Source organism: Symphalangus syndactylus, chromosome 15 (assembly GCF_028878055.3).
Source record: "Symphalangus syndactylus isolate Jambi chromosome 15, NHGRI_mSymSyn1-v2.1_pri, whole genome shotgun sequence".
Classification (NCBI taxonomy): Eukaryota; Metazoa; Chordata; class Mammalia; order Primates; family Hylobatidae; genus Symphalangus; species Symphalangus syndactylus.
The window spans coordinates 114,476,972-115,630,404 of NC_072437.2; positions in this window are offsets into that span (position 1 = coordinate 114,476,972).

A 1,153,433-nucleotide genomic window follows, 5' to 3' on the forward strand; every position below is an offset into this window, starting at 1 on the left:
AGTTTCACCGAATGATTCTGTGTAGTTTATATTTGAAGACATTCCTTTTTCCACTATTACCCTCTTAGCGCTCCGAATCTCCACTTGCATTTTCTACAAAAAGAGTGTTTCATAACTGCTCAATCAAAAATATGTTTTATCTCTGTTAACTGAATTTACAAATCAGAAATAAGTTTCACAGAATGCATCTGTGTAGTTTTTATTTGAAGATATTCTTTTTTCCAATGTAGGCCTCTTAGCGCTTAGCATGTCCAATTGCAGTTTCTACAGAAAGAGTGTTTCAGAACGGCTCAATCAAAAGTAAGATTCAACTCTGTTAGTTGAATGCACAGAACAGAAAGTATTTTCACAGAATGCTACTGTGTAGTTTATATTTGAATATATTCCTTTTTCCACTATTACCCTCTTAGCGCTCCGAATGTCCACTTGCATTTTCTACAGAAAGAGTGTTCAGAACTGCGCAATCAAAAGTATGGTTTAACTCTGTTAGCTTAATGAACATATCAGAAATAAGTTTCACACAATGCTTCTGTGTAGTTTTTATTAGAAGATATTATTTTTCCCAATATAGGCCTCTTAGCGCTCAGAATGTCCAATTGCAGTTTCTACAGAAAGAGTGTTTCAGAAAGGCTCAATCAAAAGTAAGGTTCAACTCTGTTAGTTGAATGCACAGAACAGAAAGAAGTTTCATACAATGCTTCTGTGTAGTTTATATTTGAACACATTCTTTTTTCCACTATTACCCACTTAGCGCTACGAATGTCCAGTTGCATTTTCTACAGAAAGAGTGTTCAGATCTGCTCAATCAAAAGTATGGTTTAACTCTGTTAGCTGAATGCACAGATCAGAAAGAAGTTTCACAGAATGATTCTGTGTAGTTTATATTTGGAGATATTCCTTTTTCCACTATTACCCTCTTAGCGCTCCGAATCTCCACTTGCATTTTCTACAGAAAGAGTGTTTCAGAACGGCTCAATCAAAACTAAGGTTCAACTCTTTTAGTTGAACAAACAGAACAGAAAGAAGTTTCACACAATTCTTCTGTGTAGTTTTTATTTGTAGACATTCTTTTTCCCAATATAGGCCTCCTAGCGCTCAGAATGTCCAATTGCAGTTTCTACAGAAAGAGTGTTTCAGAACGGCTCAATCAAAAGTAAGGTTCAACTCTGTTAGTTGAATGCACAGAACAGAAAGAAGTTTCATACAATGCTTCTGTGTAGTTTATATTTGAACATATTCTTTTTTCCACTATTACCCACTTAGCGCTACGAATGTCCAGTTGCATTTTCTACAGACAGAGCGTTTCAAAACTGCTCAATCAAAAGTATGGTTTAACTCTGTTAGCTGAATGCTCAGATCAGAAAGAAGTTTCACAGAATGCTTCTGTGTAGTTTATATTTGAATATATTCCTTTTTCCACTACTACGCTCTTAGCGCTCCAAATGTCCAGTTGCATTTTCTACAGAAAGAGTGTTCAGATCTGCTCAATCAAAAGTATGGTTTAACTCTGTTAGCTGAATGCACAGATCAGAAGGAAGTTTCACCGAATGATTCTGTGTAGTTTATATTTGAAGACATTCCTTTTTCCACTATTACCCACTTAGCGCTCCGAATCTCCACTTGCATTTTCTACAAAAAGAGTGTTTCATAACTGCTCAATCAAAAATATGTTTTATCTCTGTTAACTGAATTTACAGATCAGAAATAAGTTTCACAGAATGCATCTGTGTAGTTTTTATTTGAAGATATTCTTTTTCCCAATGTAGGCCTCCTAGCGCTTAGCATGTCCAATTGCAGTTTCTACAGAAAGAGTGTTTCAGAACGGCTCAATCAAAAGTAAGGTTCAACTCTGCTAGTTGAATGCACAGAACAGAAAGAATTTTCACAGAATGCTACTGTGTAGTTTATATTTAAATATATTCCTTTTTCCACTATTACCCTCTTAGCGCTCCGAATGTCCACTTGCATTTTCTACAGAAAGAGTGTTCAGAACTGCGCAATCAAAAGTATGGTTTAACTCTGTTAGCTTAATGAACATATCAGAAATAAGTTTCACACAATGCTTCTGTGTAGTTTTTATTTGAAGATATTATTTTTCCCAATAGAGGCCTCTTAGCGCTCAGAATGTCCAATTGCAGTTTCTACAGAAAGAGTGTTTCAGAAAGGCTCAATCAAAAGTAAGGTTCAACACTGTTAGTTGAATGCACAGAACAGAAAGAAGTTTCATACAATGCTTCTGTGTAGTTTATATTTGAACATATTCTTTTTTCCACTATTACCCACTTAGCGCTACGAATGTCCAGTTGCATTTTCTACAGAGTGTTTCAAAACTGCTCAATCAAAAGTATGGTTTAATTCTGTTAGCTGAATGCTCAGATCAGAAAGAAGTTTCACAGAATGCTTCTGTGTAGTTTATATTTGAATATATTCCTTTTTCCACTACTACTCTCTTAGCGCTCCAAATGTCCAGTTGCATTTTCTACAGAAAGAGTGTTCAGATCTGCTCAATCAAAAGTATGGTTTAACTCTGTTAGCTGAATGCACAGATCAGAAAGAAGTTTCACAGAATGATTCTGTGTAGTTTATATTTGGAGACATTCCTTTTTCCACTATTACCCTCTTAGCGCTCCGAATCTCCACTTGCATTTTCTACAGAAAGAGTGTTTCAGAACGGCTCAATCAAAACTAAGGTTCAACTCTTTTAGTTGAACAAACAGAACAGAAAGAAGTTTCACACAATTCTTCTGTGTACTTTTTATTTGTAGACATTCTTTTTCCCAATATAGGCCTCCTAGCGCTCAGAATGTCCAATTGCAGTTTCTACAGAAAGAGTGTTTCAGAACGGCTCAATCAAAAGTAAGGTTCAACTCTGTTAGTTGAATGCACAGAACAGAAAGAAGTTTCATACAATGCTTCTGTGTAGTTTATATTTGAACATATTCTTTTTTCCACTATTACCCACTTAGCGCTACGAATGTCCAGTTGCATTTTCTACAGACAGAGTGTTTCAAAACTGCTCAATCAAAAGTATGGTTTAACTCTGTTAGCTGAATGCTCAGATCAGAAAGAAGTTTCACAGAATGCTTCTGTGTAGTTTATATTTGAATATATTCATTTTTCCACTACTACGCTCTTAGCGCTCCAAATGTCCAGTTGCATTTTCTACAGAAAGAATGTTCAGATCTGCTCAATCAAAAGTATGGTTTAACTCTGTTAGCTGAATGCACAGATCAGAAAGAAGTTTCACCGAATGATTCTGTGTAGTTTATATTTGAAGACATTCCTTTTTCCACTATTACCCTCTTAGCGCTCCGAATCTCCACTTGCATTTTCTACAAAAAGAGTGTTTCATAACTGCTCAATCAAAAATATGTTTTATCTCTGTTAACTGAATTTACAAATCAGAAATAAGTTTCACAGAATGCATCTGTGTAGTTTTTATTTGAAGATATTCTTTTTTCCAATGTAGGCCTCTTAGCGCTTAGCATGTCCAATTGCAGTTTCTACAGAAAGAGTGTTTCAGAACGGCTCAATCAAAAGTAAGATTCAACTCTGTTAGTTGAATGCACAGAACAGAAAGTATTTTCACAGAATGCTACTGTGTAGTTTATATTTGAATATATTCCTTTTTCCACTATTACCCTCTTAGCGCTCCGAATGTCCACTTGCATTTTCTACAGAAAGAGTGTTCAGAACTGCGCAATCAAAAGTATGGTTTAACTCTGTTAGCTTAATGAACATATCAGAAATAAGTTTCACACAATGCTTCTGTGTAGTTTTTATTAGAAGATATTATTTTTCCCAATATAGGCCTCTTAGCGCTCAGAATGTCCAATTGCAGTTTCTACAGAAAGAGTGTTTCAGAAAGGCTCAATCAAAAGTAAGGTTCAACTCTGTTAGTTGAATGCACAGAACAGAAAGAAGTTTCATACAATGCTTCTGTGTAGTTTATATTTGAACATATTATTTTTTCCACTATTACCCACTTAGCGCTACGAATGTCCAGTTGCATTTTCTACAGACAGAGTGTTTCAAAACTGCTCAATCAAAAGTATGGTTTAACTCTGTTAGCTGAATGCGCAGATCAGAAAGAAGTTTCACAGAATGCTTCTGTGTAGTTTATATTTGAATATATTCCTTTTTCCACTACTACTCTCTTAGCGCTCCAAATGTCCAGTTGCATTTTCTACAGAAAGAGTGTTCAGATCTGCTCAATCAAAAGTATGGTTTAACTCTGTTAGCTGAATGCACAGATCAGAAAGAAGTTTCACAGAATGATTCTGTGTAGTTTATATTTGGAGATATTCCTTTTTCCACTATTACCCTCTTAGCGCTCCGAATCTCCACTTGCATTTTCTACAGAAAGAGTGTTTCAGAACGGCTCAATCAAAACTAAGGTTCAACTCTTTTAGTTGAACAAACAGAACAGAAAGAAGTTTCACACAATTCTTCTGTGTAGTTTTTATTTGTAGACATTCTTTTTCCCAATATAGGCCTCCTAGCGCTCAGAATGTCCAATTGCAGTTTCTACAGAAAGAGTGTTTCAGAACGGCTCAATCAAAAGTAAGGTTCAACTCTGTTAGTTGAATGCACAGAACAGAAAGAAGTTTCATACAATGCTTCTGTGTAGTTTATATTTGAACATATTCTTTTTTCCACTATTACCCACTTAGCGCTACGAATGTCCAGTTGCATTTTCTACAGACAGAGTGTTTCAAAACTGCTCAATCAAAAGTATGGTTTAACTCTGTTAGCTGAATGCTCAGATCAGAAAGAAGTTTCACAGAATGCTTCTGTGTAGTTTATATTTGAATATATTCCTTTTTCCACTACTATGCTCTTAGCGCTCCAAATGTCCAGTTGCATTTTCTACAGAAAGAGTGTTCAGATCTGCTCAATCAAAAGTATGGTTTAACTCTGTTAGCTGAATGCACAGATCAGAAGGAAGTTTCACCGAATGATTCTGTGTAGTTTATATTTGAAGACATTCCTTTTTCCACTATTACCCACTTAGCGCTCCGAATCTCCACTTGCATTTTCTACAAAAAGAGTGTTTCATAACTGCTCAATCAAAAATATGTTTTATCTCTGTTAACTGAATTTACAGATCAGAAATAAGTTTCACAGAATGCATCTGTGTAGTTTTTATTTGAAGATATTCTTTTTCCCAATGTAGGCCTCCTAGCGCTTAGCATGTCCAATTGCAGTTTCTACAGAAAGAGTGTTTCAGAACGGCTCAATCAAAAGTAAGGTTCAACTCTGCTAGTTGAATGCACAGAACAGAAAGAATTTTCACAGAATGCTACTGTGTAGTTTATATTTAAATATATTCCTTTTTCCACTATTACCCTCTTAGCGCTCCGAATGTCCACTTGCATTTTCTACAGAAAGAGTGTTCAGAACTGCGCAATCAAAAATATGGTTTAACTCTGTTAGCTTAATGAACATATCAGAAATAAGTTTCACACAATGCTTCTGTGTAGTTTTTATTTGAAGATATTATTTTTCCCAATAGAGGCCTCTTAGCGCTCAGAATGTCCAATTGCAGTTTCTACAGAAAGAGTGTTTCAGAAAGGCTCAATGAAAAGTAAGGTTCAACACTGTTAGTTGAATGCACAGAACAGAAAGAAGTTTCATACAATGCTTCTGTGTAGTTTATATTTGAACATATTCTTTTTTCCACTATTACCCACTTAGCGCTACGAATGTCCAGTTGCATTTTCTACAGAGTGTTTCAAAACTGCTCAATCAAAAGTATGGTTTAACTCTGTTAGCTGAATGCTCAGATCAGAAAGAAGTTTCACAGAATGCTTCTGTGCAGTTTATATTTGAATATATTCCTTTTTCCACTACTACTTTTTTAGCGCTCCAAATGTCCAGTTGCATTTTCTACAGAAAGAGTGTTCAGATCTGCTCAATCAAAAGTATGGTTTAACTCTGTTAGCTGAATGCACAGATCAGAAAGAAGTTTCACAGAATGATTCTGTGTAGTTTATATTTGGAGACATTCCTTTTTCCACTATTACCCTCTTAGCGCTCCGAATCTCCACTTGCATTTTCTACAGAAAGAGTGTTTCAGAACGGCTCAATCAAAACTAAGGTTCAACTCTTTTAGTTGAACAAACAGAACAGAAAGAAGTTTCACACAATTCTTCTGTGTACTTTTTATTTGTAGACATTCTTTTTCCCAATATAGGCCTCCTAGCGCTCAGAATGTCCAATTGCAGTTTCTACAGAAAGAGTGTTTCAGAACGGCTCAATCAAAAGTAAGGTTCAACTCTGTTAGTTGAATGCACAGAACAGAAAGAAGTTTCATACAATGCTTCTGTGTAGTTTATATTTGAACATATTCTTTTTTCCACTATTACCCACTTAGCGCTACGAATGTCCAGTTGCATTTCCTACAGACAGAGTGTTTCAAAACTGCTCAATCAAAAGTATGGTTTAACTCTGTTAGCTGAATGCTCAGATCAGGAAGAAGTTTCACAGAATGCTTCTGTGTAGTTTATATTTGAATATATTCATTTTTCCACTACTACGCTCTTAGCGCTCCAAATGTCCAGTTGCATTTTCTACAGAAAGAATGTTCAGATCTGCTCAATCAAAAGTATGGTTTAACTCTGTTAGCTGAATGCACAGATCAGAAAGAAGTTTCACCGAATGATTCTGTGTAGTTTATATTTGAAGACATTCCTTTTTCCACTATTACAATCTTAGCGCTCCGAATCTCCACTTGCATTTTCTACAAAAAGAGTGTTTCATAACTGCTCAATCAAAAATATGTTTTATCTCTGTTAACTGAATTTACAAATCAGAAATAAGTTTCACAGAATGCATCTGTGTAGTTTTTATTTGAAGATATTCTTTTTTCCAATGTAGGCCTCTTAGCGCTTAGCATGTCCAATTGCAGTTTCTACATAAAGAGTGTTTCAGAACGGCTCAATCAAAAGTAAGATTCAACTCTGTTAGTTGAATGCACAGAACAGAAAGTATTTTCACAGAATGCTACTGTGTAGTTTATATTTGAATATATTCCTTTTTCCACTATTACCCTCTTAGCGCTCCGAATGTCCACTTGCATTTTCTACAGAAAGAGTGTTCAGAACTGCGCAATCAAAAGTATGGTTTAACTCTGTTAGCTTAATGAACATATCAGAAATAAGTTTCACACAATGCTTCTGTGTAGTTTTTATTAGAAGATATTATTTTTCCCAATATAGTCCTCTTAGCGCTCAGAATGTCCAATTGCAGTTTCTACAGAAAGAGTGTTTCAGAAAGGCTCAATCAAAAGTAAGGTTCAACTCTGTTAGTTGAATGCACAGAACAGAAAGTAGTTTCATACAATGCTTCTGTGTAGTTTATATTTGAACATATTCTTTTTTCCACTATTACCCACTTAGCGCTACGAATGTCCAGTTGCATTTTCTACAGACAGAGTGTTTCAAAACTGCTCAATCAAAAGTATGGTTTAACTCTGTTAGCTGAATGCTCAGATCAGAAAGAAGTTTCACAGAATGCTTCTGTGTAGTTTATATTTGAATATATTCCTTTTTCCACTACTACTCTCTTAGCGCTCGAAATGTCCAGTTGCATTTTCTACAGAAAGAGTGTTCAGATCTGCTCAATCAAAAGTATGGTTTAACTCTGTTAGCTGAATGCACAGATCAGAAAGAAGTTTCACAGAATGATTCTGTGTAGTTTATATTTGGAGATATTCCTTTTTCCACTATTACCCTCTTAGCGCTCCGAATCTCCACTTGCATTTTCTAAAGAAAGAGTGTTTCAGAACGGCTCAATCAAAACTAAGGTTCAACTCTTTTAGTTGAACAAACAGAACAGAAAGGAGTTTCACACAATTCTTCTGTGTAGTTTTTATTTGTAGACATTCTTTTTCCCAATATAGGCCTCTTAGCGCTCAGAATGTCCAATTGCAGTTTCTACAGAAAGAGTGTTTCAGAACGGCTCAATCAAAAGTAAGGTTCAACTCTGTTAGTTGAATGCACAGAACAGAAAGAAATTTCATACAATGCTTCTGTGTAGTTTATATTTGAACATATTCTTTTTTCCACTATTACCCACTTAGCGCTACGAATGTCCAGTTGCATTTTCTACAGACAGAGTGTTTCAAAACTGCTCAATCAAAAGTATGGTTTAACTCTGTTAGCTGAATGCTCAGATCAGAAAGAAGTTTCACAGAATGCTTCTGTGTAGTTTATATTTGAATATATTCCTTTTTCCACTACTACGCTCTTAGCGCTCCAAATGTCCAGTTGCATTTTCTACAGAAAGAGTGTTCAGATCTGCTCAATCAAAAGTATGGTTTAACTCTGTTAGCTGAATGCACAGATCAGAAGGAAGTTTCACCGAATGATTCTGTGTAGTTTATATTTGAAGACATTCCTTTTTCCACTATTACCCACTTAGCGCTCCGAATCTCCACTTGCATTTTCTACAAAAAGAGTGTTTCATATCTGCTCAATCAAAAATATGTTTTATCTCTGTTAACTGAATTTACAGATCAGAAATAAGTTTCACAGAATGCATCTGTGTAGTTTTTATTTGAAGATATTCTTTTTCCCAATGTAGGCCTCTTAGCGCTTAGCATGTCCAATTGCAGTTTCTACAGAAAGAGTGTTTCAGAACAGCTCAATCAAAAGTAAGGTTCAACTCTGTTAGTTGAATGCACAGAACAGAAAGAATTTTCACAGAATGCTACTGTGTAGTTTATATTTGAATATATTCCTTTTTCCACTATTACCCTCTTAGCGCTCCGAATGTCCACTTGCATTTTCTACAGAAAGAGTGTTCAGAACTGCGCAATCAAAGTATGGTTTAACTCTGTTAGCTTAACGAACATATCAGAAATAAGTTTCACACAATGCTTCTGTGTAGTTTTTATTTGAAGATATTATTTTTCCCAATATAGGCCTCTTACCGCTCAGAATGTCCAATTGCAGTTTCTACAGAAAGAGTGTTTCAGAAAGGCTCAATCAAAAGTAAGGTTCAACACTGTTAGTTGAATGCACAGAACAGAAAGAAGTTTCATACAATGCTTCTGTGTAGTTTATATTTGAACATATTCTTTTTTCCACTATTACCCACTTAGCGCTACGAATGTCCAGTTGCATTTTCTACAGAGTGTTTCAAAACTGCTCAATCAAAAGTATGGTTTAACTCTGTTAGCTGAATGCTCGGATCAGAAAGAAGTTTCACAGAATGCTTCTGTGTAGTTTATATTTGAATATATTCCTTTTTCCACTACTACTCTCTTAGCGCTCCAAATGTCCAGTTGCATTTTCTACAGAAAGAGTGTTCAGATCTGCTCAATCAAAAGTATGGTTTAACTCTGTTAGCTGAATGCACAGATCAGAAAGAAGTTTCACAGAATGATTCTGTGTAGTTTATATTTGGAGACATTCCATTTTCCACTATTACCCTCTTAGCGCTCCGAATCTCCACTTGCATTTTCTACAGAAAGAGTGTTTCAGAACGGCTCAATCAAAACTAAGGTTCAACTCTTTTAGTTGAACAAACAGAACAGAAAGAAGTTTCACACAATTCTTCTGTGTACTTTTTATTTGTAGACATTCTTTTTCCCAATATAGGCCTCCTAGCGCTCAGAATGTCCAATTGCAGTTTCTACAGAAAGAGTGTTTCAGAACGGCTCAATCAAAAGTAAGGTTCAACTCTGTTAGTTGAATGCACAGAACAGAAAGAAGTTTCATACAATGCTTCTGTGTAGTTTATATTTGAACATATTCTTTTTTCCACTATTACCCACTTAGCGCTACAAATGTCCAGTTGCATTTTCTACAGACAGAGTGTTTCAAAACTGCTCAATCAAAAGTATGGTTTAACTCTGTTAGCTGAATGCTCAGATCAGAAAGAAGTTTCACAGAATGCTTCTGTGTAGTTTATATTTGAATATATTCATTTTTCCACTACTACGCTCTTAGCGCTCCAAATGTCCAGTTGCATTTTCTACAGAAAGAATGTTCAGATCTGCTCAATCAAAAGTATGGTTTAACTCTGTTAGCTGAATGCACAGATCAGAAAGAAGTTTCACCGAATGATTCTGTGTAGTTTATATTTGAAGACATTCCTTTTTCCACTATTACCCTCTTAGCGCTCCGAATCTCCACTTGCATTTTCTACAAAAAGAGTGTTTCATAACTGCTCAATCAAAAATATGTTTTATCTCTGTTAACTGAATTTACAAATCAGAAATAAGTTTCACAGAATGCATCTGTGTAGTTTTTATTTGAAGATATTCTTTTTTCCAATGTAGGCCTCTTAGCGCTTAGCATGTCCAATTGCAGTTTCTACAGAAAGAGTGTTTCAGAACGGCTCAATCAAAAGTAAGATTCAACTCTGTTAGTTGAATGCACAGAACAGAAAGTATTTTCACAGAATGCTACTGTGTAGTTTATATTTGAATATATTCCTTTTTCCACTATTACCCTCTTAGCGCTCCGAATGTCCACTTGCATTTTCTACAGAAAGAGTGTTCAGAACTGCGCAATCAAAAGTATGGTTTAACTCTGTTAGCTTAATGAACATATCAGAAATAAGTTTCACACAATGCTTCTGTGTAGTTTTTATTAGAAGATATTATTTTTCCCAATATAGGCCTCTTAGCGCTCAGAATGTCCAATTGCAGTTTCTACAGAAAGAGTGTTTCAGAAAGGCTCAATCAAAAGTAAGGTTCAACTCTGTTAGTTGAATGCACAGAACAGAAAGAAGTTTCATACAATGCTTCTGTGTAGTTTATATTTGAACATATTCTTTTTTCCACTATTACCCACTTAGCGCTACGAATGTCCAGTTGCATTTTCTACAGACAGAGTGTTTCAAAACTGCTCAATCAAAAGTATGGTTTAACTCTGTTAGCTGAATGCTCAGATCAGAAAGAAGTTTCACAGAATGCTTCTGTGTAGTTTATATTTGAATATATTCCTTTTTCCACTACTACTCTCTTAGCGCTCGAAATGTCCAGTTGCATTTTCTACAGAAAGAGTGTTCAGATCTGCTCAATCAAAAGTATGGTTTAACTCTGTTAGCTGAATGCACAGATCAGAAAGAAGTTTCACAGAATGATTCTGTGTAGTTTATATTTGGAGATATTCCTTTTTCCACTATTACCCTCTTAGCGCTCCGAATCTCCACTTGCATTTTCTAAAGAAAGAGTGTTTCAGAACGGCTCAATCAAAACTAAGGTTCAACTCTTTTAGTTGAACAAACAGAACAGAAAGAAGTTTCACACAATTCTTCTGTGTAGTTTTTATTTGTAGACATTCTTTTTCCCAATATAGGCCTCTTAGCGCTCAGAATGTCCAATTGCAGTTTCTACAGAAAGAGTGTTTCAGAACGGCTCAATCAAAAGTAAGGTTCAACTCTGTTAGTTGAATGCACAGAACAGAAAGAAGTTTCATACAATGCTTCTGTGTAGTTTATATTTGAACATATTCTTTTTTCCACTATTACCCACTTAGCGCTACGAATGTCCAGTTGCATTTTCTACAGACAGAGTGTTTCAAAACTGCTCAATCAAAAGTATGGTTTAACTCTGTTAGCTGAATGCTCAGATCAGAAAGAAGTTTCACAGAATGCTTCTGTGTAGTTTATATTTGAATATATTCCTTTTTCCACTACTACGCTCTTAGCGCTCCAAATGTCCAGTTGCATTTTCTACAGAAAGAGTGTTCAGATCTGCTCAATCAAAAGTATGGTTTAACTCTGTTAGCTGAATGCACAGATCAGAAGGAAGTTTCACCGAATGATTCTGTGTAGTTTATATTTGAAGACATTCCTTTTTCCACTATTACCCACTTAGCGCTCCGAATCTCCACTTGCATTTTCTACAAAAAGAGTGTTTCATAACTGCTCAATCAAAAATATGTTTTATCTCTGTTAACTGAATTTACAGATCAGAAATAAGTTTCACAGAATGCATCTGTGTAGTTTTTATTTGAAGATATTCTTTTTCCCAATGTAGGCCTCTTAGCGCTTAGCATGTCCAATTGCAGTTTCTACAGAAAGAGTGTTTCAGAACAGCTCAATCAAAAGTAAGGTTCAACTCTGTTAGTTGAATGCACAGAACAGAAAGAATTTTCACAGAATGCTACTGTGTAGTTTATATTTGAATATATTCCTTTTTCCACTATTACCCTCTTAGCGCTCCGAATGTCCACTTGCATTTTCTACAGAAAGTGTGTTCAGAACTGCGCAATCAAAGTATGGTTTAACTCTGTCAGCTTAACGAACATATCAGAAATAAGTTTCACACAATGCTTCTGTGTAGTTTTTATTTGAAGATATTATTTTTCCCAATATAGGCCTCTTACCGCTCAGAATGTCCAATTGCAGTTTCTACAGAAAGAGTGTTTCAGAAAGGCTCAATCAAAAGTAAGGTTCAACTCTGTTAGTTGAATGCACAGAACAGAAAGAAGTTTCATACAATGCTTCTGTGTAGTTTATATTTGAACATATTCTTTTTTCCACTATTACCCACTTAGCGCTACGAATGTCCAGTTGCATTTTCTACAGACAGAGTGTTTCAAAACTGCTCAATCAAAAGTATGGTTTAACTCTGTTAGCTGAATGCTCAGATCAGAAAGAAGTTTCACAGAATGCTTCTGTGTAGTTTATATTTGAATATATTCCTTTTTCCACTACTACTCTCTTAGCGCTCGAAATGTCCAGTTGCATTTTCTACAGAAAGAGTGTTCAGATCTGCTCAATCAAAAGTATGGTTTAACTCTGTTAGCTGAATGCACAGATCAGAAAGAAGTTTCACAGAATAATTCTGTGTAGTTTATATTTGGAGATATTCCTTTTTCCACTATTACCCTCTTAGCGCTCCGAATCTCCACTTGCATTTTCTAAAGAAAGAGTGTTTCAGAACGGCTCAATCAAAACTAAGGTTCAACTCTTTTAGTTGAACAAACAGAACAGAAAGAAGTTTCACACAATTCTTCTGTGTAGTTTTTATTTGTAGACATTCTTTTTCCCAATATAGGCCTCTTAGCGCTCAGAATGTCCAATTGCAGTTTCTACAGAAAGAGTGTTTCAGAACGGCTCAATCAAAAGTAAGGTTCAACTCTGTTAGTTGAATGCACAGAACAGAAAGAAGTTTCATACAATGCTTCTGTGTAGTTTATATTTGAACATATTCTTTTTTCCACTATTACCCACTTAGCGCTACGAATGTCCAGTTGCATTTTCTACAGACAGAGTGTTTCAAAACTGCTCAATCAAAAGTATGGTTTAACTCTGTTAGCTGAATGCTCAGATCAGAAAGAAGTTTCACAGAATGCTTCTGTGTAGTTTATATTTGAATATATTCCTTTTTCCACTACTACGCTCTTAGCGCTCCAAATGTACAGTTGCATTTTCTACAGAAAGAGTGTTCAGATCTGCTCAATCAAAAGTATGGTTTAACTCTGTTAGCTGAATGCACAGATCAGAAGGAAGTTTCACCGAATGATTCTGTGTAGTTTATATTTGAAGACATTCCTTTTTCCACTATTACCCACTTAGCGCTCCGAATCTCCACTTGCATTTTCTACAAAAAGAGTGTTTCATAACTGCTCAATCAAAAATATGTTTTATCTCTGTTAACTGAATTTACAGATCAGAAATAAGTTTCACAGAATGCATCTGTGTAGTTTTTATTTGAAGATATTCTTTTTCCCAATGTAGGCCTCTTAGCGCTTAGCATGTCCAATTGCAGTTTCTACAGAAAGAGTGTTTCAGAACAGCTCAATCAAAAGTAAGGTTCAACTCTGTTAGTTGAATGCACAGAACAGAAAGAATTTTCACAGAATGCTACTGTGTAATTTATATTTGAATATATTCCTTTTTCCACTATTACCCTCTTAGCGCTCCGAATGTCCACTTGCATTTTCTACAGAAAGAGTGTTCAGAACTGCGCAATCAAAGTATGGTTTAACTCTGTTAGCTTAACGAACATATCAGAAATAAGTTTCACACAATGCTTCTGTGTAGATTTTATTTGAAGATATTATTTTTCCCAATATAGGCCTCTTACCGCTCAGAATGTCCAATTGCAATTTCTACAGAAAGAGTGTTTCAGAAAGGCTCAATCAAAAGTAAGGTTCAACTCTGTTAGTTGAATGTACAGAACAGAAAGAAGTTTCATACAATACTTCTGTGTAGTTTATATTTGAACATATACTTTTTTCCACTATTACCCACTTAGCGCTACGAATGTCCAGTTGCTTTTTCTACAGACAGTGTTTCAAAACTGCTAAATCAAAAGTATGGTTTAACTCTGTTAGCTGAATCCTCAGATCAGAAAGAAGTTTCACAGAATGCTTCTGTGTAGTTTATATTTGAATATATTCCTTTTTCCACTACTACTCTCTTAGCGCTCGAAATGTCCAGTTGCATTTTCTACAGAAAGAGTGTTCAGATCTGCTCAATCAAAAGTATGGTTTAACTCTGTTAGCTGATTGCACAGATCAGAAAGAATTTTCACCGAATGATTCTGTGTAGTTTATATTTGGAGACATTCCTTTTTCCACTATTACCCTCTTAGCGCTCCGAATCTCCACTTGCATTTTCTAGAGAAAGAGTGTTTCAGAACGGCTCAATCAAAACTAAGGTTCAACTCTTTTAGTTGAACAAACAGAACAGAAAGAAGTTTCACACAATTCTTCTGTGTAGTTTTTATTTGTAGACATTCTTTTTCCCAATATAGGCCTCCTAGCGCTCAGAATGTCCAATTGCAGTTTCTACAGAAAGAGTGTTTCAGAACGGCTCAATCACAAGTAAGGTTCAACACTGTTAGTTGAATGCACAGAACAGAAAGAAGTTTCATACAATGCTTCTGTGTAGTTTATATTTGAACATATTCTTTTTTCCACTATTACCCACTTAGCGCTACGAATGTCCAGTTGCATTTTCTACAGACAGAGTGTTTCAAAACTGCTCAATCAAAAGTATGGTTTAAATCTGTTAGCTGAATGCTCATATCAGAAAGAAGTTTCACAGAATGCTTCTGTGTAGTTTATATTTGAATATATTCCTTTTTCCACTACTACGCTCTTAGCGCTCCAAATGTCCAGTTGCATTTTCTACAGAAAGAGTGTTCAGATCTGCTCAATCAAAAGTATGGTTTAACTCTGTTAGCTGAATGCACAGATCAGAAGTAAGTTTCACCGAATGATTCTGTGTAGTTTATATTTGAAGACATTCCTTTTTCCACTATTACCCACTTAGCGCTCCGAATCTCCACTTGCATTTTCTCCAAAATAGTGTTTCATAACTGCTCAATCAAAAATATGTTTTATCTCTGTTAACTGAATTTACAGATCAGAAATAAGTTTCACAGAATGCATCTGTGTAGTTTTTATTTGAAGATATTCTTTTTCCCAATGTAGGCCTCTTAGCGCTTAGCATGTCCAATTGCAGTTTCTACAGAAAGAGTGTTTCACAATGGCTCAATCAAAAGTAATTTTCAACTCTGTTAGTTGAATGCACAGAACAGAAAGAATTTTCACAGAATGCTACTGTGTAGTTTATATTTGAATATATTCCTTTTTCCACTATTACCCTCTTAGCGCTCCGAATGTCCACTTGCATTTTCTACAGAAAGAGTGTTCAGAACTGCGCAATCAAAAGTATGGTTTAACTCTGTTAGCTTAATGAACATATCAGAAATAAGTTTCACACAATGCTTCTGTGTAGTTTTTATTAGAAGATATTATTTTTCCCAATATAGGCCTCTTAGCGCTCAGAATGTCCAATTGCAGTTTCTACAGAAAGAGTGTTTCAGAAAGGCTCAATCAAAAGTAAGGTTCAACTCTGTTAGTTGAATGCACAGAACAGAAAGCAGTTTCATACAATGCTTCTGTGTAGTTTATATTTGAACATATTCTTTTTTCCACTATTACCCACTTAGCGCTACGAATGTCCAGTTGCATTTTCTACAGACAGAGTGTTTCAAAACTGCTCAATCAAAAGTATGGTTTAACTCTGTTAGCTGAATGCTCAGATCAGAAAGAAGTTTCACAGAATGCTTCTGTGTAGTTTATATTTGAATATATTCCTTTTCCCACTACTACTCTCTTAGCGCTCGAAATGTCCAGTTGCATTTTCTACAGAAAGAGTGTTCAGATCTGCTCAATCAAAAGTATGGTTTAACTCTGTTAGCTGAATGCACAGATCAGAAAGAAGTTTCACAGAATGATTCTGTGTAGTTTATATTTGGAGACATTGCTTTTTCCACTATTACCCTCTTAGCGCTCCGAATCTCCACTTGCATTTTCTACAGAAAGAGTGTTTCAGAACGGCTCAATCAAAACTAAGGTTCAACACTTTTAGTTGAACAAACAGAACAGAAAGAAGTTTCACACAATTCTTCTGTGTACTTTTTATTTGTAGACATTCTTTTTCCCAATATAGGCCTCCTAGCGCTCAGAATGTCCAATTGCAGTTTCTACAGAAAGAGTGTTTCAGAACGGCTCAATCAAAAGTAAGGTTCAACTCTGTTAGTTGAATGCACAGAACAGAAAGAAGTTTCATACAATGCTTCTGTGTATTTTATATTTGAACATATTCTTTTTTCCACTATTACCCACTTAGCGCTACGAATGTCCAGTTGCATTTCCTACAGACAGAGTGTTTCAAAACTGCTCAATCAAAACTATGGTTTAACTCTGTTAGCTGAATGCTCAGATCAGAAAGAATTTTCACAGAATGCTTCTGTGTAGTTTATATTTGAATATATTCCTTTTCCCACTACTACGCTCTTAGCGCTCCAAATGTCCAGTTGCATTTTCTACAGAAAGAGTGTTCAGATCTGCTCAATCAAAAGTATGGTTTAACTCTGTTAGCTGAATGCACAGATCAGAAGGAAGTTTCACCGAAAGATTCTGTGTAGTTTATATTTGAAGACATTCCTTTTTCCACTATTACCCTCTTAGCGCTCCGAATCTCCACTTGCATTTTCTACAAAAAGAGTGTTTCATAACTGCTCAATCAAAAATATGTTTTATCTCTGTTAACTGAATTTACAGATCAGAAATGAGTTTCACCGAATGCATCTGTGTAGTTTTTATTTGAAGATATTTTTTTTCCCAATGTAGGCCTCTTAGCGCTTAGCATGTCCAATTGCAGTTTCTACAGAAAGAGTGTTTCAGAACGGCTCAATCAAAAGTAAGGTTCAACACTGTTAGTTGAATGCACAGAACAGAAAGAATTTTCACAGAATGCTACTGTGTAGTTTATATTTGAATATATTCCTTTTTCCACTATTACCCTCTTAGCGCTCCGAATGTCCACTTGCATTTTCTACAGAAAGAGTGTTCAGAACTGCGCAATCAAAAGTATGGTTTAACTCTGTTAGCTTAATGAACATATCAGAAATAAATTTCACACAATGCTTCTGTGTAGTTTTTATTTGAAGATATTATTTTTCCCAATAGAGGCCTCTTAGCGCTCAGAATGTCCAATTGCAGTTTCTACAGAAAGAGTGTTTCAGAACGGCTCAATCAAAAGTAAGGTTCAACTCTGTTAGTTGAATGCACAGAACAGAAAGAAGTTTCATACAATGCTTCTGTGTAGTTTATATTTGAACATATTCTTTTTTCCACTATTACCCACTTAGCGCTACGAATGTCCAGTTGCATTTTCTACAGACAGAGTGTTTCAAAACTGCTCAATCAAAGTATGGTTTAACTCTGTTAGCTGAATGCTCAGATCAGAAAGAAGTTTCACAGAATGCTTCTGTGTAGTTTATATTTGAATATATTCCTTTTTCCACTACTACGCTCTTAGCGCTCCAAATGTCCAGTTGCATTTTCTACAGAAAGAGTGTTCAGATCTGCTCAATCAAAAGTATGGTTTAACTCTGTTAGCTGAATGCACAGATCAGAAAGAAGTTTCACAGAATGATTCTGTGTAGTTTATATTTGGAGACATTCCTTTTTCCACTATTACCCTCTTAGGGCTCCGAATCTCCACTTGCATTTTCTACAGAAAGAGTGTTTCAGAACGGCTCAATCAAAACTAAGGTTCAAATCTTTTAGTTGAACAAACAGAACAGAAAGAAGTTTCACACAATTCTTCTGTGTACTTTTTATTTGTAGACATTCTTTTTCCCAATATAGGCCTCCTAGCGCTCAGAATGTCCAATTGCAGTTTCTACAGAAAGAGTGTTTCAGAACGGCTCAATCAAAAGTAAGGTTCAACTCTGTTAGTTGAATGCACAGAACAGAAAGAAGTTTCATACAATGCTTCTGTGTAGTTTATATTTGAACATATTCTTTTTTCCACTATTACCCACTTAGCGCTACGAATGTCCAGTTGCATTTTCTACAGACAGAGTGTTTCAAAACTGCTCAATCAAAAGTATGGTTTAACTCTGTTAGCTGAATGCTCAGATCAGAAAGAAGTTTCACAGAATGCTTCTGTGTAGTTTATATTTGAATATATTCCTTTTTCCACTACTACGCTCTTAGCGCTCCAAATGTCCAGTTGCATTTTCTACAGAAAGAGTGTTCAGATCTGCTCAATCAAAAGTATGGTTTAACTCTGTTAGCTGAATGCACAGATCAGAAAGAAGTTTCACCGAATGATTCTGTGTAGTTTATATTTGAAGACATTCCTTTTTCCACTATTACCCTCTTAGCGCTCCGAATCTCCACTTGCATTTTCTACAAAAAGAGTGTTTCATAACTGCTCAATCAAAAATATGTTTTATCTCTGTTAACTGAATTTACAGATCAGAAATAAGTTTCACAGAATGCATCTGTGTAGTTTTTATTTGAAGATATTCTTTTTTCCAATGTAGGCCTCTTAGCGCTTAGCATGTTCAATTGCAGTTTCTACAGAAAGAGTGTTTCAGAACGGCTCAATCAAAAGTAAGATTCAACTCTGTTAGGTGAATGCACAGAACAGAAAGTATTTTCACAGAATGCTACTGTGTAGTTTATATTTGAATATATTCCTTTTTCCACTATTACCCTCTTAGCGCTCCGAATGTCCACTTGCATTTTCTACAGAAAGAGTGTTCAGAACTGCGCAATCAAAAGTATGGTTTAACTCTGTTAGCTTAATGAACATATCAGAAATAAGTTTCACACAATGCTTCTGTGTAGTTTTTATTAGAAGATATTATTTTTCCCAATAGAGGCCTCTTAGCGCTCAGAATGTCCAATTGCAGTTTCTACAGAAAGAGTGTTTCAGAAAGGCTGAATCAAAAGTAAGGTTCAACCCTGTTAGTTGAATGCACAGAACAGAAAGAAGTTTCATACAATGCTTCTGTGTAGTTTATATTTGAACATATTCTTTTTTCCACTATTACCCACTTAGCGCTACGAATGTCCAGTTGCATTTTCTACAGAGTGTTTCAAAACTGCTCACTCAAAAGTATGGTTTAACTCTCTTAGCTGAATGCTCAGATCGGAAAGAAGTTTCACAGAATGCTTCTCTGTAGTTTATATTTGAATATATTCCTTTTTCCACTACTACTCTCTTAGCGCTCCAAATGTCCAGTTGCATTTTCTACAGAAAGAGTGTTCAGATCTGCTCAATCAAAAGTATGGTTTAACTCTGTTAGCTGAATGCACAGATCAGAAAGAATTTTCACCGAATGATTCTGTGTAGTTTATATTTGGAGACATTCCTTTTTCCACTATTACCCTCTTAGCGCTCCGAATCTCCACTTGCATTTTCTACAGAAAGAGTGTTTCAGAACGGCTCAAACAAAACTAAGGTTCAACTCTTTTAGTTGAACAAACAGAACAGAAAGAAGTTTCACACAATTCTTCTGTGTAGTTTTTATTTGTAGACATTCTTTTTCCCAATATAGGCCTCTTAGCGCTCAGAATGTCCAATTGCAGTTTCTACATAAAGAGTGTTTCAGAACAGCTCAATCAAAAGTAAGGTTCAACTCTGTTAGTTGAATGCACAGAACAGAAAGAAGTTTCATACAATGCTTCTGTGTAGTTTATATTTGAACATATTCTTTTTTCCACTATTACCCACTTAGCGCTACGAATGTCCAGTTGCATTTTCTACAGACAGAGTGTTTCAAAACTGCTCAATCAAAAGTATGGTTTAACTCTGTTAGCTGAATGCTCAGATCAGAAAGAAGTTTCACAGAATGCTTCTGTGTAGTTTATATTTGAATATATTCCTTTTTCCACTACTACGCTCTTAGCGCTCCAAATGTCCAGTTGCATTTTCTACAGAAAGAGTGTTCAGATCTGCTCAATCAAAGGTATGGTTTAACTCTGTTAGCTGAATGCACAGATCAGAAAGAAGTTTCACCGAATGATTCTGTGTAGTTTATATTTGAAGACATTCCTTTTTCCACTATTACCCTCTTAGCGCTCCGAATCTCCACTTGCATTTTCTACAAAAAGAGTGTTTCATAACTGCTCAATCAAAAATATGTTTTATCTCTGTTAACTGAATTTACAGATCAGAAATAAGTTTCACAGAATGCATCTGTGTAGTTTTTATTTGAAGATATTCTTTTTCCCAATGTAGGCCTCTTAGCGCTTAGCATGTCCAATTGCAGTTTCTACAGAAAGAGTGTTTCAGAACGGCTCAATCAAATGTAAGGTTCAACTCTGTTAGTTGAATGCACAGAACAGAAAGAATTTTCACAGAATGCTACTGTATAGTTTATATTTGAATATATTCCTTTTTCCACTATTACCCTCTTAGCGCTCCGAATGTCCACTTGCATTTTCTACAGAAAGAGTGTTCAGAACTGCGCAATCAAAAGTATGGTTTAACTCTGTTAGCTTAATGAACATATCAGAAATAAGTTTCACACAATGCTTCTGTGTAGTTTTTATTTGAAGATATTATTTTTCCCAATAGAGGCCTCTTAGCGCTCAGAATGTCCAATTGCAGTTTCTACAGAAAGAGTGTTTCAGAAAGGCTCAATCAAAAGTAAGGTTCAACTCTGTTAGTTGAATGCACAGAACAGAAAGAAGTTTCATACAATGCTTCTGTGTAGTTTATATTTGAACATATTCTTTTTTCCACTATTACCCACTTAGCGCTACGAATGTCCAGTTGCATTTTCTACAGACAGAGTGTTTCAAAACTGCTCAATCAAAAGTATGGTTTAACTCTGTTAGCTGAATGTTCAGATCAGAAAGAAGTTTCACAGAATGCTTCTGTGTAGTTTATATTTGAATATATTCCTTTTTCCACTACTACTCTCTTAGCGCTCGAAATGTCCAGTTGCATTTTCTACAGAAAGAGTGTTCAGATCTGCTCAATCAAAAGTATGGTTTAACTCTGTTAGCTGAATGCACAGATCAGAAAGAAGTTTCTCCGAATGATTCTGTGTAGTTTATATTTGTAGACATTCCTTTTTCCACTATTACTCTCTTAGCGCTCCGAATCTCCACTTGCATTTTCTACAGAAAGAGTTTTTCAGAACGGCTCAATCAAAACTAAGTTTCAACTCTTTTAGTTGAACAAACAGAACAGAAAGAAGTTTCACACAATTCTTCTGTGTAGTTTTTATTTGTAGACATTCTTTTTCCCAATATAGGCCTCTTAGCGCTCAGAATGTCCAATTGCAGTTTCTACAGAAAGAGTGTTTCAGAACGGCTCAATCAAAAGTATGGTTTAACTCTGTTAGCTGAATGCTCAGATCAGAAAGAAGTTTCACAGAATGCTGCTGTGTAGTTTATATTTGAATATATTCCTTTTTCCACTACTACGCTCTTAGCGCTCCAAATGTCCAGTTGCATTTTCTACAGAAAGAGTGTTCAGATCTGCTCAATCAAAAGTATGGTTTAACTCTGTTAGCTGAATGCACAGATCAGAAAGAAGTTTCACCGAATGATTCTGTGTAGTTTATATTTGAAGACATTCCTTTTTCCACTATTACCCTCTTAGCGCTCCGAATCTCCACTTGCATTTTCTACAAAAAGAGTGTTTCATAACTGCTCAATCAAAAATATGTTTTATCTCTGTTAACTGAATTTACAGATCAGAAATAAGTTTCACAGAATGCATCTGTGTAGTTTTTATTTGAAGATATTCTTTTTTCCAATGTAGGCCTCTTAGCGCTTAGCATGTTCAATTGCAGTTTCTACAGAAAGAGTGTTTCAGAACGGCTCAATCAAAAGTAAGATTCAACTCTGTTAGGTGAATGCGCAGAACAGAAAGTATTTTCACAGAATGCTACTGTGTAGTTTATATTTGAATATATTCCTTTTTCCACTATTACCCTCTTAGCGCTCCGAATGTCCACTTGCATTTTCTACAGAAAGAGTGTTCAGAACTGCGCAATCAAAAGTATGGTTTAACTCTGTTAGCTTAATGAACATATCAGAAATAAGTTTCACACAATGCTTCTGTGTAGTTTTTATTAGAAGATATTATTTTTCCCAATAGAGGCCTCTTAGCGCTCAGAATGTCCAATTGCAGTTTCTACAGAAAGAGTGTTTCAGAAAGGCTCAATCAAAAGTAAGGTTCAACCCTGTTAGTTGAATGCACAGAACAGAAAGAAGTTTCATACAATGCTTCTGTGTAGTTTATATTTGAACATATTCTTTTTTCCACTATTACCCACTTAGCGCTACGAATGTCCAGTTGCATTTTCTACAGAGTGTTTCAAAACTGCTCACTCAAAAGTATGGTTTAACTCTGTTAGCTGAATGCTCAGATCGGAAAGAAGTTTCACAGAATGCTTCTCTGTAGTTTATATTTGAATATATTCCTTTTTCCACTACTACTCTCTTAGCGCTCCAAATGTCCAGTTGCATTTTCTACAGAAAGAGTGTTCAGATCTGCTCAATCAAAAGTATGGTTTAACTCTGTTAGCTGAATGCACAGATCAGAAAGAAGTTTCACCGAATGATTCTGTGTAGTTTATATTTGGAGACATTCCTTTTTCCACTATTACCCTCTTAGCGCTCCGAATCTCCACTTGCATTTTCTACAGAAAGAGTGTTTCAGAACGGCTCAAACAAAACTAAGGTTCAACTCTTTTAGTTGAACAAACAGAACAGAAAGAAGTTTCACACAATTCTTCTGTGTAGTTTTTATTTGTAGACATTCTTTTTCCCAATATAGGCCTCTTAGCGCTCAGAATGTCCAATTGCAGTTTCTACAGAAAGAGTGTTTCAGAACAGCTCAATCAAAAGTAAGGTTCAACTCTGTTAGTTGAATGCACAGAACAGAAAGAAGTTTCATACAATGCTTCTGTGTAGTTTATATTTGAACATATTCTTTTTTCCACTATTACCCACTTAGCGCTACGAATGTCCAGTTGCATTTTCTACAGACAGAGTGTTTCAAAACTGCTCAATCAAAAGTATGGTTTAACTCTGTTAGCTGAATGCTCAGATCAGAAAGAAGTTTCACAGAATGCTTCTGTGTAGTTTATATTTGAATATATTCCTTTTTCCACTACTACGCTCTTAGCGCTCCAAATGTCCAGTTGCATTTTCTACAGAAAGAGTGTTCAGATCTGCTCAATCAAAGGTATGGTTTAACTCTGTTAGCTGAATGCACAGATCAGAAAGAAGTTTCACCGAATGATTCTGTGTAGTTTATATTTGAAGACATTCCTTTTTCCACTATTACCCTCTTAGCGCTCCGAATCTCCACTTGCATTTTCTACAAAAAGAGTGTTTCATAACTGCTCAATCAAAAATATGTTTTATCTCTGTTAACTGAATTTACAGATCAGAAATAAGTTTCACAGAATGCATCTGTGTAGTTTTTATTTGAAGATATTCTTTTTCCCAATGTAGGCCTCTTAGCGCTTAGCATATCCAATTGCAGTTTCTACAGAAAGAGTGTTTCAGAACGGCTCAATCAAATGTAAGGTTCAACTCTGTTAGTTGAATGCACAGAACAGAAAGAATTTTCACAGAATGCTACTGTATAGTTTATATTTGAATATATTCCTTTTTCCACTATTACCCTCTTAGCGCTCCGAATGTCCACTTGCATTTTCTACAGAAAGAGTGTTCAGAACTGCGCAATCAAAAGTATGGTTTAACTCTGTTAGCTTAATGAACATATCAGAAATAAGTTTCACACAATGCTTCTGTGTAGTTTTTATTTGAAGATATTATTTTTCCCAATAGAGGCCTCTTAGCGCTCAGAATGTCCAATTGCAGTTTCTACAGAAAGAGTGTTTCAGAAAGGCTCAATCAAAAGTAAGGTTCAACTCTGTTAGTTGAATGCACAGAACAGAAAGAAGTTTCATACAATGCTTCTGTGTAGTTTATATTTGAACATATTCTTTTTTCCACTATTACCCACTTAGCGCTACGAATGTCCAGTTGCATTTTCTACAGACAGAGTGTTTCAAAACTGCTCAATCAAAAGTATGGTTTAACTCTGTTAGCTGAATGCTCAGATCAGAAAGAAGTTTCACAGAATGCTTCTGTGTAGTTTATATTTGAATATATTCCTTTATCCACTACTACTCTCTTAGCGCTCGAAATGTCCAGTTGCATTTTCTACAGAAAGAGTGTTCAGATCTGCTCAATCAAAAGTATGGTTTAACTCTGTTAGCTGAATGCACAGATCAGAAATAAGTTTCTCCGAATGATTCTGTGTAGTTTATATTTGTAGACATTCCTTTTTCCACTATTACCCTCTTAGCGCTCCGAATCTCCACTTGCATTTTCTACAGAAAGAGTTTTTCAGAACGGCTCAATGAAAACTAAGTTTCAACTCTTTTAGTTGAACAAACAGAACAGAAAGAAGTTTCACACAATTCTTCTGTGTAGTTTTTATTTGTAGACATTCTTTTTCCCAATATAGGCCTCTTAGCGCTCAGAATGTCCAATTGCAGTTTCTACAGAAAGAGTGTTTCAGAACGGCTCAATCAAAAGTAAGATTCAACTCTGTTAGTTGAATGCACAGAACAGAACGAAGTTTCATACAATGCTTCTGTGTAGTTTATATTTGAACATATTCTTTTTTCCACTATTACCCACTTAGCGCTACGAATGTCCACTTGCATTTTCTACAGACAGAGTGTTTCAAAACTGCTCAATCAAAAGTAAGGTTTAATTCTGTTAGCTGAATGCTCAGATCAGAAAGAAGTTTCACAGAATGCTTCTGTGTAGTTTATATTTGAATATATTCCTTTTTCCACTACTACTCTCTTAGCGCTCCAAATGTCCAGTTGCATTTTCTACAGAAAGAGTGTTCAGATCTGCTCAATCAAAAGTATGGTTTAACTCTGTTAGCTGAATGCACAGATCAGAAAGAAGTTTCACAGAATGATTCTGTGTAGTTTATATCTGGAGACATTCCTTTTTCCACTATTACAATCTTAGCGCTCCGAATCTCCACTTGCATTTTCTACAGAAAGAGTGTTTCAGAACGGCTCAATCAAAACTAAGGTTCAACTCTTTTAGTTGAACAAACAGAACAGAAAGAAGTTTCACACAATTCTTCTGTGTAGTTTTTATTTGTAGACATTCTTTTTCCCAATATAGGCCTATTAGCGCTCAGAATGTCCAATTGCAGTTTCTACAGAAAGAGTGTTTCAGAACGGCTCAATCAAAAGTAAGGTTCAACTCTGTTAGTTGAATGCACAGAACAGAAAGAAGTTTCATACAATGCTTCTGTGTAGTTTATATTTGAACATATTCTTTTTTCCACTATTACCCACTTAGCGCTACGAATGTCCAGTTGCATTTTCTACAGACAGAGTGTTTCAAAACTGCTCAATCAAAAGTATGGTTTAACTCTGTTAGCTGAATGCTCAGATCAGAAAGAAGTTTCACAGAATGCTTCTGTGTAGTTTATATTTGAATATATTCCTTTTTCCACTACTACGCTCTTAGCGCTCCAAATGTCCAGTTGCATTTTCTACAGAAAGAGTGTTCAGATCTGCTCAATCAAAAGTATGGTTTAACTCTGTTAGCTGAATGCACAGATCAGAAAGAAGTTTCACCGAATGATTCTGTGTAGTTTATATTTGAAGACATTCCTTTTTCCACTATTACCCTCTTAGCGCTCCGAATCTCCACTTGCATTTTCTACAAAAAGAGTGTTTCATAACTGCTCAATCAAAAATATGTTTTATCTCTGTTAACTGAATTTACAGATCAGAAATAAGTTTCACAGAATGCATCTGTGTAGTTTTTATTTGAAGATATTCTTTTTCCCAATGTAGGCCTCTTAGCGCTTAGCATGTCCAATTGCAGTTTCTGCAGAAAGAGTGTTTCAGAACGGCTCAATCAAAGTAAGGTTCAACTCTGTTAGTTGAATGCACAGAACAGAAAGAATTTTCACAGAATGCTACTGTGTAGTTTATGTTTGAATATATTCCTTTTTCCACTATTACCATCTTAGCGCTCCGAATGTCCACTTGCATTTTCTACAGAAAGAGTGTTCAGAACTGCGCAATCAAAAGTATGGTTTAACTCTGTTAGCTTAATGAACATATCAGAAATAAGTTTCACACAATGCTTCTGTGTAGTTTTTATTAGAAGATATTATTTTTCCCAATAGAGGCCTCTTAGCGCTCAGAATGTCCAATTGCAGTTTCTACAGAAAGAGTGTTTCAGAAAGGCTCAATCAAAAGTAAGGTTCAACTCTGTTAGTTGAATGCACAGAACAGAAAGAAGTTTCATACAATGCTTCTGTGTAGTTTATATTTGAACATATTCTTTTTTCCACTATTACCCACTTAGCGCTACGAATGTCCAGTTGCATTTTCTACAGACAGAGTGTTTCAAAACTGCTCAATCAAAAGTATGGTTTAATTCTGTTAGCTGAATGCTCAGATCAGAAAGAAGTTTCACAGTATGCTTCTGTGTAGTTTATATTTGAATATATTCCTTTTTCCACTACTACTCTCTTAGCGCTCCAAATGTCCAGTTGCATTTTCTACAGAAAGAGTGTTCAGATCTGCTCAATCAAAAGTATGGTTTAACTCTGTTAGCTGAATGCACAGATCAGAAAGAAGTTTCACAGAATGATTCTGTGTAGTTTATATCTGGAGACATTCCTTTTTCCACTATTACAATCTTAGCGCTCCGAATCTCCACTTGCATTTTCTACAGAAAGAGTGTTTCAGAACGGCTCAATCAAAACTAAGGTTCAACTCTTTTAGTTGAACAAACAGAACAGAAAGAAGTTTCACACAATTCTTCTGTGTAGTTTTTATTTGTAGACATTCTTTTTCCCAATATAGGCCTATTAGCGCTCAGAATGTCCAATTGCAGTTTCTACAGAAAGAGTGTTTCAGAACGGCTCAATCAAAAGTAAGGTTCAACTCTGTTAGTTGAATGCACAGAACAGAAAGAAGTTTCATACAATGCTTCTGTGTAGTTTATATTTGAACATATTCTTTTTTCCACTATTACCCACTTAGCGCTACGAATGTCCAGTTGCATTTTCTACAGACAGAGTGTTTCAAAACTGCTCAATCAAAAGTATGGTTTAATTCTGTTAGCTGAATGCTCAGATCAGAAAGAAGTTTCACAGAATGCTTCTGTGTAGTTTATATTTGAATATATTCCTTTTTCCACTACTACGCTCTTAGCGCTCCAAATGTCCAGTTGCATTTTCTACAGAAAGAGTGTTCAGATCTGCTCAATCAAAGGTATGGTTTAACTCTTTTAGCTGAATGCACAGATCAGAAAGAAGTTTCACCGAATGATTCTGTGTAGTTTATATTTGAAGACATTCCTTTTTCCACTATTACCCTCTTAGCGCTCCGAATCTCCACTTGCATTTTCTACAAAAAGAGTGTTTCATAACTGCTCAATCAAAAATATGTTTTATCTCTGTTAACTGAATTTACAGATCAGAAATAAGTTTCACAGAATGCATCTGTGTAGTTTTTATTTGAAGATATTCTTTTTTCCAATGTAGGCCTCTTAGCGCTTAGCATGTCCAATTGCAGTTTCTACAGAAAGAGTGTTTCAGAACGGCTCAATCAAAAGTAAGATTCAACTCTGTTAGTTGAATGCACAGAACAGAAAGAATTTTCACAGAATGCTACTGTGTAGTTTATATTTGAATATATTCCTTTTTCCACTATTACCCTCTTAGCGCTCCGAATGTCCACTTGCATTTTCTACAGAAAGAGTGTTCAGAACTGCGCAATCAAAAGTATGGTTTAACTCTGTTAGCTTAATGAACATATCAGAAATAAGTTTCACACAATGCTTCTGTGTAGTTTTTATTAGAAGATATTATTTTTCCCAATATAGGCCTCTTAGCGCTCAGAATGTCCAATTGCAGTTTCTACAGAAAGAGTGTTTCAGAAAGGCTCAATCAAAAGTAAGGTTCAACTCTGTTAGTTGAATGCACAGAACAGAAAGAAGTTTCATACAATGCTTCTGTGTAGTTTATATTTGAACATATTCTTTTTTCCACTATTACCCACTTAGCGCTACGAATGTCCAGTTGCATTTTCTACAGACAGAGTGTTTCAAAACTGCTCAATCAAAAGTATGGTTTAACTCTGTTAGCTGAATGCTCAGATCAGAAAGAAGTTTCACAGAATGCTTCTGTGTAGTTTATATTTGAATATATTCCTTTTTCCACTACTACTCTCTTAGCGCTCGAAATGTCCAGTTGCATTTTCTACAGAAAGAGTGTTCAGATCTGCTCAATCAAAAGTATGGTTTAACTCTGTTAGCTGAATGCACAGATCAGAAAGAAGTTTCACAGAATGATTCTGTGTAGTTTATATTTGGAGATATTCCTTTTTCCACTATTACCCTCTTAGCGCTCCGAATCTCCACTTGCATTTTCTACAGAAAGAGTGTTTCAGAACGGCTCAATCAAAACTAAGGTTCAACTCTTTTAGTTGAACAAACAGAACAGAAAGAAGTTTCACACAATTCTTCTGTGTAGTTTTTATTTGTAGACATTCTTTTTCCCAATATAGGCCTCCTAGCGCTCAGAATGTCCAATTGCAGTTTCTACAGAAAGAGTGTTTCAGAACGGCTCAATCAAAAGTAAGGTTCAACTCTGTTAGTTGAATGCACAGAACAGAAAGAAGTTTCATACAATGCTTCTGTGTAGTTTATATTTGAACATATTCTTTTTTCCACTATTACCCACTTAGCGCTACGAATGTCCAGTTGCATTTTCTACAGACAGAGTGTTTCAAAACTGCTCAATCAAAAGTATGGTTTAACTCTGTTAGCTGAATGCTCAGATCAGAAAGAAGTTTCACAGAATGCTTCTGTGTAGTTTATATTTGAATATATTCCTTTTTCCACTACTACTCTCTTAGCGCTCGAAATGTCCAGTTGCATTTTCTACAGAAAGAGTGTTCAGATCTGCTCAATCAAAAGTATGGTTTAACTCTGTTAGCTGAATGCACAGATCAGAAGGAAGTTTCACCGAATGATTCTGTGTAGTTTATATTTGAAGACATTCCTTTTTCCACTATTACCCTCTTAGCGCTTCGAATCTCCACTTGCATTTTCTACAAAAAGAGTGTTTCATAACTGCTCAATCAAAAATATGTTTTATCTCTGTTAACTGAATTTACAGATCAGAAATAAGTTTCACAGAATGCATCTGTGTAGTTTTTATTTGAAGATATTCTTTTTCCCAATGTAGGCCTCCTAGCGCTTAGCATGTCCAATTGCAGTTTCTACAGAAAGAGTGTTTCAGAACGGCTCAATCAAAAGTAAGGTTCAACTCTGCTAGTTGAATGCACAGAACAGAAAGAATTTTCACAGAATGCTACTGTGTAGTTTATATTTATATATATTCCTTTTTCCACTATTACCCTCTTAGCGCTCCGAATGTCCACTTGCATTTTCTACAGAAAGAGTGTTCAGAACTGCGCAATCAAAAGTATGGTTTAACTCTGTTAGCTTAATGAACATATCAGAAATAAGTTTCACACAATGCTTCTGTGTAGTTTTTATTTGAAGATATTATTTTTCCCAATAGAGGCCTCTTAGCGCTCAGAATGTCCAATTGCAGTTTCTACAGAAAGAGTGTTTCAGAAAGGCTCAATCAAAAGTAAGGTTCAACTCTGTTAGTTGAATGCACAGAACAGAAAGAAGTTTCATACAATGCTTCTGTGTAGTTTATATTTGAACATATTCTTTTTTCCACTATTACCCACTTAGCGCTACGAATGTCCAGTTGCATTTTCTACAGAGTGTTTCAAAACTGCTCAATCAAAAGTATGGTTTAACTCTGTTAGCTGAATGCTCAGATCAGAAAGAAGTTTCACAGAATGCTTCTGTGTAGTTTATATTTGAATATATTCCTTTTTCCACTACTACTCTCTTAGCGCTCCAAATGTCCAGTTGCATTTTCTACAGAAAGAGTGTTCAGATCTGCTCAATCAAAAGTATGGTTTAACTCTGTTAGCTGAATGCACAGATCAGAAAGAATTTTCACCGAATGATTCTGTGTAGTTTATATTTGGAGACATTCCTTTTTCCACTATTACCCTCTTAGCGCTCCGAATCTCCACTTGCATTTTCTACAGAAAGAGTGTCTCAGAACGGCTCAAACAAAACTAAGGTTCAACTCTTTTAGTTGAACAAACAGAACAGAAAGAAGTTTCACACAATTCTTCTGTGTAGTTTTTATTTGTAGACATTCTTTTTCCCAATATAGGCCTCCTAGCGCTCAGAATGTCCAATTGCAGTTTCTACAGAAAGAGTGTTTCAGAACGGCTCAATCAAAAGTAAGGTTCAACTCTGTTAGTTGAATGCACAGAACAGAAAGAAGTTTCATACACTGCTTCTGTGTAGTTTATATTTGAACATATTCTTTTTTCCACTATTACCCACTTAGCGCTACGAATGTCCAGTTGCAATTTCTACAGACAGAGTGTTTCAAAACTGCTCAATCAAAAGTATGGTTTAACTCTGTTAGCTGAATGCTCAGATCAGAAAGAAGTTTCACAGAATGCTTCTGTGTAGTTTATATTTGAATATATTACTTTTTCCACAACTACGCTCTTAGCGCTCCAAATGTCCAGTTGCATTTTCTACAGAAAGAGTGTTCAGATCTGCTCAATCAAAAGTATGGTTTAACTCTGTTAGCTGAATGCACAGATCAGAAAGAAGTTTCACCGAATGATTCTTTGTAGTTTATATTTGAAGACATTCCTTTTTCCACTATTACCCTCTTAGCGCTCCGAATCTCCACTTGCATTTTCTACAAAAAGAGTGTTTCATAACTGCTCAATCAAAAATATGTTTTATCTCTGTTAACTGAATTTACAGATCAGAAATAAGTTTCACAGAACGCATCTGTGTAGTTTTTATTTGAAGATATTCTTTTTCCCAATGTAGGCCTCTTAGCGCTTAGCATGTCCAATTGCAGTTTCTACAGAAAGAGTGTTTCAGAACGGCTCAATCAAAAGTAAGGTTCAACTCTGTTAGTTGAATGCACAGAACAGAAAGGGTTTTCACAGAATGCTACTGTGTAGTTTATATTTGAACATATTCCTTTTTCCACTATTACCCTCTTAGCGCTCCGAATGTCCACTTGCATTTTCTACAGAAAGAGTGTTCAGAACTGCGCAATCAAAAGTATGGTTTAACTCTGTTAGCTTAATGAACATATCAGAAATAAGTTTCACACAATGCTTCTGTGTAGTTTTTATTTGAAGATATTATTTTTCCCAATAGAGGCCTCTTAGCGCTCAGAATGTCCAATTGCAGTTTCTACAGAAAGAGTGTTTCAGAAAGGCTCAATCAAAAGTAAGGTTCAACTCTGTTAGTTGAATGCACAGAACAGAAAGAAGTTTCATACAATGCTTCTGTGTAGTTTATATTTGAACATATTCTTTTTTCCACTATTACCCACTTAGCGCTACGAATGTCCAGTTGCATTTTCTACAGACAGAGTGTTTCAAAACTGCTCAATCAAAAGTATGGTTTAACTCTGTTAGCTGAATGCTCAGATCAGAAAGAAGTTTCACAGAATGCTTCTGTGTAGTTTATATTTGAATATATTACTTTTTCCACTACTACTCTCTTAGCGCTCGAAATGTCCAGTTGCATTTTCTACAGAAAGAGTGTTCAGATCTGCTCAATCAAAAGTATGGTTTAACTCTGTTAGCTGAATGCACAGATCAGAAGGAAGTTTCACCGAATGATTCTGTGTAGTTTATATTGGAGACATTCCTTTTTCCACTATTACCCTCTTAGCGCTCCGAATCTCCACTTGCATTTTCTACAGAAAGAGTGTTTCAGAACGGCTCAATCAAAACTAAGGTTCAACTCTTTTTGTTGAACAAACAGAACAGAAAGTAGTTTCACACAATTCTTCTGTGTAGTTTTTATTTGTAGACATTCTTTTTCCCAATATAGGCCTCTTAGCGCTCAGAATGTCCAATTGCAGTTTCTACAGAAAGAGTGTTTCAGAATGGCTCAATCAAAAGTAAGATTCAACTCTGTTAGTTGAATGCACAGAACAGAAAGAAGTTTCATACAATGCTTCTGTGTAGTTTATATTTGAACATATTCTTTTTTCCACTATTACCCACTTAGCGCTACGAATGTCCAGTTGCATTTTCTACAGACAGAGTGTTTCAAAACTGCTCAGTCAAAAGTATGGTTTAATTCTGTTAGCTGAATGCTCAGATCAGAAAGAAGTTTCACAGAATGCTTCTGTGTAGTTTATATTTGAATATATTCCTTTTTCCACTACTACTCTCTTAGCGCTCCAAATGTCCAGTTGCATTTTCTACAGAAAGAGTGTTCAGATCTGCTCAATCAAAAGTATGGTTTAACTCTGTTAGCTGAATGCACAGATCAGAAAGAAGTTTCACAGAATGATTCTGTGTAGTTTATATCTGGAGACATTCCTTTTTCCACTATTACCCTCTTAGCGCTCCGAATCTCCACTTGCATTTTCTACAGAAAGAGTGTTTCAGAACGGCTCAATCAAAACTAAGGTTCAACTCTTTTAGTTGAACAAACAGAACAGAAAGAAGTTTCACACAATTCTTCTGTGTAGTTTTTATTTGTAGACATTCTTTTTCCCAATATAGGCCTCTTAGCGCTCCGAATCTCCACTTGCATTTTCTACAAAAAGAGTGTTTCAGAACGGCTCAATCAAATGTAAGGTTCAACTCTGTTAGTTGAATGCACAGAACAGAAAGAAGTTTCATACAATGCTTCTGTGTAGTTTATATTTGAACATATTCTTTTTTCCACTATTACCCACTTAGCGCTACGAATGTCCAGTTGCATTTTCTACAGACAGAGTGTTTCAAAACTGCTCAATCAAAAGTATGGTTTAACTCTGTTAGCTGAATGCTCAGATCAGAAAGAAGTTTCACAGAATGCTTCTGTGTAGTTTATATTTGAATATATTCCTTTTTCCACTACTACGCTCTTAGCGCTCCAAATGTCCAGTTGCATTTTCTACAGAAAGAGTGTTCAGATCTGCTCAATCAAAGGTATGGTTTAACTCTGTTAGCTGAATGCACAGATCAGAAAGAAGTTTCACCGAATGATTCTGTGTAGTTTATATTTGAAGACATTCCTTTTTCCACTATTACCCTCTTAGCGCTCCGAATCTCCACTTGCATTTTCTACAAAAAGAGTGTTTCATAACTGCTCAATCAAAAATATGTTTTATCTCTGTTAACTGAATTTACAGATCAGAAATAAGTTTCACAGAATGCATCTGTGTAGTTTTTATTTGAAGATATTCTTTTTCCCAATGTAGGCCTCTTAGCGCTTAGCATGTCCAATTGCAGTTTCTACAGAAAGAGTGTTTCAGAACGGCTCAATCAAAAGAAAGGTTCAACTCTGTTAGTTGAATGCACAGAACAGAAAGAATTTTCACAGAATGCTATTGTGTAGTTTATATTTGAATATACTCCTTTTTCCACTATTACCCTCTTAGCGCTCCGAATGTCCACTTGCATTTTCTACAGAAAGAGTGTTCAGAACTGCGCAATCAAAAGTATGGTTTAACTCTGTTAGCTTAATGAACATATCAGAAATAAGTTTCACACAATGCTTCTGTGTAGTTTTTATTTGAAGATATTATTTTTCCCAATAGAGGCCTCTTAGCACTCAGAATGTCCAATTGCAGTTTCTACAGAAAGAGTGTTTCAGAAAGGCTCAATCAAAAGTAAGTTTCAACTCTGTTAGTTGAATGCACAGAACAGAAAGAAGTTTCATACAATGCTTCTGTGTAGTTTATATTTGAACATATTCTTTTTTCCACTATTACCCACTTAGCGCTACGAATGTCCAGTTGCATTTTCTACAGACAGAGTGTTTCAAAACTGCTCAATCAAAAGTATGGTTTAACTCTGTTAGCTGAATGCTCAGATCAGAAAGAAGTTTCACAGAATGCTTCTGTGTAGTTTATATTTGAATATATTCCTTTTTCCACTACTACTCTCTTTGCGCTCCAAATGTCCAGTTGCATTTTCTACAGAAAGAGTGTTCAGATCTGCTCAATCAAAAGTATGGTTTAACTCTGTTAGCTGAATGCACAGATCAGAAAGAAGTTTCACAGGATGATTCTGTGTAGTTTATATTTGGAGACATTCCTTTTTCCACTATTACCCTCTTAGCGCTCCGAATATCCACTTGCATTTTCTACAGAAAGAGTGTTTCAGAACGGCTCAGTCAAAACTAAGATTCAACTCTTTTAGTTGAACAAACAGAACAGAAAGAAGTTTCACACAATTCTTCTGTGTAGTTTTTATTTGTAGACATTATTTTTCCCAATATAGGCCTCTTAGCGCTCAGAATGTGCAATTGCAGTTTCTACAGAAAGAGTGTTTCAGAACGGCTCAATCAAAAGTAAGGTTCAAATCTGTTAGTTGAATGCACAGAACAGAAAGAAGTTTCATACAATGCTTCTGTGTAGTTTATATTTGAACATATTCTTTTTTCCACTATTACCCACTTAGCGCTACGAAAGTCCAGTTGCATTTTCTACAGACAGAGTGTTTCAAAACTGCTCAATCAAAAGTATGGTTTAACTCTGTTAGCTGAATGCTCAGATCAGAAAGAAGTTTCACGGAATGCTTCTGTGTAGTTTATATTTGAATATATTCCTTTTTCCACTACTACGCTCTTAGCGCTCCAAATGTCCAGTTGCATTTTCTACAGAAAGAGTGTTCAGATCTGCTCAATCAAAGGTATGGTTTAACTCTGTTAGCTGAATGCACAGATCAGAAAGAAGTTTCACCGAATGATTCTGTGTAGTTTATATTTGAAGACATTCCTTTTTCCACTATTACCCTCTTAGCGCTCCGAATCTCCACTTGCATTTTCTACAAAAAGAGTGTTTCATAACTGCTCAATCAAAAATATGTTTTATCTCTGTTAACTGAATTTACAGATCAGAAATAAGTTTCACAGAATGCATCTGTGTAGTTTTTATATGAAGACATTCTTTTTCCCAATGTAGGCCTCTTAGCGCTTAGAATGTCCAATTGCAGTTTCTACAGAAAGAGTGTTTCAGAACGGCTCAATCAAAAGTAAGGTTCAACTCTGTTAGTTGAATGCACAGAACAGAAAGAATTTTCACAGAATGCTACTGTGTAGTTTATATTTGATTATATTCCTTTTTCCACTATTACCCTCTTAGCGCTCCGAATGTCCACTTGCATTTTCTACAGAAAGAGTGTTTCAGAACGGCTCAATCAAAACTAAGGTTCAACTCTTTTAGTTGAACAAACAGAACAGAAAGAAGTTTCACACAATTCTCCTGTGTAGTTTTTATTTGTAGACATTCTTTTTCCCAATATAGGCCTCCTAGCGCTCAGAATGTCCAATTGCAGTTTCTACATAAAGAGTGTTTCAGAATGGCTCAATCAAAAGTATGGTTCAACTCTGTTAGTTGAATGCACAGAACAGAAAGAAGTTTCATACAATGCTTCTGTGTAGTTTATATTTGAACATATTCTTTTTTCCACTATTACCCACTTAGCGCTACGAATGTCCAGTTGCATTTTCTACAGACAGAGTGTTTCAAAACTGCTCAATCAAAAGTATGGTTTAACTCTGTTAGCTGAATGCTCAGATCAGAAAGAAGTTTCACAGAATGCTTCTGTGTAGTTTATATTTGAATATATTCCTTTTTCCACTACTACGCTCTTAGCGCTCCAAATGTCCAGTTGCATTTTCTACAGAAAGAGTGTTCAGATCTGCTCAATCAAAAGTATGGTTTAACTCTGTTAGCTGAATGCACAGATCAGAAGGAAGTTTCACCGAATGATTCTGTGTAGTTTATATTTGAAGACATTCCTTTTTCCACTATTACCCTCTTAGCGCTCCGAATCTCCACTTGCATTTTCTACAAAAAGGGTGTTTCATAACTGCTCAATCAAAAATATGTTTTATCTCTGTTAACTGAATTTACAGATCAGAAATAAGTTTCACAGAATGCATCTGTGTAGTTTTTATTTGAAGATATTCTTTTTCCCAATGTAGGCCTCTTAGCACTTAGCATGTCCAATTGCCGTTTCTACAGAAAGAGTGTTTCAGAACGGCTCAATCAAAAGTAAGGTTCAACTCTGTTAGTTGAATGCACAGAACAGAAAGGATTTTCACAGAATGCTATTGTGTAGTTTATATTTGAATATACTCCTTTTTCCACTATTACACTCTTAGCGCTCCGAATGTCCACTTGCATTTTCTACAGAAAGAGTGTTAAGAACTGCGCAATCAAAAGTATGGTTTAACTCTGTTAGCTTAATGAACATATCAGAAATAAGTTTCACACAATGCTTCTGTGTAGTTTTTATTTGAAGATATTATTTTTCCCAATAGAGGCCTCTTAGCGCTCAGAATGTCCAATTGCAGTTTCTACAGAAAGAGTGTCTCAGAAAGGCTCAAACAAAAGTAAGGTTCAACCCTGTTAGTTGAATGCACAGAACAGAAAGAAGTTTCATACAATGCTTCTGTGTAGTTTATATTTGAACATATTCTTTTTTCCATTATTTCCCACTTAGCGCTACGAATGTCCAGTTGCATTTCCTACAGACAGAGTGTTTCAAAACTGCTCAATCAAAAGTATGGTTTAACTCTGTTAGCTGAATGCTCAGATCAGAAAGAAGTTTCACAGAATGCTTCTGTGTAGTTTATATTTGAATATATTCCTTTTTCCACTACTACGCTCTTAGCGCTCCAATTGTCCAGTTGCATTTTCTCCAGAAAGAGTGTTCAGATCTGCTCAATCAAAAGTATGGTTTAACTCTGTTAGCTGAATGCACAGATCAGAAAGAAGTTTCACCGAATGATTCTGTGTAGTTTATATTTGAAGACATTCCTTTTTCCACTATTACCCTCAGCGCTCCGAATCTCCACTTGCATTTTCTACAAAAAGAGTGTTTCATAACTGCTCAATCAAAAATATGTTTTATCTCTGTTAACTGAATTTACAGATGAGAAATAAGTTTCACAGAATGCATCTGTGTAGTTTTTATTTGAAGATATTCTTTTTCCCAATGTAGGCCTCTTAGCGCTTAGCATGTCCAATTGCAGTTTCTACAGAAAGAGTGTTTCAGAACGGCTCAATCAAAAGTAAGGTTCAACTCTGTTAGTTGAATGCACAGAACAGAAAGAATTTTCACAGAATGCTACTGTGTAGTTTATATTTGAATATATTCCTTTTTCCACTATTACCCTCTTAGCGCTCCGAATGTCCACTTGCATTTTCTACAGAAAGAGTGTTCAGAACTGCGCAATCAAAAGTATGGTTTAACTCTGTTAGCTTAATGAACATATCAGAAATAAGTTTCACACAATGCTTCTGTGTAGTTTTTATTTGAAGATATTATTTTTCCCAATAGAGGCCTCCTAGCGCTCAGAATGTCCAATTGCAGTTTCTACAGAAAGAGTGTTTCAGAACGGCTCAATCAAAAGTACGGTTCAACTCTGTTAGTTGAATGCACAGAACAGAAAGAAGTTTCATACAATGCTTCTGTGTAGTTTATATTTGAACATATTCTTTTTTCCACTATTACCCACTTAGCGCTACGAATGTCCAGTTGCATTTTGTACAGACAGAGTGTTTAAAAACTGCTCAATCAAAAGTATGGTTTAACTCTGTTAGCTGAATGCTCAGATCAGAAAGAAGTTTCACAGAATGCTTCTGTGTAGTTTATATTTGAATATATTCCTTTTTCCTCTACTACGCACTTAGCGCTCCAAATGTCCAGTTGCATTTTCTACAGAAAGAGTGTTCAGATCTGCTCAATCAAAAGTATGGTTTAACTCTGTTAGCTGAATGCACAGATGAGAAAGAAGTTTCACCGAATGATTCTGTGTAGTTTATATTTGAAGACATTCCTTTTTCCACTATTACCCTCTTAGCGCTCCGAATCTCCACTTGCATTTTCTACAAAAAGAGTGTTTCATAACTGCTCAATCAAAAATATGTTTTATCTCTGTTAACTGAATTTACAGATCAGAAATAAGTTTCACAAAATGCATCTGTGTAGTTTTCATTTGAAGATATTCTTTTTCCCAATGTAGGCCTCTTAGCGCTTAGCATGTCCAATTGCAGTTTCTACAGAAAGAGTGTTTCAGAACGGCTCAATCAAAAGTAAGGTTCAAATCTGTTAGTTGAATGCACAGAACAGAAAGAATTTTCACAAAATGCTACTGTGTAGTTTATATTTGAATATATTCCTTTTTCCACTATTACCCTCTTAGCGCTCCGAATGTCCACTTGCATTTTCTACAGAAAGAGAGTTCAGAACTGCGCAATCAAAAGTATGGTTTAACTCTGTTAGCTTAATGAACATATCAGAAATAAGTTTCACACAATGCTTCTGTGTAGTTTTTATTTGAAGATATTATTTTTCCCAATAGAGGCCTCTTAGCGCTCAGAATGTCCAATTGCAGTTTCTACAGAAAGAGTGTCTCAGAAAGGCTCAATCAAAAGTAAGGTTCAACTCTGTTAGTTGAATGCACAGAACAGAAAGAAGTTTCATACAATGCTTCTGTGTAGTTTATATTTGAACATATTCTTTTTTCCACTATTACCCACTTAGCGCTACGAATGTCCAGTTGCATTTTCTACAGACAGAGTGTTTCAAAACTGCTCAATCAAAAGTATGGTTTAAATCTGTTAGCTGAATGCTCAGATCAGAAAGATGTTTCACAGAATGCTTCTGTGTAGTTTATATTTGAATATATTCCTTTTTCCACTACTACTCTCTTAGCGCTCCAAATGTCCAGTTGCATTTTCTACAGAAAGAGTGTTCAGATCTGCTCAATCAAAGGTATGGTTTAACTCTGTTAGCTGAATGCACCTATCAGAAAAAAGTTTCACAGAATGATTCTGTCTAGTTTATATTTGGAGACATTCCTTTTTCCACTAATACCCTCTTAGCGCTCCGAATCTCCACTTGCATTTTCTACAGAAAGAGTGTTTCAGAACGGCTCAATCAAAACTAAGGTTCAACTTTTATAGTTGAACAAACAGAACAGAAAGAAGTTTCACACAATTCTTCTGTGTAGTTTTTATTTGTAGACATTCTTTTTCCCAATATAGGCCTCTTAGCGCTCAGAATGTCCAATTGCAGTTTCTACAGAAAGAGTGTTTCAGAACGGCTCAATCAAAAGTAAGGTTCAACTCTGTTAGTTGAATGCACAGAACAGAAAGAAGTTTCATACAATGATTCTGTGTAGTTTATATTTGAACATATTCTTTTTTCCACTATTACCCACTTAGCGCTACGAATGTCCAGTTGCATTTTCTACAGACAGAGTGTTTCAAAACTGCTCAATCAAAAGTATGGTTTAACTCTGTTAACTGAATGCTCAGATCAGAAAGAAGTTTCACAGAATGCTTCTGTGTAGTTTATATTTGAATATATTCCTTTTTCCACTACTACTCTCTTAGCGCTCCAAATGTCCAGTTGCATTTTCTACAGAAAGAGTGTTCAGATCTGCTCAATCAAAAGTATGTTTTAACTCTGTTAGCTGAATGCACAGATCAGAAAGAAGTTTCCCAGAATGATTCTGTGTAGTTTATATTTGGAGACATTCCTTTTTCCAGTATTACCCTCTTAGCGCTCCGAATCTCCACTTGCATTTTCTACAGAAAGAGTGTTTCAGAACGGCTCAATCAAAACTAAGGTTCAACTCTTTTAGTTGAACAAACAGAACAGAAAGAAGTTTCACACAATTCTTCTGTGTAGTTTTTATTTGTAGACATTCTTTTTCCCAATATAGGCCTCCTAGCGCTCAGAATGTCCAATTGCAGTTTCTACAGAAAGAGTGTTTCGGAACGGCTCAATCAAAAGTAAGGTTCAACTCTGTTAGTTGAATGCACAGAACAGAAAGAAGTTTCATACAATGCTTCTGTGTAGTTTATATTTGAACATATTCTTTTTTCCACTATTACCCACTTAGCGCTACGAATGTCCAGTTGCATTTTCTACAGACAGAGTGTTTCAAAACTGCTCAATCAAAAGTATGGTTAAACTCTGTTAGCTGAATGCTCAGATCAGAAAGAAGTTTCACAGAATGCTTCTGTGTAGTTTATATTTGAATATATTCCTTTTTCCACTACTACGCTCTTAGCGCTCCAAATGTCCAGTTGCATTTTCTACAGAAAGAGAGTTCAGATCTGCTCAATCAAAAGTATGGTTTAACTCTGTTAGCTGAATGCACAGATCAGAAAGAAGTTTCACCGAATGATTCTGTGTAGTTTACATTTGAAGACATTCCTTTTTCCACTATTACCCTCTTAGCGCTCCGAATCTCCACTTGCATTTTCTACAAAAAGAGTGTTTCATAACTGCTCAATCAAAAATATGTTTTATCTCTGTTAACTGAATTTACAGATCAGAAATAAGTTTCACAGAATGCATCTGTGTAGTTTTTATTTGAAGATATTCTTTTTCCCAATGTAGGCCGCTTAGCGCTTAGCATGTCCAATTGCAGTTTCTACAGAAAGAGTGTTTCAGAACGGCTCAATCAAAAGTAAGGTTCAACTCTGTTAGTTGAATGCACAGAACAGAAAGAATTTTCACAGAATGCTACTGTGTAGTTTATATCTGAATATATTCCTTTTTCCACTATTACCCTCTTAGCGCTCCGAATGTCCACTTGCATTTTCTACAGAAAGAGTGTTCAGAACTGCGCAATCAAAAGTATGGTTTAACTCTGTTATCTTAATGAACATATCAGAAATAAGTTTCACACAATGCTTCTGTGTAGTTTTTATTTGAAGATATTATTTTTCCCAATATAGGCCTCTTAGCGCTCAGAATGTCCAATTGCAGTTTCTACAGAAAGAGTGTCTCAGAAAGGCTCAATCAAAAGTAAGGTTCAACTCTGTTAGTTGAATGCACAGAACAGAAAGAAGTTTCATACAATGCTTCTGTGTAGTTTATATTTGAACATATTCTTTTTTCCACTATTACCCACTTAGCGCTACGAATGTCCAGTTGCATTTTCTACAGACAGAGTGTTTCAAAACTGCACAATCAAAAGTATGGTTTAACTCTGTTAGCTGAATGCTCAGATCAGAAAGAAGTTTCACAGAATGCTTCTGTGTAGTTTATATTTGAATATATTCCTTTTTCCACTACTACTCTCTTAGCGCTCCAAATGTCCAGTTGCATTTTCTACAGAAAGAGTGTTCAGATCTGCTCAATCAAAAGTATGGTTTAACTCTGTTAGCTGAATGCACAGATCAGAAAGAAGTTTCACAGAATGATTCTGTGTAGTTTATATTTGGAGACATTCCTTTTTCCACTATTAACCTCTTAGCGCTCCGAATCTCCACTTGCATTTTCTACAGAAAGAGTGTTTCAGAACGGCTCAATCAAAACTAAGGTTCAACTCTTTTAGTTGAACAAACAGAACAGAAAGAAGTTTCACACAATTCTTCTGTGTAGTTTTTATTTGTAGACATTCTTTTTCCCAATATAGGCCTCTTAGCGCTCAGAATGTCCAATTGCAGTTTCTACAGAAAGAGTGTTTCAGAACGGCTCAATCAAAAATAAGGTTCAACTCTGTTAGTTGAATGCACAGAACAGAAAGAAGTTTCATACAATGCTTCTGTGTAGTTTATATTTGAACATATTCTTTTTTCCACTATTACCCACTTAGCGCTACGAATGTCCAGTTGCATTTTCTACAGACAGAGTGTTTCAAAACTGCTCAATCAAAAGTATGGTTTAACTCTGTTAGCTGAATGCTCAGATCAGAAAGAAGTTTCACAGAATGCTTCTCTGTAGTTTATATTTGAATATATTCCATTTTCCACTACTACGCTCTTAGCGCTCCAAATGTCCAGTTGCATTTTCTACAGAAAGAGTGTTCAGATCTGCTCAATCAAAAGTATGGTTTAACTCTGTTAGCTGAATGCACAGATCAGAAGGAAGTTTCACCGAATGATTCTGTGTAGTTTATATTAGAAGACATTCCTTTTTCCACTATTAACCTCTTAGCGCTCCGAATCTCCACTTGCATTTTCTACAAAAAGAGTGTTTCATAACTGCTCAATCAAAAATATGTTTTATCTCTGTTAACTGAATTTACAGATCAGAAATAAGTTTCACAGAATGCATCTGTGTAGTTTTTATTTGAAGATATTCTTTTTCCCAATGTAGGCCTCTTAGCGCTTAGCATGTCCAATTGCAGTTTCTACAGAAAGAGTGTTTCAGAACGGCTCAATCAAAATAAGGTTCAACTCTGTTAGTTGAGTGCACAGAACAGAAAGAATTTTCACAGAATGCTATTGTGTAGTTTATATTTGAATATACTCCTTTTTCCACTATTACCCTCTTAGCGCTCCGAATATCCACTTGCATTTTCTACAGAAAGAGTGTTCAGAACTGCGCAATCAAAAGTATGGTTTAACTCTGTTAGCTTAATGAACATATCAGAAATAAGTTTCACACAATGCTTCTGTGTAGTTTTTATTTGAAGATATTATTTTTCCCAATAGAGGCCTCTTAGCGCTCAGAATGTCCAATTGCAGTTTCTACAGAAAGAGTGTCTCAGAAAGGCTCAATCAAAAGTAAGGTTCAACTCTGTTAGTTGAATGCACAGAACAGAAAGAAGTTTCATACAATGCTTCTGTGTAGTTTATATTTGAACATATTCTTTTTTCCACTATTACCTACTTAGCGCTACGAATGTCCAGTTGCATTTTCTACAGACAGAGTGTTTCAAAACTGCTCAATCAAAAGTATGGTTTAACTCTGTTAGCTGAATGCTCAGATCAGAAAGAAGTTTCACAGAATGCTTCTGTGTAGTTTATATTTGAATATATTCCTTTTTCCACTACTACTCTCTTAGCGCTCCAAATGTACAGTTGCATTTTCTACAGAAAGAGTGTTCAGATCTGCTCAATCAAAAGTATGGTTTAACTCTGTTAGCTGAATGCACAGATCAGAAAGAAGTTTCCCAGAATGATTCTGTGTAGTTTATATTTGGAGACATTCCTTTTTCCAGTATTACCCTCTTAGCGCTCCGAATCTCCACTTGCATTTTCTACAGAAAGAGTGTTCAGAACTGCACAATCAAAAGTATGGTTTAACTCTGTTAGCTTAATGAACATATCAGAAATAAGTTTCACACAATGCTTCTGTGTAGTTTTTATTTGAAGATATTATTTTTTCCAATAGAGGCCTCTTAGCGCTCAGAATGTCCAATTGCAGTTTCTACAGAAAGAGTGTTTCAGAACGGCTCAATCAAAAGTAAGTTTCAACTCTGTTAGTTGAATGCACAGAACAGAAAGAAGTTTCATACAATGGTTCTGTGTAGTTTATATTTGAACATATTCTTTTTTCCACTATTACCCACTTAGCGCTACGAATATCCAGTTGCATTTTCTACAGACAGAGTGTTTCAAAACTGCTCAAACAAAAGTATGGTTTAACTCTGTTAGCTGAATGCTCAGATCAGAAAGAAGTTTCACAGAATGCTTCTGTGTAGCTTATATTTGAATATATTCCTTTTTCCACTACTACGCTCTTAGCGCTCCAAATGTCCAGTTGCATTTTCTATAGAAAGAGTGTTCAGATCTGCTCAATCAAAATTATGGTTTAACTCTGTTAGCTGAATGCTCAGATCAGAAAGAAGTTTCACAGAATGCTTCTGTGTAGTTTATATGTGAATATATTCCTTTTTCCACTACTACGCTCTTAGCGCTCCAAATGTCCAGTTGCATTTTCTACACAAAGAGTGTTCAGATCTGCTCAATCAAAAGTATGGTTTAACTCTGGTAGCTGAATGCACAGATCAGAAAGAAGTTTCACCGAATGATTCTGTGTAGTTTATATTTGAAGACATTCCTTTTTCCACTATTACCCTCTTAGCGCTCCGAATCTCCACTTGCATTTTCTACAAAAAGAGTGTTTCATAACTGCTCAATCAAAAATATGTTTTATCTCTGTTAACTGAATTTACAGATCAGAAATAAGTTTCACAGAATGCATCTCTGTAGTTTTTATTTGAAGATATTCTTTTTCCCAATGTACGCCTCTTAGCGCTTAGCATGTCCAATTGCAGTTTCTACAGAAAGAGTGTTTCAGAACGGCTCAATCAAAAGTAAGGTTCAACTCTGTTAGTTGAATGCACAGAACAGAAAGAATTTTCACAGAATGCTACTGTGTAGTTTATATTTGAATATATTCCTTTTTCCACTATTACCCTCTTAGCGCTCCGAATGTCCACTTGCATTTTCTACAGAAAGAGTGTTCAGAACTGCGCAATCAAAAGTATGGTTTAACTCTGTTAGCTTAATGAACATATCAGAAATAAGTTTCACACAATGCTTCTGTGTAGTTTTTATTTGAAGATATTATTTTTCCCAATAGAGGCCTCTTAGCGCTCAGAATATCCAATTGCAGTTTCTACAGAAAGAGTGTCTCAGAAAGGCTCAATCAAAAGTAAGGTTCAACTCTGTTAGTTGAATGCACAGAACAGAAAGAAGTTTCATACAATGCTTCTGTGTAGTTTATATTTGAACATATTCTTTTTTCCACTATTACCCACTTAGCGCTACGAATGTCCAGTTGCATTTTGTACAGACAGAGTGTTTCAAAACTGCTCAATCAAAAGTATGGTTTAACTCTGTTAGCTGAATGCTCAGATCAGAAAGAAGTTTCACAGAATGCTTCTGTGTAGTTTATATTTGAATATATTCCTTTTTCCTCTACTACGCACTTAGCGCTCCAAATGTCCAGTTGCATTTTCTACAGAAAGAGTGTTCAGATCTGCTCAATCAAAAGTATGGTTTAACTCTGTTAGCTGAATGCACAGATGAGAAAGAAGTTTCACCGAATGATTCTGTGTAGTTTATATTTGAAGACATTCCTTTTTCCACTATTACCCTCTTAGCGCTCCGAATCTCCACTTGCATTTTCTACAAAAAGAGTGTTTCATAACTGCTCAATCAAAAATATGTTTTATCTCTGTTAACTGAATTTACAGATCAGAAATAAGTTTCACAGAATGCATCTGTGTAGTTTTTATTTGAAGATATTCTTTTTCCCAATGTAGGCCTCTTAGCGCTTAGCATGTCCAATTGCAGTTTCTACAGAAAGAGTGTTTCAGAACGGCTCAATCAAAAGTAAGGTTCAAATCTGTTAGTTGAATGCACAGAACAGAAAGAATTTTCACAAAATGCTACTGTGTAGTTTATATTTGAATATATTCCTTTTTCCACTATTACCCTCTTAGCGCTCCGAATGTCCACTTGCATTTTCTACAGAAAGAGAGTTCAGAACTGCGCAATCAAAAGTATGGTTTAACTCTGTTAGCTTAATGAACATATCAGAAATAAGTTTCACACAATGCTTCTGTGTAGTTTTTATTTGAAGATATTATTTTTCCCAATAGAGGCCTCTTAGCGCTCAGAATGTCCAATTGCAGTTTCTACAGAAAGAGTGTCTCAGAAAGGCTCAATCAAAAGTAAGGTTCAACTCTGTTAGTTGAATGCACAGAACAGAAAGAAGTTTCATACAATGCTTCTGTGTAGTTTATATTTGAACATATTCTTTTTTCCACTATTACCCACTTAGCGCTACGAATGTCCAGTTGCATTTTCTACAGACAGAGTGTTTCAAAACTGCTCAATCAAAAGTATGGTTTAACTCTGTTAGCTGAATGCTCAGATCAGAAAGATGTTTCACAGAATGCTTCTGTGTAGTTTATATTTGAATATATTCCTTTTTCCACTACTACTCTCTTAGCGCTCCAAATGTCCAGTTGCATTTTCTACAGAAAGAGTGTTCAGATCTGCTCAATCAAAGGTATGGTTTAACTCTGTTAGCTGAATGCACCTATCAGAAAAATGTTTCACAGAATGATTCTGTCTAGTTTATATTTGGAGACATTCCTTTTTCCACTAATACCCTCTTAGCGCTCCGAATCTCCACTTGCATTTTCTACAGAAAGAGTGTTTCAGAACGGCTCAATCAAAACTAAGGTTCAACTTTTATAGTTGAACAAACAGAACAGAAAGAAGTTTCACACAATTCTTCTGTGTAGTTTTTATTTGTAGACATTCTTTTTCCCAATATAGGCCTCTTAGCGCTCAGAATGTCCAATTGCAGTTTCTACAGAAAGAGTGTTTCAGAACGGCTCAATCAAAAGTAAGGTTCAACTCTGTTATTTGAATGCACAGAACAGAAAGTAGTTTCATACAATGCTTCTGTGTAGTTTATATTTGAACATATTCTTTTTTCCACTATTACCCACTTAGCGCTACGAATGTCCAGTTGCATTTTCTACAGACAGAGTGTTTCAAAACTGCTCAATCAAAAGTATGGTTTAACTCTGTTAGCTGAATGCTCAGATCAGAAAGAAGTTTCACGGAATGCTTCTGTGTAGTTTATATTTGAATATATTACTTTTTCCACTACTACGCTCTTAGCGCTCCAAATGTCCAGTTGCATTTTCTACAGAAAGAGTGTTCAGATCTGCTCAATCAAAAGTATGGTTTAACTCTGTTAGCTGAATGCACAGATCAGAAAGAAGTTTCACCGAATGATTCTGTGTAGTTTATATTTGAAGACATTCTTTTTCCACTATTACCCTCTTAGCGCTCCGAATCTCCACTTGCATTTTCTACAAAAAGAGTGTTTCATAACTGCTCAATCAAAAATATATTTTATCTCTGTTAACTGAATTTACAGATCAGAAATAAGTTTCAGAGAATGCATCTGTGTAGTTTTTATTTGAAGATATTCTTTTTCCCAATGTAGGCCTCTTAGCGCTTAGCATGTCCAATTGCAGTTTCTACAGAAAGAGTGTTTCAGAACGGCTCAATCAAATGTAAGGTTCAACTCTGTTAGTTGAATGCACAGAACAGAAAGAATTTTCACAGAATGCTACTGTGTAGTTTATATTTGTATATATTCCTTTTTCCACTATTACCCTCTTAGCGCTCCGAATGTCCACTTGCATTTTCTACAGAAAGAGTGTTCAGAACTGCGCAATCAAAAGTATGGTTTAACTCTGATAGCTTAATGAACATATCAGAAATAAGTTTCACACAATGCTTCTGTGTAGTTTTTATTTGAAGATATTATTTTTCCCATTATAGGCCTCTTAGCGCTCAGAATGTCCAATTGCAGTTTCTACAGAAAGAGTGTTTCAGAAAGGCTCAATCAAAAGTAAGGTTCAACTCTGTTAGTTGAATGCACAGAACAGAAAGAAGTTTCATACAATGCTTCTGTGTAGTTTATATTTGAACATATTCTTTTTTCCACTATTACCCACTTTGCGCTACGAATGTCCAGTTGCATTTTCTACAGACAGAGTGTTTCAAAACTGCTCAATCAAAAGTATGGTTTAACTCTGTTAGCTGAATGCTCAGATCAGAAAGAAGTTTCACAGAATGCTTCTGTGTAGTTTATATTTGAATATATTCCTTTTTCCACTACTACTCTCTTAGCGCTCCAAATGTCCAGTTGCATTTTCTACAGAAAGAGTGTTCAGATCTGCTCAATCAAAAGTATGATTTAACTCTGTTAGCTGAATGCACAGATCAGAAAGAAGTTTCACAGAATGATTCTGTGTAGTTTATATTTGGAGACATTCCTTTTTCCACTATTACCCTCTTAGCGCTCCGAATCTCCACTTGCATTTTCTACAAAAAGAGTGTTTCAAAACTGCTCAATCAAAAATATGTTTTATCTCTGTTAACTGAATTTACAGATCAGAAATAAGTTTCACAGAATGCATCTGTGTAGTTTTTATTTGAAGATATTCTTTTTCCCAATGTAGGCCTCTTAGCACTTAGCATGTCCAATTGCAGTTTCTACAGAAAGAGTGTTTCAGAACGGCTCAATCAAAAGTAAGGTTCAACTCTGTTAGTTGAATGCACAGAACAGAAAGGATTTTCACAGAATGCTATTGTGTAGTTTATATTTGAATATACTCCTTTTTCCACTATTACACTCTTAGCGCTCCGAATGTCCACTTGCATTTTCTACAGAAAGAGTGTTAAGAACTGCGCAATCAAAAGTATGGTTTAACTCTGTTAGCTTAATGAACATATCAGAAATAAGTTTCACACAATGCTTCTGTGTAGTTTTTATTTGAAGATATTATTTTTCCCAATAGAGGCCTCTTAGCGCTCAGAATGTCCAATTGCAGTTTCTACAGAAAGAGTGTCTCAGAAAGGCTCAAACAAAAGTAAGGTTCAACCCTGTTAGTTGAATGCACAGAACAGAAAGAAGTTTCATACAATGCTTCTGTGTAGTTTATATTTGAACATATTCTTTTTTCCATTATTTCCCACTTAGCGCTACGAATGTCCAGTTGCATTTCCTACAGACAGAGTGTTTCAAAACTGCTCAATCAAAAGTATGGTTTAACTCTGTTAGCTGAATGCTCAGATCAGAAAGAAGTTTCACAGAATGCTTCTGTGTAGTTTATATTTGAATATATTCCTTTTTCCACTACTACGCTCTTAGCGCTCCAATTGTCCAGTTGCATTTTCTCCAGAAAGAGTGTTCAGATCTGCTCAATCAAAAGTATGGTTTAACTCTGTTAGCTGAATGCACAGATCAGAAAGAAGTTTCACCGAATGATTCTGTGTAGTTTATATTTGAAGACATTCCTTTTTCCACTATTACCCTCAGCGCTCCGAATCTCCACTTGCATTTTCTACAAAAAGAGTGTTTCATAACTGCTCAATCAAAAATATGTTTTATCTCTGTTAACTGAATTTACAGATGAGAAATAAGTTTCACAGAATGCATCTGTGTAGTTTTTATTTGAAGATATTCTTTTTCCCAATGTAGGCCTCTTAGCGCTTAGCATGTCCAATTGCAGTTTCTACAGAAAGAGTGTTTCAGAACGGCTCAATCAAAAGTAAGGTTCAACTCTGTTAGTTGAATGCACAGAACAGAAAGAATTTTCACAGAATGCTACTGTGTAGTTTATATTTGAATATATTCCTTTTTCCACTATTACCCTCTTAGCGCTCCGAATGTCCACTTGCATTTTCTACAGAAAGAGTGTTCAGAACTGCGCAATCAAAAGTATGGTTTAACTCTGTTAGCTTAATGAACATATCAGAAATAAGTTTCACACAATGCTTCTGTGTAGTTTTTATTTGAAGATATTATTTTTCCCAATAGAGGCCTCCTAGCGCTCAGAATGTCCAATTGCAGTTTCTACAGAAAGAGTGTTTCAGAACGGCTCAATCAAAAGTACGGTTCAACTCTGTTAGTTGAATGCACAGAACAGAAAGAAGTTTCATACAATGCTTCTGTGTAGTTTATATTTGAACATATTCTTTTTTCCACTATTACCCACTTAGCGCTACGAATGTCCAGTTGCATTTTGTACAGACAGAGTGTTTCAAAACTGCTCAATCAAAAGTATGGTTTAACTCTGTTAGCTGAATGCTCAGATCAGAAAGAAGTTTCACAGAATGCTTCTGTGTAGTTTATATTTGAATATATTCCTTTTTCCTCTACTACGCACTTAGCGCTCCAAATGTCCAGTTGCATTTTCTACAGAAAGAGTGTTCAGATCTGCTCAATCAAAAGTATGGTTTAACTCTGTTAGCTGAATGCACAGATGAGAAAGAAGTTTCACCGAATGATTCTGTGTAGTTTATATTTGAAGACATTCCTTTTTCCACTATTACCCTCTTAGCGCTCCGAATCTCCACTTGCATTTTCTACAAAAAGAGTGTTTCATAACTGCTCAATCAAAAATATGTTTTATCTCTGTTAACTGAATTTACAGATCAGAAATAAGTTTCACAGAATGCATCTGTGTAGTTTTTATTTGAAGATATTCTTTTTCCCAATGTAGGCCTCTTAGCGCTTAGCATGTCCAATTGCAGTTTCTACAGAAAGAGTGTTTCAGAACGGCTCAATCAAAAGTAAGGTTCAAATCTGTTAGTTGAATGCACAGAACAGAAAGAATTTTCACAAAATGCTACTGTGTAGTTTATATTTGAATATATTCCTTTTTCCACTATTACCCTCTTAGCGCTCCGAATGTCCACTTGCATTTTCTACAGAAAGAGAGTTCAGAACTGCGCAATCAAAAGTATGGTTTAACTCTGTTAGCTTAATGAACATATCAGAAATAAGTTTCACACAATGCTTCTGTGTAGTTTTTATTTGAAGATATTATTTTTCCCAATAGAGGCCTCTTAGCGCTCAGAATGTCCAATTGCAGTTTCTACAGAAAGAGTGTCTCAGAAAGGCTCAATCAAAAGTAAGGTTCAACTCTGTTAGTTGAATGCACAGAACAGAAAGAAGTTTCATACAATGCTTCTGTGTAGTTTATATTTGAACATATTCTTTTTTCCACTATTACCCACTTAGCGCTACGAATGTCCAGTTGCATTTTCTACAGACAGAGTGTTTCAAAACTGCTCAATCAAAAGTATGGTTTAACTCTGTTAGCTGAATGCTCAGATCAGAAAGATGTTTCACAGAATGCTTCTGTGTAGTTTATATTTGAATATATTCCTTTTTCCACTACTACTCTCTTAGCGCTCCAAATGTCCAGTTGCATTTTCTACAGAAAGAGTGTTCAGATCTGCTCAATCAAAGGTATGGTTTAACTCTGTTAGCTGAATGCACCTATCAGAAAAATGTTTCACAGAATGATTCTGTCTAGTTTATATTTGGAGACATTCCTTTTTCCACTAATACCCTCTTAGCGCTCCGAATCTCCACTTGCATTTTCTACAGAAAGAGTGTTTCAGAACGGCTCAATCAAAACTAAGGTTCAACTTTTATAGTTGAACAAACAGAACAGAAAGAAGTTTCACACAATTCTTCTGTGTAGTTTTTATTTGTAGACATTCTTTTTCCCAATATAGGCCTCTTAGCGCTCAGAATGTCCAATTGCAGTTTCTACAGAAAGAGTGTTTCAGAACGGCTCAATCAAAAGTAAGGTTCAACTCTGTTATTTGAATGCACAGAACAGAAAGTAGTTTCATACAATGCTTCTGTGTAGTTTATATTTGAACATATTCTTTTTTCCACTATTACCCACTTAGCGCTACGAATGTCCAGTTGCATTTTCTACAGACAGAGTGTTTCAAAACTGCTCAATCAAAAGTATGGTTTAACTCTGTTAGCTGAATGCTCAGATCAGAAAGAAGTTTCACGGAATGCTTCTGTGTAGTTTATATTTGAATATATTACTTTTTCCACTACTACGCTCTTAGCGCTCCAAATGTCCAGTTGCATTTTCTACAGAAAGAGTGTTCAGATCTGCTCAATCAAAAGTATGGTTTAACTCTGTTAGCTGAATGCACAGATCAGAAAGAAGTTTCACCGAATGATTCTGTGTAGTTTATATTTGAAGACATTCTTTTTCCACTATTACCCTCTTAGCGCTCCGAATCTCCACTTGCATTTTCTACAAAAAGAGTGTTTCATAACTGCTCAATCAAAAATATATTTTATCTCTGTTAACTGAATTTACAGATCAGAAATAAGTTTCAGAGAATGCATCTGTGTAGTTTTTATTTGAAGATATTCTTTTTCCCAATGTAGGCCTCTTAGCGCTTAGCATGTCCAATTGCAGTTTCTACAGAAAGAGTGTTTCAGAACGGCTCAATCAAATGTAAGGTTCAACTCTGTTAGTTGAATGCACAGAACAGAAAGAATTTTCACAGAATGCTACTGTGTAGTTTATATTTGTATATATTCCTTTTTCCACTATTACCCTCTTAGCGCTCCGAATGTCCACTTGCATTTTCTACAGAAAGAGTGTTCAGAACTGCGCAATCAAAAGTATGGTTTAACTCTGATAGCTTAATGAACATATCAGAAATAAGTTTCACACAATGCTTCTGTGTAGTTTTTATTTGAAGATATTATTTTTCCCATTATAGGCCTCTTAGCGCTCAGAATGTCCAATTGCAGTTTCTACAGAAAGAGTGTTTCAGAAAGGCTCAATCAAAAGTAAGGTTCAACTCTGTTAGTTGAATGCACAGAACAGAAAGAAGTTTCATACAATGCTTCTGTGTAGTTTATATTTGAACATATTCTTTTTTCCACTATTACCCACTTTGCGCTACGAATGTCCAGTTGCATTTTCTACAGACAGAGTGTTTCAAAACTGCTCAATCAAAAGTATGGTTTAACTCTGTTAGCTGAATGCTCAGATCAGAAAGAAGTTTCACAGAATGCTTCTGTGTAGTTTATATTTGAATATATTCCTTTTTCCACTACTACTCTCTTAGCGCTCCAAATGTCCAGTTGCATTTTCTACAGAAAGAGTGTTCAGATCTGCTCAATCAAAAGTATGATTTAACTCTGTTAGCTGAATGCACAGATCAGAAAGAAGTTTCACAGAATGATTCTGTGTAGTTTATATTTGGAGACATTCCTTTTTCCACTATTACCCTCTTAGCGCTCCGAATCTCCACTTGCATTTTCTACAAAAAGAGTGTTTCAAAACTGCTCAATCAAAAATATGTTTTATCTCTGTTAACTGAATTTACAGATCAGAAATAAGTTTCACAGAATGCATCTGTGTAGTTTTTATTTGAAGATATTCTTTTTCCCAATGTAGGCCTCTTAGCACTTAGCATGTCCAATTGCAGTTTCTACAGAAAGAGTGTTTCAGAACGGCTCAATCAAAAGTAAGGTTCAACTCTGTTAGTTGAATGCACAGAACAGAAAGGATTTTCACAGAATGCTATTGTGTAGTTTATATTTGAATATACTCCTTTTTCCACTATTACACTCTTAGCGCTCCGAATGTCCACTTGCATTTTCTACAGAAAGAGTGTTAAGAACTGCGCAATCAAAAGTATGGTTTAACTCTGTTAGCTTAATGAACATATCAGAAATAAGTTTCACACAATGCTTCTGTGTAGTTTTTATTTGAAGATATTATTTTTCCCAATAGAGGCCTCTTAGCGCTCAGAATGTCCAATTGCAGTTTCTACAGAAAGAGTGTCTCAGAAAGGCTCAAACAAAAGTAAGGTTCAACCCTGTTAGTTGAATGCACAGAACAGAAAGAAGTTTCATACAATGCTTCTGTGTAGTTTATATTTGAACATATTCTTTTTTCCATTATTTCCCACTTAGCGCTACGAATGTCCAGTTGCATTTCCTACAGACAGAGTGTTTCAAAACTGCTCAATCAAAAGTATGGTTTAACTCTGTTAGCTGAATGCTCAGATCAGAAAGAAGTTTCACAGAATGCTTCTGTGTAGTTTATATTTGAATATATTCCTTTTTCCACTACTACGCTCTTAGCGCTCCAATTGTCCAGTTGCATTTTCTCCAGAAAGAGTGTTCAGATCTGCTCAATCAAAAGTATGGTTTAACTCTGTTAGCTGAATGCACAGATCAGAAAGAAGTTTCACCGAATGATTCTGTGTAGTTTATATTTGAAGACATTCCTTTTTCCACTATTACCCTCAGCGCTCCGAATCTCCACTTGCATTTTCTACAAAAAGAGTGTTTCATAACTGCTCAATCAAAAATATGTTTTATCTCTGTTAACTGAATTTACAGATGAGAAATAAGTTTCACAGAATGCATCTGTGTAGTTTTTATTTGAAGATATTCTTTTTCCCAATGTAGGCCTCTTAGCGCTTAGCATGTCCAATTGCAGTTTCTACAGAAAGAGTGTTTCAGAACGGCTCAATCAAAAGTAAGGTTCAACTCTGTTAGTTGAATGCACAGAACAGAAAGAATTTTCACAGAATGCTACTGTGTAGTTTATATTTGAATATATTCCTTTTTCCACTATTACCCTCTTAGCGCTCCGAATGTCCACTTGCATTTTCTACAGAAAGAGTGTTCAGAACTGCGCAATCAAAAGTATGGTTTAACTCTGTTAGCTTAATGAACATATCAGAAATAAGTTTCACACAATGCTTCTGTGTAGTTTTTATTTGAAGATATTATTTTTCCCAATAGAGGCCTCCTAGCGCTCAGAATGTCCAATTGCAGTTTCTACAGAAAGAGTGTTTCAGAACGGCTCAATCAAAAGTACGGTTCAACTCTGTTAGTTGAATGCACAGAACAGAAAGAAGTTTCATACAATGCTTCTGTGTAGTTTATATTTGAACATATTCTTTTTTCCACTATTACCCACTTAGCGCTACGAATGTCCAGTTGCATTTTGTACAGACAGAGTGTTTCAAAACTGCTCAATCAAAAGTATGGTTTAACTCTGTTAGCTGAATGCTCAGATCAGAAAGAAGTTTCACAGAATGCTTCTGTGTAGTTTATATTTGAATATATTCCTTTTTCCTCTACTACGCACTTAGCGCTCCAAATGTCCAGTTGCATTTTCTACAGAAAGAGTGTTCAGATCTGCTCAATCAAAAGTATGGTTTAACTCTGTTAGCTGAATGCACAGATGAGAAAGAAGTTTCACCGAATGATTCTGTGTAGTTTATATTTGAAGACATTCCTTTTTCCACTATTACCCTCTTAGCGCTCCGAATCTCCACTTGCATTTTCTACAAAAAGAGTGTTTCATAACTGCTCAATCAAAAATATGTTTTATCTCTGTTAACTGAATTTACAGATCAGAAATAAGTTTCACAAAATGCATCTGTGTAGTTTTCATTTGAAGATATTCTTTTTCCCAATGTAGGCCTCTTAGCGCTTAGCATGTCCAATTGCAGTTTCTACAGAAAGAGTGTTTCAGAACGGCTCAATCAAAAGTAAGGTTCAAATCTGTTAGTTGAATGCACAGAACAGAAAGAATTTTCACAAAATGCTACTGTGTAGTTTATATTTGAATATATTCCTTTTTCCACTATTACCCTCTTAGCGCTCCGAATGTCCACTTGCATTTTCTACAGAAAGAGAGTTCAGAACTGCGCAATCAAAAGTATGGTTTAACTCTGTTAGCTTAATGAACATATCAGAAATAAGTTTCACACAATGCTTCTGTGTAGTTTTTATTTGAAGATATTATTTTTCCCAATAGAGGCCTCTTAGCGCTCAGAATGTCCAATTGCAGTTTCTACAGAAAGAGTGTCTCAGAAAGGCTCAATCAAAAGTAAGGTTCAACTCTGTTAGTTGAATGCACAGAACAGAAAGAAGTTTCATACAATGCTTCTGTGTAGTTTATATTTGAACATATTCTTTTTTCCACTATTACCCACTTAGCGCTACGAATGTCCAGTTGCATTTTCTACAGACAGAGTGTTTCAAAACTGCTCAATCAAAAGTATGGTTTAAATCTGTTAGCTGAATGCTCAGATCAGAAAGATGTTTCACAGAATGCTTCTGTGTAGTTTATATTTGAATATATTCCTTTTTCCACTACTACTCTCTTAGCGCTCCAAATGTCCAGTTGCATTTTCTACAGAAAGAGTGTTCAGATCTGCTCAATCAAAGGTATGGTTTAACTCTGTTAGCTGAATGCACCTATCAGAAAAAAGTTTCACAGAATGATTCTGTCTAGTTTATATTTGGAGACATTCCTTTTTCCACTAATACCCTCTTAGCGCTCCGAATCTCCACTTGCATTTTCTACAGAAAGAGTGTTTCAGAACGGCTCAATCAAAACTAAGGTTCAACTTTTATAGTTGAACAAACAGAACAGAAAGAAGTTTCACACAATTCTTCTGTGTAGTTTTTATTTGTAGACATTCTTTTTCCCAATATAGGCCTCTTAGCGCTCAGAATGTCCAATTGCAGTTTCTACAGAAAGAGTGTTTCAGAACGGCTCAATCAAAAGTAAGGTTCAACTCTGTTAGTTGAATGCACAGAACAGAAAGAAGTTTCATACAATGATTCTGTGTAGTTTATATTTGAACATATTCTTTTTTCCACTATTACCCACTTAGCGCTACGAATGTCCAGTTGCATTTTCTACAGACAGAGTGTTTCAAAACTGCTCAATCAAAAGTATGGTTTAACTCTGTTAACTGAATGCTCAGATCAGAAAGAAGTTTCACAGAATGCTTCTGTGTAGTTTATATTTGAATATATTCCTTTTTCCACTACTACTCTCTTAGCGCTCCAAATGTCCAGTTGCATTTTCTACAGAAAGAGTGTTCAGATCTGCTCAATCAAAAGTATGTTTTAACTCTGTTAGCTGAATGCACAGATCAGAAAGAAGTTTCCCAGAATGATTCTGTGTAGTTTATATTTGGAGACATTCCTTTTTCCAGTATTACCCTCTTAGCGCTCCGAATCTCCACTTGCATTTTCTACAGAAAGAGTGTTTCAGAACGGCTCAATCAAAACTAAGGTTCAACTCTTTTAGTTGAACAAACAGAACAGAAAGAAGTTTCACACAATTCTTCTGTGTAGTTTTTATTTGTAGACATTCTTTTTCCCAATATAGGCCTCCTAGCGCTCAGAATGTCCAATTGCAGTTTCTACAGAAAGAGTGTTTCGGAACGGCTCAATCAAAAGTAAGGTTCAACTCTGTTAGTTGAATGCACAGAACAGAAAGAAGTTTCATACAATGCTTCTGTGTAGTTTATATTTGAACATATTCTTTTTTCCACTATTACCCACTTAGCGCTACGAATGTCCAGTTGCATTTTCTACAGACAGAGTGTTTCAAAACTGCTCAATCAAAAGTATGGTTAAACTCTGTTAGCTGAATGCTCAGATCAGAAAGAAGTTTCACAGAATGCTTCTGTGTAGTTTATATTTGAATATATTCCTTTTTCCACTACTACGCTCTTAGCGCTCCAAATGTCCAGTTGCATTTTCTACAGAAAGAGAGTTCAGATCTGCTCAATCAAAAGTATGGTTTAACTCTGTTAGCTGAATGCACAGATCAGAAAGAAGTTTCACCGAATGATTCTGTGTAGTTTACATTTGAAGACATTCCTTTTTCCACTATTACCCTCTTAGCGCTCCGAATCTCCACTTGCATTTTCTACAAAAAGAGTGTTTCATAACTGCTCAATCAAAAATATGTTTTATCTCTGTTAACTGAATTTACAGATCAGAAATAAGTTTCACAGAATGCATCTGTGTAGTTTTTATTTGAAGATATTCTTTTTCCCAATGTAGGCCGCTTAGCGCTTAGCATGTCCAATTGCAGTTTCTACAGAAAGAGTGTTTCAGAACGGCTCAATCAAAAGTAAGGTTCAACTCTGTTAGTTGAATGCACAGAACAGAAAGAATTTTCACAGAATGCTACTGTGTAGTTTATATCTGAATATATTCCTTTTTCCACTATTACCCTCTTAGCGCTCCGAATGTCCACTTGCATTTTCTACAGAAAGAGTGTTCAGAACTGCGCAATCAAAAGTATGGTTTAACTCTGTTATCTTAATGAACATATCAGAAATAAGTTTCACACAATGCTTCTGTGTAGTTTTTATTTGAAGATATTATTTTTCCCAATATAGGCCTCTTAGCGCTCAGAATGTCCAATTGCAGTTTCTACAGAAAGAGTGTCTCAGAAAGGCTCAATCAAAAGTAAGGTTCAACTCTGTTAGTTGAATGCACAGAACAGAAAGAAGTTTCATACAATGCTTCTGTGTAGTTTATATTTGAACATATTCTTTTTTCCACTATTACCCACTTAGCGCTACGAATGTCCAGTTGCATTTTCTACAGACAGAGTGTTTCAAAACTGCACAATCAAAAGTATGGTTTAACTCTGTTAGCTGAATGCTCAGATCAGAAAGAAGTTTCACAGAATGCTTCTGTGTAGTTTATATTTGAATATATTCCTTTTTCCACTACTACTCTCTTAGCGCTCCAAATGTCCAGTTGCATTTTCTACAGAAAGAGTGTTCAGATCTGCTCAATCAAAAGTATGGTTTAACTCTGTTAGCTGAATGCACAGATCAGAAAGAAGTTTCACAGAATGATTCTGTGTAGTTTATATTTGGAGACATTCCTTTTTCCACTATTAACCTCTTAGCGCTCCGAATCTCCACTTGCATTTTCTACAGAAAGAGTGTTTCAGAACGGCTCAATCAAAACTAAGGTTCAACTCTTTTAGTTGAACAAACAGAACAGAAAGAAGTTTCACACAATTCTTCTGTGTAGTTTTTATTTGTAGACATTCTTTTTCCCAATATAGGCCTCTTAGCGCTCAGAATGTCCAATTGCAGTTTCTACAGAAAGAGTGTTTCAGAACGGCTCAATCAAAAGTAAGGTTCAACTCTGTTAGTTGAATGCACAGAACAGAAAGAAGTTTCATACAATGCTTCTGTGTAGTTTATATTTGAACATATTCTTTTTTCCACTATTACCCACTTAGCGCTACGAATGTCCAGTTGCATTTTCTACAGACAGAGTGTTTCAAAACTGCTCAATCAAAAGTATGGTTTAACTCTGTTAGCTGAATGCTCAGATCAGAAAGAAGTTTCACAGAATGCTTCTCTGTAGTTTATATTTGAATATATTCCATTTTCCACTACTACGCTCTTAGCGCTCCAAATGTCCAGTTGCATTTTCTACAGAAAGAGTGTTCAGATCTGCTCAATCAAAAGTATGGTTTAACTCTGTTAGCTGAATGCACAGATCAGAAGGAAGTTTCACCGAATGATTCTGTGTAGTTTATATTAGAAGACATTCCTTTTTCCACTATTAACCTCTTAGCGCTCCGAATCTCCACTTGCATTTTCTACAAAAAGAGTGTTTCATAACTGCTCAATCAAAAATATGTTTTATCTCTGTTAACTGAATTTACAGATCAGAAATAAGTTTCACAGAATGCATCTGTGTAGTTTTTATTTGAAGATATTCTTTTTCCCAATGTAGGCCTCTTAGCGCTTAGCATGTCCAATTGCAGTTTCTACAGAAAGAGTGTTTCAGAACGGCTCAATCAAAATAAGGTTCAACTCTGTTAGTTGAGTGCACAGAACAGAAAGAATTTTCACAGAATGCTATTGTGTAGTTTATATTTGAATATACTCCTTTTTCCACTATTACCCTCTTAGCGCTCCGAATATCCACTTGCATTTTCTACAGAAAGAGTGTTCAGAACTGCGCAATCAAAAGTATGGTTTAACTCTGTTAGCTTAATGAACATATCAGAAATAAGTTTCACACAATGCTTCTGTGTAGTTTTTATTTGAAGATATTATTTTTCCCAATAGAGGCCTCTTAGCGCTCAGAATGTCCAATTGCAGTTTCTACAGAAAGAGTGTCTCAGAAAGGCTCAATCAAAAGTAAGGTTCAACTCTGTTAGTTGAATGCACAGAACAGAAAGAAGTTTCATACAATGCTTCTGTGTAGTTTATATTTGAACATATTCTTTTTTCCACTATTACCTACTTAGCGCTACGAATGTCCAGTTGCATTTTCTACAGACAGAGTGTTTCAAAACTGCTCAATCAAAAGTATGGTTTAACTCTGTTAGCTGAATGCTCAGATCAGAAAGAAGTTTCACAGAATGCTTCTGTGTAGTTTATATTTGAATATATTCCTTTTTCCACTACTACTCTCTTAGCGCTCCAAATGTACAGTTGCATTTTCTACAGAAAGAGTGTTCAGATCTGCTCAATCAAAAGTATGGTTTAACTCTGTTAGCTGAATGCACAGATCAGAAAGAAGTTTCCCAGAATGATTCTGTGTAGTTTATATTTGGAGACATTCCTTTTTCCAGTATTACCCTCTTAGCGCTCCGAATCTCCACTTGCATTTTCTACAGAAAGAGTGTTCAGAACTGCACAATCAAAAGTATGGTTTAACTCTGTTAGCTTAATGAACATATCAGAAATAAGTTTCACACAATGCTTCTGTGTAGTTTTTATTTGTAGATATTATTTTTTCCAATAGAGGCCTCTTAGCGCTCAGAATGTCCAATTGCAGTTTCTACAGAAAGAGTGTTTCAGAACGGCTCAATCAAAAGTAAGTTTCAACTCTGTTAGTTGAATGCACAGAACAGAAAGAAGTTTCATACAATGCTTCTGTGTAGTTTATATTTGAACATATTTTTTTTCCACTATTACCCACTTAGCGCTATGAATGTCCAGTTGCATTTTCTACAGACAGAGTGTTTCAAAACTGCTCAATAAAAAGTATGGTTTAACTCTGTTAGCTGAATGCTCAGATCAGAAAGAAGTTTCACAGAATGCCTCTGTGTAGTTTATATTTGAATATATTCCTTTTTCCACTACTACTCTCTTAGCGCTCCAAATGTCCAGTTGCATTTTCTACAGAAAGAGTGTTCAGATCTGCTCAATCAAAAGTATGGTTTAACTCTGTTAGCTGAATGCACAGATCAGAAAGAAGTTTCACAGAATGATTCTGTGTAGTTTATATTTGGAGACATTCCTTTTTCCACTATTACCCTCTTAGCGCTCCGAATCTCCACTTGCATTTTCTACAGAAAGAGTGTTTCAGAACGGCTCAATCAAAACTAAGGTTCAACTCTTTTAGTTGAACAAACAGAACAGAAAGAAGTTACACACAATTCTTCTGTGTAGTTTTTATTTGTAGACATTCTTTTTCCCAATATAGGCCTCTTAGCGCTCAGAATGTCCAATTGCAGTTTCTACAGAAAGAGTGTTTCAGAACGGCTCAATCAAAAGTAAGGTTCAACTCTGTTAGTTGAATGCACAGAACAGAAAGTAGTTTCATACAATGCTTCTGTGTAGTTTATATTTGAACATATTCTTTTTTCCACTATTACCCACTTAGCGCTACGAATGTCCAGTTGCATTTTCTACAGACAGAGTGTTTCAAAACTGCTCAATCAAAAGTATGGTTTAACTCTGTTAGCTGAATGCTCAGATCAGAAAGAAGTTTCACAGAATGCTTCTGTGTAGTTTATATTTGAATATATTCCTTTTTCCACTACTACGCTCTTAGCGCTCCAAATGTCCAGTTGCATTTTCTACACAAAGAGTGTTCAGATCTGCTCAATCAAAAGTATGGTTTAACCCTGTTAGCTGAATGCACAGATCAGAAAGAAGTTTCACCGAATGATTCTGTGTAGTTTATATTTGAAGACATTCCTTTTTCCACTATTACCCTCTTAGCGCTCCGAATCTCCACTTGCATTTTCTACAAAAAGAGTGTTTCATAACTGCTCAATCAAAAATATGTTTTATCTCTGTTAACTGAATTTACAGATCAGAAATAAGTTTCACAGAATGCATCTGTGTAGTTTTTATTTGAAGATATTCTTTTTCCCAATGTAGGCCTCTTAGCGCTTAGCATGTCCAATTGCAGTTTCTACAGAAAGAGTGTTTCAGAACGGCTCAATCAAAAGTAAGGTTCAACTCTGTTAGTTGAATGCACAGAACAGAAAGAATTTTCACAGAATGCTACTGTGTAGTTTATATTTGAATATATTCCTTTTTCCACTATTACCCTCTTAGCGCTCCGAATGTCCACTTGCATTTTCTACAGAAAGAGTGTTCAGAACTGCGCAATCAAAAGTATGGTTTAACTCTGTTAGCTTAATGAACATATCAGAAATAAGTTTCACACAATGCTTCTGTGTAGTTTTTATTTGAAGATATTATTTTTCCCAATAGAGGCCTCTTAGCGCTCAGAATATCCAATTGCAGTTTCTACAGAAAGAGTGTCTCAGAAAGGCTCAATCAAAAGTAAGGTTCAACTCTGTTAGTTGAATGCACAGAACAGAAAGGAGTTTCATACAATGCTTCTGTGTAGTTTATATTTGAACATATTCTTTTTTCCACTATTACCCACTTAGCGCTACGAATGTCCAGTTGCATTTTCTACAGACAGAGTGTTTCAAAACTGCTCAATCAAAAGTATGGTTTAACTCTGTTAGCTGAATGCTCAGATCAGAAAGAAGTTTCACAGAATGCTTCTGTGTAGTTTATATTTGAATATATTCCTTTTTCCACTACTACTCTCTTAGCGCTCCAAATGTCCAGTTGCATTTTCTACAGAAAGAGTGTTCAGATCTGCTCAATCAAAAGTATGGTTTAACTCTGTTAGCTGAATGCACAGATCAGAAAGAAGTTTCACAGAATGATTCTGTGTAGTTTATATTTGGAGACATTCCTTTTTCCACTATTACCCTCTTAGCGCTCCGAATCTCCACTTGCATTTTCTACAGAAAGAGTGTTTCAGAACGGCTCAATCAAAACTAAGGTTCAACTCTTTTAGTTGAACAAACAGAACAGAAAGAAGTTTCACACAATTCTTCGGTGTAGTTTTTATTTGTAGACATTCTTTTTCCCAATATAGGCCTCTTAGCGCTCAGAATGTCCAATTGCAGTTTCTACAGAAAGAGTGTTTCAGAACGGCTCAATCAAAAGTAAGGTTCAACTCTGTTAGTTGAATGCACAGAACAGAAAGAAGTTTCATACAATGGTTCTGTGTAGTTTATATTTGAACATATTCTTTTTTCCACTATTACCCACTTAGCGCTACGAATATCCAGTTGCATTTTCTACAGACAGAGTGTTTCAAAACTGCTCAAACAAAAGTATGGTTTAACTCTGTTAGCTGAATGCTCAGATCAGAAAGAAGTTTCACAGAATGCTTCTGTGTAGCTTATATTTGAATATATTCCTTTTTCCACTACTACGCTCTTAGCGCTCCAAATGTCCAGTTGCATTTTCTATAGAAAGAGTGTTCAGATCTGCTCAATCAAAATTATGGTTTAACTCTGTTAGCTGAATGCTCAGATCAGAAAGAAGTTTCACAGAATGCTTCTGTGTAGTTTATATGTGAATATATTCCTTTTTCCACTACTACGCTCTTAGCGCTCCAAATGTCCAGTTGCATTTTCTACACAAAGAGTGTTCAGATCTGCTCAATCAAAAGTATGGTTTAACTCTGGTAGCTGAATGCACAGATCAGAAAGAAGTTTCACCGAATGATTCTGTGTAGTTTATATTTGAAGACATTCCTTTTTCCACTATTACCCTCTTAGCGCTCCGAATCTCCACTTGCATTTTCTACAAAAAGAGTGTTTCATAACTGCTCAATCAAAAATATGTTTTATCTCTGTTAACTGAATTTACAGATCAGAAATAAGTTTCACAGAATGCATCTCTGTAGTTTTTATTTGAAGATATTCTTTTTCCCAATGTACGCCTCTTAGCGCTTAGCATGTCCAATTGCAGTTTCTACAGAAAGAGTGTTTCAGAACGGCTCAATCAAAAGTAAGGTTCAACTCTGTTAGTTGAATGCACAGAACAGAAAGAATTTTCACAGAATGCTACTGTGTAGTTTATATTTGAATATATTCCTTTTTCCACTATTACCCTCTTAGCGCTCCGAATGTCCACTTGCATTTTCTACAGAAAGAGTGTTCAGAACTGCGCAATCAAAAGTATGGTTTAACTCTGTTAGCTTAATGAACATATCAGAAATAAGTTTCACACAATGCTTCTGTGTAGTTTTTATTTGAAGATATTATTTTTCCCAATAGAGGCCTCTTAGCGCTCAGAATATCCAATTGCAGTTTCTACAGAAAGAGTGTCTCAGAAAGGCTCAATCAAAAGTAAGGTTCAACTCTGTTAGTTGAATGCACAGAACAGAAAGAAGTTTCATACAATGCTTCTGTGTAGTTTATATTTGAACATATTCTTTTTTCCACTATTACCCACTTAGCGCTACGAATGTCCAGTTGCATTTTGTACAGACAGAGTGTTTCAAAACTGCTCAATCAAAAGTATGGTTTAACTCTGTTAGCTGAATGCTCAGATCAGAAAGAAGTTTCACAGAATGCTTCTGTGTAGTTTATATTTGAATATATTCCTTTTTCCTCTACTACGCACTTAGCGCTCCAAATGTCCAGTTGCATTTTCTACAGAAAGAGTGTTCAGATCTGCTCAATCAAAAGTATGGTTTAACTCTGTTAGCTGAATGCACAGATGAGAAAGAAGTTTCACCGAATGATTCTGTGTAGTTTATATTTGAAGACATTCCTTTTTCCACTATTACCCTCTTAGCGCTCCGAATCTCCACTTGCATTTTCTACAAAAAGAGTGTTTCATAACTGCTCAATCAAAAATATGTTTTATCTCTGTTAACTGAATTTACAGATCAGAAATAAGTTTCACAGAATGCATCTGTGTAGTTTTTATTTGAAGATATTCTTTTTCCCAATGTAGGCCTCTTAGCGCTTAGCATGTCCAATTGCAGTTTCTACAGAAAGAGTGTTTCAGAACGGCTCAATCAAAAGTAAGGTTCAAATCTGTTAGTTGAATGCACAGAACAGAAAGAATTTTCACAAAATGCTACTGTGTAGTTTATATTTGAATATATTCCTTTTTCCACTATTACCCTCTTAGCGCTCCGAATGTCCACTTGCATTTTCTACAGAAAGAGAGTTCAGAACTGCGCAATCAAAAGTATGGTTTAACTCTGTTAGCTTAATGAACATATCAGAAATAAGTTTCACACAATGCTTCTGTGTAGTTTTTATTTGAAGATATTATTTTTCCCAATAGAGGCCTCTTAGCGCTCAGAATGTCCAATTGCAGTTTCTACAGAAAGAGTGTCTCAGAAAGGCTCAATCAAAAGTAAGGTTCAACTCTGTTAGTTGAATGCACAGAACAGAAAGAAGTTTCATACAATGCTTCTGTGTAGTTTATATTTGAACATATTCTTTTTTCCACTATTACCCACTTAGCGCTACGAATGTCCAGTTGCATTTTCTACAGACAGAGTGTTTCAAAACTGCTCAATCAAAAGTATGGTTTAACTCTGTTAGCTGAATGCTCAGATCAGAAAGATGTTTCACAGAATGCTTCTGTGTAGTTTATATTTGAATATATTCCTTTTTCCACTACAACTCTCTTAGCGCTCCAAATGTCCAGTTGCATTTTCTACAGAAAGAGTGTTCAGATCTGCTCAATCAAAGGTATGGTTTAACTCTGTTAGCTGAATGCACCTATCAGAAAAATGTTTCACAGAATGATTCTGTCTAGTTTATATTTGGAGACATTCCTTTTTCCACTAATACCCTCTTAGCGCTCCGAATCTCCACTTGCATTTTCTACAGAAAGAGTGTTTCAGAACGGCTCAATCAAAACTAAGGTTCAACTTTTATAGTTGAACAAACAGAACAGAAAGAAGTTTCACACAATTCTTCTGTGTAGTTTTTATTTGTAGACATTCTTTTTCCCAATATAGGCCTCTTAGCGCTCAGAATGTCCAATTGCAGTTTCTACAGAAAGAGTGTTTCAGAACGGCTCAATCAAAAGTAAGGTTCAACTCTGTTATTTGAATGCACAGAACAGAAAGTAGTTTCATACAATGCTTCTGTGTAGTTTATATTTGAACATATTCTTTTTTCCACTATTACCCACTTAGCGCTACGAATGTCCAGTTGCATTTTCTACAGACAGAGTGTTTCAAAACTGCTCAATCAAAAGTATGGTTTAACTCTGTTAGCTGAATGCTCAGATCAGAAAGAAGTTTCACGGAATGCTTCTGTGTAGTTTATATTTGAATATATTACTTTTTCCACTACTACGCTCTTAGCGCTCCAAATGTCCAGTTGCATTTTCTACAGAAAGAGTGTTCAGATCTGCTCAATCAAAAGTATGGTTTAACTCTGTTAGCTGAATGCACAGATCAGAAAGAAGTTTCACCGAATGATTCTGTGTAGTTTATATTTGAAGACATTCTTTTTCCACTATTACCCTCTTAGCGCTCCGAATCTCCACTTGCATTTTCTACAAAAAGAGTGTTTCATAACTGCTCAATCAAAAATATATTTTATCTCTGTTAACTGAATTTACAGATCAGAAATAAGTTTCAGAGAATGCATCTGTGTAGTTTTTATTTGAAGATATTCTTTTTCCCAATGTAGGCCTCTTAGCGCTTAGCATGTCCAATTGCAGTTTCTACAGAAAGAGTGTTTCAGAACGGCTCAATCAAATGTAAGGTTCAACTCTGTTAGTTGAATGCACAGAACAGAAAGAATTTTCACAGAATGCTACTGTGTAGTTTATATTTGTATATATTCCTTTTTCCACTATTACCCTCTTAGCGCTCCGAATGTCCACTTGCATTTTCTACAGAAAGAGTGTTCAGAACTGCGCAATCAAAAGTATGGTTTAACTCTGATAGCTTAATGAACATATCAGAAATAAGTTTCACACAATGCTTCTGTGTAGTTTTTATTTGAAGATATTATTTTTCCCATTATAGGCCTCTTAGCGCTCAGAATGTCCAATTGCAGTTTCTACAGAAAGAGTGTTTCAGAAAGGCTCAATCAAAAGTAAGGTTCAACTCTGTTAGTTGAATGCACAGAACAGAAAGAAGTTTCATACAATGCTTCTGTGTAGTTTATATTTGAACATATTCTTTTTTCCACTATTACCCACTTTGCGCTACGAATGTCCAGTTGCATTTTCTACAGACAGAGTGTTTCAAAACTGCTCAATCAAAAGTATGGTTTAACTCTGTTAGCTGAATGCTCAGATCAGAAAGAAGTTTCACAGAATGCTTCTGTGTAGTTTATATTTGAATATATTCCTTTTTCCACTACTACTCTCTTAGCGCTCCAAATGTCCAGTTGCATTTTCTACAGAAAGAGTGTTCAGATCTGCTCAATCAAAAGTATGATTTAACTCTGTTAGCTGAATGCACAGATCAGAAAGAAGTTTCACAGAATGATTCTGTGTAGTTTATATTTGGAGACATTCCTTTTTCCACTATTACCCTCTTAGCGCTCCGAATCTCCACTTGCATTTTCTACAGAAAGAGTGTTTCAGAACGGCTCAATCAAAACTAAGGTTCAACTCTTTTAGTTGAACAAACAGAACAGAAAGAAGTTTCACACAATTCTTCTGTGTAGTTTTTATTTGTAGACATTCTTTTTCCCAATATAGGCCTCTTAGCGCTCAGAATGTCCAATTGCAGTTTCTACAGAAAGAGTGTTTCAGAACGGCTCAATCAAAAGTAAGGTTCAACTCTGTTAGTTGAATGCACAGAACAGAAAGAAGTTTCATACAATGCTTCTGTGTAGTTTATATTTGAACATATTCTTTTTTCCACTATTACCCACTTAGCGCTACGAATGTCCAGTTGCATTTTCTACAGACAGAGTGTTTCAAAACTGCTCAATCAAAAGTATGGTTTAACTCTGTTAGCTGAATGCACAGATCAGAAGGAAGTTTCACCGAATGATTCTGTGTAGTTTATATTTGAAGACATTACTTTTTCCACTATTACCCTCTTAGCACTCCGAATCTCCACTTGCATTTTCTACTAAAAGAGTGTTTCATAACTGCTCAATCAAAAATATGTTTTATCTCTGTTAACTGAATTTACAGATCAGAAATAAGTTTCACAGAATGCATCTGTGTAGTTTTTATTTGAAGATATTCTTTTTCCCAATGTAGGCCTCTTAGCGCTTAGCATGTCCAATTGCAGTTTCTACAGAAAGAGTGTTTCAGAACGGCTCAATCAAAAGTAAGGTTCAACTCTGTTAGTTGAATGCACAGAAGAGAAAGAATTTTCACAGAATGCTATTGTGTAGTTTATATTTGAATATACTCCTTTTTCCACTATTACCCTCTTAGCGCTCCGAATGTCCACTTGCATTTTCTACAGAAAGAGTGTTCAGAACTGCGCAATCAAAAGTATGGTTTAACTCTGTTAGCTTAATGAACATATCAGAAATAAGTTTCACACAATTCTTCTGTGAAGTTTTTATTTGAAGATATTATTTTTCCCAATAGAGGCCTCTTAGCGCTCAGAATGTCCAATTGCACTTTCTACAGAAAGAGTGTCTCAGAAAGGCTCAATCAAAAGTAAGGTTCAACTCTGTTAGTTGAATGCACAGAACAGAAAGAAGTTTCATACAATGCTTCTGTGTAGTTTATATTTGAACATATTCTTTTTTCCACTATTACCCACTTAGCGCTACGAATGTCCAGTTGCATTTTCTACAGACAGAGTGTTTCAAAACTGCTCAATCAAAAGTATGGTTTAACTCTGTTAGCTGAATGCTCAGATCAGAAAGAAGTTTCACAGAATGCTTCTGTGTAGTTTATATTTGAATATATTCCTTTTTCCACTACTACACTCTTAGCGCTCCAAATGTCCAGTTGCATTTTCTACAGAAAGAGTGTTCAGTTCTGCTCAATCAAAAGCATGGTTTAACTCTGTTAGCTGAATGCACAGATCAGAAAGAAGTTTCACAGAATGATTCTGTGTAGTTTATATTTGGAGAAATTCCTTTTTCCCCTATTACCCTCTTAGCGCTCCGAATCACCACTTGAATTTTCTACAGAAAGAGTGTTTCAGAACGGCTCAATCAAAACTAAGGTTCAAATCTTTTAGTTGAACAAACAGAACAGAAAGAAGTTTCACACAATTCTTCTGTGTAGTTTTTATTTGTAGACATTCTTTTTCCCAATATAGGCCTCTTAGCGCTCAGAATGTCCAATTGCAGTTTCTACAGAAAGAGTGTTTCAGAACGGCTCAATCAAAAGTAAGGTTCAACTCTGTTAGTTGAATGCACAGAACAGAAAGAAGTTTCATACAATGATTCTGTGTAGTTTATATTTGAACATATTCTTTTTTCCACTATTACCCACTTAGCGCTACGAATGTCCAGTTGCATTTTCTACAGACAGAGTGTTTCAAAACTGCTCAATCAAAAGTATGGTTTAACTCTGTTAACTGAATGCTCAGATCAGAAAGAAGTTTCACAGAATGCTTCTGTGTAGTTTATATTTGAATATATTCCTTTTTCCACTACTACTCTCTTAGCGCTCCAAATGTCCAGTTGCATTTTCTACAGAAAGAGTGTTCAGATCTGCTCAATCAAAAGTATGTTTTAACTCTGTTAGCTGAATGCACAGATCAGAAAGAAGTTTCCCAGAATGATTCTGTGTAGTTTATATTTGGAGACATTCCTTTTTCCAGTATTACCCTCTTAGCGCTCCGAATCTCCACTTGCATTTTCTACAGAAAGAGTGTTTCAGAACGGCTCAATCAAAACTAAGGTTCAACTCTTTTAGTTGAACAAACAGAACAGAAAGAAGTTTCACACAATTCTTCTGTGTAGTTTTTATTTGTAGACATTCTTTTTCCCAATATAGGCCTCCTAGCGCTCAGAATGTCCAATTGCAGTTTCTACAGAAAGAGTGTTTCGGAACGGCTCAATCAAAAGTAAGGTTCAACTCTGTTAGTTGAATGCACAGAACAGAAAGAAGTTTCATACAATGCTTCTGTGTAGTTTATATTTGAACATATTCTTTTTTCCACTATTACCCACTTAGCGCTACGAATGTCCAGTTGCATTTTCTACAGACAGAGTGTTTCAAAACTGCTCAATCAAAAGTATGGTTAAACTCTGTTAGCTGAATGCTCAGATCAGAAAGAAGTTTCACAGAATGCTTCTGTGTAGTTTATATTTGAATATATTCCTTTTTCCACTACTACGCTCTTAGCGCTCCAAATGTCCAGTTGCATTTTCTACAGAAAGAGAGTTCAGATCTGCTCAATCAAAAGTATGGTTTAACTCTGTTAGCTGAATGCACAGATCAGAAAGAAGTTTCACCGAATGATTCTGTGTAGTTTACATTTGAAGACATTCCTTTTTCCACTATTACCCTCTTAGCGCTCCGAATCTCCACTTGCATTTTCTACAAAAAGAGTGTTTCATAACTGCTCAATCAAAAATATGTTTTATCTCTGTTAACTGAATTTACAGATCAGAAATAAGTTTCACAGAATGCATCTGTGTAGTTTTTACTTGAAGATATTCTTTTTCCCAATGTAGGCCTCTTAGCGCTTAGCATGTCCAATTGCAGTTTCTACAGAAAGAGTGTTTCAGAACGGCTCAATCAAAAGTAAGGTTCAACTCTGTTAGCTGAATGCACAGAACAGAGAGAATTTTCACAGAATGCTACTGTGTAGTTTATATTTGAATATATTCCTTTTTCCACTATTACCCTCTTAGCGCTCCGAATGTCCACTTGCATTTTCTACAGAAAGATTGTTCATAACTGCGCAATCAAAAGTATGGTTTAACTCTGTTAGCTTAATGAACATATCAGAAATAAGTTTCACACAATGCTTCTGTGTAGTTTTTATTTGAAGATATTATTTTTCCCAACAGAGGCCTCTTAGCACTCAGAATGTCCAATTGCAGTTTCTACAGAAAGAGTGTTTCAGAAAGGCTCAATCAAAAGTAAGGTTCAACTCTGTTAGTTGAATGCACAGAACAGAAAGAAGTTTCATACAATGCTTCTGTGTAGTTTATATTTGAACATATTCTTTTTTCCACTATTACCCACTTAGCGCTACGAATGTCCAGTTGCATTTTCTACAGACAGAGTGTTTCAAAACTGCTCAATCAAAAGTATGGTTTAACCCTGTTAGCTGAATGCTCAGATCAGAAAGAAGTTTCACAGAATGCTTCTGTGTAGTTTATATTTGAATATATTCCTTTTTCCACTACTACTCTCTTAGCGCTCGAAATGTCCAGTTGCATTTTCTACAGAAAGAGTGTTCAGATCTGCTCAATAAAAAGGATGGTTTAACTCTGTTAGCTGAATGCACAGATCAGAAAGAAGTTTCACAGAATGATTCTGTGTAGTTTATATTTGGAGACATTCCTTTTTCCACTATTACCCTCTTAGCGCTCCGAATCTCCACTTGCATTTTCTACAGAAAGAGTGTTTCAGAACGGCTCAATCAAAACTAAGGTTCAACTCTTTTAGTTGAACAAACAGAACAGAAAGAAGTTTCACACAATTCTTCTGTGTTGTTTTTATTTGTAGACATTCTTTTTCCCAATATAGGCCTCCTAGCGCTCAGAATGTCCAATTGCAGTTTCTACAGAAAGAGTGTTTCAGAAAGGCTCAATCAAAAGTAAGGTTCAACTCTGTTAGTTGAATGCACAGAACAGAAAGTAGTTTCATACAATGCTTCTGTGTAGTTTATATTTGAACATATTCTTTTTTCCACTATTACCCACTTAGCGCTACGAATGTCCAGTTGCATTTTCTACAGACAGAGTGTTTCAAAACTGCTCAATCAAAAGTATGGTTTAACTCTGTTAGCTGAATGCTCAGATCAGAAAGAAGTGTCACAGAATGCTTCTCTGTAGTTTATATTTGAATATATTCCATTTTCCACTACTACGCTCTTAGCGCTCCAAATGTCCAGTTGCATTTTCTACAGAAAGAGTGTTCAGATCTGCTCAATCAAAAGTATGGTTTAACTCTGTTAGCTGAATGCACAGATCAGAAGGAAGTTTCACCGAATGATTCTGTGTAGTTTATATTTGAAGACATTCCTTTTTCCACTATTAACCTCTTAGCGCTCCGAATCTCCACTTGCATTTTCTACAAAAAGAGTGTTTCATAACTGCTCAATCAAAAATATGTTTTATCTCTGTTAACTGTATTTACAGATCAGAAATAAGTTTCACGGAATGCATCTGTGTAGTTTTTATTTGAAGGTATTCTTTTTCCCAATGTAGGCCGCTTAGCGCTTAGCATGTCCAATTGCAGTTTCTACAGAAAGAGTGTTTCAGAACGGCTCAATCAAAAGTAAGGTTCAACTCTGTTAGTTGAATGCACAGAACAGAAAGAATTTTCACAGAATGCTACTGTGTAGTTTATATCTGAATATATTCCTTTTTCCACTATTACCCTCTTAGCGCTCCGAATGTCCACTTGCATTTTCTACAGAAAGAGTGTTCAGAACTGCGCAATCAAAAGTATGGTTTAACTCTGTTATCTTAATGAACATATCAGAAATAAGTTTCACACAATGCTTCTGTGTAGTTTTTATTTGAAGATATTATTTTTCCCAATATAGGCCTCTTAGCGCTCAGAATGTCCAATTGCAGTTTCTACAGAAAGAGTGTCTCAGAAAGGCTCAATCAAAAGTAAGGTTCAACTCTGTTAGTTGAATGCACAGAACAGAAAGAAGTTTCATACAATGCTTCTGTGTAGTTTATATTTGAACATATTCTTTTTTCCACTATTACCCACTTAGCGCTACGAATGTCCAGTTGCATTTTCTACAGACAGAGTGTTTCAAAACTGCACAATCAAAAGTATGGTTTAACTCTGTTAGCTGAATGCTCAGATCAGAAAGAAGTTTCACAGAATGCTTCTGTGTAGTTTATATTTGAATATATTCCTTTTTCCACTACTACTCTCTTAGCGCTCCAAATGTCCAGTTGCATTTTCTACAGAAAGAGTGTTCAGATCTGCTCAATCAAAAGTATGGTTTAACTCTGTTAGCTGAATGCACAGATCAGAAAGAAGTTTCACAGAATGATTCTGTGTAGTTTATATTTGGAGACATTCCTTTTTCCACTATTAACCTCTTAGCGCTCCGAATCTCCACTTGCATTTTCTACAGAAAGAGTGTTTCAGAACGGCTCAATCAAAACTAAGGTTCAACTCTTTTAGTTGAACAAACAGAACAGAAAGAAGTTTCACACAATTCTTCTGTGTAGTTTTTATTTGTAGACATTCTTTTTCCCAATATAGGCCTCTTAGCGCTCAGAATGTCCAATTGCAGTTTCTACAGAAAGAGTGTTTCAGAACGGCTCAATCAAAAGTAAGGTTCAACTCTGTTAGTTGAATGCACAGAACAGAAAGAAGTTTCATACAATGCTTCTGTGTAGTTTATATTTGAACATATTCTTTTTTCCACTATTACCCACTTAGCGCTACGAATGTCCAGTTGCATTTTCTACAGACAGAGTGTTTCAAAACTGCTCAATCAAAAGTATGGTTTAACTCTGTTAGCTGAATGCTCAGATCAGAAAGAAGTTTCACAGAATGCTTCTCTGTAGTTTATATTTGAATATATTCCATTTTCCACTACTACGCTCTTAGCGCTCCAAATGTCCAGTTGCATTTTCTACAGAAAGAGTGTTCAGATCTGCTCAATCAAAAGTATGGTTTAACTCTGTTAGCTGAATGCACAGATCAGAAGGAAGTTTCACCGAATGATTCTGTGTAGTTTATATTAGAAGACATTCCTTTTTCCACTATTAACCTCTTAGCGCTCCGAATCTCCACTTGCATTTTCTACCAAAAGGGTGTTTCATAACTGCTCAATCAAAAATATGTTTTATCTCTGTTAACTGAATTTACAGATCAGAAATAAGTTTCACAGAATGCATCTGTGTAGTTTTTATTTGAAGATATTCTTTTTCCCAATGTAGGCCTCTTAGCGCTTAGCATGTCCAATTGCAGTTTCTACAGAAAGAGTGTTTCAGAACGGCTCAATCAAAATAAGGTTCAACTCTGTTAGTTGAGTGCACAGAACAGAAAGAATTTTCACAGAATGCTATTGTGTAGTTTATATTTGAATATACTCCTTTTTCCACTATTACCCTCTTAGCGCTCCGAATATCCACTTGCATTTTCTACAGAAAGAGTGTTCAGAACTGCGCAATCAAAAGTATGGTTTAACTCTGTTAGCTTAATGAACATATCAGAAATAAGTTTCACACAATGCTTCTGTGTAGTTTTTATTTGAAGATATTATTTTTCCCAATAGAGGCCTCTTAGCGCTCAGAATGTCCAATTGCAGTTTCTACAGAAAGAGTGTCTCAGAAAGGCTCAATCAAAAGTAAGGTTCAACTCTGTTAGTTGAATGCACAGAACAGAAAGAAGTTTCATACAATGCTTCTGTGTAGTTTATATTTGAACATATTCTTTTTTCCACTATTACCTACTTAGCGCTACGAATGTCCAGTTGCATTTTCTACAGACAGAGTGTTTCAAAACTGCTCAATCAAAAGTATGGTTTAACTCTGTTAGCTGAATGCTCAGATCAGAAAGAAGTTTCACAGAATGCTTCTGTGTAGTTTATATTTGAATATATTCCTTTTTCCACTACTACTCTCTTAGCGCTCCAAATGTACAGTTGCATTTTCTACAGAAAGAGTGTTCAGATCTGCTCAATCAAAAGTATGGTTTAACTCTGTTAGCTGAATGCACAGATCAGAAACAAGTTTCCCAGAATGATTCTGTGTAGTTTATATTTGGAGACATTCCTTTTTCCAGTATTACCCTCTTAGCGCTCCGAATCTCCACTTGCATTTTCTACAGAAAGAGTGTTCAGAACTGCACAATCAAAAGTATGGTTTAACTCTGTTAGCTTAATGAACATATCAGAAATAAGTTTCACACAATGCTTCTGTGTAGTTTTTATTTGAAGATATTATTTTTTCCAATAGAGGCCTCTTAGCGCTCAGAATGTCCAATTGCAGTTTCTACAGAAAGAGTGTTTCAGAACGGCTCAATCAAAAGTAAGGTTCAACTCTGTTAGTTGAATGCACAGAACAGAAAGAAGTTTCATACAATGCTTCTGTGTAGTTTATATTTGAACATATTCTTTTTTCCACTATTACCCACTTAGCGCTACGAATGTCCAGTTGCATTTTCTACAGACAGAGTGTTTCAAAACTGCTCAATCAAAAGTATGTTTTAACTCTGTTAGCTGAATGCTCAGATCAGAAAGAAGTTTCACAGAATGCTTCTGTGTAGTTTATATTTGAATATATTCCTTTTTCCACTACTACGCTCTTAGCGCTCCAAATGTCCAGTTGCATTTTCTACAGAAAGAGTGTTCAGATCTGCTCCATCAAAAGTATGGTTTAACTCTGTTAGCTGAATGCACAGATCAGAAAGAAGTTTCACCGAATGATTCTGTGTAGTTTATATTTGAAGACATTCCTTTTTCCACTATTACCCTCTTAGCACTCCGAATCTCCACTTGCATTTTCTACAAAAAGAGTGTTTCATAACTGCTCAATCAAAAATATGTTTTATCTCTGTTAACTGAATTTACAGATCAGAAATAAGTTTCACAGAATGCATCTGTGTAGTTTTTATTTGAAGATATTCTTTTTCCCAATGTAGGCCGCTTAGCGCTTAGCATGTCCAATTGCAGTTTCTACAGAAAGAGTGTTTCAGAACGGCTCAATCAAAAGTAAGGTTCAACTCTGTTAGTTGAATGCACAGAACAGAAAGGATTTTCACAGAATGCTACTGTGTAGTTTATATTTGAATATATTCCTTTTTCCACTATTACCCTCTTAGCGCTCCGAATGTCCACTTGCATTTTCTACAGAAAGAGTGTTCAGAACTGCGCAATCAAAAGTATGGTTTAACTCTGTTATCTTAATGAACATATCAGAAATAAGTTTCACACAATGCTTCTGTGTAGTTTTTATTTGAAGATATTTTTTTTCCCAATATAGGCCTCTTAGCGCTCAGAATGTCCAATTGCAGTTTCTACAGAAAAAGTGTCTCAGAAAGGCTCAATCAAAAGTAAGGTTCAACTCTGTTAGTTGAATGCACAGAACAGAAAGAAGTTTCATACAATGCTTCTGTGTAGTTTATATTTGAACATATTTTTTTTCCACTATTACCCACTTAGCGCTATGAATGTCCAGTTGCATTTTCTACAGACAGAGTGTTTCAAAACTGCTCAATAAAAAGTATGGTTTAACTCTGTTAGCTGAATACTCAGATCAGAAAGAAGTTTCACAGAATGCCTCTGTGTAGTTTATATTTGAATATATTCCTTTTTCCACTACTACTCTCTTAGCGCTCCAAATGTCCAGTTGCATTTTCTACAGAAAGAGTGTTCAGATCTGCTCAATCAAAAGTATGTTTTAACTCTGTTAGCTGAATGCACAGATCAGAAAGAAGTTTCACAGAATGATTCCGTGTAGTTTATATTTGGAGACATTCCTTTTTCCACTATTACCCTCTTAGCGCTCCGAATCTCCACTTGCATTTTCTACAGAAAGAGTGTTTCAGAACGGCTCAATCAAAACTAAGGTTCAACTCTTTTAGTTGAACAAACAGAACAGAAAGAAGTTACACACAATTCTTCTGTGTAGTTTTTATTTGTAGACATTCTTTTTCCCAATATAGGCCTCTTAGCGCTCAGAATGTCCAATTGCAGTTTCTACAGAAAGAGTGTTTCAGAACGGCTCAATCAAAAGTAAGGTTCAACTCTGTTAGTTGAATGCACAGAACAGAAAGTAGTTTCATACAATGCTTCTGTGTAGTTTATATTTGAACATATTCTTTTTTCCACTATTACCCACTTAGCGCTACGAATGTCCAGTTGCATTTTCTACAGACAGAGTGTTTCAAAACTGCTCAATCAAAAGTATGGTTTAACTCTGTTAGCTGAATGCTCAGATCAGAAAGAAGTTTCACAGAATGCTTCTGTGTAGTTTATATTTGAATATATTCCTTTTTCCACTACTACGCTCTTAGCGCTCCAAATGTCCAGTTGCATTTTCTACACAAAGAGTGTTCAGATCTGCTCAATCAAAAGTGTGGTTTAACCCTGTTAGCTGAATGCACAGATCAGAAAGAAGTTTCACCGAATGATTCTGTGTAGTTTATATTTGAAGACATTCCTTTTTCCACTATTACCCTCTTAGCGCTCCGAATCTCCACTTGCATTTTCTACAAAAAGAGTGTTTCATAACTGCTCAATCAAAAATATGTTTTATCTCTGTTAACTGAATTTACAGATCAGAAATAAGTTTCACAGAATGCATCTGTGTAGTTTTTATTTGAAGATATTCTTTTTCCCAATGTAGGCCTCTTAGCGCTTAGCATGTCCAATTGCAGTTTCTACAGAAAGAGTGTTTCAGAACGGCTCAATCAAAAGTAAGGTTCAACTCTGTTAGTTGAATGCACAGAACAGAAAGAATTTTCACAGAATGCTACTGTGTAGTTTATATTTGAATATATTCCTTTTTCCACTATTACCCTCTTAGCGCTCCGAATGTCCACTTGCATTTTCTACAGAAAGAGTGTTCAGAACTGCGCAATCAAAAGTATGGTTTAACTCTGTTAGCTTAATGAACATATCAGAAATAAGTTTCACACAATGCTTCTGTGTAGTTTTTATTTGAAGATATTATTTTTCCCAATAGAGGCCTCTTAGCGCTCAGAATATCCAATTGCAGTTTCTACAGAAAGAGTGTCTCAGAAAGGCTCAATCAAAAGTAAGGTTCAACTCTGTTAGTTGAATGCACAGAACAGAAAGGAGTTTCATACAATGCTTCTGTGTAGTTTATATTTGAACATATTCTTTTTTCCACTATTACCCACTTAGCGCTACGAATGTCCAGTTGCATTTTCTACAGACAGAGTGTTTCAAAACTGCTCAATCAAAAGTATGGTTTAACTCTGTTAGCTGAATGCTCAGATCAGAAAGAAGTTTCACAGAATGCTTCTGTGTAGTTTATATTTGAATATATTCCTTTTTCCACTACTACTCTCTTAGCGCTCCAAATGTCCAGTTGCATTTTCTACAGAAAGAGGGTTCAGATCTGCTCAATCAAAAGTATGGTTTAACTCTGTTAGCTGAATGCACAGATCAGAAAGAAGTTTCACAGAATGATTCTGTGTAGTTTATATTTGGAGACATTCCTTTTTCCACTATTACCCTCTTAGCGCTCCGAATCTCCACTTGCATTTTCTACAGAAAGAGTGTTTCAGAACGGCTCAATCAAAACTAAGGTTCAACTCTTTTAGTTGAACAAACAGAACAGAAAGAAGTTTCACACAATTCTTCGGTGTAGTTTTTATTTGTAGACATTCTTTTTCCCAATATAGGCCTCTTAGCGCTCAGAATGTCCAATTGCAGTTTCTACAGAAAGAGTGTTTCAGAACGGCTCAATCAAAAGTAAGGTTCAACTCTGTTAGTTGAATGCACAGAACAGAAAGAAGTTTCATACAATGCTTCTGTGTAGTTTATATTTGAACATATTCTTTTTTCCACTATTACCCACTTAGCGCTACGAATATCCAGTTGCATTTTCTACAGACAGAGTGTTTCAAAACTGCTCAAACAAAAGTATGGTTTAACTCTGTTAGCTGAATGCTCAGATCAGAAAGAAGTTTCACAGAATGCTTCTGTGTAGCTTATATTTGAATATATTCCTTTTTCCACTACTACGCTCTTAGCGCTCAAAATGTCCAGTTGCATTTTCTATAGAAAGAGTGTTCAGATCTGCTCAATCAAAATTATGGTTTAACTCTGTTAGCTGAATGCTCAGATCAGAAAGAAGTTTCACAGAATGCTTCTGTGTAGTTTATATGTGAATATATTCCTTTTTCCACTACTACGCTCTTAGCGCTCCAAATGTCCAGTTGCATTTTCTACACAAAGAGTGTTCAGATCTGCTCAATCAAAAGTATGGTTTAACTCTGGTAGCTGAATGCACAGATCAGAAAGAAGTTTCACCGAATGATTCTGTGTAGTTTATATTTGAAGACATTCCTTTTTCCACTATTACCCTCTTAGCGCTCCGAATCTCCACTTGCATTTTCTACAAAAAGAGTGTTTCATAACTGCTCAATCAAAAATATGTTTTATCTCTGTTAACTGAATTTACAGATCAGAAATAAGTTTCACAGAATGCATCTCTGTAGTTTTTATTTGAAGATATTCTTTTTCCCAATGTACGCCTCTTAGCGCTTAGCATGTCCAATTGCAGTTTCTACAGAAAGAGTGTTTCAGAACGGCTCAATCAAAAGTAAGGTTCAACTCTGTTAGTTGAATGCACAGAACAGAAAGAATTTTCACAGAATGCTACTGTGTAGTTTATATTTGAATATATTCCTTTTTCCACTATTACCCTCTTAGCGCTCCGAATGTCCACTTGCATTTTCTACAGAAAGAGTGTTCAGAACAGCGCAATCAAAAGTATGGTTTAACTCTGTTAGCTTAATGAACATATCAGAAATAAGTTTCACACAATGCTTCTGTGTAGTTTTTATTTGAAGATATTATTTTTCCCAATAGAGGCCTCTTAGCGCTCAGAATATCCAATTGCAGTTTCTACAGAAAGAGTGTCTCAGAAAGGCTCAATCAAAAGTAAGGTTCAACTCTGTTAGTTGAATGCACAGAACAGAAAGAAGTTTCATACAATGCTTCTGTGTAGTTTATATTTGAACATATTCTTTTTTCCACTATTACCCACTTAGCGCTACGAATGTCCAGTTGCATTTTCTTCAGACAGAGTGTTTCAAAACTGCTCAATCAAAAGTATGGTTTAACTCTGTTAGCTGAATGCTCAGATCAGAAAGAAGTTTCACAGAATGCTTCTGTGTAGTTTATATGTGAATATATTCCTTTTTCCACTACTACGCTCTTAGCGCTCCAAATGTCCAGTTGCATTTTCTACACAAAGAGTGTTCAGATCTGCTCAATCAAAAGTATGGTTTAACTCTGTTAGCTGAATGCACAGATCAGAAAGAAGTTTCACCGAATGATTCTGTGTAGTTTATATTTGAAGACATTCCTTTTTCCACTATTACCCTATTAGCGCTCCGAATCTCCACTTGCATTTTCTACAAAAAGAGTGTTTCATAACTGCTCAATCAAAAATATGTTTTATCTCTGTTAACTGAATTTACAGATCAGAAATAAGTTTCACAGAATGCATCTGTGTAGTTTTTATTTGAAGATATTCTTTTTCCCAATGTAGGCCTCTTAGCGCTTAGCATGTCCAATTGCAGTTTCTACAGAAAGAGTGTTTCAGAACGGCTCAATCAAAAGTAAGGTTCAACTCTGTTAGTTGAATGCACAGAACAGAAAGAATTTTCACAGAATGCTACTGTGTAGTTTATATTTGAATATATTCCTTTTTCCACTATTAACCTCTTAGCGCTCCGAATGTCCACTTGCATTTTCTACAGAAAGAGTGTTCAGAACTGCGCAATCAAAAGTATGGTTTAACTCTGTTAGCTTAATGAACATATCAGAAATAAGTTTCACACAATGCTTCTGTGTAGTTTTTATTTGAAGATATTATTTTTCCCAATAGAGGCCTCTTAGCGCTCAGAATATCCAATTGCAGTTTCTACAGAAAGAGTGTCTCAGAAAGGCTCAATCAAAAGTAAGGTTCAACTCTGTTAGTTGAATGCACAGAACAGAAAGGAGTTTCATACAATGCTTCTGTGTAGTTTATATTTGAACATATTCTTTTTTCCACTATTACCCACTTAGCGCTACGAATGTCCAGTTGCATTTTCTACAGACAGAGTGTTTCAAAACTGCTCAATCAAAAGTATGGTTTAACTCTGTTAGCTGAATGCTCAGATCAGAAAGAAGTTTCACAGAATGCTTCTGTGTAGTTTATATTTGAATATATTCCTTTTTCCACTACTACTCTCTTAGCGCTCCAAATGTCCAGTTGCATTTTCTACAGAAAGAGTGCTCAGATCTGCTCAATCAAAAGTATGGTTTAACTCTGTTAGCTGAATGCACAGATCAGAAAGAAGTTTCACAGAATGATTCTGTGTAGTTTATATTTGGAGACATTCCTTTTTCCACTATTACCCTCTTAGCGCTCCGAATCTCCACTTGCATTTTCTACAGAAAGAGTGTTTCAGAACGGCTCAATCAAAACTAAGGTTCAACTCTTTTAGTTGAACAAACAGAACAGAAAGAAGTTTCACACAATTCTTCGGTGTAGTTTTTATTTGTAGACATTCTTTTTCCCAATATAGGCCTCTTAGCGCTCAGAATGTCCAATTGCAGTTTCTACAGAAAGAGTGTTTCAGAACGGCTCAATCAAAAGTAAGGTTCAACTCTGTTAGTTGAATGCACAGAACAGAAAGAAGTTTCATACAATGCTTCTGTGTAGTTTATATTTGAACATATTCTTTTTTCCACTATTACCCACTTAGCGCTACGAATATCCAGTTGCATTTTCTACAGACAGAGTGTTTCAAAACTGCTCAAACAAAAGTATGGTTTAACTCTGTTAGCTGAATGCTCAGATCAGAAAGAAGTTTCACAGAATGCTTCTGTGTAGCTTATATTTGAATATATTGCTTTTTCCACTACTACGCTCTTAGCGCTCCAAATGTCCAGTTGCATTTTCTATAGAAAGAGTGTTCAGATCTGCTCAATCAAAATTATGTTTTAACTCTGTTAGCTGAATGCTCAGATCAGAAAGAAGTTTCACAGAATGCTTCTGTGTAGTTTATATGTGAATATATTCCTTTTTCCACTACTACGCTCTTAGCGCTCCAAATGTCCAGTTGCATTTTCTACACAAAGAGTGTTCAGATCTGCTCAATCAAAAGTATGGTTTAACTCTGTTAGCTGAATGCACAGATCAGAAAGAAGTTTCAACGAATGATTCTGTGTAGTTTATATTTGAAGACATTCCTTTTTCCACTATTACCCTCTTAGCGCTCCGAATCTCCACTTGCATTTTCTACAAAAAGAGTGTTTCATAACTGCTCAATCAAAAATATGTTTTATCTCTGTTAACTGAATTTACAGATCAGAAATAAGTTTCACAGAATGCATCTGTGTAGTTTTTATTTGAAGATATTCTTTTTCCCAATGTACACCTCTTAGCGCTTAGCATGTCCAATTGCAGTTTCTACAGAAAGAGTGTTTCAGAACGGCTCAATCAAAAGTAAGGTTCAACTCTGTTAGTTGAATGCACAGAACAGAAAGAATTTTCACAGAATGCTACTGTGTAGTTTATATTTGAATATATTCCTTTTTCCACTATTACCCTCTTAGCGCTCCGAATGTCCACTTGCATTTTCTACAGAAAGAGTGTTCAGAACTGCGCAATCAAAAGTATGGTTTAACTCTGTTAGCTTAATGAACATATCAGAAATAAGTTTCACACAATGCTTCTGTGTAGTTTTTATTTGAAGATATTATTTTTCCCAATAGAGGCCTCTTAGCGCTCAGAATATCCAATTGCAGTTTCTACAGAAAGAGTGTCTCAGAAAGGCTCAATCAAAAGTAAGGTTCAACTCTGTTAGTTGAATGCACAGAACAGAAAGGAGTTTCATACAATGCTTCTGTGTAGTTTATATTTGAACATATTCTTTTTTCCACTATTACCCACTTAGCGCTACGAATGTCCAGTTGCATTTTCTACAGACAGAGTGTTTCAAAACTGCTCAATCAAAAGTATGGTTTAACTCTGTTAGCTGAATGCTCAGATCAGAAAGAAGTTTCACAGAATGCTTCTGTGTAGTTTATATTTGAATATATTCCTTTTTCCACTACTACTCTCTTAGCGCTCCAAATGTCCAGTTGCATTTTCTACAGAAAGAGTGCTCAGATCTGCTCAATCAAAAGTATGGTTTAACTCTGTTAGCTGAATGCACAGATCAGAAAGAAGTTTCACCGAATGATTCTGTGTAGTTTATATTTGGAGACATTCCTTTTTCCACTATTACCCTCTTAGCGCTCCGAATCTCCACTTGCATTTTCTACAGAAAGAGTGTTTCAGAACGGCTCAATCAAAACTAAGGTTCAACTCTTTTTGTTGAACAAACAGAACAGAAAGAAGTTTCACACAATTCTTCGGTGTAGTTTTTATTTGTAGACATTCTTTTTCCCAATATAGGCCTCTTAGCGCTCAGAATGTCCAATTGCAGTTTCTACAGAAAGAGTGTTTCAGAACGGCTCAATCAAAAGTAAGGTTCAACTCTGTTAGTTGAATGCACAGAACAGAAAGAAGTTTCATACAATGCTTCTGTGTAGTTTATATTTGAACATATTCTTTTTTCCACTATTACCCACTTAGCGCTACGAATATCCAGTTGCATTTTCTACAGACAGAGTGTTTCAAAACTGCTCAATCAAAAGTATGGTTTAACTCTGTTAGCTGAATGCTCAGATCAGAAAGAAGTTTCACAGAATGCTTCTGTGTAGCTTATATTTGAATATATTCCTTTTTCCACTACTACGCTCTTAGCGCTCCAAATGTCCAGTTGCATTTTCTATAGAAAAGTGTTCAGATCTGCTCAATCAAAAGTATGGTTTAACTCTGTTAGCTGAATGCACAGATCAGAAAGAAGTTTCACCGAATGATTCTGTGTAGTTTATATTTGAAGACATTCCTTTTTCCACTATTACCCTCTTAGCGCTCCGAATCCCCACTTGCATTTTCTACAAAAAGAGTGTTTCATAACTGCTCAATCAAAAATATGTTTTATCTCTGTTAACTGAATTTACAAATCAGAAATAAGTTTCATAGAATGCATCTGTGTAGTTTTTATTTGAAGATATTCTTTTTCCCAATGTAGGCCTCTTAGCGCTTAGCATGTCCAATTGCAGTTTCTACAGAAAGAGTGTTTCAGAACGGCTCAATCAAAAGTAAGGTTCAACTCTGTTAGTTGAATGCAAAGAACAGAAAGAATTTTCACAGAATGCTACTGTGTAGTTTATATTTGAATATATTCCTTTTTCCACTATTACCCTCTTAGCGCTCCAAATGTCCACTTGCATTTTCTACAGAAAGAGTGTTCAGAACTGCGCAATCAAAAGTATGGTTTAACTCTGTTAGCTTAATGAACATATCAGAAATAATTTTCACACAATTCTTCTGTGTAGTTTTTATTTGAAGTTATTATTTTTCCCAATATATGCCTCTTAGCGCTCAGAATGTCCAATTGCAGTTTCTACAGAAAGAGTGTCTCAGAAAGGCTCAATCAAAAGTAAGGTTCAACTCTGTTAGTTGAATGCACAGAACAGAAAGAAGTTTCATACAATGCTTCTGTGTAGTTTATATTTGAACATATTCTTTTTTCCACTATTACCCACTTAGCGCTACGAATATCCAGTTGCATTTTCTACAGACAGAGTGTTTCAAAACTGCTCAATCAAAAGTATGGTTTAACTCTGTTAGCTGAATGCTCAGATCAGAAAGAAGTTTCACAGAATGCTTCTGTGTAGTTTATATATGAATATATTCCTTTTTCCACTACTACTCTCTTAGCGCTCCAAATGTCCAGTTGCATTTTCTACAGAAAGAGTGTTCAGATCTGCTCAATCAAAAGTATGGTTTAACTCTGTTAGCTGAATGCACAGATCAGAAAGAAGTTTCACAGAATGATTCTGTGTAGTTTATATTTGGAGACATTCCTTTTTCCCCTATTACCCTCTTAGCGCTCCGAATCTCCACTTGAATTTTCTACAGAAAGAGTGTTTCAGAACGGCTCAATCAAAACTAAGTTTCAACTCTTTTAGTTGAACAAACAGAACAGAAAGAAGTTTCACACAATTCTTCTGTGTAGTTTTTATTTGTAGACATTCTTTTTCCCAATATAGGCCTCTTAGCGCTCAGAATGTCCAATTGCAGTTTCTACAGAAAGAGTGTTTCAGAACGACTCAATCCAAAGTAAGGTTCAACTCTGTTAGTTGAATGCACAGAACAGAAAGTAGTTTCATACAATGCTTCTGTGTAGTTTATATTTGAACATATTCTTTTTTCCACTATTACCCACTTAGCGCTACGAATGTCCAGTTGCATTTTCTACAGACAGAGTGTTTCAAAACTGCTCAATCAAAAGTATGGTTTAACTCTGTTAGCTGAATGCTCAGATCAGAAAGAAGTTTCACAGAATGCTTCTGCGTAGTTTATATTTGAATATATTCCTTTTTCCACTACTACGCTCTTAGCGCTCCAAATGTCCAGTTGCATTTTCTACAGAAAGAGTGTTCAGATCTGCTCAATCAAAAGTATGGTTTAACTCTGTTAGCTGAATGCACAGATCAGAAAGAAGTTTCACCGAATGATTCTGTGTGGTTTATATTTGAAGACATTCCTTTTTCCACTATTACCCTCTTAGCGCTCCGAATCTCCACTTGCATTTTCTACAAAAAGAGTGTTTCATAACTGCTCAATCAAAAATATGTTTTATCTCTGTTAACTGAATTTACAGATCAGAAATAAGTTTCACAGAATGCATCTGTGTAGTTTTTATTTGAAGATATTCTTTTTCCCAATGTAGGCCTCTTAGCGCTTAGCATGTCCAATTGCAGTTTCTACAGAAAGAGTGTTTCAGAACGGCTCAATCAAAAGTAAGGTTCAACTCTGTTAGTTGAATGCACAGAACAGAAAGAAGTTTCATACAATGCTTCTGTGTAGTTTATATTTGAACATATTCTTTTTTTCACTATTACCCACTTAGTGCTACGAATGTCCAGTTGCATTTTCTACAGACAGAGTGTTTCAAAACTGCTCAATCAAAAGTATGGTTTAACTCTGTTAGCTGAATGCTCAGATCAGAAAGAAGTTTCACAGAATGATTCTGTGTAGTTTATATTTGAATATATTCCTTTTTCCACTAATACACTCTTAGCGCTCCAAATGTCCAGTTGCATTTTCTACAGAAAGAGTGTTCAGATCTGCTCAATCAAAAGTATGGTTTAACTCTGTTAGCTGAATGCACAGATCAGAAAGAAGTTTCACAGAATGATTCTGTGTAGTTTATATTTGGAGACATTCCTTTTTCCCCTATTACCCTCTTAGCGCTCCGAATCTCCACTTGAACTTTCTACAGAAAGAGTGTTTCAGAACGGCTCAATCAAAACTAAGGTTAAAATGTTTTAGTTGAACAAACAGAACAGAAAGAAGTTTCACACAATTCTTCTGTGTAGTTTTTATTTGTAGACTTTCTTTTTCCCAATATAGGCCTCTTAGCGCTCAGAATGTCCAATTGCAGTTTCTACAGAAAGAGTGTTTCAGAACGGCTCAATCAAAAGTAAGGTTCAACTCTGTTAGTTGAATGCACAGAACAGAAAGAAGTTTCATACAATGCTTCTGTGTAGTTTATATTTGAACATATTCCTTTTTCCACTACTACGCTCTTAGCGCTCCAAATGTCCAGTTGCATTTTCTACAAAAAGAGTGTTCAGATCTGCTCAATCAAAAGTATGGTTTAACTCTGTTAGCTGAATGCACAGATCAGAAAGAAGTTTCACCGAATGATTCTGTGTAGTTTATATTTGAAGACATTCCTTTTTCCACTATTACCCTCTTAGCGCTCCGAATCTCCACTTGCATTTTCTACAAAAAGAGTGTTTCATAACTGCTCAATCAAAAATATGTTTTATCTCTGTTAACTGAATTTACAGATCAGAAATAAGTTTCACAGAATGCATCTGTGTAGTTTTTATTTGAAGATATTCTTTTTCCCAATGTAGGCCTCTTAGCGCTTAGCATGTCCAATTGCAGTTTCTACAGAAAGAGAGTTTCAGAACGGCTCAATCAAAAGTAAGGTTCAACTCTGTTAGTTGAATGCACAGAACAGAAAGAATTTTCACAGAATGCTACTGTGTAGTTTATATTTGAATATATTCCTTTTTCCACTATTACCCTCTTAGCGCTCCGAATGTCCACTTGCATTTTCTACAGAAAGAGTGTTCAGAACTGCGCAATCAAAAGTATGGTTTAACTCTGTTAGCTTAATGAACATATCAGAAATAAGTTTCACACAATGCTTCTGTGTAGTTTTTATTTGAAGATATTATTTTTCCCAATATAGGCCTCTTAGCGCTCAGAATGTCCAATTGCAGTTTCTACAGAAAGAGTGTCTCAGAAAGGCTCAATCAAAAGTAAGGTTCAACTCTGTTAGTTGAATGCACAGAACAGAAAGAAGTTTCATACAATGCTTCTGTGTAGTTTATATTTGAACATATTCTTTTTTTCACTATTACCCACTTAGTGCTACGAATGTCCAGTTGCATTTTCTACAGACAGAGTGTTTCAAAACTGCTCAATCAAAAGTATGGTTTAACTCTGTTAGCTGAATGCTCAGATCAGAAAGAAGTTTCACAGAATGCTTCTGTGTAGTTTATATTTGAATATATTCCTTTTTCCACTAATACACTCTTAGCGCTCCAAATGTCCAGTTGCATTTTCTACAGAAAGAGTGTTCAGATCTACTCAATCAAAAGTATGGTTTAACTCTGTGAGCTGAATGCACAGATCAGAAAGAAGTTTCACAGAATGATTCTGTGTAGTTTATATTTGGAGACATTCCTTTTTCCCCTATTACCCTCTTAGCGCTGCGAATCTCCACTTGAATTTTCTACAGAAAGAGTGTTTCAGAACGGCTCAATCAAAACTAAGATTCAAATCTTTTAGTTGAACAAACAGAACAGAAAGAAGTTTCACACAATTCTTCTGTGTAGTTTTTATTTGTAGACTTTCTTTTTCCCAATATAGGCCTCTTAGCGCTCAGAATGTCCAATTGCAGTTCCTACAGAAATAGTGTTTCAGAACGGCTCAATCAAAAGTAAGGTTCAACTCTGTTAGTTGAATGCACAGAACAGAAAGAAGTTTCATACAATGCTTCTGTGTAGTTTATATTTGAACATATTCTTTTTTCCACTATTACCCACTTAGCGCTACGAATGTCCAGTTGCATTTTCTACAGACAGAGTGTTTCAAAACTGCTCAATCAAAAGTATGGTTTAACTCTGTTAGCTGAATGCTCAGATCAGAAAGAAGTTTCACAGAATGCTTCTGTGTAGTTTATATTTGAATATATTCCTTTTTCCACTACTACGCTCTTAGCGCTCCAAATGTCCAGTTGCATTTTCTACAGAAAGAGTGTTCAGATCTGCTCAATCAAAAGTATGGTTTAACTCTGTTAGCTGTATGCACAGATCAGAAAGAAGTTTCACCGAATGATTCAGTGTAGTTTATATTTGAAGACATTCCTTTTTCCACTATTGCCCTCTTAGCGCTCCGAATCTCCACTTGCATTTTCTACAAAAAGAGTGTTTCATAACTGCTCAATCAAAAATATGTTTTATCTCTGTTAACTGAATTTACAGATCAGAAATAAGTTTCACAGAATGCATCTGTGTAGTTTTTATTTGAAGATATTCTTTTTCCCAATGTAGGCCTCTTAGCGCTTAGCATGTCCAATTGCAGTTTCTACAGAAAGAGTGTTTCAGAACGGCTCAATCAAAAGTAAGGTTCAACTCTGTTAGTTGAATGCACAGAACAGAAAGAATTTTCACAGAATGCTACTGTGTAGTTTATATTTGAATATATTCCTTTTTCCACTATTACCCTCTTAGCGCTCCGAATGTCCACTTGCATTTTCTACAGAAAGAGTGTTCAGAACTGTGCAATCAAAAGTATGGTTTAACTCTGTTAGCTTAATGAACATATCAGAAATATGTTTCACACAATGCTTCTGTGTAGTTTTCATTTGAAGATATTATTTTTCCCAATATAGGCCTCTTAGCGCTCAGAATGTCCAATTGCAGTTTCTACAGAAAGAGTGTTCTGAACTGCGCAATCAAAAGTATGGTTTAACTCTGTTAGCTGAATGCACATATCAGAAATAAGTTTCAAACAATGCTTCTGTGTAATTTTTATTTGAAGATATTATTTTTCCCAATATAAGCCTCTTAGCGCTCAGAATGTCCAATTGCAGTTTCTACAGAAAGATTGTTTCAGAACGGCTGAATCAAATGTAAGTTTCAACTCTCTTAGTTGAATGCACAGAACAGAAAGAAGTTTCACTGAATGCTTCTGTGTAGTATTTAGTTGAAGATACTACTTTTTGGACTGTTACACACTTAGCGCTCCGAATATCCACTGGCAGTTTCTACACAAAGAGTTTTTCAGAACTGCTCCTTCAAAAGTAAGGCTCAACTCTGTTATTTGAATGCGGAGAACAGAGGGGGTTTCAGAGAATGCTTCTGTGTAGTTTTTAATTGGAGATATTCCTTTTTCCTCTATTACAATCTTAGCGCTCCGAATGTCCACTTGCATTTTCAACAAAAAGAATATTTCATAACTGCTCAATTAAAAATATGGTTTAGCTCTGTTAACTGAATTTACAGATCAGAAATAAGTTTCACAGAATGCATCTGTGTAGTTTTTATTTGAAGATATTCTTTTTCCCAGTGTAGGCCTCTTAGCGCTTAGAATGTCCAATTGCAGTTTCTACAAAAAGAGTGTTTCAGAACGGCTCAATCAAAAGTAAGGTTCAACTCTGTTAGTTGAATGCACAGAACAGAAAGAAGTTTCACAGAATGCTACTGTGTAGTTTATATTTGAATATATTCCTTTTTCCACTATTACCCTCCTAGCGCTCCGAATGTCCACTTGCATTTTCTACAGAAAGAATGTTCGGAACTGCGCAATCAAAAGTATGGTTTAACTCTGTTAGCTGAATGCACACATCAGAAATAAGTTTCACACAATGCTTCTGTGTAGTTTTTATTTGAAGATATTTTTTTTCCCAATATAGGCCTCTTAGCGCTCAGAATGTCCAATTACAGTTTCTACAGAAAGAGTGTTCCCGAACGGCTCAATCAAAAGTAAGGTTCAACTCTGTTTGCTGAATGCACAGAACAGAAAGTTGTTTCATACAATGCTTCTGTGTAGTTTATATTTGAACATATTCTTTTTTCCACTATTACCCACTTAGCGCTACGAATGTCCAGTTGCATTTTCTACAGACAGAGTGTTTCAAAACAGCTCAATCAAAAGTATGGTTTAACTCTGTTAGCTGAATGCTCAGATCAGAAAGAAGTTTCACAGAATGCTTCTGTGTAGTTTATATTTGAATATATTCCTTTTTCCACTACTACCCTCTTAGCGCTCCAAATGTCCAGTTGCATTTTCTACAGAAAGAGTGTTCAGATCTGCTCTATCAAAAGTATGGTTTAACTCTGTTAGCTGAATGCACAGATCAGAAAGAAGTTTCACAGAATGATTCTGTGTAGTTTATATTTGAAGACATTCCTTTTTCCATTATTACCCTCTTAGCGCTCCGATTCTCCACTTGCATTTTCTACAGAAAGAGTGTTTCAGAACGGCTCAATCAAAACTAAGGTTCAAATCTTTTAGATGAATGAACAGAACAGAAAGAAGTTTCACAGAATGCTCCTGTGTAGTTTTTATTTGTAGATATTCTTTTTCCCAATATAGGCCTCTTAGCGCTCAGAATGTCCAATTGCAGTTTCTACAGAAAGAGTGTTTCAGAACGGCTCAATCAAAAGTAAGGTTCAACCCTGGTAGTTGAATGCACAGAACAGAAGGAAGTTTCACAGAATGCTTCTGTGTATTTTATATTTGAATATATTCCTTTTTCCACTATTACCCTCTTAGCGCTCCGAATGTCCACTTGCATTTTCTACAGAAAGAGTGTTCTGAACTGCGCAATCAAAAGTATGGTTTAACTCTGTTAGCTGAATGCACATATCAGAAATAAGTTTCAAACAATGCTTCTGTGTAGTTTTTATTTGAAGATATTTTTTTTCCCAATATAGGCCTCTTAGCACTCAGTATGTCCAATTGCAGTTTCTACAGAAAGAGTGTTTCAGAATGGCTCAATCAAATGTAAGGTTCAAATCTCTTAGTTGAATGCACAGAACAGAAAGGAGTTTCACAGAATGCTTCTGTGTAGTATTTAGTTGAAGATACACCTTTTTGGACTATTACCCACTTAGCGCTCCGAATATCCACTGGCAGTTTCTACACAAAGAGTGTTTCATAACTGCTCCTTCAAAAGTAAGGCTCAACTCTGTTAGTTGAATGCGGAGAACAGAAAGGGGTTTCAGAGAATGCTTCTGTGTAGTTTATATTTGAACATATTCTTTTTACCACTATTACCCACTTAGCGCTACGAATGTCCAGTTGCATTTTCTACAGACAGAGTGTTTCAAAACTGCTCAATCAAAAGTATGGTTTAACTCTGTTAGCTGAATGCTCAGATCAGAAAGAAGTTTCACAGAATGCTTCTGTGTAGTTTATATTTGAATATATTCCTTTTTCCACTACTACTCTCTTAGCGCTCCAAATGTCCAGTTGCATTTTCTACAGAAAGAGTGCTCAGATCTGCTCAATCAAAAGTATGGTTTAACTCTGTTAGCTGAATGCACAGATCAGAAAGAAGTTTCACAGAATGATTCTGTGTAGTTTATATTTGGAGACATTCCTTTTTCCACTATTACCCTCTTAGCGCTCCGAATCTCCACTTGCATTTTCTACAGAAAGAGTGTTTCAGAACGGCTCAATCAAAACTAAGGTTCAACTCTTTTAGTTGAACAAACAGAACAGAAAGAAGTTTCACACAATTCTTCGGTGTAGTTTTTATTTGTAGACATTCTTTTTCCCAATATAGGCCTCTTAGCGCTCAGAATGTCCAATTGCAGTTTCTACAGAAAGAGTGTTTCAGAACGGCTCAATCAAAAGTAAGGTTCAACTCTGTTAGTTGAATGCACAGAAGAGAAAGAAGTTTCATACAATGCTTCTGTGTAGTTTATATTTGAACATATTCTTTTTTCCACTATTACCCACTTAGCGCTACGAATATCCAGTTGCATTTTCTACAGACAGAGTGTTTCAAAACTGCTCAAACAAAAGTATGGTTTAACTCTGTTAGCTGAATGCTCAGATCAGAAAGAAGTTTCACAGAATGCTTCTGTGTAGCTTATATTTGAATATATTGCTTTTTCCACTACTACGCTCTTAGCGCTCCAAATGTCCAGTTGCATTTTCTATAGAAAGAGTGTTCAGATCTGCTCAATCAAAATTATGTTTTAACTCTGTTAGCTGAATGCTCAGATCAGAAAGAAGTTTCACAGAATGCTTCTGTGTAGTTTATATGTGAATATATTCCTTTTTCCACTACTACGCTCTTAGCGCTCCAAATGTCCGGTTGCATTTTCTACACAAAGAGTGTTCAGATCTGCTCAATCAAAAGTATGGTTTAATTCTGTTAGCTGAATGCACAGATCAGAAAGAAGTTTCAACGAATGATTCTGTGTAGTTTATATTTGAAGACATTCCTTTTTCCACTATTACCCTCTTAGCGCTCCGAATCTCCACTTGCATTTTCTACAAAAAGAGTGTTTCATAACTGCTCAATCAAAAATATGTTTTATCTCTGTTAACTGAATTTACAGATCAGAAATAAGTTTCACAGAATGCATCTGTGTAGTTTTTATTTGAAGATATTCTTTTTCCCAATGTACACCTCTTAGCGCTTAGCATGTCCAATTGCAGTTTCTACAGAAAGAGTGTTTCAGAACGGCTCAATCAAAAGTAAGGTTCAACTCTGTTAGTTGAATGCACAGAACAGAAAGAATTTTCACAGAATGCTACTGTGTAGTTTATATTTGAATATATTCCTTTTTCCACTATTACCCTCTTAGCGCTCCGAATGTCCACTTGCATTTTCTACAGAAAGAGTGTTCAGAACTGCGCAATCAAAAGTATGGTTTAACTCTGTTAGCTTAATGAACATATCAGAAATAAGTTTCACACAATGCTTCTGTGTAGTTTTTATTTGAAGATATTATTTTTCCCAATAGAGGCCTCTTAGCGCTCAGAATATCCAATTGCAGTTTCTACAGAAAGAGTGTCTCAGAAAGGCTCAATCAAAAGTAAGGTTCAACTCTGTTAGTTGAATGCACAGAACAGAAAGGAGTTTCATACAATGCTTCTGTGTAGTTTATATTTGAACATATTCTTTTTTCCACTATTACCCACTTAGCGCTACGAATGTCCAGTTGCATTTTCTACAGACAGAGTGTTTCAAAACTGCTCAATCAAAAGTATGGTTTAACTCTGTTAGCTGAATGCTCAGATCAGAAAGAAGTTTCACAGAATGCTTCTGTGTAGTTTATATTTGAATATATTCCTTTTTCCACTACTACTCTCTTAGCGCTCCAAATGTCCAGTTGCATTTTCTACAGAAAGAGTGCTCAGATCTGCTCAATCAAAAGTATGGTTTAACTCTGTTAGCTGAATGCACAGATCAGAAAGAAGTTTCACCGAATGATTCTGTGTAGTTTATATTTGGAGACATTCCTTTTTCCACTATTACCCTCTTAGCGCTCCGAATCTCCACTTGCATTTTCTACAGAAAGAGTGTTTCAGAACGGCTCAATCAAAACTAAGGTTCAACTCTTTTAGTTGAACAAACAGAACAGAAAGAAGTTTCACACAATTCTTCGGTGTAGTTTTTATTTGTAGACATTCTTTTTCCCAATATAGGCCTCTTAGCGCTCAGAATGTCCAATTGCAGTTTCTACAGAAAGAGTGTTTCAGAACGGCTCAATCAAAAGTAAGGTTCAACTCTGTTAGTTGAATGCACAGAACAGAAAGAAGTTTCATACAATGCTTCTGTGTAGTTTATATTTGAACATATTCTTTTTTCCACTATTACCCACTTAGCGCTACGAATATCCAGTTGCATTTTCTACAGACAGAGTGTTTCAAAACTGCTCAATCAAAAGTATGGTTTAACTCTGTTATCTGAATGCTCAGATCAGAAAGAAGTTTCACAGAATGCTTCTGTGTAGCTTATATTTGAATATATTCCTTTTTCCACTACTACGCTCTTAGCGCTCCAAATGTCCAGTTGCATTTTCTATAGAAAAGTGTTCAGATCTGCTCAATCAAAAGTATGGTTTAACTCTGTTAGCTGAATGCACAGATCAGAAAGAAGTTTCACCGAATGATTCTGTGTAGTTTATATTTGAAGACATTCCTTTTTCCACTATTACCCTCTTAGCGCTCCGAATCCCCACTTGCATTTTCTACAAAAAGAGTGTTTCATAACTGCTCAATCAAAAATATGTTTTATCTCTGTTAACTGAATTTACAAATCAGAAATAAGTTTCATAGAATGCATCTGTGTAGTTTTTATTTGAAGATATTCTTTTTCCCAATGTAGGCCTCTTAGCGCTTAGCATGTCCAATTGCAGTTTCTACAGAAAGAGTGTTTCAGAACGGCTCAATCAAAAGTAAGGTTCAACTCTGTTAGTTGAATGCAAAGAACAGAGAGAATTTTCACAGAATGCTACTGTGTAGTTTATATTTGAATATATTCCTTTTTCCACTATTACCCTCTTAGCGCTCCAAATGTCCACTTGCATTTTCTACAGAAAGAGTGTTCAGAACTGCGCAATCAAAAGTATGGTTTAACTCTGTTAGCTTAATGAACATATCAGAAATAATTTTCACACAATTCTTCTGTGTAGTTTTTATTTGAAGTTATTATTTTTCCCAATATATGCCTCTTAGCGCTCAGAATGTCCAATTGCAGTTTCTACAGAAAGAGTGTCTCAGAAAGGCTCAATCAAAAGTAAGGTTCAACTCTGTTAGTTGAATGCACAGAACAGAAAGAAGTTTCATACAATGCTTCTGTGTAGTTTATATTTGAACATATTCTTTTTTCCACTATTACCCACTTAGCGCTACGAATATCCAGTTGCATTTTCTACAGACAGAGTGTTTCAAAACTGCTCAATCAAAAGTATGGTTTAACTCTGTTAGCTGAATGCTCAGATCAGAAAGAAGTTTCACAGAATGCTTCTGTGTAGTTTATATATGAATATATTCCTTTTTCCACTACTACTCTCTTAGCGCTCCAAATGTCCAGTTGCATTTTCTACAGAAAGAGTGTTCAGATCTGCTCAATCAAAAGTATGGTTTAACTCTGTTAGCTGAATGCACAGATCAGAAAGAAGTTTCACAGAATGATTCTGTGTAGTTTATATTTGGAGACATTCCTTTTTCCCCTATTACCCTCTTAGCGCTCCGAATCTCCACTTGAATTTTCTACAGAAAGAGTGTTTCAGAACGGCTCAATCAAAACTAAGTTTCAACTCTTTTAGTTGAACAAACAGAACAGAAAGAAGTTTCACACAATTCTTCTGTGTAGTTTTTATTTGTAGACATTCTTTTTCCCAATATAGGCCTCTTAGCGCTCAGAATGTCCAATTGCAGTTTCTACAGAAAGAGTGTTTCAGAACGGCTCAATCAAAAGTAAGGTTCAACTCTGTTAGTTGAATGCACAGAACAGAAAGTAGTTTCATACAATGCTTCTGTGTAGTTTATATTTGAACATATTCTTTTTTCCACTATTACCCACTTAGCGCTACGAATGTCCAGTTGCATTTTCTACAGACAGAGTGTTTCAAAACTGCTCAATCAAAAGTATGGTTTAACTCTGTTAGCTGAATGCTCAGATCAGAAAGAAGTTTCACAGAATGCTTCTGTGTAGTTTATATTTGAATATATTCCTTTTTCCACTACTACGCTCTTAGCGCTCCAAATGTCCAGTTGCATTTTCTACAGAAAGAGTGTTCAGATCTGCTCAATCAAAAGTATGGTTTAACTCTGTTAGCTGAATGCACAGATCAGAAAGAAGTTTCACCGAATGATTCTGTGTGGTTTATATTTGAAGACATTCCTTTTTCCACTATTACCCTCTTAGCGCTCCGAATCTCCACTTGCATTTTCTACAAAAAGAGTGTTTCATAACTGCTCAATCAAAAATATGTTTTATCTCTGTTAACTGAATTTACAGATCAGAAATAAGTTTCACAGAATGCATCTGTGTAGTTTTTATTTGAAGATATTCTTTTTCCCAATGTAGGCCTCTTAGCGCTTAGCATGTCCAATTGCAGTTTCTACAGAAAGAGTGTTTCAGAACGGCTCAATCAAAAGTAAGGTTCAACTCTGTTAGTTGAATGCACAGAACAGAAAGAAGTTTCATACAATGCTTCTGTGTAGTTTATATTTGAACATATTCTTTTTTTCACTATTACCCACTTAGTGCTACGAATGTCCAGTTGCATTTTCTACAGACAGAGTGTTTCAAAACTGCTCAATCAAAAGTATGGTTTAACTCTGTTAGCTGAATGCTCAGATCAGAAAGAAGTTTCACAGAATGATTCTGTGTAGTTTATATTTGAATATATTCCTTTTTCCACTAATACACTCTTAGCGCTCCAAATGTCCAGTTGCATTTTCTACAGAAAGAGTGTTCAGATCTGCTCAATCAAAAGTATGGTTTAACTCTGTTAGCTGAATGCACAGATCAGAAAGAAGTTTCACAGAATGATTCTGTGTAGTTTATATTTGGAGACATTCCTTTTTCCCCTATTACCCTCTTAGCGCTCCGAATCTCCACTTGAACTTTCTACAGAAAGAGTGTTTCAGAACGGCTCAATCAAAACTAAGGTTAAAATGTTTTAGTTGAACAAACAGAACAGAAAGAAGTTTCACACAATTCTTCTGTGTAGTTTTTATTTGTAGACTTTCTTTTTCCCAATATAGGGCTCTTAGCGCTCAGAATGTCCAATTGCAGTTTCTACAGAAAGAGTGTTTCAGAACGGCTCAATCAAAAGTAAGGTTCAACTCTGTTAGTTGAATGCACAGAACAGAAAGAAGTTTCATACAATGCTTCTGTGTAGTTTATATTTGAACATATTCCTTTTTCCACTACTACGCTCTTAGCGCTCCAAATGTCCAGTTGCATTTTCTACAAAAAGAGTGTTCAGATCTGCTCAATCAAAAGTATGGTTTAACTCTGTTAGCTGAATGCACAGATCAGAAAGAAGTTTCACCGAATGATTCTGTGTAGTTTATATTTGAAGACATTCCTTTTTCCACTATTACCCTCTTAGCGCTCCGAATCTCCACTTGCATTTTCTACAAAAAGAGTGTTTCATAACTGCTCAATCAAAAATATGTTTTATCTCTGTTAACTGAATTTACAGATCAGAAATAAGTTTCACAGAATGCATCTGTGTAGTTTTTATTTGAAGATATTCTTTTTCCCAATGTAGGCCTCTTAGCGCTTAGCATGTCCAATTGCAGTTTCTACAGAAAGAGAGTTTCAGAACGGCTCAATCAAAAGTAAGGTTCAACTCTGTTAGTTGAATGCACAGAACAGAAAGAATTTTCACAGAATGCTACTGTGTAGTTTATATTTGAATATATTCCTTTTTCCACTATTACCCTCTTAGCGCTCCGAATGTCCACTTGCATTTTCTACAGAAAGAGTGTTCAGAACTGCGCAATCAAAAGTATGGTTTAACTCTGTTAGCTTAATGAACATATCAGAAATAAGTTTCACACAATGCTTCTGTGTAGTTTTTATTTGAAGATATTATTTTTCCCAATATAGGCCTCTTAGCGCTCAGAATGTCCAATTGCAGTTTCTACAGAAAGAGTGTCTCAGAAAGGCTCAATCAAAAGTAAGGTTCAACTCTGTTAGTTGAATGCACAGAACAGAAAGAAGTTTCATACAATGCTTCTGTGTAGTTTATATTTGAACATATTCTTTTTTTCACTATTACCCACTTAGTGCTACGAATGTCCAGTTGCATTTTCTACAGACAGAGTGTTTCAAAACTGCTCAATCAAAAGTATGGTTTAACTCTGTTAGCTGAATGCTCAGATCAGAAAGAAGTTTCACAGAATGCTTCTGTGTAGTTTATATTTGAATATATTCCTTTTTCCACTAATACACTCTTAGCGCTCCAAATGTCCAGTTGCATTTTCTACAGAAAGAGTGTTCAGATCTACTCAATCAAAAGTATGGTTTAACTCTGTTAGCTGAATGCACAGATCAGAAAGAAGTTTCACAGAATGATTCTGTGTAGTTTATATTTGGAGACATTCCTTTTTCCCCTATTACCCTCTTAGCGCTGCGAATCTCCACTTGAATTTTCTACAGAAAGAGTGTTTCAGAACGGCTCAATCAAAACTAAGATTCAAATCTTTTAGTTGAACAAACAGAACAGAAAGAAGTTTCACACAATTCTTCTGTGTAGTTTTTATTTGTAGACTTTCTTTTTCCCAATATAGGCCTCTTAGCGCTCAGAATGTCCAATTGCAGTTTCTACAGAAAGAGTGTTTCAGAACGGCTCAATCAAAAGTAAGGTTCAACTCTGTTAGTTGAATGCACAGAACAGAAAGAAGTTTCATACAATGCTTCTGTGTAGTTTATATTTGAACATATTCTTTTTTCCACTATTACCCACTTAGCGCTACGAATGTCCAGTTGCATTTTCTACAGACAGAGTGTTTCAAAACTGCTCAATCAAAATTATGGTTTAACTCTGTTAGCTGAATGCTCAGATCAGAAAGAAGTTTCACAGAATGCTTCTGTGTAGTTTATATTTGAATATATTCCTTTTTCCACTACTACGCTCTTAGCGCTCCAAATGTCCAGTTGCATTTTCTACAGAAAGAGTGTTCAGATCTGCTCAATCAAAAGTATGGTTTAACTCTGTTAGCTGTATGCACAGATCAGAAAGAAGTTTCACCGAATGATTCAGTGTAGTTTATATTTGAAGACATTCCTTTTTCCACTATTGCCCTCTTAGCGCTCCGAATCTCCACTTGCATTTTCTACAAAAAGAGTGTTTCATAACTGCTCAATCAAAAATATGTTTTATCTCTGTTAACTGAATTTACAGATCAGAAATAAGTTTCACAGAATGCATCTGTGTAGTTTTTATTTGAAGATATTCTTTTTCCCAATGTAGGCCTCTTAGCGCTTAGCATGTCCAATTGCAGTTTCTACAGAAAGAGTGTTTCAGAACGGCTCAATCAAAAGTAAGGTTCAACTCTGTTAGTTGAATGCACAGAACAGAAAGAATTTTCACAGAATGCTACTGTGTAGTTTATATTTGAATATATTCCTTTTTCCACTATTACCCTCTTAGCGCTCCGAATGTCCACTTGCATTTTCTACAGAAAGAGTGTTCAGAACTGTGCAATCAAAAGTATGGTTTAACTCTGTTAGCTTAATGAACATATCAGAAATATGTTTCACACAATGCTTCTGTGTAGTTTTCATTTGAAGATATTATTTTTCCCAATATAGGCCTCTTAGCGCTCAGAATGTCCAATTGCAGTTTCTACAGAAAGAGTGTTCTGAACTGCGCAATCAAAAGTATGGTTTAACTCTGTTAGCTGAATGCACATATCAGAAATAAGTTTCAAACAATGCTTCTGTGTAATTTTTATTTGAAGATATTATTTTTCCCAATATAAGCCTCTTAGCGCTCAGAATGTCCAATTGCAGTTTCTACAGAAAGAGTGTTTCAGAACGGCTGAATCAAATGTAAGTTTCAACTCTCTTAGTTGAATGCACAGAACAGAAAGAAGTTTCACTGAATGCTTCTGTGTAGTATTTAGTTGAAGATACTACTTTTTGGACTGTTACACACTTAGCGCTCCGAATATCCACTGGCAGTTTCTACACAAAGAGTTTTTCAGAACTGCTCCTTCAAAAGTAAGGCTCAACTCTGTTATTTGAATGCGGAGAACAGAGGGGGTTTCAGAGAATGCTTCTGTGTAGTTTTTAATTGGAGATATTCCTTTTTCCTCTATTACAATCTTAGCGCTCCGAATGTCCACTTGCATTTTCAACAAAAAGAATATTTCATAACTGCTCAATTAAAAATATGGTTTAGCTCTGTTAACTGAATTTACAGATCAGAAATAAGTTTCACAGAATGCATCTGTGTAGTTTTTATTTGAAGATATTCTTTTTCCCAGTGTAGGCCTCTTAGCGCTTAGAATGTCCAATTGCAGTTTCTACAAAAAGAGTGTTTCAGAACGGCTCAATCAAAAGTAAGGTTCAACTCTGTTAGTTGAATGCACAGAACAGAAAGAAGTTTCACAGAATGCTACTGTGTAGTTTATATTTGAATATATTCCTTTTTCCACTATTACCCTCTTAGCGCTCCGAATGTCCACTTGCATTTTCTACAGAAAGAATGTTCGGAACTGCGCAATCAAAAGTATGGTTTAACTCTGTTAGCTGAATGCACACATCAGAAATAAGTTTCACACAATGCTTCTGTGTAGTTTTTATTTGAAGATATTTTTTTTCCCAATATAGGCCTCTTAGCGCTCAGAATGTCCAATTACAGTTTCTACAGAAAGAGTGTTCCCGAACGGCTCAATCAAAAGTAAGGTTCAACTCTGTTAGCTGAATGCACAGAACAGAAAGTTGTTTCATACAATGCTTCTGTGTAGTTTATATTTGAACATATTCTTTTTTCCACTATTACCCACTTAGCGCTACGAATGTCCAGTTGCATTTTCTACAGACAGAGTGTTTCAAAACAGCTCAATCAAAAGTATGGTTTAACTCTGTTAGCTGAATGCTCAGATCAGAAAGAAGTTTCACAGAATGCTTCTGTGTAGTTTATATTTGAATATATTCCTTTTTCCACTACTACCCTCTTAGCGCTCCAAATGTCCAGTTGCATTTTCTACAGAAAGAGTGTTCAGATCTGCTCTATCAAAAGTATGGTTTAACTCTGTTAGCTGAATGCACAGATCAGAAAGAAGTTTCACAGAATGATTCTGTGTAGTTTATATTTGAAGACATTCCTTTTTCCATTATTACCCTCTTAGCGCTCCGATTCTCCACTTGCATTTTCTACAGAAAGAGTGTTTCAGAACGGCTCAATCAAAACTAAGGTTCAAATCTTTTAGATGAATGAACAGAACAGAAAGAAGTTTCACAGAATGCTTCTGTGTAGTTTTTATTTGTAGATATTCTTTTTCCCAATATAGGCCTCTTAGCGCTCAGAATGTCCAATTGCAGTTTCTACAGAAAGAGTGTTTCAGAACGGCTCAATCAAAAGTAAGGTTCAACCCTGGTAGTTGAATGCACAGAACAGAAGGAAGTTTCACAGAATGCTTCTGTGTATTTTATATTTGAATATATTCCTTTTTCCACTATTACCCTCTTAGCGCTCCGAATGTCCACTTGCATTTTCTACAGAAAGAGTGTTCTGAACTGCGCAATCAAAAGTATGGTTTAACTCTGTTAGCTGAATGCACATATCAGAAATAAGTTTCAAACAATGCTTCTGTGTAGTTTTTATTTGAAGATATTTTTTTTCCCAATATAGGCCTCTTAGCACTCAGTATGTCCAATTGCAGTTTCTACAGAAAGAGTGTTTCAGAATGGCTCAATCAAATGTAAGGTTCAAATCTCTTAGTTGAATGCACAGAACAGAAAGGAGTTTCACAGAATGCTTCTGTGTAGTATTTAGTTGAAGATACACCTTTTTGGACTATTACCCACTTAGCGCTCCGAATATCCACTGGCAGTTTCTACACAAAGAGTGTTTCATAACTGCTCCTTCAAAAGTAAGGCTCAACTCTGTTAGTTGAATGCGGAGAACAGAAAGGGGTTTCAGAGAATGCTTCTGTGTAGTTTTTAATTGGAGATATTCCTTTTTCCTCTATTACAATCTTAGCGCTCCGAATGTCCACTTGCATTTTCAACAAAAAGAGTATTTCATAACTGCTCAATTAAAAATATGGTTTAGCTCTGTTAACTGAATTTACAGATCAGAAATAAGTTTCACAGAATGCATCTGTGTAGTTTTTATTTGAAGATATTCTTTTTCCCCATGTAGGCCTCTTAGCGCTTAGAATGTCCAATTGCAGTTTCTACAGAAAGAGTGTTTCAGAACGGCTCAATCAAAAGTAAGGTTCAACACTGTTAGTTGAATGCACAGAAGAGAAAGAAGTTTCACAGAATGCTACTGTGTAGTTTATATTTGAATATATCCCTTTTTCCACTATTACCCTCTTAGCGCTCCGAATGTCCACTTGCATTTTCTACAGAAAGAGTGTTCTGAACTGCGCAATCAAAAGTATGGTTTAACTCTGTTAGCTGAATGCACATATCAGAAATAAGTTTCAAACAATGCTTCTGTGTAATTTTTATTTGAAGATATTATTTTTCCCAATATAGGCCTCTTAGCGCTCAGAATGTCCAATTGCAGTTTCTACAGAAAGAGTGTTTCAGAACGGCTGAATCAAATGTAAGGTTCAACTCTCTTAGTTGAATGCACAGAACAGAAAGAAGTTTCACTGAATGCTTCTGTGTAGTATTTAGTTGAAGATACTACTTTTTGGACTATTACACACTTAGCGCTCCGAATATCCACTGGCAGTTTCTACACAAAGAGTGTTTCAGAACTGCTCCTTCAAAAGTAAGGCTCAACTCTGTTATTTGAATGCGGAGAACAGAGGGGGTTTCAGAGAATGCTTCTGTGTAGTTTTTAATTGGAGATATTCCTTTTTCCTCTATTACAATCTTAGCGCTCCGAATGTCCACTTGCATTTTCAACAAAAAGAGTATTTCATAACTACTCAATTAAAAATATGGTTTAGCTCTGTTAACTGAATTTACAGATCAGAAATAAGTTTCACAGAATGCATCTGTGTAGTTTCTATTTGAAGATATTCTTTTTCCCAGTGTAGGCCTCTTAGCGCTTAGAATGTCCAATTGCAGTTTCTACAAAAAGAGAGTTTCAGAACGGCTCAATCAAAAGTAAGGTTCAACTCTGTTAGTTGAATGCACAGAACAGAAAGAAGTTTCACAGAATGCTACTGTGTAGTTTATATTTGAATATATTCCTTTTTCCACTATTACCCTCTTAGCGCTCCGAATGTCCACTTGCATTTTCTACAGAAAGAATGTTCGGAACTGCGCAATCAAAAGTATGGTTTAACTCTGTTAGCTGAATGCACACATCAGAAATAAGTTTCACACAATGCTTCTGTGTAGTTTTTATTTGAAGATATTTTTTTTCCCAATAGAGGCCTCTTAGCGCTCAGAATGTCCAATTGCAGTTTCTACAGAAAGAGTGTTCCCGAACGGCTCAATCAAAAGTAAGGTTCAACTCTGTTAGCTGAATGCACAGAACAGAAAGATGTTTCATACAATGCTTCTGTGTAGTTTATATTTGAACTTATTATTTTTTCCACTATTACCCACTTAGCGCTACGAATGTCCAGTTGCATTTTCTACAGACAGAGTGTTTCAAAACTGCTCACTCAAAAGTATGGTTTAACTCTGTTAGCTGAATGCTCAGATCAGAAAGAAGTTTCACAGAATGCTTCTGTGTAGTTTATATTTGAATATATTCCTTTTTCCACTACTACCCTCTTAGCGCTCCAAATGTCCAGTTCCATTTTCTACAGAAAGAGTGTTCAGATCTGCTCTATCAAAAGTATGGTTTAACTCTGTTAGCTGAATGCACAGATCAGAAAGAAGTTTCACAGAATGATTCTGTGTAGTTTATATTTGAAGACATTCCTTTTTCCACTATTACCCTCTTAGCGCTCCGAATCTCCACTTGCATTTTCTACAGAAAGAGTGTTTCAGAACGGCTCAATCAAAACTAAGGTTCAAATCTTTTAGATGAATGAACAGAACAGAAAGAAGTTTCACAGAATGCTTCTGTGTAGTTTTTATTTGTAGATATTCTTTTTCCCAATATAGGCCTCTTAGCGCTCAGAATGTCCAATTGCAGTTACTACAGAAAGAGTGTTTCAGAACGGCTCAATCAAAAGTAAGGTTCAACCCTGGTAGTTGAATGCACAGAACAGAAGGAAGTTTCACAGAATGCTTCTGTGTATTTTATATTTGAATATATTCCTTTTTCCACTATTACCCTCTTAGCGCTCCGAATGTCCACTTGCATTTTCTACAGAAAGAGTGTTCTGAACTGCGCAATCAAAAGTATGGTTTAACTCTGTTAGCTGAATGCACATATCAGAAATAAGTTTCAAACAATGCTTCTGTGTAGTTTTTATTTGAAGATATTATTTTTCCCAATATAGGCCTCTTAGCGCTCAGAATGTCCAATTGCAGTTTCTACAGAAAGAGTGTTTCAGAACGGCTGAATCAAATGTAAGGTTCAACTCTCTTAGTTGAATGCACAGAACAGAAAGAAGTTTCACAGAATGCTTCTGTGTAGTATTTAGTTGAAGATACTCCTTTTTGGACTATTACCCACTTAGCGCTCCGAATATCCACTGGCAGTTTCTACACAAAGAGTGTTTCATAACTGCTCCTTCAAAAGTAAGGCTCAACTCTGTTAGTTGAATGCGGAGAACAGAAAGGGGTTTCAGAGAATGCTTCTGTGTAGTTTTTAATTGGAGATATTCCTTTTTCCTCTATTACAATCTTAGCGCTCCGAATGTCCACTTGCATTTTCAACAAAAAGAGTATTTCATAACTGCTCAATTAAAAATATGGTTTAGCTCTGTTATCTGAATTTACAGATCAGAAATAAGTTTCACAGAATGCATCTGTGTAGTTTTTATTTGAAGATATTCTTTTTCCCCATGTAGGCCTCTTAGCGCTTAGAATGTCCAATTGCAGTTTCTACAGAAAGAGTGTTTCAGAACGGCTCAATCAAAAGTAAGGTTCAACACTGTTAGTTGAATGCACAGAAGAGAAAGAAGTTTCACAGAATGCTACTGTGTAGTTTATATTTGAATATATCCCTTTTTCCACTATTACCCTCTTAGCGCTCCGAATGTCCACTTGCATTTTCTACAGAAAGAGTGTTCTGAACTGCGCAATCAAAAGTATGGTTTAACTCTGTTAGCTGAATGCACATATCAGAAATAAGTTTCAAACAATGCTTCTGTGTAATTTTTATTTGAAGATATTATTTTTCCCAATATAGGCCTCTTAGCGCTCAGAATGTCCAATTGCAGTTTCTACAGAAAGAGTGTTTCAGAACGGCTGAATCAAATGTAAGGTTCAACTCTCTTAGTTGAATGCACAGAACAGAAAGAAGTTTCACTGAATGCTTCTGTGTAGTATTTAGTTGAAGATACTCCTTTTTGGACTATTACACACTTAGCGCTCCGAATATCCACTGGCAGTTTCTACACAAAGAGTGTTTCAGAACTGCTCCTTCAAAAGTAAGGCTCAACACTGTTATTTGAATGCGGAGAACAGAGGGGGTTTCAGAGAATGCTTCTGTGTAGTTTTTAATTGGAGATATTCCTTTTTCCTCTATTACAATCTTAGCGCTCCGAATGTCCACTTGCATTTTCAACAAAAAGAGTATTTCATAACTACTCAATTAAAAATATGGTTTAGCTCTGTTAACTGAATTTACAGATCAGAAATAAGTTTCACAGAATGCATCTGTGTAGTTTTTATTTGAAGATATTCTTTTTCCCAGTATAGGCCTCTTAGCGCTTAGAATGTCCAATTGCAGTTTCTACAAAAAGAGTGTTTCAGAACGGCTCAATCAAAGGTAAGGTTCAACTCTGTTAGTTGAATGCACAGAACAGAAAGAAGTTTCACAGAATGCTACTGTGTAGTTTATATTTGAATATATTCCTTTTTCCACTATTACCCTCTTAGCGCTCCGAATGTCCACTTGCATTTTCTACAGAAAGAATGTTCGGAACTGCGCAATCAAAAGTATGGTTTAACTCTGTTAGCTGAATGCACACATCAGAAATAAGTTTCACACAATGCTTCTGTGTAGTTTTTATTTGAAGATATTTTTTTTTCCCAATACAGGCCTCTTAGCGCTCAGAATGTCCAATTGCAGTTTCTACAGAAAGAGTGTTCCCGAACGGCTCAATCAAAAGTAAGGTTCAACTCTGTTAGCTGAATGCACAGAACAGAAAGATGTTTCATACAATGCTTCTGTGTAGTTTATATTTGAACATATTCTTTTTTCCACTATTACCCACTTAGCGCTACGAATGTCCAGTTGCATTTTCTACAGACAGAGTGTTTCAAAACTGCTCAATCAAAAGTATGGTTTAACTCTGTTAGCTGAATGCTCAGATCAGAAAGAAGTTTCACAGAATGCTTCTGTGTAGTTTATATTTGAATATATTCCTTTTTCCACTACTACCCTCTTAGCGCTCCAAATGTCCAGTTGCATTTTCTACAGAAAGAGTGTTCAGATCTGCTCTATCAAAAGTATGGTTTAACTCTGTTTGCTGAATGCACAGATCAGAAAGAAGTTTCACAGAATGATTCTGTGTAGTTTATATTTGAAGACATTCCTTTTTCCACTATTACCCTCTTAGCGCTCCGAATCTCCACTTGCATTTTCTACAGAAAGAGTGTTTCAGAACGGCTCAATCAAAACTAAGGTTCAAATCTTTTAGATGAATGAACAGAACAGAAAGAAGTTTCACAGAATGCTTCTGTGTAGTTTTTATTTGTAGATATTCTTTTTCCCAATATAGGCCTCTTAGCGCTCAGAATGTCCAATTGCAGTTTCTACAGAAAGAGTGTTTCAGAACGGCTCAATCAAAAGTAAGGTTCAACCCTGGTAGTTGAATGCACAGAACAGAAGGAAGTTTCACAGAATGCTTCTGTGTATTTTATATTTGAATATATTCCTTTTTCCACTATTACCCTCTTAGCGCTCCGAATGTCCACTTGCATTTTCTACAGAAAGAGTGTTCTGAACTGCGCAATCAAAAGTATGGTTTAACTCTGTTAGCTGAATGCACATATCAGAAATAAGTTTCAAACAATGCTTCTGTGTAGTTTTTATTTGAAGATATTTTTTTTCCCAATATAGGCCTCTTAGCACTCAGTATGTCCAATTGCAGTTTCTACAGAAAGAGTGTTTCAGAATGGCTCAATCAAATGTAAGGTTCAAATCTCTTAGTTGAATGCACAGAACAGAAAGAAGTTTCACAGAATGCTTCTGTGTAGTATTTAGTTGAAGATACTCCTTTTTGGACTATTACCCACTTAGCGCTCCGAATATCCACTGGCAGTTTCTACACAAAGAGTGTTTCATAACTGCTCCTTCAAAAGTAAGGCTCAACTCTGTTAGTTGAATGCGGAGAACAGAAAGGGGTTTCAGAGAATGCTTCTGTGTAGTTTTTAATTGGAGATATTCCTTTTTCCTCTATTACAATCTTAGCGCTCCGAATGTCCACTTGCATTTTCAACAAAAAGAGTATTTCATAACTGCTCAATTAAAAATATGGTTTAGCTCTGTTAACTGAATTTACAGATCAGAAATAAGTTTCACAGAATGCATCTGTGTAGTTTTTATTTGAAGATATTCTTTTTCCCCATGTAGGCCTCTTAGCGCTTAGAATGTCCAATTGCAGTTTCTACAGAAAGAGTGTTTCAGAACGGCTCAATCAAAAGTAAGGTTCAACACTGTTAGTTGAATGCACAGAAGAGAAAGAAGTTTCACAGAATGCTACTGTGTAGTTTATATTTGAATATATCCCTTTTTCCACTATTACCCTCTTAGCGCTCCGAATGTCCACTTGCATTTTCTACAGAAAGAGTGTTCTGAACTGCGCAATCAAAAGTATGGTTTAACTCTGTTAGCTGAATGCACATATCAGAAATAAGTTTCAAACAATGCTTCTGTGTAATTTTTATTTGAAGATATTATTTTTCCCAATATAGGCCTCTTAGCGCTCAGAATGTCCAATTGCAGTTTCTACAGAAAGAGTGTTTCAGAACGGCTGAATCAAATGTAAGGTTCAACTCTCTTAGTTGAATGCACAGAACAGAAAGAAGTTTCACTGAATGCTTCTGTGTAGTATTTAGTTGAAGATACTACTTTTTGGACTATTACACACTTAGCGCTCCGAATATCCACTGGCAGTTTCTACACAAAGAGTGTTTCAGAACTGCTCCTTCAAAAGTAAGGCTCAACTCTGTTATTTGAATGCGGAGAACAGAGGGGGTTTCAGAGAATGCTTCTGTGTAGTTTTTAATTGGAGATATTCCTTTTTCCTCTATTACAATCTTAGCGCTCCGAATGTCCACTTGCATTTTCAACAAAAAGAGTATTTCATAACTACTCAATTAAAAATATGGTTTAGCTCTGTTAACTGAATTTACAGATCAGAAATAAGTTTCACAGAATGCATCTGTGTAGTTTCTATTTGAAGATATTCTTTTTCCCAGTGTAGGCCTCTTAGCGCTTAGAATGTCCAATTGCAGTTTCTACAAAAAGAGAGTTTCAGAACGGCTCAATCAAAAGTAAGGTTCAACTCTGTTAGTTGAATGCACAGAACAGAAAGAAGTTTCACAGAATGCTACTGTGTAGTTTATATTTGAATATATTCCTTTTTCCACTATTACCCTCTTAGCGCTCCGAATGTCCACTTGCATTTTCTACAGAAAGAATGTTCGGAACTGCGCAATCAAAAGTATGGTTTAACTCTGTTAGCTGAATGCACACATCAGAAATAAGTTTCACACAATGCTTCTGTGTAGTTTTTATTTGAAGATATTTTTTTTCCCAATAGAGGCCTCTTAGCGCTCAGAATGTCCAATTGCAGTTTCTACAGAAAGAGTGTTCCCGAACGGCTCAATCAAAAGTAAGGTTCAACTCTGTTAGCTGAATGCACAGAACAGAAAGATGTTTCATACAATGCTTCTGTGTAGTTTATATTTGAACTTATTATTTTTTCCACTATTACCCACTTAGCGCTACGAATGTCCAGTTGCATTTTCTACAGACAGAGTGTTTCAAAACTGCTCACTCAAAAGTATGGTTTAACTCTGTTAGCTGAATGCTCAGATCAGAAAGAAGTTTCACAGAATGCTTCTGTGTAGTTTATATTTGAATATATTCCTTTTTCCACTACTACCCTCTTAGCGCTCCAAATGTCCAGTTCCATTTTCTACAGAAAGAGTGTTCAGATCTGCTCTATCAAAAGTATGGTTTAACTCTGTTAGCTGAATGCACAGATCAGAAAGAAGTTTCACAGAATGATTCTGTGTAGTTTATATTTGAAGACATTCCTTTTTCCACTATTACCCTCTTAGCGCTCCGAATCTCCACTTGCATTTTCTACAGAAAGAGTGTTTCAGAACGGCTCAATCAAAACTAAGGTTCAAATCTTTTAGATGAATGAACAGAACAGAAAGAAGTTTCACAGAATGCTTCTGTGTTGTTTTTATTTGTAGATATTCTTTTTCCCAATATAGGCCTCTTAGCGCTCAGAATGTCCAATTGCAGTTACTACAGAAAGAGTGTTTCAGAACGGCTCAATCAAAAGTAAGGTTCAACCCTGGTAGTTGAATGCACAGAACAGAAGGAAGTTTCACAGAATGCTTCTGTGTATTTTATATTTGAATATATTCCTTTTTCCACTATTACCCTCTTAGCGCTCCGAATGTCCACTTGCATTTTCTACAGAAAGAGTGTTCTGAACTGCGCAATCAAAAGTATGGTTTAACTCTGTTAGCTGAATGCACATATCAGAAATAAGTTTCAAACAATGCTTCTGTGTAGTTTTTATTTGAAGATATTATTTTTCCCAATATAGGCCTCTTAGCGCTCAGAATGTCCAATTGCAGTTTCTACAGAAAGAGTGTTTCAGAACGGCTCAATCAAATGTAAGGTTCAAATTTCTTAGTTGAATGCACAGAACAGAAAGAAGTTTCACAGAATGCTTCTGTGTAGTATTTAGTTGAAGATACTCCTTTTTGGACTATTACCCACTTAGCGCTCCGAATATCCACTGGCAGTTTCTACACAAAGAGTGTTTCATAACTGCTCCTTCAAAAGTAAGGCTCAACTCTGTTAGTTGAATGCGGAGAACAGAAAGGGGTTTCAGAGAATGCTTCTGTGTAGTTTTTAATTGGAGATATTCCTTTTTCCTCTATTACAATCTTAGCGCTCCGAATGTCCACTTGCATTTTCAACAAAAAGAGTATTTCATAACTGCTCAATTAAAAATATGGTTTAGCTCTGTTAACTGAATTTACAGATCAGAAATAAGTTTCACAGAATGCATCTGTGTAGTTTTTATTTGAAGATATTCTTTTTCCCCATGTAGGCCTCTTAGCGCTTAGAATGTCCAATTGCAGTTTCTACAGAAAGAGTGTTTCAGAACGGCTCAATCAAAAGTAAGGTTCAACACTGTTAGTTGAATGCACAGAAGAGAAAGAAGTTTCACAGAATGCTACTGTGTAGTTTATATTTGAATATATCCCTTTTTCCACTATTACCCTCTTAGCGCTCCGAATGTCCACTTGCATTTTCTACAGAAAGAGTGTTCTGAACTGCGCAATCAAAAGTATGGTTTAACTCTGTTAGCTGAATGCACATATCAGAAATAAGTTTCAAACAATGCTTCTGTGTAATTTTTATTTGAAGATATTATTTTTCCCAATATAGGCCTCTTAGCGCTCAGAATGTCCAATTGCAGTTTCTACAGAAAGAGTGTTTCAGAACGGCTGAATCAAATGTAAGGTTCAACTCTCTTAGTTGAATGCACAGAACAGAAAGAAGTTTCACTGAATGCTTCTGTGTAGTATTTAGTTGAAGATACTACTTTTTGGACTATTACACACTTAGCGCTCCGAATATCCACTGGCAGTTTCTACACAAAGAGTGTTTCAGAACTGCTCCTTCAAAAGTAAGGCTCAACTCTGTTATTTGAATGCGGAGAACAGAGGGGGTTTCAGAGAATGCTTCTGTGTAGTTTTTAATTGGAGATATTCCTTTTTCCTCTATTACAATCTTAGCGCTCCGAATGTCCACTTGCATTTTCAACAAAAAGAGTATTTCATAACTACTCAATTAAAAATATGGTTTAGCTCTGTTAACTGAATTTACAGATCAGAAATAAGTTTCACAGAATGCATCTGTGTAGTTTCTATTTGAAGATATTCTTTTTCCCAGTGTAGGCCTCTTAGCGCTTAGAATGTCCAATTGCAGTTTCTACAAAAAGAGAGTTTCAGAACGGCTCAATCAAAAGTAAGGTTCAACTCTGTTAGTTGAATGCACAGAACAGAAAGAAGTTTCACAGAATGCTACTGTGTAGTTTATATTTGAATATATTCCTTTTTCCACTATTACCCTCTTAGTGCTCCGAATGTCCACTTGCATTTTCTACAGAAAGAATGTTCGGAACTGCGCAATCAAAAGTATGGTTTAACTCTGTTAGCTGAATGCACACATCAGAAATAAGTTTCACACAATGCTTCTGTGTAGTTTTTATTTGAAGATATTTTTTTTCCCAATAGAGGCCTCTTAGCGCTCAGAATGTCCAATTGCAGTTTCTACAGAAAGAGTGTTCCCGAACGGCTCAATCAAAAGTAAGGTTCAACTCTGTTAGCTGAATGCACAGAACAGAAAGATGTTTCATACAATGCTTCTGTGTAGTTTATATTTGAACTTATTATTTTTTCCACTATTACCCACTTAGCGCTACGAATGTCCAGTTGCATTTTCTACAGACAGAGTGTTTCAAAACTGCTCACTCAAAAGTATGGTTTAACTCTGTTAGCTGAATGCTCAGATCAGAAAGAAGTTTCACAGAATGCTTCTGTGTAGTTTATATTTGAATATATTCCTTTTTCCACTACTACCCTCTTAGCGCTCCAAATGTCCAGTTCCATTTTCTACAGAAAGAGTGTTCAGATCTGCTCTATCAAAAGTATGGTTTAACTCTGTTAGCTGAATGCACAGATCAGAAAGAAGTTTCACAGAATGATTCTGTGTAGTTTATATTTGAAGACATTCCTTTTTCCACTATTACCCTCTTAGCGCTCCGAATCTCCACTTGCATTTTCTACAGAAAGAGTGTTTCAGAACGGCTCAATCAAAACTAAGGTTCAAATCTTTTAGATGAATGAACAGAACAGAAAGAAGTTTCACAGAATGCTTCTGTGTTGTTTTTATTTGTAGATATTCTTTTTCCCAATATAGGCCTCTTAGCGCTCAGAATGTCCAATTGCAGTTACTACAGAAAGAGTGTTTCAGAACGGCTCAATCAAAAGTAAGGTTCAACCCTGGTAGTTGAATGCACAGAACAGAAGGAAGTTTCACAGAATGCTTCTGTGTATTTTATATTTGAATATATTCCTTTTTCCACTATTACCCTCTTAGCGCTCCGAATGTCCACTTGCATTTTCTACAGAAAGAGTGTTCTGAACTGCGCAATCAAAAGTATGGTTTAACTCTGTTAGCTGAATGCACATATCAGAAATAAGTTTCAAACAATGCTTCTGTGTAGTTTTTATTTGAAGATATTATTTTTCCCAATATAGGCCTCTTAGCGCTCAGAATGTCCAATTGCAGTTTCTACAGAAAGAGTGTTTCAGAACGGCTCAATCAAATGTAAGGTTCAAATTTCTTAGTTGAATGCACAGAACAGAAAGAAGTTTCACAGAATGCTTCTGTGTAGTATTTAGTTGAAGATACTCCTTTTTGGACTATTACCCACTTAGCGCTCCGAATATCCACTGGCAGTTTCTACACAAAGAGTGTTTCATAACTGCTCCTTCAAAAGTAAGGCTCAACTCTGTTAGTTGAATGCGGAGAACAGAAAGGGGTTTCAGAGAATGCTTCTGTGTAGTTTTTAATTGGAGATATTCCTTTTTCCTCTATTACAATCTTAGCGCTCCGAATGTCCACTTGCATTTTCAACAAAAAGAGTATTTCATAACTGCTCAATTAAAAATATGGTTTAGCTCTGTTAACTGAATTTACAGATCAGAAATAAGTTTCACAGAATGCATCTGTGTAGTTTTTATTTGAAGATATTCTTTTTCCCCATGTAGGCCTCTTAGCGCTTAGAATGTCCAATTGCAGTTTCTACAGAAAGAGTGTTTCAGAACGGCTCAATCAAAAGTAAGGTTCAACACTGTTAGTTGAATGCACAGAAGAGAAAGAAGTTTCACAGAATGCTACTGTGTAGTTTATATTTGAATATATCCCTTTTTCCACTATTACCCTCTTAGCGCTCCGAATGTCCACTTGCATTTTCTACAGAAAGAGTGTTCTGAACTGCGCAATCAAAAGTATGGTTTAACTCTGTTAGCTGAATGCACATATCAGAAATAAGTTTCAAACAATGCTTCTGTGTAATTTTTATTTGAAGATATTATTTTTCCCAATATAGGCCTCTTAGCGCTCAGAATGTCCAATTGCAGTTTCTACAGAAAGAGTGTTTCAGAACGGCTGAATCAAATGTAAGGTTCAACTCTCTTAGTTGAATGCACAGAACAGAAAGAAGTTTCACTGAATGCTTCTGTGTAGTATTTAGTTGAAGATACTCCTTTTTGGACTATTACACACTTAGCGCTCCGAATATCCACTGGCAGTTTCTACACAAAGAGTGTTTCAGAACTGCTCCTTCAAAAGTAAGGCTCAACACTGTTATTTGAATGCGGAGAACAGAGGGGGTTTCAGAGAATGCTTCTGTGTAGTTTTTAATTGGAGATATTCCTTTTTCCTCTATTACAATCTTAGCGCTCCGAATGTCCACTTGCATTTTCAACAAAAAGAGTATTTCATAACTACTCAATTAAAAATATGGTTTAGCTCTGTTAACTGAATTTACAGATCAGAAATAAGTTTCACAGAATGCATCTGTGTAGTTTTTATTTGAAGATATTCTTTTTCCCAGTATAGGCCTCTTAGCGCTTAGAATGTCCAATTGCAGTTTCTACAAAAAGAGTGTTTCAGAACGGCTCAATCAAAGGTAAGGTTCAACTCTGTTAGTTGAATGCACAGAACAGAAAGAAGTTTCACAGAATGCTACTGTGTAGTTTATATTTGAATATATTCCTTTTTCCACTATTACCCTCTTAGCGCTCCGAATGTCCACTTGCATTTTCTACAGAAAGAATGTTCGGAACTGCGCAATCAAAAGTATGGTTTAACTCTGTTAGCTGAATGCACACATCAGAAATAAGTTTCACACAATGCTTCTGTGTAGTTTTTATTTGAAGATATTTTTTTTCCCAATACAGGCCTCTTAGCGCTCAGAATGTCCAATTGCAGTTTCTACAGAAAGAGTGTTCCCGAACGGCTCAATCAAAAGTAAGGTTCAACTCTGTTAGCTGAATGCACAGAACAGAAAGATGTTTCATACAATGCTTCTGTGTAGTTTATATTTGAACATATTCTTTTTTCCACTATTACCCACTTAGCGCTACGAATGTCCAGTTGCATTTTCTACAGACAGAGTGTTTCAAAACTGCTCAATCAAAAGTATGGTTTAAATCTGTTAGCTGAATGCTCAGATCAGAAAGAAGTTTCACAGAATGCTTCTGTGTAGTTTATATTTGAATATATTCCTTTTTCCACTACTACCCTCTTAGCGCTCCAAATGTCCAGTTGCATTTTCTACAGAAAGAGTGTTCAGATCTGCTCTATCAAAAGTATGGTTTAACTCTGTTTGCTGAATGCACAGATCAGAAAGAAGTTTCACAGAATGATTCTGTGTAGTTTATATTTGAAGACATTCCTTTTTCCACTATTACCCTCTTAGCGCTCCGAATCTCCACTTGCATTTTCTACAGAAAGAGTGTTTCAGAACGGCTCAATCAAAACTAAGGTTCAAATCTTTTAGATGAATGAACAGAACAGAAAGAAGTTTCACAGAATGCTTCTGTGTAGTTTTTATTTGTAGATATTCTTTTTCCCAATATAGGCCTCTTAGCGCTCAGAATGTCCAATTGCAGTTTCTACAGAAAGAGTGTTTCAGAACGGCTCAATCAAAAGTAAGGTTCAACCCTGGTAGTTGAATGCACAGAACAGAAGGAAGTTTCACAGAATGCTTCTGTGTATTTTATATTTGAATATATTCCTTTTTCCACTATTACCCTCTTAGCGCTCCGAATGTCCACTTGCATTTTCTACAGAAAGAGTGTTCTGAACTGCGCAATCAAAAGTATGGTTTAACTCTGTTAACTGAATGCACATATCAGAAATAAGTTTCAAACAATGCTTCTGTGTAGTTTTTATTTGAAGATATTATTTTTCCCAATATAGGCCTCTTAGCGCTCAGAATGTCCAATTGCAGTTTCTACAGAAAGAGTGTTTCAGAACGGCTCAATCAAATGTAAGGTTCAAATCTCTTAGTTGAATGCACAGAACAGAAAGAAGTTTCACAGAATGCTTCTGTGTAGTATTTAGTTGAAGATACTCCTTTTTGGACTATTACCCACTTAGAGCTCCGAATATCCACTGGCAGTTTCTACACAAAGAGTGTTTCATAACTGCTCCTTAAAAAGTAAGGCTCAACTCTGTTAGTTGAATGCGGAGAACAGAAAGTGGTTTCAGAGAATGCTTCTGTGTAGTTTTTAATTGGAGATATTCCTTTTTCCTCTATTACAATCTTAGCGCTCCGAATGTCCACTTGCATTTTCAACAAAAAGAGTATTTCATAACTGCTCAATTAAAAATATGGTTTAGCTCGGTTAACTGAATTTACAGATCAGAAATAAGTTTCACAGAATGCATCTGTGTAGTTTTTATTTGAAGATATTCTTTTTCCCCATGTAGGCCTCTTAGCGCTTAGAATGTCCAATTGCAATTTCTACAGAAAGAGTGTTTCAGAACGGCTCAATCAAAAGTAAGGTTCAACACTGTTAGTTGAATGCACAGAAGAGAAAGTAGTTTCACAGAATGCTACTGTGTAGTTTATATTTGAATATATCCCTTTTTCCACTATTACCCTCTTAGCGCTCCGAATGTCCACTTGCATTTTCTACAGAAAGAGTGTTCTGAACTGCGCAATCAAAAGTATGGTTTAACTCTGTTAGCTGAATGCACATATCAGAAATAAGTTTCAAACAATGCTTCTGTGTAATTTTTATTTGAAGATATTATTTTTCCCAATATAGGCCTCTTAGCGCTCAGAATGTCCAATTGCGGTTTCTACAGAAAGAGTGTTTCAGAACGGCTGAATCAAATGTAAGGTTCAACTCTTTTAGTTGAATGCACAGAACAGAAAGAAGTTTCACTGAATGCTTCTGTGTAGTATTTAGTTGAAGATACTCCTTTTTGTACTATTACACACTTAGCGCTCCGAATATCCACTGGCAGTTTCTACACAAAGAGTGTTTCAGAACTGCTCCTTCAAAAGTAAGGCTCAACTCTGTTATTTGAATGCGGAGAACAGAGGGGGTTTCAGAGAATGCTTCTGTGTAGTTTTTAATTGGAGATATTCCTTTTTCCTCTATTACAATCTTAGCGCTCCGAATGTCCACTTGCATTTTCAACAAAAAGAGTATTTCATAACTGCTCAATTAAAAATATGGTTTAGCTCTGTTAACTGAATTTACAGATCAGAAATAAGTTTCACAGAATGCATCTGTGTAGTTTTTATTTGAAGATATTCTTTTTCCCAGTGTAGGCCTCTTAGCGCTTAGAATGTCCAATTGCAGTTTCTACAAAAAGAGTGTTTCAGAACGGCTCAATCAAAAGTAAGGTTCAACACTGTTAGTTGAATACACAGAACAGAAAGTAGTTTCACAGAATGCTACTGTGTAGTTTATATTTGAATATATTCCTTTTTCCACTATTACCCTCTTAGCGCTCCGAATGTCCACTTGCATTTTCTACAGAAAGAATGTTCGGAACTGTGCAATCAAAAGTATGGTTTAACTCTGTTAGCTGAATGCACACATCAGAAATAAGTTTCACACAATGCTTCTGTGTAGTTTTTATTTGAAGATATTTTTTTTCCCAATATAGGCCTCTTAGCGCTCAGAATGTCCAATTGCAGTTTCTACAGAAAGAGTGTTCCCGAACGTCTCAATCAATAGTAAGGTTCAACTCTGTTAGCTGAATGCACAGAACAGAAAGATGTTTCATACAATGCTTCTGTGTAGTTTATATTTGAACATATTCTTTTTTCCACTATTACCCACTTAGCGCTACGAATGTCCAGTTGCATTTTCTACAGACAGAGTGTTTCAAAACTGCTCAATCAAAAGTATGGTTTAACTCTGTTAGCTGTATGCTCAGATCAGAAAGAAGTTTCACAGAATGATTCTGTGTAGTTTATATTTGAATATATTCCTTTTTCCACTAATACCCTCTTAGCGCTCCATATGTCCAGTTGCATTTTCTACAGAAAGAGTCTTCAGATCTGCTCTATCAAAAGTATGGTTTAACTCTGTAAGCTGAATGCTCAGATCAGAAAGAAGTTTCACAGAATGCTTCTGTGTAGTTTATATTTGAATATATTCCTTTTTCCACTACGACCCTCTTAGCGCTCCAAATGTCCAGTTGCATTTTCTACAGAAAGAGTGTTCAGATCTGCTCTATCAAAAGTATGGTTTAACTCTGTTAGCTGAATGCACAGATCAGAAAGAAGTTTCACAGAATGATTCTGTGTAGTTTACATTTGAAGACATTCCTTTTTCCACTATTACCCTCTTAGCGCTCCGAATCTCCACTTGCATTTTCTACAGAAAGAGTGTTTCAGAACGGCTCAATCAAAACTAAGGTTCAAATCTTTTAGATGAATGAACAGAACAGAAAGAAGTTTCACAGAATGCTTATGTGTAGTTTTTATTTGTAGATATTCTTTTTCCCAGTATAGGCCTCTTAGCGCTCAGAATGTCCAATTGCAGTTTCTACAGAAAGAGTGTTTCAGAACGGCTCAATCAAAAGTAAGGTTCAACCCTGGTAGTTGAATGCACAGAACAGAAGGAAGTTTCACAGAATGCTTCTGTGTAGTTAATATTTGAATATATTCCTTTTTCCACTATTACCCTCTTAGCGCTCCGAATGTCCACTTGAATTTTCTACAGAAAGAGTGTTCTGAACTGCGCAATCAAAAGTATGGTTTAACTCTGTTAGCTGAATGCACATATCAGAAATAAGTTTCAAACAATACTTCTGTGTAGTTTTTATTTGAAGATATTATTTTTCCCAATATAGGCGTCTTAGCGCTCAGAATGTCCAATTGCAGTTTCTACAGAAAGACTGTTTCAGAACGGCTCAATCAAATGTAAGGTTCAAATCTCTTAGTTGAATGCACAGAACAGAAAGAAGTTTCACAGAATGCTTCTGTGTAGTATTTAGTTGAAGATACTCCTTTTTGGACTATTACCCACTTAGCGCTCCGAATATCCACTGGCAGTTTCTACCCAAAGAGTGTTTCATAACTGCTCCTTCAAAAGTAAGGCTCAACTCTGTTAGTTGAATGCGGAGAACAGAAAGGGGTTTCAGAGAATGCTTCTGTGTAGTTTTTAATTGGAGATATTCCTTTTTCCTCTATTACAATCTTAGCGCTCCGAATGTCCACTTACATTTTCAACAAAAAGAGTATTTCATAACTGCTCAATTAAAAATATGGTTTAGCTCTGTTAACTGAATTTACAGATCAGAAATAAGTTTCACAGAATGCATCTGTGTAGTTTTTATTTGAAGATATTCTTTTTCCCAGTGTAGGCCTCTTAGCGCTTAGAATGTCCAATTGCAGTTTCTACAAAAAGAGTGTTTCAGAACGGCTCAATCAAAAGTAAGGTTCAACTCTGTTAGTTGAATGCACAGAACAGAAAAAAGTTTCACAGAATGCTACTGTGTAGTTTATATTTGAATATATTCCTTTTTCCACTATTACCCTCTTAGCGCTCCGAATGTCCACTTGCATTTTCTACAGAAAGAATGTTCGGAACTGCGCAATCAAAAGTATGGTTTAACTCTGTTAGCTGAATGCACACATCAGAAATAAGTTTCACACAATGCTTCTGTGTAGTTTTTATTTGAAGATATTTTTTTTCCCAATATAGGCCTCTTAGCGCTCAGAATGTCCAATTGCAGTTTCTACAGAAAGAGTGTTCCCGAACGGCTCAATCAAAAGTAAGGTTCAACTCTGTTAGCTGAGTGCACAGAACAGAAAGATGTTTCATACAATGCTTCTGTGTAGTTTATATTTGAACATATTCTTTTTTCCACTATTACCCACTTAGCGCTACGAATGTCCAGTTGCATTTTCTACAGACAGAGTGTTTCAAAACTGCTCAATCAAAAGTATGGTTTAATTCTGTTAGCTGAATGCTCAGATCAGAAAGAAGTTTCACAGAATGCTTCTGTGTAGTTTATATTTGAATATATTCCTTTTTCCACTACTACCCTCTTAGCGCTCCAAATGTCCAGTTGCATTTTCTACAGAAAGAGTGTTCAGATCTGCTCTATCAAAAGTATGGTTTAACTCTGTTAGCTGAATGCACAGATCAGAAAGAAGTTTCACCGAATGATTCTGTGTAGTTTATATTTGAAGACATTCCTTTTTCCACTATTACCCTCTTAGCGCTCCGAATCTCCACTTGCATTTTCTACAGAAAGTGTGTTTCAGAACGGCTCAATCAAAACTAAGGTTCAAATCTTTTAGATGAATGAACAGAACAGAAAGATGTTTCACAGAATGCTTCTGTGTAGTTTTTATTTGTAGATATTCTTTTTCCCAGTATAGGCCTCTTAGCGCTCAGAATGTCCAATTGCAGTTTCTACAGAAAGAGTGTTTCAGAACGGCTCAATCAAAAGTAAGGTTCAACCCTGGTAGTTGAATGCACAGAACAGAAGGAAGTTTCACAGAATGCTTCTGTGTAGTTTATATTTGAATATATTCCTTTTTCCACTATTACCCTCTTAGCGCTCCGAATGTCCACTTGAATTTTCTACAGAAAGAGTGTTCTGAACTGCGCAATCAAAAGTATGGTTTAACTCTGTTAGCTGAATGCACATATCAGAAATAAGTTTCAAACAATACTTCTGTGTAGTTTTTATTTGAAGATATTATTTTTCCCAATATAGGCGTCTTAGCGCTCAGAATGTCCAATTGCAGTTTCTACAGAAAGACTGTTTCAGAACGGCTCAATCAAATGTAAGGTTCAAATCCCTTAGTTGAATGCACAGAACAGAAAGAAGTTTCACAGAATGCTTCTGTGTAGTATTTAGTTGAAGATACTCCTTTTTGGACTATTACCCACTTAGCGCTCCGAATATCCACTGGCAGTTTCTACCCAAAGAGTGTTTCATAACTGCTCCTTCAAAAGTAAGGCTCAACTCTGTTAGTTGAATGCGGAGAACAGAAAGGGGTTTCAGAGAATGCTTCTGTGTAGTTTTTAATTGGAGATATTCCTTTTTCCTCTATTACAATCTTAGCGCTCCGAATGTCCACTTACATTTTCAACAAAAAGAGTATTTCATAACTGCTCAATTAAAAATATGGTTTAGCTCTGTTAACTGAATTTACAGATCAGAAATAAGTTTCACAGAATGCATCTGTGTAGTTTTTATTTGAAGATATTCTTTTTCCCAGTGTAGGCCTCTTAGCGCTTAGAATGTCCAATTGCAGTTTCTACAAAAAGAGTGTTTCAGAACGGCTCAATCAAAAGTAAGGTTCAACTCTGTTAGTTGAATGCACAGAACAGAAAAAAGTTTCACAGAATGCTACTGTGTAGTTTATATTTGAATATATTCCTTTTTCCACTATTACCCTCTTAGCGCTCCGAATGTCCACTTGCATTTTCTACAGAAAGAATGTTCGGAACTGCGCAATCAAAAGTATGGTTTAACTCTGTTAGCTGAATGCACACATCAGAAATAAGTTTCACACAATGCTTCTGTGTAGTTTTTATTTGAAGATATTTTTTTTCCCAATATAGGCCTCTTAGCGCTCAGAATGTCCAATTGCAGTTTCTACAGAAAGAGTGTTCCCGAACGGCTCAATCAAAAGTAAGGTTCAACTCTGTTAGCTGAGTGCACAGAACAGAAAGATGTTTCATACAATGCTTCTGTGTAGTTTATATTTGAACATATTCTTTTTTCCACTATTACCCACTTAGCGCTACGAATGTCCAGTTGCATTTTCTACAGACAGAGTGTTTCAAAACTGCTCAATCAAAAGTATGGTTTAACTCTGTTAGCTGAATGCTCAGATCAGAAAGAAGTTTCACAGAATGCTTCTGTGTAGTTTATATTTGAATATATTCCTTTTTCCACTACTACCCTCTTAGCGCTCCAAATGTCCAGTTGCATTTTCTACAGAAAGAGTGTTCAGATCTGCTCTATCAAAAGTATGGTTTAACTCTGTTAGCTGAATGCACAGATCAGAAAGAAGTTTCACCGAATGATTCTGTGTAGTTTATATTTGAAGACATTCCTTTTTCCACTATTACCCTCTTAGCGCTCCGAATCTCCACTTGCATTTTCTACAGAAAGTGTGTTTCAGAACGGCTCAATCAAAACTAAGGTTCAAATCTTTTAGATGAATGAACAGAACAGAAAGAAGTTTCACAGAATGCTTCTGTGTAGTTTTTATTTGTAGATATTCTTTTTCCCAATATAGGCCTCTTAGCGCTCAGAATGTCCAATTGCAGTTTCTACAGAAAGAGTGTTTCAGAACGGCTCAATCAAAAGTAAGGTTCAACCCTGGTAGTTGAATGCACAGAACAGAAAGTAGTTTCACAGAATGCTTCTGTGTAGTTTATATTTGAATATATTCCTTTTTCCACTATTACCCTCTTAGCGCTCTGAATGTCCACTTGCATTTTCTACAGAAAGAGTGTTCTGAACTGCGCAATCAAAAGTATGGTTTAACTCTGTTAGCTGAATGCACATATCAGAAATAAGTTTCAAACAATGCTTCTGTGTAGTTTTTATTTGAAGATATTATTTTTCCCAATATAGGCCTCTTAGCGCTCAGAATGTCCAATTGCAGTTTCTACAGAAAGAGTGTTTCAGAACGGATCAATCAAATGTAAGTTTCAACTTTCTTAGTTGAATGCACAGAACAGAAAGAAGTTTCACAGAATGCTTCTGTGTAGTATTTAGTTGAAGATACTACTTTTTGGACTATTACCCACTTAGCGCTCCGAATATCCACTGGCAGTTTCTACACAAAGAGTGTTTCATAACTGCTCCTTCAAAAGTAAGGCTCAACTCTGTTAGTTGAATGCGGAGAACAGAAAGGGGTTTCAGAGAATACTTCTGTGTAGTTTTTAATTGGAGATATTCCTTTTTCCTCTATTACAATCTTAGCGCTCCGAATGTCCACTTGCATTTTCTACAAAAAGAGTGTTTCACAACTGCTCAATCAAAAATATGGTTTAGCTCTGTTAACTGAATTTACAGATCAGAAATAAGTTTCACAGAATGCATCTGTGTAGTTTTTATTTGAAGATATTCTTTTTCCCAATGTAGGCCTCTTAACGCTTAGAATGTCCAATTGCAGTTTCTACAGAAAGAGTGTTTCAGAACGGCTCAATCAAAAGTAAGGTTCAAAACTGTTAGTTGAATGCACAGAAGAGAAAGTAGTTTCACAGAATGCTACTGTGTAGTTTATATTTGAATATATCCCTTTTTCCTCTATTACCCTCTTAGCGCTCCGAATGTCCACTTGCATTTTCTACAGAAAGAGTGTTCTGAACTGCGCAATCAAAAGTATGGTTTAACTCTGTTAGCTGAATGCACACATCAGAAATAAGTTTCACACAATGCTTCTGTGTAGTTTTTATTTGAAGATATTTTTTTTCCCAATACAGGCCTCTTAGCGCTCAGAATGTCCAATTGCAGTTTCTACAGAAAGAGTGTTCCCGAACGGCTCAATCAAAAGTAAGGTTCAACTCTGTTAGCTGAATGCACAGAACAGAAAGGTGTTTCATACAATGCTTCTGTGTAGTTTATATTTGAACATATTCTTTTTTCCACTATTACCCACTTAGCGCTACGAATGTCCAGTTGCATTTTCTACAGACAGAGTGTTTCAAAACTGCTCAATCAAAAGTATGGTTTAACTCTGTTAGCTGAATGCTCAGATCAGAAAGAAGTTTCACAGAATGCTTCTGTGTAGTTTATATTTGAATATATTCCTTTTTCCACTACTACCCTCTTAGCGCTCCAAATGTCCAGTTGCATTTTCTACAGAAAGAGTGTTCAGATCTGCTCTATCAAAAGTATGGTTTAACTCTGTTTGCTGAATGCACAGATCAGAAAGAAGTTTCACAGAATGATTCTGTGTAGTTTATATTTGAAGACATTCCTTTTTCCACTATTACCCTCTTAGCGCTCCGAATCTCCACTTGCATTTTCTACAGAAAGAGTGTTTCAGAACGGCTCAATCAAAACTAAGGTTCAAATCTTTTAGATGAATGAACAGAACAGAAAGAAGTTTCACAGAATGCTTCTGTGTAGTTTTTATTTGTAGATATTCTTTTTCCCAATATAGGCCTCTTAGCGCTCAGAATGTCCAATTGCAGTTTCTACAGAAAGAGTGTTTCAGAACGGCTCAATCAAAAGTAAGGTTCAACCCTGGTAGTTGAATGCACAGAACAGAAGGAAGTTTCACAGAATGCTTCTGTGTATTTTATATTTGAATATATTCCTTTTTCCACTATTACCCTCTTAGCGCTCCGAATGTCCACTTGCATTTTCTACAGAAAGAGTGTTCTGAACTGCGCAATCAAAAGTATGGTTTAACTCTGTTAGCTGAATGCACATATCAGAAATAAGTTTCAAACAATGCTTCTGTGTAGTTTTTATTTGAAGATATTTTTTTTCCCAATATAGGCCTCTTAGCACTCAGTATGTCCAATTGCAGTTTCTACAGAAAGAGTGTTTCAGAATGGCTCAATCAAATGTAAGGTTCAAATCTCTTAGTTGAATGCACAGAACAGAAAGAAGTTTCACAGAATGCTTCTGTGTAGTATTTAGTTGAAGATACTCCTTTTTGGACTATTACCCACTTAGCGCTCCGAATATCCACTGGCAGTTTCTACACAAAGAGTGTTTCATAACTGCTCCTTCAAAAGTAAGGCTCAACTCTGTTAGTTGAATGCGGAGAACAGAAAGGGGTTTCAGAGAATGCTTCTGTGTAGTTTTTAATTGGAGATATTCCTTTTTCCTCTATTACAATCTTAGCGCTCCGAATGTCCACTTGCATTTTCAACAAAAAGAGTATTTCATAACTGCTCAATTAAAAATATGGTTTAGCTCTGTTAACTGAATTTACAGATCAGAAATAAGTTTCACAGAATGCATCTGTGTAGTTTTTATTTGAAGATATTCTTTTTCCCCATGTAGGCCTCTTAGCGCTTAGAATGTCCAATTGCAGTTTCTACAGAAAGAGTGTTTCAGAACGGCTCAATCAAAAGTAAGGTTCAACACTGTTAGTTGAATGCACAGAAGAGAAAGAAGTTTCACAGAATGCTACTGTGTAGTTTATATTTGAATATATCCCTTTTTCCACTATTACCCTCTTAGCGCTCCGAATGTCCACTTGCATTTTCTACAGAAAGAGTGTTCTGAACTGCGCAATCAAAAGTATGGTTTAACTCTGTTAGCTGAATGCACATATCAGAAATAAGTTTCAAACAATGCTTCTGTGTAATTTTTATTTGAAGATATTATTTTTCCCAATATAGGCCTCTTAGCGCTCAGAATGTCCAATTGCAGTTTCTACAGAAAGAGTGTTTCAGAACGGCTGAATCAAATGTAAAGTTCAACTCTCTTAGTTGAATGCACAGAACAGAAAGAAGTTTCACTGAATGCTTCTGTGTAGTATTTAGTTGAAGATACTACTTTTTGGACTATTACACACTTAGCGCTCCGAATATCCACTGGCAGTTTCTACACAAAGAGTGTTTCAGAACTGCTCCTTCAAAAGTAAGGCTCAACTCTGTTATTTGAATGCGGAGAACAGAGGGGGTTTCAGAGAATGCTTCTGTGTAGTTTTTAATTGGAGATATTACTTTTTCCTCTATTACAATCTTAGCGCTCCGAATGTCCACTTGCATTTTCAACAAAAAGAGTATTTCATAACTACTCAATTAAAAATATGGTTTAGCTCTGTTAACTGAATTTACAGATCAGAAATAAGTTTCACAGAATGCATCTGTGTAGTTTCTATTTGAAGATATTCTTTTTCCCAGTGTAGGCCTCTTAGCGCTTAGAATGTCCAATTGCAGTTTCTACAAAAAGAGAGTTTCAGAACGGCTCAATCAAAAGTAAGGTTCAACTCTGTTAGTTGAATGCACAGAACAGAAAGAAGTTTCACAGAATGCTACTGTGTAGTTTATATTTGAATATATTCCTTTTTCCACTATTACCCTCTTAGCGCTCCGAATGTCCACTTGCATTTTCTACAGAAAGAATGTTCGGAACTGCGCAATCAAAAGTATGGTTTAACTCTGTTAGCTGAATGCACACATCAGAAATAAGTTTCACACAATGCTTCTGTGTAGTTTTTATTTGAAGATATTTTTTTTCCCAATAGAGGCCTCTTAGCGCTCAGAATGTCCAATTGCAGTTTCTACAGAAAGAGTGTTCCCGAACGGCTCAATCAAAAGTAAGGTTCAACTCTGTTAGCTGAATGCACAGAACAGAAAGATGTTTCATACAATGCTTCTGTGTAGTTTATATTTGAACTTATTATTTTTTCCACTATTACCCACTTAGCGCTACGAATGTCCAGTTGCATTTTCTACAGACAGAGTGTTTCAAAACTGCTCACTCAAAAGTATGGTTTAACTCTGTTAGCTGAATGCTCAGATCAGAAAGAAGTTTCACAGAATGCTTCTGTGTAGTTTATATTTGAATATATTCCTTTTTCCACTACTACCCTCTTAGCGCTCCAAATGTCCAGTTCCATTTTCTACAGAAAGAGTGTTCAGATCTGCTCTATCAAAAGTATGGTTTAACTCTGTTAGCTGAATGCACAGATCAGAAAGAAGTTTCACAGAATGATTCTGTGTAGTTTATATTTGAAGACATTCCTTTTTCCACTATTACCCTCTTAGCGCTCCGAATCTCCACTTGCATTTTCTACAGAAAGAGTGTTTCAGAACGGCTCAATCAAAACTAAGGTTCAAATCTTTTAGATGAATGAACAGAACAGAAAGAAGTTTCACAGAATGCTTCTGTGTAGTTTTTATTTGTAGATATTCTTTTTCCCAATATAGGCCTCTTAGCGCTCAGAATGTCCAATTGCAGTTACTACAGAAAGAGTGTTTCAGAACGGCTCAATCAAAAGTAAGGTTCAACCCTGGTAGTTGAATGCACAGAACAGAAGGAAGTTTCACAGAATGCTTCTGTGTATTTTATATTTGAATATATTCCTTTTTCCACTATTACCCTCTTAGCGCTCCGAATGTCCACTTGCATTTTCTACAGAAAGAGTGTTCTGAACTGCGCAATCAAAAGTATGGTTTAACTCTGTTAGCTGAATGCACATATCAGAAATAAGTTTCAAACAATGCTTCTGTGTAGTTTTTATTTGAAGATATTATTTTTCCCAATATAGGCCTCTTAGCGCTCAGAATGTCCAATTGCAGTTTCTACAGAAAGAGTGTTTCAGAACGGCTCAATCAAATGTAAGGTTCAAATTTCTTAGTTGAATGCACAGAACAGAAAGAAGTTTCACAGAATGCTTCTGTGTAGTATTTAGTTGAAGATACTCCTTTTTGGACTATTACCCACTTAGCGCTCCGAATATCCACTGGCAGTTTCTACACAAAGAGTGTTTCATAACTGCTCCTTCAAAAGTAAGGCTCAACTCTGTTAGTTGAATGCGGAGAACAGAAAGGGGTTTCAGAGAATGCTTCTGTGTAGTTTTTAATTGGAGATATTCCTTTTTCCTCTATTACAATCTTAGCGCTCCGAATGTCCACTTGCATTTTCAACAAAAAGAGTATTTCATAACTGCTCAATTAAAAATATGGTTTAGCTCTGTTAACTGAATTTACAGATCAGAAATAAGTTTCACAGAATGCATCTGTGTAGTTTTTATTTGAAGATATTCTTTTTCCCCATGTAGGCCTCTTAGCGCTTAGAATGTCCAATTGCAGTTTCTACAGAAAGAGTGTTTCAGAACGGCTCAATCAAAAGTAAGGTTCAACACTGTTAGTTGAATGCACAGAAGAGAAAGAAGTTTCACAGAATGCTACTGTGTAGTTTATATTTGAATATATCCCTTTTTCCACTATTACCCTCTTAGCGCTCCGAATGTCCACTTGCATTTTCTACAGAAAGAGTGTTCTGAACTGCGCAATCAAAAGTATGGTTTAACTCTGTTAGCTGAATGCACATATCAGAAATAAGTTTCAAACAATGCTTCTGTGTAATTTTTATTTGAAGATATTATTTTTCCCAATATAGGCCTCTTAGCGCTCAGAATGTCCAATTGCAGTTTCTACAGAAAGAGTGTTTCAGAACGGCTGAATCAAATGTAAGGTTCAACTCTCTTAGTTGAATGCACAGAACAGAAAGAAGTTTCACTGAATGCTTCTGTGTAGTATTTAGTTGAAGATACTCCTTTTTGGACTATTACACACTTAGCGCTCCGAATATCCACTGGCAGTTTCTACACAAAGAGTGTTTCAGAACTGCTCCTTCAAAAGTAAGGCTCAACACTGTTATTTGAATGCGGAGAACAGAGGGGGTTTCAGAGAATGCTTCTGTGTAGTTTTTAATTGGAGATATTCCTTTTTCCTCTATTACAATCTTAGCGCTCCGAATGTCCACTTGCATTTTCAACAAAAAGAGTATTTCATAACTACTCAATTAAAAATATGGTTTAGCTCTGTTAACTGAATTTACAGATCAGAAATAAGTTTCACAGAATGCATCTGTGTAGTTTTTATTTGAAGATATTCTTTTTCCCAGTATAGGCCTCTTAGCGCTTAGAATGTCCAATTGCAGTTTCTACAAAAAGAGTGTTTCAGAACGGCTCAATCAAAGGTAAGGTTCAACTCTGTTAGTTGAATGCACAGAACAGAAAGAAGTTTCACAGAATGCTACTGTGTAGTTTATATTTGAATATATTCCTTTTTCCACTATTACCCTCTTAGCGCTCCGAATGTCCACTTGCATTTTCTACAGAAAGAATGTTCGGAACTGCGCAATGAAAAGTATGGTTTAACTCTGTTAGCTGAATGCACACATCAGAAATAAGTTTCACACAATGCTTCTGTGTAGTTTTTATTTGAAGATATTTTTTTTTCCCAATACAGGCCTCTTAGCGCTCAGAATGTCCAATTGCAGTTTCTACAGAAAGAGTGTTCCCGAACGGCTCAATCAAAAGTAAGGTTCAACTCTGTTAGCTGAATGCACAGAACAGAAAGATGTTTCATACAATGCTTCTGTGTAGTTTATATTTGAACATATTCTTTTTTCCACTATTACCCACTTAGCGCTACGAATGTCCAGTTGCATTTTCTACAGACAGAGTGTTTCAAAACTGCTCAATCAAAAGTATGGTTTAACTCTGTTAGCTGAATGCTCAGATCAGAAAGAAGTTTCACAGAATGCTTCTGTGTAGTTTATATTTGAATATATTCCTTTTTCCACTACTACCCTCTTAGCGCTCCAAATGTCCAGTTGCATTTTCTACAGAAAGAGTGTTCAGATCTGCTCTATCAAAAGTATGGTTTAACTCTGTTTGCTGAATGCACAGATCAGAAAGAAGTTTCACAGAATGATTCTGTGTAGTTTATATTTGAAGACATTCCTTTTTCCACTATTACCCTCTTAGCGCTCCGAATCTCCACTTGCATTTTCTACAGAAAGAGTGTTTCAGAACGGCTCAATCAAAACTAAGGTTCAAATCTTTTAGATGAATGAACAGAACAGAAAGAAGTTTCACAGAATGCTTCTGTGTAGTTTTTATTTGTAGATATTCTTTTTCCCAATATAGGCCTCTTAGCGCTCAGAATGTCCAATTGCAGTTTCTACAGAAAGAGTGTTTCAGAACGGCTCAATCAAAAGTAAGGTTCAACCCTGGTAGTTGAATGCACAGAACAGAAGGAAGTTTCACAGAATGCTTCTGTGTATTTTATATTTGAATATATTCCTTTTTCCACTATTACCCTCTTAGCGCTCCGAATGTCCACTTGCATTTTCTACAGAAAGAGTGTTCTGAACTGCGCAATCAAAAGTATGGTTTAACTCTGTTAACTGAATGCACATATCAGAAATAAGTTTCAAACAATGCTTCTGTGTAGTTTTTATTTGAAGATATTATTTTTCCCAATATAGGCCTCTTAGCGCTCAGAATGTCCAATTGCAGTTTCTACAGAAAGAGTGTTTCAGAACGGCTCAATCAAATGTAAGGTTCAAATCTCTTAGTTGAATGCACAGAACAGAAAGAAGTTTCACAGAATGCTTCTGTGTAGTATTTAGTTGAAGATACTCCTTTTTGGACTATTACCCACTTAGAGCTCCGAATATCCACTGGCAGTTTCTACACAAAGAGTGTTTCATAACTGCTCCTTAAAAAGTAAGGCTCAACTCTGTTAGTTGAATGCGGAGAACAGAAAGTGGTTTCAGAGAATGCTTCTGTGTAGTTTTTAATTGGAGATATTCCTTTTTCCTCTATTACAATCTTAGCGCTCCGAATGTCCACTTGCATTTTCAACAAAAAGAGTATTTCATAACTGCTCAATTAAAAATATGGTTTAGCTCGGTTAACTGAATTTACAGATCAGAAATAAGTTTCACAGAATGCATCTGTGTAGTTTTTATTTGAAGATATTCTTTTTCCCCATGTAGGCCTCTTAGCGCTTAGAATGTCCAATTGCAGTTTCTACAGAAAGAGTGTTTCAGAACGGCTCAATCAAAAGTAAGGTTCAACACTGTTAGTTGAATGCACAGAAGAGAAAGTAGTTTCACAGAATGCTACTGTGTAGTTTATATTTGAATATATCCCTTTTTCCACTATTACCCTCTTAGCGCTCCGAATGTCCACTTGCATTTTCTACAGAAAGAGTGTTCTGAACTGCGCAATCAAAAGTATGGTTTAACTCTGTTAGCTGAATGCACATATCAGAAATAAGTTTCAAACAATGCTTCTGTGTAATTTTTATTTGAAGATATTATTTTTCCCAATATAGGCCTCTTAGCGCTCAGAATGTCCAATTGCGGTTTCTACAGAAAGAGTGTTTCAGAACGGCTGAATCAAATGTAAGGTTCAACTCTTTTAGTTGAATGCACAGAACAGAAAGAAGTTTCACTGAATGCTTCTGTGTAGTATTTAGTTGAAGATACTCCTTTTTGTACTATTACACACTTAGCGCTCCGAATATCCACTGGCAGTTTCTACACAAAGAGTGTTTCAGAACTGCTCCTTCAAAAGTAAGGCTCAACTCTGTTATTTGAATGCGGAGAACAGAGGGGGTTTCAGAGAATGCTTCTGTGTAGTTTTTAATTGGAGATATTCCTTTTTCCTCTATTACAATCTTAGCGCTCCGAATGTCCACTTGCATTTTCAACAAAAAGAGTATTTCATAACTGCTCAATTAAAAATATGGTTTAGCTCTGTTAACTGAATTTACAGATCAGAAATAAGTTTCACAGAATGCATCTGTGTAGTTTTTATTTGAAGATATTCTTTTTCCCAGTGTAGGCCTCTTAGCGCTTAGAATGTCCAATTGCAGTTTCTACAAAAAGAGTGTTTCAGAACGGCTCAATCAAAAGTAAGGTTCAACACTGTTAGTTGAATACACAGAACAGAAAGAAGTTTCACAGAATGCTACTGTGTAGTTTATATTTGAATATATTCCTTTTTCCACTATTACCCTCTTAGCGCTCCGAATGTCCACTTGCATTTTCTACAGAAAGAATGTTCGGAACTGTGCAATCAAAAGTATGGTTTAACTCTGTTAGCTGAATGCACACATCAGAAATAAGTTTCACACAATGCTTCTGTGTAGTTTTTATTTGAAGATATTTTTTTTCCCAATATAGGCCTCTTAGCGCTCAGAATGTCCAATTGCAGTTTCTACAGAAAGAGTGTTCCCGAACGTCTCAATCAATAGTAAGGTTCAACTCTGTTAGCTGAATGCACAGAACAGAAAGATGTTTCATACAATGCTTCTGTGTAGTTTATATTTGAACATACTCTTTTTTCCACTATTACCCACTTAGCGCTACGAATGTCCAGTTGCATTTTCTACAGACAGCGTGTTTCAAAACTGCTCAATCAAAAGTATGGTTTAACTCTGTTAGCTGTATGCTCAGATCAGAAAGAAGTTTCACAGAATGATTCTGTGTAGTTTATATTTGAATATATTCCTTTTTCCACTAATACCCTCTTAGCGCTCCATATGTCCAGTTGCATTTTCTACAGAAAGAGTCTTCAGATCTGCTCTATCAAAAGTATGGTTTAACTCTGTAAGCTGAATGCTCAGATCAGAAAGAAGTTTCACAGAATGCTTCTGTGTAGTTTATATTTGAATATATTCCTTTTTCCACTACGACCCTCTTAGCGCTCCAAATGTCCAGTTGCATTTTCTACAGAAAGAGTGTTCAGATCTGCTCTATCAAAAGTATGGTTTAACTCTGTTAGCTGAATGCACAGATCAGAAAGAAGTTTCACAGAATGATTCTGTGTAGTTTACATTTGAAGACATTCCTTTTTCCACTATTACCCTCTTAGCGCTCCGAATCTCCACTTGCATTTTCTACAGAAAGAGTGTTTCAGAACGGCTCAATCAAAACTAAGGTTCAAATCTTTTAGATGAATGAACAGAACAGAAAGAAGTTTCACAGAATGCTTATGTGTAGTTTTTATTTGTAGATATTCTTTTTCCCAGTATAGGCCTCTTAGCGCTCAGAATGTCCAATTGCAGTTTCTACAGAAAGAGTGTTTCAGAACGGCTCAATCAAAAGTAAGGTTCAACCCTGGTAGTTGAATGCACAGAACAGAAGGAAGTTTCACAGAATGCTTCTGTGTAGTTTATATTTGAATATATTCCTTTTTCCACTATTACCCTCTTAGCGCTCCGAATGTCCACTTGAATTTTCTACAGAAAGAGTGTTCTGAACTGCGCAATCAAAAGTATGGTTTAACTCTGTTAGCTGAATGCACATATCAGAAATAAGTTTCAAACAATACTTCTGTGTAGTTTTTATTTGAAGATATTATTTTTCCCAATATAGGCGTCTTAGCGCTCAGAATGTCCAATTGCAGTTTCTACAGAAAGACTGTTTCAGAACGGCTCAATCAAATGTAAGGTTCAAATCTCTTAGTTGAATGCACAGAACAGAAAGAAGTTTCACAGAATGCTTCTGTGTAGTATTTAGTTGAAGATACTCCTTTTTGGACTATTACCCACTTAGCGCTCCGAATATCCACTGGCAGTTTCTACCCAAAGAGTGTTTCATAACTGCTCCTTCAAAAGTAAGGCTCAACTCTGTTAGTTGAATGCGGAGAACAGAAAGGGGTTTCAGAGAATGCTTCTGTGTAGTTTTTAATTGGAGATATTCCTTTTTCCTCTATTACAATCTTAGCGCTCCGAATGTCCACTTACATTTTCAACAAAAAGAGTATTTCATAACTGCTCAATTAAAAATATGGTTTAGCTCTGTTAACTGAATTTACAGATCAGAAATAAGTTTCACAGAATGCATCTGTGTAGTTTTTATTTGAAGATATTCTTTTTCCCAGTGTAGGCCTCTTAGCGCTTAGAATGTCCAATTGCAGTTTCTACAAAAAGAGTGTTTCAGAACGGCTCAATCAAAAGTAAGGTTCAACTCTGTTAGTTGAATGCACAGAACAGAAAAAAGTTTCACAGAATGCTACTGTGTAGTTTATATTTGAATATATTCCTTTTTCCACTATTACCCTCTTAGCGCTCCGAATGTCCACTTGCATTTTCTACAGAAAGAATGTTCGGAACTGCGCAATCAAAAGTATGGTTTAACTCTGTTAGCTGAATGCACACATCAGAAATAAGTTTCACACAATGCTTCTGTGTAGTTTTTATTTGAAGATATTTTTTTTCCCAATATAGGCCTCTTAGCGCTCAGAATGTCCAATTGCAGTTTCTACAGAAAGAGTGTTCCCGAACGGCTCAATCAAAAGTAAGGTTCAACTCTGTTAGCTGAGTGCACAGAACAGAAAGATGTTTCATACAATGCTTCTGTGTAGTTTATATTTGAACATATTCTTTTTTCCACTATTACCCACTTAGCGCTACGAATGTCCAGTTGCATTTTCTACAGACAGAGTGTTTCAAAACTGCTCAATCAAAAGTATGGTTTAACTCTGTTAGCTGAATGCTCAGATCAGAAAGAAGTTTCACAGAATGCTTCTGTGTAGTTTATATTTGAATATATTCCTTTTTCCACTACTACCCTCTTAGCGCTCCAAATGTCCAGTTGCATTTTCTACAGAAAGAGTGTTCAGATCTGCTCTATCAAAAGTATGGTTTAACTCTGTTAGCTGAATGCACAGATCAGAAAGAAGTTTCACCGAATGATTCTGTGTAGTTTATATTTGAAGACATTCCTTTTTCCACTATTACCCTCTTAGCGCTCTGAATCTCCACTTGCATTTTCTACAGAAAGTGTGTTTCAGAACGGCTCAATCAAAACTAAGGTTCAAATCTTTTAGATGAATGAACAGAACAGAAAGAAGTTTCACAGAATGCTTCTGTGTAGTTTTTATTTGTAGATATTCTTTTTCCCAGTATAGGCCTCTTAGCGCTCAGAATGTCCAATTGCAGTTTCTACAGAAAGAGTGTTTCAGAACGGCTCAATCAAAAGTAAGGTTCAACCCTGGTAGTTGAATGCACAGAACAGAAGGAAGTTTCACAGAATGCTTCTGTGTAGTTTATATTTGAATATATTCCTTTTTCCACTATTACCCTCTTAGCGCTCCGAATGTCCACTTGAATTTTCTACAGAAAGAGTGTTCTGAACTGCGCAATCAAAAGTATGGTTTAACTCTGTTAGCTGAATGCACATATCAGAAATAAGTTTCAAACAATACTTCTGTGTAGTTTTTATTTGAAGATATTATTTTTCCCAATATAGGCGTCTTAGCGCTCAGAATGTCCAATTGCAGTTTCTACAGAAAGACTGTTTCAGAACGGCTCAATCAAATGTAAGGTTCAAATCTCTTAGTTGAATGCACAGAACAGAAAGAAGTTTCACAGAATGCTTCTGTGTAGTATTTAGTTGAAGATACTCCTTTTTGGACTATTACCCACTTAGCGCTCCGAATATCCACTGGCAGTTTCTACCCAAAGAGTGTTTCATAACTGCTCCTTCAAAAGTAAGGCTCAACTCTGTTAGTTGAATGCGGAGAACAGAAAGGGGTTTCAGAGAATGCTTCTGTGTAGTTTTTAATTGGAGATATTCCTTTTTCCTCTATTACAATCTTAGCGCTCCGAATGTCCACTTACATTTTCAACAAAAAGAGTATTTCATAACTGCTCAATTAAAAATATGGTTTAGCTCTGTTAACTGAATTTACAGATCAGAAATAAGTTTCACAGAATGCATCTGTGTAGTTTTTATTTGAAGATATTCTTTTTCCCAGTGTAGGCCTCTTAGCGCTTAGAATGTCCAATTGCAGTTTCTACAAAAAGAGTGTTTCAGAACGGCTCAATCAAAAGTAAGGTTCAACTCTGTTAGTTGAATGCACAGAACAGAAAGAAGTTTCACAGAATGCTACTGTGTAGTTTATATTTGAATATATTCCTTTTTCCACTATTACCCTCTTAGCGCTCCGAATGTCCACTTGCATTTTCTACAGAAAGAATGTTCGGAACTGCGCAATCAAAAGTATGGTTTAACTCTGTTAGCTGAATGCACACATCAGAAATAAGTTTCACACAATGCTTCTGTGTAGTTTTTATTTGAAGATATTTTTTTTCCCAATACAGGCCTCTTAGCGCTCAGAATGTCCAATTGCAGTTTCTACAGAAAGAGTGTTCCCGAACGGCTCAATCAAAAGTAAGGTTCAACTCTGTTAGCTGAATGCACAGAACAGAAAGATGTTTCATACAATGCTTCTGTGTAGTTTATATTTGAACATATTCTTTTTTCCACTATTACCCACTTAGCGCTACGAATGTCCAGTTGCATTTTCTACAGACAGAGTGTTTCAAAACTGCTCAATCAAAAGTATGGTTTAACTCTGTTAGCTGAATGCTCAGATCAGAAAGAAGTTTCACAGAATGCTTCTGTGTAGTTTATATTTGAATATATTCCTTTTTCCACTACTACCCTCTTAGCGCTCCAAATGTCCAGTTGCATTTTCTACAGAAAGAGTGTTCAGATCTGCTCTATCAAAAGTATGGTTTAACTCTGTTTGCTGAATGCACAGATCAGAAAGAAGTTTCACAGAATGATTCTGTGTAGTTTATATTTGAAGACATTCCTTTTTCCACTATTACCCTCTTAGCGCTCCGAATCTCCACTTGCATTTTCTACAGAAAGAGTGTTTCAGAACGGCTCAATCAAAACTAAGGTTCAAATCTTTTAGATGAATGAACAGAACAGAAAGAAGTTTCACAGAATGCTTCTGTGTAGTTTTTATTTGTAGATATTCTTTTTCCCAATATAGGCCTCTTAGCGCTCAGAATGTCCAATTGCAGTTTCTACAGAAAGAGTGTTTCAGAACGGCTCAATCAAAAGTAAGGTTCAACCCTGGTAGTTGAATGCACAGAACAGAAGGAAGTTTCACAGAATGCTTCTGTGTATTTTATATTTGAATATATTCCTTTTTCCACTATTACCCTCTTAGCGCTCCGAATGTCCACTTGCATTTTCTACAGAAAGAGTGTTCTGAACTGCGCAATCAAAAGTATGGTTTAACTCTGTTAACTGAATGCACATATCAGAAATAAGTTTCAAACAATGCTTCTGTGTAGTTTTTATTTGAAGATATTATTTTTCCCAATATAGGCCTCTTAGCGCTCAGAATGTCCAATTGCAGTTTCTACAGAAAGAGTGTTTCAGAACGGCTCAATCAAATGTAAGGTTCAAATCTCTTAGTTGAATGCACAGAACAGAAAGAAGTTTCACAGAATGCTTCTGTGTAGTATTTAGTTGAAGATACTCCTTTTTGGACTATTACCCACTTAGAGCTCCGAATATCCACTGGCAGTTTCTACACAAAGAGTGTTTCATAACTGCTCCTTAAAAAGTAAGGCTCAACTCTGTTAGTTGAATGCGGAGAACAGAAAGTGGTTTCAGAGAATGCTTCTGTGTAGTTTTTAATTGGAGATATTCCTTTTTCCTCTATTACAATCTTAGCGCTCCGAATGTCCACTTGCATTTTCAACAAAAAGAGTATTTCATAACTGCTCAATTAAAAATATGGTTTAGCTCGGTTAACTGAATTTACAGATCAGAAATAAGTTTCACAGAATGCATCTGTGTAGTTTTTATTTGAAGATATTCTTTTTCCCCATGTAGGCCTCTTAGCGCTTAGAATGTCCAATTGCAGTTTCTACAGAAAGAGTGTTTCAGAACGGCTCAATCAAAAGTAAGGTTCAACACTGTTAGTTGAATGCACAGAAGAGAAAGTAGTTTCACAGAATGCTACTGTGTAGTTTATATTTGAATATATCCCTTTTTCCACTATTACCCTCTTAGCGCTCCGAATGTCCACTTGCATTTTCTACAGAAAGAGTGTTCTGAACTGCGCAATCAAAAGTATGGTTTAACTCTGTTAGCTGAATGCACATATCAGAAATAAGTTTCAAACAATGCTTCTGTGTAATTTTTATTTGAAGATATTATTTTTCCCAATATAGGCCTCTTAGCGCTCAGAATGTCCAATTGCGGTTTCTACAGAAAGAGTGTTTCAGAACGGCTGAATCAAATGTAAGGTTCAACTCTTTTAGTTGAATGCACAGAACAGAAAGAAGTTTCACTGAATGCTTCTGTGTAGTATTTAGTTGAAGATACTCCTTTTTGTACTATTACACACTTAGCGCTCCGAATATCCACTGGCAGTTTCTACACAAAGAGTGTTTCAGAACTGCTCCTTCAAAAGTAAGGCTCAACTCTGTTATTTGAATGCGGAGAACAGAGGGGGTTTCAGAGAATGCTTCTGTGTAGTTTTTAATTGGAGATATTCCTTTTTCCTCTATTACAATCTTAGCGCTCCGAATGTCCACTTGCATTTTCAACAAAAAGAGTATTTCATAACTGCTCAATTAAAAATATGGTTTAGCTCTGTTAACTGAATTTACAGATCAGAAATAAGTTTCACAGAATGCATCTGTGTAGTTTTTATTTGAAGATATTCTTTTTCCCAGTGTAGGCCTCTTAGCGCTTAGAATGTCCAATTGCAGTTTCTACAAAAAGAGTGTTTCAGAACGGCTCAATCAAAAGTAAGGTTCAACACTGTTAGTTGAATACACAGAACAGAAAGAAGTTTCACAGAATGCTACTGTGTAGTTTATATTTGAATATATTCCTTTTTCCACTATTACCCTCTTAGCGCTCCGAATGTCCACTTGCATTTTCTACAGAAAGAATGTTCGGAACTGTGCAATCAAAAGTATGGTTTAACTCTGTTAGCTGAATGCACACATCAGAAATAAGTTTCACACAATGCTTCTGTGTAGTTTTTATTTGAAGATATTTTTTTTCCCAATATAGGCCTCTTAGCGCTCAGAATGTCCAATTGCAGTTTCTACAGAAAGAGTGTTCCCGAACGTCTCAATCAATAGTAAGGTTCAACTCTGTTAGCTGAATGCACAGAACAGAAAGATGTTTCATACAATGCTTCTGTGTAGTTTATATTTGAACATACTCTTTTTTCCACTATTACCCACTTAGCGCTACGAATGTCCAGTTGCATTTTCTACAGACAGCGTGTTTCAAAACTGCTCAATCAAAAGTATGGTTTAACTCTGTTAGCTGTATGCTCAGATCAGAAAGAAGTTTCACAGAATGATTCTGTGTAGTTTATATTTGAATATATTCCTTTTTCCACTAATACCCTCTTAGCGCTCCATATGTCCAGTTGCATTTTCTACAGAAAGAGTCTTCAGATCTGCTCTATCAAAAGTATGGTTTAACTCTGTAAGCTGAATGCTCAGATCAGAAAGAAGTTTCACAGAATGCTTCTGTGTAGTTTATATTTGAATATATTCCTTTTTCCACTACGACCCTCTTAGCGCTCCAAATGTCCAGTTGCATTTTCTACAGAAAGAGTGTTCAGATCTGCTCTATCAAAAGTATGGTTTAACTCTGTTAGCTGAATGCACAGATCAGAAAGAAGTTTCACAGAATGATTCTGTGTAGTTTACATTTGAAGACATTCCTTTTTCCACTATTACCCTCTTAGCGCTCCGAATCTCCACTTGCATTTTCTACAGAAAGAGTGTTTCAGAACGGCTCAATCAAAACTAAGGTTCAAATCTTTTAGATGAATGAACAGAACAGAAAGAAGTTTCACAGAATGCTTATGTGTAGTTTTTATTTGTAGATATTCTTTTTCCCAGTATAGGCCTCTTAGCGCTCAGAATGTCCAATTGCAGTTTCTACAGAAAGAGTGTTTCAGAACGGCTCAATCAAAAGTAAGGTTCAACCCTGGTAGTTGAATGCACAGAACAGAAGGAAGTTTCACAGAATGCTTCTGTGTAGTTTATATTTGAATATATTCCTTTTTCCACTATTACCCTCTTAGCGCTCCGAATGTCCACTTGAATTTTCTACAGAAAGAGTGTTCTGAACTGCGCAATCAAAAGTATGGTTTAACTCTGTTAGCTGAATGCACATATCAGAAATAAGTTTCAAACAATACTTCTGTGTAGTTTTTATTTGAAGATATTATTTTTCCCAATATAGGCGTCTTAGCGCTCAGAATGTCCAATTGCAGTTTCTACAGAAAGACTGTTTCAGAACGGCTCAATCAAATGTAAGGTTCAAATCTCTTAGTTGAATGCACAGAACAGAAAGAAGTTTCACAGAATGCTTCTGTGTAGTATTTAGTTGAAGATACTCCTTTTTGGACTATTACCCACTTAGCGCTCCGAATATCCACTGGCAGTTTCTACCCAAAGAGTGTTTCATAACTGCTCCTTCAAAAGTAAGGCTCAACTCTGTTAGTTGAATGCGGAGAACAGAAAGGGGTTTCAGAGAATGCTTCTGTGTAGTTTTTAATTGGAGATATTCCTTTTTCCTCTATTACAATCTTAGCGCTCCGAATGTCCACTTACATTTTCAACAAAAAGAGTATTTCATAACTGCTCAATTAAAAATATGGTTTAGCTCTGTTAACTGAATTTACAGATCAGAAATAAGTTTCACAGAATGCATCTGTGTAGTTTTTATTTGAAGATATTCTTTTTCCCAGTGTAGGCCTCTTAGCGCTTAGAATGTCCAATTGCAGTTTCTACAAAAAGAGTGTTTCAGAACGGCTCAATCAAAAGTAAGGTTCAACTCTGTTAGTTGAATGCACAGAACAGAAAAAAGTTTCACAGAATGCTACTGTGTAGTTTATATTTGAATATATTCCTTTTTCCACTATTACCCTCTTAGCGCTCCGAATGTCCACTTGCATTTTCTACAGAAAGAATGTTCGGAACTGCGCAATCAAAAGTATGGTTTAACTCTGTTAGCTGAATGCACACATCAGAAATAAGTTTCACACAATGCTTCTGTGTAGTTTTTATTTGAAGATATTTTTTTTCCCAATATAGGCCTCTTAGCGCTCAGAATGTCCAATTGCAGTTTCTACAGAAAGAGTGTTCCCGAACGGCTCAATCAAAAGTAAGGTTCAACTCTGTTAGCTGAGTGCACAGAACAGAAAGATGTTTCATACAATGCTTCTGTGTAGTTTATATTTGAACATATTCTTTTTTCCACTATTACCCACTTAGCGCTACGAATGTCCAGTTGCATTTTCTACAGACAGAGTGTTTCAAAACTGCTCAATCAAAAGTATGGTTTAACTCTGTTAGCTGAATGCTCAGATCAGAAAGAAGTTTCACAGAATGCTTCTGTGTAGTTTATATTTGAATATATTCCTTTTTCCACTACTACCCTCTTAGCGCTCCAAATGTCCAGTTGCATTTTCTACAGAAAGAGTGTTCAGATCTGCTCTATCAAAAGTATGGTTTAACTCTGTTAGCTGAATGCACAGATCAGAAAGAAGTTTCACCGAATGATTCTGTGTAGTTTATATTTGAAGACATTCCTTTTTCCACTATTACCCTCTTAGCGCTCTGAATCTCCACTTGCATTTTCTACAGAAAGTGTGTTTCAGAACGGCTCAATCAAAACTAAGGTTCAAATCTTTTAGATGAATGAACAGAACAGAAAGAAGTTTCACAGAATGCTTCTGTGTAGTTTTTATTTGTAGATATTCTTTTTCCCAGTATAGGCCTCTTAGCGCTCAGAATGTCCAATTGCAGTTTCTACAGAAAGAGTGTTTCAGAACGGCTCAATCAAAAGTAAGGTTCAACCCTGGTAGTTGAATGCACAGAACAGAAGGAAGTTTCACAGAATGCTTCTGTGTAGTTTATATTTGAATATATTCCTTTTTCCACTATTACCCTCTTAGCGCTCCGAATGTCCACTTGAATTTTCTACAGAAAGTGTGTTCTGAACTGCGCAATCAAAAGTATGGTTTAACTCTGTTAGCTGAATGCACATATCAGAAATAAGTTTCAAACAATACTTCTGTGTAGTTTTTATTTGAAGATATTATTTTTCCCAATATAGGCGTCTTAGCGCTCAGAATGTCCAATTGCAGTTTCTACAGAAAGACTGTTTCAGAACGGCTCAATCAAATGTAAGGTTCAAATCTCTTAGTTGAATGCACAGAACAGAAAGAAGTTTCACAGAATGCTTCTGTGTAGTATTTAGTTGAAGATACTCCTTTTTGGACTATTACCCACTTAGCGCTCCGAATATCCACTGGCAGTTTCTACCCAAAGAGTGTTTCATAACTGCTCCTTCAAAAGTAAGGCTCAACTCTGTTAGTTGAATGCGGAGAACAGAAAGGGGTTTCAGAGAATGCTTCTGTGTAGTTTTTAATTGGAGATATTCCTTTTTCCTCTATTACAATCTTAGCGCTCCGAATGTCCACTTACATTTTCAACAAAAAGAGTATTTCATAACTGCTCAATTAAAAATATGGTTTAGCTCTGTTAACTGAATTTACAGATCAGAAATAAGTTTCACAGAATGCATCTGTGTAGTTTTTATTTGAAGATATTCTTTTTCCCAGTGTAGGCCTCTTAGCGCTTAGAATGTCCAATTGCAGTTTCTACAAAAAGAGTGTTTCAGAACGGCTCAATCAAAAGTAAGGTTCAACTCTGTTAGTTGAATGCACAGAACAGAAAAAAGTTTCACAGAATGCTACTGTGTAGTTTATATTTGAATATATTCCTTTTTCCACTATTACCCTCTTAGCGCTCCGAATGTCCACTTGCATTTTCTACAGAAAGAATGTTCGGAACTGCGCAATCAAAAGTATGGTTTAACTCTGTTAGCTGAATGCACACATCAGAAATAAGTTTCACACAATGCTTCTGTGTAGTTTTTATTTGAAGATATTTTTTTTCCCAATATAGGCCTCTTAGCGCTCAGAATGTCCAATTGCAGTTTCTACAGAAAGAGTGTTCCCGAACGGCTCAATCAAAAGTAAGGTTCAACTCTGTTAGCTGAGTGCACAGAACAGAAAGATGTTTCATACAATGCTTCTGTGTAGTTTATATTTGAACATATTCTTTTTTCCACTATTACCCACTTAGCGCTACGAATGTCCAGTTGCATTTTCTACAGACAGAGTGTTTCAAAACTGCTCAATCAAAAGTATGGTTTAACTCTGTTAGCTGAATGCTCAGATCAGAAAGAAGTTTCACAGAATGCTTCTGTGTAGTTTATATTTGAATATATTCCTTTTTCCACTACTACCCTCTTAGCGCTCCAAATGTCCAGTTGCATTTTCTACAGAAAGAGTGTTCAGATCTGCTCTATCAAAAGTATGGTTTAACTCTGTTAGCTGAATGCACAGATCAGAAAGAAGTTTCACCGAATGATTCTGTGTAGTTTATATTTGAAGACATTCCTTTTTCCACTATTACCCTCTTAGCGCTCCGAATCTCCACTTGCATTTTCTACAGAAAGTGTGTTTCAGAACGGCTCAATCAAAACTAAGGTTCAAATCTTTTAGATGAATGAACAGAACAGAAAGAAGTTTCACAGAATGCTTCTGTGTAGTTTTTATTTGTAGATATTCTTTTTCCCAATATAGGCCTCTTAGCGCTCAGAATGTCCAATTGCAGTTTCTACAGAAAGAGTGTTTCAGAACGGCTCAATCAAAAGTAAGGTTCAACCCTGGTAGTTGAATGCACAGAACAGAAAGTAGTTTCACAGAATGCTTCTGTGTAGTTTATATTTGAATATATTCCTTTTTCCACTATTACCCTCTTAGCGCTCTGAATGTCCACTTGCATTTTCTACAGAAAGAGTGTTCTGAACTGCGCAATCAAAAGTATGGTTTAACTCTGTTAGCTGAATGCACATATCAGAAATAAGTTTCAAACAATGCTTCTGTGTAGTTTTTATTTGAAGATATTATTTTTCCCAATATAGGCCTCTTAGCGCTCAGAATGTCCAATTGCAGTTTCTACAGAAAGAGTGTTTCAGAACGGATCAATCAAATGTAAGTTTCAACTTTCTTAGTTGAATGCACAGAACAGAAAGAAGTTTCACAGAATGCTTCTGTGTAGTATTTAGTTGAAGATACTACTTTTTGGACTATTACCCACTTAGCGCTCCGAATATCCACTGGCAGTTTCTACACAAAGAGTGTTTCATAACTGCTCCTTCAAAAGTAAGGCTCAACTCTGTTAGTTGAATGCGGAGAACAGAAAGGGGTTTCAGAGAATACTTCTGTGTAGTTTTTAATTGGAGATATTCCTTTTTCCTCTATTACAATCTTAGCGCTCCGAATGTCCACTTGCATTTTCTACAAAAAGAGTGTTTCACAACTGCTCAATCAAAAATATGGTTTAGCTCTGTTAACTGAATTTACAGATCAGAAATAAGTTTCACAGAATGCATCTGTGTAGTTTTTATTTGAAGATATTCTTTTTCCCAATGTAGGCCTCTTAACGCTTAGAATGTCCAATTGCAGTTTCTACAGAAAGAGTGTTTCAGAACGGCTCAATCAAAAGTAAGGTTCAAAACTGTTAGTTGAATGCACAGAAGAGAAAGTAGTTTCACAGAATGCTACTGTGTAGTTTATATTTGAATATATCCCTTTTTCCTCTATTACCCTCTTAGCGCTCCGAATGTCCACTTGCATTTTCTACAGAAAGAGTGTTCTGAACTGCGCAATCAAAAGTATGGTTTAACTCTGTTAGCTGAATGCACATATCAGAAATAAGTTTCAAACAATGCTTCTGTGTAATTTTTATTTGAAGATATTATTTTTCCCAATATAGGCCTCTTAGCGCTCAGAATGTCCAATTGCAGTTTCTACAGAAAGAGTGTTTCAGAACGGCTCAATCAAATGTAAGGTTCAACTCTCTTAGTTGAATGCACAGAACAGAAAGAAGTTTCACTGAATGCTTCTGTGTAGTATTTAGTTGAAGATACTCCTTTTTGGACTATTACACACTTAGCGCTCCGAATATCCACTGGCGGTTTCTACACAAAGTGTGTTTCAGAACTGCTCCTTCAAAAGTAAGGCTCAACTCTGTTAGTTGAATGCGGAGAACAGAAAGGGGTTTCAGAGAATGCTTCTGTGTAGTTTTTATTTGGAGATATTCCTTTTTCCTCTATTACAATCTTAGCGCTCCGAATGTCCACTTGCATTTTCTACAAAAAGAGTGTTTCACAACTGCTCAATCAAAAATATGGTTTAGCTCTGTTATCTGAATTTACAAATCAGAAATAAGTTTCACAGAATGCATCTGTGTAGTTTTTATTTGAAGATATTCTTTTTCCCAGTGTAGGCCTCTTAGCGCTTAGAATGTCCAATTGCAGTTTCTACAAAAAGAATGTTTCAGAACGGCTCAATCAAAAGTAAGGTTCAACTCTGTTAGTTGAATGCAGAGAACAGAAATAAGTTTCACAGAATGCTACTGTGTAGTTTATATTTGAATATACTCCTTTTTCCACTATTACCCTCTTAGCGCTCCGAATGTCCACTAGCATTTTCTACAGAAAGAGTGTTCGGAACTGCGCAATCAAAAGTATGGTTTAACTCTGTTAGCTGAATGCACACATCAGAAATAAGTTTCACAAAATGCTTCTGTGTAGTTTTTAATTGAAGATATTATTTTTCCCAATATAGGCCTCTTAGCGCTCAGAATGTCCAATTGCAGTTTCTACAGAAAGAGTGTTCCAGAACGGCTCAATCAAAAGTAAGGTTCAACTCTGTTAGCTGAATGCACAGAACAGAAAGTTGTTTCATACAATGCTTCTGTGTAGTTTATATTTGAACATATACTTTTTTCCACAATTACCCACTTAGCGCTACGAATGTCCAGTTGCATTTTCTACAGACAGAGTGTTTCAAAACTGCTCAATCAAAAGTATGGTTTAACTCTGTTAGCTGAATGCTCAGATCAGAAAGAAGTTTCACAGAATGCTTCTGTGTAGTTTATATTTGAATATATTCCTTTTTCCACTACTACCCTCTTAGCGCTCCAAATGTCCAGTTGCATTTTCTACAGAAAGAGTGTTCAGATCTGCTCTATCAAAAGTATGGTTTAACTCTGTTAGCTGAATGCACAGATCAGAAAGAAGTTTCACAGAATGATTCTGTGTAGTTTATATTTGAAGACATTCCTTTTTCCACTATTAACCTCTTAGCGCTCCGAATCTCCACTTGCATTTTCTACAGAAAGAGTGTTTCAGAACGGCTCAATCAAAACTAAGGTTCAAATCTTTTAGTTGAATGAACAGAACAGAAGGAAGTTTCACAGAATGCTTCTGTGTAGTTTTTATTTGTAGATATTCTTTTTCCCAATATAGGCCTCTTAGCGCTCAGAATGTCCAATTGCAGTTTCTACAGAAAGAGTGTTTCAGAACGGCTCAATCAAAAGTAAGGTTCAACCCTGGTAGTTGAATGCACAGAACAGAAGGAAGTTTCACAGAATGCTTCTGTGTAGTTTATATTTGAATATATTCCTTTTTCCACTATTACCCTCTTAGCGCTCCAAATGTCCACTTGCATTTTCTACAGAAAGAGTGTTCTGAACTGCGCAATCAAAAGTATGGTTTAACTCTGTTAGCTGAATGCACATATCAGAAATAAGTTTCAAACAATTCTTCTGTGTAGTTTTTATTTGAAGATATTATTTTTCCCAATATAGGCCTCTTAGCCCTCAGAATGTCCAATAGCAGTTTCTACAGAAAGAGTGTTTCAGAACGGCTCAATCAAATGTAAGGTTCAACTTTCTTAGTTGAATGCACAGAACAGAAAGAAGTTTCACAGAATGCTTCTGTGTAGTATTTAGTTGAAGATACTACTTTTTGGACTATTACCCACTTAGCGCTCCGAATATCCACTGGCAGTTTCGACACAAAGTGTGTTTCAGAACTGCTCCTTCAAAAGTAAGGCTCAACTCTGTTAGTTGAATGCGGAGAACAGAAAGGGGTTTCAGGGAATGCTTCTGTGTAGTTTTTAATTGGAGATATTCCTTTTTCCTCTATTACAATCTTAGCGCTCCGAATGTCCACTTGCATTTTCTACAAAAAGAGTGTTTCACAACTGCTCAATCAAAAATATGATTTAGCTCTGTTAACTGAATTTACAGATCAGAAATAAGTTTCACAGAATGCATCTGTGTAGTTTTTATTTGAAGATATTCTTTTTCCCAATGTAGACCTCTTAGCGCTTAGAATGTCCAATTGCAGTTTCTACAGAAAGAGTGTTTCAGAACGGCTCAATCAAAAGTAAGGTTCAACACTGTTAGTTGAATGCTCAGAAGAGAAAGAAGTTTCACAGAATGCTACTGTGTAGTTTATATTTGAATATATCCCTTTTTCCACTATTACCCTCTTAGCGCTCCGAATGTACACTTGAATTTTTTACAGAAAGAGTGTTATGAACTGTGCAATCAAAAGTATGGTTTAACTCTGTTAGCTGAATGCACATATCAGAAATAAGTTTCAAATAATGCTTCTGTGTAATTTTTATTTGAAGATATTATTTTTCCCAATATAGGCCTCTTAGCGCTCAGAATGTCCAATTGCAGTTTCTACAGAAAGAGTGTTACAGAACGGCTCAATCAAATGTAAGGTTCAACTCTCTTAGTTGAATGCACAGAACAGAAAGAAGTTTCACTGAATGCTTCTGTGTAGTATTTAGTTGAAGATACTCCTTTTTGGACTATTACACACTTAGCGCTCCGAATATCCACTGGCAGTTTCTACACAAAGAGTGTTTCAGAACTGCTCCTTCAAAAGTAAGGCTCAACTCTGTTAGTTGAATTCGGAGAACAGAAAGGGGTTTCAGAGAATGCTTCTGTGTAGTTTTTAATTGGAGATATCCCTTTTTCCTCTATTACAATCTTAGTGCTCCAAATGTCCACTTGCATTTTCTACAAAAAGATTGTTTCATAACTGCTCAATCAAAAATATGGTTTAGCTCTGTTAACTGAATTTACAGATCAGAAATAAGTTTCACAGAATGCATCTGTGTAGTTTTTATTTGAAGATATTCCTTTTCCCAATGTAGGCCTCTTAGCGCTTAGAATGTCCAATTGCAGTTTCTACAGAAAGAGTGTTTCAGAACGGCTCAATCAAAAGTAAGGTTCAACGCTGTTAGTTGAATGCACAGAACAGAAAGAAGTTTCACAGAATGCTACTCTGTAGTTTATATTTGAATATATTTCTTTTTCCAATATTACCCTCTTAGCGCTCCGAATGTCCACTTGCATTTTCTACAGAAAGAGTGTTCGGAACTGCGCAATCAAAAGTATGGTTTAACTCTGTTAGCTGAATGAACATATCAGAAATAAGTTTCACACAATGCTTCTGTGTAGTTTTTATTTGAAGATATTATTTTTCCCAATATAGGCCTCTTAGCGCTCAGAATGTCCAATTGCAGTTTCTACAGAAAGAGTGTTTCAGAACGGCAAAAATCAAAAGTAAGTTTCAACTCTGTTAGTTGAATGCACAGAACAGAAAGAAGTTTCATACAATGCTTCTGTGTAGTTTATATTTGAACATATTCTTTTTTCCACTATTACCCACTTAGCGCTACGAATGTCCAGTTTCATTTTCTACAGACAGAGTGTTTCAAAACTGCTCAATCAAAAGTATGGTTTAACTCTGTTAGCTGAATGCTCAGATCACAATGAAGTTTCACAGAACGCTTCTGTGTAGTTTATATTTGAATATATTCTTTTTCCACTACTACCCTCTTAGCGCTCCAAATGTCCAGTTGCATTTTCTACAGAAAGAGTGTTCAGATCTGCTCAATCAAAAGTATGGTTTAAATCTGTTAGCTGAATCCACAGATCAGAAAGAAGTTTCACAGAATGATTCTGTGTAGTTTATATTTGAAGACATTCCTTTTTCCACTATTACCCTCTTAGCGCTCCGAATCTCCACTTGCATTTTCTACAGAAAGAGTGTTTCAGAAAGGCTCAATCAAAACTAAGGTTCAACTCTTTTAGTTGAATGAACAGAACAGAAAGAAATTTCACAGAATGCTTCTGTGTAGTTTTTATTTGTAGATATTCTTTTTCCCAATATAGGCCTCTTAGCGCTCAGAATGTCCAATTGCAGTTTCTACAGAAAGAGTGTTTCAGAACGGCTCAATCAAAAGTAAGGTTCAACCCTGGTAGTTGAATGCACAGAACAGAAGGAAGTTTCACAGAATGCTTCTGTGTAGTTTATATTTGAATATATTCCTTTTTCCACTATTACCCTCTTAGCGCTCCGAATGTCCACTTGCATTTTCTACAGAAAGAGTGTTCTGAACTGCGCAATCAAAAGTATGGTTTAACTCTGTTAGCTGAATGCACATATCAGAAATAAGTTTCAAACAATGCTTCTGTGTAGTTTTTATTTGAAGATATTATTTTTCCCAATATAGGCCTCTTAGCGCTCAGAATGTCCAATAGCAGTTTCTACAGAAAGAGTGTTTCAGAACGGCTCAATCAAATGTAAGGTTCAACTTTCTTAGTTGAATGCACAGAACAGAAAGAAGTTTCACAGAATGCTTCTGTGTAGTATTTAGTTGAAGATACTACTTTTTGGACTATTACCCACTTAGCGCTCCGAATATCCACTGGCAGTTTCTACACAAAGAGTGTTTCATAACTGCTCCTTCAAAAGTAAGGCTCAACTCTGTTACTTGAATGCGGAGAACAGAAAGGGGTTTCAGAGAATGCTTCTTTGTAGTTTTTAATTGGAGATATTCCTTTTTCCTCTATTACAATCTTAGCGCTCCGAATGTCCACTTGCATTTTCTACAAAAAGAGTGTTTCACAACTGCTCAATCAAAAATATGGTTTAGCTCTGTTAACTGAATTTACAGATCAGAAATAAGTTTCACAGAATGCATCTGTGTAGTTTTTATTTGAAGATATTCTTTTTCCCAATGTAGGCCTCTTAGCGCTTAGAATGTCCAATTGCAGTTTCTACAGAAAGAGTGTTTCAGAACGGCTCAATCAAAAGTAAGGTTCAACACTGTTAGTTGAATGCACAGTAGAGAAAGAAGTTTCACAGAATGCTACTGTGTAGTTTATATTTGAATATATCCCTTTTTCCACTATTACCCTCTTAGCGCTCCGAATGTCCACTTGAATTTTTTACAGAAAGAGTGTTCTGAACTGCGCAATCAAAAGTATGGTTTAACTCTGTTAGCTGAATGCACATATCAGAAATAAGTTTCAAATAATGCTTCTGTGTAATTTTTATTTGAAGCTATTATTTTTCCCAATATAGGCCTCTTAGCGCTCAGAATGTCCAATTGCAGTTTCTACAGAAAGAGTGTTACAGAACGGCTCAATCAAATGTAAGGTTCAACTCTCTTAGTTGAATGCACAGAACAGAAAGAAGTTTCACTGAATGCTTCTGTGTAGTATTTAGTTGAAGATACTCCTTTTTGGACTATTATACACTTAGCGCTCCGAATATCCACTGGCAGTTTCTACACAAAGAGTGTTTCAGAACTGCTCCTTCAAAAGTAAGGCTCAACTCTGTTAGTTGAATTCGGAGAACAGAAAGGGGTTTCAGAGAATGCTTCTGTGTCGTTTTTAATTGGAGATATCCCTTTTTCCTCTATTACAATCTTAGTGCTCCAAATGTCCACTTGCATTTTCTACAAAAAGATTGTTTCATAACTGCTCAATCAAAAATATGGTTTAGCTCTGTTAACTGAATTTACAGATCAGAAATAAGTTTCACAGAATGCATCTGTGTAGTTTTTATTTGAAGATATTCCTTTTCCCAATGTAGGCCTCTTAGCGCTTGGAATGTCCAATTGCAGTTTCTACAGAAAGAGTGTTTCAGAACGGCTCAATCAAAAGTAAGGTTCAACGCTGTTAGTTGAATGCACAGAACAGAAAGAAGTTTCACAGAATGCTACTCTGTAGTTTATATTTGAATATATTTCTTTTTCCAATATTACCCTCTTAGCGCTCTGAATGTCCACTTGCATTTTCTACAGAAAGAGTGTTCGGAACTGCGCAATCAAAAGTATGGTTTAACTCTGTTAGCTGAATGCACATATCAGAAATAAGTTTCACACAATGCTTCCGTGTAGTTTTTATTTGAAGATATTATTTTTCCCAATATAGGCCTCTTAGCGCTCAGAATGTCCAATTGCAGTTTCTACAGAAAGAGTGTTTCAGAACGGCAAAAATCAAAAGTAAGGTTCAACTCTGTTAGTTGAATGCACAGAACAGAAAGAAGTTTCATACAATGCTTCTGTGTAGTTTATATTTGAACATATTCTTTTTTCCACTATTACCCACTTAGCGCTACGAATGTCCAGTTTCATTTTCTACAGACAGAGTGTTTCAAAACTGCTCAATCAAAAGTATGGTTTAACTCTGTTAGCTGAATGCTCAGATCACAATGAAGTTTCACAGAACGCTTCTGTGTAGTTTATATTTGAATATATTCTTTTTCCACTACTACCCTCTTAGCGCTCCAAATGTCCAGTTGCATTTTCTACAGAAAGAGTGTTCAGATCTGCTCAATCAAAAGTATGGTTTAAATCTGTTAGCTGAATCCACAGATCAGAAAGAAGTTTCACAGAATGATTCTGTGTAGTTTATATTTGAAGACATTCCTTTTTCCACTATTACCCTCTTAGCGCTCCGAATCTCCACTTGCATTTTCTACAGAAAGAGTGTTTCAGAAAGGCTCAATCAAAACTAAGGTTCAACTCTTTTAGTTGAATGAACAGAACAGAAAGAAATTTCACAGAATGCTTCTGTGTAGTTTTTATTTGTAGATATTCTTTTTCCCAATATAGGCCTCTTAGCGCTCAGAATGTCCAATTGCAGTTTCTACAGAAAGAGTGTTTCAGAACGGCTCAATCAAAAGTAAGGTTCAACCCTGGTAGTTGAATGCACAGAACAGAAGGAAGTTTCACAGAATGCTTCTGTGTAGTTTATATTTGAATATATTCCTTTTTCCACTATTACCCTCTTAGCGCTCCGAATGTCCACTTGCATTTTCTACAGAAAGAGTGTTCTGAACTGCGCAATCAAAAGTATGGTTTAACTCTGTTAGCTGAATGCACATATCAGAAATAAGTTTCAAACAATGCTTCTGTGTAGTTTTTATTTGAAGATATTATTTTTCCCAATATAGGCCTCTTAGCGCTCAGAATGTCCAATAGCAGTTTCTACAGAAAGAGTGTTTCAGAACGGCTCAATCAAATGTAAGGTTCAACTTTCTTAGTTGAATGCACAGAACAGAAAGAAGTTTCACAGAATGCTTCTGTGTAGTATTTAGTTGAAGATACTACTTTTTGGACTATTACCAACTTAGCGCTCCGAATATCCACTGGCAGTTTCTACACAAAGAGTGTTTCATAACTGCTCCTTCAAAAGTAAGGCTCAACTCTGTTACTTGAATGCGGAGAACAGAAAGGGGTTTCAGAGAATGCTTCTTTGTAGTTTTTAATTGGAGATATTCCTTTTTCCTCTATTACAATCTTAGCGCTCCGAATGTCCACTTGCATTTTCTACAAAAAGAGTGTTTCACAACTGCTCAATCAAAAATATGGTTTAGCTCTGTTAACTGAATTTACAGATCAGAAATAAGTTTCACAGAATGCATCTGTGTAGTTTTTATTTGAAGATATTCTTTTTCCCAATGTAGGCCTCTTAGCGCTTAGAATGTCCAATTGCAGTTTCTACAGAAAGAGTTTTTCAGAACGGCTCAATCAAAAGTAAGGTTCAACACTGTTAGTTGAATGCACAGTAGAGAAAGAAGTTTCACAGAATGCTACTGTGTAGTTTATATTTGAATATATCCCTTTTTCCACTATTACCCTCTTAGCGCTCCGAATGTCCACTTGAATTTTTTACAGAAAGAGTGTTCTGAACTGCGCAATCAAAAGTATGGTTTAACTCTGTTAGCTGAATGCACATATCAGAAATAAGTTTCAAATAATGCTTCTGTGTAATTTTTATTTGAAGCTATTATTTTTCCCAATATAGGCCTCTTAGCGCTCAGAATGTCCAATTGCAGTTTCTACAGAAAGAGTGTTACAGAACGGCTCAATCAAATGTAAGGTTCAACTCTCTTAGTTGAATGCACAGAACAGAAAGAAGTTTCACTGAATGCTTCTGTGTAGTATTTAGTTGAAGATACTCCTTTTTGGACTATTATACACTTAGCGCTCCGAATATCCACTGGCAGTTTCTACACAAAGAGTGTTTCAGAACTGCTCCTTCAAAAGTAAGGCTCAACTCTGTTAGTTGAATTCGGAGAACAGAAAGGGGTTTCAGAGAATGCTTCTGTGTCGTTTTTAATTGGAGATATCCCTTTTTCCTCTATTACAATCTTAGTGCTCCAAATGTCCACTTGCATTTTCTACAAAAAGATTGTTTCATAACTGCTCAATCAAAAATATGGTTTAGCTCTGTTAACTGAATTTACAGATCAGAAATAAGTTTCACAGAATGCATCTGTGTAGTTTTTATTTGAAGATATTCCTTTTCCCAATGTAGGCCTCTTAGCGCTTGGAATGTCCAATTGCAGTTTCTACAGAAAGAGTGTTTCAGAACGGCTCAATCAAAAGTAAGGTTCAACGCTGTTAGTTGAATGCACAGAACAGAAAGAAGTTTCACAGAATGCTACTCTGTAGTTTATATTTGAATATATTTCTTTTTCCAATATTACCCTCTTAGCGCTCTGAATGTCCACTTGCATTTTCTACAGAAAGAGTGTTCGGAACTGCGCAATCAAAAGTATGGTTTAACTCTGTTAGCTGAATGCACATATCAGAAATAAGTTTCACACAATGCTTCCGTGTAGTTTTTATTTGAAGATATTATTTTTCCCAATATAGGCCTCTTAGCGCTCAGAATGTCCAATTGCAGTTTCTACAGAAAGAGTGTTTCAGAACGGCAAAAATCAAAAGTAAGGTTCAACTCTGTTAGTTGAATGCACAGAACAGAAAGAAGTTTCATACAATGCTTCTGTGTAGTTTATATTTGAACATATTCTTTTTTCCACTATTACCCACTTAGCGCTACGAATGTCCAGTTTCATTTTCTACAGACAGAGTGTTTCAAAACTGCTCAATCAAAAGTATAGTTTAACTCTGTTAGCTGAATGCTCAGATCACAATGAAGTTTCAGAAACGCTTCTGTGTAGTTTATATTTGAATATATTCTTTTTCCACTACTACCCTCTTAGCGCTCCAAATGTCCAGTTGCATTTTCTACAGAAAGAGTGTTCAGATCTGCTCAATCAAAAGTATGGTTTAAATCTGTTAGCTGAATCCACAGATCAGAAAGAAGTTTCACAGAATGATTCTGTGTAGTTTATATTTGAAGACATTCCTTTTTCCACTATTACCCTCTTAGCGCTCCGAATCTCCACTTGCATTTTCTACAGAAAGAGTTTTTCAGAAAGGCTCAATCAAAACTAAGGTTCAACTCTTTTAGTTGAATGAACAGAACAGAAAGAAATTTCACAGAATGTTTCTGTGTAGTTTTTATTTGTAGATATTCTTTTTCCCAATATAGGCCTCTTAGCGCTCAGAATGTCCAATTGCAGTTTCTACAGAAAGAGTGTTTCAGAACGGCTCAATCAAAAGTAAGGTTCAACTCTGTTATTTGAATGCACAGAACAGAAAGTAGTTTCACAGAATGCTTGTCTGTAGTTCTTATTTGACGATATTACTTTTTCCACTATTACCCTCTTAGAGCTCCGAATGTCCACTTGCATTTTCTACAGAAAGAGTGTTCCGAACTGCTCAATCAAAAGTATGGTTTAACTCTGTTAGTTGAATGCACAGATCAGAAAGAAGTTTCACAGAATTCTTTTGTTTAGTTTTTATTTGAAGATATTCCTTTTTCCAATATAGGACTCTTAGCGTTCAGAATTTCCAATTGCAGTATCTACAGAAAGAGAGTTTCAGAACTGGTCAATCAAAAGTAAGGTTCAATATTGTTAGTTGAATGCAAGGAACAGAAAGAAGTTCTACAGAATGCTTCTGTGTAGTTTATATTTGAAGATATTCCTTTTTCCTCTATTACCCTCTTAGCGCTCCGAAACACCACTTGCATTTTCTACAGAAAGACTGTTTCAGAACGGCTCAATCAAAAGTAAGGTTCAACTCTTTTAGTTGAATGCACAGAAAAGAAAGAAGTTTCACAGAATGCTTCTGTTTAGTATTTAGTTGAAGATATTCCTTTTTCGACTATTACCCTCTTAGCGTTCTGAATGTCCACAGGCAGTTTCTACACAAAGAGTGTTTCAGAACAGCTCCTTGAAAAGTAAGGCTCAACTCTGTTAGTTTAATGCAGAGAACAGAAATAAGTTTCACACAATGCTTCTGTGTAGTTTTTATTTGAAGATATTATTTTTCCCAATAGAGGCCTCTTAGCGCTCAGAATGTCCAATTGCAGTTTCTACAGAAAGAGTGTCTCAGAAAGGCTCAATCAAAAGTAAGGTTCAACTCTGTTAGTTGAATGCACAGAACAGAAAGAAGTTTCATACAATGCTTCTGTGTAGTTTATATTTGAACATATTCTTTTTTCCACTATTACCCACTTAGCGCTACGAATGTCCAGTTGCATTTTCTACAGACAGAGTGTTTCAAAACTGCTCAATCAAAAGTATGGTTTAACTCTGTTAGCTGAATGCTCAGATCAGAAAGAAGTTTCACAGAATGCTTCTGTGTAGTTTATATTTGAATATATTCCTTTTTCCACTACTACGCTCTTAGCGCTCCAAATGTCCAGTTGCATTATCTACAGAAAGAGTGTTCAGATCTGCTCAATCAAAAGTATGGTTTAACTCTGTTAGCTGAATGCACAGATCAGAAAGAAGTTTCACAGAATGATTCTGTGTAGTTTATATTTGTAGACATTCCTTTTTCCACTATTACCCTCTTAGCGCTCCGAATCTCCACTTGCATTTTCTACAGAAAGAGTGTTTCAGAACGGCTCAATCAAAACTAAGGTTCAACTCTTTTAGTTGAACAAACAGAACAGAAAGAAGTTTCACACAATTCTTCTGTGTAGTTTTTATTTGTAGACATTCTTTTTCCCAATATAGGCCTCTTAGCGCTCAGAATGTCCAATTGCAGTTTCTACAGAAAGAGTGTTTCAGAACGGCTCAATCAAAAGTAAGGTTCAACTCTGTTAGTTGAATGCACAGAACAGAAAGAAGTTTCATACAATGCTTCTGTGTAGTTTATATTTGAACATATTCTTTTTTCCACTATTACCCACTTAGCGCTACGAATGTCCAGTTGCATTTTCTACAGACAGAGTGTTTCAAAACTGCTCAATCAAAAGTATGGTTTAACTCTGTTAGCTGAATGCTCAGGTCAGAAAGAAGTTTCACGGAATGCTTCTGTGTAGTTTATATTTGAATATATTCCTTTTTCCACTACTACGCTCTTAGCGCTCCAAATGTCCAGTTGCATTTTCTACAGAAAGAGTGTTCAGATCTGCTCAATCAAAAGTATGGTTTAACTCTGTTAGCTGAATGCACAGATCAGAAAGAAGTTTCACCGAATGATTCTGTGTAGTTTATATTTGAAGACATTCCTTTTTCCACTATTACCCTCTTAGCGCTCCGAATCTCCACTTGCATTTTCTACATAAAGAGTGTTTCATAACTGCTCAATCAAAAATATGTTTTATCTCTGTTAACTGAATTTACAGATCAGAAATAAGTTTCACAGAATGCATCTGTGTAGTTTTTATTTGAAGATGTTCTTTTTCCCAATGTAGGCCTCTTAGCGCTTAGCATGTCCAATTGCAGTTTCTACAGAAAGAGTGTTTCAGAACGGCTCAATCAAAAGTAAGGTTCAACTGTGTTAGTTGAATGCACAGAACAGAAAGAATTTTCACAGAATGCTACTGTGTAGTTTATATTTGAATATATTCCTTTTTCCACTATTACCCTCTTAGCGCTCCGAATGTCCACTTGCATTTTCTACAGAAAGAGTGTTCAGAACTGCGCAATCAAAAGTATGGTTTAACTCTGTTAGCTTAATGAACATATCAGAAATAAGTTTCACACAATGCTTCTGTGTAGTTTTTATTTGAAGATATTATTTTTCTCAATAGAGGCCTCTTAGCGCTCAGAATGTCCAATTGCAGTTTCTACAGAAAGAGTGTTTCAGAAAGGCTCAATCAAAATTAAGGTTCAACTCTGTTAGTTGAATGCACAGAACAGAAAGAAGTTTCATACAATGCTTCTGTGTAGTTTATATTTGAACATATTCTTTTTTCCACTATTACCCACTTAGCGCTACGAATGTCCAGTTGCATTTTCTACAGACAGAGTGTTTCAAAACTGCTCAATCAAAAGTATGGTTTAACTCTGTTAGCTGAATGCACAGATCAGAAAGAAGCTTCACAGAATGCTGCTGTGTAGTGTTTATATGAAGATATTCTTTTTACCAATATAGGCCTCTTAGATCTCCGAATGTCCACTTGCATTTTCTACAGAAAGTGTGTTCAGAACTGCTCTATCAAAAGTATGGTTTAACTGTGTTAGGTGAATGCACAGATCAGAAATAAGTTTCACAGAATTCTTCTGTGTAGTTTATATTTGAAGATATTCCATTTTCCACTATTACCCACTTAGCGCTCCAAATGTCCAGTTGCATTTTCTACAGAAAGAGTGTTCAGAACTGCTCAATCAAAAGTATGGTTTAACTCTGTTAGCTGAATGCACAGATCAGAAAGAAGTTTCACAGAATGCTGCTGTGTAGTGTTTATATGAAGATATTCTTTTTACCAATATAGGCCTCTTAGCGCTCAGAATGTCCAATTGCATTTTCTACAGAAAGAGTGTTTCAGAAAGGCTCAATGAAAAGTAAGGTTCAACTATGTTAGTTGAATGCACAGAACAGAAACAAGTTTCACAGAATGCTTCTGTGTAGTTTATATTTGAATATATTCCTTTTTGCACTACTACCCTCTTAGCGCTCCAAATGTCCAGTTGTATTTTCTACAGAAAGAGTGTTCAGAACTGATCAATCAAATGTATGATTTAACTTTGTTAGCTGAATGCACAGATCAGAAAAAGTGTCACAGAATGCTTCTGTGTATTTTTTATTTGAAGATATTCTTTTTCCCAATATAGGCCTCTTATCGCTCAGATTGTCCAATTGAATTTTCTACAGAAAGAGTGTTTCAGAATGGCTCTATCAAAAGTAAGGTTCAACTCTGTTATTTGAATGCACAGAACAGAAAGTAGTTTCACAGAATGCTTGTCTGTAGTTCTTATTTGACGATATTACTTTTTCCACTATTACCCTCTTAGAGCTCCGAATGTCCACTTGCATTTTCTACAGAAAGAGTGTTCCGAACTGCTCAATCAAAAGTATGGTTTAGTATTTAGTTGAAGATATTCCTTTTTCCACTATTACAATCTTAGCGCTCCTAATGTCCACTTGCATTTCCTACAGAAACAGTGTTTAATAACTGCTCAATCAAAAGTATGGTTTAACTCTGTTAGCTGAATGCACAGATCAGAAATAAGTTTCACAGAATTCTTCTGAGTAGTTTTTATTTGGAGATATTCTTTTTCCCAATATAGGCCACATAGCGCTCAGAATGTCCAATTGCAGTTTCTACAGAATGAGTGTTTCAGGACGGCTCAATCAAAAGTAAGGTTCAACTCTGTTAGTTGAATGCACAGAACAGAAAGAAGTTTCATACAATGCTTCTGTGTAGTTTATATTTGAACATATTCTTTTTTCCACTATTACCCACTTAGCGCTACGAATGTCCAGTTGCATTTTCTACAGACAGAGTGTTTCAAAACTGCTCAATCAAAAGTATGGTTTAACTCTGTTAGCTGAATGCACAGATCAGAAAGAAGCTTCACAGAATGCTGCTGTGTAGTGTTTATATGAAGATATTCTTTTTACCAATATAGGCCTCTTAGATCTCCGAATGTCCACTTGCATTTTCTACAGAAAGTGTGTTCAGAACTGCTCTATCAAAAGTATGGTTTAACTGTGTTAGGTGAATGCACAGATCAGAAATAAGTTTCACAGAATTCTTCTGTGTAGTTTATATTTGAAGATATTCCATTTTCCACTATTACCCACTTAGCGCTCTGAATGTCCAGTTGCATTTTCTACAGAAAGAGTGTTTCAGAACTGCTCAATCAAAAGTATGGTTTAACTCTGTTAGCTGAATGCACAGATCAGAAAGAAGTTTCACAGAATGCTGCTGTGTAGTGTTTATATGAAGATATTCTTTTTACCAATATAGGCCTCTTAGCGCTCAGAATGTCCAATTGCATTTTCTACAGAAAGAGTGTTTCAGAAAGGCTCAATCAAAAGTAAGGTTCAACTATGTTAGTTGAATGCACAGAACAGAAACAAGTTTCACAGAATGCTTCTGTGTAGTTTATATTTGAATATATTCCTTTTTGCACTACTACCCTCTTAGCGCTCCAAATGTCCAGTTGTATTTTCTACAGAAAGAGTGTTCAGAACTGATCAATCAAATGTATGATTTAACTCTGTTTGCTGAATGCACAGATCAGAAAAAGTGTCACAGAATGCTTCTGTGTAGTTTTTATTTGAAGATATTCTTTTTCCCAATATAGGCCTCTTATCGCTCAGATTGTCCAATTGAATTTTCTACAGAAAGAGTGTTTCAGAATGGCTCTATCAAATGTAAGGTTCAACTCTGTTATTTGAATGCACAGAACAGAAAGTAGTTTCACAGAATGCTTGTCTGTAGTTCTTATTTGACGATATTACTTTTTCCACTATTACCCTCTTAGAGCTCCGAATGTCCACTTGCATTTTCTACAGAAAGAGTGTTCCGAACTGCTCAATCAAAAGTATGGTTTAACTCTGTTAGTTGAATGCACAGATCAGAAAGAAGTTTCACAGAATTCTTTTGTGTAGTTTTTATTTGAAGATATTCCTTTTTCCAATATAGGACTCTTAGCGTTCAGAATTTCCAATTGCAGTATCTACAGAAAGAGAGTTTCAGAACTGGTCAATCAAAAGTAAGGTTCAATATTGTTAGTTGAATGCAAGGAACAGAAAGAAGTTCTACAGAATGCTTCTGTGTAGTTTATATTTGAAGATATTCCTTTTTCCTCTATTACCCTCTTAGCGCTCCGAATCACCACTTGCATTTTCTACAGAAAGAGTGTTTCAGAACGGCTCAATCAAAAGTAAGGTTCAACTCTTTTAGTTGAATGCACAGAAAAGAAAGAAGTTTCACAGAATGCTTCTGTTTAGTATTTTGTTGAAGATATTCCTTTTTCGACTATTACCCTCTTAGCGTTCCGAATGTCCACAGGCAGTTTCTACACAAAGAGTGTTTCAGAACAGCTCCTTCAAAAGTAAGGCTCAACTCTGTTAGTTTAATGCAGAGAACAGAAAGGAGTTTCAGAGAATGCTTCTGTGTAGTTTTTATTTGGGGATATTCCTTTTTCCACTATTACAATCTTAGCGCTCCTAATGTCCACTTGCATTTCCTACAGAAACAGTGTTTAATAACTGCTCAATCAAAAGTATGTTTTAACTCTGTTAGCTGAATGCACAGATCAGAAATAAGTTTCACACAATTCTTCTTTGTAGTTTTTATTTGTAGACATTCTTTTTCCCAATATAGGCCTCTTAGCGCTCAGAATGTCCAATTGCAGTTTCTACAGAAAGAGTGTTTCAGAACGGCTCAATCAAAAGTAAGGTTCAACTCTGTTAGTTGAATGCACAGAACAGAAAGAAGTTTCACAGAATTCTTCTGTGTAGTTTATATTTGAATATGTTCCTTTTTCCTGTATTACCTTCTTAGTGCTCCGAATGTCCACTTGCATTTTCTTCAGAAACAGTGTTCATAATGGCTCAATCAAAAGTATGGTTTTACTCTGTTAGTTGAATGCACATATCAGAAATAAGTTTCACAGAATGCTTCTGTGTAGTATTTAGCTGAAGATATTCCTTTTTCGACTTTTATCCTCTTAGCTCTCCGAATGTCCAATTTCAGTTTCTACACAAAGAGTGTTTCGGAACTGCTCCTTCAAAAGTAAGGCTCAACTCTGTTAGTTGAATGCAGAGAACAGAAAGAAGTTGCAGAGAACAGAAAGAAATTTCACAGAATGCTTCTGTTTACTTTATATTTGAATATATTCCTTTTTCCACTACTACCCTCTTAGCGCTGCAAATGTCCAGTTGCATTTTCTACAGAAAGAGTGTTCAGAACTGCTCAATCAAAAGTACGGTTTAACTCTGTTAGCTGAATGCACAGATCAGAAAGATGTTTCACAGAATGATTCTGTGTAGTTTATATTTGAAGATATTCCTTTCTGTTCTCTGCATTAAAATCAATCAAAAAATTATATTGAAATTGAAATACTGAATTTTATACTAAAGACAAGGCATACAACTGAAAATGAAATTTTCCAGGTGAAAATTTCCAAATCATAAATATGTAGGGACAAAAAACTTTATTTATAAAGAAAAAGATAATTCTAATTAATTGATGATTCAAAGGTTTACAACATTAAAAGTAAATATTATCTTTGAAGTAAAGTCCATTTAAATTATTTATGCCGCCAAAATTTTAGTAATTGTATATGTATATCATGTAAACTTTTTCGAGAAAGATGGAATTGGAAATGTTAGAGTATTATGCGGAAAAAATCACCTAAAGGAAAAAATTATCTCCTCATGAAATATTACTTTAGCCACTTTGACAGGTGTAGGTAAAAGAACACTTAATGCACATCAATATGATTAGGAGATGCGCGCTTAGAAATACGTTATCATTGAAAAGAGAATTGTATTATCAGGTTTGCAGGGGCCCTTCTTATCCTTCATATTTATGTAACTTTGTCATCTATAGAAAGATTATAAGAATTTTAAAAATAGCTGATAGTTAAGAAACATCACCATAACACTGTGCTGAATGCATAATAAAACATTTCCCTTCTCTCTAAAAGCCTTTTAAAATTATGTACCATAATCAGTATGGCCAGCAGAGGGTCATTTCCATGTTCAAGTTCCTCTGTTTCTCGAGGGTGAGAATCCTTCTATAGTCTTCTGAGGGTGACACTGTAGTGTTTTCTTAGCCTGATTATTTTTATCTATTTTTTCCGATCCTTTCCTTTGTATATTTACATTTTACATATTGAAAGTTATTTTTTCAATTATTTTATATGCAAATTTACAAAGTACAACGACTGTACATTAAAATAACTTATTTATGCCATATGGAAGATTAAATATAATTTTACAATATCTAATATTGATTGTTTAGTTTCTAATCATTGATACTTGACATGATTTTTCCCAGCATACCTCAAAATATTCTTCAAAATCCTGCGAATTAATTCCTGTAACACTTCTGAGGTGTATTAATAAGCTAGAGATGTAAAGAAGATTTGCAGAGAAAATTAGGTTCCCAAATTAGAAATTTTGTCCCACTATCGACTAGAAACCTCTTGAAATGATCAAAAACAATAATAATGCATGTCATAGAGGAAAACCAATAAGGCTGCTGCAGCATGACTACCTCTGTGACCTCATACAAGTTACGTGTGGGTCCCTACTTCTGTGACCTCAGACAAGTTACGTGTGGGTCCGCACTTATTTTCTTCATCTCTAATAAATATTTGACAAATCTCATTTTCAAAAGTCTTTTAAGGCCTATCCACCTTTATTTTTCAGATGGAGTTTTGCTCTCATTGCCCAGGCTGCAGTGCAATGTCATGGTCTCGGCTCACACAACCTCCGACTCCCGGGTTCATGTGATTCTCCTGCCTCCACCTCCTGAGTAGCTGGGATTACAGGTGCGCAACACAACGCCCAGCTAATTTTTTGTATTTTTAGTAGAGATGGGGTTTCACCATGTTGGTCAGGCTGGTCTTGAACTCCCGACCTCAGGTGATCTGCACGCCTCGGCCTCTCAAAGTGCTGGGATTACAGGCATGAGCAACCGCGGCCTGCGAGGGCTTTCTACTTTTAAGATGTCAGGACGTATAGCCTGGGAGGTAAATGGTAGTATATATATACATAAATATATATATATGTATATATATATACACACACACACACACACACACACACTGTATATATATACATATATACGGTATATTATACTATATATACATATATACTGAATATTATACTCTATATATACATATCTACTGTATATTATATGTATATATATATATACACATACACACATACACACATGAGACAGAGAGAAGAGATAGACAATTTCATGTGAAAATATAAACTGTTAACATAATATTTTGCTTCTCTGAGGAATATTTAGCATTGTTCTCAATCTTCTCTGCAGAATTTAAGCATTTTTCTCAGAACTCACCAGATAGAATGAGGGAGGGGCCATATGATACGAGCCAGAGATGAAGGGAGAACAATAGAGAGGGTGCTTTGGGAAAAATAGTACAGTAAGGCTAGGGAATACTTCTCTCCAACAAAAAGACCAAGGTCACAGCTGTATCTCTTCAGAAGCCAAACTTTCTTTTAAAATGTCAATTTCCATCTATTTCTTGCTTCACAGACATTCCATTCATTGCTGGATTTCAAATAAAGCCTTTCCATGTGCAACCTTTCTATAGAAAAAGAGAAATATGGGGGACAGTACAGTCTAAGAAGTGATTAAGAATATCTAGTGGACTTTCCCAGACTGTAAATCTTTACATATATCTGAGCCTAATGAGGTGATTTATTGTGCTATAATGCACAGTGAACTATACAGATGCTTCTTTTTGATCATGCTGCAGAATGGAACTAAATACTAAATACCAAATAGCACTCCCATGATTCTTATACATGTCATTCATATGGCATATTTATGCTTTTTTATATAGCAATTCTTATTCTTAGCTCTTAGGCAATTACGGAATCTTTTTGTCATTTTAATAATCATGCTCTATTTGAGTTATGCAAGGTAGAAATTCTAAGTAGAAAATCTTGTTTTTATTGAAAGTTTTTAGTAAACATTTTGGAAAAAGTCTGTTTTTTGATGCTACTTCTGCACACTTTCTCAACATGATATTACTTGGTATTGTCCTTATTAACCATAGTACAACATATTCTGCAAATGTTAGAGAGGGTTAAAAATCAGTCATGTATAAGTAAAGCTAATGAAATAGAAAGGAAACCATATTTAGGAAATGGAAGGCAGAAGCAAATGTATTAACCGTGAGTTAGAAACGGTTTAGTCTTTGGAATGAAGCAGCAAGAGTTTAAAAATCTGGTTTGTGATTCACTAGCTTTGTGACCTTGGAGAATTACTTCAGATTTCTGAGTATCAGTTTAGTAGGTGATATCAATTGCAACTTCGCAGAAATATCACAAGTATTAAATAAAGTACTTAGTATCTGGGAGAGCATAGAAAATTACTAATAGTTACATTTTTGTTAATATTACCGTTATTATTATCATACGTATAGTATTTTCTTTCACTGACAATGCATTTAGGACATAAGGAGAACTATAGAACAGTGCTTCTCCAACTTAAATGCAGAGCATGAATCACCTGGAGTTTTGTCAAAATGCGAATTCTGACTCAGTAGTCCTGCAAACTAAGGAACTCTTGGTAATGCTGGTGCTGCTAGTTCACCAACAGACCACACGTTTTGCAACAGCTATATAGAATGTCCTGTTTCTTTTTTTAATCACAAAACATGGCAAGCTCTAAAATAAAGCAGAATAACAGATTTAAATGTTAATACTCATGTCCTCAATTTATAATTTCTCCCTCCCTAACAATGGTATAATTCTGATTAAAAATTAGCAAAGAAAAAAATGGAAATTAATCTTCCTATGTTTATTCTTTTAACAAATTCTGTGTGATTACTACTGGGTTACTTGCTGTAGGAAATAGAAAAATTGCTTTGACATAGATCTTCAAGAATCTGTCCCACTACAAGCTTATTTTTGTAGGAAGCTTAAAGATTTATATAAATAACCGTAATTAAAGAGACAAATGAAGAAGTGCAATGAAAGACGTAGGGAAAGTGCTAGAGGAGTTCGGGGTGGAGGAAAATTATCCTCAAATAATATCTATGCGTAACATTATGCTATCTTCCCTAACCAGCGCTTGACCAGATTGTCACAGTGAACTTTGGTCCTTTCTTATATCTTAGTTTTGGTTCCCACATCCTTCTGTTTGGGGAAGTTCTTGTTTTCCTCATGTAATGACAACAACACTTAAACAATGTATACTAGATAAAAGGAACTATATTGCTTGCTTTATTTACATAGTTAATTTAATTTGTACAATGAACTATGAAGTAATCAGCATTATTTCCTTCATTTTACATATGAGAAAATGGAGAATCAGCGACATTGAATCATCTCAAATTTCTAAAATATCCACTCTCACCAGGCTGTTTACCCTGTTTTTGTCTGTATGCTGCTATAACAAAATGCCACAGATTGAGTAATTCATAAAAAACAGAAATGTATTTCTCACAGTTCTGGGGCTGAGAAGTCCGAAATCAAGGCAGTGGAGATTTGGCAGTTGGTCCCGAGGTGGCACCTTCTTGCTTCGTCTTCACGTGACAAAAGTGGGCAAAAACGGACAATGTAACGACATGGCAGAAGAGACTGAGGAGCCCGGCATTCCTCTAAAGCATCTTTTACGAGGACGTTTATCTCATTCATGAGGGTGGATCCTTCTTCACTTAATCACTTAACCAAAAGCCCCATCTCTTGATGTCATTGTCCTGGGATTTTAGTTTCAACATACAAACTTTGGATGGGCACATAGGTTCAAATCATAGCACCCTCCAAATTATAATGCCTCTCTCATGCCTGTTCTCCTTGAAGTACCCTCTGGTTTTGCTCTCTTCATTCTTGCCATCACAGTTAACCCTTCAGTTCCATTTCTTTAAGTAATCTCTAAATTTGTAAGATGGTTCCATCTTTTTTTTTTGTATATGGCAGTCTCTCAAACATATTTGTCATATGAACTAAGCAGGTAAATATGTAAATGCCAGCTAAATTTTAGTGAATGATATAATGGCCTAAAGTTGTATCTACCCTTCAGCCAAATATATTTACTTTTAGTAGCAATCTCCTGTCATATACAAAGTCACGACTCTAGGGGTAAACATTTTAGCCTGTGGGTAAGATGTAAAGCAGTGGTATGTTATAGTGACAACTCACTGTCATAGCACTGGGACATGCTCCTCTATCTGCTACAAATTGAATCAACAAAATATATATGATTTTGTCAGATTTAAATGTATGCTCCTGTTAGTAAAATAAAAGTATGGGAAAACTTTACGGAGTAGATTTAATAGAAATGTTTTCCTGAGTTATCTGCCTTCTTTATTTTTATGTTATGCTTTAAGTCTATGGTCAATGTATAGAGCTATGATTGATGTGCTTTTCCAATTTTGTTCAGATCAGACAGGTTAATTTTCTTCTTTTAAATCTTCTTGAATTTTGTCTAACACTTTTTGTTCCAATTTCTTACTAGATTATACTCCCTTCCCTAACTGCTTCATGATTACTTATACACAAACAATATTATGATATTGACACATTGAATTCATTTTAGGTGATGATTTTGGTCATAAACATGAGCAGGTTGTGAAGTGTTTCAGCCATCCCAGGGCATGGCTGTCAGTCCCTTGTCTAATGTTTCAAAAAAATCTTGAATTTGTGATGATGCTGTGATGGTCCCTCAGATATTCTTACACACATCTTTGCCCCTTGTTCCCTCTAACTTTCCTCTTCTGATAAAAAAGCAAACACTGCCAAGCTCAAATGGAATTACATTTGGATGCAAGTGTCACTATGCAATGGTTGCCAATAAAAGTACACAAGGAATTTCATTATGGTGAATTAAAGGCAAACAGACTTCAGAGAAATGAGCACGAACATGAAAATGGCGCATGGTACGCGGATCTCACTGGAAAGTCATTCGGTACACAATGTTTTCACTAGAAAAATCCATTAGCTTTAGCTAGAAATTGAAATTACTTTGTAGGAAATCAGAATAAAATATGTGAAAACATTATATTCTGTGCAAGATTAATACCACGCCTGGTGTTGAAAGGTTTGTGGTCTTGCTTCGACGATGCTAAAAGGTCAGAAACCACAAAGATGCATATGTGTTGTCGTTTGCACAGTTACTAATTTTTCTCATTATTTCCATAATGCGATGTGCTGTTTCAACAGAGAAACCCTCTGGAGAGTGGCTTGCACTGTTTTCAGGCAGCTCTTTTGCTTTCATGTTTTGGCCTTGGCCAGGGAATTCAGACAGACTTTTCAGTTATTTTCGACAAGAATGTATTCATTGATTGTTTTAAATAATAATAAATAGATTTTAAAATTACTGTACATTACTGCACTTTAAACGCCATGAGGTCAAGGACTCTAAAGTCTGGACATCATTGTATACCCTACATCTTGCACAAGGTTTAGAAAAAATGGCATGGACACCTATTTTTTGAATCAATAAATGAATACATAAAAGAATTCCAAACTCTAGTCCAAGGTTTTAGATTAATAATGTATTAAAATGCGTAAAATTTATAGACAAAACTCTTCTTATTTAGAAGTTTATTCTTTAGTTGGAGAGATAAAATATATGCACATAAAAGCTTAAGGAAAAATAATAAGGGTTTTGAAGTACTTACTATGTGAAAAATTTAGCATAAATCTTACATCCATTTATTTAACACATTTTATACGTTGCATTATTTATATATAGTGCTGATTGGTAGAATTCATATGTGAACGGAACTATAAAAATTTTGAGGATAAGCACTAGAAACACAGAATAAATAGAGTGTTAACATGCAAAACACAGAAATACTTAAATTGACTAGGTGAAAGAAAAGATTTCTGGTTCCATGTACACTGATTATTGAGGGATGAGTATGACATTATTATGCCAGAATCAATAAATATTTTAAATAGGGAGAAAACTATAATTATATATCTTTGTGTTCAACAGGAGTAGCAGTACTGATAAAGTAGAAGTTTGTTATACCTTTTTTATAGTCTTTTAAAGTTGTTTATAAATAAAATCTACTCTTAGTTAATTAATGGTTGATGTTCATTGAAGTGTTTTCAAATTTTTGACCTCTGAATTGCCTTGTACATATGGAGAAATAAAGCTTGCCTAGCATAATTTCTTGAGTGGAGAATGAATGATCTGGATAGATTTGTTGACAATATGTCTGTACTTATTTTATTAATTCTTTAATCTTCATGAAGAAAAATATAAAAGTCATATTCTAGTATTTTATACCATGGAAAAAATGTCTTATCCTTTTCCTAAGGAAAAATACATCATGACACAAAAGTAAAGTTAATTAAATTACTTACTTTATTAATTAACTGTCTATTATTTCTATGGGTTGAAGTAAATTTGATACTCAATGCTATTTAATCTAATTCTAAAAGCTTGAATGAGTAATGATTTTTTCATGTAAGGTTAGTTGAAATAAATTATCACTGATTTTCAGATTTAATATTAATTAGCTATTGCATATTCTTAATGGGAAATAAGTGTTTAAAAAGCCCTTTTTGGTTGCGAAAAGACCACGCCCATTGTAGACTTCTTAGAATACATCACATCTGGCCTCCTTTTTAGAGTGGGGAATTCAACTCATAAGTGGCTGGACATTGATTCTGAACATTTTGAACATTATTTGCCTGTCTTCACTCATACTGGTTGCTGTTCTTTTATAAGTAATCACCATGTTTAGCATGCACTTGAACTATTGTTACTTAGGGTGCTTGACTATTTACAAGTCTCACTAGGATTCTAGGTATTCATTAGTCTCGTGGTGTGTATTTGCTGATGGTCCTATTATCTTTGTTGGTTCAGTTACACAGTACCATCCAAGGTGCTGCAACACATTATACACAGGCTATGGGTTGTGGGAGCTACAGATTTCAGTTATTATTTAGGCTCAGAAACTTAGAATCTCTGCAAGGTTGGACATGATCCTTAGTCTTGTTTTAAGACCGTCTTGTTTTAAAAGTTAAACCCAAATTCTTAAAATATAGAATAGGGGTGCTAGTAGTGCTCACAGAATTGTAGTAAAGATCAGCTGGGAAAGAAGAGCCTATTAAACAGAGCCTGGTATTTAATAAGTATCAGCTGCCTTCAATTAGGAATCTGTGTTGTCATGATTAGAAGATTGCTGGTTTATTTTACAGATCTGTAAGTATAGCCAAAATATGTCAAAATAACCACCAGAAAGAATCATATACCGTCCCTTGAACATTTCATCCCTAGAATCTAGCCAGATTAGCATCTCTATACTGGCAATACTGTTAACACAGATTGTGCTCAAACCCCTCATTGACTTTTCAGCACCTGTAAATTACTGGAGATTTAGGAAGAAGTCTGGGGTTATGGCTTAGTTAAGCTGAGTGGCCAGAAAGTGTGAGATGCTGGATGCCTCCTCCAGTTCATTTCTCCAGCGGCCGCACCAGGCGTATCCATAGCTCCGCTCCCGGGAGCTCGTCTCCGGCGTGGGGCGTGTGCGCACCCCTGGCCGGGCGGAGCCTGGAGCCTGCTCATTAGCAGCGCGGGCAGCTCGTGCGCCCGCAGGAGGGAGGCGGAAGCACAGCCCTGAGCCGCCAGCAGGAGGAGGGAGCGCGGCGGCTGCAGGCAGGGGAGGGAGAGGAAAGAACGGAGGGACGGTTCCCGGACAGAGCGGGAGGAATCGGGGAGCGGCCAGTCCAGGGGGAGCTGCTCCGCTGCGCTGTGCTCGTTATTCACAGGACGCGGCGGCGCTTCCCGGGGCCGCTTCCCGGTCCCCTGGGTGGAGGCTGCCATCTAAACCTGACTCCAGGTGAGTTCCCCAAAGAGGCGAAGCGAGGGGTCTCGAACCAGAGACTTGGAACTGGCGAGGCTGCTCGGCTCCCCAAGCGCTGCTGCCTTGACATTTCCCGATTCACGGGAGGTTTTGGGGGCGGCTGCACAGGCTGGAGGGGCGGATGGGCGGTTGCGATCCTCAGCCGGCGTGGGGGCGTTCGGGAGGAATTAGCTTCAGTGAACGGGGTTTTAGGAGATGTCCGCAAGGCACGCGCTATGTACGCGTTTCTAGACGAGCTTTTGAGACAGAAATTTGGCTTCCCGGATGCCCGTTTTGGCCTTCTGTCCTTCCTTTTGCTTGCCTCATGCCCAATTTTCCAAGCCGAGGAAAGGACTGGAAGGGCGTGGAAGTAGGAGGTCTGGGCACAGCATTCGGCAGGGCAGCCCTGGTCTCCAAGTTTGGGGGTGGGGGGTGGGACTCTTTTCCTTTCAGCCTAATTTACCAGGGGAAAACCCGCAGAGCACCTTGAGGTGCCTTTGCTCCGCACCCTCCATAAGCTTATTAGAGGGAACTTGAGGCTCGCTAGACAACCTGTGACAGGTGACGGCAATTTAGCTTAAAAGCCATGTTGGTTCACTTCGTCTCCTCTTTATCCTTTGTTGCAAAATTGATACCTTTTTGGATTTCTTTAACAGCACAAAGTTTAAGTGGCCGGCTGACAGGAAATATTTCTTTTGAAAATGCTATGAGAAAAGTGATGAGTTAACGTTGAGAGAAAGGCAACTTTATTTTCTCGGAAGAACTTTGGGGAAAGAGATTGATAGGGAAATTCTGGGCATGAAATTATGGACATTTCCCACAGAACTTCCTTCATTTATTTATTTTTTTACATTTCCTTCATTTTTTTTTTAATCGTGTGTGTGTGTATCAGAGAGACAAAATTCGTTGGAGGTATTAGGACTTTATTTGGTTTAGAAGTTTCTTTCTTACTAATAGCACTAATTTGTGATCTTCATGATTATAAGAATTTACTAAGTGTTTTGCTTTTAGGTGTTTTGGGTCTGTTTTTTAAAAAAATTCAATACTTACTTTGTGGGCCTTGCTGAATACCTCTCAATAAAATCGGTGGGCATACAGTTAGTGACATGACCCCTGTGGATTTAATAGCAGGTAAGTATACAAATGATAAGTTTAGGAAATAAATGTCAGAATCAACATTTAGGTGTGAAATTGAAATATCTTTCAAATATTTACCAAACTCTCTTATAGGATCCAATGTCATTTTATGGTCAAGAGAGCTTAAAGGTTTCTCAGATTGAGATATATGTATCTACTTTGTTAATCCAAATGTAATGTTTTATTTTGTTCTTTAATGACTGTTTGAATTCAACAAATAAAACTTGCATATTTAATGTAAGGTTCTTTCACATATATTACTTCTCCAATTTTTAATATAAATTTAAGGAGAAAAGCAATATTCCATTTTGTAGATGAAGAGACTGTGTCACAGAAGTATTACTTTACCTAGATTTCTGTAATTATTATGTTATAAACTTAGAAATTACATATTATTCTGGAACATATAAAATATATGAATGTTATAAACCATAAGAATTCAGACCTATGCTATTTAACTTCAAGTTTAGTTCTTTACCCAAACAATTGCATGACTACATTGAGACTACTGAAGTAATTATATATGAACACGCTATACGAAAAAATACTTAAAACATTTCTTATTTTTGTCGTTTCTCTTTGATATAAAATATACTATAATTTAATGGAGTTATATTCCATATTTAGATGCTCCTAACTTCCAAATAACACCTAAACTCCTAAAAACTGACCTGTGTCCTTCTTAATAGAAGTGGCTTGACCGGGAGACCCAATTTTTACTAAGAATATTCTTGGGATAATTTATGTCTTATAATCAAGATAAAGACAGGCCACATTTAGTTGTATTTTTAAACCACTTAGTGTGAAGTTGCAACGCAGACATAACTTGCTTTCAGGCTACACTGCCAGCTTTGCAGTGAATAGTCTTTAAGATTCCGTGGAAACATTGGCAGATATAGCTAATGTCTATCTGATGTAGGATTTATGAGAAAAGGAGAGGTAGAAACTAAATGCTCTTATATTTCATATGTGACCACATTCATAAAACTTTATTGATAAGTACTTTGTTGTCTGACACGGGCTGATACAAATAGGCTTCTTCAAGAGTTGAGGAAGAAAACTAAATCCCTATAATACAGCCTTTTTCCTCCTTTTCTTTCTTAAGCGGTAATAGTTGATCCTAGCTTTTGTGTGTCTATGCATGCTCAATACAGTTCGGGGTATAAGGAGAAGTTAAGCAAGAATATTGAATGCTAGCTAGGAAAGTTTTTGGAGTCTCAAATACTTTGGAACGATTTTTCACATTATATACATAAAATTCCTAGTTACATTTGGGAACTAAGTATATTATACACAACTTTGCATCTGATTACAGGATTCCCTGTACATTTATAGCTCAGGTATTCTGGAAAGAGTCAAGATAATTAGTTTTATGGCTCTTGCCCGTGTGACCTGTTTCTTTCTGGTCCTGATATTAAAAGGATGACTTAAATTTTCTGGAATGTCAAAATTTTCTCTTCCCTTGGATCCTACAAAATACTTCAAGCAGTGTATGTGTGATACTCGCTGTCATTCCAACATTTCCAATCCTCCTGAGAATGCTAAACAATGCCCTAGATTTCTTCCTTTGTAATTCTTTCAGATAGAGGGTTAGCTGAGTTAGGAAGAAAGGAGAGAGGGAGAGAAGAAGAGAGATGACATTTTATCCCTCAGGAAAGAACAAGACCAATTGTATTCCTAATTTAGAAATATTATTCTACAAACATTCCTGAACAAGAGGGCTTTGCATATACATTAAAGCAGAATACCTAGTCAACTTCTAGTTATGCCATGTAGTGAAATGGAAGTAAGATGAGCAGGCCGAGATCATTTTTGTTGGAGAACTGAGACCACATGAAATAGGTAACAGAGTTACCCCAACTGGGGGGCAAGAGGACTTGAAAGTTTCCTCCATAAATTTGCAGTTAGTACAGGGCTGCTCCAGTGATCAGAGTCATGAATGCCCTAGAGTGTCTGTATAACCCTGTACACAGGCTGAGACAGCTCTAACGGCCCAGAAAAGCCTCTGGACAGAATCACTGCACCCTTGGACATTGTCCGACCGCATGTATGAGAATAGTGAGTGCTGAGGAGTTGTGGGTAGCTCGGTACAACTCTTGCTAAAGGAGTGTCATCAACATTCATTGCTGAAAGTGAATTTTTTCATTCACATATGTGATGCCTATTAGGTCATGATTTCTTGGATACCAATTTGTACAAGATATGAATTAATTTTTGAACATCCTTTCTTAAAAGTACCATGTTCATATAGTTGCTCATTTTAATATGAGTAGTTCAGATGGGACATAATAGAGTAAGGAAATGATTGAACATCCTAAGATCTAGTGTATATACCTTTGTTCATGATGAGATTCATCCCCTGTCCCCCTTTGTAGTGACACTGATGGCATAAGGAGTATTAGATGAAATTTAATGCAGAAAACAATGGGATATATGAATGGTAGATATGGTTGACAACCACCATTTTCACTGAAGTTGTTTCAAAGCAAAGAAATTTGGGATAAATTCATTTTATTTGCTCCTGAAGGGTAATTAGGAATAAGTAGGAATTGTGAAGAGGCTGTAGTGTTGACATTAAGAGAAGTTTTTGATTCTTAAAATAGGATATATTACACAAGAGTGAACAAACAGAAGATACTGAACAAATATTCTGTCATAAGTAAGTGATGGATTATTCGGACTTGTTGAACTATGTTTTTAAATGTATTATTTAAATATTTAAATATTATTAAAACCTTAAATAATATTTAAATATTATAAAAGTTGTAGAAAATTATGTTTTCAATACAAATATACACTTATAAGCTATATTGTAGATATGGGAGTAAACAATGCAATTTTTTTTAACTGAGTGAAAAATTTAGTTTTTTAAAATTCCAAATGGAGCTAACAGCTTAGTGTGATACATATTTTGAATTTCAAAATTTGTAACCAAATAGGACAAATGTGTTGAACTGTACTTTTCTTGAAGAACCGTGATAAGAATGAGCGGTGAAAAAATTACAGCATACTTACCAGGGATCAAATACTTGCTTAGGGTTAATAAGAAAAATCTCAGCAAACGCTAGAAATGAGGTACACGATCTATCAGAGACCCATGATTAAAGTGGTATCTTGTTAGGTATATGAGCTTGAAAAGAAACGGCATAGCTTCACTTTACCCCAGTTGCTTCTTTTGTAAAACGGGGAGACTAAGAGTGTGGTAACTCAAAATCCTTTGTTAATGATTTTCTTCTTAGAACAGTGCCAGGTCCAATTAGGATTAGATTGCTATTTTTATTATTGATATTTGCCCTAGTTCTGCCTTTTATTGACTGTGTGAAATTGGTGAAGATCCCTTTCTGAAGCTTTGTTTCTTACCTACAAGCTGGGAATAGAATACCTGCTATGAAGAGTGGTTGTTAGTACATTAGAAAGGCTGGATATTTGTTGATATAAGGGGCTCAGCGCATGGTAGAAATTTGATAGCATTTTTTTCTTGCCCTCCCATGTATTACTGTGGAGACATCCCACATATTATGTCCAAGTTTTTATTTTCCCCTCAAATGCAATGTCAAGCACAAAACATTCCCATCTCCCAATTCTCTTCTGATGTTCTACAACCATTAAAGTATAGAAAACTAGAATGAGTGTTTTTATAACTTTTGCTGTACTTAAGCATGTGGAGAGAAGAGCGCTAGATCACAGGACACACTTTGATAGGAAAAGGGAGATATTTACACTGCAAACAACTTTCTCCTCATGCTTCACAGTTTTATGCTGTCATTCTGTCAGCACCAAGTGAGATTTTTCTCTTTAAATAGTTTTCTATTTGTGGTATGATAATTCATGTATGGACTTCATGTAACTAACATAAATATAATGGATGGTTGAGAAGTGGTTTATTTTTACCAAGAGGAAAAAATGTGTACACGATTTTTTAAAATATTGCTTTGAAAATATTTAAAATTAATTTTGATTCAGTTGGTGGAAGATAGCGTCACAAACTCACTGCTAGTGGTATTCTTGAGAAGTAATGTTTGAATTTTCTAGGTATTGTCCCCAGACTGGCTTAAAAGAATTTAATTTTAGATGTAAATTTTCTGCTTAACATGGAAGATTTTCCCTGAAAATATTAGCTTCATCAGATACATAGTTGCTTAGGGGTAGCTGCATGGAATTAGGGGAAGAGTGAAATAGAAAAAAATTTTCATGTCTAAGTTATACATACTGGTGTAATCATATTGATTGGATGATAATGATAATTACAGCAATAATGTGATTGAAAGGGTAAGCAAGTAACATATACTACAGTTGCTAATATAATCCTGTGATTGAGTTTACCACTTCGTTTCTCTTTCCTGGAAACCCTTAAGTTTGTCACTATTGCACTTTATTTCCTTTGCTTATTGTAGTGGTGTATTAGTTGTATTACTGCTGCTATAACAAATTACGACACATTTACATAACTTAACACATATTTATTGTCTTGCAGTTTCAAAGGTCAGAAGTCCAAAATCACTTTAATTAGGCTAAGTCAATGTGTCTGCAGTGTGGGTTCCTTCTCGAGGTCCTGAGGGGAGAATCCATTCTCTTGCATTTTCTGCTTCTGGTGGCACCTGTCTTCATTGTCTTTTCCCCATTCCTCCATTTTCAAGGTGCGTTGCTTTTATTTCTGTTTCTGTCTCCGCGCTGTCTCCTCCTTTAACTTTGAGTCCTTCTCTCCACTTCATCTAAGGACTCCTGTGATTACTTTGGACTCACGTGGATGATCTGGGATAATCACCTTGTCTCCAGATCCTTAAATGAATCGTATCTACAAGTCCTTTGGCTGTGTAAGGCAGCACATTCCCAGGGCCGGGAGATTAGGTGAAGAACATCTTTTGGGACTATTATGCAGCCTATCACAAGTGGTAATATCACTTTTATGCCTTGAGACCCTGAAATTAATGTACTTGCTTACGCATGGAAAAACAATGTATCTGTGGGGGTAACAGTTTATTTTTGAACCATTAGAAGGTATTGATGGGGAAGTTTTCATCTGACAACAGATACTGATAAATTAAATACCCTTAGATTTGTCAAAACTAGCTTTAGTAAAATATAAGTAAAAGTATTTGCACTGCTAGGGTCAAAAATATTAATTAAACCCATTATTTATCAAGGCCAAGTCCTGGATTAGTTAGGTTTAAATTAACCTAGAACATTATCTTCCATAGTGCTTAATTGTGAAGCTTAGTTCTTGTTGACAAAAGCTCATCCATATAAAAAAGCATCGAAAGGTTGGTGTTTTTTTAACCTTTGCAGAATATAACTTTTCAAAGGGATGTTAGACAGTAGTTCCATCACAATTGATGCAGTTCACAGACATTCTTTGTGAATATTTTATCTCATGAGTTATATCTATGACACTAATCATAGACTTCTAGAAGAAATTTAGCAATGGTCATGTCAGCCTTTCAAATCTTTCTGTAACCTAGAAGAGGATCATTGCATAAGATAGATTCATTTTCCCCTTTATTCCATTGTTGCCAGAGAGAACTTGAAATGCCCTGTTCAAATTAATTTAATGCAAATGAATTCTTGCTGCCTCACAAGTAGTTTGTCCTTCATTTTTCTTAAAATTAGATTGAAAATGGATGTGACCTGCTTTACTGGTTGTTGTGCAGGAAGCGTTGTCCTTCCTGAAAGCTCCCTCAGTTGTCAAAATGAAGCCATTAAGAGTAAAGTAAATTATATTATCTGATCATAGTATCACAATTGACCTTAAAACAATAAATTTTATAATCAGTGCAAATTGCTGAATAGTGTTTGCAGTTGTAGAAATTTCAAAGGAAACCCTGGTGGAGATACAAAGCTGCTATAATCATTTTTAAAATCTTTGTTTTTCTTTTACTTTGGAACAGTAGTGCAGTAAGTACTTTTGCCTTATTGTTCTCTCTGCCTTCCAGAAACCCTCATTCAAATATTCTAAGTTTTTAAGTCTTTTTCATTTCTTTTAATATTGTAACATTTAACAATGTCAAAGAAAGTATAATTTTTCTGGAAATCAAGCTAAAAATAAAGAGAAGCCGATGTAAATGAACATCAAATTAACAAGATTGATTAGGAAAAGTAATTTTTGAAAAGGGCCCAAAATCCCTTTGCACATAAATGCAAAAGAATTTAGTGAAAGAAGGTGAAACTGGAGTAAAGAACTCTACGGATGCGTAAGGAACTCTTAATAAGAATGAGTAACGTACATGCATATCTTTAGCTCCCAGTTTCAGAGATACAGTAGTTGTACAACAAATGGTCCTTTCCTGCTGTTAAGGAAGCCTCTCCTCCTCCAGCCATGCCATTCCTCAGAGCAAGCTCTTCCACTGAGTTTTCAGCAACCATAAGTAAGAAGGATGGTACGATAGGCTGCGTGTACATATGGCCCTCATTAGCAGGCCAACTGTTCCTTTTGCCCACCCACATCACTGGGGACATATGGCGTTACTTTGACTGTTGAAACAAGTGTGTGTGGACATATCTTGGTATGAGTAAAAGACTGTTGATTGTCTTTCTCTTGTCGCTCGTGCAACCGTCTCCTTGTGGAGATCGTATTATCCATAACACTAGATTTGAGGATGATAAATGACGTTGTTATTATTAACTGAATTTGCCTCTCTAGTTTGATCACAAAACCAGCGAATGTTTGCTTATGGAACATGTAAAGCTTATAGAAGACGGAAAGCTTACAGAAAGAAATGATGGCTTTTCTAAGCATAAGAGTCAGGTCTTTTTCAATCAAAAACTAACTCATTCAAAAATTCAAGAGTTCTGTAAAACCAGAACAGCAGAGGTTTCAGAAATGCTATTGAGATCATTTATTATAAAATAGCCATTAATGAAATGTAATAGTGAGTCTGTTGTTGTGACTATGTGGAGAAATGAATGAGAAAATATAAGATAGGCTGGAATGAAGAGAGTCATCGGATCCCAGCATAATTCATTTTGTATAGTTCACAGTATTGTAATTTTAAAAAATTATGAATTTTTTCAGTACTGTGAATTCTGAATTTGCAATATGAGGCTTTTCAATCCTTGCAACAAGTGTGTATTTTTCAGTGGTTCTAGAATTATCGGGGCTTTCGAGCTGCTTCTGATAAGAAGGCAAGGCTAGGGGACTCGTGTTGAGGTGGCATTTGCACAGGACTTTAGATAACATACATCGATGATGTAGAGAGAAGAGCAGGTGATGTTGCTGTGGATTATAGGGGAAAGGCACCTTTTGCTCCCTCTGCTGACCTATTTGTGTATTCAGCTGCGTAGCATATTTCTTGTATAATTACATAGTAATTTCACACACTACATTAAGAAAATCTGAACAATTTTTACTAAACTCATGTTTTCTAAATATTAAGTAAATAAAACCAATATTTGGCTAGGTAACATTTATAAAAACAGGATTTCTAGATAGATGATGATAAATTTTCATCTATATCTATAGAGCTGATAAATTTTCAAAACCCTTTGAATATCACTTGTACTACAAAGTCTCGTTTCAGTTTCAGTGCCATGGCACATTGATTAATCACCACTAAAGCGGTACATGAAATATTTGGCAATATAGGTATTTGGTAATGGTGATTGATGCACAGAATACGGCACCATTATTATGCACTGGCCTTGAGAACTTTAGTTTTCATCTTCGATCACCTGATAGAGAACAAACTAACAGCTTTTTTCTTTCACCTTGATGGAGAATAAACTAAAAACTTCAAATTATCTGATCCATCCAAAAACTTATTTCCGTGAAACTCACTGATTTATTTATTATTTCGTGGGGATCACTATTATTTGCTGTAGTAAAATATCAAATGATCGATGTTTTATACCAACATGGCAGCTCACATGGTAGGCAACAGAATGAAAACAAACAGGTTTACTACCAAGAATTATACTATATTGCTTTTATTGACAGAAAAAGCATACAGATAATTTTATTCAGAGATTTTATGTGAATTATTTTGATAAGTGTACACATATATTTATAACTGACCTTTCTTTGTCAAGTGTGTGCCCACACACGTATTCATACTAAATCAATCTTAGAGATCTTATCCAAAGATTGAATTTCTTAAAGTGACTGTTCCAAATATGTATAATTTATGGCGAAAAAGTCACAAAATGGCAATACAAGGAGGCATAAAAGTGAAGATAAAGGGGGAGATGATGGTTAAAAACACCTGTAAATGAATAATTGATTTTGATTTAAATTCTTTTTAGTTCTTAGCTGATGAAATGAATATAAATGAAATTATTATGCAAAACACCTCTATTTGTTGTATATGCATGTACATATATGTGTTACAAATACAAAACTGATAGGATATTATTTAACATATATTCACACTCATAATGTGCATATATGTACATAATGAAAATGAGTGCTTGTTTTATATGTATGTATACACACACATACACATATTGCATACTTTCATTTTTTAAAATTTTACTTTAAGTTCTGGGATACATGTGCTGAACATGCAGGTTTGTTACATAGGTATACTTGTGCCATGGTAATTTGCTGCACCCATCAACCCGTCATCTAGGTTTTAAGCTCCACATGCATTAGCTATTTGTCCTAATGCTCTCCCTCCCCTTTCCCCCCACCCACCTACAGACCCCAGTGTGTGATGTTCCTCTCCCTGTGTCAACATGTTCTCATTGTTCAGCACCCACTTATGAGTGAGAACATGCAGTGTTTGGTTTTCTGTTCCTGTGTTAGTTTGCTGAGGATGATGGTTTCCAGCTTCATCCATATCCCCGCAAAGGACGTGAACTCATCCTTTTTTATGGCTGTGTAGTATTCCATGGTGAATATGTGCCACATTTTCTTCATCCAGTCTATCATTGATGGGCATTATGTTGGTTCCAAGTCTTTGCTATTGTAAATAGTCCCATGATAAACATATATGTACATGTGTCTTTAGAGTAGAATGATGTATAATCCTTTGGTATATACCCAGTAATGGGATTGCTGGATCAAATGGTATTTCTGGTTTTATATCCTTGAGGAATCACCACATTGTATTCCACAATGGTTGAACTATTTTACAAGCCCACCAACAGTGTAAAAGTGTTCCTATTTCTCTGCATCTTCTCCAGCATCTGCTGTTTCCAGAATTTTTAATGATCACCATTCTAACTGGTGTGAGATGGTATGTCATTGTGGTTTTGATTTGCATTTCTCTAATGAACAGTGATAATGAGCTTTTTTCATATGTTTATTGGCCATATACATATCTTCTTTTGAGGAGTGTCTGTTCATATCCTTTGCCCACTTTTTGATGGGGTTGTTTGTTTTTTTTTTCTTGTAAATTTGTTTAAGTTCCTTCTAGATTCTGGATATTAGACCTTTGTCAGATGGATAGATTGCAAAAATTTTCTCATATTTTGTAGGTTGCCTGTTCACTCTTGTGATAGTTTATTTTACTGAGCAGAAGCTCTTTAGTTTGATTAGATTCCATCTGTCAATTTTGGCTGTTGTTTCAAGTGCTGTTGGTGATTTAGTCATGAAGTCTTTGCCCACACCTATGTCCTGAATCATATTGCCTAGGTTTTCTTCTAGGGTTTTTATAGTTTTAGGTTTTACATTTATGTTTTTAATCCACCTTGAGTTAATTCTTTTATAAGGTATAATGAAGGGGTCTAGTTTCTCTTTTCTGCATATGGCTACCCAGTTTTCCCAGCGCCATTAATTACATAGGGAATCCTTTCCCCATTGCTTGCTTTTGTCAGGTTTGTTGAAGATCAGATTGTTGTAGATGTGTGGTGTTATTTCTGAGGCCTCTATTCTGTTTCATTGGTCTATATATCTGTTTTGGTATTAGCACCATGCTGTTTTGGTTACTTTAGCTTTGTAATATAGTTTGAAGTCAGGCAGCGTCATGCCTCCAGCTTTGTTCTTTTTGCTTAGGTTAGCCTTGGCTCCACAGGCTCTTTTTTGCTTCCATATGAAATTTAACATAGTTTTTTTCTAGTTCTGTGAAGAAAGTCAATGGTAGCTTGATGGGAATAGCATTGAATCTATAAATTACTTTGGGCAATATGGCCATTTTCATGATATTGAGTCTTCCTATCCATGAGGATGGAGTGTTTCTCTATATGTTTGTGTCCTGTCATTTCCTTGAGCTCTGGTTTGTAGTTTTCCTTGAAGAGGTCCTTCACATCCCTTGTAGGTTGTATTCCTAGGTATTTTGTTTTCTTTATAGCAATTGTGAATGGGAGTTTACTAATGATTTGGCTCTCTGCTTGTCTGTTATTGGTATATAAGAATGATTGTGATTTTTGCACATTAATTTTATATCCTGAGACTTTGCCAAAGTTGCTTATCAGGTTAAGGAATTTTTGGGCTGAGGTGGTGGCGTTTTGTAAATATACAATCATGTCATCTGCAGACAGAGACAATTTGATTTCCTCTCTTCCTATTTGCATGCTTTTATTTCTTTCTCTTACTCGATTGCCCTGGCCAGAACTTCCAATACTATGTTGATAAGAGTGGGGAGAGAGGGCATCCTACTCTTGGGCCAGTTTTCAAAGGTAATGCTTCCAGCTTTTGGCCATTTAGCATGATATTAGCTATGCATTTGTCATAAATAGCTCTTATTTTTGTGAGATATGTTCCATCAATATCTAGTTTATTGAGAGTTTTTAGTATGAGGGGTGTTGAATTTTATTGAAGGCCTTTTCTGCATCTATTGAGATAATCATGTGGTTTTTGTCATTGGTTCTGTTTATGTGATGGATTATGTTTATTGATTTGCATATGTTGAACCAGCCTTGCATGCCAGGCATGAAGCCAACTTGATCGTGGTGGATAAGTTTTTGATGTGCTGCTGGATTCTCTTGCCAGTATTTTATTCAGGATTTTCGCATCGATGTTCATCAGTGATATTGGCCTGAAATTTTCTTTTTCTATTGGGTCTCCGCCAGGTTTTGGAATCAGAGTGATGCTGGCCTCATAAAATGATTTAGGGAGGAGTCTTTCTTTTTCTATTGTTCAGAATAGTTTCAGAAGGAATGGTACCAGCTCCTCTTTGTACCTCTGGTAGAACTCGGCTGTGAAGACATCTGGTCCTGGGCTTTTTTTGGTTGGTAGGCTAGTAATTACTGAGTCAATTTCAGAACTTGTTATTGGTCTATTCAGGGATTTGACTTCTTCCTGCTTTAGTCTTGGGAGGGTGTATGTGTCCAGGACTTTATCCATTTCTTCTAGATTTTCTAGTTTATTTGTGTAGAGGTGTTTACAGTATTCTCTAATAATAGTTTGTATTTCTGTGGGATCAGTGGTGATATCCCCTTTATCGTTTTTTAATGTGTCTATTTGATCTTTCTCTCTTTTCTTCCTTGTTAGTCTGGCTACCGGTCTATCTATTTTGTTAATCTTTTCAAAAAACCCACTCCTAGATTCATTGATTTTTTTTTGAAGGTTTTTTTTGTGTTTCTCTCCCATTCGGTTCTGCTGTGATCTTAGTTATTTCTTGTTTTATACTAGGTTTTTAATGTGTTTTCCATTGCTTCTTTTGATTGTGATGTTAGGGTGTCTATTTTAGATCTTTCCCACTTTCTAATGTGGACATTTAATGCTGTAAATTTCCCTCTAAACACTGTTTTAACTGTATCCCAGAAATTCTGATATGTTGTGTCTTTGTTCTCATTGGTTTCAAAGAACTTATTTATTTCTGCCTTAATTTTGCTATTTACCCAGTAGTCATTCATAAGCAGGTTGTTCAGTTTCCATGTAGTTGTGCAGTTTTGAGTGAGCTTCTTAATTCTGAGTTCTAATTTGATTACACTGTGGTTTGAGAGATTGTTTGTTATGATTTTCATTCTTTTGCATTTGCTGAGGAGTGTTTTACTTCCAATTATGTGGTTGATTTTAGAATAAGTGCTATGTGGTGCTGAGAAGAATGTATATTCTGTTGATTTGGGGTGGAGAGTTCTGTAGGTATCTATTAGGTCCACTTGGACCAGAGCTGAGTTCAAGTCTGAATATCCTTGTTAATTTCCTTTCTTGTTGATCTGTCTAATATTGATAGTGGGTTGTTAAAGTTTCCCACTATTATTGTGTGGGAGTCTAAGTCTCCTTGTAGGTCTCTAGGAACTCGTTTTATGAATCCTGGTGCTCCTGTATTTGGCATATATATATATATATTTAGGATACTTAGCTCTTCTTGTTGCATTGATCCCTTTACTACTATGTAATGCCCTTCTTTGTCCTTTTTTATCCTTGTTGGTTTAAAGTCTGTTTTATTAGAGACTAGGATTGCAACTCCTGCTTTTTTTTTCTTTCTTTCCATTTGCTTGGTAAATATTCCTCCATCCCTTTATTTTGAGCCTGTGTGTGTCCTTGCAAGTGAGATGTGTCTCCTGAATACAGCACACCTGTGGGTATTGACTCTTTATCCAATTTGCCAGTGTATGTCTTTTAATTGGGGCATTTAGCTCATTTATATTTACCGTTAATATTGTTATGTGTGAATTTGGTCCTGTCATCATGATGTTAGCTGGTTATTCTGCACATTAGTTGAAGCAGTTTCTTCCTAGTTTCATTGGTTTATATATTTTGGTGTGTTTTTGCAGTGGCTGGTACTGGTTTTTCCTTTCCATGTTTAGTGCTTCCTTTAGGAGCTCTTGGAAGGCAGGTCTGATGGTGACTAAATCTGTCAGCATCTGCTTGTCTGTAAAGGATTTTATTTCTCATTCACTTATGAAGCTTAGTTTGGCTGGTTATGAAATTCCATATGTACATCATGGAAACGAGTGCATGTGATACACACACACACACACGCACACACATTGCATACTTTCATTTTTGTGTCCATTTCTTTTCTGATTTTATCAGCAGCCAACTAAAGAAAATAGAAAAAAGAATTGGTAATTCGATCTTTCATGTTCTGCATCTTCCAGCTTCACAACTTATAGTTTTCTATTTTTATTGTTATTGTGATCAGAATGAAAATGTATACAATAGAATCAGAATCAGGTCAGAATCGACAAAAATACTATAATGTTTGTACATGCTTTCGATGCAGTTTGTCTCTGCAAAGGGTGTGTGTGTTTCTATGCACATGTGCATGTACACAAGTGTGTAAATAAGTGTTTTATTCATGATGGAGAAAGGCTGGTCAAAATGATTCTGAATGAGATAGCACCACTACAGCAGATAATTAGGTCTCTAGCAATAAAACAAGTCATTAAACATGTTTCTAAGCATCTACTCAGTATCTGGCACAATGTTAAGTAGTGTAAATATAATCATTAGCAAAATTCAGCTTCTACCCTCAATGGTATATGTGTAGAACAAATTGGTAAAGCTGGAGTACATTTCAGGACCAAAAACAGTTTCTGTGTAGTTCCCACTTCATCAAGACCATGTTGTATACCTCTCATACACTTAAGCCATAGGGAAGCAATTATTCCATCCATCCTTTTACAGGGTAGTGGTGGGGAAGAAGAGCTGACTGTCATGCTTGAATTCACATAATTTCATAATTAAATAATTTCATGTTACATAATCTCGATAAACCTAAAATCCAATATATGATAAAGATAGTGTTTCAAATCAGTGGATAAGTGATAAACAGTTCATAAAATGGTGTTCAGATAATTGGCTATATGTATTTTATAGTTGCACAAAGGTATAATATGTCATTAATAAAAATTCCATAGTGGATGTCAAATACACTTTTTCAAAATATAAAGAAAAAATACCATAGACAAATATCACTTGCAACATTACGGTTAAAATTAAATATCCAAACATAGCCCTAACCAATAACAGAAAATTTAAAAAAAAATTTATGGATTGGAATTTGTTAAAATATAAAACTTTTCTTTTTCAGAGGATACAATGAATATGTGTAAAAAGCAAATATCAAATCAGCAACAAGTGCTTGCAATTCACTTGACATATTTAAAATATGAGTAGTTCCAACAAATCATAAATAAATGATTAGTAGTCCAATAAAAAAAAGACAAAGTACATTGACAGGAAACTGTATGAAACTCATGAACACTAAATGTCTTAGATTCTCTATTGTTAAACAAAATGCAAAAACAATAGAGAACATTATGAATATGGAGTTAATATTTAACAAAATTATTTTATCCATGTTATAAGTAAATATTTACATCCTAAAACCCTTGTTTTCTCTGAAAGTTGTCACTTATGAGTCTATTTTGAAAATGTTTAAAGAATAGTAATTAATTAACTTTAATAAATAGGTACTCCTATTGAGGGAAAACAGACATTTCCATAATTTTTCTTCTGTTTCTAATCTAGTAGATGGTAGGAAAATAATGACAATTGCATGTTCATAACTGGAGAATATGCATTCCATTTCTTTTAAACTTTTGCATTCTCAAAACTCTATTGATACCTCAAAGCATACCCTTTGCTGTTGAAAACAGCCTTTCAAGTATAAAGACACACACATCACTTTCCTTAAATCTTATATAAGGCAAGGGCCTAGATTGCTATCAGAAAATGTATTTCAAGAATGCTTTTTTAGTAGTTCCTGTGGCCTTATCTTATAGAGGAAGGTTTTTTTTTAAACATACACACAGTATTTGATGCACATTTTTATTGGAAAGAGCTTTTATTTCCTTAAATGTTTTGTTGTCTAAGTGTGAAAAGTATCCTGCAGTGGAATTTAGTGGCACAGATGCTTATTGTGATAGATGAGATGAACTTGCTTCCCTAAGCATGCATGGGCATGAAATGCATCTGGCTTCTGTACATAAAAGTCAGTTATGTTCCCAAATGTGTCTCTGCATTTACACAGACGTTTAGGGGCAGACACCCTACTGTTCCCTCAAAAGGCGGCTCTGCTTAATTATGAAGTTCAAGTTAGACCAGAAGTTGGAAAATACTAAATTCCACATTGCAGACAGAGCCTGAGCAGGTGATGTCACCACTGCATTCTAAGGTGGCAAGTCCTCAGAGAAGTCACTTATCACCTTACCATGGAGAAAAATAACCGTGTCCAGAACACAAGAGGATGCTTTAAGGTAGCGTACAATCAAGTGTGCAAACCTGTGCAATACATACCAGATGAAATCCAGTTCAGAGGCTCAGGAAAACAAACAAATGAGGATATGCTTTAAAAAATAGGACTTAATATAAACAGTCGTGAGAGTAAAACTATTGCTAAGCACATAGGAAACATAAACCAGGCTTTCAGGAAGGAGTTTGGCACATGTGTGCACTGGTAGGAGGTGTAATGTGCAGAAATCCGGCCTTTTGTGGCATAGCAACTAAAGTTCCTTTTCTATTGTCCAGACAACCTTAAATATTCCTTTATGCAGTACTATTTTAAAAAGGCCATCTACTGTGCACAATGTGTTAGCATCAAGGACATGAAATTTATCTGGAATATACCAAAACTTTAATCAATAGACTAGGACCAAAGCTTTTAAAAACAGGTTTTCGTAGATAAATCATTATAAGTTATTATTTCCTCGCCATAGGTAAGGCATGATAGATAACTTTACTTTTTCTCAGTCACTTAGTGTGTAGGTAGAATAATGACCCTTAGCAGGATGACCTTTTGAATGTGTTGTTAGGCAGCATGGAAGCATTATGGTTAGAGGTGGAATTAAGATTGCTAATCACCTCACCTTAAACTGGAGCGATTATCCTGAATTATCTAGGTGGGCCCACTGTAGTCACAAAGAACCTTCAGACAGGAAGGCGGAGAGACCAGAGTGAGCAGAAGAGCTTGGGGAAACTGGAGCCGAGGCTGAAGTGATGTGCTGTGTCCAAGATGTGCAGAGGCCAAGAGCTCAGGGATACATGTGACCCCTCAAACCTGGTGAATTCTCTCCTGGAATCTCTAGACAAAATATACACTTGATGATACCTTGATTTTAGCACACTAAGACCCATTTTGGACTTCTGACCCCCAGAAGCATAAAGAAAAAAAATGTGTTGTTTTAAGCCTCTGAGTTTATGTTAATTTACTGTAACAGCAGTAAGAAACTAACACAGTAAGACGGCTTTTATTTTTATGTGATGTATAGAATTAAATTGGATATGCTAGGAAATATTGGAAATTTATTGATTTATTTTTTTGTCTGAGCTGGAGTCTGGCTCTGTCGCCCAGGCTGGAGTGCAGTGGCGCGATCTCGGCTCACTGCATGCTCTGCCTCCCGGGTTCCCGCCATTCTCCTGCCTCAGCCTCCCGAGTAGCTGGGACTACAGGCGCCGCCACCACGCTGGCTAATTTTCTGTATTTTTAGTAGAGACGGGGTTTCACCATGGTCTCGATCTCCTGACCTCGTGATCCGCCCGCCTCGGCCTCCCAAAGTGCTGGGATTACAAGTGTGAGCCACCGCGCCCAGCCAGGAATTTATTTTCTTAATATAGTTCTTCATATTAGAATAATGAGAACCATCGAGTAATGAAGTGTTCTATTTTGTGAAGGATGATTATATAAACAGTAGGAAGGTTAAAAACCGGGCGGGACCGGCTGGGCACAATGGCTCGTTCATGTAATCCCAGCACTTTGGGAGGCCGGGGCAGGTGGATCTCTTGAGCCCAGGAGTCTCAGATCAGCCTGGGCAACATGTGAAACCCCATCTCCACAAAAATACAAAAACCAGGCAGACGTGGTGGCGGCGCCTGTGGTCCCAGCCACTCAGGAGGCTGCGGTGGAAGGATCGGAGCCCGGCAGGTGCAGGCTGCGGTGGACCGTGATTATGCCACTGCGCTCCAGTCTGGGTGACAGAGTAAGACCCTGTCTCCATTAAATAAATAGATAAATAAATATATATATAAGTAAAAGAGGAGGGTGTCTTTTGAAGGCTATTAAAGTCGTCTAAGTGTCCTCTGATTATATGAGGCTGGAATGGTGCATGGAATGTTGTGTTGAATAACCTGATACAGTCTCTGAAACTATAGAAGCATTAGTAATTTTAGCCTGAGAGTGCTATAATCTGGGATAATTTGGTCCAATTCTTCCAGAGAGGGTTGAAGTTTTGAGAGAGCTGGAGTTATTTCAGTTGAAGACCTGAATATGAGGCAACTGCATACTCAATTACAATTCAATTTCTACTCTTTATATAAGGTAGAAATGGGTAACATGTGGGACACTGTGTTAAAAGTAATGCAGCCATAGTGTAGTGGTAAAAGCAGATGAAAAGTACTATAATAGTCGTATAGATGAGGTACTGGAAAGAAGCAGAGTTGAAAAATTGGAGATAAATGTCAGTTTTCCAGAGCCATGGGATGAAAACCAAACAGGATTACAACAGATTCAATTCACTCGAGATGTCTAACTTGGTAATAGGTCAGAAAACTCAATTTGTCGTATTTTCTTAAAAGTACACAAAAATGTTCCTTTTGATAAAACACGTGTAGTGCACCTTCGGATTTGATTTTTCTTTATGTTCTGTAAACTGCTCACAGTAAAACAGAAAAAAAGTCTGACAAATATGATGGTCCTTAAATCTTGTAGGAGTATGATGCTTCTCCAAAGAATAGAGGTTTTCCTAGGAAGGCCCTAAGCAAGGAATCAAGTTTCCTTTTGCAAGAAATAAAATTCTCAAAAGTTCCCTGCACCTTGGAAAGGCTCTGGTTGAAATTAATAGCACAACGTTATTTATTTAAATTTTAACTTTTAAGTTCAGGGGTACAAGTGTAGGTTTGTTACAGAGGTAAGCTTATGCCATGGGATTGGTTGTACAGTTTATTTCATCACCCAGATATTAAGCCTAATATCCATTAGTTGTTTTTCCTGATCCTCATAGCAAATATTACCCCCATAAAGTTTTATGGTTACTTTTTTCTTATCTTCTGATTAATGCCATTAGATTCACCAATTGAAATTATTTTTCAGTAGTTTAATTCCCTCTAGAAGGTTTAAAAAATGTTTCCGAATTTCCTAAGTCTTCTTTCTTTGTTAGTCTTCTAAAAAGCTATATTCAATAGAATTCATGTGCTTAGGTACAGTTTCACTAAAAGCGTATCTTCAACATTTGATCTGTTTAAAAGTTCTTAAGGTGTTAAGGAACATTAGGTATCAGAGTTTATGGCATTTGATTAATCTGAATAAATCTTGGCATCAAATTGAATTCAGCAAAAGTAACAGTGATAAATCAGAGAGCAATATTTGAAATGTCTCCAGGAAACATTTTAAAACAATTTTTAAGTTCACTAATTTGAGTCATTACACTTGGCCCTAATATGGTAGATTTTAAGTGAAGCTCAGTCGAACCTGGCAGATATCATATACAAACTTTTAATAGTCCTAACAATTCCTGTACCTCATTTGGATAAAGATTATTTCCAGAGCATCAGTGCTTTGACCAGAAAGGCATTTATTATTCTGTAACACTTTTCTTGAGAAATTAGCATGATTCATCATTTGAGTACGCTCTCTCAGATAAGATTCTAATATTTGGGTGTGAATAAAACTTCAGGGCATTGAAAACAGCTGGAAGATAGACAATAGGGTGATCATCCTCTCTTGTCATTCTCTATCAAGGTCCTCTTTAATTATTGGCCTAAACAGCTATAACTTTATGGTGAAAACAAACCGCTCGGATATAGCGTTAAAGGTTGAAATAATGAATTATACATAAATCGATTTAGTTCAGTTATATTCTGTTGAATTGGGAGAACATCGAATTTTTAAATTTCTCTGCATTTCTTGAAGTTAGGAATAAAAGCTGGGGTGGGGTCTCCTGAAATAATGAGGTCTAGAATAATTTCTGTTAAATTTACTTTTTAGTAGGATAAGTCTACTAAAATCAATATGAATGGAACCTTCAATGTACCACTGAAGATAATTAATCTTTGAGAGGTTAAGCAACCATTACAAGGTAATTTACCTAATTAGCAACTAAACCAACCAAATTTTAGATTTCTTAACTTTAAGACTATTGCTCACATAGTCACGTAAAGTATATCTTCCACATAGTCACAGGCAATCACAAGCTAACACGAGCAGTTAGCACAAAATAGATGTTCCACATAGAATGCAGAACAAAAAAAGACACTTTAAAAATCCTTTTCCCTTTTCCAAATTCATATTTAAAAAGTTTCTTGTGGAATTTCCCAAATGCCAGCATGGCCACATATAATACAGATTGATACTCAGACCTCTAATGAGAAACAGTTAGAATTATGCTAAACAAGGAACATTCTATATTGATTTCACAAATTCTCCTCTTTCCACTTATAGTTTCTCATAAAATGTAACATGTTTGTCTCGTGTGGAGTCTGTATAGAAAAAGTGTGATAACTGAAGATATAGACACACAGGTGTATGTATGTCTGTGTGTTCCTGTGTATTATAGCCTTTCTTTAATGGTTTTCTCTTTATATTTATATATATATATATATATATATATATATATATATATATATATATATACTTTAAGTTCTAGGACACATGTGCACAACGTGCAGGTTTGTTACATATGTATACATGTGCCATGTTGGTGTGCTGCACCCAGTAACTCATCATTTACATTAGGTATATCTCCAAATGCTGTCCCTCCCCCTCACCCCACCCCATGACAGGCCCCGGAGTGTGATGTTCCCCTTCCTGGGTCCATGTGTTCTCATTGTTCAATTCACACCTATGAGTGAGAACATGCAGCGTTTGGTTTTTTTTGTCCTTGTGATAGTTTGCTGAGAATTATGGTTTCCAGCTTCATCCATGTGTCTACAAAGGACATGAACTCATCCTTTTTTATGGCTGCATAGTATTCCATGGTGTATATGTGCCACATTTTCTTTTTTTTTTCTTTTTTTTATTATACTTTAGGTTTTAGGGTACATATGCACAATGTGCAGGTTTGTTACATATGTATCCAGCCACATTTTCTTAATCCAGTCTATCATCGTTGGACGTTTGGGTTGGTTCCAAGTCTTTGCTATTGTGAATAGTGCCACAATAAACATACGTGTGCATGTGTCTTTATAGCAGCATGACTTATAATCCTTTGGGTATATATACATATATATATAAAAAAAACTATATATATATATTTTTGGGACGGAGTTTCGCTCTGTCACCCAGCTGGAGTGCAGTGGCGCGATCTCGGCTCACTGCAAGCTCCACCTCCCGGGTTCACACCATTCTCCTGCCTCAGCCTCCAGAGTAGCTGGGACTACAGGTGCCCGCCACCATGCCCGGCTAATTTTTTGCATTTTTAGTACAGACGGGGTTTCACCGTGTTAGCCAGGATGGTCTCGATCTCCTGACCTCATGATCCACCCTCCTCGGCCTCCCAAAGTGCTGGGATTACAGGCATGAACCACCGCGCCTGGTCTCTATTTAAGTTAGCTCTGTCCAGGGCAAACCAGCATTTCAAAGATACAAACTGTTTTTGCAAAAAACAGGTATACACCTATCCATAGTGCAGACATTATGTCTACTTATTTCTCTCTAAATAGATCTTTCATTTTAACAAGTACTTCACCTTCACAAAATTTAGTTGAGTCAGTGAACTCTTATCCAGATGCTATATCTTGGCCAGATTATCAAGAATTAAGCCTCACAGATAGGCTGTTTCCATTTCCTTTAACAAAGTTTATCAGTCCTGAGTTACTTCTTGATTTCTTGCCAGTGGCATATAATGATGACTCAGCCAAGTCAGTTCCCAGAGTTGGACTCTTTTTTTTCTTATACACAGGAAACTTCTTTTCCAAGAATACTTGTTCCAGTTGCTCACAATCTTCATAGTTGATGATTATAGAATGATCTATGTACTTTCAATGTACCTTCAAAAATGAGATCTGCAGCTGGATAAGACGTGTGTGTGTGTGTGTGTGTGTGTCTTAGTAGACTTAAACCGTTCATTGAATAAGAAGCCTAGTTGATAGTGTAAGGTGAGAGTTAGAAGAACAGGGAATTATTTGGTTTAAGGAATTGTGAAGAAATGTGCTATGCCATTAAAATTTTTCTCTACTTTTGTGTTAAATCTTAATTTTGTGCAGAATTTACTAAGCTGCAGGAAACTGTCAATATTGACTCTTGCTAAGTTCCATATTGGTTTGTAATTATCTTAAAACAAAAGTTGGTTGATACTAAAGTGCAGTTTTTCCTCTAGCTTTCATAAATTGAGACAGGTCTTTTTCTCACCCTCCACATACCTATGGCTGGAAGCCGAGGTGGTTGTTCTTGGTTCCCGTTACAACTTCTAGACTGTTAATTTCTCCGCTCCTTGCAAATTAGACTGTTCCTTTGAAACTCAAACCCCTTGGAAATATCAGCCATGCCCCTTTGGTATTACCATCATCAACAGACCTCCCTCCTGGGCACTCTGGTCTTATTTTTTTTTTTTTTTGAGATGGAGTCTTGCTCTGTCACCCATGCTGGAGTGTAATGGTGTGATCTCGGCTCACTGCAACCTCCTCCTCCCGGTTTCAAGTGATTCTCCTGCCTCAGGTTCCTGAGTAACTGGGATTACAGGTGCATACCACCACACCCAGCTAATTTTTGTATTTTTGGTAGAGACGGGGTTTCGCCATGTTGGCCAGGCTGGTCTCGAACTCCTGACCTCAGGTGATATGCCTGCCTCAGCCCCCCAAAGTGCTGGGATTACAGGCATGATCCACTGCACCTGGCCTCTTGCCATTTATTTAAGGCTGTAGATCTTTTGCTCAATATCATCTTCAGGCAAGTTCAGCCATCATTTTAGTGGCTCAGCTTTCACGTGAAAGGACCAGTACAAACCTCGGTTCCCCGTTTTTTGACATCTTTATTTCCATTACTTTTTTTCTTTCCTCCACTTTATTGTCATCAAATCTGAAACATTTTCTATAAGTGTATATACCACCAGGATCTAGATGCAAATATTCTGCCTCCTGGACATCACTCCTTGCCAGCTCGTTGGCCCAGATGTCCTCATTCCTACAACCCTTCATTTTCACTGAGACTCTTCTTAGGACACAGCTGCTGCTGCTCCCTCACGATCCATCCGTACTCTCTTGCTTTCAGTTTCCACGTTTTCCTCCTCAAATGCCATAGTTCATTTTTAGCATTCCCTTGCAACTACCCTGAGCTTCATTTTCCCACAATTTATTTGTTTCTCTTTCTCTTCCCAAATTTTAAATGTTGATGTTTCTAAGGGTTCTGTCCTAATTGCTCTTCTTTTCTCTCCACACACATACTCTCTCTAAGCTCTAAACACTACTAAACAGCTCATAATTTCCAGTCTTAGAGTTTGGTCCAGACCTTTATTCTGGGAGTTGATGATTTACGTGACAATAGCACTCGAATAATTCAGAGGTAACATGTCCTGGTTTCCCACATGATAGTAAGTGGCACTGCCAGCCATGCTAGATGCTTATAAGTCATTTTTGGCCCTTCCTCAATATTCTGACAATATCCAATTCAACATTCATTTAAAAAATATTTTGGTTCCAAATACATCTGTAATTTCCTCCACCTATTTGGATTTCCAATGTCCCCAGCCTAGCCAGAGCCACATATTTTCTTACCTACGCTTATTTTCTTAGGTCATCCTTAGTCAACTTACTTTAATTCTTATCTCCGACACCCTGTTAGCTACAGAGAAACCAAAGTGATCTCTTAACATGTCTTTCAGTTTCCAACTCTCCCACTTTTCTGGTGTACTTGGACTAAGATTTATGTTCCTCATCATTACTAATGAAGACCTGTACTGTTTCACATATCCTTCTCTTTCAGCCACGTCTCACATTAGTCTTTCTCCCTTCTGTACTTCATCCAGATTCCTACTTTTCAGTTTTTCATTTCATCCAATTCACAGGTTTCTTCTACATGCCAAGATCTTGCTCATATATTAGGGTCCATGAACACTGGGGGTTTTTCCTAAAAGACGAATCTTTCTGTAGTGTATGAAAAGCTAACTCTTTTTATTCTCAGGTCTTACCTTAAATATTCTCACTTGAAAGAAGTGGTTAGAATCTGTATAATCCAAATTAATATTTCTTTTTTTCTTTTTCTTTTGAGACAGGGTCTTGCTGTGTCACCCAGGCTGGAGTGCAGTGGCGCAATCTTGGCTCACTGAAACCTCTGCCTCCTGGGTTCAAGCAGTTTTCCTTTCTCAGCCTCCTGAGTAGCTGGGACTACAAGCGCACACCACTACACCCGGCTAACTTTTTTATTTTTAGTAGAGATGGGGTTTTGCCATGTTGATCAGACTGGTCTGAAACTCCTGGACTGAAGTGATCCATCCGCCTTGGCCTCCCAAAATGCTGGGATTACAGGCATAAGCCACCACGCCCGGCCCAAATTAATATATCTATATATAAAAATTATATGTATGAATCTTATATAATCTGAATTAAGATTGTATCTAATGTTCGCCCCAAAACCCTTGTTGTATATTCAGTCCCTTGCTTCACTTTGCATGTGAACACATTTTGTAATAATCTCTTCTCTTTGCTCAGTTGGGTTTCTGTGCCTGTCTTCGTCTTCAGAATTGAAACCCTGGGAGTACAGGACTGTGGCTTTCTTATTCACCACTGCAGCTCCGTAACTAAGAGAGCATCTGATACATATGTGTGAAGGGAATTGGTTAAATATAGACCACTAGGTCCAGTGGAGTCCACAGCCTATTCACTTCATGTAGTTTCCAAGAAACAAATGCTTCTCAACATATATTAATGAATGAGATATGGGCCAGGATATCTGGTCTGGCTGGAGATGGCTTAACTTTGAGTTCACTTGAGAGGGTATCAGTGTGAGCAGGGATGCTTTCACTCACTTCAAGAATTGCATGGTGTTTAGGGGGAAGAATCACCCTGCTTCTCTGGAGAGACATGAGGGCTCTGTGGCTCCTGTGGGCTCTCAAACTGTTGGAAGATGACTGCTAAACCTGAGTTTTCAGGTCTCCTAGTTATATTCATTTAAACTTATAGATGATTTGTCACTATTTTAAGTTGTTTTTCACTGAAAATTCAGTCTGAATATAGAGCCTTATTTCATTCAGAACAGAAAGAATGGGTTACGGTGAAATCTGTTTATCTATAATTTTTAAGTAAGTACAATTTTATAAACCAGTTATTCCTAACTTGAGAGGCCTGGAGGATTTATTACAATGTGTATTTCAGGGCCACATCTGCAGAAGTTTTGATACAACATTTCCTTACTAATCCCCCTGACAGCACATTTTAGCAGGCATCCTGTGTTATTGAGAAGCAGAACGTTTATGCACCACACTTTGGGAGAGAGAAGTGCATGTTATGTTACCATTTAAAGATGCCTGGTTCTTGTGGGGCAAATTGGCAAATGATTTATCTGAACTAATGGCAGAGTGGAATTTTAATATTTTAGGGTTTTCAGGAATCTTAGAGCTGTTTTCATTTGTCTCATACATAGAGCCTGAACCTTGAAGACATTAATGAATTTGTCACAGAAATTAAATTGGGCCAAAATTTACATTTCCAACCCATGTCTGTGCTCTTCATTCTAAAGCACAATGGCCTAGAGTCGTATTTTAACCTCTAACTTTTATCTTATTAAAAAATAAAATAAATAATTGTAAATACATGCATGTATTATACCTATATATACAATTTATATACATTACAATATTAATTTGAACTACACATGACATCACTAGTAAAGGCCAGTTACAGTTTAGACTGAGATAAGCCCTGTGAGAATTTACTAAGATCAAAAAGACTCCTTTTAATAGTGACTCAGTGGCACCTACTCTAAGGACAAAGGCTCCAGTATGTATCCTAATCTAAGTTATTACTGAATGTGAGTCCTGTGATAGCTTCTAATGAAAATTTCCCATTGGAAAAAATCAATGTTAATAACTGGAACTCGAGAGCTGTAATGGGTTCTGCTGTGTTTTTCGGGCTTAGACTGTGTGCTATAATATGCTAAGAAGAGGAGTTGATGACCTGTGAGCTCTGGTCACTTCCTGATCTCATTTGATTCTTTGGTCTTTAGTTTTAAAAGGGTGATCAGAGAGGTTGCTTTATAATGGAGAAGTTGAACAAAAGGACCATCAACCTGCAGGCTCACTGACACAGCGCAAGTTTCACCGGATAAGCATTTCAGTAAAGAGGACTATTGCCAACAGCAATACTTGCAAGGAAGCTTTGTTCCAGAGAGGATTTTTGTTTTTAAAGAAGCTGCTAGAAAAACTGACACTAGAAGCTAACTAGAGTCACTCTTTCTAGATATCAATGAAATTGTAAGTCTGAAGACATTACTTACCTAGATACAGAAATGGACTTTATTTAAGAACCAACTTTATACATACCTAATATACCTAGGCTTGTTGATCAAGTTGGCTGGCTGGGGAAGAATAAGACCATCTAGAAGATCCACATGATGAGAGAAAGCATTCGGGGAGGGCAGACAGATACTTGATGCTGGCCACAGATAGAACCCAGAGACGCTCTGTGATTGAAGTGGTTCTAATACCTAGAAGCTTCGATTTGCTCTTATAACGTGTTCTAAAGCCATTTAATTCAAGACTACCCTTCCTGGTTGGTACCTGTAGATGTAATGCATCTCCTAAGGTATTACTCTAGGCTCCATCGGACAGAACAACTACATGGAGGTAGGTGGTGGAGCCTCCGGACTCCACGACACATTTCACAGTGCTGTTTACTCCAAAACACTGGCCTAATTGAACTAATGTAGCTATTGGGTAAGACGAGAAGTAATACACGAACATTCTTAAAGTCTGTTCTCTTTTGCCTTGTGACCTTAAACATTTGAAAGACCAAGATGAACACTATTGAATAGAATTGTGTTTCCATCGTCATAACTAACCTGAAAGCCTAAGTTTTACCTCTTTCACTGCACATCCGATCTATTTTATGGGCAGAAGAGCACAATGGGCTCAGCTATCCAGGCTTTAGGAGTTATTTTAATCTTTAAAGAACAATAGACACAAGTAAAAGTACATACATAAAGTAGGTATTTTATATTTAATTTTTATTTTCATATGCATGAAAAGGGTGTTCCAAAAAATGATTAGAGAAGTCCATGGCATGTCTTTCTGGTTAATGTTACTTTATTTTTTGGTTCATCTACCACACTACTTACAAGTTACTTGATTTTGTTCATGGAAAATTATTTTAAATGAATTGATTTTACTTTTCATCAGCACAGTTGTTGACTAATACCAAAGTTAGTTAGAAGGTTACGATTTTTGTATTTATAGAATGGCAGGGGCAGCATTTAGATAATACATCATAGTAACTTGGCATTTATGAAATATTAGTTTTCCATAAACATGAACTCAGAGAGGAAGGTTACATTTTTTTAAATTATAATAACATTTTGAAAAGCATCTGTCCTTTAAAATGTTACTAAAATATATATTGGAACTGGTGTTTTAGATGCCAGTCCTTCCTGAAGAGTGTTTTGAGATTTTTTTCAAATACTGCCTCAGTTCTATATAAAATAGAAAAAATTCTGCCTTGTAAAATGACTACTGGATGTAGGTAAGAAGAAGTTAAGGAAATATTACATAAAAATAGATTTGCAAAGGTAATTTGCTGGAGGATTATTTACACTTTGATGAGTGGATCTGGATATTTTGATACTAAGTGAAAGTGGTTCCACTGGAATTAGAAGGGAACAGAGATCTGCAAGCAGAAGTGAAAAGAATGTGTGTAAGCCGGGCACGGTGGCTCATGCCTGACCTCAGGTGAGCCGCCCACTTCAGCCTCCCAAAGTGCTGGGATGACACGCTTGTTAAGTGGTACTCTAATTAATCAGTAACTTAAACCTCAAAAGAGATTCATTATGTACACAAAATTAATCTTGTGTAATCAAGTGTATAAGTAAAATTAATTGAAGAAATCAAGAAACGCACGGTGGCTGACACCTGTAATCTCAGTGCTTTCGGAAGTCCAGGTGGGAGGATCCCTTAACTTAAGGAGGCTGAGACCAGTCAAGCAACACGGTGGGACCCATCTCTGTAAAAAAATTAGCCGGGGATGGTGGTGCGTGCCTGTAGTCCGAGCTACTTGAGAGGCCGAGGCAAAAGTATCGCTTGAGCCTAGGACTTGGAGTCTGCAGTGAGCTATGATCACACCACTGACACCAGCCAGAGCAACAGAGGGAGACAATGAGAACACGTGGACACAGGAAGGGGAACATCACACTCTGGGGACTGTTGTGGGGTGGGGGGAGGGGGCAGGGACAGCATTAGGAGATACACCTAATGCTAAATGACGAGTTAATTTGTGCAGCACATCAACATGGCACATGGATACATATGTAAGAAACCTGCACGTTGTGCACATGTACCCCAAAACTCAAAGTATAATAATAAATAAATAATAAACCACAAAACACTTGTAATTCCAAATCCAGGTATATAAACCACAGGAATACTTAGATAAACACACGTTATACACACATATAGTATATGTATGATAAAATATACTTGTATGTTCAACTTGGGAAAGGTTGATGATTTTAGAAACAAACTAATAATTCTATTGCCTTGTGCTCTAATGATTTTCAATTTGAAGATTTATTTGGGATCAAATATATGAGGCTCCATATACAAGACATCTTTCTTTCCCCTCTTCTCAGCACCATTTTTTGGCTGATTATTGGACTACAACTGGGAGATCTAGAACTAAATTCCTGCTTAGTGTTTACTTGTTCAGAGCATAGGCTTTGAAATCGTCCTGTTTTGCCTCAGTCTCCACAGTGGTACCTACTAACCTCATGACTAGGGATCGTGTAGCATTTCTCTAAGCCTTGTTTTCTTAGCTGTGAAGTGGTAAATTTTGGAAGTGCTTTGTTCATAGGATTTCTGTGAAAACTGAATTGGGTAAAGAATGTAAGGCATTTATCACAGTAAAATAACCTGGATTACAGTAACTTTTCCAGGAGTGTTTATTAGTACTTAAACTGTCATTGTCATCAAAATTCTGTTTTTACATATGAACTTAGAAATGTCATTGTAACCTTCTCAACTCATTTGGTCATTTAAAATGGAGAGGTTGAGTTAGGTGTTTCTTAAATTTCTCTTTAGCTCTGATACTATGAGTCTGACGTTAAGTAATGCAAAGTTGGTAATTAAATCTTCCCCTTTCGTGATGTAGGAGAAAGGCATAAAAAATTTCTGGGTGACTGGATTCCCTTGCAAGTTTATTAGAATTGTAATTACGTAGCATTTTGAATAAAGCATTCATTCTGGAAATCATTAAGTTTATTTTTCTTAACTCCGTTATTTTGTCAACTGTGGAAAAATTGGGATTTAGGAGTAACCTCTGATTTAAAATTCCACCTACTAACCATTTAAATTGTAGTCTTGTAATTTCCTAACTTTAGTCTTGAAGGTGTTTCTCATTCTTATGCGTTATTATACTGTATTATATATTTATGCAACATAAAATTTATAGTTTTAACTATTGCACATGTTTACATATGAAAGGTGTAATTTTGAACTTATCATTATTAAATTTGCTAGTTTTGCTTCACTATTCATTTTGGACACTTATCCATATTAGTACATGCAACTCAAGTTTATTCTTTTGAGCTACTGTATATCATTCAAATGTATGAATAAATAACCTTGCTTTGGTGGACATTTAAGTATTTTCATGTATCAGTATGAAAAGCAGTTTCAAAATGAACATTCAAATATACATTGTCATATATGTGTATAATATTTGTATATATGAAGGTTCCTGTGGGTCATATATCTGAAATCAAAATTACAAGTGTTTTGTACCTTCTAGAATTAATTTTACTCTCAATTTTAAGTAAACAAGATTAGTTTTTGCACATGATGCATCTCTTTATTCAGTTAAAATTACTGACATAATTAGAATACCACTTAAAACTTGAGAATATTTTCAAGGGTATTTATGCAAAACTTACATAAATGTGTTGAAAAGTCCTTTTGTATATATGTAGAGATTACATGGTATGTTAAATTCATCAATTTGCCTAAATATCAAGTTATACTTAAGTAGTGTCCATACACCATGCTTTTGCTTGACTGAACTCCAATATGTATATCGGGAGTACTTTTTAACATTCATAGGTTAAGTGGCCTGTTTTGGAAAATGATATTAAAAATGGAATTCAGATGAATGCTTAAAGATTAAAAATGAATGAGCTTTCGTATTAATCATCAATATGACAACCCTAAAGGGAAGCATGATTTTCAAATGTACCTCCTTGTAGGCAGGATAATTCAGAAATGCACAGTGCATATTAGATATGGGATTTGAGTCGTAGTGTATTTCTCTAAGAATGTAATTTATTGTACTTTCATATCCACCCCACTGAATATGCAGAGTTTAAGATGCAATGGCCAGAAGACACGAGCGTGTCACTAGAAGGATGTGGACGTGGGCTCCGGGGCTGTTGATGATGACGGTGGTGTTTTGGGGTCATCTGGGGAATGGACAAGGCCAAGGTAAGTGCAAGGATTTTCTAATTCTTTGCGAGTTGGATGCGAATTTCACTTTGTGATGAAATTATGTTTAGTGTTTGGTTTGATGTTTAAGCAATTTGTTACAATCTTCCGTCAGGTTTTTGTTACAGGGTATTGTAATATCTCTGCAGTTAAATTGAAATAGAATTAAGTGTGAGTAAATGCATCAAAATTGAAGCCATGTTTCTGAAATTGGCTTTTCTCTGTTGTAATTGATGATATGTATATATATGTGAGGTATTATGAGGCCATATATATGCGTGTGTCTCTGTTGCATTTGGTGACATGTATATATATGTGAGGTATTACGAGGCCATATATATTCGAGTGTGTGGGTTTTGGGTGGGTGGGTGTGCCTGTGAGTTTGTGTATGTGGTATTTTACAGGAACACGTAGCATATAAAGTTGTTGTGATTTTGAAGAAAAGTTTTTGGACGTTTGTCTGTTTAGGGTTTTTATGTTTTTGGATGTTTGTCTCTTTAGGGTTTTTATGTTTTACATTTTAAAATTTCAAGAACCTATTCTTAAAGGATGTGATGTTCTTTAGAAATTAAATGAAAAATGTGACGTTTCTCGTTCTTCTGCCAAGGGTATTTAGGGGAAATTAATGAGAGAGTGGAGCTGCAAGGTTGTGGCATCCTGAAATGTCAGTTGGAGAGTAGAAAAGGGCCATAGATTTTGGAATAAGGCTTTCAATACTGATTTCATCAATAGCTGTATGGAGTGGTTTGTGCCAAATCTAGTATCTGTGAATGTATTTTGTGATAAGTATTGTATTATTTTTGGAGGTGTGTTGCCTGCTCATATACAAATTGCAATTCTGTACTTTATGTGATAAAACATCCTGACACCCCTGAAATTTTCTTTTCCTTTCGGGGCAAGTATATTCAGCATTGATTTTCTGCATTTTCAAGGCTTGAAATGAAATCTGTGAGCAGGAAGTTTACAGAGTTATTTCAAGGGATAGGTATATTTCTCCAGATAAAATTGAAAGTGTGCAGTGTTATTATATAATTGTGATGAAGTTGAGCTTTGCTAGTTTGGAGTATCTAATAAAGTTTAACACTTTTTAAAAGATCCTTCAAAAAGATCAGTTTTCTTGCCATATGTAATATTGTTCAATGAAGATTTGAAATGAAATAGATATTTTTTCAAAACCACAAATGCATCTGTGCCTTTGTATATGAACAGTTGTATATACATGTAAGCAGATAATACATTTTGTTAATTAAGATCAGCTTTGATTTTAATTTTTCTTTCCTGTCATTCAGAATTTGTATTTGCATCTAATAGAATTCTCATTTTTCTTTTGTGATAAAACTAATGTAAAATATATTCAATACACATAGTAGTTTTTTTCACCAAAGGTCTAAAACAAGAATATGTAGACAGTAGCTACGTTGGATTTCTTTGGCTATAAGAGTTGTCTATTTCTCTGGTGATGTGTAGAATTACTAAAATGCAGCATGACAACTGTTTCTCTGTAATAGTGATCCAACATGACATGTAGTATTACACAGGGTTGCTAATACCTTCCTCTGACCATCATTTCCAGTAATTGTGGCTTGTTTTAGATGAGGAATAGGTTATTAGATATTTAAAATATTTGAGAAAAATAGGTATCTTCTCTCTTATTTACCCAAACCCTTTTATTTACTCAATATTGATGGCTCAAGTATTCTATCTTTCACTAGGGACCATCATTTATTAAAAAATGGCCTGAAATCAATTCCAAGTCTAGCTGTAGTGAAGCTTCTAGTGGGAAATGCAAGTTAAGTAATTTGTTTTCTTTCTAAAAGGATAAATTAAAATAGACAATGATTCAAAGAACAAAACAACTTAATAGAAAACATAATGGAATGCTTTGATACTATGATTCAGGGAATTTTGCTTCCTTAGTGGTAGCTAGATTGAGTGAAGGAGATTGCTTAGGTATAATGAGCAAATCTTATAATTGCAAGTATAACCCAAGCTGCATATCATCATTTAGCTCAATAAGCCTCATTAAATATTAAATATTACCTTTTAACTTTTATGCAATTAAGCAGAATTTAAAAATAAAAGTTTTAAAAATTAAAGTTTTTATTACTAAGTATCTTTTAAAATACAAATCTCACAGCTCCTTATTGTCAAGAAAAGAACACATGAAAATTTATAAATAAGGTTTTCTCTCTATTAAATTTACAGTCTTGCATTAAATATTGGTTATTGGGACCCACCATGTCCATGATTATGATTAAGTATCAATGAAAGATGACTCTTGCAGCAAATATGCATGCAAATGTTTTAAGATTATTTTCACATTATTTCACATAATTTCTTAAGCATAATAGGATAAGTAAATTATACTTTCTACACAAGCTCTTCATATTTATGAATAGACCATGTTCTAAATTTTTCAATCATTGGGGAATCCCAATGTCATATTTATGAATGGACCATGTTCTAAATGTTTCAGTCATTGGGGAATCCCAATGTCATATTTATGAATGGACCATGTTCTAAAAGTTTCAGTCATTGGGGAATCCCAGTGTCGTATTTATGAATGGACCATGTTCTAAATGTTTCAGTCATTGGGGAATCCCAGTGTCGTATTTATGAGTGGACCATGTTCTAAATGTTTCAGTCATTGGGGAATCCCAGTGTCGTATTTATGAATGGACCATGTTCAAAATGTTTCAGTCATTGGGGAATCCCAGTGTCGTATTTATGAATCGACCATGTTCTAAATGTTTCAGTCATTGAGGAATCTTCCTAGAGAAACCGTGTGAGAAATTGTAGCTAAGCTCAAAAACGGAAGACAAAAATCGATTTAACGAGGAATGTAGATTAATGTCATAGTATTATCGCGACTGTGTGCAACCACTACTTATAAACAATGATATAAGAAATGCAACCTGAAATCTGAATTCTAAATAGGAATGTAGTGCCATTATCCCTCTGGGACCCTTAGGGTCAAAGTAAGATAAAAGGGATGAAAGGTGGGTTGGAAGTCAGTCAGTGATCCTTGTCAAATTTTTGTATCTGTCAAGAAAAGCATCTGCTTGAGGACATCCATTTTCCTACTTCTGAGTTACAGAATAATAGGTACTTATCCTGAATGTGACATTCCCTGACGTGGACTCTGTCTTTGCTGCTTAGGTGGTGTGTGCATGAGAAAGTGCTTAACATCTGAAAACGGAGACAATCCTTAGAGAAAGATATATATGAATTTTAAAAGGAAATATACCTACGATGGAAATAAAACAAATAGCATAAATATCTAGCTGTATTTGGTCTTTTTGGTAACTATTACAATATATACATTTTCAAACAACTAAGTTCAGCACTGACTTTGGGAGAATCTAGATAAAACTGAACTGACATATAATAAGCATTGGTGTAATTAATAGCACAGCGGGCAGAACCATGGGGGTATTTCCTGAGGAAGAGGGACTATAGAGAGGCAAAAGAAAACCCAGCTCATTCTGGGGAGTGCCAGGAGCAGTTATTATATTCAGAACTGAGAACTTATTTCTAACTCACCAACCCATAGTTCTGGCTGAAGTGCAGTGGTGCAGTCATAGCTCATTCTCAGCCCCAAACTCCTGGGTTCATATGGTCCTCTCATCTCAGCCTCCTGGTAGCTATGACCACAGGTGTGCACTACTTTGTCCAGCCAGTTTATTTTATATTTTATTTTCATTTCATTTGTAAAGACTGGGTCTTGCTATGTTGCCCAGGCAGGTCACAAACTCCTATCCTCAAGCAGTCCTCTAACCTAGGCCTCCCAAAGTACTGACATTACAGGCATGAGCCATTGCATCTGGCTCAAAAATATTTCTGTCCTAATGGCTTTAACAAAGAAGTGCCGTTTTGGGGATATATACAATGGTGTGCTGCTTGGGAGTGACAAAAAAATAATTATAAGAAGAATGGAACGAATATGTCAGTATGTTTTCAAAAGCAAGTTAGCCCAAGTTTTTAAACAAGCATAATTTTAGGGTTTTTGTAACTAACTTAGGGTTTAAATGTAGCAAAAATTTTAAACATTATCATGAATACACAGAAAATTTTAATCAATTTGGTTTCCATGATGAATTTACATGCTTAAATTCCTAATTTCAATTTGCTGCTAGATATGAGAAAGTTTGAGATTTTGAAGAAGCAAGTGGTTCTTACAAATGTAGCAAACTTAAATTTTGAGGACAATTTAATTTAACTTCCATTTTTATGACCAGATTTTGGGTCAGCTGTTAAGCATTCAAAAAATAAAATCTGATAATATCTGGCAATTCCAATTTTCAGTTTTATTGATCTTCACCATGAAATAATATATAAGGTAAGGGGCAAAATTTTGGAAAAGCAGATCACTTTGTTGTCCTATTTAGCAAGTTCTCAAATTATGCCATCTTGGAATCATTACAAGTAATTATACGAAGACAGTATCTTGTGTTTTGTATTTCATTGTTACACATCCAATTGTTCTCTAGAGATATCAGAGAAAACCCACTCAAGAAGGGAAGGTTAGATAAACAGCCCTCTCTCTCTCTCTCTCTGTCTTTGCCTCCATTTGGTTCCTTATGTTCATTTCTCAGTGCATTTCAGTTACTTTTATTGTTCCCTTCATTTTCTCTTTCATTCCAGAAGTTTAAGTGATTGCATAATTCTTTTGACAGCTGAAAGTAGTATCCGACTTTGAATGAAAGGTTTACAGCTACAGCTTTTCAATTAGAAAATCTCAGATCATGTGATCTATGAGTTTTAATATCTTAGGATCTCGACCAGTAAGGAATAATCACTTTGAAAAACCTTGATGCTACCTAGAGTTTGTGTTTTGTGAGGTTGCTTGGTAAATTATTTTCCTTTGATAATTGAATATTGCTTCAAGAGAGGTGAGCTCAGACGTTTGGCAATGAATATTGAATGTGTATTACAAGAGACATGACCTTAAAATATCATCAAGCTAAGTAGTAGTGAAATTGAACTCTGCTGTATAATAGAAGTCAGTGTTTCTTACATCTTTGTGATATATAAATATTTTTACATTGTGGTAGATAATAATTTGTATGGGAACATTTAATTGAATTTAATTTATCCTATGGCAGAATTATGTTGCATAGGTCATTTTAGTTTTTGATTTAAGCATCTTAAAATTACAAATGCAAATATTCAACACGTAAAACCCACATGAATACACACTCCCAAACATTTGAAATCCTAACAGTCATTTCCAACAGCTTTTTCCCACAAAAGAAGTCAGCTCTTCTTAGAGAAGACATGCATTCCCATAGCTTGAGAGGTGCACACTATAAGGTAAACAGAGAAAGGATTACAGCAGTTTAAGTATACCAGCGGATTTACTTTATAGACAATAGACTTTTGAATTACTTGTCTTCAAAATTTGGTTTCTTGAGAAAATTATCTGTGTAGATTAATCATGCATTTCAGATACTTTCCAGACATCTGAATGTTGTTTTCTTAAAAGTAGCCAGCACGCCTTTTTATGCAGTCTGCATGGGAGATAGTAAGAGATGTGTATGCTGTATATCTACCAGTAGAGATTTGTTTATGAGTGCTTCCTTAAAAAATTATTTTTTCTGAAGAAAGGGATTTCTTTTTTATAATTTAGATTAGATGATTTTAAATGTTTTTAGGTTTTAACCTCTCTGATCATCAGGGTCATTGCCATGGAAAAAATGCAAGTTATAGCATATTTCATTTTTATAAGGAAAGAAGTTGATAATTTAGGCTTTTTTCTTTTACTAAATTGAATTACATCACTCAATATTTGGATGGCATTAATTCACAATAGCAACAAAAAAATCTTACTATTCAACAAAATAAAGTATGATTTCCTTCACATTTAACTTAATTTGTTCTTTAAAACATCTCCTAACGAAGGTTTTCTCATCCTCTGAAGCTGAATTTATTTAGGAAAAAATATTTTAAACACCATCCCAAGTGATATAACTATTTTTATTGAGCTTTGATGTTCTATTTGAACATATTTGAAGACTGTACAAGCACTCAATTTAGAATTAAGATTTTATTTGGAGATTTTGGTTGTATTTGAAATCTGTTGTGGAATTAAACATGAAGAATACGTCAATTTACTAGATGTCATTGTCTATGACACATTTTAGTCTTATCTTTCTGCCTATATGTAAAGAGGAATAGAAATAATTGGTATAAACAGGAAAAAAGAAGTAAAGTGGTAGGATCAGATGTGAGAAATATATAAGCTAAGATACTCTTTTTTTGTTTGTTTGTTTTTTGTTTTTGTGAGACAGAGTCTTGCTCTGTTGCCCAGGCTGGAGTGCAGTGACACAATCTTGGCTCACTGCGGCCTCCACCTCCCAGGCTCAATGGTTCTCCTGCCTCAGCCTCCTGCGTAGCTGGGATTACAGGTACGCATCACCACACCCGGCTAATTTTTGGATTTTTAGTAGAGACTAGGTTTGACCATGTTGGCTAGGCTAGTCTCAAACTCCTGACTTCAGTTGATCCGCCCACTTCAGCCTCCCAAAATTCTGGGATTTCAAGTGTGAGCCACCAGGGCCAGCCTAAGCTAAGATATTCTAGAAGCTATTAATAGTAAAATATACTGTAAATTGTTTAAAATTAATCTGTATATGAAATTTTTTCTAGGACTTTCCTGCCAGAAAAGTAGGAATAGAATGGCAAAAGGAACGAGGTTCCTTCTACAAGTAGGCACACATCCTATTTCACTTTATCCTGTGATCAGTCTCATAACCATCTCCTGGTGTGAAGTGCTAAAACTGTGCTTTAAGAATAACTTAAGTCCTTTATGTACAAACTAAAGTATGAGAGCCTGAACCTTGGAAACCAAGAGATTCCAAAAAGCCTTATGTGTGAGACTGGGTGCCACAGATCTTGGCAGAAATTACTGCTTATTCTTAATTCTTATTGTTCCTTTCTAGCACTTCAATTTATAATGCCAATATCTACCTCAGCCTAAAGACAAGCTCTAGAATCACTTGTGTTACTTATTACATTTCTTTTAAAAAACTCATGAATTACACATGAATTTCAAAGTTGCCAACTGAGATTCCAAGGACTTAAAAAAGAAAAAACGTGGCACCTTTCCATTATAAAGGCTGTACGCAGTCTTCATAGTGTTTGTCTTTAAGGGACAACATGCCTCATCCATCAGCAACTTTTCTTCCTTAAATCATCATATCTTGCCTAAAAAGGTTTTCTGAAAACTAAGATTTGCAGATTGTTATATCACATCTTAATCTACGTATCAACTTTAGCATTATCAAAGCATGAACTGTTCTGGGTTTTCATAGTTAATTATGTTTGTGGTAATAACTGGGATGCAATTGTTTTTCTTCTGATGATTTTGTACTTGCTTTTCTTATGGTAACTTCTGATGCTTGTTTGTAAGATCTTCCTCTCTTTTCTCCATCTGGTTATCTTCTTACCTTCTGTCCTTTAACTCAGATGTCACCCACACTGTGTGTCTTTCTGGATTGCTTCTTATTTAACTGTTGCTTCTCATAGTTTACATACCTCCTCCTGTACCACACTATCAACATTTCTCAAGCTGCACTATATGCTGGGTTGTGTCTTTATTTATTTATAAGTTCCTTGATAATTCGGACTATATATTAGTATATTCAAAAAATACTTATGAAGTGTTTACTTTGGGTCAGGAATTATTGAGTGAAGGAAATTGACCAAAACTCTGCCATCATGAAGCTCGCATTCTAACTTAGGGAGACAGATAACAGACAATGAGCCACATAAATATGCAAAGTATCGTAAGTTAGATGGTGAAAAGTAATCCTGGATGGGGATCAGATAATTTTGATAGGATAATTTTTAACTGGGTAGTCAAGAAAGGCCGCACAGAGAAGATGGCAATTGGAAGAACAAGGTGGTGAGAACTGCTGAGTCTGGAGCAAACACACAATTTGGAGTAGTAGAAGATTCCAGAAGTAACAGAATAGAGGCAAAGAAGTGGGAATTGTGTGGAGTCTTTTACTTGCTGTTGTAATGACCTTGGCTATGCTTTGAAGTGAGGTGGAAAGTTGGCAGGGACCTTAGTTTTCTTTTTAATAATTCACTATGAATTTTGAACGGTCACTATTATAGACTCAATAATTTTGCTTTATTACTCTTGCAATTGACTACAAAAGAGCGTATTGAAGAAATGTTAAATTCTAATTTAAACTGATTGAAATAGGTTTTTATCTTTTTATATTTCTCATCACTGAATATCTCATTTTTAATTAGTTTGAAAGCATTCTAAGATAGTGAGCCAATGCAATTTAGCATAATGCATAACTTATTATTCATCAGATTTAGGTATTTAACCGAGGATGCTAATTAGGAAAGTAACTTGTTCTGTTGGATGATTTTGATAAAGCTACTTTCAAATGATTATCACATCCATTGATGTCATATTAAGTTGTGTTTCTGGAAACCAAATTTAGGCAGTGGTAATGAGTTAATATCTCTAAGTGGATACCTTCTATCTCTACAGTCAAGGATACTTGAAAGTGGAAAAACATACTGGCTTCAAGTCTTGGGAACTAGGACTTACCGGAAATGTGTGTGTTTGTTTTGTTTCCTGGTGGAATTGTCTTCTCGGAAAGATGGTGTTTCCTTTTCAATAGGAAAAAATTGATCCTATGCTGCTTTACTTTAATGCTTTGCTTTTGTCAAAATAGTGTTTTCTTAGGAAAATTAACCTATCATAATATAATGAAAAGAGAAATGCTGAAGACACAAAATGATGTCCATGTTAATATTGAGTAGGAAGCATCAAGGGACATGAGAAGAGGGAAGCGAAGAGAGAGAGAAGAGATATTTATAGTGTAACAACAATTAGTAAAAAGGATTAGCATATACATGTAGTCAATAAGTCAATAAATGGCTGTTTATAGAAAGCCTACCAGGCACTAGGGGATATAGCAGTGAAGAAGGCAAAGACACAATTGGCTATACTGTAGTGAGGAGGGAAAGAGGACGAAGACATACAAATACCTAAACAAAGCAATGGTGTGAAGGGCTATAAAGTACACTACTACGAAGAAGATTACATGTGATAACATGGCTGAGTAAAACTGTCAAGGAGGAAGGCACTGATCTGGCTGTAGGTATTTCAGAGCATTTTTCTCTCTGAGGAGGCAATATTTCATTTGAGAGTTGAGTGAAGACAAAGAGGAAGGTACTTTGAAGATCTGGGGTGCTCTGAGCAGGAAGAAGGGCAGATATAAAGATTCTGTAATTTAAAAAGAGAGCTTGATAGTTTCTTACAAAGAAAAGAAGGCCGGTTTGGCTGGAATGTCCATGAAGGAAGAGCATGGAGAGAGATTACATGAGTGTTCTCAGGGACCAAATCTAGATCTTATATCAAAGTGTGAATATAAATTAACTACATTGAGAATTGTATGATGGATGTGTGATACGATGAGGTTAGCCCTTAGGAGGGTGTACTATTGTTGGAGGGTACAGTAGTGAAGGAAGGGGGTTCATTTAGCTGACTATTGCACCTGTCCAGTTGAAGGATGATGGTAGTTGGGATTATGAGTGTAGCAATAAAGTTGGAGAAAATCAGTTGAGATTGGAAGTTGATTTGAAGATGATTGAATTTACTGAGCAAGAATTATATCAAGGTATTTGGATTTAGGGACATGGGGGATTATGGTCACTTTTAGTGATATGGCAAAGTCTTGATGACATGAGGCAGTTTGCAAGTGACAGAGGTGTGGGTAGGTGCGTATGTGTGATTGATTTTACATTTTTTAATCTTAAATTAAGACGCTAGTTAGAATCCAAGTGGAGACATCAAGTAGGCACTGACAAGTTGACTTGGCTAGAGATGTGAGTTAGATCATCGTAGCCTATAGAGCATGCCTAAAGTCATGAATCTAGGTGAGGGGTTGGAAAACTATTATAGCCCATGAGCCAGATCTGGTCTGCCACCTATTTTTGTATGGCTCATGAGTTATAAGTACGTGTGGCATTTATAAGTCTAAAATGTAAAATACAGGGAAATTTTTCAACAGGGAAAGTTCCATAAATTTGCCTCTTGGCAACACAAAGCCTGCAATATTTACTATCTGGCTCTTTGTCAAAAATGTTACTGACTCCTGATCTGGATGAAACCCTGTGAGGAGAGAGTGTTGATAGAAGAGAGAGAAGCATCACAGTGGAAATTAAAATTATGTCAACTGAAGTGTGTAGGGTAGAGAATTTAAGCCTGAGTATAACAGTAAGAGATTAACAGTAAATTCATTATCAGCGTGATCAATGAAACCTTTGGGGGCAAAGAGGAACTATCTTCGTCACACCTTTCACTCACTCATAGAAAGATCTTAGGCAGGAAATATAACTTGTTTGAAGATCTGAGATAAGGCTAATGTAGTTTGGACAAAGAAAGCCAATGGGAGGATGACATTACATCTGGCCAAAGATTTAGGGAAGAGCCAAATACTTCAGGCTTTTTAAAGTGATCTTTAGATAAAGAGGAGGTCATCAAGCCATTCCGAAGTTGGAGGATCAAATCACATCTGATGGGAAAAAATCTGGCTGTATGTGCATCTAGGATGTAAGGAAGCCAACATGGATGTGAAGTTAAAATTGTCCATTGCAAATAATAAAATGAAGGCCCCAGGTAGCCTTGGCAAGGGCAGATTTGGTATAAAATCCTTATTGGAATGGGCTTAAGCAGTAACGGGAATACGGATCTAGCTGTTGTGTTTAGTGGAATTTTATCAGTCTTTTTGTTGTGTATGATATATAGATGGTCAAAATAAGGAACTTCTACATTTTCGGTTTTTGTTTTATTTTAATTGAGGTTTGAATTAAAAATAAGAAACTTTTATTTTGAAACTTGGAGACTGTGTTTAAAAAGTATAGAGTAGGGCTAGAAAAAAACCTAAAACTCTCTTGATGAGGAGAGTGCTAATCGTGACTCTAATAATAATAAAATACTTTTCTGATAATTTTTTGTGTGTTTCATTATTTATATATGTATGGGAAGTTGTACCCTAGCCACATGCCAATTCACCTGGTGAACTTGCTCTTCAACGTGGCACAAATATTTCCTTCTATCTTTAGCCTTCCGGGGTTTCTCACATGGACTATCGGCTCTTCCTACTTCAACCTGCTGGTAGTACCCTGTAGGAGACATGCTACTCCATGACAACAGGCACCACGCTGTAGGGGAATTACCATACCTGTCAATCACTATCTCTAGAATGTGGCCTTTCATGAGCCCTGAGATTTCATACTGTTTCTCTGAGCTGTAACAATATTTATATTGAAAAAATAAACATGTTCTTCTATCTTTAATATTTTATATCTTATAATTTGAATATCCCATTTTCATTATACTACTTAGCTGCTAAGTTATGTTATAAAAACAAGTTTTAATTATCTGCAAACACCTTCAAATCTAATCCTTACCGGTGAAGACTGATGTCTGGTTAACATCTGTTAGAACATTTATTTCCATAAAGTATTTATAGCGCCTTTTTGTTATTGATTGGTATGATAAATGTGTAACTCTTACACAAAGATAAAATTTTTAGATTTTTGTATTTAAAATACTGGTTATCAAAAGAAAAACCCAGATGTTATTTGTTTATGTTTCTGCTTGAGGTACTGAATCTATTTCAAGTCATATTTCTCAGTATTGATATACTTAATTTTGCTGAAATAATAACACACTAACTTTAGCTACTTTTTTTCTCAGTGTGTCTCCTTGTCGCTCACCATTTCCGCCTCATTTCACTTCTCATCTTTATTTCTTTTTCTTTGGTCTTCTTTTACTTTAGGGATTCTTTCAATTTAGAAGTGTTCTTGTTTTCTGTTAATTACTATTCTTCTTGGATGTACACAGATATCCTTTTCCATTTCATTTGTGAATTCATCTCAGAGGCATTTTGTGTGTGCCTTTTACTCATAGCTTCTCAGAAGTCCCTTTCGAGGTTACCGATTTAACATGTCATGTACTATAAGGTTTGCATGGCATGGTGGCAGCTGACTTTGGTCTTTACAAGTATTGAAATGTTCACTCAACATGGATTGGTAGAATTTTTTTTTTCCTTAAACATTTCATCGCCTTGTAAACAAACAAAAGCAAACCCAAGACTCAAAACTGACATTACTATTGGTGCCCCTGGAAATAGCTACCTTCTCACTAAAGTAGATTTTGTCATCCAACTTTATGTGTTGTTGAACACACATGGTGCTGTATGAGCACTCACTCACTAGTCTAGAAAACATTGCTGTGACCAGTTACCAGAAAAATAAATTCAGATTGCTCTTCACCTTCCACAGATGACCCTTCTGAAAGCCATTTGAATTCATTATAAATTATAGTTATATTAGTGTGACTTTAATTCACTTGTAATCTGAACTTTATGTGCAATGCATTTTTTCCCGTGTTTAATCATTTTTGAATGCTAAATAATTTTTTTTTTTTTTTTTTTTCTTGAGACGGAGTCTTGCTCTGTCACCCAGGCTGGAGTGCAGTGGCGCAATCTCGGCTCACTGCAAGCTCCGCCTCCCGGGTTCACGCCATTCTCCTGCCTCAGCCTCTCCAAGTAGCTGGGACTACAGGCGCCCGCCACCACGCCCGGCTAATTTTTTGTATTTTTAGTAGAGACGGGGTTTCACCATGGTCTCGATCTCCTGACCTCGTGATCCACCCACCTCGGCCCCCCAAAGTGCTGGGATTACAAGCGTGAGCCACCACGCCCGGCCAAATGCTAAATCATTTTCAAACAAATGGCATGTCCTTGAGAAAGAATTTAAGGCTGAAAGTACATTAAGTGCCTTCTGGGTATCTGTGTCAATGGTTTTGTCACTACATATGTGTGTGTGTGTGCATATCACCTACTTTATCACATTTATTTGATAAAATTGATATGCAATCTCTAAATCATTGTGTCTCCAACTTGTGTTATACCACAAATACAAATTTTTGTCCTAAAATTGGTGGTACCCTTTGTAAAACTAGAAGTTCTCATTTGTGCAAAGGAAGGAAAAATAAAACAAGAAACAAATTCAATAAAAAAATTAAAGGTCAGATTTCTTTTATAGCTGCTGAGTTCCTTTATTTCCTTTCCATCATCCTCACATTCCCAAATCTCAACAAAGTTAAGAAATTAAAACACACATCATGAGATCATATGTTCACCTTGTTCAGGAACTGAAGGATTACATATACAAGACTATACCTTAATAAGTAGAGGGAGAAATAGGAAGATATAAATAGAATATGAAAATTTAATATAATGCAGTTCTATTCTAAAGTGTTTCCTAGGCAGGCTAAGAGTATGTTGCCAGGAAATTTTAAGAGACCCACTCCATTATATAGAAGAGGATGTGTGTAGATCCCTTAATTCTGAAATGTTTAGAACTGAGTACAACAGGTCTTTGAATAACGACGTTTCATTCAATGTCATTTCATTATAATGTTGATGAGAAAAAACAAATTGATTCCAATTGGGGTTCACTGTCTGTGTAGAGCTTATATATTCTCCCCATGTCTGCATGGATATTCTCTGGATGCTCCAGTTTCCTCTCACTTCCCAAGGCTGTGCATGTGAGGTTGATTGACGTGTCTATGTGGTCCCAGTCTGAGTAACTGTGGGTATGTTTGAGTGCACCTGCAATGCGACGGCGCCCTGTCCAGGGCTGGTTCCCACATTGCGTCCTGAGCTGACAGGATAGGCTGCGGTCAACTGCAACCCCAAACTGAAATAAGTAGGTAAATAATGATTTTACTAGCTTTTATTAATCTTAAACGTATGAATAGCTGAAATTTATTTCAGCATTTAATATTAGAAGTGTTTTGATCTTTATTTACAAGTTTATTGACGTTTTAGTTACCAAAAGCCATAGAAGCTTAACTCTTTTGATGTCAACCTATGGTAAAATGGGTTTCGCTTACTGTATTTTTGTACCAATTAACCATCCCCAATTTATCCCTCCGTATGCGTGTATCAAAACATCACGTGACCATAAATATATATACCTATGACCAGTTTTCAAGCACCTGTCGATGATGTTAAGTGAAGACTTATTGTAGTCCTTTTTTGGCATAACAAAGATGTGTGTGTTTTGTTCAAGATTGGAAAACTTCTTTCTGTAAAGAACTAGACAGTAAATATTATAGGCTTTGCTGGCCATATGTAGTCTCTGTCTCTCCTTCATCTACTCATTCTTCTTCTCCCCTTCCTTCTCCTTCTTTAAACACTTCAAAAATGTCAAAACAATTTTTAGCTCTCAGCCATATGAAGCAAGCCATTGATTAAATTTGGCTTGTAGGCCCATAATGTGTGAATTCCTTTACATCATCAGAATGCCGCATATATATGAAATGTTATCTATGAGAAATTAATGGTGCTCCCAGCAGAGAGAAATTAGCCTAAGTTAAGTTTGGGCTTTGGAATTCAGGAGAATGCCATGCACAAAAATGCTCTCCTTTTAAAACTAGTTACTAACAGTCCATTTCTGATATCAGAAATACATGAAAACTACCAATTGAACGGACATTATTCACTACTTTAGTGCTGCTAGTCATGTGTGGTGGATAAAGAATCCAGAAAGTTTTCCTTTCCGTTTGAACATTCATGCAATAAAAATTTCCAAATCTTTTTTTGAACAAATATTTATCTGATAGCTCTCTTGTGTACTTTATAAGTACCTTTTGCTGCTTATTCTCAGTAACTGTATCGAAACAATCTGTTTTCCTTTATCAATCAAAATAAAATAAGAAATTTAGCTTAATACTAATATTAAGCTGAAGTGCAAGATATATGAAAATAGAGAAAAGAAGCAGGATAAACTGACCTTTTGATAACTGCAGAGGACAGCAGATCAAAGACTGGACTTTAACGTCTTACATTTTCAGAATCTATCACAGTAAGTCCACTGGGTCCAGAAATAGGTTTTAATCCTAGATTGAAATGACTCACAATGCTGTCATGACATTGCGTTTGATGGAAAAAGTGAAGTTAATGTTTTTCTCAATATTTTTTTAAAATCAATGATTGATTTAACTATAAAATGGACTGATTCTGAAGAACTCATTCTGACGTTGGAGGTGAAAATGCTTTTACTCTAATCATTAAAATCAATTTCTCTAGATATCTGACTTTATTCTGCTTTATAACATAAAGAATGAAACTATATTTATTAATGAAGTGTAATCTAGCAAACTGGCATAAGCATAATTATCAGTCACTTACTAAAGTTGTGTTTTTTTCCATTGCATGAAAACCCTGCCTTGTTTTAATTTTTATTGACTCTTTAAAAGCAATTTTAGGTTTGTAGAAAGAAGTGAATAAGCATTCACACGTCATCCTCAGCCTCTACCCCAATTTCCCCGATTTTTAACATCTTGCAATAGTGTGGTACATTTGTTATAGTTGATGAGTCAATATTGGTACATTATTATTGACTAACGTATGTAGTTTGTATTAGAGTTTACTCCTTGTCTTATGAATTCTATAGGTTTTGTCAAATGTGTAATGACAAATAATCCTCACTACAGTGTCATACAGAATAATGGATTCACTCTCCTAAAATTCTTCCTTGCTCCATCCGTTCATCGTTTCCTCTACTAATTTATGTAGAAGATAAATTAGTAGATTGAGTTGATGGTTATAGCAGTTTAAAGCACAGATAGAAAACTAGATTGTCCTACCTACCCAGACTGTGCTTCTCACTCTCACTGTGCCCTTTCTTAACCTTTGGAAATGCTTTTATTCATATATAAAATAGGCTATAACTTCATATAGTTGTATTACAAAAAGTTAATGCACAGAAAAAGACTTGTGCTAGGTATATGGTTTCTTCTCAGTTAAATGGAAGCCATTGCATGTGTTTGTCAATAGAATTCGTCATACTTTATCTCACATATCTTTACGTCATTGTTGGCACATGACATGTTTAGACTGCACAAATCTCCTCCAAATCCCTAATAGCCACTGATCTCTTTACTGTCTCCATAGTTTTGCTTTCTCCAGAAGGTCATGCAGTTGAATCATACGGTATGTAGACTTTTCAGACTGGCTTCTTTCACTTGGCAATATGCATTTAAAGGTTCCTGTGTGTCTTCTGTAGCTTGACAGAATACTATTCCATTGCCTGGATATACCACAGTTTATTTTTCCATTCACTTCCTGAAAGACATTTCGATTTTAGTGATCATGAATAAGGCTCCTGTAACATTCATGGGAAGAAGGCTTTTGTGTGCATGTAAGTTTTCAAATCCTTTAAGTAAATACCGGGAATGTAATTGCTGGGTTGTGTGGTAGGGTATGTTTAGTTTTATAAGAAACTGCCAAACTGACTGCCAAAGTAGCTGTACTATTCTGCATTCTCACCAGCAATGAATAAAAGTTCCTGTTTCTCCTCACATTTGCCAGCTTTTGGTATCATCAGACTTTTGGATATTGGTCATTTTAATAGTCATGTAATAATATCTCACGGTTGCTGTGACTTGCAGTTCCCTAATGATACATGACTAGTAACTTCAAAATCCCCATTTGACAGCTGTATTTAGACCTTTGGACTATTTTTTAAATGAGTTGTTTTCTTTCTTATTTTCGAGTTCTCTGTATACTTTAAATACCAGTAATTTATCTGATATGTTTTGAAAATGTTTTGAATATGTTTTGAAAAGATTTTCTCCCAACCTGTGACTTTTGTTTTCATTCTAAGCACAGTTTGAATAACAAAAGTCTTTAATTTTAATGATGCTCAATTTCTCAATTTTTTCTTTGTCTAACCCAATAAATCAGAAAGCTTTTTATCATTTCACATGACTTAATATTCAGGCAAGGTCTTTATAGGCCCCTTTCAAACGGTCATAAAGTTTAGAAGCTCTGACCTCACAAACAATAACAACGACAACATAGAAACAAAAATGACAGCTTTCGATGTTGTCTCAGTAATTTCTCAATTCAAGAACAGATTACTGAGCTTTATAAGCAATACGTATAGATATCAATTTCACAATAAAATACCTTATGATATTTATCAAATCACCTTAGTTTTGGTCACTTATTACTATTAGACTAAAATGTAATTTGTCAGACATGAGAAATCTTTTTGTAGTATTTTTTGGAGAACCAAGTATTTGTTTTAGCCTTTTCAGTTCTTCTCTTGCTGTTTCTCCAGTATAGTCATTCCAATTGTCTCTATAGATGTATTAATACCAGGTACATAATAAACACAATTATCTCCCACGTGTACCCCAACCCTCTTCCCTGTTCATGCAGTGAACATAAAGGAAGCAGGTCAAAAGGAAGCAGGTCATGTACCCTGTGATGTGCTGGGTTGTAAGGAAAGGTACACAATTAATGTACCATGTCTGAGTTTTCTTCTTCTCTGTATTTGTTCCATTTAATGCATGTATGTTTTTTATTCCTCAGGCCTCTCCAGTCCTAACACACTCAGGGATACTTGATACAGCTATAAGGCTGTGTCTTTATCAGGTACCTTTGGGTTACCCCCGGCCAGGGGTGGGAAATAGAGGAAGTGAATGTCTGTATCCTCATTAAGTATCACACAGAGCAGAAACGTAAAGAAGCCTGTGCCATGAATGGGTCTCTTCTTTCTCCAAAAACCACCTACCCCTTCAACTCCCACTGCTTAAAGGAAAATCTTGTATTAGTCTCCCCATTTTCTCCTCAAAATTGCTTTAGCAAAGCAGTTCTTAAACCTCTGTTAATGTATGTCCCCACCCCTAACTCAACACACAGTCTCATGTCACATCACAGAAAAGAAGTTCAAAACAAAACAAAACAAAGCCACAGTTTTATAAGAAAAATAGGTAAGTTTTACAAAAGTTGTGTACTGTATCTCTGCTTTGAATTTTGTCATTGGCCAAGGATAGTAAAACTCTTGGAAAACTATAAAACAGGAACTTACTTAATATATTTTACCCAAGATTTTTCAAACATTTTTGGAAGGATACTTATTAACATCTTGCAGAGGTAATGTTACATGAAAAACTTAGCATAAGACCAATCAGGTATTCTATGCAATAATGCAGATATATGAAAAAATAATATAATGAAATAAATGACTTTTCAAAAGGTATTGATCCTAGATCCACATTCTTTTTTTGGTTCAGGTGAGGCAATTAGAATGTGAAAAAAAGAAGCATAGAACAACTGTCTAATGAGAGGGACGAATGTTCCTGGGTGGAAAGTTATTAGAAGATAAATTAGTAGATTGACCCTTTTGCTGTCTACGCAGGTTTTTTTTTTTTTTGCTAGTACCAATAGAAACAAATTCATTTTATGGTTTGTGTCACTGGAAATGTATAACTTAGTGGTAGCTATATAGCAAACTTTCAATATGTAATAATAAGAGATTAGATGTAGATTTAATATCATTATTTAATTTATTTGCTTGAATACCAGTGAGGAATTTCCACTTAAGCTCTCGTTTTCCAGATGAGTGTTTAATTGAATTCCAGAATTCATTTTGAAATAGAACTTTGTGTAGAATATGAATTTCTTTGCAAGAAGAATCATTTGTACACTTGGGTTTGAGAGCAGTTTAATGTCAATATAACTTCTTTCCAGGCTTTCATTTCCTACTTTTTGATATGGGAATAATCTCATGGCGTGATTGTGAAAGTCTTAAAAGATAATGTTTGGGGGGAGGGGAAGGGATAGCAATAGGAGATATACCTAATGTTAAATGATGAGTTAATGGGTGCAGCACACCTACATGGCACATGTATACATATGTAACAAACCTCCACGTTGTGCACATGTACCCTAAATCTTAAAGTATAATAAAAAAAGATAATGTTTGCAAAGATACTCTGTGCACTCAAAGCGTGCTCTATGAACTTCATTACCGTTCACACTTTGGGTTTATGAGGCTTCCATTTGCTGGCAATTGAAATGTGACTCTGAGTTAGATGCCGTGGTGTGGGAGATGATGTTTATTGGAGTTTAAAGCACAGATAGACAACTAGATTGTCCTGCCCACCCAGACTGTGCTTCTCACTCTCACCGTGCCCTTTCTTAACCTTTGGAAACACCTGTATTTATATATAAAATAGTTTCATATACTATTTTATACTATATACTTCATATAGTTGTATTATGAAAAGTTAATGCACAGAAAAAGACTTGTGCTAGGTATACGGTTTCTTCTCAATTAAATGGAAGCTATTGCCTGTATTTGTCAATAGAATTCATCATACTTTATCTCACATATTCAGTGCTTTACATCATTTTTGGCACATGGTATGTTTAGACTGTGCAAGGGTTAATTACGCCAAATTTATCTATCTACAGTTAATATAGCCCAAGGTACCTTGTTTAGCTGAGCCAAAGTTTGTATTTATTAAAAATGTAAATTTATCTTGAAGTGATGCCTGATCTCACAGAACTATGGGTTCCAATCTCTAAATCACTGTGATCAGTAGTAAAACTATGTACTCTGTGTCTGTCCTACTAGCTATATTGCCGGAATCTGGAGCATGACTTTTGGGTCTTTCTGTAATGCCTTACCTCTCATCAAAATTCACAAAATTCACAAGACCTGCTCTCTGGATTTTGAGACTTTTGCATTACAAAGAAAAAGGTGCTGTCCTAATGGCATTCCAAAGCCATTTGAAATGAGTTGCTTTCGTTTCCAGGGAGTCATTTTTATGTTGGTTATCATTACTTTACCATTACCTTTTAATTTGGAAATGTTAAAATCCATTGCCATGCTCCTTGGAATATAAAGATCATATAGGGTCATTGAGATGAGTCTGAAAGTATGACTCACTGGAGACCTTCTAGTGGGATAATGTTGTTAATATTGCTGGTATTCTATTCTTCACGTTTCCTCCAGTAAAATGTAAAGTGACCAAAATATAAGCGTCACGCAGGCAAAGATTCTTTTATTTGTTCAACGAACACTGCCTTCACATAGTAGTCAGTTAATATTCACTACTAGAATGCATGTTGAATGGCAGCTCTTTTATTTGCCATTAGCGTTGGTAAACTTTATAGCAGTTGGACAAAAAATTTGGACAAAGTGTGTTGATCTTTTATGAAAAAATAGATATCTCTTTCTTTCTTTCATTGTTGCGTTTTCTGTGGGCAAGTTGATAGACACTGTAGTCCTGATGTTATTTTAGGACATACAGTTGAAGTTACTAGATCTTTTAGAGTTTATTTAATTATAATATGAAGCTTTGAGTTTCTGTTTCGTTATTAAATAATTTATTTTATGATAGTGTTGCTTAACTTAGTGTGCAAGGCCTACAAATAAACCTAATAAATATCTTACAAACTACCTTAAAATAAATCTAACATTTTTTACTGAAATATTTTTAAACATGTTGAAGTTGGAATGCCACGTAATTGTATACACACACACACAAAACACACACACACACACACATTAGGTTTTCATTTGGTTTCTTTGTTCCTATTATTGAAATTCCTATGCTAATAACCATATCAATTTATGAAACTCATTTTGAGAAAAAAGGCCTAAAATATAACTCATTTTTAAAATGATTTTCTCTTAATTTATAATGTAATACTTTAATAAAATATGGTAGGGCAATTTTGTATAAATATTTATGCTAAGTTTTCTACATAAGTTACTGCATATAGTCTAGTTTTTAATAGAAGGGTTTTTTTTTTTTGCTTCAGTATCCACTTTAAAGTCAATGACATTTAGTGTTTTCTACTTTACAGTTCTAAGTTACTTTTGCTTAAAAAGTCATCTGACTTTTAAGTTAATGTCCAACTTGATTACTATCTCTCTGTATCTCATCGATGTGTTCTTGAAAGTAGTTAGATTTTGAAAGACATTACTAAGAGGGCTTTTTCTCATCTTTGGAGAGTAACTTGGGGTAAATGGTTGTCTTTCGTCTTTGTCCTCCCCTCTACCCGCAACTCCCTATCGCAGATCATTAGCTGAACTTGTGTGCTCAGGTTAATGTTCTGTTTCACCTTTCTTGTCAAATTGCTAGAGACAACTCTCTTCAGTTATATAATGTACACACAGAATCTCATCTTTTTAATCTCTCTCTTTTAAACAAATGTGTTCACCCTCAGATTTGCTGTCATTTAGAACAGGACTTCCTATTAGAAATATAAAAATTTTCATTCATGTGGAATCTTCAATACAAAAAAACCCAGAAAAACACATATCAATGGTTTGCTTGTGTCATGCTGATAGTTGGGGGACAGCTGATATTAGAAAAAGTGACACTATATTTCTGAACACAAACCTTGTTTCATCTTAGAATGTGGTGTTGAACCAATTGTGTACATCAGTGCTATAAACCTTAATGAGTTGTTAATGTGTGATTAACTGCCTTGGCCCAACTCAAAATCTTATTCACACATACAATACACACAGGGAACTTATTTTTATTTGTTCAGTCACTCCTTTAGTCGTTCATTTATTTCACAAACATTCATTGACACTTACGTGGCAGCACTCTTATAAGAATAGAATATACCCTGTTAAATCAGACATGATACTTGCTTTTGTGGAGCTTATGCTTTAATGGAGAAACAGAAAGTCAAGCAAAAACTCAAACTATATAACTTTAAATTGGATATGTGCTAATGAAGGAAAATGTGGCACTGTAAGAAAAAATAATAGGGAGTTAAAGGATAAATAGGAGTTTGGTGGATGAAATTTATGAAGGGCTGAAGATTTAAAACAAAAGAAACTGATGCAGGAGGGTGCAGCTTTGGAGTCAAGAATGAAGTTCTAGGAAATAGCAAGGAAATGGTAGGAGAGGAGGTCAAAGTAGGTAGGATTTTATATATTATCAATGGGAAAATATTGAACAACCCTAAGCAGAAACGCAATGATATATGTTCATCTTCATTACAAATTCTTCTCTCTTTAGTAGACCTGCTTTCAGGCAAAATTTCATGAGAGAATAGTAACAAAGAGAAAAAAAGTGGTGTTCTCAGATTATCTCTAACTCACCTGATGACTTGAAGTTAAATGACCTCAACATTTTGTGAGGCTTTTCCTTCTTATAAAGTAAGGAGTTTAGATGAGGTGAGGTGTCCAATTTCATTTAGCTTCAATTTCCTGTAATTTGACAGCTGTCAAGTCATGCTTTGATTTGTTCTGTTTGTGAGCCAGAGTAACTTTAAGGCAGTATATTAACTAGGAGAACTATTTCTTTACTTTTAAACTTCAAAATTATGATGACGTAAGTATTTTAAAGAGCATTTAGAAAGTAGACAAATGAAAAATTTTTAACATTTTGGAATGCTTCTTTTATTTCTTTTTGAAACCTAGGTTTTTGGTGGTAGTGGTGATATTTATTTTTGCCAAACTAACCATTCCATGTAATTTTGTAGCATTTTAGGTTGATGACCACCGTAAGTCTAGTATTCCTATATGTGTTAAATCTTATCTTTACAATTAATGTATTTTCACTGAATTATTTAATTAAAAATTAAACTACGATTTCTAATACATGTTCAGTGAGATATTATTAGGCATTACCTGAAAGGGATTTCTGGAGAAAGAAAGAATTTCTGGTTAAAAGGAGTTGAGCAGGTTTTCCTAGAGCGATTCTCTCGGTCTCTAGGATGGAGCTACAGCATAAAATATCCTCCTAATTTACTTCACAAATTAGCCCTTAGATTTCATGAATTACTTATAATTCTTTTTGTAGACCACAGTTTCTTTGCTCTTCAGTATTTCACTTGCTTATGTGAGTTTCTAAAACTAAGTTTAATTTTGGAAATTCTTAATTTTATGTTTATATTTTGAATTTTGTTTAAAATTAAGTTTAGTAAAAAGCTAGGTTTTTATTTCTACCTACAAATTCAGTGTCCCGTCAATAGAAAAAAAATTCTCAATAATATTTTGAAGTTACTTTAGTCTTTGTCATTAAAGAATAAAAATTTACCAGGCAGAAATGCCCCAGAAGCTACCTATGGAGGAAATATAAATATTATTATTACCTACTAATATTAATATACAAAATAGTCAATTATGTGTATAGAAGTTAAATGTATATAAAAGTTAAATATTTATAAATGATACAGGACTCACGTGTTTGTATGCTCTGACTGCTGTGCAGTCACAGTCTGATAAATTGATAAACAGAGTTTGCAGTAAAGAAGGAGTTTAATGATTGCAGGACAGCTGAGTGAGGAGATGCGAGCACCCTCAAATCTGTCTTTCCAGAGAGTACTTGTTTGGGGTGAAGGGATTGTAGAGGGCCACGGGCTGGCTAAATGGGGTCACTGACTGGTTTGGGTTAGGGGGTTTAAATCACCAGGATGTGGAAACTTCGCCCTTTAGTGAGTCAGCTTCTCCTGGAGCCCTTCGGAGGAGCTGATGTCAGTAGTTTCACTGGTATGTAGGATCTGAAAGAATACCTCAGAGAGAAAACTTAACACTTCACAATGCTCAAGTTGTTATCTATGAGTAGTTAAGTTTAACTATAATCTTGTGACAGGATATAAATGATTGTGGGGCTGTACCTAATAAACAATTATGAGGAAGCAGGACAGATAGCAAGTTAACTTAATGTTTAAGACTGGATGTGTTAGAAGCTTATTTTTATTTCATCCCCTCCCTCCTTTCCCAAATAATTTTATAAAGATTATAGGGGTGGTTTATATATATATGTATAAATAACTTCTAATATTTTATCAGTTAATAAAAGCTCACATTTTCTAGACATTTTTGTTGATTAAGCTAATAAGATGGCTTTTACCAATGGATCTTGAAATGTGGTATGCTAAATGAATTTCTGTTTTCAAAAAGAATTGTGCATGATCAATAATTCACTAAAACAGTAGGCAAGTAAACTATATCACTAAGACAGTAGGCAAGTAAACTATATTTTTAAATTTACTAGTGGTGTAATCTTGAGCAAGTCACCTGACACTTCATGCCTTAATTTATAAAAGAAAAAAGAGAACTTCCTAAATTACAGAGTTGGGTTCAAATATGAATGAGAAATATAAATATGAAGGTATTGGAAATATTAGAAATAGGAATATGAAGGTATCTGCTATAGTGTTAGTGACTGACATGTACTTAACTATCATTGACAAAATTATTATTCTTTTCTTTTTTGAAATAATGGAGACATAGTAGAGAAGATTTTGTTAATTTGAGGTGTTTTAACTCTTTATTCAGTAAGTTCTTTGTAAAAATTTATAGGAAGAACTGAAGGGATATAAAGGGTTCATAATAAACACAGCAGATGATTTCTGATCCTTAAATCCAGAAACTCGGCCCTAGTCTATTTTACTTTCTTATTTCCTGCAAACTACCTAGAAAAAGTTGGAGAATGGCACTATTTTTTTTATTGATCTCAGCTTCAAAAATTTCAAAATGTAGTTTTTCATTAGTAGTAATTCAAGCTAGAACATATAATATATTCAACATTACACTAAGTGATTTACTTTTATATAAGTTATTTCATTTAACCTTAAGAATACTTCGTGGATATATTTATATTTACTTTTACAGATTAATAGATTGTTATTAGCAGAGGTTGGGTAACTTGCCGAACTCTGATACATTGCTAAGTAGTGATTCACCTATAATTGAGCCAGGTTTCTTCTAAATACTATGCTCCACTGTAAATATATGAGATTACAGGTTAAAGTTTGAGAATTACTTCTAAGTAATAAATAGCTCACTCAATTTTAATATCGATTCTGGTAAAATTCTTTATAAAGGGTTTAGCATTCTTTATAATGTTTGGGGTTGGGTCAGGGAGAAGATAATGAAAAGAGAACAGAGCAGATAAGAAACATTTTGCACATCTGACTTCCAAACTGATCCTCTAAATAGATTTTTTTATGCTATCTCATCAAATTGAAACTTTTTGATGGATATAGAAACAAAAAATATTGTATTAAAAATATTGAGAAAGATTGAGGAGAAAGAAAATTTTTTTGAAGAGAATCAAACTATATTATTTTAGGTATATTTCTGTGTGAATCTTGAAAGTAGGGAAAGAAATATGTCAGCAAAAATACTAGAAGTAATTTATTATTTGATTGTCACAAAAACATTGATTGAACTTGCAATCACTAATCTAGGATGCTCTTGCTCTGACTTATATTCCTTTCCCAAATATTCCAAACCATGACCTTGTATTAATAAAAGAAGACATTCAAGTAGTATATTGATAGTTTACAAGCACTTAGAATGTATATTTTGAAATTTTCTGGTGATCTGACGAGTGACTTTGAGTCTCAAAATTAGAGAAGTTTCTAATAATTCTGGATTAAATAAAATGTGAGGGAGTTAATCTTGAAACAAAAGGAAAAGAACTCATCCATACAAGGAAAGGACTTTGTGATTAACACCTGACTTTTCATCAGAAACAATGATAGTCAGAACACAATGGGATAGCACATCCAAAGTGCTGAAAGAAAGAATAAGTGTCTTGTTCTGTTTATGTTACCAAAGTTGTAATGTGCGTAGGATTTATATTTAAAGGGGAAAAACTTTAAGGGGAATTAGATATAGTCAATGGAAAGAATATGACCAATAATGTGTTCTAGATCTGGCTTGGTTAGATATAACGCGTTTAACTTTGGATAATTCAGGAATCCTTTGCAAATCTTTGTTTCTTTGCCTCCAATATAACTGGGCTGGAGTCAACACTAAAAAGCTTGAACTCTCAATATTGTGTATATCTGTTATTTCAAGTTATCTTTGCCTCCGATATAACTGGGCTGGAGTCAACACTAAAAGCTTGGACTCCAAATATAGTGTATATCTGTTATTTCAAGTTAGTATATTTTATGTTTCCTTCTTGATGGAAGCTTGTCTTATTTTGTTCTCTACAGTCTGTATTTTTTTCTTTTCATAGTTCTGCAGCAATTGTTTTTGAAATATAAAAATAATTCTTTTGTGCTGTGTGAAAATATGCATCCTTTTATTGAAGCTGCCAGACAGATGTGTTATTTCAAGTGGGAGACTATGATTTTTCTCTATAGATGATGGGTGGGGTTTTGTTGTTGTTGTTGCCATTTGTTTGTTTGTCTAACTTTACTAGTAGGTAGATTATTTGAATGACTGATCTGATTAACCATCATTCCTTCTAAATCTGTCTCCTTTCCTTCAGGTCTCTCATCCGAACACATTAGAAATTCTCAATACAGTTGGTATTGTGCCCAGCTAAATCCATCTGATTTTTGTTTTTAAAAATGGCAAGTTGATATAACATTTCATCATACTATATAAAAGAGAAAAATCAGAACAAAATGTAATTGACAGTTTTCTGAGTGTCTTTTAGCTTAAGTTTTGAAATTGTTTTTGTCTATTTTTATTTAGGGTCTCACTCTGTCACCCAGGGTGGAGTGCAGTGGTGCAATTATGGCTCACTGTACTCTTGATCTCCTGGGCTCAAGCAGTCCTCTCAACTCAGCCCCCAAGTAGCTAGAACTACAGGTGTGTGCCACCACACCCAGCTTTATTTTTTATTAAAGAAAAACAATTGTAGACCTTAGCTTTCATTATGTTGCTCTGGCTGGTCTTGAACTTCCAACCTCAAGTGATCCTCCCAGCTTTGCCTCCCAAAGTGCTGGGATTAAAAGTGTGAACCAACTCACGAAACTGTTTTTTTAAATTATCATTAGAATACTTGATAAAATAAAATAAAATAAACATCTGAAAATGATTCTGACATAGTTGGGTGCTGGCTTTAAAAAGTCCATTATGTCCGTTTTCTAAGGTGGCACTTAAACACATGCACACACGCACAGACTGGGTGGCTTAAACAACAGATATTTATTTTCTCACAGTTCTAGGGGCTGTAAATCCAAGGTCAAAGTGCTCCTCTGAGGACCATGATGGAAGGATCTGTTTTAGGCCTCTCTTCTTGGCTTGTAGGTGTCTGCCTTCATGCAGTTGTACTTCTGTGCATGCATGTAGCTGATTTTTACCCCTTTCCAAATTTTGTTTTATATGGACTTCATTTTTGTTGGATTGGAACCCACCCTGAGGGCCTCATTTTAACTGAATTCTTATTTAAAACATCCAAATATGGTTACTTTCAGAAATACTAGGCTTTAGAATTTCACCATATGAATTTGGAGAGAGGGGAGCACAGTTCAGCCCATAACTAACACACGGTAAGTAACTATTGACCAAGTTACTCATGTTACTCAAGAGAGATAATTCACTTTTTTAATACAAAGCAATTTTTTTCCTCAGTAGGTGTAAGAGTGTGTCACACAGAAGTAGCATTTTAACATATAAGATACGTAGCTGAGCTGTAAATATAGGAGACAGTATGATAATTTTTACATTTCAAATTCTCTGCCTGCATTAGAATATTTTTGCAGAATGTGTAAAACAATCTAATGAATTGATTGGAATGTGTGGGAACAAGAAATATGGTTGTGGTTTTTACATAAAGCTTTTATATAGTTCCTTTAAAAATATAATTCTCATTTACCGATTTCCCTAAGGTAATGGGTATATTTTGTTTAATTATTTTTGATCCCTTGATTTTTCTGACTATGGTTCACAAAAAAACCATAAGATAAAGTACCATCCTGTACCTTATTTTCATTCGACAGTTTTTTTCTGCTAAATTAATATTTTGTATATTTTTATTTTGTATATATTTGGTATAATTCTGTTAATATTTTATATATTTTGCATATTTGTATATGAGATGCAGATGCCTTAGACAACATGAAAATATCTTTGAACATCCCTATTTTACCAAGGAAGAAAGATAAGCAAAGAACATGATTTAATAGATTTTAGGATTAACTGGTAAGTTACACGAGTTTCAATTTCCCAGAACTCTAATATATATCCCTGCATTCTTATTATGAAATATACAGAAAACACCATTTTGTTGCCCATTGTTACATTTATTTATATTGTACACATAATCTCAAAGTTTATATTTTGCCACCATTTATGCATGAATTTTTCATGACAAATATTCCTAAGTATTCCCATTATAGGTATATGTTTCCCAGAATAGTGGTTTCAGGATGTCGTACTATTATCCAACTGTCAATTTACTTATTTATTTTATTTATTTTTTCTGTTTATTTTTAAGGCTAAGTGCGAGTGGAAAAGAAAACAAGAAATCTGTAACTGGTTGTGATTAATTAGTTTTGAACACCACTACATTTGGACTAGCCTGCTAATTTATTTTTCATCTATACTTACCTCATCAGCACTCCCTAATTCTTGCTTATCTTAAGCAATTGAAATTTTCACCCAAGCTTTAACCTAGTTAGAAATATATTTTTCTAAAATTCAAACTCCATACTGTTGAGGCCATACCTTTCTGAAATGCAGTAATATTTTCACTACTGTTTAAATCCAAACATTTCTAACTCTGTGTTGCAGATATAGATATGAAGAGGCTACTGCTACAAGTTTATACAGGCTGGGTATTTTGCACTTTAGTGACTGATTACTGTTTCTTTAGGAATGGACATATTTGTCTTGTTCTATAGTTGCCATTCATTGAATTGTTAAATGTGCGGTCAATATTGTATATGAGCTATTCAGATATGTGTGACGTGCACGTGCACAGAGATCTTTGTCCTTTGTGATTAGTATAACTGTGCATACCCATCTTTTTGTGAGTCTCTTGGTCATTCAAATTCAGCTACTCATCCTGTACTTTATCTTCATGCAACAGTTTTTTTTCTGCTAAATTAATATTTTGTATATTTTTATTTTGTATATATTTGGCATAATTCTGTTAATATTTTATATATTTTGTATACTTGCATATGAGATGCAGATGCTTTAGACAACAAGAAAATATCTTTGAACATCCCTATTTTACCAAGGAAGAAAGATAACCAAAGCACATGATTAATAGATTTTAGAATTAACTGGTAAGTTACACAAATTTCAATTTCCCAGAACTCCAATATATATCCCTGCATTCTTATCGTGAAATATACAGTAACAAGGAATGAAATTAATGTATTAAAGTATCTTAATCTATCTAATTAAATGGTATTTTGAAAAGGACTTTAATGCTCTTTTGACATTGAAATAAAGTGAGTTTATCTTGAGATTCCATAAGATAATGAAGAGCTGGTAATTACATCTTTACATTTTATTGCTCTTTAAATGGCAGAATCTTCACTATTTCTGCAAGAGGTCACAAACATGTTCATCTTAACTTGACTATTATACAAATAAGGCTTTATTAATACATCTATAGAAGTAGCCAAATCACTTTGCCTAAATAACTTTTTTTTAAAGAGACATATGCAAAAAAACATGAATGTATCATGAATTAATTTGTGCATGGTTTCCCTATAAAATAGTCACAGTAGCAACCACAATTATGGTAAATTAAAAGTTGTAAAACTAAATGTTTTTACATCAACAGTTTTCTCTTTAATGCTGTTTTCAGTTTAATGCTGGCCTATTTTTCTGGGCTTCCATACAGACTTTATAATTAGTTGGATACAGTGGTTGTATGATTAATAAAATATAGACTGGTGCTGCCATGTTTGCATTTGAATCCTGCCTCAGCCACCCAATATGGTATGAATGACGTCAAGTCAGAACCTGCGTTTTCTCATACAGAAAAATAGTCATAGAAACAGCAATCTCATAATGTTGTGTGTTGGTTAAATAAGAAAGTTATGTAAAACTGTCAAAGCACAATAGCTACACATAACAGGCATTCAAGTATTAGTGCCTATATTCTGATCTCTGTTTCCCTCACTTTTCTATTCCCCCAAGTGATAACAGAAGCTACATTTAAAATCACTATTCCACTCTACGATTTCTGTTGTAGAAAAATAGAGAAATCTGTGTTTTCTTATGTAGTAACTTTTATCTGTATATCTTCTTGAGTCTCTGGAGTTGTATAATTTTCATATATATAATTAATTTGACCTCCGGTCTCTACAGATAGTTTATCAACACACTGCTACACATAGACCCAGGTCTTTGATTTCCACAATGTGTGTGTCTGCATGTGTATTTATTAATATGCTTTATTTTCTGGCTGTTGAGTTGATGGGAGAAAAGTGAAGAAATCATAAGTAAAATTTTTACTCCACGATAAGGTGCTGATTTTTCTTTTAAGGAGTATACCAATATAACTATTTAAACTTGGAACTATTAAGGTATCATTTTTCTCTTTTTTGTAAGTATCTCAAGCTGAAATGACTGTCAGCAGGATGAGGCACATGCCAGTATATGCTGCCAATTTGAGATTGTTCATATCCCAGGACTTTTTTAGAATTGTCTATGTGCCAGTCTTGACAAAATTTCAGTTACTTGCAGAGTTTTCCTTTGTGCAGAAGTGAACTCAGTTCAGATATTTTGACTTCACTACTAAAAGTGTGTAAGTCAATTTTCTATAACTGGAGACAACTGACTCAACTTTTAAAATAATCCTAGGTGTCTCTAGGATTACTATATATTAACACAAAAAGGGTTATAACCACATACTACAATAATTAAAATAACATAAAATTACAAACAAATTCATGGCACTCAGACTTAATAGGTATGTATGGCCCTTACACATTTATTTACCCTAACAATTTGTTCTGATGGCAAAAACGTACCCAAGTAGGAAGAATAATGTTAGAAGGCATGGAGTAATCTTGCATTTTTCATTATAATTTCATATATAATTTCATTTTTCATATATAATTTTGTTTTTAATGCATAGTTACCATGCATTAAAAACCAACCTTCTTTTTAGCCTCTTTAAATAAACACAGTTAACCCAATCAAGATGGCAGAGATTTTCAGGGATCACCTTATCAAGTTGCCCATTTCTAAGAGTATTTGGAAGCAGATATTACTAAAAACAGTAGTTAGGGTGCCATAATTGCCTTGAGGTAATATTGACTGTAAGTATCTTCAGTGTCCAGAAGTTTTCCTGAAAAATAACTTCAAATATAAACTTCACGTGATAATTTACTTTCTTAAATTACAATAGTTTATTTTTGTTTCGTTGTTTTCGAAAATGGTTGCGATCAAGGTGACACATGCATACATGATCAGAGAGGCAGTTAATTAGGACGATAGATGCCTGAATCAAGATTTGCTGTTCTGTTTGTGTTTCATATGTTGCAAAAATAATATATTCACAGCAAAGTTACTGATGGTTTGGCTGTCAACGCTATGGATGTTATTACTGTCCCTCAGGCTTTGCTGATGAGTCTACATGTATCAGGTTGTCTCCTTCCTCTACTTATCTTCCGTCTTTGCCGCTCTAATAGGATCGAAGTAATTGTAAATCTCTCCCATTGAGTTATTTTTTCAAGTTTTGAAATTTTTAGTGTATAAATTGTTAAGTTTTGATAACCTACATTTTAGTTTATTTACTTATTTTCATGGTACATATTTAAGGCATACATATATGCCATGAAATTATTACTAAAATCAAGCCAGTTAACATATCCATCACCTTTGATAGTTTTATTTTTATGTGATTGGCAAGAGCACCTAAAAAATATACTTTTAGAAAATTTTCAGTATAGAATACAATATTATTAACTATTGGTATCATACTATACGTTAGATACAACTTACTCATCCTACATGACTGCCAGTTTGTACCCTTTGATCTGCTTTTTTTCATTTCCTCTTAATCCTTATCCCTGATGACCACCATTCTACTGTTTCTGTATACTTGGCTTGTTTTTAGATAGCACATAGAAGTGAGATCATGAAGCATTTTTCTTTCCATGTCTGGTTTTATTTTACTTAGCATAATGCCATCCAGGTTCATCCATATCATCAAAAATGGCAATTTTAATCTTTTTTTAAGATTGAATACTATATACATAATATTTATACTATTATTACAGAGTTTATAAGATTATAATATATATTATAACTAGATATCATAATTTGTTTATCCAATTGTTTTCATAGCTTGGCTATTGTGAACTATACTGCAATAAACATGGGAACACAGATGTATCTTTCATAGACTGATTTCAGTTCCTTTGGGTGTATACCCAGCAGGGGGATTGTGGAGTCATACAGTAACTCTAGTTTAAATTTTTGAGGAACCCTCATACCGTTTCCCAAAATGGATGTATCAGTTTACATTCCCACCAGCAGTGAACATGGGTTTCCTTTTTCCACACCCTCATCACACTTCTCTCTTTTTTATATAACAACCATCCTAACAGTTGTGAAATGATATATTTGTTTTGATTAACATTTTTCTGATTAATGATGTTGAGCACCTTTTCATACACTTGTTGCCCTTCGTATGTGTTTTTTAAATAACGTCTATTCAGATACTTTGGCTATTTATCAGTCGGATTGTTTTTTGACATTGAGTTGTGTGAGATTTTTATTTCACATGTCAACCCCTATCTGACATATGGTTTGTAAATATTCTCTCCCATTCTGCAGGCTGTCTTTTCATTTTGTTGAGTGTTTGCTGTGCAGAAGCTTTTTATGCACTGCATTTTGATGCAGTCTCACTTGTTTATTTTTGCTTTTGTTGCCTGAGCTTTTGGTGTGATAGCTAAAAAACCATTGTCAAGGCCCATATCAAGGAGTTGTTTTCTCTGTGTTTTCTTCTGGGAATTTTATACTTTCAGGTCTTACACGTGGGCCTTTAATCCACCTTGAGTTGGTTTTGTGTACAGTCTAAGATAAGGGTCCAGTTTTATTCTTTTATATGTAGATAACCAGACTCTCACTGTTGCTTCTTCACAGGAACCATTCTTTGCCCCAATTTTGGCCAAGTGCCTTCTACACCACCTTCAAGTCTAAGTGCAACAGAAAATGCACCTTCTCAGGAAAGACATTTATTGTTCACTCATAATTCGGTCTTTAATAGACATATCCAATAGAATATACAGTTCGCAAGATTAAAAACAAGGTTTATATTGCTTCATAAGAAGCAAGCACATTTTTGAAGCACACGGTAATTCTTGACAATGAAACCTGCAACTCATTATGATTTTTAAGTTGTGTGAGATGTGGATACCCAGCATTTTCATGATGAGGCTGTGCTTTCTTACATTTTCAGTGATGAAGAAGACATGCCAACATAGGGTTAGTTCCAGATAAAATGAAATGTTCCAAACAGTATGTATTGTTTATTTGAATCATCTGTGGGGGAAGGAAAGATAATTTTCCAAAGGACATTCCTCCTAAATTCTGTCTTAAAGTTGTTTGTAAGTAGAAGATTGAGTTTATATTACATTACAAGACCATAATGTCTTTATTAAATTCACTGTGCAATCTTTAATCAAATAAGTAAATGCATTATTTATTTCCAAGTTTGAAGCACACATTCTCTTCAGCTGAAATGCCAATTCTGGAGGAAAACATATCCAATTATATGTGAAACTGAAGGCTATTTTTACTTTTTATTATTCTTGTAGCATTTAAAGACCAAAAGCCTGTCTTATATCTAGTTGCATGTTTTCAGGAAATATGCTTTTGGAAACTATTCTCATGAATATGAAATTAACCTCAATAAATAATTTATTTTTGAACTCTTATTTCTTGCTAATTAAATATCTTTGGCCAAAACATTTTTAATCCTCCTATTTGTTCTTTGAGAAATTTTGACAATAAATTCAAAACTTTTAATGGAGAATATTTAAAAGGTCTTCTTAGAATAAAAAGAAATTTTACTTTTTTTCTTCATCAAAGTTGTGTATCCCTGTATTTCTAATGTTTAGGACATAAACAATTAGGTGTGATTATGACCACTAAATAACTAAGAACAATATACATTTTTAGATTTCAGGCTTTAAAAGTAAAACACTAGTTAGAATTTTATGGTTAAATCATGTTCTTTGTACCATGAAAGAAAAGAAAATCATCGTGTTGTATATCAAAATATAATAATGAGGTATCATCTCTCTCAGAGATCTCTGAACAACATCATAAAACCTGAACATGTTTCTTTTCAGTAATATTTGAGTGATGAAGGCATCAAAAACTTGGAACAAAATAAGATTAAAGCAGAATAATAGCTTAAAAATTAGGTCTAAATTCTAGTTCTCTTGCTTGTGGCAAAACTTTGGTCAAGTAAGTAACCTCTGATTTCTCATTGTCTTCATCGATAAAGACAGAAAAATTCAATTCATCCTACTTTGCCAAACTCTGTGAGAATGCTGCATAACTTTGAAATTTTGTGGTAGCATAGAATTTCTTAACCATCTAGATTATTAAAAATTCATTTAAAAATTAGCTATTTTTTGAAGTACAAATTCTAATAAATTCTATAACATTGAAAAAATAATTTTTCAAGTTTGGAAAACTTCAGGCTATGTGGCTAAATCAGAGGGCAATAGAGCATGTATACACCAATATATATCAAATTTTTCTTGTAACATTTTAGAGATTCTTAAGTTTTACAGAAGCTTATTCACAAAAAGGGTTGCTACAAATTCAGAAATATATCCTTCAGCCTCTTCCATTAATTAGAAAACATTATATAATCAGTCACACCTGTCCAAAGTACATAATAAAATATAGCATCCTAAATAAGTATTTGTTACTTTTATTGCTTATGTTGTGAAATCGAAGCTTATTGCAAAGTAAATCAAATAAATTATTCTGTTCTGTGCTTATAAAAGTGAGATTTCAGACCCAATTTTAGATAATTTGCCATCATCATGGAAACGGAAAAGGTTGCTAAGTCAGTTATTTGTTCTTTCTTTCCCGTCTCCTGGGGGTCCAGTAAATGATTATTGAAAAAGTGCTTATCAAAAAACTATTTTGAGCAACATAATTTAGAAGAAATATTATTAAGACACAAGCATTTTTAAGAGAGTTGTGAAATATTCATAGAAATGATCAATAAAATCAAAATGTGTGAAATACCACACAATAGTATACTTGATTGTTATGGGGGTGCAAAGTTAAAGTATTCTAAGGTGAGCGTGAAGTTCTGGAAAGTACTTTTTGGCCATTGACGAGGACTTTGTTTCAATGAAGGAAGCAAGAAGGGAGTGTTGAGGCAGGGACACTGGGCATCATGTTGAACAAATAGTAAAGACCAAAGACAGATTCTGGAAAATGGATGGCCTCTTGAGAGAAAAATTATGTTTGTGATACCAGCTTGACTTATTACTCTTATATAAGCAACTTCTAAATAAATGAAACCAAATTTGATTATGTTAGGGATTGCCTGGACAGAGACTTGGATTTTGGAGAAATTCAGGGCATAATTTTCTTGAATTCAAATCATGTAGATCATTGATTCTCAAAGAGTGGTCTTTGATCCAACAACATCGGTGTTACATTGAGACGTCAATTCTTGGACCCCCAGATCTGTTGAATCAGAAACTCAGGAAATCTCAGCAGTCTCTTTTGCAGCACGTCCCCTGGGTGACTCCATTGCACAGTGGAGTTTGAAAACCACTGCTGTGGACAAATAACCGAAGTCCCTCGAAGGCCGTCTGGCACTAGCTGTGGCAGCCTGTTAAGTGTGGCTCCTGCAGGACCATCCCTTGTTCACTCTATCTATTAAAGTTTAGTGGCAGATGGAAAGATAACAAATGATAGGGTACAATTTTGTATGTATACCATAATCCGCGAAATAATCTATTTTCAATCTTCTAACTAGAAGGTACTTCACTCGAATTTAAGCTATTCTAAATAACAACATTTTTCTGAATTAAGAAGACATAGAGTCAAAGGACCAGGCAATCAATTACTAATTAGTGGTTAGTTAACAAGAAATAAATAAAACTATTATCAGAATGTCATTTACATAAGCAAAGCATAGCCAGGTAGGTAGATCCTATTAGAAGGATTATAAGATGAATAACTACACATCTATTCTGTAACACTAGAAATTATAAAAATGAAAAAAATTTAATTATCAAATGAACAAATATTGTAAGATTCCTTCACAGTGGTTTATCTTCATTATTGGAAGAGTGCTTTAGTACAAACTTTCTAGGCTCAGTTTGGCAGAATTTATCAAGAATTTAAAAAATATGGCCATTGACACAATAATACGGTTAAACAATCACCTTAAGGGAATAGAAATCTAATCCAAGAACTAAAGAACCAGGAACTGATAAGGCAAAAGGGACTAAGGGATGGAAAGAGCAAGAGGGAGAGATGTGAGACCTTGCACCAAAGATAAAACTTAAAACTACAACAACGAAAATTATGGATAGACACTGTTACCTGTATATGAACATTAAGGAAAAGTAACAGTCAAAATTTTGTCTGGAATAATAGAAATGTTGTAAAAACAGGAGAGTAAGAAAAGGAAACTGATTGTATAGAATGTGAAGTGTGATTGTGGATTCCTCTCTGATACAGAGGGTTCATCAAGCACTGACAAATAATTGTGTGTGTGTGGATAGACTTAAATTCCCACAAATCAGCACCATTTATTTTATGGCTACATGATGCCATAATATATAGACATAAAACCATGAAATCACAAAGCAAGAAATGAAATTCTACATGGAATGGTCAACTTTGTCAAAATAAAAACATGCCTAGAAAAAATGAAAAGTTAATTCAGCAAAACAATGCATAAGGCTGATTATCTCACACTGGCAGATTTATTGGTAATTACATAATAATAAATATTATTAGTATCATTATTGATTTGCAGCATAGTGTTGAACAGAGCACTCTCTAGAGCCTGACTAACTCACATGAACCTTGATCCCGTCACTTTGTGGTGAACTCAAGTAATTTAGCCTCTCAGAACCTCAGTTTTTCCATCTCTAAAATAGTGATAAGGTAATGCCTATCTTTAATCAGGGCTAAATGGATAAATTATTTATAGGGGTTGGGAAGGTGCTTGGTGTTGTAATTACTCAATAAATAAAATATCCAATAATTTTTTTAAAATAAAAGTATAAAAATTATGTAAGGTTTATAATCATAAAAATACTCGAATCCAAAGATATTTACAACACAACGATATATTCTTTTTAAAAAATACTAACATTTAGGTTAGCTAATATTTGGTGTCCTATATATGAACAACAACAACATAAGGCTACATGTGAAAGAACCAAGTGGATGTCCACTTCAATAAGAGTGAGAGGTCAGAGGAAGGTAAGTTTGTGCTTCGTGATAAATAGTGTTGCACGGAGGCAAGTTCAGGGACGTTTCTTAGAGGAAGTAATTTGGGCTATATGGAAGACTAATTGTAAAGTAAGGTTGAGAGCAAGGGTATTCAAATGCTGAAATATGATACATGCAAAGTATGAAAATGTAAAGGGTTGTCCAGGTGGCAATGTGCAGATTTGTGGCCATTCGTGATGGCAGATATGGTTTTGTTTGCCATCTCTAGTTGAGTCTAGTACTGCTGATTTTGGCCAGACTATCCAGGAATTTGATGATCCAATTAATGAATCTGGTGTCGGAGTATAAAGATAGAATTAGGCTTTTAGGAAGACTAACGTGGCAATAGTGTGTGTTATGAGCGACAGGAAAGAGGAATTGCCCTACAGAAGGCCTAAAAGCCCAGAAACTAAAAAGGCAAGGAATAGTGATGGAAGGAGCAAGAGGGAGAGATGTGAGACCTCGCACCAAAAATAAAAATTAAAACAACAAAAAAAGTATAGATAGACTCTGTTACCTGAAAGCAACAGTGAAAATTTTGTCTGGAATAATAGAAATTTTGAAAAAACAGGAGAGTAAGAAAAGGAAACTAATTTTATAGAAAGAATGTTAATTTGATTTTGGATTACTGAAATGACAGCAGGCCATGGAAATGAAAGGAGCTAAGTAGCAGAGGGAATTGGTGATAGGAAGTTTTAGATGGAGTGGCTTCCGATTCATCAAATAAAAATAATAGTTGAGATTTCAGAGGTAGAAGAAAAGAGAAAATTTGAAGGCAGAAGATTAAAATTAATTACCCAGGGTTAGAAAAAAATCGTAAAAAAGAAGCCAGTAAAGATGGCGGGAAAGGGCTCATGAGTAGTTAAGGTAGGGATGAGGGAGGAGAAAAACCATGGTAATGTGGTTATATAACATGAGAATAATATGGAAGGAAGGGGTAATTATTTTAAAGAAGAAAGTGAAGGAAAACAGCAATAGGTAATGGTGAGGACCAAATACTGCGAACAGCTTACAGTTTGCTGAAACTGAAGGGACATTGGGATTGACCATTGTGAGGTGATTATGATTGCTAAATATAGTGCATTTGGTGAATACAAAATGGAGAGGGTGAAAGAAGCAATGTAAGAAAATATTTCAACGCAAGAAAGAATAGATTCAGGCATTTGGTAAATGTAAATTATAGTAGGCACAAAATGCATAGCAGTGCATAGAAACAGATAAGTATTAATTTTTTGTTCAGAGGCACTCAGTTACAAAAGAAATTATGTTCGCTGTTGCAATTATTATCAGCATAATAGGAGGAAATATTATGCACCCTGTATTTTGAAAGATAGGTGCATTTGAACAGTTGAGAGTAGCTATACTTCAAAGTAGCTATCATGGGAATGTTTCGGGGGTTAAAATCATTAATTAAGTAAAATTTATCGAAAATTTGTCAAAGTATTGTTGGCATTAACAGACAATTTAATTTTATGAATTATGGCTTGTCTTGTAATTCTATGTACTGCGTCAAATGTAAATTTGGCTAAACAATGTTTCGGATTTTACTGTTAGCAGTTATTCTCTAATGTTAGGTAAACATTTATAATGTTTTCAATTATTTGAGTTTAATTTTGCAAGAGATTTATTGAAAAGTTTAGTGAGTTGTAAATTTCCATATTGCACAATAAGAGGCAGTTTTGAGAGGCTAAAATATGTAGATACATTTACTTTCACAACTTTTTAGACTTAAGTCACATTATATTTATTCGATGGCAGCAGGAAAATAGTTGTTGATGCCATGTAAAACATAGAGAGATGTGTGTTTATACAGATAGTGTTTTTGATAAATTGATGAGCTTTATTTTATTTTTGTCGGGCTATAACATATTTTTAACCTGTCCTCAAAATATAAATAATAACAAGTAAAATGAACTTGTTAACAAGTATAATAATCTTTTTCACAATGGCTGAAAAAGATTGAATTATTATTGAGATTCATAGTGTATGCTTAAAATTTGGAAGAAGATACATACTTTGGGATTAGAATTGGCTAGATATAAAATAGTTGGCAGATATCTAGACAATTATCACTGTCATATATTGGTTTATTTTGTAATTGGGTACAATACATGAATATTGGCAAATTGGGTAAATAAGTTCTTCCACAGATACAAATTTAAACATATTTGTACAAATTTAATAGTTTGTTGGCCTCTTTATAGGTACTTTTGCAAGGCCAAATTCTTCATCAAATTATTTATATAAAAATGAATAATTTTTATAAATGACTAAGATATTTGAATATTTGAAGAGCAATTTCGTCTACCCTTTATTTACATGTACTAATATATTTTGGTAGCCTCTGTTTAGATCAATTTCATCTACACTTTATTTATATGTACTAATATATTTTGGTAGCCTCTGTTTAGATCAATTTCATCTACTCTTTATTTATATATACTCTTTATTTATATATATATACTTTATATATACTCTATTTATATATACTTTATTTATATATATATATATTAAATATATTTTATTTGTATATATATAAACTCTTTTTTTCCCATTATTTGGCTATCACTAGTTACCAATGTTTATTTTTTGAAGTAATATGATCCTTGATATCAACAATTATGACATTCAGTCAACAATGTGGTTGATAGAAGCCTTAAGAAAATTACCTGCTCTGATTACTTCTCAGTGAACAGGAGATGCTAACATGACCATATAGAAATAGTGTGTGAGAATTAAATCAAAGATTATGTGTGAATCTGTGATCTATAATTTATTAGCATAAAATCACTAAACAGCAAAATCCCATCTGGCTATAATTGGGAGAGATACTCACTAATGGAAGACAGGAAGTAGTATTAATCTGATTTCTACAGGACCAGGGGGCTTTTTATTGGTTGAGCCTAAGTTGGGCCATAGAACTCCAGTCACTGCCATGAAATTCTGAAAATCATTGAATAGCAACTCTCAGTGTACATGAAGCAGAAGTCCCATTGCCAGGTAATAGAGGTCTTTGGCTTGTGCCTATGAGCTTTCATTGGAGAGGAGAGAATAGTGTCAATATCCATGCAAATGGGAACAGCAGAAGCACAAGTTATAAAACTTAATTAAAAAGAAACTCTGCCAAAAATTTACATGTGACTATGCATATACCATGACCCAGAAACTCAATAAAAATGTGTACATGTGTTTAAAAAACCGTACTGAAATGTTTGTGTTAGCAGTATTCAAAATAGCCACACACTGGAGATCACTCAAATGCCCAGAAAATGTAGAAGAGATAAATTAATTATTGCACATTCATGCAGTGTAATACTATTAAGCAATAAGATTGAACTACAACCGTGGGCTGTAGTTAAATGACTCTCCAAAATACAGTGTTGAGTGAAGAAATCTAGACACAGAAGATACATACTGTTTAATTCCACTTATACAAAGTAGAAAGGAAGGAAATTTTTTGTGACTCTTGGAGTGGAAGAGACGAATTTCAAAGACATTAGCAATATTTCTTATCTGATTTGACTATTGGCTACATGGGTATTGACGTATAATACATTCTCCAAATGTATTACATGTTAATAAAAGTTTAAAAATCAATTTTTCATTGTCACAAAGAAAGAATGGTTATTTTCAATAATTCATATTAAAAACAAAATCTAAGGAAGTTCCATTGTGACACAGAGCATTGTAAGACAAGGACTATGTAATATACGGAAGAGGAATTAGAAACAAAAAGAAGACTCGGAGGAAATAAAAGGGAGGGAAATCCACTTATGAATGGCACAAACCATGTTTCTTTGCCACACGTCTGTGGAAAGGGTTACTCCATACCATAGAATGGAATAATTAAAGACTCATTATCTATATGGTGTGTTTTATTTTTAGCTGGTTGCCTCAAAAGTTACGTTACCTATCAAGGAAATGGCTTAGTGTTTGCTTCCCATTATGTAGCTTAGGTATTCTCAATTATCCCTCTGTTCTTTATAATGTGTTGTGTGGATCACTCTTTCATATAGTATCAAAGAATTGCAAAATAATACTTTTGTGCATAGAGTTCTACAATATGATTAAAAGCAACCAATTCAGGAAAACATGCTAATTAACAGATCAAACACTTAACGAAAGGAATTCTCGCCTGGCCTTACTCTGTCTCACAAATGTGCCTGGCAACGTAATAGACACTTGATAGGTTCTGATACGACTAGAGAACAGATCACAAGAAAGGTCCAAACATACACCAAACACATAGCTGAAAAGTAAAGTTGAAAAAAAATTCATGGTCTGTGCTTGGTACAATGGATTATCTCAACCTACTACTACTTGTTGGAAATATCTAACTTAAAGTCAAATAGCTAATTGTAGACATAAAAAAGTTGCGTCTCCATATTTGGTTTTCAGTTGATTCAATGGAGAACAATTTTAGTTTTGAATCCATAAAGTTGAAAACTCTTCCTTTTTGAAAATGCTTAAAAAGGCTTTTCTGCCACAAGCAACTCTTTCTACATGCCATATTTTATACTAGTTAGAGCCATTATTTGAGTTTACTTAAAATATAAGGATATGAATTTAGCTAAATAAATGAGTAGGAGTATGCTAGTTGCAAGTTAACTAGGATGGATCAATGTTCATGATAAGGAAATTTGAAAAGCGTCAACTGCCATATTGATACATACACATCAGCATATACTTTGTACTCAAAGATCCAGAAAAGGTAGAGTGACAAAGATAAATTGCACTATACATTACTTTCTGCTATTGATTATTTTCACTATTTACAACTTGTGGTATTTTGGGTAACAATGAGACATTCTTGTATACCACATGAACAATTTTGAAAACAATGAGTAAATTATTATAGCTTTAACATTTTCTCATTGAACTTGTCAATTTAGAGACACTATCCTGAAACCAGCTCTATGGAAAGATGTTATAATGTAAAGGAAGTTAAATGAGCAAGAAGTAATAAAACGTTAGTTCAAATATGTCCCAATTTTTCAAAATAGTGATATATTACACATCAAAACAGTTTGTAAAGCTATATCTGAAAAAATCAGCAATAGTAGTTTTCTGTAGATATTAAATTTTACCATCGTAAATATGGTGTAGAGAATTATAGTTCAGAGTAACTTGAATTGGAATCATGGTGCTTCCACTTAAAAACTGGTTGGCTTTTGTTAAACATTTCACTTCTTTGTTTTTCTGTTTTTTCATAAGTCTAGTGAATATAATAATGGGCTCTCTTTTTGCAGGGTTTTGTAGAGTAGTCAATAATTTTAAAAAAGTACTTAGAATGCCAAAATTATTCAATAAGGTTTAGTTATTATTTTACTAATATTTTATCTTAGCTAGTATTTCAAACTTCAAGATCTTTCATTTTTAATTTAATATGCTATTGATGGTGTTCAACAAAATTTTACCTATGTTTTACAAAAATAATATATTTTCTTTTTTTTTATTATACTTTAGGTTTTAGGGTACATGTGCACAATGTGCATGTTTGTTACATATGTATCCATGTGCCATGTTGATTTCCTGAACCCATTAACTTGTCATTTAGCATTAGGTATATCTCCTAATGCTGTCCCTCCCCCCTCCCCCCACCCCACAACAGTCCCCGGAGTGTGATGTTCCCCTTCCTGTGTCCATGAGTTCTCATTGTTCAATTCCCACCTATGAGTGAGAACAGGCGGTGTTTGGTTTTTTGTCCTTGTGATAGTTTACTGAGAATGATGTTTTCCAATTTCATCCATGTCCCTACAAAGGACATGAACTCATCCTTTTTTATGGCTGCATAGTATTCCATGGTGTATATGTGCCACATTTTCTTAATCCAGTCTATTGTTGTTGGACATTTGGGTTGGTTCCAAGTCTTTGCTATTGTGAATAGTGCCGCAATAAACATATGTGTGCATGTGTCTTTATAGCAGCATGATTTATAGTCCTTTGGGTATATACCCAGTAATGGGATGGCTGGGTCAAATGGTATTTCTAGTTCTAGATCCCTGAGGAATCGCCACACTGACTTCCACAATGGTTGAACTAGTTTACAGTCCCACCAACAGTGTAAAAGTGTTCCTATTTCTCCACATCCTCTCCAGCACATGTTGTTTCCTGATTTTTTAATGATGGCCATTCTAACTGGTGTGAGATGTTATCTCACTGTGGTTTTGATTTGCATTTCTCTGATGGCCAGTGATGATGAGCATTTCTTCATGTGTTTTTTGGCTGCATGAATGTCTTCTTTTGAGAAGTGTCTGTTCATGTCCTTCGCCCACTTTTTGATGGGGTTGTTTGTTTTTTTCTTGTAAATTTGTTTGAGTTCATTGTAGATTCTGGATATTAGCCCTTTGTCAGATGAGTAGGTTGCAAAAATTTTCTCCCATTCTGTAGGTTGCCTGTTCACACTGATGGTAGTTTCTTTTGCTGTGCAGAAGCTCTTTAATTGGATCCCATTTGTCAATTTTGGCTTTTGTTGCCATTGCTTTTGGAGTTTTAGACATGAAGTCCTTGCCCACGCCTATGTCCTGAATGGTATTGCCTAGGTTTTCTTGTAGGATTTTAATGGTTTTAGGTCTAACATTTAAGTCTTTAATCCATCTTGAATTAATTTTTGTATAAGGGATAAGGAAGGGATCCAGTTTCAGCTTTCTATATATGGCTAGCCAGTTTTCCCAGCACCATTTATTAAATAGGGAATCCTTTCTCCATTTCTTGTTTTTGTCAGGTTTGTCAAAGATCAGATAGTTGTAGATATGCGGCATCATTTCTGAGGGCTCTGTTCTGTTCCATTGATCTATGTCTCTGTTGTGGTACCAGTACCATGCTGTTTTGGTTACTGTAGCCTTGTAGTATAGTTTGAAGTCAGGTAGCGTGATGCCTCCAGCTTTGTTCTTTTGGCTTAGGATTGACTTGGCGATGCGGGCTCTTTTTTGGTTCCATATGAACTTTAAAGTAGTTTTTTCCAATTCTGTGAAGAAAGTCATTGGTAGCTTGATGGGGATGCCATTGAATCTATAAATTACCTTGGGCAGTATGGCCATTTTCACGATATTGATTCTTCCAATCCATGAGCATGGAATGTTCTTCCATTTGTTTGTATCCTCTTTTATTTCATTGAGCAGTGGTTTGTAGTTCTTGAAGAGGTCCTTCATGTCCCTTGTAAGTTGGATTCCTAGGTATTTTATTCTCTTTGAAGCAATTGTGAATGTGAGTTCACTCATGATTTGGCTCTCTGTCTGTCTGTGATTGGTGTACAAGAATGCTTGTGATTTTTGTACATTGATTTTGTATCCTGAGACTTTGCTGAAGTTGCTAATCAGCTTAAGGAGATTTTGGGCTGAGACAATGGTGTTTTCTAGATATACAATCATGTCATCTGCAAACAGGGACAATTTGACTTCCTCTTTTCCTAACTGAATACCCTTTATTTCCTTCTCCTGCCTGATTGCCCTGGCCAGAACTTCCAACACTATGTTGAATAGGAGCGGTGAGAGAGGGCATCCCTGTCTTGTGCCAGTTTTCAGAGGGAATGCTTCCAGTTTTTGACCATTCAGTATGATATTGGCTGTGGGTTTGTCGTAGATAGCTCTTATTATTTTGAGATACGTCCCATCAATACCTAATTTATTGAGAGTTTTTAGCATGAAGGGTTGTTGAATTTTGTCAAAGGCCTTTTCTGCATCTATTGAGATAAACATGTGGTTTTTGTCTTTGGTTCTGTTTATATGCTGGATTACATTTATTGATTTGTGTATGTTGAACCAGCCTTGCATCCCAGGGATGAAGCCCACTTGATTATGGTGGATAAGCTTTTTGATGTGCTGCTGGATTCGGTTTGCCAGTATTTTATTGAGGATTTTTGCATCAATGTTCATCAAGGATATTGGTCTGAAATTCTCTTTTTTGGTTATGTCTCTGCCAGGCTTTGGTATCAGGACGATGCTCGCTTCATAAAATGTGTTAGGGAGGATTCCCTCTTTTTCTATCGATTGGAATAGTTTCAGAAGGAATGGTACCAGTTCCTCCTTTTACCTCTGGTAGAATTCGGCTGTGAATCCATCAGGACCTGGACTCTTTTTGGTTGGTAAGCTATTGATTATTGCCACAATTTCAGAACCTGTTATTGGTCTATTCAGAGATTCAACTTCTTCCTGATTTAGTCTTGGGAGGGTGTATTTGTCGAGGAATTTATCCATTTCTTCTAGATTTTCTAGTTTATTTGCATAGAGGTGTTTGTAGTATTCTCTTATGGTAGATTGTATTTCTGTGGGATCGGTGGTGATATCCCGTTTTTCATTTTTTATTGCATCTATTTGATTCTTCTCTCTTTTCTTCTTTATTCGTCTTGCTAGCGGTCTATCAATTTTGTTGATCTTTTCAAATAACCAGCTCCTGGATTCATTAATTTTTTGAAGGGTTTTTTGTGTCTCTATTTCCTTCAGTTCTGCTCTGATTTTAGTTATTTCTAGCCTTCTGCTAGCTTTTGAATGTGTTTGCTCTTGCTTTTCTAGTTCTTTTAATTGTGATGTTAGGGTGTCAGTTTTGGATCTTTCCTGCTTTCTCTTGTGGGCATTTAGTGCTATAAATTTCCCTCTACACACTGCTTTGAACGTGTCCAAGAGATTCTGGTATGTTGTGTCTTTGTTCTCGTTGGTTTCAAAGAACATCTTTATTTCTGCCTTCATTTCATTATGTACCCAGTAGTCATTCAGGAGCAGGTTGTTCAGTTTCCATGTACTTGAGCGGTCTTGAGTGAATTTCTTAATCCTGAGTTCTAGTTTGATTGCACTGTGGTCTGAGAGAGAGCTTGTTATAATTACTGTTCTTTTACATTTGCTGAGGAGAGCTTTACTTCCAACGATGTGGTCAATTTTGGAATAGGTGTGGTGTGGTGCTGAAAAAAATGTATATTCTGTTGATTTGGGGTGGAGAATTCTGTAGATGTCTATTAGGTCCACTTTATGTAGAGCTGAGTTCAATTCCTGGATATCCTTGTTAACTTTCTGTCTCATTGATCTGTCTAATGTTGACAGTGGGGTGTTAAAATCTCCCATTATTATTGTGTGGGAGTTTAAGTCCCTTTGTAGGTCACTCAGGACTTGCTTTATGAATCTGGGTGCTCCTGTGTTGGCTGCATATATATTTAGGATAGTTAGCTCTTCTTTTTGAATTGATCCCTTTACCATTATGTAATGGCCTTCTTTGTCTCTTTTGATCTTTGTTGGTTTAAAGTCTATTTTATCAGAGACTAGGATTGCAACCCCTGCCTTTTTTTGTTTTCCATTTACTTGATAGATCTTCCTCCATCCCTTTATTTTGAGTCTATTTGTGTCTCTGCACGTGAGATGGGTTTCCTGAATACAGCACACTGATGGGTCCTGACTCCTTATCCAGTTTGCTGGTCTATGTCTTTTAACTGGAGCATTTAGCCCATTTACATTTAACGTGAATATTGTTATGTGTGAATCTGATCCTGTCATTATGATGTTAGTTGGTTACTTTGCTCGTTAGTTGCTGCAGTTTCTTCCTAGCCTGGATGGTCTTTACAATTTGGCGTGTTTTTGCAGGGGCTGGTACCGGTTGTTCCTTTCCATATTTAGTACTTCCTTCAGGAGCTCTTTTAGGGCAGGCCTGGTGGTGACAAAATCACTCAGCGTTTGCTTGTCTGTAAAGTATTTTATTTCTCCTTCACTTATGAAGCTTAGTTTGGCTGGATAGGAAATTCTGGGCTGAAAATTCTTTTCTTTAAGAATGTTGAATATTGGCCCCCACTCTGTTCTGGCTTGTAGAGTTTCTGCCGAGAGATCAGCTCTTAGTCTGATGGGCTTCCCTTTGTGGGTAACCCGACCTTTCTCACTGGCTGCCCTTAACATTTTTTCCTTCATTTCAACTTTGGTGAATCTGACAATTATGTGTCTTGGAGTTGCTCTTCTCGAGGAGTATCTTTGTGGCATTCTCTGTATTTCCTGAATCTGAATGTTGGCCTGCCTTGCTACATTGGGGAAGGTCTCCTGGATAATGTCTTGCAGAGTGTTTTCCAACTTGGTTCCATTCTCCCCATCATTTTCAGGTACACCAATCAGACGTAGGTTTGGTCTTTTCACATAGTCCCAAATTTCTTGGAGGCTTTGTTCATTTCTTTTTATTCTTTTTTCTCTAAACTTCCCTTCTCTCTTCATTTCATTCATTTCATCTTCCATCAGCGATACCCTTTCTTCCAGTTGATCGCATCTGCTACTGAGACTTCTGCAATCTTCGCGTAGTTCCCGATACTTGGCTTTCAGCTCCATTAGCTCCTTTAAGCCCTTCTCTCCATTGGTTATTCTAGTTATCCAGTCTTCTAATTTTTTTTTCAAAGTTTTTAACTTCTTTGCTATTGTTTTGAATTTCCTCTCGTAGCTCAGAGTAGTTTGATCGTCTGAAGCCTTCTTCTCTCAACTCGTCAAAGTCATCCTCCATCCAGCTTTGTTCTGTTGCTGGTGAGGAACTGTGTTCCTTTGGAGGATGAGAGGTGCTCTGTTTTTTAGAGTTTCCAGTTTTTCTGCTCTGTTTTTTCCCCATCTTTGTGGTTTTATCTACTTTTTGTCTTTGATGATGGTGATGTACAGATGCGTTTTTGGTGTGGATGTCCTTTCTGTTTGTTAGTTTTCCTTCTACCAGACGGGACCCTCAGCTGCAGGTCTGTTGGAGTTTGCTAGAGGTCCACTCCAGACCCTGTTTGGCTGGGTGTCAGCAGTGGTGGCTGCAGAACAGCGGATTTTCGTGAGACCACAAATTCAGCTGTCTGATAGTTCCTCTGGAAGTTTTGTCTCAGAGGAGTACCTGGCCGAGTGAGGTGTCATTCTGTCCCTACTGGGGGGGTGCCTCCCAGTTAGGCTGCTCAGGGGTGAGGGACCCACTTTAGAAGGCAGTCTGTCCGTTCTCAGATCTCCAGCTGTGTGCTGGGAGAACCACTACTCACTTCAAAGCTGTCAGTCAGACAGGGACATTTAAGTGTGAGGAGGTTCCTGCTGACTTTTTGTTTGTCTGTGTCCTGCCCCCAGAGGTGGAGCCTACAGAGGCAGGCTGGCCTCCTTGAGCTGTGATGGGCTCCACCCAGTTCGAGCTTCCTGGCTGCTTTGTTTACCTAAGCAAGCCTGGGCAATGGCGGGCGGCCCTCCCCCAGCGTTGCTGCCGCCTTGCAGCTTGATCTCAGACTGCTGTGCTAGCCATCAGTGAGACTCCGTGGGCATAGGACCCTCCGAGCCAGGTGCGGGACACAATCTCCTAGTGTGCCATTTTCCAGGCCCGTTGGAAAAGCGCAGTATTAGGATGGGACTGACCCGATATTCCAGGTGCCATCTGTTACCCCTTTCTTTGACTAGGAAAGGGAACTCCTTGACCCCTTGTGCTTCCCCAGTGAGGCAATGCCTCGCCCTGCTTCGGCTCGCGCACAGTGCGCTTCTCCGACTGTCCTGCACCCACTGTTTGGCACTCCCTAGTGAGATGAAACCGGTACCTCAAGCAGAAATGCAGAAATCACCCGTCTTCTGTGTCGCTGGGGCTGGGAGCTGGAGACCGGAGCTGTTCTTATTCGGCCATCTTGGCTCCACCCCCCAAAAACAAAATATTTTCTAAATGCTTCACGATTTTAAAATAAAGCAAAATATTTAAAAAATTGATTAAAGGAAGTGAGACAAAAAAGTAAAAAGCTGTCTGAAAATTTTAAAATTACTGTAGTTATATATATTTAATATGCAGTATTTGGTATTCAGCTTATTAACTGATATCCGTCCTTAAGAGTTAATAATTGATCTGAACTCTCAACAGTAGTAAAACTGCACTGTGTGGTAAAGCCACATGCAAGTTCCATGAAAATTTTACCAACCAAGTGAATAACTTTACAGAATACATAGACACAGTGATTTATACCAGTAATCTCTTTAAAGTGAGGTTTTGCTAGGAAACTATGCCATTTTCTTGACAAGCTCATATCTTGTTATTGAGTATCACTGGAATGGGGCAGAGCACATGTGGGATGGAGCGGGAGTAAGTGCTTGTGCATTTTTGCTTCCTCACTGGCTCCTCTCCCTCCACCGTGAGATCATACCTGGGTTAGTGTGCTAAAGAATGAGAGATTAGAACACAGGTGAATACTTTCAGCTGAGGGCAAACTATGTCAACCAATGTCTGCCTGACCCACCAGCTGAAAACCGATGCATGTGTAAGATCCACTGCTCCCAGCTCAGATAGGCAGAACCAGTTAACTAATCTATAGACATTTGAAAAATAATAAGTGATTGTTTTAAGCTATTAAATTTGGAGGTGGTATGTTATAAAAAGTTATGGCAGTGATAACTAACAGATGCTCTATCATACTAGGATGGCATGATAAAGATATGTGGGACAGTAACTGGCTAGGGATAAAGGGATGAGTGAACCTTATATTTTTAAAGGAAGGGAATATACACACATATACAGAGAGAGATAATAATAGACTTGCTTATTTAATTGTATACTAATTATCTTATCCAAGACAGGCAGGGGAAGTGCTGTACAATGTCTTGAATAGAAAGCAGAGAATAGGATCAGCCCAAGTGGATAGTGTTGAACCCCACAAGAATGGATATAAGTTTATCTAGTAGGTGATTACATTGGAAAAATGGTTCCGAAGACAGGTTTTTTTTCACACTCTAACCTATCGGGAGCACATGGAAATTCTCTTCTGGCACATAATTTTTAGAGTTGTTAATGGAAATTTAGGACATAACACGCGTTAAAATGCCTTGTCTACTAGTGTCCAAAATAAGTTGGGTGCTTTGTGTGTTTCTTGTGTCCCTTCAATGTCTATATAAACTTCTTAAGAGCCTCAGCATTCTGAAATTCAGATAATGACCAGTAAAACACAACCTTTATTTCTTCTAAGCCTGAAAGCTACACATTGTTTTAGTTAATTCTTAATTTCTTCCAAAGTATAAATTTTGTAGAGATGTTGATATCCTTTAATCCAGTATTTAGGAAGTATGCCATTTAATTTTATGTAAGTTGCATAGTTTATTTTTTCAGACTGTTTTTTCAAGAAATTCCATTTCCTAAAAAATACCCATGGGAGCCTTGGATAAGGATGAAAATGCTAAATTATATGCATAAAATACAAAATTAAAAATCAGTGACGTTTTTCAAGTTACATAAACTTGTCTTCCATTTGTAGTAGGTGTTTCGTGTTACTATTAGCTGGATGAGTAGTAATACCAGTTAAAGTCCTCACGTTCCACATTTCCAAGTGATACAGGGCAAAGTATTTTGCCATCATGGACTTCAGATTTCATAAAGAAAGTGCTTCCATTTCTCTTATTAAATGAATTCTCTGAACTCCTAAAATGTATAAACTTTATGAGTATGTGGAACATGAGCCTCCCTCTCTGCCTTCTGCTTTCAGAATGATGTCAGTGCTTGAAAACGGAAAACAGTTCAGTGTCTTTAGGGGTTCCTGATCCAACAATTACTTATTCCATTCATCTTCTATAGAAGCATTTCTGATGATGTTTGAATTTGACTTTCAGTCTGAGCCAAATGTATATGGCTTTTTTTTCTGCTTAGTATTCATTATCACACTTACTCTTGAAATTATAAAAAACTGTTGTGAAGCAAACAGATGTGAGTAAGTTACCTCAAATCTTTTCATGCGTCAGCATCCATGACTGTGGAAGAGGCAGCAGTTTATTTTCGCATGAAATATGTCAAGTTTCTGTAGTCAAACTATACAAAGCTGGGCTGCACCTAATTATTGGTATAAATTACATAAGGCATCTAAACAGTGATAATTTAGAAGACTCAAAGCACTGCTATTCACTTAAATCCGAAGAGGATCTGACTGGACACATGTATCTCTGACAAAAAGTCCGAGTGCCATGTAGATGTTTATGTTGGCTTTCCTTGATTCTCGGCCAGTAACTTCTGTGAGGTCCGATAAGGCAAGCAATGAATTCTCTCTTAGCTTCATCTTCTTCATTTGTAAAATTGTTAAATATTTTGCAGGACTTCTTCATACTCAGACTTTAATTGTGGTTGGCTTAGAACTCTTTCTCTTTCAACATTGTCTTCATTTCTCCACCGTTTTACTAAACCTTAGTCGTGATTGTTGATATGTCCTCAAGTATCATATACGCACCAGGTTCCTTGGAGGTGGTAGAGTGTAGTGAATAGTCAAACAGGTTCTGGGTTTAAATCCTGCATCTTCTGCTTCCTAGCTGTGTGATTTGGGTCAGGCTAGTTGCTATCTGAGCCTCATTTTCCTCATCTGATTGTTTTAAAGACAAAATAGTATATAAGACAAAAGAGATAAACAATATGTGAAAATATTCCAGCCTCTGACACATCGAAATTCTCAAGAAATATTTACTGTTCTCAGAACAATATTCTATTCTATTCACAATAACAATTGTTAAAATTTTTATGCCTGTTCTAAGCTAAAATCTCTACAAGTCCAAGGGTTAATCAAGAAACATTAAATGTCCCCCAAATAATTATTTCTATTTAACATACTTTAATTTTAAAACAGTTTTAGGTTCACAGCAAAACTGAGCATTGAAGTGTAAAAGCTTTAAGATAATTTTTTGCCCTTTCAGTATTTAATTTATTTTATTTAGACCTGATTAATTATAAAATTATTTTTCCTTAGCCATGGGAATTCAATATTACGTTATAAAGATATTTCAACTGGAAAGCGTTTTTTATTTTTTTATTTTTTTTGAGACGGAGTCTGGCTCTGTCGCCCAGGCTGGAGTGCAGGGGCACGATTTCGGCTCACTGCAAGCTCCGCCTCCCAGGTTCACCCTGTTCTCCTGCCTCAGCCTCCCTAGTAGCTGGGACTACAGGCGCCTGCCACCATGCCTGGCTAATTTTTTGTATTTTTAGTAGAGACGATATTTCACCATGTTAGCCAGGATGGTCTCGATCTCCTGACCTCGTGATCCATCCACCTCGGGCTCCCAAAGTTAATTTTTGAATATATTTCAGATTTTGCTCTAGCATATTTAATGAGATATTAATGTTACTATACAATCTAAATTTTGGCATATCATTTTATATCCCTCAGCATTTAAAAATCCTTTGTCATTATAGCTTGTACTCTCTGTCTTTTAATAGTGAACTTAATCTATTCATACTAAATATGATTTTGACATATATGGATATATTTCTGCATCTTTAATAAAATTTCACTGTATTTTTACTTCTTTACTTTTTTCGTTTGTTTTCTGCTTTTCATTGACTTGATTGCATATTTTTCGGGGGTGTGTTGTTTGTATATTTCCTTTTCTATTTAATCTGTGTCGCTTTTCATTGCTCTTTAGTTATTAAATGTTGAATAAAGTGCATTAGCACTAATGAAGCACAAGGTTGCATTAACAAAGTACAACTTGAATCAATCATCTCCTTCTACCTGAACAATTTAAGGGCTATAGAAAATTTTAGATATGATCATCTCTTCCAGTTTTTATGTTATTGCAACTTGTAAATATAATTATATTTTGTTTTTTAAGTTCCAAGCTAAATAGTCATTATCCTTAATGTTATTATTGCTGTTACTTTGGTTATTGATTATTTAGATACACCAACGTGTTTTCAAGTTTCTGTGTAACTCAGTGCCACTTAGATCTCACTCTTTTCTTCTCATTGAAGCTTATGTTTTGGTGCTCTTTGGTATGTAAACTCAATCATTTATTTGAATGTGTGTGTGTGTGTCTGTGGCAGGGTCTCAGGCTTTCACCCAGGCTGCAGTGCTGTGGTGCAATCATGGTTCACTGCAGCCTTGACTTTCTGGGCTCAAGGAGGTCTCCCACCTCAGCCTCCTGGGTAACTGGGACTACAGGCATTTGCCACCACGCCCACCCCAGGATAATTGTTTGTATTTTTAGTAGAAATGAAGTTTCGCCATCTTGTCCAGGCTGGTCTTGAACTCTTGAGCTCAAGCAGTCTGCTCTCCCCAGCCTCCTAAAGTGCTGAGATTACAGGCATGAACAACCATGGCTGTCCTGAAAATTATCTTATTTTATATATCTTACTCTTAATAATTTAGAAAGGTTTAAAATAATAGATTGATGGATATTTTCTCTTAGCATTTTGAAGAGTTTAAAATCATAGGTTGATGGAAATTTTCTCTTAGCACTATTGTCTTTTATAATTTCAAGATACTTTCATTTTAAATTATGAGTGGAAAACAGAAATTACCTAAAAGGGCACAATTACTAGACTGACAATATTATGGGTTGAATTGTGTACCTTCAGCAAATAATGAGGCGGTAATTCCAGTAGCTGTGAATGTGACCTTGTATGGAAATACAGCCTTTGTAGATGACCAAGTCAGGATGAGGTCATTAGGATGGGTCCAATCCAATATGACTCTGTCCTTTCAAAAAGGAGAAATGTGGACACAGGGAAAGATAGGCATACAGAGAAGGCGATGTGAAGACACAGGAAGAATGCCATTGATAAGCCAAGCGATATGGTCTGGCTTAGCTCCCGTAACTCCCATGTGTTGTGGGAGGGATCTGGGGGAGGTAATTGAATCATGGTTGTAGCTTCCATAACTCCCATATGTTGTGGGAGGGACCTGGTGAGAGATCATTGAATCACGGTGTTTTTTTCCCCATGCTGTTCTTGTGATGGTGAATGAGTCTCACAAGATCTGTTGGTTTGATAAGGGGTCTCCTCTTTGCTTGGTTCTCATTCTCTCTTGCCTGCCGCCATGTGAAATGAGCCTTTCATCTTCTGCCATGACTATGAGGCCTTCCCAGCACATGGAACTGTGAGTTCAGTAAACCTCTTTTTCTGTATAAATTACCCAGTCTCTGGTATGTCTTCATGAGCAGCAGGAGAACAGACTAAAACACCAAGAAACACCCAAAGCTGCAAGACATTAGGAGAGAGACTTCTCTGGAAAGCTTTTTCCTTTTGGCTCTCAGAAAGAGCCACCTTTTCAACACCATGATTTTAGACTTTTACCCTCCAGAACTCTGAGACAGTACACTTCTGATTAAGCCACCCACTGTGCGCTGTTTTGTTAGGGCAGTCCCAGGAAAGTACTACAGCTACAAATCGTAAACAGAAACAAGAGCCAGGAGAAACCAGAACCTTCAACCCTCCATGTAGTACTCTATCCTTTCTTTCTGGAGGTTTTCAGAAGGCATTTCAAGGATTCAGCAGGGGGTTGGTAGACCATGCTGGGCCCACTGTGTCCCATTCCTGCCAGATTCCTGCAGGAACTGCACAGTTTACTAGGTTACACTTTCTGTTTATGGCTTCTCAGGATGCACACTTGACCCTATGCCCTCTCTTAATCCTGGCAGCCCCCCATACTCTGCCTAAATAAATACCAGTGGACATAACTACCAACATGCCAAAGTCCTCAACATCTCATATTCCATGCAAGAATACGTAGAGAGGCTCTTTATACGGTCATAGATTATACCAGCCGGGTATCCAAGTGATGTCAACAGGGCCCCAGTGTTTTTAGACATTTTAATAAAAATTCCTTTTTAAAAAATCAGATTTTGCTATAAAGTCATGCTTATAATCCCTATGTTCTTTTCTTGACAGTATGTTTTTCCAAAAGAATCCTCAGCCATCCACATAAAAACAGTTTCCATATATGCGAACTGGAAATTTTTATAACTGGTAGAAACAGACTAAAAACTGGACTTTCAAAAAATACAGTTGGCCTTTCATGTGTACAAGCTCCACATTCACAGATTCAACCAACTATGGATAGAAAATACAGTATTCCCAGATTGGGCAGCCCAAGGATGCAGAGGGCTCAGTTTTAATTTTCCCAGGTTATACAGGACCAATGTTGGAATTTTAGCATTTCTGGATTTTGGCATCCATCAGGGTTCTAGAACTATTCCCTCATGGGGAACGTGGAAGCACTGTATATACCAATGGCAAATAAGCAGTGAAAATTTGCTTAACGCCACTAGTCATTAGGAAAACGCAATTAAAACTGCAATGAGATGCCCTATACAGCTACTAGGATGGCTATAATAAAATCACAGAAGACGGAGTACTGATGAGGATATGTAGAAACATCAGTGGTATAGTTGCTTTGGAAAACAATAGGGAAGTTTCTTTTAAATTTAAATATACATTTATCACATGACTCAACTATCAATTCCTGGATGTTTACCCAAGAGAAATAAAAGCATATTCATACAGAGACCCATTTGCTAATGTTTATAGCAACTTTATTTGCATGGCCTTAAACTAGAAATAATCCAGAGGCCCATGTATTAGTAAAGGTATAATCAAATGGAACACTAGTTTGCGATAAAAAAAATACAATATAGACATATGTAACAGCATGAATAAATCTCCAACGCATTAAGTAAACTCAATAAAAAACAATCAAGGCTACATAGTATATGATTCAATTTTTGTGACATTATTTAATAGCCAAAACTGTAGCCACCCAAATCTGAGTGGGGTAGACAGGGGCTAGGTGTCAGGTTGGGGGTGAGGACTGATTACTAAGGGGCACTAGGTAACATAGTACTTTAGGTTGCTGTAACAGAATATCATAGACTGGGTAGTTTATAAACAACCAAAATTTATTTTTCACAGTTTTGGAGACTAGAAGTTCAAATTCAAGTTACTGACAGATTCAGTGCCTGGTAATGACTCACTTCCTGATTCAGAGGTGGCTGTCATTCTTTGGTCTCCTCACATTGTAGAAGGACGGGATATCTCCAGGGTCTCTTATAAAAAGCACTATCTCCTTTGATTAAGTCTCTGTTCTTATGACCTAATCACCCTCCATAGCCTCCAACTCCCAATACCGTTATATTGGGTATTAGATTTCAGCATAAAATTTCAGAAGAATATAAAAATTGAATCTATAGAAGAAGGGAATTTTTAGGATGAAATGTCTCCATTGAAGTGGTTGTTACACTACTGTAAACATTTGTCAAAAATCATCAAAATGAACACTTAGAAAATGCTGTTATATATAATTATCGTTTGGTTGTGTCCCTCCAAAAGGCATGTGTTGGAACATAATCCAATGAACCACTGTTGGGAGGTGGGGCCCAATGGGAGGTGTTTAGGTCATGAAGGCAGAAGCCTTGTGAACAGATTCATGCTGATTTAAAATAACTTAAGGCTGGGAGTTCAATCTCTTGCTGTCTCACCTTCCACCATGAGATGACACAGAAAGAAGGTCCTCACCAGACACTTGCCTTTGCATCTTGGATTTTCCAGTTTCCAGAACCATGAAGAATCTCTACAAATTGCCCAGTCTCTTATATTCCATTATAGCAGCACAGACTGAATGGAACTATACATGCATTGCATTTGAATGAATATTAGTAAGAAATTAAACTTTCACCACAATAAAGGAATCTTTGAATGAGCACTGGGTCCCTCTGAGCAAGGACATGGACAGATGTTATGTAAGAGAAAGGACTGGATCAGAACTTTGAGAGCAGAAAGCATCAAATATTCTACAGCTTGAGCCTTCTGTAATGGTAGCAGTAGGAATTGAAGATTCCTATGTTTTTCTTATCTTACATGGTGAATTGGACTCCACTAATGGAGGGGCTTAAGATATGAGCAGCCATTTATTTTGTATAAACAGTTGTGCAAAATGAATGTGCCAATAAACCATAATAAAATAAATTGGGAGAGCTTCAAATCTAATCCACCTTTTAGGAAGTCTATGATGGATAGACTTGACCTACAGAATCTAGGCACACTTTTGATAAGCCAATAATTTCCTCTCTATATAGATACCCCTAATTCAGGCTTCAGGGGCTAAAAAGTGTTTCCAGAGTTGCAACAAAATGATCAATACTTGAACAATATAACACACACTACAAGATTCCTTACTTTGAATGTTGAATATGTGTAGATATAGAGATACTAACTGAAGAAATTAAAGTTTGGCAGCTTTTGAAAATGTAGTCATTCAAATATGTAAGGCATTGTTTGATGACACAACCAAAAATAAAGTTTTCATATTTCTTTATTCAGTATTTTACATAATCTAGGGAGATATAAATTTCTGGGAAACAACAAAATAAATGTTCGCTTAGGAAACAAGACTCCCAGACTTAAACATCGTTACAAAAATACATATGTGACCAGCTATGTTTGGTTTCTCCACTGTCTTTTGGTTACACTCTAATTTTTCCAGCTTGAAGAATCTTGTCCTTACGCAATTTTAGACATCCAATACAGAGGTAATATTTATTTATTCAGTATTTGTCACTTTGAGAGTACTATGTTTTCTCAGATCTGAATCATCAAGTTGTTCTTGAATATTATACATTTCATTTTCAGGGTAGAATAAACTTTGTACTGATTATATTTGAATTTGTTACTTGAAGTGGAAATTGTAAGTGATAGCAGAAAGCCTGAGTGCTTTGAAATGAGGAATACTGGATAGTGAAATATTGGTTTAAATTCTGGATCTTCCAGTGATAGCTGCCATCAAGGACACAATTTCTTATCATTTTTAGCTTTAAATCACTCAATTTGGACATAGAAATAATAAACACATTTTACAAAGTTATGCTGGTGTGATGAGATCAGCATTCAGTAAAGGGAAGCTGATACGACTGTCAGTCAACGGATTCATCTAGCTATTTACCTACCCTTCTTTTGTTTTCCTCTCTGCAGCCAAAAGATTTAAGTTCAAATTCTGGATTGATGGTTTATTACATCTGTGATTTTAGCAAGTTATGTATTTTGCAGTCTAAAATTTCACACTTATAAAGTATGATATTAACATTAAAGAGTCTATAAGAATCTAGTTTAGTGCCTGAAATATAGTAGGTGCTCATTTAATGACAGCTACTGCTATTTTAACTTTTAGACATCACTATTACTACAAAACTGGCTTTGATATTTTACCTTTCTAAAATCTATTTTTTTGCTTCCTAAAATGCAGACTGTCCTGCATCCAAACTATATTGGAAATTAAATATTTTAATGGAAAATAAAAATCACACACAGGTCAAGTAAGTTATAGTGGTTTTGAACAAAAGGCATACAATTTCTTTTTAAAAAAATATAAAAAGTATTAAAACTATGTTCAACACGAATATACTTATATGTGTATTATATACATGCTGGAAATATCACTTTTTAAGGGACTACATAGCAGCTACATGTTTTGATAATTGACATTATTCAGCAAATTTTTCTAATACATGAAGTATGTCAAATGATGAGTTCAGTATAACATTTTTATCTGCATTGCTTTGTTACTTTTGTGCATTACTATTAAATGCATTGTTATATGTTGCTGTAAGTTGTATTATTGCATATTAAAATCATTCTTAGATAAAATAAAAATCAACAAGGTCATTTGCACAGCTCGAGAAAATGTTTTTATCATACAGAGATTACGCATTTTTCTTTTAGCACTTTTTTTTGCATGAAATCAATTATTTCAGGTTTTTTTTTTTAAAAAAACAGCTTCCAGGTAAAGTAAATATTTTCACTTTTAGCTACACATGGATATCCTCCATTATTTATGTTGTCATATACTTATCTTAGTAAAAGGTTTGACTAAAAATAACTGCTTATCCAAAGTGTACTTATGTTAAGTGTAGATATATTTTGAGTAAATAAAAAGCAGGTATTTTTTTCAGAGATAATCTTAAAAATGCTTTTTCATGAATCTGGAAGTTAAATAGCTGGAAATGAAATCCAGAAGTAAATGATACCACTTGTAAACATACCTCTGACATTAGGAGTATACAGGAAATTATGACAAGTGTCTGTTATCATAGATAAGTAAGGGTATCCCATGGGTAACTAAAAATGAGCATATTTAATGGGAGCCAAGTTTCCTATTTTTAAAAGACATGGAGAAATTTATTTCATAAGAAAAATCTGTTTAAAATGGAAAATCTTTGTAAAAAAACTACTCTTTTTAAAATCCTTTGCTAATGGCCTTCTTGAACTTTATCTTAATGTATATAAGAATTCTTCAAAAATCACATTATATAATTAATTAAGGATTTTAGAGAAAATTAGAAAGATACTGCAATATGTCAACAATGTTTAAAACTGATGTTAAATAAGTCTGGGCGCAGTGCCTCACTCCTGTAATCCCAGCACTTTTGTAGGCGGGTCACCTGAGGTCAGGAGTTCAAGATCCGCTTGGCCAACATGGTGATACCCCAACTCCACTAAAAATATGCAAATTACCTGTGTGTGGTGGTGGATACCTCTAGTTACAACTACTCTGGGAGGCTGAGGCAAGAGAATTGCTTGAACCTGGGAGGTGGAGGTTACAGTGAGCCGAGATCGCGCCACTGCACTCCAGCCTGAGAGACAGAGCAAGACTGTTAAAAAAAAAAAAAAGAAAAAAATATCGCTGCTAAATACGTTTCTGGCTATTACTAATTTCTATTTGTGATGGTCTAGTTTGTGCTTTTCTTTTTTAATAAAGACTTGTTTTTTAAAAGAAAGCACAGTGATCTGGATGATGTCTTATGGTAAAGCCTTGGGGTAAACTCCAAAGGGTAAGTATTAGCAGTGTCGATGCCACCTCATTACAGTAACCACAATACCACATTTAAAGTGAAAAAAAAATCAGACTTTTGTGGAGTGTCTTGCAAATTCAAATCCTTTCTATGATGGCAAATAAAACAGGAATTTGGAGCACCAAACTTGCCCCTTCCTCTGCAATAAACTAAACACAAAAGTTTCAAACATGTTTTAGAATGAATTCCTAATTTTATACATCAAATGACCACCCTCTCATCACATTGAATACCTATGGTAAGAAATTAGAATTCTCTCTCTCGTCCTTCCTTGTTAGTGTAGGGTAGAAGGGATTTTTTTTTTCTCATCCATCACTAGGTTCATGGCTGAAGCACCTATAACAAAAGACAGTTTAACAACAGAAAAGTGTACATATTTATTTAATGTAAATTTTATGTGACATGTGGACCTTCAGAAATGAAGACCCAAAGAAATGGCGAAATCTATGTATATTTATGCTTAGGTTGGATGGGGAGTAGACAGTCATGAGGAAGCATGATTGAACAGAGGGAGTATGATCTAATGGTAATAAGCTGGGGGAACTTAGCAAGGCCTGTTTGTTCATATTACTTTCTGTGTCCCAGTGTGACATTCCTTGTCTCCAGATATGAGGCACATGAGGCTCTTATCACATACTTCAGAGGAAGATCAGATTTTTTTTTTTTTTTTTTTTGAGACAGTGTCTCCTCTGTCGCCCAGGCTGGAGGGCAGTGGCGTGATCTCCGCTCACTGCAAGCTGCACCTCCCGGGTTCACACCGTTTTCCTGCCTCAGCCTCCCGAGTAGCTGGGACTACAGGCACTGCCACCACACCCGGATAATTTTTTGTATTTTTAGTAGAGACGAGGTTTCACCGTGTTAGCCAGGATGGTCTCGATCTCCTGACCTCGTGATCCACCCACCTCGGCCTCCCAAAGTGCTGGGATTACAGGAGTGAGCCACCGCACCCAGCTGAAGATCAGATTCTTTTACAGCTTGCTTCAGAGAAGAAGGATTGGAGAAGGTCAGAGACCTTTGTCCTTTGTGATTTTCTCAAATGTGAAGGTGCCATCTTCTGGGGTAGCACGTTCTGAACCCAATGCTCTGGGGTAGCGTGTTTTTATTTGTAGAATATCAAGAGAATGGTGTTGCATCTTTCAGAAAACCCAGTCTAGAAAATCTTAGGAATGAAATATACACCCTAATTTTATACATTTTTCTAATTTCTATTTATGGTTAATATTTGAAGAAACATTCCCTCATGCATATATAGTTTTAGTTTAATGTAAGTGGATAAGATACATAATAGTGCTGGTTGCAAAGATTTTGTGTTCCAGAAGAGTTCAATAATATTTTCCTTAAAGGTTGGCTTGTAAGAAGAAAATTTATTTCCAACATTTTAATCTTTGACTCTGCATTAGCCATTTTCAAGTAGATAAATTAATTTTTTTCACTTGAGTTATTTACCGAAAATTCGTGAACTTAATTGCTGAAAAGCTTCAGCTTTTGCTGTTTTTTTTTTCGCTAATCAGTGATTCAGTGATTACTATTTCTTTTCTATTTTCTTTATATGTACTGTAATTTCTCAATGGCATTCAAAAAACCCTGGAAAGCACATTGAAAGTGGAATTATTTGAGCTGGACATATACTTGTGCATTAAAAAATTCTCCAAATATGTCTTTAAAACTTAATTAAAAATGTCAACTTAGAAACTTAATGTGCCTGGGTCTTAGTCCAGAGGACAGTGGTATCAGCTGAAACAGGAAGATAATGGAAGGGGATTTGAACTTTATGATAAGGACTCCTGGTCAGTTTAAGAAAGACAATGACAGGATCAGAATATACGTTACTGCCTGCTGTGTATATGCAGCAATAGCGGTTATACCTGGTTCTTTGTCTCCAAATCAGAGCACAGGCCCAACAAGAACAATCCTCGGTCCACTTATGAGGGAGTCTTATCCACTCAGTTGGAGGGATGGTTTCCCTGCATATTGCTGCAAACTTCCTGTCACTGCACCAGAGGTTTAGAATTAGCATTAATGACCTTCAAAGAGCTTAATTTCCCCAGAGTCATTGAACACAGCTAGTTGGCCCTACTAGGCTGAAAGCCATATGGCATCAATTGTAAATGTTTTGCTACCATTTCCCAAAATAACCACCTGCCTGATTTACTGTTTGCTGGATGCTCACCTTGAATGTGAATATGTCCACATAATTTTTTTCTTTAAATTAAGAAATGTAGTTTAAAATTATGATTCATTTTATCCTATTAAGATGTTGAAGGGGGATGCTGAAGAAGATTCAAATTGTCAGTTTTGTATAAATCCACTTGTTGGAGAAAAGTGTTGAAATGAAATTAACAAAACCATCATATAAATATAAACGTGTAGATTGTTAAAATTACAGTTTTAGGAAATTTGCAACATAAAGTACAAGGTAAATAAATATCTCATTTTGAACTCACATATTTAGTACAAAATATTGCCCAAAATCCATCCTAGGGCCTGGGGATATTTAGAAAAGAGAAGACCCCCAGAGCTATAAATCATTAAAAAACCAGATAGCTTAACTTCAAAATGCATTTTATTTTTCTTAATCTTGGGTTTCAAGATAAAACCTTGAAGAAAACTGTAGAAGCCTTTACTCTTAGCCATAAAATAGACTCCATTTCCCCCCCTTTCCTACCATGTATACTCCCTTCACATTTATCTAATTGTATGCTGTCGTCTATATGCCTTCTTAGAAGTTGCAGGGGCTAATCTTGAGTCTGACAAAGGAAGCTTGGAGACTCAGCTGCAAAATTCCCAAGATTACTGCAAGGTGGCTGGCTAGTCAACAATCCCGCCATTGTTGAGATGCTGCCAGCTCGTGATTCAGGAGGACTGAGACACAAAATAGCCACCAGAGCAAAACACACAGACACTGTACTCAGCACAATTCTTGCGCGCCTTCCTTATCAATTTTTCCACACTTAAACCCCTACCCTCACCCCCAAAATTGAAGTGGTTGATTTGAATGGGAATCCGGCCACATCCCCTTTACTAGTTTTGTTTAGTAAAATCCCTTTCTTTCTACCAGACCTCACTCTTGTGAATTGGACTCTGCAAGTGGTAAGCATTCAGATCTGTATTCAGTTACAACGAAGTGATCTCTCTGCAATGGATACAGAAAAGATAGGTTCAAGGGGAAATATAGGGGAAGAGGGAGGGGGAACTTAAATATTGGGGATAAATGAATTTGGGATAATTAAAAGCAGACGTAGAGAAAATTCTGAAGGGACACTGGTAATAGTGTATATGGAGACATTGTGCTCCTCAATGGAAATGTTGAGGGTACAATATTGTTTCCATGCATCTCCCTTTCAGCAATTCAGCCCAGTGACTTGATGCAATGACATCACCCGTTCTCTTCTGAGGAAAAAGTTTTAGACATTCAAAGACCAGTTGTTCAATGTAGCCGAGATTCTTTAATTTCTATTTCAGCTAATTAGTAGCAATACAAACTCTTGCCAAACAAGAAATGTGAATTCTTAAAGATTAAATTTTATTTTATCTCTATCTAGAGGTAGGAAACCAATCTTTTGGGAGGCACAAATTAGGATGACAGCCAAAATTCATTTATTCATTCCAAAATAAAGCCTTTATGTGTAGCGAATTATTTTTCATAATTCTAGAAAGTGGCATGTTCCAGCAATTATAATTATAAAGTGTACTGTTTTTGGAGGGTAAAATAGTAAGTCACATCATTAAGGTCAAAATGATGTTTAAAGGAAAACTATAACTATGACTTTAGTATATTAAAATTAGATAATATTTTGTACATCTGTCCCTGCAAAATAAAACACTTTTTATATGTTTTCTTTGGCTCACACACAACTAAATTTGATGAGATAAAATATACAAATATTTGACAGGGTCAATTTCCTTTTCAAGTTGGATTTTAATTAATTCAATAAGCATGTATTGATGACCTACTGTATGCAATACATTTGGCTATATTTAGCATATCTGATTTTGCTCTATCATCATGGATCGTGATGTTTGTGACGGGGGATGTTTGCGACTGGAAGTATTTTTTTCCCATTAGCCAAATAAATAAGTAGGTAAATGCTTAAATATTTTTTTAAAAATCCACGTGGTGTTATTTTGAGAGGTATAGAATTTATCTAAGCTCCAGTTCCTTCCATTGGAACAATGAGTATTTAAATGAGGTAATATGTATAAAGGCAATGGCGGCTGGGCACGGTGGCTTGTGCGTGTAATCCCCGCAATTTGGGAGGCCCAGGTGGGACGATCGCTTTAGCCCGGGAGTTCAAGATCAGCCTGGGCAACAGGGAAAGACCCAGTTTCTACAAAATATTTTTAAAGTTAGCTGGGTGCAGTGGCACGTGCCTGTAGTCCCAGCTACTTGGGAGGCTGTGGCAGAAGGATTGCTTAGGCCTGGGAGGTTAAGGTTGCAGTGAGCTGTGATCGCGCTACTGCACTCCAATCTGAACCACAGAGTGAGACCCTGTCTCTAAAAATAAATACAGAAATAAAGACATACATACATACATACATAAAAAATAAGGCAAAGAGTAGGCCCTCAATAACATGAGCTAATATCAATCTGTATTTCCATAAATTGGTATCATTCTATGTATCCATAGCCTCCAAACCTGTTATAGTCCAGTCTTTGGCTCCTTTTCCTGTGGCTTTAAAAATTTATATTAGATAAGGAAAAGAATCACACTATATATTTACCCTTAACTGTTTTATAGTTATTTTCAGATTTACATTTCCTGTGGTTACCAAATTACAAATGGCTACATGTAAAAACATACCTTTCTGGACAGTTTAGTTTCTCAAAGTTCAGAGCAACTCATATGCACTTACATGTAAAAATTATATAAAATATGCATATGTTAACTTCTCATATATACTTAAAAGATACCTAACAAAATTGAGAGTTCGCAATGGTGTTACACACATATTTGAAGTTGCAAATAGAAAAAAACAGATATCCAGAAATCAGGCTGAGTTTATACCCTAGAGATATTTGCAATTCCTCCATAATAAAGTGACAGAATTTGTGACTTTGAAGCTAAAAATTATGCATAAATGCATTTTACACCATTTTAGCCATCAACAACTTATATTAACAACTAAATTAAGTTATACATCAAGTCAGAAAAGATCGCAAATTTCTTATGTTCTAGTATTGGAAGAAGAAAGGCATTTTTAGTTTAAAATTAAGTATGTGACACAAAATGGCCAGATGGTGCACACAATCCATTTGTTGCAGGGCTTCTAGTTCTTTCCATGCATTGGAAGAAAACCAGGTGACAAGTTAGGCAGCAGTTTTTATGTAGGACATTTCCAAATTGCATATAATCAGAGAATAAGGATCTAGAAGGTAACTTCCAACTAAAACAAGCCATTCTGACTCAAAGTCACAAGAATTCAGTCTTAATAATCACAAATGCTTTCTGTTCTCAAGCTTAAAAATCTATTCTCTATTTTCTTTGGACTCACAGTGTCTTAGAATTTTTGCACACATAGTCTTACATTTTCCTCTTCACAGAATGGGATTGGCAGAAAAAATGAGAGAACTTTTTGCAGTTAGTGATTTTTTCCAAGATCACAGAGCTAGTCAATACACCATGTGATTCACATAAAACATGAGAATAGCCAGTATGGGGTACCTAGAAATGAGGAGCATTGCAATTATAATACAAACAAAAATTATACCCCATTTTACTAGTTTGAATCATTACCACAATAAACATGGATTCATAAGTTAGGCTGTGATAGAACCAAAAGAAGACATTTATGTGATTTTTTTTTAATGGCATGCATCTGCTCAGGACAGGCTGTACTTTTTAGAGGAACAACTTTATCCTTCAGTAAAAAATTCTGAAGAAGTGTGATATCAAAGCTCAATTAAACTTGATATTTAAAGTCTTTATACCAAAATAATGAATCTATTCATGAACAATACAAGAATGAGATTTGGCAGGAAAGCTATGTCAGTATGTCTCATGTCAGTGCCTAGCTAGGATGCTAATTCACAAGAAAAAATATTGTCATTCTCCAATGTCGGACAGTTATTTGAAGCCTGTCTGCTTTTTTTGGTAGAGATACTTTAAATAAGGAACCTGGGGAAAGAGTTACAGATATCTACTGGCATGAAGAGGAAGACCGTTTACTGAATAGAATTGAATGGATATTTTTATGAGTATTGGTATTATTTCAATTTTCAATTAAAAAAATAAACTGGTATATGCAAAATCTTGATGCTGTGGGCCATATTGAAAGATAGTAAATAATTGAAATAAAATGCCGAGATATTGGTGGGGACCCGTCTGCACCTACTAGGGTCTTGATGTTACCTGAGCCCCCTTAGGTATTTTAAATATGTGCCAGAAGACAGTGCTTCTCAGGACATGATTTTTCTATTCCTAAAAATAAGTTACAGGAAAAATAGACAAATGAAGACTAAATGTTTCAAGAGGGAACCCATATAATGGGTTAAATGAGGCATAGGATAGCAGTGTGTGAGGCATTTTGTATTAGAGCTCATTTAAAATACCATCGGTTACATGAGGTTTCAGAAAAAAAGAAAACAGCCTGTGTTCTGCATAAACAACTGTATGCAATGTATTGTAAAATGGGTATGAGGAATTAAGGAAAGAATGCCTTTTCTTCTGGTGTTCATCTTCCTCCTGGTTCCTAGCCAACTACAACAATTTGTTTTATAATCTTGCTTATGGCACCTTCCATGGCAACAGGTGTTTACTCATTTTGACAAATGCCACTTTATTAACAATCGTGATGTATGCAAAGAGGACTAACAATCCCTCTAGTTATGCAAAGGACAGGCACAGTACCCGCTGGGGATCAGAGCCTACCAACTTTGTGACAGCTCACAGTATATTTTCACTATTGAAGCCAATGGAGTATATATTGAATATACACGTTGTTCAAGGATTGGTCCTGCTTTATGCTTGAGGCTTATTTTATTTTCAATGTGTCCTGATTTATTAAACTAGTTTTATGATGGGCACACCTAAAGAGCATCTGCCTCCTATAGAAGAAATGGCCATGTTATAGTGACAAACTTGGCAATGTAGAAATAAACTTAGAAATGTAGGCAAATATGAGATGATACCTGAACATCATCTCAGCCACACCACAGTTATTGAGATATTGTTTTCTAAGGGTAAGGTCCAAACACTTTATCATATTTTTATATCTTGCATGTAGTAGATAATTTATATACATACCAATCACACACACACACACACACACACAGACACTCAATGTCATAGCAATCTAATTAGAAATAAAAGCTTCTAAATTTCAAATAATGTGGAGCAAAACTATAAAATATTGTCTTAAGTTTTACAAATTTTTTAAAAAGATGATTCACAGAATTATGGAGGATATTGATCCAATTGAATAAAACATAAAGCCCTGAATACTTCTCCACTCTTCCATTTTTATAGAAACTAAGAAGCAATTTAAAGATTTCTTTATTAATGTGAAGAAAAATGTTTTGTTAGATTTTCTGCTAAATGCCATTTAAATAATCAATTTGCCAACATTTAGGGAAATTGAGTATGCCACTTCCCTAAAAAGCTTGTCATTTCTCTTTAGGGTAACGTGTAACAGATGCATAGGAAAATTCAGGGATGTGCTTTGAAATACTATTAGTAGATAGCAAATGGGGGATAGATGGATAAAAATTTATTCTATATATTACTGGGCAATAGTTAAAGGGAATAATGTATCTCTCTATATACATGGGTCTCAAAATTGGCCTCAAAAATGATACTGAGTTAAAAAACACTAAGTGAAACATGGTGAATATCACATTTCCCTGTGTAAATATAAAAATAGAAAAAATATAACAATCATTGTTGATATATATTTAGGAAAGAAAGGATTAATTGTTTAATATTGAGAGTAGATTAGACACACACATATATTAAGTATATAAGAATTAGCCTTTGGATTTGTTAATTTTTTGTTTTAATCTGCTGTATCTCTATTTACTATTTCATTCATTATTATTTTTGGTTTTTATAATTGCATTTCTTCTGCTTGGGTTTCTTATGTTTTCCCTAATATCTTAAGTTAACTGTTGAATTTATCTGTTTTCAGACTTTATTGCTTTCTTGTATGTTTTAAATATGCTTTCCTATTTCCAAATCTACAAATTTTTCAAAAAAAATTGTTTTTTTCTGACTTTGAACTTCGTTGTGCTTAGAGAAGTATATCTGTCTGATAATTCCTTGGAATTGGCTGATATGTGCATTATGTCTTCCCCACGTGGTTCGGTTTTCTCTGAAGCTCCGTGCGTACCTGAGAACACTGTGTATTCCTTCGTATGATGGGTTTGCTGACTTCTTCATATGTTTTGAGGAAAGTTATTAGAGGCATTGAAGTTGAAATGAGTGTATAATTATCATTGTTTTATGATGTTTTCCATTCTATGTGATGCTTTGTGCCTTAAAGACTTCACTCTATAATATTAATATAGATACACCAGCTTTCCTTTGACTAATATTTAAGCTGCCTAATTTCTTATCCATTGTGTATAAGTTTTCCCATGTTTTTATTTTCATGTGTGATTCTTCGATAGTATAATCCTGGATCTTATCTTTTATTGAATTTAACCTTTAACTAGAAAGTTAATTTATTTACATTTATTAGGATTGCTGTTATATTTGGATTCATTACCATCCTATTTCTTTTTATGTATATTCCTATTTTGCTTCATCGCTTTTACTTTTTATCACTTTTTCTGCATCCTTTACATGAAGTTTTTATTTAAATTCTATTTCCCTCTTTATTCTTTTAATAGCTACCATGAAATTTTAACAGATTTATTTGAAGTCTACATTAATCATTTTCTCTATTCCTTCTTTATATAACATAGGGAGCTTCGAATTATAAAAATCAAATCACCTGCTATTTAGTCTTACTTATTGTCCCACATTTTAATTATATCCTTTCTTTATTCCCAAATTTCATATTTTTGTTATTTCACATACACTCTGTGGTTTATCTACATGATTTCCACGTTCTTCACTCAACATTTCTTCTTGTATCTCCAGCTTTCCTTTTGTGGTTATTTTCCATCTTGTTGACATATCATCAAAAGTTTGTTGAAGTGTGAATCTATTCACTTTTAGGTTTCCTAAAGGGAGTTTTAGTTTTTCTTTTAGGTTTACTTACATCTTACTTTTGAATTATTTCAAACATGACAAAATATGTGAGAGGAGTACAAATATTAATACTTCCTATATACCTTGCGCCCACATCCTTTACTTGTTTATGTTTTACTGAATGCACTTTATCATTCTCTCTCTCTCTCTCTTTCTTCATCCTCAGTGTTCATTTTATTACCATGTTGACAGGAAGAGTTGTTCTTGATATTAAGTAAGGATTTTAAATCAGCTTATTATCACTGCAAATTTCCAAAAGACAGAAAGAAGGGTAACAGTGTGAATCTCTCTATGGCTTCTAGTAAAAATGGAAATATTGCATAGATTGGAGGAAGGTCATAGAGCACTCTCAGAAGAAATATGATCGTATTGCCATCATAGAAGCAATACATTTGTCTTTTGTCTCCTTATTTGTTTATATTTTTTCAACTATTTAAATCAAACAATTTGAGGTGAAAGTGCACCACCACTCTCACCTACCAATAACAAGATAGAACACTGGAAATATTATTTCCCAAACATGAGTTTTCATTTTGATGATAGTCAGCTACTAATCTAGATGCTTGATATAAGAGACATTATCTAAGCTCTACCATACCTGTATCAGTAGAATTACTTCCCTATTATACATGAAGATATACAGGCATACCTTGGAGATATTGCAGATTCAGTTCCAGACCACTGCAGTAAAGCAAACATTGCAATAAAATGAGTCATATAAATTTGTTGCTTTTCCAATGCATAAAAAAGTCATGTTTACATTACAATATAAGCAGCTGAGTGTGGAATAGAAGTATGTCTAAAAAACAATGCACATACTTTAATTTTAAAATACTTTATTGCTAAAATGCTAAGGATTATCTGTTCCTTGATCAAGTTGTGATTTTTCACAGGTAAAGGGTTTGGTCCCAGTGTTGGTGGCAGCTTACCAATCAGGGTGGTGGTTTCTTAAGGTTAATGTGGCTGTGGCAATTTCTTCTAACAAGGCAGCAATGAAGTTTGCCACATTGGTTGATTTTTCCTTTCGTGAAAGATTTTTTTTTTTTTTTTGTAGCATGTGATGCTGTTTGATAACTTTTTCCCCACAGTAGAACTTCTTTCAAACCCAAATTCTGCCACTGCTTTATCAATTCAGTTTCTGTAATATTCTAAATTCTTTGTTGTTATTTCAGGAATGTTCACAGCATCATTACCAGGAGTAGATTCTATCTCATGGAACAACTTTCTTTGCTCATCTGTAAGAAACAACTCCTAATGCATTAAAATTGTATCTTGAAACTGCAGCAACTCAGTCACATCTTCAGGCTCCACTTCTAATTCTAGTTGTCTTGCTGTTTCCACCACATCCGCATTTACTTCCACTGAAGAGTTAAACCCCTCAAAGTCATCTGTGAGAGTTGGACTCAACTTCTTCTAAATTCCTGTTATTGTTGATATTTTGGACTCCTCCCAGGAATCACAAATGTCCTTAGTGTCATCTAGAGTGATGAATCCTTTCCAGAAGATTTTCAATTTATTTTACCCAGATTCATCAAGGGAGTCATTATGGCAGCAATAATCTTACTATGTTTAGTTCTTATGTAATAAAACTTGAAAGTTGAAATTACTCCTTGATTCAGAGGCTACAGAATGGATGTTGTGTTAACGAGCTTAAAAACACGAATATCCTTGTTCATCTCCATCAGAACTCTTGGGTGTTCAGGTACATTGTCAATGAACAGCAATATTTTGAAAGGACTCTTTTTTTTCTGAGCAGTAGGTCTCAAGAGCAGGATAAAAATATCCAGTAGACCATACTGTTAACAGATATGCTGTCATTCAGACTTTGCTCCATTTATAGAGTACAGGGACAGTAGATTTAGCACAATTTTTACTATTTTCAGTATCGTTAATCAGTATTGGCTTCAACTTCAATTTACCAGCTGCATTAGCCCCTACCAAGAGTGTCACCCTGTGCACTGAAGCTTTAAAGCCAGGCATTGACTTATTTTCTAGCCATGAACGTCCTAGACAGCATCTCCTTTCAATATAAGTCTGTTTCATCTACACTGAAAATCTCTTGTTTAGTGTAACAACCTTCATCTATTATCTTAGCTAGATTTTCCAGATTATGTGCTAAAGCTTCTACATCAGCACATGCTACTACTTCACCTTGCACTTTTTCTTTTATTTTGGGATGGCTTCTTTCCTTAAAAATTATCAACCAACTTCTTCTAGCTTCCAACTTTTCTACTTCATTTCTCTCAGCCTGAAGATAATTGAAAATAATTTGGGCCTTGTTGTAGTTGGTTTGGTTTTCTATCCAGACTAATAAAACGTTCTTCGTATCAGCAACAAGTCTGTTTTACATTCTTTGTCGTTCATTTGTTCACTGTAGTAGCACTTTCAATTACCTTCAAGAACTTTTCCTTTGTGTTCCTAAGTTGGCTGTTTGTTATAAGAGACCTAGCTTTTAGCCTCTCTCAGCTTTCAACATGCCTTCTTCATTAAGTTTAATCATTTCCAGCTTTTGACTTAAAGTGAAAGATGTATGATGCTTTTCTTCTCACTTGAACACTTACAGGCCATTGTAGGGTTATTACTTGGCCTAATTTTAATATTGTTGTGTCTCAGGGAATAGTGAGGCTTGAGGAGAAGAAGAGAGATGGAAGAACAGCTAGTTGCTGAAGAAGTGGGAACACACATGATATTAATTAAGTTCACTATCTTATATGTGCAGAGTGTATGGTGTCCCACAAACAATTACAATTGTGACATAAAAGATCATTGATCACAGATAACCATAACTAATATAATGACAATGAAAAAATCTGAAATATTGTGAGAGGTACTGAACTGTGACCCAGAAACCAAAAGTGAGCACATATTGTTGGAAAAAATGGTGTGGATAGAATTGCTCAAGGCAGGCTGGTCAAAACCTTCAATTTGTAAAATCACAACATCTACAAGAAAAGTGCAATGAAACAAAGTACGCTTGCCATTGCTCCAGGTTGCAGAGAGAAAAAGTGGAAGAGATTAGATTCAAATCAAATCTCTGTGATGCCAAAATCCATGATCTTAATCATTAAATACATTGCTTCCAATTTTATGTCTAGATAATATATATTTCATAGGTTTTATATAAAAATCTATTGTTTAACATCATCTCATTAGTAATATATATATAATATTCAGAAAGTTTAAACAATGGTTACTTAAATGAACTACTGCTTTATTAAGCAAGATACAAATCTTAATCTGTAATATATATTTAGAAGTAGGATTTATAACATTAAAATAAGCCATGATGGTTTTTCCAAAATAATGAGAAAATGACCCCTTAAATCAATTATACTTTAAAAAGAAAGATGCCTGTTTTGTCTGTCTTTATGAAGGAGATGAAATTTGGCAAGGCAAAAACTTTAGGTTGTTAAAAGAAGCAAGTTAACTCATGTTTATGTTTTATAACTTATTTTATTTTTTAAAACAACCTTGAGTTGAGTTTTCTTTGTATTTATTTTGTACTATTTTAAGATGTATAGGTCATTTGCAAGTAGTTAGTTGCTGAATTTTCGGTGCAATCCAAATACTTAGTTTAGTATTACCTGTGGTTTACCTGCTAATTTAAACAGATGACTATAACATGCAAATTAAGATTATAACCACGCATTTTCAACTGCAAACTATATGGAAAGAGTATTCGATATGAAAAAGACAAAATAAAAATTACATAGTTTCTATTTTCTTTGCAGTTTAAAAATGAATTGGAAAATGAATTAGTAATAATGTTTAAAATGCATTTAATTGTGTTTTTTAATGTTGCATGGCATAAAATTTTGATAGCTCGGTTAGAAATATATGTCTGAACTAGATTTCACAGAAACTGTTTTCCTCTTTGTATTGGTGAAATACTAACTGCTGTGTCTTGATATGACCACTTGATGGAACTCTTTCATTTTGCTTTCAGCATTCTCTAAGCAGTGACAAACTTACCTTTCTGGGCAGGTATAAAAGTATATATATGTATGTGTGTGTGTATATATACATGTGTATGTATGTGTGTGTGTATATATATGTATATATATGTGTGTGCCTATATATATGTATATATATGTGTGTATATATGTGTATATATATGTATGCTTAAAGGAATTCGTTATTTGGCATATTTAGTATTCTCTTTTTTATGTATGTCAATTTTATTTATTTCTATGGAGAACCACAGTGTTAGTAAGTCGATCTGTAGAAAAAAAAATACTACTTCTTAAATAAACTCTTGTTCTCATTTCCCTCCAAGAATTTTTGGCAGAAAATTAATTTTAAATAATTCTTAATATTTAAATATAATAATATCCAAAATGTTATTTTCTTTATAATCAAACTGAAACTCTATTTCTGGGATGCCTTCAAAATTAATAGTCAGAAGCATTCACAAGGTCTTGGGAATTAGAGGGTGATAGGTAGTTGTGGGAACTTCCTAACAATTATCCTTATTAAGAAAGATAGCTTGAGAAGGGGAGAGATTGATTTTGAAGTGAAGCTTTCAATAAAGTCATATAGAACAATTAGGAAAAACTAGAAGTGAAGGACGGGGTGAAAATCACCTTCTCTTCTTTGAAAACATTGACGCTATAGGTCATCCAAGAGGTGTGGATTAGGTATCAATCATCTATTTGTGACCTTTCATTTAAACTTTCTGAAGTTTTGCATAAAATAGGGATAATCGTAAATCTCTCACGAGGCTCAGATACAATAAAACTCACTATAGTAAAACATTTGTAAACTCTAAAAACATCGTGGAACTAGTAGTTGTTGGAATGATCACATTGTTGTAAAGAAAGCCCACATTAAGCATGTCAGCATATCTCGGAGAAAAAGGCCGTCTTCGGTAACTCTACCTTACAAAATATTTTCCATGCTCTGTAGTGTCTGGCTCCTAGTCACAAGAATCTCAAGGAAGTAAGGCCTCTTTTTTGTTTGCCATTTATTCTAAGTGATCTCTGCCACTTCAGTGGCATCTAGTCCTATGCTAATGGTGGCCAAATCATTTTTCCAGTCCAGAATCTCTACATGAACTCCACCATCCTATTAGACACTTTCTCCCCAATATTCTGAAAACTTAAATTTCTCTTTGCTTAAACCAAACTCACTGTGTTTATTCTGCAAAACTGTTGCATACACTTGGCTGACAGAGTTTTTGGTTTTTAAATTGATGACTGTGATTAATTTCTCTTTTGGCTCCCCAGTACCCAGCCTACAGTAGTCAGTCACTGATTAACCATTGAATGAATGAAGTATTTTGAAGCTCAAGACATAGATTTGACCGAATGGTGATAATTTCAAACATTAATTTGTTTTATTGTGACTCTGTTAGAGATTGGCTTATACAATATTACTTTCCTACTGATTCTTGTTTTTATCTATTTTTGGTCTACACAAGGCATTGAAAATATAAGGTACTGAATGTGCCCTCATTTTCAGAGTTTAAAAGAAATTTCATTGCTGCACTAATGATAAAAATTTAATCAACTCTTTTTTAGGAATAAGTTATAAAATACTATTCATGCTTTTTCTCAATATACACTTTTTCTTCTTCAATTACTGGAGTGAGGAAACTCACTTAAGAGGAATGTCTTTCAATAAGAGCAGCTGTAAGGAAAAAGCATATTTTCACTGCCAAGAAAAACTATCAGATAAAATACATTCATTGTACAAAAGAATTATGAACGATTTCTGTAGACATGCAATATGGTATGTATTATTGAATGTGTTGAGGATAAAGTAATAAACAAAAGTACATGTTCTTACATTCTTTGAGCTTGTGTGGGAAACCCAATATAAACAAATGTGCTATTTATATTTTGGTTTAACTTACTTTATTTCAGGTTGCAACAGAACTATACAAAATGTGAAGTAGGGAAGGTGATGAAGTAACACAGGCTGCTATTTTCTAATGGGTTGTCAGAGAAGATCTGTCTAAGGGGAGACTTTATATAGATATCTGAGTGAAATGATGGGCCAAGTCATTTGGGGAAGACATTTTGGATTGCCTCGAGAGGTCTCAAGAACCTTCCAGGGCTCTCCAGAACCCCTCTTCAGGGATCTCTGACAAGATACTGATTACAGAGATGTCTGAGGACTGAGCTGGGACAATCCAACATTTGTAGTACTGATGCAAAGAAAGCCCACCAAAAGAGATTTAGATCATTTCTACAGTTCTATAAAAATATTTTTATGACTCCTAATTTTCATTTAGTTAGCGTATTTTTTCTTCTTCATGTCACCTTTACCCTTTTGTTGACTGTAAAGAAATGCATACACTTACGCAATGTATTCTGTGACAGCATAAGCTGTTTTCAATGATGGGAGCATCAATTTATAGGTAAGTATAACTCAATTAAAGCACATAAGTTCAGGTACTAAAATCAATACAAAGAGCATATTCTGCTACCTCCCAGTCGCCCGCCCCCGGTTTACATATGCTTAACATTTCTGGTGGACAGAATCTTGCTGCTTGTGTGGGATTCTTGACATCACAATATTCATCGTAGAGTAGGCATGCAATGCTTTTAATTTAAATCAATAAGTTAATCTCAAGGGGCAGGGAAGTGAGCAAAAGGGGGCTTATGACCCTTTTTCCTAAAGAGCAACCAATGGTCAGCCATCATTGATTGCTACACAAGGCCACTCCTGAGATCCCAGTTCTAATATCATAAAAAATCAAGTACATGAAAATAATAGAAAGTGAAACCCATGCTTTCCTGACAACAGTGTCTTGCTTCTGGAGATAAAATTAATGATTTTCCCAGAAAATTTTTAAGCAACATTTGGAGGAAAAGCTAAAGAGAGATTTGAATATTATTCCTTTAGGACAGGATTGCCTGGTAACTTACAGGGCACCTATTTAAATGTGAACTTCAGATAAGCCTCTAAGTATTTAAGATGTTCTTATACTAAAAAGTGATTTGTTTTTTACATGAAATTGAAATATAAGTAGAAATCTTCTATTTATATTTGCTAAATCTGACAATCCTATGTTAGGAATACTTTAGACAGATTAGGGTAAGATACATTTTCTGGAAACATCAACCAACCTATTTTTGTTCGTCCATCAATCAAAGCCAAGGAGCCAATAGGATAGATTAGTATGGCTAAATGTCTTAGGCTATTGGCAAAAAGTGTGGGTGTAGTATTTTTCAAGACAAAATAAAAGAAAGGAAGTTAGCTTTTAGATGTATGAAATGTTCTTTCTTAGCTATGATTTTATTAAAAATATACTGAGATGAGAAAATCAATCCTTTCTCAGATGAGAAGAAATCCAAACATAAGCACAATAAAACGTGTGAAAGCAATAAAATACATGCTATAGAATTCAACCATATTCAAATATATACTGATAGAGCAAATATGAGAGAGGATAATAGTACATGAAGCTAAACTAGGCCCTCTTCCATGAAAAATCATAGGCTCAAATTGTCTGTGGAGGGGCTAGGCCATTCATAATGACAAAAGATGAAGACAATAATAAGAGTTATATAACATTTTTAGTAGTTATATTAAGCTTCTAAGTGAGGTTAAAAAGTAACAGAAATATTCCCAACCGTGTGATAAAAACATTAAAAAATTACTACAATTGACAGAACTCCAGGATCATAAGAGACTTGTTAGATTCTAAAGGAAGTTGCTAATGAATAAGGAAAGCTGTTAAACAGGCATTGAAAATCTCCAAAGAACTAGGGCATGCATTAAAGAAATCTTCAGGAAAATGCAATATAGTAAAATTCAGAAAAAAATGTTTAACTGTGGTGTGGTATAAAACTCCAGTGGTGTGAATTTCAGAATCAAGAATAGACCTGAGAAGGAAGAGGAAGAGGAGTAGGAGGGGGACCTTTCTACCAAAGATCATTACCTGTCAAAACCATGAAGTCTCTTAATAAAATAAGCTACTGACTAGATTTTAAATTTGCATTGGAAATGCCATGACGATTAAAAATTTTTACATAAAAAAAGGCCTTGGTTATTTGAATGTGTTCTCTAACTCTGGTTGTGTGCTTGGAATTAAAGCCCTATCACTGGCGTTCCAACTCTGCTGTGATCCTATTTTGGGGGCTAGTTCCTGGCAATGATGCTATGAGCATATTTGCCAAATTGTCTAAAGACCACTTTTCTTGTTATGCAAATATCAGTTTAGTCATCCAACTTGTGTATACAGTTCTGGAACAAGAAGCATCTGGAAAAAAAAGAACATATTATGACACTTAGCTAAAAGTGGGGGATGGGGATATTCTTTGGAGGAAAAGAATTCTATCAAGGACCTAATATATTCAATTCTGTTCGTTAAAAACAAATTTCCAATGGTTTCAAACCAGAAATTAATTAAAATAAAAATGGGAGTTAACATGAAATATTAACAAAACTTTATCATTCCTATTTGTTTTTGTTAACTGTGATTAATAAGTGTTCAGAAAAAACATGGCATTATATTAATGTCTCGTAAATATTTGAAAATGTATAATTTAGCACTTCTTACATTTCTTTATTATTATTATTATACTTTAAGTTCTAGGGTACATGTGCACAATGTGCAGGTTTGTATACATGTGCCATGTTGGTGTGCTGCACCCATTAACTCCTCATTTACGTTAGGTATTTCTCCTAATGCTATCCCTCCGCCAACCCCCCACCCCATGACAGGCTGTGGTGTGTGATATTCCCAACCCAGTGTTCAAATGTTCTCATTGTTCAATTCCCACCTGTGAGTGAGAACATGCAGTGTTTGGTTTTCTGTCCTTGCGATAGTTTGCTCAGAATGATGGTTTCCAGCTTCATCCATGTCCCTACAAAGGACATGAACTCATCCTTTTTACAGCTGCATAGTATTCCATGGTGTATATGTGCCACATTTTCTTAATCTAATCTATCATTGATGGACACTTGGGTTGATTGCAAGTCTTTGCTATTGTGAATAGTGCCACAATAACATATGTGTGCATGTCTTTATAGTACCATGATTTATAATCCTTTGTGTATATACCCAGTAATGGAATTGCTGGGTCAAATGGTATTTCTAGTTTGAGATCCTTGAGGAATCACCACACTGTCTTCCACAATGGTTGAACTACTTTACAGTCCCACCAACAGTGTAAAAGCCTTCCTATTTCTCCACATCCTCTCCAGCACCTATTGTTTCCTGACTTTTTAATGATCGCCATTCTAACTGGTGTGAGATGGCATCTCATTGTGGTTTTGATTTGCATTTCTCTGATGACCAGTGATGATGAGCCTTTTTTCATGTGTGTGTTGGCTGAATAAAGGTCTTCTTTTGAAAAGTGTCTGTTCATATCCTTTGCCCATGTTTTGATGGGGCTGTTCAATTTTTTCTTGTAAATTTGTTAAAGTCTTCGTTGATTCTGGATATTAGCCCTTTGTCAGATGAGTAGATTGCAAAAATTTCCTCCCATTCTGTAGGTTGCCTGTTCACTCTGATGGTAGTTTCTTTTGCTGTGCAGAAGCTCTTTAGTTTAATTAGATCCCATTTGTCTATCTTGGCTTTTGTTGCCACTGCTTTTGGTGTTTTAGTCATGAAGTCCTTGCCCATGCCTATGTCCTGAATGGTATTGCCTAGGTTTTCTTCTGGGTTTTCATGGTTTTACATATCACATTTAAGTCTTTAATCCATCTTGAATTAATTTTTGTATAAGGTGTAAGGAAGGGATCCAGTTTCAGCTTTCTACATATGGCTAGCCAGTTTTCCCAGCACCATTTATTAAATAGGAAATCACTTCCCCATTTCTTGTTTTAGTCAGGTTTGTCAAAGATCAGACGGTTTTAGATGTGTGGTGGTATTTCTGAGGCCTCTGTTCTATTCCATTCGTCTATGTTTCTGTTTTGGTACCAGTACCATGCTGTTTTGGTTACTGTAGCCTTGTAGTATAGTTGGAAGTCGGGTAGCATGATTCCTCCAGCTTTCTTGTTTTTGCTTAGGATTGGCTTGGCAATACAGGCTCTTTTTTGGTTCCATATGAACTTTAAAGTAGTTTGATTCCAATTCTGTGAAGAAAGTCATTGGTAGCTTGATGGGGATGGCATTGAATCTATAAATTACCTTGAGGAGTATGGCCATTTTCACAATAGTGATTCTTCCTATCCATGAGCATGGAATGTTCTTCCATTTGTTTGTATCCTCTTTTATTTCATTGAGCAGTGGTTTGTAGTTCTCCTTGAAGAGGTCCTTCACATCCCTTGTGAATTGGATTCTTAGGTATTTTATTCTCTTTGTAGCAATTGTGAATGGGAGTTCACTCATGATTTAGCTCTCTGTCTGTTACTGGTGTATAGGAATGCTTGTGATTTTTGCAGATTGATTTTGTATCCTGAGACTTTGCTGAAATTACTTATCAGATTAAGGAGATTTTGGGCTGAGATGATGGGGTTTTCTAAATATAAATCATGTCGTCTGCAAACAGGGACAATTTGACTTTCTCTTTTCCTAATTGAATATTTATTTCTCTTTATTTCTGTATTTCTTTCTCTTGCCTGATTGCCCTGGCCAGAACTTCCAGCACTATGTTGAATAGGAGTGGTAAGAGAGGGCATCCCCGTCTTGTGCCAGTTTTCAAAGGGAATGCTTCCAGTTTTTGCATATTCAGTAAGATATTGGCTGTGCGTCTGTCATAAATAGCTCTTATTATTTTGAGATACGTCCCATCAATACCAAATTTATTGAGAGTTTTTAGCACGAAGCGCTGTTGAATTTTGTCAAGGGCCTTTTCTAAATCTATTGAGATAATCATGTGGTTTTTGTCTTTGGTTCTGTTTATCTGATGGATTATATCTATTGATTTGCGTATGTTAAACCAGCATTGCATCCCAGGGATGAAGCCAACTTGATCTTGGTGGATAAGCTTTTTGATGTGCTGCTGGATTCGGTTTGCCAGTATTTTATTGAGGATTTTCGCATCGATGTTCATCAGGGATATTGGTCTAAAATTCTCTTTTTTTGTTGTGTCTCTGACAGGCTTTGGTATCAGGATGAAGCTGGCCTCATAAAATGAGTTAGGGAGGATTCCCTCTTTTCCTATTGTTTGGAATAGTTTCAGAAGGAATGGTACCACTTCCTCTTTGTACCTCTAGTAGAATTCAGCTGTGAATCCTGGACTTTTTTTGGTTGGTAGCTATTAATTATTGCCTCAATTTCAGAGTCTGTTGTTGGTCTATTCAGGGGTTCAGCATCTTTCTGGTTTAGTCTTGGGAGGGTGTATGTGTCCAGGAATTTATCCATTTCTTCTAGATTTTCTAATTTATTTGCATAGAGGCATTTATATTATTCTCTGAGGGTAGTTTGTATTTCTGTGGGATCGGTGGTGATATCCCCTTTATCATTTTTTATTGAGTCTATTTGATTCTTCTCTCTTTTCTTCTTTATTAGTCTTGCTAGTGGTCTATCAGTTTTGTTGATCTTTTCAGAAAACCAGCTCCTGGATTCATTGATTTTTTGAAAGGTGTTTTGTGTCTCTATTTCCTTCAGTTCTGCTCTGATCTTAGTTATTTCCTGACTTCTGCTAGCTTTGGGATGTGTTTGCTCTTGCTTCTCTAGTTCTTTTAATAGTGATATTAGGGTGTCGATTTTGGATCTTTGCTGCTTTCTCTTGTGGGCATTTAGTGCTATAAATTTCCCTCTACACACTGCTTTGAATGTGTCCCAGAGATTCTGGTATGTTGTGTCTTTGTTCTCATTGGTTTCAAAGAACATCTTTATTTCTACCTTCATTTCGTTATGTACCCAGTAGTCATTCAGGAGCAGGTTGTTCAGTTTCTATGTAGTTGTGCAGTTTTGAGTGAGTTTCTTAATCCTGAGTTCTAATTTGATTGCACTGTGGTCTGAGAGATAGTTTGTTGTGATTTGTGTTCTTTTACATTTGCTGAGGAGAAGCACTTCTTACATTTCTGATGTGAAAACTGTTTAAACACTATGGCATCCTAGTTTAATAATTACATATTGAGTGGTCCAAACAGACCATAAATTTTTCCGAAAGCAATATTCATATCACACACATTGAAGTTATTTTCGACTGGATATTATACGATGCTGCTTATTTAGGCAAGATAGGGTTTTCTTTTAATATTGCAATGTGTGATGTACTAAAGAACGTTTATGTTGAAGCTTTAAAAAGACAGAAATAAGAGAAACCCAAACACATTCTGACTGGCTTTAAAAGTAAGAATAAATAGTCCTTCCAAAGCATCATAAAATGGATATAACAGCAAAAAAAAAAAAAAATGGGTAGAAATGTTATCGTTGTTTATTCTTTGTTTCCTCAAGGGGAAAAAATAGCACTTTTATCATGGTTGGGACATAACTTCTAAAGAAAAACAAGTTTAGAGCTTTCTATGTATTTTCTATTTCTTTCTTTAGACAATATTACCACGTGGTCTGGTCTAATGCAGCTGTGACACATACACACACACACACATCACCGACCAGGATAGGCTGTGCTATTGGTTTTGCTTCTTAGTGTGAATATTGAAAGGCCACAGGGTCACCTTCAGCTCTTTGGACACTGGCTTCCTGTACGTCCTGCTGTGTTTCCTGCTTGAATGCACAAGCCTTATTGCACCGAGTATGTTTTGCAGAAATGTACATTGATATGCCACATAATTCCCATACACATTTGCGGGCCTGCACTCATTATCTATTGAAAACAATCTGACCGAAAAGTGACAGTCTCGATTGCGATTTTCATTTGATCTTACAAATTATTTCCAAGGGCCACGGTGTTGGCACATTTGTAACTCCTGTGTCTCCTTCACCCTCTACAACAGACTTAGCCCCACCTTTTCATGGAAAAGCACAAGACCCTCAAATCATTGTGTTGTCCTAACGGCTTTCAAAGAATTACTTCCTTCGAAGTTATTTTCCTCTTTTTTTAACTTACATTTCTAAAGCTAGAGTCAGGGTAGTTGATTCTGGTGCTGAAAAAAAATCAGTTAATAACGATTTTTATAAACTTCTACACATTTCTTTGGTGTAGGGTTGGTGTCGTGGAATATTGTGCATTTGGAGGTTAGAAAGAAACTGGTTCACTTTTTTTTTTTGAGGCAGGATTTCACTCTGTTGCCCAGGCTGGAGTGCAGTGGTGCGATCTCGGCTCACTGCAACCACCGCCTCCCGGGTTCAAGTGATTCTCCTGCCTCAGCCTCCCAAGTAGCTGGGATTACAGGCACCCGCCACCACGCCCAGTTAATTTTTGTATTTTTAGTAGAAATGGGGTTTCACCATGTTGGCCAGGCTGGTCTCCAACTCCTGACCTCAGGTGATCTGCCTGCCTCGGCCTCCCAAAGTGCTGGTATTACAGGTGAGAGCCAACACGCCTGGCTGGTTCACATTTTAAATATGTTACTTTTTAACCAAATGATTTGGGGCAAGTTTCTCCTGTTTTTCTTTTTTTTTTTGAAATAGAGTTTCATTCTTGTTGCCCAGGGTGGAGTTCAATGGCGCGATCTCAGCTCACCACAACCTCCGCCTCCCAGGTTCAAGCGATTCTCCTGCCTCAGCTTCCCTAGTAGCTGGGATTACAGGCATGCGCCACCATGCCCAGCTAATTTCATGTTTTTAGTAGAGACGGGGTTTCTCCATGTTGGTGAGGCTGGTCTCAAACTCCCGACGTCAGGTGATCCGCCCGCCTTGGCCTCCTAAAGTGCTGGGATTACAGGCATGAGCCACTGCGCCCGGCCATTTCTCCCCTTTTTCACATGTGTTTTCTCAGCTATAAAATATTATTTATCCCTGTAGATCTCTATTCACCTCGAAAGTCAAGATAAAACTTTCCATTTGCTTCCCAGTATATATTTGGACATTTTGCCATACTGAACTTACCCATGCCTGTTTTTCAGTGTGTTCATTTGTATTACTTTGGAGAAGCTATTATCTTGCCATCCTCTTTGTTGTCTTCTGATTTCTACTCCCTATTTTTCATTGAGATTTTCTTCTGCCCTCAGGTAGTACATGCTCATCCATCTCCATTGTATATCAATAGGCCTTTGAAAATAATCCTAGCTGTAAATCCTGACGATTAAATAATTCAGAATTATTTCCTCATCTGCATCATCCTGATATATATTCCTATGTTGCCCACACTGTGTTCAGTGGTAGAAACACATGCTAAATTATGCATGTACATTTTCTTTTTTCTTTTTTTTTTTAGACAGAGTATCACTCTGTTGCCCAGGCTGGAGTGCACTGGCACGATCTTGGCTCACTGCAACCTCTGCCTCCTGGCTTCAAGTGATTCTGCTGCGTCAGCCTCCCAAGTAGCTGGGATTACAGGTGTCCACCACCATGCCTGGCCAATTTTTGTATTTTTACTAGAGACGGGGTTTCATTTGTGGGCTGGGCTGATCTCAAATTCTTGACCTCGTTATCTGCCCTCCTCGGACTCCCAAAGTGCTGGGATTCGCATGTTCATTTTCCAGTCACTATTTATGCATTCTTCAATCATACTGCTTTTCTCAGCATATACATACATAAAATGTTTTCTGTGCATGAAGCCTTATTCTAGGCACTGGGTATAGACTAAAAACAAAAAAAATAGGATAATCTATTCCCCTGCCCCCTTGAAACTCACAGTCAAACAGGAGAAAAATATATGAAACAAAAGAATAAAGTACATAATTTTGTCATTTGAATAAACACAAAGATAGAGTGATATTATAGAACAAAATCCTTAACTACTTTTGGAAAATGAGTAAGAGGTTTTAAAGAAATGCCATTTAAACAGATACTTTAAAAATAAAGAAAGATTCACCGAATGACAGGGATCAAGGAGGAACTATGAATAAGTAAAATTAACCTAGAGAGGAACTTAAGGAAGAAACGTAGATCAGAATGTGCAGAGCTTTGAAAGAGTCATTTTAAGAATGTTCTTACCTTATCTGAAGGGTACTGGGAAGATACCGAAAAGTTTCAGCAGAAGGGTAACTTGACCTCAATTGTATTTTTAAAGAAATCATTCTAGTTTCTGTTTGTGGAGCAAGAAAAAAGAAAGATTGTTTGGGAAAGAACAGGAAGTGGGGGAAAATCATGAGTAGAATTCTACAAGCAGGTTTTGCAAATATATGTCTAGATCTAGAAGAAATATCTGGTACAGATATAAATTTGGGTCCCTTCAGTCTATCATTATTAAAGGAAAGAATGGGAGTAGGTGAGATTCCATTGAGTGTATATTGCAAGAAGAGTGGGGAAAAGTGTGGGGAAAACACTTTAAAAATAAGTAGAAAAGTAAGACCTGGTAACGAACAATCTAGAAGCAAGAATTATAGAGGTGTGAGGAACATCCTCACAATGAGGTTGCATTGTATGATGGGTGCTGTGATCACAGCCCTCTTTAAGGGTGGCCTCAACTGCCTGCAACCAATGACTGATCAACAGACGGATATGAAGGCACAGTCTACCCGTTCCAACTAGAACTTGGCCTTTATGCAACTCTGAAGTGTTATTTTAACACCAGTGTCCCCATAGGCTGAAGCTGCATCCAGCCCACTTTCTCTCCTTGTCCTACCATGCTTCTCTCTACTTTCCTAGATATTGCTCCCAAGAGAATTCCATAAAAGACATCCTTCTTGTTAGTATCAATCTGACATTCTCCTTCCCTGGGAACACAACTGGTAGCACATGGAAAACTGCGTGTGTGTGTGTGTGTATGTGTGTGTATGTATGTGTGTATGTGTGTGTATGTGTGTGTGTATGTGTGTGTTTAAAGAGTGTGCTAGATTGTGTCTAGTAATCCTGCACAGTCAATAAATAATGTCTGCAATAGGAACAAAGTAGTGATTAGCCCTTTTGTTTCAGTAGTGAATGCAGCTAAATTGGTCAAGTCATGCCAGCAGCAATGGAATTGGACCGTGTAGAGGAATAAGAGAGGGAGACTGAGGATGGGTAATGTTGACAATCTTACTGAAGAGCTTAGGAGGAAACACAAAATCAGGACAGTGGTAGCACATGTAAAATTTGTTTCAGGTGGAAGAAATGACATTGACTTTGGAATGTTCCTCCACAGGTGGGGTAGCGGCCATAGGAAAGACTGGCCTTAGGTTGACTAGAGGAGGATGCAGCACAGTTTCCTGTCTTGGCTTTTGTTTGTTTCAGGGAAGAAAGAGACAAAGATTAAGGACAGCAGAGGGAAATACAGAGTTGTGTTTGTGGTGAAAGATTAAAATAGTCATTCTGAAGGGTGATGGGTTGAATTGAGAAAATAAACGTGGTCTCTTTTTTTTAGGCAGCATCAGGAGTTCAGTTGAGAGTAACGACAATGAATTTATATGGCACAAATGTAGGCAATCACATATTCTACTTGTTTTCTTGTTTAATATAAATGGCCATGCATTTTGGGTTGGTTGGTAAATGGTGTTTGTGATGAAAACATCTGTTTCCCTTTTTTTTACTCTCAAGAAAAGAAAAACATTTAAAGAATATTTAAATTATCTTGCATTTGAAAAGAACACATGAATAAGCTTACATAAACATTTTCTCTGTTGGGGAATACTTCCTAATGAATCACATCCTTTGTCTATAGGGTAAAAGGAAAGAACATTATCTGACTAATAAGGAAGAAGGAGCACTTTGTGAATCTATAACAATAAGCATAGATATTTGTCAGTCTAAACTTACCTTGTTGAGCCTCTATAATTAGAATATGACTGATGAAGAGAATAAATATTTGTATATAATGTAATGAAAGGCCTTGTAAAGTTTATTTGCATAGGAGATGTAGGTGGAAGCCTGGCTCAAATTAATCAGTATTATCTGCAGAAATGATTGCATTCCACTTCGGAGAATAAACGACAGGACATCCTGTGGTTCCTTTGAATTCTGGACATTACATGAAAGGGGACATATTATTGTTCTCTTAAATAATATCCGACTTGTAATTAAAAATGAATGTAGGGTTTAATGACTTCTTTTGTCTTCTTTTTTGTGCAGAGAAAACTTCTAAAGCTCATTTTTAACATTTGCTATTCAATTTTTAGATTTATAAGCCTAGTTCTTCTCTAGGTCTCTTTCATTACTGAGATTATTTTATTTTTAAAATGGGAAATTGCAGCAATTATTTTAAGGGCTTATGAATTTTTTTAATCTTGGTTACAAATGTAAAACATTTTCAAATATTTTTAAATTTATTTATAAACCTTTATAACTTATTTTTTGAGTGCTTCAAATTTAGGACAGTAAATTTTTTCTGCATATCTAAATAACTTTTATAAATCTAATTAATAAAAATAGTGACCCTAAAATGCATCTAGTTGTTCCAAAATAATATATAAATACTAAAATATCAATTTAAAATACCATGTCAAAATCAAGCGAATAATTACATATTTTAAGTTTGAAATTATGAAACCATCATTCCAATTCACTAAGAATTCCAAATGTAATATATTTTATTTCACTTAAGTTCTTTAGTGTCTGCATCTACAAACAAAATTTCCCCGATAATTTTATTTTTGTAAGAACAATCAATATGGTGAATCCAAACGCTTTGCCAAATGTTCCAATATTGTTTATATTAGTAAGAAATTTAAAATCAAATATCTGTTTCAAGTACTCAACTGCACATTAGATATTGTACCTTTAAAACTCACTCTCTGCTGGGCATGGGGGCTCATGCCTGTAATCCCAGCACTTTGGGAGGCCAAGGAGGGCAGATCACCTGAGGTCAGGAGTTCAAGCCCAGCCTGGCCAACATGGAGAAACCTTGTCTCTACTAACAATACAAAAATTAGCCCGGCGTGGTGGGGTGCATCTGTAGTGCCAGTTACTCAGGAGGCTGAGGCAGGAGAATTGCTTGAACTGGGAGGGGGAGGTTGCAGTGAGCTGAGATCCCACCACTGCCCTCCAGCCTAGGCGACAGAGTGAGACTCTCTCTCAAAAAACAAAACGAAGCTTTCTCTCATAAGCGAAGTTCTCTTAAACATTACACGTATGTAGATTTCCAACACAGATTGGATCCTTTCCAATGCCAAACTATCTTTACTAGGATTTCAGATTTTTAAAGTATTTCTATGCTTAATTGGAAACCTGCCGAGGCTAAGGAGACGTGTACACATCATGAAAGCAACGACTATCTGGTAACTGAAGATACTCACAATACCAAACACTTAATTCTAAATCTTATGCTGTGGGAGATCATGTCATCCTGTGCGACTATGATTTATTATGACCGGAAATCTTTGCCAGGATTTTGACAGATATTTTTAGATTCTGTTTCTTTTTTCTGAGCTACTAATAAAAACTTATGTAGAGCTTTTATGTTGGTGACCCTCGGACCTCAAGGAGGAAGTTATACCACCCATTCCCTGGAGTTCCTTGGAACAGATTTCTAATTCTCCTGTCTAATCACAGAACTCTGCCCTCCCACCTACATTGGTCATTTGTCTGTATGTCGAATGCATTATTTTAGCTCTTAAGAAACATATGTGTATTTTCCAACTAAACCTTAAAACTTCGTGGGAATACCAATGAATGCCTTTTCCATCTAACTTTAAAGAACTTTGAACTTCATAGAATTTTCTATTTTTTCATGTTCTTAATACCACAAAACACAGGTATTAATATCATACGTTATATGGCATTTGCATATCTCTTATAGCTTTATCTGACATGGGTTTGAAAATTATAAGGTCATTCTATTGGCATTTATTTAATTATTGCTTATGACATTTTATGTTGATTGAGCCCTACTTTTTTGGCTTTTGGAAATAAAGACTGCTGTGATTTTGTCTGTAATGGCGCAAACACGTTGTCATTCATTGACATATGAATGTACTTCAAGTTTAAAAGATGTCCTGTTTCTCTTGATCATCAGAAATCTCAGAGCTGACAGCACCAGGCATGTGTGTTTGTGTGTGTGTGACAGAGAGTGAGAGAAGGAGAGAGAGAGAGATTAAAAAAACACCCCAGAACATAGTAAAGTGACAGAAACAAATTAAAGATGAATTAAATTTCATCCAAACTTTAAATATGGTCATTTTGCATCTTTGAGAAAGTTGGGTAGCTTATTCTAGGACGATCATATTGGAGAAAGGATGGAATACCTGATTAGTATATTAACATAATTTTGAAGACATGAAATGAATAAAGTACTTGTTTCTAATGCGTGATATGCAGGTGTATGTAAGAACTTTGTTAATAGTTGTCTTTTTGAAACAGTAATAGGTGTTTCCAGGTGTGCACAGGTATGTGCGAATATCAGAGATTAAAATAGAAACGGAACCAAAAAGCTGTGCCATCATTGAAAATATATTTGTTTAAAGACTACGTGACACTTAGGAGGCATTTTAATGCAGTATTTTATGTATGCAATTATTTACATATGTTTAAGTGTTTTTTATTTGACTTCCATAAAGTTTAGATTTGTTGCAATCTTATTTTTACCCTTGAGGGAAGAGAGAGACCCTCTCATATTGTTTTATATTGTTTTATACTCAGTACTTGTTTTAAGAAAAAAACTAGGAAGTGAAATCAAAGACAGGCAGCTCAGCGCCAGACCCAAAACCAGGCCTGGGCCTGCCTGGCCTAAACCTAGTAGCTAAAAATCAACTCATGACTTAGAACCCGATGTTACCCATAGATTTCAGGCATTGTATGGAAGAACATTGTGAAACTCTCTGCCCTGTTCCGTTTCACTCTGACCACCGGTGCATGCAGCCCCTGCCACATACCCCTTGCTTGCTCAAATCAATCACGACCCTTTCTTGTGAAATGCTTAGTGTTGTGAGCCCTTAAAAGGGACAGAAATTGTGCACTTGGGGAGCTCAGGTTTTGAGGCAGTAGCTTGCTGATGCTCCCCGCTGAATAAAGCCCTTCCTTCTACAACTCGGCGTCTGAGGGGTTTTGTCTGCGGCTCATCCTGCTACACCCTTAGTAGTATCTGAATCTTGGAAAGGAAGGGGAGGGAATATCCAAATATCTTAAACGGGGTTCTCGGACTTCTAATAAACAGTTAAAATCTTACACACAAGGTATTTAAAGCATACAGATGATTCTACATTTGTTCTAACAGATCATAGTGCCATGAATATTTGTCCATTAACGAACATCCCTTACGTGTAAGAACATTTTGCCACTGCGCTTTTAGTTATCCCCTTTTCACCTACTGTCCCCTGGAATAGTCTCTCCCTTTCGTTTCTCAGGGGTCTTCTTGAGCCTGAAGCTTTTATTGGGCCTCACTTTTTGCTGCTTTGTTCCTTCGCCAGTTCTGGGCCTTTTTGCTGCGTCGACTACGGGTTGAAAAAAGGAGAAAGTGCAACCCCAAGCTACTGACCTATGAGTAACAAGGTCACCGAATTCCCCTTAGTCCTGCTGGGGTCTGATCCTCTACTCTGTGAAGACCACGGCTGGGGAAGACCTAACCTTCACTCCAGCTCGCTTGGATTTGTCAGTCTTTGATGATGGAAGCCTGAAATGCAGACCTTATACCCTAACCAATTCTTCCTCGACCAAAAAAAAAAACAACCAAAAACCAAACCAAACCAAACAAAAAAACACGGCCACCTCTTTATGACCAACCATAGTTTTGGTTTAACCCTTCAAGACGCACTTATCTACTTAATCCACAATTATATTGTAGTATCACGCTAAGCATGGAGTTATTATCAAGGATCAAATGGCCTCTGGCCTTTTGGAATCCACATGATCTTGGAACTCTGTGAAGATTGTCTTCGGATCACTTTGCCCTGCTGTGGTTCACCTCACCCCGTGCATTTTGACTTTTCTATCTCCTTCCCTATTGTTGTGTAAAGTTACATCACGATGTTGAGTGGTGTGTTTTACACCCCAATGTCCCATAAACAAATACTTTTAATACCCTTTTGTTGGTCTAATTTGTAAGTGACCATTTTATACGCCACAGTAAGTACCTGTAAAGTTGGAGAAAAAGAAAAGAGAATTGTGTTGTTCTTGTGCTAAGAAAGGGCAGCATTAAACTCCTCTGTAACCTCTTTTCTGTATTTCCCTTTTAACAAGGGTAGAGTTATCACAAAGTGGGTGAATGTAAGCATTCTTCCCTCAAACATCTGTGTTCTTCAGCCTGTCCCACTTCACCCTTTCCAAAGAAGGGCAGGTTTTTAAATAGAAGAGAAGCAATGTTGAATAAAGAGTATATCAGAACGCTCCATAATTCATATAACCTCCAGACAAGTTCTCAAGTTTATTGGTCAGAAAACACATGGTGACATTCACTACTTTTTTGTTATTATTGTAAAGATTTCTGTGAGAGTGTGGGGCTCAGTCAAACTTTGTAGGGAGAAATAAGCCACAGTCACAGAGATTCATTCATTCATTCATTCATTCAACACGTAGCTTTGTTTCTATTATGCCCCACTGTCCTAGGCTCTGGGGATTAGACAGTGACCAAAACTGACAGGTATTTAGCCTCATGGAGCTTAAAGCATATTGAAGGGAACAGACAAAACTCACATAGGAATGTGCGATGTGCATAAATAAAATACTTTCGGTAAGTGCCATGACTAAAATACACCGAGGGCTGACATACAGTTGCATGTTGCGTAAGAGAGACTTGCGTTAGGTAAGGTGTCTAGGTTAGCTGTCTCTGAGGAAATTGCATTTCAGCTGGGACCTTAAAAGATTACAGTGAGGTCAGAGAGTGTCCTAGGCAGAGATAAATAGAATGCGTAAAGGACTTTACGTTGAAAAATTCCTAAGCTGTTTGAAAAACTGATAGGGGCCAAGTTGCAGGTGAAATGGATGACAGCAAGTCAAGCTATTACCATTTTATTACAAACCACACATAGGGTCTTTAAATGTTCCAGAATTTTGATTTTTTTTATTACCTGGGAGAGAATGTAATTTTATTTTCATCAAATCTTGTTCTTATAAACTCCTTTTACATTTTGCTTTCATCTGAGTAAGCTGACCATATAGTGCCCTCGTGTGGCGTAGTGCTGTATTACACGATTAATACTGTAGACTCTTTGAGGCATGATTTTAGCAAAATTCTTTTACACCTTTTTCAGTTAATCTAAGTCACTTCTAGCTGCTCTCACTCAGACTCAAACATAGAATCTTATTTATTTGTATTGTTGTGTTTTACTACGTTCTCACATTCCACTGTGGAATGGACACGCGCTGGGAGCACAGACTCCAGTGACCTCAGGATCCAGGCAGACTGAGAACAAAAATGAGGGAGGCCAGACCAGACCTGAAACAAAGACTCCGCGAGATTTGGAGAAGCAGGTTATAGGAAAGACTTTCAATTTTATGTATTTACTTTATAAATAAGTAATGCCAAAATAAATAGCCTTGGGGACCATTGTATTTTTCAGTCTCTGTCCCTAGCTTTTTACTTTTAGCAAATGTACATGGTTAATTTCTCAGTCAACACCACAAATGCTTTGTATCCTTTTGTGCATTTTGACTATTTTAGAACTGATTATTTCGTGCATCAAGTTGTCTATTTCTGTTTCCAAGTTCAGCATTTTGCCACACGTTTATTTTGGAAAGTATTTCAGGAATCTTTGTTGCTCAAAACCAAGCACTGTAGCTGGAGCTGGTTTCTTTCCTCCTCTCCCTTCCTCTCTCTTCCTTCTTCCTTCCTAAGGCTTGAGCCATTTTTCACTAGAAGAGTTTTATTTTTAATTTTATTTTTATGTATTTTTTTGACAAATGACTGCCAGTATGCTTTATGGAATGCAGCTGTTGAACTTTATTTCCTGCTTTTCTTTGCATTAAAGTAGTCCCAAAATTGTTTTCTGAGGAACTCTTCACTTTGACTGCCAGCGCTGCTTGTGTACCTTTCAAGTCAGAAATTGAGCGGTCTGTTCAGGCCCATCTTTATCCAGCTCCTGCTTTTCACATGAGGATGTTTGTGCTACATGCAATTTTGTTGACTTTTGGAGTGTAAAGCTTTGTTTGTAAATGAAAACAGAATTACAGCTTTCCCGGTACTTGTCTGGGACTATAATCACGAATTCACTGCAGCTGGATACTTTTCAGACACGTGGATAAGATAAATAATATTTATGAAAGATGGCCTGGAGGAAACGAAGCCATCCATTCTGCCATGTTATCTAAAATCTGTTTCAAGATGAAGTGAGACCACCAAAAATGCCTAACTGGCTGGGCGCGGTGGCTCACGCCTGTAATCCCAGCACTTTGGGAGGCTGAGGCGGGCGGATCATGAGGTGAGGAGATCGAGACCATCCTGGCTAACACGGTGAAACCCCGTCTCTACTAAAAACACAAAAAATTAGCCAGGCGTGGTGGCGGCGCCTGTAGTCCCAGCTACTTGGGAGGCTGAGGCGGGAGAATGGTGTGAACCCGGGAGGCGGAGCTTGCAGTGAGCCGAGATTGCACCACTGCACTCCAGCCTGGGCGACAGAGTGAGACTCTGTCTCAAAAAAAAAAAAAAAAAAGAAAAGAAAAAAAGCCTAACTGGACCACATCGTACTGGGCCCAACACAGTCGCTTCTTACTGAACTGCTTTAGCCATCATAAAACCTTCTCTTCTTGAGGGGCCGTAGGAAATATTTTCTCTTATTTCATATTGGTGTTCTCCCAAATAACTAGAATATATCATGCACGGTCTTGTTACTGGTTATATTTTCTCCTTTCTGCATGTTAATTAGAAAACTCAAAGTCAAATTTGTGCTCTGCCCTGACTCAGTGCATGATTCGCCAGTGTCCATTTGTTCACTGACCACATTTCCGACACCATCTTGCTTCCCTATTTTTTGTATTTTCTAAAGGTTCTTTCTAAAGAGTTTAAGTATTTTATATTGCTATATTGTATGCATTTGCAAGAAACTTAAATGCATTTGGAACAGAAGTGATAGATAAGTAACAACCATGTGATCGCTATCGATTCTGTACCTAATTATAAGTACATAATTCCTGGCTTAACCGTCTGTAACCTAAATCAGTAAGAATTAATACACCCTATAATTCCTCGATAGCTGAAACCTCCCCCCAGATTAATTTTATAAGCCATGCTAATCCTATTTCTCAGTGCACAGAGGTTGAACTTGTGGACTAATAGTGCACTAATATTCCTCATGAAAAATATAGCTAAATAGGGAGAAAGGAGATGAAAAGAACCAAAAATATACTTTTAAGGATAATATTTGATCCTCTGCATCCATTCATTAAAGCTAATATTCATTCTCCATTTCTCTCTGTCCATCTGGTTCTATGAAAAGACCTAGCCTGCCCTCAACATGTGTGTGACATTAATAGATGTTAGTGATACAGAGATTGCCGTCCGTGCAGATTGACAGCACTATGTGGAGGTGAGAAGGAGTCTTGTTTACCACTTAGGATCTGGATCTCTGGTCTGCTTTGTCATGCAACACAATCCTTCTGGGATTTGTAAGTGACGACAAGCCTCAGCGATAATTATATTAAAATGCTTTTAACTTAGTGTAAACATAATTTAATAAGATGTAGATGCTCAAAAGGCTAGCCTTGAATTCAGTCTTCAGACCAGAGACAATATGCCTGTGTGCATGGTGTATGTCTGGAAAGCATGTACATTCTTTGACCCCAGTTAATTTCTACGAAGAAGTGTGTTAGTCTCTGATCTAATAATCTCATCTGCAGATTACTACATTTTTATTACGATAAAGAACACCTGGGCTTTTAAAATATAGTAAGGTTATCTTACCTGGAATATTAAATATTATTGAAGTTACAACTTTGGAGAAATTATATTTTTAATGAATATGGTTATATTATACCTGTTCGTTATTAGAGTAGCCCTCAAAGTTGGTGATTTATCAATGCGTTGCTGCTGAATAACAATAGCTTTATTGAATGTCTGCTTCATACTGAGCGTTGTATAAGAGGCTTTTCATATATTATCTCATTTAGTCATCATAAAACATTTTATGGAATGCATTGTCAACATTTTGTGAATGAAATGTGGAGTAAATTGTTTGCATTCCCATAGGTGGGCAGGTTTTTTATGCTAAAAAAAAAAGAGAATGGTTGCATTCACATCTCTTAACCTATATGCACACTTCCTTTGCACAGTGGGGTTTGGCAAAGCTCTATCTTCTGCTAGTGTTAGGGCAATTCTGATTGAAATCATACCATTTTAGATAAAATTAAAATTAAACTTGTATTTGTATAACTTGAAAATTTTGAATTTTTCCTGCACTGACAGGGAGGCACACTTCATGATTGGCACTCAGGTTTATGTTTTAGAGTAGCAAACAGACAGTGATAAGCCAGAAAAATGAGTTTGTACATAAACTGCAAATATTTTTACTTAATATAGTAAGCAGTAAATAATTAGTCAATGTTTTTGATCATATGAATGACAATTTGAACGTGGGAATATTGCAGCCCTTATGCACTGCAGATGAGATTATGGATTGTCACACTGGTTGAAAAGACAATATGAAATTATACAATATGTTTTAAGATGCTCACAACCCCTAAAAAGCTAGCAAGGAATCTCAGACACATGTGCATAAGGACACACAAGAGCATCCATGGCAGCTCTGTCTATGGTAACGGGGCACTGAAGATTAGCAGGAGAGCAAGTTAACAAATCATAGCATGTTTACAAATGGAATACTACACAGCAGTGTGAATGAGGGACCGGAACTGTAAATGTTAACAAGATTAATCTCAGGAACACAATGTTGAATGAAAATAGCACACCACAGAAAGATACATATTTCTTGAGTATACTTGAATAAAGTTCAAAGCACGCAACACTAAACAACATATTAGAGGCACATATGAAGGTACAACTATTAATAAAGATAAAGAGGAATTAAAAACCACACAAGATACAGGATAATGGTAATCTCTCTGGGGGAGAGAGTTGTCAGGATGAGGGACCCTCAGGGACCCTAAGGGTTTCGGCAACGTCTTTTATTTATTTTTTTCGAGACGGAGTCTCTCTGTCACCCAGGCTGGAGTGCAGTGGCACGATCTCGGCTCACTGCAAGCTCTGCCTCCCGGGTTCCCGCCATTCTCCTGCCTCAGCCTCTCCGAGTAGCTGGGACTACAGGCGCCGCCACCACGCCCGGCTAATTTTTTGTATTTTTAGTAGAGACGGGGTTTCACTGTGTTAGCCAGGATGGTCTCGATCTCCTGACCCCGTGATCCGCCCGCCTCGGCCTCCCAAAGTGCTGGGATTACAAGCGTGAGCCACCGTGCCCAGCCTCAGCAACTTCTTATTTTGAGCTGGGTAGCTAGGCGGTGGGTGTAAGGAACCCCCTTTTCCATTTAATCTCAGTGTCTCACATTTATCACAAGCATTTTCTGTTTTTGCTTTTGTTTTTTTGAGACAGGGTTTTGCTGTGCTGCCCAGGTTGGAGGGCAATGATGTGACCACAGCTCACTGCTACAGCCACGACCTCTTGGGCTCAAGCAGTCCTGTCACCTCAGCCTCTGGAGTAGCTGAGACCACAGGCGCATGCCACCACCCCTGGCTAATTTAAGTGTATATATATATATTTTGTGTGTGTAGAGACAGAGTTTTCCATATTGCCCAGGCTGATCTCAAACTCCTGGACTCAAGTGATCCATCTCCCTCAGTCTCCCAAAGTGCTGGGATTACAGGCGAGAGCCACAGAGCCTGGCCACAAGCGTTCCTTTAGTGTCTATGTATTCAATATTCCAACAAGGACAAACAATGAGAAAATATTTAGACCTTAAATATTTTCTAAGTAAACTTATTTATATCGCACTCTTTAGAGAAGCACCTCCTCTTACTTTATTATTTACACATATTCTTCTCTGAATTTAATTCATAAAAGTTATTGTCCACTGTCCTCTAATTTGTGCCACTTTTTCATCAAATGAGGAAGATATGTGTGTGTCCTCGTACCCTGGGTGGCATGTTGCAAATTTTTCACTCCTGGTAGTGCATAGTCCCTCTCTGGAAATCAGGTCAATTGGTAGAGTCCTCTGTATTTCTGCCTCCTGCCCCAGTGTATTAAAAATGATAAAAAGATAGGCCTCTTCTTCTTCGTGCTGTAATACAACCCAAGCATAGCAAAGCTTTGATTAAATGAGTACAGAATAGTTGGTAGCTGATGCTTGCTATTCCCCAGTGTGATGGTTAATAACGAGTGTCAACTTGATTGGGTTGAAAGATGCAAATAACTGTTCCTGGGTGTGTCTTTGAGGGTATTGCCAAAGGACATTAGCATTTGAGTCAGTGGACTAAGAGACACAGACCCACCGTCAATCTGGGTGGGCGCTGTCTAAGCAGCTGCCATTGTGGCTAAGATAAAAGCAGGCAGGAGAACGCAGAAGGACCAGACTGGCTAAGTCCTCAGGTCTCCATCTTTCTCCCGTGCTGGGTGCTTTCTGCCCTCGAACATTGGACTCTGAGTTCTTCAGCTTTCAGACTCTTGGATTACACCAGTGATTTGCCAGGGGCTCTCGCGTCTTCGGCCACACACTGAAGGGGACACTGCTGGCTTCCCTGCTTTTGCAGTTTGGGACTCAGACTGGCTTCCTGGGTCCTCAGCTTGCAGATGGCGTATTGGGGGCTTCACCTTAAGATCATGTGAGTCAATTCTCCTAATAAACTCCCTTTCATGCATACATCTATCCTATTAGTCCTGTCGCCCTAGAGAACCCTGACTAATACACCCAGCTAGGAGGTACAGTTAAGTTGTAAATACCACCCACAGGCTGGTTCTTGTGGCCACTGCCTCTTACAGTGTTTATTTCTCCATCGAGTTCGCAACGGCTGTGTGCTTGCTGTGCTCTCCCTCTTCTCTCTCAGTACCTGATGGCCAGAGCTGTTTCCAGATCTTTTGCCTTTATAAATGCCTTCTTCCCTCCTACAGCTGATTCCTTCCAACAGGGCTCAGCAGGTGAAAGGCAGTTCACACAATTCTTCTCTAATGAATACTGCTGTGATGCTTTTTGAAATTACTAACATTCCTATCGCTTTCATTAAACAGTGAAGATAGAAGATTAAAGGCCACTATCCCTGCACAAGAGCTCCTCCTTGTGGCCTGCCGATGTTTTAAATGTGCAAACCTTGGTGATATATTGATATCCTGTGATGAGTTCATTCCACATCAACAATTGAGTTTTCTTCTGTTCTTTCGTATTTTATCACGTGTATAATTATTTTTCTCCAGATGAATCTTGTACTGTTTGTTATATTTACTTGTTCTTATATATATTGCCATATTGCCTAGGCTGGAAAAAAAATTGACTTACGCACTTATTTAGTGCCTCATTTGAAAAAAATGATGGTTTCAATTATTTGAAACTCTAAAGTACATTTTCTTCATGTCCGTTTTCTATATTTTAAAAATGAAGTACTTTCATATGTATTCATGTCACTACAGTCATAAGTTCCCGTCCAAAGTTCCACTGAAGAACCACCTTATCTTACACATCTCAAAGGAATTTAGCTGATGAAATAATTTGAACTAATCAAGGAAGGGATAACATCCTACTTTTTGCAGACTTTGCTTTCACATGTATATTACACATGGACTATATTATAACAGTGTTTGCAAAAATTACTTTTAAGTACATTAATCACTGTTTCTGACAGGTAAAATGCTGAAATAAGCTTCTTGTAATGGGTGTGAATATTTTTTTGGGGCTTGCAGAATATTGCAGATTAATATCACAGAAAGCATGTCTAGTTCATGCAACAATTATTTTCATGCAAATTTTGTGGGTCTTTACAAATAATACATATTTGTTACCACTCTTCTTGATAGCGAAGAAAATAAAAATAATAAATATTTGAGAAAAGATCAGTTTCACTTATACTACATTTACCACATTATCTTTCATATCAATAGTCGCCTTGCACTTTAAACCTGTAACAAAACATGAGAAATTTTAGAAGGGAAAATATTGGAAGATAAATTAATACCTCTGAAGCCTGTATTCCTATAAATTTAGTTGATAAAGCTCAGTTTATTTAGAGTTTTGAAGAGATATTTTCTCTTCAATGAAGAAATCTCCATAATTGAATGATCTAAATTTCAATGATTAAAAGTACTAGTAAAAGAAAATATTTATAGAAAAGCATTCCTTTAACAATTTTTACGTCCAAAATATGATTTAATTTTTCATGAAATGGGAATATGAATGATCATACATTCTTTTACACACACTTCATAAGTTTAAAAGTTCTCAATCTATTTTAAAAACCCATATGTAAACAACAGTGTCATAGGATGTGTTAAGAACTACAGCAGGCAGAAAAAGTTAACAACCCTTGAAATGGCACAGGAAAGGACAGGATGTCTTCCAGGAAGAGGTGCCAATTCTGTTTAAAATTAAGAGACAACGGAGTAATGCAAATACTAACTTTACCCTGCAAATTGCAACATTTATCATCTAGCATCAAATGTGTATGCTGGGACTGACACATGCACGCATAGATGGTTTGTGTTCCATAATAAAGTTAATTGGTGAAATAAAATAATGGGTTTAATTTCTAGCAAAGAAATGCTTGGTTAATCTAAATTAGTAATATTTGCTTATGGAATTTCCTACCCCAATTATTTCAGATGCTGTCCCTGAGATTTTTTTTGTTAAACTGCATGATACACATTTTGGGTGAAGTATTTTTAAAACGTAGGGTATCTCCTTATTTTCTGATTAAAGTAAAATTTCTCAGTGTTTCTGTAAGGACTTTGGCAAATACTCTTTCTGCTTTCTAAAACAAAATATAAGAACCAGAAATCTTTGTAATCCTTCACTATGTTGATGTCTTTTACAGCAGATTTCTCAGGAAGTATTGTTTGTCGTTCCAAACTGAAATTTTCCCTTCATAATCTAACATTCATATCTTCAAATCTGACCAAACTCTGTGTAAGTGATATTTTGTAAAACTCATTCTGTGTTTAGGACAAGTGAACACAAAGTTGTCACCTTCAAAATAGCTAAGTGGTCATATCACATGTTAAATTGACTGGGGAAATTCTAAACATTGAAAGTGTTCAAATCTGGATTTTTCCTCAAGAAATATAACCTTTGGTTATTTTTATTTGAAAGAAGCTAGTTTTATGAATTAAGCTTTAATTCTGAGATAATTACATGATCATAGGCAGTTATAAGAAATAATGCAGAGATATTTTATTGCCACTTGCCTAGCTTCCCCCAGTGGTAATGTAGGCCAAACTATAGGACAGTATCGTAACAAAGATGCTGACATCGATATAATCCACTGAACTTATTCAGGGTCAGTTTTACTTTTTAAGTTAAAGTACATGATTCATTTAGTTTTTGTTTTTAAAATAAAATATCTGAGGGACAAGTCTGCTGACTTAGTTCTTTAAATTTTACAACTAATGCAAAGTTACTGAGACTTACAGAGCTTTGAGAAGTGCACTGTTATTTCCAGAGTTAAATTTAAATAAAACACTTAAACTCTGAGACTATTTTCTAGTTGTAAAAAGGTTAAAACTGCATTGTAGCTGTTCCTTTCCTTTCATTTCAAAACCTAAACAATGTTCTATTATTTAAAGGTAGTTCATTAATAAGCAAAGATTTGTTACAACCGTGATGACAATAACATGTATGTATATTTTAGCATTTGAATACATTCTACATGAAAACATTTCTTTATATTTAAACTATTATTTCATACAAATAGAAGTCAAAAGAAATGTTATCAGATGCTATAAAATAACTCTTCCATAATGTAGGATGCACTGGGAAAATAGTGAATAAAATATCATGTGCTGTTTTGGCATTAGATTTTCCATACATGAAGATAAATGGGTTCATTAACTTCTTCCACCCATCTTTTATATTTTGTAGATTGACTTCATATTACTGTGATAAGAGGCAGATTGAAATCCTGGCTTCCTGATGATATATCTTCTTGTATGAACTCTTGTTGATGTAGATTAAGTGGGCTAGCAGATACAGTAGTACTCATAAAATAGCTTTTCAGAGCTTTATATAGTTTAATAAACATTTGCCTATTTCCCAAAAATATCGTGCAAACATACTAAATATAAAGTCAACAATCTGTACTTTATGTATCTATTACCATTGTATAACAATGTAATTTATCTATTTGAAACTAAATTGACCAAAGACATTAACAAACATATAGGGAAATTTAAGTTTTATGTCTTTATGGAAATATGTTTTAAGTCCTGCCTTTTTGTAATTGAGAGTTATATTTTTACTCGAATATTTAAATGTTATATGTAATTACAATCATAAGGCAACACCTATCATGAATGAATCCTGATTTGGTGAGGTGAAATGTCTTAGTTTATGTTTGTATAAATTGTATACAATATTGTGTAATTTGTATAAAATATTTTATCTGAATTTAGTTCTTTAGGTCAGATGGAAAAACCTCTCCTGCCTAGCCCTACCTCCAATAATTGGAAAATCTACTTACTGACATGTCAAGTCACTTCTCTTGAGGAATCAACTTCTAAAAGTAGTAGTCATAGAGTGAGTTTAGACGGAAATTCAGAAACGTCAACTAAAGTTAACTATACCCCTGTTGTTCACTGTTATCATGACTTTCATTTTTCTATCCAGCCAAAAATACTTCTAGTTTTATTCCCTCCAAGTTTAATGCCTTCTTGTTTACATGCCTATTGCATGTTGTCACTTATAAGTAGGAGCTGAAGAGTAAGGACACATGGACATAAACAGGGATAACAGACACTGAGAATTCCAACAGGATTTGGATTATGTATTATATTATTCACATTAAGTCCTATGAGCCTATCAGTGGAGGTGCATAATAATTATTTCAAAAATAATTTTAAACATGGAAGTTTGAAACGCATTTTTGGCATTGTTTATCAGGGAAAGTTGGAGAGAAGAGCAGAGATTTTCTAGCTGTCCTCTTGGTATGCTTGCTTATGCATTAGCTTGAATAAACTGACACATCCCGTGTCAGCCCTGAAACCCTTAAGCTGAAGTTTGGGGAGGTGAGGAATCTCTGGACATATCCTTGAGTTGATTGATTATCAGTTTGAAAGGGCAGTGTACTAGTCTGTTCTCATGCTGCTAATAAAGACACACCCGAGACTGGGTCATTTATGAAGGAAAGAGGTTTAATGGACTCACAGTTCTACATTGCTGGAGAGGCTTCACAATCATGGCTGAAGGTGAATGAGGAGCAAAGTCACATCTTACATGGCAGCAGGGAAGAGGGCATGTGCTTTATAAAACCATCAGCTCTCATGAGACTTATTCAACATCACGAGAACAGCATGGAAAATAACCACCTCCATGATTCAGTATCTTGCACGGGGTCCCTCCCACAACCTGTGGGGATTCTGGGAGCTACAATTCAAGATGAGATTTGGGTGGGGACACAAAGCCAAACCATATCAGGCAGACCTTACTAATTGTCACCACCATCTTTTTATTGTATTTATCTTATGTTCTAATTTTAGACGCAGAGATTATTTGTTACATGGCTATTCCATGCGTGATGGTAGGGTATGTGTTCTAGTACACCTGTCACCCAAATGGTGAACATTACACTCAATAGGCAGTTTATGAACCCTCACTCCCCAGTCGCCCTCCCTGCTTTTGGAGTTTTCAGTGTCTGTTATCTCCATCTTTATGTCCATGTGTCCCCATTATTTAGCTCCTACTTGTGAGAATGTGAAATGATTTGAGTTCCTGCTTCTGGGTTTGTTCACTTAGAATAATAGCCTCCAGCTCCATCCACATTGCTGCAAAGGGCATGATTTTATTATTTTATGACTGTGTGGTATTCCATGGTGTATATATACATTTTTTAAATCTAATCAACTGTTGACCACCAGCTTTTATTTTATTTTATTTTATTTTTTTAAATTTTATTTTTTGAGACGGAGTCTCGCTCTGTTGCCAGGCTGGAGTGCAGTGGTGCCATCTCGGCTAGCTGCAACCTCCGCCTCCTGGGTTCAAGCCATTCTCCTGCTTCAGCCTCCCAAGTAGCTGGGACTACAGGCACTGCCACCACACCCGGCTGGACCACCAGCTTTTAAAAACAAACTTGATTGACTAATTTTACTAGTTTTTGTGACTCACGACTCATTCAACACTTTGGGGATTAAAAATACATCCTCTGGTTTTGCATCCATGGATTCAACCAAGTGCTAATTGAAAATATTTGAAAAAATGAAAAACAAAAAAATGATACAAATAACACAAATGATAAACAATACAGTATAACAACTACATAGCATTCACATTGTATTAAGTATTATAACAACTCTGTAGATAATTTAAAGTATACGGGAGGATGGGCATAGATTATATATACATATTACACCATTTTATGTAAAGGACTTGAGTATCTGCAGATTCTGAGGAGGGTCCGTTCTGGAAGCAGTGCCCCACAGGTACCAAGGGATGACTGTATTCAGACTGAAACAAAATATTCTTAAACAGAAATCATTGGCCCATATAATAAAGTTCTAATACTAACCCTGCTTTTAAAAACTTTAAATTACATGATATTTTCTTTATAAAATGGTGACTTTTTAAAAGGCATGATCATGTTGGTTGTATTTAATTTTAACTACGTGTTCTAAAAGGGTCTCTAAAATAAAATTGAAAAAAAAAACCCATTCACTTTTAAAATACTGAGGTTTTGTTGCCTGTTTATAGAGGAGGTTACAAAAAAAAAGAAAAAGGATCTTACGTGTATCACTACACTGAAGCAATTGCCTTCAGAATACTTAGCATAGACTTAAATTTGAGTCTTGTAACATTCTGAGGAACATTTATGATGGGAGGGTTGCAGATGTTTATGGCAATTTAAGGAGGTACAAATCTTAAACATACATCAGTAGATTATGAATTCAGAAGTGGTGATTGGTAGCACTTTATAATCTGCAAATTGATTTGCTAAAGTCTACCGTATAATAGAGGAAAGTGTAATGTCAGATGTAGCAAATTGCAATTTTGGGGCATATGTTAATAGTATGCAGTTTCAATCCCTCATTAAAACAAAACAAAACAGCTAAAATTATGGTCTTTTTTAAAAAATAATTATGTTGTGTATGCATGTGTATGTATTTAAACTATGTTATTTACCTGAATATTCTGTCTACTTAACTTTGGAGTTCCCCAAATTTTCTAAAGACCAGTTAGAAACAAAATGAGATCTTAAAATATTTTATCATGAGCATCTGGATTCCGTTCCTTTGTGTGTAATATTTTAAGTTACCATCATCTCTCACCGTCTAGGGCCTTTTATTTATACGTGCTTCAATCTGATACTAGGCGTATTCAGGCTTATTCAAATGTGTGCCACTCACAGCCTGCAGTGCCTACGACATTGCAGGAGTTTCTTAAAGTCATTTAGACTCTCCATCCTTGGGTTTATACGACACATTTTTTACTTCAGTAATTCAGTAAGAATAGTCCTCAGTACCTCAGGAGGAGCAAAGTTTCTTATGCTTAGAGATGTTAATATTTAGAAGCTTTGGAAGGTTAGAAATACTTTAAAGGAGACAAGCATTCTCCTTAAAAAGCTAGAATATTTCCATATTTACTTTATAAACATGTTCATGGTTGATAGATAAGTCAGTTTTGGGTCACAAAAAGGGGTTGTGCTGCACACTTCTGCATTTGGAATTATCCTCAACATAGTAAGCTTTCAGGGTGACACATAGATGGAACTTTTTTAGAGATACATCACTTTCTCGGGAAAGTATTGTGGAGTAGAAAAGATTTATAGAGCTGGAACCGTATTATACGGAGCTGTAGATCACTGCTGCTGACCAATGCGACCAGCTTTTTTTTTCCCTTTTTGCAAATATTCACCAAATGTCCTTTGTCTTGTCTTTCCTTTTTGAAGTAACAATTCAATTAGTTTTTTTGGTCTGAAAAATCAGATCATTCCCTGTTCTACATCATTTTTCTTGATTTTTGTTCCTAATCTCATACCATAAACAAATGTTTTTGTTTAGCTGTGTTTGTCAGGAATGACAGATTTAACAGCAAAGCATAAATGTAGATAGGTAGTTAAAAATCCAGTACAGTAAATCACTGCTTTTACCATGTGTTTGTGAAGGGTTATGATTAAAAATGGAACCTGAGTGAGGTAGATAAAAGAAATCCAATAATGTTATTTTAGGAGGATAGTGTTGTAACGTTCAGAATTGTAATCATTATAAAGAGCTTTTTTTTCTCTTTTTTTAAACTATCACTTCTGGGACACATGTGCGGAATGTGCACGTTTGTTACGTAGGTATAGACGTGCCATGGTGGATAGCTGCACCCATCAACCCGTCACCTCCATTAGGTATTTCTCCTAATGCTCTCCCTCCCATAACCCCCACCCCTGACAGGCCCCAGTGTGTGATGTCCCCTCCCTGTGTCCACGTGTTCTAATTGTTCAACTCCCACTTAGGAGTGAGAACACGCGGTGTTTGGTTTTCTGTAAAGAACATTTTTAAAAGGAAAACGGATACTATAGTTATTACTACTGAATGTATTTAGAAGTTCTAATAAGTTCATATTATGAATGTAATACTGCCTTTTGCATGAAGCACCTAGTGGGTAATTATAAAACTCATTGCGACCTAATTGATGAAATAGGTAGAGTGACAGTTTCCACTTGTTGATGAACGTTACACATGAACTATCACATGTCGAAACAGCAGAAACTCTTTTTTTTTCCTTTTTTTGTTATTTGGTTGCAAGATGGTTTCTTTGCCTTTTTCTTTTAATTATTATTATACTTTAGGTTTTAGGGTCCATGTGCACAACGTGCAGGTTTGTTACATATGTATCCATGTGCCGTGTTGTTTTGCTGCACCCATTAACTGGTCATTTAACATTAGGTATATCTCCTAATGCTGTCCCTCCCCCCACCCCACAACAGTCCCCGGAGTGTGATGTTCCCCTTCCTGTGTCCATGTGTTCTCATTGTTCAATTCCCACCTATGAGTGAGAACATGGGGTGTTTGGTTTTTTGTCCTTGTGATAGTTTACTGAGAATGATGGTTTCCAGCTTCATCCATGTCCCTACAAAGGACATGAACTCATCCTTTTTTATGGCTGCATAGTATTCCATGGTGTATATGTGCCACATTTTCTTAATACAGTCTATCATTGTTGGACGTTTGGGTTGGTTCGAAGTCTTTGCTATTGTGAATAGTGCCTCAGTAAACATACGTGTGCATATGTCTTTCTAGCAGCATGATTTATAATCCTTTGGGTATATGCCCAGTAATGGGATGGCTGGGTCAAATGGTATTTCTAGTTCTAGATCCCTGAGAAATGGCCACACTGACTTCCACAATGGTTGAACTAGTTTACAGTCCCACCAACAGTGTAAAAGTCTTCCTATTTCTCCACATCCTCTCCAGCACCTGTTGTTTCCTGACTTTTTAATGATGGCCATTCTAACTGGTGTGAGATGGTATCTCACTGTGGTTTTGATTTGCATTTCTCTGATGGCCAGTGATGATGAGCATTTTTTCATGTGTTTTTTGGCTGCATATATGTCTTCTTTTGAGAAGTGTCTGTTCATGTCCTTCACCCACTTTTTGATGGGGTTGTTTTTTTCTTGTAAATTTGTTTGAGTTCATTGTAGATTCTGGATATTAGCCCTTTGTCAGATGAATAGGTTGTGAATATTTTCTCCCATTCTGTAGGTTGCCTGTTCACTCTGATGGTGGTTTCTTTTGCTGTGCAGAAGCTCTTGAGTTTAATTAGATCCCATTTGTCAATTTTGGCTTTTGTTGCCATTGCTTTTGGTGTTTTAGACATGAAGTCCTTGCCCATGCCTATGTGCTGAATGGTATTGCCTAGGTTTTCTTCTAGGGTTTTTATGGTTTTAGGTCTAACATGTAAGTCTTTAATCCATCTTGAATTAGTTTTTGTATAAGGTGTAAGGAAGGGATCCAGTTTCAGCTTTCTACATATGGCTAGCCAGTTTTCCCAGCACCATTTATTAAATAGGGAATCCTTTCCCCATTTCTTGTTTTTGTCAGGTTTGTCAAAGATCAGATGGTTGTAGATGTGTGGTGTTATTTCTGAGGGCTCTGTTCTGTTCCATTGGTCTATATCTCTGTTTTGGTACCAGAGAAATTATTTTATATATTTTTAAGACATTATCACATCAAGGTATTTTGGTGTGATTTCCAACAGAATCGGCTAGAAAATGTTTTTTTTTTTAAAAAGACAATGTGATTTGAGTATTTGGTTATCATCACTGACCATAACTATAAATCATTTCCATTCTCTTATAAACCAAAAACTACCTGTGGGAAAATTATTAACAATCACATCTATGCTGAATGTTCATTCTTATGTAAATTAAAAAGCATTTTCACACAGAGACCTGATTTTTGTGTACATCAGATACAGAATAAAATCTAATATGGGTATTGTATTAATAATCCCATGTGGTGAAGGAACGATTAAGTATATCTGTAACCATAATCTTGAGAAATATTTTACCTTTTAGTAAATAATAAAACCCAACTGCTGTTGCAGCTCTCTGAGGTTTATAAAATTATGCTAGGGTTAGTTGTTTTAATCAGCACAGGACATTTTCGCCCCAGATCTGTTGTCTTCCGGGAAAACATTGGCTTCCACAGAAGGTGGTCGTTTTGAAGGCTGGCAGAGATTTCTGCTGGTGACTGTCACCGAGGATTTTCATCCCTAACAATGGGAAGTGTAAATATAATCTGATTGCTGTGGCTAATTTGGGTCCCTTTACAACTGTAAATAACTAGTCCAAGGTTTTTGCTTAAGGTGTCACACCAATGTTACAACTCTTGAATTTTTTCAAGTCAGGAATAGACATCTCCTTCTTACTGCTGTGTGAAAGATAATTAATAGATCTTGTCTGTGACTCTTAACTTGGAAAAATGATTTGTTATGGGCAGAGAAATAACAGAGAATAAGAAATCTCAAACTTCGCCATCTCATGATCATCCCTGTTCCCACCGTGGAATTTGATTTAATGTTCTTCCACCTTGGACAGCGGTCAGTGTTTCAACATTAGAAATTCTAGAAGCATGTTCTTGCTACAGTTTCACCCCAAGGACAAGATTATTGCAAAACTCCACTCGATTTGAGGATTTTATTTTCCCTGGTATGATTTGCAGCCACCTGGAAAATGCCATGTTTATTTATGTTATTCTTCTTTATAAAGATTGTGAAAAATCAATGTCAAGGTGAATTCACATGTGCAAATTCTCAGCAACAAGTTAATTTCATGTCAAAGTTTAAAAAAAAGTTATCATTCCTAAAACCAATTTTAGAAGCTGGAATTGTTTTACTGAGTAAATTCAGGTAAAGTGCATGCTTCCTTTGAACACCTGCATCCTGCATCTCATGGTCAGCAACCAAGTTAATAATTAGGAAACGCATCGCATTTCTGCTGAGTTGTTTGAACTCTCTATGTTTAAGTATAGTGTCATTATTCAGATTGGGTTTTTCTTTTTTTTGGTAAGATGTATTTTTTACTTTTAAAGGAACCTTTAGTCATTGTTTACTCTGTAACTAAACGTGGATACAGATATAAAATATTGCTTGCCTGTATTTTCTGTATTTGACCAGGAGTTATTAACAGAGTTGTTTGATAGCAGAGACGTGTTCTGTTGAAATTTGTGAAAAAAAACATATTTTATCTAGATGAACCTGTTTTCCAAATACTTTTTTGATATACAGCTGGAAGCACCAGAAATTTCCCTCCTGGAGAAAGTAAAGTCACACTTTTTAATTGTATTAGTTCTGTGCAGCTGCTGTAACAAATTACCTCTAATGGCTTGGTGGCTAAAACCCCAGAAATCCATTGTCTTATAATTATGTAGCTTAGAAATTCAATAAGGGTCTCAGTGGGCTGAAATCGAGGTATCAGCAGGACTGAGTTCCTTTCTGGAGGTTCTACAGGGTCCATTTCCTTTCTTTTTCTATCCGGCAGGGGCCACCCGCATTCCTGTGGTCCCACAGCATCCTCAAAGCCAGCAACACTGCTCTCTCTGTTTCTTTCTTCCTTCCATAGTCACATCTCCCTCTGACTCTCGCTCTTCAGCTTCTCTTTCCCATTTTAGAGACCATTCTGATGTCACTGGGCTTCCTGGGATGACTCTAAATAATCTACCTATTTTGAGGCCAACTGGCTAGCAACCTTAACTTTCCCTGTGGCATGTAACCTAACATATTCACAGGTGTACAGAGATTAGAATGCGGACGTTCTTGGGGGATATGGCCTAGTTCTGCCCACCACAAAGATGGAGCCAACTTTTAAAACAATCTTTGAAAGGCATAACTGACTTTTGGGTGCAACAGTAAAATTTAAATATTAATAAGATAATCAAAACAGCACGTCTAAAATAATTTGTTTTAAAAGTTAACTTGCAAATTTCAATTGAAACATAATTTTTTATCAGAAATCCTAGCAGAGTTATATGCTGTCCGACTACTTCACTAATGTGATCCCCAAACAATTACAGGTGTACGAGTCACTGTAGTTTTACAACATTAGCAAAACATTGTACCAGGTTTTGTCAGTCACAAAACGCGAAATTTCAAATCCAAGTTTCTCCCTCCTTCATTGATATGAAGTGAAGTCAACACTCAATCTTACCTGGCATTCTTCTTACTTGGGATTAGCAACATATATGAGGGTTATAGGCCTGTGTTCTAGATGCAAAGGAAATTGGGTTTGTGCTTTCATCTTAGAGACGAATTTATAAGGTGAAATTTTCCCAGACACAGGCATAGTATTCAAAGAAGTGCAGATCAAAAAGCATGAACAGTGTTAGCTATAGGGCTGTCAGAACGGAATCGTTGCTTGACCCTAGCAAATCATAGCTTTGTTCTGTTTTCCCCCAGATAATGGTGAGAAATCACAGAAAACATTGGGGGAGATTTCAAAATTGTTAAAATCATATATGTTGGAGTTAATATAGGAGAAAATAACGCCTACTGATACTAATATTTGTCTATGTCATTTTTAACAATCAGAGTTCATTTAAGTGATTTTCTATTCATAAGTTAGAAATCTATTACTGTAAGTTCTTGATTAAGCTTATTAGATGCATTCATTCTAAAAGCCTGGTTACATTTTGTCACATATCAGCTCATTTAAACAACTGGCACTCAAATACTTAACCTATGTTTATGCAAGGTAACACTAACTATAGCCTTTAAAGAGGGAATGAGTCACCATACTTGGCAGCTATGCAAAAGTTTTGCATTGTTAATCATGAGCGTAATGTAATGTGGCAGAGGGCATGGGGCCTTTTGAGTTACTGGGCGAAGTCTAAAAATAGCTGCCGTTCACTGAGTCCAGACCATAGACGTTGCTCTGAGAATTTTTTTATGCTGCCCTCCTCCCTTTTTTTTTTTTTTTTGAGACTGAGTCTCGCTCTGTAGCCCAGGCTGGAGTGCAGTGGCACAATCTTGGCTCACTGCAAACTCCACCTCCCGGGTTCCCGCCATTCTCCTGCCTCAGCCTCTGAGTAGCTGGGACTACAGGCGCCACCACAATGCCAAGCTAATTTTTTTGTATTTTTAGTAGAGATGGGGTTTCACCGTGGTCTCGATCTCCTCACCTCGTGATCCGCCCGCCTCGGCCTCCCAAAGTGGTGGGATTACAAGCGTGAGCCACCGCGCCCAGCCAAATCTGTAGTCTTACACCAATTTATAACTTAGAATGGATAATGCAAATGAATACTCAAACTTATTTAATTATTTGATAATATTTTATATAAGTTAACTTCTTTAGTTGTACAAAATATTAAATTACGAAACCAAATATTTTTTATAATGAACCATTTTCTTAAGAATAATACAATAGACATAAGACTAATAAGACTTTGCAAAAATTGAGATGTTTGTTGAACATTTTTCAAATTAGCAAGAATAAATTTAAGAGAAAACTTTATTTTAAGGATATTAGAATCCACAGAGAAGAAAGGAATAGAGAAATATGATTTAGTCTGCCAATTTTATATGTGAAAAAACATAGGCTCACCTATGTTAAGGAATGCAGTCAGTTAGACTGACAAAGAAATGAAATTAGAAATTAGGTTTTCAGACATTTATCTTAGTGGTACTTTATAATAAGTTCTTTTCTGTTCTCTTTAAAATTTCATGTTTATTGTTTTAAGAATTTCAGAAATAATATAGAAATATTAAAAGATAATTAAGCTGATAGATATAATCAATCAAGTTAGCTTAGAATGCATCAGAATCTTTTGGAATCCGGGTGTTATCTTCTTGGCTGCGTGTTTGAAGCCAGCAATTTCTTTTCAATTGTCTTTTTGCCTTAATGTGAATTCTTTATTAGCTCTTTCGAAACAAAGACACTTTCCATGGACAAATACGAGTCTCCAGCTCGATGACTGTAGGGTGCCTGAGGTTGTGTGGCTGACACAGGAAGCCCGAGGCAATAGCTGAGCAAAGTGGTTCAGGTTGTGAATTCTGGAGTCGGCTTTTTTGGTTTGAATCCCAGATTTGACACAAATCAGAAATGTGATCACAGGCCAGTTATCTGATTTTTCTAAGCCCCAGTTCCCTTCAGTTAAAAATGGGGATAATAAAGAATACAACACAGCTCACATCTGTTGTATGATTAATTATTGTATATCAAGATCAAAGGAGGACAATATCTGCATAATAATCAGCAAATAACAGCTATTGTGTATACTAGTAACAGGGACTAAGAGGAATCTTTCTGAACAAATGTTTGGAAAACATGGTAGAGATTGGCAGCCAAATTTAGTCAAATAGTTTACAGAATTCCTGCGATTCACTGCTTTTCTTTACAATAGATACCAGAGCCTTGGAAATGTTTAAAAAAAAAAAAACTATTGTTTACCTGAAGATCAATAAATATATCAGGCTCCGCACAATTAAGTAGAAAAAGAATCTTTTTTATATTATTATTATCCTGTAGCATTTATCTGTACTTGGTGTCATATCAAAAACGTTTCCGAGAGGGCCTGGTTTCTGCCAATTACGAAGTACGAACTGTATTTATTTTGTAAACTTTCACCAATGCTCTAGTTACCAATGTTTATTTTTGCCTTCTAGTCTTGTCATATGAGAAATCTCACTGAAAACTACAATACCCTCTAGTGTACATGATTGCATATAGTTTAAACATTAATGTTGTTTTAGGATTTTTATGCAAAGCAGTAAAAGTTTGAGGTTAAGCCCTAAAATATCATTTTATTCATTTATCTGGCAAACTTACTGAACATGTAATATGTGATAGATAGTAATTTAGCTGCTGGATATATAGCAGTGAACGACGGGTAAAAATTTGTGTTCTCTTAAAATCTAAAGGGGTAAGACAATTATCAAAGAAAATATTTAAAACTCTTAATATGTCGTGTATTGGTGAGTGCTAAGGAGAAGAAGTACACATGGAGGGTGGAGGGTTACAAGGTCAGGAAAGACTTCATTAAGCAGGTGAAATGTGAGCAAAGACACAAATGAAAAGAGAAGGCAAGCCATGCAGAATGGCCTAGTTGTTAAGAGCACAGACTTTGCAGGTAGAGAGGCGTGCAGGTGTCTGGTGTGTTTGAGGGAGGGTAAGGAGTTCTGTCTGACTGGGCTGTAGTCAGCAAAAGGACAGTGAGAGCAGAAGGGGACAGCGGGGTAATGGAGCCAAATTACATAGTTCCTTGTAGGCCTCCGTAACACCTCAGGCTTTTACTTTGAATGAGATGGAAAGCCACTGAGGAGTTTGTAACCAGCCATACCTTATGGTCTGGTTTAATACGAGAAACTGTCACTGTGGGTGCCATGGAGAAGGTGCCCTAAGGGTTCACAGTGTGTTCATTGGAAATGCTAAGCCTTCTACCTGTGTGCCAGACACTGTCACCTCTCACCTAATGCAGGAACATCATTCCCCCAACTTTTCCCTTTCTTCTGCATCATCAATTCTCCTCCTGCTAATTAATAATATTCTTCACATGCAAACATGCTACAATTATTCTTATTTTAAAATACCTTTCCATATTCTACAAATCTCTCAAGATACTGCCTCCTTTCTCTGACCCTCAGAGCAAAACTCCATGCACCCATTATACCCAAATCCTTTCATCTTGGTTTTTAAAGCTTCCACCCCAATCTGCCTTCTCCTTTTCTACTGTCCAAAATTTGTTGTTGCCAAGGACAACATTGATCTCCATATTCTTCAACTTTTAGTCCTTTTCACAAAATTTGACACAGGTAATCACTGACTTCTCCTTGAAACATGTTTGTCACCTGGGTTCCAGGTCACAGTATTGTCAGTTCTATTCACCATGTTATAGCTGCTGCTTCCTGCGTTCCTTCGTTCACCACCATCTTCCTGATTTCTCAGTTACAGCACAGAAGGGATGATTCTGGCATTTATTTACTTTATTTAAATGCATTTTCTTTTTTATCTCAGATGGTGTCATGCTTTAACTCCTATGCGTATACTGCCGATTTTCAAGTGTTTAATCCCCAGCCTTCATTGTGCTGTAGAACTCTAGAATTGTATATTGAGCCACCTAGTTGATATTACTTCTTGAAATCTAATAAGTAACTCAAGGTTATTATTTGCAAAATTGACCCTCTGATTTTCTCCCTAAACCTGGTTCTGCCGCAACTTGGCCAGCTCAATAAATGACAGTTTTATTCTTCGATAATTTAAACCAAACTCTATGAAGTTATCCTTACCTGCTATTTCTAGTTTTCCCAGATTCAATCCATCAGGAAATCCTGCAAGTCTACTTTTAAACTGAATGCCTGTTGAGGTAATTTGCACTGACACTACTTGGTATAAACCACCATCAGCTCTCAATGGAATATTGCCTTAGTTTCCTGTTTGCGTCTAGAGCTGATGAAGCCGGACAGCAGGCTGATGGCTAGTTTTTTTTTTTTTTTCCTGAAAGAAATAAATTATTGTAATTTAAATAACTGACTTAGAAACTATGTAATCTCATTAAAAATACATACACTATTTTTTAATGAAAATTAGAAACATCCTAAACTTTATTTAGTAAAGTCTTGACAAGTTCTTTCTGTGTGAGTTTTAATGGTGAAATCTTGTTCAAGAACAAAGAACACGTTCGGACGTGTTAGGTAAGGGAAGGTCTAAGATAAACTCAGAGAGAAGAGGCCTATTGCTTTATTAGAATTTGTGATTCTTTGAGAGTCTTAATGTCACAAAAACAAGTATAAAAAGAAACCATAGAAATACCTCATTAGCCATCTAGTTTTTAATATGCTGTCTAACCAAGGGTTGCATTTCTTGAGTCAAAGGTAGCATTTTATGATTCATAATTTCTACCATTGCTAAAATTTTAAATTTGGTCTTAACATTTGATTGGTTCTCTTTCATAATTGCAATTTCAAAGCCTATAGTTTGTCTGGGTTGATAATTATTCAGATGAATGATTTATCCATTTAGATAAATATCAACTGGTTCTAATAATTTGCAGTTACTCTTTATGTCAGGTTGCTTAATCATAAATGCTTTCTTAAGACCTCCTCTTTGTCAAAACTGTTCTTTAGATTCCCATAAAACACTTCTGGAGTTAGAATTTTCCCCATCATTTCTAAAGATAAATGGAAGAACTCAGAAATTAATTTGACCTCTTTGCTGCCTTGCCATCCTGCTTAATTACTACAGAGTTAACTATAAAAGCTATTATTTCATCAGTAACTATCTAATTTATAATATCCTATATTGAGTATAAAATGTATGAACTGGTTGGGTTATCTGGCTTTATGTTACATAATTGCCCGTTCAAATTTTTATTTCAACCTGGTTTATGTGCTTTGCGACATTTTGGATATATTCGTATTTTTAGGTATTTCTCGTTTTAGTAGAGACTGATGTTCTTAAATACAAGCTTTTACTTTGATTTCTATCAGCATTGTGAGAATTTGCTCATTTTCTAATCGGACTTTTTCAGGTCATAGAAAAATTAAGGAATGATATTGTCATTTAAATTCACTAAGAGAGTTGGAAAACACCAGCAGTGATTTACAAGTTAAGGAAAGTAAACAGATGCTTTAAAAATATATATTTTTTAATGATTATAATATTATTATTAATTGAAAGCTGATTTTCAGGAATGGAAACAAATGTTGATTTGTGGGTTCTTAATGTCAAGCTAACACCTGTTTCTGGTAGTTTAATTTACTTTGGTCCACTCTCTTCTTTATGTAAGAGTAAAAAGTGTTTTGTGGAACACACTTCAGTACCAAGAAAAGCTTGTTAATAGCTGTTCTACAGTATATATTCTCAAATCCATGTCATGCCACATCTTTTCATACGTTGTAAGTCAGTGGTTTAGGACATAAAAAAATGATGTTTCTCAAAACACTTGTTATTTACTCACACCTACTGTGTTCTAGCATTCTAGAAGTGTCTTGGTAGATTTAAAGATTGGTTTGCTCTGTCACACTATAATCTAACAAAGTTTTCTTTGGCTTTTAAATCTAATCTCTGAGGCTGGATAGTAGACTTTCTTTCCCCCGCAAAAAAAATTTCGTTGGATTTTTTTTCCTTGAGGCATATCAAATTCTTATTTCCTTTAGGTTATAAAGAAATAGAGATTCAAAACATTGTGTCGAAACTTTTTCATATTTTACCCCCTATTTTGTGGAGAAATGTTTCAAAAAGTAGCCAATGCTATATTTCTTAGTTGTATTTTATTTTTATTTTTACTTCATATTATGTTGAATATAAAATAAAACTTGAGAGATGCATTTACCAGTTTATTCAATAAGGCCTTTTCTTTATATATACTCCTAGATAAATTTTAGCAGGAAGGTCAGAAACTTGTACTAAATTAGAGCTTAGTTTTTTTGTTTTGTTTTTTTAAGACCTACAAACTCCTCTTGTATCAGCACACTTCATATTATGGCTTAAGCTGTTATCAGAAATACTATTTCTTAATATCATATATTATTCTTTAAAGCGCAACAATTTAATACAACTATATTTATTAAGACCCTCACAGATCAAGAGCTGAGGGTGTTTATAAATGAAACATAAAAGATGACAGACATAGGGCCAGTGGTCTCGAGTAATGTCCATGAAACCCCAGTGCAGGAATGCAGGCAGGCCTCAGAGGCAGTAAAGTTATACTAAGAAGTAGAAAGTTGACAATTGTTTCTCTACCTATTCAGACCTCTGTTTCCTCATTTGTCAAATGAAATCAATAATAGAAAGTACCTCCCAGGACAAACGATGGGATGGATATAAAGCATTCTCACACTTTGGCACATAATAATTTTTCAGTGTTCCACAAGAAACCTTTATTTTGTTTTATCTTATTTTGTCCCTATTCTTTCCCCAGTCACTTGAAATGTTGGAATGAAGGTGAGGGGACTGATCTGCTTACTGCTCTTGTGTTGTGGCTGAAATTTGTAGGGGAGGCTGCTCTCCATAATTAAGTCTAGTATCATTGTTTCATACGTGTGCTTTTAATATTTTTAAAACATTTATTTAAAAACTTAAGCCTAACTGATTTGTGAACTTCTCAGAATGAGTATTCTTCTTAAAATATTAAATTAATAAGAAAATTAAGCACAATATAAGGAAGACAGTTATATAAAAACTGAACAATAAGTTAAATTGGAGTGTAGTCCAAGGCACTTGGGATGCTAGAGCTGTTATAAGTGAGCTTTCAATTTATGTCAAGAGTCCTGGTAGATAGAAGATTAAGAGTCTTTGTATCTTACCATCTTATAAAGTAAGTTATACGGGTTCAACTAGAGAGATAAGCAGTGTCCTGACAAACGTGATTACGGGTTCCCTTTTAAAAACGTTTCTAATAAAGGCATTGCGTTGAGCTTGCCTCCAATGTGGCATCTCGGTGGAGACATGAAGCTGAGGCTCCAGGTCCGTGGAGGTCATTTCTCACTCTTCAGTTCCATCAGATGATACGCCAGGGGTTAGGAGAAGCTACACCCCATCTCACATTTCAACTCTGCTGCAATGAGAAGGAAATAAGTCAAGGAAAATGCCTCACTTCGTTAAGGCAGGGGCAAGAGAGAAGAAGAGCACCATGGTTTGTTCATGATTTAAAAATATTCAGCCAGATGGCTCACAAGTAAATGTGGCCCAATTAATTGGTAATGTGTAATCAGATTAGCATTTCTTGCCTTCTTAGAGGAGTATGAAATGGGCAAAGAGATGGACAGAGGTGCCAAACATATCTTCTTCCTTAATTTCTCATGAGGAAAAAGATGATGAGTAAAAAGGAAGGAATTAAATGAAGTTAAACTAATATTAAGTGAGATGTATCAATGTGTTAGGTTAAATACTTGTCATTAATCTGGAGGAATTAGTATAAAGTAAAATATAAGACTGTTCATAGTAAAATAGTCAATAAAATGAATATAAACGCAGATAGCCCACATATGCTAGTTTTTTAATGAAAAAGTTCTCTTTCAGATATGGCCCTTCACAATATATGTAAAGAAGACACAAAATAAATTGATCAAAAAATGGTAAAGTAACGTGTCAGATTATTTTTGAAAGATGTTCCTTTAAGCAAAAGTTAATGAAATGATGGTAGTTGCATATAAAGAAAGAAATATGTGACAATAGGGTCTTTCATATTCACTAGAAACATACTTGGCGATGAGACTTAACCCATTAGGCATGAATACGAACAGAAATGGAAGACATTCAGACACAAGTGATCATTTGTGAGACATGAGCTTGGTCGTATTTATCCTGCTGAGTTCTTTGTTGAAACGACATTGCTTCCCCACATGATCTTTCCCACAGCCCGTCTGAATTGTGCTGTGTGGAGCCGTGTCACCCAGGCTTTCTGTGCCAGGGCCACCTTGTGATGGCTCATCCAGTATCTACTATCCACTAGCCAGTAACTTCCAAGGCTGAGAGTGGCCATAATAAGATTATGTCCTTATTACCAGGAAAGCAAGGTACACTGGTGATATCTACAGCCTGAATGTGACCAAATGCAGAGTGGAGAATCTCTGACATCATTCCACATCTAGGAGTTCCTATACGCTGTTCCTCTGTCTTTGCCTCCCGTCTGGAGTTAAATGAGGGATATTTTAAAAAATGTTCCCCTGAAGACTTTTCCTATTTTTTTTTTTTTTTGCTAGTGTTCCTGTTTTCCATATAACAAGTATCAAAAAGCATAGATGTGCTATTTGCAAAACTAACTGAAAATTTCTTAGATTGAATTAAATGTAACATTTTACACCGTGTAGTGCCTTTTTAAACCAGGTATCGCATTCAAATCAGCGATTCGCTACAGTATCCCAGTAACGTAGACAAACAAACGAGCATCTAAAATCTGATCACATCTCTTCCTTAACGGCTCCCATGAGTCAATAGAAACAGCAAAACAGAAGGAAAAGGAACATCTATAAAGGCCGCCTTAGTGCCAAGAAATTTTTATCCATCATTATATTCAAGCATGGCAATAACACTGTGAGGCAATTGTCTTGTACTTACTTACAGAGCAGATAATAAAACAGGATCAGGAAGATACAGTAACTTTTCCTGGCTCTAAGTAACTAATTGATGAAAAAGTTTGGGTTCAAATTCAGAGCTGTCCAATTCCATATTCTGTACTAATTCCAAATTCTTTATTACTTAAAATATTATTTTAGCAAATAGCTCAACGAAAACTTTTCACAGAGCAAAAAGGTTATTGCATTAATGCTCGCATGTACATTTGACCGATAATCTGTTGTCCTTTTATGTGACTGTAATTTTACCCACATTGAAATGTTTTTCCAATGTTGGTTATAGATGGGGTTTGAATGTCCTTTACTCTGCTGCGCCTCCCTTTGAGATCAACTGCATCCATTTGCTGGATGGTTAACTTAGGTTACGTAAATCTATAACTATGTATCAGAGTTTTTTTGGTCTGAATTGCTATCTCTAAATAAGTAACCCAGAAGAAAATTGCACTGGCCTTTCACCAGCACAACTGTTTTAGTCTTAAGACACCAGCAAATATATCCTCTGTTTCAGTGACCAATGAAAGGCCATATTAACTCACAGTTGGCTATGGCTGGCATTTTAGCATGATATAAAAAATGGAAATCATAAAGAATCCTATGGACATTTTGTACTATAGATATTATTTTTATAGAGGGTGGAGGTGCTTCATTTATGCATTCTAAGGAACAAAATTTAGCTAGTAATTAACAGTATTTAACCTGTGTAAAGTCTTTTATGCAAGCTGTAAAATTAATTTTGTTACAGAAATTGCATTACACTTAACAGCTGATGACCTATCTTACCACAGTAATGTATTTTTCATTAAAATGAAACATTGTGTTTCAGAAGCAGGAGCCAGGAATCAGGGGTTGAACTGGAAACGGCCACATGTGTTATATAGAATTTCTGTCTTCCAAAAGAGCATATAACCTGGCATTTCTCAGTTTATTACTGCATCAAGATGAGCAGATTTAAACTCTAATTAAAGAGATGCCATACATTGTCTTTTTACAACTTCGGTGACGTTAACTGTTGTCCTGTCGAACTATCCCTGGTAAATTATAACTGTTGTTTTGGTCTTTTATGTAAGCTCAGACGTCTAGGTTGGATTTATCGTGAAGTTGGAGTATTGCCTAGTATTTTCCTGTTTAATTCGGGCTCTACTTCCCTACTGTAATATTTTACTCCCTGGTAGTGCAAAGTGAATTTCGTTTGTTTTTATTTTAGTTGTTGTCGATTATCCCCTAAAACATAATTTTCAGTAGTACACAATAAATGCAGTGTGGATGGCAACTTCGGTAATTAATTGAGTCCATGAATGGAGTGATTATATTTTAAACGTTTCCCATAATGTGTAGAAAAGCAAAACAACATGAAACTAGGGATTGGGGAATTTGGAAATCTTATATAAATTTGATAATGTTTTAAAATCTTAATGAGGCCGGGTGAGGTGGCTTATGCCTGTAATCTCAGCACTTTGGGAGGCCGAGTGGGAGGATCATTTGAGGTCAGGAGTTCGAGACCAGCCTGGCCAACATGGCGAAACCCTGTCTCTACCAAAGATACAAAAATTAGCCATAAGTGGTGGTGGGCACCTGTAGTCCCAGGTACCCGGGAGGCTGAGGCAGGAGAATTGCTTGAACTCCAGAGATGGAGGTTGCAGTGAAGTGAGATCGTGCCACTGCACTCCAGCCTGGGTGACAAAGTGAGACTCCGTCTCAAAATAATAATAATAACAACAATAATAAATAAAATCGTAATGAATTTTCATTATAACGATTCTTCTTGAACAATATTTTTCCTATTATTATTTAAAAAAAGAAGTAACATACAAATGGGTAAGGAGGAAACACATGTGGGTATGACAAATTAAAATTTTAAGAAACGTTAGATGTAAAGACAAAAATGGATAATTAAACATTAAAATACCTTAGATTCTGAGTTGCAGTGGAAAAGTAGGAACAAAGTGGAGATAATCAGCAAAGTGAGTTGGAAGATCAAAGAACTGATTAAAGGAGTCTATTCCAATTCTAAGACAAACACTAGTTGCCAACTTCCATTGATAACCATTCCCCCTTTGCCACCAAAATCAAACAGAAGAGCGTAATTGCCTCATTTCTTAGAATGAACCTGCAATATAAATTTACTGCTAACAACCTACTTTCCACCCCCTCTCTTCTTCCCAGAGAACTGCTTAATTTTTCAAAATTTCACAATACTGGAATATAATCTTCCTTTAGTGGCAATTAGAAGAGTGGAAAATCAATGCAACATTCGTATGACAGAGTTTGGTAGCGAGAGGATCGTAACAACCTGTGTTTTCGTTATTGGTTGTGAGGTAGGCCAGATTTTTTGTTAATGTTTCTGAGTTGAAATTCTTAAGTTGTTCCATGACTTAACCTATAACATTGTTTCATAGAAACAGATTTGGATGTATTTGGAGAATCTGAATCTGAGTCAACTTTTGCACAACTCAGTCCTAGTGTTGGATTTAGCAGTAAGCGATGTATTTATTTATGTATTTATTTACTTATTTATTTTTAATGACAGGGTCTTGTCCTGTCATCCCCAGGCTGGAGTGCAATAGCATGATCATAGTTCACTGCAGCCTTGACCTCCTAGGCTCAAGCAATCCTCCTGCTCAGCTTCCCAAGTAGCTAGGACTACAGACGCACAGCACCTTGCCCAGCTAATTCTCATTCTTTTGTAGAGACAGAGTCTCCCTATGTTGCCCAGGCTGGTCTCAAACTCCTGAACGCAAGAGATCCTCCTTCCTTGGCCTCCTAAAGTGCTGGGATTATAGGTGTGAGCCACCATGCCTGGCCTCAGTAATAAGCTTTTAAAGAACAAAACCAAATTGTTCAATATCTTAACTAATGTAACATAATACTTTAAAAATTAGAAAAACAAAAAGCTTGCTATATGTAATTGGAGTAGATGATACATAATAAAATAACTTCAATGTTGAGTTTTTTGAGGGACCTCCATGGTTTTACTGGTTTACATCTCCACTAACAGTGTGCAAGTGCCCCTTTCTCTTCATTCTCATCAAAATTCATTGTTGCCTGTGTTTTATTTTTGATAAAACCATTTTAATTGGGGTGAGATAACAAGATAACAGCTCATCGTAGTTTTGATTTGTATTTCTCTGATGACTAGTGCTGCTGAGCACATGGACGGAACTGGAAGACGCCACGTTAAGTGAAATGAGCTACGCACAGAAAGACCAGTATCTCCTGTTTTCACTCATATGTGGGAGCTAAAAAAACTGATCTTACAGAGATAGGAGAACAATGATTATAATAAACTGGGAAGGGTAGTGAAGAAACAAGTATTAAGAGGGGTTGGTTAATGAGTACAAATACGATTAGATGAAAGTAATAAAATCTAGTGTTCATTATCACAATAAGGTAACCACAGGTAACAATAATTTATTGCGTATTTCAAAGTAACTAGAAGAGTGAAGTTGGAGTGTTCCTAACACAATGAAACAATAAATGCTTGAGGTGATGAATATCCCAATAACCCTCTTGTGATCATTAAACATTGTATGTGTGTATCAAAATATCACATGTACTCCCATAAATATGTGCAATTATGATGCATCATTAAACATTGAAAATTTATTTAGTATTATTAGTTTTTTTTGTTTTTTTTTTTTTTTTTTTTTTTGTAGAGACAGAGTCTTGCTCTGTCACCCAAGCTGGAGTGCAGTGGCACAATCTGGGCTCACTGCAACCTCCGCCTCCCAGGTTCAAGCAGTTCTTCCATCTCAGCCTCCCAAGTAGCTGGGATTACAGGTGCATGCCGCCACGCCCGGCTAATTTCTTTTGTATTTTAGTGAAGACAGGACTTCACCGTGTTGCCCAGGCTGGTCTCGAAGTCCTGAGCTCAGGCAATCCGCCCGCCTTGGCCTCCCAGAGTGCCAGGTAAAATTTAGGATTTTAAATGAAGTAAAGTGTGACTAAGTAGGCAGAAATTACAAACAAGGGATGAACAACAACAAAAATGAAAGAAAGAAAAGAAAGAAAGAAAGAAATTTCTACAAAATCCTGAAAGATTGGCTTTACTAAAAATCTTGTAATTTGGAAAGTGAGAGAAGAAAAATAGAACCAATGATATGCCTGATTGTTGCCCTCAAATATTTTATAGCAGGAATGCATAAGAATGAGATAACATAATTGGCCTTCACATAGATACAATATTTAAATGCTTTTCCCTTTTGTGTAGAAACATGACACACTGATTTCTCATGTTGAAGGCGAAATTAAATCTAGCCAAGTAGTGACCCGGCTCTCCGCCTGCCGTGGTTTAGTGAAGACCAGCAATTCTAGTCCGAGCTTAGAAGCCTCGGAGAGGATGCTGACGAAAGCACCGCTGCCTAACTCTCTGACCCAGGCTCAGTGCATACTGACCACCAGAAAAATCGGCTCTATTTGTGGCTTCAGCGCTTATTATTCCTGGTTGCTTTCAAATATCCTAACATAGTGAGACCATGAAGACATTTATAATTCAGTCCTAAAGTAAAATTCAACCATGTTTTTTTCTACTGTTCCCAAAGACCAACTTGTGCAGGACTTCAGGTGGAAGAACTGGTGCCTGGATTATGTTGTAAAAAACAGTATTTTAGCCTGATGGTAGGAGGATAACACATTCTTTTTCGTTTCTGCAAAAGATGCTAATTTCTGCCATTGTTAAGTTTCAGATTCACTCTGTTTAATCAAAGAACCCCTAAATGGATCTGAGGAGTTGCTTACAAAGAATTTTTTGATCATGTATGTCTGCTCACTGTCTACTCAGTTGTCACATTTATAAATGAAAGCATTTTAAAATTAGATGTCAGTCTTTATTTTCATCATTCTCACTTATTTCAGGAGCAAATTATCTGTTAAAATTTCTTTTTCAACCATCTACAACAGATCTAAATAGGCCAAGGATATGTAGTAAGATATATGACTCTTTATGCAAACAAAGAAGAGAAAATAGATCATCTTTTTCTTTGCGGCACTGGAATTACCATATTTAAAGCATTCTTCAAACTATTTTTAATCCTTGATTTTGCCAGTATGACATGCAATCTTACAATTGTTTGTCCTATTAGTATTCCTTTATAAAAATATTCTCTCATGCTAAAGAGACTGGCTTGTTAATGGAAAAAAATTCAACCAAGTGAAATTTATAGCTCCTCTTTTAAAAACACAGCTCTTTAAGGGCTTTGTGGCAAGAAATCAGGGGCATTAGCAACCACTTTCAAGTTACTTTAAGGGAAAATTCATGAGAATCATTGAAAATTAGTTTTATAATTTTTTTACAAAATTTTATATAGATACACATATATATACACATACATATATGTGTATATATATATTCTATTCCGTGTACAAACTACATTTTTAAGCAGGCATTACTTAGATGCTTACTAGATGGAAATTAACAATCTATGGTTCTAAAACGTAGATTTATGTAGACTGATGTAGATACTTGAATTTTGCCCCAGCTCTACTTCCTAATAGATGTATGAATAGTCATGTAACTGAACCTATCTGAACCGATTTTCTCTGTAAATGGTGAAAATTATGCCTCAACAAAGGGATAGTGAAATGGGTAATATTTGATAATATGAATTTAGCTCAGCCTCACATAGTTAAGCAATCAATAAACAATAATAAAAATAATAAATAACTTGTTTTAATACTTCCCTATCTTTCAACACCTGGCATAGAATTGGATGAGAATGAAAAATTCACCTATGTCACCAAAGCAGACGTGAATTGAACACTTAGATATGTTTCACTTCACTCAGCTCCTGCAGAGAAATTTGCCATCAGAAAACAACCCATGTCTGAGGCTGTGGATAAGAGCTTAAGGTCCCCTTTTCATAGATGTTCTCATTTCTCTCGAGCTGGATACCACACCTGTCCTTTAAAGGCCTGTAAGTAGCTAAACTATCATGGTTTTAAGTCTGTACAATTTCCCTTTGTCCTGTATATAGAATACAAAATGGCACATGAAAATACACACACACATACACACACACGCACCAGAAAAACTGAAAGAAAAGATAAAGGAAAGCCTCAAGAGCAAAATACTCAGATGCAGAAGTGTAGACATGCATTTAAAATCTAACTTTATTTTGCTAATGAAAATAGAATCAAGCCACAGATTTTTGTGACTGGCAAAGGTAATTGAGCCCCCAACCGTTAATCTCCTTTCTTCACTCCAAGCTACTTGATTCATTCAACAAACATATTTACTATCTACAAGCTTCAGTCCCTGAGCCATATGCCCAAATAAATGTCAATCAACGCCCTAAAGATAGACTGATGTAAAAGGTAAGAAATTTCAATCCACTGTGTTTCATACCATGACAAAGTAGGTATAAGAGATGATGTGACTACTCTTACTACCAGAAATTAGGGAAGACTCACCAGAGAAAGTCACATTTAAGATGAGTCCTTAAGGGTTTAGCAGAAATTTAATGGATTGAGAAGAGGAAAGTTCCTTTTCGATTTTTTTACAACTAAGTGTGTAAAGGCATAAAAAGTTATGCTATGTGCAGAGATCAATGGGAAGGGTAGATGAGGAGAGTATAGGATGCCGAGTGGGAAATGAGAAGCAGGAACAAGAGGGTAAACAACTGGCAGTTTCTTAAATAGAAGAGCTACATAATTGACTCTTATCTGTATACAAAATAACTCCTGTGTTCCCTGGAAAAGATTGTTTAGGAGAGAGTGACAAGTTAGCAGAGGCCAGTAAGAGTGGAGGGAGTGACAAGCCTTTTGTCTTTACCTCCTTCAAGTCTCTGCTCAAATATTGCCACTTTACAGAGATTGATTTGAATGACCTTTAAATAACAGTCGCTGCTACTCTCTTTCCTTATTTCCTATTTTATTTTTCTTTGAAAAAATCATTACAGGATTAGTTATGATTTTCCCATTAGTATGTCATTTTTTATATCTTTTGAGATAATTGCCATAGCCTCAGTGACCAGAATGTTGCCTGGGACGTAGTAGCTACTCAGTAAATATTTTGTGAATAAATCAATGATTTTTTTCAAAATGTGAGCTCATGAAGACCCGGCCCAAGGCGATCACCACGGGCATAGAGTAGAGAGTACAGACTTAAGAAGCTTTTCCAAATTAAATCAACCAAACGTATTTGGCGATGGAATATATGTAATGAGGGAGGAAAGATCAAAAAAGGAGGTGCTTCCTTCACAGTGTGGGAGATTGGATGAATTATGATGACATTCACCGAAATGAAATGTAATATGAACACCTTTGGGAAGGAGATCATAAATTCAGTATCAGGGGTGTTAAACATCAGTTCTCTGTCAGTCAAAAGGGAATGGAATTGCAGGCCTGGGGCCCAGGAGAAAGCTCTGAGATTAAGGTAGGGATGTATAAATCATTAAAAATTGATAGCAGTAGAAGACACAAGTATAAAAGTCATATGAATAGTGAGCATAAGAATATAAATACTGCAAAGTTTAGAGCATTTGGAAAAATATTAAGGTCAGGAAATAAAACGATAATATTTTTAAAATGAGAGTTAAGGATGACAAAAATTCTATGATTCCGAAGTTGCACTGGGAGTCTTTGAGATTGGCCACTGTTCATCAGGAGAACTAGATAAGTTTTTGTTTTTGTTTTGTTTTTTAGCAACAGCATGGGAAGGAAAAAAATACACTTTTTGCTAGACTAGTTTGTGATTTTTGCACTTTAAAGTGTAGAAACTTACTAAGCTTTTAGATTTCAGAAATATGTATGTCAACATCTGAGTTTAGATTCATAGAGCACTTTTTGTCTTTCACCAGTTTCCTGATAGAACCAGCATCTGAAATGTTCCCTCCTGTCCCAAAAGTCTACACTTCCTATGGCTTCTTCTATGTACTTATTTCCCGTTTGAATGTCTTTCCTTTTATTCTATATGTTACAAAGCAGAAATAATTGAATAGCTTGTAGACTTTCTCAGGTGCACACCCTTTTCTCTCTCCTCTAAATTGGTCACCAAAATTCCATCATGGCAATGTCAACAATGATGGCAACATGACGGTTACCACAACTGCATGCTCATCAGGGAGGCATTGGAAAGCCTCACCCATCCATTGGTGAGCTTCTTCCAACTGACACCTGGGAAACGGCCACTTACCCGCTCTCAGTCTATTGTTTTTAATGGAACTGGGACTGCTGGATATTGTGTTGGGGAAAAAAATCCATGCAGAACCAATGATATGTAAGAATTAATGGAATTCCTAGAAAAAAGCAGACACTTTTGTGCTCTTTCGTGAGGGAATATGAGAAACAGCTGCTGCCATGTTGTAATCATAAAAGCAAACCTTAAGTATGAAGCCAAATATGTAGAAGAATGCAGATCTGAGAAACAAAGAAACAAAAAGAAAATAGTTATGTAAGCTCTTCATATGACTCATGTAGACTTTTTAGTCATATGAAGTAAGAAGTGGCTGTTCCTTAAGGTGGAGTTGCTTAGTCTTCTCCACAGCCACCAGAGTCCTAATTAGTCATTTGTCATGTGCCATTAATTGTGCTACATATTTTATGAACATGATGTCATTATATTATATCATTTAATTTTCAGCACAATTCTATGAGACAGTTATTACTACTGTTTTACAGATAAGAAAGCTGAGGAACAGAAAGGATGAGGAATTTACTCAAAATTACACAGTTAATTGAGGCACAGATGCAGGAATTAAACCCTAACCTATTCTAAATCCCTCAATATTATTCCACCTGTCCTGACCCGAATTTGGCTACATATTAGGGTTTCCATTATAATATCTGGCGTGCGGTTTCCTCTAAAGTCTGTCCATACTAGTGCCCTGTCTCCATCTTCTCATGTCTGTAAATGGATTTTTAAATTATGGGGTTTACATTTCTTTTCTATCTACATACACTGACAGAAGAATTACCACCTTACAGAATGAAATCACATTAATATGTCCTTGCTGCTCAGGAGGCAATTAGGGTATTCTCTGTGGACTCATTCAATCCTTGGACCACATCTTATTTTGTGAAACATATAGAAACCGAGCTTAATTAAATTAATAAAATAAAATGAAACACATAAAGGTTCAGAATGTGTCTGAATTAGTACCCAACTACATTACTTAGGTAATATTTAGGCTTTTAAAAAAAAATTTATGAAAACTCATGTAACACCTGTGTGCTTGGAAATGCTGACTATTCTTGTGTTTAAAGCTTATCCATGATCTGCTTCAGAGTTTGTTAACACAAACCCCCAGTTTACATACACACACACACACACACACACATATACATATATGATATGTATGCATGGAAAATTGAGTATATGCATATAGAAAATTTTCATTAAGTGGATTTCTAAAGTTCTTAAGAATCATTGACAAACCAATTCATTCTCAAAGACACCTTTAACAAATGTTTGATTCTTATCTTACCTTAGTTAAGTATTATAGGAATGCTATGGAAGTTTGACCTGATTTACAAAAGCTAATTTATCAGATATCAAGGAATCCCAGTTTTTGTTTCTACTTTTAAAAAGGTAAACAAAAAATCACAAGCACTGCATATCTTTATCTTTTAAATGGAAGTAAATCTAGCAGGTATTTTTTAAAATAAAAAATATACATGAGACTTGCAGTTTTCATTACAGCATGTAAAGAGCGTAGCAGTCACCACTTCATTCTAACAACAAGTTAAAAGCTTATCAAATGAAAAACTAAGTTCTTTTCAGATCCATCTAGAGGTCAGATCAAAGAGCAAACTGTTGCCCCTGAAATCGGAGAGACACACAGGCAGATACAGAGATTCAAAACCTACTTGCACAGAAACCCGTCAGCAGTAACACCTGTGGGAACCAGTGCCAGAGTAGGGAAACCTGAACCATAATTGAGGAATTGCTGGAGGCCCACTGTGGACAACTCTGAGAATTAAAAGCTCCAAGGGAGCACGTCACAAAGGGCCCCCACAGTTTTGTGAATTTGAGCTCTAAGAACTCTACCGGGTCCTCACAGTGAATATTGGATAAAAGTCTCTCAAGCTTCTGGAAGGGAGAGGGAGAAATGAACCGATTTGAAATACAAAAGGGCAACCGTTCTTAAAGACTTGTCTTCCAGAGAAACTATTTTATCAGGGACTGACCGTCTGGGGTATTGTCAAAGCCTAACTGACGTGAAGGAAGGAAAATATCCTGTGTATTAGTCTGTCCTCGCGCATCAAAAGGACATACTTGAGACTGAGTAATTTCTGAAGAAAAGGGGTTTAATTGACTCACAGTACGGCCTGGCTGCAGAAGCCTCAGGAAACTTACAATCATGGTGGAATCGGAGCAAACACATCCTTCTTCACGTGGTGGCAGCAAGAAGTGAGAGCGAAGGGGAGGAAAAGCCACTTATAAAACCACCAGATGTTAGGAGAATTCACCCACCACCATGAGAACAGCACGGAGGTAACGGCCCCCAGGATTCCATCACCTCCCGCTAAGTCCCTCCTATGACCCGTGGGGACTATGGGAACTACAGTTCAGTATGAGATTTGGGTGGGGACACAGCCAAACCATATCACCCAACTTCAGCCACTGCTTGTCATCCTATGTCACCCAATGGGCAGAGGTTGTGGATGGGGCTGAGAAGCAGGTGAAGTTCATAGTCCGAAGTCACAGGCTCAACAAAATACTAAAAACTTCCTCTACTGCAACACCTTAGCAATCTACTAAAGGCCTGTTTGCTGCAGTTCTATTTACCCAGTACATCATGTCTTCCTTTCAACACAATATTACGAGGCATACTAAAATGTAATAAGCACAATTTGAAAACAAAGAACAATCATCAAAATCAGAGTCAGATAAGGCAAGAAAGTTGGAATTATTAGACAAGAAATTTTTTATTTAGTAACTATGATCAATATGCTATGAGCTTTAATAGAAAAAGTAAATAACTTGGAAGAACACATAGACAATGTGAACAGATGAAAATTATAAAAAAGAGTCAAAAAGAAGTGTTAGAGTTTAAAAACACTAACAGCAATGGCGAGTGCCTTTGATGCGTTCATTAACAGACTAGACGTGTATGAGAAAAGCCTCTCTGAGCTGGAGAATATGACTACAGAAACATCCACAATAGAAAAGAGAAGAGACAAATGATGAAATAAATCAGAATATAATATCCAAGAAATGGGAAACAACTAAAAACTATGCATAAAGGGAATACAAGAAGAAGAAAGAAAGAAGCAGTATTTGAAGCAATAATAACAGAGTTTCTCCCAAATTAATGACAGACACCAAACCACAGATCCAGAAAGCTCAGAGAACACCAACGAGGATAAATGTCAGAAAACCTGCACGTAGGCATATTATACTCAAACTTCAGAAAAGGAAAGGCAAAGAAAAAGCCTAAAAAGATGCCAGATTTTTAAAATACCTATTTATAAAAGATCAAAGAAAAATATTATATCTGACTTCTTTTCAGAAGCAGTGTAAGCAAGAACAGAATGGGTTTAAATATTTAATGTCTTGGTAGAAATAAAAAACTCTCCAAGCTAGAATTCTGTACCCTGCAAAATTATCCTCCAAAAGTGGAAGAGAAAGAAAGACATCCTCAAACATAAATTGAGAGAATGTTTGGTCAGTAGACCTGCCTTGCAAGAAATGTTTAAAAAAAAGTTATGTAGAAAGAAGGAAAAGTATACAGGTTACAAAGTCATATCTACATAAAGAAGTGAATAGAATCAGAAAAGGCATAAGTGAAGATAAACCTTTTATTTTTGTTATTTTATCTAATAGTTGCTTCAAAATAATAATAGCAATAATGAATTAGATTGTTTACACTTCTGTTCATATATATGGCTATGTGTAAATAAAATGAGTGACACTAATGATACAAGAGACAGGAGTGAGTAATTAGGATTATTGTGTTATAAAGTTCACACACTACCCATGAGGCAGTAAAGCATTGTTTTAAAGTGCATTTGGATTAGATGTAAAGGTATATTGCAACCTGTAGGGCAAGTAATTTTAATTGTAAGTAATATGGATGATATTAACACACTATAGACAAAGACTGTAAGAATGGATCAAGAAACTATAAGCAATTATATGTTATTTATAAAAAGTCTTAAATCTAAAGACTCATAGATTAAAAGTAAAAAATAGGATGGTGAGAGATACACTATGCTAACACTAATCAAAAGAAAGCAGGAGTAGCTATATCAATTTCAGACAGAACAGACTTCAGAGCAAAGGAAGTTATCAGGGATAAAGAAAAATATTACATAATGATAAAGGGTCAATACTCCAAGAGCACATAAAAATCCTTAATGTGTATGCACCTAACATCAGAGTGTTATAACATGTGAGGCAAAAACTGATAGGACTGCAAGGAAAAATGCATAAATCCACTCTTATAATTAGAGACCTTAATACCCTGCCACCATAAGTGGACAAATCCAACAGGCAGAAAATTGGTAAGGACATGGATGTACAGCATTACCAAATCATTTGGATGTAACTGACATATAGACTACTTTATCTGACAAGAACGTATTACACAGTCTTTCAAGCTCACATAGAACATTCACCAAGATAGGTTACATCTGAACAATAAAACACACCTTAACAAATTAAAAAAGATAGAAACCATGCATTGTCTGCTATCAGACTACAATGGAATTACACTAGGTCGATCACAGAAAGACAGCTGGAAAAATCTCAAAATCTTGGAGGTTACATAACACATTTCTAAATAACCCATGGGTCAAATAAAATATCTCAAGAAAAAGTAAAAATATATTTTGAACTGAATTTAAAAGAAAATACAGTTTATCAAAATTTGTGGGAGGCAACAAAAGCAATGCATGAGGGAAATTTATAGCATCGAATGCACATGTTAGGAAAGATGAAAGAACAAGCAACAATATAAGCTTCCACATTAAGAAACTAGAAAAACAGAACAAATTAAATCCAAAGTAGGCAGAGAAAAGAAATAATAAAAATTAGTGGAGGAATCAATGAAACTAAAGACAGATTCCAATAATCAGTGAAACAAAAAACTGGTTATTTGAAAAGATCGGAGTGGAAGAGAGAACGAGAGAGACCACGCGAATTACCAATATCGGAAATGAAAAAGAGGACATCACTATAGATTTATGGGCATTAAAAGGGTAGTAAAAGAATATTACGAACAAATGTATGCTTCCAAATTGGGTAATCCAAACAAAATTGACCAATTCCATAAAAGACACCATCTGTCAAATCTTCCACTGAAAGAAACACGGTTAAAATAGGCTTATATCCATTAAGGAAATTGACTTAATCAGTTACCAAAATAGAAACACCAGACCCAGATGAGTTCAGGGAGGAATTTTAGCAAACATTTATAAAATAAATTATGCCAATTCTCCACAGCCTCTTTTGGAAGGCAAAAACAAAGGAGATACTTTCAAACTCATTATTTGAGGCCAGCTTTACCCTAATAGAAAAACCAAAGATATTATAAGAAAAGCAAACTACAAAACAATGTCTGTCAGGAAAATAGCTGCAGTAATACTCAAGAAATAATTAGCAAATTAAATTGAACATGTATAAAAAGAATTATACACCACAACCAAATTAGATTTATCGAGGCATGCAAGTCTGGTTAAATATTTAAAAATGAATTAATGTAACCCATCACATCAACAGACTGAAGAAGAAAAATTACATGATAATATTAATATATGAAGAAAAAACATTTGACAAAATCAAACACCCATTCACGATAAATTCTCAGTAAACTAGGAACACAGAACTTCTTCAAGTTGATAAAGGATATCTGGAAAAAGCTCTAAATCTACAGCTAATATCATACGTAACAGTGAGAAACTCAAAGCTTCCACGTTAAGATCAGGAAAAATGCAAGGAGATTCAATTCACCACTCTTCTCAAGATTGTACTGGAAGTTCGAGCTAATCAAATAAGAAAACAAAATTTTAAAATATAGAGTGGAAAGGAATAAAAAGAACTTTCCTTGTTTGCAAATGACATGAATGTTGACATAAAAAAAATCCAAAAGAATTCTCAGAAAAACTCCTGGAATATTAGTGATTATAGAAAGGTATCAGAATATAAGGTTAATATACAAAACTCAGTTGCTTTTCTACATATTAGCAATGAACAAGCACAATTTGAAATTACAAACACACTAACATTTACATTATTATCCCTCAAAATGATATACTTAGGTATAAATCTAACAAAATATGTACAAAATCTATGTAAGGAACACAGCGAAACTCTCATGAAAGATATCAAAGAACTAGGCTGGGTGCGGTGGCTCATGCTTGTAATCCCAACACTTTGGGAGAGTGAGGCAGGCAGACCACCTGAGGTCAGGAGTTCGAGACCAGCCTGGCTGACATGGTGAAACTCCATCTCTACTAAGAATAGTGGCAGGCGCCTATAATCCCAGCTGCCCCGCAGGCTAAGGCAGGAAAATAGCTTGAATCTGAGAGATCATGCCACTGCACTCCAGCCTGGGTAACAGAGTGAGATCCTGTAAAAAAAAAAAAAAAAAAAAAAAAAGCATATATTTCATGCTTTTGTATAAAAACCTCAAGATAGTCAAGATATCAGTTCTCCCAAAATTGATCTATAGTTTCAACACAATCCGAAATAATCATAGCAAGTTATTCTATAGATATCAACAAACTGATTCTAATGTTTATACAGAGAAGCCAAAGAATCAGAATTGCCAATTTAATATTGAAGAAGAATAAAATTGGAGGAGTGATGCTATCAAACTTTGACTTACTATAAAGCTATTGTAATCAAATTAGTGTGGTGTTGGTGAAAGAATAGACAAATAGATAAATAGAAAAGAATAGAGAGCCCAGAAATAGACCCACATAAATGGAGTTAACTGATCTTGATGAATGAGTGAAGGTAATACAGTGGAACAAATACAGTCTTCTCAGAAAATGGTGCAGTTTTCCATGTGCTACCAGTTGTGTTCCCAGGGAAGGAGAATGTCAGATGGATACTAACAAGAAGGATGTCTTTTATGGAATTCTCTTGGGATCAATACCTGGGAAAGTAGAGAGAAGCATGGTAGGACAAGGAGAGAAAGTGGGCTGGATGCAGCTTCAGCCTATGGGGACACTGGTAAAATAAAACTTCAGAGTTGTATAAAGGCCAAGTTCTAGTTGGAATGGGTAGACTTTGCCTTCATATCCGTCTGTTGATCAGTCATTGGTTGCAGGCAGTTGAAGCCACCCTTAAAGAGGGCTGTGAGGCCGGGCGCGGTGGCTCACGCTTGTAATCCCAGCACTTTGGGAGGCCGAGGCGGGCGGATCACGAGGTCAGGAGATCGAGACCACGGTGAAACCCCGTCTCTACTAAAAAATACAAAAATTTAGCCGGGCGCGGTGGCGGGCGCCTGTAGTCCCAGTTACTCGGAGGCTGAGGCAGGAGAATGGCGTGAACCCGTGAGGCGGAGCTTGCAGTGAGCGGAGATAGCGCCACTGCACTCCAGCCCGGGCGACAGAGCGAGACTCTGTCTCAAAAAAAAAAAAAAAACAGAGGGCTGTGATCACAGCACCCATCATACAATGTAACCTCATTCTGAGGATGTTCCTCACACCTCTATCATTCTTGCATCTTGATTGTTCATTACCAGGTCCTACTTTTCTACTTAATTTTAAAGTGTTGAAGTTCCTCATAATTTCCTTTCCCCACTCTTCATGCAATATACACTCAGTGCAATCTCACCTACTCCCATTCATTCCTTTAATAATGATAGACTGAAGGGACCCAAATTTATATCTGTACCAGATATTTCTTCTAGCTCTAGACATATATTTGCAAAACCTACTTGTAGAATTCTACTCACCATCTTCCCCCACTTCCTGTTCTTTCCCAAACAATCTTTCTTTTTTCTTGCTCCACAAACAGAAACTAGAATAATTTCTTTAAAAATACAAATGAGCTCAAGTTACCCTTCTGCTGAAGCTTTTCGGTATCTTCCCAGTACCCTTCAGATAAGGTAAGAACATTCTTAAAATGACTCTTTCAAAGCTCTGCACATTCTGATCTACGTTTCTTCCTTAAGTTCCTCTCTAGGTTAATTTTACTTATTCATACTTCCTCCTTGATCCCTGTCATTCGGTGAATCTTTCTTTATTTTTAAAGTATCTGTTTAAATGGCATTTCTTTAAAAACTCTTATTCATTGTCCAAAAGTACTTAAGGATTTTGTTCTATAATATCACTCTATCTTTGTGTTTATTTAAATGACAAAATTATTTACTTTATCCTTTTGTTTCATATATTTTTCTCCTGTTTGACCGTGAGTTTCAAGGGGGCAGGGCAATAGATTATCCGATTTTTTTTGTTTTTGGTCTATCCCCAGTGCCTAGAATAAGGCTTCATGCACAGAAATCATTTTATGTATGTAAATGCTGAGAAAAGCAGTATGATTGAAGAATGCATAAATAGTGACTGGAAAATGAACATGCGAATCCCAGCACTTTGGGAGTCCGAGGAGGGCAGATCACGAGGTCAAGAATTTGAGACCAGCCCAGCCCACAAGTGAAACCCCGTCTCTAGTAAAAATACAAAAATTGGCCAGGCATGGTGGTGGACACCTGTAATCCCTGCTACTTGGGAGGCTGAGGCAGCAGAATCGCTTGAAGCCAGGAGGCAGAGGTTGCAGTGAGCCAAGATCGTGCCAGTGCACTCCAGCCTGGGCAACAGAGTGATACTCTGTCTAAAAAAAAAAAAGAAAATGTACATGGATAATTTAGCATGTGTTTCTACCACTGAACACAGTGTGGGCAACATAGGAATATATATCAGGATGATGCAGATGAGTAAATAATTCTGAATTATTTAATCGTCAGGATTTACAGCTAGGATTATTTTCAAAGGCTTATTAATATACAATGGAGATGGATGAGCATGTACTACCTGAGGGGAGAAGAAAATCTCAATGAAAAATATGGAGTAGAAATCAGAAGACAACAAAGAAGATGGCAAGATAATTGCTTTTCCAGAGTAATACAAATGAACACACTGAAAAACAGGCATGGGTAAGTTCACTATGGTAAAATGTCCAAATATATACTGGGAAGCAAATGGAAAGTTTTATCTTGACTTTCGAGGTGAATAGAGATCTACAGGGATAAATAATATTTTATAGCTGAGAAAAAACATGTGAAAAAGGGGAGAAATGGCCGGGCGCAGTGGCTCACGCCTGTAATCCCAGCACTTTGGGAGGCCGAGGCGGGTGGATCACCTGACGTCAGGAGTTTGAGACCAGCCTGACCAACATGGAGAAACCCCGTCTCTACTAAAAACACGGAATTAGCTGGGCATGGTGGTGCATACCTGTAATCCCAGCTACTAGGGAAGCTGAGGCAGGGGAATCGCTTGAACCTGGGAGGCAGAGGATGTGGTGAGCGGAGATCGCGTCACTGAACTCCAGCCTGGGCAACAAGAGTGAAACTCCATTTCAAAAAAAAGAAAAACGGGAGAAACTTGCCCCAAATCATTTGGTTAAAAAGTTGCATATTTAAAATGTGAACCAGCTGGGCATGTTGGCTCACACCTGTAATACCAGCATTTTGGGAGGCCGAGGCAGGCAGATCACCTGAGGTCAGGAGTTTGAGACCAGCCTGGCCAACATGGTGAAACCCCGTCTCTACTAAAAATACAAAAATTAACTGGGTGGGGTGGCACGTGCCTGTAATCCCAGCTACTTGGGAGGCTGAGGCAGGAGAATCACTTGAACCCGGGAGGCGGTGGTTGCAGTGAGCCGGGATTGCACCACTGCTCTCCAGCCTGGGCAACAGAGTGAGATCCTGCCTCAAAAATAAATAAATAAATAAAAGTGAACCAGTTTCTTTCTAACCTCCAAATGCACAATATTCCACGACACCAACCCTACACCAAAGAAATGTGTAGAAGTTTATAAAAATGGTTATTAACTGATTTTTTTTCAGCACCAGAATCAACTATCCTGACTCTAGCTTTAGAAACGTAAGTTAAAGAGGAAAAAAACTTCGAAGGAAGTAATACTTTGAAAGCCGTTAGGACAACAAAATGATTTGAGGCTCTTGTGCTTTTCCATGAAAAGGTGGGGCTAAGTCTGTTGTAGAGGGTGAAGGAGACACAGGAGTTAAAAATGTGCCAACACCGTGGCCCTTGGAAATAACTTGTAAGATCAAATGAAAATCGCAATCGAGACTGTCACTTTTCGATCAGATTGTTTTCAATCGATAATGAGTGCAGGCCCGCAAATGTGTATGGGAATTATGTGGCGTATCAAGGTACATTTCTGCAAAACATACTCAGTGCAATATGGCTTGTGGATTCAACACTCCTTTATATAAATGCACTCAACTAATGTATGCCTTGGAAAGCAAGCACATCAAACATTATGTCTTAACAGACTTCTGAAAGAAAAACTGGAGTTCCGGGTGGCTCTTAAACAGTCTGCTGGTTATTTTATGGCATAGAGGAGAAAATTTACCCTGCAGAAATCTAGCCGAGCACATCCTCAGACTGATCACATTCACCTTCTCATCATGCTTCCAGTCTCAATTAAAAACAAAACAAAAAAGAGAATCATATATGAGTAATCTGTTCTGAATCATACAGGGATAATCCATGCTGAGATAATGCTTATGCATCTCTCTTAGAACATGCCTAGAATACTTACTAGGAAGACTCACTATCAAAAGGGATTTTGGCATATGTGCATTAATTCAGCAAGCCTCATTTCTTCAATACCAAACATGTGCCAGACATTGTCCTAGGAAGAGAGGATTTAGAAAAAAACAAAAAAAGATATATTTACATGTAGTCCAGCCATAGAAAAAGATAAGTAAGTAATTAAATGCAGGAGTATACTATAGTTTCAAAGATAAAACTTATGAAGATCTGGAAATTAGCACACATGGGATAAAACAGTCACTTCTACATAAGAGGAGGCGATTATCAAGAAGATTCACGTAAGATTCAGTATTGAGCTAAGGTTAAAGAGAGAAGCATTGTTCTTGGACCAAGTTTTCTGGGAGGTGGGAGAGTAAAAGAAGTCAGGGACCAAAGGAAGCTACAACAGAGAGCACTGAACGAGCAGCCTTGCAGGTCTGACCCAGACTGTCATCTGAGAAAATTACAGGCAGTTTGATTGGCTGGGGCACAGGCCGTGAGGTGGGGCATGATGAGTGACAGCTGGAACCAGGCAAGGCTCATAAATGTCACACTAAGGAATTTTCACTCTTTTCTGCCAGCCACTGGAAGAAATTGAAGAGCTTAAAGCAAGATAATGGCACATCACAAAACACATGGATTCGAGGTGGTAAGACAAAAAGAAGTTACTGTAGAAGAAGCATTAGGAAGTAGACTTGTATAATTTAATCGCAAAATAAGTACTTTTCCTACCCCCACAACAACATTCCAACACACAGAACTAATGTGGGTTATTAATTATTTCACACTGTTCCCTACTGAAACAACATACTTTCAACTTTATTCTTTCAGTTCTGAGCGTGCTTATCTGCAAAGATATATAACCTAGTCTCCACGTCTTATCATAGAAAATTATTACAGGTGACTTGTCTATTTTCAAACGGGGAGAAAAATATAATAGAAATAGATGCATTTAGTCCTTCTGAATTAACCAGCTAAGCTACTTGAGGAGGAAGAGATTATATCAAAATTTTAAACTTTTAAAACTAATTTAACATTATAACCACAAACGAACAGATATATGTATTTTTTTCTTCATGAAATACTTTAGAGAAAAATTAAAATCCATGCTCCTGCCTTATTCAAAGCAAAATGATATTGAGTACAGCTGTTCATTTCAAAGGCCACTGCACATCTCCCATAAAAGCAGTGTGCTAGAGTGATAAAAACTGCCCACCAATGGTCATGCCTATGCCCGTTTTCTAAGGTTTTTGCCACCCTTCTGTCAAGAGGTGAAGTCTGTTTCTTTAACTCCTGATTCTGGGTTGCCCACGTGGCTTGCTTTGATCAATGAAATGTCACAGAAGTTATGTTCTAGGACTTTTGAGCTCAGGTCTTCAGTTTCTACTTTCCCTTTCGGAACTCAGCTCCGCATAAAGAATTCCAGAATCTCCTGTTAAGGAGGGTAACCACACAGAGACACGGGAGGGTGACAGGCCACAGGCAGAAACATAATCTACATGGAAGAGACCCATGGCATTCCAGCCAACAGCAAGTACCAGGCCCCACGTGCGAATGAGGCCAATGGGTTCCACTAGCTCCAGGTGAGCTGTCCCAGCCAAAACCATGTCAATCATGGACGAGTTCTCTCTTCTTCATCCTGCCCATACTGCTGTCTCATGGCATCATACCCAATGAAATGGCTGTGATTTGAAGTCATTAAGCTTTGGGGTGCTTTATTACATAGCAACATATAAATAATAATGAGTAGTAAAATGCTTATTGCTAACTTTTCAGTGTAAAATTCCAGTGGCAGACCATGATGCCATGTAGAAAATATTTGGCTCAATTCGTACAAAAATGGCACAGCGTGTGGGACTCAGAGGAAACACCACAGTAGCAGGCCCTATGTGCACAGCAGGACACACAGGAAGCCAGTGTCCAAAGAGCTGAAGGTGACCGTGTGGCCTTTCAATATTCGCACTAAGAAGCAAAAGCAATAGCACAGCATATCCTGGTCGGTGATGTGTGTGTGTGTGTATGTGTCACAACTGCATTAGACCAGACCACGTGGTAATATTGTCTAAAGAAAGAAATAGAAAATACATAGAAAGCTCTAAACTTGTTTTTCTTTAGAAGTTATGACCAACCATGATTAAAGTGCTATTTTTTCCCCCTTGAGGAAACAAAGAAAAAACAACGATAACATTTCTACAAATTTTTTTTTTTTTGCTATTATATCCATTTTATGATGCTTTGGAAGTACTGTTTATACTTACTTTTAAAGCCAGTCAGAATGTGTTTGGGTTTCTCTTATTTCTGTCTCTTTAAAGCTTCAACATAAAAGTTCTTTAGTACATCACACATTGCAATATTGAAAGAAAACACTATCTTGCCTAAATAAGCAGTATCGTATAATATCCAGTCGAAACTAACTTCAATGTATGTGATATGAATATTGCTTTCTGAAAACTTTACGGTCTGTTTGGACCACTCAATATGTAATTTTTAAACTAGGATGCCATAGTGTTTAAACAGTTTTTACATCAGAAATGTAAGAAGTACTTCTCCTCAGCAAATGTAAAAGAACACAAATCACAACAAACTATCTCTCAGACCACAGTGCAATCAAATTAGAACTCAGGATTAAGAAACTCACTCAAAACTGCACAACTACACGGAAACTGAACAACCTGCTCCTGAATGACTACTGGGTACATAACGAAATGAAGGCAGAAATAAAGATGTTCTTTGAAACCAATGAGAACAAAGACACAACATACCAGAATCTCTGGGACACACTTAAAGCAGTGTGTAGAAGGAAATTTATAGCACTAAATGCCCACAAGAGAAAGCAGGAAAGATCCAAAATCGACACCCTAACATCACTATTAAAAGAACAAGAGAAGCAAGAGCAAACACATCCCAAAGCTAGCAGAAGTCAGGAAATAACTAAGATCAGAGCAGAACTGAAGGAAATAGAGACACAAAACACCCTTCAAAAAATCAATGAATCCAGGAGCTGGTTGTTTGAAAAGATCAACAAAACTGGTAGACCGCTAGCAAGACTAATAAAGAAGAAAAGAGAGAAGAATCAAATAGACGCAATAAAAAATGATAAAGGGGATATCACCACCGGTCCCACAGAAATACAAACTACCATCAGAGAATACTATAAATGCCTCTATGCAAATAAATTAGAAAATCTAGAAGAAATGGATAAATTCCTGGACACATACACCCTCACAAAGACTAAACCAGAAAGATGCTGAATCCCTGAATAGACCAACAACAGACTCTGAAATTGAGGCAATAATTAATAGCCTACCAACCAAAAAAAGGCCAGGATTCACAGCTGAATTCTACTAGAGGTACAAAGAGGAACTGGTACCATTCCTTCTGAAACTATTCCAAACAATAGGAAAAGAGGGAATCCTCCCTAACTCATTTTATGAGGCCAGCTTCATCCTGATACCAAAGCCTGTCAGAGACACAACAAAAAAAGAGGATTTTAGACCAATATCCCTGATGAACATCGATGTGAAAATCCTCAGTAAAATACTGGCAAACCGAATCCAGCAGCACATCAAAAAGCTTATCCACCAAGATCAATTTGGCTTCATCCCTGGGATGCAATGCTGGTTTAACATACGCAAATCAATAGATATAATCCATCACATAAACAGAACCAAAGACAAAAACCACATGATTATCTCAATAGATTTAGAAAAGGCCCTTGACAGAATTCAACAGCGCTTCGTGCTAAACACTCTCAATAAATTTGGTATTGATGGGACGTATCTCAAAATAATAAGAGCTATTTATGACAAAAGCACAGCCAATATCTTACTGAATGTGCAACAACTGGAATCATGCCCTTTGAAAACCGGCACAAGACAGGGATGCCCTCTCTCACCCCTCCTATTCAACATAGTGCTGGAAGTTCTGGCCAGGGCAATCAGGCAAGAGAAAGAAATAAAGAAATAAAGAGAAATAAATATTCAATTAGGAAAAGAGAAAGTCAAATTGTCCCTGTTTGCAGACGACATGATTTATATTTAGAAAACCCCATCATCTCAGCCCAAAATCTCCTTAAGCTGATAACTTCAGCAAAGTCTCAGGATACAAAATCAATGTGCAAAAATCACAAGCATTCCTATACACCAGTAACAGACAGAGAGCTAAATCATGAGTGAACTCCCATTCACAATTGCTACAAAGAGAATAAAATACATAAGAATCCAATTCACAAGGGATGTGAAGGACCTCTTCAAGGAGAACTACAAACCACTGCTCAATGAAATAAAAGAGGATACAAACAAATGGAAGAACATTCCATGCTCATGGATAGGAAGAATCACTATTGTGAAAATGGCCATACTCCCCAAGGTAATTTATAGATTCAATGCCATCCCCATCAAGCTACCAATGACTTTCTTCACAGAATTGGAAAAAAACTACTTTAAAGTTCATATGGAACCAAAAAAGAGCCTGTATTGCCAAGCCAATCCTAAGCAAAAACAACAAAGCTGGAGGAATCATGCAACCTGACTTCCAACTATACTACAAGGCTACAGTAACCAAAACAGCATGGTACTGGTACCAAAACAGATACATAGATTAATGGAACAGAACAGAGGCCTCAGAAATACCACCAGACATCTAAAACCATCTGATCTTTGACAAACCTGACTAAAATAAGAAATGGGGAAATGATTTCCTATTTAATAAATGGTGCTGGGAAAACTGGCTAGCCATATGTAGAAAGCTGAAACTGGATCCCTTCCTGACACCTTATACAAAAATTAATTCAAGATGGATTAAAGACTTAAATGTTATATGAAAACCGTAAAAACCCAGGAGAAAACCTAGGCAATACCATTCAGGACATAGGCATGGGCAAGGACTTCATGACTAAAACACCAAAAGCAGTGGCAACAAAAGCCAAGATAGACAAATGGGATCTAATTAAACTAAAGAGCTTCTGCACAGCAAAAGAAACTACCATCAGAGTGAACAGGCAACCTACAGAGTGGGAGGAAATTTTTGCAATCTACCCATCTGACAAAGGGCTAATATCCAGAATCAACGAAGACTTTAACAAATTTACAAGAAAAAATCGAACAGCCCCAAAACGTGGGCAAAGGATATGAACAGACACTTTTCAAAAGAAGACCTTTATTCAGCCAACACACACATGAAAAAAGCCTCATCATCACTGGTCATCAGAGAAATGCAAATCAAAACCACAATGAGATACCATCTCACACCAGTTAGAATGGCCATCATTTAAAAAGTCAGGAAACAACAGGTGCTGGAGATGATGTGGAGTAATAGGAAGGATTTTACACTGTTGGTGGGACTGTAAAGTAGTTCAACCATTGTGGAAGACAGTGTGGTGATTCCTCAAGGATCTCAAACTAGAAATACCATTTGACCCAGCAATTCTATTACTGGGTATATACCCAAAGGATTATAAATCATGCTACTATAAAGACATGCACACATATGTTTATTGTGGCACTATTCACAATAGCAAAGACTTGCAACCAACCCAAGTGTCCATCAATGATAGATTAGATTAAGAAAATGTGGCACATATACACCATGGAATACTATGCAACTGTAAAAAAGGATGAGTTCATGTCCTTTGTAGGGACATGGATGAAGCTGGAAACCATCATTCTGAGCAAACTACCGCAAGAACAGAAAACCAAACACTGCATGTTCTCACTCACCGGTGGAAATTGAACAATGAGAACATTTGAACACTGGGTTGGGAATATCACACACCAGAGCCTGTCATGGGGTGGGGGGTTGGGGGAGGGATAGCATTAGGATAAATACCTAACTTAAATGAGGAGTTAATGGGTGCAGCACACCAACATGGCACATGTATACAAACCTGCACATTGTGCACATGTACCCTAGAACTTAAAGTATAATAATAATAATAATAAAGAAATGTAAGAAGTGCTAAATTACAGATTTTCAAATATTTAGGAGACATTAATATAATGCCATGTTTTTTCTGAACACTTATTAAGCACAGTTAACAAAAACAAATAGAAATGATAAGGTTTTGTTAATATTTCATGTTAACTCCCATTTTTATTTTAATTAATTTCTGGCTTGAAACCATTGGAAATTTGTTTTTAACGAACAGAATTAAATACATTAGGTCCTTGATAGAATTCTTTTCCTCCAAAGAATATCACCATCCCCCACTTTTAGCTAACTGTCATAATATGTTCTTTTTTTTCCAGATGCTTCTTGTTCCAGAACCGTATACACAAGTTGGACGACTAAACTGATATTTGCATAAAAAGAAAAGTGGTCTTTAGACAATTTGGCAAATATGCTCATAGCAGCACTGCCAGGAACTAACCCCCAAAATAGGATCACAGCAGAGTTGGAACGCCAGTGATAGGGCTTTAATTCCAAGCACACAACCAGAGTTAGAGAACACATTCAAATAACCCGGGCCTATTTTTATGTAAAAATTTTTAATAATCATGGCATTTCCAATGCAAATTTAAAATCTAGTCAGTAGCTTATTTTATTAAGAGACTTCATGGTTTTGACAGGTAATGATCTTTGCTAGAAAGGTCCCCCTCCTCCTCCTCCTCCTCTTCTTTGTCAGGTCTATTCTTGATTCTGAAATTCACACCACTGGAATTTTATACCACACCACAGTTAAACATTTTTTTCTGAATTTTACTATATTGCATTTTCCTGAAGATTTCTTTAATGCATGCCCTAGTTCTTTGGAGATTTTCAATGCCTGTTTAACAGCTTTCCTTATTCATTAGCAACTTCCTTTAGAATCTAACAAGTCTCTTATGATCCTGGAGTTCTGTCAATTGTAGTAATTTTTTATTGTTTTTATCACACGGTTGGGAATATTTCTGTTACTTTTTACCCTCACTTAGAAGCTTAATATAACTACAAAAATGTTATATAACTCTTATTAGTGTCTTCATCTTTTGTCATTATGAGTGGCCTAGCCCCTCCATAGACAATTTGAGCCTCTGATTTTTCATGGAAGAGGGCCTAGTTTAGCTTCATGTATTATTATCCTCTCTCATATTTGCTCTATCAGTATATATTTGAATATGGTTGAATTCTATAGCATGTATTTTATTGCTTTCACACGTTTTATTGCGCTTATGTTTGGATTTCTTCTCATCTGAGAAAGGATTGATTTTCTCATCTCAGTATATTTTTAATAAAATCATAGCTAAGAAAGAACATTTCATCCATCTAAAAGCTAACTTCCTTTCTTTTATTTTGTCCTGAAAAATACTACACCCACACATTTTTGCCAATAGCCTAAGACATTTAGCCATACTAATCTATCCTATTGGCTCCTTGGCTTTGATTGATGGACTAACAAAAATAGCTTGCTTGATGTTTCCAGAGAAAGTATCTTACCCTCATCTGTCTAAAGTATTCCTAACATAGGATTGTCAGATTTAGCAAATAAAAATATAGGATTTCTACTTATATTTCAATTTCATGTAAAAAACAAATCACTTTTTAGTATAAGAACATCTTAAATACTTAGAGGCTTATCTGAAGTTCACATTTAAATAGGTGCCCTGTAAGTTACCAGGCAATCCTGTCCTAAAGGAATAATATTCAAATCTCTCTTTAGCTTTTCCTCCAAATGTTGCTTAAAAATTTTCTGGGAAAATCATTAGTTTTATCTCCAGAAGCAAGACACTGTTGTCAGAAAAGGATGGGTTTCATTTTCTATTATTTTCATGTACTTGATTATTTATGATATTAGAACTGGGATCTCAGGAGTGGCCTTGTGTAGCAATCAATGGTGGCTGACCATTGGTTGCTCTTTAGGAAAAAGGGTCATAAGCCACCTTTTGCTCACTTCCCTGCCCCTTGAAATTAACTTATTGATTTAAATTAAAAGCATTGCATGCCTACTCTATGATGAATATTGTGATGTCAAGAATCCCAAACAAGCAGCAAGATTATGTCCACCAGAAATGTTAAGCATATGTAAACCGGGGGCGGGCGACTGGGAGGTACCAGAATATGCTCTTTGTATTGATTTTAGTACCTGAACTTATGTGCTTTAATTGAGTTATACTTACCTATAAATTGATGCTCCCATCATTGAAAACAGCTTATGCTGTTACAGAATACATTGCGTAAGTGTATGGATTCCTTTACAGTCAACCAAAGGGTAAAGGTGACATGAAGAAGAAAAAATACGCTAACTAAATGAAAATTGCGAGTCATAAAAACATTTTTATAGAACTATAGAAATGATCTAAATCTCTTTTGGTGGGCTTTCTTTGCATCAGTACTACAAATGTTGGATTGTCCCAGCTCTGTCCTCAGACATCTCTGTAATCAGTATCTTGTCAGAGATCCCTGAAGAGGGGTTCTGGAGAGCCCTGGAAGGTTCTTGAGACCTCTCGAGGCAATCCAAAATGTCTTCCCGAAATGCCTTGGCCCATCATTTCACTCAGATATCTATATAAAGTCTCCCCTTAGACAGATCTTCTCTGACAACCCATTAGAAAATAGCAGCCTCTGTTACTTCATCACCTTCCCTACTTCACATTTTGTATAGTTCTGTTGCAACCTGAAATAAAATAAGTTAAACCGAAATATAAATAGGACATTTGTTTATATTGGGTTTCCCACACAAGCTCAAAGAATGTAAGGACATGTACTTTTGTTTATTACTTTATCCCCAACACATTCAATAGTACATACCATATTGCATGTCTACAGAAATCGTTTGTAATTTTTTTGTACAATGAATGTATTTTATCTGATAGTTTTTCTTGGCAGTGAAAATATGCTTTTCCCTTACAGCTGCTCTTATTGAAAGACATTACTCTTAAGTGAATTTCCTCACTCCAGTAATTCAAGAAGAAAAAGTGTATATAGAGAAAAAGCATTAATAGTGTTTTATAACTTATTCCTAAAAATGGGTTGATTAAATGTTTATCATTAGTGCAGCAATGAAGTTTCTTTTAAACTCTGAAAATGGGGGCACATTCAGTGACTTATATTTTCAATGCCTTGTGTAGACCAAAAATAGATAAAAACAAGAATCAGTAGGAAAGTAATATTGTATAAGCCAATCTCTAACAGAGTCACAATAAAACAAATTAATGTTTGAAATTATCACCATTAGGTCAAATCTGTGTCTTGAGCTTCAAAATACTTCATTCATTCAATGGTTAATCGGTCACTGACTAATGTAGGCTGGGTACTGGGGAGCCAAAAGTGAAATTAATCACGGTCATCAATTTAAAAACCAAAAACTCTGTCAGCCAAGTGTATGCAACAGTTTTGCAGAATAAACACAGTGAGTTTGGTTTAAGACAAAAAGAAATTTAAGTTTCCAGAATATTGGGGAGAAAGTGTCTAATAGGATGGTGGAGTTCATGTAGAGATTCTGGACTGGAAAAATGATTTGGCCACCATTAGCACAGGACTAGATGCCACTGAAGTGGCAGAGATCACTTAGAATAAATGGCAAACAAAAAAGAGGCCTTACTTCCTTCGGACTCCTGTGACTAGGAGGCAGACACTACAGAGCATGGAAAATATTTTGTAAGGTAGAGTTACCGAAGACGGCCTTTTTCTCCGAGATATGCTGACATGCTTAATGTGGGCTTTCTTTACAACAATGTGATCATTCCAACAACTAGTAGTTCCACGATGTTTTTAGAGTTTACAAATGTATTACTACAGTGAGTTTTATTGTATCTGAGCCTCGTGAGAGATTTACGATTATCCCTATTTTATGCAAAACTTCAGAAAGTTTAAATGAAAGGTCACAAATAGATGATTGATACCTAATCCACAGCTCTTGGATGACCTATAGCGTCAATGTTTTCAATGAAGAGAAGGTGATTTTCACCCCGTCCTTCACTTCTAGTTTTCCTAATTGTTCTATATGACTTTATTGAAAGGTTCACTTCAAAATCAATCTCTCCCCTTCTCAAACTATCTTTCTTAATAAGGATAATTGTTAGGAAGTTCCCACAGCTACCTAACACCCTCTAATTCCCAAGACCTTGTGAATGCTTCTGACTATGAATTTTGAAGGCATTCCAGAAATACAGTCTCAGTTTGATTATAAAGCAAATAACATCTTGGATATTATTATATTTAAATATTTAGAATTATTTAAAATTAATTTTTTGCAAAAAATTCTTGGAGGGAAATGAGAACAAGAGTTTATTTAAGAAGTAGAATTTTATTTCTTTTTCTACAGATCGACTGACTAACACTGTGGTTCTCCATAGAAATAAATAAAATTCACATACATAAAAAACGGTAGAGAATACTAAATGTGCCAAATAACGAATTCCTTTAAGCATAGATATATATATACACATATATACACATATATATATACATATATACATACACACACATATATATACATATATACACACACACACATACATATACATGTATATATACACACATACATACTTATATACACTTTTATACCTGCCAAGAAAGGTAAGTTTGTCACTGCTTAGAGATTGCTGAAAGCAAAATGAAAGAGTTCCATCAAGTGGTCATATCAAGACACAGCAGTTAGTATTTCACCAATAGAAAGAGGAAAACAATTTCTCTGAAATCTAGTTCAGACATACATTTCTAACCGAGCTATTAATATTTTATGCCATGCAACATTAAAAAACACAATTAAATGCATTTTAAACATTATTACTAATTCATTTTCCAATTCATTTTTAAACTGCAAAGAAAATAGAAACTATGTGATTTTTATTTTTTTCTTTTTCATAACGAATACTCTCTCCATAAATTTTGCAGTTGAAAATGCGTGGTTATAATCTTAATTTGCATGTTATAGTCATTTTTTTTAAATTAGCAGGTAAACCACAGGTAATACTAAACTAAGTATTTGGATTGCACCGAAAATTCAGAAACTAACTACTTGCAAATGACCTATACATCTTAAAATAGTACAAAATAAATACAAAGAAAACTCTACTCAAGGTTGTTTTAAAAAATAACATAAGTTATAAAACATAAACATGAGTTAACTTGCTTCTTTTAACAATCTATAGTTTTTGCCTTGCCAAATTTCATCTCCTTCATAAAGACAGACAAAACAGGCATCTTTCTTTTTAAAGTATAATTGATTTAAGGGGTCATTTTCTCATTATTTTGGAAAAACCATCATGGCTTATTTTAATGTTATAAATGCTACTTCTAAATATATATTACAGATTAAGATTTGTTTCTTGCTTAATAAAGCAGTAGTTCATTTAAGCAACCATTGTTTAATTAAACTTTCTGAATATTATATATATATTACTAATGAGATGAGGTTAAACAATAGATTTTTATATAAAACCTATGAAATATATATTATCTAGACATAAAATTGGAAGCAATGTATTTAATGATTAAGATCATGGATTTTGGCATCAGAGAGATTTGATTTGAATCTAATCTCTTCCACTTTTTTTCTCTGTAACCTGGAGCAATGACAAGCGTACTTTGTTTCATTGCGCTTTTCTTGTAGATGTTGTGTTTTTTACAAATTGAAGGTTTGTGGCCAGCCTGCCTTGAGCAATTCTATCCACACCATTTTTTCCAACAGTATGTGCTCACTTTTGGTTTCTGGGTCACAGTTCAATACTTCTCACAATATTTCAGATTTTTTCATTGTCATTATATTATTTATGGTTATCTGTGATCAATGATCTTTTATGTCACTATTGTAATTGTGGGACACCATACACTCTGCACATATAAGATAGCAAACTTAATTAATATCATGTGTGTTCCCACTTCTTCAGCAGCTAGCTGTTCTTCCATCTCTCTTCTTCTCCTCAAGCCTCACTATTCCCTGAGACACAACAATATTAAAATTAGACCAAGTAATAACCCTGCAATGGCCTTTAAGTGTTCAAGTGAGAAGAAAAGCATCATACATCTTTCACTTTAAGTCAAAAGCTGGAAATGATTAAACTTAATGAAGAAGGCATGTTGAAAGCTGAGAGAGGCTAAAAGCTAGGTCTCTTATAACAAACAGCCAACTTATGAACACAAAGGAAATGTTCTTGAAGGTAATTGACAGTGCTACTACAGTGAACAAATGAACGATGAAGAATGTAAAACAGGCTTGTTGCTGATATGAAGAACGTTTTATCAGTCTGGATAGAAAATCAAACCAACTACAACAAGGCCCAAATTATCTTCAATTCTCTTCAGGCTGAGAGAAATGAAGAAGAAAAGTTGGAAACTAGAAGAAGTTGGTTGATAATTTTTAAGGAAAGAAGCCATCCCAAAATAAAAGAAAAAGTGCAAGGTGAAGTAGTAGCATGTGCTGATGTAGAAGCTTTAGCACATAATCTGGAAAATCTAGCTAAGATAATAGATGAAGTTTGTTACACTAAACAAGAGATTTTCAGTGTAGATGAAACAGACTTATATTGAAAGAAGATGCTGTCTAGGACGTTCATGGCTAGAAAATAAGTCAATGCCTGGCTTTAAAGCTTCAGTGCACAGGGTGACACTCTTGGTAGGGGCTAATGCAGCTGGTAAATTGAAGTTGAAGCCAATACTGATTAACGATTCTGAAAATAGCAAGAATTATGCTAAATCTAGTGTGCCTGTACTCTATAAATGGAGCAAAGTCTGAATGACAGCATATCTGTTAACAGTATGGTCTACTGGATATTTTTATCCCGCTCTTGAGAACTACTGCTCAGAAAAAAAACAGTCCTTTCAAAATACTGCTGTTCATTGACAATGTACCTGACCACCCAAGAGTTCCGATGGAGGTGAACAAGGATATTAGTGTTTCTAAGCTCGTTAACACAACATCCATTCTGTAGCCTCTGAATCAAGGAGTAATTTCAACTTTCAAGTTTTATTACATAAGAACTAAACATGGTAAGGTTATTGCTGCCATAATGACTACTCTGATTAATCTGGGTAAAATAAATTGAAAATCTTCAGGAAAGGATTCACCACTCTAGATGACACTAAGGACATTTGTGATTCCTGGGAGGAGCCCAAAATATCAACAATAACAGGAGTTTAGAAGAAGTTGAGTCCAACTCTCACAGATGACCTTGAGGGGTTTAACTCTTCAGTGGAAGTAAATGCGGATGTGGTGGAATCAGCAAGACAACTAGAATTAGAACTGGAGCCTGAAAATGTGACTGAGTTGCTGCAGTTTCAAGATACAATTTTAATGCATTAGGATTTGTTTCTTAGAGATGAGCAAAGAAAGTCGTTCCTTGAGATAGAATCTACTCCTGGTAATGATGCTGTGAACATTCTTCAAATAACAACAAAGAATTTAGAATATTACAGAAACTTAGTTGATAAAGCAGTGGTAGAATTTGGGTTTGAAAGAAGTTCTACTGTGGGGAAAAAGCTATCAAACAGCATCACGTTACAAAAAAAAAAAAAAAATCTTTCATGAAAGGAAAAGTCAACCAATGTGGCAAACTTCATTGCTGCCATGTTAGAAGAAATTGCCACAGCCACATTAACCTTAAGAAACCACCACCCTGATTGGTCAGCTGCCACCAACACTTGGAGCAAACCCTTTACCTGTGAAAAATCACAACTTGTTGAAGGAACAGATAATCATTAGCATTTTAGCAATAAAGTATTTTAAAATTAAAGTATGTGCATTGTTTTTTAGACATACTTCTATTGCACACTCAGCTGCTTATATTGTAATGTAAACATGACTTTTTTATGCATTGGAAAACCAACAAACTTGTATGACTCACTTTATTGCAATGTTTGCTTTACTGCAGTGGTCTGGAACTGAATCTGTAATATCTCCAAGGTATGCCTGTATATCTTCATGTATAATAGGGAAGTAATTCTACTGATACAGGTATGGTAGAGCTTAGATAATGTCTCTTATATCAAGCATCTAGATTAGTAGCTGACTATCATCAAAATGAAAACACATGTTTGGGAAATAATATTTCCACTGTTCTATCTTGTTATTGGTAGGTGAGAGTGGTGGTGAACTTTCACCTCAAATTGTTTGATTTAAATAGTTGAAAAAATATAAACAAGTAAGGAGACAAAAGACAAATGTATTGCTTCTATGATGGCAATACGATCATATTTCTTCTGAGTGCTCTATGACCTTCCTCCAATCTAAGCAATATTTCCATTTCTACTAGAAGCCAGAGAGATTCACACTGTTACCCTTCTTTCTGTCTTTTGGAAATTTGCAGTGATAATAAGCTGATTTAAAATCCTTACTTAATATCAAGAACAACTCTTCCTGTCAACATGGTAATAAAATGAACACTGAGGATGAAGAGAGAGAGAGAGAGAATGATAAAGTGCATTCAGTAAAACATAAACAAGTAAAGGATGTGGGCGCAAGGTATATAGGAAGTATTAATAGTTGTACTCCTCTCACATATTTTGTCATGTGTGAAATAATTCAAAAGTAAGATGTAAGTAAACCTAAAAGAAAATCTAAAACTCCCTTTAGGAAACCTAAAAGTGAATAGATTCACACTTCAACAAATTTTGACGATATGTCAGCAAGATGGAAAATAACTACAAAAGGAAAGCTGCAGATACAAGAAGAAATGTTGAGTGAAGAACATGGAAAGCATGTAGATAAACCACAGGGTCTGTGTGAAATAACAAAAAAATTAAATTTGGGAATACAGAAAGGATATAATTAAAATATGGGACAATAAGTAAGACTAGCAGGTGATTTGATTTTTATAATTCTAAGGTCCCTATGTTATATAAAGAAGGAATAGAGAAAATGATTAATGTAGACTTTAAGTAAATAAATCTGTTAAAATTTCATGGTAACTATTAAAAGAATAAAGAGGGAAATAGAATTTAAATAAAAACTTCATGTAAAAGATGCAGAAAAAGTGATAAAAAGTAAAAGCGATGAAGCAAAAGAGGAACATACAAAACAAGAAATAGGATGGTAATGAATCCAAATATATCAGCAATCCTAATAAATGTAAATAAATTAACTTTCTAGTTAAAGGTTAAATTCAATAAAAGATAAGATCCAGGATTATACTATCTAAGAATCACACATGAAAATAAAAACATGGAAAAACTGATACACAAAGGATAAGAAATTAGGCAGCTTAAATATTAGTCAAAGGAAAGCTGGTGTATCTATATTAATATTATAGAGTGAGGTCTTTAAGGCACAAAGCATCATATAGAATGGAAAACATCATAAAACAATGATAATTATACACTCATTTCAACTTTGATGCCTCTAATAACTTGCCTCAAATCATATAAAGAAGTCAACAAACCCATCATACCAAGGAATACACAGTGTTCTCAGGTACGCACGGAACTTCAGAGAAAGCCGAACAACATGGGGAAGACATAATGCACATATCAGCCAATTCCAAGGAATTATCAGACAGATATACTTCTCTTAGCACAACGAAGTTCAAAGTCAGAAAAAAACATTTTTTTTTGAAAAATTTGTAGATTTGGAAATAGGAAAGCATATTTAAAACATACAAGAAAGCAATAAAGTCTGAAAACAGATAAATTCAACAGTTAACTTAAGATATTAGGGAAAATATAAGAAACCGAAGCAGAAGAAATGCAATTATAAAAACCAACAATAATAATGAATGAAATAGCAAATAGAGATACAGCAGATTAAAACAAAAAGATTAACAACTCGAAAGGCTAATTCTTATATATTTAATATATGTGTGTGTCTAATCTACTCTCAATATTAAACTATTAATCCTTTCTTTCCTAAATATATATCAACAATGATTGTTATATTTTTTCTATTTTTATATTTACACAGGGAAATGTGACATTCACCATGTTTCACTTAGTGTTTTTTAACTCAGTATCATTTTTGAGGCCAATTTTGAGACCCATGTGTATAGAGAGATACTTTATTCCTTTTAACTATTGCCCAGTAATATATAGATTAAATTTTTATCCATCTATCCCCCATTTGCTATCTACTAATAGTATTTCAAAGCACATCCCTGAATTTTCCTATGCATCTCTGTTACACGTTACCCTAAAGAGAAATGACAAGCTTTTTAGAGAAGTGGCATACTCAATTTCCCTAAATGTTGGCAAATTGATTATTTAAATGGCATTTAGCAGAAAATCTAACAAAACATTTTTCTTCACATTAAAAAAGAAATCCTTAAATTGCTTCTTAGTTTCTATAAAAATGGAAGAGTGGAGAAGTATTCAGGGCTTTATGTTTTATTCAATTGGATCAATATCCTCCATAATCCTGTGAATCACCTTTTTAAAAAATTTGTAAAACTTAAGACAATATTTTATAGTTTTGCTCCACATTGTTTGAAATTTAGAAACTTTTATTTCTAATTAGATTGCTATGACATTGAGTGTGTGTGTGTGTGTGTGTGATTGGTATGTATATAAATTATCTACTACATGCAAGATATAAAAATATGATAAAGTGTTTGGACCTTACCCTTAGAAAACAATATCTCAATAACTGTGGTGTGGCTGAGATGATGTTCAGGTATCATCTCATATTTGCCTACATTTCTAAGTTTATTTCTACATTGCCAAGTTTGTAACTATAACATGGCCATTTCCTGTATAGGAGACAGATGCTCTTTAGGTGTGTCCATCATAAAACTAGTTTAATAAATCAGGACACATTGAAAATAAAATAAGCCTCAAGCATAAAGCAGGACCAATCCTTGAACAAAGTGTATATTCAATATATACTCCATTGGCTTCAATAGTGAAAATATACTGTGAGCTGTCACAAAGTTGGTAGGCTCTGATCCCCAGCGGGTACTGTGCCTGTCCTTTGCATAACTAGAGGGATTGTTAGTCCTCTTTGCATACATCACGATTGTTAATAAAGTGATATTTGTCAAAATGAGTAAGCACCTGTTGCCATGGAAGGTGCCATAAGCAAGATTATAAAACAAATTGTTGTAGTTGGCTAGGAACCAGGAGGAAGATGAACAGCAGAAGAAAAGGCATTCTTTCCTTAATTCCTCATACCCATTTTACAATGCATTGCATACAGTTGTTTATGCAGAACACAGGCTGTTTTCTTTTTTTCTGAAACCTCATGTAACCGATGGTATTTTAAATGAGCTCTAATACAAAGTGCCTCACACACTCCTAACCTATGCCTCATTTAACCCATTATATGCGTTCACTCTTGAAACATTTAGTCTTCATTTGTCTATTTTTCCTGTAACTTATTTTTAGGAATAGAAAAATCATGTCCTGGGAAGCATGTCTTCTGGCACATATTTAAAATACCTAAGGGGGCTCAGGTAACATCAAGACCCTAGTAGGTGCAGACGGGTCCCCACCAATATCTTGGCATTTTATTTCAATTATTTACTATCTTTCAATATGGCCCACAGCATGAAGATTTTGCATATACCAGTTTATTTTTTAATTGAAAATTGAAATAATACCAATACTCATAAAAAAATCCATTCAATTCTATTCAGTAAACAGTCTTCCTCTTCATGCCAGTAGATATCTGTAACTCTTTCCCCAGGTTCCTTATTTAAAGTATCTTTACCAAAAAAAGCAGACAGGCTTCAAATAACCGTCTGACATTGGAGAATGACAATATTTTTTCTTGTGAATTAGCATCCTAGCTAGGCACTGATATGAGATATACTGACATAGCTTTCCTGCCAAATCTCATTCTTGTATTGTTCATGAATAGATTCATTATTTTGGTACAAAGACTTTAAATATCAAGTTTAATTGATCTTTTATATCACACTTCTCCAGAATTTTTTACTGAAGGATAAATTTGTTCCTCTAAAAAGCACAGCCTGTCCCGAGCAGATGCATGCCATTAAAAAAAAAAATCACATAAATGTCTTCCTTTGGTTCTATCACAGCCTAACATATGAATCCATGTTTATTGTGGTAATGATTCAAACTAGTAAAATGGGGTATAATTTTTGTTTGTATTATAATTGCAGTGCTCCTCATTTCTAGGTACCCCATACTGGCTATTCTCATGTTTTATGTGAATCACATGGTGTATTTACTAGCTCTGTGATCTTGGAAAAAATGACTGGCTGCAAAAAGTTCTCTCATTTCTTCTGCTAATCCCATTCTCTGAAGAGGAAAATGTAAGACTATGTGTGCAAAAATTCTAAGACACTGAGAGTCCAAAGAAAATAGAGAATAGATATTTAAGCTTGAGACCAGAAAGCATTTGTGATTATTAAGACTGAATTCTTGTGACTTTGAGTCAGAATGGCTTGTTTTTAGCTGGAATTTATCTTCTAGATCCTTATTCTCTGATTATATGCAATTTGGAAATGTCCTACATAAAAACTGCTGCCTAACTTGTCACCTGGTTTTCTTCCAATGCACAGAAAGAACTAGACGCCCTGCAACAAATGGATTATGTGCACCATCTGGCCATTTTGTGTCGCATACTAAATTTTAAACTAAAAATGCCTTTCTTCTTCCCATACTAGAACATAAGAAATTTGCTATCTTTTCTGGCTTGATGTATAACTTAATTTAGTTGTTAATATAAGTTGTTGATGGCTAAAATTGTGTAAAATGCAGTTATACATAATTTTTAGCTTCAAAGTCACAAATTTTGTCACTTTATTATGGAGGAATTGCAAATATCTCTAGGGTATAAACTCAGCCTGATTTCTGGATATCTGTTTTTTTCTATTTGCAACTTCAAATATGTGTGTAACGCCATTGCGAACTCTCAATTTTGTTAGGTGTATTTCAAGTATATATGAGAAGTTAACATATGCATATTTTATATAATTTTTACATGTAAGTGCATATGAGTTGCTCTGAACTTTGAGAAACTAAACTGTCCAGAAAGGTATGTTTTTACATGTAGCCATTTGTAATTTGGTAACCACAGGAAATGTAAATCTGAAAATAACTATAAAACAGTTAAGGATAAGTATATAGTGTGATTCTTTTCCTTATCTAATATAAATTTTTAAAGCCACAGGAAAAGGAGCCGAAGACTGGACTATAACAGGTTTGGAGGCTATGAATACATAGAATGATACCAATTTATGGAAATACAGATTGATATTAGCTCATGTTATTGAGGGCCTACTCTTTGCCTTTTTTGTGTATGTATGTATGTATGTCTTTATTTATGTATTTCTGTATTTATTTATTTTTAGAGACAGGGTCTCACTCTGTGGTTCAGATTGGAGGGCAGTAGCGCGATCACAGCTCACTGCAACCTCAACCTCCCAGGCCTAAGCAATCCTTCTGCTACAGCCTCCCAAGTAGCTGGGACTACAGGCACGTGCCACTGCACCCAGCTAACTTTAAAAATATTTTGTAGAAACTGGGTCTTTCCCTGTTGCCCAGGCTGATCTTGAACTCCCGGGCTAAAGCGATCGTCCCACCTGGGCCTCCCAAATTGCGGGGATTACACGCACAAGCCACCGTGCCCAGCCGCCATTGCCTTTATACATATTACCTCATTTAAATATGCATTTTTCCAATGGAAGGAACTGGAGCTTAGATAAATTCTATACCTCTCAAAATAACACCACGTGGATTTTTAAAAAAATCTTTAAGCATTTACCTACTTATTTATTTGGCTAATGGGAAAAAAAAGCTCCCAGTCACAAACATCCCCCGTCATAAACATCACGATCCATGATGATAGAGCAAAATCAGATATGCTAAATTTAGCCAAATGTATTGCATACAGTAGGTCATCAATACATGCTTATTGAATTAATTAAAATCCAACTTGAAAAGGAAATTGACCCTGTCAAATATTTGTATATTTTATCTCATCAAATTTAGTTGTGTGTGAGCCAAAGAAAACATATGAAAAGTGTTTTATTTTGCAGGGACAGATGTATAAAATATTATCTAATTTTAATATACTAAAGGCATAGTTATAGTTTTCCTTTAAACATCATTTTGACCTTAATGATGTGACTTACTATTTTACCCTCCAAAAACAGTACACTTTATAATTATAATTGCTGGAACACGCCACTTTCTAGAATTACGAAAAATAATTCATTACACATAAAGGCTTTATTTTGGAATGAATAAATGAATGTTGGCTGTCATCGTAATTTGTGCCTCCCGAAAGATTGGTTTCCTACCTCTAGATAGAGAGAAAATAAAATTTAATCTTTAAGAATTCACATTTCTTGTTTGGCAAGAGTTTGTATTGCTACTAATTAGCTGAAATAGAAATTAAAGAATCTCGGCTACATTGAACAACTGGGCTTTGAATGTCTAAAACTGTTTCCTCAGAAGAGAACAGGTGATGTCATTGCATCAAGTCACTGGGATGAATTGCTGAAAGGGAGATGCATGGAAACAATATCGTACCCTCAAAACTTCCATTGAGGAGCACAATGTCTCCATATACACTATTACCAGTTTCCCTTCAGAATTTTCTCTATGTCTGCTTTTAATTATCCCAAATTCATTTATCCCCCCTATTTAAGTTCCCCCTCCCTCTTCCCCTATATTTCCCCTTGAACCTATCTTTTCTGTATCCATTGCAGAGCGATCACTTCGTTGTAACTGAATACAGATCTGAATGCTTACCACTTGCAGAGTCCAATTCACAAGAGTGAGGTCTGGTGGAAAGAAAGGGATTTTACTAACCAAAACTAGTGAAGGAGATGTGGCCGGATTCCCATCCAAAGCAACCACTTCAATTTTGGGGGTGAGGGTAGGAGTTTAAGTGTGGAAAAATTGATAAGGAAGGCGCGCAAAATTGTGCTGAGTACAATGTCTGTGTGTCTTGCTCTGGTGGCTATTTTGTGTCTCAGTCCTCCTGAATCACGAGCTGGCAGCATCTCAACAATGGCGGGGTTGTTGACTAGCCAGCCACCTTGAAATAATCTTGGGAATTTTGCAGCTGAGTCTCCAAGCTTCCTTTGTCAGACTCAAGATTAGCCCCTGCAACTTCTAAGAAGGCATATAGACGACAGCATACAATTAGATAAATGTGAAGGGAGTATACATGGTAGGAAAGGGAGGGATATGGAGTCTATTTTATGGCTAAGAGAAAAGGCTTCTACAGTTTTCTTCAAGGTTTTATCTTGAAACCCAAGACTAAAAAAAATAAAATGCATTTTGAAGTTAAGCTATCTGGTTTTTTAATGATTTATAGCTCTGGGGGTCTTCTCTTTTCTAAATATCCCCAAGCCCTAGGATGGATTTTGGGCAATAATTTGTACTAAATATGTGAGTTCAAAATGAGATATTTATTTACCTTGTACTTTATGTTGCAAATTTCCTAAAACTGTAATTTTAACAATCTACACGTTTATATTTATGTGATGGTTTTGTTAATTTCATTTCAACACTTTTCTCCAACAAGTGGATTTATACAAAACTGACAATGTGAATCTTCTTCAGCATCCCCCTTCAACATCTTAATAGGATAAAATGAATCATAATTTTAAACTACATTTCTTAATTTAAAGAAAAAAATTATGTGGACATATTCACATTCAAGGTGAGTATCCAGCAAACAGTAAATCAGGCAGGTGGTTATGTTGGGAAATGGTAGCAAAACATTTACAATTGATGCCATATAGCTTTCAGCCTAGTAGGGCCAACTAGCTGTGTTCAATGACACTGGGGAAATTAAGCTGTTTGAAGGTCATTAATGCTAATTCTAAACCTCTGGGGCAGTGACAGGAAGTTGGCAGCAATATGCAGGGAAACCATACCTCCAACTGAGTGGATAAGCCTCCTTCATAAGTGGACCGAGGATTGTTCTTGTTGGGCCTGTGCTCTGATTTGGAGACAAAGAACCAGGTATAACCACTATTGCTGCATATACACAGCAGGCAGTAACGTATATTCTGATCCTGTCATTGTCTTTCTTAAACTGACCAGGAGTCCTTATCATAAAGTTCAAATCCCCTTCCATTATCTTCCTGTTTCAGCTGATACCACTGTCCTCTGGACTAAGCCCCAGGCACATTAAGTTTCTAAGTTGACATTTTTAATTAAGTTTTAAAGACATATTTGGAGAATTTTTTAATGCACAAGTATATGTCCAGCTCAAATAATTCCACTTTCAATGTGCTTTCCTGGGTTTCTTGAATGCCATTGAGAAATTACAGTACATATAAAGAAAATAGAAAAGAAATAGTAATCACTGAATCAATGATTAGCGAAAAAAAAAACAGCAAAAGCTAAAGCTTTTCAGCAATTAAGTTCACCAATTTTCAGTAAATAACTCAAGTGAAAAAAATTAATTTATCTACTTGAAAATGGCTAATGCAGAGTCAAAGATTAAAATGTTGGAAATAAATTTTCTTCTTACACGCCAACCTTTAAGGAAAATATTATTGAACTCTTCTGGAACACAAAATCTTTGCAACCAGCATTATTATGTATATTATCCACTTACATTAAATTAAAACTCTATATGCATGAGGGAATGTTTCTTCAAATATTAACCATAAATAGAAATTAGAAAAATGTATAAAATTAGGTTGTATATTTCATTCCTAAGATTTTCTAGACTGGGTTTTCTGAAAGATGCAACACCATTCTCTTGATATTCTACAAATAGAAACACGCTACCCCAGAGCATTGGGTTCAGAACGTGCTACCCCAGAAGATGGCACCTTCACATTTGAGAAAATCACAAAGGAGAAAGGTCTCTGACCTTCTCCAATCCTTCTTCTCTGAAGCAAGCTGTAAAAGAATCTGATTTTCAGCTGGGTGCGGTGGCTCACTCCTGTAATCCCAGCACTTTGGGACGCCGAGGTGGGTGGATCACGAGGTCAGGAGATTGAGACCATCCTGGCTAACACGGTGAAACCTCGTCTCTACTAAAAATACAAAAAATTATCCGGGTGTGGTGGTGGCGCCTGTAGTCCCAGCTACTCGGGAGGCTGAGGTAGGAAAACGGTGTGAACCCGGGAGGTGGAGCTTGCAGTGAGCGGAGATCACGCCACTGCCCTCCAGCCTGGGCGACAGAGCAAGACTCTGTCTCAAAAAAAAAAAAAAAAAAGAATCTTATCTTCCTCTGAAGTATGTGATAAGAGCCTCATGTGCCTCATATCTGGAGACAAGGAATGTCACACTGGGACACAGAAAGTAATATGAACAAACAGGCCTTGCTAAGTTCCCCCAGCTTATTACCATTAGATCATACTCCCTCTGTTCAATCATGCTTCCTCATGACTGTCTACTCCCCATCCAACCTAAGCATAAATATACATAGATTTCCCCATTTCTTTGGGTCTTCATTTCTGAAGGTCCACATGTCACATAAAATTTACATTAAATAAATATGTATGCTTTTCTGTTGTTAAAATGCCTTTTGTTATAGGTGCTTCAGCCATGAACCTAGTGATGGATGAGAAAAAAAAATCCCTTCTACCCTACACTAACAAGGAAGGACGAGAGAGAGAATTCTAATTTCTTACCATAGGTATTCAATGTGATGAGAGGGTGGTCATTTGATGTATAAAATTAGGAATTCATTCTAAATCATGTTTGAAACTTTTGTTTAGTTTATTGCAGAGGAAGGGGCAAGTTTGGTGCTCCAAATTCCTGTTTTATTTGCCATCATAGAAAGGATTTGAATTTGCAAGACACTTCACAAAAGTCTGATTTTTTTTTCACTTTAAATGTGGTATTGTGGTTACTGTAATGAGGTGGCATCGACACTGCTAATACTTACCCTTTGGAGTTTACCCCAAGGCTTTACCATAAGACATCATCCAGATCACTGTGCTTTCTTTTAAAAAACAAGTCTTTATTAAAAAGAAAAGCACAAACTAGACCATCACAAATAGAAATTAGTAATAGCCAGAAACGTATTTAGCAGCGATTTTTTTTCTTTTTTTTTTTAACAGTCTTGCTCTGTCTCTCAGGCTGGAGTGCAGTGGCGTGATCTCGGCTCACTGTAACCTCCACCTCCCAGGTTCAAGCAATTCTCCTGCCTCAGCCTCCCAGAGTAGTTGTAACTAGAGGTATCCACCACCACACCCAGGTAATTTGCATATTTTTAGTAGAGTTGGGGTATCACCATGTTGGCCAAGCTGGTCTTCAACTACTGACCTCAGGTGACCCGCCTACGAAAGTGCTGGGATTACAGGAGTGAGGCACTGCACCCAGACTTATTTAACATCAGTTCTAAACATTGTTGACACATTGCAGTATCTAATTTTCTCTAGTATCCTTAATTAATTATATAATGTGACTTTTGAAGAATTCTTATATACATTAAGATAAAGTTCAAGAAGGCCATTAGCAAAGGATTTTAAAAAGAGTAGTTTTTTTCAAAGATTTTCCATTTTAAACAGATTTTTCTTATAAAATAAATTTCTCCATGTCTTTTAAAAATACGAAACTTGGCTCCCATTAAATATGCTCATTTTTAGTTACCCATGGGATACCCTTACTTATCTATGATAACAGATACTTGTCATAATTTCCTGTATACTCCTAATGTCAGAGGTATGTTTACAAGTGGTATCATTTACTTCTGGATTTCATTTCCAGCTATTTAACCTCCAGATTCATGATAAAGCATTTTTAAGATTATCTCTGAAAACAATACCTGCTTTTTATTTACTCAAAATATATCTACCCTTAACATAAGTACACTTTGGATAAGCAGTTATTTTTAGGCAAACTGTTACTAAGATAAGTATATGACAACATAAATAATGGAGGATATCCATGTGTAGCTAAAAGTGAAAATATTTACTTTACCTGGAAGATTTGTTTTTTTTAAAAAAAAACCCTGAAACAATTGATTTCATGCAAAAAAAGTGCTAAAAGAAAAATGCGTAATCTGTGTATGATAAAAACATTTTCTCGAGCTGTGCAAATGACCTTGTTGATTTTTATTTTATCTAAGAATGATTTAAATATGCAATAATACAACTTACAGCAACATATAACAATGCATTTAATAGTAATGCACAAAAGTAACAACGCAATGCAGATAAAAATGTTATACTGAACTCATCATTTGACATACTTCATGTATTAGAAAAATTTGCTGAATAATGTCAATTATCAAAACATGTAGCTGCTATGTAGTCCCTTAAAAACTGATATTTCCAGCATGTGTATAATACACATATAAGTATATTCGTGTTGAACATAGCTTTAATACTTTTTATATTTTTTTAAAAAGAAATTGTATGCCTTTTGTTGAAAACCACTATAACTTACTTGACCTGTGTGTGATTTTTATTTTCTGTTAAAATATTTAATTTCCAATATAGTTTGGATGCAGGACAGTCTGCATTTTAGGAAGCAAAAAAATAAATTTTAGAAAGGTAAAATATCAAAGGCAGTTTTGTAGTAATACTGATGTCTAAAAGTTGAAATAGTAGCTGTCATTAAATGAGCACCTACTATATTTCAGGCACTAAACTGGATTCTTATAGACTCTTTAATAATAATATCATACATTATAAATGTGAAGTTTTAGACTGCAAAGTACATAATTTGCTAAAAGTCACAGATGTAATAAACTGTCAATCCAGAATTTGAACTTAAATCTTTTGGCTGCAGAGAGGAAAACAAAAGAACGGTAGGTAAATAGCTAGATGAATCCGTTGACTGACAGTCGTATCAGCTTCCCTTTACTGAATGCTGATCTCATCACACCAGTATAACTTTGTAAAATGTGTTTATTATTTCCATGTTCAAAGTGAGTGACTTAAGGCTAAAAATGATAAGAAATGTGTCCTTGATGGCAGCTATCACTGGAAGATCCAGAATTTTAACCAATATTTCACTATCCAGTATTACTCATTTCAAAGCACTCAGCCTTTCTGCTATCACATACAATTTCCACTTCAAGTAACAAATTCAAATATAATCGGTACAAAGTTTATCCTACCCTGAAAATGAAATGTATAATATTCAAGAACAACTTGATGATTCACATCTGAGAAAACATAGTACTCTCAAAGTGACAAATACTGAATAAATAAATATTACCTCTGTATTGGATGTCTAAAAATGAGTAAGGACAAGATACTTCAAGCTGGAAAAATTAGAATGCAAACAAAAGACAACGGAGAAACCAAACATAGCTGGTCACATATGTATTTTTGTAACGATTTTTAAGTCTGGGAGTCTTGTTTCCTAAGCAAACATTTATTTTTTTGTTAGCCAGAAGTTTATATCTCCCTAGATTATGTAAAATACTGAAAAAAGAAATATGAAAACTTTATTTTTGGTTGTGTCATCAAACAGTGCCTTACATATTTGAATGACTACACTTTCAAAAGCTGCCAAACTTTAATTTCTTCTGTTAGTATCTATATCTACACATATTCAACATTCAAAGTAAGGAATCTTGTAGTGTGTGTTATATTGTTCAAGTATTGATGATTTTGTTGCAACTCTGGGAACACTTTTTAGCCCCTGAAGCCTGAATTAGGGGTATCTATATAGAGAGGAAATTATTGGCTTATCAAAAGTGTGCCTAGATTCTGTAGGTCAAGTCTATCCATCATAGACTTCCTAAAAGGTGGATTAGATTTGAAGCTCTCCCAATTTATTTTGTTATGGTTCATTGGCACATTCATTTTGCACAACTGTTTATACAAAATAAATGGCTGCTGATATCTTAAGCCCCTCCATTAGTGGAGTCCAATTCACCATCTAAGATAACAAAAACATAGGAATCTTCAGTTCCTACTGCTACCATTACAGAAGGCTCAAGCTGTAGAATATTTGATGCTTTCTGCTCTCAAAGTTCTGATCCAGTCCTTTCTCTTACATAACATCTGTCCATGTCCTTGCTCAGAGGGACCCAGTGCTCATTCAAAGATCCCTTTATTGTGGTGAATGTTTAATTTCTTACTAATATTCATTCAAATGCAATACATGTGTAGTTCCATTCAGTCTGTGCTGCTATAATGGAATATAAGAGACTGGGCAATTTGTAGAGATTCTTCATGGTTCTGGAAACTGGAAAATCCAAGATGCAAAGGCAAGTGTCTGGTGAGGACCTTCTTTCTGTGTCATCTCATGGTGGAAGGTGAGACAGCAAGAGATTGAACTCCCAGCCTTAAGTTATTTTAAATCAGCATGAATCTGTTCACAAGGCTTCTGCCTTCATGACCTAAACACCTCCCATTGGGCCCCACCTCCCAACAGTGGTTCATTGGATTATGTTCCAACACATGCCTTTTGGAGGGACACAGCCAAACGATAATGATATATAACAGCATTTTCTAAGTGTTCATTTTGATGATTTTTGACAAATGTTTACAGTAGTGTAACAACCACTTCAATGAAGACGTTTCATCCTAAAAATTCCCTTGTTCTATAGATTCAATTTTTATATTCTTCTGAAATTTTATGCTGAAATCTAATACCCAATATAATGGTATTGGGAGTTGGAGGCTTTGGAAGGTGATTAGATCATAAGAACAGAGACTTAATCAAAGGAGTTAGTGCTTTTTATAAGAGACCCTGGAGATATCCCGTCCTTCTACAATGTGAGGAGACAAAAGAATGACAGCCACCTCTGAATCAGGAAGTGAGTCATTACCAGGCACTGAGTCTGTCAGTAACGTGAATTTGAACTTCTGGTCACCAAAACTGTGAAAAATAAATTTTGGTTGTTTATAAACTACCCAGTCTATGATATTCTGTTACAGCAACCTAAAGTACTATGTTACCTGGTGCCCCTTTGTAATCAGTCCTCGCCCCCAACCTGACACCTAGCCCCTGTCTGCCCCACTCAGATTTGGGTGGCTACAGTTTTGGCTATTAAATAATGTCACAAAAATTGAATCTTATACTATGTAGCTTTGATTGTTTTTTATTGAGTTTACTTAATGCGTTGGAGATTTATTCATGCTGTTACATATGTCTATATTGTATTTTTTTATCGCAAACTAGTGTTCCATTTGATTATACCTTTACTAATACATGGGCCTCTGGATTATTTCTAGTTTAAGGCCATGCAAATAAAGTTGCTATAAACATTAACAAATGGGTCTCTGTATGAACATGCTTTTATTTCTCTTGGGTAAACATCCAGGAATTGATAGTTGAGTCATATGATAAATGTATATTTAAATTTAAAAGAAACTTCCCTATTGTTATCCAAAGCAACTATACCACTGATGTTTCTACATATCCTCATCAGTACTCCGTCTTCTGTGATTTGATTATAGCCGTCCTAGTAGCTGTATAGAGCATCTCATTGCAGTTTTAATTGCATTTTCCTAATGACTAGTGGCGTTAAGCAAATTTTCACTGCTTATTTGCCATTGGTATATACAGTGGTTCCACGTTCTCCGTGAGAGATTAGTTCTAGAACCCTGATGGATGCCAAAATCCAGAAATGCTAAAATTCCAGCATTGGTCCTGTATAACCTGGGAAAATTAAAACTGAGCCCTCTGCATCCTTGGGCTGCCCAATCTGGGAATACTATATTTTCTATCCATAGTTGGTTGAATCTGTGAATGTGGAGCTCGTACACATGAAAGGCCAACTGTATTTTTTGAAAGTCCAGTTTTTAGTCTGTTTCTACCAGTTATAAAAATTTCCAGTTCGCCTATATAGAAACTGTTTTTATGTGGATGGCTGAGGATTCTTTTGGAAAAACATACTGTCAAGAAAAGAACATAGGGATTATAAGCCTGACTCTATAGCAAAATCTGATTTTTTAAAAAGAAATTTTTATTAAAATGTCTAAAAATTACTCTGGCCCCGTTGACATCACTTGGATACCCGGCTGGTATAATCTATGACAGTATAAAGAGCCCGTCTATGTACTCTTGCATGGAATATGAGATGTTGAGGACTTTGGCATGTCGGTAGTTATGTCCACTGGTATTTATTTAGGCAGAGTATGGGAGGTTGCCAGGATTAAGAGAGGGCATAGGGTCAAGTGTGCATCCTGAGAAGCCATAAACAGAAAAGAAAGTGTAACCTAGTAAACCGTGCAGTTCCTGCAGGAATCTGGCAGGAATGGGACACAGTGGGCCCAGCATGGTCTACCAACCCCCTGCTGAATCCTTGAAATTCCTTCTGAAAACCTCCAGAAAGAAAGGACAGAGTACTGCATAGAGGGTTGAAGGTTCTGGTTTCTCCTGGCTCTTGTTTCTGTTTACGATTTGTATCTGTAGTAGTTTCCTGGGACTGCCCTAACAAAACAGCGCACAGTGGTTGGCTTAACCATAAGTGTACTGTCTCAGAGTTCTGGAAGGCAGAAGTCTAAAATCATGGTGTTGAAAAGGTGGCTCCTTCTGAGAGCCACAAGGAAAAAGCTATTCCAGAGAAGTCTCTCTCCTTATGTCATGCAGCTTTGGGTGTTTCTTGGTGTTTTAGTCTGTTCTCCTGCTGCTCATGAAGACATACCAGAGACTGGATAATTTATACAGAAAAAGAGGTTTAATGAACTCACAGTTCCATGTGCTGGGAAGGCCTCATAGTCATGGCAGAAGACGAAAGGCTCATTTCACATGGCGGCAGGCAAGAGAGAATGAGAACCAAGCAAAGAGGAGACCCCTTATCAAACCAACAGATCTTGTGAGACTCATTCACCACCACAAGAACAGTATGGGGAAAACCACCCCGTGATTCAATGATCTCTCACCAGATCCCTCCCACAACACATGGGAGTTACGGAAACTACAACCATGATTCAGTTACCTCCCCCAAATCCCTCCCACAATACATGGGAGTTACAGGAGCTAAGACAGACCATATCGCTTGGCTTATCAATGGCATTCTTCCTGTGTCTTCACATCGCCTTCTCTGTATGCCTATCTTTCCCTGTGTCCACATTTCTCCTTTTTGTAACTACAGAGTCATATTGGATTGGGCCCATCCTAATGACTTCATCCTGACTTGGTCATCTGCAAAGGCTGTATTTCCATACAAGGTCACATTCACAGCTACTGGAATTACCGCCTCATTATTTGCTGAAGGTACACAATTCAACCCATAACACTGTCAGTATAGTAATTGTGCCCTTTTAGGTAATTTCTGTTTTCTACTCATAATTTAAAATGAAAGCATCTTGAAATTATAAAAGACAATAGTGCTAAGAGAAAATTTCCATCAACCTATGATTTTAAACTCTTCAAAGTGCTAAGAGAAAATATCCATCAATCTATTATTTTAAACCTTTCTAAATTATTAAGAGTAAGATATATAAAATAAGATAATTTTCAGGACAGCCATGGTTGTTCATGCGTGTAATCTCAGCACTTTGGGAGGCTCGGGAGAGCAGACTGCTTGAGCTCAAGAGTTCAAGACCAGCCTGGACAAGATGGTGAAACTTCATTTCTACTAAAAATACAAACAATTAGCCTGGTGTGGGCATGGTGGCAAATGCCTGTAGTCCCAGTTACCCAAGAGGCTGAGGTGGGAGACCTGCTTGAGCCCAGAAAGTCAAGGCTTCAGTGAACCATGATTGCACCACAGCACTGCAGCCTGGGTGATAGCCTGAGACCTGCCACAGACACACACACACACACACACACACATTCAAATAAATGATTGAGTTTACATACCAAAGAGCACCAAAATATATGCTTCAATGAGAAGAAAAGAGTGAGATCTAAGTGGCACTGAGTTATACAGAAACTTGAAAACACGTTGGTGTATCTAAATAATCAATAACCAAAGTAACAGCAATAATAACATTAAGGATAATGACTATTTAGCTTGGAATTTAAAAAACAATACATAATTATATTTACAAATTGCAATAATATAAAAACTGGAAGAGATGATCATATCTAAAATTTTCTATAGCCCTTAAATTTTTCAGGTAGAAGGAGATGATTGATTCAAGTTGTACTTTGTTAATGCAACCTTGTGCTTCATTAGTGCTAATGCACTTTGTTCAACATTTAATAACTAAAGAGCAATGAAAAGCGACACAGATTAAATGGAAAAGGAAATATACAAACAACACACCCCCCAAAAATATGCAATCAAGTCAATGAAAAGCAGAAAACAAACGAAAAAAGTAAAGAAGTAAAAATACAGTGAAATTTTATTAAAGATGCAGAAACATATCCATATGTGTCAAAATCACATTTAGTATAAATACATTAAGTTCACTATTAAAAGACAGAGAGTACAAGCTATAATGACAAAGGATTTTTACACGCTGAGGGACATAAAATGATATGCCAAAATTTAGATTGTATAGTGACATTAATATCTCATTAAATATGCTAGAGCAAAATCTGAAATATATTCAAAAATTAACTTTGGGAGCCCGAGGTGGGTGAATCACGAGGTCAGCAGATCGAGACCATCCTGGCTAACATGGTGAAATACCGTCTCTACTAAAAATACAAAAAATTAGCCAGGCATGGTGGCAGGCGCCTGTAGTCCCAGCTACTAGGGAGGCTGAGGCAGGAGAACAGGGTGAACCCGGGAGGCGGAGCTTGCAGTGAGCCGAGATTGTGCCCCTGCACTCCAGCCTGGGTGACAGAGCCAGATTCCATCTCAAAAAAAAAAAAAAAAAAAAGCTTTCCAGTTGAAATATCTTTATAACGTAATATTGAATTCCCATGGCTAAGGAAAAATAATTTTATAATTAATCAGGTCTAAATAAAATAAATTAAATACTGAAAGGACAAAAAATTATCTTAAAGCTTTTACACTTCAATGCTCAGTTTTGCTGTGAACCTAAAACTGTTTTAAAATTAAATTATGTTAAATAGAAATAATTATTTGTGGGACATTTAATGTTTCTTGATTAACCCTTGGACTTGTAGAGATTTTAACTTAGAACAGTCATAAAAATTATAAAAATTGTTATTGTGAATAGAATAGAATATTGTTCTGAGAACAGTAAATATTTCTTGAGAATTTCGATGTGTCAGAGGCTGGAATATTTTCACATATTGTTTAACTCTTTTGTCTTATATACTATTTTGTCTTTAAAACAATCAGATGAGGAAAATGAGGCTCAGATAGCAACTAGCCTGACCCAAATCACACAGCTAGGAAACAGAGGATGCAGGATTTAAACCCAGAACCTGTTTGACTATTCACTACACTCTACCACCTCCAAGGAAAGTGGTGTGAATATGATACTTGAGGACATATCAACAGTCACGACTAAGGTTTAGTAAAACGGTGGAGAAATGAAGACAATGTTGAAAGAGAAAGAGTTCTAAGCCAACCACAATTAAAGTCTGAGTATGAAGAAGTCATGCAAAATATTTAACAATTTTACAAATGAAGAAGATGAGGCTAAGAGAGAATTCATTGCTTGCCTTATCGGACATCACAGTCCTCACTAATTATTTTAGTTCGTGTTTTCTTTCACATGTCTTGAAACTTGCATCATCCTATTATAGTCACTAGAATTTAGTACTTAATTTTTCTCTCGTTTCTGTGCATCTGTGCATGGAAAGGGATACGCCTGCTGCATGCTGATAGAAACTGACATTGTTTGAAAACACCTACTTTCATTTCCTAAATATGTGACTTCAAATATAACATAATTAAATATATAAATACTTAGGATATTTTTCTCTCTCTTAAAATTTATCTTAGCTTTGCAGGCCATAAGCCCAGAAATATGTGTTCCTTGTAAAAGCCACCATCTTGACCTCTTATTCTCCAACCATTAGCACAGTAAGTGTGCATTTAAACAGTTAACTAGCTATGAAATTGTTGGTAGAGGAGTTCTACAAAAACTGCAATGTATTAAAATCCTGTTTGGTCACAACTTTCTGAGGGAGGGAAGAAAACTTCATATGAGTTATGGCGATGTAATTTATGTTGATTATAAGAAAAAATTGCTTTAGGCCAATAAAATTCAAATTAAAAAAACACATTCAGAAACGAGGTTTAAAACATAAATAGCATGAAATAGGTGAGATTAGAGCTAATATTTTCCAGGAGCTAAATAAACACACAAGCTCATATAACATTTATTGTAAAGGTTAGAAGAGAAATCTAATTCAATATATTTTATGTACATGTAGAATGATTAGAATCTGTCTGGTTCTTGATAAATATAATCTAAAGAATTAGTTTAGACATCTTTCTCCCATCTTCAGTCAGAGTTTTATAAATTAATGAAATTATCTATTATCATTTCATCTTAGATGTCATAAGACTTTGGAAACAGGGGGTATTAGGGACTAATTTACAACACATAAATAGCTTGAACAGGTGGTACTTAATACCATCACAGATACTGGTCACTGGGTAGAGTTCACAGTTATGGAAGTGAATGCCAATTAGAAAAATGTTCATATCCTTATCACTGAGTAAACTTAAACTAAGTGAAAAGATACCACTTGCCAGGTGCAGTGGCTCAGGCCTGTAATCCCAGCACTTTGGGAGGCCGAGGCAGGCAGATCACGAGGTCAGGAGATCGAGACCATCCTGGCTAACAGGGTGAAACCCCGTCTCTACTAAAAATGCAAAAAAAATTAGCCGGGCGTGGTTGCGGACACCTGTAGTCCCAGCTACTCGGGAGGCTGAGGCAGGAGAATGGTGTGAACCCGGGAGGCGGAGCTTGCAGTAAGCCGAGATCGCACCACTGCACTCCAGCCTGGGCGACAGAGCGAGACTCCGTCTCAGGAAAAAAAAAAAAGAATGGACGAATACAAATGCCTTTAATTCCGTTCAGACTTAAGACTTCACAGTTCTCAGAGACACCAAAGAAATTCTTTCCAAAAGTTTTTTTTGCAGAGATATATTTAAAGGCATAATTATATTTTTAAGAGCTTCCCAGATTGTAACAAATATAAGTAACTTCAACTAGCAAATAAGAAATTCATAAATGTAGCTAGCTGCTCAGTATTGCTGATTTGATATCATTTGATATCTTCGAACTGTACCAACATTTAATGAGGATATAACTGAGTGAATCCTGCAACAGAAATATTAACATATGTGCTAAAATGAGCTATAATGGATATATATATTTCCAATGTCATTTAGAGCAAATACTTATATTAATCAGGCTGAATTATATGACTCCTACATTGAATCTTTGAACAATTGAGTTACAGTGGCAAATAATAGACAAATAAAGAAATGACATAATTAGATCATAAACTGATTTAGTAGTCATATAATTTTTATGTAGAGCCTGAAGGAAGAGTGCTGATCATGAAATAGTATCCTAAAAGAATGCAGCTATTACTTAATAATACAAGGAAATCAGAAAATTTGTCAAGGATCATGCAGCATAGTGAGTAGTGATGATTTACATATATCTGAATAGATGATTTACATATATCAGAATAGATGATTTACATATATCAGAACTGATGATTTACATATATCAGAATAGATGATTTACATATATCAGAATTGATGACTTACATATACGAGAATATTCATCCCTTAACTTAACTACTCATAGATAACAACTTGAGCATTGTGAAATGTTGTTTTCTCTCTGAGGTATTCTTTCAGATCCTACATACCAGTGAAACTACTGACATCAGGTCCTCCGAAGGGCTCCAGGAGAAGCTGACTCACTAAAGGGCGAAGTTTCTACATCCTGGTGATTTAAGATTTAATCCCCCTAACCCAAACCAGTCAGTGACCCCATTTATCCAGCCCCTGGTCCTCTACAATCCCTTCACCCCAACCAAGTACTCTCTGGAAAGACAGATTTGAGGGTGCTCGCATCTCCTCACTCAGCTGTCCTGCAATCATTAAACTCCTTCTTTACTGCAAACTCTGTTTATCAATTTATCAGACTGTGACTGCACAGCAGTCAGAGAATACAAACACGTGAGTCCTGTATCATTTATAAATATTTAACTTTTATATATATTTAACTTCTATACACATAATTGACTATTTTGTATATTACTATTAGTAGGTAATAATAATATTTATATTTCCTCCATAGGTAGCTTCTGGGGCATTTCTGCCTGGTAAATTTTATTCTTTAATGACAAAGACTAAAGTAAGTAACTTTAAAATATTATTGAGAATTTTTTTTCTATTGACGGGACACTGAATTTGTAGGTAGAAATAAAAACATAGCTTTTAACTAAACTTAATTTTAAACACAATTCAAAATATAAACATAAAATTAAGAATTTCCAAAATTAAACTTAGTTTTAGAAACTCACATAAGCAAGTGTAATACTGAGGAGCAAAGAAACTGTGGTCTACAAAAAAAATTATAAGCAATTCATGAAATCTAAGGGCTAATTTGTGAAGTAAATTTGGAGGATATTTTATGCTGTAGCTCCATCCTAGAGACCGAGAGAATCGCTCTAGGAAAACCTGCTCAACTCTTTTTAACCAGAAATTCTTTCTTTCTCCAGAAATCCCTTTCAGGTAATGCCTAATAATATCTCACTGAACATGTATTAGAAATCGTAGTTTAATTTTTAATTAAATAATTCAGTGAAAATATATTAATTGTAAAGATAAATTTTAACACATATGGGAATACTAGACTTACGGTGGTCATCAACCCAAAATGCTACAAAATTACATGGAATGGTTCGTTTGGCAAAAATAAGTATCACCACTACCACCAAAAACCTAGGTTTCAAAAAGAAATACAAGAAGCATTCCAAAATGTTAAAAATTTTTCATTTGTCTACTTTCTAAATGCTCTTTAAAATACTTACGTCATCATAATTTTGAAGTTTAAAAGTAAAGAAATAGTTCTCCTAGTTAATATACTGCCTTAAAGTTACTCTGGCTCACAAACAGAACAAATCAAAGCATGACTTGACAGGCGTCAAATTACAGGAAATTGAAGCTAAATGAAATTGGACACCTCACCTCATCTAAACTCCTTACTTTATAAGAAGGAAAAGCCTCACAAAATGTTGAGGTCATTTAACTTCAAGTCATCAGGTGAGTTAGAGATAATCTGAGAACACCACTTTTTTTCTCTTTGTTACTATTCTCTCATGAAGTTTTGCCTGAAAACAGGTCTACTAAAGATAGAAGAATTTGTAATGAAGATGAATATATATCATTGCCTTTCTGCTTAGGGTTGTTCAATATTTTCCCATTGATAATATATAAAATCCTACCTACTTTGACCTCCTATCATTGCCTTTCTGCTTAGGGTTGTTCAATATTTTCCCATTGATAATATATAAAATCCTACCTACTTTGACCCCCTATCATTGCCTTTCTGCTTAGGGTTGTTCAATATTTTCCCATTGATAATATATAAAATCCTACCTACTTTGACCTCCTCTCCCACCATTTCCTTGCTATCTCCTAGAACTTCATTCTTGACTCCAAAGCTGCACCCTCCTGCATCAGTTTCTTTTGTTTGAAATCTTCAGCCCTTCATAAATTTCATCCACCAAACTCCTATTTATCCTTTAACTCCCTATTATTTTTTCTTACAGTGTCACATTTTCCTTCATTAGCACATATCCAATTTAAAGTTATATAGTTTGGGTTTTTGCTTGACTTTCTGTTTCTCCATTAAAGCATAAGCTCCACAAAAGCAAGTATCATGTCTGATTTAACAGGGTATATTCTATTCTTATAAGAGTGCTGCCACGTAAGTGTCAATGAATGTTTGTGAAATAAATGAAGGACTAAAGGAGTGACTGAACAAATAAAAATAAGTTCTCTGTGTGTATTGTATGTGTGAATAAGATTTTGAGTTTGGCCAAGGCAGTTAATCACATATTAACAACTCATTAAAGTTTATTGCTATGAGGTACACAATTGGTTCAACACCAAATTCTAAGATGAAACAAGGTTTGTGTTCAGAAATATAGTGTCACTTTTTCTAATATCAGTTGCCCTCCAACTATCAGCATGACACATGCAAACCATTGATACGTGTTTTTCTGTTTTTTTTTGTATTGAAGATACAACATGAAGGAAAATTATTATATTTCTAATAGGAAGTCCTGTTCTAAATGACAACAAATCTGAGCGTGAACACATTTGTTTAAAAGAGAGAGATTAAAAAGATGAGATTCTGTTTGTACAGTATATAACTGAAGAGAGTTGTATCTAGCAATTTGACAAGAAAGGTGAAACAGAACATTAACCTGAGCACACAAGTTCAGCTAATGATCTGGGATGGGGAGTTGTGGGTAGAGAGGAGGACAAAGACGAAAGACAACCGTTTACCCCAAGTTACTCTCCAAAGATGAGAAAAAGCCCTCTTAGTAATGTTTTTCAAAATCTAACTACTTTCAAGAACACATCGATAAGATACAGACAGATAGCAATCAAGTTGGACAGTAACTTAAAATTCAGATGACTTTTTAAGCATAAGTAACTTAGAATTGTAAAGTAAAAAACACTAAATGTCATTGACTTTAAAGTGGATACTGAAGAAAAAGAAAACCCTTCTATTAAAAACTAGACTACATGCAGTAACTGATGTAGAAAACTTAGCATAAATATTTATACAAAATTGCCCTACCCTATTTTATTAAAGTATGACATTATAAATTAAGAGAAAATCATTTTAAAAATGAGTTATATTTTAGGCCTTTTTTCTCAAAATGAGTTTCATAAATTGATATGGTTATTAGCATAGGAATTTCAATAATAGGAACAAAGAAACCAAAAGAAAATGTGTGTGTGTGTGTGTATACAATTACCTGGCATTCCAACTTCAACATGTTTAAAAATATTTCAGTAAAAAATGTTAGATTTATTTTAAGGTAGTTTGTAAGATATTTATTAGGTTTATTTGTAGGCCTTGCACACTAAGTTAAGCAACACTATCATAAAATAAATTATTTAATAATGAAACAGAAACTCAAAGCTTCATATTATGATTAAATAAACTCTAAAGTATCTAGTAACTTCAACTGTATCCCTAAAATAACATCAGGTCTACAGTGTGTATCAACTTGCCCAGAGAAAACGCAACAATGAAAGAAAGAAAGAGATATCTATTTTTTCATAAAAGATCAACACACTTTGTCCAATTTTTTTGTCCAGCTGCTATCAAGTGGGCCAACGCTAATGGCAAATAAAAGAGCTGCCACTCAACATGCATTCTAGTAGTGAATATTAACTGACTACTATGTGAAAGCAGTGTTCGTTGAACAAATAAAAGAATCTTTGCCTGCGTGACGCTTATATTTTGGTCACTTTACATTTTACTGGAGGAAACGTGAAGAATAGAATACCAGCAATATTAACAACATTATCCCACTAGAAGGTCTCCAGTGACTGATACTTTCAGACTCATGTCAATGACCCTATATGATCTTTATATTCCAAGGAGCATGGCAATGGATTTTAACATTTCCAAATTAAAAGGTAATGGTAAAGTAATGATAACCAACATAAAAATGACTCCCTGGAAACGAAAGAAACTCATTTCAAATGGCTTTGGAATGCCATTAGGACAGTACCTTTTTCTTTGTAATGCAAAAGTCTCACAATCCAGAGAGCAGGTCTTGTGAATTTTGTGAATTTTGATGAGAGGTAAGGCATTACAGAAAGACCCAAAAGTCATGCTCCAGATTCCGGCAATATAGCTAGTAGGACAGACACAGAGTACATAGTTTTACTACTGATCACAGTGATTTAGAGATTGGAACCCATAGTTCTGTGAGATCAGGCATCACTTCAAGATAAATTTACATTTTTAATAAATGCAAACTTTGGCTCAGCTAAACAAGGTACCTTGGGCTATATTAACTGTAGATAGATAAATTTGGCGTAATTAACCCTTGCACAGTCTAAACATACCATGTGCCAAAAATGATGTAAAGCACTGAATATGTGAGATAAAGTATGATGAATTCCATTGACAAATACAGGCAATAGCTTCCATTTAATTGAGAAGAAACCGTATACCTAGCACAAGTCTTTTTCTGTGCATTAACTTTTCATAATACAACTATATGAAGTATATAGTATAAAATAGTATATGAAACTAATTTATATATAAATAAAGGTGTTTCCAAAGGTTAAGAAAGGGCACGGTGAGAGTGAGAAGCACAGTCTGGATGGGCAGGACAATCTAGTTGTCTATCTGTGCTTTAAACTCCAATAAACATCATCTCCCACACCACGGCATCTAACTCAGAGTCACATTTCAATTGCCAGCAAATGGAAGCCTCATAAACCCAAAATGTGAATGGCAATGAAGTTCATAGAGCACGCTTTGAGTGCACAGAGTATCTTTGCAAACATTATCTTTTTTTATTATACTTTATGTTTTAGGGTACATGTGCACAACGTGGAGGTTTGTTACATATGTATACATGTGCCATGTAGGTGTGCTGCACCCATTAACTCATCATTTAACATTAGGTATATCTCCTATTGCTATCCCTTCCCCTCCCCCCAAACATTATCTTTTAAGACTTTCACAATCACGCCATGAGATTATTCCCATATCAAAAAGTAGGAAATGAAAGCCTGGAAAGAAGTTATATTGACATTAAACTGCTCTCAAACCCAAGTGTACAAATGATTCTTCTTGCAAAGAAATTCATATTCTACACAAAGTTCTATTTCAAAATGAATTCTGGAATTCAATTAAACACTCATCTGGAAAACGAGAGCTTAAGTGGAAATTCCTCACTGGTATTCAAGCAAATAAATTAAATAATGATATTAAACCTACATCTAATCTCTTATTATTACATATTGAAAGTTTGCTATACAGCTACCACTAAGTTATACATTTCCAGTGACACAAACCATAAAATGAATTTGTTTCTATTGGTACTAGCAAAAAGAAAAAAAACCTGCATAGACAGCAAAAGGGTCAATCTACTAATTTATCTTCTAATAACTTTCCACCCAGGAACATTCGTCCCTCTCATTAGACAGTTGTTCTATGCTTCTTTTTTTCACATTCTAATTGCCTCACCTGAACCAAAAAAAGAATGTGGATCTAGGATCAATACCTTTTGAAAAGTCATTTATTTCATTATATTATTTTTTCATATATCTGCATTATTGCATAGAATACCTGATTGGTCTTATGCTAAGTTTTTCATGTAACATTACCTCTGCAAGATGTTAATAAGTATCCTTCCAAAAATGTTTGAAAAATCTTGGGTAAAACATATTAAGTAAGTTCCTGTTTTATAGTTTTCCAAGAGTTTTACTATCCTTGGCCAATGACAAAATTCAAAGCAGAGATACAGTACACAACTTTTGTAAAACTTACCTATTTTTCTTATAAGACTGTGGCTTTGTTTTGTTTTGTTTTGAACTTCTTTTCTGTGATGTGACATGAGACTGTGTGTTGAGTTAGGGGTGGGGACATACATTAACAGAGGTTTAGGAACTGCTTTGCTAAAGCAAGTTTGAGGAGAAAATGGGGAGACTAATACAAGATTTTCCTTTAAGCAGTGGGAGTTGAAGGGGTAGGTGGTTTTTGGAGAAAGAAGAGACCCATTCATGGCACAGGCTTCTTTATGTTTCTGCTCTGTGTGATACATAATGAGGATACAGACATTCACTTCCTCTATTTCCCACCCCTGGCCGGGGGTAACCCAAAGGTACCTGATAAAGACACAGCCTTATAGCTGTATCAAGTATCCCTGAGTGTGTTAGGACTGGAGAGGCCTGAGGAATAAAAAACATACATGCATTAAATGGAACAAATACAGAGAAGAAGAAAACTCAGACATGGTACATTAATTGTGTACCTTTCCTTACAACCCAGCACATCACAGGGTACATGACCTGCTTCCTTTTGACCTGCTTCCTTTACGTTCACTGCATGAACAGGGAAGGGGGTTGGGGTACACGTGGGAGATAATTGTGTTTATTATGTACCTGGTATTAATACATCTATAGAGACAATTGGAATGACTATACTGGAGAAACAGCAAGAGAAGAACTGAAAAGGCTAAAACAAATACTTGGTTCTCTAAAAAATACTACAAAAAGATTTCTCATGTCTGACAAATTACATTTTAGTCTAATAGTAATAAGTGACCAAAACTAAGGTGATTTGATAAATATCATAAGGTATTTTATTGTGAAATTGATATCTATACGTATTGCTTATAAAGCTCAGTAATCTGTTCTTGAATTGAGAAATTACTGAGACAACATCGAAAGCTGTCATTTTTGTTTCTATGTTGTCGTTGTTATTGTTTGTGAGGTGAGAGCTTCTAAACTTTATGACTGTTTGAAAGGGGCCTATATAGACCTTGCCTGAATATTAAGTCATGTGAAATGATAAAAAGCTTTCTGATTTATTGGGTTAGACAAAGAAAAAATTGAGAAATTGAGCATCATTAAAATTAAAGACTTTTGTTATTCAAACTGTGCTTAGAATGAAAACAAAAGCCACAGGTTGGGAGAAAATCTTTTCAAAACATATTCAAAACATTTTCAAAACATATCAGATAAATTACTGGTATTTAAAGTATACAGAGAACTCGAAAATAAGAAAGAAAGCAACTCATTTAAAAAACAGTCCAAAGGTCTAAATACAGCTGTCAAATGGGGATTTTGAAGTTACTAGTCATGTATCATTAGGGAACTGCAAGTCACAGCAACCGTGAGATATTATTACATGACTATTAAAATGACCAATATCCAAAAGTCTGATGATACCAAAAGCTGGCAAATGTGAGGAGAAACAGGAACTTTTATTCATTGCTGGTGAGAATGCAGAATAGTACAGCTACTTTGGCAGTCAGTTTGGCAGTTTCTTATAAAACTAAACATACTCCTACCACACAACCCAGCAATTACATTCCCTGGTATTTACTTAAAGGATTTGAAAACTTACATGCACACAAAAGCCTTCTTCCCATGAATGTTACAGGAGCCTTATTCATGATCACTAAAATCGAAATGTCCTTCAGGAAGTGAATGGAAAAATAAACTGTGGTATATCCAGGCAATGGAATAATATTCTGTCAAGCTACAGAAGACACACAGAAACCTTTAAATGCATATTGCCAAGTGAAAGAAGCCAGTCTGAAAAGTCTACATACTGTATGATTCAACTACATGACCTTCTGGAGAAAGCAAAACTATGGAGACAGTAAAGAGATCAGTGGCTATTAGGGATTTGGAGGAGATTTGTGCAGTCTAAACATGTCATGTGCCAACAATGACGTAAAGATATGTGAGATAAAGTATGACGAATTCTATTGACAAACACACGCAATGGCTTCCATTTAACTGAGACGAAACCATTTACCTAGCACAAGTCTTTTTCTGTGCATTAACTTTTTGTAATACAACTATATGAAGTTATAGCCTATTTTATATATGAATAAAAGCATTTCCAAAGGTTAAGAAAGGGCACAATGAGAGTGAGAAGCACAGTCTGGGTAGGCAGGTCAATCTAGTTTTCTATCTGTGCTTTAAACTGCTATAACCATCAACTCAATCTACTAATTTATCTTCTACATAAATTAGTAGAGGAAACGATGAACGGATGGAGCAAGGAAGAATTTTAGGAGAGTGAATCCATTATTCTGTATGACAGTGTAATGAGGATTATTTGTCATTACACATTTGACAAAACCTATAGAATTCATAAGACAAGGAGTAAACTCTAATACAAACTACATATTTTAGTCAATAATAATGTACCAATATTGACTCATCAACTATAACAAATGTACCACACTATTGCAAGATGTTAAAAATCGGGGAAATTGGGGTAGAGGCTGAGGATGACGTGTGAATGCTTATTCACTTCTTTCTACAAACCTAAAATTGCTTTTAAAGAGTCAATAAAAATTAAAACAAGGCAGAGTTTTCATGCAATGGAAAAAAACACACAACTTTAGTAAGTGACTGATAATTATGCTTATGCCACTTTGCTAGATTACACTTCATTAATAAATATAGTTTCATTCTTTATGTTATAAAGCAGAATAAAGTCAGATATCTAGAGAAATTGATTTTAATGATTAGAGTAAAAGCATTTTCACCTCCAACGTCAGAATGAGTTCTTCAGAATCAGTCCATTTTATAGTTAAATCAATCATTGGTTTTAAAAAAATATTGAGAAAAACTTTAACTTCACTTTTTCCATCAAACTCAATGTCATGACAGCATTGTGAGTCATTTCAATCTAGGATTAAAACCTATTTCTGGACCCAGTGGACTTACTGTGATAGATTCTGAAAATGTAAGACGTTAAAGTCCAGTCTTTGATCTGCTGTCCTCTGCAGTTATCAAAAGGTCAGTTTATCCTGCTTCTTTTCTCTCTTTTTCATATATCTTGCACTTCACCTTAATATTAGTATTAAGCTAAATTTCTTATTTTATTTTGATTGATAAAGGAAAACAGATTGTTTCAATACAGTTACTGAGAATAAGAAGCAAAAGGTACTTATAAAGTACACAAGAGAGCTATCAGATAAAAATGTGTTCAAAAAAACATTTGGAAATTTTTATTGCATGAATGTTCAAATGGACAGGAAAACTTTCTGGATTCTTTTTCCACCACACATGAGTAGCAGCACTAAAGTAGTGAATAATGTCCATTCAATTGGTAGTTTTCATGTATTTCTGATATCAGAAATGGACTGTTAGTAACTAGTTTTAAAAGCAGAGCATTTTTGTGCATGGCATTCCCCTGAATTCCAAAGCCCAAACTTAACTTAGGCTAATTTCTCTCTGCTGGGAGCACCATTAATTTCTCATAGATAACATTTCATATATATGCGGCATTCTGATGATGTAAAGGAATTCACACATTATGGGCCTACAAGCCAAATTTAATCAATGGCTTGCTTCATATGGCTGAGAGCTAAAAATTGTTTTGGCATTTTTGAAGTGTTTAAAGAAGGAGAAGGATGGGAGAAGAAGAATGAGTAGATGAAGGAGAGACAGAGACTACATATGGCCAGCAAAGCCTATAATATTTACTGTCTAGTTCTTTACACAAAGAACTTTTCCAATCTTGAACAAAACACACACATTTTCGTTATGCCAAAAAAGGACTACAATAAGTCTTCACTTAACATCATCGACAGGTGCTTGAAAACTGGTCATAGGTATAGATATTTATGGTCACGTGATGTTTTGATACACGCATACGGAGGGATAAATTGGGGATGGTTAATTGGTACAAAAATACAGTAAGCGAAACCCATTTTACCATAGGTTGACATCAAAAGAGTTAAGCTTCTATGGCTTTTGGTAACTAAAACGTCAACAAACTTGTAAATAAAGATCAAAACACTTCTAATATTAAATGCTGAAATAAATTTCAGCTATTCATACGTTTAAGATTAATAAAAGCTAGTAAAATCATTATTTACCTACTTATTTCAGTTTAGGGTTGCAGTTGACCGCAGCCTATCCTGTCAGCTCAGGACGCAATGTGGGAACCAGCCCTGGACAGGGCGCCGTCGCATTGCAGGTGCACTCACACATACCCACAGTTACTGAGACTGGGACCACATAGACACGTCAATCAACCTCACATGCACAGCCTTGGGAAGTGAGAGGAAACTGGAGCATCCAGAGAATATCAATGCAGACATGGGGAGAATACATAAGCTCTACACAGACAGTGAACCCCAATTGGAATCAATTTGTTTTTTCTCATCAACATTATAATGAAATGACATTGAATGAAACGTCGTTATTCAAAGACCTGTTGTACTCAGTTCTAAATATTTCAGAATTAAGAGATCTACACACATCCTCTTCTATATAATGGAGTGGGTCTCTTAAAATTTCCTGGCAACATACTCTTAGCCTGCCTAGGAAACACTTCAGAATAGAACTGCATTATAATAAATTTTCATATTCTATTTATATCTTCATATTTCTCCCTCTACTTATTAAGGTATAGTCTTGTATATGTAATCCTTCAGTTCCTGAACAAGGTGAACATATGATCTCATGATGTGTGTTTTAATTTCTTAACTTTGTTGAGATTTGGGAATGTGAGGATGATGGAAAGGAAATAAAGGAACTCAGCAGCTATAAAAGAAATCTGACCTTTAATTTTTTTATTGAATTTGTTTCTTGTTTTATTTTTCCTTCCTTTGCACAAATGAGAACTTCTAGTTTTACAAAGGGTACCACCAATTTTAGGACAAAAATTTGTATTTGTGGGATAACACAAGTTGGAGACACAATGATTTAGAGATTGCATATCAATTTTATCAAATAAATGTGATAAAGTAGGTGATATGCACACACACACACATATGTAGTGACAAAACCATTGACACAGATACCCAGATGGCACTTAATGTACTTTCAGCCTTAAATTCTTTCTCAAGGACAAGCCATTTGTTTGCAAATGATTTAGCATTCAAAAATGATTAAACACGGGAAAAAATGCATTGCACATACAGTTCAGATTACAAGTGAATTAAAGTCACACTAATATAACTATAATTTATAATGAATTCAAATGGCTTTCAGAAGGGTCATCTGTGGAAGGTGAAGAGCAATCTGAATTTATTTTTCTGGTAACTGGTCACAGCAATGTTTTCTAGACTAGTGAGTGAGTGCTCATACAGCACCATGTGTGTTCAACAACACATAAAGTTGGATGACAAAATCTACTTTAGTGAGAAGGTAGCTATTTCCAGGGGCACCAATAGTAATGTCAGTTTTGAGTCTTGGGTTTGCTTTTGTTTGTTTACAAGGCGATGAAATGTTTAAGGAAAAAAAAAAATTCTACCAATCCATGTTGAGTGAACATTTCAATCCTTGTAAAGACCAAAGTCAGCTGCCACCATGCCATGCAAACCTTATAGTACATGACATGTTAAATCGGTAACCTCGAAAGGGACTTCTGAGAAGCTATGAGTAAAAGGCACACACAAAATGCCTCTGAGATGAATTCACAAATGAAATGGAAAAGGATATCTGTATACATCCAAGAAGAATAGTAATTAACAGAAAACAAGAACACTTCTAAATTGAAAGAATCCCTAAAGTAAAAGAAGACCAAAGAAAAAGAAATAAAGATGAGAAGTGAAATGAGGCGGAAATGGTGAGCTACAAGGAGACACACTGAGAAAAAAAGTAGCTAAAGTTAGTGTGTTATTATTTCAGCAAAATTAAGTATATCAATACTGAGAAATATGACTTGAAATAGATTCAGTACCTCAAGCAGAAACATAAACAAATAACATCGGGGTTTTTCTTTTGATAACCAGTATTTTAAATACAAAAATCTAAAAATTTTATCTTTGTGTAAGAGTTACACATTTGTCATACCAATCAATAACAAAAAGGCGCTATAAATACTGTATGGAAATAAATGTCCTAACAGATGTTAACCAGACATCAGTCTTCACCGGTAAGGATTAGATTTGAAGGTGTTTGCAGATAATTAAAACTTGTTTTTATAACATAACTTAGCAGCTAAGTAGTATAATGAAAATGGGATATTCAAATTATAAGATATAAAATATTAAAGATAGAAGAACATGTTTATTTTTTCAATATAAATATTGTTACAGCTCAGAGAAACAGTATGAAATCTCAGGGCTCATGAAAGGCCACATTCTAGAGATAGTGATTGACAGGTATGGTAATTCCCCTACAGCGTGGTGCCTGTTGTCATGGAGTAGCATGTCTCCTACAGGGTACTACCAGCAGGTTCAAGTAGGAAGAGCCAATAGTCCATGTGAGAAACCCCGGAAGGCTAAAGATAGAAGGAAATATTTGTGCCACGTTGAAGAGCAAGTTCACCAGGTGAATTGGCATGTGGCTAGGGTACAACTTCCCATACATATATAAATAATGAAACACACAAAAAATTATCAGAAAAGTATTTTATTATTATTAGAGTCACGATTAGCACTCTCCTCATCAGGAGAGTTTTAGGTTTTTTTCTAGCCCTACTCTATACTTTTTAAACACAGTCTCCAAGTTTCAAAATAAAAGTTTCTTATTTTTAATTCAAATCTCAATTAAAATAAAACAAAAACCGAAAATGTAGAAGTTCCTTATTTTGACCATCTATATATCATACACAACAAAAAGACTGATAAAATTCCACTAAACACAACAGCTAGATCCGTATTCCCGTTACTGCTTAAGCCCATTCCAATAAGGATTTTATACCAAATCTGCCCTTGCCAAGGCTACCTGGGGCCTTCATTTTATTATTTGCAATGGACAATTTTAACTTCACATCCATGTTGGCTTCCTTACATCCTAGATGCACATACAGCCAGATTTTTTCCCATCAGATGTGATTTGATCCTCCAACTTCGGAATGCCTTGATGACCTCCTCTTTATCTAAAGATCACTTTAAAAAGCCTGAAGTATTTGGCTCTTCCCTAAATCTTTGGCCAGACGTAATGTCATCCTCCCATTGGCTTTCTTTGTCCAAACTACATTAGCCTTACCTCAGATCTTCAAACAAGTTATATTTCCTGCCTAAGATCTTTCTATGAGTGAGTGAAAGGTGTGACGAAGATAGTTCCTCTTTGCCCCCAAAGGTTTCATTGATCACGCTGATAATGAATTTACTGTTAATCTCTTACTGTTATACTCAGGCTTAAATTCTCTACCCTACACACTTCAGTTGACATAATTTTAATTTCCACTATGATGCTTCTCTCTCTTCTATCAACACTCTCTCCTCATAGGGTTTCATACAGATCAGGAGTAAGCAACATTTTTGACAAAGAGCCAGATAGTAAATATTGCAGGCTTTGTGTTGCCAAGAGGCAAATTTATGGAACATTCCCTGCTGAAAAATTTCCCTGTATTTTACATTTTAGACTTATAAATGCCACACGTACTTATAACTCATGAGCCATACAAAAATAGGTGGCAGACCAGATCTGGCTCATGGGCTATAATAGTTTTCCAACCCCTCACCTAGATTCATGACTTTAGGCATGCTCTATAGGCTACGATGATCTAACTCACATCTCTAGCCAAGTCAACTTGTCAGTGCCTACTTGATGTCTCCACTTGGATTCTAACTAGCGTCTTAATTTAAGATTACAAAATGTAAAATCAATCACACATACGCACATACCCACACCTCTGTCACTTGCAAACTGCCTCATGTCATCAAGACTTTGCCATATCACTAAAAGTGACCATAATCCCCCATGTCCCTAAATCCAAATACCTTGATAAAATTCTTGCTCAGTAAATTCAATCATCTTCAAATCAACTTCCAATCTCAACTGATTTTCTCCAACTTTATTGCTACACTCATAATCCCAACTACCATCATCCTTCAACTGGACAGGTGCAATAGTCAGCTAAATGAACCCCCTTCCTTCACTAGTGTACCCTTCCACAATAGTACACCCTCCTAAGAGCTAACCTCATCGTATCACACATCCATCATACAATTCTCAATGTAGTTAATTTATATTCACACTTTGATATAAGATCTAGATTTGGTCCCTGAGAACACTCATGTAATCTCTCTCCATGCTCTTCCTTCATGGACATTCCAGCCAAACCGGCCTTCTTTTCTTTGTAAGAAACTATCAAGCTCTCTTTTTAAATTACAGAATCTTTATATCTGCCCTTCTTTCTGCTCAGAGCACCCCAGATCTTCAAAGTACCTTCCTCTTTGTCTTCACTCAACTCTCAAATGAAATATTACCTCCTCAGAGAGAAAAATGCTCTGAAATACCTACAGCCAGATCAGTGCCTTCCTCCTTGACAGTTTTACTCAGCCATGTTATCACATGTAATCTTCTTCGTAGTAGTGTACTTTATAGCCCTTCACACCATTGCTTTGTTTAGGTATTTGTATGTCTTCCTCCTCTTTCCCTCCTCACTACAGTATAGCCAATTGTGTCTTTGCCTTCTTCACTGCTATATCCCCTAGTGCCTGGTAGGCTTTCTATAAACAACCATTTATTGACTTATTGACTACATGTATATGCTAATCCTTTTTACTAATTGTTGTTACACTATAAATTTCTCTTCTCCCTCTCTTCGCTTCCCTCTTCTCATGTCCCTTGATGCTTCCTACTCAATATTAACATGGACATCATTTTGTGTCTTCAGCATTTCTCTTTTCATTATATTATGATAGGTTAATTTTCCTAAGAAAACACTATTTTGACAAAAGAAAAGCATTAAAGTAAAGCAGCATAGGATCAATTTTTTCCGATTGAAAAGGAAACACCATCTTTCCGAGAAGACAATTCCACCAGGAAACAAAACAAACACACACATTTCCGGTAAGTCCTAGTTCCCAAGACTTGAAGCCAGTATGTTTTTCCACTTTCAAGTATCCTTGACTGTAGAGATAAAAAGTATCCACTTAGAGATATTAGCTCATTACCACTGCCTAAATTTGGTTTCCAGAAACACAACTTAATATGACATCAATGGATGTGATAATCATTTGAAAGTAGCTTTATCAAAATCATCCAACAGAACAAGTTACTTTCCTAATTAGCATCCTCGGTTAAATACCTAAATCTGATGAATAATAAGTTATGCATTATGCTAAATTGCATTGGCTCACTATCTTAGAATGCTTTCAAACTAATTAAAAATGAGATATTCAGTGATGAGAAATATAAAAAGATAAAAACCTATTTCAATCAGTTAAATTAGAATTTAACATTTCTTCAATACGCTCTTTTGTAGTCAATTGCAAGAGTAATAAAGCAAAATTATTGAGTCTTTAATAGTGACCGTTCAAAATTCATAGTGAATTATTAAAAAGAAAACTAAGGTCCCTGCCAACTTTCCACCTCACTTCAAAGCATAGCCAAGGTCATTACAACAGCAAGTAAAAGACTCCACACAATTCCCACTTCTTCGCCTCTATTCTGTTACTTCTGGAATCTTCTACTACTCCAAATTGTGTGTTTGCTCCAGACTCAGCAGTTCTCACCACCTTGTTCTTCCAATTGCCATCTTCTCTGTGCGGCCTTTCTTGACTACCCAGTTAAAAATTATCCTATCAAAATTATCTGATCCCCATCCAGGATTACTTTTCACCATCTAACTTACGATACTTTGCATATTTATGTGGCTCATTGTCTGTTATCTGTCTCCCTAAGTTAGAATGCGAGCCTCATGATGGCAGAGTTTTGGTCAATTTCCTTCACTCAATAATTCCTGACCCAAAGTAAACACTTCATAAGTATTTTTTGAATATACTAATATATAGTCTGAATTATCAAGGAACTTATAAATAAATAAAGACACAACCCAGCATATAGTGCAGCTTGAGAAATATTGATAGTGTGGTACAGGAGGAGGTATGTAAACTATGAGAAGCAACAGTTAAATAAGAAGCAATCCAGAAAGACACACAGTGTGGGTGACATCTGAGTTAAAGGACAGAAGGTAAGAAGATAACCAGATGGAGAAAAGAGAGGAAGATCTTACAAACAAGCATCAGAAGTTACCATAAGAAAAGCAAGTACAAAATCATCAGAAGAAAAACAATTGCATCCCAGTTATTACCACAAACATAATTAACTATGAAAACCCAGAACAGTTCATGCTTTGATAATGCTAAAGTTGATACGTAGATTAAGATGTGATATAACAATCTGCAAATCTTAGTTTTCAGAAAACCTTTTTAGGCAAGATATGATGATTTAAGGAAGAAAAGTTGCTGATGGATGAGGCATGTTGTCCCTTAAAGACAAACACTATGAAGACTGCGTACAGCCTTTATAATGGAAAGGTGCCACGTTTTTTCTTTTTTAAGTCCTTGGAATCTCAGTTGGCAACTTTGAAATTCATGTGTAATTCATGAGTTTTTTAAAAGAAATGTAATAAATAACACAAGTGATTCTAGAGCTTGTCTTTAGGCTGAGGTAGATATTGACATTATAAATTGAAGTGCTAGAAAGGAACAATAAGAATTAAGAATAAGCAGTAATTTCTGCCAAGATCTCTGGCACCCAGTCTCACACATAAGGCTTTTTGGAATCTCTTGGTTTCCAAGGTTCAGGCTCTCATACTTTAGTTTGTACATAAAGGACTTAAGTTATTCTTAAAGCACAGTTTTAGCACTTCACACCAGGAGATGGTTATGAGACTGATCACAGGATAAAGTGAAATAGGATGTGTGCCTACTTGTAGAAGGAACCTCGTTCCTTTTGCCATTCTATTCCTACTTTTCTGGCAGGAAAGTCCTAGAAAAAATTTCATATACAGATTAATTTTAAACAATTTACATTATATTTTACTATTATTAGCTTCTAGAATATCTTAGCTTAGGCTGGCCCTGGTGGCTCACACTTGAAATCCCAGCATTTTGGGAGGCTGAAGTGGGCGGATCAACTGAAGTCAGGAGTTTGAGACTAGCCTAGCCAACATGGTCAAACCTAGTCTCTACTAAAAATCCAAAAATTAGCCGGGTGTGGTGATGCGTACCTGTAATCCCAGCTACGCAGGAGGCTGAGGCAGGAGAACCATTGAGCCTGGGAGGTGGAGGCCGCAGTGAGCCAAGATTGTGTCACTGCACTCCAGCCTGGGCAACAGAGCAAGACTCTGTCTCACAAAAACAAAAAACAAACAAACAAAAAAAGAGTATCTTAGCTTATATATTTCTCACATCTGATCCTACCACTTTACTTCTTTTTTCCTGTTTATACCAATTATTTCTATTCCTCTTTACATATAGGCAGAAAGATAAGACTAAAATATGTCATAGACAATGACATCTAGTAAATTGACATATTCTTCATGTTTAATTCCACAACAGATTTCAAATACAACCAAAATCTCCAAATAAAATCTTAATTCTAAATTGAGTGCTTGTACAGTCTTCAAATATGTTCAAATAGAACATCAAAGCTCAATAAAAATAGTTATATCACTTGGGATGGTGTTTAAAATATTTTTTCCTAAATAAATTCAGCTTCAGAGGATGAGAAAACCTTCGTTAGGAGATGTTTTAAAGAACAAATTAAGTTAAATGTGAAGGAAATCATACTTTATTTTGTTGAATAGTAAGATTTTTTTGTTGCTATTGTGAATTAATGCCATCCAAATATTGAGTGATGTAATTCAATTTAGTAAAAGAAAAAAGTCTAAATTATCAACTTCTTTCCTTATAAAAATGAAATATGCTATAACTTGCATTTTTTCCATGGCAATGACCCTGATGATCAGAGAGGTTAAAACCTAAAAACATTTAAAATCATCTAATCTAAATTATAAAAAAGAAATCCCTTTCTTCAGAAAAAATAATTTTTTAAGGAAGCACTCAAAAACCAATCTCTACTAGTAGATATACAGCATACACATCTCTTACTATCTCCCATGCAGACTGCATAAAAAGGCGTGCTGGCTACTTTTAAGAAAACAACATTCAGATGTCTGGAAAGTATCTGAAATGCATGATTAATCTACACAGATAATTTTCTCAAGAAACCAAATTTTGAAGACAAGTAATTCAAAAGTCTATTGTCTATAAAGTAAATCCGCTGGTATTCTTAAACTGCTGTAATCCTTTCTCTGTTTACCTTATACTGTGCACCTCTCAAGCTATGGGAATGCATGTCATCTCTAAGAAGAGCTGACTTCTTTTGTGGGAAAAAGCTGTTGGAAATGACTGTTAGGATTTCAAATGTTTGGGAGTGTGTATTCATGTGGGTTTTACGTGTTGAATATTTGCATTTATAATTTTAAGATGCTTAAATCAAAAACTAAAATGACCTATGCAACATAATTCTGCCATAGGATAAATTAAATTCAATTAAATGTTCCCATACAAATTATTATCTACCACAATGTAAAAATATTTATATGTCACAAAGATGTAAGAAACACTGACTTCTATTATACAGCAGAGTTCAATTTCACTACTACTTAGCTTGATGATATTTTAAGGTCATGTCTCTTGGAATACACATTCAATATTCATTGCCAAATGTCTGAGCTCACCTCTCTTGAAGCAATATTCAATTATCAAATGAAAATAATTTACCAAGCAACCTCACAAAACACAAACTCTAGGTAGCATCAAGGTTTTTCAAAGTGATTATTCCTTACTGGTCGAGATCCTAAGATATTAAAACTCATAGATCACATGATCTGAGATTTTCTAATTGAAAAGCTGTAGCTGTAAACCTTTCATTCAAAGTCGGATACTACCTTCAGCTGTCAAAAGAATTATGCAATCACTTAAACTTCTGGAATGAAAGAGAAAATGAAGGGAAAATAAAAGTAACTGAAATGCACTGAGAAATGAACATAAGGAACCAAATGGAGGCAAAGACAGAGAGAGAGAGAGAGGGCTGTTTATCTAACCTTCCCTTCTTGAGTGGGTTTTCTCTGATATCTCTAGAGAACAATTGGATGTGTAACAATGAAATACAAAACACAAGATATTGTCTTCGTATAATTACTTGTAATGATTCCAAGATGGCATAATTTGAGAACCTGCTAAATAGGACAACAAGTGATCTGCTTTTCCAAAATTTTGCCCCTTACCTTCTATATTATTTCATGGTGAAGATCAATAAAACTGAAAATTGGAATTGCCAGATATTATCAGATTTTATTTTTTGAATGCTTAACAGCTGACTCAAAATCTGGTCATAAAAATGGAAGTTAAATTAAATTGTCCTCAAAATTTAAGTTTGCTACATTTGTAAGAACCACTTGCTTCTTCAAAATCTCAAACTTTCTCATATCGAGCAGCAAATTGAAATTAGGAATTTAAGCATGTAAATTCATCGTGGAAACCAAATTGATTAAAATTTTCTGTGTATTCATGATAATGTTTAAAATTTTTGCTACATTTAAACCCTAAGTTAGTTACAAAAACTCTAAAATTATGCTTGTTTAAAAACTTGGGCTAACTTGCTTTTGAAAACATACTGACATATTCGTTCCATTCTTCTTATAATTATTTTTTTGTCACTCCCAAACAGCACACCATTGTATATATCCCCAAAATAGCACTTCTTTGTTAAAGCCATTAAGACAGAAATATTTTTGAGCCAGGTGCAATGGCTCATGCCTGTAATCTCAGTACTTTGGGAGGCCTAGGTTAGAGGACTGCTTGAGGATAGGAGTTTGTGACCTGCCTGGGCAACATAGCAAGACCCAGTCTTTACAAATGAAATGAAAATAAAATATAAAATAAACTGGCTGGGCATAGTAGTGCACACCTGTGGTCACAGCTACTAGAAGGCTGAGATGAGAGGACTATATGAACCCAGGAGTTTGGGGCTGTGAATGAGCTATGACTGCACCACTGCACTTCAGCCAGAACTATGGGTTGGTGAGTCAGAAATAAGTTCTCAGTTCTGAATATAATAACTGCTCCTGGCACTCCCCAGAATGAGCTGGGTTTTCTTTTGCCTCTCTATAGTCCCTCTTCCTCAGGAAATACCCCCATGGTTCTGCCCGCTGTGCTATTAATTACACCAATGCTTATTATATGTCAGTTCAGTTTTATCTAGATTCTCCCAAAGTCAGTGCTGAACTTAGTTGTTTGAAAATGTATATATTGTAATAGTTACCAAAAAGACAAAATACAGCTAGATATTTATGCTATTTGTTTTATTTCCATCGTAGGTATATTTCCTTTTAAAATTCATGAATATCTTTTTCTAAGGATTGTCTCCGTTTCCAGATGTTAAGCACTTTCTCATGCACACACCACCTAAGCAGCAAAGACACAGAGTCCACGTCAGGGAATGTCACATTCAGGATAAGCACCTATTATTCTGTAATTCAGAAGTAGGAAAATGGATGTCCTCAAGCAGATGCTTTTCTTGACAGATACAAAAAATTGACAAGGATCATTGACTTACTTCCAACTCACCATTCATCCCTTTTCTCTTATTTTGACCCTAAGGGTCCAAGATGGATAATGGCCCTACATTCTTATTTGGAATTCAGATTTCAGACTTCATTTCTTCTATCATTGTTTATAAGTAGTGGTTGCACACAGTTGCGATAATACTATGACATTAATCTACATTCCTCGTTAAATCGATTTTTGCCTTCCATTTTTTGAGCTTAGCTACAATTTCTCACATGGTTTCTCTAGGAAGATTCCCCAATGACTGAAACATTTAGAACATGGTCCATTCATAAATATGACATTGGGATTCCCCAACGACTGAAACATTTAGAACATGGTCCATTCATAAATATGACATTGGGATTCCCCAACGACTGAAACATTTAGAACATGGTCCATTCATAAATATGACATTGGGATTCCCCAATGACTGAAACATTTAGAACATGGTCCATTCATAAATATGACATTGGGATTCCCCAACGACTGAAACATTTAGAACATGGTCCATTCATAAATATGACATTGGGATTCCCCAACGACTGAAACATTTAGAACATGGTCCATTCATAAATATGACATTGGGATTCCCCAAAGACTGAAACATTTAGAACATGGTCCATTCATAAATAAGACATTGGGATTCCCCAACGACTGAAACATTTAGAACATGGTCCATTCATAAATATGACATTGGGATTCCCCAATGACAGAAACTTTTAGAACATGGTCCATTCATAAATATGACATTGGGATTCCTCAATGACTAAAACATTTAGAACACGGTCCATTCATAAATATGACATTGGGATTCCCCAATGACTGAAACATTTAGAACATGGTCTATTCATAAATAGGAAGAGCTTGTGTAGAAACTATAATTTACTTATCCTATTATGCTTAAGAAATTATGTGAAATAATGTGAAAATAATCTTATAACATTTGCATGCATATTTGCTGCAAGAGTCATAATTCATTGATACTTAATCATAATCTTGGATATGGTGGGTCCCAATAACCAGTATTTCATGCAAGACTGTAAACTTAATAGAGAGAAAACCTTATTTATAAATTTTCATGTGTTCTTTTCTTGACAATAAGGAGCTGTGAGATTTGTATTTTAAAAGATACTTAGTAATAAAAACTTTAATTTTTAAAACTTTTAATTTTAAATTCTGCTTAATTGCATAAAAGTTAAAAGGTAATATTTAATATTTAATGAGGCTTATTGAGCTAAATGATGATATGCAGCTTGGGTTATACTTGCAATTATAAGATTTGCTCATTATACCTAAGCAATCTCCTTCACTCAATCTAGCTACCACAAAGGAAGCAAAATTCCCTGAATCATAATATCAAAGCATTCCATTATGTTTTCTATTAAGTTGTTGTGTTCTTTGAATCATTGTCTATTTTAATTTATCCTTTTAGAAAGAAAACAAATTACTTAATTTGCATTTCCCACTAGAAGCTTCACTACAGCTAGACTTGGAATTGATTTCAGGCCATTTTTTAATAAATGATTGTCCCTAGTGAAAGATAGAATACTTGAGCCATCAATATTGAGTAAATAAAAGGGTTTGGGCAAATAAGAGAGAAGATACCTATTTTTCTCAAATATTTTAAATATCTAATAACCTATTCCTCATCTAAAACAAGCCACAATTACTGGAAATGATGGTCAGAGGAAGGTTTTAGCAACCCTGTGTAATACTACATGTCATGTTTGATCGCTATTACAGAGAAACAGTTGTCATGCTGCATTTTAGTAATTCTACACATTACCAGAGAAATAGACAACTCTTATAGCCACAGAAATCCAACGTAGCTACTGTCTACATATTCTTGTTTCAGACCTTTGGTGAAAAAAACTACTATGTGTATTGAATATATTTTATATTAGTTTTATCACAAAAAAGAAAAATGAGAATTCTATTAGATGCAAATACAAATTCTGAATGACAGGAAAGAAAAATTAAAATCAAAGCTGATCTTAATTAACAAAATGTATTATCTGCTTACATGTATATACAACTGTTCATATAAAGGCACAGATGCATTTGTGGTTTTGAAAAATATCTATTTCATTTCAAAACTTCATTGAACAATATTACATATGGCAAGAAAACTGCTTTTTTTGAAGGATCTTTTAAAAAGTGTTAAACTTTATTAGATACTTCAAACTAGCAAAGCTCAACTTCATCACAATTATATAATAACACTGCACACTTTCAATTTTATCTGGAGAAATATACCTATCCCTTGAAATAACTCTGTAAACTTCCTGCTCACAGATTTCATTTCAAGCCTTGAAAATGCAGGAAATCAATGCCGAATATACTTGCCCCGAAAGGAAAAGAAAATTTCAGCGATGTCAGGATGTTTTATCACATAAAATACAGAATTGCAATTTGTATCTGAGCAGGCAACACACCTCCAAAAATAATACAATACTTATCACAAAATACATTCACAGATACTAGATTTGGCACAAACCACTCCATACAGCTATTGATGAAATCAGTATTGAAAGCCTTATTACAAAATCTATGGCCTTTTTCTACGCTCCAACAGACATTTCAGGATGCCACAACCTTGCAGCTCCACTCTCTCATTAATTTCCCCTAAATACACTTGGCAGAAGAATGAGAAACGTCACATTTTTCATTTAATTTCTAAAGAACATCGCATCCTTTAAGAATAGGTTCTTGAAATTTTAAAATGTAAAACATAAAAACCCTAAAGAGACAAACATCCAAAAACATAAAAACCCTAAACAGACAAACGTCCAAAAACTTTTCTTCAAAATCACGACAACTTTATATGCTACGTGTTCTTGTAAAATACCACACACACAAACTCACAGGCACACCCACCCACCCAAAACCCACACACACGCATATTTATGGCCTCGTAACACCTCACATATATATACATATCACCAACTACAACAGAGACACATGCATATATATGGCTTCATAAAACCTCACATATATATACATATCATCAATTACAACAGAGAAAAGCCAATTTCAGAAAGATGGCTTCAATTTTGATGCATTTACTCACACCTAATTCTATTTCAATTTAACTGGTGCAGAGATTACAATGCCCTGTAACAAAAACCTGACGGAAGATTGTAACAAATTGCTTAAACATCAAACCAAAGACTCAACATAATTTCATCACAAAGTGAAATTCGCATCCAACTCGCAAAGAATTAGAAAATCCTTGCACTTACCTTGGCCTTGTCCATTCCCCAGATGACCCCAAAAGACCACCGTCATCATCAACAGCCCCGGAGCCCACGTCCACATCCTTCTAGTGACACGCTCATGTCTTCTGGCCATTGCATCTTAAACTCTGCATATTCAGTGGGGTGGATGTGAAAGTACAATAAATTACATTCTTAGAGAAATACACTATGACTCAAATCCCATATCTAATATGCACTGTGCATTTCTGAATTATCCTGCCTACAAGGAGGTATATTTGAAAATCATGCTTCCCTTTAGGGTTGTCATATTGATGATTAATACGAAAGCTCATTCATTTTTAATCTTTAAGCATTCATCTGAATTACATTTTTAATATCATTTTCCAAAACAGGCCACTTAACCTATGAATGTTAAAAAGTACTCCCGATATACATATTGGAGTTCAGTCAAGCAAAAGCATGGTGTATGGACACTACTTAAGTATAACTTGATATTTAGGCAAATTGATGACTTTAACATACCATGTAATCTCTACATATATACAAAAGGACTTTTCAACACATTTATGTAAGTTTTGCATAAATACCCTTGAAAATATTCTCAAGTTTTAAGTGGTATTCTAATTATGTCAGTAATTTTAACTGAATAAAGAGATGCATCATGTGCAAAAACTAATCTTGTTTACTTAAAATTGAGAGTAAAATTAATTATAGAAGGTACAAAACACTTGTAATTTTGATTTCAGATATATGACCCACAGGAACCTTCATATATACAAATATTATACACATATATGCAATGTATATTTGAATGTTCATTTTGAAACTGTTTTTCATACTGATACATGAAAATACTTAAATGTCCACCAAAGCAAGGTTATTTATTCATACATTTGAATGATATACAGTAGCTCAAAAGAATAAACTTGAGTTGCATGTACTAATATGGATAAGTGTCCAAAATGAATAGTGAAGCAAAATTAGCAAATTTAATAATGATAAGTTCAAAACTACACCTTTCATATGTAAACATGTGCAATAGTTAAAACTATATATTTTATGTTGCATAAATATATAATACAGTATAATAACGCATAAGAATGATAAACACCTTCAAGACCAAAGTTAGGAAATTACAAGACTACAATTTAGATGGTTACTAGGTGGAATTTTAAATCAGAGGTTACTCCTAAATCCCAATTTTTCCACAGTTGACAAAATACGGAGTTAAGAAAAATAAACTTAATGATTTCCAGAATGAACGCTTTATTCAAAATGCTACGTAATTACAATTCTAATAAACTTGCAAGGGAATCCAGTCACCCAGAAATTTTTTATGCCTTTCTCCTACATCACGAAAGGGGAAGATTTAATTACCAACTTTGCATTACTTAACGTCAGACACATAGTATCAGAGCTAAAGAGAAATTTAAGAAACACCTCACTCAACCTCTCTATTTTAAATGACCAAATGAGTTGAGAAGGTTACAATGGCATTTCTAAGTTCATATGTAAAAACAGAGTTTTGATGACAATGGCAGTTTAAGTACTAATAAACACTCCTTGAAAAGTTACTGTAATCCAGGTTATTTGACTGTGCTAAATGCCTTACATTCTTTACCCAATTCAGTTTTCACAGAAATCCTATGAACAAAGCACTTCCAAAATTTACCACTTCACAGCTAAGAAAACAAGGCTTAGAGAAATGCTACACGATCCCCTAGTCATGAGGTTAGTAGGTACCACTGTGGAGACTGAGGCAAAACAGGACGATTTCAAAGCCTATGCTCTGAACAAGTAAACACTAGGCAGGAATTTAGTTCTAGATCTCCCAGTTGTAGTCCAATAATCAGCCAAAAAATGGTGCTGAGAAGAGGGGAAAGAAAGATGTCTTGTATATGGAGCCTCAAATATTTGATCCCAAATAAATCTTCAAGTTGAAAATCATTAGAGCACAAGGCAATAGAATTATTAGTTTGTTTCTAAAATCATCAACCTTTCCCAAGTTGAACATACAAGTATATTTTATCATACATATTTTATATGTGTGTATAACGTGTGTTTATCTAAGTATTCCTGTGGTTTATATATCTGGATTTGGAATTACAAGTGTTTTGTGGTTTATTATTTATTTATTATTATACTTTGAGTTTTGGGGTACATGTGCACAACGTGCAGGTTTCTTACATATGTATCCATGTGCCATGTTGGTGTGCTGCACCCATTAACTCGTCATTTAGCATTAGGTGTATCTCCTAATGCTGTCCCTGCCCCCTTCCCCCACCCCACAACAGTCCCCAGAGTGTGATGTTCCCCTTCCTGTGTCCACGTGTTCTCATTGTCTCCCTCTGTTGCTCTGGCTGGAGTCAGTGGTGTGATCATAGCTCACTGCAGACTCCAAGTCCTAGGCTCAAGCGATACTTTTGCCTCGGCCTCTCAAGTAGCTCGGACTACAGGCACGCACCACCATCCCCGGCTAATTGTTTTACAGAGATGGGGTCCCACCGTGTTGCTTGACTGGTCTCAGCCTCTTTAAGTCAAGGGATCCTCCCACCTAGACTTCCGAAAGCACTGAGATTACAGGTGTCAGCCACCTTGCGTTTTTTGATTTCTTCAATTAATTTTACTTATACACTTGATTACACAAGATTAATTTTGTGTACATAATGAATCTCTTTTGAGGTTTAAGTTACTGATTAATTAGAGTACCACTTAACAAGCGTGTCATCTCAGCACTTTGGGAGGCTGAGGTGGGCGGCTCACCTGAGGTCAGGCATGAACCACTGTGCCCGGCTTACACACATTCTTTTCACTCCTGCTTTCAGATCTCTATTCCCTTCTAATTCCAGTGGAACCACTTTCACTTAGTATCAAAATATCCAGATCCACTCATCAAAGTGTAAATAATCCTTCAGCAAATTATCTTTGCAAATCTACTTTTATGTAATATTTCCTTAACTTCTTCTTACCTACATCCAGTAGTCATTTTACAAGGCAGAATATTTTCTATTTTATATAGAACTGAGGCAGTATTTGAAAAAAATCTCAAAACACTCTTCAGGAAGGACTGGCATCTAAAACACCAGTTCCAATATATATTTTAGTAACATTTTAAAGGACAGATGGTTTTCAAAATGTTATTATAATTTAAAAAAATGTAACCTTCCTCTCTGAGTTCATGTTTATGGAAAACTAATATTTCATAAATGCCAAGTTACTATGATGTATTGTCTAAATGCTGCCCCTGACATTCTATAAATGTAAAAATCATAACCTTCTAACTAACTTTGGTATTAGTCAACAACTGTGCTGATGAAAAGTAAAATCAATTCATTTAAAAAAAATTTTCCATGAAAAAAAAAACAAGTAACTTGTAAGTAGTAGCGTAGATGAACCAAAAAATAAAGTAACATTAACCAGAAAGACATGCCATGGATTTCTCTAATCTTTTTTTGGAACACACTTTTCATGCATATGAAAATAAAAATTAAATATAAAATGCCTACTTTATGTATGTACATTTACTTGTGTCTATTGTTCTTTAAAGGTTAAAATAACTCCTAAAGCCTGCATAGCTGAGCCCATTGTGCTCTTCTGCCCATAAAGTAGATTGGATGTGCAGTGAAAGAGGTATAACTTAGGCTTTCAGATTAGTTATGACGATGGAAACACAATTCTATTCAATAGTGTTCATGTTGGTCTTTGAAATGTTTAAGGTCACAAGGCAAAAGAGAACAGACTTTAAGAATGTTCGTGTATTACTTCTCGTCTTACCCAATAGCTAGATTAGTTCAATAAGGCCAGTGTTTTGGAGTAAACAGCATTGTGAAATGTGTCGCGGAGTCCGGAGGCTCCACCACCTACCTCCAGGTAGTTGTTCTGTCCGGTGGAGCCTAGACTAATACCTTAGGAGATGCATTACATCTACAGGTACCAACTAGGAAGGGTAGTCTTGAATTAAATGGCTTTAGACACGTTATAAGAGCAAATCGAAGCTTCCAGGTATTAGAACTACTTCAATCACAGAGCGTCTCTGGGTTCTATCTGTGGCCAGCATCATGTCTCTGTCTGCCCTCCCCGAATGCTTTCTCTCATCATGTGGATCTTCTAGATGGTTTTATTCTTCCCCAGCCAGCCAACTTGATCAACAAGCCTAGGTATATTAGGTATGTATAAAGTTGGTTCTTAAATAAAGTCCATTTCTGTATCTAGGTAAGTAATGTCTTCAGACTTACAATTTCATTGATATCTATAAAGAGTGACTCTAGTTAGCTTCTAGTGTCAGTTTTCCTAGCAGCTTCTTTAAAAAAAAAAATCCTCTCTGTAACAAAGCTTCCTTGCAAGTATTGCTGTTGGCAATAGTCCTGTTTACTAAAATGCTTATCCGGTGAAACTTGCGCTGTGCCAGTGAGCCTGCAGGTTGATGGTCCTTTTGTTCAACTTCTCCATTATAAAGCAACCTCTCTGATCACCCTTTTAAAACTAAAGACCAAAGAGTCAAATGAGATCAGGAAGTGACCAGAGCTCACAGGTCATCAACTCCTCTTCTTAGCATATTATAGCACACAGTCTAAGCCCGAAAAACACAGCAGAACCCATTACAGCTCTCGAGTTCCAGTTATTAACATTGATTTTTTTCAATGGAAAATTTTCATTAGAAGCTATCACAGGACTCACATTCAGTAATAACTTAGATTAGGATACATACTGGAGCCTTTGTCCTTAGAGTAGGTGCCACTGAGTCACTATTAAAAGGAGTCTTTTTGACCTTAGTAAATTCTCACAGGGCTTATCTCAGTCTAAACTGTAACTGGCCTTTACTAGTGATGTCATGTGTAATTCAAATTAATATTGTAATGTATATAAATTGTATATATAGGTATAATACATGCATGTATTTACAATTATTTATTTTATTTTATTTTTTAATAAGATGAAACTTAGAGGTTAAAATATGACTCTAGGCCATTGTGCTTTAGAATGAAGAGCACAGACATGGGTTGGAAATGTAAATTTTGGCCCAATTTAATTTCTGTGACAAATTCATTAATGTCTTCAAGGTTCAGGCTGTATGTGTGAGACAAATGAAAACAGCTCTAAGATTCCTGAAAACCCTAAAGTATTAAAATTCCACTCTGCCATTAGTTCAGATAAATCATTTGCCAATTTGCCCCACAAGAACCAGGCATCTTTAAATGGTAACATAACATGCACTTCTCTCTCCCAAAGTGTAGTGCATAAACGTTCTGCTTCTGAATAACACAGGATGCCTGCTAAAATGTGCTGTCAGGGGTATTAGTAAGGAAATGTTGTATCAAAACTTCTGCAGATGTGGCCCTGAAATACACATTGTAATAAATCCTCCAGGCCTCTCAAGTTAGGAATAACTGGTTTATAAAATTGTACTTACTTAAAAATTATAGATAAACAGATTTTACCAAAACCCAGTTTTTCTGATCTGAATGAAATAAGGCTCTATATTCAGACTGACTTTTCAGTGAAAAACAACTTAAAATAGTGACAAATCATGTATAAGTTTAAATGAATATAACTAGGAGACCTGAAAACTCAGGTTTAGCAATCATCTTCCAACAGTTTGAGAGCCCACAGGAGCCACAGAGCCCTCATGTCTCCCCAGAGAAGCGGGGTGATTCTTCCCCCTAAACACCATGCAATTCTTCTTCTTTTTTTTTTTTTTGAGACGGAGTCTCGCTCTGTCACCCAGGCTGGAGTGCAGTGGTGCAATCTCGGCTCACTGCAAGCTCCGCCTCCTGTGTTCACGCCGTTCTCCTGCCTCAGCCTCTCGAAGTAGCTGGGACTACAGGCGCCCGACACCACGACTGGCTAATTTTTTTTGTATTTTTAGTGGAGACGGGGTTTCACCGTGGTCTCGATCTTCTGCCCTCGTGATCCGCCCGCCTCGGCCTCCCAAAGTGCTGGGATTACAAGCGAGAGCCACCGCGCCCGGCCAACACCATGCAATTCTTGAAGTGAGTGAAAGCATTCCTGCTCACATTGATACCCTCTCAAGTGAACTCAAAGTTAAGCCATCTCCAGCCAGACCAGATACCCTGGCCCATATCTCATTCATTAATATATGTTGAGAAGCATTTGTTTCTTGGAAACTACATGAAGTGAATAGGCTGTGGACTCCACTGGACCTAGTGGTCTATATTTAACCAATTCCCTTCACACATATGTATCGGATGCTCTCTTAGTTACGGAGCTGCAGTGGTGAATAAGAAAGCCACAGTCCTGTACTCCTAGGGTTTCAATTCTGAAGACGAAGACAGGCACAGAAATCCAACTGAGCAAAGAGAAGAGATTATTACAAAATGTGTTCACATGCAAAGTGAAGCAAGGGACTGAATATCCAACAAGGGTGTTGGGGCGAACATTAGATATAATCTTAATTCACATTATATAAGATTCATACATATAATTTTTATATATAGATATATTAATTTGGGCCGGGCGTGGTGGCTTATGCCTGTAATGCCAGCATTTTGGGAGGCCAAGGCGGATGGATCACTTGAGTCCAGGAGTTTGAGACCAGTGTGATCAACATGGCAAAACCCCATCTCTACTAAAAGTAAAAAAGTTAGCCGGGTGTAGTGGTGTGCGCTTGTAGTCCCAGCTACTCAGGAGGCTGAGAAAGGAAAACTGCTTGAACCCAGGAGGCAGAGGTTTCCGTGAGCCAAGATTGTGGCACTGCACTCCAGCCTGGGTGACACAGCAAGACCCTGTCTCAAAAGAAAAAGAAAAAAAGTAATATTAATTTGGATTATACAGACTCTAACCACTTCTTTCAAGTGAGAATATTTAAGCTAAGACCTGAGAATAAAAAGATTTAGCTTTTCATACAATACAGAAAGATTCGTCTTATAGGAAAAACCCCCAGTGTTCAAGGACCCTAATATATGAGCAAGATCTTGGCATGTAGAAGAAACCTGTGAATTGGATGAAATGAAAAACTGAAAAGTAGGAATCTGGATGAAGTACAGAAGGGAGAAAGACTAATGTGAGACGTGGCTGAAAGAGAAGGATATGTGAAACAGTACAGGTCTTCATTAGTAATGATGAGGAACATAAATGTTAGTCCAAGTACACCAGAAAAGTGGGAGAGTTGGAAACTGAAAGACATGTTAAGAGATCACTTTGGTTTCTCTGTAGCTAACAGGGTGTCGGAGATAAGAATTAAAGTAAGTTGACTAAGGATGACCTAAGAAAATAAGCGTAGGTAAGAAAATATGTGGCTCTGGCTAGGCTGGGGACATTGGAAATCCAAATAGGTGGAGGAAATTACAGATGTATTTGGAACCAAAATATTTTTTAAATGAATGTTGAATTGGATATTGTCAGAATATTGAGGAAGGGCCAAAAATGACTTATAAGCATCTAGCATGGCTGGCAGTGCCACTTACTATCATGTGGGAAACCAGGACATGTTACCTCTGAATTATTCGAGTGCTATTGTCACGTAAATCATCAACTCCCAGAATAAAGGTCTGGACCAAACTCTAAGACTGGAAATTATGAGCTGTTTAGTAGTGTTTAGAGCTTAGAGAGAGTATGTGTGTGGAGAGAAAAGAAGAGCAATTAGGACAGAACCCTTAGAAACATCAACATTTAAAATTTGGGAAGAGAAAGAGAAACAAATAAATTGTGGGAAAATGAAGCTCAGGGTAGTTGCAAGGGAATGCTAAAAATGAACTATGGCATTTGAGGAGGAAAACGTGGAAACTGAAAGCAAGAGAGTACGGATGGATCGTGAGGGAGCAGCAGCATCTGTGTCCTAAGGAGAGTCTCAGTGAAAATGAAGGGTTGTAGGAATGAGGACATCTGGGCCAACGAGCTGGCAAGGAGTGATGTCCAGGAGGCAGAATATTTGCATCTAGATCCTGGTGGTACATACCCTTATAGAAAATATTTCAGATTTGATGACAATAAAGTGGAGGAAAGAAAAAAAGTAATGGAAATAAAGATGTCAAAAAACGGGGAACCGAGGTTTGTACTGGTCCTTTCACGTGAAAGCTGAGCCACTAAAATGATGGCTGAACTTGCCTGAAGATGATATTGAGCAAAAGATCTAAAGCCTTAAATAAATGGCAAGAGGCCAGGTGCAGTGGATCATGCCTGTAATCCCAGCACTTTGGGGGGCTGAGGCAGGCAGATCACCTGAGGTCAGGAGTTCGAGACCAGCCTGGCCAACATGGCGAAACCCCGTGTCTACCAAAAATACAAAAATTAGCTGGGTGTGGTGGTATGCACCTGTAATCCCAGTTACTCAGGAAACTGAGGCAGGAGAATCACTTGAAACCGGGAGGAGGAGGTTGCAGTGAGCCGAGATCACACCATTACACTCCAGCATGGGTGACAGAGCAAGACTCCATCTCAAAAAAAAAAAAAAATAAGACCAGAGTGCCCAGGAGGGAGGTCTGTTGATGATGGTAATACCAAAGGGGCATGGCTGATATTTCCAAGGGGTTTGAGTTTCAAAGGAACAGTCTAATTTGCAAGGAGCGGAGAAATTAACAGTCTAGAAGTTGTAACGGGAACCAAGAACAACCACCTCGGCTTCCAGCCATAGGTATGTGGAGGGTGAGAAAAAGACCTGTCTCAATTTATGAAAGCTAGAGGAAAAACTGCACTTTAGTATCAACCAACTTTTGTTTTAAGATAATTACAAACCAATATGGAACTTAGCAAGAGTCAATTTTGACAGTTTCCTGCAGCTTAGTAAATTCTGCACAAAATTAAGATTTAACACAAAAGTAGAGAAAAATTTTAATGGCATAGCACATTTCTTCACAATTCCTTAAACCAAATAATTCCCTGTTCTTCTAACTCTCACCTTACACTATCAACTAGGCTTCTTATTCAATGAACGGTTTAAGTCTACTAAGACACACACACACACACACACACACACGTCTTATCCAGCTGCAGATCTCATTTTTGAAGGTACATTGAAAGTACACAGATCATTCTATAATCATCAACTATGAAGATTGTGAGCAACTGGAACAAGTATTCTTGGAAAAGAAGTTTCCTGTGTATAAGAAAAAAAAGAGTCCAACTCTGGGAACTGACTTGGCTGAGTCACCATTATATGCCACTGGCAAGAAATCAAGAAGTAACTCAGGACTGATAAACTTTGTTAAAGGAAATGGAAACAGCCTATCTGTGAGGCTTAATTCTTGATAATCTGGCCAAGATATAGCATCTGGATAAGAGTTCACTGACTCAACTAAATTTTGTGAAGGTGAAGTACTTGTTAAAATGAAAGATCTATTTAGAGAGAAATAAGTAGACATAATGTCTGCACTATGGATAGGTGTATACCTGTTTTTTGCAAAAACAGTTTGTATCTTTGAAATGCTGGTTTGCCCTGGACAGAGCTAACTTAAATAGAGACCAGGTGCGGTGGTTCATGCCTGTAATCCCAGCACTTTGGGAGGCCGAGGAGGGTGGATCATGAGGTCAGGAGATCGAGACCATCCTGGCTAACACGGTGAAACCCCGTCTGTACTAAAAATGCAAAAAATTAGCCGGGCATGGTGGCGGGCACCTGTAGTCCCAGCTACACTGGAGGCTGAGGCAGGAGAATGGTGTGAACCCGGGAGGCGGAGCTTGCAGTGAGCCGAGATCGCGCCACTGCACTCCAGCTGGGTGACAGAGCGAAACTCCGTCCCAAAAATATATATATATAGATTTTTATATATATATGTATATATACCCAAAGGATTATAAGTCATGCTGCTATAAAGACACATGCACACGTATGTTTATTGTGGCACTATTCACAATAGCAAAGACTTGGAACCAACTCAAACGTCCAACGATGATAGACTGGATTAAGAAAATGTGGCTGGATACATATGTAACAAACCTGCACATTGTGCATATGTACCCTAAAACCTAAAGTATAATAAAAAAAAGAAAAAAAAAAAGAAAATGTGGCACATATACACCATGGAATACTATGCAGCCATAAAAAAGGATGAGTTCATATTCTTTGTAGACACATGGATGAAGCTGGAAACCATAATTCTCAGCAAACTATCACAAGGACAAAAAAAACAAACGCTGCATGTTCTCACTCATAGGTGTGAATTGAACAATGAGAACACATGGACCCAGGAAGGGGAACATCACACTCCAGGGCCTGTCATGGGGTGGGGTGAGGGGGAGGGACAGCATTTGGAGATATACCTAATGTAAATGATGAGTTACTGGGTGCAGCACACCAACATGGCACATGTATACATATGTAACAAACCTGCACGTTGTGCACATGTGTCCTAGAACTTAAAGTATATATATATATATATATATATATATATAAAGAGAAAACCATTAAAGAAAGGCTATAATACACAGGAACACACAGACATACATACACCTGTGTGTCTATATCTTCAGTTATCACACTTTTTCTATACAGACTCCACACGAGACAAACATGTTACATTTTATGAGAAACTATAAGTGGAAAGAGGAGAATTTGTGAAATCAATATAGAATGTTCCTTGTTTAGCATAATTCTAACTGTTTCTCATTAGAGGTCTGAGTATCAATCTGTATTATATGTGGCCATGCTGGCATTTGGGAAATTCCACAAGAAACTTTTTAAATATGAATTTGGAAAAGGGAAAAGGATTTTTAAAGTGTCTTTTTTTGTTCTGCATTCTATGTGGAACATCTATTTTGTGCTAACTGCTCGTGTTAGCTTGTGATTGCCTGTGACTATGTGGAAGATATACTTTACGTGACTATGTGAGCAATAGTCTTAAAGTTAAGAAATCTAAAATTTGGTTGGTTTAGTTGCTAATTAGGTAAATTACCTTGTAATGGTTACTTAACCTCTCAAAGATTAATTATCTTCAGTGGTACATTGAAGGTTCCATTCATATTGATTTTAGTAGACTTATCCTACTAAAAAGTAAATTTAACAGAAATTATTCTAGACCTCATTATTTCAGGAGACCCCACCCCAGCTTTTATTCCTAACTTCAAGAAATGCAGAGAAATTTAAAAATTCGATGTTCTCCCAATTCAACAGAATATAACTGAACTAAATCGATTTATGTATAATTCATTATTTCAACCTTTAACGCTATATCCGAGCGGTTTGTTTTCACCATAAAGTTATAGCTGTTTAGGCCAATAATTAAAGAGGACCTTGATAGAGAATGACAAGAGAGGATGATCACCCTATTGTCTATCTTCCAGCTGTTTTCAATGCCCTGAAGTTTTATTCACACCCAAATATTAGAATCTTATCTGAGAGAGCGTACTCAAATGATGAATCATGCTAATTTCTCAAGAAAAGTGTTACAGAATAATAAATGCCTTTCTGGTCAAAGCACTGATGCTCTGGAAATAATCTTTATCCAAATGAGGTACAGGAATTGTTAGGACTATTAAAAGTTTGTATATGATATCTGCCAGGTTCGACTGAGCTTCACTTAAAATCTACCATATTAGGGCCAAGTGTAATGACTCAAATTAGTGAACTTAAAAATTGTTTTAAAATGTTTCCTGGAGACATTTCAAATATTGCTCTCTGATTTATCACTGTTACTTTTGCTGAATTCAATTTGATGCCAAGATTTATTCAGATTAATCAAATGCCATAAACTCTGATACCTAATGTTCCTTAACACCTTAAGAACTTTTAAACAGATCAAATGTTGAAGATACGCTTTTAGTGAAACTGTACCTAAGCACATGAATTCTATTGAATATAGCTTTTTAGAAGACTAACAAAGAAAGAAGACTTAGGAAATTCGGAAACATTTTTTAAACCTTCTAGAGGGAATTAAACTACTGAAAAATAATTTCAATTGGTGAATCTAATGGCATTAATCAGAAGATAAGAAAAAAGTAACCATAAAACTTTATGGGGGTAATATTTGCTATGAGGATCAGGAAAAACAACTAATGGATATTAGGCTTAATATCTGGGTGATGAAATAAACTGTACAACCAATCCCATGGCATAAGCTTACCTCTGTAACAAACCTACACTTGTACCCCTGAACTTAAAAGTTAAAATTTAAGTAAATAACGTTGTGCTATTAATTTCAACCAGAGCCTTTCCAAGGTGCAGGGAACTTTTGAGAATTTTATTTCTTGCAAAAGGAAACTTGATTCCTTGCTTAGGGCCTTCCTAGGAAAACCTCTATTCTTTGGAGAAGCATCATACTCCTACAAGATTTAAGGACCATCATATTTGTCAGACTTTTTTTCTGTTTTACTGTGAGCAGTTTACAGAACATAAAGAAAAATCAAATCCGAAGGTGCACTACACGTGTTTTATCAAAAGGAACATTTTTGTGTACTTTTAAGAAAATACGACAAATTGAGTTTTCTGACCTATTACCAAGTTAGACATCTCGAGTGAATTGAATCTGTTGTAATCCTGTTTGGTTTTCATCCCATGGCTCTGGAAAACTGACATTTATCTCCAATTTTTCAACTCTGCTTCTTTCCAGTACCTCATCTATACGACTATTATAGTACTTTTCATCTGCTTTTACCACTACACTATGGCTGCATTACTTTTAACACAGTGTCCCACATGTTACCCATTTCTACCTTATATAAAGAGTAGAAATTGAATTGTAATTGAGTATGCAGTTGCCTCATATTCAGGTCTTCAACTGAAATAACTCCAGCTCTCTCAAAACTTCAACCCTCTCTGGAAGAATTGGACCAAATTATCCCAGATTATAGCACTCTCAGGCTAAAATTACTAATGCTTCTATAGTTTCAGAGACTGTATCAGGTTATTCAACACAACATTCCATGCACCATTCCAGCCTCATATAATCAGAGGACACTTAGACGACTTTAATAGCCTTCAAAAGACACCCTCCTCTTTTACTTATATATATATTTATTTATCTATTTATTTAATGGAGACAGGGTCTTACTCTGTCACCCAGACTGGAGCGCAGTGGCATAATCACGGTCCACCGCAGCCTGCACCTGCCGGGCTCCGATCCTTCCACTGCAGCCTCCTGAGTGGCTGGGACCACAGGCGCCGCCACCACGTCTGCCTGGTTTTTGTATTTTTGTGGAGATGGGGTTTCACATGTTGCCCAGGCTGATCTGAGACTCCTGGGCTCAAGAGATCCACCTGCCCCGGCCTCCCAAAGTGCTGGGATTACATGAACGAGCCATTGTGCCCAGCCGGTCCCGCCCGGTTTTTAACCTTCCTACTGTTTATATAATCATCCTTCACAAAATAGAACACTTCATTACTCGATGGTTCTCATTATTCTAATATGAAGAACTATATTAAGAAAATAAATTCCTGGCTGGGCGCGGTGGCTCACACTTGTAATCCCAGCACTTTGGGAGGCCGAGGCGGGCGGATCACGAGGTCAGGAGATCGAGACCATGGTGAAACCCCGTCTCTACTAAAAATACAGAAAATTAGCCAGCGTGGTGGCGGCGCCTGTAGTCCCAGCTACTCGGGAGGCTGAGGCAGGAGAATGGCGGGAACCCGGGAGGCAGAGCATGCAGTGAGCCGAGATCGCGCCACTGCACTCCAGCCTGGGCGACAGAGCCAGACTCCAGCTCAGACAAAAAAATAAATCAATAAATTTCCAATATTTCCTAGCATATCCAATTTAATTCTATACATCACATAAAAATAAAAGCCGTCTTACTGTGTTAGTTTCTTACTGCTGTTACAGTAAATTAACATAAACTCAGAGGCTTAAAACAACACATTTTTTTTCTTTATGCTTCTGGGGGTCAGAAGTCCAAAATGGGTCTTAGTGTGCTAAAATCAAGGTATCATCAAGTGTATATTTTGTCTAGAGATTCCAGGAGAGAATTCACCAGGTTTGAGGGGTCACATGTATCCCTGAGCTCTTGGCCTCTGCACATCTTGGACACAGCACATCACTTCAGCCTCGGCTCCAGTTTCCCCAAGCTCTTCTGCTCACTCTGGTCTCTCCGCCTTCCTGTCTGAAGGTTCTTTGTGACTACAGTGGGCCCACCTAGATAATTCAGGATAATCGCTCCAGTTTAAGGTGAGGTGATTAGCAATCTTAATTCCACCTCTAACCATAATGCTTCCATGCTGCCTAACAACACATTCAAAAGGTCATCCTGCTAAGGGTCATTATTCTACCTACACACTAAGTGACTGAGAAAAAGTAAAGTTATCTATCATGCCTTACCTATGGCGAGGAAATAATAACTTATAATGATTTATCTACGAAAACCTGTTTTTAAAAGCTTTGGTCCTAGTCTATTGATTAAAGTTTTGGTATATTCCAGATAAATTTCATGTCCTTGATGCTAACACATTGTGCACAGTAGATGGCCTTTTTAAAATAGTACTGCATAAAGGAATATTTAAGGTTGTCTGGACAATAGAAAAGGAACTTTAGTTGCTATGCCACAAAAGGCCGGATTTCTGCACATTACACCTCCTACCAGTGCACACATGTGCCAAACTCCTTCCTGAAAGCCTGGTTTATGTTTCCTATGTGCTTAGCAATAGTTTTACTCTCACGACTGTTTATATTAAGTCCTATTTTTTAAAGCATATCCTCATTTGTTTGTTTTCCTGAGCCTCTGAACTGGATTTCATCTGGTATGTATTGCACAGGTTTGCACACTTGATTGTACGCTACCTTAAAGCATCCTCTTGTGTTCTGGACACGGTTATTTTTCTCCATGGTAAGGTGATAAGTGACTTCTCTGAGGACTTGCCACCTTAGAATGCAGTGGTGACATCACCTGCTCAGGCTCTGTCTGCAATGTGGAATTTAGTATTTTCCAACTTCTGGTCTAACTTGAACTTCATAATTAAGCAGAGCCGCCTTTTGAGGGAACAGTAGGGTGTCTGCCCCTAAACGTCTGTGTAAATGCAGAGACACATTTGGGAACATAACTGACTTTTATGTACAGAAGCCAGATGCATTTCATGCCCATGCATGCTTAGGGAAGCAAGTTCATCTCATCTATCACAATAAGCATCTGTGCCACTAAATTCCACTGCAGGATACTTTTCACACTTAGACAACAAAACATTTAAGGAAATAAACGCTCTTTCCAATAAAAATGTGCATCAAATACTGTGTGTATGTTTAAAAAAAAACCTTCCTCTATAAGATAAGGCCACAGGAACTACTAAAAAAGCATTCTTGAAATACATTTTCTGATAGCAATCTAGGCCCTTGCCTTATATAAGATTTAAGGAAAGTGATGTGTGTGTCTTTATACTTGAAAGGCTGTTTTCAACAGCAAAGGGTATGCTTTGAGGTATCAATAGAGTTTTGAGAATGCAAAAGTTTAAAAGAAATGGAATGCATATTCTCCAGTTATGAACATGCAATTGTCATTATTTTCCTACCATCTACTAGATTAGAAACAGAAGAAAAATTATGGAAATGTCTGTTTTCCCTCAATAGGAGTACCTATTTATTAAAGTTAATTAATTACTATTCTTTAAACATTTTCAAAATAGACTCATAAGTGACAACTTTCAGAGAAAACAAGGGTTTTAGGATGTAAATATTTACTTATAACATGGATAAAATAATTTTGTTAAATATTAACTCCATATTCATAATGTTCTCTATTGTTTTTGCATTTTGTTTAACAATAGAGAATCTAAGACATTTAGTGTTCATGAGTTTCATACAGTTTCCTGTCAATGTACTTTGTCTTTTTTTTATTGGACTACTAATCATTTATTTATGATTTGTTGGAACTACTCATATTTTAAATATGTCAAGTGAATTGCAAGCACTTGTTGCTGATTTGATATTTGCTTTTTACACATATTCATTGTATCCTCTGAAAAAGAAAAGTTTTATATTTTAACAAATTCCAATCCATAAATTTTTTTTTAAATTTTCTGTTATTGGTTAGGGCTATGTTTGGATATTTAATTTTAACCGTAATGTTGCAAGTGATATTTGTCTATGGTATTTTTTCTTTATATTTTGAAAAAGTGTATTTGACATCCACTATGGAATTTTTATTAATGACATATTATACCTTTGTGCAACTATAAAATACATATAGCCAATTATCTGAACACCATTTTATGAACTGTTTATCACTTATCCACTGATTTGAAACACTATCTTTATCATATATTGGATTTTAGGTTTATCGAGATTATGTAACATGAAATTATTTAATTATGAAATTATGTGAATTCAAGCATGACAGTCAGCTCTTCTTCCCCACCACTACCCTGTAAAAGGATGGATGGAATAATTGCTTCCCTATGGCTTAAGTGTATGAGAGGTATACAACATGGTCTTGATGAAGTGGGAACTACACAGAAACTGTTTTTGGTCCTGAAATGTACTCCAGCTTTACCAATTTGTTCTACACATATACCATTGAGGGTAGAAGCTGAATTTTGCTAATGATTATATTTACACTACTTAACATTGTGCCAGATACTGAGTAGATGCTTAGAAACATGTTTAATGACTTGTTTTATTGCTAGAGACCTAATTATCTGCTGTAGTGGTGCTATCTCATTCAGAATCATTTTGACCAGCCTTTCTCCATCATGAATAAAACACTTATTTACACACTTGTGTACATGCACATGTGCATAGAAACACACACACCCTTTGCAGAGACAAACTGCATCGAAAGCATGTACAAACATTATAGTATTTTTGTCGATTCTGACCTGATTCTGATTCTATTGTATACATTTTCATTCTGATCACAATAACAATAAAAATAGAAAACTATAAGTTGTGAAGCTGGAAGATGCAGAACATGAAAGATCGAATTACCAATTCTTTTTTCTATTTTCTTTAGTTGGCTGCTGATAAAATCAGAAAAGAAATGGACACAAAAATGAAAGTATGCAATGTGTGTGCGTGTGTGTGTGTGTGTATCACATGCACTCGTTTCCATGATGTACATATGGAATTTCATAACCAGCCAAACTAAGCTTCATAAGTGAATGAGAAATAAAATCCTTTACAGACAAGCAGATGCTGACAGATTTAGTCACCATCAGACCTGCCTTCCAAGAGCTCCTAAAGGAAGCACTAAACATGGAAAGGAAAAACCAGTACCAGCCACTGCAAAAACACACCAAAATATATAAACCAATGAAACTAGGAAGAAACTGCTTCAACTAATGTGCAGAATAACCAGCTAACATCATGATGACAGGACCAAATTCACACATAACAATATTAACGGTAAATATAAATGAGCTAAATGCCCCAATTAAAAGACATACACTGGCAAATTGGATAAAGAGTCAATACCCACAGGTGTGCTGTATTCAGGAGACACATCTCACTTGCAAGGACACACACAGGCTCAAAATAAAGGGATGGAGGAATATTTACCAAGCAAATGGAAAGAAAGAAAAAAAAAGCAGGAGTTGCAATCCTAGTCTCTAATAAAACAGACTTTAAACCAACAAGGATAAAAAAGGACAAAGAAGGGCATTACATAGTAGTAAAGGGATCAATGCAACAAGAAGAGCTAAGTATCCTAAATATATATATATATATGCCAAATACAGGAGCACCAGGATTCATAAAACGAGTTCCTAGAGACCTACAAGGAGACTTAGACTCCCACACAATAATAGTGGGAAACTTTAACAACCCACTATCAATATTAGACAGATCAACAAGAAAGGAAATTAACAAGGATATTCAGACTTGAACTCAGCTCTGGTCCAAGTGGACCTAATAGATACCTACAGAACTCTCCACCCCAAATCAACAGAATATACATTCTTCTCAGCACCACATAGCACTTATTCTAAAATCAACCACATAATTGGAAGTAAAACACTCCTCAGCAAATGCAAAAGAATGAAAATCATAACAAACAATCTCTCAAACCACAGTGTAATCAAATTAGAACTCAGAATTAAGAAGCTCACTCAAAACTGCACAACTACATGGAAACTGAACAACCTGCTTATGAATGACTACTGGGTAAATAGCAAAATTAAGGCAGAAATAAATAAGTTCTTTGAAACCAATGAGAACAAAGACACAACATATCAGAATTTCTGGGATACAGTTAAAACAGTGTTTAGAGGGAAATTTACAGCATTAAATGTCCACATTAGAAAGTGGGAAAGATCTAAAATAGACACCCTAACATCACAATCAAAAGAAGCAATGGAAAACACATTAAAAACCTAGTATAAAACAAGAAATAACTAAGATCACAGCAGAACCGAATGGGAGAGAAACACAAAAAAAACCTTCAAAAAAAAATCAATGAATCTAGGAGTGGGTTTTTTGAAAAGATTAACAAAATAGATAGACCGGTAGCCAGACTAACAAGGAAGAAAAGAGAGAAAGATCAAATAGACACATTAAAAAACGATAAAGGGGATATCACCACTGATCCCACAGAAATACAAACTATTATTAGAGAATACTGTAAACACCTCTACACAAATAAACTAGAAAATCTAGAAGAAATGGATAAAGTCCTGGACACATACACCCTCCCAAGACTAAAGCAGGAAGAAGTCAAATCCCTGAATAGACCAATAACAAGTTCTGAAATTGACTCAGTAATTACTAGCCTACCAACCAAAAAAAGCCCAGGACCAGATGTCTTCACAGCCGAGTTCTACCAGAGGTACAAAGAGGAGCTGGTACCATTCCTTCTGAAACTATTCTGAACAATAGAAAAAGAAAGACTCCTCCCTAAATCATTTTATGAGGCCAGCATCACTCTGATTCCAAAACCTGGCGGAGACCCAATAGAAAAAGAAAATTTCAGGCCAATATCACTGATGAACATCGATGCGAAAATCCTGAATAAAATACTGGCAAGAGAATCCAGCAGCACATCAAAAACTTATCCACCACGATCAAGTTGGCTTCATGCCTGGCATGCAAGGCTGGTTCAACATATGCAAATCAATAAACATAATCCATCACATAAACAGAACCAATGACAAAAACCACATGATTATCTCAATAGATGCAGAAAAGGCCTTCAATAAAATTCAACACCCCTCATACTAAAAACTCTCAATAAACTAGGTATTGATGGAACATATCTCACAAAAATAAGAGCTATTTATGACAAATGCATAGCTAATATCATGCTAAATGGCCGAAAGCTGGAAGCATTACCTTTGAAAACTGGCCCAAGAGTAGGATGCCCTCTCTCCCCACTCTTATCAACATAGTATTGGAAGTTCTGGCCAGGGCAATCGAGTAAGAGAAAGAAATAAAAGCATGCAAATAGGAAGAGAGGAAATCAAATTGTCTCTGTCTGCAGATGACATGATTGTATATTTACAAAACGCCACCACCTCAGCCCAAAAATTCCTTAACCTGATAAGCAACTTTGGCAAAGTCTCAGGATATAAAATTAATGTGCAAAAATCACAATCATTCTTATATACCAATAACAGACAAGCAGAGAGCCAAATCATTAGTAAACTCCCCTTCACAATTGCTATAAAGAAAACAAAATACCTAGGAATACAACCTACAAGGGATGTGAAGGACCTCTTCAAGGAAAACTACAAACCAGAGCTCAAGGAAATGACAGGACACAAACATATAGAGAAACACTCCATCCTCATGGATAGGAAGACTCAATATCATGAAAATGGCCATATTGCCCAAAGTAATTTATAGATTCAATGCTATTCCCATCAAGCTACCATTGACTTTCTTCACAGAACTAGAAAAAAACTATGTTAAATTTCATATGGAAGCAAAAAAGAGCCTGTGGAGCCAAGGCTAACCTAAGCAAAAAGAACAAAGCTGGAGGCATGACGCTGCCTGACTTCAAACTATATTACAAAGCTAAAGTAACCAAAACAGCATGGTGCTAATACCAAAACAGATATATAGACCAATGAAACAGAATAGAGGCCTCAGAAATAACACCACACATCTACAACAATCTGATCTTCAACAAACCTGACAAAAGCAAGCAATGGGGAAAGGATTCCCTATGTAATTAATGGCGCTGGGAAAACTGGGTAGCCATATGCAGAAAAGAGAAACTAGACCCCTTCATTATACCTTATAAAAGAATTAACTCAAGGTGGATTAAAAACATAAATGTAAAACCTAAAACTATAAAAACCCTAGAAGAAAACCTAGGCAATATGATTCAGGACATAGGTGTGGGCAAAGACTTCATGACTAAATCACCAACAGCACTTGAAACAACAGCCAAAATTGACAGATGGAATCTAATCAAACTAAAGAGCTTCTGCTCAGTAAAATAAACTATCACAAGAGTGAACAGGCAACCTACAAAATATGAGAAAATTTTTGCAATCTATCCATCTGACAAAGGTCTAATATCCAGAATCTAGAAGGAACTTAAACAAATTTACAAGAAAAAAAAAACAAACAACCCCATCAAAAAGTGGGCAAAGGATATGAACAGACACTCCTCAAAAGAAGATATGTATATGGCCAATAAACATATGAAAAAAGCTCATTATCACTGTTCATTAGAGAAATGCAAATCAAAACCACAATGACATACCATCTCACACCAGTTAGAATGGTGATCATTAAAAATTCTGGAAACAGCAGATGCTGGAGAAGATGCAGAGAAATAGGAACACTTTTACACTGTTGGTGGGCTTGTAAAATAGTTCAACCATTGTGGAATACAATGTGGTGATTCCTCAAGGATATAAAACCAGAAATACCATTTGATCCAGCAATCCCATTACTGGGTATATACCAAAGGATTATACATCATTCTACTCTAAAGACACATGTACATATATGTTTATCATGGGACTATTTACAATAGCAAAGACTTGGAACCAACATAATGCCCATCAATGATAGACTGGATGAAGAAAATGTGGCACATATTCACCATGGAATACTACACAGCCATAAAAAAGGATGAGTTCACGTCCTTTGCGGGGATATGGATGAAGCTGGAAACCATCATCCTCAGCAAACTAACACAGGAACAGAAAACCAAACACTGCATGTTCTCACTCATAAGTGGGTGCTGAACAATGAGAACATGTTGACACAGGGAGAGGAACATCACACACTGGGGTCTGTAGGTGGGTGGGGGGAAAGGGGAGGGAGAGCATTAGGACAAATAGCTAATGCATGTGGAGCTTAAAACCTAGATGACGGGTTGATGGGTGCAGCAAATTACCATGGCACAAGTATACCTATGTAACAAACCTGCATGTTCAGCACATGTATCCCAGAACTTAAAGTAAAATTTTAAAAAATGAAAGTATGCAATATGTGTATGTGTGTGTATACATACATATAAAACAAGCACTCATTTTCATTATGTACATATATGCACATTATGAGTGTGAATATATGTTAAATAATATCCTATCAGTTTTGTATTTGTAACACATATATGTACATGCATATACAACAAATAGAGGTGTTTTGCATAATAATTTCATTTATATTCATTTCATCAGCTAAGAACTAAAAAGAATTTAAATCAAAATCAATTATTCATTTACAGGTGTTTTTAACCATCATCTCCCCCTTTATCTTCACTTTTATGCCTCCTTGTATTGCCATTTTGTGACTTTTTCGCCATAAATTATACATATTTGGAACAGTCACTTTAAGAAATTCAATCTTTGGATAAGATCTCTAAGATTGATTTAGTATGAATACGTGTGTGGGCACACACTTGACAAAGAAAGGTCAGTTATAAATATATGTGTACACTTATCAAAATAATTCACATAAAATCTCTGAATAAAATTATCTGTATGCTTTTTCTGTCAATAAAAGCAATATAGTATAATTCTTGGTAGTAAACCTGTTTGTTTTCATTCTGTTGCCTACCATGTGAGCTGCCATGTTGGTATAAAACATCGATCATTTGATATTTTACTACAGCAAATAATAGTGATCCCCACGAAATAATAAATAAATCAGTGAGTTTCACGGAAATAAGTTTTTGGATGGATCAGATAATTTGAAGTTTTTAGTTTATTCTCCATCAAGGTGAAAGAAAAAAGCTGTTAGTTTGTTCTCTATCAGGTGATCGAAGATGAAAACTAAAGTTCTCAAGGCCAGTGCATAATAATGGTGCCGTATTCTGTGCATCAATCACCATTACCAAATACCTATATTGCCAAATATTTCATGTACCGCTTTAGTGGTGATTAATCAATGTGCCATGGCACTGAAACTGAAACGAGACTTTGTAGTACAAGTGATATTCAAAGGGTTTTGAAAATTTATCAGCTCTATAGATATAGATGAAAATTTATCATCATCTATCTAGAAATCCTGTTTTTATAAATGTTACCTAGCCAAATATTGGTTTTATTTACTTAATATTTAGAAAACATGAGTTTAGTAAAAATTGTTCAGATTTTCTTAATGTAGTGTGTGAAATTACTATGTAATTATACAAGAAATATGCTACACAGCTGAATACACAAATAGGTCAGCAGAGGGAGCAAAAGGTGCCTTTCCCCTATAATCCACAGCAACATCACCTGCTCTTCTCTCTACATCATCGATGTATGTTATCTAAAGTCCTGTGCAAATGCCACCTCAACACGAGTCCCCTAGCCTTGCCTTCTTATCAGAAGCAGCTCGAAAGCCCCGATAATTCTAGAACCACTGAAAAATACACACTTGTTGCAAGGATTGAAAAGCCTCATATTGCAAATTCAGAATTCACAGTACTGAAAAAATTCATAATTTTTTAAAATTACAATACTGTGAACTATACAAAATGAATTATGCTGGGATCCGATGACTCTCTTCATTCCAGCCTATCTTATATTTTCTCATTCATTTCTCCACATAGTCACAACAACAGACTCACTATTACATTTCATTAATGGCTATTTTATAATAAATGATCTCAATAGCATTTCTGAAACCTCTGCTGTTCTGGTTTTACAGAACTCTTGAATTTTTGAATGAGTTAGTTTTTGATTGAAAAAGACCTGACTCTTATGCTTAGAAAAGCCATCATTTCTTTCTGTAAGCTTTCCGTCTTCTATAAGCTTTACATGTTCCATAAGCAAACATTCGCTGGTTTTGTGATCAAACTAGAGAGGCAAATTCAGTTAATAATAACAACGTCATTTATCATCCTCAAATCTAGTGTTATGGATAATACGATCTCCACAAGGAGACGGTTGCACGAGCGACAAGAGAAAGACAATCAACAGTCTTTTACTCATACCAAGATATGTCCACACACACTTGTTTCAACAGTCAAAGTAACGCCATATGTCCCCAGTGATGTGGGTGGGCAAAAGGAACAGTTGGCCTGCTAATGAGGGCCATATGTACACACAGCCTATCGTACCATCCTTCTTACTTATGGTTGCTGAAAACTCAGTGGAAGAGCTTGCTCTGAGGAATGGCATGGCTGGAGGAGGAGAGGCTTCCTTAACAGCAGGAAAGGACCATTTGTTGTACAACTACTGTATCTCTGAAACTGGGAGCTAAAGATATGCATGTACGTTACTCATTCTTATTAAGAGTTCCTTACGCATCCGTAGAGTTCTTTACTCCAGTTTCACCTTCTTTCACTAAATTCTTTTGCATTTATGTGCAAAGGGATTTTGGGCCCTTTTCAAAAATTACTTTTCCTAATCAATCTTGTTAATTTGATGTTCATTTACATCGGCTTCTCTTTATTTTTAGCTTGATTTCCAGAAAAATTATACTTTCTTTGACATTGTTAAATGTTACAATATTAAAAGAAATGAAAAAGACTTAAAAACTTAGAATATTTGAATGAGGGTTTCTGGAAGGCAGAGAGAACAATAAGGCAAAAGTACTTACTGCACTACTGTTCCAAAGTAAAAGAAAAACAAAGATTTTAAAAATGATTATAGCAGCTTTGTATCTCCACCAGGGTTTCCTTTGAAATTTCTACAACTGCAAACACTATTCAGCAATTTGCACTGATTATAAAATTTATTGTTTTAAGGTCAATTGTGATACTATGATCAGATAATATAATTTACTTTACTCTTAATGGCTTCATTTTGACAACGGAGGGAGCTTTCAGGAAGGACAACGCTTCCTGCACAACAACCAGTAAAGCAGGTCACATCCATTTTCAATCTAATTTTAAGAAAAATGAAGGACAAACTACTTGTGAGGCAGCAAGAATTCATTTGCATTAAATTAATTTGAACAGGGCATTTCAAGTTCTCTCTGGCAACAATGGAATAAAGGGGAAAATGAATCTATCTTATGCAATGATCCTCTTCTAGGTTACAGAAAGATTTGAAAGGCTGACATGACCATTGCTAAATTTCTTCTAGAAGTCTATGATTAGTGTCATAGATATAACTCATGAGATAAAATATTCACAAAGAATGTCTGTGAACTGCATCAATTGTGATGGAACTACTGTCTAACATCCCTTTGAAAAGTTATATTCTGCAAAGGTTAAAAAAACACCAACCTTTCGATGCTTTTTTATATGGATGAGCTTTTGTCAACAAGAACTAAGCTTCACAATTAAGCACTATGGAAGATAATGTTCTAGGTTAATTTAAACCTAACTAATCCAGGACTTGGCCTTGATAAATAATGGGTTTAATTAATATTTTTGACCCTAGCAGTGCAAATACTTTTACTTATATTTTACTAAAGCTAGTTTTGACAAATCTAAGGGTATTTAATTTATCAGTATCTGTTGTCAGATGAAAACTTCCCCATCAATACCTTCTAATGGTTCAAAAATAAACTGTTACCCCCACAGATACATTGTTTTTCCATGCGTAAGCAAGTACATTAATTTCAGGGTCTCAAGGCATAAAAGTGATATTACCACTTGTGATAGGCTGCATAATAGTCCCAAAAGATGTTCTTCACCTAATCTCCCGGCCCTGGGAATGTGCTGCCTTACACAGCCAAAGGACTTGTAGATACGATTCATTTAAGGATCTGGAGACAAGGTGATTATCCCAGATCATCCACGTGAGTCCAAAGTAATCACAGGAGTCCTTAGATGAAGTGGAGAGAAGGACTCAAAGTTAAAGGAGGAGACAGCGCGGAGACAGAAACAGAAATAAAAGCAACGCACCTTGAAAATGGAGGAATGGGGAAAAGACAATGAAGACAGGTGCCACCAGAAGCAGAAAATGCAAGAGAATGGATTCTCCCCTCAGGACCTCGAGAAGGAACCCACACTGCAGACACATTGACTTAGCCTAATTAAAGTGATTTTGGACTTCTGACCTTTGAAACTGCAAGACAATAAATATGTGTTAAGTTATGTAAATGTGTCGTAATTTGTTATAGCAGCAGTAATACAACTAATACACCACTACAATAAGCAAAGGAAATAAAGTGCAATAGTGACAAACTTAAGGGTTTCCAGGAAAGAGAAACGAAGTGGTAAACTCAATCACAGGATTATATTAGCAACTGTAGTATATGTTACTTGCTTACCCTTTCAATCACATTATTGCTGTAATTATCATTATCATCCAATCAATATGATTACACCAGTATGTATAACTTAGACATGAAAATTTTTTTCTATTTCACTCTTCCCCTAATTCCATGCAGCTACCCCTAAGCAACTATGTATCTGATGAAGCTAATATTTTCAGGGAAAATCTTCCATGTTAAGCAGAAAATTTACATCTAAAATTAAATTCTTTTAAGCCAGTCTGGGGACAATACCTAGAAAATTCAAACATTACTTCTCAAGAATACCACTAGCAGTGAGTTTGTGACGCTATCTTCCACCAACTGAATCAAAATTAATTTTAAATATTTTCAAAGCAATATTTTAAAAAATCGTGTACACATTTTTTCCTCTTGGTAAAAATAAACCACTTCTCAACCATCCATTATATTTATGTTAGTTACATGAAGTCCATACATGAATTATCATACCACAAATAGAAAACTATTTAAAGAGAAAAATCTCACTTGGTGCTGACAGAATGACAGCATAAAACTGTGAAGCATGAGGAGAAAGTTGTTTGCAGTGTAAATATCTCCCTTTTCCTATCAAAGTGTGTCCTGTGATCTAGCGCTCTTCTCTCCACATGCTTAAGTACAGCAAAAGTTATAAAAACACTCATTCTAGTTTTCTATACTTTAATGGTTGTAGAACATCAGAAGAGAATTGGGAGATGGGAATGTTTTGTGCTTGACATTGCATTTGAGGGGAAAATAAAAACTTGGACATAATATGTGGGATGTCTCCACAGTAATACATGGGAGGGCAAGAAAAAAATGCTATCAAATTTCTACCATGCGCTGAGCCCCTTATATCAACAAATATCCAGCCTTTCTAATGTACTAACAACCACTCTTCATAGCAGGTATTCTATTCCCAGCTTGTAGGTAAGAAACAAAGCTTCAGAAAGGGATCTTCACCAATTTCACACAGTCAATAAAAGGCAGAACTAGGGCAAATATCAATAATAAAAATAGCAATCTAATCCTAATTGGACCTGGCACTGTTCTAAGAAGAAAATCATTAACAAAGGATTTTGAGTTACCACACTCTTAGTCTCCCCGTTTTACAAAAGAAGCAACTGGGGTAAAGTGAAGCTATGCCGTTTCTTTTCAAGCTCATATACCTAACAAGATACCACTTTAATCATGGGTCTCTGATAGATCGTGTACCTCATTTCTAGCGTTTGCTGAGATTTTTCTTATTAACCCTAAGCAAGTATTTGATCCCTGGTAAGTATGCTGTAATTTTTTCACCGCTCATTCTTATCACGGTTCTTCAAGAAAAGTACAGTTCAACACATTTGTCCTATTTGGTTACAAATTTTGAAATTCAAAATATGTATCACACTAAGCTGTTAGCTCCATTTGGAATTTTAAAAAACTAAATTTTTCACTCAGTTAAAAAAAATTGCATTGTTTACTCCCATATCTACAATATAGCTTATAAGTGTATATTTGTATTGAAAACATAATTTTCTACAACTTTTATAATATTTAAATATTATTTAAGGTTTTAATAATATTTAAATATTTAAATAATACATTTAAAAACATAGTTCAACAAGTCCGAATAATCCATCACTTACTTATGACAGAATATTTGTTCAGTATCTTCTGTTTGTTCACTCTTGTGTAATATATCCTATTTTAAGAATCAAAAACTTCTCTTAATGTCAACACTACAGCCTCTTCACAATTCCTACTTATTCCTAATTACCCTTCAGGAGCAAATAAAATGAATTTATCCCAAATTTCTTTGCTTTGAAACAACTTCAGTGAAAATGGTGGTTGTCAACCATATCTACCATTCATATATCCCATTGTTTTCTGCATTAAATTTCATCTAATACTCCTTATGCCATCAGTGTCACTACAAAGGGGGACAGGGGATGAATCTCATCATGAACAAAGGTATATACACTAGATCTTAGGATGTTCAATCATTTCCTTACTCTATTATGTCCCATCTGAACTACTCATATTAAAATGAGCAACTATATGAACATGGTACTTTTAAGAAAGGATGTTCAAAAATTAATTCATATCTTGTACAAATTGGTATCCAAGAAATCATGACCTAATAGGCATCACATATGTGAATGAAAAAATTCACTTTCAGCAATGAATGTTGATGACACTCCTTTAGCAAGAGTTGTACCGAGCTACCCACAACTCCTCAGCACTCACTATTCTCATACATGCGGTCGGACAATGTCCAAGGGTGCAGTGATTCTGTCCAGAGGCTTTTCTGGGCCGTTAGAGCTGTCTCAGCCTGTGTACAGGGTTATACAGACACTCTAGGGCATTCATGACTCTGATCACTGGAGCAGCCCTGTACTAACTGCAAATTTATGGAGGAAACTTTCAAGTCCTCTTGCCCCCCAGTTGGGGTAACTCTGTTACCTATTTCATGTGGTCTCAGTTCTCCAACAAAAATGATCTCGGCCTGCTCATCTTACTTCCATTTCACTACATGGCATAACTAGAAGTTGACTAGGTATTCTGCTTTAATGTATATGCAAAGCCCTCTTGTTCAGGAATGTTTGTAGAATAATATTTCTAAATTAGGAATACAATTGGTCTTGTTCTTTCCTGAGGGATAAAATGTCATCTCTCTTCTTCTCTCCCTCTCTCCTTTCTTCCTAACTCAGCTAACCCTCTATCTGAAAGAATTACAAAGGAAGAAATCTAGGGCATTGTTTAGCATTCTCAGGAGGATTGGAAATGTTGGAATGACAGCGAGTATCACACATACACTGCTTGAAGTATTTTGTAGGATCCAAGGGAAGAGAAAATTTTGACATTCCAGAAAATTTAAGTCATCCTTTTAATATCAGGACCAGAAAGAAACAGGTCACACGGGCAAGAGCCATAAAACTAATTATCTTGACTCTTTCCAGAATACCTGAGCTATAAATGTACAGGGAATCCTGTAATCAGATGCAAAGTTGTGTATAATATACTTAGTTCCCAAATGTAACTAGGAATTTTATGTATATAATGTGAAAAATCGTTCCAAAGTATTTGAGACTCCAAAAACTTTCCTAGCTAGCATTCAATATTCTTGCTTAACTTCTCCTTATACCCCGAACTGTATTGAGCATGCATAGACACACAAAAGCTAGGATCAACTATTACCGCTTAAGAAAGAAAAGGAGGAAAAAGGCTGTATTATAGGGATTTAGTTTTCTTCCTCAACTCTTGAAGAAGCCTATTTGTATCAGCCCGTGTCAGACAACAAAGTACTTATCAATAAAGTTTTATGAATGTGGTCACATATGAAATATAAGAGCATTCAGTTTCTACCTCTCCTTTTCTCATAAATCCTACATCAGATAGACATTAGCTATATCTGCCAATGTTTCCACGGAATCTTAAAGACTATTCACTGCAAAGCTGGCAGTGTAGCCTGAAAGCAAGTTATGTCTGCGTTGCAACTTCACACTAAGTGGTTTAAAAATACAACTAAATGTGGCCTGTCTTTATCTTGATTATAAGACATAAATTATCCCAAGAATATTCTTAGTAAAAATTGGGTCTCCCGGTCAAGCCACTTCTATTAAGAAGGACACAGGTCAGTTTTTAGGAGTTTAGGTGTTATTTGGAAGTTAGGAGCATCTAAATATGGAATATAACTCCATTAAATTATAGTATATTTTATATCAAAGAGAAACGACAAAAATAAGAAATGTTTTAAGTATTTTTTCGTATAGCGTGTTCATATATAATTACTTCAGTAGTCTCAATGTAGTCATGCAATTGTTTGGGTAAAGAACTAAACTTGAAGTTAAATAGCATAGGTCTGAATTCTTATGGTTTATAACATTCATATATTTTATATGTTCCAGAATAATATGTAATTTCTAAGTTTATAACATAATAATTACAGAAATCTAGGTAAAGTAATACTTCTGTGACACAGTCTCTTCATCTACAAAATGGAATATTGCTTTTCTCCTTAAATTTATATTAAAAATTGGAGAAGTAATATATGTGAAAGAACCTTACATTAAATATGCAAGTTTTATTTGTTGAATTCAAACAGTCATTAAAGAACAAAATAAAACATTACATTTGGATTAACAAAGTAGATACATATATCTCAATCTGAGAAACCTTTAAGCTCTCTTGACCATAAAATGACATTGGATCCTATAAGAGAGTTTGGTAAATATTTGAAAGATATTTCAATTTCACACCTAAATGTTGATTCTGACATTTATTTCCTAAACTTATCATTTGTATACTTACCTGCTATTAAATCCACAGGGGTCATGTCACTAACTGTATGCCCACCGATTTTATTGAGAGGTATTCAGCAAGGCCCACAAAGTAAGTATTGAATTTTTTTAAAAAACAGACCCAAAACACCTAAAAGCAAAACACTTAGTAAATTCTTATAATCATGAAGATCACAAATTAGTGCTATTAGTAAGAAAGAAACTTCTAAACCAAATAAAGTCCTAATACCTCCAACGAATTTTGTCTCTCTGATACACACACACACGATTAAAAAAAAAATGAAGGAAATGTAAAAAAATAAATAAATGAAGGAAGTTCTGTGGGAAATGTCCATAATTTCATGCCCAGAATTTCCCTATCAATCTCTTTCCCCAAAGTTCTTCCGAGAAAATAAAGTTGCCTTTCTCTCAACGTTAACTCATCACTTTTCTCATAGCATTTTCAAAAGAAATATTTCCTGTCAGCCGGCCACTTAAACTTTGTGCTGTTAAAGAAATCCAAAAAGGTATCAATTTTGCAACAAAGGATAAAGAGGAGACGAAGTGAACCAACATGGCTTTTAAGCTAAATTGCCGTCACCTGTCACAGGTTGTCTAGCGAGCCTCAAGTTCCCTCTAATAAGCTTATGGAGGGTGCGGAGCAAAGGCACCTCAAGGTGCTCTGCGGGTTTTCCCCTGGTAAATTAGGCTGAAAGGAAAAGAGTCCCACCCCCCACCCCCAAACTTGGAGACCAGGGCTGCCCTGCCGAATGCTGTGCCCAGACCTCCTACTTCCACGCCCTTCCAGTCCTTTCCTCGGCTTGGAAAATTGGGCATGAGGCAAGCAAAAGGAAGGACAGAAGGCCAAAACGGGCATCCGGGAAGCCAAATTTCTGTCTCAAAAGCTCGTCTAGAAACGCGTACATAGCGCGTGCCTTGCGGACATCTCCTAAAACCCCGTTCACTGAAGCTAATTCCTCCCGAACGCCCCCACGCCGGCTGAGGATCGCAACCGCCCATCCGCCCCTCCAGCCTGTGCAGCCGCCCCCAAAACCTCCCGTGAATCGGGAAATGTCAAGGCAGCAGCGCTTGGGGAGCCGAGCAGCCTCGCCAGTTCCAAGTCTCTGGTTCGAGACCCCTCGCTTCGCCTCTTTGGGGAACTCACCTGGAGTCAGGTTTAGATGGCAGCCTCCACCCAGGGGACCGGGAAGCGGCCCCGGGAAGCGCCGCCGCGTCCTGTGAATAACGAGCACAGCGCAGCGGAGCAGCTCCCCCTGGACTGGCCGCTCCCCGATTCCTCCCGCTCTGTCCGGGAACCGTCCCTCCGTTCTTTCCTCTCCCTCCCCTGCCTGCAGCCGCCGCGCTCCCTCCTCCTGCTGGCGGCTCAGGGCTGTGCTTCCGCCTCCCTCCTGCGGGCGCACGAGCTGCCCGCGCTGCTAATGAGCAGGCTCCAGGCTCCGCCCGGCCAGGGGTGCGCACACGCCCCACGCCGGAGACGAGCTCCCGGGAGCGGAGCTATGGATACGCCTGGTGCGGCCGCTGGAGAAATGAACTGGAGGAGGCATCCAGCATCTCACACTTTCTGGCCACTCAGCTTAACTAAGCCATAACCCCAGACTTCTTCCTAAATCTCCAGTAATTTACAGGTGCTGAAAAGTCAATGAGGGGTTTGAGCACAATCTGTGTTAACAGTATTGCCAGTATAGAGATGCTAATCTGGCTAGATTCTAGGGATGAAATGTTCAAGGGACGGTATATGATTCTTTCTGGTGGTTATTTTGACATATTTTGGCTATACTTACAGATCTGTAAAATAAACCAGCAATCTTCTAATCATGACAACACAGATTCCTAATTGAAGGCAGCTGATACTTATTAAATACCAGGCTCTGTTTAATAGGCTCTTCTTTCCCAGCTGATCTTTACTACAATTCTGTGAGCACTACTAGCACCCCTATTCTATATTTTAAGAATTTGGGTTTAACTTTTAAAACAAGACGGTCTTAAAACAAGACTAAGGATCATGTCCAACCTTGCAGAGATTCTAAGTTTCTGAGCCTAAATAATAACTGAAATCTGTAGCTCCCACAACCCATAGCCTGTGTATAATGTGTTGCAGCATCTTGGATGGTACTGTGTAACTGAACCAACAAAGATAATAGGACCATCAGCAAATACACACCACGAGACTAATGAATACCTAGAATCCTAGTGAGACTTGTAAATAGTCAAGCACCCTAAGTAACAATAGTTCAAGTGCATGCTAAACATGGTGATTACTTATAAAAGAACAGCAACCAGTATGAGTGAAGACAGGCAAATAATGTTCAAAATGTTCAGAATCAATGTCCAGCCACTTATGAGTTGAATTCCCCACTCTAAAAAGGAGGCCAGATGTGATGTATTCTAAGAAGTCTACAATGGGCGTGGTCTTTTCGCAACCAAAAAGGGCTTTTTAAACACTTATTTCCCATTAAGAATATGCAATAGCTAATTAATACTAAGTCTGAAAATCAGTGATAATTTATTTCAACTAAACTTACGTGAAAAAATCATTACTCATTCAAGCTTTTAGAATTAGATTAAATAGCATTGAGTATCAAATTTACTTCAACCCATAGAAATAATAGACAGTTAATTAATAAAGTAAGTAATTTAATTAACTTTACTTTTGTGTCATGATGTATTTTTCCTTAGGAAAAGGATAAGACATTTTTTCCATGGTATAAAATACTAGAATATGACTCTTATATTTTTCTTCATGAAGATTAAAGAATTAATAAAATAAGTACAGACATATTGTCAACAAATCTATCCAGATCATTCATTCTCCACTCAAGAAATTATGCTAGGGAAGCTTTATTTCTCCATATGTACAAGGCAATTCAGAGGTCAAAAATTTGAAAACACTTCAATGAACATCAACCATTAATTAACTAAGAGTAGATTTTATTTATAAACAACTTTAAAAGACTATAAAAAAGGTATAACAAACTTCTACTTTATCAGTACTGCTACTCCTGTTGAACACAAAGATATATAATTATAGTTTTCTCCCTATTTAAAATATTTATTGATTCTGGCATAATAATGTCATACTCATCCCTCAATAATCAGTGTACATGGAACCAGAAATCTTTTCTTTCACCTAGTCAATTTAAGTATTTCTGTGTTTTGCATGTTAACACTCTATTTATTCTGTGTTTCTAGTGCTTATCCTCAAAATTTTTATAGTTCCGTTCACATATGAATTCTACCAATCAGCACTATATATAAATAATGCAACGTATAAAATGTGTTAAATAAATGGATGTAAGATTTATGCTAAATTTTTCACATAGTAAGTACTTCAAAACCCTTATTATTTTTCCTTAAGCTTTTATGTGCATATATTTTATCTCTCCAACTAAAGAATAAACTTCTAAATAAGAAGAGTTTTGTCTATAAATTTTACGCATTTTAATACATTATTAATCTAAACCTTGGACTAGAGTTTGGAATTCTTTTATGTATTCATTTATTGATTCAAAAAATAGGTGTCCATGCCATTTTTTCTAAACCTTGTGCAAGATGTAGGGTATACAATGATGTCCAGACTTTAGAGTCCTTGACCTCATGGCGTTTAAAGTGCAGTAATGTACAGTAATTTTAAAATCTATTTATTATTATTTAAAACAATCAATGAATACATTCTTGTCGAAAATAACTGAAAAGTCTGTCTGAATTCCCTGGCCAAGGCCAAAACATGAAAGCAAAAGAGCTGCCTGAAAACAGTGCAAGCCACTCTCCAGAGGGTTTCTCTGTTGAAACAGCACATCGCATTACAGAAATAATGAGAAAAATTAGTAACTGTGCAAACGACAACACATATGCATCTTTGTGGTTTCTGACCTTTTAGCATCGTCGAAGCAAGACCACAAACCTTTCAACACCAGGCGTGGTATTAATCTTGCACAGAATATAATGTTTTCACATATTTTATTCTGATTTCCTACAAAGTAATTTCAATTTCTAGCTAAAGCTAATGGATTTTTCTAGTGAAAACATTGTGTACAGAATGACTTTCCAGTGAGATCCGCGTACCATGCGCCATTTTCATGTTCGTGCTCATTTCTCTGAAGTCTGTTTGCCTTTAATTCACCATAATAAAATTCCTTGTGTACTTTTATTGGCAACCATTGCATAGTGACACTTGCATCCAAATGTAATTCCATTTGAGCTTGGCAGTGTTTGCTTTTTTATCAGAAGAGGAAAGTTAGAGGGAACAAGGGGCAAAGATGTGTGTAAGAATATCTGAGGGACCATCACAGCATCATCACAAATTCAAGATTTTTTTGAAACATTAGACAAGGGACTCACAGCCATGCCCTGGGATGGCTGAAACACTTCACAACCTGCTCATGTTTATGACCAAAATCATCACCTAAAATGAATTCAATGTGTCAATATCATAATATTGTTTGTGTATAAGTAATCATGAAGCAGTTAGGGAAGGGAGTATAATCTAGTAAGAAATTGGAACAAAAAGTGTTAGACAAAATTCAAGAAGATTTAAAAGAAGAAAATTAACCTGTCTGATCTGAACAGAATTGGAAAAGCACATCAATCATAGCTCTATACATTGACCATAGACTTAAAGCATAACATAAAAATAAAGAAGGCAGATAACTCAGGAAAACATTTCTATTAAATCTACTCCGTAAAGTTTTCCCATACTTTTATTTTACTAACAGGAGCATACATTTAAATCTGACAAAATCATATATATTTTGTTGATTCAATTTGTAGCAGATAGAGGAGCATGTCCCAGTGCTATGACAGTGAGTTGTCACTATAACATACCACTGCTTTACATCTTACCCACAGGCTAAAATGTTTACCCCTAGAGTCGTGACTTTGTATATGACAGGAAATTGCTACTAAAAGTAAATATATTTGGCTGAAGGGTAGATACAACTTTAGGCCATTATATCATTCACTAAAATTTAGCTGGCATTTATATATTTACCTGCTAAGTTCATATGACAAATATGTTTGAGAGACTGCCATATACAAAAAAAAAAAAGATGGAACCATCTTACAAATTTAGAGATTACTTAAAGAAATGGAACTGAAGGGTTAACTGTGATGGCAAGAATGAAGAGAGCAAAACCAGAGGGTACTTCAAGGAGAACAGGCATGAGAGAGGCATTATAATTTGGAGGGTGCTATGATTTGAACCTATGTGCCCATCCAAAGTTTGTATGTTGAAACTAAAATCCCAGGACAATGACATCAAGAGATGGGGCTTTTGGTTAAGTGATTAAGTGAAGAAGGATCCACCCTCATGAATGAGATAAACGTCCTCGTAAAAGATGCTTTAGAGGAATGCCGGGCTCCTCAGTCTCTTCTGCCATGTCGTTACATTGTCCGTTTTTGCCCACTTTTGTCACGTGAAGACGAAGCAAGAAGGTGCCACCTCGGGACCAACTGCCAAATCTCCACTGCCTTGATTTCGGACTTCTCAGCCCCAGAACTGTGAGAAATACATTTCTGTTTTTTAGGAATTACTCAATCTGTGGCATTTTGTTATAGCAGCATACAGACAAAAACAGGGTAAACAGCCTGGTGAGAGTGGATATTTTAGAAACTTGAGATGATTCAATGTCGCTGATTCTCCATTTTCTCATATGTAAAATGAAGGAAATAATGCTGATTACTTCATAGTTCATTGTGCAAATTAAATTAACTATGTAAATAAAGCAAGCAATATAGTTCCTTTTATCTAGTATACATTGTTTAAGTGTTGTTGTCATTACATGAGGAAAACAAGAACTTCCCCAAACAGAAGGATGTGGGAACCAAAACTAAGATATAAGAAAGGACCAAAGTTCACTGTGACAATCTGGTCAAGCGCTGGTTAGGGAAGATAGCATAATGTTACGCATAGATATTATTTGAGGATAATTTTCCTCCACCCCGAACTCCTCTAGCACTTTCCCTACGTCTTTCATTGCACTTCTTCATTTGTCTCTTTAATTACGGTTATTTATATAAATCTTTTAGCTTCCTACAAAAATAAGCTTGTAGTGGGACAGATTCTTGAGGATCTATGTCAAAGCAATTTTTCTATTTCCTACAGCAAGTAACCCAGTAGTAATCACACAGAATTTGTTAAAAGAATAAACATAGGAAGATTAATTTCCATTTTTTTCTTTGCTAATTTTTAATCAGAATTATACCATTGTTAGGGAGGGAGAAATTATAAATTGAGGACATGAGTATTAACATTTAAATCTGTTATTCTGCTTTATTTTAGAGCTTGCCATGTTTTGTGATTAAAAAAAGAAACAGGACATTCTATATAGCTGTTGCAAAACGTGTGGTCTGTTGGTGAACTAGCAGCACCAGCATTACCAAGATTTCCTTAGTTTGCAGGGCTACTGAGTCAGAATTCGCATTTTGACAAAACTCCAGGTGATTCATGCTCTGCATTTAAGTTGGAGAAGCACTGTTCTATAGTTCTCCTTATGTCCTAAATGCATTGTCAGTGAAAGAAAATACTATACGTATGATAATAATAACGGTAATATTAACAAAAATGTAACTATTAGTAATTTTCTATGCTCTCCCAGATACTAAGTCCTTTATTTAATACTTGTGATATTTCTGCGAAGTTGCAATTGATATCACCTACTAAACTGATACTCAGAAATCTGAAGTAATTCTCCAAGGTCACAAAGCTAGTGAATCACAAACCAGATTTTTAAACTCTTGCTGCTTCATTCCAAAGACTAAACCGTTTCTAACTCACGGTTAATACATTTGCTTCTGCCTTCCATTTCCTAAATATGGTTTCCTTTCTATTTCATTAGCTTTACTTATACATGACTGATTTTTAACCCTCTCTAACATTTGCAGAATATGGTGTACTATGGTTAATAAGGACAATACCAAGTAATATCATGTTGAGAAAGCGTGCAGAAGTAGCATCAAAAAACAGACTTTTTCCAAAATGTTTACTAAAAACTTTCAATAAAAACAAGACTTTCTACTTAGAATTTCTACCTTGCATAACTCAAATGGAGCATGATTATTAAAATGACAAAAAGATTCCGTAATTGCCTAAGAGCTAAGAATAAGAATTGCTATATAAAAAAGCATAAATATGCCATATGAATGACATGTATAAGAATCATGGGAGTGCTATTTGGTATTTAGTATTTAGTTCCATTCTGCAGCATGATCAAAAAGAAGCATCTGTATAGTTCACTGTGCATTATAGCACAATAAATCACCTCATTAGGCTCAGATATATGTAAAGATTTACAGTCTGGGAAAGTCCACTAGATATTCTTAATCACTTCTTAGACTGTACTGTCCCCCATATTTCTCTTTTTCTATAGAAAGGTTGCACATGGAAAGGCTTTATTTGAAATCCAGCAATGAATGGAATGTCTGTGAAGCAAGAAATAGATGGAAATTGACATTTTAAAAGAAAGTTTGGCTTCTGAAGAGATACAGCTGTGACCTTGTTCTTTTTGTTGGAGAGAAGTATTCCCTAGCCTTACTGTACTATTTTTCCCAAAGCACCCTCTCTATTGTTCTCCCTTCATCTCTGGCTCGTATCATATGGCCCCTCCCTCATTCTATCTGGTGAGTTCTGAGAAAAATGCTTAAATTCTGCAGAGAAGATTGAGAACAATGCTAAATATTCCTCAGAGAAGCAAAATATTATGTTAACAGTTTATATTTTCACATGAAATTGTCTATCTCTTCTCTCTGTCTCATGTGTGTATGTGTGTATGTGTGTATGTGTATATATATATACATATAATATACAGTAGATATGTATATATAGAGTATAATATTCAGTATATATGTATATATATACAGTGTGTGTGTGTGTATATATATATACATATATATATATATATGTATATATATACTACCATTTACCTCCCAGGCTATACGTCCTGACATCTTAAAAGTAGAAAGCCCTCACAGGCCGCGGTTGCTCATGCCTGTAATCCCAGCACTTTGAGAGGCCGAGGCGTGCAGATCACCTGAGGTCGGGAGTTCAAGACCAGCCTGACCAACATGGTGAAACCCCATCTCTACTAAAAATACAAAAAATTAGCTGGGCGTTGTGTTGCGCACCTGTAATCCCAGCTACTCAGGAGGTGGAGGCAGGAGAATCACATGAACCCGGGAGTCGGAGGTTGTGTGAGCCGAGACCATGACATTGCACTGCAGCCAGGGCAATGAGAGCAAAACTCCACCTGAAAAATAAAGGTGGATAGGCCTTAAAAGACTTTTGAAAATGAGATTTGTCAAATATTTATTAGAGATGAAGAAAATAAGTGCGGACCCACAGGTAACTTGTCTGAGGTCACAGAAGTAGGGACCCACACGTAACTTGTCTGAGGTCACAGAGGTAGTCATGCTGCAGCAGCCTTATTGGTTTTCCTCTATGACATGCATTATTATTGTTTTTGATCATTTCAAGAGGTTTCTAGTCGATAGTGGGACAAAATTTCTAATTTGGGAACCTAATTTTCTCTGCAAATCTTATTTACATCTCTAGCTTATTAATACACCTCAGAAGTGTTACAGGAATTAATTCGCAGGATTTTGAAGAATATTTTGAGGTATGCTGGGAAAAATCATGTCAAGTATCAATGATTAGAAACTAAACAATCAATATTAGATATTGTAAAATTATATTTAATCTTCCATATGGCATAAATAAGTTATTTTAATGTACAGTCGTTGTACTTTGTAAACTTGCATATAAAATATTTGAAAAAATAACTTTCAATATGTAAAATGTAAATATACAAAGGAAAGCATCGGAAAAAATAGATAAAAATAATCAGGCTAAGAAAACACTACAGTGTCACCCTCAGAAGACTATAGAAGGATTCTCACCCTCGAGAAACAGAGGAACTTGAACATGGAAATGACCCTCTGCTGGCCATACTGATTATGGTACATAATTTTAAAAGGCTTTTAGAGAGAAGGGAAATGTTTTATTATGCATTCAGCACAGTGTTATGGTGATGTTTCTTAACTATCAGCTATTTTTAAAATTCCTATAATCTTTCCATAGATGACAAAGTTACATAAATATGAATGATAAGAAGGGCCCCTGCAAACCTGATAATACAATTCTCTTTTCAATGATAACGTATTTCTAAGCGCGCATCTCCTAATCATATTGATGTGCATTTAGTGTTCTTTTACCTACACCTGTCAAAGTGGCTAAAGTAATCCTTCATGAGGAGATAATTTTTTCCTTTAGGTGATTTTTTCGGCATAATACTCTAACATTTCCAATTCCATCTTTCTCGAAAAAGTTTACATGATATACATATACAATTACTAAAATTTTGGTGGCATAAATAATTTAAATGGACTTTACTTCAAAGATAATATTTACTTTTAAAGTTGTAAACCTTTGAATCATCAATTAATTAGAATTATCTTTTTCATTATAAATAAAGTAATTTGTCCCTACATATTTATGATTTGGAAATTTTCACCTGGAAAATTTCATTTTCAGTTGGATGCCTTGTCTTTAGTATAAAATTCAGTATTTCAATTTCAATATAATTTTTTGATTGATTTTAATGCAGAGAACAGAAAGGAATATCTTCAAATATAAACTACACAGAATCATTCTGTGAAACTTCTTTCTGATCTGTGCATTCAGCTAACAGAGTTAAACCGTACTTTTGATTGAGCAGTTCTGAACACTCTTTCTGTAGAAAATGCAACTGGACATTTGGAGCGCTAAGAGGGTAGTAGTGGAAAAAGGAATATATTCAAATATAAAGTACACAGAAGCATTCTGTGAAATTTTTTTCTGTTCTCTGCAACTTCTTTCTGTTCTCTGCATTCAACTAACAGAGTTGAGCCTTACTTTTGAAGGAGCAGTTCTGAAACACTCTTTGTGTAGAAACTGAAATTGGACATTCGGAGAGCTAAGAGGATAATAGTCGAAAAAGGATTATTGTCAGCTAAATACTACACAGAAGCATTCTGTGAAACTTATTTCTGATATGCGCATTCAACTAACAGAGTAAAACCATACTTTTGATTGAGCCGTTATGAACACTCTTTCTGAAGAAAATGCAAGTGGACATGCGGAGCACTAAGAAGGTAATACTGGAAAAAGGAATATATTCAAATATAAACTACACAGAAGAATTCTGTGAAACTTCTTTCTGTTCTGTGCATTCAACTAACAGAGTTGAACCTTACTTTTGATTGAGCCGTCCTGAAACGCTCATTCTGTAGAAACAGCAATTGGACATTCTGAGCGCTAAGTGGCCTATATTGGGAAAAAGAATATCTCCAAATAAAAACTACTCAGAAGAATTCTGAGAAACTTATTTCTGATCTGTGCATTCAGCTAACAGAGTTAAACCATACTTTTGATTGAGCAGTTATTAAACACTGTTTCTGTAGGAAATGCAAGTGGACATTAGGTGCGCTAAGATTGTAATAGTGGAAAAAGGAATATCCCCAAATAAAAACTACACAGAAGCATTCTCTGAAACTCCTTTCTGTTCTCTGCATTAAACTAACAGAGTTGAGCCTTACTTTTGAAGGAGCTGTTATGAAACACTCTTTGTGTAGAAACTGCCAGTGGACATTCGGAACGCTAAGAGGGTAATAGTCGAAAAAGGAATATCTTCAACTAAATACTAAACAGAAGCATTCTGTGAAACTTCTTTCTGTTCTGTGCATTCAACTAAAAGAGTTGAACCTTACTTTTGATTGAGCCGTTCTGAAACACTCTTTCTGTAGAAAATGCAAGTGGTGATTCGGAGCGCTAAGAGGGTAATAGTGGAAAAAGGAATATCTTCAAATATAAACTACACAGAAGCATTCTGTAAAACTTCTTTCTGTTCCTTGCATTCAACCAACAATATTGAACCTTACTTTTGATTGACCAGTTCTGAAACTCTCTTTCTGTAGATACTGCAACTGGAAATTCTGAGCGCTAAGAGTCCTATATTGGAAAAAGGAATATCTTCAAATAAAAACTACACAGAAGAATTCTGTGAAACTTCTTTCTGAGCTGTGCATTCAACTAACAGAGTTAAACCATACTTTTGATTGAGCAGTTCTGAACACTCGTTCTGTAGAAAATGCAAGTGGACATTCGGAGCTCTAAGAGGGTAATAGTGGAAAAAGTAATATCGTCAAATAAGAACTACAGACAAGCATTCTGTGAAACTACTTTCTGTTCTGTGCATTCAAATAACAGAGTTGAACCTTACTTTTGATAGAGCCATTCTGAAACACTCTTTCTGTAGAAAATTCAATTGGACAATCTGAGCGATAAGAGGCCTATATTGGGAAAAAGAATATCTTCAAATAAAAACTACACAGAAGCATTCTGTGAAACTTTTTCTGATCTGTGCATTCAGCTAACAGAGTTAAATCATACATTTGATTGATCAGTTCTGAACACTCTTTCTGTAGAAAATGCAACTTGACATTTGGAGCGCTAAGAGGGTAGTAGTGCAAAAAGGAAAATATTCAAATATAAACTACACAGAAGCATTCTGTGAAACTTTTTTCTGTTCTGTGCATTCAACTAACATAGTTGAACCTTACTTTTGATTGAGCCTTTCTGAAACACTCTTTCTGTAGAAAATGCAATTGGACATTCTGAGCGCTAAGAGGCCTATACTGGTAAAAAGAATATCTTCATATAAACACTACACAGCAGCATTCTGTGAAACTTCTTTCTGATCTGTGCATTCAGCTAACAGAGTTAAACCATACTTTTGATTGAGCAGTTCTGAAACACTCTTTCTGTAGAAAATGCAACTGGACATTCAGAGCGCTAAGTGGGTAATAGTGGAAAATGGAATATCTTCAAATATAAACTACACAGAAGAATTCTGTGAAACTTATTTCTGATCTGTGCATTCACCTAACAGAGTTAAACCATACTTTTGATAGAGCAGTTCTGAACACACTTTCTGTAGAAATTGCAAGTGGACATTCGGAGATCTAAGAGGCTAACAGTGGAAAAAGGAATATCTTCAAATATAAACTACACAGAAGCAATCTGTGAAACTACATTCTGTTCTGCGCATTCAACTAACAGAGTTGAACCTTAAATTTGATTGAGCAGTTCTGAAACACTCTTTCTGTAGAAACTGTAATTGGATTTCTGAACACTAAGAGGCCTATATTGAGAAAAATAATATCTTCAAATAAAAACTACAGAGATGCATTCTCTGAAACTTCTTTCTGATCTGTGCATTCAGCTAACAGAATTAAACGATACATTTGATTTAGCAGTTCTGAAACACTCTTTCTGTAGAAAATGCAAGTGGACATTCGGTGCGCTAAGTTGGTAATTGTGGAAAAAGGAATATCTTCAAATAAAAACTACACAGAGGCATTCTCTGAAACTTCTTTCTGTTCTCTGCATTCAACTAACAGAGTTGAGCCTTATTTTTGAAGGAGCAGCCCTGAAACACACTTTCTGTAGAAACTGCAAGTGGACATTCCGAGCGCTACTAGGGTAATAGTGGAAAAAGGAATACCTTCAAATAAATACTACACAGAAGCAATCTGTGAAACTACTTTCTGTTCTGTGAATTCAACTAAAAGTGTTGAACCCTACTTTTCATTTTGCCGTTCTGAAACACTCTTTCTGTAGAAACTGCAATTGGATATTCGGAGCGCTAAGAGGCCTATATTTGAAAAAGGACTATCTTCAAAAAAAAACTACACAGAAGCATTCTGTGAAACTTCGTACTGATATGTGCATTCAGCTAACAGAGATAAACCATACTTTTGATTGAGCAGTTCTGAACACTCTTTTTGTAGAAAATGCAGGTGGACATTCGGAGCTCTAAGAGGGTAATAATGAAAAAAGGAATTTATTCAAATATAAACTACACAGAACCATTCTGTGAAACTTCTTTCTGTTCTCTGCATTCAACTTACAGTGTTGAGCATTACTTTTGAAGGAGCAGTTCTGAAAAACACTTTGTGTAGAAACTGCCAGTGGACATTCGGAGCGCTAAGAGGGTAATATTCGAAAAAGGAATATCTTCAACTAAATACTACACAGAAGCCTTCTCTGAAACTTATTTCTGATATGTGCATTTAACTAACAGAGTAAAACCATATTTTTGATTGAGCCGTTCTGAACACTCTTTATGTAGAAAATGCAAGTGGACATTCGGAGCGCTAAGAGGGTAATAGTGGAAAAAGGAATATATTCAAATATAAACTACTCAGAAGCATTCTGTGAAACTTCTTTTTGTTCTGTGCAATCAACTAACAGAGTTGAACCTTACTTTTGATTGAGCCGTTCTGAAACACTCTTTCTGTAGAAACTGAAATTTAACATACTGAGTGCCATGATGCCTATATTGGGATAAAGAATATCTTCAAATAAAAACTACACAGATGCATTCTGTGAAACTTCTTTCTTATCTGTGCATTCAACTAACAGAGTCAAACGATACTTTTGATTTAGCAGTTCTGTAACACTCTTTCTGTAGAAAATGCAAGTGGTCATTCGGTGCGCTAAGATGGTAATTGTGGAAAAAGGAATATCTTCAAATAAAAACTACACAGAGGCATTCTCTGAAACTTGTTTCTGTTCTCTGCTTTCAACTAACAGGGTTGAGCCTTATTTTTGAAGGAGCAGTCCTGAAACACTCGTTCTGTAGAAACTGCAAGTGGACATTCGGAGCGCTAAGAGGGTAATAGTGGAAACAGGAATATCTTCAAATAAATACTACACAGAAGCATTCTGTGAAACTACTTTCTGTTCTGTGCATTCAACTAAAAGAGTTGAACCCTACTTTTGATTGAGCCATTCTGAAACACTCTTTCTGTAGAAACTGCAATTGGATATTCGGAGCGCTAAGAGGCCTATATTGGAAAAAGGACTATCTTCAAATAAAAACTACACAGAAGCATTCCGTGAAACTTCGTACTGATCTGTGCATTCAGCTAACAGAATTAAACCATACTTTTGATTGAGCAGTTCGGAAACACTCTTTCTGTAGAAAATGCAAGTGGACATTCGGAGCGCTTAGAAGGTAATAGTGGATAAAGGAACATCTTCAAATATAAACTACACAGAAGCATTCTATGAAACTTCTTTCTGTTCCGTTCATTCAACTAACAGAGTTGAACCTTACATTTGATTGAGCAGTTCAGAAACACTCTTTCTGTAGATAATGCAATTGGACATTCTGAGCGCTAAGACTCCTATATTGGAGACAGGAATATCTTCAAATAAAAAGTACACAGAAGCATTCTGTGAAAATTCTTTCTGATCTGTGCATTCAGCTAACAGAGTTAAAACATACTTTTGATTGAGCAGATCTGAACACTCTTTCTGTAGAAAATGCAACTGGACATTTGGAGCGCTAAGAGGGTAGTAGTGGAAAAAGGAATATATTCAAATATAAACTACACAGAAGCATTCTGTGATACTTCTTTCTGATCTGAGCATTCAGCTAACAGAGTTAAACCATACTTTTGATTGAGCAGTTTTGAAACACTCTGTCTGTAGAAAATGCAACTGGACATTCGTAGCACTAAGTGGGTAATAGTGGAAAAAAGAATATGTTCAAATATAAACTACACAGAAGCATTGTATGAAACTCCTTTCTGTTCTGTGCATTCAACTAACAGAGTTGAACCATAATTTTGATTGAGCCGTTCTGAAACACTCTTTCTGTAGAAACTGAAATTGGACATTCTGAGCGCTAAGAGGCCTATATTGGGAAAAAAAATATCTTCAAATAAAAACTACACAGAAGCATTGTGTGAAACTTATTTCTGATATGTGCATTCAGCTAACAGAGTTAAACCATACTTTTCATTGTGCAGTTCCGAACACTCTTTCTGTAGAAAATGCAAGTGGACATTCGGAGCGCTAAGAGGGTAATAGTGGAAAAAGGAATATATTCAAATATAAACTACACAGTAGCATTCTGTGAAACTACTTTCTGTTCTGTGCATTCAACTAACAGAGTAGAACCTTACTTTTGATTGAGCCGTTCTGAAACACTCTTTCTGTAGAAACTGCAATTGGACATTCTAAGCGCTAAGAGGCCTACATTGGGAAAAAGAATATCTTCAAATAAAAACTACACAGATGCATTCTGTGAAACTTATTTCTGATCTGTAAATTCAGTTAACAGAGCTAAACCATATTTTTGATTGAGCAGTTATGAAACACTCTTTTTGTAGAAAATGCAAGTGGACATTCGGAGCGCTAAGATTGTAATACAGGAAAAAGGAATATCTCAAATTAAAAACTACACAGAAGCATTCTCTGAAACCCCTTTATGTTCTCCGCATTCAACTAAGAGATTTGAGCCTTACTTTTGAAGGAGCAGTTCTGAAACACTCTTTGTGTAGAAACTGCCAGTGGATATTCGGAGCGCTAAGTGGGTAATAGTCCAAAAAGAAGTATCTTCAACTAAATACTACACAGAAGCATTCTGTGAAACTTCTTTGTGTTCTGTGCCTTCAACTAAGAGAGTTGAACCTTACATTTGATTGAGCCGTTCTGAAACACTCTTTCTGTAGAAAGTGCAATTGGACATTCTGAGAGCTAAGAGGCCTATATTGGGAAAAATAATATCTTCAAATAAAAACTACACAGAAGCATTGTTTAAAACTTATTTCTGATATGTGAATTCAGCTAACAGAGTTAAACCATACTTTTGATTGCGCAGTCCAGAACACTCTTTCTGTAGAAAATGCAAGTGGACATTCGGAGCGCTAAGAAGGTAATAGTGGAAAAAGGAATATATTCAAATATAAACTACACAGAATCATTCTGTGAAACTTCTTTCTGTTCTGTTCATTCAACTAAAAGAGTTGAACCTTAGTTTTGATTGAGCCGTTCTGAAACACTCTTTCTGTAGAAACTGCAATTGGACATTCTGAGCGCTAAGAGGCCTACGTTGGGAAAAATAATATCTTCAAATAAAAACTACACAGAAGCATTGTGTGAAACTTATTTCTGATATGTGCATTTAGCTAACAGAGTTAAACCATACTTTTGATTGCGCAGTTCCGAACACTCTTTCTGTAGAAAATGCAAGTGGACATTCGGAGCGCTAAGGGGTTAATAGTGGAAAAAGGAATATATTCAAATATAAACTACACAGTAGCATTCTGTGAAACTACTTTCTGTTCTGTGCATTCAACTAACAGATTTGTACGTTACTTTTGATTGAGATGTTCTGAAACACTCTTTCTGTAGAAACTGCAATTGGACATTCTAAGCGCTAAGAGGCCTACATTGGGAAAAAGAATATCTTCAAATAAAAACTACACAGATGCATTCTGTGAAACTTATTTCTGATCTGCAAATTCAGTTAACAGAGCTAAACCATATTTTTGATTGAGCAGTTATGAAACACTCTTTTTGAAGAAAATGCAAGTGGACATTCGGAGCGCTAAGATTGTAATAGAGGAAAAAGGAATATCTCCAATTAAAAACTACACAGAAGCATTCTCTGAAACCCCTTTCTGTTCTCCGCATTCAACTAACAGAGTTGAGCCTTACTTTTGAAGGAGCAGTTCTGAAACACTCTTTGTGTAGGAACTGCCAGTGGATATACCGAGCGCTAAGTGGGTAATAGTCCAAAAGGTGTATCTTCAACTAAATACTACACAGAAGCATTCTGTGAAACTTCTCTCTGTTCTGTGCATTCAATTAACAGAGTTGAACCTTACATTTGATTGAGCCGTTCTGAAACACTCTTTCTGTAGAAAGTGCAATTGGACATTCTGAGCGCTAAGAGGCCTATATTGGGAAAAATAATATCTTCAAATAAAAACGACACAGAAGCATTGTTTGAAACTTATTTCTGATATGTGCATTCAGCTAACAGAGTTAAACCATACTTTTGATTGCGCAGTTCAGAACACTCTTTCTGTAGAAAATGCAAGTGGACATTCGGAGCGCTAAGAGGGTAATAGTGGAAAAAGGAATATATTCAAATATAAACTACACAGAAGCATTCTGTGAAACTTCTTTCTGTTCTGTTCATTCAACTTAAAGAGTTGAAGCTTAGTTTTGATTGAGCCGTTCTGAAACACTCTTTCTGTAGAAAATGCAAGTGGAGATTCGGAGCGCTAAGAGGGTAATAGTGGAAAAAGGAATGTCTTCAAATACAAACTACACAGAATCATTCTGTGAAACTTCTTTCTGATCTGTGTATTCACCTAACAGAGTTAAACCATACTTTTGATTGAGCAGATCTGAACACTCTTTCTGTAGAAAATGCAACTGGACATTTGGAGCGCTAAGAGGGTATTAGTGGAAAAAGGAATATATTCAAATATAAACTACACAGAAGCATTCTGTGATACTTCTTTCTGATCTGAGCATTCAGCTAACAGAGTTAAACCACACTTTTGATTGAGCAGTTTTGAAACACTCTGTCTGTAGAAAATGCAACTGGACATTCGTAGCACTAAGTGGGTAATAGTGGAAAAAAGAATATGTTCAAATATAAACTACACAGAAGCATTGTATGAAACTTCTTTCTGTTCTGTGCATTCAACTAACAGAGTTGAACCATAATTTTGAATGAGCTGTTCTGAAACACTCTTTCTGTAGAAACTGCAATTGGACATTCTGAGTGCTAAGAGGCCTATATTGGGAAAAATAATATCTTCAAATAAAAACTACACAGAAGCATTGTGCGAAACTTATTTCTGATATGTGCATTCAGCTAACAGAGTTAAACCATACTTTTGATTGCGCAGTTCCGAACACTCTTTCTGTAGAAAATGAAAGTGGACATTCGGAGCGCTAAGAGGGTAATAGTGAAAAAAGGAATATATTCATATATAAACTACACAGTAGCATTCTTTGAAACTTCTTTCTGTTCTGTGCATTCAACTAACAGAGTTGAACCTTACTTTTGATTGAGCCGTTCTGAAACACTCTTTCTGTAGAAACTGCAATTGGACATTCTGAGCGCTAAGAGGCCTATATTGGGAAAAATAATATCTTCAAATAAAAACTACACAGAAGCATTGTGTGAAACTTATTTCTGATATGTGCATTCAGCTAACAGAGTTAAACCATACTTTTGATTGCGCAGTTCCGAACACTCTTTCTGCAGAAAATGCAAGTGGACATTCCGAGCGCTAAGAGGGTAATAGTGGAAAAAGGAATATATTCAAATATAAACTACACAGTAGCATTCTGTGAAACTACTTTCTGTTCTGTGCATTCAACTAACAGAGTTGAACCTTACTTTTGATTGAGCCGTTCTGAAACACTCTTTCTGTAGAAACTGCAATTGGACGTTCTAAGGGCTAAGAGGCCTACATTGGGAAAAAGAATATCTTCAAATAAAAACTACACAGATGCATTCTGTGAGACGTATTTCTGATCTGTAAATTCAGTTAACAGAGCTAAACCATATTTTTGATTGAGCAGTTATGAAACACTCTTTTTGTAGAAAATGCAAGTGGACATTCGGAGCGGTAAGATTGTAATAGAGGAAAAAGGAATATCTCCAATTAAAAACTACACAGAAGCATTCTCTGAAACCCCTTTCTGTTCTCCGCATTCAACTAACAGATTTGAGCCTTACTTTTGAAGGAGCAGTTCTGAAACACACTTTGTGTAGAAACTGCCAGTGGATATTCCGAGCGCTAAGTGGGTAATAGTCCAAAAAGGGGTATCTTCAACTAAATACTACACAGAAGCATTCTGTGAAACTTCTCTCTGTTCTGTGCATTCAACTAACAGAGTTGAACCTTACATTTGATTGAGCCGTTCTGAAACACTCTTTCTGTAGAAAGTGCAATTGGACATTCTGAGCGCTAAGAGGCCTATATTGGGAAAAATAATATCTTCAAATAAAAACGACACAGAAGCATTGTTTGAAACTTATTTCTGATATGTGCATTCAGCTAACAGAGTTAAACCATACTTTTGATTGCGCAGTTCAGAACACTCTTTCTGTAGAAAATGCAAGTGGACATTCGGAGCGCTAAGAGGGTAATAGTAGAAAAAGGAATATATTCAAATATAAACTACACAGAAGCATTCTGTGAAACTTCTTTCTGTTCTGTTCATTCAACTTAAAGGGTTGAATCTTAGTTTTGATTGAGCCGTTCTGAAACACTCTTTCTGTAGAAAATGCAAGTGGAGATTCGGAGCGCTAAGAGGGTAATAGTGGAAAAAGGAATGTCTTCAAATACAAACTACACAGAATCATTCTGTGAAACATCTTTCTGATCTGCGTATTCAGCTAACAGAGTTAAACCATACTTTTGATTGAGCAGATCTGAACACTCTTTCTATAGAAAATGCAACTGGACAAATTTGAGCGCTAAGAGGGTAGTAGTGGAAAAAGGAATATATTCAAATATAAACTACACAGAAGCATTCTGTGATACTTCTTTCTGATCTGAGCATTCAGCTAACAGATTTAAACCATACTTTTGATTGAGCAGTTTTGAAACACTCTGTCTGTAGAAAATGCAACTGGACATTCGTAGCACTAAGTGGGTAATAGTGGAAAAAAGAATATGTTCAAATATAAACTACACAGAAGCATTGTATGAAACTTCTTTCTGTTCTGTGCATTCAACTAACAGAGTTGAACCATAATTTTGAATGAGCCGTTCTGTAACACTCTTTCTGTAGAAACTGCAATTGGACATTCTGAGTGCTAAGAGGCCTATATTGGGAAAAATAATATCTTCAAATAAAAACTACACAGAAGCATTGTGCGAAACTTATTTCTGATATGTGCATTCAGCTAACAGAGTTAAACCATACTTTTGATTGCGCAGTTCCGAACACTCTTTCTGTAGAAAATGCAAGTTTACATTCGGAGCGCTAAGAGGGTAATAGTGAAAAAAGGAATATATTCAAATATAAACTACACAGTAGCATTCTGTGAAACTTCTTTCTGTTCTGTGCATTCAACTAACAGAGTTGAACCTTACTTTTGATTGAGCCGTTCTGAAACACTCTTTCTGTAGAAACTGCAATTGGACATTCTGAGCGCTAAGAGGCCTATATTGGGAAAAATAATATCTTCAAATAAAAACTACACAGAAGCATTGTGTGAAACTTTTTTCTGATATGTGCATTCAGCTAACAGAGTTAAACCATACTTTTGATTGCGCAGTTCCGAACACTCTTTCTGTAGAAAATGCAAGTGGACATTCCGAGCGCTAAGAGGGTAATAGTGGAAAAAGGAATATATTCAAATATAAACTACACAGTAGCATTCTGTGAAACTACTTTCTGTTCTGTGCATTCAACTAACAGAGTTGAACCTTACTTTTGATTGAGCCGTTCTGAAACACTCTTTCTGTAGAAACTGCAATTGGACATTCTAAGGGCTAAGAGGCCTACATTGGGAAAAAGAATATCTTCAAATAAAAACTACACAGATCCATTCTGTGAGACGTATTTCTGATCTGTAAATTCAGTTAACAGAGCTAAACCATATTTTTGATTGAGCAGTTATGAAACACTCTTTTTGTAGAAAATGCAAGTGGACATTCGGAGCGGTAAGATTGTAATAGAGGAAAAAGGAATATCTCCAATTAAAAACTACACAGAAGCATTCTCTGAAACCCCTTTCTGTTCTCCTCATTCAACTAACAGAGTTGAGCCTTACTTTTGAAGGAACAGTTCTGAAAAACTCTTTGTGTAGAAACTGGCATTGGATATTCCGAGCGCTAAGTGGGTAATAGTCAAAAAAGGAGTATCTGCAACTAAATACTACACAGAAGCATTCTGTGAAACTTCTTTCTGTTCTGTGCATTCAACTAAGAGAGTTGAACCTTACATTTGATTGAGCCGTTCTGAAACACTCTTTCTGTAGAAAGTTCAATTGGACATTCTGAGCGCTAAGAGGCCTATATTGGGAAATATAATATCTTCAAATAAAAACTACACAGAATTATTGTTTGAAACTTATTTCTGATATGTGCATTCAGCTAACAGAGTTAAACCATACTTTTGATTGCGCAGTTCAGAACACTCTTTCTGTAGAAAATGCAAGTGGACATTCGGAGCGCTAAGAGGGTAATAGTGGAAAAAGGAATATATTCTAGTATAAACTACACAGAATCATTCTGTGAAACTTCTTTCTGTTCTGTTCATTCAACTAAAAGAGTTGAACCTTAGTTTTGATTGAGCCGTTCTGAAACACTCTTTCTGTAGAAAGTGCAATTGGACATTATGAGCGCTAAGAGGCCTATATTGGGAAAAATAATAAGTTCAAATAAAAACTACACAGAAGCATTGTTTGAAACTTATTTCTGATATGTGCATTCTGCTAACAGAGTTAAACCATACTTTTGATTGCACAGTTCAGAACACTCTTTCTGTAGAAAATGCAAGTGGACATTCGGAGCGCTAAGAGGGTAATAGTGGAAAAAGGAATATATTCATATATAAACTACACAGAAACATTCTGTGAAACTTCTTCTGTTCTGTGCATTCAACTACCAGGGTTGAACCTTACTTTTGATTGAGCAGTTCTGAAGCACTCGTTCTGTAGAAACTGCAATTGGACATTCTGAGCGCTAAGAGGCCTATATTGGGAAAAAAATATTTACAAATAAAAACTACACAGAAGCATTCTGTGAAACTTCTTTCTGTTCTGTTCATTCAACTAAAAGAGTTGTACCTTAGTTTTGATTGAGCCGTTCTGAAACACTCTTTCTGTAAAAACTGCAATTGGACATCCTAAGCGCTAAGAGGCCTACATTGGGAAAAAGAATATCTTCAAATAAAAACTACACAGATGCATTCTGTGAAACTTATTTGTGATCTGTAAATTCAGTTAACAGAGCTAAACCATATTTTTGGTTGAGCAGTTATGAAACACTATTTTTGTAGAAAATGCAAGTGGACATTCGGAGCGCTAAGAGGGTCATAGTGGAAAAAGGAATGTCTTCAAATATAAACTACACAGAATCATTCTGTGAAACTTATTTCTGATATGTGCATTCAGCTAACAGAGTTAAACCATACTTTTGATTGCGCAGTTCCGAACACACTTTCTGTAGAAAATGCAAGTGGACATTCGGAGCGCTAAGAGGGTAATAGTGGAAAAAGGAATATATTCAAATATAAACTACACAGTAGCATTCTGTGAAACTTCTTTCTGTTCTGTGCATTCAACTAACAGAGTTGAACCTTACTTTTGATTGAGCCGTTCTGAAACACTCTTTCTGTAGAAACTGCAATTGGACATTCTAAGCGCTAAGAGTTCTACATTGGGAAAACGAATATCTTCAAATAAAAACTACACAGATGCATTCTGTGAAACTTATTTCTGATCTGTAAATTCAGTTAACAGAGCTAAACCATATTTTTGATTGAGCTGTTATGAAACACTCTTTTTGTAGAAAATGCATGTGGATATTCGGAGCGCTAAGATTGTAATAGAGGAAAAAGGAATATCTCCAATTAAAAACTACACAGAAGCATTCTCTGAAACCCCTTTCTGTTCTCCGCATTCAACTAACGGAGTTGAGCCTTACTTTTGAAGGAGCAGTTCTGAAACACTCTTTGTGTAGAAACTGCCAGTGGATATTCGGAGCGCTAAGTGGGTAATAGTCAAAAAAGGAGTATCTTCAACTAAATACTACACAGAAGCATTCTGTGAAACTTCTTTCTGTTCTGTGCATTCAACTAAGAGAGTTGAACCTGACATTTTTTTTTTTTTTTTTTTTTATTATACTTTAGGGTTTTAGGGTACATGTGCACAATGTGCAGGTTTGTTACGTATGTATCTATGTGCCATGTTGATTTCCTGCACCCATTAATTCGTCATTTAGCATTAGGTGTATCTCCTAATGCTGTCCCTCCCCCCTCCCCCCACCCCACAACAGTCCCCGGAGCGTGATGTTCCCCTTCCTGTGTCCGTGAGTTCTCATTGTTCAATTCCCACCTATGAGTGAGAACATGCGGTGTTTGGTTTTTTGTCCTTGCAATAGTTTACTGAGAATGATGTTTTCCAGTTTCATCCATGTCCCTACAAAGGACGCGAACTCATCATTTTTTATGGCTGCATAGTATTCCATGGTGTATATGTGCCACATTTTCTTAATCCAGTCTATCGTTGTTGGACATTTGGGTTGGTTCCAACTCTTTGCTATTGTGAATAGTGCCGCAATAAACATACGTGTGCATGTGTCTTTATAGCAGCATGATTTATAGTCCTTTGGGTATATACCCAGTAATGGGATGGCTGGGTCAAATGGTATTTCTAGTTCGAGATCCCTGAGGAATCGCCACACTGACTTCCACAATGGTTGAACTAGTTTACAGTCCCACCAACAGTGTAAAAGTGTTCCTATTTCTCCACATCCTCTCCAGCACCTGTTGTTTCCTGATTTTTTAATGATGGCCATTCTAACTGGTGTGAGATGGTATCTCACTGTGGTTTTGATTTGCATTTCTCTGATGGCCAGTGATGAGGAGCATTTCTTCATGTGTTTTTTGGCTGCATAAATGTCTTCTTTTGAGAAGTGTCTGTTCATGTCCTCTGCCCACTTTTTGATGGGGTTGTTTGTTTTTTTCTTGTAAATTTGTTTGAGTTCATTGTAGATTCTGGATATTAGCCCTTTGTCAGATGAGTAGGTTGCAAAAATTTTCTCCCATTGTGTAGGTTGCCTGTTCACTCTGATGATAGTTTCTTTTGCTGTGCAGAAGCTCTTACATTTGATTGAGCCGTTCTGAAAAACTCTTTCTGTAGAAAGTTCAATTGGACATTCTGAGCGCTAAGAGGCCTATATTGGGAAATATAATATCTTCAAATAAAAACTACACAGAATTATTGTTTGAAACTTATTTCTGATATGTGCATTCAGCTAACAGAGTTAAACCATACTTTTGATTGCGCAGTTCAGAACACTCTTTCTGTAGAAAATGCAAGTGGACATTCGGAGCGCTAAGAGGGTAATAGTGGAAAAAGGAATATATTCAAATATAAACTACACAGAAGCATTCTGTGAAACTTCTTTCTGTTCTGTTCATTCAACTAAAAGAGTTGAACCTTAGTTTTGATTGAGCCGTTCTGAAACACTCTTTCTGTAGAAAATGCAAGTGGAGATTCGGAGCGCTAAGAGGGTAATAGTGGAAAAAGGAATGTCTTCAAATATAAACTACACAGAATCATTCTGTGAAACTTCTTTCTGATCTGTGCATTGAGCTAACAGAGTTAAACCATATTTTTGATTGAGCAGATCTGAACACTCTTTCTGTAGAAAATGCAACTGGACATTAGGAGCGCTAAGAGGGTAGTAGTGGAAAAAGGAATATATTCAAATATAAACTACACAGAAGCATTCTGTGATACTACTTTCTGATCTGAGCATTCAGCTAACAGAGTTAAACCATACTTTTGATTGAGCAGTTTTGAAACACTCTGTCTGTAGAAAATGCAACTGGACATTCGTAGCACTAAGTGGGTAATAGTGGAAAAAAGAATATGTTCAAATATAAACTACACAGAAGCATCGTATGAAACTTCTTTCTGTTCTGTGCATTCAACTACCAGGGTTGAACCTTACTTTTGATTGAGCCGTTCTGAAGCACTCTTTCTGTAGAAACTGCAATTGGACATTCTGAGCGCTAAGATGCCTATATTGGGAAAAAGAATATCTACAAATAAAAACTACACAGAAGCATTCTGTGAAAATTCTTTCTGTTCTGTTCATTCCACTAAAAGAGTTGAACCTTAGTTTTGATTGAGCCGTTCTGAAACACTCTTTCTGTAGAAAATGCAAGTGGAGATTCGGAGCGCTAAGAGGGTAGTAGTGGAAAAAGTAATGTCTTCAAATATAAACTACACAGAATCATTCTGTGAAACTTCTTTCTGATCTGTGCATTCAGCTAACAGAATTAAACCATACTTTTGATTGAGCAGAACTGAACACTCTTTCTGTAGAAAATGCAACTGGACATTTGGAGCGCTAAGAGGGTAGTAGTGGAAAAAGGAATATATTCAAATATAAACTACACAGAAGCATTCTGTGAAACTTCTTTCTGATCTGAGAATTCAGCTAACAGAGTTAAACCATACTTTTGATTGAGCAGTTTTGAAACACTCTGTCTGTAGAAAATGCAACTGGACATTCGTAGCGCTAAGTGGGTAACAGTGGAAAAAAGAATATGTTCAAATATAAACTACACAGAAGCGTTGTATGAAACTTCTTTCTGTTCTGTGCATTCAACTAACAGAGTTGAACCTTACTTTTGATTGAGCCTTTCTGAAACACTCTTTCTGTAGAAACTGCAATTGGACATTCTGAGCGCTAAGAGGCCTATATTGGGAAAAATAATATCTTCAAATAAAAACTACACAGAAGCATTGTGTGAAACTTATTTCTGATACGTGCATTGAGGTAACAGAGCTAAACCATACTTTTGATTGCGCAGTCCCGAACACTCTTTCTGTAGAAAATGCAAGTGGACATTCAGAGCGCTAAGAGGGTAATAGTGGAAAAAGATATATATTCAAATATAAACTACAGAGTAGCATTCTGTGAAACTTCTTTCTGTTCTGTGCATTCAACGAACAGAGTTGAAACTTACTTTTGATTGAGCCGTTCTGAAACACTCTTTCTGTAGAAACTGCAATTGGACATCCTAAGCGCTAAGAGTCCTACATTGGGAAAAAGAATATCTTCAAATAAAAACTACACAGATGCATTCTGTGAAACATATTTCTGATCTGTAAATTCAGTTAACAGAGCTAAACCATAGTTTTGATTGAGCAGTTATGAAACACTCTTTTTGTAGAAAATGCAAGTGGACATTCGGAGCGCTAAGATTGTAATAGAGGAAAAAGGAATATCTCCAAATAAAAACTACACAGAAGCATTCTCTGAAACCCCTTTCTGTTCTACGCATTCAACTAACAGAATTGAGCCTTACTTTTGAAGGTGAAGTTCTGAAACACACTTTGTGTAGAAACTGCCAGTGGATATTCGGAGCGCTAAGTGGGTAATAGTCCAAAAAGGAGTATCTTCAACTAAATACTACACAGAAGCATTCTGTGAAAATTCTTTGTGTTCTGTGCATTCAACTAAGAGAGTTGAACCTTACATTTGATGGAGCCGTTCTGAAACACTCTTTCTGTAGAAAGTGCAATTGGACATTATGAGAGCTAAGAGGCCTATATTGGGAAAAATAATAAGTTCAAATAAAAACTACACTGAAGCATTGTTTGAAACTTATTTCTGATATGTGCATTCAGCTAACAGAGTTAAACCTTACTTTTGATTGCGCAGTTCAGAACACTCTTTCTGTAGAAAATGCAAGTGGACATTCGGAGCGCTAAGAGGCCTATATTGGGAAAAAAATATCTACAAATAAAAACTACACAGAAGCATTCTGTGAAACTTCTTTCTGTTCTGTTCATTCAACTAAAAGAGTTGAACCTTAGTTTTGATTGAGCCGTTCTGAAACACTCTTTCTGTAAAAACTGCAATTGGACATCCTAAGCGCTAAGAGGACTACATTGGGAAAAAGAATATCTTCAAATAAAAACTACACAGATGCATTCTGTGAAACTTATTTCTGATCTGTAAATTCAGTTAACAGAGCTAAACCATATTTTTGGTTGAGCAGTTATGAAACACTCTTTTTGTAGAAAATGCAAGTGGACATTCTGAGCTCTAAGAGGGTCATAGTGGAAAAAGGAATGTCTTCAAATATAAACTACACAGAATCATTCTGTGAAACTTTTTCTGATCTGTGCATTCAGCTAACAGAGTTAAACCATACTTTTGATTGAGCAGATCTGAACACTCTTTCTGTAGAAAATGCAACTGGACATTTGGAGCGCTCAGAGGGTAGTAGTGGAAAAAGGAATATATTCAAATATAAACTACACAGAAGCATTCTGTGAAACTTCTTTCTGATCTGAGCATTCAGCTAACAGAGTTAAACCATACTTTTGATTGAGCAGTTTTGAAACACTCTGTCTGTAGAAAATGCAACTGGACATTCGTAGCGCTAAGTGGGTAATAGTGGAAAAAAGAATATGTTCAAATATAAACTACACAGAAGCATTGTATGAAACTTCTTTCTGTTCTGGGCATTCAACTAACAGAGTTGAACCTTACTTTTGATTGAGCCGTTCTGAAACACTCTTTCTGTAGAAACTGCAATTGGACATTCTGAGCGCTAAGAGTCCTATATTGGGAAAAATAATATCTTCAAATAAAAACTACACAGAAGCATTGTGTGAAACTTATTTCTGATATGTGCATTCAGCTAACAGAGTTAAACCATACTTTTGATTGTGCAGTTCCGACCACTCTTTCTGTAGAAAATGAAAGTGGACATTCGGAGCGCTAAGAGGGTAATAGTGGAAAAAGGAATATATTCAAATATAAACTACACAGTAGCATTCTGTGAAACTTCTTTCTGTTCTGTGCATTCAACTAACAGAGTTGAACCTTACTTTTGATTGAGCCGTTCTGAAACACTCTTTCTGTAGAAACTGCAATTGGACATCCTAAGCGCTACGAGGCCTACTTTGGGAAAACGAATATCTTCAAATAAAAACTACACAGATGCATTCTGTGAAACTTATTTCTGATCTCTAAATTCAGTTAACAGAGCTAAACCATATATTTGATTGAGCAGTTATGAAACACTCTTTTTGTAGAAAATGCAAGTGGACATTCGTAGCGCTAAAATTGTAACAGAGGAAAAAGGAATATCTCCAATTAAAAACTACACAGAAGCATTCTCTGAAACCCCTTTCTGTTCTCCGCATTCAACTAACAGAGTTGAGCCTTACTTTTGAAGGAGCAGTTCTGAAACACTCTTTGTGTAGAAACTGCCAGTGGATATTCGGAGCGCTAAGTGGGTAATAGTCCAAAAAGGAGTATCTTCAACTAAATGCTACACAGAAGCATTCTGTGATACATCTTCCTGTTCTGTGCATTCAACTAAGAGAGTTGAACCTTACATTTGATTGGGCCGTTCTGAAACACTCTTTCTGTAGAAACTGCAATTGGACATTCTGAGCGCTAAGAGGCCTATATTGGGAAAAATAATATCTTCAAATTAAAACTACACAGAAGCATGGTTTGAAACTTATTTCTGATATGTGCATTCAGCTAACAGAGTTAAACCATACTTTTGATTGCACACTTCAGAACACTCTTTCTGTACATAATGCAAGTGGACATTCGCAGCGCTAAGAGGGTAATAGTGGAAAAAGAAATATATTCAAATATAAACTACACAGAAGCATTCTGTGAAACTTCTTACTGTTCTGTGCATTCAACTAGCAGGGTTGAACCTTACTTTTGATGGAGCCGTTCTGAAACACTCTTTCTGTAGAAACTGCAATTGGACATTCTGAGCGCTAAGAGGCCTATATTGGGAAAAAGAATATCTACAAATAAAAACTACACAGAAGCATTCTGTGAAACTTGTTTCTGTTCTGTTCATTCAACTAAAAGAGTTGAACCTTAGTTTTGATTGAGCCGTTCTGAAACACTCTTTCTGTAGAAAATGCAAGTGGAGATTCGGAGCGCTAAGAGGGTAATAGTGGAAAAAGGAATGTCTTCAAATATAAACTACACAGAATCATTCTGTGAAACTTCTTTCTGATCTGTGCATTCAGCTAACAGAGTTAAACCATACTTTTGATTGAGCAGATCTGAACACTCTTTCTGTAGAAAATGCAACTGGACATTTGGAGGGCTAAGAGTGTAGTAGTGGAAAAAGGAATATATTCAAATATAAACTACACAGAAGCATTCTGTGAAACTTCTTTCTGATCTGAGCATTCAGCTAACAGAGTTAAACCATACTTTTGATTGAGCAGTTTTAAAACCCTCTGTCTGTACAAAAGGCAACTGGACATTCGTAGCGCTAAGTGGGTAATAGTGGAAAAAAGAATATGTTCAAATATAAACTACACAGAAGCATTGAATGAAACTTCTTTCTGTTCTGTGCATTCAACTAACAGAGTTGAACCTTACTTTTGATTGAGCCGTTCTGAAACACTCTCTCTGTATAAACTGCAATTGGACATCCTAAGCGCTAAGAGGCCTACATTGGGAAAACGAATATCTTCAAATAAAAACTACACAGATGCATTCTGTGAAACTTATTTCTGATCTCTAAATTCAGTTAACAGAGCTAAACCATATTTTTGATTGAGCAGTCATGAAACACTCTTTTTGTAGAAAATGCAAGTGGACATTCGGAGCGCTAAGTTTGTAACAGAGGAAACAGGAATATCTATAATTAAAAACTACACAGAAGCATTCTCTGAAACCCCTTTCTGTTCTCCGCATTCAACTAACAGAGTTGAGCCTTACTTTTGAAGGAGCAGTTCTGAAACACTCTTTGTGTAGGACCTGCCAGTGGATATTCGGAGTGCTAAGTGGGTAATAGTCCAAAAAGGAGTATCTTCAACTAAATACTACACAGAAGCATTCTGTGAAACTACTTTCTGTTCTGTGCATTCAACTAAGAGAGTTGAACCTTACATTTGATTGAACCGTTCTGAAACACTCTTTCTGTAGAAACTGCAATTGGACATTCTGAGCGCTAAGAGGCCTATATTGGGAAAAATAATATCTTCCAATAAAAACTACACAGAAGCATTGTTTGAAACTTATTTCTGATATGTGCATTCAGCTAACAGAGTTAAACCATACTTTTGATTGCGCAGTTCAGAACACTCTTTCTGTAGAAAATGCAAGTGGACATTCGGAGCGCTAAGAGGGTAATAGTGGAAAAAGGAATATATTCAAATATAAACTACACAGAAGCATTCTGTGAAACTTCTTTCTGTTCTGTGCATTCAACTACCAGGGTTGAACCTTACTTTTGATTGAGCCGTTCTGAAGCACTCTTTCTGTAGAAACTGCAATTGGACATTCTGAGCGCTAAGAGGCCTATATTGGGAAAAAGAATATCTACAAATTAAAACTACACAGAAGCATTCTGTGAAACTTCTTTCTGTTCTGTTCATTCAACTAAAAGAGTTGAACCTTAGTTTTGATTGAGCCGTTCTGAAACACTCTTTCTGTAGAAAATGCAAGCGGAGATTCGGAGCACTAAGAGGGTAATAGTGGAAAAAGTAATGTCTTCAAATATAAACTACACAGAAACATTCTGTGAAACTTCTTTCTGATCTGTGCATTCAGCTAACAGAATTAAACCATACTTTTGATTGAGCAGATCTGAACACTCTTTCTGTAGAAAATGCAACTGGACATTTGGAGCGCTAAGAGGGTAGTAGTGGAAAAAGGAATATATTCAAATATAAACTACACAGAAGCATTCTGTGAAACTTCTTTCTGATCTGAGCATTCAGCTAACAGAGTTAAACCATACTTTTGATTGAGCAGTTTTGAAACACTCTGTCTGTAGAAAATGCAACTGGACATTCGTAGCGCTAAGTGGGTAACAGTGGAAAAAAGAATATGTTCAAATATAAACTACACAGAAGCATTGTATGAAACTTCTTTCTGTTCTGTGCATTCAACTAACAGAGTTGAACCTTACTTTTGATTGAGCCGTTCTGAAACACTCTTTCTGTAGAAACTGCAATTGGACATTCTGAGCGCTAAGAGGCCTATATTGGGAAAAATAATATCTTCAAATAAAAACTACACAGAAGCATTGTGTGAAACTTATTTCTGATATGTGCATTCAGGTAACAGAGTTAAACCATACTTTTGATTGCGCAGTCCCGAACACTCTTTCTGTAGAAAATGCAAGTGGACATTCAGAGCGCTAAGATGGTAATAGTGGAAAAAGATATATATTCAAATATAAACTACACAGTAGCATTCTGTGAAACTCCTTTCTGTTCTGTGCATTCAACGAACAGAGTTGAAACTTACTTTTGATTGAGCCGTTCTGAAACACTCTTTCTGTAGAAACTGCAATTGGACTTCCTAAGCGCTAAGAGTCCTACATTGGGAAAAAGAATATCTTCAAATAAAAACTACACAGATGCATTCTGTGAAACATATTTCTGATCTGTAAATTCAGTTAACAGAGCTAAACCATAGTTTTGATTGAGCAGTTATGAAACACTGTTTTTGTAGAAAATGCAAGTGGACATTGGGAGCGCTAAGATTGTAATAGAGGAAAAAGGAATATCTCCAAATAAAAACTACACAGAAGCACTCTCTGAAACCCCTTTCTGTTCTACGCATTCAACTAACAGAGTTGAGCCTTACTTTTGAAGGTGAAGTTCTGAAACACTCTTTGTGTAGAAACTGCCAGTGGATATTCGGAGCGCTAAGTGGGTAATAGTCCAAAAAGGAGTATCTTCAACTAAATACTACACAGAAGCATTCTGTGAAAATTCTTTCTGTTCTGTGCATTCAACTAAGAGAGTTGAACCTTACATTTGATTGAGCCATTCTGAAACACTCTTTCTGTAGAAAGTGCAATTGGACATTATGAGCGCTAAGAGGCCTATATTGGGAAAAATAATAAGTTCAAATAAAAAATACACAGAAGCATTGTTTGAAACTTATTTCTGATATGTGCATTCTGCTAACAGAGTTAAAACATACTTTTGATTGCGCAGTTCAGAACACTCTTTCTGTAGAAAATGCAAGTGGACATTCGGAGCGCTAAGAGGGTAATAGTGGAAAAAGGAATATATTCATATATAAACTACACAGAAGCATTCTGTGAAACTTCTTCTGTTCTGTGCATTCAACTACCAGGGTTGAACCTTACTTTTGATTGAGCAGTTCTGAAGCACTCTTTCTGTAGAAACTGCAATTGGACATTCTGAGCGCTAAGAGGCCTATATTGGGAAAAAAATATCTACAAATAAAAACTACACAGAAGCATTCTGTGAAACTTCTTTCTGTTCTGTTCATTCAACTAAAAGAGTTGTACCTTAGTTTTGATTGAGCCGTTCTGAAACACTCTTTCTATAAAAACTGCAATTGGACATCCTAAGCGCTAAGAGGCCTACATTGGGAAAAAGAATATCTTCAAATAAAAACTACACAGATGCATTCTGTGAAACTTATTTCTGATCTGTAAATTCAGTTAACAGAGCTAAACCATATTTTTGGTTGAGCAGTAATGAAACACTATTTTTGTAGAAAATGCAAGTGGACATTCGGAGCGCTAAGAGGGTCATAGTGGAAAAAGGAATGTCTTCAAATATAAACTACACAGAATCATTCTGTGAAACTTATTTCTGATATGTGCATTCAGCTAACAGTGTTAAACCATACTTTTGATTGCGCAGTTCCGAACACACTTTCTGTAGAAAATGCAAGTGGACATTCGGAGCGCTAAGAGGGTAATAGTGGAAAAAGGAATATATTCAAATATAAACTACACAGTAGCATTCTGTGAAACTTCTTTCTGTTCTGTGCATTCAACTAACAGAGTTGAACCTTACTTTTGATTGAGCCGTTCTGAAACAATCTTTCTGTAGAAACTGCAATTGGACATTCTAAGCGCTAAGAGTTCTACATTGGGAAAACGAATATCTTCAAATAAAAACTACACAGATGCATTCTGTGAAACTTATTTCTGATCTGTAAATTCAGTTAACAGAGCTAAACCATATTTTTGATTGAGCTGTTATGAAACACTCTTTTTGTAGAAAATGCATGTGGATATTCGGAGCGCTAAATTGTAATAGAGGAAAAAGGAATATCTCCAATTAAAAACTACACAGAAGCATTCTCTGAAACCCCTTTCTGTTCTCCGCATTCAACTAACGGAGTTGAGCCTTACTTTTGAAGGAGCAGTTCTGAAACACTCTTTGTGTAGAAACTGCCAGTGGATATTCGGAGCGCTAAGTGGGTAATAGTCCAAAAAGGAGTACCTTCAACAAAATACTACACAGAAGCATTCTGTGAAACATCTTTCTGTTATGTTCATTCAACTAAAATAGTTGAACCTTAGTTTTGATTGAGCCGTTCTGAAACACACTTTCTGTAGAAAATGCAAGTGGAGATTCGGAGCGCTAAGTGGGTAATAGTGGAAAAAGGAATGTCTTCAGACATAAACTACACAGAATCATTCTGTGAAACTTCTTTCTGATCTGTGCATTCAGCTAACAGTGTTAAACCATACTTTTGATTGAGCAGATCTGAACACTCTTTCTGTAGAAAATGCAACTGGACATTTGGAGCGCTAAGAGGGTAGTAGTGGAAAAAGGAATATATTCAAATATAAACTACACAGAAGCATTCAGTGAAACTTCTTTCTGATCTGAGCATTCAGCTAACAGAGTTAAATCATACTTTTGATTGAGCAGTTTTGAAACTGTCTGTAGAAAATGCAACTGGACATTCGTAGCGCTAAGTGGGTAATAGTGGAAAAAAGAATATTTTCAAATATAAACTACACAGAATCATTGTATGAAACTTCTTTCTGTTCTGTGCATTCAACTAACAGAGTTGAACCTTACTTTTGATTGAGCCGTTCTGAAACACTCTTTCTGTAGAAACTGCAATTGGACATTCTGAGCGCTAAGAGGCCTCTATTGGGAAAAATAATATCTTCAAATAAAAACTACACAGAAGCGTTGTGTGAAACTTATTTCTGATATGTGCATTCAGCTAACAGAGTTAAACCATACTTTTGATTGCGCAGTTCCGAACACACTTTCTGTAGAAAATGCAAGTGGACATTCGGAGCGCTAAGAGGGTAATAGTGGAAAAAGGAATATATTCAAATATAAACTACACAGTAGCATTCTGTGAAACTTCTTTCTGTTCTGTGCATTCAACTAACAGAGTTGAACCTTACTTTTCATTGAGCCGTTCTGAAACACTCTTTCTGTAGAAACTGCAATTGGACATTCTAAGCGCTAAGAGGCCTACATTGGGAAAAAGAATATCTTCAAATAAAAACTACACAGATGCATTCTGTGAAACTTATTTCTGATCTGTAAATTCAGTTAACAGAGCTAAACCACATTTTTGGTTGAGCAGTTATGAAACACTCTTTTTGTAGAAAATGCAAGTTGACATTCGGAGCGCTAAGATTGTAATAGAGGAAAAAGGAATACCTCCAATTAAAAACTACACAGAAGCATTCTCTGAAACCCCTTTCTGTTCTCCGCATTCGACTAAGAGAGTTGAGCCTTACTTTTGAAGGAGCAGTTCTGAAACACTCTTTGTGTAGAAACTGCCAGTGGATATTCGGAGCGCTAAGTGGGTAATAGTCCAAAAAGGAGTATCTTCAACTAAATACTACACAGAAGTATTCTGTGAAACTTCTTTCTGTTCTGTGCATTCAACTAAGAGAGTTGAACCTTACATTTGATTGAGCCATTCTGAAACACTCTTTCTGTTGAAACTGCAATTGGACATTCTGAGCGCTAAGAGGCCTATATTGGGAAAAATAATATCTTCAAATAAATACTACACAGAAGCATTCTGTGAAACATCTTTCTGTTCTGTTCATTCAACAAAAAGAGTTGAACCATACTTTTGATTGCACAGTTCAGAACACTCTTTCTGTAGAAAATGCAAGTGGACATTCGGAGCGCTAAGAGGGTAATAGTGGAAAAAGGAATATATTCAAATATAAACTACACAGAAGCATTCTGTGAAACTTCTGTCTGTTCAGTGCATTCAACTACCAGGGTTGAACCTTACTTTTGATTGAGCCGTTCTGAAACACTCTTTCTGTAGAAACTGCAATTGGACATTCTGAGCGCTAAGAGGACTATATTGGGAGAAAGAATATCTACAAATAAAAACTACACAGAAGCATTCTGTGAAACTTCTTTCTGTTCTGTTCGTTCAACTAAAAGAGTTGAACCTTAGTTTTGATTGAGCCGTTCTAAAACACTCTTTCTGTAGAAAATGAAAGTGGAGATTCTGAGCGCTAAGAGGGTAATAGTGGAAAAAGGAATGTCTTCAAATATAAACTACACAGAATCATTCTGTGAAACTTCTTTCTGATCTGTGCATTCAGCTAACAGAGTTAAACCATACTTTTGATTGAGCAGATCTGAACACTCTTTCTGTAGAAAATGCAACTGGACATTTGGAGCGCTAAGAGGGTAGTAGTGTAAAAAGGAATATATTCAAATATAAACTACACAGAAGCATTCTGTGAAACTTCTTTCTGATCTGAGCATTCAGCTAACAGAGTTAAACCATACTTTTGATTGAGCAGTTTTGAAACACTCTGTCTGTACAAAATGCACCTGGACATTCATAGCGCTAAGTGGGTAATAGTGGAAAAAAGAATATGTTCAAATATAAACTACACAGAATCATTGTATGAAACTTCTTTCTGTTCTGTGCATTCAACTAACAGAGTTGAACCTTACTTTTGATTGAGCCGTTCTGAAACACTCTTTCTGTAGAAACTGCAATTGGACATTCTGAGTGCTAAGAGGCCTATATTGGGAAAAATAATATCTTCAAATAAAAACTACACAGAAGCATTGTGTGAAACTTATTTCTGATATGTGCATTCAGCTAACAGAGTTAAACCATACTTTTGATTGCGCAGTTCCGAACACACTTTCTGTACAAAATGCAAGTGGACATTCGGAGCGCTAAGAGGGTAATAGTGGAAAAAGGAATATATTCAAATATAAACTACACAGTAGCATTCTGTGAAACTTCTTTCTGTTCTGTGCATTCAACTAACAGAGTTGAACCTTACTTTTGATTGAGCCGTTCTGAAACACTCTTTCTGTAGAAACTGCAATTGGACATTCTAAGCGCTAAGAGTTCTACATTGGGAAAACGAATATCTTCAAATAAAAACTACACAGATGCATTCTGTGAAACTTATTTCTGATCTGTAAATTCAGTTAACAGAGCTAAACCATATTTTTGATTGAGCTGTTATGAAACACTCTTTTTGTAGAAAATGCATGTGGATATTCGGAGCGCTAAGATTGTAATAGAGGAAAAAGGAATATCTCCAATTAAAAACTACACAGAAGCATTCTCTGAAACCCCTTTCTGTTCTCCGCATTCAACTAACAGAGTTGAGCCTTACTTTTGAAGGAGCAGTTCTGAAACACCCTTTGTGTAGAAACTGCCAGTGGATATTCGGAGCGCTAAGTGGGTAATAGTCCAAAAAGGAATACCTTCAACTAAATACTACACAGAAGCATTCTGTGAAACTTCTTTCTGTTCTGTGCATTCAACAAAGAGAGTTGAACCTTACATTTGATTGAGCCGTTCTGAAACACTCTTTCTGTAGAAACTGCAATTGGACATTCTGAGCGCTAAGAGGCCTATATTGGGAAAAATAATATCTTCAAATAAAAACTACACAGAAGCATTGATTGAAACTTATTTCTGATATGTGCATTCAGCTAACAGAGTTAAACCATACTTTTGATTGCGCAGTTCAGAACACTCTTTCTGTAGAAAATGCAAGTGCACATTTGGAGCGCTAAGAGGGTAATATTGGAAAAAGGAATATATTCATATATAAACTACACAGAAGCTTTCTGTGAAACTACTTTCTGTTCTGTGCATTCAACTACCAGGGTGGAACCTTACTTTTGATTGAGCCGTTCTGAAACACTCTTTCTGTAGAAACCGCAATTGGACAATCTGAGCGCTAAGAGGCCTATATTGGGAAAAAGAATATCTACAAATAAAAACTACACAGAAGCATTCTGTGAAACTTCTTTCTGTTCTGTTCATTCAACTAAAAGAGTTGAACTTTAGTTTTGATTTAGCCGTTCTGAAACACACTTTCTGTAGAAAATGCAAGTGGAGATTCGGAGCGCTAAGTGGGTAATAGTGGAAAAAGGAATGTCTTCAAACATAAACTACACAGAATCATTCTGTGAAACTTCTTTCTGATCTGTGCATTCAGCTAACAGAGTTAAACCATACTTTTGATTGAGCAGATCTGAACACTCTTTCTGTAGAAAATGCAACTGGACATTTGGAGCGCTAAGAGTGTAGTAGTGGAAAAAGGAATATATTCAAATATAAACTACACAGAATCATTCAGTGAAACTTCTTTCTGATCTGAGCATTCAGCTAACAGAGTTAAATCATACTTTTGATTGAGCAGTTTTGAAACTGTCTGTAGAAAATGCAACTGGACATTCGTAGCGCTAAGTGGGTAATAGTGGAAAAAAGAATATTTTCAAATATAAACTACACAGAATCATTGTATGAAACTTCTTTCTGTTCTGTGCATTCAACTAACAGAGTTGAACCTTACTTTTGATTGAGCCGTTCTGAAACACTCTTTCTGTAGAAACTGCAATTGGACATTCTGAGCGCTAAGAGGCCTATATTGGGAAAAATAATATCTTCAAATAAAAACTACACAGAAGCATTGTGTGAAACTTATTTCTGATATGTGCATTCAGCTAACAGAGTTAAACCATACTTTTGATTGCGCAGTTCCGAACACACTTTCTGTACAAAATGCAAGTGGACATTCGGAGCCCTAAGAGGGTAATAGTGGAAAAAGGAGTATATTCAAATATAAACTACACAGTAGCATTCTGTGAAACTTCTTTCTGTTCTGTGCATTCAACTAACAGAGTTGAACCTTACTTTTGATTGAGCCATTCTGAAACACTCTTTCTGTAGAAACTGCAATTGGACATTCTAAGCGCTAAGAGTTCTACATTGGGAAAACGAATATCTTCAAATAAAAACTACACAGATGCATTCTGTGAAACTTATTTCTGATCTGTAAATTCAGTTAAGAGAGCTAAACCATATTTTTGATTGAGCTCTTATGAAACACTCTTTTTGTAGAAAATGCATGTGGATATTCGGAGCACTAAGATTGTAATAGAGGAAAAAGGAATATCTCCAATTAAAAATTACACAGAAGCATTCTCTGAAACCCCTTTCTGTTCTCCGCATTCAACTAACAGAGTTGAGCCTTACTTTTGAAGGAGCAGTTCTGAAACACTCTTTGTGTAGAAACGGCCAGTGGATATTTGGAGCGCTAAGTGGGTAATAGTCCAAAAAGGAGTACCTTCAACTAAGTACTACACAGAAGCATTCTGTGAAACTTCTTTCTGTTCTGTGCATTCAACGAAGAGAGTTGAACCTTACATTTGATTGAGCCGTTCTGAAACACTCTTTCTGTAGAAACTGCAACTGGACATTCTGAGAGCTAAGAGGCCTATATTGGGAAAAATAATATCTTCAAATAAAAACTACACAGAAGCATTGTTTGAAACTTATTTCTGATATGTGCATTCAGCTAACAGAGTTAAACCATACTTTTGATTGCGCAGTTCAGAACACTCTTTCTGTAGAAAATGCAAGTGCACATTTGGAGCGCTAAGAGGGTAATACTGGAAAAAGGAATATATTCAAATATAAACTACACAGAAGCATTCTGTGAAACTACTTTCTGTTCTGTGCATTCAACTACCAGGGTTGAACCTTACTTTTCATTGAGCCGTTCTGAAACACTCTTTCTGTAGAAACCGCAATTGGACATTCTGAGCGCTAAGAGGCCTATATTGGGAAAAAGAATATCTACAAATAAAAACTACACAGAAGCATTCTGTGAAACTTCTTTCTGTTCTGTTCATTCAACTAAAAGTGTTGAACCTTAGTTTTGATTGAGCCGTTCTGAAACACACTTCCTGTAGATAATGCAAGTGGAGATTCGGAGCGCTAAGTGGGTAATAGTGGAAAAAGGAATGTCTTCAAACATAAACTACACAGAATCATTCTGTGAAACTTATTTCTGATCTGTGCATTCAGCTAACAGAGTTAAAGCATACTTTTGATTGAGCAGATCTGAACACTCTTTCTGTAGAAAATGCAACTGGACATTTGGAGCGCTAAGAGGGTAGTAGTGGAAAAAGGAATATATTCAAATATAAACTACACAGAAGCATTCAGTGAAACTTCTTTCTGATCTGAGCATTCAGCTAACAGAGTTAAATCATACTTTTGATTGAGCAGTTTTGAAACTGTCTGTAGAAAATGCAACTGGACATTCGTAGCGCTAAGTGGGTAATAGTGGAAAAAAGAATATTTTCAAATATAAACTACACAGAATCATTGTATGAAACTTCTTTCTGTTCTGTGCATTCAACTAACAGTGTTGAACCTTACTTTTGATTGAGCCGTTCTGAAACACTCTTTCTGTAGAAACTGCAATTGGACATTCTGAGCGCTAAGAGGCCTATATTGGGAAAAATAATATCTTCAAATAAAAACTATACAGAAGCATTGTGTGAAACTTATTTCTGATATGTGCATTCAGCTAACAGAGTTAAACCATACTTTTGATTGCGCAGTTCCGAACACACTTTCTGTAGAAAATGCAAGTGGACATTCGGAGCGCTAAGAGGGTAATAGTGGAAAAAGGAATATATTCAAATATAAACTACACAGTAGCATTCTGTGAAACTTCTTTCTGTTCTGTGCATTCAACTAACAGAGTTGAACCTTACTTTTGATTGAGCCGTTCTGAAACACTCTTTCTGTAGAAATTGCAATTGGACATTCTAAGCGCTAAGAGTTCTACATTGGGAAAACGAATATCTTCAAATAAAAACTACACAGATGCATTCTGTGAAACTTATTTCTGATCTGTAAATTCAGTTAACAGAGCTAAACCATATTTTTGATTGAGCTGTTATGAAACACTCTTTTTGAAGAAAATGCATGTGGATATTCGGAGCGCTAAGATTGTAATAGAGGAAAAAGGAATATCTCCAATTAAAAACTACACAGAAGCATTCTCTGAAACCCCTTTCTGTTCTCCGCATTCAACTAACAGAGTTGAGCCTTACTTTTGAAGGAGCAGTTCTGAAACACTCTTTGGGTAGAAACTGCCAGTGGATATTCGGAGGGCTAAGTGGGTAATAGTCCAAAAAGGAGTACCTTCAACTAAATACTACACAGAAGCATTCTGTGAAACTTCTTTCTGTTCTGTGCATTCAACAAAGAGAGTTGAACCTTACATTTGATTGAGCCGTTCTGAAACACTCTTTCTGTAGAAATTGCAATTGGACATTCTGAGCGCTAAGAGGCCTATATTGGGAAAAATAATATCTTCAAATAAAAACTACACAGAAGCATTGTTTGAAACTTATTTCTGATATGTGCATTCAGCTAACAGAGTTAAACCATACTTTTGATTGCGCAGTTCAGAACACTCTTTCTATAGAAAATGCAAGTGCACATTTGGAGCGCTAAGAGGGTAATAATGGAAAAAGGAATATATTCAAATATAAATTACACAGAAGCATTCTGTGAAACTACTTTCTGTTCTGTGCATTCAACTACCAGGGTTGAACCTTACTTTTGATTGAGCCGTTCTGAAACACTGTTTCTGTAGAAACCGCAATTGGACATTCTGAGCGCTAAGAGGCCTATATTGGGAAAAAGAATATCTACAAATAAAAACTACACAGAAGCATTCTGTGAAACTTCTTTCTGTTCTGTTCATTCAACTAAAAGAGTTGAACCTTAGTTTTGATTGAGCCGTTCTGAAACACACTTTCTGTAGAAAATGCAAGTGGAGATTCGGAGCGCTAAGTGGGTAATAGTGGAAAAAGGAATGTCTTCAAACATAAACTACACAGAATCATTCTGTGAATCTTCTTTCTGATCTGTGCATTCAGCTAACAGAGTTAAACCATACTTTTGATTGAGCAGATCTGAACACTCTTTCTGTAGAAAATGCAACTGGACATTTGGAGAGCTAAGAGGGTAGTAGTGGAAAAAGGAATATATTCAAATATAAACTACACAGAAGCATTCAGTGAAACTTCTTTCTGATCTGAGCATTCAGCTAACAGAGTTAAATCATACTTTTGATTGAGCAGTTTTGAAACTGTCTGTAGAAAATGCAACTGGACATTCGTAGCGCTAAGTGGGTAATAGTGGAAAAAAGAATATTTTCAAATATAAACTACACAGAATCATTGTATGAAACTTCTTTCTGTTCTGTGCATTCAACTAACAGAGTTGAACCTTACTTTTGATTGAGCCGTTCTGAAACACTCTTTCTGTAGAAACTGCAATTGGACATTCTGAGCGCTAAGAGGCCTATATTGGGAAAAATAATATCTTCAAATAAAAACTACACAGAAGCATTGTGTGAAACTTATTTCTGATATGTGCATTCAGCTAACAGAGTTAAACCATACTTTTGATTGCGCAGTTCCGAACACACTTTCTATAGAAAATGCAAGTGGACATTCGGAGCGCTAAGAGGGTAATAGTGGAAAAAGGAATATATTCAAATATAAACTACACAGTAGCATTCTGTGAAACTTCTTTCTGTTCTGTGCATTCAAGTAACAGAGTTGAACCTTACTTTTGATTGAGCCGTTCTGAAACACTCTTTCTATAGAAACTGCAATTGGACATTCTAAGCGCTAAGAGTTCTACATTAGGAAAACGAATATCTTCAAATAAAAACTACACAGATGCATTCTGTGAAACTTATTTCTGATCTGTAAATTCAGCTAAGAGAGCTAAACCATATTTTTGATTGAGCTGTTATGAAACACTCTTTTTGTAGAAAATGCATGTGGATATTCGGAGCGCTAAGATTGTAATAGAGGAAAATGGAATATCTCCAATTAAAAATTACACAGAAGCATTCTCTGAAACCCCTTTCTGTTCTCCGCATTCAACTAACAGAGTTGAGCCTTACTTTTGAAGGAGCAGTTCTGAAACACTCTTTGTGTAGAAACGGCCAGTGGATATTCGGAGCGCTAAGTGGGTAATAGTCCAAAAAGGAGTACCTTCAACTAAATACTACACAGAAGCATTCTGTGAAACTTCTTTCTGTTCTGTGCATTCAACTAAGAGAGTTGAACCTTACATTTGATTGAGCCGTTCTGAAACACTCTTTCTGTAGAAACTGCAATTGGACATTCTGAGCGCTAAGAGGCCTATATTGGGAAAAATAATATCTACAAATAAAAACTACACAGAAGCATTGTTTGAAACTTATTTCTGATATGTGCATTCAGCTAACAGAGTTAAACCATACTTTTGATTGCGCAGTTCAGAACACTCTTTCTGTAGAAAATGCAAGTGCACATTTGGAGCGCTAAGAGGGTAATATTGGAAAAAGGAATATATTCAAATATAAACTACACAGAAGCATTCTGTGAAACTACTTTCTGTTCTGTGCATTCAACTACCAGGGTTGAAACTTACTTTTGATTGAGCCGTTCTGAAACACTCTTTCTGTAGAAACCGCAATTGGACATTCTGAGCGCTAAGAGGCCTATATTGGGAAAAAGAATATCTACAAATAAAAACTACACAGAAGCATTCTGTGAAACTTCTTTCTGTTCTGTTCATTCAACTAAAAGAGTTGAACCTTAGTTTTTATTGAGCCGTTCTGAAACACACTTTCTGTAGAAAATGCAAGTGGAGATTCGGAGCGCTAAGAGGGAAATTGTGGAGAAAGTAATGTCTTCAAATATAAACTACACAGAAACATTCTGTGAAACTTCTTTCTGATCTGTGCATTCAGCTAACAGAGTTAAACCATAATTTTGATTGAGCAGATCTGAACACTCTTTCTGTAGAAAATGCAACTGGACATTTGGAACGCTAAGAGGGCAGTAGTGGAAAAAGGAATATATTCAAATATAAACTACACAGAAGCATTCTGTGAAACTTCTTTCTGATCTGAGCATTCAGCTAACAGAGTTAATCCATACTTTTGATTGAGCAGTTTTGAAACACTCTGTCTGTAGAAAATGCACCTGGACATTCATAGCGCTAAGTGGGTAATAGTGGAAAAAAGAATATGTTCAAATATAAACTACACAGAATCATTGTATGAAACTTCTTTCTGTTCTGTGCATTCAACTAACAGAGTTGAACCTTAGTTTTGATTGAGCCGTTCTGAAACACTCTTTCTGTAGAAACTGCAATTGGAAATTCTGAGCGCTAAGAGGCCTATATTGGGAAAAATAATATCTTCAAATAAAAACTACACAGAAGCATTGTGTGAAACTTATTTCTGATATGTGCATTCAGCTAACAGAGTTAAACCATACTTTTGATTGCGCAGTTCCGAACACACTTTCTGTAGAAAATGCAAGTGGACATTCGGAGCCCTAAGAGGGTAATAGTGGAAAAAGGAGTATATTCAAATATAAACTACACAGTAGCATTCTGTGAAACTTCTTTCTGTTCTGTGCATTCAACTAACAGAGTTGAACCTTACTTTTGATTGAGCCGTTCTGAAACACTCTTTCTGTAGAATCTGCAATTGGACATTCTAAGCGCTAAGAGTTCTACATTGGGAAAAAGAATATCTTCAAATAAAAACTGCACAGATGCATTCTGTGAAACTTATTTCTGATCTGTAAATTCAGTTAACAGAGCTAAACCATATTTTTGATTGAGCTGTTATGAAACACACTTTTTGTAGAAAATGCATGTGGATATTCGGAGCGCTAAGATTGTAATAGAGGAAAAAGGAATATCTCCAATTAAGAACTACACAGAAGCATTCTCTGAAACCACTTTCTGTTCTCCGCATTCAACTAACAGAGTTGAGCCTTACTTTTGAAGGAGCAGTTCTGAAACACTCTTTGTGTAGAAACTGCCAGTGGATATTCGGAGCGCTAAGTGGGTAATAGTCCAAAAAGGAGTACCTTCAACTAAATACTACACAGAAGCATTCTGTGAAACTTCTTTCTGTTCTGTGCATTCAACTAAGAGAGTTGAATCTTACATTTGATTGAGCCGTTCTGAAACAATCTTTCTGTAGAAATTGCAATTGGACATTCTGAGCGCTATGAGGCGTATATTGGGAAAAATAATATCTTCAAATAAAAACTACACAGAAGCATTGTTTGAAACTTATTTCTGATATGTGCATTCAGCTAACAGAGTTAAACCATACTTTTGATTGCGCAGTTCAGAACACTCTTTCTGTAGAAAATGCAAGTGCGCATTTGGAGCGCTAAGAGGGTAATATTGGAAAAAGGAATATATTCAAATATAAACTACACAGAAGCATTCTGTGAAACTACTTTCTGTTCTGTGCATTCAACTACCAGGGTTGAACCTTACTTTTGATTGAGCCATTCTGAAACACTCTTTCTGTAGAAACCGCAATTGGACATTCTGAGCGCTAAGAGGCCTATATTGGGAAAAAGAATATCTACAAATAAAAACTACACAGAAGCATTCTGTGAAACTTCTTTCTGTTCTGTTCATTCAACTAAAAGATTTGAACCTTAGTTTTGATTGAGCCGTTCTGAAACACACTTTCTGTAGAAAATGCAAGTGGAGATTCGGAGCGCTAAATGGGTAATAGTGGAAAAAGGAATGTCTTCAAACATAAACTACACAGAATCATTCTGTGAAACTTCTTTCTGATCTGTGCATTCAGCTAACAGAGTTAAACCATACTTTTGATTGAGCAGATCTGAACACTCTTTCTGTAGAAAATGCAACTGGACATTTGGAGCGCTAAGAGGGTAGTAGTGGAAAAAGGAATATATTCAAATATAAACTACACAGAAGCATTCAGTGAAACTTCTTTCTGATCTGAGCATTCAGCTAACAGAGTTAAATCATACTTTTGATTGAGCAGATTTGAAACTGTCTGTAGAAAATGCAACTGGACATTCGTAGCGCTAAGTGGGTAATAGTGGAATAAAGAATATTTTCAAATATAAACTACACAGAATCATTGTATGAAACTTCTTTCTGTTCTGTGCATTCAACTAACAGAGTTGAACCTTACTTTTGATTGAGCCGTTCTGAAACACTCTTTCTGTAGAAACTGCAACTGGACATTCTGAGCGCTAAGAGGCCTATATTGGGAAAAATAATGTCTTCAAATAAAAACTACACAGAAGCATTGTGTGAAACTTATTTCTGATATGTGCATTCAGCTAACAGAGTTAAACCATACTTTTGATTGCGCAGTTCCGAACACACTTTCTGTACAAAATGCAAGTGGACATTCGGAGCGCTAAGAGGGTAATAGTGGAAAAAGGAATATATTCAAATATAAACTACACAGTAGCATTCTGTGAAACTTCTTTCTGTTCTGTGCATTCAACTAACAGAGTTGAACCTTACTTTTGATTGAGCCGTTCTGAAACACTCTTTCTGTAGAAACTGCAATTGGACATTCTAAGCGCTAAGAGTTCTACATTGGGAAAACGAATATCTTCAAATAAAAACTACACAGATGCATTCTGTGAAACTTATTTCTGATATGTAAATTCAGTTAACAGAGCTAAACCATATTTTTGATTGAGCTGTTATGAAACACTCTTTTTGTAGAAAATGCATGTGGATATTCGGAGCGCTAAGATTGTAATAGAGGAAAAAGGAATATCTCCAATTAAAAACTACACAGAAGCATTCTCTGAAACCCCTTTCTGTTCTCCGCATTCAACTAACAGAGTTGAGCCTTACTTTTGAAGGAGCAGTTCTGAAACACTCTTTGTGTAGAAACTGCCAGTGGATATTCGGAGCGCTAAGTGGGTAATAGTCCAAAAAGGAGTACCTTCAACTAAATACTACACAGAAGCATTCTGTGAAACTTCTTTCTGTTCTGTGCATTCAACTAAGAGAGTTGAACCTTACATTTGATTGAGCCGTTCTGAAACACTCTTTCTGTAGGAAATGCCATTGGACATTCTGAGCGCTAAGAGGCCTATATTGGGAAAAATAATATCTTCAAATAAAAACTACACAGAAGCATTGTTTGAAACTTATTACTGATATGTGCATTCAGCTAACAGAGTTAAACCATACTTTTGATTGCGCAGTTCAGAACACTCTTTCTGTAGAAAATGCAAGTGCGCATTTGGAGCGCTAAGAGGGTAATATTGGAAAAAGGAATATATTCAAATATAAACTACACAGAAGCATTCTGTGAAACTACTTTCTGTTCTGTGCATTCAACTACCAGGGTTGAACCTTACTTTTGATTGAGCCGTTCTGAAAGACTCTTTCTGTAGAAACCGCAATTGGACATTCTGAGCGCTAAGAGGCCTATATTGGGAAAAAGAATATCTACAAATAAAAACTACACAGAAGCATTCTGTGAAACTTCTTTCTGTTCTGTTCATTCAACTAAAAGATTTGAACCTTAGTTTTGATTGAGCCGTTCTGAAACACACTTTCTGTAGAAAATGCAAGTGGAGATTCGGAGCGCTAAATGGGTAATAGTGGAAAAAGGAATGTCTTCAAACATAAACTACACAGAATCATTCTGTGAAACTTCTTTCTGATCTGTGCATTCAGCTAACAGAGTTAAAACATACTTTTGATTGAGCAGATCTGAACACTCTTTCTGTAGAAAATGCAACTGGACATTTGGAGCGCTAAGAGGGTAGTAGTGGAAAAAGGAATATATTCAAATATAAACTACACAGAAGCATTCAGTGAAACTTATTTCTGATCTGAGCATTCAGCTAACAGAGTTAAATCATACTTTTGATTGAGCAGTTTTGAAACTGTCTGTAGGAAATGCAACTGGACATTCGTAGCGCTAAGTGGGTAATAGTGGAAAAAAGAATATTTTCAAATATAAACTACACAGAATCATTGTATGAAACTTCTTTCTGTTCTGTGCATTCAACTAAGAGAGTTGAACCTTACTTTTGATTGAGCCGTTCTGAAACACTCTTTCTGTAGAAATTGCAATTGGACATTCTGAGCGCTAAGAGGCCTATATTGGGAAAAATAATATCTTCAAATAAAAACTACACAGAAGCATTGTGTGAAACTTATTTCTGATATGTGCATTCAGCTAACAGAGTTAAACCATACTTTTGATTGCGCAGTTCCGAACACTCTTTCTGTACAAAATGCAAGTGGACATTCGGAGCGCTAAGAGGGTAATAGTGGAAAAAGGAATATATTCAAATATAAACTACACAGTAGCATTCTGTGAAACTTCTTTCTGTTCTGTGCATTCAACTAACAGAGTTGAACCTTACTTTTGATTGAGCCGTTCTGAAACACTCTTTCTGTAGAAACTGCAATTGGACATTCTAAGCGCTAAGAGTTCTACATTGGGAAAACGAATATCTTCAAATAAAAACTACACAGATGCATTCTGTGAAACTTATTTCTGGTCTGTAAATTCAGTTAACAGAGCTAAACCATATTTTTGATTGAGCTGTTATGAAACACTCTTTTTGTAGAAAATGCATGTGGATATTCGGAGCGCTAAGATTGTAATAGAGGAAAAAGGAATATCTCCAATTAAAAACTACACAGAAGCATTCTCTGAAACCCCTTTCTGTTCTCCGCATTCAACTAACAGAGTTGAGCCTTACTTTTGAAGGAGCAGTTCTGAAACTCTCTTTGTGTAGAAACTGCCAGTGGAAATTCGGAGCGCTAAGTGGGTAATAGTCCAAAAAGGAGTACCTTCAACTAAATACTACACAGAAGCATTCTGTGAAACTTCTTTCTGTTCTGTGCATTCAACTAAGAGAGTTGAACCTTACATTTGATTGAGCCGTTCTGAAACACTCTTTCTGTAGAAACTGCCATTGGACATTCTGAGCGCTAAGAGGCCTATATTGGGAAAAATAATATCTTCAAATAAAAACTACACAGAAGCATTGTTTGAAACTTATTACTGATATGTGCATTCAGCTAACAGAGTTAAACCATACTTTTGATTGCGCAGTTCTGAACACTCTTTCTGTAGAAAATGCAAGTGCACATTTGGAGCGCTAAGAGGGTAATATTGGAAAAAGGAATATATTCAAATATAAACTACACAGAAGCATTCTGTGAAACTACTTTCTGTTCTGTGCATTCAACTACCAGGGTTGAACCTTACTTTTCATTGAGCCGTTCTGAAACACTCTTTCTGTAGAAACCGCAATTGGACATTCTGAGCGCTAAGAGGCCTATATTGGGAAAAAGAATATCTACAAATAAAAACTACACAGAAGCATTCTGTGAAACATCTTTCTGTTCTGTTCATTCAACTAAAAGAGTTGAACCTTAGTTTTGATTGAGCCGTTCTGAAACACACTTTCTGTAGAAAATGCAAGTGGAGATTCGGAGCGCTAAGTGGGTAATAGTGGAAAAAGGAATGTCTTCAAACTTAAACTACACAGAATCATTCTGTGAAACTTCTTTCTGATCTGTGCATTCAGCTAACAGAGTTAAAGCATACTTGTGATTGAGCAGATCTGAACACTCTTTCTGTAGAAAATGCAACTGGACATTTGGAGCGCTAAGAGGGTAGTAGTGGAAAAAGGAATATATTCAAATATAAACTACACAGAAGCATTCAGTGAAACTTCTTTCTGATCTGAGCATTCAGCTAACAGAGTTAAATCATACTTTTGATTGAGCAGTTTTGAAACTGTCTGTAGAAAATGCAACTGGACATTCGTAGCGCTAAGTGGGTAATAGTGGAAAAAAGAATATTTTCAAATATAAACTACACAGAATCATTGTATGAAACTTCTTTCTGTTCTGTGCATTCAACTAACAGAGTTGAACCTTACTTTTGATTGAGCCTTTCTGAAACACTCTTTCTGTAGAAACTGCAATTAGACATTCTAAGCGCTAAGAGGCCTATATTGGGAAAAATAATATCTTCAAATAAAAACTACACAGAAGCATTGTGTGAAACTTATTTCTGGTATGTTCATTAAGCTAACAGAGTTAAACCATACTTTTGATTGCGCAGTTCTGAACACTCTTTCTGTAGAAAATGCAAGTGGACATTCGGAGCGCTAAGAGGGTAATAGTGGAAAAAGGAATATATTCAAATATAAACTACACAGTAGCATTCTGTGAAAATACTTTCTGTTCTGTGCATTCAACTAACAGAGTTGAACCTTGCTTTTGATTGAGCCGTTCTGAAACACTCTTTCTGTAGAAACTGCAATTGGACATGCTAAGCGCTAAGAGTCCTACATTGGGAAAAAGAATATCTTCAAATAAAAACTACACAGATGCATTCTGTGACACTTATTTCTGATCTGTAAATTTAGTTAACAGATATAAAACATATTTTTGATTGAGCAGTTATGAAACACTCTTTTTGTAGAAAATGCAAGTGGAGATTCGGAGCGCTAAGAGGGTAATAGTGGAAAAAGGAATGTCTTCAAATATAAACTACACAGAATCATTCGGTGAAACTTCTTTCTGATCTGTGCATTCAGCTAACAGAGTTAAGCCATACTTTTGATTGAGCAGTTCTGAACACTCTTTCTGTAGAAAATGCAACTGGACATTTGGATCGCTCAGAGAGTAGTAGTGGAAAAAGGAATATATTCAAATATAAACTACACAGAAGCATTGTGTGAAACTTCTTTCTGATCTGAGCATTCAGCTAACAGAGTTCAACCATACTTTTGATTGAGCAGCTTTGAGACACTCTGTCTGTAGAAAATGCAACTGGACATTCGTAGCACTAAGTGGGTAATAGTGGAAAAAAGAATATGTTCAAATATAAACTACACAGAAGCATTGTATGAAACTTCTTTCTGTTCTGTGCATTCAACTAACAGAGTTGAACCTTACTTTTGATGGAGCCGTTCTGAAACACTCTTTCTGTAGAAACTGCAATTGGACATTCTGAGCGCTAAGAGGCCTATATTGGGAAAAAGAATGTCTACAAATAAAAACTACAAAGAAGAATTGTGTGAAACTCCTTTCTGTTCTGTTTGTTCAACTAAAAGAGTTGAACCTTAGTTTTGATTGAGCCGTTCTGAAACACTCTTTCTGTAGAAAATGCAAGTGGAGATTCGGAGCTCTAAGAGGGTAATAGTGAAAAAAGGAATGTCTCCAAACATAAACTACACAGAATCATTCTGTGAAACTTCTTTCTGATCTGTGCATTCAGCTAACAGAGTTAAACCATACTTTTGATTGAGCAGATCTGAACACTCTTTCTGTAGAAAATGCAACTGGACATTTGGAGCGCTAAGAGAGTAGTAGTGGAAAAAGGAATATATTCAAATATAAACTACACAGAAGCATTCTGTGAAACTTCTTTCTGATCTGAGCATTCAGCTAACAGAGTTAAACCATACTTTTGATTGAGTAGTTTTGAAACACTCTGTCTGTAGAAAATGCAACTGGACATTCGTAGCGCTAAGTGGGTAACAGTGGAAAAAAGAATATGTTCAAATAGAAACTACACAGAAGCATTGTATAAAACTTCTTTCTGTTCTGTGCATTCAACTAACAGAGTTGAACCTTACTTTTGATTGAGCCGTTCTGAAACACTCTTTCTGTAGAAACTGCAATTGGACATGCTAAGCGCTAAGAGGCCTACATTGGGAAAAAGAATATCTTCAAATAAAAACTACACAGATGCATTCTGTGAAACTTATTTCTGATCTGTAAATTCAGTTAACAGAGATAAAACATATTTTTGATTGAGCAGTTATGAAACACTCTTTTTGTAGAAAATGCAAGTGTAGATTCGGAGCGCTAAGTGGGTAATAGTGGAAAAAGGAATGTCTTCAAATATAAGCTACACAGAATCATTTGGTGAAAGTTCTTTCTGATCTGTGCATTCAGCTAACAGAGTTAAACCATACTTTTGATGGAGCAGATCTGAACACTCTTTCTGTAGGAAATGCAGCTGGACATTTGGAGCGCTAAGAGCGTAGTAGTGGAAAAAGGAATATATTCAAATATAAACTACACAGAAGTATTCTGTGAAACTTCTTTCTGATCTGAGCATTCAGCTAACAGAGTTAAACCATACTTTTGATTGAGCAGTTTTGAAACACTCTGTCTGTAGAAAATGCAACTGGACATTCGTAGCGCTAAGTGGGTAATAGTGGAAAAAAGAATATGTTCAAATATAAACTACACAGAAGCATTGTATGAAACTTCTTTCTGTTCTGTGCATTCAACTAACAGAGTTGAACCTTACTTTTGATTAAGCCGTTCTGAAACACTCTTTCTGTAGAAACTGCAATTGGACATTTTGAGCGCTAAGAGGCCTATATTGGGAAAAAGAATGTCTACAAATAAAAACTACACAGAAGAATTTTGTGAAACTTCTTTCTGTTCTGTTTGTTCAACTAAAAGAGTTGAACCTTAGTTTTGATTGAGCCGTTCTGAAACACTCTTTCTGTAGAAAATGCAAGTGGAGATTCGGTGCGCTAAGAGGGTAATAGTGGAAAAAGGAATGTCTCCAAATATAAACTACACAGAATCATTCTGTGAAACTTCTTTCTGATCTGTGCATTCAGCTAACAGAGTTAAACCATACTTTTGATTGAGCAGATCTGAACACTCTTTCTGTAGAAAATGCAACTGGACATTTGGAGCGTTAAGAGAGTAGTAGTGGAAAAAGGAATATATTCAAATATAAACTACACAGAAGCATTCTGTGAAACTTCTTTCTGATCTGAGCATTCAGCTAACAGAGTTAAACCATACTTTTGATTGAGCAGTTTTGAAACACTCTGTCTGTAGAAAATGCAACTGGACATTCGTAGCGCTTAGTGGGTAATAGTGGAAAAAAGAATATGTTCCAATATAAACTACACAGAAGCAGTGTATGAAACTTCTTTCTGTTCTGTGCATTCAACTAACAGAGTTGAACCTTACTTTTGATTGAGACTTTCTGAAACACTCTTTCTGTAGAAACTGCAATTGGACATTCTGAGCGCTAAGAGGCCTATATTGGGAAAAATAATAACTTCAAATAAAAACTACACAGAAGCATTGTGTGAAACTTATTTCTGATATGTTCATTAAGCTAACAGAGTTAAACCATACTTTTGATAGCGCAGTTCTGAACACTGTTTCTGTAGAAAATGCCAGTGGACATTCGGAGCGCTATGAGGGAAATAGTGGAAAAAGGAATATATGCAAATATAAACTACACAGTAGCATTCTGTGAAAATTCTTTCTGTTCTGTGCATTCAACTAACAGAGTTGAACCTTACTTTTGATTGAGCCGTTCTGAAACACTCTTTCTGTAGAAACTGCAATTGGACATGCTAAGCCCTAAGAGGACTACAATGGGAAAAAGAATATCTTCAAATAAAAACTACACAGATGCATTCTGTGAAACTTATTTCTGATCTGTAAATTCAGTTAACAGAGATAAAACATATTTTTGATTGAGCAGTTATGAAACACTCTTTTTGTAGAAAATGCAAGTGGAGATTCGGAGCGCTAAGTGGGTAATAGTGGAAAAAGGAATGTCTTCAAATATAAACTACACAGAATCATTGGGTGAAACTTCTTTCTGATCTGTGCATTCAGCTAAAAGAGTTAAACCATATTTTGATTGAGCAGATCTGAACACTCTTTCTGTAGAAAATGCAACTGGACATTTGGATCGCTAAGAGCGTAGTAGTGGAAAAAGGAATATATTCAAATATAAACAACACAGAAGCATTCTGTGAAACTTCTTTCTGATCTGAGCATTCAGCTAACAGAGTTAAACCATACTTTTGATTGAGCAGTTTTGAAACACTCTGTCTGTAGAAAATGCAACTGGACATTCGTAGCGCTAAGTGGGTAATAGTGGAAAAAAGAATATGTTCAAATATAAACTACACAGAAGCATTGTATGAAACTTCTTTCTGTTCTGTGCATTCAACTAACAGAGTTGAACCTTACTTTTGATTGAGCCGTTCTGAAACACTCTTTCTGTAGAAACTGCAATTGGACATTCTGAGCGCTAAGAGGCCTATATTGGGAAAAATAATATCTTCAAATAAAAACTACACAGAAGCATTGTGTGAAACTTATTTCTGATATGTTCATTAAGCTAACAGAGTTAAACCATACATTTGATTGCGCAGTTCTGAACACTCTTTCTGTAGAAAATGCAAGTGGACATTCGGAGCGCTAAGATGGTAATAGTGGAAAAAGGAATATATTCAAATATAAACTACACAGTAGCATTCTGTGAAAATACTTTCTGTTCTGTGCATTCAACTAACAGAGTTGAACCTTACTTTTGATTGAGCCGTTCTGAAACACTCTTTCTGTAGAAACTGCAATTGCACATGCTAAGCGCTAAGAGGCCTACATTGGGAAAAAGTATATCTTCAAATAAAAACTACACAGATGCATTCTGTGAAACATATTTCTGATCTGTAAATTCAGTTAACAGAGATAAAACATATTTTTGATTGAGCAGTTATGAAACACTCTTTTTGTAGAAAACGCAAATGTAGATACGGAGCGCTAAGTGGGTAATAGTGGAAAAAGGAATGTCTTCAAATATAAACTACACAGAATCATTTGGTGAAACTTCTTTCTGATCTGTGCATTCAGCTAACAGAGTTAAACCATACTTTTGATTGAACAGATCTGAACACTCTTTCTGTAGGAAATGCAGCTGGACATTTGGAGAGCTAAGAGCGTAGTAGTGGAAAAAGGAATATATTCAAATATAAACTACACAGAAACATTCTGTGAAACTTCTTTCTGATCTGAGCATTCAGCTAACAGAGTTAAACCATACTTTTTATTGAGCAGTTTTGAAACACTCTGTCTGTAGAAAATGCACCTGGACATTCGTAGCGCTAAGTGGGTAATAGTGGAAAAAAGAATATGTTCAAATAGAAACTACACAGAAGCATTGTATAAAACTTCTTTCTGTTCTGTGCATTCAACTAACAGAGTTGAACCTTACTTTTGATTGAGCCGTTCTGAAACACTCTTTCTGTAGAAACTGCAATTGGACATGCTAAGCGCTAAGAGGCCTACATTGGGAAAAAGAATATCTTCAAATAAAAACTACACAGATGCATTCTGTGAAACTTATTTCTGATCTGTAAATTCAGTTAACAGAGATAAAACATATTTTTGAATGAGCAGTTATGAAATACTCTTTTTGTAGAAAATGCAAGTGTAGATTCGGAGCGCTAAGTGAGTAATAGTGGAAAAAGGAATGTCTTCAAATATAAGCTACACAGAATCATTTGGTGAAACTTCTTTCTGATCTGTGCATTCAGCTAACAGAGTTAAACCATACTTTTGATGGAGCAGATCTGAACACTCTTTCTGTAGGAAATGCAGCTGGACATTTGGAGCGCTAAGAGCGTAGTAGTGGAAAAAGGAATATATTCAAATATAAACTACACAGAAGCATTCTGTGAAACTTCTTTCTGATCTGAGCATTCAGCTAACAGAATTAAACCATACTTTTGATTGAGCAGTTTTGAAACACTCTGTCTGTAGAAAATGCAACTGGACATTCGTAGCGCTAAGTGGGTAATAGTGGAAAAAAGAATATGTTCAAATATAAACTACACAGAAGAATTGTATGAAACTTCTTTCTGTTCTGTGCATTCAACTAACAGAGTTGAACCTTACTTTTGATTAAGCCGTTCTGAAACACTCTTTCTGTATAAACTGCAATTGGACATTTTGAGCGCTAAGAGGCCTATATTGGGAAAAAGAATGTCTACAAATAAAAACTACACAGAAGAATTTTGTGAAACTTCTTTCTGTTCTCTTTGTTCAACTAAAAGAGTTGAACCTTAGTTTTGATTGAGCCGTTCTGAAACACTCTTTCTGTAGAAAATGCAAGTGGAGATTCGGAGCGCTAAGAGGGTAATAGTGGAAAAAGGAATGTCTCCAAATATAAACTACACAGAATCATTCTGTGAAACTTCTTTCTGATCTGTGCATTCAGCTAACAGAGTTAAACCATACTTTTGATTGAGCAGATCTGAACACTCTTTCTGTAGAAAATGCAACTGGACATTTGGAGCGCTAAGAGAGTAGTAGTGGAAAAAGGAATATATTCAAATATAAACTACACAGAAGCATTCTGTGAAACTTCTTTCTGATCTGAGCATTCAGCTAACAGAGTTAAACCACACTTTTGATTGAGCAGTTTTGAAACACTCTGTCTGTAGAAAATGCAACTGGACATTCGTAGCGCTAAGTGGGTAATAGTGGAAAAAAGAATATATTCAAATATAAACTACACAGAAGCATTGAATGAAACTTCTTTCTGTTCTGTGCATTCAACTAACAGAGTTGAACCTTACTTTTGATTGAGCCGTTCTGAAACACTCTTTCTGTAGAAACTGCAATTGGACATTCTGAGCGCTAAGAGGCCTATATTGGGAAAAAGAATGTCTACAAATAAAAACTACACAGAAGAATTTTGTGAAACTATTTTCTGTTCTGTTTGTTCAACTAAAAGAGTTGAACCTTACTTTTGATTGAGCCGTTCTGAAACACTCTTTCTGTAGAAAATGCAAGTGGAGATTCGGAGCGCTAAGAGGGTAATAGTGGAAAAAGGAATGTCTCCAAATATAAACTACACATAATCATTCTGTGAAACTTCTTTCTGATCTGTGCATTCAGCTAACAGAGTTAAACCATACTTTTGATTGAGCAGATCTGAACACTCTGTAGAAAATGCAACTGGACATTTGGAGCGCTAAGAGAGTAGTAGTGGAAAAAGGAATATATTCAAATATAAACTACACAGAAGCATTCTGTGAAACTTCTTTCGGATCTGAGCATTCAGCTAACAGAGTTAAACCATACTTTTGATTGAGCAGTTTTGAAACACTCTGTCTGCAGAAAATGCAACTGGACATTCGTAGCGCTAAGTGGGTAATAGAGGAAAAAAGAATATGTTCAAATATAAACTACACAGAAGCATTGTATGAAACTACTTTCTGTTCTGTGCATTCAACTAACAGAGTTGAACCTTACTTTTGATTGAGCCTTTCTGAAACACTCTTTCTGTAGAAACTGCAATTGGACATTCTGAGCGCTAAGAGGCCTCTATTGGGAAAAATAATATCTTCAAATAAAAACTACACAGAAGCATTGTGGGAAACTTATTTCTGATATGTTCATTAAGCTAACAGAGTTAAACCATACTTTTGATTGCGCAGTTCTGAACACTCTTTCTGTAGAAAATGCAAGTGGACATTCGGAGAGCTAAGAGGGTAATAGTGGAAAAAGGAATATATTCAAATATAAACTACACAGTAGCATTCTGTGAAAATTCTTTCTGTTCTGTGCATTCAACTAACAGAGTTGAACCTTACTTTTGATTGAGCCGTTCTGAAACACTCTTTCTGTAGAAACTGCAATTGGACATGCTGAGCGCTAAGAGGCCTACATTGGGAAAAAGAATATCTTCAAACAAAAACTACACAGATGCATTCTGTGAAACTTATTTCTGATCTGTAAATTCAGTTAACAGAGATAAAACATATTTTTGATTGAGCAGTTATGAAACACTCTTTTTGTAGAAAATGCAAGTGGAGATTCGGAGCGCTAAGTGGGTAATAGTGGAAAAAGGAATGTCTTCATATATAAACTACACAGAATCATTCGGTGAAACTTCTTTCTGATCTGTGCATTCAGCTAACAGAGTTAAACCATACTTTTGATTGAGCAGATCTGAACACTCTTTCTGTAGAAAATGCAACTGGACATTTGGAGCGCTCAGAGCGTAGTAGTGGAAAAAGGAATATATTCAAATATAAACTACACAGAAGCATTCTGTGAAACTTCTTTCTGATCTGAGCATTCAGCTAACAGAGTTAAACCATACTTTTGATTGAGCAGTTTTGAAACACTCTGTCTGTAGAAAATGCAACTGCACATTCGTAGCGCTAAGTGGGTAATAGTGGAAAAAAGAATATGTTCAAATATAAACTACACAGAAGCATTGTATGAAACTTCTTTCTGTTCTGTGCATTCAACTAACAGAGTTGAACCTTACTTTTGATTGAGCCGTTCTGAAACACTCTTTCTGTAGAAACTGCAATTGGACATTCTGAGCGCTAAGAGACCTATATTGGGAAAAAGAATGTCTACAAGTAAAAACTACACAGAAGAATTGTGTGAAACTTCTTTCTGTTCTGTTTGTTCAACTAAAAGAGTTGAACCTTAGTTTTGATTGAGCCGTTCTGAAACACTCTTTCTGTAGAAAATGCAAGTGGAGATTCGGAGCGCTAAGAGGGTAATAGTGGAAAAAGGAATGTCTCCAAATATAAACTACACAGAATCATTCTGTGAAACTTCTTTCTGATCTGTGCATTCAGCTAACAGAGTTAAACCATACTTTTGATTGAGCAGATCTGAACACTCTTTCTGTAGAAAATGCAACTGGACATTTGGAGCGCTAGGAGAGTAGTAGTGGAAAAAGGAATATATTCAAATATAAACTACACAGAAGCATTCTGTGAAACTTCTTTCTGTTCTGAGCATTCAGCTAACAGAGTTAAACCATACTTTTGATTGAGCAGTTTTGAAACACTCTGTCTGTAGAAAATGCAACTGGACATTCGTAGCGCTAAGTGGGTAATAGTGGAAAAAAGAATATGTTCAAATATAAATTACACAGAAGCATTTTATGAAACTACTTTCTGTTCTGTGCATTCAAATAACAGAGTTGAAGCTTACTTTTGATTGAGCCTTTCTGAAACACTCTTTCTGTAGAAACTGCAATTGGACATTCTGAGCGCTAAGAGGCCTCTATTGGGAAAAATAATATCTTCAAATAAAAACTACACAGAAGCATTGTGTGAAACTTATTTCTGATATGTTCATTAAGCTAACAGAGTTAAACCATACTTTTGATTGCGCAGTTCTGAACACTCTTTCTGTAGAAAATGCAAGTGGACATTCGGAGCGCTAAGAGGGTAATAGTGGAAAAAGGAATATATTCAAATATAAACTACACAGTAGCATTCTGTAAAAATTCTTTCTGTTCTGTGCATTCAACTAACAGGGTTGAACCTTACTTTTGATTGAGCCGTTCTGAAACACTCTTTCTGTAGAAACTGCATTTGGACATGCTAAGCGCTAAGAGGCCTACATTGGGAAAAAGAATATCTTCAAATAAAAACTACACAGATGCATTCTGTGAAACTTATTTCTGATCTGTAAATTCAGTTAACAGAGATAAAACATATTTTTGATTGAGCAGTTATGAAACACTCTTTTTGTAGAAAATGCAAGTGGAGATTCGGAGCGCTAAGTGGGTAATAGTGGAAAAAGGAATGTCTTCAAATATAAACTACACAGAATCATTGGGTGAAACTTCTTTCTGATCTGTGCATTCAGCTAACAGAGTTAAACCATACTTTTGATTGAGCAGATCTGAACACTCTTTCTGTAGAAAATGCAACTGGACATTTGGAGCGCTAAGAGCGTAGTAGTGGAAAAAGTAATATATTCAAATATAAACTACACAGAAACATTCTGTGAAACTTCTTTCTGATCTGAGCATTCAGCTAACAGAGTTAAACCATACTTCTGTTTGAGCAGTTTTGAAACACTCTGTCTGTAGAAAATGCAACTGGACATTCGTAGCGCTAAGTGGGTAATAGTGGAAAATAATATGTTCAAATATAAACTACACAGAAGCATTGTATGAAACATCTTTCTGTTCTGTGCATTCAACTAACAGAGTTGAACCTTACTTTTGATTGAGCCGTTCTGAAACACTCTTTCTGTAGAAACTGCAATTGGACATTCTGAGCGCTAAGAGGCCTATATTGGGAAAAAGAATGTCTACAAATAAAAACTACACAGAAGAATTGTGTGAAACTTCTTTCTGTTCTGTTTGTTCAACTAAAAGAGTTGAACCTTAGTTTTGATTGAGCCGTTCTGAAACACTCTTTCTGTAGAAAATGCAAGTGGAGATTCGGAGCGCTAAGAGGGTAATAGTGGAAAAAGGAATGTCTCCAAATATAAACTACACAGAATCATTCTGTGAAACTTCTTTCTGATCTGTGCATTCAGCTAACAGAGTTAAACCATACTTTTGATTGAGGAGATCTGAACACTCTTTCTGTAGAAAATGCAACTGGACATTTGGAGCTCTAAGAGGGTAGTAGTGGAAAAAGGAATATATTCAAATATAAACTACACAGAAGCATTCTGTGAAACTTCTTTCTGATCTGAGCATGCAGCTAACAGAGTTCAACCATACTTTTGATTGAGCCTTTCTGAAACACTCTTTCTGTGGAAACTGCAATTGGACAATCTGAGCGCTAAGAGGCCTCTATTGGGAAAAATAATATCTTCAAATAAAAACTACACAGAAGCATTGTGTGAAACTTATTTCTGATATGTTCATTAAGCTAACAGAGTTAAACCATACTTTTGATTGCGCAGTTCTGTACACTCTTTCTATAGAAAATGCAAGTTTACATTCGGAGCGCTAAGAGGGTAATAGTGGAAAAAGGAATATATTCAAATATAAACTACACAGTAGCATTCTGTGAAAATTCTTTCTGTTCTGTGCATTCAACTAACAGAGTTTAACCTTACTTTTGATTGAGCCGTTCTGAAACACTCTTTCTGTAGAAACTGCAATTGGACATGCTAAGCGCTAAGAGGCCTACATTGGGAAAAAGAATATCTTCAAATAAAAACTATACAGATGCATTCTGTGAAACTTATTTCTGATCTGTAAATTCAGTTAACAGAGATAAAACATATTTTTGATTGAGCAGTTATGAAACACTCTTTTTGTAGAAAATGCAAGTGGAGATTCGGAGCGCTAAGGGGGTAATAGTGGAAAAAGGAATGTCTTCAAATATAAACTACACAGAATCATTCGGTGAAACTTCTTTCTGATCTGTGCATTCAGCTAACAGAGTTAAAACATACTTTTGATTGAGCAGATCTGAACACTCTTTCTGTAGAAAATGCAACTGGACATTTGGTGCGCTAAGAGCGTAGTAGTGGAAAAAGGAATATATTCAAATATAAACTACACAGAAGCATTCTGTGAAACTTCTTTCTGATCTGAGCATTCAGCTAACAGAGTTAAACCATACTTTTGATTGAGCAGTTTTGAAACACTCTGTCTGTAGAAAATGCAACTGGACATTCGTAGCGCTAAGTGGGTAATAGTGGAAAAAAGAATATGTTCAAATATAAACTACACAGAAGCATTGTATGAAACTACTTTCTGTTCTGTGCATTCAACTAACAGAGTTGAACCTTACTTTTGATTGAGCCGTTCTGAAACACTCTTTCTGTAGAAACTGCAATTGGACATTCTGAGCGCTAAGAGGCCTATATTGGGAAAAAGAATGTCTACAAATAAAAACTACACAGAAGAATTGTGTGAAACTTCTTTCTGTTCTGTTTGTTCAACTAAAAGAGTTGAACCTTAGTTTTGATTGAGAAGTTCTGAAACACTCTTTCTGTAGATAATGCAAGTGGAGATTCGGAGCGCTAAGAGGGTAATAGTGGAAAAAGGAATGTCTCCAAATATAAACTACACAGAATCATTCTGTGAAACTTCTTTCTGATCTGTGCATTCAGCTAACAGAGTTAAACCATACTTTTGATTGAGCAGATCTGAACACTCTTTCTGTAGAAAATGCAACTGGACATTTGGAGCGCTAAGAGAGTAGTAGTGGAAAAAGGAATATATTCAAATATAAACTACACAGAAGCATTCTATGAAACTTCTTTCTGATCTGAGCATTCAGCTAACAGAGTTAAACCATACTTTTGATTGAGCAGTTTTGAAACACTCTGTCTGTAGAAAATGCAACTGGACATTCGTAGCGCTAAGTGGGTAATAGTGGAAAAAGTATATGTTCAAATATAAACTACACAGAAGCATTGTATGAAACTTCTTTCTGTTCTGTGCATTCAACTAACAGAGTTGAACCTTACTTTTGATTGAGCCTTTCTGAAACACTCTTTCTGTAGAAACTGCAATTGGACATTCTGAGCACTAAGAGGCCTCTATTGGGAAAAATAATATCTTCAAATAAAAACTACACAGAAGCATTGTGTGAAACTTATTTCTGATATGTTCATTAAGCTAACAGAGTTAAACCATACTTTTGATTGCGCAGTTCTGAACACTCTTTCTGTAGAAAATGCAAGTGGACATTCTGAGCGCTAAGAGGGTAATAGTGGAAAAAGGAATATATTCAAATATAAACTACACAGTAGCACTCTGTGAAAATTCTTTCTGTTCTGTGCATTCAACTAACAGAGTTGAACCTTACTTTTGATTGAGCCGTTCTGAAACACTCTTTCTGTAGAAACTGCAATTGGTCATGCTAGGCGCTAAGAGGCCTGCATTGGGAAAAAGAATATCTTCAAATAAAAACTACACAGATGCATTCTGTGAAACTTATTTCTGATCTGTAAATTCAGTTAACAGAGATAAAACATATTTTTGATTGAGCAGTTATGAAACACTCTTTTTGTAGAAAATGCAAGTGGAGATTCGGAGCGCTAAGAGGGTAATAGTAAAAAAAGGAATGTCTTCAAATATAAACTACACAGAATCATTCGGTGAAACTTTTTCTGATCTGTGCATTCAGCTAACAGAGTTAAACCATACTTTTGATTGAGCAGATCTGAACACTCTTTCTGTAGAAAATGCAACTGGACATTTGGAGCGCTCAGAGCGTAGTAGTGGAAAAAGTAATATATTCAGATATAAACTACACAGAAGCATTCTGTGAAACTTCTTTCTGATCTGAGCATTCAGCTAACAGAGTTAAACCATACTTTTGATTGAGCAGTTTTGAAACACTCTGTCTGTAGAAAATGCAACTGGACATTCGTAGCGCTAAGTGGGTAATAGTGGAAAAAAGAATATGTTCAAATATAAACTACACAGAAGCATTGTATGAAACTTCTTTCTGTTCTGTGCATTCAACTAACAGAGTTGAACCTTACTTTTGATTGAGCCGTTCTGAAACACTCTTTCTGTAGAAACTGCAATTGGACATTCTGAGCGCTAAGAGGCCTATATTGGGAAGAAGAATGTCTACAAATAAAAACTACACAGAAGAATTGTGTGAAACTTCTTTCTGTTCTGTTTGTTCAACTAAAAGAGTTGAACCTTAGTTTTGATTGAGCCGTTCTGAACCACTCTTTATGCAGAAAATGCAAGTGGAGATTCGGAGCCCAAAGAGGGTAATAGTGGAAAAAGGAATGTCTCCAAATATAAACTACACAGAATCATTCTGTGAAACTTCTTTCTGATCTGTGCATTCAGCTAACAGAGTTAAACTATACTTTTGATTGAGCAGATCTGAACACTCTTTCTGTAGAAAATGCAACTGGACATTTGGAGCGCTAAGAGAGTAGTAGTGGAAAAAGGAATATATTCAAATATAAACTACACAGAAGCATTCTGTGAAACTTCTTTCTGATCTGAGCATTCAGCTAACAGAGTTAAACCATACTTTTGATTGAGCAGTTTTGAAACACTCTGTCTGTAGAAAATGCAACTGGACTTTCGTAGCGCTAAGTGGGTAATAGTGGAAAAAAGAATATGTTCAAATATAAACTACACAGAAGCATTGTATGAAACTTCTTTCTGTTCTGTGCATTCAACTAACAGAGTTGAACCTTACATTTGATTGAGCCTTTCTGAAACACTCTTTCTGTAGAAACTGCAATTGGACATTCTGAGCGCTAAGAGGCCTATATTGGGAAAAATAATATCTTCAAATAAAAACTACACAGAAGCATTGTGTGAAACTTATTTCTGATATGTTCATTAAGCTAACAGAGTTAAACCATACTTTTGATTGCGCAGTTCTGAACACTCTTTCTGTAGAAAATGCAAGTGGACATTCGGAGCGCTAAGAGGGTAATAGTGGAAAAAGGAATATATTCAAATATAAACTGCACAGTAGCATTCTGTGAAACTTCTTTCTGTTCTGTGCATTCAACTAACAGAGTTGAACCTTACTTTTGATTGAGCCGTTCTGAAACACTCTTTCTGTAGAAACTGCAATTGGACATGCTAAGCGCTAAGAGGCCTACATTGGGAAAAAGAATATCTTCAAATAAAAACTACACGGATGCATTCTGTGAAACTTATTTCTGATCTGTAAATTCAGTTAACAGAGATAAAGCATATTTTTGATTGAGCAGTTATGAAACACTCTTTTTGTAGAAAATGCAAGTGGAGATTCGGAGCGCTAAGAAGGTAATAGTGGAAAAAGGAATGTCTTCAAATATAAACTACAAAGAATCATTCGGTGAAACTTCTTTCTGATCTGTGCATTCAGCTAACAGTGTTAAACCATACTTTTGATTGAGCAGATCTGAACACTCTTTCTGTAGAAAATGCAACTGGACATTTGGTGCGCTAAGAGCGTAGTAGTGGAAAAAGGAATATATTCAAATATAAACTACACAGAAGCATTCTGTGAAACTTCTTTCTGATCTGAGCATTCAGCTAACAGAGTTAAACCATACTTCTGTTTGAGCAGTTTTGAAACACTCTGTCTGTAGAAAATGCAACTGGACATTCGTAGCGCTAAGTGGGTAATAGTGGAAAATAATATGTTCAAATATAAACTACACAGAAGCATTGTATGAAACATCTTTCTGTTCTGTGCATTCAACTAACAGAGTTGAACCTTACTTTTGATTGAGCCGTTCTGAAACACTCTTTCTGTAGAAACTGCAATTGGACATTCTGAGCGCTAAGAGGCCTATATTGGGAAAAAGAATGTCTACAAATAAAAACTACACAGAAGAATTGTGTGAAACTTCTTTCTGTTCTGTTTGTTCAACTAAAAGAGTTGAACCTTAGTTTTGATTGAGCCGTTCTGAAACACTCTTTCTGTAGAAAATGCAAGTGGAGATTCGGAGCGCTAAGAGGGTAATAGTGGAAAAAGGAATGTCTCCAAATATAAACTACACAGAATCATTCTGTGAAACTTCTTTCTGATCTGTGCATTCAGCTAACAGAGTTAAACCATACTTTTGATTGAGGAGATCTGAACACTCTTTCTGTAGAAAATGCAACTGGACATTTGGAGCTCTAAGAGGGTAGTAGTGGAAAAAGGAATATATTCAAATATAAACTACACAGAAGCATTCTGTGAAACTTCTTTCTGATCTGAGCATGCAGCTAACAGAATTCAACCATACTTTTGATTGAGCCTTTCTGAAACACTCTTTCTGTGGAAACTGCAATTGGACAATCTGAGCGCTAAGAGGCCTCTATTGGGAAAAATAATATCTTCAAATAAAAACTACACAGAAGCATTGTGTGAAACTTATTTCTGATATGTTCATTAAGCTAACAGAGTTAAACCATACTTTTGATTGCGCAGTTCTGAACACTCTTTCTGTAGAAAATGCAAGTGGACATTCGGAGCGCTAAGATGGTATTAGTGGAAAAAGGAATATATTCAAATATAAACTACACAGTAGCATTCTGTAAAAATTCTTTCTGTTCTGTGCATTCAACTAACAGAGTTGAACCTTAGTTTTGATTGAGCCGTTCTGAAACACTCTTTCTGTAGAAACTGCAATTGGACATGCTAAGCGCTAAGAGGCCTACATTGGGAAAAAGAATATCTTCAAATAAAAACTACACAGATGCATTCTGTGAAACTTATTTCTGATCTGTAAATTCAGTTAACAGAGATAAAACATATTTTTGATTGAGCAGTTATGAAACACTCTTTTTGTAGAAAATGCAAGTGGAGATTCGGAGCGCTAAGAGGGTAATAGTGGAAAAAGGAATGTCTCCAAATATAAACTACACAGAATCATTCTGTGAAACTTCTTTCTGATCTGTGCATTCAGCTAACAGAGTTAAACCATACTTTTGATTGAGCAGATCTGAACACTCTTTCTGTTGAAAATGCAACTGGACATTTGGAGCGCTAAGAGAGTAGTAGTGGAAAAAGGAATATATTCAAATATAAACTACACAGAAGCATTCTGTGAGACTTCTTTCTGATCTGAGCATTCAGCTAACAGAGTTCAACCATACTTTTGATTGAGCAGTTTTGAAACACTCTGTCTGCAGAAAATGCAACTGGACATTCGTAGCGCTAAGTTTGTAATAGTGGAAAAAAGAATATGTTCAAATATAAACTACACAGAAGCATTGTATGAAACTTCTTTCTGTTCTGTGCATTCAACTAACAGAGTTGAACCTTACTTTTGATTGAGCCTTTCTGAAACACTCTTTCTGTAGAAACTGCAATTGGACATTCTGAGCGCTAAGAGGCCTATATTGGGAAAAATAATATCTTCAAATAAAAACTACACAGAAGCATTGTGTGAAACTTATTTCTGATATGTTCATTAAGCTAACAGAGTTAAACCATACTTTTGATTGCGCAGTTCTGAACACTCTTTCTGTAGAAAATGCAAGTGGACATTCTGAGCGCTAAGAGGGTAATAGTGGAAAAAGGAATATATTCAAATATAAACTACACAGTAGCACTCTGTGAAAACTCTTTCTGTTCTGTGCATTCAACTAACAGAGTTGAACCTTACTTTTGATTGAGCCGTTCTGAAACACTCTTTCTGTAGAAACTGCAATTGGTCATGCTAGGCGCTAAGAGGCCTGCATTTTGAAAAAGAATATCTTCAAATAAAAACTACACAGATGCATTCTGTGAAACTTATTTCTGATCTGTAAATTCAGTTAACAGAGATAAAACATATTTTTGATTGAGCAGTTATGAAACACTCTTTTTGTAGAAAATGCAAGTGGAGATTCGGAGCGCTAAGAGGGTAATAGTGGAAAAAGGAATGTCTTCAAATATAAACTACACAGAATCATTCGGTGAAACTTTTTCTGATCTGTGCATTCAGCTAACAGAGTTAAACCATACTTTTGATTGAGCAGATCTGAACACTCTTTCTGTAGAAAATGCAACTGGACATTTGGAGCGCTCAGAGCGTAGTAGTGGAAAAAGTAATATATTCAGATATAAACTACACAGAAGCATTCTGTGAAACTTCTTTCTGATCTGAGCATTCAGCTAACAGAGTTAAACCATACTTTTGATTGAGCAGTTTTGAAACACTCTGTCTGTAGAAAATGCAACTGTACATTCGTAGCGCTAAGTGGGTAATAGTGGAAAAAAGAATATGTTCAAATATAAACTACACAGAAGCATTGTATGAAACTTCTTTCTGTTCTGTGCATTCAACTAACAGAGTTGAACCTTACTTTTGATTGAGCCGTTCTGAAACCCTCTTTCTGTAGAAACTGCAATTGGACATTCTGAGCGCTAAGAGGCCTATATTTGGAAGAAGAATGTCTACAAATAAAAACTACACAGAAGAATTGTGTGAAACTTCTCTCTGTTCTGTTTGTTCAACTAAAAGAGTTGAACCTTAGTTTTGATTGAGCCGTTCTGAACCACTCTTTATGCAGAAAATGCAAGTGGAGATTCGGAGCCCAAAGAGGGTAATAGTGGAAAAAGGAATGTCTCCAAATATAAACTACACAGAATCATTCTGTGAAACTTCTTTCTGATCTGTGCATTCAGCTAACAGAGTTAAACCATACTTTTGATTGAGCAGATCTGAACACTCTTTCTGTAGAAAATGCAACTGGACATTTGGAGCGCTAAGAGAGTAGTAGTGGAAAAAGGAATATATTCAAATATAAACTACACAGAAGCATTCTGTGAAACTTCTTTCTGATCTGAGCATTCAGCTAACAGAGTTAAACCATACTTTTGATTGAGCAGTTTTGAAACACTCTGTCTGTAGAAAATGCAACTGGACTTTCGTAGCGCTAAGTGGGTAATAGTGGAAAAAAGAATATGTTCAAATATAAACTACACAGAAGCATTGTATGAAACTTCTTTCTGTTCTGTGCATTCAACTAACAGAGTTGAACCTTACATTTGATTGAGCCTTTCTGAAACACTCTTTCTGTAGAAACTGCAATTGGACATTCTGAGCGCTAAGAGGCCTATATTGGGAAAAATAATATCTTCAAATAAAAACTACACAGAAGCATTGTGTGAAACTTATTTCTGATATGTTCATTAAGCTAACAGAGTTAAACCATACTTTTGATTGCGCAGTTCTGAACACTCTTTCTGTAGAAAATGCAAGTGGACATTCAGAGCGCTAAGAGGGTAATAGTGGAAAAAGGAATATATTCAAATATAAACTACACAGTAGCATTCTGTGAAACTTCTTTCTGTTCTGTGCATTCAACTAACAGAGTTGAACCTTACTTTTGATTGAGCCGTTCTGAAACACTCTTTCTGTAGAAACTGCAATTGGACATGCTAAGCGCTAAGAGGCCTACATTGGGAAAAAGAATATCTTCAAATAAAAACTACACGGATGCATTCTGTGAAACTTATTTCTGATCTGTAAATTCAGTTAACAGAGATAAAGCATATTTTTGATTGAGCAGTTATGAAACACTCCTTTTGTAGAAAATGCAAGTGGAGATTCGGAGCGCTAAGAAGGTAATAGTGGAAAAAGGAATGTCTTCAAATATAAACTACAAAGAATCATTCGGTGAAACTTCTTTCTGATCTGTGCATTCAGCTAACAGTGTTAAACCATACTTTTGATTGAGCAGATCTGAACACTCTTTCTGTAGAAAATGCAACTGGACATTTGGTGCGCTAAGAGCGTAGTAGTGGAAAAAGGAATATATTCAAATATAAACTACACAGAAGCATTCTGTGAAACTTCTTTCTGATCTGAGCATTCAGCTAACAGAGTTAAACCATACTTTTGATTGAGCAGTTTTGAAACACTCTGTCTGTAGAAAATGCAACTGGACATTCGTAGCGCTAAGTGTGTAATAGTGGAAAAAAGAATATGTTCAAATATAAACTACACAGAAGCATTGTATGAAACTTCTTTCTGTTCTGTGCATTCAACTAACAGAGTTGAACCTTACTTTTGATTGAGCCGTTCTGAAACACTCCTTCTGTAGAAACTGCAATTGGACATTCTGAGCGCTAAGAGGCCTATATTGGGAAAAAGAATGTCTACAAATAAAAACTACACAGAAGAATTGTGTGAAACTTCTTTCTGTTCTGTTTGTTCAACTAAAAGAGTTGAACCTTAGTTTTGATTGAGAAGTTCTGAAACACTCTTTCTGTAGAAAATGCAAGTGGAGATTCGGAGCGCTAAGAGGGTAATAGTGGAAAAAGGAATGTCTCCAAATATAAACTACACAGAATCATTCTGTGAAACTTCTTTCTGATCTGTGCATTCAGCTAACAGAGTTAAACCATACTTTTGATTGTGCAGATCTGAACACTCTTTCTGTAGAAAATGCAACTGGACATTTGGAGCGCTAAGAGAGTAGTAGTGGAAAAAGGAATATATTCAAATATAAACTACACAGAAGCATTCTATGAAACTTCTTTCTGATCTGAGCATTCAGGTAACAGAGTTAAACCATACTTTTGATTGAGCAGTTTTGAAACACTCTGTCTGTAGAAAATGCAACTGGACATTCGTAGCGCTAAGTGGGTAATAGTGGAAAAAGAATATGTTCAAATATAAACTACACAGAAGCATTGTATGAAACTTCTTTCTGTTCTGTGCATTCAACTAACAGAGTTGAACCTTACTTTTGATTGAGCCTTTCTGAAACACTCTTTCTGTAGAAACTGCAATTGGACATTCTGAGCACTAAGAGGCCTCTATTGGGAAAAATAATATCTTCAAATAAAAACTACACAGAAGCATTGTGTGAAACTTATTTCTGATATGTTCATTAAGCTAACAGAGTTAAACCATACTTTTGATTGCGCAGTTCTGAACACTCTTTCTGTAGAAAATGCAAGTGGACATTCGGAGTGCTAAGAGGGTATTAGTGGAAAAAGGAATATATACAAATATAAACTACACAGTAGCATTCTGTAAAAATTCTTTCTGTTCTGTGCATTCAACTAACAGAGTTGAACCTTAGTTTTGATTGAGCCGTTCTGAAACACTCTTTCTGTAGAAACTGCAATTGGACATGCTAAGCGCTAAGAGGCCTACATTGGGAAAAAGAATATCTTCAAATAAAAACTACACAGATGCATTCTGTGAAACTTATTTCTGATCTGTAAATTCAGTTAACAGAGATAAAACATATTTTTGATTGAGCAGTTATGAAACACTCTTTTTGTAGAAAATGCAAGTGGAGATTCGGAGCGCTAAGAGGGTAATAGTGGAAAAAGGAATGTCTCCAGATATAAACTACACAGAATCATTCTGTGAAACTTCTTTCTGATCTGTGCATGCAGCTAACAGAGTTAAACCATACTTTTGATTGAGCAGATCTGAACACTCTTTCTGTTGAAAATGCAACTGGACATTTGGAGCGCTAAGAGAGTAGTAGTGGAAAAAGGAATATATTCAAATATAAACTACACAGAAGCATTCTGTGAAACTTCTTTCTGATCTGAGCATTCAGCTAACAGAGTTCAACCATACTTTTGATTGAGCAGTTTTTAAACACTCTGTCTGCAGAAAATGCAACTGGACATTCGTAGCGCTAAGTGGGTAATAGTGGAAAAAAGAATATGTTCAAATATAAACTACACAGAAGCATTGTATGAAACTTCTTTCTGTTCTGTGCATTCAACTAACAGAGTTGAACCTTACTTTTGATTGAGCCTTTCTGAAACACTCTTTCTGTAGAAACTGCAATTGGACATTCTGAGCGCTAAGAGGCCTATATTGGGAAAAATAATATCTTCAAATAAAAACTACACAAAAGCATTGTGTGAAACTTATTTCTGATATGTTCATTAAGCTAACAGAGTTAAACCATACTTTTGATTGCGCAGTTCTGAACACTCTTTCTATAGAAAATGCAAGTGGACATTCTGAGCGCTAAGAGGGTAATAGTGGAAAAAGGAATATATTCAAATATAAATTACACAGTAGCACTCTGTGAAAATTCTTTCTGTTCTGTGCATTCAACTAACAGAGTTGAACCTTACTTTTGATTGAGCCGTTCTGAAACACTCTTTCTGTAGAAACTGCAATTGGTCATGCTAAGCGCTAAGAGGCCTGCATTGGGAAAAAGAATATCTTCAAATAAAAACTACACAGATGCATTCTGTGAAACTTATTTCTGATCTGTAAATTCAGTTAACAGAGATAAAACATATTTTTGATTGAGCAGTTATGAAACACTCTTTTTGTAGAAAATGCAAGTGGAGATTCGGAGCGCTAAGAGGGTAATAGTGGAAAAAGGAATGTCTTCAAATATAAACTACACAGAATCATTCGGTGAAACTTTTTCTGATCTGTGCATTCAGCTAAAAGAGTTAAACCATACTTTTGATTGAGCAGATCTGAACACTCTTTCTGTAGAAAATGCAACTGGACATTTGGAGCGCTCAGAGCGTAGTAGTGGAAAAAGTAATATATTCAGATATAAACTACACAGAAGCATTCTGTGAAACTTCTTTCTGATCTGAGCATTCAGCTAACAGAGTTAAACCATACTTTTGATTGAGCAGTTTTGAAACACTCTGTCTGTAGAAAATGCAACTGGACATTCGTAGCGCTAAGTGGGTAATAGTGGAAAAAAGAATATGTTCAAATATAAACTACACAGAAGCATTGTATGAAACTTCTTTCTGTTCTGTGCATTCAACTAACAGAGTTGAACCTTACATTTGATTGAGCCTTTCTGAAACACTCTTTCTGTAGAAACTGCAATTGGACATTCTGAGCGCTAAGAGGCCTATATTGGGAAAAAGAATGTCTACAAATAAAAACTACACAGAAGAATTGTGTGAAACTTCTTTCTGTTCTGTTTGTTCAACTAAAAGAGTTGAACCTTAGTTTTGATTGAGCCGTTCTGAACCACTCTTTATGCAGAAAATGCAAGTGGAGATTCGGAGCCCAAAGAGGGTAATAGTGGAAAAAGGAATGTCTCCAAATATAAACTACACAGAATCATTCTGTGAAACTTCTTTCTGATCTGTGCATTCAGCTAACAGAGTTAAACCATACTTTTGATTGAGCAGATCTGAACACTCTTTCTGTAGAAAATGCAACTGGACATTTGGAGCGCTAAGAGAGTAGTAGTGGAAAAAGGAATATATTCAAATATAAACTACACAGAAGCATTCTGTGAAACTTCTTTCTGATCTGAGCATTCAGCTAACAGAGTTAAACCATACTTTTGATTGAGCAGTTTTGAAACACTCTGTCTGTAGAAAATGCAACTGGACTTTCGTAGCGCTAAGTGGGTAATAGTGGAAAAAAGAATATGTTCAAATATAAACTACACAGAAGCATTGTATGAAACTTCTTTCTTTTCTGTGCATTCAACTAACAGAGTTGAACCTTACATTTGATTGAGCCTTTCTGAAACACTCTTTCTGTAGAAACTGCAATTGGACATTCTGAGCGCTAAGAGGCCTATATTGGGAAAAATAATATCTTCAAATAAAAACTACACAGAAGCATTGTGTGAAACTTATTTCTGATATGTTCATTAAGCTAACAGAGTTAAACCATACTTTTGATTGCGCAGTTCTGAACACTCTTTCTGTAGAAAATGCAAGTGGACATTCGGAGCGCTAAGAGGGTAATAGTGGAAAAAGGAATATATTCAAATATAAACTACACAGTAGCATTCTGTGAAACTTCTTTCTGTTCTGTGCATTCAACTAACAGAGTTGAACCTTACTTTTGATTGAGCCGTTCTGAAACACTCTTTCTGTAGAAACTGCAATTGGACATGCTAAGCGCTAAGAGGCCTACATTGGGAAAAAGAATATCTTCAAATAAAAACTACACGGATGCATTCTGTGAAACTTATTTCTGATCTGTAAATTCAGTTAACAGAGATAAAGCATATTTTTGATTGAGCAGTTATGAAACACTCTTTTTGTAGAAAATGCAAGTGGAGATTCGGAGCGCTAAGAAAGTAATAGTGGAAAAAGGAATGTCTTCAAATATAAACTACACAGAATCATTCGGTGAAACTTCTTTCTGATCTGTGCATTCAGCTAACAGTGTTAAACCATACTTTTGATTGAGCAGATCTGAACACTCTTTCTGTAGAAAATGCAACTGGACATTTGGAGCGCTAAGAGCGTAGTAGTGGAAAAAGGAATATATTCAAATATAAACTACAAAGAAGCATTCTGTGAAACTTCTTTCTGATCTGAGCATTCAGCTAACAGAGTTAAACCATACTTTTGATTGAGCAGTTTTGAAACACTCTGTCTGTAGAAAATGCAACTGGACATTTGTAGCGCTAAGTGGGTAATAGTGGAAAAAAGAATATGTTCAAATATAAACTACACAGAAGCATTGTATGAAACTTCTTTCTGTTCTGTGCATTCAACTAACAGAGTTGAACCTTACTTTTGATTGAGCCGTTCTGAAACACTCTTTCTGTAGAAACTGCAATTGGACATTCTGAGCGCTAAGAGGCCTATATTGGGAAAAAGAATGTCTACAAATAAAAACTACACAGAGGAATTGTGAAACTTCTTTCTGTTCTATTTGTTCAACTAAAAGAGTTGAACCTTAGTTTTGATTGAGCCGTTCTGAAACACTCTTTCTGTAGAAAATGCAAGTGGAGATTCGGAGCGCTAAGAGGGTAATAGTGGAAAATGGAATGTCTCCAAATATAAACTACACAGAATCATTCTGTGAAACTTCTTTCTGATCTGTGCATTCAACTAACAGAGTTAAAACATACTTTTGATTCAGCAGATCTGAACACTCTTTCTGTAGAAAATGCAACTGGACATTTGGAGGGCTAAGAGAGTAGTAGTGGAAAAAGGAATATATTCAAATATAAACTACACAGAAGCATTCTGTGAAACTTCTTTCTGATCTGAGCATTCAGCTAACAGAGTTACACCATACTTTGGATTGAGCAGTTTTGAAACACTCTGTCTGTAGAAAATGCAACTGGACATTCGTAGCGCTAAGTGGGTAATAGTGGAAAAAAGAATATGTTCAAATATAAACTACACAGAAGCATTGTATGAAACTTCTTTCTGTTCTGTGCATTCAACTAACAGAGTTGAACCTTACTTTTGATTGAGCCTTTCTGAAACACTCTTTCTGTAGAAACTGCAATTGGACATTCTGAGCGCTAAGAGGCCTATATTGGGAAAAAGGAATATATTCAAATAAAAACTACACAGAAGCATTGTGTGAAACTTATTTCTGATAGGTTCATTAAGCTAACAGAGTTAAACCATACTTTTGATTGCGCAGTTCTGAACACTCTTTCTGTAGAAAATGCAAGTGGACATTCGGAGCGCTAAGAGGCTAATAGTGGAAAAAGGAATATATTCAAATAAAAACTACACAGTAGCATTCTGTGAAAATTCTTTCTGTTCTGTGCATTCAACTAACAGAGTTCAACCTTACTTTTGATTGAGCCGTTCTGAAACACTCTTTCTGTAGAAACTGCAATTGGACATGCTAAGCGCTAAGAGGCCTACATTGATAAAAAGAATATCTTCAAATAAAAACTACACAGATGCATTCTGTGAAACTTATTTCTGATCTGTAAATTCAGTTAACAGAGATAAAACATATTTTTGATTGAGCAGTTATGAAACACTCTTTCTGTAGAAAATGCAAGTGGACATTCGGAGCGCTAAGAGGGTAATAGTGGAAAAAGGAATATTTTCAAATATAAACTACACAGTAGCATTCTGTGAAAATTCTTTCTGTTCTGTGCATTCAACTAACAGAGTTGAACCTTACTTTTGATTGAGCCGTTCTGAAACACTCTTTCTGTAGAAACTGCAATTGGACATGCTAAGCGCTAAGAGGCCTACATTGGGAAAAAGAATATCTTCAAATAAAAACTACACAGATGCATTCTGTGAAACTTATTTCTGATCTGTAAATTCAGTTAACAGAGATAAAACATATTTTTGATTGAGCAGTTATGAAACACTCTTTTTGTAGAAAATGCAAGTGGAGATTCGGAGCGCTAAGAGGGTAATAGTGGAAAAAGGAATGTCTTCAAATACAAACTACACAGAATCATTCGGTGAAACTTCTTCCTGATCTGTGCATTCAGCTAACAGAGTTAAACCATACTTTTGATTGAGCAGATCTGAACACTCTTTCTGTAGAAAATGCAACTGGACATTTGGAGCGCTAAGAGCGTAGTAGTGGAAAAAGGAATATATTCAAATATAAACTACACAGAAGCATTCTGTGAAACTTCTTTCTGATCTGAGCATTCAGCTAACAGAATTAAACCATACATTTGATTGAGCAGTTTTGAAACACTCTGTCTGTAGAAAATGCAACTGGACATTCGTAGCGCTAAGTGGGTAATAGTGGAAAAAATAATATGTTCAAATATAAACTACACAGAAGCATTGTATGAAACTTCTTTCTGTTCTGTGCATTGAACTAACAGAGTGGAACCTTACTTTTGATTGAGCCGTTCTGAAACACTCTTTCTGTAGAAACTGCAATTGGACATTCTGAGCGCTAAGAGGCCTATATTGGGAAAAAGAATGTCTACAAATAAAAACTACACAGAAGAATTCTGTGAAACTTCTTTCTGTTCTGTTTGTTCAACTAAAAGAGTTGAACCTTAGTTTTGATTGAGCCGTTCTGAAACACTCTTTCTGTAGAAAATGCAAGTGGAGATTCGGAGCGCTAAGAGGGTAATGGTGGAAAAAGGAATGTCTCCAAATATAAACTACACAGAATCATTCTGTGAAACATCTTTCTGATCTGTGCATTCAGCTAACAGAGTTAAACCATACTTTTGATTCAGCAGATCTGAACACTCTTTCTGTAGAAAATGCAACTGGACAATTGGAGCGCTAAGAGAGTAGTAGTGGAAAAAGGAATATATTCAAATATAAACTACACAGAAGCATTCTGTGAAACTTCTTTCTGATCTGAGCATTCAGCTAACAGAGTTAAACCATACTTTTGATTGAGCAGTTTTGAAACACTCTGTCTGTAGAAAATGCAACTGGACATTCGTAGCGATAAGTGGGTAATAGTGGAAAAAAGAATATGTTCAAATATAAACTACACAGAAGCATTGTATGAAACTTCTTTCTGTTCTGTGCATTCAACTAACAGAGTTAACCTTACTTTTGATTGAGCCTTTCTGAAACACTCTTTCTGTAGAAACTGCAATTGGACATTCTGAGCGCTAAGAGGCCTCTATTGGGAAAAATAATATCTTCAAATAAAAACTACACAGAAGCATTGTGTGAAACTTATTTCTGATATGTTCATTAAGCTAACAGAGTTAAACCATACTTTTGATTGCGCAGTTCTGAACAGTCTTTCTGTAGAAAATGCAAGTGGACAATCGGAGCGCTAAGAGGGTAATAGTGGAAAAGGGAATATATTCAAATATAAACTACACAGTAGCATTCTGTGAAACTTCTTTCTGTTCTGTGCATTCAACTAACAAAGTTGAACCGTACTTTTGATTGAGCCGTTCTGAAACACTCTTTCTGTAGAAACTGCAATTGGACATGCTAAGCGCTAAGAGGTCTACATTGGGAAAAAGAATATCTTCAAATAAAAACTACACAGATGCATTCTGTGAAACTTATTTCTGATCTGTAAATTCAGTTAACAGAGATAAAACATATTTTTGATTGAGCAGTTATGAAACACTCTTTCTGTAGAAAATGCAAGTGGACATTCGGAGCGCTAAGAGGGTAATAGTGGAAAAAGGAATATATTCAAATATAAACTACACAGTAGCATTCTCTGAAAATTCTTTCTGTTCTGTGCATTCAACTAACAGAGTTGAACCTTACTTTTGATTGAGCCGTTCTGAAACACTCTTTCTGTAGAAACTGCAATTGGACATGCTAAGCGCTAAGAGGCCTACATTGGGAAAAAGAATATCTTCAAATAAAAACTACACAGATGCATTCTGTGAAACTTATTTCTGATCTGTAAATTCAGTTAACAGAGATAAAATATATTTTTGATTGAGCAGTTATGAAACACTCTTTTTGTAGAAAAAGGAAGTGGAGATTCGGAGCGCTAAGAGGGTAATAGTGGAAAAAGGAATGTCTTCAAATATAAACTACACAGAATCATTCGGTGAAACTTCTTTCTGATCTGTGCATGCAGCTAACAGAGTTAAACCATACTTTTGATTGAGCAGATCTGAACACTCTTTCTGTAGAAAATGCAACTGGACATTTGGAGCGCTAAGAGCATAGTAGTGGAAAAAGGAATATATTCAAATATAAACTACACAGAAGCATTCTGTGAAACTTCTTTCTGATCTGAGCATTCAGCTAACAGAGTTAAACCATACTTTTGATTGAGCAGTTTTGAAACACTCTGTCTGTAGAAAATGCAACTGGACATTGGTAGCGCTAAGTGGGTAATAGTGGAAAAAAGAATATGTTCAAATATAAACTACACAGAAGCATTGTATGAAACTTCTTTCTGTTCTGTGCATTCAACTAACAGAGTTGAACCTTACTTTTGATTGAGCCGTTCTGAAACACTCTTTCTGTAGAAACTTCAATTGGACATTCTGAGCGCTAAGAGGCCTATATTGGGAAAAAGAATGTCTACAAATAAAAACTACACAGAAGAATTTTGTGAAACTTCTTTCTGTTCTGTTTGTTCAACTAAAAGAGTTGAACCTTAGTTTTGATTGAGCCGTTCTGAAACACTCTTTCTGTAGAGAATGCAAGTGGAGATTCGGAGCGCTAAGAGGGTAATAGTGGAAAAAGGAATGTCTCCAAATATAAACTACACAGAATCATTCTGTGAAACTTCTTTCTGATCTGTGCATTCAGCTAACGGAGTTAAACCATACTTTTGATTGAGCAGATCTGAACACTCTTTCTGTAGAAAATGCAACTGGACATTTGGAGCGCTAAGAGAGTAGTAGAGGAAAAAGGAATATATTCAAATATAAACTACACAGAAACATTCTGTGAAACTTCTTTGTGATATGAGCATTCAGCTAACAGAGTTAAACCATACTTTTGATTGAGCAGTTTTGAAACACTCTGTCTGTAGAAAATGCAACTGGACATTCGTAGCGCTAAGTGGGTAATAGTGGAAAAAAGAATATGTTCAAATATAAACTACACAGAAGCATTGTATGAAACTTCTTTCTGTTCTGTGCATTCAACTAACAGAGTTGAACCTTACTTTTGATTGAGCCTTTCTGAAACACTCTTTCTGTAGAAACTGCAATTGGACATTCTGAGCGCTAAGAGGCCTATATTGGGAAAAATAATATCTTCAAATAAAAACTACACAGAAGCATTGTGTGAAACTTATTTCTGATATGTTCATTAAGCTAACAGAGTTAAACCATACTTTTGATTGCGCAGTTCTGAACACTCTTTCTGTAGAAAATGCAAGTGGACATTCGGAGCGCTAAGAGGGTAATAGTGGAAAAAGGAATATATTCAAATATAAACTACACAGTAGCATTCTGTGAAACTTCTTTCTGTTCTGTGCATTCAACTAACAGAGTTGAACCTTACTTTTGATTGAGCCGTTCTGAAACACTCTTTCTGTAGAAACTGCAATTGGACATGCTAAGCGCTAAGAGGCCTACATTGGGAAAAAGAATATCTTCAAATAAAAACTACACGGATGCATTCTGTGAAACTTATTTCTGATCTGTAAATTCAGTTAACAGAGATAAAGCATATTTTTGATTGAGCAGTTATGAAACACTCTTTTTGTAGAAAATGCAAGTGGAGATTCGGAGCGCTAAGAAAGTAATAGTGGAAAAAGGAATGTCTTCAAATATAAACTACACAGAATCATTCGGTGAAACTTCTTTCTGATCTGTGCATTCAGCTAACAGTGTTAAACCATACTTTTGATTGAGCAGATCTGAACACTCTTTCTGTAGAAAATGCAACTGGACATTTGGAGCGCTAAGAGCGTAGTAGTGGAAAAAGGAATATATTCAAATATAAACTACACAGAAGCATTCTGTGAAACTTCTTTCTGATCTGAGCATTCAGCTAACAGAGTTAAACCATACTTTTGATTGAGCAGTTTTGAAACACTCTGTCTGTAGAAAATGCAACTGGACATTTGTAGCGCTAAGTGGGTAATAGTGGAAAAAAGAATATGTTCAAATATAAACTACACAGAAGCATTGTATGAAACTTCTTTCTGTTCTGTGCATTCAACTAACAGAGTTGAACCTTACTTTTGATTGAGCCGTTCTGAAACACTCTTTCTGTAGAAACTGCAATTGGACATTCTGAGCGCTAAGAGGCCTATATTGGGAAAAAGAATGTCTACAAATAAAAACTACACAGAGGAATTGTGAAACTTCTTTCTGTTCTATTTGTTCAACTAAAAGAGTTGAACATTAGTTTTGATTGAGCCGTTCTGAAACACTCTTTCTGTAGAAAATGCAAGTGGAGATTCGGAGCGCTAAGAGGGTAATAGTGGAAAATGGAATGTCTCCAAATATAAACTACACAGAATCATTCTGTGAAACTTCTTTCTGATCTGTGCATTCAACTAACAGAGTTAAAACATACTTTTGATTCAGCAGATCTGAACACTCTTTCTGTAGAAAATGCAACTGGACATTTGGAGGGCTAAGAGAGTAGTAGTGGAAAAAGGAATATATTCAAATATAAACTACACAGAAGCATTCTGTGAAACTTCTTTCTGATCTGAGCATTCAGCTAACAGAGTTACACCATACTTTGGATTGAGCAGTTTTGAAACACTCTGTCTGTAGAAAATGCAACTGGACATTCGTAGCGCTAAGTGGGTAATAGTGGAAAAAAGAATATGTTCAAATATAAACTACACAGAAGCATTGTATGAAACTTCTTTCTGTTCTGTGCATTCAACTAACAGAGTTGAACCTTACTTTTGATTGAGCCTTTCTGAAACACTCTTTCTGTAGAAACTGCAATTGGACATTCTGAGCGCTAAGAGGCCTATATTGGGAAAAAGGAATATATTCAAATAAAAACTACACAGAAGCATTGTGTGAAACTTATTTCTGATAGGTTCATTAAGCTAACAGAGTTAAACCATACTTTTGATTGCGCAGTTCTGAACACTCTTTCTGTAGAAAATGCAAGTGGACATTCGGAGCGCTAAGAGGCTAATAGTGGAAAAAGGAATATATTCAAATAAAAACTACACAGTAGCATTCTGTGAAAATTCTTTCTGTTCTGTGCATTCAACTAACAGAGTTCAACCTTACTTTTGATTGAGCCGTTCTGAAACACTCTTTCTGTAGAAACTGCAATTGGACATGCTAAGCGCTAAGAGGCCTACATTGATAAAAAGAATATCTTCAAATAAAAACTACACAGATGCATTCTGTGAAACTTATTTCTGATCTGTAAATTCAGTTAACAGAGATAAAACATATTTTTGATTGAGCAGTTATGAAACACTCTTTCTGTAGAAAATGCAAGTGGACATTCGGAGCGCTAAGAGGGTAATAGTGGAAAAAGGAATATTTTCAAATATAAACTACACAGTAGCATTCTGTGAAAATTCTTTCTGTTCTGTGCATTCAACTAACAGAGTTGAACCTTACTTTTGATTGAGCCGTTCTGAAACACTCTTTCTGTAGAAACTGCAATTGGACATGCTAAGCGCTAAGAGGCCTACATTGGGAAAAAGAATATCTTCAAATAAAAACTACACAGATGCATTCTGTGAAACTTATTTCTGATCTGTAAATTCAGTTAACAGAGATAAAACATATTTTTGATTGAGCAGTTATGAAACACTCTTTTTGTAGAAAATGCAAGTGGAGATTCGGAGCGCTAAGAGGGTAATAGTGGAAAAAGGAATGTCTTCAAATACAAACTACACAGAATCATTCGGTGAAACTTCTTCCTGATCTGTGCATTCAGCTAACAGAGTTAAACCATACTTTTGATTGAGCAGATCTGAACACTCTTTCTGTAGAAAATGCAACTGGACATTTGGAGCGCTAAGAGCGTAGTAGTGGAAAAAGGAATATATTCAAATATAAACTACACAGAAGCATTCTGTGAAACTTCTTTCTGATCTGAGCATTCAGCTAACAGAATTAAACCATACATTTGATTGAGCAGTTTTGAAACACTCTGTCTGTAGAAAATGCAACTGGACATTCGTAGCGCTAAGTGGGTAATAGTGGAAAAAATAATATGTTCAAATATAAACTACACAGAAGCATTGTATGAAACTTCTTTCTGTTCTGTGCATTGAACTAACAGAGTGGAACCTTACTTTTGATTGAGCCGTTCTGAAACACTCTTTCTGTAGAAACTGCAATTGGACATTCTGAGCGCTAAGAGGCCTATATTGGGAAAAAGAATGTCTACAAATAAAAACTACACAGAAGAATTCTGTGAAACTTCTTTCTGTTCTGTTTGTTCAACTAAAAGAGTTGAACCTTAGTTTTGATTGAGCCGTTCTGAAACACTCTTTCTGTAGAAAATGCAAGTGGAGATTCGGAGCGCTAAGAGGGTAATGGTGGAAAAAGGAATGTCTCCAAATATAAACTACACAGAATCATTCTGTGAAACATCTTTCTGATCTGTGCATTCAGCTAACAGAGTTAAACCATACTTTTGATTCAGCAGATCTGAACACTCTTTCTGTAGAAAATGCAACTGGACAATTGGAGCGCTAAGAGAGTAGTACTGGAAAAAGGAATATATTCAAATATAAACTACACAGAAGCATTCTGTGAAACTTCTTTCTGATCTGAGCATTCAGCTAACAGAGTTAAACCATACTTTTGATTGAGCAGTTTTGAAACACTCTGTCTGTAGAAAATGCAACTGGACATTCGTAGCGATAAGTGGGTAATAGTGGAAAAAAGAATATGTTCAAATATAAACTACACAGAAGCATTGTATGAAACTTCTTTCTGTTCTGTGCATTCAACTAACAGAGTTAACCTTACTTTTGATTGAGCCTTTCTGAAACACTCTTTCTGTAGAAACTGCAATTGGACATTCTGAGCGCTAAGAGGCCTCTATTGGGAAAAATAATATCTTCAAATAAAAACTACACAGAAGCATTGTGTGAAACTTATTTCTGATATGTTCATTAAGCTAACAGAGTTAAACCATACTTTTGATTGCGCAGTTCTGAACAGTCTTTCTGTAGAAAATGCAAGTGGACAATCGGAGCGCTAAGAGGGTAATAGTGGAAAAGGGAATATATTCAAATATAAACTACACAGTAGCATTCTGTGAAACTTCTTTCTGTTCTGTGCATTCAACTAACAAAGTTGAACCGTACTTTTGATTGAGCCGTTCTGAAACACTCTTTCTGTAGAAACTGCAATTGGACATGCTAAGCGCTAAGAGGTCTACATTGGGAAAAAGAATATCTTCAAATAAAAACTACACAGATGCATTCTGTGAAACTTATTTCTGATCTGTAAATTCAGTTAACAGAGATAAAACATATTTTTGATTGAGCAGTTATGAAACACTCTTTCTGTAGAAAATGCAAGTGGACATTCGGAGCGCTAAGAGGGTAATAGTGGAAAAAGGAATATATTCAAATATAAACTACACAGTAGCATTCTGTGAAAATTCTTTCTGTTCTGTGCATTCAACTAACAGAGTTGAACCTTACTTTTGATTGAGCCGTTCTGAAACACTCTTTCTGTAGAAACTGCAATTGGACATGCTAAGCGCTAAGAGGCCTACATTGGGAAAAAGAATATCTTCAAATAAAAACTACACAGATGCATTCTGTGAAACTTATTTCTGATCTGTAAATTCAGTTAACAGAGATAAAATATATTTTTGATTGAGCTGTTATGAAACACTCTTTTTGTAGAAAAAGGAAGTGGAGATTCGGAGCGCTAAGAGGGTAATAGTGGAAAAAGGAATGTCTTCAAATATAAACTACACAGAATCATTCGGTGAAACTTCTTTCTGATCTGTGCATGCAGCTAACAGAGTTAAACCATACTTTTGATTGAGCAGATCTGAACACTCTTTCTGTAGAAAATGCAACTGGACATTTGGAGCGCTAAGAGCATAGTAGTGGAAAAAGGAATATATTCAAATATAAACTACACAGAAGCATTCTGTGAAACTTCTTTCTGATCTGAGCATTCAGCTAACAGAGTTAAACCATACTTTTGATTGAGCAGTTTTGAAACACTCTGTCTGTAGAAAATGCAACTGGACATTGGTAGCGCTAAGTGGGTAATAGTGGAAAAAAGAATATGTTCAAATATAAACTACACAGAAGCATTGTATGAAACTTCTTTCTGTTCTGTGCATTCAACTAACAGAGTTGAACCTTACTTTTGATTGAGCCGTTCTGAAACACTCTTTCTGTAGAAACTTCAATTGGACATTCTGAGCGCTAAGAGGCCTATATTGGGAAAAAGAATGTCTACAAATAAAAACTACACAGAAGAATTTTGTGAAACTTCTTTCTGTTCTGTTTGTTCAACTAAAAGAGTTGAACCTTAGTTTTGATTGAGCCGTTCTGAAACACTCTTTCTGTAGAGAATGCAAGTGGAGATTCGGAGCGCTAAGAGGGTAATAGTGGAAAAAGGAATGTCTCCAAATATAAACTACACAGAATCATTCTGTGAAACTTCTTTCTGATCTGTGCATTCAGCTAACGGAGTTAAACCATACTTTTGATTGAGCAGATCTGAACACTCTTTCTGTAGAAAATGCAACTGGACATTTGGAGCGCTAAGAGAGTAGTAGAGGAAAAAGGAATATATTCAAATATAAACTACACAGAAACATTCTGTGAAACTTCTTTGTGATATGAGCATTCAGCTAACAGAGTTAAACCATACTTTTGATTGAGCAGTTTTGAAACACTCTGTCTGTAGAAAATGCAACTGGACATTCGTAGCGCTAAGTGGGTAATAGTGGAAAAAAGAATATGTTCAAATATAAACTACACAGAAGCATTGTATGAAACTTCTTTCTGTTCTGTGCATTCAACTAACAGAGTTGAACCTTACTTTTGATTGAGCCTTTCTGAAACACTCTTTCTGTAGAAACTGCAATTGGACATTCTGAGCGCTAAGAGGCCTATATTGGGAAAAATAATATCTTCAAATAAAAACTACACAGAAGCATTGTGTGAAACTTATTTCTGATATTTTCATTAAGCTAACAGCGTTAAACCATACTTTTGATTGCGCAGTTCTGAACACTCTTTCTGTAGAAAATGCAAGTGGACATTCGGAGCGCTAAGAGGGTAATAGTGGAAAAAAGAATATATTCAAATATAAACTACACAGTAGCATTCTGTGAAAATTCTTTCTGTTCTGTGCATTCAACTAACAGAGTTGAACCTTACTTTTGATTGAGCCGTTCTGAAACACTCTTTCTGTAGAAACTGCAATTGGACATGCTAAGCGCTAAGAGGCCTACATTGGGAAAAAGAATATCTTCAAATAAAAACTACACAGATGCATTCTGTGAAACTTATTTCTGATCTGTAAATTCAGTTAACAGAGATAAAACATATTTTTGATTGAGCAGTTATAAAACACTCTTTTTGTAGAAAATGCAAGTGGAGATTCGGAGCGCTAAGGGGGTAATAGTGGAAAAAGGAATGTCTTCAAAAATAAACTACACAGAATCATTCGGTGAAACTTCTTTCTGATCTGTGCATGCAGCTAACAGAGTTAAACCATACTTTTGATTGAGCAGATCTGAACACTCTTTCTGTAGAAAATGCAACTGGACATTTGGAGCGCTAAGAGCGTAGTAGTGGAAAAAGGAATATATTCAAATATAAACTACACAGAAGCATTCTGTGAAACTTCTTTCTGATCTGAGCATTCAGCTAACAGAGTTAAACCATACTTTTGATTGAGAGTTTTGAAACACTCTGTCTGTAGAAAATGCAACTGGACATTCGTAGCGCTAAGTGGGTAATAGTGGAAAAAAGAATATGTTCAAATATAAACTACACAGAAGCATTGTATGAAACTTCTTTCTGTTCTGTGCATTCAACTAACAGAGTTGAACCTTACTTTTGATTGAGCCGTTCTGAAACACTCTTTCTGTAGAAACTGCAATTGGACATTCTGAGCGCTAAGAGGCCTATATTGGGAAAAAGAATGTCTACAAATAAAAACTACACAGAAGAATTGTGTGAAACTTCTTTCTGTTCTGTTTGTTCAACAAAAAGAGTTGAACCTTAGTTTTGATTGAGCCGTTCTGAAACACTCTTTCTGTAGAGAATGCAAGTGGAGATTCGGAGCGCTAAGAGGGTAATAGTGGAAAAAGGAATGTCTCCAAATATAAACTACACAGAATCATTCTGTGAAACTTCTTTCTGATCTGTGCATTCAGCTAACGGAGTTAAACCATACTTTTGATTGAGCTGATCTGAACACTCTTTCTGTAGAAAATGCAACTGGACATTTGGAGCGCTAAGAGAGTAGTAGAGGAAAAAGGAATATATTCAAATATAAACTACACAGAAGCATTCTGTGAAACTTCTTTGTGGTATGAGCATTCAGCTAACAGAGTTAAACCATACTTTTGATTGAGCAGTTTTGAAACACTCTGTCTGTAGAAAATGCAACTGGACATTCGTAGCGCTAAGTGGGTAATAGTGGAAAAAAGAATATGTTCAAATATAAACTACACAGAAGCATTGTATGAAACTTCTTTCTGTTCTGTGCATTCAACTAACAGAGTTGAACCTTACTTTTGATTGAGCCTTTCTGAAACACTCTTTCTGTAGAAACTGCAATTGGACATTCTGAGCGCTAAGAGGCCTATATTGGGAAAAATAATATCTTCAAATAAAAACTACACTGAAGCATTGTGTGAAACTTATTTCTGATATGATCATTAAGCTAACAGAGTTAAACCATACTTTTGATTGCGCAGTTCTGAACACTCTTTCTGTAGAAAATGCAAGTGGACATTCGGAGCGCTAAGAGGGTAATAGTGGAAAAAGGAATATATTCAAATATAAACTACACAGTAGCATTCTGTGAAAATTCTTTCTGTTCTGTGCATTCAACTAACAGAGTTGAACCTTACTTTTGATTGAGCCGTTCTGAAACACTCTTTCTGTAGAAACTGCAATTGGACATGCTAAGCGCTAAGAGGCCTACATTGGGAAAAAGAATATCTTCAAATAAAAACTACACAGATGCATTCTGTGAAACATATTTCTGATCTGTAAATTCAGTTAACAGAGATAAAACATATTTTTGATTGAGCAGTTATGAAACACTCTTTTTGTAGAAAATGCAAGTGGAGATTCGGAGCGCTAAGAGGGTAATAGTGGAAAAAGGAATGTCTTCAAATATAAACTACACAGAATCATTCGGTGAAACTTCTTCCTGAACTGTGCATTCAGCTAACAGAGTTAAACCATACTTTTGATTGAGCAGATCTGAACACTCTTTCTGTAGAAAATGCAACTTGACATTTGGAGCGCTAAGTGCGTAGTAGTGGAAAAACGAATATATTCAAATATAAACTACACAGAAGCAATCTGTGAAACTTCTTTCTGATCTGAGCATTCAGCTAACAGAGTTAAACCATACTTTTGATTGAGCAGTTTTGAAACACTCTGTCTGTAGAAAATGCAACTGTACTTTCGTAGCGCTAAGTGGGTAATAGTGGAAAAAAGAATATGTTCAAATATAAACTACACAGAAGCACTGTATGAAACTACTTTCTGTTCTGTGCATTCAACTAACAGGGTTGAACCTTACTTTTGATTGAGCCGTTCTGAAACACTCTTTCTGTAGAAACTGCAATTGGACATTCTGAGCGCTAAGAGGCCTATATTGGGAAAAAGAATGTCTACAAATAAAAACTACACAGAAGAATTGTGTGAAACTTCTTTCTGTTCTGTTTGTTCAACTAAAAGAGTTGAACCTTAGTTTTGATTGAGCCGTTCTGAAACACTCTTTCTGTAGAGAATGCAAGTGGAGATTCGGAGCGCTAAGAGGGTAATAGTGGAAAAAGGAATGTCTCCAAATATAAACTACACAGAATCATTCTATGAAACTTCTTTCTGATCTGTGCATTCAGCTAACGGAGTTAAACCATACTTTTGATTGAGCAGATCTGAACACTCTTTCTGTAGAAAATGCAACTGGACATTTGGAGCGCTAAGAGAGTAGTAGTGGAAAAAGGAATATATTCAAATATAAACTACACAGAAGCATTCTGTGAAACTTCTTTCTGATCTGAGCATTCAGCTAACAGAGTTAAACCATACTTTTGATTGAGCAGTTTTGAAACACTCTGTCTGTAGAAAATGCAACTGGACATTCATAGCGCTAAGTGGGTAATAGTGGAAAAAAGAATATGTTCAAATATAAACTACACAGAAGCATTGTATGAAACTTCTTTCTGTTCTGTGCATTCAACTAACAGAGTTGAACCTTACATTTGATTGAGCCTTTCTGAAACACTCTTTCTGTAGAAACTGCAATTGGACATTCGGAGCGCTAAGAGGCCTCTATTGGGAAAAATAATATCTTCAAATAAAAACTACACAGAAGCATTGTGTGAAACTTATTTCTGATATGTTCATTAAGCTAACAGAGTTAAACCATACTTTTGATTGCGCAGTTCTGAACACTCTTTCTGTAGAAAATGCAAGTGGACATTCGGAGCGCTAAGAAGGTAACAGTGGAAAAAGGAATATATTCAAATATAAACTACACTGTAGCATTCTGTGAAAATTCTTTCTGTTCTGTGCATTCAACTAACAGAGTTGAACCTTACTTTTGATTGAGCCGTTCTGAAACACTCTTTCTGTAGAAACTGCAATTGGACATGCTAAGCGCTAAGAGGCCTACATTGGGAAAAAGAATATCTTCAAATAAAAACTACACAGATGCATTCTGTGAAAATTATTTCTGATCTGTAAATTCAGTTAACAGAGATAAAACATATTTTAGATTGAGCAGTTATGAAACACTCTTTTTGTAGAAAATGCAAGTGGAGATTCGGAGCGCTAAGTGGGTAATAGTGGAAAAAGGAATGTCTTCAAATATAAACTACACAGAATCATTCGGTGAAACTTCTTTCTGATCTGGGCATGCAGCTAACAGAGTTAAACCATACTTTTGATTGAGCAGATCTGAACACTCTTTCTGTAGAAAATGCAACTGGACATTTGGAGCGCTTAGAGCATAGTAGTGGAAAAAGGAATATATTCAAATATAAACTACACAGAAGCATTCTGTGAAACTTCTTTCTGATCTGAGCATTCAGCTATCAGAGTTAAACCATACTTTTGATTGAGCAGTTTTGAAACACTCTGTCTGTAGAAAATGCAACTGGACATTCGTAGCGCTAAGTGGGTAATAGTGGAAAAAAGAATATATTCAAATATAAACTACACAGAAGCATTGTATGAAACTTCTTTCTGTTCTGTGCATTCAACTAACAGAGTTGAACCTTACTTTTGATTGAGCCGTTCTGAAACACTCTTTCTGTAGAAACTGCAATTGGACATTCTGAGCGCTAAGAGGCCTATATTGGGAAAAATAATATCTTCACATAAAAACTACATAGAAGCATTGTGTGAAATTTATTTCTGATATGTTCATTAAGCTAACAGAGTTAAACCATACTTTTGATTGCGCAGTTCTGAACACTCTTTCTGTAGAAAATGCAAGTGGACAATCGGAGCGCTAAGAGGGTAATAGTGGAAAAGGGAATATATTCAAATATAAACTACACAGTAGCATTCTGTGAAAATACTTTCTGTTCTGTGCATTCAACTAACAGAGTTGAACCTTACTTTTGATTGAGCCGTTCTGAAACACTCTTTCTGTAGAAACTGCAATTGGACATGCTAAGCGCGAAGAGGCCTACATTGGGAAAAAGAATATCTTCAAATAAAAACTACACAGATGCATTCTGTGAAACTTATTTCTGATCTGTAAATTCAGTTAACAGAGATAAAACATATTTTTGATTGAGCAGTTATGAAACACTCTTTTTGTAGAAAATGCAAGTGGAGATTCGGAGCGCTAAGAGGGTAATAGTGGAAAAAGGAATGTCTTCAAATATAAACTACACAGAATCATTCGGTGAAACTTCTTTCTGATCTGGGCATGCAGCTAACAGAGTTAAACCATACTTTTGATTGAGCAGATCTGAACACTCTTTCTGTAGAAAATGCAACTGGACATTTGGAGCGCTTAGAGCATAGTAGTGGAAAAAGGAATATATTCAAATATAAACTACACAGAAGCATTCTGTGAAACTTCTTTCTGATCTGAGCATTCAGCTAACAGAGTTAAACCATATTTTTGATTGAGCAGTTTTGAAACACTCTGTCTGTAGAAAATGCAACTGGACATTCGTAGCGCTAAGTGGGTAATAGTGGAAAAAAGAATATATTCAAATATAAACTACACAGAAGCATTGTATGAAACTTCTTTCTGTTCTGTGCATTCAACTAACAGAGTTGAACCTTACTTTTGATTGAGCCGTTCTGAAACACTCTTTCTGTAGAAACTGCAATTGGACATTCTGAGCGCTAAGAGGCCTATATTGGGAAAAAGAATGTCTACAAATAAAAACTACACAGAAGAATTGTGTGAAACTTCTTTCTGTTCTGTTTGTTCAACTAAAAGAGTTGAACCTTAGTTTTGATTGAGCCGTTCTGAAACACTCTTTCTGTAGAGAATGCAAGTGGAGATTCGGAGCGCTAAGAGGGTAATAGTGGAAAAAGGAATGTCTCCAAATATAAACTACACAGAATCATTCTGTGAAACTTCTTTCTGATCTGTGCATTCAGCTAACGGAGTTAAACCATACTTTTGATTGAGCAGATCTGAACACTCTTTCTGTAGAAAATGCAACTGGACATTTGGAGCGCTAAGAGAGTAGTAGTGGAAAAAGGAATATATTCAAATATAAACTACACAGAAGCATTCTGTGAAACTTCTTTCTGTTCTGAGCATTCAGCTAACAGAGTTAAACCATACTTTTGATTGAGCAGTTTTGAAACACTCTGTCTGTAGAAAATGCAACTGGACATTCGTAGCGCTAAGTGGGTAATAGTGGAAAAAAGAATATGTTCAAATATAAACTACACAGAAGCATTGTATGAAACTTCTTTCTGTTCTGTGCATTCAACTAAGAGAGTTGAACCTTACTTTTGATTGAGCCTTTCTGAAACACTCTTTCTCTAGAAACTGCAATTGGACATTCTGAGCGCTAAGAGGCCTCTATTGGGAAAAATAATATCTTCAAATAAAAACTACACAGAAGCATTGTGTGAAACTTATTTCTGATATGTTCATTAAGCTAACAGAGTTAAACCATACTTTTGATTGCGCAGTTCTGAACACTCTTTCTGTAGAAAATGCAAGTGGACATTCGGAGCGCTAAGAGGGTAATAGTGGAAAAAGGAATATATTCAAATATAAACTACACAGTAGCATTCTGTGAAACTTCTTTCTGTTCTGTGCATTCAACTAACAGTGTTGAACCTTACTTTTGATTGAGCCGTTCTGAAACACTCTTTCTGTAGAAACTGCAATTGGACATGCTAAGCGCTAAGAGGCCTACATTGGGAAAAAGAATATCTTCAAATAAAAACTACACGGATGCATTCTGTGAAACTTATTTCTGATCTGTAAATTCAGTTAACAGAGATAAAGCATATTTTTGATTGAGCAGTTATGAAACACTCTTTTTGTAGAAAATGCAAGTGGAGATTCGGAGCGCTAAGAAAGTAATAGTGGAAAAAGGAATGTCTTCAAATATAAACTACACAGAATCATTCGGTGAAACTTCTTTCTGATCTGTGCATTCAGCTAACAGTGTTAAACCATACTTTTGATTGAGCAGATCTGAACACTCTTTCTGTAGAAAATGCAACTGGACATTTGGAGCGCTAAGAGCGTAGTAGTGGAAAAAGGAATATATTCAAATATAAACTACACAGAAGCATTCTGTGAAACTTCTTTCTGATCTGAGCATTCAGCTAACAGAGTAAAACCATACTTTTGTTTGAGCAGTTTTGAAACACTCTGTCTGTAGAAAATGCAACTGGACATTCGTAGCGATAAGTGGGTAATAGTGGAAAAAAGAATATGTTCAAATATAAACTACACAGAAGCATTGTATGAAACTTCTTTCTGTTCTGTGCATTCAACTAACAGAGTTGAACCATACTTTTGATTGAGCCGTTCTGAAACACTCTTTCTGTAGAAACTGCAATTGGACATTCTGAGCGCTAAGAGGCCTATATTGGGAAAAAGAATGTCTACAAATAAAAACTACACAGAGGAATTGTGAAACTTCTTTCTGTTCTATTTGTTCAACTAAAAGAGTTGAACCTTAGTTTTGATTGAGCCGTTCTGAAACACTCTTTCTGTAGAAAATGCAAGTGGAGATTCGGAGCGCTAAGAGGGTAATAGTGGAAAATGGAATGTCTCCAAATATAAACTACACAGAATCATTCTGTGAAACTTCTTTCTGATCTGTGCATTCAACTAACAGAGTTAAAACATACTTTTGATTGAGCAGATCTGAACACTCTTTCTGTAGAAAATGCAACTGGACATTTGGATGGCTAAGAGAGTAGTAGTGGAAAAAGGAATATATTCAAATATAAACTACACAGAAGCATTCTGTGAAACTTCTTTCTGATCTGAGCATTCAGCTAACAGAGTTACACCATACTTTGGATTGAGCAGTTTTGAAACACTCTGTCTGTAGAAAATGCAACTGGACATTCGTAGCGCTAAGTGGGTAATAGTGGAAAAAAGAATATGTTCAAATATAAACTACACAGAAGCATTGTATGAAACTTCTTTCTGTTCTGTGCATTCAACTAACAGAGTTGAACCTTACTTTTGATTGAGCCTTTCTGAAACACTCTTTCTGTAGAAACTGCAATTGGACATTCTGAGCGCTAAGAGGCCTATATTGGGAAAAAGGAATATATTCAAATAAAAACTACACAGAAGCATTGTGTGAAACTTATTTCTGATAGGTTCATTAAGCTAACAGAGTTAAACCATACTTTTGATTGCGCAGTTCTGAACACTCTTTCTGTAGAAAATGCAAGTGGACATTCGGAGCGCTAAGAGGCTAATAGTGGAAAAAGGAATATATTCAAATATAAACTACACAGTAGCATTCTGTGAAAATTCTTTCTGTTCTGTGCATTCAACTAACAGAGTTCAACCTTACTTTTGATTGAGCCGTTCTGAAACACTCTTTCTGTAGAAACTGCAATTGGACATGCTAAGCGCTAAGAGGCCTACATTGGGAAAAAGAATATCTTCAAATAAAAACTACACAGATGCATTCTGTGAAACTTATTTCTGATCTGTAAATTCAGTTAACAGAGATAAAACATATTTTTGATTGAGCAGTTATGAAACACTCTTTCTGTCGAAAATGCAAGTGGACATTCGGAGCGCTAAGAGGGTAATAGTGGAAAAAGGAATATTTTCAAATATAAACTACACAGTAGCATTCTGTGAAAATTCTTTCTGTTCTGTGCATTCAACTAACAGAGTTGAACCTTACTTTTGATTGAGCCGTTCTGAAACACTCTTTCTGTAGAAACTGCAATTGGACATGCTAAGCGCTAAGAGGCCTACATTGGGAAAAAGAATATCTTCAAATAAAAACTACACAGATGCATTCTGTGAAACTTATTTCTGATCTGTAAATTCAGTTAACAGAGATAAAATATATTTTTGATTGAGCAGTTATGAAACACTCTTTTTGTAGAAAATGCAAGTGGAGATTCGGAGCGCTAAGAGGGTAATAGTGGAAAAAGGAATGTCTTCAAATACAAACTACACAGAATCATTCGGTGAAACTTCTTCCTGATCTGTGCATTCAGCTAACAGAGTTAAACCATACTTTTGATTGAGCAGATCTGAACACTCTTTCTGTAGAAAATGCAACTGGACATTTGGAGCGCTAAGAGCGTAGTAGTGGAAAAAGGAATATATTCAAATATAAACTACACAGACCATTCTGTGAAACTTCTTTCTGATCTGAGCATTCAGCTAACAGAATTAAACCATACATTTGATTGAGCAGTTTTGAAACACTCTGTCTGTAGAAAATGCAACTGGACATTCGTAGCGCTAAGTGGGTAATAGTGGAAAAAATAATATGTTCAAATATAAACTACACAGAAGCATTGTATGAAACTTCTTTCTGTTCTGTGCATTGAACTAACAGAGTGGAACCTTACTTTTGATTGAGCCGTTCTGAAACACTCTTTCTGTAGAAACTGCAATTGGACATTCTGAGCGCTAAGAGGCCTATATTGGGAAAAAGAATGTCTACAAATAAAAACTACACAGAAGAATTCTGTGAAACTTCTTTCTGTTCTGTTTGTTCAACTAAAAGAGTTGAACCTTAGTTTTGATTGAGCCGTTCTGAAACACTCTTTCTGTAGAAAATGCAAGTGGAGATTCGGAGCGCTAAGAGGGTAATGGTGGTAAAAGGAATGTCTCCAAATATAAACTACACAGAATCATTCTGTGAAACATCTTTCTGATCTGTGCATTCAGCTAACAGAGTTAAACCATACTTTTGATTCAGCAGATCTGAACACTCTTTCTGTAGAAAATGCAACTGGACAATTGGAGCGCTAAGAGAGTAGTAGTGGAAAAAGGAATATATTCAAATATAAACTACACAGAAGCATTCTGTGAAACTTCTTTCTGATCTGAGCATTCAGCTAACAGAGTTAAACCATACTTTTGATTGAGCGGTTTTGAAACACTCTGTCTGTAGAAAATGCAACTGGACATTCGTAGCGATAAGTGGGTAATAGTGGAAAAAAGAATATGTTCAAATATAAACTACACAGAAGCATTGTATGAAACTTCTTTCTGTTCTGTGCATTCAACTAACAGAATTAACCTTACTTTTGATTGAGCCTTTCTGAAACACTCTTTCTGTAGAAACTGCAATTGGACATTCTGAGCGCTAAGAGGCCTCTATTGGGAAAAATAATATCTTCAAATAAAAACTACACAGAAGCATTGTGTGAAACTTATTTCTGATATGTTCATTAAGCTAACAGAGTTAAACCATACTTTTGAATGCGCAGTTCTGAACAGTCTTTCTGTAGAAAATGCAAGTGGACAATCGGAGCGCTAAGAGGGTAATAGTGGAAAAGGGAATATATTCAAATATAAACTACACAGTAGCATTCTGTGAAACTTCTTTCTGTTCTGTGCATTCAACTAACAAAGTTGAACCGTACTTTTGATTGAGCCGTTCTGAAACACTCTTTCTGTAGAAACTGCAATTGGACATGCTAAGCGCTAAGAGGTCTACATTGGGAAAAAGAATATCTTCAAATAAAAACTACACAGATGCAATCTGTGAAACTTATTTCTGATCTGTAAATTCAGTTAACAGAGATAAAACATATTTTTGATTGAGCAGTTATGAAACACTCTTTCTGTAGAAAATGCAAGTGGACATTCGGAGCGCTAAGAGGGTAATAGTGGAAAAAGGAATATATTCAAATATAAACTACACAGTAGCATTCTGTGAAAATTCTTTCTGTTCTGTGCATTCAACTAACAGAGTTGAACCTTACTTTTGATTGAGCCGTTCTGAAACACTCTTTCTGTAGAAACTGCAATTGGACATGCTAAGCGCTAAGAGGCCTACATTGGGAAAAAGAATATCTTCAAATAAAAACTACACAGATGCATTCTGTGAAACTTATTTCTGATCTGTAAATTCAGTTAACAGAGATAAAATATATTTTTGATTGAGCAGTTAAGAAACACTCTTTTTGTAGAAAAAGGAAGTGGAGATTCGGAGCGCTAAGAGGGTAATAGTGGAAAAAGGAATGTCTTCAAATATAAACTACACAGAATCATTCGGTGAAACTTCTTTCTGATCTGTGCATGCAGCTAACAGAGTTAAACCATACTTTTGATTGAGCAGATCTGAACACTCTTTCTGTAGAAAATGCAACTGGACATTTGGAGCGCTAAGAGCATAGTAGTGGAAAAAGGAATATATTCAAATATAAACTACACAGAAGCATTCTGTGAAACTTCTTTCTGATCTGAGCATTCAGCTAACAGAGTTAAACCATACTTTTGATTGAGCAGTTTTGAAACACTCTGTCTGTAGAAAATGCAACTGGACATTGGTAGCGCTAAGTGGGTAATAGTGGAAAAAAGAATATGTTCAAATATAAACTACACAGAAGCATTGTATGAAACTTCTTTCTGTTCTGTGCATTCAACTAACAGAGTTGAACCTTACTTTTGATTGAGCCGTTCTGAAACACTCTTTCTGTAGAAACTTCAATTGGACATTCTGAGCGCTAAGAGGCCTATATTGGGAAAAAGAATGTCTACAAATAAAAACTACACAGAAGAATTTTGTGAAACTTCTTTCTGTTCTGTTTGTTCAACTAAAAGAGTTGAACCTTAGTTTTGATTGAGCCGTTCTGAAACACTCTTTCTGTAGAGAATGCAAGTGGAGATTCAGAGCGCTAAGAGGGTAATAGTGGAAAAAGGAATGTCTCCAAATATAAACTACACAGAATCATTCTGTGAAACTTCTTTCTGATCTGTGCATTCAGCTAACGGAGTTAAACCATACTTTTGATTGAGCAGATCTGAACACTCTTTCTGTAGAAAATGCAACTGGACATTTGGAGCGCTAAGAGAGTAGTAGAGGAAAAAGGAATATATTCAAATATAAACTACACAGAAACATTCTGTGAAACTTCTTTGTGATATGAGCATTCAGCTAACAGAGTTAAACCATACTTTTGATTGAGCAGTTTTTAAACACTCTGTCTGTAGAAAATGCAACTGGACATTGGTAGCGCTAAGTGGGTAATAGTGGAAAAAAGAATATGTTCAAATATAAACTACACAGAAGCATTGTATGAAACTTCTTTCTGTTCTGTGCATTCAACTAAGAGAGTTGAACCTTACTTTTGATTGAGCCTTTCTGAAACACTCTTTCTCTAGAAACTGCAATTGGACATTCTGAGCGCTAAGAGGCCTCTATTGGGAAAAATAATATCTTCAAATAAAAACTACACAGAAGCATTGTGTGAAACTTATTTCTGATATGTTCATTAAGCTAACAGAGTTAAACCATACTTTTGATTGCGCAGTTCTGAACACTCTTTCTGTAGAAAATGCAAGTGGACATTCGGAGCGCTAAGAGGGTAATAGTGGAAAAAGGAATATATTCAAATATAAACTACACAGTAGCATTCTGTGAAACTTCTTTCTGTTCTGTGCATTCAACTAACAGAGTTGAACCTTACTTTTGATTGAGCCGTTCTGAAACACTCTTTCTGTAGAAACTGCAATTGGACATGCTAAGCGCTAAGAGGCCTACATTGGGAAAAAGAATATCTTCAAATAAAAACTACACGGATGCATTCTGTGAAACTTATTTCTGATCTGTAAATTCAGTTAACAGAGATAAAGCATATTTTTGATTGAGCAGTTATGAAACACTCTTTTTGTAGAAAATGCAAGTGGAGATTCGGAGCGCTAAGAGGGTAATAGTGGAAAAAGGAATGTCTTCAAATATAAACTACACAGAATCATTCGGTGAAACTTCCTTCTGATCTGTGCATTCAGCTAACAGAGTTAAACCATACTTTTGATTGAGCCGTTCTGAAACACTCTTTCTGTAGAAACTGCAATTGGACATTCTGAGCGCTAAGAGGCCTATATTGGGAAAAAGAATGTCTACAAATAAAAACTACACAGAGGAATTGTGAAACTTCTTTCTGTTCTATTTGTTCAACTAAAAGAGTTGAACCTTAGTTTTGATTGAGCCGTTCTGAAACACTCTTTCTGTAGAAAATGCAAGTGGAGATTCGGAGCGCTAAGAGGGTAATAGTGGAAAATGGAATGTCTCCAAATATAAACTACACAGAATCATTCTGTGAAACTTCTTTCTGATCTGTGCATTCAACTAACAGAGTTAAAACATACTTTTGATTGAGCAGATCTGAACACTCTTTCTGTAGAAAATGCAACTGGACATTTGGATGGCTAAGAGAGTAGTAGTGGAAAAAGGAATATATTCAAATATAAACTACACAGAAGCATTCTGTGAAACTTCTTTCTGATCTGAGCATTCAGCTAACAGAGTTACACCATACTTTGGATTGAGCAGTTTTGAAACACTCTGTCTGTAGAAAATGCAACTGGACATTCGTAGCGCTAAGTGGGTAATAGTGGAAAAAAGAATATGTTCAAATATAAACTACACAGAAGCATTGTATGAAACTTCTTTCTGTTCTGTGCATTCAACTAACAGAGTTGAACCTTACTTTTGATTGAGCCTTTCTGAAACACTCTTTCTGTAGAAACTGCAATTGGACATTCTGAGCGCTAAGAGGCCTATATTGGGAAAAAGGAATATATTCAAATAAAAACTACACAGAAGCATTGTGTGAAACTTATTTCTGATAGGTTCATTAAGCTAACAGAGTTAAACCATACTTTTGATTGCGCAGTTCTGAACACTCTTTCTGTAGAAAATGCAAGTGGACATTCGGAGCGCTAAGAGGCTAATAGTGGAAAAAGGAATATATTCAAATATAAACTACACAGTAGCATTCTGTGAAAATTCTTTCTGTTCTGTGCATTCAACTAACAGAGTTCAACCTTACTTTTGATTGAGCCGTTCTGAAACACTCTTTCTGTAGAAACTGCAATTGGACATGCTAAGCGCTAAGAGGCCTACATTGGGAAAAAGAATATCTTCAAATAAAAACTACACAGATGCATTCTGTGAAACTTATTTCTGATCTGTAAATTCAGTTAACAGAGATAAAACATATTTTTGATTGAGCAGTTATGAAACACTCTTTCTGTAGAAAATGCAAGTGGACATTCGGAGCGCTAAGAGGGTAATAGTGGAAAAAGGAATATTTTCAAATATAAACTACACAGTAGCATTCTGTGAAAATTCTTTCTGTTCTGTGCATTCAACTAACAGAGTTGAACCTTACTTTTGATTGAGCCGTTCTGAAACACTCTTTCTGTAGAAACTGCAATTGGACATGCTAAGCGCTAAGAGGCCTACATTGGGAAAAAGAATATCTTCAAATAAAAACTACACAGATGCATTCTGTGAAACTTATTTCTGATCTGTAAATTCAGTTAACAGAGATAAAATATATTTTTGATTGAGCAGTTATGAAACACTCTTTTTGTAGAAAATGCAAGTGGAGATTCGGAGCGCTAAGAGGGTAATAGTGGAAAAAGGAATGTCTTCAAATACAAACTACACAGAATCATTCGGTGAAACTTCTTCCTGATCTGTGCATTCAGCTAACAGAGTTAAACCATACTTTTGATTGAGCAGATCTGAACACTCTTTCTGTAGAAAATGCAACTGGACATTTGGAGCGCTAAGAGCGTAGTAGTGGAAAAAGGAATATATTCAAATATAAACTACACAGACCATTCTGTGAAACTTCTTTCTGATCTGAGCATTCAGCTAACAGAATTAAACCATACATTTGATTGAGCAGTTTTGAAACACTCTGTCTGTAGAAAATGCAACTGGACATTCGTAGCGCTAAGTGGGTAATAGTGGAAAAAATAATATGTTCAAATATAAACTACACAGAAGCATTGTATGAAACTTCTTTCTGTTCTGTGCATTGAACTAACAGAGTGGAACCTTACTTTTGATTGAGCCGTTCTGAAACACTCTTTCTGTAGAAACTGCAATTGGACATTCTGAGCGCTAAGAGGCCTATATTGGGAAAAAGAATGTCTACAAATAAAAACTACACAGAAGAATTCTGTGAAACTTCTTTCTGTTCTGTTTGTTCAACTAAAAGAGTTGAACCTTAGTTTTGATTGAGCCGTTCTGAAACACTCTTTCTGTAGAAAATGCAAGTGGAGATTCGGAGCGCTAAGAGGGTAATGGTGGAAAAAGGAATGTCTCCAAATATAAACTACACAGAATCATTCTGTGAAACATCTTTCTGATCTGTGCATTCAGCTAACAGAGTTAAACCATACTTTTGATTCAGCAGATCTGAACACTCTTTCTGTAGAAAATGCAACTGGACAATTGGAGTGCTAAGAGAGTAGTAGTGGAAAAAGGAATATATTCAAATATAAACTACACAGAAGCATTCTGTGAAACTTCTTTCTGATCTGAGCATTCAGCTAACAGAGTTAAACCATACTTTTGATTGAGCGGTTTTGAAACACTCTGTCTGTAGAAAATGCAACTGGACATTCGTAGCGATAAGTGGGTAATAGTGGAAAAAAGAATATGTTCAAATATAAACTACACAGAAGCATTGTATGAAACTTCTTTCTGTTCTGTGCATTCAACTAACAGAATTAACCTTACTTTTGATTGAGCCTTTCTGAAACACTCTTTCTGTAGAAACTGCAATTGGACATTCTGAGCGCTAAGAGGCCTCTATTGGGAAAAATAATATCTTCAAATAAAAACTACACAGAAGCATTGTGTGAAACTTATTTCTGATATGTTCATTAAGCTAACAGAGTTAAACCATACTTTTGAATGCGCAGTTCTGAACAGTCTTTCTGTAGAAAATGCAAGTGGACAATCGGAGCGCTAAGAGGGTAATAGTGGAAAAGGGAATATATTCAAATATAAACTACACAGTAGCATTCTGTGAAACTTCTTTCTGTTCTGTGCATTCAACTAACAAAGTTGAACCGTACTTTTGATTGAGCCGTTCTGAAACACTCTTTCTGTAGAAACTGCAATTGGACATGCTAAGCGCTAAGAGGTCTACATTGGGAAAAAGAATATCTTCAAATAAAAACTACACAGATGCAATCTGTGAAACTTATTTCTGATCTGTAAATTCAGTTAACAGAGATAAAACATATTTTTGATTGAGCAGTTATGAAACACTCTTTCTGTAGAAAATGCAAGTGGACATTCGGAGCGCTAAGAGGGTAATAGTGGAAAAAGGAATATATTCAAATATAAACTACACAGTAGCATTCTGTGAAAATTCTTTCTGTTCTGTGCATTCAACTAACAGAGTTGAACCTTACTTTTGATTGAGCCGTTCTGAAACACTCTTTCTGTAGAAACTGCAATTGGACATGCTAAGCGCTAAGAGGCCTACATTGGGAAAAAGAATATCTTCAAATAAAAACTACACAGATGCATTCTGTGAAACTTATTTCTGATCTGTAAATTCAGTTAACAGAGATAAAATATATTTTTGATTGAGCAGTTAAGAAACACTCTTTTTGTAGAAAAAGGAAGTGGAGATTCGGAGCGCTAAGAGGGTAATAGTGGAAAAAGGAATGTCTTCAAATATAAACTACACAGAATCATTCGGTGAAACTTCTTTCTGATCTGTGCATGCAGCTAACAGAGTTAAACCATACTTTTGATTGAGCAGATCTGAACACTCTTTCTGTAGAAAATGCAACTGGACATTTGGAGCGCTAAGAGCATAGTAGTGGAAAAAGGAATATATTCAAATATAAACTACACAGAAGCATTCTGTGAAACTTCTTTCTGATCTGAGCATTCAGCTAACAGAGTTAAACCATACTTTTGATTGAGCAGTTTTGAAACACTCTGTCTGTAGAAAATGCAACTGGACATTGGTAGCGCTAAGTGGGTAATAGTGGAAAAAAGAATATGTTCAAATATAAACTACACAGAAGCATTGTATGAAACTTCTTTCTGTTCTGTGCATTCAACTAACAGAGTTGAACCTTACTTTTGATTGAGCCGTTCTGAAACACTCTTTCTGTAGAAACTTCAATTGGACATTCTGAGCGCTAAGAGGCCTATATTGGGAAAAAGAATGTCTACAAATAAAAACTACACAGAAGAATTTTGTGAAACTTCTTTCTGTTCTGTTTGTTCAACTAAAAGAGTTGAACCTTAGTTTTGATTGAGCCGTTCTGAAACACTCTTTCTGTAGAGAATGCAAGTGGAGATTCGGAGCGCTAAGAGGGTAATAGTGGAAAAAGGAATGTCTCCAAATATAAACTACACAGAATCATTCTGTGAAACTTCTTTCTGATCTGTGCATTCAGCTAACGGAGTTAAACCATACTTTTGATTGAGCAGATCTGAACACTCTTTCTGTAGAAAATGCAACTGGACATTTGGAGCGCTAAGAGAGTAGTAGAGGAAAAAGGAATATATTCAAATATAAACTACACAGAAACATTCTGTGAAACTTCTTTGTGATATGAGCATTCAGCTAACAGAGTTAAACCATACTTTTGATTGAGCAGTTTTTAAACACTCTGTCTGTAGAAAATGCAACTGGACATTGGTAGCGCTAAGTGGGTAATAGTGGAAAAAAGAATATGTTCAAATATAAACTACACAGAAGCATTGTATGAAACTTCTTTCTGTTCTGTGCATTCAACTAAGAGAGTTGAACCTTACTTTTGATTGAGCCTTTCTGAAACACTCTTTCTCTAGAAACTGCAATTGGACATTCTGAGCGCTAAGAGGCCTCTATTGGGAAAAATAATATCTTCAAATAAAAACTACACAGAAGCATTGTGTGAAACTTATTTCTGATATGTTCATTAAGCTAACAGAGTTAAACCATACTTTTGATTGCGCAGTTCTGAACACTCTTTCTGTAGAAAATGCAAGTGGACATTCGGAGCGCTAAGAGGGTAATAGTGGAAAAAGGAATATATTCAAATATAAACTACACAGTAGCATTCTGTGAAACTTCTTTCTGTTCTGTGCATTCAACTAACAGAGTTGAACCTTACTTTTGATTGAGCCGTTCTGAAACACTCTTTCTGTAGAAACTGCAATTGGACATGCTAAGCGCTAAGAGGCCTACATTGGGAAAAAGAATATCTTCAAATAAAAACTACACGGATGCATTCTGTGAAACTTATTTCTGATCTGTAAATTCAGTTAACAGAGATAAAGCATATTTTTGATTGAGCAGTTATGAAACACTCTTTTTGTAGAAAATGCAAGTGGAGATTCGGAGCGCTAAGAGGGTAATAGTGGAAAAAGGAATGTCTTCAAATATAAACTACACAGAATCATTCGGTGAAACTTCTTTCTGATCTGTGCATTCAGCTAACAGTGTTAAACCATACTTTTGATTGAGCAGATCTGAACACTCTTTCTGTAGAAAATGCAACTGGACATTTGGAGCGCTAAGAGCGTAGTAGTGGAAAAAGGAATATATTCAAATATAAACTACACAGAAGCATTCTGTGAAACTTCTTTCTGATCTGAGCATTCAGCTAACAGAGTAAAACCATACTTTTGTTTGAGCAGTTTTGAAACACTCTGTCTGTAGAAAATGCAACTGGACATTCGTAGCGATAAGTGGGTAATAGTGGAAAAAAGAATATGTTCAAATATAAACTACACAGAAGCATTGTATGAAACTTCTTTCTGTTCTGTGCATTCAACTAACAGAGTTGAACCTTACTTTTGATTGAGCCGTTCTGAAACACTCTTTCTGTAGAAACTGCAATTGGACATTCTGAGCGCTAAGAGGCCTATATTGGGAAAAAGAATGTCTACAAATAAAAACTACACAGAGGAATTGTGAAACTTCTTTCTGTTCTATTTGTTCAACTAAAAGAGTTGAACCTTAGTTTTGATTGAGCCGTTCTGAAACACTCTTTCTGTAGAAAATGCAAGTGGAGATTCGGAGCGCTAAGAGGGTAATAGTGGAAAATGGAATGTCTCCAAATATAAACTACACAGAATCATTCTGTGAAACTTCTTTCTGATCTGTGCATTCAATTAACAGAGTTAAAACATACTTTTGATTGAGCAGATCTGAACACTCTTTCTGTAGAAAATGCAACTGGACATTTGGAGGGCTAAGAGAGTAGTAGTGGAAAAAGGAATATATTCAAATATAAACTACACAGAAGCATTCTGTGAAACTTCTTTCTGATCTGAGCATTCAGCTAACAGAGTTACACCATACTTTGGATTGAGCAGTTTTGAAACACTCTGTCTGTAGAAAATGCAACTGGACATTCGTAGCGCTAAGTGGGTAATAGTGGAAAAAAGAATATGTTCAAATATAAACTACACAGAAGCATTGTATGAAACTTCTTTCTGTTCTGTGCATTCAACTAACAGAGTTGAACCTTACTTTTGATTGAGCCTTTCTGAAACACTCTTTCTGTAGAAACTGCAATTGGACATTCTGAGCGCTAAGAGGCCTATATTGGGAAAAAGGAATATATTCAAATAAAAACTACACAGAAGCATTGTGTGAAACTTATTTCTGATAGGTTCATTAAGCTAAGAGAGTTAAACCATACTTTTGATTGCGCAGTTCTGAACACTCTTTCTGTAGAAAATGCAAGTGGACATTCGGAGCGCTAAGAGGCTAATAGTGGAAAAAGGAATATATACAAATATAAACTACACAGTAGCATTCTGTGAAAATTCTTTCTGTTCTGTGCATTCAACTAACAGAGTTCAACCTTACTTTTGATTGAGCCGTTCTGAAACACTCTTTCTGTAGAAACTGCAATTGGACATGCTAAGCGCTAAGAGGCCTACATTGGGAAAAAGAATATCTTCAAATAAAAACTACACAGATGCATTCTGTGAAACTTATTTCTGATCTGTAAATTCAGTTAACAGAGATAAAACATATTTTTGATTGAGCAGTTATGAAACACTCTTTCTGTAGAAAATGCAAGTGGACATTCGGAGCGCTAAGAGGGTAATAGTGGAAAAAGGAATATTTTCAAATATAAACTACACAGTAGCATTCTGTGAAAATTCTTTCTGTTCTGTGCATTCAACTAACAGAGTTGAACCTTACTTTTGATTGAGCCGTTCTGAAACACTCTTTCTGTAGAAACTGCAATTGGACATGCTAAGCGCTAAGAGGCCTACATTGGGAAAAAGAATATCTTCAAATAAAAACTACACAGATGCATTCTGTGAAACTTATTTCTGATCTGTAAATTCAGTTAACAGAGATAAAACATATTTTTGATTGAGCAGTTATGAAACACTCTTTTTGTAGAAAATGCAAGTGGAGATTCGGAGCGCTAAGAGGGTAATAGTGGAAAAAGGAATGTCTTCAAATACAAACTACACAGAATCATTCGGTGAAACTTCTTCCTGATCTGTGCATTCAGCTAACAGAGTTAAACCATACTTTTGATTGAGCAGATCTGAACACTCTTTCTGTAGAAAATGCAACTGGACATTTGGAGCGCTAAGAGCGTAGTAGTGGAAAAAGGAATATATTCAAATATAAACTACACAGAAGCATTCTGTGAAACTTCTTTCTGATCTGAGCATTCAGCTAACGGAATTAAACCATATATTTGATTGAGCAGTTTTGAAACACTCTGTCTGTAGAAAATGCAACTGGACATTCGTAGCGCTAAGTGGGTAATAGTGGAAAAAATAATATGTTCAAATATAAACTACACAGAAGCATTGTATGAAACTTCTTTCTGTTCTGTGCATTGAACTAACAGAGTGGAACCTTACTTTTGATTGAGCCGTTCTGAAACACTCTTTCTGTAGAAACTGCAATTGGACATTCTGAGCGCTAAGAGGCCTATATTGGGAAAAAGAATGTCTACAAATAAAAACTACACAGAAGAATTCTGTGAAACTTCTTTCTGTTCTGTTTGTTCAACTAAAAGAGTTGAACCTTAGTTTTGATTGAGCCGTTCTGAAACACTCTTTCTGTAGAAAATGCAAGTGGAGATTCGGAGCGCTAAGAGGGTAATGGTGGAAAAAGGAATGTCTCCAAATATAAACTACACAGAATCATTCTGTGAAACATCTTTCTGATCTGTGCATTCAGCTAACAGAGTTAAACCATACTTTTGATTCAGCAGATCTGAACACTCTTTCTGTAGAAAATGCAACTGGACAATTGGAGCGCTAAGAGAGTAGTAGTGGAAAAAGGAATATATTCAAATATAAACTACACAGAAGCATTCTGTGAAACTTCTTTCTGATCTGAGCATTCAGCTAACAGAGTTAAACCATACTTTTGATTGAGCAGTTTTGAAACACTCTGTCTGTAGAAAATGCAACTGGACATTCGTAGCGATAAGTGGGTAATAGTGGAAAAAAGAATATGTTCAAATATAAACTACACAGAAGCATTGTATGAAACTTCTTTCTGTTCTGTGCATTCAACTAACAGAGTTAACCTTACTTTTGATTGAGCCTTTCTGAAACACTCTTTCTGTAGAAACTGCAATTGGACATTCTGAGCGCTAAGAGGCCTCTATTGGGAAAAATAATATCTTCAAATAAAAACTACACAGAAGCATTGTGTGAAACTTATTTCTGATATGTTCATTAAGCTAACAGAGTTAAACCATACTTTTGATTGCGCAGTTCTGAACAGTCTTTCTGTAGAAAATGCAAGTGGACAATCGGAGCGCTAAGAGGGTAATAGTGGAAAAGGGAATATATTCAAATATAAACTACACAGTAGCATTCTGTGAAACTTCTTTCTGTTCTGTGCATTCAACTAACAAAGTTGAACCGTACTTTTGATTGAGCCGTTCTGAAACACTCTTTCTGTAGAAACTGCAATTGGACATGCTAAGCGCTAAGAAGTCTACATTGGGAAAAAGAATATCTTCAAATAAAAACTACACAGATGCATTCTGTGAAACTTATTTCTGATCTGTAAATTCAGTTAACAAAGATAAAACATATTTTTGATTGAGCAGTTATGAAACACTCTTTCTGTAGAAAATGCAAGTGGACTTTCGGAGCGCTAAGAGGGTAATAGTGGAAAAAGGAATATATTCAAATATAAACTACACAGTAGCATTCTGTGAAAATTCTTTCTGTTCTGTGCATTCAACTAACAGAGTTGAACCTTACTTTTGATTGAGCCGTTCTGAAACACTCTTTCTGTAGAAACTGCAATTGGACATGCTAAGCGCTAAGAGGCCTACATTGGGAAAAAGAATATCTTCAAATAAAAACTACACAGATGCATTCTGTGAAACTTATTTCTGATCTGTAAATTCAGTTAACAGAGATAAAATATATTTTTGATTGAGCAGTTAAGAAACACTCTTTTTGTAGAAAAAGGAAGTGGAGATTCGGAGCGCTAAGAGGGTAATAGTGGAAAAAGGAATGTCTTCAAATATAAACTACACAGAATCATTCGGTGAAACTTCTTTCTGATCTGTGCATGCAGCTAACAGAGTTAAACCATACTTTTGATTGAGCAGATCTGAACACTCTTTCTGTAGAAAATGCAACTGGACATTTGGAGCGCTAAGAGCATAGTAGTGGAAAAAGGAATATATTCAAATATAAACTACACAGAAGCATTCTGTGAAACTTCTTTCTGATCTGAGCATTCAGCTAACAGAGTTAAACCATACTTTTGATTGAGCAGTTTTGAAACACTCTGTCTGTAGAAAATGCAACTGGACATTCGTAGCGCTAAGTGGGTAATAGTGGAAAAAAGAATATGTTCAAATATAAACTACACAGAAGCATTGTATGAAACTTCTTTCTGTTCTGTGCATTCAACTAACAGAGTTGAACCTTACTTTTGATTGAGCCTTTCTGAAACACTCTTTCTGTAGAAACTGCAATTGGACATGCTAAGCGCTAAGAGGCCTACATTGGGAAAAAGAATATCTTCAAATAAAAACTACACGGATGCATTCTGTGAAACTTATTTCTGATCTGTAAATTCAGTTAACAGAGATAAAGCATATTTTTGATTGAGCAGTTATGAAACACTCTTTTTGTAGAAAATGCAAGTGGAGATTCGGAGCGCTAAGAGGGTAATAGTGGAAAAAGGAATGTCTTCAAATATAAACTACACAGAATCATTCGGTGAAACTTCCTTCTGATCTGTGCATTCAGCTAACAGAGTTAAACCATACTTTTGATTGAGCCGTTCTGAAACACTCTTTCTGTAGAAACTGCAATTGGACATTCTGAGCGCTAAGAGGCCTATATTGGGAAAAAGAATGTCTACAAATAAAAACTACACAGAGGAATTGTGAAACTTCTTTCTGTTCTATTTGTTCAACTAAAAGAGTTGAACCTTAGTTTTGATTGAGCCGTTCTGAAACACTCTTTCTGTAGAAAATGCAAGTGGAGATTCGGAGCGCTAAGAGGGTAATAGTGGAAAATGGAATGTCTCCAAATATAAACTACACAGAATCATTCTGTGAAACTTCTTTCTGATCTGTGCATTCAACTAACAGAGTTAAAACATACTTTTGATTGAGCAGATCTGAACACTCTTTCTGTAGAAAATGCAACTGGACATTTGGATGGCTAAGAGAGTAGTAGTGGAAAAAGGAATATATTCAAATATAAACTACACAGAAGCATTCTGTGAAACTTCTTTCTGATCTGAGCATTCAGCTAACAGAGTTACACCATACTTTGGATTGAGCAGTTTTGAAACACTCTGTCTGTAGAAAATGCAACTGGACATTCGTAGCGCTAAGTGGGTAATAGTGGAAAAAAGAATATGTTCAAATATAAACTACACAGAAGCATTGTATGAAACTTCTTTCTGTTCTGTGCATTCAACTAACAGAGTTGAACCTTACTTTTGATTGAGCCTTTCTGAAACACTCTTTCTGTAGAAACTGCAATTGGACATTCTGAGCGCTAAGAGGCCTATATTGGGAAAAAGGAATATATTCAAATAAAAACTACACAGAAGCATTGTGTGAAACTTATTTCTGATAGGTTCATTAAGCTAACAGAGTTAAACCATACTTTTGATTGCGCAGTTCTGAACACTCTTTCTGTAGAAAATGCAAGTGGACATTCGGAGCGCTAAGAGGCTAATAGTGGAAAAAGGAATATATTCAAATATAAACTACACAGTAGCATTCTGTGAAAATTCTTTCTGTTCTGTGCATTCAACTAACAGAGTTCAACCTTACTTTTGATTGAGCCGTTCTGAAACACTCTTTCTGTAGAAACTGCAATTGGACATGCTAAGCGCTAAGAGGCCTACATTGGGAAAAAGAATATCTTCAAATAAAAACTACACAGATGCATTCTGTGAAACTTATTTCTGATCTGTAAATTCAGTTAACAGAGATAAAACATATTTTTGATTGAGCAGTTATGAAACACTCTTTCTGTAGAAAATGCAAGTGGACATTCGGAGCGCTAAGAGGGTAATAGTGGAAAAAGGAATATTTTCAAATATAAACTACACAGTAGCATTCTGTGAAAATTCTTTCTGTTCTGTGCATTCAACTAACAGAGTTGAACCTTACTTTTGATTGAGCCGTTCTGAAACACTCTTTCTGTAGAAACTGCAATTGGACATGCTAAGCGCTAAGAGGCCTACATTGGGAAAAAGAATATCTTCAAATAAAAACTACACAGATGCATTCTGTGAAACTTATTTCTGATCTGTAAATTCAGTTAACAGAGATAAAATATATTTTTGATTGAGCAGTTATGAAACACTCTTTTTGTAGAAAATGCAAGTGGAGATTCGGAGCGCTAAGAGGGTAATAGTGGAAAAAGGAATGTCTTCAAATACAAACTACACAGAATCATTCGGTGAAACTTCTTCCTGATCTGTGCATTCAGCTAACAGAGTTAAACCATACTTTTGATTGAGCAGATCTGAACACTCTTTCTGTAGAAAATGCAACTGGACATTTGGAGCGCTAAGAGCGTAGTAGTGGAAAAAGGAATATATTCAAATATAAACTACACAGACCATTCTGTGAAACTTCTTTCTGATCTGAGCATTCAGCTAACAGAATTAAACCATACATTTGATTGAGCAGTTTTGAAACACTCTGTCTGTAGAAAATGCAACTGGACATTCGTAGCGCTAAGTGGGTAATAGTGGAAAAAATAATATGTTCAAATATAAACTACACAGAAGCATTGTATGAAACTTCTTTCTGTTCTGTGCATTGAACTAACAGAGTGGAACCTTACTTTTGATTGAGCCGTTCTGAAACACTCTTTCTGTAGAAACTGCAATTGGACATTCTGAGCGCTAAGAGGCCTATATTGGGAAAAAGAATGTCTACAAATAAAAACTACACAGAAGAATTCTGTGAAACTTCTTTCTGTTCTGTTTGTTCAACTAAAAGAGTTGAACCTTAGTTTTGATTGAGCCGTTCTGAAACACTCTTTCTGTAGAAAATGCAAGTGGAGATTCGGAGCGCTAAGAGGGTAATGGTGGAAAAAGGAATGTCTCCAAATATAAACTACACAGAATCATTCTGTGAAACATCTTTCTGATCTGTGCATTCAGCTAACAGAGTTAAACCATACTTTTGATTCAGCAGATCTGAACACTCTTTCTGTAGAAAATGCAACTGGACAATTGGAGCGCTAAGAGAGTAGTAGTGGAAAAAGGAATATATTCAAATATAAACTACACAGAAGCATTCTGTGAAACTTCTTTCTGATCTGAGCATTCAGCTAACAGAGTTAAACCATACTTTTGATTGAGCGGTTTTGAAACACTCTGTCTGTAGAAAATGCAACTGGACATTCGTAGCGATAAGTGGGTAATAGTGGAAAAAAGAATATGTTCAAATATAAACTACACAGAAGCATTGTATGAAACTTCTTTCTGTTCTGTGCATTCAACTAACAGAATTAACCTTACTTTTGATTGAGCCTTTCTGAAACACTCTTTCTGTAGAAACTGCAATTGGACATTCTGAGCGCTAAGAGGCCTCTATTGGGAAAAATAATATCTTCAAATAAAAACTACACAGAAGCATTGTGTGAAACTTATTTCTGATATGTTCATTAAGCTAACAGAGTTAAACCATACTTTTGAATGCGCAGTTCTGAACAGTCTTTCTGTAGAAAATGCAAGTGGACAATCGGAGCGCTAAGAGGGTAATAGTGGAAAAGGGAATATATTCAAATATAAACTACACAGTAGCATTCTGTGAAACTTCTTTCTGTTCTGTGCATTCAACTAACAAAGTTGAACCGTACTTTTGATTGAGCCGTTCTGAAACACTCTTTCTGTAGAAACTGCAATTGGACATGCTAAGCGCTAAGAGGTCTACATTGGGAAAAAGAATATCTTCAAATAAAAACTACACAGATGCAATCTGTGAAACTTATTTCTGATCTGTAAATTCAGTTAACAGAGATAAAACATATTTTTGATTGAGCAGTTATGAAACACTCTTTCTGTAGAAAATGCAAGTGGACATTCGGAGCGCTAAGAGGGTAATAGTGGAAAAAGGAATATATTCAAATATAAACTACACAGTAGCATTCTGTGAAAATTCTTTCTGTTCTGTGCATTCAACTAACAGAGTTGAACCTTACTTTTGATTGAGCCGTTCTGAAACACTCTTTCTGTAGAAACTGCAATTGGACATGCTAAGCGCTAAGAGGCCTACATTGGGAAAAAGAATATCTTCAAATAAAAACTACACAGATGCATTCTGTGAAACTTATTTCTGATCTGTAAATTCAGTTAACAGAGATAAAATATATTTTTGATTGAGCAGTTAAGAAACACTCTTTTTGTAGAAAAAGGAAGTGGAGATTCGGAGCGCTAAGAGGGTAATAGTGGAAAAAGGAATGTCTTCAAATATAAACTACACAGAATCATTCGGTGAAACTTCTTTCTGATCTGTGCATGCAGCTAACAGAGTTAAACCATACTTTTGATTGAGCAGATCTGAACACTCTTTCTGTAGAAAATGCAACTGGACATTTGGAGCGCTAAGAGCATAGTAGTGGAAAAAGGAATATATTCAAATATAAACTACACAGAAGCATTCTGTGAAACTTCTTTCTGATCTGAGCATTCAGCTAACAGAGTTAAACCATACTTTTGATTGAGCAGTTTTGAAACACTCTGTCTGTAGAAAATGCAACTGGACATTGGTAGCGCTAAGTGGGTAATAGTGGAAAAAAGAATATGTTCAAATATAAACTACACAGAAGCATTGTATGAAACTTCTTTCTGTTCTGTGCATTCAACTAACAGAGTTGAACCTTACTTTTGATTGAGCCGTTCTGAAACACTCTTTCTGTAGAAACTTCAATTGGACATTCTGAGCGCTAAGAGGCCTATATTGGGAAAAAGAATGTCTACAAATAAAAACTACACAGAAGAATTTTGTGAAACTTCTTTCTGTTCTGTTTGTTCAACTAAAAGAGTTGAACCTTAGTTTTGATTGAGCCGTTCTGAAACACTCTTTCTGTAGAGAATGCAAGTGGAGATTCGGAGCGCTAAGAGGGTAATAGTGGAAAAAGGAATGTCTCCAAATATAAACTACACAGAATCATTCTGTGAAACTTCTTTCTGATCTGTGCATTCAGCTAACGGAGTTAAACCATACTTTTGATTGAGCAGATCTGAACACTCTTTCTGTAGAAAATGCAACTGGACATTTGGAGCGCTAAGAGAGTAGTAGAGGAAAAAGGAATATATTCAAATATAAACTACACAGAAACATTCTGTGAAACTTCTTTGTGATATGAGCATTCAGCTAACAGAGTTAAACCATACTTTTGATTGAGCAGTTTTTAAACACTCTGTCTGTAGAAAATGCAACTGGACATTGGTAGCGCTAAGTGGGTAATAGTGGAAAAAAGAATATGTTCAAATATAAACTACACAGAAGCATTGTATGAAACTTCTTTCTGTTCTGTGCATTCAACTAAGAGAGTTGAACCTTACTTTTGATTGAGCCTTTCTGAAACACTCTTTCTCTAGAAACTGCAATTGGACATTCTGAGCGCTAAGAGGCCTCTATTGGGAAAAATAATATCTTCAAATAAAAACTACACAGAAGCATTGTGTGAAACTTATTTCTGATATGTTCATTAAGCTAACAGAGTTAAACCATACTTTTGATTGCGCAGTTCTGAACACTCTTTCTGTAGAAAATGCAAGTGGACATTCGGAGCGCTAAGAGGGTAATAGTGGAAAAAGGAATATATTCAAATATAAACTACACAGTAGCATTCTGTGAAACTTCTTTCTGTTCTGTGCATTCAACTAACAGAGTTGAACCTTACTTTTGATTGAGCCGTTCTGAAACACTCTTTCTGTAGAAACTGCAATTGGACATGCTAAGCGCTAAGAGGCCTACATTGGGAAAAAGAATATCTTCAAATAAAAACTACACGGATGCATTCTGTGAAACTTATTTCTGATCTGTAAATTCAGTTAACAGAGATAAAGCATATTTTTGATTGAGCAGTTATGAAACACTCTTTTTGTAGAAAATGCAAGTGGAGATTCGGAGCGCTAAGAGGGTAATAGTGGAAAAAGGAATGTCTTCAAATATAAACTACACAGAATCATTCGGTGAAACTTCTTTCTGATCTGTGCATTCAGCTAACAGTGTTAAACCATACTTTTGATTGAGCAGATCTGAACACTCTTTCTGTAGAAAATGCAACTGGACATTTGGAGCGCTAAGAGCGTAGTAGTGGAAAAAGGAATATATTCAAATATAAACTACACAGAAGCATTCTGTGAAACTTCTTTCTGATCTGAGCATTCAGCTAACAGAGTAAAACCATACTTTTGTTTGAGCAGTTTTGAAACACTCTGTCTGTAGAAAATGCAACTGGACATTCGTAGCGATAAGTGGGTAATAGTGGAAAAAAGAATATGTTCAAATATAAACTACACAGAAGCATTGTATGAAACTTCTTTCTGTTCTGTGCATTCAACTAACAGAGTTGAACCTTACTTTTGATTGAGCCGTTCTGAAACACTCTTTCTGTAGAAACTGCAATTGGACATTCTGAGCGCTAAGAGGCCTATATTGGGAAAAAGAATGTCTACAAATAAAAACTACACAGAGGAATTGTGAAACTTCTTTCTGTTCTATTTGTTCAACTAAAAGAGTTGAACCTTAGTTTTGATTGAGCCGTTCTGAAACACTCTTTCTGTAGAAAATGCAAGTGGAGATTCGGAGCGCTAAGAGGGTAATAGTGGAAAATGGAATGTCTCCAAATATAAACTACACAGAATCATTCTGTGAAACTTCTTTCTGATCTGTGCATTCAATTAACAGAGTTAAAACATACTTTTGATTGAGCAGATCTGAACACTCTTTCTGTAGAAAATGCAACTGGACATTTGGAGGGCTAAGAGAGTAGTAGTGGAAAAAGGAATATATTCAAATATAAACTACACAGAAGCATTCTGTGAAACTTCTTTCTGATCTGAGCATTCAGCTAACAGAGTTACACCATACTTTGGATTGAGCAGTTTTGAAACACTCTGTCTGTAGAAAATGCAACTGGACATTCGTAGCGCTAAGTGGGTAATAGTGGAAAAAAGAATATGTTCAAATATAAACTACACAGAAGCATTGTATGAAACTTCTTTCTGTTCTGTGCATTCAACTAACAGAGTTGAACCTTACTTTTGATTGAGCCTTTCTGAAACACTCTTTCTGTAGAAACTGCAATTGGACATTCTGAGCGCTAAGAGGCCTATATTGGGAAAAAGGAATATATTCAAATAAAAACTACACAGAAGCATTGTGTGAAACTTATTTCTGATAGGTTCATTAAGCTAACAGAGTTAAACCATACTTTTGATTGCGCAGTTCTGAACACTCTTTCTGTAGAAAATGCAAGTGGACATTCGGAGCGCTAAGAGGCTAATAGTGGAAAAAGGAATATATACAAATATAAACTACACAGTAGCATTCTGTGAAAATTCTTTCTGTTCTGTGCATTCAACTAACAGAGTTCAACCTTACTTTTGATTGAGCCGTTCTGAAACACTCTTTCTGTAGAAACTGCAATTGGACATGCTAAGCGCTAAGAGGCCTACATTGGGAAAAAGAATATCTTCAAATAAAAACTACACAGATGCATTCTGTGAAACTTATTTCTGATCTGTAAATTCAGTTAACAGAGATAAAACATATTTTTGATTGAGCAGTTATGAAACACTCTTTCTGTAGAAAATGCAAGTGGACATTCGGAGCGCTAAGAGGGTAATAGTGGAAAAAGGAATAGTTTCAAATATAAACTACACAGTAGCATTCTGTGAAAATTCTTTCTGTTCTGTGCATTCAACTAACAGAGTTGAACCTTACTTTTGATTGAGCCGTTCTGAAACACTCTTTCTGTAGAAACTGCAATTGGACATGCTAAGCGCTAAGAGGCCTACATTGGGAAAAAGAATATCTTCAAATAAAAACTACACAGATGCATTCTGTGAAACTTATTTCTGATCTGTAAATTCAGTTAACAGAGATAAAACATATTTTTGATTGAGCAGTTATGAAACACTCTTTTTGTAGAAAATGCAAGTGGAGATTCGGAGCGCTAAGAGGGTAATAGTGGAAAAAGGAATGTCTTCAAATACAAACTACACAGAATCATTCGGTGAAACTTCTTCCTGATCTGTGCATTCAGCTAACAGAGTTAAACCATACTTTTGATTGAGCAGATCTGAACACTCTTTCTGTAGAAAATGCAACTGGACATTTGGAGCGCTAAGAGCGTAGTAGTGGAAAAAGGAATATATTCAAATATAAACTACACAGAAGCATTCTGTGAAACTTCTTTCTGATCTGAGCATTCAGCTAACAGAATTAAACCATATATTTGATTGAGCAGTTTTGAAACACTCTGTCTGTAGAAAATGCAACTGGACATTCGTAGCGCTAAGTGGGTAATAGTGGAAAAAATAATATGTTCAAATATAAACTACACAGAAGCATTGTATGAAACTTCTTTCTGTTCTGTGCATTGAACTAACAGAGTGGAACCTTACTTTTGATTGAGCCGTTCTGAAACACTCTTTCTGTAGAAACTGCAATTGGACATTCTGAGCGCTAAGAGGCCTATATTGGGAAAAAGAATGTCTACAAATAAAAACTACACAGAAGAATTCTGTGAAACTTCTTTCTGTTCTGTTTGTTCAACTAAAAGAGTTGAACCTTAGTTTTGATTGAGCCGTTCTGAAACACTCTTTCTGTAGAAAATGCAAGTGGAGATTCGGAGCGCTAAGAGGGTAATGGTGGAAAAAGGAATGTCTCCAAATATAAACTACACAGAATCATTCTGTGAAACATCTTTCTGATCTGTGCATTCAGCTAACAGAGTTAAACCATACTTTTGATTCAGCAGATCTGAACACTCTTTCTGTAGAAAATGCAACTGGACAATTGGAGCGCTAAGAGAGTAGTAGTGGAAAAAGGAATATATTCAAATATAAACTACACAGAAGCATTCTGTGAAACTTCTTTCTGATCTGAGCATTCAGCTAACAGAGTTAAACCATACTTTTGATTGAGCAGTTTTGAAACACTCTGTCTGTAGAAAATGCAACTGGACATTCGTAGCGATAAGTGGGTAATAGTGGAAAAAAGAATATGTTCAAATATAAACTACACAGAAGCATTGTATGAAACTTCTTTCTGTTCTGTGCATTCAACTAACAGAGTTAACCTTACTTTTGATTGAGCCTTTCTGAAACACTCTTTCTGTAGAAACTGCAATTGGACATTCTGAGCGCTAAGAGGCCTCTATTGGGAAAAATAATATCTTCAAATAAAAACTACACAGAAGCATTGTGTGAAACTTATTTCTGATATGTTCATTAAGCTAACAGAGTTAAACCATACTTTTGATTGCGCAGTTCTGAACAGTCTTTCTGTAGAAAATGCAAGTGGACAATCGGAGCGCTAAGAGGGTAATAGTGGAAAAGGGAATATATTCAAATATAAACTACACAGTAGCATTCTGTGAAACTTCTTTCTGTTCTGTGCATTCAACTAACAAAGTTGAACCGTACTTTTGATTGAGCCGTTCTGAAACACTCTTTCTGTAGAAACTGCAATTGGACATGCTAAGCGCTAAGAAGTCTACATTGGGAAAAAGAATATCTTCAAATAAAAACTACACAGATGCATTCTGTGAAACTTATTTCTGATCTGTAAATTCAGTTAACAAAGATAAAACATATTTTTGATTGAGCAGTTATGAAACACTCTTTCTGTAGAAAATGCAAGTGGACTTTCGGAGCGCTAAGAGGGTAATAGTGGAAAAAGGAATATATTCAAATATAAACTACACAGTAGCATTCTGTGAAAATTCTTTCTGTTCTGTGCATTCAACTAACAGAGTTGAACCTTACTTTTGATTGAGCCGTTCTGAAACACTCTTTCTGTAGAAACTGCAATTGGACATGCTAAGCGCTAAGAGGCCTACATTGGGAAAAAGAATATCTTCAAATAAAAACTACACAGATGCATTCTGTGAAACTTATTTCTGATCTGTAAATTCAGTTAACAGAGATAAAATATATTTTTGATTGAGCAGTTAAGAAACACTCTTTTTGTAGAAAAAGGAAGTGGAGATTCGGAGCGCTAAGAGGGTAATAGTGGAAAAAGGAATGTCTTCAAATATAAACTACACAGAATCATTCGGTGAAACTTTTTTCTGATCTGTGCATGCAGCTAACAGAGTTAAACCATACTTTTGATTGAGCAGATCTGAACACTCTTTCTGTAGAAAATGCAACTGGACATTTGGAGCGCTAAGAGCATAGTAGTGGAAAAAGGAATATATTCAAATATAAACTACACAGAAGCATTCTGTGAAACTTCTTTCTGATCTGAGCATTCAGCTAACAGAGTTAAACCATACTTTTGATTGAGCAGTTTTGAAACACTCTGTCTGTAGAAAATGCAACTGGACATTCGTAGCGCTAAGTGGGTAATAGTGGAAAAAAGAATATGTTCAAATATAAACTACACAGAAGCATTGTATGAAACTTCTTTCTGTTCTGTGCATTCAACTAACAGAGTTGAACCTTACTTTTGATTGAGCCGTTCTGAAACACTCTTTCTGTAGAAACTTCAATTGGACATTCTGAGCGCTAAGAGGCCTATATTGGGAAAAAGAATGTCTACAAATAAAAACTACACAGAAGAATTTTGTGAAACTTCTTTCTGTTCTGTTTGTTCAACTAAAAGAGTTGAACCTTAGTTTTGATTGAGCCGTTCTGAAACACTCTTTCTGTAGAGAATGCAAGTGGAGATTCGGAGCGCTAAGAGGGTAATAGTGGAAAAAGGAATGTCTCCAAATATAAACTACACAGAATCATTCTGTGAAACTTCTTTCTGATCTGTGCATTCAGCTAACGGAGTTAAACCATACTTTTGATTGAGCAGATCTGAACACTCTTTCTGTAGAAAATGCAACTGGACATTTGGAGCGCTAAGAGAGTAGTAGAGGAAAAAGGAATATATTCAAATATAAACTACACAGAAACATTCTGTGAAACTTCTTTGTGATATGAGCATTCAGCTAACAGAGTTAAACCATACTTTTGATTGAGCAGTTTTGAAACACTCTGTCTGTAGAAAATGCAACTGGACATTCGTAGCGCTAAGTGGGTAATAGTGGAAAAAAGAATATGTTCAAATATAAACTACACAGAAGCATTGTATGAAACTTCTTTCTGTTCTGTGCATTCAACTAACAGAGTTGAACCTTACTTTTGATTGAGCCTTTCTGAAACACTCTTTCTGTAGAAACTGCAATTGGACATTCTGAGCGCTAAGAGGCCTATATTGGGAAAAATAATATCTTCAAATAAAAACTACACAGAAGCATTGTGTGAAACTTATTTCTGATATTTTCATTAAGCTAACAGAGTTAAACCATACTTTTGATTGCGCAGTTCTGAACACTCTTTCTGTAGAAAATGCAAGTGGACATTCGGAGCGCTAAGAGGGTAATAGTGGAAAAAAGAATATATTCAAATATAAACTACACAGTAGCATTCTGTGAAAATTCTTTCTGTTCTGTGCATTCAACTAACAGAGTTGAACCTTACTTTTGATTGAGCCGTTCTGAAACACTCTTTCTGTAGAAACTGCAATTGGACATGCTAAGCGCTAAGAGGCCTACATTGGGAAAAAGAATATCTTCAAATAAAAACTACACAGATGCATTCTGTGAAACTTATTTCTGATCTGTAAATTCAGTTAACAGAGATAAAACATATTTTTGATTGAGCAGTTATAAAACACTCTTTTTGTAGAAAATGCAAGTGGAGATTCGGAGCGCTAAGGGGGTAATAGTGGAAAAAGGAATGTCTTCAAAAATAAACTACACAGAATCATTCGGTGAAACTTCTTTCTGATCTGTGCATGCAGCTAACAGAGTTAAACCATACTTTTGATTGAGCAGATCTGAACACTCTTTCTGTAGAAAATGCAACTGGACATTTGGAGCGCTAAGAGCGTAGTAGTGGAAAAAGGAATATATTCAAATATAAACTACACAGAAGCATTCTGTGAAACTTTTTTCTGATCTGAGCATTCAGCTAACAGAGTTAAACCATACTTTTGATTGAGAGTTTTGAAACACTCTGTCTGTAGAAAATGCAACTGGACATTCGTAGCGCTAAGTGGGTAATAGTGGAAAAAAGAATATGTTCAAATATAAACTACACAGAAGCATTGTATGAAACTTCTTTCTGTTCTGTGCATTCAACTAACAGAGTTGAACCTTACTTTTGATTGAGCCGTTCTGAAACACTCTTTCTGTAGAAACTGCAATTGGACATTCTGAGCGCTAAGAGGCCTATATTGGGAAAAAGAATGTCTACAAATAAAAACTACACAGAAGAATTGTGTGAAACTTCTTTCTGTTCTGTTTGTTCAACAAAAAGAGTTGAACCTTAGTTTTGATTGAGCCGTTCTGAAACACTCTTTCTGTAGAGAATGCAAGTGGAGATTCGGAGCGCTAAGAGGGTAATAGTGGAAAAAGGAATGTCTCCAAATATAAACTACACAGAATCATTCTGTGAAACTTCTTTCTGATCTGTGCATTCAGCTAACGGAGTTAAACCATACTTTTGATTGAGCAGATCTGAACACTCTTTCTGTAGAAAATGCAACTGGACATTTGGAGCGCTAAGAGAGTAGTAGAGGAAAAAGGAATATATTCAAATATAAACTACACAGAAGCATTCTGTGAAACTTCTTTGTGGTATGAGCATTCAGCTAACAGAGTTAAACCATACTTTTGATTTTGCAGTTTTGAAACACTCTGTCTGTAGAAAATGCAACTGGACATTCGTAGCGCTAAGTGGGTAATAGTGGAAAAAAGAATATGTTCAAATATAAACTACACAGAAGCATTGTATGAAACTTCTTTCTGTTCTGTGCATTCAACTAACAGAGTTGAACCTTACTTTTGATTGAGCCTTTCTGAAACACTCTTTCTGTAGAAACTGCAATTGGACATTCTGAGCGCTAAGAGGCCTATATTGGGAAAAATAATATCTTCAAATAAAAACTACACAGAAGCATTGTGTGAAACTTATTTCTGATATGATCATTAAGCTAACAGAGTTAAACCATACTTTTGATTGCGCAGTTCTGAACACTCTTTCTGTAGAAAATGCAAGTGGACATTCGGAGCGCTAAGAGGGTAATAGTGGAAAAAGGAATATATTCAAATATAAACTACACAGTAGCATTCTGTGAAAATTCTTTCTGTTCTGTGCATTCAACTAACAGAGTTGAACCTTACTTTTGATTGAGCCGTTCTGAAACACTCTTTCTGTAGAAACTGCAATTGGACATGCTAAGCGCTAAGAGGCCTACATTGGGAAAAAGAATATCTTCAAATAAAAACTACACAGATGCATTCTGTGAAACTTATTTCTGATCTGTAAATTCAGTTAACAGAGATAAAACATATTTTTGATTGAGCAGTTATGAAACACTCTTTTTGTAGAAAATGCAAGTGGAGATTCGGAGCGCTAAGAGGGTAATAGTGGAAAAAGGAATGTCTTCAAATATAAACTACACAGAATCATTCGGTGAAACTTCTTCCTGATCTGTGCATTCAGCTAACAGAGTTAAACCATACTTTTGATTGAGCAGATCTGAACACTCTTTCTGTAGAAAATGCAACTTGACATTTGGAGCGCTAAGAGCGTAGTAGTGGAAAAACGAATATATTCAAATATAAACTACACAGAAGCAATCTGTGAAACTTCTTTCTGATCTGAGCATTCAGCTAACAGAGTTAAACCATACTTTTGATTGAGCAGTTTTGAAACACTCTGTCTGTAGAAAATGCAACTGTACTTTCGTAGCGCTAAGTGGGTAATAGTGGAAAAAAGAATATGTTCAAATATAAACTACACAGAAGCACTGTATGAAACTTCTTTCTGTTCTGTGCATTCAACTAACGGGGTTGAACCTTACTTTTGATTGAGCCGTTCTGAAACACTCTTTCTGTAGAAACTGCAATTGGACATTCTGAGCGCTAAGAGGCCTATATTGGGAAAAAGAATGTCTACAAATAAAAACTACACAGAAGAATTGTGTGAAACTTCTTTCTGTTCTGTTTGTTCAACTAAAAGAGTTGAACCTTAGTTTTGATTGAGCCGTTCTGAAACACTCTTTCTGTAGAGAATGCAAGTGGAGATTCGGAGCGCTAAGAGGGTAATAGTGGAAAAAGGAATGTCTCCAAATATAAACTACACAGAATCATTCTGTGAAACTTCTTTCTGATCTGTGCATTCAGCTAACGGAGTTAAACCATACTTTTGATTGAGCAGATCTGAACACTCTTTCTGTAGAAAATGCAACTGGACATTTGGAGCGCTAAGAGAGTAGTAGTGGAAAAAGGAATATATTCAAATATAAACTACACAGAAGCATTCTGTGAAACTTCTTTCTGATCTGAGCATTCAGCTAACAGAGTTAAACCATACTTTTGATTGAGCAGTTTTGAAACACTCTGTCTGTAGAAAATGCAACTGGACATTCATAGCGCTAAGTGGGTAATAGTGGAAAAAAGAATATGTTCAAATATAAACTACACAGAAGCATTGTATGAAACTTCTTTCTGTTCTGTGCATTCAACTAACAGAGTTGAACCTTACATTTGATTGAGCCTTTCTGAAACACTCTTTCTGTAGAAACTGCAATTGGACATTCGGAGCGCTAAGAGGCCTCTATTGGGAAAAATAATATCTTCAAATAAAAACTACACAGAAGCATTGTGTGAAACTTATTTCTGATATGTTCATTAAGCTAACAGAGTTAAACCATACTTTTGATTGCGCAGTTCTGAACACTCTTTCTGTAGAAAATGCAAGTGGACATTCGGAGCGCTAAGAAGGTAACAGTGGAAAAAGGAATATATTCAAATATAAACTACACTGTAGCATTCTGTGAAAATTCTTTCTGTTCTGTGCATTCAACTAACAGAGTTGAACCTTACTTTTGATTGAGCCGTTCTGAAACACTCTTTCTGTAGAAACTGCAATTGGACATGCTAAGCGCTAAGAGGCCTACATTGGGAAAAAGAATATCTTCAAATAAAAACTACACAGATGCATTCTGTGAAACTTATTTCTGATCTGTAAATTCAGTTAACAGAGATAAAACATATTTTAGATTGAGCAGTTATGAAACACTCTTTTTGTAGAAAATGCAAGTGGAGATTCGGAGCGCTAAGAGGGTAATAGTGGAAAAAGGAATGTCTTCAAATATAAACTACACAGAATCATTCGGTGAAACTTCTTTCTGATCTGGGCATGCAGCTAACAGAGTTAAACCATATTTTTGATTGAGCAGATCTGAACACTCTTTCTGTAGAAAATGCAACTGGACATTTGGAGCGCTTAGAGCATAGTAGTGGAAAAAGGAATATATTCAAATATAAACTACACAGAAGCATTCTGTGAAACTTCTTTCTGATCTGAGCATTCAGCTATCAGAGTTAAACCATACTTTTGATTGAGCAGTTTTGAAACACTCTGTCTGTAGAAAATGCAACTGGACATTCGTAGCGCTAAGTGGGTAATAGTGGAAAAAAGAATATATTCAAATATAAACTACACAGAAGCATTGTATGAAACTTCTTTCTGTTCTGTGCATTCAACTAACAGAGTTGAACCTTACTTTTGATTGAGCCGTTCTGAAACACTCTTTCTGTAGAAACTGCAATTGGACATTCTGAGCGCTAAGAGGCCTATATTGGGAAAAATAATATCTTCACATAAAAACTACATAGAAGCATTGTGTGAAATTTATTTCTGATATGTTCATTAAGCTAACAGAGTTAAACCATACTTTTGATTGCGCAGTTCTGAACACTCTTTCTGTAGAAAATGCAAGTGGACAATCGGAGCGCTAAGAGGGTAATAGTGGAAAAGGGAATATATTCAAATATAAACTACACAGTAGCATTCTGTGAAAATTCTTTCTGTTCTGTGCATTCAACTAACAGAGTTGAACCTTACTTTTGATTGAGCCGTTCTGAAACACTCTTTCTGTAGAAACTGCAATTGGACATGCTAAGCGCTAAGAGGCCTACATTGGGAAAAAGAATATCTTCAAATAAAAACTACACAGATGCATTCTGTGAAACTTATTTCTGATCTGTAAATTCAGTTAACAGAGATAAAACATATTTTTGATTGAGCAGTTATGAAACACTCTTTTTGTAGAAAATGCAAGTGGAGATTCGGAGCGCTAAGAGGGTAATAGTGGAAAAAGGAATGTCTTCAAATATAAACTACACAGAATCATTCGGTGAAACTTCTTTCTGATCTGGGCATGCAGCTAACAGAGTTAAACCATACTTTTGATTGAGCAGATCTGAACACTCTTTCTGTAGAAAATGCAACTGGACATTTGGAGCGCTTAGAGCATAGTAGTGGAAAAAGGAATATATTCAAATATAAACTACACAGAAGCATTCTGTGAAACTTCTTTCTGATCTGAGCATTCAGCTAACAGAGTTAAACCATACTTTTGATTGAGCAGTTTTGAAACACTCTGTCTGTAGAAAATGCAACTGGACATTCGTAGCGCTAAGTGGGTAATAGTGGAAAAAAGAATATATTCAAATATAAACTACACAGAAGCATTGTATGAAACTTCTTTCTGTTCTGTGCATTCAACTAACAGAGTTGAACCTTACTTTTGATTGAGCCGTTCTGAAACACTCTTTCTGTAGAAACTGCAATTGGACATTCTGAGCGCTAAGAGGCCTATATTGGGAAAAAGAATGTCTACAAATAAAAACTACACAGAAGAATTGTGTGAAACTTCTTTCTGTTCTGTTTGTTCAACTAAAAGAGTTGAACCTTAGTTTTGATTGAGCCGTTCTGAAACACTCTTTCTGTAGAGAATGCAAGTGGAGATTCGGAGCGCTAAGAGGGTAATAGTGGAAAAAGGAATGTCTCCAAATATAAACTACACAGAATCATTCTGTGAAACTTCTTTCTGATCTGTGCATTCAGCTAACGGAGTTAAACCATACTTTTGATTGAGCAGATCTGAACACTCTTTCTGTAGAAAATGCAACTGGACATTTGGAGCGCTAAGAGAGTAGTAGTGGAAAAAGGAATATATTCAAATATAAACTACACAGAAGCATTCTGTGAAACTTCTTTCTGTTCTGAGCATTCAGCTAACAGAGTTAAACCATACTTTTGATTGAGCAGTTTTGAAACACTCTGTCTGTAGAAAATGCAACTGGACATTCGTAGCGCTAAGTGGGTAATAGTGGAAAAAAGAATATGTTCAAATATAAACTACACAGAAGCATTGTATGAAACTTCTTTCTGTTCTGTGCATTCAAATAAGAGAGTTGAACCTTACTTTTGATTGAGCCTTTCTGAAACACTCTTTCTGTAGAAACTGCAATTGGACATTCTGAGCGCTAAGAGGCCTCTATTGGGAAAAATAATATCTTCAAATAAAAACTACACAGAAGCATTGTGTGAAACTTATTTCTGATATGTTCATTAAGCTAACAGAGTTAAACCATACTTTTGATTGCGCAGTTCTGAACACTCTTTCTGTAGAAAATGCAAGTGGACATTCGGAGCGCTAAGAGGGTAATAGTGGAAAAAGGAATATATTCAAATATAAACTACACAGTAGCATTCTGTGAAAATTCTTTCTGTTCTGTGCATTCAACTAACAGAGTTGAACCTTACTTTTGATTGAGCCGTTCTGAAACACTCTTTCTGTAGAAACTGCAATTGGACATGCTAAGCGCTAAGAGGCCTTCATTGGGAAAAAGAATATCTTCAAATAAAAACTACACAGATGCATTCTGTGAAACTTATTTCTGATCTGTAAATTCAGTTAACAGAGATAAAACATATTTTTGATTGAGCAGTTTTGAAACACTCTTTTTGTAGAAAATGCAAGTGGAGATTCGGAGCGCTAAGAGGGTAATAGTGGAAAAAGGAATGTCTTCAAATACAAACTACACAGAATCATTCGGTGAAAATTCTTCCTGATCTGTGCATTCAGCTAACAGAGTTAAACCATACTTTTGATTGAGCAGATCTGAACACTCTTTCTGTAGAAAATGCAACTGGACATTTGGAGCGCTAAGAGAGTATTAGTGGAAAAAGGAATATATTCAAATATAAACTACACAGAAGCATTCTGTGAAACTTCTTTCTGATCTGAGCATTCAGCTAACAGAGTTAAACCATACTTTTGATTGAGCAGTTTTGAAACACTCTGTCTGTAGAAAATGCAACTGGACATTCGTAGCGCTAAGTGGGTAATAGTGGAAAAAAGAATATGTTCAAATATAAACTACACAGAAGCATTGTATGAAACTTCTTTCTGTTCTGTGCATTCAACTAACAGAGTTGAACCTTACTTTTGATTGAACCTTTCTGAAACACTCTTTCTGTAGAAATTGCAATTGGACATTCTGAGCGCTAAGAGGCCTATATTGGGAAAAATAATATCTTCAAATAAAAACTACACATAAGCATTGTGTGAAACTTATTTCTGATACGTTCATTAAGCTAACAGAGTTAAACCATACTTTTGATTGCGCAGTTCTGAACACTCTTTCTGTAGAAAATGCAAGTGGACATTCGGACCGCTAAGTGGGTAATAGTGGAAAAAGGAATATATTCAAATATAAACTACACAGTAGCATTCTGTGAAAATTCTTTCTGTTCTGTGCATTCAACTAACAGAGTTGAACCTTACTTTTGATTGAGCCGTTCTGAAACACTCTTTCTGTAGAAACTGCAATTGGACATGCTAAGCGCTAAGAGGACTACATTGGGAAAAAGAATATCTTCAAATAAAAACTACACAGATGCATTCTGTGAAACTTATTTCTGATCTGTAAATTCAGTTAACAGAGATAAAACATATTTTTGATTGAGCAGTTATGAAACACTCTTTTTGTAGAAAATGCAAGTGGAGATTCGGAGCGCTAAGAGGGTAATAGTGGAAAAAGGAATGTCTTCAAATATAAACTACACAGAATCATTCGGTGAAACTTCTTTCTGATCTGGGCATGCAGCTAACAGAGTTAAACCATACTTTTGATTGAGCAGATCTGAACACTCTTTCTGTAGAAAATGCAACTGGACATTTGGAGCGCTTAGAGCATAGTAGTGGAAAAAGGAATATATTCAAATATAAACTACACAGAAGCATTCTGTGAAACTTCTTTCTGATCTGAGCATTCAGCTAACAGAGTTAAACCATACTTTTGATTGAGCAGTTTTGAAACACTCTGTCTGTAGAAAATGCAACTGGACATTCGTAGCGCTAAGTGGGTAATAGTGGAAAAAAGAATATATTCAAATATAAACTACACAGAAGCATTGTATGAAACTTCTTTCTGTTCTGTGCATTCAACTAACAGAGTTGAACCTTACTTTTGATTGAGCCGTTCTGAAACACTCTTTCTGTAGAAACTGCAATTGGACATTCTGAGCGCTAAGAGGCCTATATTGGGAAAAAGAATGTCTACAAATAAAAACTACACAGAAGAATTGTGTGAAACTTCTTTCTGTTCTGTTTGTTCAACTAAAAGAGTTGAACCTTAGTTTTGATTGAGCCGTTCTGAAACACTCTTTCTGTAGAGAATGCAAGTGGAGATTCGGAGCGCTAAGAGGGTAATAGTGGAAAAAGGAATGTCTCCAAATATAAACTACACAGAATCATTCTGTGAAACTTCTTTCTGATCTGTGCATTCAGCTAACGGAGTTAAACCATACTTTTGATTGAGCAGATCTGAACACTCTTTCTGTAGAAAATGCAACTGGACATTTGGAGCGCTAAGAGAGTAGTAGTGGAAAAAGGAATATATTCAAATATAAACTACACAGAAGCATTCTGTGAAACTTCTTTCTGTTCTGAGCATTCAGCTAACAGAGTTAAACCATACTTTTGATTGAGCAGTTTTGAAACACTCTGTCTGTAGAAAATGCAACTGGACATTCGTAGCGCTAAGTGGGTAATAGTGGAAAAAAGAATATGTTCAAATATAAACTACACAGAAGCATTGTATGAAACTTCTTTCTGTTCTGTGCATTCAAATAAGAGAGTTGAACCTTACTTTTGATTGAGCCTTTCTGAAACACTCTTTCTGTAGAAACTGCAATTGGACATTCTGAGCGCTAAGAGGCCTCTATTGGGAAAAATAATATCTTCAAATAAAAACTACACAGAAGCATTGTGTGAAACTTATTTCTGATATGTTCATTAAGCTAACAGAGTTAAACCATACTTTTGATTGCGCAGTTCTGAACACTCTTTCTGTAGAAAATGCAAGTGGACATTCGGAGCGCTAAGAGGGTAATAGTGGAAAAAGGAATATATTCAAATATAAACTACACAGTAGCATTCTGTGAAAATTCTTTCTGTTCTGTGCATTCAACTAACAGAGTTGAACCTTACTTTTGATTGAGCCGTTCTGAAACACTCTTTCTGTAGAAACTGCAATTGGACATGCTAAGCGCTAAGAGGCCTTCATTGGGAAAAAGAATATCTTCAAATAAAAACTACACAGATGCATTCTGTGAAACTTATTTCTGATCTGTAAATTCAGTTAACAGAGATAAAACATATTTTTGATTGAGCAGTTTTGAAACACTCTTTTTGTAGAAAATGCAAGTGGAGATTCGGAGCGCTAAGAGGGTAATAGTGGAAAAAGGAATGTCTTCAAATACAAACTACACAGAATCATTCGGTGAAAATTCTTCCTGATCTGTGCATTCAGCTAACAGAGTTAAACCATACTTTTGATTGAGCAGATCTGAACACTCTTTCTGTAGAAAATGCAACTGGACATTTGGAGCGCTAAGAGCGTAGTAGTGGAAAAAGGAATATTTTCAAATATAAACTACACAGAAGCATTCTGTGAAACTTCTTTCTGATCTGAGCATTCAGCTAACAGAATTAAACCATACATTTGATTGAGCAGTTTTGAAACACTCTGTCTGTAGAAAATGCAACTGGACATTCGTAGCGCTAAGTGGGTAATAGTGGAAAAAATAATATGTTCAAATATAAACTACACAGAAGCATTGTATGAAACTTCTTTCTGTTCTGTGCATTCAACTAACAGAGTGGAACCTTACTTTTGATTGAGCCGTTCTGAAACACTTTTTCTGTAGAAACTGCAATTGGACATTCTGAGCGCTAAGAGGCCTATATTGGGAAAAAGAATGTCTACAAATAAAAACTACACAGAAGAATTGTGTGAAACTTCTTTCTGTTCTGTTTGTTCAACTAAAAGAGTTGAACCTTAGTTTTGATTGAGCCGTTCTGAAACACTCTTTCTGTAGAAACTGCAATTGGACATTCTGAGCGCTAAGAGGCCTATATTGGGAAAAATAATATCTTCAAATAAAAACTACATAGAAGCATTGTGTGAAATTTATTTCTGATATGTTCATTAAGCTAACAGAGTTAAACCATACTTTTGATTGCGCAGTTCTGAACACTCTTTCTGTAGAAAATGCAAGTGGACAATCGGAGCGCTAAGAGGGTAATAGTGGAAAAGGGAATATATTCAAATATAAACTACACAGTAGCATTCTGTGAAAATTCTTTCTGTTCTGTGCATTCAACTAACAGAGTTGAACCTTACTTTTGATTGAGCCGTTCTGAAACACTCTTTCTGTAGAAAATGCAAATGGACATGCTAAGCGCTAAGAGGCCTACATTGGGAAACAGAATATCTTCAAATAAAAACTACACAGATGCATTCTGTGAAACTTATTTCTGATCTGTAAATTCAGTTAACAGAGATAAAACATATTTTTGATTGAGCAGTTATGAAACACTCTTTTTGTAGAAAAAGGAAGTGGAGATTCGGAGCGCTAAGAGGGTAATAGTGGAAAAAGGAATGTCTTCAAATATAAACTACACAGAATCATTCGGTGAAACTTCTTTCTGATCTGTGCATGCAGCTGACAGAGTTAAACCATACTTTTGATTGAGCAGATCTGAACACTCTTTCTGTAGAAAATGCAACTGGACATTTGGAGCGCTAAGAGCATAGTAGTGGAAAAAGGAATATATTCAAATATAAACTACACAGAAGCATTCTGTGAAACTTCTTTCTGATCTGAGCATTCAGCTAACAGAGTTAAACCATACTTTTGATTGAGCAGTTTTGAAACACTCTGTCTGTAGAAAATGCAACTGGACATTGGTAGCGCTAAGTGGGTAATAGTGGAAAAAAGAATATGTTCAAATATAAACTACACAGAAGCATTGTATGAAACTTCTTTCTGTTCTGTGCATTCAACTAACAGAGTTGAACCTTACTTTTGATTGAGCCGTTCTGAAACACTCTTTCTGTAGAAACTGCAATTGGACATTCTGAGCGCTAAGAGGCCTATATTGGGAAAAAGAATGTCTACAAATAAAAACTACACAGAAGAATTGTGTGAAACTTCTTTCTGTTCTGTTTGTTCAACTAAAAGAGTTGAACCTTAGTTTTGATTGAGCCGTTCTGAAACACTCTTTCTGTAGAGAATGCAAGTGGAGATTCGGAGCGCTAAAAGGGTAATAGTGGAAAAAGGAATGTCTCCAAATATAAACTACACAGAATCATTCTGTGAAACTTCTTTCTGATCTGTGCATTCAGCTAACGGAGTTAAACCATACTTTTGATTGAGCAGATCTGAACACTCTTTCTGTAGAAAATGCAACTGGACATTTGGAGCGCTAAGAGAGTAGTAGAGGAAAAAGGAATATATTCAAATATAAACTACACAGAAGCATTCTGTGAAACTTCTTTGTGATATGAGCATTCAGCTAACAGAGTTAAACCTTACTTTTGATTGAGCAGTTTTGAAACACTCTGTCTGTAGAAAATGCAACTGGACATTCGTAGCGCTAAGTGGGTAATAGTGGAAAAAAGAATATGTTCAAATATAAACTACACAGAAGCATTGTATGAAACTTCTTTCTGTTCTGTGCATTCAACTAACAGAGTTGAACCTTACTTTTGATTGAGCCATTCTGAAACACTCTTTCTGTAGAAACTGCAATTGGACATTCTGAGCGCTAAGAGGCCTATATTGGGAAAAATAATATCTTCAAATAAAAACTACACAGAAGCATTGTGTGAAACTTATTTCTGATATGTTCATTAAGCTAACAGAGTTAAACCATACTTTTGATTGCGCAGTTCTGAACACTCTTTCTGTAGAAAATGCAAGTGGACATTCGGAGCGCTACGAGGGTAATAGTGGAAAAAAGAATATATTCAAATATAAACTACACAGTAGCATTCTGTGAAAATTCTTTCTGTTCTGTGCATTCAACTAACAGAGTTGAACCTTACTTTTGATTGAGCCGTTCTGAAACACTCTTTCTGTAGAAACTGCAATTGGACATGCTAAGCGCTAAGAGGCCTACATTGGGAAAAAGAATATCTTCAAATAAAAACTACACAGATGCATTCTGTGAAACTTATTTCTGATCTGTAAATTCAGTTAACAGAGATAAAACATATTTTTGATTGAGCAGTTATGAAACACTCTTTTTGTAGAAAATGCAAGTGGAGATTCGGAGCGCTAAGAGGGTAATAGTGGAAAAAGGAATGTCTTCAAATATAAACTACACAGAATCATTCGATGAAACTTCTTTCTGATCTGGGCATGCAGCTAACAGAGTTAAACCATACTTTTGATTGAGCAGATCTGAACACTCTTTCTGTAGAAAATGCAACTGGACATTTGGAGCGCTTAGAGCATAGTAGTGGAAAAAGGAATATATTCAAATATAAACTACACAGAAGCATTCTGTGAAACTTCTTTCTGATCTGAGCATTCAGCTAACAGAGTTAAACCATACTTTTGATTGAGCAGTTTTGAAACACTCTGTCTGTAGAAAATGCAACTGGACATTCGTAGCGCTAAGTGGGTAATAGTGGAAAAAAGAATATATTCAAATATAAACTACACAGAAGCATTGTATGAAACTTCTTTCTGTTCTGTGCATTCAACTAACAGAGTTGAACCTTACTTTTGATTGAGCCGTTCTGAAACACTCTTTCTGTAGAAACTGCAATTGGACATTCTGAGCGCTAAGAGGCCTATATTGGGAAAAATAATATCTTCAAATAAAAACTACATAGAAGCATTGTGTGAAATTTATTTCTGATATGTTCATTAAGCTAACAGAGTTAAACCATACTTTTGATTGCGCAGTTCTGAACACTCTTTCTGTAGAAAATGCAAGTGGACAATCGGAGCGCTAAGAGGGTAATAGTGGAAAAGGGAATATATTCAAATATAAACTACACAGTAGCATTCTGTGAAAATTCTTTCTGTTCTGTGCATTCAACTAACAGAGTTGAACCTTACTTTTGATTGAGCCGTTCTGAAACACTCTTTCTGTAGTAACTGCAATTGGACATGCTAAGCGCTAAGAGGCCTACATTGGGAAACAGAATATCTTCAAATAAAAACTACACAGATGCATTCTGTGAAACTTATTTCTGATCTGTAAATTCAGTTAACAGAGATAAAACATATATTTGATTGAGCAGTTATGATACACTCTTTTTGAAGAAAAAGTAAGTGGAGATTCGGAGCGCTAAGTGGGTAATAGTGGAAAAAGGAATGTCTTCAAATATAAACTACACAGAATCATTCGGTGAAACTTCTTTCTGATCTGTGCATGCAGCTAACAGAGTTAAACCATACTTTTGATTGAGCAGATCTGAACACTCTTTCTGTAGAAAATGCAACTGGACATTTGGAGCGCTAAGAGCATAGTAGTGGAAAAAGGAATATATTCAAATATAAACTACACAGAAGCATTCTGTGAAACTTCTTTCTGATCTGAGCATTCAGCTAACAGAGTTAAACCATACTTTTGATTGAGCAGTTTTGAAACACTCTGTCTGTAGAAAATGCAACTGGACATTCGTAGCGCTAAGTGGGTAATAGTGGAAAAAAGAATATGTTCAAATATAAACTACACAGAAGCATTGTATGAAACTTCTTTCTGTTCTGTGCATTCAACTAACAGAGTTGAACCTTACTTTTGATTGAGCCGTTCTGAAACACTCTTTCTGTAGAAACTGCAATTGGACATTCTGAGCGCTAAGAGGCCTATATTGGGAAAAAGAATGTCTACAAATAAAAACTACACAGAAGAATTGTGTGAAACTTCTTTCTGTTCTGTTTGTTCAACTAAAAGAGTTGAACCTTAGTTTTGATTGAGCCGTTCTGAAACACTCTTTCTGTAGAGAATGCAAGTGGAGATTCGGAGCGCTAAGAGGGTAATAGTGGAAAAAGGAATGTCTCCAAATATAAACTACACAGAATCATTCTGTGAAACTTCTTTCTGATCTGTGCATTCAGCTAACGGAGTTAAACCATACTTTTGATTGAGCAGATCTGAACACTCTTTCTGTAGAAAATGCAACTGGACATTTGGAGCGCTAAGAGAGTAGTAGAGGAAAAAGGAATATATTCAAATATAAACTACACAGAAGCATTCTGTGAAACTTCTTTGTGATATGAGCATTCAGCTAACAGAGTTAAACCATACTTTTGATAGAGCAGTTTTGAAACACTCTGTCTGTAGAAAATGCAACTGGACATTCGTAGCGCTAAGTGGGTAATAGTGGAAAAAAGAATATGTTCAAATATAAACTACACAGAAGCATTGTATGAAACTTCTTTCTGTTCTGTGCATTCAACTAACAGAGTTGAACCTTACTTTTGATTGAGCCTTTCTGAAACACTCTTTCTGTAGAAAGTGCAATTGGACATTCTGAGCGCTAAGAGTCCTATATTGGGAAAAATAATATCTTCAAATAAAAACTACACAGAAGCATTGTGTGAAACTTATTTCTGATATGTTCATTAAGCTAACAGAGTTAAACCATACTTTTGATTGCGCAGTTCTGAACACTCTTTCTGTAGAAAATGCAAGTGGACATTCGGAGCGCTACGAGGGTAATAGTGGAAAAAAGAATATATTCAAATATAAACTACACAGTAGCATTCTGTGAAAATTCTTTCTGTTCTGTGCATTCAACTAACAGAGTTGAACCTTACTTTTGATTGAGCCGTTCTGAAACACTCTTTCTGTAGAAACTGCAATTGGACATGCTAAGCGCTAAGAGGCCTACATTGGGAAAAAGAATATCTTCAAATAAAAACTACACAGATGCATTCTGTGAAACTTATTTCTGATCTGTAAATTCAGTTAACAGAGATAAAACATATTTTTGATTGAGCAGTTATGAAACACTCTTTTTGTAGAAAATGCAAGTGGAGATTCGGAGCGCTAAGAGGGTAATAGTGGAAAAAGGAATGTCTTCAAATATAAACTACACAGAATCATTCGGTGAAACTTCTTCCTGATCTGTGCATGCAGCTAACAGAGTTAAACCATACTTTTGATTGAGGAGATCTGAACACCCTTTCTGTAGAAAATGCAACTTGACATTTGGAGCGCTAAGAGCGTAGTAGTGGAAAAACGAATATATTCAAATATAAACTACACAGAAGCATTCTGTGAAACTTCTTTCTGATCTGAGCATTCAGCTAACAGAGTTAAACCATACTTTTGATTGAGCAGTTTTGAAACACTCTGTCTGTAGAAAATGCAACTGGACATTCGTAGCGCTAAGTGGGTAATAGTGGAAAAAAGAATATGTTCAAATATAAACTACACAGAAGCATTGTATGAAACTTCTTTCTGTTCTGTGCATTCAACTAACAGGGTTGAACCTTACTTTTGATTGAGCCGTTCTGAAACACTCTTTCTGTAGAAACTGCAATTGGACATTCTGAGCGCTAAGAGGCCTATATTGGGAAAAAGAATGTCTACAAATAAAAACTACACAGAAGAATTGTGTGAAACTTCTTTCTGTTCTGTTTGTTCAACTAAAAGAGTTGAACCTTAGTTTTGATTGAGCCGTTCTGAAACACTCTTTCTGTAGAGAATGCAAGTGGAGATTCGGAGCGCTAAGAGGGTAATAGTGGAAAAAGGAATGTCTCCAAATATAAACTACACAGAATCATTCTGTGAAACTTCTTTCTGATCTGTGCATTCAGCTAACGGAGTTAAACCATACTTTTGATTGAGCAGATCTGAACACTCTTTCTGTAGAAAATGCAACTGGACATTTGGAGCGCTAAGAGAGTAGTAGAGGAAAAAGGAATATATTCAAATATAAACTACACAGAAGCATTCTGTGAAACTTCTTTGTGATATGAGCATTCAGCTAACAGAGTTAAACCATACTTTTGATTGAGCAGTTTTGAAACACTCTGTCTGTAGAAAATGCAACTGGACATTCGTAGCGCTAAGTGGGTAATAGTGGAAAAAAGAATATGTTCAAATATAAACTACACAGAAGCATTGTATGAAACTTCTTTCTGTTCTGTGCATTCAACTAACAGAGTTGAACCTTACTTTTGATTGAGCGTTTCTGAAACACTCTTTCTGTAGAAACTGCAATTGGACATTCTGAGCGCTAAGAGGCCTATATTGGGAAAAATAATATCTTCAAATAAAAACTACACAGAAGCATTGTGTGAAACTTATTTCTGATATGTTCATTAAGCTAACAGAGTTAAACCATACTTTTGATTGCGCAGTTCTGAACACTCTTTCTGTAGAAAATGCAAGTGGACATTCGGAGCGCTACGAGGGTAATAGTGGAAAAAAGAATATATTCAAATATAAACTACACAGTAGCATTCTGTGAAAATTCTTTCTGTTCTGTGCATTCAACTAACAGAGTTGAACCTTACTTTTGATTGAGCCGTTCTGAAACACTCTTTCTGTAGAAACTGCAATTGGACATGCTAAGCGCTAAGAGGCCTACATTGGGAAAAAATATCTTCAAATAAAAACTACACAGATGCATTCTGTGAAACTTATTTCTGATCTGTAAATTCAGTTAACAGAGATAAAACATATTTTTGATTGAGCAGTTATGAAACACTCTTTTTGTAGAAAATGCAAGTGGAGATTCGGAGCGCTAAGAGGGTAATAGTGGAAAAAGGAATGTCTTCAAATATAAACTACACAGAATCATTCGGTGAAACTTCTTTCTGATCTGTGCATGCAGCTAACAGAGTTAAACCATACTTTTGATTGAGCAGATCTGAACACTCTTTCTGTAGAAAATGCAACTGGACATTTGGAGCGCTAAGAGCATAGTAGTGGAAAAAGGAATATATTCAAATATAAACTACACAGAAGCATTCTGTGAAATTTCTTTCTGATCTGAGCATTCAGCTAACAGAGTTAAACCATACTTTTGATTGAGCAGTTTTGAAACACTCTGTCTGTAGAAAATGCAACTGGACATTGGTAGCGCTAAGTGGGTAATAGTGGAAAAAAGAATATGTTCAAATATAAACTACACAGAAGCATTGTATGAAACTTCTTTCTGTTCTGTGCATTCAACTAACAGAGTTGAACCTTACTTTTGATTGAGCCGTTCTGAAACACTCTTTCTGTAGAAACTGCAATTGTACATTCTGAGCGCTAAGAGGCCTATATTGGGAAAAAGAATGTCTACAAATAAAAACTACACAGAAGAATTGTGTGAAACTTCTTTCTGTTCTGTTTGTTCAACAAAAAGAGTTGAACGTTAGTTTTGATTGAGCCGTTCGGAAACACTCTTTCTGTAGAGAATGCAAGTGGAGATTCGGAGCGCTAAGAGGGTAATAGTGGAAAAAGGAATGTCTCCAAATATAAACTACACAGAATCATTCTGTGAAACTTCTTTCTGATCTGTGCATTCAGCTAACGGAGTTAAACCATACTTTTGATTGAGCAGATCTGAACACTCTTTCTGTAGAAAATGCACCTGGACATTTGGAGCGCTAAGAGAATAGTAGAGGAAAAAGGAATATATTCAAATATAAACTACACAGAAGCATTCTGTGAAACTTCTTTGTGATATGAGCATTCAGCTAACAGAGTTAAACCATACTTTTGATTGAGCAGTTTTGAAACACTCTGTCTGTAGAAAATGCAACTGGACATTCGTAGCGCTAAGTGGGTAATAGTGGAAAAAAGAATATGTTCAAATATAAACTACACAGAAGCATTGTATGAAACTTCTTTCTGTTCTGTGCATTCAACTAACAGAGTTGAACCTTACTTTTGATTGAGCCTTTCTGTAACTCTCTTTCTGTAGAAACTGCAATTGGACATTCTGAGCGCTAAGAGGCCTATATTGGGAAAAATAATATCTTCAAATAAAAACTACACAGAAGCATTGTGTGAAACTTATTTCTGATATGTTCATTAAGCTAACAGAGTTAAACCATACTTTTGATTGCGCAGTTCTGAACACTCTTTCTGTAGAAAATGCAAGTGGACATTCGGAGCGCTAAGAGGGTAATAGTGGAAAAAGGAATATATTCAAATATAAACTACACAGTAGCATTCTGTGAAAATTCTTTCTGTTCTGTGCATTCAACTAACAGAGTTGAACCTTACTTTTGATTGAGCCGTTCTGAAACACTCTTTCTGTAGAAACTGCAATTGGACATGCTAAGCGCTAAGAGGCCTACATTGGGAAAAAGAATATCTTCAAATAAAAACTACACAGATGCATTCTGTGAAACTTATTTCTGATCTGTAAATTCAGTTAACAGAGATAAAACATATTTTTGATTGAGCAGTTATGAAACACTCTTTTTGTAGAAAATGCAAGTGGAGATTCGGAGCGCTAAGAGGGTAATAGTGGAAAAAGGAATGTCTTCAAATATAAACTACACAGAATAATTTGGTGAAACTTCTTCCTGATCTGTGCATGCAGCTAACAGAGTTAAACCATACTTTTGATTGAGGAGATCTGAACACTCTTTCTGTAGAAAATGCAACTTGACATTTGGAGCGCTAAGAGCGTAGTAGTGGAAAAACGAATATATTCAAATATAAACTACACAGAAGCATTCTGTGAAACTTCTTTCTGATCTGAGCATTCAGCTAACAGAGTTAAACCATACTTTTGATTGAGCAGTTTTGAAACACTCTGTCTGTAGAAAATGCAACTGGACATTCGTAGCGCTAAGTGGGTAATAGTGGAAAAAAGAATATGTTCAAATATAAACTACACAGAAGCATTGTATGAAACTTCTTTCTGTTCTGTGCATTCAACTAACAGGGTTGAACCTTACTTTTGATTGAGCCGTTCTGAAACACTCTTTCTGTAGAAACTGCAATTGGACATTCTGAGCGCTAAAAGGCCTATATTGGGAAAAAGAATGTCTACAAATAAAAACTACACAGAAGAATTGTGTGAAACTTCTTTCTGTTCTGTTTGTTCAACTAAAAGAGTTGAACCTTAGTTTTGATTGAGCCGTTCTGAAACACTCTTTCTGTAGAAAATGCAAGTGGAGATTCGGAGCGCTAAGAGGGTAATAGTGGAAAAAGGAATGTCTCCAAACATAAACTACACAGAATCATTCTGTGAAACTTATTTCTGATCTGTGCATTCAGCTAACAGAGTTAAACCATACTTTTGATTGAGCAGATCTGAACACTCTTTCTGTAGAAAATGCAACTGGACTTTTGGAGCGCTAAGAGAGTAGTAGTGGAAAAAGGAATATATTCAAATATAAACTACACAGAAGCATTCTGTGAAACTTCTTTCTGATCTGAGCATTCAGCTAACAGAGTTAAACCATACTTTTGATTGAGCAGTTTTGAAACACTCTGTCTGTAGAAAATGCAACTGGACATTCGTAGCGCTAAGTGGGTAATAGTGGAAAAAAGAATATGTTCAAATATAAACTACACAGAAGCATTGTATGAAACTTCTTTCTGTTCTGTGCATTCAACTAACAGAGTTGAACCTTACATTTGATTGAGCCTTTCTGAAACACTCTTTCTGTAGAAACTGCAATTGGACATTCTGAGCGCTAAGAGGCCTCTATTGGGAAAAATAATATCTTCAAATAAAAACTACACAGAAGCATTGTGTGAAACTTATTTCTGTTATGTTCATTAAGCTAACAGAGTTAAACCATACTTTTGATTGCGCAGTTCTGAACACTCTTTCTGTAGAAAATGCAAGTGGACATTCGGAGCGCTAAGAGGGTAATAGTGGAAAAAGGAATATATTCAAATATAAACTACACAGTAGCATTCTGTGAAAATTCTTTCTGTTCTGTGCATTCAACTAACAGAGTTGAACCTTACTTTTGATTGAGCCGTTCTGAAACACTCTTTCTGTAGAAACTGCAATTGGACATGCTAAGCGCTAAGAGGCCTACATTGGGAAAAAGAATATCTTCAAATAAAAACTACACAGATGCATTCTGTGAAACTTATTTCTGATCTGTAAATTCAGTTAACAGAGATAAAACATATTTTTGATTGAGCAGTTATGAAACACTCTTTTTGTAGAAAATGCAAGTGGAGATTCGGAGCGCTAAGAGGGTAATAGTGGAAAAAGGAATGTCTTCAAATATAAACTACACAGAATCATTCGGTGAAACTTCTTTCTGATCTGTGCATGCAGCTAACAGAGTTAAACCATACTTTTGATTGAGCAGATCTGAACACTCTTTCTGTAGAAAATGCAACTGGACATTTGGAGCGCTAAGAGCATAGTAGTGGAAAAAGGAATATATTCAAATATAAACTACACAGAAGCATTCTGTGAAACTTCTTTCTGATCTGAGCATTCAGCTAACAGAGTTAAACCATACTTTTGATTGAGCAGTTTTGAAACACTCTGTCTGTAGAAAATGCAACTGGACATTCGTAGCGCTAAGTGGGTAATAGTGGAAAAAAGAATATGTTCAAATATAAACTACACAGAAGCATTGTATGAAACTTCTTTCTGTTCTGTGCATTCAACTAACAGATTTGAACCTTACTTTTGATTGAGCCGTTCTGAAACACTCTTTCTGTAGAAACTGCAATTGGACATTCTGAGCGCTAAGAGGCCTATATTGGGAAAAATAATGTCTACATATAAAAACTACACAGAAGAATTGTGTGAAACATATTTCTGTTCTGTTTGTTCAACTAAAAGAGTTGAACCTTAGTTTTGATTGAGCCGTTCTGAAACACTGTTTCTGTAGAAAATGCAAGTGGAGATTCGGAGCGCTAAGAGGGTAATAGTGGAAAAAGGAATGTCTCCAAATATAAACTACACAGAATCATTCGGTGAAACTTCTTTCTGATCTGAGCATTCAGCTAACAGAGTTAAACCATACTTTTGATTGAGCAGATCTGAACACTCTTTCTGTAGAAAATGCAACTGGACATTTGGAGCGCTAAGAGAGTAGTAGTGGAAAAAGGAATATATTCAAATATAAACTACACAGAAGCATTCTGTGAAACTTCTTTCTGATCTGAGCAGTCAGCTAACAGAGTTAAACCATACTTTTGATTGAGCAGTTTTGAAACACTCTGTCTGTAGAAAATGCAACTGGACATTCGTAGCGCTAAGTGGGTAATAGTGGAAAAAAGAATATATTCAAATATAAACTACACAGAAGCATTGTATGAAACTTCTTTCTGTTCTGTGCATTCAACTAACAGAGTTGAACCTTACTTTTGATTGAGCCGTTCTGAAACACTCTTTCTGTAGAAACTGCAATTGGACATTCTGAGCGCTAAGAGGCCTATATTGGGAAAAAGAATGTCTACAAATAAAAACTACACAGAAGAATTGTGTGAAACTTCTTTCTGTTCTGTTTGTTCAACTAAAAGAGTTGAACCTTAGTTTTGATTGAGCCGTTCTGAAACACTCTTTCTGTAGAGAATGCAAGTGGAGATTCGGAGCGCTAAGAGGGTAATAGTGGAAAAAGGAATGTCTCCAAATATAAACTACACAGAATCATTCTGTGAAACTTCTTTCTGATCTGTGCATTCAGCTAACGGAGTTAAACCATACTTTTGATTGAGCAGATCTGAACACTCTTTCTGTAGAAAATGCAACTGGACATTTTGAGCGCTAAGAGAGTAGTAGAGGAAAAAGGAATATATTCAAATATAAACTACACAGAAGCATTCTGTGAAACTTCTTTGTGATATGAGCATTCAGCTAACAGAGTTAAACCATACTTTTGATTGAGCAGTTTTGAAACACTCTGTCTGTAGAAAATGCAACTGGACATTCGTAGCGCTAAGTGGGTAATAGTGGAAAAAAGAATATGTTCAAATATAAACTACACAGAAGCATTGTATGAAACTTCTTTCTGTTCTGTGCATTCAACTAACAGAGTTGAACCTTACTTTTGATTGAGCCGTTCTGAAACACTCTTTCTATAGAAACTGCAATTGGACATTCTGAGCGCTAAGAGGCCTATATTGGGAAAAAGAATGTCTACAAATAAAAACTACACAGAAGAATTGTGTGAAACTTCTTTCTGTTCTGTTTGTTCAACTAAAAGAGTTGAACCTTAGTTTTGATTGAGCCGTTCTGAAACACTCTTTCTGTAGAGAATGCAAGTGGAGATTCGGAGCGCTAAGAGGGTAATAGTGGAAAAAGGAATGTCTCCAAATATAAACTACACAGAATCATTCTGTGAAACTTCTTTCTGATCTGTGCATTCAGCTAACGGAGTTAAACCATACTTTTGATTGAGCAGATCTGAACACTCTTTCTGTAGAAAATGCAACTGGACATTTGGAGCGCTAAGAGAGTAGTAGAGGAAAAAGGAATATATTCAAATATAAACTACACAGAAGCATTCTGTGAAACTTCTTTGTGATATGAGCATTCAGCTAACAGAGTTAAACCATACTTTTGATTGAGCAGTTTTGAAACACTCTGTCTGTAGAAAATGCAACTGGACATTCGTAGCGCTAAGTGGGTAATAGTGGAAAAAAGAATATGTTCAAATATAAACTACACAGAAGCATTGTATGAAACTTCTTTCTGTTCTGTGCATTCAACTAACAGAGTTGAACCTTACTTTTGATTGAGCCTTTCTGAAACACTCTTTCTGTAGAAACTGCAATTGGACATTCTGAGCGCTAAGAGGCCTATATTGGGAAAAATAATATCTTCAAATAAAAACTACACAGAAGCATTGTGTGAAACTTATTTCTGATATGTTCATTAAGCTAACAGAGTTAAACCATACTTTTGATTGCGCAGTTCTGAACACTCTTTCTGTAGAAAATGCAAGTGGACATTCGGAGCGCTAAGAGGGTAATAGTGGAAAAAGGAATATATTCAAATATAAACTACACAGTAGCATTCTGTGAAAATTCTTTCTGTTCTGTGCATTCAACTAACAGAGTTGAACCTTACTTTTGATTGAGCCGTTCTGAAACACTCTTTCTGTAGAAACTGCAATTGGACATGCTAAGCGCTAAGAGGCCTACATTGGGAAAAAGAATATCTTCAAATAAAAACTACACAGATGCATTCTGTGAAACTTATTTCTGATCTGTAAATTCAGTTAACAGTGATAAAACATATTTTTGATTGAGCAGTTATGAAACACTCTTTTTGTAGAAAATGCAAGTGGAGATTCGGAGCGCTAAGAGGGTAATAGTGGAAAAAGGAATGTCTTCAAATATAAACTACACAGAATCATTCGGTGAAACTTCTTTCTGATCTGTGCATGCAGCTAACAGAGTTAAACCATACTTTTGATTGAGCAGATCTGAACACTCTTTCTGTAGAAAATGCAACTGGACATTTGGAGCGCTAAGAGAGTAGTAGAGGAAAAAGGAATATATTCAAATATAAACTACACAGAAGCATTCTGTGATACTTCTTTATGATCTGAGCATTCAGCTAACAGAGTTAAACCATACTTTTGATTGAGCAGTTTTGAAACACTCTGTCTGTAGAAAATGCAACTGGACATTCGTAGCGCTAAGTGGGTAATAGTGGAAAAAAGAATATGTTCAAATATAAACTACACAGAAGCATTGTATGAAACTTCTTTCTGTTCTGTGCATTCAACTAACAGAGTTGAACCTTACTTTTGATTGAGCTTTTCTGAAACACTCTTTCTGTAGAAACTGCAATTGGACATTCTGAGCGCTAAGAGGCCTATATTGGGAAAAATAATATCTTCAAATAAAAACTACACAGAAGCATTGTGTGAAACTTATTTCTGTTATGTTCATTAAGCTAACAGAGTTAAACCATACTTTTGATTGCGCAGTTCTGAACACTCTTTCTGTAGAAAATGCAAGTGGACATTCGGAGCGCTAAGAGGGTAATAGTGGAAAAAGGAATATATTCAAATATAAACTACACAGTAGCATTCTGTGAAAATTCTTTCTGTTCTGTGCATTCAACTAACAGAGTTGAACCTTACTTTTGATTGAGCCGTTCTGAAACACTCTTTCTGTAGAAACTGCAATTGGACATGCTAAGCGCTAAGAGGCCTACATTGGGAAAAAGAATATCTTCAAATAAAAACTACACAGATGCATTCTGTGAAACTTATTTCTGATCTGTAAATTCAGTTAACAGAGATAAAACATATTTTTGATTGAGCAGTTATGAAACACTCTTTTTGTAGAAAATGCAAGTGGAGATTCGGAGCGCTAAGAGGGTAATAGTGGAAAAAGGAATGTCTTCAAATATAAACTACACAGAATCATTCGGTGAAACTTCTTTCTGATCTGTGCATGCAGCTAACAGAGTTAAACCATACTTTTGATTGAGCAGATCTGAACACTCTTTCTGTAGAAAATGCAACTGGACATTTGGAGCGCTAAGAGCATAGTAGTGGAAAAAGGAATATATTCAAATATAAACTACACAGAAGCATTCTGTGAAACTTCTTTCTGATCTGAGCATTCAGCTAACAGAGTTAAACCATACTTTTGATTGAGCAGTTTTGAAACACTCTGTCTGTAGAAAATGCAACTGGACATTCGTAGCGCTAAGTGGGTAATAGTGGAAAAAAGAATATATTCAAATATAAACTACACAGAAGCATTGTATGAAACTTCTTTCTGTTCTGTGCATTCAACTAACAGAGTTGAACCTTACTTTTGATTGAGCCGTTCTGAAACACTCTTTCTGTAGAAACTGCAATTGGACATTCTGAGCGCTAAGAGGCCTATATTGGGAAAAAGAATGTCTACAAATAAAAACTACACAGAAGAATTGTGTGAAACTTCTTTCTGTTCTGTTTGTTCAACTAAAAGAGTTGAACCTTAGTTTTGATTGAGCCGTTCTGAAACACTCTTTCTGTAGAGAATGCAAGTGGAGATTCGGAGCGCTAAGAGGGTAATAGTGGAAAAAGGAATGTCTCCAAATATAAACTACACAGAATCATTCTGTGAAACTTCTTTCTGATCTGTGCATTCAGCTAACGGAGTTAAACCATACTTTTGATTGAGCAGATCTGAACACTCTTTCTGTAGAAAATGCAACTGGACATTTTGAGCGCTAAGTGAGTAGTAGAGGAAAAAGGAATATATTCAAATATAAACTACACAGAAGCATTCTGTGAAACTTCTTTGTGATATGAGCATTCAGCTAACAGAGTTAAACCATACTTTTGATTGAGCAGTTTTGAAACACTCTGTCTGTAGAAAATGCAACTGGACATTCGTAGCGCTAAGTGGGTAATAGTGGAAAAAAGAATATGTTCAAATATAAACTACACAGAAGCATTGTATGAAACTTCTTTCTGTTCTGTGCATTCAACTAACAGAGTTGCACCTTACTTTTGATTGAGCCGTTCTGAAACACTCTTTCTATAGAAACTGCAATTGGACATTCTGAGCGCTAAGAGGCCTATATTGGGAAAAAGAATGTCTACAAATAAAAACTACACAGAAGAATTGTGTGAAACTTCTTTCTGTTCTGTTTGTTCAACTAAAAGAGTTGAACCTTAGTTTTGATTGAGCCGTTCTGAAACACTCTTTCTGTAGAGAATGCAAGTGGAGATTCGGAGCGCTAAGAGGGTAATAGTGGAAAAAGGAATGTCTCCAAATATAAACTACACAGAATCATTCTGTGAAACTTCTTTCTGATCTGTGCATTCAGCTAACGGAGTTAAACCATACTTTTGATTGAGCAGATCTGAACACTCTTTCTGTAGAAAATGCAACTGGACATTTGGAGCGCTAAGAGAGTAGTAGAGGAAAAAGGAATATATTCAAATATAAACTACACAGAAGCATTCTGTGAAACTTCTTTGTGATATGAGCATTCAGCTAACAGAGTTAAACCATACTTTTGATTGAGCAGTTTTGAAACACTCTGTCTGTAGAAAATGCAACTGGACATTCGTAGCGCTAAGTGGGTAATAGTGGAAAAAAGAATATGTTCAAATATAAACTACACAGAAGCATTGTATGAAACTTCTTTCTGTTCTGTGCATTCAACTAACAGAGTTGAACCTTACTTTTGATTGAGCCTTTCTGAAACACTCTTTCTGTAGAAACTGCAATTGGACATTCTGAGCGCTAAGAGGCCTATATTGGGAAAAATAATATCTTCAAATAAAAACTACACAGAAGCATTGTGTGAAACTTCTTTCTGATATGTTCATTAAGCTAACAGAGTTAAACCATACTTTTGATTGCGCAGTTCTGAACACTCTTTCTGTAGAAAATGCAAGTGGACATTCGGAGCGCTAAGAGGGTAATAGTGGAAAAAGGAATATATTCAAATATAAACTACACAGTAGCATTCTGTGAAAATTCTTTCTGTTCTGTGCATTCAACTAACAGAGTTGAACCTTACTTTTGATTGAGCCGTTCTGAAACACTCTTTCTGTAGAAACTGCAATTGGACATGCTAAGCGCTAAGAGGCCTACATTGGGAAAAAGAATATCTTCAAATAAAAACTACACAGATGCATTCTGTGAAACTTATTTCTGATCTGTAAATTCAGTTAACAGAGATAAAACATATTTTTGATTGAGCAGTTATGAAACACTCTTTTTGTAGAAAATGCAAGTGGAGATTCGGAGCGCTAAGAGGGTAATAGTGGAAAAAGGAATGTCTTCAAATATAAACTACACAGAATCATTCGGTGAAACTTCTTTCTGATCTGTGCATGCAGCTAACAGAGTTAAACCATACTTTTGATTGAGCAGATCTGAACACTCTTTCTGTAGAAAATGCAACTGGACATTTGGAGCGCTAAGAGCATAGTAGTGGAAAAAGGAATATATTCAAATATAAACTACACAGAAGCATTCTGTGAAACTTCTTTCTGATCTGAGCATTCAGCTAACAGAGTTAAACCATACTTTTGATTGAGCAGTTTTGAAACACTCTGTCTGTAGAAAATGCAACTGGACATTCGTAGCGCTAAGTGGGTAATAGTGGAAAAAAGAATATATTCAAATATAAACTACACAGAAGCATTGTATGAAACTTCTTTCTGTTCTGTGCATTCAACTAACAGAGTTGAACCTTACTTTTATTTGAGCCGTTCTGAAACACTCTTTCTGTAGAAACTGCAATTGGACATTCTGAGCGCTAAGAGGCCTATATTGGGAAAAAGAATGTCTACAAATAAAAACTACACAGAAGAATTGTGTGAAACTTCTTTCTGTTCTGTTTGTTCAACTAAAAGAGTTGAACCTTAGTTTTGATTGAGCCGTTCTGAAACACTCTTTCTGTAGAGAATGCAAGTGGAGATTCGGAGCGCTAAGAGGGTAATAGTGGAAAAAGGAATGTCTCCAAATATAAACTACACAGAATCATTCTGTGAAACTTCTTTCTGATCTGTGCATTCAGCTAACGGAGTTAAACCATACTTTTGATTGAGCAGATCTGAACACTCTTTCTGTAGAAAATGCAACTGGACATTTGGAGCGCTAAGAGAGTAGTAGAGGAAAAAGGAATATATTCAAATATAAACTACACAGAAGCATTCTGTGAAACTTTTTGTGATATGAGCATTCAGCTAACAGAGTTAAACCATACATTTGATTGAGCAGTTTTGAAACACTCTGTCTGTAGAAAATGCAACTGGACATTCGTAGCGCTAAGTGGGTAATAGTGGAAAAAAGAATATGTTCAAATATAAACTACACAGAAGCATTGTATGAAACTTCTTTCTGTTCTGTGCATTCAACTAACAGAGTTGAACCTTACTTTTGATTGAGCCGTTCTGAAACACTCTTTCTATAGAAACTGCAATTGGACATTCTGAGCGCTAAGAGGCCTATATTGGGAAAAAGAATGTCTACAAATAAAAACTACACAGAAGAATTGTGTGAAACTTCTTTCTGTTCTGTTTGTTCAACTAAAAGAGTTGAACCTTAGTTTTGATTGAGCCGTTCTGAAACACTCTTTCTGTAGAGAATGCAAGTGGAGATTCGGAGCGCTAAGAGGGTAATAGTGGAAAAAGGAATGTCTCCAAATATAAACTACACAGAATCATTCTGTGAAACTTCTTTCTGATCTGTGCATTCAGCTAACGGAGTTAAACCATACTTTTGATTGAGCAGATCTGAACACTCTTTCTGTAGAAAATGCAACTGGACATTTGGAGCGCTAAGAGAGTAGTAGAGGAAAAAGGAATATATTCAAATATAAACTACACAGAAGCATTCTGTGATACTTCTTTATGATCTGAGCATTCAGCTAACAGAGTTAAACCATACTTTTGATTGAGCAGTTTTGAAACACTCTGTCTGTAGAAAATGCAACTGGACATTCGTAGCGCTAAGTGGGTAATAGTGGAAAAAAGAATATGTTCAAATATAAACTACACAGAAGCATTGTATGAAACTTCTTTCTGTTCTGTGCATTCAACTAACAGAGTTGAACCTTACTTTTGATTGAGCTTTTCTGAAACACTCTTTCTGTAGAAACTGCAATTGGACATTCTGAGCGCTAAGAGGCCTATATTGGGAAAAATAATATCTTCAAATAAAAACTACACAGAAGCATTGTGTGAAACTTATTTCTGTTATGTTCATTAAGCTAACAGAGTTAAACCATACTTTTGATTGCGCAGTTCTGAACACTCTTTCTGTAGAAAATGCAAGTGGACATTCGGAGCGCTAAGAGGGTAATAGTGGAAAAAGGAATATATTCAAATATAAACTACACAGTAGCATTCTGTGAAAATTCTTTCTGTTCTGTGCATTCAACTAACAGAGTTGAACCTTACTTTTGATTGAGCCGTTCTGAAACACTCTTTCTGTAGAAACTGCAATTGGACATGCTAAGCGCTAAGAGGCCTACATTGGGAAAAAGAATATCTTCAAATAAAAACTACACAGATGCATTCTGTGAAACTTATTTCTGATCTGTAAATTCAGTTAACAGAGATAAAACATATTTTTGATTGAGCAGTTATGAAACACTCTTTTTGTAGAAAATGCAAGTGGAGATTCGGAGCGCTAAGAGGGTAATAGTGGAAAAAGGAATGTCTTCAAATATAAACTACACAGAATCATTCGGTGAAACTTCTTTCAGATCTGTGCATGCAGCTAACAGAGTTAAACCATACTTTTGATTGAGCAGATCTGAACACTCTTTCTGTAGAAAATGCAACTGGACATTTGGAGCGCTAAGAGCATAGTAGTGGAAAAAGGAATATATTCAAATATAAACTACACAGAAGCATTCTGTGAAACTTCTTTCTGATCTGAGCATTCAGCAAACAGAGTTAAACCATACTTTTGATTGAGCAGTTTTGAAACACTCTGTCTGTAGAAAATGCAACTGGACATTCGTAGCGCTAAGTGGGTAATAGTGGAAAAAAGAATATATTCAAATATAAACTACACAGAAGCATTGTATGAAACTTCTTTCTGTTCTGTGCATTCAACTAACAGAGTTGAACCTTACTTTTATTTGAGCCGTTCTGAAACACTCTTTCTGTAGAAACTGCAATTGGACATTCTGAGCGCTAAGAGGCCTATATTGGGAAAAAGAATGTCTACAAATAAAAACTACACAGAAGAATTGTGTGAAACTTCTTTCTGTTCTGTTTGTTCAACTAAAAGAGTTGAACCTTAGTTTTGATTGAGCCGTTCTGAAACACTCTTTCTGTAGAGAATGCAAGTGGAGATTCGGAGCGCTAAGAGGGTAATAGTGGAAAAAGGAATGTCTCCAAATATAAACTACACAGAATCATTCTGTGAAACTTCTTTCTGATCTGTGCATTCAGCTAACGGAGTTAAACCATACTTTTGATTGAGCAGATCTGAACACTCTTTCTGTAGAAAATGCAACTGGACATTTGGAGCGCTAAGAGAGTAGTAGAGGAAAAAGGAATATATTCAAATATAAACTACACAGAAGCATTCTGTGAAACTTTTTGTGATATGAGCATTCAGCTAACAGAGTTAAACCATAGTTTTGATTGAGCAGTTTTGAAACACTCTGTCTGTAGATAATGCAACTGGACATTCGTAGCGCTAAGTGGGTAATAGTGGAAAAAAGAATATGTTCAAATATAAACTACACAGAAGCATTGTATGAAACTTCTTTCTGTTCTGTGCATTCAACTAACAGAGTTGAACCTTACTTTTGATTGAGCCGTTCTGAAACACTCTTTCTATAGAAACTGCAATTGGACATTCTGAGCGCTAAGAGGCCTATATTGGGAAAAAGAATGTCTACAAATAAAAACTACACAGAAGTATTGTGTGAAACTTCTTTCTGTTCTGTTTGTTCAACTAAAAGAGTTGAACCTTAGTTTTGATTGAGCCGTTCTGAAACACTCTTTCTGTAGAGAATGCAAGTGGAGATTCGGAGCGCTAAGAGGGTAATAGTGGAAAAAGGAATGTCTCCAAATATAAACTACACAGAATCATTCTGTGAAACTTCTTTCTGATCTGTGCATTCAGCTAACGGAGTTAAACCATACTTTTGATTGAGCAGATCTGAACACTCTTTCTGTAGAAAATGCAACTGGACATTTGGAGCGCTAAGAGAGTAGTAGAGGAAAAAGGAATATATTCAAATATAAACTACACAGAAGCATTCTGTGAAACTTCTTTATGATCTGAGCATTCAGCTAACAGAGTTAAACCATACTTTTGATTGAGCAGTTTTGAAACACTCTGTCTGTAGAAAATGCAACTGGACATTCGTAGCGCTAAGTGGGTAATAGTGGAAAAAAGAATATGTTCAAATATAAACTACACAGAAGCATTGTATGAAACTTCTTTCTGTTCTGTGCATTCAACTAACAGAGTTGAACCTTACTTTTGATTGAGCTTTTCTGAAACACTCTTTCTGTAGAAACTGCAATTGGACATTCTGAGCGCTAAGAGGCCTATATTGGGAAAAATAATATCTTCAAATAAAAACTACACAGAAGCATTGTGTGAAACTTATTTCTGTTATGTTCATTAAGCTAACAGAGTTAAACCATACTTTTGATTGCGCAGTTCTGAACACTCTTTCTGTAGAAAATGCAAGTGGACATTCGGAGCGCTGAGAGGGTAATAGTGGAAAAAGGAATATATTCAAATATAAACTACACAGTAGCATTCTGTGAAAATTCTTTCTGTTCTGTGCATTCAACTAACAGAGTTGAACCTTACTTTTGATTGAGCCGTTCTGAAACACTCTTTCTGTAGAAACTGCAATTGGACATGCTAAGCGCTAAGAGGCCTACATTGGGAAAAAGAATATCTTCAAATAAAAACTACACAGATGCATTCTGTGAAACTTATTTCTGATCTGTAAATTCAGTTAACAGAGATAAAACATATTTTTGATTGAGCAGTTATGAAACACTCTTTTTGTAGAAAATGCAAGTGGAGATTCGGAGCGCTAAGAGGGTAATAGTGGAAAAAGGAATGTCTTCAAATATAAACTACACAGAATCATTCGGTGAAACTTCTTTCTGATCTGTGCATGCAGCTAACAGAGTTAAACCATACTTTTGATTGAGCAGATCTGAACACTCTTTCTGTAGAAAATGCAACTGGACATTTGGAGCGCTAAGAGCATAGTAGTGGAAAAAGGAATATATTCAAATATAAACTACACAGAAGCATTCTCTGAAACTTCTTTCTGATCTGAGCATTCAGCTAACAGAGTTAAACCATACTTTTGTTTGAGCAGTTTTGAAACACTCTGTCTGTAGAAAATGCAACTGGACATTCGTAGCGCTAAGTGGGTAATAGTGGAAAAAAGAATATATTCAAATATAAACTACACAGAAGCATTGTATGAAACTTCTTTCTGTTCTGTGCATTCAACTAACAGAGTTGAACCTTACTTTTGATTGAGCCGTTCTGAAACACTCTTTCTGTAGAAACTGCAATTGGACATTCTGAGCGCTAAGAGGCCTATATTGGGAAAAAGAATGTCTACAAATAAAAACTACACAGAAGAATTGTGTGAAACTTCTTTCTGTTCTGTTTGTTCAACTAAAAGAGTTGAACCTTAGTTTTGATTGAGCCGTTCTGAAACACTCTTTCTGTAGAGAATGCAAGTGGAGATTCGGAGCGCTAAGAGGGTAATAGTGGAAAAAGGAATGTCTCCAAATATAAACTACACAGAATCATTCTGTGAAACTTCTTTCTGATCTGTGCATTCAGCTAACGGAGTTAAACCATACTTTTGATTGAGCAGATCTGAACACTCTTTCTGTAGAAAATGCAACTGGACATTTTGAGCGCTAAGAGAGTAGTAGAGGAAAAAGGAATATATTCAAATATAAACTACACAGAAGCATTCTGTGAAACTTCTTTGTGATATGAGCATTCAGCTAACAGAGTTAAACCATACTTTTGATTGAGCAGTTTTGAAACACTCTGTCTGTAGAAAATGCAACTGGACATTCGTAGCGCTAAGTGGGTAATAGTGGAAAAAAGAATATGTTCAAATATAAACTACACAGAAGCATTGTATGAAACTTCTTTCTGTTCTGTGCATTCAACTAACAGAGTTGAACCTTACTTTTGATTGAGCCGTTCTGAAACACTCTTTCTATAGAAACTGCAATTGGACATTCTGAGCGCTAAGAAGCCTATATTGGGAAAAAGAATGTCTACAAATAAAAACTACACAGAAGAATTGTGTGAAACTTCTTTCTGTTCTGTTTGTTCAACTAAAAGAGTTGAACCTTAGTTTTGATTGAGCCGTTCTGAAACACTCTTTCTGTAGAGAATGCAAGTGGAGATTCGGAGCGCTAAGAGGGTAATAGTGGAAAAAGGAATGTCTCCAAATATAAACTACACAGAATCATTCTGTGAAACTTCTTTCTGATCTGTGCATTCAGCTAACGGAGTTAAACCATACTTTTGATTGAGCAGATCTGAACACTCTTTCTGTAGAAAATGCAACTGGACATTTGGAGCGCTAAGAGAGTAGTAGAGGAAAAAGGAATATATTCAAATATAAACTACACAGAAGCATTCTGTGAAACATCTTTGTGATATGAGCATTCAGCTAACAGAGTTAAACCATACTTTTGATTGAGCAGTTTTGAAACACTCTGTCTGTAGAAAATGCAACTGGACATTCGTAGCGCTAAGTGGGTAATAGTGGAAAAAAGAATATGTTCAAATATAAACTACACAGAAGCATTGTATGAAACTTCTTTCTGTTCTGTGCATTCAACTAACAGAGTTGAACCTTACTTTTGATTGAGCCTTTCTGAAACACTCTTTCTGTAGAAACTGCAATTGGACATTCTGAGCGCTAAGAGGCCTATATTGGGAAAAATAATATCTTCAAATAAAAACTACACAGAAGCATTGTGTGAAACTTCTTTCTGATATGTTCATTAAGCTAACAGAGTTAAACCATACTTTTGATTGCGCAGTTCTGAACACTCTTTCTGTAGAAAATGCAAGTGGACATTCGGAGCGCTAAGAGGGTAATAGTGGAAAAAGGAATATATTCAAATATAAACTACACAGTAGCATTCTGTGAAAATTCTTTCTGTTCTGTGCATTCAACTAACAGAGTTGAACCTTACTTTTGATTGAGCCGTTCTGAAACACTCTTTCTGTAGAAACTGCAATTGGACATGCTAAGCGCTAAGAGGCCTACATTGGGAAAAAGAATATCTTCAAATAAAAACTACACAGATGCATTCTGTGAAACTTATTTCTGATCTGTAAATTCAGTTAACAGAGATAAAACATATTTTTGATTGAGCAGTTATGAAACACTCTTTTTGTAGAAAATGCAAGTGGAGATTCGGAGCGCTAAGAGGGTAATAGTGGAAAAAGGAATGTCTTCAAATATAAACTACACAGAATCATTCGGTGAAACTTCTTTCTGATCTGTGCATGCAGCTAACAGAGTTAAACCATACTTTTGATTGAGCAGATCTGAACACTCTTTCTGTAGAAAATGCAACTGGACATTTGGAGCGCTAAGAGCATAGTAGTGGAAAAAGGAATATATTCAAATATAAACTACACAGAAGCATTCTGTGAAACTTCTTTCTGATCTGAGCATTCAGCTAACAGAGTTAAACCATACTTTTGATTGAGCAGTTTTGAAACACTCTGTCTGTAGAAAATGCAACTGGACATTCGTAGCGCTAAGTGGGTAATAGTGGAAAAAAGAATATATTCAAATATAAACTACACAGAAGCATTGTATGAAACTTCTTTCTGTTCTGTGCATTCAACTAACAGAGTTGAACCTTACTTTTGATTGAGCCGTTCTGAAACACTCTTTCTGTAGAAACTGCAATTGGACATTCTGAGCGCTAAGAGGCCTATATTGGGAAAAAGAATGTCTACAAATAAAAACTACACAGAAGAATTGTGTGAAACTTCTTTCTGTTCTGTTTGTTCAACTAAAAGAGTTGAACCTTAGTTTTGATTGAGCCGTTCTGAAACACTCTTTCTGTAGAGAATGCAAGTGGAGATTCGGAGCGCTAAGAGGGTAATAGTGGAAAAAGGAATGTCTCCAAATATAAACTACACAGAATCATTCTGTGAAACTTCTTTCTGATCTGTGCATTCAGCTAACGGAGTTAAACCATACTTTTGATTGAGCAGATCTGAACACTCTTTCTGTAGAAAATGCAACTGGACATTTTGAGCGCTAAGAGAGTAGTAGAGGAAAAAGGAATATATTCAAATATAAACTACACAGAAGCATTCTGTGAAACTTCTTTGTGATATGAGCATTCAGCTAACAGAGTTAAACCATACTTTTGATTGAGCAGTTTTGAAACACTCTGTCTGTAGAAAATGCAACTGGACATTCGTAGCGCTAAGTGGGTAATAGTGGAAAAAAGAATATGTTCAAATATAAACTACACAGAAGCATTGTATGAAACTTCTTTCTGTTCTGTGCATTCAACTAACAGAGTTGAACCTTACTTTTGATTGAGCCGTTCTGAAACACTCTTTCTATAGAAACTGCAATTGGACATTCTGAGCGCTAAGAGGCCTATATTGGGAAAAAGAATGTCTACAAATAAAAACTACACAGAAGAATTGTGTGAAACTTCTTTCTGTTCTGTTTGTTCAACTAAAAGAGTTGAACCTTAGTTTTGATTGAGCCGTTCTGAAACACTCTTTCTGTAGAGAATGCAAGTGGAGATTCGGAGCGCTAAGAGGGTAATAGTGGAAAAAGGAATGTCTCCAAATATAAACTACACAGAATCATTCTGTGAAACTTCTTTCTGATCTGTGCATTCAGCTAACGGAGTTAAACCATACTTTTGATTGAGCAGATCTGAACACTCTTTCTGTAGAAAATGCAACTGGACATTTGGAGCGCTAAGAGAGTAGTAGAGGAAAAAGGAATATATTCAAATATAAACTACACAGAAGCATTCTGTGAAACTTCTTTGTGATATGAGCATTCAGCTAACAGAGTTAAACCATACTTTTGATTGAGCAGTTTTGAAACACTCTGTCTGTAGAAAATGCAACTGGACATTCGTAGCGCTAAGTGGGTAATAGTGGAAAAAAGAATATGTTCAAATATAAACTACACAGAAGCATTGTATGAAACTTCTTTCTGTTCTGTGCATTCAACTAACAGAGTTGAACCTTACTTTTGATTGAGCCTTTCTGAAACACTCTTTCTGTAGAAACTGCAATTGGACATTCTGAGCGCTAAGAGGCCTATATTGGGAAAAATAATATCTTCAAATAAAAACTACACAGAAGCATTGTGTGAAACTTCTTTCTGATATGTTCATTAAGCTAACAGAGTTAAACCATACTTTTGATTGCGCAGTTCTGAACACTCTTTCTGTAGAAAATGCAAGTGGACATTCGGAGCGCTAAGAGGGTAATAGTGGAAAAAGGAATATATTCAAATATAAACTACACAGTAGCATTCTGTGAAAATTCTTTCTGTTCTGTGCATTCAACTAACAGAGTTGAACCTTACTTTTGATTGAGCCGTTCTGAAACACTCTTTCTGTAGAAACTGCAATTGGACATGCTAAGCGCTAAGAGGCCTACATTGGGAAAAAGAATATCTTCAAATAAAAACTACACAGATGCATTCTGTGAAACTTATTTCTGATCTGTAAATTCAGTTAACAGTGATAAAACATATTTTTGATTGAGCAGTTATGAAACACTCTTTTTGTAGAAAATGCAAGTGGAGATTCGGAGCGCTAAGAGGGTAATAGTGGAAAAAGGAATGTCTTCAAATATAAACTACACAGAATCATTCGGTGAAACTTCTTTCTGATCTGTGCATGCAGCTAACAGAGTTAAACCATACTTTTGATTGAGCAGATCTGAACACTCTTTCTGTAGAAAATGCAACTGGACATTTGGAGCGCTAAGAGAGTAGTAGAGGAAAAAGGAATATATTCAAATATAAACTACACAGAAGCATTCTGTGATACTTCTTTATGATCTGAGCATTCAGCTAACAGAGTTAAACCATACTTTTGATTGAGCAGTTTTGAAACACTCTGTCTGTAGAAAATGCAACTGGACATTCGTAGCGCTAAGTGGGTAATAGTGGAAAAAAGAATATGTTCAAATATAAACTACACAGAAGCATTGTATGAAACTTCTTTCTGTTCTGTGCATTCAACTAACAGAGTTGAACCTTACTTTTGATTGAGCTTTTCTGAAACACTCTTTCTGTAGAAACTGCAATTGGACATTCTGAGCGCTAAGAGGCCTATATTGGGAAAAATAATATCTTCAAATAAAAACTACACAGAAGCATTGTGTGAAACTTATTTCTGTTATGTTCATTAAGCTAACAGAGTTAAACCATACTTTTGATTGCGCAGTTCTGAACACTCTTTCTGTAGAAAATGCAAGTGGACATTCGGAGCGCTAAGAGGGTAATAGTGGAAAAAGGAATATATTCAAATATAAACTACACAGTAGCATTCTGTGAAAATTCTTTCTGTTCTGTGCATTCAACTAACAGAGTTGAACCTTACTTTTGATTGAGCCGTTCTGAAACACTCTTTCTGTAGAAACTGCAATTGGACATGCTAAGCGCTAAGAGGCCTACATTGGGAAAAAGAATATCTTCAAATAAAAACTACACAGATGCATTCTGTGAAACTTATTTCTGATCTGTAAATTCAGTTAACAGAGATAAAACATATTTTTGATTGAGCAGTTATGAAACACTCTTTTTGTAGAAAATGCAAGTGGAGATTCGGAGCGCTAAGAGGGTAATAGTGGAAAAAGGAATGTCTTCAAATATAAACTACACAGAATCATTCGGTGAAACTTCTTTCTGATCTGTGCATGCAGCTAACAGAGTTAAACCATACTTTTGATTGAGCAGATCTGAACACTCTTTCTGTAGAAAATGCAACTGGACATTTGGAGCGCTAAGAGCATAGTAGTGGAAAAAGGAATATATTCAAATATAAACTACACAGAAGCATTCTGTGAAACTTCTTTCTGATCTGAGCATTCAGCTAACAGAGTTAAACCATACTTTTGATTGAGCAGTTTTGAAACACTCTGTCTGTAGAAAATGCAACTGGACATTCGTAGCGCTAAGTGGGTAATAGTGGAAAAAAGAATATATTCAAATATAAACTACACAGAAGCATTGTATGAAACTTCTTTCTGTTCTGTGCATTCAACTAACAGAGTTGAACCTTACTTTTGATTGAGCCGTTCTGAAACACTCTTTCTGTAGAAACTGCAATTGGACATTCTGAGCGCTAAGAGGCCTATATTGGGAAAAAGAATGTCTACAAATAAAAACTACACAGAAGAATTGTGTGAAACTTCTTTCTGTTCTGTTTGTTCAACTAAAAGAGTTGAACCTTAGTTTTGATTGAGCCGTTCTGAAACACTCTTTCTGTAGAGAATGCAAGTGGAGATTCGGAGCGCTAAGAGGGTAATAGTGGAAAAAGGAATGTCTCCAAATATAAACTACACAGAATCATTCTGTGAAACTTCTTTCTGATCTGTGCATTCAGCTAACGGAGTTAAACCATACTTTTGATTGAGCAGATCTGAACACTCTTTCTGTAGAAAATGCAACTGGACATTTTGAGCGCTAAGTGAGTAGTAGAGGAAAAAGGAATATATTCAAATATAAACTACACAGAAGCATTCTGTGAAACTTCTTTGTGATATGAGCATTCAGCTAACAGAGTTAAACCATACTTTTGATTGAGCAGTTTTGAAACACTCTGTCTGTAGAAAATGCAACTGGACATTCGTAGCGCTAAGTGGGTAATAGTGGAAAAAAGAATATGTTCAAATATAAACTACACAGAAGCATTGTATGAAACTTCTTTCTGTTCTGTGCATTCAACTAACAGAGTTGCACCTTACTTTTGATTGAGCCGTTCTGAAACACTCTTTCTATAGAAACTGCAATTGGACATTCTGAGCGCTAAGAGGCCTATATTGGGAAAAAGAATGTCTACAAATAAAAACTACACAGAAGAATTGTGTGAAACTTCTTTCTGTTCTGTTTGTTCAACTAAAAGAGTTGAACCTTAGTTTTGATTGAGCCGTTCTGAAACACTCTTTCTGTAGAGAATGCAAGTGGAGATTCGGAGCGCTAAGAGGGTAATAGTGGAAAAAGGAATGTCTCCAAATATAAACTACACAGAATCATTCTGTGAAACTTCTTTCTGATCTGTGCATTCAGCTAACGGAGTTAAACCATACTTTTGATTGAGCAGATCTGAACACTCTTTCTGTAGAAAATGCAACTGGACATTTGGAGCGCTAAGAGAGTAGTAGAGGAAAAAGGAATATATTCAAATATAAACTACACAGAAGCATTCTGTGAAACTTCTTTGTGATATGAGCATTCAGCTAACAGAGTTAAACCATACTTTTGATTGAGCAGTTTTGAAACACTCTGTCTGTAGAAAATGCAACTGGACATTCGTAGCGCTAAGTGGGTAATAGTGGAAAAAAGAATATGTTCAAATATAAACTACACAGAAGCATTGTATGAAACTTCTTTCTGTTCTGTGCATTCAACTAACAGAGTTGAACCTTACTTTTGATTGAGCCTTTCTGAAACACTCTTTCTGTAGAAACTGCAATTGGACATTCTGAGCGCTAAGAGGCCTATATTGGGAAAAATAATATCTTCAAATAAAAACTACACAGAAGCATTGTGTGAAACTTCTTTCTGATATGTTCATTAAGCTAACAGAGTTAAACCATACTTTTGATTGCGCAGTTCTGAACACTCTTTCTGTAGAAAATGCAAGTGGACATTCGGAGCGCTAAGAGGGTAATAGTGGAAAAAGGAATATATTCAAATATAAACTACACAGTAGCATTCTGTGAAAATTCTTTCTGTTCTGTGCATTCAACTAACAGAGTTGAACCTTACTTTTGATTGAGCCGTTCTGAAACACTCTTTCTGTAGAAACTGCAATTGGACATGCTAAGCGCTAAGAGGCCTACATTGGGAAAAAGAATATCTTCAAATAAAAACTACACAGATGCATTCTGTGAAACTTATTTCTGATCTGTAAATTCAGTTAACAGAGATAAAACATATTTTTGATTGAGCAGTTATGAAACACTCTTTTTGTAGAAAATGCAAGTGGAGATTCGGAGCGCTAAGAGGGTAATAGTGGAAAAAGGAATGTCTTCAAATATAAACTACACAGAATCATTCGGTGAAACTTCTTTCTGATCTGTGCATGCAGCTAACAGAGTTAAACCATACTTTTGATTGAGCAGATCTGAACACTCTTTCTGTAGAAAATGCAACTGGACATTTGGAGCGCTAAGAGCATAGTAGTGGAAAAAGGAATATATTCAAATATAAACTACACAGAAGCATTCTGTGAAACTTCTTTCTGATCTGAGCATTCAGCTAACAGAGTTAAACCATACTTTTGATTGAGCAGTTTTGAAACACTCTGTCTGTAGAAAATGCAACTGGACATTCGTAGCGCTAAGTGGGTAATAGTGGAAAAAAGAATATATTCAAATATAAACTACACAGAAGCATTGTATGAAACTTCTTTCTGTTCTGTGCATTCAACTAACAGAGTTGAACCTTACTTTTATTTGAGCCGTTCTGAAACACTCTTTCTGTAGAAACTGCAATTGGACATTCTGAGCGCTAAGAGGCCTATATTGGGAAAAAGAATGTCTACAAATAAAAACTACACAGAAGAATTGTGTGAAACTTCTTTCTGTTCTGTTTGTTCAACTAAAAGAGTTGAACCTTAGTTTTGATTGAGCCGTTCTGAAACACTCTTTCTGTAGAGAATGCAAGTGGAGATTCGGAGCGCTAAGAGGGTAATAGTGGAAAAAGGAATGTCTCCAAATATAAACTACACAGAATCATTCTGTGAAACTTCTTTCTGATCTGTGCATTCAGCTAACGGAGTTAAACCATACTTTTGATTGAGCAGATCTGAACACTCTTTCTGTAGAAAATGCAACTGGACATTTGGAGCGCTAAGAGAGTAGTAGAGGAAAAAGGAATATATTCAAATATAAACTACACAGAAGCATTCTGTGAAACTTTTTGTGATATGAGCATTCAGCTAACAGAGTTAAACCATACATTTGATTGAGCAGTTTTGAAACACTCTGTCTGTAGAAAATGCAACTGGACATTCGTAGCGCTAAGTGGGTAATAGTGGAAAAAAGAATATGTTCAAATATAAACTACACAGAAGCATTGTATGAAACTTCTTTCTGTTCTGTGCATTCAACTAACAGAGTTGAACCTTACTTTTGATTGAGCCGTTCTGAAACACTCTTTCTATAGAAACTGCAATTGGACATTCTGAGCGCTAAGAGGCCTATATTGGGAAAAAGAATGTCTACAAATAAAAACTACACAGAAGAATTGTGTGAAACTTCTTTCTGTTCTGTTTGTTCAACTAAAAGAGTTGAACCTTAGTTTTGATTGAGCCGTTCTGAAACACTCTTTCTGTAGAGAATGCAAGTGGAGATTCGGAGCGCTAAGAGGGTAATAGTGGAAAAAGGAATGTCTCCAAATATAAACTACACAGAATCATTCTGTGAAACTTCTTTCTGATCTGTGCATTCAGCTAACGGAGTTAAACCATACTTTTGATTGAGCAGATCTGAACACTCTTTCTGTAGAAAATGCAACTGGACATTTGGAGCGCTAAGAGAGTAGTAGAGGAAAAAGGAATATATTCAAATATAAACTACACAGAAGCATTCTGTGATACTTCTTTATGATCTGAGCATTCAGCTAACAGAGTTAAACCATACTTTTGATTGAGCAGTTTTGAAACACTCTGTCTGTAGAAAATGCAACTGGACATTCGTAGCGCTAAGTGGGTAATAGTGGAAAAAAGAATATGTTCAAATATAAACTACACAGAAGCATTGTATGAAACTTCTTTCTGTTCTGTGCATTCAACTAACAGAGTTGAACCTTACTTTTGATTGAGCTTTTCTGAAACACTCTTTCTGTAGAAACTGCAATTGGACATTCTGAGCGCTAAGAGGCCTATATTGGGAAAAATAATATCTTCAAATAAAAACTACACAGAAGCATTGTGTGAAACTTATTTCTGTTATGTTCATTAAGCTAACAGAGTTAAACCATACTTTTGATTGCGCAGTTCTGAACACTCTTTCTGTAGAAAATGCAAGTGGACATTCGGAGCGCTAAGAGGGTAATAGTGGAAAAAGGAATATATTCAAATATAAACTACACAGTAGCATTCTGTGAAAATTCTTTCTGTTCTGTGCATTCAACTAACAGAGTTGAACCTTACTTTTGATTGAGCCGTTCTGAAACACTCTTTCTGTAGAAACTGCAATTGGACATGCTAAGCGCTAAGAGGCCTACATTGGGAAAAAGAATATCTTCAAATAAAAACTACACAGATGCATTCTGTGAAACTTATTTCTGATCTGTAAATTCAGTTAACAGAGATAAAACATATTTTTGATTGAGCAGTTATGAAACACTCTTTTTGTAGAAAATGCAAGTGGAGATTCGGAGCGCTAAGAGGGTAATAGTGGAAAAAGGAATGTCTTCAAATATAAACTACACAGAATCATTCGGTGAAACTTCTTTCAGATCTGTGCATGCAGCTAACAGAGTTAAACCATACTTTTGATTGAGCAGATCTGAACACTCTTTCTGTAGAAAATGCAACTGGACATTTGGAGCGCTAAGAGCATAGTAGTGGAAAAAGGAATATATTCAAATATAAACTACACAGAAGCATTCTGTGAAACTTCTTTCTGATCTGAGCATTCAGCAAACAGAGTTAAACCATACTTTTGATTGAGCAGTTTTGAAACACTCTGTCTGTAGAAAATGCAACTGGACATTCGTAGCGCTAAGTGGGTAATAGTGGAAAAAAGAATATATTCAAATATAAACTACACAGAAGCATTGTATGAAACTTCTTTCTGTTCTGTGCATTCAACTAACAGAGTTGAACCTTACTTTTATTTGAGCCGTTCTGAAACACTCTTTCTGTAGAAACTGCAATTGGACATTCTGAGCGCTAAGAGGCCTATATTGGGAAAAAGAATGTCTACAAATAAAAACTACACAGAAGAATTGTGTGAAACTTCTTTCTGTTCTGTTTGTTCAACTAAAAGAGTTGAACCTTAGTTTTGATTGAGCCGTTCTGAAACACTCTTTCTGTAGAGAATGCAAGTGGAGATTCGGAGCGCTAAGAGGGTAATAGTGGAAAAAGGAATGTCTCCAAATATAAACTACACAGAATCATTCTGTGAAACTTCTTTCTGATCTGTGCATTCAGCTAACGGAGTTAAACCATACTTTTGATTGAGCAGATCTGAACACTCTTTCTGTAGAAAATGCAACTGGACATTTGGAGCGCTAAGAGAGTAGTAGAGGAAAAAGGAATATATTCAAATATAAACTACACAGAAGCATTCTGTGAAACTTTTTGTGATATGAGCATTCAGCTAACAGAGTTAAACCATAGTTTTGATTGAGCAGTTTTGAAACACTCTGTCTGTAGATAATGCAACTGGACATTCGTAGCGCTAAGTGGGTAATAGTGGAAAAAAGAATATGTTCAAATATAAACTACACAGAAGCATTGTATGAAACTTCTTTCTGTTCTGTGCATTCAACTAACAGAGTTGAACCTTACTTTTGATTGAGCCGTTCTGAAACACTCTTTCTATAGAAACTGCAATTGGACATTCTGAGCGCTAAGAGGCCTATATTGGGAAAAAGAATGTCTACAAATAAAAACTACACAGAAGTATTGTGTGAAACTTCTTTCTGTTCTGTTTGTTCAACTAAAAGAGTTGAACCTTAGTTTTGATTGAGCCGTTCTGAAACACTCTTTCTGTAGAGAATGCAAGTGGAGATTCGGAGCGCTAAGAGGGTAATAGTGGAAAAAGGAATGTCTCCAAATATAAACTACACAGAATCATTCTGTGAAACTTCTTTCTGATCTGTGCATTCAGCTAACGGAGTTAAACCATACTTTTGATTGAGCAGATCTGAACACTCTTTCTGTAGAAAATGCAACTGGACATTTGGAGCGCTAAGAGAGTAGTAGAGGAAAAAGGAATATATTCAAATATAAACTACACAGAAGCATTCTGTGAAACTTCTTTATGATCTGAGCATTCAGCTAACAGAGTTAAACCATACTTTTGATTGAGCAGTTTTGAAACACTCTGTCTGTAGAAAATGCAACTGGACATTCGTAGCGCTAAGTGGGTAATAGTGGAAAAAAGAATATGTTCAAATATAAACTACACAGAAGCATTGTATGAAACTTCTTTCTGTTCTGTGCATTCAACTAACAGAGTTGAACCTTACTTTTGATTGAGCTTTTCTGAAACACTCTTTCTGTAGAAACTGCAATTGGACATTCTGAGCGCTAAGAGGCCTATATTGGGAAAAATAATATCTTCAAATAAAAACTACACAGAAGCATTGTGTGAAACTTATTTCTGTTATGTTCATTAAGCTAACAGAGTTAAACCATACTTTTGATTGCGCAGTTCTGAACACTCTTTCTGTAGAAAATGCAAGTGGACATTCGGAGCGCTGAGAGGGTAATAGTGGAAAAAGGAATATATTCAAATATAAACTACACAGTAGCATTCTGTGAAAATTCTTTCTGTTCTGTGCATTCAACTAACAGAGTTGAACCTTACTTTTGATTGAGCCGTTCTGAAACACTCTTTCTGTAGAAACTGCAATTGGACATGCTAAGCGCTAAGAGGCCTACATTGGGAAAAAGAATATCTTCAAATAAAAACTACACAGATGCATTCTGTGAAACTTATTTCTGATCTGTAAATTCAGTTAACAGAGATAAAACATATTTTTGATTGAGCAGTTATGAAACACTCTTTTTGTAGAAAATGCAAGTGGAGATTCGGAGCGCTAAGAGGGTAATAGTGGAAAAAGGAATGTCTTCAAATATAAACTACACAGAATCATTCGGTGAAACTTCTTTCTGATCTGTGCATGCAGCTAACAGAGTTAAACCATACTTTTGATTGAGCAGATCTGAACACTCTTTCTGTAGAAAATGCAACTGGACATTTGGAGCGCTAAGAGCATAGTAGTGGAAAAAGGAATATATTCAAATATAAACTACACAGAAGCATTCTCTGAAACTTCTTTCTGATCTGAGCATTCAGCTAACAGAGTTAAACCATACTTTTGTTTGAGCAGTTTTGAAACACTCTGTCTGTAGAAAATGCAACTGGACATTCGTAGCGCTAAGTGGGTAATAGTGGAAAAAAGAATATATTCAAATATAAACTACACAGAAGCATTGTATGAAACTTCTTTCTGTTCTGTGCATTCAACTAACAGAGTTGAACCTTACTTTTGATTGAGCCGTTCTGAAACACTCTTTCTGTAGAAACTGCAATTGGACATTCTGAGCGCTAAGAGGCCTATATTGGGAAAAAGAATGTCTACAAATAAAAACTACACAGAAGAATTGTGTGAAACTTCTTTCTGTTCTGTTTGTTCAACTAAAAGAGTTGAACCTTAGTTTTGATTGAGCCGTTCTGAAACACTCTTTCTGTAGAGAATGCAAGTGGAGATTCGGAGCGCTAAGAGGGTAATAGTGGAAAAAGGAATGTCTCCAAATATAAACTACACAGAATCATTCTGTGAAACTTCTTTCTGATCTGTGCATTCAGCTAACGGAGTTAAACCATACTTTTGATTGAGCAGATCTGAACACTCTTTCTGTAGAAAATGCAACTGGACATTTTGAGCGCTAAGAGAGTAGTAGAGGAAAAAGGAATATATTCAAATATAAACTACACAGAAGCATTCTGTGAAACTTCTTTGTGATATGAGCATTCAGCTAACAGAGTTAAACCATACTTTTGATTGAGCAGTTTTGAAACACTCTGTCTGTAGAAAATGCAACTGGACATTCGTAGCGCTAAGTGGGTAATAGTGGAAAAAAGAATATGTTCAAATATAAACTACACAGAAGCATTGTATGAAACTTCTTTCTGTTCTGTGCATTCAACTAACAGAGTTGAACCTTACTTTTGATTGAGCCGTTCTGAAACACTCTTTCTATAGAAACTGCAATTGGACATTCTGAGCGCTAAGAAGCCTATATTGGGAAAAAGAATGTCTACAAATAAAAACTACACAGAAGAATTGTGTGAAACTTCTTTCTGTTCTGTTTGTTCAACTAAAAGAGTTGAACCTTAGTTTTGATTGAGCCGTTCTGAAACACTCTTTCTGTAGAGAATGCAAGTGGAGATTCGGAGCGCTAAGAGGGTAATAGTGGAAAAAGGAATGTCTCCAAATATAAACTACACAGAATCATTCTGTGAAACTTCTTTCTGATCTGTGCATTCAGCTAACGGAGTTAAACCATACTTTTGATTGAGCAGATCTGAACACTCTTTCTGTAGAAAATGCAACTGGACATTTGGAGCGCTAAGAGAGTAGTAGAGGAAAAAGGAATATATTCAAATATAAACTACACAGAAGCATTCTGTGAAACATCTTTGTGATATGAGCATTCAGCTAACAGAGTTAAACCATACTTTTGATTGAGCAGTTTTGAAACACTCTGTCTGTAGAAAATGCAACTGGACATTCGTAGCGCTAAGTGGGTAATAGTGGAAAAAAGAATATGTTCAAATATAAACTACACAGAAGCATTGTATGAAACTTCTTTCTGTTCTGTGCATTCAACTAACAGAGTTGAACCTTACTTTTGATTGAGCCTTTCTGAAACACTCTTTCTGTAGAAACTGCAATTGGACATTCTGAGCGCTAAGAGGCCTATATTGGGAAAAATAATATCTTCAAATAAAAACTACACAGAAGCATTGTGTGAAACTTCTTTCTGATATGTTCATTAAGCTAACAGAGTTAAACCATACTTTTGATTGCGCAGTTCTGAACACTCTTTCTGTAGAAAATGCAAGTGGACATTCGGAGCGCTAAGAGGGTAATAGTGGAAAAAGGAATATATTCAAATATAAACTACACAGTAGCATTCTGTGAAAATTCTTTCTGTTCTGTGCATTCAACTAACAGAGTTGAACCTTACTTTTGATTGAGCCGTTCTGAAACACTCTTTCTGTAGAAACTGCAATTGGACATGCTAAGCGCTAAGAGGCCTACATTGGGAAAAAGAATATCTTCAAATAAAAACTACACAGATGCATTCTGTGAAACTTATTTCTGATCTGTAAATTCAGTTAACAGAGATAAAACATATTTTTGATTGAGCAGTTATGAAACACTCTTTTTGTAGAAAATGCAAGTGGAGATTCGGAGCGCTAAGAGGGTAATAGTGGAAAAAGGAATGTCTTCAAATATAAACTACACAGAATCATTCGGTGAAACTTCTTTCTGATCTGTGCATGCAGCTAACAGAGTTAAACCATACTTTTGATTGAGCAGATCTGAACACTCTTTCTGTAGAAAATGCAACTGGACATTTGGAGCGCTAAGAGCATAGTAGTGGAAAAAGGAATATATTCAAATATAAACTACACAGAAGCATTCTGTGAAACTTCTTTCTGATCTGAGCATTCAGCTAACAGAGTTAAACCATACTTTTGATTGAGCAGTTTTGAAACACTCTGTCTGTAGAAAATGCAACTGGACATTCGTAGCGCTAAGTGGGTAATAGTGGAAAAAAGAATATATTCAAATATAAACTACACAGAAGCATTGTATGAAACTTCTTTCTGTTCTGTGCATTCAACTAACAGAGTTGAACCTTACTTTTGATTGAGCCGTTCTGAAACACTCTTTCTGTAGAAACTGCAATTGGACATTCTGAGCGCTAAGAGGCCTATATTGGGAAAAAGAATGTCTACAAATAAAAACTACACAGAAGAATTGTGTGAAACTTCTTTCTGTTCTGTTTGTTCAACTAAAAGAGTTGAACCTTAGTTTTGATTGAGCCGTTCTGAAACACTCTTTCTGTAGAGAATGCAAGTGGAGATTCGGAGCGCTAAGAGGGTAATAGTGGAAAAAGGAATGTCTCCAAATATAAACTACACAGAATCATTCTGTGAAACTTCTTTCTGATCTGTGCATTCAGCTAACGGAGTTAAACCATACTTTTGATTGAGCAGATCTGAACACTCTTTCTGTAGAAAATGCAACTGGACATTTTGAGCGCTAAGAGAGTAGTAGAGGAAAAAGGAATATATTCAAATATAAACTACACAGAAGCATTCTGTGAAACTTCTTTGTGATATGAGCATTCAGCTAACAGAGTTAAACCATACTTTTGATTGAGCAGTTTTGAAACACTCTGTCTGTAGAAAATGCAACTGGACATTCGTAGCGCTAAGTGGGTAATAGTGGAAAAAAGAATATGTTCAAATATAAACTACACAGAAGCATTGTATGAAACTTCTTTCTGTTCTGTGCATTCAACTAACAGAGTTGAACCTTACTTTTGATTGAGCCGTTCTGAAACACTCTTTCTATAGAAACTGCAATTGGACATTCTGAGCGCTAAGAGGCCTATATTGGGAAAAAGAATGTCTACAAATAAAAACTACACAGAAGAATTGTGTGAAACTTCTTTCTGTTCTGTTTGTTCAACTAAAAGAGTTGAACCTTAGTTTTGATTGAGCCGTTCTGAAACACTCTTTCTGTAGAGAATGCAAGTGGAGATTCGGAGCGCTAAGAGGGTAATAGTGGAAAAAGGAATGTCTCCAAATATAAACTACACAGAATCATTCTGTGAAACTTCTTTCTGATCTGTGCATTCAGCTAACGGAGTTAAACCATACTTTTGATTGAGCAGATCTGAACACTCTTTCTGTAGAAAATGCAACTGGACATTTGGAGCGCTAAGAGAGTAGTAGAGGAAAAAGGAATATATTCAAATATAAACTACACAGAAGCATTCTGTGAAACTTCTTTGTGATATGAGCATTCAGCTAACAGAGTTAAACCATACTTTTGATTGAGCAGTTTTGAAACACTCTGTCTGTAGAAAATGCAACTGGACATTCGTAGCGCTAAGTGGGTAATAGTGGAAAAAAGAATATGTTCAAATATAAACTACACAGAAGCATTGTATGAAACTTCTTTCTGTTCTGTGCATTCAACTAACAGAGTTGAACCTTACTTTTGATTGAGCCTTTCTGAAACACTCTTTCTGTAGAAACTGCAATTGGACATTCTGAGCGCTAAGAGGCCTATATTGGGAAAAATAATATCTTCAAATAAAAACTACACAGAAGCATTGTGTGAAACTTCTTTCTGATATGTTCATTAAGCTAACAGAGTTAAACCATACTTTTGATTGCGCAGTTCTGAACACTCTTTCTGTAGAAAATGCAAGTGGACATTCGGAGCGCTAAGAGGGTAATAGTGGAAAAAGGAATATATTCAAATATAAACTACACAGTAGCATTCTGTGAAAATTCTTTCTGTTCTGTGCATTCAACTAACAGAGTTGAACCTTACTTTTGATTGAGCCGTTCTGAAACACTCTTTCTGTAGAAACTGCAATTGGACATGCTAAGCGCTAAGAGGCCTACATTGGGAAAAAGAATATCTTCAAATAAAAACTACACAGATGCATTCTGTGAAACTTATTTCTGATCTGTAAATTCAGTTAACAGTGATAAAACATATTTTTGATTGAGCAGTTATGAAACACTCTTTTTGTAGAAAATGCAAGTGGAGATTCGGAGCGCTAAGAGGGTAATAGTGGAAAAAGGAATGTCTTCAAATATAAACTACACAGAATCATTCGGTGAAACTTCTTTCTGATCTGTGCATGCAGCTAACAGAGTTAAACCATACTTTTGATTGAGCAGATCTGAACACTCTTTCTGTAGAAAATGCAACTGGACATTTGGAGCGCTAAGAGAGTAGTAGAGGAAAAAGGAATATATTCAAATATAAACTACACAGAAGCATTCTGTGATACTTCTTTATGATCTGAGCATTCAGCTAACAGAGTTAAACCATACTTTTGATTGAGCAGTTTTGAAACACTCTGTCTGTAGAAAATGCAACTGGACATTCGTAGCGCTAAGTGGGTAATAGTGGAAAAAAGAATATGTTCAAATATAAACTACACAGAAGCATTGTATGAAACTTCTTTCTGTTCTGTGCATTCAACTAACAGAGTTGAACCTTACTTTTGATTGAGCTTTTCTGAAACACTCTTTCTGTAGAAACTGCAATTGGACATTCTGAGCGCTAAGAGGCCTATATTGGGAAAAATAATATCTTCAAATAAAAACTACACAGAAGCATTGTGTGAAACTTATTTCTGTTATGTTCATTAAGCTAACAGAGTTAAACCATACTTTTGATTGCGCAGTTCTGAACACTCTTTCTGTAGAAAATGCAAGTGGACATTCGGAGCGCTAAGAGGGTAATAGTGGAAAAAGGAATATATTCAAATATAAACTACACAGTAGCATTCTGTGAAAATTCTTTCTGTTCTGTGCATTCAACTAACAGAGTTGAACCTTACTTTTGATTGAGCCGTTCTGAAACACTCTTTCTGTAGAAACTGCAATTGGACATGCTAAGCGCTAAGAGGCCTACATTGGGAAAAAGAATATCTTCAAATAAAAACTACACAGATGCATTCTGTGAAACTTATTTCTGATCTGTAAATTCAGTTAACAGAGATAAAACATATTTTTGATTGAGCAGTTATGAAACACTCTTTTTGTAGAAAATGCAAGTGGAGATTCGGAGCGCTAAGAGGGTAATAGTGGAAAAAGGAATGTCTTCAAATATAAACTACACAGAATCATTCGGTGAAACTTCTTTCTGATCTGTGCATGCAGCTAACAGAGTTAAACCATACTTTTGATTGAGCAGATCTGAACACTCTTTCTGTAGAAAATGCAACTGGACATTTGGAGCGCTAAGAGCATAGTAGTGGAAAAAGGAATATATTCAAATATAAACTACACAGAAGCATTCTGTGAAACTTCTTTCTGATCTGAGCATTCAGCTAACAGAGTTAAACCATACTTTTGATTGAGCAGTTTTGAAACACTCTGTCTGTAGAAAATGCAACTGGACATTCGTAGCGCTAAGTGGGTAATAGTGGAAAAAAGAATATATTCAAATATAAACTACACAGAAGCATTGTATGAAACTTCTTTCTGTTCTGTGCATTCAACTAACAGAGTTGAACCTTACTTTTGATTGAGCCGTTCTGAAACACTCTTTCTGTAGAAACTGCAATTGGACATTCTGAGCGCTAAGAGGCCTATATTGGGAAAAAGAATGTCTACAAATAAAAACTACACAGAAGAATTGTGTGAAACTTCTTTCTGTTCTGTTTGTTCAACTAAAAGAGTTGAACCTTAGTTTTGATTGAGCCGTTCTGAAACACTCTTTCTGTAGAGAATGCAAGTGGAGATTCGGAGCGCTAAGAGGGTAATAGTGGAAAAAGGAATGTCTCCAAATATAAACTACACAGAATCATTCTGTGAAACTTCTTTCTGATCTGTGCATTCAGCTAACGGAGTTAAACCATACTTTTGATTGAGCAGATCTGAACACTCTTTCTGTAGAAAATGCAACTGGACATTTTGAGCGCTAAGTGAGTAGTAGAGGAAAAAGGAATATATTCAAATATAAACTACACAGAAGCATTCTGTGAAACTTCTTTGTGATATGAGCATTCAGCTAACAGAGTTAAACCATACTTTTGATTGAGCAGTTTTGAAACACTCTGTCTGTAGAAAATGCAACTGGACATTCGTAGCGCTAAGTGGGTAATAGTGGAAAAAAGAATATGTTCAAATATAAACTACACAGAAGCATTGTATGAAACTTCTTTCTGTTCTGTGCATTCAACTAACAGAGTTGCACCTTACTTTTGATTGAGCCGTTCTGAAACACTCTTTCTATAGAAACTGCAATTGGACATTCTGAGCGCTAAGAGGCCTATATTGGGAAAAAGAATGTCTACAAATAAAAACTACACAGAAGAATTGTGTGAAACTTCTTTCTGTTCTGTTTGTTCAACTAAAAGAGTTGAACCTTAGTTTTGATTGAGCCGTTCTGAAACACTCTTTCTGTAGAGAATGCAAGTGGAGATTCGGAGCGCTAAGAGGGTAATAGTGGAAAAAGGAATGTCTCCAAATATAAACTACACAGAATCATTCTGTGAAACTTCTTTCTGATCTGTGCATTCAGCTAACGGAGTTAAACCATACTTTTGATTGAGCAGATCTGAACACTCTTTCTGTAGAAAATGCAACTGGACATTTGGAGCGCTAAGAGAGTAGTAGAGGAAAAAGGAATATATTCAAATATAAACTACACAGAAGCATTCTGTGAAACTTCTTTGTGATATGAGCATTCAGCTAACAGAGTTAAACCATACTTTTGATTGAGCAGTTTTGAAACACTCTGTCTGTAGAAAATGCAACTGGACATTCGTAGCGCTAAGTGGGTAATAGTGGAAAAAAGAATATGTTCAAATATAAACTACACAGAAGCATTGTATGAAACTTCTTTCTGTTCTGTGCATTCAACTAACAGAGTTGAACCTTACTTTTGATTGAGCCTTTCTGAAACACTCTTTCTGTAGAAACTGCAATTGGACATTCTGAGCGCTAAGAGGCCTATATTGGGAAAAATAATATCTTCAAATAAAAACTACACAGAAGCATTGTGTGAAACTTCTTTCTGATATGTTCATTAAGCTAACAGAGTTAAACCATACTTTTGATTGCGCAGTTCTGAACACTCTTTCTGTAGAAAATGCAAGTGGACATTCGGAGCGCTAAGAGGGTAATAGTGGAAAAAGGAATATATTCAAATATAAACTACACAGTAGCATTCTGTGAAAATTCTTTCTGTTCTGTGCATTCAACTAACAGAGTTGAACCTTACTTTTGATTGAGCCGTTCTGAAACACTCTTTCTGTAGAAACTGCAATTGGACATGCTAAGCGCTAAGAGGCCTACATTGGGAAAAAGAATATCTTCAAATAAAAACTACACAGATGCATTCTGTGAAACTTATTTCTGATCTGTAAATTCAGTTAACAGAGATAAAACATATTTTTGATTGAGCAGTTATGAAACACTCTTTTTGTAGAAAATGCAAGTGGAGATTCGGAGCGCTAAGAGGGTAATAGTGGAAAAAGGAATGTCTTCAAATATAAACTACACAGAATCATTCGGTGAAACTTCTTTCTGATCTGTGCATGCAGCTAACAGAGTTAAACCATACTTTTGATTGAGCAGATCTGAACACTCTTTCTGTAGAAAATGCAACTGGACATTTGGAGCGCTAAGAGCATAGTAGTGGAAAAAGGAATATATTCAAATATAAACTACACAGAAGCATTCTGTGAAACTTCTTTCTGATCTGAGCATTCAGCTAACAGAGTTAAACCATACTTTTGATTGAGCAGTTTTGAAACACTCTGTCTGTAGAAAATGCAACTGGACATTCGTAGCGCTAAGTGGGTAATAGTGGAAAAAAGAATATATTCAAATATAAACTACACAGAAGCATTGTATGAAACTTCTTTCTGTTCTGTGCATTCAACTAACAGAGTTGAACCTTACTTTTATTTGAGCCGTTCTGAAACACTCTTTCTGTAGAAACTGCAATTGGACATTCTGAGCGCTAAGAGGCCTATATTGGGAAAAAGAATGTCTACAAATAAAAACTACACAGAAGAATTGTGTGAAACTTCTTTCTGTTCTGTTTGTTCAACTAAAAGAGTTGAACCTTAGTTTTGATTGAGCCGTTCTGAAACACTCTTTCTGTAGAGAATGCAAGTGGAGATTCGGAGCGCTAAGAGGGTAATAGTGGAAAAAGGAATGTCTCCAAATATAAACTACACAGAATCATTCTGTGAAACTTCTTTCTGATCTGTGCATTCAGCTAACGGAGTTAAACCATACTTTTGATTGAGCAGATCTGAACACTCTTTCTGTAGAAAATGCAACTGGACATTTGGAGCGCTAAGAGAGTAGTAGAGGAAAAAGGAATATATTCAAATATAAACTACACAGAAGCATTCTGTGAAACTTTTTGTGATATGAGCATTCAGCTAACAGAGTTAAACCATACATTTGATTGAGCAGTTTTGAAACACTCTGTCTGTAGAAAATGCAACTGGACATTCGTAGCGCTAAGTGGGTAATAGTGGAAAAAAGAATATGTTCAAATATAAACTACACAGAAGCATTGTATGAAACTTCTTTCTGTTCTGTGCATTCAACTAACAGAGTTGAACCTTACTTTTGATTGAGCCGTTCTGAAACACTCTTTCTATAGAAACTGCAATTGGACATTCTGAGCGCTAAGAGGCCTATATTGGGAAAAAGAATGTCTACAAATAAAAACTACACAGAAGAATTGTGTGAAACTTCTTTCTGTTCTGTTTGTTCAACTAAAAGAGTTGAACCTTAGTTTTGATTGAGCCGTTCTGAAACACTCTTTCTGTAGAGAATGCAAGTGGAGATTCGGAGCGCTAAGAGGGTAATAGTGGAAAAAGGAATGTCTCCAAATATAAACTACACAGAATCATTCTGTGAAACTTCTTTCTGATCTGTGCATTCAGCTAACGGAGTTAAACCATACTTTTGATTGAGCAGATCTGAACACTCTTTCTGTAGAAAATGCAACTGGACATTTGGAGCGCTAAGAGAGTAGTAGAGGAAAAAGGAATATATTCAAATATAAACTACACAGAAGCATTCTGTGATACTTCTTTATGATCTGAGCATTCAGCTAACAGAGTTAAACCATACTTTTGATTGAGCAGTTTTGAAACACTCTGTCTGTAGAAAATGCAACTGGACATTCGTAGCGCTAAGTGGGTAATAGTGGAAAAAAGAATATGTTCAAATATAAACTACACAGAAGCATTGTATGAAACTTCTTTCTGTTCTGTGCATTCAACTAACAGAGTTGAACCTTACTTTTGATTGAGCTTTTCTGAAACACTCTTTCTGTAGAAACTGCAATTGGACATTCTGAGCGCTAAGAGGCCTATATTGGGAAAAATAATATCTTCAAATAAAAACTACACAGAAGCATTGTGTGAAACTTATTTCTGTTATGTTCATTAAGCTAACAGAGTTAAACCATACTTTTGATTGCGCAGTTCTGAACACTCTTTCTGTAGAAAATGCAAGTGGACATTCGGAGCGCTAAGAGGGTAATAGTGGAAAAAGGAATATATTCAAATATAAACTACACAGTAGCATTCTGTGAAAATTCTTTCTGTTCTGTGCATTCAACTAACAGAGTTGAACCTTACTTTTGATTGAGCCGTTCTGAAACACTCTTTCTGTAGAAACTGCAATTGGACATGCTAAGCGCTAAGAGGCCTACATTGGGAAAAAGAATATCTTCAAATAAAAACTACACAGATGCATTCTGTGAAACTTATTTCTGATCTGTAAATTCAGTTAACAGAGATAAAACATATTTTTGATTGAGCAGTTATGAAACACTCTTTTTGTAGAAAATGCAAGTGGAGATTCGGAGCGCTAAGAGGGTAATAGTGGAAAAAGGAATGTCTTCAAATATAAACTACACAGAATCATTCGGTGAAACTTCTTTCAGATCTGTGCATGCAGCTAACAGAGTTAAACCATACTTTTGATTGAGCAGATCTGAACACTCTTTCTGTAGAAAATGCAACTGGACATTTGGAGCGCTAAGAGCATAGTAGTGGAAAAAGGAATATATTCAAATATAAACTACACAGAAGCATTCTGTGAAACTTCTTTCTGATCTGAGCATTCAGCAAACAGAGTTAAACCATACTTTTGATTGAGCAGTTTTGAAACACTCTGTCTGTAGAAAATGCAACTGGACATTCGTAGCGCTAAGTGGGTAATAGTGGAAAAAAGAATATATTCAAATATAAACTACACAGAAGCATTGTATGAAACTTCTTTCTGTTCTGTGCATTCAACTAACAGAGTTGAACCTTACTTTTATTTGAGCCGTTCTGAAACACTCTTTCTGTAGAAACTGCAATTGGACATTCTGAGCGCTAAGAGGCCTATATTGGGAAAAAGAATGTCTACAAATAAAAACTACACAGAAGAATTGTGTGAAACTTCTTTCTGTTCTGTTTGTTCAACTAAAAGAGTTGAACCTTAGTTTTGATTGAGCCGTTCTGAAACACTCTTTCTGTAGAGAATGCAAGTGGAGATTCGGAGCGCTAAGAGGGTAATAGTGGAAAAAGGAATGTCTCCAAATATAAACTACACAGAATCATTCTGTGAAACTTCTTTCTGATCTGTGCATTCAGCTAACGGAGTTAAACCATACTTTTGATTGAGCAGATCTGAACACTCTTTCTGTAGAAAATGCAACTGGACATTTGGAGCGCTAAGAGAGTAGTAGAGGAAAAAGGAATATATTCAAATATAAACTACACAGAAGCATTCTGTGAAACTTTTTGTGATATGAGCATTCAGCTAACAGAGTTAAACCATAGTTTTGATTGAGCAGTTTTGAAACACTCTGTCTGTAGATAATGCAACTGGACATTCGTAGCGCTAAGTGGGTAATAGTGGAAAAAAGAATATGTTCAAATATAAACTACACAGAAGCATTGTATGAAACTTCTTTCTGTTCTGTGCATTCAACTAACAGAGTTGAACCTTACTTTTGATTGAGCCGTTCTGAAACACTCTTTCTATAGAAACTGCAATTGGACATTCTGAGCGCTAAGAGGCCTATATTGGGAAAAAGAATGTCTACAAATAAAAACTACACAGAAGTATTGTGTGAAACTTCTTTCTGTTCTGTTTGTTCAACTAAAAGAGTTGAACCTTAGTTTTGATTGAGCCGTTCTGAAACACTCTTTCTGTAGAGAATGCAAGTGGAGATTCGGAGCGCTAAGAGGGTAATAGTGGAAAAAGGAATGTCTCCAAATATAAACTACACAGAATCATTCTGTGAAACTTCTTTCTGATCTGTGCATTCAGCTAACGGAGTTAAACCATACTTTTGATTGAGCAGATCTGAACACTCTTTCTGTAGAAAATGCAACTGGACATTTGGAGCGCTAAGAGAGTAGTAGAGGAAAAAGGAATATATTCAAATATAAACTACACAGAAGCATTCTGTGAAACTTCTTTATGATCTGAGCATTCAGCTAACAGAGTTAAACCATACTTTTGATTGAGCAGTTTTGAAACACTCTGTCTGTAGAAAATGCAACTGGACATTCGTAGCGCTAAGTGGGTAATAGTGGAAAAAAGAATATGTTCAAATATAAACTACACAGAAGCATTGTATGAAACTTCTTTCTGTTCTGTGCATTCAACTAACAGAGTTGAACCTTACTTTTGATTGAGCTTTTCTGAAACACTCTTTCTGTAGAAACTGCAATTGGACATTCTGAGCGCTAAGAGGCCTATATTGGGAAAAATAATATCTTCAAATAAAAACTACACAGAAGCATTGTGTGAAACTTATTTCTGTTATGTTCATTAAGCTAACAGAGTTAAACCATACTTTTGATTGCGCAGTTCTGAACACTCTTTCTGTAGAAAATGCAAGTGGACATTCGGAGCGCTGAGAGGGTAATAGTGGAAAAAGGAATATATTCAAATATAAACTACACAGTAGCATTCTGTGAAAATTCTTTCTGTTCTGTGCATTCAACTAACAGAGTTGAACCTTACTTTTGATTGAGCCGTTCTGAAACACTCTTTCTGTAGAAACTGCAATTGGACATGCTAAGCGCTAAGAGGCCTACATTGGGAAAAAGAATATCTTCAAATAAAAACTACACAGATGCATTCTGTGAAACTTATTTCTGATCTGTAAATTCAGTTAACAGAGATAAAACATATTTTTGATTGAGCAGTTATGAAACACTCTTTTTGTAGAAAATGCAAGTGGAGATTCGGAGCGCTAAGAGGGTAATAGTGGAAAAAGGAATGTCTTCAAATATAAACTACACAGAATCATTCGGTGAAACTTCTTTCTGATCTGTGCATGCAGCTAACAGAGTTAAACCATACTTTTGATTGAGCAGATCTGAACACTCTTTCTGTAGAAAATGCAACTGGACATTTGGAGCGCTAAGAGCATAGTAGTGGAAAAAGGAATATATTCAAATATAAACTACACAGAAGCATTCTCTGAAACTTCTTTCTGATCTGAGCATTCAGCTAACAGAGTTAAACCATACTTTTGTTTGAGCAGTTTTGAAACACTCTGTCTGTAGAAAATGCAACTGGACATTCGTAGCGCTAAGTGGGTAATAGTGGAAAAAAGAATATATTCAAATATAAACTACACAGAAGCATTGTATGAAACTTCTTTCTGTTCTGTGCATTCAACTAACAGAGTTGAACCTTACTTTTGATTGAGCCGTTCTGAAACACTCTTTCTGTAGAAACTGCAATTGGACATTCTGAGCGCTAAGAGGCCTATATTGGGAAAAAGAATGTCTACAAATAAAAACTACACAGAAGAATTGTGTGAAACTTCTTTCTGTTCTGTTTGTTCAACTAAAAGAGTTGAACCTTAGTTTTGATTGAGCCGTTCTGAAACACTCTTTCTGTAGAGAATGCAAGTGGAGATTCGGAGCGCTAAGAGGGTAATAGTGGAAAAAGGAATGTCTCCAAATATAAACTACACAGAATCATTCTGTGAAACTTCTTTCTGATCTGTGCATTCAGCTAACGGAGTTAAACCATACTTTTGATTGAGCAGATCTGAACACTCTTTCTGTAGAAAATGCAACTGGACATTTTGAGCGCTAAGAGAGTAGTAGAGGAAAAAGGAATATATTCAAATATAAACTACACAGAAGCATTCTGTGAAACTTCTTTGTGATATGAGCATTCAGCTAACAGAGTTAAACCATACTTTTGATTGAGCAGTTTTGAAACACTCTGTCTGTAGAAAATGCAACTGGACATTCGTAGCGCTAAGTGGGTAATAGTGGAAAAAAGAATATGTTCAAATATAAACTACACAGAAGCATTGTATGAAACTTCTTTCTGTTCTGTGCATTCAACTAACAGAGTTGAACCTTACTTTTGATTGAGCCGTTCTGAAACACTCTTTCTATAGAAACTGCAATTGGACATTCTGAGCGCTAAGAAGCCTATATTGGGAAAAAGAATGTCTACAAATAAAAACTACACAGAAGAATTGTGTGAAACTTCTTTCTGTTCTGTTTGTTCAACTAAAAGAGTTGAACCTTAGTTTTGATTGAGCCGTTCTGAAACACTCTTTCTGTAGAGAATGCAAGTGGAGATTCGGAGCGCTAAGAGGGTAATAGTGGAAAAAGGAATGTCTCCAAATATAAACTACACAGAATCATTCTGTGAAACTTCTTTCTGATCTGTGCATTCAGCTAACGGAGTTAAACCATACTTTTGATTGAGCAGATCTGAACACTCTTTCTGTAGAAAATGCAACTGGACATTTGGAGCGCTAAGAGAGTAGTAGAGGAAAAAGGAATATATTCAAATATAAACTACACAGAAGCATTCTGTGAAACATCTTTGTGATATGAGCATTCAGCTAACAGAGTTAAACCATACTTTTGATTGAGCAGTTTTGAAACACTCTGTCTGTAGAAAATGCAACTGGACATTCGTAGCGCTAAGTGGGTAATAGTGGAAAAAAGAATATGTTCAAATATAAACTACACAGAAGCATTGTATGAAACTTCTTTCTGTTCTGTGCATTCAACTAACAGAGTTGAACCTTACTTTTGATTGAGCCTTTCTGAAACACTCTTTCTGTAGAAACTGCAATTGGACATTCTGAGCGCTAAGAGGCCTATATTGGGAAAAATAATATCTTCAAATAAAAACTACACAGAAGCATTGTGTGAAACTTCTTTCTGATATGTTCATTAAGCTAACAGAGTTAAACCATACTTTTGATTGCGCAGTTCTGAACACTCTTTCTGTAGAAAATGCAAGTGGACATTCGGAGCGCTAAGAGGGTAATAGTGGAAAAAGGAATATATTCAAATATAAACTACACAGTAGCATTCTGTGAAAATTCTTTCTGTTCTGTGCATTCAACTAACAGAGTTGAACCTTACTTTTGATTGAGCCGTTCTGAAACACTCTTTCTGTAGAAACTGCAATTGGACATGCTAAGCGCTAAGAGGCCTACATTGGGAAAAAGAATATCTTCAAATAAAAACTACACAGATGCATTCTGTGAAACTTATTTCTGATCTGTAAATTCAGTTAACAGAGATAAAACATATTTTTGATTGAGCAGTTATGAAACACTCTTTTTGTAGAAAATGCAAGTGGAGATTCGGAGCGCTAAGAGGGTAATAGTGGAAAAAGGAATGTCTTCAAATATAAACTACACAGAATCATTCGGTGAAACTTCTTTCTGATCTGTGCATGCAGCTAACAGAGTTAAACCATACTTTTGATTGAGCAGATCTGAACACTCTTTCTGTAGAAAATGCAACTGGACATTTGGAGCGCTAAGAGCATAGTAGTGGAAAAAGGAATATATTCAAATATAAACTACACAGAAGCATTCTGTGAAACTTCTTTCTGATCTGAGCATTCAGCTAACAGAGTTAAACCATACTTTTGATTGAGCAGTTTTGAAACACTCTGTCTGTAGAAAATGCAACTGGACATTCGTAGCGCTAAGTGGGTAATAGTGGAAAAAAGAATATATTCAAATATAAACTACACAGAAGCATTGTATGAAACTTCTTTCTGTTCTGTGCATTCAACTAACAGAGTTGAACCTTACTTTTGATTGAGCCGTTCTGAAACACTCTTTCTGTAGAAACTGCAATTGGACATTCTGAGCGCTAAGAGGCCTATATTGGGAAAAAGAATGTCTACAAATAAAAACTACACAGAAGAATTGTGTGAAACTTCTTTCTGTTCTGTTTGTTCAACTAAAAGAGTTGAACCTTAGTTTTGATTGAGCCGTTCTGAAACACTCTTTCTGTAGAGAATGCAAGTGGAGATTCGGAGCGCTAAGAGGGTAATAGTGGAAAAAGGAATGTCTCCAAATATAAACTACACAGAATCATTCTGTGAAACTTCTTTCTGATCTGTGCATTCAGCTAACGGAGTTAAACCATACTTTTGATTGAGCAGATCTGAACACTCTTTCTGTAGAAAATGCAACTGGACATTTTGAGCGCTAAGAGAGTAGTAGAGGAAAAAGGAATATATTCAAATATAAACTACACAGAAGCATTCTGTGAAACTTCTTTGTGATATGAGCATTCAGCTAACAGAGTTAAACCATACTTTTGATTGAGCAGTTTTGAAACACTCTGTCTGTAGAAAATGCAACTGGACATTCGTAGCGCTAAGTGGGTAATAGTGGAAAAAAGAATATGTTCAAATATAAACTACACAGAAGCATTGTATGAAACTTCTTTCTGTTCTGTGCATTCAACTAACAGAGTTGAACCTTACTTTTGATTGAGCCGTTCTGAAACACTCTTTCTATAGAAACTGCAATTGGACATTCTGAGCGCTAAGAGGCCTATATTGGGAAAAAGAATGTCTACAAATAAAAACTACACAGAAGAATTGTGTGAAACTTCTTTCTGTTCTGTTTGTTCAACTAAAAGAGTTGAACCTTAGTTTTGATTGAGCCGTTCTGAAACACTCTTTCTGTAGAGAATGCAAGTGGAGATTCGGAGCGCTAAGAGGGTAATAGTGGAAAAAGGAATGTCTCCAAATATAAACTACACAGAATCATTCTGTGAAACTTCTTTCTGATCTGTGCATTCAGCTAACGGAGTTAAACCATACTTTTGATTGAGCAGATCTGAACACTCTTTCTGTAGAAAATGCAACTGGACATTTGGAGCGCTAAGAGAGTAGTAGAGGAAAAAGGAATATATTCAAATATAAACTACACAGAAGCATTCTGTGAAACTTCTTTGTGATATGAGCATTCAGCTAACAGAGTTAAACCATACTTTTGATTGAGCAGTTTTGAAACACTCTGTCTGTAGAAAATGCAACTGGACATTCGTAGCGCTAAGTGGGTAATAGTGGAAAAAAGAATATGTTCAAATATAAACTACACAGAAGCATTGTATGAAACTTCTTTCTGTTCTGTGCATTCAACTAACAGAGTTGAACCTTACTTTTGATTGAGCCTTTCTGAAACACTCTTTCTGTAGAAACTGCAATTGGACATTCTGAGCGCTAAGAGGCCTATATTGGGAAAAATAATATCTTCAAATAAAAACTACACAGAAGCATTGTGTGAAACTTCTTTCTGATATGTTCATTAAGCTAACAGAGTTAAACCATACTTTTGATTGCGCAGTTCTGAACACTCTTTCTGTAGAAAATGCAAGTGGACATTCGGAGCGCTAAGAGGGTAATAGTGGAAAAAGGAATATATTCAAATATAAACTACACAGTAGCATTCTGTGAAAATTCTTTCTGTTCTGTGCATTCAACTAACAGAGTTGAACCTTACTTTTGATTGAGCCGTTCTGAAACACTCTTTCTGTAGAAACTGCAATTGGACATGCTAAGCGCTAAGAGGCCTACATTGGGAAAAAGAATATCTTCAAATAAAAACTACACAGATGCATTCTGTGAAACTTATTTCTGATCTGTAAATTCAGTTAACAGTGATAAAACATATTTTTGATTGAGCAGTTATGAAACACTCTTTTTGTAGAAAATGCAAGTGGAGATTCGGAGCGCTAAGAGGGTAATAGTGGAAAAAGGAATGTCTTCAAATATAAACTACACAGAATCATTCGGTGAAACTTCTTTCTGATCTGTGCATGCAGCTAACAGAGTTAAACCATACTTTTGATTGAGCAGATCTGAACACTCTTTCTGTAGAAAATGCAACTGGACATTTGGAGCGCTAAGAGAGTAGTAGAGGAAAAAGGAATATATTCAAATATAAACTACACAGAAGCATTCTGTGATACTTCTTTATGATCTGAGCATTCAGCTAACAGAGTTAAACCATACTTTTGATTGAGCAGTTTTGAAACACTCTGTCTGTAGAAAATGCAACTGGACATTCGTAGCGCTAAGTGGGTAATAGTGGAAAAAAGAATATGTTCAAATATAAACTACACAGAAGCATTGTATGAAACTTCTTTCTGTTCTGTGCATTCAACTAACAGAGTTGAACCTTACTTTTGATTGAGCTTTTCTGAAACACTCTTTCTGTAGAAACTGCAATTGGACATTCTGAGCGCTAAGAGGCCTATATTGGGAAAAATAATATCTTCAAATAAAAACTACACAGAAGCATTGTGTGAAACTTATTTCTGTTATGTTCATTAAGCTAACAGAGTTAAACCATACTTTTGATTGCGCAGTTCTGAACACTCTTTCTGTAGAAAATGCAAGTGGACATTCGGAGCGCTAAGAGGGTAATAGTGGAAAAAGGAATATATTCAAATATAAACTACACAGTAGCATTCTGTGAAAATTCTTTCTGTTCTGTGCATTCAACTAACAGAGTTGAACCTTACTTTTGATTGAGCCGTTCTGAAACACTCTTTCTGTAGAAACTGCAATTGGACATGCTAAGCGCTAAGAGGCCTACATTGGGAAAAAGAATATCTTCAAATAAAAACTACACAGATGCATTCTGTGAAACTTATTTCTGATCTGTAAATTCAGTTAACAGAGATAAAACATATTTTTGATTGAGCAGTTATGAAACACTCTTTTTGTAGAAAATGCAAGTGGAGATTCGGAGCGCTAAGAGGGTAATAGTGGAAAAAGGAATGTCTTCAAATATAAACTACACAGAATCATTCGGTGAAACTTCTTTCTGATCTGTGCATGCAGCTAACAGAGTTAAACCATACTTTTGATTGAGCAGATCTGAACACTCTTTCTGTAGAAAATGCAACTGGACATTTGGAGCGCTAAGAGCATAGTAGTGGAAAAAGGAATATATTCAAATATAAACTACACAGAAGCATTCTGTGAAACTTCTTTCTGATCTGAGCATTCAGCTAACAGAGTTAAACCATACTTTTGATTGAGCAGTTTTGAAACACTCTGTCTGTAGAAAATGCAACTGGACATTCGTAGCGCTAAGTGGGTAATAGTGGAAAAAAGAATATATTCAAATATAAACTACACAGAAGCATTGTATGAAACTTCTTTCTGTTCTGTGCATTCAACTAACAGAGTTGAACCTTACTTTTGATTGAGCCGTTCTGAAACACTCTTTCTGTAGAAACTGCAATTGGACATTCTGAGCGCTAAGAGGCCTATATTGGGAAAAAGAATGTCTACAAATAAAAACTACACAGAAGAATTGTGTGAAACTTCTTTCTGTTCTGTTTGTTCAACTAAAAGAGTTGAACCTTAGTTTTGATTGAGCCGTTCTGAAACACTCTTTCTGTAGAGAATGCAAGTGGAGATTCGGAGCGCTAAGAGGGTAATAGTGGAAAAAGGAATGTCTCCAAATATAAACTACACAGAATCATTCTGTGAAACTTCTTTCTGATCTGTGCATTCAGCTAACGGAGTTAAACCATACTTTTGATTGAGCAGATCTGAACACTCTTTCTGTAGAAAATGCAACTGGACATTTTGAGCGCTAAGTGAGTAGTAGAGGAAAAAGGAATATATTCAAATATAAACTACACAGAAGCATTCTGTGAAACTTCTTTGTGATATGAGCATTCAGCTAACAGAGTTAAACCATACTTTTGATTGAGCAGTTTTGAAACACTCTGTCTGTAGAAAATGCAACTGGACATTCGTAGCGCTAAGTGGGTAATAGTGGAAAAAAGAATATGTTCAAATATAAACTACACAGAAGCATTGTATGAAACTTCTTTCTGTTCTGTGCATTCAACTAACAGAGTTGCACCTTACTTTTGATTGAGCCGTTCTGAAACACTCTTTCTATAGAAACTGCAATTGGACATTCTGAGCGCTAAGAGGCCTATATTGGGAAAAAGAATGTCTACAAATAAAAACTACACAGAAGAATTGTGTGAAACTTCTTTCTGTTCTGTTTGTTCAACTAAAAGAGTTGAACCTTAGTTTTGATTGAGCCGTTCTGAAACACTCTTTCTGTAGAGAATGCAAGTGGAGATTCGGAGCGCTAAGAGGGTAATAGTGGAAAAAGGAATGTCTCCAAATATAAACTACACAGAATCATTCTGTGAAACTTCTTTCTGATCTGTGCATTCAGCTAACGGAGTTAAACCATACTTTTGATTGAGCAGATCTGAACACTCTTTCTGTAGAAAATGCAACTGGACATTTGGAGCGCTAAGAGAGTAGTAGAGGAAAAAGGAATATATTCAAATATAAACTACACAGAAGCATTCTGTGAAACTTCTTTGTGATATGAGCATTCAGCTAACAGAGTTAAACCATACTTTTGATTGAGCAGTTTTGAAACACTCTGTCTGTAGAAAATGCAACTGGACATTCGTAGCGCTAAGTGGGTAATAGTGGAAAAAAGAATATGTTCAAATATAAACTACACAGAAGCATTGTATGAAACTTCTTTCTGTTCTGTGCATTCAACTAACAGAGTTGAACCTTACTTTTGATTGAGCCTTTCTGAAACACTCTTTCTGTAGAAACTGCAATTGGACATTCTGAGCGCTAAGAGGCCTATATTGGGAAAAATAATATCTTCAAATAAAAACTACACAGAAGCATTGTGTGAAACTTCTTTCTGATATGTTCATTAAGCTAACAGAGTTAAACCATACTTTTGATTGCGCAGTTCTGAACACTCTTTCTGTAGAAAATGCAAGTGGACATTCGGAGCGCTAAGAGGGTAATAGTGGAAAAAGGAATATATTCAAATATAAACTACACAGTAGCATTCTGTGAAAATTCTTTCTGTTCTGTGCATTCAACTAACAGAGTTGAACCTTACTTTTGATTGAGCCGTTCTGAAACACTCTTTCTGTAGAAACTGCAATTGGACATGCTAAGCGCTAAGAGGCCTACATTGGGAAAAAGAATATCTTCAAATAAAAACTACACAGATGCATTCTGTGAAACTTATTTCTGATCTGTAAATTCAGTTAACAGAGATAAAACATATTTTTGATTGAGCAGTTATGAAACACTCTTTTTGTAGAAAATGCAAGTGGAGATTCGGAGCGCTAAGAGGGTAATAGTGGAAAAAGGAATGTCTTCAAATATAAACTACACAGAATCATTCGGTGAAACTTCTTTCTGATCTGTGCATGCAGCTAACAGAGTTAAACCATACTTTTGATTGAGCAGATCTGAACACTCTTTCTGTAGAAAATGCAACTGGACATTTGGAGCGCTAAGAGCATAGTAGTGGAAAAAGGAATATATTCAAATATAAACTACACAGAAGCATTCTGTGAAACTTCTTTCTGATCTGAGCATTCAGCTAACAGAGTTAAACCATACTTTTGATTGAGCAGTTTTGAAACACTCTGTCTGTAGAAAATGCAACTGGACATTCGTAGCGCTAAGTGGGTAATAGTGGAAAAAAGAATATATTCAAATATAAACTACACAGAAGCATTGTATGAAACTTCTTTCTGTTCTGTGCATTCAACTAACAGAGTTGAACCTTACTTTTATTTGAGCCGTTCTGAAACACTCTTTCTGTAGAAACTGCAATTGGACATTCTGAGCGCTAAGAGGCCTATATTGGGAAAAAGAATGTCTACAAATAAAAACTACACAGAAGAATTGTGTGAAACTTCTTTCTGTTCTGTTTGTTCAACTAAAAGAGTTGAACCTTAGTTTTGATTGAGCCGTTCTGAAACACTCTTTCTGTAGAGAATGCAAGTGGAGATTCGGAGCGCTAAGAGGGTAATAGTGGAAAAAGGAATGTCTCCAAATATAAACTACACAGAATCATTCTGTGAAACTTCTTTCTGATCTGTGCATTCAGCTAACGGAGTTAAACCATACTTTTGATTGAGCAGATCTGAACACTCTTTCTGTAGAAAATGCAACTGGACATTTGGAGCGCTAAGAGAGTAGTAGAGGAAAAAGGAATATATTCAAATATAAACTACACAGAAGCATTCTGTGAAACTTTTTGTGATATGAGCATTCAGCTAACAGAGTTAAACCATACATTTGATTGAGCAGTTTTGAAACACTCTGTCTGTAGAAAATGCAACTGGACATTCGTAGCGCTAAGTGGGTAATAGTGGAAAAAAGAATATGTTCAAATATAAACTACACAGAAGCATTGTATGAAACTTCTTTCTGTTCTGTGCATTCAACTAACAGAGTTGAACCTTACTTTTGATTGAGCCGTTCTGAAACACTCTTTCTATAGAAACTGCAATTGGACATTCTGAGCGCTAAGAGGCCTATATTGGGAAAAAGAATGTCTACAAATAAAAACTACACAGAAGAATTGTGTGAAACTTCTTTCTGTTCTGTTTGTTCAACTAAAAGAGTTGAACCTTAGTTTTGATTGAGCCGTTCTGAAACACTCTTTCTGTAGAGAATGCAAGTGGAGATTCGGAGCGCTAAGAGGGTAATAGTGGAAAAAGGAATGTCTCCAAATATAAACTACACAGAATCATTCTGTGAAACTTCTTTCTGATCTGTGCATTCAGCTAACGGAGTTAAACCATACTTTTGATTGAGCAGATCTGAACACTCTTTCTGTAGAAAATGCAACTGGACATTTGGAGCGCTAAGAGAGTAGTAGAGGAAAAAGGAATATATTCAAATATAAACTACACAGAAGCATTCTGTGATACTTCTTTATGATCTGAGCATTCAGCTAACAGAGTTAAACCATACTTTTGATTGAGCAGTTTTGAAACACTCTGTCTGTAGAAAATGCAACTGGACATTCGTAGCGCTAAGTGGGTAATAGTGGAAAAAAGAATATGTTCAAATATAAACTACACAGAAGCATTGTATGAAACTTCTTTCTGTTCTGTGCATTCAACTAACAGAGTTGAACCTTACTTTTGATTGAGCTTTTCTGAAACACTCTTTCTGTAGAAACTGCAATTGGACATTCTGAGCGCTAAGAGGCCTATATTGGGAAAAATAATATCTTCAAATAAAAACTACACAGAAGCATTGTGTGAAACTTATTTCTGTTATGTTCATTAAGCTAACAGAGTTAAACCATACTTTTGATTGCGCAGTTCTGAACACTCTTTCTGTAGAAAATGCAAGTGGACATTCGGAGCGCTAAGAGGGTAATAGTGGAAAAAGGAATATATTCAAATATAAACTACACAGTAGCATTCTGTGAAAATTCTTTCTGTTCTGTGCATTCAACTAACAGAGTTGAACCTTACTTTTGATTGAGCCGTTCTGAAACACTCTTTCTGTAGAAACTGCAATTGGACATGCTAAGCGCTAAGAGGCCTACATTGGGAAAAAGAATATCTTCAAATAAAAACTACACAGATGCATTCTGTGAAACTTATTTCTGATCTGTAAATTCAGTTAACAGAGATAAAACATATTTTTGATTGAGCAGTTATGAAACACTCTTTTTGTAGAAAATGCAAGTGGAGATTCGGAGCGCTAAGAGGGTAATAGTGGAAAAAGGAATGTCTTCAAATATAAACTACACAGAATCATTCGGTGAAACTTCTTTCAGATCTGTGCATGCAGCTAACAGAGTTAAACCATACTTTTGATTGAGCAGATCTGAACACTCTTTCTGTAGAAAATGCAACTGGACATTTGGAGCGCTAAGAGCATAGTAGTGGAAAAAGGAATATATTCAAATATAAACTACACAGAAGCATTCTGTGAAACTTCTTTCTGATCTGAGCATTCAGCAAACAGAGTTAAACCATACTTTTGATTGAGCAGTTTTGAAACACTCTGTCTGTAGAAAATGCAACTGGACATTCGTAGCGCTAAGTGGGTAATAGTGGAAAAAAGAATATATTCAAATATAAACTACACAGAAGCATTGTATGAAACTTCTTTCTGTTCTGTGCATTCAACTAACAGAGTTGAACCTTACTTTTATTTGAGCCGTTCTGAAACACTCTTTCTGTAGAAACTGCAATTGGACATTCTGAGCGCTAAGAGGCCTATATTGGGAAAAAGAATGTCTACAAATAAAAACTACACAGAAGAATTGTGTGAAACTTCTTTCTGTTCTGTTTGTTCAACTAAAAGAGTTGAACCTTAGTTTTGATTGAGCCGTTCTGAAACACTCTTTCTGTAGAGAATGCAAGTGGAGATTCGGAGCGCTAAGAGGGTAATAGTGGAAAAAGGAATGTCTCCAAATATAAACTACACAGAATCATTCTGTGAAACTTCTTTCTGATCTGTGCATTCAGCTAACGGAGTTAAACCATACTTTTGATTGAGCAGATCTGAACACTCTTTCTGTAGAAAATGCAACTGGACATTTGGAGCGCTAAGAGAGTAGTAGAGGAAAAAGGAATATATTCAAATATAAACTACACAGAAGCATTCTGTGAAACTTTTTGTGATATGAGCATTCAGCTAACAGAGTTAAACCATAGTTTTGATTGAGCAGTTTTGAAACACTCTGTCTGTAGATAATGCAACTGGACATTCGTAGCGCTAAGTGGGTAATAGTGGAAAAAAGAATATGTTCAAATATAAACTACACAGAAGCATTGTATGAAACTTCTTTCTGTTCTGTGCATTCAACTAACAGAGTTGAACCTTACTTTTGATTGAGCCGTTCTGAAACACTCTTTCTATAGAAACTGCAATTGGACATTCTGAGCGCTAAGAGGCCTATATTGGGAAAAAGAATGTCTACAAATAAAAACTACACAGAAGTATTGTGTGAAACTTCTTTCTGTTCTGTTTGTTCAACTAAAAGAGTTGAACCTTAGTTTTGATTGAGCCGTTCTGAAACACTCTTTCTGTAGAGAATGCAAGTGGAGATTCGGAGCGCTAAGAGGGTAATAGTGGAAAAAGGAATGTCTCCAAATATAAACTACACAGAATCATTCTGTGAAACTTCTTTCTGATCTGTGCATTCAGCTAACGGAGTTAAACCATACTTTTGATTGAGCAGATCTGAACACTCTTTCTGTAGAAAATGCAACTGGACATTTGGAGCGCTAAGAGAGTAGTAGAGGAAAAAGGAATATATTCAAATATAAACTACACAGAAGCATTCTGTGAAACTTCTTTATGATCTGAGCATTCAGCTAACAGAGTTAAACCATACTTTTGATTGAGCAGTTTTGAAACACTCTGTCTGTAGAAAATGCAACTGGACATTCGTAGCGCTAAGTGGGTAATAGTGGAAAAAAGAATATGTTCAAATATAAACTACACAGAAGCATTGTATGAAACTTCTTTCTGTTCTGTGCATTCAACTAACAGAGTTGAACCTTATTTTTGATTGAGCTTTTCTGAAACACTCTTTCTGTAGAAACTGCAATTGGACATTCTGAGCGCTAAGAGGCCTATATTGGGAAAAATAATATCTTCAAATAAAAACTACACAGAAGCATTGTGTGAAACTTATTTCTGTTATGTTCATTAAGCTAACAGAGTTAAACCATACTTTTGATTGCGCAGTTCTGAACACTCTTTCTGTAGAAAATGCAAGTGGACATTCGGAGCGCTGAGAGGGTAATAGTGGAAAAAGGAATATATTCAAATATAAACTACACAGTAGCATTCTGTGAAAATTCTTTCTGTTCTGTGCATTCAACTAACAGAGTTGAACCTTACTTTTGATTGAGCCGTTCTGAAACACTCTTTCTGTAGAAACTGCAATTGGACATGCTAAGCGCTAAGAGGCCTACATTGGGAAAAAGAATATCTTCAAATAAAAACTACACAGATGCATTCTGTGAAACTTATTTCTGATCTGTAAATTCAGTTAACAGAGATAAAACATATTTTTGATTGAGCAGTTATGAAACACTCTTTTTGTAGAAAATGCAAGTGGAGATTCGGAGCGCTAAGAGGGTAATAGTGGAAAAAGGAATGTCTTCAAATATAAACTACACAGAATCATTCGGTGAAACTTCTTTCTGATCTGTGCATGCAGCTAACAGAGTTAAACCATACTTTTGATTGAGCAGATCTGAACACTCTTTCTGTAGAAAATGCAACTGGACATTTGGAGCGCTAAGAGCATAGTAGTGGAAAAAGGAATATATTCAAATATAAACTACACAGAAGCATTCTCTGAAACTTCTTTCTGATCTGAGCATTCAGCTAACAGAGTTAAACCATACTTTTGTTTGAGCAGTTTTGAAACACTCTGTCTGTAGAAAATGCAACTGGACATTCGTAGCGCTAAGTGGGTAATAGTGGAAAAAAGAATATATTCAAATATAAACTACACAGAAGCATTGTATGAAACTTCTTTCTGTTCTGTGCATTCAACTAACAGAGTTGAACCTTACTTTTGATTGAGCCGTTCTGAAACACTCTTTCTGTAGAAACTGCAATTGGACATTCTGAGCGCTAAGAGGCCTATATTGGGAAAAAGAATGTCTACAAATAAAAACTACACAGAAGAATTGTGTGAAACTTCTTTCTGTTCTGTTTGTTCAACTAAAAGAGTTGAACCTTAGTTTTGATTGAGCCGTTCTGAAACACTCTTTCTGTAGAGAATGCAAGTGGAGATTCGGAGCGCTAAGAGGGTAATAGTGGAAAAAGGAATGTCTCCAAATATAAACTACACAGAATCATTCTGTGAAACTTCTTTCTGATCTGTGCATTCAGCTAACGGAGTTAAACCATACTTTTGATTGAGCAGATCTGAACACTCTTTCTGTAGAAAATGCAACTGGACATTTTGAGCGCTAAGAGAGTAGTAGAGGAAAAAGGAATATATTCAAATATAAACTACACAGAAGCATTCTGTGAAACTTCTTTGTGATATGAGCATTCAGCTAACAGAGTTAAACCATACTTTTGATTGAGCAGTTTTGAAACACTCTGTCTGTAGAAAATGCAACTGGACATTCGTAGCGCTAAGTGGGTAATAGTGGAAAAAAGAATATGTTCAAATATAAACTACACAGAAGCATTGTATGAAACTTCTTTCTGTTCTGTGCATTCAACTAACAGAGTTGAACCTTACTTTTGATTGAGCCGTTCTGAAACACTCTTTCTATAGAAACTGCAATTGGACATTCTGAGCGCTAAGAAGCCTATATTGGGAAAAAGAATGTCTACAAATAAAAACTACACAGAAGAATTGTGTGAAACTTCTTTCTGTTCTGTTTGTTCAACTAAAAGAGTTGAACCTTAGTTTTGATTGAGCCGTTCTGAAACACTCTTTCTGTAGAGAATGCAAGTGGAGATTCGGAGCGCTAAGAGGGTAATAGTGGAAAAAGGAATGTCTCCAAATATAAACTACACAGAATCATTCTGTGAAACTTCTTTCTGATCTGTGCATTCAGCTAACGGAGTTAAACCATACTTTTGATTGAGCAGATCTGAACACTCTTTCTGTAGAAAATGCAACTGGACATTTGGAGCGCTAAGAGAGTAGTAGAGGAAAAAGGAATATATTCAAATATAAACTACACAGAAGCATTCTGTGAAACATCTTTGTGATATGAGCATTCAGCTAACAGAGTTAAACCATACTTTTGATTGAGCAGTTTTGAAACACTCTGTCTGTAGAAAATGCAACTGGACATTCGTAGCGCTAAGTGGGTAATAGTGGAAAAAAGAATATGTTCAAATATAAACTACACAGAAGCATTGTATGAAACTTCTTTCTGTTCTGTGCATTCAACTAACAGAGTTGAACCTTACTTTTGATTGAGCCTTTCTGAAACACTCTTTCTGTAGAAACTGCAATTGGACATTCTGAGCGCTAAGAGGCCTATATTGGGAAAAATAATATCTTCAAATAAAAACTACACAGAAGCATTGTGTGAAACTTCTTTCTGATATGTTCATTAAGCTAACAGAGTTAAACCATACTTTTGATTGCGCAGTTCTGAACACTCTTTCTGTAGAAAATGCAAGTGGACATTCGGAGCGCTAAGAGGGTAATAGTGGAAAAAGGAATATATTCAAATATAAACTACACAGTAGCATTCTGTGAAAATTCTTTCTGTTCTGTGCATTCAACTAACAGAGTTGAACCTTACTTTTGATTGAGCCGTTCTGAAACACTCTTTCTGTAGAAACTGCAATTGGACATGCTAAGCGCTAAGAGGCCTACATTGGGAAAAAGAATATCTTCAAATAAAAACTACACAGATGCATTCTGTGAAACTTATTTCTGATCTGTAAATTCAGTTAACAGAGATAAAACATATTTTTGATTGAGCAGTTATGAAACACTCTTTTTGTAGAAAATGCAAGTGGAGATTCGGAGCGCTAAGAGGGTAATAGTGGAAAAAGGAATGTCTTCAAATATAAACTACACAGAATCATTCGGTGAAACTTCTTTCTGATCTGTGCATGCAGCTAACAGAGTTAAACCATACTTTTGATTGAGCAGATCTGAACACTCTTTCTGTAGAAAATGCAACTGGACATTTGGAGCGCTAAGAGCATAGTAGTGGAAAAAGGAATATATTCAAATATAAACTACACAGAAGCATTCTGTGAAACTTCTTTCTGATCTGAGCATTCAGCTAACAGAGTTAAACCATACTTTTGATTGAGCAGTTTTGAAACACTCTGTCTGTAGAAAATGCAACTGGACATTCGTAGCGCTAAGTGGGTAATAGTGGAAAAAAGAATATATTCAAATATAAACTACACAGAAGCATTGTATGAAACTTCTTTCTGTTCTGTGCATTCAACTAACAGAGTTGAACCTTACTTTTGATTGAGCCGTTCTGAAACACTCTTTCTGTAGAAACTGCAATTGGACATTCTGAGCGCTAAGAGGCCTATATTGGGAAAAAGAATGTCTACAAATAAAAACTACACAGAAGAATTGTGTGAAACTTCTTTCTGTTCTGTTTGTTCAACTAAAAGAGTTGAACCTTAGTTTTGATTGAGCCGTTCTGAAACACTCTTTCTGTAGAGAATGCAAGTGGAGATTCGGAGCGCTAAGAGGGTAATAGTGGAAAAAGGAATGTCTCCAAATATAAACTACACAGAATCATTCTGTGAAACTTCTTTCTGATCTGTGCATTCAGCTAACGGAGTTAAACCATACTTTTGATTGAGCAGATCTGAACACTCTTTCTGTAGAAAATGCAACTGGACATTTTGAGCGCTAAGAGAGTAGTAGAGGAAAAAGGAATATATTCAAATATAAACTACACAGAAGCATTCTGTGAAACTTCTTTGTGATATGAGCATTCAGCTAACAGAGTTAAACCATACTTTTGATTGAGCAGTTTTGAAACACTCTGTCTGTAGAAAATGCAACTGGACATTCGTAGCGCTAAGTGGGTAATAGTGGAAAAAAGAATATGTTCAAATATAAACTACACAGAAGCATTGTATGAAACTTCTTTCTGTTCTGTGCATTCAACTAACAGAGTTGAACCTTACTTTTGATTGAGCCGTTCTGAAACACTCTTTCTATAGAAACTGCAATTGGACATTCTGAGCGCTAAGAGGCCTATATTGGGAAAAAGAATGTCTACAAATAAAAACTACACAGAAGAATTGTGTGAAACTTCTTTCTGTTCTGTTTGTTCAACTAAAAGAGTTGAACCTTAGTTTTGATTGAGCCGTTCTGAAACACTCTTTCTGTAGAGAATGCAAGTGGAGATTCGGAGCGCTAAGAGGGTAATAGTGGAAAAAGGAATGTCTCCAAATATAAACTACACAGAATCATTCTGTGAAACTTCTTTCTGATCTGTGCATTCAGCTAACGGAGTTAAACCATACTTTTGATTGAGCAGATCTGAACACTCTTTCTGTAGAAAATGCAACTGGACATTTGGAGCGCTAAGAGAGTAGTAGAGGAAAAAGGAATATATTCAAATATAAACTACACAGAAGCATTCTGTGAAACTTCTTTGTGATATGAGCATTCAGCTAACAGAGTTAAACCATACTTTTGATTGAGCAGTTTTGAAACACTCTGTCTGTAGAAAATGCAACTGGACATTCGTAGCGCTAAGTGGGTAATAGTGGAAAAAAGAATATGTTCAAATATAAACTACACAGAAGCATTGTATGAAACTTCTTTCTGTTCTGTGCATTCAACTAACAGAGTTGAACCTTACTTTTGATTGAGCCTTTCTGAAACACTCTTTCTGTAGAAACTGCAATTGGACATTCTGAGCGCTAAGAGGCCTATATTGGGAAAAATAATATCTTCAAATAAAAACTACACAGAAGCATTGTGTGAAACTTCTTTCTGATATGTTCATTAAGCTAACAGAGTTAAACCATACTTTTGATTGCGCAGTTCTGAACACTCTTTCTGTAGAAAATGCAAGTGGACATTCGGAGCGCTAAGAGGGTAATAGTGGAAAAAGGAATATATTCAAATATAAACTACACAGTAGCATTCTGTGAAAATTCTTTCTGTTCTGTGCATTCAACTAACAGAGTTGAACCTTACTTTTGATTGAGCCGTTCTGAAACACTCTTTCTGTAGAAACTGCAATTGGACATGCTAAGCGCTAAGAGGCCTACATTGGGAAAAAGAATATCTTCAAATAAAAACTACACAGATGCATTCTGTGAAACTTATTTCTGATCTGTAAATTCAGTTAACAGTGATAAAACATATTTTTGATTGAGCAGTTATGAAACACTCTTTTTGTAGAAAATGCAAGTGGAGATTCGGAGCGCTAAGAGGGTAATAGTGGAAAAAGGAATGTCTTCAAATATAAACTACACAGAATCATTCGGTGAAACTTCTTTCTGATCTGTGCATGCAGCTAACAGAGTTAAACCATACTTTTGATTGAGCAGATCTGAACACTCTTTCTGTAGAAAATGCAACTGGACATTTGGAGCGCTAAGAGAGTAGTAGAGGAAAAAGGAATATATTCAAATATAAACTACACAGAAGCATTCTGTGATACTTCTTTATGATCTGAGCATTCAGCTAACAGAGTTAAACCATACTTTTGATTGAGCAGTTTTGAAACACTCTGTCTGTAGAAAATGCAACTGGACATTCGTAGCGCTAAGTGGGTAATAGTGGAAAAAAGAATATGTTCAAATATAAACTACACAGAAGCATTGTATGAAACTTCTTTCTGTTCTGTGCATTCAACTAACAGAGTTGAACCTTACTTTTGATTGAGCTTTTCTGAAACACTCTTTCTGTAGAAACTGCAATTGGACATTCTGAGCGCTAAGAGGCCTATATTGGGAAAAATAATATCTTCAAATAAAAACTACACAGAAGCATTGTGTGAAACTTATTTCTGTTATGTTCATTAAGCTAACAGAGTTAAACCATACTTTTGATTGCGCAGTTCTGAACACTCTTTCTGTAGAAAATGCAAGTGGACATTCGGAGCGCTAAGAGGGTAATAGTGGAAAAAGGAATATATTCAAATATAAACTACACAGTAGCATTCTGTGAAAATTCTTTCTGTTCTGTGCATTCAACTAACAGAGTTGAACCTTACTTTTGATTGAGCCGTTCTGAAACACTCTTTCTGTAGAAACTGCAATTGGACATGCTAAGCGCTAAGAGGCCTACATTGGGAAAAAGAATATCTTCAAATAAAAACTACACAGATGCATTCTGTGAAACTTATTTCTGATCTGTAAATTCAGTTAACAGAGATAAAACATATTTTTGATTGAGCAGTTATGAAACACTCTTTTTGTAGAAAATGCAAGTGGAGATTCGGAGCGCTAAGAGGGTAATAGTGGAAAAAGGAATGTCTTCAAATATAAACTACACAGAATCATTCGGTGAAACTTCTTTCTGATCTGTGCATGCAGCTAACAGAGTTAAACCATACTTTTGATTGAGCAGATCTGAACACTCTTTCTGTAGAAAATGCAACTGGACATTTGGAGCGCTAAGAGCATAGTAGTGGAAAAAGGAATATATTCAAATATAAACTACACAGAAGCATTCTGTGAAACTTCTTTCTGATCTGAGCATTCAGCTAACAGAGTTAAACCATACTTTTGATTGAGCAGTTTTGAAACACTCTGTCTGTAGAAAATGCAACTGGACATTCGTAGCGCTAAGTGGGTAATAGTGGAAAAAAGAATATATTCAAATATAAACTACACAGAAGCATTGTATGAAACTTCTTTCTGTTCTGTGCATTCAACTAACAGAGTTGAACCTTACTTTTGATTGAGCCGTTCTGAAACACTCTTTCTGTAGAAACTGCAATTGGACATTCTGAGCGCTAAGAGGCCTATATTGGGAAAAAGAATGTCTACAAATAAAAACTACACAGAAGAATTGTGTGAAACTTCTTTCTGTTCTGTTTGTTCAACTAAAAGAGTTGAACCTTAGTTTTGATTGAGCCGTTCTGAAACACTCTTTCTGTAGAGAATGCAAGTGGAGATTCGGAGCGCTAAGAGGGTAATAGTGGAAAAAGGAATGTCTCCAAATATAAACTACACAGAATCATTCTGTGAAACTTCTTTCTGATCTGTGCATTCAGCTAACGGAGTTAAACCATACTTTTGATTGAGCAGATCTGAACACTCTTTCTGTAGAAAATGCAACTGGACATTTTGAGCGCTAAGTGAGTAGTAGAGGAAAAAGGAATATATTCAAATATAAACTACACAGAAGCATTCTGTGAAACTTCTTTGTGATATGAGCATTCAGCTAACAGAGTTAAACCATACTTTTGATTGAGCAGTTTTGAAACACTCTGTCTGTAGAAAATGCAACTGGACATTCGTAGCGCTAAGTGGGTAATAGTGGAAAAAAGAATATGTTCAAATATAAACTACACAGAAGCATTGTATGAAACTTCTTTCTGTTCTGTGCATTCAACTAACAGAGTTGCACCTTACTTTTGATTGAGCCGTTCTGAAACACTCTTTCTATAGAAACTGCAATTGGACATTCTGAGCGCTAAGAGGCCTATATTGGGAAAAAGAATGTCTACAAATAAAAACTACACAGAAGAATTGTGTGAAACTTCTTTCTGTTCTGTTTGTTCAACTAAAAGAGTTGAACCTTAGTTTTGATTGAGCCGTTCTGAAACACTCTTTCTGTAGAGAATGCAAGTGGAGATTCGGAGCGCTAAGAGGGTAATAGTGGAAAAAGGAATGTCTCCAAATATAAACTACACAGAATCATTCTGTGAAACTTCTTTCTGATCTGTGCATTCAGCTAACGGAGTTAAACCATACTTTTGATTGAGCAGATCTGAACACTCTTTCTGTAGAAAATGCAACTGGACATTTGGAGCGCTAAGAGAGTAGTAGAGGAAAAAGGAATATATTCAAATATAAACTACACAGAAGCATTCTGTGAAACTTCTTTGTGATATGAGCATTCAGCTAACAGAGTTAAACCATACTTTTGATTGAGCAGTTTTGAAACACTCTGTCTGTAGAAAATGCAACTGGACATTCGTAGCGCTAAGTGGGTAATAGTGGAAAAAAGAATATGTTCAAATATAAACTACACAGAAGCATTGTATGAAACTTCTTTCTGTTCTGTGCATTCAACTAACAGAGTTGAACCTTACTTTTGATTGAGCCTTTCTGAAACACTCTTTCTGTAGAAACTGCAATTGGACATTCTGAGCGCTAAGAGGCCTATATTGGGAAAAATAATATCTTCAAATAAAAACTACACAGAAGCATTGTGTGAAACTTCTTTCTGATATGTTCATTAAGCTAACAGAGTTAAACCATACTTTTGATTGCGCAGTTCTGAACACTCTTTCTGTAGAAAATGCAAGTGGACATTCGGAGCGCTAAGAGGGTAATAGTGGAAAAAGGAATATATTCAAATATAAACTACACAGTAGCATTCTGTGAAAATTCTTTCTGTTCTGTGCATTCAACTAACAGAGTTGAACCTTACTTTTGATTGAGCCGTTCTGAAACACTCTTTCTGTAGAAACTGCAATTGGACATGCTAAGCGCTAAGAGGCCTACATTGGGAAAAAGAATATCTTCAAATAAAAACTACACAGATGCATTCTGTGAAACTTATTTCTGATCTGTAAATTCAGTTAACAGAGATAAAACATATTTTTGATTGAGCAGTTATGAAACACTCTTTTTGTAGAAAATGCAAGTGGAGATTCGGAGCGCTAAGAGGGTAATAGTGGAAAAAGGAATGTCTTCAAATATAAACTACACAGAATCATTCGGTGAAACTTCTTTCTGATCTGTGCATGCAGCTAACAGAGTTAAACCATACTTTTGATTGAGCAGATCTGAACACTCTTTCTGTAGAAAATGCAACTGGACATTTGGAGCGCTAAGAGCATAGTAGTGGAAAAAGGAATATATTCAAATATAAACTACACAGAAGCATTCTGTGAAACTTCTTTCTGATCTGAGCATTCAGCTAACAGAGTTAAACCATACTTTTGATTGAGCAGTTTTGAAACACTCTGTCTGTAGAAAATGCAACTGGACATTCGTAGCGCTAAGTGGGTAATAGTGGAAAAAAGAATATATTCAAATATAAACTACACAGAAGCATTGTATGAAACTTCTTTCTGTTCTGTGCATTCAACTAACAGAGTTGAACCTTACTTTTATTTGAGCCGTTCTGAAACACTCTTTCTGTAGAAACTGCAATTGGACATTCTGAGCGCTAAGAGGCCTATATTGGGAAAAAGAATGTCTACAAATAAAAACTACACAGAAGAATTGTGTGAAACTTCTTTCTGTTCTGTTTGTTCAACTAAAAGAGTTGAACCTTAGTTTTGATTGAGCCGTTCTGAAACACTCTTTCTGTAGAGAATGCAAGTGGAGATTCGGAGCGCTAAGAGGGTAATAGTGGAAAAAGGAATGTCTCCAAATATAAACTACACAGAATCATTCTGTGAAACTTCTTTCTGATCTGTGCATTCAGCTAACGGAGTTAAACCATACTTTTGATTGAGCAGATCTGAACACTCTTTCTGTAGAAAATGCAACTGGACATTTGGAGCGCTAAGAGAGTAGTAGAGGAAAAAGGAATATATTCAAATATAAACTACACAGAAGCATTCTGTGAAACTTTTTGTGATATGAGCATTCAGCTAACAGAGTTAAACCATACATTTGATTGAGCAGTTTTGAAACACTCTGTCTGTAGAAAATGCAACTGGACATTCGTAGCGCTAAGTGGGTAATAGTGGAAAAAAGAATATGTTCAAATATAAACTACACAGAAGCATTGTATGAAACTTCTTTCTGTTCTGTGCATTCAACTAACAGAGTTGAACCTTACTTTTGATTGAGCCGTTCTGAAACACTCTTTCTATAGAAACTGCAATTGGACATTCTGAGCGCTAAGAGGCCTATATTGGGAAAAAGAATGTCTACAAATAAAAACTACACAGAAGAATTGTGTGAAACTTCTTTCTGTTCTGTTTGTTCAACTAAAAGAGTTGAACCTTAGTTTTGATTGAGCCGTTCTGAAACACTCTTTCTGTAGAGAATGCAAGTGGAGATTCGGAGCGCTAAGAGGGTAATAGTGGAAAAAGGAATGTCTCCAAATATAAACTACACAGAATCATTCTGTGAAACTTCTTTCTGATCTGTGCATTCAGCTAACGGAGTTAAACCATACTTTTGATTGAGCAGATCTGAACACTCTTTCTGTAGAAAATGCAACTGGACATTTGGAGCGCTAAGAGAGTAGTAGAGGAAAAAGGAATATATTCAAATATAAACTACACAGAAGCATTCTGTGATACTTCTTTATGATCTGAGCATTCAGCTAACAGAGTTAAACCATACTTTTGATTGAGCAGTTTTGAAACACTCTGTCTGTAGAAAATGCAACTGGACATTCGTAGCGCTAAGTGGGTAATAGTGGAAAAAAGAATATGTTCAAATATAAACTACACAGAAGCATTGTATGAAACTTCTTTCTGTTCTGTGCATTCAACTAACAGAGTTGAACCTTACTTTTGATTGAGCTTTTCTGAAACACTCTTTCTGTAGAAACTGCAATTGGACATTCTGAGCGCTAAGAGGCCTATATTGGGAAAAATAATATCTTCAAATAAAAACTACACAGAAGCATTGTGTGAAACTTATTTCTGTTATGTTCATTAAGCTAACAGAGTTAAACCATACTTTTGATTGCGCAGTTCTGAACACTCTTTCTGTAGAAAATGCAAGTGGACATTCGGAGCGCTAAGAGGGTAATAGTGGAAAAAGGAATATATTCAAATATAAACTACACAGTAGCATTCTGTGAAAATTCTTTCTGTTCTGTGCATTCAACTAACAGAGTTGAACCTTACTTTTGATTGAGCCGTTCTGAAACACTCTTTCTGTAGAAACTGCAATTGGACATGCTAAGCGCTAAGAGGCCTACATTGGGAAAAAGAATATCTTCAAATAAAAACTACACAGATGCATTCTGTGAAACTTATTTCTGATCTGTAAATTCAGTTAACAGAGATAAAACATATTTTTGATTGAGCAGTTATGAAACACTCTTTTTGTAGAAAATGCAAGTGGAGATTCGGAGCGCTAAGAGGGTAATAGTGGAAAAAGGAATGTCTTCAAATATAAACTACACAGAATCATTCGGTGAAACTTCTTTCAGATCTGTGCATGCAGCTAACAGAGTTAAACCATACTTTTGATTGAGCAGATCTGAACACTCTTTCTGTAGAAAATGCAACTGGACATTTGGAGCGCTAAGAGCATAGTAGTGGAAAAAGGAATATATTCAAATATAAACTACACAGAAGCATTCTGTGAAACTTCTTTCTGATCTGAGCATTCAGCAAACAGAGTTAAACCATACTTTTGATTGAGCAGTTTTGAAACACTCTGTCTGTAGAAAATGCAACTGGACATTCGTAGCGCTAAGTGGGTAATAGTGGAAAAAAGAATATATTCAAATATAAACTACACAGAAGCATTGTATGAAACTTCTTTCTGTTCTGTGCATTCAACTAACAGAGTTGAACCTTACTTTTATTTGAGCCGTTCTGAAACACTCTTTCTGTAGAAACTGCAATTGGACATTCTGAGCGCTAAGAGGCCTATATTGGGAAAAAGAATGTCTACAAATAAAAACTACACAGAAGAATTGTGTGAAACTTCTTTCTGTTCTGTTTGTTCAACTAAAAGAGTTGAACCTTAGTTTTGATTGAGCCGTTCTGAAACACTCTTTCTGTAGAGAATGCAAGTGGAGATTCGGAGCGCTAAGAGGGTAATAGTGGAAAAAGGAATGTCTCCAAATATAAACTACACAGAATCATTCTGTGAAACTTCTTTCTGATCTGTGCATTCAGCTAACGGAGTTAAACCATACTTTTGATTGAGCAGATCTGAACACTCTTTCTGTAGAAAATGCAACTGGACATTTGGAGCGCTAAGAGAGTAGTAGAGGAAAAAGGAATATATTCAAATATAAACTACACAGAAGCATTCTGTGAAACTTTTTGTGATATGAGCATTCAGCTAACAGAGTTAAACCATAGTTTTGATTGAGCAGTTTTGAAACACTCTGTCTGTAGATAATGCAACTGGACATTCGTAGCGCTAAGTGGGTAATAGTGGAAAAAAGAATATGTTCAAATATAAACTACACAGAAGCATTGTATGAAACTTCTTTCTGTTCTGTGCATTCAACTAACAGAGTTGAACCTTACTTTTGATTGAGCCGTTCTGAAACACTCTTTCTATAGAAACTGCAATTGGACATTCTGAGCGCTAAGAGGCCTATATTGGGAAAAAGAATGTCTACAAATAAAAACTACACAGAAGTATTGTGTGAAACTTCTTTCTGTTCTGTTTGTTCAACTAAAAGAGTTGAACCTTAGTTTTGATTGAGCCGTTCTGAAACACTCTTTCTGTAGAGAATGCAAGTGGAGATTCGGAGCGCTAAGAGGGTAATAGTGGAAAAAGGAATGTCTCCAAATATAAACTACACAGAATCATTCTGTGAAACTTCTTTCTGATCTGTGCATTCAGCTAACGGAGTTAAACCATACTTTTGATTGAGCAGATCTGAACACTCTTTCTGTAGAAAATGCAACTGGACATTTGGAGCGCTAAGAGAGTAGTAGAGGAAAAAGGAATATATTCAAATATAAACTACACAGAAGCATTCTGTGAAACTTCTTTATGATCTGAGCATTCAGCTAACAGAGTTAAACCATACTTTTGATTGAGCAGTTTTGAAACACTCTGTCTGTAGAAAATGCAACTGGACATTCGTAGCGCTAAGTGGGTAATAGTGGAAAAAAGAATATGTTCAAATATAAACTACACAGAAGCATTGTATGAAACTTCTTTCTGTTCTGTGCATTCAACTAACAGAGTTGAACCTTACTTTTGATTGAGCTTTTCTGAAACACTCTTTCTGTAGAAACTGCAATTGGACATTCTGAGCGCTAAGAGGCCTATATTGGGAAAAATAATATCTTCAAATAAAAACTACACAGAAGCATTGTGTGAAACTTATTTCTGTTATGTTCATTAAGCTAACAGAGTTAAACCATACTTTTGATTGCGCAGTTCTGAACACTCTTTCTGTAGAAAATGCAAGTGGACATTCGGAGCGCTGAGAGGGTAATAGTGGAAAAAGGAATATATTCAAATATAAACTACACAGTAGCATTCTGTGAAAATTCTTTCTGTTCTGTGCATTCAACTAACAGAGTTGAACCTTACTTTTGATTGAGCCGTTCTGAAACACTCTTTCTGTAGAAACTGCAATTGGACATGCTAAGCGCTAAGAGGCCTACATTGGGAAAAAGAATATCTTCAAATAAAAACTACACAGATGCATTCTGTGAAACTTATTTCTGATCTGTAAATTCAGTTAACAGAGATAAAACATATTTTTGATTGAGCAGTTATGAAACACTCTTTTTGTAGAAAATGCAAGTGGAGATTCGGAGCGCTAAGAGGGTAATAGTGGAAAAAGGAATGTCTTCAAATATAAACTACACAGAATCATTCGGTGAAACTTCTTTCTGATCTGTGCATGCAGCTAACAGAGTTAAACCATACTTTTGATTGAGCAGATCTGAACACTCTTTCTGTAGAAAATGCAACTGGACATTTGGAGCGCTAAGAGCATAGTAGTGGAAAAAGGAATATATTCAAATATAAACTACACAGAAGCATTCTCTGAAACTTCTTTCTGATCTGAGCATTCAGCTAACAGAGTTAAACCATACTTTTGTTTGAGCAGTTTTGAAACACTCTGTCTGTAGAAAATGCAACTGGACATTCGTAGCGCTAAGTGGGTAATAGTGGAAAAAAGAATATATTCAAATATAAACTACACAGAAGCATTGTATGAAACTTCTTTCTGTTCTGTGCATTCAACTAACAGAGTTGAACCTTACTTTTGATTGAGCCGTTCTGAAACACTCTTTCTGTAGAAACTGCAATTGGACATTCTGAGCGCTAAGAGGCCTATATTGGGAAAAAGAATGTCTACAAATAAAAACTACACAGAAGAATTGTGTGAAACTTCTTTCTGTTCTGTTTGTTCAACTAAAAGAGTTGAACCTTAGTTTTGATTGAGCCGTTCTGAAACACTCTTTCTGTAGAGAATGCAAGTGGAGATTCGGAGCGCTAAGAGGGTAATAGTGGAAAAAGGAATGTCTCCAAATATAAACTACACAGAATCATTCTGTGAAACTTCTTTCTGATCTGTGCATTCAGCTAACGGAGTTAAACCATACTTTTGATTGAGCAGATCTGAACACTCTTTCTGTAGAAAATGCAACTGGACATTTTGAGCGCTAAGAGAGTAGTAGAGGAAAAAGGAATATATTCAAATATAAACTACACAGAAGCATTCTGTGAAACTTCTTTGTGATATGAGCATTCAGCTAACAGAGTTAAACCATACTTTTGATTGAGCAGTTTTGAAACACTCTGTCTGTAGAAAATGCAACTGGACATTCGTAGCGCTAAGTGGGTAATAGTGGAAAAAAGAATATGTTCAAATATAAACTACACAGAAGCATTGTATGAAACTTCTTTCTGTTCTGTGCATTCAACTAACAGAGTTGAACCTTACTTTTGATTGAGCCGTTCTGAAACACTCTTTCTATAGAAACTGCAATTGGACATTCTGAGCGCTAAGAAGCCTATATTGGGAAAAAGAATGTCTACAAATAAAAACTACACAGAAGAATTGTGTGAAACTTCTTTCTGTTCTGTTTGTTCAACTAAAAGAGTTGAACCTTAGTTTTGATTGAGCCGTTCTGAAACACTCTTTCTGTAGAGAATGCAAGTGGAGATTCGGAGCGCTAAGAGGGTAATAGTGGAAAAAGGAATGTCTCCAAATATAAACTACACAGAATCATTCTGTGAAACTTCTTTCTGATCTGTGCATTCAGCTAACGGAGTTAAACCATACTTTTGATTGAGCAGATCTGAACACTCTTTCTGTAGAAAATGCAACTGGACATTTGGAGCGCTAAGAGAGTAGTAGAGGAAAAAGGAATATATTCAAATATAAACTACACAGAAGCATTCTGTGAAACATCTTTGTGATATGAGCATTCAGCTAACAGAGTTAAACCATACTTTTGATTGAGCAGTTTTGAAACACTCTGTCTGTAGAAAATGCAACTGGACATTCGTAGCGCTAAGTGGGTAATAGTGGAAAAAAGAATATGTTCAAATATAAACTACACAGAAGCATTGTATGAAACTTCTTTCTGTTCTGTGCATTCAACTAACAGAGTTGAACCTTACTTTTGATTGAGCCTTTCTGAAACACTCTTTCTGTAGAAACTGCAATTGGACATTCTGAGCGCTAAGAGGCCTATATTGGGAAAAATAATATCTTCAAATAAAAACTACACAGAAGCATTGTGTGAAACTTCTTTCTGATATGTTCATTAAGCTAACAGAGTTAAACCATACTTTTGATTGCGCAGTTCTGAACACTCTTTCTGTAGAAAATGCAAGTGGACATTCGGAGCGCTAAGAGGGTAATAGTGGAAAAAGGAATATATTCAAATATAAACTACACAGTAGCATTCTGTGAAAATTCTTTCTGTTCTGTGCATTCAACTAACAGAGTTGAACCTTACTTTTGATTGAGCCGTTCTGAAACACTCTTTCTGTAGAAACTGCAATTGGACATGCTAAGCGCTAAGAGGCCTACATTGGGAAAAAGAATATCTTCAAATAAAAACTACACAGATGCATTCTGTGAAACTTATTTCTGATCTGTAAATTCAGTTAACAGAGATAAAACATATTTTTGATTGAGCAGTTATGAAACACTCTTTTTGTAGAAAATGCAAGTGGAGATTCGGAGCGCTAAGAGGGTAATAGTGGAAAAAGGAATGTCTTCAAATATAAACTACACAGAATCATTCGGTGAAACTTCTTTCTGATCTGTGCATGCAGCTAACAGAGTTAAACCATACTTTTGATTGAGCAGATCTGAACACTCTTTCTGTAGAAAATGCAACTGGACATTTGGAGCGCTAAGAGCATAGTAGTGGAAAAAGGAATATATTCAAATATAAACTACACAGAAGCATTCTGTGAAACTTCTTTCTGATCTGAGCATTCAGCTAACAGAGTTAAACCATACTTTTGATTGAGCAGTTTTGAAACACTCTGTCTGTAGAAAATGCAACTGGACATTCGTAGCGCTAAGTGGGTAATAGTGGAAAAAAGAATATATTCAAATATAAACTACACAGAAGCATTGTATGAAACTTCTTTCTGTTCTGTGCATTCAACTAACAGAGTTGAACCTTACTTTTGATTGAGCCGTTCTGAAACACTCTTTCTGTAGAAACTGCAATTGGACATTCTGAGCGCTAAGAGGCCTATATTGGGAAAAAGAATGTCTACAAATAAAAACTACACAGAAGAATTGTGTGAAACTTCTTTCTGTTCTGTTTGTTCAACTAAAAGAGTTGAACCTTAGTTTTGATTGAGCCGTTCTGAAACACTCTTTCTGTAGAGAATGCAAGTGGAGATTCGGAGCGCTAAGAGGGTAATAGTGGAAAAAGGAATGTCTCCAAATATAAACTACACAGAATCATTCTGTGAAACTTCTTTCTGATCTGTGCATTCAGCTAACGGAGTTAAACCATACTTTTGATTGAGCAGATCTGAACACTCTTTCTGTAGAAAATGCAACTGGACATTTTGAGCGCTAAGAGAGTAGTAGAGGAAAAAGGAATATATTCAAATATAAACTACACAGAAGCATTCTGTGAAACTTCTTTGTGATATGAGCATTCAGCTAACAGAGTTAAACCATACTTTTGATTGAGCAGTTTTGAAACACTCTGTCTGTAGAAAATGCAACTGGACATTCGTAGCGCTAAGTGGGTAATAGTGGAAAAAAGAATATGTTCAAATATAAACTACACAGAAGCATTGTATGAAACTTCTTTCTGTTCTGTGCATTCAACTAACAGAGTTGAACCTTACTTTTGATTGAGCCGTTCTGAAACACTCTTTCTATAGAAACTGCAATTGGACATTCTGAGCGCTAAGAGGCCTATATTGGGAAAAAGAATGTCTACAAATAAAAACTACACAGAAGAATTGTGTGAAACTTCTTTCTGTTCTGTTTGTTCAACTAAAAGAGTTGAACCTTAGTTTTGATTGAGCCGTTCTGAAACACTCTTTCTGTAGAGAATGCAAGTGGAGATTCGGAGCGCTAAGAGGGTAATAGTGGAAAAAGGAATGTCTCCAAATATAAACTACACAGAATCATTCTGTGAAACTTCTTTCTGATCTGTGCATTCAGCTAACGGAGTTAAACCATACTTTTGATTGAGCAGATCTGAACACTCTTTCTGTAGAAAATGCAACTGGACATTTGGAGCGCTAAGAGAGTAGTAGAGGAAAAAGGAATATATTCAAATATAAACTACACAGAAGCATTCTGTGAAACTTCTTTGTGATATGAGCATTCAGCTAACAGAGTTAAACCATACTTTTGATTGAGCAGTTTTGAAACACTCTGTCTGTAGAAAATGCAACTGGACATTCGTAGCGCTAAGTGGGTAATAGTGGAAAAAAGAATATGTTCAAATATAAACTACACAGAAGCATTGTATGAAACTTCTTTCTGTTCTGTGCATTCAACTAACAGAGTTGAACCTTACTTTTGATTGAGCCTTTCTGAAACACTCTTTCTGTAGAAACTGCAATTGGACATTCTGAGCGCTAAGAGGCCTATATTGGGAAAAATAATATCTTCAAATAAAAACTACACAGAAGCATTGTGTGAAACTTCTTTCTGATATGTTCATTAAGCTAACAGAGTTAAACCATACTTTTGATTGCGCAGTTCTGAACACTCTTTCTGTAGAAAATGCAAGTGGACATTCGGAGCGCTAAGAGGGTAATAGTGGAAAAAGGAATATATTCAAATATAAACTACACAGTAGCATTCTGTGAAAATTCTTTCTGTTCTGTGCATTCAACTAACAGAGTTGAACCTTACTTTTGATTGAGCCGTTCTGAAACACTCTTTCTGTAGAAACTGCAATTGGACATGCTAAGCGCTAAGAGGCCTACATTGGGAAAAAGAATATCTTCAAATAAAAACTACACAGATGCATTCTGTGAAACTTATTTCTGATCTGTAAATTCAGTTAACAGTGATAAAACATATTTTTGATTGAGCAGTTATGAAACACTCTTTTTGTAGAAAATGCAAGTGGAGATTCGGAGCGCTAAGAGGGTAATAGTGGAAAAAGGAATGTCTTCAAATATAAACTACACAGAATCATTCGGTGAAACTTCTTTCTGATCTGTGCATGCAGCTAACAGAGTTAAACCATACTTTTGATTGAGCAGATCTGAACACTCTTTCTGTAGAAAATGCAACTGGACATTTGGAGCGCTAAGAGAGTAGTAGAGGAAAAAGGAATATATTCAAATATAAACTACACAGAAGCATTCTGTGATACTTCTTTATGATCTGAGCATTCAGCTAACAGAGTTAAACCATACTTTTGATTGAGCAGTTTTGAAACACTCTGTCTGTAGAAAATGCAACTGGACATTCGTAGCGCTAAGTGGGTAATAGTGGAAAAAAGAATATGTTCAAATATAAACTACACAGAAGCATTGTATGAAACTTCTTTCTGTTCTGTGCATTCAACTAACAGAGTTGAACCTTACTTTTGATTGAGCTTTTCTGAAACACTCTTTCTGTAGAAACTGCAATTGGACATTCTGAGCGCTAAGAGGCCTATATTGGGAAAAATAATATCTTCAAATAAAAACTACACAGAAGCATTGTGTGAAACTTATTTCTGTTATGTTCATTAAGCTAACAGAGTTAAACCATACTTTTGATTGCGCAGTTCTGAACACTCTTTCTGTAGAAAATGCAAGTGGACATTCGGAGCGCTAAGAGGGTAATAGTGGAAAAAGGAATATATTCAAATATAAACTACACAGTAGCATTCTGTGAAAATTCTTTCTGTTCTGTGCATTCAACTAACAGAGTTGAACCTTACTTTTGATTGAGCCGTTCTGAAACACTCTTTCTGTAGAAACTGCAATTGGACATGCTAAGCGCTAAGAGGCCTACATTGGGAAAAAGAATATCTTCAAATAAAAACTACACAGATGCATTCTGTGAAACTTATTTCTGATCTGTAAATTCAGTTAACAGAGATAAAACATATTTTTGATTGAGCAGTTATGAAACACTCTTTTTGTAGAAAATGCAAGTGGAGATTCGGAGCGCTAAGAGGGTAATAGTGGAAAAAGGAATGTCTTCAAATATAAACTACACAGAATCATTCGGTGAAACTTCTTTCTGATCTGTGCATGCAGCTAACAGAGTTAAACCATACTTTTGATTGAGCAGATCTGAACACTCTTTCTGTAGAAAATGCAACTGGACATTTGGAGCGCTAAGAGCATAGTAGTGGAAAAAGGAATATATTCAAATATAAACTACACAGAAGCATTCTGTGAAACTTCTTTCTGATCTGAGCATTCAGCTAACAGAGTTAAACCATACTTTTGATTGAGCAGTTTTGAAACACTCTGTCTGTAGAAAATGCAACTGGACATTCGTAGCGCTAAGTGGGTAATAGTGGAAAAAAGAATATATTCAAATATAAACTACACAGAAGCATTGTATGAAACTTCTTTCTGTTCTGTGCATTCAACTAACAGAGTTGAACCTTACTTTTGATTGAGCCGTTCTGAAACACTCTTTCTGTAGAAACTGCAATTGGACATTCTGAGCGCTAAGAGGCCTATATTGGGAAAAAGAATGTCTACAAATAAAAACTACACAGAAGAATTGTGTGAAACTTCTTTCTGTTCTGTTTGTTCAACTAAAAGAGTTGAACCTTAGTTTTGATTGAGCCGTTCTGAAACACTCTTTCTGTAGAGAATGCAAGTGGAGATTCGGAGCGCTAAGAGGGTAATAGTGGAAAAAGGAATGTCTCCAAATATAAACTACACAGAATCATTCTGTGAAACTTCTTTCTGATCTGTGCATTCAGCTAACGGAGTTAAACCATACTTTTGATTGAGCAGATCTGAACACTCTTTCTGTAGAAAATGCAACTGGACATTTTGAGCGCTAAGTGAGTAGTAGAGGAAAAAGGAATATATTCAAATATAAACTACACAGAAGCATTCTGTGAAACTTCTTTGTGATATGAGCATTCAGCTAACAGAGTTAAACCATACTTTTGATTGAGCAGTTTTGAAACACTCTGTCTGTAGAAAATGCAACTGGACATTCGTAGCGCTAAGTGGGTAATAGTGGAAAAAAGAATATGTTCAAATATAAACTACACAGAAGCATTGTATGAAACTTCTTTCTGTTCTGTGCATTCAACTAACAGAGTTGCACCTTACTTTTGATTGAGCCGTTCTGAAACACTCTTTCTATAGAAACTGCAATTGGACATTCTGAGCGCTAAGAGGCCTATATTGGGAAAAAGAATGTCTACAAATAAAAACTACACAGAAGAATTGTGTGAAACTTCTTTCTGTTCTGTTTGTTCAACTAAAAGAGTTGAACCTTAGTTTTGATTGAGCCGTTCTGAAACACTCTTTCTGTAGAGAATGCAAGTGGAGATTCGGAGCGCTAAGAGGGTAATAGTGGAAAAAGGAATGTCTCCAAATATAAACTACACAGAATCATTCTGTGAAACTTCTTTCTGATCTGTGCATTCAGCTAACGGAGTTAAACCATACTTTTGATTGAGCAGATCTGAACACTCTTTCTGTAGAAAATGCAACTGGACATTTGGAGCGCTAAGAGAGTAGTAGAGGAAAAAGGAATATATTCAAATATAAACTACACAGAAGCATTCTGTGAAACTTCTTTGTGATATGAGCATTCAGCTAACAGAGTTAAACCATACTTTTGATTGAGCAGTTTTGAAACACTCTGTCTGTAGAAAATGCAACTGGACATTCGTAGCGCTAAGTGGGTAATAGTGGAAAAAAGAATATGTTCAAATATAAACTACACAGAAGCATTGTATGAAACTTCTTTCTGTTCTGTGCATTCAACTAACAGAGTTGAACCTTACTTTTGATTGAGCCTTTCTGAAACACTCTTTCTGTAGAAACTGCAATTGGACATTCTGAGCGCTAAGAGGCCTATATTGGGAAAAATAATATCTTCAAATAAAAACTACACAGAAGCATTGTGTGAAACTTCTTTCTGATATGTTCATTAAGCTAACAGAGTTAAACCATACTTTTGATTGCGCAGTTCTGAACACTCTTTCTGTAGAAAATGCAAGTGGACATTCGGAGCGCTAAGAGGGTAATAGTGGAAAAAGGAATATATTCAAATATAAACTACACAGTAGCATTCTGTGAAAATTCTTTCTGTTCTGTGCATTCAACTAACAGAGTTGAACCTTACTTTTGATTGAGCCGTTCTGAAACACTCTTTCTGTAGAAACTGCAATTGGACATGCTAAGCGCTAAGAGGCCTACATTGGGAAAAAGAATATCTTCAAATAAAAACTACACAGATGCATTCTGTGAAACTTATTTCTGATCTGTAAATTCAGTTAACAGAGATAAAACATATTTTTGATTGAGCAGTTATGAAACACTCTTTTTGTAGAAAATGCAAGTGGAGATTCGGAGCGCTAAGAGGGTAATAGTGGAAAAAGGAATGTCTTCAAATATAAACTACACAGAATCATTCGGTGAAACTTCTTTCTGATCTGTGCATGCAGCTAACAGAGTTAAACCATACTTTTGATTGAGCAGATCTGAACACTCTTTCTGTAGAAAATGCAACTGGACATTTGGAGCGCTAAGAGCATAGTAGTGGAAAAAGGAATATATTCAAATATAAACTACACAGAAGCATTCTGTGAAACTTCTTTCTGATCTGAGCATTCAGCTAACAGAGTTAAACCATACTTTTGATTGAGCAGTTTTGAAACACTCTGTCTGTAGAAAATGCAACTGGACATTCGTAGCGCTAAGTGGGTAATAGTGGAAAAAAGAATATATTCAAATATAAACTACACAGAAGCATTGTATGAAACTTCTTTCTGTTCTGTGCATTCAACTAACAGAGTTGAACCTTACTTTTATTTGAGCCGTTCTGAAACACTCTTTCTGTAGAAACTGCAATTGGACATTCTGAGCGCTAAGAGGCCTATATTGGGAAAAAGAATGTCTACAAATAAAAACTACACAGAAGAATTGTGTGAAACTTCTTTCTGTTCTGTTTGTTCAACTAAAAGAGTTGAACCTTAGTTTTGATTGAGCCGTTCTGAAACACTCTTTCTGTAGAGAATGCAAGTGGAGATTCGGAGCGCTAAGAGGGTAATAGTGGAAAAAGGAATGTCTCCAAATATAAACTACACAGAATCATTCTGTGAAACTTCTTTCTGATCTGTGCATTCAGCTAACGGAGTTAAACCATACTTTTGATTGAGCAGATCTGAACACTCTTTCTGTAGAAAATGCAACTGGACATTTGGAGCGCTAAGAGAGTAGTAGAGGAAAAAGGAATATATTCAAATATAAACTACACAGAAGCATTCTGTGAAACTTTTTGTGATATGAGCATTCAGCTAACAGAGTTAAACCATACATTTGATTGAGCAGTTTTGAAACACTCTGTCTGTAGAAAATGCAACTGGACATTCGTAGCGCTAAGTGGGTAATAGTGGAAAAAAGAATATGTTCAAATATAAACTACACAGAAGCATTGTATGAAACTTCTTTCTGTTCTGTGCATTCAACTAACAGAGTTGAACCTTACTTTTGATTGAGCCGTTCTGAAACACTCTTTCTATAGAAACTGCAATTGGACATTCTGAGCGCTAAGAGGCCTATATTGGGAAAAAGAATGTCTACAAATAAAAACTACACAGAAGAATTGTGTGAAACTTCTTTCTGTTCTGTTTGTTCAACTAAAAGAGTTGAACCTTAGTTTTGATTGAGCCGTTCTGAAACACTCTTTCTGTAGAGAATGCAAGTGGAGATTCGGAGCGCTAAGAGGGTAATAGTGGAAAAAGGAATGTCTCCAAATATAAACTACACAGAATCATTCTGTGAAACTTCTTTCTGATCTGTGCATTCAGCTAACGGAGTTAAACCATACTTTTGATTGAGCAGATCTGAACACTCTTTCTGTAGAAAATGCAACTGGACATTTGGAGCGCTAAGAGAGTAGTAGAGGAAAAAGGAATATATTCAAATATAAACTACACAGAAGCATTCTGTGATACTTCTTTATGATCTGAGCATTCAGCTAACAGAGTTAAACCATACTTTTGATTGAGCAGTTTTGAAACACTCTGTCTGTAGAAAATGCAACTGGACATTCGTAGCGCTAAGTGGGTAATAGTGGAAAAAAGAATATGTTCAAATATAAACTACACAGAAGCATTGTATGAAACTTCTTTCTGTTCTGTGCATTCAACTAACAGAGTTGAACCTTACTTTTGATTGAGCTTTTCTGAAACACTCTTTCTGTAGAAACTGCAATTGGACATTCTGAGCGCTAAGAGGCCTATATTGGGAAAAATAATATCTTCAAATAAAAACTACACAGAAGCATTGTGTGAAACTTATTTCTGTTATGTTCATTAAGCTAACAGAGTTAAACCATACTTTTGATTGCGCAGTTCTGAACACTCTTTCTGTAGAAAATGCAAGTGGACATTCGGAGCGCTAAGAGGGTAATAGTGGAAAAAGGAATATATTCAAATATAAACTACACAGTAGCATTCTGTGAAAATTCTTTCTGTTCTGTGCATTCAACTAACAGAGTTGAACCTTACTTTTGATTGAGCCGTTCTGAAACACTCTTTCTGTAGAAACTGCAATTGGACATGCTAAGCGCTAAGAGGCCTACATTGGGAAAAAGAATATCTTCAAATAAAAACTACACAGATGCATTCTGTGAAACTTATTTCTGATCTGTAAATTCAGTTAACAGAGATAAAACATATTTTTGATTGAGCAGTTATGAAACACTCTTTTTGTAGAAAATGCAAGTGGAGATTCGGAGCGCTAAGAGGGTAATAGTGGAAAAAGGAATGTCTTCAAATATAAACTACACAGAATCATTCGGTGAAACTTCTTTCAGATCTGTGCATGCAGCTAACAGAGTTAAACCATACTTTTGATTGAGCAGATCTGAACACTCTTTCTGTAGAAAATGCAACTGGACATTTGGAGCGCTAAGAGCATAGTAGTGGAAAAAGGAATATATTCAAATATAAACTACACAGAAGCATTCTGTGAAACTTCTTTCTGATCTGAGCATTCAGCAAACAGAGTTAAACCATACTTTTGATTGAGCAGTTTTGAAACACTCTGTCTGTAGAAAATGCAACTGGACATTCGTAGCGCTAAGTGGGTAATAGTGGAAAAAAGAATATATTCAAATATAAACTACACAGAAGCATTGTATGAAACTTCTTTCTGTTCTGTGCATTCAACTAACAGAGTTGAACCTTACTTTTATTTGAGCCGTTCTGAAACACTCTTTCTGTAGAAACTGCAATTGGACATTCTGAGCGCTAAGAGGCCTATATTGGGAAAAAGAATGTCTACAAATAAAAACTACACAGAAGAATTGTGTGAAACTTCTTTCTGTTCTGTTTGTTCAACTAAAAGAGTTGAACCTTAGTTTTGATTGAGCCGTTCTGAAACACTCTTTCTGTAGAGAATGCAAGTGGAGATTCGGAGCGCTAAGAGGGTAATAGTGGAAAAAGGAATGTCTCCAAATATAAACTACACAGAATCATTCTGTGAAACTTCTTTCTGATCTGTGCATTCAGCTAACGGAGTTAAACCATACTTTTGATTGAGCAGATCTGAACACTCTTTCTGTAGAAAATGCAACTGGACATTTGGAGCGCTAAGAGAGTAGTAGAGGAAAAAGGAATATATTCAAATATAAACTACACAGAAGCATTCTGTGAAACTTTTTGTGATATGAGCATTCAGCTAACAGAGTTAAACCATAGTTTTGATTGAGCAGTTTTGAAACACTCTGTCTGTAGATAATGCAACTGGACATTCGTAGCGCTAAGTGGGTAATAGTGGAAAAAAGAATATGTTCAAATATAAACTACACAGAAGCATTGTATGAAACTTCTTTCTGTTCTGTGCATTCAACTAACAGAGTTGAACCTTACTTTTGATTGAGCCGTTCTGAAACACTCTTTCTATAGAAACTGCAATTGGACATTCTGAGCGCTAAGAGGCCTATATTGGGAAAAAGAATGTCTACAAATAAAAACTACACAGAAGTATTGTGTGAAACTTCTTTCTGTTCTGTTTGTTCAACTAAAAGAGTTGAACCTTAGTTTTGATTGAGCCGTTCTGAAACACTCTTTCTGTAGAGAATGCAAGTGGAGATTCGGAGCGCTAAGAGGGTAATAGTGGAAAAAGGAATGTCTCCAAATATAAACTACACAGAATCATTCTGTGAAACTTCTTTCTGATCTGTGCATTCAGCTAACGGAGTTAAACCATACTTTTGATTGAGCAGATCTGAACACTCTTTCTGTAGAAAATGCAACTGGACATTTGGAGCGCTAAGAGAGTAGTAGAGGAAAAAGGAATATATTCAAATATAAACTACACAGAAGCATTCTGTGAAACTTCTTTATGATCTGAGCATTCAGCTAACAGAGTTAAACCATACTTTTGATTGAGCAGTTTTGAAACACTCTGTCTGTAGAAAATGCAACTGGACATTCGTAGCGCTAAGTGGGTAATAGTGGAAAAAAGAATATGTTCAAATATAAACTACACAGAAGCATTGTATGAAACTTCTTTCTGTTCTGTGCATTCAACTAACAGAGTTGAACCTTACTTTTGATTGAGCTTTTCTGAAACACTCTTTCTGTAGAAACTGCAATTGGACATTCTGAGCGCTAAGAGGCCTATATTGGGAAAAATAATATCTTCAAATAAAAACTACACAGAAGCATTGTGTGAAACTTATTTCTGTTATGTTCATTAAGCTAACAGAGTTAAACCATACTTTTGATTGCGCAGTTCTGAACACTCTTTCTGTAGAAAATGCAAGTGGACATTCGGAGCGCTGAGAGGGTAATAGTGGAAAAAGGAATATATTCAAATATAAACTACACAGTAGCATTCTGTGAAAATTCTTTCTGTTCTGTGCATTCAACTAACAGAGTTGAACCTTACTTTTGATTGAGCCGTTCTGAAACACTCTTTCTGTAGAAACTGCAATTGGACATGCTAAGCGCTAAGAGGCCTACATTGGGAAAAAGAATATCTTCAAATAAAAACTACACAGATGCATTCTGTGAAACTTATTTCTGATCTGTAAATTCAGTTAACAGAGATAAAACATATTTTTGATTGAGCAGTTATGAAACACTCTTTTTGTAGAAAATGCAAGTGGAGATTCGGAGCGCTAAGAGGGTAATAGTGGAAAAAGGAATGTCTTCAAATATAAACTACACAGAATCATTCGGTGAAACTTCTTTCTGATCTGTGCATGCAGCTAACAGAGTTAAACCATACTTTTGATTGAGCAGATCTGAACACTCTTTCTGTAGAAAATGCAACTGGACATTTGGAGCGCTAAGAGCATAGTAGTGGAAAAAGGAATATATTCAAATATAAACTACACAGAAGCATTCTCTGAAACTTCTTTCTGATCTGAGCATTCAGCTAACAGAGTTAAACCATACTTTTGTTTGAGCAGTTTTGAAACACTCTGTCTGTAGAAAATGCAACTGGACATTCGTAGCGCTAAGTGGGTAATAGTGGAAAAAAGAATATATTCAAATATAAACTACACAGAAGCATTGTATGAAACTTCTTTCTGTTCTGTGCATTCAACTAACAGAGTTGAACCTTACTTTTGATTGAGCCGTTCTGAAACACTCTTTCTGTAGAAACTGCAATTGGACATTCTGAGCGCTAAGAGGCCTATATTGGGAAAAAGAATGTCTACAAATAAAAACTACACAGAAGAATTGTGTGAAACTTCTTTCTGTTCTGTTTGTTCAACTAAAAGAGTTGAACCTTAGTTTTGATTGAGCCGTTCTGAAACACTCTTTCTGTAGAGAATGCAAGTGGAGATTCGGAGCGCTAAGAGGGTAATAGTGGAAAAAGGAATGTCTCCAAATATAAACTACACAGAATCATTCTGTGAAACTTCTTTCTGATCTGTGCATTCAGCTAACGGAGTTAAACCATACTTTTGATTGAGCAGATCTGAACACTCTTTCTGTAGAAAATGCAACTGGACATTTTGAGCGCTAAGAGAGTAGTAGAGGAAAAAGGAATATATTCAAATATAAACTACACAGAAGCATTCTGTGAAACTTCTTTGTGATATGAGCATTCAGCTAACAGAGTTAAACCATACTTTTGATTGAGCAGTTTTGAAACACTCTGTCTGTAGAAAATGCAACTGGACATTCGTAGCGCTAAGTGGGTAATAGTGGAAAAAAGAATATGTTCAAATATAAACTACACAGAAGCATTGTATGAAACTTCTTTCTGTTCTGTGCATTCAACTAACAGAGTTGAACCTTACTTTTGATTGAGCCGTTCTGAAACACTCTTTCTATAGAAACTGCAATTGGACATTCTGAGCGCTAAGAAGCCTATATTGGGAAAAAGAATGTCTACAAATAAAAACTACACAGAAGAATTGTGTGAAACTTCTTTCTGTTCTGTTTGTTCAACTAAAAGAGTTGAACCTTAGTTTTGATTGAGCCGTTCTGAAACACTCTTTCTGTAGAGAATGCAAGTGGAGATTCGGAGCGCTAAGAGGGTAATAGTGGAAAAAGGAATGTCTCCAAATATAAACTACACAGAATCATTCTGTGAAACTTCTTTCTGATCTGTGCATTCAGCTAACGGAGTTAAACCATACTTTTGATTGAGCAGATCTGAACACTCTTTCTGTAGAAAATGCAACTGGACATTTGGAGCGCTAAGAGAGTAGTAGAGGAAAAAGGAATATATTCAAATATAAACTACACAGAAGCATTCTGTGAAACATCTTTGTGATATGAGCATTCAGCTAACAGAGTTAAACCATACTTTTGATTGAGCAGTTTTGAAACACTCTGTCTGTAGAAAATGCAACTGGACATTCGTAGCGCTAAGTGGGTAATAGTGGAAAAAAGAATATGTTCAAATATAAACTACACAGAAGCATTGTATGAAACTTCTTTCTGTTCTGTGCATTCAACTAACAGAGTTGAACCTTACTTTTGATTGAGCCTTTCTGAAACACTCTTTCTGTAGAAACTGCAATTGGACATTCTGAGCGCTAAGAGGCCTATATTGGGAAAAATAATATCTTCAAATAAAAACTACACAGAAGCATTGTGTGAAACTTCTTTCTGATATGTTCATTAAGCTAACAGAGTTAAACCATACTTTTGATTGCGCAGTTCTGAACACTCTTTCTGTAGAAAATGCAAGTGGACATTCGGAGCGCTAAGAGGGTAATAGTGGAAAAAGGAATATATTCAAATATAAACTACACAGTAGCATTCTGTGAAAATTCTTTCTGTTCTGTGCATTCAACTAACAGAGTTGAACCTTACTTTTGATTGAGCCGTTCTGAAACACTCTTTCTGTAGAAACTGCAATTGGACATGCTAAGCGCTAAGAGGCCTACATTGGGAAAAAGAATATCTTCAAATAAAAACTACACAGATGCATTCTGTGAAACTTATTTCTGATCTGTAAATTCAGTTAACAGAGATAAAACATATTTTTGATTGAGCAGTTATGAAACACTCTTTTTGTAGAAAATGCAAGTGGAGATTCGGAGCGCTAAGAGGGTAATAGTGGAAAAAGGAATGTCTTCAAATATAAACTACACAGAATCATTCGGTGAAACTTCTTTCTGATCTGTGCATGCAGCTAACAGAGTTAAACCATACTTTTGATTGAGCAGATCTGAACACTCTTTCTGTAGAAAATGCAACTGGACATTTGGAGCGCTAAGAGCATAGTAGTGGAAAAAGGAATATATTCAAATATAAACTACACAGAAGCATTCTGTGAAACTTCTTTCTGATCTGAGCATTCAGCTAACAGAGTTAAACCATACTTTTGATTGAGCAGTTTTGAAACACTCTGTCTGTAGAAAATGCAACTGGACATTCGTAGCGCTAAGTGGGTAATAGTGGAAAAAAGAATATATTCAAATATAAACTACACAGAAGCATTGTATGAAACTTCTTTCTGTTCTGTGCATTCAACTAACAGAGTTGAACCTTACTTTTGATTGAGCCGTTCTGAAACACTCTTTCTGTAGAAACTGCAATTGGACATTCTGAGCGCTAAGAGGCCTATATTGGGAAAAAGAATGTCTACAAATAAAAACTACACAGAAGAATTGTGTGAAACTTCTTTCTGTTCTGTTTGTTCAACTAAAAGAGTTGAACCTTAGTTTTGATTGAGCCGTTCTGAAACACTCTTTCTGTAGAGAATGCAAGTGGAGATTCGGAGCGCTAAGAGGGTAATAGTGGAAAAAGGAATGTCTCCAAATATAAACTACACAGAATCATTCTGTGAAACTTCTTTCTGATCTGTGCATTCAGCTAACGGAGTTAAACCATACTTTTGATTGAGCAGATCTGAACACTCTTTCTGTAGAAAATGCAACTGGACATTTTGAGCGCTAAGAGAGTAGTAGAGGAAAAAGGAATATATTCAAATATAAACTACACAGAAGCATTCTGTGAAACTTCTTTGTGATATGAGCATTCAGCTAACAGAGTTAAACCATACTTTTGATTGAGCAGTTTTGAAACACTCTGTCTGTAGAAAATGCAACTGGACATTCGTAGCGCTAAGTGGGTAATAGTGGAAAAAAGAATATGTTCAAATATAAACTACACAGAAGCATTGTATGAAACTTCTTTCTGTTCTGTGCATTCAACTAACAGAGTTGAACCTTACTTTTGATTGAGCCGTTCTGAAACACTCTTTCTATAGAAACTGCAATTGGACATTCTGAGCGCTAAGAGGCCTATATTGGGAAAAAGAATGTCTACAAATAAAAACTACACAGAAGAATTGTGTGAAACTTCTTTCTGTTCTGTTTGTTCAACTAAAAGAGTTGAACCTTAGTTTTGATTGAGCCGTTCTGAAACACTCTTTCTGTAGAGAATGCAAGTGGAGATTCGGAGCGCTAAGAGGGTAATAGTGGAAAAAGGAATGTCTCCAAATATAAACTACACAGAATCATTCTGTGAAACTTCTTTCTGATCTGTGCATTCAGCTAACGGAGTTAAACCATACTTTTGATTGAGCAGATCTGAACACTCTTTCTGTAGAAAATGCAACTGGACATTTGGAGCGCTAAGAGAGTAGTAGAGGAAAAAGGAATATATTCAAATATAAACTACACAGAAGCATTCTGTGAAACTTCTTTGTGATATGAGCATTCAGCTAACAGAGTTAAACCATACTTTTGATTGAGCAGTTTTGAAACACTCTGTCTGTAGAAAATGCAACTGGACATTCGTAGCGCTAAGTGGGTAATAGTGGAAAAAAGAATATGTTCAAATATAAACTACACAGAAGCATTGTATGAAACTTCTTTCTGTTCTGTGCATTCAACTAACAGAGTTGAACCTTACTTTTGATTGAGCCTTTCTGAAACACTCTTTCTGTAGAAACTGCAATTGGACATTCTGAGCGCTAAGAGGCCTATATTGGGAAAAATAATATCTTCAAATAAAAACTACACAGAAGCATTGTGTGAAACTTCTTTCTGATATGTTCATTAAGCTAACAGAGTTAAACCATACTTTTGATTGCGCAGTTCTGAACACTCTTTCTGTAGAAAATGCAAGTGGACATTCGGAGCGCTAAGAGGGTAATAGTGGAAAAAGGAATATATTCAAATATAAACTACACAGTAGCATTCTGTGAAAATTCTTTCTGTTCTGTGCATTCAACTAACAGAGTTGAACCTTACTTTTGATTGAGCCGTTCTGAAACACTCTTTCTGTAGAAACTGCAATTGGACATGCTAAGCGCTAAGAGGCCTACATTGGGAAAAAGAATATCTTCAAATAAAAACTACACAGATGCATTCTGTGAAACTTATTTCTGATCTGTAAATTCAGTTAACAGTGATAAAACATATTTTTGATTGAGCAGTTATGAAACACTCTTTTTGTAGAAAATGCAAGTGGAGATTCGGAGCGCTAAGAGGGTAATAGTGGAAAAAGGAATGTCTTCAAATATAAACTACACAGAATCATTCGGTGAAACTTCTTTCTGATCTGTGCATGCAGCTAACAGAGTTAAACCATACTTTTGATTGAGCAGATCTGAACACTCTTTCTGTAGAAAATGCAACTGGACATTTGGAGCGCTAAGAGAGTAGTAGAGGAAAAAGGAATATATTCAAATATAAACTACACAGAAGCATTCTGTGATACTTCTTTATGATCTGAGCATTCAGCTAACAGAGTTAAACCATACTTTTGATTGAGCAGTTTTGAAACACTCTGTCTGTAGAAAATGCAACTGGACATTCGTAGCGCTAAGTGGGTAATAGTGGAAAAAAGAATATGTTCAAATATAAACTACACAGAAGCATTGTATGAAACTTCTTTCTGTTCTGTGCATTCAACTAACAGAGTTGAACCTTACTTTTGATTGAGCTTTTCTGAAACACTCTTTCTGTAGAAACTGCAATTGGACATTCTGAGCGCTAAGAGGCCTATATTGGGAAAAATAATATCTTCAAATAAAAACTACACAGAAGCATTGTGTGAAACTTATTTCTGTTATGTTCATTAAGCTAACAGAGTTAAACCATACTTTTGATTGCGCAGTTCTGAACACTCTTTCTGTAGAAAATGCAAGTGGACATTCGGAGCGCTAAGAGGGTAATAGTGGAAAAAGGAATATATTCAAATATAAACTACACAGTAGCATTCTGTGAAAATTCTTTCTGTTCTGTGCATTCAACTAACAGAGTTGAACCTTACTTTTGATTGAGCCGTTCTGAAACACTCTTTCTGTAGAAACTGCAATTGGACATGCTAAGCGCTAAGAGGCCTACATTGGGAAAAAGAATATCTTCAAATAAAAACTACACAGATGCATTCTGTGAAACTTATTTCTGATCTGTAAATTCAGTTAACAGAGATAAAACATATTTTTGATTGAGCAGTTATGAAACACTCTTTTTGTAGAAAATGCAAGTGGAGATTCGGAGCGCTAAGAGGGTAATAGTGGAAAAAGGAATGTCTTCAAATATAAACTACACAGAATCATTCGGTGAAACTTCTTTCTGATCTGTGCATGCAGCTAACAGAGTTAAACCATACTTTTGATTGAGCAGATCTGAACACTCTTTCTGTAGAAAATGCAACTGGACATTTGGAGCGCTAAGAGCATAGTAGTGGAAAAAGGAATATATTCAAATATAAACTACACAGAAGCATTCTGTGAAACTTCTTTCTGATCTGAGCATTCAGCTAACAGAGTTAAACCATACTTTTGATTGAGCAGTTTTGAAACACTCTGTCTGTAGAAAATGCAACTGGACATTCGTAGCGCTAAGTGGGTAATAGTGGAAAAAAGAATATATTCAAATATAAACTACACAGAAGCATTGTATGAAACTTCTTTCTGTTCTGTGCATTCAACTAACAGAGTTGAACCTTACTTTTGATTGAGCCGTTCTGAAACACTCTTTCTGTAGAAACTGCAATTGGACATTCTGAGCGCTAAGAGGCCTATATTGGGAAAAAGAATGTCTACAAATAAAAACTACACAGAAGAATTGTGTGAAACTTCTTTCTGTTCTGTTTGTTCAACTAAAAGAGTTGAACCTTAGTTTTGATTGAGCCGTTCTGAAACACTCTTTCTGTAGAGAATGCAAGTGGAGATTCGGAGCGCTAAGAGGGTAATAGTGGAAAAAGGAATGTCTCCAAATATAAACTACACAGAATCATTCTGTGAAACTTCTTTCTGATCTGTGCATTCAGCTAACGGAGTTAAACCATACTTTTGATTGAGCAGATCTGAACACTCTTTCTGTAGAAAATGCAACTGGACATTTTGAGCGCTAAGAGAGTAGTAGAGGAAAAAGGAATATATTCAAATATAAACTACACAGAAGCATTCTGTGAAACTTCTTTGTGATATGAGCATTCAGCTAACAGAGTTAAACCATACTTTTGATTGAGCAGTTTTGAAACACTCTGTCTGTAGAAAATGCAACTGGACATTCGTAGCGCTAAGTGGGTAATAGTGGAAAAAAGAATATGTTCAAATATAAACTACACAGAAGCATTGTATGAAACTTCTTTCTGTTCTGTGCATTCAACTAACAGAGTTGAACCTTACTTTTGATTGAGCCGTTCTGAAACACTCTTTCTATAGAAACTGCAATTGGACATTCTGAGCGCTAAGAGGCCTATATTGGGAAAAAGAATGTCTACAAATAAAAACTACACAGAAGAATTGTGTGAAACTTCTTTCTGTTCTGTTTGTTCAACTAAAAGAGTTGAACCTTAGTTTTGATTGAGCCGTTCTGAAACACTCTTTCTGTAGAGAATGCAAGTGGAGATTCGGAGCGCTAAGAGGGTAATAGTGGAAAAAGGAATGTCTCCAAATATAAACTACACAGAATCATTCTGTGAAACTTCTTTCTGATCTGTGCATTCAGCTAACGGAGTTAAACCATACTTTTGATTGAGCAGATCTGAACACTCTTTCTGTAGAAAATGCAACTGGACATTTGGAGCGCTAAGAGAGTAGTAGAGGAAAAAGGAATATATTCAAATATAAACTACACAGAAGCATTCTGTGAAACTTCTTTGTGATATGAGCATTCAGCTAACAGAGTTAAACCATACTTTTGATTGAGCAGTTTTGAAACACTCTGTCTGTAGAAAATGCAACTGGACATTCGTAGCGCTAAGTGGGTAATAGTGGAAAAAAGAATATGTTCAAATATAAACTACACAGAAGCATTGTATGAAACTTCTTTCTGTTCTGTGCATTCAACTAACAGAGTTGAACCTTACTTTTGATTGAGCCTTTCTGAAACACTCTTTCTGTAGAAACTGCAATTGGACATTCTGAGCGCTAAGAGGCCTATATTGGGAAAAATAATATCTTCAAATAAAAACTACACAGAAGCATTGTGTGAAACTTCTTTCTGATATGTTCATTAAGCTAACAGAGTTAAACCATACTTTTGATTGCGCAGTTCTGAACACTCTTTCTGTAGAAAATGCAAGTGGACATTCGGAGCGCTAAGAGGGTAATAGTGGAAAAAGGAATATATTCAAATATAAACTACACAGTAGCATTCTGTGAAAATTCTTTCTGTTCTGTGCATTCAACTAACAGAGTTGAACCTTACTTTTGATTGAGCCGTTCTGAAACACTCTTTCTGTAGAAACTGCAATTGGACATGCTAAGCGCTAAGAGGCCTACATTGGGAAAAAGAATATCTTCAAATAAAAACTACACAGATGCATTCTGTGAAACTTATTTCTGATCTGTAAATTCAGTTAACAGTGATAAAACATATTTTTGATTGAGCAGTTATGAAACACTCTTTTTGTAGAAAATGCAAGTGGAGATTCGGAGCGCTAAGAGGGTAATAGTGGAAAAAGGAATGTCTTCAAATATAAACTACACAGAATCATTCGGTGAAACTTCTTTCTGATCTGTGCATGCAGCTAACAGAGTTAAACCATACTTTTGATTGAGCAGATCTGAACACTCTTTCTGTAGAAAATGCAACTGGACATTTGGAGCGCTAAGAGAGTAGTAGAGGAAAAAGGAATATATTCAAATATAAACTACACAGAAGCATTCTGTGATACTTCTTTATGATCTGAGCATTCAGCTAACAGAGTTAAACCATACTTTTGATTGAGCAGTTTTGAAACACTCTGTCTGTAGAAAATGCAACTGGACATTCGTAGCGCTAAGTGGGTAATAGTGGAAAAAAGAATATGTTCAAATATAAACTACACAGAAGCATTGTATGAAACTTCTTTCTGTTCTGTGCATTCAACTAACAGAGTTGAACCTTACTTTTGATTGAGCTTTTCTGAAACACTCTTTCTGTAGAAACTGCAATTGGACATTCTGAGCGCTAAGAGGCCTATATTGGGAAAAATAATATCTTCAAATAAAAACTACACAGAAGCATTGTGTGAAACTTATTTCTGTTATGTTCATTAAGCTAACAGAGTTAAACCATACTTTTGATTGCGCAGTTCTGAACACTCTTTCTGTAGAAAATGCAAGTGGACATTCGGAGCGCTAAGAGGGTAATAGTGGAAAAAGGAATATATTCAAATATAAACTACACAGTAGCATTCTGTGAAAATTCTTTCTGTTCTGTGCATTCAACTAACAGAGTTGAACCTTACTTTTGATTGAGCCGTTCTGAAACACTCTTTCTGTAGAAACTGCAATTGGACATGCTAAGCGCTAAGAGGCCTACATTGGGAAAAAGAATATCTTCAAATAAAAACTACACAGATGCATTCTGTGAAACTTATTTCTGATCTGTAAATTCAGTTAACAGAGATAAAACATATTTTTGATTGAGCAGTTATGAAACACTCTTTTTGTAGAAAATGCAAGTGGAGATTCGGAGCGCTAAGAGGGTAATAGTGGAAAAAGGAATGTCTTCAAATATAAACTACACAGAATCATTCGGTGAAACTTCTTTCTGATCTGTGCATGCAGCTAACAGAGTTAAACCATACTTTTGATTGAGCAGATCTGAACACTCTTTCTGTAGAAAATGCAACTGGACATTTGGAGCGCTAAGAGCATAGTAGTGGAAAAAGGAATATATTCAAATATAAACTACACAGAAGCATTCTGTGAAACTTCTTTCTGATCTGAGCATTCAGCTAACAGAGTTAAACCATACTTTTGATTGAGCAGTTTTGAAACACTCTGTCTGTAGAAAATGCAACTGGACATTCGTAGCGCTAAGTGGGTAATAGTGGAAAAAAGAATATATTCAAATATAAACTACACAGAAGCATTGTATGAAACTTCTTTCTGTTCTGTGCATTCAACTAACAGAGTTGAACCTTACTTTTGATTGAGCCGTTCTGAAACACTCTTTCTGTAGAAACTGCAATTGGACATTCTGAGCGCTAAGAGGCCTATATTGGGAAAAAGAATGTCTACAAATAAAAACTACACAGAAGAATTGTGTGAAACTTCTTTCTGTTCTGTTTGTTCAACTAAAAGAGTTGAACCTTAGTTTTGATTGAGCCGTTCTGAAACACTCTTTCTGTAGAGAATGCAAGTGGAGATTCGGAGCGCTAAGAGGGTAATAGTGGAAAAAGGAATGTCTCCAAATATAAACTACACAGAATCATTCTGTGAAACTTCTTTCTGATCTGTGCATTCAGCTAACGGAGTTAAACCATACTTTTGATTGAGCAGATCTGAACACTCTTTCTGTAGAAAATGCAACTGGACATTTTGAGCGCTAAGTGAGTAGTAGAGGAAAAAGGAATATATTCAAATATAAACTACACAGAAGCATTCTGTGAAACTTCTTTGTGATATGAGCATTCAGCTAACAGAGTTAAACCATACTTTTGATTGAGCAGTTTTGAAACACTCTGTCTGTAGAAAATGCAACTGGACATTCGTAGCGCTAAGTGGGTAATAGTGGAAAAAAGAATATGTTCAAATATAAACTACACAGAAGCATTGTATGAAACTTCTTTCTGTTCTGTGCATTCAACTAACAGAGTTGCACCTTACTTTTGATTGAGCCGTTCTGAAACACTCTTTCTATAGAAACTGCAATTGGACATTCTGAGCGCTAAGAGGCCTATATTGGGAAAAAGAATGTCTACAAATAAAAACTACACAGAAGAATTGTGTGAAACTTCTTTCTGTTCTGTTTGTTCAACTAAAAGAGTTGAACCTTAGTTTTGATTGAGCCGTTCTGAAACACTCTTTCTGTAGAGAATGCAAGTGGAGATTCGGAGCGCTAAGAGGGTAATAGTGGAAAAAGGAATGTCTCCAAATATAAACTACACAGAATCATTCTGTGAAACTTCTTTCTGATCTGTGCATTCAGCTAACGGAGTTAAACCATACTTTTGATTGAGCAGATCTGAACACTCTTTCTGTAGAAAATGCAACTGGACATTTGGAGCGCTAAGAGAGTAGTAGAGGAAAAAGGAATATATTCAAATATAAACTACACAGAAGCATTCTGTGAAACTTCTTTGTGATATGAGCATTCAGCTAACAGAGTTAAACCATACTTTTGATTGAGCAGTTTTGAAACACTCTGTCTGTAGAAAATGCAACTGGACATTCGTAGCGCTAAGTGGGTAATAGTGGAAAAAAGAATATGTTCAAATATAAACTACACAGAAGCATTGTATGAAACTTCTTTCTGTTCTGTGCATTCAACTAACAGAGTTGAACCTTACTTTTGATTGAGCCTTTCTGAAACACTCTTTCTGTAGAAACTGCAATTGGACATTCTGAGCGCTAAGAGGCCTATATTGGGAAAAATAATATCTTCAAATAAAAACTACACAGAAGCATTGTGTGAAACTTCTTTCTGATATGTTCATTAAGCTAACAGAGTTAAACCATACTTTTGATTGCGCAGTTCTGAACACTCTTTCTGTAGAAAATGCAAGTGGACATTCGGAGCGCTAAGAGGGTAATAGTGGAAAAAGGAATATATTCAAATATAAACTACACAGTAGCATTCTGTGAAAATTCTTTCTGTTCTGTGCATTCAACTAACAGAGTTGAACCTTACTTTTGATTGAGCCGTTCTGAAACACTCTTTCTGTAGAAACTGCAATTGGACATGCTAAGCGCTAAGAGGCCTACATTGGGAAAAAGAATATCTTCAAATAAAAACTACACAGATGCATTCTGTGAAACTTATTTCTGATCTGTAAATTCAGTTAACAGAGATAAAACATATTTTTGATTGAGCAGTTATGAAACACTCTTTTTGTAGAAAATGCAAGTGGAGATTCGGAGCGCTAAGAGGGTAATAGTGGAAAAAGGAATGTCTTCAAATATAAACTACACAGAATCATTCGGTGAAACTTCTTTCTGATCTGTGCATGCAGCTAACAGAGTTAAACCATACTTTTGATTGAGCAGATCTGAACACTCTTTCTGTAGAAAATGCAACTGGACATTTGGAGCGCTAAGAGCATAGTAGTGGAAAAAGGAATATATTCAAATATAAACTACACAGAAGCATTCTGTGAAACTTCTTTCTGATCTGAGCATTCAGCTAACAGAGTTAAACCATACTTTTGATTGAGCAGTTTTGAAACACTCTGTCTGTAGAAAATGCAACTGGACATTCGTAGCGCTAAGTGGGTAATAGTGGAAAAAAGAATATATTCAAATATAAACTACACAGAAGCATTGTATGAAACTTCTTTCTGTTCTGTGCATTCAACTAACAGAGTTGAACCTTACTTTTATTTGAGCCGTTCTGAAACACTCTTTCTGTAGAAACTGCAATTGGACATTCTGAGCGCTAAGAGGCCTATATTGGGAAAAAGAATGTCTACAAATAAAAACTACACAGAAGAATTGTGTGAAACTTCTTTCTGTTCTGTTTGTTCAACTAAAAGAGTTGAACCTTAGTTTTGATTGAGCCGTTCTGAAACACTCTTTCTGTAGAGAATGCAAGTGGAGATTCGGAGCGCTAAGAGGGTAATAGTGGAAAAAGGAATGTCTCCAAATATAAACTACACAGAATCATTCTGTGAAACTTCTTTCTGATCTGTGCATTCAGCTAACGGAGTTAAACCATACTTTTGATTGAGCAGATCTGAACACTCTTTCTGTAGAAAATGCAACTGGACATTTGGAGCGCTAAGAGAGTAGTAGAGGAAAAAGGAATATATTCAAATATAAACTACACAGAAGCATTCTGTGAAACTTTTTGTGACATGAGCATTCAGCTAACAGAGTTAAACCATACATTTGATTGAGCAGTTTTGAAACACTCTGTCTGTAGAAAATGCAACTGGACATTCGTAGCGCTAAGTGGGTAATAGTGGAAAAAAGAATATGTTCAAATATAAACTACACAGAAGCATTGTATGAAACTTCTTTCTGTTCTGTGCATTCAACTAACAGAGTTGAACCTTACTTTTGATTGAGCCGTTCTGAAACACTCTTTCTATAGAAACTGCAATTGGACATTCTGAGCGCTAAGAGGCCTATATTGGGAAAAAGAATGTCTACAAATAAAAACTACACAGAAGAATTGTGTGAAACTTCTTTCTGTTCTGTTTGTTCAACTAAAAGAGTTGAACCTTAGTTTTGATTGAGCCGTTCTGAAACACTCTTTCTGTAGAGAATGCAAGTGGAGATTCGGAGCGCTAAGAGGGTAATAGTGGAAAAAGGAATGTCTCCAAATATAAACTACACAGAATCATTCTGTGAAACTTCTTTCTGATCTGTGCATTCAGCTAACGGAGTTAAACCATACTTTTGATTGAGCAGATCTGAACACTCTTTCTGTAGAAAATGCAACTGGACATTTGGAGCGCTAAGAGAGTAGTAGAGGAAAAAGGAATATATTCAAATATAAACTACACAGAAGCATTCTGTGATACTTCTTTATGATCTGAGCATTCAGCTAACAGAGTTAAACCATACTTTTGATTGAGCAGTTTTGAAACACTCTGTCTGTAGAAAATGCAACTGGACATTCGTAGCGCTAAGTGGGTAATAGTGGAAAAAAGAATATGTTCAAATATAAACTACACAGAAGCATTGTATGAAACTTCTTTCTGTTCTGTGCATTCAACTAACAGAGTTGAACCTTACTTTTGATTGAGCTTTTCTGAAACACTCTTTCTGTAGAAACTGCAATTGGACATTCTGAGCGCTAAGAGGCCTATATTGGGAAAAATAATATCTTCAAATAAAAACTACACAGAAGCATTGTGTGAAACTTATTTCTGTTATGTTCATTAAGCTAACAGAGTTAAACCATACTTTTGATTGCGCAGTTCTGAACACTCTTTCTGTAGAAAATGCAAGTGGACATTCGGAGCGCTAAGAGGGTAATAGTGGAAAAAGGAATATATTCAAATATAAACTACACAGTAGCATTCTGTGAAAATTCTTTCTGTTCTGTGCATTCAACTAACAGAGTTGAACCTTACTTTTGATTGAGCCGTTCTGAAACACTCTTTCTGTAGAAACTGCAATTGGACATGCTAAGCGCTAAGAGGCCTACATTGGGAAAAAGAATATCTTCAAATAAAAACTACACAGATGCATTCTGTGAAACTTATTTCTGATCTGTAAATTCAGTTAACAGAGATAAAACATATTTTTGATTGAGCAGTTATGAAACACTCTTTTTGTAGAAAATGCAAGTGGAGATTCGGAGCGCTAAGAGGGTAATAGTGGAAAAAGGAATGTCTTCAAATATAAACTACACAGAATCATTCGGTGAAACTTCTTTCAGATCTGTGCATGCAGCTAACAGAGTTAAACCATACTTTTGATTGAGCAGATCTGAACACTCTTTCTGTAGAAAATGCAACTGGACATTTGGAGCGCTAAGAGCATAGTAGTGGAAAAAGGAATATATTCAAATATAAACTACACAGAAGCATTCTGTGAAACTTCTTTCTGATCTGAGCATTCAGCAAACAGAGTTAAACCATACTTTTGATTGAGCAGTTTTGAAACACTCTGTCTGTAGAAAATGCAACTGGACATTCGTAGCGCTAAGTGGGTAATAGTGGAAAAAAGAATATATTCAAATATAAACTACACAGAAGCATTGTATGAAACTTCTTTCTGTTCTGTGCATTCAACTAACAGAGTTGAACCTTACTTTTATTTGAGCCGTTCTGAAACACTCTTTCTGTAGAAACTGCAATTGGACATTCTGAGCGCTAAGAGGCCTATATTGGGAAAAAGAATGTCTACAAATAAAAACTACACAGAAGAATTGTGTGAAACTTCTTTCTGTTCTGTTTGTTCAACTAAAAGAGTTGAACCTTAGTTTTGATTGAGCCGTTCTGAAACACTCTTTCTGTAGAGAATGCAAGTGGAGATTCGGAGCGCTAAGAGGGTAATAGTGGAAAAAGGAATGTCTCCAAATATAAACTACACAGAATCATTCTGTGAAACTTCTTTCTGATCTGTGCATTCAGCTAACGGAGTTAAACCATACTTTTGATTGAGCAGATCTGAACACTCTTTCTGTAGAAAATGCAACTGGACATTTGGAGCGCTAAGAGAGTAGTAGAGGAAAAAGGAATATATTCAAATATAAACTACACAGAAGCATTCTGTGAAACTTTTTGTGATATGAGCATTCAGCTAACAGAGTTAAACCATAGTTTTGATTGAGCAGTTTTGAAACACTCTGTCTGTAGATAATGCAACTGGACATTCGTAGCGCTAAGTGGGTAATAGTGGAAAAAAGAATATGTTCAAATATAAACTACACAGAAGCATTGTATGAAACTTCTTTCTGTTCTGTGCATTCAACTAACAGAGTTGAACCTTACTTTTGATTGAGCCGTTCTGAAACACTCTTTCTATAGAAACTGCAATTGGACATTCTGAGCGCTAAGAGGCCTATATTGGGAAAAAGAATGTCTACAAATAAAAACTACACAGAAGTATTGTGTGAAACTTCTTTCTGTTCTGTTTGTTCAACTAAAAGAGTTGAACCTTAGTTTTGATTGAGCCGTTCTGAAACACTCTTTCTGTAGAGAATGCAAGTGGAGATTCGGAGCGCTAAGAGGGTAATAGTGGAAAAAGGAATGTCTCCAAATATAAACTACACAGAATCATTCTGTGAAACTTCTTTCTGATCTGTGCATTCAGCTAACGGAGTTAAACCATACTTTTGATTGAGCAGATCTGAACACTCTTTCTGTAGAAAATGCAACTGGACATTTGGAGCGCTAAGAGAGTAGTAGAGGAAAAAGGAATATATTCAAATATAAACTACACAGAAGCATTCTGTGAAACTTCTTTATGATCTGAGCATTCAGCTAACAGAGTTAAACCATACTTTTGATTGAGCAGTTTTGAAACACTCTGTCTGTAGAAAATGCAACTGGACATTCGTAGCGCTAAGTGGGTAATAGTGGAAAAAAGAATATGTTCAAATATAAACTACACAGAAGCATTGTATGAAACTTCTTTCTGTTCTGTGCATTCAACTAACAGAGTTGAACCTTACTTTTGATTGAGCTTTTCTGAAACACTCTTTCTGTAGAAACTGCAATTGGACATTCTGAGCGCTAAGAGGCCTATATTGGGAAAAATAATATCTTCAAATAAAAACTACACAGAAGCATTGTGTGAAACTTATTTCTGTTATGTTCATTAAGCTAACAGAGTTAAACCATACTTTTGATTGCGCAGTTCTGAACACTCTTTCTGTAGAAAATGCAAGTGGACATTCGGAGCGCTGAGAGGGTAATAGTGGAAAAAGGAATATATTCAAATATAAACTACACAGTAGCATTCTGTGAAAATTCTTTCTGTTCTGTGCATTCAACTAACAGAGTTGAACCTTACTTTTGATTGAGCCGTTCTGAAACACTCTTTCTGTAGAAACTGCAATTGGACATGCTAAGCGCTAAGAGGCCTACATTGGGAAAAAGAATATCTTCAAATAAAAACTACACAGATGCATTCTGTGAAACTTATTTCTGATCTGTAAATTCAGTTAACAGAGATAAAACATATTTTTGATTGAGCAGTTATGAAACACTCTTTTTGTAGAAAATGCAAGTGGAGATTCGGAGCGCTAAGAGGGTAATAGTGGAAAAAGGAATGTCTTCAAATATAAACTACACAGAATCATTCGGTGAAACTTCTTTCTGATCTGTGCATGCAGCTAACAGAGTTAAACCATACTTTTGATTGAGCAGATCTGAACACTCTTTCTGTAGAAAATGCAACTGGACATTTGGAGCGCTAAGAGCATAGTAGTGGAAAAAGGAATATATTCAAATATAAACTACACAGAAGCATTCTCTGAAACTTCTTTCTGATCTGAGCATTCAGCTAACAGAGTTAAACCATACTTTTGTTTGAGCAGTTTTGAAACACTCTGTCTGTAGAAAATGCAACTGGACATTCGTAGCGCTAAGTGGGTAATAGTGGAAAAAAGAATATATTCAAATATAAACTACACAGAAGCATTGTATGAAACTTCTTTCTGTTCTGTGCATTCAACTAACAGAGTTGAACCTTACTTTTGATTGAGCCGTTCTGAAACACTCTTTCTGTAGAAACTGCAATTGGACATTCTGAGCGCTAAGAGGCCTATATTGGGAAAAAGAATGTCTACAAATAAAAACTACACAGAAGAATTGTGTGAAACTTCTTTCTGTTCTGTTTGTTCAACTAAAAGAGTTGAACCTTAGTTTTGATTGAGCCGTTCTGAAACACTCTTTCTGTAGAGAATGCAAGTGGAGATTCGGAGCGCTAAGAGGGTAATAGTGGAAAAAGGAATGTCTCCAAATATAAACTACACAGAATCATTCTGTGAAACTTCTTTCTGATCTGTGCATTCAGCTAACGGAGTTAAACCATACTTTTGATTGAGCAGATCTGAACACTCTTTCTGTAGAAAATGCAACTGGACATTTTGAGCGCTAAGAGAGTAGTAGAGGAAAAAGGAATATATTCAAATATAAACTACACAGAAGCATTCTGTGAAACTTCTTTGTGATATGAGCATTCAGCTAACAGAGTTAAACCATACTTTTGATTGAGCAGTTTTGAAACACTCTGTCTGTAGAAAATGCAACTGGACATTCGTAGCGCTAAGTGGGTAATAGTGGAAAAAAGAATATGTTCAAATATAAACTACACAGAAGCATTGTATGAAACTTCTTTCTGTTCTGTGCATTCAACTAACAGAGTTGAACCTTACTTTTGATTGAGCCGTTCTGAAACACTCTTTCTATAGAAACTGCAATTGGACATTCTGAGCGCTAAGAAGCCTATATTGGGAAAAAGAATGTCTACAAATAAAAACTACACAGAAGAATTGTGTGAAACTTCTTTCTGTTCTGTTTGTTCAACTAAAAGAGTTGAACCTTAGTTTTGATTGAGCCGTTCTGAAACACTCTTTCTGTAGAGAATGCAAGTGGAGATTCGGAGCGCTAAGAGGGTAATAGTGGAAAAAGGAATGTCTCCAAATATAAACTACACAGAATCATTCTGTGAAACTTCTTTCTGATCTGTGCATTCAGCTAACGGAGTTAAACCATACTTTTGATTGAGCAGATCTGAACACTCTTTCTGTAGAAAATGCAACTGGACATTTGGAGCGCTAAGAGAGTAGTAGAGGAAAAAGGAATATATTCAAATATAAACTACACAGAAGCATTCTGTGAAACATCTTTGTGATATGAGCATTCAGCTAACAGAGTTAAACCATACTTTTGATTGAGCAGTTTTGAAACACTCTGTCTGTAGAAAATGCAACTGGACATTCGTAGCGCTAAGTGGGTAATAGTGGAAAAAAGAATATGTTCAAATATAAACTACACAGAAGCATTGTATGAAACTTCTTTCTGTTCTGTGCATTCAACTAACAGAGTTGAACCTTACTTTTGATTGAGCCTTTCTGAAACACTCTTTCTGTAGAAACTGCAATTGGACATTCTGAGCGCTAAGAGGCCTATATTGGGAAAAATAATATCTTCAAATAAAAACTACACAGAAGCATTGTGTGAAACTTCTTTCTGATATGTTCATTAAGCTAACAGAGTTAAACCATACTTTTGATTGCGCAGTTCTGAACACTCTTTCTGTAGAAAATGCAAGTGGACATTCGGAGCGCTAAGAGGGTAATAGTGGAAAAAGGAATATATTCAAATATAAACTACACAGTAGCATTCTGTGAAAATTCTTTCTGTTCTGTGCATTCAACTAACAGAGTTGAACCTTACTTTTGATTGAGCCGTTCTGAAACACTCTTTCTGTAGAAACTGCAATTGGACATGCTAAGCGCTAAGAGGCCTACATTGGGAAAAAGAATATCTTCAAATAAAAACTACACAGATGCATTCTGTGAAACTTATTTCTGATCTGTAAATTCAGTTAACAGAGATAAAACATATTTTTGATTGAGCAGTTATGAAACACTCTTTTTGTAGAAAATGCAAGTGGAGATTCGGAGCGCTAAGAGGGTAATAGTGGAAAAAGGAATGTCTTCAAATATAAACTACACAGAATCATTCGGTGAAACTTCTTTCTGATCTGTGCATGCAGCTAACAGAGTTAAACCATACTTTTGATTGAGCAGATCTGAACACTCTTTCTGTAGAAAATGCAACTGGACATTTGGAGCGCTAAGAGCATAGTAGTGGAAAAAGGAATATATTCAAATATAAACTACACAGAAGCATTCTGTGAAACTTCTTTCTGATCTGAGCATTCAGCTAACAGAGTTAAACCATACTTTTGATTGAGCAGTTTTGAAACACTCTGTCTGTAGAAAATGCAACTGGACATTCGTAGCGCTAAGTGGGTAATAGTGGAAAAAAGAATATATTCAAATATAAACTACACAGAAGCATTGTATGAAACTTCTTTCTGTTCTGTGCATTCAACTAACAGAGTTGAACCTTACTTTTGATTGAGCCGTTCTGAAACACTCTTTCTGTAGAAACTGCAATTGGACATTCTGAGCGCTAAGAGGCCTATATTGGGAAAAAGAATGTCTACAAATAAAAACTACACAGAAGAATTGTGTGAAACTTCTTTCTGTTCTGTTTGTTCAACTAAAAGAGTTGAACCTTAGTTTTGATTGAGCCGTTCTGAAACACTCTTTCTGTAGAGAATGCAAGTGGAGATTCGGAGCGCTAAGAGGGTAATAGTGGAAAAAGGAATGTCTCCAAATATAAACTACACAGAATCATTCTGTGAAACTTCTTTCTGATCTGTGCATTCAGCTAACGGAGTTAAACCATACTTTTGATTGAGCAGATCTGAACACTCTTTCTGTAGAAAATGCAACTGGACATTTTGAGCGCTAAGAGAGTAGTAGAGGAAAAAGGAATATATTCAAATATAAACTACACAGAAGCATTCTGTGAAACTTCTTTGTGATATGAGCATTCAGCTAACAGAGTTAAACCATACTTTTGATTGAGCAGTTTTGAAACACTCTGTCTGTAGAAAATGCAACTGGACATTCGTAGCGCTAAGTGGGTAATAGTGGAAAAAAGAATATGTTCAAATATAAACTACACAGAAGCATTGTATGAAACTTCTTTCTGTTCTGTGCATTCAACTAACAGAGTTGAACCTTACTTTTGATTGAGCCGTTCTGAAACACTCTTTCTATAGAAACTGCAATTGGACATTCTGAGCGCTAAGAGGCCTATATTGGGAAAAAGAATGTCTACAAATAAAAACTACACAGAAGAATTGTGTGAAACTTCTTTCTGTTCTGTTTGTTCAACTAAAAGAGTTGAACCTTAGTTTTGATTGAGCCGTTCTGAAACACTCTTTCTGTAGAGAATGCAAGTGGAGATTCGGAGCGCTAAGAGGGTAATAGTGGAAAAAGGAATGTCTCCAAATATAAACTACACAGAATCATTCTGTGAAACTTCTTTCTGATCTGTGCATTCAGCTAACGGAGTTAAACCATACTTTTGATTGAGCAGATCTGAACACTCTTTCTGTAGAAAATGCAACTGGACATTTGGAGCGCTAAGAGAGTAGTAGAGGAAAAAGGAATATATTCAAATATAAACTACACAGAAGCATTCTGTGAAACTTCTTTGTGATATGAGCATTCAGCTAACAGAGTTAAACCATACTTTTGATTGAGCAGTTTTGAAACACTCTGTCTGTAGAAAATGCAACTGGACATTCGTAGCGCTAAGTGGGTAATAGTGGAAAAAAGAATATGTTCAAATATAAACTACACAGAAGCATTGTATGAAACTTCTTTCTGTTCTGTGCATTCAACTAACAGAGTTGAACCTTACTTTTGATTGAGCCTTTCTGAAACACTCTTTCTGTAGAAACTGCAATTGGACATTCTGAGCGCTAAGAGGCCTATATTGGGAAAAATAATATCTTCAAATAAAAACTACACAGAAGCATTGTGTGAAACTTCTTTCTGATATGTTCATTAAGCTAACAGAGTTAAACCATACTTTTGATTGCGCAGTTCTGAACACTCTTTCTGTAGAAAATGCAAGTGGACATTCGGAGCGCTAAGAGGGTAATAGTGGAAAAAGGAATATATTCAAATATAAACTACACAGTAGCATTCTGTGAAAATTCTTTCTGTTCTGTGCATTCAACTAACAGAGTTGAACCTTACTTTTGATTGAGCCGTTCTGAAACACTCTTTCTGTAGAAACTGCAATTGGACATGCTAAGCGCTAAGAGGCCTACATTGGGAAAAAGAATATCTTCAAATAAAAACTACACAGATGCATTCTGTGAAACTTATTTCTGATCTGTAAATTCAGTTAACAGTGATAAAACATATTTTTGATTGAGCAGTTATGAAACACTCTTTTTGTAGAAAATGCAAGTGGAGATTCGGAGCGCTAAGAGGGTAATAGTGGAAAAAGGAATGTCTTCAAATATAAACTACACAGAATCATTCGGTGAAACTTCTTTCTGATCTGTGCATGCAGCTAACAGAGTTAAACCATACTTTTGATTGAGCAGATCTGAACACTCTTTCTGTAGAAAATGCAACTGGACATTTGGAGCGCTAAGAGAGTAGTAGAGGAAAAAGGAATATATTCAAATATAAACTACACAGAAGCATTCTGTGATACTTCTTTATGATCTGAGCATTCAGCTAACAGAGTTAAACCATACTTTTGATTGAGCAGTTTTGAAACACTCTGTCTGTAGAAAATGCAACTGGACATTCGTAGCGCTAAGTGGGTAATAGTGGAAAAAAGAATATGTTCAAATATAAACTACACAGAAGCATTGTATGAAACTTCTTTCTGTTCTGTGCATTCAACTAACAGAGTTGAACCTTACTTTTGATTGAGCTTTTCTGAAACACTCTTTCTGTAGAAACTGCAATTGGACATTCTGAGCGCTAAGAGGCCTATATTGGGAAAAATAATATCTTCAAATAAAAACTACACAGAAGCATTGTGTGAAACTTATTTCTGTTATGTTCATTAAGCTAACAGAGTTAAACCATACTTTTGATTGCGCAGTTCTGAACACTCTTTCTGTAGAAAATGCAAGTGGACATTCGGAGCGCTAAGAGGGTAATAGTGGAAAAAGGAATATATTCAAATATAAACTACACAGTAGCATTCTGTGAAAATTCTTTCTGTTCTGTGCATTCAACTAACAGAGTTGAACCTTACTTTTGATTGAGCCGTTCTGAAACACTCTTTCTGTAGAAACTGCAATTGGACATGCTAAGCGCTAAGAGGCCTACATTGGGAAAAAGAATATCTTCAAATAAAAACTACACAGATGCATTCTGTGAAACTTATTTCTGATCTGTAAATTCAGTTAACAGAGATAAAACATATTTTTGATTGAGCAGTTATGAAACACTCTTTTTGTAGAAAATGCAAGTGGAGATTCGGAGCGCTAAGAGGGTAATAGTGGAAAAAGGAATGTCTTCAAATATAAACTACACAGAATCATTCGGTGAAACTTCTTTCTGATCTGTGCATGCAGCTAACAGAGTTAAACCATACTTTTGATTGAGCAGATCTGAACACTCTTTCTGTAGAAAATGCAACTGGACATTTGGAGCGCTAAGAGCATAGTAGTGGAAAAAGGAATATATTCAAATATAAACTACACAGAAGCATTCTGTGAAACTTCTTTCTGATCTGAGCATTCAGCTAACAGAGTTAAACCATACTTTTGATTGAGCAGTTTTGAAACACTCTGTCTGTAGAAAATGCAACTGGACATTCGTAGCGCTAAGTGGGTAATAGTGGAAAAAAGAATATATTCAAATATAAACTACACAGAAGCATTGTATGAAACTTCTTTCTGTTCTGTGCATTCAACTAACAGAGTTGAACCTTACTTTTGATTGAGCCGTTCTGAAACACTCTTTCTGTAGAAACTGCAATTGGACATTCTGAGCGCTAAGAGGCCTATATTGGGAAAAAGAATGTCTACAAATAAAAACTACACAGAAGAATTGTGTGAAACTTCTTTCTGTTCTGTTTGTTCAACTAAAAGAGTTGAACCTTAGTTTTGATTGAGCCGTTCTGAAACACTCTTTCTGTAGAGAATGCAAGTGGAGATTCGGAGCGCTAAGAGGGTAATAGTGGAAAAAGGAATGTCTCCAAATATAAACTACACAGAATCATTCTGTGAAACTTCTTTCTGATCTGTGCATTCAGCTAACGGAGTTAAACCATACTTTTGATTGAGCAGATCTGAACACTCTTTCTGTAGAAAATGCAACTGGACATTTTGAGCGCTAAGTGAGTAGTAGAGGAAAAAGGAATATATTCAAATATAAACTACACAGAAGCATTCTGTGAAACTTCTTTGTGATATGAGCATTCAGCTAACAGAGTTAAACCATACTTTTGATTGAGCAGTTTTGAAACACTCTGTCTGTAGAAAATGCAACTGGACATTCGTAGCGCTAAGTGGGTAATAGTGGAAAAAAGAATATGTTCAAATATAAACTACACAGAAGCATTGTATGAAACTTCTTTCTGTTCTGTGCATTCAACTAACAGAGTTGCACCTTACTTTTGATTGAGCCGTTCTGAAACACTCTTTCTATAGAAACTGCAATTGGACATTCTGAGCGCTAAGAGGCCTATATTGGGAAAAAGAATGTCTACAAATAAAAACTACACAGAAGAATTGTGTGAAACTTCTTTCTGTTCTGTTTGTTCAACTAAAAGAGTTGAACCTTAGTTTTGATTGAGCCGTTCTGAAACACTCTTTCTGTAGAGAATGCAAGTGGAGATTCGGAGCGCTAAGAGGGTAATAGTGGAAAAAGGAATGTCTCCAAATATAAACTACACAGAATCATTCTGTGAAACTTCTTTCTGATCTGTGCATTCAGCTAACGGAGTTAAACCATACTTTTGATTGAGCAGATCTGAACACTCTTTCTGTAGAAAATGCAACTGGACATTTGGAGCGCTAAGAGAGTAGTAGAGGAAAAAGGAATATATTCAAATATAAACTACACAGAAGCATTCTGTGAAACTTCTTTGTGATATGAGCATTCAGCTAACAGAGTTAAACCATACTTTTGATTGAGCAGTTTTGAAACACTCTGTCTGTAGAAAATGCAACTGGACATTCGTAGCGCTAAGTGGGTAATAGTGGAAAAAAGAATATGTTCAAATATAAACTACACAGAAGCATTGTATGAAACTTCTTTCTGTTCTGTGCATTCAACTAACAGAGTTGAACCTTACTTTTGATTGAGCCTTTCTGAAACACTCTTTCTGTAGAAACTGCAATTGGACATTCTGAGCGCTAAGAGGCCTATATTGGGAAAAATAATATCTTCAAATAAAAACTACACAGAAGCATTGTGTGAAACTTCTTTCTGATATGTTCATTAAGCTAACAGAGTTAAACCATACTTTTGATTGCGCAGTTCTGAACACTCTTTCTGTAGAAAATGCAAGTGGACATTCGGAGCGCTAAGAGGGTAATAGTGGAAAAAGGAATATATTCAAATATAAACTACACAGTAGCATTCTGTGAAAATTCTTTCTGTTCTGTGCATTCAACTAACAGAGTTGAACCTTACTTTTGATTGAGCCGTTCTGAAACACTCTTTCTGTAGAAACTGCAATTGGACATGCTAAGCGCTAAGAGGCCTACATTGGGAAAAAGAATATCTTCAAATAAAAACTACACAGATGCATTCTGTGAAACTTATTTCTGATCTGTAAATTCAGTTAACAGAGATAAAACATATTTTTGATTGAGCAGTTATGAAACACTCTTTTTGTAGAAAATGCAAGTGGAGATTCGGAGCGCTAAGAGGGTAATAGTGGAAAAAGGAATGTCTTCAAATATAAACTACACAGAATCATTCGGTGAAACTTCTTTCTGATCTGTGCATGCAGCTAACAGAGTTAAACCATACTTTTGATTGAGCAGATCTGAACACTCTTTCTGTAGAAAATGCAACTGGACATTTGGAGCGCTAAGAGCATAGTAGTGGAAAAAGGAATATATTCAAATATAAACTACACAGAAGCATTCTGTGAAACTTCTTTCTGATCTGAGCATTCAGCTAACAGAGTTAAACCATACTTTTGATTGAGCAGTTTTGAAACACTCTGTCTGTAGAAAATGCAACTGGACATTCGTAGCGCTAAGTGGGTAATAGTGGAAAAAAGAATATATTCAAATATAAACTACACAGAAGCATTGTATGAAACTTCTTTCTGTTCTGTGCATTCAACTAACAGAGTTGAACCTTACTTTTATTTGAGCCGTTCTGAAACACTCTTTCTGTAGAAACTGCAATTGGACATTCTGAGCGCTAAGAGGCCTATATTGGGAAAAAGAATGTCTACAAATAAAAACTACACAGAAGAATTGTGTGAAACTTCTTTCTGTTCTGTTTGTTCAACTAAAAGAGTTGAACCTTAGTTTTGATTGAGCCGTTCTGAAACACTCTTTCTGTAGAGAATGCAAGTGGAGATTCGGAGCGCTAAGAGGGTAATAGTGGAAAAAGGAATGTCTCCAAATATAAACTACACAGAATCATTCTGTGAAACTTCTTTCTGATCTGTGCATTCAGCTAACGGAGTTAAACCATACTTTTGATTGAGCAGATCTGAACACTCTTTCTGTAGAAAATGCAACTGGACATTTGGAGCGCTAAGAGAGTAGTAGAGGAAAAAGGAATATATTCAAATATAAACTACACAGAAGCATTCTGTGAAACTTTTTGTGATATGAGCATTCAGCTAACAGAGTTAAACCATACATTTGATTGAGCAGTTTTGAAACACTCTGTCTGTAGAAAATGCAACTGGACATTCGTAGCGCTAAGTGGGTAATAGTGGAAAAAAGAATATGTTCAAATATAAACTACACAGAAGCATTGTATGAAACTTCTTTCTGTTCTGTGCATTCAACTAACAGAGTTGAACCTTACTTTTGATTGAGCCGTTCTGAAACACTCTTTCTATAGAAACTGCAATTGGACATTCTGAGCGCTAAGAGGCCTATATTGGGAAAAAGAATGTCTACAAATAAAAACTACACAGAAGAATTGTGTGAAACTTCTTTCTGTTCTGTTTGTTCAACTAAAAGAGTTGAACCTTAGTTTTGATTGAGCCGTTCTGAAACACTCTTTCTGTAGAGAATGCAAGTGGAGATTCGGAGCGCTAAGAGGGTAATAGTGGAAAAAGGAATGTCTCCAAATATAAACTACACAGAATCATTCTGTGAAACTTCTTTCTGATCTGTGCATTCAGCTAACGGAGTTAAACCATACTTTTGATTGAGCAGATCTGAACACTCTTTCTGTAGAAAATGCAACTGGACATTTGGAGCGCTAAGAGAGTAGTAGAGGAAAAAGGAATATATTCAAATATAAACTACACAGAAGCATTCTGTGATACTTCTTTATGATCTGAGCATTCAGCTAACAGAGTTAAACCATACTTTTGATTGAGCAGTTTTGAAACACTCTGTCTGTAGAAAATGCAACTGGACATTCGTAGCGCTAAGTGGGTAATAGTGGAAAAAAGAATATGTTCAAATATAAACTACACAGAAGCATTGTATGAAACTTCTTTCTGTTCTGTGCATTCAACTAACAGAGTTGAACCTTACTTTTGATTGAGCTTTTCTGAAACACTCTTTCTGTAGAAACTGCAATTGGACATTCTGAGCGCTAAGAGGCCTATATTGGGAAAAATAATATCTTCAAATAAAAACTACACAGAAGCATTGTGTGAAACTTATTTCTGTTATGTTCATTAAGCTAACAGAGTTAAACCATACTTTTGATTGCGCAGTTCTGAACACTCTTTCTGTAGAAAATGCAAGTGGACATTCGGAGCGCTAAGAGGGTAATAGTGGAAAAAGGAATATATTCAAATATAAACTACACAGTAGCATTCTGTGAAAATTCTTTCTGTTCTGTGCATTCAACTAACAGAGTTGAACCTTACTTTTGATTGAGCCGTTCTGAAACACTCTTTCTGTAGAAACTGCAATTGGACATGCTAAGCGCTAAGAGGCCTACATTGGGAAAAAGAATATCTTCAAATAAAAACTACACAGATGCATTCTGTGAAACTTATTTCTGATCTGTAAATTCAGTTAACAGAGATAAAACATATTTTTGATTGAGCAGTTATGAAACACTCTTTTTGTAGAAAATGCAAGTGGAGATTCGGAGCGCTAAGAGGGTAATAGTGGAAAAAGGAATGTCTTCAAATATAAACTACACAGAATCATTCGGTGAAACTTCTTTCAGATCTGTGCATGCAGCTAACAGAGTTAAACCATACTTTTGATTGAGCAGATCTGAACACTCTTTCTGTAGAAAATGCAACTGGACATTTGGAGCGCTAAGAGCATAGTAGTGGAAAAAGGAATATATTCAAATATAAACTACACAGAAGCATTCTGTGAAACTTCTTTCTGATCTGAGCATTCAGCAAACAGAGTTAAACCATACTTTTGATTGAGCAGTTTTGAAACACTCTGTCTGTAGAAAATGCAACTGGACATTCGTAGCGCTAAGTGGGTAATAGTGGAAAAAAGAATATATTCAAATATAAACTACACAGAAGCATTGTATGAAACTTCTTTCTGTTCTGTGCATTCAACTAACAGAGTTGAACCTTACTTTTATTTGAGCCGTTCTGAAACACTCTTTCTGTAGAAACTGCAATTGGACATTCTGAGCGCTAAGAGGCCTATATTGGGAAAAAGAATGTCTACAAATAAAAACTACACAGAAGAATTGTGTGAAACTTCTTTCTGTTCTGTTTGTTCAACTAAAAGAGTTGAACCTTAGTTTTGATTGAGCCGTTCTGAAACACTCTTTCTGTAGAGAATGCAAGTGGAGATTCGGAGCGCTAAGAGGGTAATAGTGGAAAAAGGAATGTCTCCAAATATAAACTACACAGAATCATTCTGTGAAACTTCTTTCTGATCTGTGCATTCAGCTAACGGAGTTAAACCATACTTTTGATTGAGCAGATCTGAACACTCTTTCTGTAGAAAATGCAACTGGACATTTGGAGCGCTAAGAGAGTAGTAGAGGAAAAAGGAATATATTCAAATATAAACTACACAGAAGCATTCTGTGAAACTTTTTGTGATATGAGCATTCAGCTAACAGAGTTAAACCATAGTTTTGATTGAGCAGTTTTGAAACACTCTGTCTGTAGATAATGCAACTGGACATTCGTAGCGCTAAGTGGGTAATAGTGGAAAAAAGAATATGTTCAAATATAAACTACACAGAAGCATTGTATGAAACTTCTTTCTGTTCTGTGCATTCAACTAACAGAGTTGAACCTTACTTTTGATTGAGCCGTTCTGAAACACTCTTTCTATAGAAACTGCAATTGGACATTCTGAGCGCTAAGAGGCCTATATTGGGAAAAAGAATGTCTACAAATAAAAACTACACAGAAGTATTGTGTGAAACTTCTTTCTGTTCTGTTTGTTCAACTAAAAGAGTTGAACCTTAGTTTTGATTGAGCCGTTCTGAAACACTCTTTCTGTAGAGAATGCAAGTGGAGATTCGGAGCGCTAAGAGGGTAATAGTGGAAAAAGGAATGTCTCCAAATATAAACTACACAGAATCATTCTGTGAAACTTCTTTCTGATCTGTGCATTCAGCTAACGGAGTTAAACCATACTTTTGATTGAGCAGATCTGAACACTCTTTCTGTAGAAAATGCAACTGGACATTTGGAGCGCTAAGAGAGTAGTAGAGGAAAAAGGAATATATTCAAATATAAACTACACAGAAGCATTCTGTGAAACTTCTTTATGATCTGAGCATTCAGCTAACAGAGTTAAACCATACTTTTGATTGAGCAGTTTTGAAACACTCTGTCTGTAGAAAATGCAACTGGACATTCGTAGCGCTAAGTGGGTAATAGTGGAAAAAAGAATATGTTCAAATATAAACTACACAGAAGCATTGTATGAAACTTCTTTCTGTTCTGTGCATTCAACTAACAGAGTTGAACCTTACTTTTGATTGAGCTTTTCTGAAACACTCTTTCTGTAGAAACTGCAATTGGACATTCTGAGCGCTAAGAGGCCTATATTGGGAAAAATAATATCTTCAAATAAAAACTACACAGAAGCATTGTGTGAAACTTATTTCTGTTATGTTCATTAAGCTAACAGAGTTAAACCATACTTTTGATTGCGCAGTTCTGAACACTCTTTCTGTAGAAAATGCAAGTGGACATTCGGAGCGCTGAGAGGGTAATAGTGGAAAAAGGAATATATTCAAATATAAACTACACAGTAGCATTCTGTGAAAATTCTTTCTGTTCTGTGCATTCAACTAACAGAGTTGAACCTTACTTTTGATTGAGCCGTTCTGAAACACTCTTTCTGTAGAAACTGCAATTGGACATGCTAAGCGCTAAGAGGCCTACATTGGGAAAAAGAATATCTTCAAATAAAAACTACACAGATGCATTCTGTGAAACTTATTTCTGATCTGTAAATTCAGTTAACAGAGATAAAACATATTTTTGATTGAGCAGTTATGAAACACTCTTTTTGTAGAAAATGCAAGTGGAGATTCGGAGCGCTAAGAGGGTAATAGTGGAAAAAGGAATGTCTTCAAATATAAACTACACAGAATCATTCGGTGAAACTTCTTTCTGATCTGTGCATGCAGCTAACAGAGTTAAACCATACTTTTGATTGAGCAGATCTGAACACTCTTTCTGTAGAAAATGCAACTGGACATTTGGAGCGCTAAGAGCATAGTAGTGGAAAAAGGAATATATTCAAATATAAACTACACAGAAGCATTCTCTGAAACTTCTTTCTGATCTGAGCATTCAGCTAACAGAGTTAAACCATACTTTTGTTTGAGCAGTTTTGAAACACTCTGTCTGTAGAAAATGCAACTGGACATTCGTAGCGCTAAGTGGGTAATAGTGGAAAAAAGAATATATTCAAATATAAACTACACAGAAGCATTGTATGAAACTTCTTTCTGTTCTGTGCATTCAACTAACAGAGTTGAACCTTACTTTTGATTGAGCCGTTCTGAAACACTCTTTCTGTAGAAACTGCAATTGGACATTCTGAGCGCTAAGAGGCCTATATTGGGAAAAAGAATGTCTACAAATAAAAACTACACAGAAGAATTGTGTGAAACTTCTTTCTGTTCTGTTTGTTCAACTAAAAGAGTTGAACCTTAGTTTTGATTGAGCCGTTCTGAAACACTCTTTCTGTAGAGAATGCAAGTGGAGATTCGGAGCGCTAAGAGGGTAATAGTGGAAAAAGGAATGTCTCCAAATATAAACTACACAGAATCATTCTGTGAAACTTCTTTCTGATCTGTGCATTCAGCTAACGGAGTTAAACCATACTTTTGATTGAGCAGATCTGAACACTCTTTCTGTAGAAAATGCAACTGGACATTTTGAGCGCTAAGAGAGTAGTAGAGGAAAAAGGAATATATTCAAATATAAACTACACAGAAGCATTCTGTGAAACTTCTTTGTGATATGAGCATTCAGCTAACAGAGTTAAACCATACTTTTGATTGAGCAGTTTTGAAACACTCTGTCTGTAGAAAATGCAACTGGACATTCGTAGCGCTAAGTGGGTAATAGTGGAAAAAAGAATATGTTCAAATATAAACTACACAGAAGCATTGTATGAAACTTCTTTCTGTTCTGTGCATTCAACTAACAGAGTTGAACCTTACTTTTGATTGAGCCGTTCTGAAACACTCTTTCTATAGAAACTGCAATTGGACATTCTGAGCGCTAAGAAGCCTATATTGGGAAAAAGAATGTCTACAAATAAAAACTACACAGAAGAATTGTGTGAAACTTCTTTCTGTTCTGTTTGTTCAACTAAAAGAGTTGAACCTTAGTTTTGATTGAGCCGTTCTGAAACACTCTTTCTGTAGAGAATGCAAGTGGAGATTCGGAGCGCTAAGAGGGTAATAGTGGAAAAAGGAATGTCTCCAAATATAAACTACACAGAATCATTCTGTGAAACTTCTTTCTGATCTGTGCATTCAGCTAACGGAGTTAAACCATACTTTTGATTGAGCAGATCTGAACACTCTTTCTGTAGAAAATGCAACTGGACATTTGGAGCGCTAAGAGAGTAGTAGAGGAAAAAGGAATATATTCAAATATAAACTACACAGAAGCATTCTGTGAAACATCTTTGTGATATGAGCATTCAGCTAACAGAGTTAAACCATACTTTTGATTGAGCAGTTTTGAAACACTCTGTCTGTAGAAAATGCAACTGGACATTCGTAGCGCTAAGTGGGTAATAGTGGAAAAAAGAATATGTTCAAATATAAACTACACAGAAGCATTGTATGAAACTTCTTTCTGTTCTGTGCATTCAACTAACAGAGTTGAACCTTACTTTTGATTGAGCCTTTCTGAAACACTCTTTCTGTAGAAACTGCAATTGGACATTCTGAGCGCTAAGAGGCCTATATTGGGAAAAATAATATCTTCAAATAAAAACTACACAGAAGCATTGTGTGAAACTTCTTTCTGATATGTTCATTAAGCTAACAGAGTTAAACCATACTTTTGATTGCGCAGTTCTGAACACTCTTTCTGTAGAAAATGCAAGTGGACATTCGGAGCGCTAAGAGGGTAATAGTGGAAAAAGGAATATATTCAAATATAAACTACACAGTAGCATTCTGTGAAAATTCTTTCTGTTCTGTGCATTCAACTAACAGAGTTGAACCTTACTTTTGATTGAGCCGTTCTGAAACACTCTTTCTGTAGAAACTGCAATTGGACATGCTAAGCGCTAAGAGGCCTACATTGGGAAAAAGAATATCTTCAAATAAAAACTACACAGATGCATTCTGTGAAACTTATTTCTGATCTGTAAATTCAGTTAACAGAGATAAAACATATTTTTGATTGAGCAGTTATGAAACACTCTTTTTGTAGAAAATGCAAGTGGAGATTCGGAGCGCTAAGAGGGTAATAGTGGAAAAAGGAATGTCTTCAAATATAAACTACACAGAATCATTCGGTGAAACTTCTTTCTGATCTGTGCATGCAGCTAACAGAGTTAAACCATACTTTTGATTGAGCAGATCTGAACACTCTTTCTGTAGAAAATGCAACTGGACATTTGGAGCGCTAAGAGCATAGTAGTGGAAAAAGGAATATATTCAAATATAAACTACACAGAAGCATTCTGTGAAACTTCTTTCTGATCTGAGCATTCAGCTAACAGAGTTAAACCATACTTTTGATTGAGCAGTTTTGAAACACTCTGTCTGTAGAAAATGCAACTGGACATTCGTAGCGCTAAGTGGGTAATAGTGGAAAAAAGAATATATTCAAATATAAACTACACAGAAGCATTGTATGAAACTTCTTTCTGTTCTGTGCATTCAACTAACAGAGTTGAACCTTACTTTTGATTGAGCCGTTCTGAAACACTCTTTCTGTAGAAACTGCAATTGGACATTCTGAGCGCTAAGAGGCCTATATTGGGAAAAAGAATGTCTACAAATAAAAACTACACAGAAGAATTGTGTGAAACTTCTTTCTGTTCTGTTTGTTCAACTAAAAGAGTTGAACCTTAGTTTTGATTGAGCCGTTCTGAAACACTCTTTCTGTAGAGAATGCAAGTGGAGATTCGGAGCGCTAAGAGGGTAATAGTGGAAAAAGGAATGTCTCCAAATATAAACTACACAGAATCATTCTGTGAAACTTCTTTCTGATCTGTGCATTCAGCTAACGGAGTTAAACCATACTTTTGATTGAGCAGATCTGAACACTCTTTCTGTAGAAAATGCAACTGGACATTTTGAGCGCTAAGAGAGTAGTAGAGGAAAAAGGAATATATTCAAATATAAACTACACAGAAGCATTCTGTGAAACTTCTTTGTGATATGAGCATTCAGCTAACAGAGTTAAACCATACTTTTGATTGAGCAGTTTTGAAACACTCTGTCTGTAGAAAATGCAACTGGACATTCGTAGCGCTAAGTGGGTAATAGTGGAAAAAAGAATATGTTCAAATATAAACTACACAGAAGCATTGTATGAAACTTCTTTCTGTTCTGTGCATTCAACTAACAGAGTTGAACCTTACTTTTGATTGAGCCGTTCTGAAACACTCTTTCTATAGAAACTGCAATTGGACATTCTGAGCGCTAAGAGGCCTATATTGGGAAAAAGAATGTCTACAAATAAAAACTACACAGAAGAATTGTGTGAAACTTCTTTCTGTTCTGTTTGTTCAACTAAAAGAGTTGAACCTTAGTTTTGATTGAGCCGTTCTGAAACACTCTTTCTGTAGAGAATGCAAGTGGAGATTCGGAGCGCTAAGAGGGTAATAGTGGAAAAAGGAATGTCTCCAAATATAAACTACACAGAATCATTCTGTGAAACTTCTTTCTGATCTGTGCATTCAGCTAACGGAGTTAAACCATACTTTTGATTGAGCAGATCTGAACACTCTTTCTGTAGAAAATGCAACTGGACATTTGGAGCGCTAAGAGAGTAGTAGAGGAAAAAGGAATATATTCAAATATAAACTACACAGAAGCATTCTGTGAAACTTCTTTGTGATATGAGCATTCAGCTAACAGAGTTAAACCATACTTTTGATTGAGCAGTTTTGAAACACTCTGTCTGTAGAAAATGCAACTGGACATTCGTAGCGCTAAGTGGGTAATAGTGGAAAAAAGAATATGTTCAAATATAAACTACACAGAAGCATTGTATGAAACTTCTTTCTGTTCTGTGCATTCAACTAACAGAGTTGAACCTTACTTTTGATTGAGCCTTTCTGAAACACTCTTTCTGTAGAAACTGCAATTGGACATTCTGAGCGCTAAGAGGCCTATATTGGGAAAAATAATATCTTCAAATAAAAACTACACAGAAGCATTGTGTGAAACTTCTTTCTGATATGTTCATTAAGCTAACAGAGTTAAACCATACTTTTGATTGCGCAGTTCTGAACACTCTTTCTGTAGAAAATGCAAGTGGACATTCGGAGCGCTAAGAGGGTAATAGTGGAAAAAGGAATATATTCAAATATAAACTACACAGTAGCATTCTGTGAAAATTCTTTCTGTTCTGTGCATTCAACTAACAGAGTTGAACCTTACTTTTGATTGAGCCGTTCTGAAACACTCTTTCTGTAGAAACTGCAATTGGACATGCTAAGCGCTAAGAGGCCTACATTGGGAAAAAGAATATCTTCAAATAAAAACTACACAGATGCATTCTGTGAAACTTATTTCTGATCTGTAAATTCAGTTAACAGTGATAAAACATATTTTTGATTGAGCAGTTATGAAACACTCTTTTTGTAGAAAATGCAAGTGGAGATTCGGAGCGCTAAGAGGGTAATAGTGGAAAAAGGAATGTCTTCAAATATAAACTACACAGAATCATTCGGTGAAACTTCTTTCTGATCTGTGCATGCAGCTAACAGAGTTAAACCATACTTTTGATTGAGCAGATCTGAACACTCTTTCTGTAGAAAATGCAACTGGACATTTGGAGCGCTAAGAGAGTAGTAGAGGAAAAAGGAATATATTCAAATATAAACTACACAGAAGCATTCTGTGATACTTCTTTATGATCTGAGCATTCAGCTAACAGAGTTAAACCATACTTTTGATTGAGCAGTTTTGAAACACTCTGTCTGTAGAAAATGCAACTGGACATTCGTAGCGCTAAGTGGGTAATAGTGGAAAAAAGAATATGTTCAAATATAAACTACACAGAAGCATTGTATGAAACTTCTTTCTGTTCTGTGCATTCAACTAACAGAGTTGAACCTTACTTTTGATTGAGCTTTTCTGAAACACTCTTTCTGTAGAAACTGCAATTGGACATTCTGAGCGCTAAGAGGCCTATATTGGGAAAAATAATATCTTCAAATAAAAACTACACAGAAGCATTGTGTGAAACTTATTTCTGTTATGTTCATTAAGCTAACAGAGTTAAACCATACTTTTGATTGCGCAGTTCTGAACACTCTTTCTGTAGAAAATGCAAGTGGACATTCGGAGCGCTAAGAGGGTAATAGTGGAAAAAGGAATATATTCAAATATAAACTACACAGTAGCATTCTGTGAAAATTCTTTCTGTTCTGTGCATTCAACTAACAGAGTTGAACCTTACTTTTGATTGAGCCGTTCTGAAACACTCTTTCTGTAGAAACTGCAATTGGACATGCTAAGCGCTAAGAGGCCTACATTGGGAAAAAGAATATCTTCAAATAAAAACTACACAGATGCATTCTGTGAAACTTATTTCTGATCTGTAAATTCAGTTAACAGAGATAAAACATATTTTTGATTGAGCAGTTATGAAACACTCTTTTTGTAGAAAATGCAAGTGGAGATTCGGAGCGCTAAGAGGGTAATAGTGGAAAAAGGAATGTCTTCAAATATAAACTACACAGAATCATTCGGTGAAACTTCTTTCTGATCTGTGCATGCAGCTAACAGAGTTAAACCATACTTTTGATTGAGCAGATCTGAACACTCTTTCTGTAGAAAATGCAACTGGACATTTGGAGCGCTAAGAGCATAGTAGTGGAAAAAGGAATATATTCAAATATAAACTACACAGAAGCATTCTGTGAAACTTCTTTCTGATCTGAGCATTCAGCTAACAGAGTTAAACCATACTTTTGATTGAGCAGTTTTGAAACACTCTGTCTGTAGAAAATGCAACTGGACATTCGTAGCGCTAAGTGGGTAATAGTGGAAAAAAGAATATATTCAAATATAAACTACACAGAAGCATTGTATGAAACTTCTTTCTGTTCTGTGCATTCAACTAACAGAGTTGAACCTTACTTTTGATTGAGCCGTTCTGAAACACTCTTTCTGTAGAAACTGCAATTGGACATTCTGAGCGCTAAGAGGCCTATATTGGGAAAAAGAATGTCTACAAATAAAAACTACACAGAAGAATTGTGTGAAACTTCTTTCTGTTCTGTTTGTTCAACTAAAAGAGTTGAACCTTAGTTTTGATTGAGCCGTTCTGAAACACTCTTTCTGTAGAGAATGCAAGTGGAGATTCGGAGCGCTAAGAGGGTAATAGTGGAAAAAGGAATGTCTCCAAATATAAACTACACAGAATCATTCTGTGAAACTTCTTTCTGATCTGTGCATTCAGCTAACGGAGTTAAACCATACTTTTGATTGAGCAGATCTGAACACTCTTTCTGTAGAAAATGCAACTGGACATTTTGAGCGCTAAGTGAGTAGTAGAGGAAAAAGGAATATATTCAAATATAAACTACACAGAAGCATTCTGTGAAACTTCTTTGTGATATGAGCATTCAGCTAACAGAGTTAAACCATACTTTTGATTGAGCAGTTTTGAAACACTCTGTCTGTAGAAAATGCAACTGGACATTCGTAGCGCTAAGTGGGTAATAGTGGAAAAAAGAATATGTTCAAATATAAACTACACAGAAGCATTGTATGAAACTTCTTTCTGTTCTGTGCATTCAACTAACAGAGTTGCACCTTACTTTTGATTGAGCCGTTCTGAAACACTCTTTCTATAGAAACTGCAATTGGACATTCTGAGCGCTAAGAGGCCTATATTGGGAAAAAGAATGTCTACAAATAAAAACTACACAGAAGAATTGTGTGAAACTTCTTTCTGTTCTGTTTGTTCAACTAAAAGAGTTGAACCTTAGTTTTGATTGAGCCGTTCTGAAACACTCTTTCTGTAGAGAATGCAAGTGGAGATTCGGAGCGCTAAGAGGGTAATAGTGGAAAAAGGAATGTCTCCAAATATAAACTACACAGAATCATTCTGTGAAACTTCTTTCTGATCTGTGCATTCAGCTAACGGAGTTAAACCATACTTTTGATTGAGCAGATCTGAACACTCTTTCTGTAGAAAATGCAACTGGACATTTGGAGCGCTAAGAGAGTAGTAGAGGAAAAAGGAATATATTCAAATATAAACTACACAGAAGCATTCTGTGAAACTTCTTTGTGATATGAGCATTCAGCTAACAGAGTTAAACCATACTTTTGATTGAGCAGTTTTGAAACACTCTGTCTGTAGAAAATGCAACTGGACATTCGTAGCGCTAAGTGGGTAATAGTGGAAAAAAGAATATGTTCAAATATAAACTACACAGAAGCATTGTATGAAACTTCTTTCTGTTCTGTGCATTCAACTAACAGAGTTGAACCTTACTTTTGATTGAGCCTTTCTGAAACACTCTTTCTGTAGAAACTGCAATTGGACATTCTGAGCGCTAAGAGGCCTATATTGGGAAAAATAATATCTTCAAATAAAAACTACACAGAAGCATTGTGTGAAACTTCTTTCTGATATGTTCATTAAGCTAACAGAGTTAAACCATACTTTTGATTGCGCAGTTCTGAACACTCTTTCTGTAGAAAATGCAAGTGGACATTCGGAGCGCTAAGAGGGTAATAGTGGAAAAAGGAATATATTCAAATATAAACTACACAGTAGCATTCTGTGAAAATTCTTTCTGTTCTGTGCATTCAACTAACAGAGTTGAACCTTACTTTTGATTGAGCCGTTCTGAAACACTCTTTCTGTAGAAACTGCAATTGGACATGCTAAGCGCTAAGAGGCCTACATTGGGAAAAAGAATATCTTCAAATAAAAACTACACAGATGCATTCTGTGAAACTTATTTCTGATCTGTAAATTCAGTTAACAGAGATAAAACATATTTTTGATTGAGCAGTTATGAAACACTCTTTTTGTAGAAAATGCAAGTGGAGATTCGGAGCGCTAAGAGGGTAATAGTGGAAAAAGGAATGTCTTCAAATATAAACTACACAGAATCATTCGGTGAAACTTCTTTCTGATCTGTGCATGCAGCTAACAGAGTTAAACCATACTTTTGATTGAGCAGATCTGAACACTCTTTCTGTAGAAAATGCAACTGGACATTTGGAGCGCTAAGAGCATAGTAGTGGAAAAAGGAATATATTCAAATATAAACTACACAGAAGCATTCTGTGAAACTTCTTTCTGATCTGAGCATTCAGCTAACAGAGTTAAACCATACTTTTGATTGAGCAGTTTTGAAACACTCTGTCTGTAGAAAATGCAACTGGACATTCGTAGCGCTAAGTGGGTAATAGTGGAAAAAAGAATATATTCAAATATAAACTACACAGAAGCATTGTATGAAACTTCTTTCTGTTCTGTGCATTCAACTAACAGAGTTGAACCTTACTTTTATTTGAGCCGTTCTGAAACACTCTTTCTGTAGAAACTGCAATTGGACATTCTGAGCGCTAAGAGGCCTATATTGGGAAAAAGAATGTCTACAAATAAAAACTACACAGAAGAATTGTGTGAAACTTCTTTCTGTTCTGTTTGTTCAACTAAAAGAGTTGAACCTTAGTTTTGATTGAGCCGTTCTGAAACACTCTTTCTGTAGAGAATGCAAGTGGAGATTCGGAGCGCTAAGAGGGTAATAGTGGAAAAAGGAATGTCTCCAAATATAAACTACACAGAATCATTCTGTGAAACTTCTTTCTGATCTGTGCATTCAGCTAACGGAGTTAAACCATACTTTTGATTGAGCAGATCTGAACACTCTTTCTGTAGAAAATGCAACTGGACATTTGGAGCGCTAAGAGAGTAGTAGAGGAAAAAGGAATATATTCAAATATAAACTACACAGAAGCATTCTGTGAAACTTTTTGTGATATGAGCATTCAGCTAACAGAGTTAAACCATACATTTGATTGAGCAGTTTTGAAACACTCTGTCTGTAGAAAATGCAACTGGACATTCGTAGCGCTAAGTGGGTAATAGTGGAAAAAAGAATATGTTCAAATATAAACTACACAGAAGCATTGTATGAAACTTCTTTCTGTTCTGTGCATTCAACTAACAGAGTTGAACCTTACTTTTGATTGAGCCGTTCTGAAACACTCTTTCTATAGAAACTGCAATTGGACATTCTGAGCGCTAAGAGGCCTATATTGGGAAAAAGAATGTCTACAAATAAAAACTACACAGAAGAATTGTGTGAAACTTCTTTCTGTTCTGTTTGTTCAACTAAAAGAGTTGAACCTTAGTTTTGATTGAGCCGTTCTGAAACACTCTTTCTGTAGAGAATGCAAGTGGAGATTCGGAGCGCTAAGAGGGTAATAGTGGAAAAAGGAATGTCTCCAAATATAAACTACACAGAATCATTCTGTGAAACTTCTTTCTGATCTGTGCATTCAGCTAACGGAGTTAAACCATACTTTTGATTGAGCAGATCTGAACACTCTTTCTGTAGAAAATGCAACTGGACATTTGGAGCGCTAAGAGAGTAGTAGAGGAAAAAGGAATATATTCAAATATAAACTACACAGAAGCATTCTGTGATACTTCTTTATGATCTGAGCATTCAGCTAACAGAGTTAAACCATACTTTTGATTGAGCAGTTTTGAAACACTCTGTCTGTAGAAAATGCAACTGGACATTCGTAGCGCTAAGTGGGTAATAGTGGAAAAAAGAATATGTTCAAATATAAACTACACAGAAGCATTGTATGAAACTTCTTTCTGTTCTGTGCATTCAACTAACAGAGTTGAACCTTACTTTTGATTGAGCTTTTCTGAAACACTCTTTCTGTAGAAACTGCAATTGGACATTCTGAGCGCTAAGAGGCCTATATTGGGAAAAATAATATCTTCAAATAAAAACTACACAGAAGCATTGTGTGAAACTTATTTCTGTTATGTTCATTAAGCTAACAGAGTTAAACCATACTTTTGATTGCGCAGTTCTGAACACTCTTTCTGTAGAAAATGCAAGTGGACATTCGGAGCGCTAAGAGGGTAATAGTGGAAAAAGGAATATATTCAAATATAAACTACACAGTAGCATTCTGTGAAAATTCTTTCTGTTCTGTGCATTCAACTAACAGAGTTGAACCTTACTTTTGATTGAGCCGTTCTGAAACACTCTTTCTGTAGAAACTGCAATTGGACATGCTAAGCGCTAAGAGGCCTACATTGGGAAAAAGAATATCTTCAAATAAAAACTACACAGATGCATTCTGTGAAACTTATTTCTGATCTGTAAATTCAGTTAACAGAGATAAAACATATTTTTGATTGAGCAGTTATGAAACACTCTTTTTGTAGAAAATGCAAGTGGAGATTCGGAGCGCTAAGAGGGTAATAGTGGAAAAAGGAATGTCTTCAAATATAAACTACACAGAATCATTCGGTGAAACTTCTTTCAGATCTGTGCATGCAGCTAACAGAGTTAAACCATACTTTTGATTGAGCAGATCTGAACACTCTTTCTGTAGAAAATGCAACTGGACATTTGGAGCGCTAAGAGCATAGTAGTGGAAAAAGGAATATATTCAAATATAAACTACACAGAAGCATTCTGTGAAACTTCTTTCTGATCTGAGCATTCAGCAAACAGAGTTAAACCATACTTTTGATTGAGCAGTTTTGAAACACTCTGTCTGTAGAAAATGCAACTGGACATTCGTAGCGCTAAGTGGGTAATAGTGGAAAAAAGAATATATTCAAATATAAACTACACAGAAGCATTGTATGAAACTTCTTTCTGTTCTGTGCATTCAACTAACAGAGTTGAACCTTACTTTTATTTGAGCCGTTCTGAAACACTCTTTCTGTAGAAACTGCAATTGGACATTCTGAGCGCTAAGAGGCCTATATTGGGAAAAAGAATGTCTACAAATAAAAACTACACAGAAGAATTGTGTGAAACTTCTTTCTGTTCTGTTTGTTCAACTAAAAGAGTTGAACCTTAGTTTTGATTGAGCCGTTCTGAAACACTCTTTCTGTAGAGAATGCAAGTGGAGATTCGGAGCGCTAAGAGGGTAATAGTGGAAAAAGGAATGTCTCCAAATATAAACTACACAGAATCATTCTGTGAAACTTCTTTCTGATCTGTGCATTCAGCTAACGGAGTTAAACCATACTTTTGATTGAGCAGATCTGAACACTCTTTCTGTAGAAAATGCAACTGGACATTTGGAGCGCTAAGAGAGTAGTAGAGGAAAAAGGAATATATTCAAATATAAACTACACAGAAGCATTCTGTGAAACTTTTTGTGATATGAGCATTCAGCTAACAGAGTTAAACCATAGTTTTGATTGAGCAGTTTTGAAACACTCTGTCTGTAGATAATGCAACTGGACATTCGTAGCGCTAAGTGGGTAATAGTGGAAAAAAGAATATGTTCAAATATAAACTACACAGAAGCATTGTATGAAACTTCTTTCTGTTCTGTGCATTCAACTAACAGAGTTGAACCTTACTTTTGATTGAGCCGTTCTGAAACACTCTTTCTATAGAAACTGCAATTGGACATTCTGAGCGCTAAGAGGCCTATATTGGGAAAAAGAATGTCTACAAATAAAAACTACACAGAAGTATTGTGTGAAACTTCTTTCTGTTCTGTTTGTTCAACTAAAAGAGTTGAACCTTAGTTTTGATTGAGCCGTTCTGAAACACTCTTTCTGTAGAGAATGCAAGTGGAGATTCGGAGCGCTAAGAAGGTAATAGTGGAAAAAGGAATGTCTCCAAATATAAACTACACAGAATCATTCTGTGAAACTTCTTTCTGATCTGTGCATTCAGCTAACGGAGTTAAACCATACTTTTGATTGAGCAGATCTGAACACTCTTTCTGTAGAAAATGCAACTGGACATTTGGAGCGCTAAGAGAGTAGTAGAGGAAAAAGGAATATATTCAAATATAAACTACACAGAAGCATTCTGTGAAACTTCTTTATGATCTGAGCATTCAGCTAACAGAGTTAAACCATACTTTTGATTGAGCAGTTTTGAAACACTCTGTCTGTAGAAAATGCAACTGGACATTCGTAGCGCTAAGTGGGTAATAGTGGAAAAAAGAATATGTTCAAATATAAACTACACAGAAGCATTGTATGAAACTTCTTTCTGTTCTGTGCATTCAACTAACAGAGTTGAACCTTACTTTTGATTGAGCTTTTCTGAAACACTCTTTCTGTAGAAACTGCAATTGGACATTCTGAGCGCTAAGAGGCCTATATTGGGAAAAATAATATCTTCAAATAAAAACTACACAGAAGCATTGTGTGAAACTTATTTCTGTTATGTTCATTAAGCTAACAGAGTTAAACCATACTTTTGATTGCGCAGTTCTGAACACTCTTTCTGTAGAAAATGCAAGTGGACATTCGGAGCGCTGAGAGGGTAATAGTGGAAAAAGGAATATATTCAAATATAAACTACACAGTAGCATTCTGTGAAAATTCTTTCTGTTCTGTGCATTCAACTAACAGAGTTGAACCTTACTTTTGATTGAGCCGTTCTGAAACACTCTTTCTGTAGAAACTGCAATTGGACATGCTAAGCGCTAAGAGGCCTACATTGGGAAAAAGAATATCTTCAAATAAAAACTACACAGATGCATTCTGTGAAACTTATTTCTGATCTGTAAATTCAGTTAACAGAGATAAAACATATTTTTGATTGAGCAGTTATGAAACACTCTTTTTGTAGAAAATGCAAGTGGAGATTCGGAGCGCTAAGAGGGTAATAGTGGAAAAAGGAATGTCTTCAAATATAAACTACACAGAATCATTCGGTGAAACTTCTTTCTGATCTGTGCATGCAGCTAACAGAGTTAAACCATACTTTTGATTGAGCAGATCTGAACACTCTTTCTGTAGAAAATGCAACTGGACATTTGGAGCGCTAAGAGCATAGTAGTGGAAAAAGGAATATATTCAAATATAAACTACACAGAAGCATTCTCTGAAACTTCTTTCTGATCTGAGCATTCAGCTAACAGAGTTAAACCATACTTTTGTTTGAGCAGTTTTGAAACACTCTGTCTGTAGAAAATGCAACTGGACATTCGTAGCGCTAAGTGGGTAATAGTGGAAAAAAGAATATATTCAAATATAAACTACACAGAAGCATTGTATGAAACTTCTTTCTGTTCTGTGCATTCAACTAACAGAGTTGAACCTTACTTTTGATTGAGCCGTTCTGAAACACTCTTTCTGTAGAAACTGCAATTGGACATTCTGAGCGCTAAGAGGCCTATATTGGGAAAAAGAATGTCTACAAATAAAAACTACACAGAAGAATTGTGTGAAACTTCTTTCTGTTCTGTTTGTTCAACTAAAAGAGTTGAACCTTAGTTTTGATTGAGCCGTTCTGAAACACTCTTTCTGTAGAGAATGCAAGTGGAGATTCGGAGCGCTAAGAGGGTAATAGTGGAAAAAGGAATGTCTCCAAATATAAACTACACAGAATCATTCTGTGAAACTTCTTTCTGATCTGTGCATTCAGCTAACGGAGTTAAACCATACTTTTGATTGAGCAGATCTGAACACTCTTTCTGTAGAAAATGCAACTGGACATTTTGAGCGCTAAGAGAGTAGTAGAGGAAAAAGGAATATATTCAAATATAAACTACACAGAAGCATTCTGTGAAACTTCTTTGTGATATGAGCATTCAGCTAACAGAGTTAAACCATACTTTTGATTGAGCAGTTTTGAAACACTCTGTCTGTAGAAAATGCAACTGGACATTCGTAGCGCTAAGTGGGTAATAGTGGAAAAAAGAATATGTTCAAATATAAACTACACAGAAGCATTGTATGAAACTTCTTTCTGTTCTGTGCATTCAACTAACAGAGTTGAACCTTACTTTTGATTGAGCCGTTCTGAAACACTCTTTCTATAGAAACTGCAATTGGACATTCTGAGCGCTAAGAAGCCTATATTGGGAAAAAGAATGTCTACAAATAAAAACTACACAGAAGAATTGTGTGAAACTTCTTTCTGTTCTGTTTGTTCAACTAAAAGAGTTGAACCTTAGTTTTGATTGAGCCGTTCTGAAACACTCTTTCTGTAGAGAATGCAAGTGGAGATTCGGAGCGCTAAGAGGGTAATAGTGGAAAAAGGAATGTCTCCAAATATAAACTACACAGAATCATTCTGTGAAACTTCTTTCTGATCTGTGCATTCAGCTAACGGAGTTAAACCATACTTTTGATTGAGCAGATCTGAACACTCTTTCTGTAGAAAATGCAACTGGACATTTGGAGCGCTAAGAGAGTAGTAGAGGAAAAAGGAATATATTCAAATATAAACTACACAGAAGCATTCTGTGAAACATCTTTGTGATATGAGCATTCAGCTAACAGAGTTAAACCATACTTTTGATTGAGCAGTTTTGAAACACTCTGTCTGTAGAAAATGCAACTGGACATTCGTAGCGCTAAGTGGGTAATAGTGGAAAAAAGAATATGTTCAAATATAAACTACACAGAAGCATTGTATGAAACTTCTTTCTGTTCTGTGCATTCAACTAACAGAGTTGAACCTTACTTTTGATTGAGCCTTTCTGAAACACTCTTTCTGTAGAAACTGCAATTGGACATTCTGAGCGCTAAGAGGCCTATATTGGGAAAAATAATATCTTCAAATAAAAACTACACAGAAGCATTGTGTGAAACTTCTTTCTGATATGTTCATTAAGCTAACAGAGTTAAACCATACTTTTGATTGCGCAGTTCTGAACACTCTTTCTGTAGAAAATGCAAGTGGACATTCGGAGCGCTAAGAGGGTAATAGTGGAAAAAGGAATATATTCAAATATAAACTACACAGTAGCATTCTGTGAAAATTCTTTCTGTTCTGTGCATTCAACTAACAGAGTTGAACCTTACTTTTGATTGAGCCGTTCTGAAACACTCTTTCTGTAGAAACTGCAATTGGACATGCTAAGCGCTAAGAGGCCTACATTGGGAAAAAGAATATCTTCAAATAAAAACTACACAGATGCATTCTGTGAAACTTATTTCTGATCTGTAAATTCAGTTAACAGAGATAAAACATATTTTTGATTGAGCAGTTATGAAACACTCTTTTTGTAGAAAATGCAAGTGGAGATTCGGAGCGCTAAGAGGGTAATAGTGGAAAAAGGAATGTCTTCAAATATAAACTACACAGAATCATTCGGTGAAACTTCTTTCTGATCTGTGCATGCAGCTAACAGAGTTAAACCATACTTTTGATTGAGCAGATCTGAACACTCTTTCTGTAGAAAATGCAACTGGACATTTGGAGCGCTAAGAGCATAGTAGTGGAAAAAGGAATATATTCAAATATAAACTACACAGAAGCATTCTGTGAAACTTCTTTCTGATCTGAGCATTCAGCTAACAGAGTTAAACCATACTTTTGATTGAGCAGTTTTGAAACACTCTGTCTGTAGAAAATGCAACTGGACATTCGTAGCGCTAAGTGGGTAATAGTGGAAAAAAGAATATATTCAAATATAAACTACACAGAAGCATTGTATGAAACTTCTTTCTGTTCTGTGCATTCAACTAACAGAGTTGAACCTTACTTTTGATTGAGCCGTTCTGAAACACTCTTTCTGTAGAAACTGCAATTGGACATTCTGAGCGCTAAGAGGCCTATATTGGGAAAAAGAATGTCTACAAATAAAAACTACACAGAAGAATTGTGTGAAACTTCTTTCTGTTCTGTTTGTTCAACTAAAAGAGTTGAACCTTAGTTTTGATTGAGCCGTTCTGAAACACTCTTTCTGTAGAGAATGCAAGTGGAGATTCGGAGCGCTAAGAGGGTAATAGTGGAAAAAGGAATGTCTCCAAATATAAACTACACAGAATCATTCTGTGAAACTTCTTTCTGATCTGTGCATTCAGCTAACGGAGTTAAACCATACTTTTGATTGAGCAGATCTGAACACTCTTTCTGTAGAAAATGCAACTGGACATTTTGAGCGCTAAGAGAGTAGTAGAGGAAAAAGGAATATATTCAAATATAAACTACACAGAAGCATTCTGTGAAACTTCTTTGTGATATGAGCATTCAGCTAACAGAGTTAAACCATACTTTTGATTGAGCAGTTTTGAAACACTCTGTCTGTAGAAAATGCAACTGGACATTCGTAGCGCTAAGTGGGTAATAGTGGAAAAAAGAATATGTTCAAATATAAACTACACAGAAGCATTGTATGAAACTTCTTTCTGTTCTGTGCATTCAACTAACAGAGTTGAACCTTACTTTTGATTGAGCCGTTCTGAAACACTCTTTCTATAGAAACTGCAATTGGACATTCTGAGCGCTAAGAGGCCTATATTGGGAAAAAGAATGTCTACAAATAAAAACTACACAGAAGAATTGTGTGAAACTTCTTTCTGTTCTGTTTGTTCAACTAAAAGAGTTGAACCTTAGTTTTGATTGAGCCGTTCTGAAACACTCTTTCTGTAGAGAATGCAAGTGGAGATTCGGAGCGCTAAGAGGGTAATAGTGGAAAAAGGAATGTCTCCAAATATAAACTACACAGAATCATTCTGTGAAACTTCTTTCTGATCTGTGCATTCAGCTAACGGAGTTAAACCATACTTTTGATTGAGCAGATCTGAACACTCTTTCTGTAGAAAATGCAACTGGACATTTGGAGCGCTAAGAGAGTAGTAGAGGAAAAAGGAATATATTCAAATATAAACTACACAGAAGCATTCTGTGAAACTTCTTTGTGATATGAGCATTCAGCTAACAGAGTTAAACCATACTTTTGATTGAGCAGTTTTGAAACACTCTGTCTGTAGAAAATGCAACTGGACATTCGTAGCGCTAAGTGGGTAATAGTGGAAAAAAGAATATGTTCAAATATAAACTACACAGAAGCATTGTATGAAACTTCTTTCTGTTCTGTGCATTCAACTAACAGAGTTGAACCTTACTTTTGATTGAGCCTTTCTGAAACACTCTTTCTGTAGAAACTGCAATTGGACATTCTGAGCGCTAAGAGGCCTATATTGGGAAAAATAATATCTTCAAATAAAAACTACACAGAAGCATTGTGTGAAACTTCTTTCTGATATGTTCATTAAGCTAACAGAGTTAAACCATACTTTTGATTGCGCAGTTCTGAACACTCTTTCTGTAGAAAATGCAAGTGGACATTCGGAGCGCTAAGAGGGTAATAGTGGAAAAAGGAATATATTCAAATATAAACTACACAGTAGCATTCTGTGAAAATTCTTTCTGTTCTGTGCATTCAACTAACAGAGTTGAACCTTACTTTTGATTGAGCCGTTCTGAAACACTCTTTCTGTAGAAACTGCAATTGGACATGCTAAGCGCTAAGAGGCCTACATTGGGAAAAATAATATCTTCAAATAAAAACTACACAGATGCATTCTGTGAAACTTATTTCTGATCTGTAAATTCAGTTAACAGTGATAAAACATATTTTTGATTGAGCAGTTATGAAACACTCTTTTTGTAGAAAATGCAAGTGGAGATTCGGAGCGCTAAGAGGGTAATAGTGGAAAAAGGAATGTCTTCAAATATAAACTACACAGAATCATTCGGTGAAACTTCTTTCTGATCTGTGCATGCAGCTAACAGAGTTAAACCATACTTTTGATTGAGCAGATCTGAACACTCTTTCTGTAGAAAATGCAACTGGACATTTGGAGCGCTAAGAGAGTAGTAGAGGAAAAAGGAATATATTCAAATATAAACTACACAGAAGCATTCTGTGATACTTCTTTATGATCTGAGCATTCAGCTAACAGAGTTAAACCATACTTTTGATTGAGCAGTTTTGAAACACTCTGTCTGTAGAAAATGCAACTGGACATTCGTAGCGCTAAGTGGGTAATAGTGGAAAAAAGAATATGTTCAAATATAAACTACACAGAAGCATTGTATGAAACTTCTTTCTGTTCTGTGCATTCAACTAACAGAGTTGAACCTTACTTTTGATTGAGCTTTTCTGAAACACTCTTTCTGTAGAAACTGCAATTGGACATTCTGAGCGCTAAGAGGCCTATATTGGGAAAAATAATATCTTCAAATAAAAACTACACAGAAGCATTGTGTGAAACTTATTTCTGTTATGTTCATTAAGCTAACAGAGTTAAACCATACTTTTGATTGCGCAGTTCTGAACACTCTTTCTGTAGAAAATGCAAGTGGACATTCGGAGCGCTAAGAGGGTAATAGTGGAAAAAGGAATATATTCAAATATAAACTACACAGTAGCATTCTGTGAAAATTCTTTCTGTTCTGTGCATTCAACTAACAGAGTTGAACCTTACTTTTGATTGAGCCGTTCTGAAACACTCTTTCTGTAGAAACTGCAATTGGACATGCTAAGCGCTAAGAGGCCTACATTGGGAAAAAGAATATCTTCAAATAAAAACTACACAGATGCATTCTGTGAAACTTATTTCTGATCTGTAAATTCAGTTAACAGAGATAAAACATATTTTTGATTGAGCAGTTATGAAACACTCTTTTTGTAGAAAATGCAAGTGGAGATTCGGAGCGCTAAGAGGGTAATAGTGGAAAAAGGAATGTCTTCAAATATAAACTACACAGAATCATTCGGTGAAACTTCTTTCTGATCTGTGCATGCAGCTAACAGAGTTAAACCATACTTTTGATTGAGCAGATCTGAACACTCTTTCTGTAGAAAATGCAACTGGACATTTGGAGCGCTAAGAGCATAGTAGTGGAAAAAGGAATATATTCAAATATAAACTACACAGAAGCATTCTGTGAAACTTCTTTCTGATCTGAGCATTCAGCTAACAGAGTTAAACCATACTTTTGATTGAGCAGTTTTGAAACACTCTGTCTGTAGAAAATGCAACTGGACATTCGTAGCGCTAAGTGGGTAATAGTGGAAAAAAGAATATATTCAAATATAAACTACACAGAAGCATTGTATGAAACTTCTTTCTGTTCTGTGCATTCAACTAACAGAGTTGAACCTTACTTTTGATTGAGCCGTTCTGAAACACTCTTTCTGTAGAAACTGCAATTGGACATTCTGAGCGCTAAGAGGCCTATATTGGGAAAAAGAATGTCTACAAATAAAAACTACACAGAAGAATTGTGTGAAACTTCTTTCTGTTCTGTTTGTTCAACTAAAAGAGTTGAACCTTAGTTTTGATTGAGCCGTTCTGAAACACTCTTTCTGTAGAGAATGCAAGTGGAGATTCGGAGCGCTAAGAGGGTAATAGTGGAAAAAGGAATGTCTCCAAATATAAACTACACAGAATCATTCTGTGAAACTTCTTTCTGATCTGTGCATTCAGCTAACGGAGTTAAACCATACTTTTGATTGAGCAGATCTGAACACTCTTTCTGTAGAAAATGCAACTGGACATTTTGAGCGCTAAGTGAGTAGTAGAGGAAAAAGGAATATATTCAAATATAAACTACACAGAAGCATTCTGTGAAACTTCTTTGTGATATGAGCATTCAGCTAACAGAGTTAAACCATACTTTTGATTGAGCAGTTTTGAAACACTCTGTCTGTAGAAAATGCAACTGGACATTCGTAGCGCTAAGTGGGTAATAGTGGAAAAAAGAATATGTTCAAATATAAACTACACAGAAGCATTGTATGAAACTTCTTTCTGTTCTGTGCATTCAACTAACAGAGTTGCACCTTACTTTTGATTGAGCCGTTCTGAAACACTCTTTCTATAGAAACTGCAATTGGACATTCTGAGCGCTAAGAGGCCTATATTGGGAAAAAGAATGTCTACAAATAAAAACTACACAGAAGAATTGTGTGAAACTTCTTTCTGTTCTGTTTGTTCAACTAAAAGAGTTGAACCTTAGTTTTGATTGAGCCGTTCTGAAACACTCTTTCTGTAGAGAATGCAAGTGGAGATTCGGAGCGCTAAGAGGGTAATAGTGGAAAAAGGAATGTCTCCAAATATAAACTACACAGAATCATTCTGTGAAACTTCTTTCTGATCTGTGCATTCAGCTAACGGAGTTAAACCATACTTTTGATTGAGCAGATCTGAACACTCTTTCTGTAGAAAATGCAACTGGACATTTGGAGCGCTAAGAGAGTAGTAGAGGAAAAAGGAATATATTCAAATATAAACTACACAGAAGCATTCTGTGAAACTTCTTTGTGATATGAGCATTCAGCTAACAGAGTTAAACCATACTTTTGATTGAGCAGTTTTGAAACACTCTGTCTGTAGAAAATGCAACTGGACATTCGTAGCGCTAAGTGGGTAATAGTGGAAAAAAGAATATGTTCAAATATAAACTACACAGAAGCATTGTATGAAACTTCTTTCTGTTCTGTGCATTCAACTAACAGAGTTGAACCTTACTTTTGATTGAGCCTTTCTGAAACACTCTTTCTGTAGAAACTGCAATTGGACATTCTGAGCGCTAAGAGGCCTATATTGGGAAAAATAATATCTTCAAATAAAAACTACACAGAAGCATTGTGTGAAACTTCTTTCTGATATGTTCATTAAGCTAACAGAGTTAAACCATACTTTTGATTGCGCAGTTCTGAACACTCTTTCTGTAGAAAATGCAAGTGGACATTCGGAGCGCTAAGAGGGTAATAGTGGAAAAAGGAATATATTCAAATATAAACTACACAGTAGCATTCTGTGAAAATTCTTTCTGTTCTGTGCATTCAACTAACAGAGTTGAACCTTACTTTTGATTGAGCCGTTCTGAAACACTCTTTCTGTAGAAACTGCAATTGGACATGCTAAGCGCTAAGAGGCCTACATTGGGAAAAAGAATATCTTCAAATAAAAACTACACAGATGCATTCTGTGAAACTTATTTCTGATCTGTAAATTCAGTTAACAGAGATAAAACATATTTTTGATTGAGCAGTTATGAAACACTCTTTTTGTAGAAAATGCAAGTGGAGATTCGGAGCGCTAAGAGGGTAATAGTGGAAAAAGGAATGTCTTCAAATATAAACTACACAGAATCATTCGGTGAAACTTCTTTCTGATCTGTGCATGCAGCTAACAGAGTTAAACCATACTTTTGATTGAGCAGATCTGAACACTCTTTCTGTAGAAAATGCAACTGGACATTTGGAGCGCTAAGAGCATAGTAGTGGAAAAAGGAATATATTCAAATATAAACTACACAGAAGCATTCTGTGAAACTTCTTTCTGATCTGAGCATTCAGCTAACAGAGTTAAACCATACTTTTGATTGAGCAGTTTTGAAACACTCTGTCTGTAGAAAATGCAACTGGACATTCGTAGCGCTAAGTGGGTAATAGTGGAAAAAAGAATATATTCAAATATAAACTACACAGAAGCATTGTATGAAACTTCTTTCTGTTCTGTGCATTCAACTAACAGAGTTGAACCTTACTTTTATTTGAGCCGTTCTGAAACACTCTTTCTGTAGAAACTGCAATTGGACATTCTGAGCGCTAAGAGGCCTATATTGGGAAAAAGAATGTCTACAAATAAAAACTACACAGAAGAATTGTGTGAAACTTCTTTCTGTTCTGTTTGTTCAACTAAAAGAGTTGAACCTTAGTTTTGATTGAGCCGTTCTGAAACACTCTTTCTGTAGAGAATGCAAGTGGAGATTCGGAGCGCTAAGAGGGTAATAGTGGAAAAAGGAATGTCTCCAAATATAAACTACACAGAATCATTCTGTGAAACTTCTTTCTGATCTGTGCATTCAGCTAACGGAGTTAAACCATACTTTTGATTGAGCAGATCTGAACACTCTTTCTGTAGAAAATGCAACTGGACATTTGGAGCGCTAAGAGAGTAGTAGAGGAAAAAGGAATATATTCAAATATAAACTACACAGAAGCATTCTGTGAAACTTTTTGTGATATGAGCATTCAGCTAACAGAGTTAAACCATACATTTGATTGAGCAGTTTTGAAACACTCTGTCTGTAGAAAATGCAACTGGACATTCGTAGCGCTAAGTGGGTAATAGTGGAAAAAAGAATATGTTCAAATATAAACTACACAGAAGCATTGTATGAAACTTCTTTCTGTTCTGTGCATTCAACTAACAGAGTTGAACCTTACTTTTGATTGAGCCGTTCTGAAACACTCTTTCTATAGAAACTGCAATTGGACATTCTGAGCGCTAAGAGGCCTATATTGGGAAAAAGAATGTCTACAAATAAAAACTACACAGAAGAATTGTGTGAAACTTCTTTCTGTTCTGTTTGTTCAACTAAAAGAGTTGAACCTTAGTTTTGATTGAGCCGTTCTGAAACACTCTTTCTGTAGAGAATGCAAGTGGAGATTCGGAGCGCTAAGAGGGTAATAGTGGAAAAAGGAATGTCTCCAAATATAAACTACACAGAATCATTCTGTGAAACTTCTTTCTGATCTGTGCATTCAGCTAACGGAGTTAAACCATACTTTTGATTGAGCAGATCTGAACACTCTTTCTGTAGAAAATGCAACTGGACATTTGGAGCGCTAAGAGAGTAGTAGAGGAAAAAGGAATATATTCAAATATAAACTACACAGAAGCATTCTGTGATACTTCTTTATGATCTGAGCATTCAGCTAACAGAGTTAAACCATACTTTTGATTGAGCAGTTTTGAAACACTCTGTCTGTAGAAAATGCAACTGGACATTCGTAGCGCTAAGTGGGTAATAGTGGAAAAAAGAATATGTTCAAATATAAACTACACAGAAGCATTGTATGAAACTTCTTTCTGTTCTGTGCATTCAACTAACAGAGTTGAACCTTACTTTTGATTGAGCTTTTCTGAAACACTCTTTCTGTAGAAACTGCAATTGGACATTCTGAGCGCTAAGAGGCCTATATTGGGAAAAATAATATCTTCAAATAAAAACTACACAGAAGCATTGTGTGAAACTTATTTCTGTTATGTTCATTAAGCTAACAGAGTTAAACCATACTTTTGATTGCGCAGTTCTGAACACTCTTTCTGTAGAAAATGCAAGTGGACATTCGGAGCGCTAAGAGGGTAATAGTGGAAAAAGGAATATATTCAAATATAAACTACACAGTAGCATTCTGTGAAAATTCTTTCTGTTCTGTGCATTCAACTAACAGAGTTGAACCTTACTTTTGATTGAGCCGTTCTGAAACACTCTTTCTGTAGAAACTGCAATTGGACATGCTAAGCGCTAAGAGGCCTACATTGGGAAAAAGAATATCTTCAAATAAAAACTACACAGATGCATTCTGTGAAACTTATTTCTGATCTGTAAATTCAGTTAACAGAGATAAAACATATTTTTGATTGAGCAGTTATGAAACACTCTTTTTGTAGAAAATGCAAGTGGAGATTCGGAGCGCTAAGAGGGTAATAGTGGAAAAAGGAATGTCTTCAAATATAAACTACACAGAATCATTCGGTGAAACTTCTTTCAGATCTGTGCATGCAGCTAACAGAGTTAAACCATACTTTTGATTGAGCAGATCTGAACACTCTTTCTGTAGAAAATGCAACTGGACATTTGGAGCGCTAAGAGCATAGTAGTGGAAAAAGGAATATATTCAAATATAAACTACACAGAAGCATTCTGTGAAACTTCTTTCTGATCTGAGCATTCAGCAAACAGAGTTAAACCATACTTTTGATTGAGCAGTTTTGAAACACTCTGTCTGTAGAAAATGCAACTGGACATTCGTAGCGCTAAGTGGGTAATAGTGGAAAAAAGAATATATTCAAATATAAACTACACAGAAGCATTGTATGAAACTTCTTTCTGTTCTGTGCATTCAACTAACAGAGTTGAACCTTACTTTTATTTGAGCCGTTCTGAAACACTCTTTCTGTAGAAACTGCAATTGGACATTCTGAGCGCTAAGAGGCCTATATTGGGAAAAAGAATGTCTACAAATAAAAACTACACAGAAGAATTGTGTGAAACTTCTTTCTGTTCTGTTTGTTCAACTAAAAGAGTTGAACCTTAGTTTTGATTGAGCCGTTCTGAAACACTCTTTCTGTAGAGAATGCAAGTGGAGATTCGGAGCGCTAAGAGGGTAATAGTGGAAAAAGGAATGTCTCCAAATATAAACTACACAGAATCATTCTGTGAAACTTCTTTCTGATCTGTGCATTCAGCTAACGGAGTTAAACCATACTTTTGATTGAGCAGATCTGAACACTCTTTCTGTAGAAAATGCAACTGGACATTTGGAGCGCTAAGAGAGTAGTAGAGGAAAAAGGAATATATTCAAATATAAACTACACAGAAGCATTCTGTGAAACTTTTTGTGATATGAGCATTCAGCTAACAGAGTTAAACCATAGTTTTGATTGAGCAGTTTTGAAACACTCTGTCTGTAGATAATGCAACTGGACATTCGTAGCGCTAAGTGGGTAATAGTGGAAAAAAGAATATGTTCAAATATAAACTACACAGAAGCATTGTATGAAACTTCTTTCTGTTCTGTGCATTCAACTAACAGAGTTGAACCTTACTTTTGATTGAGCCGTTCTGAAACACTCTTTCTATAGAAACTGCAATTGGACATTCTGAGCGCTAAGAGGCCTATATTGGGAAAAAGAATGTCTACAAATAAAAACTACACAGAAGTATTGTGTGAAACTTCTTTCTGTTCTGTTTGTTCAACTAAAAGAGTTGAACCTTAGTTTTGATTGAGCCGTTCTGAAACACTCTTTCTGTAGAGAATGCAAGTGGAGATTCGGAGCGCTAAGAGGGTAATAGTGGAAAAAGGAATGTCTCCAAATATAAACTACACAGAATCATTCTGTGAAACTTCTTTCTGATCTGTGCATTCAGCTAACGGAGTTAAACCATACTTTTGATTGAGCAGATCTGAACACTCTTTCTGTAGAAAATGCAACTGGACATTTGGAGCGCTAAGAGAGTAGTAGAGGAAAAAGGAATATATTCAAATATAAACTACACAGAAGCATTCTGTGAAACTTCTTTATGATCTGAGCATTCAGCTAACAGAGTTAAACCATACTTTTGATTGAGCAGTTTTGAAACACTCTGTCTGTAGAAAATGCAACTGGACATTCGTAGCGCTAAGTGGGTAATAGTGGAAAAAAGAATATGTTCAAATATAAACTACACAGAAGCATTGTATGAAACTTCTTTCTGTTCTGTGCATTCAACTAACAGAGTTGAACCTTACTTTTGATTGAGCTTTTCTGAAACACTCTTTCTGTAGAAACTGCAATTGGACATTCTGAGCGCTAAGAGGCCTATATTGGGAAAAATAATATCTTCAAATAAAAACTACACAGAAGCATTGTGTGAAACTTATTTCTGTTATGTTCATTAAGCTAACAGAGTTAAACCATACTTTTGATTGCGCAGTTCTGAACACTCTTTCTGTAGAAAATGCAAGTGGACATTCGGAGCGCTGAGAGGGTAATAGTGGAAAAAGGAATATATTCAAATATAAACTACACAGTAGCATTCTGTGAAAATTCTTTCTGTTCTGTGCATTCAACTAACAGAGTTGAACCTTACTTTTGATTGAGCCGTTCTGAAACACTCTTTCTGTAGAAACTGCAATTGGACATGCTAAGCGCTAAGAGGCCTACATTGGGAAAAAGAATATCTTCAAATAAAAACTACACAGATGCATTCTGTGAAACTTATTTCTGATCTGTAAATTCAGTTAACAGAGATAAAACATATTTTTGATTGAGCAGTTATGAAACACTCTTTTTGTAGAAAATGCAAGTGGAGATTCGGAGCGCTAAGAGGGTAATAGTGGAAAAAGGAATGTCTTCAAATATAAACTACACAGAATCATTCGGTGAAACTTCTTTCTGATCTGTGCATGCAGCTAACAGAGTTAAACCATACTTTTGATTGAGCAGATCTGAACACTCTTTCTGTAGAAAATGCAACTGGACATTTGGAGCGCTAAGAGCATAGTAGTGGAAAAAGGAATATATTCAAATATAAACTACACAGAAGCATTCTCTGAAACTTCTTTCTGATCTGAGCATTCAGCTAACAGAGTTAAACCATACTTTTGTTTGAGCAGTTTTGAAACACTCTGTCTGTAGAAAATGCAACTGGACATTCGTAGCGCTAAGTGGGTAATAGTGGAAAAAAGAATATATTCAAATATAAACTACACAGAAGCATTGTATGAAACTTCTTTCTGTTCTGTGCATTCAACTAACAGAGTTGAACCTTACTTTTGATTGAGCCGTTCTGAAACACTCTTTCTGTAGAAACTGCAATTGGACATTCTGAGCGCTAAGAGGCCTATATTGGGAAAAAGAATGTCTACAAATAAAAACTACACAGAAGAATTGTGTGAAACTTCTTTCTGTTCTGTTTGTTCAACTAAAAGAGTTGAACCTTAGTTTTGATTGAGCCGTTCTGAAACACTCTTTCTGTAGAGAATGCAAGTGGAGATTCGGAGCGCTAAGAGGGTAATAGTGGAAAAAGGAATGTCTCCAAATATAAACTACACAGAATCATTCTGTGAAACTTCTTTCTGATCTGTGCATTCAGCTAACGGAGTTAAACCATACTTTTGATTGAGCAGATCTGAACACTCTTTCTGTAGAAAATGCAACTGGACATTTTGAGCGCTAAGAGAGTAGTAGAGGAAAAAGGAATATATTCAAATATAAACTACACAGAAGCATTCTGTGAAACTTCTTTGTGATATGAGCATTCAGCTAACAGAGTTAAACCATACTTTTGATTGAGCAGTTTTGAAACACTCTGTCTGTAGAAAATGCAACTGGACATTCGTAGCGCTAAGTGGGTAATAGTGGAAAAAAGAATATGTTCAAATATAAACTACACAGAAGCATTGTATGAAACTTCTTTCTGTTCTGTGCATTCAACTAACAGAGTTGAACCTTACTTTTGATTGAGCCGTTCTGAAACACTCTTTCTATAGAAACTGCAATTGGACATTCTGAGCGCTAAGAAGCCTATATTGGGAAAAAGAATGTCTACAAATAAAAACTACACAGAAGAATTGTGTGAAACTTCTTTCTGTTCTGTTTGTTCAACTAAAAGAGTTGAACCTTAGTTTTGATTGAGCCGTTCTGAAACACTCTTTCTGTAGAGAATGCAAGTGGAGATTCGGAGCGCTAAGAGGGTAATAGTGGAAAAAGGAATGTCTCCAAATATAAACTACACAGAATCATTCTGTGAAACTTCTTTCTGATCTGTGCATTCAGCTAACGGAGTTAAACCATACTTTTGATTGAGCAGATCTGAACACTCTTTCTGTAGAAAATGCAACTGGACATTTGGAGCGCTAAGAGAGTAGTAGAGGAAAAAGGAATATATTCAAATATAAACTACACAGAAGCATTCTGTGAAACATCTTTGTGATATGAGCATTCAGCTAACAGAGTTAAACCATACTTTTGATTGAGCAGTTTTGAAACACTCTGTCTGTAGAAAATGCAACTGGACATTCGTAGCGCTAAGTGGGTAATAGTGGAAAAAAGAATATGTTCAAATATAAACTACACAGAAGCATTGTATGAAACTTCTTTCTGTTCTGTGCATTCAACTAACAGAGTTGAACCTTACTTTTGATTGAGCCTTTCTGAAACACTCTTTCTGTAGAAACTGCAATTGGACATTCTGAGCGCTAAGAGGCCTATATTGGGAAAAATAATATCTTCAAATAAAAACTACACAGAAGCATTGTGTGAAACTTCTTTCTGATATGTTCATTAAGCTAACAGAGTTAAACCATACTTTTGATTGCGCAGTTCTGAACACTCTTTCTGTAGAAAATGCAAGTGGACATTCGGAGCGCTAAGAGGGTAATAGTGGAAAAAGGAATATATTCAAATATAAACTACACAGTAGCATTCTGTGAAAATTCTTTCTGTTCTGTGCATTCAACTAACAGAGTTGAACCTTACTTTTGATTGAGCCGTTCTGAAACACTCTTTCTGTAGAAACTGCAATTGGACATGCTAAGCGCTAAGAGGCCTACATTGGGAAAAAGAATATCTTCAAATAAAAACTACACAGATGCATTCTGTGAAACTTATTTCTGATCTGTAAATTCAGTTAACAGAGATAAAACATATTTTTGATTGAGCAGTTATGAAACACTCTTTTTGTAGAAAATGCAAGTGGAGATTCGGAGCGCTAAGAGGGTAATAGTGGAAAAAGGAATGTCTTCAAATATAAACTACACAGAATCATTCGGTGAAACTTCTTTCTGATCTGTGCATGCAGCTAACAGAGTTAAACCATACTTTTGATTGAGCAGATCTGAACACTCTTTCTGTAGAAAATGCAACTGGACATTTGGAGCGCTAAGAGCATAGTAGTGGAAAAAGGAATATATTCAAATATAAACTACACAGAAGCATTCTGTGAAACTTCTTTCTGATCTGAGCATTCAGCTAACAGAGTTAAACCATACTTTTGATTGAGCAGTTTTGAAACACTCTGTCTGTAGAAAATGCAACTGGACATTCGTAGCGCTAAGTGGGTAATAGTGGAAAAAAGAATATATTCAAATATAAACTACACAGAAGCATTGTATGAAACTTCTTTCTGTTCTGTGCATTCAACTAACAGAGTTGAACCTTACTTTTGATTGAGCCGTTCTGAAACACTCTTTCTGTAGAAACTGCAATTGGACATTCTGAGCGCTAAGAGGCCTATATTGGGAAAAAGAATGTCTACAAATAAAAACTACACAGAAGAATTGTGTGAAACTTCTTTCTGTTCTGTTTGTTCAACTAAAAGAGTTGAACCTTAGTTTTGATTGAGCCGTTCTGAAACACTCTTTCTGTAGAGAATGCAAGTGGAGATTCGGAGCGCTAAGAGGGTAATAGTGGAAAAAGGAATGTCTCCAAATATAAACTACACAGAATCATTCTGTGAAACTTCTTTCTGATCTGTGCATTCAGCTAACGGAGTTAAACCATACTTTTGATTGAGCAGATCTGAACACTCTTTCTGTAGAAAATGCAACTGGACATTTTGAGCGCTAAGAGAGTAGTAGAGGAAAAAGGAATATATTCAAATATAAACTACACAGAAGCATTCTGTGAAACTTCTTTGTGATATGAGCATTCAGCTAACAGAGTTAAACCATACTTTTGATTGAGCAGTTTTGAAACACTCTGTCTGTAGAAAATGCAACTGGACATTCGTAGCGCTAAGTGGGTAATAGTGGAAAAAAGAATATGTTCAAATATAAACTACACAGAAGCATTGTATGAAACTTCTTTCTGTTCTGTGCATTCAACTAACAGAGTTGAACCTTACTTTTGATTGAGCCGTTCTGAAACACTCTTTCTATAGAAACTGCAATTGGACATTCTGAGCGCTAAGAGGCCTATATTGGGAAAAAGAATGTCTACAAATAAAAACTACACAGAAGAATTGTGTGAAACTTCTTTCTGTTCTGTTTGTTCAACTAAAAGAGTTGAACCTTAGTTTTGATTGAGCCGTTCTGAAACACTCTTTCTGTAGAGAATGCAAGTGGAGATTCGGAGCGCTAAGAGGGTAATAGTGGAAAAAGGAATGTCTCCAAATATAAACTACACAGAATCATTCTGTGAAACTTCTTTCTGATCTGTGCATTCAGCTAACGGAGTTAAACCATACTTTTGATTGAGCAGATCTGAACACTCTTTCTGTAGAAAATGCAACTGGACATTTGGAGCGCTAAGAGAGTAGTAGAGGAAAAAGGAATATATTCAAATATAAACTACACAGAAGCATTCTGTGAAACTTCTTTGTGATATGAGCATTCAGCTAACAGAGTTAAACCATACTTTTGATTGAGCAGTTTTGAAACACTCTGTCTGTAGAAAATGCAACTGGACATTCGTAGCGCTAAGTGGGTAATAGTGGAAAAAAGAATATGTTCAAATATAAACTACACAGAAGCATTGTATGAAACTTCTTTCTGTTCTGTGCATTCAACTAACAGAGTTGAACCTTACTTTTGATTGAGCCTTTCTGAAACACTCTTTCTGTAGAAACTGCAATTGGACATTCTGAGCGCTAAGAGGCCTATATTGGGAAAAATAATATCTTCAAATAAAAACTACACAGAAGCATTGTGTGAAACTTCTTTCTGATATGTTCATTAAGCTAACAGAGTTAAACCATACTTTTGATTGCGCAGTTCTGAACACTCTTTCTGTAGAAAATGCAAGTGGACATTCGGAGCGCTAAGAGGGTAATAGTGGAAAAAGGAATATATTCAAATATAAACTACACAGTAGCATTCTGTGAAAATTCTTTCTGTTCTGTGCATTCAACTAACAGAGTTGAACCTTACTTTTGATTGAGCCGTTCTGAAACACTCTTTCTGTAGAAACTGCAATTGGACATGCTAAGCGCTAAGAGGCCTACATTGGGAAAAAGAATATCTTCAAATAAAAACTACACAGATGCATTCTGTGAAACTTATTTCTGATCTGTAAATTCAGTTAACAGTGATAAAACATATTTTTGATTGAGCAGTTATGAAACACTCTTTTTGTAGAAAATGCAAGTGGAGATTCGGAGCGCTAAGAGGGTAATAGTGGAAAAAGGAATGTCTTCAAATATAAACTACACAGAATCATTCGGTGAAACTTCTTTCTGATCTGTGCATGCAGCTAACAGAGTTAAACCATACTTTTGATTGAGCAGATCTGAACACTCTTTCTGTAGAAAATGCAACTGGACATTTGGAGCGCTAAGAGAGTAGTAGAGGAAAAAGGAATATATTCAAATATAAACTACACAGAAGCATTCTGTGATACTTCTTTATGATCTGAGCATTCAGCTAACAGAGTTAAACCATACTTTTGATTGAGCAGTTTTGAAACACTCTGTCTGTAGAAAATGCAACTGGACATTCGTAGCGCTAAGTGGGTAATAGTGGAAAAAAGAATATGTTCAAATATAAACTACACAGAAGCATTGTATGAAACTTCTTTCTGTTCTGTGCATTCAACTAACAGAGTTGAACCTTACTTTTGATTGAGCTTTTCTGAAACACTCTTTCTGTAGAAACTGCAATTGGACATTCTGAGCGCTAAGAGGCCTATATTGGGAAAAATAATATCTTCAAATAAAAACTACACAGAAGCATTGTGTGAAACTTATTTCTGTTATGTTCATTAAGCTAACAGAGTTAAACCATACTTTTGATTGCGCAGTTCTGAACACTCTTTCTGTAGAAAATGCAAGTGGACATTCGGAGCGCTAAGAGGGTAATAGTGGAAAAAGGAATATATTCAAATATAAACTACACAGTAGCATTCTGTGAAAATTCTTTCTGTTCTGTGCATTCAACTAACAGAGTTGAACCTTACTTTTGATTGAGCCGTTCTGAAACACTCTTTCTGTAGAAACTGCAATTGGACATGCTAAGCGCTAAGAGGCCTACATTGGGAAAAAGAATATCTTCAAATAAAAACTACACAGATGCATTCTGTGAAACTTATTTCTGATCTGTAAATTCAGTTAACAGAGATAAAACATATTTTTGATTGAGCAGTTATGAAACACTCTTTTTGTAGAAAATGCAAGTGGAGATTCGGAGCGCTAAGAGGGTAATAGTGGAAAAAGGAATGTCTTCAAATATAAACTACACAGAATCATTCGGTGAAACTTCTTTCTGATCTGTGCATGCAGCTAACAGAGTTAAACCATACTTTTGATTGAGCAGATCTGAACACTCTTTCTGTAGAAAATGCAACTGGACATTTGGAGCGCTAAGAGCATAGTAGTGGAAAAAGGAATATATTCAAATATAAACTACACAGAAGCATTCTGTGAAACTTCTTTCTGATCTGAGCATTCAGCTAACAGAGTTAAACCATACTTTTGATTGAGCAGTTTTGAAACACTCTGTCTGTAGAAAATGCAACTGGACATTCGTAGCGCTAAGTGGGTAATAGTGGAAAAAAGAATATATTCAAATATAAACTACACAGAAGCATTGTATGAAACTTCTTTCTGTTCTGTGCATTCAACTAACAGAGTTGAACCTTACTTTTGATTGAGCCGTTCTGAAACACTCTTTCTGTAGAAACTGCAATTGGACATTCTGAGCGCTAAGAGGCCTATATTGGGAAAAAGAATGTCTACAAATAAAAACTACACAGAAGAATTGTGTGAAACTTCTTTCTGTTCTGTTTGTTCAACTAAAAGAGTTGAACCTTAGTTTTGATTGAGCCGTTCTGAAACACTCTTTCTGTAGAGAATGCAAGTGGAGATTCGGAGCGCTAAGAGGGTAATAGTGGAAAAAGGAATGTCTCCAAATATAAACTACACAGAATCATTCTGTGAAACTTCTTTCTGATCTGTGCATTCAGCTAACGGAGTTAAACCATACTTTTGATTGAGCAGATCTGAACACTCTTTCTGTAGAAAATGCAACTGGACATTTTGAGCGCTAAGTGAGTAGTAGAGGAAAAAGGAATATATTCAAATATAAACTACACAGAAGCATTCTGTGAAACTTCTTTGTGATATGAGCATTCAGCTAACAGAGTTAAACCATACTTTTGATTGAGCAGTTTTGAAACACTCTGTCTGTAGAAAATGCAACTGGACATTCGTAGCGCTAAGTGGGTAATAGTGGAAAAAAGAATATGTTCAAATATAAACTACACAGAAGCATTGTATGAAACTTCTTTCTGTTCTGTGCATTCAACTAACAGAGTTGCACCTTACTTTTGATTGAGCCGTTCTGAAACACTCTTTCTATAGAAACTGCAATTGGACATTCTGAGCGCTAAGAGGCCTATATTGGGAAAAAGAATGTCTACAAATAAAAACTACACAGAAGAATTGTGTGAAACTTCTTTCTGTTCTGTTTGTTCAACTAAAAGAGTTGAACCTTAGTTTTGATTGAGCCGTTCTGAAACACTCTTTCTGTAGAGAATGCAAGTGGAGATTCGGAGCGCTAAGAGGGTAATAGTGGAAAAAGGAATGTCTCCAAATATAAACTACACAGAATCATTCTGTGAAACTTCTTTCTGATCTGTGCATTCAGCTAACGGAGTTAAACCATACTTTTGATTGAGCAGATCTGAACACTCTTTCTGTAGAAAATGCAACTGGACATTTGGAGCGCTAAGAGAGTAGTAGAGGAAAAAGGAATATATTCAAATATAAACTACACAGAAGCATTCTGTGAAACTTCTTTGTGATATGAGCATTCAGCTAACAGAGTTAAACCATACTTTTGATTGAGCAGTTTTGAAACACTCTGTCTGTAGAAAATGCAACTGGACATTCGTAGCGCTAAGTGGGTAATAGTGGAAAAAAGAATATGTTCAAATATAAACTACACAGAAGCATTGTATGAAACTTCTTTCTGTTCTGTGCATTCAACTAACAGAGTTGAACCTTACTTTTGATTGAGCCTTTCTGAAACACTCTTTCTGTAGAAACTGCAATTGGACATTCTGAGCGCTAAGAGGCCTATATTGGGAAAAATAATATCTTCAAATAAAAACTACACAGAAGCATTGTGTGAAACTTCTTTCTGATATGTTCATTAAGCTAACAGAGTTAAACCATACTTTTGATTGCGCAGTTCTGAACACTCTTTCTGTAGAAAATGCAAGTGGACATTCGGAGCGCTAAGAGGGTAATAGTGGAAAAAGGAATATATTCAAATATAAACTACACAGTAGCATTCTGTGAAAATTCTTTCTGTTCTGTGCATTCAACTAACAGAGTTGAACCTTACTTTTGATTGAGCCGTTCTGAAACACTCTTTCTGTAGAAACTGCAATTGGACATGCTAAGCGCTAAGAGGCCTACATTGGGAAAAAGAATATCTTCAAATAAAAACTACACAGATGCATTCTGTGAAACTTATTTCTGATCTGTAAATTCAGTTAACAGAGATAAAACATATTTTTGATTGAGCAGTTATGAAACACTCTTTTTGTAGAAAATGCAAGTGGAGATTCGGAGCGCTAAGAGGGTAATAGTGGAAAAAGGAATGTCTTCAAATATAAACTACACAGAATCATTCGGTGAAACTTCTTTCTGATCTGTGCATGCAGCTAACAGAGTTAAACCATACTTTTGATTGAGCAGATCTGAACACTCTTTCTGTAGAAAATGCAACTGGACATTTGGAGCGCTAAGAGCATAGTAGTGGAAAAAGGAATATATTCAAATATAAACTACACAGAAGCATTCTGTGAAACTTCTTTCTGATCTGAGCATTCAGCTAACAGAGTTAAACCATACTTTTGATTGAGCAGTTTTGAAACACTCTGTCTGTAGAAAATGCAACTGGACATTCGTAGCGCTAAGTGGGTAATAGTGGAAAAAAGAATATATTCAAATATAAACTACACAGAAGCATTGTATGAAACTTCTTTCTGTTCTGTGCATTCAACTAACAGAGTTGAACCTTACTTTTATTTGAGCCGTTCTGAAACACTCTTTCTGTAGAAACTGCAATTGGACATTCTGAGCGCTAAGAGGCCTATATTGGGAAAAAGAATGTCTACAAATAAAAACTACACAGAAGAATTGTGTGAAACTTCTTTCTGTTCTGTTTGTTCAACTAAAAGAGTTGAACCTTAGTTTTGATTGAGCCGTTCTGAAACACTCTTTCTGTAGAGAATGCAAGTGGAGATTCGGAGCGCTAAGAGGGTAATAGTGGAAAAAGGAATGTCTCCAAATATAAACTACACAGAATCATTCTGTGAAACTTCTTTCTGATCTGTGCATTCAGCTAACGGAGTTAAACCATACTTTTGATTGAGCAGATCTGAACACTCTTTCTGTAGAAAATGCAACTGGACATTTGGAGCGCTAAGAGAGTAGTAGAGGAAAAAGGAATATATTCAAATATAAACTACACAGAAGCATTCTGTGAAACTTTTTGTGATATGAGCATTCAGCTAACAGAGTTAAACCATACATTTGATTGAGCAGTTTTGAAACACTCTGTCTGTAGAAAATGCAACTGGACATTCGTAGCGCTAAGTGGGTAATAGTGGAAAAAAGAATATGTTCAAATATAAACTACACAGAAGCATTGTATGAAACTTCTTTCTGTTCTGTGCATTCAACTAACAGAGTTGAACCTTACTTTTGATTGAGCCGTTCTGAAACACTCTTTCTATAGAAACTGCAATTGGACATTCTGAGCGCTAAGAGGCCTATATTGGGAAAAAGAATGTCTACAAATAAAAACTACACAGAAGAATTGTGTGAAACTTCTTTCTGTTCTGTTTGTTCAACTAAAAGAGTTGAACCTTAGTTTTGATTGAGCCGTTCTGAAACACTCTTTCTGTAGAGAATGCAAGTGGAGATTCGGAGCGCTAAGAGGGTAATAGTGGAAAAAGGAATGTCTCCAAATATAAACTACACAGAATCATTCTGTGAAACTTCTTTCTGATCTGTGCATTCAGCTAACGGAGTTAAACCATACTTTTGATTGAGCAGATCTGAACACTCTTTCTGTAGAAAATGCAACTGGACATTTGGAGCGCTAAGAGAGTAGTAGAGGAAAAAGGAATATATTCAAATATAAACTACACAGAAGCATTCTGTGATACTTCTTTATGATCTGAGCATTCAGCTAACAGAGTTAAACCATACTTTTGATTGAGCAGTTTTGAAACACTCTGTCTGTAGAAAATGCAACTGGACATTCGTAGCGCTAAGTGGGTAATAGTGGAAAAAAGAATATGTTCAAATATAAACTACACAGAAGCATTGTATGAAACTTCTTTCTGTTCTGTGCATTCAACTAACAGAGTTGAACCTTACTTTTGATTGAGCTTTTCTGAAACACTCTTTCTGTAGAAACTGCAATTGGACATTCTGAGCGCTAAGAGGCCTATATTGGGAAAAATAATATCTTCAAATAAAAACTACACAGAAGCATTGTGTGAAACTTATTTCTGTTATGTTCATTAAGCTAACAGAGTTAAACCATACTTTTGATTGCGCAGTTCTGAACACTCTTTCTGTAGAAAATGCAAGTGGACATTCGGAGCGCTAAGAGGGTAATAGTGGAAAAAGGAATATATTCAAATATAAACTACACAGTAGCATTCTGTGAAAATTCTTTCTGTTCTGTGCATTCAACTAACAGAGTTGAACCTTACTTTTGATTGAGCCGTTCTGAAACACTCTTTCTGTAGAAACTGCAATTGGACATGCTAAGCGCTAAGAGGCCTACATTGGGAAAAAGAATATCTTCAAATAAAAACTACACAGATGCATTCTGTGAAACTTATTTCTGATCTGTAAATTCAGTTAACAGAGATAAAACATATTTTTGATTGAGCAGTTATGAAACACTCTTTTTGTAGAAAATGCAAGTGGAGATTCGGAGCGCTAAGAGGGTAATAGTGGAAAAAGGAATGTCTTCAAATATAAACTACACAGAATCATTCGGTGAAACTTCTTTCAGATCTGTGCATGCAGCTAACAGAGTTAAACCATACTTTTGATTGAGCAGATCTGAACACTCTTTCTGTAGAAAATGCAACTGGACATTTGGAGCGCTAAGAGCATAGTAGTGGAAAAAGGAATATATTCAAATATAAACTACACAGAAGCATTCTGTGAAACTTCTTTCTGATCTGAGCATTCAGCAAACAGAGTTAAACCATACTTTTGATTGAGCAGTTTTGAAACACTCTGTCTGTAGAAAATGCAACTGGACATTCGTAGCGCTAAGTGGGTAATAGTGGAAAAAAGAATATATTCAAATATAAACTACACAGAAGCATTGTATGAAACTTCTTTCTGTTCTGTGCATTCAACTAACAGAGTTGAACCTTACTTTTATTTGAGCCGTTCTGAAACACTCTTTCTGTAGAAACTGCAATTGGACATTCTGAGCGCTAAGAGGCCTATATTGGGAAAAAGAATGTCTACAAATAAAAACTACACAGAAGAATTGTGTGAAACTTCTTTCTGTTCTGTTTGTTCAACTAAAAGAGTTGAACCTTAGTTTTGATTGAGCCGTTCTGAAACACTCTTTCTGTAGAGAATGCAAGTGGAGATTCGGAGCGCTAAGAGGGTAATAGTGGAAAAAGGAATGTCTCCAAATATAAACTACACAGAATCATTCTGTGAAACTTCTTTCTGATCTGTGCATTCAGCTAACGGAGTTAAACCATACTTTTGATTGAGCAGATCTGAACACTCTTTCTGTAGAAAATGCAACTGGACATTTGGAGCGCTAAGAGAGTAGTAGAGGAAAAAGGAATATATTCAAATATAAACTACACAGAAGCATTCTGTGAAACTTTTTGTGATATGAGCATTCAGCTAACAGAGTTAAACCATAGTTTTGATTGAGCAGTTTTGAAACACTCTGTCTGTAGATAATGCAACTGGACATTCGTAGCGCTAAGTGGGTAATAGTGGAAAAAAGAATATGTTCAAATATAAACTACACAGAAGCATTGTATGAAACTTCTTTCTGTTCTGTGCATTCAACTAACAGAGTTGAACCTTACTTTTGATTGAGCCGTTCTGAAACACTCTTTCTATAGAAACTGCAATTGGACATTCTGAGCGCTAAGAGGCCTATATTGGGAAAAAGAATGTCTACAAATAAAAACTACACAGAAGTATTGTGTGAAACTTCTTTCTGTTCTGTTTGTTCAACTAAAAGAGTTGAACCTTAGTTTTGATTGAGCCGTTCTGAAACACTCTTTCTGTAGAGAATGCAAGTGGAGATTCGGAGCGCTAAGAGGGTAATAGTGGAAAAAGGAATGTCTCCAAATATAAACTACACAGAATCATTCTGTGAAACTTCTTTCTGATCTGTGCATTCAGCTAACGGAGTTAAACCATACTTTTGATTGAGCAGATCTGAACACTCTTTCTGTAGAAAATGCAACTGGACATTTGGAGCGCTAAGAGAGTAGTAGAGGAAAAAGGAATATATTCAAATATAAACTACACAGAAGCATTCTGTGAAACTTCTTTATGATCTGAGCATTCAGCTAACAGAGTTAAACCATACTTTTGATTGAGCAGTTTTGAAACACTCTGTCTGTAGAAAATGCAACTGGACATTCGTAGCGCTAAGTGGGTAATAGTGGAAAAAAGAATATGTTCAAATATAAACTACACAGAAGCATTGTATGAAACTTCTTTCTGTTCTGTGCATTCAACTAACAGAGTTGAACCTTACTTTTGATTGAGCTTTTCTGAAACACTCTTTCTGTAGAAACTGCAATTGGACATTCTGAGCGCTAAGAGGCCTATATTGGGAAAAATAATATCTTCAAATAAAAACTACACAGAAGCATTGTGTGAAACTTATTTCTGTTATGTTCATTAAGCTAACAGAGTTAAACCATACTTTTGATTGCGCAGTTCTGAACACTCTTTCTGTAGAAAATGCAAGTGGACATTCGGAGCGCTGAGAGGGTAATAGTGGAAAAAGGAATATATTCAAATATAAACTACACAGTAGCATTCTGTGAAAATTCTTTCTGTTCTGTGCATTCAACTAACAGAGTTGAACCTTACTTTTGATTGAGCCGTTCTGAAACACTCTTTCTGTAGAAACTGCAATTGGACATGCTAAGCGCTAAGAGGCCTACATTGGGAAAAAGAATATCTTCAAATAAAAACTACACAGATGCATTCTGTGAAACTTATTTCTGATCTGTAAATTCAGTTAACAGAGATAAAACATATTTTTGATTGAGCAGTTATGAAACACTCTTTTTGTAGAAAATGCAAGTGGAGATTCGGAGCGCTAAGAGGGTAATAGTGGAAAAAGGAATGTCTTCAAATATAAACTACACAGAATCATTCGGTGAAACTTCTTTCTGATCTGTGCATGCAGCTAACAGAGTTAAACCATACTTTTGATTGAGCAGATCTGAACACTCTTTCTGTAGAAAATGCAACTGGACATTTGGAGCGCTAAGAGCATAGTAGTGGAAAAAGGAATATATTCAAATATAAACTACACAGAAGCATTCTCTGAAACTTCTTTCTGATCTGAGCATTCAGCTAACAGAGTTAAACCATACTTTTGTTTGAGCAGTTTTGAAACACTCTGTCTGTAGAAAATGCAACTGGACATTCGTAGCGCTAAGTGGGTAATAGTGGAAAAAAGAATATATTCAAATATAAACTACACAGAAGCATTGTATGAAACTTCTTTCTGTTCTGTGCATTCAACTAACAGAGTTGAACCTTACTTTTGATTGAGCCGTTCTGAAACACTCTTTCTGTAGAAACTGCAATTGGACATTCTGAGCGCTAAGAGGCCTATATTGGGAAAAAGAATGTCTACAAATAAAAACTACACAGAAGAATTGTGTGAAACTTCTTTCTGTTCTGTTTGTTCAACTAAAAGAGTTGAACCTTAGTTTTGATTGAGCCGTTCTGAAACACTCTTTCTGTAGAGAATGCAAGTGGAGATTCGGAGCGCTAAGAGGGTAATAGTGGAAAAAGGAATGTCTCCAAATATAAACTACACAGAATCATTCTGTGAAACTTCTTTCTGATCTGTGCATTCAGCTAACGGAGTTAAACCATACTTTTGATTGAGCAGATCTGAACACTCTTTCTGTAGAAAATGCAACTGGACATTTTGAGCGCTAAGAGAGTAGTAGAGGAAAAAGGAATATATTCAAATATAAACTACACAGAAGCATTCTGTGAAACTTCTTTGTGATATGAGCATTCAGCTAACAGAGTTAAACCATACTTTTGATTGAGCAGTTTTGAAACACTCTGTCTGTAGAAAATGCAACTGGACATTCGTAGCGCTAAGTGGGTAATAGTGGAAAAAAGAATATGTTCAAATATAAACTACACAGAAGCATTGTATGAAACTTCTTTCTGTTCTGTGCATTCAACTAACAGAGTTGAACCTTACTTTTGATTGAGCCGTTCTGAAACACTCTTTCTATAGAAACTGCAATTGGACATTCTGAGCGCTAAGAAGCCTATATTGGGAAAAAGAATGTCTACAAATAAAAACTACACAGAAGAATTGTGTGAAACTTCTTTCTGTTCTGTTTGTTCAACTAAAAGAGTTGAACCTTAGTTTTGATTGAGCCGTTCTGAAACACTCTTTCTGTAGAGAATGCAAGTGGAGATTCGGAGCGCTAAGAGGGTAATAGTGGAAAAAGGAATGTCTCCAAATATAAACTACACAGAATCATTCTGTGAAACTTCTTTCTGATCTGTGCATTCAGCTAACGGAGTTAAACCATACTTTTGATTGAGCAGATCTGAACACTCTTTCTGTAGAAAATGCAACTGGACATTTGGAGCGCTAAGAGAGTAGTAGAGGAAAAAGGAATATATTCAAATATAAACTACACAGAAGCATTCTGTGAAACATCTTTGTGATATGAGCATTCAGCTAACAGAGTTAAACCATACTTTTGATTGAGCAGTTTTGAAACACTCTGTCTGTAGAAAATGCAACTGGACATTCGTAGCGCTAAGTGGGTAATAGTGGAAAAAAGAATATGTTCAAATATAAACTACACAGAAGCATTGTATGAAACTTCTTTCTGTTCTGTGCATTCAACTAACAGAGTTGAACCTTACTTTTGATTGAGCTTTTCTGAAACACTCTTTCTGTAGAAACTGCAATTGGACATTCTGAGCGCTAAGAGGCCTATATTGGGAAAAATAATATCTTCAAATAAAAACTACACAGAAGCATTGTGTGAAACTTCTTTCTGATATGTTCATTAAGCTAACAGAGTTAAACCATACTTTTGATTGCGCAGTTCTGAACACTCTTTCTGTAGAAAATGCAAGTGGACATTCGGAGCGCTAAGAGGGTAATAGTGGAAAAAGGAATATATTCAAATATAAACTACACAGTAGCATTCTGTGAAAATTCTTTCTGTTCTGTGCATTCAACTAACAGAGTTGAACCTTACTTTTGATTGAGCCGTTCTGAAACACTCTTTCTGTAGAAACTGCAATTGGACATGCTAAGCGCTAAGAGGCCTACATTGGGAAAAAGAATATCTTCAAATAAAAACTACACAGATGCATTCTGTGAAACTTATTTCTGATCTGTAAATTCAGTTAACAGAGATAAAATATATTTTTGATTGAGCAGTTATGAAACACTCTTTTTGTAGAAAATGCAAGTGGAGATTCGGAGCGCTAAGAGGGTAATAGTGGAAAAAGGAATGTCTTCAAATATAAACTACACAGAATCATTCGGTGAAACTTCTTTCTGATCTGTGCATGCAGCTAACAGAGTTAAACCATACTTTTGATTGAGCAGATCTGAACACTCTTTCTGTAGAAAATGCAACTGGACATTTGGAGCGCTAAGAGCATAGTAGTGGAAAAAGGAATATATTCAAATATAAACTACACAGAAGCATTCTGTGAAACTTCTTTCTGATCTGAGCATTCAGCTAACAGAGTTAAACCATACTTTTGATTGAGCAGTTTTGAAACACTCTGTCTGTAGAAAATGCAACTGGACATTCGTAGCGCTAAGTGGGTAATAGTGGAAAAAAGAATATATTCAAATATAAACTACACAGAAGCATTGTATGAAACTTCTTTCTGTTCTGTGCATTCAACTAACAGAGTTGAACCTTACTTTTATTTGAGCCGTTCTGAAACACTCTTTCTGTAGAAACTGCAATTGGACATTCTGAGCGCTAAGAGGCCTATATTGGGAAAAAGAATGTCTACAAATAAAAACTACACAGAAGAATTGTGTGAAACTTCTTTCTGTTCTGTTTGTTCAACTAAAAGAGTTGAACCTTAGTTTTGATTGAGCCGTTCTGAAACACTCTTTCTGTAGAGAATGCAAGTGGAGATTCGGAGCGCTAAGAGGGTAATAGTGGAAAAAGGAATGTCTCCAAATATAAACTACACAGAATCATTCTGTGAAACTTCTTTCTGATCTGTGCATTCAGCTAACGGAGTTAAACCATACTTTTGATTGAGCAGATCTGAACACTCTTTCTGTAGAAAATGCAACTGGACATTTGGAGCGCTAAGAGAGTAGTAGAGGAAAAAGGAATATATTCAAATATAAACTACACAGAAGCATTCTGTTAAACTTCTTTGTGATATGAGCATTCAGCTAACAGAGTTAAACCAAACTTTTGATTGAGCAGTTTTGAAGCACTCTGTCTGTAGAAAATGCAACTGGACATTCGTAGCGCTAAGTGGGTAATAGTGGAAAAAAGAATATGTTCAAATATAAACTACACAGAAGCATTGTATGAAACTTCTTTCTGTTCTGTGCATTCAACTAACAGAGTTGAACCTTACTTTTGATTGAGCCGTTCAGAAACACTCTTTCTATAGAAACTGCAATTGGACATTCTGAGCGCTAAGAGGCCTATATTGGGAAAAAGAATGTCTACAAATAAAAACTACACAGAAGAATTGTGTGAAACTTCTTTCTGTTCTGTTTGTTCAACTAAAAGAGTTGAACCTTAGTTTTGATTGAGCCGTTCTGAAACACTCTTTCTGTAGAGAATGCAAGTGGAGATTCGGAGCGCTAAGAGGGTAATAGTGTAAAAAGGAATGTCTCCAAATATAAACTACACAGAATCATTCTGTGAAACTTCTTTCTTTTCTGTGCATTCAGCTAACGGAGTTAAACCATACTTTTGATTGAGCAGATCTGAACACTCTTTCTGTAGAAAATGCAACTGGACATTTTGAGCGCTAAGAGAGTAGTAGAGGAAAAAGGAATATATTCAAATATAAACTACACAGAAGCATTCTGTGAAACTTCTTTCTGATCTGAGCATTCAGCTAACAGAGTTAAACCATACTTTTGATTGAGCAGTTTTGAAACACTCTGTCTGTAGAAAATGCAACTGGACATTCGTAGCGCTAAGTGGGTAATAGTGGAAAAAAGAATATGTTCAAATATAAACTACACAGAAGCATTGTATGAAACTTCTTTCTGTTCTGTGCATTCAACTAACAGAGTTGAACCTTACTTTTGATTGAGCTTTTCTGAAACACTCTTTCTGTAGAAACTGCAATTGGACATTCTGAGCGCTAAGAGGCCTATATTGGGAAAAATAATATCTTCAAATAAAAACTACACAGAAGCATTGTGTGAAACTTATTTCTGTTATGTTCATTAAGCTAACAGAGTTAAACCATACTTTTGATTGCGCAGTTCTGAACACTCTTTCTGTAGAAAATGCAAGTGGACATTCGGAGCGCTAAGAGGGTAATAGTGGAAAAAGGAATATATTCAAATATAAACTACACAGTAGCATTCTGTGAAAATTATTTCTGTTCTGTGCATTCAACTAACAGAGTTGAACCTTACTTTTGATTGAGCCGTTCTGAAACACTCTTTCTGTAGAAACTGCAATTGGACATGCTAAGCGCTAAGAGGCCTACATTGGGAAAAAGAATATCTTCAAATAAAAACTACACAGATGCATTCTGTGAAACTTATTTCTGATCTGTAAATTCAGTTAACAGAGATAAAACATATTTTTGATTGAGCAGTTATGAAACACTCTTTTTGTAGAAAATGCAAGTGGAGATTCGGAGCGCTAAGAGGGTAATAGTGGAAAAAGGAATGTCTTCAAATATAAACTACACAGAATCATTCGGTGAAACTTCTTTCTGATCTGTGCATGCAGCTAACAGAGTTAAACCATACTTTTGATTGAGCAGATCTGAACACTCTTTCTGTAGAAAATGCAACTGGACATTTGGAGCGCTAAGAGCATAGTAGTGGAAAAAGGAATATATTCAAATATAAACTACACAGAAGCATTCTGTGAAACTTCTTTCTGATCTGAGCATTCAGCTAACAGAGTTAAACCATACTTTTGATTGAGCAGTTTTGAAACACTCTGTCTGTAGAAAATGCAACTGGACATTCGTAGCGCTAAGTGGGTAATAGTGGAAAAAAGAATATATTCAAATATAAACTACACAGAAGCATTGTATGAAACTTCTTTCTGTTCTGTGCATTCAACTAACAGAGTTGAACCTTACTTTTGATTGAGCCGTTCTGAAACACTCTTTCTGTAAAAACTGCAATTGGACATTCTGAGCGCTAAGAGGCCTATATTGGGAAAAAGAATGTCTACAAATAAAAACTACACAGAAGAATTGTGTGAAACTTCTTTCTGTTCTGTTTGTTCAACTAAAAGAGTTGAACCTTAGTTTTGATTGAGCCGTTCTGAAACACTCTTTCTGTAGAGAATGCAAGTGGAGATTCGGAGCGCTAAGAGGGTAATAGTGGAAAAAGGAATGTCTCCAAATATAAACTACACAGAATCATTCTGTGAAACTTCTTTCTGATCTGTGCATTCAGCTAACGGAGTTAAACCATACTTTTGATTGAGCAGATCTGAACACTCTTTCTGTAGAAAATGCAACTGGACATTTGGAGCGCTAAGAGAGTAGTAGAGGAAAAAGGAATATATTCAAATATAAACTACACAGAAGCATTCTGTGAAACTTCTTTGTGATATGAGCATTCAGCTAACAGAGTTAAACCATACTTTTGATTGAGCAGTTTTGAAACACTCTGTCTGTAGAAAATGCAACTGGACATTCGTAGCGCTAAGTGGGTAATAGTGGAAAAAAGAATATGTTCAAATATAAACTACACAGAAGCATTGTATGAAACTTCTTTCTGTTCTGTGCATTCAACTAACAGAGTTGAACCTTACTTTTGATTGAGCCTTTCTGAAACACTCTTTCTGTAGAAACTGCAATTGGACATTCTGAGCGCTAAGAGGCCTATATTGGGAAAAATAATATCTTCAAATAAAAACTACACAGAAGCATTGTGTGAAACTTATTTCTGATATGTTCATTAAGCTAACAGAGTTAAACCATACTTTTGATTGCGCAGTTCTGAACACTCTTTCTGTAGAAAATGCAAGTGGACATTCGGAGCGCTACGAGGGTAATAGTGGAAAAAAGAATATATTCAAATATAAACTACACAGTAGCATTCTGTGAAAATTCATTCTGTTCTGTGCATTCAACTAACAGAGTTGAACCTTGCTTTTGATTGAGCCGTTCTGAAACACTCTTTCTGTAGAAACTGCAATTGGACATGCTAAGCGCTAAGAGGCCTACATTGGGAAAAAGAATATCTTCAAATAAAAACTACACAGATGCATTCTGTGAAACTTATTTCTGATCTGTAAATTCAGTTAACAGAGATAAAACATATTTTTGATTGAGCAGTTATGAAACACTCTTTTTGTAGAAAATGCAAGTGGAGATTCGGAGCGCTAAGAGGGTAATAGTGGAAAAAGGAATGTCTTCAAATATAAACTACACAGAATCATTCGGTGAAACTTCTTTCTGATCTGTGCATGCAGCTAACAGAGTTAAACCATACTTTTGATTGAGCAGATCCGAACATTCTTTCTGTAGAAAATGCAACTGGACATTTGGAGCGCTAAGAGCATAGTAGTGGAAAAAGGAATATATTCAAATATAAACTACACAGAAGCATTCTGTGAAACTTCTTTCTGATCTGAGCATTCAGCTAACAGAGTTAAACCATACTTTTGATTGAGCAGTTTTGAAACACTCTGTCTGTAGAAAATGCAACTGGACATTCGTAGCGCTAAGTGGGTAATAGTGGAAAAAAGAATATGTTCAAATATAAAATACACAGAAGCATTGTATGAAACTTCTTTCTGTTCTGTGCATTCAACTAACAGAGTTGAACCTTACTTTTGATTGAGCCGTTCTGAAACACTCTTTCTGTAGAAACTGCAATTGGACATTCTGAGCGCTAAGAGGCCTATATTGGGAAAAAGAATGTCTACAAATAAAAACTACACAGAAGAATTGTGTGAAACTTCTTTCTGTTCTGTTTGTTCAACTAAAAGAGTTGAACCTTAGTTTTGATTGAGCCGTTCTGAAACACTCTTTCTGTAGAGAATGCAAGTGGAGATTCGGAGCGCTAAGAGGGTAATAGTGGAAAAAGGAATGTCTCCAAATATAAACTACACAGAATCATTCTGTGAAACTTCTTTCTGATCTGTGCATTCAGCTAACGGAGTTAAACCATACTTTTGATTGAGCAGATCTGAACACTCTTTCTGTAGAAAATGCAACTGGACATTTGGAGCGCTAAGAGAGTAGTAGAGGAAAAAGGAATATATTCAAATATAAACTACACAGAAGCATTCTGTGAAACTTCTTTGTGATATGAGCATTCAGCTAACAGAGTTAAACCATACTTTTGATTGAGCAGTTTTGAAACACTCTGTCTGTAGAAAATGCAACTGGACATTCGTAGCGCTAAGTGGGTAATACTGGAAAAAAGAATATGTTCAAATATAAACTACACAGAAGCATTGTATGAAACTTCTTTCTGTTCTGTGCATTCAACTAACAGAGTTGAACCTTACTTTTGATTGAGCCTTTCTGAAACACTCTTTCTGTAGAAACTGCAATTGGACATTCGGAGCGCTAAGAGGCCTCTATTGGGAAAAATAATATCTTCCAATAAAAACTACACAGAAGCATTGTGTGAAACTTATTTCTGATATGTTCATTAAGCTAACAGAGTTAAACCATACTTTTGATTGCGCAGTTCTGAACACTCTTTCTGTAGAAAATGCAAGTGGACATTCGGAGCGCTAAGAGGGTAATAGTGGAAAAAGGAATATATTCAAATATAAACTACACAGTAGCATTCTGTGAAAATTCTTTCTGTTCTGTGCATTCAACTAACAGAGTTGAACCTTACTTTTGATTGAGCCGTTCTGAAACACTCTTTCTGTAGAAACTGCAATTGGACATGCTAAGCGCTAAGAGGCCTACATTGGGAAAAAGAATATCTTCAAATAAAAACTACACAGATGCATTCTGTGAAACTTATTTCTGATCTGTAAATTCAGTTAACAGAGATAAAACATATTTTTGATTGAGCAGTTATGAAACACTCTTTCTGTAGAAAATGCAAGTGGACATTCGGAGCGCTAAGAGGGTAATAGTGGAAAAAGGAATATATTCAAATATAAACTACACAGTAGCATTCTGTGAAAATTCTTTCTGTTCTGTGCATTCAACTAACAGAGTTGAACCTTACTTTTGATTGAGCCGTTCTGAAACACTCTTTCTGTAGAAACTGCAATTGGACATGCTAAGCGCTAAGAGGCCTACATTGGGAAAAAGAATATCTTCAAATAAAAACTACACAGATGCATTCTGTGAAACTTATTTCTGATCTGTAAATTCAGTTAACAGAGATAAAATATATTTTTGATTGAGCAGTTATGAAACACTCTTTTTGTAGAAAAAGGAAGTGGAGATTCGGAGCGCTAAGAGGGTAATAGTGGAAAAAGGAATGTCTTCAAATATAAACTACACAGAATCATTCGGTGAAACTTCTTTCTGATCTGTGCATGCAGCTAACAGAGTTAAAACATACATTTGATTGAGCAGATCTGAACACTCTTTCTGTAGAAAATGCAACTGGACATTTGGAGCGCTAAGAGCATAGTAGTGGAAAAAGGAATATATTCAAATATAAACTACACAGAAGCATTCTGTGAAACTTCTTTCTGATCTGAGCATTCAGCTAACAGAGTTAAACCATACTTTTGATTGAGCAGTTTTGAAACACTCTGTCTGTAGAAAATGCAAGTGGACATTCGTAGCGCTAAGTGGGTAATAGTGGAAAAAAGAATATATTCAAATATAAACTACACAGAAGCATTGTATGAAACTTCTTTCTGTTCTGTGCATTCAACTAACAGAGTTGAACCTTACTTTTGATTGAGCCGTTCTGAAACACTCTTTCTGTAGAAACTGCAATTGGACATTCTGAGCGCTAAGAGGCCTATATTGGGAAAAAGAATGTCTACAAATAAAAACTACACAGAAGAATTGTGTGAAACTTCTTTCTGTTCTGTTTGTTCAACTAAAAGAGTTGAACCTTAGTTTTGATTGAGCCGTTCTGAAACACTCTTTCTGTAGAGAATGCAAGTGGAGATTCGGAGCGCTAAGAGTTTAATAGTGGAAAAAGGAATGTCTCCAAATATAAACTACACAGAATCATTCTGTGAAACTTCTTTCTGATCTGTGCATTCAGCTAACGGAGGTAAACCATACTTTTGATTGAGCAGATCTGAACACTCTTTCTGTAGAAAATGCAACTGGACATTTGGAGCGCTAAGAGAGTAGTAGAGGAAAAAGGAATATATTCAAATATAAACTACACAGAAGCATTCTGTGAAACTTCTTTGTGATATGAGCATTCAGCTAACAGAGTTAAACCATACTTTTGATTGAGCAGTTTTGAAACACTCTGTCTGTAGAAAATGCAACTGGACATTCGTAGCGCTAAGTGGGTAATAGTGGAAAAAAGAATATGTTCAAATATAAACTACACAGAAGCATTGTATGAAACTTCTTTCTGTTCTGTGCATTCAACTAACAGAGTTGAACCTTACTTTTGATTGAGCCGTTCTGAAACACTCTTTCTATAGAAACTGCAATTGGACATTCTGAGCGCTAAGAGGCCTATATTGGGAAAAAGAATGTCTACAAATAAAAACTACACAGAAGAATTGTGTGATACTTCTTTCTGTTCTGTTTGTTCAACTAAAAGAGTTGAACCTTAGTTTTGATTGAGCCGTTCTGAAACACTCTTTCTGTAGAGAATGCAAGTGGAGATTCGGAGCGCTAAGAGGGTAATAGTGGAAAAAGGAATGTCTCCAAATATAAACTACACAGAATCATTCTGTGAAACTTCTTTCTGATCTGTGCATTCAGCTAACGGAGTTAAACCATACTTTTGATTGAGCAGATCTGAACACTCTTTCTGTAGAAAATGCAACTGGACATTTGGAGCGCTAAGAGAGTAGTAGAGGAAAAAGGAATATATTCAAATATAAACTACACAGAAGCATTCTGTGAAACTTCTTTTTGATATGAGCATTCAGCTAACAGAGTTAAACCATACTTTTGATTGAGCAGTTTTGAAACACTCTGTCTGTAGAAAATGCAACTGGACATTCGTAGCGCTAAGTGGGTAATAGTGGAAAAAAGAATATGTTCAAATATAAACTACACAGAAGCATTGTATGAAACTTCTTTCTGTTCTGTGCATTCAACTAACAGAGTTGAACCTTACTTTTGATTGAGCCTTTCTGAAACACTCTTTCTGTAGAAACTGCAATTGGACATTCTGAGCGCTAAGAGGCCTATATTGGGAAAAATAATATCTTCAAATAAAAACTACACAGAAGCATTGTGTGAAACTTCTTTCTGATATGTTCATTAAGCTAACAGAGTTAAACCATACTTTTGATTGCGCAGTTCTGAACACTCTTTCTGTAGAAAATGCAAGTGGACATTCGGAGTGCTAAGAGGGTAATAGTGGAAAAAGGAATATATTCAAATATAAACTACACAGTAGCATTCTGTGAAAATTCTTTCTGTTCTGTGCATTCAACTAACAGAGTTGAACCTTACTTTTGATTGAGCCGTTCTGAAACACTCTTTCTGTAGAAACTGCAATTGGACATGCTAAGCGCTAAGAGGCCTACATTGGGAAAAAGAATATCTTCAAATAAAAACTACACAGATGCATTCTGTGAAACTTATTTCTGATCTGTAAATTCAGTTAACAGAGATAAAACATATTTTTGATTGAGCAGTTATGAAACACTCTTTTTGTAGAAAATGCAAGTGGAGATTCGGAGCGCTAAGAGGGTAATAGTGGAAAAAGGAATGTCTTCAAATATAAACTACACAGAATCATTCGGTGAAACTTCTTTCTGATCTGTGCATGCAGCTAACAGAGTTAAACCATACTTTTGATTGAGCAGATCTGAACACTCTTTCTGTAGAAAATGCAACTGGACATTTGGAGCGCTAAGAGCATAGTAGTGGAAAAAGGAATATATTCAAATATAAACTACACAGAAGCATTCTGTGAATCTTCTTTCTGATCTGAGCATTCAGCTAACAGAGTTAAACCATACTTTTGATTGAGCAGTTTTGAAACACACTGTCTGTAGAAAATGCAACTGGACATTCGTAGCGCTAAGTGGGTAATAGTGGAAAAAAGAATATATTCAAATATAAACTACACAGAAGCATTGTATGAAACTTCTTTCTGTTCTGTGCATTCAACTAACAGAGTTGAACCTTACTTTTGATTGAGCCGTTCTGAAACACTCTTTCTGTAAAAACTGCAATTGGACATTCTGAGCGCTAAGAGGCCTATATTGGGAAAAAGAATGTCTACAAATAAAAACTACACAGAAGAATTGTGTGAAACTTCTTTCTGTTCTGTTTGTTCAACTAAAAGAGTTGAACCTTAGTTTTGATTGAGCCGTTCTGAAACACTCTTTCTGTAGAGAATGCAAGTGGAGATTCGGAGCGCTAAGAGGGTAATAGTGGAAAAAGGAATGTCTCCAAATATAAACTACACAGAATCATTCTGTGAAACTTATTTCTGATCTGTGCATTCAGCTAACGGAGTTAAACCATACTTTTGATTGAGCAGATCTGAACACTCTTTCTGTAGAAAATGCAACTGGACATTTTGAGCGCTAAGAGAGTAGTAGAGGAAAAAGGAATATATTCAAATATAAACTACACAGAAGCATTCTGTGAAACTTCTTTGTGATATGAGCATTCAGCTAACAGAGTTAAACCATACTTTTGATTGAGCAGTTTTGAAACACTCTGTCTGTAGAAAATGCAACTGGACATTCGTAGCGCTAAGTGGGTAATAGTGGAAAAAAGAATATGTTCAAATATAAACTACACAGAAGCATTGTATGAAACTTCTTTCTGTTCTGTGCATTCAACTAACAGAGTTGAACCTTACTTTTGATTGAGCCTTTCTGAAACACTCTTTCTGTAGAAACTGCAATTGGACATTCTGAGCGCTAAGAGGCCTATATTGGGAAAAATAATATCTTCAAATAAAAACTACACAGAAGCATTGTGTGAAACTTATTTCTGATATGTTCATTAAGCTAACAGAGTTAAACCATACTTTTGATTGCGCAGTTCTGAACACTCTTTCTGTAGAAAATGCAAGTGGAAATTCTGAGCGCTAAGAGGGTAATAGTGGAAAAAGGAATATATTCAAATATAAACTACACAGTAGCATTCTGTGAAAATTCTTTCTGTTCTGTGCATTCAACTAACAGAGTTGAACCTTACTTTTGATTGAGCCGTTCTGAAACACTCTTTCTGTAGAAACTGCAATTGGACATGCTAAGCGCTAAGAGGCCTACATTGGGAAAAAGAATATCTTCAAATAAAAACTACACAGATGCATTCTGTGAAACTTATTTCTGATCTGTAAATTCAGTTAACAGAGATAAAACATATTTTTGATTGAGCAGTTATGAAACACTCTTTTTGTAGAAAATGCAAGTGGAGATTCGGAGCGCTAAGAGGGTAATAGTGGAAAAAGGAATGTCTTCAAATATAAACTACACAGAATCATTCGGTGAAACTTCTTTCTGATCTGTGCATGCAGCTAACAGAGTTAAACCATACTTTTGATTGAGCAGATCTGAACACTCTTTCTGTAGAAAATGCAACTGGACATTTGGAGCGCTAAGAGCATAGTAGTGGAAAAAGGAATATATTCAAATATAAACTACACAGAAGCATTCTGTGAAACTTCTTTCTGATCTGAGCATTCAGCTAACAGAGTTAAACCATACTTTTGATTGAGCAGTTTTGAAACACTCTGTCTGTAGAAAATGCAACTGGACCTTCGTAGCGCTAAGTGGGTAATAGTGGAAAAAAAATATATTCAAATATAAACTACACAGAAGCATTGTATGAAACTACTTTCTGTTCTGTGCATTCAACTAACAGAGTTGAACCTTACTTTTGATTGAGCCGTTCTGAAACACTCTTTCTGTAGAAACTGCAATTGGACATTCTGAGCGCTAAGAGGCCTATATTGGGAAAAAGAATGTCTACAAATAAAAACTACACAGAAGAATTGTGTGAAACTTCTTTCTGTTCTGTTTGTTCAACTAAAAGAGTTGAACCGTAGTTTTGATTGAGCCGTTCTGAAACACTCTTTCTGTAGAGAATGCAAGTGGAGATTCGGAGCGCTAAGTGGGTAATAGTGGAAAAAGGAATGTCTCCAAATATAAACTACACAGAATCATTCTGTGAAACTTCTTTCTGATCTGTGCATTCAGCTAACAGAGTTAAACCATACTTTTGATTGAGCAGATCTGAACACTCTTTCTGTAGAAAATGCAACTGGACATTTGGAGCGCTAAGAGAGTAGTAGTGGAAAAAGGAATATATTCAAATATAAACTACACAGAAGCATTCTGTGAAACTTCTTTCTGATCTGAGCATTCAGCTAACAGAGTTAAACCATACTTTTGATTGAGCAGTTTTGAAACACTCTGTCTGTAGAAAATGCAACTGGACATTCGTAGCGCTAAGTGGGTAATAGTGGAAAAAAGAATATGTTCAAATATAAACTACACAGAAGCATTGTATGAAACTTCTTTCTGTTCTGTGCATTCAACTAACAGAGTTGAACCTTACTTTTGATTGAGCCTTTCTGAAACACTCTTTCTGTAGAAACTGCAATTGGACATTCTGAGCGCTAAGAGGCCTATATTGGGAAAAATAATATCTTCAAATAAAAACTACACAGAAGCATTGTGTGAAACTTATTTCTGATATGTTCATTAAGCTAACAGAGTTAAACCATACTTTTGATTGCGCAGTTCTGAACACTCTTTCTGTAGAAAATGCAAGTGGACATTCGGAGCGCTAAGAGGGTAATAGTGGAAAAAGGAATATATTCAAATATAAACTACACAGTAGCATTCTGTGAAAATTCTTTCTGTTCTGTGCATTCAACTAACAGAGTTGAACCTTACTTTTGATTGAGCCGTTCTGAAACACTCTTTCTGTAGAAACTGCAATTGGACATGCTAAGCGCTAAGAGGCCTACATTGGGAAAAAGAATATCTTCAAATAAAAACTACACAGATGCATTCTGTGAAACTTATTTCTGATCTGTAAATTCAGTTAACAGAGATAAAACATATTTTTGATTGAGCAGTTATGAAACACTCTTTTTGTAGAAAATGCAAGTGGAGATTCGGAGCGCTAAGAGGGTAATAGTGGAAAAAGGAATGTCTTCAAATATAAACTACACAGAATAATTCGGTGAAACTTCTTTCTGATCTGTGTATGCAGCTAACAGAGTTAAACCATACTTTTGATTGAGCAGATCTGAACACTCTTTCTGTAGAAAATGCAACTGGACATTTGGAGCGCTAAGAGCATAGTAGTGGAAAAAGGAATATATTCAAATATAAACTACACAGAAGCATTCTGTGAAACTTCTTTCTGATCTGAGCATTCAGCTAACAGAGTTAAACCATACTTTTGATTGAGCAGTTTTGAAACACTCTGTCTGTAGAAAATGCAACTGGACATTCGTAGCGCTAAGTGGGTAATAGTGGAAAAAAGAATATATTCAAATATAAACTACACAGAAGCATTGTATGAAACTTCTTTCTGTTCTGTGCATTCAACTAACAGAGTTGAACCTTACTTTTGATTGAGCCGTTCTGAAACACTCTTTCTGTAGAAACTGCAATTGGACATTCTGAGCGCTAAGAGGCCTATATTGGGAAAAAGAATGTCTACAAATAAAAACTACACAGAAGAATTGTGTGAAACTTCTTTCTGTTCTGTTTGTTCAACTAAAAGAGTTGAACCTTAGTTTTGATTGAGCCGTTCTGAAACACTCTTTCTGTAGAGAATGCAAGTGGAGATTCGGAGCGCTAAGAGGGTAATAGTGGAAAAAGGAATGTCTCCAAATATAAACTACACAGAATCATTCTGTGAAACTTCTTTCTGATCTGTGCATTCAGCTAACGGAGTTAAACCATACTTTTGATTGAGCAGATCTGAACACTCTTTCTGTAGAAAATGCAACTGGACATTTTGAGCGCTAAGAGAGTAGTAGAGGAAAAAGGAATATATTCAAATATAAACTACACAGAAGCATTCTGTGAAACTTCTTTGTGATATGAGCATTCAGCTAACAGAGTTAAACCATACTTTTGATTGAGCAGTTTTGAAACACTCTGTCTGTTGAAAATGCAACTGGACATTCGTAGCGCTAAGTGGGTAATAGTGGAAAAAAGAATATGTTCAAATATAAACTACACAGAAGCATTGTATGAAACTTCTTTCTGTTCTGTGCATTCAACTAACAGAGTTGAACCTTACTTTTGATTGAGCCGTTCTGAAACACTCTTTCTATAGAAACTGCAATTGGACATTCTGAGCGCTAAGAGGCCTATATTGGGAAAAAGAATGTCTACAAATAAAAACTACACAGAAGAATTGTGTGAAACTTCTTTCTGTTCTGTTTGTTCAACTAAAAGAGTTGAACCTTAGTTTTGATTGAGCCGTTCTGAAACACTCTTTCTGTAGAGAATGCAAGTGGAGATTCGGAGCGCTAAGAGGGTAATAGTGGAAAAAGGAATGTCTCCAAATATAAACTACACAGAATCATTCTGTGAAACTTCTTTCTGATCTGTGCATTCAGCTAACGGAGTTAAACCATACTTTTGATTGAGCAGATCTGAACACTCTTTCTGTAGAAAATGCAACTGGACATTTGGAGCGCTAAGAGAGTAGTAGAGGAAAAAGGAATATATTCAAATATAAACTACACAGAAGCATTCTTTGAAACTTCTTTGTGATATGAGCATTCAGCTAACAGAGTTAAACCATACTTTTGATTGAGCAGTTTTGAAACACTCTGTCTGTAGAAAATGCAACTGGACATTCGTAGCGCTAAGTGGGTAATAGTGGAAAAAAGAATATGTTCAAATATAAACTACACAGAAGCATTGTATGAAACTTCTTTCTGTTCTGTGCATTCAACTAACAGAGTTGAACCTTACTTTTGATTGAGCCTTTCTGAAACACTCTTTCTGTAGAAACTGCAATTGGACATTCTGAGCGCTAAGAGGCCTATATTGGGAAAAATAATATCTTCAAATAAAAACTACACAGAAGCATTGTGTGAAACTTCTTTCTGATATGTTCATTAAGCTAACAGAGTTAAACCATACTTTTGATTGCGCAGTTCTGAACACTCTTTCTGTAGAAAATGCAAGTGGACATTCGGAGCGCTAAGAGGGTAATAGTGGAAAAAGGAATATATTCAAATATAAACTACACAGTAGCATTCTGTGAAAATTCTTTCTGTTCTGTGCATTCAACTAACAGAGTTGAACCTTACTTTTGATTGAGCCGTTCTGAAACACTCTTTCTGTAGAAACTGCAATTGGACATGCTAAGCGCTAAGAGGCCTACATTGGGAAAAAGAATATCTTCAAATAAAAACTACACAGATGCATTCTGTGAAACTTATTTCTGATCTGTAAATTCAGTTAACAGAGATAAAACATATTTTTGATTGAGCAGTTATGAAACACTCTTTTTGTAGAAAATGCAAGTGGAGATTCGGAGCGCTAAGAGGGTAATAGTGGAAAAAGGAATGTCTTCAAATATAAACTACACAGAATCATTCGGTGAAACTTCTTTCTGATCTGTGCATGCAGCTAACAGAGTTAAACCATACTTTTGATTGAGCAGATCTGAACACTCTTTCTGTAGAAAATGCAACTGGACATTTGGAGCGCTAAGAGCATAGTAGTGGAAAAAGGAATATATTCAAATATAAACTACACAGAAGCATTCTGTGAAACTTCTTTCTGATCTGAGCATTCAGCTAACAGAGTTAAACCATACTTTTGATTGAGCAGTTTTGAAACACTCTGTCTGTAGAAAATGCAACTGGACATTCGTAGCGCTAAGTGGGTAATAGTGGAAAAAAAATATATTCAAATATAAACTACACAGAAGCATTGTATGAAACTACTTTCTGTTCTGTGCATTCAACTAACAGAGTTGAACCTTACTTTTGATTGAGCCGTTCTGAAACACTCTTTCTGTAGAAACTGCAATTGGACATTCTGAGCGCTAAGAGGCCTATATTGGGAAAAAGAATGTCTACAAATAAAAACTACACAGAAGAATTGTGTGAAACTTCTTTCTGTTCTGTTTGTTCAACTAAAAGAGTTGAACCGTAGTTTTGATTGAGCCGTTCTGAAACACTCTTTCTGTAGAGAATGCAAGTGGAGATTCGGAGCGCTAAGTGGGTAATAGTGGAAAAAGGAATGTCTCCAAATATAAACTACACAGAATCATTCTGTGAAACTTCTTTCTGATCTGTGCATTCAGCTAACAGAGTTAAACCATACTTTTGATTGAGCAGATCTGAACACTCTTTCTGTAGAAAATGCAACTGGACATTTGGAGCGCTAAGAGAGTAGTAGTGGAAAAAGGAATATATTCAAATATAAACTACACAGAAGCATTCTGTGAAACTTCTTTCTGATCTGAGCATTCAGCTAACAGAGTTAAACCATACTTTTGATTGAGCAGTTTTGAAACACTCTGTCTGTAGAAAATGCAACTGGACATTCGTAGCGCTAAGTGGGTAATAGTGGAAAAAAGAATATGTTCAAATATAAACTACACAGAAGCATTGTATGAAACTTCTTTCTGTTCTGTGCATTCAACTAACAGAGTTGAACCTTACTTTTGATTGAGCCTTTCTGAAACACTCTTTCTGTAGAAACTGCAATTGGACATTCTGAGCGCTAAGAGGCCTATATTGGGAAAAATAATATCTTCAAATAAAAACTACACAGAAGCATTGTGTGAAACTTATTTCTGATATGTTCATTAAGCTAACAGAGTTAAACCATACTTTTGATTGCGCAGTTCTGAACACTCTTTCTGTAGAAAATGCAAGTGGACATTCGGAGCGCTAAGAGGGTAATAGTGGAAAAAGGAATATATTCAAATATAAACTACACAGTAGCATTCTGTGAAAATTCTTTCTGTTCTGTGCATTCAACTAACAGAGTTGAACCTTACTTTTGATTGAGCCGTTCTGAAACACTCTTTCTGTAGAAACTGCAATTGGACATGCGAAGCGCTAAGAGGCCTACATTGGGAAAAAGAATATCTTCAAATAAAAACTACACAGATGCATTCTGTGAAACTTATTTCTGATCTGTAAATTCAGTTAACAGAGATAAAACATATTTTTGATTGAGCAGTTATGAAACACTCTTTTTGTAGAAAATGCAAGTGGAGATTCGGAGCGCTAAGAGGGTAATAGTGGAAAAAGGAATGTCTTCAAATATAAACTACACAGAATCATTCGGTGAAACTTCTTTCTGATCTGTGCATGCAGCTAACAGAGTTAAACCATACTTTTGATTGAGCAGATCTGAACACTCTTTCTGTAGAAAATGCAACTGGACATTTGGAGCGCTAAGAGCATAGTAGTGGAAAAAGGAATATATTCAAATATAAACTACACAGAAGCATTCTGTGAAACTTCTTTCTGATCTGAGCATTCAGCTAACAGAGTTAAACCATACTTTTGTTTGAGCAGTTTTGAAACACTCTGTCTGTAGAAAATGCAACTGGACATTCGTAGCGCTAAGTGGGTAATAGTGGAAAAAAGAATATATTCAAATATAAACTACACAGAAGCATTGTATGAAACTTCTTTCTGTTCTGTGCATTCAACTAACAGAGTTGAACCTTACTTTTGATTGAGCCGTTCTGAAACACTCTTTCTGTAGAAACTGCAATTGGACATTCTGAGCGCTAAGAGGCCTATATTGGGAAAAAGAATGTCTACAAATAAAAACTACACAGAAGAATTGTGTGAAACTTCTTTCTGTTCTGTTTGTTCAACTAAAAGAGTTGAACCTTAGTTTTGATTGAGCCGTTCTGAAACACTCTTTCTGTAGAGAATGCAAGTGGAGATTCGGAGCGCTAAGAGGGTAATAGTGGAAAAAGGAATGTCTCCAAATATAAACTACACAGAATCATTCTGTGAAACTTCTTTCTGATCTGTGCATTCAGCTAACGGAGTTAAACCATACTTTTGATTGAGCAGATCTGAACACTCTTTCTGTAGAAAATGCAACTGGACATTTTGAGCGCTAAGAGAGTAGTAGAGGAAAAAGGAATATATTCAAATATAAACTACACAGAAGCATTCTGTGAAACTTCTTTGTGATATGAGCATTCAGCTAACAGAGTTAAACCATACTTTTGATTGAGCAGTTTTGAAACACTCTGTCTGTAGAAAATGCAACTGGACATTCGTAGCGCTAAGTGGGTAATAGTGGAAAAAAGAATATGTTCAAATATAAACTACACAGAAGCATTGTATGAAACTTCTTTCTGTTCTGTGCATTCAACTAACAGAGTTGAACCTTACTTTTGATTGAGCCGTTCTGAAACACTCTTTCTATAGAAACTGCAATTGGACATTCTGAGCGCTAAGAGGCCTATATTGGGAAAAAGAATGTCTACAAATAAAAACTACACAGAAGAATTGTGTGAAACTTCTTTCTGTTCTGTTTGTTCAACTAAAAGAGTTGAACCTTAGTTTTGATTGAGCCGTTCTGAAACACTCTTTCTGTAGAGAATGCAAGTGGAGATTCGGAGCGCTAAGAGGGTAATAGTGGAAAAAGGAATGTCTCCAAATATAAACTACACAGAATCATTCTGTGAAACTTCTTTCTGATCTGTGCATTCAGCTAACGGAGTTAAACCATACTTTTGATTGAGCAGATCTGAACACTCTTTCTGTAGAAAATGCAACTGGACATTTGGAGCGCTAAGAGAGTAGTAGAGGAAAAAGGAATATATTCAAATATAAACTACACAGAAGCATTCTGTGAAACTTCTTTGTGATATGAGCATTCAGCTAACAGAGTTAAACCATACTTTTGATTGAGCAGTTTTGAAACACTCTGTCTGTAGAAAATGCAACTGGACATTCGTAGCGCTAAGTGGGTAATAGTGGAAAAAAGAATATGTTCAAATATAAACTACACAGAAGCATTGTATGAAACTTCTTTCTGTTCTGTGCATTCAACTAACAGAGTTGAACCTTACTTTTGATTGAGCCTTTCTGAAACACTCTTTCTGTAGAAACTGCAATTGGACATTCTGAGCGCTAAGAGGCCTATATTGGGAAAAATAATATCTTCAAATAAAAACTACACAGAAGCATTGTGTGAAACTTATTTCTGATATGTTCATTAAGCTAACAGAGTTAAACCATACTTTTGTTTGCGCAGTTCTGAACACTCTTTCTGTAGAAAATGCAAGTGGACATTCGGAGCGCTAAGAGGGTAATAGTGGAAAAAGGAATATATTCAAATATAAACTACACAGTAGCATTCTGTGAAAATTCTTTCTGTTCTGTGCATTCAACTAACAGAGTTGAACCTTACTTTTGATTGAGCCGTTCTGAAACACTCTTTCTGTAGAAACTGCAATTGGACATGCTAAGCGCTAAGAGGCCTACATTGGGAAAAAGAATATCTTCAAATAAAAACTACACAGATGCATTCTGTGAAACTTATTTCTGATCTGTAAATTCAGTTAACAGAGATAAAACATATTTTTGATTGAGCAGTTATGAAACACTCTTTTTGTAGAAAATGCAAGTGGAGATTCGGAGCGCTAAGAGGGTAATAGTGGAAAAAGGAATGTCTTCAAATATAAACTACACAGAATCATTCGGTGAAACTTCTTTCTGATCTGTGCATGCAGCTAACAGAGTTAAACCATACTTTTGATTGAGCAGATCTGAACACTCTTTCTGTAGAAAATGCAACTGGACATTTGGAGCGCTAAGAGCATAGTAGTGGAAAAAGGAATATATTCAAATATAAACTACACAGAAGCATTCTGTGAAACATCTTTCTGATCTGAGCATTCAGCTAACAGAGTTAAACCATACTTTTGATTGAGCAGTTTTGAAACACTCTGTCTGTAGAAAATGCAACTGGACATTCGTAGCGCTAAGTGGGTAATAGTGGAAAAAAAATATATTCAAATATAAACTACACAGAAGCATTGTATGAAACTACTTTCTGTTCTGTGCATTCAACTAACAGAGTTGAACCTTACTTTTGATTGAGCCGTTCTGAAACACTCTTTCTGTAGAAACTGCAATTGGACATTCTGAGCGCTAAGAGGCCTATATTGGGAAAAAGAATGTCTACAAATAAAAACTACACAGAAGAATTGTGTGAAACTTCTTTCTGTTCTGTTTGTTCAACTAAAAGAGTTGAACCGTAGTTTTGATTGAGCCGTTCTGAAACACTCTTTCTGTAGAGAATGCAAGTGGAGATTCGGAGCGCTAAGTGGGTAATAGTGGAAAAAGGAATGTCTCCAAATATAAACTACACAGAATCATTCTGTGAAACTTCTTTCTGATCTGTGCATTCAGCTAACAGAGTTAAACCATACTTTTGATTGAGCAGATCTGAACACTCTTTCTGTAGAAAATGCAACTGGACATTTGGAGCGCTAAGAGAGTAGTAGTGGAAAAAGGAATATATTCAAATATAAACTACACAGAAGCATTCTGTGAAACTTCTTTCTGATCTGAGCATTCAGCTAACAGAGTTAAACCATACTTTTGATTGAGCAGTTTTGAAACACTCTGTCTGTAGAAAATGCAACTGGACATTCGTAGCGCTAAGTGGGTAATAGTGGAAAAAAGAATATGTTCAAATATAAACTACACAGAAGCATTGTATGAAACTTCTTTCTGTTCTGTGCATTCAACTAACAGAGTTGAACCTTACTTTTGATTGAGCCTTTCTGAAACACTCTTTCTGTAGAAACTGCAATTGGACATTCTGAGCGCTAAGAGGCCTATATTGGGAAAAATAATATCTTCAAATAAAAACTACACAGAAGCATTGTGTGAAACTTATTTCTGATATGTTCATTAAGCTAACAGAGTTAAACCATACTTTTGATTGCGCAGTTCTGAACACTCTTTCTGTAGAAAATGCAAGTGGACATTCGGAGCGCTAAGAGGGTAATAGTGGAAAAAGGAATATATTCAAATATAAACTACACAGTAGCATTCTGTGAAAATTCTTTCTGTTCTGTGCATTCAACTAACAGAGTTGAACCTTACTTTTGATTGAGCCGTTCTGAAACACTCTTTCTGTAGAAACTGCAATTGGACATGCTAAGCGCTAAGAGGCCTACATTGGGAAAAAGAATATCTTCAAATAAAAACTACACAGATGCATTCTGTGAAACTTATTTCTGATCTGTAAATTCAGTTAACAGAGATAAAACATATTTTTGATTGAGCAGTTATGAAACACTCTTTTTGTAGAAAATGCAAGTGGAGATTCGGAGCGCTAAGAGGGTAATAGTGGAAAAAGGAATGTCTTCAAATATAAACTACACAGAATCATTCGGTGAAACTTCTTTCTGATCTGTGCATGCAGCTAACAGAGTTAAACCATACTTTTGATTGAGCAGATCTGAACACTCTTTCTGTAGAAAATGCAACTGGACATTTGGAGCGCTAAGAGCATAGTAGTGGAAAAAGGAATATATTCAAATATAAACTACACAGAAGCATTCTGTGAAACTTCTTTCTGATCTGAGCATTCAGCTAACAGAGTTAAACCATACTTTTGTTTGAGCAGTTTTGAAACACTCTGTCTGTAGAAAATGCAACTGGACATTCGTAGCGCTAAGTGGGTAATAGTGGAAAAAAGAATATATTCAAATATAAACTACACAGAAGCATTGTATGAAACTTCTTTCTGTTCTGTGCCTTCAACTAACAGAGTTGAACCTTACTTTTGATTGAGCCGTTCTGAAACACTCTTTCTGTAGAAACTGCAATTGTACATTCTGAGCGCTAAGAGGCCTATATTGGGAAAAAGAATGTCTACAAATAAAAACTACACAGAAGAATTGTGTGAAACTTCTTTCTGTTCTGTTTGTTCAACTAAAAGAGTTGAACCTTAGTTTTGATTGAGCCGTTCTGAAACACTCTTTCTGTAGAGAATGCAAGTGGAGATTCGGAGCGCTAAGAGGGTAATAGTGGAAAAAGGAATGTCTCCAAATATAAACTACACAGAATCATTCTGTGAAACTTCTTTCTGATCTGTGCATTCAGCTAACGGAGTTAAACCATACTTTTGATTGAGCAGATCTGAACACTCTTTCTGTAGAAAATGCAACTGGACATTTTGAGCGCTAAGAGAGTAGTAGAGGAAAAAGGAATATATTCAAATATAAACTACACAGAAGCATTCTGTGAAACTTCTTTGTGATATGAGCATTCAGCTAACAGAGTTAAACCATACATTTGATTGAGCAGTTTTGAAACACTCTGTCTGTAGAAAATGCAACTGGACATTCGTAGCGCTAAGTGGGTAATAGTGGAAAAAAGAATATGTTCAAATATAAACTACACAGAAGCATTGTATGAAACTTCTTTCTGTTCTGTGCATTCAACTAACAGAGTTGAACCTTACTTTTGATTGAGCCGTTCTGAAACACTCTTTCTATAGAAACTGCAATTGGACATTCTGAGCGCTAAGAGGCCTATATTGGGAAAAAGAATGTCTACAAATAAAAACTACACAGAAGAATTGTGTGAAACTTCTTTCTGTTCTGTTTGTTCAACTAAAAGAGTTGAACCTTAGTTTTGATTGAGCCGTTCTGAAACACTCTTTCTGTAGAGAATGCAAGTGGAGATTCAGAGCGCTAAGAGGGTAATAGTGGAAAAAGGAATGTCTCCAAATATAAACTACACAGAATCATTCTGTGAAACTTCTTTCTGATCTGTGCATTCAGCTAACGGAGTTAAACCATACTTTTGATTGAGCAGATCTGAACACTCTTTCTGTAGAAAATGCAACTGGACATTTGGAGCGCTAAGAGAGTAGTAGAGGAAAAAGGAATATATTCAAATATAAACTACACAGAAGCATTCTGTGAAACTTCTTTGTGATATGAGCATTCAGCTAACAGAGTTAAACCATACTTTTGATTGAGCAGTTTTGAAACACTCTGTCTGTAGAAAATGCAACTGGACATTCGTAGCGCTAAGTGGGTAATAGTGGAAAAAAGAATATGTTCAAATATAAACTACACAGAAGCATTGTATGAAACTTCTTTCTGTTCTGTGCATTCAACTAACAGAGTTGAACCTTACTTTTGATTGAGCCTTTCTGAAACACTCTTTCTGTAGAAACTGCAATTGGACATTCTGAGCGCTAAGAGGCCTATATTGGGAAAAATAATATCTTCAAATAAAAACTACACAGAAGCATTGTGTGAAACTTCTTTCTGATATGTTCATTAAGCTAACAGAGTTAAACCATACTTTTGATTGCGCAGTTCTGAACACTCTTTCTGTAGAAAATGCAAGTGGACATTCGGAGCGCTAAGAGGGTAATAGTGGAAAAAGGAATATATTCAAATATAAACTACACAGTAGCATTCTGTGAAAATTCTTTCTGTTCTGTGCATTCAACTAACAGAGTTGAACCTTACTTTTGATTGAGCCGTTCTGAAACACTCTTTCTGTAGAAACTGCAATTGGACATGCTAAGCGCTAAGAGGCCTACATTGGGAAAAAGAATATCTTCAAATAAAAACTACACAGATGCATTCTGTGAAACTTATTTCTGATCTGTAAATTCAGTTAACAGAGATAAAACATATTTTTGATTGAGCAGTTATGAAACACTCTTTTTGTAGAAAATGCAAGTGGAGATTCGGAGCGCTAAGAGGGTAATAGTGGAAAAAGGAATGTCTTCAAATATAAACTACACAGAATCATTCGGTGAAACTTCTTTCTGATCTGTGCATGCAGCTAACAGAGTTAAACCATACTTTTGATTGAGCAGATCTGAACACTCTTTCTGTAGAAAATGCAACTGGACATTTGGAGCGCTAAGAGCATAGTAGTGGAAAAAGGAATATATTCAAATATAAACTACACAGAAGCATTCTGTGAAACTTCTTTCTGATCTGAGCATTCAGCTAACAGAGTTAAACCATACTTTTGATTGAGCAGTTTTGAAACACTCTGTCTGTAGAAAATGCAACTGGACATTCGTAGCGCTAAGTGGGTAATAGTGGAAAAAAGAATATATTCAAATATAAACTACACAGAAGCATTGTATGAAACTTCTTTCTGTTCTGTGCATTCAACTAACAGAGTTGAACCTTACTTTTGATTGAGCCGTTCTGAAACACTCTTTCTGTAGAAACTGCAATTGGACATTCTGAGCGCTAAGAGGCCTATATTGGGAAAAAGAATGTCTACAAATAAAAACTACACAGAAGAATTGTGTGAAACTTCTTTCTGTTCTGTTTGTTCAACTAAAAGAGTTGAACCTTAGTTTTGATTGAGCCGTTCTGAAACACTCTTTCTGTAGAGAATGCAAGTGGAGATTCGGAGCGCTAAGAGGGTAATAGTGGAAAAAGGAATGTCTCCAAATATAAACTACACAGAATCATTCTGTGAAACTTCTTTCTGATCTGTGCATTCAGCTAACGGAGTTAAACCATACTTTTGATTGAGCAGATCTGAACACTCTTTCTGTAGAAAATGCAACTGGACATTTGGAGCGCTAAGAGAGTAGTAGAGGAAAAAGGAATATATTCAAATATAAACTACACAGAAGCATTCTGTGAAACTTTTTGTGATATGAGCATTCAGCTAACAGAGTTAAACCATACATTTGATTGAGCAGTTTTGAAACACTCTGTCTGTAGAAAATGCAACTGGACATTCGTAGCGCTAAGTGGGTAATAGTGGAAAAAAGAATATGTTCAAATATAAACTACACAGAAGCATTGTATGAAACTTCTTTCTGTTCTGTGCATTCAACTAACAGAGTTGAACCTTACTTTTGATTGAGCCATTCTGAAACACTCTTTCTATAGAAACTGCAATTGGACATTCTGAGCGCTAAGAGGCCTATATTGGGAAAAAGAATGTCTACAAATAAAAACTACACAGAAGAATTGTGTGAAACTCCTTTCTGTTCTGTTTGTTCAACTAAAAGAGTTGAACCTTAGTTTTGATTGAGCCGTTCTGAAACACTCTTTCTGTAGAGAATGCAAGTGGAGATTCGGAGCGCTAAGAGGGTAATAGTGGAAAAAGGAATGTCTCCAAATATAAACTACACAGAATCATTCTGTGAAACTTCTTTCTGATCTGTGCATTCAGCTAACGGAGTTAAACCATACTTTTGATTGAGCAGATCTGAACACTCTTTCTGTAGAAAATGCAACTGGACATTTGGAGCGCTAAGAGAGTAGTAGAGGAAAAAGGAATATATTCAAATATAAACTACACAGAAGCATTCTGTGATACTTCTTTATGATCTGAGCATTCAGCTAACAGAGTTAAACCATACTTTTGATTGAGCAGTTTTGAAACACTCTGTCTGTAGAAAATGCAACTGGACATTCGTAGCGCTAAGTGGGTAATAGTGGAAAAAAGAATATGTTCAAATATAAACTACACAGAAGCATTGTATGAAACTTCTTTCTGTTCTGTGCATTCAACTAACAGAGTTGAACCTTACTTTTGATTGAGCTTTTCTGAAACACTCTTTCTGTAGAAACTGCAATTGGACATTCTGAGCGCTAAGAGGCCTATATTGGGAAAAAGAATATCTTCAAATAAAAACTACACAGATGCATTCTGTGAAACTTATTTCTGATCTGTAAATTCAGTTAACAGAGATAAAACATATTTTTGATTGAGCAGTTATGAAACACTCTTTTTGTAGAAAATGCAAGTGGAGATTCGGAGCGCTAAGAGGGTAATAGTGGAAAAAGGAATGTCTTCAAATATAAACTACACAGAATCATTCGGTGAAACTTCTTTCTGATCTGTGCATGCAGCTAACAGAGTTAAACCATACTTTTGATTGAGCAGATCTGAACACTCTTTCTGTAGAAAATGCAACTGGACATTTGGAGCGCTAAGAGCATAGTAGTGGAAAAACGAATATATTCAAATATAAACTACACAGAAGCATTCTGTGAAACTTCTTTCTGATCTGAGCATTCAGCTAACAGAGTTAAACCATACTTTTGATTGAGCAGTTTTGAAACACTCTGTCTGTAGAAAATGCAACTGGACATTCGTAGCGCTAAGTGGGTAATAGTGGAAAAAAGAATATATTCAAATATAAACTACACAGAAGCATTGTATGAAACTTCTTTCTGTTCTGTGCATTCAACTAACAGAGTTGAACCTTACTTTTATTTGAGCCGTTCTGAAACACTCTTTCTGTAGAAACTGCAATTGGACATTCTGAGCGCTAAGAGGCCTATATTGGGAAAAAGAATGTCTACAAATAAAAACTACACAGAAGAATTGTGTGAAACTTCTTTCTGTTCTGTTTGTTCAACTAAAAGAGTTGAACCTTAGTTTTGATTGAGCCGTTCTGAAACACTCTTTCTGTAGAGAATGCAAGTGGAGATTCGGAGCGCTAAGAGGGTAATAGTGGAAAAAGGAATGTCTCCAAATATAAACTACACAGAATCATTCTGTGAAACTTCTTTCTGATCTGTGCATTCAGCTAACGGAGTTAAACCATACTTTTGATTGAGCAGATCTGAACACTCTTTCTGTAGAAAATGCAACTGGACATTTGGAGCGCTAAGAGAGTAGTAGAGGAAAAAGGAATATATTCAAATATAAACTACACAGAAGCATTCTGTGAAACTTTTTGTGATATGAGCATTCAGCTAACAGAGTTAAACCATACATTTGATTGAGCAGTTTTGAAACACTCTGTCTGTAGAAAATGCAACTGGACATTCGTAGCGCTAAGTGGGTAATAGTGGAAAAAAGAATATGTTCAAATATAAACTACACAGAAGCATTGTATGAAACTTCTTTCTGTTCTGTGCATTCAACTAACAGAGTTGAACCTTACTTTTGATTGAGCCGTTCTGAAACACTCTTTCTATAGAAACTGCAATTGGACATTGTGAGCGCTAAGAGGCCTATATTGGGAAAAAGAATGTCTACAAATAAAAACTACACAGAAGAATTGTGTGAAACTTCTTTCTGTTCTGTTTGTTCAACTAAAAGAGTTGAACCTTAGTTTTGATTGAGCCGTTCTGAAACACTCTTTCTGTAGAGAATGCAAGTGGAGATTCGGAGCGCTAAGAGGGTAATAGTGGAAAAAGGAATGTCTCCAAATATAAACTACACAGAATCATTCTGTGAAACTTCTTTCTGATCTGTGCATTCAGCTAACGGAGTTAAACCATACTTTTGATTGAGCAGATCTGAACACTCTTTCTGTAGAAAATGCAACTGGACATTTGGAGCGCTAAGAGAGTAGTAGAGGAAAAAGGAATATATTCAAATATAAACTACACAGAAGCATTCTGTGATACTTCTTTATGATCTGAGCATTCAGCTAACAGAGTTAAACCATACTTTTGATTGAGCAGTTTTGAAACACTCTGTCTGTAGAAAATGCAACTGGACATTCGTAGCGCTAAGTGGGTAATAGTGGAAAAAAGAATATGTTCAAATATAAACTACACAGAAGCATTGTATGAAACTTCTTTCTGTTCTGTGCATTCAACTAACAGAGTTGAACCTTACTTTTGATTGAGCTTTTCTGAAACACTCTTTCTGTAGAAACTGCAATTGGACATTCTGAGCGCTAAGAGGCCTATATTGGGAAAAATAATATCTTCAAATAAAAACTACACAGAAGCATTGTGTGAAACTTATTTCTGTTATGTTCATTAAGCTAACAGAGTTAAACCATACTTTTGATTGCGCAGTTCTGAACACTCTTTCTGTAGAAAATGCAAGTGGACATTCGGAGCGCTAAGAGGGTAATAGTGGAAAAAGGAATATATTCAAATATAAACTACACAGTAGCATTCTGTGAAAATTCTTTCTGTTCTGTGCATTCAACTAACAGAGTTGAACCTTACTTTTGATTGAGCCGTTCTGAAACACTCTTTCTGTAGAAACTGCAATTGGACATGCTAAGCGCTAAGAGGCCTACATTGGGAAAAAGAATATCTTCAAATAAAAACTACACAGATGCATTCTGTGAAACTTATTTCTGATCTGTAAATTCAGTTAACAGAGATAAAACATATTTTTGATTGAGCAGTTATGAAACACTCTTTTTGTAGAAAATGCAAGTGGAGATTCGGAGCGCTAAGAGGGTAATAGTGGAAAAAGGAATGTCTTCAAATATAAACTACACAGAATCATTCGGTGAAACTTCTTTCTGATCTGTGCATGCAGCTAACAGAGTTAAACCATACTTTTGATTGAGCAGATCTGAACACTCTTTCTGTAGAAAATGCAACTGGACATTTGGAGCGCTAAGAGCATAGTAGTGGAAAAAGGAATATATTCAAATATAAACTACACAGAAGCATTCTGTGAAACTTCTTTCTGATCTGAGCATTCAGCTAACAGAGTTAAACCATACTTTTGATTGAGCAGTTTTGAAACACTCTGTCTGTAGAAAATGCAACTGGACATTCGTAGCGCTAAGTGGGTAATAGTGGAAAAAAGAATATATTCAAATATAAACTACACAGAAGCATTGTATGAAACTTCTTTCTGTTCTGTGCATTCAACTAACAGAGTTGAACCTTACTTTTGATTGAGCCGTTCTGAAACACTCTTTCTGTAGAAACTGCAATTGGACATTCTGAGCGCTAAGAGGCCTATATTGGGAAAAAGAATGTCTACAAATAAAAACTACACAGAAGAATTGTGTGAAACTTCTTTCTGTTCTGTTTGTTCAACTAAAAGAGTTGAACCTTAGTTTTGATTGAGCCGTTCTGAAACACTCTTTCTGTAGTGAATGCAAGTGGAGATTCGGAGCGCTAAGAGGGTAATAGTGGAAAAAGGAATGTCTCCAAATATAAACTACACAGAATCATTCTGTGAAACTTCTTTCTGATCTGTGCATTCAGCTAACGGAGTTAAACCATACTTTTGATTGAGCAGATCTGAACACTCTTTCTGTAGAAAATGCAACTGGACATTTTGAGCGCTAAGAGAGTAGTAGAGGAAAAAGGAATATATTCAAATATAAACTACACAGAAGCATTCTGTGAAACTTCTTTGTGATATGAGCATTCAGCTAACAGAGTTAAACCATACTTTTGATTGAGCAGTTTTGAAACACTCTGTCTGTAGAAAATGCAACTGGACATTCGTAGCGCTAAGTGGGTAATAGTGGAAAAAAGAATATGTTCAAATATAAACTACACAGAAGCATTGTATGAAACTTCTTTCTGTTCTGTGCATTCAACTAACAGAGTTGAACCTTACTTTTGATTGAGCCGTTCTGAAACACTCTTTCTATAGAAACTGCAATTGGACATTCTGAGCGCTAAGAGGCCTATATTGGGAAAAAGAATGTCTACAAATAAAAACTACACAGAAGAATTGTGTGAAACTTCTTTCTGTTCTGTTTGTTCAACTAAAAGAGTTGAACCTTAGTTTTGATTGAGCCGTTCTGAAACACTCTTTCTGTAGAGAATGCAAGTGGAGATTCGGAGCGCTAAGAGGGTAATAGTGGAAAAAGGAATGTCTCCAAATATAAACTACACAGAATCATTCTGTGAAACTTCTTTCTGATCTGTGCATTCAGCTAACGGAGTTAAACCATACTTTTGATTGAGCAGATCTGAACACTCTTTCTGTAGAAAATGCAACTGGACATTTGGAGCGCTAAGAGAGTAGTAGAGGAAAAAGGAATATATTCAAATATAAACTACACAGAAGCATTCTGTGAAACTTCTTTGTGATATGAGCATTCAGCTAACAGAGTTAAACCATACTTTTGATTGAGCAGTTTTGAAACACTCTGTCTGTAGAAAATGCAACTGGACATTCGTAGCGCTAAGTGGGTAATAGTGGAAAAAAGAATATGTTCAAATATAAACTACACAGAAGCATTGTATGAAACTTCTTTCTGTTCTGTGCATTCAACTAACAGAGTTGAACCTTACTTTTGATTGAGCCTTTCTGAAACACTCTTTCTGTAGAAACTGCAATTGGACATTCTGAGCGCTAAGAGGCCTATATTGGGAAAAATAATATCTTCAAATAAAAACTACACAGAAGCATTGTGTGAAACTTCTTTCTGATATGTTCATTAAGCTAACAGAGTTAAACCATACTTTTGATTGCGCAGTTCTGAACACTCTTTCTGTAGAAAATGCAAGTGGACATTCGGAGCGCTAAGAGGGTAATAGTGGAAAAAGGAATATATTCAAATATAAACTACACAGTAGCATTCTGTGAAAATTCTTTCTGTTCTGTGCATTCAACTAACAGAGTTGAACCTTACTTTTGATTGAGCCGTTCTGAAACACTCTTTCTGTAGAAACTGCAATTGGACATGCTAAGCGCTAAGAGGCCTACATTGGGAAAAAGAATATCTTCAAATAAAAACTACACAGATGCATTCTGTGAAACTTATTTCTGATCTGTAAATTCAGTTAACAGAGATAAAACATATTTTTGATTGAGCAGTTATGAAACACTCTTTTTGTAGAAAATGCAAGTGGAGATTCGGAGCGCTAAGAGGGTAATAGTGGAAAAAGGAATGTCTTCAAATATAAACTACACAGAATCATTCGGTGAAACTTCTTTCTGATCTGTGCATGCAGCTAACAGAGTTAAACCATACTTTTGATTGAGCAGATCTGAACACTCTTTCTGTAGAAAATGCAACTGGACGTTTGGAGCGCTAAGAGAGTAGTAGAGGAAAAAGGAATATATTCAAATATAAACTACACAGAAGCATTCTGTGATACTTCTTTATGATCTGAGCATTCAGCTAACAGAGTTAAACCATACTTTTGATTGAGCAGTTTTGAAACACTCTGTCTGTAGAAAATGCAACTGGACATTCGTAGCGCTAAGTGGGTAATAGTGGAAAAAAGAATATGTTCAAATATAAACTACACAGAAGCATTGTATGAAACTTCTTTCTGTTCTGTGCATTCAACTAACAGAGTTGAACCTTACTTTTGATTGAGCTTTTCTGAAACACTCTTTCTGTAGAAACTGCAATTGGACATTCTGAGCGCTAAGAGGCCTATATTGGGAAAAATAATATCTTCAAATAAAAACTACACAGAAGCATTGTGTGAAACTTATTTCTGTTATGTTCATTAAGCTAACAGAGTTAAACCATACTTTTGATTGCGCAGTTCTGAACACTCTTTCTGTAGAAAATGCAAGTGGACATTCGGAGCGCTAAGAGGGTAATAGTGGAAAAAGGAATATATTCAAATATAAACTACACAGTAGCATTCTGTGAAAATTCTTTCTGTTCTGTGCATTCAACTAACAGAGTTGAACCTTACTTTTGATTGAGCCGTTCTGAAACACTCTTTCTGTAGAAACTGCAATTGGACATGCTAAGCGCTAAGAGGCCTACATTGGGAAAAAGAATATCTTCAAATAAAAACTACACAGATGCATTCTGTGAAACTTATTTCTGATCTGTAAATTCAGTTAACAGAGATAAAACATATTTTTGATTGAGCAGTTATGAAACACTCTTTTTGTAGAAAATGCAAGTGGAGATTCGGAGCGCAAAGAGGGTAATAGTGGAAAAAGGAATGTCTTCAAATATAAACTACACAGAATCATTCGGTGAAACTTCTTTCTGATCTGTGCATGCAGCTAACAGAGTTAAACCATACTTTTGATTGAGCAGATCTGAACACTCTTTCTGTAGAAAATGCAACTGGACATTTGGAGCGCTAAGAGCATAGTAGTGGAAAAAGGAATATATTCCAATATAAACTACACAGAAGCATTCTGTGAAACTTCTTTCTGATCTGAGCATTCAGCTAACAGAGTTAAACCATACTTTTGATTGAGCAGTTTTGAAACACTCTGTCTGTAGAAAATGCAACTGGACATTCGTAGCGCTAAGTGGGTAATAGTGGAAAAAAGAATATATTCAAATATAAACTACACAGAAGCATTGTATGAAACATCTTTCTGTTCTGTGCATTCAACTAACAGAGTTGAACCTTACTTTTGATTGAGCCGTTCTGAAACACTCTTTCTGTAGAAACTGCAATTGGACATTCTGAGCGCTAAGAGGCCTATATTGGGAAAAAGAATGTCTACAAATAAAAACTACACAGAAGAATTGTGTGAAACTTCTTTCTGTTCTGTTTGTTCAACTAAAAGAGTTGAACCTTAGTTTTGATTGAGCCGTTCTGAAACACTCTTTCTGTAGAGAATGCAAGTGGAGATTCGGAGCGCTAAGAGGGTAATAGTGGAAAAAGGAATGTCTCCAAATATAAACTACACAGAATCATTCTGTGAAACTTCTTTCTGATCTGTGCATTCAGCTAACGGAGTTAAACCATACTTTTGATTGAGCAGATCTGAACACTCTTTCTGTAGAAAATGCAACTGGACATTTTGAGCGCTAAGAGAGTAGTAGAGGAAAAAGGAATATATTCAAATATAAACTACACAGAAGCATTCTGTGAAACTTCTTTGTGATATGAGCATTCAGCTAACAGAGTTAAACCATACTTTTGATTGAGCAGTTTTGAAACACTCTGTCTGTAGAAAATGCAACTGGACATTCGTAGCGCTAAGTGGGTAATAGTGGAAAAAAGAATATGTTCAAATATAAACTACACAGAAGCATTGTATGAAACTTCTTTCTGTTCTGTGCATTCAACTAACAGAGTTGAACCTTACTTTTGATTGAGCCGTTCTGAAACACTCTTTCTATAGAAACTGCAATTGGACATTCTGAGCGCTAAGAGGCCTATATTGGGAAAAAGAATGTCTACAAATAAAAACTACACAGAAGAATTGTGTGAAACTTCTTTCTGTTCTGTTTGTTCAACTAAAAGAGTTGAACCTTAGTTTTGATTGAGCCGTTCTGAAACACTCTTTCTGTAGAGAATGCAAGTGGAGATTCGGAGCGCTAAGAGGGTAATAGTGGAAAAAGGAATGTCTCCAAATATAAACTACACAGAATCATTCTGTGAAACTTCTTTCTGATCTGTGCATTCAGCTAACGGAGTTAAACCATACTTTTGATTGAGCAGATCTGAACACTCTTTCTGTAGAAAATGCAACTGGACATTTGGAGCGCTAAGAGAGTAGTAGAGGAAAAAGGAATATATTCAAATATAAACTACACAGAAGCATTCTGTGAAACTTCTTTGTGATATGAGCATTCAGCTAACAGAGTTAAACCATACTTTTGATTGAGCAGTTTTGAAACACTCTGTCTGTAGAAAATGCAACTGGACATTCGTAGCGCTAAGTGGGTAATAGTGGAAAAAAGAATATGTTCAAATATAAACTACACAGAAGCATTGTATGAAACTTCTTTCTGTTCTGTGCATTCAACTAACAGAGTTGAACCTTACTTTTGATTGAGCCTTTCTGAAACACTCTTTCTGTAGAAACTGCAATTGGACATTCTGAGCGCTAAGAGGCCTATATTGGGAAAAATAATATCTTCAAATAAAAACTACACAGAAGCATTGTGTGAAACTTCTTTCTGATATGTTCATTAAGCTAACAGAGTTAAACCATACTTTTGATTGCGCAGTTCTGAACACTCTTTCTGTAGAAAATGCAAGTGGACATTCGGAGCGCTAAGAGGGTAATAGTGGAAAAAGGAATATATTCAAATATAAACTACACAGTAGCATTCTGTGAAAATTCTTTCTGTTCTGTGCATTCAACTAACAGAGTTGAACCTTACTTTTGATTGAGCCGTTCTGAAACACTCTTTCTGTAGAAACTGCAATTGGACATGCTAAGCGCTAAGAGGCCTACATTGGGAAAAAGAATATCTTCAAATAAAAACTACACAGATGCATTCTGTGAAACTTATTTCTGATCTGTAAATTCAGTTAACAGAGATAAAACATATTTTTGATTGAGCAGTTATGAAACACTCTTTTTGTAGAAAATGCAAGTGGAGATTCGGAGCGCTAAGAGGGTAATAGTGGAAAAAGGAATGTCTTCAAATATAAACTACACAGAATCATTCGGTGAAACTTCTTTCTGATCTGTGCATGCAGCTAACAGAGTTAAACCATACTTTTGATTGAGCAGATCTGAACACTCTTTCTGTAGAAAATGCAACTGGACATTTGGAGCGCTAAGAGATTAGTAGTGGAAAAAGGAATATATTCAAATATAAACTACACAGAAGCATTCTGTGAAACTTCTTTCTGATCTGAGCATTCAGCTAACAGAGTTAAACCATACTTTTGATTGAGCAGTTTTGAAACACTCTGTCTGTAGAAAATGCAACTGGACATTCGTAGCGCTAAGTGGGTAATAGTGGAAAAAAGAATATATTCAAATATAAACTACACAGAAGCATTGTATGAAACTTCTTTCTGTTCTGTGCATTCAACTAACAGAGTTGAACCTTACTTTTATTTGAGCCGTTCTGAAACACTCTTTCTGTAGAAACTGCAATTGGACATTCTGAGCGCTAAGAGGCCTATATTGGGAAAAAGAATGTCTACAAATAAAAACTACACAGAAGAATTGTGTGAAACTTCTTTCTGTTCTGTTTGTTCAACTAAAAGAGTTGAACCTTAGTTTTGATTGAGCCGTTCTGAAACACTCTTTCTGTAGAGAATGCAAGTGGAGATTCGGAGCGCTAAGAGGGTAATAGTGGAAAAAGGAATGTCTCCAAATATAAACTACACAGAATCATTCTGTGAAACTTCTTTCTGATCTGTGCATTCAGCTAACGGAGTTAAACCATACTTTTGATTGAGCAGATCTGAACACTCTTTCTGTAGAAAATGCAACTGGACATTTGGAGCGCTAAGAGAGTAGTAGAGGAAAAAGGAATATATTCAAATATAAACTACACAGAAGCATTCTGTGAAACTTTTTGTGATATGAGCATTCAGCTAACAGAGTTAAACCATACATTTGATTGAGCAGTTTTGAAACACTCTGTCTGTAGAAAATGCAACTGGACATTCGTAGCGCTAAGTGGGTAATAGTGGAAAAAAGAATATGTTCAAATATAAACTACACAGAAGCATTGTATGAAACTTCTTTCTGTTCTGTGCATTCAACTAACAGAGTTGAACCTTACTTTTGATTGAGCCGTTCTGAAACACTCTTTCTATAGAAACTGCAATTGGACATTCTGAGCTCTAAGAGGCCTATATTGGGAAAAAGAATGTCTACAAATAAAAACTACACAGAAGAATTGTGTGAAACTTCTTTCTGTTCTGTTTGTTCAACTAAAAGAGTTGAACCTTAGTTTTGATTGAGCCGTTCTGAAACACTCTTTCTGTAGAGAATGCAAGTGGAGATTCGGAGCGCTAAGAGGGTAATAGTGGAAAAAGGAATGTCTCCAAATATAAACTACACAGAATCATTCTGTGAAACTTCTTTCTGATCTGTGCATTCAGCTAACGGAGTTAAACCATACTTTTGATTGAGCAGATCTGAACACTCTTTCTGTAGAAAATGCAACTGGACATTTGGAGCGCTAAGAGAGTAGTAGAGGAAAAAGGAATATATTCAAATATAAACTACACAGAAGCATTCTGTGATACTTCTTTATGATCTGAGCATTCAGCTAACAGAGTTAAACCATACATTTGATTGAGCAGTTTTGAAACACTCTGTCTGTAGAAAATGCAACTGGACATTCGTAGCGCTAAGTGGGTAATAGTGGAAAAAAGAATATGTTCAAATATAAACTACACAGAAGCATTGTATGAAACTTCTTTCTGTTCTGTGCATTCAACTAACAGAGTTGAACCTTACTTTTGATTGAGCTTTTCTGAAACACTCTTTCTGTAGAAACTGCAATTGGACATTCTGAGCGCTAAGAGGCCTATATTGGGAAAAATAATATCTTCAAATAAAAACTACACAGAAGCATTGTGTGAAACTTATTTCTGTTATGTTCATTAAGCTAACAGAGTTAAACCATACTTTTGATTGCGCAGTTCTGAACACTCTTTCTGTAGAAAATGCAAGTGGACATTCGGAGCGCTAAGAGGGTAATAGTGGAAAAAGGAATATATTCAAATATAAACTACACAGTAGCATTCTGTGAAAATTCTTTCTGTTCTGTGCATTCAACTAACAGAGTTGAACCTTACTTTTGATTGAGCCGTTCTGAAACACTCTTTCTGTAGAAACTGCAATTGGACATGCTAAGCGCTAAGAGGCCTACATTGGGAAATAATATCTTCAAATAAAAACTACACAGATGCATTCTGTGAAACTTATTTCTGATCTGTAAATTCAGTTAACAGAGATAAAACATATTTTTGATTGAGCAGTTATGAAACACTCTTTTTGTAGAAAATGCAAGTGGAGATTCGGAGCGCTAAGAGGGTAATAGTGGAAAAAGGAATGTCTTCAAATATAAACTACACAGAATCATTCGGTGAAACTTCTTTCTGATCTGTGCATGCAGCTAACAGAGTTAAACCATACTTTTGATTGAGAAGATCTGAACACTCTTTCTGTAGAAAATGCAACTGGACATTTGGAGCGCTAACAGCGTAGTAGTGGAAAAAGGAATATATTCAAATATAAACTACACAGAAGCATTCTGTGAAACTTCTTTCTGATCTGAGCATTCAGCTAACAGAGTTAAACCATACTTTTGATTGAGCAGTTTTGAAACACTCTGTCTGTAGAAAATGCAACTGGACATTCGTAGCGCTAAGTGGGTAATAGTGGAAAAAAGAATATATTCAAATATAAACTACACAGAAGCATTGTATGAAACTTCTTTCTGTTCTGTGCATTCAACTAACAGAGTTGAACCTTACTTGTATTTGAGCCGTTCTGAAACACTCTTTCTGTAGAAACTGCAATTGGACATTCTGAGCGCTAAGAGGCCTATATTGGGAAAAAGAATGTCTACAAATAAAAACTACACAGAAGAATTGTGTGAAACTTCTTTCTGTTCTGTTTGTTCAACTAAAAGAGTTGAACCTTAGTTTTGATTGAGCCGTTCTGAAACACTCTTTCTGTAGAGAATGCAAGTGGAGATTCGGAGCGCTAAGAGGGTAATAGTGGAAAAGGAATGTCTCCAAATATAAACTACACAGAATCATTCTGTGAAACTTCTTTCTGATCTGTGCATTCAGCTAACGGAGTTAAACCATAATTTTGATTGAGCAGATCTGAACACTCTTTCTGTAGAAAATGCAACTGGACATTTGGAGCGCTAAGAGAGTAGTAGAGGAAAAAGGAATATATTCAAATATAAACTACACAGAAGCATTCTGTGAAACTTTTTGTGATATGAGCATTCAGCTAACAGAGTTAAACCATACTTTTGATTGAGCAGTTTTGAAACACTCTGTCTGTAGAAAATGCAACTGGACATTCGTAGCGCTAAGTGGGTAATAGTGGAAAAAAGAATATGTTCAAATATAAACTACACAGAAGCATTGTATGAAACTTCTTTCTGTTCTGTGCATTCAACTAACAGAGTTGAACCTTACTTTTGATTGAGCCGTTCTGAAACACTCTTTCTATAGAAACTGCAATTGGACATTCTGAGCGCTAAGAGGCCTATATTGGGAAAAAGAATGTCTACAAATAAAAACTACACAGAAGAATTGTGTGAAACTTCTTTCTGTTCTGTTTGTTCAACTAAAAGAGTTGAACCTTAGTTTTGATTGAGCCGTTCTGAAACACTCTTTCTGTAGAGAATGCAAGTGGAGATTCGGAGCGCTAAGAGGGTAATAGTGGAAAAAGGAATGTCTCCAAATATAAACTACACAGAATCATTCTGTGAAACTTCTTTCTGATCTGTGCATTCAGCTAACGGAGTTAAACCATACTTTTGATTGAGCAGATCTGAACACTCTTTCTGTAGAAAATGCAACTGGACATTTTGAGCGCTAAGAGAGTAGTAGAGGAAAAAGGAATATATTCAAATATAAACTACACAGAAGCATTCTGTGAAACTTCTTTCTGATCTGAGCATTCAGCTAACAGAGTTAAACCATACTTTTGATTGAGCAGTTTTGAAACACTCTGTCTGTAGAAAATGCAACTGGACATTCGTAGCGCTAAGTGGGTAATAGTGGAAAAAAGAATATGTTCAAATATAAACTACACAGAAGCATTGTATGAAACTTCTTTCTGTTCTGTGCATTCAACTAACAGAGTTGAACCTTACTTTTGATTGAGCTTTTCTGAAACACTCTTTCTGTAGAAACTGCAATTGGACATTCTGAGCGCTAAGAGGCCTATATTGGGAAAAATAATATCTTCAAATAAAAACTACACAGAAGCATTGTGTGAAACTTATTTCTGTTATGTTCATTAAGCTAACAGAGTTAAACCATACTTTTGATTGCGCAGTTCTGAACACTCTTTCTGTAGAAAATGCAAGTGGACATTCGGAGCGCTAAGAGGGTAATAGTGGAAAAAGGAATATATTCAAATATAAACTACACAGTAGCATTCTGTGAAAATTCTTTCTGTTCTGTGCATTCAACTAACAGAGTTGAACCTTACTTTTGATTGAGCCGTTCTGAAACACTCTTTCTGTAGAAACTGCAATTGGACATGCTAAGCGCTAAGAGGCCTACATTGGGAAAAAGAATATCTTCAAATAAAAACTACACAGATGCATTCTGTGAAACTTATTTCTGATCTGTAAATTCAGTTAACAGAGATAAAACATATTTTTGATTGAGCAGTTATGAAACACTCTTTTTGTAGAAAATGCAAGTGGAGATTCGGAGCGCTAAGAGGGTAATAGTGGAAAAAGGAATGTCTTCAAATATAAACTACACAGAATCATTCGGTGAAACTTCTTTCTGATCTGTGCATGCAGCTAACAGAGTTAAACCATACTTTTGATTGAGCAGATCTGAACACTCTTTCTGTAGAAAATGCAACTGGACATTTGGAGCGCTAAGAGCATAGTAGTGGAAAAAGGAATATATTCAAATATAAACTACACAGAAGCATTCTGTGAAACTTCTTTCTGATCTGAGCATTCAGCTAACAGAGTTAAACCATACTTTTGATTGAGCAGTTTTGAAACACTCTGTCTGTAGAAAATGCAACTGGACATTCGTAGCGCTAAGTGGGTAATAGTGGAAAAAAGAATATATTCAAATATAAACTACACAGAAGCATTGTATGAAACTTCTTTCTGTTCTGTGCATTCAACTAACAGAGTTGAACCTTACTTTTATTTGAGCCGTTCTGAAACACTCTTTCTGTAGAAACTGCAATTGGACATTCTGAGCGCTAAGAGGCCTATATTGGGAAAAAGAATGTCTACAAATAAAAACTACACAGAAGAATTGTGTGAAACTTCTTTCTGTTCTGTTTGTTCAACTAAAAGAGTTGAACCTTAGTTTTGATTGAGCCGTTCTGAAACACTCTTTCTGTAGAGAATGCAAGTGGAGATTCGGAGCGCTAAGAGGGTAATAGTGGAAAAAGGAATGTCTCCAAATATAAACTACACAGAATCATTCTGTGAAACTTCTTTCTGATCTGTGCATTCAGCTAACGGAGTTAAACCATACTTTTGATTGAGCAGATCTGAACACTCTTTCTGTAGAAAATGCAACTGGACATTTGGAGCGCTAAGAGAGTAGTAGAGGAAAAAGGAATATATTCAAATATAAACTACACAGAAGCATTCTGTGAAACTTCTTTGTGATATGAGCATTCAGCTAACAGAGTTAAACCAAACTTTTGATTGAGCAGTTTTGAAGCACTCTGTCTGTAGAAAATGCAACTGGACATTCGTAGCGCTAAGTGGGTAATAGTGGAAAAAAGAATATGTTCAAATATAAACTACACAGAAGCATTGTATGAAACTTCTTTCTGTTCTGTGCATTCAACTAACAGAGTTGAACCTTACTTTTGATTGAGCCGTTCAGAAACACTCTTTCTATAGAAACTGCAATTGGACATTCTGAGCGCTAAGAGGCCTATATTGGGAAAAAGAATGTCTACAAATAAAAACTACACAGAAGAATTGTGTGAAACTTCTTTCTGTTCTGTTTGTTCAACTAAAAGAGTTGAACCTTAGTTTTGATTGAGCCGTTCTGAAACACTCTTTCTGTAGAGAATGCAAGTGGAGATTCGGAGCGCTAAGAGGGTAATAGTGTAAAAAGGAATGTCTCCAAATATAAACTACCCAGAATCATTCTGTGAAACTTCTTTCTTTTCTGTGCATTCAGCTAACGGAGTTAAACCATACTTTTGATTGAGCAGATCTGAACACTCTTTCTGTAGAAAATGCAACTGGACATTTTGAGCGCTAAGAGAGTAGTAGAGGAAAAAGGAATATATTCAAATATAAACTACACAGAAGCATTCTGTGAAACTTCTTTCTGATCTGAGCATTCAGCTAACAGAGTTAAACCATACTTTTGATTGAGCAGTTTTGAAACACTCTGTCTGTAGAAAATGCAACTGGACATTCGTAGCGCTAAGTGGGTAATAGTGGAAAAAAGAATATGTTCAAATATAAACTACACAGAAGCATTGTATGAAACTTCTTTCTGTTCTGTGCATTCAACTAACAGAGTTGAACCTTACTTTTGATTGAGCCTTTCTGAAACACTCTTTCTGTAGAAACTGCAATTGGACATTCTGAGCGCTAAGAGGCCTATATTGGGAAAAATAATATCTTCAAATAAAAACTACACAGAAGCATTGTGTGAAACTTCTTTCTGATATGTTCATTAAGCTAACAGAGTTAAACCATACTTTTGATTGCGCAGTTCTGAACACTCTTTCTGTAGAAAATGCAAGTGGACATTCGGAGCGCTAAGAGGGTAATAGTGGAAAAAGGAATATATTCAAATATAAACTACACAGTAGCATTCTGTGAAAATTCTTTCTGTTCTGTGCATTCAACTAACAGAGTTGAACCTTACTTTAGATTGAGCCGTTCTGAAACACTCTTTCTGTAGAAACTGCAATTGGACATGCTAAGCGCTAAGAGGCCTACATTGGGAAAAAGAATATCTTCAAATAAAAACTACACAGATGCATTCTGTGAAACTTATTTCTGATCTGTAAATTCAGTTAACAGAGATAAAACATATTTTTGATTGAGCAGTTATGAAACACTCTTTTTGTAGAAAATGCAAGTGGAGATTCGGAGCGCTAAGAAGGTAATAGTGGAAAAAGGAATGTCTTCAAATATAAACTACACAGAATCATTCGGTGAAACTTCTTTCTGATCTGTGCATGCAGCTAACAGAGTTAAACCATACTTTTGATTGAGCAGATCTGAACACTCTTTCTGTAGAAAATGCAACTGGACATTTGGAGCGCTAAGAGCATAGTAGTGGAAAAAGGAATATATTCAAATATAAACTACACAGAAGCATTCTGTGAAACTTCTTTCTGATCTGAGCATTCAGCTAACAGAGTTAAACCATACTTTTGATTGAGCAGTTTTGAAACACTCTGTCTGTAGAAAATGCAACTGGACATTCGTAGCGCTAAGTGGGTAATAGTGGAAAAAAGAATATATTCAAATATAAACTACACAGAAGCATTGTATGAAACTTCTTTCTGTTCTGTGCATTCAACTAACAGAGTTGAACCTTACTTTTATTTGAGCCGTTCTGAAACACTCTTTCTGTAGAAACTGCAATTGGACATTCTGAGCGCTAAGAGGCCTATATTGGGAAAAAGAATGTCTACAAATAAAAACTACACAGAAGAATTGTGTGAAACTTCTTTCTGTTCTGTTTGTTCAACTAAAAGAGTTGAACCTTAGTTTTGATTGAGCCGTTCTGAAACACTCTTTCTGTAGAGAATGCAAGTGGAGATTCGGAGCGCTAAGAGGGTAATAGTGGAAAAAGGAATGTCTCCAAATATAAACTACACAGAATCATTCTGTGAAACTTCTTTCTGATCTGTGCATTCAGCTAACGGAGTTAAACCATACTTTTGATTGAGCAGATCTGAACACTCTTTCTGTAGAAAATGCAACTGGACATTTGGAGCGCTAAGAGAGTAGTAGAGGAAAAAGGAATATATTCAAATATAAACTACACAGAAGCATTCTGTGAAACTTCTTTGTGATATGAGCATTCAGCTAACAGAGTTAAACCAAACTTTTGATTGAGCAGTTTTGAAGCACTCTGTCTGTAGAAAATGCAACTGGACATTCGTAGCGCTAAGTGGGTAATAGTGGAAAAAAGAATATGTTCAAATATAAACTACACAGAAGCATTGTATGAAACTTCTTTCTGTTCTGTGCATTCAACTAACAGAGTTGAACCTTACTTTTGATTGAGCCGTTCAGAAACACTCTTTCTATAGAAACTGCAATTGGACATTCTGAGCGCTAAGAGGCCTATATTGGGAAAAAGAATGTCTACAAATAAAAACTACACAGAAGAATTGTGTGAAACTTCTTTCTGTTCTGTTTGTTCAACTAAAAGAGTTGAACCTTAGTTTTGATTGAGCCGTTCTGAAACACTCTTTCTGTAGAGAATGCAAGTGGAGATTCGGAGCGCTAAGAGGGTAATAGTGTAAAAAGGAATGTCTCCAAATATAAACTACACAGAATCATTCTGTGAAACTTCTTTCTTTTCTGTGCATTCAGCTAACGGAGTTAAACCATACTTTTGATTGAGCAGATCTGAACACTCTTTCTGTAGAAAATGCAACTGGACATTTTGAGCGCTAAGAGAGTAGTAGAGGAAAAAGGAATATATTCAAATATAAACTACACAGAAGCATTCTGTGAAACTTCTTTCTGATCTGAGCATTCAGCTAACAGAGTTAAACCATACTTTTGATTGAGCAGTTTTGAAACACTCTGTCTGTAGAAAATGCAACTGGACATTCGTAGCGCTAAGTGGGTAATAGTGGAAAAAAGAATATGTTCAAATATAAACTACACAGAAGCATTGTATGAAACTTCTTTCTGTTCTGTGCATTCAACTAACAGAGTTGAACCTTACTTTTGATTGAGCTTTTCTGAAACACTCTTTCTGTAGAAACTGCAATTGGACATTCTGAGCGCTAAGAGGCCTATATTGGGAAAAATAATATCTTCAAATAAAAACTACACAGAAGCATTGTGTGAAACTTATTTCTGTTATGTTCATTAAGCTAACAGAGTTAAACCATACTTTTGATTGCGCAGTTCTGAACACTCTTTCTGTAGAAAATGCAAGTGGACATTCGGAGCGCTAAGAGGGTAATAGTGGAAAAAGGAATATATTCAAATATAAACTACACAGTAGCATTCTGTGAAAATTATTTCTGTTCTGTGCATTCAACTAACAGAGTTGAACCTTACTTTTGATTGAGCCGTTCTGAAACACTCTTTCTGTAGAAACTGCAATTGGACATGCTAAGCGCTAAGAGGCCTACATTGGGAAAAAGAATATCTTCAAATAAAAACTACACAGATGCATTCTGTGAAACTTATTTCTGATCTGTAAATTCAGTTAACAGAGATAAAACATATTTTTGATTGAGCAGTTATGAAACACTCTTTTTGTAGAAAATGCAAGTGGAGATTCGGAGCGCTAAGAGGGTAATAGTGGAAAAAGGAATGTCTTCAAATATAAACTACACAGAATCATTCGGTGAAACTTCTTTCTGATCTGTGCATGCAGCTAACAGAGTTAAACCATACTTTTGATTGAGCAGATCTGAACACTCTTTCTGTAGAAAATGCAACTGGACATTTGGAGCGCTAAGAGCATAGTAGTGGAAAAAGGAATATATTCAAATATAAACTACACAGAAGCATTCTGTGAAACTTCTTTCTGATCTGAGCATTCAGCTAACAGAGTTAAACCATACTTTTGATTGAGCAGTTTTGAAACACTCTGTCTGTAGAAACTGCAATTGGACATTCTGAGCGCTAAGAGGCCTATATTGGGAAAAAGAATGTCTACAAATAAAAACTACACAGAAGAATTGTGTGAAACTTCTTTCTGTTCTGTTTGTTCAACTAAAAGAGTTGAACCTTAGTTTTGATTGAGCCGTTCTGAAACACTCTTTCTGTAGAGAATGCAAGTGGAGATTCGGAGCGCTAAGAGGGTAATAGTGGAAAAAGGAATGTCTCCAAATATAAACTACACAGAATCATTCTGTGAAACTTCTTTCTGATCTGTGCATTCAGCTAACGGAGTTAAACCATACTTTTGATTGAGCAGATCTGAACACTCTTTCTGTAGAAAATGCAACTGGACATTTGGAGCGCTAAGAGAGTAGTAGAGGAAAAAGGAATATATTCAAATATAAACTACACAGAAGCATTCTGTGAAACTTCTTTGTGATATGAGCATTCAGCTAACAGAGTTAAACCATACATTTGATTGAGCAGTTTTGAAACACTCTGTCTGTAGAAAATGCAACTGGACATTCGTAGCGCTAAGTGGGTAATACTGGAAAAAAGAATATGTTCAAATATAAACTACACAGAAGCATTGTATGAAACTTCTTTCTGTTCTGTGCATTCAACTAACAGAGTTGAACCTTACTTTTGATTGAGCCTTTCTGAAACACTCTTTCTGTAGAAACTGCAATTGGACATTCGGAGCGCTAAGAGGCCTCTATTGGGAAAAATAATATCTTCCAATAAAAACTACACAGAAGCATTGTGTGAAACTTATTTCTGATATGTTCATTAAGCTAACAGAGTTAAACCATACTTTTGATTGCGCAGTTCTGAACACTCTTTCTGTAGAAAATGCAAGTGGACATTCGGAGCGCTAAGAGGGTAATAGTGGAAAAAGGAATATATTCAAATATAAACTACACAGTAGCATTCTGTGAAAATACTTTCTGTTCTGTGCATTCAACTAACAGAGTTGAACCTTACTTTTGATTGAGCCGTTCTGAAACACTCTTTCTGTAGAAACTGCAATTGGACATGCTAAGCGCTAAGAGGCCTACATTGGGAAAAAGAATATCTTCAAATAAAAACTACACAGATGCATTCTGTGAAACTTATTTCTGATCTGTAAATTCAGTTAACAGAGATAAAACATATTTTTGATTGAGCAGTTATGAAACACTCTTTCTGTAGAAAATGCAAGTGGACATTCGGAGCGCTAAGAGGGTAATAGTGGAAAAAGGAATATATTCAAATATAAACTACACAGTAGCATTCTGTGAAAATTCTTTCTGTTCTGTGCATTCAACTAACAGAGTTGAACGTTACTTTTGATTGAGCCGTTCTGAAACACTCTTTCTGTAGAAACTGCAATTGGACATGCTAAGCGCTAAGAGGCCTACATTGGGAAAAAGAATATCTTCAAATAAAAACTACACAGATGCATTCTGTGAAACTTATTTCTGATCTGTAAATTCAGTTAACAGAGATAAAATATATTTTTGATTGAGCAGTTATGAAACACTCTTTTTGTAGAAAAAGGAAGTGGAGATTCGGAGCGCTAAGAGGGTAATAGTGGAAAAAGGAATGTCTTCAAATATAAACTACACAGAATCATTCGGTGAAACTTCTTTCTGATCTGTGCATGCAGCTAACAGAGTTAAACCATACTTTTGATTGAGCAGATCTGAACACTCTTTCTGTAGAAAATGCAACTGGACATTTGGAGCGCTAAGAGCATAGTAGTGGAAAAAGGAATATATTCAAATATAAACTACACAGAAGCATTCTGTGAAACTTCTTTCTGATCTGAGCATTCAGCTAACAGAGTTAAACCATACTTTTGATTGAGCAGTTTTGAAACACTCTGTCTGTAGAAAATGCAAGTGGACATTCGTAGCGCTAAGTGGGTAATAGTGGAAAAAAGAATATATTCAAATATAAACTACACAGAAGCATTGTATGAAACTTCTTTCTGTTCTGTGCATTCAACTAACAGAGTTGAACCTTACTTTTGATTGAGCCGTTCTGAAACACTCTTTCTGTAGAAACTGCAATTGGACATTCTGAGCGCTAAGAGGCCTATATTGGGAAAAAGAATGTCTACAAATAAAAACTACACAGAAGAATTGTGTGAAACTTCTTTCTGTTCTGTTTGTTCAACTAAAAGAGTTGAACCTTAGTTTTGATTGAGCCGTTCTGAAACACTCTTTCTGTAGAGAATGCAAGTGGAGATTCGGAGCGCTAAGAGTTTAATAGTGGAAAAAGGAATGTCTCCAAATATAAACTACACAGAATCATTCTGTGAAACTTCTTTCTGATCTGTGCATTCAGCTAACGGAGGTAAACCATACTTTTGATTGAGCAGATCTGAACACTCTTTCTGTAGAAAATGCAACTGGACATTTGGAGCGCTAAGAGAGTAGTAGAGGAAAAAGGAATATATTCAAATATAAACTACACAGAAGCATTCTGTGAAACTTCTTTGTGATATGAGCATTCAGCTAACAGAGTTAAACCATACTTTTGATTGAGCAGTTTTGAAACACTCTGTCTGTAGAAAATGCAACTGGACATTCGTAGCGCTAAGTGGGTAATAGTGGAAAAAAGAATATGTTCAAATATAAACTACACAGAAGCATTGTATGAAACTTCTTTCTGTTCTGTGCATTCAACTAACAGAGTTGAACCTTACTTTTGATTGAGCCGTTCTGAAACACTCTTTCTATAGAAACTGCAATTGGACATTCTGAGCGCTAAGAGGCCTATATTGGGAAAAAGAATGTCTACAAATAAAAACTACACAGAAGAATTGTGTGATACTTCTTTCTGTTCTGTTTGTTCAACTAAAAGAGTTGAACCTTAGTTTTGATTGAGCCGTTCTGAAACACTCTTTCTGTAGAGAATGCAAGTGGAGATTCGGAGCGCTAAGAGGGTAATAGTGGAAAAAGGAATGTCTCCAAATATAAACTACACAGAATCATTCTGTGAAACTTCTTTCTGATCTGTGCATTCAGCTAACGGAGTTAAAAAATACTTTTGATTGAGCAGATCTGAACACTCTTTCTGTAGAAAATGCAACTGGACATTTGGAGCGCTAAGAGAGTAGTAGAGGAAAAAGGAATATATTCAAATATAAACTACACAGAAGCATTCTGTGAAACTTCTTTTTGATATGAGCATTCAGCTAACAGAGTTAAACCATACTTTTGATTGAGCAGTTTTGAAACACTCTGTCTGTAGAAAATGCAACTGGACATTCGTAGCGCTAAGTGGGTAATAGTGGAAAAAAGAATATGTTCAAATATAAACTACACAGAAGCATTGTATGAAACTTCTTTCTGTTCTGTGCATTCAACTAACAGAGTTGAACCTTACTTTTGATTGAGCCTTTCTGAAACACTCTTTCTGTAGAAACTGCAATTGGACATTCTGAGCGCTAAGAGGCCTATATTGGGAAAAATAATATCTTCAAATAAAAACTACACAGAAGCATTGTGTGAAACTTCTTTCTGATATGTTCATTAAGCTAACAGAGTTAAACCATACTTTTGATTGCGCAGTTCTGAACACTCTTTCTGTAGAAAATGCAAGTGGACATTCGGAGCGCTAAGAGGGTAATAGTGGAAAAAGGAATATATTCAAATATAAACTACACAGTAGCATTCTGTGAAAATTCTTTCTGTTCTGTGCATTCAACTAACAGAGTTGAACCTTACTTTTGATTGAGCCGTTCTGAAACACTCTTTCTGTAGAAACTGCAATTGGACATGCTAAGCGCTAAGAGGCCTACATTGGGAAAATGAATATCTTCAAATAAAAACTACACAGATGCATTCTGTGAAACTTATTTCTGATCTGTAAATTCAGTTAACAGAGATAAAACATATTTTTGATTGAGCAGTTATGAAACACTCTTTTTGTAGAAAATGCAAGTGGAGATTCGGAGCGCTAAGAGGGTAATAGTGGAAAAAGGAATGTCTTCAAATATAAACTACACAGAATCATTCGGTGAAACTTCTTTCTGATCTGTGCATGCAGCTAACAGAGTTAAACCATACTTTTGATTGAGCAGATCTGAACACTCTTTCTGTAGAAAATGCAACTGGACATTTGGAGCGCTAAGAGCATAGTAGTGGAAAAAGGAATATATTCAAATATAAACTACACAGAAGCATTCTGTGAAACTTCTTTCTGATCTGAGCATTCAGCTAACAGAGTTAAACCATACTTTTGATTGAGCAGTTTTGAAACACTCTGTCTGTAGAAAATGCAACTGGACATTCGTAGCGCTAAGTGGGTAATAGTGGAAAAAAGAATATATTCAAATATAAACTACACAGAAGCATTGTATGAAACTTCTTTCTGTTCTGTGCATTCAACTAACAGAGTTGAACCTTACTTTTGATTGAGCCGTTCTGAAACACTCTTTCTGTAGAAACTGCAATTGGACATTCTGAGCGCTAAGAGGCCTATATTGGGAAAAAGAATGTCTACAAATAAAAACTACACAGAAGAATTGTGTGAAACTTCTTTCTGTTCTGTTTGTTCAACTAAAAGAGTTGAACCTTAGTTTTGATTGAGCCGTTCTGAAACACTCTTTCTGTAGAGAATGCAAGTGGAGATTCGGAGCGCTAAGAGGGTAATAGTGGAAAAAGGAATGTCTCCAAATATAAACTACACAGAATCATTCTGTGAAACTTCTTTCTGATCTGTGCATTCAGCTAACGGAGTTAAACCATACTTTTGATTGAGCAGATCTGAACACTCTTTCTGTAGAAAATGCAACTGGACATTTGGAGCGCTAAGAGAGTAGTAGAGGAAAAAGGAATATATTCAAATATAAACTACACAGAAGCATTCTGTGAAACTTCTTTGTGATATGAGCATTCAGCTAACAGAGTTAAACCATACTTTTGATTGAGCAGTTTTGAAACACTCTGTCTGTAGAAAATGCAACTGGACATTCGTAGCGCTAAGTGGGTAATAGTGGAAAAAGAATATGTTCAAATATAAACTACACAGAAGCATTGTATGAAACTTCTTTCTGTTCTGTGCATTCAACTAACAGAGTTGAACCTTACTTTTGATTGAGCCGTTCTGAAACACTCTTTCTATAGAAACTGCAATTGGACATTCTGAGCGCTAAGAGGCCTATATTGGGAAAAAGAATGTCTACAAATAAAAACTACACAGAAGAATTGTGTGAAACGTCTTTCTGTTCTGTTTGTTCAACTAAAAGAGTTGAACCTTAGTTTTGATTGAGCCGTTCTGAAACACTCTTTCTGTAGAGAATGCAAGTGGAGATTCGGAGCGCTAAGAGGGTAATAGTGGAAAAAGGAATGTCTCCAAATATAAACTACACAGAATCATTCTGTGAAACCTCTTTCTGATCTGTGCATTCAGCTAACGGAGTTAAACCATACTTTTGATTGAGCAGATCTGAACACTCTTTCTGTAGAAAATGCAACTGGACATTTGGAGCGCTAAGAGAGTAGTAGAGGAAAAAGGAATATATTCAAATATAAACTACACAGAAGCATTCTGTGAAACTTCTTTGTGATATGAGCATTCAGCTAACAGAGTTAAACCATACTTTTGATTGAGCAGTTTTGAAACACTCTGTCTGTAGAAAATGCAACTGGACATTCGTAGCGCTAAGTGGGTAATAGTGGAAAAAAGAATATGTTCAAATATAAACTACACAGAAGCATTGTATGAAACTTCTTTCTGTTCTGTGCATTCAACTAACAGAGTTGAACCTTACTTTTGATTGAGCCTTTCTGAAACACTCTTTCTGTAGAAACTGCAATTGGACATTCTGAGCGCTAAGAGGCCTATATTGGGGAATATAATATCTTCAAATAAAAACTACACAGAAGCATTGTGTGAAACTTCTTTCTGATATGTTCATTAAGCTAACAGAGTTAAACCATACTTTTGATTGCGCAGTTCTGAACACTCTTTCTGTAGAAAATGCAAGTGGACATTTGGAGCGCTAAGAGGGTAATAGTGGAAAAAGGAATATATTCATATATAAACTACACAGTAGCATTCTGTGAAAATTCTTTCTGTTCTGTGCATTCAACTAACAGAGTTGAACCTTACTTTTGATTGAGCCGTTCTGAAACACTCTTTCTGTAGAAACTGCAATTGGACATTCTGAGCGCTAAGAGGCCTATATTGGGAAAAAGAATGTCTACAAATAAAAACTACACAGAAGAATTGTGTGAAACTTCTTTCTGTTCTGTTTGTTCAACTAAAAGAGTTGAACCTTAGTTTTGATTGAGCCGTTCTGAAACACTCTTTCTGTAGAGAATGCAAGTGGAGATTCGGAGCGCTAAGAGGGTAATAGTGGAAAAAGGAATGTCTCCAAATATAAACTACACAGAATCATTCTGTGAAACTTCTTTCTGATCTGTGCATTCAGCTAACGGAGTTAAACCATACTTTTGATTGAGCAGATCTGAACACTCTTTCTGTAGAAAATGCAACTGGACATTTGGAGCGCTAAGAGAGTAGTAGTGGAAAATGGAATATATTCAAATATAAACTACACAGAAGCATTCTGTGAAACTTCTTTGTGATCTGAGCATTCAGCTAACAGAGTTAAACCATACTTTTGATTGAGCAGTTTTGAAACACTCTGTCTGTAGAAAATGCAACTGGACATTCGTAGTGCTAAGTGGGTAATAGTGGAAAAAAGAATATGTTCAAATATAAACTACACAGAAGCATTGTATGAAACTTCTTTCTGTTCTGTGCATTCAACTAACAGAGTTGAACCTTACTTTTGATTGAGCCTTTCTGAAACACTCTTTCTGTAGAAACTGCAATTGGACATTCTGAGCGCTAAGAGGCCTCTATTGGGAAAAATAATATCTTCAAATAAAAACTACACAGAAGCATTGTGTGAAACTTCTTTCTGATATGTTCATTAAGCTAACAGAGTTAAACCATACTTTTGATTGCGCAGTTCTGAACACTCTTTCTGTAGAAAATGCAAGTGGACATTCGGAGCGCTAAGAGGGTAATAGTGGAAAAAGGAATATATTCAAATATAAACTACACAGTAGCATTCTGTGAAAATTCTTTCTGTTCTGTGCATTCAACTAACAGAGTTGAACCTTACTTTTGATTGAGCCGTTCTGAAACACTCTTTCTGTAGAAACTGCAATTGGACATGCTAAGCGCTAAGAGGCCTACATTGGGAAAATGAATATCTTCAAATAAAAACTACACAGATGCATTCTGTGAAACTTATTTCTGATCTGTAAATTCAGTTAACAGAGATAAAACATATTTTTGATTGAGCAGTTATGAAACACTCTTTTTGTAGAAAATGCAAGTGGAGATTCGGAGCGCTAAGAGGGTAATAGTGGAAAAAGGAATGTCTTCAAATATAAACTACACAGAATCATTCGGTGAAACTTCTTTCTGATCTGTGCATGCAGCTAACAGAGTTAAACCATACTTTTGATTGAGCAGATCTGAACACTCTTTCTGTAGAAAATGCAACTGGACATTTGGAGCGCTAAGAGCATAGTAGTGGAAAAAGGAATATATTCAAATATAAACTACACAGAAGCATTCTGTGAAACTTCTTTCTGATCTGAGCATTCAGCTAACAGAGTTAAACCATACTTTTGATTGAGCAGTTTTGAAACACTCTGTCTGTAGAAAATGCAACTGGACATTCGTAGCGCTAAGTGGGTAATAGTGGAAAAAAGAATATATTCAAATATAAACTACACAGAAGCATTGTATGAAACTTCTTTCTGTTCTGTGCATTCAACTAACAGAGTTGAACCTTACTTTTGATTGAGCCGTTCTGAAACACTCTTTCTGTAGAAACTGCAATTGGACATTCTGAGCGCTAAGAGGCCTATATTGGGAAAAAGAATGTCTACAAATAAAAACTACACAGAAGAATTGTGTGAAACTTCTTTCTGTTCTGTTTGTTCAACTAAAAGAGTTGAACCTTAGTTTTGATTGAGCCGTTCTGAAACACTCTTTCTGTAGAGAATGCAAGTGGAGATTCGGAGCGCTAAGAGGGTAATAGTGGAAAAAGGAATGTCTCCAAATATAAACTACACAGAATCATTCTGTGAAACTTCTTTCTGATCTGTGCATTCAGCTAACGGAGTTAAACCATACTTTTGATTGAGCAGATCTGAACACTCTTTCTGTAGAAAATGCAACTGGACATTTGGAGCGCTAAGAGAGTAGTAGAGGAAAAAGGAATATATTCAAATATAAACTACACAGAAGCATTCTGTGAAACTTCTTTGTGATATGAGCATTCAGCTAACAGAGTTAAACCATACTTTTGATTGAGCAGTTTTGAAACACTCTGTCTGTAGAAAATGCAACTGGACATTCGTAGCGCTAAGTGGGTAATAGTGGAAAAAGAATATGTTCAAATATAAACTACACAGAAGCATTGTATGAAACTTCTTTCTGTTCTGTGCATTCAACTAACAGAGTTGAACCTTACTTTTGATTGAGCCGTTCTGAAACACTCTTTCTATAGAAACTGCAATTGGACATTCTGAGCGCTAAGAGGCCTATATTGGGAAAAAGAATGTCTACAAATAAAAACTACACAGAAGAATTGTGTGAAACGTCTTTCTGTTCTGTTTGTTCAACTAAAAGAGTTGAACCTTAGTTTTGATTGAGCCGTTCTGAAACACTCTTTCTGTAGAGAATGCAAGTGGAGATTCGGAGCGCTAAGAGGGTAATAGTGGAAAAAGGAATGTCTCCAAATATAAACTACACAGAATCATTCTGTGAAACCTCTTTCTGATCTGTGCATTCAGCTAACGGAGTTAAACCATACTTTTGATTGAGCAGATCTGAACACTCTTTCTGTAGAAAATGCAACTGGACATTTGGAGCGCTAAGAGAGTAGTAGAGGAAAAAGGAATATATTCAAATATAAACTACACAGAAGCATTCTGTGAAACTTCTTTGTGATATGAGCATTCAGCTAACAGAGTTAAACCATACTTTTGATTGAGCAGTTTTGAAACACTCTGTCTGTAGAAAATGCAACTGGACATTCGTAGCGCTAAGTGGGTAATAGTGGAAAAAAGAATATGTTCAAATATAAACTACACAGAAGCATTGTATGAAACTTCTTTCTGTTCTGTGCATTCAACTAACAGAGTTGAACCTTACTTTTGATTGAGCCTTTCTGAAACACTCTTTCTGTAGAAACTGCAATTGGACATTCTGAGCGCTAAGAGGCCTATATTGGGGAATATAATATCTTCAAATAAAAACTACACAGAAGCATTGTGTGAAACTTCTTTCTGATATGTTCATTAAGCTAACAGAGTTAAACCATACTTTTGATTGCGCAGTTCTGAACACTCTTTCTGTAGAAAATGCAAGTGGACATTTGGAGCGCTAAGAGGGTAATAGTGGAAAAAGGAATATATTCATATATAAACTACACAGTAGCATTCTGTGAAAATTCTTTCTGTTCTGTGCATTCAACTAACAGAGTTGAACCTTACTTTTGATTGAGCCGTTCTGAAACACTCTTTCTGTAGAAACTGCAATTGGACATTCTGAGCGCTAAGAGGCCTATATTGGGAAAAAGAATGTCTACAAATAAAAACTACACAGAAGAATTGTGTGAAACTTCTTTCTGTTCTGTTTGTTCAACTAAAAGAGTTGAACCTTAGTTTTGATTGAGCCGTTCTGAAACACTCTTTCTGTAGAGAATGCAAGTGGAGATTCGGAGCGCTAAGAGGGTAATAGTGGAAAAAGGAATGTCTCCAAATATAAACTACACAGAATCATTCTGTGAAACTTCTTTCTGATCTGTGCATTCAGCTAACGGAGTTAAACCATACTTTTGATTGAGCAGATCTGAACACTCTTTCTGTAGAAAATGCAACTGGACATTTGGAGCGCTAAGAGAGTAGTAGTGGAAAATGGAATATATTCAAATATAAACTACACAGAAGCATTCTGTGAAACTTCTTTGTGATCTGAGCATTCAGCTAACAGAGTTAAACCATACTTTTGATTGAGCAGTTTTGAAACACTCTGTCTGTAGAAAATGCAACTGGACATTCGTAGTGCTAAGTGGGTAATAGTGGAAAAAAGAATATGTTCAAATATAAACTACACAGAAGCATTGTATGAAACTTCTTTCTGTTCTGTGCATTCAACTAACAGAGTTGAACCTTACTTTTGATTGAGCCTTTCTGAAACACTCTTTCTGTAGAAACTGCAATTGGACATTCTGAGCGCTAAGAGGCCTCTATTGGGAAAAATAATATCTTCAAATAAAAACTACACAGAAGCATTGTGTGAAACTTATTTCTGATATGTTCATTAAGCTAACAGAGTTAAACCATACTTTTGATTGCGCAGTTCTGAACACTCTTTCTGTAGAAAATGCAAGTGGACATTCGGAGCGCTAAGAGGGTAATAGTGGAAAAAGGAATATATTCAAATATAAACTACACAGTAGCATTCTGTGAAAATTCTTCCTGTTCTGTGCATTCAACTAACAGAGTTGAACCTTACTTTTGATTGAGCCGTTCTGAAACACTCTTTCTGTACAAACTGCAATTGGACATGCTAAGCGCTAAGAGGCCTACATTGGGAAATAGAATATCTTCAAATAAAAACTACACAGATGCATTCTGTGAAACTTATTTCTGATCTGTAAATTCAGTTAACAGAGATAAAACATATTTTTGATTGAGCAGTTATGAAACACTCTTTTTGTAGAAAATGCAAGTGGAGATTCGGAGCGCTAAGAGGGTAATAGTGGAAAAAGTAATGTCTTCAAATATATACTACACAGAATCATTCGGTGAAACTTCTTTCTGATCTGTGCCTTCAGCTAACAGAGTTAAACCATACTTTTGATTGAGCAGATCTGAACACTCTTTCTGTAGAAAATGCAACTGGACATTTGGAGCGCTAAGAGCGTAGTAGTGGAAAAAGGAATATATTCAAATATAAACTACACAGAAGCATTCTGTGAAACTTCTTTCTGATCTGAGCATTCAGCTAACAGAGTTAAACCATACTTTTGATTGAGCAGTTTTGAAACACTCTGTCTGTAGAAAATGCAACTGGACATTCGTAGCGCTAAGTGGGTAATAGTGGAAAAAAGAATATGTTCAAATATAAACTACACAGAAGCATTGTATGAAACTTCTTTCTGTTCTGTGCATTCAACTAACAGAGTTGAACCTTACTTTTGATTGAGCCGTTCTGAAACACTCTTTCTGTAGAAACTGCAATTGGACATTCTGAGCGCTAAGAGGCCTATATTGGGAAAAAGAATATCTACAAATAAAAACTACACAGAAGAATTGTTTGAAACTTCTTTCTGTTCTGTTTGTTCAACTAAAAGAGTTGAACCTTAGTTTTGATTGAGCCGTTCTGAAACACTCTTTCTGTAGAGAATGCAAGTGGAGATTCGGAGCGCTAAGAGGGTAATAGTGGAAAAAGGAATGTCTCCAAATATAAACTACACAGAATAATTCTGTGAAACTTCTTTCTGATCTGTGCATTCAGCTAACGGAGTTAAACCATACTTTTTATTGAGCAGATCTGAACACTCTTTCTGTAGAAAATGCAACTGGACATTTGGAGCGCTAAGAGAGTAGTAGTGGAAAAGGGAATATATTCAAATATAAACTACACAGAATCATTCTGTGAAAATTCTTTGTGATATGAGCATTCAGCTAACAGAGTTAAACCATACTTTTGATTGAGCAGTTTTGAAACCCTCTGTCTGTAGAAAATGCAACTGGACATTCGTAGCGCTAAGTTGGTAATAGTGGAAAAAAGAATATGTTCAAATATAAACTACACAGAAGCATTGTATGAAACTTCTTTCTGTTCTGTGCATTCAACTAACAGAGTTGAACCTTACTTTTGATTGAGCCTTTCTGAAACACTCTTTCTGTAGAAACTGCAAATGGACATTCTGAGCGCTAAGAGGCCTATATTGGGAAAAATAATATCTTCAAATAAAAACTACACAGAAGCATTGTGTGAAACTTATTTCTGATATGTTCATTAAGCTAACAGAGTTAAACCATACTTTTGATTGCGCAGTTCTGAACACTCTTTCTGTAGAAAATGCAAGTGGACATTCGGAGCGCTAAGAGGGTAATAGTGGAAAAAGGAATATATTCAAATATAAACTACACAGTAGCATTCTGTGAAAATTCTTTCTGTTCTGTGCATTCAACTAACAGAGTTGAACCTTACTTTTGATTGAGCCGTTCTGAAACACTCTTTCTGTAGAAACTGCAATTGGACATGCAAAGCGCTAAGAGGCCTACATTGGGAAAAAGAATATCTTCAAATAAAAACTACACAGATGCATTCTGTGAAACTTATTTCTGATCTGTAAATTCAGTTAACAGAGATAAAACATATTTTTGATTGAGCAGTTATGAAACACTCTTTTTGTAGAAAATGCAAGTGGAGATTCGGAGCGCTAAGAGGGTAATAGTGGAAAAAGGAATGTCTTCAAATATAAACTACACAGAATCATTCGGTGAAACTTCTTCCTGATCTGTGCATTCAGCTAACAGAGTTAAACCATACTTTTGATTGAGCAGATCTGAACACTCTTTCTGTAGAAAATGCAACTGGACATTTGGAGCGCTAAGAGCGTAGTAGTGGAAAAAGGAATATATTCAAATATAAACTACACAGAAGCATTCTGTGAAACTTCTTTCTGATCTGAGCATTCAGCTAACAGAGTTAAACCATACTTTTGATTGAGCAGTTTTGAAACACTCTGTCTGTAGAAAATGCAACTGGACTTTCGTAGCGCTAAGTGGGTAATAGTGGAAAAAAGAATATGTTCAAATATAAACTACACAGAAGCATTGTATGAAACTTCTTTCTGTTCTGTGCATTCAACTAACAGAGTTGAACCTTACTTTTGATTGAGCCGTTCTGAAACACTCTTTCTGTAGAAACTGCAATTGGACATTCTGAGCGCTAAGAGGCCTATATTGGGAAAAAGAATGTCTACAAATAAAAACTACACAGAAGAATTGTGTGAAACTTCTTTCTGTTCTGTTTGTTCAACTAAAAGAGTTGAACCTTAGTTTTGATTGAGCCGTTCTGAAACACTCTTTCTGTAGAAAATGCAAGTGGAGATTCGGAGCGCTAAGAGGGTAATAGTGGAAAAAGGAATGTCTCCAAATATAAACTACACAGAATCATTCTGTGAAACTTCTTTCTGATCTGTGCATTCAGCTAACATAGTTAAACCATACTTTTGATTGAGCAGATCTGAACACTCTTTCTGTAGAAAATGCAACTGGACATTTGGAGCGCTAAGAGAGTAGTAGTGGAAAAAGGAATATATTCAAATATAAACTACACAGAAGCATTCTGTGAAACTTCTTTCTGATCTGAGCATTCAGCTAACAGAGTTAAACCATACTTTTGATTGAGCAGTTTTGAAAAACTCTGTCTGTAGAAAATGCAACTGGACATTCGTAGCGCTAAGTGGGTAATAGTGGAAAAAAGAATATGTTCAAATATAAACTACACAGAAGCATTGTATGAAACTTCTTTCTGTTCTGTGCATTCAACTAACAGAGTTGAACCTTACTTTTGATTGAGCCTTTCTGAAACACTCTTTCTGTAGAAACTGCAATTGGACCTTCTGAGCGCTAAGAGGCCTATATTGGGAAAAATAATATCTTCAAATAAAAACTACACAGAAGCATTGTGTGAAACTTCTTTCTGATATGTTCATTAAGCTAACAGAGTTAAACCATACTTTTGATTGCGCAGTTCTGAACACTCTTTCTGTAGAAAATGCAAGTGGACATTCGGAGCGCTAAGAGGGTAATAGTGGAAAAAGGAATATATTCAAATATAAACTACACAGTAGCATTCTGTGAAAATTCTTTCTGTTCTGTGCATTCAACTAACAGAGTTGAACCTTACTTTTGATTGAGCCGTTCTGAAACACTCTTTCTGTAGAAACTGCAATTTTTACATGCTAAGCGCTAAGAGGCCTACATTGGGAAAAAGAATATCTTCAAATAAAAACTACACAGATGCATTCTGTGAAACTTATTTCTGATCTGTAAATTCAGTTAACAGAGATAAAACATATTTTTGATTGAGCAGTTTTGAAACACTCTTTTTGTAGAAAATGCAAGTGGAGATTCGGAGCGCTAAGAGGGTAATAGTGGAAAAAGGAATGCCTTCAAATATAAACTACACAGAATCATTCGGTGAAACTTCTTCCTGATCTGTGCATTCAGCTAACAGAGTTAAACCATACTTTTGATTGAGCAGATCTGAACACTCTTTCTGTAGAAAATGCAACTGGACATTTGGAGCGCTAAGAGCGTAGTAGTGGAAAAAGGAATGTATTCAAATATAAACTACACAGAAGCATTCTGTGAAACTTCTTTCTGATCTGAGCATTCAGCTAACAGAGTTAAACCATACTTTTGATTGAGCAGTTTTGAAACACTCTGTCTGTAGAAAATGCAACTGGACATTCGTAGCGCTAAGTGGGTAATAGTGGAAAAAAGAATATGTTCAAATATAAACTACACAGAAGCATTGTATGAAACTTCTTTCTATTCTGTGCATTCAACTAACAGAGTTGAACCTTACTTTTGATTGAGCCGTTCTGAAACACTCTTTCTGTAGAAACTGCAATTGGACATTCTGAGCGCTAAGAGGCCTATATTGGGAAAAAGAATGTCTACAAATAAAAACTACACAGAAGAATTGTGTGAAACTTCTTTCTGTTCTGTTTGTTCAACTAAAAGAGTTGAACCTTAGTTTTGATTGAGCCGTTCTGAAACACTCTTTCTGTAGAAAATGCAAGTGGAGATTCGGAGCGCTAAGAGGGTAATAGTGGAAAAAGGAATGTCTCCAAATATAAACTACACAGAATCATTCTGTGAAACTTCTTTCTGATCTGTGCATTCAGCTAACACAGTTAAACCATACTTTTGATTGAGCAGATCTGAACACTCTTTCTGTAGAAAATGCAACTGGACATTTGGAGCGCTAAGAGAGTAGTAGTGGAAAAAGTAATATATTCAAATATAAACTACACAGAAGCATTCTGTGAAACTTCTTTCTGATCTGAGCATTCAGCTAACAGAGTTAAACCATACTTTTGATTGAGCAGTTTTGAAAAACTCTGTCTGTAGAAAATGCAACTGGACATTCGTAGCGCTAAGTGGGTAATAGTGGAAAAAAGAATATGTTCAAATATAAACTACACAGAAGCATTGTATGAAACTTCTTTCTGTTCTGTGCATTCAACTAACAGAGTTGAACCTTTCTTTTGATTGAGCCTTTCTGAAACACTCTTTCTGTAGAAACTGCAATTGGACCTTCTGAGCGCTAAGAGGCCTATATTGGGAAAAATAATATCTTCAAATAAAAACTACACAGAAGCATTGTGTGAAACTTATTTCTGATATGTTCATTAAGCTAACAGAGTTAAACCATACTTTTGATTGCGCAGTTCTGAACACTCTTTCTGTAGAAAATGCAAGTGGACATTCGGAGCGCTAAGAGGGTAATAGTGGAAAAAGGAATATATTCAAATATAAACTACACAGTAGCATTCTGTGAAAATTCTTTCTGTTCTGTGCATTCAACTAACAGAGTTGAACCTTACTTTTGATTGAGCCGTTCTGAAACACTCTTTCTGTAGAAACTGCAATTGGACATGCTAAGCGCTAAGAGGCCTACATTGGGAAAAAGAATATCTTCAAATAAAAACTACACAGATGCATTCTGTGAAACTTATTTCTGATCTGTAAATTCAGTTAACAGAGATAAAACATATTTTTGATTGAGCAGTTATGAAACACTCTTTTTGTAGAAAATGCAAGTGGAGATTCGGAGCGCTAAGAGGTTAAGAGTGGAAAAAGGAATGTCTTCAAATATAAACTACACAGAATCATTCGGTGAAACTTCTTTCTGATCTGTGCATTCAGCTAACAGAGTTAAACCATACTTTTGATTGAGCAGATCTGAACACTCTTTCTGTAGAAAATGCAACTGGACATTTGGAGCGCTAAGAGCGTAGTAGTGGAAAAAGGAATATATTCAAATATAAACTACACAGAAGCATTCTGTGAAACTTCTTTCTGATCTGAGCATTCAGCTAACAGAGTTAAACCATACTTTTTATTGAGCAGTTTTGAAACACTCTGTCTGTAGAAAATGCAACTGGACATTCGTAGCGCTAAGTGGGTAATAGTGGAAAAAAGAATATGTTCAAATATAAACTACACAGAAGCATTGTATGAAACTTCTTTCTGTTCTGTGCATTCAACTAACAGAGTTGAACCTTACTTTTGATTGAGCCGTTCAGAAACACTCTTTCTATAGAAACTGCAATTGGACATTCTGAGCGCTAAGAGGCCTATATTGGGAAAAAGAATGTCTACAAATAAAAACTACACAGAAGAATTGTGTGAAACTTCTTTCTGTTCTGTTTGTTCAACTAAAAGAGTTGAACCTTAGTTTTGATTGAGCCGTTCTGAAACACTCTTTCTGTAGAGAATGCAAGTGGAGATTCGGAGCGCTAAGAGGGTAATAGTGTAAAAAGGAATGTCTCCAAATATAAACTACACAGAATCATTCTGTGAAACTTCTTTCTGATCTGTGCATTCAGCTAACGGAGTTAAACCATACTTTTGATTGAGCAGATCTGAACACTCTTTCTGTAGAAAATGCAACTGGACATTTTGAGCGCTAAGAGAGTAGTAGAGGAAAAAGGAATATATTCAAATATAAACTACACAGAAGCATTCTGTGAAACTTCTTTGTGATATGAGCATTCAGCTAACAGAGTTAAACCATACTTTTGATTGAGCAGTTTTGAAACACTCTGTCTGTAGAAAATGCAACTGGACATTCGTAGCGCTAAGTGGGTAATAGTGGAAAAAAGAATATGTTCAAATATAAACTACACAGAAGCATTGTATGAAACTTCTTTCTGTTCTGTGCATTCAACTAACAGAGTTGAACCTTACTTTTGATTGAGCTTTTCTGAAACACTCTTTCTGTAGAAACTGCAATTGGACATTCTGAGCGCTAAGAGGCCTATATTGGGAAAAATAATATCTTCAAATAAAAACTACACAGAAGCATTGTGTGAAACTTATTTCTGTTATGTTCATTAAGCTAACAGAGTTAAACCATACTTTTGATTGCGCAGTTCTGAACACTCTTTCTGTAGAAAATGCAAGTGGACATTCGGAGCGCTAAGAGGGTAATAGTGGAAAAAGGAATATATTCAAATATAAACTACACAGTAGCATTCTGTGAAAATTATTTCTGTTCTGTGCATTCAACTAACAGAGTTGAACCTTACTTTTGATTGAGCCGTTCTGAAACACTCTTTCTGTAGAAACTGCAATTGGACATGCTAAGCGCTAAGAGGCCTACATTGGGAAAAAGAATATCTTCAAATAAAAACTACACAGATGCATTCTGTGAAACTTATTTGTGATCTGTAAATTCAGTTAACAGAGATAAAACATATTTTTGATTGAGCAGTTATGAAACACTCTTTTTGTAGAAAATGCAAGTGGAGATTCGGAGCGCTAAGAGGGTAATAGTGGAAAAAGGAATGTCTTCAAATATAAACTACACAGAATCATTCGGTGAAACTTCTTTCTGATCTGTGCATGCAGCTAACAGAGTTAAACCATACTTTTGATTGAGCAGATCTGAACACTCTTTCTGTAGAAAATGCAACTGGACATTTGGAGCGCTAAGAGCATAGTAGTGGAAAAAGGAATATATTCAAATATAAACTACACAGAAGCATTCTGTGAAACTTCTTTCTCATCTGAGCATTCAGCTAACAGAGTTAAACCATACTTTTGATTGAGCAGTTTTGAAACACTCTGTCTGTAGAAAATGCAACTGAACATTCGTAGCGCTAAGTGGGTAATAGTGGAAAAAAGAATATATTCAAATATAAACTACACAGAAGCATTGTATGAAACTTCTTTCTGTTCTGTGCATTCAACTAACAGAGTTGAACCTTACTTTTGATTGAGCCGTTCTGAAACACTCTTTCTGTAAAAACTGCAATTGGACATTCTGAGCGCTAAGAGGCCTATATTGGGAAAAAGAATGTCTACAAATAAAAACTACACAGAAGAATTGTGTGAAACTTCTTTCTGTTCTGTTTGTTCAACTAAAAGAGTTGAACCTTAGTTTTGATTGAGCCGTTCTGAAACACTCTTTCTGTAGAGAATGCAAGTGGAGATTCGGAGCGCTAAGAGGGTAATAGTGGAAAAAGGAATGTCTCCAAATATAAACTACACAGAATCATTCTGTGAAACTTCTTTCTGATCTGTGCATTCAGCTAACGGAGTTAAACCATACTTTTGATTGAGCAGATCTGAACACTCTTTCTGTAGAAAATGCAACTGGACATTTGGAGCGCTAAGAGAGTAGTAGAGGAAAAAGGAATATATTCAAATATAAACTACACAGAAGCATTCTGTGAAACTTTTTGTGATATGAGCATTCAGCTAACAGAGTTAAACCATACTTTTGATTGAGCAGTTTTGAAACACTCTGTCTGTAGAAAATGCAACTGGACATTCGTAGCGCTAAGTGGGTAATAGTGGAAAAAAGAATATGTTCAAATATAAACTACACAGAAGCATTGTATGAAACTTCTTTCTGTTCTGTGCATTAAACTAACAGAGTTGAACCTTACTTTTGATTGAGCCTTTCTGAAACACTCTTTCTGTAGAAACTGCAATTGGACATTCTGAGCGCTAAGAGGCCTATATTGGGAAAAATAATATCTTCAAATAAAAACTACACAGAAGCATTGTGTGAAACTTATTTCTGTTATGTTCATTAAGCTAACAGAGTTAAACCATACTTTTGATTGCGCAGTTCTGAACACTCTTTCTGTAGAAAATGCAAGTGGACATTCGGAGCGCTAAGAGGGTAATAGTGGAAAAAGGAATATATTCAAATATAAACTACACAGTAGCATTCTGTGAAAATTATTTCTGTTCTGTGCATTCAACTAACAGAGTTGAACCTTACTTTTGATTGAGCCGTTCTGAAACACTCTTTCTGTAGAAACTGCAATTGGACATGCTAAGCGCTAAGAGGCCTACATTGGGAAAAAGAATATCTTCAAATAAAAACTACACAGATGCATTCTGTGAAACTTATTTGTGATCTGTAAATTCAGTTAACAGAGATAAAACATATTTTTGATTGAGCAGTTATGAAACACTCTTTTTGTAGAAAATGCAAGTGGAGATTCGGAGCGCTAAGAGGGTAATAGTGGAAAAAGGAATGTCTTCAAATATAAACTACACAGAATCATTCGGTGAAACTTCTTTCTGATCTGTGCATGCAGCTAACAGAGTTAAACCATACTTTTGATTGAGCAGATCCGAACATTCTTTCTGTAGAAAATGCAACTGGACATTTGGAGCGCTAAGAGCATAGTAGTGGAAAAAGGAATATATTCAAATATAAACTACACAGAAGCATTCTGTGAAACTTCTTTCTGATCTGAGCATTCAGCTAACAGAGTTAAACCATACTTTTGATTGAGCAGTTTTGAAACACTCTGTCTGTAGAAAATGCAACTGGACATTCGTAGCGCTAAGTGGGTAATAGTGGAAAAAACAATATATTCAAATATAAACTACACAGAAGCATTGTATGAAACTTCTTTCTGTTGTGTGCATTCAACTAACAGAGTTGAACCTTACTTTTGATTGAGCCGTTCTGAAACACTCTTTCTGTAGAAACTGCAATTGGACATTCTGAGCGCTAAGAGGCCTATATTCGGAAAAAGAATGTCTACAAATAAAAACTACACAGAAGAATTGTGTGAAACTTCTTTCTGTTCTGTTTGTTCAACTAAAAGAGTTGAACCTTAGTTTTGATTGAGCCGTTCTGAAACACTCTTTCTGTAGAGAATGCAAGTGGAGATTCGGAGCGCTAAGAGGGTAATAGTGGAAAAAGGAATGTCTCCAAATATAAACTACACAGAATCATTCTGTGAAACTTCTTTCTGATCTGTGCATTCAGCTAACGGAGTTAAACCATACTTTTGATTGAGCAGATCTGAACACTCTTTCTGTAGAAAATGCAACTGGACATTTTGAGCGCTAAGAGAGTAGTAGAGGAAAAAGGAATATATTCAAATATAAACTACACAGAAGCATTCTGTGAAACTTCTTTGTGATATGAGCATTCAGCTAACAGAGTTAAACCATACTTTTGATTGAGCAGTTTTGAAACACTCTGTCTGTAGAAAATGCAACTGGACATTCGTAGCGCTAAGTGGGTAATAGTGGAAAAAAGAATATGTTCAAATATAAACTACACAGAAGCATTGTATGAAACTTCTTTCTGTTCTGTGCATTCAACTAACAGAGTTGAACCTTACTTTTGATTGAGCCGTTCTGAAACACTCTTTCTATAGAAACTGCAATTGGACATTCTGAGCGCTAAGAGGCGTATATTGGGAAAAAGAATGTCTACAAATAAAAACTACACAGAAGAATTGTGTGAAACTTCTTTCTGTTCTGTTTGTTCAACTAAAAGAGTTGAACCTTAGTTTTGATTGAGCCGTTCTGAAACACTCTTTCTGTAGAGAATGCAAGTGGAGATTCGGAGCGCTAAGAGGGTAATAGTGGAAAAAGGAATGTCTCCAAATATAAACTACACAGAATCATTCTGTGAAACTTCTTTCTGATCTGTGCATTCAGCTAACGGATTTAAACCATACTTTTGATTGAGCAGATCTGAACACTCTTTCTGTAGAAAATGCAACTGGACATTTGGAGCGCTAAGAGAGTAGTAGAGGAAAAAGGAATATATTCAAATATAAACTACACAGAAGCATTCTGTGAAACTTCTTTGTGATATGAGCATTCAGCTAACAGAGTTAAACCATACTTTTGATTGAGCAGTTTTGAAACACTCTGTCTGTAGAAAATGCAACTGGACATTCGTAGCGCTAAGTGGGTAATAGTGGAAAAAAGAATATGTTCAAATATAAACTACACAGAAGCATTGTATGAAACTTCTTTCTGTTCTGTGCATTCAACTAACAGAGTTGAACCTTACTTTTGATTGAGCCTTTCTGAAACACTCTTTCTGTAGAAACTGCAATTGGACATTCTGAGCGCTAAGAGGCCTATATTGGGAAAAATAATATCTTCAAATAAAAACTACACAGAAGCATTGTGTGAAACTTCTTTCTGATATGTTCATTAAGCTAACAGAGTTAAACCATACTTTTGATTGCGCAGTTCTGAACACTCTTTCTGTAGAAAATGCAAGTGGACATTCGGAGCGCTAAGAGGGTAATAGTGGAAAAAGGAATATATTCAAATATAAACTACACAGTAGCATTCTGTGAAAATTCTTTCTGTTCTGTGCATTCAACTAACAGAGTTGAACCTTACTTTTGATTGAGCCGTTCTGAAACACTCTTTCTGTAGAAACTGCAATTGGACATGCTAAGCGCTAAGAGGCCTACATTGGGAAAAAGAATATCTTCAAATAAAAACTACACAGATGCATTCTGTGAAACTTATTTCTGATCTGTAAGTTCAGTTAACAGAGATAAAACATATTTTTGATTGAGCAGTTATGAAACACTCTTTTTGTAGAAAATGCAAGTGGAGATTCGGAGCGCTAAGAGGGTAATAGTGGAAAAAGGAATGTCTCCAAATATAAACTACACAGAATCATTCGGTGAAACTTCTTTCTGATCTGTGCATGCAGCTAACAGAGTTAAACCATACTTTTGATTGAGCAGATCTGAACACTCTTTCTGTAGAAAATGCAACTGGACATTTGGAGCGCTAAGAGAGTAGTAGAGGAAAAAGGAATATATTCAAATATAAACTACACAGAAGCATTCTGTGAAACGTCTTTCTGATCTGAGCATTCAGCTAACAGAGTTAAACCATACTTTTGATTGAGCAGTTTTGAAACACTCTGTCTGTAGAAAATGCAACTGGACATTCGTAGCGCTAAGTGGGTAATAGTGGAAAAAAGAATATGTTCAAATGTAAACTACACAGAATCATTGTATGAAACTTCTTTCTGTTCTGTGCATTCAACTAACAGAGTTGAACCTTACTTTTGATTGAGCCGTTCTGAAACACTCTTTCTGTAGAAACTGCAATTGGACATTCTGAGCGCTAAGAGGCCTATATTGGGAAAAAGAATGTCTACAAATAAAAAATACACAGAAGAATTGTGTGAAACTTCTTTCTGTTCTGTTTGTTCAACTAAAAGAGTTGAACCTTAGTTTTGATTGAGCCGTTCTGAAACACTCTTTCTGTAGAGAATGCAAGTGGAGATTCGGAGCGCTAAGAGGGTAATAGTGGAAAAAGGAATGTCTCCAAATATAAACTACACAGAATCATTCTGTGAAACTTCTTTCTGATCTGTGCATTCAGCTAACGGAGTTAAACCATACTTTTGATTGAGCAGATCTGAACACTCTTTCTGTAGAAAATGCAACTGGACATTTGGAGCGCTAAGAGAGTAGTAGAGGAAAAAGGAATATATTCAAATATAAACTACACAGAAGCATTCTGTGAAACTTCTTTGTGATATGAGCATTCAGCTAACAGAGTTAAACCATACTTTTGATTGAGCAGTTTTGAAACACTCTGTCTGTAGAAAATGCAACTGGACATTCGTAGCGCTAAGTGGGTAATACTGGAAAAAAGAATATGTTCAAATATAAACTACACAGAAGCATTGTATGAAACTTCTTTCTGTTCTGTGCATTCAACTAACAGAGTTGAACCTTACTTTTGATTGAGCCTTTCTGAAACACTCTTTCTGTAGAAACTGCAATTGGACATTCGGAGCGCTAAGAGGCCTCTATTGGGAAAAATAATATCTTCCAATAAAAACTACACAGAAGCATTGTGTGAAACTTATTTCTGATATGTTCATTAAGCTAACAGAGTTAAACCATACTTTTGATTGCGCAGTTCTGAACACTCTTTCTGTAGAAAATGCAAGTGGACATTCGGAGCGCTAAGAGGGTAATAGTGGAAAAAGGAATATATTCAAATATAAACTACACAGTAGCATTCTGTGAAAATTCTTTCTGTTCTGCGCATTCAACTAACAGAGTTGAACCTTACTTTTGATTGAGCCGTTCTGAAACACTCTTTCTGTAGAAACTGCAATTGGACATGCTAAGCGCTAAGAGGCCTACATTGGGAAAAAGAATATCTTCAAATAAAAACTACACAGATGCATTCTGTGAAACTTATTTCTGATCTGTAAATTCAGTTAACATAGATAAAACATATTTTTGATTGAGCAGTTATGAAACACTCTTTCTGTAGAAAATGCAAGTGGACATTCGGAGCGCTAAGAGGGTAATAGTGGAAAAAGGAATATATTCAAATATAAACTACACAGTAGCATTCTGTGAAAATTCTTTCTGTTCTGTGCATTCAACTAACAGAGTTGAACCTTACTTTTGATTGAGCCGTTCTGAAACACTCTTTCTGTAGAAACTGCAATTGGTCATGCTAAGCGCTAAGAGGCCTACATTGGGAAAAAGAATATCTTCAAATAAAAACTACACAGATGCATTCTGTGAAACTTATTTCTGATCTGTAAATTCAGTTAACAGAGATAAAATATATTTTTGATTGAGCAGTTATGAAACACTCTTTTTGTAGAAAAAGGAAGTGGAGATTCGGAGCGCTAAGAGGGTAATAGTGGAAAAAGGAATGTCTTCAAATATAAACTACACAGAATCATTCGGTGAAACTTCTTTCTGATCTGTGCATGCAGCTAACAGAGTTAAACCATACTTTTGATTGAGCAGATCTGAACACTCTTTCTGTAGAAAATGCAACTGGACATTTGGAGCGCTAAGAGCCTAGTAGTGGAAAAAGGAATATATTCAAATATAAACTACACAGAAGCATTCTGTGAAACTTCTTTCTGATCTGAGCATTCAGCTAACAGAGTTAAACCATACTTTTGATTGAGCAGTTTTGAAACACTCTGTCTGTAGAAAATGCAACTGGACATTCGTAGCGCTAAGTGGGTAATAGTGGAAAAAAGAATATATTCAAATATAAACTACACAGAAGCATTGTATGAAACTTCTTTCTGTTCTGTGCATTCAACTAACAGAGTTGAACCTTACTTTTGATTGAGCCGTTCTGAAACACTCTTTCTGTAGAAACTGCAATTGGACATTCTGAGCGCTAAGAGGCCTATATTGGGAAAAAGAATGTCTACAAATAAAAACTACACAGAAGAATTGTGTGAAACGTCTTTCTGTTCTGTTTGTTCAACTAAAAGAGTTGAACCTTAGTTTTGATTGAGCCGTTCTGAAACACTCTTTCTGTAGAGAATGCAAGTGGAGATTCGGAGCGCTAAGAGTTTAATAGTGGAAAAAGGAATGTCTCCAAATATAAACTACACAGAATCATTCTGTGAAACTTCTTACTGATCTGTGCATTCAGCTAACGGAGGTAAACCATACTTTTGATTGAGCAGATCTGAACACTCTTTCTGTAGAAAATGCAACTGGACATTTGGAGCGCTAAGAGAGTAGTAGAGGAAAAAGGAATATATTCAAATATAAACTACACAGAAGCATTCTGTGAAACTTCTTTGTGATATGAGCATTCAGCTAACAGAGTTAAACCATACTTTTGATTGAGCAGTTTTGAAACACTCTGTCTGTAGAAAATGCAACTGGACATTCGTAGCGCTAAGTGGGTAATAGTGGAAAAAAGAATATGTTCAAATATAAACTACACAGAAGCATTGTATGAAACTTCTTTCTGTTCTGTGCATTCAACTAACAGAGTTGAACCTTACATTTGATTGAGCCGTTCTGAAACACTCTTTCTATAGAAACTGCAATTGGACATTCTGAGCGCTAAGAGGCCTATATTGGGAAAAAGAATGTCTACAAATAAAAACTACACAGAAGAATTGTGTGAAACTTCTTTCTGTTCTGTTTGTTCAACTAAAAGAGTTGAACCTTAGTTTTGATTGAGCCGTTCTGAAACACTCTTTCTGTAGAGAATGCAAGTGGAGATTCGGAGCGCTAAGAGGGTAATAGTGGAAAAAGGAATGTCTCCAAATATAAACTACACAGAATCATTCTGTGAAACTTCTTTCTGATCTGTGCATTCAGCTAACGGATTTAAACCATACTTTTGATTGAGCAGATCTGAACACTCTTTCTGTAGAAAATGCAACTGGACATTTGGAGCGCTAAGAGAGTAGTAGAGGAAAAAGGAATATATTCAAATATAAACTACACAGAAGCATTCTGTGAAACTTCTTTTTGATATGAGCATTCAGCTAACAGAGTTAAACCATACTTTTGATTGAGCAGTTTTGAAACACTCTGTCTGTAGAAAATGCAACTGGACATTCGTAGCGCTAAGTGGGTAATAGTGGAAAAAAGAATATGTTCAAATATAAACTACACAGAAGCATTGTATGAAACTTCTTTCTGTTCTGTGCATTCAACTAACAGAGTTGAACCTTACTTTTGATTGAGCCTTTCTGAAACACTCTTTCTGTAGAAACTGCAATTGGACATTCTGAGCGCTAAGAGGCCTATATTGGGAAAAATAATATCTTCAAATAAAAACTACACAGAAGCATTGTGTGAAACTTCTTTCTGATATGTTCATTAAGCTAACAGAGTTAAACCATACTTTTGATTGCGCAGTTCTGAACACTCTTTCTGTAGAAAATGCAAGTGGACATTCGGAGCGCTAAGAGGGTAATAGTGGAAAAAGGAATATATTCAAATATAAACTACACAGTAGCATTCTGTGAAAATTCTTTCTGTTCTGTGCATTCAACTAACAGAGTTGAACCTTACTTTTGATTGAGCCGTTCTGAAACACTCTTTCTGTAGAAACTGCAATTGGACATGCTAAGCGCTAAGAGGCCTACATTGGGAAAAAGAATATCTTCAAATAAAAACTACACAGATGCATTCTGTGAAACTTATTTCTGATCTGTAAATTCAGTTAACAGAGATAAAACATATTTTTGATTGAGCAGTTATGAAACACTCTTTTTGTAGAAAATGCAAGTGGAGATTCGGAGCGCTAAGAGGGTAATAGTGGAAAAAGGAATGTCTTCAAATATAAACTACACAGAATCATTCGGTGAAACTTCTTTCTGATCTGTGCATGCAGCTAACAGAGTTAAACCATACTTTTGATTGAGCAGATCTGAACACTCTTTCTGTAGAAAATGCAACTGGACATTTGGAGCGCTAAGAGCATAGTAGTGGAAAAAGAATATATTCAAATATAAACTACACAGAAGCATTCTGTGAAACTTCTTTCTGATCTGAGCATTCAGCTAACAGAGTTAAACCATACTTTTGATTGAGCAGTTTTGAAACACTCTGTCTGTAGAAAATGCAACTGGACATTCGTAGCGCTAAGTGGGTAATAGTGGAAAAAAGAATATATTCAAATATAAACTACACAGAAGCATTGTATGAAACTTCTTTCTGTTCTGTGCATTCAACTAACAGAGTTGAACCTTACTTTTGATTGAGCCGTTCTGAAACACTCTTTCTGTAGAAACTGCAATTGGACATTCTGAGCGCTAAGAGGCCTATATTGGGAAAAAGAATGTCTACAAATAAAAACTACACAGAAGAATTGTGTGAAACTTCTTTCTGTTCTGTTTGTTCAACTAAAAGAGTTGAACCTTAGTTTTGATTGAGCCGTTCTGAAACACTCTTTCTGTAGAGAATGCAAGTGGAGATTCGGAGCGCTAAGAGGGTAATAGTGGAAAAAGGAATGTCTCCAAATATAAACTACACAGAATCATTCTGTGAAACTTCTTTCTGATCTGTGCATTCAGCTAACGGAGTTAAACCATACTTTTGATTGAGCAGATCTGAACACTCTTTCTGTAGAAAATGCAACTGGACATTTGGAGCGCTAAGAGAGTAGTAGAGGAAAAAGGAATATATTCAAATATAAACTACACAGAAGCATTCTGTGAAACTTCTTTGTGATATGAGCATTCAGCTAACAGAGTTAAACCATACTTTTGATTGAGCAGTTTTGAAACACTCTGTCTGTAGAAAATGCAACTGGACATTCGTAGCGCTAAGTGGGTAATAGTGGAAAAAAGAATATGTTCAAATATAAACTACACAGAAGCATTGTATGAAACTTCTTTCTGTTCTGTGCATTCAACTAACAGAGTTGAACCTTACTTTTGATTGAGCCGTTCTGAAACACTCTTTCTATAGAAACTGCAATTGGACATTCTGAGCGCTAAGAGGCCTATATTGGGAAAAAGAATGTCTACAAATAAAAACTACACAGAAGAATTGTGTGAAACGTCTTTCTGTTCTGTTTGTTCAACTAAAAGAGTTGAACCTTAGTTTTGATTGAGCCGTTCTGAAACACTCTTTCTGTAGAGAATGCAAGTGGAGATTCGGAGCGCTAAGAGGGTAATAGTGGAAAAAGGAATGTCTCCAAATATAAACTACACAGAATCATTCTGTGAAACCTCTTTCTGATCTGTGCATTCAGCTAACGGAGTTAAACCATACTTTTGATTGAGCAGATCTGAACACTCTTTCTGTAGAAAATGCAACTGGACATTTGGAGCGCTAAGAGAGTAGTAGAGGAAAAAGGAATATATTCAAATATAAACTACACAGAAGCATTCTGTGAAACTTCTTTGTGATATTAGCATTCAGCTAACAGAGTTAAACCATACTTTTGATTGAGCAGTTTTGAAACACTCTGTCTGTAGAAAATGCAACTGGACATTCGTAGCGCTAAGTGGGTAATAGTGGAAAAAAGAATATGTTCAAATATAAACTACACAGAAGCATTGTATGAAACTTCTTTCTGTTCTGTGCATTCAACTAACAGAGTTGAACCTTACTTTTGATTGAGCCTTTCTGAAACACTCTTTCTGTAGAAACTGCAATTGGACATTCTGAGCGCTAAGAGGCCTATATTGGGAAATATAATATCTTCAAATAAAAACTACACAGAAGCATTGTGTGAAACTTCTTTCTGATATGTTCATTAAGCTAACAGAGTTAAACCATACTTTTGATTGCGCAGTTCTGAACACTCTTTCTGTAGAAAATGCAAGTGGACATTTGGAGCGCTAAGAGGGTAATAGTGGAAAAAGGAATATATTCAAATATAAACTACACAGTAGCATTCTGTGAAAATTCTTTCTGTTCTGTGCATTCAACTAACAGAGTTGAACCTTACTTTTGATTGAGCCGTTCTGAAACACTCTTTCTGTAGAAACTGCAATTGGACATTCTGAGCGCTAAGAGGCCTATATTGGGAAAAAGAATGTCTACAAATAAAAACTACACAGAAGAATTGTGTGAAACTTCTTTCTGTTCTGTTTGTTCAACTAAAAGAGTTGAACCTTAGTTTTGATTGAGCCGTTCTGAAACACTCTTTCTGTAGAGAATGCAAGTGGAGATTCGGAGCGCTAAGAGGGTAATAGTGGAAAAAGGAATGTCTCCAAATATAAACTACACAGAATCATTCTGTGAAACTTCTTTCTGATCTGTGCATTCAGCTAACGGAGTTAAACCATACTTTTGATTCAGCAGATCTGAACACTCTTTCTGTAGAAAATGCAACTGGACATTTGGAGCGCTAAGAGAGTAGTAGAGGAAAAAGGAATATATTCAAATATAAACTACACAGAAGCATTGTGTGAAACTTCTTTGTGATATGAGCATTCAGCTAACGGAGTTAAACCATACTTTTGATTGAGCAGTTTTGAAACCCTCTGTCTGTAGAAAATGCAACTGGACATTCGTAGCGCTAAGTGGGTAATAGTGGAAAAAAGAATATGTTCAAATATAAACTACACAGAAGCATTGTATGAAACTTCTTTCTGTTCTGTGCATTCAACTAACAGAGTTGAACCTTACTTTTGATTGAGCCTTTCTGAAACACTCTTTCTGTAGAAACTGCAATTGGACATTCTGAGCGCTAAGAGGCCTCTATTGGGAAAAATAATATCTTCAAATAAAAACTACACAGAAGCATTGTGTGAAACTTATTTCTGATATATTCATTAAGCTAACAGAGTTAAACCATACTTTTGATTGCGCAGTTCTGAACACTCTTTCTGTAGAAAATGCAAGTGGACATTCGGAGCGCTAAGAGGGTAATAGTGGAAAAAGGAATATATTCAAATATAAACTACACAGTAGCATTCTGTGAAAATTCTTTCTGTTCTTTGCATTCAACTAACAGAGTTGAACCTTACTTTTGATTGAGCCTTCTGAAACACTCTTTCTGTAGAAACTGCAATTGGACATGCTAAGCGCTAAGAGGCCTACATTGGGAAAAAGAATATCTTCAAATAAAAACTACACAGATGCATTCTGTGAAACTTATTTCTGATCTGTAAATTCAGTTAACAGAGATAAAACATATTTTTGATTGAGCAGTTATGAAACACTCTTTTTGTAGAAAATGCAAGTGGAGATTCGGAGCGCTAAGAGGGTAATAGTGGAAAAAGGAATGTCTTCAAATATAAACTACACAGAATCATTCGGTGAAACTTCTTCCTGATCTGTGCATTCAGCTAACAGAGTTAAACCATACTTTTGATTGAGCAGATCTGAACACTCTTTCTGTAGAAAATGCAACTGGACATTTGGAGCGCTAAGAGCGTAGTAGTGGAAAAAGGAATATATTCAAATATAAACTACACAGAAGCATTCTGTGAAACTTCTTTCTGATCTGAGCATTCAGCTAACAGAGTTAAACCATACTTTTGATTGAGCAGTTTTGAAACACTCTGTCTGTAGAAAATGCAACTGGACATTGGTAGCGCTAAGTGGGTAATAGTGGAAAAAAGAATATATTCAAATATAAACTACACAGAAGCATTGTATGAAACTTCTTTCTGTTCTGTGCATTCAACTAACAGAGTTGAACCTTAATTTGATTGAGCCGTTCTGAAACACTCTTTCTGTAGAAACTGCAATTGGACATTCTGAGCGCTAAGAGGCCTATATTGGGAAAAAGAATGTCTACAAATAAAAACTACACAGAAGAATTGTGTGAAACTTCTTTCTGTTCTGTTTGTTCAACTAAAAGAATTGAACCTTAGTTTTGATTGAGCCGTTCTGAAACACTCTTTCTGTAGAGAATGCAAGTGGAGATTCGGAGCGCTAAGAGGGTAATAGTGGAAAAAGGAATGTCTCCAAATATAAACTACACAGAATCATTCTGTGAAACTTCTTTCTGATCTGTGCATTCAGCTAACGGAGTTAAACCATACTTTTGATTGAGCAGATCTGAACACTCTTTCTGTAGAAAATGCAACTGGACATTTGGAGCGCTAAGAGAGTAGTAGTGGAAAATGGAATATATTCAAATATAAACTACACAGAAGCATTCTGTGAAACTTCTTTGTGATCTGAGCATTCAGCTAACAGAGTTAAACCATACTTTTGATTGAGCAGTTTTGAAACACTCTGTCTGTAGAAAATGCAACTGGACATTCGTAGTGCTAAGTGGGTAATAGTGGAAAAAAGAATATGTTCAAATATAAACTACACAGAAGCATTGTATGAAACTTCTTTCTGTTCTGTGCATTCAACTAACAGAGTTGAACCTTACTTTTGATTGAGCCTTTCTGAAACACTCTTTCTGTAGAAACTGCAATTGGACATTCTGAGCGCTAAGAGGCCTCTATTGGGAAAAATAATATCTTCAAATAAAAACTACACAGAAGCATTGTGTGAAACTTATTTCTGATATGTTCATTAAGCTAACAGAGTTAAACCATACTTTTGATTGCGCAGTTCTGAACACTCTTTCTGTAGAAAATGCAAGTGGACATTCGGAGCGCTAAGAGGGTAATAGTGGAAAAAGGAATATATTCAAATATAAACTACACAGTAGCATTCTGTGAAAATTCTTCCTGTTCTGTGCATTCAACTAACAGAGTTGAACCTTACTTTTGATTGAGCCGTTCTGAAACACTCTTTCTGTACAAACTGCAATTGGACATGCTAAGCGCTAAGAGGCCTACATTGGGTAATAGAATATCTTCAAATAAAAACTACACAGATGCATTCTGTGAAACTTATTTCTGATCTGTAAATTCAGTTAACAGAGATAAAACATATTTTTGATTGAGCAGTTATGAAACACTCTTTTTGTAGAAAATGCAAGTGGAGATTCGGAGCGCTAAGAGGGTAATAGTGGAAAAAGTAATGTCTTCAAATATATACTACACAGAATCATTCGGTGAAACTTCTTTCTGATCTGTGCCTTCAGCTAACAGAGTTAAACCATACTTTTGATTGAGCAGATCTGAACACTCTTTCTGTAGAAAATGCAACTGGACATTTGGAGCGCTAAGAGCGTAGTAGTGGAAAAAGGAATATATTCAAATATAAACTACACAGAAGCATTCTGTGAAACTTCTTTCTGATCTGAGCATTCAGCTAACAGAGTTAAACCATACTTTTGATTGAGCAGTTTTGAAACACTCTGTCTGTAGAAAATGCAACTGGACATTCGTAGCGCTAAGTGGGTAATAGTGGAAAAAAGAATATGTTCAAATATAAACTACACAGAAGCATTGTATGAAACTTCTTTCTGTTCTGTGCATTCAACTAACAGAGTTGAACCTTACTTTTGATTGAGCCGTTCTGAAACACTCTTTCTGTAGAAACTGCAATTGGACATTCTGAGCGCTAAGAGGCCTATATTGGGAAAAAGAATATCTACAAATAAAAACTACACAGAAGAATTGTGTGAAACTTCTTTCTGTTCTGTTTGTTCAACTAAAAAGTTGAACCTTAGTTTTGATTGAGCCGATCTGAAACACTCTTTCTGTAGAGAATGCAAGTGGAGATTCGGAGCGCTAAGAGGGTAATAGTGGAAAAAGGAATGTCTCCAAATATAAACTACACAGAATAATTCTGTGAAACTTCTTTCTGATCTGTGCATTCAGCTAACGGAGTTAAACCATACATTTTATTGAGCAGATCTGAACACTCTTTCTGTAGAAAATGCAACTGGACATTTGGAGCGCTAAGAGAGTAGTAGTGGAAAAGGGAATATATTCAAATATAAACTACACAGAATCATTCTGTGAAAATTCTTTGTGATATGAGCATTCAGCTAACAGAGTTAAACCATACTTTTGATTGAGCAGTTTTGAAACCCTCTGTCTGTAGAAAATGCAACTGGACATTCGTAGCGCTAAGTTGGTAATAGTGGAAAAAAGAATATGTTCAAATATAAACTACACAGAAGCATTGTATGAAACTTCTTTCTGTTCTGTGCATTCAACTAACAGAGTTGAACCTTACTTTTGATTGAGCCTTTCTGAAACACTCTTTCTGTAGAAACTGCAATTGGACATTCTGAGCGCTAAGACGCCTATATTGGGAAAAATAATATCTTCAAATAAAAACTACACAAAAGCATTGTGTGAAACTTATTTCTGATATGTTCATTAAGCTAACAGAGTTAAACCATACTTTTGATTGTGCAGTTCTGAACACTCTTTCTGTAGAAACTGCAATTGGACATGCTAAGCGCTAAGAGGCCTACATTGGGAAAAAGAATATCTTCAAATAAAAACTACACAGATGCATTTTGTGAAACTTATTTCTGATCCGTAAATTCAGTTAACAGAGATAAAACATATTTTTTAATTGAGCAGTTATGAAACACTCTTTTTGTAGAAAATGCAAGTGGAGATTCGGAGCGCTAAGAGGGTAATAGTGGAAAAAGGAATGTCTTCAAATATAAACTACACAGAATCATTCGGTGAAACTTCTTTCGGATCTGTGCATTCAGCGAACAGAGTTAAACCATACTTTTGATTGAGCAGATCTGAACACTCTTTCTGTAGAAAATGCAACTGGACATTTGGAGCGCTAAGAGCGTAGTAGTGGAAAAAGGAATATATTCAGATATAAACTACACAGAAGCATTCTGTGAAACTTCTTTCTGATCTGAGCATTCAGCTAACAGAGTTAAGCCATACTTTTGATTGAGCGGTTTTGAAACACTCTGTCTGTAGAAAATGCAACTGGACATTCGTAGCGCTAAGTGGGTAATAGTGGAAAAAAAATATATTCAAATATAAACTACACAGAAGCATTGTATGAAACTTCTTTCTGTTCTGTGCATTCAACTAACAGAGTTGAACCTTACTTTTGATTGAACCGTTCTAAAACACTCTTTCTGTAGAAACTGCAATTGGACATTCTGAGCGCTAAGAGGCCTATATTGGGAAAAAGAATGTCTACAAATAAAAACTACACAGAAGAATTGTGTGAAACTTCTTTCTGTTCTGTTTGTTCAACTAAAAGAGTTGAACCTTAGTTTTGATTGAGCCGTTCTGAAACACTCTTTAGGCAGAAAATGCAAGTGGAGATTCGGAGCGCTAAGAGGGTAATAGTGGAAAAAGGAATGTCTCCAAATATAAACTACACGGAATCATTCTGTGAAACTTCTTTCTGATCTGTGCATTCAGCTAACAGAGTTAAACCATACTTTTGATTGAGCAGATCTGAACACTCTTTCTGTAGAAAATGCAACTGGACATTTGGAGCGCTAAGAGAGTAGTAGTGGAAAAAGGAATATATTCAAATATAAACTACACAGAAGCATTCTGTGAAACTTCTTTGTGATCTGAGCATTCAGCTAACAGATTAAAACCATACATTTGATTGAGCAGTTTTGAAACACTCTGTCTGTTGAAAATGCAACTGGACATTCGTAGCGCTAAGTGGGTAATAGTGGAAAAAAGAATATGTTCAAATATAAACTACACAGAAGCATTGTAAGAAACTTCTTTCTGTTCTGTGCATTCAACTAACAGAGTTGAACCTTACTTTTGATTGAGCCTTTCTGAAACACTCTTTCTGTAGAAACTGCAATTGGACATTCTGAGCGCTAAGACGCCTATATTGGGAAAAATAATATCTTCAAATAAAAACTACACAGAAGCATTGTGTGAAACTTATTTCTGATATGTTCATTAAGCTAACAGAGTTAAACCATACTTTTGATTGCGCAGTTCTGAACACTCTTTCTGTAGAAAATGCAAGTGGACATTCGGAGCGCTAAGAGGGTAATAGTGGAAAAAGGAATATATTCAAATATAAACTACACAGTAGGATTCTGTGAAACTTCTTTCTGTTCTGTGCATTCAACTAACAGAGTTGAACCTTACTTTTGATTGAGCCGTTCTGAAACACTCTTTCTGTAGAAAATGCAATAGGACATGCTAAGCGCTAGGAGGCCTACATTGGGAAAAAGAATATCTTCAAATAAAAACTACACAGAAGCATTTTGTGAAACTTATTTCTGATCTGTAAATTCAGTTAACAGAGATAAAACATATCTTTTAATTGAGCAGTTATGAAACACTCTTTTTGTAGAAAATGCAAGTGGAGATTCGGAGCGCTAAGAGGGTAATAGTGGAAAAAGGAATGTCTTCAAATATAAACTACACAGAATCATTCGGTGAAACTTCTTCCTGATCTGTGCATTCAGCTAACAGAGTTAAACCATACTTTTGATTGAGCAGATCTGAACACTCTTTCTGTAGAAAATGCAACTGGACATTTGGAGCGCTAAGAGCGTAGTAGTGGAAAAAGGAATATATTCAAATATAAACTACACAGAAGCATTCTGTGAAACTTCTTTCTGATCTGAGCATTCAGCTAACAGAGTTAAACCATACTTTTGATTGAGCAGTTTTGAAACACTCTGTCTGTAGAAAATGCAACTGGACATTCGTAGCGCTAAATGGGTAATAGTGGAAAAAAGAATATGTTCAAATATAAACTACACAGAAGCATTGTATGAAACTTCTTTCTGTTCTGTGCATTCAACTAACAGAGTTGAACCTTACTTTTGATTGAGCCGTTCTGAAACACTCTTTCTGTAGAAACTGCAATTGGACATTCTGAGCGCTAAGAGGCCTATATTGGGAAAAAGAATGTCTACAAATAAAAACTACACAGAAGAATTGTGTGAAACTTCTTTCTGTTCTGTTTGTTCAACTAAAAGAGTTGAACCTTAGTTTTGATTGAGCCGTTCTGAAACACTCTTTCTGTAGAAAATGCAAGTGGAGATTCGGAGCGCTAAGAGGGTAATAGTGGAAAAAGGAATGTCTCCAAATATAAACTACACAGAATCATTCTGTGAAACTTCTTTCTGATCTGTGCATTCAGCTAACACAGTTAAACCATACTTTTGATTGAGCAGATCTGAACACTCTTTCTGTAGAAAATGCAACTGGACATTTGGAGCGCTAAGAGAGTAGTAGTGGAAAAAGGAATATATTCAAATATAAACTACACAGAAGCATTCTGTGAAACTTCTTTCTGATCTGAGCATTCAGCTAACAGAGTTAAACCATACTTTTGATTGAGCAGTTTTGAAACACTCTGGCTGTAGAAAATGCAACTGGACATTCGTAGCGCTAAGTGGGTAATAGTGGAAAAAACAATATGTTCAAATATAAACTACACAGAAGCATTGTATGAAACTTCTTTCTGTTTTGTGCATTCAACTAACAGAGTTGAACCTTACTTTTGATTGAGCCTTTCTGAAACACTCTTTCTGTAGAAACTGCAATTGGACATTCTGAGCGCTAAGAGGCCTATATTGGGAAAAATAATATCTTCAAATAAAAACTACACAAAAGCATTGTGTGAAACTTATTTCTGATATGTTCATTAAGCTAACAGAGTTAAACCATACTTTTGATTGTGCAGTTCTGAACACTCTTTCTGTAGAAACTGCAATTGGACATGCTAAGCGCTAAGAGGCCTACATTGGGAAAAAGAATATCTTCAAATAAAAACTACACAGATTCATTTTGTGAAACTTATTTCTGATCCGTAAATTCAGTTAACAGAGATAAAACATATTTTTTAATTGAGCAGTTATGAAACACTCTTTTTGTAGAAAATGCAAGTGGAGATTCGGAGCGCTAAGAGGGTAATAGTGGAAAAAGGAATGTCTTCAAATATAAACTACACAGAATCATTCGGTGAAACTTCTTTCGGATCTGTGCATTCAGCTAACAGAGTTAAACCATACTTTTGATTGAGCAGATCTGAACACTCTTTCTGTAGAAAATGCAACTGGACATTTGGAGCGCTAAGAGCGTAGTAGTGGAAAAAGGAATATATTCAGATATAAACTACACAGAAGCATTCTGTGAAACTTCTTTCTGATCTGAGCATTCAGCTAACAGAGTTAAGCCATACTTTTGATTGAGCAGTTTTGAAACACTCTGTCTGTAGAAAATGCAACTGGACATTCGTAGCGCTAAGTGGGTAATAGTGGAAAAAAAATATATTCAAATATAAACTACACAGAAGCATTGTATGAAACTTCTTTCTGTTCTGTGCATTCAACTAACAGAGTTGAACCTTACTTTTGATTGAACCGTTCTAAAACACTCTTTCTGTAGAAACTGCAATTGGACATTCTGAGCGCTAAGAGGCCTATATTGGGAAAAAGAATGTCTACAAATAAAAACTACACAGAAGAATTGTGTGAAACTTCTTTCTGTTCTGTTTGTTCAACTAAAAGAGTTGAACCTTAGTTTTGATTGAGCCGTTCTGAAACACTCTTTATGCAGAAAATGCAAGTGGAGATTCGGAGCGCTAAGAGGGTAATAGTGGAAAAAGGAATGTCTCCAAATATAAACTACACGGAATCATTCTGTGAAACTTCTTTCTGATCTGTGCATTCAGCTAACAGAGTTAAACCATACTTTTGATTGAGCAGATCTGAACACTCTTTCTGTAGAAAATGCAAATGGACATTTGGAGCGCTAAGAGAGTAGTAGTGGAAAAAGGAATATATTCAAATATAAACTACACAGAAGCATTCTGTGAAACTTCTTTGTGATCTGAGCATTCAGCTAACAGATTAAAACCATACATTTGATTGAGCAGTTTTGAAACACTCTGTCTGTTGAAAATGCAACTGGACATTCGTAGCGCTAAGTGGGTAATAGTGGAAAAAAGAATATGTTCAAATATAAACTACACAGAAGCATTGTAAGAAACTTCTTTCTGTTCTGTGCATTCAACTAACAGAATTGAACCTTACTTTTGATTGAGCCTTTCTGAAACACTCTTTCTGTAGAAACTGCAATTGGACATTCTGATCGCTAAGACGCCTATATTGGGAAAAATAATATCTTCAAATAAAAACTACACAGAAGCATTGTGTGAAACTTATTTCTGATATGTTCATTAAGCTAACAGAGTTAAACCATACTTTTGATTGCGCAGTTCTGAACACTCTTTCTGTAGAAAATGCAAGTGGACATTCGGAGCGCTAAGAGGGTAATAGTGGAAAAAGGAATATATTCAAATATAAACTACACAGTAGGATTCTGTGAAACTTCTTTCTGTTCTGTGCATTCAACTAACAGAGTTGAACCTTACTTTTGATTGAGCCGTTCTGAAACACTCTTTCTGTAGAAAATGCAATAGGACATGCTAAGCGCTAAGAGGCCTACATTGGGAAAAAGAATATCTTCAAATAAAAACTACACAGATGCATTTTGTGAAACTTATTTCTGATCTGTAAATTCAGTTAACAGAGATAAAACATATCTTTTAATTGAGCAGTTATGAAACACTCTTTTTGTAGAAAATGCAAGTGGAGATTCGGAGCGCTAAGAGGGTAATAGTGGAAAAAGGAATGTCTTCAAATATAAACTACACAGAATCATTCGGTGAAACTTCTTTCGGATCTGTGCATTCAGCTAACAGAGTTAAACCATACTTTTGATTGAGCAGATCTGAACACTCTTTCTGTAGAAAATGCAACTGGACATTTGGAGCGCTAAGAGCGTAGTAGTGGAAAAAGGAATATATTCAGATATAAACTACACAGAAGCATTCTGTGAAACTTCTTTCTGATCTGAGCATTCAGCTAACAGAGTTAAGCCATACTTTTGATTGAGCAGTTTTGAAACACTCTGTCTGTAGAAAATGCAACTGGACATTCGTAGCGCTAAGTGGGTAATAGTGGAAAAAAGAATATATACAAATATAAACTACACAGAAGCATTGTATGAAACTTCTTTCTGTTCTGTGCATTCAACTAACAGAGTTGAACCTTACTTTTGATTGAGCCGTTCTGAAACACTCTTTCTGTAGAAACTGCAATTGGACATTCTGAGCGCTAAGAGGCCTATATTGGGAAAAAGAATGTCTACAAATAAAAACTACACAGAAGAATTGTGTGGAACTTCTTTCTGTTCTGTTTGTTCAACTAAAAGAGTTGAACCTTAGTTTTGATTGAGCCGTTCTGAAACACTCTTTATGCAGAAAATGCAAGTGGAGATTCGGAGCGCTAAGAGGGTAATAGTGGAAAAAGGAATGTCTCCAAATATAAACTACACAGAATCATTCTGTGAAACTTCTTTCTGATCTGTGCATTCAGCTAACAGAGTTAAACCATACTTTTGATTGAGCAGATCTGAACACTCTTTCTGTAGAAAATGCAACTGGACATTTGGAGCGCTAAAAGATTAGCTGTGGAAAAAGGAATATATTCAAATGTAAACTACACAGAAGCATTCTGTGAAACTTCTTTCTGATCTGAGCATTCAGCTAACAGAGTTAAACCATACTTTTGATTGAGCAGTTTTGAAACACTCTGTCTGTAGAAAATGCAACTGGACATTCGTAGCGCTAAGTGGGTAATAGTGGAAAAAAGAATATGTTCAAATATAAACTACACAGAAGCATTGTATGAAACTTCTTTCTGTTCTGTGCATTCAACTAACAGAGTTGAACCTTACTTTTGATTGAGCCGTTCTGAAACACTCTTTCTGTAGAAACTGCAATTGGACATTCTGAGCGCTAAGAGGCCTATATTGGGAAAAAGAATGTCTACAAATAAAAACTACACAGAAGAATTGTGTGAAACTTCTTTCTGTTCTGTTTGTTCAACTAAAAGAGTTGAACCTTAGTTTTGATTGAGCCGTTCTGAAACACTCTTTATGCAGAAAATGCAAGTGGAGATTCGGAGCGCTAAGAGGGTAATAGTGGAAAAAGGAATGTCTCCAAATATAAACTACACAGAATCATTCTGTGAAACTTCTTTCTGATCTGTGCATTCAGCTAACAGAGTTAAACCATACTTTTGATTGAGCAGATCTGAACACTCTTTCTGTAGAAAATGCAACTGGACATTTGGAGCGCTAAGAGAGTAGTAGTGGAAAAAGGAATATATTCAAATATAAACTACACAGAAGCATTCTGTGAAACTTCTTTCTGATCTGAGCATTCAGCTAACACAGTTAAACCATACTTTTGATTGAGCAGTTTTGAAACACTCTGTCTGTAGAAAATGCAACTGGACTTTCGTAGCGCTAAGTGGGTAATAGTGGAAAAAAGAATATGTTCAAATATAAACTACACAGAAGCATTGTATGAAACTTCTTTCTGTTCTGTGCATTCAACTAAGAGAGTTGAACCTTACTTTTGATTGAGCCTTTCTGAAACACTCTTTCTGTAGAAACTGCAATTGGACATTCTGAGCGCTAAGAGGCCTATATTGGGAAAAAAAATATCTTCAAATAAAAACTACACAGAAGCATTGTGTGAAACTTATTTCTGATATGTTCATCAAGCTAACAGAGTTAAACCATACTTTTGATTGCGCAGTACTGAACACTCTTTCTGTAGAAAATGCAAGTGGACATTCGGAGCGCTAAGAGGGTAATAGTGGAAAAAGGAATATATTCAAATATAAACTACACAGTAGCACTCTGTGAAAATTCTTTCTGTTCTGTGCATTCAACTAACAGAGTTGAACCTTACTTTTGATTGAGCCGTTCTGAAACACTCTTTCTGTAGAAACTGCAATTGGACATGCTAAGCGCTAAGAGGCCTGCATTGGGAAAAAGAATATCTACAAATAAAAACTACACAGATGCATTCTGTGAAACTTATTTCTGATCTGTAAATTCAGTTAACAGAGATAAAACATATTTTTGATTGAGCAGTTATGAAACACTCTTTTTGTAGAAAATGCAAGTGGAGATTCGGAGCGCTAAGAGGGTAATAGTGGAAAAAGGAATGTCTTCAAATATAACCTACACAGAATCATTCGGTGAAACTTCTTTCTGATCTGTGCATTCAGCTAACAGAGTTAAACCATACTTTTGATTGAGCAGATCTGAACACTCTTTCTGTAGAAAATGCAACTGGACATTTGGAGCGCTCAGAGCGTAGTAGTGGAAAAAGGAATATATTCAGATATAAACTACACAGAAGCATTCTGTGAAACTTTTTTCTGATCTGAGCATTCAGCTAACAGAGTTAAGCCATACTTTTGATTGAGCAGTTTTGAAACACTCTGTCTGTAGAAAATGCAACTGGACATTCGTAGCGCTAAGTGGGTAATAGTGGAAAAAAGAATATGTTCAAATATAAACTACACAGAAGCATTGTATGAAACTTCTTTCTGTTCTGTGCATTCAACTAACAGAGTTGAACCTTACTTTTGATTGAGCCGTTCTGAAACACTCTTTCTGTAGAAACTGCAATTGGACATTCTGAGCGCTACGAGGCCTATATTGGGAAAAAGAATGTCTACAAATAAAAACTACACAGAAGAAATGTGTGAAAATTCTTTCTGTTCTGTTTGTTCAACTAAAAGAGTTGAACCTTAGTTTTGATTGAGCCGTTCTGAAACACTCTTTATGCAGAAAATGCAAGTGGAGATTCGGAGCGCTAAGAGGGTAATAGTGGAAAAAGGAATGTCTCCAAATATAAACTACACAGAATCATTCTGTGAAACTTCTTTCTGATCTGTGCATTCAGCTAACAGAGTTAAACCATACTTTTGATTGAGCAGATCTGAACACTCTTTCTGTAGAAAATGCAACTGGACATTTGGAGCGCTAAGAGAGTAGTAGTGGAAAAAGGAATATATTCAAATATAAACTACACAGAAGCATTCTGTGAAACTTCTTTCTGATCTGAGCATTCAGCTAACAGAGTTAAACCATACTTTTGATTGAGCAGTTTTGAAACACTCTGTCTGTAGAAAATGCAACTGGACATTCGTAGCGCTAAGTGGGTAATAGTGGAAAAAAGAATATGTTCAAATATAAACTACACAGAAGCATTGTAGGAAACTTCTTTCTGTTCTGTGCATTCAACTAACAGAGTTGAACCTTACTTTTGATTGAGCCTTTCTGAAACACTCTTTCTGTAGAAACTGCAATTGGACATTCTGAGCGCTAAGAGGCCTATATTGGGAAAAATAATATCTTCAAATAAAAACTACACAGAAGCATTGTGTGAAACTTATTTCTGATATGTTCATTAAGCTAACAGAGTTAAACCATACTTTTGATTGCGCAGTACTGAACACTCTTTCTGTAGAAAATGCAAGTGGACATTCGGAGCGCTAAGAGGGTAATAGTGGAAAAAGGAATATATTCAAATATAAACTACACAGTAGCACTCTGTGAAAATTCTTTCTGTTCTGTGCATTCAACTAACAGAGTTGAACCTTACTTTTGATTGAGCCGTTCTGAAACACTCTTTCTGTAGAAACTGCAATTGGACATGCTAAGCGCTAAGAGGCCTGCATTGGGAAAAAGAATATCTACAAATAAAAACTACACAGATGCATTCTGTGAAACTTATTTCTGATCTGTAAATTCAGTTAACAGAGATAAAACATATTTTTGATTGAGCAGTTATGAAACACTCTTTTTGTAGAAAATGCAAGTGGAGATTCGGAGCGCTAAGATGGTAATAGTGGAAAAAGGAATGTCTTCAAATATAAACTACACAGAATCATTCGGTGAAACTTCTTTCTGATCTGTGCATTCAGCTAACAGAGTTAAACCATACTTTTGATTGAGCAGATCTGAACACTCTTTCTGTAGAAAATGCAACTGGACATTTGGAGCGCTCAGAGCGTAGTAGTGGAAAAAGGAATATATTCAGATATAAACTACACAGAAGCATTCTGTGAAACTTCTTTCTGATCTGAGCATTCAGCTAACAGAGTTAAACCATACTTTTGATTGAACAGTTTTGAAACACTCTGTCTGTAGAAAATGCAACTGGACATTCGTAGCGCTAAGTGGGTAATAGTGGAAAAAAGAATATGTTCAAATATAAACTACACAGAAGCATTGTATGAAACTTCTTTCTGTTCTGTGCATTCAACTAACAGAGTTGAACCTTACTTTTGATTGAGCCGTTCTGAAACACTCTTTCTGTAGAAACTGCAATTGGACATTCTGAGCGCTAAGAGGCCTATATTGGGAAAAAGAATGTCTACCAATAAAAACTACACAGAAGAATTGTGTGAAACTTCTTTCTGTTCTGTTTGTTCAACTAAAAGAGTTGAACCTTAGTTTTGATTGAGCCGTTCTGAAACACTCTTTACGCAGAAAATGCAAGTGGGGATTCGGAGCCCTAAGAGGGTAATAGTGGAAAAAGGAATGTCTCCAAATATAAACTACACAGAAACATTCTGTGAAACTTCTTTCTGATCTGTGCATTCAGCTAACCGTGTTAAACCATACTTTTGATTAAGCAGATCTGAACACTCTTTCTGTAGAAAATGCAACTGGACATTTGGAGCGCTAAGAGAGTAGTAGTGGCAAAAGGAATATATTCAAATATAAACTACACAGAAGCATTCTATGAAACTTCTTTCTGATCTGAGCATTCAGCTAACAGAGTTAAACCATACTTTTGATTGAGCAGTTTTGAAACACTCTGTCTGTAGAAAATGCAACTGGACATTCGTAGCGCTAAGTGGGTAATAGTGGAAAAAAGAATATGTTCAAATATAAACTACACAGAAGCATTGTATGAAACTTCTTTCTGTTCTGTGCATTCAACTAACAGAGTTGAACCTTACTTTTGATTGAGCCTTTCTGAAACACTCTTTCTGTAGAAACTGCAATTGGACATTCTGAGCGCTAAGAGACCTATATTGGGAAAAATAATATCTTCAAATAAAAACTACACAGAAGCATTGTGTGAAACTTATTTCTGATATGTTCATTAAGCTAACAGAGTTAAACCATACTTTTGATTGCGCAGTTCTGAACACTCTTTCTGTAGAAAATGCAAGTGGACATTCGGAGCGCTAAGAGGGTAATAGTGGAAAAAGGAATATATTCAAATATAAACTACACAGTAGCATTCTGTGAAAATTCTTTCTGTCTGTGCATTCAACTAACAGAGTTGAACCTTACTTTTGATTGAGCCGTTCTGAAACACTCTTTCTGTAGAAACTGCAATTGGACATGCTAAGCGCTAAGAGGCCTGCATTGGGAAAAAGAATATCTTCAAATAAAAACTACACAGATGCATTCTGTGAAACTTATTTCTGATCTGTAAACTCAGTTAACAGAGATAAAACATATTTTTGATTGAGCAGTTATGAATCACTCTTTTTGTAGAAAATGCAAGTGGAGATTCGGAGCGCTAAGAGGGTAATAGTGGAAAAAGGAATGTCTTCAAATATAAACTACACAGAGTCATTCGGTGAAACTTCTTTCTGATCTGTGCATTCAGCTAACAGAGTTAAACCATACTTTTGATTGAGCAGATCTGAACACTCTTTCTGTAGAAAATGCAACTGGACATTTGGAGCGCTAAGAGCGTAGTAGTGGAAAAAGTAATATATTCAAATATAAACTACACAGAATCATTCGGTGAAACTTCTTTCTGATCTGTGCATTCAGCTAACAGAGTTGAACCTTACTTTGATTGAGCCGTTCTGAAACACTCTTTCTGTAGAAACTGCAATTGGACATGCTAAGCGCTAAGAGGCCTACATTGGGAAAAAGAATATCTTCAAATAAAAACTACACAGATGCATTTTGTGAAACTTATTTCTGATCTGTAAATTCAGTTAACAGAGATAAAACATATTTTTGATTGAGCAGTTATGAAACACTCTTTTTGTAGAAAATGCAAGTGGAGATTCGGAGCGCTAAGAGGGTAATAGTGGAAAAAGGAATGTCTTCAAATATAAACTACACAGAATCATTCGGTGAAACTTCTTTCTGATCTGTGCATTCAGCTAACAGAGTTAAACCATACTTTTGATTGAGCAGATCTGAACACTCTTTCTGTAGAAAATGCAACTGGACATTTGGAGCGCTCAGAGCGTAGTAGTGGAAAAAGGAATATATTCAGATATAAACTACACAGAAGCATTCTGTGAAACTTCTTTCTGATCTGAGCATTCAGCTAACAGAGTTAAACCATACTTTTGATTGAGCAGTTTTGAAACACTTTGTCTGTAGAAAATGCAACTGGACATTCGTAGCGCTAAGTGGGTAATAGTGGAAAAAAGAATATGTTCAAATATAAACTACACAGAAGCATTGTATGAAACTTCTTTCTGTTCTGTGCATTCAACTAACAGAGTTGAACCTTACTTTTGATTGAACCGTTCTGAAACACTCTTTCTGTAGAAACTGCAATTGGACATTCTGAGCGCTAAGAGGCCTATATTGGGAAAAGGAATGTCAACAAATAAAAACTACACAGAAGAATTGTGTGAAACTTCTTTCTGTTCTGTTTGTTCAACTAAATGAGTTGAACCTTAGTTTTGATTGAGCCGTTCTGAAACACTCTTTATGCAGAAAATGCAAGTGGGGATTCGGAGCCCTAATAGGGTAATAGTGGAAAAAGGAATGTCTCCAAATATAAACTACACAGAATCATTCTGTGAAAATTCTTTCTGATCTGTGCATTCAGCTAACAGAGTTAAACCATACTTTTGATTGAGCAGATCTGAACACTCTTTCTGTAGAAAATGCAACTGGACATTTGGAGCGCTAAGAGATTAGTAGTTGAAAAAGGAATATATTCAAATATAAACTACACAGAAGCATTCTGTGAAACTTCTTTCTGATCTGAGCATTCAGCTAACAGAGTTAAACCATACTTTTGATTGAGCAGTTTTGAAACACTCTCTCTGTAGAAAATGCAACTGGACATTCGTAGTGCTAAGTGGGTAATAGTGGAAAAAAGAATATGTTCAAATATAAACTACACAGAAGCATTGTATGAAACTTCTTTCTGTTCTGTGCATTCAACTAACAGAGTTGAACCTTACTTTTGATTGACCCTTTCTGAAACACTCTTTCTGTAGAAACTGCAATTGGACATTCTGAGCGCTAAGAGGCCTATATTGGGAAAAATAATATCTTCAAATAAAAACTACACAGAAGCATTGTGTGAAACTTATTTCTGATATGTTCATTAAGCTAACAGAGTTAAACCATACTTTTGATTGCGCAGTTCTGAACACTCTTTCTGTAGAAAATGCAAGTGGACATTCTGAGCGCTAAGAGGGTAATAGTGGAAAAAGGAATGTATTCAAATATAAACTACACAGTAGCATTCTGTGAAAATTCTTTCAGTTCTGTGCATTCAACTAACAGAGTTGAACCTTACTTTTGATTGAGCCGTTCTGAAACACTCTTTCTGTAGAAACTGCAATTGGACATTCTGAGCGCTAAGAGGCCTATATTGGGAAAAATAATATCTTCAAATAAAAACTACACAGAAGCATTGTGTGAAACTTATTTCTGATATGTTCATTAAGCTAACAGAGTTAAACCATACTTTTGATTGCGCAGTACTGAACACTCTTTCTGTAGAAAATGCAAGTGGACATTCGGAGCGCTAAGAGGGTAATAGTGGAAAAAGGAATATATTCAAATATAAACTACACAGTAGCACTCTGTGAAAATTCTTTCTGTTCTGTGCATTCAACTAACAGAGTTGAACCTTACTTTTGATTGAGCCGTTCTGAAACACTCTTTCTGTAGAAACTGCAATTGGACATGCTAAGCGCTAAGAGGCCTGCATTGGGAAAAAGAATATCTACAAATAAAAACTACACAGATGCATTCTGTGAAACTTATTTCTGATCTGTAAATTCAGTTAACAGAGATAAAACATATTTTTGATTGAGCAGTTATGAAACACTCTTTTTGTAGAAAATGCAAGTTGAGATTCGGAGCGCTAAGATGGTAATAGTGGAAAAAGGAATGTCTTCAAATATAAACTACACAGAATCATTCGGTGAAACTTCTTTCTGATCTGTGCATTCAGCTAACAGAGTTAAACCATACTTTTGATTGAGCAGATCTGAACACTCTTTCTGTAGAAAATGCAACTGGACATTTGGAGCGCTCAGAGCGTAGTAGTGGAAAAAGGAATATATTCAGATATAAACTACACAGAAGCATTCTGTGAAACTTCTTTCTGATCTGAGCATTCAGCTAACAGAGTTAAACCATACTTTTGATTGAGCAGTTTTGAAACACTCTGTCTGTAGAAAATGCAACTGGACATTCGTAGCGCTAAGTGGGTAATAGTGGAAAAAAGAATATGTTCAAATATAAACTACACAGAAGCATTGTATGAAACTTCTTTCTGTTCTGTGCATTCAACTAACAGAGTTGAACCTTACTTTTGATTGAGCCGTTCTGAAACACTCTTTCTGTAGAAACTGCAATTGGACATTCTGAGCGCTAAGAGGCCTATATTGGGAAAAAAATGTCTACAAATAAAAACTACACAGAAGAATTGTGTGAAACTTCTTTCTGTTCTGTTTGTTCAACTAAAAGAGTTGAACCTTAGTTTTGATTGAGCCGTTCTGAAACACTCTTTACGCAGAAAATGCAAGTGGGGATTCGGAGCCCTAAGAGGGTAATAGTGGAAAAAGGAATGTCTCCAAATATAAACTACACAGAATCATTCTGTGAAACTTCTTTCTGATCTGTGCATTCAGCTAACCGTGTTAAACCATACTTTTGATTAAGCAGATCTGAACACTCTTTCTGTAGAAAATGCAACTGGACATTTGGAGCGCTAAGAGAGTAGTAGTGGCAAAAGGAATATATTCAAATATAAACTACACAGAAGCATTCTATGAAACTTCTTTCTGATCTGAGCATTCAGCTAACAGAGTTAAACCATACTTTTGATTGAGCAGTTTTGAAACACTCTGTCTGTAGAAAATGCAACTGGACATTCGTAGCGCTAAGTGGGTAATAGTGGAAAAAAGAATATGTTCAAATATAAACTACACAGAAGCATTGTATGAAACTTCTTTCTGTTCTGTGCATTCAACTAACAGAGTTGAACCTTACTTTTGATTGAGCCTTTCTGAAACACTCTTTCTGTAGAAACTGCAATTGGACATTCTGAGCGCTAAGAGACCTATATTGGGAAAAATAATATCTTCAAATAAAAACTACACAGAAGCATTGTGTGAAACTTATTTCTGATATGTTCATTAAGCTAACAGAGTTAAACCATACTTTTGATTGCGCAGTTCTGAACACTCTTTCTGTAGAAAATGCAAGTGGACATTCGGAGCGCTAAGAGGGTAATAGTGGAAAAAGGAATATATTCAAATATAAACTACACAGTAGCATTCTGTGAAAATTCTTTCTGTTCTGTGCATTCAACTAACAGAGTTGAACCTTACTTTTGATTGAGCCGTTCTGAAACACTCTTTCTGTAGAAACTGCAATTGGACATGCTAAGCGCTAAGAGGCCTACATTGGGAAAAAGAATATCTTCAAATAAAAACTACACAGATGCATTCTGTGAAACTTATTTCTGATCTGTAAACTCAGTTAACAGAGATAAAACATATTTTTGATTGAGCAGTTATGAATCACTCTTTTTGTAGAAAATGCAAGTGGAGATTCGGAGCGCTAAGAGGGTAATAGTGGAAAAAGGAATGTCTTCAAATATAAACTACACAGAGTCATTCGGTGAAACTTCTTTCTGATCTGTGCATTCAGCTAACAGAGTTAAACCATACTTTTGATTGAGCAGATCTGAACACTCTTTCTGTAGAAAATGCAACTGGACATTTGGAGCGCTAAGAGCGTAGTAGTGGAAAAAGGAATATATTCAAATATAAACTACACAGAATCATTCGGTGAAACTTCTTTCTGATCTGTGCATTCAGCTAACAGAGTTGAACCTTACTTTGATTGAGCCGTTCTGAAACACTCTTTCTGTAGAAACTGCAATTGGACATGCTAAGCGCTAAGAGGCCTACATTGCGAAAAAGAATATCTTCAAATAAAAACTACACAGATGCATTCTGTGAAACTTATTTCTGATCTGTAAATTCAGTTAACAGAGATAAAACATATTTTTGATTGAGCAGTTATGAAACACTCTTTTTGTAGAAAATGCAAGTGGAGATTCGGAGCGCTAAGAGGGTAATAGTGGAAAAAGGAATGTCTTCAAATATAAACTACACAGAATCATTCGGTGAAAATTCTTTCTGATCTGTGCATTCAGCTAACAGAGTTAAACCATACTTTTGATTGAGCAGATCTGAACACTCTTTCTGTAGAAAATGCAACTGGACATTTGGAGCGCTAAGAGATTAGTAGTTGAAAAAGGAATATATTCAAATATAAACTACACAGAAGCATTCTGTGAAACTTCTTTCTGATCTGAGCATTCAGCTAACAGAGTTAAACCATACTTTTGATTGAGCAGTTTTGAAACACTCTCTCTGTAGAAAATGCAACTGGACATTCGTAGCGCTAAGTGGGTAATAGTGGAAAAAAGAATATGTTCAAATATAAACTACACAGAAACATTGTATGAAACTTCTTTCTGTTCTGTGCATTCAACTAACAGAGTTGAACCTTACTTTTGATTGACCCTTTCTGAAACACTCTTTCTGTAGAAACTGCAATTGGACATTCTGAGCGCTAAGAGGCCTATATTGGGAAAAATAATATCTTCAAATAAAAACTACACAGAAGCATTGTGTGAAACTTATTTCTGATATGTTCATTAAGCTAACAGAGTTAAACCATACTTTTGATTGCGCAGTTCTGAACACTCTTTCTGTAGAAAATGCAAGTGGACATTCTGAGCGCTAAGAGGGTAATAGTGGAAAAAGGAATGTATTCAAATATAAACTACACAGTAGCATTCTGTGAAAATTCTTTCAGTTCTGTGCATTCAACTAACAGAGTTGAACCTTACTTTTGATTGAGCCGTTCTGAAACACTCTTTCTGTAGAAACTGCAATTGGACATTCTGAGCGCTAAGAGGCCTATATTGGGAAAAAGAATGTCTACAAATAAAAACTACACAGAATAATTGTGTGAAACTTCTTTCTGTTCTGTTTGTTCAACTAAAAGAGTTGAACCTTAGTTTTGATTGAGCCGTTCTGAAACACCCTTTCTGTAGAAAATGCAAGTGGAGATTCGGAGCGCTAAGAGGGAAATAGTGGAAAAAGGAATGTCTCCAAATATAAACTACACAGAATCATTCTGTGAAACTTCTTTCTGATCTGTGCATTCAGCTAACAGAGTTAAACCATACTTTTGATTGAGCAGATCTGAACACTCTTTCTGTAGAAAATGCAACTGGACATTTGGAGTGCTAAGAGAGTAGTAGTGGAAAAAGGAATATATTCCAATATAAACTACACAGAAGCATTCTGTGAAACTTCTTTCTGTTCTGAGCATTCAGCTAACAGAGTTAAACCATACTTTTGATTGAGCAGATTTGAAACACTCTGTCTGTAGAAAATGCAACTGGACATTCGTAGCGCTAAGTGGGTAAGAGTGGAAAAAAGAATATGTTCAAATATAAACTACACAGAAGCATTTTATGAAACTTCTTTCTGTTCTGTGCATTCAACTAACAGAGTTGAACCTTACTTTTGATTGAGCCTTTCTGAATCACTCTTTCTGTAGAAACTGCAATTGGACATTCTGAGCGCTAAGAGGCCTATATTGGGAAAAATAATATCTTCAAATAAAAACTACACAGAAGCATTGTTTGAAACTTATTTCTGATATCTTCATTAAGCTAACAGAGTTAAACCATACTTTTGATTGCGCATTTCTGAACACTCTTTCTGTAGAAAATGCAAGTGGACATTCGGAGCGCTAAGAGGGTAATAGTGGAAAAAGGAATATATTCAAATATAAACTACACAGTAGGATTCTGTGAAAATTCTTTCTGTTCTGTGCATTCAACTAACAGAGTTGAACCTTACTTTTGATTGAGCCGTTCTGAAACACTCTTTCTGTAGAAACTGCAATTGGACATGCTAAGCGCTAAGAGGCCTACATTGGGAAAAAGAATATCTTCAAATAAAAACTACACAGATGCATTCTGTGAAACTTATTTCTGATCTGTAAATTCAGTTAACAGAGATAAAACATATTTTTGATTGAGCAGTTATGAAACACTCTTTTTGTAGAAAATGCAAGTGGAGATTCGGAGCGTTAAGAGGGTAATAGTGGAAAAAGGAATGTCTTCAAATATAAACTACACAGAATCATTCGGTGAAACTTCTTTCTGATCTGTGCATTCAGCTAACAGAGTTAAAAGATACTTTTGATTGAGCAGATCTGAACACTCTTTCTGTAGAAAATGCAACTGGACATTTGGAGCGCTCAGAGCGTAGTAGTGGAAAAAGGAATATATTCAGATATAAACTACACAGAAGCATTCTGTGAAACTTCTTTCTGATCTGAGCATTCAGCTAACAGAGTTAAACCATACTTTTGATTGAGCAGTTTTGAAACACTCTGTCTGTAGAAAATGCAACTGGACTTTCGTAGCGCTAAGTGGGTAAGAGTGGAAAAAAGAATATGTTCAAATATAAACTACAGAGAAGCATTGTATGAAAATTCTTTCTGTTCTGTGCATTCAACTAACAGAGTTGAACCTTACTTTTGATTGAGCCGTTCTGAAACACTCTTTCTGTAGAAACTGCAATTGGACATTCTGAGCGCTAAGAGGCCTATATTGGGAAAAAGAATGTCTACAAATAAAAACTACACAGAAGAATTGTGTGAAACTTCTTTCTGTTCTGTTTATTCAACTAAAAGAGTTGAACCTTAGTTTTGATTGAGCCGTTCTGAAACACTCTTTCTGTAGAAAATGCAAGTGGAGATTCCGAGCGCTAAGAGGGTAATAGTGGAAAAAGGAATGTCTCCAAATATAAACTACACAGAATCATTCTGTGAAACTTCTTTCTGATATGTGCATTCAGCTAGCAGAGTTAAACCATACTTTTGATTGAGCAGATCTGAACACTCTTTCTGTAGATAATGCAACTGGACATTTGGAGCGCTAAGAGAGTAGTAGTGGAAAAAGGAATATATTCAAATATAAACTACACAGAAGCATTCTGTGAAACTTCTTTCTCTTCTGAGCATTCAGCTAACAGGATTAAACCATACTTTTGATTGAGCAGTTTTGAAACACTCTGTCTGTATAAAATGCAACTGGACATTCGTAGCGCTAAGTGGGTAATAGTGGAAAAAAGAATATGTTCAAATATAAACTACACAGAAGCATTGTATGAAACTTATTTCTGTTCTGTGCATTCAACTAACAGAGTTGAACCTTACTTTTGATTGAGCCTTTCTGAAACTCTCTTTCTGTAGAAACTGCAATTGGACATTCTGAGTGCTAAGAGGCCTATATTGGGAAAAATAATATCTTCAAATAAAAACTACACAGAAGCATTGTGTGAAACTTATTTCTGATATGTTCATTAAGCTAACAGAGTTAAACCATACTTTTGATTGCGCAGTTCTGAACACTCTTTCTGTAGAAAATGCAAGTGGACATTCGGAGCGCTAAGAGGGTAATAGTGGAAAAAGGAATATATTCAAATATAAACTACACAGTAGCACTCTGTGAAAATTCTTTCTGTTCTGTGCATTCAACTAACAGAGTTGAACCTTACTTTTGATTGAGCCGTTCTGAAACACTCTTTCTGTAGAAACTGCAATTGGACATGCTAAGTGCTAAGAGGCCTACATTGGGAAAAAGAATATCTTCAAATAAAAACTACACAGATGCATTCTGTGAAACTTATTTCTGATCTGTAAATTCAGTTAACAGAGATAAAACATATTTTTGATTGAGCAGTTATGAAACACTCTTTTTGTAGAAAATGCAAGTGGAGATTCGGAGCGTTAAGCGGGTAATAGTGGAAAAAGGAATGTCTTCAAATATAAACTACACAGAATCATTCGTTGAAACTTCTTTCTGATCTGTGCATTCAGCTAACAGAGTTAAACCATACTTTTGATTGAGCAGATCTGAACACTCTTTCTTTAGAAAATGCAACTGGACATTTGGAGCGCTCAGAGCGTAGTAGTGGAAAAAGGAATATATTCAGATATAAACTACAAAGAAGCATTCTGTGAAACTTCTTTCTGATCTGAGCATTCAGCTAACAGAGTTAAACCATACTTTTGATTGAGCAGTTTTGAAACACTCTGTCTGTAGAAAATGCAACTGGACTTTCGTAGCGCTAAGTTGGTAACAGTGGAAAAAAGAATATGTTCAAATATAAACTACACAGAAGCATTGTATGAAACTTCTTTCTGTTCTGTGCATTCAACTAACAGACTTGAACCTTACTTTTGATTGAGCCGTTCTGAAACACTCTTTCTGTAGGAACTGCAATTGGACATTCTGAGCGCTAAGAGGCCTATATTGGGAAAAAGAATGTCTACAAATAAAAACTACACAGAAGAATTGTGTGAAACTTCTTTCTGTTCTGTTTATTCAACTAAAAGAGTTGAACCTTAGTTTTGATTGAGCCGTTCTGAAACACTCTTTCTGTAGAAAATGCAAGTGGAGATTCCGAGCGCTAAGAGGGTAATAGTGGAAAAAGGAATGTCTCCAAATATAAACTAAACAGAATCATTCTGTGAAACTTCTTTCTGATCTGTGCATTCAGGTAGCAGAGTTAAACCATACTTTTGATTGAGCAGATCTGAACACTCTTTCTGTAGATAATGCAACTGGACATTTGGAGCGCTAAGAGAGTAGTAGTGGAAAAAGGAATATATTCAAATATAAACTACACAGAAGCATTCTGTGAAACTTCTTTCTGTTCTGAGCATTCAGCTAACAGAATTAAACCATACTTTTGATTGAGCAGTTTTGAAACACTCTGTCTGTATAAAATGCAACTGGACATTCGTAGCGCTAAGTGGGTAATAGTGGAAAAAAGAATATGTTCAAATATAAACTACACAGAAGCATTGTATGAAACTTATTTCTGTTCTGTGCATTCAACTAACAGAGTTGAACCTTACTTTTGATTGAGCCTTTCTGAAACACTCTTTCTGTAGAAACTGCAATTGGACATTCTGAGTGCTAAGAGGCCTATATTGGGAAAAATAATATCTTCAAATAAAAACTACACAGAAGCATTGTGTGAAACTTATTTCTGATATGTTCATTAAGCTAAAAGAGTTAAACCATACTTTTGATTGCGCAGTTCTGAACACTCTTTCTGTAGAAAATGCAAGTGGACATTCGGAGCGCTAAGAGGGTAATAGTGGAAAAAGGAATATATTCAAATATAAACTACACAGTAGCACTCTGTGAAAATTCTTTCTTTTCTGTGCATTCAACTAACAGAGTTGAACCTTACTTTTGATTGAGCCGTTCTGAAACACTCTTTCTGTAGAAACTGCAATTGGACATGCTAAGCGCTAAGAGCCCTACATTGGGAAAAAGAATATCTTCAAATGAAAACTACACAGATGCATTCTGTGAAACTTATTTCTGATCTGTAAATTCAGTTAAAAGAGATAAAACATATTTTTGATTGAGCAGTTATGAAACACTCTTTTTGTAGAAAATGCAAGTGGAGATTCGGAGCGTTAAGAGGGTAATAGTGGAAAAAGGAATGTCTTCAAATATAAACTACACAGAATCATTCGTTGAAACTTCTTTCTGATCTGTGCATTCAGCTAACAGAGTTAAACCATACTTTTGATTGAGCAGATCTGAACACTCTTTCTGTAGAAAATGCAACTGGACATTTGGAGCGCTCAGAGCGTAGTAGTGGAAAAAGGAATATATTCAGATATAAACTACACAGAAGCATTCTGTGAAACTTCTTTCTGATCTGAGCATTCAGCTAACAGAGTTAAACCATACTTTTGATTGAGCAGTTTTGAAACACTCTGTCTGTAGAAAATGCAACTGGACTTTCGTAGCGCTAAGTGGGTAAGAGTGGAAAAAAGAATATGTTCAAATATAAACTACAGAGAAGCATTGTATGAAAATACTTTCTGTTCTGTGCATTCAACTAACAGAGTTGAACCTTACTTTTGATTGAGCCGTTCTGAAACACTCTTTCTGTAGAAACTGCAATTGGACATTCTGAGCGCTAAGAGGCCTATATTGGGAAAAAGAATGTCTACAAATAAAAACTACACAGAAGAATTGTGTGAAACTTCTTTCTGTTCTGTTTATTCAACTAAAAGAGTTGAACCTTAGTTTTGATTGAGCCGTTCTGAAACACTCTTTCTGTAGAAAATGCAAGTGGAGATTCCGAGCGCTAAGAGGGTAATAGTGGAAAAAGGAATGTCTCCAAATATAAACTAAACAGAATCATTCTGTGAAACTTCTTTCTGATCTGTGCATTCAGCTAGCAGAGTTAAACCATACTTTTGATTGAGCAGATCTGAACACTCTTTCTGTAGATAATGCAACTGGACATTTGGAGCGCTAAGAGAGTAGTAGTGGAAAAAGGAATATATTCAAATATAAACTACACAGAAGCATTCTGTGAAACTTCTTTCTCTTCTGAGCATTCAGCTAACAGAATTAAACCATACTTTTGATTGAGCAGTTTTGAAACACTCTGTCTGTATAAAATGCAACTGGACATTCGTAGCGCTAAGTGGGTAATAGTGGAAAAAAGAATATGTTCAAATATAAACTACACAGAAGCATTGTATGAAACTTATTTCTGTTCTGTGCATTCAACTAACAGAGTTGAACCTTACTTTTGATTGAGCCTTTCTGAAACACTCTTTCTGTAGAAACTGCAATTGGACATTCTGAGTGCTAAGAGGCCTATATTGGGAAAAATAATATCTTCAAATAAAAACTACACAGAAGCATTGTGTGAAACTTATTTCTGATATGTTCATTAAGCTAACAGAGTTAAACCATACTTTTGATTGCGCAGTTCTGAACACTCTTTCTGTAGAAAATGCAAGTGGACATTCGGAGCGCTAAGAGGGTAATAGTGGAAAAAGGAATATATTCAAATATAAACTACACAGTAGCACTCTGTGAAAATTCTTTCTGTTCTGTGCATTCAACTAACAGAGTTGAACCTTACTTTTGATTGAGCCGTTCTGAAACACTCTTTCTGTAGAAACTGCAATTGGACATGCTAAGTGCTAAGAGGCCTACATTGGGAAAAAGAATATCTTCAAATAAAAACTGCACAGATGCATTCTGTGAAACTTATTTCTGATCTGTAAATTCAGTTAACAGAGATAAAACATATTTTTGATTGAGCAGTTATGAAACACTCTTTTTGTAGAAAATGCAAGTGGAGATTCGGAACGTTAAGAGGGTAATAGTGGAAAAAGGAATGTCTTCAAATATAAACTACACAGAATCATTCGTTGAAACTTCTTTCTGATCTGTGCATTCAGCTAACAGAGTTAAACCATACTTTTGATTGAGCAGATCTGAACACTCTTTCTGTAGAAAATGCAACTGGACATTTGGAGCGCTCAGAGCGTAGTAGTGGAAAAAGGAATATATTCAGATATAAACTACAAAGAAGCATTCTGTGAAACTTCTTTCTGATCTGAGCATTCAGCTAACAGAGTTAAACCATACTTTTGATTGAGCAGTTTTGAAACACTCTGTCTGTAGAAAATGCAACTGGACTTTCGTAGCGCTAAGTTGGTAACAGTGGAAAAAAGAATATGTTCAAATATAAACTACACAGAAGCATTGTATGAAACTTCTTTCTGTTCTGTGCATTCAACTAACAGACTTGAACCTTACTTTTGATTGAGCCGTTCTGAAACACTCTTTCTGTAGGAACTGCAATTGGACATTCTGAGCGCTAAGAGGCCTATATTGGGAAAAAGAATGTCTACAAATAAAAACTACACAGAAGAATTGTGTGAAACTTCTTTCTGTTCTGTTTGTTCAACTAAAAGAGTTGAACCTTAGATTTGATTGAGCCGTTCTGAAACACTCTTTCTATAGAAAATGCAAGTGGAGATTCGGAGCGCTAAGAGGGTAATAGTGGAAAAAGGAATGTCTCCAAATATAAACTACACAGAATCATTCTGTGAAACTTCTTTCTGATCTGTGCATTCAGCTAACAGAGTTAAACCATACTTTTGATTGAGCAGATCTGAACACTCTTTCTGTAGAAAATGCAACTGGACATTTGGAGCGCTAAGAGCGTAGTAGTGGAAAAAGGAATATATTCAAATATAAACTACACAGAAGCATTGTATGAAACTTCTTTCTGTTCTGTGCATTCAACTAACAGAGTTGAACCTTACTTTTGATTGAGCCATTCTGAAACACTCTTTCTGTAGAAACTGCAATTGGACATTCTGAGCGCTAAGAGGCCTATATTGGGAAAAATAATATCTTCAAATAAAAACTACACAGAAGCATTGTTTGAAACTTATTTCTGATATCTTCATTAAGCTAACAGAGTTAAACCATACTTTTGATTGCGCAGATCTGAACACTCTTTCTGTAGAAAATGCAAGTGGACATTCGGAGCGCTAAGAGGGTAATAGTGGAAAAAGGAATATATTCAAATATAAACTACACAGTAGCATTCTGTGAAAATTCTTTCTGTTCTGTGCATTCAACTAACAGAGTTGAACCTTACTTTTGATTGAGCCGTTCTGAAACACTCTTTCTGTAGAAACTGCAATTGGACATGCTAAGCGCTAAGAGGCCTACATTGGGAAAAACAATATCTTCAAATAAAAACTACACAGATGCATTCTGTGAAACTTATTTCTGATCTGTAAATTCAGTTAACAGAGATAAAACATATTTTTGATTGAGCAGTTATGAAACACTCTTTTTGTAGAAAATGCAAGTGGAGATTTGGAGCGCTAAGAGGGTAATAGTGGAAAAAGGAATGTCTTCAAATATAAACTACACAGAATCATTCGGTGAAATTTCTTTCTGATCTGTGCATGCAGCTAACAGAGTTAAACCATACTTTTGATTGAGCAGATCTGAACACTCTTTCTGTAGAAAATGCAACTGGACATTTGGAGCGCTAAGAGCGTAGTAGTGGAAAAAGGAATATATTCAGATATAAACTACACAGAAGCATTCTGTGAAACTTCTTTCTGATCTGAGCATTCAGCTAACAGAGTTAAACCATACTTTTGATTGAGCAGTTTTGAAACACTCTGTCTGTAGAAAATGCAACTGGACATTCGTAGCGCTAAGTGGGTAATAGTGGAAAAAAGAATATGTTCAAATATAAACTACAGAGAAGCATTGTATGAAACTTCTTTCTGTTCTGTGCATTCAACTAACAGAGTTGAACCTTACTTTTGATTGAGCCGTTCTGAAACACTCTTTCTGTAGAAACTGCAATTCGACATTCTGAGCGCTAAGAGGCCTATATTGGGAAAAAGAATGTCTACAAATAAAAACTACACAGAAGAATTGTGTGAAACTTCTTTCTGTTCTGTTTATTCAACTAAAAGAGTTGAACCTTTGTTTTGATTGAGCCGTTCTGAAACACTCTTTCTGTAGAAAATGCAAGTGGAGATTCCGAGCGCTAAGAGGGTAATAGTGGAAAAAGGAATGTCTCCAAATATAAACTACACAAAATCATTCTGTGAAACTTCTTTCTGATCTGTGCATTCAGCTAGCAGAGTTAAACCATACTTTTGATTGAGCAGATCTGAACACTCTTTCTGTAGAAAATGCAACTGAACATCTGGAGCGCTAAGAGAGTAGTAGTGGAAAAAGGAATATATTCAAATATAAACTACACAGAAGCATTCTGTGAAACTTCTTTCTGTTCTGAGCATTCAGCTAACAGAGTTAAACCATACTTTTGATTGAGCAGTTTTGAAACACTCTGTCTGTATAAAATGCAACTGGACATTCGTAGCGCTAAGTGGGTAATAGTGGAAAAAAGAATATGTTCAAATATAAACTACACAGAAGCATTGTATGAAACTTATTTCTGTTCTGTGCATTCAACTAACAGAGTTGAACCTTACTTTTGATTGAGCCTTTCTGAAACACTCTTTCTGTAGAAACTGCAATTGGACATTCTGAGCGCTAAGAGGCCTATATTGGGAAAAATAATATCTACAAATAAAAACTACACAGAAGCATTGTGTGAAACTTATTTCTGATATGTTCATTAAGCTAACAGAGTTAAACCATAATTTTGATTGCGCAGTTCTGAACACTCTTTCTGTAGAAAATGCAAGTGGACATTCGGAGCGCTAAGAGGGTAATAGTGGAAAAAGGAATATATTCAAATATAAACTACACAGTAGCACTCTGTGAAAATTCTTTCTGTTATGTGCATTCAACTAACATAGTTGAACCTTACTTTTGACTGAGCCGTTCTGAAACACTCTTTCTGTAGAAACTGCAATTGGACATGCTAAGCGCTAAGAGGCCTACATTTTGAAAAAGAATATCTTCAAATAAAAACTACACAGATGCATTCTGTGAAACTTATTTCTGATCTGTAAATTCAGTTAACAGAGATAAAACATATTTTTGATTGAGCAGTTATGAAACACTCTTTTTGTAGAAAATGCAAGTGGAGATTCGGAGCGCTAAGAGGGTAATAGTGGAAAAAGGAATGTCTTCAAATATAAACTACACAGAATCATTCGGTGAAACTTCTTTCTGATCTGTGCATTCAGCTAACAGAGTTAAACCATACTTTTGATTGAGCAGATCTGAACACTCTTTCTGTAGAAAATGCAACTGGACATTTGGAGCGCTAAGAGCGTAGTAGTGGAAAAAGGAATATATTCAGATATAAACTACACAGAAGCATTCTGTGAAACTTCTTTCTGATCTGAGCATTCAGCTAACAGAGTTAAACCATACTTTTGATTGAGCAGTTTTGAAACACTCTGTCTGTAGAAAATGCAAATGGACATTCGTAGCGCTAAGTGGGTAATAGTGGAAAAAAAATATGTTCAAATATAAACTACGCAGAAGCATTGTATGAAACTTCTTTCTGTTCTGTGCATTCAACTAACAGAGTTGAACCTTACTTTTGATTGAGCCGTTCTGAAACACTCTTTCTGTAGAAACTGCAATTGGACATTCTGAGCGCTAAGAGGCCTATATTGGGAAAAAGAATGTCTACAAATAAAAACTACACAGAAGAATTGTGTGAAACTTCTTTCTGTTCTGTTTGTTCAACTAAAAGAGTTGAACCTTAGATTTGATTGAGCCGTTCTGAAACACTCTTTCTATAGAAAATGCAAGTGGAGATTCGGAGCGCTAAGAGGGTAATAGTGGAAAAAGGAATGTCTCCAAATATAAACTACACAGAATCATTCTGTGAAACTTCTTTCTGATCTGTGCATTCAGCTAACAGAGTTAAACCATACTTTTGATTGAGCAGATCTGAACACTCTTTCTGTAGAAAATGCAACTGGACATTTGGAGCGCTAAGAGCGTAGTAGTGGAAAAAGGAATATATTCAAATATAAACTACACAGAAGCATTGTATGAAACTTCTTTCTGTTCTGTGCATTCAACTAACAGAGTTGAACCTTACTTTTGATTGAGCCATTCTGAAACACTCTTTCTGTAGAAACTGCAATTGGACATTCTGAGCGCTAAGAGGCCTATATTGGGAAAAATAATATCTTCAAATAAAAACTACACAGAAGCATTGTTTGAAACTTATTTCTGATATCTTCATTAAGCTAACAGAGTTAAACCATACTTTTGATTGCGCAGATCTGAACACTCTTTCTGTAGAAAATGCAAGTGGACATTCGGAGCGCTAAGAGGGTAATAGTGGAAAAAGGAATATATTCAAATATAAACTACACAGTAGCATTCTGTGAAAATTCTTTCTGTTCTGTGCATTCAACTAACAGAGTTGAACCTTACTTTTGATTGAGCCGTTCTGAAACACTCTTTCTGTAGAAACTGCAATTGGACATGCTAAGCGCTAAGAGGCCTACATTGGGAAAAACAATATCTTCAAATAAAAACTACACAGATGCATTCTGTGAAACTTATTTCTGATCTGTAAATTCAGTTAACAGAGATAAAACATATTTTTGATTGAGCAGTTATGAAACACTCTTTTTGTAGAAAATGCAAGTGGAGATTTGGAGCGCTAAGAGGGTAATAGTGGAAAAAGGAATGTCTTCAAATATAAACTACACAGAATCATTCGGTGAAATTTCTTTCTGATCTGTGCATGCAGCTAACAGAGTTAAACCATACTTTTGATTGAGCAGATCTGAACACTCTTTCTGTAGAAAATGCAACTGGACATTTGGAGCGCTAAGAGCGTAGTAGTGGAAAAAGGAATATATTCAGATATAAACTACACAGAAGCATTCTGTGAAACTTCTTTCTGATCTGAGCATTCAGCTAACAGAGTTAAACCATACTTTTGATTGAGCAGTTTTGAAACACTCTGTCTGTAGAAAATGCAACTGGACATTCGTAGCGCTAAGTGGGTAATAGTGGAAAAAAGAATATGTTCAAATATAAACTACAGAGAAGCATTGTATGAAACTTCTTTCTGTTCTGTGCATTCAACTAACAGAGTTGAACCTTACTTTTGATTGAGCCGTTCTGAAACACTCTTTCTGTAGAAACTGCAATTCGACATTCTGAGCGCTAAGAGGCCTATATTGGGAAAAAGAATGTCTACAAATAAAAACTACACAGAAGAATTGTGTGAAACTTCTTTCTGTTCTGTTTATTCAACTAAAAGAGTTGAACCTTTGTTTTGATTGAGCCGTTCTGAAACACTCTTTCTGTAGAAAATGCAAGTGGAGATTCCGAGCGCTAAGAGGGTAATAGTGGAAAAAGGAATGTCTCCAAATATAAACTACACAAAATCATTCTGTGAAACTTCTTTCTGATCTGTGCATTCAGCTAGCAGAGTTAAACCATACTTTTGATTGAGCAGATCTGAACACTCTTTCTGTAGAAAATGCAACTGAACATCTGGAGCGCTAAGAGAGTAGTAGTGGAAAAAGGAATATATTCAAATATAAACTACACAGAAGCATTCTGTGAAACTTCTTTCTGTTCTGAGCATTCAGCTAACAGAGTTAAACCATACTTTTGATTGAGCAGTTTTGAAACACTCTGTCTGTATAAAATGCAACTGGACATTCGTAGCGCTAAGTGGGTAATAGTGGAAAAAAGAATATGTTCAAATATAAACTACACAGAAGCATTGTATGAAACTTATTTCTGTTCTGTGCATTCAACTAACAGAGTTGAACCTTACTTTTGATTGAGCCTTTCTGAAACACTCTTTCTGTAGAAACTGCAATTGGACATTCTGAGCGCTAAGAGGCCTATATTGGGAAAAATAATATCTACAAATAAAAACTACACAGAAGCATTGTGTGAAACTTATTTCTGATATGTTCATTAAGCTAACAGAGTTAAACCATAATTTTGATTGCGCAGTTCTGAACACTCTTTCTGTAGAAAATGCAAGTGGACATTCGGAGCGCTAAGAGGGTAATAGTGGAAAAAGGAATATATTCAAATATAAACTACACAGTAGCACTCTGTGAAAATTCTTTCTGTTATGTGCATTCAACTAACATAGTTGAACCTTACTTTTGACTGAGCCGTTCTGAAACACTCTTTCTGTAGAAACTGCAATTGGACATGCTAAGCGCTAAGAGGCCTACATTTTGAAAAAGAATATCTTCAAATAAAAACTACACAGATGCATTCTGTGAAACTTATTTCTGATCTGTAAATTCAGTTAACAGAGATAAAACATATTTTTGATTGAGCAGTTATGAAACACTCTTTTTGTAGAAAATGCAAGTGGAGATTCGGAGCGCTAAGAGGGTAATAGTGGAAAAAGGAATGTCTTCAAATATAAACTACACAGAATCATTCGGTGAAACTTCTTTCTGATCTGTGCATTCAGCTAACAGAGTTAAACCATACTTTTGATTGAGCAGATCTGAACACTCTTTCTGTAGAAAATGCAACTGGACATTTGGAGCGCTAAGAGCGTAGTAGTGGAAAAAGGAATATATTCAGATATAAACTACACAGAAGCATTCTGTGAAACTTCTTTCTGATCTGAGCATTCAGCTAACAGAGTTAAACCATACTTTTGATTGAGCAGTTTTGAAACACTCTGTCTGTAGAAAATGCAAATGGACATTCGTAGCGCTAAGTGGGTAATAGTGGAAAAAAAATATGTTCAAATATAAACTACGCAGAAGCATTGTATGAAACTTCTTTCTGTTCTGTGCATTCAACTAACAGAGTTGAACCTTACTTTTGATTGAGCCGTTCTGAAACACTCTTTCTGTAGAAACTGCAATTGGACATTCTGAGCGCTAAGAGGCCTATATTGGGAAAAAGAATGTCTACAAATAAAAACTACACAGAAGAATTGTGTGAAACTTCTTTCTTTTCTGTTTGTTCAACTAAAAGTGTTGAACCTTAGTTTTGATTGAGCCGTTCTGAAACACTCTTTCTGTAGAAAATGCAAGTGGGGATTCGGAGCGCTAAGAGGGTAATAGTGGAAAAAGGAATGTCTCCAAATATAAACTACACAGAATCATTCTGTGAAACTTCTTTCTGATCTGTGCATTCAGCTAACAGAGTCAAACCATACTTTTGATTGAGCAGATCTGAACACTCTTTCTGTAGAAAATGCAACTGGACATTTGGAGCGCTAAGAGAGTAGTAGTGGAAAAAGGAATATATTCAAATATAAACTACACAGAAGCATTCTGTGAATCTTCTTTCTGTTCTGAGCATTCAGCTAACAGAGTTAAACCATACTTTTGATTGAGCAGTATTGAAACACTCTGTCTGTAGAAAATGCAACTGGACATTCGTAGCGCTAAGTGGGTAAGAGTGGAAAAAAGAATATGTTCAAATATAAACTACACAGAAGCATTGTATGAAACTTATTTCTGTTCTGTGCATTCAACTAACAGAGTTGAACCTTACTTTTGATTGAGCCTTTCTGAAACCCTCTTTCTGTAGAAACTGCAATTGGACATTCTGAGTGCTAAGAGGCCTATATTGGGATAAATAATATCTTCAAATAAAAACTACACAGAAGCATTGTGTGAAACATATTTCTGATATGTTCATTAAGCTAACAGAGTTAAACCATACTTTTGATTGCGCAGTTCTGAACACTCTTTCTGTAGAAAATGCAAGTGGACATTCGGAGCGCTAAGAGGGTAATAGTGGAAAAAGGAATATATTGAAATATAAACTACACAGTAGCACTCTGTGAAAATTCTTTCTGTTATGTGCATTCAACTAACAGAGTTGAACCTTACTTTTGATTGAGCCGTTCTGGAACACTCTTTCTGTAGTAACTGCAATTGGACATGCTAAGCGCTAAGAGGCCTACATTGGGAAAAAGAATATCTTCAAATAAAAACTACACAGATGCATTCTGTGAAACTTATTTCTGATCTGTAAATTCAGTTAACAAAGATAAAACATATTTTTGATTGAGCAGTTATGAAACACTCTTTTTGTAGAAAATGCAAGTGGAGATTCGGAGCGCTAAGAGGGTAATAGTGGAAAAAGGAATGTCTTCAAATATAAACTACACAGAATTATTCGGTGAAATTTCTTTCTGATCTGTGCATGCAGCTAACAGAGTTAAACCATACTTTTGATTGAGCAGATCTGAACACTCTTTCTGTAGAAAATGCAACTGGACATTTGGAGCGCTAAGAGCGTAGTAGTGGAAAAAGGAATATATTCAGATATAAACTACACAGAAGCATTCTGTGAAACTTCTTTCTGATCTGAGCATTCAGCTAACAGAGTTAAACCATACTTTTGATTGAGCAGTTTTGAAACACTCTGTCTGTAGAAAATGCAACTGGACATTCGTAGCGCTATGTGGGTAATAGTGGAAAAAAGAATATGTTCAAATATAAACTACACAGAAGCATTGTATGAAACTTCTTTCTGTTCTGTGCATTCAACTAACAGAGTTGGACCTTACCTTTGATTGAGCCGTTCTGAAACACTCTTTCTGTAGAAACTGCAATTGGACATTCTGAGCACTAAGAGGCCTATATTGGGAAAAAGAATGTCTACAAATAAAAACTACACAGAAGAATTGTGTGAAACTTCTTTCTGTTCTGTTTATTCAACTAAAAGAGTTGAACCTTAGTTTTGATTGAGCCGTTCTGAAACACTATTTCTGTAGAAAATGCAAGTGGAGATTCCGAGCGCTAAGAGGGTAATAGTGGAAAAAGGAATGTCTCCAAATATAAACTACACAGAATCATTCTGTGAAACTTCTTTCTGATCTGTGCATTCAGCTAGCAGAGTTAAACCATACTTTTGATTGAGCAGATCTGAACACTCTTTCTGTAGAAAATGCAACTGGACATTTGGAGCGCTAAGAGAGTAGTAGTGGAAAAAGGAATATATTCAAATATAAACTACACAGAAGCATTCTGTGAAACTTCTTTCTGTTCTGAGCATTCAGCTAACAGAGTTAAACCATACTTTTGATTGAGCAGTTTTGAAACACTCTGTCTGTATAAAATGCAACTGGACATTCGTAGCGCTAAGTGGGTAATAGTGGAAAAAAGAATATGTTCAAATATAAACTACACAGAAGCATTGTATGAAACTTATTTCTGTTCTGTGCATTCAACTAACAGAGTTGAACCTTACTTTTGATTGAGCCTTTCTGAAACACTCTTTCTGTAGAAACTGCAATTGGACATTCTGAGCGCTAAGAGGCCTATATTGGGAAAAATAATATCTTCAAATAAAAACTACACAGAAGCATTGTGTGAAACTTATTTCTGATATGTTCATTAAGCTAACAGAGTTAAACCATACTTTTGATTGCACAGTTCTGAACAGTCTTTCTGTAGAAAATGCAAGTGGACATTCGGAGCGCTAAGAGGGTAATAGTGGAAAAAGGAATATATTCAAATATAAACTACACAGTAGCACTCTGTGAAAATTCTTTCTTTTCTGTGCATTCAACTAACAGAGTTGAACCTTACTTTTGATTGAGCCTTTCTGAAACACTCTTTCTGTAGAAATTGCAATTGGACATTCTGAGCGCTAAGAGGCCTATATTGGGAAAAATAATATCTTCAAATAAAAACTACACAGAAGCATTGTGTGAAACTTATTTCTGATACGTTCATTAAGCTAACAGAGTTAAACCATACTTTTGATTGCGCAGTTCTGAACACTCTTTCTGTAGAAAATGCAAGTGGACATTCGGACCGCTAAGAGGGTAATAGTGGAAAAAGGAATATATTCAAATATAAACTACACAGTAGCATTCTGTGAAAATTCTTTCTGTTCTGTGCATTCAACTAACAGAGTTGAACCTTACTTTTGATTGAGCCGTTCTGAAACACTCTTTCTGTAGAAACTGCAATTGGACATGCTAAGCGCTAAGAGGCCTACATTGGGAAAAAGAATATCTTCAAATAAAAACTACACAGATGCATTCTGTGAAACTTATTTCTGATCTGTAAATTCAGTTAACAGAGATAAAACATATTTTTGATTGAGCAGTTATGAAACACTCTTTTTGTAGAAAATGCAAGTGGAGATTTTGAGCGCTAAGAGGGTAATAGTGGAAAAAAGAATGCCTTCAAATATAAACGACACAGAATCATTCGGTGAAACTTCTTTCTGATCTGTGCATTCAGCTAACAGAGTTAAAACATACTTTTGAGTGAGCAGATCTGAACACTCTTTCTGTAGAAAATGCAACTGGACATTTGGAGCGCTAAGAGCGTAGTAGTGGAAAAAGGAATATATTCAAATATAAACTACACAGAAGCATTCTGTGAAACTTCTTTCTGATCTGAGCATTCAGCTAACAGAGTTAAACCATACTTTTGATTGAGCAGTTTTGAAACACTCTGTCTGTAGAAAATGCAACTGGACATTCGTAGCACTAAGTGGGTAATAGTGGAAAAAAGAATATGTTCAAATATAAACTACACAGAAGCATTGTATGAAACCTCTTTCTGTTCTGTGCATTCAACTAACAGAGTTGAACCTTACTTTTGATTGAGCCGTTCTGAAACACTCTTTCTGTAGAAACTGCAATTGGACATTCTGAGCGCTAAGAGGCCTATATTGGGAAAAAGAATGTCTACAAATAAAAACTACACAGAAGAATTGTGTGGAACTACTTTCTGTTCTGTTTGTTCAACTAAAAGAGTTGAACATTAGTTTTGATTGAGCAGTTCTGAAACACTCTTTCTGTAGAAAATGCAAGTGGAGATTCGGAGCGCTAACAGGGTAATAGTGGAAAAAGGAATGTCTCCAAATATAAACTACACAGAATCATTCTGTGAAACTTCTTTCTGATCTGTGCATTCAGCTAACAGAGTTAAACCATACTTTTGATTGAGCAGATCTGAACACTCTTTCTGTAGAAAATGCAACTGGACATTTGGAGCGCTAAGAGAGTAGTAGTGGAAAAAGGAATATATTCAAATATAAACTACACAGAAGCATTCTGTGAAACTTCTTTCTGATCTGAGCATTCAGCTAACAGAGTTAAACCATACTTTTGATTGAGCAGTTTTGAAACACTCTGTCTGTAGAAAATGCAACTGGACATTCGTAGCGCTAAGTGGGTAATAGTGGAAAAAAGAATATATTCAAATATAAACTACACAGAAGCATTTTATGAAATTTCTTTCTGTTCTGTGCATTCAAATAACAGAGTTGAACCTGACTTTTGATTGAGCCTTTCTGAAACACTCTTTCTGTAGAAACTGCAATTGGACATTCTGAGCGCTAAGAGGCCTCTATTGGGAAAAATAATATCTTCAAATAAAAACTACACAGAAGCATTGTGTGAAACTTATTTCTGATATGTTCATTAAGCTAACAGAGTTAAACCATACTTTTGATTGCGCAGTTCTGAACACTCTTTCTGTAGAAAATGCAAGTGGATATTCGGAGCGCTAGGAGGGTAATAGTGGAAAAAGGAATATATTCAAATATAAACTACACAGTAGCATTCTGTGAAAATTCTTTCTGTTATGTGCATTCAACTAACAGAGTTGAACCTTCCTTTTGATTGAGCCGTTCTGAAACACTATTTCTGTATAAACTGCAATTGGACATGCTAAGCGCTAAGAGGCCTACATTGGGAAAAAGAATATCTTCAAATAAAAACTACACAGATGCATTCTGTGAAACTTATTTCTGATCTGTAAATTCAGTTAACAGAGATAAAACATATTTTGGATTGAGCAGTTATGAAACACTCTTTTTGTAGAAAATGCAAGTGGAGATTCGGAGCGCTAAGAGGGTAATATTGGAAAATGGAATGTCTTCAAATATAAACTACACAGAATCATTCGGTGAAACTTCTTTCTGATCTGTGCATTCAGCTAACAGAGTTAAACCATACTTTTGATTGAGCAGATCTGAACACTCTTTCTGTAGAAAATGCAACTGGACATTTGGAGGGCTAAGAGCGTAGTAGTGGAAAAAGGAATATATTCAGATATAAACTACACAGAAGCATTCTGTGAAACTTCTTTCTGATCTGAGCATTCAGCTAACAGACTTAAACCATACTTTTAATTGAGCAGTTTTGAAACCCTCTGTCTGTAGAAAATGCAACTGGACATTCGTAGCGCTAAGTGGGTAATAGTGGAAAAAAGAATATGTTCAAATATAAACTACACAGAAGCATTGTATGAAACTTCCTTCTGTTCTGTGCATTCAAATAACAGAGTTGAACCTTACTTTTGATTGAGCCGTTCTGAAACACTCTTTCTGTAGAAACTGCAATTGGACATTCTGAGCGCTAAGAGGCCTATATTGGGAAAAAGAATGTCTACAAATAAAAACTACACAGAAGAATTGTGTGAAACTTCTTTCTGTTCTGTTTGTTCAACTAAAAGAGTTGAACTTTAGTTTTGATTGAGCCGTTCTGAAACACTCTTTCTGTAGAAAATGCAAGTGGAGATTCGGAGCGCTAAGAGGGTAATAGTGGAAAAAGGAATGTCTTCAAATATAAACTACACAGAATCATTCTGTGAAACTTCTTTCTGATCTGTGCATTCAGCTAACAGAGTTAAACCATACTTTTGATTGAGCAGATCTGAGCACTCTTTCTATAGAAAATGCAACTGGACATTTGGAGCGCTAAGAGAGTAGTAATGGAAAAAGGAATATATTCAAATATAAACTACACAGAAGCATTCTGTGAAACTTCTTTCTGTTCTGAGCCTTCAGCTAACAGAGTTAAACCATACTTTTGATTGAGCAGTTTTGAAACACTCTGTCTGTAGAAAATGCAACTGGACATTCGTAGCGCTAAGTGGCTAAGAGTGGAAAAAAGAATATGTTCAAATATAAACTACACAGAAGCATTGTATGAAACTTCTTTCTGTTCTGTGCATTCAACTAACAGAGTTGAACCTTACTTTTGATTGGGCCTTTCTGAAACACTCTTTCTGTAGAAACTGCAATTGGACATTCTGAGCGCTAAGAGGCCTCTATTGGGAAAAATAATATCTTCAAATAAAAACTACACAGAAGCATTGTGTGAAACTTATTTCTGATATGTTCATTAAGCTAACAGAGTTAAACCATACTTTTGATTGCGCAGTTCTGAACACTCTTTCTGTAGAAAATGCAAGTGGACATTCGGAGCGCTAAGAGGGTAATAGTGGAAAAAGGAATATATTCAAATATAAACTACACAGAAGCATTCTGTGAAACTTCTTTCTGATCTGAGCATTCAGCTAACAGAGTTAAACCATACTTTTGATTGAGCAGTTTTGAAACACTCTGTCTGTAGAAAATGCAACTGGACATTCTTAGCGCTAAGTGGGTAATAGTGGAAAAAAGAATATGTTCAAATATAAACTACACAGAAGCATTGTATGAAACTTCTTTCTGTTCTGTGCATTCAACTAACAGAGTTGAACCTTACTTTTGATTGAGCCGTTCTGAAACACTCTTTCTGTAGAAACTGCAATTGGACATTCTGAGCGCTAAGAGGCCTATATTGGGAAAAGAATGTCTACAAATAAAAACTACACAGAAGAATTGTGTGAAACTGCTTTCTGTTCTGTTTGTTCAACTAAAAGAGTTGAACCTTAGTTTTGATTGAGCCGTTCTGAAACACTCTTTCTGTAGAAAATGCAAGTGGAGATTCGGAGCGCTAAGAGGGTAATAGTGGAAAAAGGAATGTCTCCAAATGTAAACTACACAGAATCATTCTGTGAAACTTCTTTCTGAACTGTGCATTCAGCTAACAGAGTTAAACCATACTTTTGATTGAGCAGATCTGAACACTCTTTCTGTAGAAAATGCAACTGGACATTTGGAGCGCTAAGAGAGTATTAGTGGAAAAAGAATATATTCAAATATAAACTACACAGAAGCATTCTGTGAAACTTCTTTCTGATCTGAGCATTCAGCTAACAGAGTTAAACCATACTTTTGATTGAGCAGTTTTGAAACACTCTGTCTGTAGAAAATGCAACTGGACATTCGTAGCGCTAAGTGGGTAATAGTGGAAAAAAGAATATGTTCAAATATAAACTACACAGAAGCATTGTATGAAACTTCTTTCTGTTCTGTGCATTCAACTAACAGAGTTGAACCTTACTTTTGATTGAGCCTTTCTGAAACACTCTTTCTGTAGAAATTGCAATTGGACATTCTGAGCGCTAAGAGGCCTATATTGGGAAAAATAATATCTTCAAATAAAAACTACACATAAGCATTGTGTGAAACTTATTTCTGATACGTTCATTAAGCTAACAGAGTTAAACCATACTTTTGATTGCGCAGTTCTGAACACTCTTTCTGTAGAAAATGCAAGTGGACATTCGGACCGCTAAGTGGGTAATAGTGGAAAAAGGAATATATTCAAATATAAACTACACAGTAGCATTCTGTGAAAATTCTTTCTGTTCTGTGCATTCAACTAACAGAGTTGAACCTTACTTTTGATTGAGCCGTTCTGAAACACTCTTTCTGTAGAAACTGCAATTGGACATGCTAAGCGCTAAGAGGCCTACATTGGGAAAAAGAATATCTTCAAATAAAAACTACACAGATGCATTCTGTGAAACTTATTTCTGATCTGTAAATTCAGTTAACAGAGATAAAACATATTTTTGATTGAGCAGTTATGAAACACTCTTTTTGTAGAAAATGCAAGTGGAGATTTGGAGCGCTAAGAGGGTAATAGTGGAAAAAAGAATGTCTTCAAATATAAACCACACAGAATCATTCGGTGAAACTTCTTTCTGATCTGTGCATTCAGCTAACAGAGTTAAAACATACTTTTGAGTGAGCAGATCTGAACACTCTTTCTGTAGAAAATGCAACTGGACATTTGGAGCGCTAAGAGCGTAGTAGTGGAAAAAGGAATATATTCAAATATAAACTACACAGAAGCATTCTGTGAAACTTCTTTCTGATCTGAGCATTCAGCTAACAGAGTTAAACCATACTTTTGATTGAGCAGTTTTGAAACACTCTGTCTGTAGAAAATGCAACTGGACATTCGTAGCACTAAGTGGGTAATAGTGGAAAAAAGAATATGTTCAAATATAAACTACACAGAAGCATTGTATGAAACTTCTTTCTGTTCTGTGCATTCAACTAACAGAGTTGAACCTTACTTTTGATTGAGCCGTTCTGAAACACTCTTTCTGTAGAAACTGCAATTGGACATTCTGAGCGCTAAGAGGCCTATATTGGGAAAAAGAATGTCTACAAATAAAAACTACACAGAAGAATTGTGTGGAACTTCTTTCTGTTCTGTTTGTTCAACTAAAAGAGTTGAACCTTAGTTTTGATTGAGCAGTTCTGAAACACTCTTTCTGTAGAAAATGCAAGTGGAGATTCGGAGCGCTAAGAGGGTAATAGTGGAAAAAGGAATGTCTCCAAATATAAACTACACAGAATCATTCTGTGAAACTTCTTTCTGATCTGTGCATTCAGCTAACAGAGTTAAACCATACTTTTGATTGAGCAGATCTGAACACTCTTTCTGTAGAAAATGCAACTGGACATTTGGAGCGCTAAGACAGTAGTAGTGGAAAAAGGAATATATTCAAATATAAACTACACAGAAGCATTCTGTGAAACTTCTTTCTGATCTGAGCATTCAGCTAACAGAGTTAAACCATACTTTTGATTGAGCAGTTTTGAAACACTCTGTCTGTAGAAAATGCAACTGGACATTCTTAGCGCTAAGTGGGTAATAGTGGAAAAAAGAATATGTTCAAATATAAACTACACAGAAGCATTGTATGAAACTTCTTTCTGTTCTGTGCATTCAACTAACAGAGTTGAACCTTACTTTTGATTGAGCCGTTCTGAAACACTCTTTCTGTAGAAACTGCAATTGGACATTCTGAGCGCTAAGAGGCCTATATTGGGAAAAGAATGTCTACAAATAAAAACTACACAGAAGAATTGTGTGAAACTTCTTTCTGTTCTGTTTGTTCAACTAAAAGAGTTGAACCTTAGTTTTGATTGAGCCGTTCTGAAACACTCTTTCTGTAGAAAATGCAAGTGGAGATTCGGAGCGCTAAGAGGGTAATAGTGGAAAAAGGAATGTCTCCAAATATAAACTACACAGAATCATTCTGTGAAACTTCTTTCTGAACTGTGCATTCAGCTAACAGAGTTAAACCATACTTTTGATTGAGCAGATCTGAACACTCTTTCTGTAGAAAATGCAACTGGACATTTGGAGCGCTAAGAGAGTATTAGTGGAAAAAGGAATATATTCAAATATAAACTACACAGAAGCATTCTGTGAAACTTCTTTCTGATCTGAGCATTCAGCTAACAGAGTTAAACCATACTTTTGATTGAGCAGTTTTGAAACACTCTGTCTGTAGAAAATGCAACTGGACATTCGTAGCGCTAAGTGGGTAATAGTGGAAAAAAGAATATGTTCAAATATAAACTACACAGAAGCATTGTATGAAACTTCTTTCTGTTCTGTGCATTCAACTAACAGAGTTGAACCTTACTTTTGATTGAACCTTTCTGAAACACTCTTTCTGTAGAAATTGCAATTGGACATTCTGAGCGCTAAGAGGCCTGTATTGGGAAAAATAATATCTTCAAATAAAAACTACACATAAGCATTGTGTGAAACTTATTTCTGATACGTTCATTAAGCTAACAGAGTTAAACCATACTTTTGATTGCGCAGTTCTGAACACTCTTTCTGTAGAAAATGCAAGTGGACATTCGGACCGCTAAGTGGGTAATAGTGGAAAAAGGAATATATTCAAATATAAACTACACAGTAGCATTCTGTGAAAATTCTTTCTGTTCTGTGCATTCAACTAACAGAGTTGAACCTTACTTTTGATTGAGCCGTTCTGAAACACTCTTTCTGTAGAAACTGCAATTGGACATGCTAAGCGCTAAGAGGCCTACATTGGGAAAAAGAATATCTTCAAATAAAAACTACACAGATGCATTCTGTGAAACTTATTTCTGATCTGTAAATTCAGTTAACAGAGATAAAACATATTTTTGATTGAGCAGTTATGAAACACTCTTTTTGTAGAAAATGCAAGTGGAGATTTGGAGCGCTAAGAGGGTAATAGTGGAAAAAAGAATGTCTTCAAATATAAACCACACAGAATCATTCGGTGAAACTTCTTTCTGATCTGTGCATTCAGCTAACAGAGTTAAAACATACTTTTGAGTGAGCAGATCTGAACACTCTTTCTGTAGAAAATGCAACTGGACATTTGGAGCGCTAAGAGCGTAGTAGTGGAAAAAGGAATATATTCAAATATAAACTACACAGAAGCATTCTGTGAAACTTCTTTCTGATCTGAGCATTCAGCTAACAGAGTTAAACCATACTTTTGATTGAGCAGTTTTGAAACACTCTGTCTGTAGAAAATGCAACTGGACATTCGTAGCACTAAGTGGGTAATAGTGGAAAAAAGAATATGTTCAAATATAAACTACACAGAAGCATTGTATGAAACTTCTTTCTGTTCTGTGCATTCAACTAACAGAGTTGAACCTTACTTTTGATTGAGCCGTTCTGAAACACTCTTTCTGTAGAAACTGCAATTGGACATTCTGAGCGCTAAGAGGCCTATATTGGGAAAAAGAATGTCTACAAATAAAAACTACACAGAAGAATTGTGTGGAACTTCTTTCTGTTCTGTTTGTTCAACTAAAAGAGTTGAACCTTAGTTTTGATTGAGCAGTTCTGAAACACTCTTTCTGTAGAAAATGCAAGTGGAGATTCGGAGCGCTAAGAGGGTAATAGTGGAAAAAGGAATGTCTCCAAATATAAACTACACAGAATCATTCTGTGAAACTTCTTTCTGATCTGTGCATTCAGCTAACAGAGTTAAACCATACTTTTGATTGAGCAGATCTGAACACTCTTTCTGTAGAAAATGCAACTGGACATTTGGAGCGCTAAGACAGTAGTAGTGGAAAAAGGAATATATTCCAATATAAACTACACAGAAGCATTCTGTGAAACTTCTTTCTGATCTGAGCATTCAGCTAACAGAATTAAACCATACTTTTGATTGAGCAGTTTTGAAACACTCTGTCTGTAGAAAATGCAACTGGACATTCGTAGCGCTAAGTGGTTAATAGTGGAAAAAAGAATATGTTCATATATAAACTACACAGAAGCATTGTATGAAACTTCTTTCTGTTCTGTGCATTCAACTAACAGAGTTGAACCTTACTTTTGATTGAGCCGTTCTGAAACACTCTTTCTGTAGAAACTGCAATTGGACATTCTGAGCGCTAGGAGGCCTATATTGGGAAAAAGAATGTCTACTAATAAAAACTACACAGAAGAATTGTGTGAAACTTCTTTCTGTTCTGTTTGTTCAACTAAAAGAGTTGAACCTTACTTTTGATTTAGCCGTTCTGAAACACTCTTTCCGTAGAAACTGCAATTGGACATTCTGAGCGCTAAGAGGCCTACACTGGGAAAAATAATATCTTCAAATAAAAACTACACAGAAGCATTGTGTGAAACTTATTTCTGATATGTTCATTAAGCTAACAGAGTTAAACCGTACTTTTGATTGCGCAGTTCTGAACACTCTTTCTGTAGAAAATGCAAGTGGACATTCGGAGCGCTAAGAGGGTAATAGTGGAAAAAGGAATATATTCAAATATAAACTACACAGTAGCATTCTGTGAAAATTCTTTCTGTTCTGTGCATTCAACTAACAGAGTTGAACCTTACTTTTGATTGAGCCGTTCTGAAACACTCTTTCTGTAGAAACTGCAATTGGACATGCTAAGCGCTAAGAGGCCTACATTGGGAAAAAGAATATCTTCAAATAAAAACTACACAGATGCATTCTGTGAAACTTATTTCTGATCTGTAAATTCAGTTAACAGAGATAAAACATATTTTTGATTGAGCAGTTATGAAACACTCTTTTTGTAGAAAATGCAAGTGGAGATTCGGAGCGCTAAGAGGGTAATAGTGGAAAAAGGAATGTCTTCAAATATAAACTACACAGAATCATTCGGTGAAACTTCTTTCTGATCTGTGCATTCAGCTAACAGAGTTAAACCATACTTTTGATTGAGCAGATCTGAACACTCTTTCTGTAGAAAATGCAACTGGACATTTGGAGCGCTAAGAGCGTAGTAGTGGAAAAAGGAATATATTCAAATATAAACTACACAGAAGCATTCTGTGAAACTTCTTTCTGATCTGAGCATTCAGCTAACAGAGTTAAACCATACTTTTGATTGAGCAGTTTTGAAACACTCTGTCTGTAGAAAATGCAACTGGACATTCGTAGCGCTAAGTGGGTAATAGTGGAAAAAAGAATATGTTGAAATATAAACTACACAGAAGCATTGTATGAAACTTCTTTCTGTTCTGTGCATTCAACTAACAGAGTTGAACCTTACTTTTGATTGAGCCGTTGTGAAACACTCTTACTGTAGAAACTGCAATTGGACATTCTGAGCGCTAAGAGGCCTATATTGGGAAAAGAATGTCTACAAATAAAAACTACACAGAAGAATTGTGTGAAACTTCTTTCTGTTCTGTTTGTTCAACTAAAAGAGTTGAACCTTAGTTTTGATTGAGCCGTTCTGAAACACTCTTTCTGTAGAAAATGCAAGTGGAGATTCGGAGCGCTAAGAGGGTAATAGTGGAAAAAGGAATGTCTCCAAATATAAACTACACAGAATCATTTTGTGAAACTTCTTTCTGAACTGTGCATTCAGCTAACAGAGTTAAACCATACTTTTGATTGAGCAGATCTGAACACTCTTTCTGTAGAAAATGCAACTGGACATTTGGAGCGCTAAGAGATTATTAGTGGAAAAAGGAATATATTCAAATATAAACTACACAGAAGCATTCTGTGAAACTTCTTTCTGATCTGAGCATTCAGCTAACAGAGTTAAACCATACTTTTGATTGAGCAGTTTTGAAACACTCTGTCTGTAGAAAATGCAACTGGACATTCGTAGCGCTAAGTGGGTAATAGTGGAAAAAAGAATATGTTCAAATATAAACTACACAGAAGCATTGTATGAAACTTCTTTCTGTTCTGTGCATTCAACTAACAGAGTTGAACCTTACTTTTGATTGAGCCTTTCTGAAACACTCTTTCTGTAGAAATTGCAATTGGACATTCTGAGCGCTAAGAGGCCTATATTGGGAAAAATAATATCTTCAAATAAAAACTACACATAAGCATTGTGTGAAACTTATTTCTGATACGTTCATTAAGCTAACAGATTTAAACCATACTTTTGATTGCGCAGTTCTGAACACTCTTTCTGTAGAAAATGCAAGTGGACATTCGGACCGCTAAGTGGGTAATAGTGGAAAAAGGAATATATTCAAATATAAACTACACAGTAGCATTCTGTGAAAATTCTTTCTGTTCTGTGCATTCAACTAACAGAGTTGAACCTTACTTTTGATTGAGCCGTTCTGAAACACTCTTTCTGTAGATACTGCAATTGGACATGCTAAGCGCTAAGAGGCCTACATTGGGAAAAAGAATATCTTCAAATAAAAACTACACAGATGCATTCTGTGAAACTTATTTCTGATCTGTAAATTCAGTTAACAGAGATAAAACATATTTTTGATTGAGCAGTTATGAAACACTCTTTTTGTAGAAAATGCAAGTGGAGATTTGGAGCGCTAAGCGGGTAATAGTGGAAAAAAGAATGTCTTCAAATATAAACCACACAGAATCATTCGGTGAAACTTCTTTCTGATCTGTGCATTCAGCTAACAGAGTTAAAACATACTTTTGAGTGAGCAGATCTGAACACTCTTTCTGTAGAAAATGCAACTGGACATTTGGAGCGCTAAGAGCGTAGTAGTGGAAAAAGGAATATATTCAAATATAAACTACACAGAAGCATTCTGTGAAACTTCTTTCTGATCTGAGCATTCAGCTAACAGAGTTAAACCATACTTTTGATTGAGCAGTTTTGAAACACTCTGTCAGTAGGAAATGCAACTGGACATTCGTAGCACTAAGTGGGTAATAGTGGAAAAAAGAATATGTTCAAATATAAACTACACAGAAGCATTGTATGAAACTTCTTTCTGTTCTGTGCATTCAACTAACAGAGTTGAACCTTACTTTTGATTGAGCCGTTCTGAAACACTCTTTCTGTAGAAACTGCAATTGGACATTCTGAGCGCTAAGAGGCCTATATTGGGAAAAAGAATGTCTACAAATAAAAACTACACAGAAGAATTGTGTGGAACTTCTTTCTGTTCTGTTTGTTCAACTAAAAGAGTTGAACCTTAGTTTTGATTGAGCAGTTCTGAAACACTCTTTCTGTAGAAAATGCAAGTGGAGATTCGGAGCGCTAAGAGGGTAATAGTGGAAAAAGGAATGTCTCCAAATATAAACTACACAGAATCATTCTGTGAAACTTCTTTCTGATCTGTGCATTCAGCTAACAGAGTTAAACCATACTTTTGATTGAGCAGATCTGAACACTCTTTCTGTAGAAAATGCAACTGGACATTTGGAGCGCTAAGACAGTAGTAGTGGAAAAAGGAATATATTCCAATATAAACTACACAGAAGCATTCTGTGAAACTTCTTTCTGATCTGAGCATTCAGCTAACAGAATTAAACCATACTTTTGATTGAGCAGTTTTGAAACACTCTGTCTGTAGAAAATGCAACTGGACATTCGTAGCGCTAAGTGGGTAATAGTGGAAAAAAGAATATGTTCATATATAAACTACACAGAAGCATTGTATGAAACTTCTTTCTGTTCTGTGCATTCAACTAACAGAGTTGAACCTTACTTTTGATTGAGCCGTTCTGAAACACTCTTTCTGTAGAAACTGCAATTGGACATTCTGAGCGCTAGGAGGCCTATATTGGGAAAAAGAATGTCTACTAATAAAAACTACACAGAAGAATTGTGTGAAACTTCTTTCTGTTCTGTTTGTTCAACTAAAAGAGTTGAACCTTACTTTTGATTGAGCCGTTCTGAAACACTCTTTCTGTAGAAACTGCAATTGGACATTCTGAGCGCTAAGAGGCCTACACTGGGAAAAATAATATCTTCAAATAAAAACTACACAGAAGCATTGTGTGAAACTTATTTCTGATATGTTCATTAAGCTAACAGAGTTAAACCATACTTTTGATTGCGCAGTTCTGAAAACTCTTTCTGTAGAAAATGCAAGTGGACATTCGGAGCGCTAAGAGGGTAATAGTGGAAAAAGGAATATATTCAAATATAAACTACACAGTAGCATTCTGTGAAAATTCTTTCTGTTCTGTGCATTCAACTAACAGAGTTGAACCTTACTTTTGATTGAGCCATTCTGAAACACTCTTTCTGTAGAAACTGCAATTGGACATGCTAAGCGCTAAGAGGCCTACATTGGGAAAAAGAATATCTTCAAATAAAAACTACACAGATGCATTCTGTGAAACTTATTTCTGATCTGTAAATTCAGTTAACAGAGATAAAACATATTTTTGATTGAGCAGTTATGAAACACTCTTTTTGTAGAAAATGCAAGTGGAGATTCGGAGCGCTAAGAGGGTAATAGTGGAAAAAGGAATGTCTTCAAATATAAACTACACAGAATCATTCGGTGAAACTTCTTTCTGATCTGTGCATTCAGCTAACAGAGTTAAACCATACTTTTGATTGAGCAGATCTGAACACTCTTTCTGTAGAAAATGCAACTGGACATTTGGAGCGCTAAGAGCGTAGTAGTGGAAAAAGGAATATATTCAAATATAAACTACACAGAAGCATTCTGTGAAACTTCTTTCTGATCTGAGCATTCAGCTAACAGAGTTAAACCATACTTTTGATTGAGCAGTTTTGAAACACTCTGTCTGTAGAAAATGCAACTGGACATTCGTAGCGCTAAGTGGGTAATAGTGGAAAAAAGAATATGTTGAAATATAAACTACACAGAAGCATTGTATGAAACTTCTTTCTGTTCTGTGCATTCAACTAACAGAGTTGAACCTTACTTTTGATTGAGCCGTTGTGAAACCCTCTTACTGTAGAAACTGCAATTGGACATTCTGAGCGCTAAGAGGCCTATATTGGGAAAAAGAATGTCTACAAATAAAAACTACACAGAAGAATTGTGTGAAACTTCTTTCTGTTCTGTTTGTTCAACTAAAAGAGTTGAACCTTAGTTTTGATTGAGCCGTTCTGAAACACACTTTCTGTAGAAAATGCAAGTGGAGATTCGGAGTGCTAAGAGGGTAATAGTGGAAAAAGGAATGTCTCCAAATATAAACTACACAGAATCATTCTGTGAAACTTCTTTCTGATCTGTGCATTCAGCTAACAGAGTTAAACCATACTTTTGATTGAGCAGATCTGAACACTCTTTCTGTAGAAAATGCAACTGGACATTTGGAGCGCTAAGAGAGTAGTAGTGGAAAAAGGAATATATTCAAATATAAACTACACAGAAGCATTCTGTGAAACTTCTTTCTGATCTGAGCATTCAGCTAACAGAGTTAAACCATACTTTTGATTGAGCAGTTTTGAAACACTCTGTCTGTAGAAAATGCAACTGGACATTCGTAGCGCTAAGTGGGTAATAGTGGAAAAAAGAATATGTTCAAATATAAACTACACAGAAGCATTGTATGAAATTTCTTTCTGTTCTGTGCATTCAACTAACAGAGTTGAACCTTACTTTTGATTGAGCCTTTCTGAAACACTCTTTCTGTAGAAACTGCAATTGGACATTCTGAGCGCTAAGAGGCCTCTATTGGGAAAAATAATATCTTCAAATAAAAACTACACAGAAGCATTGTGTGAAACTTATTTCTGATATGTTCATTAAGCTAACAGGGTTAAACCATACTTTTGATTGCGCAGTTCTGAACACTCTTTCTGTAGAAAATGCAAGTGGACATTCGGAGCGCTTAGAGGGTAATAGTGGAAAAAGGAATATATTCAAATATAAACTACACAGTAGCATTATGTGAAAATTCTTTCTGTTCTTTGCATTCAACTAACAGAGTTGAACCTTACTTTTGATTGAGCCGTTCTGAAACACTATTTCTGTATAAACTGCAATTGGACATGCTAAGAGCTAAGAGGTCTACATTGGGAAAAAGAATATCTTGAAATAAAAACTACACAGATGCATTCTTTGAAACTTATTTCTGATCTGTAAATTCAGTTAACAGAGATAAAACATATTTTTGATTGAGCAGTTATGAAACACTCTATTTGTAGAAAATGCAAGTGGAGATTCGGAGCGCTAAGAGGGTAATAGTGGAAAAAGGAATGTCTTCAAATATAAACTACACAGAATCATTCGGTGAAAATTCTTTCTGATCTGTGCATTCAGCTAACAGAGTTAAACCATACTTTTGATTGAGCAGATCTGAACACTCTTTCTGTAGAAAATGCAACTGGACATTTGGAGCGCTAAGAGCGTAGTAGTGGAAAAAGGAATATATTCAAATATAAACTACACAGAAGCATTCTGTGAAACTTCTTTCTGATCTGAGCATGCAGCTAACAGAGTTAAACCATACTTTTGATTGAGCAGTTTTGAAACACTCTGTCTGTAGAAAATGCAACTGGACATTCGTAGCGCTAAGTGGGTAATAGTGGAAAAAAGAATATGTTCAAATATAAACTACACAGAAGCATTGTATGAAACTTCTTTCTGTTCTGTGCATTCAACTAACAGAGTTGAACCTTACTTTTGATTGAGCCGTTCTGAAACACTCTTTCTGTAGAAACTGCAATTGGACATTCTGAGCGCTAAGAGGCCTATATTGGGAAAAAGAATGTCTACAAATAAAAACTACAAAGAAGAATTGTGTGAAACTTCTTTCTGTTCTGTTTGTTCAACTAAAAGAGTTGAACCTTAGTTTTGATTGAGCCGTTCTGAAACACTCTTTCTTTAGAAAATGCAAGTGGAGATTCGGAGCGTTAAGAGGGTAATAGTGGTAAAAGGAATGTCTCCAAATATAAACTACACAGAATCATTCTGTGAAACTTCTTTCTGATCTGTGCATTCAGCTAACAGAGTTAAACCATACTTTTGATTGAGCAGATCTGAACACTCTTTCTGTAGAAAATGCAACCGGACATTTGCAGTGCTAAGAGAGTAGTAGTGGAAAAAGGAATATATTCAAATATAAACTACACAGAAGCATTCTGTGAAACTTCTTTCTGATCTGAGCATTCAGCTAACAGAGTTAAACCATACTTTTGATTGAGCAGTTTTGAAACACTCTCTCTGTAGAAAATGCAACTGGACATTCGTAGCGCTAAGTGGGTAATAGTGGAAAAAAGAATATGTTCAAATATAAACTACACAGAAGCATTGTATGAAACTTCTTTCTGTTCTGTGCATTCAACTAACAGAGTTGAACCTTACTTTTGATTGAGCCGTTCTGAAACACTCTTTCTGTAGAAACTGCAATTGGACATTCTGAGCGCTAAGAGGCCTCTATTGGGAAAAATAATATCTTCAAATAAAAACTACACAGAAGCATTGTGTGAAACTTATTTCTGATATGTTCATTAAGCTAACAGAGTTAAACCATACTTTTGATTGCGCAGTTCTGAACACTCTTTCTGTAGAAAATGCAAGTGGACATTCGGAGCGCTAAGAGGGTAATAGTGGAAAAAGGAATATATTCAAATATAAACTACACAGTAGCATTCTGTGAAAATTCTTTCTGTTCTCTGCATTCAACTAACAGAGTTGAACCTTACTTTTGATTGAGCCGTTCTGAAACACTATTTCTGTATAAACTGCAATTGGACATGCTAAGCGCTAAGAGGCCTACATTGGGAAAAAGAATATCTTCAAATAAAAACTACACAGATGCATTCTGTGAAACTTATTTCTGATCTGTAAATTCAGTTAACAGAGATAAAACATATTTTTGATTGAGCAGTTATGAAACACTCTTTTTGTAGAAAATGCAAGTGGAGATTCGGAGCGCTAAGAGGGTAATAGTGGAAAAAGGAATGTCTTCAAATATAAACTACACAGAATCATTCGGTGAAACTTCTTCCTGATCTGTGCATTCAGCTAACAGAGTTAAACCATACTTTTGATTGAGCAGATCTGAACACTCTTTCTGTAGAAAATGCAACTGGACATTTGGAGCGCTAAGAGCGTAGTAGTGGAAAAAGGAATATATTCAAATATAAACTACACAGAAGCATTCTGTGAAACTTCTTTCTGATCTGAGCATGCAGCTAACAGAGTTAAACCATACTTTTGATTGAGCAGTTTTGAAACACTCTGTCTGTAGAAAATGCAACTGGACATTCGTAGCGCTAAGTGGGTAATAGTGGAAAAAAGAATATGTTCAAATATAAACTACACAGAAGCATTGTATGAAACTTCTTTCTGTTCTGTGCATTCAACTAACAGAGTTGAACCTTACTTTTGATTGAGCCGTTCTGAAACACTCTTTCTGTAGAAACTGCAATTGGACATTCTGAGCGCTAAGAGGCCTATATTGGGAAAAAGAATGTCTACAAATAAAAACTACAAAGAAGAATTGTGTGAAACTTCTTTCTGTTCTGTTTGTTCAACTAAAAGAGTTGAACCTTAGTTTTGATTGAGCCGTTCTGAAACACTCTTTCTTTAGAAAATGCAAGTGGAGATTCGGAGCGTTAAGAGGGTAATAGTGGTAAAAGGAATGTCTCCAAATATAAACTACACAGAATCATTCTGTGAAACTTCTTTCTGATCTGTGCATTCAGCTAACAGAGTTAAACCATACTTTTGATTGAGCAGATCTGAACACTCTTTCTGTAGAAAATGCAACCGGACATTTGCAGCGCTAAGAGAGTAGTAGTGGAAAAAGGAATATATTCAAATATAAACTACACAGAAGCATTCTGTGAAACTTCTTTCTGATCTGAGCATTCAGCTAACAGAGTTAAACCATACTTTTGATTGAGCAGTTTTGAAACACTCTCTCTGTAGAAAATGCAACTGGACATTCGTAGCGCTAAGTGGGTAATAGTGGAAAAAAGAATATGTTCAAATATAAACTACACAGAAGCATTGTATGAAATTTCTTTCTGTTCTGTGCATTCAACTAACAGAGTTGAACCTTACTTTTGATTGAGCCGTTCTGAAACACTCTTTCTGTAGAAACTGCAATTGGACATTCTGAGCGCTAAGAGGACTCTATTGGGAAAAATAATATCTTCAAATAAAAACTACACAGAAGCATTGTGTGAAACTTATTTCTGATATGTTAATTAAGCTAACAGAGTTAAACCATACTTTTGATTGCGCAGTTCTGAACACTCTTTCTGTAGAAAATGCAAGTGGACATTCGGAGCGCTAAGAGGGTAATAGTGGAAAAAGGAATATATTCAAATATAAACTACACAGTAGCATTCTGTGAAAATTCTTTCTGTTCTTTGCATTCAACTAACAGAGTTGAACCTTACTTTTGATTGAGCCGTTCTGAAACACTATTTCTGTATAAACTGCAATTGGACATGCTAAGCGCTAAGAGGCCTACATTGGGAAAAAGAATATCTTCAAATAAAAACTACACAGATGCATTCTGTGAAACTTATTTCTGATCTGTAAATTCAGTTAACAGAGATAAAACATATTTTTGATTGAGCAGTTATGAAACACTCTTTTTGTAGAAAATGCAAGTGGAGATTCGGAGCGCTAAGAGGGTAATAGTGGAAAAAGGAATGTCTTCAAATATAAACTACACAGAATCATTCGGTGAAAATTCTTTCTGATCTGTGCATTCAGCTAACAGAGTTAAACCATACTTTTGATTGAGCAGATCTGAACACTCTTTCTGTAGAAAATGCAACTGGACATTTGGAGCGCTAAGAGCGTAGTAGTGGAAAAAGGAATATATTCAAATATAAACTACACAGAAGCATTCTGTGAAACTTCATTCTGATCTGCGTATGCAGCTAACAGAGTTAAACCATACTTTTGATTGAGCAGTTTTGAAACACTCTGTCTGTAGAAAATGCAACTGGACATTCGTAGCGCTAAGTGGGTAATAGTGGAAAAAAGAATATGTTCAAATATAAACTACACAGAAGCATTGTATGAAACTTCTTTCTGTTCTGTGCATTCAACTAACAGAGTTGAACCTTACTTTTGATTGAGCCGTTCTGAAACACTCTTTCTGTAGAAACTGCAATTGGACATTCTGAGCGCTAATAGGCCTATATTGGGAAAAAGAATGTCTACAAATAAAAACTACAAAGAAGAATTGTGTGAAACTTCTTTCTGTTCTGTTTGTTCAACTAAAAGAGTTGAACCTTAGTTTGGATTGAGCCGTTCTGAAACACTCTTTCTTTAGAAAATGCAAGTGGAGATTCGGAGCGTTAAGAGGGTAATAGTGGTAAAAGGAATGTCTCCAAATATAAACTACACAGAATCATTCTGTGAAACTTCTTTCTGATCTGTGCATTCAGCTAACAGAGTTAAACCATACTTTTGATTGAGCAGATCTGAACACTCTTTCTGTAGAAAATGCAACCGGACATTTGCAGCGCTAAGAGAGTAGTAGTGGAAAAAGGAATATATTCAAATATAAACTACACAGAAGCATTCTGTGAAACTTCTTTCTGATCTGAGCATTCAGCTAACAGAGTTAAACCATACTTTTGATTGAGCAGTTTTGAAACACTCTCTCTGTAGAAAATGCAACTGGACATTCGTAGCGCTAAGTGGGTAATAGTGGAAAAAAGAATATGTTCAAATATAAACTACACAGAAGCATTGTATGAAACTTCTTTCTGTTCTGTGCATTCAACTAACAGAGTTGAACCTTACTTTTGATTGAGCCGTTCTGAAACACTCTTTCTGTAGAAACTGCAATTGGACATTCTGAGCGCTAAGAGGCCTCTATTGGGAAAAATAATATCTTCAAATAAAAACTACACAGAAGCATTGTGTGAAACTTATTTCTGATATGTTCATTAAGCTAACAGAGTTAAACCATACTTTTGATTGCGCAGTTCTGAACACTCTTTCTGTAGAAAATGCAAGTGGACATTCGGAGCGCTAAGAGGGTAATAGTGGAAAAAGGAATATATTCAAATATAAACTACACAGTAGCATTCTGTGAAAATTCTTTCTGTTCTTTGCATTCAACTAACAGAGTTGAACCTTACTTTTGATTGAGCCGTTCTGAAACACTATTTCTGTATAAACTGCAATTGGACATGCTAAGCGCTAAGAGGCCTACATTGGGAAAAAGAATATCTTCAAATAAAAACTACACAGATGCATTCTGTGAAACTTATTTCTGATCTGTAAATTCAGTTAACAGAGATAAAACATATTTTTGATTGAGCAGTTATGAAACACTCTTTTTGTAGAAAATGCAAGTGGAGATTCGGAGCGCTAAGAGGGTAATAGTGGAAAAAGGAATGTCTTCAACTATAAACTACACAGAATCATTCGGTGAAACTTCTTTCTGATCTGTGCATTCAGCTAACAGAGTTAAACCATACTTTTGATTGAGCAGATCTGAACACTCTTTCTGAAGAAAATGCAACTGGACATTTGGAGCGCTAAGAGCGTAGTAGTAGAAAAAGGAATATATTCAAATATAAAATACACAGTAGCATTCTGTGAAACTTTTTTCTGATCTGAGCATGCAGCTAACAGAGTTAAACCATACTTTTGATTGAGCAGTTTTGAAACCATCTGTCTGTAGAAAATGCAACTGGACATTCGTAGCGCTAAGTGGGTAATAGTGGAAAAAAGAATATGTTCAAATATAAACTACACAGAAGCATTGTATGAAGCTTCTTTCTGTTCTGTGCATTCAACTAACAGAGTTGAACCTTACTTTTGATTGAGCCGTTCTGAAACACACTTTCTGTAGAAAATGCAATTGGACATTCTGAGCGCTAAGAGGCCTATATTGGGAAAAAGAATGTCTACAAATAAAAACTACAAAGAAGAATTGTGTGAAACTTCTTTCTGTTCTGTTTGTTCAACTAAAAGAGTTGAACCTTAGTTTTGATTGAGCCGTTGTGAAACACTCTTTCTTTAGAAAATGCAAGTGGAAATTCGGAGCGTTAAGAGGGTAATAGTGGAAAAAGGAATGTCTCCAAATATAAAATACACAGAATCATTCTGTGAAACTTCTTTCTGATCTGTGCATTCAGCTAACAGAGTTAAACCATACTTTTGATTGAGCAGATCTGAACACTCTTTCTGTAGAAAATGCAACTGGACATTTGGAGCGCTAAGAGAGTAGTAGTGGAAAAAGGAATATATTCAAATATAAACTACACAGAAGCATTCTGTGAAACTTCTTTCTGATCTGAGCATTCAGCTAACAGTGTTAAACCATACTTTTGATTGAGCAGTTTTGAAACACTCTGGCTGTAGAAAATGCAACTGGACATTCGTAGCGCTAAGTGGGTAATAGTGGAAAAAAGAATATGTTCAAATATAAACTACACAGAAGCATTGTATGAAACTTCTTTCTGTTCTGTGCATTCAACTAACAGAGTTGAACCTTACTTTTGATTGAGCCGTTCTGAAACACTCTTTCTGTAGAAACTGCAATTGGACATTCTGAGCGCTAAGAGGCCTATATTGGGAAAAAGAATTTCTACAAATAAAAACTACACAGAAGAATTGTGTGAAACATCTTTCTGTTCTGTTTGTTCAACTAAAAGAGTTGAACCTTAGTTTTGATTGAGCCGTTCTGAAACACTCTTTCTGTAGAAAATGCAAGTGGAGATTCGGAGCGCTAAGAAGGTAATAGTGGAAAAAGGAATGTCTTCAAATATAAACTACACAGAATCATTCGGTGAAACTTCTTTCTGATCTGTGCATTCAGCTAACAGAATTAAACCATACTTTTGATTGAGCAGATCTGAACACTCTTTCTGTAGAAAATGCAACTGGACATTTGGAGCGCTAAGAGCGTAGTAGTGGAAAAAGGAATATATTCAAATATAAACTACACAGAAGCATTCTGTGAAACTTCTTTCTGATCTGAGCATTCAGCTAACAGAGTTAAACCATACTTTTGATTGAGCAGTTTTGAAACACTCTGTCTGTAGAAAATGCAACTGGACATTCGTAGCGCTAAGTGGGTAATAGTGGAAAAAAGAATATGTTCAAATATAAACTACACAGAAGCATTGTATGAAATTTCTTTCTGTTCTGTGCATTCAACTAACAGAGTTGAACCTTACTTTTGATTGAGCCTTTCTGAAACACTCTTTCTGTAGAAACTGCAATTGGACATTCTGAGCGCTAAGAGGCCTCTATTGGGAAAAATAATATCTTCAAATAAAAACTACACAGAAGCATTGTGTGAAACTTATTTCTGATATGTTCATTAAGCTAACAGAGTTAAACCATACTTTTGATTGCGCAGTTCTGAACACTCTTTCTGTAGAAAATGCAAGTGGACATTCGGAGCGCTAAGAGGGTAATAGTGGAAAAAGGAATATATTCAAATATAAACTACACAGTAGCATTCTGTGAAAATTCTTTCTGTTCTGTGCATTCAACTAACAGAGTTGAACCTTACTTTTGATTGAGCCGTTCTGAAACACTCTTTCTGTAGAAACTGCAATTGGACATGCTAAGCGCTAAGAGGCCTACATTGGGAAAAAGAATATCTTCAAATAAAAACTACACAGATGCATTCTGTGAAACTTATTTCTGATCTTTAAATTCAGTTAACAGAGATAAAACATATTTTTGATTGAGCAGTTATGAAACACTCTTTTTGTAGAAAATGCAAGTGGAGATTCGGAGCGCTAAGAGGGTAATAGTGGAAAAAGGAATGTCTTCAAATATAAACTACACAGAATCATTCGGTGAAACTTCTTTCTGATCTGTGCATTCAGCTAACAGAGTTAAACCATACTTTTGATTGAGCAGATCTGAACACTCTTTCTGTAGAAAATGCAACTGGACATTTGGAGCGCTAAGAGCGTAGTAGTGGAAAAAGGAATATATTCAAATATAAACTACACAGAAGCATTCTGTGAAACTTCTTTCTGATCTGAGCATTCAGCTAACAGAGTTAAACCATACTTTTGATTGAGCAGTTTTGAAACACTCTGTCTGTAGAAAATGCAACTGGACATTCGTAGCGCTAAGTGGGTAATAGTGGAAAAAAGAATATGTTCAAATATAAACTACACAGAAGCATTGTATGAAACTTCTTTCTGTTCTGTGCATTCAACTAACAGAGTTGAACCTTACTTTTGATTGAGCCGTTGTGAAACCCTCTTACTGTAGAAACTGCAATTGGACATTCTGAGCGCTAAGAGGCCTATATTGGGAAAAAGAATGTCTACAAATAAAAACTACACAGAAGAATTGTGTGAAACTTCTTTCTGTTCTGTTTGTTCAACTAAAAGAGTTTAACCTTAGTTTTGATTGAGCCGTTCTGAAACACTCTTTCTGTAGACAATGCAAGTGGAGATTCGGAGCGCTAAGAGGGTAATAGTGGAAAAAGGAATGTCTCCAAATATAAACTACACAGAATCATTCTGTGAAACTTCTTTCTGATCTGTGCATTCAGCTAACAGAGTTAAACCATATTTTTGATTGAGCAGATCTGAACACTCTTTCTGTAGAAAATGCAACTGGACATTTGGAGCGCTAAGAGAGTAGTAGTGGAAAAAGGAATATATTCAAATATAAACTACACAGAAGCATTCTGTGAAACTTCTTTCTGATCTGAGCATTCAGCTAACAGAGTTAAACCATACTTTTGATTGAGCAGTTTTGAAACACTCTGTCTGTAGAAAATGCAACTGGACATTCGTAGCGCTAAGTGGGTAATAGTGGAAAAAAGAATATGTTCAAATATAAACTACACAGAAGCATTGTATGAAATTTCTTTCTGTTCTGTGCATTCAACAAACAGAGTTGAACCTTACTTTTGATTGAGCCTTTCTGAAACACTCTTTCTGTAGAAACTGCAATTGGACATTCTGAGCGCTAAGAGGCCTCTATTGGGAAAAATAATATCTTCAAATAAAAACTACACAGAAGCATTGTGTGAAACTTATTTCTGATATGTTCATTAAGCAAACAGAGTTAAACCATACTTTTGATTGCGCAGTTCTGAACACTCTTTCTGTAGAAAATGCAAGTGGACATTCGGAGCGCTTAGAGGGTAATAGTGGAAAAAGGAATATATTCAAATATAAACTACACAGTAGCATTCTGTGAAAATTCTTTCTGTTCTTTGCATTCAACTAACAGAGTTGAACCTTACTTTTGATTGAGCCGTTCTGAAACACTATTTCTGTATAAACTGCAATTGGACATGCTAAGCGCTAAGAGGGCTACATTGGGAAAAAGAATATCTTCAAATAAAAACTACACAGATGCATTCTGTGAAACTTATTTCTGATCTGTAAATTCAGTTAACAGAGATAAAACATATTTTTGATTGAGCAGTTATGAAACACTCTTTTTGTAGAAAATGCAAGTGGAGATTCGGAGCGCTAAGAGGGTAATAGTGGAAAAAGGAATGTCTTCAAATATAAACTACACAGAATCATTCGGTGAAAATTCTTTCTGATCTGTGCATTCAGCTAACAGAGTTAAACCATACTTTTGATTGAGCAGATCTGAACACTCTTTCTGTAGAAAATGCAACTGGACATTTGGAGCGCTAAGAGCGTAGTAGTGGAAAAAGGAATATATTCAAATATAAACTACACAGAAGCATTCTGTGAAACTTCTTTCTGATCTGAGCATGCAGCTAACAGAGTTAAACCATACTTTTGATTGAGCAGTTTTGAAACACTCTGTCTGTAGAAAATGCAACTGGACATTCGTAGCGCTAAGTGGGTAATAGTGGAAAAAAGAATATGTTCAAATATAAACTACACAGAAGCATTGTATGAAACTTCTTTCTGTTCTGTGCATTCAACTAACAGAGTTGAACCTTACTTTTGATTGAGCCGTTCTGAAACACTCTTTCTGTAGAAACTGCAATTGGACATTCTGAGCGCTAAGAGGCCTATATTGGGAAAATGAATGTCTACAAATAAAAACTACAAAGAAGAATTGTGTGAAACTTCTTTCTGTTCTGTTTGTTCAACTAAAAGAGTTGAACCTTAGTTTTGATTGAGCCGTTCTGAAACACTCTTTCTTTAGAAAATGCAAGTGGAGATTCGGAGCGTTAAGAGGGTAATAGTGGAAAAAGGAATGTCTTCAAATATAAACTACACAGAATCATTCTGTGAAACTTCTTTCTGATCTGTGCATTCAGCTAACAGAGTTAAACCATACTTTTGATTGAGCAGATCTGAACACTCTTTCTGTAGAAAATGCAACCGGACATTTTCAGCGCTAAGAGAGTAGTATTGGAAAAAGGAATATATTCAAATATAAACTACACAGAAGCATTCTGTGAAACTTCTTTCTGATCTGAGCATTCAGCTAACAGTGTTAAACCATACTTTTGATTGAGCAGTTTTGAAACACTCTGGCTGTAGAAAATGCAACTGGACATTCGTAGCGCTAAGTGGGTAATAGTGGAATAAAGAATATGTTCAAATATAAACTACACAGAAGCATTGTATGAAATTTCTTTCTGTTCTGTGCATTCAACTAACAGAGTTGAACCTTACTTTTGATTGAGCCTTTCTGAAACACTCTTTCTGTAGAAACTGCAATTGGACATTCTGAGCGCTAAGAGGCCTCTATTGGGAAAAATAATATCTTCAAATAAAAACTACACAGAAGCATTGTGTGAAACTTATTTCTGATATGTTCATTAAGCTAACAGAGTTAAACCATACTTTTGATTGCGCAGTTCTGAACACTCTTTCTGTAGAAAATGCAAGTGGACATTCGGAGCGCTAAGAGGGTAATAGTGGAAAAAGGAATATATTCAAATATAAACTACACAGTAGCATTCTGTGAAAATTCTTTCTGTTCTGTGCATTCAACTAACAGAGTTGAACCTTACTTTTGATTGAGCCGTTCTGAAACACTCTTTCTGTAGAAACTGCAATTGGACATGCTAAGCGCTAAGAGGCCTACATTGGGAAAAAGAATATCTTCAAATAAAAACTACACAGATGCATTCTGTGAAACTTATTTCTGATCTTTAAATTCAGTTAACAGAGATAAAACATATTTTTGATTGAGCAGTTATGAAACACTCTTTTTGTAGAAAATGCAAGTGGAGATTCGGAGCGCTAAGAGGGTAATAGTGGAAAAAGGAATGTCTTCAAATATAAACTACACAGAATCATTCGGTGAAACTTCTTTCTGATCTGTGCATTCAGCTAACAGAGTTAAACCATACTTTTGATTGAGCAGATCTGAACACTCTTTCTGTAGAAAATGCAACTGGACATTTGGAGCGCTAAGAGCGTAGTAGTGGAAAAAGGAATATATTCAAATATAAACTACACAGAAGCATTCTGTGAAACTTCTTTCTGATCTGAGCATTCAGCTAACAGAGTTAAACCATACTTTTGATTGAGCAGTTTTGAAACACTCTGTCTGTAGAAAATGCAACTGGACATTCGTAGCGCTAAGTGGGTAATAGTGGAAAAAAGAATATGTTCAAATATAAACTACACAGAAGCATTGTATGAAACTTCTTTCTGTTCTGTGCATTCAACTAACAGAGTTGAACCTTACTTTTGATTGAGCCGTTGTGAAACCCTCTTACTGTAGAAACTGCAATTGGACATTCTGAGCGCTAAGAGGCCTATATTGGGAAAAAGAATGTCTACAAATAAAAACTACAAAGAAGAATTGTGTGAAACTTCTTTCTGTTCTGTTTGTTCAACTAAAAGAGTTGAACCTTAGTTTTGATTGAGCCGTTCTGAAACACTCTTTCTGTAGACAATGCAAGTGGAGATTCGGAGCGCTAAGAGGGTAATAGTGGAAAAAGGAATGTCTCCAAATATAAACTACACAGAATCATTCTGTGAAACTTCTTTCTGATCTGTGCATTCAGCTAACAGAGTTAAACCATATTTTTGATTGAGCAGATCTGAACACTCTTTCTGTAGAAAATGCAACTGGACATTTGGAGCGCTAAGAGAGTAGTAGTGGAAAAAGGAATATATTCAAATATAAACTACACAGAAGCATTCTGTGAAACTTCTTTCTGATCTGAGCATTCAGCTAACAGAGTTAAACCATACTTTTGATTGAGCAGTTTTGAAACACTCTGTCTGTAGAAAATGCAACTGGACATTCGTAGCGCTAAGTGGGTAATAGTGGAAAAAAGAATATGTTCAAATATAAACTTCACAGAAGCATTGTATGAAATTTCTTTCTGTTCTGTGCATTCAACAAACAGAGTTGAACCTTACTTTTGATTGAGCCTTTCTGAAACACTCTTTCTGTAGAAACTGCAATTGGACATTCTGAGCGCTAAGAGGCCTCTATTGGGAAAAATAATATCTTCAAATAAAAACTACACAGAAGCATTGTGTGAAACTTATTTCTGATATGTTCATTAAGCAAACAGAGTTAAACCATACTTTTGATTGCGCAGTTCTGAACACTCTTTCTGTAGAAAATGCAAGTGGACATTCGGAGCGCTTAGAGGGTAATAGTGGAAAAAGGAATATATTCAAATATAAACTACACAGTAGCATTCTGTGAAAATTCTTTCTGTTCTTTGCATTCAACTAACAGAGTTGAACCTTACTTTTGATTGAGCCGTTCTGAAACACTATTTCTGTATAAACTGCAATTGGACATGCTAAGCGCTAAGAGGCCTACATTGGGAAAAAGAATATCTTCAAATAAAAACTACACAGATGCATTCTGTGAAACTTATTTCTGATCTGTAAATTCAGTTAACAGAGATAAAACATATTTTTGATTGAGCAGTTATGAAACACTCTTTTTGTAGAAAATGCAAGTGGAGATTCGGAGCGCTAAGAGGGTAATAGTGGAAAAAGGAATGTCTTCAAATATAAACTACACAGAATCATTCGGTGAAAATTCTTTCTGATCTGTGCATTCAGCTAACAGAGTTAAACCATACTTTTGATTGAGCAGATCTGAACACTCTTTCTGTAGAAAATGCAACTGGACATTTGGAGCGCTAAGAGCGTAGTAGTGGAAAAAGGAATATATTCAAATATAAACTACACAGACGCATTCTGTGAAACTTCTTTCTGATCTGAGCATGCAGCTAACAGAGTTAAACCATACTTTTGATTGAGCAGTTTTGAAACACTCTGTCTGTAGAAAATGCAACTGGACATTCGTAGCGCTAAGTGGGTAATAGTGGAAAAAAGAATATGTTCAAATATAAACTACACAGAAGCATTGTATGAAACTTCTTTCTGTTCTGTGCATTCAACTAACAGAGTTGAACCTTACTTTTGATTGAGCCGTTCTGAAACACTCTTTCTGTAGAAACTGCAATTGGACATTCTGAGCGCTAAGAGGCCTATATTGGGAAAATGAATGTCTACAAATAAAAACTACAAAGAAGAATTGTGTGAAACTTCTTTCTGTTCTGTTTGTTCAACTAAAAGAGTTGAACCTTAGTTTTGATTGAGCCGTTCTGAAACACTCTTTCTTTAGAAAATGCAAGTGGAGATTCGGAGCGTTAAGAGGGTAATAGTGGAAAAAGGAATGTCTTCAAATATAAACTACACAGAATCATTCTGTGAAACTTCTTTCTGATCTGTGCATTCAGCTAACAGAGTTAAACCATACTTTTGATTGAGCAGATCTGAACACTCTTTCTGTAGAAAATGCAACCGGACATTTTCAGCGCTAAGAGAGTAGTAGTGGAAAAAGGAATATATTCAAATATAAACTACACAGAAGCATTCTGTGAAACTTCTTTCTGATCTGAGCATTCAGCTAACAGTGTTAAACCATACTTTTGATTGAGCAGTTTTGAAACACTCTGGCTGTAGAAAATGCAACTGGACATTCGTAGCGCTAAGTGGGTAATAGTGGAATAAAGAATATGTTCAAATATAAACTACACAGAAGCATTGTATGAAATTTCTTTCTGTTCTGTGCATTCAACTAACAGAGTTGAACCTTACTTTTGATTGAGCCTTTCTGAAACACTCTTTCTGTAGAAACTGCAATTGGACATTCTGAGCGCTAAGAGGCCTCTATTGGGAAAAATAATATCTTCAAATAAAAACTACACAGAAGCATTGTGTGAAACTTATTTCTGATATGTTCATTAAGCTAACAGAGTTAAACCATACTTTTGATTGCGCAGTTCTGAACACTCTTTCTGTAGAAAATGCAAGTGGACATTCGGAGCGCTAAGAGGGTAATAGTGGAAAAAGGAATATATTCAAATATAAACTACACAGTAGCATTCTGTGAAAATTCTTTCTGTTCTGTGCATTCAACTAACAGAGTTGAACCTTACTTTTGATTGAGCCGTTCTGAAACACTCTTTCTGTAGAAACTGCAATTGGACATGCTAAGCGCTAAGAGGCCTACATTGGGAAAAAGAATATCTTCAAATAAAAACTACACAGATGCATTCTGTGAAACTTATTTCTGATCTTTAAATTCAGTTAACAGAGATAAAACATATTTTTGATTGAGCAGTTATGAAACACTCTTTTTGTAGAAAATGCAAGTGGAGATTCGGAGCGCTAAGAGGGTAATAGTGGAAAAAGGAATGTCTTCAAATATAAACTACACAGAATCATTCGGTGAAACTTCTTTCTGATCTGTGCATTCAGCTAACAGAGTTAAACCATACTTTTGATTGAGCAGATCTGAACACTCTTTCTGTAGAAAATGCAACTGGACATTTGGAGCGCTAAGAGCGTAGTAGTGGAAAAAGGAATATATTCAAATATAAACTACACAGAAGCATTCTGTGAAACTTCTTTCTGATCTGAGCATTCAGCTAACAGAGTTAAACCATACTTTTGATTGAGCAGTTTTGAAACACTCTGTCTGTAGAAAATGCAACTGGACATTCGTAGCGCTAAGTGGGTAATAGTGGAAAAAAGAATATGTTCAAATATAAACTACACAGAAGCATTGTATGAAACTTCTTTCTGTTCTGTGCATTCAACTAACAGAGTTGAACCTTACTTTTGATTGAGCCGTTGTGAAACCCTCTTACTGTAGAAACTGCAATTGGACATTCTGAGCGCTAAGAGGCCTATATTGGGAAAAAGAATGTCTACAAATAAAAACTACAAAGAAGAATTGTGTGAAACTTCTTTCTGTTCTGTTTGTTCAACTAAAAGAGTTGAACCTTAGTTTTGATTGAGCCGTTCTGAAACACTCTTTCTGTAGACAATGCAAGTGGAGATTCGGAGCGCTAAGAGGGTAATAGTGGAAAAAGGAATGTCTCCAAATATAAACTACACAGAATCATTCTGTGAAACTTCTTTCTGATCTGTGCATTCAGCTAACAGAGTTAAACCATATTTTTGATTGAGCAGATCTGAACACTCTTTCTGTAGAAAATGCAACTGGACATTTGGAGCGCTAAGAGAGTAGTAGTGGAAAAAGGAATATATTCAAATATAAACTACACAGAAGCATTCTGTGAAACTTCTTTCTGATCTGAGCATTCAGCTAACAGAGTTAAACCATACTTTTGATTGAGCAGTTTTGATACACTCTGTCTGTAGAAAATGCAACTGGACATTCGTAGCGCTAAGTGGGTAATAGTGGAAAAAAGAATATGTTCAAATATAAACTTCACAGAAGCATTGTATGAAATTTCTTTCTGTTCTGTGCATTCAACAAACAGAGTTGAACCTTACTTTTGATTGAGCCTTTCTGAAACACTCTTTCTGTAGAAACTGCAATTGGACATTCTGAGCGCTAAGAGGCCTCTATTGGGAAAAATAATATCTTCAAATAAAAACTACACAGAAGCATTGTGTGAAACTTATTTCTGATATGTTCATTAAGCAAACAGAGTTAAACCATACTTTTGATTGCGCAGTTCTGAACACTCTTTCTGTAGAAAATGCAAGTGGACATTCGGAGCGCTTAGAGGGTAATAGTGGAAAAAGGAATATATTCAAATATAAACTACACAGTAGCATTCTGTGAAAATTCTTTCTGTTCTTTGCATTCAACTAACAGAGTTGAACCTTACTTTTGATTGAGCCGTTCTGAAACACTATTTCTGTATAAACTGCAATTGGACATGCTAAGCGCTAAGAGGGCTACATTGGGAAAAAGAATATCTTCAAATAAAAACTACACAGATGCATTCTGTGAAACTTATTTCTGATCTGTAAATTCAGTTAACAGAGATAAAACATATTTTTGATTGAGCAGTTATGAAACACTCTTTTTGTAGAAAATGCAAGTGGAGATTCGGAGCGCTAAGAGGGTAATAGTGGAAAAAGGAATGTCTTCAAATATAAACTACACAGAATCATTCGGTGAAAATTCTTTCTGATCTGTGCATTCAGCTAACAGAGTTAAACCATACTTTTGATTGAGCAGATCTGAACACTCTTTCTGTAGAAAATGCAACTGGACATTTGGAGCGCTAAGAGCGTAGTAGTGGAAAAAGGAATATATTCAAATATAAACTACACAGAAGCATTCTGTGAAACTTCTTTCTGATCTGAGCATGCAGCTAACAGAGTTAAACCATACTTTTGATTGAGCAGTTTTGAAACACTCTGTCTGTAGAAAATGCAACTGGACATTCGTAGCGCTAAGTGGGTAATAGTGGAAAAAAGAATATGTTCAAATATAAACTACACAGAAGCATTGTATGAAACTTCTTTCTGTTCTGTGCATTCAACTAACAGAGTTGAACCTTACTTTTGATTGAGCCGTTCTGAAACACTCTTTCTGTAGAAACTGCAATTGGACATTCTGAGCGCTAAGAGGCCTATATTGGGAAAATGAATGTCTACAAATAAAAACTACAAAGAAGAATTGTGTGAAACTTCTTTCTGTTCTGTTTGTTCAACTAAAAGAGTTGAACCTTAGTTTTGATTGAGCCGTTCTGAAACACTCTTTCTTTAGAAAATGCAAGTGGAGATTCGGAGCGTTAAGAGGGTAATAGTGGAAAAAGGAATGTCTTCAAATATAAACTACACAGAATCATTCTGTGAAACTTCTTTCTGATCTGTGCATTCAGCTAACAGAGTTAAACCATACTTTTGATTGAGCAGATCTGAACACTCTTTCTGTAGAAAATGCAACCGGACATTTTCAGCGCTAAGAGAGTAGTAGTGGAAAAAGGAATATATTCAAATATAAACTACACAGAAGCATTCTGTGAAACTTCTTTCTGATCTGAGCATTCAGCTAACAGTGTTAAACCATACTTTTGATTGAGCAGTTTTGAAACACTCTGGCTGTAGAAAATGCAACTGGGCATTCGTAGCGCTAAGTGGGTAATAGTGGAAAAAAGAATATGTTCAAATATAAACTACACAGAAGCATTGTATGAAACTTCTTTCTGTTCTGTGCATTCAACTAACAGAGTTGAACCTTACTTTTGATTGAGCCGTTCTGAAACACTCTTTCTGTAGAAACTGCAATTGGACATTCTGAGCGCTAAGAGGCCTATATTGGGAAAAAGAATTTCTACAAATAAAAACTACACAGAAGAATTGTGTGAAACATCTTTCTGTTCTGTTTGTTCAACTAAAAGAGTTGAACCTTAGTTTTGATTGAGCCGTTCTGAAACACTCTTTCTGTAGAAAATGCAAGTGGAGATTCGGAGCGCTAAGAAGGTAATAGTGGAAAAAGGAATGTCTTCAAATATAAACTACACAGAATCATTCGGTGAAACTTCTTTCTGATCTTTGCATTCAGCTAACAGAATTAAACCATACTTTTGATTGAGCAGATCTGAACTCTCTTTCTGTAGAAAATGCAACTGGACATTTGGAGCGCTAAGAGCGTAGTAGTGGAAAAAGGAATATATTCAAATATAAACTACACAGAAGCATTCTGTGAAACTTCTTTCTGATCTGAGCATTCAGCTAACAGAGTTAAACCATACTTTTGATTGAGCAGTTTTGAAACACTCTGTCTGTAGAAAATGCAACTGGACATTCGTAGCGCTAAGTGGGTAATAGTGGAAAAAAGAATATGTTCAAATATAAACTACACAGAAGCATTGTATGAAATTTCTTTCTGTTCTGTGCATTCAACTAACAGAGTTGAACCTTACTTTTGATTGAGCCTTTCTGAAACACTCTTTCTGTAGAAACTGCAATTGGACATTCTGAGCGCTAAGAGGCCTCTATTGGGAAAAATAATATCTTCAAATAAAAACTACACAGAAGCATTGTGTGAAACTTATTTCTGATATGTTCTTTAAGCTAACAGAGTTAAACCATACTTTTGATTGCGCAGTTCTGAACACTCTTTCTGTAGAAAATGCAAGTGGACATTCGGAGCGCTAAGAGGGTAATAGTGGAAAAAGGAATATATTCAAATATAAACTACACAGTAGCATTCTGTGAAAATTCTTTCTGTTCTGTGCATTCAACTAACAGAGTTGAACCTTACTTTTGATTGAGCCGTTCTGAAACACTCTTTCTGTAGAAACTGCAATTGGACATGCTAAGCGCTAAGAGGCCTACATTGGGAAAAAGAATATCTTCAAATAAAAACTACACAGATGCATTCTGTGAAACTTATTTCTGATCTTTAAATTCAGTTAACAGAGATAAAACATATTTTTGATTGAGCAGTTATGAAACACTCTTTTTGTAGAAAATGCAAGTGGAGATTCGGAGCGCTAAGAGGGTAATAGTGGAAAAAGGAATGTCTTCAAATATAAACTACACAGAATCATTCGGTGAAACTTCTTTCTGATCTGTGCATTCAGCTAACAGAGTTAAACCATACTTTTGATTGAGCAGATCTGAACACTCTTTCTGTAGAAAATGCAACTGGACATTTGGAGCGCTAAGAGCGTAGTAGTGGAAAAAGGAATATATTCAAATATAAACTACACAGAAGCATTCTGTGAAACTTCTTTCTGATCTGAGCATTCAGCTAACAGAGTTAAACCATACTTTTGATTGAGCAGTTTTGAAACACTCTGTCTGTAGAAAATGCAACTGGACATTCGTAGCGCTAAGTGGGTAATAGTGGAAAAAAGAATATGTTCAAATATAAACTACACAGAAGCATTGTATGAAACTTCTTTCTGTTCTGTGCATTCAACTAACAGAGTTGAACCTTACTTTTGATTGAGCCGTTGTGAAACCCTCTTACTGTAGAAACTGCAATTGGACATTCTGAGCGCTAAGAGGCCTATATTGGGAAAAAGAATGTCTACAAATAAAAACTACACAGAAGAATTGTGTGAAACTTCTTTCTGTTCTGTTTGTTCAACTAAAAGAGTTTAACCTTAGTTTTGATTGAGCCGTTCTGAAACACTCTTTCTGTAGACAATGCAAGTGGAGATTCGGAGCGCTAAGAGGGTAATAGTGGAAAAAGGAATGTCTCCAAATATAAACTACACAGAATCATTCTGTGAAACTTCTTTCTGATCTGTGCATTCAGCTAACAGAGTTAAACCATATTTTTGATTGAGCAGATCTGAACACTCTTTCTGTAGAAAATGCAACTGGACATTTGGAGCGCTAAGAGAGTAGTAGTGGAAAAAGGAATATATTCAAATATAAACTACACAGAAGCATTCTGTGAAACTTCTTTCTGATCTGAGCATTCAGCTAACAGAGTTAAACCATACTTTTGATTGAGCAGTTTTGAAACACTCTGTCTGTAGAAAATGCAACTGGACATTCGTAGCGCTAAGTGGGTAATAGTGGAAAAAAGAATATGTTCAAATATAAACTACACAGAAGCATTGTATGAAATTTCTTTCTGTTCTGTGCATTCAACAAACAGAGTTGAACCTTACTTTTGATTGAGCCTTTCTGAAACACTCTTTCTGTAGAAACTGCAATTGGACATTCTGAGCGCTAAGAGGCCTCTATTGGGAAAAATAATATCTTCAAATAAAAACTACACAGAAGCATTGTGTGAAACTTATTTCTGATATGTTCATTAAGCAAACAGAGTTAAACCATACTTTTGATTGCGCAGTTCTGAACACTCTTTCTGTAGAAAATGCAAGTGGACATTCGGAGCGCTTAGAGGGTAATAGTGGAAAAAGGAATATATTCAAATATAAACTACACAGTAGCATTCTGTGAAAATTCTTTCTGTTCTTTGCATTCAACTAACAGAGTTGAACCTTACTTTTGATTGAGCCGTTCTGAAACACTATTTCTGTATAAACTGCAATTGGACATGCTAAGCGCTAAGAGGGCTACATTGGGAAAAAGAATATCTTCAAATAAAAACTACACAGATGCATTCTGTGAAACTTATTTCTGATCTGTAAATTCAGTTAACAGAGATAAAACATATTTTTGATTGAGCAGTTATGAAACACTCTTTTTGTAGAAAATGCAAGTGGAGATTCGGAGCGCTAAGAGGGTAATAGTGGAAAAAGGAATGTCTTCAAATATAAACTACACAGAATCATTCGGTGAAAATTCTTTCTGATCTGTGCATTCAGCTAACAGAGTTAAACCATACTTTTGATTGAGCAGATCTGAACACTCTTTCTGTAGAAAATGCAACTGGACATTTGGAGCGCTAAGAGCGTAGTAGTGGAAAAAGGAATATATTCAAATATAAACTACACAGAAGCATTCTGTGAAACTTCTTTCTGATCTGAGCATGCAGCTAACAGAGTTAAACCATACTTTTGATTGAGCAGTTTTGAAACACTCTGTCTGTAGAAAATGCAACTGGACATTCGTAGCGCTAAGTGGGTAATAGTGGAAAAAAGAATATGTTCAAATATAAACTACACAGAAGCATTGTATGAAACTTCTTTCTGTTCTGTGCATTCAACTAACAGAGTTGAACCTTACTTTTGATTGAGCCGTTCTGAAACACTCTTTCTGTAGAAACTGCAATTGGACATTCTGAGCGCTAAGAGGCCTATATTGGGAAAATGAATGTCTACAAATAAAAACTACAAAGAAGAATTGTGTGAAACTTCTTTCTGTTCTGTTTGTTCAACTAAAAGAGTTGAACCTTAGTTTTGATTGAGCCGTTCTGAAACACTCTTTCTTTAGAAAATGCAAGTGGAGATTCGGAGCGTTAAGAGGGTAATAGTGGAAAAAGGAATGTCTTCAAATATAAACTACACAGAATCATTCTGTGAAACTTCTTTCTGATCTGTGCATTCAGCTAACAGAGTTAAACCATACTTTTGATTGAGCAGATCTGAACACTCTTTCTGTAGAAAATGCAACCGGACATTTTCAGCGCTAAGAGAGTAGTAGTGGAAAAAGGAATATATTCAAATATAAACTACACAGAAGCATTCTGTGAAACTTCTTTCTGATCTGAGCATTCAGCTAACAGAGTTAAACCATACTTTTGATTGAGCAGTTTTGAAACACTCTGTCTGTAGAAAATGCAACTGGACATTCGTAGCGCTAAGTGGGTAATAGTGGAAAAAAGAATATGTTCAAATATAAACTACACAGAAGCATTGTATGAAACTTCTTTCTGTTCTGTGCATTCAACTAACAGAGTTGAACCTTACTTTTGATTGAGCCGTTCTGAAACACTCTTTCTGTAGAAACTGCAATTGGACATTCTGAGCGCTAAGAGGCCTATATTGGGAAAAAGAATGTCTACAAATAAAAACTACACAGAAGAATTGTGTGAAACTACTTTCTGTTCTGTTTGTTCAACTAAAAGAGTTCAACCTTAGTTTTGATTGAGCCGTTCTGAAACACTCTTTCTGTAGAAAATGCAAGTGGAGATTCGGAGCGCTAAGAGGGTAATAGTGGAAAAAGCAATGTCTTCAAATATAAACTACACAGAATCATTCGGTGAAACTTCTTTCTGATCTGTGCATTCAGCTAACAGAATTAAACCATACTTTTGATTGAGCAGATCTGAACACTCTTTCTGTAGAAAATGCAACTGGACATTTGGAGCGCTAAGAGTGTAGTAGTGGAAAAAGGAATATATTCATATACAAACTACACAGAAGCATTCTGTGAAACTTCTTTCTGATCAGAGCATTCAGCTCACAGAGTTAAACCATACTTTTGATTGAGCAGTTTTGAAACACTCTGTCTGTAGAAAATGCAACTGGACATTCGTAGCGCTAAGTGGGTAATAGTGGAAAAAAGAATATGTTCAAATATAAACTACACAGAAGCATTGTATGAAATTTCTTTCTGTTCTGTGCATTCAACTAACAGAGTTGAACCTTACTTTTGATTGAGCCTTTCTGAAACACTCTTTGTGTAGAAACTGCAATTGGACATTCTGAGCGCTAAGAGGCCTCTATTGGGAAAAATAATATCTTCAAATAAAAACTACACAGAAGCATTGTGTGAAACTTATTTCTGATATGTTCATTAAGCTAACAGAGTTAAACCATACTTTTGATTGCGCAGTTCTGAACACTCTTTCTGGAGAAAATGCAAGTGGACATTCGGAGCGCTAAGAGGGTAATAGTGGAAAAAGGAATATATTCAAATATAAACTACACAGTAGCATTCTGTGAAAATACTTTCTGTTCTTTGCATTCAACTAACAGAGTTGAACCTTACTTTTGATTGAGCCGTTCTGAAACACTATTTCTGTATAAACTGCAATTGGACATGCTAAGCGCTAAGAGGCCTACATTGGGAAAAAGAATATCTTCAAATAAAAACTACACAGATGCATTCTGTGAAACTTATTTCTGATCTGTAAATTCAGTTAACAGAGATAAAACATATTTTTGATTGAGCAGTTATGAAACACTCTTTTTGTAGAAAATGCAAGTGGAGATTCGGAGCGCTAAGAGGGTAATAGTGGAAAAAGGAATGTCTTCAAATATAAACTACACAGAATCATTCGGTGAAACTTCTTTCTGATCTGTGCATTCAGCTAACAGAGTTAAACCATACTTTTGATTGAGCAGATCTGAACACTCTTTCTGTAGAAAATGCAACAGGACATTTGGAGCGCTAAGAGCGTAGTAGTGGAAAAAGGAATATATTCAAATATAAACTACACAGTAGCATTCTGTGAAACTTCTTTCTGATCTGAGCATGCAGTTAACAGAGTTAAACCACACTTTTGATTGAGCAGTTTTGAAACCATCTGTCTGTAGAAAATGCAACTGGACATTCGTAGCGCTAAGTGGGTAATAGTGGAAAAAAGAATATGTTCAAATATAAACTACACAGAAGCATTGTATGAAGCTTCTTTCTGTTCTGTGCATTCAACTAACAGAGTTGAACCTTACTTTTGATTGAGCCGTTCTGAAACACTCTTTCTGTAGAAACTGCAATTGGACATTCTGAGCGCTAAGAGGCCTACATTGGGAAAAAGAATGTCTACAAATAAAAACTACAAAGAAGAATTGTGTGAAACTTCTTTCTGTTCTGTTTGTTCAACTAAAAGAGTTGAACCTTAGTTTTGATTGAGCCGTTCTGTAACACTCTTTTTTAGAAAATGCAAGTGGAGATTCGGAGCGTTAAGAGGGTAATAGTGGAAAAAGGAATGTCTCCAAATATAAACTACACAGAATCATTCTGTGAAACTTTTTCTGATCTGTGCATTCAGCTAACACAGTTAAACCATACTTTTGATTGAGCAGATCTGAACACTCTTTCTGTAGAAAATGCAACTGGACATTTGGAGCGCTAAGAGAGTAGTAGTGGAAAAAGGAATATATTCAAATATAAACTACACAGAAGCATTCTGTGAAACTTCTTTCTGATCTGAGCATTCAGCTAACAGTGTTAAACCATACTTTTGATTGAGCAGTTTTGAAACACTCTGTCTGTAGAAAATGCAACTGGACATTCGTAGCGCTAAGTGGGTAATAGTGGAAAAAAGAATATGTTCAAATATAAACTACACAGAAGCATTGTATGAAACTTCATTCTGTTCTGTGCATTCAACTAACAGAGTTGAACCTTACTTTTGATTGAGCCGTTCTGAAACACTCTTTCTGTAGAAACTGCAATTGGACATTCTGAGCGCTAAGAGGCCTATATTGGGAAAAAGAATGTCTACAAATAAAAACTACACAGAAGAATTGTGTGAAACTTCTTTCTGTTCTGTTTGTTCAACTAAAAGAGTTGAACCTTAGTTTTGATTGAGCCGTTCTGAAACACTCTTTCTGTAGAAAATGCAAGTGGAGATTCGGAGCGCTAAGAGGGTAATAGTGGAAATAGGAATGTCTTCAAATATAAACTACACAGAATCATTCGGTGAAACTTCTTTCTGATCTGTGCATTCAGCTAACAGAATTAAACCATACTTTTGATTGAGCAGATCTGAACACTCTTTCTGTAGAAAATGCAACTGGACATTTGGAGCGCTAAGAGCGTAGTAGTGGAAAAAGGAATATATTCAAATATAAACTACACAGAAGCATTCTGTGAAACTTCTTTCTGATAATTCAGCTAACAGAGTTAAACCATACTTTTGATTGAGCAGTTTTAAAACACTCTGTCTGTAGAAAATGCAACTGGACATTCGTAGCGCTAAGTGGGTAATAGTGGAAAAAAGAATATGTTGAAATATAAACTACACAGAAGCATTGTATGAAACTTCTTTCTGTTCTGTGCATTCAACTAACAGAGTTGAACCTTACTTTTGATTGAGCCGTTGTGAAACCCTCTTACTGTAGAAACTGCAATTGGACATTCTGAGCGCAAAGAGGCCTATATTGCGAAAAAGAATGTCTACAAATAAAAACTACACAGAAGAATTGTGTGAAACTTCTTTCTGTTCTGTTTGTTCAACTAAAAGAGTTTAACCTTAGTTTTGATTGAGCCGTTCTGAAACACTCTTTCTGTAGACAATGCAAGTGGAGATTCGGAGCGCTAAGAGGGTAATAGTGGAAAAAGGAATGTCTCCAAATATAAACTACACAGAATCATTCTGTGAAACTTCTTTCTGATCTGTGCATTCAGCTAACAGAGTTAAACCATATTTTTGATTGAGCAGATCTGAACACTCTTTCTGTAGAAAATGCAACTGGACATTTGGAGCGCTAAGAGAGTAGTAGTGGAAAAAGGAATATATTCAAATATAAACTACACAGAAGCATTCTGTGAAACTTCTTTCTGATCTGAGCATTCAGCTAACAGAGTTAAACCATACTTTTGATTGAGCAGTTTTGAAACACTCTGTCTGTAGAAAAAGCAACTGGACATTCGTAGCGCTAAGTGGGTAATAGTGGAAAAAAGAATATGTTCAAATATAAACTACACAGAAGCATTGTATGAAATTTCTTTCTGTTCTGTGCATTCAACTAACAGAGTTGAACCTTACTTTTGATTGAGCCTTTCTGAAACACTCTTTCTGTAGAAACTGCAATTGGACATTCTGAGCGCTAAGAGGCCTCTATTGGGAAAAATAATATCTTCAAATAAAAACTACACAGAAGCATTGTGTGAAACTTATTTCTGATATGTTCATTAAGCAAACAGAGTTAAACCATACTTTTGATTGCGCAGTTCTGAACACTCTTTCTGTAGAAAATGCAAGTGGACATTCGGAGCGCTAAGAGGGTAATAGTGGAAAAAGGAATATATTCAAATATAAACTACACAGTAGCATTCTGTGAAAATTCTTTCTGTTCTTTGCATTCAACTAACAGAGTTGAACCTTACTTTTGATTGAGCCGTTCTGAAACACTATTTCTGTATAAACTGCAATTGGACATGCTAAGCGCTAAGAGGCCTACATTGGGAAAAAGAATATCTTCAAATAAAAACTACACAGATGCATTCTGTGAAACTTATTTCTGATCTGTAAATTCAGTTAACAGAGATAAAACATATTTTTGATTGAGCAGTTATGAAACACTCTTTTTGAGAAAATGCAAGTGGAGATTCGGAGCGCTAAGAGGGTAATAGTGGAAAAAGGAATGTCTTCAAATATAAACTACACAGAATCATTCGGTGAAAATTCTTTCTGATCTGTGCATTCAGCTAACAGAGTTAAACCATACTTTTGATTGAGCAGATCTGAACACTCTTTCTGTAGAAAATGCAACTGGACATTTGGAGCGCTAAGAGCGTAGTAGTGGAAAAAGGAATATATTCAAATATAAACTACACAGAAGCATTCTGTGAAACTTCTTTCTGATCTGAGCATTCAGCTAACAGAGTTAAACCATACTTTTGATTGAGCAGTTTTGAAACACTCTGTCTGTAGAAAATGCAACTGGACATTCGTAGCGCTAAGTGGGTAATAGTGGAAAAAAGAATATGTTCAAATATAAACTACACAGAAGCATTGTATGAAACTTCTTTCTGTTCTGTGCATTAAACTAACAGAGTTGAACCTTACTTTTGATTGAGCCGTTCTGAAACACTCTTTCTGTAGAAACTGCAATTGGACATTCTGAGCGCTAAGAGGCCTATATTGGGAAAATGAATGTCTACAAATAAAAACTACACAGAAGAATTGTGTGAAACTTCTTTCTGTTCTGTTTGTTCAACTAAAAGAGTTGAACCTTAGTTTTGATTGAGCCGTTCTGAAACACTCTTTCTGTAGAAAATGCAAGTGGAGATTCGGAGCGCTAAGAGGGTAATAGTGGAAAAAGGAATGTCTTCAAATATAAACTACACAGAATCATTCGGTGAAACTTCTTTCTGATCTGTGCATTCAGCTAACAGAATTAAACCATACTTTTGATTGAGCAGATCTGAACACTCTTTCTGTAGAAAATGCAACTGGACATTTGGAGCGCTAAGAGCGTAGTAGTGGAAAAAGGAATATATTCAAATACAAACTACACAGAAGCATTCTGTGAAACTTCTTTCTGATCAGACCATTCAGCTCACAGAGTTAAACCATAATTTTGATTGAGCAGTTTTGAAACACTCTGTCTGTAGAAAATGCAACTGGACATTCGTAGCGCTAAGTGGGTAATAGTGGAAAAAAGAATATGTTCAAATATAAACTACACAGAAGCATTGTATGAAATTTCTTTCTGTTCTGTGCATTCAACTAACAGAGTTGAACCTTACTTTTGATTGAGCCTTTCTGAAACACTCTTTCTGTAGAAACTGCAATTGGACATTCTGAGCGCTAAGAGGCCTCTATTGGGAAAAATAATATCTTCAAATAAAAACTACACAGAAGCATTGTGTGAAACTTATTTCTGATATGTTCATTAAGCTAACAGAGTTAAACCATACTTTTGATTGCGCAGTTCTGAACACTCTTTCTGGAGAAAATGCAAGTGGACATTCGGAGCGCTAAGAGGGTAATAGTGGAAAAAGGAATATATTCAAATATAAACTACACAGTAGCATTCTGTGAAAATACTTTCTGTTCTTTGCATTCAACTAACAGAGTTGAACCTTACTTTTGATTGAGCCGTTCTGAAACACTATTTCTGTATAAACTGCAATTGGACATGCTAAGCGCTAAGAGGCCTACATTGGGAAAAAGAATATCTTCAAATAAAAACTACACAGATGCATTCTGTGAAACTTATTTCTGATCTGTAAATTCAGTTAACAGAGATAAAACATATTTTTGATTGAGCAGTTATGAAACACTCTTTTTGTAGAAAATGCAAGTGGAGATTCGGAGCGCTAAGAGGGTAATAGTGGAAAAAGGAATGTCTTCAAATATAAACTACACAGAATCATTCGGTGAAACTTATTTCTGATCTGTGCATTCAGCTAACAGAGTTAAACCATACTTTTGATTGAGCAGATCTGAACACTCTTTCTGTAGAAAATGCAACTGGACATTTCGAGCGCTAAGAGCGTAGTAGTGGAAAAAGGAATATATTCAAATATAAACTACACAGTAGCATTCTGTGAAACTTCTTTCTGATCTGAGCATGCAGCTAACAGAGTTAAACCATACTTTTGATTGAGCAGTTTTGAAACCATCTGTCTGTAGAAAATGCAACTGGACATTCGTAGCGCTAAGTGGGTAATAGTGGAAAAAAAATATGTTCAAATATAAACTACACAGAAGCATTGTATGAAGCTTCTTTCTGTTCTGTGCATTCAACTAACAGAGTTGAACCTTACTTTTGATTGAGCCGTTCTGAAACACTCTTTCTGTAGAAACTGCAATTGGACATTCTGAGCGCTAAGAGGCCTATATTGGGAAAAATAATGTCTACAAATAAAAACTACAAAGAAGAATTGTGTGAAACTTCTTTCTGTTCTGTTTGTTCAACTAAAAGAGTTGAACCTTAGTTTTGATTGAGCCGTTCTGAAACACTCTTTCTTTAGAAAATGCAAGTGGAGATTCGGAGCGTTAAGAGGGTAATAGTGGAAAAAGGAATGTCTCCAAATATAAACTACACAGAATCATTCTGTGAAACTTCTTTCTGATCTGTGCATTCAGCTAACAGAGTTAAACCATACTTTTGATTGAGCAGATCTGAACACTCTTTCTGTAGAAAATGCAACTGGACATTTGGAGCGCTAAGAGAGTAGGAGTGGAAAAAGGAATATATTCAAATATAAACTACACAGAAGCATTCTGTGAAACTTCTTTCTGATCTGAGCATTCAGCTAACAGTGTTAAACCATACTTTTGATTGAGCAGTTTTGAAACACTCTGTCTGTAGAAAATGCAACTGGACATTCGTAGCGCTAAGTGGGTAATAGTGGAAAAAAGAATATGTTCAAATATAAACTACACAGAAGCATTGTATGAAACTACATTCTGTTCTGTGCATTCAACTAACAGAGTTGAACCTTACTTTTGATTGAGCCGTTCTGAAACACTCTTTCTGTAGAAACTGCAATTGGACATTCTGAGCGCTAAGAGGCCTATATTGGGAAAAAGAATGTCTACAAATAAAAACTACACAGAAGAATTGTGTGAAACTTCTTTCTGTTCTGTTTGTTCAACTAAAAGAGTTGAACCTTAGTTTTGATTGAGCCGTTCTGAAACACTCTTTCTGTAGAATATGCAAGTGGAGATTCGGAGCGCTAAGAGGGTAATAGTGGAAAAAGGAATGTCTTCAAATATAAACTACACAGAATCATTCGGTGAAACTTCTTTCTGATCTGTGCATTCAGCTAACAGAATTAAACCATACTTTTGATTGAGCAGATCTGAACACTCTTTCTGTAGAAAATGCAACTGGACATTTGGAGCGCTAAGAGCGTAGTAGTGGAAAAAGGAATATATTCAAATATAAACTACACAGAAGCATTCTGTGAAACTTCTTTCTGATCTGAGCATTCAGCTAACAGAGTTAAACCATACTTTTGATTGAGCAGTTTTGAAACACTCTGTCTGTAGAAAATGCAACTGGACATTCGTAGCGCTAAGTGGGTAATAGTGGAAAAAACAATATGTTCAAATATAAACTACACAGAAGCATTGTATGAAACTTCTTTCTGTTCTGTGCATTCAACTAACAGAGTTGAACCTTACTTTTGATTGAGCCTTTCTGAAACACTCTTTCTGTAGAAACTGCAATTGGACATTCTGAGCGCTAAGAGGCCTCTATTGGGAAAAATAATATCTTCAAATAAAAACTACACAGAAGCATTGTGTGAAACTTATTTCTGATATGTTCCTTAAGCTAACAGAGTTAAACCATACTTTTGATTGCGCAGTTCTGAAAACTCTTTCTGTAGAAAATGCAAGTGGACTTTCGGAGCGCTAAGAGGGTAATAGTGGAAAAAGGAATATATTCAAATATAAACTACACAGTAGCATTCTGTGAAAATTCTTTCTGTTCTGTGCATTCAACTAACAGAGTTGAACCTTACTTTTGATTGAGCCGTTCTGAAACACTCTTTCTGTAGAAACTGCAATTGGACATGCTAAGCGCTAAGAGGCCTACATTGGGAAAAAGAATATCTTCAAATAAAAACTACACAGATGCATTCTGTGAAACTTATTTCTGATCTGTAAATTCAGTTAACAGAGATAAAACATATTTTTGATTGAGCAGTTATGAAACACTCTTTTTGTAGAAAATGCAAGTGGAGATTCGGAGCGCTAAGAGGGTAATAGTGGAAAAAGGAATGTCTTCAAATATAAACTACACAGAATATTCGGTGAAACTTCTTTCTGATCTGTGCATTCAGCTAACAGAGTTAAACCATACTTTTGATTGAGCAGATCTGAACACTCTTTCTGTAGAAAATGCAACTGGACATTTGGAGCGCTAAGAGCGTAGTAGTGGAAAAAGAAATATATTCAAATATAAACTACACAGAAGCATTCTGTGAAACTTCTTTCTGATCTGAGCATTCAGCTAACAGAGTTAAACCATACTTTTGATTGAGCAGTTTTGAAACACTCTGTCTGTAGAAAATGCAACTGGACATTCGTAGCGCTAAGTGGGTAATAGTGGAAAAAAGAATATGTTCAAATATAAACTACACAGGAGCATTTTATGAAACTTCTTTCTGTTCTGTGCATTCAACTAACAGAGTTGAACCTTACTTTTGATTGAGCCGTTCTGAAACACTCTTTCTGTAGAAACTGCAATTGGACATTCTGAGCGCTAAGAGGCCTATATTGGGAAAAAGAATGTCTACAAATAAAAACTACACAGAAGAATTGTGTGAAACTTCTTTCTGTTCTGTTTGTTCAACTAAAAGAGTTGAACCTTAGTTTTGATTGAGCCGTTCTGAAACACTCTTTCTGTAGAAAATGCAAGTGGAGATTCGGAGCGCTAAGAGGGTAATAGTGGAAAAAGGAATGTCTCCAAATATAAACTCCACAGAATCATTCTGTGAAACTTCTTTCTGATCTGTGCATTCAGCTAACAGAGTTAAACCATACTTTTGATTGAGCAGATCTGAACACTCTTTCTGTAGAAAATGCAACTGGACATTTGGAGCGCTAAGAGAGTAGTAGTGGAAAAAGGAATATATTCAAATATAAACTACACAGAAGCATTCTGTGAAACTTCTTTCTGATCTGAGCATTCAGCTAACAGTGTTAAACCATACTTTTGATTGAGCAGTTTTGAAACACTCTGTCTGTAGAAAATGCAACTGGACATTCGTAGCGCTAAGTGGGTAATAGTGGAAAAAAGAATATGTTCAATTATAAACTACACAGAAGCATTGTATGAAACTTCATTCTGTTCTGTGCATTCAACTAACAGAGTTGAACCTTACTTTTGATTGAGCCTTTCTGAAACACTCTTTCTGTAGAAACTGCAATTGGACATTCTGAGCGCTAAGAGGCCTCTATTGGGAAAAATAATATCTTCAAATAAAAACTACACAGAAGCATTGTGTGAAACTTATTTCTGATATGTTCATTAAGCAAACAGAGTTAAACCATACTTTTGATTGCGCAGTTCTGAACACTCTTTCTGTAGAAAATGCAAGTGGACATTCCGAGCGCTTAGAGGGTAATAGTGGAAAAAGGAATATATTCAAATATAAACTACACAGTAGCATTCTGTGAAAATTCTTTCTGTTCTTTGCATTCAACTAACAGAGTTGAACCTTACTTTTGATTGAGCCGTTCTGAAACACTATTTCTGTATAAACTGCAATTGGACATGCTAAGCGCTAAGAGGCCTACATTGGGAAAAAGAATATCTTCAAATAAAAACTACACAGATGCATTCTGTGAAACTTATTTCTGATCTGTAAATTCAGTTAACAGAGATAAAACATATTTTTGATTGAGCAGTTATGAAACACTCTTTTTGTAGAAAATGCAAGTGGAGATTCGGAGCGCTAAGAGGGTAATAGTGGAAAAAGGAATGTCTTCAAATATAAACTACACAGAATCATTCGGTGAAAATTCTTTCTGATCTGTGCATTCAGCTAACAGAGTTAAAACATACTTTTGATTGAGCAGATCTGAACACTCTTTCTGTAGAAAATGCAACTGGACATTTGGAGCGCTAAGAGCGTAGTAGTGGAAAAAGGAATATATTCAAATATAAACTACACAGAAGCATTCTGTGAAACTTCTTTCTGATCTGAGCATGCAGCTAACAGAGTTAAACCATACTTTTGATTGAGCAGTTTTGAAACACTCTGTCTGTAGAAAATGCAACTGGACATTCGTAGCGCTAAGTGGGTAATAGTGGAAAAAAGAATATGTTCAAATATAAACTACACAGAAGCATTGTATGAAACTTCTTTCTGTTCTGTGCATTCAACTAACAGAGTTGAACCTTACTTTTGATTGAGCCGTTCTGAAACACTCTTTCTGTAGAAACTGCAATTGGACATTCTGAGCGCTAAGAGGCCTATATTGGGAAAAAGAATGTCTACAAATAAAAACTACACAGAAGAATTGTGTGAAACTTTTTTCTGTTCTGTTTGTTCAACTAAAAGAGTTGAACCTTAGTTTTGATTGAGCCGTTCTGAAACACTCTTTCTTTAGAAAATGCAAGTGGAGATTCGGAGCGCTAAGAGGGTAATAGTGGAAAAAGGAATGTCTCCAAATATAAACTACACAGAATCATTCTGTGAAACTTCTTTCTGATCTGTGCATTCAGCTAACAGAGTTAAAACATACTTTTGATTGAGCAGATCTGAACACTCTTTCTGTAGAAAATGCAACTGGACATTTCGAGCGCTAAGAGAGTAGTAGTGGAAAAAGGAATATATTCAAATATAAACTACACAGAAGCATTCTGTGAAACTTCTTTCTGATCTGAGCATTCAGCTAACAGAGTTAAACCATACTTTTGATTGAGCAGTTTTGAAACACTCTGTCTGTTGAAAATGCAACTGGACATTCGTAGCGCTAAGGGGTAATAGTGGAAAAATGAATATGTTCAAATATAAACTACACAGAAGCATTGTATGAAATTTCTTTCTGTTCTGTGCATTCAACTAACAGAGTTGAACCTTACTTTTGATTGAGCCTTTTTGAAACACTCTTTCTGTAGAAACTGCAATTGGACATTCTGAGCGCTAGGAGGCCTCTATTGGGAAAAATAATATCTTCAAATAAAAACTACACAGAAGCATTGTGTGAAACTTATTTCAGATATGTTCATTAAGCTAACAGAGTTAAACCATACTTTTGATTGCGCAGTTCTGAACACTCTTTCTGTAGAAAATGCAAGTGCACATTCGGAGCGCTAAGAGGGTAATAGTGGAAAAAGGATTATATTCAAATATAAACTACACAGTAGCATTCTGTGAAAATTCTTTCTGTTCTGTGCATTCAACTAACAGAGTTGAACCTTACTTTTGATTGAGCCGTTCTGAAACACTCTTTCTGTAGAAACTGCATTTGGACATGCTAAGCGCTAAGAGGCCTACATTGGGAAAAAGAATATCTTCAAATAAAAACTACACAGATGCATTCTCTGAAACTTATTTCTGATCTGTAAATTCAGTTAACAGAGATAAAACATATTTTTGATTGAGCAGTTATGAAACACTCTTTTTGTAGAAAATGCAAGTGGAGATTCGGAGCGCTAAGAGGGTAATAGTGGAAAAAGGAATGTCTTCAAATATAAACTACACAGAATCATTCGGTGAAACTTCTTTCTGATCTGTGCATTCAGCTAACAGAGTTAAACCATACTTTAGATTGAGCAGATCTGAACACTCTTTCTGTAGAAAATGCAACTGGACATTTGGAGCGCTAAGAGCGTAATAGTGGAAAAAGGAATATATTCACATATAAACTACACAGAAGCATTCTGTGAAACTTCTTTCTGATCTGAGCATTCAGCTAACAGAGTTAAACCATACTTTTGATTGAGCAGTTTTGAAACACTCTGTCTGTAGAAAATGCAACTGGACATTCGTAGCGCTAAGTGGGTAATAGTGGAAAAAAGAATATGTTCAAATATAAACTACACAGAAGCATTGTATGAAACTTCTTTCTGTTCTGTGCATTCAACTAACAGAGTTGAACCTTACTTTTGATTGAGCCGTTCTGAAACACTCTTTCTGTAGAAACTGCAATTGGACATTCTGAGCGCTAAGAGGCCTATATTGGGAAAAAGAATGTCTACAAATAAAAACTACACAGAAGAATTGTGTGAAACTTCTTTCTGTTCTGTTTGTTCAACTAAAAGAGTTGAACCTTAGTTTTGATTGAGCCGTTCTGAAACACTCTTTCTTTAGAAAATGCAAGTGGAGATTCGGAGCGTTAAGAGGGTAATAGTGGAAAAAGGAATGTCTCCAAATATAAACTACACAGAATCATTCTGTGAAACTTCTTTCTGATCTGTGCATTCAGCTAACAGAGTTAAACCATACTTTTGATTGAGCAGATCTGAACACTCTTTCTGTAGAAAATGCAACTGGACATTTGGAGCGCTAAGAGAGTAGTAGTGGAAAAAGGAATATATTCAAATATAAACTACACAGAAGCATTCTGTGAAACTTCTTTCTGATCTGAGCATTCAGCTAACAGTGTTAAACCATACTTTTGATTGAGCAGTTTTGAAACACTCTGTCTGTAGAAAATGCAACTGGACATTCGTAGCGCTAAGTAGGTAATAGTGGAAAAAAGAATATGTTCAAATATAAACTACACAGAATCATTGTATGAAACTTCATTCTGTTCTGTGCATTCAACTAACAGAGTTGAACCTTACTTTTGATTGAGCCGTTCTGAAACACTCTTTCTGTAGAAACTGCAATTGGACATTCTGAGCGCTAAGAGGCCTATATTGGGAAAAAGAATGTCTACAAATAAAAACTACACAGAAGAATTGTGTGAAACTTCTTTCTGTTCTGTTTGTTCAACTAAAAGAGTTGAACCTTAGTTTTGATTGTGCCGTTCTGAAACACTCTTTCTGTAGAAAATGCAAGTGGAGATTCGGAGCGCTAAGAGGGTAATAGTGGAAAAAGGAATGTCTTCAAATATAAACTACACAGAATCATTCGGTGAAACTTCTTTCTGATCTGTGCATTCAGCTAACAGAATTAAACCATAATTTTGATTGAGCAGATCTGAACACTCTTTCTGTAGAAAATGCAAATGGACATTTGGAGCGCTAAGAGCGTATTAGTGGAAAAAGGAATATATTCAAATATAAACTACACAGAAGCATTCTGTGAAACTTCTTTCTGATCTGAGCATTCAGCTAACAGAGTTAAACCATACTTTTGATTGAGCAGTTTTGAAACACTCTGTCTGTAGAAAATGCAACTGGACATTCGTAGCGCTAAGTGGGTAATAGTGGAAAAAAGAATATGTTCAAATATAAACTACACAGAAGCATTGTATGAAACTTCTTTCTGTTCTGTGCATTCAACTAACAGAGTTGAACCTTACTTTTGATTGAGCCTTTCTGAAACACTCTTTCTGTAGAAACTGCAATTGGACATTCTGAGCGCTAAGAGGCGTCTATTGGGAAAAATAATATCTTCAAATAAAAACAACACAGAAGCATTGTGTGAAACTTATTTCTGATATGTTCATTAAGCTAACAGAGTTAAACCATACTTTTGATTGCGCAGTTCTGAACACTCTTTCTGTAGAAAATGCAAGTGCACATTCGGAGCGCTAAGAGGGTAATAGTGGAAAAAGGATTATATTCAAATATAAACTACACAGTAGCATTCTGTGAAAATTCTTTCTGTTCTGTGCATTCAACTAACAGAGTTGAACCTTACTTTTGATTGAGCCGTTCTGAAACACTCTTTCTGTAGAAACTGCATTTGGACATGCTAAGCGCTAAGAGGCCTGCATTGGGAAAAAGAATATCTTCAAATAAAAACTACACAGATGCATTCTGTGAAACTTATTTCTGATCTGTAAATTCAGTTAACAGAGATAAAACATATTTTTGATTGAGCAGTTATGAAACACTCTTTTTGTAGAAAATGCAAGTGGAGATTCGGAGCGCTAAGAGGGTAATAGTGGAAAAAGGAATGTCTTCAAATATAAACTACACAGAATCATTCGGTGAAACTTATTTCTGATCCGTGCATTCAGCTAACAGAGTTAAACCATACTTTTGATTGAGCAGATCTGAACACTCTTTCTGTAGAAAATGCAACTGGACATTTGGAGCGCTAAGAGCGTAGTAGTGGAAAAAGGAATATATTCAAATATAAACTACACAGTAGCATTCTGTGAAACTTCTTTCTGATCTGAGCATGCAGCTAACAGAGTTAAACCATACTTTTGATTGAGCAGTTTTGAAACCATCTGTCTGTAGAAAATGCAACTGGACATTCGTAGCTCTAAGTGGGTAATAGTGGAAAAAAGAATATGTTCAAATATAAACTACACAGAAGCATTGTATGAAGCTTCTTTCTGTTCTGTGCATTCAACTAACAGAGTTGAACCTTACTTTTGATTGAGCCGTTCTGAAACACTCTTTCTGTAGAAACTGCAATTGGACATTCTGAGCGCTAAGAGGCCTATATTGGGAAAAAGAATGTCTACAAATAAAAACTACACAGAAGAATTGTGTGAAACTTCTTTCTGTTCTGTTTGTTCAACTAAAAGAGTTGAACCTTAGTTTTGATTGAGCCGTTCTGAAACACTCTTTCTGTAGAAAATGCAAGTGGAGATTCGGAGCGCTAAGAGGGTAATAGTGGAAAAAGGAATGTCTTCAAATATAAACTACACAGAATCATTCGGTGAAACTTCTTTCTGATCTGTGCATTCAGCTAACAGAATTAAACCATACGTTTGATTGAGCAGATCTGAACACTCTTTCTGTAGAAAATGCAACTGGACATTTGGAGCGCTAAGAGCGTAGTAGTGGAAAAAGGAATATATTCAAATATAAACTACACAGAAGCATTCTGTGAAACTTCTTTCTGATCTGAGCATTCAGCTAACAGAGTTAAACCATACTTTTGATTGAGCAGTTTTGAAACACTCTGTCTGTAGAAAATGCAACTGGACATTCGTAGCGCTAAGTGGGTAATAGTGGAAAAAAGAATATGTTCAAATATAAACTACACAGAAGCATTGTATGAAACTTCTTTCTGTTCTGTGCATTCAACTAACAGAGTTGAACCTTACTTTTGATTGAGCCTTTCTGAAACACTCTTTCTGTAGAAACTGCAATTGGACATTCTGAGCGCTAAGAGGCGTCTATTGGGAAAAATAATATCTTCAAATAAAAACTACACAGAAGCATTGTGTGAAACTTATTTCTGATATGTTCATTAAGCTAACAGAGTTAAACCATACTTTTGATTGCGCAGTTCTGAAAACTCTTTCTGTAGAAAATGCAAGTGGACATTCGGAGCGCTAAGAGGGTAATAGTGGAAAAAGGAATATATTCAAATATAAACTACACAGTAGCATTCTGTGAAAATTCTTTCTGTTCTGTGCATTCAACTAACAGAGTTGAACCTTACTTTTGATTGAGCCGTTCTGAAACACTCTTTCTGTAGAAACTGCAATTGGACATGCTAAGCGCTAAGAGGCCTACATTGGGAAAAAGAATATCTTCAAATAAAAACTACACAGATGCATTCTGTGAAACTTATTTCTGATCTGTAAATTCAGTTAACAGAGATAAAACATATTTTTGATTGAGCAGTTATGAAACACTCTTTTTGTAGAAAATGCAAGTGGAGATTCGGAGCGCTAAGGGGGTAATAGTGGAAAAAGGAATGTCTTCAAATATAAACTACACAGAATATTCGGTGAAACTTCTTTCTGATCTGTGCATTCAGCTAACAGTGTTAAACCATACTTTTGATTGAGCAGATCTGAACACTCTTTCTGTAGAAAATGCAACTGGACATTTGGAGCGCTAAGAGCGTAGTAGTGGAAAAAGGAATATATTCAAATATAAACTACACAGAAGCATTCTGTGAAACTTCTTTCTGATCTGATCATTCAGCTAACAGAGTTAAACCATACTTTTGATTGAGCAGTTTTGAAACACTCTGTCTGTAGAAAATGCAACTGGACATTCGTAGCGCTAAGTGGGTATAGTGGAAAAAAGAATATGTTCAAATATAAACTACACAGGAGCATTTTATGAAACTTCTTTCTGTTCTGTGCATTCAACTAACAGAGTTGAACCTTACTTTTGATTGAGCCGTTCTGAAACACTCTTTCTGTAGAAACTGCAATTGGACATTCTGAGCGCTAAGAGGCCTATATTGGGAAAAAGAATGTCTACAAATAAAAACTACACAGAAGAATTGTGTGAAACTTCTTTCTGTTCTGTTTGTTCAACTAAAAGAGTTGAACCTTAGTTTTGATTGAGCCGTTCTGAAACACTCTTTCTGTAGAAAATGCAAGTGGAGATTCGGAGCGCTATGAGGGTAATAGTGGAAAATGGAATGTCTCCAAATATAAACTCCACAGAATCATTCTGTGAAACTTCTTTCTGATCTGTGCATTCAGCTAACAGAGTTAAACCATACTTTAGATTGAGCAGATCTGAACACTCTTTCTGTAGAAAATGCAACTGGACATTTGGAGCGCTAAGAGAGTAGTAGTGGAAAAAGGAATATATTCAAATATAAACTACACAGAAGCATTCTGTGAAACATCCTTCTGATCTGAGCATTCAGCTAACAGTGTTAAACCATACTTTTGATTGAGCAGTTTTGAAACACTCTGTCTGTAGAAAATGCAACTGGACATTCGTAGCGCTAAGTGGGTAATAGTGGAAAAAAGAATATGTTCAAATATAAACTACACAGAAGCATTGTATGAAACTTCTTTCTGTTCTGTGCATTCAACTAACAGAGTTGAACCTTACTTTTGATTGAGCCGTTCTGAAACACTCTTTCTGTAGAAACTGCAATTGGACATTCTGAGCGCTAAGAGGTCTATATTGGGAAAAAGAATGTCTACAAATAAAAACTACACAGAAGAATTGTGTGAAACTTCTTTCTGTTCTGTTTGTTCAACTAAAAGAGTTGAACCTTAGTTTTGATTGAGCCGTTCTGAAACACTCTTTCTTTAGAAAATGCAAGTGGAGATTCGGAGCGTTAAGAGGGTAATAGTGGAAAAAGGAATGTCTCCAAATATAAACTACACAGAATCATTCTGTGAAACTTCTTTCTGATCTGTGCATTCAGCTAACAGAGTTAAACCATACTTTTGATTGAGCAGATCTGAACACTCTTTCTGTAGAAAATGCAACTGGACATTTGGAGCGCTAAGAGAGTAGTAGTGGAAAAAGGAATATATTCAAATATAAACTACACAGAAGCATTCTGTGAAACTTCTTTCTGATCTGAGCATTCAGCTAACAGTGTTAAACCATACTTTTGATTGAGCAGTTTTGAAACACTCTGTCTGTAGAAAATGCAACTGGACATTCGTAGCGCTAAGTAGGTAATAGTGGAAAAAAGAATATGTTCAAATATAAACTACACAGAATCATTGTATGAAACTTCATTCTGTTCTGTGCATTCAACTAACAGAGTTGAACCTTACTTTTGATTGAGCCGTTCTGAAACACTCTTTCTGTAGAAACTGCAATTGGACATTCTGAGCGCTAAGAGGCCTATATTGGGAAAAAGAATGTCTACAAATAAAAACTACACAGAAGAATTGTGTGAAACTTCTTTCTGTTCTGTTTGTTCAACTAAAAGAGTTGAACCTTAGTTTTGATTGAGCCGTTCTGAAACACTCTTTCTGTAGAAAATGCAAGTGGAGATTCGGAGCGCTAAGAGGGTAATAGTGGAAAAAGGAATGTCTTCAAATATAAACTACACAGAATCATTCGGTGAAACTTCTTTCTGATCTGTGCATTCAGCTAACAGAATTAAACCATAATTTTGATTGAGCAGATCTGAACACTCTTTCTGTAGAAAATGCAAATGGACATTTGGAGCGCTAAGAGCGTATTAGTGGAAAAAGGAATATATTCAAATATAAACTACACAGAAGCATTCTGTGAAACTTCTTTCTGATCTGAGCATTCAGCTAACAGAGTTAAACCATACTTTTGATTGAGCAGTTTTGAAACACTCTGTCTGTAGAAAATGCAACTGGACATTCGTAGCGCTAAGTGGGTAATAGTGGAAAAAAGAATATGTTCAAATATAAACTACACAGAAGCATTGTATGAAACTTCTTTCTGTTCTGTGCATTCAACTAACAGAGTTGAACCTTACTTTTGATTGAGCCTTTCTGAAACACTCTTTCTGTAGAAACTGCAATTGGACATTCTGAGCGCTAAGAGGCGTCTATTGGGAAAAATAATATCTTCAAATAAAAACAACACAGAAGCATTGTGTGAAACTTATTTCTGATATGTTCATTAAGCTAACAGAGTTAAACCATACTTTTGATTGCGCAGTTCTGAACACTCTTTCTGTAGAAAATGCAAGTGCACATTCGGAGCGCTAAGAGGGTAATAGTGGAAAAAGGATTATATTCAAATATAAACTACACAGTAGCATTCTGTGAAAATTCTTTCTGTTCTGTGCATTCAACTAACAGAGTTGAACCTTACTTTTGATTGAGCCGTTCTGAAACACTCTTTCTGTAGAAACTGCATTTGGACATGCTAAGCGCTAAGAGGCCTGCATTGGGAAAAAGAATATCTTCAAATAAAAACTACACAGATGCATTCTGTGAAACTTATTTCTGATCTGTAAATTCAGTTAACAGAGATAAAACATATTTTTGATTGAGCAGTTATGAAACACTCTTTTTGTAGAAAATGCAAGTGGAGATTCGGAGCGCTAAGAGGGTAATAGTGGAAAAAGGAATGTCTTCAAATATAAACTACACAGAATCATTCGGTGAAACTTATTTCTGATCCGTGCATTCAGCTAACAGAGTTAAACCATACTTTTGATTGAGCAGATCTGAACACTCTTTCTGTAGAAAATGCAACTGGACATTTGGAGCGCTAAGAGCGTAGTAGTGGAAAAAGGAATATATTCAAATATAAACTACACAGTAGCATTCTGTGAAACTTCTTTCTGATCTGAGCATGCAGCTAACAGAGTTAAACCATACTTTTGATTGAGCAGTTTTGAAACCATCTGTCTGTAGAAAATGCAACTGGACATTCGTAGCTCTAAGTGGGTAATAGTGGAAAAAAGAATATGTTCAAATATAAACTACACAGAAGCATTGTATGAAGCTTCTTTCTGTTCTGTGCATTCAACTAACAGAGTTGAACCTTACTTTTGATTGAGCCGTTCTGAAACACTCTTTCTGTAGAAACTGCAATTGGACATTCTGAGCGCTAAGAGGCCTATATTGGGAAAAAGAATGTCTACAAATAAAAACTACACAGAAGAATTGTGTGAAACTTCTTTCTGTTCTGTTTGTTCAACTAAAAGAGTTGAACCTTAGTTTTGATTGAGCCGTTCTGAAACACTCTTTCTGTAGAAAATGCAAGTGGAGATTCGGAGCGCTAAGAGGGTAATAGTGGAAAAAGGAATGTCTTCAAATATAAACTACACAGAATCATTCGGTGAAACTTCTTTCTGATCTGTGCATTCAGCTAACAGAATTAAACCATACGTTTGATTGAGCAGATCTGAACACTCTTTCTGTAGAAAATGCAACTGGACATTTGGAGCGCTAAGAGCGTAGTAGTGGAAAAAGGAATATATTCAAATATAAACTACACAGAAGCATTCTGTGAAACTTCTTTCTGATCTGAGCATTCAGCTAACAGAGTTAAACCATACTTTTGATTGAGCAGTTTTGAAACACTCTGTCTGTAGAAAATGCAACTGGACATTCGTAGCGCTAAGTGGGTAATAGTGGAAAAAAGAATATGTTCAAATATAAACTACACAGAAGCATTGTATGAAACTTCTTTCTGTTCTGTGCATTCAACTAACAGAGTTGAACCTTACTTTTGATTGAGCCTTTCTGAAACACTCTTTCTGTAGAAACTGCAATTGGACATTCTGAGCGCTAAGAGGCGTCTATTGGGAAAAATAATATCTTCAAATAAAAACTACACAGAAGCATTGTGTGAAACTTATTTCTGATATGTTCATTAAGCTAACAGAGTTAAACCATACTTTTGATTGCGCAGTTCTGAAAACTCTTTCTGTAGAAAATGCAAGTGGACATTCGGAGCGCTAAGAGGGTAATAGTGGAAAAAGGAATATATTCAAATATAAACTACACAGTAGCATTCTGTGAAAATTCTTTCTGTTCTGTGCATTCAACTAACAGAGTTGAACCTTACTTTTGATTGAGCCGTTCTGAAACACTCTTTCTGTAGAAACTGCAATTGGACATGCTAAGCGCTAAGAGGCCTACATTGGGAAAAAGAATATCTTCAAATAAAAACTACACAGATGCATTCTGTGAAACTTATTTCTGATCTGTAAATTCAGTTAACAGAGATAAAACATATTTTTGATTGAGCAGTTATGAAACACTCTTTTTGTAGAAAATGCAAGTGGAGATTCGGAGCGCTAAGGGGGTAATAGTGGAAAAAGGAATGTCTTCAAATATAAACTACACAGAATATTCGGTGAAACTTCTTTCTGATCTGTGCATTCAGCTAACAGTGTTAAACCATACTTTTGATTGAGCAGATCTGAACACTCTTTCTGTAGAAAATGCAACTGGACATTTGGAGCGCTAAGAGCGTAGTAGTGGAAAAAGGAATATATTCAAATATAAACTACACAGAAGCATTCTGTGAAACTTCTTTCTGATCTGATCATTCAGCTAACAGAGTTAAACCATACTTTTGATTGAGCAGTTTTGAAACACTCTGTCTGTAGAAAATGCAACTGGACATTCGTAGCGCTAAGTGGGTATAGTGGAAAAAAGAATATGTTCAAATATAAACTACACAGGAGCATTTTATGAAACTTCTTTCTGTTCTGTGCATTCAACTAACAGAGTTGAACCTTACTTTTGATTGAGCCGTTCTGAAACACTCTTTCTGTAGAAACTGCAATTGGACATTCTGAGCGCTAAGAGGCCTATATTGGGAAAAAGAATGTCTACAAATAAAAACTACACAGAAGAATTGTGTGAAACTTCTTTCTGTTCTGTTTGTTCAACTAAAAGAGTTGAACCTTAGTTTTGATTGAGCCGTTCTGAAACACTCTTTCTGTAGAAAATGCAAGTGGAGATTCGGAGCGCTATGAGGGTAATAGTGGAAAATGGAATGTCTCCAAATATAAACTCCACAGAATCATTCTGTGAAACTTCTTTCTGATCTGTGCATTCAGCTAACAGAGTTAAACCATACTTTAGATTGAGCAGATCTGAACACTCTTTCTGTAGAAAATGCAACTGGACATTTGGAGCGCTAAGAGAGTAGTAGTGGAAAAAGGAATATATTCAAATATAAACTACACAGAAGCATTCTGTGAAACATCCTTCTGATCTGAGCATTCAGCTAACAGTGTTAAACCATACTTTTGATTGAGCAGTTTTGAAACACTCTGTCTGTAGAAAATGCAACTGGACATTCGTAGCGCTAAGTGGGTAATAGTGGAAAAAAGAATATGTTCAAATATAAACTACACAGAAGCATTGTATGAAACTTCTTTCTGTTCTGTGCATTCAACTAACAGAGTTGAACCTTACTTTTGATTGAGCCGTTCTGAAACACTCTTTCTGTAGAAACTGCAATTGGACATTCTGAGCGCTAAGAGGTCTATATTGGGAAAAAGAATGTCTACAAATAAAAACTACAAAGAAGAATTGTGTGAAACTTCTTTCTGTTCTGTTTGTTCAACTAAAAGAGTTGAACCTTAGTTTTGATTGAGCCGTTCTGAAACACTCTTTCTTTACAAAATGCAAGTGGAGATTCGGAGCGTTAAGAGGGTAATAGTGGAAAAAGGAATGTCTCCAAATATAAACTACACAGAATCATTCTGTGAAAATTCTTTCTGATCTGTGCATTCAGCTAACAGAGTTAAACCATACTTTTGATTGAGCAGATCTGAACACTCTTTCTGTAGAAAATGCAACTGGACATTTGGAGCGCTAAGAGAGTAGTAGTGGAAAAAGGAATATATTCAAATATAAACTACACAGAAGCATTCTGTGAAACTTCTTTCTGATCTGAGCATTCAGCTAACAGTGTTAAACCATACTTTTGATTGAGCAGTTTTGAAACACTCTGTCTGTAGAAAATGCAACTGGACATTCGTAGCGCTAAGTGGGTAATAGTGGAAAAAAGAATATGTTCAAATATAAACTACACAGAAGCATTGTATGAAACTTCATTCTGTTCTGTGCATTCAACTAACAGAGTTGAACCTTACTTTTGATTGAGCCTTTCTGAAACACTCTTTCTGTAGAAACTGCAATTGGACATTCTGAGCGCTAAGAGGCCTCTATTGGGAAAAATAATATCTTCAAAGAAAAACTACACAGAAGCATTGTGTGAAACTTATTTCTGATATGTTCATTAAGCTAACAGAGTTAAACCATACTTTTGATTGCGCAGTTCTGAAAACTCTTTCTGTAGAAAATGCAAGTGGACATTCGGAGCGCTAAGAGGGTAATAGTGGAAAAAGGAATATATTCAAATATAAACTACACAGTAGCATTCTGTGAAAATTCTTTCTGTTCTGTGCATTCAACTAACAGAGTTGAACCTTACTTTTGATTGAGCCGTTCTGAAACACTCTTTCTGTAGAAACTGCAATTGGACATGCTAAGCGCTAAGAGGCCTACATTGGGAAAAAGAATATCTTCAAATAAAAACTACACAGATGCATTCTGTGAAACTTATTTCTGATCTGTAAATTCAGTTAACAGAGATAAAACATATTTTTGATTGAGCAGTTATGAAACACTCTTTTTGTAGAAAATGCAAGTGGAGATTCGGAGCGCTAAGAGGGTAATAGTGGAAAAAGGAATGTCTTCAAATATAAACTACACAGAATATTCGGTGAAACATCTTTCTGATCTGTGCATTCAGCTAACAGAGTTAAACCATACTTTTGATTGAGCAGATCTGAACACTCTTTCTGTAGAAGATGCAACTGGACATTTGGAGCGCTAAGAGCGTAGTGGTGGAAAAAGGAATATATTCAAATATAAACTACACAGAAGCATTCTGTGAAACTTCTTTCTGATCTGAGCATTCAGCTAACAGAGTTAAACCATACTTTTGATTGAGCAGTTTTGAAACACTCTGTCTGTAGAAAATGCAACTGGACATTCGTAGCGCTAAGTGGGTAATAGTGGAAAAAAGAATATGTTCAAATATAAACTACACAGGAGCATTTTATGAAACTTCTTTCTGTTCTGTGCATTCAACTAACAGAGTTGAACCTTACTTTTGATTGAGCCGTTCTGAAACACTCTTTCTGTAGAAACTGCAATTGGACATTCTGAGCGCTAAGAGGCCTATATTGGGAAAAAGAATGTCTACAAATAAAAACTACACAGAAGAATTGTGTGAAACTTCTTTCTGTTCTGTTTGTTCAACTAAAAGAGTTGAACCTTAGTTTTGATTGAGCCGTTCTGAAACACTCTTTCTGTAGAAAATGCAAGTGGAGATTCGGAGCGCTAAGAGGGTAATAGTGGAAAAAGGAATGTCTCCAAATATAAACTCCACAGAATCATTCTGTGAAACTTCTTTCTGATCTGTGCATTCAGCTAACAGAGTTAAACCATACTTTTGATTGAGCAGATCTGAACACTCTTTCTGTAGAAAATGCAACTGGACATTTGGAGCGCTAAGAGAGTAGTAGTGGAAAAAGGAATATATTCAAATATAAACTACACAGAAGCATTCTGTGAAACATCTTTCTGATCTGAGCATTCAGCTAACAGTGTTAAACCATACTTTTGATTGAGCAGTTTTGAAACACTCTGTCTGTAGAAAATGCAACTGGACATTCGTAGCGCTAAGTGGGTAATAGTGGAAAAAAGAATATGTTCAAATATAAACTACACAGAAGCATTGTATGAAACTTCTTTCTGTTCTGTGCATTCAACTAACAGAGTTGAACCTTACTTTTGATTGAGCCGTTCTGAAACACTCTTTCTGTAGAAACTGCAATTGGACATTCTGAGCGCTAAGAGGCCTATATTGGGAAAAAGAATGTCTACAAATAAAAACTACACAGAAGAATTGAGTGAAACTACTTTCTGTTCTGTTTGTTCAACTAAAAGAGTTGAACCTTAGTTTTGATTGAGCCGTTCTGAAACACTCTTTCTGTAGAAAATGCAAGTGGAGATTCGGAGCGCTAAGAGGGTAATAGTGGAAAAAGGAATGTCTCCAAATATAAACTACACAGAATCATTCTTTGAAACTTCTTTCTGATCTGTGCATTCAGCTAACAGAGTTAAACCATACTTTTGATTGAGCAGATCTGAACACACTTTCTGTAGAAAATGCAACTGGACATTTGGAGCGCTAAGAGAGTAGTAGTGGAAAAATGAATATATTCAAATATAAACTACACAGAAGCATTCTGTGAAACTTCTTTCTGATCTGAGCATTCAGCTAACAGAGTTAAACCATACTTTTGATTGAGCAGTTTTGAAACACTCTGTCTGTAGAAAATGCAACTGGACATTCGTAGCGCTAAGTGGGTAATAGTGGAAAAAAGAATATGTTCAAATATAAACTACACAGAAGCATTGTATGAAACTTCTTTCTGTTCTGTGCATTCAACTAACAGAGTTGAACCTTACTTTTGATTGAGCCGTTCTGAAACACTCTTTCTGTAGAAACTGCAATTGGACATTCTGAGCGCTAAGAGGTATCTATTGGGAAAAATAATATCTTCAAATAAAAACTACACAGAAGCATTGTGTGAAACTTATTTCTGATATGTTCATTAAGCTAACAGAGTTAAACCATACTTTTGATTGCGCAGTTCTGAACACTCTTTCTGTAGAAAATGCAAGTGGACATTCGGAGCGCTAAGAGGGTAATAGTGGAAAAAGGAATATATTCAAATATAAACTACACAGTAGCATTCTGTGAAAATTCTTTCTGTTCTGTGCATTCAACTAACAGAGTTGAACCTTACTTTTGATTGAGCCGTTCTGAAACACTCTTTCTGTAGAAACTGCAATTGGACATGCTAATCGCTAAGAGACCTACATTGGGAAAAAGAATATCTTCAAATAAAAACTACACAGATGCATTCTGTGAAACTTATTTCTGATCTGTAAATTCAGTTAACAGAGATAAAACATATTTTTGATTGAGCAGTTATGAAACACTCTTTTTGTAGAAAATGCAAGTGGAGATTCGGAGCACTAAGAGGTTAATAGTAGAAAACGGAATGTCTTCAAATATAAACTACACAGAATCATTCGGTGAAACTTCTTTCTGATCTGTGCATTCAGCTAACAGAGTTAAACCATACTTTTGATTGAGCAGATCTGAATACTCTTTCTGTAGAAAATGCAACTGGACATTTGGAGCGCTAAGAGCGTAATAGTGGAAAAAGGAATATATTCAAATATAAACTACACAGAAGCATTCTGTGAAACTTCTTTCTGATCTGAGCATTCAGCTAACAGAGTTAAAACATACTTTTGATTGAGCAGTTTTGAAACACTCTGTCTGTAGAAAATGCAACTGGACATTCGTAGCGCTAAGTGGGTAATAGTGGAAAAAAGAATATGTTCAAATATAAACTACACAGAAGCATTGTATGAAACTTCTTTCTGTTCTGTGCATTCAACTTACAGAGTTGAACCTTACTTTTGATTGAGCCTTTCTGAAACACTCTTTCTGTAGAAACTGCAATTGTACATTCTGAGCGCTAAGAGGCCTCTATTGGGAAAAATAATATCTTCAAATAAAAACTACACAGAAGCATTTTGTGAAACTTATTTCAGATATGTTCATTAAGCTAACAGAGTTAAACCATACTTTTCATTGCGCAGTTCTGAACACTCTTTCTGTAGAAAATGCAAGTGCACATTCGGAGCGCTAAGAGGGTAATAGTGGAAAAAGGATTATATTCAAATATAAACTACACAGTAGCATTCTGTGAAAATTCTTTCTGTTCTGTGCATTCAACTAACAGAGTTGAACCTTACTTTTGATTGAGCCGTTCTGAAACACTCTTTCTGTAGAAACTGCATTTGGACATGCTAAGCGCTAAGAGGCCTACATTGGGAAAAAGAATATCTTCAAATAAAACTACACAGATGCATTCTGTGAAACTTATTTCTGATCTGTAAATTCAGTTAACAGAGATAAAACATATTTTTGATTGAGCAGTTATGAAACACTCTTTTTGTAGAAAATGCAAGTGGAGATTCGGAGCGCTAAGAGGGTAATAGTGGAAAAAGGAATGTCTTCAAATATAAACTACACAGAATCATTCGGTGAAACTTCTTTCTGATCTGTGCATTCAGCTAACAGAGTTAAACCATACTTTTGATTGAGCAGATCTGAACACTCTTTCTGTAGAAAATGCAACTGGACATTTGGAGCGCTAAGAGCGTAGTAGTGGAAAAAGGAATATATTCAAATATAAACTACACAGAAGCATTCTGTGAAACTTCTTTCTGATCTGAGCATTCAGCTAACAGAGTTAAACGATACTTTTGATTGAGCAGTTTTGAAACACTCTGTCTGTAGAAAATGCAACTGGACATTCGTAGCGCTAAGTGGGTAATAGTGGAAAAAAGAATATGTTCAAATATAAACTACACAGAAGCATTGTATGAAACTTCTTTCTGTTCTGTGCATTCAACTAACAGAGTTGAACCTTACTTTTGATTGAGCCGTTCTGAAACACTCTTTCTGTAGAAACTGCAATTGGACATTCTGAGCGCTAAGAGGCCTATATTGGGAAAAAGAATGTCTACAAATAAAAACTACACAGAAGAATTGTGTGAAACTTCTTTCTGTTCTGTTTGTTGAACTAAAAGAGTTGAACCTTAGTTTTGATTGAGCCGTTCTGAAACACTCTTTCTTTAGAAAATGCAAGTGGAGATTCGGAGCGCTAAGAGGTTAATAGTGGAAAAAGGAATGTCTCCAAATATAAACTACACAGAATCATTCTGTGAATCTTCTTTCTGATCTGTGCATTCAGCTAACAGAGTTAAACCATACTTTTGATTGAGCAGATCTGAACACTCTTTCTGTAGAAAATGCAACTGGACATTTGGAGCGCTAAGAGAGTAGTAGTGGAAAAAGGAATATATTCAAATATAAACTACACAGAAGCATTCTGTGAAACTTCTTTCTGATCTGAGCATTCAGCTAACATAGTTAAACCATACTTTTGATTGAGCAGTTTTGAAACACTCTGTCTGTAGAAAATGCAACTGGACATTCGTAGCACTAATTGGGTAATAGTGGAAAAAAGAATATGTTCAAATATAAACTACACAGAAGCATTGTATGACACTTCTTTGTGTTCTGTGCATTCAACTAACAGAGTTGAACCTTACTTTTGATTGAGCCGTTCTGAAACACTCTTTCTGTAGAAACTGCAATTGGACATTCTGAGCGCTAAGAGGCCTATATTGGGAAAAAGAATGTCTACAAATAAAAACTACACAGAAGAATTGTGTGAAACTTCTTTCTGTTCTGTTTGTTGAACTAAAAGAGTTGAACCTTAGTTTTGATTGAGCCGTTCTGAAACACTCTTTCTTTAGAAAATGCAAGTGGAGATTCGGAGCGCTAAGAGGTTAATAGTGGAAAAAGGAATGTCTCCAAATATAAACTACACAGAATCATTCAGTGAAACTTCTTTCTGATCTGTGCATTCAGCTAACAGAGTTAAACCATACTTTTGATTGAGCAGATCTGAACACTCTTTCTGTAGAAAATGCAACTGGACATTTGGAGCGCTAAGAGAGTAGTAGTGGAAAAAGTAATATATTCAAATATAAACTACACAGAAGCATTCTGTGAAACTTCTTTCTGATCTGAGCATTCAGCTAACAGAGTTAAACCATACTTTTGATTGAGCAGTTTTGAAACACTCTTTCTGTTGAAAATGCAACTGGACATTCGTAGCGCTAAGGGGTAATAGTGGAAAAAAGAATATGTTCAAATATAAACTACACAGAAGCATTGTATGAAATTTCTTTCTGTTCTGTGCATTCAACTAACAGAGTTGAACCTTACTTTTGATTTAGCCTTTCTGAAACACTCTTTCTGTAGAAACTGCAATTGGACATTCTGAGCGCTAGGAGGCCTCTATTGGGAAAAATAATATCTTCAAATAAAAACTACACAGAAGCATTTTGTGAAACTTATTTCAGATATGTTCATTAAGCTAACAGAGTTAAACCATACTTTTCATTGCGCAGTTCTGAACACTCTTTCTGTAGAAAATGCAAGTGCACATTCGGAGCGCTAAGAGGGTAATAGTGGAAAAAGGATTATATTCAAATATAAACTACACAGTAGCATTCTGTGAAAATTCTTTCTGTTCTGTGCATTCAACTAACAGAGTTGAACCTTACTTTTGATTGAGCCGTTCTGAAACACTCTTTCTGTAGAAACTGCATTTGGACATGCTAAGCGCTAAGAGGCCTACATTGGGAAAAAGAATATCTTCAAATAAAACTACACAGATGCATTCTGTGAAACTTATTTCTGATCTGTAAATTCAGTTAACAGAGATAAAACATATTTTTGATTGAGCAGTTATGAAACACTCTTTTTGTAGAAAATGCAAGTGGAGATTCGGAGCGCTAAGAGGGTAATAGTGGAAAAAGGAATGTCTTCAAATATAAACTACACAGAATCATTCGGTGAAACTTCTTTCTGATCTGTGCATTCAGCTAACGGAGTTAAACCATACTTTTGATTGAGCAGATCTGAACACTCTTTCTGTAGAAAATGCAACTGGACATTTGGAGCGCTAAGAGCGTAGTAGTGGAAAAAGGAATATATTCAAATATAAACTACACAGAAGCATTCTGTGAAACTTCTTTCTGATCTGAGCATTCAGCTAACCGAGTTAAACGATACTTTTGATTGAGCAGTTTTGAAACACTCTGTCTGTAGAAAATGCAACTGGACATTCGTAGCGCTAAGTGGGTAATAGTGGAAAAAAGAATATGTTCAAATATAAACTACACAGAAGCATTGTATGAAACTTCTTTCTGTTCTGTGCATTCAACTAACAGAGTTGAACCTTACTTTTGATTGAGCCGTTCTGAAACACTCTATCTGTAGAAACTCCAATTGGAAATTCTGAGCGCTAAGAGGCCTATATTGGGAAAAAGAATGCCTACAAATAAAAACTACACAGAAGAATTGTGTGAAACTTCTTTCTGTTCTGTTTGTTGAACTAAAAGAGTTGAACCTTAGTTTTGATTGAGCCGTTCTGAAACACTCTTTCTTTAGAAAATGCAAGTGGAGATTCGGAGCGCTAAGAGGTTAATAGTGGAAAAAGGAATGTCTCCAAATATAAACTACACAGAATCATTCTGTGAAACTTCTTTCTTATCTGTGCATTCAGCTAACAGAGTTAAACCATACTTTTGATTGAGCAGATCTGAACACTCTTTCTGTAGAAAATGCAACTGGACATTTGGAGCGCTAAGAGAGTAGTAGTGGAAAAAGGAATATATTCAAATATAAACTACACAGAAGCATTCTGTGAAACTTCTTTCTGATCTGAGCATTCAGCTAACATAGTTAAACCATACTTTTGATTGAGCAGTTTTGAAACACTCTGTCTGTAGAAAATGCAACTGGACATTCGTATCGCTACGTGGGTAATAGTGGAAAAAAGAATATGTTCAAATATAAACTACACAGAAGCATTGTATGAAATTTCTTTCTGTTCTGTGCATTCAACTAACAGAGTTGAACCTAACATTTGATTGAGCCTTTCTGAAACACTCTTTCTGTAGAAACTGCAATTGGACATCCTGAGCGCTAAGAGGCCTCTATTGGGAAAAATAATATCTTCAAATAAAAACTACACAGAAGCATTGTGTGAAACTTATTTCTGATATGTTCATTAAGCTAACAGAGTTAAACCATACTTTTGATTGCGCAGTTCTGAACACTCTTTCTGTAGAAAATGCAAGTGCACATTCGGAGCGCTAAGAGGGTAATAGTGGAAAAAGGAATATATTCAAATATAAACTACACAGTAGCATTCTGTGAAAATTCTTTCTGTTCTGTGCATTCAACTAACAGAGTTGAACCTTACTTTTGATTGAGCCGTTCTGAAACACTCTTTATGTAGAAACTGCAATTGGACAGGCTAAGCGCTAAGAGGCCTACATTGGGAAAAAGAATATCTTCAAATAAAAACTACACAGATGCATTCTGTGAAACTTATTTCTGATCTCTAAATTCAGTTAACAGAGATAAAACATATTTTTGATTGAGCAGTTATGAAACACTCTTTTTGTAGAAAATGCAAGTGGAGATTCGGAGCGCTAAGAGGGTAATAGTGGAAAAAGGAATGTCTTCAAATATAAACTACACAGAATCATTCGGTGAAGCTTCTTTCTGATCTGTGCATTCAGCTAAGAGAGTTAAACCATACTTTTGATTGAGCAGATCTGAACACTCTTTCTGTAGAAAATGCAACCGGACATTTGGAGCGCTAAGAGAGTAGTAGTGGAAAAAGGAATATATTCAAATATAAACTACACAGAAGCATTCTGTGAAACTTCTTTCTGATCTGAGCATTCAGCTAACAGAGTTAAACCATACTTTTGATTGAGCAGTTTTGAAACACTCTGTCTGTTGAAAATGCAACTGGACATTCGTAGCGCTAAGTGGGTAATAGTGGAAAAAAGAATATGTTCAAATATAAACTACACAGAAGCATTGTATGAAATTTCTTTCTGTTCTGTGCATTCAACTAACAGAGTTGAACCTTACTTTTGATTGAGCCTTTCTGAAACACTCTTTCTGTAGAAACTGCAATTGGACATTCTGAGCGCTAGGAGGCCTCTATTGGGAAAAATAATATCTTCAAATAAAAAGTACACAGAAGCATTTTGTGAAACTTATTTCAGATATGTTCATTAAGCTAACAGAGTTAAACCATACTTTTGATTGCGCAGTTCTGAACACTCTTTCTGTAGAAAATGCAAGTGCACATTCGGAGCGCTAAGAGGGTAATAGTGGAAAAAGGATTATATTCAAATATAAACTACACAGTAGCATTCTGTGAAAATTCTTTCTGTTCTGTGCATTCAACTAACAGAGTTGAACCTTACTTTTGATTGAGCCGTTCTGAAACACTCTTTCTGTAGAAACTGCATTTGGACATGCTAAGCGCTAAGAGGCCTACATTGGGAAAAAGAATATCTTCAAATAAAAACTACACAGATGCATTCTGTGAAACTTATTTCTTATCTGTAAATTCAGTTAACAGAGATAAAACATATTTTTGATTGAGCAGTTATGAAACACTCTTTTTGTAGAAAATGCAAGTGGAGATTCGGAGCGCTAAGGGGGTAATAGTGGAAAAAGGAATGTCTTCAAATATAAACTACACAGAATCATTCGGTGAAACTTCTTTCTGATCTGTGCATTCAGCTAACAGAGTTAAACCATACTTTTGATTGAGCAGATCTGAACACTCTTTATGTAGAAAATGCAACTGGACATTTGGAGCGCTAAGAGCGTAGTAGTGGAAAAAGGAATATATTCAAATATAAACTACACAGAAGCATTCTGTGAAACTTCTTTCTGATCTGAGCATTCAGCTAACAGAGTTAAACGATACTTTTGATTGAGCAGTTTTGAAACACTCTGTCTGTAGAAAATGCAACTGGACATTCGTAGCGCTAAGTGGGTAATAGTGGAAAAAAGAATATGTTCAAATATAAACTACACAGAAGCATTGTATGAAACTTCTTTCTGTTCTGTGCATTCAACTAACAGAGTTGAACCTTACTTTTGATTGAGCCGTTCTGAAACACTCTTTCTGTAGAAACTGCAATTGGACATTCTGAGCGCTAAGAGGCCTATATTGGGAAAAAGAATGTCTACAAATAAAAACTACACAGAAGAATTGTGTGAAACTTCTTTCTGTTCTGTTTGTTGAACTAAAAGAGTTGAACCTTAGTTTTGATTGAGCCGTTCTGAAACACTCTTTCTTTAGAAAATGCAAGTGGAGATTCGGAGCGCTAAGGGGTTAATAGTGGAAAAAGGAATGTCTCCAAATATAAACTACACAGAATCATTCTGTGAAACTTCTTTCTGATCTGTGCATTCAGCTAACAGAGTTAAAACATACTTTTGATTGAGCAGATCTGAACACTCTTTCTGTAGAAAATGCAACTGGACATTTGGAGCGCTAAGAGAGTAGTAGTGGAAATAGGAATATATTCAAATATAAACTACACAGAAGCATTCTGTGAAACTTCTTTCTGATCTGAGCATTCAGCTAACATAGTTAAACCATACTTTTGATTGAGCAGTTTTGAAACACTCTGTCTGTAGAAAATGCAACTGGACATTCGTATCGCTACGTGGATAATAGTGGAAAAAAGAATATGTTCAAATATAAACTACACAGAAGCATTGTATGAAACTTCTTTCTGTTCTGTGCATTCAACTAACAGAGTTGAACCTTACTTTGATTGAGCCGTTCTGAAACACTCTTTCGGTAGAAACTGCAATTGGACATTCTGAGTGCTAAGAGGCCTATATTGGGAAAAAGAATGTCTACAAATAAAAACTACACAGAAGAATTGTGTGAAACTTCTTTCTGTTCTGTTTGTTCAACTGAAAGAGTTGAAGCTTAGTTTTGATTGAGCCGTTCTGAAACACTCTTTCTGTAGAAAATGCAAGTGGAGATTCGGAGCGCTAAGAGGGTAATAGTGGAAAAAGGAATGTCTCCAAATATAAACTACACAGAATCATTCTGTGAAACTTCTTTCTGATCTGTGCATTCAGCTAACAGAGTTAAACCATACTTTTGATTGAGCAGATCTGAACACTCTTTCTGTAGAAAATGCAACTGGACATTTGGAGCGCTAAGAGAGTAGTAGTGGAAAAAGGAATATATTCAAATATAAACTACACAGAAGCATTCTGTGAAACTTCTTTCTGATCTGAGCATTCAGCTAACAGAGTTAAACCATACTTTTGATTGAGCAGTTTTGAAACACTCTGTCTGTAGAAAATGCAACTTGACATTCGTGGAGCTAAGTGGGTAATACTGGAAAAAATAATATGTTCAAATATAAACTACACAGAAGCATTGTATGAAACTTCTTTCTGTTCTGTGCATTCAACTAACAGAGTTGAAGCTTACTTTTGATTGAGCCGTTCTGAAACACTCTTTCTGTAGAAACTGCAATTGGACATTCTGAGTGCTAAGAGGCCTATATTGGGAAAAAGAATGTCTACAAATAAAAACTACACAGAAGAATTGTGTGAAACTTCTTTCTGTTCTGTTTGTTCAACTGAAAGAGTTGAAGCTTAGTTTTGATTGAGCCGTTCTGAAACACTCTTTCTGTAGAAAAGGCAAGTGGAGATTCGGAGCGCTAAGAGGGTAATAGTGGAAAAAGGAATGTCTCCAAATATAAACTACACAGAAGCATTCTGTGAAACTTCTTTCTGATCTGAGCATTCAGCTAACAGAGTTAAACGATACTTTTGATTGAGCAGTTTTGAAACACTCTGTCTGTAGAAAATGCAACTGGACATTCGTAGCGCTAAGTGGGTAATAGTGGAAAAAAGAATATGTTCAAATATAAACTACACAGAAGCATTGTATGAAACTTCTTTCTGTTCTGTGCATTCAACTAACAGAGTTGAACCTTACTTTTGATTGAGCCGTTCTGAAACACTCTTTCTGTAGAAACTGCAATTGGACATTCTGAGCGCTAAGAGGCCTATATTGGGAAAAAGAATGTCTACTAATAAAAACTACACAGAAGAATTGTGTGAAACTTCTTTCTGTTCTGTTTGTTGAACTAAAAGAGTTGAACCTTAGTTTTGATTGAGCCGTTCTGAAACACTCTTTCTTTAGAAAATGCAAGTGGAGATTCGGAGCGCTAAGGGGTTAATAGTGGAAAAAGGAATGTCTCCAAATATAAACTACACAGAATCATTCTGTGAAACTTCTTTCTGATCTGTGCATTCAGCTAACAGAGTTAAAACATACTTTTGATTGAGCAGATCTGAACACTCTTTCTGTAGAAAATGCAACTGGACATTTGGAGCGCTAAGAGGGTAGTAGTGGAAAAAGGAATATATTCAAATATAAACTACACAGAAGCATTCTGTGAAACTTCTTTCTGATCTGAGCATTCAGCTAACAGAGTTAAACCATAGTTTTGATTGAGCAGTTTTGAAACACTCTGTCAGTAGAAAATGCAACTGGACATTCGTAGTGCTAAGTGGGTAATAGTGGAAAAAAGAATATGTTCAAATATAAACTACACAGAAGCATTGTATGAAACTTCTTTCTGTTCTGTGCATTCAACTAACAGAGTTGAACCTTACTTTTGATTGAGCCGTTCTGAAACACTCTTTCTGTAGAAACTGCAATTGGACATGCTAAGCGCTAAGAGGCCTACATTCGGAAAAATTATATCTTCAAATAAAAACTACACAGATGCATACTGTGAAACTTATTTCTGATCTGTAAATTCAGTTAGCAGAGATAAAACATATTTTTGATTGAGCAGTTATGAAACACTCTTTTTGTAGAAAATGCAAGTGGAGATTCGGAGCGCTAAGAGGGTAATAGTGGAAAAAGGAATGTCATCAAATATAAACTACACAGAATCATTCGGTGAAACTTCTTTCTGATCTGTGCATTCAGCTAACAGAGTTAAACCATACTTTTGATTGAGCAGATCTGAACACTCTTTCTGTAGAAAATGCAACTGGACATTTGGAGCGCTAAGAGCGTAGTAGTGGAAAAAGGTATATATTCGAATATAAACTACACAGAAGCATTCTGTGAAACTTCTTTCTGATCTGAGCATTCAGCTAACAGAGTTAAACCATACTTTTGATTGAGCAGTTTTGAAACCCTCTGTCTGTAGAAAATGCAACTGGACATTCGTAGCGCTAAGTGGGTAATAGTGGAAAAAAGAATATGTTCAAATATAAACTACACAGAAGCATTGTATGAAACTTCTTTCTGTTCTGTGCATTCAACTAACAGAGTTGAACCTTACTTTTGATTGAGCCGTTCTGAAACACTCTTTCTGTAGAAACTGCAATTGGACATTCTGAGCGCTAAGAGGCCTATATTGGGAAAAAGAATGTCTACCAATAAAAACTACACAGAAGAATTGTGTGAAACTCCTTTCTGTTCTGTTTGTTCAACTAAAAGAGTTGAACCTTAGTTTTGATTGAGCCGTTCTGAAACACTCTTTCTGTAGAAAATGCAAGTGGAGATTCGGAGCGCTAAGAGGGTAATAGTGGAAAAAGGAATGTCTCCAAATATAAACTACACAGAATCATTCTGTGAAACTTCTTTCTGATCTGTGCATTCAGCTAACAGAGTTAAACCATACTTTTGATTGAGCAGATCTGAACACTCTTTCTGTAGAAAATGCAACTGGACATTTGGAGCGCTAAGAGAGTAGTAGTGGAAAAAGGAATATATTCAAATATAAACTACACAGAAGCATTCTGTGAAACTTCTTTCTGATCTGAGCATTCAGCTAACATAGTTAAACCATACTTTTGATTGAGCAGTTTTGAAACACTCTGTCTGTAGAAAATGCAACTGGACATTCCTATCGCTACGTGGGTAATAGTGGAAAAAAGAATATGTTCAAATATAAACTACACAGAAGCATTGTATGAAACTTCTTTCTGTTCTGTGCATTCAACTAACAGAGTTGAACCTTACTTTGATTGAGCCGTTCTGAAACACTCTTTCGGTAGAAACTGCAATTGGACATTCTGAGTGCTAAGAGGCCTATATTGGGAAAAAGAATGTCTACAAATAAAAACTACACAGAAGAATTGTGTGAAACTTCTTTCTGTTCTGTTTGTTCAACTGAAAGAGTTGAAGCTTAGTTTTGATTGAGCCGTTCTGAAACACTCTTTCTGTAGAAAATGCAAGTGGAGATTCGGAGCGCTAAGAGGGTAATAGTGGAAAAAGGAATGTCTCCAAATATAAACTACACAGAATCATTCTGTGAAACTTCTTTCTGATCTGTGCATTCAGCTAACAGAGTTAAACCATACTTTTGATTGAGCAGATCTGAACACTCTTTCTGTAGAAAATGCAACTGGACATTTGGAGCGCTAAGAGAGTAGTAGTGGAAAAAGGAATATATTCAAATATAAACTACACAGAAGCATTCTGTGAAACTTCTTTCTGATCTGAGCATTCAGCTAACAGAGTTAAACCATACTTTTGATTGAGCAGTTTTGAAACACTCTGTCTGTAGAAAATGCAACTTGACATTCGTGGAGCTAAGTGGGTAATACTGGAAAAAATAATATGTTCAAATATAAACTACACAGAAGCATTGTATGAAACTTCTTTCTGTTCTGTGCATTCAACTAACAGAGTTGAAGCTTACTTTTGATTGAGCCGTTCTGAAACACTCTTTCTGTAGAAACTGCAATTGGACATTCTGAGTGCTAAGAGGCCTATATTGGGAAAAAGAATGTCTACAAATAAAAACTACACAGAAGAATTGTGTGAAACTTCTTTCTGTTCTGTTTGTTCAACTGAAAGAGTTGAAGCTTAGTTTTGATTGAGCCGTTCTGAAACACTCTTTCTGTAGAAAAGGCAAGTGGAGATTCGGAGCGCTAAGAGGGTAATAGTGGAAAAAGGAATGTCTCCAAATATAAACTACACAGAATCATTCTGTGAAACTTCTTTCTGATCTGTGCATTCAGCTAACAGAGTTAAACCATACTTTTGATTGAGCAGATCTGAACATTCTTTCTGTAGAAAATGCAACTGGACATTTGGAGCGCTAAGAGAGTAGTAGTGGAAAAAGGAATATATTCAAATATAAACTACACAGAAGCATTCTGTGAAACTTCTTTCTGATCTGAGCATTCAGCTAACAGAGTTAAACCATAGTTTTGATTGAGCAGTTTTGAAACACTCTGTCAGTAGAAAATGCAACTGGACATTCGTAGTGCTAAGTGGGTAATAGTGGAAAAAAGAATATGTTCAAATATAAACTACACAGAAGCATTGTATGAAACTTCTTTCTGTTCTGTGCATTCAACTAACAGAGTTGAACCTTACTTTTGATTGAGCCGTTCTGAAACACTCTTTCTGTAGAAACTGCAATTGGACATGCTAAGCGCTAAGAGGCCTACATTCGGAAAAATTATATCTTCAAATAAAAACTACACAGATGCATACTGTGAAACTTATTTCTGATCTGTAAATTCAGTTAGCAGAGATAAAACATATTTTTGATTGAGCAGTTATGAAACACTCTTTTTGTAGAAAATGCAAGTGGAGATTCGGAGCGCTAAGAGGGTAATAGTGGAAAAAGGAATGTCATCAAATATAAACTACACAGAATCATTCGGTGAAACTTCTTTCTGATCTGTGCATTCAGCTAACAGAGTTAAACCATACTTTTGATTGAGCAGATCTGAACACTCTTTCTGTAGAAAATGCAACTGGACATTTGGAGCGCTAAGAGCGTAGTAGTGGAAAAAGGAATATATTCGAATATAAACTACACAGAAGCATTCTGTGAAACTTCTTTCTGATCTGAGCATTCAGCTAACAGAGTTAAACCATACTTTTGATTGAGCAGTTTTGAAACCCTCTGTCTGTAGAAAATGCAACTGGACATTCGTAGCGCTAAGTGGGTAATAGTGGAAAAAAGAATATGTTCAAATATAAACTACACAGAAGCATTGTATGAAACTTCTTTCTGTTCTGTGCATTCAACTAACAGAGTTGAACCTTACTTTTGATTGAGCCGTTCTGAAACACTCTTTCTGTAGAAACTGCAATTGGACATTCTGAGCGCTAAGAGGCCCATATTGGGAAAAAGAATGTCTACCAATAAAAACTACACAGAAGAATTGTGTGAAACTCCTTTCTGTTCTGTTTGTTCAACTAAAAGAGTTGAACCTTAGTTTTGATTGAGCCGTTCTGAAACACTCTTTCTGTAGAAAATGCAAGTGGAGATTCGGAGCGCTAAGAGGGTAATAGTGGAAAAAGGAATGTCTCCAAATATAAACTACACAGAATCATTCTGTGAAACTTCTTTCTGATCTGTGCATTCAGCTAACAGAGTTAAACCATACTTTTGATTGAGCAGATCTGAACACTCTTTCTGTAGAAAATGCAACTGGACATTTGGAGCGCTAAGAGAGTAGTAGTGGAAAAAGGAATATATTCAAATATAAACTACACAGAAGCATTCTGTGAAACTTCTTTCTGATCTGAGCATTCAGCTAACATAGTTAAACCATACTTTTGATTGAGCAGTTTTGAAACACTCTGTCTGTAGAAAATGCAACTGGACATTCCTATCGCTACGTGGGTAATAGTGGAAAAAAGAATATGTTCAAATATAAACTACACAGAAGCATTGTATGAAACTTCTTTCTGTTCTGTGCATTCAACTAACAGAGTTGAACCTTACTTTGATTGAGCCGTTCTGAAACACTCTTTCGGTAGAAACTGCAATTGGACATTCTGAGTGCTAAGAGGCCTATATTGGGAAAAAGAATGTCTACAAATAAAAACTACACAGAAGAATTGTGTGAAACTTCTTTCTGTTCTGTTTGTTCAACTGAAAGAGTTGAAGCTTAGTTTTGATTGAGCCGTTCTGAAACACTCTTTCTGTAGAAAATGCAAGTGGAGATTCGGAGCGCTAAGAGGGTAATAGTGGAAAAAGGAATGTCTCCAAATATAAACTACACAGAATCATTCTGTGAAACTTCTTTCTGATCTGTGCATTCAGCTAACAGAGTTAAACCATACTTTTGATTGAGCAGATCTGAACACTCTTTCTGTAGAAAATGCAACTGGACATTTGGAGCGCTAAGAGAGTAGTAGTGGAAAAAGGAATATATTCAAATATAAACTACACAGAAGCATTCTGTGAAACTTCTTTCTGATCTGAGCATTCAGCTAACAGAGTTAAACCATACTTTTGATTGAGCAGTTTTGAAACACTCTGTCTGTAGAAAATGCAACTTGACATTCGTGGAGCTAAGTGGGTAATACTGGAAAAAATAATATGTTCAAATATAAACTACACAGAAGCATTGTATGAAACTTCTTTCTGTTCTGTGCATTCAACTAACAGAGTTGAAGCTTACTTTTGATTGAGCCGTTCTGAAACACTCTTTCTGTAGAAACTGCAATTGGACATTCTGAGTGCTAAGAGGCCTATATTGGGAAAAAGAATGTCTACAAATAAAAACTACACAGAAGAATTGTGTGAAACTTCTTTCTGTTCTGTTTGTTCAACTGAAAGAGTTGAAGCTTAGTTTTGATTGAGCCGTTCTGAAACACTCTTTCTGTAGAAAAGGCAAGTGGAGATTCGGAGCGCTAAGAGGGTAATAGTGGAAAAAGGAATGTCTCCAAATATAAACTACACAGAATCATTCTGTGAAACTTCTTTCTGATCTGTGCATTCAGCTAACAGAGTTAAACCATACTTTTGATTGAGCAGATCTGAACATTCTTTCTGTAGAAAATGCAACTGGACATTTGGAGCGCTAAGAGAGTAGTAGTGGAAAAAGGAATATATTCAAATATAAACTACACAGAAGCATTCTGTGAAACTTCTTTCTGATCTGAGCATTCAGCTAACAGAGTTAAACCATAGTTTTGATTGAGCAGTTTTGAAACACTCTGTCAGTAGAAAATGCAACTGGACATTCGTAGTGCTAAGTGGGTAATAGTGGAAAAAAGAATATGTTCAAATATAAACTACACAGAAGCATTGTATGAAACTTCTTTCTGTTCTGTGCATTCAACTAACAGAGTTGAACCTTACTTTTGATTGAGCCGTTCTGAAACACTCTTTCTGTAGAAACTGCAATTGGACATGCTAAGCGCTAAGAGGCCTACATTCGGAAAAATTATATCTTCAAATAAACACTACACAGATGCATACTGTGAAACTTATTTCTGATCTGTAAATTCTGTTAGCAGAGATAAAACATATTTTTGATTGAGCAGTTATGAAACACTCTTTTTGTAGAAAATGCAAGTGGAGATTCGGAGCGCTAAGAGGGTAATAGTGGAAAAAGGAATGTCATCAAATATAAACTACACAGAATCATTCGGTGAAACTTCTTTCTGATCTGTGCATTCAGCTAACAGAGTTAAACCATACTTTTGATTGAGCAGATCTGAACACTCTTTCTGTAGAAAATGCAACTGGACATTTGGAGCGCTAAGAGCGTAGTAGTGGAAAAAGGAATATATTCGAATATAAACTACACAGAAGCATTCTGTGAAACTTCTTTCTGATCTGAGCATTCAGCTAACAGAGTTAAACCATACTTTTGATTGAGCAGTTTTGAAACCCTCTGTCTGTAGAAAATGCAACTGGACATTCGTAGCGCTAAGTGGGTAATAGTGGAAAAAAGAATATGTTCAAATATAAACTACACAGAAGCATTGTATGAAACTTCTTTCTGTTCTGTGCATTCAACTAACAGAGTTGAACCTTACTTTTGATTGAGCCGTTCTGAAACACTCTTTCTGTAGAAACTGCAATTGGACATTCTGAGCGCTAAGAGGCCTATATTGGGAAAAAGAATGTCTACCAATAAAAACTACACAGAAGAATTGTGTGAAACTCCTTTCTGTTCTGTTTGTTCAACTAAAAGAGTTGAACCTTAGTTTTGATTGAGCCGTTCTGAAACACTCTTTCTGTAGAAAATGCAAGTGGAGATTCGGAGCGCTAAGAGGGTAATAGTGGAAAAAGGAATGTCTCCAAATATAAACTACACAGAATCATTCTGTGAAACTTCTTTCTGATCTGTGCATTCAGCTAACAGAGTTAAACCATACTTTTGATTGAGCAGATCTGAACACTCTTTCTGTAGAAAATGCAACTGGACATTTGGAGCGCTAAGAGAGTAGTAGTGGAAAAAGGAATATATTCGAATATAAACTACACAGAAGCATTCTGTGAAACTTCTTTCTGATCTGAGCATTCAGCTAACAGAGTTAAACCATACTTTTGATTGAGCAGTTTTGAAACCCTCTGTCTGTAGAAAATGCAACTGGACATTCGTAGCGCTAAGTGGGTAATAGTGGAAAAAAGAATATGTTCAAATATAAACTACACAGAAGCATTGTATGAAACTTCTTTCTGTTCTGTGCATTCAACTAACAGAGTTGAACCTTACTTTTGATTGAGCCGTTCTGAAACACTCTTTCTGTAGAAACTGCAATTGGACATTCTGAGCGCTAAGAGGCCTATATTGGGAAAAAGAATGTCTACCAATAAAAACTACACAGAAGAATTGTGTGAAACTCCTTTCTGTTCTGTTTGTTCAACTAAAAGAGTTGAACCTTAGTTTTGATTGAGCCGTTCTGAAACACTCTTTCTGTAGAAAATGCAAGTGGAGATTCGGAGCGCTAAGAGGGTAATAGTGGAAAAAGGAATGTCTCCAAATATAAACTACACAGAATCATTCTGTGAAACTTCTTTCTGATCTGTGCATTCAGCTAACAGAGTTAAACCATACTTTTGATTGAGCAGATCTGAACACTCTTTCTGTAGAAAATGCAACTGGACATTTGGAGCGCTAAGAGAGTAGTAGTGGAAAAAGGAATATATTCAAATATAAACTACACAGAAGCATTCTGTGAAACTTCTTTCTGATCTGAGCATTCAGCTAACATAGTTAAACCATACTTTTGATTGAGCAGTTTTGAAACACTCTGTCTGTAGAAAATGCAACTGGACATTCCTATCGCTACGTGGGTAATAGTGGAAAAAAGAATATGTTCAAATATAAACTACACAGAAGCATTGTATGAAACTTCTTTCTGTTCTGTGCATTCAACTAACAGAGTTGAACCTTACTTTGATTGAGCCGTTCTGAAACACTCTTTCGGTAGAAACTGCAATTGGACATTCTGAGTGCTAAGAGGCCTATATTGGGAAAAAGAATGTCTACAAATAAAAACTACACAGAAGAATTGTGTGAAACTTCTTTCTGTTCTGTTTGTTCAACTGAAAGAGTTGAAGCTTAGTTTTGATTGAGCCGTTCTGAAACACTCTTTCTGTAGAAAATGCAAGTGGAGATTCGGAGCGCTAAGAGGGTAATAGTGGAAAAAGGAATGTCTCCAAATATAAACTACACAGAATCATTCTGTGAAACTTCTTTCTGATCTGTGCATTCAGCTAACAGAGTTAAACCATTCTTTTTATTGAGCAGATCTGAACACTCTTTCTGTAGAAAATGCAACTGGACATTTGGAGCGCTAAGAGAGTAGTAGTGGAAAAAGGAATATATTCAAATATAAACTACACAGAAGCATTCTGTGAAACTTCTTTCTGATCTGAGCATTCAGCTAACAGAGTTAAACCATACTTTTGATTGAGCAGTTTTGAAACACTCTGTCTGTAGAAAATGCAACTTGACATTCGTGGAGCTAAGTGGGTAATACTGGAAAAAATAATATGTTCAAATATAAACTACACAGAAGCATTGTATGAAACTTCTTTCTGTTCTGTGCATTCAACTAACAGAGTTGAAGCTTACTTTTGATTGAGCCGTTCTGAAACACTCTTTCTGTAGAAACTGCAATTGGACATTCTGAGTGCTAAGAGGCCTATATTGGGAAAAAGAATGTCTACAAATAAAAACTACACAGAAGAATTGTGTGAAACTTCTTTCTGTTCTGTTTGTTCAACTGAAAGAGTTGAAGCTTAGTTTTGATTGAGCCGTTCTGAAACACTCTTTCTGTAGAAAAGGCAAGTGGAGATTCGGAGCGCTAAGAGGGTAATAGTGGAAAAAGGAATGTCTCCAAATATAAACTACACAGAATCATTCTGTGAAACTTCTTTCTGATCTGTGCATTCAGCTAACAGAGTTAAACCATACTTTTGATTGAGCAGATCTGAACATTCTTTCTGTAGAAAATGCAACTGGACATTTGGAGCGCTAAGAGAGTAGTAGTGGAAAAAGGAATATATTCAAATATAAACTACACAGAAGCATTCTGTGAAACTTCTTTCTGATCTGAGCATTCAGCTAACAGAGTTAAACCATAGTTTTGATTGAGCAGTTTTGAAACACTCTGTCAGTAGAAAATGCAACTGGACATTCGTAGTGCTAAGTGGGTAATAGTGGAAAAAAGAATATGTTCAAATATAAACTACACAGAAGCATTGTATGAAACTTCTTTCTGTTCTGTGCATTCAACTAACAGAGTTGAACCTTACTTTTGATTGAGCCGTTCTGAAACACTCTTTCTGTAGAAACTGCAATTGGACATGCTAAGCGCTAAGAGGCCTACATTCGGAAAAATTATATCTTCAAATAAAAACTACACAGATGCATACTGTGAAACTTATTTCTGATCTGTAAATTCAGTTAGCAGAGATAAAACATATTTTTGATTGAGCAGTTATGAAACACTCTTTTTGTAGAAAATGCAAGTGGAGATTCGGAGCGCTAAGAGGGTAATAGTGGAAAAAGGAATGTCATCAAATATAAACTACACAGAATCATTCGGTGAAACTTCTTTCTGATCTGTGCATTCAGCTAACAGAGTTAAACCATACTTTTGATTGAGCAGATCTGAACACTCTTTCTGTAGAAAATGCAACTGGACATTTGGAGCGCTAAGAGCGTAGTAGTGGAAAAAGGAATATATTCGAATATAAACTACACAGAAGCATTCTGTGAAACTTCTTTCTGATCTGAGCATTCAGCTAACAGAGTTAAACCATACTTTTGATTGAGCAGTTTTGAAACCCTCTGTCTGTAGAAAATGCAACTGGACATTCGTAGCGCTAAGTGGGTAATAGTGGAAAAAAGAATATGTTCAAATATAAACTACACAGAATCATTGTATGAAACTTCTTTCTGTTCTGTGCATTCAACTAACAGAGTTGAACCTTACTTTTGATTGAGCCGTTCTGAAACACTCTTTCTGTAGAAACTGCAATTGGACATTCTGAGCGCTAAGAGGCCTATATTGGGAAAAAGAATGTCTACCAATAAAAACTACACAGAAGAATTGTGTGAAACTCCTTTCTGTTCTGTTTGTTCAACTAAAAGAGTTGAACCTTAGTTTTGATTGAGCCGTTCTGAAACACTCTTTCTGTAGAAAATGCAAGTGGAGATTCGGAGCGCTAAGAGGGTAATAGTGGAAAAAGGAATGTCTCCAAATATAAACTACACAGAATCATTCTGTGAAACTTCTTTCTGATCTGTGCATTCAGCTAACAGAGTTAAACCATACTTTTGATTGAGCAGATCTGAACACTCTTTCTGTAGAAAATGCAACTGGACATTTGGAGCGCTAAGAGAGTAGTAGTGGAAAAAGGAATATATTCAAATATAAACTACACAGAAGCATTCTGTGAAACTTCTTTCTGATCTGAGCATTCAGCTAACATAGTTAAACCATACTTTTGATTGAGCAGTTTTGAAACACTCTGTCTGTAGAAAATGCAACTGGACATTCCTATCGCTACGTGGGTAATAGTGGAAAAAAGAATATGTTCAAATATAAACTACACAGAAGCATTGTATGAAACTTCTTTCTGTTCTGTGCATTCAACTAACAGAGTTGAACCTTACTTTGATTGAGCCGTTCTGAAACACTCTTTCGGTAGAAACTGCAATTGGACATTCTGAGTGCTAAGAGGCCTATATTGGGAAAAAGAATGTCTACAAATAAAAACTACACAGAAGAATTGTGTGAAACTTCTTTCTGTTCTGTTTGTTCAACTGAAAGAGTTGAAGCTTAGTTTTGATTGAGCCGTTCTGAAACACTCTTTCTGTAGAAAATGCAAGTGGAGATTCGGAGCGCTAAGAGGGTAATAGTGGAAAAAGGAATGTCTCCAAATATAAACTACACAGAATCATTCTGTGAAACTTCTTTCTGATCTGTGCATTCAGCTAACAGAGTTAAACCATACTTTTGATTGAGCAGATCTGAACACTCTTTCTGTAGAAAATGCAACTGGACATTTGGAGCGCTAAGAGAGTAGTAGTGGAAAAAGGAATATATTCAAATATAAACTACACAGAAGCATTCTGTGAAACTTCTTTCTGATCTGAGCATTCAGCTAACAGAGTTAAACCATACTTTTGATTGAGCAGTTTTGAAACACTCTGTCTGTAGAAAATGCAACTTGACATTCGTGGAGCTAAGTGGGTAATACTGGAAAAAATAATATGTTCAAATATAAACTACACAGAAGCATTGTATGAAACTTCTTTCTGTTCTGTGCATTCAACTAACAGAGTTGAAGCTTACTTTTGATTGAGCCGTTCTGAAACACTCTTTCTGTAGAAACTGCAATTGGACATTCTGAGTGCTAAGAGGCCTATATTGGGAAAAAGAATGTCTACAAATAAAAACTACACAGAAGAATTGTGTGAAACTTCTTTCTGTTCTGTTTGTTCAACTGAAAGAGTTGAAGCTTAGTTTTGATTGAGCCGTTCTGAAACACTCTTTCTGTAGAAAAGGCAAGTGGAGATTCGGAGCGCTAAGAGGGTAATAGTGGAAAAAGGAATGTCTCCAAATATAAACTACACAGAATCATTCTGTGAAACTTCTTTCTGATCTGTGCATTCAGCTAACAGAGTTAAACCATACTTTTGATTGAGCAGATCTGAACATTCTTTCTGTAGAAAATGCAACTGGACATTTGGAGCGCTAAGAGAGTAGTAGTGGAAAAAGGAATATATTCAAATATAAACTACACAGAAGCATTCTGTGAAACTTCTTTCTGATCTGAGCATTCAGCTAACAGAGTTAAACCATAGTTTTGATTGAGCAGTTTTGAAACACTCTGTCAGTAGAAAATGCAACTGGACATTCGTAGTGCTAAGTGGGTAATAGTGGAAAAAAGAATATGTTCAAATATAAACTACACAGAAGCATTGTATGAAACTTCTTTCTGTTCTGTGCATTCAACTAACAGAGTTGAACCTTACTTTTGATTGAGCCGTTCTGAAACACTCTTTCTGTAGAAACTGCAATTGGACATGCTAAGCGCTAAGAGGCCTACATTCGGAAAAATTATATCTTCAAATAAACACTACACAGATGCATACTGTGAAACTTATTTCTGATCTGTAAATTCTGTTAGCAGAGATAAAACATATTTTTGATTGAGCAGTTATGAAACACTCTTTTTGTAGAAAATGCAAGTGGAGATTCGGAGCGCTAAGAGGGTAATAGTGGAAAAAGGAATGTCATCAAATATAAACTACACAGAATCATTCGGTGAAACTTCTTTCTGATCTGTGCATTCAGCTAACAGAGTTAAACCATACTTTTGATTGAGCAGATCTGAACACTCTTTCTGTAGAAAATGCAACTGGACATTTGGAGCGCTAAGAGCGTAGTAGTGGAAAAAGGAATATATTCGAATATAAACTACACAGAAGCATTCTGTGAAACTTCTTTCTGATCTGAGCATTCAGCTAACAGAGTTAAACCATACTTTTGATTGAGCAGTTTTGAAACCCTCTGTCTGTAGAAAATGCAACTGGACATTCGTAGCGCTAAGTGGGTAATAGTGGAAAAAAGAATATGTTCAAATATAAACTACACAGAAGCATTGTATGAAACTTCTTTCTGTTCTGTGCATTCAACTAACAGAGTTGAACCTTACTTTTGATTGAGCCGTTCTGAAACACTCTTTCTGTAGAAACTGCAATTGGACATTCTGAGCGCTAAGAGGCCTATATTGGGAAAAAGAATGTCTACCAATAAAAACTACACAGAAGAATTGTGTGAAACTCCTTTCTGTTCTGTTTGTTCAACTAAAAGAGTTGAACCTTAGTTTTGATTGAGCCGTTCTGAAACACTCTTTCTGTAGAAAATGCAAGTGGAGATTCGGAGCGCTAAGAGGGTAATAGTGGAAAAAGGAATGTCTCCAAATATAAACTACACAGAATCATTCTGTGAAACTTCTTTCTGATCTGTGCATTCAGCTAACAGAGTTAAACCATACTTTTGATTGAGCAGATCTGAACACTCTTTCTGTAGAAAATGCAACTGGACATTTGGAGCGCTAAGAGAGTAGTAGTGGAAAAAGGAATATATTCAAATATAAACTACACAGAAGCATTCTGTGAAACTTCTTTCTGATCTGAGCATTCAGCTAACATAGTTAAACCATACTTTTGATTGAGCAGTTTTGAAACACTCTGTCTGTAGAAAATGCAACTGGACATTCCTATCGCTACGTGGGTAATAGTGGAAAAAAGAATATGTTCAAATATAAACTACACAGAAGCATTGTATGAAACTTCTTTCTGTTCTGTGCATTCAACTAACAGAGTTGAACCTTACTTTGATTGAGCCGTTCTGAAACACTCTTTCGGTAGAAACTGCAATTGGACATTCTGAGTGCTAAGAGGCCTATATTGGGAAAAAGAATGTCTACAAATAAAAACTACACAGAAGAATTGTGTGAAACTTCTTTCTGTTCTGTTTGTTCAACTGAAAGAGTTGAAGCTTAGTTTTGATTGAGCCGTTCTGAAACACTCTTTCTGTAGAAAATGCAAGTGGAGATTCGGAGCGCTAAGAGGGTAATAGTGGAAAAAGGAATGTCTCCAAATATAAACTACACAGAATCATTCTGTGAAACTTCTTTCTGATCTGTGCATTCAGCTAACAGAGTTAAACCATACTTTTGATTGAGCAGATCTGAACACTCTTTCTGTAGAAAATGCAACTGGACATTTGGAGCGCTAAGAGAGTAGTAGTGGAAAAAGGAATATATTCAAATATAAACTACACAGAAGCATTCTGTGAAACTTCTTTCTGATCTGAGCATTCAGCTAACAGAGTTAAACCATACTTTTGATTGAGCAGTTTTGAAACACTCTGTCTGTAGAAAATGCAACTTGACATTCGTGGAGCTAAGTGGGTAATACTGGAAAAAATAATATGTTCAAATATAAACTACACAGAAGCATTGTATGAAACTTCTTTCTGTTCTGTGCATTCAACTAACAGAGTTGAAGCTTACTTTTGATTGAGCCGTTCTGAAACACTCTTTCTGTAGAAACTGCAATTGGACATTCTGAGTGCTAAGAGGCCTATATTGGGAAAAAGAATGTCTACAAATAAAAACTACACAGAAGAATTGTGTGAAACTTCTTTCTGTTCTGTTTGTTCAACTGAAAGAGTTGAAGCTTAGTTTTGATTGAGCCGTTCTGAAACACTCTTTCTGTAGAAAAGGCAAGTGGAGATTCGGAGCGCTAAGAGGGTAATAGTGGAAAAAGGAATGTCTCCAAATATAAACTACACAGAATCATTCTGTGAAACTTCTTTCTGATCTGTGCATTCAGCTAACAGAGTTAAACCATACTTTTGATTGAGCAGATCTGAACATTCTTTCTGTAGAAAATGCAACTGGACATTTGGAGCGCTAAGAGAGTAGTAGTGGAAAAAGGAATATATTCAAATATAAACTACACAGAAGCATTCTGTGAAACTTCTTTCTGATCTGAGCATTCAGCTAACAGAGTTAAACCATAGTTTTGATTGAGCAGTTTTGAAACACTCTGTCAGTAGAAAATGCAACTGGACATTCGTAGTGCTAAGTGGGTAATAGTGGAAAAAAGAATATGTTCAAATATAAACTACACAGAAGCATTGTATGAAACTTCTTTCTGTTCTGTGCATTCAACTAACAGAGTTGAACCTTACTTTTGATTGAGCCGTTCTGAAACACTCTTTCTGTAGAAACTGCAATTGGACATGCTAAGCGCTAAGAGGCCTACATTCGGAAAAATTATATCTTCAAATAAACACTACACAGATGCATACTGTGAAACTTATTTCTGATCTGTAAATTCAGTTAGCAGAGATAAAACATATTTTTGATTGAGCAGTTATGAAACACTCTTTTTGTAGAAAATGCAAGTGGAGATTCGGAGCGCTAAGAGGGTAATAGTGGAAAAAGGAATGTCATCAAATATAAACTACACAGAATCATTCGGTGAAACTTCTTTCTGATCTGTGCATTCAGCTAACAGAGTTAAACCATACTTTTGATTGAGCAGATCTGAACACTCTTTCTGTAGAAAATGCAACTGGACATTTGGAGCGCTAAGAGCGTAGTAGTGGAAAAAGGAATATATTCGAATATAAACTACACAGAAGCATTCTGTGAAACTTCTTTCTGATCTGAGCATTCAGCTAACAGAGTTAAACCATACTTTTGATTGAGCAGTTTTGAAACCCTCTGTCTGTAGAAAATGCAACTGGACATTCGTAGCGCTAAGTGGGTAATAGTGGAAAAAAGAATATGTTCAAATATAAACTACACAGAAGCATTGTATGAAACTTCTTTCTGTTCTGTGCATTCAACTAACAGAGTTGAACCTTACTTTTGATTGAGCCGTTCTGAAACACTCTTTCTGTAGAAACTGCAATTGGACATTCTGAGCGCTAAGAGGCCTATATTGGGAAAAAGAATGTCTACCAATAAAAACTACACAGAAGAATTGTGTGAAACTCCTTTCTGTTCTGTTTGTTCAACTAAAAGAGTTGAACCTTAGTTTTGATTGAGCCGTTCTGAAACACTCTTTCTGTAGAAAATGCAAGTGGAGATTCGGAGCGCTAAGAGGGTAATAGTGGAAAAAGGAATGTCTCCAAATATAAACTACACAGAATCATTCTGTGAAACTTCTTTCTGATCTGTGCATTCAGCTAACAGAGTTAAACCATACTTTTGATTGAGCAGATCTGAACACTCTTTCTGTAGAAAATGCAACTGGACATTTGGAGCGCTAAGAGAGTAGTAGTGGAAAAAGGAATATATTCAAATATAAACTACACAGAAGCATTCTGTGAAACTTCTTTCTGATCTGAGCATTCAGCTAACATAGTTAAACCATACTTTTGATTGAGCAGTTTTGAAACACTCTGTCTGTAGAAAATGCAACTGGACATTCCTATCGCTACGTGGGTAATAGTGGAAAAAAGAATATGTTCAAATATAAACTACACAGAAGCATTGTATGAAACTTCTTTCTGTTCTGTGCATTCAACTAACAGAGTTGAACCTTACTTTGATTGAGCCGTTCTGAAACACTCTTTCGGTAGAAACTGCAATTGGACATTCTGAGTGCTAAGAGGCCTATATTGGGAAAAAGAATGTCTACAAATAAAAACTACACAGAAGAATTGTGTGAAACTTCTTTCTGTTCTGTTTGTTCAACTGAAAGAGTTGAAGCTTAGTTTTGATTGAGCCGTTCTGAAACACTCTTTCTGTAGAAAATGCAAGTGGAGATTCGGAGCGCTAAGAGGGTAATAGTGGAAAAAGGAATGTCTCCAAATATAAACTACACAGAATCATTCTGTGAAACTTCTTTCTGATCTGTGCATTCAGCTAACAGAGTTAAACCATACTTTTGATTGAGCAGATCTGAACACTCTTTCTGTAGAAAATGCAACTGGACATTTGGAGCGCTAAGAGAGTAGTAGTGGAAAAAGGAATATATTCAAATATAAACTACACAGAAGCATTCTGTGAAACTTCTTTCTGATCTGAGCATTCAGCTAACAGAGTTAAACCATACTTTTGATTGAGCAGTTTTGAAACACTCTGTCTGTAGAAAATGCAACTTGACATTCGTGGAGCTAAGTGGGTAATACTGGAAAAAATAATATGTTCAAATATAAACTACACAGAAGCATTGTATGAAACTTCTTTCTGTTCTGTGCATTCAACTAACAGAGTTGAAGCTTACTTTTGATTGAGCCGTTCTGAAACACTCTTTCTGTAGAAACTGCAATTGGACATTCTGAGTGCTAAGAGGCCTATATTGGGAAAAAGAATGTCTACAAATAAAAACTACACAGAAGAATTGTGTGAAACTTCTTTCTGTTCTGTTTGTTCAACTGAAAGAGTTGAAGCTTAGTTTTGATTGAGCCGTTCTGAAACACTCTTTCTGTAGAAAAGGCAAGTGGAGATTCGGAGCGCTAAGAGGGTAATAGTGGAAAAAGGAATGTCTCCAAATATAAACTACACAGAATCATTCTGTGAAACTTCTTTCTGATCTGTGCATTCAGCTAACAGAGTTAAACCATACTTTTGATTGAGCAGATCTGAACATTCTTTCTGTAGAAAATGCAACTGGACATTTGGAGCGCTAAGAGAGTAGTAGTGGAAAAAGGAATATATTCAAATATAAACTACACAGAAGCATTCTGTGAAACTTCTTTCTGATCTGAGCATTCAGCTAACAGAGTTAAACCATAGTTTTGATTGAGCAGTTTTGAAACACTCTGTCAGTAGAAAATGCAACTGGACATTCGTAGTGCTAAGTGGGTAATAGTGGAAAAAAGAATATGTTCAAATATAAACTACACAGAAGCATTGTATGAAACTTCTTTCTGTTCTGTGCATTCAACTAACAGAGTTGAACCTTACTTTTGATTGAGCCGTTCTGAAACACTCTTTCTGTAGAAACTGCAATTGGACATGCTAAGCGCTAAGAGGCCTACATTCGGAAAAATTATATCTTCAAATAAAAACTACACAGATGCATACTGTGAAACTTATTTCTGATCTGTAAATTCAGTTAGCAGAGATAAAACATATTTTTGATTGAGCAGTTATGAAACACTCTTTTTGTAGAAAATGCAAGTGGAGATTCGGAGCGCTAAGAGGGTAATAGTGGAAAAAGGAATGTCATCAAATATAAACTACACAGAATCATTCGGTGAAACTTCTTTCTGATCTGTGCATTCAGCTAACAGAGTTAAACCATACTTTTGATTGAGCAGATCTGAACACTCTTTCTGTAGAAAATGCAACTGGACATTTGGAGCGCTAAGAGCGTAGTAGTGGAAAAAGGAATATATTCGAATATAAACTACACAGAAGCATTCTGTGAAACTTCTTTCTGATCTGAGCATTCAGCTAACAGAGTTAAACCATACTTTTGATTGAGCAGTTTTGAAACCCTCTGTCTGTAGAAAATGCAACTGGACATTCGTAGCGCTAAGTGGGTAATAGTGGAAAAAAGAATATGTTCAAATATAAACTACACAGAAGCATTGTATGAAACTTCTTTCTGTTCTGTGCATTCAACTAACAGAGTTGAACCTTACTTTTGATTGAGCCGTTCTGAAACACTCTTTCTGTAGAAACTGCAATTGGACATTCTGAGCGCTAAGAGGCCTATATTGGGAAAAAGAATGTCTACCAATAAAAACTACACAGAAGAATTGTGTGAAACTCCTTTCTGTTCTGTTTGTTCAACTAAAAGAGTTGAACCTTAGTTTTGATTGAGCCGTTCTGAAACACTCTTTCTGTAGAAAATGCAAGTGGAGATTCGGAGCGCTAAGAGGGTAATAGTGGAAAAAGGAATGTCTCCAAATATAAACTACACAGAATCATTCTGTGAAACTTCTTTCTGATCTGTGCATTCAGCTAACAGAGTTAAACCATACTTTTGATTGAGCAGATCTGAACACTCTTTCTGTAGAAAATGCAACTGGACATTTGGAGCGCTAAGAGAGTAGTAGTGGAAAAAGGAATATATTCAAATATAAACTACACAGAAGCATTCTGTGAAACTTCTTTCTGATCTGAGCATTCAGCTAACATAGTTAAACCATACTTTTGATTGAGCAGTTTTGAAACACTCTGTCTGTAGAAAATGCAACTGGACATTCCTATCGCTACGTGGGTAATAGTGGAAAAAAGAATATGTTCAAATATAAACTACACAGAAGCATTGTATGAAACTTCTTTCTGTTCTGTGCATTCAACTAACAGAGTTGAACCTTACTTTGATTGAGCCGTTCTGAAACACTCTTTCGGTAGAAACTGCAATTGGACATTCTGAGTGCTAAGAGGCCTATATTGGGAAAAAGAATGTCTACAAATAAAAACTACACAGAAGAATTGTGTGAAACTTCTTTCTGTTCTGTTTGTTCAACTGAAAGAGTTGAAGCTTAGTTTTGATTGAGCCGTTCTGAAACACTCTTTCTGTAGAAAATGCAAGTGGAGATTCGGAGCGCTAAGAGGGTAATAGTGGAAAAAGGAATGTCTCCAAATATAAACTACACAGAATCATTCTGTGAAACTTCTTTCTGATCTGTGCATTCAGCTAACAGAGTTAAACCATACTTTTGATTGAGCAGATCTGAACACTCTTTCTGTAGAAAATGCAACTGGACATTTGGAGCGCTAAGAGAGTAGTAGTGGAAAAAGGAATATATTCAAATATAAACTACACAGAAGCATTCTGTGAAACTTCTTTCTGATCTGAGCATTCAGCTAACAGAGTTAAACCATACTTTTGATTGAGCAGTTTTGAAACACTCTGTCTGTAGAAAATGCAACTTGACATTCGTGGAGCTAAGTGGGTAATACTGGAAAAAATAATATGTTCAAATATAAACTACACAGAAGCATTGTATGAAACTTCTTTCTGTTCTGTGCATTCAACTAACAGAGTTGAAGCTTACTTTTGATTGAGCCGTTCTGAAACACTCTTTCTGTAGAAACTGCAATTGGACATTCTGAGTGCTAAGAGGCCTATATTGGGAAAAAGAATGTCTACAAATAAAAACTACACAGAAGAATTGTGTGAAACTTCTTTCTGTTCTGTTTGTTCAACTGAAAGAGTTGAAGCTTAGTTTTGATTGAGCCGTTCTGAAACACTCTTTCTGTAGAAAAGGCAAGTGGAGATTCGGAGCGCTAAGAGGGTAATAGTGGAAAAAGGAATGTCTCCAAATATAAACTACACAGAATCATTCTGTGAAACTTCTTTCTGATCTGTGCATTCAGCTAACAGAGTTAAACCATACTTTTGATTGAGCAGATCTGAACATTCTTTCTGTAGAAAATGCAACTGGACATTTGGAGCGCTAAGAGAGTAGTAGTGGAAAAAGGAATATATTCAAATATAAACTACACAGAAGCATTCTGTGAAACTTCTTTCTGATCTGAGCATTCAGCTAACAGAGTTAAACCATAGTTTTGATTGAGCAGTTTTGAAACACTCTGTCAGTAGAAAATGCAACTGGACATTCGTAGTGCTAAGTGGGTAATAGTGGAAAAAAGAATATGTTCAAATATAAACTACACAGAAGCATTGTATGAAACTTCTTTCTGTTCTGTGCATTCAACTAACAGAGTTGAACCTTACTTTTGATTGAGCCGTTCTGAAACACTCTTTCTGTAGAAACTGCAATTGGACATGCTAAGCGCTAAGAGGCCTACATTCGGAAAAATTATATCTTCAAATAAAAACTACACAGATGCATACTGTGAAACTTATTTCTGATCTGTAAATTCAGTTAGCAGAGATAAAACATATTTTTGATTGAGCAGTTATGAAACACTCTTTTTGTAGAAAATGCAAGTGGAGATTCGGAGCGCTAAGAGGGTAATAGTGGAAAAAGGAATGTCATCAAATATAAACTACACAGAATCATTCGGTGAAACTTCTTTCTGATCTGTGCATTCAGCTAACAGAGTTAAACCATACTTTTGATTGAGCAGATCTGAACACTCTTTCTGTAGAAAATGCAACTGGACATTTGGAGCGCTAAGAGCGTAGTAGTGGAAAAAGGAATATATTCGAATATAAACTACACAGAAGCATTCTGTGAAACTTCTTTCTGATCTGAGCATTCAGCTAACAGAGTTAAACCATACTTTTGATTGAGCAGTTTTGAAACCCTCTGTCTGTAGAAAATGCAACTGGACATTCGTAGCGCTAAGTGGGTAATAGTGGAAAAAAGAATATGTTCAAATATAAACTACACAGAAGCATTGTATGAAACTTCTTTCTGTTCTGTGCATTCAACTAACAGAGTTGAACCTTACTTTTGATTGAGCCGTTCTGAAACACTCTTTCTGTAGAAACTGCAATTGGACATTCTGAGCGCTAAGAGGCCTATATTGGGAAAAAGAATGTCTACCAATAAAAACTACACAGAAGAATTGTGTGAAACTCCTTTCTGTTCTGTTTGTTCAACTAAAAGAGTTGAACCTTAGTTTTGATTGAGCCGTTCTGAAACACTCTTTCTGTAGAAAATGCAAGTGGAGATTCGGAGCGCTAAGAGGGTAATAGTGGAAAAAGGAATGTCTCCAAATATAAACTACACAGAATCATTCTGTGAAACTTCTTTCTGATCTGTGCATTCAGCTAACAGAGTTAAACCATACTTTTGATTGAGCAGATCTGAACACTCTTTCTGTAGAAAATGCAACTGGACATTTGGAGCGCTAAGAGAGTAGTAGTGGAAAAAGGAATATATTCAAATATAAACTACACAGAAGCATTCTGTGAAACTTCTTTCTGATCTGAGCATTCAGCTAACATAGTTAAACCATACTTTTGATTGAGCAGTTTTGAAACACTCTGTCTGTAGAAAATGCAACTGGACATTCCTATCGCTACGTGGGTAATAGTGGAAAAAAGAATATGTTCAAATATAAACTACACAGAAGCATTGTATGAAACTTCTTTCTGTTCTGTGCATTCAACTAACAGAGTTGAACCTTACTTTGATTGAGCCGTTCTGAAACACTCTTTCGGTAGAAACTGCAATTGGACATTCTGAGTGCTAAGAGGCCTATATTGGGAAAAAGAATGTCTACAAATAAAAACTACACAGAAGAATTGTGTGAAACTTCTTTCTGTTCTGTTTGTTCAACTGAAAGAGTTGAAGCTTAGTTTTGATTGAGCCGTTCTGAAACACTCTTTCTGTAGAAAATGCAAGTGGAGATTCGGAGCGCTAAGAGGGTAATAGTGGAAAAAGGAATGTCTCCAAATATAAACTACACAGAATCATTCTGTGAAACTTCTTTCTGATCTGTGCATTCAGCTAACAGAGTTAAACCATACTTTTGATTGAGCAGATCTGAACACTCTTTCTGTAGAAAATGCAACTGGACATTTGGAGCGCTAAGAGAGTAGTAGTGGAAAAAGGAATATATTCAAATATAAACTACACAGAAGCATTCTGTGAAACTTCTTTCTGATCTGAGCATTCAGCTAACAGAGTTAAACCATACTTTTGATTGAGCAGTTTTGAAACACTCTGTCTGTAGAAAATGCAACTTGACATTCGTGGAGCTAAGTGGGTAATACTGGAAAAAATAATATGTTCAAATATAAACTACACAGAAGCATTGTATGAAACTTCTTTCTGTTCTGTGCATTCAACTAACAGAGTTGAAGCTTACTTTTGATTGAGCCGTTCTGAAACACTCTTTCTGTAGAAACTGCAATTGGACATTCTGAGTGCTAAGAGGCCTATATTGGGAAAAAGAATGTCTACAAATAAAAACTACACAGAAGAATTGTGTGAAACTTCTTTCTGTTCTGTTTGTTCAACTGAAAGAGTTGAAGCTTAGTTTTGATTGAGCCGTTCTGAAACACTCTTTCTGTAGAAAAGGCAAGTGGAGATTCGGAGCGCTAAGAGGGTAATAGTGGAAAAAGGAATGTCTCCAAATATAAACTACACAGAATCATTCTGTGAAACTTCTTTCTGATCTGTGCATTCAGCTAACAGAGTTAAACCATACTTTTGATTGAGCAGATCTGAACATTCTTTCTGTAGAAAATGCAACTGGACATTTGGAGCGCTAAGAGAGTAGTAGTGGAAAAAGGAATATATTCAAATATAAACTACACAGAAGCATTCTGTGAAACTTCTTTCTGATCTGAGCATTCAGCTAACAGAGTTAAACCATAGTTTTGATTGAGCAGTTTTGAAACACTCTGTCAGTAGAAAATGCAACTGGACATTCGTAGTGCTAAGTGGGTAATAGTGGAAAAAAGAATATGTTCAAATATAAACTACACAGAAGCATTGTATGAAACTTCTTTCTGTTCTGTGCATTCAACTAACAGAGTTGAACCTTACTTTTGATTGAGCCGTTCTGAAACACTCTTTCTGTAGAAACTGCAATTGGACATGCTAAGCGCTAAGAGGCCTACATTCGGAAAAATTATATCTTCAAATAAAAACTACACAGATGCATACTGTGAAACTTATTTCTGATCTGTAAATTCAGTTAGCAGAGATAAAACATATTTTTGATTGAGCAGTTATGAAACACTCTTTTTGTAGAAAATGCAAGTGGAGATTCGGAGCGCTAAGAGGGTAATAGTGGAAAAAGGAATGTCATCAAATATAAACTACACAGAATCATTCGGTGAAACTTCTTTCTGATCTGTGCATTCAGCTAACAGAGTTAAACCATACTTTTGATTGAGCAGATCTGAACACTCTTTCTGTAGAAAATGCAACTGGACATTTGGAGCGCTAAGAGCGTAGTAGTGGAAAAAGGAATATATTCGAATATAAACTACACAGAAGCATTCTGTGAAACTTCTTTCTGATCTGAGCATTCAGCTAACAGAGTTAAACCATACTTTTGATTGAGCAGTTTTGAAACCCTCTGTCTGTAGAAAATGCAACTGGACATTCGTAGCGCTAAGTGGGTAATAGTGGAAAAAAGAATATGTTCAAATATAAACTACACAGAAGCATTGTATGAAACTTCTTTCTGTTCTGTGCATTCAACTAACAGAGTTGAACCTTACTTTTGATTGAGCCGTTCTGAAACACTCTTTCTGTAGAAACTGCAATTGGACATTCTGAGCGCTAAGAGGCCTATATTGGGAAAAAGAATGTCTACCAATAAAAACTACACAGAAGAATTGTGTGAAACTCCTTTCTGTTCTGTTTGTTCAACTAAAAGAGTTGAACCTTAGTTTTGATTGAGCCGTTCTGAAACACTCTTTCTGTAGAAAATGCAAGTGGAGATTCGGAGCGCTAAGAGGGTAATAGTGGAAAAAGGAATGTCTCCAAATATAAACTACACAGAATCATTCTGTGAAACTTCTTTCTGATCTGTGCATTCAGCTAACAGAGTTAAACCATACTTTTGATTGAGCAGATCTGAACACTCTTTCTGTAGAAAATGCAACTGGACATTTGGAGCGCTAAGAGAGTAGTAGTGGAAAAAGGAATATATTCAAATATAAACTACACAGAAGCATTCTGTGAAACTTCTTTCTGATCTGAGCATTCAGCTAACATAGTTAAACCATACTTTTGATTGAGCAGTTTTGAAACACTCTGTCTGTAGAAAATGCAACTGGACATTCCTATCGCTACGTGGGTAATAGTGGAAAAAAGAATATGTTCAAATATAAACTACACAGAAGCATTGTATGAAACTTCTTTCTGTTCTGTGCATTCAACTAACAGAGTTGAACCTTACTTTGATTGAGCCGTTCTGAAACACTCTTTCGGTAGAAACTGCAATTGGACATTCTGAGTGCTAAGAGGCCTATATTGGGAAAAAGAATGTCTACAAATAAAAACTACACAGAAGAATTGTGTGAAACTTCTTTCTGTTCTGTTTGTTCAACTGAAAGAGTTGAAGCTTAGTTTTGATTGAGCCGTTCTGAAACACTCTTTCTGTAGAAAATGCAAGTGGAGATTCGGAGCGCTAAGAGGGTAATAGTGGAAAAAGGAATGTCTCCAAATATAAACTACACAGAATCATTCTGTGAAACTTCTTTCTGATCTGTGCATTCAGCTAACAGAGTTAAACCATACTTTTGATTGAGCAGATCTGAACACTCTTTCTGTAGAAAATGCAACTGGACATTTGGAGCGCTAAGAGAGTAGTAGTGGAAAAAGGAATATATTCAAATATAAACTACACAGAAGCATTCTGTGAAACTTCTTTCTGATCTGAGCATTCAGCTAACAGAGTTAAACCATACTTTTGATTGAGCAGTTTTGAAACACTCTGTCTGTAGAAAATGCAACTTGACATTCGTGGAGCTAAGTGGGTAATACTGGAAAAAATAATATGTTCAAATATAAACTACACAGAAGCATTGTATGAAACTTCTTTCTGTTCTGTGCATTCAACTAACAGAGTTGAAGCTTACTTTTGATTGAGCCGTTCTGAAACACTCTTTCTGTAGAAACTGCAATTGGACATTCTGAGTGCTAAGAGGCCTATATTGGGAAAAAGAATGTCTACAAATAAAAACTACACAGAAGAATTGTGTGAAACTTCTTTCTGTTCTGTTTGTTCAACTGAAAGAGTTGAAGCTTAGTTTTGATTGAGCCGTTCTGAAACACTCTTTCTGTAGAAAAGGCAAGTGGAGATTCGGAGCGCTAAGAGGGTAATAGTGGAAAAAGGAATGTCTCCAAATATAAACTACACAGAATCATTCTGTGAAACTTCTTTCTGATCTGTGCATTCAGCTAACAGAGTTAAACCATACTTTTGATTGAGCAGATCTGAACATTCTTTCTGTAGAAAATGCAACTGGACATTTGGAGCGCTAAGAGAGTAGTAGTGGAAAAAGGAATATATTCAAATATAAACTACACAGAAGCATTCTGTGAAACTTCTTTCTGATCTGAGCATTCAGCTAACAGAGTTAAACCATAGTTTTGATTGAGCAGTTTTGAAACACTCTGTCAGTAGAAAATGCAACTGGACATTCGTAGTGCTAAGTGGGTAATAGTGGAAAAAAGAATATGTTCAAATATAAACTACACAGAAGCATTGTATGAAACTTCTTTCTGTTCTGTGCATTCAACTAACAGAGTTGAACCTTACTTTTGATTGAGCCGTTCTGAAACACTCTTTCTGTAGAAACTGCAATTGGACATGCTAAGCGCTAAGAGGCCTACATTCGGAAAAATTATATCTTCAAATAAAAACTACACAGATGCATACTGTGAAACTTATTTCTGATCTGTAAATTCAGTTAGCAGAGATAAAACATATTTTTGATTGAGCAGTTATGAAACACTCTTTTTGTAGAAAATGCAAGTGGAGATTCGGAGCGCTAAGAGGGTAATAGTGGAAAAAGGAATGTCATCAAATATAAACTACACAGAATCATTCGGTGAAACTTCTTTCTGATCTGTGCATTCAGCTAACAGAGTTAAACCATACTTTTGATTGAGCAGATCTGAACACTCTTTCTGTAGAAAATGCAACTGGACATTTGGAGCGCTAAGAGCGTAGTAGTGGAAAAAGGAATATATTCGAATATAAACTACACAGAAGCATTCTGTGAAACTTCTTTCTGATCTGAGCATTCAGCTAACAGAGTTAAACCATACTTTTGATTGAGCAGTTTTGAAACCCTCTGTCTGTAGAAAATGCAACTGGACATTCGTAGCGCTAAGTGGGTAATAGTGGAAAAAAGAATATGTTCAAATATAAACTACACAGAAGCATTGTATGAAACTTCTTTCTGTTCTGTGCATTCAACTAACAGAGTTGAACCTTACTTTTGATTGAGCCGTTCTGAAACACTCTTTCTGTAGAAACTGCAATTGGACATTCTGAGCGCTAAGAGGCCTATATTGGGAAAAAGAATGTCTACCAATAAAAACTACACAGAAGAATTGTGTGAAACTCCTTTCTGTTCTGTTTGTTCAACTAAAAGAGTTGAACCTTAGTTTTGATTGAGCCGTTCTGAAACACTCTTTCTGTAGAAAATGCAAGTGGAGATTCGGAGCGCTAAGAGGGTAATAGTGGAAAAAGGAATGTCTCCAAATATAAACTACACAGAATCATTCTGTGAAACTTCTTTCTGATCTGTGCATTCAGCTAACAGAGTTAAACCATACTTTTGATTGAGCAGATCTGAACACTCTTTCTGTAGAAAATGCAACTGGACATTTGGAGCGCTAAGAGAGTAGTAGTGGAAAAAGGAATATATTCAAATATAAACTACACAGAAGCATTCTGTGAAACTTCTTTCTGATCTGAGCATTCAGCTAACATAGTTAAACCATACTTTTGATTGAGCAGTTTTGAAACACTCTGTCTGTAGAAAATGCAACTGGACATTCCTATCGCTACGTGGGTAATAGTGGAAAAAAGAATATGTTCAAATATAAACTACACAGAAGCATTGTATGAAACTTCTTTCTGTTCTGTGCATTCAACTAACAGAGTTGAACCTTACTTTGATTGAGCCGTTGTGAAACACTCTTTCGGTAGAAACTGCAATTGGACATTCTGAGTGCTAAGAGGCCTATATTGGGAAAAAGAATGTCTACAAATAAAAACTACACAGAAGAATTGTGTGAAACTTCTTTCTGTTCTGTTTGTTCAACTGAAAGAGTTGAAGCTTAGTTTTGATTGAGCCGTTCTGAAACACTCTTTCTGTAGAAAATGCAAGTGGAGATTCGGAGCGCTAAGAGGGTAATAGTGGAAAAAGGAATGTCTCCAAATATAAACTACACAGAATCATTCTGTGAAACTTCTTTCTGATCTGTGCATTCAGCTAACAGAGTTAAACCATACTTTTGATTGAGCAGATCTGAACACTCTTTCTGTAGAAAATGCAACTGGACATTTGGAGCGCTAAGAGAGTAGTAGTGGAAAAAGGAATATATTCAAATATAAACTACACAGAAGCATTCTGTGAAACTTCTTTCTGATCTGAGCATTCAGCTAACAGAGTTAAACCATACTTTTGATTGAGCAGTTTTGAAACACTCTGTCTGTAGAAAATGCAACTTGACATTCGTGGAGCTAAGTGGGTAATACTGGAAAAAATAATATGTTCAAATATAAACTACACAGAAGCATTGTATGAAACTTCTTTCTGTTCTGTGCATTCAACTAACAGAGTTGAAGCTTACTTTTGATTGAGCCGTTCTGAAACACTCTTTCTGTAGAAACTGCAATTGGACATTCTGAGTGCTAAGAGGCCTATATTGGGAAAAAGAATGTCTACAAATAAAAACTACACAGAAGAATTGTGTGAAACTTCTTTCTGTTCTGTTTGTTCAACTGAAAGAGTTGAAGCTTAGTTTTGATTGAGCCGTTCTGAAACACTCTTTCTGTAGAAAAGGCAAGTGGAGATTCGGAGCGCTAAGAGGGTAATAGTGGAAAAAGGAATGTCTCCAAATATAAACTACACAGAATCATTCTGTGAAACTTCTTTCTGATCTGTGCATTCAGCTAACAGAGTTAAACCATACTTTTGATTGAGCAGATCTGAACATTCTTTCTGTAGAAAATGCAACTGGACATTTGGAGCGCTAAGAGAGTAGTAGTGGAAAAAGGAATATATTCAAATATAAACTACACAGAAGCATTCTGTGAAACTTCTTTCTGATCTGAGCATTCAGCTAACAGAGTTAAACCATAGTTTTGATTGAGCAGTTTTGAAACACTCTGTCAGTAGAAAATGCAACTGGACATTCGTAGTGCTAAGTGGGTAATAGTGGAAAAAAGAATATGTTCAAATATAAACTACACAGAAGCATTGTATGAAACTTCTTTCTGTTCTGTGCATTCAACTAACAGAGTTGAACCTTACTTTTGATTGAGCCGTTCTGAAACACTCTTTCTGTAGAAACTGCAATTGGACATGCTAAGCGCTAAGAGGCCTACATTCGGAAAAATTATATCTTCAAATAAAAACTACACAGATGCATACTGTGAAACTTATTTCTGATCTGTAAATTCAGTTAGCAGAGATAAAACATATTTTTGATTGAGCAGTTATGAAACACTCTTTTTGTAGAAAATGCAAGTGGAGATTCGGAGCGCTAAGAGGGTAATAGTGGAAAAAGGAATGTCATCAAATATAAACTACACAGAATCATTCGGTGAAACTTCTTTCTGATCTGTGCATTCAGCTAACAGAGTTAAACCATACTTTTGATTGAGCAGATCTGAACACTCTTTCTGTAGAAAATGCAACTGGACATTTGGAGCGCTAAGAGCGTAGTAGTGGAAAAAGGAATATATTCGAATATAAACTACACAGAAGCATTCTGTGAAACTTCTTTCTGATCTGAGCATTCAGCTAACAGAGTTAAACCATACTTTTGATTGAGCAGTTTTGAAACCCTCTGTCTGTAGAAAATGCAACTGGACATTCGTAGCGCTAAGTGGGTAATAGTGGAAAAAAGAATATGTTCAAATATAAACTACACAGAAGCATTGTATGAAACTTCTTTCTGTTCTGTGCATTCAACTAACAGAGTTGAACCTTACTTTTGATTGAGCCGTTCTGAAACACTCTTTCTGTAGAAACTGCAATTGGACATTCTGAGCGCTAAGAGGCCTATATTGGGAAAAAGAATGTCTACCAATAAAAACTACACAGAAGAATTGTGTGAAACTCCTTTCTGTTCTGTTTGTTCAACTAAAAGAGTTGAACCTTAGTTTTGATTGAGCCGTTCTGAAACACTCTTTCTGTAGAAAATGCAAGTGGAGATTCGGAGCGCTAAGAGGGTAATAGTGGAAAAAGGAATGTCTCCAAATATAAACTACACAGAATCATTCTGTGAAACTTCTTTCTGATCTGTGCATTCAGCTAACAGAGTTAAACCATACTTTTGATTGAGCAGATCTGAACACTCTTTCTGTAGAAAATGCAACTGGACATTTGGAGCGCTAAGAGAGTAGTAGTGGAAAAAGGAATATATTCAAATATAAACTACACAGAAGCATTCTGTGAAACTTCTTTCTGATCTGAGCATGCAGCTAACAGAGTTAAACCATACTTTTGATTGAGCAGTTTTGAAACACTCTGTCTGTTGAAAATGCAACTGGACATTCGTAGCGCTAAGGGGTAATAGTGGAAAAAAGAATATGTTCAAATATAAACTACACAGAAGCATTGTATGAAACTTCTTTCTGTTCTGTGCATTCAACTAACAGAGTTGAACCTTACTTTTGATTGAGCCGTTCTGAAACACTCTTTCGGTAGAAACTGCAATTGGACATTCTGAGTGCTAAGAGGCCTATATTGGGAAAAAGAATGTCTACAAATAAAAACTACACAGAAGAATTGTGTGAAACTTCTTTCTGTTCTGTTTGTTCAACTGAAAGAGTTGAAGCTTAGTTTTGATTTAGCCGTTCTGAAACACTCTTTCTGTAGAAAATGCAAGTGGAGATTCGGAGCGCTAAGAGGGTAATAGTGGAAAAAGGAATGTCTCCAAATATAAACTACACAGAATCATTCTGTGAATCTTCTTTCTGATCTGTGCATTCAGCTAACAGAGTTAAACCATACTTTTGATTGAGCAGATCTGAACACTCTTTCTGTACAAAATGCAACTGGACATTTGGAGCGCTAAGAGAGTAGTAGTGGAAAAAGGAATATATTCAAATATAAACTACACAGAAGCATTCTGTGAAACTTCTTTCTGATCTGAGCATTCAGCTAACAGAGTTAAACCATACTTTTGATTGAGCAGTTTTGAAACACTCTGTCAGTAGAAAATGCAACTGGACATTCGTAGTGCTAAGTGGGTAATAGTGGAAAAAAGAATATGTTCAAATATAAACTACACAGAAGCATTGTATGAAACTTCTTTCTGTTCTGTGCATTCAACTAACAGAGTTGAACCTTACTTTTGATTGAGCCTTTCTGAAACACTCTTTCTGTAGAAACTGCAATTGGACATTCTGAGCGCTAAGAGTCCTCTATTGGGAAAAATAATATCTTCAAATAAAAACTACACAGAAGCATTGTGTGAAACTTATTTCTGATATGTTCATTAAGCTAACAGAGTTAAACCATACTTTTGATTGCGCAGTTCTGAACACTCTTACTGTAGAAAATGCAAGTGGACATTCGGAGCGCTAAGAGGGTAATAGTGGAAAAAGGAATATATTCAAATATAAACTACACAGTAGCATTCTGTGAAAATTATTTCTGTTCTGTGCATTCAACTAACAGAGTTGAACCTTACTTTTGATTGAGCCGTTCTGAAACACTCTTTCTGTAGAAACTGCAATTGGACATGCTAAGCGCTAAGAGGCCTACATTGGGAAAAAGTATATCTTCAAATAAAAACTACACAGATGCATTCTGTGAAACTTATTTCTGATCTGTAAATTCAGTTAGCAGAGATAAAACATATTTTTGATTGAGCAGTTATGAAACACTCTTTTTGTAGAAAATGCAAGTGGAGATTCGGAGCGCTAAGAGGGTAATAGTGGAAAAAGGAATGTCTTCAAATATAAACTACACAGAATCATTCGGTGAAACTTCTTTCTGATCTGTGCATTCAGCTAACAGAGTTAAACCATACTTTTGATTGAGCAGATCTGAACACTCATTCTGTAGAAAATGCAACTGGACATTTGGAGCGCTAAGAGCGTAGTAGTGGAAAAAGGAATATATTCGAATATAAACTACACAGAAGCATTCTGTGAAACTTCTTTCTGATCTGAGCATTCAGCTAACAGAGTTAAACCATACTTTTGATTGAGCAGTTTTGAAACACTCTGTCTGTAGAAAATGCAACTGGACATTCGTAGCGCTAAGTGGGTAATAGTGGAAAAAAGAATATGTTCAAATATTAACTACACAGAAGCATTGTATGAAACTTCTTTCTGTTCTGTGCATTCAACTAACAGAGTTGAACCTTACTTTTGATTGAGCCGTTCTGAAACACTCTTTCTGTAGAAACTGCAATTGGACATTCTGAGCGCTAAGAGGCCTATATTGGGAAAAAGAATGTCTACAAATAAAAACTACACAGAAGAATTGTGTGAAACTCCTTTCTGTTCTGTTTGTTCAACTAAAAGAGTTGAACCTTAGTTTTGATTGAGCCGTTCTGAAACACTCTTTCTGTAGAAAATGCAAGTGGAGATTCGGAGCGCTAAGAGGGTAATAGTGGAAAAAGGAATGTCTCCAAATATAAACTACACAGAATCATTCTGTGAAACTTCTTTCTGATCTGTGCATTCAGCTAACAGAGTTAAACCATAATTTTGATTGAGCAGATCTGAACACTCTTTCTGTAGAAAATGCAACTGGACATTTGGAGCGCTAAGAGAGTAGTAGTGGAAAAAGGAATATATTCAAATATAAACTACACAGAAGCATTCTGTGAAACTTCTTTCTGATCTGAGCATTCAGCTAACAGAGTTAAACCATACTTTTGATTGAGCAGTTTTGAAACACTCTGTCTGTAGAAAATGCAACTTGACATTCGTGGAGCTAAGTGGGTAATACTGGAAAAAATAATATGTTCAAATATAAACTACACAGAAGCATTGTATGAAACTTCTTTCTGTTCTGTGCATTCAACTAACAGAGTTGAACCTTACTTTTGATTGAGCCGTTCTGAAACACTCTTTCTGTAGAAACTGCAATTGGACATTCTGAGTGCTAAGAGGCCTATATTGGGAAAAAGAATGTCTACAAATAAAAACTACACAGAAGAATTGTGTGAAACTTCTTTCTGTTCTGTTTGTTCAACTGAAAGAGTTGAAGCTTAGATTTGATTGAGCCGTTCTGAAACACTCTTTCTGTAGAAAATGCAAGTGGAGATTCGGAGAGCTAAGAGGGTAATAGTGGAAAAATGAATGTCTCCAAATATAAACTACACAGAATCATTCTGTGAAACTTCTTTCTGATCTGTGCATTCAGCTAACAGAGTGAAACCATACTTTTGATTGAGCAGATCTGAACACTCTTTCTGTAGAAAATGCAACTGGACATTTGGAGCGCTAAGAGAGTAGTAGTGGAAAAAGGAATATATTCAAATATAAACTACACAGAAGCATTCTGTGAAACTTCTTTCTGATCTGAGCATTCAGCTAACAGAGTTAAACCATACTTTTGATTGAGCAGTTTTGAAACACTCTGTCAGTAGAAAATGCAACTGGACATTCGTAGTGCTAAGTGGGTAATAGTGGAAAAAAGAATATGTTCAAATATAAACTACACAGAAGCATTGTATGAAACTTCTTTCTGTTCTGTGCATTCAACTAACAGAGTTGAACCTTACTTTTGATTGAGCCTTTCTGAAACACTCTTTCTGTAGAAACTGCAATTGGACATTCTGAGCGCTAAGAGGCCTCTATTGGGAAAAATAATATCTTCAAATAAAAACTACACAGAAGCATTGTGTGAAACTTATTTCTGATATGTTCATTAAGCTAACAGAGTTAAACCATACTTTTGATTGCGCAGTTCTGAACACTCTTTCTGTAGAAAATGCAAGTGGACATTCGGAGCGCTAAGAGGGTAATAGTGGAAAAAGGAATATATTCAAATATAAACTACACAGTAGCATTCTGTGAAAATTCTTTCTGTTCTGTGCATTCAACTAACAGAGTTGAACCTTACTTTTGATTGAGCCGTTCTGAAACACTCTTTCTGTAGAAACTGCAATTGGACATGCTAAGCGCTAAGAGGCCTACATTCGGAAAAATTATATCTTCAAATAAAAACTACACAGATGCATTCTGTGAAACTTATTTCTGATCTGTAAATTCAGTTAGCAGAGATAAAACATATTTTTGATTGAGCAGTTATGAAACACTCTTTTTGTAGAAAATGCAAGTGGAGATTAGGAGCGCTAAGAGGGTAATAGTGGAAAAAGGAATGTCTTCAAATATAAACTACACAGAATCATTCGGTGAAACTTCTTTCTGATCTGTGCATTCAGCTAACAGAGTTAAACCATACTTTTGATTGAGCAGATCTGAACACTCTTTCTGTAGAAAATGCAACTGGACATTTGGAGCGCTAAGAGCGTAGTAGTGGAAAAAGGAATATATTCGAATATAAACTACACAGAAGCATTCTGTGAAACTTCTTTCTGATCTGAGCATTCAGCTAACAGAGTTAAACCATACTTTTGATTGAGCAGTTTTGAAACACTCTGTCAGTAGAAAATGCAACTGGACATTCGTAGTGCTAAGTGGGTAATAGTGGAAAAAAGAATATGTTCAAATATAAACTACACAGAAGCATTGTATGAAACTTCTTTCTGTTCTGTGCATTCAACTAACAGAGTTGAACCTTACTTTTGATTGAGCCTTTCTGAAAAACTCTTTCTGTAGAAACTGCAATTGGACATTCTGAGCGCTAAGAGGCCTCTATTGGGAAAAATAATATCTTCAAATAAAAACTACACAGAAGCATTGTGTGAAACTTATTTCTGATATGTTCATTAAGCTAACAGAGTTAAACCATACTTTTGATTGCGCAGTTCTGAACACTCTTTCTGTAGAAAATGCAAGTGGACATTCCGAGCGCTAAGAGGGTAATAGTGGAAAAAGGAATATATTCAAATATAAACTACACAGTAGCATTCTGTGAAAATTATTTCTGTTCTGTGCATTCAACTAACAGAGTTGAACCTTACTTTTGATTGAGCCGTTCTGAAACACTCTTTCTGTAGAAACTGCAATTGGACATGCTAAGCGCTAAGAGGCCTACATTGGGAAAAATTATATCTTCAAATAAAAACTACACAGATTCATTCTGTGAAACTTATTTCTGATCTGTAAATTCAGTTAGCAGAGATAAAATATATTTTTGATTGAGCAGTTATGAAACACTCTTTTTGTAGAAAATGCAAGTGGAGATTCGGAGTGCTAAGAGGGTAATAGTGGAAAAAGGAATGTCTTCAAATATAAACTACACAGAATCATTCGGTGAAACTTCTTTCTGATCTGTGCATTCAGCTAACAGAGTTAAACCATACTTTTGATTGAGCAGATCTGAACACTCATTCTGTAGAAAATGCAACTGGACATTTGGAGCACTAAGAGCGTAGTAGTGGAAAAAGGAATATATTCGAATATAAACTACACAGAAGCATTCTGTGAAACTTCTTTCTGATCTGAGCATTCAGCTAACAGAGTTAAACCACACTTTTGATTGAGCAGTTTTGAAACACTCTGTCTGTAGAAAATGCAACTGGACATTCGTAGCGCTAAGTGGGTAATAGTGGAAAAAAGTATATGCTCAAATATTAACTACACAGAAGCATTGTATGAAACTTCTTTCTGTTCTGTGCATTCAACTAACAGAGTTGAACCTTACTTTTGATTGAGCCGTTCTGAAACACTCTTTCTGTAGAAACTGCAATTGGACATTCTGAGCGCTAAGAGGCCTATATTGGGAAAAAGAATGTCTACAAATAAAAACTACACAGAAGAATTGTGTGAAACTCTTTTCTGTTCTGTTTGTTCAACTAAAAGAGTTGAACCTTAGTTTTGATTGAGCCGTTCTGAAACACTCTTTCTGTAGAAAATGCAAGTGGAGATTCGGAGCGCTAAGAGGGTAATAGTGGAAAAAGGAATGTCTCCAAATATAAACTACACAGAATCATTCTGTGAAACTTCTTTCTGATCTGTGCATTCAGCTAACAGAGTTAAACCATACTTTTGATTGAGCAGATCTGAACACTCTTTCTGTAGAAAATGCAACTGGACATTTGGAGCGCTAAGAGAGTAGTAGTGGAAAAAGGAATATATTCAAATATAAACTACACAGAAGCATTCTGTGAAACTTCTTTCTGATCTGAGCATTCAGCTAACAGAGTTAAACCATACTTTTGATTGAGCAGTTTTGAAACACTCTGTCTGTAGAAAATGCAACTTGACATTCGTGGAGCTAAGTGGGTAATACTGGAAAAAATAATATGTTCAAATATAAACTACACAGAAGCATTGTATGAAACTTCTTTCTGTTCTGTGCATTCAACTAACAGAGTTGAACCTTACTTTTGATTGAGCCGTTCTGAAACACTCTTTCTGTAGAAACTGCAATTGGACATTCTGAGTGCTAAGAGGCCTATATTGGGAAAAAGAATGTCTACAAATAAAAACTACACAGAAGAATTGTGTGAAACTTCTTTCTGTTCTGTTTGTTCAACTGAAAGAGTTGAAGCTTAGTTTTGATTGAGCCGTTCTGAAACACTCTTTCTGTAGAAAATGCAAGTGGAGATTCGGAGAGCTAAGAGGGTAATAGTGGAAAAAGGAATGTCTCCAAATATAAACTACACAGAATCATTCTGTGAAACTTCTTTCTGATCTGTGCATTCAGCTAACAGAGGTAAACCATACTTTTGATTGAGCAGATCTGAACACTCTTTCTGTAGAAAATGCAACTGGACATTTGGAGCGCTAAGAGAGTAGTAGTGGAAAAAGGAATATATTCAAATATAAACTACACAGAAGCATTCTGTGAAACTTCTTTCTGATCTGAGCATTCAGCTAACAGAGTTAAACCATACTTTTGATTGAGCAGTTTTGAAACACTCTGTCAGTAGAAAATGCAACTGGACATTCGTAGTGCTAAGTGGGTAATAGTGGAAAAAAGAATATGTTCAAATATAAACTACACAGAAACATTGTATGAAACTTCTTTCTGTTCTGTGCATTCAACTAACAGAGTTGAACCTTACTTTTGATTGAGCCTTTCTGAAACACTCTTTCTGTAGAAACTGCAATTGGACATTCTGAGCGCTAAGAGGCCTCTATTGGGAAAAATAATATCTTCAAATAAAAACTACACAGAAGCATTGTGTGAAACTTATTTCTGATATGTTCATTAAGCTAACAGAGTTAAACCATACTTTTGATTGCGCAGTTCTGAACACTCTTTCTGTAGAAAATGCAAGTGGACATTCGGAGCGCTAAGAGGGTAATAGTGGAAAAAGGAATATATTCAAATATAAACTACACAGTAGCATTCTGTGAAAATTCTTTCTGTTCTGTGCATTCAACTAACAGAGATGAACCTTACTTTTGATTGAGCCGTTCTGAAACACTATTTCTGTATAAACTGCAATTGGACATGCTAAGCGCTAAGAGGCCTACATTTTGAAAAAGAATATCTTCAAATAAAAACTACACAGATGCATTCTGTGAAACTTATTTCTGATCTGTAAATTCACTTAACAGAGATAAAACATATTTTTGATTGAGCAGTTATGAAACACTCTTTTTGTAGAAAATGCAAGTGGAGATTCGGAGCGCTAAGAGGGTAATAGTGGAAAAAGGAATGTCTTCAAATATAAACTACACAGAATCATTCGGTGAAACTTCTTTCTGATCTGTGCATTCAGCTAACAGAGTTAAACCATACTTTTGATTGAGCAGATCTGAACACTCTTTCTGTAGAAAATGCAACTGGACACTTGGAGCGCTAAGAGCGTAGTAGTGGACAAAGGAATATATTCAAATATAAACTACACAGAAGCATTCTGTGAAACTTCTTTCTGATCTGAGCATTCAGCTAACAGAGTTAAACCATACTTTTGATTGAGCAGTTTTGAAACACTCTGTCTGTAGAAAATGCAACTGGACATTCGTAGCGCTAAGTGGGTAATAGTGGAAAAAACAATATGTTCAAATATAAACTACACAGAAGCATTGTATGAAACTTCTTTCTGTTCTGTGCATTCAACTAACAGAGTTGAACCTTACTTTTGATTGAGCCGTTCTGAAACACTCTTTCGGTAGAAACTGCAATTGGACATTCTGAGTGCTAAGAGGCCTATATTGGGAAAAAGAATGTCTACAAATAAAAACTACACAGAAGAATTGTGTGAAACTTCTTTCTGTTCTGTTTGTTCAACTGAAAGAGTTGAAGCTTAGTTTTGATTGAGCCGTTCTGAAACACTCTTTCTGTAGAAAATGCAAGTGGAGATTCGGAGCGCTAAGAGGGTAATAGTGGAAAAAGGAATGTCTCCAAATATAAACTACACAGAATCATTCTGTGAAACTTCTTTCTGATCTGTGCATTCAGCTAACAGAGTTAAACCATACTTTTGATTGAGCAGATCTGAACACTCTTTCTGTAGAAAATGCAACTGGACATTTGGAGCGCTAAGAGAGTAGTAGTGGAAAAAGGAATATATTCAAATATAAACTACACAGAAGCATTCTGTGAAACTTCTTTCTGATCTGAGCATTCAGCTAACAGAGTTAAACCATACTTTTGATTGAGCAGTTTTGAAACACTCTGTCAGTAGAAAATGCAACTGGACATTCGTAGTGCTAAGTGGGTAATAGTGGAAAAAAGAATATGTTCAAATATAAACTACACAGAAGCATTGTATGAAACTTCTTTCTGTTCTGTGCATTCAACTAACAGAGTTGAACCTTACTTTTGATTGAGCCTTTCTGAAACACTCTTTCTGTAGAAACTGCAATTGGACATTCTGAGCGCTAAGAGGCCTCTATTGGGAAAAATAATATCTTCAAATAAAAACTACACAGAAGCATTGTGTGAAACTTATTTCTGATATGTTCATTAAGCTAACAGAGTTAAACCATACTTTTGATTGCGCAGTTCTGAACACTCTTTCTGTAGAAAATGCAAGTGGACATTCGGAGCGCTAAGAGGGTAATAGTGGAAAAAGGAATATATTCAAATATAAACTACACAGTAGCATTCTGTGAAAATTATTTCTGTTCTGTGCATTCAACTAACAGAGTTGAACCTTACTTTTGATTGAGCCGTTCTGAAACACTCTTTCTGTAGAAACTGCAATTGGACATGCTAAGCGCTAAGAGGCCTACATTGGGAAAAATTATATCTTCAAATAAAAACTACACAGATTCATTCTGTGAAACTTATTTCTGATCTGTAAATTCAGTTAGCAGAGATAAAACATATTTTTGATTGAGCAGTTATGAAACACTCTTTTTGTAGAAAATGCAAGTGGAGATTCGGAGCGCTAAGAGGGTAATAGTGGAAAAAGGAATGTCTTCAAATATAAACTACACAGAATCATTCGGTGAAACTTCTTTCTGATCTGTGCATTCAGCTAACAGAGTTAAACCATACTTTTGATTGAGCAGATCTGAACACTCTTTCTGTAGAAAATGCAACTGGACATTTGGAGCGCTAAGAGCGTAGTAGTGGAAAAAGGAATATATTCGAATATAAACTACACAGAAGCATTCTGTGAAACTTCTTTCTGATCTGAGCATTCAGCTAACAGAGTTAAACCATACTTTTGATTGAGCAGTTTTGAAACACTCTGTCTGTAGAAAATGCAACTGGACATTCGTAGCGCTAAGTGGGTAATAGTGGAAAAAAGAATATGTTCAAATATAAACTACACAGAAGCATTGTATGAAACTTCTTTCTGTTCTGTGCATTCAACTAACAGAGTTGAACCTTACTTTTGATTGAGCCGTTCTGAAACACTCTTTCTGTAGAAACTGCAATTGGACATTCTGAGCGCTAAGAGGCCTATATTGGGAAAAAGAATGTCTACCAATAAAAACTACACAGAAGAATTGTGTGAAACTCCTTTCTGTTCTGTTTGTTCAACTAAAAGAGTTGAACCTTAGTTTTGATTGAGCCGTTCTGAAACACTCTTTCTGTAGAAAATGCAAGTGGAGATTCGGAGCGCTAAGAGGGTAATAGTGGAAAAAGGAATGTCTCCAAATATAAACTACACAGAATCATTCTGTGAAACTTCTTTCTGATCTGTGCATTCAGCTAACAGAGTTAAACCATACTTTTGATTGAGCAGATCTGAACACTCTTTCTGTAGAAAATGCAACTGGACATTTGGAGCGCTAAGAGAGTAGTAGTGGAAAAAGGAATATATTCAAATATAAACTACACAGAAGCATTCTGTGAAACTTCTTTCTGATCTGAGCATTCAGCTAACAGAGTTAAATCATACTTTTGATTGAGCAGTTTTGAAACACTCTGTCTGTTGAAAATGCAACTGGACATTCGTAGCGCTAAGGGGTAATAGTGGAAAAAAGAATATGTTCAAATATAAACTACACAGAAGCATTGTATGAAACTTCTTTCTGTTCTGTGCATTCAACTAACAGAGTTGAATCTTACTTTTGATTGAGCCGTTCTGAAACACTCTTTCGGTAGAAACTGCAATTGGACATTCTGAGTGCTAAGAGGCCTATATTGGGAAAAAGAATGTCTACAAATAAAAACTACACAGAAGAATTGTGTGAAACTTCTTTCTGTTCTGTTTGTTCAACTGAAAGAGTTGAAGCTTAGTTTTGATTGAGCCGTTCTGAAACACTCTTTCTGTAGAAAATGCAAGTGGAGATTCGGAGCGCTAAGAGGGTAATAGTGGAAAAAGGAATGTCTCCAAATATAAACTACACAGAATCATTCTGTGAAACTTCTTTCTGATCTGTGCATTCAGCTAACAGAGTTAAACCATACTTTTGATTGAGCAGATCTGAACACTCTTTCTGTAGAAAATGCAACTGGACATTTGGAGCGCTAAGAGAGTAGTAGTGGAAAAAGGAATATATTCAAATATAAACTACACAGAAGCATTCTGTGAAACTTCTTTCTGATCTGAGCATTCAGCTAACAGAGTTAAACCATACTTTTGATTGAGCAGTTTTGAAACACTCTGTCAGTAGAAAATGCAACTGGACATTCGTAGTGCTAAGTGGGTAATAGTGGAAAAAAGAATATGTTCAAATATAAACTACACAGAAGCATTGTATGAAACTTCTTTCTGTTCTGTGCATTCAACTAACAGAGTTGAACCTTACTTTTGATTGAGCCTTTCTGAAACACTCTTTCTGTAGAAACTGCAATTGGACATTCTGAGCGCTAAGAGGCCTCTATTGGGAAAAATAATATCTTCAAATAAAAACTACACAGAAGCATTGTGTGAAACTTATTTCTGATATTTTCATTAAGCTAACAGAGTTAAACCATACTTTTGATTGCGCAGTTCTGAACACTCTTTCTGTAGAAAATGCAAGTGGACATTCGGAGCGCTAAGAGGGTAATAGTGGAAAAAGGAATATATTCAAATATAAACTACACAGTAGCATTCTGTGAAAATTCTTTCTGTTCTGTGCATTCAAATAACAGAGTTGAACCTTACTTTTGATTGAGCCGTTCTGAAACACTCTTTCTGTAGAAACTGCAATTGGACATGCTAAGCGCTAAGAGGCCTACATTGGGAAAAAGAATATCTTCAAATAAAAACTACACAGATGCATTCTGTGAAACTTATTTCTGATCTGTAAATTCAGTTAACAGAGATAAAACATATTTTTGATTGAGCAGTTATGAAACACTCTTTTTGTAGAAAATGCAAGTGGAGATTCGGAGCGCTAAGAGGGTAATAGTGGAAAAAGGAATGTCTTCAAATATAAACTACACAGAATCATTCGGTGAAACTTCTTTCTGATCTGTGCATTCAGCTAACAGAGTTAAACCATACTTTTGATTGAGCAGATCTGAACACTCTTTCTGTAGAAAATGCAACTGGACATTTGGAGCGCTAAGAGCGTAGTAGTGGAAAAAGTAATATATTCGAATATAAACTACACAGAAGCATTCTGTGAAACTTCTTTCTGATCTGAGCATTCAGCTAACAGAGTTAAACCATACTTTTGATTGAGCAGTTTTGAAACACTCTGTCTGTAGAAAATGCAACTGGACATTCGTAGCGCTAAGTGGGTAATAGTGGAAAAAAGAATATGTTCAAATATAAACTACACAGAAGCATTGTATGAAACTTCTTTCTGTTCTGTGCATTCAACTAACAGAGTTGAACCTTACTTTTGATTGAGCCGTTCTGAAACACTCTTTCTGTAGAAACTGCAATTGGACATTCTGAGCGCTAAGAGGCCTATATTGGGAAAAAGAATGTCTACAAATAAAAACTACACAGAAGAATTGTGTGAAACTCCTTTCTGTTCTGTTTGTTCAACTAAAAGAGTTGAACCTTAGTTTTGATTGAGCCGTTCTGAAACACTCCTTCTGTAGAAAATGCAAGTGGAGATTCGGAGCGCTAAGAGGGTAATAGTGGAAAAAGGAATGTCTCCAAATATAAACTACACAGAATCATTCTGTGAAACTTCTTTCTGATCTGTGCATTCAGCTAACAGAGTTAAACCATACTTTTGATTGAGCAGATCTGAACACTCTTTCTGTAGAAAATGCAACTGGACATTTGGAGCGCTAAGAGAGTAGTAGTGGAAAAAGGAATATATTCAAATATAAACTACACAGAAGCATTCTGTGAAACTTCTTTCTGATCTGAGCATTCAGCTAACAGAGTTAAACCATACTTTTGATTGAGCAGTTTTGAAACACTCTGTCTGTTGAAAATGCAACTGGACATTCGTAGCGCTAAGGGGTAATAGTGGAAAAAAGAATATGTTCAAATATAAACTACACAGAAGCATTGTATGAAACTTCTTTCTGTTCTGTGCATTTAACTAACAGAGTTGAACCTTACTTTTGATTGAGCCGTTCTGAAACACTCTTTCGGTAGAAACTGCAATTGGACATTCTGAGTGCTAAGAGGCCTATATTGGGAAAAAGAATGTCTACAAATAAAAACTACACAGAAGAATTGTGTGAAACTTCTTTCTGTTCTGTTTGTTCAACTGAAAGATTTGAAGCTTAGTTTTGATTGAGCCGTTCTGAAACACTCTTTCTGTAGAAAATGCAAGTGGAGATTCGGAGCGCTAAGAGGGTAATAGTGGAAAAAGAAATGTCTCCAAATATAAACTACACAGAATCATTCTGTGAAACTTCTTTCTGATCTGTGCATTCAGCTAACAGAGTTAAACCATACTTTTGATTGAGCAGATCTGAACACTCTTTCTGTAGAAAATGCAACTGGACATTTGGAGCGCTAAGAGAGTAGTAGTGGAAAAAGGAATATATTCAAATATAAACTACACAGAAGCATTCTGTGAAACTTCTTTCTGATCTGAGCATTCAGCTAACAGAGTTAAACCATACTTTTGATTGAGCAGTTTTGAAACACTCTGTCAGTAGAAAATGCAACTGGACATTCGTAGTGCTAAGTGGGTAATAGTGGAAAAAAGAATATGTTCAAATATAAACTACACAGAAGCATTGTATGAAACTTCTTTCTGTTCTGTGCATTCAACTAACAGAGTTGAACCTTACTTTTGATTGAGCCTTTCTGAAACACTCTTTCTGTAGAAACTGCAATTGGACATTCTGAGCGCTAAGAGGCCTCTATTGGGAAAAATAATATCTTCAAATAAAAACTACACAGAAGCATTGTGTGAAACTTATTTCTGATATGTTCATTAAGCTAACAGAGTTAAACCATACTTTTGATTGCGCAGTTCTGAACACTCTTTCTGTAGAAAATGCAAGTGGACATTCGGAGCGCTAAGAGGGTAATAGTGGAAAAAGGAATATATTCAAATATAAACTACACAGTAGCATTCTGTGAAAACTATTTCTGTTCTGTGCATTCAACTAACAGAGTTGAACCTTACTTTTGATTGAGCCGTTCTGAAACACTCTTTCTGTAGAAACTGCAATTGGACATGCTAAGCGCTAAGAGGCCTACATTGTTAAAAATTATATCTTCAAATAAAAACTACACAGATGCATTCTGTGAAACTTATTTCTGATCTGTAAATTCAGTTAGCAGAGATAAAACATATTTTTGATTGAGCAGTTATGAAACACTCTTTTTGTAGAAAATGCAAGTGGAGATTCGGAGCGCTAAGAGGGTAATAGTGGAAAAAGGAATGTCTTCAAATATAAACTACACAGAATCATTCGGTGAAACTTCTTTCTGATCTGTGCATTCAGCTAACAGAGTTAAACCATACTTTTGATTGAGCAGATCTGAACACTCTTTCTGTAGAAAATGCAACTGGACATTTGGAGCGCTAAGAGCGTAGTAGTGGAAAAAGGAATATATTCGAATATAAACTACACAGAAGCATTCTGTGAAACTTCTTTCTGATCTGAGCATTCAGCTAACAGAGTTAAATCATACTTTTGATTGAGCAGTTTTGAAACACTCTGTCTGTAGAAAATGCAACTTGACATTCGTGGAGCTAAGTGGGTAATACTGGAAAAAATAATATGTTCAAATATAAACTACACAGAAGCATTGTATGAAACTTCTTTCTGTTCTGTGCATTCAACTAACAGAGTTGAACCTTACTTTTGATTGAGCCGTTCTGAAACACTCTTTCGGTAGAAACTGCAATTGGACATTCTGAGTGCTAAGAGGCCTATATTGGGAAAAAGAATGTCTACAAATAAAAACTACACAGAAGAATTGTGTGAAACTTCTTTCTGTTCTGTTTGTTCAACTGAAAGAGTTGAAGCTTAGTTTTGATTGAGCCGTTCTGAAACACTCTTTCTGTAGAAAATGCAAGTGGAGATTCGGAGCGCTAAGAGGGTAATAGTGGAAAAAGGAATGTCTCCAAATATAAACTACACAGAATCATTCTGTGAAACTTCTTTCTGATCTGTGCATTCAGCTAACAGAGTTAAAGCATACTTTTGATTGAGCAGATCTGAACACTCTTTCTGTAGAAAATGCAACTGGACATTTGGAGCGCTAAGAGAGTAGTAGTGGAAAAAGGAATATATTCAAATATAAACTACACAGAAGCATTCTGTGAAACTTCTTTCTGATCTGAGCATTCAGCTAACAGAGTTAAACCATAGTTTTGATTGAGCTGTTTTGAAACACTCTGTCAGTAGAAAATGCAACTGGACATTCGTAGTGCTAAGTGGGTAATAGTGGAAAAAAGAATATGTTCAAATATAAACTACACAGAAGCATGTATGAAACTTCTTTCTGTTCTGTGCATTCAACTAACAGAGTTGAACCTTACTTTTGATTGAGCCTTTCTGAAACACTCTTTCTGTAGAAACTGCAATTGGACATTCTGAGCGCTAAGAGGCCTCTATTGGGAAAAATAATATCTTCAAATAAAAACTACACAGAAGCATTGTGTGAAACTTATTTCTGATATGTTCATTAAGCTAACAGAGTTAAACCATACTTTTGATTGCGCAGTTCTGAACACTCTTTCTGTAGAAAATGCAAGTGGACATTCGGAGCGCTAAGAGGGTAATAGTGGAAAAAGGAATATATTCAAATATAAACTACACAGTAGCATTCTGTGAAAATTATTTCTGTTCTGTGCATTCAACTAACAGAGTTGAACCTTACTTTTGATTGAGCCGTTCTGAAACACTCTTTCTGTAGAAACTGCAATTGGACATGCTAAGCGCTAAGAGGCCTACATTGGGAAAAATTATATCTTCAAATAAAAACTACACAGATGCATTCTGTGAAACTTATTTCTGATCTGTAAATTCAGTTAGCAGAGATAAAACATATTTTTGATTGAGCAGTTATGAAACACTCTTTTTGTAGAAAATGCAAGTGGAGATTCGGAGCGCTAAGAGGGTAATAGTGGAAAAAGGAATGTCTTCAAATATAAACTACACAGAATCATTCGGTGAAACTTCTTTCTGATCTGTGCATTCAGCTAACAGAGTTAAACCATACTTTTGATTGAGCAGATCTGAACACTCTTTCTGTAGAAAATGCAACTGGACATTTGGAGCGCTAAGAGCGTAGTAGTGGAAAAAGGAATATATTCGAATATAAACTACACAGAAGCATTCTGTGAAACTTCTTTCTGATCTGAGCATTCAGCTAACAGAGTTAAACCATACTTTTGATTGAGCAGTTTTGAAACACTCTGTCTGTAGAAAATGCAACTGGACATTCGTAGCGCTAAGTGGGTAATAGTGGAAAAAAGAATATGTTCAAATATAAACTACACAGAAGCATTGTATGAAACTTCTTTCTGTTCTGTGCATTCAACTAACAGAGTTGAACCTTACTTTTGATTGAGCCGTTCTGAAACACTCTTTCGGTAGAAACTGCAATTGGACATTCTGAGTGCTAAGAGGCCTATATTGGGAAAAAGAATGTCTACAAATAAAAACTACACAGAAGAATTGTGTGAAACTTCTTTCTGTTCTGTTTGTTCAACTGAAAGAGTTGAAGCTTAGTTTTGATTGAGCCGTTCTGAAACACTCTTTCTGTAGAAAATGCAAGTGGAGATTCGGAGCGCTAAGAGGGTAATAGTGGAAAAAGGAATGTCTCCAAATATAAACTACACAGAATCATTCTGTGAAACTTCTTTCTGATCTGTGCATTCAGCTAACAGAGTTAAACCATACTTTTGATTGAGCAGATCTGAACACTCTTTCTGTAGAAAATGCAACTGGACATTTGGAGCGCTAAGAGAGTAGTAGTGGAAAAAGGAATATATTCAAATATAAACTACACAGAAGCATTCTGTGAAACTTCTTTCTGATCTGAGCATTCAGCTAACAGAGTTAAACCATACTTTTGATTGAGCAGTTTTGAAACACTCTGTCAGTAGAAAATGCAACTGGACATTCGTAGTGCTAAGTGGGTAATAGTGGAAAAAAGAATATGTTCAAATATAAACTACACAGAAGCATTGTATGAAACTTCTTTCTGTTCTGTGCATTCAACTAACAGAGTTGAACCTTACTTTTGATTGAGCCTTTCTGAAACACTCTTTCTGTAGAAACTGCAATTGGACATTCTCAGCGCTAAGAGGCCTCAATTGGGAAAAATAATATCTTCAAATAAAAACTACACAGAAGCATTGTGTGAAACTTATTTCTGATATGTTCATTAAGCTAACAGAGTTAAGCCATACTTTTGATTGCGCAGTTCTGAACACTCTTTCTGTAGAAAATGCAAGTGGACATTCGGAGCGCTTAGAGGGTAATAGTGGAAAAAGGAATATATTCAAATATAAACTACACAGTAGCATTCTGTGAAAATTCTTTCTGTTCTGTGCATTCAACTAACAGAGTTGAACCTTACTTTTGATTGAGCCGTTCTGAAACACTCTTTCTGTAGAAACTGCAATTGGACATGCTAAGCGCTAAGAGGCCTACATTGGGAAAAATTATATCTTCAAATAAAAACTACACAGATGCATTCTGTGAAACTTATTTCTGATCTGTAAATTCAGTTAGCAGAGATAAAACATATTTTTGATTGAGCAGTTATGAAACACTCTTTTTGTAGAAAATGCAAGTGGAGATTCGGAGCGCTAAGAGGGTAATAGTGGAAAAAGGAATGTCTTCAAATATAAACTACACAGAATCATTCGGTGAAACTTCTTTCTGATCTGTGCATTCAGCTAACAGAGTTAAACCATACTTTTGATTGAGCAGATCTGAACACTCTTTCTGTAGAAAATGCAACTGGACATTTGGAGCGCTAAGATCGTAGTAGTGGAAAAAGGAATATATTCGAATATAAACTACACAGAAGCATTCTGTGAAACTTCTTTCTGATCTGAGCATTCAGCTAACAGAGTTAAACCATACTTTTGATTGAGCAGTTTTGAAACACTCTGTCTGTAGAAAATGCAACTGGACATTCGTAGCGCTAAGTGGGTAATAGTGGAAAAAAGAATATGTTCAAATATAAACTACACAGAAGCATTGTATGAAACTTCTTTCTGTTCTGTGCATTCAACTAACAGAGTTGAACCTTACTTTTGATTGAGCCGTTCTGAAACACTCTTTCTGTAGAAACTGCAATTGGACATTCTGAGCGCTAAGAGGCCTATATTGGGAAAAAGAATGTCTACCAATAAAAACTACACAGAAGAATTGTGTGAAACTCCTTTCTGTTCTGTTTGTTCAACTAAAAGTGTTGAACCTTAGTTTTGATTGAGCCGTTCTGAAACACTCTTTCTGTAGAAAATGCAAGTGGAGATTCGGAGCGCTAAGAGGGTAATAGTGGAAAAAGGAATGTCTCCAAATATAAACTACACAGAATCATTCTGTGAAGCTTCTTTCTGATCTGTGCATTCAGCTAACAGAGTTAAACCATACTTTTGATTGAGCAGATCTGAACACTCTTTCTGTAGAAAATGCAACTGGACATTTGGAGCGCTAAGAGAGTAGTAGTGGAAAAAGGAATATATTCAAATATAAACTACACAGAAGCATTCTGTGAAACTTCTTTCTGATCTGAGCATTCAGCTAACAGAGTTAAACCATACTTTTGATTGAGCAGTTTTGAAACACTCTGTCTGTTGAAAATGCAACTTGACATTCGTAGCGCTAAGGGGTAATAGTGGAAAAAAGAATATGTTCAAATATAAACTACACAGAAGCATTGTATGAAACTTCTTTCTGTTCTGTGCATTCAACTAACAGAGTTGAACCTTACTTTTGATTGAGCCGTTCTGAAACACTCTTTCGGTAGAAACTGCAATTGGACATTCTGAGTGCTAAGAGGCCTATATTGGGAAAAAGAATGTCTACAAATAAAAACTACACAGAAGAATTGTGTGAAACTTCTTTCTGTTCTGTTTGTTCAACTGAAAGAGTTGAAGCTTAGTTTTGATTGAGCCGTTCTGAAACACTCTTTCTGTAGAAAATGCAAGTGGAGATTCGGAGCGCTAAGAGGGTAATAGTGGAAAAAGGAATGTCTCCAAATATAAACTACACAGAATCATTCTGTGAAACTTCTTTCTGATCTGTGCATTCAGCTAACAGAGTTAAACCATACTTTTGATTGAGCAGATCTGAACACTCTTTCTGTAGAAAATGCAACTGGACATTTGGAGCGCTAAGAGTGTAGTAGTGGAAAAAGGAATATATTCAAATATAAACTACACAGAAGCATTCTGTGAAACTTCTTTCTGATCTGAGCATTCAGCTAACAGAGTTAAACCATACTTTTGATTGAGCAGTTTTGAATCACTCTGTCAGTAGAAAATGCAACTGGACATTCGTAGTGCTAAGTGGGTAATAGTGGAAAAAAGAATATGTTCAAATATAAACTACACAGAAACATTGTATGAAACTTCTTTCTGTTCTGTGCATTCAACTAACAGAGTTGAACCTTACTTTTGATTGAGCCTTTCTGAAACACTCTTTCTGTAGAAACTGCAATTGGACATTCTGAGCGCTAAGAGGCCTCTATTGGGAAAAATAATATCTTCAAATAAAAACTACACAGAAGCATTGTGTGAAACTTATTTCTGATATGTTCATTAAGCTAACAGAGTTAAACCATACTTTTGATTGCGCAGTTCTGAACACTCTTTCTGTAGAAAATGCAAGTGGACATTCGGAGCGCTAAGAGGGTAATAGTGGAAAAAGGAATATATTCAAATATAAACTACACAGTAGCATTCTGTGAAAATTCTTTCTGTTCTGTGCATTCAACTAACAGAGTTGAACCTTACTTTTGATTGAGCCGTTCTGAAACACTCTTTCTGTAGAAACTGCAATTGGACATGCTAAGCGCTAAGAGGCCTACATTGGGAAAAAATATATCTTCAAATAAAAACTACACAGATGCATTCTGTGAAACTTATTTCTGATCTGTAAATTCAGTTAGCAGAGATAAAACATATTTTGATTGAGCAGTTATGAAACACTCTTTTTGTAGAAAATGCAAGTGGAGATTCGGAGCGCTAAGAGGGTAATAGTGGAAAAAGGAATGTCTTCAAATATAAACTACACAGAATCATTCGGTGAAACTTCTTTCTGATCTGTGCATTCAGCTAACAGAGTTAAACCATACTTTTGATTGAGCAGATCTGAACACTCTTTCTGTAGAAAATGCAACTGGACATTTGGAGCGCTAAGAGCGTAGTAGTGGAAAAAGGAATATATTCGAATATAAACTACACAGAAGCATTCTGTGAAACTTCTTTCTGATCTGAGCATTCAGCTAACAGAGTTAAACCATACTTTTGATTGAGCAGTTTTGAAACACTCTGTCTGTAGAAAATGCAACTGGACATTCGTAGCGCTAAGTGGGTAATAGTGGAAAAAAGAATATGTTCAAATATAAACTACACAGAAGCATTGTATGAAACTTCTTTCTGTTCTGTGCATTCAACTAACAGAGTTGAACCTTACTTTTGATTGAGCCGTTCTGAAACACTCTTTCTGTAGAAACTGCAATTGGACATTCTGAGCGCTAAGAGGCCTATATTGGGAAAAAGAATGTCTACAAATAAAAACTACACAGAAGAATTGTGTGAAACTTCTTTCTGATCTGTTTGTTCAACTAAAAGTGTTGAACCTTAGTTTTGATTGAGCCGTTCTGAAACACTCTTTCTGTAGAAACTGCAATTGGACATTCTGAGCGCTAAGAGGCCTATATTGGGAAAAAGAATGTCTACCAATAAAAACTACACAGAAGAATTGTGTGAAACTCCTTTCTGTTCTGTTTGTTCAACTAAAAGAGTTGAACCTTAGTTTTGATTGAGCCGTTCTGAAACACTCTTTCTGTAGAAAATGCAAGTGGAGATTCGGAGCGCTAAGAGGGTAATAGTGGAAAAAGGAATGTCTCCAAATATAAACTACACAGAATCATTCTGTGAAACTTCTTTCTGATCTGTGCATTCACCTAACAGAGTTAAACCATACTTTTGATTGAGCAGATCTGAACACTCTTTCTGTAGAAAATGCAACTGGACATTTGGAGCGCTAAGAGAGTAGTAGTGGAAAAAGGAATATATTCAAATATAAACTACACAGAAGCATTCTGTGAAACTTCTTTCTGATCTGAGCATTCAGCTAACAGAGTTAAACCATACTTTTGATTGAGCAGTTTTGAAACACTCTGTCTGTAGAAAATGCAACTGGACATTCGTAGTGCTAAGTGGGTAATAGTGGAAAAAAGAATATGTTCAAATATAAACTACACAGAAGCATTGTATGAAATTTCTTTCTGTTCTGTGCATTCAACTAACAGAGTTGAACCTTACTTTTGATTGAGCCTTTCTGAAACACTCTTTCTGTAGAAACTGCAATTGGACATTCTGAGCGCTAGGAGGCCTCTATTGGGAAAAATAATATCTTCAAATAAAAACTACACAGAAGAATTTTGTGAAACTTATTTCAGATATGTTCATTAAGCTAACAGAGTTAAACCATACTTTTGATTGCGCAGTTCTGAACACTCTTTCTGTAGAAAATGAAAGTGCACATTCGGAGCGCTAAGAGGGTAATAGTGGAAAAAGGATTATATTCAAATATAAACTACACAGTAGCATTCCGTGAAAATTCTTTCTGTTCTGTGCATTCAACTAACAGAGGTGAACCTTACTTTTGATTGAGCCGTTCTGAAACACTCTTTCTGTAGAAACTGCATTTGGACATGCTAAGCGCTAAGAGGCCTACATTGGGAAAAAGAATATCTTCAAATAAAAACTACACAGATGCATTCTGTGAAACTTATTTCTGATCTGTAAATTCAGTTAACAGAGATAAAACATATTTTTGATTGAGCAGTTATGAAACACTCTTTTTGTAGAAAATGCAAGTGGAGATTCGGAGCACTAAGTGGGTAATAGTGGAAAAAGGAATGTCTTCAAATATAAACTACACAGAATCATTCGGTGAAACTTCTTTCTGATCTGTGCATTCAGCTAACAGAGTTAAACCATACTTTTGATTGAGCAGATCTGAACACTCTTTCTGTAGAAAATGCAACTGGACATTTGGAGCGCTAAGAGCGTAGTAGTGGAAAAAGGAATATATTCAAATATAAACTACACAGAAGCATTCTGTGAAACTTCTTTCTGATCTGAGCATTCAGCTAACAGAGTTAAACCATACTTTTGATTGAGCAGTTTTGAAACACTCTGTCTGTAGAAAATGCAACTGGACATTCGTAGCGCTAAGTGGGTAATAGTGGAAAAAAGAATATGTTCAAATATAAACTACACAGAAGCATTGTATGAAACTTCTTTCTGTTCTGTGCATTCAACTAACAGAGTTGAACCTTACTTTTGATTGAGCCGTTCTGAAACACTCTTTCTGTAGAAACTGCAATTGGACATTCTGAGCGCTAAGAGGCCTATATTGGGAAAAAGAATGTCTACAAATAAAAACTACACAGAAGAATTGTGTGAAACTCCTTTCTGTTCTGTTTGTTCAACTAAAAGAGTTGAACCTTAGTTTTGATTGAGCCGTTCTGAAACACTTTTTCTGTAGAAAATGCAAGTGGAGATTCGGAGCGCTAAGAGGGTAATAGTGGAAAAAGGAATGTCTCCAAATATAAACTACACAGAATCATTCTGTGAAACTTCTTTCTGATCTGTGCATTCAGCTAACAGAGTTAAACCATACTTTTGATTGAGCAGATCTGAACACTCTTTCTGTAGAAAATGCAACTGGACATTTGGAGCGCTAAGAGAGTAGTAGTGGAAAAAGGAATATATTCAAATATAAACTACACAGAATCATTCTGTGAAACTTCTTTCTGATCTGAGCATTCAGCTAACAGAGTTAAACCATACTTTTGATTGAGCAGTTTTGAAACACTCTGTCTGTAGAAAATGCAACTTGACATTCGTGGAGCTAAGTGGGTAATAGTGGAAAAAAATATATGTTCAAATATAAACTACACAGAAGCATTGTATGAAACTTCTTTCTGTTCTGTGCATTCAACTAACAGAGTTGAACCTTACTTTTGATAGAGCCGTTCTGAAACACTCTTTCTGTAGAAACTGCAATTGGACATTCTGAGCGCTAAGAGGCCTATATTGGGAAAAAGAATGTCTACAAATAAAAACTACACAGAAGAATTGTGTGAAACTTCTTTCTGTTCTGTTTGTTCAACTGAAAGAGTTGAAGCTTAGTTTTGATTGAGCCGTTCTGAAACACTCTTTCTGTAGAAACTGCAATTGGTCATTCTGAGCGCTAAGAGGCCTATATTGGGAAAAATAATATCTTCAAATAAAAACTACACAGAAGCATTGTGTGAAACTTATTTCTGATATGTTCATTAAGCTAACAGAGTTAAACCATACTTTTGATTGCGCAGTTCTGAACACTCATTCTGTAGAAAATTCAAGTGGACATTCGGAGCGCTAAGAGGGTAATAGTGGAAAAAGGAATATATTCAAATATAAACTACACAGTAGCATTCTGTGAAAATTCTTTCTGTTCTGTGCATTCAACTAACAGAGTTGAACCTTACTTTTGATTGAGCCGTTCTGAAACACTCTTTCTGTAGAAACTGCAATTGGACATGCTAAGCGCTAAGAGGCCTACATTGGGAAAAAGAATATCTTCAAATAAAAACTACACAGATGCATTCTGTGAAACTTATTTCTGATCTGTAAATTCAGTTAACAGAGATAAAACATATTTTTGATTGAGCAGTTATGAAACACTCTTTTTGTAGAAAATGCAAGTGGAGATTCGGAGCGCTAAGAGGGTAATAGTGGAAAAAGGAATGTCTTCAAATATAAACTACACAGAATCATTCGGTGAAACTTCTTTCTGATCTGTGCATTCAGCTAACAGAGTTAAACCATACTTTTGATTGAGCAGATCTGAACACTCTTTCTGTAGAAAATGCAACTGGACATTTTGAGCGCTAAGAGCGTAGTAGTGGAAAAAGGAATATATTCAAATATAAACTACACAGAAGCATTCTGTGAAACTTCTTTCTGATCTGAGCATTCAGCTAACTGAGTTAAACCATACTTTTGATTGAGCAGTTTTGAAACACTCTGTCTGTAGAAAATGCAACTGGACATTCGAAGCGCTAAGTGGGTAATAGTGGAAAAAAGAATATGTTCAAATATAAACTACACAGAAGCATTGTATGAAACTTCTTTCTGTTCTGTGCATTCAACTAACAGAGTTGAACCTTACTTTTGATTGAGCCGTTCTGAAACACTCTTTCTGTAGAAACTGCAATTGGACATTCTGAGCGCTTAGAGGCCTATATTGGGAAAAAGAATGTCTACAAATAAAAACTACACAGAAGAATTGTGTGAAACTTCTTTCTGTTCTGTTTTTTCAACTAAAAGAGTTGAACCTTAGTTTTGATTGAGCCGTTCTGAAACACTCTTTCTGTAGAAAATGCAACTGGAGATTCGGAGCGCTAAGAGGGTAATAGTGGAAAAAGGAATGTCTCCAAATATAAACTACACAGAATCATTCTGTGAAACATCTTTCTGATCTGTGCATTCAGCTAACAGAGTTAAACCATACTTTTGATTGAGCAGATCTGAACACTCTTTCTGTAGAAAATGCAACTGGACATTTGGAGCGCCAAGAGAGTAGTAGTGGAAAAGGGAATATATTCAAATATAAACTACACAGAAGCATTCTGTGAAACTTCTTTCCGGTCTGAGCATTCAGCTAACAGAGTTAAACCATACTTTTGATTGAGCAGTTTAGAAACACTCTGTCTGTAGAAAATGCAACTGGACATTCGTAGCGCTAAGTGGGTAATACTGGAAAAAAGAATATGTTCAAATATAAACTACACAAAAGCATTGTATGAAACTTCTTTCTGTTCTGTGCATTCAACTAACAGAGTTTAACCTTACTTTTGATTGAGCCTTTCTGAAACACTCTTTCTGTAGAAACTGCAATTGGACATTCTGAGCGCTAAGAGGCCTATATTGGGAAAAATAATATCTTCAAATAAAAACTTCACAGAAGCATTGTGTGAAACTGATTTCTGATATGTTCATTAAGCTAACAGAGTTAAACCATACTTTTGATTGCGCAGTTCTGAACACTCTTTCTGTAGAAAATGCAAGTGGACATTCGGAGTGCTAAGAGGGTAATAGTGGAAAAAGGAATATATTCAAATATAAACTACACAGTAGCATTCTGTGAAAATACTTTCTGTTCTGTGTATTCAACTAACAGAGTTGAACCTTACTTTTGATTGAGCCGTTCTTAAACACTCTTTCTGTAGAAACTGCAATTGGACATGCAAAGCGCTAAGAGGCCTACATTGGGAAAAAGAATATCTTCAAATAAAAACTACACAGATGCATTCTGTGAAACTTATTTCTGATCTGTAAATTCAGTTAACAGAGATAAAACATATTTTTGATTGAGCAGTTATGAAACACTCTTTTTGTAGAAAATGCAAGTGGAGATTCGGAGCGCTAAGAGGGTAATAGTGGAAAAAGGAATGTCTTCAAATATAAACTACACAGAATCATTCGGTGAAAATTCTTTCTGATCTGTGCATTCAGCTAACAGAGTTAAACCATACTTTTGATTGAGCAGATCTGAACACTCTTTCTGTAGAAAATGCAACTGGACATTTGGAGCGCTAAGAGCGTAGTAGTGGAAAAAGGAATATATTCAAATATAAACTACACAGAAGCATTCTGTGAAACTTCTTTCTGATCTGTGCATTCAGCTAACAGAGTTAAACCATACTTTTGATTGAGCAGATCTGAACAATCTTTCTGTAGAAAATGCAACTGGACATTTGGAGCGCTAAGAGCGTAGTAGTGGAAAAAGGAATATATTCATATATAAACTACACAGAAGCATTCTGTGAAACTTATTTCTGATCTGAGAATTCAGCTAACAGAGTTAAACCATACTTTTGATTGAGCAGTTTTGAAACACTCTGTCTGTAGAAAATGCAACTGGACATTCGTAGCGCTAAGTGGGTAATAGTGGAAAAATGAATATGTTCAAATATAAACTACAGAGAAGCATTGTATGAAACTTCTTTCTGTTCTGTGCATTCAACTAACAGAGTTGAACCTTACTTTTGATTGAGCCTTTCTGAAACACTCTTTCTGTAGAAACTGCAATTGGTCATTCTGAGCGTTAAGAGGCCTATATTGGAAAAATAATATCTTCAAATAAAAACTACACAGAAGCATTGTGTGAAACTTTTTTCTGATATGTTCATTAAGGTAACAGAGTTAAACCATACTTTTGATTGCGCAGTTCTGAACACTCTTTCTGCAGAAAATGCAAGTGGACATTCGGAGCGCTAAGAGGGTAATAGTAGAAAAAGGAATATATTCAAATATAAACTACACAGTAGCATTCTGTGAAAATTCTTTCTGTTCTGTGCATTCAACTAACAGAGTTGAACCTTACTTTTGATTGAGCCGTTTTTAAACACTCTTTCTGTAGAAACTGCAATTGGACATGCAAAGCGCTAAGAGGCCTACATTGGGAAAAAGAATATCTTCAAATAAAAACTACACAGATGCATTCTGTGAAACTTATTTCTGATCTGTAAATTCAGTTAACAGAGATAAAACATATTTTTGATTGAGCAGTTATGAAACACTCTTTTTGTAGAAAATGCAAGTGGAGATTCGGAGCGCTAAGAGGGTAATTGTGGAAAAAGTAATGTCTTCAAATATAAACTACACAGAATCATTCGGTGAAAATTCTTTCTGATCTGTGCATTCAGCTAACAGAGTTAAACCATACTTTTGATTGAGCAGATCTGAACACTCTTTCTGTAGAAAATGCAACTGGACATTTGGAGCGCTAAGAGCGTAGTAGTGGAAAAAGGAATATATTCAAATACAAACTGCACAGAAGCATTCTGTGAAACTTCTTTCTGATCTGTGCATTCAGCTAACAGAGTTAAACCATACTTTTGATTGAGCAGATCTGAACAATCTTTCTGTAGAAAATGCAACTGGACAATTGGAGCGCTAAGAGCGTAGTAGTGGAAAAAGGAATATATTCAAATATAAACTACACAGAAGCATTCTGTGAAACTTATTTCTGATCTGAGCATTCAGCTAACAGAGTTAAACCATACTTTTGATTGAGCAGTTTTGAAACACTCTGTCTGTAGAAAACGCAACTGGACATTCGTAGCGCTAAGTGGGTAATAGTGGAAAAAAAATATCTTCAAATATAAACTACACAGTAGCATTCTGTGAAAATTCTTTCTGTTCTGTGCATTCAACTAACAGAGTTGAACCTTACTTTTGATTGAGCCGTTCTGAAACACTCTTTCTGTAGAAACTGCAATTGGACATGCTAAGCGCTAAGAGGCCTACATTGGGAAAAAGAATATCTTCAAATAAAAACTACACAGATGCATTCTGTGAAACTTATTTCTGATCTGTAAATTCAGTTAACAGAGATAAAACATATTTTTGATTGAGCAGTTATGAAACACTCTTTTTGTAGAAAATGCAAGTGGAGTTTCGGAGCGCTAAGAGGGTAATAGTGGAAAAAGGAATGTCTTCAAATATAAACTACACAGAATCATTCGGTGAAACTTCTTTCTGATCTGTGCATTCAGCTAACAGAGTTAAACCATACTTTTGATTGAGCAGATCTGAACACTCTTTCTGTAGAAAATGCAACTGGACATTTGGAGCGCTAAGAGTGTAGTAGTGGAAAAAGGAATATATTCAAATATAAACTACACAGAAGCATTCTGTGAAACTTCTTTCTGATCTGTGCATTCAGCTAACTGAGTTAAACCATACTTTTAATTGAGCAGTTTTGAAACACTCTGTCTGTAGAAAATGCAACTGGACATTCGTAGCGCTAAGTGGGTAATAGTGGAAAAAAGAATATGTTCAAATATAAACTACACAGAAGCATTGTATGAAACGTCTTTCTGTTCTGTGCATTCAACTAACAGAGTTGAACCTTACTTTTGATTGAGCCGTTCTGAAACACTCTTTCTGTAGAAACTGCAATTGGACATTCTGAGCGCTAAGAGGCCTATATTGGGAAAAAGAATGTCTACAAATAAAAACTACACAGAAGAATTGTGTGAAACTTCTTTCTGATCTGTTTGTTCAACTAAAAGTGTTGAACCTTAGTTTTGATTGAGCCGTTCTGAAACACTCTTGGTGTAGAAAATGCAAGTGGAAATTCGGAGCGCTAAGAGGGTAATAGTGGAAAAAGGAATGTCTCCAAATATAAACTACACAGAATCATTCTGTGAAACTTCTTTCTGATCTGTGCATTCAGCTAACAGAGTTAAACCATACTTTTGATTCAGCAGATCTGAACACTCTTTCTGTAGAAAATGCAACTGGACTTTTGGAGCGCTAAGAGAGTAGTAGTGGAAAAAGGAATATATTCAAATATAAACTACACAGAAGCATTCTGTGAAACTTCTTTCTGATCTGAGCATTCAGCTAACAGAGTTAAAACATACTTTTGATTGAGCAGTTTTGAAGCACTCTGTCTGTAGAAAATGCAACTGGACATTCGTAGCGCTAAGTGGGTAATACTGGAAAAAAGAATATGTTCAAATATAAACTACACAGAAGCATTGTATGAAACTTCTTTCTGTTCTGTGCATTCAACTAACAGAGTTGAACCTTACTTTTGATTGAGCCTTTCTGAAACACTCTTTCTGTAGAAACTGCAATTGGACATTCTGAGCGCTAAGAGGCCTATATTGGGAAAAATAATATCTTCAAATAAAAACTACACAGAAGCATTGTGTGAAACTTATTTCTGATATGTTCATTAAGCTAACAGAGTTAAACCATACTTTTGATTGCGCAGTTCTGAACACTCTTTCTGTAGAAAATTCAAGTGGACATTCGGAGCGCTAAGAGGGTAATAGTGGAAAAAGGAATATATTCAAATATAAACTACACAGTAGCATTCTGTGAAAATTCTTTCTGTTCTGTGCATTCAACTAACAGAGTTGAACCTTACTTTTGATTGAGCCGTTCTGAAACACTCTTTCTGTAGAAACTGCAATTGGACATGCTAAGCGCTAAGAGGCCTACATTGGGAAAAAGAATATCTTCAAATAAAAACTACACAGATGCATTCTGTGAAACTTATTTCTGATCTGTAAATTCAGTTAACAGAGATAAAACATATTTTTGATTGAGCAGTTATGAAACACTCTTTTTGTAGAAAATGCAAGTGGAGATTCGGAGCGCTAAGAGGGTAATAGTGGAAAAAGGAATGTCTCCAAATATAAACTACACAGAATCATTCTGTGAAACATCTTTCTGCTCTGTGCATTCAGCTAACAGAGTTAAACCATACTTTTGATTGAGCAGTTCTGAACACTCTTTCTGTAGAAAATGCAACTGGACATTTGGAGCGCTAAGAGAGTAGTAGTGGAAAAAGGAATATATTCAAATATAAACTACACAGAAGCATTCTGTGAAACTTCTTTCCGATCTGAGCATTCAGCTAACAGAGTTAAACCATACTTTTGATTGAGCAGATCTGAACAATCTTTCTGTAGAAAATGCAACTGGACATTTGGAGCACTAAGAGCGTAGTAGTGGAAAAAGGAATATATTCAAATATAAAATACACAGAAGCATTCTGTGAAACTTATTTCTGATCTGAGAATTCAGCTAACAGAGTTAAACCATACTTTTGATTGAGCAGTTTTGAAACACTCTGTCTGTAGAAAACGCAACTGGACATTCGTAGCGCTAAGTGGGTAATAGTGGAAAAAAAATATGTTCAAATATAAACTACACAGTAGCATTCTGTGAAAATTCTTTCTGTTCTGTGCATTCAACTAACAGAGTTGAACCTTACTTTTGATTGAGCCGTTCTGAAACACTCTTTCTGTAGAAACTGCAATTGGACATGCTAAGCGCTAAGAGGCCTACATTGGGAAAAAGAATATCTTCAAATAAAAACTACACAGAGGCATTCTGTGAAACTTATTTCTGATCTGTAAATTCAGTTAACAGAGATAAAACATATTTTTGATTGAGCAGTTATGAAACACTCTTTTTGTAGAAAATGCAAGTGGAGATTCGGAGCGCTAAGAGGGTAATAGTGGAAAAAGGAATGTCTTCAAATATAAACTACACAGAATCATTCGGTGAAACTTCTTTCTGATCTGTGCATTCAGCTAACAGAGTTAAACCATACTTTTGATTGAGCAGATCTGAACACTCTTTCTGTAGAAAATGCAACTGGACATTTGGAGCGCTAAGAGCGTAGTAGTGGAAAAAGGAATATATTCAAATATAAACTACACAGAAGCATTCTGTGAAACTTCTTTCTGATCTGTGCATTCAGCTACCTGAGTTAAACCATACTTTTGATTGAGCAGTTTTGAAACACTCTGTCTGTAGAAAATGCAACTGGACATTCGTAGCGCTAAGTGGGTAATAGTGGAAAAATGAATATGTTCAAATATAAACTACAGAGAAGCATTGTATGAAACTTCTTTCTGTTCTGTGCATTCAACTAACAGAGTTGAACCTTACTTTTGATTGAGCCTTTCTGAAACACTCTTTCTGTAGAAACTGCAATTGGTCATTCTGAGCGTTAAGAGGCCTATATTGGAAAAATAATATCTTCAAATAAAAACTACACAGAAGCATTGTGTGAAACTTTTTTCTGATATGTTCATTAAGGTAACAGAGTTAAACCATACTTTTGATTGCGCAGTTCTGAACACTCTTTCTGCAGAAAATGCAAGTGGACATTCGGAGCGCTAAGAGGGTAATAGTGGAAAAAGGAATATATTCAAATATAAACTACACAGTAGCATTCTGTGAAAATTCTTTCTGTTCTGTGCATTCAACTAACAGAGTTGAACCTTACTTTTGATTGAGCCGTTTTTAAACACTCTTTCTGTAGAAACTGCAATTGGACATGCAAAGCGCTAAGAGGCCTACATTGGGAAAAAGAATATCTTCAAATAAAAACTACACAGATGCATTCTGTGAAACTTATTTCTGATCTGTAAATTCAGTTAACAGAGATAAAACATATTTTTGATTGAGCAGTTATGAAACACTCTTTTTGTAGAAAATGCAAGTGGAGATTCGGAGCGCTAAGTGGGTAATTGTGGAAAAAGTAATGTCTTCAAATATAAACTACACAGAATCATTCGGTGAAAATTCTTTCTGATCTGTGCATTCAGCTAACAGAGTTAAACCATACTTTTGATTGAGCAGATCTGAACACTCTTTCTGTAGAAAATGCAACTGGACATTTGGAGCGCTAAGAGCGTAGTAGTGGAAAAAGGAATATATTCAAATATAAACTACACAGAAGCATTCTGTGAAACTTCTTTCTGATCTGTGCATTCAGCTAACAGAGTTAAACCATACTTTTGATTGAGCAGATCTGAACAATCTTTCTGTAGAAAATGCAACTGGACATTTGGAGCGCTAAGAGCGTAGTAGTGGAAAAAGGAATATATTCAAATATAAACTACACAGAAGCATTCTGTGAAACTTATTCCTGATCTGAGCATTCAGCTAACAGAGTTAAACCATACTTTTGATTGAGCAGTTTTGAAACACTCTGTCTGTAGAAAACGCAACTGGACATTCGTAGCGCTAAGTGGGTAATAGTGGAAAAAAAATATGTTCAAATATAAACTACACAGTAGCATTCTGTGAAAATTCTTTCTGTTCTGTGCATTCAACTAACAGAGTTGAACCTTACTTTTGATTGAGCCGTTCTGAAACACTCTTTCTGTAGAAACTGCAATTGGACATGCTAAGCGCTAAGAGGCCTACATTGGGAAAAAGAATATCTTCAAATAAAAACTACACAGATGCATTCTGTGAAACTTATTTCTGATCTGTAAATTCAGTTAACAGAGATAAAACATATTTTTGATTGAGCAGTTATGAAACACTCTTTTTGTAGAAAATGCAAGTGGAGATTCGGAGCGCTAAGAGGGTAATAGTGGAAAAAGGAATGTCTTCAAATATAAACTACACAGAATCATTCGGTGAAACTTCTTTCTGATCTGTGCATTCAGCTAACAGAGTTAAACCATACTTTTGATTGAGCAGATCTGAACACTCTTTCTGTAGAAAATGCAACTGGACATTTGGAGCGCTAAGAGCGTAGTAGTGGAAAAAGGAATATATTCAAATATAAACTACACAGAAGCATTCTGTGAAACTTCTTTCTGATCTGTGCATTCAGCTAACTGAGTTAAACCATACTTTTAATTGAGCAGTTTTGAAACACTCTGTCTGTAGAAAATGCAACTGGACATTCGTAGCGCTAAGTGGGTAATAGTGGAAAAAAGAATATGTTCAAATATAAACTACACAGAAGCATTGTATGAAACGTCTTTCTGTTCTGTGCATTCAACTAACAGAGTTGAACCTTACTTTTGATTGAGCCGTTCTGAAACACTCTTTCTGTAGAAACTGCAATTGGACATTCTGAGCGCTAAGAGGCCTATATTGGGAAAAAGAATGTCTACAAATAAAAACTACACAGAAGAATTGTGTGAAACTTCTTTCTGATCTGTTTGTTCAACTAAAAGTGTTGAACCTTAGTTTTGATTGAGCCGTTCTGAAACACTCTTGGTGTAGAAAATGCAAGTGGAAATTCGGAGCGCTAAGAGGGTAATAGTGGAAAAAGGAATGTCTCCAAATATAAACTACACAGAATCATTCTGTGAAACTTCTTTCTGATCTGTGCATTCAGCTAACAGAGTTAAACCATACTTTTGATTCAGCAGATCTGAACACTCTTTCTGTAGAAAATGCAACTGGACTTTTGGAGCGCTAAGAGAGTAGTAGTGGAAAAAGGAATATATTCAAATATAAACTACACAGAAGCATTCTGTGAAACTTCTTTCTGATCTGAGCATTCAGCTAACAGAGTTAAAACATACTTTTGATTGAGCAGTTTTGAAACAATCTGTCTGTAGAAAATGCAACTGGACATTCGTAGCGCTAAGTGGGTAATACTGGAAAAAAGAATATGTTCAAATATAAACTACACAGAAGCATTGTATGAAACTTCTTTCTGTTCTGTGCATTCAACTAACAGAGTTGAACCTTACTTTTGATTGAGCCTTTCTGAAACACTCTTTCTGTAGAAACTGCAATTGGACATTCTGAGCGCTAAGAGGCCTATATTGGGAAAAATAATATCTTCAAATAAAAACTACACAGAAGCATTGTGTGAAACTTATTTCTGATATGTTCATTAAGCTAACAGAGTTAAACCATACTTTTGATTGCGCAGTTCTGAACACTCTTTCTGTAGAAAATGCAAGTGGACATTCGGAGCGCTAAGAGGGTAATAGTGGAAAAAGGAATATATTCAAATATAAACTACACAGTAGCATTCTGTGAAAATTCTTTCTGTTCTGTGCATTCAACTAACAGAGTTGAACCTTACTTTTGATTGAGCCGTTCTGAAACACTCTTTCTGTAGAAACTGCAATTGGACATGCTAAGCGCTAAGAGGCCTACATTGGGAAAAAGAATATCTTCAAATAAAAACTACACAGATGCATTCTGTGAAACTTATTTCTGATCTGTAAATTCAGTTAACAGAGATAAAACATATTTTTGATTGAGCAGTTATGAAACACTCTTTTTGTAGAAAATGCAAGTGGAGATTCGGAGCGCTAAGAGGGTAATAGTGGAAAAAGGAATGTCTCCAAATATAAACTACACAGAATCATTCTGTGAAACATCTTTCTGATCTGTGCATTCAGCTAACAGAGTTAAACCATACTTTTGATTGAGCAGATCTGAACACTCTTTCTGTAGAAAATGCAACTGGACATTTGGAGCGCTAAGAGAGTAGTAGTGGAAAAAGGAATATATTCAAATATAAACTACACAGAAGCATTCTGTGAAACTTCTTTCCGATCTGAGCATTCAGCTAACAGAGTTAAACCATACTTTTGATTGAGCAGTTTAGAAACACTCTGTCTGTAGAAAATGCAACTGGACATTCGTAGCGCTAAGTGGGTAATACTGGAAAAAAGAATATGTTCAAATATAAACTACACAGAAGCATTGTATGAAACTTCTTTCTGTTCTTTGCATTCAACTAACAGAGTTGAACCTTACTTTTGATTGAGCCTTTCTGAAACACTCTTTCTGTAGAAACTGCAATTGGACATTCTGAGCGCTAAGAGGCCTATATTGGGAAAAATAATATCTTCAAATAAAAACTTCACAGAAGCATTGTGTGAAACTGATTTCTGATATGTTCATTAAGCTAACAGAGTTAAACCATACTTTTGATTGCGCAGTTCTGAACACTCTTTCTGTAGAAAATGCAAGTGGACATTCGGAGCGCTAAGAGGGTAATAGTGGAAAAAGGAATATATTCAAATATAAACTACACAGTAGCATTCTGTGAAAATTCTTTCTGTTCTGTGCATTCAACTAACAGAGTTGAACCTTACTTTTGATTGAGCCGTTCTTAAACACTCTTTCTGTAGAAACTGCAATTGGACATGCAAAGCGCTAAGAGGCCTACATTGGGAAAAAGAATATCTTCAAATAAAAACTACACAGATGCATTCTGTGAAACTTATTTCTGATCTGTAAATTCAGTTAACAGAGATAAAACATATTTTTGATTGAGCAGTTATGAAACACACTTTTTGTAGAAAATGCAAGTGGAGATTCGGAGCGCTAAGAGGGTAATAGTGGAAAAAGGAATGTCTCCAAATATAAACTACACAGAATCATTCTGTGAAACTTCTTTCTGATCTGTGCATTCAGCTAACAGAGTTAAACCATACTTTTGATTGAGTAGATCTGAACACTCTTTCTGTAGAAAATGCAACTGGACATTTGGAGCGCTAAGAGAGTAGTAGTGGAAAAAGGAATATATTCAAATATAAACTACACAGAAGCATTCTGTGAAACTTCTTTCCGATCTGAGCATTCAGCTAACAGAGTTAAACGATACTTTTGATTGAGCAGTTTTGAAACACTCTGTCTGTAGAAAATGCAACTGGACATTCGTAGCGCTAAGTGGGTAATACTGGAAAAAAGAATATGTTCAAATATAAACTACACAGAAGCATTGTATGAAACTTCTTTCTGTTCTGTGCATTCAACTAACAGAGTTGAACCTTACTTTTGATTGAGCCTTTCTGAAACACTCTTTCTGTAGAAACTGCAATTGGACATTCTGAGCGCTAAGAGACCTATATTGGGAAAAATAATATCTTCAAATAAAAACTTCACAGAAGCATTGTGTGAAACTTATTTCTGATATGTTCATTAAGCTAACAGAGTTAAACCATACTTTTGATTGCGCAGTTCTGAACACTCTTTCTGTAGAAAATGCAAGTGGACATTCTGAGCGCTAAGAGGGTAATAGTGGAAAAAGGAATATATTCAAATATAAACTACACAGTAGCACTCTGTGAAAATTCTTTCTGTTCTGTGCATTCAACTAACAGAGTTGAACCTTACTTTTGATTGAGCCGTTCTGAAACACTCTTTCTGTAGAAACTGCAATTGGACATGCAAAGCGCTAAGAGGCCTACATTGGGAAAAAGAATATCTTCAAATAAAAACTACACAGATGCATTCTGTGAAACTTATTTCTGATCTGTAAATTCAGTTAACAGAGATAAAACATATTTTTGATTGAGCAGTTATGAAACACACTTTTTGTAGAAAATGCAAGTGGAGATTCGGAGCGCTAAGGGGGTAATAGTGGAAAAAGTAATGTCTTCAAATATAAACTACACAGAATCATTCAGTGAAACTTCTTTCTGATCTGTGCATTAAGCTAACAGGGTTAAACCATACTTTTGATTGAGGAGATCTGAACACTCTTTCTGTAGAAAATGCAACTGGACATTTGGAGCGCTAAGAGCGTAGTAGTGGAAAAAGGAATATATTCAAATATAAACTACACAGAATCATTCTGTGAAACTTCTTTCTGATCTGAGCATTCAGCTAACAGAGTTAAACCATACTTTTGATTGAGCAGTTTTGAAACACTCTGTCTGTAGAAAATGCAACTGGACATTCGTAGCGCTAAGTGGGTAATAGTGGAAAAAAAATATGTTGAAATATAAACTACACAGAAGCATTGTATGAAACTTCTTTCTGTTCTGTGCATTCAACTAACAGAGTTGAACCTTACTTTTGATTGAGCCGTTCTGAAACACTCTTTCTGTAGAAACGGCAATTGGACATTCTGAGCGCTAAGAGGCCTATATTGGGAAAAAGAATGTCTACAAATAAAAACTACACAGAAGAATTGTGTGAAACTTCTTTCTGTTCTGTTTGTTCAACTGAAAGAGTTGAACCTTAGTTTTGATTGAGCCGTTCTGAAACACTCTTTCTGTAGAAAATGCAAGTGGAGATTCGGAGCGCTAAGAGGGTAATAGTGGAAAAAGGAATGTCTCCAAATATAAACTACACAGAATCATTCTGTGAAACTTCTTTCTGATCTGTGCATTCAGCTAACAGATTTAAACCATACTTTTGATTGAGCAGATCTGAACACTCTTTCTGTAGAAAATGCAACTGGACATTTGGAGCGCTAAGAGAGTAGTAGTGGAAAAAGGAATATATTCAAATATAAACTACACAGAAGCATTCTGTGAAACTTCTTTCCGATCTGAGCATTCAGCTAACAGAGTTAAACCATACTTTTGATTGAGCAGTTTTGAAACACTCTGTCTGTAGAAAATGCAACTGGACATTTGTAGCGCTAAGTGGGTAATAGTGGAAAAAAGAATATGTTCAAATATAAACTACACAGAAGCATTGTATGAAACTCCTTTCTGTTCTGTGCATTCAACTAACAGAGTTGAACCTTACTTTTGATTGAGCCTTTCTGAAACACTCTTTCTGTAGAAACTCCAATTGGACATTCTGAGCGCTATGAGGCCTATATTGGGAAAAATAATATCTTCAAATAAAAACTTCACAGAAGCATTGTGTGAAACTTATTTCTGATATGTTCATTAAGCTAACAGAGTTAAACCATACTTTTGATTGTGCAGTTCTGAACACTCTTTCTGTAGAAAATGCAAGCGGACATTCGGAGCGCTAAGAGGGTAATAGTGGAAAAAGGAATATATTCAAATATAAACTACACAGTAGCATTCTGTGAAAATTCTTTCTGTTCTGTGCATTCAACTAACAGAGTTGAACCTTACTTTTGATTGAGCCGTTCTGAAACACTCTTTCTGTAGAAACTGCAATTGGACATGCTAAGCGCTAAGAGGCCTACATTGGAAAAAAGAATATCTTCAAATAAAAACTACACAGATGCATTCTGTGAAACTTATTTCTGATCTGTAAATTCAGTTAACAGAGATAAAACATATTTTTGATTGAGCAGTTATGAAACACTCTTTTTGTAGAAAATGAAAGTGGAGATTCGGAGCGCTAAGAGGGTAATAGTGGAAAAAGGAATGTCTTCAAATATAAACTACACAGAATCATTCGGTGAAACTTCTTTCTGATCTGTGCATTCAGCTAACAGAGTTAAACCATACTTTTGATTGAGCAGATCTGAACTCTCTTTCTGTAGAAAATGCAACTGGACATTTGGAGCGCTAAGAGCGTAGTAGTGGAAAAAGGAATATATTCAAATATAAACTACACAGAAGCATTCTGTGAAACTTCTTTCTGATATGAGCATTCAGCTAACAGAGTTAAACCATACTTTTGATTGAGCAGTTTTGAAACACTCTGTCTGTAGAAAACGCAACTGGACATTCGTAGCGCTAAGTGGGTAATAGTGGAAAAAAAATATGTTCAAATATAAACTACACAGAAGCATTGTATGAAACTTCTTTCTGTTCTGTGCATTCAACTAACAGAGGTGAACCTTACTTTTGATTGAGCCGTTCTGAAACACTCTTTCTGTAGAAACTGCAATTGGACATTCTGAGTTCTAAGAGGCCTATATTGGGAAAAAGAATGTCTACAAATAAAAACTACACAGAAGAATTGTGTGAAACTTCTTTCTGTTCTGTTTGTTCAACTAACAGAGTTGAACCTTACTTTTGATTGAGCCGTTCTGAAACACTCTTTCTGTAGAAACTGCAATTGGACATGCTAAGCGCTAAGAGGCCTACATTGGGAAAAAGAATATCTTCAAATAAAAACTACACAGATGCATTCTGTGAAACTTATTTCTGATCTGTAAATTCAGTTAACAGAGATAAAACATATTTTTGATTGAGCAGTTATGAAACACTCTTTTTGTAGAAAATGCAAGTGGAGATTCGGAGCGCTAAGAGGGTAATAGTGGAAAAAGTAATGTCTTCAAATATAAACTACACAGAATCATTCGGTGAAACTTCTTTATGATCTGTGCATTCAGCTAACAGAGTTAAACCATACTTTTGATTGAGCAGATCTGAACACTCTTTCTGTAGAAAATGCAACTGGACATTTGGAGCGCTAAGAGCGTAGTAGTGGAAAAAGGAATATTTTCAAATATAAACTACACAGAAGCATTCTGTGAAACTTCTTTCTGATCTGAGCATTCAGCTAACTGAGTTAAACCATACTTTTGATTGAGCAGTTTTGAAACACTCTGTCTGTAGAAAATGCAACTGGACATTCGTAGCGCTAAGTGGGTAATAGTGGAAAAAAGAATATGTTCAAATATAAACTACACAGAAGCATTGTATGAAACTTCTTTCTGTTCTGTGCATTCAACTAACAGAGTTGAACCTTACTTTTGATTGAGCCGTTCTGAAACACTCTTTCTGTAGAAACTGCAATTGGACATTCTGAGCGCTAAAAGGCCTATATTGGGAAAAAGAATGTCTACAAATAAAAACTACACAGAAGAATTGTGTGAAACTTCTTTCTGATCTGTTTGTTCAACTAAAAGAGTTGAACCTTAGTTTTGATTGAGCCGTTCTGAAACACTCTTTGTGTAGAAAATGCAAGTGGAGATTCGGAGCGTTAAGAGGGTAATAGTGGAAAAAGGAATGTCTCCAAATATAAACTACACAGAATCATTCTGTGAAACTTCTTTCTGATCTGTGCATTCAGCTAACAGAGTTAAACCATACTTTTGATTGAGCAGATCTGAACACTCTTTCTGTAGAAAATGCAACTGGACATTTGGAGCGCTAAGAGAGTAGTAGTGGAAAAAGGAATATATTCAAGTATAAACTACACAGAAGCATTCTGTGAAACTTCTTTCTGATCTGAGCATTCAGCTAACAGAGTTAAACCATACTTTTGATTGAGCAGTTTTGAAACACTCTGTCTGTAGAAAATGCAACTGGACATTCGTAGCGCTAAGTGGGTAATACTGGAAAAAAGAATATGTTCAAATATAAACTACACAGAAGCATTGTATGAAACTTCTTTCTGTTCTGTGCATTCAACTAACAGAGTTGAACCTTACTTTTGATTGAGCCTTTCTGAAACACTCTTTCTGTAGAAACTGCAATTGGACATTCTGAGCGCTAAGAGGCCTATATTGGGAAAAATAATATCTTCAAATAAAAACTACACAGAAGCATTGTGTGAAACTTATTTCTGATATGTTCATTAAGCTAACAGAGTTAAACCATACTTTTGATTGCGCAGTTCTGAACACTCTTTCTGTAGAAAATGCAAGTGGACATTCGGAGCGCTAAGAGGGTAATAGTGGAAAAAGGAATATATTCAAATATAAACTACACAGTAGCATTCTGTGAAAATTCTTTCTGTTCTGTGCATTCAACTAACAGAGTTGAACCTTACTTTTGATTGAGCCGTTCTTAAACACTCTTTCTGTAGAAACTGCAATTGGACATGCAAAGCGCTAAGAGGCCTACATTGGGAAAAAGAATATCTTCAAATAAAAACTACACAGATGCATTCTGTGAAACTTATTTCTGATCTGTAAATTCAGTTAACAGAGATAAAACATATTTTTGATTGAGCAGTTATGAAACACTCTTTTTGTAGAAAATGCAAGTGGAGATTCGGAGCGCTAAGAGGGTAATAGTGGAAAAAGGAATGTCTTCAAATATAAACTACACAGAATCATTCGGTGAAACTTCTTTCTGATCTGTGCATTCAGCTAACAGAGTTAAACCATACTTTTGATTGAGCAGATCTGAACACTCTTTCTGTAGAAAATGCAACTGGACATTTGGAGCGCTAAGAGCATAGTAGTGGAAAAAGGAATATATTCAAATATAAACTACACAGAAGCATTCTGTGAAACTTCTTTCTGATCTGTGCATTCAGCTAACAGAGTTAAACCATACTTTTGATTGAGCAGATCTGAACACTCTTTCTGTAGAAAATGCAACTGGACATTTGGAGCGCTAAGAGCGTAGTATTGGAAAAAGGAATATATTCAAATATAAACTACACAGAAGCATTCTGTGAAACTTCTTTCTGATCTGAGCATTCAGCTAACAGAGTTAAACCATACTTTTGATTGAGCAGTTTTGAAACACTCTGTCTGTAGAAAACGCAACTGGACATTCGTAGCGCTAAGTGGGTAATAGTGGAAAAAAAATATGTTCAAATATAAACTACACAGAATCATTGTATGAAACTTCTTTCTGTTCTGTGCATTCAACTAACAGAGTTGAACCTTACTTTTGATTGAGCCGTTCTGAAACACTCTTTCTGTAGAAACTGCAATTGGACATTCTGAGCTCTAAGAGGCCTATATTGGGAAAAAGAATGTCTACAAATAAAAACTACACAGAAGAATTGTGTGAAACTTCTTTCTGTTCTGTTTGTTCAAGTAACAGAGTTGAACCTTACTTTTGATTGAGCCGTTCTGAAACACTCTTTCTGTAGAAACTGCAATTGGACATGCAAAGCGCTAAGAGGCCTACATTGGGTAAAAGAATATCTTCAAATAAAAACTACACAGATGCATTCTGTGAAACTTATTTCTGATCTGTAAATTCAGTTAACAGAGATAAAACATATTTTTGATTGAGCAGTTATGAAACACACTTTTTGTAGAAAATGCAAGTGGAGATTCGGAGCGCTAAGGGGGTAATAGTGGAAAAAGGAATGTCTTCAAATATAAACTACACAGAATCATTCGGTGAAACTTCTTTCTGATCTGTGCATTCAGCTAACAGAGTTAAACCATACTTTTGATTGAGGAGATCTGAACACTCTTTCTGTAGAAAATGCAACTGGACATTTGGAGCGCTAAGAGCGTAGTAGTGGAAAAAGGAATATATTCAAATATAAACTACACAGAATCATTCTGTGAAACTTCTTTCTGATCTGAGCATTCAGCTAACAGAGTTAAACCATACTTTTGATTGAGCAGTTTTGAAACACTCTGTCTGTAGAAAATGCAACTGGACATTCGTAGCGCTAAGTGGGTAATAGTGGAAAAAAAATATGTTGAAATATAAACTAAACAGAAGCATTGTATGAAACTTCTTTCTGTTCTGTGCATTCAACTAACAGAGTTGAACCTTACTTTTGATTGAGCCGTTCTGAAACACTCTTTCTGTAGAAACGGCAATTGGACATTCTGAGCGCTAAGAGGCCTATATTGGGAAAAAGAATGTCTACAAATAAAAACTACACAGAAGAATTGTGTGAAACTTCTTTCTGTTCTGTTTGTTCAACTGAAAGAGTTGAACCTTAGTTTTGATTGAGCCGTTCTGAAACACTCTTTCTGTAGAAAATGCAATTGGAGATTCGGAGCGCTAAGAGGGTAATAGTGGAAAAAGGAATGTCTCCAAATATAAACTACACAGAATCATTCTGTGAAACTTCTTTCTAATCTGTGCATTCAGCTAACAGATTTAAACCATACTTTTGATTGAGCAGATCTGAACACTCTTTCTGTAGAAAATGCAACTGGACATTTGGAGCGCTAAGAGAGTAGTAGTGGAAAAAGGAATATATTCAAATATAAACTACACAGAAGCATTCTGTGAAACTTCTTTCCGATCTGAGCATTCAGCTAACAGAGTTAAACCATACTTTTGATTGAGCAGTTTTGAAACACTCTGTCTGTAGAAAATGCAACTGGACATTCGTAGCGCTAAGTGGGTAATAGTGGAAAAAAGAATATGTTCAAATATAAACTACACAGAAGCATTGTATGAAACTCCTTTCTGTTCTGTGCATTCAACTAACAGAGTTGAACCTTACTTTTGATTGAGCCTTTGTGAAACACTCTTTCTGTAGAAACTGCAATTGGACATTCTGAGCGCTATGAGGCCTATATTAGGAAAAATAATATCTTCAAATAAAAACTTCACAGAAGCATTGTGTGAAACTTATTTCTGATATGTTCATTAAGCTAACAGAGTTAAACCATACTTTTGAATGCGCAGTTCTGAACACTCTTTCTGTAGAAAATGCAAGCGGACATTCGGAGCGCTAAGAGGGTAATAGTGGAAAAAGGAATATATTCAAATAAAAACTACACAGTAGCATTCTGTGAAAATTCTTTCTGTTCTGTGCATTCAACTAACAGAGTTGAACCTTACTTTTGATTGAGCCGTTCTGAAACACTCTTTCTGTAGAAACTGCAATTGGACATGCTAAGCGCTAAGAGGCCTACATTGGAAAAAAGAATATCTTCAAATAAAAACTACACAGATTCATTCTGTGAAACTTATTTCTGATCTGTAAATTCAGTTAACAGAGATAAAACATATTTTTGATTGAGCAGTTATGAAACACTCTTTTTGTAGAAAATGAAAGTGGAGATTCGGAGCGCTAAGAGGGTAATAGTGGAAAAAGGAATGTCTTCAAATATAAACTACACAGAATCATTTGGTGAAACTTCTTTCTGATCTGTGCATTCAGCTAACAGAGTTAAACCATACTTTTGATTGAGCAGATCTGAACTCTCTTTCTGTAGAAAATGCAACTGGACATTTGGAGCGCTAAGAGCGTAGTATTGGAAAAAGGAATATATTCAAATATAAACTACACAGAAGCATTCTGTGAAACTTCTTTCTTATCTGAGCGTTCAGCTAACTGAGTTAAACCATACTTTTGATTGAGCAGTTTTGAAACACTCTGTCTGTAGAAAATGCAACTGGACATTCGTAGCGCTAAGTGGGTAATAGTGGAAAAAAAATATGTTCAAATATAAACTACACAGAAGCATTGTATGAAACTTCTTTCTGTTCTGTGCATTCAACTAGCAGAGTTGAACCTTACTTTTGATTGAGCCGTTCTGAAACACTCTTTCGGTAGAAACTGCAATTGGACATTCTGAGCGCTAAGAGGCCTATATTGGGAAAAAGAATGTCTACATATAAAAACTACACAGAAGAATTGTGTGAAACTTCTTTCTGTTCTGTTTGTTCAACTAAAAGAGTTGAACCTTAGTTTTGATTGAGCCGTTCTGAAACACTCTTTCTGTAGAAAATGCAAGTGGAGATTCGGAGCGCTAAGAGGGTAATAGTGGAAAAAGGAATGTCTCCAAATATAAACTACACAGAATCATTCTGTGAAACATCTTTCTGATCTGTGCATTCAGATAACAGAATTAAACCATACTTTTGATTGAGCAGATCTGAACACTCTTTCTGTAGAAAATGCAACTGGACATTTGGAGCGCTAAGAGAGTAGTAGTGGAAAAAGGAATATATTCAAATATAAACTACACAGAAGCATTCTGTGAAACTTCTTTCCGATCTGAGCATTCAGCTAACAAAGTTAAACCATACTTTTGATTGAGCAGTTTTGAAACACTCTGTCTGTAGAAAATGCAACTGGACATTCGTAGCGCTAAGTGGGTAATACTGGAAAAAAGAATATGTTCAAATATAAACTACACAGAAGCATTGCATGAAACTTCTTTCTGTTCTGTGCATTCAACTAACAGAGTTGAACCTTACTTTTGATTGAGCCTTTCTGAAACACTCTTTCTGTAGAAACTGCAATTGGACATTCTGAGCGCTAACAGGCCTATATTGGGAAAAATAATATCTTCAAATAAAAACTTCACAGAAGCATTGTGTGAAACTGATTTCTGATATGTTCATTAAGCTAACAGAGTTAAACCATACTTTTGATTGCGCATTTCTGAACACTCTTTCTGTAGAAAATGCAAGTGGACATTCGGAGCGCTAAGAGGGTAATAGTGGAAAAAGGAATATATTCAAATATAAACTACACAGTAGCATTCTGTGAAAATTCTTTCTGTTATGTGCATTCAACTAACAGAGTTGAACCTTACTTTTGATTGAGCCGTTCTTAAACACTCTTTCTGTAGAAACTGCAATTGGACATGCAAAGCGCTAAGAGGCCTACATTGGGAAAAAGAATATCTTCAAATAAAAACTACACAGATGCATTCTGTGAAACTTATTTCTGATCTGTAAATTCAGTTAACAGAGATAAAACATATTTTTGATTGAGCAGTTATGAAACACTCTTTTTGTAGAAAATGCAAGTGGAGATTCGGAGCGCTAAGAGGGTAATAGTGGAAAAAGGAATGTCTTCAAATATAAACTACACAGAATCATTCGGTGAAACTTCTTTCTGATCTGTGCATTCAGCTAACAGAGTTAAACCATACTTTTGATTGAGCAGATCTGAACACTCTTTCTGTAGAAAATGCAACTGGACATTTGGAGCGCTAAGAGCATAGTAGTGGAAAAAGGAATATATTCAAATATAAACTACACAGAAGCATTCTGTGAAACTTCTTTCTGATCTGTGCATTCAGCTAACAGAGTTAAACCATACTTTTGATTGAGCAGATCTGAACACTCTTTCTGTAGAAAATGCAACTGGACATTTGGAGCGCTAAGAGCGTAGTATTGGAAAAAGGAATATATTCAAATATAAACTACACAGAAGCATTCTGTGAAACTTCTTTCTGATCTGAGCATTCAGCTAACAGAGTTAAACCATACTTTGATTGAGCAGTTTTGAAACACTCTGTCTGTAGAAAACGCAACTGGACATTCGTAGCACTAAGTGGGTAATAGTGGAAAAAAAATATGTTCAAATATAAACTACACAGAAGCATTGTATGAAACTTCTTTCTGTTCTGTGCATTCAACTAACAGAGGTGAACCTTACTTTTGATTGAGCCGTTCTGAAACACTCTTTCTGTAGAAACTGCAATTGGACATTCTGAGTTCAAAGAGGCCTATATTGGGAAAAAGAATGTCTACAAATAAAAACTACACAGAAGAATTGTGTGAAACTTCTTTCTGTTCTGTTTGTTCAACTAACAGAGTTGAACCTTACTTTTGATTGAGCCGTTCTGAAACACTCTTTCTGTAGAAACTGCAATTGGACATGCTAAGCGCTAAGAGGCCTACATTGGGAAAAAGAATATCTTCAAATAAAAACTACACAGATGCATTCTGTGAAACTTATTTCTGATCTGTAAATTCAGTTAACAGAGATAAAACATATTTTTGATTGAGCAGTTATGAAACACTCTTTTTGTAGAAAATGCAAGTGGAGATTCGGAGCGCTAAGAGGGTAATAGTGGAAAAAGTAATGTCTTCAAATATAAACTACACAGAATCATTCGGTGAAACTTCTTTCTGATCTGTGCATTCAGCTAACAGAGTTAAAACATACTTTTGATTGAGCAGATCTGAACACTCTTTCTGTAGAAAATGCAACTGGACATTTGGAGCGCTAAGAGCGTAGTAGTGGAAAAAGTAATATTTTCAAATATAAACTACACAGAAGCATTCTGTGAAACTTCTTTCTGATCTGAGCATTCAGCTAACTGAGTTAAACCATACTTTTGATTGAGCAGTTTTGAAACACTCTGTCTGTAGAAAATGCAACTGGACATTCGTAGCGCTAAGTGGGTAATAGTGGAAAAAAGAATATGTTCAAATATAAACTACACAGAAGCATTGTATGAAACTTCTTTCTGTTCTGTGCATTCAACTAACAGAGTTGAACGTTACTTTTGATTGAGCCGTTCTGAAACACTCTTTCTGTAGAAACTGCAATTGGACATTCTGAGCGCTAAAAGGCCTATATTGGGAAAAAGAATGTCTACAAATAAAAACTACACAGAAGAATTGTGTGAAACTTCTTTCTGATCTGTTTGTTAAACTAAAAGAGTTGAACCTTAGTTTTGATTGAGCCGTTCTGAAACACTCTTTGTGTAGAAAATGCAAGTGGAGATTCGGAGCGCTAAGAGGGTAATAGTGGAAAAAGGAATGGCTCCATATATAAACTACACAGAATCATTCTGTGAAACTTCTTTCTGATCTGTGCATTCAGCTAACAGAGTTAAACCATACTTTTGATTGAGCAGATCTGAACACTCTTTCTGTAGAAAATGCAACTGGACATTTGGAGCGCTAAGAGAGTAGTAGTGGAAAAAGGAATATATTCAAGTATAAACTACACAGAAGCATTCTGTGAAACTTCTTTCTGATCTGAGCATTCAGCTAACAGAGTTAAACCATACTTTTGATTGAGCAGTTTTGAAACACTCTGTCTGTAGAAAATGCAACTGGACATTCGTAGCGCTAAGTGGGTAATACTGGAAAAAAGAATATGTTCAAATATAAACTACACAGAAGCATTGTATGAAACTTCTTTCTGTTCTGTGCATTCAACTAACAGAGTTGAACCTTACTTTTGATTGAGCCTTTCTGAAACACTCTTTCTGTAGAAACTGCAATTGGACATTCTGAGCGCTAAGAGGCCTATATTGGGAAAAATAATATCTTCAAATAAAAACTACACAGAAGCATTGTGTGAAACTTATTTCTGATATGTTCATTAAGCTAACAGAGTTAAACCATACTTTTGATTGCGCAGTTCTGAACACTCTTTCTGTAGAAAATGCAAGTGGACATTCGGAGCGCTAAGAGGGTAATAGTGGAAAAAGGAATATATTCAAATATAAACTACACAGTAGCATTCTGTGAAAATTCTTTCTGTTCTGTGCATTCAACTAACAGAGTTGAACCTTACTTTTGATTGAGCCGTTCTTAAACACTCTTTCTGCAGAAACTGCAATTGGACATGCAAAGCGCTAAGAGGCCTACATTGGGAAAAAGAATATCTTCAAATAAAAACTACACAGATGCATTCTGTGAAACTTATTTCTGATCTGTAAATTCAGTTAACAGAGATAAAACATATTTTTGATTGAGCAGTTATGAAACACTCTTTTTGTAGAAAATGCAAGTGGAGATTCGGAGCGCTAAGAGGGTAATAGTGGAAAAAGGAATGTCTTCAAATATAAACTACACAGAATCATTCGGTGAAACTTCTTTCTGATCTGTGCATTCAGCTAACAGAGTTAAACCATACTTTTGATTGAGCAGATCTGAACACTCTTTCTGTAGAAAATGCAACTGGACATTTGGAGCGCTAAGAGCATAGTAGTGGAAAAAGGAATATATTCAAATATAAACTACACAGAAGCATTCTGTGAAACTTCTTTCTGATCTGTGCATTCAGCTAACAGAGTTAAACCATACTTTTGATTGAGCAGATCTGAACACTCTTTCTGTAGAAAATGCAACTGGACATTTGGAGCGCTAAGAGCGTAGTATTGGAAAAAGGAATATATTCAAATATAAACTACACAGAAGCATTCTGTGAAACTTCTTTCTGATCTGAGCATTCAGCTAACAGAGTTAAACCATACTTTTGATTGAGCAGTTTTGAAACACTCTGTCTGTAGAAAACGCAACTGGACATTCGTAGCGCTAAGTGGGTAATAGTGGAAAAAAAATATGTTCAAATATAAACTACACAGAAGCATTGTATGAAACTTCTTTCTGTTCTGTGCATTCAACTAACAGAGTTGAACCTTACTTTTGATTGAGCCGTTCTGAAACACTCTTTCTGTAGAAACTGCAATTGGACATTCTGAGCTCTAAGAGGCCTATATTGGGAAAAAGAATGTCTACAAATAAAAACTACACAGAAGAATTGTGTGAAACTTCTTTCTGTTCTGTTTGTTCAAGTAACAGAGTTGAACCTTACTTTTGATTGAGCCGTTCTGAAACACTCTTTCTGTAGAAACTGCAATTGGACATGCAAAGCGCTAAGAGGCCTACATTGGGTAAAAGAATATCTTCAAATAAAAACTACACAGATGCATTCTGTGAAACTTATTTCTGATCTGTAAATTCAGTTAACAGAGATAAAACATATTTTTGATTGAGCAGTTATGAAACACACTTTTTGTAGAAAATGCAAGTGGAGATTCGGAGCGCTAAGGGGGTAATAGTGGAAAAAGGAATGTCTTCAAATATAAACTACACAGAATCATTCGGTGAAACTTCTTTCTGATCTGTGCATTCAGCTAACAGAGTTAAACCATACTTTTGATTGAGGAGATCTGAACACTCTTTCTGTAGAAAATGCAACTGGACATTTGGAGCGCTAAGAGCGTAGTAGTGGAAAAAGGAATATATTCAAATATAAACTACACAGAATCATTCTGTGAAACTTCTTTCTGATCTGAGCATTCAGCTAACAGAGTTAAACCATACTTTTGATTGAGCAGTTTTGAAACACTCTGTCTGTAGAAAATGCAACTGGACATTCGTAGCGCTAAGTGGGTAATAGTGGAAAAAAAATATGTTGAAATATAAACTAAACAGAAGCATTGTATGAAACTTCTTTCTGTTCTGTGCATTCAACTAACAGAGTTGAACCTTACTTTTGATTGAGCCGTTCTGAAACACTCTTTCTGTAGAAACGGCAATTGGACATTCTGAGCGCTAAGAGGCCTATATTGGGAAAAAGAATGTCTACAAATAAAAACTACACAGAAGAATTGTGTGAAACTTCTTTCTGTTCTGTTTGTTCAACTGAAAGAGTTGAACCTTAGTTTTGATTGAGCCGTTCTGAAACACTCTTTCTGTAGAAAATGCAATTGGAGATTCGGAGCGCTAAGAGGGTAATAGTGGAAAAAGGAATGTCTCCAAATATAAACTACACAGAATCATTCTGTGAAACTTCTTTCTAATCTGTGCATTCAGCTAACAGATTTAAACCATACTTTTGATTGAGCAGATCTGAACACTCTTTCTGTAGAAAATGCAACTGGACATTTGGAGCGCTAAGAGAGTAGTAGTGGAAAAAGGAATATATTCAAATATAAACTACACAGAAGCATTCTGTGAAACTTCTTTCCGATCTGAGCATTCAGCTAACAGAGTTAAACCATACTTTTGATTGAGCAGTTTTGAAACACTCTGTCTGTAGAAAATGCAACTGGACATTCGTAGCGCTAAGTGGGTAATAGTGGAAAAAAGAATATGTTCAAATATAAACTACACAGAAGCATTGTATGAAACTCCTTTCTGTTCTGTGCATTCAACTAACAGAGTTGAACCTTACTTTTGATTGAGCCTTTGTGAAACACTCTTTCTGTAGAAACTGCAATTGGACATTCTGAGCGCTATGAGGCCTATATTAGGAAAAATAATATCTTCAAATAAAAACTTCACAGAAGCATTGTGTGAAACTTATTTCTGATATGTTCATTAAGCTAACAGAGTTAAACCATACTTTTGAATGCGCAGTTCTGAACACTCTTTCTGTAGAAAATGCAAGCGGACATTCGGAGCGCTAAGAGGGTAACAGTGGAAAAAGGAATATATTCAAATAAAAACTACACAGTAGCATTCTGTGAAAATTCTTTCTGTTCTGTGCATTCAACTAACAGAGTTGAACCTTACTTTTGATTGAGCCGTTCTGAAACACTCTTTCTGTAGAAACTGCAATTGGACATGCTAAGCGCTAAGAGGCCTACATTGGAAAAAAGAATATCTTCAAATAAAAACTACACAGATGCATTCTGTGAAACTTATTTCTGATCTGTAAATTCAGTTAACAGAGATAAAACATATTTTTGATTGAGCAGTTATGAAACACTCTTTTTGTAGAAAATGAAAGTGGAGATTCGGAGCGCTAAGAGGGTAATAGTGGAAAAAGGAATGTCTTCAAATATAAACTACACAGAATCATTTGGTGAAACTTCTTTCTGATCTGTGCATTCAGCTAACAGAGTTAAACCATACTTTTGATTGAGCAGATCTGAACTCTCTTTCTGTAGAAAATGCAACTGGACATTTGGAGCGCTAAGAGCGTAGTATTGGAAAAAGGAATATATTCAAATATAAACTACACAGAAGCATTCTGTGAAACTTCTTTCTTATCTGAGCGTTCAGCTAACTGAGTTAAACCATACTTTTGATTGAGCAGTTTTGAAACACTCTGTCTGTAGAAAATGCAACTGGACATTCGTAGCGCTAAGTGGGTAATAGTGGAAAAAAAATATGTTCAAATATAAACTACACAGAAGCATTGTATGAAACTTCTTTCTGTTCTGTGCATTCAACTAGCAGAGTTGAACCTTACTTTTGATTGAGCCGTTCTGAAACACTCTTTCGGTAGAAACTGCAATTGGACATTCTGAGCGCTAAGAGGCCTATATTGGGAAAAAGAATGTCTACATATAAAAACTACACAGAAGAATTGTGTGAAACTTCTTTCTGTTCTGTTTGTTCAACTAAAAGAGTTGAACCTTAGTTTTGATTGAGCCGTTCTGAAACACTCTTTCTGTAGAAAATGCAAGTGGAGATTCGGAGCGCTAAGAGGGTAATAGTGGAAAAAGGAATGTCTCCAAATATAAACTACACAGAATAATTCTGTGAAACATCTTTCTGATCTGTGCATTCAGATAACAGAATTAAACCATACTTTTGATTGAGCAGATCTGAACACTCTTTCTGTAGAAAATGCAACTGGACATTTGGAGCGCTAAGAGAGTAGTAGTGGAAAAAGGAATATATTCAAATATAAACTACACAGAAGCATTCTGTGAAACTTCTTTCCGATCTGAGCATTCAGCTAACAAAGTTAAACCATACTTTTGATTGAGCAGTTTTGAAACACTCTGTCTGTAGAAAATGCAACTGGACATTCGTAGCGCTAAGTGGGTAATACTGGAAAAAAGAATATGTTCAAATATAAACTACACAGAAGCATTGCATGAAACTTCTTTCTGTTCTGTGCATTCAACTAACAGAGTTGAACCTTACTTTTGATTGAGCCTTTCTGAAACACTCTTTCTGTAGAAACTGCAATTGGACATTCTGAGCGCTAACAGGCCTATATTGGGAAAAATAATATCTTCAAATAAAAACTTCACAGAAGCATTGTGTGAAACTGATTTCTGATATGTTCATTAAGCTAACAGAGTTAAACCATACTTTTGATTGCGCATTTCTGAACACTCTTTCTGTAGAAAATGCAAGTCGACATTCGGAGCGCTAAGAGGGTAATAGTGGAAAAAGGAATATATTCAAATATAAACTACACAGTAGCATTCTGTGAAAATTCTTTCTGTTATGTGCATTCAACTAACAGAGTTGAACCTTACTTTTGATTGAGCCGTTCTTAAACACTCTTTCTGTAGAAACTGCAATTGGACATGCAAAGCGCTAAGAGGCCTACATTGGGAAAAAGAATATCTTCAAATAAAAACTACACAGATGCATTCTGTGAAACTTATTTCTGATCTGTAAATTCAGTTAACAGAGATAAAACATATTTTTGATTGAGCAGTTATGAAACACTCTTTTTGTAGAAAATGCAAGTGGAGATTCGGAGCGCTAAGAGGGTAATAGTGGAAAAAGGAATGTCTTCAAATATAAACTACACAGAATCATTCGGTGAAACTTCTTTCTGATCTGTGCATTCAGCTAACAGAGTTAAACCATACTTTTGATTGAGCAGATCTGAACACTCTTTCTGTAGAAAATGCAACTGGACATTTGGAGCGCTAAGAGCATAGTAGTGGAAAAAGGAATATATTCAAATATAAACTACACAGAAGCATTCTGTGAAACTTCTTTCTGATCTGTGCATTCAGCTAACAGAGTTAAACCATACTTTTGATTGAGCAGATCTGAACACTCTTTCTGTAGAAAATGCAACTGGACATTTTGAGCGCTAAGAGCGTAGTATTGGAAAAAGGAATATATTCAAATATAAACTACACAGAAGCATTCTGTGAAACTTCTTTCTGATCTGAGCATTCAGCTAACAGAGTTAAACCATACTTTTGATTGAGCAGTTTTGAAACACTCTGTCTGTAGAAAACGCAACTGGACATTCGTAGCGCTAAGTGGGTAATAGTGGAAAAAAAATATGTTCAAATATAAACTACACAGAAGCATTGTATGAAACTTCTTTCTGTTCTGTGCATTCAACTAACAGAGTTGAACCTTACTTTTGATTGAGCCGTTCTGAAACACTCTTTCTGTAGAAAGTGCAATTGGACATTCTGAGCTCTAAGAGGCCTATATTGGGAAAAAGAATGTCTACAAATAAAAACTACACAGAAGAATTGTGTGAAACTTCTTTCTGTTCTGTTTGTTCAACTAACAGAGTTGAACCTTACTTTTGATTGAGCCGTTCTGAAACCCTCTTTCTGTAGAAACTGCAATTGGACATGCTAAGCGCTAAGAGGCCTACATTGGGAAAAAGAATATCTTCAAATAAAAACTACACAGATGCATTCTGTGAAACTTATTTCTGATCTGTAAATTCAGTTAACAGAGATAAAACATATTTTTGATTGAGCAGTTATGAAACACTCTTTTTGTAGAAAATGCAAGAGGAGATTCGGAGCGCTAAGAGGGTAATAGTGGAAAAAGTAATGTCTTCAAATATAAACTACACAGAATCATTCGGTGAAACTTCTTTCTGATCTGTGCATTCAGCTAACAGAGTTAAACCATACTTTTGATTGAGCAGATCTGAACACTCTTTCTGTAGAAAATGCAACTGGACATTTGGAGCGCTAAGAGCGTAGTAGTGGAAAAAGGAATATATTCAAATATAAACTACACAGAAGCATTCTGTGAAACTTCTTTCTGGTCTGAGCATTCAGCTAACTGAGTTAAACCATACTTTTGATTGAGCAGTTTTGAAACACTCTGTCTGTAGAAAATGCAACTGGACATTCGTAGCGCTAAGTGGGTAATAGTGGAAAAAAGAATATGTTCAAATATAAACTACACAGAAGCATTGTATGAAACTTCTTTCTGTTCTGTGCATTCAACTAACAGAGTTGAACCTTACTTTTGATTGAGCCTTTCTGAAACACTCTTTCTGTAGAAACTGCAATTGGACATTCTGAGCGCTAAGAGGCCTATATTGGGAAAAAGAATGTCTACAAATAAAAACTACACAGAAGAATTGTGTGAAACTTCTTTCTGATCTGTTTGTTCAACTAAAAGAGTTGAACCTTAGTTTTGATTGAGCCGTTCTGAAACACTCTTTGTATAGAAAATGCAAGTGGAGATTCGGAGCGCTAAGAGGGTAATAGTGGAAAAAGGAATGTCTCCAAATATAAACTACACAGAATCATTCTGTGAAACTTCTTTCTGATCTGTGCATTCAGCTAACAGAGTTAAACCATACTTTTGATTGAGCAGATCTGAACACTCTTTCTGTAGAAAATGCAACTGGACATTTGGAGCGCTAAGAGAGTAGTAGTGGAAAAAGGAATATATTCAAATATAAACTACACAGAAGCATTCTGTGAAACTTCTTTCTGATCTGAGCATTCAGCTAACAGAGTTAAACCATACTTTTGATTGAGCAGTTTTGAAACACTCTGTCTGTAGAAAATGCAACTGGACATTCGTAGCGCTAAGTGGGTAATAGTGGAAAAAAGAATATGTTCAAATATAAACTACACAGAAGCATTGTATGAAACTTCTTTCTGTTCTGTGCATTCAACTAACAGAGTTGAACCTTACTTTTGATTGAGCCTTTCTGAAACACTCTTTCTGTAGAAACTGCAATTGGACATTCTGAGCGCTAAGAGGCCTATATTGGGAAAAATAATATCTTCAAATAAAAACTACACAGAAGCATTGTGTGAAACTTATTTCTGATATGTTCATTAAGCTAACAGAGTTAAACCATACTTTTGATTGCGCAGTTCTGAACACTCTTTCTGTAGAAAATGCAAGTGGACATTCGGAGCGCTAAGAGGGTAATAGTGGAAAAAGGAATATATTCAAATATAAACTACACAGTAGCATTCTGTGAAAATTCTTTCTGTTCTGTGCATTCAACTAACAGAGTTGAACCTTACTTTTGATTGAGCCGTTCTGAAACACTCTTTCTGTAGAAACTGCAATTGGACATGCTAAGCGCTAAGAGGCCTACATTGGGAAAAAGAATATCTTCAAATAAAAACTACACAGATGCATTCTGTGAAACTTATTTCTGATCTGTAAATTCAGTTAACAGAGATAAAACATATTTTTGATTGAGCAGTTATGAAACATTCTTTTTGTAGAAAATGCAAGTGGAGATTCGGAGCGCTAAGAGGGTAATAGTGGAAAAAGGAATGTCTTCAAATATAAACTACACAGAATCATTCGGTGAAACTTCTTTCTGATCTGTGCATTCAGCTAACAGAGATAAACCATACTTTTGATTGAGCAGATCTGAACACACTTTCTGTAGAAAATGCAACTGGACATTTGGAGCGCTAAGAGCGTAGTAGTGGAAAAAGGAATATATTCAAATATAAACTACACAGAAGCATTCTGTGAAACTTCTTTCTGATCTGTGCATTCAGCTAACAGAGTTAAACCATACTTTTGATTGAGCAGATCTGAACACTCTTTCTGTAGAAAATGCAACTGGCCATTTGGAGCGCTAAGAGCGTAGTAGTGGAAAAAGGAATATATTCAAATATAAACTACACAGAAGCATTCTGTGAAACTTCTTTCTGATCTGAGCATTCAGCTAACAGAATTAAACCATACTTTTGATTGAGCAGTTTTGAAACACTCTGTCTGTAGAAAACGCAACTGCACATTCGTAGCGCTAAGTGGGTAATAGTGGAAAAAAAATATGTTCAAATATAAACTACACAGAAGAATTGTATGAAACTCCTTTCTGTTCTGTGCATTCAACTAACAGAGTTGAACCTTACTTTTGATTGAGCCGTTCTGAAACACTCTTTCTGTAGAAACTGCAATTGGACATGCTAAGCGCTAAGAGGCCTACATTGGGAAAAAAATATCTTCAAATAAAAACTACACAGATGCATTCTGTGAAACTTATTTCTGATCTGTAAATTCAGTTAACAGAGATAAAACATATTTTTGATTGAGCAGTTATGAAACACTCTTTTTGTAGAAAATGCAAGTGGAGATTCGGAGCGCTAAGAGGGTAATAGTGGAAAAAGGAATGTCTTCAAATATAAACTACACAGAATCATTCGGTGAAACTTCTTTCTGATCTGTGCATTCAGCTAACAGAGTTAAACCATACTTTTGATTGAGCAGATCTGAACACTCTTTCTGTAGAAAATGCAACTGGACATTTGGAGCGCTAAGAGCGTAGTAGTGGAAAAAGGAATATATTCAAATATAAACTACACAGAAGCATTCTGTGAAACTTCTTTCTGATCTGAGCATTCAGCTAACTGAGTTAAACCATACTTTTGATTGAGCAGTTTTGAAACACTCTGTCTGTAGAAAATGCAACTGGACATTCGTAGCGCTAAGTGGGTAATAGTGGAAAAAAGAATATGTTCAAATATAAACTACACAGAAGCATTGTATGAAACATCTTTCTGTTCTGTGCATTCAACTAACAGAGTTGAACCTTACTTTTGATTGAGCTGTTCTGAAACACTCTTTCTGTAGAAACTGCAATTGGACATTCTGAGCGCTAAGAGGCCGATATTGGGAAAAGGAATGTCTACAAATAAAAACTACACAGAAGAATTGTGTGAAACTTCTTTCTGTTCTGTTTGTTCAACTAAAAGAGTTGAACCTTAGTTTTGATTGAGCCGTTCTGAAACACTCTTTCTGTAGAAAATGCAAGTGGAGATTCGGAGCGCTAAGAGGGTAATAGTGGAAAAAGGAATGTCTCCAAATATAAACTACACAGAATCATTCTGTGAAACTTCTTTCTGATCTGTGCATTCAGCTAACAGAGTTAAACCATACTTTTGATTGAGCAGATCTGAACACTCTTTCTGTAGAAAATGCAACTGGACATTTGGAGCGCTAAGAGAGTAGTAGTGGAAAAAGGAATATATTCAAATATAAACTACACAGAAGCATTCTGTGAAACTTCTTTCTGATCTGAGCATTCAGCTAACAGAGTTAAACCATACTTTTGATTGAGCAGTTTTGAAACACTCTGTCTGTAGAAAATGCAACTGGACATTCGTAGCGCTAAGTGGGTAATACTGGAAAAAAGAATATGTTCAAATATAAACTACACAGAAGCATTGTATGAAACTTCTTTCTGTTCTGTGCATTCAACTAACAGAGTTGAACCTTACTTTTGATTGAGCCTTTCTGAAACACTCTTTCTGTAGAAACTGCAATTGGACATTCTGAGCGCTAAGAGGCCTATATTGGGAAAAATAATATCTTCAAATAAAAACTACACAGAAGCATTGTGTGAAACTTATTTCTGATATGTTCATTAAGCTAACAGAGTTAAACCATACTTTTGATTGCGCAGTTCTGAACACTCTTTCTGTAGAAAATGCAAGTGGACATTCGGAGCGCTAAGAGGGTAATAGTGGAAAAAGGAATATATTCAAATATAAACTACACAGTAGCATTCTGTGAAAATTATTTCTGTTCTGTGCATTCAACTAACAGAGTTGAACCTTACTTTTGATTGAGCCGTTCTGAAACACTCTTTCTGTAGAAACTGCAATTGGACATGCTAAGCGCTAAGAGGCCTACATTGGGAAAAAGAATATCTTCAAATAAAAACTACACAGATGCATTCTGTGAAACTTATTTCTGATCTGTAAATTCAGTTAACAGAGATAAAACATATTTTTGATTGAGCAGTTATGAAACACTCTTTTTATAGAAAATGCAAGTGGAGATTCGGAGTGCTAAGAGGGTAATAGTTGAAAAAGGAATGTCTTCAAATATAAACTACACAGAATCATTCGGTGAAACTTATTTCTGATCTGTGCATTCAGCTAACAGAGTTAAACCATACTTTTGATTGAGCAGATCTGAACACTCTTTCTGTAGAAAATGCAACTGGACATTTGGAGCGCTAAGAGCGTAGTAGTGGAAAAAGGAATATATTCAAATATAAACTACACAGAAGCATTCTGTGAAACTTCTTTCTGATCTGAGCATTCAGCTAACAGAGTTAAACCATACTTTTGATTGAGCAGTTTTGAAACACTCTGTCTGTAGAAAATGCAACTGGACATTCGTAGCACTAAGTGGGTAATAGTGGAAAAAAAATATGTTCAAATATAAACTACACAGAAGCATTGTATGAAACTACTTTCTGTTCTGTGCATTCAAATAACAGAGTTGAACCTTACTTTTGATTGAGCCGTTCTGAAACACTCTTTCTGTAGAAACTGCAATTGGACATTCTGAGCGCTAAGAGGCCTATATTGGGAAAAAGAATGTCTACAAATAAAAACTACACAGAAGAATTGTGTGAAACTTCTTTCTGTTCTGTTTGTTCAACTAAAAGAGTTGAACCTTAGTTTTGATTGAGCCGTTCTGAAACACTCTTTCTGTAGAAATGCAAGTGGAGATTCAGAGCGCTAAGAGGGTAATAGTGGAAAAAGGAATGTCTCCAAATATAAACTACACAGAATCATTCTGTGAAACATCTTTCTGATCTGTGCATTCAGCTAACAGAGTTAAAACATACTTTTGATTGAGCAGATCTGAACACTCTTTCTGTAGAAAATGCAACTGGACATTTGGAGCGCTAAGAGAGTAGTAGTGGAAAAAGGAATATATTCAAATATAAACTACACAGAAGCATTCTGTGAAACTTCTTTCCGATCTGAGCATTCAGCTAACAGAGTTAAACCATACTTTTGATTGAGCAGTTTTGAAACACTCTGTCTGTAGAAAATGCAACTGGACATTCGTAGCGCTAAGTGGGTAATACTGGAAAAAAGAATATGTTCAAATATAAACTACACAGAAGCATTGTATGAAACTTCTTTCTGTTCTGTGCATTCAACTAACAGAGTTGAACCTTACTTTTGATTGAGCCTTTCTGAAACACTCTTTCTGTAGAAACTGCAATTGGACATTCTGAGCGCTAAGAGGCCTATATTGGGAAAAATTATATGTACAAATAAAAACTTCACAGAAGCATTGTGTGAAACTGATTTCTGATATGTTCATTAAGCTAACAGAGTTAAACCATACTTTTGATTGCGCAGTTCTGAACACTCTTTCTCTAGAAAATGCAAGTGGACATTCGGAGCGCTAAGAGGGTAATAGTGGAAAAAGGAATATATTCAAATATAAACTACACAGTAGCATTCTGTGAAAATTCTTTCTGTTCTGTGCATTCAACTAACAGAGTTGAACCTTACTTTTGATTGAGCCGTTCTTGAACACTCTTTCTGTAGAAACTGCAATTGGACATGCAAAGCGCTAAGAGGCCTACATTGGGAAAAAGAATATCTTCAAATAAAAACTACACTGATGCATTCTGTGAAACTTATTTCTGATCTGTAAATTCAGTTAACAGAGATAAAACATATTTTTGATTGAGCAGTTATGAAACATTCTTTTTGTAGAAAATGCAAGTGGAGATTCGGAGCGCTAAGAGGGTAATAGTGGAAAAAGGAATGTCTTCAAATATAAACTACACAGAATCATTCGGTGAAACTTCTTTCTGATCTGTGCATTCAGCTAACAGAGATAAACCATACTTTTGATTGAGCAGATCTGAACACACTTTCTGTAGAAAATGCAACTGGACATTTGGAGCGCTAAGAGCGTAGTAGTGGAAAAAGGAATATATTCAAATATAAACTACACAGAAGCATTCTGTGAAACTTCTTTCTGATCTGTGCATTCAGCTAACAGAGTTAAACCATACTTTTGATTGAGCAGATCTGAACACTCTTTCTGTAGAAAATGCAACTGGCCATTTGGAGCGCTAAGAGCGTAGTAGTGGAAAAAGGAATATATTCAAATATAAACTACACAGAAGCATTCTGTGAAACTTCTTTCTGATCTGAGCATTCAGCTAACAGAATTAAACCATACTTTTGATTGAGCAGTTTTGAAACACTCTGTCTGTAGAAAACGCAACTGCACATTCGTAGCGCTAAGTGGGTAATAGTGGAAAAAAAATATGTTCAAATATAAACTACACAGAAGAATTGTATGAAACTCCTTTCTGTTCTGTGCATTCAACTAACAGAGTTGAACCTTACTTTTGATTGAGCCGTTCTGAAACACTCTTTCTGTAGAAACTGCAATTGGACATGCTAAGCGCTAAGAGGCCTACATTGGGAAAAAAATATCTTCAAATAAAAACTACACAGATGCATTCTGTGAAACTTATTTCTGATCTGTAAATTCAGTTAACAGAGATAAAACATATTTTTGATTGAGCAGTTATGAAACACTCTTTTTGTAGAAAATGCAAGTGGAGATTCGGAGCGCTAAGAGGGTAATAGTGGAAAAAGGAATGTCTTCAAATATAAACTACACAGAATCATTCGGTGAAACTTCTTTCTGATCTGTGCATTCAGCTAACAGAGTTAAACCATACTTTTGATTGAGCAGATCTGAACACTCTTTCTGTAGAAAATGCAACTGGACATTTGGAGCGCTAAGAGCGTAGTAGTGGAAAAAGGAATATATTCAAATATAAACTACACAGAAGCATTCTGTGAAACTTCTTTCTGATCTGAGCATTCAGCTAACTGAGTTAAACCATACTTTTGATTGAGCAGTTTTGAAACACTCTGTCTGTAGAAAATGCAACTGGACATTCGTAGCGCTAAGTGGGTAATAGTGGAAAAAAGAATATGTTCAAATATAAACTACACAGAAGCATTGTATGAAACAACTTTCTGTTCTGTGCATTCAACTAACAGAGTTGAACCTTACTTTTGATTGAGCTGTTCTGAAACACTCTTTCTGTAGAAACTGCAATTGGACATTCTGAGCGCTAAGAGGCCGATATTGGGAAAAGGAATGTCTACAAATAAAAACTACACAGAAGAATTGTGTGAAACTTCTTTCTGTTCTGTTTGTTCAACTAAAAGAGTTGAACCTTAGTTTTGATTGAGCCGTTCTGAAACACTCTTTCTGTAGAAAATGCAAGTGGAGATTCGGAGCGCTAAGAGGGTAATAGTGGAAAAAGGAATGTCTCCAAATATAAACTACACAGAATCATTCTGTGAAACTTCTTTCTGATCTGTGCATTCAGCTAACAGAGTTAAACCATACTTTTGATTGAGCAGATCTGAACACTCTTTCTGTAGAAAATTCAACTGGACATTTGGAGCGCTAAGAGAGTAGTAGTGGAAAAAGGAATATATTCAAATATAAACTACACAGAAGCATTCTGTGAAACTTCTTTCTGATCTGAGCATTCAGCTAACAGAGTTAAACCATACTTTTCATTGAGCAGTTTTGAAACACTCTGTCTGTAGAAAATGCAACTGGACATTCGTAGCGCTAAGTGGGTAATAGTGGAAAAAAGAATATGTTCAAATATAAACTACACAGAAGCATTGTATGAAACTTCTTTCTGTTCTGTGCATTCAACTAACAGAGTTGAACCTTACATTTGATTGAGCCTTTCTGAAACACTCTTTCTGTAGAAACTGCAATTGGACATTCTGAGCTCTAAGAGGCCTATATTGGGAAAAATAATATCTTCAAATAAAAACTACACAGAAGCATTGTGTGAAACTTATTTCTGATATGTTCATTAAGCTAACAGAGTTAAACCATACTTTTGATTGCGCAGTTCTGAACACTCTTTCTGTAGAAAATGCAAGTGGACATTCGGAGCGCTAAGAGGGTAATAGTGGAAAAAGGAATATATTCAAATATAAACAACACAGTAGCATTCTGTGAAAATTCTTTCTGTTCTGTGCATTCAACTAACAGAGTTGAACCTTACTTTTGATTGAGCCGTTCTGAAACACTCTTTCTGTAGAAACTGCAATTGGACATGCTAAGCGCTAAGAGGCCTACATTGGGAAAAAGAATACCTTGAAATAAAAACTACACAGATGCATTCTGTGAAACTTATTTCTGATCTGTAAATTCAGTTAACAGAGATAAAACATATTTTTGATTGAGCAGTTATGAAACACACTTTTTGTAGAAAATGCAAGTGGAGATTTGGAGCGCTAAGAGAGTAATAGTGGAAAAAGGAATGTCTTCAACTATAAACTACACAGAATCATTCGGTGAAACTTCTTTCTGATCTGTGCATTCAGCTAACAGAGTTAAACCATACTTTTGATTGAGCAGATCTGAACACTCTTTCTGTAGAAAATGCAACTGGACATTTGGAGCGCTAAGAGCGTAGTAGTGGAAAAAGGAATATATTCAAATATAAACTACACAGAAGCATTCTGTGAAACTTCTTTCTGATCTGAGCATTCAGCTAACAGAGTTAAACCATACATTTGATTGAGCAGTTTTGAAACACTCTGTCTGTAGAAAATGCAACTGGACATTCGTAGCGCTAAGTGGGTAATAGTGGAAAAAAGAATATGTTCAAATATAAACTACACAGAAGCATTGTATGAAACATCTTTCTGTTCTGTGCATTCAACTAACAGAGTTGAACCTTACTTTTGATTGAGCCGTTCTGAAACACTCTTTCTGTAGAAACTGCAATTGGACATTCTGAGCGCTAAGAGGCCTATATTGGGAAAAGGAATGTCTACAAATAAAAACTACACAGAAGAATTGTGTGAAACTTCTTTCTGTTCTGTTTGTTCAACTAAAAGAGTTGAACCTTAGTTTTGATTGAGCCGTTCTGAAACACTCTTTCTGTAGAAAATGCAAGTGGAGATTCGGAGCGCTAAGAGGGTAATAGTGGAAAAAGGAATGTCTCCAAATATAAACTACACAGAATCATTCTGTGAAACTTCTTTCTGATCTGTGCATTCAGCTAACAGAGTTAAACCATACTTTTGATTGAGCAGATCTGAACACTCTTTCTGTAGAAAATTCAACTGGACATTTGGAGCGCTAAGAGAGTAGTAGTGGAAAAAGGAATATATTCAAATATAAACTACACAGAAGCATTCTGTGAAACTTCTTTCTGATCTGAGCATTCAGCTAACAGATTTAAACCATACTTTTGATTGAGCAGTTTTGAAACACTCTGTCTGTAGAAAATGCAACTGGACATTCGTAGCGCTAAGTGGGTAATAGTGGAAAAAAGAATATGTTCAAATATAAACTACACAGAAGCATTGTATGAAACTTCTTTCTGTTCTGTGCATTCAACTAAAAGAGTTGAACCTTACTTTTGATTGAGCCTTTCTGAAACACTCTTTCTGTAGAAACTGCAATTGGACATTCTGAGCTCTAAGAGGCCTATATTGGGAAAAATAATATCTTCAAATAAAAACTACACAGAAGCATTGTGTGAAACTTATTTCTGATATGTTCATTAAGCTAACAGAGTTAAACCATACTTTTGATTGCGCAGTTCTGAACACTCTTTCTGTAGAAAATTCAAGAGGACATTCGGAGCGCTAAGAGGGTAATAGTGGAAAAAGGAATATATTCAAATATAAACTACACAGTAGCATTCTGTGAAAATTCTTTCTGTTCTGTGCATTCCACTAACAGAGTTGACACTTACTTTTCATTGAGCCGTTCTGAAACACTCTTTCTGTTGAAACTGCAATTGGGCATGCTAAGTGCTAAGAGGCCTACATTGGGAAAAAGAATATCTTCAAATAAAAACTACACAGATGCATTCTGTGAAACTTATTTCTGATCTGGAAATTCAGTTAACAGAGATAAAACATATTTTTGATTGAGCAGTTTTGAAACACTCTTTTTGTAGAAAATGCAAGTGGAGATTCGGAGCGCTAAGAGGGTAATAGTGGAAAAATGAATGTCTTCAATTATAAACTACACAGAATCACTCGGTGAAACTTCTTTCTGATCTGTGCATTCAGCTAACAGAGTTAAACCATACTTTTGATTGAGCAGATCTGAACACTCTTTCTGTAGATAATGCAACTGGACATATGGAGCGCTAAGAGCGTAGTAGTGGAAAAAGGAATATATTCAAATATAAACTACACAGAAGCATTCTGTGAAACTTGTTTCTGATCTGAGCATTCAGCTAACAGAGTTAAACCATACTTTTGATTGAGCAGTTTTGAAACACTCTGTCTGTAGAAAATGCAACTGGACATTCGTAGCGCTAAGTGGGTAATAGTGGAAAAAAGAATATGTTCAAATATAAACTACACAGTAGCATTGTATGAAACTTCTTTCTGTTCTGTGCATTCAACTAACAGAGTTGAACCTTACTTTTGATTGTTCCGTTCTGAAACACTCTTTCTGTAGAAACTGCAATTGGACATTCTGAGCGCTAAGAGGCCTATATTGGGAAAATGAATGTCTACAAATAAAAACTACACAGAAGAATTGTGTGAAAATTCTTTCTGTTCTGTTTGTTCAACAAAAAGAGTTGAACCTTAGTTTTGATTGAGCCGTTCTGAAACACTCTTTCTGTAGAAAATGCAAGTGGAGATTCGGAGCGCTAAGAGGGTAATAGTGGAAAAAGGAATGTCTCCAAATATAAACTACACAGAATCATTCTCTGAAACTTCTTTCTGATCTGTGCATTCAGCTAACAGAGTTAAACCATACTTTCGATTGAGCAGATCTGAACACTCTTTCTGTAGAAAATGCAACTGGACATTTGGAGCGCTAAGAGAGTAGTAGTGGAAAAAGGAATATATTCAAATATAAACTACACAGAAGCATTCTGTGAAACTTCTTTCTGATCTGAGCATTCAGCTAACAGATTTAAACCATACTTTTGATTGAGCAGTTTTGAAACACTCTGTCTGTAGAAAATGCAACTGGACATTCGTAGCGCTAAGTGGGTAATACTGAAAAAGAGTATATGTTCAAATATAAACTACACAGAAGCATTGTATGAAACTTCTTTCTGTTCTGTGCATTCAACTAACAGAGTTGAACCTTACTTTGATTGAGCCTTTCTGAAACACTCTTTCTGTAGAAACTGCAATTGGACATTCTGAGCGCTAAGAGGCCTATATTGGGAAAAATAATATCTTCAAATAAAAACTACACAGAAGGGTTGTGTGAAACTTATTTCTGATATGTTCATTAAGCTAACAGAGTTAAACCATACTTTTGATTGCGCAGTTCTGAACACTCTTTCTGTAGAAAATGCAAGTGGACATTCGGAGCGCTAAGGGGGTAATAGTGGAAAAAGGAATATATTCAAATATAAACTACACAGTAGCATTCTGTGAAAATTCTTTCTGTTCTGTGCATTCAACTAACAGAGTTGAACCTTACTTTTGATTGAGCCGTTCTGAAACACTCTTTCTGTAGAAACTGGAATTGGACATGGTAAGAGCTAAGAGGCCTACATTGGGAAAAATAATATCTTCAAATAAAAACTACACAGATGCATTCTGTGAAACTTATTTCTGATCTGGAAATTCAGTTAACAGAGATAAAACATATTTTTGATTGAGCAGTTATGAAACACTCTTTTTGTAGAAAATGCAAGTGGAGATTCGGAGCGCTAAGAGGGTAATAGTGGAAAAATGAATGTCTTCAAATATAAACTACACAGAATCATTCGGTGAAACTTCTTTCTGATCTGTGCATTCAGCTAACAGAGTTAAACCATACTTTTGATTGAGCAGATCTGAACACTCTTTCTGTAGATAATGCAACTGGACATTTGGAGCGCTAAGAGCGTAGTAGTGGAAAAAGGAATATATTCAAATATAAACTACACAGAAGCATTCTGTGAAACTTCTTTCTGATCTGAGCATTCAGCTAACAGAGTTAAACCATACTTTTGATTGAGCAGTTTTGAAACACTCTGTCTGTAGAAAATGCAACTGGACATTCGTAGCGCTAAGTGGGTAATAGTGGAAAAAAGAATATGTTCAAATATAAACTACACAGTAGCATTGTATGAAACTTCTTTCTGTTCTGTGCATTCAACTAACAGAGTTGAACCTTACTTTTAATTGAGCCGTTCTGAAACACTCTTTCTGTAGAAACTGCAATTGGACATTCTGAGCGCTAAGAGGCCTATATTGGGAAAAAGAATGTCTACAAATAAAAACTACACAGAAGAATTGTGTGAAAATTCTTTCTGTTCTGTTTGTTCAACAAAAAGAGTTGAACCTTAGTTTTGATTGAGCCGTTCTGAAACACTCTTTCTGTAGAAAATGCAAGTGGAGATTCGGAGCGCTAAGAGGGTAATAGGGGAAAAAGGAATGTCTTCAAATATAAACTACACAGAATCATTCGGTGAAACTTCTTTCTGATCTGTGCATTCAGCTAACAGAGTTAAACCATACTTTTGATTGAGCAGATCTGAACACTCTTTCTGTAGAAAATGCAACTGGACATTTGGAGCACTAAGAGAGTAGTAGTGGAAAAAGGAATATATTCAAATATAAACTACACAGAAGCATTCTGTGAAACTTCTTTCTGATCTGAGCATTCAGCTAACAGAGTTAAACCATACTTTTGATTGAGCAGTTTTGAAACACTCTGTCTGTAGAAAATGCAACTGGACATTCGTAGCGCTAAGTGGGTAATACTGGAAAAAAGAATATGTTCAAATATAAACTACACAGAAGCATTGTATGAAACTTCTTTCTGTTCTGTGCATTCAACTAACAGAGTTGAACCTTACTTTTGATTGAGCCTTTCTGAAACACTCTTTCTGTAGAAACTGCAATTGGACATTCTGAGCGCTAAGAGGCCTATATTGGGAAAAATAATATCTTCAAATAAAAACTACACAGAAGCATTGTGTGAAACTTATTTCTGATATGTTCATTAAGCTAACAGAGTTAAACCATACTTTTGATTGCGCAGTTCTGAACACTCTTTCTGTAGAAAATGCAAGTGGACATTCAGAGCGCTAAGAGGGTAATAGTGGAAAAAGGAATATATTCAAATATAAACAACACAGTAGCATTCTGTGAAAATTCTTTCTGTTCTGTGCATTCAACTAACAGAGTTGAACCTTACTTTTGATTGAGCCGTTCTGAAACACTCTTTCTGTAGAAACTGCAATTGGACATGCTAAGCGCTAAGAGGAATACATTGGGAAAAAGAATATCTTCAAATAAAAACTACACAGATGCATTCTGTGAAACTTATTTCTGATCAGTAAATTCAGTTAACAGAGATAAAACATATTTTTGATTGAGCAGTTATGAAACACTCTTTTTGTAGAAAATGCAAGTGGAGATTCGGAGCGCTAAGAGGGTAATAGTTGAAAAAGGAATGTCTTCAAATATAAACTACACAGAATCATTCGGTGAAACTTCTTTCTGATCTGTGCATTCAGCTAACAGAGTTAAACCATACTTTTGATTGAGCAGATCTGAACACTCTTTCTGTAGAAAATGCAACTGGACATTTGGAGCGCTAAGAGCGTAGTAGTGGAAAAAGGAATATATTCATATATAAACTACACAGAAGCATTCTGTGAAACTTCTTTCTGATCTGAGCATTCAGCTAACAGAGTTAAACCATACTTTTGATTGAGCAGTTTTGAAACACTCTGTCTGTAGAAAATGCAACTGGACATTCGTAGCGCTAAGTGGGTAATAGTGGAAAAAAAATATGTTCAAATATAAACTACACAGAAGCATTGTATGAAACTACTTTCTGTTCTGTGCATTCAAATAACAGAGTTGAACCTTACTTTTGATTGAGCCGTTCTGAAACACTCTTTCTGTAGAAACTGCAATTAGACATTCTGAGCGCTAAGAGGCCTATATTGGGAAAAAGAATGTCTACAAATAAAAACTACACAGAAGAATTGTGTGAAACTTCTTTCTGTTCTGTTTGTTCAACTAAAAGAGTTGAACGTTAGTTTTGATTGAGCCGTTCTGAAACACTCTTTCTGTAGAAAATGCAAGTGGAGATTCGGAGCGCTAAGAGGGTAATAGTGGAAAAAGGAATGTCTCCAAATATAAACTACACAGAATCATTCTGTGAAACATCTTTCTGATCTGTGCATTCAGCTAACAGAGTTAAACCATACTTTTGATTGAGCAGATCTGAACCCTCTTTCTGTAGAAAATGCAACTGGACATTTGGAGCGCTAAGAGAGTAGTAGTGGAAAAAGGAATATATTCAAATATAAACTACACAGAAGCATTCTGTGAAACTTCTTTCCCATCTGAGCATTCAGCTAACAGAGTTAAACCATACTTTTGATTGAGCAGTTTTGAAACACTCTGTCTGTAGAAAATGCAACTGGACATTCGTAGCGCTAAGTGGGTAATACTGGAAAAAAGAATATGTTCAAATATAAACTACACAGAAGCATTGTATGAAACTTCTTTCTGTTCTGTGCATTCAACTAACAGAGTTGAACCTTACTTTTGATTGAGCCTTTCTGAAACACTCTTTCTGTAGAAACTGCAATTGGACATTCTGAGCGCTAAGAGGCCTATATTGGGGAAAATAATATGTACAAATAAAAACTTCACAGAAGCATTGTGTGAAACTGATTTCTGATATGTTCATTAAGCTAACAGAGTTAAACCATACTTTTGATTGCGCAGTTCTGAACACTCTTTCTGTAGAAAATGCAAGTGGACATTCGGAGCGCTAAGAGGGTAATAGTGGAAAAAGGAATATATACAAATATAAACTACACAGTAGCATTCTGTGAAAATTCTTTCTGTTCTGTGCATTCAACTAACAGAGTTGAACCTTACTTTTGATTGAGCCGTTCTTGAACACTCTTTCTGTAGAAACTGCAATTGGACATGCAAAGCGCTAAGAGGCCTACATTGGGAAAAAGAATATCTTCAAATAAAAACTACACTGATGCATTCTGTGAAACTTATTTCTGATCTGTAAATTCAGTTAACAGAGATAAAACATATTTTTGATTGAGCAGTTATGAAACACTCTTTTTGTAGAAAATGCAAGTGGAGATTCGGAGCGCTAAGAGGGTAATAGTGGAAAAAGGAATGTCTTCAAATATAAACTACACAGAATCATTCGGTGAAACTTCTTTCTGATCTGTGCATTCAGCTAACAGAGTAAAACCATACTTTTGATTGAGCAGATCTGAACACACTTTCTGTAGAAAATGCAACTGGACATTTGGAGCGCTAAGAGCGTAGTAGTGGAAAAAGGAATATATTCAAATATAAACTACACAGAAGCATTCTGTGAAACTTCTTTCTGATCTGTGCATTCAGCTAACAGAGTTAAACCATACTTTTGATTGAGCAGATCTGAACACTCTTTCTGTAGAAAATGCAACTGGACATTTGGAGCGCTAAGAGCGTTGTAGTGGAAAAAGGAATATATTCAAATATAAACTACACAGAAGCATTCTGTGAAACTTCTTTCTGATCTGAGCATTCAGCTAACAGAGTTAAACCATACTTTTGATTGAGCAGTTTTGAAACACTCTGTCTGTAGAAAACGCAACTGCACATTCGTAGCGCTAAGTGGGTAATAGTGGAAAAAAAATATGTTCAAATATAAACTACACAGAAGAATTGTATGAAACTCCTTTCTGTTCTGTGCATTCAACTAACAGAGTTGAACCTTACTTTTGATTGAGCCGTTCTGAAACACTCTTTCTGTAGAAACTGCAATTGGACATGCTAAGCGCTAAGAGGCCTACATTGGGAAAAAAATATCTTCAAATAAAACTACACAGATGCATTCTGTGAAACTTATTTCTGATCTGTAAATTCAGTTAACAGAGATAAAACATATTTTTGATTGAGCAGTTATCAAACACTCTTTTTGTAGAAAATGCAAGTGGAGATTCGGAGCGCTAAGAGGGTAATAGTGGAAAAAGGAATGTCTTCAAATATAAACTACACAGAATCATTCGGTGAAACTTCTTTCTGATCTGTGCATTCAGCTAACAGAGTTAAACCATACTTTTGATTGAGCAGATCTGAACACTCTTTCTGTAGAAAATGCAACTGGACATTTGGAGCGCTAAGAGCGTAGTAGTGGAAAAAGGAATATATTCAAATATAAACTACACAGAAGCATTCTGTGAAACTTCTTTCTGATCTGAGCATTCAGCTAACTGAGTTAAACCATACTTTTGATTGAGCAGTTTTGAAACACTCTGTCTGTAGAAAATGCAACTGGACATTCGTAGCGCTAAGTGGGTAATAGTGGAAAAAAGAATATGTTCAAATATAAACTACACAGAAGCATTGTATGAAACATCTTTCTGTTCTGTGCATTCAACTAACAGAGTTGAACCTTACTTTTGATTGAGCCGTTCTGAAACACTCTTTCTGTAGAAACTGCAATTGGACATTCTGAGCGCTAAGAGGCCGATATTGGGAAAAGGAATGTCTACAAATAAAAACTACACAGAAGAATTGTGTGAAACTTCTTTCTGTTCTGTTTGTTCAACTAAAAGAGTTGAACCTTAGTTTTGATTGAGCCGTTCTGAAACACTCTTTCTGTAGAAAATGCAAGTGGAGATTCGGAACGCTAAGAGGGTAATAGTGGAAAAAGGAATGTCTCCAAATATAAACTACACAGAATCATTCTGTGAAACTTCTTTCTGATCTGTGCATTCAGCTAACAGAGTTAAACCATACTTTTGATTGAGCAGATCTGAACACTCTTTCTGTAGAAAATTCAACTGGACATTTGGAGCGCTAAGAGAGTAGTAGTGGAAAAAGGAATATATTCAAATATAAACTACACAGAAGCATTCTGTGAAACTTCTTTCTGATCTGAGCATTCAGCTAACAGAGTTAAACCATACTTTTGATTGAGCAGTTTTGAAACACTCTGTCTGTAGAAAATGCAACTGGACATTCGTAGCGCTAAGTGGGTAATAGTGGAAAAAGGAATATGTTCAAATATAAACTACACAGAAGCATTGTATGAAACTTCTTTCTGTTCTGTGCATTCAACTAACAGAGTTGAACCTTACTTTTGATTGAGCCTTTCTGAAACACTCTTTCTGTAGAAACTGCAATTGGACATTCTGTGCTCTAAGAGGCCTATATTGGGAAAAATAATATCTTCAAATAAAAACTACACAGAAGCATTGTGTGAAACTTATTTCTGATATGTTCATTAAGCTAACAGAGTTAAACCATACTTTTGATTGCGCAGTTCTGAACACTCTTTCTGTAGAAAATGCAAGTGGACATTCGGAGCGCTAAGAGGGTAATAGTGGAAAAAGGAATATATTCAAATATAAACTACACAGTAGCATTCTGTGAAAATTCTTTCTGTTCTGTGCATTCAACTAACAGAGTTGAACCTTACTTTTGATTGAGCCGTTCTGAAACACTCTTTCTGTAGAAACTGCAATTGGACATGCTAAGCGCTAAGAGGCCTACATTGGGAAAAAGAATATCTTGAAATAAAAACTACACAGATGCATTCTGTGAAACTTATTTCTGATCTGTAAATTCAGTTAACAGAGATAAAACATATTTTTGATTGAGCAGTTATGAAACACACTTTTTGTAGAAAATGCAAGTGGAGATTTGGAGCGCTAAGAGGGTAATAGTGGAAAAAGGAATGTCTTCAACTATAAACTACACAGAATCATTCGGTGAAACTTCTTTCTGATCTGTGCATTCAGCTAACAGAGTTAAACCATACTTTTGATTGAGCAGATCTGAACACTCTTTCTGTAGAAAATGCAACTGGACATTTGGAGCGCTAAGAGCGTAGTAGTGGAAAAAGGAATATATTCAAATATAAACTACACAGAAGCATTCTGTGAAACTTCTTTCTGATCTGAGCATTCAGCTAACAGAGTTAAACCATACATTTGATTGAGCAGTTTTGAAACACTCTGTCTGTAGAAAATGCAACTGGACATTCGTAGCGCTAAGTGGGTAATAGTGGAAAAAAGAATATGTTCAAATATAAACTACACAGAAGCATTGTATGAAACATCTTTCTGTTCTGTGCATTCAACTAACAGAGTTGAACCTTACTTTTGATTGAGCCGTTCTGAAACACTCTTTCTGTAGAAACTGCAATTGGACATTCTGAGTGCTAAGAGGCCTATATTGGGAAAAGGAATGTCTACAAATAAAAACTACACAGAATAATTGTGTGAAACTTCTTTCTGTTCTGTTTGTTCAACTAAAAGAGTTGAACCTTAATTTTGATTGAGCCGTTCTGAAACACTCTTTCTGTAGAAAATGCAAGTGGAGATTCGGAGCGCTAAGAGGGTAATAGTGGAAAAAGGAATGTCTCCAAATATAAACTACACAGAATCATTCTGTGAAACTTCTTTCTGATCTGTGCATTCAGCTAACAGAGTTAAACCATACTTTTGATTGAGCAGATCTGAACACTCTTTCTGTAGAAAATTCAACTGGACATTTGGAGCGCTAAGAGAGTAGTAGTGGAAAAAGGAATATATTCAAATATAAACTACACAGAAGCATTCTGTGAAACTTCTTTCTGATCTGAGCATTCAGCTAACAGATTTAAACCATACTTTTGATTGAGCAGTTTTGAAACACTCTGTCTGTAGAAAATGCAACTGGACATTCGTAGCGTTAAGTGGGTAATAGTGGAAAAAAGAATATGTTCAAATATAAACTACACAGAAGCATTGTATGAAACTTCTTTCTGTTCTGTGCATTCAACTAAAAGAGTTGAACCTTACTTTTGATTGAGCCTTTCTGAAACACTCTTTCTGTAGAAACTGCAATTGGACATTCTGAGCTCTAAGAGGCCTATATTGGGAAAAATAATATCTTCAAATAAAAACTACACAGAAGCATTGTGTGAAACTTATTTCTGATATGTTCATTAAGCTAACAGAGTTAAACCATACTTTTGATTGCGCAGTTCTGAACACTCTTTCTGTAGAAAATGCAAGAGGACATTTGGAGCGTTAAGAGGGTAATAGTGGAAAAAGGAATATATTCAAATATAAACTACACAGTAGCATTCTGTGAAAATTCTTTCTGTTCTGTGCATTCCACTAACAGAGTTGAACCTTACTTTTCATTGAGCCGTTCTGAAACACTCTTTCTGTAGAAACTGCAATTGGGCATGCTAAGTGCTAAGAGGCCTACATTGGGAAAAAGAATATCTTCAAATAAAAACTACACAGATGCATTCTGTGAAACTTATTTCTGATCTGGAAATTCAGTTAACAGAGATAAAACATATTTTTGATTGAGCAGTTTTGAAACACTCTTTTTGTAGAAAATGCAAGTGGAGATTCGGAGCGCTAAGAGGGTAATAGTGGAAAAATTAATGTCTTCAATTATAAACTACACAGAATCACTCGGTGAAACTTCTTTCTGATCTGTGCATTCAGCTAACAGAGTTAAACCATACTTTTGATTGAGCAGATCTGAACACTCTTTCTGTACATAATGCAACTGGACATATGGAGCGCTAAGAGCGTAGTAGTGGAAAAAGGAATATATTCAAATATAAACTACACAGAAGCATTCTGTGAAACTTGTTTCTGATCTGAGCATTCAGCTAACAGAGTTAAACCATACTTTTGATTGAGCAGTTTTGAAACACTCTGTCTGTAGAAAATGCAACTGGACATTCGTAGCGCTAAGTGGGTAATAGTGGAAAAAAGAATATGTTCAAATATAAACTACACAGTAGCATTGTATGAAACTTCTTTCTGTTCTGTGCATTCAACTAACAGAGTTGAACCTTACTTTTGATTGTTCCGTTCTGAAACACTCTTTCTGTAGAAACTGCAATTGGACATTCTGAGCGCTAAGAGGACTATATTGGGAAAATGAATGTCTACAAATAAAAACTACACAGAAGAATTGTGTGAAAATTCTTTCTGTTCTGTTTGTTCAACAAAAAGAGTTGAACCTTAGTTTTGATTGAGCCGTTCTGAAACACTCTTTCTGTAGAAAATGCAAGTGGAGATTCGGAGCGCTAAGAGGGTAATAGTGGAAAAAGGAATGTCTCCAAATATAAACTACACAGAATCATTCTGTGAAACTTCTTTCTGATCTGTGCATTCAGCTAACAGAGTTAAACCATACTTTTGATTGAGCAGATCTGAACACTCTTTCTGTAGAAAATTCAACTGGACATTTGGAGCGCTAAGAGAGTAGTAGTGGAAAAAGGAATATATTCAAATATAAACTACACAGAAGCATTCTGTGAAACTTCTTTCTGATCTGAGCATTCAGCTAACAGAGTTAAACCATACTTTTGATTGAGCAGTTTTGAAACACTCTGTCTGTAGAAAATGCAACTGGACATTCGTAGCGCTAAGTGGGTAATAGTGGAAAAAGGAATATGTTCAAATATAAACTACACAGAAGCATTGTATGAAACTTCTTTCTGTTCTGTGCATTCAACTAACAGAGTTGAACCTTACTTTTGATTGAGCCTTTCTGAAACACTCTTTCTGTAGAAACTGCAATTGGACATTCTGTGCTCTAAGAGGCCTATATTGGGAAAAATAATATCTTCAAATAAAAACTACACAGAAGCATTGTGTGAAACTTATTTCTGATATGTTCATTAAGCTAACAGAGTTAAACCATACTTTTGATTGCGCAGTTCTGAACACTCTTTCTGTAGAAAATGCAAGTGGACATTCGGAGCGCTAAGAGGGTAATAGTGGAAAAAGGAATATATTCAAATATAAACTACACAGTAGCATTCTGTGAAAATTCTTTCTGTTCTGTGCATTCAACTAACAGAGTTGAACCTTACTTTTGATTGAGCCGTTCTGAAACACTCTTTCTGTAGAAACTGCAATTGGACATGCTAAGCGCTAAGAGGCCTACATTGGGAAAAAAATATCTTGAAATAAAAACTACACAGATGCATTCTGTGAAACTTATTTCTGATCTGTAAATTCAGTTAACAGAGATAAAACATATTTTTGATTGAGCAGTTATGAAACACACTTTTTGTAGAAAATGCAAGTGGAGATTTGGAGCGCTAAGAGGGTAATAGTGGAAAAAGGAATGTCTTCAACTATAAACTACACAGAATCATTCGGTGAAACTTCTTTCTGATCTGTGCATTCAGCTAACAGAGTTAAACCATACTTTTGATTGAGCAGATCTGAACACTCTTTCTGTAGAAAATGCAACTGGACATTTGGAGCGCTAAGAGCGTAGTAGTGGAAAAAGGAATATATTCAAATATAAACTACACAGAAGCATTCTGTGAAACTTCTTTCTGATCTGAGCATTCAGCTAACAGAGTTAAACCATACATTTGATTGAGCAGTTTTGAAACACTCTGTCTGTAGAAAATGCAACTGGACATTCGTAGCGCTAAGTGGGTAATAGTGGAAAAAAGAATATGTTCAAATATAAACTACACAGAAGCATTGTATGAAACATCTTTCTGTTCTGTGCATTCAACTAACAGAGTTGAACCTTACTTTTGATTGAGCCGTTCTGAAACACTCTTTCTGTAGAAACTGCAATTGGACATTCTGAGTGCTAAGAGGCCTATATTGGGAAAAGGAATGTCTACAAATAAAAACTACACAGAATAATTGTGTGAAACTTCTTTCTGTTCTGTTTGTTCAACTAAAAGAGTTGAACCTTAATTTTGATTGAGCCGTTCTGAAACACTCTTTCTGTAGAAAATGCAAGTGGAGATTCGGAGCGCTAAGAGGGTAATAGTGGAAAAAGGAATGTCTCCAAATATAAACTACACAGAATCATTCTGTGAAACTTCTTTCTGATCTGTGCATTCAGCTAACAGAGTTAAACCATACTTTTGATTGAGCAGATCTGAACACTCTTTCTGTAGAAAATTCAACTGGACATTTGGAGCGCTAAGAGAGTAGTAGTGGAAAAAGGAATATATTCAAATATAAACTACACAGAAGCATTCTGTGAAACTTCTTTCTGATCTGAGCATTCAGCTAACAGATTTAAACCATACTTTTGATTGAGCAGTTTTGAAACACTCTGTCTGTAGAAAATGCAACTGGACATTCGTAGCGTTAAGTGGGTAATAGTGGAAAAAAGAATATGTTCAAATATAAACTACACAGAAGCATTGTATGAAACTTCTTTCTGTTCTGTGCATTCAACTAAAAGAGTTGAACCTTACTTTTGATTGAGCCTTTCTGAAACACTCTTTCTGTAGAAACTGCAATTGGACATTCTGAGCTCTAAGAGGCCTATATTGGGAAAAATAATATCTTCAAATAAAAACTACACAGAAGCATTGTGTGAAACTTATTTCTGATATGTTCATTAAGCTAACAGAGTTAAACCATACTTTTGATTGCGCAGTTCTGAACACTCTTTCTGTAGAAAATGCAAGAGGACATTTGGAGCGTTAAGAGGGTAATAGTGGAAAAAGGAATATATTCAAATATAAACTACACAGTAGCATTCTGTGAAAATTCTTTCTGTTCTGTGCATTCCACTAACAGAGTTGAACCTTACTTTTCATTGAGCCGTTCTGAAACACTCTTTCTGTAGAAACTGCAATTGGGCATGCTAAGTGCTAAGAGGCCTACATTGGGAAAAAGAATATCTTCAAATAAAAACTACACAGATGCATTCTGTGAAACTTATTTCTGATCTGGAAATTCAGTTAACAGAGATAAAACATATTTTTGATTGAGCAGTTTTGAAACACTCTTTTTGTAGAAAATGCAAGTGGAGATTCGGAGCGCTAAGAGGGTAATAGTGGAAAAATTAATGTCTTCAATTATAAACTACACAGAATCACTCGGTGAAACTTCTTTCTGATCTGTGCATTCAGCTAACAGAGTTAAACCATACTTTTGATTGAGCAGATCTGAACACTCTTTCTGTACATAATGCAACTGGACATATGGAGCGCTAAGAGCGTAGTAGTGGAAAAAGGAATATATTCAAATATAAACTACACAGAAGCATTCTGTGAAACTTGTTTCTGATCTGAGCATTCAGCTAACAGAGTTAAACCATACTTTTGATTGAGCAGTTTTGAAACACTCTGTCTGTAGAAAATGCAACTGGACATTCGTAGCGCTAAGTGGGTAATAGTGGAAAAAAGAATATGTTCAAATATAAACTACACAGTAGCATTGTATGAAACTTCTTTCTGTTCTGTGCATTCAACTAACAGAGTTGAACCTTACTTTTGATTGTTCCGTTCTGAAACACTCTTTCTGTAGAAACTGCAATTGGACATTCTGAGCGCTAAGAGGACTATATTGGGAAAATGAATGTCTACAAATAAAAACTACACAGAAGAATTGTGTGAAAATTCTTTCTGTTCTGTTTGTTCAACAAAAAGAGTTGAACCTTAGTTTTGATTGAGCCGTTCTGAAACACTCTTTCTGTAGAAAATGCAAGTGGAGATTCGGAGCGCTAAGAGGGTAATAGTGGAAAAAGGAATGTCTCCAAATATAAACTACACAGAATCATCCTGTGAAACTTCTTTCTGATCTGTGCATTCAGCTAACAGAGTTAAACCATACTTTTGATTGAGCAGATCTGAACACTCTTTCTGTAGAAAATGCAACTGGACATTTGGAGCACTAAGAGAGTAGTAGTGGAAAAAGGAATATATTCAAATATAAACTACACAGAAGCATTCTGTGAAACTTCTTTCTGATCTGAGCATTCAGCTAACAGAGTTAAACCATACTTTTGATTGAGCAGTTTTGAAACACTCTGTCTGTAGACAATGCAACTGGACATTCGTAGCGCTAAGTGGGTAATACTGAAAAAGAGTATATGTTCAAATATAAACTACACAGAAGCATTGTATGAAACTTCTTTCTGTTCTGTGCATTCAACTAACAGAGTTGAACCTTACTTTGATTGAGCCTTTCTGAAACACTCTTTCTGTAGAAACTGCAATTGGACATTCTGAGCGCTAAGAGGCCTATATTGGGAAAAATAATATCTTCAAATAAAAACTACACAGAAGGGTTGTGTGAAACTTATTTCTGATATGTTCATTAAGCTAACAGAGTTAAACCATACTTTTGATTGCGCAGTTCTGAACACTCTTTCTGTAGAAAATGCAAGTGGACATTCGGAGCGCTAAGGGGGTAATAGTGGAAAAAGGAATATTTTCAAATATAAACTACACAGTAGCATTCTGTGAAAATTCTTTCTGTTCTGTGCATTCAACTAACAGAGTTGAACCTTACTTTTGATTGAGCCGTTCTGAAACACTCTTTCTGTAGAAACTGCAATTGGACATGGTAAGAGCTAAGAGGCCTACATTGGGAAAAATAATATCTTCAAATAAAAACTACACAGATGGATTCTGTGAAACTTATTTCTGATCTGGAAATTCAGTTAACAGAGATAAAACATATTTTTGATTGAGCAGTTATGAAACACTCTTTTTGTAGAAAATGCAAGTGGAGATTCGGAGCGCTAAGAGGGTAATAGTGGAAAAATGAATGTCTTCAAATATAAACTACACAGAATCATTCGGTGAAACTTCTTTCTGATCTGTGCATTCAGCTAACAGAGTTAAACCATACTTTTGATTGAGCAGATCTGAACACTCTTTCTGTAGATAATGCAACTGGACATTTGGAGCGCTAAGAGCGTAGTAGTGGAAAAAGGAATATATTCAAATATAAACTACACAGAAGCATTCTGTGAAACTTCTTTCTGATCTGAGCATTCAGCTAACAGAGTTAAACCATACTTTTGATTGAGCAGTTTTGAAACACTCTGTCTGTAGAAAATGCAACTGGACATTCGTAGCGCTAAGTGGGTAATAGTGGAAAAAAGAATATGTTCAAATATAAACTACACAGTAGCATTGTATGAAACTTCTTTCTGTTCTGTGCATTCAACTAACAGAGTTGAACCTTACTTTTGATTGAGCCGTTCTGAAACACTCTTTCTGTAGAAACTGCAATTGGACATTCTGAGCGCTAAGAGGCCTATATTGGGAAAAAGAATGTCTACAAATAAAAACTACACAGAAGAATTGTGTGAAAATTCTTTCTGTTCTGTTTGTTCAACAAAAAGAGTTGAACCTTAGTTTTGATTGAGCCGTTCTGAAACACTCTTTCTGTAGAAAATGCAAGTGGAGATTCGGAGCGCTAAGAGGGTAATAGGGGAAAAAGGAATGTCTTCAAATATAAACTACACAGAATCATTCGGTGAAACTTCTTTCTGATCTGTGCATTCAGCTAACAGAGTTAAACCATACTTTTGATTGAGCAGATCTGAACACTCTTTCTGTAGAACATGGAACTGGACATTTGGAGCGCTAAGAGCGTAGTAGTGGAAAAAGGAATATATTCAAATATAAACTACACAGAAGCATTCTGTGAAACTTCTTTCTGATCTGAGCATTCAGCTAACAGAGTTAAACCATACTTTTGATTGAGCAGTTTTGAAACACTCTGTCTGTAGAAAATGCAACTGGACATTCGTAGCGCTAAGTGGGTAATAATGGAAAAGAGTATATGTTCAAATATAAACTACACAGAAGCATTGTATGAAACTTCTTTCTGTTCTGTGCATTCAACTAACAGAGTTGAACCTTACTTTTCATTGAGCCTTTCTGAAACACTCTTTCTGTAGAAACTGCAATTGGACATTCTGAGCGCTAAGAGGCCTATATTGGGAAAAATAATATCTTCAAATAAAAACTACACAGAAGCATTGTGTGAAACTTATTACTGATATGTTCATTAAGCTAACAGAGTTAAACCATACTTTTGATTGCGCAGTTCTGAACACTCTTTCTGTAGAAAATGCAAGTGCACATTCGGAGCGCTAAGAGGGTAATAGTGGAAAAAGGAATATATTCAAATATAAACTACACAGTAGCATTCTGTGAAAATTCTTTCTGTTCTGTGCATTCAACTAACAGAGTTGAACCTTACTTTTGATTGAGCCGTTCTGAAACACTCTTTCTGTAGAAACTGCAATTTTACATGCTAAGCGCTAAGAGGCCTATATTGGGAAAAAGAATATCTTCAAATAAAAACTACACAGATGCATTCTGTGAAACTTATTCCTGATCTGTAAATTCAGTTAACAGAGATAAAACATATTTTTGATTGAGCAGTTATGAAACACTCTTTTTGTAGAAAATGCAAGTGGAAATTCGGAGCGCTAAGAGGGTAATAGTGGAAAAAGGAATGTCTTCAAATATAAACTACACAGAATCATTCGGTGAAACTTCTTTCTGATCTGTGCATTCAGCTAACAGAGTTAAACCATACTTTTGATTGAGCATATCTGAACACTCTTTCTGTAGAAAATGCAACTGGACATTTGGAGCGCTAAGAGCGTAGTAGTGGAAAAAGGAATATATTCAAATATAAACTACACAGAAGCATTCTGTGAAACTTCTTTCTGATCTGAGCTTTCAGCTAACAGAGTTAAACCATACTTTTGATTGAGCAGTTTTGAAACACTCTGTCTGTAGAAAATGCAACTGGACATTCGTAGCGTTAAGTGGGTAATAGTGGAAAAAAGAATATGTTCAAATATAAACTACACAGTAGCATTGTATGAAACATCTTTCTGTTCTGTGCATTCAACTAACAGAGTTGAACCTTACTTTTGATTGAGCCGTTCTGAAACACTCTTTCTGTAGAAACTGCAATTGGACATTCTGAGCGCTAAGAGGCTTATATTGGGAAAAAAATATCTACAAATAAAAACTACACAGAAGAATTGTGTGAAAATTCTTTCTGTTCTGTTTGTTCAACAAAAAAAGGTGAACCTTAGTTTTGATTGAGCCGTTCTGAAACACTCTTTCTGTAGAAAATGCAAGTGGAGATTCGGAGCGCTAAGAGGGTAATAGTGGAAAAAGGAATGTCTCCAAATATAAACTACACAGAATCATTCTGTGAAACTTCTTTCTGATCTGTGCATTCAGCTAACAGAGTTAAACCATACTTTTGATTGAGCAGATCTGAACACTCTTTCTGTAGAAAATGCAACTGGACATTTGGAGCGCTAAGAGAGTAGTAGTGGAAAAAGGAATATATTCAAATATAAACTACACAGAAGCATTCTGTGAAACTTCTTTCTGATCTGAGCATTCAGCTAACAGAGTTAAACCATACTTTTGATTGAGCAGTTTTGAAACACTCTGTCTGTAGAAAATGCAACTGGACATTCGTAGCGCTAAGTGGGTAATAATGGAAAAGAGTATATGTTCAAATATAAACTACACAGAAGCATTGTATGAAACTACTTTCTGTTCTGTGCATTCAACTAACAGAGTTGAACCTTACTTTTCATTGAGCCTTTCTGAAACACTCTTTCTGTAGAAACTGCAATTGGACATTCTGAGCGCTAAGAGGCCTATATTGGGAAAAATAATATCTTCAAATAAAAACTACACAGAAGCATTGTGTGAAACTTATTACTGATATGTTCATTAAGCTAACAGAGTTAAACCATACTTTTGATTTCGCAGTTCTGAACACTCTTTCTGTAGAAAATGCAAGTGCACATTCGGAGCACTAAGAGGGTAATAGTGGAAAAAGGAATATATTCAAATATAAACTACACAGTAGCATACTGTGAAAATTCTTTCTGTTCTGTGCATTCAACTAACAGAGTTGAACCTTACTTTTGATTGAGCCGTTCTGAAACACTCTTTCTGTAGAAACTGCAATTTTACATGCTAAGCGCTAAGAGGCCTATATTGGGAAAAAGAATATCATCAAATAAAAACTACACAGATGCATTCTGTGAAACTTATTTCTGATCTGTAAATTCAGTTAACAGAGATAAAACATATTTTTGATTGAGCAGTTATGAAACACTCTTTTTGTAGAAAATGCAAGTGGAAATTCGGAGCGCTAAGAGGGTAATAGTGGAAAAAGGAATGTCTTCAAATATAAACTACACAGAATCATTCGGTGAAACTTCTTTCTGATCTGTGCATTCAGCTAACAGAGTTAAACCATACTTTTGATTGAGCATATCTGAACACTCTTTCTGTAGAAAATGCAACTGGACATTTGGAGCGCTAAGAGCGTAGTAGTGGAAAAAGGAATATATTCAAATATAAACTACACAGAAGCATTCTGTGAAACTTCTTTCTGATCTGAGCTTTCAGCTAACAGAGTTAAACCATACTTTTGATTGAGCAGTTTTGAAACACTCTGTCTGTAGAAAATGCAACTGGACGTTCGTAGCGCTAAGTGGGTAATAGTGGAAAAAAGAATATGTTCAAATATAAACTACACAGTAGCATTGTATGAAACTTCTTTCTGTTCTGTGCATTCAACTAACAGAGTTGAACCTTACTTTTGATTGAGCCGTTCTGAAACACTCTTTCTGTAGAAACTGCAATTGGACATTCTGAGCGCTAAGAGGCCTATATTGGGAAAAAAATGTCTACAAATAAAAACTACACAGAAGAATTGTGTGAAAATTCTTTCTGTTCTGTTTGTTCAACAAAAAAAGTTGAACCTTAGTTTTGATTGAGCCGTTCTGAAACACTCTTTCTGTAGAAAATGCAAGTGGAGATTCGGAGCGCTAAGAAGGTAAGAGTGGAAAAAGGAATGTCTCCAAATATAAACTACAAAGAATCATTCTGTGAAACTTCTTTCTGATCTGTGCATTCAGCTAACAGAGTTAAACCATACTTTTGATTGAGCAGATCTGAACACTCTTTCTGTAGAAAATGCAACTGGACATTTGGAGCGCTAAGAGAGTAGTAGTGGAAAAAGGAATATATTCAAATATAAGCTACACAGAAGCATTCTGTGAAACTTCTTTCTGATCTGAGCATTCAGCTAACAGAGTTAAACCATACTTTTGATTGAGCAGTTTTGAAACACTCTGTCTGTAGAAAATGCAACTGGACATTCGTAGCGCTAAGTGGGTAATACTGGAAAAGAGTATATGTTCAAATATAAACTACACAGAAGCATTGTATGAAACTTCTTTCTGTTCTGTGCATTCAACTAACAGAGTTGAACCTTACTTTTGATTGAGCCTTTCTGAAACACTCTTTCTGTAGAAACTGCAATTGGACATTCTGAGCACTAAGAGGCCTATATTGGGAAAAATAATATCTTCAAATAAAAACTACACAGAAGCGTTGTGTGAAACTTATTTCTAATATGTTCATTAAGCTAACAGAGTTAAACCATACTTTTGATTGCGCAGTTCTGAACACTCTTTCTGTAGAAAATGCAAGTGGACATTCGGAGCGCTAAGAGGGTAATAGTGGAAAAAGGAATATATTCAAATATAAACTACACAGTAGCATTCTGTGAAAATTCTTTCTGTTCTGTGCATTCAACTAACAGAGTTGAACCTTACTTTTGATTGAGCCGTTCTGAAACACTCTTTCTGTAGAAACTGCAATTGGACATGCTAAGAGCTAAGAGGCCCACATTGGGAAAAAGTATATCTTCAAATAAAAACTACACAGATGCATTCTGTGAAACTTATTTCTGATCTGTAAATTCAGTTAACAGAGATAAAACATGTTTTTGATTGAGCAGTTATGAAACACTCTTTTTGTAGAAAATGCAAGTGGAGATTCGGAGCGCTAAGAGGGTAATAGGGGAAAAAGGAATGTCTTCAAATATAAACTACACAGAATCATTCGGTGAAACTTCTTTCTGATCTGTGCATTCAGCTAACAGAGTTAAACCATACTTTTGATTGAGCAGATCTGAACACTCTTTCTGTAGAACATGGAACTGGACATTTGGAGCGCTAAGAGCGTAGTAGTGGAAAAAGGAATATATTCAAATATAAACTACACAGAAGCATTCTGTGAAACTTCATTCTGATCTGAGCATTCAGCTAACAGAGTTAAACCATACTTTTGATTGAGCAGTTTTGAAACACTCTGTCTGTAGAAAATGCAACTGGACACTCGTAGCGCTAAGTGGGTAATAGTAAAAAAAAGAATATGTTCAAATATAAACTACACAGAAGCATTGTATGAAACTTCTTTCTGTTCTGTGCATTCAACTAACAGAGTTGAACCTTGCTTTTGATTGAGCCTTTCTGAAACACTCTTTCTGTAGAAACTGCAATTGGACATTCTGAGCGCTAAGAGGCCTATATTGGGAAAAATAATATCTTCAAATAAAAACTACACAGAAGCATTGTGTGAAACTTATTACTGATATGTTCATTAAGCTAACAGAGTTAAACCATACTTTTGATTTCGCAGTTCTGAACACTCTTTTTGTAGAAAATGCAAGTGCACATTCGGAGCGCTAAGAGGGTAATAGTGGAAAAAGGAATATATTCAAATATAAACTACACAGTAGCATTCTGTGAAAATTCTTTCTGTTCTGTGCATTCAACTAACAGAGTTGAACCTTACTTTTGATTGAGCCGTTCTGAAACACTCTTTCTGTAGAAACTGCAATTTTACATGCTAAGCGCTAAGAGGCCTATATTGGGAAAAAGAATATCTTCAAATAAAAACTACACAGATGCATTCTGTGAAACTTATTTCTGATCTGTAAATTCAGTTAACAGAGATAAAACATATTTTTGATTGAGCAGTTATGAAACACTCTTTTTGTAGAAAATGCATGTGGAAATTCGGAGCGCTAAGAGGGTAATAGTGGAAAAAGGAATGTCTTCAAATATAAACTACACAGAATCATTCGGTGAAACTTCTTTCTGATCTGTGCATTCAGTTAACAGAGTTAAACCATACTTTTGATTGAGCAGATCTGAACACTCTTTCTGTAGAAAATGCAACTGGACATTTGGAGCGCTAAGAGCGTAGTAGTGGAAAAAGGAATATATTCAAATATAAACTACACAGAAGCATTCTGTGAAACTTCTTTCTGATCTGAGCATTCAGCTAACAGAGTTAAACCATACTTTTGATTGAGCAGTTTTGAAACACTCTGTCTGTAGAAAATGCAACTGGACATTCGTAGCACTAAGTGGGTAATAGTGGAAAAAAGAATATGTTCAAATATAAACTACACAGAAGCATTGTATGAAACTTCTTTCTGTTCTGTGCATTCAACTAACAGAGTTGAACCTTACTTTTGATTGAGCCGTTCTGAAACACTCTTTCTGTAGATACTGCAATTGGACATTCTGAGCGCTAAGAGGCCTATATTGATAAAAAGAATGTCTACAAATAAAAACTACACAGAATAATTGTGTGAAACTTCCTTCTGTTCTGTTTGTTCAACTAAAAGAGTTGAACCTTAGTTTTGATTGAGCCGTTCTGAAACACTCTTTCTGTAGAAAATGCAAGTGGAGATTCGGAGCGCTAAGAGGGTAATAGTGGAAAAAGGAATTTCTCCAAATATAAACTACACAGAATCATTCTGTGAAACTTCTTTCTGATCTGTGCATTCAGCTAACAGAGTTAAACCATACTTTTGATTGAGCAGATCTGAACACTCTTTCTGTAGAAAATGCAACTGGACATTTGGAGCGCTAATAGCGTAGTAGTGGAAAAAGGAATATATTCAAATATAAACTACACAGAAGCATTCTGTGAATCTTCTTTCTGATCTGAGCATTCAGCTAACAGAGTTAAACCATACTTTTGATTGAGCAGTTTTGAAACACTCTGTCTGTAGAAAATGCAACTGGACATTCGTAGCGCTAAGTGGGTAATAGTGGAAAAAAGAATATGTTCAAATATAAACTACACAGAAGCATTGTATGAAACTTCTTTCTGTTCTGTGCATTCAACTAACAGAGTTGAACCTTACTTTTGATTGAGCCTTTCTGAAACACTCTTTCTGTAGAAACTGCAATTGGAAATTCTGAGCGCTAAGAGGCCTCTACTGGGAAAAATAATATCTTCAAATAAAAACTACACAGAAGCATTGTGTGAAACTTATTACTGATATGTTCATTAAGCTAACAGAGTTAAACCATACTTTTGATTGCGCAGTTCTGAACACTCTTTCTGTAGAAAATGCAAGTGGACATTCGGAGCGCTAAGAGGATAATAGTGGAAAAAGGAATATATTCAAATATAAACTACACAGTAGCATTCTGTGAAAATTCTTTCTGTTCTGTGCATTCAACTAACAGAGTTGAACCTTACTTTTGATTGAGCCGTTCTGAAACACTCTTTCTGTAGAAACTGCAATTGGACATGCTAAGCGCTAAGAGGCCTATATTGGGAAAAAGAATATCTTCAAATAAAAACTACACAGATGCATTCTGTGAAACTTATTTCTGATCTGTAAATTCAGTTAACAGAGATAAAACATATTTTTGATTGAGCAGTTATGAAACACTCTTTTTGTAGAAAATGCAAGTGGAGATTCGGAGCGCTAAGTGGGTAATAGTGGAAAAAGGAATGTCTTCAAATATATACTACACAGAATCATTCGGTGAAACTTCTTTCTGATCTGTGCATTCAGTTAACAGAGTTAAACCATACTTTTGATTGAGCAGATCTGAACACTCTTTCTGTAGAAAATACAACTGGACATTTGGAGCGCTAATAGCGTAGTAGTGGAAAAAGGAATATATTCAAATATAAACTACACAGAAGCATTCTGTGAAACTTCTTTCTGATCTGAGCATTCAGCTAACAGAGTTAAACCATACTTTTGATTGAGCAGTTTTGAAACACGCTGTCTGTAGAAAATGCAACTGGACATTCGTAGCACTAAGTGGGTAATAGTGGAAAAAAGAATATGTTCAAATATAAACTACACAGAAGCATTGTATGAAACTTTTTTCTGTTCTGTGCATTCAACTAACAGAGTTGAACCTTACTTTTGATTGAGCCGTTCTGAAACACTCTTTCTGTAGATACTGCAATTGGACATTCTGAGCGCTAAGAGGCCTATATTGATAAAAAGAATGTCTACAAATAAAAACTACACAGAATAATTGTGTGAAACTTCCTTCTGTTCTGTTTGTTCAACTAAAAGAGTTGAACCTTAGTTTTGATTGAGCCGTTCTGAAACACTCTTTCTGTAGAAAATGCAAGTGGAGATTCGGAGCGCTAAGAGGGTAATAGTGGAAAAAGGAATTTCTCCAAATATAAACTACACAGAATCATTCTGTGAAACTTCTTTCTGATCTGTGCATTCAGCTAACAGAGTTAAACCATACTTTTGATTGAGCAGATCTGAACACTCTTTCTGTAGAAAATGCAACTGGACATTTGGAGCGCTAATAGCGTAGTAGTGGAAAAAGGAATATATTCAAATATAAACTACACAGAAGCATTCTGTGAAACTTCTTTCTGATCTGAGCATTCAGCTAACAGAGTTAAACCATACTTTTGATTGAGCAGTTTTGAAACACTCTGTCTGTAGAAAATGCAACTGGACATTCGTAGCGCTAAGTGGGTAATAGTGGAAAAAAGAATATGTTCAAATATAAACTACACAGAAGCATTGTATGAAACTTCTTTCTGTTCTGTGCATTCAACTAACAGAGTTGAACCTTACTTTTGATTGAGCCTTTCTGAAACACTCTTTCTGTAGAAACTGCAATTGGAAATTCTGAGCGCTGAGAGGCCTCTACTGGGAAAAATAATATCTTCAAATAAAAACTACACAGAAGCATTGTGTGAAACTTATTTCTGATATGTTCATTAAGCTAACAGAGTTAAACCATACTTTTGATTGCGCAGTTCTGAAAACTCTTTCTGTAGAAAATGCAAGTGGACATTCGGAGCGCTAAGAGGGTAATAGTGGAAAAAGGAATATATTCAAATATAAACTACACAGTAGCATTCTGTGAGAATTCTTTCTGTTCTGTTCATTCAACTAACAGAGTTGAACCTTACTTTTGATTGAGCCGTTCTGAAACACTCTTTCTGTAGAAACTGCAATTGGACATGCTAAGGGCTAAGAGGCCTACATTGGGAAAAAGAATATCTTCAAATAAAAACTACACAGATGCATTCTGTGAAACTTATTTCTGATCTGTAAATTCAGTTAACAGAAATAAAACATATTTTTGATTGAGCAGTTATGAAACACTCTTTTTGTAGAAAATGCAAGTGGAGATTCGGAGCACTAAGAGGGTAATAGTGGAAAAAGGAATGTCTTCAAATATAAACTACACAGAATCATTCGGTGAAACATCTTTCTGATCTGTGCATTCAGCTAACAGAGTTAAACCATACTTTTGATTGAGCAGATCTGAACACTCTTTCTGTAGAAAATGCAACTGGACATTTGGAGCGCTAAGAGCGTATTAGTGGAAAAAGGAATATATTCAAATATAAACTACACAGAAGCATTCTGTGAAACTTCTTTCTGATCTGAGCATTCAGCTAACAGAGTTAAACCATACTTTTGATTGAGCAGTTTTGAAACACTCTGTCTGTAGAAAATGCAACTGGACATTCGTAGCGCTAAGTGGGTAATAGTGGAAAAAAGAATATGTTCAAATATAAACTACACAGAAGCATTGTATGAAACATCTTTCTGTTCTGTGCATTCAACTAACAGAGTTGAACCTTACTTTTGATTGAGCCGTTCTGAAACACTCTTTCTGTAGAAACTGCAATTGGACATTCTGAGCGCTAAGAGGCCTATATTGGGAAAAAGAATGTCTACAAATAAAAACTACACAGAAGGATTGTGTGAAACTTCTTTCTGTTCTGTTTGTTCACCTAAAAGAGTTGAACCTTAGTTTTGATTGAGCCGTTCTGAAACACTCTTTCTGTAGAAAATGCAAGTGGAGATTCGGAGCGCTAAGAGGGTAATAGAGGAAAAAGGAATTTCTCCAAATAAAAACTACACAGAATCATTCTGTGAAACTTCTTTCTGATCTGTGCATTCAGCTAACAGATTTAAACCATACTTTTGATTGAGCAGATCTGAACACTCTTTCTGTAGAAAATGCAACTGGACATTTGGAGCGCTAAGAGAGTAGTAGTGGAAAAAGGAATATATTCAAATATAAACTACACAGAAGCATTCTGTGAAACTTCTTTCTGATCTGAGCATTCAGCTAACAGAGTTAAACCATACTTTTGATTGAGCAGTTTTGAAACACTCTGTCTGTAGAAAATGCAACTGGATATTCGTAGCGCTAAGTGGGTAATAGTGGAAAAAAGAATATGTTCAAATATAAACTACACAGAAGCATTGTATGAAACTTCTTTCTGTTCTGTGCATTCAAATAACAGAGTTGAACCTTACTTTTGATTGAGCCTTTCTGAAACACTCTTTCTGTAGAAACTGCAATTGGACATTCTGAGCGCTAAGAGGCCTCTATTGGGAAAAATAATATCTTCAAATAAAAACTACACAGAAGCATTGTGTGAAACTTATTTCTGATATGTTCATTAAGCTAACAGAGTTAAACCATACTTTTGATTGCGCAGTTCTGAACACACTTTCTGTAGAAAATGCAAGTGGACATTCGGAGCGCTAAGAGGGTAATAGTGGAAAAAGGAATATATTCAAATATAAACTACACAGTAGCATTCTGTGAAAATTCTTTCTGTTCTGTGCATTCAACTAACAGAGTTGAACCTTACTTTTGATTGAGCCGTTCTGAAACACTCTTTCTGTAGAAACTGCAATTGGACATGCTAAGCGCTAAGAGGCCTACATTGGGAAAAAGAATATCTTCAAATAAAAACTACACAGATGCATTCTGTGAAACTTATTTCTGATCTGTAAATTCAGTTAACAGAGATAAAACATATTTTTGATTGAGCAGTTATGAAACACTCTTTTTGTAGAAAATGCAAGTGGAGATTCGGAGCGCTAAGAGGGTAATAGTGGAAAAAGGAATGTCTTCAAATATAAACTACACAGAATCATTCGGTGAAACTTGTTTCTGATCTGTGCATTCAGCTAACAGAGTTAAACCATACTTTTGATTGAGCAGATCTGAACACTCTTTCTGTAGAAAATGCAACTGGACATTTGGAGCGCTAAGAGCGTAGTAGAGGAAAAAGGAATATATTCACATATAAACTACACAGAAGCATTCTGTGAAACTTATTTCTGATCTGAGCATTCAGCTAACAGAGTTAAACCATACTTTTGATTGAGCAGTTTTGAAACACTCTGTCTGTAGAAAATGCAACTGGACATTCGTAGCGCTAATTGGGTAATAGTGGAAAAAAGAATATGTTCAAATATAAACTACGCAGAAGCATTGTATGACACTATTTTCTGTTCTGTGCATTCAACTAACAGAGTTGAACCTTACTTTTGATTGAGCCGTTCTGAAACACTCTTTCTGTAGAAACTGCAATTGGACATTCTGAGCGCTAAGAGGCCTATATTGGGAAAAAGAATGTCTACAAATAAAAACTACACAGAAGAATTGTGTGAAACTTCTTTCTGTTCTGTTTGTTCAACTAAAAGAGTTGAACCTTAGTTTTGATTGAGCCGTTCTGAAACACTCTTTCTGTAGAAAATGCAAGTGGAGATTCGGAGCGCTAAGAGGGTAGTAGTGGAAAAAGGAATGTCTCCAAATATAAAATACACAGAATCATTCTGTGAAACTTCTTTCTGATCTGTGCATTCAGCTAACAGAGTTAAACCATACTTTTGATTGAGCAGATCTGAACACTCTTTCTGTAGAAAATGCAACTGGACATTTGGAGCGCTAAGAGAGTAGTAGTGGAAAAAGGAATATATTCAAATATAAACTACACAGAAGCATTCTGTGAAACTTCTTTCTGATCTGAGCATTCAGCTAACAGAGTTAAACCATACTTTTGATTGAGCAGTTTTGAAACACTCTGTCTGTAGAAAATGCAACTGGACATTCGTAGCGCTAAGTGGGTAATAGTGGAAATAAGAATATGTTCAAATATAAACTACACAGAAGCATTTTATGAAACTTCTTTCTGTTCTGTGCATTCAACTAACAGAGTTGAACCTTACTTTTGATTGAGCCTTTCTGAAACACTCTTTCTGTAGAAACTGCAATTGGACATTCTGAGCGCTAAGAGGCCTATATTGGGAAAAATAATAACTTCAAATAAAAACTACACAGAAGCATTGTGTGAAACTTATTACTGATATGTTCATTAAGCTAACAGAGTTAAACCATACTTTTGATTGCGCAGTTCTGAACACTCTTTCTGTAGAAAATGCAAGTGGACATTCGGAGCGCTAAGAGGGTAATAGTGGAAAAAGGAATATATTCAAATATAAACTACACAGTAGCATTCTGTGAAAATTCTTTCTGTTCTGTGCCTTCAACTAACAGAGTTGAACCTTACTTTTGATTGAGCCGTTCTGAAACACTCTTTCTGTAGAAACTGCAATTGGACATGCTAAGCGCTAAGAGGCCTATATTGGGAAAAAGAATATCTTCAAATAAAAACTACACAGATGCATTCTGTGAAACTTATTTCTGATCTGTAAATTCAGTTAACAGAGATAAAACATATTTTTGATTGAGCAGTTATGAAACACTCTTTTTGTAGAAAATGCAAGTGGAGATTCGGAGCGCTAAGAGGGTAATAGTGGAAAAAGGAATGTCTTCAAATATAAACTACACAGAATCATTCGGTGAAACTTCTTTCTGATCTGTGCATTCAGCTAACAGAGTTAAACCCTACTTTTGATTGAGCAGATCTGAACACTCTTTCTGTAGAAAATGCAACTGGACATTTGGAGCGCTAATAGCGTAGTAGTGGAAAAAGGAATATATTCAAATATAAACTACACAGAAGCATTCTGTGAAACTTCTTTCTGATCTGAGCATTCAGCTAACAGAGTTAAACCATACTTTTGATTGAGCAGTTTTGAAACACTCTGTCTGTAGAAAATGCAACTGGACATTCGTAGCGCTAAGTGGGTAATAGTGGAAAAAAGAATATGTTCAAATATAAACTACACAGAAGCATTGTATGAAACTTCTTTCTGTTCTGTGCATTCAACTAACAGAGTTGAACCTTACTTTTGATTGAGCCTTTCTGAAACACTCTTTCTGTAGAAACTGCAATTGGAAATTCTGAGCGCTGAGAGGCCTCTACTCTGAAAAATAATATCTTCAAATAAAAACTACACAGAAGCATTGTGTGAAACTTATTTCTGATATGTTCATTAAGCTAACAGAGTTAAACCATACTTTTGATTGCGCAGTTCTGAACACTCTTTCTGTAGAAAATGCAAGTGGACATTCGGAGCGCTAAGAGGGTAATAGTGGAAAAAGGAATATATTCAAATATAAACTACACAGTAGCATTCTGTGAAAATTCTTTCTGTTCTGTTCATTCAACTAACAGAGTTGAACCTTACTTTTGATTGAGCCGTTCTGAAACACTCTTTCTGTAGAAACTGCAATTGGACATGCTAAGGGCTAAGAGGCCTACATTGGGAAAAAGAATATCTTCAAATAAAAACTACACAGATGCATTCTGTGAAACTTATTTCTGATCTGTAAATTCAGTTAACAGAGATAAAACATATTTTTGATTGAGCAGTTATGAAACACTCTTTTTGTAGAAAATGCAAGTGGAGATTCGGAGCACTAAGAGGGTAATAGTGGAAAAAGGAATGTCTTCAAATATAAACTACACAGAATCATTCGGTGAAACATCTTTCTGATCTGTGCATTCAGCTAACAGAGTTAAACCATACTTTTGATTGAGCAGATCTGAACACTCTTTCTGTAGAAAATGCAACTGGACATTTGGAGCGCTAAGAGCGTATTAGTGGAAAAAGGAATATATTCAAATATAAACTACACAGAAGCATTCTGTGAAACTTCTTTCTGATCTGAGCATTCAGCTAACAGAGTTAAACCATACTTTTGATTGAGCAGTTTTGAAACATTCTGTCTGTAGAAAATGCAACTGGACATTCGTAGCGCTAAGTGGGTAATAGTGGAAAAAAGAATATGTTCAAATATAAACTACACAGAAGCATTGTATGAAACATCTTTCTGTTCTGTGCATTCAACTAACAGAGTTGAACCTTACTTTTGATTGAGCCGTTCTGAAACACTCTTTCTGTAGAAACTGCAATTGGACATTCTGAGCGCTAAGAGGCCTATATTGGGAAAAAGAATGTCTACAAATAAAAACTACACAGAAGGATTGTGTGAAACTTCTTTCTGTTCTGTTTGTTCACCTAAAAGAGTTGAACCTTAGTTTTGATTGAGCCGTTCTGAAACACTCTTTCTGTAGAAAATGCAAGTGGAGATTCGGAGCGCTAAGAGGGTAATAGAGGAAAAAGGAATTTCTCCAAATAAAAACTACACAGAATCATTCTGTGAAACTTCTTTCTGATCTGTGCATTCAGCTAACAGATTTAAACCATACTTTTGATTGAGCAGATCTGAACACTCTTTCTGTAGAAAATGCAACTGGACATTTGGAGCGCTAAGAGAGTAGTAGTGGAAAAAGGAATATATTCAAATATAAACTACACAGAAGCATTCTGTGAAACTTCTTTCTGATCTGAGCATTCAGCTAACAGAGTTAAACCATACTTTTGATTGAGCAGTTTTGAAACACTCTGTCTGTAGAAAATGCAACTGGATATTCGTAGCGCTAAGTGGGTAATAGTGGAAAAAAGAATATGTTCAAATATAAACTACACAGAAGCATTGTATGAAACTTCTTTCTGTTCTGTGCATTCAAATAACAGAGTTGAACCTTACTTTTGATTGAGCCTTTCTGAAACACTCTTTCTGTAGAAACTGCAATTGGACATTCTGAGCGCTAAGAGGCCTCTATTGGGAAAAATAATATCTTCAAATAAAAACTACACAGAAGCATTGTGTGAAACTTATTTCTGATATGTTCATTAAGCTAACAGAGTTAAACCATACTTTTGATTGCGCAGTTCTGAACACACTTTCTGTAGAAAATGCAAGTGGACATTCGGAGCGCTAAGAGGGTAATAGTGGAAAAAGGAATATATTCAAATATAAACTACACAGTAGCATTCTGTGAAAATTCTTTCTGTTCTGTGCATTCAACTAACAGAGTTGAACCTTACTTTTGATTGAGCCGTTCTGAAACACTCTTTCTGTAGAAACTGCAATTGGACATGCTAAGCGCTAAGAGGCCTACATTGGGAAAAAGAATATCTTCAAATAAAAACTACACAGATGCATTCTGTGAAACTTATTTCTGATCTGTAAATTCAGTTAACAGAGATAAAACATATTTTTGATTGAGCAGTTATGAAACACTCTTTTTGTAGAAAATGCAAGTGGAGATTCGGAGCGCTAAGAGGGTAATAGTGGAAAAAGGAATGTCTTCAAATATAAACTACACAGAATCATTCGGTGAAACTTCTTTCTGATCTGTGCATTCAGCTAACAGAGTTAAACCATACTTTTGATTGAGCAGATCTGAACACTCTTTCTGTAGAAAATGCAACTGGACATTTGGAGCGCTAAGAGCGTAGTAGAGGAAAAAGGAATATATTCACATATAAACTACACAGAAGCATTCTGTGAAACTTCTTTCTGATCTGAGCATTCAGCTAACAGAGTTAAACCATACTTTTGATTGAGCAGTTTTGAAACACTCTGTCTGTAGAAAATGCAACTGGACATTCGTAGCGCTAATTGGGTAATAGTGGAAAAAAGAATATGTTCAAATATAAACTACACAGAAGCATTGTATGACACTATTTTCTGTTCTGTGCATTCAACTAACAGAGTTGAACCTTACTTTTGATTGAGCCGTTCTGAAACACTCTTTCTGTAGAAACTGCAATTGGACATTCTGAGCGCTAAGAGGCCTATATTGGGAAAAAGAATGTCTACAAATAAAAACTACACAGAAGAATTGTGTGAAACTTCTTTCTGTTCTGTTTGTTCAACTAAAAGAGTTGAACCTTAGTTTTGATTGAGCCGTTCTGAAACACTCTTTCTGTAGAAAATGCAAGTGGAGATTCGGAGCGCTAAGAGGGTAGTAGTGGAAAAAGGAATGTCTCCAAATATAAAATACACAGAATCATTCTGTGAAACTTCTTTCTGATCTGTGCATTCAGCTAACAGAGTTAAACCATACTTTTGATTGAGCAGATCTGAACACTCTTTCTGTAGAAAATGCAACTGGACATTTGGAGCGCTAAGAGAGTAGTAGTGGAAAAAGGAATATATTCAAATATAAACTACACAGAAGCATTCTGTGAAACTTCTTTCTGATCTGAGCATTCAGCTAACAGAGTTAAACCATACTTTTGATTGAGCAGTTTTGAAACACTCTGTCTGTAGAAAATGCAACTGGACATTCGTAGCGCTAAGTGGGTAATAGTGGAAATAAGAATATGTTCAAATATAAACTACACAGAAGCATTGTATGAAACTTCTTTCTGTTCTGTGCATTCAACTAACAGAGTTGAACCTTACTTTTGATTGAGCCTTTCTGAAACACTCTTTCTGTAGAAACTGCAATTGGACATTCTGAGCGCTAAGAGGCCTATATTGGGAAAAATAATAACTTCAAATAAAAACTACACAGAAGCATTGTGTGAAACTTATTACTGATATGTTCATTAAGCTAACAGAGTTAAACCATACTTTTGATTGCGCAGTTCTGAACACTCTTTCTGTAGAAAATGCAAGTGGACATTCGGAGCGCTAAGAGGGTAATAGTGGAAAAAGGAATATATTCAAATATAAACTACACAGTAGCATTCTGTGAAAATTCTTTCTGTTCTGTGCATTCAACTAACAGAGTTGAACCTTACTTTTGATTGAGCCGTTCTGAAACACTCTTTCTGTAGAAACTGCAATTGGACATGCTAAGCGCTAAGAGGCCTATATTGGGAAAAAGAATATCTTCAAATAAAAACTACACAGATGCATTCTGTGAAACTTATTTCTGATCTGTAAATTCAGTTAACAGAGATAAAACATATTTTTGATTGAGCAGTTATGAAACACTCTTTTTGTAGAAAATGCAAGTGGAGATTCGGAGCGCTAAGAGGGTAATAGTGGAAAAAGGAATGTCTTCAAATATAAACTACACAGAATCATTCGGTGAAACTTCTTTCTGATCTGTGCATTCAGCTAACAGAGTTAAACCCTACTTTTGATTGAGCAGATCTGAACACTCTTTCTGTAGAAAATGCAACTGGACATTTGGAGCGCTAAGAGCGTAGTAGTGGAAAAAGGAATATATTCAAATATAAACTACACAGAAGCATTCTGTGAAACTTCTTTCTGATCTGAGCATTCAGCTAACAGAGTTAAACCATACTTTTGATTGAGCAGTTTTGAAACACTCTGTCTGTAGAAAATGCAACTGGACATTCGTAGCACTAAGTGGGTAATAGTGGAAAAAAGAATATGTTCAAATATAAACTACACAGAAGCATTGTATGAAACTTCTTTCTGTTCTGTGCATTCAACTAACAGAGTTGAACCTTACTTTTGATTGAGCCGTTCTGAAACACTCTTTCTGTAGAAACTGCAATTGGACATTCTGAGCGCTAAGAGGCCTATATTGGGAAAAGGAATGTCTACAAATAAAAACTACACAGAAGAATTGTGTGAAACTTCTTTCTGTTCTGTGTGTTCAACTAAAAGAGTTGAAACTTAGTTTTGATTGAGCCGTTCTGAAACACTCTTTCGGTAGAAAATGCAAGTGGATATTCGGAGCGCTAAGAGGGTAATAGTGGAAAAAGGAATGTCTCCAAATATAAAATACACAGAATCATTCTGTGAAACTTCTTTCTGATCTGTGCATTCAGCTAACAGAGTTAAACCATACTTTTGATTGAGCAGATCTGAACACTCTTTCTGTAGAAAATGCAACTGGACATTTGGAGCGCTAAGAGAGTAGTAGTGGAAAAAGGAATATATTCAAATATAAACTACACAGAAGCATTCTGTGAAACTTCTTTCTGATCTGAGCATTCAGCTAACAGAGTTAAACCATACTTTTGATTGAGCAGTTTTGAAACACTCTGTCTGTAGAAAATGCAACTGGACATTCGTAGCGCTAAGTGGGTAATAGTGGAAATAAGAATATGTTCAAATATAAACTACACAGAAGCATTGTATGAAACTTCTTTCTGTTCTGTGCATTCAACTAACAGAGTTGAACCTTACTTTTGATTGAGCCTTTCTGAAACACTCTTTCTGTAGAAACTGCAATTGGACATTCTGAGCGCTAAGAGGCCTATATTGGGAAAAATAATAACTTCAAATAAAAACTACACAGAAGCATTGTGTGAAACTTATTACTGATATGTTCATTAAGCTAACAGAGTTAAACCATACTTTTGATTGCGCAGTTCTGAACACTCTTTCTGTAGAAAATGCAAGTGGACATTCGGAGCGCTAAGAGGGTAATAGTGGAAAAAGGAATATATTCAAATATAAACTACACAGTAGCATTCTGTGAAAATTCTTTCTGTTCTGTGCATTCAACTAACAGAGTTGAACCTTACTTTTGATTGAGCCGTTCTGAAACACTCTTTCTGTAGAAACTGCAATTGGACATGCTAAGCGCTAAGAGGCCTATATTGGGAAAAAGAATATCTTCAAATAAAAACTACACAGATGCATTCTGTGAAACTTATTTCTGATCTGTAAATTCAGTTAACAGAGATAAAACATATTTTTGATTGAGCAGTTATGAAACACTCTTTTTGTAGAAAATGCAAGTGGAGATTCGGAGCGCTAAGAGGGTAATAGTGGAAAAAGGAATGTCTTCAAATATAAACTACACAGAATCATTCGGTGAAACTTCTTTCTGATCTGTGCATTCAGCTAACAGAGTTAAACCCTACTTTTGATTGAGCAGATCTGAACACTCTTTCTGTAGAAAATGCAACTGGACATTTGGAGCGCTAAGAGCGTAGTAGTGGAAAAAGGAATATATTCAAATATAAACTACACAGAAGCATTCTGTGAAACTTCTTTCTGATCTGAGCATTCAGCTAACAGAGTTAAACCATACTTTTGATTGAGCAGTTTTGAAACACTCTGTCTGTAGAAAATGCAACTGGACATTCGTAGCACTAAGTGGGTAATAGTGGAAAAAAGAATATGTTCAAATATAAACTACACAGAAGCATTGTATGAAACTTCTTTCTGTTCTGTGCATTCAACTAACAGAGTTGAACCTTACTTTTGATTGAGCCGTTCTGAAACACTCTTTCTGTAGAAACTGCAATTGGACATTCTGAGCGCTAAGAGGCCTATATTGGGAAAAGGAATGTCTACAAATAAAAACTACACAGAAGAATTGTGTGAAACTTCTTTCTGTTCTGTGTGTTCAACTAAAAGAGTTGAAACTTAGTTTTGATTGAGCCGTTCTGAAACACTCTTTCGGTAGAAAATGCAAGTGGATATTCGGAGCGCTAAGAGGGTAATAGTGGAAAAAGGAATGTCTCCAAATATAAACTACACAGAATCATTCTGTGAAACTTCTTTCTGATCTGTGCATTCAGCTAACAGAGTTAAACCATACTTTTGATTGAGCAGATCTGAACACTCTTTCTGTAGAAAATGCAACTGGACATTTGGAGCGCTAAGAGAGTAGTAGTGGAAAAAGGAATATATTCAAATATAAACTACACAGAAGCATTCTGTGAAACTTCTTTCTCATCTGAGCATTCAGCTAACAGAGTTAAACCATACTTTTGATTGAGCAGATTTGAAACACTCTGTCTGTAGAAAATGCAACTGGACATTCGTAGCGCTAAGTGGGTAATAGTGGAAAAAAGAATATGTTCAAATATAAACTACACAGAAGCATTGTATGAAACTACTTTCTGTTCTGTGCATTCAACTAACAGAGTTGAACCTTACTTTTGATTGAGCCTTTCTGAAACACTCTTTCTGTAGAAACTGCAATTGGACATTCTGAGCGCTAAGAGGCCTATATTGGGAAAAATAATATCTTCAAATAAAAACTACACAGAAGCATTGTGTGAAACTTATTTCTGATATGTTCATTAAGCTAACAGGGTTAAACCATACTTTTGATTGCGCAGTTCTGAACACTCTTTCTGTAGAAAATGCAAGTGGACATTCGGAGCGCTAACAGGGTAATAGTGGAAAAAGGAATATATTCAAATATAAACTACACAGTAGCATTCAGTGAAAATTCTTTCTGTTCTGTGCATTCAACTAACAGAGTTGAACCTTACTTTTGATTGAGCCGTTCTGAAACACTCTTTCTGTAGATACTGCAATTGGACATGCTAAGCGCTAAGAGGCCTACATTGGGAAAAAGAATATCTTCAAATAAAAACTACACAGATGCATTCTGTGAAACTTATTTCTGATCTGTAAATTCAGTTAACAGAGATAAAACATATTTTGGATTGAGCAGTTATGAAACACTCTTTTTGTAGAAAATGCAAGTGGAGATTCGGAGCGCTAAGAGGGTAATAGTGGAAAAAGGAATGTCTTCAAATATAAACTACACAGAATCATTCGGTGAAACTTCTTTCTGATCTGTGCATTCAGCTAACAGAGTTAAACCATACTTTTGATTGAGCAGATCTGAACACTCTTTCTGTAGAAAATGCAACTGGACATTTGGAGCGCTAAGAGCGTAGTAGTGGAAAAAGGAATATATTCAAATATAAACTACACAGAAGCATTCTGTGAAACTTCTTTCTGATCTGAGCATTCAGATAACAGAGTTAAACCATACTTTTGATTGAGCAGTTTTGAAACACTCTGTCTGTAGAAAATGCAACTGGACATTCGTAGCGCTAAGTGGGTAATAGTGGAAAAAAGAATATGATCAAATATAAACTACACAGAAGCATTGTATGAAACTTCTTTCTGTTCTGTGCATTCAACTAACAGAGTTGAACCTTACTTTTGATTGAGCCGTTCTGAAACATTCTTTCTGTAGAAACTGCAGTTGGACATTCTGAGCGCTAAGAGGCCTATATTGGGAAAAGGAATGTCTACAAATAAAAACTACACAGAAGAATTGTGTGAAACTTCTTTCTGTTCTGTGTGTTCAACTAAATGATTTGAACCTTAGCTTTGATTGAGCCGTTTTGAAACAGTCTTTCTGTAGAAAATGCAAGTGGAGATTCGGAGCGCTAAGAGGGTAATAGTGGAAAAAGGAATGTCTCCAAATATAAACTACACAGAATCATTCTGTGAAACTTCTTTCTGATCTGTGCATTCAGCTAACAGAGTTAAACCATACTTTTGATTGAGCAGATCTGAACACTCTTTCTCTAGAAAATGCAACTGGACATTTGGAGCGCTAAGAGAGTAGTAGTGGAAAAAGGAATATATTCAAATATAAACTACACAGAAGCATTCTGTGAAACTTCTTTCTGATCTGAGCATTCAGCTAACAGAGTTAAACCATACTTTTGATTGAGCAGTTTTGAAACACTCTGTCTGTAGAAAATGCAACTGGACATTCGTAGCGCTAAGTGGGTAATAGTGGAAAAAAGAATATGTTCAAATATAAACTACACAGAAGCATTGTATGAAACTACTTTCTGTTCTGTGCATTCAACTAACAGAGTTGAACCTTACTTTTGATTGAGCCTTTCTGAAACACTCTTTCTGTAGAAACTGCAATTGGACATTCTGAGCGCTAAGAGGCCTATATTGGGAAAAATAATATCTTCAAATAAAAACTACACAGAAGCATTGTGTGAAACTTATTTCTGATATGTTCATTAAGCTAACAGGGTTAAACCATACTTTTGATTGCGCAGTTCTGAACACTCTTTCTGTAGAAAATGCAAGTGGACATTCGGAGCGCTAAGAGGGTAATAGTGGAAAAAGGAATATATTCAAATATAAACTACACAGTAGCATTCAGTGAAAATTCTTTCTGTTCTGTGCATTCAACTAACAGAGTTGAACCTTACTTTTGATTGAGCCGTTCTGAAACACTCTTTCTGTAGAAACTGCAATTGGACATGCTAAGCGCTAAGAGGCCTACATTGGGAAAAAGAATATCTTCAAATAAAAACTACACAGATGCATTCTGTGAAACTTATTTCTGATCTGTAAATTCAGTTAACAGAGATAAAACATATTTTTGATTGAGCAGTTATGAAACACTCTTTTTGTAGAAAATGCAAGTGGAGATTCGGAGCGCTAAGAGGGTAATAGTGGAAAAAGGAATGTCTTCAAATATAAACTACACAGAATCATTCGGTGAAACTTCTTTCTGATCTGTGCATTCAGCTAACAGAGTTAAACAATACTTTTGATTGAGCAGATCTGAACACTCTTTCTGTAGAAAATGCAACTGGACATTTGGAGCGCTAAGAGCGTAGTAGTGGAAAAAGGAATATATTCAAATATAAACTACACAGAAACATTCTGTGAAACTTCTTTCTGATCTGAGCATTCAGATAACAGAGTTAAACCATACTTTTGATTGAGCAGTTTTGTAACACTCTGTCTGTAGAAAATGCACCTGGACATTCGTAGCGCTAATTGGGTAATAGTGGAAAAAAGAATATGTTCAAATATAAACTACACAGAAGCATTGTATGAAACATCTTTCTGTTCTGTGCATTCAACTAACAGAGTTGAACCTTACTTTTGATTGAGCCGTTCTGAAACACTCTTTCTGTAGAAACTGCAATTGGACATTTTGAGCGCTAAGAGGCCTATATTGGGAAAAGGAATGTCTACAAATAAAAACTACACAGAAGAATTGTGTGAAACTTCTTTCTGTTCTGTGTGTTCAACTAAAAGAGTTGAACCTTAGCTTTGATTGAGCCGTTCTGAAACAGTCTTTCTGTAGAAAATGCAAGTGGAGATTCGGAGCGCTAAGAGGGTAATAGTGGAAAAAGGAATTTCTCCAAATACAAACTACACAGAATCATTCTGTGAAACTTCTTTCTGATCTGTGCATTCAGCTAACAGAGTTAAACCATACTTTTGATTGAGCAGATCTGAACACTCTTTCTGTAGAAAATGCAACTGGACATTTATAGCGCTAAGAGAGTAGTAGTGGAAAAAGGAATATATTCAAATATAAACTACACAGCAGCATTCTGTGAAACTTCTTTCTGATCTGAGCATTCAGCTAACAGAGTTAAACCATACTTTTGATTGAGCAGTTTTGAAACACTCTGTCTGTAGATAATGCAACTGGACATTCGTAGCGCTAAGTGGGTAATAGTGGAAAAAAGAATATGTTCAAATATAAACTACACAGAAGCATAGTATGAAACTTCTTTCTGTTCTGTGCATTCAACTAACAGAGTTGAACCTGTCTTTTGATTGAGCCTTTCTGAAACACTCTTTCTGTAGAAACTGCAATTGGACATTCTGAGCGCTAAGAGGCCTATATTGGGAAAAATAATATCTTCAAATAAAAACTACACAGAAGCATTGTGTGAAACTTATTTCTGATATGTTCATTAAGCTAACAGAGTTAAACCATACTTTTGATTGCGCAGTTCTGAACCCTCTTTCTGTAGAAAATGCAAGTGGACATTCGGAGCGCTAAGAGGGTAATAGTGGAAAAAGGAATATATTCAAATATAAACTACACAGTAGCATTCTGTGAAAATTCTTTCTGTTCTGTGCATTCAACTAACAGAGTTGAACCTTACTTTTGATTGAGCCGTTCTGAAACACTCTTTCTGTAGAAACTGCAATTGGACATGCTAAGCGCTAAGAGGCCTACATTGGGAAAAAGAATATCTTCAAATAAAAACTACACAGAAGAATTGTGTGAAACTTCTTTCTGTTCTGTGTGTTCAACTAAAAGAGTTGAACCTTAGCTTTGATTGAGCAGTTATGAAACACTCTTTCTGTAGAAAATGCAAGTGGAGATTCGGAGCGCTAAGAGGGTAATAGTGGAAAAAGGAATGTCTTCAAATATAAACTACACAGAATCATTCGGTGAAACTTCTTTCTGATCTGTGCATTCAGCTAACAGAGTTAAACCATACTTTTGATTGAGCAGATCTGTACACTCTTTCTGTAGAAAATGCAACTGGACATTTGGAGCGCTAATAGCGTAGTAGTGGAAAAAGGAATATATTCATATATAAACTACACAGAAGCATTCTGTGAAACTTCTTTCTGATCTGAGCATTCAGCTAACAGAGTTAAACCATACTTTTGATTGAGCAGTTTTGAAACACTCTGTCTGTAGAAAATGCAACTGGACATTCGTAGCGCTAAGTGGGTAATAGTGGAAAAAAGAATATGTTCAAATATAAACTACACAGAAGCATTGTATGAAACTACTTTCTGTTCTGTGCATTCAACTAACAGAGTTGAACCTTACTTTTGATTGAGCCTTTCTGAAACACTCTTTCTGTAGAAACTGCAATTGGAAATTCTGAGCGCTAAGAGGCCTCTATTGGGAAAAATAATATCTTCAAATAAAAACTACACAGAAGCATTGTGTGAAACTTATTTCTGATATGTTCATTAAGCTAACAGAGTTAAACCATACTTTTGATTGCGCAGTTCTGAACACTCTTTCTGTAGAAAATGCAAGTGGACATTCGGAGCGCTAAGAGGGTAATAGTGGAAAAAGGAATATATTCAAATATAAACTACACAGTAGCATTCTGTGAAAATTCTTTCTGTTCTGTGCATTCAACTAACAGAGTTGAACCTTACTTTTGATTGAGCCGTTCTGAAACACTCTTTCTGTAGAAACTGCAATTGGACATGCTAAGGGCTAAGAGGCCTACATTGGGAAAAAGAATATCTTCAAATAAAAACTACACAGATGAATTCTGTGAAACTTATTTCTGATCTGTAAATTCAGTTAACAGAGATAAAACATATTTTTGATTGAGCAGTTATGAAACACTCTTTTTGTAGAAAATGCAAGTGGAGATTCGGAGCACTAAGAGGGTAATAGTGGAAAAAGGAATGTCTTCAAATACAAACTACACAGAATCATTCGGTGAAACTTCTTTCTGATCTGTGCATTCAGCTAACAGAGTTAAACCATACTTTTGATTGAGCAGATCTGAACAGTCTTTCTGTAGAAAATGCAACTGGACATTTGGAGCGCTAAGAGCGTAGTAGTGGAAAAAGGAATATATTCAAATATAAACTACACAGAAGCATTCTGTGAAACTTCTTTCTGATCTGAGCATTCAGATAACAGAGTTAAACCATACTTTTGATTGAGCAGTTTTGAAACACTCTGTCTGTAGAAAATGCAACTGGACATTCGTAGCGCTAAGTGGGTAATAGTGGAAAAAAGAATATGATCAAATATAAACTACACAGAAGCATTGTATGAAACTTCTTTCTGTTCTGTGCATTCAACTAACAGAGTTGAACCTTACTTTTGATTGAGCCGTTCTGAAACATTCTTTCTGTAGAAACTGCAATTGGACATTCTGAGCGCTAAGAGGCCTATATTGGGAAAAGGAATGTCTACAAATAAAAACTACACAGAAGAATTGTGTGAAACTTCTTTCTGTTCTGTGTGTTCAACTAAAAGATTTGAACCTTAGCTTTGATTGAGCCGTTTTGAAACAGTCTTTCTGTAGAAAATGCAAGTGGAGATTCGGAGCGCTAAGAGGGTAATAGTGGAAAAAGGAATGTCTCCAAATATAAACTACACAGAATCATTCTGTGAAACTTCTTTCTGATCTGTGCATTCAGCTAACAGAGTTAAACCATACTTTTGATTGAGCAGATCTGAACACTCTTTCTCTAGAAAATGCAACTGGACATTTGGAGCGCTAAGAGAGTAGTAGTGGAAAAAGGAATATATTCAAATATAAACCACACAGAAGCATTCTGTGAAACTTCTTTCTGATCTGAGCATTCAGCTAACAGAGTTAAACCATACTTTTGATTGAGCAGTTTTGAAACACTCTGTCTGTAGAAAATGCAACTGGACATTCGTAGCGCTAAGTGGGTAATAGTGGAAAAAAGAATATGTTCAAATATAAACTACACAGAAGCATTGTATGAAACTTCTTTCTGTTCTGTGCATTCAACTAACAGAGTTGAACCTTACTTTTGATTGAGCCGTTCTGAAACACTCTTTCTGTAGAAACTGCAATTGGACATTCTGAGCGCTAAGAGGCCTATATTGGGAAAAGGAATGTCTACAAATAAAAACTACACAGAAGAATTGTGTGAAACTTCTTTCTGTTCTGTGTGTTCAACTAAAAGAGTTGAACCTTAGCTTTGATTGAGCCATTCTGAAACAGTCTTTCTGTAGAAAATGCAAGTGGAGATTCGGAGCGCTAAGAGGGTAATAGTGGAAAAAGGAATTTCTCCAAATATAAACTACACAGAATCATTCTGTGAAACTTCTTTCTGATCTGTGCATTCAGCTAACAGAGTTAAACCATACTTTTGATTGAGCAGATCTGAACACTCTTTCTGTAGAAAATGCAACTGGACATTTATAGCGCTAAGAGAGTAGTAGTGGAAAAAGGAATATATTCAAATATAAACTACACAGCAGCATTCTGTGAAACTTCTTTCTGATCTGAGCATTCAGCTAACAGAGTTAAACCATACTTTTGATTGAGCAGTTTTGAAACACTCTGTCTGTAGATAATGCAACTGGACATTCGTAGCGCTAAGTGGGTAATAGTGGAAAAAAGAATATGTTCAAATATAAACTACACAGAAGCATAGTATGAAACTTCTTTCTGTTCTGTGCATTCAACTAACAGAGTTGAACCTGTCTTTTGATTGAGCCATTCTGAAACACTCTTTCTGTAGAAACTGCAATTGGACATTCTGAGCGCTAAGAGGCCTATATTGGGAAAAATAATATCTTCAAATAAAAACTACACAGAAGCATTGTGTGAAACTTATTTCTGATATGTTCATTAAGCTAACAGAGTTAAACCATACTTTTGATTGCGCAGTTCTGAACACTCTTTCTGTAGAAAATGCAAGTGGACATTCGGAGCGCTAAGAGGGTAATAGTGGAAAAAGGAATATATTCAAATATAAACTACACAGTAGCATTCTGTGAAAATTCTTTCTGTTCTGTGCATTCAACTAACAGAGTTGAACCTTACTTTTGATTGAGCCGTTCTGAAACACTCTTTCTGTAGAAACTGCAATTGGACATGCTAAGCGCTAAGAGGCCTACATTGGGAAAAAGAATATCTTCAAATAAAAACTACACAGATGCATTCTGTGAAACTTATTTCTGATCTGTAAATTCAGTTAACTGAGATAAACCATATTTTTGATTGAGCAGTTATGAAACACTCTTTTTGTAGAAAATGCAAGTGGAGATTCGGAGCGCTAAGAGGGTAATAGTGGAAAAAGGAATGTCTTCAAATATAAACTACACAGAATCATTCGGTGAAACTTCTTTCTGATCTGTGCATTCAGCTAACAGAGTTAAACCATACTTTTGATTGAGCAGATCTGTACACTCTTTCTGTAGAAAATGCAACTGGACATTTGGAGCGCTAATAGCGTAGTAGTGGAAAAAGGAATATATTCAAATATAAACTACACAGAAGCATTCTGTGAAACTTCTTTCTGATCTGAGCATTCAGCTAACAGAGTTAAACCATACTTTTGATTGAGCAGTTTTGAAACACTCTGTCTGTAGAAAATGCAACTGGACATTCGTAGCGCTAAGTGGGTAATAGTGGAAAAAAGAATATGTTCAAATATAAACTACACAGAAGCATTGTATGAAACTACTTTCTGTTCTGTGCATTCAACTAACAGAGTTGAACCTTACTTTTGATTGAGCCTTTCTGAAACACTCTTTCTGTAGAAACTGCAATTGGAAATTCTGAGCGCTAAGAGGCCTCTATTGGGAAAAATAATATCTTCAAATAAAAACTACACAGAAGCATTGTGTGAAACTTATTTCTGATATGTTCATTAAGCTAACAGAGTTAAACCATACTTTTGATTGCGCAGTTCTGAAGACTCTTTCTGTAGAAAATGCAAGTGGACATTCGGAGCGCTAAGAGGGTAATAGTGGAAAAAGGAATATATTCAAATATAAACTACACAGTAGCATTCTGTGAAAATTCTTTCTGTTCTGTTCATTCAACTAACAGAGATGAACCTTACTTTTGATTGAGCCGTTCTGAAACACTCTTTCTGTAGAAACTGCAATTGGACATGCTAAGGGCTAAGAGGCCTACATTGGGAAAAAGAATATCTTCAAATAAAAACTACACAGATGAATTCTGTGAAACTTATTTCTGATCTGTAAATTCAGTTAACAGAGATAAAACATATTTTTGATTGAGCAGTTATGAAACACTCTTTTTGTAGAAAATGCAAGTGGAGATTCGGAGCACTAAGAGGGTAATAGTGGAAAAAGGAATGTCTTCAAATACAAACTACACAGAATCATTCGGTGAAACTTCTTTCTGATCTGTGCATTCAGCTAACAGAGTTAAACCATACTTTTGATTGAGCAGATCTGAACAGTCTTTCTGTAGAAAATGCAACTGGACATTTGGAGCGCTAAGAGCGTAGTAGTGGAAAAAGGAATATATTCAAATATAAACTACACAGAAGCATTCTGTGAAACTTCTTTCTGATGTGAACATTCAGCTAACAGAGTTAAACCATACTTTTGATTGAGCAGTTTTGAAACACTCTGTCTGTAGAAAATGCAACTGGACATTCGTAGCGCTAAGTTGGTAATAGTGGAAAAAAGAATATGTTCAAATATAAACTACACAGAAGCATTGTATGAAACATCTTCCTGTTCTGTGCATTCAACTAACAGAGTTGAACCTTACTTTTGATTGAGCCGTTCTGAAACACTCTTTCTGTAGAAACTGCAATTGGACATTCTGAGCGCTAAGAGGCCTATATTGGGAAAAGGAATGTCTACAAATAAAAACTACACAGAAGAATTGTGTGAAACTTCTTTCTGTTCTGTGTGTTCAACTAAAAGAGTTGAACCTTAGTTGTGATTGAGCCGTTCTGAAACACTCTTTCGGTAGAAAATGCAAGTGGAGATTCGGAGCGCTAAGAGGGTAATAGTGGAAAAAGGAATGTCTCCAAATATAAACTACACAGAATCATTCTGTGAAACTTCTTTCTGATCTGTGCATTCAGCTAACAGATTTAAACCATACTTTTGATTGAGCAGATCTGAACACTCTTTCTGTAGAAAATGCAACTGGACATTTGGAGCGCTAAGAGAGTAGTAGTGGAAAAAGGAATGTATTCAAATATAAACTACACAGAAGCATTCTGTGAAACTTCTTTCTGATCTGAGCATTCAGCTAACAGAGTTAAACCATACTTTTGATTCAGCAGTTTTGAAACACTCTGTCTGTAGAAAATGCAACTGGACATTCGTAGTGCTAAATGGGTAATAGTGGAAAAAAGAATATGTTCAAATATAAACTACACAGAAGCATTGTATGAAACTTCTTTCTGTTCTGTGCATTCAACTAACAGAGTTGAACCTTACTTTTGATTGAGCCTTTCTGAAACACTCTTTCTGTAGAAACTGCAATTGGACATTCTGAGCGCTAAGAGGCCTCTATTGGGAAAAATAATATCTTCAAATAAAAACTACACAGAAGCATTGTGTGAAACTTATTTCTGATATGTTCATTAAGCTAACAGAGTTAAACCATACTTTTGATTGCGCAGTTCTGAACACACTTTCTGTAGAAAATGCAAGTGGACATTCGGAGCGCTAAGAGGGTAATAGTGGAAAAAGGAATATATTCAAATATAAACTACACAGTAGCATTCTGTGAAAATTCTTTCTGTTCTGTGCATTCAACTAACAGAGTTGAACCTTACTTTTGATTGAGCCGTTCTGAAACACTCTTTCTGTAGAAACTGCAATTGGACATGCTAAGCGCTAAGAGGCCTACATTGGGAAAAAGAATATCTTCAAATAAAAACTACACAGATGCATTCTGTGAAACTTATTTCTGATCTGTAAATTCAGTTAACAGAGATAAAACATATTTTTGATTGAGCAGTTATGAAACACTCTTTTTGTAGAAAATGCAAGTGGAGATTCGGAGCGCTAAGAGGGTAATAGTGGAAAAAGGAATGTCTTCAAATATAAACTACACAGAATCATTCGGTGAAACTTCTTTCTGATCTGTGCATTCAGCTAACAGAGTTAAACCATACTTTTGATTGAGCAGATCTGAACACTCTTTCTGTAGAAAATGCAACTGGACCTTTGGAGCGCTAAGAGCGTAGTAGAGGAAAAAGGAATATATTCAAATATAAACTACACAGAAGCATTCTGTGAAACTTCTTTCTGATCTGAGCATTCAGCTAACAGAGTTAAACCATACTTTTGATTGAGCAGTTTTGAAACACTCTGTCTGTAGAAAATGCAACTGGACATTCGTAGCGCTAATTGGGTAATAGTGGAAAAAAGAATATGTTCAAATATAAACTACACAGAAGCATTGTATGACACTTCTTTCTGTTCTGTGCATTCAACTAACAGAGTTGAACCTTACTTTTGATTGAGCCGTTCTGAAACACTCTTTCTGTAGAAACTGCAATTGGACATTCTGAGCGCTAAGAGGCCTATATTGGGAAAAAGAATGTCTACAAATAAAAACTACACAGAAGAATTGTGTGAAACTTCTTTCTGTTCTGTTTGTTCAACTAAAAGAGTTGAACCTTAGTTTTGATTGAGCCGTTCTGAAACACTCTTTCTGTAGAAAATGCAAGTGGAGATTCGGAGCGCTAAGAGGTTAATAGTGGAAAAAGGAATGTCTCCAAATATAAACTACACAGAATCATTCTGTGAAACTTCTTTCTGATCTGTGCATTCAGCTAACATAGTTAAACCATACTTTTGATTGAGCAGATCTGAACACTCTTTCTGTAGAAAATGCAACTGGACATTTGGAGCGCTAAGAGAGTAGTAGTGGAAAAAGGAATATATTGAAATATAAACTACACAGAAGCATTCTGTGAAACTTCTTTCTGATCTGAGCATTCAGCTAACAGAGTTAAACAATACTTTTGATTGAGCAGTTTTGAAACACTCTGTCTGTAGAAAATGCAACTGGACATTCGTAGCGCTAAGTGGGTAATAGTGGAAAAAAGAATATGTTCAAATATAAACTACACAGAATCATTGTATGAAACTACTTTCTGTTCTGTGCATTCAACTAACAGAGTTGAACCTTACTTTTGATGGAGCCTTTCTGAAACACTCTTTCTGTAGAAACTGCAATTGGACATTCTGAGCGCTAAGAGGCCTATATTGGGAAAAATAATATCTTCAAATAAAAACTACACAGAAGCATTGTGTGAAACTTATTTCTGATATGTTCATTAAGCTAACAGGGTTAAACCATACTTTTGATTGCGCAGTTCTGAACACTCTTTCTGTAGAAAATGCAAGTGGACATTCGGAGCGCTAAGAGGGTAAGAGTGGAAAAAGGAATATATTCAAATATAAACTACACAGTAGCATTCAGTGAAAATTCTTTCTGTTCTGTGCATTCAACTAACAGAGTTGAACCTTACTTTTGATTGAGCCGTTCTGAAACACTCTTTCTGTAGAAACTGCAATTGGACATGCTAAGCGATAAGAGGCCTACATTGGGAAAAAGAATATCTTCAAATAAAAACTACACAGATGCATTCTGTGAAACTTATTTCTGATCTGTAAATTCAGTTAACAGAGATAAAACATATTTTTGATTGAGCAGTTATGAAACACTCTTTTTGTAGAAAATGCAAGTGGAGATTCGGAGCGCTAAGAGGGTAATAGTGGAAAAAGGAATGTCTTCAAATATAAACTACACAGAATCATTCGGTGAAACTTCTTTCTGATCTGTGCATTCAGCTAACAGAGTTAAACCATACTTTTGATTGAGCAGATCTGAACACTCTTTCTGTAGAAAATGCAACTGGACATTTTGAGCGCTAAGAGCATAGTAGTGGAAAAAGGAATATATTCAAATATAAACTACACAGAAGCATTCTGTGAAACTTCTTTCTGATCTGAGCATTCAGCTAACAGAGTTAAACCATACTTTTGATTGAGCAGTTTTGAAACACTCTGTCTGTAGAAAATGCAACTGGACATTCGTAGCACTAAGTGGGTAATAGTGGAAAAAAGAATATGTTCAAATATAAACTACACAGAAGCATTGTATGAAACTTCTTTCTGTTCTGTGCATTCAACTAACAGAGTTGAACCTTACTTTTGATTGAGCCGTTCTGAAACACTCTTTCTGTAGAAACTGCAATTGGACATTCTGAGCGCTAAGAGGCCTATATTGGGAAAAGGAATGTCTACAAATAAAAACTACACAGAAGAATTGTGTGAAACTTCTTTCTGTTCTGTGTGTTCAACTAAAAGAGTTGAACCTTAGTTGTGATTGAGCCGTTCTGAAACACTCTTTCGGTAGAAAATGCAAGTGGAGATTCGGAGCGCTAAGAGGGTAATAGTGGAAAAAGGAATGTCTCCAAATATAAACTACACAGAATCATTCTGTGAAACTTCTTTCTGATCTGTGCATTCAGCTAACAGAGTTAAACCATACTTTTGATTGAGCAGATCTGAACACTCTTTCTGTAGAAAATGCAACTGGACATTTGGAGCGCTAAGAGCGTAGTAGTGGAAAAAGGAATATATTCAAATATAAACTACACAGAAGCATTCTGTGAAACTTCTTTCTGATCTGAGCATTCAGCTAACAGAATTAAACCATACTTTTGATTGAGCAGTTTTGAAACACTCTGTCTGTAGAAAATGCAACTGGACATTCGTAGCGCTAAGTGGGTAATAGTGGAAAAAAGAATATGTTCAAATATAAACTACACAGAAGCATTGTATGAAACTACTTTCTGTTCTGTGCATTCAACTAACAGAGTTGAACCTTACTTTTGATTGAGCCTTTCTGAAACACTCTTTCTGTAGAAACTGCAATTGGACATTCTGAGCGCTAAGAGGCCTATATTGGGAAAAATAATATCTTCAAATAAAAACTACACAGAAGCATTGTGTGAAACTTATTTCTGATATGTTCATTAAGCTAACAGGGTTAAACCATACTTTTGATTGCGCAGTTCTGAACACTCTTTCTGTAGAAAATGCAAGTGGACATTCGGAGCGCTAAGAGGGTAATTGTGGAAAAAGGAATATATTCAAATATAAACTACACAGTAGCATTCAGTGAAAATTCTTTCTGTTCTGTGCATTCAACTAACAGAGTTGAACCTTACTTTTGATTGAGCCGTTCTGAAACACTCTTTCTGTAGAAACTGCAATTGGACATGCTAAGCGCTAAGAGGCCTACATTGGGAAAAAGAATATCTTCAAATAAAAACTACACAGATGCATTCTGTGAAACTTATTTCTGATCTGTAAATTCAGTTAACAGAGATAAAACATATTTTTGATTGAGCAGTTATGAAACACTCTTTTTGTAGAAAATGCAAGTGGAGATTCGGAGCGCTAAGAGGGTAATAGTGGAAAAAGGAATGTCTTCAAATATAAACTACACAGAATAATTCGGTGAAACTTCTTTCTGATCTGTGCATTTAGCTAACAGAGTTAAACCATACTTTTGATTGAGCAGATCTGAACACTCTTTCTGTAGAAAATGCAACTGGACATTTGGAGCGCTAAGAGCGTAGTAGTGGAAAAAGGAATATATTCAAATATAAACTACACAGAAGCATTCTGTGAAACTTCTTTCTGATCTGAGCATTCAGATAACAGAGTTAAACCATACTTTTGATTGAGCAGTTTTGAAACACTCTGTCTTTAGAAAATGCAACTGGACATTCGTAGCGCTAAGTGGGTAATTGTGGAAAAAAGAATATGTTCAAATATAAACTACACAGAAGCATTGTATGAAACTTCTTTCTGTTCTGTGCATTCAACTAACAGAGTTGAACCTTACTTTTGATTGAGCCGTTCTGAAACACTCTTTCTGTAGAAACTGCAATTGTACATTCTGAGCGCTAAGAGGCCTATATTGGGAAAAGGAATGTCTACAAATAAAAACTACACAGAAGAATTGTGTGAAACTTCTTTCTGTTCTGTGTGTTCAACTAAAAGAGTTGAACCTTAGCTTTGATTGAGCCGTTCTGAAACAGTCTTTCTGTAGAAAATGCAAGTGGAGATTCGGAGCGCTAAGAGGCTAATAGTGGAAAAAGGAATGTCTCCAAATATAAACTACACAGAATCATTCTGTGAAACTTCTTTCTGATCTGTGCATTCAGCTAACAGAGTTAAACCATACTTTTGATTGAGCAGATCTGAACACTCTTTCTCTAGAAAATGCAACTGGACATTTGGAGCGCTAAGAGAGTAGTAGTGGAAAAAGGAATATATTCAAATATAAACTACACAGAAGCATTCTGTGAAACTTCTTTCTCATCTGAGCATTCAGCTAACAGAGTTAAACCATACTTTTGATTGAGCAGTTTTGAAACACTCTGTCTGTAGAAAATGCAACTGGACATTCGTAGCGCTAAGTGGGTAATAGTGGAAAAAAGAATATGTTCAAATATAAACTACACAGAAGCATTGTATGAAACTTCTTTCTGTTCTGTGCATTCAACTAACAGAGTTGAACCTTACTTTTGATTGAGCCTTTCTGAAACACTCTTTCTGTAGAAACTGCAATTGGACATTCTGAGCGCTAAGAGGCCTATATTGGGAAAAATAATATCTTCAAATAAAAACTACACAGAAGCATTGTGTGAAACTTATTTCTGATATGTTCATTAAGCTAACAGAGTTAAACCATACTTTTGATTGTGCAGCTCTGAACACTCTTTCTGTAGAAAATGCAAGTGGACATTCGGAGCGCTAAGAGGGTAATAGTGGAAAAAGGAATATATGGAAATATAAACTACACAGTAGCATTCTGTGAAACTTCTTTCTTTTCTGTGCATTCAACTAACAGAGTTGAACCTTACTTTTGATTGAGCCGTTCTGAAACACTCTTTCTGTAGAAACTGCAATTGGACATGCTAAGCGCTAAGAGGCCTACATTGGGAAAAAGAATATCTTCAAATAAAAACTACACAGATGCATTCTGTGAAACTTATTTCTGATCTGTAAATTCAGTTAACAGAGATAAAACATATTTTTGATTGAGCAGTTATGAAACACTCTTTTTGTAGAAAATGCAAGTGGAGATTCGGAGCGCTAAGAGGGTAATAGTGGAAAAAGGAATGTCTTCAAATATAAACTACACAGAATCATTCGGTGAAACTTCTTTCTGATCTGTGCATTCAGCTAACAGAGTTAAACCATACTTTTGATTGAGCAGATCTGAACACTCTTTCTGTAGAAAATGCAACTGGACATTTGGAGCGCTAAGAGCGTAGTAGTGGAAAAAGGAATATATTCAAATATAAACTACACAGAAGCATTCTGTGAAACTTCTTTCTGATCTGAGCATTCAGATAACAGAGTTAAACCATACTTTTGATTGAGCAGTTTTGAAACACTCTGTCTGTAGAAAATGCAACTGGACATTCGTAGCGCTAAGTGGGTAATAGTGGAAAAAAGAATATGTTCAAATATAAAATACACAGAAGCATTGTATGAAACTTTTTTCTGTTCTGTGCATTCAACTAACAGAGTTGAACCTTACTTTTGATTGAGCCGTTCTGAAACACTCTTTCTGTAGAAACTGGAATTGGACATTCTGAGCGCTAAGAGGCCTATATTGGGAAAAGGAATGTCTACAAATAAAAACTACACAGAAGAATTGTGTGAAACTTCTTTCTGTTCTGTGTGTTCAACTAAAAGAGTTGAACCTTAGTTTTGATTGAGCCGTTCTGAAACACTCTTTCGGTAGAAAATGCAAGTGGAGATTCGGAGCGCTAAGAGGGTAATAGTGGAAAAAGGAATGTCTCCAAATATAAACTACACAGAATCATTCTGTGAAACTTCTTTCTGATCTGTGCATTCAGCTAACAGAGTTAAACCATACTTTTGATTGAGCAGATCTGAACACTCTTTCTGTAGAAAATGCAACTGGACATTTGGAGCGCTAAGAGAGTAGTAGTGGAAAAAGGAATATATTCAAATATAAACTACACAGAAGCATTCTGTGAAACTTCTTTCTGATCTGAGCATTCAGCTAACAGAGTTAAACCATACTTTTGATTGAGCAGTTTTGAAACACTCTGTCTGTAGAAAATGCAACTGGACATTCGTAGCGCTAAGTGGGTAATAGTGGAAAAAAGAATATGTTCAAATATAAACTACACAGAAGCATTGTATGAAACTTCTTTCTGTTCTGTGCATTCAACTAACAGAGTTGAACCTTACTTTTGATTGAGCCTTTCTGAAACACTCTTTCTGTAGAAACTGCAATTGGACATTCTGAGCGCTATGAGGCCTATATTGGGAAAAATAATATCTTCAAATAAAAACTACACAGAAGCATTGTGTGAAACTAATTTCTGATATGTTCATTAAGCTAACAGGGTTAAACCATACTTTTGATTGCGCAGTTCTGAACACTCTTTCTGTAGAAAATGCAAGTGGACATTCCGAGCGCTAAGAGGGTAATAGTGGAAAAAGGAATATATTCAAATATAAACTACACAGTAGCATTCAGTGAAAATTCTTTCTGTTCTGTGCATTCAACTAACAGAGTTGAACCTTACTTTTGATTGATCCGTTCTGAAACACTCTTTCTGTAGAAACTGCAATTGGACATGCTAAGCGCTAAGAGGCCTACATTGGGAAAAATAATATCTTCAAATAAAAACTACACAGATGCATTCTGTGAAACTTATTTCTGATCTGTAAATTCAGTTAACAGAGATAAAACATATTTTTGATTGAGCAGTTATGAAACACTCTTTTTGTAGAAAATGCAAGTGGAGATTCGGAGCGCTAAGAGGGTAATAGTGGAAAAAGGAATGTCTTCAAATATAAACTACACAGAATCATTCGGTGAAACTTCTTTCTGATCTGTGCATTCAGCTAACAGAGTTAAACCATACTTTTGATTGAGCAGATCTGAACACTCTTTCTGTAGAAAATGCAACTGGACATTTGGAGCGCTAAGAGCGTAGTAGTGGAAAAAGGAATATATTCAAATATAAACTACACAGAAGCATTCTGTGAAACTTCTTTCTGATCTGAGCATTCAGCTAACAGAGTTAAACCATACTTTTGATTGAGCAGTTTTGAAACACTCTGTCTGTAGAAAATGCAACTGGACATTCGTAGCGCTAAGTGGGTAATAGTGGAAAAAAGAATATGTTCAAATATAAAATACACAGAAGCATTGTATGAAACTTCTTTCTGTTCTGTGCATTCAACTAACAGAGTTGAACCTTACTTTTGATTGAGCCGTTCTGAAACACTCTTTCTGTAGAAACTGCAATTGGACATTCTGAGCGCTAAGAGGCCTATATTGGGAAAAGGAATGTATACAAATAAAAACTACACAGAAGAATTGTGTGAAACTTCTTTCTGTTCTGTGTGTTCAACTAAAAGAGTTGAACCTTAGTTTTGATTGAGCCGTTCTGAAACACTCTTTCTGTAGAAAATGCAAGTGGAGATTCGGAGCGCTAGGAGGGTAATAGTGGAAAAAGGAATGTCTCCAAATATAAACTACACAGAATCATTCTGTGAAACTTCTTTCTGATATGTGCATTCAGCTAACAGAGTTAAACCATACTTTTGATTGAGCAGATCTGAACACTCTTTCTGTAGAAAATGCAACTGGACATTTGGAGCGCTAAGAGAGTAGTAGTGGAAAAAGGAATATATTCAAATATAAACTACACAGAAGCATTCTGTGAAACTTCTTTCTGATCTGAGCATTCAGCTAACAGAGTTAAACCATACTTTTGATTGAGCAGTTTTGAAACACTCTGTCTGTAGAAAATGCAACTGGACATTCGTAGCGCTAAGTGGCTAATAGTGGAAAAAAGAATATGTTCAAATATAAACTACACAGAAGCATTGTATGAAACTCCTTTCTGTTCTGTGCATTCAACTAACAGAGTTGAACCTTACTTTTGATTGAGCCTTTCTGAAACACTCTTTCTGTAGAAACTGCAATTGGACATTCTGAGCGCTAAGAGGCCTCTATTGGGAAAAATAATATCTTCAAATAAAAGCTACACAGAAGCATTATGTGAAACTTATTTCTGATATGTTCATTAAGCTAACAGAGTTAAACCATACTTTTGATTGCGCAGTTTTGAACACTCTTTCTGTAGAAAATGCAGGTGGACATTCGGAGCGCTAAGAGGGTAATAGTGGAAAAAGGAATATATTCAAATATAAACTACACAGTAGCATTCTGTGAAAATTCTTTCTGTTCTGTGCATTCAACTAACAGAGTTGAACCTTACTTTTGATTGAGCCGTTCTGAAACACTCTTTCTGTAGAAACTGCAATTGGACATGCTAAGCGCTAAGAGGCCTACATTGGGAAAAAGAATATCTTCAAATAAAAACTACACAGATGCATTCTGTGAAACTTAATTCTGATCTGTAAATTCAGTTAACAGAGATAAAACATATTTTTGATTGAGCAGTTATGAAACACTCTTTTTGTAGAAAATGCAAGTGGAGATTCGGAGCGCTAAGAGGGTAATAGTGGATAAAGGAATGTCTTCAAATATAAACTACACAGAATCATTCGGTGAAACTTCTTTCTGATCTGTGCATTCAGCTAACAGAGTTAAAACATACATTTGATTGAGCAGATCTGAACACTCTTTCTGTAGAAAATGCAACTGGACATTTGGAGCGCTAAGAGCGTAGTAGTGGAAAAAGGAATATATTCAAATATAAACTACACAGAAGCATTCTGTGAAACTTCTTTCTGATCTGAGCATTCAGCTAACAGAGTTAAACCATACTTTTGATTGAGCAGTTCTGAAACACTCTGTCAGTAGAAAATGCAACTGGACATTCGTAGCGCTAAGTGGCTAATAGTGGAAAAAAGAATATGTTCAAATATAAACTACACAGAAGCATTGTATGAAACTTCTTTCTGTTCTGTGCATTCAACTAACAGAGTTGAACCTTACTTTTGATTGAGCCTTTCTGAAACACTTTTTCTGTAGAAACTGCAATTGGACATTCTGAGCGCTAAGAGGCCTCTGTTGGGAAAAATAATATCTTCAAATAAAAACTACACAGAAGCATTGTGTGAAACTTATTTCTGATATGTTCATTAAGCTAACAGAGTTAAACCATACTTTTGATTGCGCAGTTCTGAACACTCTTTCTGTAGAAAATGCAAGTGGACATTCAGAGCGCTAAGAGGGTAATAGTGGAAAAAGGAATGTCTCCAAATATAAACTACACAGAATCATTCTGTGAAACTTCTTTCTGATCTGTGCATTCAGCTAACAGAGTTAAACCATAATTTTGATTGAGCAGATCTGAACACTCTTTCTGTAGAAAATGCAACTGGACATTTGGAGCGCTAAGAGAGTAGTAGTGGAAAAAGGAATATATTCATATATAAACTACACAGAAGCATTCTGGGAAACTTCTTTCTGATCTGAGCATTCAGCTAACAGAGTTAAAGCATACTTTTGATTGAGCAGTTTTGAAACACTCTGTCTGTAGAAAATGCAACTGGGCATTCGTAGCGCTAAGTGGCTAATAGTGGAAAAAGGAATATGTTCAAATATAAACTACACAGAAGCATTGTATGAAACTTCTTTCTGTTCTGTGCATTCAACTAACAGAGTTGAACCTTACTTTTGATTGAGCCTTTCTGAAACACTCTTTCTGTAGAAACTGCAATTGGACATTCTGAGCGCTAAGAGGCCTATATTGGGAAAAATAATATCTTCAAATAAAAACTACACAGAAGCATTGTGTGAAACTTATTTCTGATATGTTCATTAAGCTAACAGAGTTAAACCATACTTTTGATTGCGCTGTTCTGAACACTCTTTCTGTAGAAAATGCAAGTGGACATTCGGAGCGCTAAGAGGGTAATAGTGGAAAAAGGAATATATTCAAATATAAACTACACAGTAGCATTCTGTGAAACTTCTTTCTGTTCTGTGCATTCAACTAACAGAGTTGAACCTTACTTTTGATTGAGCCGTTCTGAAACACTCTTTCTGTAGAAACTGCAATTGGACATGCTAAGCGCTAAGAGGCCTACATTGGGAAAAAGAATATCTTCAAATAAAAACTACACAGATGCATTCTGTGAAACTTATTTCTGATCTGTAAATTCAGTTAACAGAGATAAAACATATTTTTGATTGAGCAGTTATGAAACACTCTTTTTGTAGAAAATGCAAGTGGAGATTCGGAGCGCTAAGAGGGTAATAGTGGAAAAAGGAATGTCTCCAAATATAAACTACACAGAATCATTCGGTGAAACTTCTTTCTGATCTGTGCATTCAGCTAACAGAGTTAAACCACACTTTTGACTGAGCAGATCTGAACACTCTTTCTGTAGAAAATGCAACTGGACATTTGGAGCGCTAAGAGCGTAGTAGTGGAAAAAGGAATATATTCAAATATAAACTACACAGAAGCATTCTGTGAAACTTCTTTCTGATCTGAGCATTCAGCTAACAGAGTTAAACCATACTTTTGATTGAGCAGTTTTGAAACACTCTGTCTGTAGAAAATGCAACTGGACATTCGTAGCGCTAAGTGGGTAATAGTGGAAAAAAGAATATGTTCAAATATAAACTACACAGAAGCATTGTATGAAACTTCTTTCTGTTCTGTGCATTCAACTAACAGAGTTGAACCTTACATTTGATTGAGCCGTTCTGAAACATTCTTTCTGTAGAAACTGCAATTGGACATTCTGAGCGCTAAGAGGCCTATATTGGGAAAAAGAATGTCTACAAATAAAAACTACACAGAAGAATTGTGTGAAACTTCTTTCTGTTCTGTTTGTTCAACTAAAAGTGTTGAACCTTAGTTTTGATTGAGCCGTTCTGAAACACTCTTTCTGTAGAAAATGCAAGTGGAGATTCGGAGCGCTAAGAGGGTAATAGTGGAAAAAGGAATGACTCCAAATATAAACTACACAGAATCATTCTGTGAAACTTCTTTCTGATCTGTGCATTCAGCTAACAGAGTTAAACCATACTTTTGATTGAGCAGATCTGAACACTCTTTCTGTAGAAAATGCAACTGGACATTTGGAGCGCTAAGAGAGTAGTAGTGGAAAAAGGAATATATTCAAATATAAACTACACAGAAGCATTCTGTGAAACTTCTTTCTGATTTGAGCATTCAGCTAACAGAGTTAAACCATACTTTTGATTGAGCAGTTTTGAAACACTCTGTCTGTAGAAAATGCAACTGGACATTCGTAGCGCTAACTGGGTAATAGTGGAAAAAAAATATGTTCAAATATAAACTACACAGAAGCATTGTATGAAACTTCTTTCTGTTCTGTGCATTCAACTAACAGAGTTGAACCTTACTTTTGATTGAGCCTTTCTGAAACACTCTTTCTGTAGAAGCTGCAATTGGACATTCTGAGCGCTAAGAGGACTATATTGGGAAAAATAATATCTTCAAATAAAAACTACACAGAAGCATGGTGTGAAACTTATTTCTGATATGTTCATTAAGCTAACAGAGTTAAACCATACTTTTGATTGCGCAGTTCTGAACACTCTTTCTGTAGAAAATGCAAGTGGACATTCGGAGCGCTAAGAGGGTAATAGTGGAAAAAGGAATATATTCAAATATAAACTACACAGTAGCATTCTGTGAAACTTCTCTCTGTTCTGTGCGTTCAACTAACAGTGTTGAACCTTACTTTTGATTGAGCCGTTCTGAAACACTCTTTCTGTAGAAACTGCAATTGGACATGCTAAGCGCTAAGAGGCCTCCATTGGGAAAAAGAATATCTTCAAATAAAAACTACACAGATGCATTCTGTGAAACTTATTTCTGATCTGTAAATTCAGTTAACAGAGATAAAACATATTTTTGATTGAGCAGTTATGAAACACTCTTTTTGTAGAAAATGCAAGTGGAGATTCGGAGCGCTAAGAGGGTAATAGTGGAAAAAGGAATGTCTTCAAATATAAACTACAGAGAATCATTCGGTGAAACTTCTTTCTGATCTGTGCATTCAGCTAACACAGTTAAACCATACTTTTGATTGAGCAGATCTGAACACTCTTTCTGTAGAAAATGCAACTGGACATTTTGAGCGCTAAGAGCGTAGTAGTGGAAAAAGGAATATATTCAAATATAAACTACACAGAAGCATTCTGTGAAACTTCTTTCTGATCTGAGCATTCAGCTAACAGAGTTAAACCATACTTTTGATTGAGCAGTTTTGAAACACTCTGTCTGTAGAAAATGCAACTGGACATTCGTAGCGCTAAGTGGGTAATAGTGGAAAAAAGAATATGTTCAAATATAAACTACACAGAAGCATTGTATGAAACTTCTTTCTGTTCTGTGCATTCAACTAACAGAGTTGAACCTTACTTTTGATTGAGCCGTTCTGAAACACTCTTTCTGTAGAAACTGCAATTGGACATTCTGAGCGCTAAGAGGCCTATATGGGGAAAAAGAATGTCTACAAATAAAAACTACACAGAAGAATTGTGTGAAACTTCTTTCTGTTCTGTTTGTTCAACTAAAAGAGTTGAACCTTAGTTTTGATTGAGCCGTTCTGAAACACTCTTTCTGTAGAAAATGCAAGTGGATATTCGGAGCGCTAAGAGGGTAATAGTGGAAAAAGGAATGTCTCCAAATATAAACTACACAGAATCATTCTGTGAAACTTCTTTCTGATCTGTGCATTCAGCTAACAGAGTTAAACCATACTTTTTCTTGAGCAGATCTGAACACTCCTTCTGTAGAAAATGCAACTGGACATTTGGAGCGCTAAGAGATTAGTAGAGGAAAAAGGAATATATTCAAATATAAACTACACAGAAGCATTCTGTGAAACTTCTTTCTGATCTGAGCATTCAGCTAACAGAGTTAAACCATACTTTTGATTGAGCAGTTTTGAAACACTCTGTCGGTAGAAAATGCAACTGGAGATTCGTAGCGCTAAGTGGGTAATAGTGGAAAAAAGAATATGTTCAAATGTAAACTACACAGAAGCATTGTATGAAACTTCTTTCTGTTCTGTGCATTCAACTAACAGAGTTGAACCTTACTTTTGATTGAGCCTTTCTGAAACACTCTTTCTGTAGAAACTGCAATTGGACATTCTGAGCGCTAAGAGGCCTCTATTGGGAAAAATAATATCTTCAAATAAAAACTACACCGAAGCATTGTGTGAAACTTATTTCTGATATGTTCATTAAGCTAACAGAGTTAAACCATACTTTTGATTGTGCAGTTCTGAACACTCTTTCTGTAGAAAATGCAAGTGGACATTCGGAGCGCTAAGAGGGTAATAGTGGAAAAAGGAATATATTCAAATATAAACTACACAGTAGCATTCTCTGAAAATGCTTTCTGTTCTGTGCATTCAACTAACAGAGTTGAACCTTACATTTGATTGAGCCGTTCTGAAACACTCTTTCTGTAGAAACTGCAATTGGACATGCTAAGCGCTATGAGGCCTACATTGGGAAAAAGAATATCTTCAAATAAAAACTACACAGATGCATTCTGTGAAACTTATTTCTGATCTGTAAATTCAGTTAACAGAGATAAAACATATTTTTGATTGAGCAGTTATGAAACACTCTTTTTGTAGAAAATGCAAGTGGAGATTCGGAGCGCTAAGGGGGTAATAGTGGAAAAAGGAATGTCTTCAAATATAAACTACAGAGAATCATTCGGTGAAACTTCTTTCTGATCTGTGCATTCAGCTAACACAGTTAAACCATACTTTTGATTGAGCAGATCTGAACACTCTTTCTGTAGAAAATGCAACTGGACATTTGGAGCGCTAAGAGCGTAGTAGTGGAAAAAGTAATATATTCAAATATAAACTACACAGAAGCATTCTGTGAAACTTCTTTCTGATCTGAGCATTCAGCTAACAGAGTTAAACCATACTTTTGATTGAGCACTTTTGAAACACTCTGTCTGTAGAAAATGCAACTGGACATTCGTAGCGCTAAGTGGGTAATAGTGGAAAAAAGAATATGTTCAAATATAAACTACACAGAAGCATTGTATGAAACTTCTTTCTGTTCTGTGCATTCAACTAACAGAGTTGAACCTTACTTTTGATTGAGCCGTTCTGAAACACTCTTTCTGTAGAAACTGCAATTGGACATTCTGAGCGCTAAGAGGCCTATATTGGGAAAAAGAATGTCTACAAATAAAAACTACACAGAAGAATTGTGTGAAACTTCTTTCTGTTCTGTTTGTTCAACTAAAAGATTTGAACCTTAGTTTTGATTGAGCCGTTCTGAAACACTCTTTCTGTAGAAAATGCAAGTGGAGATTCAGAGCGCTAAGAAGGTAATAGTGGAAAAAGGAATGTCTTCAAATATAAAGTACACAGGATCATTCTGTGAAACTTCTTTCTGATCTGTGCATTCTGCGAACAGAGTTAAACCATACTTTTGATTGAGCAGATCTGAACACTCTTTCTGTAGAAAAGGCAACTGGACATTTGGAGCGCTAAGAGGGTAGTAGTGGAAAAAGGAATATATTCAAATATAAACTACACAGAAGCATTCTGTGAAACTTCTTTCTGATCTGAGCATTCAGCTAACAGAGTTAAACCATACTTTTGATTGAGCAGTTTTGAAACATTCTGTCTGTAGAAAATGCAACTCGACATTCGTAGCGCTAAGTGGGTAATAGTGGAAAAAAGAATATGTTCATATATAAACTACACAGAATCATTGTATGAAACTTCTTTCTGTTCTGTGCATTCAACTAACAGAGTTGAACCTTACTTTTGATTGAGCCGTTCTGAAACACTCTTTCTGTAGAAAATGCAATTGGACATTCTAAGCGCTAAGAGGCCTACATTGGGAAAATGAATATCTTCAAATAAAAACTACACAGATGAATTCTGTGAAACTTATTTCTGATCTGTAAATTCAGTTAACAGAGCTAAACCTTATTTTTGATTGAGCTGTTATGAAACACTCTTTTTGTAGAAAATGCAAGTGGACATTCGGAGCGCTAAGATTGTAATAGAGGAAAAAGGAATATCTCCAATTAAAAACTACCCAGAAGCATTCTCTGAAACCCCTTTCTGTTCTCCGCATTCAACTAACAGAGTTGAGCCTTACTTTTGAAGGAGCAGTTCTGAAACCCTCTTTGTGTAGAAACTGCCAGTGGATATTCGGAGCGCTAAGTGGGTAATAGTCCAAAAAGGAGTATCCTCAACTAAATACTACACAGAAGCATTCTGTGAAACTCCTTTCTGTTCTGTGCATTCAACTAAGAGAGTTGAACCTTACATTTGATTGAGCCTTTCTGAAACACTCTTTCTGTATAAACTGCAATTGGACATTCTGAGCGCTAAGAGGCCTATATTGGGAAAAATAATATCTTCAAATAAAAACTACACAGAAGCATTGTTTGAAACTTATTTCTGATATGTGCATTCAGCTAACAGAGCTAAACCATACTTTTGATTGCGCAGTTCGGAACACTCTTTCTGTAGAAAATGCAAGTGGACATTCGGAGCGCTAAGAGGGTAATAGTGGAAAAAGGAATATATTCAAATATAAACTACACAGAAGCATTCTGTGAAACTTCTTTCTGTTCTGTGCATTCAACTACCAGGGTTGAACCTTACTTTTGATTGAGCCGTTCTGACGCAATCTTTCTGTAGAAACTGCAATTGGAGATTCTGAGCGCTAAGAGGCCTATATTGGGAAAAAGAATATCTACAAATAATAACTACACAGAAGCATTCTGTGAAACTACATTCTGTTCTGTTCATTCAACTAAAAGAGTTGAACCTTAGTTTTGATTGAGCCGTTCTGAAACACTCTTTCTGTAGAAAATGCAAGAGGAGATTCGGAACGCTAAGAGGGTAACAGTGGAAAAAGGAATGTCTTCAAATATAAACTACACAGAATCATTCTGTGAAACATCTTTCTGATCTGTGCATTCAGCTAACAGAGTTAAACCATACTTTTGATTGAGCAGATCTGAACACTCTTTCTGTAGAAAATGCAACTGGACATTTGGAGCGCTAAGAGGGTAGTAGTGGAAAAGGGAATATATTCAAATATAAACTACACAGAAGCATTCTGTGAAACTTCTTTCTGATCTGAGCATTCAGCTAACAGAGTTAAACCATACTTTTGATTGAGCAGTTTTGAAACACTCTGTCTGTAGAAAATGCAAATGGACATTCGTAGCGTTAAGTGGGTAATAGTGGAAAAAAGAATATATTCAAATATAAACTACACAGAAGCATTGTATGAAATTTCTTTCTGTTCTGTGCATTCAACTAACAGAGTTGAACCTTACTTTTGATTGAGCCGTTCTGAAACACTCTTTCTGTAGAAACTGCAATTGGACATTCTGAGCTCTAAGAGACTTATATTGGGAAAAATAATATCTTCAAATAAAAACTACACAGAAGCATTGTGTGAAACTAATTTCTGATATGTGCATTCAGCTAACAGAGTTAAACAATACTTTTGAATGCGCAGTTCCGTACACTCTTTCTGTAGAGAATGCAAGTGGACATTCGGAGCGCTAAGAGGGTAATAGTGGAAAAAGGAATATATTCAAATATAAACTACACAGTAGCATTTTGTGAAACTTCTTTCTGTTCTGTGCATTCAACTAACAGAGTTGAACCTTACTTTTGATTGAGCCGTTCTGAAACTCTCATTGTGTAGAAACTGAAATTGGACATTCTAAGCGTTAAGAGGCCTACATTGGGAAAAAGAATATCTTCAAATAAAAACTACACAGATGCATTCTGTGAAACTTATTACTGATCTGTAAATTCAGTTAACAGAGCTAAACCATATTTTTGATTGAGCAGTTATTAAACACACTTTTTGTAGAAAATGCAAGTGGACATTCGGAGCGCTAAGATTGTAATAGAGGAAAAAGTAATATCTCCAATTAAAAACTACACAGAAGCATTCTCTGAAACCCCTTTCTGTTCCCCGCATTCAACTAACAGAGTTGAGCCTTACTTTTGAAGGAGCAGTTCTGAAACACTCTTTGTGTAGAAACTGCCAGTGGATATTTGGAGCGCTAAGTGGGTAATAGTCCAAAAAGGAGTATCTTCAACTAAATACTACACAGAAGCATTCTCTGAAACCCCTTTCTGGTCTCCGCATTCAACTAACAGAGTTGAGCCTTACTTTTGAAGGAGCCGTTCTGAAACACTCTTTTTGTAGTAACTGCAATTGGACATTTTGAGCGCTAAGAGGCCTATATTGGGAAAAATAATATCTTCAAATAAAAACTGCACAGAAGCATTGTGTGAAACTTATTTCTGATATGTGCATTAAGCTAACAGAGTTAAACCATACTTTTGATTGCGCAGTTCCGAACACTCTTTCTGTAGCGAATGCAAGTGGACATTCGGAGCGCTAAGAGGGTAATAGTGGAAAAAGGAATATATTCAAATATAAACTACACAGTAGCATTCTGTGAAACTTCTTTCGGTTCTGTGCATTCAACTAACAGAGTTGAACCTTACTTTTGATTGAGCCGTTCTGAAACACTCTTTCTTTAAAAACTGCAATTGGACATTCTGAGCGCTAAGAGGCCTATATTGGGAAAAATAATATCTACAAATAAAAACTACACAGAAGCATTCTGTGAAACTTCTTTCTCTTCTGTTCATTCAACTAAAAGTGTTGAACCTTAGTTTTGATTGAGCCGTTCTGAAACACTCTTTCTGTAGAAAATGCAAGTGGAGATTCGGAGCGCTAAGAGGGTAATAGTGGAAAAAGGAATGTCTTCAAGTATAAACTACACAGAATCATTCTGTGAAACATCTTTCTGATCTGTGTATTCAGCTAACAGAGTTAAACCATACTTTTCATTGAGCAGATCTGAACACTCTTTCTGTAGATAATGCAACTGGACATTTGGAGCAATAAGAGGGTAGTAGTGGAAAAAGGAATATATTCAAATATAAACTACAAAGAAGCATTCTGTGAAACTTCTTTCTGGTCTGAGCATTCAGCTAACAGAGTTAAACCATACTTTTGTTTGAGCAGTTTTGAAACACTCTGTCTGTAGAAAATGCACCTGGACATTCTTAGCGCTAAGTGGGTAATAGTGGAAAAAAGAATATGTTCAAATATAAACTACACAGAAGCATTGTATGACACTTCTTTCTGTTCTGTGCATTCAACTAACAGAGTTGAACCTTACTTTTGATTGAGAAGTTCTGAAACACTCTTTCTGTAGAAACTGCAATTGGACATTCTGAGTGCTTAGACGCCTATATTGGGAAAAATAATATCTTCAAATAAAAAATACACAGTTGCATTCTGTGAAACTTATTTCTGATCTGTAAATTCAGTTAACAGAGCTAAACCATATTTTTGATTGAGCAGTTATGAAACACTCTTTTTGTAGAAAATGCAAGTGGACATTCGGAGCGCTAAGATGGTAATAGTGGAAAAAGGAATATATTCAAATATAAACTACACAGTAGCATTCTGTGAAACTTCTTTCTGTTCTGTGCATTCAACTAACAGAGTTGAACCTTACTTTTGATTGAGCCGTTCTGAAACACTCTTTCTGTAGAAACTGCAATTGGACATTCTATGCGCTAAGAGGCCTACATTGGGAAAAAGAACATCTTCAAATAAAAACTACACAGATGCATTCTGTGAAACTTATTTCTGATATTTAAATTCAGTTAACAGAGCTAAACCATATTTTTGATTGAGCTGTTATGAAACACTCTTTTTGTAGAAAATGCAAGTGGACATTCGGAGCGCTAAGATTGTAATAGAGGAAAAAGGAATATCTCCAATTAAAAACTACACAGAAGCATTCTCTGAAACCCCTTTCTGTTCTCCGCATTCAACTAACAGATTTGAGCCATACTTTTTAAGGAGCAGTTCTGAAACACTCTTTGTGTATAAACTGCCAGTGGATTTTCGGAGCGCTAAGTGGGTAATAGTCCAAAAGGAGTATCTTCAACTAAATACTACACAGAAGCATTCTGTGAAACTTCTTTCTGTTCTGTGCATTCAACTAAGAGAGTTGAAACTTACATTTGATTGAGCCGTTCTGAAACCCTCTTTCTGTAGAAACTGCAATTGGACATTCTGAGCGCTAAGATGCCTATATTGGCAAAAATAATATCTTCAAATAAAAACTACACAGAAACATTGTTTGAAACTTATTTCTGATATGTGCATTCAGCTAACATAGTTAAACCATACTTTTGATTGCGCAGTTCCGAACACTCTTTCTGTAGAAAATGCAAGTGGACATTCGGAGCGCTAAGAGGGTAATAGTGGAAAAAGGAATATATTCAAATATAAACTACACAGTAGCATTCTGTGAAACTTCTTTCTGTTCTGTGCATTCAACGAACAGATGTGAACCTTACTTTTGATTGAGCCGTTCTGAAACACTCTATCAGTAGAAACTGCAATTGGACATTCTGAGCGCTAAGAGGCCTACATTGGGAAAAAAATATCTTCAAATAAAAACTACACAGATGCATTCTGTGAAACTTATTTCTGATCTGTAAAATCAGTTAACAGAGCTAAATCATATTTTTGATTGAGCAGTTACTAAACACGCTTTTTGTAGAAAATGCAAGCGGACATTCGGAGCGCTAAGATTGTAATAGAGGAAAAAGGAATATCTCCAATTAAAAACTACACAGAAGCATTCTCTGAAACCCCTTTCTGTTCTCCGCATTCAGCTAACAGAATTGAGCCTTACTTTTGAAGGAGCAGTTCTGAAACACTCTTTGTGTAGAGACTGCCAGTGGATATTCGGAGCGCTAAGTGGGTAATAGTCCAAAAAGGAGTATCTTCAACTAAATACTACACAGAAGCATTCTGTGAAACTTCTTTCTGTTCTGTGCATTCAACTAAGAGAGTTGAACCTTACATTTGATTGAGCCGTTCTGAAACACTCTTTCTGTAGAAACTGCAATTGGACATTCTGAGCGCTAAGAGGCCTATATTGGGAAAAATAATATCTTCAAATAAAAACTACACAGAAGCATTGTTTGAAAGTTATTTCTGATATGTGCATTAAGCTAACAGAGTTAAACCATACTTTTGATTGCGCAGTTCAGAACACTCTTTCTGTAGAAAATGCAAGTGGACATTCGGAGCGCTAAGAGGGTAATAGTGGAAAAAGGAATATATTCAAATATAAACTACACAGAAGCATTCTGTGAAACTTCTTTCTGTTCTGTGCATTCAACTACCAGGGTTGAACCTTACTTTTGATTGAGCCGTTCTGAAGCACTCTTTCTGTAGAAACTGCAATTGGACATTCTGAGCGCTAAGAGGCCTATATTGGGAAAAACAATATCTACAAATAAAAACTACACAGAAGCATTCTGTGAATGTTCTTTCTGTTCTGTTCATTCAACTAAAATAGTTGAACCTTAGTTTTGATTGAGCCGTTCTGAAACACTCTTTCTGTAGAAAATGCAAGTGGAGATTCGGAGCGCTAAGAGGGTTATAGTGGAAAAAGGAATGTCTTCAAATATAAACTACACAGAATCATTCGGTGAAACTTCTTTCTGATCTGTGCATTCAGCTAACAGAGTTAAACCATACTTTTGATTGAGCAGATCTGAACACTCTTTCTGTAGAAAATGCAACTGGACATTTGGAGCGCTAAGAGCGTAGTAGTGGAAAAAGGAATATATTCAAATATAAACTACACAGAAGCATTCTGTGAAACTTCTTTCTGATCTGAGCATTCAGCTAACAGAGTTAAACCATACTTTTGATTGAGCAGTTTTGAAACACTCTGTCTGTAGGAAATGCAACTGGACATTCGTAGCGCTAAGTGTGTAATAGTGGAAAAAAGAATATGTTCAAATATAAACTACACAGTAGCATTGTATGGAACATCTTTCTGTTCTGTGCATTCAACTAACAGAGTTGAACCTTACTTTTGATTGAGCCGTTCTGAAACACTCTTTCTGTAGAAACTGCAATTGGACATTCTGAGCGCTAAGAGGCCTATATTGGGAAAAATAATATCTTCTAATAAAAACTACACAGAAGCATTGTGTGAAACTTGTTTCTGATATGTGCATTCAGCTAACAGAGTTAAACCATACTTTTGATTGCGCAGTTCTGAACACTCTTTCTGTAGAAAATGCAAGTGGACATTCGGAGCGCTAAGAGGGTAATAGTGGAAAAAGGAATATATTCAAATATAAACTACACAGAAGCATTCTGTGAAACTTCTTTCTGTTCTGTGCATTCAACTAACAGAGTTGAACCTTACTTTTGATTGAGCCGTTCTGAAACACTCTTTCTGTAGAAACTGCAATTGGACATTCTAAGCGCTAAGAGGCCTACATTGGGAAAAAGAATATCTTCAAATAAAAACTACACAGATGCATTCTGTGAAATTTATTTCTGATCTGTAAATTCAGTTAACAGAGCTAAACCATATTTTTGATTGAGCAGTTATGAAACACTCTTTTTGTAGAAAATGCAAGTGGACATTCGGAGCGCTAAGATTGTAATAGAGGAAAAAGGAATATCTCCAATTAAAAACTACACAGAAGCATTCTCTGAAACCCCTTTCTGTTCTCCGCATTCAACTAACAGAGTTGAGCCTTACTTTTGAAGGAGCAGTTCTGAAACACTCTTTGTGTAGAAACTGCCAGTGGATATTTGGAGCGCTAAGTGGGTAATAGTCCAAAAAGGAGTATCTTCAACTAAATACTACACAGAAGCATTCTCTGAAACCCCTTTCTGGTCTCCGCATTCAACTAACAGAGTTGAGCCTTACTTTTGAAGGAGCCGTTCTGAAACACTCTTTTTGTAGAAACTGCAATTGGACATTTTGAGCGCTAAGAGGCCTATATTGGGAAAAATAATATCTTCAAATAAAAACTGCACAGAAGCATTGTGTGAAACTTATTTCTGATATGTGCATTAAGCTAACAGAGTTAAACCATACTTTTGATTGCACAGTTCCGAACACTCTTTCTGTAGCGAATGCAAGTGGACATTCGGAGCGCTAAGAGGGTAATAGTGGAAAAAGGAATATATTCAAATATAAACTACACAGTAGCATTCTGTGAAACTTCTTTCGGTTCTGTGCATTCAACTAACAGAGTTGAACCTTACTTTTGATTGAGCCGTTCTGAAACACTCTTTCTTTAGAAACTGCAATTGGACATTCTGAGCGCTAAGAGGCCTATATTGGGAAAAATAATATCTACAAATAAAAACTACACAGAAGCATTCTGTGAAACTTCTTTCTCTTCTGTTCATTCAACTAAAAGTGTTGAACCTTAGTTTTGATTGAGCCGTTCTGAAACACTCTTTCTGTAGAAAATGCAAGTGGAGATTCGGAGCGCTAAGAGGGTAATAGTGGAAAAAGGAATGTCTTCAAGTATAAACTACACAGAATCATTCTGTGAAACATCTTTCTGATCTGTGTATTCAGCTAACAGAGTTAAACCATACTTTTCATTGAGCAGATCTGAACACTCTTTCTGTAGATAATGCAACTGGACATTTGGAGCAATAAGAGGGTAGTAGTGGAAAAAGGAATATATTCAAATATAAACTACAAAGAAGCATTCTGTGAAACTACTTTCTGATCTGAGCATTCAGCTAACAGAGTTAAACCATACTTTTGATTGAGCAGTTTTGAAACACTCTGTCTGTAGAAAATGCACCTGGACATTCGTAGCGCTAAGTGGGTAATAGTGGAAAAAAGAATATGTTCAAATATAAACTACACAGAAGCATTGTATGACACTTCTTTCTGTTCTGTGCATTCAACTAACAGAGTTGAACCTTACTTTTGATTGAGAAGTTCTGAAACACTCTTTCTGTAGAAACTGCAATTGGACATTCTGAGTGCTTAGACGCCTATATTGGGAAAAATAATATCTTCAAATAAAAAATACACAGTTGCATTCTGTGAAACTTATTTCTGATCTGTAAATTCAGTTAACAGAGCTAAACCATATTTTTGATTGAGCAGTTATGAAACACTCTTTTTGTAGAAAATGCAAGTGGACATTCGGAGCGCTAAGATGGTAATAGTGGAAAAAGGAATATATTCAAATATAAACTACACAGTAGCATTCTGTGAAACTTCTTTCTGTTCTGTGCATTCAACTAACAGAGTTGAACCTTACTTTTGATTGAGCCGTTCTGAAACACTCTTTCTGTAGAAACTGCAATTGGACATTCTATGCGCTAAGAGGCCTACATTGGGAAAAAGAACATCTTCAAATAAAAACTACACAGATGCATTCTGTGAAACTTATTTCTGATATTTAAATTCAGTTAACAGAGCTAAACCATATTTTTGATTGAGCTGTTATGAAACACTCTTTTTGTAGAAAATGCAAGTGGACATTCGGAGCGCTAAGATTGTAATAGAGGAAAAAGGAATATCTCCAATTAAAAACTACACAGAAGCATTCTCTGAAACCCCTTTCTGTTCTCCGCATTCAACTAACAGATTTGAGCCATACTTTTTAAGGAGCAGTTCTGAAACACTCTTTGTGTATAAACTGCCAGTGGATTTTCGGAGCGCTAAGTGGGTAATAGTCCAAAAGGAGTATCTTCAACTAAATACTACACAGAAGCATTCTGTGAAACTTCTTTCTGTTCTGTGCATTCAACTAAGAGAGTTGAACCTTACATTTGATTGAGCCGTTCTGAAACCCTCTTTCTGTAGAAACTGCAATTGGACATTCTGAGCGCTAAGATGCCTATATTGGCAAAAATAATATCTTCAAATAAAAACTACACAGAAACATTGTTTGAAACTTATTTCTGATATGTGCATTCAGCTAACAGAGTTAAACCATACTTTTGATTGCGCAGTTCCGAACACTCTTTCTGTAGAAAATGCAAGTGGACATTCGGAGCGCTAAGAGGGTAATAGTGGAAAAAGGAATATATTCAAATATAAACTACACAGTAGCATTCTGTGAAACTTCTTTCTGTTCTGTGCATTCAACGAACAGATGTGAACCTTACTTTTGATTGAGCCGTTCTGAAACACTCTATCAGTAGAAACTGCAATTGGACATTCTGAGCGCTAAGAGGCCTACATTGGGAAAAAAATATCTTCAAATAAAAACTACACAGATGCATTCTGTGAAACTTATTTCTGATCTGTAAAATCAGTTAACAGAGCTAAATCATATTTTTGATTGAGCAGTTACTAAACACGCTTTTTGTAGAAAATGCAAGCGGACATTCGGAGCGCTAAGATTGTAATAGAGGAAAAAGGAATATCTCCAATTAAAAACTACACAGAAGCATTCTCTGAAACCCCTTTCTGTTCTCCGCATTCAGCTAACAGAATTGAGCCTTACTTTTGAAGGAGCAGTTCTGAAACACTCTTTGTGTAGAGACTGCCAGTGGATATTCGGAGCGCTAAGTGGGTAATAGTCCAAAAAGGAGTATCTTCAACTAAATACTACACAGAAGCATTCTGTGAAACTTCTTTCTGTTCTGTGCATTCAACTAAGAGAGTTGAACCTTACATTTGATTGAGCCGTTCTGAAACACTCTTTCTGTAGAAACTGCAATTGGACATTCTGAGCGCTAAGAGGCCTATATTGGGAAAAATAATATCTTCAAATAAAAACTACACAGAAGCATTGTTTGAAAGTTATTTCTGATATGTGCATTAAGCTAACAGAGTTAAACCATACTTTTGATTGCGCAGTTCAGAACACTCTTTCTGTAGAAAATGCAAGTGGACATTCGGAGCGCTAAGAGGGTAATAGTGGAAAAAGGAATATATTCAAATATAAACTACACAGAAGCATTCTGTGAAACTTCTTTCTGTTCTGTGCATTCAACTACCAGGGTTGAACCTTACTTTTGATTGAGCCGTTCTGAAGCACTCTTTCTGTAGAAACTGCAATTGGACATTCTGAGCGCTAAGAGGCCTATATTGGGAAAAAGAATATCTACAAATAAAAACTACACAGAAGCATTCTGTGAATGTTCTTTCTGTTCTGTTCATTCAACTAAAATAGTTGAACCTTAGTTTTGATTGAGCCGTTCTGAAACACTCTTTCTGTAGAAAATGCAAGTGGAGATTCGGAGCGCTAAGAGGGTAATAGTGGAAAAAGGAATGTCTTCAAATATAAACTACACAGAATCATTCGGTGAAACTTCTTTCTGATCTGTGCATTCAGCTAACAGAGTTAAACCATACTTTTGATTGAGCAGATCTGAACACTCTTTCTGTAGAAAATGCAACTGGACATTTGGAGCGCTAAGAGCGTAGTAGTGGAAAAAGGAATATATTCAAATATAAACTACACAGAAGCATTCTGTGAAACTTCTTTCTGATCTGAGCATTCAGCTAACAGAGTTAAACCATACTTTTGATTGAGCAGTTTTGAAACACTCTGTCTGTAGGAAATGCAACTGGACATTCGTAGCGCTAAGTGTGTAATAGTGGAAAAAAGAATATGTTCAAATATAAACTACACAGTAGCATTGTATGGAACATCTTTCTGTTCTGTGCATTCAACTAACAGAGTTGAACCTTACTTTTGATTGAGCCGTTCTGAAACACTCTTTCTGTAGAAACTGCAATTGGACATTCTGAGCGCTAAGAGGCCTATATTGGGAAAAATAATATCTTCTAATAAAAACTACACAGAAGCATTGTGTGAAACTTGTTTCTGATATGTGCATTCAGCTAACAGAGTTAAACCATACTTTTGATTGCGCAGTTCTGAACACTCTTTCTGTAGAAAATGCAAGTGGACATTCGGAGCGCTAAGAGGGTAATAGTGGAAAAAGGAATATATTCAAATATAAACTACACAGAAGCATTCTGTGAAACTTCTTTCTGTTCTGTGCATTCAACTAACAGAGTTGAACCTTACTTTTGATTGAGCCGTTCTGAAACACTCTTTCTGTAGAAACTGCAATTGGACATTCTAAGCGCTAAGAGGCCTACATTGGGAAAAAGAATATCTTCAAATAAAAACTACACAGATGCATTCTGTGAAATTTATTTCTGATCTGTAAATTCAGTTAACAGAGCTAAACCATATTTTTGATTGAGCAGTTATGAAACACTCTTTTTGTAGAAAATGCAAGTGGACATTCGGAGCGCTAAGATTGTAATAGAGGAAAAAGGAATATCTCCAATTAAAAACTACACAGAAGCATTCTCTGAAACCCCTTTCTGTTCTCCGCATTCAACTAACAGAGTTGAGCCTTACTTTTGAAGGAGCAGTTCTGAAACACTCTTTGTGTAGAAACTGCCAGTGGATATTTGGAGCGCTAAGTGGGTAATAGTCCAAAAAGGAGTATCTTCAACTAAATACTACACAGAAGCATTCTCTGAAACCCCTTTCTGGTCTCCGCATTCAACTAACAGAGTTGAGCCTTACTTTTGAAGGAGCCGTTCTGAAACACTCTTTTTGTAGAAACTGCAATTGGACATTTTGAGCGCTAAGAGGCCTATATTGGGAAAAATAATATCTTCAAATAAAAACTGCACAGAAGCATTGTGTGAAACTTATTTCTGATATGTGCATTAAGCTAACAGAGTTAAACCATACTTTTGATTGCACAGTTCCGAACACTCTTTCTGTAGCGAATGCAAGTGGACATTCGGAGCGCTAAGAGGGTAATAGTGGAAAAAGGAATATATTCAAATATAAACTACACAGTAGCATTCTGTGAAACTTCTTTCGGTTCTGTGCATTCAACTAACAGAGTTGAACCTTACTTTTGATTGAGCCGTTCTGAAACACTCTTTCTTTAGAAACTGCAATTGGACATTCTGAGCGCTAAGAGGCCTATATTGGGAAAAATAATATCTACAAATAAAAACTACACAGAAGCATTCTGTGAAACTTCTTTCTCTTCTGTTCATTCAACTAAAAGTGTTGAACCTTAGTTTTGATTGAGCCGTTCTGAAACACTCTTTCTGTAGAAAATGCAAGTGGAGATTCGGAGCGCTAAGAGGGTAATAGTGGAAAAAGGAATGTCTTCAAGTATAAACTACACAGAATCATTCTGTGAAACATCTTTCTGATCTGTGTATTCAGCTAACAGAGTTAAACCATACTTTTCATTGAGCAGATCTGAACACTCTTTCTGTAGATAATGCAACTGGACATTTGGAGCAATAAGAGGGTAGTAGTGGAAAAAGGAATATATTCAAATATAAACTACAAAGAAGCATTCTGTGAAACTACTTTCTGATCTGAGCATTCAGCTAACAGAGTTAAACCATACTTTTGATTGAGCAGTTTTGAAACACTCTGTCTGTAGAAAATGCACCTGGACATTCGTAGCGCTAAGTGGGTAATAGTGGAAAAAAGAATATGTTCAAATATAAACTACACAGAAGCATTGTATGACACTTCTTTCTGTTCTGTGCATTCAACTAACAGAGTTGAACCTTACTTTTGATTGAGAAGTTCTGAAACACTCTTTCTGTAGAAACTGCAATTGGACATTCTGAGTGCTTAGACGCCTATATTGGGAAAAATAATATCTTCAAATAAAAAATACACAGTTGCATTCTGTGAAACTTATTTCTGATCTGTAAATTCAGTTAACAGAGCTAAACCATATTTTTGATTGAGCAGTTATGAAACACTCTTTTTGTAGAAAATGCAAGTGGACATTCGGAGCGCTAAGATGGTAATAGTGGAAAAAGGAATATATTCAAATATAAACTACACAGTAGCATTCTGTGAAACTTCTTTCTGTTCTGTGCATTCAACTAACAGAGTTGAACCTTACTTTTGATTGAGCCGTTCTGAAACACTCTTTCTGTAGAAACTGCAATTGGACATTCTATGCGCTAAGAGGCCTACATTGGGAAAAAGAACATCTTCAAATAAAAACTACACAGATGCATTCTGTGAAACTTATTTCTGATATTTAAATTCAGTTAACAGAGCTAAACCATATTTTTGATTGAGCTGTTATGAAACACTCTTTTTGTAGAAAATGCAAGTGGACATTCGGAGCGCTAAGATTGTAATAGAGGAAAAAGGAATATCTCCAATTAAAAACTACACAGAAGCATTCTCTGAAACCCCTTTCTGTTCTCCGCATTCAACTAACAGATTTGAGCCATACTTTTTAAGGTGCAGTTCTGAAACACTCTTTGTGTAGAAACTGCCAGTGGATTTTCGGAGCGCTAAGTGGGTAATAGTCCAAAAGGAGTATCTTCAACTAAATACTACACAGAAGCATTCTGTGAAACTTCTTTCTGTTCTGTGCATTCAACTAAGAGAGTTGAACCTTACATTTGATTGAGCCGTTCTGAAACCCTCTTTCTGTAGAAACTGCAATTGGACATTCTGAGCGCTAAGAGGCCTATATTGGCAAAAATAATATCTTCAAATAAAAACTACACAGAAACATTGTTTGAAACTTATTTCTGATATGTGCATTCAGCTAACAGAGTTAAACCATACTTTTGATTGCGCAGTTCCGAACACTCTTTCTGTAGAAAATGCAAGTGGACATTCGGAGCGCTAAGAGGGTAATAGTGGAAAAAGGAATATATTCAAATATAAACTACACAGTAGCATTCTGTGAAACTTCTTTCTGTTCTGTGCATTCAACGAACAGATGTGAACCTTACTTTTGATTGAGCCGTTCTGAAACACTCTATCAGTAGAAACTGCAATTGGACATTCTGAGCGCTAAGAGGCCTACATTGGGAAAAAAATATCTTCAAATAAAAACTACACAGATGCATTCTGTGAAACTTATTTCTGATCTGTAAAATCAGTTAACAGAGCTAAATCATATTTTTGATTGAGCAGTTACTAAACACGCTTTTTGTAGAAAATGCAAGCGGACATTCGGAGCGCTAAGTTTGTAATAGAGGAAAAAGGAATATCTCCAATTAAAAACTACACAGAAGCATTCTCTGAAACCCCTTTCTGTTCTCCGCATTCAGCTAACAGAATTGAGCCTTACTTTTGAAGGAGCAGTTCTGAAACACTCTTTGTGTAGAGACTGCCAGTGGATATTCGGAGCGCTAAGTGGGTAATAGTCCAAAAAGGAGTATCTTCAACTAAATACTACACAGAAGCATTCTGTGAAACTTCTTTCTGTTCTGTGCATTCAACTAAGAGAGTTGAACCTTACATTTGATTGAGCCGTTCTGAAACACTCTTTCTGTAGAAACTGCAATTGGACATTCTGAGCGCTAAGAGGCCTATATTGGGAAAAATAATATCTTCAAATAAAAACTACACAGAAGCATTGTTTGAAAGTTATTTCTGATATGTGCATTAAGCTAACAGAGTTAAACCATACTTTTGATTGCGCAGTTCAGAACACTCTTTCTGTAGAAAATGCAAGTGGACATTCGGAGCGCTAAGAGGGTAATAGTGGAAAAAGGAATATATTCAAATATAAACTACACAGAAGCATTCTGTGAAACTTCTTTCTGTTCTGTGCATTCAACTACCAGGGTTGAACCTTACTTTTGATTGAGCCGTTCTGAAGCACTCTTTCTGTAGAAACTGCAATTGGACATTCTGAGCGCTAAGAGGCCTATATTGGGAAAAAGAATATCTACAAATAAAAACTACACAGAAGCATTCTGTGAATGTTCTTTCTGTTCTGTTCATTCAACTAAAATAGTTGAACCTTAGTTTTGATTGAGCCGTTCTGAAACACTCTTTCTGTAGAAAATGCAAGTGGAGATTCGGAGCGCTAAGAGGGTAATAGTGGAAAAAGGAATGTCTTCAAATATAAACTACACAGAATCATTCGGTGAAACTTCTTTCTGATCTGTGCATTCAGCTAACAGAGTTAAACCATACTTTTGATTGAGCAGATCTGAACACTCTTTCTGTAGAAAATGCAACTGGACATTTGGAGCGCTAAGAGCGTAGTAGTGGAAAAAGGAATATATTCAAATATAAACTACACAGAAGCATTCTGTGAAACTTCTTTCTGATCTGAGCATTCAGCTAACAGAGTTAAACCATACTTTTGATTGAGCAGTTTTGAAACACTCTGTCTGTAGAAAATGCAACTGGACATTCGTAGCGCTAAGTGTGTAATAGTGGAAAAAAGAATATGTTCAAATATAAACTACACAGTAGCATTGTATGGAACTTCTTTCTGTTCTGTGCATTCAACTAACAGAGTTGAACCTTACTTTTGATTGAGCCGTTCTGAAACACTCTTTCTGTAGAAACTGCAATTGGACATTCTGAGCGCTAAGAGGCCTATATTGGGAAAAATAATATCTTCTAATAAAAACTACACAGAAACATTGTGTGAAACTTGTTTCTGATATGTGCATTCAGCTAACAGAGTTAAACCATACTTTTGATTGCGCAGTTCTGAACACTCTTTCTGTAGAAAATGCAAGTGGACATTCGGAGCGCTAAGAGGGTAATAGTGGAAAAAGGAATATATTCAAATATAAACTACACAGAAGCATTCTGTGAAACTTCTTTCTGTTCTGTGCATTCAACTAACAGAGTTGAACCTTACTTTTGATTGAGCCGTTCTGAAACACTCTTTCTGTAGAAACTGCAATTGGACATTCTAAGCGCTAAGAGGCCTACATTGGGAAAAAGAATATCTTCAAATAAAAACTACACAGATGCATTCTGTGAAATTTATTTCTGATCTGTAAATTCAGTTAACAGAGCTAAACCATATTTTTGATTGAGCAGTTATGAAACACTCTTTTTGTAGGTAATGCAAGTGGACATTCGGAGCGCTAAGATTGTAATAGAGGAAAAAGGAATATCTCCAATTAAAAACTACACAGAAGCATTCTCTGAAACCCCTTTCTGTTCTCCGCATTCAACTAACAGATTTGAGCCTTACTTTTGAAGGAGCAGTTCTGAAACTCACTTTGTGTAGAAACTGCCAGTGGATATTCGGAGCGCTAAGTGGGTAATAGTCCAAAAAGTAATATCTTCAACTAAATACTACACAGAAGCATTCTGTGAAACTTCTTTCTGTTCTGTGCATTCAACTAAGAGAGTTGAACCTTACATTTGATTGAGCCGTTCTGAAACCCTCTTTCTGTAGAAACTGCAATTGGACATTCTGAGCGCTAAGAGGCCTATATTGGCAAAAATAATATCTTCAAATAAAAACTACACAGAAACATTGTTTGAAACTTATTTCTGATATGTGCATTCAGCTAACAGAGTTAAACCATACTTTTGATTGCGCAGTTCCGAACACTCTTTCTGTAGAAAATGCAAGTGGACATTCGGAGCGCTAAGAGGGTAATAGTGGAAAAAGGAATATATTCAAATATAAACTACACAGTAGCATTCTGTGAAACTTCTTTCTGTTCTGTGCATTCAACGAACAGATGTGAACCTTACTTTTGATTGAGCCGTTCTGAAACACTCTATCAGTAGAAACTGCAATTGGACATTCTGAGCGCTAAGAGGCCTACATTGGGAAAAAAATATCTTCAAATAAAAACTACACAGATGCATTCTGTGAAACTTATTTCTGATCTGTAAAATCAGTTAACAGAGCTAAATCATATTTTTGATTGAGCAGTTACTAAACACGCTTTTTGTAGAAAATGCAAGCGGACATTCGGAGCGCTAAGTTTGTAATAGAGGAAAAAGGAATATCTCCAATTAAAAACTACACAGAAGCATTCTCTGAAACCCCTTTCTGTTCTCCGCATTCAGCTAACAGAATTGAGCCTTACTTTTGAAGGAGCAGTTCTGAAACACTCTTTGTGTAGAGACTGCCAGTGGATATTCGGAGCGCTAAGTGGGTAATAGTCCAAAAAGGAGTATCTTCAACTAAATACTACACAGAAGCATTCTGTGAAACTTCTTTCTGTTCTGTGCATTCAACTAAGAGAGTTGAACCTTACATTTGATTGAGCCGTTCTGAAACACTCTTTCTGTAGAAACTGCAATTGGACATTCTGAGCGCTAAGAGGCCTATATTGGGAAAAATAATATCTTCAAATAAAAACTACACAGAAGCATTGTTTGAAAGTTATTTCTGATATGTGCATTAAGCTAACAGAGTTAAACCATACTTTTGATTGCGCAGTTCAGAACACTCTTTCTGTAGAAAATGCAAGTGGACATTCGGAGCGCTAAGAGGGTAATAGTGGAAAAAGGAATATATTCAAATATAAACTACACAGAAGCATTCTGTGAAACTTCTTTCTGTTCTGTGCATTCAACTACCAGGGTTGAACCTTACTTTTGATTGAGCCGTTCTGAAGCACTCTTTCTGTAGAAACTGCAATTGGACATTCTGAGCGCTAAGAGGCCTATATTGGGAAAAAGAATATCTACAAATAAAAACTACACAGAAGCATTCTGTGAATGTTCTTTCTGTTCTGTTCATTCAACTAAAATAGTTGAACCTTAGTTTTGATTGAGCCGTTCTGAAACACTCTTTCTGTAGAAAATGCAAGTGGAGATTCGGAGCGCTAAGAGGGTAATAGTGGAAAAAGGAATGTCTTCAAATATAAACTACACAGAATCATTCGGTGAAACTTCTTTCTGATCTGTGCATTCAGCTAACAGAGTTAAACCATACTTTTGATTGAGCAGATCTGAACACTCTTTCTGTAGAAAATGCAACTGGACATTTGGAGCGCTAAGAGCGTAGTAGTGGAAAAAGGAATATATTCAAATATAAACTACACAGAAGCATTCTGTGAAACTTCTTTCTGATCTGAGCATTCAGCTAACAGAGTTAAACCATACTTTTGATTGAGCAGTTTTGAAACACTCTGTCTGTAGAAAATGCAACTGGACATTCGTAGCGCTAAGTGTGTAATAGTGGAAAAAAGAATATGTTCAAATATAAACTACACAGTAGCATTGTATGGAACTTCTTTCTGTTCTGTGCATTCAACTAACAGAGTTGAACCTTACTTTTGATTGAGCCGTTCTGAAACACTCTTTCTGTAGAAACTGCAATTGGACATTCTGAGCGCTAAGAGGCCTATATTGGGAAAAATAATATCTTCTAATAAAAACTACACAGAAACATTGTGTGAAACTTGTTTCTGATATGTGCATTCAGCTAACAGAGTTAAACCATACTTTTGATTGCGCAGTTCTGAACACTCTTTCTGTAGAAAATGCAAGTGGACATTCGGAGCGCTAAGAGGGTAATAGTGGAAAAAGGAATATATTCAAATATAAACTACACAGAAGCATTCTGTGAAACTTCTTTCTGTTCTGTGCATTCAACTAACAGAGTTGAACCTTACTTTTGATTGAGCCGTTCTGAAACACTCTTTCTGTAGAAACTGCAATTGGACATTCTAAGCGCTAAGAGGCCTACATTGGGAAAAAGAATATCTTCAAATAAAAACTACACAGATGCATTCTGTGAAATTTATTTCTGATCTGTAAATTCAGTTAACAGAGCTAAACCATATTTTTGATTGAGCAGTTATGAAACACTCTTTTTGTAGGTAATGCAAGTGGACATTCGGAGCGCTAAGATTGTAATAGAGGAAAAAGGAATATCTCCAATTAAAAACTACACAGAAGCATTCTCTGAAACCCCTTTCTGTTCTCCGCATTCAACTAACAGATTTGAGCCTTACTTTTGAAGGAGCAGTTCTGAAACTCACTTTGTGTAGAAACTGCCAGTGGATATTCGGAGCGCTAAGTGGGTAATAGTCCAAAAAGTAATATCTTCAACTAAATACTACACAGGAGCATTCTGTGAAACTTCTTTCTGTTCTGTGCATTCAACTAAGAGAGTTGAACCTTACATTTGATTGAGCCGTTCTGAAACACTCTTTCTGTAGAAACTGCAATTGGACATTCTGAGCGCTAAGAGGCCTATATTGGCAAAAATAATATCTTCCAATAAAAACTACACAGAAGCATTGTTTGAAACTTATTTCTGCTATGTGCATTCAGCTAACAGAGTTAAACCATACTTTTGATTGCGCAGATCAGAACACTCTTTCTGTAGAAAATGCAAGTGGACATTCGGAGCGCTAAGAGGGTAATAGTGGAAAAAGGAATATATTCAAATATAAACTACACAGAAGCATTCTGTGAAACTTCTTTCTGTTCTGTGCATTCAACTACCAGGGTTGAACCTTACTTTTGATTGAGCCGTTCTGAAGCACTCTTTCTGTAGAAACTGCAATTGGACCTTCTGAGTGCTAAGAGGCCTATATTGGGAAAAAAATATCTACAAATAAAAACTACACAGAAGCATTCTGTGAAACTTCTTTCTGTTCTGTTCATTCAACTAAAAGAGTTGAACCTTAGTTTTGATTGAGCCGTTCTGAAACACTCTTTCTGTAGAAAATGCAAGTGGAGATTCGCAGCGCTAAGATGGTAATAGTGGAAAAAGGAATGTCTTCAAATATAAACTACACAAAATCATTCTGTGAAACATATTTCTGATCTGTGCATTCAGCTAACAGAGTTAAACCATACTTTTGATTGAGCAGATCTGAACACTCTTTCTGTAGAAAATGCAACTGGACATTTGGAGCCCTAAGAGGGTAGTAGTGGAAAAAGGAATATATTCAAATATAAACTACACAGAAGCATTCTGTGAAACTTCTTTCTGATCTGAGCATTCAGCTAACAGAGTTAAACCATACTTTTGATTGAGCAGTTTTGAAACACTCTGTCTGTAGAAAATGCAACTGGACATTCGTAGCGCTAAGTGGGTAATAGTGGAAAAAGGAATATATTCAAATATAAACTACACAGTAGCATTCTGTGAAACTTCTTTCTGTTCTGTGCATTCAACGAACAGAGTTGAACCTTACTTTTGATTGAGCCGTTCTGAAGCACTCTTTCTGTAGAAACTGCAATTGGACATTCTGAGCGATAAGAGGCCTATATTGGGAAAAATAATATCTTCAAATAAAAACTACACAGAAGCATTCTGTGAAACTTATTTCTGATCTGTGCATTCAGTTAACAGAGCTAAACCATACTTTTGATTGAGCAGTTATGAAACACTCTTTCTGTAGAAAATGCAAGTGGACCTTCGGAGCGCTAAGATTGTAATAGAGGAAAAAGGAATATCTCCAAATAAAAACTACACAGAAGCATTCTCAGAAACTCCTTTCCGTTCTCTGAATTCAACTAACAGAGTTTAGCCTTACTTTTGAAGGAACAGTTCTGAAACACTCTTTGTGTAGAAACTGCAAATGGATATTCAGAGCGCTAAGTGGGTAATAGTCAAAAAAGGAATATCTTCAACTAAATTCGACACAGAATCATTCTGTGAAACTTCTTTCTGTTCTGTGCATTCAAGTAAAAGAGGTGAACCTTACTTTTCATTGAGCCGTTCTGAAACACTCTTTCTATAGAAACTGCAATTGGACATTCTGAGCGCTAAGAGGCCTATATTGGTAAAAAGAATATCTTCATATAAACACTACACAGAAGCATTCTGTGAAACTTCTTTCTGATCTGTGCATTCAGCTAACGGAATTAAACCATACTTCTGATTGAGCCAAATAACGAATTCCTTTAAGCATAGATATATATATACACATATATACACATATATATATACATATATACATACGCACACATATATATCCATATATATACACACACACACATACATATACATGTATATATACACACATACATACTTATATACACTTTTATACCTGCCAAGAAAGGTAAGTTTGTCACTGCTTAGAGATTGCTGAAAGCAAAATGAAAGAGTTCCATCAAGTGGTCATATCAAGACACAGCAGTTTGTATTTCACCAATAGAAAGAGGAAAACAATTTCTCTGAAATCTAGTTCAGACATAGATTTCTAACCGAGCTATTAAAATTTTATGCCATGCAACATTAAAAAACACAATTAAATGCATTTTAAACATTATTACTAATTCATTTTCCAATTCATTTTTAAACTGCAAAGAAAATAGAAACTATGTGATTTTTATTTTTTATCTTTTTCATAACGAATACTCTCTCCATGTAGTTTGCAGTTGAAAATGCGTGGTTATAATCTTAATTTGCATGTTAGTCATTTTTTTAAATTAGCAGGTAAACCACAGGTAATACTAAACTAAGTATTTGGATTGCACCGAAAATTCAGAAACTAACTACTTGCAAATGACCTATACATCTTAAAATAGTACAAAATAAATACAAAGAAAACTCTACTCAAGGTTGTTTTAAAAAATAAAATAAGTTATAAAACATAAACATGAGTTAACTTGCTTCTTTTAGCAATCTATAGTTTTTGCCTTGCCAAATTTCATCTCCTTCATAAAGACAGACAAAACAGGCATCTTTCTTTTTAAAGTATAATTGATTTAAGGGGTCATTTTCTCATTATTTTGGAAAAACCATCATGGCTTATTTTAATGTTATAAATGCTACTTCTAAATATATATTACAGATTAAGATTTGTTTCTTGCTTAATAAAGCAGTAGTTCATTTAAGCAACCATTGTTTAATTAAACTTTCTGAATATTATATATATATTACTAATGAGATGAGGTTAAACAATAGATTTTTATATAAAACCTATGAAATATATATTATCTAGACATAAAATTGGAAGCAATGTATTTAATGATTAAGATCATGGATTTTGGCATCAGAGAGATTTGATTTGAATCTAATCTCTTCCACTTTTTTTCTCTGTAACCTGGAGCAATGACAAGCGTACTTTGTTTCATTGCACTTTTCTTGTAGATGTTGTGTTTTTTACAAATTGAAGGTTTGTGGCCAGCCTGCCTTGAGCAATTCTATCCACACTATTTTTTCCAACAGTATGTGCTCACTTTTGGTTTCTGGGTCACAGTTCAATACTTCTCACAATATTTCAGATTTTATCATTGTCATTATATTACTTATGGTTATCTGTGATCAATGATCTTTTATGTCACTATTGTAATTGTGGGACACCATACACTCTGCACATATAAGATAGCAAACTTAATTAATATCATGTGTGTTCCCACTTCTTCAGCAGCTAGCTGTTCTTCCATCTCTCTTCTTCTCCTCAAGCCTCACTATTCCCTGAGACACAACAATATTAAAATTAGACCAAGTAATAACCCTGCAATGGCCTGTAAGTGTTCAAGTGAGAAGAAAAGCATCATACATCTCCCACTTTAAGTCAAAAGCTGGAAATGATTAAACTTAATGAAGAAGGCATGTTGAAAGCTGAGAGAGGCTAAAAGCTAGGTCTCTTATAACAAACAGCCAACTTATGAACACAAAGGAAAAGTTCTTGAAGGTAATTGACAGTGCTACTACAGTGAACAAATGAACGATGAAGAATGTAAAACAGGCTTGTTGCTGATATGGAGAACGTTTTATCAGTCTGGATAGAAAATCAAACCAACTACAACAAGGCCCAAATTATCTTCAATTCTCTTCAGGCTGAGAGAAATGAAGAAGAAAAGTTGGAAACTAGAAGAAGTTGGTTGATAATTTTTAAGGAAAGAAGCCATCCCAAAATAAAAGAAAAAGTGCAAGGTGAAGTAGTAGCATGTGCTGATGTAGAAGCTTTAGCACATAATCTGGAAAATCTAGCTAAGATAATAGATGAAGTTTGTTACACTAAACAAGAGATTTTCAGTGTAGATGAAACAGACTTATATTGAAAGAAGATGCTGTCTAGGACGTTCATGGCTAGAAAATAAGTCAATGCCTGGCTTTAAAGCTTCAGTGCACAGGGTGACACTCTTGGTAGGGGCTAATGCAGCTGGTAAATTGAAGTTGAAGCCAATACTGATTAACGATTCTGAAAATAGCAAGAATTATGCTAAATCTACTGTGCCTGTACTCTATAAATGGAGCAAAGTCTGAATGACAGCATATCTGTTAACAGTATGGTATACTGGATATTTTTATCCCGCTCTTGAGACCTACTGCTCAGAAAAAAAAGAGTCCTTTCAAAATATTGCTGTTCATTGACAATGTACCTGACCACCCAAGAGTTCCGATGGAGGTGAACAAGGATATTAGTGTTTCTAAGCTCGTTAACACAACATCCATTCTGTAGCCTCTGAATCAAAGAGTAATTTCAACTTTCAAGTTTTATTACATAAGAACTAAACATGGTAAGGTTATTGCTGCCATAATGACTACTCTGATTAATCTGGGTAAAATAAATTGAAAATCTTCAGGAAAGGATTCACCACTCTAGATGACACTAAGGACATTTGTGATTCCTGGGAGGAGTCCAAAATATCAACAATAACAGGAGTTTAGAAGAAGTTGAGTCCAACTCTCACAGATGACCTTGAGGGGTTTAACTCTTCAGTGGAAGTAAATGCGGATGTGGTGGAATCAGCAAGACAACTAGAATTAGAACTGGAGCCTGAAAATGTGACTGAGTTGCTGCAGTTTCAAGATACAATTTTAATGCATTAGGATTTGTTTCTTAGAGATGAGCAAAGAAAGTCGTTCCTTGAGATAGAATCTACTCCTGGTAATGATGCTGTGAACATTCTTCAAATAACAACAAAGAATTTAGAATATTACAGAAACTTAGTTGATAAAGCAGTGGTAGAATTTTGGGTTTGAAAGAAGTTGTACTGTGGGGAAAAAGCTATCAAACAGCATCACGTTACAAAAAAAAAAAAAAAATCTTTCATGAAAGGAAAAGTCAACCAATGTGGCAAACTTCATTGCTGCCTTGTTAGAAGAAATTGCCACAGCCACATTAACTTTAAGAAACCACCACCCTGATTGGTCAGCTGCCACCAACACTTGGACCAAACCCTTTACCTGTGAAAAATCACAACTTGATGAAGGAACAGATAATCATTAGCATTTTAGCAATAAAGTATTTTAAAATTAAAGTATGTGCATTGTTTTTTAGACATACTTCTATTGCACACTCAGCTGCTTATATTGTAATGTAAACATGACTTTTTTATGCATTGGAAAACCAACAAACTTGTATGACTCACTTTATTGCAATGTTTGCTTTACTGCAGTGGTCTGGAACTGAATCTGTAATATCTCCAAGGTATGCCTGTATATCTTCATGTATAATAGGGAAGTAATTCTACTGATACAGGTATGGTAGAGCTTAGATAATGTCTCTTATATCAAGCATCTAGATTAGTAGCTGACTATCATCAAAATGAAAACACATGTTTGTGAATTAATATTTCCACTGTTCTATCTTGTTATTGGTAGGTGAGAGTGGTGGTGAACTTTCACCTCAAATTGTTTGATTTAAATAGTTGAAAAAATATAAACAAGTAAGGAGACAAAAGACAAATGTATTGCTTCTATGATGACAATACGATCATATTTCTTCTGAGTGCTCTATGACCTTCCTCCAATCTAAGCAATATTTCCATTTCTACTAGAAGCCAGAGAGATTCACACTGTTACCCTTCTTTCTGTCTTTTGGAAATTTGCAGTGATAATAAGTTGATTTAAAATCCTTACTTAATATCAAGAACAACTCTTCCTGTCAACATGGTAATAAAATGAACACTGAGGATGAAGAGAGAGAGAATGATAAAGTGCATTCAGTAAAACATAAACAAGTAAAGGATGTGGGCGCAAGGTATATAGGAAGTATTAATAGTTGTACTCCTCTCACATATTTTGTCATGTGTGAAATAATTCAAAAGTAAGATGTAAGTAAACCTAAAAGAAAAACTAAAACTCCCTTTAGGAAACCTAAAAGTGAATAGATTCACACTTCAACAAACTTTTGACGATATGTCAGCAAGATGGAAAATAACTACAAAAGGAAAGCTGCAGATACAAGAAGAAATGTTGAGTGAAGAACATGGAAAGCATGTAGATAAACCACAGGGTCTGTGTGAAATAACAAAAAAATTAAATTTGGGAATACAGAAAGGATATAATTAAAATATGGGACAATAAGTAAGACTAGCAGGTGATTTGATTTTTATAATTCTAAGGTCCCTATGTTATATAAAGAAGGAATAGAGAAAATGATTAATGTAGACTTTAAGTAAATAAATCTGTTAAAATTTCATGGTAACTATTAAAAGAATAAAGAGGGAAATAGAATTTAAATAAAAACTTCATGTAAAAGATGCAGAAAAAGTGATAAAAAGTAAAAGCGATGAAGCAAAAGAGGAACATACAAAACAAGAAATAGGATGGTAATGAATCCAAATATATCAGCAATCCTAATAAATGTAAATAAATTAACTTTCTAGTTAAAGGTTAAATTCAATAAAAGATAAGATCCAGGATTATACTATCGAAGAATCACACATGAAAATAAAAACATGGAAAAACTGATACACAAAGGATAAGAAATTAGGCAGCTTAAATATTAGTCAAAGGAAAGCTGGTGTATCTATATTAATATTATAGAGTGAAGTCTTTAAGGCACAAAGCATCATATAGAATGGAAAACATCATAAAACAATGATAATTATACACTCATTTCAACTTTGATGCCTCTAATAACTTGCCTCAAAACATATAAAGAAGTCAACAAACCCATCATACCAAGGAATACACAGTGTTCTCAGGTACGCACGGAACTTCAGAGAAAGCCGAACCACATGGGGAAGACATAATGCACATATCAGCCAATTCCAAGGAATTATCAGACAGATATACTTCTCTTAGCACAACGAAGTTCAAAGTCAGAAAAAAACATTTTTTTTTAAAAAATTTGTAGATTTGGAAATAGGAAAGCATATTTAAAACATACAAGAAAGCAATAAAGTCTGAAAACCGATAAATTCAACAGTTAACTTAAGATATTAGGGAAAATATAAGAAACCCAAGCAGAAGAAATGCAATTATAAAAACCAACAATAATAATGAATGAAATAGTAAATAGAGATACAGCAGATTAAAACAAAAAGATTAACAAATCGAAAGGCTAATTCTTATATATTTAATATATGTGTGTGTCTAATCTACTCTCAATATTAAACTATTAATCCTTTCTTTCCTAAATATATATCAACAATGATTGTTATATTTTTTCTATTTTTATATTTACACAGGGAAATGTGATATTCACCATGTTTCACTTAGTGTTTTTTAACTCAGTATCATTTTTGAGGCCAATTTTGAGACCCATGTGTATAGAGAGATACTTTATCCCTTTTAACTCTTGCCCAGTAATATATAGATTAAATTTTTATCCATCTATCCCCCATTTGCTATCTACTAATAGTATTTCAAAGCACATCCCTGAATTTTCCTATGCATCTCTGTTACACGTTACCCTAAAGAGAAATGACAAGCTTTTTAGAGAAGTGGCATACTCAATTTCCCTAAATGTTGGCAAATTGATTATTTAAATGGCATTTAGCAGAAAATCTAACAAAACATTTTTCTTCACATTAAAAAAGAAATCCTTAAATTGCTTCTTAGTTTCTATAAAAATGGAAGAGTGGAGAAGTATTCAGGGCTTTATGTTTTATTCAATTGGATCAATATCCTCCATAATCCTGTGAATCACCTTTTTAAAAAATTTGTAAAACTTAAGACAATATTTTATAGTTTTGCTCCACATTGTTTGAAATTTAGAAACTTTTATTTCTAATTAGATTGCTATGACATTAAGTGTGTGTGTGTGTGTGTGTGATTGGTAGGTATATAAATTATCTACTACATGCAAGATATAAAAATATGATAAAGTGTTTGGACCTTACCCTTAGAAAACAATATCTCAATAACTGTGGTGTGGCTGAGATGATGTTCAGGTATCATCTCATATTTGCCTACATTTCTAAGTTTATTTCTACATTGCCAAGTTTGTCACTATAACATGGCCATTTCCTGTATAGGAGACAGATGCTCTTTAGGTGTGTCCATCATAAAACTAGTTTAATAAATCAGGACACGTTGAAAATAAAATAAGCCTCAAGCATAAAGCAGGACCAATCCTTGAACAAAGTGTATATTCAATATATACTCCATTGGCTTCAATAGTGAAAATATACTGTGAGCTGTCACAAAGTTGGTAGGCTCTGATCCCCAGCGGGTACTGTGCCTGTCCTTTGCATAACTAGAGGGATTGTTAGTCCTCTTTGCATACATCACGATTGTTAATAAAGTGACATTTGTCAAAATGAGTAAGCACCTGTTGCCATGGAAGGTGCCATAAGCAAGATTATAAAACAAATTGTTGTAGTTGGCTAGGAACCAGGAGGAAGATGAACACCAGAAGAAAAGGCATTCTTTCCTTAATTCCTCATACCCATTTTACAATGCATTGCATACAGTTGTTTATGCAGAACACAGGCTGTTTTCTTTTTTTCTGAAACCTCATGTAACCGATGGTATTTTAAATGAGCTCTAATACAAAATGCCTCACACACTGCTATCCTATGCCTCATTTAACCCATTATATGGGTTCCCTCTTGAAACATTTAGTCTTCATTTGTCTATTTTTCCTGTAACTTATTTTTAGGAATAGAAAAATCATGTCCTGGGAAGCATGTCTTCTGGCACATATTTAAAATACCTAAGGGGGCTCAGGTAACATCAAGACCCTAGTAGGTGCAGACGGGTCCCCACCAATATCTTGGCATTTTATTTCAATTATTTACTATCTTTCAATATGGCCCACAGCATGAAGATTTTGCATATACCAGTTTATTTTTTAATTGAAAATTGAAATAATACCAATACTCATAAAAAAAATCCATTCAATTCTATTCAGTAAACAGTCTTCCTCTTCATGCCAGTAGATATCTGTAACTCTTTCCCCAGGTTCCTTATTTAAAGTATCTTTACCAAAAAAAGCAGACAGGCTTCAAATAACCATCTGACATTGGAGAATGACAATATTTTTTCTTGTGAATTAGCATCCTAGCTAGGCACTGATATGAGATATACTGACATAGCTTTCCTGCCAAATCTCATTCTTGTATTGTTCATGAATAGATTCATTATTTTGGTACAAAGACTTTAAATATCAAGTTTAATTGATCTTTTATATCACACTTCTCCAGAATTTTTTACTGAAGGATAAATTTGTTCCTCTAAAAAGCACAGCCTGTCCCGAGCAGATGCATGCCATTAAAAAAAAAAAAATCACATAAATGTCTTCTTTTGGTTCTATCACAGCCTAACATATGAATCCATGTTTATTGTGGTAATGATTCAAACTAGTAAAATGGGGTATAATTTTTGTTTGTATTATAATTGCAGTGCTCCTCATTTCTAGGTACCCCATACTGGCTATTCTCATGTTTTATGTGAATCTCAGGGTGTATTGACTAGCTCTGTGATCTTGGAAAAAATGACTGGCTGCAAAAAGTTCTCTCATTTCTTCTGCCAATCCCATTCTCTGAAGAGGAAAATGTAAGACTATGTGTGCAAAAATTCTAAGACACTGAGAGTCCAAAGAAAATAGAGAATAGATATTTAAGCTTGAGACCAGAAAGCATTTGTGATTATTAAGACTGAATTCTTGTGACTTTGAGTCAGAATGGCTTGTTTTTAGTTGGAAGTTATCTTCTAGATCCTTATTCTCTGATTATATGCAATTTGGAAATGTCCTACATAAAAACTGCTGCCTAACTTGTCACCTGGTTTTCTTCCAATGCACAGAAAGAACTAGAAGCCCTGCAACAAATGGATTATGTGCACCATCTGGCCATTTTGTGTCGCATACTAAATTTTAAACTAAAAATGCCTTTCTTCTTCCCATACTAGAACACAAGAAATTTGCTATCTTTTCTGGCTTGATGTATAACTTAATTTATTTGTTAATATAAGTTGTTGATGGCTAAAATTGTGTAAAATGTAGTTATACATAATTTTTAGCTTCAAAGTCACAAATTTTGTCACTTTATTATGGAGGAATTGCAAATATCTCTAGGGTATAAACTCAGCCTGATTTCTGGATATCTGTTTTTTTCTATTTGCAACTTCAAATATGTGTGTAACGCCATTGCGAACTCTCAATTTTGTTAGGTGTCTTTCAAGTATATATGAGAAGTTAACATATGCATATTTTATATAATTTTTACATGTAAGTGCATATGAGTTCCTCTGAACTTTGAGAAACTAAACTGTCCAGAAAGGTATGTTTTTACATGTAGCCATTTGTAATTTGGTAACCACAGGAAATGTAAATCTGAAAATAACTATAAAACAGTTAAGGATAAGTATATAGTGTGATTCTTTTCCTTATCTAATACAAATTTTTAAAGCCACAGGAAAAGGAGCCGAAGACTGGACTGTAACAGGTTTGGAGGCTATGAATACATAGAATGATACCAATTTATGGAAATACAGATTGATATTAGCTCATGTTATTGAGGGCCTACTCTTTGCCTTTTTTGTGTATGTATGTATGTATGTCTTTATTTATTTATTTCTGTATTTATTTATTTTTAGAGACAGGGTCTCACTCTGTGGTTCAGATTGGAGGGCAGTAGCGCGATCACAGCTCACTGCAACCTCAACCTCCCAGGCCTAAGCAATCCTTCTGCTACAGCCTCCCAAGTAGCTGGGACTACAGGCACGTGCCACTGCACCCAGCTAAATTTAAAAATATTTTGTAGAAACTGGGTCTTTCCCTGTTGCCCAGGCTGATCTTGAACTCCCGGGCTAAAGCGATCGTCCCACCTGGGCCTCCCAAATTGCGGGGATTACACGCACAAGCCACCGTGCCCAGCCACCATTGCCTTTATACATATTACCTCATTTAAATATGCATTTTTCCAATGGAAGGAACTGGAGCTTAGATAAATTCTATACCTCTCAAAATAACACCACGTGGATTTTTAAAAAAATCTTTAAGCATTTACCTACTTATTTATTTGGCTAATGGGAAAAAAAAGCTCCCAGTCACAAACATCCCCCGTCACAAACATCACGATCCATGATGATAGAGCAAAATCAGATATGCTAAATTTAGCCAAATGTATTGCATACAGTAGGTCATCAATACATGCTTATTGAATTAATTAAAATCCAACTTGAAAAGGAAATTGACCCTGTCAAATATTTGTATATTTTATCTCATCAAATTTAGTTGTGTGTGAGCCAAAGAAAACATATGAAAAGTGTTTTATTTTGCAGGGACAGATGTATAAAATATTATCTAATTTTAATATACTAAAGGCATAGTTATAGTTTTCCTTTAAACATCATTTTGACCTTAATGATGTGACTTACTATTTTACCCTCCAAAAACAGTACACTTTATAATTATAATTGCTGGAACACGCCACTTTCTAGAATTACGAAAAATAATTCATTACACATAAAGGCTTTATTTTGGAATGAATAAATGAATGTTGGCTGTCATCGTAATTTGTGCCTCCCGAAAGATTGGTTTCCTACCTCTAGATAGAGAGAAAATAAAATTTAATCTTTAAGAATTCACATTTCTTGTTTGGCAAGAGTTTGTATTGCTACTAATTAGCTGAAATAGAAATTAAAGAATCTCGGCTACATTGAACAACTGGGCTTTGAATGTCTAAAACTGTTTCCTCAGAAGAGAACAGGTGATGTCATTGCATCAAGTCACTGGGATGAATTGCTGAAAGGGAGATGCATGGAAACAATATCGTACCCTCAAAATTTCCATTGAGGAGCACAATGTCTCCATATACACTATTACCAGTTTCCCTTCAGAATTTTCTCTATGTCTGCTTTTAATTATCACAAATTCATTTATCCCCCCTATTTAAGTTCCCCCTCCCTCTTCCCCTATATTTCCCCTTGAACCTATCTTTTCTGTATCCATTGCAGAGAGATCACTTCATTGTAACTGAATACAGATCTGAATGCTTACCACTTGCAGAGTCCAATTCACAAGAGTGAGGTCTGGTGGAAAGAAAGGGATTTTACTAACCAAAACTAGTAAAGGGGATGTGGCCGGATTCCCATCCAAAGCAACCACTTCAATTTTGGGGGTGAGGGTAGGAGTTTAAGTGTGGAAAAATTGATAAGGAAGGCGCGCAAAATTGTGCTGAGTACAATGTCTGTGTGTCTTGCTCTGGTGGCTATTTTGTGTCTCAGTCCTCCTGAATCACGAGCTGGCAGCATCTCAACAATGGCGGGGTTGTTGACTAGCCAGCCACCTTGAAATAATCTTGGGAATTTTGCAGCTGAGTCTCCAAGCTTCCTTTGTCAGACTCAAGATTAGCCCCTGCAACTTCTAAGAAGGCATATAGACGACAGCATACAATTAGATAAATGTGAAGGGAGTATACATGGTAGGAAAGGGAGGGATATGGAGTCTATTTTATGGCTAAGAGAAAAGGCTTCTACAGTTTTCTTCAAGGTTTTATCTTGAAACCCAAGACTAAAAAAAATAAAATGCATTTTGAAGTTAAGCTATCTGGTTTTTTAATGATTTATAGCTCTGGGGGTCTTCTCTTTTCTAATTATCCCCAAGCCCTAGGATGTATTTTGGGCAATAATTTGTACTAAATATGTGAGTTCAAAATGAGATATTTATTTACCTTGTACTTTATGTTGCAAATTTCCTAAAACTGTAATTTTAACAATCTACACGTTTATATTTATGTGATGGTTTTGTTAATTTCATTTCAACACTTTTCTCCAACAAGTGGATTTATACAAAACTGACAATGTGAATCTTCTTCAGCATCCCCCTTCAACATCTTAATAGGATAAAATGAATCATAATTTTAAACTACATTTCTTAATTTAAAGAAAAAATTTATGTGGACATATTCACATTCAAGGTGAGTATCCAGCAAACAGTAAATCAGGCAGGTGGTTATGTTGGGAAATGGTAGCAAAACATTTACAATTGATGCCATATGGCTTTCAGCCTAGTAGGGCCAACTAGCTGTGTTCAATGACTCTGGGGAAATTAAGCTGTTTGAAGGTCATTAATGCTAATTCTAAACCTCTGGGGCAGTGACAGGAAGTTGGCAGCAATATGCAGGGAAACCATACCTCCAACTGAGTGGATAAGCCTCCTTCATAAGTGGACCGAGGATTGTTCTTGTTGGGCCTATGCTCTGATTTGGAGCCAAAGAACCAGGTATAACCACTATTGCTGCATATACACAGCAGGCAGTAACGTATATTCTGATCCTGCCATTGTCTTTCTTAAACTGACCAGGAGTCCTTATCATAAAGTTCAAATCCCCTTCCATTATCTTCCTGTTTCAGCTGATACCACTGTCCTCTGGACTAAGCCCCAGGCACATTAAGTTTCTAAGTTGACATTTTTAATTAAGTTTTAAAGACATATTTGGAGAATTTTTTAATGCACAAGTATATGTCCAGCTCAAATAATTCCACTTTCAATGTGCTTTCCTGGGTTTCTTGAATGCCATTGAGAAATTACAGTACATATAAAGAAAATAGAAAAGAAATAGTAATCACTGAATCAATGATTAGCGAAAAAAAAACAGCAAAAGCTAAAGCTTTTCAGCAATTAAGTTCACCAATTTTCAGTAAATAACTCAAGTGAAAAAAATTAATTTATCTACTTGAAAATGGCTAATGCAGAGTCAAAGATTAAAATGTTGGAAATAAATTTTCTTCTTCCACGCCAACCTTTAAGGAAAATATTATTGAACTCTTCTGGAACACAAAATCTTTGCAACCAGCATTATTATGTATATTATCCACTTACATTAAATTAAAACTCTATATGCATGAGGGAATGTTTCTTCAAATATTAACCATAAATAGAAATTAGAAAAATGTATAAAATTAGGTTGTATATTTCATTCCTAAGATTTTCTAGACTGGGTTTTCTGAAAGATGCAACACCATTCTCTTGATATTCTACAAATAGAAACACGCTACCCCAGAGCATTGGGTTCAGAACGTGCTACCCCAGAAGATGGCACCTTCACATTTGAGAAAATCACAAAGGAGAAAGGTCTCTGACCTTCTCCAATCCTTCTTCTCTGAAGCAAGCTGTAAAAGAATCTGATCTTCAGCTGGGTGCGGTGGCTCACTCCTGTAATCCCAGCACTTTGGGACGCCGAGGTGGGTGGATCACGAGGTCAGGAGATTGAGACCATCCTGGCTAACACGGTGAAACCTCGTCTCTACTAAAAATACAAAAAATTATCCGGGTGTGGTGGTGGCACCTGTAGTCCCAGCTACTCGGGAGGCTGAGGTAGGAAAACGGTGTGAACCCGGGAGGTGGAGCTTGCAGTGAGCGGAGATCACGCCACTGCCCTCCAGCCTGGGCGACAGAGCGAGACTCTGTCTCAAAAAAAAAATAAAAAAAGAATCTGATCTTCCTCTGAAGTATGTGATAAGAGCCTCATGTGCCTCATATCTGGAGACAAGGAATGTCACACTGGGACACAGAAAATAATATGAACAAACAGGCCTTGCTAAGTTCCCCCAGCTTATTACCATTAGATCATACTCCTTCTGTTCAATCATGCTTCCTCATGACTGTCTACTCCCCATCCAACCTAAGCATAAATATACATAGATTTCGCCATTTCTTTGGGTCTTCATTTCTGAAGGTCCACATGTCACATAAAATTTACATTAAATAAATATGTATGCTTTTCTGTTGTTAAACTGCCTTTTGTTATAGGTGCTTCAGCCATGAACCTAGTGATGGATGAGAAAAAAAAATCCCTTCTACCCTACACTAACAAGGAAGGACGAGAGAGAGAATTCTAATTTCTTACCATAGGTATTCAATGTGATGAGAGGGTGGTCATTTGATGTATCAAATTAGGAATTCATTCTAAAACATGTTTGAAACTTTTGTTTACTTTATTGCAGAGGAAGGGGCAAGTTTGGTGCTCCAAATTCCTGTTTTATTTGCCATCATAGAAAGGATTTGAATTTGCAAGACACTTCAGAAAAGTCTGATTTTTTTTTTCACTTTAAATGTGGTATTGTGGTTACCGTAATGAGGTGGCATCGACACTGCTAATACTTACCCTTTGGAGTTTACCCCAAGGCTTTACCATAAGACATCATCCAGATCACTGTGCTTTCTTTTAAAAAACAAGTCTTTATTAAAAAGAAAAGCACAAACTAGACCATCACAAATAGAAATTAGTAATAGCCAGAAACGTATTTAGCAGCGATATTTTTTCTTTTTTTTTTTTTAACAGTCTTGCTCTGTCTCTCAGGCTGGAGTGCAGTGGCGTGATCTCGGCTCACTGTAACCTCCACCTCCCAGGTTCAAGCAATTCTCCTGCCTCAGCCTCCCAGAGTAGTTGTAACTAGAGGTATCCACCACCACACCCAGGTAATTTGCATATTTTTAGTAGAGTTGGGGTATCACCATGTTGGCCAAGCTGGTCTTGAACTCCTGACCTCAGGTGACCCGCCTACAAAAGTGCTGGGATTACAGGAGTGAGGCACTGCACCCAGACTCATTTAACATCAGTTCTAAACATTGTTGACACATTGCAGTATCTAATTTTCTCTAGTATCCTTAATTAATTATATAATGTGACTTTTGAAGAATTCTTATATACATTAAGATAAAATTCAAGAAGGCCATTGGCAAAGGATTTTAAAAAGAGTAGTTTTTTTACAAAGATTTTCCATTTTAAACAGATTTTTCTTATAAAATAAATTTCTCCATGTCTTTTAAAAATACGAAACTTGGCTCCCATTAAATATGCTCATTTTTAGTTACCCATGGGATACCGTTACTTATCTATGATAACAGATACTTGTCATAATTTCCTGTATACTCCTAATGTCAGAGGTATGTTTACAAGTGGTATCATTTACTTCTGGATTTCATTTCCAGCTATTTAACCTCCAGATTCATGATAAAGCATTTTTAAGATTATCTCTGAAAACAATACCTGCTTTTTATTTACTCAAAATATATCTACACTTAACATAAGTACACTTTGGATAAGCAGTTATTTTTAGGCAAACTTTTACTAAGATAAGTATATGACAACATAAATAATGGAGGATATCCATGTGTAGCTAAAAGTGAAAATATTTACTTTACCTGGAAGATGTGTTTTTTTTAAAAAAAAAACCCTGAAACAATTGATTTCATGCAAAAAAAGTGCTAAAAGAAAAATGCGTAATCTCTGTATGATAAAAACATTTTCTCGAGCTGTGCAAATGACCTTGTTGATTTTTATTTTATCTAAGAATGATTTTAATATGCAATAATACAACTTACAGCAACATATAACAATGCATTTAATAGTAATGCACAAAAGTAACAAAGCAATGCAGATAAAAATGTTATACTGAACTCATCATTTGACATACTTCCTGTATTAGAATAATTTGCTGAATAATGTCAATTATCAAAACATGTAGCTGCTATGTAGTCCCTTAAAAACTGATATTTCCAGCATGTATATAATACACATATAAGTATATTCGTGTTGAACATAGCTTTAGTACTTTTTATATTTTTTTAAAAAGAAATTGTATGCCTTTTGTTCAAAACCACTATAACTTACTTGACCTGTGTGTGATTTTTATTTTCCGTTAAAATATTTAATTTCCAATATAGTTTGGATGTAGGACAGTCTGCATTTTAGGAAGCAAAAAAATAAATTTTAGAAAGGTAAAATATCAAAGCCAGTTTTGTAGTAATAGTGATGTCTAAAAGTTGAAATAGTAGCTGTCGTTAAATGAGCACCTACTATATTTCAGGCACTAAACTGGATTCTTATAGACTCTTTAATAATAATATCATACATTATAAATGTGAAATTTTAGACTGCAAAGTACATAATTTGCTAAAAGTCACAGATGTAATAAACTGTCAATCCAGAATTTGAACTTAAATCTTTTGGCTGCAGAGAGGAAAACAAAAGAACGGTAGGTAAATAGCTAGATGAATCCGTTGACTGACAGTCGTATCAGCTTCCCTTTACTGAATGCTGATCTCATCACACCAGTATAACTTTGTAAAATGTGTTTATTATTTCCATGTTCAAAGTGAGTGACTTAAGGCTAAAAATGATAAGAAATGTGTCCTTGATGGCAGCTATCACTGGAAGATCCAGAATTTTAACCAATATTTCACTATCCAGTATTACTCATTTCAAAGCACTCAGCCTTTCTGCTATCACATACAATTTCCACTTCAAGTAACAAATTCAAATATAATCGGTACAAAGTTTATCCTACCCTGAAAATGAAATGTATAATATTCAAGAACAACTTGATGATTCACATCTGAGAAAACATAGTACTCTCAAAGTGACAAATACTGAATAAATAAATATTACCTCTGTATTGGATGTCTAAAAATGAGTAAGGACAAGATACTTCAAGCTGGAAAAATTAGAATGCAAACAAAAGACAACGGAGAAACCAAACATAGCTGGTCACATATGTATTTTTGTAACGATTTTTAAGTCTGGGAGTCTTGTTTCCTAAGCAAACATTTATTTTTTTGTTAGCCAGAAGTTTATATCTCCCTAGATTATGTAAAATACTGAAAAAAGAAATATGAAAACTTTATTTTTAGTTGTGTCATCAAACAGTGCCTTACATATTTGAATGACTACACTTTCAAAAGCTGCCAAACTTTAATTTCTTCTGTTAGTATCTATATCTACACATATTCAACATTCAAAGTAAGGAATCTTGTAGTGTGTGTTATATTGTTCAAGTATTGATGATTTTGTTGCAACTCTGGGAACACTTTTTAGCCCCTGAAGCCTGAATTAGGGGTATCTATATAGAGAGGAAATTATTGGCTTATCAAAAGTGTGCATAGATTCTGTAGGTCAAGTCTATCCATCATAGACTTCCTAAAAGGTGGATTAGATTTGAAGCTCTCCCAATTTATTTTGTTATGGTTTATTGGCACATTCATTTTGCACAACTGTTTATACAAAATAAATGGCTGCTGATATCTTAAGCCCCTCCATTAGTGGAGTCCAATTCACCATCTAAGATAACAAAAACATAGGAATCTTCAGTTCCTACTGCTACCATTACAGAAGGCTCAAGCTGTAGAATATTTGATGCTTTCTGCTCTCAAAGTTCTGATCCAGTCCTTTCTCTTACATAACATCTGTCCATGGCCTTGCTCAGAGGGACCCAGTGCTCATTCAAAGATCCCTTTATTGTGGTGAATGTTTAATTTCTTACTAATATTCATTCAAATGCAATACATGTATAGTTACATTCAGTCTGTGCTGCTATAATGGAATATAAGAGACTGGGCAATTTGTAGAGATTCTTCATGGTTCTGGAAACTGGAAAATCCAAGATGCAAAGGCAAGTGTCTGGTGAGGACCTTCTTTCTGTGTCATCTCATGGTGGAAGGTGAGACAGCAAGAGATTGAACTCCCAGCTTTAAGTTATTTTAAATCAGCATGAATCTGTTCACAAGGCTTCAGCCTTCATGACCTAAACACCTCCCATTGGGCCCCACCTCCCAACAGTGGTTCATTGGATTATGTTCCAACACATGCCTTTTGGAGGGACACAGCCAAACGATAATGATATATAACAGCATTTTCTAAGTGTTCATTTTGATGAATTTTGACAAATGTTTACAGTAGTGTAACAACCACTTCAATGGAGACGTTTCATCCTAAAAATTCCCTTGTTCTATAGATTCAATTTTTATATTCTTCTGAAATTTTATGCTGAAATCTAATACCCAATATAATGGTATTGTGAGTTGGAGGCTTTGGAAGGTGATTAGATCATAAGAACAGAGACTTAATCAAAGGAGTTAGTGCTTTTTATAAGAGACCCTGGAGATATCCCGTCCTTCTACAATGTGAGGAGACAAAAGAATGACAGCCACCTCTGAATCAGGAAGTGAGTCATTACCAGGCACTGAATCTGTCAGTAACGTGAATTTGAACTTCTGGTCACGAAAACTGTGAAAAATAAATTTTGGTTGTTTATAAACTACCCAGTCTATGATATTCTGTTACAGCAACCTAAAGTACTATGTTACCTGGTGCCCCTTTGTAATCAGTCCTCGCCCCCAACCTGACACCTAGCCCCTGTCTACCCCACTCAGATTTGGGTGGCTACAGTTTTGGCTATTAAATAATGTCACAAAAATTGAATCATATACTATGTAGCTTTGATTGTTTTTTATTGAGTTTACTTAATGCGTTGGAGATTTATTCATGCTGTTACATATGTCTATATTGTATTTTTTTATCGCAAACTAGTGTTCCATTTGATTATACCTTTACTAATACATGGGCCTCTGGATTATTTCTAGTTTAAGGCCATGCAAATAAAGTTGCTATAAACATTAGCAAATGGGTCTCTGTATGAACATGCTTTTATTTCTCTTGGGTAAACATCCAGGAATTGACAGTTGAGTCATATGATAAATGTATATTTAAATTTAAAAGAAACTTCCCTATTGTTATCCAAAGCAACTATACCACTGATGTTTCTACATATCCTCATCAGTACTCCGTCTTCTGTGATTTGATTATAGCCGTCCTAGTAGCTGTATAGAGCATCTCATTGCAGTTTTAATTGCATTTTCCTAATGACTAGTGGCGTTAAGCAAATTTTCACTGCTTATTTGCCATTGGTATATACAGTGGTTCCACGTTCTCCGTGAGAGATTAGTTCTAGAACCCTGATGGATGCCAAAATCCAGAAATGCTAAAATTCCAACATTGGTCCTGTATAACCTGGGAAAATTAAAACTGAGCCCTCTGCATCCTTGGGCTGCCCAATCTGGGAATACTATATTTTCTATCCATAGTTGGTTGAATCTGTGAATGCAGAGCTCGTACACAGGAAAGGCCAACTATATTTTTTGAAAGTCCAGTTTTTAGTCTGTTTCTACCAGTTATAAAAATTTCCAGTTCGCATATATGGAAACTGTTTTTATGTGGATGGCTGAGGATTCTTTTGGAAAAACATACTGTCAAGAAAAGAACATAGGGATTATAAGCCTGACTCTATAGCAAAATCTGATTTTTTAAAAAGAAATTTTTATTAAAATGTCTAAAAAACACTGGGGCCCTGTTGACATCACTTGGATACCCGGCTGGTATAATCTATGACAGTATAAAGAGCCCGTCTATGTACTCTTCCATGGAATATGAGATGTTGAGGACTTTGGCATGTCGGTAGTTATGTCCACTGGTATTTATTTAGGCAGAGTATGGGGGGTTGCCAGGATTAAGAGAGGGCATAGGGTCAAGTGTGCATCCTGAGAAGCCATAAACAGAAAAGAAAGTGTAACCTAGTAAACCGTGCAGTTCCCGCAGGAATCTGGCAGGAATGGGACACAGTGGGCCCAGCATGGTCTACCAACCCCCTGCCGAATCCTTGAAATTCCTTCTGAAAACCTCCAGAAAGAAAGGACAGAGTACTGCATAGAGGGTTGAAGGTTCTGGTTTCTCCTGGCTCTTGTTTCTGTTTACGATTTGTATCTGTAGTAGTTTCCTGGGACTGCCCTAACAAAACAGCGCACAGTGGGTGGCTTAACCATAAGTGTACTGTCTCAGAGTTCTGGAAGGCAGAAGTCTAAAATCATGGTGTTGAAAAGGTGGCTCCTTCTGAGAGCCACAAGGAAAAAGCTATTCCAGAGAAGTCTCTCTCCTTATGTCATGCAGCTTTGGGTGTTTCTTGGTGTTTTAGTCTGTTCTCCTGCTGCTCATGAAGACATACCAGAGACTGGATAATTTATACAGAAAAAGAGGTTTAATGAACTCACAGTTCCATGTGCTGGGAAGGCCTCATAGTCATGGCAGAAGACGAAAGGCTCATTTCACATGGCGGCAGGCAAGAGAGAATGAGAACCAAGCAAAGAGGAGACCCCTTATCAAACCAACAGATCTTGTGAGACTCATTCACCACCACAAGAACAGTATGGGGAAAACCACCCCGTGATTCAATGATCTCTCACCAGATCCCTCCCACAACACATGGGAGTTACGGAAACTACAACCATGATTCAATTACCTCCCCCAAATCCCTCCCACAACACATGGGAGTTACAGGAGCTAAGACAGACCATATCGCTTGGCTTATCAATGGCATTCTTCCTGTGTCTTCACATCGCCTTCTCTGTATACCTATCTTTCCCTGTGTCCACATTTCTCCTTTTTGTAACTACAGAGTCATATTGGATTGGGCCCATCCTAATGACTTCATCCTGACTTGGTCATCTGCAAAGGCTGTATTTCCATACAAGGTCACATTCACAGCTACTGGAATTACCGCCTCATTATTTGCTGAAGGTACACAATTCAACCCATAACACTGTCAGTCTAGTAATTGTGCCCTTTTAGGTAATTTCTGTTTTCTACTCATAATTTAAAATGAAAGCATCTTGAAATTATAAAAGACAATAGTGCTAAGAGAAAATTTCCATCAACCTATGATTTTAAACTCTTCAAAGTGCTAAGAGAAAATATCCATCAATCTATTATTTTAAACCTTTCTAAATTATTAAGAGTAAGATATATAAAATAAGATAATTTTCAGGACAGCCATGGTTGTTCAGGCGTGTAATCTCAGCACTTTGGGAGGCTCGGGAGAGCAGACTGCTTGAGCTCAAGAGTTCAAGACCAGCCTGGACAAGATAGTGAAACTTCATTTCTACTAAAAATACAAACAATTAGCCTGGTGTGGGCATGGTGGCAAATGCCTGTAGTCCCAGTTACCCAAGAGGCTGAGGTGGGAGACCTGCTTGAGCCCAGAAAGTCAAGGCTGCAGTGAACCATGATTGCACCACAGCACTGCAGCCTGGGTGACAGCCTGAGACCCTGCCACATACACACACACACATATTCAAATAAATGATTGAGTTTACATACCAAAGAGCACCAAAATATATGCTTCAATGAGAAGAAAAGAGTGAGATCTAAGTGGCACTGAGTTATACAGAAACTTGAAAACACGTTGGTGTATCTAAATAATCAATAACCAAAGTAACAGCAATAATAACATTAAGGATAATGACTATTTAGCTTGGAATTTAAAAAACAATACATAATTATATTTACAAATTGCAATAATATAAAAACTGGAAGAGATGATCATATCTAAAATTTTCTACAGCCTTTAAATTGTTCAGGTAGAAGGAGATGATTGTTTCAAGTTGTACTTTGCTAATGCAACCTTGTGCTTCATTAGTGCTAATGCACTTTGTTCAACATTTAATAACTAAAGAGCAATGAAAAGCGACACAGATTAAATGGAAAAGGAAATATACAAACAACACACCCCCCAAAAATATGCAATCAAGTCAATGAAAAGCAGAAAACAAACGAAAAAAGTAAAGAAGTAAAAATACAGTGAAATTTTATTAAAGATGCAGAAATATATCCATATGTGTCAAAATCATATTTAGTATAAATACATTAAGTTCACTATTAAAAGACAGAGAGTACAAGCTATAATGACAAAGGATTTTTACACGCTGAGGGACATAAAATGATATGCCAAAATTTAGATTGTATAGTGACATTAATATCTCATTAAATATGCTAGAGCAAAATCTGAAATATATTCAAAAATTAACTTTGGGAGCCCGAGGTGGGTGGATCAAGAGGTCAGCAGATCGAGACCATCCTGGCTAACATGGTGAAATACCATCTCTACTAAAAATACAAAAAAATTAGCCAGGCATGGTGGCAGGCGCCTGTAGTCCCAGCTACTAGGGAGGCTGAGGCAGGAGAACAGGGTGAACCCGGGAGGTGGAGCTTGCAGTGAGCCGAGATCGTGCCCCTGCACTCCAGCCTGGGCGACAGAGCCAGATTCCATCTCAAAAAAAAAAAAAAAAAAAAAAAAAAAAAAAAAAAAAAAAAAAAAAGCTTTCCAGTTGAAATATCTTTATAACGTAATATTGAATTCTCATGGCTAAGGAAAAATAATTTTATAATTAATCAGGTCTAAATAAAATAAATTAAATACTGAAAGGGCAAAAAATTATCTTAAAGCTTTTACACTTCAATGCTCAGTTTTGCTGTGAACCTAAAACTGTTTTAAAATTAAATTATGTTAAATAGAAATAATTATTTGTGGGACATTTAATGTTTCTTGATTAACCCTTGGACTTGTAGAGATTTTAACTTAGAACAGGCATAAAAATTGTAACAATTGTTATTGTGAATAGAATAGAATATTGTTCTGAGAACAGTAAATATTTCTTGAGAATTTCGATGTGTCAGAGGCTGGAATATTTTCACATATTGTTTAACTCTTTTGTCTTATATACTATTTTGTCTTTAAAACAATCAGATGAGGAAAATGAGGCTCAGATAGCAACTAGCCTGACCCAAATCACACAGCTAGAAAGCAGAGGATGCAGGATTTAAACCCAGAACCTGTTTGACTATTCACTACACTCTACCACCTCCAAGGAACGTGGTGCGTATATGATACTTGAGGACATATCAACAGTCACGACTAAGATTTAGTAAAACGGTGGAGAAATGAAGACAATGTTGAAAGAGAAAGAGTTCTAAGCCAACCACAATTAAAGTCTGAGTATGAAGAAGTCATGCAAAATATTTAACAATTTTACAAATGAAGAAGATGAGGCTAAGAGAGAATTCATTGCTTGCCTTATCGGACATCACAGTCCTCACTAATTATTTTAGTTTGTGTTTTCTTTCACATGTCTTGAAACTTGCACCATCCTATAATAGTCACTAGAATTTAGTACTTAATTTTTCTCTCGTTTCTGTGCATCTGTGCATGGAGAGGGATACCCCTGCTGCATGCTGATAGAAACTGACATTGTTTGAAAACACCTACTTTCATTTCCTAAATATGTGACTTCAAATATAACATAATTAAATATATAAATACTTAGGATATTTTTCTCTCTCTTAAAATTTATCTTAGCTTTGCAGGCCATAAGCTCAGAAATATGTGTTCCTTGTAAAAGCCACCATCTTGACCTCTTATTCTCCAGCCATTAGCACAGTAAGTGTGCATTTAAACAGTTAACTAGCTATGAAATTGTTGGTAGAGGAGTTCTACAAAAACTGCAATGTATTAAAATCCTGTTTGGTCACAACTTTCTGAGGGAGGGAAGAAAACTTCATATGAGTTATGGCGATGTAATTTATGTTGATTATAAGAAAAAATTTGTTTAGGCCAATAAAATTCAAATTAACAAAGCACATTCAGAAACGAGGTTTAAAACATAAATAGCATGAAATAGGGGAGATTAGAGCTCATATTTTCCAGGAGCTAAATAAACACACAAGCTCATATAGCATTTATTGTAAAGGTTAGAAGAGAAATCTAATTCAATATATTTAATGTACATGTAGAATGATTAGAATCTGTCTGGTTCTTGATAAATATAATCTAAAGAATTAGTTTAGACATCTTTCTCCCATCTTCAGTCAGAGTTTTATAAATTAATGAAATTATCTATTATCATTTCATCTTAGATGTCATAAGACTTTGGAAACGGGGTATTAGGGACTAATTTACAACACATAAATAGCTTGAAGAGGTGGTACTTAATACCATCACAGATACTGGTCACTGGGTAGAGTTCACAGTTATGGAAGTGAATGCCAATTAGAAAAATGTTCATATCCTCATCACTGAGTAAACTTAAACTAAGTGAAAAGACACCACTTGCCAGGTGCAGTGGCTCAGGCCTGTAATCCCAGCACTTTGGGAGGCCGAGGCAGGCAGATCACGAGGTCAGGAGATCGAGACCATCCTGGCTAACAGGGTGAAACCCCGTCTCTACTAAAAATGCAAAAAAAAAATTAGCCAGGCGTGGTTGCGGACAACTGTAGTCCCAGCTACTCGGGAGGCTGAGGCAGGAGAATGGTGTGAACCCGGGAGGCGGAGCTTGCAGTGAGCCGAGATTGCACCACTGCACTCCAGCCTGGGCGACAGAGCGAGACTCCGTCTCAGGAAAAAAAAAAAAAGAATGGATGAATACAAATGCCTTTAATTCCGTTCAGACTTAAGACTTCACAGTTCTCAGAGACACCAAAGAAATTCTTTCCAAAAGTTTTTTTTGCAGAGATATATTTAAAGGCATAATTATATTTTTAAGAGCTTCCCAGATTGTAACAAATATAAGTAACTTCAACTAGCAAATAAGAAATTCATAAATGTAGCTAGCTGCTCAGTATTGCTGATTTGATATCATTTGATATCTTCGAAGTGTACCAACATTTAATGAGGATATAACTGAGTGAATCCTGCAACAGAAATATTAACATATGTGCTAAAATGAGCTATAATGGATATATATATTTCCAATGTCATTTAGAGCAAATACTTATATTAATCAGGCTGAATTATATGACTCCTACATTGAATCTTTGAACAATTGAGTTACAGTGGCAAATAATAGACAAATAAAGAAATGACATAATTAGATCATAAACTGATTTAGTAGTCTTATATAATTTTTATGTAGAGCCTGAAGGAAGAGTGCTGATCATGAAATAGTATCCTAAAAGAATGCAGCTATTACTTAATAATACAAGGAAATCAGAAAATTTGTCAAGGATCATGCAGCATAGTGAGTAGTGATGATTTACATATATCTGAATAGATGATTTACATATATCAGAATAGATGATTTACATATATCAGAACTGATGATTTACATATATCAGAACTGATGATTTACATATATCAGAATAGATGATTTACATATATCAGAATTGATGACTTACATATATCAGAATATTCATCCCTTAACTTAACTACTCATAGATAACAACTTGAGCATTGTGAAATGTTGTTTTCTCTCTGAGGTATTCTTTCAGATCCTACATACCAGTGAAACTACTGACATCAGCTCCTCCGAAGGGCTCCAGGAGAAGCTGACTCACTAAAGGGTGAAGTTTCTATATCCTGGTGATTTAAGATTTAATCCCCCTAACCCAAACCAGTCAGTGACCCCATTTATCCAGCCCCTGGTCCTCTACAATCCCTTCACCCCAACCAAGTACTCTCTGGAAAGACAGATTTGAGGGTGCTCGCATCTCCTCACTCAGCTGTCCTGCAATCATTAAACTCCTTCTTTACTGCAAACTCTGTTTATCAATTTATCAGACTGTGACTGCACAGCAGTCAGAGAATACAAACACGTGAGTCCTGTATCATTTATAAATATTTAACTTTTATATATATTTAACTTCTATACACATAATTGACTATTTTGTATATTACTATTAGTAGGTAATAATAATATTTATATTTCCTCCATAGGTAGCTTCTGGGGCATTTCTGCCTGGTAAATTTTATTCTTTAATGACAAAGACTAAAGTAAGTAACTTTAAAATATTATTGAGAATTTTTTTTCTATTGATGGGACACTGAATTTGTAGGTAGAAATAAAAACCTAGCTTTTTACTAAACTTAATTTTAAACACAATTCAAAATATAAATATAAAATTAAGAATTTCCAAAATTAAACTTAGTTTTAGAAACTCACATAAGCAAGTGTAATACTGAAGAGCAAAGAAACTGTGGTCTACAAAAAAAATTATAAGTAATTCATGAAATCTAAGGGCTAATTTGTGAAGTAAATTAGGAGGATATTTTATGCTGTAGCACCATCCTAGAGACCAAGAGAATCGCTCTAGGAAAACCTGCTCAACTCTTTTTAACCAGAAATTCTTTCTTTCTCCAGAAATCCCTTTCAGGTAATGCCTAATAATATCTCACTGAACATGTATTAGAAATCGTAGTTTAATTTTTAATTAAATAATTCAGTGAAAATATATTAATTGTAAAGATAAATTTTAACACATATGGGAATACTAGACTTACGGTGGTCATCAACCCAAAATGCTACAAAATTACATGGAATGGTTAGTTTGGCAAAAATAAATATCAACACTACCACCAAAAACCTAGGTTTCAAAAAGAAATACAAGAAGCATTCCAAAATGTTAAAAATTTTTCATTTGTCTACTTTCTAAATGCTCTTTAAAATACTTATGTCATCATAATTTTGAAGTTTAAAAGTAAAGAAATAGTTCTCCTAGTTAATATACTGCCTTAAAGTTACTCTGGCTCACAAACAGAACAAATCAAAGCATGACTTGACAGCCGTCAAATTACAGGAAATTGAAGCTAAATGAAATTGGACACCTCACCTCATCTAAACTCCTTACTTTATAAGAAGGAAAAGCCTCACAAAATGTTGAGGTCATTTAGCTTAAAGTCATCAGGTGAGTTAGAGATAATCTGAGAACACCACTTTTTTTCTCTTTGTTACTATTCTCTCATGAAATTTTGCCTGAAAACAGGTCTACTAAAGATATAAGAATTTGTAATGAAGATGAATATATATCATTGTCTTTCTGCTTAGGGTTGTTCAATATTTTCCCATTGATAATATATAAAATCCTACCTACTTTGACCTCCTATCATTGCCTTTCTGCTTAGGGTTGTTCAATATTTTTCCATTGATAATATATAAAATCCTACCTACTTTGACCCCCTATCATTGCCTTTCTGCTTAGGGTTGTTCAATATTTTCCCATTGATAATATATAAAATCCTACCTACTTTGACCTCCTCTCCCACCATTTCCTTGCTATCTCCTAGAACTTCATTCTTGACTCCAAAGCTGCACCCTCCTGCATCAGTTTCTTTTGTTTGAAATCTTCAGCCCTTCATAAATTTCATCCACCAAACTCCTATTTATCCTTTAACTCCCTATTATTTTTTCTTACACTGCCACATTTTCCTTCATTAGCACATATCCAATTTAAAGTTATATAGTTTGAGTTTTTGCTTGACTTTCTGTTTCTCCATTAAAGCATAAGCTCCACAAAAGCAAGTATCATGTCTGATTTAACAGGGTATATTCTATTCTTATAAGAGTGCTGCCACGTAAGTGTCAATGAATGTTTGTGAAATAAATGAAGGACTAAAGGAGTGACTGAACAAATAAAAATAAGTTCTCTGTGTGTATTGTATGTGTGAATAAGATTTTGAGTTTGGCCAAGGCAGTTAATCACATATTAACAACTCATTAAAGTTTATTGCTATGAGGTACACAATTGGTTCAACACCAAATTCTAAGATGAAACAAGGTTTGTGTTCAGAAATATAGTGTCACTTTTTCTAATATCAGTTGCCCTCCAACTATCAGCATGACACATGCAAACCATTGATACGTGTTTTTCTGTTTTTTTTTTTGTATTGAAGATACAACATGAAGGAAAATTATTATATTTCTAATAGGAAGTCCTGTTCTAAATGACAACAAATCTGAGCGTGAACACATTTGTTTAAAAGAGAGAGATTAAAAAGATGAGATTCTGTTTGTACAGTATATAACTGAAGAGAGTTGTATCTAGCAATTTGACAAGAAAGGTGAAACAGAACATTAACCTGAGCACACAAGTTCAGCTAATGATCTGGGATGGGGAGTTGTGGGTAGAGAGGAGGACAAAGACGAAAGACAACCGTTTACCCCAAGTTACTCTCCAAAGATGAGAAAAAGCCCTCTTAGTAATGTCTTTCAAAATCTAACTACTTTCAAGAACACATCGATAAGATACAGAGAGATAACAATCAAGTTGGACAGTAACTTAAAAGTCAGATGTCTTTTTAAGCATAAGTAACTTAGAACTGTAAAGTAAAAAACACTAAATGTCATTGACTTTAAAGTGGATACTGAAGAAAAAGAAAACCCTTCTATTAAAAACTAGACTACATGCAGTAACTTATGTAGAAAACTTAGCATAAATATTTATACAAAATTGCCCTACCCTATTTTATTAAAGTATGACATTATAAATTAAGAGAAAATCATTTTAAAAATGAGTTATATTTTAGGCCTTTTTTCTCAAAATGAGTTTCATAAATTGATATGGTTATTAGCATGGGAATTTCAATAATAGGAACAAAGAAACCAAAAGAAAATGTGTGTGTGTGTATGTATACAATTACCTGGCATTCCAACTTCAACATGTTTAAAAATATTTCAGTAAAAAATGTTAGATTTATTTTAAGGTAGTTTGTAAGATATTTATTAGGTTTATTTGTAGGCCTTGCACACTAAGTTAAGCAACACTATCATAAAATAAATTATTTAATAATGAAACAGAAACTCAAAGCTTCATATTATAATTAAATAAACTCTAAAGTATCTAGTAACTTCAACTGTATCCCTAAAATAACATCAGGTCTACAGTGTGTATCAACTTGTCCAGAGAAAACGCAACAATGAAAGAAAGAAAGAGATATCTATTTTTTCATAAAAGATCAACACACTTTGTCCAATTTTTTTGTCCAACTGCTATCAAGTGGGCCAACGCTAATGGCAAATAAAAGAGCTGCCATTCAACATGCATTCTAGTAGTGAATATTAACTGACTACTCTGTGAAAGCAGTGTTCGTTGAACAAATAAAAGAATCTTTGCCTGCGTGACGCTTATATTTTGGTCACTTTACATTTTACTGGAGGAAACGTGAAGAATAGAATACCAGCAATATTAACAACATCATCCCACTAGAAGGTCTCCAGTGACTGATACTTTCAGACTCATGTCAATGACCCTATATGATCTTTATATTCCAAGGAGCATGGCAATGGATTTTAACATTTCCAAATTAAAAGGTAATGGTAAAGTAATGATAACCAACACAAAAATGACTCCCTGGAAACGACAGCAACTCATTTCAAATGGCTTTGGAATGCCATTAGGACAGTACCTTTTTCTTTGTAATGCAAAAGTCTCACAATCCAGAGAGCAGGTCTTGTGAATTTTGTGAATTTTGATGAGAGGTAAGGCATTACAGAAAGACCCAAAAGTCATGCTCCAGATTCCGGCAATATAGCTAGTAGGACAGACACAGAGTACATAGTTTTACTACTGATCACAGTGATTTAGAGATTGGAACCCATAGTTCTGTGAGATCAGGCATCACTTCAAGATAAATTTACATTTTTAATAAATGCAAACTTTGGCTCAGCTAAACAAGGTACCTTGGGCTATATTAACTGTAGATAGATAAATTTGGCGTAATTAACCCTTGCACAGTCTAAACATACCATGTGCCAAAAATGATGTAAAGCACTGAATATGTGAGATAAAGTATGATGAATTCCATTGACAAATACAGGCAATAGCTTCCATTTAATTGAGAAGAAACCGTATACCTAGCACAAGTCTTTTTCTGTGCATTAACTTTTCATAATACAACTATATGAAGTATATAGTATAAAATAGTATATGAAACTATTTTATATATAAATAAAGGTGTTTCCAAAGGTTAAGAAAGGGCACGGTGAGAGTGAGAAGCACAGTCTGGGTGGGCAGGACAATCTAGTTGTCTATCTGTGCTTTAAACTCCAATAAACATCATCTCCCACACCACGGCATCTAACTCAGAGTCACATTTCAATTGCCAGCAAATGGAAGCCTCATAAACCCAAAATGTGAACGGCAATGAAGTTCATAGAGCACGCTTTGAGTGCACAGAGTATCTTTGCAAACATTATCTTTTTTTATTACACTTTATGTTTTAGGGTACATGTGCACAACGTGGAGGTTTGTTACAGATGTATACATGTGCCATGTAGGTGTGCTGCACCCATTAACTCATCATTTAACATTAGGTATATCTCCTATTGCTATCCCTTCCCCTCCCCCCAAACATTATCTTTTAAGACTTTCACAATCACGCCATGAGATTATTCCCATATCAAAAAGTAGGAAATGAAAGCCTGGAAAGAAGTTATATTGACATTAAACTGCTCTCAAACCCAAGTGTACAAATGATTCTTCTTGCAAAGAAATTCATATTCTACACAAAGTTCTATTTCAAAATGAATTCTGGAATTCAATTAAACACTCATCTGGAAAACGAGAGCTTAAGTGGAAATTCCTCACTGGTATTCAAGCAAATAAATTAAATAATGATATTAAACCTACATCTAATCTCTTATTATTACATATTCAAAGTTTGCTATACAGCTACCACTAAGTTATACATTTCCAGTGACACAAACCATAAAATGAATTTGTTTCTATTGGTACTAGCAAAAAAAAAAAAAACCTGCGTAGACAGCAAAAGGGTCAATCTACTAATTTATCTTCTAATAACTTTCCACCCAGGAGCATTCGTCCCTCTCATTAGACAGTTGTTCTATGCTTCTTTTTTTCACATTCTAATTGCCTCACCTGAACCAAAAAAAGAATGTGGATCTAGGATCAATACCTTTTGAAAAGTCATTTATTTCATTATATTATTTTTTCATATATCTGCATTATTGCATAGAATACCTGATTGGTCTTATGCTAAGTTTTTCATGTAACATTACCTCTGCAAGATGTTAATAAGTATCCTTCCAAAAATGTTTGAAAAATCTTGGGTAAAACATATTACGTAAGTTCCTGTTTTATAGTTTTCCAAGAGTTTTACTATCCTTGGCCAATGACAAAATTCAAAGCAGAGATACAGTACACAACTTTTGTAAAACTTACCTATTTTTCTTATAAGACTGTGGCTTTGTTTTGTTTTGTTTTGAACTTCTTTTCTGTGATGTGACATGAGACTGTGTGTTGAGTTAGGGGTGGGGACATACATTAACAGAGGTTTAGGAACTGCTTTGCTAAAGCAAGTTTGAGGAGAAAATGGGGAGACTAATACAAGATTTTCCTTTAAGCAGTGGGAGTTGAAGGGGTAGGTGGTTTTTGGAGAAAGAAGAGACCCATTCATGGCACAGGCTTCTTTATGTTTCTGCTCTGTGTGATACTTAATGAGGATACAGACATTCACTTCCTCTATTTCCCACCCCTGGCCGGGGGTAACCCAAAGGTACCTGATAAAGACACAGCCTTATAGCTGTATCAAGTATCCCTGAGTGTGTTAGGACTGGAGAGGCCTAAGGAATAAAAAACATACATGCATTAAATGGAACAAATACAGAGAAGAAGAAAACTCAGACATGGTACATTAATTGTGTACCTTTCCTTACAACCCAGCACATCACAGGGTACATGACCTGCTTCCTTTTGACCTGCTTCCTTTATGTTCACTGCATGAACAGGGAAGGGGGTTGGGGTACACGTGGGAGATAATTGTGTTTACTATGTACCTGGTATTAATACATCTATAGAGACAATTGGAATGACTATACTGGAGAAACAGCAAGAGAAGAACTGAAAAGGCTAAAACAAATACTTGGTTCTCTAAAAAATACTCCAAAGGATTTCTCATGTCTGACAAATTACATTTTAGTCTAATAGTAATAAGTGACCAAAACTAAGGTGATTTGATAAATATCATAAGGTATTTTACTGTGAAATTGATATCTATACGTATTGCTTATAAAGCTCAGTAATCTGTTCTTGAATTGAGAAATTACTGAGACAACATCAAAAGCTGTCATTTTTGTTTCTATGTTGTCGTTGTTATTGTTTGTGAGGTCAGAGCTTCTAAACTTTATGACTGTTTGAAAGGGGCCTATATAGACCTTGCCTGAATATTAAGTCATGTGAAATGATAAAAAGCTTTCTGATTTATTGGGTTAGACAAAGAAAAAATTGAGAAATTGAGCATCATTAAAATTAAAGACTTTTGTTATTAAAACTGTGCTTAGAATGAAAACAAAAGCCACAGGTTGGGAGAAAATTTTTTCAAAACATATTCAAAACATTTTCAAAACATATCAGATAAATTACTGGTATTTAAAGTATACAGAGAACTCGAAAATAAGAAAGAAAACAACTCATTTAAAAAATAGTCCAAAGGTCTAAATACAGCTGTCAAATGGGGATTTTGAAGTTACTAGTCATGTATCATTAGGGAACTGCAAGTCACAGCAACCGTGAGATATTATTACATGACTATTAAAATGACCAATATCCAAAAGTCTGATGATACCAAAAGCTGGCAAATGTGAGGAGAAACAGGAACTTTTATTCATTGCTTGTGAGAATGCAGAATAGTACAGCTACTTTGGCAGTCAGTTTGGCAGTTTCTTATAAAACTAAACATACTCCTACCACACAACCCAGCAATTACATTCCCGGTATTTACTTAAAGGATTTGAAAACTTACATGCACACAAAAGCCTTCTTCCCATGAATGTTACAGGAGCCTTATTCATGATCACTAAAATCGAAATGTCCTTCAGGAAGTGAATGGAAAAATAAACTGTGGTATATCCAGGCAATGGAATAGTATTCTGTCAAGCTACAGAAGACACACAGGAACCTTTAAATGCATATTGCCAAGTGAAAGAAGCCAGTCTGAAAAGTCTACATACCGTATGATTCAACTACATGACCTTCTGGAGAAAGCAAAACTATGGAGACAGTAAAGAGATCAGTGGCTATTAGGGATTTGGAGGAGATTTGTGCAGTCTAAACATGTCATGTGCCAACAATGACGTAAAGATATGTGAGATAAAGTATGACGAATTCTATTGACAAACACACGCAATGGCTTCCATTTAACTGAGAAGAAACCATATACCTAGCACAAGTCTTTTTCTGTGCATTAACTTTTTGTAATACAACTATATGAAGTTATAGCCTATTTTATATATGAATAAAAGCATTTCCAAAGGTTAAGAAAGGGCACAGTGAGAGTGAGAAGCACAGTCTGGGTAGGCAGGTCAATCTAGTTTTCTATCTGTGCTTTAAACTGCTATAACCATCAACTCAATCTACTAATTTATCTTCTACATAAATTAGTAGAGGAAACGATGAACGGATGGAGCAAGGAAGAATTTTAGGAGAGTGAATCCATTATTCTGTATGACACTGTAATGAGGATTATTTGTCATTACACATTTGACAAAACCTATAGAATTCATAAGACAAGGAGTAAACTCTAATACAAACTACATACTTTAGTCAATAGTAATGTACCAATATTGACTCATCAACTATAACAAATGTACCACACTATTGCAAGATGTTAAAAATCGGGGAAATTGGGGTAGAGGCTGAGGATGACGTGTGAATGCTTATTCACTTCTTTCTACAAACCTAAAATTGCTTTTAAAGAGTCAATAAAAATTAAAACAAGGCAGGGTTTTCATGCAATGGAAAAAAACACACAACTTTAGTAAGTGACTCATAATTATGCTTATGCCACTTTGCTAGATTACACTTCATTAATAAATATAGTTTCATTCTTTATGTTATAAAGCAGAATAAAGTCAGATATCTAGAGAAATTGATTTTAATGATTAGAGTAAAAGCATTTTCACCTCCAACGTCAGAATGAGTTCTTCAGAATCAGTCCATTTTATAGTTAAATCAATCATTGATTTTAAAAAAATATTGAGAAAAACTTTAACTTCACTTTTTCCATCAAACTCAATGTCATGACAGCATTGTCATTTCAATCTAGGATTAAAACCTATTTCTGGACCCAGTGGACTTACTGTGATAGATTCTGAAAATGTCAGACGTTAAAGTCCAGTCTTTGATCTGCTGTCCTCTGCAGTTTTCAAAAGGTCAGTTTATCCTGCTTCTTTTCTCTCTTTTTCATATATCTTGCACTTCAGCTTAATATTAGTATTAAGCTAAATTTCTTATTTTATTTTGATTGATAAAGGAAAACAGATTGTTTCAATACAGTTACTGAGAATAAGCAGCAAAACGTACTTATAAAGTACACAAGAGAGCTATAAGATAAAAATTTGTTCAAAAAAAGATTTGGAAATTTTTATTGCATGAATGTTCAAATGGAAAGGAAAACTTTCTGGATTCTTTTTCCACCACACAGGAGTAGCAGCACTAAAGTAGTGAATAATGTCCGTTCAATTGGTAGTTTTCATGTATTTCTGATATCAGAAATGGACTGTTAGTAACTAGTTTTAAAAGCAGAGCATTTTTGTGCATGGCATTCCCCTGAATTCCAAAGCCCAAACTTAACTTAGGCTAATTTCTCTCTGCTGGGAGCCCCATTAATTTCTCATAGATAACATTTCATATATATGCGGCATTCTGATGATGTAAAGGAATTCACACCTTATGGGCCTACAAGCCAAATTTAATCAATGGCTTGCTTCATATGGCTGAGAGCTAAAAATTGTTTTGGCATTTTGGAAGTGTTTAAAGAAGGAGAAGGAAGGGGAGAAGAAGAATGAGTAGATGAAGGAGAGACAGAGACTACATATGGCCAGCAAAGCCTATAATATTTACTGTCTAGTTCTTTACACAAAGAACTTTTCCAATCTTGAACAAAACACACACATTTTCGTTATGCCAAAAAAGGACTACAATAAGTCTTCACTTAACATCATTGACAGGTGCTTGAAAACTGGTCATAGGTATATATATTTATGGTCACGTGATGTTTTGATACACGCATACGGAGGGATAAATTGGGGATGGTTAATTGGTACAAAAATACAGTCAGCGAAACCCATTTTACCATAGGTTGACATCAAAAGAGTTCAGCTTCTATGGCTTTTGGTAACTAAAACGTCAACAAACTTGTAAATAAAGATCAAAACACTTCTAATATTAAATGCTGAAATAAATTTCAGCTATTCATACGTTTAAGATTAATAAAAGCTAGTAAAATCATTATTTACCTACTTATTTCAGTTTAGGGTTGCAGTTGACCGCAGCCTATCCTGTCAGCTCAGGACGCAATGTGGGAACCAGCCCTGGACAGGGTGCCGTCGCATTGCAGGTGCACTCACACATACCCACAGTTACTCAGACTGGGACCACATAGACACGTCAATCAACCTCACATGCACAGCCTTGGGAAGTGAGAGGAAACTGGAGCATCCAGAGAATATCAATGCAGACATGGGGAGAATACATAAGCTCTACACAGACAGTGAACCCCAATTGGAATCAATTTGTTTTTTCTCATCAACATCATAATGAAATGACATTGAATGAAACGTCGTTATTCAAAGACCTGTTGTACTCAGTTCTAAACATTTCAGAATTAAGAGATCTACACACATCCTCTTCTATATAATGGAGTGGGTCTCTTAAAATTTCCTGGCAACATACTCTTAGCCTGCCTAGGAAACACTTTAGAATACAACTGCATTATGATAAATTTTCATATTCTATTCATATCTTCATATTTCTCCCTCTACTTATTAAGGTATAGTCTTGTATATGTAATCCTTCAGTTCCTGAACAAGGTGAACATATGATCTCATGATGTGTGTTTTAATTTCTTAACTTTGTTGAGATTTGGGAATGTGAGGATGATGGAAAGGAAAGAAAGGAATTCAGCAGCTATAAAAGAAATCTGACCTTTAATTTTTTTATTGAATTTGTTTCTTGTTTTATTTTTCCTTCCTTTGCACAAATGAGAACTTCTAGTTTTACAAAGGGTACCATCAACTTTAGGACAAAAATTTGTATTTGTGGCATAACACAAGTTGGAGACACAATGATTTAGAGATTGCATATCAATTTTATCAAATAAATGTGATAAAGTAGGTGATATGCACACACACACACATTTGTAGTGACAAAACCATTGACACAGATACCCAGATGGCACTTAATGTACTTTCAGCCTTAAATTCTTTCTCAAGGACAAGCCATTTGTTTGCAAATGATTTAGCATTCAAAAATGATTAAACACGGGAAAAAATGCATTGCACATAAAGTTCAGATTACAAGTGAATTAAAGTCACACTAATATAACTATAATTTATAATGAATTCAAATGGCTTTCAGAAGGGTCATCTGTGGAAGGTGAAGAGCAATCTGAATTTATTTTTCTGGTAACTGGTCACAGCAATGTTTTCTAGACTAGTGAGTGAGTGCTCATACAGCACCATGTGTGTTCAACAACACATAAAGTTGGATGACAAAATCTACTTTAGTGAGAAGGTAGCTATTTCCAGGGGCACCAATAGTAATGTCAGTTTTGAGTCTTGGGTTTGCTTTTGTTTGTTTACAAGGCGATGAAATGTTTAAGGAAAAAATAAATTCTACCAATCCATGTTGAGTGAACATTTCAATCCTTGTAAAGATCAAAGTCAGCTGCCACCATGCCATGCAAACCTTATAGTACATGACATGTTAAATCGGTAACCTCGAAAGGGACTTCTGAGAAGCTATGAGTAAAAGGCACATACAAAATGCCTCTGAGATGAATTCACAAATGAAATGGAAAAGGATAACTGTGTACATCCAAGAAGAATAGTAATTAACAGAAAACAAGAACACTTCTAAATTGAAAGAATCCCTAAAGTAAAAGAAGACCAAAGAAAAAGAAATAAAGATGAGAAGTGAAATGAGGCGGAAATGGTGAGCGACAAGGAGATACACTGAGAAAAAAAGTAGCTAAAGTTAGTGTGTTATTATTTCAGCAAAATTAAGTATATCAATACTGAGAAATATGACTTGAAATAGATTCAGTACCTCAAGCAGAAACATAAACAAATAACATCTGGGTTTTTCTTTCGATAACCAGTATTTTAAATACAAAAATCTAAAAATTTTGTCTTTGTGTAAGAGTTACACATTTATCATACCAATCAATAACAAAAAGGCGCTATAAATACTGTATGGAAATAAATGTCCTAACAGATGTTAACCAGACATCAGTCTTCACCGGTAAGGATTAGATTTGAAGGTGTTTGCAGATAATTAAAACTTGTTTTTATAACATAACTTAGCAGCTAAGTAGTATAATGAAAATGGGATATTCAAATTATAAGATATAAAATATTAAAGATAGAAGAACATGTTTATTTTTTCAATATAAATATTGTTACAGCTCAGAGAAACAGTATGAAATCTCAGGGCTCATGAAAGGCCACATTCTAGAGATAGTGATTGACAGGTATGGTAATTCCCCTACAGCGTGGTGCCTGTTGTCATGGAGTAGCATGTCTCCTACAGGGTACTACCAGCAGGTTCATGTAGGAAGAGCCAATAGTCCATGTGAGAAACCCCGGAAGGCTAAAGATAGAAGGAAATATTTGTGCCACGTTGAAGAGCAAGTTCACCAGGTGAATTGGCATGTGGCTAGGGTACAACTTCCCATACATATATAAATAATGAAACACACAAAAAATTATCAGAAAAGTATTTTATTATTATTAGAGTCATGATTAGCACTCTCCTCATCAGGAGAGTTTTAGGTTTTTTTCTAGCCCTACTCTATACTTTTTAAACACAGTCTCCAAGTTTCAAAATAAAAGTTTCTTATTTTTAATTCACATCTCAATTAAAATAAAACAAAAACCGAAAATGTAGAAGTTCCTTATTTTGACCATCTATATATCATACACAACAAAAAGACTGATAAAATTCCACTAAACACAACAGCTAGATCCGTATTCCCGTTACTGCTTAAGCCCATTCCAATAAGGATTTTATACCAAATCTGCCCTTGCCAAGGCTACCTGGGGCCTTCATTTTATTATTTGCAATGGACAATTTTAACTTCACATCCATGTTGGCTTCCTTACATCCTAGATGCACATACAGCCAGATTTTTTCCATCAGATGTGATTTGATCCTCCAAATTCGGAATGCCTTGATGACCTCCTCTTTATCTAAAGATCACTTTAAAAAGCCTGAAGTATTTGGCTCTTCCCTAAATCTTTGGCCAGATGTAATGTCATCCTCCCATTGGCTTTCTTTGTCCAAACTACATTAGCCTTATCTCAGATCTTCAAACAAGTTATATTTCCTGCCTAAGATCTTTCTATGAGTGAGTGAAAGGTGTGACGAAGATAGTTCCTCTTTGCCCCCAAAGGTTTCATTGATCACGCTGATAATGAATTTACTGTTATTTTAATCTCTTACTGTTATACTCAGGCTTAAATTCTCTACCCTACACACTTCAGTTGACATAATTTTAATTTCCACTGTGATGCTTCTCTCTCTTCTGTCAACACTCTCTCCTCACAGGGTTTCATCCAGATCAGGAGTCAGTAACATTTTTGACAAAGAGCCAGATAGTAAATATTGCAGGCTTTGTGTTGCCAAGAGGCAAATTTATGGAACTTTCCCTGCTGAAAAATTTCCCTGTATTTTACATTTTAGACTTATAAATGCCACACGTACTTATAACTCATGAGCCATACAAAAATAGGTGGCAGACCAGATCTGGCTCATGGGCTATAATAGTTTTCCAACCCCTCACCTAGATTCATGACTTTAGGCATGCTCTATAGGCTACGATGATCTAACTCACATCTCTAGCCAAGTCAACTTGTCAGTGCCTACTTGATGTCTCCACTTGGATTCTAACTAGCGTCTTAATTTAAGATTAAAAAATGTAAAATCAATCACACATACGCACCTACCCACACCTCTGTCACTTGCAAACTGCCTCATGTCATCAAGACTTTGCCATATCACTAAAAGTGACCATAATCCCCCATGTCCCTAAATCCAAATACCTTGATATAATTCTTGCTCAGTAAATTCAATCATCTTCAAATCAACTTCCAATCTCAACTGATTTTCTCCAACTTTATTGCTACACTCATAATCCCAACTACCATCATCCTTCAACTGGACAGGTGCAATAGTCAGCTAAATGAACCCCCTTCCTTCACTAGTGTACCCTTCCACAATAGTACACCCTCCTAAGAGCTAACCTCATCGTATCACACATCCATCATACACTTTTCAATGTAGTTAATTTATATTCACATTTTGATATAAGATCTAGATTTGGTCCCTGAGAACACTCATGTAATCTCTCTCCATGCTCTTCCTTCATGGACATTCCAGCCAAACCGGCCTTCTTTTCTTTGTAAGAAACTATCAAGCTCTCTTTTTAAATTACAGAATCTTTATATCTGCCCTTCTTTCTGCTCAGAGCACCCCAGATCTTCAAAGTACCTTCCTCTTTGTCTTCACTCAACTCTCAAATGAAATATTACCTCCTCAGAGAGAAAAATGCTCTGAAATACCTACAGCCAGATCAGTGCCTTCCTCCTTGACAGTTTTACTCAGCCATGTTATCACATGTAATCTTCTTCGTAGTAGTGTACTTTATAGCCCTTCACACCATTGCTTTGTTTAGGTATTTGTATGTCTTCCTCCTCTTTCCCTCCTCACTACAGTATAGCCAATTGTGTCTTTGCCTTCTTCACTGCTATATCCCCTAGTGCCTGGTAGGCTTTCTATAAACAGCCATTTATTGACTTATTGACTACATGTATATGCTAATCCTTTTTACTAATTGTTGTTACACTATAAATTTCTCTTCTCCCTCTCTTCGCTTCCCTCTTCTCATGTCCCTTGATGCTTCCTACTCAATATTAACATGGACATCATTTTGTGTCTTCAGCATTTCTCTTTTCATTATATTATGATAGGTTAATTTTCCTAAGAAAACACTATTTTGACAAAAGCAAAGCATTAAAGTAAAGCAGCATAGGATCAATTTTTTCCTATTGAAAAGGAAACACCATCTTTCCGAGAAGACAATTCCACCAGGAAACAAAAAAAACACACACATTTCCGGTAAGTCCTAGTTCCCAAGACTTGAAGCCAGTATGTTTTTCCACTTTCAAGTATCCTTGACTGTAGAGATAAAAGGTATCCACTTAGAGATATTAACTCATTACCACTGCCTAAATTTGGTTTCCAGAAACACAACTTAATATGACATCAATGGATGTGATAATCATTTGAAAGTAGCTTTATCAAAATCATCCAACAGAACAAGTTACTTTCCTAATTAGCATCCTCGGTTAAATACCTAAATCTGATGAATAATAAGTTATGCATTATGCTAAATTGCATTGGCTCACTATCTTAGAATGCTTTCAAACTAATTAAAAATGAGATATTCAGTGATGAGAAACATAAAAAGATAAAAACCTATTTCAATCAGTTTAAATTAGAATTTAACATTTCTTCAATACGCTCTTTTGTAGTCAATTGCAAGAGTAATAAAGCAAAATTATTGAGTCTATAATAGTGACCGTTCAAAATTCATAGTGAATTATTAAAAAGAAAACTAAGGTCCCTGCCAACTTTCCACCTCACTTCAAAGCATAGCCAAGGTCATTACAACAGCAAGTAAAAGACTCCACACAATTCCCACTTCTTCGCCTCTATACTGTTACTTCTGGAATCTTCTACTGCTCCAAATTGTGTGTTTGCTCCAGACTCAGCAGTTCTCACCACCTTGTTCTTCCAATTGCCATCTTCTCTGTGCGGCCTTTCTTGACTACCCAGTTAAAAATTATCCTATCCCCATCCAGGATTACTTTTCACCATCTAACTTACGATACTTTGCATATTTATGTGGCTCATTGTCTGTTATCTGTCTCCCTAAGTTAGAATGCGAGCTTCATGATGGCAGAGTTTTGGTCAATTTCCTTCACTCAATAATTCCTGACCCAAAGTAAACACTTCATAAGTATTTTTTGAATATACTAATATATAGTCCGAATTATCAAGGAACTTATAAATAAATAAAGACACAACCCAGCATATAGTGCAGCTTGAGAAATGTTGATAGTGTGGTACAGGAGGAGGTATGTAAACTATGAGAAGCAACAGTTAAATAAGAAGCAATCCAGAAAGACACACAGTGTGGGTGACATCTGAGTTAAAGGACAGAAGGTAAGAAGATAACCAGATGGAGAAAAGAGAGGAAGATCTTACAAACAAGCATCAGAAGTTACCATAAGAAAAGCAAGTACAAAATCATCAGAAGAAAAACAATTGCATCCCAGTTATTACCACAAACATAATTAACTATGAAAACCCAGAACAGTTCATGCTTTGATAATGCTAAAGTTGATACGTAGATTAAGATGTGATATAACAATCTGCAAATCTTAGTTTTCAGAAAACCTTTTTAGGCAAGATATGATGATTTAAGGAAGAAAAGTTGCTGATGGATGAGGCATGTTGTCCCTTAAAGACAAACAATATGAAGACTGCGTACAGCCTTTATAATGGAAAGGTGCCACGTTTTTTCTTTCCTAAGTCCTTGGAATCTCAGTTGGCAACTTTGAAATTCATGTGTAATTCATGAGCTTTTTAAAAGAAATGTAATAAGTAACACAAGTGATTCTAGAGCTTGTCTTTAGGCTGAGGTAGATATTGGCATTATAAATTGAAGTGCTAGAAAGGAACAATAAGAATTAAGAATAAGCAGTAATTTCTGCCAAGATCTGTGGCACCCAGTCTCACACATAAGGCTTTTTGGAATCTCTTGGTTTCCAAGGTTCAGGCTCTCATACTTTAGTTTGTACATAAAGGACTTAAGTTATTCTTAAAGCACAGTTTTAGCACTTCACACCAGGAGATGGTTATGAGACTGATCACAGGATAAAGTGAAATAGGATGTGTGCCTACTTGTAGAAGGAACCTCGTTCCTTTTGCCATTCTATTCCTACTTTTCTGGCAGGAAAGTCCTAGAAAAAATTTCATATACAGATTAATTTTAAACAATTTACATTATATTTTACTATTAATAGCTTCTAGAATATCTTAGCTTAGGCTGGCCCTGGTGGCTCACACTTGAAATCCCAGAATTTTGGGAGGCTGAAGTGGGCGGATCAACTGAAGTCAGGAGTTTGAGACTAGCCTAGCCAACATGGTCAAACCTAGTCTCTACTAAAAATCCAAAAATTAGCCGGGTGTGGTGATGCGTACCTGTAATCCCAGCTACACAGGAGGCTGAGGCAGGAGAACCATTGAGCCTGGGAGGTGGAGGCCGCAGTGAGCCAAGATTGTGTCACTGCACTCCAGCCTGGGCAACAGAGCAAGACTCTGTCTCACAAAAACAAAAAACAAACAAACAAAAAAAGAGTATCTTAGCTTATATATTTCTCACATCTGATCCTACCACTTTACTTCTTTTTTCCTGTTTATACCAATTATTTCTATTCCTCTTTACATATAGGCAGAAAGATAAGACTAAAATGTGTCATAGACAATGACATCTAGTAAATTGACGTATTCTTCATGTTTAATTCCACAACAGATTTCAAATACAACCAAAATCTCCAAATAAAATCTTAATTCTAAATTGAGTGCTTGTACAGTCTTCAAATATGTTCAAATAGAACATCAAAGCTCAATAAAAATAGTTATATCACTTGGGATGGTGTTTAAAATATTTTTTCCTAAATAAATTCAGCTTCAGAGGATGAGAAAACCTTCGTTAGGAGATGTTTTAAAGAACAAATTAAGTTAAATGTGAAGGAAATCATACTTTATTTTGTTGAATAGTAAGATTTTTTTGTTGCTATTGTGAATTAATGCCATCCAAATATTGAGTGATGTAATTCAATTTAGTAAAAGAAAAAAGTCTAAATTATCAACTTCTTTCCTTATAAAAATGAAATATGCTATAACTTGCATTTTTTCCATGGCAATGACCCTGATGATCAGAGAGGTTAAAACCTAAAAACATTTAAAATCATCTAATCTAAATTATAAAAAAGAAATCCCTTTCTTCAGAAAAAATAATTTTTTAAGGAAGCACTCATAAACAAATCTCTACTAGTAGATATACAGCATACACATCTCTTACTATCTCCCATGCAGACTGCATAAAAAGGCGTGCTGGCTACTTTTAAGAAAACAACATTCAGATGTCTGGAAAGTATCTGAAATGCATGATTAATCTACACAGATAATTTTCTCAAGAAACCAAATTTTGAAGACAAGTAATTCAAAAGTCTATTGTCTATAAAGTAAATCCGCTGGTATACTTAAACTGCTGTAATCCTTTCTCTGTTTACCTTATAGTGTGCATCTCTCAAGCTATGGGAATGCATGTCTTCTCTAAGAAGAGCTGACTTCTTTTGTAGGAAAAAGCTGTTGGAAATGACTGTTAGGATTTCAAATGTTTGGGAGTGTGTATTCATGTGGGTTTTACGTGTTGAATATTTGCATTTGTAATTTTAAGATGCTTAAATCAAAAACTAAAATGACCTATGCAACATAACTCTGCCATAGGATAAATTAAATTCAATTAAATGTTCCCATACAAATTATTATCTACCACAATGTAAAAATATTTATATATCACAAAGATGTAAGAAACACTGACTTCTATTATACAGCAGAGTTCAATTTCACTACTACTTAGCTTGATATTTTAAGGTCATGTCTCTTGGAATACACATTCAATATTCATTGCCAAACGTCTGAGCTCACCTCTCTTGAAGCAATATTCAATTATCAAAGGAAAATAATTTACCAAGCAACCTCACAAAACACAACCTCTAGGTAGCATCAAGGTTTTTCAAAGTGATTATTCCTTACTGGTCGAGATCCTAAGATATTAAAACTCATAGATCACATGATCTGAGATTTTCTAATTGAAAAGCTGTAGCTGTAAACCTTTCATTCAAAGTCGGATACTACTTTCAGCTGTCAAAAGAATTATGCAATCACTTAAACTTCTGGAATGAAAGAGAAAATGAAGGGAACAATAAAAGTAACTGAAATGCACTGAGAAATGAACATAAGGAACCAAATGGAGGCAAAGACAGAGAGAGAGAGAGAGAGGGCTGTTTATCTAACCTTCCCTTCTTGAGTGGGTTTTCTCTGATATCTCTAGAGAACAATTGGATGTGTAACAATGAAATACAAAACACAAGATACTGTCTTCGTATAATTACTTGTAATGATTCCAAGATGGCATAATTTGAGAACTTGCTAAATAGGACAACAAAGTGATCTGCTTTTCCAAAATTTTGCCCCTTACCTTATATATTATTTCATGGTGAAGATCAATAAAACTGAAAATTGGAATTGCCAGATATTATCAGATTTTATTTTTTGAATGCTTAACAGCTGACCCAAAATCTGGTCATAAAAATGGAAGTTAAATTAAATTGTCCTCAAAATTTAAGTTTGCTACATTTGTAAGAACCACTTGCTTCTTCAAAATCTCAAACTTTCTCATATCTAGCAGCAAATTGAAATTAGGAATTTAAGCATGTAAATTCATCATGGAAACCAAATTGATTAAAATTTTCTGTGTATGCATGATAATGTTTAAAATTTTTGCTACATTTAAACCCTAAGTTAGTTACAAAAACCCTAAAATTATGCTTGTTTAAAAACTTGGGCTAACTTGCTTTTGAAAACATACTGACATATTCGTTCCATTCTTCTTATAATTATTTTTTTGTCACTCCCAAGCAGCACACCATTGTATATATCCCCAAAACGGCACTTCTTTGTTAAAGCCATTAGGACAGAAATATTTTTGAGCCAGATGCAATGGCTCATGCCTGTAATGTCAGTACTTTGGGAGGCCTAGGTTAGAGGACTGCTTGAGGATAGGAGTTTGTGACCTGCCTGGGCAACATAGCAAGACCCAGTCTTTACAAATGAAATGAAAATAAAATATAAAATAAACTGGCTGGACAAAGTAGTGCACACCTGTGGTCATAGCTACCAGGAGGCTGAGATGAGAGGACCATATGAACCCAGGAGTTTGGGGCTGAGAATGAGCTATGACTGCACCACTGCACTTCAGCCAGAACTATGGGTTGGTGAGTTAGAAATAAGTTATCAGTTCTGAATATAATAACTGCTCCTGGCACTCCCCAGAATGAGCTGGGTTTTCTTTTGCCTCTCTATAGTCCCTCTTCCTCAGGAAATACCCCCATGGTTCTGCCCGCTGTGCTATTAATTACACCAATGCTTATTATATGTCAGTTCAGTTTTATCTAGATTCTCCCAAAGTCAGTGCTGAACTTAGTTGTTTGAAAATGTATATATTGTAATAGTTACCAAAAAGACCAAATACAGCTAGATATTTATGCTATTTGTTTTATTTCCATCGTAGGTATATTTCCTTTTAAAATTCATATATATCTTTCTCTAAGGATTGTCTCCGTTTTCAGATGTTAAGCACTTTCTCATGCACACACCACCTAAGCAGCAAAGACAGAGTCCACGTCAGGGAATGTCACATTCAGGATAAGTACCTATTATTCTGTAACTCAGAAGTAGGAAAATGGATGTCCTCAAGCAGATGCTTTTCTTGACAGATACAAAAATTTGACAAGGATCACTGACTGACTTCCAACCCACCATTCATCACTTTTATCTTATTTTGACCCTAAGGGTCCCAGAGGGATAATGGCACTACATTCCTATTTAGAATTCAGATTTCAGATTGCATTTCTTATATCATTGTTTATAAGTAGTGGTTGCACACAGTCGCGATAATACTGTGACATTAATCTACATTCCTCGTTAAATCGATTTTTGTCTTCCGTTTTTGAGCTTAGCTACAATTTCTCACACGGTTTCTCTAGGAAGATTCCTCAATGACTGAAACATTTAGAACATGGTCGATTCATAAATACGACACTGGGATTCCCCAATGACTGAAACATTTTGAACATGGTCCATTCATAAATACGACACTGGGATTCCCCAATGACTGAAACATTTAGAACATGGTCCACTCATAAATACGACACTGGGATTCCCCAATGACTGAAACATTTAGAACATGGTCCATTCATAAATACGACACTGGGATTCCCCAATGACTGAAACTTTTAGAACATGGTCCATTCATAAATATGACATTGGGATTCCCCAATGACTGAAACATTTAGAACATGGTCCATTCATAAATATGACATTGGGATTCCCCAATGATTGAAAAATTTAGAACATGGTCTATTCATAAATATGAAGAGCTTGTGTAGAAAGTATAATTTACTTATCCTATTATGCTTAAGAAATTATGTGAAATAATGTGAAAATAATCTTAAAACATTTGCATGCATATTTGCTGCAAGAGTCATCTTTCATTGATACTTAATCATAATCATGGACATGGTGGGTCCCAATAACCAATATTTAATGCAAGACTGTAAATTTAATAGAGAGAAAACCTTATTTATAAATTTTCATGTGTTCTTTTCTTGACAATAAGGAGCTGTGAGATTTGTATTTTAAAAGATACTTAGTAATAAAAACTTTAATTTTTAAAACTTTTATTTTTAAATTCTGCTTAATTGCATAAAAGTTAAAAGGTAATATTTAATATTTAATGAGGCTTATTGAGCTAAATGATGATATGCAGCTTGGGTTATACTTGCAATTATAAGATTTGCTCATTATACCTAAGCAATCTCCTTCACTCAATCTAGCTACCACTAAGGAAGCAAAATTCCCTGAATCATAGTATCAAAGCATTCCATTATGTTTTCTATTAAGTTGTTTTGTTCTTTGAATCATTGTCTATTTTAATTTATCCTTTTAGAAAGAAAACAAATTACTTAACTTGCATTTCCCACTAGAAGCTTCACTACAGCTAGACTTGGAATTGATTTCAGGCCATTTTTTAATAAATGATGGTCCCTAGTGAAAGATAGAATACTTGAGCCATCAATATTGAGTAAATAAAAGGGTTTGGGTAAATAAGAGAGAAGATACCTATTTTTCTCAAATATTTTAAATATCTAATAACCTATTCCTCATCTAAAACAAGCCACAATTACTGGAAATGATGGTCAGAGGAAGGTATTAGCAACCCTGTGTAATACTACATGTCATGTTGGATCACTATTACAGAGAAACAGTTGTCATGCTGCATTTTAGTAATTCTACACATCACCAGAGAAATAGACAACTCTTATAGCCAAAGAAATCCAACGTAGCTACTGTCTACATATTCTTGTTTTAGACCTTTGGTGAAAAAAACTACTATGTGTATTGAATATATTTTACATTAGTTTTATCACAAAAGAAAAATGAGAATTCTATTAGATGCAAATACAAATTCTGAATGACAGGAAAGAAAAATTAAAATCAAAGCTGATCTTAATTAACAAAATGTATTATCTGCTTACATGTATATACAACTGTTCATATACAAAGGCACAGATGCATTTGTGGTTTTGAAAAAATATCTATTTCATTTCAAATCTTCATTGAACAATATTACATATGGCAAGAAAACTGATCTTTTTGAAGGATCTTTTAAAAAGTGTTAAACTTTATTAGATACTCCAAACTAGCAAAGCTCAACTTCATCACAATTATATAATAACACTGCACACTTTCAATTTTATCTGGAGAAATATATCTATCCCTTGAAATAACTCTGTAAACTTCCTGCTCACAGATTTCATTTCAAGCCTTGAAAATGCAGAAAATCAATGCTGAATATACTTGCCCCGAAAGGAAAAGAAAATTTCAGGGGTGTCAGGATGTTTTATCACATAAAGTACAGAATTGCAATTTGTATATGAGCAGGCAACACACCTCCAAAAATAATACAATACTTATCACAAAATACATTCACAGATACTAGATTTGGCACAAACCACTCCATACAGCTATTGATGAAATCAGTATTGAAAGCCTTATTCCAAAATCTATGGCCCTTTTCTACTCTCCAACTGACATTTCAGGATGCCACAACCTTGCAGCTCCACTCTCTCATTAATTTCCCCTAAATACCCTTGGCAGAAGAACGAGAAACGTCACATTTTTCATTTAATTTCTAAAGAACATCACATCCTTTAAGAATAGGTTCTTGAAATTTTAAAATGTTAAACATAAAAACCCTAAAGAGACAAACATCCAAAAACATAAAAACCCTAAACAGACAAACGTCCAAAAACTTTTCTTCAAAATCACAACAACTTTATATGCTACGTGTTCCTGTAAAATACCACATACACAAACTCACAGGCACACCCACCCACCCAAAACCCACACACTCGAATTTATATGGCCTCGTAATACCTCACATATATATACATGTCACCAAATGCAACAGAGACACACGCATATATATGGCCTCATAATACCTCACATATATATACATATCATCAATTACAACAGAGAAAAGCCAATTTCAGAAACATGGCTTCAATTTTGATGCATTTACTCACACTTAATTCTATTTCAATTTAACTGCAGAGATATTACAATACCCTGTAACAAAAACCTGACGGAAGATTGTAACAAATTGCTTAAACATCAAACCAAACACTAAACATAATTTCATCACAAAGTGAAATTCGCATCCAACTCGCAAAGAATTAGAAAATCCTTGCACTTACCTTGGCCTTGTCCATTCCCCAGATGACCCCAAAACACCACCGTCATCATCAACAGCCCCGGAGCCCACGTCCACATCCTTCTAGTGACACGCTCGTGTCTTCTGGCCATTGCATCTTAAACTCTGCATATTCAGTGGGGTGGATGTGAAAGTACAATAAATTACATTCTTAGAGAAATACACTACGACTCAAATCCCATATCTAATATGCACTGTGCATTTCTGAATTATCCTGCCTACAAGGAGGTACATTTGAAAATCATGCTTCCCTTTAGGGTTGTCATATTGATGATTAATACGAAAGCTCATTCATTTTTAATCTTTAAGCATTCATCTGAATTCCATTTTTAATATCATTTTCCAAAACAGGCCACTTAACCTATGAATGTTAAAAAGTACTCCCGATATACATATTGGAGTTCAGTCAAGCAAAAGCATGGTGTATGGACACTACTTAAGTATAACTTGATATTTAGGCAAATTGATGAATTTAACATACCATGTAATCTCTACATATATACAAAAGGACTTTTCAACACATTTATGTAAGTTTTGCATAAATACCCTTGAAAATATTCTCAAGTTTTAAGTGGTATTCTAATTATGTCAGTAATTTTAACTGAATAAAGAGATGCATCATGTGCAAAAACTAATCTTGTTTACTTAAAATTGAGAGTAAAATTAATTATAGAAGGTACAAAACACTTGTAATTTTGATTTCAGATATATGACCCACAGGAACCTTCATATATACAAATATTATACACATATATGACAATGTATATTTGAATGTTCATTTTGAAACTGCTTTTCATACTGATACATGAAAATACTTAAATGTTCACCAAAGCAAGGTTATTTATTCATACATTTGAATGATATACAGTAGCTCAAAAGAATAAACTTGAGTTGCATGTACTAATATGGATAAGTGTCCAAAATGAATAGTGAAGCAAAACTAGCAAATTTAATAATGATAAGTTCAAAATTACACCTTTCATATGTAAACATGTGCAATAGTTAAAACTATAAATTTTATGTTGCATAAATATATAATACAGTATAATAACGCATAAGAATGAGAAACACCTTCAAGACTAAAGTTAGGAAATTACAAGACTACAATTTAAATGGTTAGTAGGTGGAATTTTAAATCAGAGGTTACTCCTAAATCCCAATTTTTCCACAGTTGACAAAATAACGGAGTTAAGAAAAATAAACTTAATGATTTCCAGAATGAATGCTTTATTCAAAATGCTACGTAATTACAATTCTAATAAACTTGCAAGGGAATCCAGTCACCCAGAAATTTTTTATGCCTTTCTCCTACATCACGAAAGGGGAAGATTTAATTACCAACTTTGCATTACTTAACGTCAGACTCATAGTATCAGAGCTAAAGAGAAATTTAAGAAACACCTAACTCAACCTCTCCATTTTAAATGACCAAATGAGTTGAGAAGGTTACAATGACATTTCTAAGTTCATATGTAAAAACAGAATTTTGATGACAATGACAGTTTAAGTACTAATAAACACTCCTGGAAAAGTTACTGTAATCCAGGTTATTTTACTGTGCTAAATGCCTTACATTCTTTACCCAATTCAGTTTTCACAGAAATCCTATGAACAAAGCACTTCCAAAATTTACCACTTCACAGCTAAGAAAACAAGGCTTAGAGAAATGCTACACGATCCCCTAGTCATGAGGTTAGTAGGTACCACTGTGGAGACTGAGGCAAAACAGGACGATTTCAAAGCCTATGCTCTGAACAAGTAAACACTAAGCAGGAATTTAGTTCTAGATCTCCCAGTTGTAGTCCAATAATCAGCCAAAAAATGGTGCTGAGAAGAGGGGAAAGAAAGATGTCTTGTATGTGGAGCCTCATGTATTTGATCCCAAATACATCTTCATATTGAAAATCATTAGAGCACAAGGCAAAAGAATTATTAGTTTGTTTCTAAAATCATCAACCTTTCCCAAGTTGAACATACAAATATATTTTATCATATATATACTATATGTGTGTATAGCGTGTGTTTATCTAAGTATTCCTGTGGTTTATATATCTGGATGTGGAATTACAAGTGTTTTGTGGTTTATTATTTATTTATTATTATACTTTGCGTTTTGGGGTACATGTGCACAACGTGCAGGTTTGTTACATATGTATCCATGTGCCATGTTGATGTGCTGCACCCATTAACTCGTCATTTAGCAGTAGGTGTATCTCCTAATGCTGTCCCTGCCCCCTCCCCCCACCCCACCACAGTCCCCAGAGTGTGATGTTCCCCTTCCTGTGTCCACGTGTTCTCATTGTCTCCCTCTGTTGCTCTGGCTGGAGTCAGTGGTGTGATCATAGCTCACTGCAGACTCCAAGTCCTAGGCTCAAGCGATACTTTTGCCTCGGCCTCTCAAGTAGCTCGGACTACAGGCACGCACCACCATCCCCGGCTAATTTTTTTACAGAGATGGGTCCCACCGTGTTGCTTGACTGGTCTCAGCCTCCTTAAGTCAAGGGATCCTCCCACCTGGACTTCCGAAAGCACTGAGATTACAGGTGTCAGCCACCGTGCGTTTTTTGATTTCTTCAATTAATTTTACTTATACACTTGATTACACAAGATTAATTTTGTGTACATAATGAATCTCTTTTGAGGTTTAAGTTACTGATTAATTAGAGTACCACTTAACAAGCGTGTCATCCCAGCACTTTGGGAGGCTGAAGTGGGCGGCTCACCTGAGGTCAGGCATGAGCCACCGTGCCCGGCTTACACACATTCTTTTCACTCCTGCTTGCAGATCTCTGTTCCCTTCTAATTCCAGTGGAACCACTTTCACTTAGTATCAAAATATCCAGATCCACTCATCAAAGTGTAAATAATCCTCCAGCAAATTACCTTTGCAAATCTATTTTTATGTAATATTTCCTTAACTTCTTCTTACCTACATCCAGTAGTCATTTTACAAGGCAGAATTTTTTCTGTTTTATATAGAACTGAGGCAGTATTTGAAAAAAATCTCAAAACACTCTTCAGGAAGGACTGGCATCTAAAACACCAGTTCCAATATATATTTCAGTAACATTTTAAAGGACAGATGCTTTTCAAAATGTTATTATAATTTAAAAAAATGTAACCTTCCTCTCTGAGTTCATGTTTATGGAAAACTAATATTTCATAAATGCCAAGTTACTATGATGTATTATCTAAATGCTGCCCCTGCCATTCTATAAATACAAAAATCATAACCTTCTAACTAACTTTGGTATTAGTCAACAACTGTGCTGATGAAAAGTAAAATCAATTCATTTAAAATAATTTTCCATGAACAAAATCAAGTAACTTGTAAGTAGTATGGTAGATGAACCAAAAAATAAAGTAACATTAACCAGAAAGACATGCCATGGACTTCTCTAATCTTTTTTTGGAACACCCTTTTCATGCATATGAAAATAAAAATTAAATATAAAATACCTACTTTATGTATGTACTTTTACTTGTGTCTATTGTTCTTTAAAGATTAAAATAACTCCTAAAGCCTGGATAGCTGAGCCCATTGTGCTCTTCTGCCCATAAAATAGATCGGATGTGCAGTGAAAGAGGTAAAACTTAGGCTTTCAGGTTAGTTATGACGATGGAAACACAATTCTATTCAATAGTGTTCATCTTGGTCTTTCAAATGTTTAAGGTCACAAGGCAAAAGAGAACAGACTTTAAGAATGTTCGTGTATTACTTCTCGTCTTACCCAATAGCTACATTAGTTCAATTAGGCCAGTGTTTTGGAGTAAACAGCACTGTGAAATGTGTCGTGGAGTCCGGAGGCTCCACCACCTACCTCCATGTAGTTGTTCTGTCCGATGGAGCCTAGAGTAATACCTTAGGAGATGCATTACATCTACAGGTACCAACCAGGAAGGGTAGTCTTGAATTAAATGGCTTTAGAACACGTTATAAGAGCAAATCGAAGCTTCTAGGTATTAGAACCACTTCAATCACAGAGCGCCTCTGGGTTCTATCTGTGGCCAGCATCAAGTATCTGTCTGCCCTCCCCGAATGCTTTCTCTCATCATGTGGATCTTCTAGATGGTCTTATTCTTCCCCAGCCAGCCAACTTGATCAACAAGCCTAGGTATATTAGATATGTATAAAGTTGGTTCTTAAATAAAGTCCATTTCTGTATCTAGGTAAGTAATGTCTTCAGACTTACAATTTCATTGATATCTAGAAAGAGTGACTCTAGTTAGCTTCTAGTGTCAGTTTTTCTAGCAGCTTCTTTAAAAACAAAAATCCTCTCTGGAACAAAGCTTCCTTGCAAGTATTGCTGTTGGCAATAGTCCTCTTTACTGAAATGCTTATCCGGTGAAACTTGCGCTGTGCCAGTGAGCCTGCAGGTTGATGGTCCTTTTGTTCAACTTCTCCATTATAAAGCAACCTCTCTGATCACCCTTTTAAAACTAAAGACCAAAGAATCAAATGAGATCAGGAAGTGACCAGAGCTCACAGGTCATCAACTCCTCTTCTTAGCATATTATAGCACACAGTCTAAGCCCGAAAAACACAGCAGAACCCATTACAGCTCTCGAGTTCCAGTTATTAACATTGATTTTTTCCAATGGGAAATTTTCATTAGAAGCTATCACAGGACTCACATTCAGTAATAACTTAGATTAGGATACATACTGGAGCCTTTGTCCTTAGAGTAGGTGCCACTGAGTCACTATTAAAAGGAGTCTTTTTGATCTTAGTAAATTCTCACAGGGCTTATCTCAGTCTAAACTGTAACTGGCCTTTACTAGTGATGTCATGTGTAGTTCAAATTAATATTGTAATGTATATAAATTGTATATATAGGTATAATACATGCATGTATTTACAATTATTTATTTTATTTTATTTTTTAATAAGATAAAAGTTAGAGGTTAAAATATGACTCTAGGCCATTGTGCTTTAGAATGAAGAGCACAGACATGGGTTGGAAATGTAAATTTTGGCCCAATTTAATTTCTGTGACAAATTCATTAATGTCTTCAAGGTTCAGGCTCTATGTATGAGACAAATGAAAACAGCTCTAAGATTCCTGAAAACCCTAAAATATTAAAATTCCACTCTGCATTAGTTCAGATAAATCATTTGCCAATTTGCCCCACAAGAACCAGGCATCTTTAAATGGTAACATAACATGCACTTCTCTCTCCCAAAGTGTGGTGCATAAACGTTCTGCTTCTCAATAACACAGGATGCCTGCTAAAATGTGCTGTCAGGGGTATTAGTAAGGAAATGTTGTATCAAAACTTCTGCAGATGTGGCCCTGAAATACACATTGTAATAAATCCTCCAGGCCTCTCAAGTTAGGAATAACTGGTTTATAAAATTGTACTTACTTAAAAATTATAGATAAACAGATTTCACCGTAACCCATTCTTTCTGTTCTGAATGAAATAAGGCTCTATATTCAGACTGAATTTTCAGTGAAAAACAACTTAAAATAGTGACAAATCATCTATAAGTTTAAATGAATATAACTAGGAGACCTGAAAACTCAGGTTTAGCAGTCATCTTCCAACAGTTTGAGAGCCCACAGGAGCCACAGAGCCCTCATGTCTCTCCAGAGAAGCAGGGTGATTCTTCCCCCTAAACACCATGCAATTCTTGAAGTGAGTGAAAGCATCCCTGCTCACACTGATACCCTCTCAAGTGAACTCAAAGTTAAGCCATCTCCAGCCAGACCAGATATCCTGGCCCATATCTCATTCATTAATATATGTTGAGAAGCCTTTGTTTCTTGGAAACTACATGAAGTGAATAGGCTGTGGACTCCACTGGACATAGTGGTCTATATTTAACCAATTCCCTTCACACATATGTATCAGATGCTCTCTTAGTTACGGAGCTGCAGTGGTGAATAAGAAAGCCACAGTCCTGTACTCCCAGGGTTTCAATTCTGAAGACGAAGACAGGCACAGAAACCCAACTGAGCAAAGAGAAGAGATTATTACAAAATGTGTTCACATGCAAAGTGAAGCAAGGGACTGAATATACAACAAGGGTTTTGGGGCGAACATTAGATACAATCTTAATTCAGATTATATAAGATTCATACATATAATTTTTATATATAGATATATTAATTTGGGCCGGGCGTGGTGGCTTATGCCTGTAATCCCAGCATTTTGGGAGGCCAAGGCGGATGGATCACTTCAGTCCAGGAGTTTCAGACCAGTCTGATCAACATGGCAAAACCCCATCTCTACTAAAAATAAAAAAGTTAGCCGGGTGTAGTGGTGTGCGCTTGTAGTCCCAGCTACTCAGGAGGCTGAGAAAGGAAAACTGCTTGAACCCAGGAGGCAGAGGTTTCAGTGAGCCAAGATTGTGCCACTGCACTCCAGCCTGGGTGACACAGCAAGACCCTGTCTCAAAAGAAAAAGAAAAAAAGAAATATTAATTTGGATTATACAGATTCTAACCACTTCTTTCAAGTGAGAATATTTAAGGTAAGACCTGAGAATAAAAAGAGTTAGCTTTTCATACACTACAGAAAGATTCGTCTTTTAGGAAAAACCCCCAGTGTTCATGGACCCTAATATATGAGCAAGATCTTGGCATGTAGAAGAAACCTGTGAATTGGATGAAATGAAAAACTGAAAAGTAGGAATCTGGATGAAGTACAGAAGGGAGAAAGACTAATGTGAGACGTGGCTGAAAGAGAAGGATATGTGAAACAGTACAGGTCTTCATTAGTAATGATGAGGAACATAAATGTTAGTCCAAGTACACCAGAAAAGTGGGAGAGTTGGAAACTGAAAGACATGTTAAGAGATCACTTTGGTTTCTCTGTAGCTAACAGGGTGTAGGAGATTAAGAATTAAAGTAGGTTGACTAAGGATGACCTAAGAAAATAAGCATAGGTAAGAAAATATGTGGCTCTGGCTAGGCTGGGGACATTGGAAATCAAAAGAGGTGGAGGAAATTACAGATGTATTTGGAACCAAAATATTTTTTAAATGAATGTTGAATTGGATATTGTCAGAATATTGAGGAAGGGCCAAAAATGACTTATAAGCGTCTAGCATGGCTGGCAGTGCCACTTACTGACATGTGGGAAACCAGGACATGTTACCTCTGAATTATTCGAGTGCTATTGTCATGTAAATCATCAACTCCCAGAATAAAGGTCTGGGCCAAACTCTAAGACTGGAAATTATGAGCTGTTTAGTAGTGTTTAGAGCTTAGAGAGAGTATGTGTGTGGAGAGAAAAGAAGAGCAATTAGGACAGAACCCTTAGAAACATCAATATTTAAAATTTGGGAAGAGAAACAGAAACAAATAAATTGTGGGAAAATGAAGCTCAGGGTAGTTGCAAGGGAATGCTAAAAATGAACTATGGCATTTGAGGAGGAAAACGTGGAAACTGAAAGCAAGAGAGTACGGATGGATCGTGAGGGAGCAGCAGCAGCTGTGTCCTAAGAAGAGTCTCAGTGAAAATGAAGGGTTGTAGGAATGAGGACATCTGGGCCAACGAGCTGGCAAGGAGTGATGTCCAGGAGGCAGAATATTTGCATCTAGATCCTGGTGGTATATACCCTTATAGAAAATGTTTCAGATTTGATGACAATAAAGTGGAGGAAAGAAAAAAAGTAATGGAAATAAAGATGTCAAAAAACGGGGAACCGAGGTTTGTACTGGTCCTTTCACGTGAAAGCTGAGCCACTAAAATGATGGCTGAACTTGCCTGAAGATGATATTGAGCAAAAGATCTACAGCCTTAAATAAATGGCAAGAGGCCAGGTGCAGTGGATCATGCCTGTAATCCCAGAACTTTGGGGGGCTGAGGCAGGCATATCACCTGAGGTCAGGAGTTCGAGACCAGCCTGGCCAACATGGCGAAACCCCGTCTCTACCAAAAATACAAAAATTAGCTGGGTGTGGTGGTATGCACCTGTAATCCCAGTTACTCAGGAACCTGAGGCAGGAGAATCACTTGAAACCGGGAGGAGGAGGTTGCAGTGAGCCGAGATCACACCATTACACTCCAGCATGGGTGACAGAGCAAGACTCCATCTCAAAAAAAAAAAAAAAATAAGACCAGAGTGCCCAGGAGGGAGGTCTGTTGATGATGGTAATACCAAAGGGGCATGGCCGATATTTCCAAGGGGTTTGAGTTTCAAAGGAACAGTCTAATTTGCAAGGAGCGGAGAAATTAACAGTCTAGAAGTTGTAACGGGAACCAAGAACAACCACCTCGGCTTCCAGCCATAGGTATGTGGAGGGTGAGAAAAAGACCTGTCTCAATTTATGAAAGCTAGAGGAAAAACTGCACTTTAGTATCAACCAACTTTTGTTTTAAGATAATTACAAACCAATATGGAACTTAGCAAGAGTCAATTTTGACAGTTTCCTGCAGCTTAGTAAATTCTGCACAAAATTAAGATTTAACACAAAAGTAGAGAAAAATTTTAATGGCATAGCACATTTCTTCACAATTCCTTAAACCAAATAATTCCCTGTTCTTCTAACTCTCACCTTACACTATCAACTAGGCTTCTTATTCAATGAACGGTTTAAGTCTACTAAGACACACACACACACACACACACACACGTCTTATCCAGCTGCAGATCTCATTTTTGAAGGTACACTGAAAGTACATAGATCATTCTATAATCATCAACTATGAAGATTGTGAGCAACTGGAACAAGTATTCTTGGAAAAGAAGTTTCCTGTGTATAAGAAAAAAAAGAGTCCAACTCTGGGAACTGACTTGGCTGAGTCATCATTATATGCCACTGGCAAGAAATCAAGAAGTAACTCAGGACTGATAAACTTTGTTAAAGGAAATGGAAACAGCCTATCTGTGAGGCTTAATTCTTGATAATCTGGCCAAGATATAGCATCTGGATAAGAGTTCACTGACTCAACTAAATTTTGTGAAGGTGAAGTACTTGTTAAAATGAAAGATCTATTTAGAGAGAAATAAGTAGACATAATGTCTGCACTATGGATAGGTGTATACCTGTTTTTTGCAAAAACAGTTTGTATCTTTGAAATGCTGGTTTGCCCTGGACAGAGCTAACTTAAATAGAGACCTGGCGCGGTGGTTCATGCCTGTAATCCCAGCACTTTGGGAGGCCGAGGAGGGTGGATCATGAGGTCAGGAGATCGAGACCATCCTGGCTAACACGGTGAAACCTCGTCTGTACTAAAAATGCAAAAAATTAGCCGGGCATGGTGGCGGGCACCTGTAGTCCCAGCTACTCTGGAGGCTGAGGCAGGAGAATGGTGTGAACCCGGGAGGCGGAGCTTGCAGTGAGCCGAGATCGCGCCACTGCACTCCAGCTGGGTGACAGAGAGAAACTCCGTCCCCAAAATATATATATATAGTTTTTTTATATATATATGTATATATACCCAAAGGATTATAAGTCATGCTGCTATAAAGACACATGCACACGTATGTTTATTGTGGCACTATTCACAATAGCAAAGACTTGGAACCAACCCAAACGTCCAACGATGATAGACTGGATTAAGAAAATGTGGCTGGATACATATGTAACAAACCTGCACATTGTGCATATGTACCCTAAAACCTAAAGTATAATAAAAAAAAAAGAAAATGTGGCACATATACACCATGGAATACTATGCAGCCATAAAAAAGGATGAGTTCATGTCCTTTGTAGACACATGGATGAAGCTGGAAACCATAATTCTCAGCAAACTATCACAAGGACAAAAAAAACCAAACGCTGCATGTTCTCACTCATAGGTGTGAATTGAACAATGAGAACACATGGACCCAGGAAGGGGAACATCACACTCCGGGGCCTGTCATGGGGTGGGGTGAGGGGGAGGGACAGCATTTGGAGATATACCTAATGTAAATGATGAGTTACTGGGTGCAGCACACCAACATGGCACATGTATACATATGTAACAAACCTGCACGTTGTGCACATGTGTCCTAGAACTTAAAGTATATATATATATATATATATATAAATATAAAGAGAAAACCATTAAAGAAAGGCTATAATACACAGGAACACACAGACATACATACACCTGTGTGTCTATATCTTCAGTTATCACACTTTTTCTATACAGACTCCACACGAGACAAACATGTTACATTTTATGAGAAACTATAAGTGGAAAGAGGAGAATTTGTGAAATCAATATAGAATGTTCCTTGTTTAGCATAATTCTAACTGTTTCTCATTAGAGGTCTGAGTATCAATCTGTATTATATGTGGCCATGCTGGCATTTGGGAAATTCCACAAGAAACTTTTTAAATATGAATTTGGAAAAGGGAAAAGGATTTTTAAAGTGTCTTTTTTTGTTCTGCATTCTATGTGGAACATCTATTTTGTGCTAACTGCTCGTGTTAGCTTGTGATTGCCTGTGACTATGTGGAAGATATACTTTACGTGACTATGTGAGCAATAGTCTTAAAGTTAAGAAATCTAAAATTTGGTTGGTTTAGTTGCTAATTAGGTAAATTACCTTGTAATGGTTACTTAACCTCTCAAAGATTAATTATCTTCAGTGGTACATTGAAGGTTCCATTCATATTGATTTTAGTAGACTTATCCTACTAAAAAGTAAATTTAACAGAAATTATTCTAGACCTCATTATTTCAGGAGACCCCACCCCAGCTTTTATTCCTAACTTCAAGAAATGCAGAGAAATTTAAAAATTCGATGTTCTCCCAATTCAACAGAATATAACTGAACTAAATCGATTTATGTATAATTCATTATTTCAACCTTTAACGCTATATCCGAGCGGTTTGTTTTCACCATAAAGTTATAGCTGTTTAGGCCAATAATTAAAGAGGACCTTGATAGAGAATGACAAGAGAGGATGATCACCCTATTGTCTATCTTCCAGCTGTTTTCAATGCCCTGAAGTTTTATTCACACCCAAATATTAGAATCTTATCTGAGAGAGCGTACTCAAATGATGAATCATGCTAATTTCTCAAGAAAAGTGTTACAGAATAATAAATGCCTTTCTGGTCAAAGCACTGATGCTCTGGAAATAATCTTTATCCAAATGAGGTACAGGAATTGTTAGGACTATTAAAAGTTTGTATATGATATCTGCCAGGTTCGACTGAGCTTCACTTAAAATCTACCATATTAGGGCCAAGTGTAATGACTCAAATTAGTGAACTTAAAAATTGTTTTAAAATGTTTCCTGGAGACATTTCAAATATTGCTCTCTGATTTATCACTGTTACTTTTGCTGAATTCAATTTGATGCCAAGATTTATTCAGATTAATCAAATGCCATAAACTCTGATACCTAATGTTCCTTAACACCTTAAGAACTTTTAAACAGATCAAATGTTGAAGATACGCTTTTAGTGAAACTGTACCTAAGCACATGAATTCTATTGAATATAGCTTTTTAGAAGACTAACAAAGAAAGAAGACTTAGGAAATTCGGAAACATTTTTTAAACCTTCTAGAGGGAATTAAACTACTGAAAAATAATTTCAATTGGTGAATCTAATGGCATTAATCAGAAGATAAGAAAAAAGTAACCATAAAACTTTATGGGGGTAATATTTGCTATGAGGATCAGGAAAAACAACTAATGGATATTAGGCTTAATATCTGGGTGATGAAATAAACTGTACAACCAATCCCATGGCATAAGCTTACCTCTGTAACAAACCTACACTTGTACCCCTGAACTTAAAAGTTAAAATTTAAATAAATAACGTTGTGCTATTAATTTCAACCAGAGCCTTTCCAAGGTGCAGGGAACTTTTGAGAATTTTATTTCTTGCAAAAGGAAACTTGATTCCTTGCTTAAGGCCTTCCTAGGAAAACCTCTATTCTTTGGAGAAGCATCATACTCCTACAATATTTAAGGACCATCATATTTGTCAGACTTTTTTTCTGTTTTACTGTGAGCAGTTTACAGAACATAAAGAAAAATCAAATCCGAAGGTGCACTACACGTGTTTTATCAAAAGGAACATTTTTGTGTACTTTTAAGAAAATACGACAAATTGAGTTTTCTGACCTATTACCAAGTTAGACATCTTGAGTGAATTGAATCTGTTGTAATCCTGTTTGGTTTTCATCCCATGGCTCTGGAAAACTGACATTTATCTCCAATTTTTCAACTCTGCTTCTTTCCAGTACCTCATCTATACGACTATTATAGTACTTTTCATCTGCTTCTACCACTACACTATGGCTGCATTACTTTTAACACAGTGTCCCACATGTTACCCATTTCTACCTTATATAAAGAGTAGAAATTGAATTGTAATTGAGTATCCAGTTGCCTCATATTCAGGTCTTCAACTGAAATAACTCCAGCTATCTCAAAACTTCAACCCTCTCTGGAAGTATTGGACCAAATTATCCCAGATTATAGCACTCTCAGGCTAAAATTACTAATGCTTCTATAGTTTCAGAGACTGTATCAGGTTATTCAACACAACATTCCATGCACCATTCCAGCCTCATATAATCAGAGGACACTTAGACGACTTTAATAGCCTTCAAAAGACACCCTCCTCTTTTACTTATATATATATTTATTTATCTATTTATTTAATGGAGACAAGGTCTCACTCTGTCACCCAGACTGGAGCGCAGTGGCATAATCACGGTCCACCGCAGCCTGCACCTGCCGGGCTCCGATCCTTCCACCGCAGCCTCCTGAGTGGCTGGGACCACAGGCGCCGCCACCACGTCTGCCTGGTTTTTGTATTTTTGTGGAGATGGGGTTTCACATGTTGCCCAGGCTGATCTGAGACTCCTGGGCTCAAGAGATCCACCTGCCCCGGCCTCCCAAAGTGCTGGGATTACATGAACGAGCCATTGTGCCCAGCCGGTCCCGCCCGGTTTTTAACCTTCGTACTGTTTATATAATCATCCTTCACAAAATAGAACACTTCATTACTCGATGGTTCTCATTATTCTAATATGAAGAACTATATTAAGAAAATAAATTCCTGGCCGGGCGCGGTGGCTCACACTTGTAATCCCAGCACTTTGGGAGGCCGAGGCGGGCGGATCACGAGGTCAGGAGATCGAGACCACGGTGAAACCCCGTCTCTACTAAAAATACAGAAAATTAGCCGGCGTGGTGGCGGCGCCTGTAGTCCCAGCTACTCGGGAGGCTGAGGCAGGAGAATGGCGGGAACCCGGGAGGCAGAGCATGCAGTGAGCCGAGATCGCGCCACTGCACTCCAGCCTGGGCGACAGAGCCAGACTCCAGCTCAGACAAAAAAATAAATCAATAAATTTCCAATATTTCCTAGCATATCCAATTTAATTCTATACATCACATAAAAATAAAAGCCGTCTTACTGTGTTAGTTTCTTACTGCTGTTACAGTAAATTAACATAAACTCAGAGGCTTAAAACAACACATTTTTTTTCTTTATACTTCTGGGGGTCAGAAGTCCAAAATGGGTCTTAGTGTGCTAAAATCAAGGTATCATCAAGTGTATATTTTGTCTAGAGATTCCAGGAGAGAATTCACCAGGTTTGAGGGGTCACATGTATCCCTGAGCTCTTGGCCTCTGCACATCTTGGACACAGCACATCACTTCAGCCTCGGCTCCAGTTTCCCCAAGCTCTTCTGCTCACTCTGGTCTCTCCGCCTTCCTGTCTGAAGGTTCTTTGTGACTACAGTGGGCCCACCTAGATAATTCAGGATAATCGCTCCAGTTTAAGGTGAGGTGATTAGCAATCTTAATTCCACCTCTAACCATAATGCTTCCATGCTGCCTAACAACACATTCAAAAGGTCATCCTGCTAAGGGTCATTATTCTACCTACACACTAAGTGACTGAGAAAAAGTAAAGTTATCTATCATGCCTTACCTATGGCGAGGAAATAATAACTTATAATGATTTATCTACGAAAACCTGTTTTTAAAAGCTTTGGTCCTAGTCTATTGATTAAAGTTTTGGTATATTCCAGATAAATTTCATGTCCTTGATGCTAACACATTGTGCACAGTAGATGGCCTTTTTAAAATAGTACTGCATAAAGGAATATTTAAGGTTGTCTGGACAATAGAAAAGGAACTTTAGTTGCTATGCCACAAAAGGCCGGATTTCTGCACATTACACCTCCTACCAGTGCACACATGTGCCAAACTCCTTCCTGAAAGCCTGGTTTATGTTTCCTATGTGCTTAGCAATAGTTTTACTCTCACGACTGTTTATATTAAGTCCTATTTTTTAAAGCATATCCTCATTTGTTTGTTTTCCTGAGCCTCTGAACTGGATTTCATCTGGTATGTATTGCACAGGTTTGCACACTTGATTGTACGCTACCTAAAAGCATCCTCTTGTGTTCTGGACACGGTTATTTTTCTCCATGGTAAGGTGATAAGTGACTTCTCTGAGGACTTGCCACCTTAGAATGCAGTGGTGACATCACCTGCTCAGGCTCTGTCTGCAATGTGGAATTTAGTATTTTCCAACTTCTGGTCTAACTTGAACTTCATAATTAAGCAGAGCCGCCTTTTGAGGGAACAGTAGGGTGTCTGCCCCTAAACGTCTGTGTAAATGCAGAGACACATTTGGGAACATAACTGACTTTTACGTACAGAAGCCAGATGCATTTCATGACCATGCATGCTTAGGGAAGCAAGTTCATCTCATCTATCACAATAAGCATCTGTGCCACTAAATTCCACTGCAGGATACTTTTCACACTTAGACAACAAAACATTTAAGGAAATAAAAGCTCTTTCCAATAAAAATGTGCATCAAATACTGTGTGTATGTTTAAAAAAAAACCTTCCTCTGTAAGATAAGGCCACAGGAACTACTAAAAAAGCATTCTTGAAATACATTTTCTGATAGGAATCTAGGCCCTTGCCTTATATAAGATTTAAGGAAAGTGATGTGTGTGTCTTTATACTTGAAAGGCTGTTTTCAACAGCAAAGGGTATGCTTTGAGGTATCAATATAGTTTTGAGAATGCAAAAGTTTAAAAGAAATGGAATGCATATTCTCCAGGTATGAATATGCAATTGTCATTATTTTCCTACCATCTACTAGATTAGAAACAGAAGAAAAATTATGGAAATGTCTGTTTTCCCTCAATAGGAGTACCTATTTATTAAAGTTAATTAATTACTATTCTTTAAACATTTTCAAAATAGACTCATAAGTGACAACTTTCAGAGAAAACAAGGGTTTTTGGATGTAAATATTTACTTATAACATGGATAAAATAATTTTGTTAAATATTAACTCCATATTCATAATGTTCTCTATTGTTTTTGCATTTTGTTTAACAATAGAGAATCTAAGACATTTAGTGTTCATGAGTTTCATACAGTTTCCTGTCAATGTACTTTGTCTTTTTTTTATTGGACTACTAATCATTTATTTATGATTTGTTGGAACTACTCATATTTTAAATATGTCAAGTGAACTGCAAGCACTTGTTGCTGATTTGATATTTGCTTTTTACACATATTCATTGTATCCTCTGAAAAAGAAAAGTTTTATATTTTAACAAATTCCAATCCATAAATTTTTTTTTAAATTTTCTGTTATTGGTTAGGGCTATGTTTGGATATTTAATTTTAACCGTAATGTTGCAAGTGATATTTGTCTATGGTATTTTTTCTTTATATTTTGGAAAAGTGTATTTGACATCCACTATGGAATTAATATTTATTAATGACATATTATACCTTTGTGCAACTATAAAATACATATAGCCAATTATCTGAACACCATTTTATGAACTGTTTATCACTTATCCACTGATTTGAAACACTATCTTTATCATATATTGGATTTTAGGTTTATCGAGATTATGTAACATGAAATTATTTAATTATGAAATTATGTGAATTCAAGCATGACAGTCAGCTCTTCTTCCCCACCACTACCCTGTAAAAGGATGGATGGAATAATTGCTTCCCTATGGCTTAAGTGTATGAGAGGTATACAACATGGTCTTGATGAAGTGGGAACTACACAGAAACTGTTTTTGGTCCTGAAATGTACTCCAGCTTTACCAATTTGTTCTACACATATACCATTGAGGGTAGAAGCTGAATTTTGCTAATGATTATATTTACACTACTTAACATTGTGCCAGATACTGAGTAGATGCTTAGAAACATGTTTAATGACTTGTTTTATTGCTAGAGACCTAATTATCTGCTGTAGTGGTGCTATCTCATTCAGAATCATTTTGACCAGCCTTTCTCCATCATGAATAAAACACTTATTTACACACTTGTGTACATGCACATGTGCATAGAAACACACACACCCTTTGCAGAGACAAACTGCATCGAAAGCATGTACAAACATTATAGTATTTTTGTTGATTCTGACCTGATTCTGATTCTATTGTATACATTTTCATTCTGATCACAATAACAATAAAAATAGAAAACTATAAGTTGTGAAGCTGGAAGATGCAGAACATGAAAGATCGAATTACCAATTTTTTTTTCTATTTTCTTTAGTTGGCTGCTGATAAAATCAGAAAAGAAATGGACACAAAAATGAAGGTATGCAATGTGTGTGCGTGTGTGTGTGTGTGTATCACATGCACTCGTTTCCATGATGTACATATGGAATTTCATAACCAGCCAAACTAAGCTTCATAAGTGAATGAGAAATAAAATCCTTTACAGACAAGCAGATGCTGACAGATTTAGTCACCATCAGACCTGCCTTCCAAGAGCTCCTAAAGGAAGCACTAAACATGGAAAGGAAAAACCAGTACCAGCCACTGCAAAAACACACCAAAATATATAAACCAGTGAAACTAGGAAGAAACTGCTTCAACTAATGTGCAGAATAACCAGCTAACATCATGATGACAGGACCAAATTCACACATAACAATATTAACGGTAAATATAAATGAGCTAAATGCCCCAATTAAAAGACATACACTGGCAAATTGGATAAAGAGTCAATACCCACAGGTGTGCTGTATTCAGGAGACACATCTCACTTGCAAGGTCACACATAGGCTCAAAATAAAGGGATGGAGGAATATTTACCAAGCAAATGGAAAGAAAGAAAAAAAAAGCAGGAGTTGCAATCCTAGTCTCTAATAAAACAGACTTTAAACCAACAAGGATAAAAAAGGACAAAGAAGGGCATTACATAGTAGTAAAGGGATCAATGCAACAAGAAGAGCTAAGTATCCTAAATATATATATATGCCAAATACAGGAGCACCAGGATTCATAAAACGAGTTCCTAGAGACCTACAAGGAGACTTAGACTCCCACACAATAATAGTGGGAAACTTTAACAACCCACTATCAATATTAGACAGATCAACAAGAAAGGAAATTAACAAGGATATTCAGACTTGAACTCAGCTCTGGTCCAAGTGGACCTAATAGATACCTACAGAACTCTCCACCCCAAATCAACAGAATATACATTCTTCTCAGCACCACATAGCACTTATTCTAAAATCAACCACATAATTGGAAGTAAAACACTCCTCAGCAAATGCAAAAGAATGAAAATCATAACAAACAATCTCTCACACCACAGTGTAATCAAATTAGAACTCAGAATTAAGAAGCTCACTCAAAACTGCACAACTACATGGAAACTGAACAACCTGCTTATGAATGACTACTGGGTAAATAGCAAAATTAAGGCAGAAATAAATAAGTTCTTTGAAACCAATGAGAACAAAGACACAACATATCAGAATTTCTGGGATACAGTTAAAACAGTGTTTAGAGGGAAATTTACAGCATTAAATGTCCACATTAGAAAGTGGGAAAGATCTAAAATAGACACCCTAACATCACAATCAAAAGAAGCAATGGAAAACACATTAAAAACCTAGTATAAAACAAGAAATAACTAAGATCACAGCAGAACCGAATGGGAGAGAAACACAAAAAAACCTTCAAAAAAAAATCAATGAATCTAGGAGTGGGTTTTTTGAAAAGATTAACAAAATAGATAGACCGGTAGCCAGACTAACAAGGAAGAAAAGAGAGAAAGATCAAATAGACACATTAAAAAACGATAAAGGGGATATCACCACTGATCCCACAGAAATACAAACTATTACTAGAGAATACTGTAAACACCTCTACACAAATAAACTAGAAAATCTAGAAGAAATGGATAAAGTCCTGGACACATACACCCTCCCAAGACTAAAGCAGGAAGAAGTCAAATCCCTGAATAGACCAATAACAAGTTCTGAAATTGACTCAGTAAATACTAGCCTACCAACCAAAAAAAGCCCAGGACCAGATGTCTTCACAGCCGAGTTCTACCAGAGGTACAAAGAGGAGCTGGTACCATTCCTTCTGAAACTATTCTGAACAATAGAAAAAGAAAGACTCCTCCCTAAATCATTTTATGAGGCCAGCATCACTCTGATTCCAAAACCTGGCGGAGACCCAATAGAAAAAGAAAATTTCAGGCCAATATCACTGATGAACATCGATGCGAAAATCCTGAATAAAATACTGGCAAGAGAATCCAGCAGCACATCAAAAACTTATCCACCACGATCAAGTTGGCTTCATGCCTGGCATGCAAGGCTGGTTCAACATATGCAAATCAATAAACATAATCCATCACATAAACAGAACCAATGACAAAAACCACATGATTATCTCAATAGATGCAGAAAAGGCCTTCAATAAAATTCAACACCCCTCATACTAAAAACTCTCAATAAACTAGGTATTGATGGAACATATCTCACAAAAATAAGAGCTATTTATGACAAATGCATAGCTAATATCATGCTAAATGGCCAAAAGCTGGAAGCATTACCTTTGAAAACTGGCCCAAGAGTAGGATGCCCTCTCTCCCCACTCTTATCAACATAGTATTGGAAGTTCTGGCCAGGGCAATCGAGTAAGAGAAAGAAATAAAAGCATGCAAATAGGAAGAGAGGAAATCAAATTGTCTCTGTCTGCAGATGACATGATTGTATATTTACAAAACGCCACCACCTCAGCCCAAAAATTCCTTAACCTGATAAGCAACTTTGGCAAAGTCTCAGGATATAAAATTCATGTGCAAAAATCACAATCATTCTTATATACCAATAACAGACAAGCAGAGAGCCAAATCATTAGTAAACTCCCCTTCACAATTGCTATAAAGAAAACAAAATACCTAGGAATACAACCTACAAGGGATGTGAAGGACCTCTTCAAGGAAAACTACAAACCAGAGCTCAAGGAAATGACAGGACACAAACATATAGAGAAACACTCCATCCTCATGGATAGGAAGACTCAATATCATGAAAATGGCCATATTGCCCAAAGTAATTTATAGATTCAATGCTATTCCCATCAAGCTACCATTGACTTTCTTCACAGAACTAGAAAAAAACTATGTTAAATTTCATATGGAAGCAAAAAAGAGCCTGTGGAGCCAAGGCTAACCTAAGCAAAAAGAACAAAGCTGGAGGCATGACGCTGCCTGACTTCAAACTATATTACAAAGCTAAAGTAACCAAAACAGCATGGTGCTAATACCAAAACAGATATATAGACCAATGAAACAGAATAGAGGCCTCAGAAATAACACCACACATCTACAACAATCTGATCTTCAACAAACCTGACAAAAGCAAGCAATGGGGAAAGGATTCCCTATGTAATAAATGGCGCTGGGAAAACTGGGTAGCCATATGCAGAAAAGAGAAACTAGACCCCTTCATTATACCTTATAAAAGAATTAACTCAAGGTGGATTAAAAACATAAATGTAAAACCTAAAACTATAAAAACCCTAGAAGAAAACCTAGGCAATATGATTCAGGACATAGGTGTGGGCAAAGACTTCATGACTAAATCACCAACAGCACTTGAAACAACAGCCAAAATTGACAGATGGAATCTAATCAAACTAAAGAGCTTCTGCTCAGTAAAATAAACTATCACAAGAGTGAACAGGCAACCTACAAAATATGAGAAAATTTTTGCAATCTATCCATCTGACAAAGGTCTAATATCCAGAATCTAGAAGGAACTTAAACAAATTTACAAGAAAAAAAAAACAAACAACCCCATCAAAAAGTGGGCAAAGGATATGAACAGACACTCCTCAAAAGAAGATATGTATGTGGCCAATAAACATATGAAAAAAGCTCATTATCACTGTTCATTAGAGAAATGCAAATCAAAACCACAATGACATACCATCTCACACCAGTTAGAATGGTGATCATTAAAAATTCTGGAAACAGCAGATGCTGGAGAAGATGCAGAGAAATAGGAACACTTTTACACTGTTGGTGGGCTTGTAAAATAGTTCAACCATTGTGGAATACAATGTGGTGATTCCTCAAGGATATAAAACCAGAAATACCATTTGACCCAGCAATCCCATTACTGGGTATATACCAAAGGATTATACATCATTCTACTCTAAAGACACATGTACATATATGTTTATCATGGGACTATTTACAATAGCAAAGACTTGGAACCAACATAATGCCCATCAATGATAGACTGGATGAAGAAAATGTGGCACATATTCACCATGGAATACTACACAGCCATAAAAAAGGATGAGTTCACGTCCTTTGAGGGGATATGGATGAAGCTGGAAACCATCATCCTCAGCAAACTAACACAGGAACAGAAAACCAAACACTGCATGTTCTCACTCATAAGTGGGTGCTGAACAATGAGAACATGTTGACACAGGGAGAGGAACATCACACACTGGGGTCTGTAGGTGGGTGTGGGGAAAGGGGAGGGAGAGCATTAGGACAAATAGCTAATGCATGTGGAGCTTAAAACCTAGATGACGGGTTGATGGGTGCAGCAAATTACCATGGCACAAGTATACCTATGTAACAAACCTGCATGTTCAGCACATGTATCCCAGAACTTAAAGTAAAATTTTAAAAAATGAAAGTATGCAATATGTGTATGTGTGTGTATACATACATATAAAACAAGCACTCATTTTCATTATGTACATATATGCACATTATGAGTGTGAATATATGTTAAATAATATCCTATCAGTTTTGTATTTGTAACACATATATGTACATGCATATACAACAAATAGAGGTGTTTTGCATAATAATTTCATTTATATTCATTTCATCAGCTAAGAACTAAAAAGAATTTAAATCAAAATCAATTATTCATTTACAGGTGTTTTTAAGCATCATCTCCCCCTTTATCTTCAGTTTTATGCCTCCTTGTATTGCCATTTTGTGACTTTTTTGCCATAAATTATACATATTTGGAACAGTCACTTTAAGAAATTCAATCTTTGGATAAGATCTCTAAGATTGATTTAGTATGAATACGTGTATGGGCACACACTTGACAAAGAAAGGTCAGTTATAAATATATGTGTACACTTATCAAAATAATTCACATAAAATCTCTGAATAAAATTATCTGTATGCTTTTTCTGTCAATAAAAGCAATATAGTATAATTCTTGGTAGTAAACCTGTTTGTTTTCATTCTGTTGCCTACCATGTGAGCTGCCATGTTGGTATAAAACATCGATCATTTGATATTTTACTACAGCAAATAATAGTGATCCCCACGAAATAATAAATAAATCAGTGAGTTTCAAGGAAATAAGTTTTTGGATGGATCAGATAATTTGAAGTTGTTAGTTTATTCTCCAGCAAGGTGAAAGAAAAAAGCTGTTAGTTTGTTCTCTATCAGGTGATCGAAGATGAAAACTAAAGTTCTCAAGGCCAGTGCATAATAACGGTGCCGTATTCTGTGCATCAATCACCATTACCAAATACCTATATTGCCAAATATTTCATGTACCGCTTTAGTGGTGATTAATCAATGTGCCATGGCACTGAAACTGAAACGAGACTTTGTAGTACAAGTGATATTCAAAGGGTTTTGAAAATTTATCAGCTCTATAGATATAGATGAAAATTTATCATCATCTATCTAGAAATCCTGTTTTTATAAATGTTACCTAGCCAAATATTGGTTTTATTTACTTAATATTTAGAAAACATGAGTTTAGTAAAAATTGTTCAGATTTTCTTAATGTAGTGTGTGAAATTACTATGTAATTATACAAGAAATATGCTACACAGCTGAATACACAAATAGGTCAGCAGAGGGAGCAAAAGGTGCCTTTCCCCTATAATCCACAGCAACATCACCCGCTCTTCTCTCTACATCATCGATGTATGTTATCTAAAGTCCTGTGCAAATGCCACCTCAACACGAGTCCTCTAGCCTTGCCTTCTTATCAGAAGCAGCTCGAAAGCCCCGATAATTCTAGAACCACTGAAAAATACACACTTGTTGCAAGGATTGAAAAGCCTCATATTGCAAATTCAGAATTCACAGTACTGAAAAAATTCATAATTTTTTAAAGTTACAATACTGTGAACTATACAAAATGAATTATGCTGGGATCCGATGACTCTCTTCATTCCAGCCTATCTTATATTTTCTCATTCATTTCTCCACATAGTCACAACAACAGACTCACTATTACATTTCATTAATGGCTATTTTATAATAAATGATCTCAATAGCATTTCTGAAACCTCTGCTGTTCTGGTTTTACAGAACTCTTGAATTTTTGAATGAGTTAGTTTTTGATTGAAAAAGACCTGACTCTTATGCTTAGAAAAGCCATCATTTCTTTCTGTAAGCTTTCCGTCTTCTATAAGCTTTACATGTTCCATAAGCAAACATTCGCTGGTTTTGTGATCAAACTAGAGAGGCAAATTCAGTTAATAATAACAACGTCATTTATCATCCTCAAATCTAGTGTTATGGATAATACGATCTCCACAAGGAGACGGTTGCACGAGCGACAAGAGAAAGACAATCAACAGTCTTTTACTCATACCAAGATATGTCCACACACACTTGTTTCAACAGTCAAAGTAACGCCATATGTCCCCAGTGATGTGGGTGGGCAAAAGGAACAGTTGGCCTGCTAATGAGGGCCATATGTACACGCAGCCTATCGTACCATCCTTCTTACTTATGGTTGCTGAAAACTCAGTGGAAGAGCTTGCTCTGAGGAATGGCATGGCTGGAGGAGGAGAGGCTTCCTTAAGAGCAGGAAAGGACCATTTGTTGTACAACTACTGTATCTCTGAAACTGGGAGCTAAAGATATGCATGTACGTTACTCATTCTTATTAAGAGTTACTTACGCATCCGTAGAGTTCTTTACTCCAGTTTCACCTTCTTTCACTAAATTCTTTTGCATTTATGTGCAAAGGGATTTTGGGCCCTTTTCAAAAATTACTTTTCCTAATCAATCTTGTTAATTTGATGTTCATTTACATCGGCTTCTCTTTATTTTTAGCTTGATTTCCAGGAAAATTATACTTTCTTTGACATTGTTAAATGTTACAATATTAAAAGAAATGAAAAAGACTTAAAAACTTAGAATATTTGAATGAGGGTTTCTGGAAGGCAGAGAGAACAATAAGGCAAAAGTACTTACTGCACTACTGTTCCAAAGTAAAAGAAAAACAAAGATTTTAAAAATGATTATAGCAGCTTTGTATCTCAACCAGGGTTTCCTTTGAAATTTCTACAACTGCAAACACTATTCAGCAATTTGCACTGATTATAAAATTTATTGTTTTAAGGTCAATTGTGATACTATGATCAGATAATATAATTTACTTTACTCTTAATGGCTTCATTTTGACAACTGAGGGAGCTTTCAGGAAGGACAACGCTTCCTGCACAACAACCAGTAAAGCAGGTCACATCCATTTTCAATCTAATTTTAAGAAAAATGAAGGACAAACTACTTGTGAGGCAGCAAGAATTCATTTGCATTAAATTAATTTGAACAGGGCATTTCAAGTTCTCTCTGGCAACAATGGAATAAAGGGGAAAATGAATCTATCTTATGCAATGATCCTCTTCTAGGTTACAGAAAGATTTGAAAGGCTGACATGACCATTGCTAAATTTCTTCTAGAAGTCTATGATTAGTGTCATAGATATAACTCATGAGATAAAATATTCACAAAGAATGTCTGTGAACTGCATCAATTGTGATGGAACTACTGTCTAACATCCCTTTGAAAAGTTATATTCTGCAAAGGTTAAAAAACACCAACCTTTCGATGCTTTCTTATATGGATGAGCTTTTGTCAACAAGAACTAAGCTTCACAATTAAGCACTATGGAAGATAATGTTCTAGGTTAATTTAAACCTAACTAATCCAGGACTTGGCCTTGATAAATAATGGGTTTAATTAATATTTTTGACCCTAGCAGTGCAAATACTTTTACTTATATTTTACTAAAGCTAGTTTTGACAAATCTAAGGGTATTTAATTTATCAGTATCTGTTGTCAGATGAAAACTTCCCCATCAATACCTTCTAATGGTTCAAAAATAAACTGTTACCCCCACAGATACATTGTTTTTCCATGCGTAAGCAAGTACATTAATTTCAGGGTCTCAAGGCATAAAAGTGATATTACCACTTGTGATAGGCTGCATAATAGTCCCAAAAGATGTTCTTCACCTAATCTCCCAGCCCTGGGAATGTGCTGCCTTACACAGCCAAAGGACTTGTAGATACGATTCATTTAAGGATCTGGAGACAAGGTGATTATCCCAGATCATCCACGTGAGTCCAAAGTAATCACAGGAGTCCTTAGATGAAGTGGAGAGAAGGACTCAAAGTTAAAGGAGGAGACAGCGCGGAGACAGAAACAGAAATAAAAGCAACGCACCTTGAAAATGGAGGAATGGGGAAAAGACAATGAAGACAGGTGCCACCAGAAGCAGAAAATGCAAGAGAATGGATTCTCCCCTCAGCACCTCCAGAAGGAACCCACACTGCAGACACATTGACTTAGCCATATTAAAGTGATTTTGGACTTCTGACCTTTGAAACTGCAAGACAATAAATATGTGTTAAGTTATGTAAATGTGTCGTAATTTGTTATAGCAGCAGTAATACAACTAATACACCACTACAATAAGCAAAGGAAATAAAGTGCAATAGTGACAAACTTAAGGGTTTCCAGGAAAGAGAAACGAAGTGGTAAACTCAATCACAGGATTATATTAGTAACTGTAGTATATGTTACTTGCTTACCCTTTCAATCACATTATTGCTGTAATTATCATTATCATCCAATCAATATGATTACACCAGTATGTATAACTTAGACATGAAAACTTTTTTCTATTTCACTCTTCCCATAATTCCATGCAGCTACCCCTAAGCAACTATGTATCTGATGAAGCTAATATTTTCAGGGAAAATCTTCCATGTTAAGCAGAAAATTTACATCTAAAATTAAATTCTTTTAAGCCAGTCTGGGGACAATACCTAGAAAATTCAAACATTACTTCTCAAGAATACCACTAGCAGTGAATTTGTGACGCTATCTTCCACCAACTGAATCAAAATTAATTTTAAATATTTTCAAAGCAATATTTTAAAAAATCGTGTACACATTTTTTCCTCTTGGTAAAAATAAACCACTTCTCAACCATCCATTATATTTATGTTAGTTACATGAAGTCCATACATGAATTATCATACCACAAATAGAAAACTATTTAAATAGAAAAATCTCACTTGGTGCTGACAGAATGACAGCATAAAACTGTTAAGCATGAGGAGAAAGTTGTTTGCAGTGTAAATATTTCCCTTTTCCTATCAAAGTGTGTCCTGTGATCTAGCGCTCTTCTCTCCACATGCTTAAGTACAGCAAAAGTTATAAAAACACTCATTCTAGTTTTCTATACTTTAATGGTTGTAGAACATCAGAAGAGAATTGGGAGATGGGAATGTTTTGTGCTTGACATTGCATTTGAGGGGAAAATAAAAACTTGGACATAATATGTGGGATGTCTCCACAGTAATACATGGGAGGGCAAGAAAAAAATGCTATCAAATCTCTACCATGCGCTGAGCCCCTTATATCAACAAATATCCAGCCTTTCTAATGTACTAACAACCACTCTTCATAGCAAGTATTCTTATTCCCAGCTTGTAGGTAAGAAACAAAGCTTCAGAAAGGGATCTTCACCAATTTCACACAGTCAATAAAAGGCAGAACTAGGGCAAATATCAATAATAAAAATAGCAATCTAATCCTAATTGGACCTGGCACTGTTCTAAGAAGAAAATCATTAACAAAGGATTTTGAGTTACCACACTCTTAGTCTCCCCGTTTTACAAAAGAAGCAACTGGGGTAAAGTGAAGCTATGCCGTTTCTTTTCAAGCTCATATACCTAACAAGATACCACTTTAATCATGGGTCTCTGATAGATCGTGTACCTCATTTCTAGCGTTTGCTGAGATTTTTCTTATTAACCCTAAGCAAGTATTTGATCCCTGGTAAGTATGCTGTAATTTTTTCACCGCTCATTCTTATCACGGTTCTTCAAGAAAAGTACAGTTCAACACATTTGTCCTATTTGGTTACAAATTTTGAAATTCAAAATATGTATCACACTAAGCTGTTAGCTCCATTTGGAATTTTAAAAAACTAAATTTTTCACTCAGTTAAAAAAAATTGCATTGTTTACTCCCATATCTACAATATAGCTTATAAGTGTATATTTGTATTGAAAACATAATTTTCTACAACTTTTATAATATTTAAATATTATTTAAGGTTTTAATAATATTTAAATATTTAAATAATACATTTAAAAACATAGTTCAACAAGTCCGAATAATCCATCACTTACTTATGACAGAATATTTGTTCAGTATCTTCTGTTTGTTCACTCTTGTGTAATATATCCTATTTTAAGAATCAAAAACTTCTCTTAATGTCAACACTACAGCCTCTTCACAATTCCTACTTATTCCTAATTACCCTTCAGGAGCAAATAAAATGAATTTATCCCAAATTTCTTTGCTTTGAAACAACTTCAGTGAAAATGGTGGTTGTCAACCATATCTACCATTCATATATCCCATTGTTTTCTGCATTAAATTTCATCTAATACTCCTTATGCCATCAGTGTCACTACAAAGGGGGACAGGGGATGAATCTCATCATGAACAAAGGTATATACACTAGATCTTAGGATGTTCAATCATTTCCTTACTCTATTATGTCCCATCTGAACTACTCATATTAAAATGAGCAACTATATGAACATGGTACTTTTAAGAAAGGATGTTCAAAAATTAATTCATATCTTGTACAAATTGGTATCCAAGAAATCATGACCTAATAGGCATCACATATGTGAATGAAAAAATTCACTTTCAGCAATGAATGTTGATGACACTCCTTTAGCAAGAGTTGTACCGAGCTACCCACAACTCCTCAGCACTCACTATTCTCATACATGCGGTCGGACAATGTCCAAGGGTGCAGTGATTCTGTCCAGAGGCTTTTCTGGGCCGTTAGAGCTGTCTCAGCCTGTGTACAGGGTTATACAGACACTCTAGGGCATTCATGACTCTGATCACTGGAGCAGCCCTGTACTAACTGCAAATTTATGGAGGAAACTTTCAAGTCCTCTTGCCCCCCAGTTGGGGTAACTCTGTTACCTATTTCATGTGGTCTCAGTTCTCCAACAAAAATGATCTCGGCCTGCTCATCTTACTTCCATTTCACTACATGGCATAACTAGAAGTTGACTAGGTATTCTGCTTTAATGTATATGCAAAGCCCTCTTGTTCAGGAATGTTTGTAGAATAATATTTCTAAATTAGGAATACAATTGGTCTTGTTCTTTCCTGAGGGATAAAATGTCATCTCTCTTCTTCTCTCCCTCTCTCCTTTCTTCCTAACTCAGCTAACCCTCTATCTGAAAGAATTACAAAGGAAGAAATCTAGGGCATTGTTTAGCATTCTCAGGAGGATTGGAAATGTTGGAATGACAGCGAGTATCACACATACACTGCTTGAAGTATTTTGTAGGATCCAAGGGAAGAGAAAATTTTGACATTCCAGAAAATTTAAGTCATCCTTTTAATATCAGGACCAGAAAGAAACAGGTCACACGGGCAAGAGCCATAAAACTAATTATCTTGACTCTTTCCAGAATACCTGAGCTATAAATGTACAGGGAATCCTGTAATCAGATGCAAAGTTGTGTATAATATACTTAGTTCCCAAATGTAACTAGGAATTTTATGTATATAATGTGAAAAATCGTTCCAAAGTATTTGAGACTCCAAAAACTTTCCTAGCTAGCATTCAATATTCTTGCTTAACTTCTCCTTATACCCCTAACTGTATTGAGCATGCATAGACACACAAAAGCTAGGATCAACTATTACCGCTTAAGAAAGAAAAGGAGGAAAAAGGCTGTATTATAGGGATTTAGTTTTCTTCCTCAACTCTTGAAGAAGCCTATTTGTATCAGCCCGTGTCAGACAACAAAGTACTTATCAATAAAGTTTTATGAATGTGGTCACATATGAAATATAAGAGCATTCAGTTTCTACCTCTCCTTTTCTCATAAATCCTACATCAGATAGACATTAGCTATATCTGCCAATGTTTCCACGGAATCTTAAAGACTATTCACTGCAAAGCTGGCAGTGTAGCCTGAAAGCAAGTTATGTCTGCGTTGCAACTTCACACTAAGTGGTTTAAAAATACAACTAAATGTGGCCTGTCTTTATCTTGATTATAAGACATAAATTATCCCAAGAATATTCTTAGTAAAAATTGGGTCTCCCGGTCAAGCCACTTCTATTAAGAAGGACACAGGTCAGTTTTTAGGAGTTTAGGTGTTATTTGGAAGTTAGGAGCATCTAAATATGGAATATAACTCCATTAAATTATAGTATATTTTATATCAAAGAGAAACGACAAAAATAAGAAATGTTTTAAGTATTTTTTCGTATAGCGTGTTCATATATAATTACTTCAGTAGTCTCAATGTAGTCATGCAATTGTTTGGGTAAAGAACTAAACTTGAAGTTAAATAGCATAGGTCTGAATTCTTATGGTTTATAACATTCATATATTTTATATGTTCCAGAATAATATGTAATTTCTAAGTTTATAACATAATAATTACAGAAATCTAGGTAAAGTAATACTTCTGTGACACAGTCTCTTCATCTACAAAATGGAATATTGCTTTTCTCCTTAAATTTATATTAAAAATTGGAGAAGTAATATATGTGAAAGAACCTTACATTAAATATGCAAGTTTTATTTGTTGAATTCAAACAGTCATTAAAGAACAAAATAAAACATTACATTTGGATTAACAAAGTAGATACATATATCTCAATCTGAGAAACCTTTAAGCTCTCTTGACCATAAAATGACATTGGATCCTATAAGAGAGTTTGGTAAATATTTGAAAGATATTTCAATTTCACACCTAAATGTTGATTCTGACATTTATTTCCTAAACTTATCATTTGTATACTTACCTGCTATTAAATCCACAGGGGTCATGTCACTAACTGTATGCCCACCGATTTTATTGAGAGGTATTCAGCAAGGCCCACAAAGTAAGTATTGAATTTTTTTAAAAAACAGACCCAAAACACCTAAAAGCAAAACACTTAGTAAATTCTTATAATCATGAAGATCACAAATTAGTGCTATTAGTAAGAAAGAAACTTCTAAACCAAATAAAGTCCTAATACCTCCAACGAATTTTGTCTCTCTGATACACACACACACGATTAAAAAAAAAATGAAGGAAATGTAAAAAAATAAATAAATGAAGGAAGTTCTGTGGGAAATGTCCATAATTTCATGCCCAGAATTTCCCTATCAATCTCTTTCCCCAAAGTTCTTCCGAGAAAATAAAGTTGCCTTTCTCTCAACGTTAACTCATCACTTTTCTCATAGCATTTTCAAAAGAAATATTTCCTGTCAGCCGGCCACTTAAACTTTGTGCTGTTAAAGAAATCCAAAAAGGTATCAATTTTGCAACAAAGGATAAAGAGGAGACGAAGTGAACCAACATGGCTTTTAAGCTAAATTGCCGTCACCTGTCACAGGTTGTCTAGCGAGCCTCAAGTTCCCTCTAATAAGCTTATGGAGGGTGCGGAGCAAAGGCACCTCAAGGTGCTCTGCGGGTTTTCCCCTGGTAAATTAGGCTGAAAGGAAAAGAGTCCCACCCCCCACCCCCAAACTTGGAGACCAGGGCTGCCCTGCCGAATGCTGTGCCCAGACCTCCTACTTCCACGCCCTTCCAGTCCTTTCCTCGGCTTGGAAAATTGGGCATGAGGCAAGCAAAAGGAAGGACAGAAGGCCAAAACGGGCATCCGGGAAGCCAAATTTCTGTCTCAAAAGCTCGTCTAGAAACGCGTACATAGCGCGTGCCTTGCGGACATCTCCTAAAACCCCGTTCACTGAAGCTAATTCCTCCCGAACGCCCCCACGCCGGCTGAGGATCGCAACCGCCCATCCGCCCCTCCAGCCTGTGCAGCCGCCCCCAAAACCTCCCGTGAATCGGGAAATGTCAAGGCAGCAGCGCTTGGGGAGCCGAGCAGCCTCGCCAGTTCCAAGTCTCTGGTTCGAGACCCCTCGCTTCGCCTCTTTGGGGAACTCACCTGGAGTCAGGTTTAGATGGCAGCCTCCACCCAGGGGACCGGGAAGCGGCCCCGGGAAGCGCCGCCGCGTCCTGTGAATAACGAGCACAGCGCAGCGGAGCAGCTCCCCCTGGACTGGCCGCTCCCCGATTCCTCCCGCTCTGTCCGGGAACCGTCCCTCCGTTCTTTCCTCTCCCTCCCCTGCCTGCAGCCGCCGCGCTCCCTCCTCCTGCTGGCGGCTCAGGGCTGTGCTTCCGCCTCCCTCCTGCGGGCGCACGAGCTGCCCGCGCTGCTAATGAGCAGGCTCCAGGCTCTGCCCGGCCAGGGGTGCGCACACGCCCCACGCCGGAGACGAGCTCCCGGGAGCGGAGCTATGGATACGCCTGGTGCGGCCGCTGGAGAAATGAACTGGAGGAGGCATCCAGCATCTCACACTTTCTGGCCACTCAGCTTAACTAAGCCATAACCCCAGACTTCTTCCTAAATCTCCAGTAATTTACAGGTGCTGAAAAGTCAATGAGGGGTTTGAGCACAATCTGTGTTAACAGTATTGCCAGTATAGAGATGCTAATCTGGCTAGATTCTAGGGATGAAATGTTCAAGGGACGGTATATGATTCTTTCTGGTGGTTATTTTGACATATTTTGGCTATACTTACAGATCTGTAAAATAAACCAGCAATCTTCTAATCATGACAACACAGATTCCTAATTGAAGGCAGCTGATACTTATTAAATACCAGGCTCTGTTTAATAGGCTCTTCTTTCCCAGCTGATCTTTACTACAATTCTGTGAGCACTACTAGCACCCCTATTCTATATTTTAAGAATTTGGGTTTAACTTTTAAAACAAGACGGTCTTAAAACAAGACTAAGGATCATGTCCAACCTTGCAGAGATTCTAAGTTTCTGAGCCTAAATAATAACTGAAATCTGTAGCTCCCACAACCCATAGCCTGTGTATAATGTGTTGCAGCATCTTGGATGGTACTGTGTAACTGAACCAACAAAGATAATAGGACCATCAGCAAATACACACCACGAGACTAATGAATACCTAGAATCCTAGTGAGACTTGTAAATAGTCAAGCACCCTAAGTAACAATAGTTCAAGTGCATGCTAAACATGGTGATTACTTATAAAAGAACAGCAACCAGTATGAGTGAAGACAGGCAAATAATGTTCAAAATGTTCAGAATCAATGTCCAGCCACTTATGAGTTGAATTCCCCACTCTAAAAAGGAGGCCAGATGTGATGTATTCTAAGAAGTCTACAATGGGCGTGGTCTTTTCGCAACCAAAAAGGGCTTTTTAAACACTTATTTCCCATTAAGAATATGCAATAGCTAATTAATATTAAATCTGAAAATCAGTGATAATTTATTTCAACTAACCTTACATGAAAAAATCATTACTCATTCAAGCTTTTAGAATTAGATTAAATAGCATTGAGTATCAAATTTACTTCAACCCATAGAAATAATAGACAGTTAATTAATAAAGTAAGTAATTTAATTAACTTTACTTTTGTGTCATGATGTATTTTTCCTTAGGAAAAGGATAAGACATTTTTTCCATGGTATAAAATACTAGAATATGACTTTTATATTTTTCTTCATGAAGATTAAAGAATTAATAAAATAAGTACAGACATATTGTCAACAAATCTATCCAGATCATTCATTCTCCACTCAAGAAATTATGCTAGGCAAGCTTTATTTCTCCATATGTACAAGGCAATTCAGAGGTCAAAAATTTGAAAACACTTCAATGAACATCAACCATTAATTAACTAAGAGTAGATTTTATTTATAAACAACTTTAAAAGACTATAAAAAAGGTATAACAAACTTCTACTTTATCAGTACTGCTACTCCTGTTGAACACAAAGATATATAATTATAGTTTTCTCCCTATTTAAAATATTTATTGATTCTGGCATAATAATGTCATACTCATCCCTCAATAATCAGTGTACATGGAACCAGAAATCTTTTCTTTCACCTAGTCAATTTAAGTATTTCTGTGTTTTGCATGTTAACACTCTATTTATTCTGTGTTTCTAGTGCTTATCCTCAAAATTTTTATAGTTCCGTTCACATATGAATTCTACCAATCAGCACTATATATAAATAATGCAACGTATAAAATGTGTTAAATAAATGGATGTAAGATTTATGCTAAATTTTTCACATAGTAAGTACTTCAAAACCCTTATTATTTTTCCTTAAGCTTTTATGTGCATATATTTTATCTCTCCAACTAAAGAATAAACTTCTAAATAAGAAGAGTTTTGTCTATAAATTTTACGCATTTTAATACATTATTAATCTAAAACCTTGGACTAGAGTTTGGAATTCTTTTATGTATTCATTTATTGATTCAAAAAATAGGTGTCCATGCCATTTTTTCTAAACCTTGTGCAAGATGTAGGGTATACAATGATGTCCAGACTTTAGAGTCCTTGACCTCATGGCGTTTAAAGTGCAGTAATGTACAGTAATTTTAAAATCTATTTATTATTATTTAAAACAATCAATGAATACATTCTTGTCGAAAATAACTGAAAAGTCTGTCTGAATTCCCTGGCCAAGGCCAAAACATGAAAGCAAAAGAGCTGCCTGAAAACAGTGCAAGCCACTCTCCAGAGGGTTTCTCTGTTGAAACAGCACATCGCATTATGGAAATAATGAGAAAAATTAGTAACTGTGCAAACGACAACACATATGCATCTTTGTGGTTTCTGACCTTTTAGCATCGTCGAAGCAAGACCACAAACCTTTCAACACCAGGCGTGGTATTAATCTTGCACAGAATATAATGTTTTCACATATTTTATTCTGATTTCCTACAAAGTAATTTCAATTTCTAGCTAAAGCTAATGGATTTTTCTCGTGAAAACATTGTGTACCGAATGACTTTCCAGTGAGATCCGCGTACCATGCGCCATTTTCATGTTCGTGCTCATTTCTCTGAAGTCTGTTTGCCTTTAATTCACCATAATGAAATTCCTTGTGTACTTTTATTGGCAACCATTGCATAGTGACACTTGCATCCAAATGTAATTCCATTTGAGCTTGGCAGTGTTTGCTTTTTTATCAGAAGAGGAAAGTTAGAGGGAACAAGGGGCAAAGATGTGTGTAAGAATATCTGAGGGACCATCACAGCATCATCACAAATTCAAGATTTTTTTGAAACATTAGACAAGGGACTCACAGCCATGCCCTGGGATGGCTGAAACACTTCACAACCTGCTCATGTTTATGACCAAAATCATCACCTAAAATGAATTCAATGTGTCAATATCATAATATTGTTTGTGTATAAGTAATCATGAAGCAGTTAGGGAAGGGAGTATAATCTAGTAAGAAATTGGAACAAAAAGTGTTAGACAAAATTCAAGAAGATTTAAAAGAAGAAAATTAACCTGTCTGATCTGAACAGAATTGGAAAAGCACATCAATCATAGCTCTATACATTGACCATAGACTTAAAGCATAACATAAAAATAAAGAAGGCAGATAACTCAGGAAAACATTTCTATTAAATCTACTCCGTAAAGTTTTCCCATACTTTTATTTTACTAACAGGAGCATACATTTAAATCTGACAAAATCATATATATTTTGTTGATTCAATTTGTAGCAGATAGAGGAGCATGTCCCAGTGCTATGACAGTGAGTTGTCACTATAACATACCACTGCTTTACATCTTACCCACAGGCTAAAATGTTTACCCCTAGAGTCGTGACTTTGTATATGACAGGAGATTGCTACTAAAAGTAAATATATTTGGCTGAAGGGTAGATACAACTTTAGGCCATTATATCATTCACTAAAATTTAGCTGGCATTTACATATTTACCTGCTTAGTTCATATGACAAATATGTTTGAGAGACTGCCATATACAAAAAAAAAAGATGGAACCATCTTACAAATTTAGAGATTACTTAAAGAAATGGAACTGAAGGGTTAACTGTGATGGCAAGAATGAAGAGAGCAAAACCAGAGGGTACTTCAAGGAGAACAGGCATGAGAGAGGCATTATAATTTGGAGGGTGCTATGATTTGAACCTATGTGCCCATCCAAAGTTTGTATGTTGAAACTAAAATCCCAGGACAATGACATCAAGAGATGGGGCTTTTGGTTAAGTGATTAAATGAAGAAGGATCCACCCTCATGAATGAGATAAACGTCCTCGTAAAAGATGCTTTAGAGGAATGCCGGGCTCCTCAGTCTCTTCTGCCATGTCGTTACATTGTCCGTTTTTGCCCACTTTTGTCACGTGAAGACGAAGCAAGAAGGTGCCACCTCGGGACCAACTGCCAAATCTCCACTGCCTTGATTTCGGACTTCTCAGCCCCAGAACTGTGAGAAATACATTTCTGTTTTTTATGAATTACTCAATCTGTGGCATTTTGTTATAGCAGCCTACAGACAAAAACAGGGTAAACAGCCTGGTGAGAGTGGATATTTTAGAAACTTGAGATGATTCAATGTCGCTGATTCTCCATTTTCTCATATGTAAAATGAAGGAAATAATGCTGATTACTTCATAGTTCATTGTACAAATTAAATTAACTATGTAAATAAAGCAATATAGTTCCTTTTATCTAGTATACATTGTTTAAGTGTTGTTGTCATTACATGAGGAAAACAAGAACTTCCCCAAACAGAAGGATGTGGGAACCAAAACTAAGATATAAGAAAGGACCAAAGTTCACTGTGACAATCTGGTCAAGCGCTGGTTAGGGAAGATAGCATAATGTTACGCATAGATATTATTATAGGATAATTTTCCTCCACCCCGAACTCCTCTAGCACTTTCCCTACGTCTTTCATTGCACTTCTTCATTTGTCTCTTTAATTACGGTTATTTATATAAATCTTTTAGCTTCCTACAAAAATAAGCTTGTAGTGGGACAGATTCTTGAGGATCTATGTCAAAGCAATTTTTCTATTTCCTACAGCAAGTAACCCAGTAGTAATCACACAGAATTTGTTAAAAGAATAAACATAGGAAGATTAATTTCCATTTTTTTCTTTGCTAATTTTTAATCAGAATTATACCATTGTTAGGGAGGGAGAAATTATAAATTGAGGACATGAGTATTAACATTTAAATCTGTTATTCTGCTTTATTTTAGAGCTTGCCATGTTTTGCGATTAAAAAAAGAAACAGGACATTCTATATAGCTGTTGCAAAACGTGTGGTCTGTTGGTGAACTAGCAGCACCAGCATTATCAAGATTTCCTTAGTTTGCAGGGCTACTGAGTCAGAATTCGCATTTTGACAAAACTCCAGGTGATTCATGCTCTGCATTTAAGTTGGAGAAGCACTGTTCTATAGTTCTCCTTATGTCCTAAATGCATTGTCAGTGAAAGAAAATACTATACGTATGATAATAATAACGGTAATATTAACAAAAATGTAACTATTAGTAATTTTCTATGCTCTCCCAGATACTAAGTCCTTTATTTAATACTTGTGATATTTCTGCGAAGTTGCAATTGATATCACCTACTAAACTGATACTCAGAAATCTGAAGTAATTCTCCAAGGTCACAAAGCTAGTGAATCACAAACCAGATTTTTAAACTCTTGCTGCTTCATTCCAAAGACTAAACCGTTTCTAACTCACGGTTAATACATTTGCTTCTGCCTTCCATTTCCTAAATATGGTTTCCTTTCTATTTCATTAGCTTTACTTATACATGACTGATTTTTAACCCTCTCTAACATTTGCAGAATATGGTGTACTATGGTTAATAAGGACAATACCAAGTAATATCATGTTGAGAAAGCGTGCAGAAGTAGCATCAAAAAACAGACTTTTTCCAAAATGTTTACTAAAAACTTTCAATAAAAACAAGATTTTCTACTTAGAATTTCTACCTTGCATAACTCAAATGGAGCATGATTATTAAAATGACAAAAAGATTCCGTAATTGCCTAAGAGCTAAGAATAAGAATTGCTATATAAAAAAGCATAAATATGCCATATGAATGACATGTATAAGAATCATGGGAGTGCTATTTGGTATTTAGTATTTAGTTCCATTCTGCAGCATGATCAAAAAGAAGCATCTGTATAGTTCACTGTGCATTATAGCACAATAAATCACCTCATTAGGCTCAGATATATGTAAAGATTTACAGTCTGGGAAAGTCCACTAGATATTCTTAATCACTTCTTAGACTGTACTGTCCCCCATATTTCTCTTTTTCTATAGAAAGGTTGCACATGGAAAGGCTTTATTTGAAATCCAGCAATGAATGGAATGTCTGTGAAGCAAGAAATAGATGGAAATTGACATTTTAAAAGAAAGTTTGGCTTCTGAAGAGATACAGCTGTGACCTTGGTCTTTTTGTTGGAGAGAAGTATTCCCTAGCCTTACTGTACTATTTTTCCCAAAGCACCCTCTCTATTGTTCTCCCTTCATCTCTGGCTCGTATCATATGGCCCCTCCCTCATTCTATCTGGTGAGTTCTGAGAAAAATGCTTAAATTCTGCAGAGAAGATTGAGAACAATGCTAAATATTCCTCAGAGAAGCAAAATATTATGTTAACAGTTTATATTTTCACATGAAATTGTCTATCTCTTCTCTCTGTCTCATGTGTGTATGTGTGTATGTGTGTATGTGTATATATATATATACATATAATATACAGTAGATATGTATATATAGAGTATAATATTCAGTATATATGTATATATAGTATAATATACCGTATATATGTATATATATACAGTGTGTGTGTGTATATATATATATATATATATATATATATATATGTATATATATACTACCATTTACCTCCCAGGCTATACGTCCTGACATCTTAAAAGTAGAAAGCCCTCACAGGCCGCGGTTGCTCATGCCTGTAATCCCAGCACTTTGAGAGGCCGAGGCGTGCAGATCACCTGAGGTCGGGAGTTCAAGACCAGCCTGACCAACATGGTGAAACCCCATCTCTACTAAAAATACAAAAAATTAGCTGGGCGTTGTGTTGCGCACCTGTAATCCCAGCTACTCAGGAGGTGGAGGCAGGAGAATCACATGAACCCGGGAGTCGGAGGTTGTGTGAGCCGAGACCATGACATTGCACTGCAGCCTGGGCAATGAGAGCAAAACTCCATCGGAAAAATAAAGGTGGATAGGCCTTAAAAGACTTTTGAAAATGAGATTTGTCAAATATTTATTAGAGATGAAGAAAATAAGTGCGGACCCACACGTAACTTGTCTGAGGTCACAGAAGTAGGGACCCACACGTAACTTGTATGAGGTCACAGAGGTAGTCATGCTGCAGCAGCCTTATTGGTTTTCCTCTATGACATGCATTATTATTGTTTTTGATCATTTCAAGAGGTTTCTAGTCAATAGTGGGACAAAATTTCTAATTTGGGAACCTAATTTTCTCTGCAAATCTTCTTTACATCTCTAGCTAATTAATACACCTCAGAAGTGTTACAGGAATTAATTCGCAGGATTTTGAAGAATATTTTGAGGTATGCTGGGAAAAATCATGTCAAGTATCAATGATTAGAAACTAAACAATCAATATTAGATATTGTAAAATTATATTTAATCTTCCATATGGCATAAATAAGTTATTTTAATGTACAGTCGTTGTACTTTGTAAATTTGCATATAAAATATTTGAAAAAATAACTTTCAATATGTAAAATGTAAATATACAAAGGAAAGGATCGGAAAAAATAGATAAAAATAATCAGGCTAAGAAAACACTACAGTGTCACCCTCAGAAGACTATAGAAGGATTCTCACCCTCGAGAAACAGAGGAACTTGAACATGGAAATGACCCTCTGCTGGCCATACTGATTATGGTACATAATTTTAAAAGGCTTTTAGAGAGAAGGGAAATGTTTTATTATGCATTCAGCACAGTGTTATGGTGATGTTTCTTAACTATCAGCTATTTTTAAAATTCTTATAATCTTTCTATAGATGACAAAGTTACATAAATATGAAGGATAAGAAGGGCCCCTGCAAAACTGATAATACAATTCTCTTTTCAATGATAACGTATTTCTAAGCGCGCATCTCCTAATCATATTGATGTGCATTAAGTGTTCTTTTACCTACACCTGTCAAAGTGGCTAAAGTAATATTTCATGAGGAGATAATTTTTTCCTTTAGGTGATTTTTTCCGCATAATACTCTAACATTTCCAATTCCATCTTTCTCGAAAAAGTTTACATGATATACATATACAATTACTAAAATTTTGGCGGCATAAATAATTTAAATGGACTTTACTTCAAAGATAATATTTACTTTTAAAGTTGTAAACCTTTGAATCATCAATTAATTAGAATTATCTTTTACTTTATAAATAAAGTTTTTTGTCCCTACATATATATGATTTGGAAATTTTCACCTGGAAAATTTCATTTTCAGTTGTATGCCTTGTCTTTAGTATAAAATTCAGTATTTCAATTTCAATATAATTTTTTGATTGATTTTAATGCAGAGAACAGAAAGGAATATCTTCAAATATAAACTACACAGAATCATTCTGTGAAACATCTTTCTGATCTGTGCATTCAGCTAACAGAGTTAAACCGTACTTTTGATTGAGCAGTTCTGAACACTCTTTCTGTAGAAAATGCAACTGGACATTTGCAGCGCTAAGAGGGTAGTAGTGGAAAAAGGAATATATTCAAATATAAAGTAAACAGAAGCATTCTGTGAAATTTCTTTCTGTTCTCTGCAACTTCTTTCTGTTCTGTGCATTCAACTAACAGAGTTGAGCCTTACTTTTGAAGGAGCAGTTCCGAAACACTCTTTGTGTAGAAACTGAAATTGGACATTCGGAGAGCTAAGAGGATAAAAGTCGAAAAAGGAATATCTTCAGCTAAATACTACACAGAAGCATTCTGTGAAACTTATTTCTGATATGCGCATTCAACTAACAGAGTAAAACCATACTTTTGATTGAGCCATTATGAACACTCTTTCTGAAGAAAATGCAAGTGGACATTCGGAGCACTACGAAGGTAATACAGGAAAAAGGAATATATTCAAATATAAACTACACAGAAGAATTCTGTGAAACTTCTTTCTGTTCTGTGCATTCAACTAACAGAGTTGAACCTTACTTTTGATTGAGCCGTCCTGAAACACTCATTCTGTAGAAATTGCAATTGGACATTCTGAGCGCTAAGTGGCCTATATTGGGAAAAAGAATATCTCCAAATAAAAACTACTCAGAAGAATTCTGTGAAACTTATTTCTGATCTGTGCATTCAGCTAACAGAGTTAAACCATACTTTTGATTGAGCAGTTATTAAACACTGTTTCTGTAGGAAATGCAAGTGGACATTAGGAGCGCTAAGATTGTAATAGTGGAAAAAGGAATAACCCCAAATAAAAACTACACAGAAGCAGTCTCTGAAACTCCTTTCTGTTCTCTGCATTAAACTAACAGAGTTGAGCCTTACTTTTGAAGGAGCTGTTCTGAAACACTCTTTGTGTAGAAACTGCCAGTGGACATTCGGAACGCTAAGAGGGTAATAGTCGAAAAAGGAATATCTTCAACTAAATACTAAACAGAAGCATTCTGTGAAACTTCTTTCTTTTCTGTGCATTCAACTAAAAGAGTTGAACCTTACTTTTTATTGAGCCGTTCTGAAACACTCTTTCTGTAGAAAATGCAAGTGGTGATTCGGAGCGCTAAGAGGGTAATAGAGGAAAAAGGAATATCTTCAAATATAAACTACACAGAAGCATTCTGTAGAACTTCTTTCTGTTCCTTGCATTCAACTAACAATATTGAACCTTACTTTTGATTGACCAGTTCTGAAACTCTCTTTCTGTAGATACTGCAATTGGAAATTCTGAACGCTAAGAGTCCTATATTGGAAAAAGGAATATCTTCAAATAAAAACTACACAAAAGAATTCTGTGAAACTTCTTTCTGATCTGTGCATTCAACTAACAGAGTTAAACCATACTTTTGATTGAGCAGTTCTGAACACTCTTTCTGTAGAAAATGCAAGTGGACATTCGGAGCTCTAAGAGGGTAATAGTGGAAAAAGTAATATCGTCAAATAAGAACTACAGACAAGCATTCTGTGAAACTACTTTCTGTTCTGTGCATTCAAATAACAGAGTTGAACCTTACTTTTGATAGAGCCATTCTGAAACACTCTTTCTGTAGAAAATTCAATTGGACAATCTGAGCGATAAGAGGCCTATATTGGGAAAAAGAATATCTTCAAATAAAAACTACACAGAAGCATTCTGTGACACTTTTTCTGATCTGTGCATTCAGCTAACAGAGTTAAATCATACATTTGATGGATCAGTTCTGAACACTCTTTCTGTAGAAAATACAACTGGACATTTGGAGCGCTAAGAGGGTAGTAGTGCAAAAAGGAATATATTCAAATATAAACTACACAGAAGCATTCTGTGAAACTTGTTTCTGTTCTGTGCATTCAACTAACATAGTTGAACCTTACTTTTGATTGAGCCTTTCTGAAACACTCTTTCTGTAGAAAATGCAATTGGACATTCTGAGCGCTAAGAGGCCTATATTGATAAAAAGAATATCTTCATATAAACACTACACAGCAGCATTCTGTGAAACTTCTTTCTGATCTGTGCATTCAGCTAACAGCGTTAAACCATACTTTTGATTGAGCAGTTCTGAAACACTCTTTCTGTAGAAAATGCAACTGGACATTCAGAGCGCTAAGTGGGTAATAGTGGAAAATGGAATATCTTCAAATATAAACTACACAGAAGAATTCTGTGAAACTTATTTCTGATCTGTGCATTCACCTAACACAGTTAAACCATACTTTTGATAGAGCAGTTCTGAACACACTTTCTGTAGAAAATGCAAGTGGACATTCGGAGATCTAAGAGGCCTATATTGGTAAAAAGAATATCTTCATATAAACACTACACAGCAGCATTCTGTGAAGCTTCTTTCTGATCTGTGCATTCAGCTAACAGAGTTAAACCATACTTTTGATTGAGCAGTTCTGAAACACTCTTTCTGTAGAAAATGCAACTGGACATTCAGAGCGCTAAGTGGGTAATAGTGGAAAATGGAATATATTCAAATATAAACTACACAGAAGCATTCTGTGAAACTACATTCTGTTCTGTGCATTCAACTAACAGAGTTGAAACTTAATTTTGATTGAGCAGTTCTGAAACACTCTTTCTGTAGAAAGTGTAATTGGATTTCTGAACGATAAGAGTCCTATATTGAGAAAAATAATATCTTCAAATAAAAACTACAGAGATGCATTCTCTGAAACTACTTTCTGATCTGTGCATTCAGCTAACAGAATTAAATGATACATTTGATTTAGCAGTTCTGAAACACTCTTTCTGTAGAAAATGCAAGTGGACATTCGGTGCGCTAAGTTGGTAATTGTGGAAAAAGTAATATCTTCAAATAAAAACTACACAGAGGCATTCTCTGAAACTTCTTTCTGTTCTCTGCATTCAACTAACAGAGTTGAGCCTTATTTTTGAAGGAGCAGCCCTGAAACACACTTTCTGTAGAAACTGCAAGTGGACATTCCGAGCGCTACTAGGGTATTAGTGGAAAAAGGAATACCTTCAAATAAATACTACACAGAAGCAATCTGTGAAACTACTTTCTGTTCTGTGAATTCAACTAAAAGTGTTGAACCCTACTTTTCATTTTGCCGTTCTGAAACACTCTTTCTGTAGAAACTGCAATTGGATATTCGGAGCGCTAAGAGGCCTATATTTGAAAAAGGACTATCTTCAAATAAAAACTACACAGAAGCATTCTGTGAAACTTCGTACTGATATGTGCATTCAGCTAACAGAGATAAACCATACTTTTGATTGAGCAGTTCTGAACACTCTTTTTGTAGAAAATGCAGGTGGACATTCGGAGCGCTAAGAGGGTAATACTGAAAAAAGGAATATATTCAAATATAAACTACACAGAAGCATTCTGTGAAACTTCTTTCTGTTCTCTGCATTCAACTTACAGTGTTGAGCATTACTTTTGAAGGAGCAGTTCTGAAAAACTCTTTGTGTAGAAACTGCCAGTGGACATTCGGAGCGCTAAGAGGTTAATATTCAAAAAAGGAATATCTTCAACTAAATACTACACAGAAGCCTTCTCTGAAACTTATTACTGATATGTGCATTTAACTAACAGAGTAAAACCATATTTTAGATTGAGCCGTTCTGAACACTCTTTATGTAGAAAATGCAAGTGGACATTCGGAGCGCTAAGAGGGTAATAGTGGAAAAAGGAATATATTCAAATATAAACTACTGAGAAGCATTCTGTGAAACTTCTTTTTGTTCTGTGCATTCAACTAACAGCGTTGAACCTTACTTTTGATTGAGCCGTTCTGAAACACTCTTTCTGTAGAAACTGCAATTTAACATACTGAGCGCTATGATGCCTATATTGGGATAAAGAATATCTTAATATAAAAACTAAACAGATGCATTCTGTGAAACTTCTTTCTTATCTGTGCATTCAGCTAACAGAGTTAAACGATACTTTTGATTTAGCAGTTCTGAAACACTCTTTCTGTAGAAAATGCAAGTGGTCATTCGGTGCGCTAAGATGGTAATTGTCGAAAAAGGAATATCTTCAAATAAAAACTACACAGAGGCATTCTCTGAAACTTGTTTCTGTTCTCTGCTTTCAACTAACAGGGTTGAGCCTTATTTTTGAAGGAGCAGTCCTGAAACACTCTTTCTGTAGAAACTGCAAGTGGACATTCGGAGCGCTAAGAGGGTAATAGTGGAAAAAGGAATATATTCAAATAAATACTACACAGAAGCATTCTGTGAAACTACTTTCTGTTCTGTGCATTCAACTAAAAGAGTTGAACCCTACTTTTGATTGAGCCATTCTGAAACACTCTTTCTGTAGAAACTGCAATTGGATATTCGGAGCGCTAAGAGGCCTATATTGGAAAAAGGACTATCTTCAAATAAAAACTACACAGAAGCATTCCGTGAAACTTCGTACTGATCTGTGCATTCAGCTAACAGAATTAAACCATACTTTTGATTGAGCAGTTCGGAAACACTCTTTCTGTAGAAAATGCAAGTGGACATTCGGAGCGCTTAGAAGGTAATAGTGGAAAAAGGAACATCTTCAAATATAAACTACACAGAAGCATTCTATGAAACTTCTTTCTGTTCCGTTCATTCAACTAACAGAGTTGAACCTTACATTTGATTGAGCAGTTCAGAAACACTCTTTCTGTAGATACTGCAATTGGACATACTGAGCGCTAAGACTCCTATATTGGAGAAAGGAATATCTTCAAATAAAAAGTACACAGAAGCATTCTGTGAAAATTCTTTCTGATCTGTGCATTCAGCTAACAGAGTTAAACCATACTTTTGATTGAGCAGTTCTGAACACTCTTTCTGTAGAAAATGCAAGTGGACATTCGGAGCGCTAAGAGGGTAATACTGAAAAAGGGAATATATTCAAATATAAACTACACAGAGGCATTCTGTGTAACTCCTTTCTGTTCTCTGCATTCAACTAACAGAGTTGAGCCCTACTTTTGAAGGAGCAGTTCTGAAACACTCTTTGTGTAGAAACTGAAATTGGACATTCGGAGAGCTAAGAGGATAATAGTCGAAAAAGGAATATCTTCAACAAAATACTACACGGAAGGATTCTGTGAAAATTATTTCTGATATGTGCATTCAAATAACAGAGTAAAACCATACTTTTGATTGAGCCATTCTGAACACTCCTTCTGTAGAAAATGCAAGTGGACATTCGGAGCACTAAGAGGGTAATACTGGAAAAAGGAATATATTCAAATATAAACTACACAGAAGCATTCTGTGAAACTTCTTGCTGTTCTGTGCATTCAAGTAACAGAGTTGAACCTTACTTTTGATGGAACAGTTCTGAAACCCTCTTTCTGTAGAAAATGCAAGTGGACATTCGGAGAGCTAAGATGGTAATAGTGGAAAAAGGAATACATTCAAATATAAACTACACAGAAGCATTCTGTGAAACTTCTTTCTGTTCTGTGCATTCAACTAACAGAGTTGAACCTTACTTTTGATTGAGCCTTCTGAAACACTCATTCTGTAGAATCTGCAATTGGACATTCTGAGCTCTAAGTGGCCTATATTGGGAAAAAGAATATCTCCAAATAAAATCTACTCAGAAGCATTCTGTGAAACTTATTTCTGATCTGTGCATTCAGCTAACAGAGTTAAACGATACTTTTGATTGAGAATTTATGAGATACTCTTTCTGTAGAAAATGCAAGTGGACATTCGGAGCGCTAAGATTGTATTAGTGGAAAAAGGAATATCCCCAAATTAAAACTACACAGAAGCATTCTCTGAAACTCTTTTCTGTTCTCTGCATTCAACTAACAGATTTGAGCCTTACTTTGAAGGAGCAGTTCTGAAACACTCATTGTGTAGAAACTGCCAGTGGACATTCGGAACGCTAAGAGGGTAATAGTTGAAAAAGGAATATCTATAACTAAATACTACACAGAAGCATTCTGTGAAACTTCTTTCTGTTCTGTTCATTCAACTAAAAGAGTTGAACCTTACTTATGATTGAGCCGTTCTGAAACATTCTTTCTGTAGAAAATGCAAGTGGTGATTCGGAGCGCTAAGAGGGTAATAGTGAAAAAAGGAATATCTTCAAATACAAACTACACAGAAGCATTCTCTGAAACTTCTTTCTGTTCCGTGCATTCAACTAACAGTATTGAACCTTACTTTTGATTGAGCAGTTCTGAAACTCTCTTTCTGCAGATACTGCAATTGGACATTCTGAGCGCTAAGAGACCTATATTGGAAAAAGGAATATCTTCAAATAAAAACTACACAGAAGAATTCTGTGAAACTTCTTTCTGATCTGTGCATTCAACTAACAGAGTTAAACCATACTTTTGATTGAGCAGTTCTGAACACTCTTTCTGTAGAAAATGCAAGTGGACATTCGGAGCTCTAAGTGTGTAATAGTGGAAAAGGTAATATCGTCAAATATGAATTACAGAAAAGCATTCTGTGAAACTACTTTCTGTTCTGTGCATTCAAATAACAGAGTTGAGTCCTACTTTTGAAGGAGCAGTTCTGAAACACTCTTTGTGTAGAAACTGCAATTGGACAATCTGAGCGCTAGAGGCCTATATTGGGAAAAAGAATATCTTCAAATAAAAACTACACAGAAGCATTCTGTGCAACTTCTTTCTAATCTGTGCATTCAGCTAAGAGAGTTAAATCATACATTTGATTGAGCAGTTCTGAACACTCTTTCTGTAGAAAATGCAACTGGACATTTGGAGCGCTAAGAGGGTAGTATTGGAAAAACTAATATATTCAAATATAAACTACACAGAAGCATTCTGTGAAACTTCTTTTTGTTCTGTGCATTCAACTAACATAGTTGAACTTTACTTTTGATTGAGCTTTTCTGAAACACCCTTTCTGTAGAAACTGCAATTGGATATTCTGAGCGCTAAGAGGCCTATATTGGTAAAAAGAATATCTTCATATAAACATTACACCGCAGCATTCTGTGAAACTTCTTTCTGTTCTGTGCATTCAGCTAACAGAGTTAAACCATTCTTTTGATTGAGCAGTTCTGAAACAATCTTTCTGTAGATAATGCAACTGGAGATTCAGAGCGCTAAGTGGGTAATAGTGAAAAATGGAATATCTTCAAATATAAACTACGCAGAAGAATTCTGTGAAACTTCTTTCTGATCTGTGCATTCACCTAACAGGGTTAAACCACACTTATGTTTGAGCAGTTCTGAACACTCCTTCTGTAGAAAATGCAACTGGACATTTGGAGCGCTAAGAGGTTAATAGTGGAAAAAGGAATACCTTCAAATAAATACTACACAGAAGCATTCTGTGAAACTTCTTTCTGTTCTGTGAATTCAACTAAAAGAGTTGAACCCTACTTTTCATTGAGCCGTTCTGAAACACTCTTTCTGTAGAAACTGCAATTGGATATTCGGAGCGCTAAGAGGCCTATATATGAGAAAGGACTATCTTCAAATGAAAACTACACAGAAACATTCTGTGAAACTTCGTACTGATCTGTGCATTCAGCTATCAGAGTTAAACCATACTTTTGATTGAGCAGTTCGGAAACACTCTTTCTGTAGAAAATGCAAGGGGACATTCGGAGCGCTTAGAAGGTAATAGTGGAAAAAGGAATATCTTCAAATATAAACTACACAGAATCATTCTCTGAAACTTCTTTCTGTTCTGTTCATTCAACTAACAGAGTTGAACCTTACTTTTGATTGAGCCTTTCTGAAACACTCTTTCTGTAGAAACTGCAATTGGACATTCTGTGCGCTAAGAGGCCTATATTGGTAAAAAGAATATCTCCATGTAAACACTACACAGCAGCATTCTGTGAAACATCTTTCTGATCTGTGCATTCAGCTAACACAGCTAAACCATACTTTTGATTGAGCAGTTCTGAAACACTCTTTCTGTAGAAAATGCAACTGGACATTCAGAGAGCTAAGTGGGTAATAGTGGAAAATGGAATATCTTCATATATAAACTACACAGAAGAATTCGGTGAAACTTATTTCTGATCTGTGCATTCACCTAACAGAGTTAAATCATACTTTTGATAGAGCAGTTCTGAACACACTTTCTGTAGAAAATGCAAGTGGACATTCTGAGCTCTAAGAGGGTAACAGTGGAAAAAGGAATATCTTCAAATACAAACTACACAGAAGCAATCTGTGAAACTACATTCTGTTCTGTGCATTCAACTAACAGATTTGAACCTTAGATTTGATTGTGCCGTTCTGAAACACTATTTCTGTAGAAAATGCAAGTGGAGATTCGGAGCGCTAAGAGGGTAATAGTGGAAAATGGAATGTCTTCAAATATAAACTGCACAGAATGATTCTGTGAAACTTCTTTCTGATCTGTGCATTAAGCTAACAGAGTTAAACCATACTTTTGATTGAGCAGTTCTGAACACTCTTTCTGTAGAAAATGCAAGTGGACATTCGGAGCGCTAAGAGGGTAATACTGAAAAAGGGAATATATTCAAATATAAACTACACAGAGGCATTCTGTGTAACTCCTTTCTGTTCTCTGCATTCAACTAACAGAGTTGAGCCCTACTTTTGAAGGAGCAGTTCTGAAACACTCTTTGTGTAGAAACTGAAATTGGACATTCGGAGAGCTAAGAGGATAATAGTCGAAAAAGGAATATCTTCAACAAAATACTACACGGAAGGATTCTGTGAAACTTATTTCTGATATGTGCATTCAAATAACAGAGTAAAACCATACTTTTGATTGAGCCATTCTGAACACTCCTTCTGTAGAAAATGCAAGTGGACATTCGGAGCACTAAGAGGGTAATACTGGAAAAAGGAATATATTCAAATATAAACTACACAGAAGCATTCTGTGAAACTTCTTGCTGTTCTGTGCATTCAAGTAACAGAGTTGAACCTTACTTTTGATGGAACCGTTCTGAAACCCTCTTTCTGTAGAAAATGCAAGTGGACATTCGGAGCGCTAAGATGGTAATAGTGGAAAAAGGAATACATTCAAATATAAACTACACAGAAGCATTCTGTGAAACTTCTTTCTGTTCTGTGCATTCAACTAACAGAGTTGAACCTTACTTTTGATTGAGCCTTCTGAAACACTCATTCTGTAGAATCTGCATTTGGACATTCTGAGCGCTAAGAGGCCTATATTGGTAAAAAGAATATCTTCATATAAACATTACACCGCAGCATTCTGTGAAACTTCTTTCTGTTCTGTGCATTCAGCTAACAGAGTTAAACCATTCTTTTGATTGAGCAGTTCTGAAACAATCTTTCTGTAGATAATGCAACTGGAGATTCAGAGCGCTAAGTGGGTAATAGTGAAAAATGGAATATCTTCTAATATAAACTACGCAGAAGAATTCTGTGAAACTTCTTTCTGATCTGTGCATTCACCTAACAGGGTTAAACCACACTTATGTTTGAGCAGTTCTGAACACTCCTTCTGTAGAAAATGCAACTGGACATTTGGAGCGCTAAGAGGTTAATAGTGGAAAAAGGAATACCTTCAAATAAATACTACACAGAAGCATTCTGTGAAACTTCTTTCTGTTCTGTGAATTCAACTAAAAGAGTTGAACCCTACTTTTCATTGAGCCGTTCTGAAACACTCTTTCTGTAGAAACTGCAATTGGATATTCGCAGCGCTAAGAGGCCTATATATGAGAAAGGACTATCTTCAAATGAAAACTACACAGAAACATTCTGTGAAACTTCGTACTGATCTGTGCATTCAGCTATCAGAGATAAACCATACTTTTGATTTAGCAGTTCGGAAACACTCTTTCTGTAGAAAATGCAAGTGGTCATTCGGTGCGCTAAGATGGTAATTGTCGAAAAAGGAATATCTTCAAATAAAAACTACACAGAGGCATTCTCTGAAACTTGTTTCTGTTCTCTGCTTTCAACTAACAGGGTTGAGCCTTATTTTTGAAGGAGCAGTCCTGAAACACTCTTTCTGTAGAAACTGCAAGTGGACATTCGGAGCGCAAAGAGGGTAATAGTGGAAAAAGGAATATATTCAAATAAATACTACACAGAAGCATTCTGTGAAACTACTTTCTGTTCTGTGCATTCAACTAAAAGAGTTGAACCCTACTTTTGATTGAGCCATTCTGAAACACTCTTTCTGTAGAAACTGCAATTGGATATTCGGAGCGCTAAGAGGCCTATATTGGAAAAAGGACTATCTTCAAATAAAAACTACACAGAAGCATTCCGTGAAACTTCGTACTGATCTGTGCATTCAGCTAACAGAATTAAACCATACTTTTGATTGAGCAGTTCGGAAACACTCTTTCTGTAGAAAATGCAAGTGGACATTCGGAGCGCTTAGAAGGTTATAGTGGAAAAAGGAACATCATCAAATATAAACTACACAGAAGCATTCTATGAAACTTCTTTCTGTTCCGTTCATTCAACTAACAGAGTTGAACCTTACATTTGATTGAGCAGTTCAGAAACACTCTTTCTGTAGATACTGCAATTGGACATACTGAGCGCTAAGACTCCTATATTGGAGAAAGGAATATCTTCAAATAAAAAGTACACAGAAGCATTCTGTGAAAATTCTTTCTGATCTGTGCATTCAGCTAACAGAGTTAAACCATACTTTTGATTGAGCAGTTCTGAACACTCTTTCTGTAGAAAATGCAAGTGGACATTCGGAGCGCTAAGAGGGTAATACTGAAAAAGGGAATATATTCAAATATAAACTACACAGAGGCATTCTGTGTAACTCCTTTCTGTTCTCTGCATTCAACTAACAGAGTTGAGCCCTACTTTTGAAGGAGCAGTTCTGAAACACTCTTTGTGTAGAAACTGAAATTGGACATTCGGAGAGCTAAGAGGATAATAGTCGAAAAAGGAATATCTTCAACAAAATACTACACGGAAGGATTCTGTGAAAATTATTTCTGATATGTGCATTCAAATAACAGAGTAAAACCATACTTTTGATTGAGCCATTCTGAACACTCCTTCTGTAGAAAATGCAAGTGGACATTCGGAGCACTAAGAGGGTAATACTGGAAAAAGGAATATATTCAAATATAAACTACACAGAAGCATTCTGTGAAACTTCTTGCTGTTCTGTGCATTCAAGTAACAGAGTTGAACCTTACTTTTGATGGAACCGTTCTGAAACCCTCTTTCTGTAGAAAATGCAAGTGGACATTCGGAGCGCTAAGATGGTAATAGTGGAAAAAGGAATACATTCAAATATAAACTACACAGAAGCATTCTGTGAAACTTCTTTCTGTTCTGTGCATTCAACTAACAGAGTTGAACCTTACTTTTGATTGAGCCTTCTGAAACACTCATTCTGTAGAATCTGCAATTGGACATTCTGAGCTCTAAGTGGCCTATATTGGGAAAAAGAATATCTCCAAATAAAATCTACTCAGAAGCATTCTGTGAAACTTATTTCTGATCTGTGCATTCAGCTAACAGAGTTAAACGATACTTTTGATTGAGAATTTATGAGACACTCTTTCTGTAGAAAATGCAAGTGGACATTCGGAGCGCTAAGATTGTATTAGTGGAAAAAGGAATATCCCCAAATTAAAACTACACAGAAGCATTCTCTGAAACTCTTTTCTGTTCTCTGCATTCAACTAACAGATTTGAGCCTTACTTTGAAGGAGCTGTTCTGAAACACTCATTGTGTAGAAACTGCCAGTGGACATTCGGAACGCTAAGAGGGTAATAGTTGAAAAAGGAATATCTATAACTAAATACTACACAGAAGCATTCTGTGAAACTTCTTTCTGTTCTGTTCATTCAACTAAAAGAGTTGAACCTTACTTATGATTGAGCCGTTCTGAAACACTCTTTCTGTAGAAAATGCAAGTGGTGATTCGGAGCGCTAAGAGGGTAATAGTGAAAAAAGGAATATCTTCAAATACAAACTACACAGAAGCATTCTCTGAAACTTCTTTCTGTTCCGTGCATTCAACTAACAGTATTGAACCTTACTTTTGATTGAGCAGTTCTGAAACTCTCTTTCTGCAGATACTGCAATTGGACATTCTGAGCGCTAAGAGACCTATATTGGAAAAAGGAATATCTTCAAATAAAAACTACACAGAAGAATTCTGTGAAACTTCTTTCTGATCTGTGCATTCAAATAACAGAGTTAAACCATACTTTTGATTGAGCAGTTCTGAACACTCTTTCTGTAGAAAATGCAAGTGGACATTCGGAGCTCTAAGTGGGTAATAGTGGAAAATGTAATATCGTCAAATATGAATTACAGAGAAGCATTCTGTGAAACTACTTTCTGTTCTGTGCATTCAAATAACAGAGTTGAGTCCTACTTTTGAAGGAGCAGTTCTGAAACACTCTTTGTGTAGAAACTGCAATTGGACAATCTGAGCGCTAGAGGCCTATATTGGGAAAAAGAATATCTTCAAATAAAAACTACACAGAAGCATTCTGTGCAACTTCTTTCTAATCTGTGCATTCA